General features: G+C 39.3%; 14 protein-coding genes and 3 long non-coding RNA genes across 39 annotated transcripts; 9 read left to right on the top strand and 8 right to left on the bottom strand.

The window, feature by feature from the left end:
* Nucleotides 1–132,751: 132,751 nt before the first annotated feature.
* Nucleotides 132,752–140,025, bottom strand: LOC110483748 (uncharacterized). The gene is made up of 4 exons (XR_013341596.1): nt 139,977–140,025; nt 134,197–134,264; nt 133,880–133,954; nt 132,752–133,016 (listed from the first exon to the last, which is right to left on the bottom strand). It is a non-coding gene; the product is annotated as an uncharacterized LOC110483748 (long non-coding RNA).
* A 25,273-nt stretch (nt 140,026–165,298) lies between these two features.
* Nucleotides 165,299–183,011, bottom strand: MRPS30 (mitochondrial ribosomal protein S30). 3 transcript variants are annotated; one of them, XM_077790137.1, is made up of 5 exons: nt 182,335–183,011; nt 181,950–182,095; nt 181,196–181,298; nt 180,533–180,709; nt 165,299–166,758 (listed from the first exon to the last, which is right to left on the bottom strand). In XM_077790137.1, exons 1-5 carry the CDS (start codon nt 182,996–182,998, stop codon nt 166,673–166,675), a joined length of 1,176 nt encoding a protein of 391 aa, XP_077646263.1. In that variant the 5' UTR covers nt 182,999–183,011; the 3' UTR covers nt 165,299–166,672. The 3 variants fall into 3 exon arrangements, with proteins under 3 accessions (XP_077646263.1, XP_021409536.2, XP_077646262.1); XM_021553861.3 differs by lacking the exon at nt 165,299–166,758 and adding an exon at nt 178,729–179,195; XM_077790136.1 differs by lacking the exons at nt 165,299–166,758; nt 180,533–180,709 and adding an exon at nt 178,729–179,195.
* Nucleotides 183,012–322,245: 139,234 nt separating this feature from the next.
* FGF10 (fibroblast growth factor 10) lies at nt 322,246–848,100 on the top strand. 5 transcript variants are annotated; one of them, XM_077790089.1, is made up of 5 exons: nt 322,246–322,472; nt 322,962–323,036; nt 323,162–323,707; nt 375,306–375,409; nt 379,114–381,356. In XM_077790089.1, exons 3-5 carry the CDS (start codon nt 323,371–323,373, stop codon nt 379,309–379,311), a joined length of 639 nt encoding a protein of 212 aa, XP_077646215.1. In that variant the 5' UTR covers nt 322,246–322,472; nt 322,962–323,036; nt 323,162–323,370; the 3' UTR covers nt 379,312–381,356. The 5 variants fall into 5 exon arrangements, 4 of the variants coding, with proteins under 4 accessions (XP_077646215.1, XP_031363186.1, XP_031363187.1 ...); XR_013341583.1 differs by lacking the exon at nt 322,246–322,472 and adding exons at nt 322,689–322,832; nt 848,091–848,100 and having other exon boundaries at nt 322,962–323,707; nt 379,114–381,293; XM_031507326.2 differs by lacking the exon at nt 322,246–322,472 and adding an exon at nt 322,689–322,832.
* NNT (nicotinamide nucleotide transhydrogenase) lies at nt 534,827–581,122 on the bottom strand. Its single transcript, XM_021553866.3, has 22 exons — nt 580,936–581,122; nt 580,002–580,196; nt 572,805–573,034; nt 571,459–571,676; nt 570,832–570,919; nt 570,105–570,193; nt 569,116–569,303; nt 568,242–568,375; nt 566,344–566,535; nt 565,238–565,391; nt 564,176–564,337; nt 563,301–563,411; nt 562,414–562,559; nt 560,681–560,876; nt 559,864–560,097; nt 557,775–557,935; nt 556,684–556,863; nt 552,671–552,830; nt 551,231–551,312; nt 543,789–543,907; nt 542,960–543,075; nt 534,827–541,729 (listed from the first exon to the last, which is right to left on the bottom strand). The coding sequence occupies exons 2-22, from the start codon at nt 580,150–580,152 to the stop codon at nt 541,580–541,582; spliced, it is 3,261 nt and encodes a 1,086-aa protein (XP_021409541.2). The 5' UTR covers nt 580,153–580,196; nt 580,936–581,122; the 3' UTR covers nt 534,827–541,579.
* PAIP1 (poly(A) binding protein interacting protein 1) lies at nt 581,204–611,367 on the top strand. Of its 2 annotated transcripts, XM_021553857.3 has the most exons (12): nt 581,204–581,423; nt 582,784–582,902; nt 586,206–586,387; nt 591,634–591,822; nt 595,189–595,301; nt 598,776–598,887; nt 600,455–600,580; nt 602,672–602,778; nt 604,728–604,845; nt 604,978–605,032; nt 605,645–605,738; nt 607,376–611,367. In XM_021553857.3, exons 2-12 carry the CDS (start codon nt 582,872–582,874, stop codon nt 607,467–607,469), a joined length of 1,221 nt encoding a protein of 406 aa, XP_021409532.1. In that variant the 5' UTR covers nt 581,204–581,423; nt 582,784–582,871; the 3' UTR covers nt 607,470–611,367. The 2 variants fall into 2 exon arrangements, with proteins under 2 accessions (XP_021409532.1, XP_021409531.2); XM_021553856.2 differs by lacking the exons at nt 581,204–581,423; nt 582,784–582,902 and adding an exon at nt 584,615–584,836.
* Nucleotides 613,065–624,277, top strand: CZH5orf34 (chromosome Z C5orf34 homolog). 2 transcript variants are annotated; one of them, XM_077790016.1, is made up of 12 exons: nt 613,065–613,403; nt 613,666–613,755; nt 616,639–617,267; nt 617,871–617,966; nt 619,012–619,135; nt 619,976–620,067; nt 620,274–620,343; nt 620,635–620,805; nt 621,196–621,284; nt 622,018–622,110; nt 622,888–622,928; nt 623,686–624,277. In XM_077790016.1, exons 1-12 carry the CDS (start codon nt 613,209–613,211, stop codon nt 623,877–623,879), a joined length of 1,884 nt encoding a protein of 627 aa, XP_077646142.1. In that variant the 5' UTR covers nt 613,065–613,208; the 3' UTR covers nt 623,880–624,277. The 2 variants fall into 2 exon arrangements, with proteins under 2 accessions (XP_077646142.1, XP_077646143.1); XM_077790017.1 differs by having other exon boundaries at nt 613,065–613,256.
* Nucleotides 624,563–639,340, top strand: TMEM267 (transmembrane protein 267). 3 transcript variants are annotated; one of them, XM_021553912.2, is made up of 5 exons: nt 624,563–624,689; nt 626,559–626,748; nt 628,172–628,559; nt 634,442–634,668; nt 637,657–639,340. In XM_021553912.2, exons 3-5 carry the CDS (start codon nt 628,236–628,238, stop codon nt 637,667–637,669), a joined length of 564 nt encoding a protein of 187 aa, XP_021409587.1. In that variant the 5' UTR covers nt 624,563–624,689; nt 626,559–626,748; nt 628,172–628,235; the 3' UTR covers nt 637,670–639,340. The 3 variants fall into 3 exon arrangements, with proteins under 3 accessions (XP_021409587.1, XP_021409584.1, XP_021409585.1); XM_021553909.2 differs by having other exon boundaries at nt 634,442–639,340; XM_021553910.2 differs by lacking the exon at nt 624,563–624,689 and having other exon boundaries at nt 624,696–626,748; nt 634,442–639,340.
* On the top strand, nt 651,189–662,263 carry CCL28 (C-C motif chemokine ligand 28). Its single transcript, XM_077790393.1, is given in 3 exon segments — nt 651,189–651,252; nt 661,202–661,328; nt 662,089–662,263. Coding segments are annotated over 3 exon segments (366 nt in total).
* HMGCS1 (3-hydroxy-3-methylglutaryl-CoA synthase 1) lies at nt 669,133–680,364 on the top strand. Of its 2 annotated transcripts, none has more exons than XM_021553901.3 (10): nt 669,133–669,283; nt 673,569–674,026; nt 674,393–674,518; nt 675,034–675,198; nt 675,901–676,069; nt 676,189–676,359; nt 677,176–677,282; nt 677,617–677,742; nt 678,015–678,178; nt 678,576–680,364. In XM_021553901.3, the coding sequence occupies exons 2-10, from the start codon at nt 673,579–673,581 to the stop codon at nt 678,666–678,668; spliced, it is 1,569 nt and encodes a 522-aa protein (XP_021409576.2). In that variant the 5' UTR covers nt 669,133–669,283; nt 673,569–673,578; the 3' UTR covers nt 678,669–680,364. The 2 variants fall into 2 exon arrangements, with proteins under 2 accessions (XP_021409576.2, XP_021409575.2); XM_021553900.3 differs by lacking the exon at nt 669,133–669,283 and adding an exon at nt 672,340–672,393.
* On the bottom strand, nt 681,284–697,288 carry NIM1K (NIM1 serine/threonine protein kinase). Of its 4 annotated transcripts, none has more exons than XM_021553904.2 (5): nt 697,262–697,288; nt 691,374–691,565; nt 690,592–690,830; nt 684,678–684,946; nt 681,284–682,747 (listed from the first exon to the last, which is right to left on the bottom strand). In XM_021553904.2, exons 2-5 carry the CDS (start codon nt 691,442–691,444, stop codon nt 681,998–682,000), a joined length of 1,329 nt encoding a protein of 442 aa, XP_021409579.1. In that variant the 5' UTR covers nt 691,445–691,565; nt 697,262–697,288; the 3' UTR covers nt 681,284–681,997. The 4 variants fall into 4 exon arrangements, with proteins under 4 accessions (XP_021409579.1, XP_077646162.1, XP_021409580.1 ...); XM_077790036.1 differs by lacking the exon at nt 697,262–697,288 and adding an exon at nt 695,932–695,972; XM_021553905.2 differs by lacking the exon at nt 697,262–697,288 and adding an exon at nt 691,904–692,163.
* On the bottom strand, nt 710,452–727,214 carry ZNF131 (zinc finger protein 131). 2 transcript variants are annotated; one of them, XM_021553875.3, is made up of 8 exons: nt 727,095–727,214; nt 723,151–723,289; nt 721,634–721,735; nt 720,520–720,664; nt 718,329–718,692; nt 718,004–718,226; nt 714,390–714,520; nt 710,452–712,096 (listed from the first exon to the last, which is right to left on the bottom strand). In XM_021553875.3, the coding sequence occupies exons 2-8, from the start codon at nt 723,272–723,274 to the stop codon at nt 711,434–711,436; spliced, it is 1,752 nt and encodes a 583-aa protein (XP_021409550.1). In that variant the 5' UTR covers nt 723,275–723,289; nt 727,095–727,214; the 3' UTR covers nt 710,452–711,433. The 2 variants fall into 2 exon arrangements, with proteins under 2 accessions (XP_021409550.1, XP_021409548.1); XM_021553873.3 differs by having other exon boundaries at nt 718,004–718,692.
* On the bottom strand, nt 732,711–737,686 carry LOC110483747 (uncharacterized). 3 transcript variants are annotated; one of them, XR_002467625.3, is made up of 3 exons: nt 737,223–737,686; nt 733,954–734,254; nt 732,711–733,202 (listed from the first exon to the last, which is right to left on the bottom strand). It is a non-coding gene; the product is annotated as an uncharacterized LOC110483747 (long non-coding RNA). The 3 variants fall into 3 exon arrangements; XR_002467624.3 differs by lacking the exon at nt 732,711–733,202 and having other exon boundaries at nt 733,771–734,254; XR_013341599.1 differs by lacking the exons at nt 732,711–733,202; nt 737,223–737,686 and adding an exon at nt 734,360–734,442 and having other exon boundaries at nt 733,771–734,254.
* Nucleotides 738,848–747,206, top strand: SELENOP (selenoprotein P). Of its 2 annotated transcripts, none has more exons than XM_021553860.2 (5): nt 738,848–738,977; nt 741,256–741,459; nt 742,630–742,842; nt 744,436–744,553; nt 745,366–747,206. In XM_021553860.2, exons 2-5 carry the CDS (start codon nt 741,269–741,271, stop codon nt 746,023–746,025), a joined length of 1,182 nt encoding a protein of 393 aa, XP_021409535.2. In that variant the 5' UTR covers nt 738,848–738,977; nt 741,256–741,268; the 3' UTR covers nt 746,026–747,206. The 2 variants fall into 2 exon arrangements, with proteins under 2 accessions (XP_021409535.2, XP_077646272.1); XM_077790146.1 differs by having other exon boundaries at nt 745,366–746,057.
* Nucleotides 747,265–759,990, bottom strand: CCDC152 (coiled-coil domain containing 152). Its single transcript, XM_021553899.3, has 8 exons — nt 759,904–759,990; nt 758,756–758,861; nt 752,476–752,544; nt 751,302–751,366; nt 749,691–749,793; nt 748,864–748,991; nt 747,870–747,956; nt 747,265–747,387 (listed from the first exon to the last, which is right to left on the bottom strand). Exons 1-8 carry the CDS (start codon nt 759,988–759,990, stop codon nt 747,265–747,267), a joined length of 768 nt encoding a protein of 255 aa, XP_021409574.3.
* On the top strand, nt 762,228–767,163 carry LOC144248283 (uncharacterized). Its single transcript, XR_013341671.1, has 3 exons — nt 762,228–762,392; nt 765,835–765,907; nt 766,920–767,163. It is a non-coding gene; the product is annotated as an uncharacterized LOC144248283 (long non-coding RNA).
* Nucleotides 771,964–915,895, bottom strand: GHR (growth hormone receptor). 5 transcript variants are annotated; one of them, XM_021553893.3, is made up of 10 exons: nt 915,680–915,895; nt 842,213–842,297; nt 829,219–829,298; nt 786,184–786,313; nt 784,955–785,115; nt 783,751–783,929; nt 780,364–780,535; nt 777,876–777,966; nt 775,038–775,107; nt 771,964–774,779 (listed from the first exon to the last, which is right to left on the bottom strand). In XM_021553893.3, exons 3-10 carry the CDS (start codon nt 829,286–829,288, stop codon nt 773,820–773,822), a joined length of 1,833 nt encoding a protein of 610 aa, XP_021409568.2. In that variant the 5' UTR covers nt 829,289–829,298; nt 842,213–842,297; nt 915,680–915,895; the 3' UTR covers nt 771,964–773,819. The 5 variants fall into 5 exon arrangements, with proteins under 5 accessions (XP_021409568.2, XP_077646213.1, XP_021409567.2 ...); XM_077790087.1 differs by lacking the exon at nt 915,680–915,895 and adding an exon at nt 899,730–899,876 and having other exon boundaries at nt 783,853–783,929; XM_021553892.3 differs by lacking the exon at nt 915,680–915,895 and adding an exon at nt 899,730–899,873.
* LOC144248190 (uncharacterized) lies at nt 897,155–909,903 on the top strand. The gene is made up of 4 exons (XM_077790090.1): nt 897,155–897,251; nt 905,695–905,749; nt 907,663–907,840; nt 909,748–909,903. Exons 1-4 carry the CDS (start codon nt 897,169–897,171, stop codon nt 909,789–909,791), a joined length of 360 nt encoding a protein of 119 aa, XP_077646216.1. The 5' UTR covers nt 897,155–897,168; the 3' UTR covers nt 909,792–909,903.
* Nucleotides 915,896–1,084,596: the final 168,701 nt, after the last annotated feature.

A 1,084,596-nucleotide genomic window follows, 5' to 3' on the forward strand; every position in this document is an offset into this window, starting at 1 on the left:
CTTAGAAGTTTGATATGAGTTGGGTACTGTTCATCCCCTGTGTTTCATGGTATGTGAATTGACAGCTGCAGATACCCAGGGAGACCAGCAAACCTCAGCCAAAATACAGAGATTTTCATCATTATCTTCCTAACAACATCAGGCAGCAGAGACACAGAGGGACTCAGGCTCTGCCAGGCTCAGTTCACCCTTGCAGACAGTGGGGGGGCCCCACTGCCTGCACCACACACACTTTATCAGGCTGTGCTTTCATGTTCTCTCTCCTCCATCAGGAGGCTCAAGTACATCTGTGAGAGTCTCTCTACACAGGAATCCTGCTGCTCAGATCAGGCAGGGCATGAATGCTAGGCATAAGTGGAGTTTTCCCACACTTATGTTCCTAGTATTCCCAGCTGCAAGGTGACTTTGAGTGAAATTATTCACTCTTCACCAAATCTTCTGCTTCTAGCTCTTTCCTCCCAACTCATGGTGTAATGCTTAGTAGAAGAAATATCTTTTAATGTTCTCACAGGATATATGGGCCTACTAGAACAGTAAAACAAGCCTCCTCAGTCACACTCAAAATTTAGACACTGGAGTCCAGTGAAAATCAGCTCAAAAGGCAAAAGAAGTAGAGAACTAGGAGATAGTATTTCCTTTTCTTGACATTAGTTTGGCTGTCTGAACAGCAAGATCCATTTTCAGAGACTCCTTGTTAACTAAATAATTTATCAACCTTTGAAATTAAGATCTTGCAACATAAAAGGAAAGCATATGAGCAAAGCATACAGAAGTCTTCTTGCTTTTCAGTTGCTTGTGTCACTTCACACCAGTGCTCTGTTGTGTCACTTGTCAGCTGTGTGCCACTGCCATGCTGTTAGGCTATCTGCTGAGAGTGCAGACAAAATACTCCCTCATAGGTTTAAACCAATATGGCAAAAATACCAACAGCATCCAGGCATATGTTGCTCTACTTCCATGTCTTGGTTTTAAAGTTCTCATTTTAGGTCTCACTCTGCAAGACTGTTAGGTAAAGAGTAAGATAAAATGGTTCAACAAGTTCAACAAGAGAGTAAATAGTTTCTCTGAAAGTGGTTACATAATTATTTTTAAAACCCTCCAATAACCAACAAACTTTTAGCCCAAGTCAAAATTTTTTCCTATCTCAAATCTTCCTAGAGAATTTCAAGGCCAACTGAATATACCTTGATTTTACATCTAAATGGATCCCTTTTTGAATCAAACAATCTAAGAGAATGTAAAGCACATAGTTAATGGAAGTTCTTATAAAAATTTTATGTAAACAGCAATGCCCACTGGTGTTTGCTGCAGTCATCTTATTATGGTACAGTGTTACCAATCCTCACTAATATACTCTTCTGCTGACTCTTCTGCTATTTCATAGTTTTCATAAGCACCCTAAAACTAGAATAATGAACATACCAGCATGTCAGCTTCACTAAAAGAAAAATAAAGTAAATCTACCCAAGCTGAAAATATGTTCAGGATGTAAGATAAACAAGAAAAGGAGCAGAGTTTCACTATTATTTAGCTCTAATGCATGATTTTTGAAAGCTAAAATTTGTCACTGACAGTCTTCTTTGAATGCAACAAAAGAAAAGCCTGACAGAAAAGCCTGACAGATTGACACCCACTCATTCCCTGGTGGCACTGCAACCAATGGAAGTATGGATGGAAGGACAAAAGGCATCTTGTTTTTCACTTTATCACCTGATTTCTTCACTGGCAGCAGCAAGCCTGTCCCTAACATGGGGCATCTTAAGAATGATTGCAGTGGGCTATTTTGCAATACTCCAGAGTGTCAATACTATTTGATTAATTACACTCTGGTCATGGGATACAAAAGGTAGGTCAAATTTTTATACTCTTTTTGGGCTCAATATTCAACCAGTTGCTACTTTTGCAAAAATTTTATTAAATGTGAATTTTTACACTGACAGAAAATTCAACATTCTTGATGGATGACACAAAACTCCTTAATTGCTTACTGTAACAAATCTGCAGCTGATAAGAATGTAAGTATACCATTTTAAATTGAAATAATTTTAACAGTCTAAAGAAGCATTTGTGAAAAGTAAAAATGGCTTTTAAAGACATTCAGTACATTAATTTGATTTGTATTTTTTTTTTCAATTAGCTAAATTTAATCTTTAGTATCACTGCTGATTTTAATAGAAGCCTAGGTTTCAGTGCTCTTATACACACATTTGTATACATTATGCAACAATTAGAGTTTATAAGTTGAGTTATTATTTTCACATTCTTTCCTTGTTATTTTTTTTAAGAAAAAAATAAATAACTTACAAGGCAGTATTAAATACCTATTGATGGCTGTGTTCTCAGCTTTTCATGCAAGGTAGGCCAGGCCTCTTAATGCTGTGTTTTGTTGTAATATATGGGTCTCATCAGGTGTTTATGAAACTGACAAGATTCCTTCTCCACTAATTCAGAGAATTCTAAACTGAGTCTAAAAAAACAAAATGTGTTTCTTTACAATAGAAAAAGAACAAGGACTTACATGACCTGAATTTTATGAGCTTTGGGAAAAGATTAAAGTTATACATTTGGATTTAGACACACATATGTGCACACATACACATATATACATATATATATATATATTTGCATGTTTATAGCCACCACTTGTCAATTTCTCTAGACTCTTTTCTTGCTTCCCCTCAGAAACTACTTCCTTATTCCTAGAGACAAATAAGGTAAAGATATTAAGGAAAAAGATATTTGTTCCCTCATGTGTTTCAGACTAATTTTGTTACTGCATTTTCTTGGAGATAGAGCAAATTCTGTCTATGTTGTCTATGTTTTAGGCTATACCTACATTAGTATTTTGTTTCAGAGTAGTTGTGGCTTTCAGGCAATTTCCCTGATCATTCACCAGCTTGGTTATGATTGCAGAAGGGCTCAGTTACCTTTGCAGCCTCTGAGTCTGCAGCCTTTTGGCCTCAGCACCAGCTGTTTAAACCCACTGATTTGTTGATATCATAGCAAATTACATGTTGTTTGGCCCTCCAAAGGGCTGTGTGGGGGACAGGGCTGAGTGCCCTCTTTTACTTTCTCAGTCTTTTGTCATGGAAAGTATTACATTTGGGAACACCAGTCTTAGAAGGTAAATAATTCTTGACTATCAAGGCATGTTTAGGATACAATCTAAAAGTAGATAGATTTGTAGAAGCAAGTCACAGTCACAGAACATCAGTCTACGGAAATGAAAACTTACCCTGAAAGATGGTTTGCTGTCAAAAATCAGCTGCATTAATTAATGTATATGAAGATGAATCATATAGTAGTAGACCTGATCAAAGGGTAGATTTTTGCCAGTCTCCCTTATTCATTTCATACTTTGCCACCTCCTTGAACATGAGCTACCTCCTCCCTCCAATACAGGCCCAAATCCCATTGACATCTTTATTAATGGCCTGGGTGATGAGACAGAGTTTTCAGCCAGTTTTCAGATGATATAAAATTGGAAGGAGTACCTGATACAACAGTTGTTTCTGCCACCAGTTGTTTCTGCCACTATTAAAAATATATGGGTCAACAGGAAACCCATTGAGTCAAACAAGAGCAAATGTGAGATCCTACGACTTGAGAGGAATAACCCGTGGCATGAGTAAATGCTTAATTAAAAAGCCGCTTTGCAGAGAAGAATCTGGGGGTCCTGGTAAATTATGAGATGGTCATTAGCCAGCCATAGTCCTTTGTGTCAAAGGTTAAAAACATCCTGGGATGTGTTAGAACTGTTGGCAGCAAGTTGTGCAAGGTACCAAATCCCTCAATACCGGTAAGACACGGAGTTACTTTCCTAGTACAATAAAGGTGTGGACATACTAGAAAATCTAACAAAGGGTCCACTTAGATGATTGAGGCTGGGCTTAAAACATCAGGCATATCATGAGAGACTGAGGGAGCTGAGAGGGTTTATCCCAGAGAAGGGAAATCTCAGGGCAAAATTTATCAATCTGTAACTACCCGATGATGGGAGGAAACAAAGAAGATGAAGTCATACCCTTCTCAGTGATATCCAAAGACAGGACAAGAAGAAATAAGCACAAGTTGCATTTCTTCTTGGAAGGAAGAAGGTTGTTTTTTAATTTCTGTGTAGGTGATCAAACACTGGATCAGATTGTCCAAAGAAGAGTGTTGACTTTGCATTCTTTGGGGTATTCAAAACATTACTGGACATGGCTTTGAGCAATCTGTCCTAGGTAAGCATGCTCTGAGAAAAGGGGATGGAAAAGTTGGTCTTTAGAGGTGTCATCCACTCTCAAGTATTCTGTGAGACTGTAATTTTGGTGTGGAAAAGGTACTTCAGGCTTCCTCTCCTAGTTGTGGGGCTGAAATGACATCCTTTTTTATGCTCACCTGAGCTAATACCTTAATGAGTACTTCATTAGCAGCAGACACACTAAATTTATCTTCCCTTTCAGATGTTTCTCTGGTATTGCAACTATGAAATAAAATACATCTCTGCCTGTATCTGACTTCCAAAAAATCGTAATTTTTCATCAACTTTTGATTTCAAAATGTCCAGGTAGCAGCCATTTTCTGACTCAGAGCATACCTTTTGAATTACATGCTGTGAAACCTTTTTACCTCTGGATTGCTTCTCTGTGTGTTTACATTCTTCCTGTGATCTCTTGAGATTTACAAATGCTTTTCTGCTCATCCATTTCTGAGGAGCTCAAGGGGAGGGCTGTGAGAGCCGCCTTCAGTTTGAGCAGATGACACAGTGGAGACAGACATGAGAGATGCTGTTCCTGCAGAGACAGAGTAGGCTGTGGCCATTTAAAAACAGCTAGTCACATTGCAAGTAACTCTTATTACTGGAGCACAGGCTGCTGCAGCGTTCAAACACTTATGAAGGCATAAATAGATTTTTCTAAAGCATAATAGATTTTTCTTGATGGATTTTAAAAGCACTCTGTAGTAAATAAGTTATAGGATTACACTGACAAGCTGAGATCCTGCAAAGTGCCCTACTGTTCCTTGAAAGATAGACCAGCATCTCAGGGAGCCAGGTCCTGTCACTGGTCACTGAGAGATCAGTGCCTGCCCCTCCACTTTCCCCCACGAGGAAGCTGTAGACTGCATTGAGCTCTTCTCTCATCTTCTCTTCACCAGGTTGAACAGACCAAGTGAACTCAGCTGCTCCTCACAGTTTCACCTTCAGACCCTTCATCATCCTTGTGACTTGCATTTGGATGCTCTCCAACAATATATCATATTTTTTACTTTATGCCACCTAACTGGGTTGTGAATTGTCTGGCAGAGTTCAGAGGGTTGTGATCAGCAGTGCAGCTGGAGGCCTGTAGTGAGCAGTGCTCCCCAGGGCTCAGTCCATCTTGTTCATCTTACTGATCAGTGACCTGGGTGAAGGGACAAGTTGGTGCATGGCACAGGACTGGGAGGAGTGGTTGATACTCCAGGAGGCTGTGTGAGACATGAACAGGAGAGGAACCTAATGAAGTTAAACAAAGTCAAATTTGCAGGGTCCTGCCGCTGGGGAAGAATGAACCCATGCACCAGTACAGGCTGGGCCTGGCCTGATGGAAAACCATTCTGCAGAAAAGAACTTGAGAGTCCTGGTAGGTCCTTGTAGCTAGAAAGGTCAATGGGTACCCTGGAATGCATTTACAAAGAGAGTGACCAGACAGTAAAGGGAAGTGATCCTGGCCCCTCTACTTTACCCTGGTGAGGTCATGTCTGGAGTAGTGTGACCATCCCCAGTTCACAAAAGGCATGGAACTACTTCAGAGCATGCAGTAAAGTGGTACTGGAGGACTGCTGCATCTCTTGTATGAGAAAGACAGCGCCTTCAAACCACTTCCCTTTGACCAGGACTGATAAGCCCATTTCCAGGGCCCTGTAATCCTTCTTGGTACTCGTGTGAAACAACAGCACTGAGTAATGAGTGGTTTTTAGGAGGCTTAGTAGTGTCCAGCTGGAATCCTTGACATAATCCCCCAGTTAACAGCACATCTCTCTAGAGAGTATGTCAAGTCAGCACATGGGTGCCTCTGCTGCTCCCAGAAGAGAGTTCCCCACTAATTTCACCTGTCATCTTTTCCACGCTGTGCTGGGTGTTATATGGGCAGATCAGGCTGTTTTACTGGTGGTTGTACAGCAAGCAGACCAGGCTGCCTTACCCAGCCCCAGCATGTCTCGTGATGTGATGTGTCTTCAGTCTGCAGAGCAGTAAAATGGATCTGCAAGGGTGCCTCATGCAATGGGTGAAGGATCCTTCCTCCTGCTGGTCTTTGCATTGCAATTTTCTGTTCCTCTGCATTATTGGCCTCCTCCCTTCTCTGTGTGCTGATGGGGGGACTTTTGGGCTTTCTGGCTGTAGACTGTGAGCACAATGCAGTATGCATTCAGAGCCAGCTATCTAATTCCATCTCAGCTTCCCCAATGTTACATCACTGCTGCTTCCAGAGGCCATTGTATGCTCCCCTCACCAACACTTGGAGACATCAACTGACTGTACTTGGCAGACGGCTTCTAAAATTAATTTACACTAATTTCAGACATTTTTAAGTTAAAAATGGTTAATGCATGATTTTTTTCCTTGGAAAGTTCCATTTTAGGAAATTTTCCTCAGAAATTTCCATTTTAGGAAATTATTTGTGCCAAGACCACATTGTTTCGTTCAAGTGTGTTATCTTGCCTCAGGCAGTGTCATACTCTTCATTTTGCTAGCAGCATTCAGCTCAGAGGTGGAAGCTGTTTCTGAGAGCAGTTTGGAAAAGCAGAACACCTATCCTACAATTTCAGCTGATGGAAATCTGCAGTAAAGACGTCAGTAAGTTGTGTATTGCCTCCTTAGACACAATTTAGTCTGTTTACAGACCCAAGTGTGCACTTGGGCTCTATCAAACACAGCTGGGCAAAATCATGGCGTAGGACCATCAACACTGCTACAGCACAGACATGGCTACAAGCCACTGCAGTGGGGTCAGGGCCAGAACCTGCAGTGCCAGCAGCTCCCTGCTAATTTACTCTAACCCTTGGTGAACTCAAAAGAATGTCCTCGGTGAAAAATGGGGCACTATGTGTCCCCAGAGAGCAGGAGTGTGCTAAAAGGCATCACTGAGCCAGTGCTATTTCACATCTGCTGTCCACTCATAGCATCACATTTGTGTATCTCTTTTCCATGTTGGAACTTGCGCTGCACAGGTACACAGCCTAGGCACACACAAGCCTGTACTGCTTGTTTATATCATCTGGTCCATTTCTGTGTGTTCATGTCAGGATTGTGTATCATTTTACCCAAAGAAACTTTTCCTAATATTGTAGTTACATATATTTTCACATGACTTGACTCTGCCAAGTTCAACAAGGTCCTAGCTATCAGCATGCCTCAGTAGTTTTGGGAGTCCCGAAAAGCATCAAAAGAGGAATTGAGGGCAGGCATTTCAATGTCTCTGTTTCTGTAATTCATATCTAAATGCATATATGGTCTTGCTGTAATGTAATTAATACAGATTCAAATTTAATCTTTGTTTATGACTGTCATATTAGTAAGTAGCTTGGTAACTGTAAACCTGCTGCATACATAGCAGCATTTCCTAAAAAACTCAGAATGTTGAACTCTGAATTACTGAAGAAAAATTAAGTCAGAAAAGTTTTTTTAAAAATAAAAAGAAAATACAAAAAGTCGTTCTTGGGTGGAGAGATAAATTTCTTTGAAAATCTAGCCAGGAATGTTCTTAAAATGTGATTCTTGCAGTAAAGAGGACTGTGGGATCTTATTCTACTATGGTGAATTTATGTATTTAAGTTAGAACAATAAAGGATATATGTCTACACTGGGATCTTAAGTAAGATTTCTGTGACTTCGATGCAAACTTCTTGTATAATACATTACATTTTTCTCCAATTTTTGCAATAGACTGGAGTAACAATGACTCCTTGATATCACTGGCTTTTGACATTGATGTGTTTTATGAGGAAAGGGATATAAATATTGATTTAATGGAGGAAAGCTGATTAGAGGTCAAGAAATTAAGTGCTGGCAATAGGTAGACCTTTGGAATCCACTTAGATGTTTTCTGGGCAAAAATGAATTGTTAATGAAAATTGTAAAATAAAATGTGGCTGCTTTAAAATTGTTGAAATTATAAATAAACCAACAAAAAAGAATGGCCTTCATTACTAGTGAGATTGTAAAACTGGAGCAGACAACAGACAGGGGATTGCTTGCAGGACACTGCTGGAGGGAGGCAGTGGGAAAGTAGTGAGTTACCAGTATTCCTGGTGGCTGAGATGCTGCTTCCCTCGAGCTGGGTCCACAGTCAAAGTGAAATTTCCACTGATTTCAATAGACTGCACATCCAGTCCCCTTTTAACAACTATTGGGTTTTTAAATTTACCATATGTCTCTTAATAACCAGATCACTACTAATAAAGCTCAGAAATTATATTAGGAATTCAACTGTGAAATTAGATGCAACCAGCTAAGTCAGAAGTAGAACAACAATTAACAAAATATTGGTAAATGTAAATCTCAGAGAATCTTGTAATACCTTTATACACTGCCAAGAGCACAGCATCTTCATTTATTTTTATTAAATGCCTCTTGTGGTAAACAATTAAACAGCACCAGAAATTTCTTTACTCCAGCTGTCATTCTGATGATGAGAATGCTTGGGCAACTGACATATAATTTCAGTGCCATCCAGCTGTAAATATGTTGTGACGCCTTTCTGCATTTCTGGTAATATATAGTCATCTCTATGTAGGCACGTATGCAGATTGTGTGAGCTTTTCCCCTAATATAATATAGTTTCAACCAGACAAAGATGAGTGGGGAAAAAAAAATTGTAAGAAGTTTGAAATTATATTTCAGGGTTTCTTTTTGGGGCAGTAATAACACTTAAAGTTCTGAGTGTCAGAGTGAGAATAAAAAGCTGATTCCCAGCATCAAGGCAGGATTTTTTGCCTTTCCCCGCCCCCATCTCCTCACACTTCCTTGAACAAGGAAGACAGATTGAAAAGCTTTGTCATATACAGGTGTGAAACTACAGGTACAAGTTTAAATTTCCTGGATTAATTTCAAGTGTTCATTCAAAGTTGTATTAATTTTGCATGAGGATTTGCTGAAGCTTCCATTGCCTTTGTTCCTTCCTCAGTCATTAACATTCTGTATGTCAGTTAGAATTACAGGGTTTGAAACAAATGTTTGATTTCTATCACATATGATTGTTACACAGCTATAACTCTCTAGGCTCTTCTGATCTCCAAGTAGTTGCCTATTTAAGAGATTCTGCTTGGTTGGGAATGACCTTTCACTGAAGACTAGAAGTTAAATTTAAAATCCCAAATAAATAAAAGTCTAGCAATGAAATGCTATTTACAGGAGGTAAGGTGATCACATTCAGACTTTTTGTTGCTATTGGAAATATTTCAAGCACATATTTTTGGTATGCATTATTCTTATATACACTTGGAAACCATGCTGTGGATAGGCTGAGAAAATGGAATATTCATTGGCATTAATTTCATTAGCAATGTAAATTACTTTAAATGGCATATTTTGGCAGTGTCCCTTGAAAAATGCTGCTCATTAGCTGAGAAAGAGGCACTATCTGTGCACTATCAAATTTTTAGGCTGTTCTTCACAGTATTCACCTTGATGGGGCTCCCTGGTACCCCCATGAGGTAGTGACTAAGCAGGGGAAGGCCTGATTCAGAAGCAAAGTTTCAAGGAGAACTGAGAGCCAAGAGAGCCAAAGCTGTCCTTGGAGGAAATGATTCTGAGCCACGTGCCTCTTTCGAGGCCGGAGAGAAGCCATGTCCTCCATTGGGCATTCAGGGCTGAGAACCTCATCTGGTGCCTAAACAAAGCCAGGCCTTCCTTTCTGACTAGAACTAGAGATTTTTGCCAGATAAATGAATAAATAATCATCTGGGATTTAAAGGACTGAACCTCAAATACCCACTTAAACTAGGCAGTGATGTGACACAGATGTCCTGAGTACTTCTATCACCAGAATATTGCAGAGGGAGACTTTACACTTCCAGGTAAAAATGCTCCAATGTGTTTTTCTCACAACTTGCTGGACATTTTCCAAGTAGTTGGAATTACGCACAGCCTGAATTAAAATTTCAGTGCAAAGGAAGCATAGAATCTTCACATGTTCCAAGTGTGCAACCACACTGCATACCTTCCAGGGCTTGAAACTGAATTAGACACACAATGCAGCTGTTTAGTCACAGCTCATATTAGATATGGTTTTTTCCATCAGCAGGAACTCCTTCTTTCATAAGACAGATGAAGGAGCCAAGTATACTAGCTACTTGATAGCTGGTAGGCTCATGGTGTAATTTCTATGGCTGCTGGAAATACCATCCAATTCTGTGTAGGACCTGCACACCTGCTATACTCCCTTAGGGCACCTAACTGCATCTTCTTCTGTCACAGCTCAGAAGTCAAAATTAACTTTAATACATTCTTTTTCTTCTGCTTAAGTCATTGCCTGTTGATTACATTTTATCCCTGTACTTTTTTCATATGATCTCTGATCAACCATTGCCATCTATGTGTGGTGCAGCATCTCTTAGTGGATGCCAGACTCTTCAGTACTGAGATGGTTTTTTAGTTTTACATTTTGCATGTCCTATTTTCTGTGTCAAGAATACATTTTGTTATAACGACGCTGGAAATACTAGATTCAAAATGACAGTTGTCAAAAATCAGGCATCTTTTTCTGATTCAGAAGCTTCAATTAGGCATATTAATGGAAAATAATTACTTCATCGGGCATTTAAAGATTTTTTGCTATGTAAGACAATACTCTCTGATCAAGGCCTGTAGTCTGTGTTTTATTATCACATACCTGAGCCAACCACTGCTTGTCACTTTCTATTCATGAAAATTGACACAATGATGAGTAAGGTACATCCTCACCGTTGGTTTGTTTTGTTGTCTTGTTGGGTTTTTTTCTTTCATTTTTCATCTTTTGATAAGTAGTTCTTGGTAAATTCCTGATCATTTATGATTTGCTGGACTTTCTACCTCACCCCTTTACGTTTTCTTGTCAGGTGCTGTGTGTGCTGCATGAACAGGTTTTCCATAGAAGGTTTTAATAACTCTAAATATGCAGTATTGAAATTTGATTTCTGTGTGTTATCACAATGTTTACATTTGAGACCCCTGAAATTATAAAACCCAGCATTTTCTGTAAGATGTATCTATTTCCAATTCAGGTACAGATTTTGTTTGTCTTCGGTTGCTATTTTGCTGAGAGTGTCTAAGAGTGAAAGCGTTTCTTTCTTAAATAGCCCTCATTTAATGAATCAATAAAGCAAACTGCAGGGGAGAAGAAAGAAGACATCTTCAATTTCTGTCCTTGACTGGTTTGGTTGTTTCTTTTCACTGTGTGACTAGCAAGTGTGTGGCTGTCTCATGAATTTGCAGTGCTTAATTCATCAGTCTCCACTTCCCAAAGCTTTTCTAGACCAAAACCTGAGGTGGTGTTTTGGTAATAAAACTCTGATTTTTTTAGGGACAAGTTCTTTTGGAAATGAAATAGTGATTTGACAGGCTCTGTGTTTCTTGCTGTCTTATACATATGAGCAGTAGTTATCTTCCAGGAGCATTTTCTATGTCTTGAGGAAAAATTAGCACTTATATGATGCTTTATGGTATTAATTCTTAAATAACATGCTCTAATTTCCATCTATTTTCTGCAGCCTCAATTTTTGTCTTATCATTCTTGCATAAACATGTATCAGCTTTCCTCTCTCTCATATCTCAATAGATGGCAAGTATTTACTAGAAAACTAAAATAGTTAACAAAGAATTACTTTTTATTTTTTTTTATAATGAAGTTACTTTTGAACTTCTTTGAATTTTTCTTGTGTCTCTTTCCAGAATTTTTAATGATTTACTATCAGTAGAACTGATGTGATCAAGGCCATCTAACATAGCTTTAACTTTCTGGCAACTGGTGCCTGTTTTCAGTCCACATGAAATTAAAAGGACCACTGCAGATCCTAACACAGTTTTAAAGTTGACTAAGGAAGTAATGTCCACACAAGAAATAAAGACCTACACTTATATACATTTATTCTTCAGTTTCAATCTTGGGAATATAACTTTTTTGTTTACATAATTTTGAATTGAGTAAGAATTTTGTACCTTAAGCAGGACAGCATCCAAATAATTCCAATCAAGACGCTTGTCCTGGGAATATTAAAAAAGGTCACCATCCATATTTTCTTATATAGTAATATGTCGTGTTATTAACTGTTAACAGTTAATGACAAGAGGAACTGGAGTAGTGAAAGGAGCAAATGTTACTCCTACCTTGAAAAGGGCAAGAAAGAAGATCCTGGGAACTTCAGGTGCCTCAGTTTACACCTTGATACCTAGGGACAGTGATGGAGCAGCTAATCCTGCAAACAGCCGCTAGGCACAGGTAGGACAATAAAGTTTTCAGGAGTGATTAACAATGAATCACAAATGGGACATCATGCTTGACCAACACAATAACCTGCACTGAAATGACTGACTTGGGGAGAGCAATGGCTTCTGCCTACCTGGATGCCCAGGGTACCAACACAGGGTGAACATGTACATTTTCACGATGGTTTATAACAATAAACTCTTAGCAGTGGCTTCAACATGAATAATAACAAGTTACAGTTCTTTAGAGTCAGATTGAAAGTAAGAATGCAATTTGGATGTTTTTTCCAGAGGAAAAAGACACCTAACTTTTCAATTGCATCTCTGAACATGTGATGGTTCATACACAGTCCTAAAAAACCCCGTAAGATTAGTAGTTTTCAGGAAAATTCCTAGTCAAGAAAATACCACTAACTTTATTTCAAATTATTCACCAGAATTTTAATTATTAATTGAATATGTTATCTCATTAAAAATTTCATCTCTATCTCACCCAGCAGAGGCTCAAGATAAAATTGAACCTGAAGTAGGGTCTAAGTGAAGTTAAAACATAATTTCAGCATCAGAAATAAAATACCTGAAAACTATCTGATAAGTGCTTTCCTTACATGAATTAATGATGAATTATGGTATAGATGTTGTGCAGTATTATTCATAGTTAACCTACTCTTCTTCTAAGAGAAGTGAAAAAAGACCAGGAAATGTGGAAACTGTGTTTCCACAATATTTTTTGGAATCTTTGCTATTAATAGTATTTTTCTTCTCAGGATTGTGTTTTACTAAAGATAAACTATTGTTTTGCAAGCTCTGCATTTTTCTTGTGTGTATTCTTTACATACAACATATACAGGACAATGCAATCTATCATTCTGACCGAAATTAGAGAAGATACATTTTCTTCAATATGTGAGATTTTTTTGTTTGTTTGTTTATGTCCTTTTCTGTCAGCTAAACTACAATAAAATCATGTACAAAGCAGTCATGAAAATAGAAGGGTTGCATTCATTGTTAGGATTGTCTGCCTATTGAAATGTCTACTCCTGTTTAGGAATAGACATAAGAACCCAAAATTGCCTGTCCTAGTACAATCTAAAAATATAATTTGCTGTTAATGATTTGATGGCTTTAATTATACAAATAATATTTTATATATGTCTGTTTACCAGTGTTAAATGCAGTTAGAAGATACCAAAACTTAAAAGCATTGAAAAAAATGTGGGTTTATATTTCAGTTATACAATATTTTATTTCTATCACATTTCATGTGTATCTCTTTATTTCTAAGTCTTTCCAGGTTATCTGTTTCCAAAGAGTTATCTTTGGTCATGTTTTTGTGGCATTTGTTTGTTTCTTTTTGGTGTTTGTTTGTTTAATTGATTGTGTTTGGGGTTTTCCAGTTTAGGGTTGCTTGGGATTTTTGAGGGGCTGCAAATTATTTTCACTTCTTTGAGTGTAATTTACCTTTGCACCTGTTCAGGGAAGATAATTATTAGCGCTTGTGCATATCCCTGCATTGAAGAGCACAGAACTGGGAAAACTGCTTGTTGCAGTAGAACCTGTGCTTCCTTTGTTTTTTGATGTACACAGGCACCCTGTAAAAGCTGGGCAAGGCAGCCAGAAACTGCAGGTTCCATCAGTGCAGGTGCTGCGAGAGAGTGCTGGGGACTTCCTGTCTGCAGGCACACACAGGTCCCAAAGAAAACACAGCAGAACCTGGCAGTTCTTGGGCTCATCAATGCAGGATGGATTTCACATGAAGGTGGGACGAATGTGTGCCCACAAACCTTGCTTGCTAGCTAAATCAACATAGAGGCAGGCTGCTGGGCTCATGGCTTTTTTCCTGTTTGTTTAGCAGATATGTGTTTGTTTCCCCCCATTTGCTCTCGCTCTGTGTCCCATTGTGGAGCTAAACTGTGGGCAGAGGGAAGCAGCCTGGTGAATCCCTCCTTAGGAACATGTTTACAGCTCTGGTGGAAGTCATTTGGTGTCAGTGTTATTATAAGTACTAATGCCCTCTCCCCCTGTTGTTTTTATTGCATCTCTCCCTGCCAAGAGCTTCGAGAAGCTTTAGGAATTTATCATATAAGAGAATTAGGATGAATTGGAGCCAAGCATGTGTCAGGGGGAGTGGAAAGGAGGGAAAAGGAAAGTTACTACAAAGGCTGATATAACCAGTAAAGATTTATTCATTTTGTTCCCATTATTACAGCGATTAAATTTTTTAGTGACCAGGGACTTTGTAGAAGAATGATGTCTAAATACCTGCAATAAAAACCTGTGCCTTTATGTTTTGGTATTGAAATATTTTTCTAAAAGTCGTACATCTGATGAAGACATAAACAGCTCAGCTGACCTTCAGCTTCTCTGAAGACATTCCTATAACCTTGATTTAGCCACACTTAGGTATTTTTGCTTAAAATAGAACAAAAGTTAATAATTTAATAACTAGTGGTTCTTATCTGGAAGTGCTCAGAAACGGGAACAATTTTAGTGTGAGTGCTTAAAGAGATTCGGGCTAAACCCTGAACATTTTTTTCATATCAGATGATCTGGCATGTCTGAAAGATGTGCTGAAATAGTAGTAAGATTGAGGACTAGGTCTGGCTAGGTAATTATTTTTATTTTCCTCTAAGAATTTACAAGTCATATTTCCTCCCCATCCTGGGCCGTGATGGGCATTAAAAAAAAAGAAAAAAAGCTCCATAAACATGTGGCAGCTTTTACAATACAATCCGTCCCTCAAATCTGCCACCCAAATAGTCTTTTCCTGAGCATCTGGTTCATCAGTAAGATTAACAAAATAGTAAAATTTGTTTGAACAAGTGACTCCCTGGAATTTTACTAAAACAACTCCAATATTGAGCCTTTGCATTTTGCATCACTGCAGCCTATGAAATATTGAAATTGTTCATATATTTACAAAAAAAAATTGATTATAAAGAGGATGTGGTAGTTAACAATTTATTATCCAAATCCTGCATTCACCTGCCTTTGATATTGTGCTAAGAGTCAGCAGAACAAAACCTGCAACACTGCAAATGTATTTTAGCATGCAGAACAACACATCTGGGACAGCACACACCACTGTAAAGTATCAAATGCTGTGAGACTCCTAAAAAGCAGTACTTGCAAAACTAGAAATAGAAATAGGCTGAGATCATTAAGCAGCAAAATTCTCTTAAAATAGTTATGCAAGTAGGGAAACATTACTTTTTTTGCTCACTGGGCACTTATTCCTTAGTTCATTATATTTTTTTCAAATACATTCATTAAGCTCTTAGTAACATTTCTGGGAATTGGTTTTGTTTTGTTTTGTGTCAGAATTGATAATTGCTCTTGTTAGGGTAGAAAAAAGGAAAATATGGTGCTTTTTTAGTTTTTTTTACATTTCTAAAATTAAATAATTCTTAATAATTCTTAAATTTTACTGTGTGCTTTGACCTTGCAAGTATGACCCTTTCCTGGAGACACATACAACTCACAGGGAATATTCAGTTATTAGGTGGTGAAATGTGGCATTGAAAAACATCAGTCTTCTTACTAGGGGTGTATTTAATCCATGCATAATCCAGCTAGGATTAGCAGTTTTTCTAATTAATTGAAATTAAATGCACAGATGTAAGGAAAGATTCATGCTGCTTAAACACATGGTAACACAGATATGTTCATAGACTGAGAAAAACATACAGATTAATGATTTCCTTCAATTTTCGAAGGTCATGATGCACTGTGCTCTCCTACTCTATGATTGTCCAAGCTAAGTGGGAATGAAAACTGGTATGTTTTAACTTCCCCACAGTGCCATGCAGGGAATGCCAGTCCGTTGCCAAGTGCAGCATTCTGCTGTGAAGAAAATCCTCCACAAAGACAAGACACGACCAGATACATTATCTTGTTTTTGGACAGTGCTTAGTATAGCTGTTGGGATATAGCTGTGGTAACAGCAGCAGGTTTGTTGAGCCTACAGTCACTTCAGAGGGCTATGAGAATAATGTCCATTTGTGTCTCCCGTATTCTCTGGTAGATACAGTGGGACTATTCAAGGAGAGAATCTGCATGCCTGACCCTCTTCCCATTTCCAGCAATATTTTCAGTAAGCCACTAATAGCATATCATATACAAGCAAAGTCGCCTAGCACTCAAATCTTACAAATTAAAAAAAAAATCCTGGTTTAAAATAAGACCCTATATTACTATGAGGTTTACAAAAATAAATAGTTCCTCTATCCATAATCTGTGATCAGATTTTGCACATTCTCATGGGGAATTAATCAGTTGTGTTTCAAAGTGTTTGAGGCATTCAGCATGTGGTGAATATATCAACACTGGCCTGCTCCACCTGGTCTGAGATTTACTAGCCTGCCTGCTTGTGCAATATCATTGAGCTGTAGATGGATTATTACATTCACTTGGTTAACTGCCCCACTGAAAATTTTATGAAAACAGCCATGAAATCCCTTAAAGTGGAGCTCAGCTTGTCCATGTCCTTTGTGAAGGGGCAAAAGGACTCAAGAGGACATACTGAATTGAATGAACCATGCTGACATGGTTCCCACTGACTCAGATTTAAAACCCAAGTTATGTCCAGACTAAGAAATGTATTTTACAAACCAATTTTTTCAGAAGGATTTTATGTTGCGTGCATTTAACACAACTATGCAGCCTTTTTAACAAGCTACACTCGGAGATATTGCTCTCTCAGTTGTTCAAAAGTCTCTGCTTTGTCTGTAGCACCTTGGTCCTGATTTCATTCTCTGCTACTTGGATATGACTACACAGTGTACCAGTGATTCTGCATTTGAGACAAACCCACAAGTAAGTTTATAAAGCAATAATGATTTGCAACCAAGCAGTAATGGAAAAGCCCGTTAGCTCCAGACTGTTAAAGTAATGGAGAAAACTCTTATTTTCTTTCACTTGTCTTTACCCTTAAAAATTCACTCTTTTGAGTACAGAGCTGCAGGTGTCGATCTGGTCTCCTTCTCCAAGAAAAGATTAGCTATTCCTAAAGCAGCTCCCACAGAAATTTGTTTTAACAGGGTCTTAAAAAAACCCTATAACCCTGGAGTCGGAGTTTTTTATCGTGTCAGGTTAAAAAACATGTCAGGTTTTTTACCCATGACAGGTTTTTTTAACCTGTCTCCTATTACCCTGGAGATAGGGTTTCCCCAACCTTTGTCTGCCAAGAGGTCATTTTCCAGTGCTACCTAATTCACCCTGCTATTTTGTAGTTTGCAACCTAAACTTTCCTTGGTTAATTGTCCTACTGACACTTAAACTACTATCCTATTTGCAGAAAATGTCAGTATCTCCCTTAGTTTCATTTTTACCTTTGTTTAATAATTTTTTTTCCTCCCAAATTACTCCAGCTTCTTCTATCTTGTCTTGCAGGTAATCTGTAAAATATTTTATTCTTCTTTTGTAGAATTATGGTCCCTGTGCAGGCAGTGTATAGTCAGTGTAAATAGACCATTTTCTGTTAATATGTCCCGGTCAATATTTTCTCCAAATATATTTAAAGGACCAACTATTGCTGTTCTCTTTGCAACCCTTGCTTGCTCTCTTTGCCCTTGAGCCAACATTTGCCCTTGGCCAACAATTTCTAAAGGATGTGGTCCATGGTGAATTTGGTATTAGTCACAACAGAATGTATGTGAAGTATGTGATACAAGAGACCGAGTACAAATTCACGACTCTAAGACAGGTCAAAGATTTTTCTGTGCATACTGGGACAGATGGAGGAACTGAAAAATATCAGTCATGTATTGATTTTACAGTCCAGTCATTCAATAGCCAACCTACTATCAAGTTCAGAGAAATTTGGATATCACCTAATCCTTTGGTTGCTTTTTAAACTTTTATGAAAGTTCCAGATTCCTTTTGATCTGACTTTCAGTGTAAGACTCCCATGTGATTGTCAGTGGGTTGACCCTGATAATATAAAAGTAGAAACAAAAACCACCAAGAAAAGCCTTTTATATTTTCCTCAAAATCCTTGGCACAATCAAGATTATAATAGATTGCACTATTTTATCTGTTCTGTGTGTTTAGGTGAAAATATTATTAAGTAAACAGTGGTGAGAGTTTTAATCAGCTGTTCCGCATTACTGGGCTGTGTTCCATGTCTTCTCTTTGTTTCCTCCCACTCAATAAATGAGAATTAGGGTATCTGGCATTTGGTGAGGCTACATGTGCATGTGTACTTACCAGGTGCTGCATGGATTTAATGCTGTACCTTTGCCAGTAATTTGTAATTCTTATTGCAGTTGCATTCAGCAATTGATCCATCATCCTTTCGAGCAAGCAGATGTACTTCCTTGAGTCCTGGCCTTGACCATGAGTGAACTGCAATTATACATCTTGTGATTCTCTCAAGCCAGCTTGGATGACATTCAGGCAGTTTCAAAACATGTTTTCCTTTGGAGCATTAAAAGTAATCTCTGATTAAACTCTTTAGTTATCTATCATAATAAATTGGTGTATATGAGACTGCTTTGGAATCCTGTAGCCTTTCTATCACTGGAGGATTTTAAGGACAAGTTAGAGAAACATCTGTCAGGACTGGTTAGGTATAGTTGATGTAACCCAAAGATAAAATAGGTGACCTTCTTGGTCCATTTTTTCATCTTTTTTTTTTCTGTGATTTTATAACTGGTCACTGAAAATATAGCTGGAAAGTCAGCGACTTTATTCTTCAGTGTGAATTCTTCTTCCTAAACTAAACTAAAATGCCATTGTTCATTTGTTTGGGTTTTTCTATATAAGTAATTTGGAGTGTCAGGATATTTTTTTCAGCAGTTTTCAACTGAGAACTTCACCTGCAATTTTTTTGGCACAGGCAACCTTTTCCAAGGTGTCATCCAGCCTTCATAAAATATGGTCACAGACGGTTTCTGCCTATTATTTCTTTGCAAAACATTGCAAGAAAAGGAGGGTGTTTCCTTTGCTTCTACCTTACTCTACTGAATCACTTCAATATTAAAAATTAAAATAGAATTAGAAGAAAGAGGGCAATTAAAGCAAACTGAAGTCTAGCTCAAAGCAGGCTTAATACCAAAGCAGAAAGCAAATAACCTGAAGTAAAAATTACTGCTATCTTTGATACACCAAAGAGAGTTCATTTTTATGTATGCAAACTTAAGTTGCTGTATGCCCACAAGCTTTAGGGTTAACTGAGATCAAAGTAATGTGTAACTTAAGGAGACTTCACTGTCTTTTCTTCAAACCTAAGTCTTTATAAAAAAAATATAGAACAAGGAAGAAGACTATTGCTTGGTAAGGCTTTCGAAACTTGAAAAATGTGCATTAAGTATTTGACTGGGTACTATGTAGAACCTTTTCAGTTCAGAGACACCTATTGCCTGTTTTATTCATACTATGACAATATTCAGGAACATTCAAGTTTCTTCCCAGAGAAGACACAAATGCTCTGATCGATCCAACTGATATGTTGAAAATACCTTGAGCTACTCTTTATAAAGCAGCTCTTTATATAAGGACCTATAAAGACTGGTATCTTGTTACTAAAAACAAAGTTTATGTGACTATAGCTGAGGATTTTAAAGAATGTTTTGTTCTTTTTGCTAAGTCCTTAGCTTATTTGACTGTATTTTTCCCTTTAACTAAACACTTTGAAACCAGCGGTTTGTTTTTTTTTTTTTTTCAGTCTCTTGAAGAATTTTCTAGTGCTTTTATACTAGAAAAGAATGTCACTTTTGGAATGGAGATAACTATGTCTTCCTGATAAAAAGACAACAAAAATTTCAAAACAAATCTCTGTCTCCTCTCTGTTCCTTTTCACTTAATGTTAGCCCAGAGCCATTCCATGGCTACCTGAAATTGCGCATTTCTTTTTGAGTTATTAAATACAGGTGGGATATGGAGTGTTTCTGTTTTGTTTTGTATTTTGGGGTTTTTTCTTCCTCTCTTCCCATAAGCTTTCAGATTCATGATCTCCTGCAGCTCAGGCTGACTCAGAGTGGACTCAGCTCTTCACAGCACCAAGCCACTTCCCCCTGGGTTCTGCCCTTCTCCTGACATGCAGCCCTTGCGAGCAGCTGAACAGACAGCATTTTTACCAGGCATTTTCACTTCTATTTCCACTTAATCTATGTCCTCATATTTCAGAACAGAAGGTGAGAAAGATGCTGATCCTTAAAGAACAATACAGGTTCTTCTTAAAGATGAATCAGAAAGTATTTGCAGTGTGTGCTTTCCAATTCAACAAAACATTTCTAGTTTAAAGAAAACAAATTCATTTTGCAGAAGTATTTTTAAAGAATCATTTGTTCTTCATAGGAATTATAATTTCCTATGACACAGTTATGATAAACTGTTAGAAATGTTACAGGTTTCATACTAAAAAGTTCATCAAGTATGGAGTTAAAAATCAGAACACAATCTCAACATTGGAAGGTTTTTTTTGTGTCCTCTTCTGACCAGATCAAGTAATCTTTCATTCCAGTGTTATCCAAAGAAACACCTTTAATAATCTGATCGAATTTCATACAATTTTATCTTACTTTATGTAATCTAATTATGCCAATTAAAATTTAACTCCTGATGGCTTTGATAGACTTTTATCTAACAGAGCTAAGAAATCTCTCTTAAGTAAGAAAAATAAGCATCTTCGGCATCTTGCTAAGATGCCTAAAATAGATAGGATGACTCACTGCTTGGACATAAGTCTTTTTTTCTGTTGATCAGGCATGGAGCTTAAAGCAATTGCATAGATCTAGACATCTTTAGATGTTTTACGTTAGTTGAGAACAATCCTATTCTGAATGCTTGCTCCAAGCAAAAATACAGTTTCAAGTTTGACTTTTCTGGGTGGAATGCTACTGTTCTTCACCTACTGGTGGCTGAAGTGGATGACTGAAAGAGCAGAGTAAAGCTCCTGTTTAACACAAAGGAGGAAACAAGCTCACAATAAAAAATTTATTATTTTGTTTACATAACCATAATTTTAAGATAGGAAGAAAATGTGAAAGTATACTATGCAAAACAAACGGTGGAAAACATAAAGTTTCTAGGTTCATGCATTTCCTCTCTAGCTTGCCTTGATTCATTTTATATGTGAAGCTTCCACAAATTGAAGGAGACATGAAACAAGCCAGAAAACCAAATAAAATTACCTTTGAACAAAATATGAGCTACTCCCAAGGCTATAATATAGTGCCACAGGACACAGTAGGGGACATGAAACTTACAGATTCAAGTTTTGGGTAGGATAAACTAGCAATAAGAAAAATATTCTGAGATCCTGGGATGACATCTTAATAACCTGCCAGTATTGGTTGTTGGAATTTTTTATCATTCATAGGTCAAGAACTTAGAGTTCAGCCCAGTGTGCATGCTATTGATCTTGGGAAAATCTGGCCAATTAGCAAGAATCTTTGTGGAAGCATATTTAATACATTTTCAACATTAGTATCCTTGCCCCTGGGCAGGGAAGCAGATATAAGAACCACCAGAGGCAAGGGCAGATCAAGGTTAGCATTTATAACTTCTTTAATGAATTCTGGACCTTGTATTCAGAAATCTTTAACCAAGAGGCAATCATAAATTAAGGGAGTTAAAACTGACCATAGCTTTTGTCCAACAAAAAGGCTCTTTATAACTTGATTCATCTTAAGGGAAGACAGAAATTGTTACATAACAGCAGACTAAGATGTTAAAAGGAAATTTGCATGAACCAATTTTCCTATAGTCTAGCAATCTGATAACTTGGATTCCAGTCATCAGTTTAAAATGCCCCTTATAAATGGGAATAATTTGTAGGCCATTGAGCTGTTATGTGAATAGGGAACTTTGACAAAACTGTATGAGTCAAGTGTTGCAATTATTTTTTGGGAAATTAATTTTTTTTTTTTTGGGAAAAAAAATAAAAACAAAGCCAAACAAACTTTTCAGATGCATTCTTATTGATATTGAGAGAGTAACAAGAGAATATTTGAGGAGAGTTTCTAAGGGAACATATTATTACAGGATTTGAGACAGAACATTCAGAAAGATACAGAATCTGCCTTTGACAAAGTAATTAAATCTGGCAAGCCAGGGAATTTGCTTCATCCAGTCTGATGTTATAGGGACAGATAGTGGCTCTCCAATTTGGACATGAGAGAGAATGTAAAATGAGAAGTAAAAGAGACCTGGGGGAGAAAGCTGTGTACTGTTCAAACTCAGAATCAACAAAATCAGTACCAGTTGTTCATGCTGAGCATAAAATGCAAGATAAAATGATGTCCAGAGGCACAACCATATACAATAATTTATCTACCACTGTACTTGTTAAAACCATTTACTCAAATGGAGAACTAGACTTGAGTCCTTCGGCACTGATGTAAATAAATGTCATGCCTTTGCAGAAGATCAATATTAGCTAAGTAAGCAATATTTGCTAAGTAAGAAATATTTATCCTTAGCTAAGAGAGATTTAACCAAGAAAGAAAACCTGCCAAGGAATTTAATTCTTGCTTGTTTTCAGATGCAATTACACCATTTACAGGTTGGATACAAACCTGGGTAAGATTTTTTTAAAATACATTTTCTGGAGTTTCTGGCAAATAAAAAGTGATACAAAGCCAAAGGATTGCATTTGTGGTGGGGAAAAGATCACATTTGCTCTCAGTGTTTTCTCTGACTGCTGAGCAGGGCAGGCAGAGAGCAGGAGGTCCCCTGAGCCACTGTTCAAACACTTGGTCACAGGCCAGGAAGAGTTCCCAGCTAGACATGGAGCAGTTGCATTGTCAAGTGCCAGCCAAGATGGAAAGCAGAGATCTTTTCAACACAGATTTTTCTAAACTACCTGTGTCTTTGAAGGAAGGTACTTTTCTCTGCAAAAAATCCTGTCATTTTCATTTCTGTAACCCTGGATGGTTTGTTTTCCCCATTTAAGGAGTTAGTTATTCTAGAGTGACTTGTGAAAAATCACTAGATTTATTGATTCAAAAGTCTTGTGAAGTTTGGGCAGTGTATTCTTGTAGAAAAAATTATGCAGGCAGCTCTGTCTGCACAGAGTCCCAGCACAACATGTCAATCAGTTGAAAAAAAACTCAAACCAAACCTGCCTTTCCAATAGTATGAGGAAAACTGATTGTGATTGCCCAAGCTGCTACTGAGAATGAGTATGTGACTCTGTGTCCCAAATTTTCCTTTTTCTCTTTTCTGTCAAAAATTTATAAGACCTGCCAGCACCACTGCCACCCAACAAGAGTTCCACTGAGTACTTGCTGGTATAAATGAAAACTGAGAAATGTTCTTATTTATCATCTAAATATGACACAGCTTTCTAAAGAGATTGTGATGGACAAAAATGTCACAAGCCCTGGTGATAATGAAAGCCAAAATCTTCCTTTCCACATAGAGAAGAGCTAGTCTCTGTGAAATAAAAACAGAAGAACACAGAGAGGCCTGAGCTGTCTACCTGCCTGCCAAGGTAGAATCCAGAAGCAGCTCCAACACCTTGAAATAGCTGAGCCTCAGGAAATGCTATCACAAGGGTTGGTGGCCCACATGCTCCCGAATAGCTGGTGTGGTGCCTGCCTTGCAGTGCCTTGCTGTGCAAGAGCAGGGGTACTTACTAAGTACTCCCACTTCTCATACATAAGATGTTACTAATGGGCTCCCAATTTTAAATTTTGTACTTCACTAGTTATGTTTTTTGTAAACTGGGAAAACCTGATAAAGGAAATAGTATATTTTGGAAATTTTAGTATGAGCCGTTGACACTGAATTCATGAACAGCACAGAATAAACATCCCTTGCTTTGAAGAACCTCTAAAAGACATTCTGATATTTGTATACATCAGTGGTATCTTATATGCTTCATATCACCTAAGTGACATTGCGGAAATGTAGATCCCACTCAAAATGGTTGAAGTAAATTTCCCAAGCATGTGCTGAAACAACTTGTGTCAGCACAGGTGCACCTGTGAGATAATTAGAAAGGATACAGTAGTTTGCAGACCAAAGAGAGTCTAGTCAATGGTTCAAACTCTGGCCTCCAGCTATCCATTTTTCTTCATAGTCTAGATGAGGGAACAGATCAGAGACTGTTCTAATTAGCACAGGTGGGGGTGTTCTGTATAGCAGAAGATGTACTAGGACACACAATCTTAGGCTCATCATATTACCTGATGTGTTTATCTGTCTTCTATCTATTATCCTTATGAATACACAACCACAACATTACCACAAAATCAAAATTAAAATTTTGGTTTACCATTCTGAAAAGCTTTGTAGCTCTCCAAATGGACATTGGTGCAGGATGCTGACTGGGTGCAACCCTTGCCATCCAGGATCTTTCTTTCCACAGACCTGTAGCAACTAATTAATTTGGACTCATCTCATGCTCTTTTATCCACACATATTGACCCCATAAATCTCCCTGTCTCATCAAATTTATCCTATCCTATTTGTTATTGTAATGAGTCAATGATGGCCACTCTTAGATTGCATGTGTTAACTGCCAGATAAAATACTTAAGCAATTTCACTAATGAGCTTCTTGTTTTGAGGCCAGGGTAACTATGAAAGTGCAAGCTTCACCAAAACACACTCTAAAGCTACAATATTACACAATGGTGATAAAGCATTTATGGAGTTATTTTAAATTATGATGATCATCTACTTCGTTCAACACATTTATTAGAATTGATGTTCAACCATTAACTAGCTGGATCTCTTGAACAGAAAGATAAAGATCCACTTAAACATTAAAGTGTTGGAATGAGGCCAACTAGTACTATAATGACTAAGGAGGAAGCAAAATCCTATACCTTCTCAAACCATGGTCATAAGAAATACTTGAACCCACATGGTTATTAAGACCTAGACTAGGTGATTGTTTTTCAGCTGTTTTTTGTGCATCAATGAAGATATTAATATGTATCTTTATTCATGATGTTCAGGGGCAATAATCTGGAAGTAGTCATTTTTTCCTTGGATTGTTCACTAAATTTTAAGTCATTAGAATGTAATGTAGTTTTGTATTTTCCCTCCACTTTCCTGCTCAGTACCATCTACTAGGTAGCAGAGGATATAATTATTACTAGAGAGTGCTTGAATGACTTCTGGTAATTGGAATTTCAGTAAACCTTGACAGGTCATCTAGCAATATTACAGAGATATGTGAGTCATTGGCCTCTTGACAATCAGCTGACTTCTTTCAGATGACAAAGTCTCTAGATGAATTTGTGCGGTTTTTTCATCCAGTGTCAAGAATATCTAATTTGAAATGCTTAAGGTTCTTGCTATTTCATGCTCCTATGAACGTAAATGCATACAGAAACCAAATAAACCCTGTGGGATGCATCAAACTATTTGGTTATTTCACTTTCTATATCTTTTCTGTAAACTTTTCTTTTATGATGTAAAAGAAGCCTTTATACAAACAGTTACCAAGGCAAACAATTTTTCAAGGTTTCTATAATAACAAGTGCAACTCTTATCCATGTATGACGTAAGGTTCCCTAAGTGGGGGTGCTATGTAGCTCCCTGTTAGTATGGCCTGATCTCAGCTCTGTTAGTCTCTTTTATGGCTCATGCCTTGCCATGGGTGATGGAAGCTCAGGCTCCCTTCCCTGGTTTGCTCCCATGGTGCTGACATCACACATCGCCCTTCAGCCATTCTTCCACTTGACTGTTTGCTGAGATACCCAAGCCCATGGGAAACTGGAACTAGAACAATGCTGTGGTTTTCTTATAGCAGGATCATTATTTCATCTATCAAGGTTAAAATTAGCGCTACTATTTTAACTCAGTTTAAATGCCATAATCTCCTCTTCATTTTGTAACCTATAAAAGAGGAAAGAAAAGGTCTCTGTGCCATTCATTCATAGCTAAAATTAATTAAAATTAGTATTTCCAGTAATTATCATTCCCTTTTAGCTTTATTAAAACTGCAATGGCAATTAGAAAAAGAAAAGGAAAAGCTTTCAATATTTATTTTAGTTTCCACATTGTGCTGCTGCAGAGAGTGCACTTCTATACTTTTTGCTTCTAGTCACTGAAATCAACTATCTTGTGGATGTGGGCTAAGGAAATCCACACTGGTAAGTGTTTCACCCTTACAGAAGCCACACAGATATCTCATATTTTCTGATGATACTGCTTATATGCTGAGCTCTTTCTTGTACATGTCCCATTTATGAAGTATGTCAAAATGTGTTAAAGCTAATAATGAGTAAATTCTAACACAAATATATAGCACTTCTCTATACTATAGAAACATAGGAGACAGATATAGATGATATAGATAAATATAGATTGGACTACATAGATATATAGAGAAAGTAATATAGAGATATGGATGATATAGATATATAGATATGGATGCACCCCGGTTCAGTGGTATATATAGGGTATCTGTAACAAACACAGTAAGAAGGGATAATTTCATTTTTAATATTTCCTGCCAATTGAACATTTTGCTAAAATTCCTGCAATCTCAGGGTGACTACATATGGTTTTGCTGTTTGTTTTTTTCAGTTAAGCCAGTTACGTTTCAAGGTAATTGACTATTGTGCCTAAATTCTGTTTTAGCATTATTCTGCAGCTTATTTCAGCTGGTTGGCATAACAGGAGTTTCTTGGTCAACAAAATATATAGGCCTGTTATAGCTTACAATCCAATCTGTTCCACTTTGGAAGCTTTTTTTTTTATTTTTTTATTTTGTTGCATAGATAACAAATCATTACTTATCACTGCATTTGGCAGTGTGAGGGAGAAAATCTTAAGATTTAATCTCTGTCTTCTAAGTGATTTGCTTTCCTCTTCCCTCTGGTCAGTCCTCTGCTCCTCTAAGACAACTTTACAGCAAGACTGGAAAGTACTACTAGCACTGGTATGAGAAGAGAGCAAACTATAACAGAAAGAATTTAGAGAGGTTTGTTTGGCTTCAGCTCAGAGGAATACCTTGTGTACCTCAGCATTTACCTAAAGTGTCTGGCCTGTGCAGGATACAGCAAAATAAAGCAACAGCAAGGCAGCTCCCATTCCTTGGTCCTAAGCCTACCTCTACCTTTGCCTAGCTGGAAATGGCAAAAATTCAGGGCTCTAAACTAATGTTTAACTTAGCTCTGATCCCATAGGAGCCTTTAGGGTGGACCTGGCTGGCAGGAGTCTGTGAGGGAATAGGCATGTTGAGCAGTGACCTCCTGGGATGTGGGGGTCCCTAACAGCACATTTCTGGCTGCCCAGGCCTGCATGGTAGTATGTAAGGAACACTAATGTGAGGTTATTCCTTGATTTAAAATCATGACTGTTCTCTGATATATTCATCCTAATTTTTTATTTCTCTAGGCATGCACTGTCTCTTTTGGATCTAGGAGGTGAGATGTGTCCCAGCATTGTTTGGCTTTTCCTTTGTGGGAAGGGCAAAGGAATTTTTATTCTTCATTGTAAGCATCCTTAGTTTGAAGAACAATGGGAGCAGTGAGACCTGGCTGAGATACAAATATGCTGTGGAACAAAAACATCATTTATTAGGTTTTAGATGCAATAGATAATTGCATAGGAAAGTTCCATAAAATCAGAAAAAATATTATTGTGAAGTCTTTGTGATGTTTTAATTTAAGAAGTTAAATAATAAGAGTCATTTAAAAGTAAAAGAACATTTTGATGGTAAGCTTGAAAAAAAAAATTAAAAATTAATGTTGTGTATTAATTAAATAAAAATACAGTGCAAAGATTCCAGCAGGCAGCAGATTAGAGAGAAAAAAAAGATGCATGTTTGAGGGAAAAACAATCTTCTTTGTGCTTTAAGTATACATCATAACATGATCCTATAGTAGTAGTTAAGTTTTCCTGTTGGAAGAAAAGTAGTTAAGTTTTTATTATTCATAGGTTTCACCAGTTGGTTTTACTCCATTGGAAATATTCCCTTGGGTAACACTGATGGCACTTCAGTAAGCTTCAGGAAGTTTGCTATTAATTATATTCAATAATATTTAAAAGTTTCATGACATTGATGTCAGAAAAATCACAGTAAGATTTTTCTGACAAGAGATCTGTGATGTTTTGCATAGTTAGGTACAGCTCTGCCTTGGACCCTACCTTCCAAGCAGCATGAGCATGCTGAGAATTTAGCACCTTCCTCAAAATACCTTTATTAGCTTATCCTACTTCTGTGGTTTAGATCCAAATAATGTCATGAGGTAAGTGTGGTGAAATACAGGGGCTTTGTATCCTCCAGAAACCCTGCTTTGGGATGGGTGCTGGCAGAGCCAGGTGCCATATTTAGATATAGGACACATGCTGTGAGGAAGCAGTTGTTCCTGATGCAATTGGAATGTGAGTGGCTTCAAAGATGCTCCAAAGGCTTGTAGGATGACTTTGGACACCCACCTTTGTACTGTGCTCTTCTGAGCCACCAAACAAAGCAGCAGGAGGGCAGTCTCACAGGGTGATTTATTTATGAAACAGGAGCTGTCTGCTTAGGTCCACCAACTCATCCTCATTAAAAAGGATTTAATGAAAGACAGATAGTGCTCTTGTATATAGTAAGGATTTAAGTCATTATGTCCCTGGAACCACAGGTTTTGGTGTCTTTGGATCAAGTCTTCAACCAATTCATTAAAGCCAGATGCTGCAAATGTGTGAGAATTTAAGCACTGGGCCCTGGTAAATATTGTGAGCTACTCTCAGAAGGAAAAAATGCTTGTTTCCAGAGTTATTTTTTAACCACACGCTTTCCTTAATGCACTGAAATCCAAACTATTTAGACTGAGTTGCTGCCCAGACTTAGTCCTTATATTTGCTACTGCACATAATATGCTCAACTGGAAATTAACCAGACTCTGGAAAGAGCTGGGACTAACCATTCATTCAGGAGCTTAAGTTATCAAAGATCCAATCCAGAGGGAAAATTAAAGGGAATATCTGCCAGGACATTACTCCTGTTGCAGGAACTATGTCAGCCTGAACTTTCACCATGTTTTCAGGCACAAGATGATGTGGACGATATATGGGCAGGCAAAGGACATACATGTGTTTATCTATTGCTGGAATTTATGCCTATAACATAACATGTTTCTATCTCAGACACCCAATGTATGACTTTTGTGAGGTTTAATATTTAATACTACACAAGCTAAATGATGAATGCTCATATTTACTTTGGATCTGGATCAGGTCTTTAGTCCAGTTCACGCCATAACAGCACAAATGCAAAAGTAAGCATCACAAAGAGACAGAATATAGTTCAGAGAAACAAGGGGAAGGTGCACCAATTAAATCCTGTACTGCTACCAAGGAATTGCTCAAGAAGTAGTCTTTAGAGTGTTGATAAGGGGCACTTCTGATCTGTGCTTGCAATTCATTTTCCAGTGTCCACCGAAAGCAATATAACTGTACCTATATAGGAATCCAGCATGAGAAGTTAGGTAGCACAGACATGTAGTTTCTACAGAAACATTCACAGCTGAGTTTGTCTGAATTCAAAGTGAAAATTAAGGCAAAATTAATGAAAATGCCTAGACATATTCCCAAGTATCTGATATATGTCACTGCATGGCTCTTCTCATAGCAGAAAAATGTTAATTCTAAGGGGTTTTTTTGTCCCTATGGGTCATCACCTCATTGCTAGATTTCATTTGACTGCTTATATTTAAATTAAATATTGATGTATTGAAATTATATTGTGATGGCAAATACCTACTGTTGAAGAGTGGTAGAGCAGCAAGAGAAGACAAGTTTTCTAGTCTTGAAAAATTCTTTATGCTATAAACAGTAATAAGGTACAAACCAAGAAGAGAATGAGAAAAATTTAATTTACAATATAATTTAATTATATTAATTTACTTCAGAATTTAAGCAGAATTTTGCTTGTGAGCATGCAGCTGAGTTCTAACAAAGCTGCAAGTGAGAGCATGGCCTTGTAGTCACAGACAATGGATAATTGTGTCTCTCAGGGATGCACAACAAAAGCTCTCCATGGCATCCTTAAAATTACAGTATTTGACTATACAGCTGTAAATGACCTTACATATGCAAATATGTTGTGTGGATATGTATTATAGAACCACAGATATATTAGAAAACTTCAGCAACCTATGTTATAATCACTTAAACCTACTTATAGCATTTTAATCCTAATTAAATAACAGGCAGCTGAAGTCATGGAGCAAGAAAATTTAAAACATTTAATAAAAACACTGTATTGATATATCATAAAGCATTTTGTATTATAAATGTCTCTTCTGGATCCTTCTATCTCAAGAAAACTATCTGAATTTGATTGTAGATTATAATACTTTGTAAGTAATAAAGCAAGAATACTTCAACAGGCACCTGCAAAAACCAGTTTTCCATGAGCTTCATTGTTCACAATGGAAAAACTGTATCAACTGAATATTAATCTTAGCAGGTACAGGGACAATGAGGCATTAAGGTCTTCTTTTTACCAGGTGATGTATACTGCTGTAGAGGTGCTAATCAACAGCCATAACACGGCTGAATGTTCAAAGCACATGTTTTTTACAATAGGACTTGGGCAAAGGCCTGAGGTTTCTTCTGTTCCCAACCCTGGCTCAGGAACATTCTCCCCATACCTGCAACAGCTCTGTGAGTACAGACAGGGCACATGAGCATAAACACTGAAGAGTACATTGTACCTAAAAGAAATAAGAACCTAAATCTTTAAAGAAGTTGTCACTTTTCTACCACCAAATTCACCATGCTTGTTAGACTGCTTAGAACAGAAACAGAATACCTTATGTGATTAATCTGTGAAATACAAAAGGGATCTTTAATGCACAATTCTGACCTTTCCAAAATACATTAGAAAACTAACAGTGCTCTGATACAAAGATATGTAATTTGGGGGGGAAACAAGCCTATAAATATGTTACCTTTATTTTTCTTCCTTTCCCTTGCAACTTTTAAAAGAATAAACAGCAGGCATTCAGAAAGTGCTGACAGCTATTGAAAGGATACCTCCTCCTGGATGTGGTATGGTGAAATGCACAGAATTGTATGGCAGCAGTAAAGGGATCCTTGCTGAGTAGAAAGCTTCTGAAAGTTAGATGCTGCCTGGTGCACATCAGCCAAAGTCCAATGTCTTCAGCACAGCTATTGTAATCATTGTCAGCTTATTATTAGCAAATAATGTTACAAATAATATTTGTAACATTTACAAATACAAACCACAAAGATTAAAAAAGAAAGATAAAACACACATCTCAGATTCTACTACAGAGCTAATAACACGTTTTTCTATGACCCTGCAGCAAACTTTGCATTTAAAGAACTGTACAATTTTGGGCCAGAGCAGCTTTCACAGTTCTACACAACTGTAGCACTCTTTTCCACAACAGTTTTGTTTTTCATAGGATTGAAGGAGGTATTATTTTCAGTGTAATTAATTAAATCATTATTAATATTTAAGGATTTCTTTTTTAGTAGGCTGAGGGCATGAGCATCAAAAATAGTGGAAAACAGATAGCAATATATTCTGTTGGTATATGAGGTATCACACAGAATTAACAAGAAAACTTTGAAGCCAGGGATCCAGGTAAGAACAAATGTACTCTGAGAGCATTGAGCATTAGACACTTATTTTGGAACAGTGAGGGAGCATACACACTTCACTGTTTCTCATTTCTGCCTCTTTCTCACATAGGAGTTGATCAAACTCCATGAAATATAAGGAAGACCTGAATTCGTCATCTGATTCCTAATGATAATTTCGTATCAGTGGTGAAGAATGACTTCACAAATAGTCTTTGTGACTCAGCCCAAATTTCTTAAAACTTTATATCAGACTGGCAGGAAGACTACCTTATTTTGATTTCTCCTTTCTAGTAGTCCATAGGTGTTTCCTGAAATACAGGTGGGTAGATGGACTGTCTCCATCTAATTAAAGTGAAGGTCTCAGCTAGTCTCCTCTTTTCTTCCTTTCCCTTTTTCTAACTCAGATAAAGTACTTCTATTTGGTCATAAGGCATTGACATTTTCCTATTTCAAATTTCATATAGTTTAGATCTCTGGATAATGCAGGAATATTTAAAATAAGGACATTAAGTGAGATGAAGCTTTGTCTGTCCATCTTAGTTTAACATCAGCCAGAACTCAAAATATTATTTCCAGAAGGCTAAATACATGCCAGCATTACTGAGGTTATTTGCCCAGGAACAAGCTGTATTTGACATAAGAATCTCCACTTGTGCAATGAAAATTAGCTTTGTACCTGGAAAAATGAGTGATAATTACTGTTATAAACATGTTATCTTCATGGAGAACACAAAGGAAGAAGGAGTCCTGGAAATCCTCCGTAGATTAAAACAGATACAAATGTTGGATTTCACTTTCTTATTAATAAGAAACTCCTTGCTGTGTTACAAACAGATCTGAAAAACTGCCCTTAGCTTATTGCTGTATTTCTAAGTGCTGCATACCAATGGAATTTTGCCTTTCACTCAGATGTAATGGATATAAATAATTTTAACTCTTGCTCTATTTTCTCCTTTTGGCTGTGGCCTTGTTCTGGCAAATTTGTCAAGTTTAATAAGAGTTTAAACATTCAAGTAAAAATTCTGGTTGAAGTTGTTCTATGTTTGGCTCAAAAAAAAACCTGTGGTCTTGGAGAATTAATTGTCTATGAGATAACCAAAGGAAAAACAGAGTAAGGCACCAGATTCAAAAAAATCAGGGCTTAAAAACTGCTTTTCTCCTTTAAGGAAGAAATAAAAATGGGGTTTATCTTGAACAGCTTTCCTTCCAGATAAAGGAAAGCATAAATACTACAATGTGTAATTAGTAAAAGTCTGTTTCCCTTAAGAAATACAACTATGACTTGCTCAAACCCAGAGCTGCACAGAATGGAATCTTTAGCATTACAAGCAGAGTGGAAGGGTCAGTCACATCTCTAAAATACTGCCTTTCAGTGTGTCAATTCTATTTTGTAAGAAGGCAGAGATATGCTGAAATGTTTCTTTGCTTTACACACAAGCTCCTTAGGAGCTTACCAATTGATATTTATTAGAAATTTTTTTTTTAATTTTCTTCTGGTTTTATTTTTTAGTGATATTAGTATCATCATGCCAGAAGGCTGTGCTTCTATGTTAGCTTACACTATATTGTATCCCAAAAAGGAGACAGGAGTCTGAATGTTCAGGTCAAGAGACCTCATGCACAGCATGTGAATATTTTTTTTAATACAATCTTAAAAACTAGCAAAAGCTAGGAGTACAAAGTCCTTTGGAGCACAGGTAAACATACAAGTAGCAAGTGAACATGCAGGCAACAAGATGGAGTATTTTCTTCCCTCAACAGCTTCAAAAATCCAGGAATCCTGAATTTTTCTTTGCAAACTAACCTGTCTTGTAGATCTGCTTGTCTAGGAATTGTCTTGATGTAAAGATGGATTTTGTCCAGTGAATCTAGAACTCAGTCAATAAATTTTGAGATATGTGTTGTGTGCTTCTTCCTGCAAATTTTGTTCTCTCAAGTCAAGTGATCTGTGGTGAAAGCCTGTGTTTCTTTATACAGGCTTGTCACAGTCTCACAACTTCATGCAGCTACAAATTATGTGTGAATGAATGGCTCTGCAGCCATCAGGAACTGTAAGATGCTGAGAATATGTATGGAAGTTTATTACCCATGTTTGGGAACATGTTGAAAGAGTTTCCTGAAAACTCAATAGGGTCATCAAGCAGACATGCAGGCCATGTCGCTCCAAAATGTGGTAAACTTTGAAGCATCAGCATGCCTAGTGATGCTGTAGACTTAAATTACAATACTTGCATGATCAGCCACCCAGAAACCCATTACAAGACACTGATGGTACAGTTTGAGACCTCAACTTTTAAAACATGGTCAGGAAAAAAAGTACAACTCTTTAGGTCCTGAGCTCAGAAAATGTATGCCTCTTCCTCCAACACCAAGGTTCAACACCACAGACTCCTGGAATTTCATTATTAGAGCTAATATACACTCAGAGGCTACCACCAAAGGAAATGGAGCTCAGTTTTGCAGCTAAGTGATCACAGCCCCCTTCTTAAATCCCACACAAGCCTTGATTGTACCTTAAACAATCAGTAAAACTCAAAAGTCAGCACAAAGCATTTAAATTTCTTGATTAAAGAAGGTCAAAAACCTTGCTTAGCAAAACTTATAAATATTTGTGTGCATACGTGTGCTCTTCCAAACAGCCCATGAATCATTCAGTAATTACAAAAGGCCAGGCATAACCAGTGGCATATAAAAATGCAATATTTAGAATAATGATTTATTAAAAACCTCAAATTCTTTCAGAAGATATGTGGGTTTTCTAAGTTGCCATGCTGATAGGAGGCTCTGGGAAACATACCAAAGGAGCTTACAGTCTAGATGGAGAATCAGTGTCTTTCTCAGTGTGTACATGAAAAAAATATCAATATATTTGTGTGAAAAACAGAGCTTTTTTTTTTTTTTACCTTTTATTTCATGGTCTAGATTAACTCAACCTGCAATTAGATGCCAAGTGAGGTAAACCCTTGGCTTTGCACAATAGAAAAAAATTCTTAAAAGTTCTCGTGATGAGTTCAGATTGATCAGAAATTGCCTCAGATTCTTCTATACTTCTCTGAGACTAAAAAAACTTCTTGGCTTGTTTCCATGTGGTTTCAGTTTTTGATAATAACATGCCTCTCCATATTCACCCAAATCTCCAAGGGCAATTTCAGTAGTCTGTAAGATTACACAAAAAATGTCAACTAACATCTGTTCCTGTATGAACTCATAAATACGAGGATAGTCAATAGTCAGGTACACAAAGTTATAAATGTCACTGCTCTACACTCATGGCTTTCAGACTCCTAATGGGGGAGCTTGCAAAGATCAAACCTTTTCATGCTCCAAACAACTGGGATTATATTGCCTGTATTGCCAAGAATATGAAACAAACAGGCAGTTCCAATGTTGTTGTAAGAGGCTTTCATTATATGCCAATTTATTATTTGTCAATGAACTGGTGGTTAAAAAATGAATAAACAATTCTAGATATTTTTCCTTGAAAATACTAATGAAATTTAAGTTGTTCCCAGAAGTAGTACCTTCTGAAGCCTTTCTGTGATTAACATTTAGGGAATAGGCTAAACTGCATTAAAGAGGAATAAAGTTGCAAAATTACTAAATCCACACAGCTTTTTGTTTTGTTTTGGTTTTTTGTTTTTGTTTTTGTTTTGAAGTAGTGGAAATGCCAAGATTGGAACAATTCTTGGCCTGCCATTGCATGACAGGATGATCCTATTGATCAGTCAAGTGAAGTTTGTCACCAGCAAAAAAAAATAAACAGGAGAGCTGGTAGAGGATTCATTTGATAAAGAATTAAAAGTAAAGAGTGCGATTAATGTAAATTAAGATTTTTTTTTTTTTGCAAAGAAGACTAATTCTCTAAAGAGACAGAAAAACAGGTTAATAAAGGCAACTGTGTAGATACAACGTACTAGAGATTTTATATGTAGCAAGATAATATTACAAATAAAAATTCTGCACATTTAATTAAAAAAAAAAACGAGTAACATAGATTTTGAAAGTGTTAATAAAAACAAGAAACAAAGTGTAATATTTCTAACAGAATTTGTCAGCCATCAGAAGTCTCTGCTAGAAAATAGCTTTTCTCATAATGCAAGAAAAAATATGGTACTAAAATTGTTTTAACTCTGCCTTTGAAATTCTGAGTTAATAAAGGCAATTACCACAAAAGGATAAAGTAACCTCTTTAGCTTCACATAACTGCAGGTCTCAAGTAAGCTAAACTGGGCACAAGTAAATTCACAGGAAAAATAAGATGCTTTCAGGAGAACAAATGAACAAATATTAAAGCAACCAGTGAAGAAAAAGAACAGTTTTTCAAGCACAACAAAAGATACACTCAATAAAGAAGAAGTAATTATAAACAAGAAGAAAACCCTTGTGTTATACAGAAAGCCAAGCTAACACTAAATGATCCTTTTAGCTTCAGAATCCATAAATCTATAACTCCACAACTCTGTTTTCTGTTTATATACAGAGGCAGTTTTCTTTTAGTAGGACAAATTTTTTATTTTCCTTTTTTTTTTCTTCAATCTGGAAGTTATATTCCTGGAAGACTTCCTGTAAGGTATAGGAGACCAGTTGTTACATTTGAAAGATGGGAGAAGAGTGATATCTCCTTTTGCAGACTCAAGGTCACACAGCATATAAAAAGATACATAATGGTATTGGTTTTATTCACTAGCAATGGAATTCATGGCATTTATGGCCGTGTAATCAGCATTCTTTTTCTCACAAAACTGAAATATTTGCAATGTTTTCTGACCAGAATTCAAGTTTGCTGTTGATTACATTTCATATAATATGTATCTCTCTGTTTTCAGAAAAATTCAAACGCTGTAACAACAAAAGAGAAAAAAATCACATTAATTGGAACAGCTGCTCTTTAGTTCTAGAAAAAGAAAACATGAATAAAGCTACTACAAAGTGTATTTTACTCTTAGATTATTTGATCTTTTATGATCAGTTGTTCTATACTTCCCTGTGATAATGAATACCTAGTCTACTTTTGCTGCTCATAGAAATTGCAAGTAAATTTTGAGAAAGTTGAGAAAGAACTTGTGTATCCCTATTTGACTTTTCTTGTAGAGAGTTCCACTGTGACAGTTCGTGCCTGTAATAATACTTATGTCGATGTGGAGCAATTCAGGATCAAGGTCCCTGAAGAGCTTATGCATATAACTATTGCAAAGTCAGTACAACCCTTTGTAAGTCTGCCAGGCAAAGCTACATGCATATATTAGAGGTTTTTTCCAATATGCTTTCCCTTACTTCCTTCTTTTCATTACCATTATTAATACATAAATTATATAACAGTAGCAGAATTATATCCTCTATTTAAGAGAAGAATTAATGGGCACACTTCCAATATATTTTAATACAAGAATTTTGCTGTCTAAGTTATTGCAAGTGTATGTATACTTTTAATTTACTAAGGGTGTTGTTTGCTTTTCTTTAAATAGACAGATACTATTGGCAGGAAATAGAAAACAGTCAGACCAGGGGTTTTCTGGAGTGGAATTAATTTCTTCTTCCCTGTATGTAGTGTTTTCAGACTAGACAGGAACTGAAGGGCTCCAGAGCATCATTTTCTCAGTTGGCTGGACACAGAAAGCTGAAAAATTAATTTAATGTCTTTGAGTTGCAAGCCACTTAGACTGCTGTGAGACACAAATATAAAATGTTTGTGTTATTTATGGTGAAAAAACACTTCCCCACATACCCCCCACACCAAAAGCTGCGTATTTTAGATCACCTGAAACAACTTAGTAATAAGTAGCCAACAACCTAGAAAATAGATTACCATTGCTTTATCAGTTTCAGTATGGTAAGGTTGTCTTTCTGTGGCCTACACATTTTACCCTGACATTTCCTGGCTTTAGCTATTCAGAACATATTCTCCTAAGAAAAAGAATAAATCATACTGCCACTGTTGACTCAGGAGACCCTGGGATGCCTCTCTTACTGCCACTGACCAGTATTGTATTTTATGGGTTAGCATCCACCACAAATATATGGAGTGCCTGTGGAAAAATCATAGTATACAGAACACAATATTGTGTCCAGCTGAAAATGCAGGACTAATTTTGATCAGACCTGAACACTTAGCTAACACAATCTCTATAAATCACCTTTGTGAAAAGCCTTTCTTATCTGTCCCCCTCTAGACATAAGTGCAGCTGTTTTACTGTCTAAAATATACTTTCTTCTTTTGGCAGTCTGAGATGATTCGCAATGTCCTTTTCTCCAGACATACTATGATGATCATTGAATGATGTTCTTCTTTTTTTAAAGAAGTCTTTAAAAGATACTACTTAAACAATCAGGGTATTTGTTTCCATTTGAACCTGAAATACCCGATATGTTCCATCCTAGGTATTTTCTCCCAAGGACTTCTGCTATGTATTCTTGAAGGGTACAAGACTGAAATAGGCTGATAATACGGGAAATTTAAGTCTGTGACTTAAATTTCCTAAGTCTGTGACTTAGGAATAAAGGAACAATAATGTATTAAGATAAAATTACAAGTTTTTGAAATAATATTATTTAAATTAATTTTATTATAGATTTGTGCTAATGTGAAAATTAATTTAGATTTTTCAGAATCAGCCTTAGGGATGGGACTGAAGAGAAATGCTACTTATAACTCGTCAGGAATGATGAAAATTTCACGGGTAACATAATGTGAAGCAACAAAATACTGGTCTAAGAGTATGAGCTGATTAATCCAGTATTAATTGTATTTGCAACTAATGTACTCATCATAATAAACAAAAAAGAGTTTTCTATCTCCATTACCCTTCATGCTCCACCACTATGCTCATCACACAGATGTTTTGATGTCTGCACTGTTAACTCAAGCCCTTCTACAGGTGACAGATTTTTCTCTAAATGAGGGAGAATTTTTAAAAAGTAAACCCACCTTTTTTAATTTTGCAGTGTTCAGCCTTAGCATGCATCTCAGAGCCCAGGAACATCAGGCACTTCAGGAAAGAGCTATCCAGCAAGAATGGACCCTGTAGTGAAGTACAAGAAGATTCTATTTTGAAATCCCAAATCCATAGATCTGGGATGCTTGATCCAGAGCTATCAGGATGGGCCTCTACATTTTTGGGACCGTCCCAGCCTATAGTTTTACGTTAAAGCTGTAATAATCTTGAACCATTCTTTTTGAAGAATAGAGCCAGTATGTTTTCTTTTAAAATCTGTATGGAGGTGGTGGCCTGCCTTCTTGCACCATGACATAATGGACTGGATGATTACCTGCAGAGGAGGAGGAGACCTGTACCAGCCAGAGAGTGGCTAAACCCATGGCTCAGATCAGGTGAAAGAGTACCCTGCAGCTAAGTGACTGGCTTCTCTTAAAACTATGCTTTCCTGGAAAAGCAGGAGAATTCAAAATTCACAGGAACAAAGAAAGGGAAACAAGGCAAACCATAATGTCTCTGCAGTATATTCAACTAGAGGACACATATTGCGCTTCTGTAGGATAGTAACAGAGCAGAAATGTTACAAAGCTTATTTCTCAAAAGAAAGAAATCTATGTTTCAAAAGTAGAGGTCTTATTTTTACAATGCTAATAGTTCTGTATATAATTTTTGATTTTAATACTGCATTTTTAGGAGAGGAGCAGTGTGTTTATATTAATGTTCAGAAATAAAAATATAGTGATATAATAGTTGAAGTGGTACATTGAAAATGCAAAGGATGAACCTAAGCAGTTATGTGTTTAGGTTCACACCTTCATTTTTCACTACTTTAGGGCAAGAATCAGTGTCAGCTCGACTATTATTTGTGTAAAATATACCAGTGCAGATTAAATCAAATATCTGAGAAAAGGAAGTTATAATTATTGTTAGCTCAGTTGAAAGTCACTGCCTGTACCTCCAGTGGTTTTAGTTGGTTGTATTTGCTGTGCTTCAGAAAAACCACTGTTCATTATTTTATATTAGTGAGCTGTTGAGCAGTCCATGTGTTTTCTTGCTACAAGTGTGTGTGATTCAATAGCAGGAAGGAAACATAAAGTGAAAACTTGATGGGGCGAATGAAATATGTCTGTTACCTCAAGTCTAAAACTTAGCAGGGTTATATTTTGGCACTTAGATTTGGAGACAAGCAAACTAACTTGTGCTAGAATAGTATGAGCTTATGTAGGGTTTTTGTTGTATCTTGTACAAAAGCCAAAACCCCTCTCTTAACGTTTAAGTTAAAAATGTTTAACTTAACTTTTATGTCAAAATGAACTCAAAAGCAGAGGTGCATAGCATAGGCTTCAGAAAAGTAAATCTCCATGTCTCAGGTATCATATATTAGTTGCATGTATTTTCCTTATGTTAAAAACTGTAATCCTAGAGGCTAGTTACTTTTGCTTTTAACCTGTCATCAGCCTGAGAGGTGTGCTCCTCTGGGGGTTACATACTTTCTTACATTAACGTGTAGCCCCAGCTTCTGTTTTTATGGGATGATGAGAAGATTTGTTAGTAAAACTCCATGCAGGACTTTTAAAATGTAAATATATGTTTAAATGTCCAATATTTCAATTGGTCAAAACAGCTACAGTCTCCTTTACAAATTAAATGTTGCTCCTGTTCCTCATATTCAGTCAATATCCAATATCGTTTTGCTTCAAGTGCATCAAGTTGCACAAGATACGATATGTAAGTAGGAAAACATGATGTACATCTAAGTCTACATCCAAGAGATGACTATTTGAATCTATTTATATTTCTAAGTGGGTGCATGACTTTATCAGGTAAGGATATCCCTTGTCCTTGATATTATTATTTTAGCCTTAAGCATTTTATCTGAATGAAAAATGTTCATTTACAAATGAATTTCAGAGGAGTCATGATATTTGCATATTAAACAACACCCACAACCCTTTTTTTCCTGCTAACAGGCATGACTACACATTGTAGGATGAGATTAATGAATGTGTCCTTGAATTACCTGGTAATGCTTAGCAGAAACAAATAAAATCCACTTTTAAAACTGTGAAAGTCCGAACTTCAGAAAAATGCAGAAAAAATTACCCCCCCTCCCCCCCCAGATTAATGTTTTAAAAACTACAAGTTGCATTTCAAGTAACTAATCCTTTACATTAAATACTGGTACTTCACCGAATATCTATTAATATTCAGACACAACGTTGCCACCATTTAAAGTGAAACTTGCTTTATATGCCTATATGCTGATGCCTGATATCAGTAGAAATATTGAAATTAAGAGGTACATAAGTCACTTGAAAGTGCATTCATAAAATTCATTTATACTGGTATGATAGTGTTCTCCCATCAAACTTGCTGCTATCCTCACCCTCATTATACAAATCTTTTTCTTTAACATTATGTTGAATGGAAAATGTACCTACCGTTTCAGCAGTGCAAAGAAAATAAAAAGCAGAAAGTACCAGGAGAATCACAGTTTCTGTATCTTAATTCAAACTCTGTTTTCCTAGAAATTGATCACTTTTCACAGTTTTTCATACAGAACAGTCTTTGAATCTGTAATTAGTTTGTAAATTAATTTGAAATATTGATATTGAATAATTATTAAGGAATATCTAACATAGTCCTTTTCTGACATTCTCTTAATCTCATATCTTTTGATGGTGGGATTTCTTCATCCATCCATTCTGTGGAGACATAATTCATTTTCTGTAACCTATGTTGAACATCTCTGTGCAACCATTCCATGGATTTTGCACCATATTGTGAAATTTATTCTAGTGATGTTGTGACTCTCCCTTGCATATCTGCCCTTTCACATTTTTCTACTAAGAGAAATGGTGCACAGTGTTTAAAACATTCAAAAATGCTTTTAAAATCAGGATCAATAACTTTATGGGGGAGAAATTTCTTCTCCATCTTGAATTCCAGTACAAGAAATGTTCCTGAGAATTTCACTCAAATAATTCATGACAGCTCTGACAAGAAGATTCGCAGTTATTACCTACATCACAGGAACAATAGAAACAGATTAAATCATCTCACTTTTATTCTTTTATTCTATTGTTCATCTATCACATACATCTATTATATTTACAGCTGACAAGGGGGGAAAAAAACCACCCAAAACTTGAGTAATTAAAGTTTCCAAGAGAAAAGGGGGGGTGAAGTAAAACTGCTGTGTTGGTGGTCCAGTGGTCACAGCCTTTTCAGAACATATGTGAGGCAAAATCAAACTCTCAGCATTGCAAAAAAGAAGCAGTAAGGTCAGGTGTTTAATGAGTGAGATAAAGGGAAGTAGTGCAGGTGGTGAGAGACACTAGGGGAACCATTAAACAGATGGAGTCATAAGATGGGTGAATACAATTCTACAACATTTTAGAAAAGATTCTCTGCTGTACTCTGTGATTTTCAGTTTTTGAAACCAGGAAATGAAAGGCTAGGAAGGGCTGTATCTATAAATACACCAGGACTGTTATTACTGGGGAGGATAAAGAGCTATTACAGTTAAAAGGCAACACTGGCAGAGTTATGAATGGTTATAATCTTGAGCTGAATACATCTAGTCTGAGAATTAGGATAGTTTTTCTAACCATCAGTGTAGTGGAACCACTTCTTAGTGCAAGCACTGGAAACATAAACCTCAGCTAGATTTTACAAGAAGCTCTACTAAATGTGTTTCTGGGATTATAACCCTGAAAGAGGATTTGACTTGATGATGTGAGGAGCACCTTTTGAATCCTTAACTTTTAATTCCATGAGAAATAATGGAGATACTCCCTGTGACCACATGAGTAGAGCTCTGGATAGGCAAATTGTGTGGAATAGTTGCAGGGAAAAAAAATATTCTGCTCTTTTCCAGAAAAATACTGGAATATTTTAAATTTAAGCCATTGCTATTAATTCAGGTCAATTCTTAAATTCAAGTCTGCTGGAATCCTGTGATCCTTTCAGAGTGTTAAATTACCATCTCCAGAGCCTGTTGTGCTGTGTGTCAGCAGAGTATCCTTGTGGTGACAGAGGTTCTCCACTTTCGTGGTTGTGCTATGAAAGTGAGGTCAGCAGGTAACTTGTAAGGAAATACAGGGGGAGGAGAGATAATCTCAGTGCAGCCTCCCAAGTTCTGGTGGGAAATTATTGCAAAAGCAGAGGCAAACTTGTCTCCAGTGTGCAGAGCAATAAGGCAAGCAGCAGCCAAAGGCCACAAGCAAGAAAATCAGTTTCATTAAGCAATGCAAAAGTTTTCTCAGAGAGATTAGAATCTCCATCATTAGAGATTTTTAAAACTAAGCTGAACAAAGCCATGAACAAAAATTTCTAATTTTGAAATTACCTCCACTTTGAGTATGAGTTAGAGGTTCCTTTCAGATGACTTTTTTTTTTTTTTTTTCAATTGACATTGAGAATTGTTCACAACTTAATTTCTTCTATGATTTTTCCAGGTAGAGGTGCACTTCAGATGCCTAACTTAAAACATGTAAGGATATTTCTAAATGCATATTTTAAATGCCACTTTTGCTAAGTTTGCCTTCTGCCCATTAGGTCTAGTGATTTTCTATCTGCTAAATAAACATCATCCTGCAGATAATTCAGCTAAGAGGCATGCATTAAAACTTTCTGGCTGACTTTACCAAGATTACACAAAATAAGCTTCTTGGTGACTTTAAGATTTGCTTATCTTCTTAGATGGTGTTCAGAATGCTTTTATAAAAGTACAGAAATGCTCAGTCTCCGCATTAACAGTCAGAAGCAAGATTGCTGTTGAAATACTGTTGAAGATACTGTTGAAATAATATCCTATTTTAGGAGTCTATTAACTCATTTCAATGCTAGATATATGACGTGATAAAACCTCTACAAAACCAAATCCACAAGAATCTTGATTTTTAAGAAAAAGGCTAGTTAGTCTCTTTTTAAGGAAAGGAGGTTAGGACACTATCTGTTCTTCTAGGAGTACTTTGCCAAAAATTCTTTCATTTTCCTTCCTCTGACTCCATGTTTCTCATATCATGGCAAGCCTATTTTTATGAATTACTTTTCTATCTCATAATGATACTTCTAAACCCACATTTTTTTGAGTTTGAAATTTATGATTGTGCAAAATGATGGTTATAAATAATGAAAAAGGAATATGTCCAGATTCTCCAAAACATTGTCTTTACTTGTCATTACCAAGTTATTTTTAGTGTAAGTACTCTTTAGGTGTGTTGAAATAACTCACATTTTTCCCCCTAGAAGAATCTACAACCTAGTGACATTAATCACCAACTAGCTTTTGTGGAAGTTAAAATCAGATTTTGAATGTGCTGAATACCGTATTCTAGTGATTTCCCATTTAATTTGCACTTCCTTGGACACAAATTGCTTGGGATTGCCTCATAATGGTTTATCAGTTACTTTTCTCTTCCTAACTACTCTAAACAGTGCAAACCTAGCAACTGGGTACATTGTTGCACATGATGAGGTTTCTTTTCTCTACTTAACTCTCAAAATGCAAATAAAAATAAAGTCATTTAAAATAAAGTCATTCTACTTTATTCACTGCCAAAGCACACAATTGGCTTGGTCTATTGCCTTTTCAAACTGGTTTCTTCACAATTTAAAATAGTTACTAGATTGAAAAGCTTAATGTATAAACAGACCTTCTTCAAACTAGTAAATATCCAAGAAACGTATGTGTACTTATCCCTCCTTCAGAAGGAAAAGCTGCTGCCTGCATAAACTCAGTATTAATTTTCAGAAATTGTTGCAAGCAAAATTTTCTTTGCCACCTACTAAGGATTAGAATCCATGTCTTTTAGCCTGATATTGTCCAAAACTTGACATTGCTCTTACTTTGTAGGTATGAAATTTTTTATATGTTTGAAGAAATTAAATTAAGGAAGGTATTATTAAATTATACTGAATGTTTCTTGAGAGTATCTCAATGAGATCAAAGAAAATTGAAAATAGGTTTGATCATTTTTCTATATGACAGGATCAATAATGGAAACTAATGGAGTAAATGGATTAAGGTATTGGAAATGAAATGACATAATGTTCTGAACTCAGTAACCTGGTTCTGCTTTCAGCATCCAGCTCTATACTTTTTGAACCTTCAATGAGTTCACTTTGTTGGATTTCACCATGTTCTTCTCCACTTGGCTTGGATGTTTAGATGCACTTTAATGCCAAAAGGCATGTCACATCACTTGTAGAATGGCAAAAATAAATCCCCTGACAATTGCAATGATGGAAAAATTCTGCTCATTTGAACCCAAAATATATAAACATATTCAACGTATACCTTGTGTTTCAATTTTGTTTTTCCAGGTTAAAAATTAGGTAGAAAACTAATAACATGGTGTTTGCATATTAACTATAAAGTTCTATGAGTAGTTCCACAGAATCATAAATCACAGAATCATTTAGACTGGAAAAGGCTGTTGAGATCACCAAGTCCAGCCCTTAACTCTGCCAAGTCCACAATTAAACCATTAAACCCGTGTCCTATCTGCTTGTCTTCTAAGTAGCTCCAGGAATCATAACACAAACCACTCTCCTGGGCAGTGGTTTCTCCAGTGCCTGACAACCCTTTCTGTGAATAAATTTTTCCTAATATCTAATATAAATCTTCCCTGGTGCAATTGAAGCAACTTGTTACTTGGGAGAAGAGGATAAGCCTTAAGCAAAGATATATTTCCCCTTTGAGACAGGGGTACCCCACGTGTTTCCAATGGGCCTGGTGCCATGAAAATGAAATTGTGATCAAAAAATGTCAATACAACAGGTCTCAGATAAGCTTGACCATAGATATTGCAATAAAACTACTGTAAGGATTAAATGTCTCTTCAATTTCCTTTGATTCCACTGATAGAAATGCATCTTGCATTTTGCCAAAAGAAAATGTTAAATACAACCTCTAAGTGAAAAGTGTCAGCATGCACACCCTAACTGTGTGTTGCTCTTTTCTAATGGTGTTTCCAACCACCTGAACTACTAGGAACAGTAGCAGAGCTTCTCACAGCCTGATCCATAAAAATGGTTCTGTACATGTGTGGGTTACCTGCATGTGACCAGTATGTTGTGGGAGATCACACTCATGAAGGCATTCATTCCAGCAGACGGGTAACAATGTCCCTGCCAACTGCGAGAGAATTGTGCTACCTTAAGGATATATCCATAGTCCTTCCCTTCCCCTCGGTCAAAGTGATATTTAATTATGTGTGAGGAGGTACTTAACTGCACAAGGTGCTTTACTGATAAATAAGCTGAGAGACTTAAGCTTTTAAGGGTTGTCTAAGGACTGAAAAGTATGGAACACAAGTGGTACAGACCTTAATCACTAAGGTATCAATAATTTTACTCTTTGCCTGTGCATTCGTTGACACTGGGCCACCTTTGACAAATCTCATTACCTAATTGCTCCTTAGGTACTTAAATCTCTTACTAAATCTGAGCCCCAGGCTCCCATCATGACCAAAGATCCATTAGGATCTGGGCATATAATTGTTACTGTTGCTTAATCTTATTTTTGTTACAGGGAGACATATATCTTTAAAAACGAGAATAAATTTTACTTATATTGATATTCTATGAAATTTGTGTTAATCTGCTCTTATGATATGAATCTTCATTTTTTGTTGTCACACACTTCAGCTGTTTCTAATTAGCTTGATGGACATGAATTTGAGGCTTCAGCAAGATTTTATTTAACACATGAATAAAAGGAGTAGGTTCACTTGAGATTCACTTTCTCTTTCTAGTGGAGTCATTAAAAGATTATTGTGCAATAAGGAGAATGAGTTCAGTCTTGACTATTCAACAGTTTTAAGAATGCACATATAATGCAAAGAAAAATAATGAAATAAAAATCATTCTAAAAGAAAAATAATTGAATCATGTAGTTAAAGGAACAAAATGGATAGTCAACCAAAGGAAAACAGTAATAATATCTTTTTAATCAATAAATGAAATTGAAAACTAAATTCTACACTCTTGCTGAATAAGAATTTAACCTAGAATTTTATTATTCTAAGTAAATTCTCAAAGTATTAGAAAATTAATGTACAAAATTAAGCTTATATTGAGCAAAGGAACTGCAGAGGAAATACTTTATGGAACACCTATTTTTTTTAAAAGACCCAAACCCAACAAAATAAAGAATAACAAATCAGCATTGGTACAAATAATCCATATAAAACTTAATCCACCAGTTCAAGATGTTTCCCTGTCATTTTGCCACACCTTCTGTCTGCACTAAACTGGTCTGGTCAATTCCAAGTCAGTGCCTCTGTCTGCTCCTGATCCTTCCTGGGGAAGGACTGTGCTCTTAACAACAAGCTCTCTCATCCAGGCTCTCACCATACCCACATCATGTGAGTACAACACTCTCAGTCTGATTTGAATTTGTAGGAATATTTTATAGCTTCAGAATCATTGTGGTGCCTCTGGGTTTTTCAGACCCTCCATCTGTGCATCAGACTCACATCCCCAACATCAAGGAGTTTCTGCTTTCTCCACCAACCAGCAGACTAAATGTTTGATGCCACCACTTGGAAGGCACCCAGCTTGAATGAATTTTTCTGACTTCAGATCCTAAACCCCTAAATTAGGAAGCCTATTACCCATAAGGTGAATACCTTTACTGAAACAGCAGAATTATTTTAGAAAGTGCTCAACATTTTCATGTCCTACAAACAATGGCTTAGTATTTTACCACAGTCAAGATTTATTCACTATGAAAATCAACTCTGCCAGCACACACACTGAAGTTTTAACTGAACCAAGAATGAACTCCTGCTTTGCAAAGATCAGATCTGCACCTGTGGTGGCCAATTCAATACACTTAGGATGTACCCTATTTTCCATTTGACTACTCAACATCCAAGTTAACCTGTTCAGATTTTGACAGCTCAGTATGCAATGTCACATCTAATCATATATCAATTCTTTCAGCCTGTTTTATAAGTCAGATTGTGGAATTATTAAGGGCAAACAGAAAGCACAATGGATACAGAAAGCTATGAATTTATTGTTAGTATAAATGAAACCTTAAAAATATCATCAGCAAGATATAACTAGAGATTATCTATTTTAATGAAAAAATAAATTAACCTGTTACAGAAAATAAGTTCAAAAATAATGAGATTTAAAATTCACATATAGTGTGCACATAATTTTTTCCTGATGTCTATGTCTTTTTTTTATCTTATCCAAAGCCTTCCATTGCCTCTTGGAGTCCTAATGTTGACGGCATCCATATGACAGTACTAATGAATGTACAGCTGGTCAACACCGTGCTATGTCCTTTGCCATGTACTGTTGATATTGATGGTCTCCTGCCCCTTGCTAGATGGTGATTCTAAAAAAAAGGATTTCCACCTTAGGAAATTGTTAACTTTGCTCATATGTTTTTTACAATTCACTTTCTCTTAATTGTTTTGTGAGCTCATGTTACTTCCATTATACTGTGTATGGTGCTCATATTCACTCTTCGTTCTCTTTCTCCTAGCCCTATCCTGAGCACTGGTAAGATGTGATAGTCAAGAGGTCACCAGGGCCAGCTGGTGACCCTGCCTGTGTATCATGTCTTCTGATCCCACTTCTCAAGGTCTCACCTATGATACCACAACTCTCTTTGTCCACAGTTTATCTTTATACCAGCCTCATAAATCTCTTACTCTGTGAAGACTATATTGTTTTATAGTACACATATAATAACACAGTATGAACAAAAGTAAAAGAAATTAGATATAGGCATTAGAAAATTTGCTGTTATAGCTAAAACATGTTATAGCTAAAACAAAAACACAGCTCCAGGCAGGCAAGTTCGTGTGAAGCAAGCATTACAAGCCTCAATGCTGAGGCCTTGCAGACTCAGTACAAAGATTTTGTGTTTTGCCAGCAGTGCCACTACTGCAATTACTGGAGAGTTACAGGACAACTGACAGTCACAGCTGAAAACAGAAATCCTAACCTGAATGTACTGTGTATATATAAATAACATCCAGATACAGAGTAGGATCGCAACCAAAACAGAGTGCCATTTAGGAAATATTTATTGGAGAAGTATTGCAATTACAAGTAAATCTGACATAATATATGTACTGAGTCCTAGCAAGATATCAAAGCCAATATCAAAGCTATTTGTATTTATTAGGGACAGTTGGAACAAATACTGGAAAAGTTTAAGTCCTTTGTCTATACATTGACATTTTAAAAAAGGGTATAAATTTGTTTGATATCATTAAGTTTCTGTCTCATTATTTTTCTGAAAACAAAAGGGGACACATAGTGGTACCACTTGAAATAAACTATGCATATGTTTAAGAGAATGCTACATGGGTGACAGTCTCTTTATCCTTTTTTCCAAATATTTTGTAAATTGTAACTGTTTTCTCATGTATTTCAATCACAGTCCATAGCACATTAGACCATTCCTGACTTCTGCTAAAACTGGAAGCTTACATGTTAGTAATTCAGCAAAATCTTATTATTTTCACCTTCATAAGTCATTTCAAGTTGTTTACACCTTAAGTCCAAAAATAATGGAATGTACAACCAATCTTGATTTGCCCAATGTAACTGTTATAATCTATTGTCTAATAGTAATCTACACTTGTTAAGATATTGTTTCTGATGAGTTATTCACTAATAAAACAGTAGATATTTAATTATTATAATAAATAAAAAAACTTAGCTTTTCAGCGCTAACATGTGGTATTTCGCGGCTGCAGATTCTGGATGGATTTTTTTAGGTGTGAGGACCTGATATCACCTTGCCATTTATTTTTTGTATATGAAAATACCTTTATTCCCTCATTTTCCATTGTCAGAGGTAGTGTCTTCTGCAGTCCACATGTGACTGCTTGTGGGCATGCAGTACTTTCCTCCACTGAAAATCCAACAGGAAGGAGGGATATTTAATTGATAGTATTCATGCTGGTTAGTGCTGGAGAATTTGGGATAATAGACTATAGGCTCAGGCATGTGGGCATGATGTTAATATAAGCGCTCTGAAACCATTTCTCAACACCTTTTGTTCTTCCTGGGTAGCTTAATAAGAGCAGCCTCATCCTTTAGTACCAGAAGAAAGACAAGGGTGAATTCCTACAGTGTTGCACATTATATTTATGACCTCTGCATTCTTCAGTGCTGTTTCACAGTGTATCTTTGGCTTTAAATATGGGAGCTCACATTGATCAAGTGACTAAATTTTCCATTTGTCTTCCACAGCATCACAAAACTTTGCAGAATAGCAAGATAATTTTTAAAGGCAGCTCCTTATTTTGGTTACTCACCTTCCCAGTTGTATCCAGGACTCCAGAATCTCTGGATCGAATGTTATTATTTCTGAAAATTGTGGTTATCAGCACCATAGCAGCAGATGTAAAACACCTTGCATTAGTCTGACAAACTGATTTAGCCAGATCAAATAAGCATAAGCAAATCTGCCTGCCTAAGATCTTGTAAGAACAATTCATACTATAAAGTACCAGAAGAGAATGCACCCATCAGGAGCTGTTGTCATGCAGGCCTGAGCCAAATTTTATCCTTTTCCTTCTGCCAGCCATACAAAAATATATTCTAAAAGAGAAAGAAGTTGCAAACAGCTGCCTCAAATGTGCAGACTGCAGACAGAATGTTAAGAACACCAAAAGAAAATTATCACACATGGTCTATTAAATGCTCAGAAAGAACTGAGACAATGCACATTTTTTAATGACAGTTTGAAAACAGTGTACCAATATTTTTTTCTGAAGTAACAGCTCAAGTAAAAAAAACTGCTAGTTTTGCATAAGAATCTTTAATATAGCAGAAGTGAAACTCAAATGAAAAAAAGAAAAAAGAGAAGAGAAAAAAAAGCATAACTTGTTTCTCAAAATTATTGGGGCTTAACAGGATAAAGAAACCCCCTGTGAACTGTTTGTGTTTGGCAGTCAAGAACAAAGAAAATAACCCTCTTTTATTATGACTGTTCTTCTTTGTGACTTCCATTTCACTCTAATCAACAATTAACTTGTGATTGTAAACATATTTATTCATTTATATCCACAGATGCAGAATCTTCACCTACCATTTAGTGTTTTGCTGCAAAATATGTTTGCAAAGTGCAGGTTAGGCAACAGCAATAAACATGCTAATACACCTCGACCATTGTTTATAGTGACTATTTGTTTGGAAAATGGACTCATCTCTTCACTAGAACTTCACTGAGTACATTATATTCACTCAGAGGAAAGAACCTTTCAAATGGGGTTACAGATAACTCTGCCCCATCCTGTAATGTGCCACATCTTGAAAAGTGTCCTACATACATGGAAAGCCAAAGCGAGATCATCTGTGGAGATCAAAGAGAGCCCTGTAATATAAAAGATACCTGAAAATCAAAGGAAAGAATTTTCAGAGCAGGCTGTGGGGTGAGAATGTCCATCTAAACCTGATAACTCAGGCTGAATGGATTATTCTCCTCATCTCTGCCATTTCTCTCTGTCAAAGAAGAGAAGAAGAAGACAATCTACACAAAGAAGTAGACGTGACATTTCTAGACATGTTAAACACTATTTTTCTTTTCAAGAATTTAAAGAGAAAAATGGAATTTTCAAAGTTTTTATTTTGTTTAATATTCAAAGGTCTCTCCAATGTATGTATTCTGTCTCATGTACATATACTGGTATGTTCTTGCCTTTCCAAACATGTTTTTCGATATATATTTAGATTTTGCAAATATGTAAACTGATATTTTTGCAAGACACTTAAGCAACAGATGTGTGAACAGTGCTTTTGAGTGCAGATGTTTCCTGTAGATGCAGTATTTTTCCTTAGAGACTGAGAGTTTTGATCTATGAAAATAAATCTTATTTGCAAGATATGTCTAGACTAAAAGAAATGCTAAGCACAACAATATTTTAAAAACCCAATGAAGATTGTTTCCTTGGATCAGTTCTGCACACAAAAAACCCAAAACAAAACAAACCAAAACACCAAACAACAACAAAAAAAATCTTCATATCTTTCTAATATAAAAATCATCTCTGGTCCTTCTGAGCAGATAATAGAAAGTCAGGATGTACCAAGCGCACTGATGTACTACTTTGTCTTTCTCCTAGATTCCCTTATAGTTTCTTTCTCTGATCAAATACCTTCTATCTCTGCTTTCAAACCTTTTATTTTTATTTTTGTTTCTTGCTGTGTGTGCACAGAGGGACTGGAGAGCAGATGCACTCACTGAGAGATGTAACGCTGTAAATGAGAAGTCGTTTCAACTATGCTTAATCTGCATCTTTAAAAAATATCTACTCATCAGAAGCAAAGAACTTCACATGGTAGCTGATTAAAACCATTGCCAGTTTTTTTGGGGAATTTTAAAACTCTGATTTTTATCCCTGAAAAAAAATATTGAAGCAGCATGTTGTTCTGTTATGTAAGGGATCTATCAATGATAGAAAAAAATAAGTTATATAAAATGTGCAAGAAAATTGTTTACTCATGATAAACATTACTGGTTGGGATTTACCATAAAGAGATCTCAAGACAGCAAAAATTCTTCAGATTAATTAGAAAAAAATTCAAAGTACTTATTTCTTTTCTATCAGGAGGAAAACAATAAAAATAAAGGGATTAAAGTCTTTAATTTAACAATCTTTTAAATTCTTGTTGTGTGAAACTCGGGCAAAAGGCATTACATGCCAATAGGCAGGAAAATGATCATTTTTATAAGCTGCATTTTTAACAAAAAAAAGATAATGTAAAATGACCTGTTCAATTTTACTTCACATTGAACCAGAACTCACTCTAAATCACTGATCTTTAGCATTCAACATTCAATTTCCTTCTATTTAAATGTGTATTTTTAAGAGATTGAGCTTACATGGGCTTCATGTATAATTTAAATTCCCCAGGCAAAGCTATTTTATTACTATAATCACATTAAATGTAAGTGATCTATAGAAAAAATATTTAAGTGGGAGGGAAATGGAAACAAATGGAAATGTGAAATGAAAAGTAAATGCTGCTTGAATATATTTCTTAAGTGAAGACTTCAAGTGAGAGAATCTGGAAAGAAAAGTGGCCGTGGAAATCCAACTCTATGGAATCCATAAAAATGCAGGGAACACTGAAAAATCAGTGAATTGAAGATTCACTGCAGATTGAGTAAAATAATTCAAATGGCAAATTAACATCTCCTACATTGGCACTTGAGTTCTTTTAAAAAATCTGATCCATTACTAAGTGACATACACTTTCAAGAATCTGGAACTCAGATAGATTTTTTGATGCGATACCAAACCCAGAGGTACACAGACTAAGCCCCAGGAAATTCTAACTATTCAGCCAGCTTTTCAGATTAATTTATTTTTTAAAAGGTTTACATTAATATCCAATTCCTGTCAAAAGTGTACAGATGGAGAAAAAAATCCACAGTAAACAACCTAACAGAATAATCCTGCTATTAAAACAGAGAAGGGCCATCCTGAATGGCAATTGGTATAGTTGTTGGCAAGATGATTAGCAGTACCACTAGCACCTTTAATCTAATTGGACTCATGCAAGTAAGTTAAATTATCCTCAGGATTAATGTCTTAAGGGTAAAGCTGAACTGAACCAAGCATTTAAACATTATTTTTGGATCTGGCTCATTATACCACCTGGGATGGGAACGTGCTGATCTGCTCTGATCTGCACTGACCCCCATCAGTAACAGTCTCTGCAACCCAAAGGTGCTGGACTGACACAGGAGCTCCTCACAGGTGCTGGGATCATCACAACCACCCCTGCTGCTACTGGTGAATTGAATTAACTTGCTCCTAAGTGCGGCCAAAATGCTGACACCATACCCTGATCTTAGGGACCTGTACACTGCATGGTTTCTAATATTCAGGGAGGAAAGAGTTCTTTTCATTTCTCACCAGATTTGTCATTGAAAACAATGCCATTTTTCACAATTATATTTTAGAAAAATCACATTTTCACAGTGAAGCTTCTGGCTCATGTCGTTGAACCAGTATCAAAAATGAGGATTCAATTAGTTAATTGCTGCAATTTCAGTATTTAAAATTATTCTTAGTTTTACTCTGTTCTGGTTAGGGCTCTAATACCCTGACAGAATCTGATCCTAGAGGAAAGGAGGACCATTTTTTCCATTCATTCGTCATAAGTTTCGTCATTCATTCGTCATTCATTCATCATTCATGACTCATATTGTCCTTTGAAAGGATTTATTCAAGCCACTGTAGAGATCTTCTGTGAATTCAGCCCTGGAATTACATGGCATCACCAGGATGTGCCAATAACATTCACATTCAAATGAGAGATGAATTATGGAAAATTTTTAATGATGATCCATCACTCTGGTGATGTATCATTTATGAACATTGTCTGGACAATGTCAGAATCTGACCCTCTATATGGTGTCTGGAAATGCTTCTCAAAGTGGAATCCCACAGAGGTCTTCCACAAGGTGACAGGTAAGTCAGAAAGTGACAGAAAGAGTGTCTTGCACTTTCTGGAGAAATAAATACAGCAGACAATTTAGGAATAAAGTTTAACAAAGAATATTTAATGATTACACATTTACTCTAAAGACAAGAGTAACAAAGTTTTGCAAACATTCTGTGATGCTTTTGTCTCTCATCTAGTCTCATCCTTCTGTGTGGTGGGAAACCTTTTGGTATGTCAGTCTAGGTGAAGTCCTACAACCCATTTGCTTTCCAGTCTCTCCCAGTGTGGTCTTTCTGAAGTGCAATATCCTTTTGAATGGATATTCAGACATCAAATTTGTTTCTTGTTATTCCTAGGGTATTGTATGGAGATTCTCTTGTTTTGCAGGGACTGCTAAGAGCTGGAGAGTCACCAAAGTCAATGTTCCTGCTTTTGTCTTGAAAAGGTTTTAAAGATCAATGCACAATAATAACAGAAAAGAGGCCTCAAGATTGTCACAAGAATGGTAGTACCAGAATCAATACATAATTTCTGACAGACAACTGCCAATTTTTTGGACAGAATATTCCAATCTTCTCAAAATTGCTGTCTTCCTAATTTCACCAACCACTTACAGAGAAACAGTAAAGTGAAATACCTTCTGGCCTAACAGTCCTACCTCACTTGGTCTTTGCTGATTGCTCATACTACCCAGAGTGCTCTCCCAGGCAAACCTTGATAGCAGCAACAACACAGGATGATGCATGTCCTAAGCCACATTCCTTCCTGCAGGATCTGCAATATGTTTCCCATATATCTTGAATATTTTAAGGCTGCATGGGCCATCCTCTGGGGTGCAGGTCTCTCCCTACAGTTCTGTACATGGTTGCATGAAACACACCTTTATGTTTGACCTACTTCAAATAGCTCCTATGCTTAGCATTTGAAGATGAAAACATTAAGTTCACAACAGAAATTCCATTCAATCTTTTTACTTTGCTTTAAAACAGACTTTAAAACAGACTCCTACTTCTAAATCCTTCAGAGTTTTTAAATTACTCCTTCCTTCCTTCCTTCCTTCCTTCCTTCCTTCCTTCCTTCCTTCTTTCCTTCCTTCCTTCCTTCCTTCCTTCCTTCCTTCCTTCCTTCCTTCCTTCCTTCCTTCCTTCCTTCCTTCCTTCCTTCCTTCCTTCCTTCCTTCCTTCCTTCCTTCCTTCCTTCCTTCCTTCCTTCCTTCCTTCCGCCCTCCCTCCCTCCCTCCCTCCCTCCTTTGTCTTCCACACAATTCATGCACTAATCCCTATCTTCTCACTTTTAAATAATGATTGCCACATCAAATGCTTTATTGAAATACAGAGAGATTACATCTATTTCATTTTTCTTGTTTAACATGGTCTTATTTTAGATGTGTCTGGTGTTACCTCTCTTTGATAAGTACAAGATGGCACACACAGACTGATCCAGATATACCCTGATCATATTCATTAAAAGAAATTTACATTTCTTTCCCAACCCAAATGGACCCCCTATAAAACCATTTCACTCCTACAAAATTCACATTTCTTCTAGGAATTAAATCTATTTTCATTCTTGTATTTTGTGTTCCTAACCACTCTGAAGATACCGTGTAAGGCCAAAGGTGGGACTAATACCAGTGGAATCAAATACTAGTGGTATATTCTCTGGGGAAAGTAACTAAAAAAGAACTATACCTGTGATTGCCACACCAGATAGAGTTAATCTGTAATAGTTATTGTGGTAGAGGCATTTTTCTGCAAATCCCCTTCTGTAAAAATATTAGGTTTTACAGTACCTGCAGGGAAAACTGATGTGCAGTTATTCCAGTAATATCTTCTCTAGTCCCACTCTTACAAGACACAGTCAATGCCAGTAGCAAGAGAGAAATGCTCCAAGAAAAAGATAAATGAAATATCTCCTTTGAAGGGATATAGAATTTGGCATAAAAAAAATCAGTATATTCATTCCCTACAGAAAATACAGGATCGCATTCTCAGGTGAGAGAGTATTTCTGATGCTTCAAAGTACAGACAAAATTAAAAATAGTAGAAAATCTAATACACCTGACTGTTTAATAAAATTCTTCCCTGACATTCACAGTGGATATAGTGAAGCACCCATGAAATATCCTTACATCAAATTCAATGGAGCTGGTCTCTAAATTCATGCAGGAATAACTTAACACTAAATATAGCTGCACTAAGAACATTGTCTCTATGAACCAATAGTTAATATTGAAGAAGATCAAATCAGCCAGATTCTTGTCTCAGAGTTGAGAGAAAGGGATTAAAAGCATTTTCCAAGTTTTCATCAGTTCATATGCTCAAAATCAGAGATTTGGTCATTATCCCACAAGTGTCCACAGTGAAAAATTATAAAGATTTTGAAAGCTGAAGCTCCATCCAGCTATCCATCCTTCGCTAGCTCTCCTGTCTCCATTATCTTTCTTTTCAGGGTTTTCTTCTCTCTTATGTCACACCTGCATTAATATGATTTTTCAGCCATCTGCCAGAGTAGATTGGGTCTGGATGATGCCTTTTCTTTTCTTTTTGTATGACCATATTGGGAAAGTGGTCAGGAACTGAGAATAAAGATAAGAAAGAATGGGAGTTAGGAAAAAACTTTGATCTGTAGTACAGTCATCATGTATATTATGACATTAAATGACACCTGAGATGGTCATGGAGGAGGTTCTCAAATTGTATTTTGTTTTCCCACTTCCATCTAGCTGAAAAAAACCCGAAACTTTTTTCCTTTTAGCTGAGAGAAGGAATACTACTACAAAGGAATAAGTAGGTACCCAGAGCACAGAAGCTTGGCAACTTGTTGACATTTACACAGAAGGGTGAAAAGTACACCAAGTGGGTCATCACACCATGTGTGTGACTTGAAGAACACATAAGTCTCTTAATGGTATGAATGAATCAGAAGCTGTGACCGTGTATGCATTTTAGAAGGGCAGAATTTGTCCCATTATGTTGTCTGGAGAAAAGTATGACACATTGTAATGTGCTCTAATTTATTCTCCTGTGTGCAAACTCATTGTGAATGCAGAAACAGACATTGTGGTGGCTAGATTTAATAGGATTAGGACTCCCTGATGCCTTGCTTGTACAGTGATTGTTCAAATTCTTGTAGAAGGAGCATTTTAATTTCATTTCTTTGTAAAATTCAAACTTCATTACCTCTTCAGCTCATTTATAATTTAATTCATTACATAATATTTATTTTCTCATCTAATAGTTACACTGCTACTTCACCTTCCTAACTGTGATGGTACAGGGCTGAGTTTTGGATTTGTGCTGAGCACAAGGTTGATAATATTGGGGTGTTTTTTTTTATTGCTGAGCAGGACTTGCATAGACTCAAGGCCTTTTCTGCTTTTCTTACTGCCATGCTGGCAAGGAAGTTGAGAGATCACAGGAGGTTGGGAAGGGTCACAGCTGGGACAGGTGACCCCAACTCACCAAAGGGATATTCCAAATTATATGACATCATGCTCAGTATTTAAAGTGGGAGAAGAAGGAGGAAGAGGGGGACATTTGAGTGATGGTGTTGGTCTTCCCAAGTAACTTTTACATGTGATGGGACTCTGCTGTCCTGGAGATGGCTGAACAGCTGCCTGCCCATGGGAAGCGGCAAATAAATTCCTTGTTTTGTTTTCCTTCTGTACACAGCTTTTACTTTCCCCATTAAACTGTCTTTATCTCAACCCATCCGTTTCCCAGTTTTAATTCTTCCAGCTCTCCCTTAACGGGCTGCTGTCTGGGGTTATGCTATGACAAGAACAGGTGATCTCTCTGTACAGTACTCTCTATATCAGGCTTGGTAGTTTTATTCTGTTGCTGATTTTCTGTTGCAATTCTCTCTTTAGTCCTAATAACTACCAGACCCATGTTCCTTGTAACAGGATGCTCCTGTATATTCCCTACAGTGCAAAACTCAGTTTCTTCTTTTAGTTTAAGCACAGCTGGAGAGAATGACCAGATTAAAGAGAAAACCTGTCAGGTATCTCAGACTAATTTTCCTCTAGGTATCCATTATACTCAGTTTTGGAAACCATTCTCAATTCTCTCTTGTATACAAGATGGCGACTTGGCTGCACCAATGACCAAGCAGAGGCTGTTTGGTCATTGTTACTGGCATGAGCAGGGACTTATTTCTGGCAGACTGTTGCAGTCTCTAGGTTTTTATTGTACTAACTGGGATTGGACAAAAAGGGTATTATCACCATGCTGGCATCACCATTGATTCAAGATGTTTGTTGATATTGGTATTGCTTGGAAGATAGGACTGCATTCCTCACTGCTACTCTATCCCACCTTTAATAGGAACTGTGAGGTCTGGTGTTAGTATATGGGTATCTTCTGTAACTGCAGCACAGAGAAGTATCTGTAACATTTGAGCCCCTTCATCACCCTAATAATTGACCACACGATTTCTATACATGTGCTTTATAACCAAAGCAAGGCAGAAACTAGCTCATCCATTCTGTAAAGAATACACTTAACTCAGTGTAGTCTAATAAAAAATAAAAGCTAGAGTGATAGCACCTTTCTGGAATGGAGTGTAAAAAAGATCTAAATTAAGCCACATTTGGATGACAATTTTTTAAATTCTACTCTGAACATGAGTCAGTGAGTTGGATATAGTGTTCTCTTTAGTAAACCACAAAATCACAGTGGTCTATTCTTCTTAATTATGCCAATAACCAGAGTTTCTAACATCTTCTCAGTGCCAAAACGATGGCTGGAAGGTTAATTTATTAATGTGATCATATGGTTTTGGTGCAAATGCAGTTTATCACCCAAAGCTCTAGAAATGAAAACTTCTATTTCAGAAAAATAAAAGGCATTTCTTTTTCCCCCTAAAGATCAAGGCAGAAGTTAACAGTCAGGGGTCACATTTGTCACTACAGCTTTGGACAAATGAAGCCTAAAGCTGTGAGATATGTGGTGATTTCTTTCTGTTCTTTTCTACTGTGGTCTGAATTCTGATTTGTCAGTTCTGTAGCACCCTTATGCAAAACCCATTGCCTTTGTAATCTCTTTTTAACTGTCAACATTTTACATTTTTTTAGTTTTAACTTTTTTTTTTTTACATGTAAAGTGTGAGCCCCCCATTTTTGATATAGTAGCAGGATATTTGACTACAGACCCATCTCCACTTCTTCCAAAAGTATAAATTGACATTTGAAATGCTCCACAGCAGAGGATGAGAATGCAGCCCCATGTGCAGACAAGACATCTCCTCTCTCTTCCCAGTACAGAGGCCTCTTCAGTAAGATTTGCACCTCTGCCTGTCTCAAAGCATTCATGGGTGAAGTTAAGCTTAATTAATGGTAAAATTAAGCTTAATGAATTGCAATTATGGAGGGTTTTTTTAGGTTGGTTTGGGGTTTTTTGAGTTTTTTTTTTTTCTTTTTTTTTTTGTTTTGTTTGGTGGACTTTTTTGTTGATACTTTCTTTTTTAAGATTTAGCACTAAAGCATTAAGCATTTTTAAATGGCAATTCCAAACATTTATTTCTGTTGCTTCAGTGAACCACAATATTTGTGAACCTACACCTTTGAAAGTTCCTCTTGAACATGACCAAGCTGAGAGTGCCAAATGGGCTATAATCAGAATAAATCCCAACCACAGCCAGACCCTCTGATCTCTGAGCAGCAGATGGAACACAAGGAGTTTTATTTTCTGCTGAGTTTCTATACTCTCCATGCAGCAAGTTTCATTTCACCCAAAATTAAACAGAAATTGATAATTATAGGTAAAAAATAAAAAATACTGCCACTCAGCTTGGCTTGTAATACTTGATGTTTCACATGTTGAAGGTAAAAAATATATGGCTTTTAGTAATTATCTAGTATTAAAGTATAGTTCCATTTTGAAGTACTTTTCTTGACATTGCATGCTCAGGGGTCTGGTTGTCGAGGTGACCCTGAGATTGTAAAAAGTCTTTTTATTCCCAACCCGCGTGGCCAAAGAAGTTAGAATGCGTAGGATCAGCTTCTCAAGGTTGTTTATTTTCTCTCCCCTCCCCTCCCCTCCCCTCCCCTCCCCTCCCCTCCCCTCCCCTCCCCTCCCCTCCCCTCCCCTCCCCTCCCCTCCCCTCCCCTCCCCTCCCCTCCCCTCCCCTCCCCTCCCCTCCCCTCCCCTCCTCTCTTCTCTATAACCTGCTTTCTCAAGGAGCTGCGGTCTGTCTAGCAGGTCAGTCTGTGACAGACTCCCACCCCCTTGAGGTGGTGTTAGCATTTCATACTAAAAATGACCTGTACTATGTTTACAGTAACATGCCAATATCTATCATTTATGTTGAACAGTGTGTCTTTAACTTAAACCAATAGAAAGGTGTTGCCATCACAGCAAGACATGGAGGACAAGAAGATGTTGAAGAAGGTCAGGACATGCCCAAATCCCTCTGTCTTTTCCCCTTGAACCGCTTACTTTAAAACCTTAAAATTCTACTTTTTCACCCCGTGTTAATTCAGCTATCACACTACTCAAACCGTTGTGGCTTGTATATCTTCACACAAAGCTGTCATCTTTTTCTGTGGGCTAAAATCAAAGCCTCAGGTGTTTTTGACTTCACACAAGGTCTCTGAGCCCCCTACCAGGGTCTCGAGACAGCCAGGGCAGTCAGAGGGATGTCCTGGGTTCCCACAACATACAACACAGACTGTGAATGATCAGCCACAGTATGGAAACGCATTTCTCCTGCTTCTTAATACTCCCAGAGGATGAGATAAAGAGTGAGATTGAAATTAATTACTTTAGCATAAGTAACTGTAACTGTTTGCATGACTCATTATGTAAGTTATAGTAATGTTCCAGTACTGTATGAATATAATTATCAGTGCTAAAATAACAAAAAGAGCCTCTAATTAGAAAAAAAAGAGTGAATAAACACAACACTACAACTTCCATGAAGGTCAAGGAAGTAGAAAAATGTATCTTGGACATCAACTTCATGGACACCAGCAAATATTAGTAATTGAAAGAGTAAAAAAATCACCAAATATTAACTAGCATTGCTTCATGGACTTTCTAATCAGACTATAAAACTTTTAACAGTGTTTGAGAGAGTGCCTCAGTCCTCATTTTTCACATACTTGAAACTATCTAATCAATTTAGTTACAGCTTTCTAAAGGACTGGAATAATATAAAGTATGCTTATCACCTTTTAAATATCTCAGATCAAGTATTTCTACTAAATTTCCTGTTAAGAATTATGTAAATCAAAAATCTGATGAAACTATCATAGGAATTATGTAGGCCTATTTTTATAAACAGTACCTTGGTTCTTTGAAGATTATTATTCTATTAAAGATAAGTGTTCAAGGATGCAGTATAATGCTAAACGGATAAGTAGATATAGGTTGAGATTTTCTGTAGGTGAATGTTCTGATAATAAGTTTGTATCACTAGCTTCTCTGGCATTAAATGATCTTGGTGTATTTTATCTATTCCTTCATTATTCTTATACATTTTAAAATGTTGTTTAGGGCACAGAGTTAAACTTAGCACTTGTTTTAAGTAAAAGCATAATATAAAGTTATATTTTTAGTTTTCTTCCCCTAAATCCAGAGGATGCATGAAGGTTATTTCAGCTTATGCCTACACTTTGAAATTTGGAGGAAACTTAATTTGTGAATTACTAAACTGTGATTTTTCCTGGTGTAACTTTTTCCAGGTTGTATCACAACCTTGATAATGCTGTGACTACTGACTTCTTCCCTGTTCAGTTTTTGGTCTAAGATTACAAAATCACCAGCAAGTGACCATATTAGAAAATAAAATTCAGAATTAACTACCAGTTTACAAATAATTTTAAGTTCAAATAAGGCAAAAGGACTCAGAGAGAGGAAGACTCAGTGGGCCCAGTGGGCATTAATACAGAAAAAAGTTATTTTTAAGCATAGAGGTCATTTGGACAGACATTTGCACTACCCAGTTACTAAATTTTCTGTTCTTTGCTTTGTTAATTCACTTTATGTTCTCCTACTTTGACAAACTCACTTTTCAATGGCAGTATTTAGGTTGACCAAAAAATACACATTAAAATTACATGTTTTGCCATGTTTGGTTTTTTTTTGGGGGGGGCGGGGGGTGTGAAAGGCAAATTAATCAGTTAGATTAATAGAACAGTTCATTTAAAAAACAGAAGATATTAAATCCAATTATATAACCTCTCCTTCTTTAAAGAATTGGTAAAGGACATTTTGCTGTAATTTCTTTATGAAATTTAATTTTCATATAAGTATACTTAAAATCTCCTGTTGCTTTAAAGACTTTGAATGAATGAAGAAAACATCATTACTAGGGAGATTAATGTAATGATTCATTATCCTCATTATTAAAAATATCAATAGTGCTTTATTTTTTATAGATTAATCTAATTTCTGTTACCATTAAAACTTCTGATAAAATGCAATATTGTCTAATACCAGAAAGTTTTCTCCTGCATAGGAATTATAAGACCACCTGGTTAATTCTCAATGGATAACTAGACTAAATTTCTCTACTTATTACTGGAAAACTATTTCTTACATCTTAGATCACTTTTGTTGCTCTTTCTGATGAAGCTTGAGTAAACATCTTGGATTTTGACATTGACAAATAGACATCAAACCAAGCACAGCTGCATATCCATACCTAATATTGCCTTGGTATTGCCATAGTGACATAGTCTAAAGTGTCTTTAACCTTTTATTCTATCTAAAACAGATAAGTTTTACTTATTTTTTTGCTAGATTGAGAACAACCTTTTCACATTTTGAGCAAGGTAGGAGCTGTCATATCCTCAAAGGTCAGTTGCTGCCTGAGTGATAAACACTCATGTTTTCATAAGGATCTCGAGTTTTTTTCCAAATAGGTGCAAATTTGATCATATTCTAAGTAATTTTATTTTTAAGACTGCTCAGAAGTTTGGACCCAGTTCACCTTTATTTACATCCTGTACAAAGGCATAAACCAGACACGTTTATTTTGTTTACTGCTTAACCTGATTGTACTGTTAAAGCACAACTGGCTGAAGTCAGCCAGATGAAGAGACATAACATTCCCTGCTGCAAAGAACCTGTTATCCAAGTTCAGCAGTAAAAGTTGCTGAGTCAAGTTCCAACTTTGTCAGGTTAAAACAATACCTATTTCTTGTAATCTCTTATGGTTTCCCTTTTAGCCCTTCCTTCACAAGTTGATACAAGAAATAGGTGTTCATTAAGAGGAATCTGTACTATAATGATCCTTAATTATACCTATCCTTATTTATACCTATAACATTTAAGGATACCTAAATTTGTATTTATGCAGAAAGGAATCTCTTACCTCCTATGAGATAGAACAAGGCTCTTCTCCATCTTTACACTCTGTTTCTGTGGCATTTATTTATTCAACACAGAAAAGAAGAACTTCAACAGCCATTTTGAAACTAAAGAGCTTCTAGAGCCTGTCTTCTCCCACCACCTCATCTCCCTTCCCTCCACCACTGTAAAATGTTCTGTAGATAGTGGTACAAGGCTTGCTTTCAGTGGATTCAGTCTTGAACCTGAACTACCATAGGATACAGGGATTTATTTAATATTGATGCTTATTTTTCATTTGCATTTAATAAATGAATAAATACATTTTTTAAAAAGAGAAAATAAACCAAGGGACAGAGAAGTTGTGAAATTTCCATCCTTGGAGAAGTTCAAAATTCAGGTGGAAAAGGTCCTAAGCAATCTCACCTAACATCAAAGTTAGATACATCTTAAAAATTGGCCCCACTTGGAAGATGAGAAAGGAACAGATAGTCCTCAGAGTTGCATTCCAGCCTGAATAATCTTAGAGTTCTGAAACTGTGTTCAGTTCTACAAAACATGCCTCAGTCTTGGGAAAGATTAAGTAACATTCCAACTGTGTCCTCACAATTTCATATTGACTGGGGAGGCAACAAATTGTACTCAGAATTTATTGGTAGCATTAAACTATTCATGAACATCACCACTAAATGCCTATGGAATATAGAAATCTCAGGTCATTAAATGCTGGGAGCCTAAGAGCCAGGAGTTAAACAACTGTGCAGTAATGTAGAGTTTCTTTGTGGATCTATCTGCTCACTAGAAAAACTGAAAAGGCCTTTTCAGCTGGATAGCTTTTGCATGAAGCTCCTATTCCTATAAATTTGGCTTAAGTTTTCTAAGTCTAAAGGTATGACATTAATTTTGTTTGCTATTGAAATTAATTTTATTATGGCTGTATCCTCAAATTATTTTCCTAATTCATATCATTAAAAAACAAAAGAGAAAAAAAAATCTGTGAGTTCTTACAAAAAATTTTACTATTTTGAAAAAAAATTAGGAATGTCAATTTTTATTCGCTATCATATTTATACAGATTTGAGGTGTGCAGTTGTTTTGACTGAAGAAAGGCAATCAGTTGAACAATGCCATTAAAATTGGCAAGGATCCGTCATTCTCCCAGAAAATTCTCCCACTTGTAAAACATTGTTACCTCAAACGAATCTGTCATTTCACATACTTGAGAGCAACATAATTGTTGCCTAATGTGTGATTTTGTTTCAGTTTACATTACCCTAAAAAAAGGAAAGAAGTGTTAAAGCCTACTATTCTTTACTCAGGTTTGTTGGGGCTTTTTGTGTTAAAACTGGATACAGTTCAAAGATTTGTGTGAATTTTAACTGTAACATGTTATAGAATCCCATCCCACTTCTGTGAAAACTGACACTTTCCTGTTTAAATGAAAGTGAATTTTCATGTGTTGTAAGGACTGAAAAATCTACACTGTGGTCTGGCTGAACACTGCCAAACACCCTGGTGCATTAATTTGGTGTCTTCCTTCAGAAGCCGCATCAAACAGAATATCTTTTTGGAGCTCTTCATAAGCCAAACCCCTGTTTATCTGAACTAAAATTACCGGCCCATACTGGTTTACGCCACTGGAAGATCTCATCCATCAAAGAGAGCAAACAGAAGGACATCTATTCCAGGAGGGAGATTTACCTAAACCTCCCAATTTTTAACCCCTTTTTCATCAAATGTCCTATGTATAGCTGTGAATAAGCTGTTTTAAATGCTGATGTGGTAGGTTGCACAGCTTACATGTAGTTTCTGGCACAGAGGTGAGCCCAAAAAATTGGATGTAGATAGCATTGGTTGCAGGAATCAAGAAAGCTGACTTGTATTTTCTTTACATAACTGTTGGCAAATCTCTGGATAGTTTGAGTAGGCTCCTTGTTTAGACAGACTTTCCAAGGAACCTTTAGCTTGCTCCAAGGTAACATAAGAGTGTAGAATTTTGCCTTGCGAGATCTCTTAATAGTAGAGAATCGGCTAGCAGCTTTTCTACGATGGTGAATAAGTAAGGCTCGTGCCAGGCGGGATGACTCTTTCAAGCTGCTTTATTTCACTGAGGGCTGGGTGTCTGCTGGTATCTGCAACCCGACCTCACAGCAAGGGAGCAGGCTCAAAGAGAGCCCCGAGCAAGGGGCGGGGTAGGGTTTATAACCAGGTACAGAGTAGGAGGGTCAGGATACAAAAGATCCAATAGGAAAAGGGTTAGGGGGAGGAATTAGGATGGGGTGATGGGGATACAACAAATGAGGATGAGGGAAGAGGCTGGTAACTGGGGAAGAACCAATTATAATCAGAGAATTTAAGAACCTTCTAGAACACGGGCAAGTACAAAGGGGTGATTGACATAACCAAAAGGTGGGAATAACTGATAATTGCATAACCTGGGGGGAGTGGTAGATTTTGATGGACATCCTGGGAGGCGGGCATCTGCACTACAGCCTCCTCCCATGGCATGTCCGGGGGAACTTCTCTTAAGTCCCCTACCACAATAGAGGCACTTTTCACTGTCAAATCAACTCCACAGAGGTATATCTGAAATTGCTTTACTTGTTCTCAAATCATATTGTTATTGTTGCTGTCAACACTATATCTGTTCTTAGTCCTACATAAGGTTTTTGTATTAGATATTATATAACCATTGCTGCTTTGCCACTTTTTCTTATGTCTTAAAATCCACAGCCAATATCTAATATTTTAGAATATTAGGCTTCATGGAATTCACATGTGAATTCCTTTGAGGGAAGAAAAAAACCTTAGCAAGTAGACTAAAAACCTATAACCTAGAGCAAGTAAGGTCTTGTAGTTTTTTGAATATGTACTAGTACACTGCTTTCTGTAAAAATGTATTTTTAGAAACTTTTTTTCCCTCTAATAACAAGGTTTTTGGATTAAAAATTATTTTTTGCTTTCTATGTTTTTATGATGATGTAATTTTTTTTTCTCATTTTCTTTGTGTCATATAATAAACTATCAGGATAATTTCTATGTGTTCTTTTCATTTATGTAGAGATAACTGGGCAAGATTAAGGAATGTAAAACATAGCATTGTTGTGTTTCTATGCCATTTCATTATTAATCCCATTATTCAAAAGACAAATCACTTCAGGCTGGATGTTGGTATAGATATATTTTGATTCTAAGCACATTATATAAAACTTTTCATTTTTCTTCCACCAGACTATCTTTAGGCTTGCTATATCAGCATCAATATCACATAAGGCTGCCCCAAATATTTCCTTATATAAAGATTGCCGGAAGTAAAAATTTTACCTCTGTAGTGCATCAAATCAATTGCTTACAATAAATCAATGGCCAAATTGGTACACTTACAAGAAAAAAATCTATTGCAATTACTCTGAACTGAAAATAAGCCTGTTGCTGAGGGATGAGTAGGCTCCTGTTGCACGGTCGGGGTGTAGGGAGGCTGAGATCTCTGAAGCTTGCTCTTGGGGGAAGAGGTTTATTGGAGAATTCAGGGATGCCCAAGCCTCGTGCTCTCAGGCGTAGCACGTGGCTGGGCTTAGGAGGACGGGGGAGGGGAGAGAGAAACGGAGGGTTTAGGAGAGGGGAAGCCCCAGGCAGGGAGGGAGTCCTAGAGAGGAGGAGAGGGCCAAGAGAGGAGAGGGCCAAGAGAGGAGAGGGCCAAGAGAGGGATGAAATCCAAGAGGCCGCATGGCCGCTCAGAGCCCCCTTATCAGGGGCTCCCAGGTGGGCTGGGACAAGGCATGGGCCAATGGGGTTACAGACATTGATGTTTTAGGGGCAGGTACAGAGGTGCGGGATGAACCACCATCTCTTGCGGGGTGGGATGGAAGAGTCCATTTCACTCCAGGATTCATCCAAGGGTAGAAGTGACATCCGGCTAGCTAAAATAACAATCGTATCTATCTATCCTCTGCAACAATTGCCCCTTTTCATTAAACTTTTGAAAAGGTAAATACAGACTTAATTACTATTTTTGCACAACTTGGGGTACATAACATATTGCTAATGAAACTACACTTATTACTCTAAAAACAATCAAGCTTACATTACAGAGTTCCTTCAGCCAAGATGCAGAGCTCAAACCTTCAGATAAACTGTTTAGCTAGATTATTAATTGTAATCAAGGTGGCGTTTATTTCTTTACTGATTGAGCATTTTAACCATTTGAATACTTCAGTCAGATGGAAGAATTTAACTGAAGTAGTGTTATTAAAACCTTTTGGGGAAGGTTCTATAATTGACTAGGTTGAAAAAGTCTATTAGAGCTTTGTATCAGTTAGAGATATGGTATCAGAGCTTGCAGTCTTGGCCAGAGTTACCCAGGCATTTGTCTTTGGTTAACCTATAGGTGAAATCTCAATACAAAAATTTGAAATAAGAGAACAAATGTAACAACAAGGGTACAAAATTAACATGCATGTGAAAATAAATGTCCATAGTCTTGGGTTGTTTTTGGCAGGTAGTTTTCATCTCGTCTTAGCACAGTTCAAATCTGAGCGCTTGCTTCTTGGTTTGCACCTGCAAAGTCATTGCCACTGGTGAGGGCACTGCCAGATTTCGGTGTATGGTAAGGCTTTACATTCTTTGCCGGGATCCATCTGAGTCCTTCACCTGTAGAGACACAAGCAAACCCTCTCTCCCATGTTATGAGGTTGCATGGGCTTTCTATTTGTCCTGTGACTGAGGTCTTGATCAAGACTTTTATTTTTACTCTTTTGTTGTTTAGAAAGTGTCTGTAAATGGGGATGTCAGGCTGTCCTATACAGCAATTTGAAAAATTGTATGCGTATGGGGCTTTGCTGAACCTATTTTGGGGTGTGGCCTTATATATTCCCCTTTTCTGTTTTAATAAGCTGCTTTCTAGGGCTTTAGATGTCTTTTCTATGGTACCCCCCAACAGCTGGTAACCATAGGAGAAAGGGAAGCAACTATCTCCTGCCGCTACTAGGAATTCTCTCTCGTCCAGAGATGGGACAGCTGTCCACTCTCTGGGACTATGAGGCTTGGATATATGCCTGTCCATCAGTTGGAGGCCATCAATGATCCCCTGAGCATCCTGGGAAACTGAGGCAGCAGGGGTGGTACTGGTAGGGCTAGCACAGTTCTCCGTGGATCCTGTAGTCGTCAAAACAGCTGCCAGGTGCTGTTCCTCTTTCCCTGGCTGCATGCTAAGCTGTGAGTCAGATGCAGCAGCTGCCAACAGCTGGGGCAGAGGGGCAGGAGGAGAGGTGTCTGTAAGCGAAGCCACCAGGGAGGAACCGGCAGGTGTGGAAGGACACACTGAGGATGAGGCTGCAGCTGTGTAATGAGGATACAGCCTAGGAGAGGAAGCGGGGGCATCCAGGGGCTGCAGGGGCGGCGGTGGGGTGACGAGAATTACTTGTTGCACGGCTGGCCGGAGTTCTGGGCGGGCACCCGGCACGGAGGGCTTTAGCGGCAAACTCGGAAGCGACTCGGTGGTCCCCGGCGTCGGCGACGGTGGTGGGGCTCCTTCTGGCGGCTCCGGGGGTCCTGCCGGCGCCGCTGCTGAGCTCGGGGGTTCTGGCTGATCGCAGACCGCGGCACGGGGCGCGGGGGGAGCGGCGGGCTCCGTCGGCGGCGCGGCAGAGGCGGCAGGAACCGGCCGGACCGGGGGCACCGTGAACCGCGCATGCGGGGAGGGCGTCACGTGGTCCGCCGGCCGAACCAACATGGCGGCCGCGTCTGCCGCCCCGCCGGAGCCGTCTGATGTTGGGCCCGCGCCGCGGGGGGGTTGCCGGGAGGCGGGGGGTGGTGGGGTTGCGGCACGGGGCGCGGCGGGAGTGGCAGGCTCTATCGGCAGCGCGGCAGAGGCGACGGGGACCGGCCGGGCCGGGGGCACCGCGAACTGCGCATGCACGGGGCGCACCACGTGGTCCGCCGGCCGAACTAAGATGGCGGCCGCGTCTGCCGCCCCGCCGGAGCCCGCTGATGATGGGGACGTTCCGCGGGGGGGTTGCCGGGAGGTGGGGGGTGACGGGGTCGCGGCGTGGGGACCCGGGGTGTCCCCCCGTGGCCGCGGCACAGGCTGGGGTGGAGGCGCCGGGCTTCTCGGTGCTTCCTGCCGCACGTCCGGGATTGGGGGCGTGGCCACGCGCTCTCCCGGCGTGGGCAGCGGCGGCAAGGCGGCGGCTGCGAGAGCCGGGTCGAGCGTGTGTAGAAACGCGGCGAAGGCGCTTTGTAAGGAGCCAGCGAAAGTAGCAACAGCCGCTGCTAGGGGGGTTTCGGGGGGAGCCGGGGCGGGCACAAGCCCCGCGGCCAGTGGGGGGGGCGGGGCGGCCGCGGGGGCCGGGACAGGAGCGGCGACCGCGGGGGGTGGGGCGGGGCCGGGGCTGATCGCGGCGGAGGCGGGAGGGGCGGGGGCGGCCGCGGCGGGGGCGGCCGCGGCGGGGGCCGCCGAGCCCGGCGGCAGGCGGCGCGGCGCGGGGATCGGGGGGGTGCGGGGGGTGGTCGCGGGGGCCGGCGCAGCCGCGGCGGTTGGGGGTGGGGTCGCGGTCGCGGCGGAAGCGGCAGGGGTGGAAGCGGCCGCGGGGGCCGGCGCCCGGCGGCGCGGCGCGGGGGTTGGGTGGGGGGTCGCAGGGGCCGGGGCGGGGGCGGCGGGAACCGCGTCACTCAGGGGGGCGGCCGCGGCGGTTGCGGCCGGGGCCGCGGCGAGAGGGGGAGGGGCGGGGCGGAAGGGGATCGCGGCGGGGCCGTCAGCAGCCGCGCGGGCCGGCCACATGGCCGGGACCGGCTTTCGCGGAACGAACAATTCGGCCACAGCTCTAAAAGCTGGGAGTAGGTCGCAAGCGACGGCGTCTCTCCTGTAAATCTCAATAAAAAGCTTATCTCCTACTGAGTCCCAGAAGTCTTTGGTAAAGGCGGCTGATCGATCCGCATGAGGGAAGTGGGGCAGGACCCATTCCAAAAGGGATTTTAACTCTTTCTTGGGCAAAGTACTATTATGACTACGTAACAGATGGTTCAATTGTTTATAGAGATCTCTATCTTGGGTAGAGTGGGATTGTCCCATATTTTAGACCTGTGTAGCTCACCTCGAGTTCGCTAAAGCAGAGATCCTCTCCTCAGGACTCTGCACGGGTCCCCTCAGAGCTCCGGGCGTCTCTCCGGACGGCTTTTCCGTGCTCGGGACCTTCAGACCTCCCCCCGCGGGGCTTCCAGCGCAGGCAGTGCTGGGCAGTGCTCGGTGCGCTCTCTTAACGTGGCCACGTGCCACCAGCTCACAGCTCCTTGCTCGGGCAGTCCCAAGAGCTCCAAAAGCCGGCTATTGACAGGCGATGGTGCTCGAGGGTAAAATGCCTCGGCAAACTTTAAAGAGATAAGGCTTCTACGTTGCTTAGCAACGACAGCCTGTGCTCAGAGCGAAGAGGAGGCTATCACAGGTAATTACCGTGCATGGAGGTGTCGAAATTCGTGGATTCCTTTTTCTTTCACGTTGGGCGCCAGTTGAGGGATGAGTAGGCTCCTGTTGCACGGTCGGGGTGTAGGGAGGCTGAGATCTCTGAAGCTTGCTCTTGGGGGAAGAGGTTTATTGGAGAATTCAGGGATGCCCAAGCCTCGTGCTCTCAGGCGTAGCACGTGGCTGGGCTTAGGAGGACGGGGGAGGGGAGAGAGAAACGGAGGGTTTAGGAGAGGGGAAGCCCCAGGCAGGGAGGGAGTCCTAGAGAGGAGGAGAGGGCCAAGAGAGGAGAGGGCCAAGAGAGGAGAGGGCCAAGAGAGGGATGAAATCCAAGAGGCCGCATGGCCGCTCAGAGCCCCCTTATCAGGGGCTCCCAGGTGGGCTGGGACAAGGCATGGGCCAATGGGGTTACAGACTCTGTTTTAGGGGCAGGTACAGAGGTGCGGGATGAACCACCATCTCTTGCGGGGTGGGATGGAAGAGTCCATTTCACTCCAGGATTCATCCAAGGGTAGAAGTGACATCCGGCTAGCTAAAATAACAATCGTATCTATCTATCCTCTGCAACATGTTGCCACCTTTCTCTTTCTTCTTTCTTCTCTTTCTTCTCTTTCTTCTTTCTTCTCTTTCTTCTCTTTCTTCTCTTTCTTCTCTTTCTTCTCTTTCTTCTCTTTCTTTCTTTTCTCTTTCTTCTCTTTCTTCTCTTTCTTCTAGGGCTGAGTTGTCTTAAAGCCTGTATTACCAAACCCAGTTTCTTTGGCATGCCACATTAGCATACAGCTACCTTCATGTTGTGAAACTTTTTTCTCAGGCCATGCAGGAAACATAGAACAGGTTTTGGATAGCACTGGTCTAGAGTCAAACCAAAAGATCACACTGATATTCACATCAAGATTCAGAATTGGTCACCATTCAGGAATTGTAAAAAATCAGTGGCAATCTCTGAGAATGGGTAGAAGGCTGATAAAGGCTGAGGGATGCATCTAGGAGCTGGTTTTGGTTACCTTAAGACCTCAGAGGTGCACAGTGAGAATAAGAGGCTGACATAGATTGCAGCAGGAGAGGCTCCCTGTCAAGAGGAGCTGCTGAGTGTCCATTCCTGGATGTGCTTGAAGCAATGAGTAACCAAATGCAACCTCACAGCTGGTCTCACTGGGGAGGCTGGGCTGGCCAATTTTTTTCTGTTTCCTTCCAGAATAAATATCTCACAATTCTGTTCCACAACACTGATGTTCATCACATTAAAAAAAGTTTATATTTCCTTTTCAAAAAAATACTTGAATACTAAAGCAATTTTTTCTATGTTTCCCCAAGAAACTTTCCAATACAAGACCTTGTAGTCTTTTGTAAAAAAAAATTATAGCTCCAGTATACTAGCTAATATTAGGTTTCTCTTAATTCTCATTTTAACACAGTCATCTCAATTGAGTACAAGAAACTGTTTCTGTTTTAAAAAAAGATTCATGTTTTCACCAAAAAATTCCTATAAACTATAAAAAGTGTAAACCATATTACATTATAATTAAAATATAAGCTTTATTATAAATCATATATCCTGAAATAATTTCTGACCAATCACAATCAATACTTTTTTTTTTTTTTTGCTATCTCACTTTTTCAATATTTTGGTTCTGTAGCAGAAATATCTATAATCCAATTATGTAAAAAGCTTCATTTTAGACTTTAATTTCATTTTCAAGAAGGCTGCTAGAACATTCTGAACTTTCAAAACATTTAAGAATGCACAAAAAGGCTAATGAGAAACTTATCAGAACTGGTGACTTTCTACAAAATATTTTTGTTTTGATTAGTCTTTTTCTGATGAAAATTACTTCTAAGATTTTAAATATTGCTTACCACTTACACTTTGAACTCTATGAAAATCAAGCTGCTGCTGCCGCTTAGATAATAAAGGCAGGCTGATAAAAGCTTGCTGCAACAGAAATTCCAGTTCAGCCTTTTATAGGTATCTAGACTACATGAAAGTCACCTCTCTCTTCTCCATTTTCCCTCTCCTTCTTTGCCCTTCAATGTGCAGTCACTCAGAGCCTACAAGAGTGAAACAATATTAAAGTAAACTCAATATGAAAGTAAGATCCAATTTCTGCAGGCTTTTTAATTCTATCTCTGCTGATGGTCTTTAAGACCTAAGGACAACATGAAATGAGATCCTAAGGACAATACTACTGTTGTTTACTTCTAATGGAATTAATTTTGCATATTTTTTCTTATAGTTACAGGCATAGAAATGTCATTTCCAATTATTCTTTGTGAGGAGATGAAATAGAATAGATAAAGACATAAAAATACAATAAAGAAAAGTAGATAAGAGTGAATAATTCACATTTCACCAATGTCCCTCTTTATGATGGATAGCCTCCTTATCAGGTCTATATTTGCTTCTAAGTCTGGCACTATCTGACTTCTATTACTGCAAATTATTGTTGGCAATATTGAATTGTGGTACTAAAATGCTAGACAAATGACTTAAACTTAAGAGTATTGCTTTCACCCCAGTTAAAGCTGCTTGCACAATCGTTTTATCCTCATTTTGCCTCAGTATTCTGTTTGTCATGCTAATGAATGTTTGCAGAGCCATAATTGCCAGCAGCCCTAGGCAGGATCAGCTCTGCCTTGTGCCATAAAGGCAGCAAGGAAAGTATATCTGCTCATGGAAATTTTCTTAAAAATAGCTCATGGAGTCAACGGCTGAGTCTTAGACCCAGATTTTTTTTCTCTATGACAGTTATTTGCAGACATAAATGCTTGCAGATACCAAAGCAGCAAAAAAGGGAGTATCAAGACTGAGCAATATATAGAAGGAAAGATACATCAAAAATACTAACAGAATGTTTTTGTTGAACACCTTGCAGCTATGGATTTGAATTCAAATCAGGGACTCTGACTTGCAAAAAAAAACCAGAATCTCTCCTAAGATGGGATCCATTTACTTTTATACATCCAAAACAGGTGAGGAGCCCCTGTAATTTTGCATGTGATTTATAGTCCTGGCCAGATCAAGGAAAACATGGCAAGAGAGAGAGAAGATTTCCAAATGCTTGTGTACAGCTGCAGTGGTGACTTGATATTAGTCCTGTCTTACTCTCTGGTGTCAGGTTATTGGAATGTTTCAGAAGGTGGGAGAAGTTGAAAGTACAGGCTATTTAAATGCACTGCAGTTTTCTTTCTCTCCTGTTAAATTGTGAAGATAAATTTATCATGCAGCTACAAAACTTGAGGTTTTATCCGAGCTTCTGCTATCCTGAGTCAGAGAAACTTAAAAGGACCTGTCAGTGGCACCAATGGAAGAAATACTTGGCAGAATAGACTCCAGTCAGAAAAAATTAAGAAGTAATAAAATTACCTTAGTGAACGTCATATTATATAGTAGAAATATCATCACCCATGCATGGATATAACCATCTCTATACAAGTATTGAGATACTTTGGATTTCATGTGTCTGGTGAACAAAAAAATGGGTAACATATGGTTTTGATTATGGCTTTGGTTATAAATTAATGTCTATTTTTATGTCCATATGCATGTTTGGGAGGCTGAAAAAAAAAAGCATAAAGCAGAAACCAGCATGCATCTATTAATGTCCTTGGAACATGATCCTAAGAAAACCAAGGAAAGCAAGAAAAATTTAACTTACTTGACATATTTTAAGGATGAGTTGGTATTTTGAGAGAGATCCTGTACAATGCTCAAACATCTGCCTTCTGCTGAGTCAGGTTTACTGTGCTTGAAAAATCCAAAATATATGTCTTTACATTTAATTCTTAAATCTCTTCCTAAAGAGGTATTCCTTGGGGTGGAAAAAACCACTGGGAACAAAGCTGCACAAGAGAGAAGCTTTGTGTCAGGATTGCACAATTCAAAATCTAAATCTCAGTGTATATTCTTACTTACAGCCATGTTAGTTTGTGGGAAAACAGCTATGTGTCCTTTTTTGAGACACAGAATTCAGTGTCAGATATTTTTAAAAGCAGAAATGTAGACCTAAGCTATCACCCAGGAATTAGCTTGAAAATAATTTCCTGTCATGGTTTTTACACAACTCGTGTAAATTTGCACATCATTAGGTACCATCACTGATCCTTCCACTACCCAGTATCCCAAGATGGGGGAACATTAATAGGCTAAGTACAACATTCAACTCAAATATGCCTCTTGAATTTCTCAGAGTATGTTTCAAAAGTAGGGAGGGATCTAAGTACATCAACTTACTAATTGCAATAAAAACCTTTCCAGAATATGATCTTTTTGTGCTACATCTATCACTACCTCAGCACGTAATTCCTGAATAGTTAAATATTTTTTTCAGAAAATCAATTCTAGAAATATTCACTGCCTCTGTGTCTATCTTTTTATTTTTGGGAGAGATGAGGTGCTACAGATAAGATATTTTAAAGATATTTCAGTTGCTAGTTCTCGCCATCAATGGGCACAGAGGACCTAAATACCTTTTTAAGATCGGCCACTGGATTGATATTCCTGGCAAATCCTCTCTGAGCTCTCTGATGAAGTAAAAAAAAAAACCAAAAACTAAAGAAAGTGGAGACATTGAAATTTTATCTTTAGCTAATAATTTATCTTAAAAATGCATTTTAGTTGCAAACCAGTTTGAAATTATCTTTTGTTTGCTCCTCTACACCATATTTTTTCTTAGAAGCCATATTAGATGGGCAGCAGAAAAATGATACATTTGCTTTCAGGAAAATTAAGCCTGAAAAATTAAGAACTGCAGTCTCCTTTGACAGGTTACCCACAAATCAGACCAAAAGGTCTTTCCAATCTTTCTGTTTTCTCATAGAGTTTGGAGCACAATGACAACATCTTTCCTATTATGACAGTCGTCATTTTTATTTAGCCGTCAACAGGTTTCTGTGTCAACTGAGAAAATTTTGCTAAACTTCAGAATGACTGCAGCAAAAGTTCCTGTTTTTTGCTATCCCCTAATAAACGTAAGTCTCAATTTTATTGATTAAGTAATATTCTTTGTTTCTTTCTGCTGGTAAGATGACAGCAACCTTTGCTTGATAGTACTGCCCTGGAACATATTTTACTTCCTGAAAGTGGTAAGAGGCATAACAAAATTATTTTGTTGACGGAAGGAAAACAGACCTTTGAGGAAATTAATTTTGTCATTGGAAAAAAGGTATGTTTTCTAAAAATTCCTTGACTTTACCACAAAACAACTTCTCTGCAAAAATGTGTTTCTTACTCAGAATTCATATCTCCAACTTCCTTACCCCTTGCATTTCTTCTCTGATTGTTTAAGTTTCAACCCTTATACCCATTTATGTCACTAAAAGGATATACTTAGACTGTTATATACGTCTTCTCCCATTGTTTTAATTCTCCATAAATTGCTTTTTTTTTGGAAATGGCAAGCCAAAGAAATTTTTTTCAAGCTATCATCTGTATTATTAATTTCTTACTATTCATTCTTAAATTAGAGTCTTCATTGTGAAACTTACTTCCAGAAAATCAAAAATCTCTCTGTCTCCAATATGAGCCACCTCAAAAGCTAAGAGAAATTTAGGAGGTTTGAATTTTCATATATTTTAAACTTTCACGTTAATTTTTATGTACCAAAAATAATTGCTTGGTTTTAATTTTTTCATTTATACTGTGTCATATTTCAGATTCCACTGGCATGTAATTACTTAAAAGTAATGTAGAACTGATAAAAGAATGAAAGGAAGCAACTATGAAAATTCTGGAGATCTGACAGCTTGACCAGATAGTCTGCAGGACAGAAATGTTTCTGAGTCTGACACTCTCTGCAAGCATGCCCCAAGAGCTTTCATTTGTATTAGAGTATTATCTGCATAATGCGGCCACTTCTTTCACCTACAAAATAGGGAAGAATCAAATATTCCTTTACCTGATGTCAGGGTTTTGTCTGAATTCCCCTCATACTATACAGCTCACTGAATCATGATGGATTCAGCTAGGCTTTCTTCTTTTTCATGTTTCTTTTCACCAAGGTTTGTCTTTGAGATTTAATGGTTCCATGAGTTTCCTGCCTGGCCAATCACCTAAAAAATTGCTGTGAAGACAATTAATTCAAATAGCGCTTCCATTGTGATGCCATCAAAATTTTAAAAAAAAAAAAAAATCACTGGGTACACTATAATTTCTGCCAAAAAATATAAAATTTCTATTACTTTATTTAGACCTCCCAGCTCTACATTGCATATATGACAGCTAGTAAGAAAAATGCATTATGATCTTTATTACATATGTAGTATGAAATTTCCCGGAATATATAGTCAGAAAAATTTTGGAGAAAAATCTAGGCATATTATAGTGTTTCTGTACATGGAGTACATGCAATCCTAGCCAATTTCCTGTTAGATTATCTTTCAATCTGCTAAGGTTATTTAAGAGCAAGTGCCAAAAATCTGATATGGTAGTGTAGGTCAGGTATACACTTCACAGGATCACTAAAAAGAAGGCACTACAATCAGAATAACACCCACTGAATGTTTACAGTCCAATAAAAATATAATTTAATAAACTATATAAATTTTTTAAATCAAAATAATACTGATGATAACGATGTTAATGATAATGATAATAATAGTAATATTATTAACAATAACAAAAATAAAAGTATAACCCTACAACTCTCCAGTGTAACATAAATACACTCTAAACTTGACCTCTAAAAGAACAAGTTATTGCATCAAGAGTATCTGAGGCAGGGGACCTCCATTTCTGAATGTCCATTACAAAGTATCAGGTAAGAAGTTCAGTACACACAGAGACATTTTCAGGATCAGAGAGGAATTAATTTGTTGCTGAAATCCCATCTATAGCAGTAAAATGTTTGTATTGCCATTAAATCTGCAACAAAAAGTGGAGTTGAGATATGTGTTTCATAGAGATAATTTTTTTGTGAGTTCTATCTCTGGAAGTCTGACACATCTTACCAGGTGTAGAGACATCTCAGGCATGTCTAAAGATGAAAGATTTGAAAACTTGAACAGGTATTCCCTGCTGCTGAATTCAACAGAATAGTCTTAATTTTATTTTAACAATAGTATTTAGATTATTCAATGCAACAGAGAAGGGATAGCAAAGATGTGAAAACACAAAATGAAGTTGTTCATAAATATACAACTCGTACAATATAAAAAAGAGCAAAAACAGTGGGATTAATCTCACTTGACTCCTATCACCCGAAATCCATATTGGGGGTTAATTCCTGCAGTTTTGCATACCTATTTAACAAGTCAAGTGTGTGCTACAGAAAATGCTGCTATCCACTGACGACAAGAACTTTAATGCTGTGAATTTAGATCTGACGCCTGACTTTTAGACAGCTACAGTCAGGTGAGATGAACTTCATCATAAGTCTCTAGAGAAAATTCTAGAATGGGTCTCCTGAATTAAACTAAAATGCATCCAAAACATGGAGTTTACATAGAGGGTATTTTCATATGTGTTTGATATAACCTGTTGTTTCTCCCTTGCACTGCATATAGAATGTCTAAGAAACCCTTAAGTACATAAAGATTCTCTGCAGAATAGACCACATATTTTGCAGTTGAACTTGAATTTCTCTTATAAATCACAAATCTCTTACAAATCACTTGTAAGTTATATAACACTACAGTGAAAATTCCAGCTCTTTTCTTTTCAGAGACAGGACTCAAAAACTGATATGAAGTCTCGTCAAAAGAAGAAAGATTTTTATTTTCACTGTCACCACCAAAAAAGCTGCAAAAGAAAAACTTGCTCAGGATTGCTGTACTTAAGGGATTTGTCTTTCATTTTTCTGAAGTTTGAAAGTCACCAAGAATGACAGGACTGAGTTCAGCATGCCCCATTCCTAATGGACCATCCATGCCTTGTGCCTCTGCCCTGGGAATATTTGCCAGAGCTGTACACTTAGAAGGAAGACTGGGAAGAAGAGAGAGGTCATAAGCAACATTTTTGAAATCACATTATAATTAAATGGAATAGATTCAATAAATTTATTGTTGTAATCCAAAGCCTTAAGAAACAGTTTCTGCAAGAGTGTCAATATTTTTGGTTTTGACTCTGAAGTGGAATGGAATATATGTCAAAGTAGCAACAGATCCATCTTGATGAATATATTTTAGAGATGGCTCAAAAATGGCTCTTCCTCCATAGAAACATAAGTTCTTTCTGAACATAAAACTGAGTTTATAAAAGGTGTCTGTAAGAAATATTCCCTATATAGAACCCAAATCTACTGAAACTTATTCAATAAATTCATATGATAATAAATTTATAAAAATCAGAATTGTTTTGCTGATATCTGGCATCTTTTTCTATGCAGTTCTGGCTATATTTGGAGTTATACTAGTTTCAACAAGCAAAAAAAAATTCCATATGTTAGTTAGAATTTACCTAACTCTAATTTATCTAATTATTATCTAAATATGAATTAATATTTTGTTTTTCCTTTAACAAAACAAGAATTTTTAAAAGATAGTGTGAAAAATGAAATATTTATTTGACAAGTCTTCACAGGGAGAATTAATGGATAAGGTCATTTCTATAGAAATTATATTATTGGATTAATGTGATTTCTTTGAGTTATATTACTTCCCAAAACCTCTGAACAACCCAGTGTGTTTATCATATGTATTTTAAAAGTCTTATTAAAAAAAATAGCATTCCTATATTAAACCAAATAATGTTAAATAATTTGTCACTTTAGAGAAAAGCTAAATAGGACTGTAATAACTTAGGGGGTGAAAAGAGTATTAAAAGCACTTTCTTTAATTACTTCAGGATTCCTATCTGCATCTTCTGACTCAGATTTTTGCTGCAGACTTGCAAAGAAATTAAAATTTAATGATATTAAAAAATATGTTGTTTTAGGGAAAAATTAAATTTTATGTATTTAATGAAAGCACTTACTTCTAACAGCAAATGTAACTGTAGGCAAAGAACAAGAAAAAAAAAAAAGTAGTAATTTTAAATAATCTCAAACTCTATAATGATTTTGAACTTGCATGACCATTATTCCATAGCTTGAAGAGCTTTCCAAGTCTATTTTGAGGAATTAAAATAGCTTATAAATTCTCTAGCTTATTTTTGCCATTTGCATTCCACATTGTGCATTATTAGAGCACTATTTGATGCACCCACACAAATATATAAAGACTGATTTAATAAAGTGTGCAGGTTCAGGGCTGGTGTGCCTTCCTGAGATATTGGAGAGGTGTTTCAGCTGCATAATTGAATAGATAAAATCTCTCTCAGTCAAAAAAGGCATAGCTCACTTCCTGCAAGGGAATAATTCATGTCAGGGTGAATTTCAGCAAAAGCTGCAGAGTCTTTGCCCTCTTACCAGAGAGAGGAGACATCCAAACAAATTGCCAGATTCGTAGGATCTAGATGTTTTTAAAGTTTGCAGGTAGAATAGGAGAATGCTGTACTTTTGATAAACACTAAGTTGCTGAGTGTGACTGATTAATCTTTACATACAGATATGTATTTCATTGATAACTAGATTTACATTATGTTATTGCAATTATTATCTTCATGGGAATGTTCACTGAAGCAATGTATGCATCTTAGCCTTTTTCTAAACTCATTAAAAGATCACCAGTTTTCTTCTATAATTTTAAAGCAGCTAAAATTTACCACCTAGATTGTCATTACTCTGCTGCGTCTTAGCTTAAACCACAGTTTTCTCAGTCTTAATTTTCTAGGAAGAATAATTGTCTTGTCAGTCATGATGAACATATAAATATAGTGAGATACTGGCAAGTGCCAGTATTTTAAGTCATGTACAGTCTGATCCATAGTTTAGTAATAGAGGAATTGTATTTAAGTAAACAGAGTAGTTGACAGAATGAAAGCAAAGGAACAAAAAGGTCAATACAGCTGTCTACACCTTTATATTTACTCTGTTTTTAATAAAGTAACTATTTTTGAATAATATGTGAAAACTAATAATTGAAAAATTTGCTATCTTTGGTCTTGAAACATTAAGTTAGAAGGATCCCTAGAAGATGTTATTTGGTCCATTCATATAGACAAAATAAGACCAGACTTAGCACCATAATTTAGCATTTGTTTATCTACCAAATCTGTCCATCCTTACACAGATAAATCTTTGTTGCTCTACCCAAGAGGCTGACAATCTTTCAAGTTATAAAGTTTTCCCTGACACCTAGTCTGAATCTTCATTGCATCAATAAATTTCTACTATTCTTTTTCTTACAAAGCTGAGACTCCTTTCACATACACCTCCTCCACCATTTCTCCTTCAGTCTAAACAATCTTGAATCTCTAAGTCTTTCTGTAGGAAGAATTTTCTGCATGCCTAGGAGTTGTGCCCTACTGTACTGTCTTCAATTGTTCCAAGCCTCTCTCAGGGTGAAGTAACCAACTCTATAATGATGTGTTATGCATTTTGTATAGGACAAGGTTACACCATTGCTTATCTCAAATTATTCTGTTTTCCAGGATATTTACCTTGTAAGGTATCAGTGCTGCCTCACATCCAATTTACAATCCAGACACATCTGAACCTGCAGTCAGCTACAGTGCCAATACTATGTCCTGCAACTGCCTCACTGCTTGTACCTGCCAAGGTACAATTTAACATTTACCCATGTCAAATGCAAATTCATGTTTTCCATACTGTTTCTCCAATTTCTCTACATAAACATAGTTTCAAATTATCTCAACAAGTGTACTACAAGACTATTTCTGGCTCTTTGCACCTTATAGTAGCACCTGAACATTTAAAAACCACTGAATGGCAGCAGGGTTAGAGCAACCCTTACCAAATTGCATTGATTTCCTCTTCCATTTCCATAATGGCATGCAGCTATCTAAAATAAGCCTCCAAGTAGGTTCACAGCCAGACTAAAAGCTGTGATGCAGGCTTTTGTTCCTAGACCATGTTGCCTGGTGTCAGAACTGCTCTGAACTTTATAAGACTGTGTTTATGGAAGTTGTGCTATTACTAAAATCTATTTTGCTATATATTTTTGACCACACTTAAGCTCTTGTCTCTGCTTAGTGAATAAATAACTCAAAACCAAATTATGGGCAAGCACAAAAGGAGGCAGATGGCATGCTTTACTTTTTCTTGTACTTGTTTACCACCCACTAGGGCCATGCTCTTAGGTCAGAATGGTCTGTGACAGACAAGAAGAAAAGAGACCAGATGTTAACTATAAATTGTTGCATTAAATTAATGCCAGTCTGAAATATACCAGCAATGGGGTCATTACTGCTGTGACACTAAAGAAAAAAATCAGAGACTGTAACAGATGTTTCTATTTTTTTTCCAAAAGGATTTATTATTATTATTTTGCATTAATCTAAAGCTTCAGTGACAAAATTCTATTACCAACCTCAAGACATACAGGGAAATGTAGATGCTTCTCAAAATTTTGTAGTTCCTGATCTAAATGTGGTCAAAAGTAGAACATGGCTATGCAGATACTAGCCTCAGTTGTGGAAGCCATATTGGCTACCTAGTGGAATAATGCCAGGGAGCTAATTTTCCACTCCAAGGAGGCTCAAATCGGAAAATGGCTATGCTGCTGCCAGCACCCAAGAAACCTCGCTCACAGCTAGGTCAAATATCTGTGCATGGCACTGTATCACATGGTATAGGGATACTAAGGGGAAAGGAAGTAAAAGACTATGGATGTCTGCAAATCAACAAGTTATCTGATGAAATAAAGCTCCCCAAAGTTATAAAGAAAAGCAATCCCCTAATTATTCTAGTTACTTTCATTGTATATTACTTAACTGGTAGTGAGACAGCTATATGTATTAAGGATGAATACTACTTTAAATTCCCAGCCCTGTGTCATTCAGAAGTAGATCTTTAGCCAGCATGGAATGACATATCTCCCTTTCAAGCCAAGATGTTGTAGCTGATTAAAACAGCTTCAGATGTGTCCTACTAAGCCCTCTTCCATATGGCCTGCAGCCATGACCATTTGGTATATCTTATTTCTATACATCTGCACTACTTCCCCTGCAGTGACAGGACAGGACCTTCTGTGGGACAGTTGATGCTTTTTTGATGTGAGTGAACCATGGGCATTGATAATAGATGTCCAGGAGATGTCTTTTAAAATATGTATAAGCTTAGAAAATGGAGTGAGATTCACAGAAAAAAAACAAAGGAAATGTTTTCAAAGGAAAAAAAATCATGGCACTAAATGAAGTGATCAATTTCAAAGGCTGAGATTGACTCTCTTTTAAAATAAACATTTTTACCGCAATACTATTGAGATGACAGCAAAAAAAATTTAAGCATCCATAAGAAAAACTTTCAATAAAGGCGGTGATTCAAAGGAACAATTGTAGACATAATTTTAGTTGCATTTATCAATACTAACGTTACAGTGTAGGAGAAAACAAGCACATAGGCCACTGGTAGCCCACAAGTTTATTTCTTGCACAGTGCAATACTAGTAAAGGTAAGGCTACAGGTACATTTACAAGTTCTGAACTGTGATTGTTAAATATCCCTTTAATCAGAAAACCCATGCTAGAATAAAGGGTGTAGCTGTAAAAGCATAAATGCTAGAAACACAAATTGTCATGGATGTATTCACTAGCACCCACTCTACATGTAGTTTTTTGTTGTAATCTTAAAATGTTAAGGTTTACTGCATTTCTAGCTAGTAATTTAATTCTATAGTATGTCAAAACAAAATATAGCAAAATTCATTCTTATCCTTATTTTTAAATTTCATGAAGGGAGCTACATTTATTTTTATTTTAAAAAAGTCTATCTAGGAGATAAATTTGGTCTTCCTGATTATTATTAATAATGGTCTTCCTGATTTTACTGAATATCTTAGACACATCAGAAATCATTTGGCCTACTCACTCAGACAGCATCAACAAATATAGCATGAAGATAAGACCAAAATAGGCCCTGCAAAATATGGTCCCTGGAGAAACATTACCCTGGAGGATGGAAAAGAGAACAGGCATGTGTCTGCAATCCCTCTTGTACTCATGGAAGGCATCTAGTACTCCCACACAGGGTCTCCTCAGTTTCATGTGACATCAGAAATGACAAGCAGAAGAAAAATTTGCACTCATTTCAGGTTTATGTTTTACTCTGCTACAATATATTAAAGGATATTTTTAATATTTGATGATTATTGTTTAATCTACAGACATTTTATCACTGACCTGAAAATGTTAGCATCATCAAAATGTTTTCTAATTTTCTAACTTTTATATGAACTGCCTTTTGTAGGCATACAGAAATACAGCCAGAACAGCATTGGGCATTTCTTTGTAGAAACACTTACTAGATGTGAATTTCTCAACATCAAATTAATTTCTGTAAATGGGACAGAAGCTCTGGGAACGCCTGTAAATTCCTTTGGTACTTATAGAGTTATGATAAAATATTTGTCATCCTCAATTCCTCAACAGTGCATACGTGCACTCTTACAAGGGACAAATCTGTATCTCTCTCATGCATTGAATGAAAGTAAAAAGAGAAAAAATGGAGTTTAGAGTGTAGATCCTTCATTCAAGAGTATTTATCCTAAACCTTCTGCTTAAACCCATAGAACAGGACAGTTCCAATCCCCAGCCAGTGAGATGTGTACTTGTCACGATAACCCACCTCATTTCTTCAGTGTGGTCACCTCCTTCCATTCTATTCTCTTGATTACCTGCTGACTTTTGCAATAAAACAGCATTTTTATCTGCAGAGACACATTCCTATCAAGTGGCAAATATGAAACAGTAGTGTCTTGGCAGCAGTGGCCAAAATTTGGCAAATATATATGACAAACAAATGGAAAGGTAAATGTCTTACTCTATACATGATTATAAGAGATTTTGAGTAATCAAAAATGTAAATATTAAAATATCATTCAAAAATATTGGTGCTTTTTAAAATACAGGAGATAAAAATGAATGTCCAAAACTGGATTAACTATTGCTGTCAAATTTCCTCATGATGGCCAGTTTACCACAATCTAAAAAGGGATTTCACCTTCTAAATGATTCCTAAAGCCCAAAGTGGTCTCATAGTAATTTAGCAGAGAGTAATGATGACATTCACATCAATTTACTTCCTTCTGTTGGATAAAAATCACATGCATTATGTAGTTTGCACTCTTTTTAAACTTTTCCTAATAACATTGACCTCAGATATGTGGAGACATTGTGAATTGGCAGTGAGATATTCAGCTATGCAGAATCAGGCTGAGTGCCTGACATTAAAATGTCTAGTGCCTTCTCCAGACTTCATCAGCATTTATTTGGCACTAGCTGTTCTCCATAAAGTAATTTCAGGTTTACATGTCATAGTAGGTGACTTCATACAATCCTTTAATGGGTACAAAAGCCAGTAAGCAAAATCACAGGGTAGACAAAACCTGGTAGATGCCAGGCATATATTGATTGGGTTTACCTGGCTGGTAGTATCATGTAAGTTTGAGTGATACTTTCTTTCTTCTGCATTTAGTCCTGTGAAATGTAGGAAAAGAGTAAGCATTGCATAAATTTTGTAGAAATTAACCAGCTATTTTATGTTCTTACAACCCAGGAACATCCCAGTAGGTGCCATATTTCATTCCCTACTGATACTGCCATAGCAGACATCCAAATAGTGCTAGTGAGAGGGTTAAGAAGATGAAGAAGAAACTTTTTGAGGGGAAGAGGGTCTGAACATCCTCACTGAGGCAGCAGGAAAATAACCAGTAATTGCTGGCTCAGCTGTTTAACTAAGAAGGAGTGAAGAATCTTGGTACAGATAACATGGGCAGTTTTGCTATGTGAAGGTCAGCTATCCCAAAATATATTTGGACAGATGGTTCTCTATTACTGAACAAAACATCTGTCTATAGGCTCATATACAATCTCTCTAGACAGTTGAAATGTCACATCTGTGTAAGATTTTTTTTTTCCAGATATAGTAATTCTATGTCTTTAACAATGTTTAACAATGCTGCTGGCTACCAGAAGATGCTGGGCAACCTTTCAGCAGTCTAGACTAAACTAACTTCAGTGGTGATAGTGCCAGACTGTTCTTAATGATGCCCAGCTACTGGTCAACAAAGAATGAGCATGAGCAGAATCACTAAAAACTCTATTTAAAAAGAAACCTTTTTTTTTTTTTTTTTTTTTTTAATGGCAAGATGAGTGAAGTACAGGAAATGGTTGCCCAGAGAAGTTGTGAAGAGAAAGAAACCCAACTGGAGAGACCTCTGATCAACCTGCTCTAGGTGGCCCTCCTTGAAGCAGCAAACTGGACTCCAGCAAACTGGAGCTCATATCTCCAGAGCTGCTTTCCAGCCCCAGCCATCCTGTGATTCTGTGGTGTCTGTGATCTGGTTTTGTGCTTTTGCAAATTTCACAAGTCTTCATTCTCATAACAATTTCTACAGAAAATGGCTTTAAATAGCATCAGTTTGTCTTGTGAAAGGCTGCTTATGTTTCAGAAACTGGAATATTATCCAGTAAATCTTCAATAGCCAAAAAATTCAGTGAGAAGATTATGCAAAGTATAACTGGTGACAAAGAACAAACATGTGCATGCTATATTACAATGCTGTAACATCAGCTACGCAGCTAGGAGCAGCTTATATTATTTGTTTTGATTTTAATAAGATTTTGGATACACACAATAGAGCAAACCTTTAGAAGTAGATGGCACTTAGTTCTGTAGATACCATTGAAAGTGGAAATTGTGGGAACAAGTTTTCTCATTTTAGGACTTCTATTTAAGGGTGTTTTGATACATGCATTTAAAAGAGAAGCGCATAGAATCTTAGGAAAATAATTTTTTCTTTTTTTTATTCTAATCACCACCTGTTAGCATCCTCTCCCTGTCCTAGCAGACATTGCTATCATTATTAGTATTTCTAATTGTTAATACTTACAATTAATCCACACAGAGTGATTCTTAACTAGTGTTAGAATAATTTCAGCAGAGTGAAAGATCATATGATACCGTATATTGTTTCCACCAAAGAAATACAGTATACATTTGGCCCCAGACAGTGTTAGACTGAGAGTTAATCAACTAATTTGTAGAGAGATAATTTACCTGTTAAAAAGAGTTTAATTTATGTGGCCTTCTAAATATTGCCACACATAAATATTTTGTAAATTTGCTACAAGGTCTTGCATGTGTCCAAAACATATTTAATACTATAGGAAATTACACAAATGTAATGCTGGCACATAAGTAAAAAAGTAAAATACAATAAATAAATGGTCAACAGCAATGGGAAGATAAGTTAAATAACAGTGTAGGGTCTGCTTTATTCTCACTCGAGAAGTGATAAAAACTGAACTAAGCTAATAATCAGTGTATGAAATAGTGAATAGTGAATAACCAGTATATGTTTGCTGAAAATTAGAAACCTAAAGTGTAAAATTATCTCCTGTAGATAAATTATAAAAATGACAGCAGATTGATAAAATGCATTCTCATGGCACAGAGACATGCCTGGAGGGCAATTTATGTCATCTTTTCCAAATTTTAGCTGTTGTTGATGAAAATTCATTTCAGATTTGGATGATCAGTGGTTTTGGACTGTCCATTTGAAATTATTTTCATCTTTGATGACTATTGAAAAATCATGCTTGGTCTTTAGTTGCTTTAAAGAAACACTTTTTTTTTTTTCCTATTAATGAAAAAAATCTTTTCAAATGCATATGTTATGAAAAATCAACTCAAGAGAAATATCACCAATATTAAGCTGTTGCATCAGCTTTTGAAGAGTGTGCATGTATACATAAAATAAAAAAACCCACAAATATGCACCAAAAATCTACACATATGTACACATGCCACACATATATTTGGAGATATATATATATATATATATTAAAATACCAGATTAAATTCAATAGTGGCTTGTGATACAAATAGATTTTAAAGCTATTTGTAAGGTTAGTGAAATTACACAGTATTATTTCTTCTCCTTTTGACAATTATTGCTATTATGATTATTCCAAATCCAGAGATATATATACTTTATATATTATGCCATATCCAGTTGCCTTTTGATTCTAAGTCACATATTCTAAATATACTTATGTTATTTATATTCCATATCATATTTCATCCTATACTTACAGATACTAGTTTTCAGTTCTGCCATGTTTTTTTAATCTGCTCTGCTAAGTAAGGAATTTCTGGACTGTATTTTCTAGTACATATATAATTAAATATGGGTACCTGTCAGGAGCCAGAATCACTTCTGAAATGTACCACCAACTAACCCAAACTCAGTAGCAACATCTTTTTAATGTCACAGCTTAATTCTTGTATTTACTGTCTTCATTTGAGCAATGCACTGGGAAACATTTTTAGTACATTTGAACAGTGATAGGAAATATGTTTTATTATGTTCTAAATTATACTAAAAGTGTACATGCTATGTATTTGGCTTCAAAATCTTTGTTAGTTTGATTAATGAAAATCACAAGGAAAATAAAGATTTATATGGGCCTATGACCATTCATAATGGGCATGGAATTTTGCTCATGTGACAGAATTTCCCCCTATTTTTAGTTCAACACTAAATAGATAGCACAAAATATGTAGCATAGCAAATACAGAGGCATGTCTAGATTTTTTACTCTCTTCATGGATGGTAGATATTTCCTCTATTGTCATGTTTAATAGTATTTTGATGCCCTTAGGAAACAAATGCAATTCATACTACCCTATGTATGCATAAGATGAGAACAGTAAATTAAGAGCAGAAAAATAACTTTAAAAAAATAATTTGTTCTAACTGGCCTTCAGCAACAGTTTATACATAAAAAAAAATCTAAAGATGATATTATTCCTATTATTACTGCTACATCGCTATTAAAGAAAGTCCTCTTATTAATCTATTTTCTTCTAGACTCAGCTTGCTTTCCTGATCAATATGTCTTGTTACTAGAAGATAATGAGGTAACTGACATATAGTCTCAGTGTTTTTGTGAGATAAAGAATAGCTCTTTTAGTAGTTTCTTATTTCAAAGAATATATAGATATCCACATACTTCAGAGATCAGTCTTTTTCATCAAGAGGAAGAATTAATATTTGAGATGAAATTTTGATATTTTTGTTTTCTTTAGTTGGGAAACACATTTTCATTACCAGCAACAAAAAACATGCCCATGATCAGTTTGAGTTATCACAGCATTTTACTCTAGTTTTGAAATGTTACATGTTGTTTATAATAGTTTATGTTATAAAATAACAGCACTATTTCAAACTGGTTTTATCTTAAAGGCTTTAGAAAGACTTTTTAAAACTGTTTCAAACAAATTTTTAATTTTCAATTTATTTCTCCATAAAAATACATTTTGGAAAGGTAAAGCCAACTGAAATCAGTGAATTCTTAAAGTAAGATTAGATTTGTGAATCTGTATGTTCCAAATAAAAAACAAACAAACAAACAAAACAACAAAAACACAACCAGTCCTTAACTAGTCAAAAATACCATTCCAACAACTTTCCACTAAACCTGTTAGAGGTCTGCCATTCACGTTTTATATCAACATTCACTGTGACCAGTGCTGCAGTGAAGTTCCTTGCCATAATTTTTACATTTCTCCTTAATAAATAATTAAGGTTTTGTTTTCCTTGGTCTTCAAAGCCCAGGTATATCCTAGAATTTGTGCTGAATTAAAAACTTTCAGTGTTATCTGGAAATCTTAATGGTTAAATTATCAGTAAAGTAGTCAGAGGTCCAAAAATAATCTTTCATTTGTTAAGGAGCTGAGCTGTAAAGCCTCATTAGGTTCTCTCTACAGTTTTCATTTAAAAATAATAATCTCAGAAGTGAGAGCAGTAGTCTGTGACGATGTAACTGAACAGATTTTCTCATCAAAGTGTCACCAGTTAAGATACTTTATCTGAAGTATTTATAGTGCAAGATATGCAATCTCTTTCAAGTCACATGGCACTACTCTTGCTACTAGCTAAAGCCTTATTGCAGAAATAGTCGTTCTGTGATTAATTTATCAATATAGATTTTATACTGATATATCAAATCAGTATTTTATATTGAATTTATCAATACAGGTACCTGGCTCGCACTTCTATATATTAAGGCTACCATGGCCCCTTGATTCAAATTAGTTGCTCAAAGAAATTGGTTTACAGATACTTGCTTGTAAACTGACTGGAAAATGATGATGTAATAGAATGCAGAGAAAAGAAGCCAATCTTGCAGGTTAACAGTCTATTTCAAGAGGGGTGGGTTTATATTGATCATGGGATAACCGAAGATAAATATTAGATGCGAATAGGTTCAAAATTAGTGGTAAATGAAGGAATTTTTGAATGGTAGGAGATAATTTTCAAGTACAGAGTATGACAGAGATGGTAGATATAAAAAGGTCAAAGTCTCACCAAATTTAAATACAACAATGAAGAAATAAATGGTAAAATTTTACATACTTCTGTCTGGTCTACTAAAACTTATTGTCAACAGTTATATATACAGTTATCTCTTCTCCACACACCATGTTTGTGGGGAACCATGTATACTGGAACTGGACTGATGTTACTTACAGGAAGGGGGTTTGGGTATGGTGTGTTCACTTATCAGAACAATTAGACAATGAGTCATTGGGAGCTCTGAAAAGCAGCATCATCAGCAAAATCCTTTACTGCATGGCTGCTGGGAAGGATGCATTAATGACACTGATAATGTCAAGAAACTGACAGTGTAAAGATTACTTTAGGGTAAAAAGTACTCTGAAAAAAGTAGGTCACATAGAAGTTGCTCATATCCAAATCATATGGCCACTCTCATCCTTAATTTTAAATTATGTTGTCTGTAATGGGGAAGTTTGGTTTAGTATTTTTTTCTTTGATAACCTGAGAGGAATGCTTGATTCTTTTCCAACACAGTAATGAATTCTGCTACAGCAAATATACTGTAGTTGATAAAAGCAAACTATTTGACAAACTGTCAGAGATGCATATACAGAATGACAGCTACCCCCTTTAGTGTTGTTGGAATAACAGACTTGGAATTAAAACCAACTATAATTAACTTTTACAAATGTTGAGATGCAGAGTAGAGTCCCCAGGCAATCATTCCTAGGATATTCAAGGCTCAGACTTTACTTTCCATTCTCTATAATTTGAAGAAAAACCTCCTACTTAGCAGTCTACTGGCAATAATGCACAAAGGAATGTAGTGGAAGCACAAGAGGAATAAGGAGTGTGACATGAGAAGTCCAGCCCCAGACGATGTGACCCCTCAGGAGTATGAGTGAAAATTTGTGTGATATGGAACCCTTATTCTTTGCTAGCTTCCTTCTTCTTTGAAATGCAGATAATGAGAAAACACAGTTAAAGGAAGAAACATTTACTTTTTGTGTCTTCATCTCTGGCATGAGAGAATGTGGGAAGATCTGCTTCCAAATTCATGAACCAAGGTACTAAGGAAAGAACTGAAGCATAGCCCTCATGTCACTGTAGAAATCCCCATGCAATGGTTTCTTTGAGTATCACTCCAGGAATCCTAAAACTTAACTGAAAGCTGGCAGACTTTTTACAGGCTCTTAAACCTTCTATTACACTCTCTACTTTATTCTGGAATAGCCTACTTGGGAAAGTAATAGAAGATGAAAGCACTGGAAAGCAGTAGGAATTCTCTTCCAGTGGCTGAATAGGCTCAAATCTACTTCTCAAATGTTACCTCAAAAGACCTTACAAAATCAGGACAAAGTAACATTGCTTCTCCTTCCTGTACAAACCCTGGATCAGGCTTTTCTTTGATTTCAGTGACACAATTCTACAGTTGAAGACCTCTCTCAGGACACCTAGGAAGCATTTGGACTTATCCCTTAATACTGTGTTTAGGAAAAGTGACTCTTGTGAGGGAACAATTGCATAAGAGGCATGCATCATAGGTTTTCAAGGTTTATTTTTAACCTGTTTTCTTTGACATAAGTGTAGATGCTTATGAGACATAGAATGTTATTCCATAGTCAGAAAATCTGACCTATGCAAAGATACATCCAAAGCTCCTCTATCAGGATGCCCGAGAGATGGTTCTTTCCTAGCCTATCAATATTACCTATCAATGGTGCAGGACCTCCAAATGTATTATAATTTGGTTGTAAAAGAGGCAAACCCTGAAAGCATTTGAACATCACAAATCATATAATTTCACTGGTGTTACTTCAGGTTTCCACTAGTCCAGAGCAGAATCTGGCCAAGCCTATTAAAAGACTTGACAGTTGATGATACAATGAGATATGCCCCAAGACACTGAGCAAAAAGTCACCATAACAGATGCTTAGCAGAAAATCAATTCCATTTTACTAGAAAAAGAAAAAGCACTTCCTTAGTTTCAGAGGAAATTTTCTGTCATTGTGGAAAGTGGGTTCAAATACAAAAGGTGGTGATGCATTTCCTATGCATACAGATAGGAAATTTCTGTCCTTTTCTCAGAAAAAATCACTAGTTATTCAATCACTATTTTTTCATGCTCTGTTCAGCTATTTTAAGGTGATGTTCTACTGCAATGGTGATGGGTATTCTTGCTTTAATTTACCACAACAGTACAGTAAATAAAAAGTAGATCAACCTCAGCAACATGAGCTGAAATGGAAGAAAGAAAAATAATATGGAATAATAAAGCAGAAACATAGGGAATGACATTTAATTAATTACCAGCATTAATCAATTAAAACTGTATTTCAAGATCACCTCAAATAAGGCCAAGTCTATAGATATGTACAATCCACCTGTGTACAGCCCATCCTAATAATTGATTTTGCCTCCTTGAAATGGCAACAGTAATTGCAGGATCGTTGCAAATGTACAGGAAGAAGATTAAAATGGTGTAAAATATCTGAGACTCATGAGTGTCATCAGATATGTGCAAGAGAAAGAACAGAAACAGGAGAAACTATTAGCAGGAAACCAATTCATGTACCCGACTTCAACTGTCTTGGAAATTCTTGTCTACCTCTTCCCACACAAGAACTCTTCCCTTTTCCGTGGCCCTTTTGCCCAGAGTCATCATAAAAAAAATCTTTTTGTTATTTTGTGAATCTGGAAAGGATACTTCCCACTGCTAACAAACCCCAATATTAACAGTCTTTCTCTGGCAGTTCTTAAGTGAATTTGTCTCTAATTTGTTGCGAATATGTCCTAGATAGTCCTACTTCCAAACAGAAGGGTTGTCATGCTTTGCAGGTATCTGACGAGTACATCACAGATATACAAATAAAAGGAAATATTATTTATACAAGTATACAACTGACAAATTGACTTCAATTAGATAATTTGTAGTAATTTGGCTTATGCTTCACTAACAGCTTTCCTAATTGCAGATAAGCAACAGGCCTGTCATTCAGCATATTTACTGAAGATTCGCTGAGAACTAAAAACACTTTTGCAAGATTTGTGTTGGGGATGAAATGAGCAGATTATTTTTTTTTTTGTCTGTGATTGAAACCAGTAAAGCTATAAATCCAAATCCTAAGGAGAAAGTCAAGTAATTCAAACTAGTAAATAACACATACAGAGAAATATTATTTGTTCCTAGCTCAACAATAATAGTGTTTATGTATGGCAGAAGTCTTGTACAGACTTCTGTCTTTATGATTGCTAAAGGGGAGCACAATACAAATTATTTAGGGGTTCCTGATCTGGACAAGTGCAAAAACTTTCACTGAGTTTGATGGTGAGAATTGCAGGGAAGCAAGTGAGTGGAAAAATAGACAGGTACTCCTTAAACAGCATCAGTATCTCTTGGATTCTGCTGAACAGCTACCAGTATCATCACACAAGAAAGTATACTTTCCCTCTAACAGACCTTGCTTTGGCAAATACTGCAGCAGTGTCATGAGCTGTGATTTCTGCTGGTATCTTTTCAGATTGCTTTGTATTTCGTCTTGAAGAGAAAAGTGTGGTAACCCAGCTTTCCTACAAATTATTGTGGACATAAAGTGGACTCAGTGAATTTCTTCACATGGTTATGCCTATCACATGGCTTACTACCACTAAAAGCATTACTCCCATCCCACCTGAGAACTGAAAGAAAGAAAATGTCACCTTAGTCTTTAAAAAGTGCAAGGAGGACCCAGGGAACTATAGTCTCAACTTCACTGGAGAGGAGATGGAGTCCCTCATTATGGACCTGTCCTCTGAAGAATTCACAAGACAAGAAGGTGATCACAAGTAACCAGAATGAAAGGCAAATCATGTCTGACCAACTTGATTGCCTTGTGTGGTGAAACAACTACCTGGATGAATGTGGGGAGAGCAGTGGATATTTTCTACCTTCGCTTCAGCAAGGCTTTTGACATTGCCTCCATCACAATATCTTCTGCCTCCATCACAATATCTTCATAGGAAAACAGGAAGAGTGGACTGGATGTGAGGGCAGTGAGATGAATGGAGAACTGGCTGAATGGCAATCCCAGAGCATGACAATCAGTGGCACAGGATCTAGTTGGAGGCCTGTCACTAGTGGTGCCCCCAGGGGCCAATACAGAGCCCGGTATTGTTCAGCTTCTCCTCAACATCTCAGAGGAAGGGCAGATGCCTCCTCAGCATGTTTGCTGATGACACTAAGCTGGGAGGAGTGGCCAGTACCCCAGAGAGCTCTGCAGCCCTTCAGAGGGACATTGGGAGGCTGGAGAGATGGGCAGAGAAAAACAATCCAAAATTCAGCACAGGAAAATCCAGGGTCCTGCACCTGAGGAGGAATGATCCCATGCACCTGTACAGGCCAGCAGCTGATCTGCTAGGAAGCAACTCGGTGGAGAAGGACCTGGGGGTCCTGGTGTGCGTGAGCCAGCAGTGTGTCCTTGTGGCCTGGGGTACATCAGGAAGAGCATTGCCAGGAGGTCAGGGAGGTGATTCAGCCCCATTGAGGCATGTCTGGAGTGCTGTACCAAGTTCTGTGCCCTTCAGTACAACAGAGACATGGAATTCCTGGAGTGGCTCTAGTGGAGAGCAATAAGATCAAGGGATTGGAGTATCTCTCTTATGAGACATTTGGGCCTAATCAGCCAGGAGAACAGACAACTGAGAGGGGACCTGATCCCTGTCTGTCAGTGCCTGCAGGGAGGGGTCTGAGCAGGGACCGGGCTCTGCTCGGGGGTGCTGAGCAACAGGACAAGAGGCAAAGGGCAGAAACTGATGCACAGGAAGTTCCACCTGAACATGGGGAAGAAATTCTTTACTGTATGGATAACAATGGACTGGAACACAGTATTTTTAGATGGCCTAAAAATATTGTAGAGTTACCCACACTGGAGATTTTCAAGAACCATCTGGACACAATCCTGTGTGCTGTGTGCTGTGAGATGGCCTGGCCTGAGCAGGGAGGTTGGACCTCTCCAACTTGACTCATTCTGACTGTGGGCCCCTCCAGCCTGACTCATTCTGTGATTCTGTGAAGAGGAGATAATGTCCTGCTTGACATGACAGTGACCTATCAGATCAGCTTTCCACATCCTGGCATGGCAACTTAGAAATTTGTCTGAAAACCTCACCTGGAAAATCACCCTCTTTTCCTCTTCTGACCACCCATCACTTCTACCTGTGTTTACCCTGTCATCCTGGTCCCTTTCCATGATATGCTTGTTCACTCATTTCCTCATGTCTCTCTTCCAGCATTTCAGCTCTCACAATTGATTCTTGTTTCCCTTGCACATCCTTGTTTCTCATTTTCCCCAATTTTTAAAATTCCCTTTAAAAAAAATTTAGAAAATCCCCAACAATCAGTAGTCATTTTAATCTGCTGCATATAAGTAAATAAACCCTCTGTAATGTGTAGATGTCTCAAATCAAACTTTCTTACTGACAAGTTACATAAAAATAGGGATGACAGCTGTATGTTAAATTCTAATAATTGAGATTTTAGACTGTGTTGACCTTTCTATCACCCACTATTTTAACATATATGTCTCACTTAATCCAATTCCTAACAAAACATTTTTAGAAGATGCTTTTGGAAGAATTAGAGCTACCCATGCACCTTAGCAACCAACAAGACATTAATCTAATCTAAGCACAAATCTCTGACATGTCCCATGTAGCAAAAATCATCACTGAGTGTTTATGAGTGTGAAGCAGATCTTGATGAAACCAACACAGCTCAGCCTTCAGCACAGTTCATCACAACAGATGAGGAATCTCAATTTCCGACCTGCAAGTGCTCCTCTCAGCGGGAGGGTTTCAGCATCACTGGAGACGTAAAGCTCTCCCAAATCTTGCACAAAAGAACAACAGGATGTAGGAACCAGTCCTGCTTCAGTACCTAGCAAAGATAAAAAGGATAATTTTATACACACTTCAACAGATGTGAGGAGTGAAATACACACATGTCTGTACTGACAGATGCATGGTGGCCCTGGGTGATATGGAGAATCTCCACAGGGAAGGGAGTGAATGACATGGAAGAATTAGCACAGAGAAAGGAGTGAGCAATACTGAGAGAAGAAGCCAGCAACCAAGCTGGGAGCTAATCTGGGGCTGCTCTGTTTCTAGGTCATTTTACTGAGGTAGTCAAATGTTGCCTTTTCCTGGAGATAGACCGTGGGATGCTGCTCCAGCACAGTGATATCTGAGTGTTCAAAATGAGGTTCGGTCAGATTAGATATTTCATCTATTCGTTCGAAAGGGAAGAAAGCAGCCAGATGTATCATTAATGTCAGTGTTCCAATAGCACAACTAACTAATCACACTTTCTGTTTTTCACATTTGACAGCCTTGATTGTGTACAGTATTTATTACTTTCTGAAGTGTCAGAGGGCCTCAAATTGCATTTCATGAAACTGGATCATGACTTCTGAAACTTGAAGACAAACTGTTGGAAGTTCTAATTAAATATTGATTCTTGCATTCACTGTTTAGAACACGGAACAGATCTCCTTAAAATAGGATATCATATTTCATTTTGCAGCTAGTATATTTGACTGGATTAAGTTGTTGCCCAAAGTATGTTATATATTTTGCTAATTATGCTGCAACTATGTGGAGCAAAATAACTCTCTTATTTATGAATAAATGCCTCTCTTATTTATGGCTATTTTCATTTTGGTTATCTGGATCAACAAGCTATTTTTGAAGTGTACACTTTCCACTCTCACTGCCAAAATTATACTCTGAGCCCTTTGTACCAGCACAGTGAGCAGATTTTTTATTTCCAACTATGCTTGAAGGATATTAAATCCATTATCTTTTTTTTCTCGTATTTTCATAAGCTTCTTTTAAATTATATAATTTTTTTGCTGCTACCACAGGATCTTCTCAGCTCCCAATTACTCAGCTCCCACTTAACAAGCTGTCAAATGACTACTCAAGCAACAAAAGGAATTGTGTCTATAGAATTGTAAATTATTTATTGCTTACAAGTAGCTGAAAATTAACCTAACCAGCCTTATGAAAAACAAAAATAAAAACTAACTTCTTAATTAGTTCAAGTGCTTGGCAACACTAAACAAAAAGTTTTGAGGCATTATGAAGACAAAATTGTAATTGCAGAGGTGCTATGTCTGATCTTACTTGCCTGCTTTAAGAATTCACCTATCTGCTCACTACCTGCCTTCCCTAATGCTGTGATGCCTGCACGGCAACAGCTTTTTCTATCCAGTCTGTTCTGATAGGAAGTGTGACATTTCAGTTTCTGTGCACTGATACCATCCTTGAGTAGAGGTACTCTCAACAGAGGGAGGAAATGAGAACAATGGGCATGCGGCTTCCAGCCTGGGAGTACAGAATCATCTTCACATGGCTGCAGGTTCTTTGTATGACAGAACACTTACTGACTTCACAGTGGTGTTCTGACCTTCTTCAGAGGTCCTACCAGAACTATTGGTGGAATCCAACAAACCTTGCCTTTTGAGCAAACATTTTTTATTCCCCATTCACTGCTGCATAATATTTTGGTTTATTTTTCAAAAAGAGGATGTCACTGTGGACTCCTAAGAAAGTATGATAAAGTGTACTACTCATGTGATGCTCTTTTTAAAGTAGTACATCAGAAAGGCAAATTTAGTTCCCTCTTCAGCCTAACAAATCCACATCTACTATAAAGAATCTTTAAATGCAAAGTTCAAGAATTCTGTTTAATTTGGCCAGTGAACAGCAGCAAATGCAACCTTTTAGAAGTAGTGCAAGTACAAAGCAGTAAAGATGCAAGGGCTCATTCAAACTGAAATGTTTTGGCTAGTTATATTAATCCAATGACTAATATATTTAAACAATATGGAGTTAACACTATTCTCTGATGCATGACTAGTTATTATCTAGTTACTATCTACTACATTTTCTCTTTTTTCCTCCCTTTGTCAGACTGGCAACCATTCACACAAATTTGGCAAATGTTAGAAACCAATTCTCCCTATGAACTTGGCCAGCCGATCTTTTGGAGAAAGGCCAATTCACTTCCCACCTGGTGGCTTGGACTCACGCCCATATATTGTTTAGGTGAGAATTGAGGGTCATGGGGGAAAAGGCTAGAAGCAGCAGGGGAAGAGGGAGGAAAATGAGTTTCTGCTGGCTCTCTTGCCTTAACTTGGCACTATTCCATATGTCTGGAGTCATCACTTTTTAATTTCTTGCTTTACATTGCCTTGGCTTCAAAAAGACCCAAAACCATAAATGGAAAGTAGTTTCCAATTAGAAAAACTGGCATAGTGAATGAAGTTTTTTCTGGAGAAAACAAAACTTGTGTGCTGGTCTTCAGTGGATCAGCAAAAAGATAGAAAAATAATTATACTTAACACACTCAATTCCATTTTAAAAGCTGAGGATTGTCACTATTAGAAATTATTGCATTCTGTAGAGCATATGACACTGAATTAGACTTTAGAGGCCACCAGATCTCCTATTAGGCACTCTTCAAAAAGTGGAAAAGAGTATTAATTTGTCTAGACTCTACTGTAAGTATTGAACACAACACAGGTCTTGTCACAACATTCCATCATATATGTAATTCAAGTACTTTAAATAAATTGGCAATTTTTATTTTTTATTTATTAAAATAAAACTCACATATGCTTTTGTCAAGATTTTCTAGGATACATATTCAGTTTAATATCCTCTGACTGAAACAAAGTCAAGCTCTACTTATCCCCTTGAAGAGTGAAAATGGATGAAAGTGTCAAATTAAGTAGCAGTTTTCACCCAGCAGATATTAAGGGTATGGGAGGACACGGGAAGTTGTGGACTGTAACCCTGACTTGCATAGTTCATTTTAAGAAGTACTGTCAGCTCTTTATTCTGATAAGATTCATCTGTGAAAGACCCAGAATGACAGTAGTAGATAACAAATTTAATGGAACAATATTTATAGCTGATTTATAATGAACTGTAATGGATCATCACAAAGAAATGCCTAACTGCCTTGTGTTCTCTCTGACAAATATTCCCACAAGTGTAATCGTATTAGGGAAGGTTCACATTCATTTTTAAAGAAAACCATGTTTTATGCTCTAAATGGCATAGCTGGCAGCATTATTGCATGATTTTCATAACACTTTCACTTGAATGACAATCTCTGCTCTGAATTATCAATACCCAGATATGATACACCTAGGGAACCAGATCAAAATTTCTCTGTACCATTTCAGAAATGTCTATATAAAATTAAAATAATATAAAATTGCTCAAAACTTTATATTCAAAATTATGAGCAATGGCTGAGGAACAATCTTCCTGGAAGGCACTGGAGTATTCTGGAACATGGGAATCCCAGAATCACTGGTGCAAGTAATGAAACACAGATAGAGGGTAAGCAATCCAGCATCTTGTCATGTCTCCCCAGCACCTTCTACCATTGTCTGTGAACTTCAGATGACCCCACTTAGAATGAAATTGTCTTGTAATCTTTATTTTTTCTCTGCATCTTTAAGCCACCATTCTTCTCTGCAGTGATAGTTTAAGACCAACTGTGATTTTCAATGGATTATTCAGTTTCTTTGCAACGGGGTTTAAGTAAATCACTCAATGGGCTATAGATTTCAGGAGCAGAAATCATTTCACTCCCCACATCTAATTGCTTGGGTACCAGAGGGTCTGCCAAACTTTCCTATGACAGAAGTTCCAGTGTAGTGAAACATTCCCAAGCCCCTGACTATCTCTTATGCTGGATACCTGCATACTTAGGAAACAAACCAACTACACCTGTAATAAGGTCTTATGGCATAAAGGAAATTAAACCCTCAAAATGTGTGCAATACACTTAGGCAGGAGGTGATGCATTAGAACTCCAGGAGGAAAGAGCAGAGGATGGGATTTCAGTGCAGATTTTGTAGACTGCAGCAATTGATACTGGCAAGCTTGTACCTGGGTATTACACATTTGAAATTCAGTTTCAAATGCATGCAGTTTGATATTGCAAAAGTACATAGCACACAAAAGATGTCATTGCCTGTATTTTGCCCTTAGTAGAAGAGGAATAAACAGGTTCAAACACTGAAAGAAGATACTGATTCTACCAGTGCCTATAAAGGCATCTCTCTCTAGTTTACTATGTGAAATGGGCAGCCCTAGACTGCCATTTCATAATGCATCCAGGCCAATCAGAGGATATGCAGCAGAATACATTAGTCCTGTGACAAACATCATGACAAAAGCAAAATACACACATGACAAAACTATATTTTCAAAAAAAAAAAAAAAAAAGAAAATCAACTTAAATAAATCAGAAAAAAATTAGAATTTCCTACAACTGATCTGTCGTAACTACCCAAATTAGAAATAACACTACTTATAAACAGGACTGTGAAATACACTCCACAATACATTTCTAAAAATAATTTGATTTCCATCACATAAGTAAAAAGTCATGCACTTACACAGGCACTCTCATGAATAGTAAAAAACATAAGGATATTTTTATGGGATTAAATTGAAATAAAAGATGATCTTATGCAATTCATAGAAGTTTACAGAAAACTACATATTCTGTGACATAGGAAAGTTACTAATATTCCTTCTAGTTTAAACCACCATTAACTACAAGAGCAGATGAAAGGTTCAAGAGCTTTTATGTGAGATTTTGAACATCAAAAGTTTAAATTACACAGTAAACTGAAGGCATTTTTACTGACCTTTGAAAAGGGTTTCTACTAGCTTATACCATGAGCTACAAAAGCAACACAAAAATTATTTCAAATTAATTTGCACTTTAAAAGCCCAGCAAAAAATTAAGAAAAAACCATTCATTTATAGAACCAATTTGTGCAAATTAATTAAAAAATTAAATGTAGCATCTCTGCTGGATAAATTTATATGTTTCATGGACAGATGGGTGAGCTCAGCCACAAAGGAGTTCACTACCATGTTTTATACCACATAGGAAATTAGTGGTAGAATTCAGGACTGAATTTCAAAGAACTGTTCCCCAGTGACTTGCTCTCTCCCTTGTACCATGGTTTTTAATCAGAATCTCTCCAATCCCAAACTGTTACTAATGAGTTAATCTCAATTTCTGCTGCTTAATTCATTAAAAAAAAAATCTACAGGGAAAAAAAATGTTGTAATAGGAAAATTTTGGAAGAGCACAGCTAAGCAGGCAGCTTCTGCTGCCTGAGGAAGGCTGAGGAGGAATAAAACTTAACTATGGAGGAAAAGAATTAGGGAACTGATAGTGATTCCATCTATTTAAATATATAAAAGGAAGAGATCTCTTGATTGCAGCACATCCAGGGGCTACTAAATAATTACAAGTGAACTTACATTGACTTCTTAAAAAACCTTCTGAAAATTTCCTTTGGGAAAAATCTGTACACAGGAGGTTTCTTTTTCTTTTCAAGCATAAGTACCCATAATCCACATGACACCTTTCTGTGCTATGAAATAACTGAAGAAAAACAGATCCCTGTCTTATAAAAAATACTCATCACTGGCATTTCAGCTAGGCTAATGCAACAGTGGGACAGATTATCTTTATATGTAAGAATCTGGGACATTAAAAGCCATCATCCTTTGAGCAACTCATTTTTCAATAATTATTCTCTCAATTTTGAGCCCATTTGAATGATCATGAAGAATTTTTTGTTGCATTTTAGCAAATACTCTATTTGTAAAAATGATGCTTGATTCCAAGTTTTGGAGTAACTAGTGCATTTATAATGATCAAATGGTGCATGTGTTTACACGTGGAACAGCATCTTGTATTCAATGGGATTGCACAGGATGTGAATGAGTGGGGAATTTGTTGTGTCATGACTTTTCGTCATCTCAGGAAGAACAGATTTAATTTCTGTGAGCATGAACACTTTTAAATTTAACTTTTCCTCTTCCTTTTTCTTGCCTTCAGCTCCCAACACCATCTGGAGAAAGGGATGGAAGCCCCTGGCAACTCCTTACTGAAGACAGAGGGTGACTAGAGGCTATGCAATAAAGGAAAATGCTACATTAAATTAAAAATGCATCTTCTTATGCAACAGGAAGATCTTGTTCAAGAGCTGGAATATGCAGAATTAACTAAAGAACATTCAAAATATCACTGTTTTTCATTCCCAATGCAAGGCATGTATTTTGACCTTGTCATTTCCAGTGTAAGCACGTGTCAGTATCTATGTACGAAAATTCAGAAACATAACACTCCACTGCACACACTTCTTTCCCTGGGGAGGCAGTGAGCGAACAAACACATGCCAGATGGTAGTTGCATTGCTCAGTACACTACTGGAAGGCACTCAGTTATTGCAGAGACAAACAACACACAGCAAAAGCAGAAGGACTCTACAAGCAGCCCCTTTTTGATGCTTTGTATTCATACACCCCTCAGCACAATGGTCTGCAGCAGGGTCCATGCATATTTGCAAACAAAGGACAGTAACATATCCTAGATTTTACATGGTGGATATAATGGCTAACAGGTGGAGTAAAAGCACCTTGAATGAGAAAAAAAGCTCTTGATTAAATTCAGACATTTAGTACTATTACAACATAATGCTAGGGAAAAGACCACAAAAATAAATATCCTAACACTTCTCAGAAGTTAACATTATTATCAGGTTCAAAGGCTGATACCGCCAGCCCTTAATTTTTGGAATTTCAAATTAAACCTGTAAATCTGGATACCATTTTCTCAATTCTGTCATAAGTATTAATTATCTCTTTTTTAAGGGAGACTTTGTAACATTTAAAACAGTTGAAAATTTCCACTTCTGAGGGTGCTTTCCACTGCAGTAGGAAAATTTACTTTGAGAAGTGTACTGAAAACCAATGGGTTTGCCATCTTTAAAAATTAGCAGTAAAAAATAGTCAGGCAGTAACATGTTATTTAAATTTATCCTATGCAATTTCACTCAAATTTTGCAGGATGGTTTGAAGGGAGGGAAAAACAGTATTTTCCTTCTGTTGCTTGTGCTTCCTGAAAGATTTTGCCAAGGTAAGGTGACTCAAAAGAGCCACTCAAAATAGCTAAGATTTTGCACTTAAAATAGCTGTAGAGGCCACTGCAGAAGCAGGAAGACCAGAATAAGCCAGTAAAGCTGTGAGGTATATGCCCCAATTCATGTGCCAGGTAGGTACTTAGGTTTCAGGAATCATGGGAGGTTCTGGATCCACAAGGACATTATTCTTAACAGCACTTAACTTTAAAATGTGCAATTGTTTATTTTCCCTTAGAAAATCCACACAAATATGGGCAAATTGTGTCAAAATAGTGCCAATTTGCTTTGCTATGACAGTAGAACTCGCTTGCTTTTGCACAACAGCAGAAACAAATTGTCAGTAAAGAGAGTCATGTTTGGATGGACAATAGAGAAAGGGGAAATTTTTTACTTCTGGGAATCTGATGTTTTTGTCTGAATAGCAATCTTGTTCTAAGCACATAAATATTATTATTTATTTTTGGGCCACCCTCACAGCTGATACAAAAAGAGTTTGTTATTCAGGACTTTACACAGCAATTAATTATAAATACATTAAGCTTACAGTGAATTGAAAGACCAGAAAAGCAACAGTTATACCTGTAATTAGAAATTAAGTGTTTTCATTAAAGGAAGCTGTCTTGTACATCACTAATGAGTGGATGAGCTGAGCAAATTTATAAGAGGACAAATTTATAAGATGTGTATCCACAGATCTCTATTAGGGGTTTCTCTGCACCTGTGTATTTTCAGCATGGGGTAAAGCACCTTCAAAACTCAGGTTCAGAGGCCTGGACTTAGTACTTATTTATTAATACTTAAATATTTCCATCATATTTAGAATGCATATATAAATTTAAAATACATAGACATACAATAAAAATCAGCATATTAAAAACATATTTTATTATTTTAATTATGAAATGTATATAAAGCTGTATATTATTAAAAAGCGTAGCCTTTGGCCCATGAAGCACTGGTTCACTTTTCTGCACAACAGTGCAACAATGGTTGCACTTTTATCTTTATTTTACTAGCATAAAATACGGCAAGGCATGCAGAGGTTTTTTTTTCATGCTGATGCTCCTCTCATTCATTTTTTGGGCATCCATGCATTTCTGCTTGTTATGCTGTAATGGCTTTCTTGCCATCCATGCTTTGTCTTTTTTTGTTTTCTTAAAACTCAGAAACTTTATATATATATATATATATATATATATATATGTATATATGTAACCAGAAGCTTGTGTGTTACAGTTTAAATTGAAGAACAAGAATCTGAACAATAAATACTGCAGCTGAGGCTGACATATTCACTGACAATGTGGATATTCCATATGCAATTTCATGAATTCTATAACAAATAACTATATAACTTATTTTAAATGTGTCTGTGAAGTACAGGCCCTTGAAATTAATCAAAATACACAATATCAGAAATGAAGAATGAAGAAAGTCAGATGAGGGAGAATTAAAATAGCTTTAATTGTTTTTCCTATTTTTTAGTTTCATTCAGGTAATAGGGAATCAAACAAGAGTCATAAACTTTATAACAAGAGTCATAAATCTGGCTACAAAAATAATTTTTTTTTAATGTTTACATCTCACATATATTGGTCAAATCTCATTGAATCAAGTTGTCTTTTATTTTCTACATTTTTTCTTCTACCTTTTCATCTGTAACTGCACAAAAAGCTCACTGAAGAATAATTGTAAAAGCAGTTCACTGAATTTCCCAAAGTTTCTGCTTTTCCTTTCCCCAAATAAATAACCCATGGAACTCCTGACACTGCAAAGTTTATAAAGCAACAACAGCAAACCCAGTCAGTTTTGTTACAAAGGAGAACATCACTGACCTGAGAGAAGGATTTTTTTTCAAGTACCATACTAGCTGATGTCACTATCAGCAAGGTAACTGGGAGTTCAAATTCTAAAAATGCACCAGAAATTATTTCTCAGCAATGCACTTCAAAAGAATTTGTTTATAATGAGCTCCATAGTAGTCTGGAGATGAAAGATGATGACTTATTAGAAGAGATTGTTTATCTGAACATCACCACAAACAAGTATTTGATGGAAGTGCCAGCTCAGTATTCAGAGATTTACTTTCTTCTCTGGCATGTCAGGGAAAGAGAAGACTATCTACAGGTTTTGGAAGTTTTGACAATATGTTGGCTGCTTAGCAGTCTATTGAAGAGTTAGAGATAGAGATTAAAGCTTATTTTTAAAATTCATGGCTAGCAATGTATAGAGAGAATGTCTTTGATATAGCAGACACACACATTTCAGGAATTGTTTCTCTGCTTACCCACCTATCTGTTTGAGTCAATGTTAGAATGAAGAAGGTTTATGCAAACTTTTATGCAATATTTCCCCCAGAGTTTAATAAAACAATCCTTGCTATTTCACTCTGAGATTTCCCCCTTTTTATTATAATAAATAGAGAAAAAATTCTATGAGCTTCATTTGAAAATGGGTATTTGAAAAAATATTTACTGTTGATGTCTTCATTCAACCCTTTAACTCAATACAGCAAGATTTTACTAATAGCTTAGGAAAAAATAACGTCTGCTTCACATGAAATCTACACAAAGGAAAGGGTTTTTTGGTTTGTTTGGGTTTTTTTTTATTTTTAGTTCTGCTGCATACAGAGGAAAATCTACTTCCTGGAGATCAACTTTGCCTTGCTGCCAATATCCAAACTGAGAAATTACGGGGCCGTGGATAATTTGAGTCAGTTGCTCACCAGCATTTGTAGGGAGTATCTCCATCCTTACAGTACATTGACTTTGGCAAGTGTCTGGCACAGGAATTTTACTAAGGTATAAAAGTAAGTATTCATCCTGTGTACACGAAATTAGCCATATTAGCCAAAACCTGCCTCTCACGCAGTCAGCCTTGCTGACTACACTACCCCAAGGAAGGATTAAAATACAAGTCTGTCAGGTAAAGGAGGTCAAACACATGGAAAAGTGGCCTATGTCCTCACTGGAAAATATCTAGGAATTCACCAAGGGAAAGGCTGCACACCATGGCTGTGGAAATGCAGGGTCCAACAGCTGCATTTTAACCCTGTATTCACAGGACCAGAAAAATCAAGTCTGGAAAGGCACTCTGCAGTCATCTGGCCTATGCTATGCCCAGAGGCAGAAATGCCTGTGCACAGGCTTCTCCCACTGCTCACCCACTTTATTACTCCCAGGGGTGGTGGTACTTTAATATTGGTGCTTCTTCATTGTTGGAGCTTTCTCCTCTGTGTTTGTAAGAAAATATATATAGCGAGGATTGTTGCGTTCTGAACTATTTTTGTGAAACCTTATTGCTTATTAGAAAGATTTAATATATTAAGCAATGTAAATGAAAATTGAGGTATCTTGTGAATTTTCTCAAAGGGAAGATTATTTCCCTCACCTTAATTCAGAAATAGTGCTCTTATATTTTTATGTAAATTAGCTCAGTGAAATTGGATTGTAGAAAGATTATTCCTTATGCTGACCAAATATTACCTTTTTTTGTGTATTCCATGGAATTATTTTATTCAGTGATGTACACAGAAAAAAAAAAAAACTTTTTAAAAAGTTAAATAAAACTGTTCCTTTTTTATGGGGCAGAAGATTAAATGCATATGAAATTAAATGCAAAAGTTTCATGCAGATATAAAACATCATGAAAGAAGATCATCAAATTCCCTGAACTATCTGTCTTGCTGACTGCACTGAGGCAGAACTACCCCAAGGAAGGATAAAAACACCAACCTGTCAGGTAAAGGAGGTCAAGTGTTACTTACTCTGATCTAAAGTTTAATTAACTAATTTTTAATAATTTATTATTTGTGCTCTGGGCAGGAGTCTTTATCCTGTGGCTAATTTATCCCTGAGAAACTGCATATTTGTGGCATGGCAAAAGGGTGTCTTGGGGGAATTCGGTTTATTAAGCAACAATAAAAAAAGAGGAGAAAGGAGGTAAGAAGAGAACTCTGCAGCCAACGGGGAAGGTGTCACAGAGAAGAGGGATGAGAAAACATGTTGATCAGGTGATCCTGATGGTCAGCTGATGCCTCACAAAAACTGTTTACTCCCTATTAAACCGCTTGATCTTGTGATGTGCCATTGCAATCAATTACAATCATTGGAGTATAAGGATAAGTACAGTAGTGAGTCCCAATCACTCACTCCTGTCCTTCCAGGCTGATTTAGCTATAGGCATGAAAGTCAGTAGCTCTAATTTATTTGTGGAAAAAATCCTCAAAATGGCTCTTAATATTGAAATATATGGAGCTGATTGAATTATTTCTGTGAAACGCTGTCATAATCCAAAATGCCCTCTGAAGAATGATTTTGAAATAGAACCCACTTCATAATTGACATCACTCTAGCAAGTTATTACTCTCTTGCACCCTGATAGAGCAGTAAGGTTTTAAATTCTACCTCCTCTTCTGTGAGACTGCCTCTGTAGATGTGATTGAAACCTTTAACTAGGATTTAAAATTTCCCACCCTTATGCTCTTAAATTGACAAATTACCCTTTGACTGCTAATGTTTGTGATCAGACAACACCCATCTACTTTTTCATTCACGATAGAAAGTAAATCAAAGTTTCTCCTTAGCCTCTAGCCCTTTCCCCTTCCCCCTCTTTCTTGGGATTTAGCATATTAGAGACAGAATTGGAAGCATCAGATCATGCTGATTAATTACCACCCAGAAATATGGGGAAAAAGAAATGTTCAATACCAATAACAGCTTCATAGCTGAAGCGCCTCATACCAGAATCTGAAAGGACTCAGGGGAAAAATCCAGGCACTATCAAAGTTTATGGCAAAGTTTTACTGAGGTCAATGCTACCCACAAAGAAGGTAAGGAAAATTAAAGCAACTTTTTCTCTTAGCTCCTCAGAAAACAAATTGCTGTTTTTGAAGAATTTTGCAGCAATTTGAAAAGCCTTATCAAAAAACAAATTTTATTCAGAGTTCCAAACAGTTTGAAACAGTGTATTAAAACAGAAAATTCATGCATTTTAAACTGTTGTGGCTGAGGCCTTCTGTTCTTCCAAAAGAGAAATTGTATTAGCTCAAACCAAAGCCACCCATAGTCCAGTAACCAACTTCCAGTTTTTCCCAAACCATCTTTTCATGGTCACTTATGAGTCTATAGACCTCTACTTCTCATAATTTAAAAAATGTCCTTGTCTGCTTGCCATGTATGACTATCCTTCTATAACTTGTTCATCTGTATTGTTCTTCTCTAAATCTCTTCCTCTTCTGTGACATTTTTCTAAGTTGGCAAGATCAGAATTGCATACTTGGTTGAAGTTTCAGACATACTGTGGAATTATAAACCAGTAAAATTAGATTTTCTGGGTTTTTTACATTATAGCATTTTTAGGTGTTGCAGGTTAGCTAAGTCTTATTGGATAATGCATTTTTGCTTCTGCAAAATACCTGTAATATAAAAAAATATCCCTGAATATTTATATTCATTTAGTCCCTGTTGTTTTCTTAAGGTGTTATTAAAATATTTTCTTTTAATTAATTATTTTTAATTCATGTACATAAAATTTCCACTGTCACCTAATCATTCAGTCAGGCAAAAATGAGAACTTATTTACAGACTTAAGAAAAATAAGTAGGAAAACAGTTTTGCTAAAAAATATTAAGTTTATTCTCATAGCAAACCAGACCTTACAAGGTTCTGCATAGCCAGTGGTGCAGTCATTTTTGCTTCCTGTGAAAATTTCAACATTTGGATGAAACGCAATTTTTCATAATACAGATAAACAGTGTAATATTCTACGCTGACATGCTGTATGATATTTATTTAGAAAATAATTGATCTGGTTCCCGTCCTGGCATGTGATAGAACCTTTATTGACCAAGCTCACTCTCAAATCAGCTACCTTTTTCTTCTTTGAGGTCTTATCTAGGAAAAAAACACATACCAATATGGGCTTCAAATGAGATAAAACCACACAACAAACCCACCATCACCATCAACAACAAAACTCAGAGAAGTTCAGCTCTGGTCACAGGGAGGCTGTACCAGCTGTGAAGGCTCAGCTGTTACCGGCCCCAGTGAGGATGGCTTTGCACAGCACCTGTAAGCATTTAGGGAAGCCTCTGCTGTGCCAGCTGGAGCTTCACACACCCGTGGTGGCTGGAGCTTCACAGACCCTGGGGAATGCCATGTGTCACTGTGCAGTGGCAACAATGCTGGCGTCACTGAATAATCTCAGAGATCTTTCTTCTGGGAAACCTATTGAGAAAACATCATCTGCATGCAGAGAAACACAGAAAATAACAGTGCTTTTTTCCAGTGAGAAAGTCGTTGTTGCTGCTTCCAGGACACTTTGCCTGAGTGCTTACTTTTAAAATAAATTAAGTCTAAGTTATTAGGCCAAACAATGGATCTAAAAAGCAATTAATATGTACTTTCATGTCTTACTCATTTGCATCTATACAAAGAAGAGTAAGAAAATCTTGGCTCTGCACATATGCAACAGTTAAATTATGATGTCCACTACCACTAGCTGCCTGCAGGGCCTACAAATTAAGCTTCAATTGCAACTTACACAACCAAGAGCTTGGTAGCCAAAATGCATTAATAACACATAACTGCAGAAAATCTACACGTTCATGATATTCATATAAATCAGAAGCATATACTAATATTAATGAAAATATTGCAAATGTAAACATTGGAAACATCAAATGCAGCAGACTTGAAAGGAAGAGTAATTTGCTTACTGACTACAGGAAAACATCCAAATTGCTTAATATTGCCACAGGTCTTAGTTCTGCAGCCTTAGTTCTGCAGCCTTGAAGAACAGCATTTCAATATTGTTGAGCCTACTGATCTGTAGAGCTGAAGAAGTTTAAATAGAGGGAATGCAGAACTGTAATTTTTGTGGCTATCAAGAAATGGTTTATAAATTATCAAGAAATTACTATTAATTGCTGACATACTGACACTGACAGGAAAAACTAGATAGCGTTAGTTCAAGATGTGAAGGTGCAAACTCAAAAGAAACCCCTTGATGAAAAGTCCTGGTTTGCTGAGATTTGAATAACTGCAAAGCCAGTGAAAGAGCTTCTAGAAACCATTTTTAAAGGTCCATGTGAGTTTGTTTCCTACTCTTTCCAACTGTGGCTTTTTTTCTTTATTGAGAGAGAAGTGTTAACACTTTGGCTAAAGGAGGAAAGCAGTATAAATATGCTTTTTTTTATAAGCATATATAAGTTTATTTTTATAAATAACATCATATTCTCTAAATGTTTCTATCAAAGTATTTCTGACTTACACAGTAATTTCAAAAAAATTCACTCACATAATCGCTCAAAAATTTACTAGTCCCTGCCCAATCAGATATAGCCTCACCAAGATTCTCATGTACTCTGAACTGCACAAACTAGGCTACTGTTGCAGCAAAGGGAAAATCAATTCAGGAATTGAGAAATATCCTCTCTTCAGTCTTAAGTTGAGGGATCTTGGAGAGGAGCTCAACGCAGCCCAAGGCAGGTTCTCTTCACTGCAAATTCAGAACCCAGAAGCTGCACCCCAGAGCACCCAGTAGAGCAGGGCAGGGAGAGCTTGCCCCTCCCTTTTCCACTTCCAGTGCAGAGTGGGTGCACTAAATCCAGCCCATTCCTGACCCCTGCTTGATACATTTTATGCAAAGTCTTACTGGGAATGATCAGGTGTATTGCTCTGGGGAATGGTTTTTCCCTCCCCAGAGACCCCTGTAGATGTGACCTGTTAGTTTGACCCTTCCTTCCTTTCCTGAATAAATTGTCTGGGAGCCAAGTTGCCCCTCTGTACTGAGCCTAGATAAGGCTCTGTCCCTTCCTGGTTTGCTCTCTTTCCCCCTTCCTCCTATGGAATAAACATCTTGGACCACATCAGGGGTTGGAGCCTCTTTTGGAATCTTCACCCAGCTCCTGATACACTTCCCCCAAGGCCTCGCAGATCTGGGCTGGCCTGGTGACTTTGGGGGGCTGCGGGGGGAAGGTGTGTCAATCAGGGATCTAACACACCTTGTTCGGACACTGTCCAGTGTTACAGGGCGCTCGGGCTATGCTTTTTCCCATTTCCAGGGACCCCTGTGGCTCTGATCAGATAAATGTGGTCCCCTCCTTCCTGCCCCAATGGGGTTGGTGGAGAGCCAGAAAGCCCTCCCTGTCCAGAGCCTAGATAAGGCCATGTCCCTTCCTGTTCTCTCTCTTTCCCCCTGGATCTCATGGAATAAACAGCTGGACAACTACATCAGGAAATTGGAGCCTCTTTTGAATCTTTGCCCATCTCCTGATGTTCCTCCCTTCAAGGCCCTGAATATCTGGGCTAGCCTAATAGTATAGGGGCTGAGAGAGGTAGAGCATCAGTTCAGCACCTCCAGCTTGCACTTAGTGCTGTAGGAGGGGTTCTGGTGGATACTGTGGTGCTGTATTTGTACACAAATACCTATTGTAAGGGAGGTTCAAAGAGAGATGCAGTTTAAGAATAACATGATTAACTAGGTACCTAGGGAAGTCTTGCAATTTTTCTTCTGGTGACAAGAAGAAAGGATATGAGTACTTTTTAAAAGTCTCTCTATATACTTTAAAATTTTTAAACAAATTATTCAGTCTTTTGTTTTTGTCGTGCACCATGGAAAATACAAACAACACTCTGGTTACATTGAAAAGATTTTCAGGACGCCTCAGAAAATCAGAAAAAGCAGAAAGAAATTAAGAAAATAGATCTTAAAAGGATGACTGTTGGATTTATAGGTGCCATAAAATAGCTTCCTTTTCCAGCCTGGGGTAGATTGCAGGAAGCATGAAGTCACCAACCACGTGGTGAAGTAAAGACATTCAGAATGAGAAGTATAAACTGTAATTTCTTCCAATGCTCAGGTTTTCACCAATCATTTAGATTTGGGCTTTGGAGTTTTGTATAGACACTAACAATAACTAGAGCTCCCATTCATCAGAGGATGCAAATTCAAGTACTTCCTTTGAATGCAATAGGAGCAGCTGCCTACCTGATCTTTTGGATCAGCTGCCATTCTAGTCTAACATTCAGAGCAGACATAAGTGCATATACCAAAATAACTAATTAAATCAAATACACCCACATGAAATTTACAGCATCCTAAACAATTGAGTCTAACAAAAATGTGAAGCCCACAGGAAAATGTTAGGTTTAAGAATAATATGCTGTTTAATATCTATGTGAAGTAATTACTTGGATGCTTTAAAAATTATTAGATAGTTTTAAAATAAACTAAAATTAGTTTTAAAATAAACCCCAAAAATAGAGGTTCAGAAGACCAAGATTATGTCAGTTGCATAATGTCATGTCTCAGTGACTTTCATTGCCATGCAGAGTATAATGCCATGTGTACCTAACATACAGTTTGGCATTGCTTTATTTTTTGAAAAACTCATCTTCTAGGGTTTGGTTTTACAACATGAAGTTGGTCACTACAGTAAAGAGGAAGAAATTTGTTAACAAAGGCAAGAACACAGTTCACAGAATATTTGTAAAGTTTTTATCTGATAATATAGGAAGCAAGGAGGTAGAACATTTTGTTCTATGATTCATAAAGCAAGTCTGCATTGCAGATGACTGAGCAGTGAAAACTAGAACAAATGCACCTATGTGAACTTCTGGCTACCCCACTTCTGATAGCAAGAGTATTGCATGTGGAACTAGCTCAGCTGTCTCTGTGCCACACAGCATTGTGCACTGCAGACCTGCCAGACACAAACAAATTACCTTCCTAAAACAAGTATAATATGACCTTTTCACTCAAAACAAAAACTGATGCTTCTCAGCCTCTGATGATTCAGAATAAGATAGTCTGCAGTGTTGAAAAGTAATCCATGCATTAAAAAAATATTCTTATTTGTATGTCTTACTTGCAGTTTGGTTTGTTTTTGTGGAAAGTTTGCTGTTAGTGTTTTCCAAATTAAACAGAGAACTTTGTCTTTTTTGTTACTATTATTCAGTTCTGCAGTTTTGATCAGCTTTGTACAAACTCCTCCAGAATATCTTTGAAAGAAATGCTCTCTCCACTAGATCTGAATGAAATCTGTCTCTGATAAACAAGTGGAAGGAAGGAAGAAGAAAATTTTAGGAAAAGTAATGAATAAATATTGTTAAATTCAATAGAGGCTATGTGCTGAATTATAGTACTGAGTCATGTTTCCGTGTCATGGCCAAGGTTGCTTTATTGATCTGTCCCTTTTCTACCAGTAAGCAGACTCCAGCTGAGACTTTTCAAAGCCATCTAAACTTAAACATATACTTTTAATTTCAAATAAACTGGGTGCCCAAATAAATTAGGCTTCTTTCAAAACTGTATCCTGACTAGTCTGACATAATTTCTTCAGGACATTAAGAACAACCTTTGTCTGAGGAGAAGCTCAGAAAAAAAATGTGAATAGCTAAGGCATTAAGAATCTTTCCATCCACAGGAGCTGGTGCATAGGAGGGATGCACAGGTTTAACCTTTCCCCAGCCACTGCACAAATTTCATGAGAGGAGTCGCCACTCATGCTCAGAGGAAGGCAAGCTGATTATTGCTAAAGCTGAGAATCATATCTCCATACAATTTCATTGCAGAGGGGAATATTTACAGTGAATCTGTCATCCTGGTTTAAGCACATCTTGGGTATGTACTCATTATAAAGCCCTCTTTGGTGGGCAGGCCAATTTTAATTTGTTGTCTGCTGCTTTTCCCCCTGCACCATTGTTTATTGTACTCTCTACTTGATGATGCAAATGAGGTTTACTTTTTTGAGCATTTCAGTTCACTAACATTTGCTATAGAGCCGAAAAAATACCTGTAACACAGCTAAGGGAAAGGCAATCAGAGGGGAAGGGAGATGGAAAGAAAAGGAGGAGAAGACTTGGACAAACATGAGCATTCTTCCTCAAAGCCAGCTTTATCACTGCAGCCAGAGGCATATTGTGAAATGGCAGTACAGTCACAAAAGGTACTCAATAGCCAGTGCTCCTCAACTACATACTGAAAGAGCAGACAGCTAAAGGGAGCCAGCAAGCAGTGGGAGAGAAGGAAATTGAGATGTCCCTAAAGTAAGTGGTAATTCACATCATTCCCCTCACAGGTACGGGAAATCACCTTACCATTTTCAAGATACAGGTAACACTCAACTACTTTAAAAAATATTTTAAAACTTGCTGTACAGCAAAATAAAGAAGCAATTACCAGCACTCAGAACTAAAGCTTACATCGAGATGGTAAGAAAGAGCAGGGGAGAAGGAATATGCAATGGAAGGGAAAAAAAAGGAAAATAGGTCAAAATAAGTGCAAATCCAGACAAGATGATGGAGATGGAGCCTCAGGGCTCAAAGAGCACTGGAAAATGCTGTGTTGCCAGGCTGGCAGAGGATGCTGCTGGGAAGCAGCAGGGTCTGTGCCCAAGTGTCAGGCTAGGTTAGGGTATTAATCCCACACACTGCCACAGTGATGACAAACAATGTGAACAGAGCCATAAGTTGCACCTCTATTTAAAGAGGTCGGCAACAAAAAAACTGATTTAACTTACATATAAAATCTGTAGCTCAAAATTTATCTGAATAGGATGATGAGATAAGCACTTTCAGGTATGAAAATATTCTGCTTTCCACCATCCTAGCCTATTGCCCCTTTAATCTACGCACCCATTGCCTCTTTTCCACTTTCATTTTTAGCACTTTTCTGTTGAAGATGCACACTCATGGAGATTTACGCCTGATAGATGTTAGTTTTTCCACATATGTAGTGCATTTCACCTCACCATTTCAAGCTGTCACCAGTCTGAAATTTACAATAAGTGATACTGGATAACTAGCAAAAAAACTGTCTACATACAATTTTGAAAAGAGGACACTTTCTAGTAAGCCTACATGTATGACTACTTTACTTAATGATAGGGAAAGGAGAAGAGAGGAACGAGGAGGAGAGGGGAGGGGAGAGTTCATTTTCCAAATGCAAGATAAAAAAAGTTACAGAAAAGTCCAAAATACCAGTCTGATGTTTTGTCATTAGGGCATGCACAGGAACTTTTAGGGCATGAGTTATCTGATTTAGATATCTACTTTAGGATTGTGCTCTGAACACACCTACTTCTCCCTAATATCCTTCATAGGAGTTTAGGTTATTAGCTCCATTCAGCAAGGTAAGTATCCATATGATGGGCAGAGACACTGAACCATGTTTCACAAGCACTTTTTATGTTAGAAAAGAAGTAAATTTCACCTGGGTTTTGGCCCATTCACTGTCTAACTTCAGAAAAATAGTTTCTGTGTCAGATCTCCTGTAACACTTTGCCTTTTATCTGTCACTCTCTTTCTTAATACTCACAGGAAAAATAGACATGTACCTGGTTATCATGAACCTGCTCTGAAAACCAGGAATTAGTTTACCCTTGTAATAATTTGCATATATCTTCAAAGTTTTATTCAATCTGCGAGTAAAATAAAATGGGGTTGTTTTTCTCTATGCCTATGAAAGTCAAGCTGGGCTTTGCCCTTGTTGAGCACTGGGGTCTGCACAAAATATCTGCCAAACAAATAGTTCCTCAAGGGCAGTAGTGCAGCCCCAATGCCTACCTTGTGATGGGCATGACCTCAATAAGAAATCCTGCTAATGGCACTCAGTAGGCACACAAGCCACAGCTTTTTCCTACAGCTGTGTCAGTTCAACAAATTAAGAGAATTAAACTGGAATGGGAGCACTGCATGAGACAGCTGTTGAAGGTAGAGCTGGATGAACAAACAAGAAACTGTAGCAGCTACATAATTTCTGCCATTAGAACTGAATTAATTCATTTTTCCAATACCTCCATCTCCCTGTCCTTTAAAAAGGGACAGTGCACCTTTCTCTACAGCTGCTGGAAGATTTAGAAACAGGTTTGGGAAATGTTTGGGTCATATACAGGACATCATCATCATCACTCTTGCGATGCAGATAGATTATTTCTAGGTGCAGAAATTTCTGCCTCAGAGCAGAGACAATGTTAGTGCTGCAGGCAGAGAGGAAGGCACCGCTTTGTGCCGTAGAGAGCTGTCTTGTTGCTCTGATAGCAGTGGAGACTGCCAGGTCTCTGCTTTGGCAAGGGCCGTAGAACAGACCTGGATGATTTGAGGAGACTGCAACAGACATTTGTGTGAACATCTATATTGTTTCTTTAAAGTTCTTTAAACTAGAAAAACAACCCCTGTGTAACATTGACCTAAATGCATTTGAATGCAGCAGGGTAAGGGAGATGATTCTTTATATCACTGTTGGCTGTCTTTTATGTTAGGAAGGCAGATTCCCAGAGTGCAGGTGTCTGCCACAGCAGGTAGGACTGGGGGCAATGGCATTTTTATGGGCATTTAAAATCTGCAATTTTACATTCCCCAAGGGAAATGGCAGATAAATATTCACCCTAAAGGTGCAGCAGGCAGGTTTTCAATAATATTTTAAAATATGTAACACATATTTCACTTCCCCTCTCTTATGTTTTAATCCATTCCTAGGGTTTCCTTCATATTGTGTTTCATATTTTTGAAATTTCCTTTACAATTTTATAATCATCTTAGGAATATACACCATCCTTCTTTCACTTCACACGGCAATAACATCCTTTCTTCTCCACCAAGCCAGGCTGTTCAAGGTTCTGTTTCAAAGCCCAGCAAGGGCTGTTTGTCATGTTGGAGCACTACATAGACCTTAGAAATAATGATATATAATTATATTCAGTACTTTCTACACTAAGTAGTACTGAGAATTAACAGAATTTTAGGTAAAACTGCATTATGGTAGCTATAATGGGATTTAATTTATTTATCTCAATGGTAAGCAGTACTTTTAAAAAAACAGTCTTGCATTTAGAATATTCTAATAATATTCTTTTTCTCCTTGACTTAATTTTGTCAATGTATATATTCAGTCTGACACGAAAAAATTCTGATGTGCATGATTTAAGTCATGCTTACAGTGCAAGACTAGCACATATTTTTCATCTCATAATTTCCAGAAATATAAGTGTACTAATGGAAAATATCGATATGCTAGAGACTGTATTTTGAAATCAAACAGTGAAGTGAAAAAAGTGATTTAAAATGTTATTTATTTCCAATACCATCAGTGAAATCACAATTGTGATTAGTGATATATATTCAATTACAGCACTGATGAACTACTTGATCTGCAAAAACATAATTTTGTTGGGAAGTCAATATTACTGAGCAAATTAATTTTAAAGAGAAGAAAATAATCTAAAGAATAAAAGCAGACAAAAGCTTATGAACATGTGAAAATGTTTTCTTTTAACAATTCAGGACAAGTTTCACAGGAAATAGTTAACAACCTTCATATGATGACAGAATTTCAACAGTAGAATGAAGTCAAGTAGAAATGTAAACGTAAAAATTATTTAAATTTCTTTTGAGATATGTCTGGAGAAGAGAAAATGGCATCTATTTTGTCCATATCATCAATTTGCTTGTAAGAGGAAGATTATGACTTAGCTCATGGTTCTGATTTTTCATATCAGATCATGTCATTACTCCAAGACCTCCTTGTTAGCAAATATAATATTTAATTTAATTTTTTCACATGACTCCTTCATATATATAGTAGCCTATAGTTAGAGTTGATGTGCATCTCACTGCCCCTCTAGGTTAGTCTTTGAGGCTGAGCAAAAGAGATTTGCCCAAAGTCATCAGTATGGCTGGGTGATATCAATCTCTACTTAATAACAGTTTTTCCTAGGTTTAATACAATTGTTTTAATATAATTGTTTTAATATTGCTTCATATTGCACTGTAATAGTTGTTATAGGTCCTGTACTCTGTTGCAATTAATTCTGATTAAAATATTTTTGTATAATCCTTATCATTATGCATATATTTATAAATTATAAATTTATGAATTATAAAACACAAATTTATAAATTATATATCTGGTTTGCCATCATTAATTCTGCAGGACTGTATAAAGCTGTATAAAGGTTCAATTACATCTGTACAATCCTTTAGACATAAACCATTTACAAAGTCTCTTTGGTTTTGGTTTGCTTGGGTTTTTTTACAAAAGCCCTAGTAAATATCCAGGTGCCTTATGCAAGATTTCCTGAATACGTTACTAACTGTAAGACAGAAAATGGGATAGCAGAAAACATTAATGTTCTTAGCAGGACATATGGGACTGTGTCTCCTGAGCCCTTATCATCTATGCCCTTGGGCCTCTTGCTGAGCAATACCAGCACTACTCAAACAGATAATATGCAGTAGAGAAGTATTATAGATGTTTTCAAGGGGAAAAAAGAAATCTTTCTGTACTCCTGAGGGTGAAACAGGACTAATTGAAGGCCAGCTCCTTTCCTTTACACAAGCATCCTTGTTTGCTGTCAGCACCCACACTTCTGTCTCTGGTGCCATGAGGGGCTCCCTAAGGATGTTCCACCTTGGCTGCAAGCCTCCAACCTCTCCCTGCTCCTTCTCCTAATTGATGCCTGCAGTCCACTACAATCCATATGACCAAGTCTGACTTAACCCACTGCCTGCAAAAAAGACTGTCTTCTGAGACTAAGGACAGCCTGAATCAATACCCAAGAGCTTTGATAAAGTATCATAAATTCAGAACAAATACATGACAGGGAAAAACACTCAGAAAACAATCCTGGCTGTCATCCAAATTCCACAAAGAGGCTCTGGGCTGAAGTGCCTCAAACCACCTCTTCAGAGTGTCTGTATTGGTCAGTCCTGTTCCACTCCCGAAATTATTTAGAAACACCACTGCTTCAGCTGGTGGTGTCTGATCTGACTGAGAGCTACCAAAAGCAATACAAACAGTAATAGCAGATGCCTCATTTCCCTGTGGGAATGCAACCTAAGACCACTCACCTACTTTACCTCAGCACTAGAGATTTACATTAGTGCTTTGTGAGGTGAGCTTGTGATCTGAACCACTGAGGTACATATATGTGTAGCACCACCACAAGAGTCTTTGAATATTCCACATAGCCTTATTGTCTCCACTAGGTTTCACTCAAAACAACTGTTCTCAATAGATGAGAAGCCTGTCTCTAGTCTTTGTTTAGAAACAGCAGCAAAGAGATTATAGGACCAAGCTGTTCTTCTAACTGAGGCTGCAACTTTAAGAAGCTTCTTGGTGACAGATGGTAGAGGACTATAGAACCATCACACTCACTATATCCCCAATCTGATCTGAAATTTAAATAACTTGACTCATTAAAGGATAAAGCATATTCACTTATACAACGTAAAAAAAAAAACAAAAACAACAACAAAAAAAAAGCCAACAAACCCAAACAGAACAACCTAAACAAACAAGCCTGATTTCAATGCTTATGTTAGTCTGTGGTAGGTCATTAAAGGGTATCAGCTTTGGCAGAGGGTAAAATTTCTCAGATAAAAATGACAGCAACAGGAGGCTGTCACAGGCACAAGCAATCTCTTCTAAACCACTGAGACTCTCTAGCTGCAGCCAGAAATCCTGCCCTCTAAGTCATTAAGAAGGATCCAGATCAGAGTTAGTTTTAAAAAAAGCAGAAGTACATACCTGCAAATTCTGTTCTTGACTAATACATTCAGTTAGCTTGGTATCCATGCATTGTAAGGCCTGAATGTGAAATTGTCATTTAAAATCTTTCTAGTGCCATGCATTTTAATTCCCACTTTTTGTTTCCTCCTCTTCTCCTCCTACACAGCATTAGTAAATTATTTTAATGTAATGAGGGCTCAAGGGTGTTGTTATTTACATATACTTTACTGTGGCATGGGAGTCAGTAACATTTGCAATAGCCTGAATCTGGAAAGCTGACAAAATCTAGCTATCATTACGAGACCTTTTGAGTCGGTATGCAATAAGATAATGCCAAACACTGTTTAGAACAGTAACTGCAGTGTAGGGGAGTCATCTCTTGGAACTGCAGCTCCAGGTGCTCATATTATGTTGCTCGTAAGAGCACAGCAACTTCTTTGTGCTAAAACTGACCTGGCTGACCCTATCCTCTGTGAGGGAGGGGACCACGTGAGGGGGAAGTGACCACACTGAGAGGAGAGACAGAGTATTAATGCACTGCAGAAATGTGTGAATGCAGGGAGTTAGTCAGAACAATAAGCAACAATCAGTTGTTTGGGTTTTTTTAAATCATCCTTCTCGAAAGGAAAGGGGTTAACAGATACACCAATAACAGGAAAAAAAAACCCATAAAAACTAAATAACTTTTTAGTTATTTAAATTTTTAAAAAGTTAAAAGTTATTTAAAGTTATTTATTATTTTAATTATGACTGATTGTGACACTTTTCCTTGGATATTGTACCTGATGTTAAATTCCATTTTCTACAGCAGCCTCTAAGTCATGCTTCCTCCTGTAGTAAAGCACCCTGGTATTTTTTTCTTCCTTCCTTAGACTTTATTAACTCTGATTCAAGAGTCTAATCCTATTGAGTGTTTCGTTTGTTACCACTTTTAGTCTGAGGCATTGTGTTTCATGTTATTGCAGCTTCATAGGAAAGTGGCTATTAGAGAAAATTCTTTTATGGTATAGGATGAAGAACCTTGTTCCAGCTGTGGAAAGGAACAAAGCAGGAAAGAGTCTGGAAAATATAATAGAAGTTCAGTAAGAATGCATTGAGAATAAGGGAATCTGAAGAATCTACACTGTATACATAAAAATCTACATATCAGCTGAACTTCCTAAAATAAAGGCCATTTCAATTCTGCCTGGATTCAGAGCCACCTGAAGTGTAATCATAAATCACTGCTGATAGAAAACAGAAACTTAAATTGGAGAAAAGCTTGGAGAAATAAAAAGGTATTTTACTTTGCATTTTTTGAGCAAAGTTGTTGTACTGAAGAGAGGAGTCAGGATGGGCCCTGGTGTGCTGCAGCAGACTGCCAGGATGCACTTCACACCACGGAGCTGTCTGCTGGGACCCCCTAAAGAAACAACTTCCAAACACAACAGAAAAGCTCATTCTGCTTAGATAGTTACTATTTTTTTCCCTTGTAATTAAGAAGAAAGCTTAAGTCCAAGATCAATTTTTATGTGTTACCAGATTTAACACTGCTCCCACCCACTTCTGGCAAGCTCGCCTTAGAAGAGGTGGTAGTTCTGGGGGCTATGAGGAGCCTAGACAACAACATCCTTTTCTAATCCTTGGTTGAATTAGCTACCAGGAAAGGCAAGTCAGGTATTTGATACAGACAGTGGAGAGATAAAGGCACAAGCTGCAAGTGCCAGGTGAGCCAGGCTAGCCTTGGGTTCCCCAGCAATTCCTGCAGGCCAGTGCAGTCTCCTGCACTCACATCACAGGATGGAGAGGAAATCACAGAGGTCTGTGGGTGGATGCACCTGCTCCTCTCAACTGCACCAAGCAGGATGACAATTCGAATTTATAAATCAAGCTATAAGCATTCCCTACATCTAAGTGGAGTGTCAAGCACTTAATCCTGAAATACAGGGAAAGAAAAGAAAAACAACAGTGTATGAATGCTTTGCTTACTTTGTAAAATACTTATGGTGATACTACTCTTTCACTGTTACACAGACTGTCACAGTAATTGCAAGCACAAAAAATGTGTTTCAATTGTTCTTCCAAAATGTATGCATCCTTTTGAGGTTTGTGGATAGCTTTTTGCTGCTGTTTCCCATCTAAGTCAGCTACAGTAAGGCCTCTGAGCGTCTAGCTTTCAGCTGGCTGTGTGCATATGCATGTGAGGAAAAATGAGTCCCCAACTTAAAAGGCCTTTGAAGTGATTCATGGCAAACATATGTCTATTTTGCACCCAGACACGCCCATTTTTCTTCTTCCAAGTGTTTAATCAGAGTTATCCTGCTAAGCTTCTAAGCAGGGCTGAAAAAAGAAAATTTAGCTTTTCTTATGCTCGTTTGTAATTTCCCTTCCCTCTGTGGTATCTAAATTCCGGAACTGGCAGGAATGTCATTACATAAAACGATCAGTACCCTTGCTCCAAGTTTTAGAAGGCTATTTTTTTAACAGTAGTAGATACACATGGAATTTTAGCTTTATTAATAGTCTACATAAAGGAAAGGAGAAATCTTTTAAAAACATCTTTCTAGGAAAATTATGAATAGCGCTGAATTTCCTAATACAAAATTCTTCCTCTCTTTCACAAAGTTTCTGTCAGGAGGAAGAACTGTCATCTATAGTAATATTACAACTCTTTATGATTTCCAGAAGTCTGATTTTGTTTATACTTCTGAATTACAGATATTCAGGAGAGACAAGCAAGTAAGTATCTGGAATCCTATTAAGTGGCATGTAGATTGCCAACTGTGGACAAACACAAAGACAGAAAAAGGGGTGGTTATTTTTATTTCTTTCAGTTGGAGGATGGATGTTCTTTTGTTTTCTACATTATCTTCTGCTGGCTATAGCCATGTTTTTTCCATGCAGATTAAGCTATTGGAAAGTGCAAGGTAGCACAAGAATTGGATAATTACTCTAGCCAAAAGGCAAGATGTAAGACAGCTTATTTGCTTTAAATGAATCTGTGCCAAGCTAACTTTAAGAAAATAGCTTCAGTTATTTTCAGTCACATGGCTCCAGACTAATCCTTCAGCAGAGAAACAGACATGTACCACTTCTCTAGATCTAAAACACAATCCAATTTTAAGTATGCCTTATTATCTTATTCATAAATTTTAGGCTTGAATGCTCTTAGGGAAGCATACTACTGAATTGAAAACCATTTAACTTTTTCTCTGTCTAGACAGACATTAAACAGTGGAAGTAGAACACAGCCAGATAACAGAAAAAAACCACCAAAACTTAAAACCTATTAACAACAAAACCTTCCTATTGTATTCCTTGTTTTCACACAGATCTTCAGAATCCAAGTTCATTATAAGTTTATTGAAGTGAACCACTGGAAGGATATCAAGAGACTAGAAGTCACTTTTAATTTCTGAAGGTATATTAGAGGATTAATAAAAACCCACAAGTGTAAGACAGGATGTTTTAACTTGGTTGAATGTTTACATTCAGCAGTAAGACTTTTCAGTTTGAATGCATAGGTGCCAGCAGGCCTGTAAGGATGTTCAACTGAAAAGGCTTTGGGTTCACTCAGATCTTCTGTTTTCAGGCAACAGCTTAACATCCTCCCATTCACAAAGAGTTCGAGTTCAGCTCAACAATTCATTAGAAGAAATTCCACACTCTAGCAAATACAACCCTTTGGACTTACAAGTTAATTTCTGACCAACTGATGTGTATTTGTTCTTCCAATGATAATGTATTTTCTATAAAAAAACACTCCCTTCCTGTTTTTCAAAGCCATTTTAAAAAAAAATTTGCCAAACTCTTAGACTTCAAGAGCTCAAAGGCTTTATTCTGTATAGCTGTAATAAGTTCAAAAATAGTTATAACCACACGATGTTGAGATGAGGATTTTTAGGAAGTCATAAAAGAGTGAGCAAAAAGTATTAGATACAGTATACCAAAAATAATTAAAATTATTATCAGATGACAATACTGTCAGTATATTAAGAATGCAAAAATTTATGGCTGCAGACATGTAACAATTAGCATAGATATAGTCATCAAAATTAAGTAATTTTTTATATACAATAAACTAAAGACATGACTTACAAATGTCACCAGCTAGTGCAAGTGATGTGTTTTTATGTTATCCCAGGCATATGCACACTAGAAGACCCATTATGTCTGCTGGATCTGCTGGTGTTTCATGACCCCAGTAGATTTTCTTTAATGCAATCTTCCTTTAAATTTCCATAATTTAAAAGAACAGAGAATTTACTTTAAGAAAAATTTCTAATTCTCCTACATCAGCATCTCCTCTGAACTAACACATTTTATAGAAACAACATCCCTTTTTAAAAGCAATTATATGAACCACCACCAAGGCCTGTCTTTAAGTTAAGCATACACGTCTAGCTTTTTCACAATGCATTACAGAGAGAGTTTGATTTCATGGGTGGACTATTAGATGAGTATGAAAATGGTTGAAGGGTCACATCCAGAGGGTAGTGGTGATCCAGACCAATCAGACTCCTAATGGACATCAGTGACAAGTGTTATTTAATAATTTCAGTACTGGGGCCAGTGTTATTTAATAATTTCATTGATGACATAGAGATTGAGATTGAGTGCACTCTCAATAAGACAACACCAAGCTGAGTGGTGCAGCTGACATGCTTGAAGGATGGGATACCATCCAGAGGGGCCTGGACAAGTTAGAGAAGTGTGTCCATGGACATCTCAAGAGGTTCAACAAAGGCAAATGTAAAGTGCTACACCTGTTTCTCAGTAATGGGCCTGGTACCAGTGCAAGCTGGGCATGAGCAGACCCAGAGCAGCCCTGCCCAGAAGGGCTTGGGGGTGCTGTGGGTGAGAGGCTGCACATGGCCCGGCCATGGCACTCACAGCCCAGAGAGCCAAACGTGTCCTGGGCTGCATCCAGAGCCCCGTGGGCAGCAGGGGAGGGAGGGGATTCTGCCCCTCTGCTCTGCTCTGCTGAGACCCACCTGGAGCACTGTATTCAGCTTTGGGGCCCCGGCACAGGAAGGACATGGAACTACTGGAGCCAGTCCAGATGCTCCCAAGATGATCAGAGGGATGGAGCACATCTCCTATTAGGAAAGGCTTAGAGAACTGGGTTTGTTTAGTCAGGAGAAGAGAAGGCTCCAGAGTGCCCTGATTGTGTCCTTCCAGTACTTGAAGGGAGGCTTTAAGGAAGATGAAGGGAAACTATTTCCAAGGGCCTGTAGTGACAAGACAAGGAGAAATGGTTTCAAACTGAAAGACAGGGGGTGATATTAAGTAGAAATCCTTTACTGTGAGAGTGATCAGGTATTGGAACTGGTTGCCCAGAGCCATTGTGGATGCTGCATCCCAGGAAGTGTTCAAGGTCAGTTTGGATGGAGGTCTCAGCAACCTAGTCTAGTAAAAGATGTCACTGCCAATGGCAGGTGAGTTGTTGATTTTAAGGTTCCTTCAAAACCAAACCATTCTATGATTCCATAATATAAAGGGAGTAAGTGAATACGTTCAATGTGCTAACTAACCAGCACTTGCCAAAAACTACAGGCTGTTACAGTAAAAATTCTTTGTTTATATACAAGAAACCAATTGGGGAATGTATTGTGTATTGCATATTGTATTAAGAAAGTAGAGCATCTGTCATTGAAAATCTGATGTTAAAATACAATTTTTTTTAAAGTAATTTTTCATTTAATAAAACAATGGAAATACAAAGAAGATTGCTTAGAGAGAGAAACCAAAGGATGAACTTGTGTTCTGGCTCTTCTGGTTCATCTTCTACAAAATTGTTAACTACACATTCATTAGGCTCAGGGTATTGAAGAAGGAAGGCATGAAGCTGTGTCAGGGAGGTTTTTGCTGGTTATCAGGAAAAGATTTTTCACCCAGAGGCTGGCTGGGCACTGGATCAGGCTCCCCAAGGAAGTGGTCACAGCATCAAGCCTGAGAGAGTTCAGGTGTTTGGACAATGATCTCAGGGAGACACATGGTGGAGTTCTTGGCTCTGTCCTGTGCAGGGCCAGGTGCTAGACTCGATGATCTTTGTGGCTCCCTTCCAACTCAGCATATTCTGTGATTCTATGAAAATTTGTTCCAATTTGTTGCAGTGTTCCAGTGTACAGTAGAAAGGGCCTAGGTTTTCAATAAAAATGCATGTTTTAAAATAACTGATAAAGAACAAATTCTGCAAAGGGAAAATCCACTGGTTGCCTCCTCAACTCTCTGCTACCTCTAACACCCTTCCTGCATCTCCTACTGAAGAGCTCCCTTGCACAGGAGGGATTTGCTCTGGTGTCAGTGAGGACACGCTACAGAGGTAACAGGATTGCAGGAGTGCAACTGAGGACAGATTTTGGCTCACAGAATCTTTCTTACTGGTCATGTAATGTGTGATGAAAAGATCCCAGTCTGACTCTGACAGACTGCATCGGCTTGTCAAAGCTGGCAGCTAAGGAAATAAAAACCTTGTTTATTGTAACCTGGGAGCATTTGATAAGGATTGATTGAGACACAATACACACAGACTCCCAGAGTATAATACTTAGGTCTCTCTCTGTTCAAATAGAACCATGCTTTAAATAAGCATTTGGAGTTTATAACTTCCCCTATCTCCCATTCATCCAGAATAAACATTTTAATTTGCATGCCCAGGTTTTAATTAGTACAGCATGTGGAATTAATAGAAACCATTATCAGCTAAATCAGCATGATCCTTCTGTGAATTAAAATATGTCGCATATTTAGAACACTAAATGAGAGAATGGAGCTATCTAACAGCTAAATCCAAGAATTTTCTGTAAACTAGGGGCACACACTCAGTACACTGCCACAGAGTTTCTGTCTTTGAAGTATGTTCAAAAAACCAAGGAAGGGACAAAGGTGCTGGTAGATGCATTCCTAATGCTTTCTCAGCCCCTCTTCCCACTAAAACAGTGTTCAGGAGAAAAGAAAAAAACTAACTCTTTAAAGCCTTAGTGTTGAATAGAATTATTAAAGAGTGGTTGCAGATAGAATTGGCAGAACATAGAAAATATATATAATCAACTGAAAAGTCTGAGGGAACAGAAAGGATGAGATTATTTCTGAGTAATAAAATATGCCAAGAATTACGATGATTCCTTTCCACCTAAAGGTACAATTGAAATGGCATTACTGAGAATTGAGGATGGTTTGAAATGACTGGAAAACAACACAGTTTAAGACCTCATTTGGGAAATTTCCTGCTAGCCTGTCTTATATAACTAATAAGAGGATTATATACTTCAAAGCTGGGTTTTATCATCCTATTGTGCTGACCAGGGCCAGTTCACTGGTTTGGCTGATAAACTGGAATTAGATGTTAGAAATGGACCTTTTCATAATAGTAAGTAGTTATATATCCTGAACAATTTATAACTTAAATAACCAACAGCAGCAATTTGCAAAATATGGTAGTGAAATTCAATAGCTAAGTGAACTTTAGACTGCATTAAAAGTGGAAACAGTTTTGACTAAAATTAGAACAACGCCAAGATGCTAGAAAAAAGAATGATGGGATTACCTATCACCAGAAGAAAGTCACTATTATGACCTGCAGCTTCCAGCAGCTGAGTTCCAGATGTATCTTTTACATTAAGTTCTTATCTGAAGAATGTCCTTCAGACAAGAAGGTTCCCTTAGAAAGACCTTTTTCCCACTGCATGAAAGATGCATCAATCTCCTTTACCCTTCCAGCTGTACTTGCATGAGCACAATTGTAAAGTATTTCATAGATATGTGAGGATATGATATTTATCTAGGAGTAAAGAAATCTATTCTCTGAGAATAAACCACTTGATATCTGACAGATTACTTATTCTTCTATTAGCTGTACCATCACACAGGGAGAGATGACCACATACATAGCTGCCATTTCAAAATAAGTTTTTTGAAATCATAGGTTTGACCACTGGCGTTGAACCTAGTTTGCACTAGTGCCCTGACCATTGTATTTCTCCATAAAGGCTACTCAGATTATTCTATTCGCAGTTCAGTCAGTTTCATGTTTGTGATGTAGGTGCACTTAGCCGGGTCCCTGAGGTTATCCACAAACAGATAGATACAGATACAGTCAACCTGTATTGCTTGGACCAAGTGTCCCAGTGAAATTGTAGCCAAGAAGAAGTGGTCAGGTAGCCCAAATCTCAGCTATGGCATAAAGTAAAGTAGCAAAACTACTCAGACTGATACTGTTACATGACTCACTTACATGTAATGCAGTGATAGAACTGTTATCATGTCCTGCTATTCCTGGAGCTCTCCATCTCTTTGGCTCTTCTTCTATGGAGAAAATGATGAGGCTCTCAGCCAGACAAATATTGTGGTCATGGCTCAAAAGGTCAGTTGAGAAATATAGCCATCATCTCCTTTAAAAAAGTAATTTTAACTCAATGGAAAGTTAGGTCATTAACCTCCACTGTTATAATACTTCTAATGGTTATTTTAAAAAGTAGTATATACTCACTCTGGAATTTGCTAAAGCTAATGATTCTAAGAAAGTAATTAGAATCAGGAGTTTTCAGACTCATCAGCATGACAGCAGCAGGTTTCCTGCTTCCTTCCTACCCTCATTGTTCCATATTGCCCTTGGTCAGTCAGATTTGCATGATGAGTTGCCAAATGTTATCTCATTATTATATACTTAAGGACCAGTCACCTGCAAGGAAATGAAATCTTCAAAACTCATATCTAGGTTAAGTTTACATCTGAATAATTTTGATGCTGGCTGATGAGGATGCATGCATTTTCTCCTTTGCCATTAGCCAATATACTTACTCATTGCTTTTACCATGGAACAACAGGTACCCCAGGAGCCAGGCAAGAAGCCTAGCAGGCTTTCAACCCAGTGTACTTCTTAAAATGGAAATTTCCCAGTTTCATAAGGTTTTATTTCTAGTTAGATCATATTCATGGTTTACCCTGAGGCAAAACCTAGGTTTTGAATGGGTAGTGAGTGATGTGTGTAGGACAACTTATGAGTAACTTTTATGCGAGGTAAGTAGGCAGAAGCTCTTCATGGAAAAAGAGATGACTGAGTAGTTGTGGTCTAGCTGTCAAACTGTAAATGTCACTGTGTCACTGCAAATTAACTGTGAAGAGTAATTTTCCACCATGAGATTTTGAGGTTGTAGGTTTAAAACTAAAGGAATAATTTTCAAGGGGATTTTTATTATTATTATCATCATTATTATTACTATTATAACTACTACTACACTGCTACTACTACTACTATTATATTCATTGCCATGGGATGTCACTGATCATAACAGTGCAAATAAATTCTAGATTTTAAAAGTGTGTTAATTGACTTCAGGAGCTAATGACTACACAAATAACACAACAGATGAAACCTTCAGGAATTTTCTTAAAATACTGACTACTGGAGCCTGAGAAAATCATGAAATGAAAAGTAATCTACAACTTGTAACATTTCTCATAGTTTTCCCTAACCTCTGCTACTGACCACTTCAAGAGCAAGAATACTAAGAAGAGGAGACTACCAGTCTGTTCTGCTATTGCATACTCAGTTTAAAAACATTAAATTATCTATTAGTTTGCCTATACTTCACATATGCATAGTAATGACAACCAGTCATAGAAGGAAAAGATACTTATTAACAAAATAATGTCATTCATATATTCAGGAAAATTATAGTTATCAGGGATATTTTGCTACTTGTGTGTCACCAGAACCAACAACTTGATAATCAGTACCTGTACTAAATTTTAAAAGAGCTCTGCCAATTATCTCTGAGAGCAAAAAGCAGGCATTTTTCTGAGCACAAAGAGCAGAATTTTTGAAGGAGGATTCTGAGGTCTTCTTTGTTCAAAACGTTTTGAAAGTCTGATATTAACCCCAGCTGTATTTCAGATTTCAGTCATCAGAGTTTTGCAGAGGCAAAACAAATCTGGTCAAAGGACACAAAAACCAAAGCCTCTCACTTGCACCATGGAAGTAGTGCTGGCCACACCAGAGGAAGGTCACAATGCTTTTCATGTTGCCTCTGCTACAGGTTTCCACTTCCTGTACCACCTCTTTATAAACAAACCTATTTGGGACTTCAGTTTTCTGGAGGCCTCTTGCTAAAACATGGGTAGGATGGGTGCTTAGGCTGTAGCACCATGATCTCCACTCTCTTGCTACAAACTCCCAACATATCTGTGAAACAGGATGCTCAAGGATAGCATCTCTCTTACCTCACATTTATGCTTAGTGAGGCCCAGGTGTTAAAAAACTAAATTTCATCTAAAAGCCTGTGTCTCTTGTTTATTATTTATTAGTGCTGCTGAAGATATAAATTAAATTCTCCTGCTTAGGGGACTTTACAATTCACAGCTGACACAGCTAGCCAGGCCTGCTGAGGATATTGTCTGAACTCTAGCACTGCCCCTATGTCAGTGTGCTAAATCAGGCACAGTCCTGCTTTTAGCAGCTTATGTGCCAGATACCTTATCATGGATTACCAAATCACTCATCTTCACATAAAGAATGAGAAGGAGGAAAGAATCAAACCCCTTGATTTAGGAGACTTCCAACTGTTAATTTGATACTTACACAGAAATTTGCAATTTTTTTTAGCTGTAGATAGAGCTAAAAATTATACTTCATAATCCTGGGACAGACCAAGCCGAATAGGTTTGGAGCATCACACAAATATCTAAACTTTGACATAAGGTTCATGGGGAAGCACTGAGCAGAATTCCCAGTAACATCATTTGAAAAAGGGCATAGCTTTAGGTATGGGCAAAGCAGGCAACTGATTGTCTATAAAAACACATTAATTTTGGCTGTAGGAAGACCCTTGAAATGAGCAGCTAACCTCTCCTGCCTGAGTAGCCAACACTGCTTTTTGCTTGCCTTCACCTTCACTCATCCTTTTTATTCAACATTAGGAAGCTTCACTGTGAAAATGTGGTGAGACTTGTTATACCAAGGAGAGGAGTGGCTTGTAATCCAGACTGCAAACTGGAGAGCACTAGTGCTCCATTCTACTAGGGAAATAGGTTCTGCTTGTATTGTTGAGGAAGTCAAATTGCCACAGAGGGAATTTCCCTTCACCTTAAGTGCAGCAAAATAATTCTGAGAAGTCATGAGCTAGCTGGCCATTTTGTGAATACATCAGGGGGAAAAAAACTGATTTAACCAAGTTGTGTTTGCAAAGCTTACAATTAGGGGGTTTGGTTTCATTATTGCTATGCTTTTTATTTTTTCATTCTTTAAAACTGATTACATTTGATGAAGAGTTTTTGCCTTCCTTGAAATCTCACACTGTTTTCATGGAATTACATTTTGTCTGTGAAAAGAACTTCTAACATATTAATAAAACAGGGCTAAGGAAACATCTTCCAATGCATTTTAAGCATATGCAAGTATACAGTTCGGTTGCATCAATCTACAAAGTAATAAAATTAGTATGTGCACAGGATTGATTTTTTTTTTTTTTTTCCTTTTGTACCACTTCCAAAAAATGGATTATTTCAGCTGAAGTGCTTCATCCAGTTTTGGTCACCATCTATTAGACAAGCTAAAGAGAACACAAGAAAGACCAGCAACAATTAAGAGACTTGATTTACAGAACACAAAAAGAAGGATTCAGGCTTCCACAGTTTACGCAAGACTAGGAAGAGAATGACAATAAAGTTTAAACATGCAGAAAAGTGAAACAAATAATTTAATTGTCACATATGTCAATCAAAGGCCAGGCAGGGAGCAAATCCTTTATGCTAAAAAACAGAAGTCTGCACAGGACATTAAGAAAAAAATTTATCCAGAATTATATTTAACCATTAGGACTGGTCAATTAGGAAAATAGTAGGATCTTCAGTGACTTGCTCAGGATCAACAATGACTGGAGACAGTCTAGGTTCATTTAATCTTATCTGGAGCCAAAACACCTTTCAGTCTGGAGTGAACAGGGAGAGAATCAAAACTGTAGATCCCTGTATTTCAAGGCCAGGCAGACCCATTTCAGTCATCTCTTCTGAATTTCTGCATGATGGAGGCTAGGAAATTCCAGAAGATGAAGATTGCATTAAACAATGGAATACAGATGAACCAGGAGGAAAAAAAAAAAAAAAAAAATGACTACAGTTCAGCAAAAAATTAGGAATTTTAGACTCAGTTATCTGTAACTGAGTTCCCAGGAAAAAAATACAGGAAAAGATCATCCAACAAACTATTTATTTATATTATTTCTAGGTACTTATGAAACAAACAGGTAAGCAATTTGTGCCAAACCACTCCGTGGGAAAATAGAGCTTGTGAATTTAGTTAGGAGTCTAACACTGTATGACCCAATACTTTTATGAATAAACTAAAAAATATCTTCAATAGCTACAAATAATTTCTTGTGAAAGTTTGCGTTCTGTTGTGGGCTTGGACCTTGATAAATATTTTCATCAAAGATAGAGATGATGAACCACAGAAGAAGTTAACTATTGCAACAGTGACATGGCGGAGTCAGCATTCCTGGAAGAGTTAAAAAATAAAAGTGGGTGTGTCACTTGGGGACAGCTTAGTGGTGAAAAGACATTAATTAGGTAAATGGCTGGACTCAATGAGGTTTTTTCCCAACTTTAAAAATTCTATGATTCTATTAGAACTGTAAATGCTTTGGAGAATAGAATTTTAAAAATTGTGAAATAGCCAGAAAAATTGCAGAAACAACTAGAAAAAGGTTACAGTTCAGTTTAGGACAAATAGCATATATAACATCTCAGGAGAAACTGCCATAGCAAATAGAAAAAAAAAAGAAAGGAAAACACCACCAATATCTGAATAAATCAAAGTTAAATATAAATCAGTGTTGCCATCATCTTAGGAAAAACAAACAAACAAACAAACAAGTGTTTAAAGAGCAGTTGGTTTTCAGGAGATTTTACATTTTATTCTTATATATGTGCCTGCATTTCTTGCCTGCCAGTCTTCTGGTAAACAGAGATACCATTTCCAATTAGTTGTGGGAAGAGTGATCCTAAAATCTAAATGAAGTCTGTGGATACCTTTAGGAAATCATTCTTCTCCAGATGGACTGAAAAATTGTTGAGAAACAACTTCCTTCAAAGAAGACAATAAAGGAGGATGTTAAGTCATCTACAAGACAATGAGGGCATTTTTTTAGTTTAGAGTTTAACTGAAAATGCAATTGTAGATTGAGCACTGTGTAATACAATTACTATCAAGGACATAAAGAACAAGCCTATATAATTTGCATTAGTCAACACAAGTTACTGATATTTTAATTTAGATTAAAACTTTTTTCTGAAACACCCACTCTGGACAAGTGTTTGGTGTTAAACCATGGCTCTCCTGAGCTGCAGCTGACTGTACTGGCTCTTACGAAGCAGCAGCAGCTACTGTGATTTCCTGAACATGTAGTTTCTGACAACTTCCCTTTGCTACCACTATTCCTTTCTTTTTTGGGATACAAGGGCTACAGGTAGGAAGCTGGTTACATTGGTTTTCCATCTGTAGCAGTCCCATAAAGAGCCTCAGAACAGAGTTAAGAGTTTAGATATGTGCATATATCTAAATTTGGAAGTAACTAATTCAATATGAAATGCTAAAAAGATCATCCTTTTGCAAAAATTGGAAATTACTCTTGCCTTAGGCTTATAGCAAAGTTGAGCCTTTGAGCAAAATCCAAACTTCTCAAAATCTACCAGCATACCCACATGTGGCTAGCATTCATAATATCAGCATGTGTGATTAACTCCTTCTATGTCTTGCAGAGGGTTTTCTAGTCCATGGATTTAATATTTTCTAGCTAACATCAATTAACAGTCAGCTGTCAAGATCATGAATAGAAGTGTGATGACTACTTTCTCAGATATGCAGAAATATACATTATGGAAGATAGCAGCCTTGTCACCTCAAAAAATCATAAGAAATGGAAGCTTGTTCTACCACAGAGGAAGAATCATCCCACTTAAAAAAGACTAGGTAGAGATACCTACAAGCTGGTCACTTAACATGGTTATTCCTTCTTTCTTGTTGGAAGGTTAAGATCCACGTACAATATATTTGTCCATCTGAAGGGTCACATGCAACAAGAAAAACAGAACAACCACCTTTGCACCTTATATATGAAAGTCCTGTTAATGCAGCCCTCTGGACAAAAAACCAAACCAAAACGAAAAACCTCCAACACATTTTTCCCCCTATTTTTCTTCATTCTTCCATGTGCAGGGAAACTTTGTCAGAGAATATGTGTATTTACCTTTCCCTTCATAACATCATTGCAATGCAGAATAAATGGAATAGAGGAAAGCACCTGAATATGATATCATCATTTTTCTTGTTTCTTGGCAGCAAAGGGGATTTTCTTACTATTCCATCTGTCTGGAGAAGGAAAAAAAAAAAAAAAACAAAAACCACACAGTAAATTAACAGTCAGATGAAGTTTATAGTGCTGACTTTTTCAAAGTCACATAAGGATGTCCAGATGGAGTCTGCAGGAGTTACTTTAAGGACAACTGACCAGAACAGAAAAGACAAGTATTAACATTCTTTGTCAAGTATTTTATGTAATGCTCCAGGCCTGAAGTCTCCCAGCATTGCAAGTTACTCTTTCACAAGAACATGAAATGATAAAGCTGTACACTATCCCAACTGAATGTAACCTTTCGTAAGCTTAACAAATTCTGCAACATTTCCTGCTGTCCTCTCAAGCAAGGTAGAGCACACTGATATAACATTCCTGGAATTTCAGATGTGTATGGGAACAGATGAGCTCTCAGCTTCTCATCAGTTCACCTTATCTGGGGCCACCTTTGACAGGCTCTGTGCTATACCCAGACAAAGTGGCAGTGACTTTTGCCTCCATAAACACTTTGATAATGCCAAATCCTTTCAGTTCTTCATGCTGCAAATGGCTCTGCTGCCTGGACAAGCCTGTGCCAAAAACCTAGGGAAAACAATCAGAGACAGTGTGGCAGTGTCTCCCTGCCTCAACAAGAAAAAAAAATCCACATCCCTCTGAGGTCATCTCATCCTTCATCGATCACACACCACCCTCTGTACCCACAGCTCTAGAAATATCTGTATTATAATAGATAATACTGACAACACCTAGTTCTGCCATCATAATGTTGTTAGCAACTGTATACACTGTTAGCCACAGTTCCAGTTACTCAGATTAAAAAAAAAAATCCTGACAAGGCTAGTGACTGCAAGTGTCTCTGGATAAAAATCCCACCAAGCATTATAATCCATTTTCACTTTGAAAGGAATGCAAACCTTCCTCTTGCTCTGTCCCACAAACTTCCTGACAAATTTTAAGTACAAAGGTGTCCTGAAGTAATTGCATTTGAATTTTATCACATAGAAGATATACTAAAGTCCTGCATATCATATTTGTAATTCTTCATTGTGACAATTTTTAATGCCAATATGAAATTCTAAATAAATTTCTGACATCTGATTTCCAGATATGTATGCATTTTTTAATTTAAGCATCCCCATTTAATTATTTAAATAATTTTGAGTTTTTATATTATTTCCTCAATTTCATACTAAGAGCAAAACATTGCTCTTCACTGCAAACTAACATCCTTCAACTAAATAAACAGCAATCCAACTACAAAATGTAAAGCAGAAAGTTACACATGGACTGACAAAGCAGAAGACTAAACAGTTCATTCTATTGTATCTGCTGACTTAACTTTTTAGCCATTTTATTAAACGAAGGAAAATGTAGTATTTTACAAAAAAAGCATTATGTATGCTGCATAACTTACAGAGGAGCAGCCAAGTGTTCCCATTGTACTTTTATCCTCATAAAAGCACCACATTGTCAGAACACAAACTTCCTAGCATACAAGCTTTTTTAAGTAGGAATATTTCCCAGATTACCGCCCTAAACAGACATATTTATGTCACTACAAACACTGTTCGCAATTAGCACTTTGTTATAAAGACTCATTGCAAGTCAAGTACCCTCAAAATGAAGAGACAGCACTCAGATGAAGTTCACCACAGGTAACTTGGTCCAAGAACATTTAACTTGTCTCTCCATCCAAGAGAGATGAGAGTGCATTTAGGTAATCAAACACAGTCCTTAGGGCTGTCTCCATAACTCAGAAAATGGCCTTAGCAATTCACCAAATATATCTAAATCTGAAAAAAAAATTTCTATCTCTTAAATTTGTGCTGAGAGTAGTCCATACCATGGTACCCAGACTCAGGGGTGAGTTAAGATGGACCTTTTCTGAAGGGAATTGGAATTAAGTCCTCACCGATCTTTTTCTTTAGGTCTAATATAGGTTTCTATTTTCTACTTCACTGCATATAACCTTGTATTGACATAACTCACATAGGCCCAATCACTTGAAGTGATAGAGTTACATCCAATCTTGTTGTAAACAACAAAGGCCGGAGGAGGGGCATGGACCTCTTGTCAGCCTTCACCAGCAAAGCACTGGTGTTCCCGGGACTGCTACTTCACTACTCGACTCTATCTAGTTCCTGACATCCTTTCCCAAGCAGGCAAAGAAATCCCAAAGGGCAATGCACTCTGCATCTTCTGCCACAGCTGTACAAGAGTCTGCACTGCCCCGCAGCAAGGGGACCTCCACTTGTGGACACAGATTTATTTTTCTTTTTTTTTTTCCCCCACAAGCTTGAGCTGAATGTTACTCATGAGCAGAAAAGCACATAAAGCTCCTGAGCCTAAGGCTGCAGTGCATCTGTCAGAGCAGAGCTAAAATAAGGTTCAATATTTTGGTTTTCCTATACTGTACAAGATTATTTGGCACTGTGCTTATTGAGTTTGGGAGGTCAGGCCTTCAATGTTGCTTTGTTATTATTTGGACTTAAGAAGTCAGTTTAAGGTCTTCTAAGCTTTTAATTTTGGAACAGTGTTTTGCTATCTATCCACACTCTTCCAAACAAAATGAAAGCAGCACAACAAATATTCAGTGAGAATCACAGCTCTATCTGTGCATGCCACAGGGAGACTAAAATCTCCTTTCAGCCTGAGTATTCATCATGGAGATGCCTGTAAGCTCCAGATACATTTTCCAGGCATTTAAGACTTGCAAATTATAAATCTTTTCTCTGAATCTTTCATACAACTATGATGCTATTAAAACTGCTTCAAAAGCCGCTTTTTTAAACTAAAGATGCAGGAAGTTGCACATATCATCTTTAGTTGAAACATTTGAGCTCCTGAAGTGCTCTCTTCTTGGACAAACTGTGTAATGAGTTTTTTACATGTGTATAATAACTTAATAATTTAATTTTCTGTTTTAAAACTAGCAGTGTTGGTGTTGTAATGCAGATCATAATCACCTTCAGAGAGCAAATAAATACCTATGAGGTTAGGTATTGACTTTAAGGATGGCAGAACATGACCTCACACCTCGTTCATATGTTATCAAGCTGCAGGGTGAGTCACTAAGCAATTTACTTCTTTGTTTGCCAGGACAGAGGTACTAATGAAAAAACAATCCCACTGCAACTCTTTTCTGTTGAGAATATGTCAGCTGCTGGAAGTGGGGCTGTCCATGAGTCTACTGAGCTACTCACTTTTTTTAAACTTTTGGCTTTTTGTTGCACACCAGTTTCTACCAATTCAGGAAGACTGTATAGCAAAATTTAAGATTTCTTGCTCACCACAGGAGAAAACTTACACTTTTATTTCAGGGACATTTGCGATAGATCTGTTCACACTTTTCAAGGAAAAATCTTGAGTATATCATATTAGGTAATAAAACAGAACACTTATAGAATCAATAGAACATTAAATGTTAAATTTGCTGAATATTTTCCTATTCCTTGTTAGTCTGGTTTGCACAGCATTACATCTTGTAACTATCTTTGTACATGTCAAAATATAAACGACTGCATTATTTCTATTATGCAGTCACTGAATTCTACAGTATTTTGGCTAACTCTACAGGACTATTTAACATAAAACATATTAAAGTCACATGAATCTATTACTGTATGAGATTCAAAGACAGAGTTTTGAGGCTGTTGTCTTTGTGCTGTGTTGGCAAAAACCTAGGTATTTGTCTAACTACAACCCTATCGCAGAACTCTTCCAGAGGCAACATAGTAATATTTTGGATGACAAATGACTTTTTTAAAATTGGCTCTCATTGAGCCAATGACATATTAATTCCTCAATCTTAAAATCTATTTCTTCACAAATGTATGTTTTCTAACCCTGGCATGTTTATTAGCTGACTTCCCATTTACTGAAACAACAGGGCTTTATGAGGTCCTAGGGAACTTTCTGACCCTGAAAAAGCAGAGGCATTTACAGATAGCCCTCTCCTCTGGTTACCTGATTTCCTGGCTCCAGAGTCTGGGAAGAGATGCTATTTTTAATCAGTTTCCATCCAAGAAGGAACATTTTCTTTTTTTTGTCTTTTTTCTTTTTTTTTTTTTTTTTTTGAGTATGCATTAGTTATGCTAGTTTTTAGCAAGGAGATTAAGCTAGATAAAAAGCAATTTATTGCCAAGTACACTGAGTATTTGGCACCAGCTACCCTAACCAACAAATTTTGTGTTGTGCTGTTAAATAATCTCTTGTCCTACTTCTCCATATGTGAATCTAGAAATACCTATTTGAGATTATCCTTTTCAGATGTAATCTTCAGTGACCCAAAATAATGAGAAAGAAACATTGTCTTTCTGATTCCTAGGGCCTTTATTCTTCCCTGTCCCCAGATAACATTGTCTTGAGTTCATACTTCATCAATTGTTTTCCAGCAGCTTATGGATTCAAATAATCATAGGATCCTCCTAAACGAAGGAAAGAAAACTGTAGAGGCAGAGCACAAAAATTCAACACTGCTCTGTAATTTAAATTCTCTGTGCTATTCTTAGCCTTGAAGTGATATTCTGAACAGCTCTACAGCCTCTAAAGGAAATGCTTAATTATTTCTTTGATGGTTGCCATCTGTCTACTACTGTCTTTACTACCCTGGAGTTAACTACATACAGAAAAAGAAATCCAAACAACAACAAAATAGAGTCAAAATATAGAGAGAGACAACATGACACTCTTGATCAAAGCAAAATGGACATTTTGTGTTCCAACTTCACAATGAACAGAGTACTCAGAAGCACTGAAAATTTAAAATTGGTTTTATCCTTTTCTTAAAAGCACCACACCACTAATAATATACACATTATACAGGGCTTTAGCAGTATGCTAAAATACAGCCAGAAATAAATACAGTGATAGACAGTATACAAATTAAAAACATTTCTGAAGTTGTATCCACCAAATAACTATATGCTAAATGCATATATTTTCTTAGTTCTTTGAAATTGTAATTCCTATGCAAACCATAAGCATGGCACATCTGCTAACCCTTATGTTTTTATGTCCTAATCTATAGGAGTTCTTATACAGAGTTCAAAACCACAACAGTTCAGTGGTTTAGTGTATAATGTTACCATGCCTGTGCTTTGCACTGGTTCACCAAAGAGTGCTTCCTCCCTAGATTATGAACATCCTTCACCTGAATTATATGGAACAAATTATGTTGTCCTAACTCAGAGTAAGTTGGTCCTCAATGACATGAACTAAGGTTCCCATGCCAAGGTAACTGAAGTCTTTTCCTAATGGCAGTGGACTCTAAACCATATATTTACTTGCTAAATGAAAATAAAACATGTGGTAGTGGTACTATTATAAATGAAAGGTAATGTTCCATATTGCTCTGACTGGGAACTGGGAAGCTGCAAGAATTCAGGCTCCCATCTGCAACACATAATGACTGTAAACAATTCTGCATTTTTTCACCACAGCTGCACACAGCCCTGAAAAAATATTCTCATATTTAACAAGTTTGCAAAATTACAGTTCTCAACCAATTTCTCTGTTTGGCTGCACCAAATAGGCCATCTGGGTTTGTAGATAAAGTCAAAATCAAATGGTTAGAGTTGATAAAGTTTTCAAAATACATTTCCAGTAATCAAAAATATTTAGTAACATCACCTTTGTTGTCTCCTTCAGGAATTAACCTCTGCAATTAACTTTTTCTTTGATGCTCCTGGTTGTGAATATATTTCTGGAAACAAGAGACATTTACTAACCTGAGGTAGAGTTGCCAAAACCTATGAGATCATTTGATCTTGAAATGGAAAACAGAAAATTTTTTCATATCCATGTAATTGATTGAAGAAGAAAATACTTGGCGTGGTCCTAAAAGATAAATTTAAAATTATAACCAGACCTCCAATTAACATAATTTTTGCATATATTTTTCTCCTAAGCACTGATATCATTCAGAAATTTTCCCCTATTTAGCTGAAGATACTTTCTTTAAATCTTTCAAGAGAATAGCTATGTGTGAAATAGCATTGGTTTCTATTTAGCTTTCAGAGGTCACTAATAATGCAAGGTAATAGGAACATCTACCATGAAGATTCCAAATTCTGATAAAGAAACCAGAGTCTTCCTCTGCCAGAGGCAGTCAGTGCTTCTCTGACCACATACTGAGAAATACTCCATCAGACACCAATGGTTCAGCAGCAATTTTCTGCATTTAACAGTTATTGACAAATGAATCTTCCTGTTAATTATCTGATTGAAAATAACTTGCAACTGTGTGCAGCATCCCAGCTATCCAATCACATTAAGGCACCTATCCAATCACATTAAGGCACCTGGTTCCAGACCATGGATACAAGTGCTTCCAAGGAAAATCTGTCCCCTTGAATCAGATGTTATTTGCAGATCTGGCTGGGTTCCTCCTGTAGAAGGAATCATACTGTGTTCTTATAGGTAGCTAGAACTGACACAGATCTATGTCTTTTAGAGATTTATAATCTCAAGCCATGCCTTTTTACATGGACAGCTTGGAACAGATCCGGAAACTATAAAAAGCACATCATATCCAACAAAAGTCTCACATCAAAGACTTATAAAACTGGAGCAAATGATTCATGGTTCCTATTGCTGGATCGTAATCATACACAACTTACAGTTCTACATGGCTTGGGAGCAAAGTGAAACTTCACAATTATGAACAAGCTGTGCTTAAAGAGTTTGAATTTATTCAAGCCATAAACTTGTATTCAAAGGTTGTAGTTTTGAATGCAAACCCAAACTCCCTCAACAAACATTATGAAAGCATTTGCATGAGAGCCCCAAGCCAAAGTGAGTTGTTTCAGACTGCTACAGTGTGATATACATGGTGTTACCTGACCTTCCTGTTCTTCACAGAAAAAAGCAGGAGGCAGATACAGCAATGATGGAGGTTAACTTTCAGCTCTGAACATTTCAGAGGTCACTGCTTGGCAGGCCATCTCAGCTGGTGAATCAAAGTACCTAAGACATCTCTGGCAACTCCCCAAACTTTTATTACAGAAGGGGTAAGAATGTCTCACTTCGTTATTTTTCATTCCAGATTATTTAAAAATAATTCCAATGAAAAAGAGGAGGTAATCTTACCCTAAATTTTGCCTTTCTTTTACTTAAATTTGCCTTTCCTTTAGTGGAGGTGAAGTATATTAGCCCATCTGAAATTTAACTATTTGGAATCAAGCCAAATACTTAATAGCCTGAAATGAAGCCAGATTATTTCCTTCTTTCTTTGCATCTCTCTTCTACCTACTTTTATCATCTTGGTTGGATCAAAGCCAACAAACTAATATTAAAATATTTCCAGCTACTCAAGATGTCTATTGGAAAACAGCTCCCAGACTGACAGAACATACAACATGGGAATAATATCCTGAACTTCTGAGAGGAAAACTAAAAAGATCTTTTTTTAACTGACAAATTATTTTTTAGCTAAGAGTCCTACCTTATTTTCACAGACTGGGGGACGATCATGAACTGAATAAACTCATTAAAAAAGAGTAATTTTGTTTACCTCTCCATTCCTTTGGACTGCTGAGTGAGTGGACTAATATCAGCTCTGACCAAACACAAATGAATATACAGTATAACTCAAAATAATACAATACCAATATCCAAGGAATACTGACAGCTACTGATTTTCTATAATAATATTTATAGTCAAACTGAACCTCCTTGGATACAAATCCAGGGAGTATTTATTCTGTTAGTGTCAAACCCACTTTCCTTTGAAATTACCTGATAAAATCAAAGTAAATTTGGACCTGTCATAGCATTAACACATTATTTCTATTTCAGACCAGAAGGAAGGATTATACAACAGGAAGATGACTTCCCATCACCCCTGTGGGCCCCTGCCCCTAAACTTAGTAATTTTCATGCACTAAAATATACTGCTTGTTCCTACAAACAGTATCCAGGACATAATTATAAACATTAATGAAAAATGTACTCATGTATAAGACTAATTAAATGAGTTACTAAACTAAACATTTTACACAGCATAATGACTCATAATAATCAGAAGTTCCTGTGCTTTCAGATTCTCTGAAATACAGCATATTCATCTCAATATTTAAATACTGTCTTCTTGCTTTTGATTTTAAAAATAAAACAAATAAATTATATTATGTCATTGACTAAAGTTGTTTTGAAATAGGTTTGGCAGTTTGCTTATAAGCTACAACTTGCTTTTAAGGTACAACTCTCATTGTCAGAAATAATCAAATTCCTTTAAAATAGTGCCTGTAACTGAGTGACAAAATGTCTGTGGAAGTTATTTACATCAAGAATATTTGAAGATATGACTAAGTAGGCATATTAGTGTCATATAGCTGTCATTCTAAGAACGGCTTCTTTTTGAAGTTGATTGGAAGCACATATTAAACTCCCTTGTATAGTGTAACTCTCAGGAAATTAAGTATTCTCCTTAAGCTATAGATTTCCTTTCTCAGCTAACCATTAAGCTTAGACACAGAACCAGTAAATAGATTTTAATATAGTATCATAGTCTTTTCATCCTAATAAAGATCTAACTCCAACTCATGTTCTGTCTTAAAATAAATAAGCAGAAGTATGTCATGGCATGTTCAAGAGTTAGTAGAGAATGCACAAGCATTGATGCCTGCTTCCCTCACTGTTGATGGATATAGTGCTTCTGTTCCTAGAAATTCTTAAAATTTTTAATAAAACTGCACAGCAGTTCTAGTGTCTGCCAAAGTTTATCTAGTCAAACTTTTGATATGATTCAATCACAGAAGGCAGACAACCCTTTACCTTCTACTAGTCATCTGATATAACCTCACAGTTACCATTCGTCTCCACTTACCTTTGCACATCCAAATATTTATCTGCATCACCTCCCTATATTATTTAAGATTTGAATTTCTCTAGATTTTGCTATTCATGGACACTGATTCCATTGAAGGATTAAACTAGCCTGATCACTGTCTTGTAGCACCTTCATGTAAGCATCTTTACAAATGAGCTCTAGACAATATTAGCTCACTCAAGGCACCCTTACAAAGGAATTGTAGACAACATTGCCTCTATTGGAATGTCAAATGAGGGCAATATGGGGAATTTGTGACAGTAAAATGGGAAACAGATATGCTCCCAAGGCTTATAATAGCAGACAAGTCTACTGGATTCAAGGTAATAATCCCTAATACTTTCTGATGAAAACCACAAAACCACATTACCTAGGGATTGCTGACTCTGCTGGTTTTGGCTGGGGTAGAGTTAATTTTCTTCCCAACAGCTGATGTGGATCCAATCTATTGGGCAGCTGATCCCAAAGGACCACAAGAATATTCCATATACGTGGCATCATGCTCAGCATGGGGGGCAGTTGGCAGAAGTGCCACTGCTCAGGCATTGGCTTGGCATCAGTGGATTGGGGGTGAGCAATTATTTTAATCTGCATAATTTGCCTTTATTTCCATATCTTTTTCATTTTCCTTTTCAGTACAAACTATTATTATTACTACTATTTCTACTACTACTACTTCCAATTTAATTTAATGTCATTGAATTCCAGTTATTAAACTGATTTTATTTCAAATGAAAAATTTTCTCTTTCACCCTTCCAGATCTCTTCCCCCATTCTACAGGGGCAGGAGTGAGCAAACAGCTGTAACGGCATCAGTTGCTCTCATGGATTAAATCATGACACTGGGCTACAATAATAAATTTAGGAATGTTGGAGAAGTGTCTAGTTGCAAGTTACTGACGCGACAGGGGCATGGTTACAACTCATGCAGATTGGTATGAATGTCAGTTCACGGTGAGTGGTTAAACTGAACAAAGCCAGGAAGGAGTCATAGTGTGCAGAAATGTAGTACCTTTTTGTAGCAGCAGAGAAACTGATCCAACATTTCTATCAGATCAATAGAAATCTCATTCATGAAATAATGCAAAGAGTTAGCAAAGACTAGCTAATCTTGAATAACCAGTGCATTCATATGGAATATTTTCTCAGGGTCATCTTTAAGAACATGAGGATAGATGTCCACCTATGGTGACCAGCAGCCAAAGGAAGAAAACAGCAACACAAAGATTTCTCACAAATGAATATGCCTTATTAGAGCAAGGTATCTCAAAATATATTGCAGGCACTGACACCAGCCACCAGGCATTTTAACTTCCATTTTGAGGACAATTGGTTTGGAATGGAACACAGTGTTGTTCAGGTCTTGAAGTAAATTTAGAATAATTTGATTTGTCTAAAACAATCCCCATCTTATCTTTGCTGAAATTCTCTTTCAGAGCAGGAAGAGATATAACAGAAAATAGGCTGATTTTCTATAACTTTCTATCATCTGACATTTAAGCTACCTGCCTAGAGCAATAAGGCATTCTTCACAGCTCTCACATATTCATTGTGAACATCAAGAGAGTATGTATCTTCTTTCCCTAGGCCCTGGTGTATTATAGCTCCACAGAAAGATACAATTCTTCGTAATTGTTTGTGAGGGGCATGTGGCATATATGAATGACAAGTCATATCCAAGCACTGCGTGACATGCCCTTTACCCAAAGAAAATAATCAGCCCTGAGAGAATGCAGCTGGTGTATCTTCACTTGGAATATTTCATAGGGGCTGAGACAATCTAACGACTTTTTGTATCAAAATTGTTATAAAGCATTAGAGGAAAGCATGGACTCATCACAATTTCAAATTATTCTTCCCAAGGTGCTTCAAACCACAGACCTTACTGTTGCACAAAATGAAGCATTTACGTATCTTTTCAAAACCACACCCCTACCCTCAATACTATTCCTATCAGGAAGCATTAAAATTTGAAAGATTAAACATGATTCACAGTCCTGTTATAGGAAACCAAATATAATTTTCAACACTGGCATGTTGAGGTTGCTACTGTTCTTTCCTTTATAAAGGACTAAACCTTAGTACACAAATTACAAGGGTTCTTGAATGTGAACCCAAACAAATATGTGTAAAAATTAACTGAATCATAAGGACGATTAAAAAAAAAAAAAGTAGACACTAAAGGAGAAAATTTCTTTCAAACACATTAAATTTTGGGCAGACAGCTAGGGTATGTATTTATATACACCCTGAAGTATGCAAAACTTGCTATGCTATATAAGTCAGAGCAAAAAATCTCAGGCTGGGAGAGAATCATACTAACAGACAATTACAGAAACTTGCTCAGTTGCAGCCACTCAGGCAAGAGGATCGCCTGTTGAGAGCCACTTTATCCTTTTATAACCATGGAGCCCCTTTATGCATCCAAGGGGTACAGTAAACATAGAGGTGGCACTTAGAATTACATAACTGTACTAAACTCTCAGGTTTTCACAGTTTCTGTCCATTGCAGGAGAAAAACTACTGAAGTCAATGGACATCTTTGTCTGAATAAAATATAAGGGTTTGACTCTCATACCCAGCTTCAAGCCAAACATCTATAAAACTTGAACACTAAGATGGAGGAACAGACATATTCTGATTGTTGAATCTACCAGTCATATATGAAAAAAGATGCCCAATTCCCACTTAAAATATCACCAAAAAAAAAAAAAAAAAGAAGCAAAGAGGGAAGTGAAAGCAATATACTGCTGCAAATTTATTGTATTCCCTTGGAATCAGCTTTGCTTGGCAGCCTACACAGCTTTTGAGGATCTTGGGGGAAACCTGCAGGTTATGGAGAGGTTCCGTAGGGACTCTTGACAAATTAGACTTTTTTCACTGAACTCAGACTGATTTGAGAAACTCATTAAAAAATCAAAAGCTTCCTAACATATTTGTTTATGTTGACAGCCCAGTTCAAATATAGGTGATGTGTTTAAAGATATTCGCTGTAAATTCTTTTTGTAGAAGAAATGCACTAGCTTCAGTCATCCTACAGCTCCTGTCCCAATGCTATGCTTCAGAGCAGTACTGCAAAAAACTCCACACAACCAAAAGCATAAAATAAACATCGTTTGCAACAGCAGAACCATATCAAATACCCACACTGTTAACATTCTGAGAGAAATGTTCTGTCTCACACATAGTTTCTTTGTATAGCACCAACTGCTTTAAGCTTTATACAGGCTCATAAGCAACATTTTGGAAGTAGAACCAAAGACATGTTCTTGCACTTAGGGCACAGGGAAGTGATCCTAGCTACCTTGGTGGAAAACAAGGCAGCATTCAGAAGAATGCTGAAGAAGCATTCTTCTGGGAAGACAGTTCCTTTACCACATCTTATTTCAAAGTACAAAATAGCTGCAGAGAGGAACCTTACACTGCTTTAGTTTCTTGGACAGCCAGGCAATGTTTTTTTAATAAGAAATAATTCCCAGAACCAGAACAGTCTTGTATTTTCTACTGTGCATTTTAATATTTTCAAAATGAAGACTTCAGCAATAAACAAACTTGATTTCCTGAGTCTGAATCAGCATTGGTGACCATTGCATCTCTACTGTTGAGCTCATAGAAGCATGGGCATAAAATGAGCCCACTCTTATGAAATAATAATACAGTAATAATGTGTATGCATATATGTACGCTACTCTTGGCAGCTAATATTGTATTTAATAAGGCTAAATTCTATCTCATGTAAATGATGCAAGATATAAAAGCATGCTCAAGATTTATCAGTATCTCAAATTTCCAAGAGAAAAAAAAGGCAAAGTTTTTGCAGAGAAAAGATTACAGACCAAGCTAGACAGATATTCACCTCCAGATTAATGCTGATAATAAACAAAGGAGAGAAATAATTAGAATAGGTATTGATTAGCATCATGAAGACAAGAAAATTTAAGAGACAGTGAGAAGTCCTAGCAGTCAATCTGAATAAAATCTAGCAGAAAGAAAACTAAGAAAAACAGGAGGTACATGAACCACAAGAACCAAAGAAAACATCTTTGTCTTATGCCAAGTAGTGCAAAGAACAGTATTCTGGCAATTATCCAAAAAGGAAAATATTCTATCTTAAACAGAATTGGGTTCCTAGGAGAAAGCAATCAGGTGGTCAATTAAAATTCTGGGACAATATTTGTTTGGCTTCTGAAAGGTATCCTCGCTGCCTCCAGTAGTAGAAAACATACTCAATGACCTACAAAATCCCCTTAGTTCCATGTTTCTTGATAAATAGGTATTTTATAACAACTGATGGCCACACTAACTCCGAGAAAAGTTGTGTTGCTCTGAGGCACTGCTCTTGCCTTTGCACTAGAAGAAGCTGAGAAACCTTCCTGATTTCCACATGAACCCAGCCCAACAGTACACTGCTTATCAGAACTTGAAAGATGGATGACATCTGTGTCCTTGCAGCCTCACACACAAGATCGAAGACTCTGAGCTTGCACTTATGTGCTGATTTAGTATTACCTGAACAATGGAGATTAAGAAATTGAAGCAAATTTTAAATATGTTGAAGATATTTAAAGAGGCTACATATAATTTAAAATATATTTTCGAGGTCATTAGCATGTCCTCCTTTTCTACAACCGTAGCCTTTATCAGAGCATTCCCCAAACTACGGCAACTGAATTCTGTCAGTCAGACTGGGGGATCCACAGTTCCCTCTGCATCTGAGAAAGGGTGACTGTTCTTGACCCCAATAGAGCATTCCCATTGCAATTCCAATCTTCTTTCTCTCTCTTCACAAACTTTAAAATGAGCCTCTCACAAGATATATTTAATTTAATGAACTGCCCTATTACCATTTTCTGAGTCTCTCCAGCTCCTCATTTTCCAAGTGCCCTTCCTTTTGCATGACTGTAACCTAGTTGTGGTGACCGCTGGAGTTAAACAGTAAAGGTTTGTAAAGAAAAAAGCTCATCTTAGGCAGCAAGAGAATCAGCTCAGTCAGGCACCATTTTCTCAGGGTGTTTGCTGGGCCTATCATCCTTCCCCAGCCTGGTGCATTTCAGTGTAAAATATACATTGCCAACGAAATAGAAGATTTAGAACATGGGCTGTTATACAGTTTGAGTAAACAGGCATTAATAACCTATATCCACAAAAACTTCTCACATACTTTCAGCATATTCTCACAGAGTTCCTAGATGGCTGACACCACCCTCTCCCTTTCTTCCTGGCCTCCTTCCACTCTGCCTGCAGATTTTCATATAAAATAATACAATTTCACAGTTCAGTCAAATATGAAAAATATTCTTACAGAAAAAACCTGTTCCCAAAAATGCAGCTTGTAAGACAATACTTTTTCCAAGGGGAACTCAAAGTGCACTGCCACTGCTGACTCATTTCATCTCCTGCACCTGCAAAATAAAAAGTTCCTTTATTCTGATGTCTTTTAGCATCAAAGAGGTTACAGTGCAGCCCACTGTGGGCATATTTTGTTTACTTTAAATTATAGTGTTCAAATATCAGTATAGCTTGCTATGGCAGGCTGGAGCTCTGTGCAAACTGGCAGCATGAGTGTTTGTTTTACTTCCCAGCTGAACTCTGCAGCCCTGCCAAGCTCCTATCCTGCTCACACTGCTGATGTGCCACAGGCCAAAGCCAGTTCAGGTACCTCTATTCCTTCACATCTCTTCAACTGCAAGTGATTACAAACTGCTGAGTTAGTGTACCTGAAGAATGCAGAAAAGTGTCTTCGCAAAAAGCAACCATTTTGAAAGTAAATACTGACATGCAAGCATATGTTTATTTACCTGAAGGGACTGAATTTAAAGGAGAGACTCTCTCACAAGTTGCTCACAAGATAAAAAAAATAGTTTGGATATGAACTGCACCATTTGAAAACATTCAAATATATGGAGTACACTCCATATAACCCCTCTGTATTAGTCCTACAAAGTCAGATTATACTTTTCTTGTATTTTTTTCTTTGACGTTTACCAAGTGCCATGTATTCTGCTTGCTGAAACTATTTTTCAGATCAGTAATTTATTTTATTCATTCATATCTTCACATTTAGATTCTAAATGGGGGTTTTGATATTTTCAAAATATTTAACAAAATTTTTAAGTCTTAAGTAATAAAATTTTAAAGTATTTCTTAGCACAGTACACATACACAAAAATTACCAAGAATACTGGCCCAGGATTTGTTCCCTTTTTTCCCTTTACATGGAAAACTAAATAAAACAAAACTGTTGTGATTAGACACTAGAAGTATTTCTAGAACAGGAAGGCTGGCCCAGTGTTTTCACCATTTGACAGCATAAGCTTAAAGCAATCTTATGGTTTCCAGAAATGAATTACTAGGGTGTGCAACTAAAACAAGGAAGGAAGCAGAAGAATAGATAGTCAGATTCTGAGCTAAGTAACAATATGTCTCCCATGAAAGGATTCACTGAAAAGCTTTCGTGCATGAAGTGCACACAGCTAAAGTACTTTAAAAAGTCCAAGTGCATCATAAACACATATTGCACCAGATATAAGCAGTCAGAAGATGTCAGATAACATCCCCAAAATGCCATTAAAAGGTGGGCCTGTAGAGCTGGGGATGGCTTTCTTTGGATTTTGGCTTTGCTTTATTGTCTTTTTCAACAATGTGCAGCATTCTGACTGTAAAACACTTACATTTTGTGGTTTATATGACTGAGAATGTCTTCCAATTTTCCCATCTCACAGACTTTGCTATATTTTCAGACACCTGGAAAGTCAAGACCAATTAAAGGAACTTAGGCAAAAAAAAAACCCAAAAAACAAAACAAAACAAAAAACCAACAAACAAACAAACAAAAAACCCACAAAATACCAAAACCAAAAACAAAACAAAAAGCTGTAGCAATGAATTCCTGATAGCAAGCATGTAAATCAAACATTTTCTTCTATGGATTTAGAAAAGTAATTACTTTAGATTTTGTTGACTGTTGAGTGTCTGTTTCCTGGACTCACCTCTATTTACCCTTGTATTTTTATTTTTTCAGTACTAAAAATATAATAATCTAGCCTTCTATTCAGTGACAGAAACAGTGATTAAAATATATATGAAAGAAAATTCTGTTTGGTAGAAAGTCAGACACCCTCAAATCATGCCAAAATATTCAGGTAAAGTAATCCTTTCAAGAGAAAAAAACACTATTGCAGCCTGCGGGGCAGTGCTGACCCTGAGCCTGTCTCCATCAGCATGTGGATTCTGTATGACAACAGGGAATATGAGATTCAACTGGGAATTCTGGTTCTCTGATGTAATGGAGTCATCCACAGAATTTCACTAGGTTTATAAGACATTCAGTCTCTGCAAACACAAGTTTTCATTTTGTAAAATTGAGGGTTAATCTAATAATGTTACCTAACTAAGCATATATATACACGTACATATATGTACTGGCCCTGTAGCCACACAGCATAAATGTAAGCACTGGGTTAACTATTTAGGCCATAAATAATTAGGTTTCTTTCCCCTGTAACCAGAAGACTAAGGAAGACAACCATTACAGTAATATACTATGAAGTTCCCGGAGCTCCCTACTAAAAGATTGTGAAGTGCTTAAACAGATGTAATAGTATGAAATAATAATTTATCCAAAATAATTCAATTAGAAGCATCAAGGTTACAACATATGTCATGAGATTGTTAGCAGCCCAAAAGAATATAAAGAAACAGCAGCGTCTGCTACTACAATTACTTCCAGCTACTTATTTGTAAGTGTGACTTGCTAAAGGACAGAACCAACCAGCAGATGACTGTTGTAAAAGTTTGATTTAGCCCTGCCTCTTTTCACCTCTTCTTGTGTAAGTAGTTGTGCAAAAATATTAGCAATTTTTGCTATTGTTGTTTATATACCACAGAAAGCAGTGAATTCTGCTCCTAAATTAACACCATACCACAATTATAGATTTCTTCCCTAATGCACTCTATTCTGGATTTCAAGTTCCTTTCACGCAGGAGAAAATACATGTTTTTCTGCAAGGAGCTGCTGTTTCAGAACTCAGTGTTCTTTACCTAAGAAGTCTGAAAGTGATTTTCATCTAAACAGTGCACAAAAAAAGAGAACTTCTCTACTTGTACTTCAAACATTAGTTGTGAGATGTACACTTACTTGAAAACATAGACATCACAATCAAAGAAAAATGCCAGAAAATAATTAACTCAATGTGAGTGAAAAGAAAATTTTGTACAAATTAAAGTTTTCATAAATGTTTAGGTCTGAAAAGACACACAGAAATATATTATTTGCAGGATTAGCTTGACATTAACCTTTTTCTGGTTAAAGGTATCTTCAAGTCTATTTTTCTGTTAACACATCGAGGTATTGAAGATTTAAGCAGCTAATATTTGTTGAACTCTAACACACACAAAAGAGTCTAGATCAATTACAGATTTGCAACATGAGTACTAATAGTCAATATATCCAGGGCCATTCACAAATAGACATGGTTTTAATGATGAAATTGCTGGAACTAAAGGGTGACACTAAATGACAATGAAATCAATAGCCTCAGTGTGACAAAAAGCAGATACACACTTTTTCACATTTATAGTTCTTCTGTTTTTATGTTTGTGTAGATCAGAAGACTTCTTGTAATTTTTCTTTTATAATCCATGCCAGATCCTCATTCAGTCAAGCTTTGCAGTATTTCTGCATAGATCTTTTATTCAGAAGTCTCAGAGCACTTATTAAATAATACAACTTATGCTGGTTATTAATGATGATGAAATACCCGTTATTTTTAGGTATATTTATCTTTCAATACCTTTTTTTCCTGTGTAAACCAGATTTCATGTTTTGTATTTTCCTTTCCATTATTTCAGTTCCTCCGCACATGAGATGTGCAACCTTTCGGCAGTTCACCTGAACATGATAGAGGCAATGAGGTCTCAAGATTAGTTAAGGCCTTGTAAACTTTGTAAAAAGTAGAAATGTGGATATACATTTTTAAAAATGGGGGGTTTTTTAGGTCTACTGCTACAGTCAAAGCCAGTGACACTTATATGACTGATGGCGACTGTCCTTGAAGGGAAAGTAGTAGGTAAATATAAGTGCAACACAAAATCATACATTCAGTTAAGCAGTCAATGAATGGATGGACACCACATGAAAACCTTCTTTAGTTGTGGTGTTCACAGATCGTTTTTAATATCTAGATCAGTAATGAAATCCCACAATCCTAGGCAATATTTTACATTGGATCCATTCAGGCCAGCATCCAGGAATGCATTTAACAGAATGTGTGTATGTCCATATCCTTTCTATTCAGTACAAAAACAGCCCTGTTCTCAAGTTACTGTAATCAGCTGCCTGAGCATAAATGTGCCGTCACCCTCTGCTGGAAAGAGTTTAATTTACAGTTACAGACAGCTACAAATGCTAGATACAGAACAAAACTTAGGCACACAAATCAAAGGTTGTAAAACATTGTTTTATAGATAATTATCACTTATAATGATGAAGATAATTGCACTGGACATCCTTTGGATAGCACATGATTCTTGTTTAAAGTGAAAACTCTATTAATGAAATATTAAATATAAGTAATTTTATACCAATATCTTACCTCAATCAACAATTAAGAAAAATTTTCAGTCCTTAAAACATATGTACAGTATTTCCACATTTTCACAATTAAAATATTTGAATTCCTACTCCTTTCTTTGAATATGTTACTGGTTAAGTTTAGTGTAAGTAGAGTTGTTTGCTCTGTTTATGATATTAAAGAGCCATGGTAGGCCTGTAACAGAGACCTAATAGAAATTTTTAAAAAATCATGGAAAACATGAGACAAATAGGAAAAGCCAGCTGCTCACATACCAAGGCTGAGAGAACTAAATGTGTAACAGATGGTCTAGACAACCTTTGGCCATCAAAATTGTGCCCAAAGAATATACTACCCAGTTGTGCAGAAGAGTGGAAAACCAAGCAGATTCAAGTGAAGAGAAACACAAAATGGCTTGAGGGTTCTAGCAATGAATGTCTTTTCATGAAGCAATGTTAATAACCACCAACTCTCTCTGTGAATCTCTTTTGATTCCGACCTGCAAGCAATAAAAACTATCCAATCTCTGGAAAAATGTGAGATGAAATGTGGTATGAAAACTACTTGAATTTTTGCTGTTAAAATAATGTTATATATAAAATGATTTTGTGTTTCCATGTGGAAAAATGTATGCAGTTCTAGTCTCTCTATCTTATAAAAAATTAGTTGTTACAGATGTAGCTGCAGATGTGTGATGAAAGCATAGCAACAGCACAAGCATAAGGGCATATTGGAAGGAAGATGAGCATTTTTTTATTTTTTATTTTACATTTCACTTAATTTTCAGCAAATCTTGTCAGTGAACTGGCGTTGCTTGTTCCCAAATATAACAGCCCAGCTTGACAAAAAAAGGTTTAGGTATCTTACTCAGTGGCACAGGCATTTATGGAGAATATGGTAGATGATATGGTGTGGTGTGGTGAATCCTCTCTCAGGCTCCAGTAAGCATCAGCTGGAAGCAGCAAGTTCAAAACAAATGTGGCAAGGTGGTTTCCACACGGTGGGTAACTAATGGTGAAAATCCTTTCCACAGCATGATGTGGACACTATAAATTTCCAATGTCTCTAAAGAAAACCCCAATTGGACAAATTTATTGAGGAATAACACAACAAAGATGATGAATTACAAAGACACTCATCTCTGGCTTGATGAAAATAGGTGTGACTGCACATTCTTACACTTTTCCCCAGGCTTCCCTTGCCATAAAATATCAGAGAATGTATTCTTTAGACTTGTTTTCCTTGATCTGCTACAGTCTGCTACAGACAGGCTCACCCCATGCTCAGATTCTATCTAGTCCTTATGATGCTTAAAACTAACCATTGTTTTTGTGCAGTGCTCTGCATATCTAAATATCTCCTGAATATACACAGATGTGCAACTAATCTCTCTCTCTCTGTCCTGAATCCCAGAATCATAGACTTATTTAGGTTGGATAAGACCTCCAAGTTCATCAAGCCCAACCTTTCACCGAAAAGCACCTTGCCAACTAGACCCTGGCACTAAGTACCATGCCAGGTGTTTCTTGACCATCTCCAGGGATGGCAACTCCACCACTTCCCTGGTCAGCCTGTTCCATTCCTTTCAGTGAAGAAATTCTTTGTGAATAGGACAGTGCTCTCTTCAAAGCTCACCACAGAGACAACAGATATATGCAACTTATGTTGCCTCATCCCTTCTTCCTCATCTCACATACTCTCTTAGCCTTTAAATAGTCCAGTGGCTAGAGCAGTCATGAAGAGAGAAAAGACTGGATACGTTCCTTCTTGGCCTTCTAAAGAGAGGGTTAAAACATAACCAATAGATGGAGAATGAAGTGCAGTGCTTGCCCGAGTGCCCAAAAAGCAAATTATTGCCCCAAGCAAAGATATATAGATGTATTTTTCTAATAATAACATAATTTAAGAAGAAAACACATTCTGTCTGTGGATCAGGACAAAGCAAGAAATGGGGGCCTGAATCTCTTAAATCAGAGGAGAACTGAGCATAGAACGCTCACATATGGGAGAGCTCTATAGCTACTGAGCTGTAAAACACATAGAACAAATTGTCAGCTTTTTACAACATACTGAAAGAAATCAGTTCCTTCATTCAATTTCTTGGGCAGACAAATCTTAGACATCTAGCTTCAAAAGAAAATCCTGTGTTGTAAACACAGGGAGAAGTGTGGTCCTGTACAGTGAAACAAAGAGCTTTGTGACATCTTTAGGACTCTCCCTTTCTGGAGAGTTCCCTGTTGTCTAGCTTAGGAAAGCTTTGAATCCTCTCTTTCAGTTTCTTATTGCAGACTGTGGATCCCATTTGTCTCTCTCTCTTTTTTTTTTTTTATTTCTTCCTCCTAAAAGAAATTTAGACTACATAACAGGATATTAATAAATAAAATTGAAGCCATTACACATATCTTACCATAAGAATGAAGAAAAGAAATAAAAGAAAACCTTTGTCCTGATAAGATGCTTTTATAATCTGACATTCTATTGCTACAGGTTAGCACAGAGATTGCTGCTGGCTACAGTTAACATTCCCAGACAGCTCCTTCTTGCCTGGCACTAACCTCTGAAAGACACTATGGACCAGTCTAGCATCAACAGGAAAAGTTCATGTGATTTTTTCAGTTCCATCAAAATAAACTTAAAATTCACTTTTGAAAATAACCTGGTTTATTCTGACTGTGACTAAATGATTTGTTCTAAAAGTCCTCAGACACTGGACGTGGGAAAGACAAATGCTTTCAGCAAAGAGGTGGTTTGGGGACAGATAACAGTAATTTCTTCAAGTCAGCACAAATGCAGCTAAAAAAGGACACATGCCACAGTCTAAATCACCAAAGAAATAACAAAACTACCAGCTAAGATGAAGAACTGAGCAACGCTGATAATCTAAAAAAACCTCCAAAGATAGTTCACTTTTAGAATATTGGGCTTGAACTGAGAACAGCACATCCGGGAAGACAGGCTGAAATGTAAAACTAAATTGAGAGAGACAGAATGGGGTGAAGAGGTAAGCTTGGGGGTTGCCAGCAAAAAGAAGCTAGCAAAAGCTTTCACAGTGCTTTATATCATTCAAACATTACAAATAAGGATGGAAAATAAAGGAAAAGTGGGACCCATGGATATATGTGAAAGAATTCAAATATGGAAGAAGAGATAATAAAGGAGATTCTTAAGCAGCTGACAGAGGATTAAGGGGAAACTATAAGAACAGAAAGAATAAAGATTTATCAAAAAATGAAAAAGTGGAATAGTATAGGAAAATGACAGTATTATCCATGTCACAAGACGTTGGTTGAATAAACAGGGTAAGAATTAGATCAGAATTAATTTAAATTTTATTTATATATATATATACGTATCTCTTAGGTGTGCTTGGAAATGGCAATAGAGCTGAATATTAGAAAGATAAATTTAATAACTACACAAAGCCCTGGAAAAGACTTGCACTTTCAGATGAAAGGATTACTAAAACACTTCAATTTATTTTGGTGTCTTTCAGAAATTTCTACAGCTCAAGCATGTCCATATATACCCATCCTTGCTATTTCATGATAAGACCACAGAGTGCTTTATTGCCTCTCAAATAATAATACTTTGACTATGCCAAATTATTTAATGACACATTTCCAATTTCCATATTTCCGTTCCATAAAAATTTCCTAAAAATTATGCTTATATAAATAAGACCATTTCAGGTACAACCTTAAAAAATTAGCAGCTACTATTACGACACTATTAGTCACTGAGAAATCGAGTGATTTCCCTCATTCAATTTTAATGCTGCCAATTCCATTTCCTGGCTTTTGTCTTTCTGGCCAATATATGCAGCTTGGGGGAAATTAATTTCTGCTGTCCTGTAGACCTAACAGTACTACACCACTAGACAATGACCTTAGAAAATTATGAATGGTCATGATCAAAAACATGGACACATTTTGGGGTGAAAGGCATAGAAGAAAATTATATTAACATTAAATTGAGGAGGAATACTTCTTATAGCTCACCCATATCATATAGAAATGTTAATCTGTTAAAAATCATGCTTCTATAAGCTACAACTTTTACTTGTATGTTTAGTATTATGTCCAGTCAGCTCATGTAGGAACTATACTTCTGTGCTTAAATGATGGAGACAGCCAAAAGTATTCTGTAATAACCTAATTCTCAATTCCTGTCTGTAAGCCATCTTTATTACCTGAATTCACTGTCTGTGCTGGTAAGCATAAGCCTAGTGAAACAGACAAAACAGCAGTATCATCTATAAGAAATTTGGAAACCATTTTGAATTCTTGACTACTTTAAGGAAAGCACAAAATTTTTATTTCCAGTTCCAGAATGCTTTCCCAAGTGTAAAAGCATAAAACCTGTTCTGTATTTTTTGTAGTGTAACTATTTTACTTTTTTTCTGGCAGTTTAAACAAAATCCTTCAGTTCCTCCCACGCTTGCTCCAGGCTGAGATGATGCTTTGCGAAAACAGGCACCACCCAAAGGCACAGGTAATTTCAAAGTACCATCAGTGGCTTGGAAATGGCTGTTAATAATCTCTAACACTGTCCCTTTAAGTATATATAAAGACACCTTGCTATTTGTTTTGCACTCATATGCTTTTTTTGATGATGTTTTCTTCCTACAAAAGCAATAGGCAACTGCTGATTTATAGTCAGTATGTGATTGACAAACAGATTGGATTGTTTTTCTTTCTATTTGTGAGCCTCCAGTTTATGGCATCAACAATAGTTGCAAGCTATATTAATAATCTTATTTCTAGAACTTCGGTATTCAAATACACTAAGTATACCCCATGTCAGGTGCTGGTTTCTATGATGATTTTCCCCAGTTTTGTCTCAAAAAGATCCTTATAATTCTTCTGTCCTGTAATGCTATCATTAATTAAAACATTAAATGACACTGACCATAAGAGAAAGAGAAAAAATGGAATCTTTCACACCAAACATCCATTTCAGAGATGCTACCAGCACATATCCATTTCAGAGATCTTATCAACACACAAGGCTCATTTTTACCAATGTTAACCTAAGCCTCCTTCTTACAGTTCCGCACTAACCTCCTCTTTCTGTAGCATAATTAATATCATTGCTGTTACTATCCCAAATACTTAATGAAATGTAGGCAGGCTTCTTGTTTTCAGTGAACCATTTCAAGCTGAAAAGCACTAAGTACAAAATAACCTGACTTTTGGTAAAGAGAAAACTGAATCAATTATGATCTCCTTGTATTCATTCTTATTTTTGTTAAAAATATTGAAATAATATAACAAGTAAGTAAACACCTGAATCACTTCTCTACCCTTTACTTTTATCTGGATGTTAGGGTCCTAAACAACAATAGTGCTGCTGCAAATAACCCAATATCCCTCACTTTTTTGGGATGGAGCTAATGTGGTTCTTTTCTTAACCCCAGGCAGTCAAACCTCTCTTTTCCTCGCACACAGGTAAAATTCATGCCCTCCTCTGTGTCCTTTACTCTTCCATCTTCACCTAACATTTGCTTTCTTTTTTGCAAAGAAAGATATTCAATAAATTTTCCTGTCTAGAGTGCATTTAGTCACGGTCCATCCTTGCCTCCCAATACACTCACTTGTTTTTATGTTGCTCTATTTGCATGTAGCTATGAGGGAAAAAAAACCAACCAAACACCTAACAAACCAAAAACTAAACCAAACCAAAACAAAAAAACAAACAAAAAAACCCAAAACTAAACCAAGTAAACAAACAAAACCCCCAAACAAACATACAAACAAAATCAAAATGCAAAAATAAAAAAAAAAAAAACAAATAGAAATCCCACATACAAAATACTTGCTTTGGGTTCATTTTCAGGGCAAACTTAGCTTCACTTCATACAAGTCTAATTTTACTCGTACTCTTTCTGACTTCCAAGGTATACTTTTCTTTGCTAATCAGATTATTTTCCCATTTCCATATTTGGTTCTTCTTTGGTCATAATTAGTTAAGGAGGTTAGACCTGCTTGGCTTCCTACAGGCAGCACTCAGCATTTTACAAGATCATATCCTGCAATGGAATAAATCTACATGAACTAACTGTGCATAAGTCTCAGAAAGAAAACAAGGTTCTTGACTGACAAAAAAAATATGTCCTGAAACCATTTCCTAACAGAGGGAGGACCTGAAACACATTCCAGGAATAAGATTTCCTCACTCTGTGGAAGAAAACTATAATTTTCAATACCTAGCCTTTATTCAGTTTTTCCTTATTGAAAACCAAAAAGTCTGTTCCTAAGCAATGGATATCTGAAGCTGGATGCAATCACTTATCAGCACCTCTTATAATGAGAGTACAAGAAATTAATTGGCACATCAATCCTCAGAGAAAGAACTACAGTGCCAAGGATGCAAAGTTTCATTGGACTGCAATGGCTATGTATTGGTGTTCAGTATTTGCCTACCTTCACACCTGATAGGACTACAGCAGGTTCTTGAATTTAAATTTATGTTCATAAAGGATGACAAAAATTATTATTACCTGTTATTCAGGCAAAGCTGAAGAATTCACTGAGATTCTGAACTATCCATGCTTAATTAGTTATAGACTATGCTTTGTATATTATTTGGGCATCCTGTTAAAGAATGGAGGTATTCCTAAGGCTGGTCTTTCCTAAAAATAAGCTAGTTCTGAAGATTTTTATTCAGCTCTTGCACTTCTAGTGTCTCTGTATTTTATTGAATTTGCTGTTTTCAAAGAAGTGGAACAAACCTGCCTTCCTTATTCTTTCATATCTGTTTTACCTGAACACACATTCTGACCACAATCATATAGCCTTGTTTCTACAGGTTAAGTAGGGGGAAAATAGCATATTTCAGAAAGTCTTCCCTCCTTTCTCCACCCAGCAGCTAACTCTTTTAGTGCCAAGAACAGAAAGAAAGATGGGACCTGCTTCCACCTAAGCTTTTTGAAATATTGACTGGCTTTTTGTTTCTTATTTTTAACTACATTATTTTAAAGTTAAGAGTTTGCATCAAGTCAGATACATCTAAAGCCTGACATTCTGCAGCTTTCCTTTTAATATATTGTTTTTCTATACAGATGTGAATAGTTTTGGGAATTTTATGGCCCAGATTTTTTTTGAGGCTTTCCAAGAACCCTTAGCTGTCACAGCTGTCTAAAAATGTCTGTCATAGAAAAATGTTGGGTTTTGACTCTTACCAATAAGTCTTTTTAAGGACAGATTCTGTAGATTTCCTCAGAAGACACATTTACATAATGTGGCTCTGGTATTTATGGATCTAAGATTTCATTTACCTTATCAGAGACAGACGGGTTTTGCTGTGCTGAGCAACCTAAGGAATGTTCTTAGTCTTCAAAAGTTCTTATTAATTTTTACATGTTCTACTAACTATTTAGTATGTTCTATTAACTATTTGGTAGCTTCTATTAAAGCCTGGTAGCTGTTCACTGCATCAAGCACATTTTTTTTCTTGCTTTTTATTAAGAAAAAATAAAAATCTCTTGGTACCATGCATATCAAAGCTCTCAGTATACAGTACTAAATTAAGTGTTTTGGTTTTCTAATTTGCTTTATCCCCTCCAGGAGTCTATTTTATCCCATCCATTATTGGATGCGATAAAAAACACTGACAGTATTTTCATGAACAGCCTGGTTGTGAAGAACCCTCCACAAACTTGCATTGAAAAACATTCCTAAAAATTTCAGCTACACTATGACAGCTTGCTTGAATTTCCTCTTTATCAAGGACTACATCCAACTCCAAAATGTGCCAGTTCTATAGCTGGAAGCTGATGCTTCCTCTAAGGCTTTTATTACAGTAGTAGCAGCCCATCTAAGAGGCATATAAAGGTTCCCAAACTCCAAAAATCAGACATGAAACTGTTGCCCTTTGATGGCATCACAGCCTCATATGAAGCCAATGATATTCAGAAGCACTGGCTTAGAACAACATTTCTCTAGCAAAATCAAAATTGAGAGCCCTAATGGGAACAGAGACAGCTGTGTCCTGTGCCCAGACATGCTCTAACATTCCTTAGGATGCAGAGGGAACACGGGTTGAAGACAGCCACGTAGGGGAAATTTATAGTCCAGCTTGCATTTCTTTTTATTCCATTCCTAGAAGTTCCTCTCTGTGGGGGACCCACTGATACGAAGTGGCATTTATTTGGCTTTAAAAGGACTCAAGCAGAGACCTGGAAGAGAGGTAAAGAGGAGGTTGTTCTTACCTATAACACAACTTCTCCTCTTTCTCAGGATAGCCACATCACCTAGCACAGCAGCATCAAGGCTCCATTCCTTTCTTCTTCCTTCTTACTCTAATAAGCTCTCAGTGATACCCTATCATATTGACAGTCAAAATAATGACCATTTTCAGACACAAAGACCAAAAATGGAAAACAAAATCATAACATTCCCTTGTTTCTTCCCTGCTGCTTTTTAATTAATTAAAAATAAGAAAAAAAAATCATCTGAGTCTTCATTTATTAAAAAATAATTACTTATAACAAATTAATCTTTATATGAGCAAAGTCCTTCAACTGAAATATTGACTTTATTCAGACGAGCTTAAAATACCTGCAGTATCACTGGGAATTTATTTCATAACAGAAACACAGTTGTCTCATGTTTGCATTATTGTACTATAAAAGATCATGACACACTAATACAAAGCCAATGCAAAAGGAAGAACCTAGTTTTGAAAACTAATTACTTTGCCAGAAATGTTTTTCCTTCCTTAAGCATGGAGGAAAGGTATAAAGGGTGCATGAGAAATATATTTGCCCCACAGTATCCAAAAAGGCAGATCCAAAATACCAGGCTGTGATCCTAACCCACAGAGGCAGCTCTAGGTCAAGGCCTGGAAAAGATCCTCTGAGAGCTGGGTTCTGTGCTGTGAGTATTGCAGGAAGGTCTGGCCTGGGAGAGCCTCCTCCATAAGGTCACCCTCAGCACCTCTGTTCTGTCCGCTCACTGATGTCCACAGTATCTCTCAGTAGCCAACTGAGGCAATACAAAATTGATCTTGCCAAAATATTGATTCTGGTTACATATGTTCAACAGATAATCAGAATGTCTTGTTAACTCACTATTAAAATCTCTGTAACATCAAGCAGGGGAGTAGAAAACAACTCATCCAGAGATGAAAAGCAAGCAGAGCTGTTTCAATTTTCCAGCAGCAATTCTGACAGGCACAGATTCTGTCTCAGACAAAAAAATGACTCAAAGTACTTGAGTAAATTACTTCCAACTACTTCTGTCAGCAGTGGTTGTATGATACACCTCTCATTTTCAGCCATTGAAAAAATACCTGTAATATGTTCTTTGAAGACCTCTGGTGGCAAAGACTGAACACTGACCTTCCCTCTAATTTGGATAAAAACATGAAATCTTCAGCAGAGAGGCTCATGCAGTGATTTTGAATGGAAATCCTGTGCACATTCAAACAGTTTGTACAGTGGCTGACTACAGTTTTGCTTTAAGATACAATTCCAATATATCACTGTCCTCATAATACCCAGCACCATGAACAATTGCTTAACTAGAGCTGAGCAAATAATTATTTTAGCTTCTTTTTATGCTGCATGGAATTATCTATAAATTGCAGGTACTGTAGACATAATATTAGATGAAAGAAATAACATTTATTCAAATAGCCAATAATTATTACAGCTTTTTTCTTTTGTCTTCCTTCTTTCTGAACCATAGGATTAAGGCAAGAAGAGATGAATGCTTAGGACATATTCCACCTTCTCCTTCACTTCAAGAAAAAAATATCCATTTTCCTTTGTTTTTCTTTTAGGAGTTTTTTTGTTGTTCAAGAAGTCAACATGATCCAAGTCACTCTGTACAACTCAAAATGTGGCTATAGATAATTTTGAGCACTATATGCTAACTAATAAAAAAATTCCGCTTTCCAGGATCTAAAACTGTCTCTCTCAATGGCCCAATTCTATCTAGGTTTTATTTCAGGAATTAGCTTGCTGTCAACCTATCCAAGTAGCTTTACTGCTTGCTTCTTTCCTTTTATCAGAATGATAACATCTACAAAATCACAAGAATATACATGTTGTGAAAGCTTAAAATTGTCCTCCTAGTATTTTTAGGTATTTAGAGGATCCTTTAGTATATCTATTTCTCCCAGATAGCAATAACCATTTATTGTCAAGAAAAATGGGTTGGGAGTAAAAGGAAAGATTCTCTCAATCTGAAGCTTGATTTCACAAGAAAGGAGAAATTAGCATCCTATTTTTCAAAAAAGGCAGAAACGCACTCTTTCATCCACAGATTCCCTACATATACTAAATATCCAAAGAGATGCTTTCTCTTCTCTAATACCATCAGTAAAAAGTACCTCTGTGCAGGAAGATCTTTTAGCATTTGAAGAACCTAAACATTTGAGAAATCCAAGTCCCTGCAAGACACACATTCTCCTCAATGCTGAGCACTCCAGCTCACAAATTAATTTTTTCTTTATTTAATGTTGTCATAGAACTTTATCAAGCTCTAAGATAAAACCAAAGTGGTCTGATGAAGTTTAGTTCCCCCAGGGTCTTAGCACATTTCTGAACTTAAATATCAGATCCAAAGGGCTCATTGCCATGGAAAAAACCTCATTCTTCATAAATGAGAAGAAACAGTAGCAAAGCTGATTTGTGCAGATATCTTTACATATTTTAAAATAAAATATATTTAGGGGATTTCCCCATTTGTTTTTTTACTACTGATCTTATAATAGTTTGAATTATACCATCCCAGTAGTTCCATGGTTAAACTACTGTGGAAACTGGAGCCAAAATAAAAAATGTCAATTCCACATATTTTACAACTGATTTTTCAATAGCTGCAAACAATCCAGACAGGGAATATGTCAATGTGTCCAAGTCTCATGGCTTCACTGTCTTATAAAATTATTTCTGTTTTAAACCATCCTACAAGATCTTTACAGCTTGATCTCAAAGTCTGATGTACTTCATGAGCAACTCTAACAAGCATCTTGCAGCTCCGGTGTGAATAAGTTATGCCGAAGAGAAAACTAAGGGAAAACAACAACTCAGAAGGCTAATGAAAGGTGTGCAAGATATGCAGGGGAGAACAGCACCAATACTGAACTTATTTCAGAATATCACATCACCACCATACAATTGAGAGTGAAATGAACATAAAAACTATTCAAGTAGTCATTCATCCCTGATGAAGCATTATAGATACTTTGGGACTCTCCTAGTCTTCCTCACAGGTAGACAAAAGACATCAGGCTGGCACAGGAGTGTTACTTTGATTGTAAAAAATCCCTTTACTGATGTCACTCAAGAGAGTCTGGACCAGGCCCCTCTGTGTTGCAGGAAGCAGTAAGAGGGTCTAGCCATGGATGTAAAACAGGTATTTGCCCAGTTTCAATGATTTGAGATGCGCATTCTTAAACATCAAGGAAGAAAAGAATACCAACAGCTCATCTTTATTTCAGTAATTTTATATAAGCTCTCAAGAAAAGCAGTGAAGGCTGGTAGCACATCTGGTTCAGTGGAGAGGTTACAGTAACATCAAAAACATTCAAATGTCTAAACAAGGGAGTTTCAACACTTTCAACAAGATCCCACTGTTGTGAGAACCCCGGCCTCGCTCTGGGGTCTCATGTGGTGGTGAAATTCCTCCTCCAACCCGTGCTTCCAAAGAAAAACTCCGCAGGCTTAGCTGTTCGGTCTCAAGGCAGTTTATTGCTAGTTATCTAACAGATTATGTTCTCAGGCTGCGGCTGTTTGATCAGCGGCCTGGGTAGAGGCACACACACACCCTGACATCCTCTCTATCTGCTGTCTTCTTCGTCTCTCCCCCCCTGCCCAGGGCTGCTGCTATCTTTTACATGATGTATTACGTATAACATGTTTACAATTATTCCCCAATACCTACTACCTACGTTGCCAAGTGTTTTTCTACTCTAAACCAATCTGTGAGTGCCAACATCACCAAGAACATGGAGGTAAGGAAAAAGAAGGAGGAAGAACAGGTTCAGCCCACTTTCCTCCATCTTAGAACTTCTGACCCCCATGTACAAAGTGAAAACCCCCCTGGACATGTGTTAAAACCCCCCTGTACAATACTAAAAAAATTTCCCCTCTACTTTGTAACTACTTTTACTATACTATCTAACCTTTTGTGACTGCTTGTTCCACCTCCAAAGTTGGCAATTCATTCCATGGCTCAAACTCAAAATCACAGCTGTTTGCAGCTGCCTGCCAGGGTCTAAAATGCTTCTGACCAAGGCCTGGAACCTCTAAAAATGTCTGAGAGACATTTTGAGTTCCCACACACTGTTTCCAATTTACAAAGCCAAAACTAATCTCACAGAGAAAACAGAAAGATAAAGAGGATCAAAATGAACGCCCAACGGGTGAATCTTCGTAGGGTTCAATTATCTGTATAAGCACAGTTTGTTCAGAATATTGTTATGAATTTTTCTAGAAGTGGTCTCCTACCATTTTATCCTATAGTTGTATCATAGAAAAGAAGCTGACAAAGGTAACCTCAACTTTGCCTTGAGCAGACAGGATCGTAAATTATTTTTGTTGTACTTAACAGCACACTATGTCCCTTACCTTTAGTATGCACAACCAAAAAGAACTTGTGCCAAATTCCAATATCAGGTACTTGAACACAGAATAGGAAAATTGACTGAATCAAGCTTTATTTATAGCTTTTAATACTCAAGTATAATACATGGTAACAGCAGACAGAAATTAAGACTTAATTTTATACACATCTGCAAAATACATATAATTTTGCATACAGACACCAACAAAACACTGAACAAGTTAACTCAAATAGTAGTTATAATAACTCCCCAACTTAGTGAAAATCAGTGTAAGTTCATTCATATTGATTCTTCTAGGACTAAAGTACAGAGAATACCACAGCTATTAATGTAATCTCCATTACTTGAAAAAGTGCATTTTAATAATAATAATAATAATAATAATAATAATAACAACAACAACAACAACAACAACGTTTTTGCACCCAGGATGGTGCAAGAATGTAAGTGGAACAAGTTTGCAGGGATGTAGTATTTTTTGAACCAAATGATACAGCCAGAATAAAATTAGACAAGCTTCTGAACACTTCTTCAGACCTATAATATCGTCTGAATTAAATTTCCCTCAAACAATCGTGGAGATATAATTTGAAGCTTAAAGTTCATGGGAAACTTGCTACAGAAGTTGTTTGGTCGACATGGTTCTAAAGTCAGTTCCCATTAGTGCATACTTATTTATTTCTTTCTCTTGTTAAATTGTCAAATTTCAGTTATGATGACTGATATATTTTCCTATACAGGACATTTCAAAAGTAAATAGGTAAATAATTCACTAGATTGCCAATGAACAGAAATTAAAACTTGAGCTATAACTCCCTCCAGCATTAAACACAATTTTCTTTCAGTCTTGTAAAACCAGATTTAACACCTACATGTTTAATGCTCTGCAGATCTAAGGAATAGTTTCATATTCATTATTTGGCATTTACACAACAGATGGTCTCAGGAAACACAATACAGTTCTCTCAGGTTCTAAAATCAAGATTCTCAGTTTTCATGAAAGTTGGAACAGTGGGGATTTTGTTAGTTGATTGCTAAGCTTCCAATTCAAAAAGTGTGTTCAGATGTACAGCTTCTATCTAACTTCAGCAAAACCAGGAATCTGAGCCCAGATGACTTGAAGTCATCTACACTAGCCAGGAGCAAAACAATTAAGAAAAGTGAGGGATGGTGTTACTTAAGGAAAATGATGGCCACAAGAAGAGCCCTCTGTTACATCGTCTGTGTTAACCAGTCTCTTCATTCTTGAAAATTAGGTACTCACCTTCCTAAAATAAGAAGTCAAATCATCACAATTATCTGTCCACTTGGAAAGTAGCGCCCTAAAATTAGAACATGGTAAGACTGTCTTCATTTCAATACCTGATATACTTACTCCAAACTGGTGTTTGAGTATCTGTTCAAGGTGAGCCTTCTTGACACTGCTTCACTTTTTCCCGAAAGATATCACTCAAGTTTCTCTTCTGAAGTTACATAAAGTATTAACTGGGCAAAACTCAAAATCAATGTTCCAATGGTTAAGAACCTCTCCAGATTCTGAAAAACAAAGATTTAAAACTCTTCTACAAATGCAGGTCACAAATTTCAGCAATGGCCTTCTGCAGTCTTGGAAAACTCCTTAGCCATGACTAAAGTAATGCAAAGTCTAGTTCATCTTGTGGCCTCAGAAAAGGCCACTTCTATTTTATTCCATCTCTCCATAATTATCTTCACATATACAACAGACTAGGGAATGTCTCTGAATATGAGAATTACTGAGGGTGGCCTCTAAGTCTCTGCTTTTAGATATGGCTCTCAAGTAGTCTGCATGGGCTTCAGTCCTTAACTACCTCTGTACTACTTGAATGGCTGATACTCCAGTGACATAATTATCAACTGAGCTGAGAATTTAGGTGTCTAATGACATACACCTAGTTACTTAGGTATATAAAGATGTCTAAAACCAGATATCTAACTGCTCTGAGGTCAAGAAGAGCATACATAGATGTCCAAACCAGTTCCCATTATTCATTGCACATGCCTGAATGAAATAATCCATCTGCTCCAATTCTAATACTTTGCTTTTTAAGATAGTTTGTATTGATTGTTGCAAATGGGAAAACCTAAGTGGACCTCTAAACTCTCTGTTATAGATATTTTTTCTCATTTAGGGTTTAAAGAATAGATTGAGACAAAGTATGAAATGAGAAAAATTCTAAAAAAAGACCTTCAATCATTCAAAAAAGAAAGTGCAAGTACATGGTCTGAAATTTTATTGTATTGAGTGCATAATATAAAAATTAATTTCATCTATCCTGTTTTGAGGAAAATATGGAGATTTAAAATGGAAAATTGTATGTACAATGGCAAAAATTTCTCCACAGAGCCCTTAGCCCAAGATACCTTGTGACTGCAGCAAAATGGGAAACTTCACTGATTACAGAGGAAGGCCAGTTATTTTGAGGCATTGCTGTGGCAGGCCTTTTACAAGGATAGAAAATAAGCCTATCTGCAAAAGTGACATTTGCCCAGAATTTGAGATTGATAATGAATGGCATAATCCATGTAACAATGGCGAACAAAATAACTGCTCTGTAGTCATCCTTTGTGATCCTTCAGCAGTTCTGTAAAAATTGCATCATGGCAGTAATACTGTAAGTTTTTTCTAATGACTAAGCTTTTTACAAATTACTTTTATTCATTAGTAATTTATTCATTACAAATTCTATTCATCAATATCCTTTTGGATTCTTCAAATGCTTTCAGTATTCTGTTAATACATATTCTGCATAACTACTGTCTAAACCAAATGTTTCCTTTTCAGTAATTTATACAACAATATATGCCCATATTACATACCAAGTCTCTTTACTATGACAACATATTAAAAACACAATGAAGAGTTCAGGTTATAATCCCAAGCATTGTCTTAGGCCTCTTTTTGTCACAAAAAAGTATGCAAAACAAGTGCATTGCCCTGTGACTTGCAATATTCCCTTTATAGAAACGTAAATGCTGCATTTTTCTGTTTGTTTGACACACTGCTTTGAGTCTATATTTGCCTTTTGTGTTTTGCTACTTGATTAGTGCAAATAAGCCTCAAATCACTCCAAGATACTGTTTCTTCTGCTCATTTCACCCTCACTGTTTTTGAGAGAACTGGAGCCCTAAATGCATTATCTAAGGAAACACGAGTCAGACAAGCAACTGGTTCCAATTGCAGGTCATAATCTCCCTGCCCCATCTATCTCATCTTGCTAAATCCTCCTAAATCCCCTAGCTTCTGCTCCTCTAATCATGAGGGTTAGAAGCTGCAAGGGCCGCTTTTCGCTTCATTAAAATTTCCTTTTAATCTTTTATAATCTGTCAGCACAGTACATAAACACCCATCAGAAGCTTATTCCTTCTAATTTCACAAAAGGGGATAATTTTACTATACATTCTATATTTGCAAAGTTAAGCTGCATTTCACACCACCATAAACCTTGGTCAGAAGGATGAATAGTTAAGCAGTTGAGCAAATGGCATTTGCTGCTACAGCTGAGTGCATTATTCATTGTGAAGCATTTATTTGGTGAAGTTAAACCTTGGTTTTGCTTATGAAACATCCAAAAGCTGATCCCAAGTTATTTCAGTACATGCGGCTCTTTTCAGAAAGTACATTTGAACTGTGTTGCTGCCTGTGTGCCCCTTGTGTGACCGGCTGCCTAAATCAAACAGATTAGTTTTCCTTCCTGACAGGGTGACTAAAATTTCTTTTAGAAAGTAACAACTGGTTACCCAAGCAGATATTGAACAGGTCATCCATCTTCTGCTACAAATTTTCAAAATTTCAGTGAGAAAATGAGCTATTATCTAAACATTCAATCCCAATCATTAACAACGTATATTTCCCCTAAAAATACTGTTAGCACCTTGTAAGTCTATATAACTTACATAACTTTACAGATCTGTAGCAGAAATGCCTTCAGATACATCCTCTAGGAAACCATACTATACAAACATTCTCTGAGAGGAAACTTAAGAGAGGTCTCACTCATGACAGCAGGGATCTACCCTCACTTCTCTCCTTCCCTTTGTAAAAGTACAGATGGATGTAAATAGGATGGAACCACTGGAGGCAATCTAGTCCAACTTTCTACTCAAAGCCAGGCTAAATTAAAAGTTTTATTACATTCTGTTCTCATTCTAACCTTTCCTTATGAACACCTCATGACAAAATACATTAATGTTCAAGAAAAAGGGAACTGGTAATTTTTAATTTTTAAACTGATGTTGGTTACTTATGATTTATTACTCTTTTCTTTTGGTTGTTTGGTTATGGTTTTTATTTGGTTTTGTTGCTGTTGTGGGGTTTTTGTAAACACAAAGCATTGAGCTCCCCTGATTTTTAGAAACAAGAAATAAACAAGAGTAACATGACTTATTTCTTCTATTACTATAAGCAGAAGACATATCTAGTCATAAATATAAGTCTAGACCAAACCCATTTGGAAATATTTAAAGTTGTGTATTGCATGAAGGCATATAGTCCTTCTTCCTTGAAAACAGACTCCCTGGAGCTACCACTTGCAAATCTGGTGAGACACTGCTTAAAAAGTATTTTCTCTTACATAAACATATGTTTAAAAAAAAGTGGGGGGTGGGGGAGGGAGTGAATGAAATTTATGTATGTGTTGCTGGTTCTAAGTAGGGTTAATTATGGAATTATGTGATTCTGCAGTCTCCTCAAAGTTTTATCATATGCTGTTTAGCTTGCTGCTCTCCCTAGTTTGTTGAATGAATCTAAATTCCGTTGAATTTTTTTCCACCTTAATTATACATTTACATATAGTATCACATGAAGCCAAGTATTAGAATTGCTACTCCAGTAAAAGCTTCAAGAGAGTAACTACAAGTGTATACCAGTGTAAATGAGACACAAATTCCATTCTGTTAGCTGCAGCAGAAACTTTTCAGAATTATCATCCTGGAAGTGACAGTGAAGTAAGGAACATAAGGATGCTCTAACTGCAAATTACCTCCTTGATTGTATCTACAGTACTATAAACATTTTCCTATTCCAATCTTTAATTTTTATTTTTTCTCCAGAGGACAGTGAAATAAGTGGGGGTTTATTTTAAGGAAAAAATTACCCATTTGCTGAAGGGAGGGGCTTTTCTTCCATTAGGTTATCATCGAAAGTCATGCTGCAAACATTTCTTCCATTCTAACATTTACATAGCATAAAGGAAAGCATCTGAATTTATAAAAAAATATAAATTCACAAATTTATTTATAATAATTTATAATTTACTCAATTTTTGATGATGCTAAACATAATTCATAATCTGCAAAATATCTAAACAATAGGGGTTATCTTTGATGTTAACAGTACACAACACACATGAAAAACTGTTATGAAGTAATAACTAATAATTAAAATTTAGCTGTAAAAGCTCCATGGAAATATTGTCAGCCTCTTTTAAATCTTCTGTCACTGATGTCAACATTGCATCTCTCTAGACTTCAGCTCCAACCCTGTACACCCTTTCACCATTTATATGCTCTCTCTCATCCTGTGATGATTTGTCCTCTTCTGCAAACAGATTCTATACCATACAACTATTCTACCCTCCACAGGAAACAATAACTGCAACATTAAAGGATTTTGAAACTGCTTATCTCAAAACTGGTTTGAAATTAAGTATCCTATTTCTGTAGACTGGAACTGAGCACATTTATTTTAAAGTATTGGATGTAGCTAAAAATTCTCTTGACTTTCCCTAATGAAATTCTGTAACCTTCCCAAGCATGATAGTTTTCAAGCTTTCAGTATGCCACAGTCCCACTCCTTCAAATATTGCTGAAGACTGCCAAGCAAAGAAAAAAAAAAGGAGTGCCAAGATAAAAAAAAAAAAAAAATCAAAGAAAAATACAGTCAAGCCCTATACACAAAACTGAAACACGAACTAAAAACGCCAAAAGAGAACACTTAAAAGTCTAGGAGAACACTCAAAAGTCTAGGAGAAATATCTCTTCCTGGCTGAGACCAAGCCAAAAAAAGTTAATCAGATATTATGATTCTTTAAAAATAATTAATATTTCTTCTGTTTACAACAATGCTTTATGTTCTGAAGGATACAGAAATGTCTGCATGAATGCCTGGGGAAAGCCAGCTTGACAACCCAGTCCAGTCCTCCTTTTGAAGCAGTTCAGAAGGACTGGGATAACCAGCTCAGAAGGACACCAAGCATCTATTTCCCATGCTATGGTATCTTAAGCATTACAGAACTCTTATAATAAACTAAGACCTATAGGAAAAAAAAAATCAAAGCTGCAATCACTGAATGAAAGAGGAAAATCCACACTTATTTTGAACAAGCAGTGGCAGACATTAAATTTCAGGACTGAATTTTTCTTCAGAGGGGTTTCTCCTTCCACAGACTCCAAAAGGGGTTAAACTACTACATATGAAACATCTATGCTCCAGTCAGTGTTCTTTCATTAGGTAAGATACGTCTCTGGTTCTCTGCTGAATGTTTCTGAAGTCTGCTTAAGCAACCATATTCTTCACCTAATCTTCAAAGTACCTTTAAAGGACAAAAAAGAAAAGCAAAGACCCCTTGGAGAATTTGTGAGGCTGAGCTGTCAGCATTGACAGTGGAGGCTGCTGCCCTGGCTATGGCACCTGAGCTGAAACACAGGATGTGCAGTTCAGAGACACACAAAAGCATCTACACAGAAGGATTTTGGGGGAAACAGGGCGTACTTTCTCAAGAGGGAAGAGAAGCAAGAGCCAGGGAGGATCCTGAAGGCTGGAAAGCCTGAGTGTAGAAAGGATGAAGGTGGAAAAAAAAGCCTCTTTCTAATAATCCTTCACCTGGTTGCTACAGGCTTCCCACACATACCCTTTCCTCTACACACAGGATCCAAATGCTCTGGACTCATCCCTGTCTCTGAACACATACATACACGTGACAGCAGGCCCCTCTTTCACTCAATCTGTTCCCTAGTGGGTAAGATTTTGGTCATGAATTTTAGTAAGGGCATGTCTAGGCCAGAGATGCTTTATCTCATATTTAACAAATATATTACTACCTAACCAATGGAGCCACACACTTTGCATCAGTCTAATCCCTCTAGCTAATATTTTTCAAGTTGGTAACTTTTAGATCATGTAAATAATCTATCCTCTCCTTTAAAGACATTTCTGTTTACAGTTGCAAGATGCACAATTCACTCTTAGTTCACTTAGTTTAAAGCTTGCTTATTGGTGACTTGACTATATCTTCCCAAATGTTTCCTTCTAGTATTGAACTCAAATAGTACTCAGGAAGGTGCTTCAGTCCATCCTCCCCTTTCCGAGGCACCTCTCAAAATGGAAGGTAAAATGGCAATATCACATTTGACATTGCAGCTTCAGCCCAGTTTGTTCCATTCATCCACAGATTCAATCCAATGACTTGCAACAAAAATATGGTTGAGAGTTATTTAAGACATAATTCTTTGTGCACATATGACATTCTCAGAAAAGGTGTATTTCCAGAGACAGCAGTTATCCAAACACACAGTCATTACGTTGATTTTGTTTAGTACCTCTTAAACGCCACGCTGCCTCTGTTCTAATTCAGCTCATGGTCAGCATAACAATATGCTTACAAGACAGAAAAGCAGCATGCTTCAGAAGTTCTGTACTGCCCAAGCAAAAGCTTTATTTAGATTTGTATTGTAATGAAACCTGGTGGAACATTTTTAAAAGGCAGGTCAGTATCTTTAGAAGTACAAAAATCATCAAAATATCTATGTACCTGATAAATCTAAAATAAAATTCAATTAAAATTACTACTAGGAGTTAGAAATCAAACCCATTATATATTTTTTTTAAATCCCTGTGGGAGCCTACATTATTGAAACATTAAGTATCTAAGTTGGGTTTTTTTAATATTCAGCTCCAAACGAGATTAACATATAATAATGAAAATGCCCGTTCCAAATCAATAATGTTATTAAGAAACAATATAAAATTATACCTTCTTATTTCTTTTAAAGTTATAAAATAAAGTAATCTAAGTGCGTAAGTGCATATCTCTTGTGTAAACACAGTTGCAAACCTACATCTTACTATCCTACCCAAGAGTCTTAACTCCACCTCAATTTTATCTTTATGCTGCTGGATAATTTTGCCAAGAAACGGGCATTGCTGGTTTTCCCCATTCTTCTTTGCCTTCATTATCAACTTGAGAAGGTTTTTATAGCAAGTTCTGTTCTGCACAGGACTTTCCAGAGAGTAGGCACATCTGCTCCATTGAAACAACAGAAAAATATTTGACTGAGCTTCTTAGCCATAACTGGATTAGAGGGGATCATTAATCACACAGGTAAAACACTACATACCTTCAGAAAGAGAAGCGTCCTACTTTGGCAGTTACCACTGGGAGTTTCAGGAAATGTTTGGATTTGCTATATATGCTTGTATGCAGAACACAGATAACAGGGACCAAGTCATCACTGCCTAATGCTGGTTTCTGAAATGGGGAAGATACCTGGGTCTGTCAGAGGTCATATATAAGGAAACACAGTATTGATAAGCTCAGACACAAGCATATCCCAGGATAAAACTGGAGACATAGAAATTCAGTGTATAGCCTTAACTGTATTATTGGTGTGAGCGTTCTGTCAAGAAAGGAAGATGTAAGTCATTTTCAGCTGCATGCATATCAAGTAAAATTTATGCTGAATAAATGAATAAACATAGACAGCCACCCAAAGATCAGAAGAGAGAAGGTCCAGGTCAATACCCACTATTTACCCAAATCTTTTCACATGGTTTCTTCCTACACATCGTGCCTGATCTACAAGGCGGCCACTAATTTATTTCCACAGAATTACAGAGTGGTAAAAGTTGGAAGACACCTGTTGTGTAGTCCATTCATCCTGGTCAGGGCAGGGTCACCTACAACTGGCTGCCCAGGGCTGAGCCATATGGTTTTAATTATTTCCAGTGATGGAAACTCCACATTCCTCTTGCAGCAATCTATTCTAGAGTTCAACTGCCATTAGAACAAGAAAATAGCCAAATAAAAACTTTCACATAAACTTCCTGGTTTTCAATTTCTGGCCATTTCCTCTTGCCCTCTCACTGGACATAACTGAAATAGGCCTAGCCAAGTCTCTTTCACTTCTTTCCATCCTATACACATTGATAAAATTTCTTCTGAGCCTTCTCTGCTCCAAGCTAAACAATGGCAGAACCTGAGTTTTAAAATTTCAACTCTTAATCACCTCCAATTACCTAGAGGTATGTGTTGGTGCAGAAACTGATTTAAAAAAAAAAAAATTGACCAAACAAAAAGCCTTTACAGGCTGAAATTGGAGGTTGAAATGTAAACCTGCACTGGGACATCTCACTGACAAAAGCATGCATATTTGCAGTGCAAACAGTCTTGTGTTATAAGCTATGTTTTCCAATAGTGAAAACAATCCTGTATTGTGTCCCTTGAGAGCAGTGATAAAGTGTACTGACTTGATTACTGATTTAAAGGAGCACTGAAAGCTTAAAAAGAGAACAGAAATAAATGGAATATTTCCTTTAAAGGAGACACATTTAGATCAATTCTTCATTCTAAAGAAATTAAATCAGGCATAACTTAGTAGGAATTCAAAACATAATAAAAAAGATTCTGTAAAATACTGAGTTCAATAAATTGAGCTTCAAATACTTATTAAAAGACAAGAATGATCAAACAAGAATGAATGCTCACTCATAGACTATATAGCTAAAAACAAGTGCTCCCAACTATGAAGAAACCTGGATAGATAAAAATTACTGCAGATACTTACAGGTATACAGCTGAGCAGACACCATAAAGCTGCTGTCCTGCATAAAATAATTATTTATCTTTCCAGCAGCATAAACTATTGGCATTTAGTCCTGCAGAGATATAAAAAAGAGCATGCCAAGCATTCTGCCTGTTTGTCTTCTTCAAGAGTTTTTCTAAGTGTTTGTAAATAAACTCATCATAAAGTATCTGTTACCAATCGCAAAATTGGGACCCAGATTATCTTCAAAGCAAAGGAAACAATTTTTAATATCACATCTTCAAACTTCTGCTTTGAGACCAATGGGTTAGTTACCCAGCAGGACAGTATGGCATACATTAGACTGGCTTCCTTCACTCTGACTTAGACACAAATAATCCCTTTAATTGTAAACCCCTGGTCCAGTAGGAGTATGTAGTGAGGTCAACTTTTTCCCTTTGCACCTCAAAATGCATTAAGAAAAGTATTAGTAGCTGCCATATATTAACTCCTTTTAGCATGTAACTCTTCTTAACCTACTTCTAGATGTAGGACAGCCATATCTTTCAAGAAACTCAGTTCTAAAAAATTATTTTACTCTGTATTTACAAAGTAAACTTTACACAATTTGTCAGTATACTAGAGAAGGCAAAGCTCCTTGTAACCATTACTAGTCTCCATTTACTAACATCCTCCAACAGTTCATGACCAATATGTCCAGGGTCAGAACAGGGTGGGCTTCTTTAATACTATACTGGAAAGCTACTTTCATTATGTCCATCAGAGGTATACTGCCAGTATGTCAAGTTGTCAAGAGCCTCTCTCACTAACACCTGACTCCAAAAGTTGCTCTTGTCTCAAGAAAAACCCACTTCATGGTGGTCCAGTAGTAAACTTTCATCTCTGCAATAAAGTAAGTGTGTGTCTTCTCCAACAATAGAAAACCTGAGTACAGAAGAAGTATCAGGAGAAACTTCAGCAATCTTCAGCATGACCAAGCAGGCTATAAATGTTGCAGCCCTTTCTCCTGTCTGAAAGGACACATAGCTATCTACCCCAACAACTTGGTGCAACATGACCCTGAGTAGGGGTCCCCATCTCTTCCTCTCTGCTTGAATTTTCCATGCCAAGTCGCTACTTGCAGTCTCATAATATGAAACAGTGCAGGCAGAATTTTACAGATCAGTCATGCACCTGAAGGTGATAAAACTTTTAAGCAAAATAGTTCAGTACTACAGAAAATTGCCTCATTATGCAAAACCCAATCTTATTTTTAGATTCCACCTTATGCTCCCTTGTGTTTCATTCCACTTGGTCTGAGCAGAAATTAATACAGGAAAAAGGATCCAAACCTGGAGAATTCCAAGCTGTGATTTTGAATTACCTTTTTTTTTTTTTTTTGTTTCTTTTAATTGGCAAACTCTATATAAAGTGCTAAAGAATGATGCAAATGGTACAATTTCTGGTAGCAAAGCTGAAGAACAGGAACAGTGCAGCTTGTAAGCTGTTTTTATAACTTTTGATACACAATACTTTTAAAAAAACAGCCCAAACAAAACCAGAGTGTTTCTCTTTTCTTTTTCTTACTTTATCATCATAAGGCAGCATTAAGCACCCTGTACAAAACTGTACAAGATCACACTATCATCAAATAGTTTGCGTTTGAAGGGACCTTAAAATACATTCAGTTCCTATCCACCTGTCACGAGCAGGGACACATTCCACTAGGACAGCTCTCTCTAAGCCTCATCCAACCTGGCCTTGAAGATGAAATATTACTGTACAAAGCTGCATACATTACAATGTCTTCAACTTAGTCAGTCAGTGACAAAAAAAATAGAACAATGCCTGTCAGTTTTTTCCTAGTAGAAGGTGAAACAGTGCCACCCACTGTTTTTCCAGAGTATCCCCTGCTGCAGAAAGCCGAAGAAAGCTAAATCGGTACTTCACATTCACTACAGTGGCAGCTCATCCTAAGCATTCCTCCCTTTAGTCCCAGCACTGGCTTTTACTACTGGTGACACATTTAGTGATATTTCATACACAAGGAAAGCTGCACAGGGGAAAATTCTTTGAACTTGTTCTACTACAGCTGAAGCCCCAAGAGAGACAAAAGGCTGAATAACAGAAATTAGTGGTTTTTATCCCCAGGAGCAGGTGTTTCTTTGACTGTACCTGTCAGTTTTCACAACCACTTGCAACTCAAGCGAATCTCAAGCTGAAGAGTAACATATTATACCTCCAATATGTTACATATATTACACACTGTAATGTTGTATTATGTAAAATTATAACTGCAAAAATTGCCATAGGATGTAAATATCCAACTGCTTTTTTTCATATCCTTCCATTCATTTTGTATCATCCCTTAATCAGACCAGACAAGTATCTACCACTCCCTCTTAAGCTAGGTCACAGGTCATTCTCTATAATCAACATTCTTACCCGCCAGTTTATTTTTGGTTACTATAAGGAACATTTATGTAATCCAAAGGTCAGAAGTTATTAGAACTGGTAAGTCATGCATTGTTAAAACAAAAAGAGCACTTAAGGACTTCTCTTAGAAAGTAATGGTACTTGTACACATCTTACTTACCTTATCTTTGGATGATGGAGAAAGTGGCAACACTTCCCAACATAGCCAAGTACCGGTCACTTAAAGGTCTACAACTACTTGGTCTTCCATTAACAAAAATACTTTGTAAGCCACTTTACAACAGAAAGTGGGCTGTTGCTTACACTCAAGAATGTGCAAGCTAGTATTTCAATGATTCAGGACTCTAACAACAAACTACTTGCCTCTTTGCAAAACCACAGAAAAATTCAAGAAAGGTCAAATAGAGTGGATGAAATTATATAAATCAGTTACACTTTGTTGATAGCTAAATACTCCAAACCAGTCATTATATCTTGGCAGTGCCTGTTTCAATAGGACAAGGTGGGTAATGTTTTAAACTTAAAGATGGTTGATCCAAGCTAAATACACTAAGAAGTTTTTTACAATGAGCATGGTAAAAAAGGTTGCTCAAAGGGGTGGTAGATGGATGCCGCATCCCTGGGAACATTCAGTCAGGATGGACAGGGTACTGAGCAACCTAATCTAGCTGAAGATGTCCCAGCTCACTGCAGGCTTAAATAAATGACCCTTAGTCCTTTTAGTGGTCCCTTCTAATCCAAACTACTCCCATATTTTGATTCAACCATCCTAGCTGTGTCTGGGGCTCAGCTGTAGTCTATTAAAAACACCCCTAAGACATGCAAGTATCAGCAATGAAAACTCGGATACCAACAGCTAGAATCAACGACCCACACTAAAGAGAGGAAACTGTAGACTCCAAATGCATTTGAATAGTTCTATGGTTCTGGAGGTAACAACTTAAAACTGCATATGCATGTTCACAACAGTCTTTGGAAGCAAGTTTCATCATGTCTGTACTACCATGTCTAAAGATTTCTCATACTGTGTAACTAAACTGCCAACCATTCATTAAGAAACTCTTTTTATTCTGAGCTCACTTTCTCTTTAGAATGAATTTAGAAAACATTTAACTCAGGTACAAAATTAAGAAATTTATCACTAGAGCTGAGTATCAAGACAGCTATTTCCTTCCTAGTGATACTCAGATGGTCATATGAATTAACAGTATGTTATGAAAGTTTAACACAGACCTGTGGATCTGCTAAAAAACATGCTTACATGACATTGAATTAGTAGAGAAGGCTTTTAAGAGTAAATATACAAAAGACTTTACAGTATTCCAGCCATTTATTTGCCAGTGTACAATATACATTAAAAAAGAAAAAAGAAAGAAGGCCCAAATAACATAAAATATGTATATAGTGTTTGCTAGACAAATACCTGACTAAAATCAAGGCATAGCATAGCTCATACTTCATGGAGTCACAATGAAGTTCAGGCACATACTTTATGTTTACTTTAATGGTTTACAACTCTTTTGGTCTGTTTAGTAGAAAATTAACCAACTGAAGCAGAACTTCATCATTAAAGCCTTTCACATCACCGTCTTCCACAACATCATAGAGTGGCTTACTGTCTGTACCCCAACAAATATTCTTTCGAGGGTTGTTTTTAATAGTTTCTGAAGTTAGTGCTAAAGTATTTAGCTGGTAACAAAAGAAAGCGAAATATTTTCCATCAGTAACTACTGCCTGCGATACAAAAGGACGGGTCACATCTGCTTCATTCCAGAATCCTACAAAATAAACAAATACAACAGAACTTGAGATTTCTATCAGCACACAACCTAAACCCTAGTCCCAAAGCAGAAAAACTGGGAATTGCAGCAGCTGCCTAGTAGGGAAAAAGTCCTATCTGCTTTATCAACAAAAGCATTTTTCATACAAACTAACCAAAACTCAATCACCAACAAAGGTTATGTCTAAGATCAGGGACACAGAGGCATACTTGAATTTTGTACGCAGCTCCCTATTAACAGTTGATTAAAATCACTCACTGATCAGATAAGTGATATTTCCAAAGCAGCTAAGTTACTAACAAATCCAAAGACCTGCAAAGAAGCTGAGGGAAAATGTCTTTTAACTATTTCACAGTTCTCAGATGCAATAAGCATTTGTTTCATGACAAAAGCATGCACATATATGCACGAACAAAACTGACTATAGTAATCAGCCAGACACCAAGAACACTATGTCAGTAAATGTGTTTTAAACAAACCCCGAGCACTTCTGAAATATGTTAAAAATATTTACATATTTATGCATGTGCACTAGTATATACACAGATATTTTTAAGAATGTTACTATTATGTGTCACAATGCTAAAAACTGTTACAGAAGAAAAGTCATAGATTTGAATAATGCTGCCTTCACAATTCATCCATCAGGTGTTCACAGCTGACCAACTCTGAAGACAAGACTTACTCAACTTCAACATTTTACATCCATAAAGGAAGCTTTCTAATACCCCATTACACAAAAAAAATTGATGCAGAGCCAGTAGTATAAAATATAGTCACAGAATTTTCTTACATGTGTTGTTTCTCAAGTGAAACTAAAAGCCATCAGGTGTCTTGCACTAACACTAGACAATAACTGTATTTACAAGAATAAATGAAAGACTGTTCTGGTCCAACCACCCAGGTCTTCTGGGACTTCTTTTAGAAAAACGTAAGCTGCTGACATTTTTCTTTCATTGCTAGTACTTTCATGGAATTGAAATTACTGAAATAAGGGCTAAGCAACACAAATGTTCCAGAAGGAAAAAAAAACAAAATTGCTTGATGTCTACCACATTTCCTTCTTAAGGAAGAAAGAACAGGTGAAAGCAACTGAGATTTTTGCATAAGCTTACTGTTATATATTGAAAAATATTTTTCTCTGTATTTAATTCCTCTGTATAAAAATACTCCCAAGTCTTTTAACTCTTTTATTAGTTCATCTGTAAAGACTTACTTAAAAGACAGTCTTCAGCAAAAAGAAACTCAAGAAAAAGGTGGTGGGGACAAAAAGTTAAAAAACATTACAGTAAGCATTCATAACCAGGGAAAATTTGTCCAGCTAACTATCTCACCTTGATACATTGCTTGTGCTGCTGTCCAGGCAAAGAGACTGGCAATTCCATTTGATCTATAAACAACTTCAATCTGATCCTCAAGACGCGCCTTTATAAACCTCTCCCGCCTCAGTTTGTCAGGAAGGAGATGGAACTGGGTATGTCCATAACAGCACGGATCTGCAACCTTTGATCCTGAGTGCCCCAAAACAAAACTATCCGTCAGAGAGAAAACACTCTTTATTACACAAACGCATACTTCACTATCAGACTCTAAAGCTAGAACCCCTACTGTGGATCTGTGAAGAGCTTCCTACTTCCGAAAGGCAAGAGTCCACATCCTAAAATGAGAATCAAAATTTATACTCTCCTGGAAATGTATCAAAATAGAAAGTTTTGTGTCAATTTTCTATTCAACTCCACTTTCTCAAGCAAATTTGGACACACAGTACCATATGCACAGGAGAATGCTACACCCCATTGCCTGACATGAAATTTCAATAGAGATCTATACACTACATAAATATGTATACAGTATACTTATAAACATACACAACTTCTTCTGGTGATGGGAGGAGAAAAATTGAGGTGACATTAGTATGGGGTTGGTTTTTGTTTGATTGGTTTGTTTGAGTTTCTTTACCAAAAAAATGTTAATATTTCACAATTAAAAACACTTACCTATAAATACCTTATTTTCATATTGTTTTTTGAACAATGGCAGTTTGGATGGCTTGTGATCAATAACAGGAACATCTCCAAGATCTGACTCCAGGGGTACAACCTTGAAGACAACAAAAGAAATATAAGACATGATGTAAGACATATTTCTGACATCAGGTCCAGTGTAATACCCTAAAAGTTCTGTAAACATAAAAGTTTACAGAACACACAATGGTTTTCTCTTGGGGTGGAAACTGGACAACAGAGACCCTCAGTGGCTACACAAGTACCATTGTATAAACCTGCAAGAAAAACATTACAATACTGAAACAATACTTTAACCAAACTTGAGCATTCAAGAAAATAACTGCCACGCAGTAACAAGAGGCAGGAATGCTCACATTCATTTTATATGTGCTTTTACAACTTTCTTTTTACCTCCACTCCTATTATTCTCCTCCAGTGAGAATATTCCACAGCGTATTATTCATTCTTGCCCATTTCCAGGCACAGAACGTTAAAAATTCAATTTAATTAAATACAACAAAACACAATTTAAAGTACAAAGAGGATCAAAAGTTCAGAAGACTGGCTCAATACCTAGCAAGCCATTACCACAATATAGTAAGGGTATCAAGACTTGAAAAATACCCAAATGTGCTACATACTGATTAACTAGGTCCTCCACAGACCACCTCTACATTGTTTCAATGGCTGTCAGAAATGAAAGTGAAAATGCATGGTATTAACTTGCTATTGAAAACATCCTCACCTCGGGAAGCTGCTTTGGTACACGGATCTGGAGGTGGGGGTTGTCATCTATTTGGAATCGCACAGGATCAACTCTACCCTTTCGATGTCCATGAACAACAACTTCGTTACCATGATGCCAGTAATAGTTAACTTCAGGGTTTAGATCTGAAACAGAACAAGAAACACAAAAACCCACTGATTTGCCTCTTGCATTTAAAACCCTCCCAAATTCTTCTTCAGCTGCAGTCAGCTACAACACTCAAAACCCACGCAGAAGGAGGGAAAAAAATTACTAGTGATGGTGTGAACAAGTGAGATATACAGCGACGGTCGTGCCGGCTCACAGACTGGCCCTATCGCCCAAAGGCTCCCGCGTCCCCTGCCCTGCCAGCCCCGCTCCGTACCGAGGGAGGAAGCGGCCAGCAGTGGGTTGCGACCGGACAGGGAAGAGGCGAGACTGGAAACGAGCTGCGTGAGGAAAGGGCCGGGCGTGTGATCCTGGTCACGGTAGAGGAACGGCCGCTTCTTTTTCTGGTAGAAGCTCTCCTGGAGAAGGGCGTCACAGGCGAGAGAGCGCAGCTCGCCTATATCCGGATACAGCGAGGTTCCCGCCGAGGGCTCCGGGGCTGTCGCAGCCCCCGGCGCCTCCGCGGCCCCCGGCGCCTCCGCGCTCGGCTCCGGGGCTCTGCCGGTCTCTGCCGCTCCCGCCGCCGCTATCGGGGGTTTTGCGGCCGCGGCTCTCGGGGGCATTCCCGGCACTAAGACGGTTTTGGTGAAACTGCGGTACCAGCGGTCGGCGTTGAGGGCGAAGGTCTGCGGGTACACCATGTACTTGGGCCGCTGCAGCTTCCCGTACAGCCGCAGCTTCTCCTCCACCGTGGCCGCGCCGTGCACCCGCTCGTTGAAGCGCTGCAGGCGTCGTGACTTGGCCGCTTTGCTCTTGGCCGTGATGGACGCCACAACGGGCGGGTAGAGGGGTCCGGCGAGCGGCGCGGGGGCGCCGGGCACCGTCTCCGAGAACCAGCGCCGGCCGGGCCGCAGCACCCGCCGGGCCCCCAGCGCCGCCATCTCACGGCACGGTGGGGCGGGGCGGGGCGGTGCCCGCCAACCGCCGCACCTGATTGGCCTCTGCGGACCACGTGATATCTCCGTTTCCGGCGGGCGGGCGGGCTCGCCTGAAGCAGGGGCTGCCGGGCAGGAAGCGGCGGCGCCTTGGGGGTCACGTGGTTTGGGGCCAGCGGCCCATGCAGTGCGGCGGCTCCCGAGCGGGAACTACAGCTCCCAAGAGGCTTCGCGAGAGGCAGCGGGAGGTGCCTGGCAGGGCGGCCGGGCCCGCTCCCCGCTGCCCGTGGGGAGCCTGGCGTGGCGCTGGGAGCCTCGGAACGGACTGGGCTGGAAGAGACCCTTGAGATTATCGAGTCTGGCCTGTGACCGAACGCCACCATCTCAACAGAGCGTGGCACTGAGTGCCACGCCGTTTTTTCTTAAGCACCCCCAGGGACGTGGGCTCCACCACCTCCTGGGGCACAGCCTTACCACCTTACCTTATCTTACCACCCTTTCCGCGAGGAAATTCCTCGGAGTGTCCAAAATGAACACTACCCTGGCGCAGTGGGAGGCTATGTCTTTTCGTCCCGTTCCTGGCTGAAAAGGCTCGACGGAGCATACCTGCTTCCACTGGGGAAGGGGAGCCAGCTTGGAGCCGGCTTCCCGCAGGCCCGGCTCCCGGGAAGCCCGGTCCAGCCTGGGCGCCTCAGCCTCCCGCTGCGGTGCTGCGGCTACCGCGGCGCTCAGTGTAAACTGAAATGACTCCTTGTCAGAGACATCACAGCCTGCAACGTCTGGCTTTAATAAAGGAATTAAACACTGCTAAAATATTATCTGTTATGGCCTTTGTTTGTGAAGTGAAATGAGCTGAAAGAGGCATACTGACACCGCAAGAATGCCACAATAACTGCATGTTTATCTTAGAAATTATTGGAAAACTTGTAGGTATTTCTCTTCAGTGGACAGATGAAGTTCAATATTTATTCTTAAAACTTTTCTTCTGTCATTACTTTATTAAGTTTGATTATTTGCAGTAGTTGTGGGAGATTGGTTGGGTTTTCCTGTATTTCCATGAAGTATGACTAAGAGTGGGAGTGGAAAATATGCATGGGATTTGGACAGGAGACACATTATATACATCCCAGATAATCAACTTTCTTTCCTCAACTGCTTAGCTTTCTGCTGCTCACTGCTGATGTGGTGGAATCTTTGGAACATAGAGGAATTTTTGGAGTAAATGGCAGAGATGTAAACCCAGAGTTTGGGTTGAGATTTTCAAAGAATAGAAAATATAAAACGATTCTCTTCAGAAATTAGGTGAAAGTTAAACAAAAATGAAATCACTGTGCTGTCTCCGAGGCATGACGACCTGGTTCGGGATCGGCACGGCAGTTACCTCAGACTGCTCCGGCCAATTACTCGCAGACACCAATGTGGTGGATGATAAAATGACATTTACTTCCAAGCAGCACAGCATTAGATAGCCTGGGGTTACATCACTTCCATTTGCTTGTGTCACAAGCCGCTCAGTTCTGGCTGGCTTGGTAAATTCATGGCAATATAAACAAACAAATTAGGGATCCCATCTTTCCGTACAGCACGTAATCTTCCAACTGCCTATCCCTGCCTTCCCACATTGCCCGCCTTTTCTATGCCTAACCACATGCAGTAATGTACATATTGATCCAACGCTACTAAACTGTAAATTTTTAAGCTACTAGAACCTAAGCTATTAAACTCTAGTATCACTGTTAACTGTTCAGAGGAAAACATTGCTTAAAGCAGTTGTCTGTGTTCAACTAGCATGATGTTAACTGAGTCGAAACAATTTTTAACAAACGACAGTAACTTATTTCAAACACAGCGCCCAAAGATTAATGCCAAAACTATCATAACATAAGGGCCTATGAGAGTTGAGATAAGGGTGGTTAGCCATGGGGACTGGTTGAACCATGACTCGAACCATCCCTGTTGGACTTCCCTCTCTTTCCTTCTTCAGGCCAACTTTTCCCTCAGTTCAGCCAGTGAGTCCCATACAGCCCCTGTATGGTCCATGTAAAAACAGCATTCCTCTCTCAGGGAAGTACACAGACCACAGACCTCCCTGTTGCATGAGTAAAGGGTCCATGCCTCGTCTGTTCTGCAAGATGACCTCTGAGAGAGAGGAGAGGGATTTTTCTAACAGGGAGATGGATTCCTCAGTTTTCTGCAGGTCCTCGTCAACGGTTGCCTGCAGTTGAGAAAGCCCTTGATGTTGGGTAATAAGGGCCAAAATGCCTGTAGCTGTGCCAGCGGCTCCCAAGCCTAGGAGCATTGCAAAGGTGATACCTGTCACTACTTCCTTTTTGCAGAGCCAGCGAGGTTCATTGGACAAAAGATACATGTCTTCCTCTCGATGATATGGGACCCTAGGGACAATTAGAACTTGGACACAAAAGTTAGTGGAAAAATTAAAATGATCAAGGTACACACAAGGGCTGACCCCAGATTGTTGGCATACCACATCCCTGGCCCAGACAGGATTGCCCATCTGTCTGAACTTTGGGGCTGTGTGAATTCATCACAAACTATGCCTTTTTGTCTAGTTATAGTCATGTTGCCCAAACACTTGCCAAGACCCGTAATCTGACTCAAAGTGATTCCTCTGTGGGGGGTATCCCACCGGCACTGGAGTGGATTTTGTGAGTTTGAGTAGCTGAAAGAAACATTCAAGGCAACTCCCTCATAAAAGGGAGGTTTCGAGTCATAACACAGCCAGCATGACTCAGTGATATCTGGATTTGAGTGGTTCAGGAACAAAAAGGTAGCATTTAGCATGTTAAAGAATGGGTCATAAGAAGCTGACTTGGGCATTGAAAGGATGAGTGGTGTAGAGATGAGGTTAGGTGCATATGTCCCATACGTGGGTTCTTTCTCTGGCTCTGTTTCTTGCAAGGATTGGGTTAGGTCCGAGAGAGATGGGTATCAATTGTGGGAGCCTAATGATTTGGATTGACGAGGGTCGGCCCTGAGTTCTGTGGCCAAGCCTCGACGATGTTAATAACAGGCTCGCACCAAGGCAGGATGTCTCTCAAGAGCTGCTTTATTTATAGAGGGCTGGGTGTCAGCAGGGATCTGTGACCCGTCCACTCAACGAGGGAGCAGGCTCAGAGAGCCCCGAGCAGGGGGTGGGTTAGGGTTTATAACCAGGTGCAAGGTAGGAGGGGCAGGATACAAAGGGTCCAATAGGAACAGGGTTAGGGGGAGGAGTTAGGATAGGGTAATAGGGGTACAACAAATGAGGAAGAGCGTATCGGTCGTGGCTCTCTGGTATGGAGGCCCCGACGATACGGTGGTAATAAGAAGGCGTGCACCACGGCAGGTTGTCTCTCAGGCGCTGCTTTATTCGCTGAGGGCTGGGTGTCAGGGAGAATCCGCAACCCGTCCGCTCGGCAAGGGAGCAGGCCCCGAGAGCCCCGAATAAGGGGCGGGGTAGGACTTATCACAGGTAGCAAGTAGGAGGGGCAGGGTACAAAGGATCCAATAGGAATAGGGTTCGGAGGAGGAGTTGGGATGGGATAATTGGGATACAGCAAATGGGGATGAGGGAAGGGGGCGGTAACCAGGGAAGAACCAATTACAGACAAAGAACTTAGGAACATTCTAGAACTAAAGGCAGGTACAAAAGTGATTGACATAAAGGTGGGCATAACTGACAGTTACATAACATAAGGGGAGTGGTAGGTTTGATGGGCAGCTTGGAGGCGGGAATCTATACAACAGCCTCCTCCCAAGGCATATTCGGGGGAGCTTTTCCCAAGTCCCCTACCACATCTCCCCCTTCTTTATTAATTAAATAAACATTCCCTAGAGTTTTAACCAACATCTTCTTAAAAGTCGCTAAAGCAATGAAAATAATAAGAACGATAACTAAAATCCATAAAAGTCCTCTAATAATTGAGGCTGCCCATCCCGGGACGCCCCATTGGGATAGCAACTTGGTTGCAGGGTCCACAGCCGAAGTCTCAGTTTGTAGGTGCTGAACTTGCGTCTGGATACGCTGGATGCTGGCTTGGATAGATTTGCTTCTCGATGTCAAGTTGAAACAGCACAATCCTTCAAAGTCCTCGCAGCTGTGGCCATGGGCTAACAGCAGAAAGTCTATTGCTGCCCGATTCTGTAGGGTGGCCTGCCTGGTGGTCTGTTCGTCTGCCAAGAGATCGGAGAGGGTGGCGGACAATGCGTTGGCATGCTTCGCTATCCAGCACTCCAGGTGAGAAAGCTCACCGAGGGCTTTAGCAACCGCATACCACGGTAGGAAAATGGAAGTGGCAACCCTCTTTGTTTTTCCCCAATTGTAAATTTTGTCATCGCAATTTTGATCAAATTGGTCGTATGATCTTTTTTGTCTGGCCAATTGTCTTTCTTTCTTCCAATCCATAATTTGGGTTTTATTTGGAGTGAGGGTAGTAAGCTTGCCAAGGCTACACGGTCCTCCCTGGAGCCGAGATGGGATGCCTGACCATACTTTGTCCCCACAGACAAGAAACATCCCCCGGGGCAACGACTTGGGACGAATGGAGGAAACAGAGATAATTGGACTTGTATAGTTACACCAGCTAGCCGAATTGTATTTTTTGTTCAATGGCGTAACATCCTTTCTGTAGGTGTTTTTGGCCAAGTCAATTCCATGCCAATTCTGACTTGGCCTCTTAAAATAAAACTTTACACAGTAGGTGGCAGGAGAGGACCCCAACAGATCCAATTCTTGGGGCTCCTCTTTCGAATTTGGCAATATTTTCGTCCACGCGTCCCAAGTGTCGACCGGGTTAGGTCTCCTGCCCGTGGTTCGGAGCAGGTCAGAGTTGGAAACTGGCCAATCGTCGGCTACCAGAGGGACCCCCACCAGGCATGTGGACAACGGGTTGTCCACATTGCCCATGGCCAAACAGAAGTTCTCTTGCTGCAAGGACTTTGCCAGCGTTACCCAGACATTTTCCTTCGGCTGTGGCACAATCCAGCCGTCCGCCGCCTGCAGCCACATGATGGTAAGAAGCGTGAGGCTTGCAGCCAACCGGATACGTCGGGGCGTCCACTCTTGTGGGTTATTGGTGGATGTTCTTTGGGCAGCCATCTCTTGAGGCTCGCTGTAACAAAAAACATTCGATATAGAACTTATATTGTGATTCTCCCCCAGCTCCCCCTTTTCTTGTTAATAAAAATACTAAAATAAGTTGTGGGGTGGGCAATCAGGAGCAAAGGGACGGCAGGTAAGGTAAGTGGGTAAGGGGAAGGGAACAGGAGGGGATGGAGTTTGTGGGGCATCATTGATCGGTGGGGGAAGGTAGCGTCTGGTAAGCAGAGTCCTTAACACGATGTTGGGTGTCTGTCGTGACATCTTTTTTCGTCGGCGCCAAGCGACCATGGAGTCCGGTGGCAATGAGGTAGGCGTTGTAGTTCTCGTGGGAGGATCGGCAATGGTGCTGTCTTCTACAAACGGCTTGATGTATTTCCCCGGGATCCATTTTGGACCTTGGCCTGTTGAAACACAAGCGTACCCTCTCCCCCAAGTGATGAGAGGGTACGGGCCGCTGATCTGCCTAGTCTCGGGGTCCCGGATGAGCACTGGAGGCCGCTCTTTTAAGTGTGCCCGCGTATTGTTAAAAAAGTGCCTAAGTACGGGAGGGTCAGGCTCTTTTTCTGAGCAGTTGAGGAAGTTTAATACATAAAGTGCTTTGCAGACCCTTTCCACAGGGGTCATCACTAGAGCGGCATCATGCTGTTGTTCAATGAGTATCTTAAGTTCTTTGTGGGTTCTCTCCACAATAGCCTGTCCTGTTGGATTATGGGGGATGCCAGTGGTGTGGGCAATCCCCCATTGTTGGAGGAAGTGGTTGAACCGGGCTGATGTAAACCCTGGTCCATTGTCCGTCTTGATGGCCTTAGGCACCCCGAGTGTGGAAAAGGCCATGAAGAGGTGCTTAATGACATCCCGGGTCTTCTCTCCAGTGTGGAGAGAAGCAAAAACGGCGCCTGAGAAGGTGTCGACGGACACGTGCATGTACTTAAGTCGTCCGAATGGGTTATAGTGAGTAACATCTGTCTGCCACAGCTCCAATGCTCCCAGACCTCGGGGGTTGACCCCAGTGGGTAACGGTGGTAGAGCGAAAGTCTGGCAGCTTGGGCATGTGGCGACGATGGATTTGGCTTGTGATAGAGATAGTTTGAATTGGCGAGTGAGCGCGGGCGCATTTTGGTGAAAGAATGCGTGGCTCAGCTTCGCCTGCGCAAAGGTGTCTGGCAAGTTTGTAGAAAGTGCAGGTGCAGTGAATGTAGCAGGCATGGCGAGTTGGTCCGCTCTCCGGTTGCCCTCGGCAATTGGGCCAGGCAGGTCTGTGTGAGCTCGGACATGCATTATGTGAAACAGTTGCTCCCAGTGGGAGATAAGCCAAATAAGATCCGAGAGCAGCTGAAATAGTTTCTCGTTTTTGACTTCTTTGAGCAAGGCATGTTCAGCCCGCTCTGCTATCCCGGCGACATAAGCCAAATCTGTTACCAAATTAAATGGTTGCTGAAATTTCTTGAATGCTCTCACGACCGCAGCAAGTTCTGCGATCTGGGGGGAACCCTCAACTATTTGGATGTCAGACTCCCACTTCTGACTATCTGGGTCCTTCCAAGTGATCACCGACTTGTGGGATCTTCCCGACCCGTCGGTGAACACCGTGAGAGCACCTTTAATTGGTATTTTACTTTTGAACGATTTTGGAGCCAGATATAGAGTATCTTTAAACAATTTGTGTTTAGGATAATGGATCGAAATTTGGCCAGGATAGCTATCAATTGAAATTTGCAGATTTTCATTTGTTTGGAGTAAAGATTCCAATTGTTCCAGTTGTAAGGGTAAGTAAATGCATGCCGGATCACACCCTGTGAGGGTCCGGAGACGGTGCCGTGCCTTGATAATAAGTTTTGCCATTAACTCTGCGGGAGTAGAGATCGTTTTGGAGGGCTGGTGCGGAAGGAACAACCACTCGATGATAAGGAGTGGGTCCTTCCGCCCAGCGTCCCACTGGAACAGCAACCCATGGAAGTTGGGACACTTACCCAAGATGGCAAGGTCCAGGGGAAGCGACCGATCGACCCGATGAGCCTGGCGGGACCTGATGGCATCCGCGACTCTCTCCAGGGCTCCTTTAGCGGCAGGTGTCAGCTCTTGCGGAGAAGCCAGGTCACCGTCTCCCCGCAGGAGGTTGAAGAGGGGTGCCAGCTCCTCCGTAGTGAGTCCCAGGAGAGGTCGGATCCAGGTGATGGTGCCACAGATCTGTTGCAGGTCCCGCAGTGTCTTCGGCTGGTCCTTGATGGTGACGGACTGGGGTACGATGGTCCTTCCCGTGATGACGAATCCAAGGTACTTCCATGGGGCCGTCAGCTGAATTTTCTCCTCTGTGATTTCAAATCCCGCAGATCTAATGGCTTTTATAGTCTTTGTTAAAACAGTCTTTAAATATGTAGGTGTTTCTGCACAAATAAGCACGTCATCCATGTAATGTAGGATGACGGCCTCTGGAAACAGTCTCCGAATCGGGGATAAAACTTGCGCTACAAACGTCTGGCACAACACCGGGGAATTTTTCATTCCCTGAGGCAAAGTGGTCCACTGATAGCGCTTGTAAGGCTCCGCCCGATTGATGGAGGGGACGGAGAAGGCGAACCTGGGAGCACCTCCGGGATACAGCGGGATGTTAAAAAAGCAGTCCTTGATATCTATGACTGCGAGCTGCCAATCCCGGGGAAGCATGGAAGGGGAGGGAAGGCCAGGTTGGAATGGGCCCATGTCCTCGATGACTTCGTTGACTCTGCGCAGGTCTTGGAGCAGGCGCCACCTGTCTTTGCCAGGTTTCTTTATTACAAAGACAGGTGTGTTCCAGGGACTGGTGGAAGGTATTAAATGCACCTGGCGTACCTGCTCCTCTACCAAGTTGTTGAGGGCTAATAATTTTTCTTCTGGAAGGGGCCACTGGTCCACCCACACCGGATCATCAGTTTTCCAATTCAACGGTGGGGAGGTGCGCTCCGCAGTGGCCCATACTAAAAATCCCACACAGGGCAAGGAATGTCCAGACGGGCACCCCACTGGGACAAAACATCCCTTCCCAACAGCATGATATTCGATGAGACAACAAAGGGTCTCACCGTGGCTATTTGTCCCTCCGGGCCCTCCACGCTTACCAGATGTCGGCTACGAAGGGAATTGACCGCTCCACCCACTCCAGAGATAGTGCCACAAGGGGACACCAACTCCCAGTCGCGAGGCCACTTTGCCCTGGGAATGATGGTAACATCTGCTCCGGTGTCTGCCATCAGTTTGAGCGAGATGGACTTCCCCTGTTGAGAGATGATGGTATTGATTAATGGTCTTTCTCGGCATACATTTTGGGTGAGGAAGACATATTTGTCCCCCCCACCCTGGTCCTGATCGAGTTCATTGGCTGTGCTGTCCAAAATATACATTAGGGCGAGAGGAACTCCCTTCTCCAGTGTAAATGGCGGGTTATGACACACAACGGAGACCGTTACCTCGAACCCCGGTGGAAAGCACACCACTTCTGGAAAGATGTCAAGTTCCAGGGGTGTGCCTGCTATCGCCAAGTATAAGGACGGTGGTATCATGGCCGGAGTAAGGGGGCTCCAGGAACCCTGCGGAGACGCGTACCAGGTCCTTATCCCTAAAGGTGACGTTGACTGAGCTGGAGAGGACCCGGCGGCGGCCAGTATCTAGATTGTCTGTCCTTCGGAAGAGACGGAGTCCGTCCTCTGGGCTCTGCCAATCCACTGAAACTGGCCGCTGGGCCACTGGTCCTCCCGGATGGTAGGGAGGCCAGGGCGCCGTGAGGGGCCACTTGCTGTCCTCGCGCGGCCCCTCCTCGCGCGGCCCCTCCTCGTGCTCCGCGGCCCGTTTCCCGCCGGTGGATAGGGCTGTGGTGGGGGGTTCCTGGGAGCTGGTCTTGGGGAGGGAGCATATTGATGGTAATAACAGTCGGGGGGTGTTGTGGCGCGGCATGCGCTCCTCTCGCCGCGGCACTCCGAGCCGTGCCAGGCTGGGCGGTAAGGGAAGAGAACGGGCGGCCGCTTCCCCCTGCAAGCTCTGCAGTTCAGTTCGTGGCGCGCGGGGACAGACGAGGGCGGCACGGGACTTGGGGGATGAACGGGATGGTTTTATTCAGTGAGCCCCAAGACCCCCTCGGGGGCGGGAGCAGAGGTTTTATACAGAACTCAGGAGGACGGGTGTAGGAACAGCAACCAATAAGGGAATAGCAGGGGAGGAGTTTAGGGCAGAACTAACATCTGGAAGCTGAGGAGGGAGCTAGAATGAATGACAGGGAAGGTTCCAGGGAAAGGGGCAGGGAAAGGGAGGATTGACCACTTGGAGATGAGGGGGGGGTTAGGGGAGAGCTAGGGAAGACTGACACTGGGGAGAGGAGGAGATTGGGGGGTTGGGGGGGGGAAACAGATATTAAACAAATATTAAATGAAAGAAAAACACACCACCGCAGGGGGGCCAGTGGGGACAGTTGGCTTGAATGTGCCCCATCTGACCACACCCGAAACACCGTATAGTGTTCATATTGAGCATCGCCTCCCCCACTCCCTTACTCACGGCCAAGGCGACGGTGGTTTCAGTTGACATCGCTTTGGCGCAGGCTTCCACCATTTTAGCGATGGTCGGCTCGGGGTCCTGAGGCAACGTGCTTAAGATTTTCTTTGTCTCCTCGGCCACATTGGTAAAGGCCATCTTACGCAGGAGTTCCTCTCTTGCAGCCGGATTGTCGATCTGTCTGTCGATCGCCTCCCGCAGGCGGTCGACGAACTTGATAAAGGACTCGTCAGGTGCTTGGAGTATGTTAGAAAAGCTTTGGAGGGGTTTCCCCCCATCTGGTATTTTGAGGAGAGCGATCCGAGCGGCCTCTCTAATATCATTGAGAAGGTCCAGTGGCAGCAAAATCTGGTCCTCTGGCCTGCTCAGATCGCCCTCCCCCGCCAAAGCTTCAAGTCCTTCCTCTCCCTCTCCTAGTGTGGCTGCCAAGCTGTACTTTTTGAGGAGAGGTTTTAATAACTTTTTCCACTGGACCTCCCACAGTAACAGTTCAGTCGGTGTGAACAGTGATTCCGCAATGTACCGGAGGTCGCAGGGAACAAGTGTATGTCCAGAAAAGGTAAGGTCCAAAACATTCTTAAAAAATGGCGAGTCTCTCCCGTAATCTTTTGCTGCCTTACGGAGCTCTTTAATCTCAACGTAAGGCAGCTGGTCCCACTGTGGCCTTCCCCCTCTACCCCGAGTCACAGGTGCCGCGAGGAATTCCAAGTCCTTAGCGAACTCCACATCCCCCTCTTCGATCGCCTTCTCCCTTATCCGGGCCCACCCTTTCCCCGGCCGATGTGCGGGCCGGGGGCTGTCGCTGTCTGGAGAGGGGGAGGGGCGTCCGGGCCCACCCACCGAGGCGTGGCCCTCCCCCCCGGGGGTCCCACCCACTGGGGCGGGGTCCTTGGGTGGGCAGGTCCCTCCCACCGGGGGTGCGGTCTCAGGGGCCAGAGGGGTGGATCCCGACGCCGGGGCGATCGACGCTGGAGGAGGGGGGAGGACCCGACGCAGGGGCGGCACCCGACGAACGAGGTGGTGGAGGTGGGGGTGGCCGAGTGATGGCGGGAACAAGGTGTCTTGAGAGGCCATTTTCTGTCTTGTCTGAAGGCGACTCGGCCATGTGGCCGGCGCCATTTTGTTCCTCATGTCCCTTATGGGGACAAGGTTTCACTATAGAACAAAAGGGGTTTGAACGGGGAGAACTGGGGAGCGGGACACGGGACTCAGAATGGCCCATAATGGGATGGCCAGTCCCAGCATGAGAGAGGGACAGGGTGGATTGGGGAACAGCAGGGAGTCGGCAGCAGCCCTGTGCCTCAGTGCGGCAGAGTCTGTCGCCCGATCCACCCTTAGGGGAAGCGGGGGTAGGAACGGGGGAATCGGAATGAGGGGTAGGAAAACTGGGGCCCAAACATTCCCGCTTTTTACTAAATAATGTAAAAATAGAATGAAAGAGAGGAAAGAAATGTCCCACCCTAAAGTTCCCTTTAACTTGTAAATCGTATAACAATCTCCCAACTTTACCCCAAAACTGAACAGAATTAAAATCCTCCCTTTTTGTATCAGGGAGGTGATCAAAAATAAAATTAACAAAAGATTTCAACTGCCCTTTCTTAAAAGAAACATTCCCCAACACAAGGGAAGCTTTAACTTGGGAGTAAAAGTCCTGCCGGACTGGGGAGAGGCAGTTGCCCATTTCCCCAACTAACAAAAGCCCCAGGAAGCAAAGGAGAAAAGAAAAGAAAAGAAAAGAGGCTGGGTCGGTGCCCGCAGAGGGGGGCAAAATACTCACAAATCCAGATGGACCGCAGCCGAAAGAAAAGGTGCCTCGCTGGGGTGGTGCAGGCGCTGCGAGTCTCAGCGGCTTGGGCTCTCCACCGGAGCGGCGGTTTCCAAGCAGAGGAGGTGTTCGCAGCCCACGGAGCGAGTGGTCTACTAAAACGAAGCTCGCACGCTGGTGGACCAGCTCCCGAACGGCGCTTGAAATCCAACGAAGAGCGGGTCACGGATCCTGTCTCTTCGCGGAGACGCTCCCGTGTTACACCCGGGTGGTGTCAACGTGTTCGGGCGCCAGTTGTATCTGTTGTGCCTCTCTGGTATGGAGGCCCTGACGATACGGTGGTAATAAGAAGGCGTGCACCACGGCAGGTTGTCTCTCAGGCGCTGCTTTATTCACTGAGGGCTGGGTGTCAGGGAGGATCCGCGACCCGTCCGCTCGGCAAGGGAGCAGGCTCCGAGAGCCCCGAATAAGGGGTGGGGTAGGGCTTATAACAGGTGGCAAGGAGGAGGGGCAGGGTACAAAGGATCCAATAGGAATAGGGTTCGGAGGAGGAGTTGGGATGGGATAATTGGGATACAGCAAATGGGGATGAGGGAAGGGGGCGGTAACCGGGGAAGAACCAATTACAGACAAAGAACTTAGGAACATTCTAGAACTAAAGGCAGGTACAAAAGTGATTGAAATAAAGGTGGGCATAACTGACAGTTACATAACATAAGGGGAGTGGTAGGTTTGATGGGCAGCTTGGAGGCGGGAATCTATACAACAGCCTCCTCCCAAGGCATATTCGGGGGAGCTTTTCCCAAGTCCCCTACCACAGAAGAGGGAAGGGGGCGGTAACCAGGGAAGAACCAGTTACAACCAGTGAACTTAAGAACATTCCAGATCAAAGGGTAAGTACAAAAAGTGATTGACATAGGACTAAAGGCGGGTACAACAGATGATTATATAACCCAGGGGAAGTGGTGGGTTTGATGGACATCCAGGGAGGCGGGAATTTACACCACAGCCTCCTCCCATGGCATATTAGGGGTAACTTCTCTTACACATCTACCACATCTCCCCCGTTTTTATTAATTAAATAAACATCTCCTAATGTTTTTACTAACATCCTTTTAAAGACAGCCAAAGCAATTAAAACAGTAAGAACAATAACTAAAATCCACAGGAGTCCTTTGATGATTGAGGCTGCCCACCCAGGAACGCCCCACTGGATAATATTTTGGTCGCAGGGTCCACAGCCGAAGTTTCAGTCTTTAGATGTTGCACTTGTGTCTGGATACGCTGGATGCTGGCTTGGATGGATTTGCTTCTCGATCTTAGATTGAAGCAGCACAGTCCTTCAAAGTCCTCGCAGCTGTGACTATGGGCTAATAACAGAAAATCAATTGCCGCCCGATTCTGTAGGGTGGCTTGCCTGGTGGTTTGTTCGTCCGCCAAGAGATCGGAGAGGGCGGCAGACGATGTGTTGGCATGCTTAACTATCCAGCACTCCAGGTGAGAAAGCTCACCGAGGGCTTTAGCCACTGCATACCAGGGGAGAAAAATAGAAGCGGCAACCCTCTTTGTTTTGCCCCAATTGTAAATTTGGTCATCGCAGTTTTGGTCGAATTGTTCATATGATCTCTTTTGTCTGGCCAATTGTCTTTCCTTTTTCCAATCCATAATTTGAGTCTTATTTGGAGTGAGGGTAGTAAGCCTGCCAAGGCTACATGGACCCCCCTGGAACCGCGACGGAATGCCCAACCATACTCTGTCCCCACAGACAAGAAACATTCCCTGGGGCAACGACTTGGGACGAGTGGAGGAGACCAAAATAATAGGGCTTGTGTAGTTACACCAATTTACAGAATTATATTTTTTGTTCAATGGCGTAACATCCTTTCTGTATGTATTCTTGGCCAAGTCAATTCCATGCCAATTTTGACTTGGCCTTTTAAAGTAGAACTTTACACAGTATGTTGCTGGGGAGGACCCCAATAGATCCAATTCTTGGGGTTCCTCTTTTGAGTTTGGCAAAATCCTCGTCCACGCATCCCAAGTGTCGACCAGTTAGGTCTCCTGCCTGTGGTTCGGAGCAGGTCGGAGTTGGAGACTGGCCAGTCATCGGCTTCCAGAGGGACCCCCACCAGGCATGTGGACAGTGGATTATCCACATTGCCCATGGCCAAACAGAAGTTCTCCTGCTGCAAGGACTTTGCCAGCGTTACCCAGATGTTTTCCTTCAGCTGTGGCACAATCCAGCCGTTCGCCGCCTGCAGCCATACGATGGTGAGGAGCGCAAGGCCCGCGGCCAGCCGGATGCGTTGGGGAGACTTCTCCTGTTGGGTCTGGGTAGATGTTCCTTGGGCAGCCATCTCTTTGGACTCACTGTGATAAAGATAATTAATATAAGACTGGAACTATGATTTTCCCCAGCTCCCCCTTTTCTGTTAAATAAAATATTAGAATGAATTTTGGGGTGGGAAATTAGGTGCATGTGGGTAGGAACGCTGGGTAAGGTAAGTGGGTAAGGGGAAAGAAACAGGAGGGGACGGGGTTTTAGGGGAGTCACTGATTGGTGGGGGAAGGTAATATCTTGTTAATAGAGTCCTGATAATGATGTTGGATGCGCGTCTCGGTGTCTTCTTCTTTCGCCGGCGCCAAGCGACCGTGGTGTCCAGCGGCGTTGTGATAGGTGTTGTTGGGCCTTGTGTAGGAGGATCCGTGATGACAGTGTCTTCTAGGAACAGTTTGATGTGCTTTCCCAGGACCCACTTTGGGCCTTGGCCTGTTGAAACATAAGCGTACCTTCTCCCCCACGTGATGAGAGGGTACAGGCTGCTGATCTGTTTAGTTTCTGGGTCCCGGATTAAAACTGGAGGCCGCTCTTTCAACTGTGCCCTTGTGTTATTAAAAAAGTGCCTGAACACTGGAGGGTTTGGTTCCTTTCCGGAGCAATTTAAAAACTTTAATACATAAAGTGCTTTGCAGACCCTCTCTACAGGAGTCATTGAAAGAGCAGTGTCATGCTGTTGTTCCAATAGTCTTTTAAGCTCCTTATGGGTCCTCTCTACAATGGCTTGCCCCGTGGGGTTATGGGGAATGCGGGTGACGTGGGCAATTCCCTGTTGCAGATGATAGATAGATATAATTATTCTCTCAGCTAGCTGGATGTCACTTCTGCCCTTGGATGAATCCTGGAGTGAAATGGACTGTTCCATCCCACCCCCCAAAAGATTGTATGGCTCATCCCACACCTCTGTACCTGCCCCTAAAACATCAATGTCTGTAACCCCATTGGCCCATGCCTTGTCCCAGCCCATCTAGAAGCCCCTGAAAAGGGAGCTCCGAGGGGCCATGCGGTCTCTTGGACTTCCTCCCTCCCCCCTCTTATACTTCTCCCCCTCTCTTGGACTTCCTCCCTCCCCCCTCTTGTACCTCTCCCCCTCTCTTAGGCTTCCTCCCCCCCTGGGGCTTCCCTTCTCCTCTCCCTCCGTTTGTCTCTCCCCTCCCCCGTCCTCTTAAGCCTGGCCTCGTGCTACGCCTGGGAGCATGAGGCTCGGACCTTCCTGCACCCACAATAAACCTCTCTCCCCAAGAGCAAGTTTCAGAGATCTCTGCCTCCCTCCACCCCCACCGTGCAGGAGCATATTCTTCCCGCAATTCCCCATTGCTGAAGGAAAAGGTTAAAACGGGCTGATGTAAACCCTGGCCCATTGTCAGTCTTGATGGCCTTAGGCACCCCAAGGGTGGAGAAAGCCATAAAAAGATGTTTGATGGCATTGCAAGTCTTCTCTCCAGTATGGAGAGAAGCAAAGATTGCGCCCGAAAAGGTGTCAACAGAGATGTGCATATATTTAAGTCTCCCAAATGGGCTGTAGTGTGTGGCATCCGTCTGCCACAGCTCCAACGCTCCCAGACCTCGGGGGTTGACCCCTGTTGGTAAAGGTGGTAGGGTGAAGGTCTGGCAGCTGGGGCATGTGGCGAGGATCAATTTTGCCCGCGCCTGTGATATTTTGAACTGGCGAGCGAGTGCGGGTGCATTCTGATGGAAAAATGCATGACTCAACTTTACCTGTTCAAAAATGTCTGGTAAATTGGAAGAAAGTGCTGGTGCAGATAATCGAATGGGCATGGCAGGTTGGTCTGCTCTCTGGTTGCCCTCGGCAACTGGGCCAGGCAGGTCTGTGTGGGCCCGGACATGCATTATGTGGAACAGTTGCTCCCGGTGGGAGATAAGCCAAATGAGATCTGAGATCAACTGAAATAATTTTTCATTTTTTACCTCTTTGAGCATGGCATGTTCAGCCCGCTCTGCTATCCCGGCAACATATACCACATCTGTTACCAAATTAAATGGTTGTTGGAATTTTTTGAATGCTCTCACGACTGCAGCAAGTTCTGCGATCTGGGGGGAACCCTCAACTATTTGGATGTCAGACTCCCACTTCTGACTATCCGGGTCCTTCCAAGTGATCACCGACTTGTGGGACTTCCCTGACCTGTCGGTGAACACCATGAGAGCACCTTTAAGCGGTACCTTACTTTTGAATGATTTTGGGGCCAAATATAAAGTATCTTTGAATAATTTGTGTTTAGGATAATGGATTGAAATTTGACCAGGATAGCTATCTAGCGAAATTTGTAAATTTTCATTTGTTTGAAGTAGAGATTCCAATTGTTCCAAATTAAGAGGCACATAAATGCATGCCGGGTCGCACCCTGCGAGGGTCCGGAGGCGTTGCCATGCCTTAATGATAAGTTTGGCCATTAGCTCTGTGGGAGTGGAGATCGTTTTGGAGGGCTGGTGAGGAAGGAACAACCACTTGATGATGAGGAGTGGGTCCTTCCACCCAGCATCCCAGTGAAACAGCAACCCATGGAAGTTTGGACACTTACCCAAGATGGCAAGGTCCAGGGGAAGCAACCGATCGACCCGATGTGCTTGGCAGGACCTGATGGCATCCGCGACTCTCTCCAGGGCTCCTTTAGCGGCAGGTGTCAGCTCTCGCGGAGAAGCCAGGTCACCGTCTCCTCACAGGAGGTTGAAGAGAGGCGCCAGCTCCTCTGTTGTGAGTTCCAGGAGAGGCCGGATCCAGGTGATAGTGCCACATATCTGCTGCAGGTCCCGCAGGGTCCGCGGCTGGTCCTTGATGGTGATGGACTGGGATACAATTTGTCCGTGATGACAAATCCGAGATACCTCCATGGGGCTGTCAGCCGGATCTTCTCCTCCGCGATCTCAAATCCTGCAGATCTAATGGCTTGTACAGTCTTGTCCAGGGTAGTCTTTAAATACGCTGATGTTTGTGCGCATACGAGCACGTCATCCATATAGTAGAGGATGACGGCTTCAGGGAACATCTTTCTTATCGGCGATAGAACTTGGGCCACAAATGTTTGGCATAACACTGGGGAGTTTTTCATTCCCTGGGGCAAAGTGGTCCATTGGTAACGTTTATAAGGCTCCGCCTGGTTGATGGATGGGATTGAGAAGGCGAATCTGGGACCATCTCCAGGATAAAGTGGGATGTTAAAAAAACAGTCTTTGATGTCTATGACTGCGAGCTGCCAATCCCAGGGAAGCATGGAAGGGGAGGGAAGGCCAGGTTGGAGTGGGCCCATGTCTTCTATGACCTTGTTGACCCTGCACAGGTCTTGGAGCAGGCGCCACCTGTCTTTGCCAGGCTTTTTAATCACAAAGACCGGTGTGTTCCAGGGACTGGTGGAGGGTATCAAATGTCCCTGGCGCACCTGCTCCTGTACTAATTTATTGAGCGCTATTAATTTTTCCTCTGGAAGGGGCCACTGGTCCACCCACACCGGATCGTTCATTTTCCAATTCAACGGTGGGGAGGTGCGCTCCGCAGTGGCCCACACTACAAATCCCACGCAGAACAAAGAATGTCCAGACGGGCACCCCACTGGGACAAAGCATCCCTTACCAACAGCATGATATTTGATGAGACAACAAAGGGTCTCACCGTGGCTATTTGTCCCTCCGGGCCCTCCACGCTTACCAGATGACGGCTTCGAAGGGAGCTGACAGCTCCTCCCACCCCAGAGATAGTGCCACAAGGGGACACTAACTCCCAGTCACGGGGCCACTTTGCTCTGGGAATGATGGTGACATCCGCACTGGTGTCTGCCATGAGCCTAAGCGAGATCGATGTTCCCTGTTGACAGATGGTTGTGTTAATCATAGGTCTTTCCCTGCAAATGTTTTGGGTGAGGAAGACATATTTGTCCTCCTCACCCCGGTCTTGTCCAAGTTCGTCGGCCACACTGTCAATGATATACATCAGAGCGAGAGGAACTCCTTTCTCCAACGTGTAGGGTGGATTGTGGCACACGACGGAGACTGTTACCTCGAACCCCGGTGGAAAACACACCACTTCGGGGAGGATGTCAAGCTCCAGTGGTGTGTGCCTGCTGTTGCCAACAATGAGGACTGTAATTTCATGGCTGGAGTAAGGGGGCTCCAGGAATCCCATGGAGACGCGCACCAGGTCCTCATCCCTAAAGATGACGGTGATGGAACTGAAGAGGACCCGGCGGCGGCCAGCATCTAAATTGTTTGTTCTCCGGAAGAGGCGGTGTCCGTCCTCTGGGCTCCGCCAATCCTCTGGAACTGGCCGCTGGGCCACTGGTCCTCCCGGATGGTAGGGAGGCCAGGGCGCCGTGAGGGGCCACTTGCTGTCCTCGCGCGGCCCCTCCTCGCGCTCTGTGGCCCATTTCCCGCCGGTGGATAGGGCTGTGGTGGGGGGTTCCTAGGAGCTGGTCTTGGGGAGGGAGTGTACTGATAATAAAAATGGTCGGGGGGCCAGTGGGGACAGTTAGCTTGGATGTGCCCCATCTGGCCACACCTGAAGCACCGTATAGTGTTCATGTTCAGCATCTCCTCCCCCACTCCCTTACTCACGGCCAAGGCGACGGTGGTCTCTGTGGATGCAGCTTTTGCGCAGGCCTCAACCATCTTCGTGATGGTCAGCTCGGGGTTCTGAGGTAACGTGTGCAGAGTCTTTTTTGTCTCCTCCGTAGTGTTGGTGAAGGCCATCTTGCGCAGGAGTTCCTCTCGTGCGGCCGGGTTGTCAATTTGTCAGTCGATCGCCTCCCGAAGGCGGTTGACAAATTTGATGAATGTTTCGGTAGGTCATTGGGTAATGTTGGAGAAGCTTTGGAGAGGCGTTCCCCCATCTGGTATTTTTAGAAGGGCGATCCGAGCGGCGTCATGGATGTCATTGAGGAGATCAGGTGGCAGCAGGATCTGATCCTCCGGTCGGCTGAGATCGCCCTCCCCTGCCAAAGCCTCCAGTCCTTCTTCTCCCTCTCCTAAATTGGCTGCCAAGTTATATTTCTTTAGGAGAGGTTTCAACAGTTTTTTCCATTGGACCTCCCATAAAAGAAGTTCAGTTGGGGAGAACAGTGATTTAGCTATGTAGCGGAGGTCGTGTGGAACCAAGGTGTGTCTGGAAAATGTCAAGTCCAGTACATTTTTGAAAAATGGCGACTCTCTCCCATAGTCTTTGGCTGCCTTACAGAGTTCTTTAACCTCGATGTAAGGCGGCTGCGCCCATTTTGGCCTTCCTCCCCTAGCCTGGGTCACCGGTGCCGCAAAGAGTTCCAGATCTTTGGCGAACTCTATGTCCCCCTCCTCGATCGCCTTCTCCCTGATCAGGGCCCACCTGCCTCCTGGCCGATGTGCGGGCCGGGGGCTGTCGCTGTCCTCATCCTCCGAGGAGGATGAGGCAGGACGGGCTAGGGCCCTGAGCCTCTCCCTGACCGAGGGGCCCCGGTGACGAGAGGCCCGGCAGGCCAAGATGGCCTGCTTCCGGTCAGGCCGACTTCCGGTTCCGGTGGCGTGGGAACCGGGAGTGGCTGGAGAGGGGGAGGCGTGTCCGGGCCCACCCACCGAGGCGTGGCCCTCCCCCCCGGGGGTCCCACCCACTGGGGCGGGGTCATTGGGTGGGCAGGTCCCTCCCACCGGGGGTGCGGTCTCAGGGGCCAGAGGGGTGGATCCCGACGCCGGGGCAATCGACGGAAGAGGAGGCAGAGAACCCGACGCAGGGGCGGCACCCAACGAGCAAGGTGGTGGAGGTGGGGGTGGCCGGGTGATGGCGGGAGCAGGAGTTTGTGGGAGGCCATTTTCCACACAGTCCGTGGGCTGCTCGGCCATGTGGCCGGCGCCATTTTGTCTCTCTTGTCCCTTATGGGGACATGATTTTTGAGGTGAACAAACCAGGTTTGAACAAGGAGAACTGGGGAGCAGGACACGGGAATCGGAGTGGCTCATACTGGGATGGCCAGTCCCAGCATGAGAGAGGGACAGGGTGGATTGGGGAACAGCAGGGAGTCGGCAGCAGCCCTGTGCCTCAGTGCGGCAGGGTCTGTCGCCCGATCTGCCCTTAGGGGAAGTGGGAATAGGGATGGGAGGAACAGAATGAGGGATAGGAGAACTGGGGCCCAAACATTCCCGCTTTTTATTAAATAAAGTAAAAATAGAATGAAAAGTGTAAAGAAATATCCCACCCTAAAATTCCCTTTGACTTGTGAGTCATATAACAATCTCCCAACCTTTCCCCAGAACTGAACAGAATTAAAATCCTCCCTTTTTGTATAGGGGAGATGATCGAAAATAAAATTAACAAAAGATTTTAATTCCCGTTTCTTAAAAGAAACATTCCCCAGAATGAGGGAAGCTTTAACTTGGGCGTAAAAATCCCGCCGAATCGGGGACAGGCGATAGCCCATTCTCCCAATAAAAGAAATCCCCAGGAAGCAAAGGGACAAAGTAAAGAAAAGAGGCTGTGTCGGTGCCCACAGAAGGGGTTGGAATACTCACGAAACAGACGCAGGACCGCAGCCGAAAAGAAAGGTGCCTCGCTGGGGTGGCACGAGCGCTGCAGATCTCGGTGGCTTGGGAGCTTCCCCCGAAGCGAGGAAGTCCAAGCTGGCAAGGTGTCTGCAGCACACCACACGGGTGCTCCTCTAAAATGAAGGTCGCTCGATGGTGGACCGGCTGCCGAACAACACTTTAAAATCCAGCGAAGAGCAGGTCACAGATCCTATCTTGTCGCAGAGACGTTCTGGACTGACATCCAGGTGGTGTCAGCCTGTTCGGGCACCAGTTGATGCGGGTTGGCCCTGAGTTCTGTGGCCAAGCCTCAACGATGTTAATAACAGGCTTGCACCAAGGCTCTCTCAAGAGCTGCTTTATTTGTAGAGGGCTGGGTGTCAGCAGGGATCTGTGACCCATCCACTCAACGAGGGAGCAGGCTCAGAGAGCCCCGAGCAGGGGGTGTGTTAGGGTTTATAACCAGGTGCAAGGTAGGAGGGGCAGGATACAAAGGGTCCAATAGGAACAGGGTTCGGAGGAGGAGTTAGGATGGAGTAATAGAGGTACAACAAATGAGGAAGAGGGAAGGGGGCGGTAACCGGGGAAGAACCAATTACAACCAGTGAACTTAAGAACATTCCAGAACAAAGGGTAAGTACAAAAAGTGATTGACATAGGACTAAAGGCAGGTATAACAGATGATTATATAATCCAGGGGGAGTGGTGGGTTTGATGGACATCCAGGGAGGCGGGAATTTACACCACAGCCTCCTCCCATGGCATATTAGGAGGAACTTCTCTTAAGTCCCCTACCCCATCGGATGGTCACACAATGTTCGCGAAAGGCATGGACAAACACCGACCAAACTTTACTGAGGCGGGATGACTCACAGGCTGCTTTATTTCTCAGATAGCTTTATTGTTGGAAAGGCAAGTCAGGGTGCAGGGAGACAGCCACTTAAGAAGGGAGCAAGCTCTGAGAGCCCTGTCCTGAGGGCGGGCTAAGGTATATAACTGGGTAAGAATAGGAGGATCAGGGTACATACGAACCAATGGGGGAAAGGCTCAGGGGAGGAGCAGAGGATAAGTGACAGGGGATGAGCCAATTGGGACAAGGGGAAGGAGTGGTTAACAGGAGGGAACCAATGAGGATACAAAGAACAGGGAACATTCTGGAACTGAAGGATAGTACAAACAATGACTAACATAAACAGGGGAAGGCATAACAAATGACTGACATCAGGAGAGGCGGGGAATTATTATAGTGGTGGTCTCCCAGGGCATCCCAGGGCACCTATCCCCAGGACTCCCTCCCACATTTTAGCAGCTTAGTCCATGGAGGTTTTGCAGCATATTGGAGCTCACTGGCAAACCCAAGGAGAGCTAAGGCCAGGTGTTCTGACGTTGCTGTTGATGGAGTGGGAAGCTGCTTGCGAAAAGGCAGATGTATTCTAGTAGGCTCAATGCCTAAGTAACTCAGGGCAAGTTTTCTAGCTTTCATGATGAGATTACTGAGGCACTTGACCCCTGGGGAGAATGTGCGTAGCAGCTTTCCCAAAACTACTAACTGAATGGGCCTAGTTTCATTGGGAGTTCCTTGAGCTAACACTCCTACCCTCCCCCATTCTGAGAAGTGGACGTACAGGTCAAGTGCTAGACTTGGATTCCATCTTGAGAGCAAGCTCGAGGACATCTGATGTTCGATGAAATCAAGCAAACATTGTCGCTGAAGTTAGAGACTTTTCCTCCCATGGCTGCTTCCCCTGCAGCAGAAGATATGGTGGGGACATGATTTTGGGGGGAATCAAGACAATGTTGTGGAGCCATTGAAGAGATCCCACTAACTGTTGTGCATCGTGGAACGTCTTGATATTCCTACAGATCTTTATTTGTGGAGGAGTTACACAGGAGTCTGTGATTTTCACTCCTAAGAAAGTCACGCAAGGCCCCTTTTTTATTTTAGTGTCTGCGATTTCAAACCCATTCGCTTCCAAGGTTTGTGAAACAGAAGACACTAACCAGTCTACTTGACCTGCTGATGGTGCTATGATCAGAATGTCATCCATATACTGGATGGTAGTAGCAGTGGGGTCTTCATCTCAGACTGACATCAATGCTCGATCCACTGTGATTTGGCAGATAGTGGGGGAGTTGACCATACCTTGGGGTAACACAGTCCACTGAAAGTGCAAGTTAGGATGCTGGCCATTCGGGAACATGATGGAAAAGGCAAACCACTCTTTGTCTTCCCGGTGCAGTGGTATTGAGAAAAAACAGTCTTTAATGTCAAGCACCATGCAAGGCTGTCCTTCTCGTACCATGGAGTTTGCCGGTAGCAATGTTTGAACAGGGCCCATCAGTTGAATTCTCTTGTATACTTCACACAAATCATGAAGGAGCCGATAGCCTTCACTGCTTCTTTTGGGGATCACAAAAACTGGGGTGTTCCAGGGACTGGCTGGGGGCTCTATGTGGCCTTGTTGCAACTGATGATTAAGTAACTCAAGAAGGGCAGTCATTCGAGGCTCTGGCAAGGGTCACTGCTCGACCCACACTGGGTCATGGGACTTCCATGTTAGCTTAATTGGGAAAGGTGGGTATGCGGCAGTGGCCTTCAGGCTAAATTTGTCACCCTGACTTTTATTGAGCTACGGCATCTCTTCCCAGCAAAGGCGGAACTCCTGACATGATGTGTGGGAAGAGAGTGATGGCTTTTTCAGGTCCCTTCTCTGTATGGAGTGTTATGGCTATTAGTTGGGCGCTTTTTTGGGCTTGGGATGATCCTCCGACTCCGCCTACCAGGGGAGCTTCCAATTTCCAGTGTGGAGGCCAGTTTGTTTCTGGGATAACTGTAAAATCCACTCCAGTATCGATCAGGAAAGGGACGTTGATGACGATGTTATCTGAAGGGGAATTCCGGGGGAACGTGTAAGGCAGAGTGTTGTAAAGGCAGCAACTTCCCCACACTATGGGAGGGTTATTGCATTCTATGGCCAGGGCTACCCAGGGGTCCTGTTCTCTGGGAGCAGTTCTTGTTGATTCAAAGTTGTTCCTGAATTTAACTGAGCCAGGGGGTGGGTAGCAGAACAAGTTGCTATTTGGGAAGGTGGCAGATTCGGTGACCCCCCTGTTCCATCCGGGGTAGGCATAACTGGGCTGCTTCAAATCCAAAATAGGGGGGCCCGCCCGCCCCCTCCCCCTCCCCTTCCCATTTCCTTTGAGATCTGCAGAGCTTTGGATCTGCAATCCTTTGCAAAATGTCCCTTTTTTCCACAAGCCCAACATGGTCCTCTGGGTCGATTTTGACATGAGGGTAGTGAGTGGACTGAGAATGGCAGGTCATCAGCCTGGGGGCAATTCGACGCGACATGACTGAGCCGACCGCATTTAATGCATGCCATCACATTGGCTATCACTGTATAGACCACTGCCTGAATTGGGGTTAGGTGTTCCTCTTTCGAGACGTGTTTGATCATGCTCACGAGGCTCGCTTTGGCTGGCAGTGAGCATAGAATTACTCTGGTGGCTGAATTGCATTGTTGGCATAAGCATTCCTGTGCAACTGGGCTTTTCGCTTCCGCGGGTAGAGCCAAGGAGTTGATCGCTGCCTCAAGGCGGTCCACAAATTGGGTGAAATTTCACTCTCAGAGGCAGTCCACAAATTGGGTGAAATTTCACTCTCAGCTTGTTTTATGGTAGACCATGGTGCCAGTTTGGCGACTACTCTGCAGGCTATGCGGATGGTGTCGCTGGCTGCACGAGTGGTCGCCGCAACTTCACTGGCCCATAAGTGCTGAGCTTGTGCCTGAGGTGTAATCACTGCTGGGTCATGGACCATTAGTTGCTGCAGGCTGGAGCCATGTAATGGGGGATCTGCGCCAGTTACCTGGGCAAGCAGCTTCGTGCAATTATCCTCCCACTCTTGTTTGAAAACGATCATTCCCGCCCCGTCAAAGATCATTCTGCACATTTGTTTTATGTCAAACGGGAGCATGTCATTGTTTCCAAAGACACTGTCCACAAGGGTGGAAACCAGAGCAGAGTTAATTCCTTTATCTGTAACCTCTTTAACAATTGCCTGAACATCTTCGGGATTCATGGTGGTGTAGGCCCTTTGCCCTGCATCTGTAACACAAACTGGGAATGTCAAGGTGGCAGGCAGGGCCCAATCGGCACAAGCGATTTGTATCTTTTCCAGTCTGTGAGTGGAGTACCCCTCGCTTGCCTCCTTCCTGCTGGTACGGGAGAGTTGCCACTTCTGTTTTTACTTGTGTTAGCTCTCTTATATTCTGAATCTGAATCAGTGACGGACAGGCTGTCTGACCCCAGCTAGTATCTGACTCAGAGGTGGAAGTCGACTGACTGGACAGTTCTGGGCTCCGGTACATTTTTGTAGAACTCTGCCCCCGCTCCTTCTTACGATGGGTAGGCCATTCCCTTGCCCTGTGGTCACTCTGCCTCCTGCTTATTCAAGGCCTAATCATATAAAGGCACGTTTTGCGGCATGTGTCCCGATTGGGCTTATTGCCTTTATTCACAATCTCTGCCCCTCCGCAATCATTCTTTCTGTCCTCCTTCTCCCAAGACTCCTCCCGCTCCCACTCATGTGCATCCACTGCAGCCGATGGCACCATTTTTTGTCCGCCCATAACACCCAGACTCTGCCCCTCAGTTTGCTGCCCGGCACCATTTTGAGGGGTGTACAGTGGGGGTCTGTCCCATGTCCCCTCTAGTTCTAAGTTATCAGCAACATTTCTGACCTCGTCAAGTAAGTCATCCCACAGAGATTTTTGTTGCACCACGGTCGGGGGCTCGGGGTTACGGCTGGAAGGGGATGGTGGTGACGAGAGGTCGCCCTGCTTTTGTAAGCCGTTCAGCTCGGTCAGCAAGTCACCAGCCTGCGTCATTGCACCAACCCTCAGTTTGGGGGTGGCAAGCAGGCAGTCTTGGGCGGCTTTCCAAGTCTCCTGCTCTTGCAAAGCAGTTCGCAAAGCCTGCATGACTATACCCCATGATTTCTGATATTTCCCGCTACTGCAGGACATGGTGTCCTCTGCCAGGGCTTTAGTACACCTATCCCACACATCCGAGTGGAGTATATCCACTGGGCAGTCAATAACACCTATTTGCAAAAGTCTAGTAACAGCAAAAATGAATTCTTTAGGCCTGCAATTAATTCCCCATTGCTTATGTATTTGTGATACGACCTTCGCAAGGGCTTCCATTCTTCTCGGTGTTCCGGGAGTGTCCTCCCCACCAGGCTGGTCCTGCTGCTCCGGCCGCCATTCACCCATCCAGGCGAATCCCGTTCCCTGTGTCCTGGGTTTCGGCACCACTTGCTGCCTCCTCCGAGGCGTGACAACATGGCATGGCAGTCACCTCAGACTGCTCAGGCCAATTGCTCGCAGACACCAATGCGGTGGACGGCAAAATGACGTTTATTTCCGAGCTGCACAGCATTATATAGTCTGGGATTGCATCACTTCCATTTGCTTGTGTCACAAGCTGCTCAGTCCTGGCTGGCTTGGTAAATTCATGGAAATATTAACAAACAAAGGGGGGACCCATCTTTCCATACAGCACAGAATCTTCCGACTGCCTGTCCCTGTCTTCCCACACTACTGTTAATTTATAACTAAATTGTTCTTTAGTTTATGATTCATAAGGTATGTTATAAAAAATTTAAATATTAAGTTTAAGTTTAAACAACTAAGTTTAGCATCAAGTATTTAAAATTTGGTTCTTTTAATTTTGAATCCATACTCATTTTTCACCAGATGGGTGAAGGGAAAAGGCCATAGATCAGATGACTGACCATTTAGGAAGCAGCCACTCTTCCTTTTCCTTACCTCACACACTGCAGTCTCCAAGTGCCTCCAAGAACCTGTTTTCCTCTTGATTGACAAAGGACATGTGTTCATGGAAAATATACTGAATCTCTTCCCTTGTGATCACAGCCAGCCAACTTACACAAGTTGTTAAGAAAAATCACCATGTACTGTTCTTAGGCATTTTGTTGCTGTATCTCCTCTTTCAAAATGTGTTTCCTTTGCTGATTAGAAATATCCTTCTAGTTTCATCCTTAAATGTATTTGTGGTCAATTTATACCTGCTTGTCATTGTGCCATTGTCCTTTAGTTTAATTAGCTTTCTGTTCTCTTCAGTGTTGGCCTTCTAAAATATTGATGGAGACCAGTCATATCACCTCTCAGTCCTTATTGACAGAGACTGAACAAGATCTTCTCACATAGGCAGATTTCCATTTCCCTGATCACCTTAACAGCCCTTTCTTGCATTTCCTGCAGTTTTGCATTTGTCTTAGGGATATGTGACCATACTGAATCCATTTATTCATACAAGGGACTGTATTTTCCATGCCAGGATTACTAACAATTTAGCACTGTTAAAAACCTTTTTTATCATGTTGTCAAGTCAGAATTTCCTTCCTTGCAGCCATATGATACTGTGAGCAACTTTTGCATGGGATATTTTAAACCCTGAAGAAGTTCAATACAGAAACTTATAAGCGATGAAGTAAGTAAATGTTCAAAAAACCATTTTTATCTTGTCTACTTAATTCAAGGGCATCAGTGACTGTAACCTTAGATAAGAGATGTGAAGAACCAGTGCTAGCTGGGCTTTAACCTGCACTTAATATCCCTTAACTACCGGTGTTTTTGTCACAGTTTAATTTTATTTCCTTGGCATATATTGTAGTATCATTCATATTGAAGTAGGAGCAGCAAGGGCTTTGATAAAATGTCCAATACAGTCTAGTCAGAGATACTTACATGCTTTGCTGCCAGCTCTGTCATAAGCTTTTGATAGAAGTGTATTATGCAGCTATGGGTCTCCTAGTTTGAAGAAGTGAACTGACAGTTCAAAAAGGATCTATTTTTACTTCTTTATTGAGATAACCTGCTGCATTCAAATTATCCTAAATCTATAAACCCAGAGCATTTAAAATGTTCAGAACAAATGTTAAAGTGGATGTCACAGCCTTAAATCTCTAAAGTTGAAACTAGAAAAAAAACTTCAATCTCAATTCAAGCAGGAAGGTCATTGGGGAGTGTCAGGTTGGAGTCCAGGAGGTAGTGTAGTTCATCTTACTGAATCTAGTCCATAGGAAGAGATGGAATGTTGCATTGCACGCAATCTCAGGATGGGATCAGGTGGGAGAGTGGCAATAAATCATAGTTTTTGGAGAGTGCCCTGACACCGCCAGTGCCAATAACGGGTGCCAGGAGGGACTCTGGTGACAGCTAGCTCCCACTCCTGGACCTTGGTGTGATGCCACCGAGTGGCTGCTCCCCACCTCTAGCCGCAGGCTGGGGCTGAAGGTAGCAGTTTGGCTGCTGACAGGAAACCCCAACTTTAGCTGGCCTGGGCTGAGCAGGCACCCAGAGAGATTTCTCTTTGTGGTAGACCAGAGACTTCCAAGGGCTGTTGGACTCTATGATGTTACCCTTTGCCAACTGCTCCTCCAGAAGTTGAGAAAGCACACTCAATCTTTGTTTACTCAGGGGCCACTGATTGACCCAGAATGGTGTATCTGTGAGCCAATTTAGTTTCTGGGTTGGGCGCTCTATATCAGTGACCACTGCTGAAAACCCTGAGGAGCCAGTTTGACCCCCCCCCCCCCCCCCCCCCCCGACATGCAGTCTCTCCCCCACAAGGTAGACCTTCTGTTAAGAACGAATGGGCGTACATTTGCCAATTGCCCGTCGGGCCCCGTAACTTGGACAATGCTCTTAGATTGTCTTGTCAATTGGGTGCCCCCAACACCCTGAACTTTGCAGTTCATGTCTTGCAACTCCCACTGTGACGGCCGTTTTAGTGGTGGAATGAGTGGCATGTCTGCCCCACTGTCCATCATTCTGTGTGGGAGGCAGAGGAAGTGTGAAAGGAATGGGGAGAAGCATGGGAGAAACTACTGGGGTGGGGGCTATTGGGGAAGTCGGAAAGGTATGATAAGGTGTTGGTTGGGTAGGGAGGGGTACAAGAGAGGTAGGATGGGGGGATAGGTTTAGCAGGGAGGGGTGCTTGAGGGGCCTGAGCAGGTTCAGGTTGGGAAGGAGGTACTGGAGGAGTAGTAGGAGGAGGAAGACATGGGTCCAATTTTTGCATAAATTCTTTTTCTTCCTCTTTTATTTATTTTCTAACTTTATATATTCAAACCTTTTTATCCCAAATTTCATTTTCCAGCCAATAGGCTGCATATTTTATTTCTTTCCCATCTAAAATTTCTCTTAATTTAAATAAATAAAACAACACAATATTATAATTCAATAAATAACACTATCAGTAGCAATAGAAAGAATAAATGAACTTGATAACACTGACCCCAAAATTTCAACTAAAAATAAGTCACACATAGATAACTTATATAAACCAAAACGGAAATTGTGTCCCTAACCAGCAGGTTTTAAAACCTCCCTCCTACCCCTAATGGGTAGGGGGTCATCTCCTAGCCAGTGGCCTTTGCCCTGCCTGGCCTGTGGCTACAAGGAATCTCCCCTTGACTAGCTCTCCTGGCCTAGGGTCCTACTCCACACTGGTTGGGCTCCTACTCCCTCTCCCTGCCACAAGCTCAACTGGCCAAAAGTACAAGGGCCTCCGATAAGATGAGGGGGGTGCCAGCCTAGGCCCAGGTGCTGCAAATCAAGAAGGTGCCTTTTGGGAGGGAATGGGGTCGGTTGTTGGGGGTTGAGAGCATAGGGATTTTAGCACCATTCTTTAGCAGTAAATGCCTGATTGAATTGTTTGATTTTAATATCTGGCTGGGCCTGGAGGAATGATCGTCACATCTGCCCCTGTGTCCAGGAGCCCATGCATTGTTTTTCGTTCCCCGTGGAAATTGAGGCCACATGTGATTTTTGGTTTGTTCTCCCCAAGGGCCTGTGTCCAGTGGACAGATGGAATTAGCCTTTTTCGGAGGTCAGCAGCCTGCTCCCGGTCCCAAGGTGGTTTGGGGACCAGGATGGCTTGGGCCACTATGTGACCCTTGGGAAGAAACACCGGCGGGCGAACACAGTACAGGGGAAGCATGAATTGCCCTGGGTCTGATGTTATTAACCCGGGCAATACCGTGATCTCGTGGGGTGTCTACTTCGTGTCCCCAATGACGATGTACTTCCATCGCAGCTGGCACCACGTACCTGAACCCTCTGGCACCACTGAGACTAGATGGTGGTTGGAGTCCCGGAGGTGCAGCGGTTCCATCAGCTGGAGCCTGAAAGGGGAGAAACATGATAGCGTGGTTAGGATGGGCCTGTGATGCTGTTCCTCGTAGAGTGCGCTTGTCAAGTTTACGTGGAAAGTGTCCAGTCCGGTATGTGTTGAGTTTGTTGTGGGCGTCTGCCAGATTCCCCCTCCCTGCGATGATATGAGGCCCACCAAATTTATGTCAGAGCACAGCGGGAGCTGCACTCACAAATCAGTTTTTTTGCTGTCCTTGGGCCCTGCCCTGCTCCTTGTTAAACTGGTGAAAGTCTCTTTTAAGGGGGCAGTCCCCGAACCAGTGTTCCGAAGTCCCACACAGATAACACTGATCTCCTGGTCTCTGGCTGCGCTGCATCAGTCAAGGGCACGGATGTGGCGTCGGCGGTCTGGCATCGGCGGCGTAGGCATGTCGGGTCGGTCTTGATTGGGCTGGCGGTGGTGCGGCCGGTGCAGGTCCCCCCATGGGTGGATCCTCAGTTGTTGAGAGGTCTACTTTCTTTTCACAGACCTCCAGCATGTCCTGCAGGGTCGGCTTTCGCTCCAGTAGGAGGCTCAGGATGGCTGCTTTACGTGGTCTGTTGGCATTTACAGCCACGATCTCCCACAGCACCTCCTGCCTTGCTGTCTCGTCCTTGATCTGGAGCTCCAGCAACCTGCAGAGCCTCTTGACAAAGTCTAGATCAATCCCTAAGTCCATAGTGAAACAGAGCCTATCATGTTCTTCTGAGACAAGTAATACTTGAACTTAAGTAATGAATTCAGAAAGAAAACTTTTAAGTTGTTATCACAATATTTGCAATGTTTTGCACTGAGTCACTCTTTATGACAACTCTTGTTTTCCAGTATAACAACAAAAGGGGCAATTACATTTGAAATTTTCAGAGGTGGATATTATTTGATTAAAAGCTGATGCTGCATAAAGCATTAAAGCTTTCAGAAGGAGAAATAATTAAGTCTGTAATACTACATCACTGTACTACGGATGGCATGCGTGAAGATGTAATGCGAAGGGCTGTGAGAAGAGTAGGACCACTAGGTGTCACCATATGTCCACCAAAAATTCGTCAGTGACCAGCCTGATGTGATTTACAAGCACCATTGGTTCCACCAACACCCCACTGAGATGAAGTCTTAAATTCATGTTTTGCCAGTTCTGTTTCTTTGTAATCCAGTCAAAATCTATGTGGCATCATATATTTTTGGTAGCACTGTGTTTAGATCATATTAAAATCCTAATTCTGAGATGAAAACAGTAAACACATGGGATTGACATTCACTTAGAGGAAACACTGTTGGATAAGTTGACCCAGTAATGCTGCTGCAACTCAACCCAGCTGACAGTGGATTGTTGAAGAGTATGAACTCAAGATCCTATTTCCATTTATTTTAGTGGTGTACCTTATGACTTTGGCAAGTCATTTCACTCTAGCATTTCTGTATGCAGTTTGCTATAAACCCTAATTTCCTCAGCACAGAAACTAAGCTTATTAATGTTGTTTGTGGATAATCTTTATCTTAATTCAGTGACAGATATTGCACAAAGAGTCTAAAAAATAGATTTAATTCCAGCTGAGAAAAATACTGGAGGGAGATATTAATTCTCTAACTTCACTTATTACCCTAATACTCAGCAGTTATTGAAACTTGCACAAAGTCAGGGGTGGGGTTAGAGGACTTTTTGATTGTACTTAGTATGGGATAGCTGAAGTCATCTGTTCCTCCTACTTTTCATCTTACTCAATGAATAATATCACCTTGCATTCAGGTTTAAGTTTTTTATATCCTGTCTGATATGGACAGGAATTGAATACAGTTTATCTCCTGCATAGGCCAGACAACTTTTACCTGCTCTGATCCATGTTGGGGTTTCCTACTTATTTTTTCATCACTGTCTTTCATAGAAATACATCTAAGTGGAACTTTAAAAAAATGTCTCACTGACAGGATCTTTCTTTTCTCATGGACAGATCTACTTATTTGGACCTTAAGGTCCAAATATTTATGGGGCATATTTATTCTCATCTTTATTAAGATGATGAAAAAAATGAGTCTTCCCTGCATTTGAATTTTTTCTCAGCTTATTTCATTAGGTGCTTTTGTGCTTCAAAGACAAAAATACAAAAATAAACAGACAATATCCAGAATAGACAAGACTATAGCTGAGGTCAAATGAAGTATGTCTACTCCAACCACAGAACCAACTAAATGTCAACATGCATCCCATAAGCACTTATTTTCCCACTGGCAGTCCCTCCTCACCCTTGCAGTAATTCTCTCCTTGAGTTGAACTCCTGTATTGTCAGGTATGAGCAGGTAAGACCCCAGACATGAAAGGCTACTTTAACTTTCTTCCGATAGGAATATGATATTTTAGATTTGAGGAAAAAAAGGGGTTTTTGAGTCAAATGTCCTGACCCATTACTACAGTAGTATGAATTATTAGAAAAACAAAAATTGATTGATGAGCAAAAATACAAAGGTTACTATAAAAAGACTATAAACTGTCAGCCATAATATGGATAGTGATTATATTTAATTACTCATTTAAATGTTGAACAGCTTGGCTGAGACATACTTGTGTCTATCAGTATATGTTACCAATGAAAGCCTGTGCCAAACACTTTTCTTCATCCTGTCAGCACACTATGTGACAACAAAAAGTAGCAGTCTGCACTGTTCCCCAGAGGCTGCTCTGCTTGGAATGAAGCACAAGGATGGAAGACAATTCATAGACTGCAGAAAAAACAGCAATGAACCTGCAAAAGATTTCACATACTTTAGTCTATAATAGGCATAATGTAAATAAAATTACAACCCATATTGTATAATTTTCTTGCAATTGGGCAGATTTAATGTTACATAATCTCAAATGAACAAAGCAATAATTTTATATTACAATACTAGATATGGCACATATTTTCAAAACCTTAAAATGGATGCTTTCAAAATACAGTAACTCCATAATTTTTTTGTGATAAAGTTCATGAACATATCTGTATGATATTTTAGATGAGGATGAAAGATTCAAATTAATATTTTATAAGATCTTTGTCAAGAAATTTTAAACTTTGAAAGAGTTTTTAAAACCATAGTATAAGATGTTAAGTGGGCAACCCCTAGGGCTAACCATGGAAACATGAACAATTTCTACTTTATAGAGTTTTAAAGTTTACATATTACATATTTTATGTAGTCATTTAAAGGAGAGTTCTGGTAAAGGAAATCTCATTAATTTATTTGTATCTACCAGATATTTAGGTTAGCTAAGTTGTCCAAGCTTCATGTGCAATCCAAGGATTATAGTAAACAGAGTCAGTGGAGTCCAGAAGGCAATTTCTCCCTCTGTGGAGTGGACACCTACATTTATTCTGTTGAGTAGGTCCTCAGCTATTCTCTGAAATAGGAAATTATGCATCCAGATACCCTAGAAGACACACATGGTAGACATCAGAGTTGAATCCATCCCTGATCACTTACACAGGGAACACCATTTCTGCAGCTGACACATCATGGTTGAACAAAGCTGGCTAAAGGTGTTTTTAGTGGTGTGAGCAAACTCAGGTATTACTGTGATATGAATGAGGCCTTTCTGCTAAGAGAATAAGACAATATTTATCTTTCTGGAGAGAATGCTCTGGTCCCCTAAGTAATCTCCTTTATATGCCTCTGCCCCTCTCACAGCCATGCCAGCTGGCATACTCTGGGGTTGTGATTTATGTAAAGGATGGGTCATTGTTGCTGCAGCAGTTGTGCAGCTCCAGGAATTTGCCTTTATAGTGCTGAGTTACACCCCAAACTTATAGGTAGCAGTTGAAAGTCTGCATTTTCATTCAGAACATTCTGACTTAGATTTGGAGATCATTCTGAAAAGACTGTTTTCATTATGAGATATTAACTAATAGAAAGCATTTAGATAAAACAGGTTTCAGCTGTCAAAACTGAAGGGAGAATTAAAAAATTTTAAGACATTGGAGTCACTCACAAACACACTGTTTTTATAGTTCTCTGTAACTATATGAGACAGAAACTTCCTGTAATACACTTGGTTTTAAAAAAAAAAACAACTTTCATTTCATATCAGCTCAGAATGAGAATGTTTCAACAAATCATATTTTCCTATTGAAAATATACCTAATTTCCCATAAATTTAGAGCCTTTTCTAAAATGACACTTGAAATATTTTGCTCTCTGATAGACTTCATTATGCTGTTACTGTACCTTTCTTTTTGTCCAGCATTTTGCACTTCCCCTCAACAATTTTTCCAATTTTTTGCTTTTCAAATTAAACACGAGTCTGATTTGCTTTTTTCACTCCCATGTTTCTTTTTGCTGTCACACATGGCCTGTTATATATCAACAAATTATATTTTTGTTTGATTGCAAAAGAAGTAGATTCAGCAGTTGGAACCAGAAAATGTCCTTCATTTTTCTGGTTTTATTTGACAGCATGGTGTACAGGGTAGAGTATTTATAGCATTTATTGCTCTTATATTTCTCTTTCACACTAAAATATCTCCATTTCAAATTAACAGTTTAGTTTAAGTCTTTAAGCTAAAAAAGTCATGTTCTTCTGTGATTATTTTAGCTCTACTCTAGTTCTACTTTCTATTCTTGAAAAATGTCTATTTCTGTTCTCCAAGATATATCTTTTTTGGGATTTCCCAAAAATGCTTTTGAAAACTTGACTTCCTTCAGTTTACTTTTTGAGCATCTAAGTCCCATTGAAGCATAGGGAAGTGTAGCTGTACTTATGGTGGGCTGCAAGCCTGGTCTTTGTTATTACTACAAGCGTGTCTAGACCTATCCTTAGATATAGATGTCTTTTTTTTGCACAAAGCCAAAAGACAGTGTTAAAAACACCAGTGCCTGGACTCACTTTTTTCAGCTGGGAGAGCATAGTAATGGTAGAATATATGCCCTAAGATTTATAACATCAAAGGCTTTTTGTGTCATAAATTCACAGAATCATTTGTGTTGGAAAAGACTTCTAAGATCAGCAAATCTAACTAAAAACTCAGCACTGCCAAGTCCATCTCTAAACCATGTCCGCAAGTGCCACACCTAAACATCGATTATATAACTCCAGGAATGATGATTCTACCACTTGTCTGGGGACTCTGTTCCAGTGCTTGACAATACTTTCAGTAAAAACATTTTTCATAATATCCAATCTAAACCTCCTGTGTTTCCACTTGAGGATGTTTTCTTTTGTCCCCTTGCCTTGTTACTTGGGAGAAGGATTTGACCCCCACCTGGATATAGCCTCTTTTGAGACCTTTTTGCTTCAGGGAGTGCTAAGGTCTCCTCTGAGCCGCCTTTTCTCCAGGATGAATACCCCCAGCTCTCTGGGGTAAAATGAATGTTACTAAACTTTGCAAACAATACTGTTTCTTGGCTACTACAATATTTTAACAAGACTCTTCTGCCTGTGCAGCCAACTCTCTCTTCCTTTCTGTTGCCTCTTCATCCTCCTCTGAAGGAAGCCGTATGAGCTGGAGCTCCATGGCTCATGGGGTGTGGTCTCTGAGCAGCAGTCACGATCATCACCTGCCATACTTGGAGCATAGATTGAGAGTCCTCCTGCTCTTGAGTCTTGAGCTAATATGGTCTTCTGTGGGCCTCAATGTTTAAGGAATTCAAGTATTTAAAATTCATGTTAATGTGCACATGCTTAGTTAGTCAGAACCATAGATAATGGAAGCAGTTTACAGAATCGGGGTCTAATTCTGGCAGTTAACTTTGTTTTGGCAGTGTAAATTCTTCCTCCCAAAGAGCTATATAAAGTCCCTCTGTAGGCCCAGATTCTAAAGCACTGGGGCCGATATCATCCCTGGAATTACACTGTTAAGCTTCCAAAAACACTTCTGCAAAGAAAACAGACTGTAAGCCAAACAGATGATTTTGATTAATAAGAATATGTTCCTAAAAGTAAAATAAAGTAATAGAGACTTAAAAAGTGCTACAGCCCTCTTAACTACTAAAACAAAATATGAAATAAAGACACTTTCAAAGATAACACTGACAAAAGGTTACAAATTACCTAACAGGTTTTTCAAAAGGAAATAGCCTAAACAAAGAAATGTTGAGGGGTGGTACCCATAGTTGTGTTTTGCCTTCGCCATCTACATTCTGGAAACATTTCTGGAGGTTGCATTGCATGAGACAGCCAAATCACCCCTAATTTAGAAGAAAGCATGAGATTAAACAAGCTTTCTGTAAAAGCCTGTTAAAGGAATATTCTTCATTTTTTTCTGTTTTTGTCCCCTTTTTTTAACCCTGCTTAACTTTTGCAGCACCTTCCAGATGTGCATGCATGTGTGTGTCAGTGTGTGCAAGTTTTCATTATTATGAACACTGCCATTTATGAGGCACTAGTTTTTATGAATAAAGGAGTCAGAGTTTGTGTGCCAGCCCACGATCTCCCTCTCTGTAATAAAATTAGTTTAAAAATATGGCACTTCAAAAACTTCTAAATTAGGATTGTGTTTATATGGTCTGTTGGATTTTGAGTTGTTTTGCAGGGAGAATGGGAACAGGGTTCCATTTATTTGCAACTATTTAAATCTTACATTTCAATGAAAACTTGCAGAAGTTTTGAAGAACTGAAGGGTAATAAAAAAAAAAAGACATAAAAATAACAAGAATAATGAGAAAATCACAGGCTTTCACAATTCTTTCTCCTTAATTTCTTCCCTTGCTTCAGGATATTTTCCTTTTTTGATTAGCTTGTTTTTCCTTGTGTTTATCTCAGAGATATACACAACCACATCAGTGTGGTGCCATGCTATAAGTCTCCTTGCTGTTGCCAGTCGCTTGTCCCAGCCCCAAACATGAACTTTCGCAGTTTGCAGATAACAGCCTCTTTTCTTCTCTCCCCTCTTTCTTCCAATTATTCTCAAGTTTTATGGGAAAAAGAAAAAGCCTTTAGTGCTTCAGGTTTTTTCCTCTTATATTCTAATAACAAGTAATCAATTGAGCCTCTAGGGAAACTCACATCATTTTTTTTTTTTTTTTTTGTTTTTAATCCTTATATGGTGGTAGTTTTGAGACATCTGTTATTTAAAGGTCAGTTCAAGAGAGCCATGGACATGGTCAGGGAATGGACATATAAATTCACAGCATAAAGCACCAAGAAAATTGAGCTTCCATCTGAATGTATGGGTGAGAAATCACAGTTTGGGCCTAGCATGACCCAGTTCACTATCATTTATATGCTGGAGTACCACTACACTGACAAGTGTGGAGACTGTCTTCTGTCACTGACCACAAAACTGGACCTATTGGACACAGCTGCACAGGCTGACATAAGCCAGCCATGTCCAAATACAGTCTGGCAGTGTCAGTCTGACACTGCACCTGGACTAATGTTCTTGTCCAATGGATTACTACCTTGGATGTCTCACCACACTAACACATCTGGACCCCATCTGGATCCAGTTGCCTATTTTCACAGGAGTCTAGGCTTGCCACAGCTGTGTGGCCAGAGACCTCATATCTCTGCTAGATAGAATTTTGTTTCCCTTGAGACTGAGGGTCCAATTCATTTGTCTCCTAAACAGAAATATCATCCATGGAGGGGAAAGAAAGGTGGACAAGAGACTTTTGCTCTTGGAGGAGTAAGGAAAAAGCATACAGGGCAGCAGAAAAAAGGAAGAGAAAAAGAGCAATATATGATGGCCTTGGTAGCAGGCAGGCAGTTGTCTGCATGCTCCTGATTCTCCTCATTGTCATTGAGAGACATACAAGCATAATATTTGAAATTAAGGCAAGCCCTTGATTGTCAAAAAGAAAATTAACCTTGACTTCTGCACACACACACACATAAGAGTTGCAGCTTATGGTTAATTTATTGAGTTTTGGTTTGGATTTTTTTTTTCTTTCTTTTTTTTTTTTTTTTTTTTGTTTCCAAGGGAACAGAACATATAGAGATTGAAAGCACATGTTGCTAAATTGATGCCCTGGAGAAATCCCAAGTGGCTTGATGTCATGCAGCCTAATTTAATTTGCATTAATAGTACAGTTTGCCAAAAAATATTGCTGGTAGTGTGAGATTTGGTGTATGTGTGCTACTGCACAGAGTAAAGGGATATTGTATCAATATTTTAGTGTACGGTGCTTGCTGACTTGCAAGAGTCCAGATTTCAGGAATTATTTCTGTGCCTAAATACCAGTGGCATTTTGAGACAAGGTGTGTCCCTTTATGGGGAGGTGTCTGTGTTTTGAATTATGTTAAAGTATAAAAGACACATTTTAGGTTTGTTAAAATTCACTCATCCTAGATATGCTGCAAATTCCAGTTGTATTTCCTAAACTTCCAATGGTTTAAAATATAAAATTGTCGTTCCCTCTAAAATCAGAATAGAGTTTCTATTCCACACACAGCATAGTAACAACAAAGCCACCAAAGGTTAGAGACTAATGGGAAAGCTGTCTGTTAAAATTAGGATCAAATGAGGAGGAAAGCTGTTAGATCAAACTTATTATGTTGTGATGGTGACAGGGGAATCTCTAGCCTTGGTGACACACAAAAGTATTGGCACAACTCACAGGCTTTAAGATTCACAGCAGCAACTTGCAGGAGTAAACAGAACTTGGGATATATGGTGACTTCATCTGCAGAGTATAAGGACCAGAGTAAATATGTAATTCAAAAAAATACAAAAAAGTCAAGAAACAAATAGTATGGAATAAGTGATATCTATCTGGGAAAACAGAGAACCATATGGACATCTATACTTGGGGAAAGACCAGGAAAAGAAAGAACTGCTGCCTTTCAGAGGGTCAGTGAGTTAGACAAAGGAGACCATAACCTTTAATAGTTTTTGCACTAATTTTCACTAACAAATAATATTTTCACAATTAATAACATAACAGAAAAATTCTCAACTTTAAATGAGAATAGACCATCTTAAATCCTTTCACATTATCAGGAACTGTTAAAGTTCATTTGTCATTACCAAAGAGTCACCAAACACAACTTACCAGCCATTAGCAATCATCTGTAAAAAAAAAAAAAAAAAAATAAAAGAAGTGAGTGTATGAAGAGAGGGGGAAACTTGGTGCTAGTCTTCACATTGGTGCTAGTTATCTGCAAAGGAAACAGAGAAAGGACTAACAATCTAAATGGATTTATCATGAGAATACAGAACAGTGTGCAGTTTCTAAACTCCAGTATTCACATATTTTTGAGTGATGCAGGAATAGATTGCCTGTGGTGATGGTGGAGTTTCTGCCAGTCCTTAGAGGGCAGACAGGCTTCTGGCATTCTGTCATGAATGTCTATTCCTGTATAGTATACTGAGAGGTGCAAAGGGAAGGAATGTAAAGACCACATTCATGGGTCATAAATGTGTTTGGAAAAAGGACCATTGCTCCTACAAAGAAGAAAAGAGAAAGAAAAATTGACCTGTGAAATGTAATATATTGCCCAGTTGAAAGCCAGATATTGTGTGCTGCACTAACCAGACTTTGCTAGTCTATACCCAGCCTGTTGCTGATCTTGTGCAAGCTATTAGTGGAGATTCTATTCAAGTGTTAATAAATTCTGTACTCCCTGAGACAGGTGTCCTCATGCAGAAGTTCATGCTAGGAGAAGAAACAACGTGGTCTCCCCTGCTGTGGTCATGCTCAAGCAGTGTACACTGTGGTTGCTACATACGGGGGTATGTGGCAGCAATTTATGCTCCTCTATTACCATCTCCAAGCAAACAGTGCAAGAAATTATTTCCCCCTTATGTTAAGCTAGCATGTCTGTGGTTATGAAGTATTTCTTTGCAGCTCCAATCTTAAATGTTAAAGATTCTTTTGTATTCCTTTCCAGCTGAATGTTTTTCTTGGGAATGAGTTAGTTGTCATTTTGTTACTGGGGAGATACATGCTGTCTCCTGTGCAGTTGCAGGACATACAGATCCAAGTGGATCAAAGGCACAGGCACAAGGTTTTGATCACTTGAAAATAGAATGGAAATGTATCATCCTCTGTTCTTTCAAAGCAGATTACAAGTAATTATGACATGTGGCACATGCATTGGAATTTTGCTGGCATAGGTCTCCATGAAAGCTCCATTAAAAAGCAAAACTAGAATTCAGACTCTATAGTTTTTAATATATTGGTTCTCAGCTTCTGTTTGGCCTGCTTTATTATATTCTATAAAAGATTTTGAAGGTGCGGCACAAATCAAAGACCCAGTCTATCCCTCGGAAACAAAGTCGTACACTGAGATTAGTTTCAGTTTACTGGGAAGTAGCCTAAGATTGGATGTCACAGATTCAGCTAATTTAGATTCCTGAAGTTAAAGGCAGGCATCTGCTATGAAAGAAATAGAATTTATGGTTGTCATGCAATAGGCACATATCTTCAGTTTTGACAATTTGGCAGGTAACCTGCTACTAGACCTTGATTTTTTAGTTCATATTTCTTGTGGCATTCTGTTCTGAAGCAATTTGTAAAGCTTACCTCCCCCAGAGAAAGATCTAGTGGCACAGTTGTTGTGGCATTTTCAGTGTGTAATTATGCCTCACATCAGTGCATACAGTTAAATCACGCTATTAGTTTCTTTACATTAATTATAGTCTCTACTGCTTGGAGGGCCTTAGAACTCTAAACCCTTTAGTTGTTGCTAGCTCCTGAGGTGTTGGTGGTGTGTTTTGTCACTATGCCCAACAGGTTCCTTTTATGTTGCCATACTCAGCTCATTAGTTGGACTCTTTTACCCTAGTGGTGAAGATCTATGATTTCAGCTTCAAGAATGGCTGTTTGTATATCTAGTAAGATAAAATCTCTTACATTTCAGTTCAGAGGAGCAATATTACCACCAGGAGCTGTGGCCAAGTTAGACATTTGGTTCCTGAGACTCCAGTTAACTGGGCACTGAACTACAGAAAACTACCTGTCTCTCATTACTAGTGAGGGAGCTCAGGGAGACTGCTTAATGTAGCTGGCTAAACTGTGTGCCTCAAGTGGAATAGTATGAGTCCCTCCAGCTTTCTAATTGAGAAGGCCTGAAGCTGGAGGAACGGACCCATTCATTTTTTTCCCGTAAATTTCTGCATATATCCTTTTGGCATTGTAAATAAAGTTAAGGCTGTTTCCCTTCTGTAAGTCACTGGCAGAGCTCAGAGAGTCAGACACTTAAATGAGCTGTCTTTTGATTCATCCCATGCTGATTTAGACCCACACTATTCCTTTCCTCTTCTCTTCTCTTGCCATTGTCTTTGAATCCAAATTTTTTTCTCCTCTGCCAGAACATACTCATATGAGGAGCACAAAGCATTGCTCTTATTAGGATCATTAACTTCCATTTCAGGAACTTAGCAACAACATTCCTTCTACCCCCTCACTATCCTCTCTATCCAAATGACTTCCATGGCATGATTTTTCCAAGTTTTATAAGATTCAGTCTCTCTTAAAAGTTTGATGGAAAGGACAGAGCTTTTTTTTTTTGATAATGTGCTGTGAGTTAGAAGTCAGAAAGATTGTATTAATAGTCCATTTTATAAAGGTTAAAATAACACATGACAAAACTTGGGCTAATGCTTATACCCAAGAGAAATTGTCAAGGAGAAGATTTGAACTACTTTAGCCTTATTTACCTACACTTCCCAGATCAAATTTGCCAACAATATTTTCCACTATATAAAGATATAACATACTCTTTTTTTTTCTCCTTCCTGCAATCATGTGTTGCCTTCCTGCATTATAGCCTCTCTGAAAAGGAATACAGTACTTTTTTTTTTGCATTGCAAAGCATTTTGCATGTTGTAGCTGACTTAGAAATAACAAATAATACTAAGGATGGTATGCAAACTGATATAAATGAGCAAAAACCCTCATAAATATTACACATGAATAAATATGCTTAGATTTACCTCATACTCTGTGGCTTTCGGGGGTCACTTGCAGCTGTCCCCCGGCCCTCCCCAGCCCCCTGGGACCCCTCCGGCTAGCTGTCCCCTCCGGGGACCGGGGTTTTGCTGAGATTCCACTGCGCTGGGCTTACCAGGCAGCAGCTGGGTTAGCACAGTCCAAGCACCGCCGTTGCCTCGGTCGCTGCAAGGAGTCGAGATAAAGAGACAAAGAGAGACCAGTGGTATGCTGTCCAGAGAGATTGTATTGCCTGAACGGTGGCATGGACCAAAGGCCCTGAGCTACTGCCCAGATACAGTTTTATACAGCAAAATTAAGAGATAAGGTCTAAACAATGGGGATACTGTCCAGCTTAGGCACATCAGAACCACCCCAGGGGTCGGATCCAATGGGAACTGCTCAGGGGTGGGGAGAAGGGGGTTTACAGAGAAATGCTGAAGCAAAACTCTCCCGAAACAATAGAGCACAGAGAAATGTATCTATTCCTCAGTCTCCCATTCCCAAGGCCTTCCTAAAACCCTTCCTCCACACTACCATGCCAGCATGGTAGCAACAATACTCCAGAAATGAGAGAGAAAAAAAAGAAAGTTATATGGTACAAAATATTTCAGGCATTCCTTTTTATTGTCAAAGAACTTAGAACAGAACTCTCAGGACCACAGCATGCAGGTGGCAGATGGGTTAGTTCTTCCTGTATTTTAGCACAGGATTTTTGTCCAACATTTTCTCTATGTCATAAACACTTTTTTAACCCTCCTCTGTGGTAATTACATTTATTGCCTACTGGTGTCTTTTCTATTTTCTATGATCTCCAAAGAAATTCCTCTTGAGTTCCTTGCAGGCTTGATCTGCTCTTTACTTTAAACCATTTCCCTGAGCTATTATACATTTGGCAAAACCTGACATCTGCCATTTTATTTCCTTCTGAATTTTGTATACATCAAAACAACTCATAGTTACCTTTCCCCAAACAAAACTTTACTTCTGCAGTTTGTCCCATAACAAGATGACAGACATGAGGAAGAAAGGAAAAAAAGGAGGAAAGAAAAAGGAAGGAAAGAGAAGGAGTGAAGGAGAAAAAGAAAAAGAAAAAAAAAGAAAAAGAAGAAAAAGAAAAAGAAAAAGAAAAAGAAAAAGAAAAAGAAAAAGAAAAAGAAAAAGAAAAAGAAAAAGAAAAAGAAAAAGAAAAAGAAAAAGAAAAAGAAAAAGAAAAAGAAAAAGAAAAAGAAAAAGAAAAAAAAAAAAAGAAAAAGAAAAAGAAAAAGAAAGAAAAAAGGGGAGGGGAGGGGAGGGGAGGGGAGGGGAGGGGAGGGGAGGGGAGGGGAGGGGAGGGGAGGGGAGGGGAGGGAAGGGAAGGGAAGGGAAGGGAAGGGAAGGGAAGGGAAGGGAAGGGAAGGGAAGGGAAGGGAAGGGAAGGGAAGGGAAGGGAAGGGAAGGGAAGGGAAGGGAAGGGAAGGGAAGGGAAGGGAAGGGAAGGGAAGGGAAGGGAAGGGAAGGGAAGGGAAGGGAAGGGAAGGGTCACAAAAACAGCTTAATGGAAATTATTGTTGTAGGACAGTATAGAAAAAACTAGCCATCCATTTTTATTTTCCACAGTAGAAAGTTTATCTCTGAAAAATAATGTAATAAGTAGGTGTCCATTATATTTGAAAAAAAAAAAAAACCAGCCTATTAATTAAAAATAGGTGCAAACCTTTCAGTCTGGAGGACTTATAGCCATGATGACCCATTAGTGCATATTTGGCGTCTCAACACCTAATCAGGCAGAGGACACTTATCTTCTGTGATATTGATGAGATCATTGCTATACTATTGTATATCAAACTATGGCAAAGCTTAGGAAAATTTGGGTCTGAGCCGTTAAAGCATCCTGTTGATGTATTTCCACATACTTTCATTAAGTAATTAGAAGAAATATAATGAAGAAAAGTCAACATAGTGAAATATTTTAAGGTTCTGGCATTTGGTTTCATGTCACAGTAGGATAAGAAAAACCAAGTATCGTTTTGAAATGAATGTGAAATAAAAATACTTCACCAATAATAATTTTGTAAGCATATTTCACTAACTCCTTATAAATCTTAAATTCTAAATAAAGCAAACCCTAACTGTCCTAAAGATAAACCAGAGCTAAAGGAGAATGTCATAAACAAAGTAAGCTTGTTTCTCATTATGGGACATATTTTGGTTTTCCCACTGTTAAAAATTGGATAAAATATTATAATCATTTACCTTGAGTTGACAACGCATTGTTCTGGAAAGTTTGCAGAGACATGTGCCAGACATTTCTTATTTATCCAGAGTCTCAGAATAACATTTTGAATGTTCTTCAAAAATTCTGTCATTTTCATAATGTTTCTGGACTCTAAAATCTTTTAGGGAGATAGCTTTTTAACTAAGTCTTGGTAAAATATTAATCCAGTCATCTCAAAATACTTTACAGGCCTATTTCTTTGAACATATTATATGTGCTATATAAGCAAATTGAAGATTCACTGTATACATTAGGTAAACAGGCAGATAAACAAACACCACTACAATTTCTGTGGGTTTAGATGCTCTGATTATTGGGTCACAGGATAATTTTTTTATTTATTCTTCTATAGCATTTTATTTCTCTGTATTTGTTTTTTCTCTGCATTTATTTTATGTGCTTTCTATTCAGGGAGACATTCTTCTCACTGAGTGTTGGTTGTGTAAAACCTGAATATGAAACTGAAGCCTTAACCACTACTTTTCTAGTCTATGGACTATGAGGGAAGTATTTTCATGTACTACTTTTCTAGTCTATGGATTATGAGGGAAGTATTCAGAGGACAGCTCATTGGTGCAATATGTGGAATGAAATTAAGAACCAGTTTAGATGCATATTTAAGTATCACAAAATTGCTGGTTTACTGTAAATTGATTCTATTGTTATGCCCTATTTACTGACTTTGTCTGATCTTTCAAGACAACTCTCACTGAGTTAGGCTTACAGGATCATTTAATCAAATTGAATCACATAATATTTTTTAGACTTTGCTGGTTAGACCTACCTGAGTCTCTATAAAAACCTTGGAAAAATGCAGTTATATCTTACAGTTGTAATACATCTTCTTTTTAAAATAAAAGTAAGATTAATTAATTTATAATTAAGGAAAATCTATTTGCTCTCATTTGGTTAAAATGGTCCAAATGTTGTAGAATATTGTGAAATTTATATTTTAAAACTTTACTGTCCTACAACCTTTTTTCAATCTTTACTGATATAATGAAAGTAGGGGAAAAAAGACACTTCTTTGTAGGAAATTATGAGCATGAGAACATTTTGATGAATTATTTTTATAATAATTTTGATTATCTTATGCAATTCATAGTCATTATTCATTAGCATAAACACTGTACATGGCTTTTCCTCAGCCCATGCACATGAACATGCTGTCCATTTTGGATAATCAGCTAACTAGGTTTTGTAAACAGTTGTACTTCATCATTATCCACCATCTTGTAACCAAAAAAAAAAAAAAAAAAAAGATAAAGAGGGGAAAAACTATAACAGAACCTCCCTGTAATAATTATCTCTCTAGTAGACTATGTATAAATTGCTCCAGACCAATATGTTTATCTCCCATCAGGGACCATTTTGTCAGGTTGAGGTGCTTATGGTCTCAGCAGAAGTTGTTCTTAATGAGGGAGGGCATACAAAATCCTGCAAGTTTATCAGTGTGGAAATAAAAGTTGGTATAATCTTTATCCACACTCCTCCTCATGCTGACTAATAAAGGAAATGGATTTCAGTTTTCAAATCCTTTAAGAACAGAGCCTTAGCTTGCCAACATCTGGCATTGTCCATCTTAAATATAATACCTTGACTCTGTTTTTTCAGTGTCAAACACAGGTGCTGTGACTGAAATAATCTATTCTCTCATGAGTAATACTGTTTCCACTTAAAGGTGTTATTTTGATAATTGTTTAGACTAGATGATCTGTTATGCTATAGGCACAGATGAATGCCAAGGAGCTGTACTTCTTTCAGCTCTGCTGAAGAGGAGAAATCAGTGTACACTGAGGAATTCACATTATCGTTTGCCTCAGCACATATATGTGCACATAACACAGTAAAGGACCAGCTCTATTCTTTAGGCCTATCACATCTGCCTCTAGGAAAAGCTCTATGGAGAAAAGAGAAATATACAGGATGGGGTGGATGTATCAGAAAACCTCTTTTGTACAAGCCAGCAACAGTAAAACAGTACTTATACCCATATTGTGCTAAGAAACAGTACCTTTGCGTGCACAGTTTTCCTTCTAATATGTGTTTCAAATTCCTTTCAGTTAATTTACTGTCATTTTCATGATATGAAATGGTGACAGCATGTTTTCTTTTGAATCATATGGTTCAGCTACTTACAGCTACATTCCCCCACCATAGGCTCAGAGACACACCATGTTATTTTTAAGACCTGAAGCAGACCTCAAGACCTTTAGCCCAAACCCTGCCTGGACACCTGTGTCCTCCTCTTGTGTGGAAGAGAAGGTGGGCAGAATATTCACCCCTGCACTGCAGCAACTGAAGGTGCAACAAGTAAATCTGCATTCACACTCCCCAGCTCCCTTCACGTGGTGTCTCCCTGTGCCAGTGAGTTCTGTTACCAGTCTGCTCCTACAGTCAGAGGGAATAAAGAAAACCAAGGCCCATTTTCATTCCATCTGAAACATGACAAACTATCACCAGTCAGCAAATGCTATATCCCTGTTTACATTAAATTATTACTGTTGTGTTGCCTCTAAAAATCTGCAGATGCTGAAAGCTCTGTCAGCGCCAGAGGATTCCTAGAAATTTTTTTCAGGAAGATTTATTCTAGGACTACTTTATTTTAAGAGGTACATGCAATATAAGCACCTGTTCTATGGTTGGCTGTATGACTGAAGACATGCAAAGTATATGTAGGTGGTGAAATTTAGCTGTCCTAAAAGATCCAGCTGCTGAGCATTAGCCATCACTTTAGGGATGCAGGTAATTTACAATATGGTGATACTTGTATGCTGTAAATTTATGAAGTAAAAGAATCAGATCATGAAGTAAAATAATCAGGCAAAAAAAAAATCTGGAAACAAAGCAGAAGCTAGTAATAATGATACACAAACCTGGACAATATGGGAAAATAATATATTTTAAGACTTACAGATGCAGGATATTCAGTTACAGTGTGGGTGGCATTCACACTCAGCTTAAAAAAAATCAAAGAAGTTTCTAAGATTTTTTCAGTTTGTTGCTGGATTATAAAAAATCTCAGCAAATAATACCAAAACCCCACATTCCTGAAAGCAGCAAACTGCATCCAACTACTTAGAAATATATTCATATTATAGTTATGTGATTAGATAATATCAGGGTGAGCAAAAATGCCCATTAGAAGCTCTATGTAAGAAAATAACTAATTTAAAATTATTCTGCACAGTAAACCCATCAACCCATTAACTGAAATAAAGGCATAATTTAAAACTATATATTTTGCAATAATTTTCTTACATGAGCAAATCTTCATCTATAGTTTAGATAGAATTTTTAATTATGGCTTTGACAAACCAAGATTTATCCTATGCATTTTATTAAAATAAGTCAGGCTAGATTCTATACTGAATTATAACCTGGAAAATCCTCATGGAATGGCTTCATTATGCAGGCTCTAAACCAATATTGAACTTGTTTTACTGTATTTAATTGTAGACATTATTGGAGCCTAAAGAGATGTTTTCATTTGTACTGACTTAACATCAAATACTTTTTTAGGGCAGGGCACCCAAAGATGAAATCAGAATTGAAGTTGTTAATTTGAAAACATGGTAACATAGCTATGACAATTAGAGATTGTGTTCTTGCATTAGAAAAAGAAAACTAAGGTTAATGAATATACCAAGCTCATATTAAAAATCTTTTCATTCCTTAAAGAGCACCCAGAAAAGCAGTTATCTAAAAATCATTAAAAAATATCAGACATACTAGAATAACTAAAAATTGATATCTTCATTCCTTTTTCTGGTTACATTATTTCATTATTTTACATTGAAACTATGTATATGAAACTATTTATTTCATTAAATAGTTTTACTGTCATATCTTGCAGTAAAAACCAAAATATTTAGGATCATTAAAGAAATAATTCATTTAACACCAGAGAGCTCAAACAAATGTGACTTTTTGCCAAAGTAACCATTGTAGTTATAGTCTCCGAGGTATTTTTTGATCTTAGGATATGAAAATCTTGATTTGGAAATTTTATTCTATCCAATATCTCAAAAGTACATTAAACTAATTTTCAATATACCGGTTTGTTTATATGGTGCTTCAGCAGAGAGTGGTAATAAAAAACTTAAAAACATGTATCAGCTGAGTTTTTTTGTAATGAAAAAATTACTAGAATTTTGACTAAATAGGTTCTGTACACCTGAGATTAGTAACTTAATTTTCAAACTAAAGGTCAATATGTCAAAGCTTTTATCTAAGAATATGAATACAAACATTTTAGGATTTTCAAAATTAGGTATTCTTTCTCCTTTAAAGAAAAGCAAACCTGGTTTTATAAAAAAAATCTTTCTGCCTTTGACAGTCTTTAAATAACTTGAAATAGCAAGCCACAAAGGATTCTAAACAAAAAGAAAAAAGCAAAAAAGCAAGCAAAAGAAAAATTAGTTTACATTTTAGAGGAAAAGTAAGAAAAAAAAAGGGTGAAAAGTAAGAAGTTTGAAGAGCTTTCTGTAATTATGATCTTACATATAAAAATGAAATATTAAAAACAATTCCTTCACTACCTGACTAACCAGGTACTTGTGTCCAAGGCTTCCTTTTGCTTCATCTTCTGATTGCACTCACACCAATATTTGCAATATCCTCTGCTATGTGGGAAAAATATTATCACATCTTGCAGAGGAAACACAAAACCTTTGCACACAAATTCTGACAGGTTAAAATATTTCTCAGGTCATCTTTTGGTTTTGATTATGGCCCTTAAAATTTGCTTCCACCTTTCTGGTACCATTTTTTTTCTATAATCAACTGCAGACTTGAAAGCAAGGAAAACTTGGTTTTGTCACTTTTTTGGTTCAGCGCTGCAAACTGTGCAGGTGGACCCACCCTGTTGAAATCATTGGGTCAATGTAATGTTATTTTATTCATTCTGCTTTACTTTTCTTTCTTTTTTATCCTTGTGTGGTCGTTCTTTTCCTCAGAGAGATGGCTGTCACTGAGGAAGATGGTGACCGATGAGCAGCTGTACCTATGCCAAGAGATGAAAAAAACCTTGTGCAGAAAATTGGGCAGATTACACCAAACTGAGCTTTTCAGAGATGACAATCACTAGCTTCAGTGTACACACCTCTCTCCCGTGGAAATCTACTCACTAATGAATGTAGCTGTCCCAGACTGTTTCAGGAACTAGAGGGTACTAAAACCAAGGCCTCTTGTAATGCAATTACCTTCTCTGCAGCAGAGTCAGAAGAAGTGGAGGATCTACCCGTTCCCACTGCCACAATTCATAGGCCCTTGTATTTAGGTGAGAAATACACCTAAACTGTCGGGCTGGGTGAGCACAGCTTCTATCCCTTTCCCCCATAGCTACCAAGATGAGACGACTTTGACCAGAGGAGCATGGAGTTACACCCTTGTGCACCTGGTACAGTTTGTTAGTGGTTGCCTAGCAAATCCAAGGCATATATATGGAAAGCCAGGAAGACGAATTACTGCAGTCATGGATTTTAGTTACAATTAATATCCAAAAACAGCTACTAGCTTCATAATACTTTTAGGCTCCAATTTAAACTACCTCTGAAAATGCAGCAGTAGGTATCTCAAGCCTATCTGAGACTCTTGTTTAGACTCCTAACTTATTTACATACATTTTTACCGTTAGTAAAGTTTAGTCAAGCAAAACTTCAGATATATATAATATCTAAGCTTTTATTTTGCCAGGAACAGAGTTTGTATTTGTATTTGCATTTGTGAATGCTGTGACTAAACAAGAAGTTGAAAAATTCAAAGCAGGCTGCTGCTCTGATCTAATTTAAGAAGATTAAAAGAAATTGCAACTTCTTTCTTTTTCTGTTGGAAGGAATCCCCCCCTACTAGAGATAAAGCAAATCCAATAAAACCTGGGAAGAAAGCACACATGTTGACATCATGGTTCATCTCTAGTCCCTGAATGTTTCAGGCAGTTATAAAAGCAGTATTTTCATACAACAGGATGAGCTGAAGAATAACAAGTATGTTATGTGGATTTTAAATAGTTTGACACTACATGAATCCAGGTCTTCCATGACTTCTGGGTGCCCAGCAAGAAAGCTAACACTGTTCATTTGTAGCAAAGTTGTACTGGACTGCTTTAAGAAAGGCCAGTTGCTAGCAGGTCAAATGAAGGGATCCTTACCCACTGCTCTCCACAGGTGTGGTGACCTCATGAGTGATGAGTACAGTGCTGGATTTCCCAGAGGGATGGAGATACACTGAAGGTGAAATCCAGCAAAGAGCCTCAATAATTATTAAGGGACTGGAGAACCTTCCCTAAAAGAAAGGTCTGAGGGAGCTGTAACTGTTCAGTCTATAGGAAAGCAAGCCCAGGGCAGATTGGATCATGACTTACAAATATCTGAAGGAAGGATGTAGAGGTGATGGAGTCAAACTCTTTCCTGTGGTGTCCCTTAGCAAGAGCAAAAGGCAGTGGTCAAATATTGAAACCAGAGACTACAAATGAACCACAGGAAAGACTTGTTGAAAAGACTGACTGAGCATTGCCATAGGTTATGCCATAGGTTATTGCCATAGGTTGCTGAGAAGTTCTGGAGTCACCAAGTGTGAATAACTTCAAAAAATGTTGCCTCAAAGTCTTGAGTAAGTGGCTGGGCAAGCAGCTGTAGGTAGTCCTGATTCTGCAATGATTTTGGATCAGAATGTCTCCACAGGTCCCCAACAGCATTAAGTGTTCTGTCATCTCTGGGGGTTTCCCACCACAGACACTTCTTCCCACCACCAGGCCCTTCTGCTTAGGCAACCAGCCCATGATCACAAGAGCTGACAAGCCTGTGCTTAAACCCCAACCCCACCACAAAGCACGGCCATGTGATGGTAGCCAGAGTCTTGGCTTTGAGGACATCAGCAGCTCTTGGTGCTGAGCAAAGACCACCCCTTCCTGTGCTCCTCTCCCCACTGCCCTGCTGTAGGGTGCTAGGGCTCCCACACAGAGACTCTTCCCATGCCACAGGCCCTGCTGAACACTCCTAGTGAGTTCCTCTGACTTTGTTGACCACTTCCTCCTTCAGGGACACATTTTGTGATTCTGTGATTCCATATTTGGGAGGGAATAGATGTCCTCTCATCTTTTGATGTGTTCTTCTTTAGAGTTATGATCAATTTCTAATCAGAAGTTCTTATCAGAGATTTCAACTTCCCAGAGATCTACTGCAAATACTATACTTTTATGACTAGTCTGGCAAATTCCTCAGATTTATATCCCAGGCACTCAGAGACCCAAGTAGGAATGTTGTCCTCCTAAACTTGCTATTTCTGAATAAAAGAAGGACTTACAGGGGTTGTGATGATAAGTGGATAGCTTGGTCACAATGATGTCAAAATTTTGATTTTAAACCTTTCAGTGTATGACAAAAAATAAGCAATCAGAGTGGTTACCCTGGATTTCAAGAGGACAAGCTTCAAGCTACTTCACAGTGTCCCAATGGAATCTACCTCTGAGGGATTATAGGTCCATGAGTGACAGTCAGTTCTTAAGAAGCACATTTTAAAACTACAGGATCAGGCAATTCCACTGTGTCCAGTGTCAGGCTGAATAAAGAACTCAGATTGAAGCTCAAGAGGGAAAGGAATTATCTATGTGGAAGTAAGTTCAGGAATGAAATTTTTGAATTTTTGAAGGAAAATTAACGAGCTGTAGTTCAGATGTTCAGGGAGAAGATATGAAAGGCCAAAGCTCAATTAAGAGTTGAGACTGACCACTGTTGTGTCAGATAATAATAAGGTCTTTTTAAAGGAGGTCTAAGGAAAAGATTGGGAGGATATTTGCTGAAGATGACCACCTGGCAAATCAAGATGAAGAAAAAGTGAAGTCATTCAGTGATTTTTTTTCCCCCTCAGATTTTAATAACACACAGAGACCTTGGGCTGATCCTTGGAGTTGAAGGGACAGTCTGTCTCATCATCACTATGGGATCAGGAGAAACTCTGGAGCACCTCCTCCACTCCTCCTTCACCAGATCTTGGTGTCCGCAGGACTCTTTCTCTCACATGCTCTCACTTCTTTCTCATAGCTGCTCTTGTGCAGAAGGTTTCAACCTTTCTTGAGTATGTTGTCTTAGAGGCGTGCCAACATTGTCACTTGGTTGTCTGGCCAGCAGCACATCTGCCTTGGAGTTGGTTCTGTCAGATATGGACGGAGTTTCCAGAATCTTCTTACAGATGCAAGCCCTGCAGCACCTTTGCTACCAAAACCTGGCCCCTCAAACACAATATGCTGCAAGAGAGAAGGCATTGCTCCTGCTCTCCCAGCATCCACCTCCAGATACCTGGGCCAAGAGTATCCAAGCCCTTTGAGCAACAGCCAGGCTAACAGGTCTGGCCACCACTGCAGAAAAGCTATTTAGGTACAGTAAAAACACCAGCATTTATTTGCTTGAGACATCACTCTGTCTATTGCACAGATAGTAGATATTACAGACATTTTCCCTAGGTCTCTTCACAGTAATACTCATATGAGTTGGTAGTTTACAACAATTTGGAGCCAAAGCTCAGCTGATTACATATGGCTTTTTTAGTGAAGAGATATGATTACAACACCTAGCTGACCTCGTCTGTTTAGGAATCCTGTGATAGGTTTTTAAATACAGAGTTTCAGAGGGTGAAAGAATTAAAGAACTCAGACAAAGCAATTGTGTGATCATGATGAATGCCCTGGTGGAATGATTTTGAAAGTGTAAACTCTTGAACTGAGCCTAGAAATTCTTTTCACTGTGGTTTATGTAAACATTTCACATCTTGCACCATAGCAAACCTGTGCCCCTACTATGTTAACATTAAGTAACAGTGCTTGGAAGTATGCAGAAATTGTTTAATACATAAACTTATAGCACAGTTTTCACTCCTTTTTTAGCAGAACATTTATATTTTATCTGAAGAAAAAGTAATATCCTGTTGTAACAACATTAAAGGCTTGTAAGAAACTTCAATAAAGCAAATATAATCCTGGCAAAAGTTTATATTAAAATATGGCATTTAATTGGCTCAGTCTCTTGACAGCAGCAGCAAAGTTATTATTATAACTTGACCACCATTTATATGTGGTGCTATATCAATCACTGCCCTCCAACTTGCTGTTCTTCCACTGAAGCAAGTAAATTGTATGCTAAAAGAGGAAGAGGAGATAGAAGACAGGAGTGGTAGGGACAGAATTGAATGGTTTTTCTGGTTCACACCTGAGACTGAAAGGCATGGGATCTGGGTCAAGAATTTCAACAAAAGTAGATTCCAGATTTAGGCATCTTAAATCCATCCAAGCTCTAATATTTCCTGTTGATTTGCTCTAGGCTGCAGGAAGTGCCTTGCCAATAGAAAACACCAGACACAGAGAATTGGGTGGAATTTAGGATTTGTGAATGGGAGCCAATGCCTATATACAGTCATAGAAACACAGTTATGTTGCCATTTTGCCATTTCAAAAACACTTCAAAGACCCCACACAGTCATAGGAACCCAATTTTAAGTACATTGCCTAGTTGGCTTTCTTTTCTTTTTTTAACAGATCTTTTGGGTTGCTGCAATGAGAACTATACCACACACAATTATGCTGAAAATTCACAGCTTTTGTAAAACAGTACAATAAAAACAACAAAAAATCATGCATACAGCTTGGTTTGCTCTGTAGTAACCTCAGAGGAAAAGTTCATGATGGATAAATGATGCTTGTCAGTTTGAATTTTTCACTGATTTTTAACCTCTGTAGACATGTGTTTTACCAAGGGAACCAAATGGTCCTCTCCTAGCAATGAGATTGTCTGTGGAGCCTTGAATTTAATAAATCAAGAGAAGCCACATTTCCTGGAAAATGCTAAATATGTAGGACATAAAGGAAGGAATTGAGCATATTTATAACAGCATACTCCTATTTTCAACAGCAATTTAAAACTATAAAAATGGCTAGAAATATTTTGCTTTTAACAATGATCTCCTGTTGTCTGAATTCTGCACAAAACACCAGTTCTGATTTAGCATTTCTTGATCATTCCAGAAACACATCTATGTTCTTTAGTACCACCAGGAACCAAGACAGCATGTTTCTCTTTCATGAAGGGTCTGATCCAAATTTCATTGATAACTTGCAAATCATTTGCTTGGCTTCTAGCAGCCTGTGCTAGACTTCAAATCTCATCAAAATGCTTACCGTGTCTGCCAGTCCATCTGGAAATACATGAATGGATCACATTTAGGAGGATCTTATCTCTCTCAACTTTTAAATGAACTATCCCTTAAGGAATGCAGAGATTTAAATGAAGTAAGTGTACATGTGGCACTTTGAACAATGATATATACTAGCAGAACATCTCAAGCACACTGTGATTCACATATGGGTTTCAGCTAGCAAAGGGAAGAGGCAGAAATAGAACCACATGCATTTAGTTCAGTCTGTCCACAACCCTGAATGGAGGATGACTGCAGGAGCCTTAACTTAGCTTGTACATCTTGTCTTGGTTCTAATTTAAGCACAACTATTTCTGACGCCATCTGCATTCAGGATTAGAAGTAGACAATGGACTAAATTGGAAGTTTTTAAATCCTGGAGGAGCAGTGTGCCTTTGGTTCATGCTATCCCAATCTTCTGTGCTTTGCTCCCACCTAGGGGGTGATGGACTTTTGTTCATTTACATTGCCAGTCTCAACATACCATGACTACACAGAACAGTGAAATTCTGCTCCATGGGCCACCCAAATGGTGACTACGGGCCACCCAGGCTCTTGTAAGTTACTCAGATAGTAAAACTCCACCATAGAGCTTGGCCACTGGGAGAACTATAGCTCTGCTATATATGCCCTTAACAAGGATGGCCTTAGGACTCTAAACTAATGGGACAGCATGACCATTATTTATATATATCATTAACCCCTGTGTCATGAAAACATGAGTTTTTTTGCTAATCACAATTATACTAATTAAGAAGCATATATCAAGATAATTATTACACTGATTGCATATATGATGTGCTGTCTTTGGTCTCAAGTCCAAGAGTCATGTCCAAGACTTAAAAATCTACTCTGAAAACCTCACTATGCTAATTGTAGCTGGGCCAAGCAATGACTAATAGGGACAACATTTGTAAGGATAACTGAGTGCATGAATGGCAAGAAAAGATAGTTGAGTTATATTGCGTGGTCTAAAGACATATTAGCAACAAAAGAGTAAGGAGGTAAAACAAAAAAATTCAATTAAAACCAATTGTCCTGTTTTTAAATGAGCAAAGTTTTTGCTTCTCCAAAGACTGAAGAATGAAGTTTGAAATGGATGGATAAAAACATGACTTGAAATTGTGATTTATGAGTGCAAACCTAGGGCTTTTTGTTTCTCTCCCTGCTCCCACATTTAAGGAGATTCTTCCCATTTTCCCATTAGGAAAGGTGGGACACCAGAGATGAGCTGCTGGCAGATGAGGGGTACTGGCATTCACTGGGATCCCCACTCAGAATTAGGTCAAAGACATTAAATAATGGGGGGAAAAAAATGGTCCCACTGAACTTTAGGTCTGGCTTGTGTCCTTCTTTCAGATATTCTAAAAGGTTTTATATAATAACCTTTTTTTTAATCTAACCTAAATATTTTGGTGCAAAACCTGAGATGAAAGGCAAAACTTTTTGCTGCCCAGAATTTTCAAAATAGCATAGTGATTTGGAATAATTCAATTTCTGGGCAGAATAACTGAGTGAATCTGACTTATAATTATTTGGGAGACTGATTTCAAATTTAAGGGATTTTAAAATTGTTTCTGACCAACGCAAGACAATATACATGAAGTTAACAATTTATATCTAGAAAGAATGAGATTCCAATGTAAATGCAACTGATTTGGGCAGGTCTTGTACTGTCATTGATGGAAATTTCATTCCCTTGATATTTGGGTACTTAAAGAGAAAAATGTGCAATAGAAACAGGAATTCTTGCCACAATATTCAATCAAAAGTAGGACATTAGTGCCATTTCTAGACCTGTACTCAAATTTAAATATAGAAATGTTAAAGATGTAAGGGAAGAAAAGAATATTATAAAAATCAATGTTAAAGAATCTAGAAAACAGTCTTTATGATATGATATTTAGTATATTTAGATCATCAAACATACAGTTAAAGGATTATCTGAATTCTGTATATACATTCTTGCACATCTGTTTCCAGAAGGTTGGGTTGTTCATTCTGGCTGAAAAAAAAGTCACAGTCAGATCAGTAGGATACTGAGTAAGATTTTAATTTAACCAGAATATGAAAGACAGTGGAAATAATTTAAGTTGGAATAAAAGGAGAGGAGATGAAGTCACCAGTTCATGGAGTTTTTATTATTACATAAATCTTTCTTAAGCATGTTTATATTAATTTTTGTGAGAATTTTTTGTGGCTCAGGGTGTAAGCAGTTGGTCTGCACAGTCATATTTGAGCTTGGATTCACTAAAACCCACACTTTAACCCTTGTTTCATGAAGGAGCCTGGAAACTATAAATCAGTGAAGTTTTAGCCTTTAAGGTATCATTTCATTAGCTAACAAGATGTATTTTCTCTGCCGGTTTTTTAAGAGTGATTACATTACAATAAGCTTCTTCTGTCTTCTTTAGCACTTACTTGCTAAGTAGTCTCAGACGATATAAAAAATTCTTTCCCTGGGACACCTGGTCAACACCTTCTGCTCACACATTCAAGGTTAGATTACTAGTTTTGCAACTGTGAAGGAATTAATTGCCAGGCCAGACTTTCTGCCTTCCTCTGATTGCTTGCTGATTTGTCCATTCCTCACCTAATCAGATTTTGGGGGCATTGGCAGAATTTGGACAATGTCTGATGCTATATCTCCTTGGCATGAATAGTTTAATGGGTAGTAGGATACAGTGCTATCAGTGAGTGGGCAAAAAAGAGTGATTCATTGGCTCCTGGAGAGAGGAATCACTAAAAACTTATGTTCTGCCTCCCATGCCTGTTTAACAGCAAAGGAAGAAAAGTTTCCATGTAATGATCAGAAGTTTATTATGTCATATAGAGATCTGGATTTCCATCAGTATTTCTGGGTCAGGTCTGCTGATAATAGGCCAGATTGTTTTGTTCAGATTCAGAAACTTAGAAGCTGCATTCATCCATACATTCAAACAAAATGCATGCCCAGTGCATTTTTTGCACACATAGAACATCTTCAAATACAGACCAATATAAGCAAAGCATGAGTTGCCTTCACTAGAGCATCACTCAGACTTTGAAGCCCATGTTATATGAATGTACTTACATGTATAGGCATGTGCTTTGTATACATACAGATTTAAATACAATCTTTGGATTTTGGAGCCAGTCCATCAAACACTGGCCTTCTCATTTGGGGTCTATTTGTGTAAAAATACTATCTCTAGTACCAGACAGTAGTAGTACTATCTCTGTTACTCAGACAGTAACAACTTTTTTTAATTTTTTTGTATAGGAAACATCCACTTCAGCAGGCTACAGTATTTTGGACATCTGTTCCTGCCTCATTTTCATTGATCCAAACCAAAAGAAAGCTACTCCTTTCTCAAATCAGCTCATTTTGTGTTAGGTGCACCACTGAGTTCTTACCTTCAGTCATTCATTTTCAGTACATCATTATATAAATATGCCCAGTGGCCACACAGTTCTTAATGTCCACTGCCAATCTCCCACAGCCAACTAGTCCACATTTGCTGAAACAATGAGAAAGGATGATGAAAATGAAAGTGTCTCAACTGTTTGGAAAATACTGAAAAGTAAAGTTCAGCAAGAAGGAGTGTATACATTGGCTGTGGTTTGCAGGGACAAACTGTCTGCACAGGTTTGAAGCAGGAACAATGAGGAAGCTTTATGTGGTGGTCTAAGGATGGAGTGGCACAGAGGTTCTGTGGTCATGCTCTGCTGAAATCAATGCACATATGACACAGAGAATGGAGCAACACAATGGGGTTGTGATCATGCTCTGTTGAAAACAATGTACCTAATGGGAATAAAGCCAAAAAGGAATGTGCCAGGTGGTGAATGAAAGCTGAGCTTTGCTTCATTAACTTGAAAATACATATTAATTTTCATGCTTCTACAAATACTAATGACTAAAGTCATTCAAAATCCACCTAAACATGAAATTACATCAACGGTAACTTTACCTTTGCCCTCCCTTGAAGAAAATAATATAAATATATCTTAGGGAAGGGAGGTCAAAGGAGACTCCATTGTAACTTCTGGTATCATTGACAAGCTGTACCTGTCTTGTCCCTCCACGGGGACATTTATAGGGTAAGAACCTTATTATATACATGCTAAATAATTACCTTGAGCTGGCTTTCATTGGGCATTAGAACACGTCTGTATATGGCTTCAAATTCATTTTTGCCAGTCAGTATACTATCAACATCAACCTCTCAATCTATCAGAGTTTCCTATTAACACTGCATTTGTCAATAAAATCTGTTATTCTGTACACTATTTAGTACAAGCCCTTCATCAAGGGCTCTAGGAGCCACTGACAGTCAATAATTTGACAAAACTGATAATATGCCAACTAAGAGTTGGGAAATCAATAAAATGGCCTCTGTTTCTAAACTGATATAAAGGATTGTACTCGGTATGCTGTTGGTGCACACCCCAGAGCACCAATATCTGGCTGTTCACTGGGGTCCCCATAACAGGACACAGACAGGCTGGTCAGGCACAAGGGTCTTCTGTGCCTTTGGGCATTGACAGCCTGATCAAACATATACAGTTTAAGGAAACTACTCTTTCACGTGAAAATATCTGTAGAGTGACTCACTGTTGTTCCAGGACAGACAAAAGGAATCCTTTATTTTACTTATACTGGCAGACCTAACCTATATTGGAAAATAGAAATGAGCTGAGAAAATGACTGCCTGAAGCAGCATTTTGGAAAAAAAATATTATATAGTCACTTATGTTAAATAATTCATTATTAGTCCATGTCTCTCCTTTCTTTGCATCAGATTTACCTCACATTATACAGGCAACTGCATAACTGTGCTTCTCAGGAATCTCTTGCAGATGACTCAACAAGGTTTGTCTGTTCCCATCAAGCGAGTTTTGGGTCTCCATGGACTTAAGTCATGCAGAGATCTCTCAATAGATGTTTCTGATTCAGATATCAGGGATTTGCAGCCTTTCCATGTCTTATTCTAATCCCTCTCTTTCTTGAGTTTGATACTGTACAAACACAGAACTTGATCAAAAAAGGTGAAAAGAACACAATGTCATTATTAAGCTTCAGGCATGGAGGCATTAAGTAATTCTATGACAGACATCAGCAGCTGGATCTCCCATTTTACTTAAACCCCTGTAAAATAAGTGTTAAATTCAAATTTGGAAGCTTTTGTTTATGGAGGAAAAAAACCTAAATACCAGTTCCACTGGCTGAAGGATTCAAAATTATTAACATGTTCAACATGTGAACTGTGAGTCCACAAATTAGCATTTTTTGACAATATTGCAATTTTCTCTACTTTCCACATCACAGATCTCTCTTTCTTTCTAGTGCCCAGAACAGAGGTCCTGGCAGCAGCTAATACCTTATGGTTTTGCTAGCTGAATTTTACCTGGCAGATGGTCCCTGGTTGTAAGGCCTTCCATTGAAAGGGTGAGCGAGGGAGAGGAAGTGATAGCATGGTTGTCCATTCCTATAGAGGGGTATGAATATGTACCTCATTATATTTATTTGTCACAACTATTTTAATCAAATTTTTTAATGCAGAATACAGTCATTTTACTTGGAGAAATTTAGGAATAGAATATCAGGACAGTATCCTCTATAAAACAGACTTGTGATTTTGTATTAAAAACAAAATCCCAAACCACACAACAGATCTATTTTCCATGCCTCACAATGACTGAAAGTAATTATTTTTTTAGCCTCAACTTTCTTGTATGGCCATATAAAGCTATTTGGGTTTAGTAACTCATGCAATAATTCGGCATGCTCAGTTTCTTTCAGCTCAGTTGTGCAGGTGTTTTGTCATAAATTACTCAGGATTTCAGGCTTGATATTGTAATGCCAAATATTTACCATACCCTTTAAGCAACCCTTTAGGCCAGGGAAAATCTTTAATCAACATTGCTTGCATAAGCTCAATTTGTATAACTCATATAAGCTGAGTGTTTGCAGCCTGAAAGAATGCAGCCTGGCCAAAGAATACAGTAATAACAGGACAGCTAGAAGTAATGTCATTATTAGCAGAAAAATCATTACATCTTGATTCTATTTTTTTTCCAAAGAAAGCTAAATGACAATGGAATGGATCATTCCAGACACATTTTTGAGTCATAACCTACAACATAAATGCAAAGAAGCTAGCAGAATCAAAAAGGAAAACTGATTTCTTAAAAGAGGCAGCATCTGGTTAGTCTTTTTCCTTCAAAGTCCTTCTATCTGATCTCTGAAGAATTTCAGCAGTCCCTCCATTTGCTCTTTATCTCCTGTAATATATTTTTGCATTCCCTGTATTTTTTAATGTGGTCTTTTGACTTTTAAGTGAGTAGTGTGGCAATCAGAAATCATACTTGGTTGCACTTATTATTCTTGAGAACTGAGAATAGCTAAGAGCTGGATGATCCTTTATTATTGTAATAGTCACATAAAAAACTCCAAAACCAGAATCATTCACATAAAACTCCCCATAATTATTTTTGTTTCCATATCAGTTGGAATCTGTTTTGGGCAAGCTTCAAGTACAGACATACTGGCAGTCAGCTCCACTTAGTAAACCCAAACTACCCTCTACTAGTCTCAATCTTTCAGTGACAGAAACAAAGCCAAACTGGGCCAGCTCAGAGACTGAGTCCCTAAAACAGAATATCATTAAACACATACATCTCAAACAACCTTGTCTGATGGCTCATAAAGCATAAACATAACCCCCAACTTCTAGAAATCTATCATCAATTACAATTACTCAGATTGTCTCATTACAAAAACTTGTAGGATTAAAAGGGGCATAATAAATGATATTGTTATACAGCTATACAAAGTGACCTTAAACTACTGTGACAGTTTTTCCAAGGAAGAGGTCTCAAGGCTTCTGTTTTGATTTTTCTAACCATATTTTTCATATGCTGAAGGCTCTCCATTTATCTTAAAACTGCATTATTCCACACTGACCTGCCAAAAAAACAGTAAATTTGATTTCATTTTAATAAGAAGATAAATGGCCTTTTGAGTAAATAGCCAATTAATAAATACTAGGATGCATGACTAGAGGCTCTTCAGATATTTCTGAGAAATAAACATATGTTCATTTCCAACATAGTTGAAGATTGAGGCAAAACCACCAAGTGTATGATAATTCCATTTCTTGAAGATCTCTGGCTCCAGTTTTATAGAGAGAAAGACACAAAAAAGTCCAAAATGGCTGCTGTGGTATTTGTCCTATGGATCAGTTTCAGTTTCATCAAAACAATAGAAAAACTATGAAGAAAGCATGTTTCTTCTGACTCAATCCCTTTCCACCCATCTTTATTAATATTATTATTTCATTATTCCCATACCTATGATTTCTCCATCTAATTGAATATCTAACCCCGTTTGCCATATATTCCTTTTAAAAATTAATTAAATCTGGCAATAAAATAAAATCCATATAAAAATTGCTTATAAAATACACTAAAAAGACTGGTCCTGTTTTATAAGGCTATTCCTAGCACAGACACAGTGAAAGCAAGGCTCTATAAATATCACCTGCTTTGGGAAATGTGCAAGTAGAGCCTTAGCATTTAGAATGTCTGTATTCTTTAAATTGTGTGTTATTCAGCAATGCTTTAATAAGGTGATATGTCTCTACTTTACACAGCCCTGCACATTCCATAAATCCTGGCACATGGTCCAGGACTTCAGTGTTCTGAATTTATGCTTTTCCAAAAGTAAGGACATGTTCTCAGATGTCAGACACCAGCCAACTTTACAAAAGATAAGAAAATATATGGCACACTATATCCTATAACATTTTTCTGTGGCATCTATCAACATATATACCACTGAAAAATGTTCCTCAAAACCTCACATAGAGTATGAACTCATTTATAGGCAGACATCAAGAAACACTGAGTGTAGAGGTATGTCTATAGGAGGCAACTCCCATGCCTCTGTGAAACCTGAATCTGTAAAATACAGTGACTTGCTAGATACCTCCATCATTGTCAAGTTACTGCCTAATCTAGATACCTATATGAGCAGGAATAATTTATTTCAAAAGGGCTTATGTCATCTATATCTTTATATAATTATCTAAAATGCTGCTCAGCACACTAATCTGGAAGACAGGAGGCTTGGGACTACCTGGCAGTAGCTTGAGTGCCTTGAAACCACATCCTGGAAAAATGTCTCAAGCATAGAGCTACAAAGGCATCATGAGCGCAGCCTTGTCTCCAGCTGTTTAAGTGACCTAGCACCAAAAAACACACACAAATGCAAGGTTCATTCAAGGAACAGAAAAGACAGCTGTAAGGAGTGATCAGTCCTAAACTCTGATCTTTCATTAGCCCTGGAGTTTGTTTTTGATTTAAACCTGGGTTTGGCTATGTAGAGTGAAATATATCAACTACCCAGCTGCAGTTCCCCTACTCCAAAGCACTGTCAGAGAAAATGATCTTCCTCTGCAATTCCTGTGCCTTTAGTAGCCATTACTTATCTAAACTACTTCCTGGCTCCATCACTGTAGCACTTTTCTGGTAATTTAACCATTTAAACCTTCCAGGCTCAGGTGGGTCCCTACACTTTCTGAACAAATGCTGTAAATATATCAGGACACCTGTCCCTCTCCATGTATTTTTGAAGTGACGGTTGCTGCTGTGTTGCTTTATCAACCCTATGAAACCAATCTTTGTTCTACTAAATGCTATTCATGGACTCTTCCTGCCTTTTTTTATTATGGTCAATTTATTAAAAACTGTCAGAGAAAACAGGACTACCAATTCCCACCAGACCTAACCCCAGTGCTGGACACTTCACTTAGTAATTTCTAACATTCTTTCTGGCTAATAAGGTTCACAGCTATGGTAGAGCCTCCACAAATACAATAGGACTCAAGAGTGTATTTAACAATTATTGTTTCATTGGCTTTGCATAAAATCTTACAGGCTATTAGTATTTTCAAAAAAATGGCTTGGAGATTAATAGCTTCACAATCTGCTACCATACCTCCTGGGCCACCCTGTTCTCCTTCATAGTCACCTTTCAATATATTCTCCAGCAGAGACAGAGGCGTTTTACATCTGGGAGATGTGTCTGATCTCTTTATCCAAGGAAGCTTTAAAGTAACCTTCCTGACTAATCTCTCTCAAGCACCACAGACTGCTGATTTGTGAGGTGACTATCTTTCATATATATCACATCCAGGCCAGATGTCTCAGCTATTGTAAACTTCATCATGACTTACTAGGATAGTTAAAAATTCTGTGCATTTAAAAATCCAGAGGTCATTAGCATCAAACATAAAGGAGAGAGTAAAATAAATTAAAAGTCATATCACAAGCTTTGATATGGAATGATACTTGTGAAAAACAAACTCCTTCACAAGGCAGAGTAAAATATCTCCAGATAACCTGGTGGGTTTTATCTTTAAAACAAGAGATCTTGTATAGAATTATGAACATAGAAGCAATATTAAAGCACTGGGGTGATTACTTTAAATTTTTCAGGGAAAGTGTTTTCTATTGAATTGATCGTTTCCATATGTAATAACATGGAAGCAAAGCATAATTATGTGATACTCATTGCATGTAAAAGGATGATTACATTTGTGCTTATTCTTATTTTTTTAATGTATCTTAAATTAGATGAGTAATAAAAGCTTATTTTATATGAGAATGAAACCTACAGTGACATTTCTCTGGGGAAAATCTCTTTCTTTGCAGTATGAAAAGTTAGATGAAACAATATTTATTGACTATTTCAGTCAATCTGTTGCCAATTACTCCACACTTACTCTGTGTTTGAACCAAAAGCTTTCTCTGACTCTAAGAACAGCTAAAGATATTATTCCCTAGCCTCTAAATACAACCCTGATGCCAAAAAGTAAGCATCTAAAGTGTTCTACTGTAAACTTTGCAGTTAATTAGCTCAGAGGCCACAGAAGACTTCCATTTAATCCATTCCTTAAACTGACTCTTCCTCATGCTCCAGCGAGTGTTTTACTCAACATCCTGTGAATGAAGGAGAGTTTTCCGAGTTGTTTTCATAGAGCTCCTTAGTTGTGCTGTAGATAGAGATCTGCATTTGACTCATAGAATCAACATTGCTTCTCTGCCTCAACATTATTTAAGGTTTTTTCTTTGCTTGTTTGTTTTGTTTGTTTGTCTTTTTTATGGAAAAATATCACACTTCTTGCATAAGGAAACTTCCATAAATAACATTTACATTGAAACTTTGGATTGCACATCTAGCAGAATATTAAAATAACATTTTTGTAAATGAAATTTGGTTTCAACCAATAAGTAGACCTGCAGACTGCAAAGAAACCTGAGGTTTCTTTAAAACTCTATAATGTGGGTAAATCTCTACCCTGTACTTGTGTATGTCTTTTCTCCCCCTCAAGCACTTTTCTTCCCTTCCAACCAGCTAGCAACCCCTGTGATGCTGATGTTCTTTAGTACTGCTTTTTGAGATTTCTGGAAAAAATGGTATCCTAACCATTATGTGGTAATACACCTCACTGCATCAACTATGTTAATTTGAAAGCATGTTGAACAGAATCACAAAATCAGAACTTGGGGGTTAGATAATGATGTTTGTGCTGCACTTTTCCCCTCCTGACTCTTTTGCAGTTTTTGGTGGGTTAGCATCAAGACAATAACTCAAATAATTTATTTTAGTGACCATATTAGTTGGCAGAAATTTTTATTTCTCCTCCACTTACCCCAATCTCAGAACTAATTTCTGTGATTATATTCAGGGATAAGCAAAGGGGAAAAGCCCTGACATTACCGATATAAAGACAATTTAAACCCATTTTTCTGTTTGTACTGGGAGTTCAACAAAAGTGGACCCAATAAAATGTGTATGTATGAACTTCTTAATATGTATTGGGAATCCAGGACACTGTAGAAATATTTTGGCATCAAAATTCACTCTCCTATCCCAAAGGCAAATGGATACTCTGTGATTACTCAAATAAGTCTCATATGTTAGGTACTCTTGTGCTTTGGTTGTGCCCTAAGTAGATCTCTGCCCCTTAAAATAGGATTTGCAGCATATGTTTGACTAGAGGAGACATCTAAACTAAGTGTGATTTTCAAATGTACAGATGATATTTATTTCTTACCTGATCTTTTCGCATGGAAAATTAATTTTATTCATTCCTTCTTTAGTAATATTTTATTTAAATCAAGTATATTCCATGACAAATCAAATTTTAACACATATTCATGATCTCTACAAGTCACTGTCCAGCAGGCAACTGAAAAGAAGTGGGCAGCTATTCAATTTTTTTCCATTTGCTCCTGCTAGGAAAGCTTCTGCTTTCTTGTTTACTGATGGAGGGATGTAAGTTTCTACATCAGTGGGCACAATATGTATCATCAAAAATTTAATGTTTGGAAAGAAGAAAGTGGAATATCTTCCTTTGTTTTAAAAGATTTTCTATCTTATTTTTACTTTCACTTCCATTTCAAGTCAGTATCTTGTATTATCAGCATTGTATTTTATATAAGCAGTTTCTTTCATTATCTGTTTTTTTTTACCTTTAGAACAAATCAGAGCTGTATCACAGTCATTAGATAGTCAGCAAATTAAATTGATCTTACTCCCCAAAATGTGACAGATCTTCTGATAAAATGAGTGATTGCATGAAATGTATCACACAGTACTAAGATGGTAAATAGATTGTAGGTGAGTTTTCAGCATGAAATGATCAGTTCTAAATGATCTTGTGCTGCAAGAACATCATCTGCCCTGAATTTGATGTTCCATAACAAGGATTTCTATTGCAATTATTCATCTATTACACAATACTGATAATCATGTTGACATTTGCAGGCAAAATGTAGGAAGTGGGGTTTTTTAGGCTATCTTGTTTTTCTAAATCATAGCCTCTATTATGGATTATTTTGAAAAATAATACCAAAAGAAATAATTTTAACTAGTAGGAAATATAGAAATATTTGTACATTAGACATACAACAGATTTGGAAATAGAATTTGATGATTCTTATTTGTGATGTGAGATTATCTGCTACACAATAAAGAAGTGACCAAGAAGTAGTCTGTCAATGGCATGTATTTGTCATAGTGAAGACCCTGGTTGAAACAAACAGCTCCATTATTAAAATTGAATCTTTCCCCATACATCCCTATTAGGCTAAAAGCACTGATATTTAGCTATATAATTTTTCTGACAGAGGAAAATGCTGGATAAATAATTCTGAGCCTTATGATTTTTAATCTGATCAACATTACAATGCAAACAAAAACAGCAGTGATAGTGCAGTCTGAAAAGGGCCAGTGGAAAGAGTGACTAGCTCAATTATAATCAGCAAGCTTTAAGGAAGAAATCACCTTCTTATAAGTCACCGTTGCTTGATGGTATGGGGGAAGAGGAAGACTGAAGTAATTCAAAGGCCACCTTCTTGAAATCCATTCTGCTATTTGTAATTTTCTCAACAGATTTTTGTATTAATGAAGTTTATTTAAAATAATCCATATGCCAATATTTGTCTAATCCTGTCAGCCTAATGACAAGGGAAATAAACACTTGAATTCTCTGTTAAAGTCAAACCAAACTCAATCAGATGTTTTGTTTCTGTCACATGGACTAGTCTGTCTTCTCAAATGGTTGTAACACATCAATGCATCTGATAAAAGGCAGTTTAAGGAAGGCAAAGCATTTGGTCTAGTCTGCCAAGGTATTATTCCTTGGCTCTTGAAATATTCCAGTATCCTCTGACAAAAGCAATCTTTTGTATTTCAACCTAGAATTCATATTAATGGATCTTTAAAATATAATTACCCAGGAAAATGCCGGTTGGGAAGAACATACCTCACCTGTCTTACTGGGTTGCTGATGCTGTGAGTGCTTTGCATCTGAAACAACTTTACCTTTTGCAGACAGAAAGAGAGCATTTTAGTGCTCAAAACAGTTGAAAGAAAAATGTAAACTGATTTCACTCAACTTTTTTAAAGCTTCTTATTTCTCTACTGCAGGATTGCTTTGCATTTTTGTGGTTCTTTTGAAAGCATGCAAAAATCATACAGAAAAGTCTCTAATTTTGAGAAACCTACTTCAGCAAAGAAACATCCCAACCTTTTGCTCAACTCTTACTGAAAGGCCTGCAAAATAGCTTCCCATTAGCTGTATCTAATTGAAGTTTCCATGTTGGCGTTTAACACTAGATATATTTGTTTGTCAAATTTGCTATGGAAAGTCTGATTATTGGGAAAATTACTAGGATCAGCTCCTTGCTCTGGGACTGAACTGGTTTCACCCCTTTTGGTGGGTCACTTTGTCAGTTTCCAAAAGTAGATTATGTTTCTGGATTCCATCTTTCATAGAAGCTGTATAGTGAGTCGTCAATGACACACTTTTCTGACTTCTGTATGTATAAGACTTAAAATAAACTTTCTTTATGTAGTGTGTCTGTCAAATAAAGGATGTAATTACTCAAAATTTCCTTTTAATATATATCCAAATTAAATACCACAATGAATAATTCATTTAAAGGCCTATGAAAGTAATTAATATGATCTAATACCAATGTTTGGTGGTCGAGTTTGGTTTGCCTGATAGAAAACATACAAAAGTACCAGTCATGACCTCAAATGATTTATAATCTATGGCACTGACAGTCAGACAGAGAGGTAGTGTAACAGAGCCCAAACTAATGAGCTGTGCTGCAGCTGGAGAGAGGAGTCAGCAGCAGAAATTAGGAGGTAATTACTCAGTGGCATAGATGAAGAAAAGGCAAGATCAATGAGACTTGGCTAAAAGCAGTTGGAAACATTCATATGGAAGGTCTTACTAATTCTCTTGTTAAGTCTATGTGTAAACTAGGTCCAGATTCTGTGTTACCTCTGGATTGCCATCTGGCAGTCACTTTTTCCAGTAGAAATATTAGCTTGCTAACCTACAGATCTCGCATTTATGAAATAAGAAGTCACACCTTGCACCCGTAATTAGAGCATTTTCTCATGTAATGGATCTACTCTGTAAAAATGCTTTTACATTTCAAGTTCAGACTCCATGTATTTAAATACAAAAGGGTGAAGAACATAGAAGAAAGCAACTTCGTACCTGTGTGACAAAATTATGGGACACAGCAAAAATTAAAATATTAGACTTCACTATGACTGAGTCATCTCTTGTATAGTACAAAGTACACTAGGGGTATTACACAGAGCAGGAATATGATAATAACTAATTTTTGAAAAATCACTTCGCAAATAATTAAATTTATAAATAATTTATAAAGCAACATTTGGTGTGTAATATAACTAAGCATAATTTGGTGTTTTCTAAAGATTGCTTGGAAAGAAATGCCAGCATTGCTTGAGAACATGGTTTACAACAACATGCCTTAGAGTGAAGGGCCTTACATAAGAGGACAACAAGAAATGAGTAGACTGTCATCTCTAATGTAAAACAAAATCTTTCTATCCCAGAAGAAACTAACTGATCAATAGCACTGAAACTTTGGGCCACTCTAGCTTGAGGACTTCACAAAGTCCTTGTCCATTTGAGTGGATATGGCAAGAAAATATGTTCCTGATTCAACTCACCCATGATTTCTTTTGGAAGCTGGTATCCCTAGTGGGAGGAGGCAGTGCACATTCTATTAGAGGTCCTGTTCCCTGCCAGGTGTAACTTTTACAGATGGTGATTCTGGAAAAGACTTTGAAAGCTGTTTTTCATGCTTATGTGTTGGCTTTTTCACTTTAATTTTAGAAATTAAAAAAAAAAAAATGTTGTTATTCAGGGTCTGCAAAACAGTAATTTTCAAAGTCATATATGAGAAATCTTAGTAAATGTTTGGTTTAAGTGTTTAAAGTAAGTGGTTAAAGACAAACAAAAGACACTGTGTTTTAGTGTACATCTGAACAGGTTACATACACAAGCATCCTTCAGAATATTCAATACTTGCAGAAACATCACTTCCAGTGACTACCACTTGACAGTGGAATACAACTCATCTAAGAAAAACTAATCTTGTTGCCAGTTTCTACGTGGCAGATTGCTTTTATTATATGGCCCTACATCTGCCTTAAAGACAGTACACTAAATAGCCAATTAAGAAAATATATTTTCAAAATTGATATTTTATTTTCCTCAGTAGTGTTTGCATAAAGAAGAAGAAATCTTTTACTTAGAAATATTAATTAAAAGTTTAAAGACATTTTAGTAGCAATATATTGTTGATCTGCAGAATGAATTATTATTTCTAACAGTAAAAGTGTCTTTGACCATCTTTCCAGGGACTCTCCGGTCACATGTAATGATACATCATGGGCTCTGTTGCCATTCCAAGTCATTGTAATGGAAAGAACAAGACAAAGACTCTGATCCCAGTGGGAGGTCTGCTATTCTTGGCCTTTGTTTTCCTTCTGCTCTTTCACTTCCAGCTATGGATTCTTCTCAGAAGAGTGGAGTAAGGAGATCAACAGCTTTATTGGGTACACAGACATAATACACTCTGATTCTGATCTTGGATATCCTTCTCTTTTTTAAAAAGGGTGACCTAAATAAATGAGTTACAAATAATTCAGCTCCTCACAGAAGACAAAAATGTGAATATTCTGTTTAAAAAAATCACATAGAAACCAAAATACCAAATAAAGCCGTTATGCTTTATTGCACTGCATATAAAACTTAGATTTTACTTCATTGGAAGTATCTAAAATTCCTCCTAACTAGAGGAAAGATAAGAAGAGAAAAAATGGAGTTTTCAATTACAAAAATTCATAGATAGAAAATCAGGGACCCTAAAACATTTTTCTATTCATCTGCTTAGCTTGGATAGAAGAATACTGAGGAAGAAATATTCATGTTTTAAGGAAAATACAAGATTAGAAGAAAAGGGCTTAAATACTCTCATTCAGTACATTTATTTTGTACAATTTGCATGCTTTCTGTAAACAAATAATACATTTGGATGCATACAGCTACTCATCTTTGGCATGTATATATGGGAGTGAGATGTAGCCAATACACAACTGTGCAAATAAGGAACACAATGTTGCCTAGAAATGATGCTTTTCTTTGAAAAGATGAGTAATATTCCAAGATGAAAACAATTAGTATTGGACTCATATCATATTTTTTCCAATACTTTCAAAAGAACTGGAAAACCAAGAGACATACTACAATAAACTTGTAAAAACAAAAAACATGAAAGGAAAATTAGTGAAGCTATTGAGAGCTGAGTATCTAAATTTGGGCTTCTGAGTCTACAGTAAAGCAGCTGTATATTAGACCTACTTTTTCAAATGGCTGGGATGGCAGCATCTTCTATTAAAACTGACATTTTTGAAAGTGTGATGACCAACTTAATTGTTTTCACCTGGATTTCAACTCATAATGCTAAATTTCCATGTTCATTAGCCCTTGGGAAAGAAACAGAAATTCTCTGCAAGTAGTAGAACATTATGATGAAAGGAAATACAAAGAGAAAAAATAAATATAGTAGTAAAAAAACCCACCCTGTATTTTGTAAATCTGAGATGTCAGCTTTTACCTCAGTTCTTGTGGTTATCAAGAAAAGCAATACTGTTATTTCTCAGATCCTTCTTTTTCCACAATACTACTAGGCAGGATCAGACCTGAATGTGAAACATATTCAAAGGTTCATTTGACTGTGGAAACATCACTGAACCTGACCAATTTAGCCTTCTCCACTCTGTTCACTTGTGCTTCACATAGGCTGAGTCTTTTGAACAGCCTGTTACCAGTAAACATCTGGGTATCTTTCCTGCTTTAACTAGTGATCTTCATCTTGGATAATGAGAGTATACTGTTCAAAGCCAGCAAAAGTAGTCCCTATTTGCCTTGTTTCCTGACTTTAAATGCACAGTGGTAGAACGGGCTCAATTTTAGCTTAATGGAAGTTAGCTCATCATGCTAAGACACTCTGGACAAGAATATAGCTTTCCTTCAGTCTTTGGGGAAATCCTCTATAAAAATGAATCATCTCTACATGCATTTTGATTCTATGAATGTATCATATAACTTTTTATGTAGTAACATAACAGACATTTAGGAAAACATTAAAATATATGTAATATATGTATTTTTTGCCTGAGGCACAACTTTTCGTTGCTACACAATGTTATGTATTGCCTGATTCACAATCTTTTTTGGTTGTCTTCTGCTTGTTATACCATGCCTCTAAATATTCATGACAAGCAAGACGAAGCATATTCTCCATGGGAATGCATCAGAGGCATCAAGGCAGAGATCAGATACTGGCATTCCGAAAAAAATTGCTAGATTAATTTCCTTGCAGGAAACCTTCTGGCAGTAAGGATCAGGTATCCCTCATGCAGTGTAGAAGAGCATTTTCACCCATTTTGATCCTGCTCTAACTGTGTAAATCTGTGCTGTATAATACAATCTCATGCTATAGAGACATAAGTTAGTTTGTTTGGGACTGTTCATTGTTTTTTGTTTTATTCTGGTCTTTTGGTGGGGTTTTTTTCCCATAAATGGTACCGTTTAAGTTCCTTAGTGGTGTTATGGAATGTCCAGGAGTACAACTTTTCTTACACTAGATTCCTCCACAGATCACCCAAATAGAAGGAAAAGGAGACCCTAAAGGTGGGATTGTCATAAATCAGGAAGAAATATGGGATTCAGAACTACAAAAAAAACAAAACAACCAAACTTCTCCCCCCCACCCCAAGAAAAAAAAAAAAAACACCCCAGTCACAGCTAAATAAAGAACCATTTGTTTTTGAAGGGCAAGAAAAAAGCAGTGCTGGTAATTGTTCTATTCTTAATTGTAGAGATGCATACAGTTTCATACAGACAGGTTCTTGAAGATTGCCTGTCTGCCTACTTATGTGGCTTCAAAAAGCTGCTTAGCCACACTAAGCAGAAACTATTATTAGCACAAGTCCCCCTGTCTGCACAAAAAAAAAAAAAAACCAAAACAAAAAAAACCCCAAAACCAAAAACAAAACCAAAAACAAAAAATGTTCAGATAAAAATACAGTAAGCTCTGAAAACAAACATTATGACTGCACGCTTGCTCACTTGCACAAAATGATTCTAAAAGGAAAGTAAAAATAGTGATATTCAATATCAGAAGAGAACATTAAATATGGAGAGGAGTATTTATTGTGGCTGATTCCTGGCATAATGACTTAGATGAGCTACCAGATGAATGACTGCAGGTCTTGGCTGATGTTCTGACAAAGAAAAGACTTGGTAAAATTCAAATTCTTATTTGGCTGAAGGTATTTTTACCCAAAACTGGTCAATTCACTACAGGGTTTGGGACTACTCCTGTATTCCTTATTGATGAAAAACTCTTATACAATGTATTATTCCCAGTCTGTGTTTTCTGTAGTGTCACTGTCCAAACTCTGTCACATAGTGGCAGATGATGATTTAGCCTGGGTTATTCAAACTCTCATCACCTTTCAGTTCAACATGAAGAATTAAGTGCCTAGGAAACACTAAGTGGTACAAAACATTTCAGATTGTCCTCTTAGTAATACTGGCTACTGTAAACAGCTCAAACCTTCATCCCATTCTCTACAGTAAAGATAACAACTCATCAAGTTTGAAAGAGTTCAATAACCCCAAACCAGTATATTAGCGTTATCACCTAAAGTTCTAGCCTTCCTTTAATAAATTCCTGCTCCTGAGGCAATGGGACTTGTTAGAAAAAGCATAAAGACTGTCTGTGAAGCAACAGGCATTTTAAGGGTCTGATTTCAGGGGCTTACAATGCTTTACCCATGAATGAAGAGCTAGCTCAATACCTTCTGCTCTGAAGTAATTCCTTGAGCACTTATTTTTCTGCCTATAGCATAAACATGCAGCAACATGAATCTATTACTGAAATGAACTCTAGACACAGGATTTCTTGTGCATCTGCCACTGAGAAGAAGATGTGAGAATGAACATGTGGCAGATGCTACTTATGTTGCTTAATGCATTATTGGAAGGTGTTCAAATATCAGGGTGATTAGATATCATATGAAAAACAGTAGACTGGAACATCTGCAGCAAAATCTAGGAAAGTGAAATTGTTCTGCAAAAAAATCTGGGTTTCCTTTCCCTTTCCTCACAGCTGCATTTTCCCCATTTTAATTGACTTATTCTCTCTATAAACCATAGAAGAAATGGACATGTTATTGTGAAGTCTTTTTTCCTTTTTTTTTTCTGACCTTATCTAAACACAAAACTTTGAATATCTTGCCTTTTATTTCTTTTTTTCCCTGGGCTTGTGTGGAAATTTGTTCCCTTAATGTGGTGTTTAATGGAGCTATTTTACTGCTTCCTCTAATATGTTTATGGTTTGTTCTGATATGTAGATAGATTAATAGAACTGAGGGCCCAAGCTGGCCTCCAGGTCACCTATCTAATCTGACTTCCTGCATATCATGAGCTTCGAAGGTTATGTCTACATATTACAAAGCAGCATGATGAAGAGATGCCTGAGCTAACTCCAGAATCATAAATATTTTTGTCACATCATTATAGCATTCCTCCTGGGATGATTAGCTCAGTTGGAACACTATATAACATAGCTATACCACTGCTGGATACAAGCTAGTATTTCTGCATGAGACCCCAAGGACATCCCAATGCAGCATATTTCAATATGAGGCTGCTTGACTTATGTTGGCATCCCCTCAATTTCACTTAATTTCTGATATTTGAGACAAAATAAAAATAATGCTGAATATATATGTGCTTTTTAAAATTAATCCTTGCACATCATTCATAATTTTTGTGTTTTGTAATATATTAGAAGATATAAGTGAAAAACTAAGATAAGAAAACCTGAAATATTCAGCTAGAAAAGTCAACATATATGAAAACAAGGTGATAAACAGAATATAAAATTATTCCTATTTCCTATTGTTTTTGAAACTTACATATCAATATGCAGAGGTTTCCAAGAGAACCAGAGCCACATAAAATTTTAAGCTGTACAAAAGCAGTAGGTGACTTTCTACTTCAGGATCTTGCTCTTCATTTGCATGTTGAACATAAAATGCAGAATGGTACCATGGTCAAAAGTTAGCCTTGAGGCTGTTTGGAATGTCTCCATGGGAAACATCCTAAACTAAGGATCCCAGGAGAACCCTAATTTAATCACTACATCATATATTCACAAATAATGAATCCTAGTGATTTTATTCCTGAACAACTGAAGAAATCTTGGCAGCAATGAGACCTCTCTTTTATTATAGTTCCTATAGATTTTTATTCATATGCTTGGTGTGTATTCAGATGTGTTCATTTTGAGCTTAAGGGACCTTAATAGATCAAGTTAACAAAAAGAAAACAAGATAATACCCAGGCTTCACAGGCTTACTCTGCATTAAAGAGCCAGGTCCAGCTGAACAAGAATCATGACAAACAAGATAGTCATTATTGTGACAGTGAACAAAGACAGTAAATAGTACAAATTTTACTAATGAGATATAATTTTTAAAGCTTTGCTTTCTTTTTTTTTTCCCCTGAATTAACTTCTTGTTAGTTTTTCTCTCTACCTTGCATAATTTAGTGCAGTGGTTCTTTCTGGCTTCTTCACAGATATTGGGTGAATATGTAGTGGGCTAAAAACATATGGTTCATATTTCATAAAAAACCACTTCTTTTTCTATATACAGCCTAACAGGGTGAATGTTGGCCTCTATTATGCAGATGCAGATATGTGCTATTGTTTTGATTTTGACCTATGCTTCCCCTAAATATCCTGGAGCTCACAATCATCTATAACTTTCATACTGAAAAACAGTAATATGAATTTAAGGAATCACTCCACTTTTCACCAGATTCCACTTAAGTCAGTATCCATCTTTCTATTGGTAGCCATACCACAATGGGTAATAAAAGGGATTCATGAAAGACAAAACAGTTACAAATTCACATGTAAGAATCTACAAATTAATCACAAATATGATTTGTAATTGGAGTAATTGGAGTATTGAGACTGGTTATAAATGGAGCAGTTTCTCCTTGGTTCTTTATTCATAACAAATATATGTGATCACTAAGTGGAAAGTATTTTTTTTTTTAGAAAATAACATATTTGTGAATGGGAAAAAAACCAAAATATGTAAGTCTGGAACTGATGAGTTTGTTCTTAAGTTGCTTCTGTTCTTTCTAATATGCCATTTGCCTTCTGATTTTCACTAGTTTTATCCCTTTTCTGACAGCTGAAATTTAATGCCACATGCCTGTTCTCCCCCTACTTGGCCATTATGGAATCACAGAATCATTAAAGTTGCAAACAATGTCTAAGATAATCAAGTCCAATGATTAACCTAACACTGCCAACTCCATCACTAAATCATGACCCCTAAGTGTCACATCTACACCTACTTCTAGGGACAGATACAGCCCCTGTACAACCTTGAGTCCTGAGTGAAGCTTAGGGTGTGACACCAACACAGAATATAGTGGGACAATCACCTCCCTCTAGGTACAAGGGCTTGACCCAGGTGGCGTGAATGTTGATGTGTTTCCAGTTCTCCTACAGCAGCTCTCTGTTGTAATTGCCTGCCCAAGGGGACAATGGTTGGTCACTGCTTTCTTCCCTTTGTGAGTCCCTTGGCCACTGTTATTTTCCCTCTGTTTCTCCCTCTTGGCCAAGGCCCCTGCTCTGGTGTCCAGTGCTGCCAGGACTGCCCCTGCTATGGGCTCTGCCCACTGCCCACTGAGGGTATGGACATCCAGTTTGGCGAGGGGCTGGGGACGCAGCAGAGGCAGCGCAGGCAGCTGCTTCACTCTGTCCCTGCTGCTGTTGCCTGCTCACAGAAGGCAGGAGAAGCTGCTTGTCTTTGTTGTCTGCTGCCTTTTGTTGTCTCTTGTGCCTTGGCAGCGAAAGGTGCGAGGTTCTCCTCTTCCTGTGGCGCAGCTGCCTGTGGTCTACTTGCAGGCAGAAGAAGGAGGAGGGAGGAGAAGGTGTTGACAGCATGGCATGGAGACAACTACCATGGCACACAGCAGTCCCCTTTGTCCTGGCAAGCCCAGCTGTGTCTTTTGGTAAAAAATCTGAATATTAATCAGTCTTCTTACCTTCTTCTCAAAACAGTTTCCTGGGCTAGAAATTTAATTAGACTTGATCACCAAAAGAGAGAAAACACAAGTCAAAGTGTTTTGGTTTGTATGTAATCTTGAATCTAAAGTTTGAGCACAAGCAGATTAGATATACATATGTACACAAAGAGAATATAGTTTCTGTTGTTAAGATACAATGCCATGTTAAATTTCTTAGATTTGGTCCTAAGTGTTTACTTCCAGGATGTATGGGAGGGGTTTTTTTGGTTGGTTTGTTTTATTGCAATTTTCTAGGCTTAGCTGTATATAATTGAGCTTATAGCTGATGTTCTTCATTTGGAGCCTCTACACCTAAATTATTTTCTATAGGCATTCAGCTCATCAGTAAAATCTTGTGTTCTGCAGAACACGATGAACTATGCAGTGAAATATAGAGAAGACCCATTTCAAACAGTGAGAGGAAAATCAAGGCATCAAACATTCATTGCCTCCTTCCGTCTGCCTTTTGAAGGAAGCAAATGTCTGTTTCTTGTCTGTAGGAAGCAAAGTGGGATTTAAGGGCTGCTGGAGTATGGAGGAAAAAGGCATACTAAATATCGTTCATATCAAATCCATTGATTGATGCATGCTTCTTTTCCGTTACACTTTGCATATTCATATTGTTTAGGTTTTATCTACATGAACATGACATCCAGTTGTTGAACTCACAGTCAATTTTCCAAAACTTCTAATTTACATCCTGGACATGTAGCTAATTATCCTCATCCTGTTCATATAGTAAATAGTTACAATGCTTTCAATAACTTCAGGTCATGTGTTTAGTCAGTGGTGTCTCCATAACCAACAGAAAAAGAAGTCATCCATAAATGAAGTATTCCACAGCTTTCAGAAATGTTATATCTGAAGACTTCTTGTTTAGATTTTCATTCAGCATCTTGGATGCTCCTAGTTCTTGCACTGTATATTAATCTGTTTTTAAAATGTAGTCTCAGGGACTCAGGTGCCTCAGCAGGGACATATCTGTGCTTTCTTAATGCCTAGTGTCACAGGCTAGGGTAATATGATATTGCTTGCCATAAAAGACATGACAGTATTTGGAGAGGTTTTTTAATTTGATATAAACTTAGCTTCCTGTAAGTTCTTATTTGGTTAGAAAGATGAGAGGAAAATAATCATTAAGAGATGTAAAATTAATAAAAAACCAAACCAAAAGGTGTCAGCATTTTCTTAGAGAGTGAAGTTGGGAGTCTAGGTTAATTTAATAGTTTGTAAGAAAGGCAAGGCAAAAATGTTTGCATTGTAAGTTTGTTTATAGAAAGTTGGCTAACAATAGTTATTTTCATGCAACTATTTATTGATACCTTCATGTTTAGAACTTGAACTCAGATTGACTTTTATACCTTCCAGAGCATAAGAATGATGCAGGGCTGAAGAGATACACAGTACATAGTCAATGTACATAAGTATCTATTTCACAGAAGCAGGACTATGCCATTGAAGAAATGAGGTACCATATTAAAACAATCAAAAATTTGTCCTGTAAGCCAAGTTCCATTTTTTCTTTACATATGCTGAAAAGAAAACATCACTTCTTTTTTGTCTCTTTTTCTGTGTGTTCTGTCTCTCCTCATTCAGAAACTGGAACTTGAAAAACAAGATAGAAATTGTTGCTCTCACTCCTGTGAATGAGTTCACCTACTGCTGGATTTTGTGCATGTGAATGAACAAAGCCCAAAAGCTTCTTTTTCTTCTCTTTCCAGCAATGAGCCTACTTAGCATTACTGCCTCTTACCTTACTTCCTTGAACCTTTTAGATCATTGCACACTCAGCAAAACTGTCACTGCAGAGTACTTTGTGTTGAATAAAATCTCATTCCAACAGGTTACACTGGAGGCAGAGAGTATCAGGAAAAAGAACCTCCTCAGATCCAGGTCTCTAAACACAAATGTCTGAGACACAGTCAGAAAACAGCCCAGTGTGGTTCAGCTTATTGAGGTAATAATTCATTATTATAGCAAACACTTGTACAGCTGAATCAAAGTCACATTTGCTTTCTCAAGAAGCTACTCAGGTTTAGTTTATGGGCTTATCCAAATATTGTTGTAGGAAATGTTCTTCACTTAAAAATCCTCTCCATGACCAGAAGGGTGCATTGTCTGCACATGATTAATTACTGCCAGATTTGAGACTGTGAAGACACATGCCATGTACCATGGGTGGAGCCTAACAAAGTATTTCAGTGTTGAAATAATGGCATAAGAAAGGCATCTTTTGACTGCCTATTGTAACAGTGCATACCCTCATGTGGAAAGCATTTTTACACCCTATTCATCAAACAGCAAAGCTTCCACTGACACTGTAAACAGAAAGATTTTAAGAACCTCACACAAGAAATCTGACTGTAAAAGTTTATGGTACTGCTGAAACTCCTGTTGATGTCATGTTGGCAGCCATGGAAGTCATCTTGACTTTCTCAGCATCTGGTGCTACACACTTGATCAGGTCAGTGGTGTCTGAATACACTAAGAAAGGGAAGACCACTTCTGTCTTGCCCTAGGGATAAAAGTTAAGAAGCTTTAAGGCAGTAGGTCTTAGAACAAACAGTGCAGAATTGAAAAAAAAAATCAACAAAACCAACTGACTGCAGGCAATCTAGCAGTAAGCTCTGCTCTGGAAATGAAGAAAATAGAAACATTTCATGTAGAAAGCTTGTAACTGCAAAGATAAGATATGAGAAGTTTCATGAGGCAGAGTCTGAAGATCAATATCCTTGTGAATGTAGAAGAAAATCATTATTATTTGTTTATATGTTGTCGGAGACATGCACAGAGTTCATATTATGTAACTATACCAACTAAAAGATTTTGTAGGAATCGAATAAGCAATACATGGATTATTGTAAAGACAAACCGATCTGTGGTCCAGCTATTTCAGTCCAGCTATTATTTTTATTTAACTCATAGGTTGCACCCAACTGATATGCCCTGCAAGATCACTATCAATGTTGCATCAAAAATTATTTCCCAGTATTTTAGCACAGCTGTTCAAACTATAATTTCTTCTCAGAGAACAAATATAAAAAGGAAATAAATCTAGAAATACTGAAACTTTACCATATGCTATGGTTATTTTGACATAACTTTGTTTGCCACCTCAGAGATCTATTTTTAAAATATTCATGAACACATCATGAATATCTACAGGTCAGAAAACAGCCAGCTATTATTGTGGGAAATTACATGGTTTGTTGATTGCTCCAATAATATTCAGCTGAACTATTGGTCAAAATGCTTTCCAGAAGTACATTTCTACTTGAGTCTTTTTTACAGCCAGAAAATATAGTCCTACAAAAATAAAATATTTCTTTGTCATAAGGCTAAAGAAGGTATTTTGTCTTGTGGTCATACAACTTGCTTTTATAAGACTTGTCCAGCTGTTTATAAGATAGCTTCTTCCCTGCAAGCTGGCATAAATCTGTGCTCTGTCTACTCAGTAGCAAGAATTATATACAGAGCCATATCTGAGGTACTAAAACATGAGAAAAAAACCTTTATATATATGAGAAGGCATATCAGTGGTAGTTAGCAGTACTTTTATTATTGAAATTTTTATTAAATATGCTGTAATGAGATTGCTGTAGAGTGGAGGCTAAATTAATGTTTTGCTGTTTTGGCACAAAACACTAGTGTCTGGATAATATTAGGAAAAGTATTAGGATGGCCAGCTGAGGAGAGGATTCGTCATTTAAACCTGAGTGTGTTTGGGGCATAAACATGTCTGTATTTCATAGAGTTCATGGCAAAACTTGGAATATTGGCCTGGTGGGTCATCTGCTGGCTGTGGAAGACAGGTTGGTGTAGTTTGATTCCTCACACATTAGCACCATCCTACACAGGATATAATTCTGGCCCCTTATTCTTGCCTCATACACCTAAGCCAAATGCATTCAAAAGGCAAGTTTCATAAATTAGAAACATTGCCCATCCCCATAAAAGATAAAATTTGAAACAGGAGATAATGTGACTTGTTTGCAGTAAATCCAGTATGAAAAAGTAGTTAATGCATTTCTGCTTATGTGTCTCTTTCTTAAGCCTTCTAAAAGAAAGAAACTTCTGTTCCATCAGAAGTGCTGCAAACATGTATGACATTACCTTTGTCATCTCTATGCAGCAGATATGGATGCGGGGTCAACCCCTTAACATGAAAGAATAAAAGATATTAAGATTTTAAACATTTGAATGTAACTTACATTAAATTAAGCAGCAGATCAGATATCCCACAAAACTGACCTAGAATTTCTAATTATATTTCAATTACATTTATCATTACCTTCTGAAATGTGAAATGGAACTGATTGGAGTAGGTCAACAGGCAAACTACTAGTTCTCGAGAAAAACAAAATCTTTCTCATCCAACCCAAGAATAAAGGAGGATTATTGAGTGCACTTTTGAAAAATATTTCTATACCCTTCTATTTAAATTTATTTTATTATTAACCACTTCATTTGTGAAACTGAGTTTCTTAGAAGCTTACAGTTTCTTGTTTTCCACGTATGTCTTCATGTAAGTCTCTATATGTTTCCAGAGTAATGCATATGTCTGGTATAAACAGATGCAGCTATAGCTGCCTGCAAACAAGATTGCAGAGTACACCTTGTCACAGAAAGACAGCTTTTGCAGATTTTTCAATGAGTCACAAAACACTCCAGAGACAATACCTAAATTATTACTGTTATTATTATTAAGAGTTGCTTTATTCATTACTAAATTTATACACAAGGTCTTTGTTCATATCATTTCTGTATGTTGTGCTAGCCAAAAAGAAAATAATCCAGTGTCAAGGAATTTAGATCCTCATTAAAATTTCTGTATTGCTGAAGATGTAATGTTATTATGTTGCAGCTAAAAAAAAGCCATGTGGATAGTTTTCTCTAGTAGTTTAATCCAAACTGATCTGGAGCAAAGCAAAAGAAAGCCAAACCAGACCAAACCAGAAATACAAACAAACAAGCAACTCCTACTGCAGTAACATATTCTTAAGCCAAGCCATTCACAAAGTTAAGATTTATATAGGTTTGATAGTAGAGAGGAAATTCTGAAGCGACCAGCACAAGTTTTAGTAGGACACAATCTCTAAGAAACTTTGATTTGTTTGTGTTAGAGCATAAGGTACGTAATTGCTCATTGTTTAGATTACAGGGAGGAGGTAACTTCTTGTGTTGCAAACTTTGAGTATAGGAGACAATTAAGACTAGGAAAGTGTTGAAAACTACTCAAATAAACGCACAAGTGCAGAGAATACAGCTTCTCTCATGATTCTCTGTTACTTTTAACTTTGCCATAAATGATAGAGTGTCATCAGTATTTTTAATAGAAAGTTAAAGGCAATGCTCATTCATATAGCTTAAGTAAAATTATCAACAAACAGTTAGCAAACTGATCTCATGTAACTTCTAACATATGTTTTATGTTTACTCATACTCTTGCACTCACATTTATACATATTTAAGGGAATTATTAATTTCTGTGACTAACAAAATCCTGGTACATTTTCACAGAAGTATTTTAGATCTGACATGGACTTAGCCCTCTAAATTTACTAGATTTTAGATGTAAGAATCTATTGTAATTTTAAGAGGCTTTTCTTTTTTGCTTGCCATGACTACTGTATAAACCTGAATAAGGACAGGATCTCCAAAATAGGAACAGAAGAGAACACTGCCACCAGCCTTGCTAGCCAAGGCCTTTAGGCAACTTTGGGAAGATGAACACTGTTAACTGAGCAATACCTCTTGGATACTAATAAAATACATTGTCAGCTTGCTATGACTCAGGCTGGGTATAAGACGGTGGCCAGAAGAATTTTACATTATAAAATATTTATATTTATACTTTCCTCATTTTCCCACATAGTTTCACAAAGAATCAAGACATCATATTCCAGTGATGCCTGTGCAACACTAATTATAGTTGAGTTAATAATTTAGAAGTCATGATAATTTGAGAATAATTTGGATTAGTAATATGTGCACTGAGCATCAAAAATATCTTGACTAGACAAGTATTCTTAAGAAACATAGGGCAAATCAATTAGAGTTAATAATTCAATGTACAGGTGCATTCAGATTTTTTTTCCTTTAGACTGTCACTTTCAGGCACACAGTGGTTTTCTTTCAGTTTAAGCTAATTCTATAAAAATAAATAAAAGCATTTTTATTTCTGTAAGAGTTCACAAATAATGGACACATCCATTCATATTTTGTACATTAGCTGTGGTTGATTCCTCCTAACTTTTACTTTCCTGTTTTGACTAGACTGATCATAATTTTTTATCCTCTAATCCAGTACATGATTTAGATGCTTGATCACTACAGGCGCATCTGTAAGGTAAGTAAATTAGAAATGTCTCAGAAAAAAAAAATCTTAACAAAGTTTAATATAGAGCTTTCCTCCAAAAGATCTTTTTTCCATTTCTGCAGCACTGGTATAAAAGGTAACAATGTGAGCAGTGAATACAAATCTTAGGCCAGCTTGAAATAACAGCAGAATAGGTAATTTTCAGCAATATGTTTTGCATTACATTGGACAACTATAATTTTAATATAATTTAGCAATTATACTAGAGAGAAAAATTACAGCTAGATGCAAAAGAGAGGCACCAAGGGACAGAAACAAGGTGAGCCAGGGGAAAAAAAGATAATAGAAACAGACAAGGGTCAATCTCTCAGCTTTGCCCAAGCAAAGGAAAAGCAAGGAGCATAATGAGGAAAGAAAGAGAGTCATGGAGAGGGCAGAATAGCTAATGTCATGAACTCTGCATGTTGGAACTGTACCCATAATCCAAGAATGTCAACCTGGGTTACCAAGAGTGAAGCATAAACTTCAGTCCTACCAAAACTAATTTAGAAGCATAGATATTTTTTCAGGGATATTTTTTCTTGTGGTTTCTATCTCCCTTGCTTTAGGGTTTTCTATTTCCATCCTCATTGTATTAGTGCTTGAAGAGAGGAATGCAGTAAAATAGCAAAATGGGAGATGCTTTCTGATAAATTATATGTTTTGAAGTTATAACAGGAATTAATAAATTAAATTACTTGATATTGAAAGCAGACAGTTCATTTGCAGTTTGGTCACACAAAAGTCAGCTCCAGTAAAGGACACTGAAGATACTGTTCTGTTCTAGCACTATCCAGTATATACCTCATATCTATATTTGAATTACTGCTAGTGATTATGTTCATAACTGAAAATTAGCATTTGCCTACACATTGCTATTTTCCTTCTGACACATAACTTTTCACACTTGTTATAAGTTTAACATGCAACTAAAGTCAAACTGTCCTGTTCTTATCTAAGGATGCAGCTTGATGTTATAACTAAACTGATCTAACCATAAACTGCTGTCAGAAAAAGAAATCGTGCTTCCTCTTTCCTCCCACCAGCTTATTTCCAGCTCTCCACCCTACTTTGCACTAGCAAGGTTTTCTTTCTCTTTTTATTTTCTCTTTTTTTTCCTTTCTCCTTTTCTTTTTGTGATTTTATTTCCTTCCTTTTTTTTTTTTTTTTTTTTTTTTTTTTTTTCTCTCTTCCTCCCTCCCTCCTTCCCTCCCTTGTCTTCATCCTTCGCTCTCTTTTTCTCTGTCTTTCCGAAGCACGGCGGCAGGCTGAGGTGCGGACCAGGCCGGAGCCCTTGGAGAGGCGCCGTCGGGCGGGATGCAGGATGCAGAGGGCGGCCGTGCCGCCCTTTCCCGGGAGCAGCGGCAGGAGCCGGTCCCGGATGCTGCAGAGGGAGCGCGCCGCTCTCCTCGGCCGGGACCCCGCAATACGGGCGGAACAGGTTTCTGCCGAAAACTCCGGTCCCGTCTATTGCAACATCAAAACGAGGATTTAAGACAGCCAATCGTTTAAACTGAATGATTGCTTTCTCCTTGCTCTCATAGTAGATTTCATGCTAGTCAAATAGAATAATCGTTGTTTATTTAACCATTTGGTCAGAATTCACATCTGGGACGTGCCATAAACAGACATGAAAACATTTCTAAAGAGCAAAGAGGTAACAGACTAACAGCTTTGAGAGAGCCAAAAGTGGCCGTGCAACTCTTACAATTTCCATAAAGCAAGTAAATTTATGTAAGAAAATACATGCGACCTAACACAAATAAAGCAATGTTCACACAAAGTCAGGAAAGCCAAATGCTAAGCTTTAACTTCCTTAGTTTTAACTCTTCACATTGTATATCCTGTAGTTTTTATGGTAGACCATAAATAACAAAATGATACATTAAGGTTTCCATTTAATAAGGAAATCAGGAATAGAAAATAACACATGTACAACTTGGCCAAGTAAACACTGTGGAAACAGTCTTAAATTTTAGTGTTTCCTGAGTCTGGATTGAGGATGTTTTAGACCCACATCTGGATCAAATGATGTGACTTGAGCTCTTCTCAAACATCAAACTGTGGCATAAGATTCATTCTTACACTAGTATAACTCCACTGCACTGTTTTGGTTTTGGTTTGGCTTGATGGGTTTTTCCAAATTTGGGGAAATTTACTGTATTTAGATTGAAAAGAAGCAACTATAAATTTTACGATCAAAGTAATTAATTTTTAAACATAGTATTATCACACTGGAGAAACAGGTGAGAAGGTTAAGAAAAGAACATCACATGCTGAGTAAAATTATGTTTTTTGAGACAAACATGTTTAAAGAGGAATGTGCAATTGATTGCAACTGATAATGATCTGTCTTGCATGAAATTATACTACATCAGTTGTAAGTGAATTGTTCCATAATTACACAAGCACAGGTGTGATTAAACACCTTTGGTCACATTTAAAATATAATATAGTATTTTCCAAAGCCTACTTTTTAACAAAAACATCTGCTCTGCCTTTTTGGTACTCATAGCAGAAAGCTTCAGTTTGCTTATTATTTGTATAAAATACCATTATCTTTTTGAGACCCCAGCTGGAGTCTCTGGAATGTGCACCTCTCACTTGGCTTAGAACTCTGAGCTTTGAAAATATCTACAAGCACATTTAAAGAAAGGAAATGTAGGTGCACACAAGCATTCTGTGTGATCACTCATTGGAACTTATATTTGACACCCATGGTAACAAAAGGAAAACCAAGCTGTATCTGTTGTACTGTGAGTACGCTGTAAAGCATCCTACACAGGTAACAGTCTTCAACATCTGCAGAATGCCTAAAAAAGAGTCAGAATCAGTTTTAAACTATGAAGTATTCAGAGCAGGCCTGGTTATGGTGATGGCCTCAGACATGTTATCACACCCACCCTGGCACATCCGACTTTCCTCAGAGAGCTGGACTGAAGTGGATTAGAAGAAAATTTATCTTTCATCTTCCTAGTCGTTTCCCACCTGGACTCCAGATGCACTGCAGGGGGGAGGATTTTTTGTTCTAAAGCCTATGAAGGCTTATCCCTTGGGCCTTGTAGGGTGGTGTCTAGAAGATGGGTCTGGTTGGTAGGAGGTGGGTGGGAATTCTGGGGCTGAGACTGCACCAGCAAGCCCCGGAGGTTTTCACACAGTTGTACACAGGGTAGCCACCTGAAGTACCTAGGTTTTACCGCAGCTTCCAAACTCCATGTAAATTTTAAAAAAATAACTGCCAGTTTCACTATGAACCATTTCAAACCAATTTAGGTAACAGGCCAATATTCAAGTAATTTCCGAGTTCAATTACAGGGTTTGCTTGCTGACACTAAATAACAGTTCCAGCTGCAGTTAAAAATCAATGAGTAGGCTATTGTATAGTAACATAGGGGTTACATAAAATGTGATTGAGAAGTAAAATGTCGTTTCTTGTAGCCAAAACAAGCAACAGAGGAAAACTACATTACATAATTTCAGGTTACATGTTGGTAAGCTCATTATCAGAGCACAGACACTAACAGAATGAGTTTCATGGAGACTCCAATACCAGACTGAAAGAGCAGATGTGACAGACCCCTCTAAGAAGGACACAAACCCTACCTGGGATGAGCCAAGTCTTTCTGCTTCTGCCAGCATGGTTTTCTCTGGCAGGAAGAGAGCTCCTATGAAGGGCCCTCAACTGATCTACTGCTACCTGATCTTGACAGGTAATCAACTGTGTTACAAATTCTATTTTTATAGTATTTTTCCCTTTTAGTGTATTTTTAATATATATTTCAAATATTCTCTGTGGTCAGAGCAGATATCACTAAAAGAGAGATCGCCAACTTTATTATTTCAACAATATGAGTCATTGTCTTTCTTCCCAGCACAGCCTGATAGAAGTTGCTTGCAGTGTGTCAAGTCTATCCAGAACAGATAAAATATAAGAAGCTGTACTTTTTTACCCTTTGAAAACTGATTTGGAACCATAATCACCATTTATGGCTTTCTGATGAGGTTGCAGCTAATGAAGTTACATTCTTTGTAATGCTTTCTGAAAAGACTTGAAAAGTTGAAACTGGCTTGTTCAGCAAAAAAGTAAGTGGAAGATAGAAGGAAAATGAGTATTTTAAATATACAATTTTTTCAGTGCTACATAGTGCCAGCATTTTCGTAACATCTTCTGCATTAGCATCTTTCTCAAAAAAATTGATAGCAGTTCAAAACTACAAATTTTCTTTTGAAAAATATGCCTTTGTTAGACCATCTTATATAATAAAAAGTATAAACAGTTGTGAATAAAGAAGTGTCTCTTTTTTTAACCCTCACAGACACAGAAGATTCTGTGTCCTCAGCTTCACACTCAATATTCCGTCAGTGGGTTTTTTCATCTACCATAAGAAACATGCCCATAGGAATAGAAAAATATTACAAGAATGAGGTCTTGCAGAGAAACTGTCAATTGTAATGATCAATTTTTTGTGATCTCCAGATAGGAAACAAATAACATACATAGCATAAGTATAATACCAACCATGAAATACAGAACAGTGGTAAATTATGAAATTAAAATCATGCTTCCTGCAATAAAAGGATCTGTGCTGCAGAAAGAGATTTTTGTTGGGTTTGGAGTTGGTCCATATATGTGAGATGTAGCACTAAGGGTGGAAGGAGTGTTAAATCATTCCAGCCACAGTGTTAGACCAAGGCTCTGAATTTCAGGAGTCAAGAAAGAGTGCAGAGTCTCAAAGATCACAAAGTGCTTTCTCTGGAGGCAGCCTGATGGATCGCCACTGGAACTGTCACAGGTATCTTTCACGATTAAAAAAGATGGGTTATAAAGGGCCCATTTCTGTGGCTAGGAAGAACACTGTTTTTCATTATCAGGTTTTTTACCTTTCTTGGATGCCCATGACTTTCAGAGAGGATTTCTCAACTTTGTTTCAGTCACTATTACAGTAGCAGAAAATTCAAACACTAGATGGTGTCAGACAAAGTAGAAATGTTCCACTCCAGTATTCACAAAAGAACTGGGATCAAGTACTTAAACAGGTTTATTATCTGTAGGCATTTTGTATTTTATTTTATATAGTAAAGGGTTGGTAACTTCACTAAAAGTAAAATTTGTTAGGGGAGGATTTGGGAAAAAAAGTTTTAGAGCTGCTTCAGGTTTCCTTTCGCTGAGATGCTAACATGGGGCATTTCAACACATTTTAACCAATAAACATGTAAGAACAAAGGATTAGACAGTTCCCAGTTTTCATTCCAACAGGAATACAGTTTTTATCACTAACCAAAATGTATATTGTAAAATAATTCAATTGGTTATCTTGGATGCACAGTGAAGATTTATAATATAACTGCCTCTTCCATAAGTCCTTTTCAAATTATTGTTTTATCAAAAAACCCCATAATTTTTCTTTTCTTTAAAGCTCCTCCTCTACCAAGTTTTCTTAGAGTCATATCATAATCCATTTTTACAACAAAAATCCCTAGGGAAAGCAAGAGGAAATTTCAAAAGCTCTTTATTTCAACAGAGTTGGCTCATCATAAACAATTGTCTGAAGTACAATTATTTGAGCTATCTTAAGGCAAGAACCTTAGTAAACAGGAAAAAGGGATATAACTAAGTTTATATTAAAGTATCTTGTTTGCAGAATTATATCCTGTTGCCAAACCTGGCATATCTTGTAAATCCTGGATGATTACCCAAGAGAACTCAGTCATTAAACTGAATTTTCCTATGCTCAATTTTTCATTTATTTGTGCCAAAACCCTTAATCTGAATTTACCTAAACACTTAGGAATGCCTGTCGAGGAACAGATTAATGCTTTTTAATTCCCTCCTAATATATTATCCAAACCTGTTTTGACCATGAAGGCAAATATACATGCCCAAATCAATATCAGATTCACCACCAGGTTCATTGTTCCTGGCTCATGACCCAGAGTGACTGTCAGCAAAATAATCACTCATTTATTGAAACTTTTGAAAAGTTGGAGCCTTAAGTCCATATCCTGACCTGTTTAAGTAAAAAAGGCACATGGTGCTGTGTTGACTTGCCTTGGTATTTGAGCAACATGAAGTTAGATCAGTAGTCCCTAAGGAGTGGAAAGTGGGACTAAGAACAAATAGAAAGGTATAATTTAGATTTTTTTTTTTTTCCAGAGTAGATTTTAACAGATTAACTTTAAATGTGGTTGCAGGAACATGCATTCATTTCTGGAGAGGTTGTTTTCTGTAATTTGTGAACTCCTTGGTGGCTGAACGGAGCCCGTGGCAGATGGGCTGTACTTGCAGCATCAGCTGTCCCTGAGAGAAGACCTCAGCATGCCCCAACCTGCTCAGAAAGTTGGGAAGAAAGACATCAAGTCTACCTCCTCAACTTCCATTCTGAGCTACAGATCATTGCCAATCATCAACTTCAGTGGTTACCCTGCCAAAATGTCACTCTACCTGCTTCTCCATGAACAAGCATGAAGTGAGCAATTGCAGCCCTTAATTTCTACTCTGCCTTGCTAAATCTGAAATCCCCCAGCCTGGTGTGGTCACTGCAGTGGCTGGCACTATCTGCCCACTCTGAAAGACTTCAAAGATTTTCTTACGAAGGCTGCTCTTACTTGCTGATTGATGGAAGAGGGAGGCTCTACCAGCAACAGATCATCCATAATAAAGTTTTGAAATTTTGAAAATTGATATATAATGGTGTTGGCAAATTTTTGCATCTGATCAGTTGTCTACAGTTTGTATTTTTCTGTATGTGTTTAACAGGATTATGGAAAATTAGCATAATTTAATGTCACAGTTCCATAATCTTGTATTGAAAAATAATTAAAAAAAAAAATAAAGTTTTGTTCATGAATACCTCACTGTTTTATGTTGTTAAATAAATTAGTTTATGCATTTAAAAAATTAATACAATAAATTCTAAAAATAACATTATGAGAATTATATATATATATAATATAAAATTTTTTATTTGGCAATTATTTATTTAGAAGGGGAACAAATGTGTGCTGTTTCACAGGTAGGTATTTATAGGGTGTTCTTCCAACTTGTCTGGGACTTCCTAGTTATACTATGATCCTTGCTGGAAAAGTTTGCACTAGGTATAACATAGTATTTTTAGTCTTTCCTACCTTTATATAGTATAATTAAAAACACAGATATTAAAACATGTTATTAATGTACTGTAATTTCAGCTGCTAAAATTCAATTATACTAAAACATAATTATTTGCAATGGTATGAAGGGTAGAACTCTATTAGGGCTATTTTGGAATTTTCTTTCAGTTTTATTTCAAGAAAAAGTTTATATTTTGCTTTTAGAAAATTGTAGTTCTTAAGATGAAAATTATAATTTCCAACTTTGCAAATAGTTCTCAGGAGGATGTGGAAAGAGGTAGGAAAGAGCGGTTTCCAGAACTGGGACTCTGGAGAGCCTTGGAGGCTGTCAGTCTCCAGACAAGGCAAGGCCCTTGCACAAGGTCCCACCTTCAGCCCCTTTTGGTTGAGCTTCCAGGCTTTGCCTGCTAGTCATGAGTGGACATTTCCAGGCTTCCAGATTCTGCTGTAGGGCAGTAAGACAGCAAGTATAGATCAGTCCTTGTATTTAAGTTTGTCCAAAAAAAGGAAAAAAATTAAGAAATAAGAATTTCATGGGGGTTTTATTACTTGGAATAAAAATTTCACTGCTTCTCAATCCAGGTTTAATTCTAATTTATCCAAAACTGAAAATATCTTGTCTTTCAATAAACAGGTTGAGTAACACTTCAATTTTATTCCTACTGAAATTTTCATAAGCCTGTCTATACTCCTAGAATGTTATTCAATTTTGTGCTATGCTTACTGTATAAAAATAGCTTATAGTGTGATGATATTTACAGAAATGAACAAAGATCTATTTTTGGTAAAATGTAACTAGAAGCCAAGTCTACATATGACAAATGTGTGTGGGAAACTTGGTCTCCAGAAATTTTAGTCATGTTTAATAAAACACACCTGAAACCTGGGAGAAAAAATGGCTGAAGAGCTCCTAGTCCAGTCTGTGAAACCAGAGATGGTAGAACTTGCAAACAGCTACTGTAATTGAAGCACAGGTGTAGGATTTAGGGGAACAGAGAACCATGAGGATGAAGGTGCCAAACTGAACACTAGTGACAACAGACACCGTGAAAAAGAACTAATATAAATAAAAGCAAATTGAACTGAGTCAACAAATCAGTCTGTGATAAAGAATGATGATGCATTCTGGATTAATGTTGTAAATCTCTGTGAACTCTTTGGATTAGATTTGGATATAAACAAAAATTGAGTATTTTTAGAAGAGACAGAAACTACTGCAAACTTACATAATTATGGGAAACTATAGCATTGGATATCCAACTTATGAAAAACAAGTCTGTGCTAGTCAGCCCTGGACGGGGTGGATCTCAGCTGACAATCAGCTGAAGCCTTGGGACATGAGGGTGTGTTAGGCTTTGTTTACAAAAGTAGTAAGAGGAATCTAAACACTTGGCCATGAACAAAAGAAGATATCAAACAGAACATTGGAGAAGTGCTCCAAAATCATTGTGTCCAACCTCTAACACAGAATTACTGCATTCATCACTAAAGCATATCACCAAATGCCGTATTCCCAGACTTTAGAACACTTCCAGGGATGGTGATTTCATCACTTCCCGGGCAGCCTGTTCCAATGCCTCACTACATTTTCACTGATTAAATTTTTCCTAGTACTGAATATAAACCTTAGTTTACCTCTCCTGTTGCAACTCAAAGCTACAGCCTCTTGTCCTGTCACCTTTTACCTGGGAGAAGAGTTGCTTTACTTTAATAGAGGGACAGCAAAATCTGCCCTGCAGTGAAGGGTGTCAGTTTCAGATGGGCGAACTCAGAAATTAATTGAGTTATGAAGCATTTTGACTTGGTGATAAAGAATACTCACACTCGCTCATTTCCTTCTTTACAGTCACTAAGTGGCTTTGGTATGAATTTAGTTCCCATTTTGGGGACACTTAGTGTAATTTGTTGAGTGACAAATATTTTTAACAATATGAGTTGTTAAGTGCTAAGAAAGCCTCTTTCTGAATGCTTTCTGCTGTCACTTGAGGATGTCTTTGCAATTGTGATCATATTTTGATGTTTATGTTTTATTTATAAAGTTGGGATACATGATGTAATCTTTTGTGACTACTTTAGGCTAGACAAGGTGTACTTAAAAAGTTCACTGGTAAACCTACAAATATATAATCTTTACATTGTAATGGGCATTTGAAAGTGCAGCTTTGGCAGCTGTTGAATGATTCAATGAAATTCAGTTTTGAAGGCTTCTAGTTCTGGATCAATAATCATGCAGCCATGAGTCATTAAATATTATTGCATTAATTTTATAATGGTAATTCAGGAGCATTCCAAAAATATTGCTTAACTAAACTGTTAACTTGTTTGGATATATGCCAAATTCTCTGTCTTTCCAAAATCAGCATGCATTCTTGCTTTGTGCTTTGACTCATCTGTACCCTATATATATTTCTCAGAACTGGACTGTAAAATACATAGTATAGCAGACAGACACGTACACAACAATTAATAAAAGATACAATGCAAGACAGTAGAAATAATAATAATAATGATAGTGCTATAAAGAAACAAACCAAACAAAACTAGAAACAAAACCGAAACAAAACATAAAAAAACTAAAACAAAGAACTCAGAAAAAATTTTGATACCTATGATTGTCAAATCTAAGGTAGTACAGTCATTTTGTCTAATTCTAAAACATTTTCTCTCTATTAAGCCTACAGAAATACCCCAGAAAGTGTTTTAATTATCTTTAGCTCTTTGCAGTTCTTCACTGCCAAGAACCATAAGAAGGAAGTAGAAGCATACCTCACAGCATATACAGAAAAATTAATGACATTGGATAATAAAGTTGACATAGTTATTAGTTTTGAGTATTTCATCTGCAATTTAATTGGAAAAACAGGTCAGTGTCATCCCCCTCTGGAAAAGTGACGGGCAATTAAACCAGAAAATTGTATAAATCTGTAATTTTTGGAAAACAAGTGAAATAAGAATTGACATAATTAAATCCATTTTGGTACTTCAATTTAAACCCAAAGTTTATTTTTGTCATATTTAAAAATACCTCTGGCTCTTCAAGTAGATCAAATAACACTCTTGTGGAAAATAAAATGCTTTGCTACCTCAACTTAAAAAAAAAAAAAAACAAAACCAAACATTTGTTTAGTTTTTTGTTTACTAATATTTCAGTTTGTGCTATGTCTGGAACTCAGAGAGACTAATCAATTGCATGAAATCTTCTTTCTGTTGAAACCCAGATAGAGCATACCATACCAAGCATTATCAAGAACCAGTTACAGAAGAAGACAAAATGCCCAGTTTGTCAATATTCACTAGAACAGAATTTTTCAGCAGCATAATTAGGACTTAGCAGGATATATCAAGACATTCTCCAGCAAGAGTTGCTTATGAGGGTAAAAGTTTTTTATTCTAGCATTCTTCATCCAAGTCAGTATTCTTCATCAAGTCTAGTATTCTTCATCCAAACATCCATCTGATTATTTGATTTGGGAAAGCCCTCTTACCATCAGGTAAGATGGCTTCCCAAATATCTTGGCGGCAATTTTATATATGTATCCCCTTTTAGCCCGTAAGATCATCCTCATTTTCTCCATCAAAAAAGTAAAATGGTTTTAAGCTAGAGCTTTTTCTATTAGTTGGACTCCAAACTCCCTGAACTAGATAGGAACTCCTGCTTTACATCAAAGAATAAGCCAACATTTGAATTCTCTTCTGAAATGAAGTAGTCTGTCTACGATAAAGCAGGTGGAAGGAGACTGAAGGAAAGTACAAGCCTGTAAAGTCATGTCACTGGCAGCAGATATAGCTTCAGCAGATGCCAACAAATCCCCACCTCTTTTCTCCCACTTGAATGCTGTGGTGCTTGGTATGAGAAGTTTTGTTAGGGAAACAATTCAGAAGTAAGATTAGATTTGTTGCTGCTCCTTAAGGTATTTAAAATGGGAACTGGAAAACTTGAGCTGTAAAAAGTTGAACTAGCTACTGCTTAAAGACTCTTTGTTCTGTTCTGCTTATTATCCATGATGGCAGCAAACAAATTCCTCTCTGCATTAATTCTGATGATGAGTTCTCCAATGATTATGAAATCCAAGGAATGTTTTCACCACACCATTGCCAGACTTAATTTAGTGTGGCTGACTTTAAAAATCTCTCTTTTCTTCAACTCTCTGGACATTAGTTGTTGAAATTAGTCCATTTCAAATGTACTTACACCACTTTAAATCATCTCCTGCCATTTGCTGTTGTTGTTAGGAATATCATGAGCTCATAAATCAGTGGACTTTTCACATTTTTAGGATTATCTCTAGAAAATCTTAATAACCTTTAAGCTGACTCCAGCAAGAGTGTTTACCACATTCAAATGTCTTATGGGATAGTCTGCCTCCAAGCATTTAGATCACATGGCCAACCACTTCAAATGTACATTAGAAAAATCCCTGATGTATCTTAGTAAGACTTCAGTGTCTGGTACCTCCTGCCATCAGACAATTTCCATGGTCTTTGAGGCAACTTAAGAAGTGAGAGTTTCTTAATGTGGCTGTGTGACAGCACACTGGAGATGTTACAACACTGTCTTGCAGGACTTAAGTTTTGTTCTTAGTTTGATGCCTTGTCTCTTCACAGTTTCATCCAAAGTCTTCTAAAACTCCTAAAGCCTTTGATAATCTGTGGTTATTTCATCATGTGGGTGTACATATTATAAATGGTGCTTCTTAAAGAATGGCTTCCAGTGCAGACAGCAAATGCCTGGTAGGAATGTTAGCTAACATTAACAAGACCTGGTTGATAAGTGATTTTTATCCTTCTTATTAAATGAAGAGTGGAAACAAAATTATCACAAATCCTGTAGACCTTAGTACTAGCCATAACACTTTTTTTTTCCCAGAGTATGTTAGGATCACCTGAACTATTATTGTATGTAACCAATGGATCAGCAAATGAGGAACCTAAAACTAAACTCATGGCAGAGCATTGTCAGTAAAACAAGAAAGGTCTTCAGAGAGACAGACATTTTTATTAAGAATCCTGGGCTCAAAATCTTGCTGGAAAATCTTTCTGGAAAAGCTTGCTGAAAATGAAGCCTGGGTGAAGAAAAAGTCCAATTATTTCCCCTTTTTGGAGAAGCATTTGGATAAATGACAGGCATAAGAAAGGTAAGACAAAAAGTTAAATCAAAATGAAAAATTATCCTCCTTCAATATTTATGACTTCAATTGATGAGATTATTACTCCTGATGGACAGCTTGCAGACTAATGAGTTTTTAATTGTTGTTATGCAATTAAGGGTGATAGTCTTTTGCTAAATCTTGAGTTTCAGCCATAGTTTATGTAAGTCGTTCACATTACTCAACCTATAATGATGTACTTGGCTTCATTGTTTGTGGTCTGGTTCTCATTTGTCTGGCATTACATTCTAAGATTACAATGACTCAGATTTCTTTTAGTTTTACAGCAAAAGCAATAGTATGTATTGCATGAGGCATCTCAAATTTATTCACTTGTTTGTGGTCATTTTAGTGCAGGTTTCTGAAGCAGGTGTACAGAGACACATATCTCTGCATTCAAAAGATAAATAGGAACTCCTCGATGTCGTGTCACTATAGTGATTTATTCACCATATAATGAATGACTTACACTGAAAGGTTTTTTTGTTATTTTAAATTTTTCAGTCTAGGAGAAAAAAGTTGATCATCATCTACTTGGCAGTACTTCCAGCAAAACCTGCTTAACCTTTATTAAGATACAGCACTGATAAAGTCGGTTAATGTTTTAACTGGAGCAGGAAGGCAGAAGTTGTCCACTGTAGTGTTACAGTATATTTTTGCTTGTAAAAAAAAAGAACTGCTATACATTTTCATAAGCTTTAAGTAAATTACAATTTTTTCTGTAAGCAAAAACAGGGTTATCCAAAAGTTCATTCTGATAAAGTGAAATTGATTCCAGAATTTTAATAGACTTTGGGATTTAACTTGTATGTCTATTCACACAGCAGAAACAATGGTGTAAAGTTCAGAATATGCTAACTAAACCATGCATTTATCTTCCTTTGACTGTCTATGCTTCAAAGCATGTATGTGGCTTCATTCTCACTAAGACCAGCTAGGATTATTAAAATTAAAACTAATATAACTGAACCACAGAGCCAAGTGTTTTCTATTGTCTTACCTCTGTTTTGTCATCCCTGTACACAATCAGAATGAAATATGTCCTGGAAGAAAAAAAATACCTAAAGAAAAAAAACAATGAACTGTAAGATAGATTTTTAATAAACAGTTTTTGGAAAAAAATTAGCTTTATTAGTTGTTCTGGTGGGCCTGAAAGTAAGACAGAATTCTATTACATCTTAAATTTAATTCTTAGACTCTAGATTCCTAAGGATACTCCTTTGGGCCTATCACTCCAAAATGGTAGGTGGTAGGGAAAATGGTGGAAGAGGACTTTGAAAAGACAGAGACAGAAGATTTTTGTAGTCTGACTTCACAGGCACTGTATAATGATTACAGAACACTCTGAAAATGATTGATGTAAGAACCAACAGAGTGAAGCCTGAGAAGCCATTTTGACAACAAATCACACATAATTAAGAATGAATATTCAATAATCTCTATTATATGCAGCCATAACCTCTACTTTAAAAGAAGTAAGAAAAACCAAAAACAAAATCCCCTTGAAGAGATGATCTTGAAATCTCAACCTACAAATTGCAGCAACTGGATATGCAGAGCCCTGTTTTTGTGAACAGCAGCTGTAACACTCACTCTGTAGATAAATAGAGGGACAAACCTACACAAAATACACAGCATGAGTTTTTCAATAAAGTTTGTGTTGAAGTAACTTTATCTTAGTTTTGACAGATTTATCATTTAAAATAAATTTAAAAAGAAAACCCCTCATACAATCTGATGATAATTTTGTCAATTAATTGCAGCCAATGCATTGCAGCCAATACAATTGTCAATGTATTCTCTGACTCTTGCAATAGTTTTAATAGAGTTTGTGCACTTCTTCAAATATCACAATATGATCACTCTTTTGGCCAAAAAAATCATAAAAGGAAAGCAAAAGTCCTCCTGGCCATGGAGAAATCTTGTGTGTATTTCTGCAATCACTTGATGGCTTACTCTGCTCTTTTTGATTTTCTTTTTCTGTAGTAGCTTCATTACTGACTCCTAAAAACCAGGAAAAAAAAGCCCAATTTCTTTTCCTTTTCTATAAAAAGGCCAATAAAATAGCAAATATAGAAGATTGAATGGCCATTGCAGTGATTTATTTTGGCAACTCACAACTAAGTTATGTAAAGTTCATTTGGTTTCCAGAGTTTAACTCTATGCCATTATTGATGCAGTTCCTGGGGTACTAACTCAAATTCACTCAGTCAACTCCCTAAGCAACTCCAACGATTCCAGATCTTCTTTCTCCAGGACATACTGTTTCAAAATCAGAATGTGTTTTCTCAGAAATTACTTTAGTGACATACTGCAAGAAATTTTACATTCCCACATGTGACCTGAGATTTGAAGTGATGCTGATGAAAGCAATCAGCTTTCAAACTGTTCAAATATAGAACACAACAGATCTGTAGCCAGTGGAAAGCTTTCCCATTCCATTTCCAAAATCACTTAAGTTGGCTTCAGGTTAGGCATCATGATTATTGTCTTCCCATGAGTGCAACAAAGAAGGTCTTCATTCCTTATTCTATTATGCAATTCACCTTGACATGCTTTTTAAATCTGAGGCTGTCCAAAAAATGTAAAATATGATAGTCTTGTTACATAGATGTTTTATTTTCAGAACAGCAATAACAAGAACATTAGAGTTTCAGGAAGAGCAATAAAAGTAAAAATACACATAACATAATACCGTTTAAAGAATCTGCAAAGAATTAGTTGGAACTGTAAATACACTCAGATGGCTGTAATAATTTTAAATCAGAAGGAGATCACTCCTAAGACTCAAATTCCATATGGGCAAAACTCTCACTTTCCTAAATCAAATTATTAGCCCCACAGGAGCCAGTGAACCAGGAGAGGAGTAATTTTGTTTATGCAGGGCTTAGAATGAAGAAAAACATCACCTACCTGCATATGCCATACTCTTTCTTCTTAGAACAGACAAGAAAGTTATCCTTTCAATAGCAATTATTTAGAACCTCATCTCAACCTGCTTCCTTCTTGAGTTGATTTGCTGGAGCAGGGCCAAGAATGGTGAAACTGACTGGATAGGACCATCAGTCATGCCAAGTGAGGATTTGGAAAGTCAAGTGAAATGTAGGATTTGGAAAACAAGGCAGCTTGATCCTGGGGGATACAGGACCTTCAGAGCAGAGGAGTGTGAGCACTGACCAGTGCCAACGGCATCATCACCACTCTGTCATAAAATCCTTCTGGTTCTCTGCAGCTCTGAACAGTAATACATGTAAAGTCAAGACTCAAACACAAACCACACCTTGCTCACACATTCCATTTTACAGTCAGGAGAGGATCAAGGTTCCAAAGGGTTTTCCTGTGTCTAAACTTCACCAAATGGGATGTTGCCATATGTGGCCAGTGCGGCCCACTGGAGAGGAAGACATTTTAAGATTCAGATGTGAACCCCAGTTTTGATTCTACACTATGGGATTTGAAAAAAAAAAACTAAAGAAAATTTAGTAACTAAGAATACTTTATGTTCCACTCCCACAACTTTAAGGAGCTTACCTATTACATAAAATTTTGAATTGTAGAAGCTTGTAGAATTTTTTTTCAATTTTCATCAGTATTCAAGCTTTCTTTTCATCCATAATCAGATAAAATAATGCAGTTTTAAATACATAATATAAATCTCTGTTTTTTTTAAGCTAGTTCCACACAAAACCATTTATAAGATTAAAAAATAATATAAAGTCTGAGTCTAGCAACATGACTTAAAATAAATTATCCTGTTTATCTTATGCTTTAGGAAATGGTCCAAGTGTTTATTGAAATTAAATCCTTATTAAAATTTATCATTTTAATTATGCAAGGCACAATAAACACCAAAATAATAGAATGCCTCTAAAGCAAGATAAAACACTTCATGCTGAAACTTCTTTAGAGTAAAAGAAATATTATCAAAATACTTCTGCTGGTATATTCATTAATATAACCTGGCCAGCTCTTCATAGAGAAGGAAGCACTGGGGCAGTCTGAGAGGGTACATTTGCATGTGGTTCTCCTCATGAAGTGATGTCAAAATCGACCCCTCACATCTCAAAGACTTTGAAGCATTTGTGGAAGGTTGAAAACCTCCCTTCCAGCCCCTGCTCCCTGGCTGCAGGTCTCTGACTGCTATCCACAGCGCACTCATTCATGAAAGCCCCCCTTTTAACAAGAATATCTGGTGCAACACAGAGGAGGTGTGAGATTATATTATCAATTTGTCTAGTCCAAGATGTTAGCAAAAATTGTATATCTTGTCTCCTTTGGGTAAAACTTCAGCACACAGAAAAAACTTAAGGATAGTCTAGGCAAAAAAGAACAAGAAGAAAGAAGAGCACTGACATGAAGAAAAGTCTCATCCTGTATCAAGTGTTCTCCAAACACAAAACTATGACAGTCTATGACAAAGATGAAAAAAAATTATCTTTGGAAACAATACACCTGTGTCAGAAAGACAATACAGAAGTAGAAAAAACTAAATTTTCCCAAAGAAATGCAAATCAATAGTGAATCTCTTTCTAACAATACAGAGTTTACAGCAGAAATACTAATACCAAAATATTCTGATGATTATTATCTTTCAGAAGACATACCGGTCTTTTCTTTCCCATGTATTTTTCTCAAAAGATGAGATTTTTAGCAATATGAAGGGGTGCATCATAAAAACAATACTAAATATTGGGCTACCAATATAAAGTAGCAACATGAAGCTGAGCAATCATAACCATGAGTACTAATAAGGCAAGTCAACCTTTCCAGGGCTAACATATGAAAGCCTTACTTTAAATAAATATTAAGTAGCATCAAAAGGAGACTTGATTAAATTTGTTCACAAAGTTCTTGGAATGATTCTATCTGGAATAAAAATCTCTATTAATTTTGGTCCAGAAGAGAAAACACCAGTAAACCCAACCTAACTATTGCAGCATTTTACTTGCAATGTCTGATCAGAGTTTAGCTTGTAGGATCCAAATAAAATTGAGCAACATTTGATTATGATTATTTTATTTGATTTTCTGAAGCATTTGCACAATATTCTTGTTACTTTGAAGATAGCTCATTTCAAGCTGTTCAGCTTTTATTCAAGAAAGCCAAACACAATTTCCTTTTATGAAACACTGTAAATATAGAAAGCTGTAAATTAAGTTGTTCTGGAACAGAGAAAGAAATTTTAAGAAATGTTAAGTGATACATCTAGCTTTGAAATCACTCTCTATGGGAAGAAACAGGACTTTCCTTATTTTTTTGCCAAAAATGGGAAGCAAAAAGGCTAATTCAATTTCACACCAGAAAGAAAAGAAAATAAGTATGTGTATACATTATAACACATGCCAGTAGGTAGAAGAGATACTTAAAAGGAAAACTGTGCTTATAACCACAAAATGTAGATGTTAGTGAAAATATTAGAAATGCACTCCAAATTTTAAAAGTTACGAAGTAATTACTGTAGTATCAGTTAGAATATATGCTCTAACTACTCCTTTAGCTAAAATAATCACTTACAAGCTTGTACTATTATTTGCACATCACAGTTGTTTTGGGACTATCATAATAAAATGAAATAAATAATTATTCAGGAAGGCATGTAAACTACACTACTGATATTAATGGATCTATTAATTATAAAAGCCTGTCCTTGCTTTTAATATTTCTTTCATACACTGAATCTTCCAACCAGAAATTGAATTGAAAGGTATTCTTCTATATGGGCTGGCAACTATTGAAACCTTACCACAAAAAAGGTTTGGGAGCAGATGTTTCAAAACTGGTTTGCTGAGCTTAAAGAGTTTCCTAAATAATGGGTTACCTGATTTGGAGCACTTCTACACCAGAAGTTCCAGCTGATCCCTGCTACATCACTGATGCGTGCCTCAGAGGTCATCCCTTGGCAGCCTGTATGGTTTGCAGCCTTTCCTGCAAGAATACAACCAGAGCTGGAACCTGCTCTTCAGGTTCAGCACATGGGATCAGGGCCAAGGAAAGGCAGCTGGCTTGGAGGAGGGAGGGAGTCCAGAGGCTTTATATAGGCTTAAGAGCACAATAGCATTGGCCAGGCAGCTGTGTCTGAATGGACGTGCACAAAAAGAAGGCAGGACCTTTGTGGTGGTGTTCTGGCTTTAGGGGCTGTCAGGAGAAAGGTGACAAGAATGGGAGAGAGATGCTAGGCTGCAATTTCATACACCCTGCTGAAACAGAAGCAACTGGATTTAAAAATGAAAGCCACCTGGTAAAAGAAAAACTGGAAGGCAAATTTAGTGTTAGGTGAAAGGTCATTTTTCACAACAAATCGTCAACCAGTACTATATTGAGCTGGTCAAGCAGGTAAGTGAAAGGAAGGAGTCCTAGAATCTGTTAATCTTATTTCCACACAAGAAATTTTTGTTCTAAATTTGTCATTACAGGCTATGTAAGTGCACGGAACTTTTATAGCTAATTAAATGTCTAAAAAATTCAGGAAGAAATTTTACCCAGAAGTTGAAACTGATTTCTAAAAACACAGTCTTATGTTCCCCAATGTGTATGATTCCACCATCTACTTAATGTAAAAATTTCTGTGTGTTTACACTGCCTTCCAGTTATCACTTAGGACTTGATCATTGTGATTTCAATTCTTTTTAGATGCATTTTTTGGGGGACCAGTATAAAACGCTTTTTAAATTAACAGGGTATTGGAAAAGCATATAGGTAGAGCTCTATTAAAGCAGTGCTCAGAATAGTATCGGTGTTCAATTTAAACAGCTGTTGAGTGCAAATCAGTGAAGACAGCACTAGCACATTGAATTGCCGCAGCAGATCCTGAGAAGTGGTCTCCTGCTATATTTATGAGTCCTGATAATAAATACATTAAAAAAAAAAAAAAAAAAAAAAAAAAAAAAAAGAAAAAGAGACCTTAAGATTATCTTTGTTGTTTAGAACATCGTGCTAATAACACCAAGATCAGGTGTTTGAGTGCCCCATATGGGTCATTCACTTAAGTGTTGGACTTGATGATCTCTGTGAGTCCTGTCAAACTCACAATATTCTATGACTGTGAAAATCACACCTAAAACCTCCATCTGCCTTACACCTCCATATTAAAGTGCTTGCTTATCGAAATGAAATTATTCATTAGGACACTGGAAGTAAAGAATCCAAGTAGCACAAGCAGATTCCTTCTTCCCAATTTGAAAAGAAAAAATACATAAGAAAGACAAAGGTGTAAGAACTGGTAGATTTCATTACCCAGACTTCTGATTACAGCCCATTTTCTGCCACCCTGCCCTTTAATATAAAGAAAATTATCAATAGAAGTTTTATCTTTTTCCAAATTCCTAAAATTCAAATAGCGTATCTCCTGACTAGGTTTTGTTCATTTTCTTCTAAATCTCTGCCAGAGAGCATTATTTGTTCTTTGTTTGAAATTATCAGCAATTTCAACCAGATCTATCAGCTGCAAGGAAATCTCTCAAGTTCTGAGCAATTTCTCCTCCACAAGCCATCTCCTATTAGGCAAAAAAGTTGCTGGGAAAATTCCAAATTCCCTCTTCATCCCTCTGGGATGTTTCTTAAATTTCTGCACCAGGTCTTCAACAAAGAAATGAGCTCTTTCTTTTGGAATCAACAAGAATAAAGTGTTTAGTTTCTTAATTACTGGGCTAGGCTCTCTCCAAAATTGTCTAAGTTCAGAATTCTTTTTCTGGCTACTTTTTCTAATCAAGAGCCAAGCATTTTCTGCTCCCTGGTTAGGAATATAATTATTTTCATTTCTTTTGGGTTTCTACTGTCTTTACTTGCAGCTCAGTTTCTACTGTCTTTACTTGCCTTATGTTCAGGGATACAGAGCCATGGATAGATATGTAAATACACTGCCACAACAGCTACCTAGAAAGGACTCTGATAATTCCCAGTGCTTTTTCCCTTTGAAAAAAAAAAAACAGTAAAAAAAAAGGCAGAAGTACAAAAATAAGCTCTGTAAAAGCAATGGGTAATAAAACACTGGAAAAGAAAAAATTGTTATTTTTATGTTCTAGCATTTGTAGTCTTCATCAAAACTTTAAGCATTTAATTTGCAGCCTCCAAACTCCACACCAATCAAGCTCAATTTATTCAAGTGCAAATCCCACAGCAACTTTCAGCATTGCATAAAAGTAATTTCCCATACAGAAGCCACAAGTGCCTAGGATCAACTTAGAAATTTAAATACAATCTAGTTCATAAAAATGCTTTCTTCACCAATTCAAATCCTTTTTGCTGTTCCTCTGTCAAAAGTCACTCAATTAGTTGGTACTACAATGGCTTTGCCCAGGCATGCAGAGTGTACAAAAGTAATTTCTGTCAAAACGGGGAGTTTCCTCCCATCTTGAAAATATTTCTGTGTCCTTTTTCACAATCACTTCTGGGATTGGAGGTGTAGTAGCATAGGTGACATTACTTTAAACTTACTTCATCTTCTTGTGTGTTAAACAGTGAACTCTAAATTGAAAGCATTCATTTGGATACCTTTAGAATGTTTCCAGTTCCTAACAAAAAGCTATACTCTATTCCATATAAAGAGTTGAAATAATTTAAGTAGTTGAGAACATCTTTTATTCCCAAACACTTATGATGTATGACTTCCTGCTCTCTGAAGAATCCAGTGCATTCCACAGTGAGTTTTTCCTCACTTTAATTACAGTAAGAACAATATATTTTATATATTTTGTTCCCAATGCTTTATATTGTCTGCTACAGGAGAAAGCTATCAACAGTCTTGAGTTATCTTTGGGATCAGAATTAACACATCCTCCTGTTTTGGTCATACTTTAAAATAATTATTCCTGTAAACTATGTCTAATCAACTAATTATTTAGTTTAATCTTTTTATCTTTAGGTAATACTCCATAAAATCCTACAGGCTGACTTTCTGTCCATAACATGCTGTGGCTTGCCCTAATGCTGCACCAGATCAAATGTCTCAAGATTTCAATTAGTTGCAATTGCTGCTTCCTGCCCTTTTGGCTTGCAAAACATCCTCTAGATGTTTGACTCACATGGCTTCACAGCTCTTGTTCTGTGATTACCTTTGCAGAATAAGTGACAATGAACCCAGGATCCTTGGCCTGTGTTCTTACAGGCTACATCTTGGTTAGCCTCTGTATTCTTAACCTTATATCGCTCAGGAGCAGAGCTTTCCTTTATAGAGCAAAGATTTTACTTTCACATCAGTGCATTCACCGCCTCACTTCAACACTATTTCTGTGCACTTGCATTTTTACTTTATTTAACTTGCTTTTCGAAAGCTCATGTAGGGATGGACTTTTCCATATGTTGTCCCACTTACTTCAGAGGATTGTTTTTCCATAATCAATCAGTATTCTGTATGTGTGAATGCTGCAGAATTCACTCCAGATACGCTCACCATGTGCTTCCTACCTCACTCCGTGTTTTTCCTTTATTCCTAAAACAGCCTGTAAGCAACTGATCTTCCAGATACGGCAAAGAAAAGCTCAGCACAAATATTTCACATATACTTAGAGCTTATAAAAGACTTCAAGATCATGAAACAATACCCCAAATCATAAGATATTTGGTCACCGTTGATGAATTTAAAAATAGGCAGGACTGACAAATTATATCTATATAAAAGCAACCACCAGATAAATCTAGAGCTAAGCACCTTAGCTAGGCAATATCACATCATTGTTTTTTTTTATTTAATGAGATCTGAAACAATATCAGCCAAGAGTGGAAGGACAATATGCAATTAGATGCCTTTCTCTAAAACAAAAATTTCTGCTGATTTCTCTTCTAGAAAGATTTCATGCTTAAAGTAATGAGTTTCTTAGAAGTGGGGAAAAATTTTAATTGTAATATTTCATCAGCATACTGTTTTTATAAAGATCTTGGAGGAGGATATGTCAAGCACTTGGTTTAGGTGAGTTAGAGCCAATAAGAGTGTGCTCTTTCAAAGACATTCTAAGCATCAAAAATGAAAACATTTTTTCATTTTTCATTTGGGCATTTTAGGAAGTTTTTTCTTGAAAAATTAAATGTATTTGAAAACCTAATTTTGTATGAAAAACAAATATGACCAAAACTAGTTGATCACTGGTTCAACAGATGGTGACAAGTAATGAATCTATTTCCAAAGACTTCTGACTTACTGTGCTGTTTCCTTGCTCATCAAAACAGCAGATCTCTACTAACTAATAAATCTAGGCAAAATTTTAAAATACATTAATTTTAAAAAAGTAATTTAAGTTATAGTGTGGTTGGTGCTGAACAAACTTTAACAAAAATAAGTTCCCTTCAGAGTCATAGAGTCTCATAATTTGGATAAGATCCTAAGAATACAATTCCCATTTAATTCAATGGTAAGCACATAACTAAAACCCTGTGCAAGGCATTGAACATTTAGCACAGTATTCACTAAGTAGATCCAGATGATGGGCCAAATCCAGCTCTGATGTAGGTGGGCAAAATGCCATTTAAATCATTTGAGTTGCAACACTAGAGCCGAATTTGACCTTATATTTTTTGAACATGATGCCAAATGACTGCAAAAACAATGTAGTTTTTACTCAAGTGCAAATGAATGCGGTGGTTTCATCCTAGACCCTGGAGGACATGTATTCAGAGCACAAAAGCATCACAGAGTTTGGCACAGCTTGTAACTGCTTTTCCACAAAGATCCAGGACTCGAGAGTTTAGGGCGTTGCAGGTCATGAGCACAAGAGGCAAAGCAGCATAGCTTCAAGGACATGGCTGCACACTGTTTGCCTCTTGCTAACCTCTGGCCAGCACTCGCTTCCTCATTTTCATCATTCACTTTAATGTTTCAAGAACAACAACATCAATTTGAATAATTTTGAAGTCTCAGAGGATGTGCATTGCCTACTGAAAGGCAACTCCATAACTTAGCATTTTTGCTGATAGAACTACAAGCCAAATTTGTCTTAGTGTGGTTATTAACCTGGCCTGTGCAATGCTTTACTTCTACAGATGTGAAGGGTCTTTTCAAAGAAAAAATTATAGAAGACAGTGATAAATGGGACTAGAATTTATCATACGTGTACTTGCTAGCCATTCATATTTTCATATTTTCATATTTTCATATTTTCATATTTTCATATTTAAACTTTAGCTTCCACAATTAGTAAGAATAAAAGAAGAAGGTATATTAGAACTATATGCATCTTTATTTAGCACAAATAAGTACAAAACTGGTAACAATTTAAAAAAATCTAGATGGCCGATCAAAAGGCTGCCCAAATCATGAGATTCAGCAACTCATCTCACCACTTTTTGAGAATACTGAGTCCCTTTAACACCAACATCCCCTTACTGTTTGTTTTCTTACTTACCTTTTTTCCATCTTAAGGTAACAAGAAAAAAGATAAATCTTTCCAAAGGAAAAGAGGGGGGAAAATACAAAAATATGGTCTGGTGAAAAATTCCTCATTTTGAATGTGTGTATGTGTAAGAAGCTGATGTCCAACAAGTTGAATATATAACAGAGAAAAAAGCAAGTCTTCTAATTTTTCTGGTATTTCACAAGAACAACTTTTGTTCTGCTCTTTGTTCATCTCATTTGTACTCTTTCAAACTGTACTGTCAACAAAGACACTTTCCTGAAGGAAATCAGAAGGATAATACCCCAGGACCACAGAATAGCCAAAGAAATAATCTGCAGTAGTACTTGTTGTCTTCTCACACAGAAAATGAGAAAGAGAATTTATTTCTGAAAATCTTCCCCTTCACTCTCTTAACAATTTTTATCACCATTTTAATTCTTCCTTCCAACATTCTCTGATCTGTTCAAACCAGAGCAGTGTTTGTTTTGCAGCTCTGTGGATCCCATATTCCCAAGCTCTGCAGCCCAAAGCTAGCAAATGGAGGCAAACCCAAAACAGGCCTGACAGTCTAAGCTGAGCAGAAGAAACTCTTTGTCATGTATCCAGACTGTAAAGCAATTATAGCAAACTCAAATGGACACTGCAAATTTATCAGGAACTCTCTTAAAAGCAAGATAAAAGTCTAAATTAATTAACCTGGTTTTGACAATTTTGACTTACTGCTATTCAGGCTTTTGATTTGGTATCTTAAAATCTAATTAGAAGTAGATGCCATGCATTGTTTTCCATTATATTCTAGATGACAAGGGTTCAAATCTCACAATTCATTTATATATCTTTCAAAGATTCCACTCAATCAACAGCATGTAATGTATATTTACATAAACTTGCTTCATCTGCTTACAGTGACATCAGACTTAAATTCTTCAGAAAAATTTTTAAACTGCTTCTGAGACCATATTTTGAATGTAGGTGGCAGATATACTTTTTCTTACCCTTTCCCTCCATCAAGTAGAAGAGATATCTCCTACAACCCAAAACTGAGACTTTTCAAGTAAAAAGATGGGCAACATAGTTTTTCTAAAAGCGTGGTTTACAACTTTTGGTTTTTTTCCTCTCTCACTTTTTTTTCAGATGTCATGTCTGGAAAACTGTAGTAAACTGGCTTGCAATTCCAGTAAGCCCCCCTAGGAAAGCAGCTTTCAGTTCCAGGAGAAAATTTTTGCTTAGTGGCTAAAAGACTTCCAAGTTCACGATCCAGAACAGGCCAAGAGCACTTGTAAGTCAAAAACATCATAAATTAACTGAGTAAAACTAAAGTACTGAAATATCTGAAGTTGATTTCAGGGATATCAAATCAGAACTTAACTCAGACTTCCAGATCTTGCTTAATTTTAATAGAAAATTTCTGTCTTAAAAACCCAGTCTTTACCAAAATGCTACATCCCACAAAACCCACCACTGAAACCTTGAACGGGTTTTTGCATTACAAGTGCCAGACTTATTCTTTTCCCCTTGACCACCTTTTTGCTAAATTAGACTTCAGATAGAGAGGTTTTCTGGGAGAAATTAAAAGACCCTCACAAACTACCTCCATCTTAGGCTGACTTTGACATTTTACAAGCACTTTAGTGCTAAGTCAAGCCAAATTTGGGTGGAAGGCTTCCAGCCCAGGATTCTGTGGCAAGTAGGGCTGGTGAATAGGTCACATTCTTTCTTTCAGCCATACAAATTGATGTCCTAATATGGTGCTAGGTGGCAGCATTCCATGAACAGATTCTTTTCCTAATAAAATAACTCTTCATCACCAAATAGCACTGTACTGTTTGACAAAATTGTGACATTAATCCATTCTTTAGCAAATCCAGGACATGAGATACCTTAGTCACAATGTAGTTTTAACCACTCTGTTTTGGTTCAGTTCATACATAAAGCTTCTTGTACTGTTACTGTTAAAGAGCATATAGGTCTTCACGTATATTTTGAAGATGCTTTTTTTTGCTTTCAAATTAGGATCACATTAATTCAGCCTTTGGAAATAATCAATAGACGATTCATTTGGAAATGCCCCATGAGTCCTTTAGAAGAAAGACTCCATATCTGCATGAAGAATTGTTTAATGAGGCAAAATTTTAAATCTTTTCTCTGTCATCAGTGTGTCATCAGACTCATACTACCCTACTCCCTAATATTCTCACTGCTTCAAAAATATATGGATGATTCTTTCTCTGTAGGGTACCCTTTACCTTCTTCCCCTTTCTTTGTAGGCATCACTGCTGTACAAGCATCCAAGAACAATAGTTCACTGAGACAGGATGCCTATTTCCTTATGGAACTGAACCCTGAAACTTGGACTATAGTCATACACTTGTACATTTTTTATCTGTGTACCTCAGTTTCATCTAAAATAAATTACATATCTTGCCATAACTAAACTCTGGAATCCAACTGACTCTTATTACCCATTTCACAAGTAAACAGAGTTTTTATAGGCAAGCAGATCTACATTCCAAAAACTTTAAAGCAGCAATAAGAGGGAGAAAGGTTCCACCCCTTTTCTTTTGGTGCCTTGGTGTTGCTCTTGCTTAATGTAGTATAACTTTCAGATGATACTTCCATCTGTAGTAACTTGTAACTCCCATATCAGCCCAGAATATACTGGGGTTGCTAATCTCTTGTATTTAGCTTTACTTTTAAACTGCAGTCTAATATTTTTAAAAATAGCAGCACTCAGGACCCCTAATAAAAGCTAGTCTATTTAATATTTACTTCTTGCCATTCATTCCTACCAGCAATTTGATGACATTCTGAAAAAAATTGGCATAGGCATGCAATGTGATTATTCTTATTAACCATGACATTCACAACTACTGCATGTTATTGAAAAAAATCTTCTAGTAACAGACAACCAGTTTTCATTGCATGAAAGCCATGGAAATCTGTAGAAAATAAAGCGGTATTTTCCCAAGCATTTCATGTTCAGGTTATTATAATAGGATATCTGTTTAAGCTGCATTCACAGGTTTACACTGTCTTCATAGGAAATATAATACACTGCAAAAGGAAAGTATCAGATTTATAATGAACACATTTCATAAAAATGAACACCCTCTTTATTAAGTACCAAATGAAAGAAAGAAACAAAATCAGGAAAGCAGGGGGAAGGGGTGAGGTCAGAGTGATTTTGTTTTGTCCTTTTTCCACACCCTCCTTCCTTCTAGGTTGGCTGTTTACTTATGTATTCTGTTCCTGCATAAAGGCATTTTGCATTCCTCTTCCCTGGTCCCTAATTTGACTCTCTCACATGAAAGATATGAAAAATGGGACAGAGCTTGTTCTGACTTAGACAGAAAAAGGCAGAAAAAGGCAGAGCTTGCTGTGGCTCAAACAGCAGAAGACCTATCCATCTCCCCTCTAAGGACTGCAGCCTGAGCAACCTTGCCTCCCTTTTGGAGGAGCAGGTTATGAGCAGGAGGAGGGGCAGCCACAAGTGAGTCACATGCTGCAGTCAGTTTGCAGATATCAAATAGCTCCATGACATTGTTTTATTAACAATAATCCTGTTTGTTGTTGTCTTAGGGTCTGCAGAAAACTTCTTAGTAATGCTGAGTTTACTTAGCTGCAGAAAGTCTGGTGAACTTGAGTTCATTCTGAGGCCTGTTACCTGGAAGGAAAAGTCCAGCCTATAGTCTCAGGGGATTCACTGCTTGATGACACTAGTAAGATCCAGATCCAAGAGGTAGGGCCAATTGTGATCTTCATACACTCTGCCCTGCAGGGTGAGTATGCTAAATAAAGCATTTCATCTTCATAGTGTTTCCCCTATCCACTCAAGTGCTCAGGGTAAGGGGAAAACTGGAGAAATTTGTATCTTATTTTTGCATTAATAACAATTGTTATGCCTCTGCCAAGCAGATAAAGCTTAGACAGAATGCTATAAAGGTACAGAAGACTTAACAACTTTTTAAATAGATATGTTCATTATGACCAGAGGATTATAAACTATTTACAAGTAACACAACCTGGAGAAGAAAAACACATATATAAGGAGGATGACACAGAAAGGGTTTCTTTGAAAAAGTCAAGATAAAGGAAATGCAAAACACAGAAAAAAACCCAAAAAAAATCAAACCAACAAATAAACAAACAAAAAAGCTGAGGATTAATTAATCTCCAAACATGCCTCATGAAAATGTGGGGTTTTGTGTTAGCGTAAAAATTATTATTTCATGAACTAACACAGATATTACCACAATTTTTAATAAAATATCTTGGTATTTGTACAAAATATTAATATCACAGCTGAAAGATACAACAAAAGTATCTGATGGTAAAAAAAGCAATTGATTCTTTAGCTTTTTTACCTTTGTCTTTACATAAAATGATTCTATTTCTAATATGAATAATTCCATTAAGGGCAGTAGTTTGCTTAGTGTAAAATATCATTCACACATGATAGGAGTTATATAGGAAGTGACTGCATGCCACAAGGTCAATAATTTACATTCACTATTCAAAAACCAGAGATGGTCAGATTCTGAAAATCATGGCATATAGGTAAGCACTTTTCACTGATGGTATTTTTTTGGGCAGGACCAAGTCCTACTCTGTGCAGCTGACATCACACTATCAAGAAAACTCTGCAGATGTTCATCTTAAAACTTAACAGCAACACACACAAACTCCATCAAAGAAAACACAAAAGCCGTTTTGAACTGTTGTCAGGAAATACATACCTTTTATTATTATTACTGTTGGGAAATACATACCATTTATTGTTGTCAGGAAATCCATACCTTTCCTCTCATATAATAGGATATTTTGGTTTATTAAATCTAATTTGAACAGGTGAAACAGTAAGAAATATTTCTGTTAATAGTTTATATTTTAAATTCAGATGTCATTGCTATAGTTAAAGGGAATATCAGTAGAGAAAAGGTAAATGAACAGAAGTCATAAGAGACTGAAAAACATACTTGTTACTGCATTGGACCTGTGGCTTCCAGCAAAATGCTTATTTACTTATTAGCAGATAAAAAATTATTACCATTAGTACCCTTTTATCATGAGTTGCTTTACTATACTTTTAGAAAGGATTAGTTGTCAATTTTCAAAATATAACAGAGATTTTTATGTACTACAGAGATCTATCTGCATAAAACTTGAGTTCAAGAGGTACCATTATCTCTAAATCATTATATTGTCTGTGTGATTTTGTCTCCCTTCTACAGTTCTCCAATTTACAAATTCTGCATGTTACAGGAAGTTTCACCAATTGTCTGGTTCAGAGCTGCTACCCATGCTTGGCCTTGACTTTAGTCTCAGTTGTTTGCCTGTATCATGCCATAGAGGAGGGATCTAATTTAGTTGCTGTGTTGTCAGCATTGGTAGAAAACCCAAATTTCCTCCAGAATTTAAAAAAAAAAGCATTTTAACATGCAGAGAGTTCAAATGTTGCAGATGGTTCCTATCAAATGACTGCTGTCTGGATATAGCTTTATTGGAAAACTAAATATTTATAAAATAATTTGGGCTTGAATTTAAAGGTCATCTAATTAAGCAAATAAGTAACATTAAATTAGTCACAAATGTTCTTAAAATATGGGTTTTGCCATTTACAATTAGCCAGTAGAAAGCTGACTCCTACTTCTCATATCTGACAAAGTGTTACTTTTGATGTTTAAAGCAATAAGAGGTTTTAAGCTGTATCAGGGTATTAACATTTTAATACAAATAGAAAATTGGCTTTGAGTCATATTTGGCATGATGTCCTACTTTTCTTCCAATGGCAAAAATTATTACTGAATTTCTCAGTAATTCTCACAGCAATATTCTTTGGACAGATATGGAGAAATTTGACAACAATTTATACTCTGGAATCCCAAGCACAGTAGAGATGCAAATTATGGCCCAGAAGCTATCTGCCAAGAGGTGACAGGCTGTGATGTGTCTGTTTGCCATCAGGATATTGCTGTGGTAAATTACAGTAATAACTATGATATAGCAGTTATCCCAAACACCTTTTCAAAGCCAGTGGTCCTCCTTTGAACATTTAGGTGGTGTTTACTTCAGAGGCAGTTTTGATCCCTGTAATTGAGCACTTTTGTAGTAGAGAATTTGTGAAGGAGCAGATAAATATGTGGTTTCAGAGGAAGGTTTTAATGAGATAAGGAGAACACTTTTTTTTTTTTTTTTTTAATAGCATGGAACCAGTTGTACCTCATCACTGTACTATTCACTACTCTTTTGCTGTTGACAGTGGATGTTTCAGCTTTATTTAATACCTTTTTGATTTCTGTCTACAGGAAGAGTGATTATATATAGTCCTGCACTGAAAATGTTTACCTGTTTACCAAATGATGGGAAATTAATTAACAAATATGTATTAAAAGTGTTTCCCTAACTCTAACAAGCTAACAAACAAAGAGAAATTCTTAGCCTGATACAGCAGCATTTTTGAAAGCCCTAATACCATGGTTCTGGAAGGACTACATACATAGGTTTCAATTGCTGTAGAATTATTTTCACTTCAAAATAGTTTATATTTAGAGTACTTTTAGCTTTAGTTTGCAATGCTCATATCTATGATCTACAACAGGTTTTGTTTTGATCTAAATTTCCTTCAATTTGAAAATTGTTTTTTAGCACAATAGAGAATTAATGAATTCTCAACTTTACTTGATTCCTCTTCTCCCATTTTGAGCCTAGCTCTGCTCCTGAAAAAAAAATAGATCACAAGCTTGTACAACATATGCCCAAATCATATTCTGGAGCATATGCCAATTAATAATGCATAAGTTCAAGTTCCTGCTCCAGTGATAGTCTGCAGCATAATTCTCATGGGCAGAAAACCACATTGTGTTGTGTCTTCTTGACACAATGTATAACAATATCCAGCAAGCTTAATACTCTTGAATATATTTCAGCAGCAGAGCCACAATTATTTTTAGACCTCTAATTCTTTAAGCCTTTCTGTGTTATTGTAGGGAATTTTGGCCATCCTCTACACCGCCAAAGCAAGTTTGAATAATTTCTGTCAAGAGTTCAGAACTCACAACAGAGCAGGCTGGGAGATTGCCATTAGCCCCCAAGAGCCTACAGAATTCTGCCCACAAGTGACACACAGAAAGAGGCTGAGATTTTCAATTTCATACAAACTTAATAGCCTTTAAATATTTGCAAAGGCTGTAATTCACCTATTTAATACAAATTTAAATTTATGTGGGAGAGCAAAATATGCCTTCCTTTTAAGGTTGTGTCCTTTTCTCAGGGATTTCTGTCATTCCATAATTAAAGGAAATTGCAAAACTCCTGCCCATTTCCCTAGGAGCAGAATCAGATTCTTTCATATCTTTACTGGGGACTACACCCTGTGATGTGTGTTTTAACATGAGAATCTTCCATATCCAAATGTATTTTTGCAATGGAATTAACACAAAAATGAGGCCTGTATCACAGACTCCAGAGCAGAGTCAGTACTGCTTGCTCAACCCCTAGAATTTGGCCATCTTATTAAGTCCCAACAGGCTAGTTATAATCCATCTCACAGGCCTCAGGGTGTAGGAGAGATCCAACAGCAACAAGAGCTAGCTGAATAAACAAGAAATGTGCAAGTGGAACAGGGCATCCCACTTGCTTCATTAAAAGCCCCAAGCATACATGTGCTTGACTGTCATATATGATCATACCTAGGACCCCGCAGTACACAAAGCAGCTCTCGCTGAAGTTGCTTCATCTCTTTTAATACTGTGCTGACTCTTTTGACCATCAAAAATAGTCAGATATTCTGCTTGGATACACTTTACAAACCCTAAAACCTTGGTATACAACCTTGTCTAACACTTCCATTATTAGCTTGCGCTGTGGCTTGGAGGGTGTTGAGGAAGGAGCAGGAGGAAAGAAAAAGCTGTGTGTTAAATATTGTTAAGACTTCCGCTGTTTTATATGTAACATCAGAAAGAGAGAACTTCTGCGTAAGGTCATTCTCATGGTTTTCATTATCACATATAGTTAATTAAAAACACTTCTACCCCAGGCAACCAACACAGTGCAAATAGAATATTAAGAGGGTATAAAAGCATCCTACTCACTTGGAAACTAATTAACTTGGTTAAAAATGAAACAGTTTTTTAAAAAGTACTGTAGTATCAGGAAGGCTTGTTGATACCTCAGATTTACTATGTGTGGACAGAATTGAAAGCCAGTTTTGCTTCTCTTGAATGTAATGGCAAAAGTCTATCTTCAGGGCAGGCAGATCAGGCCTTTAGCATTAGACTTGAATCTTGAAATCAATAGAATAACTATATGGTATTTTAAATAGGCTTTAGATGCCTGATGTTAGTTTGCGAACAATTTAGTCATTTAATTCCAAAGTAATAGCCCTGAAAATCTTTCTTCCATACCTTCCTAAATTTTGCAGCACCTCTATTATTATGAATATCTATATAAAATATAGATAGATAATTTACTAAATAACCTATCTATTAAATAGAATCAATAGCTTCTTTATAAAGACTAAATAGCTTCATTCTTAAATGTTATATATCAAGCCTTACTTAACTTACCACTTTCCTGTGGCCAGATATAGACTGGAGCCAAGACCCTTCCACCAAGCTGTGGGGGTCTACAATACAGATGCTCCATTCTGACATTGCCATCAGAAATATTTCTGTGGTCACGGGAGATCACATCACTATAGGTAAAAGAGTTCAAGCAAAGCTGAACTTCTTCCAAAGTTTGCTCAGAACGATGGAATAGATTCTACTCACTCTTTTGTCAATGAGACACTTACCTCAGATATTGATACTTAGAGATAGGTAAAAGAACTCTAGATTTGAGGTCACGCTTCCTATCTCTGTTAGCAAGCAGTAATTCTCTGTGCATGTCTACTGAACACCAGTGAAAGTATGACCTTCACAAAATGCAGTAGGAAATCCTTTCATTTGAAAGATATCTGGTATAACTGCCTTCCCTTTTACACTAAGAGATCAGAGCACACATGTAGAGTATGAAAAAATAGTTTTCTGTGTCAAAATCCTCCATGTATTGATTAGTCTGATGATCATGTCAGAAAAGGAACAGGCAGTTTAAGACCCTCTTAATGAAGCTTCTCCATGGAACAAAACAAACAAAACTCAAAATTTATTGAGTTGGATGAAGACAGCGAGGAGAAGCAAGGTTTTTTGCAACTTGGTGTGCAAATCCCCAGATACCAGAAGCAAACAAGCGCAACCTTTCTTTTCCGCAGAAAATGCGCCTCTCAGCACAAGCCCACATCCCCACCTCTCATGAGGTGGCCATGCATGAGTGTCCCACGCATCCAGCATTCCACAGGCTTTTCAAATTGAGATGTCTTTCTGAACTCTTGACTAAAATACATAAAACACCCAAGTCCAATGGAAGGAATCATCCATGGAACCAATACTAATTCTGGATTATTTTCCATGTACTCATTTGATAAGAAGAATGTAGTTTCCATAATATGTGGCTAGTCTTTGCCAATTTTAGACCTAACCTTGCACTGAAAGTCTGCAGCTTTTACCCTGTAGCTATATGGAAGCCTATGAAATTCTCAGCAACTGCTTTGCCACAATATAAGAGTTTCAGAATTTGAAATTCTCCCTTGCTGACACAGATAAAATAAGGACAGCCATCTGAATAAATATTTATTTTCTTTAAAAATTCATCAAATCTTACATTACAGGATTATTAGAAATACCATCACAATTATTTAAACAAGGATCACTAACAGTACCTAATAAGTCACAAGTCTAAAATTGTTACTGATGCTTATTGCATACTAGGATATTTTAAGTGTTATACTGTTGCACTGATTAATAATAGATAGAGCACATTACAGTGGTTTTCTTTACTCAGCTTTCACTCATATGAAACTAATCCACACATACTTAATTGATAAATAATGCACATCTTTCCTGTTAAAGCATCTAAATTATGCAGAATTAGGAACAGCTGACAAACTAATACACATAATTGCTTATCCTAATAGACATCACTGTATTTGTAGCCAGCATACTTAGTGAAACTCACTTTTGTGTAAAACACAAAGCTTAGCATATAAATTGAATTTTTCCATAAATTTGGCTTTCAGATTGATATCTGTCTCCTTTCTCTTTTTTTCAGATAAAATATATCAGTGTTAACTTAAATATATATTCAAAAGAATCACTTGAAATAATGCAGCCTGATAGAAATAAAATTTGTTGCAGTATTTTAGAGTAACTTGCAAATATATCAGTATTATGTTGCACTATAGCTGTGCCATCAATAATAAATAACCATCTACCAATGTTCATTCCTGCCTTCCTATTACAAAGCAGTGCTTATTTTCATCTAGGAACTAAACATATAATTATCAAGCAACATCTCTCAACAGTCATGAAATATTTAGCACTTGAGAGCATCACCTAGTACAGATTTTCAAAACAATAATCTTAGGTTACATAAACCCATTTGCATTGGGTTTCTAAGAGGAAGTATGAGTTTTCCTAAGCAGATACACAGGGCCAAATTCACCTCATCAGCTCACTTAATTTACAACTGTGCTATTTTCCACCTGAAAATGCTGACATAGGCATTAAGGGTTCTAACCCCAAAACCATGGCAGGATCATTAGCCTGACCGAAATGCAGGTACACCAGCACACATTGCATGGAAAAGAAGCAGGTCTCATTGTGCAAAAGGAAAAATATTAAACAGTTGCAATAATGAAAAGTGATGGGAAGAATTGCACAATTGGGGGTGCTCTATTATACGGCAATCATTCAAATGTGTTGAGTTATATTTTCATCTTCAGCTTTTTCTAGCTCAAAATAATTGCCTGGGAAAAGCATCACAGAATATTCATTATTTAATAATACAGTTTTACAGAGAAATAAGAAAAATTTGGTAGAGAGTTCATTATTTGCTATATGTTCTGTCAGTCATGACTGGACAGCTCAGGTGAACAATTCATTGGCCGATGACGTACATTGTGGGGTCTGAGGCTTTTTTGATCACTGGGGCAATACAACTACAAGACAAAAGCATAAAACCCTAAAAGGAAGCCATTCTTCAAATACTGAAATCTAAATCCCATTTTATTATGCTGTCAATGAACTGCCGAGATTCTCCTTTGCTTGTTAACATGATAGCAGACAGATGAGAAGAAATAAAAAGTACTGGCGTGTGAAAGGCAAATCAAAAGGGGAGATTGAAGGGATTTCTCGAGTTACTCAGGTGAGTCTTTAAGCCCCAGCCAGTGACCCAGCCAGTGGTCAGAACGGTGCAGGTTCCGTTTGGTTGCTCCAAACACTTAGACACGGTATCCAACTGTCTGCCCAAAAGGCTGAGAATTTGCAGTTTCTTTGTAAGCTTACTGCACAATTAACAAAAGAAGGGAATTTGATACTAACTAAACAGAGAATGAATAGTCAATAACATTGTATAAACTTTTTCAAGTCACAAATCTTTATGCAGAAGGAGCAACTTTGCATGTTACCGGAGTTTTTTACTGCAAAGATTGCTTTTTTTTGTTCTCTATACTCATGTTTTAGTTTTTTTCTCATGTATTTTTCTAAAATGGAACTCTCACCTGTTGGCAGATAATGGCAACAAATCCCTAACATAAAGAGAAAGATAAATTACAGACGAAGCAGTAGTTACAGTAAATGAATAAAATGAAGAAAACTATGATTAGAAAGATCCTTAAATATGCAGAACTGCAAAGTAATTGTTTTATTATTTTTAACATGGGTGGCATAATATTTATAAAAAAAAAATATTCCAGTAAAAAAAACAAAAAGTATATTTTTTCACTGCTGGATTTGTAATTCCTGAGTTTAAAAAAAAACATTCAAAGTCCCACAGCCAACATTTTGAATAAAAAAAAAAAAAACATGAAACAAGTTCCATGCTATCATAACAACTACAAAATGAGGTGGCATGTGAAGAAGAAATGCAGCAGACAAAATGCAAACACAAGTATATTTGTAAAACAAGTTTTAATGCAGTTAACTAGAGTTTATAGACCTCAACCTGAATACCCTTACAGTGGAAACATTATTGTTTGCATGATGGTGTATATTTCTCAGAATGCACTAGCTGTTAAGTAATACTTTACATACCCTTTTCATAACTGCACAATTAGCTTTATGAAACCCAGCTGTTCAAAATAAAGCCTGGACTAGCAGTGCCATCTAGCATCTTTTAAAAAACCCCAACAACAACAAAATCTCTGTGCACTTACAGAATTGGTAGATTAACATTTATTAAGACTATCAATCTTTGTAATAGATCTATGCATCAAGTCATAATGCTTAAGTGAGTAACAAGACATGTTTTGATAATCAGTATATTACCAAATACAACATCTGTACACATCACAAACCATCTGGACAATAAAAGTGTCAGACAAAATTCTTTAGCCTTTGAAAGAGCTCAACTGAAACTGGGGAGAAGGGGACTGCATTTACTAATTCAGCTTTGGGTTATAATGCATGGATGTGTAACATAGTGTGAAACTGTGATTATACAGTAAGAAGGAACAGTAAGGTTTTCTTTTGGGAACAGAGGCCAAATACACAAACTGTACATATTTCTTAGGAAAGACTACTGACTGCCTGGGGCCCAGGTTAAAGATGTGAAAGAAATCTTCCCACTCTGGTACTGCTCTCTGAGTGTTATCCATTTTTCTGGTTGAAAGCAATGAAGTTGCAACAAGAAATCTGAGGCCAATCAGAAGAGACTTCAGGGCCCTTGAAAGACTGACTGAGAGATCAGAAACAAATGTTTTTTCTATCCTTGCATTTTCAGGGATTGAGAAGAGAAGAGTCAGACACAGCAGATTAATACTAGAGTCCAAGCCTAGTGTAATCAGCAGAATTTCAGGGATTTTGATCCCAGGTCAGTCCATGTGGCACCAGGCCTGATCACAACAGGAGGGGCATACCTGTCTCAAAGAGCAAAAGGATCTTTGTGTAGGAATTAGTAGGGCTCACTGAAATAGCCTTAAAGTAGATTTGAACAGTGAAAGGGATAAAATCTGTCTCCCTAGAGTACGCCTGAGGGTGGCATGCCAATGTCAGAAGACAATGTGGTAGCGAAGTCCTGCAGTCTTGCTGTTTCAGTGGAGAGAGAAGGGGATGGAAATCCATGCAACAGCAAAGACACAAGGGTTATTGATCTATTAGAAACCATGGAACCACCTGAAAATTTTGACATAGGAATTAGAGCTTCTAAACCCAAAAAGGTGCTGGAACCAACAGAAGTGCAGCTAGACCAGTGCCCATAGCATGGGCAACAACAGGAGCCATAGAGCAGCAGGAAAGCGATCACACAGCTGACACCTTGAAAAGGTGGTGTGAAGACTTGCACAGCTGGGGTGGTGTAATAGAGATCTAAACTCAATAGGCAATGATGGAGAGACAGTGGGGTAGCCCTATATGTTAGGAAGTGTTTTGATTGCCTAGAGCTTAATGATGATGGCAGTAGAGTTGAGTGTTTATGGGTAAGAATCAGGGGAAGGCCAACAAGGCAGATATCCTGGTGGGGTACCTGGTGGAGCACCCAGCCAGGACAGAGAGAAAGAAGTATTCTATAAACCACTCAGAGGAGTCTCACAATCACTAGCCCTTGTTCTCATGGGGGGCTTCAGCTTATCAGGTTCTGCTAGAAATATAATACAAAGGAGAGGTAACAGTCTGGAAGGTTTCTGAAGTATGTGGAAGAGAAATTCCTGTTGTGGTTTAACTCAGTCAGGTGTTTTAGACTGGAATGTGTAACTTCATCAATTATTTGAATAAAAAGATCAAATGCACCCTTAGTACATTTTTCAACAGCATCCAATCTGGCTGGGAGTGTTGATCTCCTGGAGAGCAGGAAGTCCCTGGGGATCTGGATCAGGGATCTGAACAGGCTGGATCAAATGGCTGAGGTCAATGATTTGAGGTTCAGCAGGGCCAAGTGCCAGGTCCTGTACTTGGGTCACAACCACCCCAGGCAGTGCCGCAGACAAGGATAGATTGGCTGGAAAGCTGTCCAGTGGAAAAAGACCTGGGAAAATTGGTCAATAGTAGCTGAACATGAGCCAGAGTGTGCCCAGGTGGCAAAAAGGCCAACAATATCCTGGCTTGGATAAGTAATACTGTGACCAGCAGAACCAGGACAGTGAATCCAGTATCCAGTTTTGGAAGAAAAACACTAAGGTACTGGAGTGAGTTCAGAGTAGAGCAAAAGACTTGTAGATGTGACACTCTGGGACACAGTTTAGTGGTGGGCTCAGCAATGTTAGGCTTACAGTCAGACTAAATGATCCTGAAGTTATTTTCTAATCTAAAAAAATTTATGATTCTATGTTCTCCCATTTCTTAAAAACATAAAATACATAGAATACTTCAGATGACCCAAAAAATATTTGCTCATGCCAGTTAAGAGAGACATGTGATTTTCATAGTTTAATTAATTAATTTCTCATTCTGAAATCTGATAGGCTTCTGTTTTGCACAGTTACATACTGACATGCAACAATACATGTGAAGCATATTCATTTTCTCCTTTCCATATGGAGTTAAAAGACTTCAGATTTGCAAAAGTGTAACAGTAAAATTTCACCCACTTTCATTGTTTGTTGAACAGAATGAATTGCTTGGCATTGCATAAGACAAAACATGAAAACAAATACTGCCTCTCAGAGCCTACAGTGTAGAAGACAGCCTCTGAAATGACAGGATGTACTGGGGAGCCTTGAAACTCATTCATTAATTATTGTCATTGTTAGTAGCAAGCCTTTAGAAAGAACTTGAGTGCAAACAAGGATGGGAACACTCTTGCATATGAAGCTTAGGGAGAGAGAAGTGAGATATTATTGCAAGTTCAACCACATTAGCTCATTGGCACTAGAGGTAGATATAGATTATATAGATGATGATATAGATAGAGATATAGCTGATGATATAGATACAGCTGATGATAGATAGATATAGATATAGATGATATAGATATAGATATATAGATATAGATATAGATATAGATATAGATATAGATATAGATGATATAGATATAGATATAGATATAGATATAGATAGATATAGATATAGATATAGATATAGATATAGATATAGATATAGATATAGATATAGATATAGATAGATATAGAGATAGATAGAGATAGATAGATAGATAGATAGATAGATAGATAGACCATACATTTTAGCTCTATAACTAAGGATAATTTTTATATTGCATAAAGCAGATTAATTAATTGCATTACAGAAATGATGAGATTACAGATCTTTCAGTTAAAACCTCTGAAGAATCACTACATGGTAAAAAATAATGCCTTGGTGACTTTTAAACAGATTTCACCTGCAACTCTCTTCCCCTGTTCCTGTGCATTTTTGTGGTGATGCTCCCTGAGAAGGGTTTTGTGGAACCCTTGTAGAATTCTAAATTTAAGATGAAACTTGCAATACTATTCTGCTCATGAAGGAAAATTCTCCTCACACCCCAAATAAGTTTTATTGGGATACAAATAAAAAAAATACAATACAAAGATTTTAACAAATATCTTTGGAACCAAAATAACCCCATGAAGTTTAGATGCCCAGTAACTGAATTCAGACAACCAGTGAGTCCAGTCTATGAGAGAACACCAGCAAAGTTTCTTTCTGAAGAAAATTATACAAAAAAAAAAAAAAAAAATCAAGACAGCTTAATATACATTCTGACTCACATTTCTGAAATAAAATTATGTCAATATTACAGTTCAGCAACCACTATAACATTCCCTCCAAATATCTCAAAAGTTCTTCTAGAAGGCCTAGTAGCAAAATTCTATGTCTACATAAATATATTAAGATATATGAAGTTTATTTCCTTTCAAGGTACAAGTATCTTTTTTAACCACATGTTACTATTATCTACTTATTACAGATGGTATTATGTAAGGTTTTGTGAGTTTTAGCTACAGGTCAGCATTCTGCTGAGTAGAGATTCAAACACTAAATACATATATGTAATATTCTCATTTTCTGTGTTAGCACTTGGACTGTTTGTTTGTTTTCCCCCAAAGGGAAGTCTTCTTTGTAAGAAGAGTTATTTTTAAAAATGTAATGTATTTTCAAAAAGACCAGCATGTCATGTGCAGAGAAGTGAAGCAACAGACTGTCAACACTATAGTCTGAAATATTTAATCCCTATTTATATCTCTATAAATATAAAAAAAAATACAAATAGTAGCAGCATATTATGTGTTTTCCAGTATACTCACCCTAACCTGGACCATTTTTGCCATTTTCTAAGAAACTTTTATTTTCTCTTCTTATTTTATTTCTGTTACATCATACCGGTGTGATTGGGAATTCATACCCACTGTGTAAGTCTCTGTTTCCAGACCTAGAGAGGTAAGATCCCTTCTATACACTAGAGTAGCTATTTATGCAGCTCACAGCAGTTCATTCATATCATATGCCTGCTGAGCTCAGGGCTTGATATGCATGTGCTCCCATTTGTCAAGCATCATCCCTTTAATGATTAAATAGTAAAAATGTTTACAAAGGAAACAACAAGTAGAGATTAAAAGAGGTGGGGGGGAGGAGTCCATAACACATTCAAACTAGACTCTCACACACACCACTAGCCCACTGGTGCAAAACTGATTAGCTGCCTAAGGCCACTGAGCCCATAGGCACAGGATGTTTTCCTAAAGGGAGGAGGGGCGAGCTTGACCTTTTAATTTATAAAGGGAAACCACACACCCAGGTGTTGCAGCTCTGCTCACAAAGAACAATTAGGACATAATCTGGGCTGTTTATTTTGTTGGGTTCAAAGATCCGTGCTGAAAGATCAAAAAGGTCTTATAGCCATTCAGTAATCTCCACGCATGTGATGTTTTTCAACAGCCTTTTGTGTTGGTGCTATTTAGTTATTTGTTTGTTTGGAAAGAAAAAACAGTCTCTTTAAGTAGGAAATCCCACTTGACCTAACAGAAGGAAAATTGCCCCACTCATGTTAAAGCTGGATTTTAAGGGAAAAGAGCATCTTCCTCAGAAGGGGAAGTGGAGGAGCAGGCACTGGTCTCTTCTCTCTGATTATCATTGATGGGACCTGAGGAAATTGTGTAAATTGTGTGTCAGGCGAGGTTTAGGTTGGATATAAGGAAAACGTTCCTCACTCAGAGGGTGGTTGGGCACTGGAGCAGACTCCCCAGGAAAGTGGCCACAGAACCAGCTTGATAGAGTTCAATAATTTTTTTGGACTACACTCTCAGACACATGGTGGGATTCTGTGCAGAAACAGGATTTGGACTCAATGATTGCAATGGGTCCCTTCCAACTCAGTATATTCTAAGAGTTTCTATGAGAGTCTAGGATAAAAGAAAGCATATAGGAATCAGTTACAGCAGGTATTTCAAAGAGCTCTTCTGGGCAACAATGACACCAATGTCACAGCCAAAATTGCACTATTACCTCTGCAACTTTCTCGTAAGGAAAGCATCAAACTTGCATGACTCTTCTGACCCAAACTGTGCCAACAAGACAAAGAAATTTGGGCAGTGTTTCAAAAAAAAATTCTTAGGCTGTCAGCACAAAACAAATACTAGAGAAATAGAAAATACTGTGGCATACCCAACCTCTGTTATGTTAAATCTCTCCAAAGATTTATAGGTGCTGTCCAACAATGACAGCCTATCAGCAGGGTCTCAGGTTTCTTTAAAACAGTTCTGCATTAAAGATGTGCACAGTAGATTCTTCAGCCACAGTACTGGTTCAGGGATAGATCTGACTGTAACAGCTTGTGTTACCAGTTTGGGTTTTTATAAACGGATGTGTGATAGAGTACTTTAAAGATAATTTCTTCTGTCAACCACCCAGGAAATCAAAGTCCCTCAGCAGGGCAGAACCTGTCATTTATTATAGTTGTATATATTGTTGTATATGTCATTTATTATAGCTGTGTATATATTCTTGTATATATTTATAGAACTTTTAGCATAATGTAATGTGTTGGACAATATTCTAGAACTAAAGAGATTATTTCCCTCTATTGAAGTGCTGGGTAGTTGATCTGTCATCAACTACCCACAAGAGAGTGGGAGGGTAAAAAATAGACATTCTTCACAACAAATTCCTTTCCAAATCTTTGAGATGCCTGGCTCTGTGGCTGCTGTTCTTGCAGCTACAGGGGACTTTGGCTGACTGGATGGCAGGCAAGCCATACACTGGAAACTCTGAAATCTTGAGACAGGTACAGAAAAATGTCAAAACTCACCATCAGAGTTACTCTACTGTCACAAATAACAGGTTGGGATACCAAAATCTGGTCACTACTCTTGCAAAGACTTGTACAGAACCTCAAGTTAACACAGCCTGATTCAGAAAACACAAATAATATGGAGACCTTATTCCACCTGATGCAACAGGCTCTATGTTCAGGAATTGTAAACAGTCTTGTCTGAGTACCATCTCCTTCAGTGTGTGAACTTAAATGAAGAAGTTTATGATGGCAGTACTTTCCTGGGACACGTTGGTATACAGCATCCAAAAGCATTAGGAAGGAAGTAATACAAGGTGCATTTTTTCTTGAAATATTTGGTTTATTTCTAATGTTTGCTGACATTTAAAGTGTCAACAAGAAACTTTAAATAAAGATAAACTGTTTGGTCTTGTTTTCACTATTTAGAAAGTTTCTCTCTAGAGTTTCCATAGGAAGAAAATAAAACCCAAGTCTAGCATCTCAAGCTTCCAATGAACCAATAAGCCTGGAAATGTCTATTTCCTCCTCCCTCCCTCCCTCCCTCCCTCCCTCCCTTCCTTCCTTCCTTCCTTCCTTCCTTCCTTCCTTCCTTCCTTCCTTCCTTCCTTCCTTCCTTTTCCAGTAAATTGGAGCAAGTAAGTTTTTCCAAAGAAAATGACATACCAAAAAAAAAAAAAAAAAAAAAAAAAAAAAAAAAAAAATCAGCATTTTAAAATCTGATTCTCTGCAACATTTTGACTAACGCAAAAACCAGTGATGTAGACATGTGAGCCCTCTCTTTATCTGACATTAATATTTTCCACAGGTTTGACAGTCTAAGACAAAAATTACAATGGAATCAGTTCTGGTATCTTTAGCTTCACTGAAAAAATCTACAGCATTCTGCAGGATTAAAACTAACCTTTCTTTCATCAGTGAAAAACCCATTTTCCAGGACACAAAGAGCAAAGAGAGATAAAATCTATTTCTGAATGCATCTTTTGGTTATGAACACAAGTTCAGCTAAGTTTTTGTTCTTTTTAACTGATAGAGAAGATTAAAAAGTCAAAAAACACAGCAAAAGCTAAAATTTAAAAGTTTCTCTATTTCATCCAAAAATAAATTTCCTGATTTTAGATACAAATTTCTTAAAATTTAAGTAACTGGAACATATTTTCTTTGTATGAATGTTCATTTTTGGGGGGTAAGGCTGTTGCACAGACTCACAAATTTCTATAGTACAAAAGACAGTGGATGTCACACTCCAAGTATGTTCTTTCTTATAGTGTTGACTCAGCTCCACTGTTGGAGGCTTTTGCAAAGCTTCTTTTAACCACAAGTTATTAGATGCAGGGATTACGTGGAAGATAAATGCAGGAAAGAGGAACTTTCTGCAGTTTTAAGTTTTAACTTATGTTAAAACATAAGATTGACCTGATAGAAATGATTGTTACTCCTGGATCTAGTATTTATGGGGAAAAAAGGAAGCTTTATCAATAAGGGATGTAAATTTGTTACTATGTTTTAAAGAAAGCCTACCATGTACAAAGCTACAGAGCTACAAGGCTGGTAGTAATTTAAGAAGACATATTTGAGAAATAGAGAAGAAAAATCAGTGGTTGATTTCTCAAAATTTTATACATCAGTTAAAAAAAGAGGAAATGAATATACAGATTGGCAAGATTTTATTTTGTCAGATATTTTACTATTGCAAGTGTACACTATATGAGAAGAAAGACTGTGCTGTACAGATGAAGTAGCAGACTTAGATTCTGGAGATTTTGCTCTTGCTTCTATTACTGGCCTTCTGAGTTGCCTCAGCAGGCACAGCTCAATTTCATAGATTTAATAGATTTCCTCTGAGAAGCATTTAGTGATGTCTTGGTAATCTGTCATTGCATTTTTTTAAATTGCATTTTTTATATTTTTTAATGTGATCTTCTTACCCTTTGTAAAGAAAAAATATAGTTATGGCAAGTGGGAGACAACTTATCACCACCATGCAACTCTTGGGCAAATAATGTTAAATGAGGGTTATTTGCAGAATTCAAAATGGGATTTAAGGCAGACTTAGGCATCTTATCAATTAAAATTTTTGCTCAAAAATGGTTTAATGCTCCTAGGAGCATCAGGCTTCCACAAAGATGCATTGGCACCTACAGATCCACTTACTGTGTCAAAATGCACCTAAAACTGGACAGGATCAAAGAACTCAGCACACTAGTACATACATATCATACATACATACATATAATATCACTGTGTCAGCAGATGTCCTGCTGGAGTTCTGAAACTAAATCCCCTTATTTCCATGAGAGTTTCAGTCTAGTGAGTGTTAACAATCAAACAAATTGATTGAAAATTAAGATATACTTGATTATCAATGCCTGTTTGAACTGCCATTGATTTATTTTTCACTAGGCAGTCATAAAATGCCTGAACATACAATGAGCAATAACTGGAACCTGGATCTTCTAGAAGAGAGGTTTAGACTTAAGTTGCAGCTGGTGTTCTTCTGGACACAGGCACATAAAGTAGAAAAATTACATTAGAATTGATTAAGAAGATAAAGAGAGATTTCACCTAACGTGGCTTAAGCCTCTTTTTGTACTATAGATAAGACTGAAATCTGCTTCAGGAAGGATTTGAAGCAAGACGTCTCATCACATTAGGAAGAACTGCAGGTGAAAAGCGATCACCACTTCTGCTTTCAGATCTGTTTCAAATCATTGGTTCCTAGTTCATTTGAGCAAAGATTTACCTGAAATGCCTATAAATTCAAATAAGAAGAATGGATCTTGCCCCGTATGGAAACCACAGCTGGTGTTTAGGTAGCTAGGTAGAAGTCATTCACTTAGCTGTACAGACAACAAATTAAATACATCAAGCTATAGCTTTTTCTAGGGGAACCAAGCAATCATACTTAGGGATTGTGATGATGAGCATCACAAGTGCTGAAACCCTTTATTGCTTTATACAGATTCTCACAGTACCTGCACTGCACAGAACAGAGCTCACTCTTGACATGAAGATGTCTCCATATACCCAGTAATTTTTGGCAGTTCTTGCAGTGTTTCAGCACATGTTCCAACTTTGTAGTTTATACATTTTCTCATAAAAATGAATGTTTAGGTGTCTTACATTTACCAGTAAGAAATTAGATTCTGACAGTCAAGTTATAATCCACAACAAGTCTGAGTCAAACTCTGTATGTGTCAGATTCAGGTCCTTAGTATCTTAACCTGCTGTCACATTTATTACAGCTAATTCCTAGAAAGTTGCAGAAAGCAACTGTAGGAGAAGTTAGGAGTGAGGGTGTGTGTATGCACAAACACTTCTGAAGAGTTTGATTTCATATAAATTATAGCTTCCTGGGTTTTTATTACTACATTATTTGTTTCAATGCTGGATATCTGATGATCCAAATATTGGTGCAATTCCCTGTTTCTCATATCCATTATCTTTATAGAAAATAGCACAAAATCTGGCTCAATACCATGAGTACAGTTAAATTTTTGACACAATTCAAAACAGCAGAGGTTCTATGAGTAAACAGGCTTCAGAATTGGTCTTGGACAACTGACAGGACCTGGATTGGTAACATAGCCTTAAGTAAGAGTGGCAAATAAACAGTGCATGACAGAAGAAACCTGCTCTGAGTAAGATAGCATCTTATGACTAACTATCCCCTTTCTATGAAGGCTGATAATATCACCAGCAAAGATTCCTCCTCTAGCTCAGTACTAGAGGAGTTAAAGGAATTCAGATTGCCTATTATGATCTGCTATCACCATCCCCAGCTAAATACCTTGGTGCACCACACAGTTCCTACCTATGCTGTCATAGCAGAAACATGCCCAAGACAGCAGAACAAGGGTCTGATGAGGTCCTCTTTTTCTCAGCTCTAAGGATGCATTCTTCAGACTAAATGGTTACAAATGTTCACTTAACAAGCGAAGTTATTCACATGATGCAGTAATGCAATAGTGAGTCTTGAACAATTTAAATGTTGTTGACTTGTCTTTCTAAATCAAAATCAGACAGAAATTATTACGGAAAAAAAACAGTACGTAAAGAAAATGTCATTTTTAATCTAGCGGAAATGCATATCCCAGAATTTAATGGATTGTTAGCATTCTTTTTTTCCTTTTTTTTTTTTTTTTTTTTTAACCAAAAAACAAACCCTTACTTAGCTAGGAAAAAATCACCAAGGACTAGAAATGAAAGTAGAAGCATTTTCTTATTACAGTATTGACCTTTTTCATTAAGATGTGATCAAACACTCATACTGTCTCACAGGTATTCAGTGCACTGTGTAGAACAAAATGCTAAATCAAATTCTTAGTGTATGTGGACACATGACAATCAGAAACACTGGCAAAAATTGAAGTCCAATGAAAAATAAATCAGCATACACTGAATGAGCAATAATTACTGTCTTCCTTAGTTGACGCTGGGAATTTCCAGGGAATTTCTAGAATTGCCACACACTATTGCATCTTCTGTAGCTTGGTCAGTACAGGAAAACCACACAGAATCTGTTGAAGTCATCTGCCCAGAATCAACTGAAATTTGAGTCCTGTTTATTCATCAAGTTTAGCAGAATTAGAATTTTAGAGAGGATCCTTATTTTAAAAAATGGAAAATAAATTACTATGAAAGTATGAGAAAGCTTATTCTGTTCTTGCTTGGGCTGTAGTTTTGCTGAAGCTGTCCCTTAGTAATGCAAGTATTTTGTTTAGCTTTTAATGCAAATCTACTTGTTTTCTTCAAAATCAGAAAAACTATAGATAAACAATTGAGCAATTATTTAAACGGGCCCTTGCACAGAACAGGTCAACCTAGAACAATCCAAAAAATTTCTTTCTAACTGCCTTTTGAAACCTCCTATGAAAATGATCAAACAACCTACTGGCTCTTTGCAATGCTCACCAAAAGAACTAAGCACTCAGCCCATAATAAAGAATTTGTTCTGAGAGGAGAGGAAGCATAATGGCTACTTTGGTACCATTCTTTCCAGATATGAAAGTGTTTGTATCTTTCGGAGTTGAAAAACTGCATTTTAAAAATAATTTTCTGAGTCTTATATTCTGGAAAATTTTTATTATTTTAAAAGTTTATCTCAGTCCTGATACTATTCTATAAAAATAATTCAGCATCTGATAAACTTTTTTAAGGGCAAGCTGAAAGTATGACCAGGAAATGATGAATAAATCTCCTCTAAGAGAACTTAACTATACATGTAGCTTTGAACATAGGTTCTGTCTTGTTGAAATTTATTGGAATATGCAGCTGCTTAAGCACAAGCATAAGAACCACAAAGAATCACAAAATGAGTGAGGTTGGAAGAGACCACAGTGGATCATCTGGTCCAATCTCCCTCCTGCACCTAAAACATGTTACTTCCAATTTTGTCTAGAGAATCATTAATATCTTGACTGAGGGAGACTCCAGAACCTCTCCAGGCAACCTGTTCCTGTGTGTGGTCACCTGCACAGTAAAGAATGTATTCCTCATGTTTAGGTGGAACTTCCTGTCCATCTGTTCCTGACTGTTTTCCCTTGTGCCCTTGGATTCTGCCAAGCAGAGCCTGGTCCCTACTCTGATCTCTCCCTGCAGAGACCGACAGACATTGATGAGGTCCCCTCTCAGTCACCTCAAGCTGAACAGGACCAGCCGCCTCAGCCTTTCCATGTAAGAGAGGTGTTCCAGACTCTTAATTGCCTTTTTAGGTCTCCCCTCGACTCACTCCTGGAGTTCCATGTCTCTCCAGTCATGAGGAGCCCAGAGCTGGACACAATAATCCTGACATGGCCTCACAAGGGTTGGGCAGGATGACAATTTTTGAACTGCTGGCACTGTTCCTCCTAATGTAGCCCAGGATAACATTGGCCTTCTTGGGCACAAGGTCACACTGCTGGCTCAGGCACCGCTTGTTGTCCACCAGGATCCCCAAGCCCTTCTCTGCAGACCTTCCCAGCAGGTCAGCCCCTAGTCTGTACTGAGGCATGGGGTGCAGGATCCTGCATTTGCCACTGTTGAGCTTCAGACAGTTCTCTGCCCCTGTCTCCAACTTGTTAAGGTCCCTCTGAAGGGCTGCACAGCTCTCCAGGGCATCAGCCACTCCTCCCAGTTTTGCATTGTCTAAGAATTTTTCTAGAAGACTGGCAAAGGGCTCAAAGTTCTGCAGAGCCACGCCCAGTTTTGCCTGAAGATTTCTAACAGCTTAGAGGAATTTATTTATGAATAGTGTTTTCTATGTCATGATTTCATGAGTTGACTTGTATTTACGTCTCTGACACCAGTCTCAGTAACGACTTCTTCATAGATATAACTTGTATATTTACTTCTGTTGTAGAGGATAATGCATTTTATACATTAGCTGATGTTGATTGGTTTGCTTTCGTCAGATGTCCAGTCTAGATGTAGTCATTTTTGGTGGCAGGCCACTCCCTGCTCCCAGTAGGGAGTTTCTTTGGTTCAGAAATGACATCTATATGTGTCACTCATCAATCAAAATGCTGGGAGACAACATCCTAGCCTCCATTTCTCTGCCTGTGTTTAATGTCAGGGATAGGCTGTTTTAAGAGTCCACAGTAGTTTCTGAACAGATTTTCAAGGATAAGTTTATATTTTGGAGGCTGTATGGCTACTCCCTAGCTCCCATCTGATGATACTAAACAATTGCAAGACATTTTTTCTGAAGGTCATCAGGGAATAACTTTTCCTGCAGCTGTGCACAAGCTATCTGTCTTAGACTTCTGGAGGAGCACAATTTCAGCAAACCATGAGCTTTAGTTCCCTCTTCTCCCTTCCCTCAGAAACCTGATTTCTAGTGGTTTATCTGATTACATGATTTACTACAAATATATATGCATGATCATAGGAATATTGTTTAGTAATAAAATTGTATGGTTTGAATCAATACATTGTCTTTAAATGCTGTTATAAATTCTTTTAATTGCCATTCAGTAATTATTATTCTAGATAGGTATCTCTCATGCCCAGAGTTTTTTGCAGGAAATATTAACCTGCCACTTTTCTAGATAACTAACTAACTAAATAAATAATAGAATTTTTAATTAGTTGAGGGGTTTTCTGCCTTTTGATGTATATGTGACAAAAGTACCAACAAGCAAAACTGACCTGGGGAAGTCTGAAGCAAGGGTAACCACTCTTTTGTTAAATTGTTTATACAACAGACTCACAGAAGTGCAGAAGGCATTAAACACACTGGTCTTAGAAGCTAAGCAAATATTTTTACCCATTTTGAATCTGTAGATTTTATATGTTATCCTACTTATTCAGCCCTTTCATATGCTCCCCTCTGCTTAGACAGCATTTTGAAAGTAATTAGCACTTTTGCAGTCAACAGATAACATTTGCCACAACTGAATAACTTGTCCTTTCCTGTTTATGTCTATAACTTAGATAGATATAAATGGCTCCAAGAGGACATTCTCTGCACAGTAATCACATGAATAGAAGAACTTGATGATTCAGAGCTGGAAGGAATATCAGAGGCAAGGCAGCATCACAAGAAGGGTCAATGAGAAAGAATGGATATAAACCCTCCTTCTTTGGCCTCCTCCATTCTCTGAGTGCATGAAGTCCTTGTACACTTTTGAAAGCTAGTCAGAATGATCTTTTACTATATATACAGGCTTCTATTTCTTGTTATGATGATTAATGTCTCTTGGCATGACAAATCCCAGTCTGCTTTAGGAGGTACATATGTCTGAGCTGCACCAAAAACAAACAAACCAACAAACCAAAAGAAGCCCCCAAAAAACCACCCCAAAACCAAACCAAATGAAATTAAACCACCAAAGCCAAAACCAAACCAACCAAAAACAACAACAGACAAAATAAAACAAACAAAAAACCAACCAACCAAAAAAAAAAAAAAAAAAAAAAAAAAAAAAAAAAAAAAACCACCACAGAAAACAAGACCTTCAGCAGCATTGTTCATATTTAGAAATATCCAGGGAAGGTATTTTTGCAATTATTGGCATGCAGGAAAAAAAAAAAGTGCATCATTTACAAAGTTCCTTGCTTTGAACTACATGTAGGATACATGAAATGCAATGTCAATTTTACTGAATCTGGCATTTAGGAGCTAATCATTATCATCAGCAATTGGCAACATGGTAAGGTCTGCAATGATTTGGATCTGTGTGGCCAGTTGTTAGCCATATGCCGTAAAGAAAACTAATCTCCTTAAGCCTTGCAGAATGGGTGACTGCTCTTCAGAGGTTTGCTTAAATCTTTAACATGCTGCAAACATTTTAAATAATGCTGGAAAGAAGATACCGTATTGTTATCCTTTTTCTCTGTGTTTGATCTTAATAAAAAGTTAAACAATCTGCTAATAAATATAGAACTAATTAAGCTGCATTTTCAAAACCATAATCCACAGCTGGAGAGTACCATGTAACAGATGAAAATCATCTTAGAAGGTCACAGCTCAGCAATAAGCTGAATTTGGGGGACTCGTTGTTTGATACAGAGACTAGAAAACAGCAGAATTTGGCTATTTTTTTAAACCCAGGCCTAAATTATAAGAGTGTATCTAGCTGCACAATTATATCTGAGTCATCTTGTTCTTATGTATAGTATTAAGTGTACTAGTATGTTCTAAGCTGCAAAGCATTTAGGGAAAAAAAATCCTCTGTGCTCCAGCTGACTCCACTTTAGGTTCTTGCCTTAGTGTTATCTTTGGTGAGACATGTTTGCCATATATTAGTGAAAAGGTACAGTCTTTGGAAGGGTGGAATCCAAGCCTGCACAGAAATTATGTGGCTATGCAGGTGTAATATCCCCTGTGAGAGACACTCTGCTGCACATCTCCTGGGTGATTCCACACTGGAGAAGGCAGACACCTGCCCAGCCTAGCTTAGCAGCAGCTCCAGTTCTGCCTGTGCAGCAGGAGACTTGGGAGCTGTCCCTTCCTTCTCGGCCATGCCTCAGGCTTCTCTGTCAGCCAAGGGCTCACTTCCATCGCCCTTCCTCGCGCTGAGAGGTGCTTACTCACAGAAGTTATCCCAGTGACTGCTACAAATTAACTGACAAAGAAGAGGCAATGTGTCAGCTCCCCCTGCAATGTGTGAGCTATTAACCAGCTCAGAGGGAGCCCAGCTGGCTACCCTGGTCGCCTGTGGTGAGGCAAGCGTGTTCAGCTGTTGGGCTGATGTTCCTAGCTGTCAGCTTTGTTTCAAATAGTTCCACGAGCAAAGCCTGGAAGTGAGTTATTCACTTCCTTTCAGTAGCACTCAAGAAGGATGGAGCTGTGGAGTTTTAGTATGGCTTTGTTGCCTTTCTGAAAGGGATAGTGATTGGATGCAGGTAGAGTACTGGATAGTTAGCATCTTTTAGGGTAACACTGCTGTGTGTGAAAAAGCAGTATAATTTTTTTTATCTGTTACATCCTCCCCCCTCCCAAAAAAAAAAAAAAAAAAAAAAAAAAAAGCAAACAACTTTTTCTAGTAAACAGAAACCAAGACCCAAAGATGACATTTGGGTACCATATCATCTGTTTCCAGAAAGTTTCTTCCAGGGAAAGAAAGCTTCAAGAAAGCTTCAGTGTCACCAACAAGATGACACCTTGTTCCTTGTTCCAGATGAAGCAGGAACCAGCTGTTTGGACTAGTGAAAATACTTACAGTGTATCTTGAGAAAAAGTTGTCTAAATAGATAAAACATTACTAGGGAAGGGGAGAAGGGGAATAATTACTGTTGACATTACACGTTACAGAGAATACTCACAGGTATATAGGTTCACATGGAATGTATGTCAGAATGCACAAAATATTTCCTCAAAGCTTTAGTAGGATTGTCCACGGGAAATGTAGTCTTAGATGACACTGAGTGGGAGGGGAAAATAATTTGCAAAGGTCTAATGGACATTTGCCTCTTCTTGGCTTTTTCTGGATGGTTTGTTCTCAATTGCGCATATTTATAGAAGAATCTAAGTGGTCCTCATTCCCAGCAGTATGAAAAAAGAAAAACAAATCCTCTAAGATTAAAGTACCTCCTTGAAAATACTGCCTTTTTTATTATATTTGTGCCTTAGAGTAAGCAAAACTGGCTGCCGGCAGACCATTACTAAACATGGTCATTGTCCAACTCACACACATAGCTACTTATGGCACTGCAGCTCAGTGTGTGCGGGTCTGTAATTTCCTCTTGCTGACCTTCACAGAATGCATTTTTTACTTACTTCTTATTCTTCTCTTAATAGCTGTATTTACCAAACAAAAGTCATACAGATATTTTCAAATGTCATACATCTCTTTGTATTTTTTTTTGTCAGACACAACCATGAATGTATTTTGAGAGAATAACTAAAATTAGCATTTCAGTGAGAATAACCACTTTCTGAATTGTTTGCTTGAAGCAATTTGGGCAGTTTTGCCAATGGATCCATGACATACTATTAACCTAAATAATGCAGCAAAATCCTCCTGGTCCCACAATTTATATGTCTATTCACAAGATGATGACCTGTGCAGTCTTAAGGGCTTTTACCTTTTGTTTGTGTTTCTCAAAAGAAAAACATGGGAGAGGGTATATTCAGTTAATCATTACCTATCACCTGTGGTAGTCCTAGCCCAGCCAACACTTAGTTCTTCCACCAGATGTCCGAAAGTGAGTGGCATCTCACTCATCTCTGGAGGACTCAGCTTGCCTCAAGGGCACTTGGCCATTTTCACCACTGACTCCAAGCTGGTGGAACCAGCTCTGGCTGAACTTCATTTTGGTTATCTCAGACACATTTTCTGTGTCTCTGTCTAACCTAGAAAGGCAAGTAGTTTTGAAGTAAAAAAGCAGTGGTAAAACATGCATTTTATTAACCTTTGCTAAACTCTGCTTGAGCTCTTCTCCATTTTTGGATAATTGGTTGGGAAGGAGTGTACACAGAGGAGCAAGGAGTATGCTGTCACTACCAAGTCCCACTACACATAGTTAAAATAGTGTTCAGTTTTATATGTCTTATTCCAGCTACAAACATACTGATGAGTTACACCACCTGCAGGCTTGATCTTTGACAACTTAACAGTTTATATGATACCACATTCTATACATAATATTGGAATAATATTAGTATACTGTCGCTTCTTAAATGTCATGAAATATGAAATAGTATCAAATATGAAATGGTAACAAATAGAGATTAAATTGTGATTTTGCAGATTTTTCAAAAGAAAAAAAACCTGAATATTTTTTCCTCTAGCTTTAGGACATATTTTGTTAGATAAAATGCAATGACATTCAGTCCCTTTGTTAGAGGGCATGAACTACACAGTATAAATATTTCAGCAAGCAGCACTGTATCTCAAATCAAACAACTTGTCTCATTGGTGGCTGCTGCTACATGACACTGCCTTTTCTTTGTAATTCAGAGATCCAGTGCCACAGACTGGGACAGAATAGAAAGTGTCCCAACAGAAAAGAACCTGGGGGTGCTGGTGACAGCAGCTGAACATGAGCCAGGGTGTGCCCAGGTGGCCAAGAAGGCCAATGGCATCCTGGCCTGGATCAGCAATGGTGTGGCAGCAGGACCAGGGCAGGGATTGTCCCCCTGTGCTGGGCACTGGTGAGGCCACACCTCGAGTGCTGTGTCCAGCTCTGGCCCTCACTGCAGGAAAGACACTGAGGAGCTGGAGTGAGCCCAGAGAAGGGCAATGGAGCTGGGGAAGGGTCTGGAGCACAAGTCCTGTGAGGAGCAGCTCAGGGAGCTGGGGGTGTTTGTCCTGGAGAAAAGGAGGCTCAGGGATGACCTTATCACTCTCTACAGCTGCCTGAAAGGAGCCTGTGGCCACATGGGGTTGGTCTCTTCCGCCAGGCAGTCAGCAACAGGAAGAGAAGACACGGCCTCAAGCTGTGTCAGGGGAGGCTTAGCTTGGACATTAGGAAGAATTCTTCACAGAAAGGGTGATTAAACATTGGAATGGGCTGCCCAGAGATGTGGTGGAGTCACCAGGAGCTGTTTAAGGAAAGACTGTATGTGGCACTCAGTGCCATGGTCTGGTTGACAAGGTGGTCTTAAATCACAGGTTGGACTTGATGATCTCAGAGTTCTTTTCCTACTTAATTGAATCTGTGATTCTGCGATTCAGTGTTTTACAATACCAAGTTCTACAGTTTGGATTTGACATACAGAGGAAAGCATCTGAGCCATTGATGGCATTTGGCATTCTACACCTTGCTTCTGACAGAGATGCCCCTCTGGCAGTGACAATCCTGGCTGAAATCTCTCTCAATGAAATCACTGGCAAATTTCCCAATACCTTGAATAAAAACAAAATTAGGTGATATGACCAGAAGATGCATGTGCATCTCTCGTCATACTGAAAGCAGCAAATGTTCATGATCACAATCTAGCAATCTAAACTGAGGGGCTACTGACATCTGGGAGTAAGTTGATTATATTAACACCCAAAGACATAAACAGAATTTATTTACATCACCAAAAAAGATAAGACCTTGACTAAGGGAAATCATGCAAGGCAAAATTTATTCCAACTACATTATATATTTTCTACTTTTTACAATTTCTTTTGGAAAGTGTTTTTTTTTTTTCACTCTTGATGGGTCAATGTAATTCATAATTTATAAAACTGCAGTGCGGGAGATATTTTGCAGAATTTTACAATGGTAAAAGGCAAAACAGAATTACTGTTTTGAGCAGCAGGTACCATTTCTGGTCTAGGACTTGTACTGAAGGTAGCTGCTTTTCAAGCTTAGCAATGGAACAATTAATAAAGAAACCCATTAAGGTCTGATTGTTGCTACTAAAAAGGAAGGTTGAATTTCAGGCCTTTGAAGTAACTGAGAATGATTCAGGCCTCATTACAGAGATATAATCTACATTCATACATTTATGTTAGTGATTCAAATCTATTGGGACAGATTGAATTCCGTTAAATAGTGGATCTTTCCTGTGGAACTTTTCTCAGGCTTTCTCAGGCTAACCTAAGAGGTGACCTGACAATACAAAGTACTGGGGTATTTAGGGATTCAACTGTGCTATAAAAGAAAGGCTATACAGAAGGTAGAAAAAAGAATGAGATATAATCTAAAAAGCTATGTCAGCTTTTCATTTGGACTCTGTTTTGTAAATGCCCTCCTTGTCATCACACAGGATAGAAAAGGACTCTGTGCCTTGCAGTAGTTTAAAGTACTGCCCTGAATATTGCACCTGCCAGAAGCAAATCTTATGTGAAATTCTGTGCATGTTGAATTTTCTGTTCTTAAGCACAAAATCTTGCAACCAATATATAGATAGTCATGAGCTAGAAATACAGCAAAACTCTTCCTGAGTAAATTCAATATAGTACCTATTTTTTTCAGGGTTAATTATAGGTGTTTAACCCCCAAATTATTTCTAACTCCAGCCAGAGATCCTAAAATGCCAATTCACTTTATTTTCCAACATTTGCCATGAAAAAGAGAAAAACAAAAAAGAAAGACAAATTCAAATCTAAAAGTTTAATATATTATAGAAATTTTTTATAATTTAAGCTGTTAGAATAAAAATTACTTCAATTTTAGAAATAATGTCTTCATGACCCTGGCAGCACTCAAACATTGACCTAAGCTTTGTAGACACACATGTAAGATGTCAGGCATTCACAGAAAGGAGAGGTTTGCTTTACATTTTGTCTTGCTACTCTACTTTTTTAAAATTAATTACCAAAAGGAAAAGCCTTTGGCAAAAGGAAAGCCTAAATCAGATTTGTAAAAAGAAAGATTTCTGAAATGCTTTGCACTCAGTGCAAATACATGCAGAATAAATAATCTGAAGTACCATAAACAACATCGTAAAACATATTGATTTTAACATTAAATGGTTTCATTTTTAAGGCTGTTTAAATGTCACCCCCAGCAGCTGAACACATAAATTTAGGAACCAACTCTCTCCAGAATAAACACCACAATTGGAGAAAATAATTTCTAATTTCTGTTGTGAAGTAAACAATATATTTAACATCCTAATCTAATGAATCTGTCTAATTTTAGAACTGTTTGTTCTTCCTGCATTTTCTGTTGTTTAAAGTAAGATTTACTCCAAATGCCAAATGAAATCACAAAGGAGGTTTTCCACTGCATTCCACTGATCTGCATTATTTAACTGCTTCTATTTCAAAAAAGTTTTGGGCTTACTTATTGAGCTACTCACTGTGTTTCTGTACCTATGTCCCTAGTATTCCATTCTCTTAGCAAATGTTCCATCTGCTTGTGTTCCAAAACAGCTATTTAACAGTGCTAAATACTGATTAAAATATAATAGCTTGCATGCTACCCATACCCTGTCAGTTCCTGATGCTTTTTTCCGGTATTAAAAGATAGTATATAATATGGAAGATGCTTGTTGATTACAGGGAAAGTTGACAGTTCAGTAATGGGCTAGAAATGTGATTCTTACATTCAATATGTGAATGTGTCATAACATTCAGTATGTGAAATGATAAATCCACTGGAAGAGATGGAATCATAGGAAGAACCAACATATGCCCCTCCAGGAAAATAATAGCTTGAAAAATCGCTTAAAATAGCCTTGAAAATGGAAAAATTGTTTCTTTCTGGCAAGGGAAACTGCATTAGTTTTAAAAAAAATTTAAAAAGACAGAAAAGTATTCAGACAGATTTTATGGGGAAACCTTTGCAATGCCAATAAAATCCCTTTTGCTTTGAAGTCAGACGCGTGATTCAGTAAACGACTCATGTTAGCAATTAGAAAATGGTCATTTAGGGCCCTTATTTCTTTTGAGACAAGGAGAGTAAGGGTGGGGAAAGAGACACAATAAATCTTGAGAGGCTTAAAAGGAAGAACAGGCTAAAGTGTGAACTTTTTATTTCAGCAACGGAAGCGAGAAATCAGTGATTCATTGAAGGAGGGAGAAAGACCTCCATGCAAGCTGGCAGAGAAGAAGGAAAAGGAGCTAATTATGTCTCTTCCCTTTTTACTCTCTCTGACCAGCATATAATCTGCCTTTCCAGGGTCTGCCTGTAGTATATACTCCTTTCCAACCTCTCCACCCAACCCCTCCTCCAGTCGGGGGGAGGGGGAGATCTAGCAGGCAACAAGCTCCAGGTGGCTTTCTCAATCACTTCACTGCCAAAAAAAATAAAATAAAACCCTCCACTAGAAAACAAGTTGGGGTTTTGGGGGTTGGTTTTTGTTAGTTTGGGGAGGTTTTTTAAAAGAGGAGGTTGGTTGGTTGAGGTTTTTTTATGGTTTTATTTTGGGGGGGGGGGGGGGGGGTGTTGGGAGAGAGAGAGTGGGGGAAGAGTGAAGGGGGAGGGAAGCCTCGCTGGAGGGGATTGGTTCAACTTGGAAGACAGGGAAATTAGTAAAGCATGAGTCTCTAAGCCATGCTGGTGGCCGGCGCTCCGAGGAGAAGGACGCTTTAGGAGCAATTAGCAGCGAGCCGAAGGCGGCGGCTGCCGCAGCCCGGGAGGAAGCGAGGGCAGCTCCCGGGGCTGCCTCCGCAGCAGGCACTGCTCGCTCCAGCTGCAAAAAGGTTTCAGATGTCCCACCACTGCCTGACCCCCTGCAAATAAGGGCTGACCACCAGAGGCACATCCCACCTCTAACTTGTAATCGCTGACATTTAGGCTAGAGCTTCCAACCTGTTTACAACCGAAGGGGGAGGGAAAGGAAAGGAAGGGCGGGGGGAAACGTTGGGATTTCTCCTTCTCTCTTTCTTTTTTTTTTTTTTTTTTTTTTTTTTTTTTTTAATTCTGTTCTGGAGAATTCAAAGAAAACAAAGAAACTTCCTTCTCTGGGGTTGTCAGTGAGAAAAGGACGAGTTGTGCAACTGTTTTGGGATTTGGAAAAGGCAAGAGGGTGGGGATCAGAAGAAGGTGCAAAGCCACAAAACGTGAGTGCGCGTGTGTGTAAAGGTGTATGTGTGAAAAGTCCATTCCGGCAACCCCTTTCCTCTGGCTATTATTTTTCTTAGTCTTGTTTTTTGTTGTTGTCATTGACTTTGCTGTCATCTATTTTTCAGACCTTTCTGCATCAAAGATGGTGAAGAAAGGAGTGAGGAAGAGAACAAAATAACTACTGGAAAGTCTCAAACCAGGTTGGGGAGTGTGTGTGCATGTGGGGGGTGGGGAAGGGAAAAAGAAAAGAGGATTAACCACAGCAACCCCCCCACCCCAAAAAAAACCCAAACCAACAACCAACAGCTCTTTTTTTCTGAGGGAGGACTCGAAGGATTAAAAGGCAGCAACTTCTGAGGCGATTTGTCCCCTGAGTTATGGATGTTGGTGCACTTACTTCAGGCCAGATCAGAGCTCAGAGGAATCTAACCAGAAGCAGCAACCACCGTCTCTCCACTTGCCTTTTACCAGGTTTTACCCTTCCAGTATGTTTCATTTGATAAGACATTTTCCAACGCCCAGAGTTTCAGTACAATGTGCAAATGGATACTGACAAATGGTGCCTCAGCCTTTTCCCACCTGCCTTGTTGCTGCTTGCTGCTGCTCTTCTTGGTGTCTTCTGTGCCTGTCACCTGCCATGACCTCGGCCAGGACATGCTGTCCCCGGAGGCCACCAACTCCTCTTCTTCATCATCCTCCTCCTTCCCCTCGTCCTTCTCCTCTCCTTCCAGTGCGGGGAGACACGTGCGGAGCTACAATCACCTCCAAGGAGACGTGCGCAAGAGGAAGCTCTATTCTTACAACAAGTACTTTCTCAAGATCGAGAAGAACGGCAAGGTCAGCGGCACCAAGAAGGAGAACTGCCCGTTCAGTAAGTACGGCTCTGCCGCCGCGCTGCCGGGCAGGAGCCGCGGCGCCCCGCGCCCGAGCCCCGGCTGCGCAGGGAAGGGAGAGGGGGCGCCGCGGAGGGAGGGGGCGCACGGCAGGCTTGGGTGGGCTCGGCTCGGCTCCTCAGGGCTCGGCTCGGCCAGCCCGTATCTGCGAGTCTCTCCGGTTACATTTGTTTTGCAAATGGCCTCGCTGAGCACCGTCTGTTTCTTCGCCAGGCAGAAGAGCAAATTAGAAAGATTTGCAAGGAAGTGGCGGGGAGTGTGTGGGGGACATTGTCTCCTGAATCTGAAAATCATTATTCCCTGTCATTAGAGTGCCTTGACGAGAGCGCTGCATTGGAACAATTAATCGGTTGCCCGCACGCTCCTCTCCCCGAGCCGCCCGCTCCGCGCTGCCTCCTCCCCGCTCCCGGAGAGGGGTGTTTATTCCTGCGGCCGGGGTCTGCCGGGGTGCACTCTCCGCAGCGGGGGTGCCCGGCGGCGCTGGAGCCGGTGCGCGGCCGCGCTGCCGCCCGCGGTGCGGCGGAGGCGGTGCCGTGCTGCGCCCCGCCGGTCCCGGGCTGCAGCGCCGCTATACCGCTACTCGCTCCATTGTAAACATCTGGGGCTGCCTTCCCACAGACCTCACACGCGTTTCATTGTCCCTTTTTTTTCTTTCTTTCTTTCTTTCTTTTTTTTTTTTTTAAATAAATTATTTCAGAGCAAAAGTCATACGGCAGTCTCCATAGCTGATGTTTCGAGCTTTTCTCTAGAATTAATTAGATGCATAGTAATAGGATGCTTCTGGTAATGTATTTTTGGCTGCTAGTTCTAGAAATGTATCCTTTACTTGGTTTTCCTGCCTGTGCAGTCTCAAATTGATCTGTACTAAATCACAATATATTGTCTTCTCTTAAAATCTTAACTATGTCCCACTATAGGAGCATGCTGAGAAAGTAAGCTCTGTTGCGCAACTCAAGGAAACTCTAAGGCTTTCTTCACTGGTAAAGAGCCACATTTTGGTTCTTGTGTTGTTTTATGTAAATCCAGATAAACCCGTGAATAAATCTGCTGTTAAATTAAAACAACTGAAAGTGAATTAAGTCGATCCCTTGTTTGCAAATGTGTAAAATACATACAGCAGGTTGCCATGCTATATGATAGACACTGCTGTTAATTCAGCTGTATTTCTAATAAATACCCATAATATAACCTTAGAAAAAGTGATAAAAGGGATGGAGTATCATGTGTTGCTGTTCACTTCCTCCACCTTGCAACTTCATGCTTTATCACTTACTCTAATGTTTGTAAATGCTTTAGATGTCAAAGCAGCTGAATCTTACCATGTCCCTTTCTGTATTACATAGAAAGGCAAAATCTTAAAAAACAGCAGTGAGAGAGGCTTAACTGATGAATTTGTGAGGAATGAGGTCCTAGAACGGTGTTTCTTAGATGACCCTTGGATTTGGAGGACAGCACCCCTAAAATGGGATTCTGAAAGCTTTGCATGCATCTCCGAGAACATCAAACCATTCTGTATAGCACACTGCTGCCGAAAAGGGCTGTAAGGTGCTCACTCTGACAGCAGTGTACTCAGGCAAGTAACTACATATCTAAGCAGTCCCACTTAGCCAGCAGAATTGCTCAGTGAGTAAATTTAACTACATGCTTGAATTTTTGCAAAATCCTGCCAAGAAGAGGTAGACTACACGGAAATGCACAAATACATCTTCCTACCTTTTCAGGCTACATGCTACAACCCCCCACAACTGTGGGATGGGATGTGCATGGTGTCTCCTGGTTTTTCAGTCAGTGCACTAGAAAAAGAATTGGCCTTCTCAGTGATGTCATGATTACTGTCACATCTGCAGAGTATCTGCTGAAAGAGAGGAGAACGTAATTTTTCTCATGTAAAAGCAAAACAATGCCTTTATTACACATAACTGCATCCTATCATTGAAGGTTACATGCTGTGAAGAAAGGATTGCCATCATCTTAAAACCTGTAGCTTCCCTACTGTACTTGCATCACAATGGCAGACCTAGTGTATGTCCTTCAGTTCAAAACTATTACTGTCCTGTTGACAGAAGTTAGAGTTCTGAGTTGTTGAGTAATAGTCGTCATAATATGCAGTGTGAAATTGTCTTTTTTGTAAAAACATAGTCTGAAACCATTAAAAAATATATTTATTGTGCCTTTATTCTAAGATGTTTGTGTAGCCAAATGTTGCAAGTGAATTCACTAAATCTATGCTTTTCACAGCATCATGGCAGTGCTATCATAATACTGCTATAATCCCCAGCTGGACTGATTCCATGTAAATATGTGGTATTTCTCACATGGTCTGAAATAAGTAATTACATGTGAATAGATTTCTGCCATGCATAGAGTTAGCCAGAGAGGCCACTAAATTGTAGCCTGTTTAACATTACAGGCTATTGAATCTCTAAAATTAATTTCTCCCTCCGAAACCATGTTTTCCTAAACAAATAAGAGTGACTATTGACACAAAAGACTGAAATATTCTAATTTGGAGACTAATTTTCTCATATGCTAGTGTTTAAAATCCATTTATGCTGCAGAAAAGCCTTATCAGTAGGTCTGTAAGATCGTGATATGTTAGGTAATTAGACAACAGCTTTCATGGCTCTCTGCCAATTAAGCACTATCAAGTAAAAAGAACAGTTGGAGAAATTCAGAATAAACATTCAGAAAACAGAATTTAGTCTCCAGCCTTTAAACAGCTCAAGCAGCGTTCATAGATTAGCTCTATAAATATTGTGTAGCGTGCACTAAATTAAAGTTTACTCTGGCAGCTATATTCCAACTTGATTGTTTGGAACTCTTCCATCATCCTTTCTCTACCTGTGGAGTACCAGGTGGTTCCTGACTGTTCTGTCAGAAGACTGGCAGAACTTGCAGCACTTGGCATGGCTGGAGGTGTCTGTCACTGGATAGATGTAGGACGCTTTATTTTTCCTTACATCTGGAAGTTAGTCCTCAAAATACAACTACTACCTTGTCCTGCAGCACCACAGCTGTGAAGTACCTTGCCCCTGCTCTTGACAGAGCCCTTCACAAGCACAAGTAAAGAGAGCTGTAGTGTTTTCTGGAGTCTTACACACTAGATGACAGACAAATTCAAAAATCCTCCAAAAAGCAATTACAAAAGCTTTCACTATAGCTTGAGCTCTGGGATCACCAGGAGAATCTTAAGACATGTATTATAAGAGAGGAAACTGCATGTCTACAGATTCTAACTTTGTTCCCACACTCACAGTTCTCTTGATTAAGATAGGGACACTCTCTGGGATTAGTGATTGGCATGCATTAAAGCTACATGCCATATGATAGGCTGGTTCAAGAAAACTTGAAAGTATGTCTCAGTGCCATATAATTTTCAATTCTCTTCTAAGGCAACCATTCACAGTACTATAAGGTACACAGACTTCAAATTTGCAGGACAGACCTTATTAGTTGAAGAACAATAATAAAACACACAATACTTCGTTAGCAGCAGCTGACCTGCAGTCTGTGGAGGGCGTTCTGCCTGAGCAAAGGTTGCAGGATCATGCTCTTACTTAGGTAAGTTCACAGAGTGCAGTCTGCACCACTGAGCCTGGAGATGAGTGGGAAGGATTGCTGGAGGGATTCCTGTGGGCTTTGGACCAAGCAGTGCTATGCAAAACCTACAGTAGATGGCGGCACAGCCACTGCCTGGTGTCACCTCTGCTCAAAGAGGTGGACAAGAAGGGTCTGCCTCCTCAGCTGTGTAAGCTAATTTAGTTCAAGCAAAGCCATTCCAAGCAAAGATATTCTATTGTCTTCTGACCAACCCAAGTGGACTATTTCAAGAAAAAGGCACTGTGTTGCAGAATAAAAGTGTATGTCAGGGGAGCTAGCAAGAAACAATTAGCTACTTCCCACAAGCTAACCTATTCCGGGCTTTTCTTCTGAGTATTCAATTATCTTTTATACTAAGCTTTAGGAACTCTTGAAGTCCCTGATAGTCTTTGGTTTTGCTTTGGTTAGCGTGGGATAAGCTTAACTGCATAGTGAGTGAAAGCATGAAAGTTTTGACCCTCATGCTTTAGCCCAAAAGATTGTAAACAACCACTCAACTACTAGAAGTGCTGAACATTACTAATGAGGATTTTAATTGTGTGCATATATACATGACATATAAATAGGTATTTGTGTTATAGATTGGGTTATATGCAGAAAAATAGCATTAAATGCGTTTTGATTAGGTACACTTCATTTGATACTTATTTTATTCACCATACCTCTGGTGCAGAAAAAATAATAAAGTGCCATAGGTACCTTAACATTAGTTATGAAGCTCCAAGCAGGTTAGAACAATTGATAAAATGCACTCTTTTGCTACTGAACATTTTGTAAACTAAATGTTTGGGATTATTGACTCTCTATCATATGTGTTTGTAAATTAATGTGAGAATTTTTCACTGTTTTTCTAAAGAATTAGTGTTTTGCTCATTTACTCTCCAAAGAGTTCTATTTTATGGCTTTACCAATCAAAATACTTAAAACAGGAAATAATAATGAGTGGATTTGAAAACTTGGTTCTTTACTGTGAAATGTATTTGTTCTTAAGGATATGATTTCTCGCTACCAGGTTCTTTTGTTGTTGTTGTTCTTTGGGTGGTTTTTTTTTGTTTGGTTGATTGGTTTTTGGTTTTTGTCTGTAGAACTCAGTTATATAATTTATAAGCAGCAGTATAAAACCGTAAGCACTTAAGATTTACGAATGTGAAAAGAATTGTACTATTTAATGTCTACATGACACTCTCCTGTTACCCTTACTGCATTCTTGCCTTGTGGACCCTCCATGCTGATACTGCAGCCCTGTCATAAATCTTTCCAAAATACACAGTTGTAAGGAGTGGTTTTGTCTTCATAAATCTAACTTATAGCCACTTGGAAAAAAAAAATCCCAAGAGTTAGGAACAACTGGAAGTTTGTTCCTAAAACCTGAGAAGAAAAACAAGGGACATACAGGTTTATAGATGTCATGTATCTGATTTAATGGGAGGGTTCGCAGGTAGTGTCTCAGTCAAAACTTCCCTTGAAGATGGCATTAGCTGAGTGAGCAGTATAGAATGTGCTTACACTTCTGAAACATCTTGGATGCATTCACTCATAGGATAAGATCCTCTGTTTTGAAATAAGGCATTTTAAGATGACTTTCAGATGTCTTTGAACTGTGTGTGTGAATAGGGGCCGTTTCACTTCAAATGAGAGTCAGATCAGATCCTGCAATAGCAGAGTTTTCATTTATTGCAGAATTTCTCATATTAAAAAAAATAGAAAAACCTTTCTATGTGCAAATCTTGTCAAACTCTGTCTTAAGTTAAAAATTGCAGGTACATGTATGAACATAGAGCAACAACCCATGTGATGTGGATTGCTGACTTTTCCTATGAGAAAGTAATTGCACAAGAAATATTCTAAATAGGAAAAAATATATATGTAAATAATATTGTATTGCTATTTCTAGGCTTAGTATTTGAGCTGATAGTGTCAACAAAGCAGAGAAATTACTTGGTCAGTTTGGGATATCTTACATACTTCCTTCTTGATACTGATATGCCATGACAAAACACTGTTTTCTATTTGGTGGAGAACTTTTTAAAACAAGCTCTTTTTCCCCAAAGTAGCACCAGGCTGAAATTTCATCTTGCTCATTTAAACACTTGCTACTACTGCTTGGAGTTGTATGCATCACTGAACTACTTTATCCTAATATTCTGGGGTGTATCATCTAATGACCTCTTTGTCACTTGGAACATCACAAATATTTTGTTTATCAGCATTGCCAACCAGTGTCAGCTTGATGAGGCTGCATGAAAAAGTAACCCTTGCTCACTGTGGGCTGTGTATACCAAATTACCAGATAAGAAATGGAGGACTGGTTTAGTTAATCTTAGCACATGTTTTTTTCTCAGTTGGTTGGTGTATGAGTGCCACTAGTCTGTTTGTACCTGTCAAACAAGTTTTACTTTGACAATATATTTTTATGTGATATTTTGCTATCTTGCATCCTTTCATTGCTCAGATACTTTAACAGGGAAAAGTACTTAATGGTGCGTCCAACATTAGTTAACCAGGGGGATCCTTCCCTAGCTCCCCTAATTGCTTCTGGTTCTTGTGCCAATTTGTTGTAAAACATCTCTGTTGGTTACAACATAGTAAAAAGGAGACAGGAAACAGTGTTTCATGAAGTTTTGAAAAGTCAGCCTGGGAAAGCTCTCTGTGTTTATGAAGAGAATTAAAATCTTTGAGGGCAGGAGTCAGGAGGAAGTGGCTAAATCATTAATCCCTGGATAGATATGAAAGCTGAATTCATTAATTGGGAAGATTATTAAAATTGATTTTGGTGCTTCATGAGTACAGTGCAGCAAATAGAAGTTGCAGGGGAAAGAAATGGTTACAAGTAAACCAAGTCTCATACTAAATTGTCACTTTAAAGGCACTGTTTTTAAATTAGGTCACTTGTGTTCTGTCTTTGAACATTCAGTTCTAATTGCAACAGTAAATCAAAGAATATGCTCAAAGTAGATTCCCATGTAAGGTGGACAACTGGACAGTGCCTTTTTACTGCTACTAACACGTGCATCCAATTACTGGGTTGATATACTCACAATGTCAGCTGTAAAGCATTCCCCTATTTTATAGTTAGGCTAAAGAATTATTAGCCTGTCCCCTTTCACATTTACCTCTAAATAATCTGTCAGAGTGTATATCTTCTACAGTTAAAGAGGAATTTTCACACACATCGAAGTTGACTTTCAAGAAAAAAGGAAATGTTGAAACTACACTAAATAGTTTTATTTCTTTTCTTTTTCCCCTCTTCCATAATTTTTGGTGTTGTCAAAGAGAGGAAAAGGTTATGGATAGTAGGAACATGAATGATTGTGAACGTTATACAAAAATAAAGAAGATCAGATCTTTCATAAGCCTTGATTTAGGAAAGCAATATTATGCCTACTCCTTTCATGGTGGAAAACATATGTGAAGGCATAGTTGTTTTATACTGTTCCTGACTCGTATTCTATGTGGGGAGCAGAAGTGAAAATAAGGGGGTTGCAGGGGGTGGGGGGAATTGTGAGGAATCTCTGCCCTTCTTTCTTCTGCCACTGATATTAGAGGTTCAAACATTGCATAGAAATAAATGAAATGCAAGTTTTCTTTTAGGTTCCTGACACACAGCTGTGCAGCTGTAGTCAGCATGTGTGGGAGTTGGGGAGGGAATGCTGAAGCATTTTGGAATCATTCAGGATGTTATTTAATTGGAATTAAGGCACAGTGCTAAGTGGAGACTGAGTATAAATCAATGATATTGTGCCTGCATCAGAGGAAGTGGGTGGGATGTGTGACAAGTACCAGATCAGTACTAGAAAGGATGACAAGAAAGAAATAGGGGCAGCATATGTCATGAGTGGGAGAGAAGTGGGGAGAGGGGGAGCATGGCTTACCCCTTTTGGCAGCTGTGAACTGCCAGTGATGTTGAGTTGTCCTGTCTGATCTCACTGTAACATCTGTTTGCTCACAGACTGAAACTGTGAAGAAATTAAGGTGCCTTTAAAATTTGTAAAAATGTGTGCTTGGTCTTAGCATATGAACTTTCCACTCCCAATTTCATTGTGTCTTCTGTGACCCTATTCTGTAGATACTAGATACTATTTGGTAGCTGCTCTAGGGTTTTCTTCTTAATTTTATCCTCTTCAAGAGGATTCATAACCTGCTTTATTCCTAATATCAAATTCAATATCCACTATTTTCAAGCAGAAGGCTAGGTGAATTGGCACTTGAAAGTAATAAAATATTTGAAAGAGCTACAAGCTCTGCATTAATAGTTGAGGTTTTATTTGGTTGTTTTTTCTTAAACTTTTAGTATCATAATACTACAAACTATACTTGTTAAGAGAAGCATATACCTGAAGGACATTGATTTTTGGAGTATGGAATAGAGCATTTTGGTTGCCAGTATGTTATCAAATATGTCATATTTTGCAAGCTTATCATTAAGATTTGAAGCAGATATATAGTTACAAGTTTGTTGCTACAGTGAGCAAGGGAAAATGTATGCTCTAGAATAGAATAGGAGATGACTGCATTTAATACGGTTAATATTTCATAAGACTGCTGTTTAGTATATTTTTTTCACAGTTGATTACTACATTTTAGGAGATGATAAAGCTTCTGATGTTCTCTGAGGTGGTCTTTTAACTTCAACAGTACAAAGTTTTTTTTCATTTATTTCCCAGATACTTATTTTTTCTCTGTTTTTTTTCCTGAATGTAAACTCCAAAAGTATAAAATATGCCATAGAACTGTATAATATCCCAAGTCAGAAGGGTCTCACAATGGCTGTTGTGTCCAAATTCTGATGCTGCACAGGGCAATCTGGAAGTTGATCTGGAAGTACCTCTCTTATCCTCATGAATTATTTTAGTACTTGTGGCACATTTCCCTTGGAGACAAGCTAATGAAAACCCTCCCCTGAACTGTAACCTGGGCTCATGCCTCTGCCCCTCTGCCCTGTCTCAGAGGAAGCATAGTGGTGCATGTGGTTCACATTCTGATGACAGGACACCTTTCCCTTGTCAAAACACTAGTGATAATAACTGCAACACAGAAATTCTGTGCTCACTGAGGATCTGTAACTGCAATACTAATGGTAACATGGAAAGATGCAGAAGAAGAGTCCAGAGCTAACCATCACCCAAGGCGGGGCTGCTTTCTGTTAGCCTGCTTCTGTGTCTAGGCCTGGTTAATCTGTCTCTTCAGATACCAAAAACATAACCTTCCATACAAGATAGATGTGTAGTTTTGGTGCTGTTTTAGTATCTGGGTCAACAGTTCATACTTTGGCTGAAAAGCTAAGGCACCACCATACGTAAACTGGAGCAGAAAATTATTACAAACCTAGTTTCACTGGGCATTCTGGTCTACAAACCATTGCAAGCTCTTTAAATTTTTACTTCATGTGGCTCTGGCAGAAATAGCTTAGAAAGTGAGTAGAATGTAAGAAATGTGAGGAAATCATTATTTTTTCAGCTTACTAGAAGTGAAGATGCTGATGAAAACACATGTGCAAGTCCAGCTATTATGAACAATGACATTTAATGTCATGTCTGATAGCTTTTATTCATAAAGCTGCATAACCTCTGCTTCTACACAGCCATGAGCACACTTAAGCAATGACTCACTTCTTAGTCCAATGATTTGTTTATACCACTTAAGCAGATAATAGAAAATTCAGTAAGGCAAGTACTGGGAGATACAAGTCATGCCCTTTCTGAGACTTAAAGGTAGATTCAATACAAGAAGTTCTGCTGGTTTTCTTGGATTTTTCTGGGCAAAAAATGATGGAGGAAGACACTGAGATCATGCAGACTGGTGATTCCATCCACCCTGGGAATGATGATGTTTCCTATAGATGATATAGAGTGGGAAATACAACTGGACAGAGAAAGAGTGACAAGGCTAAAAAGAAACTAGCAGTCCAGGTGCTATGAACAGACCATTTCATTCACAGCTTTCTGTGTCTGGATAACCTGAGGAGAGGCAATTGTAACCCAGCCTGTACCTGCCATGGAATTTAAACTATGTTGCAACTCTGTATTAGTATTAGTACTTGTTGGTACTTCCTTTTCTCATATGACATAAACCAATCAAGAACAGCAACTGCTGATTACTTAAAAGATGGAGATTATTATATATTAAGAAACTACGAGACTGAATGCACTGACATACTAAAAACATTTTAAGAATACTCTATGGAAGACAGAAAGATTACTGTCAGTAATACAGGGTATAAAATACCTTGCTATAGGGCATTGGAAGAGAAAATACTTTTCATCTGAATGAAATACCTCACAGCTATTCAGTTGAGTTTGTCTGAGAAAGCAAAGGTCCAATACCAGGTTTCTTTATAGAAGAGCTTTCAGGGTATTTGAACTTTAGAAAGATTCTTAATGACTGTGGTAGATTTTTGTCTCAAAACAAGACTGAAGCAGATACAGACCAGAGTAATGATATAGGCTTGCAGGAATGATTGTCCTTCACCATGTGTTGTGAGAATAAAGAAGCTGAGGGAATCCTAATGGTCGTTATGGTGATTGTCAAGTAGCACGGAGTAGGAATCTGCTTAAAGAAAGAGGCTAGATGACTGGAAAATTTGACACAAGGATGGTCTGTAGGAATTAAAATTTGAGTATAAGGAATCCCATAAAGTATTGGAAATATTAGATCTTATTTGTTGGTTATCCAACATAATTTTTGGATAAATAAAATTGTACCTCAAAATTTCTGTGAATATTTGAGTCTAATTTTTCCTTGGCTCTTTGCTGCTTATAAAATGAAGTTAGCAATACTTCCTACACAAGCAAGGGTGTTATGAAATGCATTTATTTGTGAAACACATCAGTGACACCATAATGAGTGCCAGGAAAAAAAAAAACTACAAACGACCCAGAGGGTAATTGTCTTCTTCACTGAAAGGTTTGGATATAAGGAATAGTAAGGGCAGTTTTGTCTTCCTATAGAGCAGGGAAGAATAGGCTACTTCTTAATTCTATCAGACTAAGGTATTTGTCAACAGGAAAACTCTTAAGTTTCAAAACCAATTACAATATAACCCCTCTTGCAAGCATTCTGTCAATATTACTCACCGATTTCTTGCACAACATAAAACAAAAATTAATGTCAAAAATATCCCCTAACCAAATAGCATGAGTGGAGGCACACATTGGATCTGGTTGTGCTGCATGAACATTATAATAACAAGCAATGTTAAATTTTTTTTTGCTTAGAAGGTATGAACCTTAGGGTGTTTCATACCTTAGAAGGTATGAACCTTAGGGTGTTTCAGGATCCGTATAATTGTTATGATTAAACAGTTAAAATATAGTTATTTTTCACTGTCTTTACTGTCAGGCCTGTCGGTTAAAGAAATTTGAGCATGGTATCATCCTAATACTTATAGCATTAATGTATTACATACTTTCAGAAATGCCTTTATTTCCCTGAAATCTTATCAATCTATTGGAATTATTTGGGTTTTATTTATTTACTACCATTTTTTAAATTATTGATACTTCCCCTTTAGTGTCATAGACATTATTCTTTTAGTTTAATTTATTACAATTACTTCTACATGTCACAACTTTGCTTTGAAATGACAACCCTCCAAGTTAAAGTCTTTTCAACTTTATTGAAAACACTTATAATGAGGCTGACACTTGGCTCATGTGGAATTAATCTGGTCTCTTGGTCATTTCTTCAGTTTCTACTGCTGCAGTCAGCTCTCAAAAAGACATATCTGCAGCTGGGGAGTACATAAGATTAACTTCCGCCTCTCTGTGGCTTCTTGCCTCAGACCACACACCAAATAATTCCTCAAAGCATTATCCAGATTTGTTCAAAATTCACCATGCTTGCTTTATTCCTTTAGTTCTGCCACACATGCATTTGTGGACTCTGCTTACAGCTGATTCTCCTTATGAAACAGGAAACATTTTGCAAAGATGAGTATTTAGAGACAAATATTCTTGTAAAATATCTATACTAATTTTTCTGTGGAACTCTTCCTTTTTCTGTTTTTGTTTTTTTTTTTTTTATTTTATACATGTACACAGTGGACCATAAAGGTCAGCAAGACATAACCTTTTTGTTTCCAAATATACTAAGGACATAATGAAGACTGATACAGCTTTTCAATACCAACTGAATTACAGTAACTGTTTCAACCAAAAAGAATTTTTTTTAAAATAAGAAAAACAGTGTTTATATTCATGAAGAACTTTAGTGTTGTCTAAACTATTTGTGTTGTCTGAACTTTAGTGTTGTCTGAACTAAGTTCAATAATGCTATAAAACAAAAATTGCCACTGCGGAAATGGAGTCCAGGGACCTCCAAACCTTAATCACAGTTCAAAATTTTTTAAACAGGAGTTACAGATATGAGATATACATACATGTGCTCACACAGCAATGCAGACTCAAAAAGTATCTAATGATAAGACAAAAACATGAGTAGAGAAAAACATTAATTCTTTCTATTACCTTGTACTTTATGCAAGATGGTATAGATGAGATTTCATTAAATCCACAATGGGGAAGGGAATGAAATTTTGGTGTTTGGCGTTTCTAGTACTCTTAATGTCGGGTATTCAACTAAATATTTTTTCATGAAGGTTTCAGGATGTTTCTGCTTTCCAAAGAGCCAGTATGTATATGTAACCTCTTCATTTATAGATGTGTTTTATGTGCTAAGCTACAGAAGTTCTAGGTGCAAAATTCCCTTTCAGATATATTGACAATGCAAGGGTAGATTGCAGGACAGTACAGCTAATGTAGTACACAGGATGAAACTTCCAAGGAATCTGTAGAGGCCTGACTGAAGAGCATAATTATATTTTGCCCCAGCTCGAGAAAGATATTTAGCTCTTGGAATAAGCCCAGAGGAGAGCCTCTAAGCTGATCCGAGGCCCAAAACCCCTCTTGAGAATAAGTAGAAATAAGTGCCATTGTTGAAATATTTGAACACATTAATACCTTCAGAAGGACTGTAGCATATTCTTTACCTAGAAAAGGATGACAAATGTTAGAGATCTCCAGACACCCAAAAGTAATCTCAGAGTTTAGTCAGTTAGAGAACTTAACTCAGCTCTCTTTTTCCACTGGTAATGAGTCCTAGTCAGCATGACCTTGTAGCAGAGTTTGAGAGTTGTTGCTGTTGCTTGCTTTTTTTTTTTTTTTTTTTTTTTTTTTTTTTTTTTTTTTGCATTCCTTATCCAAATGGTAGATTTGTTTTCTGATTCTGAAAGAGAGCTAATACTCACAAATCATTTGTCACAAGCCACTAAAAGTGTCAAAGTCTTACAGCAGGTCTTTGGTGGCTTGTTAATCTCTCCTTTTTTACCCCCCTCTTTTTTTTTAAAGGAAACAGACTAATTCACTTAAGCATAATGAGAGCCATGCTTGCTATCACCGACTATGTCCTACTAGCCCAAGTAAAATCTGTCTTGTTTCTTCACCTCCTTTTCTTGGCTCCAACAATTAAACACAAAGCTGAAAAGTACAGGCTTTTATGGCAGAGCTATTTCATATGTCAAATGAAACACAGAGGCTGCCGTTTTCCTAACAGAAAAATATACAAATGTGCTTTGCCTTTGTGCCCCCCTCCGTTCTAAATTATCATCAGCAACATGCAAAAGATAAACCTCTATGTTAAATAGGGAGACCAGATGTATGTTTAACCTCTCACCCTCATTTTTCTAACTGGCTTCCATTAGGAACAAAAAGTTAATATATTCTAAACAAAAATAACTGATATGGTAAGGTGAACTTTTCAACTGAGTAAGAGTTTTTTAAAAAGAGACAGTATTACAGAGTCCTGTGTTAGGCTAACAGACTGTTTTACTGCAGTGATATTCAGAACAATAATTCTGCGGCTACTTTTGGTAAGTAGTAGCTGAAAGTTTGTTGAGTTGCAGCTAAATCAACTGTAACAAGTACTTAACTTCTCATGTGTTACAGAAAATCTAGTAATATGTTCTAGATCCACCATCCAGTGTTAGAATTTTTCATCTATATAGTCGTTCCCTAATCCAAACTTGAAATATGGCTGTGATATTTTCCTCTTCTTTGGAGACAAGGACTGAGGTAGAGAGTTTAAAGATCAGGATTATCACTCTTTTATCTTTACTCAAGCTTATAAGCTTATTCCACTGTAAAACCATAGACTGATGATTCTACTCTGTTCATTATTTTGTGTTCACAATACAAGGATGATGTTCTCATTCTTAATAGATAGGGGAATAGAAGAATAAAGGGTAATACTGTTCAATTTTTATAGCAGAATATTTCTCTAACATAGATGTATATGTGTGACAAACTAGATGATAAATTTAAAAATAATTTATTTTATTAAAAATATAGAAAACAGAAAAAGTCTACAAAAGCTATTAACTAGAGACAATAGACAATTTATCTAAATACGGTGTTTTTTGAAAATGTTGTCTCTTAGTAAAAGTGCCCATCAGACAGTGGAGTAAAGAAAATTGTCAATATTTGATAATGAGGTGTTCTTAATGAGCAAAGTTCAGAGCTGCGTGTAACCCATAAGGTATCCTTTGGAAGAGTTTGGGAGCTGAGTTTGTTTTATCAGGAAAGATAAATGTTTAAAGTGCTGTTAATGTATTCACTACAGATACCATCTGTAGAGAGTCTGTCTTTTTGAAATTACGCAGTCTAAAAATCAGAAGATTTTGCATACAGATTCTAAATTCATAGTTTTAATTGCCTCCTTTCATACTGTTAAACTTGTATGAATAAGTTAATGTTTAGGAGTGATTTAATAGAAGAAAAGATATTCACCCAGGAGTCAAGGAGAATTGTTTACAGGAAGACAGGAGAAACAATTGTGAAAAGAAACTATTGTAATCAGGGAATCATTATCAGGAGTAGAGGAGAAGCCCTCTAGCAACTTGTTCTACTCCTCAGCTGGATGTTACTAAATCTCACCAGCTCATGTTGGCATTTCAAATCTTCCCACAAGCAAAATCACACATCTTAGCTTTACTGGCATACATACAAGATTTCAGCCATTCTGAATTATGTTAGCCAAAGCAAGAACACATTGGAGTGTTTGGAGAACAGCGAAGTTCCATCTGGAGAAATATAATAAAGAGTGGATGGTATAGATTTTTTTTCCTTTAGGCATGATTCATAAAGGGGATGTGAGATGCTTTAAAAGGGGAAAAAAAGTAAAGGAAATGTTAATTGTGTGACATTTGAAATAAAATTACCAAAATCATTTACACTCTGAACAGAGAGGATGGTGTTTTGACCCAGTCCAGAATCTCAGAATTTCAGTTACAAGTTTCTAGTATATCTCTGAAGCTGGCAGTGTAAAGTAGTCAATTTATTCCCACTGTGACTTCAATTTCTATCAAGAGTATCCTTTCAACACCTTAAAATACCACCTTAGAACCTAGTCCAGAAGTAAATACTAGTTGGTTTCATGAGCTGTGCCAGTCCTGGAAGAGGTTGCAGATGTCAGCTTTGTAGAAGGCTGAAATAGCCAAAGGAAAAGGTCAGTTGTGGGATAAAAAGGAAAAGGAAATTAAAAAATAATTTATTGTGCTGCAAGATGCAGTGAGAAGGTAGGAGCACTCTGAATTCTTACAATAAACTCCTCATGTTTTTGTTCCTTCCAACTACTGTAGAAACTCTGTCTTCTCATTATCTGCATAAATTTCAAAGGCAAAACCATATTGGAACCATTCTTACTGGATAGTTCCAGCAGGCAGTTTCTGTGGAGCAGCAGCCTATGCCTGGCAGCAATGATATCTTTACCACATTTCCAGAACATGTCGCCCTCAAAATGGGCACTCCCAGATGGCCTCTCCTACTGACAAACATGTGCCTGTGGCAGTTTGGGAGCTGTGAGTAGGTGGGAAGTGGTTTTTGGCTCTTGGTCTGTAATAGGGAAGTTCTGTAAAGCCATGTAATAGGTAGTCAGTGAACTTACCATATGAAAAACCAGTGTTTGCTTATCTTTCCCTGACTTCTTGTAACATCAGCCTTTGGTGGATCATTTCAAAGTAGCCAGGCAGGACTTGTGTTCCAGGATCAGGAAGGAAACAGCACTGCTCTGTGATTTATGATGACTGGGGACCCCTGTTGCAGGAACAGCCTTGGTACAGGAATTTGTTATACTTAATAAGTGTGTGTCTCTTAATTAAAAATGTGTCAAATTAGAGAAAAAGAGGAGCAAAGAAAACCTCCTGGAAATCTTCACAACAGCTCCTGTTATCACCAGTGTTCATTATATAAGTTTGTTCAGAAGTTTAACAAATTCAGTCAATTCTATATAGGTTTGCTCACCATACTCTTTGAATCTAGGTGCTCCTACAGTAGAAGAGCTACAAATAATTCTAACTTTCACCCAAAGTACTGTCAACAGGACAAGAGGAAAAGTCCTCAAGCTACACCAGGGGGAGTTCAGGTAGGATATCAGGAAGAATTTCTTCTCTGAAATGTTGGTTAAACATTGGAATGAGCTGCCCAAGGAGACAGTGGATTCACAATTTTCTGGAAGTGTTCAAGAAATGACTGGATGTAGCACTTAGTGCTACAGTTTAGTTGAAAAGGTGTTCAGTCAAATGTTGGACTCAATGACCTTGGAGGTCTTTCTGAATCTTAATGATTCTATGATATTATGATTATCAGAGCTGTCCTTTAAGTTATTTCAGCCCAATTTAACTGACCCAAAATTTTTATTTTGTACAGTTTACTACACAATGCACATATAGGAGGCAGTATTCTCTCCTTTTTGTTTTCTTCTGCTAAATTTGATATGCTAAGTTCATTGCTAAACAAAGAAGAGTGTGTTAAGATACAGCCCACTATCTTGCCCCTGAGATTAACTCAGTGGTTCAGAGCATGGTGCTAATAACACTAGGGTGGGTTCAATCCCTGTATGGGTCATTCACTTAACAGACATGATGATTCCTGTGGGTCCCTTCCAACTCAGAATATTATGTTATGCTGTCATCTCCTGTTAGTTCTAAATGCAAAGCAAGGTAGCTACATTCGCATAGGTTGATGAGCTATGTGTCTTGTTGGAGATTTTAGTTACTATGTCACACCCTAAAAACATAGATTTCTTGTTTTCCAGTCCCAGGTTTAATACCTTTCCTGGGACAGTTTAATTTGAAGCATTTCTTGGTGGTCTTCTGCCTGGATCTGTTTGGGCATGTTCTTTTCTTGTGAGGTAATGCTTTCATTTCCTGTCTTTCAAGAACTCCTTCTAGGTGCCGGACCTTGAGCTAGAACTGTGCACTATGTCCAAGACCTAAATGAAGAATACCAATATTACCCAAACTAGTAAGCCTTGAAATAGACTTCGTTTCTGCCACTTGGCAATGGCTGCTTTAGCACTAGGAAACAACGTGGGGCCTAGGCTGGTTGACAGTGTATTTGACAGTGCGAACTGTTGAAAAGGTTTAAGTACTCTGTCAAGAGTGGTGGTTGGAATGCAGTGATGCAGACGAGTGATGTAGACAAAAGTGAATCTAAGGCATTGATTGTGTAATGTCAAAAATGTAAATCTCATTGATTTTCATGTAAGGCCATGAAGTTTGAAAGGATAATGTTAGTTAATGGGTGTTTTGGAGAAAGAACTTATTTTCCATACTTTCTTAAATATGTTGTAATGCCAAAGGATTTTCCAAATAGAGTGAATAAGAAATATTGAGAAAGATTTTCTTACAAAATCAAAGTACAAACTAATGTCAGTTTAGATGAAGCATGACATTTGCTGGGAATTAGTTAGAAATATATAATGAAAACTGTCCAATTTAACTTTCTTTATCACTATCATAAGTCTGACAAGATGTTTTTCTGTTTCTTTTATAAGTATAAAAAATGATTTTATCATAGTATTTTGAAAATTTAACTGCAAATTTGTTTGGAGCCCATTACTTCTATGGAGAAATTAAATTAATTTAGTGATATTTTCAAATGAAATAATGTTTGTTTATAAAAGTTCCATGTACAGCTTACTAATTCAAAAAAGAAAAATAATTGAAGAGAAAAATAAATGCTCAGAAGACAGTTGTAGTATTTTTTGTCAAAATAATCAAGCTATTTGCTGACATGATGCTAAAGGCAGAGAATGACTGTTGTGCTTTGCACAGGCCTGTGTCCAAGTTCTTGGTCCAGGCAAGAAGTTTCACAGTTTATAAAATGTCTAAGCCAGTACTTGATGTTCAAGGCAGTGATGCCTGTATGGCTGGAGTAGGAGGCAGTTCCAGCCAGTGCTTAGGTAGCTTCTGTTGCTGGGACCTGTTGAGTTAGAAATACTAGAGAATTGCAGCACATACCCATTGTCTTAACACTCTACACAGAACAGTTGATTTTCTTGCAGAAACCTCCCCATGGGTCTTTCTCTCTCTGTCCCACATGTAGAAGGGAGCAGGCAGAGCCCATCTTTACTTCATTCCTCTTAATAAGTGAATGTATTTAGTATAAACATTAGGAAATATGCTTGTTTACTCCACCCCAAGAAAAGCATTGCTTTCCCTGACATTTTTTCAGGAGAAGCAAGACAACTGTCTTTTGTTCTTGTTATAGTGCAAGCTGAACAACCAGGATGATTTTTCATGAATTTGTATCTTTTATTATGGTAAAAACACCTTTGTGTTTATGAAAGCACTTTAGGAAACAGTGTGTTTTGTGGGGTTTTGTGTTTGCATATGACATCATACAGGTCTCTGGCTTAAGTGTTGATGAGGGGACAGAAGAAAATGTTGAATTTTGTGATTCTTTACATTTTCTCCATTGTGAGAAAAAGTTATATTTCCTGAAACCTTTAGGTATAATTTCACCTGTTCCTGTCGTTCTAAGATGGATATATCAGCTAAAGCTATTCTTAGTCCTCCCCGATGCATCAGGATGTCACAGAAGTGTGGAGTGTTGCAGCTAATATATGGAGATAATGGGCACCATATGACTTAGTTTCTTCTTCCCTCTTTTTTTTTTTTTACTTTTTTTTCTTTTTTTTCTGCTTTCCTTTTCTTTCACTGTCTGTATGTCTGGCTTTAATCAGTCACTTCTCTGTGAAATATTTCAATTGGGCCTGAACAAACTCTCTGCTCTTCTCTGATATGGACCTGTGGATTATAGGTGAAACTACATTAAGAGGCTGCAGAGGTTAATTATGCCTGAAAGTTTCCAGTACTCTCCACATCAGTTGACGCTCTCAACAAACTACATAAACAATCTGGGAGAAGCTATCATTAGCAAAGCATGAGTGCTGCACTTGCCCAGCCCCTGCACTTGCGTTTTGAAGCTTTCATAAATGCTTGTGCATCTTCCATGACCCATTTATGCATAGAAATAAATTTATAAGTCAGCTGCATATCCTCTGTGTGGTATTTCCTTCATATGTATAAGCAAAAAATTCCTACCTGTCCTACAACCATTTAACAGCCAAACAGTCCTTTTTAAATCCTTCATTTTTATTTTAAAATACTCAAACTTTCTTTTCTTTTAAATAAAACCTTGTAGTAAAATTTGGTAGAACACCTGCATATATTGTACTTGTCAAGAACTTTTGAGTTTCTTTAGGAATATTTTTCAAGTTTAAGAATTTTCTTTTCTCTGTTGAGCTGAATGCTAAGTTTTTGGGGAAAATATTAAAACTGTTTAAATAAAAGTGTTGTCAAGAAAGTGGTGCAAACATCCTGATAAATCATTCCTCTCTTTTTAATGGAATCCATGTAGGTGTTAGTTTAAAAACAGAAACATAAGGTTTTCAAAGAAATGCAGTCCTTAGGACAATCATGTCTCATTTAAGATTATTTCAAACCAAACTCCAGTAAAATCAGTTATCTCCTATGCAAAACAAAGAAATGAAAGGGCAAGTAGCTGCTTCCCTTTATCTCTTGTTATAATGTTTTCTTACATTCCAACACCATATTCTTTACTGTTTTTGAAGAGAGAGGAGGCAGTTTTATGCTTTGGAGTGTGCAGGAACAAGTTGAGGAAGGTTGGAAGGTCAGCCAGTGAGCTCAAAGTGTGGCAATTCACTTCTGTCTCACCTCATTCCTGCTTCTTCAGAGCAGAAGCACAATAATCTTTTAAATCTGTTTGATATGGCTCGTATGCTTGAAGCAACTTGGACACTGCTTACATAGGAGCTGTCTCAAATTTGCCTATATGAGATCACAGAAAAAAAAAATCCTAGGACACTCAAGGAATTCTCCAGGTTGCTAGATTTAATTACCAGAATTTCTAAGGAATTCTTTTGTACCAAAAATAATTGGATCATCATTTTTCTAAGTGGATTAGATACAAAAATATAATGTAAAACAGCCATTATGGTGAGATATGATGTGGGACATTTTTAGCTGTCAAAATGTGCTTAGAAATGTATAACAAATGCCAGCATGATACTGTGAATTGTGAAAAGAAAAGGACGTGAGTTCTGCTGTTTGCTGTTGCCAGTAAATGTCTACTTTTGTTTGGACACTATTACTACAAAAGCCAAGATAATAAGATTGTGATTTGCCAATTGTTGCATTGTGCTGTCCAACTCTGGTTTTGAATTAAAACACACAGATGCCAAAAAATATGTTTATATAATTTAGTATGTTGTGTAATGAAAGAGTGTTAGGTAGTCTAGTTAATGAAATTGTTATATTTTGGCAGAGTGTTGTTAAATTAAGTTTATATTAATTTTTTTAGGATATTGGGTAGAACGAAAGTTTAATTCTGTTTCATATTAATTGAAACCAACTAAGCTGTTGATATAATAATACCTGTAAGTAGCAATTAACTGCATTGTAACAGCATTTTTTATAAGAGGACAAATCACAAAGTGCTTGCTTAGAAATAAAACAGTCTAAAGTGGACTTTTTATTCCCCACAAGAGCATGTGTAGAAAACATCCCTTTTGGACACGTTAGATGTTGTTGGTCCCATAACCACATACTGGAGGAAATACTGTATAACTCATAATGTAAGCCAAAATAGGAGAATTAAATATTCGGTTCTAGAAGTTGGCCCATGGGATATTGCATACCTTATTACCTTATGTCAGATGAGGTCTTGATTCTCAAAGTGAGTAAGGCCTTTTCCATTTTTTGAGTACATGTACAATTTTATGGATCTCAGTCTTTATCTCAAAACCCTAAACTATTGCAGTCACTTGGATAATGTGACTGCAATAATCTTCTTGAGTTTGAATGTCACTTGGATGAAGGAGTTTTCAGGATCAGCTTTGGTTTCTTTGTGAGCTGCCCAAGCACATTCAGCTGAACAAAATCTGCACACCCCAACTTTTATGAGTTGTTTATTGTTTATTTTTCCATTATCAAGATGACCAGTTATATGTTTCATAAGTAGGTTTAAGAGTGTGGCAAACAGGCTCCGTTCGTCCCCTGTTTGGTTTGACACACTTCATGGACACTAACACTTAATTAGTCACTGTCTGATCCAAAGAATTTGAGTAGCTTGTTGGTTTTGTTTGTTTATTCCATTCCATCCCATCACCAAGCAGAGAAGTGTAAAACATTATCTAGAAACGTAAAATTATGTGAAATGTCCATGTTGAAAAATTTCTCATCATAGGTAACAGAGGTTTGACCATTGCACCATTCCTAAATTCATATTCGTTGTGCAGTGAGAGATGACACTCTTGTAAAATACATGTCAGAAAAAGCTAAGAAAAGATAAAATTGTAGTTAGGACTATAACTGAAAACTGAAAGTGAATTTAGACACTTTCTGAGGCAAAAAGAAAGTCAGTCAAAATTTGAAAATGTAATCTACTTAAGTTAGATTGAAATAAAGTTGTCTGGAAATCAACATTAGCACTTTCAAAGGGTTTGTGCTGTCAGTCAAGACATATACTACTCTTTCTTCTGGGCATTTGTTTCCTAGTTTGGGTTTTACTGAATAAAAATGTTAAAAAGATTTCCATGCAGACAAAAAATTCCAGCCCCGTTCCTTTTTGAATTACTTATATAAACACTTGCAACAACTCAGTCCCAGGATGTTCATTAAAGTCAATGTCTGCTAAGCCTCAAAATTTCTGGCTTTACTGTGAATATTTCCAGTTGTTGCAAACTAGGTAATTGGTTTTTCACTTTTAACATAGCATATTTTGCTACAGCAATAAGCAAAGAGGCTAGTAAAGAAGTTTTAAAGTATTATTTTTCTGGTCAATCCAAGCCAAATCTTGACAGTTTATATTTGTATGAAACCTTTCCCTTCATATTTATTTTAAATTGAAAGAAATTTAAAGTCTTTTATGCTAGAAACCAACTCTTTGGGTATCTACTGATAATGTAGTGTCCAAATTACATTATATTATCAGTGTCAGTATTAATTATCAGTGACATTGTCATTATCAGTGTTAACATGCACAGCTTAATACCTTAAACTAAACTATCATTGCTGCCATACAGATCATGAACATTTGCTTAGCAGAAGTATTCATACAGATGGCCAGATCTTACTGCTCAGCTGCAGCAGGGCATTAGTTCCCTTGTGGTGTTACTGGTATACAGAAGCCAAGAGAATTGAAAAGGGTAGAGGGGAGTGAAAAATGCTTTACACAGGGTGGTTTACTGCAAAATAAGGGGTTCTTTTTTATTTTTCTGGGCTGGGTGAGGGTTGGTTGTTTGTTTGTTTGTTTTTGGTGGTTTAATTTTTATTTCAGTTTAGTTTTGTTTGGATTTGGTTTTCTTTTTTATGTACTTCATTTCTGTTATCTAGCTGCCTACTTTTGTTCTTCTGGCTGCAGTTGTTTTGCCCAGATATACATATACATGAACATATATTGCAGGGAATTTGGAGGAAGGATTTACAGTAATTTAAAAAAGTTAGCCACATGAAATAAAAGCAGGGGCATTTCTCTTAGAAACCTGGCTTCAGCTAGTGTCTGCTTAACCACGGTTGAGTCTAATGAGTAGCAATGGAGCCTGGTATTACAAAGTGCAGGGAATCATCAAAGGTAATAAAACTGAGATCAGACCAAAGCAGCATCTGGGAGTGAAGTTTTAAGTAGCAGACAGGAATGTGTACTAATTATTTCATTGTTAATATGTTGCATGTGTTGGTTGAATAGAGATGGTGTGAGTAAGGGCAGTCAGTAGCACAGCCAGTAGCCCTGGATTTTATCCATCACAGATTCCGTATTAAATCTCCAGCTGCTTTATAACTTTCCTAATGTGACATATTCCCATGCAAAACCTGACTGTCCAACTGAGCACACCACTTCTTTCACATGTCACCAAATTTATGTAGCAGCCTAGGACCACTTGGCTTCCTGCTAAACCGTATTGAAAGCTTAGAAGAGACAGCTGGACAATGTTTCACTGCTGCTGAAATATTTGCATTGTATGCAACAGACACTCAAGTTCATCATCATGCTTTGATAGCTTTTTCCTATAGATATACGAGGAACATTTAGTTAAGATGATACTGCAGCACTAGATTCAAATACAGCTTTCCAAAATGTCTTTTATACTTAGAGAAGACTGTTCTTTATCTATATAAATCACAAAAACTGGAAAAAGTATTGTTTTTCTCCTGGTATAAGGTTTCAAAAAAGTACAAAACAGGTACATTACACAAGTAAAAAAACCCTCTTTATCCTGAATTTTACTTATCTATTATTTGAAATATCAAAACTGTGAAATTAAATTTAATATTCATCAATCTGTTGAAAAGAGTAATATATAACAATTGTACTTCAAATTTTCAAAGCCAGAGCAGTATAAACTAATTAATGTTCTGGAAGCACAAGAAGCAATGAAAATCCTGTAGTGCTTTGAATATGATGCAGCAGGATAATATAATCAGCTTTCTCATGTCTTCATATGAAATAGTCTTGAATACTAGCTGAAGTAATAATGGTAAGTGTGGTCATCATTTACCACCATTTAGCCTTCCAAATCTCAGACTTTGCCATTTTTACTGTTTAAAATGCAGAAAATTCACCTGTTTATAGGTAATAGGAAATTGAGTTTGTTTATCATTTGTAAAATGAGGTACTGAATACTCCACTGACAGTCTATGGCTGTAGTTGATAATCAGTGATGAAAACTTTTGGTTAATGAAAAGTAGAGAGGCATTGAAGGAGCTCACATCACCATTCCTTTGACCTAGGAATGGAATTTCTTCTGTGATTTGATCAAGAGCATACATCAGAAAAATTAGTTTTTCTTGTGGCTCTAGTCAGAGTCATCAGGAAAGAAGGCAGCAAGGCATAGACCACCAACTTGATTATGGTGGTCTGAATTTATTCAGTGATATTCAGTCCCAAACAATCCAATAACCTAATCCTAAAATCTGTAAAGAACTTGTATTTGAAAAGAGAAAGGGGAAGTGTGTTGCAGTTCTTCTGGGCTTTGTTCATCCTCCTGTATTGCTATTTTTGCCAGTCGGTCAGGACTGAAATAACGTGTTCCCTATTCAAGTTTTGCTCTCTGACTCTAGGGATCAGTAAGTCTGATCTTTAATTATTTTTTCCCCAGCTCTCTAGATTTTGAAGCCTACCTTTTTCCTATGTATTTTGCTCTTTAATGTATTTTACTTTGGATGCAGATGCCCACCTATCTGATTTCAGTGCTAGTAGTAGGTTGGTTAGCTTCCATGGTGCAGGATGGGAACATTTTTGAAATCTGGAAATGTTTCCTGGGCTAGAGAGATAGTTTCCCACCCAACTCTAACTAGCTGTCACATACTTATCCATGGAATCCCCATATGTCTTTGTGGGTGGTAATGTGTAGAGGGCAGATTTCCCACCACAGCAGTTTCCCTCAATACAGATTTATTTCTTTTTTGCTCTGCAGAGTTCTCAGTCTTAATCACTGCTAAACTTAGGCCTGGTGTTTGTATTAACTGTATGATGAAATAGTCTATATTGAACCTTAGAGCTCTTTGGATACCCATTTGTTACCTTTGTCTTTAAAATTGGATAATTATTTTGAAAGTTTCCTCATCCTGACTAGAGGCAGAATAGAATGTACAAAATCCTGGCACCAAGACTTTAATTACAAGCTCCAGCCTGGAGGCAAATTGGTGACTCTGAGGGTTGAAAACCTCAGCCATGCAGAAAGCAAAGAACCAACAAAAACAGAGTCCTCTGGCTGACTCCTGCAGATGAGAGTGCTGCGCTGCTCTGTGTACATAGTGTGGGGCAGAGAGCAATCAGCTTTTGGCATCTTTGTCAGCTCTGAAGTCAGCACTCCTCAGAAATTCATGGAACAGAAATATTAGTGCAAAGGGGTCAGCCTAAAATTGATAAATACCAGTTTGAAAATGTCTCACATTATATGCTGATTGGCCAGAGCCAGCCTGAGTGGGACATATTTTGCGTTGTTAACTTGTGAGCTGAATCTAGGAATTTTAGATGTGTACCTGACTTTTGCTATTAATATGCTGCAAGGGGCTGAGAAGTTTTTTGGCTCCAGTTCAGTACAAACAGCTCTTAGCTCTGTTAGATGATAAATTTCTGGTAAATGTTGCTCATTCTCTTATTTTGAGGAAATAGTGTTTTTAAATCATGGTGGAAAAGCAAAAGAATAAGGAAGGCATGGTTCAGTTGAGACCTGGGATGAAAGAGGCCTCTTAATACACACCGTGACCTTCAGCTGTGGCTAGGTTCAAAGGCAGGTGCCCTGGGTGGGGATAGCAGGTGACCCTTTCCTCTTCCCTTGCAGTGTGCACAGACCATTATTATTTCACTCCTATCACACTCATGGGACCCAAGTAAATGATGAGTGTTGCTTTGCTAAATGTTTTTCTTCATTTCATGGAGCTCACTGGACGTTTCATACCCATAGGCCAAAATGTTTCTTAAACCAGTAGCTTTTGACAATGTTGTTATGATGATTTAATATAAAAGCTGTTGGAGGTATTGGCATCCATGCAGAAACCTCATAATGGTACACCAATGCTGATCATCTACCTCGTCCGAGTTTTTGCTTTTAAGACTGCTTTCAAAGAATTCTTGTCCCCTAAATGCTTAAAGTTGCATCATCATCGTCATAATCTCACTGTGTTTTATTACTTCACAAGTGCTACTGCAAAGCAAAAATCTTGTTGAGTGCACCTCATCCATTCTTACCAGTTTCCAGCATTGTTCATCAGAGGGGGTTACACCTTCTTTCACCTCCTTTTTTTGAGTCCTGTAGAAGGCCTGTTATTCCTTGCATCTCTTGCTGGCTCAGTTCCAGCTTGTGTCTTTCCTCACCACATCCCTATGTAATCAAATTTGTATCCATATCCTCCCTGCATCACCTGTCCTGGCTTCACCTATCTATGCATTTGCTTCTTTCTCTGGTCTGACCACCAGTTCCCTACTCAGCCATGTCAATCTCCTGCCTTCCTTGCATGATTCCCTGGCCCCTGGAGGTGTTCATTCTTGTGCTCTATAGAAGGTCCTTTCACTTGAGACATGGCAGAAGAGACCAACCCTCCTCTGGCCACAACCACTTTTCAGGCAGTTGTAGATAGAGATGAGGTCCCCTCAGAGCCTTGTCTTCTTCAAACTAAACTACCTCCATTCCATCAACTGCTCCTCATGGGACATGTTTTCTAAACTCTTCACCAAATATCCTGCTCTCTTTTGGACATTCTGCAGCACTTGAGTGCCATTCATTCTAATGAGACCCCAAAATTTGACACAGGATTCATGATGTGGCCTCACCAGTGCCCAGCACAGGGGGACAATCCCTGCCCTGGTTCTGCTGCCACACCATTGCTGATCCAGGCCAGGATGCCACTGGCCTTCTTGGCCACCTGGGCACACCCCCAAGTCCTCTTCTGCTGGGTAAATGGACTCAGCCACTCTTTCCCAAGCCTGTGGCACTGCCCAGGGCTATTGTGACCCAAGTACAGGACTCAGCACCTCACCCTGTTGAACCTCACACCACAGGCCGTTGCTCATCAATGCAGCCTGTCCAGATCCCTCCACAGAGCCTTCATGCCCTCCCACCTAATATGTAATTAAGCACCTAGGCATGCAACTTCCTTCCTCCTAAGAAAAATAACTTGTAAAATAATCTGATTTTCTGCTTCTGCAATTAACTGAATTTTGTATGGTTTGTAATTCAAAGACATGAGGTATGTTCTCCTCTATAGTAGCATTACTCTGATTCAGTCTTCTCATTAAAATAAATATTGAATATTTTTGAAAGTATACTTAAAAGAGGTCAGGATGGTTTTTAATTTTTTAGTGATTTGAGACAATTTTCTTCATATGAAGAAGCTGGATTCTGGGACCACAAAGGCTGGTTTTTGAGGTGCTGTAGAAGCACTAAGAAAGCACATTTTCAGTATAAGTGAAGTCTTTCACCTGTGTCTTTAGAAACAGCAATGACAACAAAAGAAGGAAGAGGACATGTCATGAACTCTTATAAGACTGGGGATTTCAGGATTTCTTGTCATAATTGTAGGACCTTAACCTTACAAAATGAAGCATTTGCTTCTGCTTTAGGAACAAAAGATTTCATTCCCTATTTGTAAGTTTAGCAGGAGAAGATTGTAAGGCGTTGTAAGAGAAGATTGAGTAGAACAACTGCAACATGCTGTGGAGTAAACTGAGCCCCAAACACATTTACCAAATTTGTTGAAAGGTATAAAAGGAGTCTGGTTCTTAACAAATATTCAGAGAATTAGATTGAATGATGAGATCTGAGCACTGAAAAGCCATAAAAAGGGCCCTTGACCCTCTGCTTGCTTGAGTAACTTAGTGGCAGTATATTAAATATTGCAACTGACTGCAAGGGAAGCAGAAAGTTCAGCAGTTCATGCATTTAAGTGCTTTATATTTATAAAAAAAATTTCAGAAAAAACCTTAAAAAAGAAAGCAATAAATGTAAATCTGAATGTTTCTTTTGTGGAAAGCACTAGAGAACTCTTTCTTAAACCAAAGACAAACGTTTTCTTTGTCATGTAAATCAAAGATATCTTTCCCTGACACATTGATGCAATGTCTTATCTTTGATAGAGTAACAAAATATCCTCTTTTCATTTTCTTTCCTAAATTGGCAGAAGCTAGTTTTTTGACAGAGATAAAGTCAATATCATATCCTCAGCAAATTTTATGCATCTGTTTGCTGTATTACACCACAGTAATAAAACAGCAGCAGGAATTGCAGGACCTGATAATGTTCTCTTTCAAACAAGCTGTAGTTTTGCCATTGACTTCATTGGGATTGAGGCCAGTTTACATTTCACTAGTGCAAACCACTGATTTCTGAAGAAGAATGGCACTTCTAAAGCAACACTTGAACTACCTTTCACAACCTTCAAGTCTTAAGAGTGTCGTGGAGATTCTATCTCATACAAAATATTCAGTTGAGAAGATAGTGCTCTTGGTAGTCACTGACAGAGGCATTCCCAAGGGTGGTCTTTGTGCATAGCAGATCTCAGTAGAGATGACTTCATCAGCAAGGAAAAGCTTCACTTTTACATCTTACAGTGACATTTTATTTTAAGCAGCTACTGCAATAATGTAGCAATCTGCAAATTGACAAATCTGAGACTGGTTCATGCACACATTGGTTTCAGGCTTATTTATCACTGTTGAAGTTGCTGAGGCCATTTGGGTGAGTGTGTTTTTAAGTAGGCTCTAATATGGTGTCACAGAAATATAAAAGAAAAATATTTTCTGGACATTAGTTCTTTGTGGATTACTAGCAATATTCAAAAAAGTGACAGAAGCTCTGAGCATCCCCATTTGAAAGTCACTAAATCACTGAAATTCTAGAAATCAAATACTTCATTAGGCTATTACATACCACCAATGCATTTACACATCATCACAGTCACAAAGTCCAAACAACTTCATAATCAAGAAACTTTTTACACTACCCATAGAACATTAATAAATGGTGAAGTAACTCATAGTGATATAAAAGAGGATGTCCACTGATTACAAGGGAGCAGCTTTGATATCAAATAGATGAGGGTTTGATGCGTTTATTTTACAGAGTTACTTCAGTTTTTGCTTGTCTTTGTGAGTAAAAAGTTTTGCTGTTTTGTGTTGGGTATTCAAATATTTCCCATTTAGATGTCAAATAGGAAATGTCGCCTCGTATATGTTTGCTAAGGGTACTTGACAGAGTGATTATATACTTTTTCTTTGAAGAAAAGTATGTCCTTCACTGTAGATTGATTAAAAACAACTGTTGGTTGTATTTGGCACAGACATAGTTGATCATCAACGTACATTAATACATAATTTTGCTATGTTTTATCTTACAGACATATGCTGTGTTGTGTGTATATTTTCAGATTGTGATAAAGTAATATATATCTAATAGAGAGTTGAGTTTGAGTTGTAAGGAAATGGACTTCAATGAGATATGTGTCACTGAAAGATCCAGACTGAAGTTCATGGAAACTTTTCCACTGGCTCCAATGAATTTTAAATCTGATTCCTAATGAATTTCTAATTAAATTTGCCTTATTTTCTTAGATTACTCAGAAATACTGCCCTGTAGTTTTGGTCCCCAATTGGACAATAGCAACATATAGCTTAAACATTTGAGTTCCAATTATCCTGTGTAAAACAATATTTTATGTGAGAGAGCTTTGTTCCTACATTGATAATGTGATATTTAAAAGCAGGTGCTCCTTTGTGAGGTGAGGAGATGGAAAAATATTTCATACAGCTGACTTCTATTTGGTTTGATATTAGAGTCTTTTGCCTGCAAGAGCTACTTTTTACCTTAACTTTTAAATGGGATCTTTAAAATTCTGTTTATATGCAGCTCTAAAAAAATCAACTTCTAGCATGGCTGTCTTGGCATAATACCTGTTCTAAGTACAGTTTCTTAGAGTACCCCAGATGTGTAAAAGTGTATCCTCTTTAAATGATCAAATTATATCCCTCCTCTCCACTCCTCAGTCTCATAAAATGCTTCTTATATACTACAACTGCTTTATATGACTGAGACTCTGCAATGTCTCACGGCCAATTTAATTTGCATTTTTGCCCAAGTTACTAGTGAAAACACAGAAAATATATCAACTTTCCTGAAGCCCAGCAAGATAGATCGCATCCCATTTATCTTCCTTCTCTCAAAAAACCCCAACCAACCAGTCATCAAAGAAAGTTATCAGATTACCTTCACATTATACTCTTTTTGAAAAAGCATGTTCAATTTTTATGCCATTTTCCATTGATTTCCATGCATTTTAAGTGAATATAGAAGAAAATAACTTTATACTATGATTTTTATATTATGTCAGAATTACTAAGGTAGTCTTCTTTTTCCTGAATCAGAAGTAAATCCCAACACTGCTGGGGTGGTTTTTTCCTTGACAATATCCAGTGGTAAAGCATTCAATCTATTTTTTTTGTTCCACTCTGTAAATATTTTGTAATGGACAGGTGTGGCCAGCTACAATAGGACAGAAGTCTTAGGATGCCACTTTTTTTACTAAAATCTGCCTCTAAGGCCCTGTGTCCTTGGAGCACCTCACCAAGTGATGCTTTTCTGAAAAAAGAAAAAGCTCAAATTCATCTTGGGGGAAAAAAAATAGGTCCCACACAAGCACATGGGCACTGTAAAGGGTCACAGTCTGTCCACATTTATCAGCAGATGGAAGTCAAATTACAACCTTGCTGTCTTCATGCAATCCAAAGGGTGAATGTAAATGCATGAGTAGGAGATTAATATATGAACAGAAGAAAAAAAAAAAGAGATAAAATGATTCCTCTTATCTTGTAATTATGCGTCATCTGAACTTAATATACACAAGGATTTCTGCAATTCCTCCAGATGTCAGAGACCAAAATCTTTGAGGACAGCCATTTGTCCAGCAGGACCCTTTGAGATAAAACTGTGTTCAGATTAAGGAAGAGTTCAAAGTCATGTCAAAATTGCTATCTAAGATCATTTTTCAGGAGGATCCATGCTTGTCTCCAAGGCAAAGTGAGAAATTTGATGCTTTGTCATCTGTCCCAAGCATACAATAATTTTTATGGTTCATTATAACTTGGAAACATAGAAAGGCTTCATACAAGAAGTAACTTAACTTTGCTGCCATTAATTCTTTATACTAATATGATTTAAAGCATCCAACAGGAATGTGTAATTTAAAAATAATAATTATGCTTTTGTTGGTTTTAGTAATTTTGTTGATCTTGGTGTTTCGGTACTGTTTAACATTCTTTTTATGAACCACAAAGTATCTGCAGATTTTTATATGCATATTTGTATGACTTCATGAACAGCTACTCATATTAATCATTTTCCATTTCTGATTTTGCTAGAAAATGGTGGATGATAAGTTAGTAATATGCAAGATAATGATTTATGTATGGTTTTTGTCAAGCCACATTTGGAAAGAAATCAGCATGTAGCTAAAAAATTCAAACCCAACAATTTAACATTGTTTTGTTAGTTAAATTACATTAAATGACATTATGTTGGAGGCACAAGAAATACATTATGTTGGAAGCATAAAAATTAGTCAGAATTTCTTTAATTTAACTAGTTTATTAAGAAAAAAGCTGATTCTGGTTATTGTTCCTATTTTTTTCTTAAGTAGCAGAACTCATCTTCTGACACCTTATTTATTATTGTTAGCCATTGATTTCTTTCCTGTAACAAATTCCAATATTTTTCAAAATCTAAACCACTTCCTAATTTTGAATGGATGACTTAGTGACACAAATAAGTTGAATAAATCACGATGAAGTTATTTTCTCTGCTAAAACTCTGATGCAAGGTTTCGTGAACTTCCTTTAGTACTTAATATTTGACACTTAGCTTTATTAGCAAGTGCACTACTCCATTTAATATCACAATTTTAGTTTCAGTCTTAGTATGGTGTCATTCAACTAAACTTATTAAAGAATAGAATCATAGGATGACTTGAGCAACTTCCATGAATTACTTAAGTAACTTTGGCAATTGAAAAGCTCCACACAGCTAGTCAATTACTCTCTCCTCCAGTGAGACTGGGGAGAGAATCAGAAGGGTAAAACCAACTAACTTACGCCCAGCCAGTTCCTGAACAATGGCAGCCCTGGCCAAACACCTCCCCAGCGCAGTTTTATTGTTGCAGTGCATGGCACTCTATGGAGTGGAATATCCTTATCATCAATTGGAGTCTGCTGTCTCAGCTATGTCACCTTCAAATTTCCTATTCTCCCTTGTTTTCTCACTGGCAGGGCAGTGTGAGGGCCGGAAAAGGCCTTGGCTTTGTAAGCCCTGGTCAGCAGTAGCTAAAACATCTCTATGTCATCAGCACTGTTTTCACTGCTTACCCAAAACACAGCACTATATGAGCTACTGTGAAGAAATTTAACTCTATGTCAGCCAAAAAAAAAAAAACAGTACAAAAATGGCCAGTGTTGCATTTAGACTTGTACACCCTACTAGAATCACCGTATCTCTTGATGGACCTATGAGCCAAATGCTCATACCCAGGAGGCAAAATATTCTAAACAGATAGAGGGATGCAGGGTTGAAATTAATATCATTGTACTTGTAGTGGAGCAGACTCATCAATGAATGAACTTTTTAGATTTAGGCCAGTCTTGAAAGTCATTGTGCATTTATCTTACATGCCCACCTTAGTGGTACAAAAAAAAATATTCCTGCAATAAACAAGGCAAAATAATGTTGCCTTGGAAATTGTATGAATTGTGGTTTTGTGTACTATCTTATGTAATAATTCTGCAATATTCACTAAACTTTTAATTACTCATTATGTTCTCAGGGCCCTCAGGCTCCTTTCAAGTGGATTTTTTCCAGGGTTAACAAAACTTCCAGGCAAGTGTAAATATGTTATGTGGAGAAGTCAGAGAACAAAGATATCTGACTATAGCTGATACATCTCTACTAAAACTGCTATCTCCACTGTATTTGTCATCTGTGTTGACAGCTCATAGGAAAAAAAAATCAATAAATCCAGGCATTTTGTGCACCTACTGTCAGATACTGCACTTCATGTAATAATTCCCTTATAGCAAAGCCAAAGTTTTTTGTCATCTCTTTATTAACTGAGTCCCTCGCCCAGACATATTTTTGATGGTGCTTTGATTATGTAATTGCAGTTAGTCTGTGAGCATCCTGTGTGAATACACTTCAGCCCTATGCTGTAGTACACACAGGAATAGAGTTCATCACTTTCAGTTTTTGTCATGGATTTGCTTTTATGTAGCTTAATGATGGTTCTGCTTATTTATAATATGCAGAAAAATCATGCATTGGGACATCTGGCAGACATTTTCTGTCATATGGAAAAGGATGCAAACACCTATATTAATGAGATTAATATTTATAAACATTATCAGTAGTAGATATTATTATCTTAGGGATAGGTCTGTGTATTCACATGTATTATCCGATGTCACAAAAACAAAGTCATGGTCTTCATAGATGCTTGGTAAAAGTTAACTAAACACAACTAAGCTGAAAAGATGTCCATAATTAGTGAAAAGCTTGGAATACGTTCTGAAATATATCATTCTCTCATTCTAGTTGTTATTGCTTCTGTTTGGCCTGTTTCCAAATGAGAAATAGCTTAGACAAGATCTATCCATTAGACAACATTGACATCTGTCTTGTGGGTAGAAATATGAGAAGGGAAGATAAATGATGCCTCATGCCTGTTTTGAAATATATCAAATTTTAAGGGAAGTAAATTTACCCTGTGCCCTAGGATTACATGTAATATTTGCAGTATGTCACTATCATTTTGCCTGCATGTAGAATCCCTTAACCATTCTTTTTCTACATAATTTTTTGTATCAAAAATATTAATTACTAGTTCATTTTATACAGGTTCAATCCAATTTGAGAGTGTGAACAATTTGACAGCTACGTAGCAGTTTGGCTTCTATTGGGAAATATACAAGGGATTTTGTATCCAGGGAAATGTACTTCAGAGCTAAGGAGTATATTTGAATTAAATGTGAGATGCTCAATATGTGTGTGTAACTATATGTGTGTGTATATATATGTCTTCATAAACAGTATATCAGTAGCTAGCATTCATATTGTAGGATCTATATTTTAACATCAGCAACATAATAAAGTACATCCATGCACAATGTTAGTATGTTTAGTGCACATGCAAAAACACACATATGAAAATAATCCCTTTTCCTGCATGCAGTTTGATGCTGTCACAAGTGAATTTAGACACTTGCAGGTGCATAGCTGAAGATATTATCTCTGTCAGTTCAGTTTTATTGCTGAACTTATTTTTTTTCTTGTGTCTCTTAAGTAAAGAGTAATATAAAACTTTTTATGGCAACTTAGCTTTTGCAGCAGCTGCCAGTCTAAAGTGCTGTCATTTAAGACACAATAAGTTAGGAACAGAAGTGGAAGCATCATTGCTCAATTGAACCAATGGCCCAGAAGCACAGAGAATCAGAATTATTTAGAAAGGCTGAGCCTTAGTCCAGAGAAGAGCCAAATAGTTCACTAGAGTATTACAAAGCTTTTAAAATTAGCTTTAAACAAGCTAGCCTGAGAATTAACAGCAATCAAGCCACTGGGCTGAATCCTTCTGCAGAGCTAACACAGTGGCATGGTGAGTACTTAGAAATAATTGAATGGTCAGGGTTGGAGGGGACCCTAAAGATCATCTAGTTCCAATGCCCCATGGTGCTAATCCCTTCATGCTAAACAGTAAAAGTACAAAACAGGAAACTGTTCCTCTGAAAAAAAATCTTCTGCATATATACAAAATATTCATAAATTAATGTAATAAATACATTTAACATAGGTAAAAAATCATGCATATCTTTATAAAACATATAAAATTAAACACACTATTTGCTTTTTGGGGATAAGGGGTACTTATGAGACACAGTATAATGCTCCTAAATTACATTCAAGTTGAACTATTTATATTAAGTAGAGCAAGCTCCTTGACTACATGGGAGTTTGCCACACAAGTAGGTTTGCTCTCTCAGATACTGAAATATCTCAACAAGCAGAAAAATTATCTTTTTTTTTTTTTAATATTCTCTTTACTGCCTCAATTTTTGAAAAATCTTTTTAGTTCTAATTGTTCTATTAAGTGATGCTACCCAAGTTTCTCTAATCATAACCACTGATGAATTCTGAGGGTTTCAGAAGATCTCTATTCAGTTTACACTGTGGTATTTTAATTTCTCTCTTAAGGCAAACTCCTGCCTTAAATTTTTGTATATATTTCTACCCTTTCTAGAGTGCTATATTTATAATATTTATAATATTATATTATATAATATATATTATATAATATATACTATATATATTTATAATATATACTACCTGTATTTAGTAGTTCCCTCATATATGTGCTTTGTGCACCACTTTCATGACAGGCAATGATATACAAATTTGGTTACAGATAAAATAGATATTTTTATCTTGAAAAAGAAATTACATACTTAATGTTTTCAGCTTACTGTTTAATAAACGTATCTCATATATTATGTCATTTCTTATAATTGCTAAACTATATGTGACAGTTCAAAGCTGCTAGAAAGCTTTTGTTACAATTCAGCTTTTTTGTTATATGTTTTCTTTGAACTTGCACTGCAATGGGGAAGATGAGGAAAAGGCTCCACTGATATTTGAAACACATCAAAGGCTTAAGTAACTAAACATGCAAGACAGATGCTTTTGTTAATGCCTGCTGTATCTTGTTTCACAATCTTTAGCAGCACATACAGCTTCATGATTTCACACAATCACCATTTTCATGCTTATTAATTTGAAAATTTGATAAGAGTAAAAACCACTTCTTTCAGTATAAAATTCTGATTTTTTTAAAGAACTATACTTTAATCTTGCAATGTTGGAAAAAAAGAAAAAAGTAAAAAGTAGATAAAAAATTGCTAGTATAAACCAAGTCTTAATCAGTTCTTTATTGTATGGAAAGATATATAGCAGCTAGTCTGACAGCTCATGTATTGCCAACCTATTGCATTTACCACTATAAAACAAAATAGTAATTTCCACATTTAACATCTGTAATATATGGCTAATCATAAAGCCAGATAAGCATTCCTTTTAGATTAGACATCAATATTTAGAAAAACTTATTTTTTTTGTTTGCTAGGTGATACCAAATCCCAATCCAAATTTTTCACTTAAGTGATTTTTTTCTTAATGAATTACCCAGACTTCAGCTTCTACAGTTTGATCTCTGCGGAGCCTCTAAGTATTTTACATTAGGCAGTCATAGTTTTTTTCCTTTACTTTTTTTTAAATTAGGCAAAGGCTCAACACAGATTTAATCCTTGAAGTGAGCAGAGTTAACAACTATGATTGTTAGAGCAAATCCTGCCTAACACTGACCCAACTCTTGACTCCAGTTCTGTAGTTTGAATTGGAAACTGTAGAGGAGAGGGAATTTGAGATTCCCCATTCCTGCATGTGGAAGGATGTCCCAGGTATGCTTCCCCTTGAAGTCCTGTATTTTTAGCTTCTGATGCTGATATCTTTTCTTGAAATATAGTGATAGTTATGGTCAGGATATTCTAATAAATTGACAAATTAATTGGCTAATGGATGTTTCCCTCTACTGCAACAATTCTAAGGATGTGCATAGGTCCTGTTTACAATTATAAGTTCAAGTGGTAGAGAGGCCTCTTATAGCAGAAAGAGCTGGGTACTATACTCACTTCTGCTTTGTAACCACAAATTTGTTACAGTACTTCACACATACTTCTTTCCATTTGTAGATCTCATTGAAAATACTCATCTGTAAATATTCCCAGCTTTTCTCCTTGCTCAGAATATGATATACCACTGGGATTTCCTTATCTTGTTTAAATTGAAAATGGGCATGAACTAAGACTGTCAGTTTTGGTTTATTCCATTACAGTTAAAGTAGCAGCCTTTAATCATTACCAGCAATATTAGTGCCACAACAGTGTTTACATCTCAAATATGCTTCTAATTTTCCCAGTCAAAGGCAAATTCTTGGTGATATCTTAATGTTTTTTTAGGTAGCTAATGCCAAAATGCAAGGTTATGATCTTGATCTGAATATTTCCCAGATGTGTAGTAAGGTGAAAGGTGGAACAGCTAACAGAACTTGACTTCCTATCTGTGTTAGTCTAAGTTAAGTGAATTCTAAGTCAGGCATAATTAGAGAATGAGACCCCTAGAAACCTTCACCTTCACAACTGTTTGAGATGAAAGCTTAGCGCTTGGGTGAGTGTAACATAATCCACATGTTGGAAGAGAAATCAGAATCAGCTGTCACTGTCTTCTGCATATGTTTTAAAGTGCCCCATTAGCCACCTTCTTGTCAAAAGTCAGTGATCTTCTCTGAGCTTAATGCTTCTAATTCATTTACAGTGGAATCAGGACCAGATTCTAAATCTGATGCCAGTTTCAACACAGTGCCATCCACTGAGGTTTCAGTTTGCATATGACAGATCCAGTCTGGAAAGGTGTAGTTAATAGAGATGGATTCCAATGTCCCTCAGTCACAGGAGTCACATAACTCTTTTTCAAGACAGCCACATCAGATATTGCATAGATAATAAAAAAATCAATAGAACAACATATGAAATTCTTGGATTTGGCCCCTGAAGTTTTGACCAGCAGACCTTCAAAGGCTTTTTCAACCTGGAAAAATTGTCTGAATTGAAAGGGCATCTAGAAATCTCTGCTATGTACAAGAACACTGAAATTGTTAAGCTGGGAATTGGACACTGATATTCAAATCATTTGAGATAATTGGGAAAATTTGTTTTTTTAATTATTGTAGTGTCACCAGATAAAACACTGACATAGATCTTGGATAGCAGAGTCCTCTTTCAAGTTTTGCTATTATTCTGCAAGGTCACTGCAGCAAATCAATCAACCCTCTGAATCAACTGTTTGCTGGCTTCCCAAACTGATCTTACTGGCTCTGATTGCTAATGATCCTGCAATGAGGGTCACAAGCTTTCCAGGTGTGGTAATATGTATGCTAATATGTGCAAAATAAGTGGAATTGCATTCAGGGGCATGTCTGTTAACACTTACAGAGGTAATGGCCTGTTTTTAATGTACATGATAAAAATCTTTTTATGAGAGTAGAGTGGGAAGATATTTTAGAGTGGTCCCATAACAAATCCATCAGTGATTTGACTTAGTCCCTTGTTACTGAGACATAAGCCAGGTTTCTTGAAGAAGAGAAATTTTATTTGGCTTCTCCTAATAACTTTCACTTATGTTGGAAATTTTCATTCACTTTTGTTAATGAATAACTCAGAGTTTTCACATAAATGAGGATGTAGCTCCAATGAGAAACTAGGCAGGAAATCTGAGAAGTTACAAATTTTTAGTTCTTCACTAAGCAAAATGGTAGATTTTAATCCACCACAGGCTACAGATTTGAAATAATGTATTTTATATAGTTTTCCAAGCTATGTATGTTTTGTTAGAAATAGCACAGAAATCAGGAATTGCTGAAGTATCAGCTGCTAATTATATTGCAGTATAATTTGTGATAGTACTGATTGTTGGTTATATGTGTTACACCTTTAAGAAGAGAGAAATCGCTCTAAAACAGAGCATACTTCCCATTAAAATATTTCAATTTCTGAGCATTGGGCTTAAAATGTTTTTGAGCAAACAATGGTGAAATATCTGAGAATAGTGACAGCCTGTTGTTCACTTACTCATTTGTCTGACATGTCCTGTTGAAACGGAATTTGAGGAGAAGGGTAAATCTGGCATAAACTTACATCACCCTTTGGAAATCCACCATCTTCTTGATTGTGTGTAGCTTGCCTTTCTTTGGCAACGTGGCCACACTTCCCCCTTTTATGTGAATTAGCACTGGAATTGTTACTCTTAATATCAGAAATTTATATTTAAAGTCGTCAGATCAATTAGAAGGGATTTCTGAGGTCAGTGGGCACTGGATGTTGTCAGCTGATATTTTAACACTGACACTAGGAGCTTTGAGATACTTAAGGCAGCATGCCAGATCTCTTTGTACCAGAACTGTTCCATTTTGATACCAGAGACCTGGAAATGTGGTTTGCCAACAAGGATTTCATCATCTCTGTCCTGTTAAAGATTTTACAGAACCTTTGCTATTGCTCACTATGTAAGTGAAATATACAAGACCTGGAAATTAAAAATCAGCACAAATAGTTTCAAATTATGTAACTCTATTGTTATAACAAAGAAAATATTTGGAATAAAATTTTTACCCTGATGCAAAAATTTCTTCCATATTTCCTGCCAGATTTTTATCTTCTGCTCTCTCTGAAGGCTTTGTGTTTTCATAGGTAGCTGAGAATGTAACTGGTAGGACTGAGTGGGGTCAGGCAGTTCAATTGCTCTGTAGTTGCATGGAAGTGAATTATGATTGAACAGATGCATGACAATAGATTCAGCAGTAGTGTAATTGTCGTTTATTGTGCTACTTTTAAAACAGCAAGGAGTTCCCTTAGCATGATCTTGGCACAAAATTTTTGAAACAGCAAAATATGTGAGAGATTAAAGGAAGCCACTGTGATCTTTAGTCGCATGTTTCAACTTAATCCTTTTTCTATCAAGTTCTTTTGTTAGTGTCTACAAGGAAAGGGGAGGAGATTACAGTGTTGGATTGAGGATAAAAAGAGGCAATGGAAAGTAAAGAATAGGAAAAAGGAAGTAATTCTATAGAGGTGGGCAGAAAAATATGGCCATTAAGAATCAAATTTTCATAGGTGGTATCTTTATGCTTTGCCTTACAGGATACTTGCTGTCTGTGAGCCTGATTTGTGAAAGGAGACCCACAAATGAGTAATTCTTGTAGGAATTGCACCTGGGAGTCCAATTTTCCTGTGCTGAATCAGAGGTTCTCTAGGATTTACCAGTATTCAAACACATTTTTATTTTGTTTTTAAGTAGAAGTCCCTTCACATTTCAGTCTAACAGGACTAGTACAGTTGTCAATTATTACTTATTTACAGAAATCAATGCTTCTTATATAGACAGCACTGACTACAGTGTTTGAGTCTTTATTTGTCTAATAAAGCAAAAAGAAAATATGGTTAATGTTGGATTTGATCAGATCATAAGCACAAAATAAGCAAATGAAAAACGTGGGGATGAGCAACATAAATCTCACAATTTAGAGGCAAGTATCCAAAGTATATGTAATCTATAAAGACAATGCAATGCAAAAAAATAATGGTCTTGAATTTTTTGTGAGCATAATGTGAATGATCACACTCCTTCTATTGCCTAGGGCTACCACTATATCTGAACCATCTTCTGTTAATGCCTGGGTCTTTTAGAGTTTCTCTGCACTTTGGGAATTCCAGTGAACTAACCAGAAATATCATATGGTAGTTATGACTGGTTCCTTTGTAACCAAAAATCAGCAGCACACTATGCACATTGTAAGTACATTAAAGTGCAGATACTGTAAAAATTACTGCTCTTTAGTGTAGTAAGTCCAGCATATTCAGAAATAATTGATTGACTCCCTGTGTGTGAAAATACAGTTTTATGGGCTTGGAAGCATTCTCAAAAGATCATGTGGTACATCCCCTTGTCTCACAACATATCTATCATCAACTCAACTGGACACTTTTATCACCTGCTCTTAAACTCTGCACACACTCCAAAGTATCTTTAATGAATAAAGAGAGATTTTATCACCCTTATTAAAATCTTAGTAATCTTAACATCTTCTCTTACTCTTCTGTGTAGTTGAGCCCATTATTTCTATTGTCCCTTTCACGGAATTGTCCCGCCTCTTGACAGAAATTGAAAGTTACTGTTACACTTTTTCCTCCCAGATCTTCTCTTTCTAACATAAACTTTATTTAGCTTCTAATTACAAATCTTGTTTTTCTATGCCTATCACTATGCTGGTTGCCCTCTTTCAAGGCTACCTTCAAACAAGAAAAGAATTCAGATGAATCCTTCCAAATGCTGGATTATGTGGAAAGATTTTCTTTTTCATTTTCAACATGTTTAGATGTGTTAGGAAGTTATTAACTTTTTATGTTCCTCCTTCAAGGCCACATTGTACATCAGTAGCTTTTCTGCAAAAATAATTTTCTTCTTCTTCTTCCTGTATTTGTGTTTCCTCAACACAAACTTTTGCAGTGAATCATTGGCAACAATTCCCTAAATACAGTTTTCAAGCCTGTTTTTCATCCTACTTAAAATAAATTTATATTAAACTAGGGTATTTATGATAATTCAGAGTGGTTGTGTCAAAAGCCTAATTACATTGCCCTTTTCATGACGTGACATGTTACACTGTTATAAAATCAGATTAGATTTAATGGAATTGGCTCTTGACTGGTCTTTGCTGGCTGCTTCTCTGCTTTTTTTCATTTCTCTATATGGGGGAATGTATATGTAAGAATTAAAGGTGACTCCACTGCTTCAGACTAAAGGTCAGTCTCGTTTCCTGTCTCTGACAGTAGCAGTAGGAGAAGCCCCAAGAGGAGAAGAACAAGCAGACAGTGCTAACTTCCCTAGTATGCATCAGTATGAAACTCAGAGATGGTATTGATTTACTTGTCTTAGGAATGTATTTTTGGAATTAGTTGCCCTGGTTGCTTCTCAGTTCAGGTAAACTTAACATCAGTTTAGATAAATAGGACATCTTAACCTTGGCTGCTGAAATCTAAAAAGTGTGAAAACATCACTTCTTTTGTTTTAAACATTAAATTGCTGTTTTCTGTCCAGTAATTTCATTTAAGATTCAGTGCATAGTAGCTCCTTTTACATTTTCTTGAAGTTACCTACAGTTTTACAGATTTTCACTACTGAAGCCATTTCTGTTCCACCCTGGAAAGCCCAGTGGTTTAGTTATTCCTCAAATATTATTTAACCATTATTGCGGATCATGCTCTTTCTTGTAGCTTTTCCAGTTCTGTTCTATCTTTTATGAAGCAAGGGAAAACAATAGCATTTGCATTTAAAATGCAATCATGGATGGATTTAAACTTTGCAGCTGTATTTTTCATTTCCTAAACATTCCCTACTCTTCTCCAGTAAATTCCAAATTTTTTTAGTACCTATTATAAGACCAAGAGCTAGCAACTGGGCCATTAGCCATTCTGTAACACATTCCATGTTTATAAACCTAATGTTACTCTTCCTATGTGCATCACTTTTTACAACATGCACCTACACTGATTTTTTTCTGGAATTGTATTGCCTTATCAGCTTGGGTTCTGAGAGTCTTTTGCAATTATTCCCAATTCCTTCAGATTTAGTACCCTGAATAATTTAGTATAATCAGCAGGGTTTTTTATGTCATTACTGTAAATCATTAATGAATACACTGTGGACATAAAGTACCAGGATTCTGTTGATTACTTTCCCAAGAAAAATTACTTCCCCCCGCTATTTTTAACCCATAACTTGTTTATTTATTGTCTTCTATACACCAGCTACACAACATATAGAAAAATAGAAAATTTATGGAACCTGGAATGCAATTATTGAGTTGGTCATGCGCAGGAAATTGTAGATAGTTTTGCATTAAATGTCTGTGCCCAGGCTGTACAAGGAGCATGCTCACCATTGATCTCACATTCTTAGGTGTTTTTGCATTCACATGCAAAATCCCATTATATGGGAGCTCTGTTCTTCAGCTGCTCATCTCCAAAGCTGTCTTCAGGTCTACTCTGTCAAATAACTTATTTCCCAAGATGGCTGTTGGATACAGCACTCCTGTTTTACACTGCACATGTTAGTTCACACCTAGCTTTATTTGGCATGAACTATTTTCTACTGGGGTCAACTTCCATAAGATTTTCAATATTATTAACTGCCGGGACCATATAAGCAAGATCAAGCCAGTCTTAGTTCCTTTGGTTTTTAACAGTTTGATGCCAGACCTTGCAAAGCACTGTCTACATGGCCTTGCCATCAGATTACACAAAGAAGAAACTGGTGGGCTGTCACACAGTCTTCACAATATGTTAGACACTCAGAACAGAAAATCCACAGATGTGCCTGACATACAGGTAAAGTCTCTAGAGGTGATATTCTGAGGAAAATTGAACCAAGCCCACCAGGGACACACCAGACCAACCCCATAAGGTGTGAATATGATTGTCAGTTTTCTTCAAATGGCCTAGAGACGGGTTCTTTTTGCAGTGTTAGGCAGTGGTGTAAGCAAAAGTATGTCTGAACCTGACACAAAAATATGCAGAGAGGATGGGACATTCTTTGCCTGCCCTCTACACATTTCCTGACACAGCTTCTGCTGGTATGACAGCACAAATCACACTCACCGTCAGCTGAGTGGTTGATTTGGGTTGGTTGGTTGAGTGTGCTTTGTGCTGTTAAATTACAGAATGTTGAGCAGAAAAACTGGAAATAACGTACCAAACTTTGTGAATTGTCTTTTAAGTGTCCTGAACATAGTTTAGTGAGCGTTTGTGCACACACTTACACAGTTCAAGGTGAAAAAGCCCCGAAAAATTTCAGCAATCCAGACTAGGGAACCATAGTTTTTATAAAAGGACAAGACGTGAGTTGCAAGCATGTGCAATTAGATCACATAATCCTGTGTGTAAAACATGTTTGTTAGCTGCTATCTGAAGATGTCAGCAGGGAAGATGGAAACAATATAGGAGGAGACTTGAAGATAATAAAAGCAGAAGGGTGTGAAGTGATTGTGCTCTTCAGATCAGCCTTTTAAGTTTCTGTGCAAGATTGACGATTTTGTAATCCTGCTTTTTTATGAGGTGTTGAATGAATGCTTAAGAAGACAGCACTTATCAGTGCTCATCAAAGTTTAAAAAGAACTGTTTGTACTAGCAGTCTGAAGATACCAGGTCTAACCAGGTTAGAGACAGTCATGTATTAAAGATGAAAACACTGTGAAAGACATATATCAGGTTGCACTGTAGCAGGCCATAGTTTACATATGTGTGCTAGAGTACAGACCTTGTTACATGCTTTTACTGCATACCTTTGATGAAGAAGGAAATGTACATAATAGGTAAGACAAAGAAAAAGACTAATATTAAATACTGAGAAGTGGGTCACATAGCATTGTAACAAGAACAGTAGTTATCGAATGGTGTCTTTTCAAGTGGTTGTCATTTAGGACGTATAAGTGCACAAAATTATTTATGTCAGAGAAAGCGAAGCAATTAATGGATAAAACAGTAAACTGGTGTTCAGAGCACAGATTTTTTTTTTTTTCAGCTGCTAAAATGATGTCTTTAAGGTCTTCTTATATAGTAACAACATGCAATTAATTTCTCTTTCTTTACTCCAATACTGCTGAACAACAAGCTTTGTAACAATGGTGTCTTTCAATAAATACTTTGTCTGAAAATGTTTAGACAGTAATTTGTTTGCAAAGTACCAACCAGGTTATGAGCTACTCAAAATCAGCCATCAAATCATATACAACATTGTCCCAAACTATATAAATATAAGTATTAAAGTCAGAGGCCTGCCTTTTATTTGATCATATCCAGACTGGCTAAGGAAAAAAAAAAAAAGGAGAAAAAAAAGCCAGGAGGGACAAAAAACAGATGTGAATTTTAGGGAATTTTTAGATACAGTGAAATACTGTTTGCATTGATCTTCTAAATACTGATTACCCATACCATACAGCTGCCCTAATCTACACTTCTCAGATATTCATTCTGTTCCCAGAGTCCTTATAAAGTTTTCTTGCAAAATTGATTATTATGATCAAGTAACATTAGGAATATTTGTGGCATTGCAGAAGAAAACTGCTGAAAGTGTTGATGAGTAACTACCACCAAATATAATTATGTGAAAAATAATGATCATTATAGCTGTCCAGGGGTAATCTTTCATTATAAACATGTGGATCCCATATTTTAAAATACCATGGATTCCTTTTTCCTGTGTTAGGCAAAGACAGACATAAAACATTAGAACCAACAACTAATTGAGGTTGTGGATTAGTGCGTTTGGCAACTTTCTGATTTGAAGGGAAAACACTAAAACATCGGGTTTTTTTCCCAGAGAAACATAGCAATAGCAGAATACTGCTAGAAACTGTTCTTAGACATGGTATTTTAAAGAGGAACCTGTAGAATTTTGTGATTTTTTTTTTTTCAGTTTTTCCCCATTACTAAGTTATTACGCCCATATTGATTCAGGAGATGATCCTACCTGCCACAGGCAGTGTAGTGCACACTGCAAAGCTTTCTGACAGCTATGCAGGTAATTGTGCTTTTATCTCCTACCTTTCACAACAAGGTAAGTGTTTGAGATGGGGAAATAGACCATATTTTTCCAGTCCTGTTTTCTTGCACAAAGGGGAGTCAAGATCCACCATAAGGACAAATGATGACCAAAATTAAGCAAAACTGATGAAAGAGAACTATTGTCCCACTTAGCTGTTGTTCTATTAGCTTTAGCTAGAACAACAGCCACAGCATGTGTCAGACAGTCTTAGCAGCAGACAACAAACTTGTCATTTGGATAAAGATTGTTGGTAGACAAATTGCTGAGGAAAACTACAGCACACTGGGTTTCCTGTCCACAATGCTTAGTCAGTGCCTCATAGGAGTTTTTGCATCTGTTTGTACATACTCTGACTGCTTTAGCACCCTGGGTCACTTCCGTCTGCTTGTATTTGTCAGTGTCTAAATACTGTTTGGCTCCATTTAATTGTCATTTGCACCCCATTTGCAAATACAGGTATTGTATCTGCTAGCTGATTTCCACCCATTAGTTCTCTTGCCAATGCATTCCATCCAGCTAGAAGATCCTCCCTTCCCCAGGAGGGAAAGGACAGATTGCAGGTGATGTAGAGGTACTTCTGTCAGTCACCGTGCATTTGGATTGTTTCTTCTGCAGTACAACTGTTTATTATCCCTCCCTAATCTGTTGGGATGGACATTAAATGGAATAGCCTTACCTCTGTCCAGTTTCTTCCAGTTAAAATTATTAACTTTGAATCTTATACAAGTGGTAAAATGCATGAGGTGAATAAAGTAATCATGAATGTCAAAGATCACTTGGGATTTCACCCAGGTTGAAACAGGCAGATCCATACAGCCTTCAGAAAATGTACTACTCTCTTATAAGCTTTCCATTGTCTTGCATGTTTCTGTGGAGACATGGAAATTTAAGATTTGGCAGAAATCCTGAGTGCCTGGTCCTGTCTACAAAATGGAAACATACATGGACTGCCAAGTTTCGATTAGGATTTGGATTACTATCCAAGTTTCCTTATAAACACATGAAGTAGTCATTCTGCTCAAGTCAGTACACATCAGGCCTTACTTAGAACATTGGTCCAGTCTTGGGCACCTCAGTTCAAAAAAATTAGTCAACTGGAAAGAGACCAAAAAGAGAGCACTAGAAGGTCTAGAAAATATATACTACTAAAACTGACTGCAAAAACTTGGATTGTTTAGTCCTTAGGGTTTAAAGTTGATTTGTTTTCTATTGAGAGTTTTTTTCCAAGCCAGATCATTCCAATGATTTTGTTTATAGTGCTGCTCCACAGTTACATTTGAAGGGTTGGTGAACTTCAGCACAGAGGCAGGAAAAAGAAGCCAGGAAGGGCTGAAACTCCTTAAGGCATCTTTGTCAAGAGATCTAATCAGATAACTGCAACCCTGCATCTAATCATATGCACTATACTGTTGTGGTGTTTTGTTTTCCACTTTTTCTCTTGGCATATGAACCACTGCTCTTCTTGGTTAGTATAAGTTGTCACTTATAGCTTCTCTGTCCCAAAACCAGATCAGATAATGTATTCCTACACTGTGTCTAATCTAAAGTTACCAAATCTTGCAGTGTTGGGGTCAAGCAGGCTGAGATGCTCAGGCATCAACATTTTCCATCAACATTCATGCAGCTGTTTATATGTCTTCCCATCTTAGCTCAAAACACAGAGCTCAAGAAATCTGAGTTCTGATTAACATAACCAGGTACTGTTGGCTCTGTGTGCAGCCATTTCATCTCAAAAGTGTGAATTAAATCCATCTGAAGGAAGCAAACATGTTTATATTCCCTAGCACTTTGGCTAAATCAGATTACATGCTTGTGTGTTAGTGATGAAAGTGACAGACATGGTGTCCTTGAGGGAACAACTGAGCTCATCAAAACTGACAAGATAGATGTGTCCTTAAAGTCACTTCCAGCATTTCCTTTGCTTCAGTTTAACCCATTTAGCTTTGGAAATGTAATAGAGGGAGTGGTGTTGTTCAGAGCTGTCCTTTGATGTTGCCTGTCTTCACTGACCTGAGGGAAAAATATAGGCTAACTGATCCCGGATTAATTGTTTCTGTTACATGTCAGGATGTATACTAGCTAAATTGATTCCTGCCAATTTTTTAGCTAAACCTAAACTCCTCCTTTGCTAACTACCAGCTCTCATTATTGATCACTAAGAAGTTCTCTCATCCCAGGTGCCACCCTTCAATTTGCTTGGTTTACAGAGAACAATTAATTGAGTCATCTGTGCTCTGCTCTGAAATTAAAACCATAAAAGCAGTAGAAGATGAAAAGGAAGTTGGTACAGACCATGTTGATCTGAGAACAAGCTCTAATAATTAGTCTTTAATATGATTTTTATGCACTGTGGAGATGTCACACTTCATGCTGATGCTACGGTGATATAGTAAGGCTCAGAGGTTTTGTTACCATAATCTTCCATAAGTTTAGATACATATCTCAGGCTTATCCAAATGTATTAGATGTAGGCATTGGATAGAAAAGTTCATGGAACATTTTTTCACTATGGTTGATCTAAATATGACACATTAGAAGATTGCTTTGTGGTCTTTCTGTACTTTAACTTCTGATACAGTATAGGAATGACAGCAGACTCAAAAAAATCAAGTGTTAATAAAATCCACAAAACTGGTTTAACTTCAAGCTCCCTTTCAAAGTCAAGCACAAAGTCTGTAAGACTGTCGTTCAGTGGAACTACTTTCGATAATTGAAAATGCTTTCAAAGGCAAGACTTGCTTGCCATTTCAGTTTTCTATGTCCTTTTGATCTATTAATCCAACATATTCCTTTTTCTGCTATCACAAAATACAGGTAAATCTAGGAATATCCATATAATTTGTAATTTGGGGATATTTTCATCTTGCTTTGCACAGGTGTAATTAGTGAAACAGAATGGAAACAGAGGCAGTATCCTCATATACCTTAGCACTTCACTCTTCCATGACTACATCCAACAAATCTGTTTGCTTCAAACCACTTTTTTTCAAGCCACCTACTAAGAATAGCTTTTTGAACTACCACGTCTTCAACATTATGCTTGAACATCAACTTGTTTTGACTTAAGCCAGTGGCAGTCAAAGGCGCCCCTTCAGACAAACTCCCTGTTGACCACAAAAGCCAAAGTTCTGAAAAGTCAGTTTAGTCTCATCTGCAGTCACACCAAGCCCTGTCTTCTCCAGCTATCTTCCAAGAGCTGCAGCTTCCTTCATGGGTCCAACAGCTTCTTGTCATCATTTGGGAAATCAAAAGGTTTCACTAGTTCTCAGTCATTATCACATTCTATCCAACTGAACTCCTTCTTCATCATTTTGTAAACAGAAGAAAACCTGAAGTGGGGAGGGATTGTTTGTGGATTGCTACATATTCAGGAGAATCTTTGAAAGGTGTAGGAAGATGCATGGTGGTTCTGTTCTTCAGCATAGATATGACTGCAAATAGTGTTGGAGATGTTCCAAATGTGTTTGTAGGAACTCCTTACACAAATGATGCAACTACAGGAAAATGACCACTATCTCACACTGCAAAGTTGAACTTGGTCCCAGAATCAAGCGTGTCTTGTTGCAGACCATGAGTATATCCACTGCACTTCTGTCTTGACAACAGATCTGATATTCTGTCAAATTGCCCTTCCTAAGAATTGCTTGACATAATTTCATTCTGTTTCCAGGATACTTTGTAGTTTTTTTGCTTCATATTGTCAGCATTTTTATAAAACATAGGACATTTTTAATTAACATATAACCAAGGACGTGCAATTTTACCTTGTAGTTTTTACAGACCCTCTGTGCAAAGCAAGATGACAAATAGCCAGGTTTCTGTTGCCTTGTCATATATATAATGATGACTTTTATAAACTATAAAAATACAGTTTATTTAAGGTAAATACATTTGGATTCTTTTGGGAATATGTTTATAGCCTTTGGGACCTGTAAAGAGAGCATATGCATAGCTACAGGGTACATCTCATGTTGATATTTGAAATCTTTTAATTATAATGCATTGGAAATTGTTTGGGTATAGAAAGCTATGATTTTACAGTGGATATGGTCAATGGGGATTAGTTGTAATTGTTAGGTTTTATAAACTTATGGCTGTAAAATAACAGTATGCTGTCTGGTTTAAAGCAATAACAGAGGCCAGAGCATTTTGATTTTTTTTTTTAATTAATTCATTTTCATTTCCAAGTTCCTAAGAAGCATGAAACCAGAATAAATAACTCCTAACACTTTTACCCCAATAACAATATTTTTTTTGTACTGGTTGTTACTAAGAATAATTACAAGTCACATTATATCATGGAAATTATTTACTTTACAGATCTTCTTGCACCTAAGTCTTAAGGCATGGAAATATCTAAGCCCAAGCAAAGGTATAAAATCAGATACAAGAAGCACTCAAGGAAGCATGTTGAAATGCCATTTTTGTTTCAGAGTGACAGAAGAGACAAAAGAGTTTCAATGAAAAGTTAATATTGATGGGAATAGAATAAGAAATTAAAACAAAAATAAAGAAAGGGATAGGGAAAAGGGAAAATACTGTAGTTTTAAGCTTCATACTGTATATCTCAATTTTTTTTAATATAATCCTGCTGAATTTAATAACACTTGAAGAATAATCAAATGTATATTTTCACACTTACATCCAATGAATTGTACTTATTTTTATTCAAATGAAATTATTTCAAAGTTCTAGAAAATCTTAGGCTTTCTTACAGATTCATGTCAGACAAGTAGATGATCTTCTACTGACGTTTGAAATTTGTCTACATCACTGAAACCAATAAAATGCTCCTATTGCCCTCAAAAGATTTCTATCAAATTAGAAATTCTTCTCTTGGGAAGATCTGTAAAGAGCAGTGAATAATTTGCAATCTAGATGAAATCTGGATTGTAACTCTGCTTGTAAGTAGCAGGTAACTCTTGGGAACTACAGAGAGTAGTAAAGTATCAAACTAAATCCATATTGGTTAAGGGTAACTAGATCAAGATTAAATTGATCTGAAAGAAAAATATCCATTAAAATATCCATGTCTCCCAAATGAAATACTTTAGAGGATAGAATATGCAAAATTGTCAATGACAATTATACATTTTTCAACTTTCAAGTACACAAAACACACTTAGTGAGAAGAAATCCAGGATCATTAGTGATAATATTATCAACCTGATAATAATTTGGAACAATTCTGCTGTATTTGGCTACAATTAAATAGCTTGACCAGCTAAAAGCTAGTTTTTGTGGATATAATAAATGTAGGAACATTCCTCCTCATCACCGCCTTACAGTTGCTCCACCAGAAATATAATGGAGTATGAAATTGCAAACAAACTTTACCAGAAAAAACAGACTATATTTTCATTAATTATACATGTGTTGTTTTTATTTAAGTATTTTTCTGAAAAGCAGTATGAATGTCCATCATTCAAGTGCATGACACTTAATTCTGTACAAGTTTCTCATTTAGGCACTGTTCTCTTTCAGCTCTTAGTGAAATAGTTAATTGAAAAGCCTAATATGATGTTATTGTTACAAGGAAAGTATGGCAAAATCTAAATCAGTTTAATTACTTTCAACATCAAAATTTATAATGGCACATGTTATGTCAGTATTTTTCTTGCTTCTTTGTTTGTGTTTTGGTTTGGTTTGGTTTTTTTGTCTTGTTACTGGTGTTAGAAATGGACCCAGGCACAGTTCAGAATACAATTCCATAGAAAGAATTAACTGAATTCTTCTCATCACTTTTTGGCATGGAAAATACAAAAAAAAAAAAGCATCACTCATGGTGTTGTGCAGTTTTTGCATCACATTCTTGCCCTCTATTAGTTTGCTATCCACAACTTAGTCCACTTTATTCTGATTTTGAGCACGATTTTGAGCAGATATTCCATGGGAGATCTGCTCAGTCCTCCATAACAATGCTCTTTCAGAAGATCAAGAAAGCAACTTTGGCTTTTCTTTGTTGTGAAAATGGGCAACATTTTAAGAATAATACAGATTAGAGCCCTGCAAATATGGACTCACTGATCTATCAGTGGCATGGCCCTGGTATATGTAAGCTATCACAACCTAATCAAGGAGTACAGTTTTGCCCCTAATGTAATTTCTCTACTGGTACAGCTTTAGTGTACCACACTGAGTTAGCCAGGATATTGATCTAACTATTGCTACATAAATGTCAGGAGAACACGAGAAATGTTGGAGCCAAGCATGCAGTCTCCTACTCCCAAATCAGTATGTTCCTGGGCAGAAAACAGAGGTGAAAAGGTGTATCTCCCAATACAGGTCCCTTGAACTATCCAGTGTCCCAGAAAGAGAGTGTTTTAAGGCAGGGGGGGAGGGGGGGGGTGGGATAATATTTATTACAAACAGACCAAAGTGTTTCTGGTATCTGGAAGACAAAGATAGTGTGGCCATCATTATTGGTCTTACTACTTCTCACATTGTCAACACACTTGCCAAAAGTGAATTTATCAGCTCAGTGTAACCAAGAGATTTAGTTTATCTAAATGTTCTACAACGAATAAATTGTTTACCAAGGTTTTTAAAGGTTGGGGAAAATCCAGTATTCTACTGACACATGCTATATATTTAATTTGATGCTGTGGTTTTAATGCCTCTTCTGATAAGTTATAGTAAAATCTTTGCTAGGAAAAATGAAGTTGTTTCAGTATGTCTGGGGTGTAAAATTCAGGGTTAGGAAAAATGTTAATTGAAAAAATCTTTGTGCATATTCTTGCACTGGTTTAAAGAATACTTCTGAATTTTTTGGTCAGTTGGTCCTAAATATTACAAGTTTTGTTTTTTTAAGGTTTGTTGTATTTTCTTTAGTGAGAAAATCCTGTAATAAAGTAATTAAATAGCTCAATTTTTATTTTTTAGGCATATTGGAGATAACATCTGTAGAAATTGGAGTTGTGGCAGTTAAGTCTATTAAGAGCAACTACTATTTAGCCATGAACAAAAAAGGAAAAGTCTACGGCTCTGTAAGTACCTTTTTACATTCCAAATGGATTTCAGGAGTCAGCACAGTTCCCTGTCTTGCCTATTGAAACACTGCTTGTCTGTGTATTGCTACTAATTAGACCTGAAATGAGCTGTTCATCCAAATTTCATCCTCTGATAAACCAGGATCCACAAGCGTCCTGTTGTTTGCTAAGTTCATACCAGCATAGCTGCTGGGATCTATCATGCTTACTGCCTCAGTCACACTTATTAAGGAGCGTTCAGTAGAGAGGGTCTCACAAAATGTAATCTTTAAAGCTTGTTTTCCCTGTTTGTTTTTTTTTTTCTACAGTGCAATCACACTTAGCAGAAATTTGAGGGTGGGGGAGAGAGGAATAAAGGTGCCTGAAATCTTGAAAACTTGAGCTGATGGAGTAAACACACCAATCATTAGCAGGCTTTAAATTGACTATATTGACTACTGATTAATATTATGGACAGTACAGAGAGACAAGAACTGAAATATCAGCAGCTAAGATTTATTTGAATAGAATTCAGGTAACACTTGAAAGTTGTCCATATATACTTAATTTGTATTTGTATAAGTTTGGGGTTACAAATATTTTCAGGGGAAAAAAATCCATATGCCAAAACTCAAAAATAATCAGCTAAAAAAAAACAAAAACAAAAAAAAAAAAAAAAAAAAAAACAAACAAACAAACCAAGGAAACTCAGAAACTATCCAAATATTTTTACTAGAAAGTGATATGATCTATAAATCTAACAACTAAAATATATCTTCACACATCCTTATGATTACACAAACACCAGATTGTTCTGGTATTACATCTGGTTGATTTGCAGTTTTACAATGTTGTTCCAGTTTCTGGAAAGGTTATGAGCCATTCTGCAGGTTGCTTAATGTTCAGATCATCCATATGCTTTATAGAAAGGAGGTCACATATAGGGACTGAGTTTATGGTAGAGCAGTGCAGCTAGGCCTCCAATTTCTGCTGAAAACAATGAAGTAATGGTAATTTCAAGTGAGACTCAAGGGGCCTCTAGTCATTTGGCCCTCTTTCTTAAGGAAACATTTCTACAGAGTGTGTTTAGTTCATGAAAACTATATAAACTGTCCTCCCTTACCTGCACTGTGGCTAGTCACTCCTCATTCAGCAACATACTTCTGGTTTTCTAAACTCTGTGATAATGTCAAAGAATCACATTAAGGAAAGACAAGAACAAAGACATTTTTCTTGTATTCCTGTAAATGTAGATTTAACTTCTAGATTTAACTGGTCAGAAATACAGGATGATCAGTGTTTATTGAGAAAGAAAACTGTGTACTGAGTTATGCAGTACAGTCATTGATCATAGGTATGCTTCTGTACGTAGGTGAAGGTTTTAGCATAAATCACCACCTTCAGTTCACACATCTCAGTTGTGTACTTCAGTCATTTGTGATGGTCTATCCCAAAGCCTAAGACAGACACTCTTAGCCCAGTTGTCAGCCTTGCCTGGTGTGATAAGAGTCTGTTTAGAGTCTATCCCAACACAATATATGTACAAATGACATCGAAGCAGCTTTCATATACCATAGATGGAAATTACTGCCATAAGATTTGGTAATTCATAGTGTATTAGAAGTAGCGTTGACAGGAAGATACGAATGTGGGAAGCCTTTTTTTTAATTCCAGCTGAGATAATTTTTCAATATTCACATCATAAAATCACAACATAATGATTTATCAAAACCTATTCCATAATACTTTAGCAATTTCAAGAATGCTTCTGTTATTATTTTTCCCATAATCCCAGGACTTGCAGTTAGCTTCATATTACTACAGTCTGGCAGCTTGCAGATGGATATGAATACCAAAACCAGAACCACTAAAAAATTGTAAAAACACCCTTGAGCACATGCACAATAGACATTGATGAACACTTGTGCTGAAATTTTTTTAAAATGAGCAAAACAGTCCAGTATAACACTCAGACTTCTGCCAGTAAGACTTCTTAAGCACATCAAAACATCATCTTTTCTGTTATCCAAGAATAGAAGTAAAAGTTGGATTTGAGTACAATTCTGCATCTAGAAAAACAAGAAAAGCTCTTTCTGGTTTAATCAAATGCTTTTCTATTTGACCTATTTTTGTTAAAATGAGGAAAAAAAGACTCACTCTTTGGTTTCTTTAACAAAATTAGCTTCTTTAAGCTTCTTTAACAAATTGGCAGGTAGGAGAAGCTACTGTGGTTTAGAATGTGATTGATGAGCACCTTATTTTTTAATACCTTGATGCCAGAGGTGACATATTACAGAAAATAACTAGTAAATTATCTGTATGGTGACATTGTGAGTGTAGACAGTGTCAATAGTGGTCTTGTAAAGAGTCTTGCCTTGCTGGTGTCTTCCCCACTGCTCATTGTTCAAATAACTACTAATCCTGAAATTAAAGAGCACTTTGAGAGCCAAACTGAATTTGAATGTATGCAATTCCATCAAGAAGCTCTTCAACGGTTGTAGAAACAACTATGGGAAACATAAACTGTTCACACAAAATTCTCACTGGGTCAAAGTACTTAGCATCAACTAGTATAAAAATTCTAATTTAAATTAATAGATAAGGAAAATATATTTCCCTTGATTTCATTGACATGAAACTTGATTTAGTATTCAGACGTTTTTCTTGTGTTGTTCATGATCACATTAAAAATAGTGCATGTAGTTAGTATATCATAGTCTGACATTCTAACCTGTTTCTCCCCGAGCTGTGCAATGACATCTGATTTTCTGAAATGCAGGAACAAAATGCTGATTTTTAATTTAATTATGTTTCAAATACCCAACTCTTAAAAACCTTCTAAATGCAATATAAGTAGTTTGTTAAAATTTGATTGCTTTATGTATAGGAATTACTTGTTTATGAAAAGAACTATTCTTGGCTTCTATACAAAAAGTGTATTTAGGTAAAATTACATTTAACAATACAGGAAAAGAGTAGACTACCCTACATTCTTCCACTGACTTGTATTTTTGATTCCTTCTAACAGCCTGACAGGTGGTTCTCCTTTAAAAATAGAAAACCGTAATCTCTGATGCCATAATATTAGTTCCAATCTTGTTTAGTCAATAAGATATGGGATCATACATAACACCTTTTTAGGCTAAGCTTCTTTTCAGGTCAGCCAAGTGAATAGGCCTCACATCAGTTGTGATAGCAGCATAACAGTGATTTTCATATATCCAAAAAAAGCCCCTTTTATTACCAGTGTGATCTAAAGATTCTTACTTTAAATAAGAAAGTCCTATTACATCAATATTTGTTTAATGTATGGTATCAATAATCTCATTTAGATATCTAAGAGTTATGTTTGTTAGAACTGAAATGTGATTTATTTATAAGATTGCTTTCTCATGTTTTTGAGTTTATGACTGAGAACTTGATTCTTGCCGTATACCAACACTGGGAATTTGATTTTCAGTTCTTAATGAATAATATAATTTAATTGCTATGTCTATGCATTGAATTATTAATTATATATTCTGTTAATTTCACTTTTTGCAGTCTAACTGATGAAGCTTTATCTGCTGTGGACACAGTGAAACTTTTATTTAAATACGCTGTAAAAGAGTGTCACATGCAAAGACTACAATGTTTTGAAACATTTTTTAAAAGTATTTGTCTTCAGTATGATGAAATATTATGTTTGTTCTAAATCTGTGCGTTTTTTCTTCTTTTAACAGAAGGAGTTTAATAGCGATTGCAAATTGAAGGAAAGAATAGAAGAAAATGGATATAACACATACGCGTCCTTAAATTGGAAGCACAATGGAAGGCAAATGTTTGTGGCCCTGAATGGGAGGGGAACCACAAAGAGAGGACAGAAAACAAGAAGGAAAAACACTTCAGCTCACTTTCTTCCTATGGTAGTCATGTCGTAGATGAACAAACTTTTTTTGACGCAGTTGAACCAAAGGCTGTTATGTCAAGAATATTTGGTAATTCTCTTAAAAGGTAGATGCTGAGAAGTAGCACAGACATCTGCATGTTTGAAATGAGAGCAGGGGAAGCCTTTGAAAGTTTTGTACTTATTGCTGGCACATGAAATACCTTTATTTAGTTTGTTGTCATATCTTATAATCAAAATGAAGCTGGATCAAAGGGGATGGAATTTATTGCCAGTGTGAACTTTTTTTTTTTTTTTAATCACTGCAACAGACCTTGATGGACATAAGACAATCTGTTGCGTGATCTTCATGGGGAATGCTATTTATGGAATACTAACTCTTTCAAAGTCCTTAATTGCTCATTCAAGCCTAATGATTTTATGAACAGTTAGACACACAAGCATTTACTGGAAGCACTTGGGTCATATGCACAAATAATGACATTTCTGAAGAAGCCTTGTGGACGAATGGATAGGATAAGCAAAGTAGTGTAAAACTGTTCTAACAAAATGAATAGTATGGTTTGCTTGTATGTCCTAAATTCATTTCTTTTTATTTCTCTCTAAGTTATTTATTTAATAGGATGTTAAATATCTTTTTTTATTTGAAATATTTCCTCATTTACTTCTTTCTTATTTTTCCCTTTTTCTTAGTACTTCACCCAGAGGTTGATAGATTAAAATGTCAGAACCTCAGAAGTACTCAGAGAATTAGACAAGGCTTTAAAGGCAGAATTTAGAGTGTATACTCCATTTTTTCCTAAACTGTCTTGCACTTAAGCATAAGACCAAACAAGCAGTGCTTGGATTTATGGTATTGGGTGTCTTTATATTGGAGAAATTTTTGTACTTATCAGCACTCAAGAAAAACCTGCAAGAAATACTTTGTTAAAAGGGTCTTTCTACTATTTTGAAATTGAAAGAAGGAGACACATCTGTACTTGGGTGTCAATGCATCTGTGTGTATATTCATCTGACTTTGATTTCAGTTTGGAGCTAGGATCTAACACACAGCTATCAGTGTGATATTCTACAGCACAGACTGGGCTGGAACCCTGATGTGGTCAGCCCTGTTAAAACCACTGAGACTGTGAGTGTTAAAATAAAACAGTAGTGTGTAATTCCTAAGTGTAATGTTTGGCCGCTGAAAGGTAAGCAAGAAGGCAACACAGTCCTGCACACCTCTTTCAATTGATACTCTCATTCAACCCATTTGCCTTTGGTACCAACGTGAATAATTACAGGCATATAGTGGGAGTGATATCTAGCTAAGGGCTGCAAGACCAAAATTATCCTCATGAGATCCAAAATCATGCTCATGCATTTTTCAGAGATTATTACTCATGTGTATATCATATATGAGAGCCAACTGAAAAGCTGTGCTGGTTTCCAGCTTTAGCATGCCTTTCATAACCATCACAGTAACTAAAGGCTCAAAATACATAATATCCAGCACATTTTATGAAGTGTTACTTGTCCCATGGCTTAACTCAAGCAACTGCAGTATAATAAAGTTAAGCATAATATGAAGTCTGTTCAATTAAAGGTACATAAGGTTTCTTTTATATTTTGCTTTACTCAGTAATTTTAGAGAGCTCTGGATAGCTCACCAGTGTAACCATATTGAGACTCATTTTGTTAGAGCAGATAAATAGAAAACAGTACATCAAACAATTTGTACCACTGTCTTCACATTGTATTCCACTAAATAAATAAATAAGCCTTTGCAGTGTCTTTAGTAAGAAACAAAAGTAGTATAATATTATTTTGTTTTAAATACTTTAACTGATAACTATAAGATTATATTGATGCTGCAGTTTATCTTCAATATTTCTCATTGTGAAAAAGTTGGTTTTATTTTTATTGTTTGGAGACTGTATTTTGGTACAAAGGAGAGCCTTGCTTAATGTGTCTTTTTGAGAATGTTTAACCTCTATAAAGGCTGGTGTTGTTGGAATCTTCTATAACTTATTTAATGTTTAACCAGCACTTCAATCCTAATCTGTTATTTAAATATTAGCTGTTTAAAAAAAAAAAGAAAAAAAAAAAAAAAAGCTTTCCCATTAAATTCAAAATGGTCAGATTATATTTCCTGTCCTTAAATAAGTCAGCTGTTTTAAAACTAGGAATTCACTGAGAGACAACGTATTTTTAGTTGATAGCTGATGTTGTGTTTTTTCATGGTACTTTATCTCCAGTTTTCTTCTTCACAAATGACATTTTTGTAGAAAGAAGCCTAAGAATTTCAGATTTTAAATGTAGTTGCAGCTCACAGTAAAATTTAACTATCATGATAAAAGTGAGTTTCTGTTGTTTAAATTTGTAATCAGTAATTAAAACTGACAAGACATAATGGGCCACCCATACTGAACCTTCAGTATGATTTGGATGAATGCAGTATTGAATGACGACTTAAGAACATTTAGGGTACAAATGAAATTCTCTTCTTACAGACTTACCTAGATGACTTGGTCAGGGGAGGATTATGCATAAATATTATCATAGTACTCAAAACACCATGCTGCTCAAATGACAAGATCAGGAAATACCACTTTCCCAAAGTGAGCCAGGAGCCATTTGTGATGTGACAAGTGGTTTCTGAAAATTAACAAAAATAAAAAACCCTTGAAGGAGTCAATGATTCCTGTGTGTTTGGTATACTGTAACACCCACTATAGTGGGAACAAACTGCAGATATTAGAGTATCCCAAGTCCTCAACCATAAGCTCTGTTTTCTGTCACCCTGAGCATAACAGTCTCCTGAGTAAAAGGAAAACAGGGGGAGGGGTTTAGAAAATAAAAGGGATACAAAAATCACTGAGCAACAATGTATAGTACGTTATATTTAAATAAAAATAATAAAATGTGGGGATTAGAGAATAAAAGTATTGTCTTTGTTTGTTTTATTAACCTGAAATTGTACTGCACAATAAAATTAAAAAAGAAAAAGATCTGTTGTATTACGAGCTGTGATTTCATGTTGTATACTCCCCAGACAAAAAAAAATTTGAACATTTCTAAGTATTTTTAATATTTTGTATATATGAGGCCACTATCTCCACACTAATAACAACCAAATGCTTCAGATTTTTATTGTATTTGAATCCACCTAGTTTCATACAGTGGAATAAAGCAATTAATATAGAGGAAGCATGTTTGATGAAAGATAGGTTTATGAAGAAGAGCATGTACTAATAATTTTAAAGTACACTTTAGATGTGGAAAAATAGTTACATTTTGTATAAGACTTTATTCAAGACATTTCAGGTTATGAAGTTCACCAAAGTTTGGCAAGCTTTAGAAAGAGGAGCACAGCTTTGTTCATGCCCCTCCTGTAACTTGTTGTCTGTATTCAGAAAAACAGTAACTGTTTCAAGGAGTGATCTTGAGACTAATATATGAAAACAACCCTTCTTTTGAAGTATCAAGTATCATTATTTACTCCGTTAAATTAGACAGTGGGACCAAATTCTTCCTATTTTCCTATTAAATTGAAGAAAGAATAGCATAACATGCAACAAACACTTTCTGCTCCAGCTAGTCAATGTATTGATACTGATGATATTTTTCAGAAAAAGATCCTTGACTGAAACAATTTCAATGCAACTTCAAGTAACAGAAGCAAAGAAAAGTTTTTTCCCATGGCATTGTTAGCAAAAAATAGAATATGAAAAGTTAATTTGCTTTCAACCTATAAATTATGATTCATAGTTACCCTTACCTCCCAAACTTTTTGAATCTCATGTTTAACCAATTGGAAGCCATCTTGGAATAAGTTTAGGATTTTTTAATGAAGCACAATTCATCTTTTACCTGATTTATGTGTTTTCACTTCTTAATTCCAGAAAGCAACAGTTAATATGTCCTTTGTCTAAGGCAACTGTTTATAAAAATGTTATAAACAGGCAAAATAAACAAACCATGACTAAATATCATGTAATTGATAAGGGAGTAATGATTTAGGAGTTACTGCAGTACAAATTAAAATAATTTCCACTCCTGAAATACCTCACCAGGACCTTTAGTGATGTCACTGTGTGCTATTTCAGTAATGCAGAATAGAATCATAGAATGTTAAGGGTTGGAATGGATTGTAAAGATCATCTAGGCCCAAGAACCTCTGCCATGGGGAGGGACACATCCCACTAGACCAGGCTGCTCAGCTGGCTTTGAACTCTTCTACTACTGGGGCAATCCACAGCCTCCCTGAGTAACTTGTTCCACCACACTCACAGTAAAGGATTTCTTCCATACATTTAACCTAAATTTACCATCTTTCAGCTTGTTCCCATTGTTCCCTGACCTATCACTGTAGCTCATGTCAAAGTGTCCCTCTCCAGCTTCCCTTTCAGATACTGGCAGGTTGCCATTAGGTCTCCACACAACTATCTCTTCTCCAAGCTGAACAGCCCCAACTTACTCAGCTCATTCTCATAGGAGAGGTGCTGCAGTCCTCTTATCAGCTTTATGGCCTCCTCTTGACTTGCTCCACCAATTCCATGTCCTTCTTATGTTGGGATCCTTACAGCTGGACACAGCGCTCCAGGTGAGGTTTCAACTTCAGAGCACCTCAGAGCAGAGCAGAGGGGCAGAATCCACTCCCTCAACTTGCTGGCCACACTGCCCTGGATGCAACCCAGGATTCCGTTGGTTTTGTGGGCTGTGAGTGCACATATCTGGGTGATTCAGTGAGTGGAATGAAAATTGTGATATCTTTTTTCTACTGTTTACATGATGCCAAGATAATTTTTATACTTTACTACAATTAGAAATACTCTTGAAGTTTCTCTTGCTCTTGTTTTCAAAAATGTGCATCACTCTTGTACTGCTATGTGCAATATATTTCTTGTCCAGTTATGGTAATTTTCCTTGTTTTACATGTAGCAGAAAAATTCATAAATAGTTCACTGAGGAAAATTACAGTACTGATGTCAGCAGCACATTGTCATCAAAATCACAGACAGACAGCTCTCATTTCTGGTTCCATGTAGGACATGACACAGAGAGCCTGTGATCCCTATGATAAACCTTGTCTCCCCTGAAACTGCACAAACACTAGTAAAGCTACTAATTAAGCTCAAAAGTTAAGTAACTTGGTAACTTTAACAACAACTATTCACAAGATATGTTGCAAATGAAAACATATTTACCTCGTTCCTTCCTTTTCCATGGTGCACTCAAGGAAAGGATGACATTAGTATTATTGTTGTTGTTATTTTTACTACTACTACTACTACAATCTTCATTGCTCTTATTAATTGGCAGCCAATACATGACCTATCCTGGTCTGTGACTGAATCTTGCTTCAGTGATGGAATAGGATAGAGATATAAGCAATCTTGTCAGAAAAAGGATCCGTCTCTTCCTTATGGTCAGGCTATACAACTTACTAAGTGCTACTGATTTAGCACACAGTTTATGCTCACTTAAATATAACTTAAGCTATAAGATTCCAGCTTTGGAAGAAGAGATATGGCTCTGTTTATCATGTTAAATGAATACTGTATCCTTTGCCTGACAGAGACAGATAAGATTTAATCCACTTATTTATTTAACTGATTGCTTCTTAAATGTTATTAAGTGAACGATATAGTGTGAGAGAAAAGTCTTGCTGATAGCCATAATTATTAAATTAATATGTTAATTCAGAGATGCAGTAGGAAGGTACAGTGTCAGAATTGTTAAAGTGCTTTAATACAAAATCCTGCAGCAAGGTTCAGCATATGTTCACACTGAAAGCCACCAAGTTGCAGATGAATGCCTGGGCCTCATGACTGAGGAAGTAATTTATACAGAAGCTCTGGTTGGCCCTTTACTCCCCTGACTGGTGTAGTGTCTCAACTATTCTTCATATCAAAGTCACAACAAACTTTAATCTGATTACATTAGAGGTGTAGAATGTGAAGCCAATTCCATTGAGAGCCAGAAGGTGACAGCGACTGAGTTTAAGTCACCTGCAGCAATCTTTTGTTTCTTCCCCTCCACTCTGTAACATTTTAACATTTTCATTGGACTTTTGTCAGAGGCCTGACACAGTTTTTCCTTATTGCAGATGAAATGCAGTACAGCATGAGGTTTCTAAAAACATGTCCTACCTATACCAACTAAAAATGGAAATTAATTTGTGAAGAAAATCCAATTAAAACCCTCAGGTAGAACCTTGCAAACACAGCCATTGCTGAAACCTGCCTGTGACACACAGGACTGGATATAACAGCAGACTAGTCCTCAGCACTTTGACGGGTGTTATGCTTAGTTTTACGACTTACTTGTATTAGATTTTCCTCAAACTTATCATTTATTTTGTTATAAAGAATATCAGTAAGATTCAGACAGTGAGCATGTATGAGTTCATATGAGCTTGTCCACTGACGGTGTTTAATACTAGACACACAGTTTTGGCCCAAAGAGTACTTGAGTTTCTTAGTGCTGGACTTTGGAAGTGCACTTTAAGGAAATACTGTAAAATTTCTTCATTCTTCTGCTAATCCCTCTGGCTGCAATTCTGTGTTCACTGTTGGAAACAAAATATTTTAGAAGAAAATGTTTTTGTCTGTAAACTGATGAGATGTGGATTTGAGAAATAGCCTCCCCAGCAGAAAAAAAATGTGGCACAGTTGCAATAGTGTTGTGGAGAGAAGTCCATATCAGGACCACCGCATTTTAACACCTTTGTCAGTGATGTGGACAGTGGGATCAAGGCAGTCTCAGCAAGTTTGCTGATGGCACTGAGTTGGGTGAGGTAGTCAACAGGGGAGAGAAGGGATGGCATCCACAGGGGACCTGGACAAGCTTGAGAGGTGGGGCCATGCAAACCTCAGGGAGTTCAACAAGGCCAAGTGCCAGATCCTGCACAAGTACAGACAGGGCAGAGAATGTATCAAGACTCACCCAGGAGAAAAATACTTGGACATGCTTGTGGTCAAAAAGCTTTATATGACAGGACAACACCTGCATGTAACCCAGAAACATCTTGGGTTTTATCCAGGAGCCTGACCAGCAGGTCAAAGGAGGTGATTCTACCCATTTACACTGCTCTCATGAGACCCCACCTGGAGAACTCTGCCCAAATCTGGAGTCTACAACACAAGAAATATGTGGTTGTGTTGGAACAAATCCAGAGAATAGCCATGAAACTGATCACAAAGATGAAAGACTTCTTCTGTGGTGACAGGATGAGAGAGCTGGGGTTGTTCAACCTGGAGAAAAAGAAGCTCCAGGGAGACATCATTGCTGCTTTCTAGTACCTGAAGGGGGCTTGTAAAAAGGCTGGAGAGAAATTTTTCACAAAGGGGAATTGTGAAAAGTTGAATTAAGTTGAAGGAGGATAGGTTTAGATAAGATATTAGAAACAAATTTATAATACTAAAGAATAAGATCATCTCAAAAACCACAAATCTTATTATCATCATTTCCATATCACCATATCATCTGATTTTGAAGAAGAACCCCAAAACTACTGAAGAAAGATTAAATTAAATTACTTCTCTAAATATGTTGAGACCAGCCATAACTGGTTGCATTGATTTTTGATACAAGTTAGCTGGTAGTTTTGGTAGGTTGATAAGTAAAATATCTCTATTTTAACCACAGGTAATTTAAGAATAAAATTATCAAACTGAATTAAGGTAAATTCAAGTTAACTTATTTGGAGAAACCTCATTAATACTAAGTGCTCTGAAGTAAGCTGATTTGGATAATTGTACAACTTACTGAGTTTTAGGCATGTAAGAGCTATCAGGAATGGTTTACATTACTGATTCTTCCACAGACATGAGCATGAAGAAGATCTCTTCCAAAGTAACTTATAGCAATATTTTGTATGATCCAACTAACCATCTACTGAATCTATATAAAACACAAGACAATTAGCTGCAGGCATAACTTTCAGTTGCTACCAACAAGTTCAAACTCAAGCCAGTAATATGTAGAGATCCTCTTAAAATTATCCAGAGCCACACAATTGCCCAATTACTTTACGCAAGTGTGTTGCAACAGGAGAGAATCATTAGTATTTAAAATCTTTCTAAGTAGAAGAAGACAAAAGCAGCCAAAGAACAAGTTTTTTTGATTGAGCATACATTTACAGGATATTTCAGAAAACTTTCTTTCTAACCTTTGTATAGAGATGCAATCTGGGTCTGACTCAAGATTCCATTGAACACTGATTGCAGAAGGAAATATTGACATGAGCAGCTACAAAATGAAAAGGTCAGTACCCACCTTCTTTCAACACTCAGTAACTTGCATGAAAAGCAAAAGTTGATTTTCATAGATATTAACTATATTTTTCAGTGGTTCTTGCAAGAATGATGTCACAACAAATAAAATCCTTTACTGATCCATTCTTCAAAATGCATGTCCTCCTAGTCTGAGTTGACTTGGGGATGTTATTCAAGAAAAGTGACTTATTTCAGCTTTAAGTAGCAGCACTGCAAATTAACCTGTAAATAGAATCACAGAATCATAAAATGGTTTGGGTTAGAAGGGATCTTAAAGATCAGCTAGTTCCTACCCTCCCTGTAATGAAAAATGAAAATTAACACCTCCCACTAGACCAGATTGCTCAATGCCCTGTTCAATTTGTTCTCATAATTTCCAGAGATATTCACAACTCCTCTGGGTAACCTGTTCCTATGCCTCACCACACTCACAATGAAGAATTTGTTCCACAAATTTTTCATATTTAATATAAGTTTTTGATCTGAGGGTAACATAATAATTTAATGTAGTGTTTATTTCATTTTTTTTCTGTTAATTTTAATGAAAGTGTGATAGTTGATCAAATAGCAGACTGACCCTTCATTACATAGAGCCCTCTGTTTACACTGGGGACAGCTCAGCCACAGTTTATTCTTTTGAAAGTCTGTATCATCATTTTAATATACACAGTGAAAAAGAGAGGAGAGGAGAGGAGAGGAGAGGAGAGGAGAGGAGAGGAGAGGAGAGGAGAGGAGAGGAGAGGAGAGGAGAGGAGAGGAGAGGAGAGGAGAGGAGAGGAGAGGAGAGGAGAGGAGAGGAGAGGAGAGGAGAGGAGAGGAGAGGAGAGGAGAGGAGAGGAGAGGAGAGGAGAGGAGAGGAGAGGAGAGGAGAGGAGAGGAGAGGAGAGGAGAGGAGAGGAGAGGAGAGGAGAGGAGAGGAGAGGAGAGGAGAGGAGAGGAGAGGAGAGGAGAGGAGAGGAGAGGAGAGGAGAGGAGAGGAGAGGAGAGGAGAGGAGAGGAGAGGAGAGGAGAGGAGAGGAGAGGAGAGGAGAGGAGAGGAGAGGAGAGGAGAGGAGAGGAGAGGAGAGGAGAGGAGAGGAGAGGAGAATTACATGTATATAACATGTAATAGTATTTACATCCAACAGTTATAAGCAGCACACACAAGCACTAAGGCTTACACCATTTGTAGTTTCCTGCTAATCTCATTCTATTGTTTTCATTTCTTTAACTCTGGAGGACCACACATCTTATTCCCTGCTGTTGCTTCTGCAACTCAGGTTTTCTTAATCAGCAACCTTCAAAGATAAGGCCCATCTCTAAACTCCACAATTCTTACAACTCCATCTGACAAAGTCTTGAACCTGAAAATCATTAAAGCATGTCTTCTCATTTTTCTGTATATTTGGCAGCTATCAGTTTGCTATTCATAGCAAAAATACAGTCATATGCCACAGCTATTTCTGTTTTCAAAACTCCACTGTTTTAGATGCCAAAAAATAAAAGTTAATACATATTAATGATCCAGTATGATTACTTATCTCTGTTTTAATTTGGTGGAATATGAGAGACAGCAATAAATAAACGAGTGTCATCATTGAAGCATTATTATGCATACTTCTAAGATGCATCGTAAGGAGGTTAGCCTTCTTTACTGAAGAGATACAATTCAAGGAGAGATTTCTTAAAAAATAAAGATTATATAATTTCCATTCAGAGGATTTTATTTTCTTCAGTCCAAAGGAAGAAACATGAACATTAACAAAACCACTGCAGACATACTGAAGGCAGAAGCAACAATCACAGCTAATATCTCAAGACCTGTAAGTCATGTAAGACCTATCAAGGTCTCAGTGGAATCCTCTTTATGGATGAGCAAAGATAGAAAGACAGTTATTGAGTCCCAAGCCCTGTGACAGAAGAAAGATTTGAGCAATTGTGTTCTTAATACTCATAGTAAAGGGACTCAGTGCAGATGGCATCTGAGGCAAATAGCAGTAGAGAATAATCCTTGAAGTATGTCACCATGATGGTATTTCAGAACACAGCACTTTTTACTCAAAAGGTTAAGGAAGAAATTAGAAGTAAATTGATATTTACCCATTTGTAATACAGTATCCAAACAAGACTTCATTATTTTAATTTAGTAAACAGAGTTAGTGAGAAAAACATAATAATTTTCTATCGTGCTTTGGAAGGAAATACTACATGTATTCCAGAGATGCAAAACATGAACATTGGCAATGCACTGTAATGACCAACATAAATACTCAGTGCTGTTGAGAAGTGACAGGATCACCTATGTCAACAAAGAGCTGCAGAAAGGGGGAAATGGATACATCTAGCGATACATAAAACTTTGACTGAAAATATTTTACCTCAAGTTACTTCTTATTTAAGCAAATTTTTACCTCAGAACTATAATACATGAGAATAAAAGGGATTGTAACAACACTGTATAGCAGTGTTTCTTAACTTAGAAGTTATGCCCTGAGTGCAGCAAGATGATATATGGAGTTTTATGAATAGGAGATCACTGTAAAAAACAGCTAGGCCAAGACAGGCGTCATATCAGGAAAGCAACATAAAAATTTAAATATGACTAAATGAGGAACAAAACAGGAAGACAGTAGTATTGGGAAAAATTAATTAAATTAACATGCAGAATTTCACAGCAAAATTTCAATTTAAGTTTTGGGCAGTGTCTGAGCCTTAGGGAGAAGCAGAAATTTTCTTCAAAATCTATCCTAGACGTAAGCTGCTATTGGCTTCTAAATATTAAATCAAATGTGATTTTGTTTGTTTCAAGCCCTCACAGATTGTCCACATTGTAAACATTTTCCTGGTAACATTATTGTGTTTTATGTAAATATGGAGAATTTTCTTAACTTGAGCCAGATTACATTTTAAACAAGCACCATGTAACAAGGATGGCCCTAATTAAACAGAGGCCTGCTGGGAGTACTATTGCAATACATAGAAATCTTGTGCCATTTCCTGTCTTTTTTTTTATTGAGCATGAAATCCACAACAGATTTCCTGCCACCTAGGTAGAACTGAACAAGACACAGTCTCACTCTTACTCTGCCCTGCAAATGCATAAGCCCATACTGTACAAAGTCACAGCATTGGGTCTCTGCAGCAATCTGTGCTTACCTGGGTACATGACAGAGCCTGCCACCATGACCTGGGAGCTCCTACAGGGAGGAGAGACAGTTTAGCACACATTGGAAACCAGAGCTCTGCCACTCAACATGGTTAGAAAATCCAGGGACTTTCTGAGGGAGGGGGTATTTCACTTTGGCAGCTGTCACCACAAAATATCAGACTTCACTTTTTGAAAGAATGGCAACTATAACCAATAGTGGAAGTAGTTGATGAGGTGTAAACAGGACAAATAGATCTGATGTAGTCAGTGTTTTGTATGATATGTTCAGGTAAGGCCCTGGCTCTGCTCTAAATATTGCTTCCTAGAAAGACAGGAGCAAGAGAAGTATAAGTAGTGAAGTCAAGACAAAAGAGAAGAGTTGAAGCAAAAAATACAACAAATTGGCTGCACAGGGGGCTGGCAGACCTGGTCTTGTGCAATTATCTGTACTTTAACTTACTGTCTGCAGTGATCATCACTACCTGGACACACTTCACACCACTTCTGTTACTTGAATGAACCACTGTTTCCACACTACCACAACTGGTGCCTTTGATCAAGAGTATTTGAACAACAGGTTTTTATACATATTCAGGTATAGAACTTTTCAGCGATTACACTTGCAAATAAAACAATTATCTTCTTATCTTTCTTCACACATAAAAAACATGAAACTAGAATGGAATATCACTTTGTCCTAAATTTCTCTATCATGGCTATATTTTCTCAACCAGATTGTAAGAGACTGTGGCCTAATTTGTGCTTGACTGAAGTATATCCACTTGAAAATGATCTTATCTTGACAAGAGTATTTAGAGAGATGAAGTCCAGTTTTGTCCCAGTCACATGCTTTATTGAAATTGTGTTTTTCTGGTTTATTGCAAATCTTGGCTTCAGGTTTCCTTTTTTTTCACTGCAGCTAAAATGCAGAGGCAGCTAGTGTTTTACTCCATGAAAGACCAAAATAAAGTCACTTTTTATGTTTCTAAATATTAAAAATTATTTCATCTCATAAGGCATGTGGTTCCTCCTCTGATAAAGTTTAATTCTCTTAATTGTCTCCCCCTCTCTCTTTTTTCCCCTTGTTACAGCATCTCTAGTGTCTACAGTATCCTACCAGAAAGATAAAAATAAAAACTTTCTGCTTTTTTCACCCCTACTTATAATTGGAGCATGGCATTAGTTCACCTTTTTCCACAGAATATTTTTCATTATGTTAGTTTGTACAGATAATTAAGAAATTTATATTTACTTCCAGGGCAGTGATTAAAATCCTGAATAACATCAGGCCTAATATGGAACTCCGGTATGTTCAGTTGAGGTTTTTTTTCTGAATACCACTTTTTGCCAATGTGTTTTACTGCTACTTCATAATTTGGAAATTTTTTTTACTGAAATGAGATACAATGCCTAATAGAAAGTTTATAAAATGTAGTATGTCTACACATACTTTTATTTATCAAACTTGCTATCTTATTAAAGAAAATCTAATTTACTTCATAAATTCTAAATTTCCTTTGAGGTCTATTAGCTATTAATACTTTCATTCTCTGGTTCAAATCTTGTTGCAGAAATTATATAATACTGGGTTTATATACCATGGAGTTGTCCCATGTCTTTCAGATGATAATTGCAGTTTTGTATGTTTTTTATTAGGAATACTATTAAATTCAATAATTTTGAATATACTCTTGGGTAGATAGCACCCAAAGAGTCCAAAGGAACAAGAAAATAATAATAAGAAAAAGAAACATAGCATCAATATACCTAATTTACTAAATATTTGTTCACATCCTCATTTTTACTTAATCTGCAGATGAATTAAAAATTATTAATCTAATAATTAAGACAATAGTTTGCTGCAGGAAGATAAGAACATTTATGCTAGTTTTGTTGCTTATGTATCCCTTACTAATGAGTCACACACAAAGGCAACACCCAGTAAAAAAAGCAAGCAATTGATTACTGAATCTTTTTGGAAATTTACAGTTAATTTTCTATTTGCCTAATACTTATTACTACCACTATTATTTTATCAGCAACCTGGAGATATAAACCTGATAATTTTCTATTCCAGAAATTGTCCAAGGTATAATCTATACCTAATGTTTGACAGAAGTTCATCCAACAGTTTAATATTGCTAATTATGGAAATTCTGCTGCTTTTTCAAGCACTTGCTTGTGTGTTGAACTAGCCTTTTAAAGTGAAAGTTTTTCTTAAAATCCCATATAATATAATATAATCCTTTCTACCAATTAATCTAACTAGTTCACATTCTGTCTATTACAGATATGAAAACACTTGATACCATCATTTCTGCACCACCTTTTATGCATTTGAAACCTGTTATCATAGCCCGTCTTCATTTTTCTCTTTGCCAGACTAAACAAATGAAATTCCTTCATACCTGCTTTGGAAGTCATGTTTTCTAAGCTACTTATCATCTGTATTATTTATGACAAGCTTTCTCCAATTTATGTGTCTTTCAGCAAAAGTGCTCCCTTAAAAGTGCTCATGGTATAAGGTAGCACAAAATAAACACATCTTAACTGTAATGAGAGACATGCTTTTAATAACTTTCTGAAATGGCATTTGCCTCTTTAAAAATGACATTCAGTTGCATGTGTCCACAACTTGTTTCCTGCATTTTCCAAGGCAGTCTTTGCATATTTCCTATTCATGTAGTCAGTGAATTTCAAAGAATTTTCAACCATCAGTGACCTCACTCAGTTTTACTGACAGCCATAAGTCCTTAACTTGCTTGACCATGGATCAGAGGACTTCATGGCAAGCATATCACCAGTACAGATAAATATTAACCCAGATGCAGAGCCAAAATTTGTATGAACTAAGAATTTCCTCTCTTTGCCCTCCAACATTACTCACTACAGGCTTGTAGCTATGTCCTATCCTTTTCCTGCTCTAACAATTTAGTTAATACATTTCTTTCTTGAGAGCCAGAAAGTCAAGCTAAATTGGCTCAATTTTCATATAAACCTCATTTAGACAACTGTTTAATTTAGTTAGTTTACTCTAACATGTAACACATGTAATATGTTTATGTTACTCTAACACTTGCCAAGCCTCAGTGTCTAACAGACAGCTAACTGCATCTATAATAATCTACAGATATTTTACAAATCCCAGATATTGTTTTCAATATCTCTAAATAAGTAGTTAGCCTGTCTGCTCTAACAGACCATTTTCTGAACATTACCTCTAATATTCTATAATAGAAAAACCCAGGAATATTGTTTATCATTATGAGCAGACAGTTAATTGAGTTCAGCTTTAGAGAGCCTTTAAGGTTTTTTTTTCTGCCTTATGACAGGAGTGATGGAATACACCCCTGAAATGCTCCCTATTCAATTGGATAATAGGGACAATTTCTTCACTTAAAGGGTTTTCAAAATTGGAATAGGATGTGCAGGGAACTGGTTGAGTCTTCACCTTGCACAAGGTTGAAAGATGTGTAGCTGTGGCACTAAAGGACATGGTCTAGTGATAGTTATGGCAGTATTTGGTTTACGGTTGGACTAGATTTCCTAAAAGGTACTTTCCAAGCTAAACGATTATATGAGTCTGGAATATTTTAAGGAAAATCAGTGGTACTGATCTTAAGTATCTGATAAGTATCTTTTGAATACTTATTCTGAATCCAACAAAGAAGAAAAAAAATTGAAATAATTGTTCATGATTGTATGCTACCCAGAAGTTTTCTGCTAATTATTTTTCAAATTTCAGATTAACTTTTACTTGACTTAGTAAACAAAAAAAAAAAACAAATAAACAAATTTCAGAAGTGAAAATAATATTGTTCAAACAATAGTCATCATTAGAAACATGCTATTGTTAAATGATAAGATAGCGGATTGCTCTGAACAATGCTAGAATCAATATGCTCTGAAAAAGGGATGTGAAGGTTGACAAGAAGTTTGAATTTCATTCTTTTATTCTTCTTGTGATGATATGTCCAACTTCAGACATATAAAGTGATTCTAAAGTGGACATCAAGCTGCTTTTTAATGTAGAGAATGTTCTGAACTCAATGCACAGAGCCTAGAACTCTGTCCCTGACTACATCCCCAACACACTGATGTGCAGACCATCACGAATACCAGTACACTTCAATTCTTCCTCTTAATTTTGAGGGAACTTTAATCAGGTTTTTAACTGTACTTGCAAGACTAAGTACCAAGAAATTGCTTTAATTATCTTCACTTCCTTAACTGTCACTATGCATTTAGTGGGTAGGTTTTATAAAGAGTATTTTATTTGGCTTTCTTTAAGATCACATACCATGTACTTCTACACCTACACCCTGCAGTGTTAATTTTCTTCTTCACTTGCTATGTTTAATGATTCCATTCACCTATTGAAAAAAAAGCAACAAGTCTCTCAGCTGCAAGGTCTGCAAAATTTATAGCTAAAAATAAAGCACTCTTTAATTTTGCAACACAAGTTTCAGAAAACATTGTAAATACACCTGCTAACACTTCTGCTACATGCAGTCAAGGATGTTCCCTATGCCACTGTTCCAGTGAAACAAAAGGTAAAAATACTCATTATATAGATCAGAAGGAAATGGAAGCGAGAAAGATCTATAAAGCACATTGGGTTGTGTTTAGGTGGTAAATGAGTAGAATGAATGTTAAGCTTATCTTTACACCAAAAATCTGCAGAGGCACTGATGTTATGGTATGTGCTGCAAGCAAGCTGATGAGTATAAACAATGTCTTACTAAAACCTGCTTGATGCTGAAACTAAAAGGTGCCCTAATGGTGCCCTAATGTGATTTAAATCTATGTCTTTAATTACAAAATTATCTGTTCTGAACTTAGAGCCTCAAAAAAGATTGCTTTTAAAACTGCATTTCAGCACTGTCTTAGAGTGGTATGAGCACTGAAACATTGAGGAGCCTCAAATGAAGAAAGCAGGTCAAAAAATATAAAAGTGCTATTTTATTTGGCTTTTACAGAATGAAGGTCTCTAGCTAAAGCTAAGTAGAATGGGGAAAGCCCATGTTAAATGCATTATTGCAGCTTTATGCTCCACTTCTGAAGGGCAACTGTTGAATGCTAGATACTCTGTCACCGCAAACCAAAAGCTATCCCTCTTTGAAATGTTTACTGTAGAAGACAGGAAATCTGTTTGCAATCTTAAACACAGACCAAACTTTTCAAAGGATGTCTCTATTGTGTAAGCATAAAGGTAATCTTGTGGGTAAGGCACTGGACTGAAATTCTGACCTCAAATCTCATCTGCCAGAGTGGCTGTAGAGGACATTGGCAAGACATGTAGAAAAAAATATAAATAAAAATGACTGTGCAAAAGATTCAAAACTGTGTCTTTGGCAGATATGTTGACTGCATCAAAAATAGTAATTCTGTTTACCTGTCTTTCAGAAACACCATGTAGTTAGTAGGTAGGTTTTATAAGAAATTTATTACTCAGCCTTCTTTCTTTAGGTTCAAACACCACACACTTCTACACTTTTAATCTGCCAACTTTATTTAGTTACTACTTAAAATCCATAGGCACGTCTTCCTTTTTGGTCAGGATTCCCAACACTTGATGTGTTGTACACCTTACTGTGATCCACCATCTAAGCTTCAAGTTGCCTCCTAAGAATGTTTTTCTTCTGTGTGATGTGCTCACAAAGCTGAGGATTTGAACAGCTAATCTTACCTCAGCAAAAACAAATTATCAAAATATATATGGCAACTGTGATGTGACACAGAGTGGAAATTTCTCCCACAGGGGTGGATGAATCCCTGAAAAGTTCATGCTTGCCAGAGTTCTGAGAACACACTTCTGAATGATAGATAAGGAAAACAACTCTGATAGTCATTATGTTGTGGAAGACAGCACACATAATTGAGGTGTTGTCATTAAAAATTATGACTTCTCTAAGTTTAGGCATAATTTTAAGCAACCAGTTTTAACATCCAAAAGCAATAACTGATATTTTATACTCTTTACCCTCTACAGAAAGAAAGTAATTGCTAGTTTATTATTTCTTTGGTCAAACTGGACTCACTCATATGAATTAAGATCTCAGACCAAGATGAGATTAATCTGTCTATAGGCAGTTAAACATATTTCATTAATCTCCTACTGAAGCTCTAAAGTGCAGCTCCTCCATTCTGTCACCAAGGAGGTCTGTATGGGGTTTATAAGTTCTTGTGTTTTACAAGCTCATCTTTAAAAGCCCTGTTTGATACTGTTGTTCAATGCTTAGGATCAGAACATTGTTCCTGGATGTTCATCCCAAATCAAAATACCACGGCATTAAACATTTTCATCCAAATAGAACATCTAGAGAATGTTCCACATGTTTGGCCAACAGAGAACAGCTTATAACACTATTGCAATTACATCCTCTACAGATGGCACATGCTGTATGGATTACAATGTTGCTTGTTCTGTTGCTGTGGACTCAGTTTGAATTGTCTCTGAAACATTTGAACCATAAATCAATTCTTCTCCCTCTCAAATTAAAATAAAAAAAGTATTTCAAAGGGAATTTTGTGCAAAATGGCAAGAGTCAGGAGTCTAGGGTAACCTTTCACTTTGTATCAAGGACAAGGGGCCTGCTGAATAAAACAAAGAGGAAGCGGCCTCTTTTATTTAACATTTTTTTTTCTCCTGACCTCATACATCAGAAAGAAAATCTTCATTGGAACAAACTATAATGGAAGGCAGACCATGTTCAACCATGTCTTGTATAGATCTCCAGGGCTGGCAATTGTTCTCATGAGCAACTTTTCCATCAGTGGAAAACTGAGCCAAACTCCTAGTCTTAAAGCCAAAGTGTTCATGGCTGGAAGAATTGTAAAACATTATAACAAAATAGTTTTCAAACTGAGTGTTGAGCCAGATGACAAGGTAATGTCATGGCTTGATCATGCCTTATATAACTGTTTAGGTATGTGACAAACATTAACGATCAGTTGCTGTCACTCACATTTACCTTTATCCATGAACTGATAATCAGAATTACTGGATTTAGATAAACCCTTTAGATAAAAATGTCCAGTGATTTTTGAAAAAGTTTATCTTTTGATCTTGATCTTGTGTTGCAATTACTCCCAGACCTTATTGTGGTTTCCTGCACAGAATTATATCCTTAAGCATACCAGTCCAGCATTTAATACAGACACAGGACAATAAAAAGTCAGCAGCAGGAGACAATATGTTTTATATGTGCAGTTAACTTTACACAGCACTGGAAAATATTGGCAAGTGGCACTTAATTATGTTACCCCTGGATCTTTAAAACATATCACAAAAAGCACAAAGGCACAAAGCACTTATTTACTGTAGCTGGGTTTAGGAACATTTACAGACATATAGTCTTTATATATTAGAATACAATTTCAATGTACTCTAACTTTGCTAATACAATTATACTTTCTTGCTTTTGTTCTTTATTTATTCTTAAATAATTCCCAATTAATAATTCTATAAAAAGTGGTTTCATTTGAGATATCTGAGAAATTATTCCAGACATTTAATCCTAATATTTTTACCATGTTGGCTCTGGGTCTGGGAGGTAGAGGAGAACAGAGGATTTTCTGCCCTATTGTATAACACCTAGATCTGAAAGTAGTATTAGTGTTGGAAAGAACCATGTAAAACAGAAGGCAGCCTACAGATATATCACCAGCAAGACATTTTTAGATTGTTAAGTACTAAGAATACATCCTAACATTTCTGGAAATTGCTGGAAATACTGAGAGGTTGATAGTAAAAAAAAAATATAAACTAAATTATCTGATGGTCAAACCTTCATATTTTCTACCTAGTAATACCCTCAGATTCCAATTATTTATTCCATCTAGGTAATATTGTCCAAACTTGTATGCAGAAACCATATCTAATTTATTTTATGTCTTGATAAAATGTTCTAACAAAAAATTAAGCTGGCTTAGCACAGTCATACTCCTAAAAATGCAGCAACAGCAAAACTTGCCATCTGACAGGAACTGTCTGATTTAGTAGCTTGTGCAAGAATATTTTTATTTGTTAATATAAAAATATACCTGAATATATATGTGTGTGTATATATATATTCAGACATACCTGAAAAATTCTCAGAACAATAAATACCATCTGAAAAATAGATCTACTACATACACTGTGCAATCCATCCTGTCTGAAAAAGACTAGTTCAGAATCTGATTCAAGGCATTATGAAGGAAATTTTGAAACTATTTGATCAGAAATTTTCAATTTAAGGTCTAAATGGTAAAAAGGCATAGCCAGTAAATACTTATTAAAAATACCTATCACCTACAAAAAAACCTCCACAGGTATTTATTTTTTCATAGATGGTGGACAGACATTTACTTAGTTTTTTGATTGCATTTTATTAGGAAAGTAAATGTATAATATGTTAATTCCACACTAATTCCACAGAACTGCACAATGTTGTGAATGTATCTTAAGAACTACTATTTTTACTTTCACTTAATGCAACATACAGCAGAACTTTCTTCCATTAAAAAAAATATAAATTTGCTGTTGTTTTGGCAGAAGTGTTATCAAGTTATTATTGGATTCAATACTGTTAACTTTTGACTCACACATGTTTTCTTACTATGTTTAGACTTTATTGACAACTTTCTATTTTTGCCAGCTTGATTTTAAAATACTGACAATTGTCTCATTGCAAAATCTTCAGAAAAACAGCAATTCCTTACAACCTTTTTAAAGTTTTCTTATTACTACCAGGACTGCACATAACCACACCAATTGCTCTCAGCAATTTGTAAGTCCATGTGGAGACGTGGAGTGTGTATAACACAAGGCCATGTCTAAGGATATACAGTTCTCTTAAATTGTCCTGTTAAATCCATTCTGACTAGCAAAACAAAAAATTCTGGGATTATTGTTGTGTTCAGAGTTTTAAAAACATTTACATTTGGTCTCAGTTCTAAAGGAAAACACAGAGAAACCTTTCACTAGACCCCTCTCTGACATGAGATACTCACTCACTATGAGATACTTCCAGTCACTTCTGTGGCATCTCTGCTGCCTTATACCTGTTTAGGATCTGTTTCAGCAGGTCTGTGTTAACTCCAAGGTAGCACCTAAATCTGTGTTGAACTCTCCTCCAGAATGAAAGCTGCAAAATGAGCTAAACAAAAAAGACACTGAAATGTGAAAAACTGGTATGTGTTTTCCCTTCAAGCCTTACTCAAGGAAAAATTGCTGCTCTCTGAAAACCTGAAGGTGTTTTCCAAGTTCAAAATGTAGTTCACAAAAAAAGACAGCACAGATTTAAAGTCACATAAAACAATTTTCATAACATTTATATTTGTCCCAGAAAAAGTACTGAGAAATCCTGTCTGAAAATCTTGAACTGAAAAATTAGAAGAAAATAAAGAAATTCTGCCCTGTATCAGCCTGTTTGAAACTTCTCAGTGTGTGCCTGTGCCCAGAGACCTGTATGGCTCAAAGAAAATTCATGTTTTTGTATTTTCTGTCTCATATTAAAAAAAAAAAATGGAAGAAAGAAAAATTACGCCAGTGGGCATTCCCAGCAAATAGTACACACAGTTACAGGTATTTTACAAAGAGCTTGCAGTTGGGGTGACAGCTGAGAATTTGAATTCCTGTTTTCCATTTATTAATTTACTAGACTATGACACATCAAAATGAATTCATGAATTCTTTATTTTGTTTATACTTTCTAAAAATTAACTACAGTTTGAGAACACAAACATACATTTTTTCAGACAGCTAGGAGTCTAATTCCTTGTTGCAATGCAATTGTACTTTTAATTGTTGTTGCAATTAGACAGTTAGGAGTCTAATTCATTGTTGCAATGTAACAATTTAGTGTAATTTTACACCGCTGGAAAAGCAGGATGCAAATGTTGATCCTTACCATATAAATTGATATTAGACTGACTAGGATTTTCTCATGACATCTGGAAGAATGTTATCATTCTTTGTAGAATGTACTGCAATTCTGTGGGTTTATCTTACTTTAATTACAATGGACAGTATGTCAAACCACAAAGATGTGAATAATTAAACATGACTTTGATCCTTTAACATCATTCTGTCTCATTAAACAGATACACTTGCAGTTTCCACTGCCTTTTCAGAGATAATATATCTTTGTTTTCCATATATTTTACTTAAACAAAAAATGTGCTAGATAGGAAACTCCTTCCTGAAGTACATTTTTGAACTTGCTGGTTCAGATGTTATAGGTAGTGTTATAAATATATGGTTATCTGATATTTGTATCCAGCCATCTAAATGGCAACAGGGACTATTCTTTATTCAGTGTATAAAGTGAGCACTTAGGATGGTATAAATTAACCTCCAAATTAACCTGCTGCCACTGATCACCTGGCTAAGATAATAGGTGAGAAAGATCTCACCCTTATTTTCCGACAGAATGAAATACATACTTTCAGATACACCAACTGGCATTCTTTGGACACATGACACTTTGTAGGCATGAAAAATAAAAAAGCCAAAACAGAAAAAAGACACTAAAATCAAGTGATGTGTAATACTACTTAGTCTGCAGTCTCTTGAAAAGAATTTTGTGGGAACAAAATACACATCTATGCAAATTATGGGTTTTTTGACTGAACATAAACAGAATGGATAAGGGAGATTACAAAATACCTTTGATATGATTGCACTATGGCTATCCTGTAATATATCTATTACATATCAACATATAACTATTCTGAAAACTAAAATCTTGCTCATATTACTTCTTACATAGTGTATCAAGAACTGGAGACCTTCAGAGGAGTTATATTCTGCCTATCAAAAGGCATACAGAGTTTGAACAAACCCCATATTTTCAATGAGTTAAATAGACTGAAAAATTTTAAACCCCTTGCAAGATTTTTCAGTTAAGCAAGTTTAAATCTCCATCATCTACTGGCATGCAACATCAAGCCCATAATAGGAGTGAGCATTAACAGGTAGTTAAATTTACATAAGCAAAAGCTAAAGCAGGTCTCTTCAATATTCCTTATTAGTTCCTGCTTTTTAAAATTTTCTTTTTATAATAGCTATTGCATCTTAAACTACTTAAACCACTATAAAACTGATATATATTTATACACTATATATTTCCAATTATTCTTTTCCTCATTTTTATTGTTCAAAGTGAAAGGATACAATATGTGAAACTCTAAAATGTACAATAAGATATGTTAACTTGCAAGCTATATGTAAGACAAGTTATTAATTATGTACAGGAATGTTCTAATGTGAATTTATCTACAATAATTTTCTTCAAAGTAGTCAGTACAGGGCTGTGTTTTGTATTTGTGCTGAGAACAGTTTAGATTATATAGGCATGTTTTAGTCACACGGGGTCAAGGTCCTTTTTGCTTCTCACCCTTACCTGCCAGTGAGGAGGCTGGGGGTGCACAAGAAGCTGAGAGGGCACACATCCAGGGCAGCTGACCCCAACTGACCACAGGGGTGTTCCACCCAACAGGTCATCATGCTCAACATGTCAAGCTGGTGGAAGAACAACAAAAGAGGGAGTGATGGCATTTGTCTTCTCAAGTCACTGTTATTTCTGACTTGAGGTGTGACATTTATGACTTTTGTGACTTGAGGAATGATATCTGAGGGATGCTGCTTTCCAGGGGATGGCTGAACACCTGCCCGCCCATGGGAAGTGGTGAATGAATTGGTTTGTTGTGCCTGTGTGTACAGCTTTTGCTTTCCCTATTAAATTATCTTTGTCTCAAACCACAACTTTTCTCACTTTTACTCTTCCAGTGCTCTTGCCCATTGCCCTGTGGAGGCAGTGAGTAGCTGTGTGGGGCTTAGTTGACAGCTGGAGTTAAATCATGAAGGCTATTAACCCACTTCTGAAGACACTGATGTCTCTCATATATTGGTATCCAGACTAACATCACATCCAAGAAATATACCAGCAATCTGCCAATGTGCACCCCTGTTGTGGTATATTATTACATGTCTCAGTGAAAATTCCATGTGTTCCTGTTTTAAAATTATCTGACATTTCTTATTGAGTATGTTGTGGCTAAACATGTGCAGAAGAAGTTTTTCCAAAATTATGCATTTAGTAATTTTAAAATGTTTCTTTTTCTGAGTAGCCAAAAGTACCAGTCCACAACCACTACAGAATGGATTGGAAGGGCTTTCAAAATTACATTTAAAAAAAAAATGCATAGCTTGAGTTAAGAGAAGTGTGGGAAAACATCTGAAAGCAGTAACTTAATTTTTTTTTTTTTAGTTTTATTCCTATTTATTCATTTGTACTACTATAATTTGAAAAATAACCAATCAGCTTTTTCAAATATTATGAAAATAAAAGTGCTGCTGGATTGAATACCTAAGTGTCAGGCTGGGATAACATTTTTACAGCTACATTATAATGCCCTGAAAGATATCAAATGTCTTATATCTTATTACTGAGTAGGCAATTACTCAGGTTTTAAAGCAGTTCTATTCTGCTTTGCATTGTTGCATTCATGACTAGAGCTTCTGTACTTTGTGCAAGGCAAATATATTAAAATAGCATCATTGCTTGGAGAACTCGTGATCTGAATCTAAAAGAGTCATTCACTTTTGGGCAATTTTCTTTAGTACTTCTCTCATATTTTAAGGCAGTCTTGTTCAGCACTTTGAGAATGGAATGTTCAGTTTGTCATATTTTTCTTTTTTCATATTCTGTTTGTCATGTTTTTCTTTTCGTATGTTTTCTATTTTTCATTTAGTCCACTCCTATTGGAAGGTTCTACTTCCATTAGGAATCAAGCAGAACTAATTGACTGACAATAATAACCCCTACAAAACCTCTCACTTCAATCCTTATTCTCCTACCTTATTGCTGCTTTTTTTCAGGAAGTATAATTATAGCCAATTATTATTATTATTATTCAGTGTCATTACTTACATGTAAAAAACCCAAACCAGACCAAACCAGAGAAAAACTGAACCAAACCAAACAAAAAACCCACAAAAACCAACCAAAAAAAAAAAAACCAACAAAAACAACAAAAAAAGGACAAAATCACACACACAAACCACAAAGAAACAAAGAAAACCCCACAAACATTTCCTTCCTTTTGACCTTACTCTCAGTCCTCACCTCAATCACATTAAATTTGGACTGCTTGCCTCCTCCCCTATTCCCTTTTACAGAGTCTCTTGCACAGCAGTGGCTACACTGTCAGATGCAAGGGCCTCACAGCACCCCAGTAAAGCTCCAATTTAATCAGCTGAGAACTTTCCTGAACTATTGTGGATCAAGATTACACCAGACCATTGTGGCAATTGTTCACCACAAAAAAAGGAAGCATATGTACAGAGACAACCCATTACCAGCCTATTCTTTGCTTTAAAAATTAAGTATCTTTTTTCCTCCTACTACGTAGACATGGTTTGCATATCATTTCCTAGCAGATGTGAGAGCTGATCCAAAAGAGATGTACATGAATGAAGATTGCCATATATTTCTGGCTATTCCTCAGTCCATAAAACCCAAAAAGTGCACCACTCAATTCAGTGTATGTTGTATGTTCTGCAGGATTTGACCTGTCCACATAGAAATGGAACCAGAAAATCAAACATAGCTGATTTTTGTGCAATAAAAAAGCATTGTAACATTAAATTTCTGAGGAAATTATTTGAAGTTGCATTTAATTTGCTTAAAATTTGAAGCAAAATATTATGGGAATAAAAAAGTCCCTTATTTGTAGAATTAATAATTTTTGGTTCATTGTTTTAAATAAGGCATGAAAAATATTTCAATATAATTCTGATATATTAGAACTATAAAATATGCCTGTCTTCTTAAAAATCAGGTCAATACTAAAAGGCGGGCATGATTCTGACATTGAACACTGTTCAAACTAGATAAAATGTAACCCAAAATCAGATTACAACATGCACTGAAGAACATCCTAATTAATTTCCTGAAACCTCAGAGCTTAAAGAAGAAAAATATTCAGAGAATGGTCAGACATGACCAGTGTTTATATCTGTGTATGAAATTATATTTCCATGAAGTATTTATGATTAAAGATACAAACCATAGGGCACAACTCCCATCTTTGTTATAGAAGCCTTTGGCTACTTTTGTCTGAAAGTCCTGGTGGAGACTTCTAGTCTATGTCACTGCTGAACTCAGTTTTCCCCTTCATCATTCCTGAATGATATGGCATCCCAAAATGCCTTTTGGACACAATTTTTAAGATGTCCAGTAATGGAGATCCCAGGATAATCGCAAAAAAAAAAAAAGCTCTAGAATTTATCCATCTTTATAGACTGCAGGATTTCTTCATCATATTCACCTTAAATTTCCCATACTGTTGCACAAACATATCAATTTAAGAAAAGAGGTGTTTTTTTTTTTAAATTTCAATATCCTTCACAATTGTAGAGAACAAATTATTTTATTTCTGCACTCTCTTCTAAGTAGGACAATTAATAATGACTACTCAATCCTTTCTTATGGAACATTCCAAGCCTTGGGTGAATACATATACTGTGATCCATTACTTAAAGCTAACAAGACATACCACTGCATAATGGGGAACAACTCAATAATAGTGAATATTATTCTATTTTATACTGAATTCAGCAGCTTTTACCAAAGCTTCTACCTAGTCCTATCACAGTTTAAAATATACTTCAGGTACTCTGTACAGGATCATTAAAACTTAAAGCATAATGTTTTTTGTAAAATTCAGTATATCTTTTCATTTTCAAATCATGGCAAACTGTGAAAACATATTTACAGAATGTATGTAGATATATACTGCAACTCATAACATTAAAATTTTTACATATTTTATTTTTACTTGCTTCCTCATCTTGTAAAATTTCTTTGCCACGTTCAGTTACCATGCATCTCCAGAGACTATATACTAAATTGTAAGGAGAAAAACTTTATAGCCTGCTATGATATTGAGCCACCAAAAATTTCACAGCAGATGGTCTAAAAAATGTCTACCTGAGACTAAAGCTACAGAAGCAAAGCAGCAAAGCACAGTATTATTGCTTTTGGAATGGCAAGGCAGATTTTTGCCTGAGTTAAATTGCTGGATAACTCACTGCTGGTCTTACCTCACATGGAATAATTTAATCCCTCAGGTCTAGCTAAATTAAAAGCTAAATATCATGAAGTGACTTTAATGAGTCTTCACTTGCATAGAAGTTTTACATTAAAGGAATAAATTTATTTCAGTTTCCTAAGAATCAACACACAAAATTTAATGTTTCATTTTATTATAGATCACAAAAAATTACTAACTATAGTATATGAAAGCATAAGCTTATGATTTCCATGACTCAGTCTTGTACTGAAAACATCATTAGCTTTAACATCTTATTAAGTAATTTTTTTCTATCACACTGTCTTCTACCTCCCACTGTAGAAGAAATAATAAAAACCAGACCAAGAATGAAAAATAAATTCATTGCAGAAGATTTAAATACCAAAAAATTGGAGCCTGGATAGGAATGGAAAAGGTTATGATGCAAAAAAAATAGGTTCCTAACCATTGTTGTATCTGAAGAGAGGCAGTGCTCAGTACTCCTGGCAAGTCTGAATGTTTCAAATAGCATAACCAAGACCAGCTAGTCCAGTACCTTTTTTGTGAAAGGATGGAAGGACTCTTTATTTAAATGTCAATCCACTCAAACATTATGGTTGCCATGTTTGTTTTCTTTCTCGGGGAATGGCAGAGGGAGACAATCCTGCTATGAAAGTGAATTTAAAATAACACAGAGAAAATTACACACAGAACAAGAAAACAAATATAAAAAGATGCAAAGCAAAGAACAAATAAAATTCAGAAAACCGACATGTGGAAGTAAAACTAGCAACAACAATCTACTTATGCTATCCCTGGAATGTCGCTCACACCTTAAAATAAACCCAAGATTATTTTTACTTTAGCTAAAAACATCTCACAGTCTTAGCAATAAATTTTTCATGTACCCTCTAACATGCCTATGTTTTTAGTGTTTACTGCCTCAGCTGATTTAAGATACAAACAATATAAGTGTAGCTCTTTCATTTGTCACAGCTTTACATATCTGAACAGTGGGTCTATACAACTGAAGTAATTTTGCACCTAGATTTGAAAACCTTTTCTTTGTTTTGGCATGTGATCCAGAAGCTGAATGTACATGCTGGTATAAGGTTGTGCTTCTTGAGCCACCTGCTTTCCTCTGTCATAATCTAAACTGACAATTACCAGAAAACAGTCTGTTCACAAAAACAACTAGCAGTGCTGAATGTGAGCATCTTTTACACATGCCTGAGTCTGAGATGTTTTGACTCCTAGTCCAGTGCCATAATCATGATTGTAACTTACTCTCAGACAGTAGGTATATTTATATATATATATATATATATATATATATATATTAGATAGATATAGATATAGATATAGATATAGATATAGATATATAGATATATATATATGTATATATGTGTGTATATATATATATATATATATATATATATATAAAATGTTTCTCTGTATATAACATCTCAAAAGCCATTCATATTCAACTTTAGGGATTAGCTCTTCAGAAAAAAACTTAGGGCATTTACCTTAGACCTCCACTGGGATAAGCCAGCATTTCCTTGATAAGTGATTAAGTCAGTTTCATTGTCTTATATAGGCCAAATTTAACTCAAAATGTTTGTAAAATATAATAGATAGAACAACAGACTCATAGAATTGCTGTGGTTGGAATAAGCCTCGAAGGATCAAATCCATTATTCAACCCAGCACCACCATGGTGGCACCACTAAACCATGTCCAAAAGTACCATAAACATATTTTTTTAATGCTTCCAGGGATTATAACTCTACCAGTTCTCTGACAAGTCTGTTTCAAAGTTTGACCTTGTTTTCCATAGAAAAAATCCTAATATCTAATATAATCCTCTCCTGGAGCAACTTGAGGCCTCTTTTTCTTCTCCTGTCCCTGGTTTCCTGGGAGAAGAGACTAACCACCATCTCATTACAGCTTCCTTTCAGGGAGTTTTCTCACCTGAGCTTTCTTTTCTCAGGATAAACAACCCTAAATCCCTCCTCATAAGTGCTTCTTCCTCCTACGGACCCTTCCCCAGCTCCATTGCCCTTCTCTGGGCTCACTCCAGCTCCTCAGTGTCTTTCCTGCAGTGAGGGCCAGAGCTGGACACAGCACTCGAGGTGTGGCCTCACCAGTGCCCAGCACAGGGGGACAATCCCTGTCCTGGTCCTGCTGCCACACCATTGCTGATCCAGGCCAGGATGCCCTTGGCCTTCTTGGCCTCCTGGGCACACCCTGGCTCATGTTCAGCTGCTGTCACCAGCACCCCCAGGTCCTTTCCAGCCACTCTGCCCCAGCCTGTGGCACTGCCTGGGGCTGTTGTGACCCAAGGGCAGGATCTGGCATTTGTTTTGATGAACGTCACTAGCCCATTGATCTAGCCTATCCTGATCCCTCTGCAGTGCTTTCCTATCCTCCAGCTGATCAACATATTTCATCAATGAACTTTACAGTAATTTCTACTGCAAGAAATCTTTCTACTGTAAGAAGAAGCAATAAAGAGGCATTATACTTATGTGTGTATAGTATAGATTTTAGATCTAAAAAAGATATACTGTCAATAGCCCACAGGTCAATTAAGACCAATTAAGTCTGCAATCAGGGGCAGCTATGATAGCCCCAAATGTCATGCCATGTGTCTGAGAGCATTGTCCAAATGCTTCTTAGACTCTGACAAGCTTACTTATGTGACCACTGCCCGGTAGACCCTGTTCCATCCTCTGTCTGAAAAACCTTTCCCTTACATCTGACATAAATGATGTCAGATCTCCCCTGACACAGCTTCACACTATTCCCTCAAGTCTTGTCACTGGTTAAAGAGAAGAGATCAGTGCCTGCCCCTCCACTGTCTCCTCACAAGGAAGTTGCAACTGCAATGAAGTCTGCCCTCAGCCTCCTCCAGGCCGAATGGATCAAGTGGCTTCAGCTCCTCCTCATATGACTTCCCTTCCAGGCCCTTCACAATCTCTATTGTCCTCCTTTGAATCTTCTCTAATAGTTTAATGTCCTTTTTGTATTGTGGCACCCCAAACTGTCCCCAGCACTCAAGGTGAGGCCATCCCAGTGCAGAGCAGAGCAGGACAATCAATCCCCTCCCTTGCCCAGCTGTCAGTGCTGTCCCTGATGCTCCCAGGTCACCCTTGGCCCTCCTGGCTGCCAGGGCACTGCTGGCCCATGTTTAACTTGCCATGGACCTGAACCCCAGGGCCCCATGGCACTGCTGTCCAGCATTCCCCAATCTGTCCATGCATCCACAGTTGGTGCATCCTAGGTGCATCCTAGGAAATGCAGAATCCAGCATTTCCCCTTGTTAAATTTCATATAGTTGGTGGTTAGCCAGTCCTCTATTATTCATTGTGGCCTTCCTTTCCTTGTCACAAAAGGAAATAAGGTTGTCTAAGCAACCTTTAAGGTTGTCTAAGCCCCTTATAAAGCTGTGCTGGCTGTGACCAATGACTGAATTGTCTTACAGGTGTTTTTCAAAACATTCCAGAATATTTTCCATAACTTCACAAGGTTCTGAAACCTTGTAGTTTTCAAGGTCATTGTTCTTGCCTTACTTGAAAACTGGGACAACATTCACCAGCTTCAAGTCCAGTGGGCCCTCTCCAGATTTCCAAGACCATTCAAAACCATTGAGAGATCTTGGAGACAACATCAGCCAGATCTAGGAATTCTTGAATTAATCCCATCAAGGCCCATAGATTTATGGGGATCCAGCTCAAGCAGCTTGTAGTAAATGACAAAACTGAAAAGAATAAAAACAATAGAAAAATATATTTCCTTGCATTCTGACTCTTATCACTGGTGATCTGAACACAATTTCTAATTTAGACTTGATAGATAACCAGAGATAATTATCTCACAACACTTTTTGCCTCAGTTTTCACAGAAAACATGAGGCAATAACTTGAAATTTAATAGAAACTTTTGAGGAGAAAATTCATTCACATGGAACATTCTGTTCTTACAAAATGGAGAGCTGTGTACTTTGTTTGCCATTACAGTAGAAGTATGCAAAAGTAATTTTTTTTGCAACAGGCTGGAACGTGATTATCAATAGTTCACTGATATGTCACAATGACAGATCATTTCTTCTTTATCAGTCTTCTAAAGCAGAACTGACTAAAACAAATGTCTCTAAAGTAATTCCTATGACTTCTGTCCTAAAAAAGTTTTGCAAAAAATCCATAACCAGTATGATTTATTGAGCACAGCAGACTCTTAGGAGCTTGAATCTTCTCTGAGCTTGCCAAATTAGGTCACCTTAATTATGTACTCTGGTAAGACCTGGTCTTATTGTAAAGCTCAAGAAGGATTATAATATCTCTTTTTTTTTTTAATGCTTTGCATCATTTTGTCTAGAATCTTGATTAAGTGTATGAATAAAGCTTTGTCTTTCTAACTTGCTAGGCAATTAACAAAATGTACAATCTATTCTAATTCAAAGTGAAATACGTAAAATCTGCATGGGTTTAGAGCTATTCACAATTTGGTTGTTTAGGTAATTTCCTCTCCTCAGCTCTTATTCTGTATCAAAAGATAAAATGAGCTTTGCAAATTTCAAGACTGCTCCATGTGTCAGAGACTCTACAAAACCAGCAGGAGCCTACCCTGTGTCTGTGTCAGCAGCCATGGGATTGGAAAGACAAATGTTGTCATAACCTCCACCCACTGGAATCTGGTTGTTGGTTTAGTTAACACATCCTCTGGCTATTTGAACTGGTCACCCAAGAAGTCAACAGTAAGTCAAGTTGTCATGCATTCCTTATTAGTCATTTCCTCCCACAGCTGGATCTTCTGCATTCATGTTTACAAATCAGCTGAAATGTTGTTTGTGCTTCAAGGATGAACTGAAGACATTAGAAAAGACAACTCTGCAAACTAAGATTTAGGTTCTGCAATACAAGCAAACTCAATCAGGTTTCCTGGCTGTCTTGCTGCTCCTGAAATGCATGGGTTTTACAGTATCCGGGATTTTTGTGTGTGTGTGTGTGTTTGTTTGTTTGTTTGCTTGCTTGCTTGCTTGCTTGCTTGCTTGTCTGTGGATTTTTTGGAGGGGAATGGGCATAGAGAGGGACATAGACATCATATCCTCTGAGCCCTTCTATGTAAGTACCCAGGGAGGAATTTCAGCTATTTTCAGTGAAGGAAATTGTTTTCACTTAATGTGGTAGCACTGAGCAGTTGTGTTTGTATACATAAAGATGTGCATATAATTACTTTTATTTTATTTAATGAAACAGCATTTATGAATATTTTTTCCAGCTAACTGGACAGCACTGAGACCTTGAGCTGACATAACTGCTTACTCTTGCTTATTTTTACAGAACAGAATAAAAATTCTACCTTTAAGAATTTCTTCACTTTACTGAATGCAGAACAGGCAGGATACAAGAGACAGGAAAAATGGGCATGATATAAAGGAGAAATCTGGAAAATTTCTAGTCAAATCCAGCTCATTCTGAATGATGTTTCTCTTGACTTAATGTATTTCCTGGCAAAATTATTCTTTCTCTTCCCTCTAAAGTGTTACTCTCATCCTGCCACATTTGACTTGTGTGTCAGCCTTTCTTAAAACAGAGATTTAATCTTTCCTTCTTCAGTATTCTTAGTGAACCTATCTGGATATTGACATTAAATTTAAAAAAATAACTTTATTAAGAATTGCCTGGAGAGAGCAGAATATATTTGCATTAAAATAAAAGCAGAAATAAATAAAAATGTCCAACAGGTGAATTCTGTTATTCTATTCTGAAAGGCACACGGCTTATACTCTAATCAGAAAAAATTTACAAATATGTCCTTTACATATTTAAAATCATTCTCTCTAATTAACCAAAATCTAATCACCATCTTTTTGGAGAACTGCTTGTATTCTATGTTTATTTTTTATGACAACCCATTCATGACAAATTAATAAATAGAATACATGAGCAGTGAAGGTCAAATATGTCTACTGAAATGGAACAACCAAATCTAAGACTCCTAGCGTTCTCTCTACCCCATCATTACCTGATAAAAGATTTACCATTAACAGGTTCCATAAGCAAAGATTTACCATTAACAGGTTCTGTAAGCAAAGTGATGCTATAAGCAAAGAGGTGCTTCTACCACTGGCCTGTCTCCATGGCCAGGACTCAATCACCATAAATTGAAGATAAGGTTTCTCTAACTATAATTTGGAAATTTCATGGATTTTCTGTTGTTTAGCAGAAAAGAGACATTTCAATGTATTACTTTATGCTAAAGCTCCAGAAATGAGTCTTCCACAAGACTCTAGTGCAGTTTTAATTTTATAAGAGAGCCAATTGATTTTTATGGGCCAAAAGTCTGAAAAGTCATTCCAGCAAGTCTTCTAAAATGTTGAAAATTCATATATAATATTTAATGGTTTTACTATCAAGTGTCTTAAGTATTTTTTAAGTAATAAGAAGTTAAATACAAAATAATCCCATTGCTTTTATTAACAGAATTGCAACAAAATAGATGCCAGTTTCATTTATGCATATTACGAAATAACATTTTGCAAAAATGTCCATTTGCTTTGTCAGGATGAGAACTATTTCCTCAGAAATCATCTCACAGCAGACATTTTTTTTAATCCAGATAAAACTTGTCTTGAACCAATCAAATATATATTATACAACTATGACACCACTAATATGAAGCCAAATTAACTGCTCGACACTGAATTCTTTGTCATGTTGTTGTCAGCAATTAAACATCACAGCAGAAAAATGTGTCTATTGGCACTAAAAAAAATTTACCTTGACAATAAAGGCTTGCATTCACACACAGGACTTTGTAAAAAATTTGCGCTAACACTTTGCAACCCCTGCTGCTGCTTCTGCTGATGTCCTCAAGCAGTTACCTTTTTTGTAGTCCACTGTACTATTGGGCTTATTTCCAAGAACTGATACAAACTAAGTCGTGGGATCATCTACTTAGCCAGCAGATGAAAACAAGCAGAAGGAGGAGGGATATATGGATTCCAATCTCTGTTTATGAGAACATCCTTCCTGTCATCAATATCCGCATTCCATTAACGTATGGTTTCAATTCTGCCTTTGCGATGTGGTTCAAGCACAATAGTCAAAGCATATATGTTCCAGTCAAGCACATTTCACTTTATATTAAATCAAATAAGAAGGGATACCATAGCAGTTTCTGTGAAAGCTCTAGCTGTTTAGTAACCTGCTGCTCCTAATCATTTTCAATAGTACTGCAAAGCTTTTCCATTACGTAAGAGCAAATGCAACCTCTGATAAAATATTATGGATAATATCCATGAAAAATAAGATGTACTCCAAAATGCTTATGGTTTTCATTATTTATCTAGTTGTTTAAAATTTACATTAATTAAAATATTATTTTGTCAAAAACTTGTTTGAAAGAGCACAAAATGAGAAAATAAACCTGAAAGGGAACAATTAATCATTAATAAATCAAAATCTCTATATAATTTCTATTATTTCCATAGCATGTGCACTGTATCCAGGTTCATGGCCTGCAAATAGCCTTAGGAAAACGTTTGGAATGTGAACTGATACTGCAAAGGAACTGAGGAATCTATTAAAAAGATATTTAAAGGTATATAAGCTATACTCTGGCTTCATTTGCTGGGGTCAGCTCTAGGGTATGCACTAGAGTCCCAGTGTCTGTGAGTACAATGTACATGCACAAGTGTGAGTACAGTGTACATGCAGACACCTATATATAACCACATAAATCTAGGTGCCTCAATCTGAAAGATGAATTCCACATTAAAGGTCTTACAAGGCAGCTTTAATTAACCTGGAGATGCATCAAATAGATGTATTTATTTATGTCAGCAAACTGCTGACAATATAGAATCCTAGAAACATTTACTTAGCCTGCCAGGAATACTGAAGTTTATTGCTTATATTAATTTTCCAACATCAAGAAGTCAGATATTTTTGCAGAGCATTGCATCACCACATGCACATATAACTGTCACCAAGTATGAGCTGCATCAGACCCAAGGACTAGATCTGCTTGATTTTTTTCCATGCCTTAAGTTTATGACATTCGCACAACCTGTAGACAAGGAAATAAAATAATCTTAATCTGCAGCTCTAGTATCCTTTCTAAGAATTAAACATTCTTGACTAATGTGTAAAATTTCAGAAGAAATTTGATCTGAATCAGTATTATAACTGAATGAGTAATTCCTGAACTTTGCACTAAATTTGTAACTATGTGTGAATGCATGTGATTACCACACACCAGCCTCTACTTTCAGACAGCATAAATTCCACTGTGAAAAAAGGATTGATATGGTTTAATAAAAGGCGATTTCTCTTATGATGACAGGAATTACTTAAGACAAGACAATTTTAATTTTGGGAAAGAATAGTAGCATGCCACCTGTACCAGTGATCCATCTCTAATCTCTGTTATCTTTTCTGAGGCTTCCCATGACTTCTGGAAAATTTGTTTCTTGCTAAAGATATAAAAGAGGATCAGACTATTGGTATCACAGAAACAGCATTTATAGGACTGCACCTGGATGCTGAAGCATTTTTCTTTCTTACACCAGGTGCTGTATCTAACTTAAATCTGCTTGGACAAATCATATAGTCATAGAATACCTTACACATTTATTAAAATGCTTTCTCTAGTCATTGTGTATGTTCGATCTATTTCTCCTTCTTTAGAAATGAATAGGACCAAGATAAAATCCTTGGGTTCCATAGAATTACTCCTTATTCACAAAGCTGAATGATTCCTTAGCCCAGAAGTTAAACTATATTATTATGGGTGTTGTCCAAATGCCTCTTAAACACTAACAGGTAAGGGCACTGACCATGTCACTAAGAAGCCTGTTCCAAAGTTTGATTCCCCTCTCAGTAAAGAAATGCTTTGAAATGTCCAGTCTAAACATCCTCCAGCACAGCGTTGAATCGTTCCCACACATCCTGTCACTGAATACCAGGGAGAGGTGCTCAGCACCTCCCTGTGCCTTTCCCCTCCTCAGGAAGCTGCAGAGTGGTGAGGTTACCCCCTCAGCCTCCTTTTCTCCAAACCAGACCAGCCAAATTCCTCCATTAGTCTCCTGGACATTCTTTCCAGCCCTCCCACCAGCTGTTTCCCTCCCCAGGATGCACGGAAGGACCTTCCCATCCTTCTCCACCCGCAGGGCCCAGCAGGCCCCAGGTGAGGCCACCCCAAGGCTGAGCCCAGGAGGACCATCCCCTCTCTGGGCTGTGCTCGGTGCTCTGGGATGGGGTTTGTTGAGATGGGGTTTGTCCTCAGGGCTGCCTGGGCACTGCTGACCCACCCTGAGCCACTCCTCTCCCACTTCATCCCTGCACCTGGTGTTACTCCTTCCCAGGTGCAGAATCCACCTGGGATTTGAAAAATTTCACCCCATTTAAGATTGCTCAGTGTTCCAATCTATTTAGATCCCTCTGCAAAGGCTTCTTGTCCCTCAAGGGAATCCACAGCACCTCCCAGTCTGGATCATCAGCAAACCTGTTAGTGGTGCATCCAGATGGTGGATAAATACACAGAACTGCCCTGGAATGGAACCCTGAGGAACAACCACTGGTGTGACCAGTCACCAACCAGATGTTGCCCCATCCACTACAGCCCTTTGGGTTCAGTCCCTTAGTCAGTTCTTCACCCACCACACCATGAACCTGCTCATCCCACAGCTCAAAAACTTGCCCAGAAGGATGTTGTGAGAGACACCATTGCTGAGGAATAGATTCAGTGCAGATAACCCTGCATCCAGCTGCAATGGAGCCCGAGGCTGAGCTCTGGAACTGCAGGCAAGAGGCCCTACATTACTAATCTTTCCTTTACAAAGGGCATTGGGATCTGCAGCCAGGGGACCAACATTCAGAGGCACAACAGGAGCTAAGAATCCCAGACTCTTGCAAGCTTATACTCACGATGACATAAAAGTCCAGAGTTTCCTTTGTTTGAGGACCCTCCTTGGGAGGCACCCAGCATGAGCTGTAATTTTGTTACTTATTGTACTGAGATTAAATTATTTTAAGGACCAATAAGTCTGACATTCTACTATGGAAAACATGGTGCTGAGTGACTGAGGAACTATTGTCTGACAGTGTGAGTGTGGTGTGTGAAGGGGGTTAGCAGGGCACTTAGCAGCTCTGTAGCTGCACACTGAAATGGCTTTCTGTCCCAACTCGGATAATGCAAGTGTGGCTGCTAGGGTGGCTCCTGGGTGGCAGGACAGGAAAGTTTCTTTAACAGTATCTACATCCTAATAAAAATCCAGGGAAACTACATCCCCTGCCTTCCCTTCCTCAACTAGATGTATCTTTCATAGAGGAATAGCAAATTAATAAAACAGGATTCTCCCTTTTTAAAACCATGCTGACTACATGTGATGGTTGCATTGTTGGTTACATGTTTTTTAATAGTACCAGTATAATCTTCTACATATTTTTTCCAGGAACTCAAATTAGTTCTGTCCTGGTTCCAGCCAGGACAGAGTTAATTTTTTCAGCAGTCTAGAGCGGGGATGCCTAGAACACAGAGGTTATTCTATACCAGCTCATTGCCAGAGGCAGGGGGAAAGGAGTCACTTTCCAGAAGGAAGGGCTTTTTTCTACTTGGGGTAACATGGGTGCAGTCAGGATCCATAATGTACATTTTGGCACAAAAATCACTCTCTCTTTTGTGCACTTTTGTTATTAATTTTATTGCTGCTACTGATTATTTTATTTCATTGCTGTATTCAGTAAATTGTTCTTACCTTAGCCCTTGAGCTTCAACATTTGTGCCTTCAATTCTCCACACTAGCCCACCACAGCTGAAAGGGGAAAGGAAAGCAGAGGAGTGAGACAGCACCCTATGATTTAGAGAACCTTGATGGGAGCAGTGAAGTGAGGAGTATCATTCCTAAACAATTACAAGTTCCCTGGCTCTTCCCTTGTCAGGGTCCTCTTGGCAAGACCCCAACAGTGTGAAAATCCTTTTTTTCCTAGCCCAGCTGCTGAAGAAAAGGTCTGGAATGCGTGAAGCCAAGTTTTCAAGGTTGTTTATTTTTTCTTATCTATAATAGTTTCTCTCTGACCTGCTGAGGTCCAGCTAGTACAGAAGCCATGGCAGTCTCCTCTCAGCCCCAGGCATCTCCCACATTTTATACTCAAAATTATGTGTACCATGTTTACAGTTCCCCTACCAATACCTAAAATCTACATTGGACAGTGTGTTCCTATCCTAGACCAATAGAAAAGTGTCACTATCACACCGAGACATGGAGGACAAGGAGAACAAAAAGAAGGTTAGGACACGCCCAAATCCCTCCATCTTGTTTGCGAATTACATTCTAAAAAAACTCCCAAAATTCTACTTTTCTACCCTATGTCAATTTCTCTATTACACTACTCAAACCCCTTTGGCTTGTAATTCCTCATATAAGGTTGGCAGCCTCTCCCATGGGCTAAAATCAAAGCCACAGGTGTTTTTTACTTGCTCCCAAGGTTCCTGGGCCCTTTGCCAGGGTCTCAAGGCATCCAGGGCAGCCAGAGGGATGCTCTGGACATTCCCTCACACCTTTTTTGTAAATTGGAATGCCACTGTCTTGTTTCCAACCAGCAGAAACCTCCAAGATCTTTAATAAATGATTAAGGGAAGTCCTGCCACAATATTCAGTAGCTCCCTCAGTATCCTGGAACAAATCCCACCAAGTCTCAAGGACTTGAGAACAGTCAGCTGATACAGCTGGTCCCTTACAACTTCAGTGTCCAAAAATGGAAATTCACAGTTCCTGCACTGGTGGTCTACAGACTCAGGGCATTGGTAAGCCCCAGGTCTGTTTTTAAACATTGAGGCAAAAGCCACATTGAATGCCTTCACTTTTCTTCATCCCTAGTAGTCAGCTAAATATCTTCAGCAAGTATTGGTCCAATGTTTTCTTTAGATGCCCTCCTGTTATTAACATATTTTAAAAAGCCTTTCTTGTTGTCTGACAGATCACTGGCCAGTCTCAACTCTAACTGAACTTTGACTTTTTGTGTCTCCCCCCTGCATATATGAGCCACAGCTTTGTAATTTTCCTGCAAAGCTCGACCTTACTTTCACAGGTCATACAGTTTTCTTTTGCTCTCAAGCTCCAGGAGGAGTTCCCTGCTCAGCCAAGGGGATCTTTTGCCCCTCTTGCTTCACTTACACTGCAATGGGATTGCCTTTTCCTGGGCTTCTTAAAGACAGACGCAGGTCTGGCCCCATTGATTTGTAAGTCCTCAAAAGCAAATTCTCAGGATAGTCTGCTAAATGAAACCATTGGATATCTGAAAGTTACGTCAGGGTGGCATCTCTATTCTTCTTTTTTCTCCTTACACTAAGCACATTGAACCAAGTAATTTCCCAATTGCTGTGGCCAAGACACCCGCCTACCATCAGAGCCACCATGAGTTCTTCTCTATTCACAAATAGCATGTCTAGGAGGGCAATCTTCCTAGTTTGCTCACTTAGTATCTCTGACAAGAAGCTATCAGCTAGAACCTTCAAGATTTTGAATAAACAGACATAAAAAGAGGAGGGGAAAATTATGTTTCCATTTACTAAGTTAATTTGTTGAAGAAAATCAAGCATTGTGGAATATAAACAAAACTGTTTTAAATAAGCATGTAATCTGAAAGTTTCTTGTGGGCAAAATAGCTATCATTTCCTGGAGTGGAGCCTAACTTTTTAATAAAAGCGACTCCAATACTATGAGAAAGAGCTGGAGACTGGAAATTTAGAAAAGAAAACAAAAAAACATTTGACCACATTTCAATATTGTGATGCAGGAAGTGATGGGCAGACATTAAATTACCTGAAATCCTGCCAAAGCTTACAGAGGAGCTGCAGTCAGTTCCTAAAGAACAGGGTGTGCCTCAAAACCATTGCGTGGTTCTTGTAGCAACCAAACAATGAAATTCATTTCTATGAACTAGGTATTCAGGGGAAAGGGTTGCTATTTCCACAGTTCAGTGTCTTATGATTGTAGCAACTTCCCCCTGAAGAAAATGTTCCTGCAACATGTGTCACAGCTAAGAGTTTTTAATTGGTACTATATTTGAGGATGTGTCATTTTCTATTAATTCTCAGGCTTCTCTCTACATGCAGCTAGGAGCACATATCTATTTTCTTGCAGGAATTCAGATATTGTGATTCAAATACCAAAGACAACACAAAGAAACCACATCCCCAAGCCGTTTCTATTACTTTGAGTATTGATTATGTTCCTAGTGGTAACAGCAGTTATAGTGCCTCAAAATAGTCTTTGTTTATATTAATAAGCAAAAGTGAGTTTCAACAAACTCTTATTACTTTTACGGGTTCAAATCTTGCTTCTGATACTGAAATCTCCCTGACAGCGCTTAAGTTGATGGAAGTCCATTTCATGGGAGCAGTGTTATGGGACCAGGATACAGATGTCAGGACACAGAAATTAAGAGTGCATGGACCAGAGTTTGTGGAGGGCTGGGCAATGAGTCACAGAGTTATGAATAATACTGATCATTAAAAGCAGAGCAGGAAAAACAGCTATTGGAACTTCTACAGCTTCGGGGTTTCTTTTCACAGAGCCTATTAGTTGGAAATAATTAATTTGAGGTAATAGAGTACAACTGGCCTCTGAGGGATTTTGTAGGTTTGTAAATTATTGCAGTTTTATATCCATAACTAAAGCCCTTATTGCTTGTAGTACAGCAAGCTAGCTAAGAAAATAATACAGTAAGCAAGGCAAATTAAAGTGGACATGACCTTTGCTCATTTCTTGCACTACAAGAAAAATGTGGAATGAAAGGCTGAATCTGAACAAATGCTTAATCCCACATAAATCCTTCCTATTTTTCTGGAATTGTAAGTAATGAAGAAAAGACAAATGCTCGAAGGCACTAGTATAAGGAATATGGAAAAAATACTACTAAGAGAAAAATGCAACAATTCTCAAGAAACTCTCAGACAGCAATATGAAACCCTAGCAGTCAAATGGAGCATGTCGCTTTAGCACCCAGAATAGCTAGCCCAAAGAATCCACAGCTGGATGTTGTGTGGATAGGAATTCAACTAATGACCCTATTAGTATTTCTAGAACTGATAGTGAAAGTACTAAAGGGAGGCACTAAGGAATAATTTATTAATAAGAAGTATTATAATTTATTAATAAGTAATTATTAATTTATTAATAAGTAATTCTTTCAGTCCTCCTACTGAAAAAAAAGAAGCCTAATACTGCTCAAACAATACAGTTGACACAATAGCTCCAGCCAGAGATTTATAAACAAGTACATAATAAAGTTTAAAAACATTACAGGTTCAAAAAGAGATTAAACCCAAAATCTAGGAGAACTATGTAATATCTGTTTTCTAGAACTAAGTGATTAAGATCTCATTACTAATAATGAGCAATGAACTGAGCATAATTACTGTCAGTCTTCACTCAAAATTTCTTTCATTTGCAGAGACACAGATATAGTCAGACAAGTCTGTTGACACTGATGTGTGAACTGCTGATTTTCACAAGCAGCCTTGCTAGTGGTGATGTTCTTCTCTGTCATAGGCAAACTTGGGAATGGTTCTTACTCCTCTCACCATTTTCTGTCCTTCCTTGAGCAATATACTGATGGGCAGAGTATCTTTCAAAGAGGCTCAGTGGTGTGCCCTGGAGGCTGGTCACACACAAAGCCACCCTCCATCATTTATGAAAAAACCCAGCAACATTAGCAGCTGTACAAATGGCTTGATCCAGTGGGTACTGAACTAATAGTCTGAAATTTTTAATTAAATTCATTAATCAGTATGAGAATTAAGAGGAGATTAATTGATTGTATACTGTAGTTCACATCCTAAACAGAAATTAATAGAAAATAGATGCTTATTCCTCCAAGTAGCAACTGTAAAGTCATTATTTGGAACTCCTATTATGCCAATGTTTTATGGAGTCCTCACCAGGTACCTTATTTCAATTTTGCTTATTTTTGAAAAAATACTACATAACAGGTCTATATTTATAAGTGCAACCTAAAAACTAAATAATTGTGTGACAGTCAAGACAGTTTATCCTCAAAGGCCTCGAAGAACTTACTTTCAATCAATTTCCATGAGAATTTTACCTACAACCGGAAAAACTCTTAACCAAGCAGAAACTGTTATTCAGAAGGATAACTAAACAACACAGATGAACTAATATGCGCATTGGTTTTACCCTGTTGGATACAGCAAATAGGGCAATGTGCAGTGATGTTATATTTATGGTTATTCCATTATACATGTCATTTATAAGAAGTATCTCTAAAGAATATATTGTTTCTAATTTCTTGGGAAAGGAACCCAAAAGGATCACTTCTTTTAATACCCACAGTTGGAACTAAAAGCCCTTAGAAAAGGAAAATTCAGCTCAAGTAAGTCCTTTTAAAAGCTTACAAAGAGCAATACTATTGAAAATTATTAATCCATTTTTTTTTCTAGGATCTGTAGATGTATAATATTTATAGAAGTACATTGCCAGGTTCTTACCACGTGTAGTAACTACATTAGGCATCTACTTATCTCTAATTAATGACTTCTACATCACAGAGAACCAACATTTAAATTCTTTCTCCATTCAATGAAGAATAATAAAGTATTCACAGTGATGAGCATTAACAGATACATGGGCCTGAGTTGAATTCAATTACTTGAGCGCAATTCTATTTCAATTACTTGAGTGTATCCTTCTGAGAGTGTACAAAAATCATCTTCTCTGGGTAAAGCCATGGTACTTCACCAATCCGGAAGGAAGTCTTGATGTCAATCTGTTAAAGACCATTAAACTTGACATATTAATCCATCTCTAAATTCCGTGAGTACTTCAAAGCCCATTAGATATTTCTAAGTTTTTATGCTCAATTTTATTTAAACTTTGACTTTTAAAGCCTAGGTTTCATGCTAGTTGCTTTCTTCGTCCAAGGACAAGATTCTCCCTACTGCAGTGCAGTCTTCAGCAAACCTAAATCTAGTCCCAGGAGGTTCTGAGAGAAAACTGGTTTCCTCTGAGAAAAGGTGATTAACCTCATTTATTTAATATTGGACTTGTTTTTTTCCTTTAACAGATGGTGACCTTCTCTAACTGCCAGGAATCCTCATGCACGTGCTGACCTGTAACTAGTCATCTATTCCAGAGAAAGTGTGCAATAGTTTGACTCTCCACTTTATCCTGGCTGACCTACAGGGTTTTTCTTAATGTTCCTACTCACTGCAAACTGGACTTTTCACCATATGACAGTGACCTCAGAAGCCAACCACATACTCTGTTAGATAAACAATATGTTTTCAAGATAAACATAATGGTGGATCAAAGCATGAGTTTTTCCAAAAAGGGACATGTTAGCTTTATTATTTGTTATGCAATCATACTCAGTTTGTTGCATTGCTGATTTTCTTTCCCTTGTGTTTTAGTTTTTGTCTGTATTTTACATATCCATTAAAAAACACCAGATACACACTCCAGCAGAGATTAAATGTCTAAAAGATGGATTTAAGTTCATGATCTTTCCTATTTCTATATAATTACATTGCCTTCCATGTTGCAGTACAGGTCTCAAAATAACTCCTCGGTTCCCCGCAATCAAAACTTTCAAGCTAGTTCAAGTTCCAGGAATTCAGTCTACAGAGAGCTCAAACTAAACAGACTCTGTCCCAATGAAAATCAGGCACTTTTCCAAAAGGTGATAATGGATAGACACCAGATGGCCGATAGAGGGGAAAACAAATCTCCTGGTATGTGCCAAAGGAAAAATTAAAAAAAAAAAAAAGAGAGAGAGAGAGAAAACACAATAAAAAAAAGCAAAATGAAAAGTGGATTAAAATATTGGCAGCAAAGGAAAATAGTAAAATGCAGTAAAATGTAAGGCTAGGGTGCTTCCTGGCAGATGGAACAAGCCAGAAACAGAGATGAAGGACAACAGGATGCAGGAATTCTCGAGGACAGGGTCAGGTTTCAGTGGCAGTGTGCAGCCCGACACACAGCTGAGAAGGGAGGTAGGAAATGTTCCGATAGCCCTGCCCTGACAGCAGAGGTTCCAGACCATCGCAGAGGGAGTAGCCAGGTTAGAGCTGGGCAGCCTGGGCACGCTGCGGGCTGTCCGGGAGGAGCAGCAGAAGGGGCACAGGCATCCCTGAGCAGAGCAGGGACAGAGAACCAGACTGGACCAAGCCATCCCTCCCCCTTGCCCGCAGGCAGGCACAGCACCTGCGGGAAAGCATTGCCCCGCCTGCGTTATCCACCCCCGGCACGCTGTGGTTTTTAGCAGTTCTGCATTTTTTTATTTTTTTTTTTAATTGCGTGCTTTCGCTTTAAAGCATAGCTTTGGAGTTTTAAAGGCTCCATTGGTTTTTGTTTGCTTTCAGAGAAATGCAGCATGGGTAGCCTCAGAGCTTGACGGGGAATTCATCAGGGAAGAGAGGTGGCATCTCTTGGGGACAACACAGTAACTCTATTGCAATAAACAAGATCGTTGGAAATATCATCCTTAGATTCACTCTAAAATACTCTGTCAATATGATTCAGGAAAAAAAATCATAAGATACATGAGCTGAGCTGGCTCCCAGTGCAACTACAGGTAAATTTACTAGATTCAGTTGCATTCCCACTTTAAATGTTCAATAGAGTATATAGAGTATCTGCAGAGTAGGGATAAATTTTTATTCCAGAAAATAAATAACTTTACCATGCTTAGAAACTCTGAAGTAGCTATGCAGTTGCAGATATCTGTGCTGATTTGAAAATCAAATTCTCAAAATAAATAGAAGAACAAGAAAGGCCACAGATAGCACAAGCCATTGTATATTTCAAAGGATCTTCCTACTTTCATTAGGATTAAATACATTTATTAGAGTTAGTGGATTTTTAAAAGAAAAGACAAATTTGTCCAGTATTTCTTCTGCTATTAAGTGTTTCTAAAATATTGCACTTAGAAGCTGTATATTCCACGTACCTTGGATACCACCTTTAACAAAGACTGTAAGCTCTCATATTTCAAACTACCCTAAAAACACATATGTATAAGCCAGTTCATTTAAATCACTCTGTGTGAAATCTAAATATGGTTAGGCTTCAGAATTGAAAGGTGCCAAAGTACAAAATTTCCACAGCTGTAAACAGTAAATACCTGAAGTGTGGAGAGTAAGAATGCATGAAACTTTCAGTTGAATGTGTTTTGCATTAATGTACACAAATCAAAAGTTTTGTGAACAATTTAAAAAAGTGGATGAAACATCAGGAATGAAGCAATATAATCCAGTAAAGTAAAACATGCATACCCTGAGGCAGAAATGGTTTTAGTTTTCTTGTCATAGTGCAGCATTTTGTTGTGTGTTTGTAATGAGGTAGGGGACACTAGAAACAAGGAGCTAAGCAAAATTCTATAAAGTCTTTGTAGATATTTCTGTTGCTAAAAAAACAGGTGTCCTTTTAGAGTCAAAATCCGTACACTTTGAAAAAGTTGTACTTTTCCTGAAACCCTGTGAAAACGTGGGTTTTCACAAAAACTCTGAAGCCCTGTGAAAGCGTGGGTTTTCACTTTTCTCTCTGTTCTAACCAGCAAAGTATTTCCCAGCCTTTTCCTGTATGCAAATATAATGCAGATTGCAGACAATGTATACTTGTAGCACTGCTTGTTTTATTGCTACACTCAAGAATCTATTTTCATTTGAAACCACATTTTTCTTCATTCTTTTTTTCCTTTGCTCTGAGCTAAAGAATTTAGAAATGAGGCTACAGTGTTCCCAGGGCTGGGAGTTATCCACAAATCCAGTCCTGTCGTTCCCAAACAAGGAGTCCAGGGAGAATCTAAACACCCAAGATTTTTTTTAACCCCTTGCAAGATCATGCTTGATACTTAAAACAGAGACAAAAATGCATCTGTAGACAACCTGCCACCCACTGACTGAGCTTTTCAGAGTTCAGACATTATAAAGTGTTTTCTTCAGGAGAACTAATTTTAATTAAATGTTTGGTTCTTATCTTTGCCCTTTGGGTTATATATACATGTATTCACTCTTCTCACAAATAATTTCTGCATTTCATTTCAGGTTCATACATTGTTGATTACCTAATTACCAGTAGCAAAATAAGCAGCTTGAACTATGTATTTTTGACGGAATTTGAAGTCTTTAGAAGTAGGGTAAGATGGACCCTTTCCAAAAACTGGCTTGGGATGATCACCTCTGTACTAAAATCTTGAACTTCAGGTGTTGTACCTTACTGCATCATTTAATTAGAGAAGCAAAAACCAATGGTTTCCGTCAGATTTCTTGTAACTTCTTTTTCAGTTGTTCTGAGACTATATAGCAGGAACTAGAAGTCAGATAAATATCAAGCCTTCCAATATATTTCTGTATACCTTTTTGCCACTAAATTAAATATGAAGTGTTCTTCTTTAGCAGCCCATTGGGAGAAGAGGTAAATCACAAGAACCTCTGTCTATTTATACAGTGATTTATTTTTTTTTAATAACAAAAAGGCTTATTCCTCTTATGTTTTACCTTTCCCAAATCACATCATTTAACCATTACATTTTCAGACTCATCACATTACTGTGCCCTCCTGTCTAACAGATTGATAAGAGATTGTAGGCCTGGAAACAATTTTTCCACATTTTGCAAGAGGCTGGGCAGAACCTCATGTGAATCTTCTTGCAGGATTACTTTGAGCTGCACTATCCAGCATTGGCTACCAAGAAGGCAACCCAGGCGTCATGACACATGCTTTGCTGGTCAGTATATAGAACTTTCCATCCTATCTTGGTGCTTTTCACACTTCAGGGTGTCTCTGCTGAGAGCCAGTGGTCTTTGATCTCTCACAGCTCTGCCTTTCAATGATGTGTAATTTTAGATACAGTGGAAGTAAGCCATTAACTTTTTTTCTCCTTTTTTGAAGAGGGCTTCTCACATGTTGTTTACAGTCTCTGTGAGCCTTTGGAGTGCTTCTTCTCCACTGAGAGGAACATACTGTTCACGTGCACTCTTTCTCCTGCTCATGTTTGTGTTGCCTGGAAAAGACCAATTTTCCCTAACTGCATTATGCCATGCACTATAAATCACATTTGCGTCCCATTTAAAATATAAACCACAACAGAAACAGAAGAACAAAAGGAACAACACGCCCAGCTTTTTTTGACAAAACTCCCACACATTGATAATTAGAAGCACATAAAACCATACACAAGCTAGGAGAGCTTGTGCGGCTGTCATGCCTCATGCTGTCTGTCTCAGCCTCCTCCACTTTCAATTCTGCCACAAAATTGCCTGGAACAGTAAAAAGGGCAGGAGAAGATTAACATAAACAATCTGTGAAACAATGGAGATTAAAATAATAGTAAAGACTGCCTGACAAGTGTGCTTTCATGAGACTCTGGGAAATCTTTGCTTTAATTAATTATCTGCACTTGTCCAAGGGGTATCTGAAGCACTTAAGCACTAAAAGAACAGTGTGTTTTAAAAACCATCTGTAACACAAATAATTGTTAAAAATGTTTTAAGTAACTTGGTGCATAGGCAATGTGGATAGAGGATTCTGGCTATATATTTGTTTTATATTTTGCAATCAGCGTTATTGGCCCTACAGACTTGAACCATAATCCTATGAGCTCACATGTGTAAGTATTCCCACTAGACTGAGCAGAACTCTTTGAGGGATTGGCTTGTGTAGTTTGTCGTAAATATTACCAAATGTAATTAATAGCACTCACTACATATTTTTGCTGCTGTTGCAGGGATCTGTACATTGTGCTTAGGATGTGTAAGGCATGGTGAATCTATATGCTTCATACATCCCACTGCTCTTTAACTTCTGAAACCCCTAAGGAGAAACCAAATATGTTAGGTAAGTGTCAAAAGAGAAATAATGGTTTGAAAGGCTAAAGGATTTTAGCCAGGGACATTTAACAGATAAAAACAAAGTTCAGTAGAAAATTAGAACTCTTCATTCTGCACACAGTATCTCATAATAGATGGCAGTCCCTACTTCGCACTAAGATTTCACAAAGTGTGTGTATTACAGCAAGTGAGGCACATGGCAAAGAGGTGAAGAACAACCTTATTGATCTCAGTAATGTAATGTTAAATATTTTATTAGTCTAAAAGTCACCAGCACTGAGCAATCTTATTTACAACCTAGATAATTTTGGCACCCAATTTTTCACAGTGAAATATATTTATCTTCCATTAGTTTCACCCTCCAAATCAGGTGAATAATGACTGATAGGACATAACCATCCTTAAAATAAAAGGTGTCATTCTGTAAAGTCCAATTTTTTAATGTTTTTTCATTTTTAGATTTCCTGTTAACAAATCTAAAAATAGTTACTTGCTACTACTCATCTGTGTCAGTATGTTATAGGCGTTTCACACAAAGCAGTAGAGTTGCTGAAAGTTAAATAGCTATATTTGCTAATTTTTCAAATGCCACTGAAAAAGACTTTCTCATCCTGAGGTAATTAATTGCCTTTTGGCCATTGAAGTTTTTCATGATTGCAAGCCTAAAAGGGATTGCTATATCGCAAGAAAACAACAGCCATATAAAACCGTGGAACATTTTACCACTATGACATAAGAAAATCCAGAGTTCTTTGTTCATAATTCAAAGAAACAGATAAGAACACCAGAGGAAAAAAGCAAAACCAAACTCTTTTAAACATGGAATTCTAAGAAAGATGTTATTGACTTCAAGTATCAAGTAAATTAGGAAGAAGAAATTATTTTTCTCTTCAGTTGCCTAAAAGAGGATACAATGACTTATACTTTATCTCTAGAAAAATTGAAGTCATCATGAGTTCTGCTACTTCTTTCAATAAAACATTTTGTTTTCCAGCTATTACTTTCTTTTCCTCCTGCCTTTACTTCCACATCCTAATAGTTAAAGTTTATTAAGAGATTTATATAAAGCATTACTCAAGATTGAAAGTATTTTAAAGCATAAATACAATATTTGTTGTATCTCAATTTGTTCATGTGCCTTCCAACAAGAAATTGTGTTTTAAATTTTCTAATTGAAAGCTATCTTATACTATTAATCTAGAAACTGATCAGAAAAGAATTATGCTCTATTAACATCAGTCTGTAAATTGCAATTAAACTTACACAAAACTGAGACAGGATACGCCGTCTTTATTTTTTTTCCTAAGAAATCTTTTTGAAATAGAAAGAATTATCTAAAAAAAAAAAATTAAAAAAAAATATAATTCTTCTGCTTTCTCTCTGAAATAAGGACAAAATTTGTAACCCAACATTTTCAGCTTTTCATAGTGGTCTATGGAATTGCAACTTTTGAGCATAATACCAAATGCTATTTTCAAACATTTTTGCTTTTTTTTTAAAGAAACAATGAACAAAAACTGACACATATATCTGCATATCCCAATTCTGCATAGCTTTTAATAATGAGTTTTCATGTTTCTTTTGCTACCTGTTTTATTCCTACTTTTCCATTAGCAGAATTTTTAAATTGATTTAACCGTATCTTAATCTTTCTCCAATTTATTGTTATATTATAAAGGAATTACAACTCTACTGAATTATACTAGCAAGTAAACATTATGTTTGTTATCTAATTTCACTTCTTCCAGTGCTTCACACTTTCTAGAGTTCAGGGTGGTACTTAAAATACAATCTTCACAAATCAAAGCTGCTACATATAACCAATATTCAAAGGTCAGCAGTGTTTGATTTATTCTACATTTTTTCTTTAAAATTCCCTGTAATTATGTAGATACTGATGAAGGTAGCTGACTTGAAAATCACTGCAAATGACATATATCTTTTCAGTTTCTTGAAAAAATCATTTCAGTTGCAAATGATAAAAACCTGATCAGTTGCAACTAATAAAATGTGAGCTCTCAGAGCTCACATTTGGGTCTTTCCATATGCCAAAAAGGAAACTTAAAGCAGCCTTTCAGTAATTATTTGAATAAATGTTGAATGGAATTTTTTCCTTAATGATAAACTCAGTTGGCCATTTCCATGTTTTTCTTAACACAAAATGAGACACAGAGTCCTGACCTGAGAATGGTAACTAAGAGGTTCCTCATTATGTGATCAGTCATTCATTTATGGAAATAAAATTGAAAGAATATCTTAATTACCTATACAGTAGACACTTCTATCCAGTGAAACTTTTCACTGGGGACACAGGTGTGCACATTATATTCTACAATTTGCTGTATTCAACCTACATGTTCAATTTTGCATGAAAATAATGTTACGTTGATTGTTTATAACTTTCATTTTAAATTTAATATGAATCTATGCAATGCTACTTGAGACTGTAATTTTTAATTTTTTCTGTGACAGAAGGAAGAGAAAGATTTTTGTTCTTTCTATTTAAGTGTTGGGAAAGGGGGGAATTAGAAAGCCAAAGTAGTGGAGGTTATACACAATTAAAAACCAAATCATTCATGTAGTTCAGTTGGCATCCAGGAAGAAAAATTTAGTGAGATGTTTGAAGCATTTAAAATAATAATTTTTACTCTGAAGCATTCTTATATTATCCATACTTAAAAAAAATAATAAAAAGGAATACAAATTCTTTTCCTCCATTCTGGTTTTCATGTCACCTTAACGTGTATTATATGTACTGTAGGTGTTATTTTTAGGTCAGCTGCCTGATACTCTATTCTGGGTGCTTTCTGTATGGGTCACAGAGGGTTCAGGAATAGACATACACTGCTACTCTGATGCATGTGTAGAAAGTGACTTTCCCAAGGCCGTTTATTCACAGAAACAACATTTGAACTGTATAAGACATTTTGAAGGTTTGTTGTTTGTTTTGGGATTTTCTTTTTAAATTTGTAACACTCTGCTTATGAAAGTTTTCATTGTCCCTGCTTTGTTTTCTCTCTTTTGTAAGCCAAGAAGCCATGTTGGCTAGAATTTAATTAGCGTAACTTCCCAGCTCAAGAGTAATTGACCCTGGAAACAAAGTTAAAAATCCTGGTCCAGCAGAGAACCCATACATCAGGACTGTTTCAGTTTAAGTGTTTCTCACCCTTCACAAGCACAGGGACCACATGAGACGATGGAAACAGTCTGCACATGTTTCATAAACTTGCCAAATTATTCAACTGAAAACTTGGTAATTACATGTAGCTATTTCTGGCCAGTTAAGCAGAGGCCTCTCGCAAAAAGATTTCATAGGTCTTAAGCCTAGATTGCCAATGACACATCTCTGTCAGAATTTTCCTTCTTCTCTGTCTATTATACTGTACTTCTGTCTATTGTCCTCTTGGCAAAATAAAGTATCCTTCTCAAAATCTCACTTGATCAGAGCTTCTGTAAACACTATAGAAAAATCAGCATGATTACCTGGCATGGCTGCTTCCCCTTCTGCCCAAATACTCATCTCAGAGCTTCTGCCCACATAAGCTTTCTGTAAGTTTTGCTCACCACCACTGTTAGAAACAGATTGATTAGAACCCTTCAGTTGATGGATGGATTAGGAAAAGCTTTTACAACTGCTCATTTTAAGTGCCATGTTTTTTGAAAGCAGCTCATTCGTTCCATCAAGCCAGGATTAAAAGCCAATCACAAGTAAGCCAAGTAAATGGTAGCCAAAGCATAAATCATCATTACATGCTGGCAGCTGGCTGCAACTACATGACAACTATTCACAAACAGGATGCTTGGTGCCCTTTTATGTGGATCTTGTGTTCTTTGCACATGTTTGTTCCACATGAATTGTTCCCTCGGAAATACAGGGAGAGAACTAAGGTGATGAGAGAACAATAAAATAGCTTGTTGTCTCCTGCTGTCTTTTACTCTTGGACAAAGGACCTTTTTGTTCATGGATAAATTAAAATTTGCCAAATTGATACAGAGATAAGCAAAACCTGCACTATGTCCTTCAGACTTGCTACACAAAGCATAGATGTTCTCGAGTCTTTGCCTCTAAAATAAACAAACTTATAAAAGTGAGGGAACTGCAGCCCATTCACCAAGATTTCCACCCAACCACATCATTAGTACCTTTCCACAATTATCTGGTGTTCTCTAGCTATGTGGTGTTTCTGCCCTACATTTTGGTCTTTTTAGTAAGAGAAAATTAAAAATAATAGCAAAGAGTTCCCTTCTTGGAGGCCCAACAGTATTATTACATGAGTGAAGATCATCTCTCCTTCAGGAAAATGTTTAAATTAGTTTGCTTATATTGCTTCATTTTTTAAAGTCACAGTTTGGAATTAAATATTATTTATTGACTTGAGTGACTGGGTGTTTTTCTATTTTTTTTACTGTCTTTTCACTATTTCTAATTACTTTTCATAAAGAAGTTAAGGATATATGTTTTTCAGTGACATGCTACATAAATTTGTACAGTTAGACCTAGAACAAAAAGCATAAGGAAAACCTGCTAACTTGCAGAATATATTTTTTCCCCTTATAATTAAAACAAAGCTTTGTGGTATGATTCCATGCTAAATGTTATCCTTTATGGTATTATGTCATTAACAGAATACAAAGTCCCAATAAGTGTAATGAATACCCCCTTATAAAAAGTGTTAGAACAATCTCAATAATTAGCCATGTAGCACACTCTCTTCTCTAGCTGTACATTCAAATATATTCATACCTACTATCACAGAAAATATTTTATCTCAAAGTATTGCCAACATCTGCCATTCTGTTGTTCTGGCTCTACAGTTCAATACTTTGTCTATGATGGTTGTAAATACCAAATGCAAATACCAAAGAAAGGTGTAAGAATTTCATGTGTTGGATAATCATCTGTTGTGTTAGCTTTCATCTTGAATCCTAATCTTTGACAATGGCTTATGCATCAAAACATTTCAGAGTCCCTTCAAAATGTGTTAGCTCTAGTAGGTGTAAGTTTGAAATTTGTAAATGTAAATGTAAATGTAAATGTAAATGTAAATGTAAATGTAAATGTAAATGTAAATGTCCTGGAATGTTTTCAGACCTTGCTGAGCGCTCCATCTCGTTGTCTAGAATACTGCTGCATGGATGTTTCATGGAATCATGGAATCATTAAGGCTTCCAAGATCACCAGGTCCAACTGTCAACAACCAGTGTGTTCACCAAAAATTAATGTTTTCAAGTGGCATATCCACACATTTTTTAAACACTTTCAGTAATAATGACTCCACCATTGCCCTGGACAGCTTGTTCCAATGCATGACAACTCATTCCATGAAGAAATTTTTCCTAATATCCAATCCAAACCTCCTCTGATGTGACTTGAGGTCACTTTCTCTTGTTATTACCCAGGAGAAGAAAATGACCTTCATTACAATTTTCTTTCAGGTACTTGTAGATACCAACAAGGTCTCTCATAACTCTCCTTTTCCTCAGGCTAAACCCCAGTTCCCTGATCCATTCGTTATAAGACTTATGTTCCAGACTCTTCACCATCTTTGTTAATGTTCTTTGAACAATCTCCAGCACCATTTGCAGCTCTCTTCCAGTTCAGTAGACCTCTTTGTTACTGCTGAAATCTGGGAGGGCTTACTATGTAAAATGTGTTTACTGTGCTTCTGTTTTGGATATAATCCTCATTTAGTTAGACCAAGAAATATTTGCAGATATCCCATATTTTTAATTTCACAAATCTTGCAGTTAGAAGGAACACATTCATCTCACAGAAGAAATTTATATCCACTAGGAAAATCAGAACCCCATTAAAGTCCATATATAAATAATGCTATGAAAAGAGCTTGACATATTATGAAATCTCTTCCAAAAGTTAATGTGCCTTTTCTGACTAAGACATATCCTATGTGACTTTGTGAAACAGTGATTGCTTTAATGAACAGGATTACTTCATGAAAATAACAAATTCCTTCCAAATAGTCTTAATTATGAAATATGGCACTGGCATGTTTAATCTACATTGATGCATTAAAGGCACATTAATCCGCTGAAGTCTTCCTTCCCAGTATTTCATTTTATCCTAAGATCTAACTGTACAAATTTAAGTACCTGAATGCTTGATTACTCAAATACATTGTAGGAATTGTCAGTACCTTTATACCCTGATAACAGATAAAGTACTATGAAAGTTGTTCATTCTTCTAGAGCTGGAATGTATTAAAAGTACCCAAAAGCTGAACCAGAGAATAGTGTTTTCTATTAAATTCCCAGGAGGAATGACAATTCTATGATTAAATTGCCTCATAATTTCTGTTCGAAACCAAGCTCTTGCTAGTCTACATGCACATTTTGTCCTGAGACAGCTTTCTGGATTAATAGGATTTTTTTAAGCAAAACCTGTATTGATAATCACTTAATACTGATCTTTTATTTCAGTAAGCCTGTTTGTTGCCCTAAAGCAGGTAAATCAAAAGTATCACTTTTCTATTTACATACTTGAAAACACAGTAGCAATTTGTATGTCACTGCAGAAGTGTCAGTAAGATAAAGAAATGTAAGCATCTGTGAAATGCTGGCAGAGGGTCACAAGCTTCATAAACTTCTTCAGGGAAAGATGATGACTACTGGCTTAGGCCTTAGCCCACAAGACTTTATGAATGTGTCTAAAAGCTCCTGAAGTCAAAAGGTTTTAAAACACATGCTAACTGTTAAAATACACATTAGCATCATTTCTGAATTTAAAAAGTTTTCCTGAATAAGGGCCACAGACAGGCTCAGAGCTTCTCTCTGTGACCTGGTATTCCATGTGGTCTGCTTCTAAGTGTTGCCCTGAGGAACTGGAACTGGATATACCACATGATGATTCAACAATTAACATTTTTCCAATTTGTGCTGGTCCTTTTTATTTCCAAGAATGGGTGGTCCCAGCTGGCATTGTCCCAGTGTTAAATAAGGTAAAGGTGTGTCAAAGAGCAAGTCTCGGGAAGATATTACTATTATACTTAGTTGTATGGCTTGTAAAAGCAATTTTCTTGCCAGAAGCAACAACAGTAGCAAGTAACTGGAATTGTTTCATTTCAGAGACTAATGGCAAATAAAAATAAAGACTTCTATGCTCGGAAAACAACAGCCCTGTAAGTTAACAAAAAACAGAATAACTGGTAGCTCACCCTCTAAGTAACAAATACATTTTAAAAATTACCCACATTTATATCTCAGAGAAATCTTTCTGCTAAATATTTCTCCCTAGCTCAGTTACTGTCTACAGGGATACTACCTTAGGTTTGCTATTTAGAGCTGTTCCAGCAGCTTAGTGTAAAAATATATACATTACAGAGAAGAACTAAGTTAGCCAGTCTACTGAATCTGAACTTAATTGTTTCCTTCAGTTGTAACTGCAGTGTTTTATAACGTGACCAGCTTTAATCACAGCCCTTCCTGCACCATAGAATAAGCAATAAGGCTTAGCTCTTCATGAACTTTTTCTGTGGCTGATGAACAGGCCAAGTAACTATTGCAAAATAGGATTTAAAGTAAGATTTGAAGCCTCCTTCAAGCTTAAATTCTCCTTTTGGTGCACCACTTTTTGATGTCTACTCTCCTTCCTACTGGCAAAAACTTTTGTGATGCTTTCATTCTAGAGTAAAATTAATTTATTTTCTTCAAGATTCCTGTCATAAGACTGTAGTAAGTGAACATTTCCATCTGTTTTGGGAGACAAATGATTAAAGATTTGCCAACAATGGAAGTGAGTATGGATACAACACAACCCAGCTCAGTCCCCAAACTTAATACCAATAATCAGGGAGGCAAAGGACAGAAAAGAAATCAGAACACAAAGCAAAAGTTTGGATATAAATGATCTAGAACCAAGGAAGAGATAAGCTAAAATATCATTCCAAGCTTAGTGACTTGATCTCATCCCAGTGTGGACTGAGACTGGGTCCATGACTGCATTGCCTTGTTAAGTGGGAACAGAGCTGTGCCACAGCCCTGTGTGTGTTTTGGGAATAAGAGAATTCATTGTTGCAGGCTTGATAACTTAAATATTAAATGCAGATTGAGCTAGTAAATTCAGACTCCCAGTTTTGAGCAATATGGGAGGTATATGAATCCAACACTGAGTCAGGCCGCAGGCTCTCTTGCTGTTAAGCCAACGCTGTACATCTGCCTAGTATGCATTTCCAAATTCTATACATAATGGCTCTCTTTCTCCGTATATTGCTAGTTTTGAAAAACCTTCTCCCCACCAGCTTCTTATTCTTTCCATCTTGTTCTTACTCCTTTGATGTTTTTTTATTTTTGTCTTGTTTTGGATTTTTTTTTCTGCACTTTGATTTGCACTTTTTCTGCATGGCCCCTTATTGCTCATTCTTTTTTATTATATTTATTATTTTACTCTTCCTTTACACAGGTTGGCTGCCATAACTGTGTGGGAAATGATTGGAAATATCCAGAAATCTAGTAAATAGAAAAAAAATAACTGAGTCCTTTTTATCTAGAACACAAAGAATCCATACAATTCCTTTTATATCAAGAGCAAAAGATATGCTTTCCATCTTTAGGAATCAGCCTTTCTGTATCCTGAACTTCACTGAGCTCACAATGTGCACTAGCAATAATAGCAAGAATGGAAAAGGTAAATAAAAATAGTTCTGGGTGAAACTTAAAGCAAAAAAATAGGCTCCACATCTTAGGCAGTAAACTTATGGATGCATGCATTTATGGATTGAAGGGACACCTGTAAAAGTCATTAGAAATAAGGAATGTGATGCTCTGAATATCTCTTGCACAGATGCAGATCTAAAGATGAAAACAGAAAAATATTTTTATTAGATTTTTAGGAGTATATTCCAGGAAAAATAACACTGACAATGATCTTATTCTCTTAATCCAGAAGTTATTTTCCATAAATTTCTATGCTATGTTACAAGCAAAAAAAAAAATTCCAAACATTTCATCTGAAGTCTTACTACAATACTCGGGTGTGGTTCTACTTTGAAAAGGAAACTCATATGGCATTCCATTTTTGCATTCGGATTTTTGCATAAATTATCACTTTACAAGTACAATGAGTCAGGTATTTGAAGCATCCTGAGCCATCTATGAGATTTTTTTAATCCCAAACAGCCTCTTGGAGACAATGAGGCTAACAGCATCTCATTATTTGTTCTTCTCATCATCTATTAAAGTGTTCTATGATGTCTTGTTTTCTACAGCATCCACTTACACATTTTCATGCTTAATTATACTTTCAGCAGAGGATTGTTGATGTATTTTCTGAGTTAGGTAAACTGAGTTGTATTCTCAACAGATGTAGATGGGTATGTGTCATATGCATGTACATTGTATTATAGATAGACTATAGGATGGAATGGATGGAATTGATGAAAGGATGGAATTGATGACTATAGGTCACTGAGCTATTACTTTTTCCCTTGGACCTCAAGACAATTCTATCAGGAACATAAATTTCCTTGTCAGCCTCAGGACCTCCCAGATTCTCCAGTGCTGCAAAGCACAGTCACACCACAGTAGGTTCCTGGGTCTAAATGCCATCTTAGCATACCTCTCAGAAGAGCAGTTGCAAGACAATCCTCAAAGACATCTTTTTAGCAGACTACCACGGTGTTTGCATGATGAGAAATTAGTGTCTCAAGGGCACCTTTAAAAGAAGCTGGATCAATGAGATTCTGAGCCATGGCTTGCTACAGAATTTCTAGAACATTAAATCATACAGGCAATTTTTCCAGCCAAAGCATTTAATTAGGCTATTTTCAATGCATATCTGAAAAATTCCAAGGTTTCATCTTCCCACTGACATGCTACTGTGTACACTAACCCTTTTTCCTTTAATTTTTATAAAGAAAATGTAAGCAGTACTGTGCTTTTCATACAGTGATTGTTAAAGTCACTGAAAGTGATATGTCATCTGCATCTACCAACTGGAACTCTGGTGAGCTTAAAATGTCAAAATGGGAGAAAGCTTGGCTGCTAACCTAGACAGTATGAAATGACTCTGAGAATGCCCATTCTGGATGTTTCACTGGAAAACTGTAAAAAGCACATTCCATACAGCTTCCAAAATATCCCACAGTCACTACCAATGAGAAAATTGGGAGGCTTTTAGAAATCAACCTCAAAATTCTTCCATCGTCTGTCTCCCTGGACATTGTGTTCCAAGATTAGCTCTAGAAATTGAAAAAAACACACTTTAAATAGCTTGACACAAATAAAAATAACATATAAATTACTACCATTCAACAAGATTTTTTAATCATATTTTTAATATATTTATGATAAACACAGTGAGTTAGTGCATGCGCTTTCATATCAGAGAAAAGTTTTTGTAGCTAGGAATAGTGAAATTGCGCACTTGCAAATCTGACCTTCAGAAAGACCAGGACACCGTAGCTGTAGGAAGGTCTCAATGACAGAGTGTTTTTACAGAGAAACATGTTTCCCAGACTGGTCCTTTCTTTTTCAAGATAGTCAGTAGCCTAACCTAAGAATAGGTTATACTGGAAGACATTTTCAGTAGTAGAAGAGTGAGGCTATGTCTAGACTACATGAACACGCTGTGATTCCTTCTGTAATTCCTTCTGTCATTGATTCCTTCTGTGTTTCCTGTGTGTCTGGGTTGCTATCCTGTGCAATAGGATAGCGTATAGTATATATAGTATAGTATAGAAGAGAAATAAGTCTGCTTGGGCCTCAGGCTGAGGGCAAGCTACCTAGAACAAACAGTATGGATGCAAGATGTTAGTCTCTGGGACATTCTGAAATCTGAAGTGCTGCTGAAATACCTCAGCAAGTATCCCTTTCTGAGGATTTTATTCTTCTCAGTTGTCATTGTCTAAACTTCCACTGCTAACTTTGATTTTTGCATGTCTTGTATGAATGTGTATATTTACTATGTTATGTAGAATACAAGGAGAGAGAAAGAGTATTATAATTTACCCTACATCATGAACAATGTGCTTAATTCTAGTTATTGTTCATGATAATTGTGTATATACAGTACTGCACCACAAAGGAAATGCAATTCTTCTTCACTGACGAAAAAATAGTGTTGGCATATCACAGAATATGAATTTGCTAATACTGGAAATCATACAGCTATGGTATGAAAACAAAGAAAACATATTCACTGATCAGCCAGCTGCACTTCAGTGCAAATTCATAGATATTGATTTTTTTCAGGTCTGCCATACTGATTGCAGTATTGAGCAGTAAAAGATTTAACCAAATAGCTAAAACATGACAACCTGACATGTACTGCAGTATATCTATGTACCTATGCATAGGAAAACATAAAAATATTAAAATCAAGCTACATTCATCCCAAAGAGAACATATTCCAGACACAAACGCTAACAGAGCCACGAAATCCTATAATTCAAATAAACTAGCACCTTTTGTAATGTATAAATCACTAGTATGAACACGTGTTAAAACTAAATACAGATGAACACACTACAATAATTTTTTCCAAGTGTAACTCTTGGAATTGTATAAGTCACTGTGGTTTCCAAGAAGACAAATGGTCTGGAAAATGAAAAATAAATTAGTTCTGTGACTAATTGAAGTCAGAGATTGAAGGTCAGACTTGGTTCTGCAGCTGACACTGGTGACCAGTAAAAGTCCAGCTTGGCTCACAGTACAACTTTCTGCATTAAAGAGTTGTTTACAGTAGAGAAACACCGAAAGTGTACATTAGAAAACTTCCTCTTACAAATCTAAAACACATGCCAGTTCATAGGCAAGTAATAAACTTATAAAGGGCCATGTTGACAATTTCAAAGTCTTTGGTAGGACCCTGAGACTTAAAATTGGAAACATACTAATAAACATCTCTTCTTTTAAATTTTGTTGCTTGTCCTAAGTTAACTGAAAAAAATGTATCAGCTTCCTAAAGAGTTTCATGTCCACAACTCTTTCCCATCACACAATGCAAAGTATCATTCAACTTTAAGCATGTTTTGCTCATTTATGACTCTCATCCAATTCTCTTAAGGTCAAGAGAGTTAAACTAGTGAAATATTGAAGTAAGTTACTTCAGAATCATGCCTCTTCTTTTTCACACAATATGATATTCATTTAGTGCATTGGCTTGGACTCATAATGGTTGATAGTTTTATTACAGTGCCTAAAGTATTTTGCTCCCTTCAAAAGTGTTAGAACTGTTTGTTTATAAAATGCATCTGCCTCCTTGCACCATATAATCAATGATGATAAACTCTGTTTATGAAGCATCACACATATAATACGTTATACAATTTCTCAAAGCTCTGACAAGCCTGAGACTCCTTAATTCAAGCCTAGCTCTTAATGCAAAAGGATTATTATTATTATTATTATTATTATTATTATTATTATTATTATTATTATTAATTATACTTGAATGCATTTGTAGCCATAAAAGAAGCATTTCCCAGTGGAAAAAAATTCATTAAGATCAAATCTTCCATTACCCAAAGCCCCGAAGAAATAGGTGAGATGACAGATGGAGGAACTGACTTGAAATGAGCAATCTGACTTAAGAGGTGGGGTAGGAGCAGATGCACCTCTGTCTATATTGCAGGGAGAGAGGAATCTCCATAGTCATCAAACTTGCATTACCTAGTAAGTGTTAGGATACAGCTGTGCTTGACCAGCTGTACTTGCAATTTTAGATATCTTCCTACTTTTCTGATATCATCTGGCCTATTCCATTTACTCACTCTGCACCTTATCCAAACTTTCTGCACATTCCTGGTGCTCCCATGCTACATGCAAAGAAGCAGATTATTGCCTATTTTCTTAGCCTGCAGAAAGGAAGACAAACACAGTATCTTCCAGGTAGCAGCATATCTCAGAAAATGTTTGAAGTGTTATTTGCAAATTATTCCTTTCCCCAGTACTGATCTATGATGGTTTGAATGCGTTTGCTGGTCTTGCCTCCAGATAATTCTCAAAGTACAGCGGATTCCATTTTAAAGTCAAACATATCACAAAAATAGCCTTCCAGAAACTGTCTCCTCAAGAGCTGGAAGCTGTGATTTTTCCATGACTAATAAATTCCGTGTCTGTTTAATCTATTTTAATTACAGTGATGCGTCCATTTTTCCCTTTCCATTGTTAAGCATGCCACTACAGTGCTTAAATGAGTTACTTCTGTCCTTGTTTGCCTCTGGTTTGGGAATGTCAAGGGTACAGACCCTTTACTTTCACTCTTTGCTCACAGGGTAAAATATTCTCTGACCTCCAGTGTCATATCCAGTGAGCACTCCAGAAGTCATCAAGCAAAGAAATATTTTCAGGATAAAATATAATTATTTCTTGGACACCACTATAAGTAGATGACTTATCTTTAAATTAGTGCCAGTAGATTAACTGATAATGGGTAAATAAAAATTCTTTATACTTTCTAAGTTATGAAACTAATTTACCTTAACAAATACTCAGGGAAATAAATGCACCCTGATATTTTGATTTTTTTTAAAGGCAATGACATGGAAGATGCAGAGAGGCTTGCAAAACAGATACCAACTAAGTACCTATGGATCAAATATAACCCAGTCATTTCAACTCAGGAAAGATTATTTCAAGTCATCCAAGTTTCCAAACAAAAGCCAGGCTCTACTTATTTGTGAAATCTGTGAGGAACCTACCAAAGCCTATGTGGCCCAATAAACATGAAATTCAAAGGGATATTTGCCCAGTAGCACCATTTACTCTCATGTGTTGGCCATGTACAAACTATTTTCCATTTTCACAGAAGGGAGACAAAAGGACCTGCCAAATGCTAGACTATATGTTGCAGACAAGACAAGCAGGAACTGAGAAGGCACTGAAATGGTGTCTGCCAATGTTTTGAACCAGCTTTACAGTACTTATTCCATGCCAGCAGATGGAGAGAACATAGAATTAAACTGATGCTGATATCCAGTATGGTAGATAAAATTCACGTGCCATGGTAGCTGTGTGAATTTCCAGCTTGACTGATCACAGCACATTACCTGATGTCTTCAAAATACTATCAAAATCCCAAAGCCCCTGCCAGTTCTCAGCCTTTGCAATGTCTTATTCTTGTCTGCATAGCTCAGTCCTCCTTGCAGAGCAGAGGAGATGCACATCCCTGTCGAAAACTAAATGTGTAACTCCCCCACCTACTATGCCTGCTGTTCACTCACCCCAGAAAGAACACAGCAGCTAGTCAGCTGTTCTCTTGTTCTTGTGAAGGAAAACCAAACTGCTTACAGGATATTCAATAAATGGTTCAGCATTTAGTAGATCCCTGAAGAAAAATATCTAATAAAGAAGAAGTATTTTTTCCATTTTCCTAGATCCTATTTGAATCTCTATTACAAGACTTAATTCTCCCCAGAGATGTTACCACTTCACTGTTGAAAAATGCTGACTTAGAGTAGGTCCCTCAGCTAGCTCAGATAAATTCTACTCCTGCAGATTGATAGCACTCTCAGGAAACTTAAAAAACATACTACTTTGGATTAAATTAAGACAGAAACTTATTTTAATAAGAAAGAATAGGGAAAATAGAGTTTGGCATAGAAATGAAAAATGTGTAAGGTATCTTATCGTACCCACCTTAAGTGATAATATTAAAACACTAAGTTTAGCTTATGATTTAAGAAAATAATGTTTCTGTCATTAGGTATTCTCCACTAACATTTTATTAATGCTATAAAATACTATTTGACTGGCAGTTGATGAGATGTGAAAGGAAAATCCCCTACAAAATATGTCACATAAAAAGAGTTCAGCTTACACACTGCTATTTTTCCTAGTTATTAAAACTAAAATTTCCATATAATAAATATCCCCAGAGCATGGGTTTCAAATATCAATTAATTGTTAATAAAAACATTTAATTAAACTACTTTGCCAATAAATTGTGTCATGTCAATACAAGCATGGAAATGTACAGCAACTCTGAGAAATAATATAATAGAAGGGAAATGGGTAAGACTATGCAGATGAGATTAGTGGATTTTCTCCTTTGTATTGTGAATTCATCAAAGGTCATAAACTAAATCCTGGACCAAATTAAAATTTTGGCCAAATTAAAATTTAGATAAGAGAGCCTGGGAATTACAGGAAGGTGTATTTTCCCCTCCTGGTTAATGTCAACCTATTGCCAGAAAGGGAAATACTGGACTGCTGGAAGCACCCACCATATTTCAACTGTCATATAATGCATACATGATGATATTCGTGTAATGAAAAATGTTATGCCACCATCTGAACTTAGAATATATATTAGTCTTGCTGTGTTGGTCAGACTCTGCAGAGAGAAACACATTTTGCCTTGATGTAAGATCTCCATATACCAACTAGAATCTTCTTATTTGTTGGAATTTAATTTTGTTATCTTTGATTACAATTATCTGTTTAACAATTTAAGAAAGTATATGTGCCTCCATGAAATTAGAAGCAAGTGGCCCTTAAAACATCCCTCAATGAGTGGTTCTTAAATTTAACTAGAAACAAATATTCTTAAGTGTGCTACATAATCAATAATGTGTTTGGTGGTCAATAAACCCATGTTCCCATTCCCACAGGGGTGGATATTACCATGACAAAAGCAGAGTCAAGAGTCAATATTATTAAAAGTCAGGAACTCCATTGTAGTTATGGCTTCCTGTGTTATCTGAGCCACTCTCATAAATTCTCCAGACTTTGCTTTCCAGCTCAGTAATGTGCCGGTCATGTGGGAAACTGAATTTTTAATACGTGTTTGTGAGTCACCCAATACCACAGAGGAGTCTTTAGAACAACAGGTACATGCTAAAGGCTTGCAGTCAGCAAAGAATTTAAGCTTGCAATTAAATTTAAGCCTTCCAACTTGAATTATCCTATGATCCTGTGCTGAGACCCCACTGAAGCTGGATAAAAGACTTTTCAGTTATCAGTTAAAACCATTGACATTTCACTGTACTCACTGCTGGAGAAGGTTTTCAGTCACAAGTTGCATAGAGGAAAGAACTGGATGAATGGGCAGGTGCTGCTGAGAGCTCTGTTGTGCTTATCACTGGAGCTTCTTAAAAATTTATTTTCTGTGAAAGGCGTTTCAAGACCTGTCAGTGAGAAAAATTTGTCAGTTTGGCTCTAGAATTTTCATCACAGCATCAGCCACTTAAAACATGTGGTGCAAGTCAACCACAACATTGAAATTCCTGGACTGAACTGGAAGGCAACAAATGCAAAAAAAAGGTTTTTCTACCCTTCATCTTCCTCACAAGGTTACACATTTAACCTCAGAACTTCACCACATGTTCTTATGAATTTGTTTTAGGCAGTTTAAGTCAGATATGGCTTTACTGCAAAAAGGAGATAATTCTCCACTTAGACACAATGGCATCAGAGATTCTGAAACATCTGCTCCGAACTATTCTGCTGTTTCATTTGGAAAGGTATTTCAGTGTTGACTCTTTGCATCACCACTGTATACAGTCACCACCACTCTTCTTCTGGCCCAAATAATTTTTATGTAACACCAGAGAAGTAAAACATCTTCACCATGACAATTTAACATATTTTTCAACCCTCAGACACAGACTATGTCTTAAAATATGGCAGTCCATATTTAAACCCATCTTCCAAGCCAAAGAAAGGATTTGAATTAATATCAATAATATCAAGTATGATTGGGACAGATGAGCTATGTCTCATGAACTACTGTGGCAGTGACAGCAGGAACAGAATCTTCAATTTCTGTAGCAATGCATATTCCAATATGGTATACACTGTTCACTATCTGAAATTTTCATTTTACTGAAATGAAAACACTTTGGGGATTTACAGCAACTATCAAAATGAAAAACAGGCTTAAAATTAATTAAAAAGGAAAAAATATTATTGAATTATATACCCTTGTAATAGTTTAGCTGCTTTTTTGTGAGGTGTTTTTTTCCTTGTTTGTTTGGGGGGTTGTGGTGTTTGCTTGTTTGGTTTTTAATTAGAATTGATACTATGTTTCATGAAAGCCTAGGAAATTACTGAATGATACAATAGATTTTTTAACTCTTTATATTTTTCCTATACATAATATGAGTTATTACTACTGAAAGCATGGATGGATATTTCTCGAAGAGCACATTAAATCCTACTGTCTCCAATATTGTCTTTCCAAATGCATTTCCAGGAGTTATTTCAAATCATAGACTTTTTCTGTAGATTCATATATCATCTCAATCCAGTGGAGGGGTTTTTTAATATATCAGAAATGACACACTGTCCGCCCTCATATCACTCATACAATTTAGATTGCTAGACAGTTCTAGGTTAATATTTACTGGTGCTATAACTCCTGCTGCCGAACACCAATCAGTTCGGCACCTAGTGTCCCATATGGTCACATGAGCTCTGCATTTGGAGAGACTACATCTTGCAGTTTCCCTCATGCTGGATGGATGTTGTTCAAATTTTTTGTGTTCTTTTCACAGGAAAATGCCTACTTTGTTTATACAGTGAAAATACCTTCAATATGGAAACTATTAGTCTATTAGAATTTGGAGTTTAAAAATTGTAAAAAATAAGTCATAAATTGAACAGACTGTTGGACAATGAGATTCATATTTATACTGTGAGTATACTTGTGAAAACAGTTCTTGGAAGCTCTTAATGGCTGTTCACTTGTTTAGTCTCATTCTCCTGATATTGACAAATAGACTTTTTCAAATTACAGCTAGTAACAAAGGAGTTAAAAATCTGAATTTCTAATAAAAGATTGATACTATCCAGGTGTACAGCTATCTTGGAAAAAGGCATCTGAGATAAACCTTCTCTGCTGTAAATATCATTAGGAGATAGATTACACAGTGTTACAAAACTTCAGTAAAACACAGGGATAATGAAAAAAACATTGTTCAAGTTCAGTGAAATAAATTGTCAAACACATGATGTGCAGAGTGTCACAGTATCGAGGGTGGCAGCAGAAGGCTTGTAACATCTCATGCAGAGACAAAGGCGATACTGAATTCTTCTGTCATAGGCACAAATTGAAACAGATTAACTGCTACTCTGATGCTATAAAATATTTTGTGTTACTCTCATAAAACCTGCACTTCACTTTCTTCAGGAGAGTACAGAGTCCTTACCTGTAGTTCGGTAATTTTATTCAACTACAGGATGAAGAATGTGTTCACCCTGACTTGTTACAGGACATAATTCTGATGCAGATAATAATAGTGATCAGAGTCTCTGGTGGGGACCTCTAAAGTCTTGGCCCTTAGGATCAAGCTCCCTAGCATCCTGTTTGGTTTATGTAATATAACTACTGAGCTGCTTAAAAACAAAACAGAGCAAAAATGCTTCTTTGGGTGAACTATTAGGAGAAAATGTAATTTCAGCTACAGGCTGCAATCATTCACAGGTGGGATTGTTATGGGGAAGTGTGCATTTTAACAGGGGAATTTACATACAGCTAAAAGAAGCCACCACAAAATAATTTGGGTGGGAGAAGGGAAGTTCTTAGCAAAGCAATAAATAGTTGTGTCTGTTTGTAGTTATGGGGCTGTTGTGTTTTTTGCTTAGTAGGTCAACATAGTGTTGTCTTATTAACTCATATCTGGGCCTATCACGCAAAGGCTGTTTTCTGCACAGACGGTTTCAATCAGAGCAGTCAAACCACCATAATAGGATATCCTGGTCAGAATTATTTTCTCAACCCCATTTTGAACTGTCACTTTTTCAATCAGTCTTGGCAGATTTCATTATAAGGTGTTTTTTATTGTTTGCACATTTCACATGACATAACAGTTTTACATAAGAAAAGTATGTCTTCAATCACAGTGTAAACCAGGATACAAAACATTCCTAGTTGAAGAAATAACTTTAATCAAGTTACACATCATGAGACTAAAATAGCTGGTATACCTCTACTACTACTACAGTCTTTTTCTATTGTATTTCTCATAATGATATTCTATACTAGGTACAATATCCACTCTTGACTTCTCAGAAACTGAACTGTGTGAAAAGCAGACTTTTCACTTCCTGGTCAAACCAGATGAAGTAATTCAAAGTAAATCTAAAGAAGCTCAAAATAGGAAAGTAATTTTCATCTCCTTAATGTAAACTAGAAAAGGAGAGAAATAGGAAAAGGAAAAGGAAAAGGAAAAGGAAAAGGAAAAGGAAAAGGAAAAGGAAAAGGAAAAGGAAAAGGAAAAGGAAAAGGAAAATAAGGAAAAGGAAAAGAAAGAAAAGGGGAAGGAAAAGGAAAAGAAGGAAAAGGGGAAGGGAAGGGAAGGGAAGGGAAGGGAAGGGAAGGGAAGGGAAGGGAAGGGAAGGGAAGGGAAGGGAAGGGAAGGGAAGGGAAGGGAAGGGAAGGGAAGGGAAGGGAAGGGAAGGGAAGGGAAGGGAAGGGAAGGGAAGGGAAGGGAAGGGAAGGGAAGGGAAGGGAAGGGAAGGGAAGGGAAGGGAAGGGAAGGGAAGGGAAGGGAAGGGAGAAAAGAACATTTATTCTGTGTTTTTACCTTTAAAATTTAACTAGCATATTTGAAAGTATCCCCATAAAGAAACACATTTAATTTGAAGGAGTTTGAAATGCAACATTTTGCTTTTACAGAAAAATAAGAAGAAGAAAATTAACTAACTTTCTACCAAAATGTGGCATTAATTCTGAAGTACTTTTCACTGAAACTACATTTTGCAGTTTTCAGTCAAGAAATAGCTATCATTTTTTTCTCCAGGTCCTTCTTTCAATTTTATGTGCTTTTCCTCTGGTTGTTCCAGGCAGATTTTCTCATCTCAGCAATCTTTAATAGAGATTAATCTCCCTAGATTTCAGCATATTATGTAACTAATTTTTTTGACTTAGTCAAAATCATTCCTGCAAAAAGAATTATACTTCTTTCAACTAAATAATGATTATTACTTAATGATTAATGTCATTAACAACCAGCTTTTAAATCTTTAAGAAGGCAAATCTGTGTATGTCCACTACAGCCCAAAAATAAATGGTAGCACACAAAGATGTTGGAGATAAATAAATAAATTTTCTACTTCTGTTAAATCTTTTTTTCAGTTGTTAACTAAGTAACTCAGTATTGAATCTTAAAGTCTTAGAAGGCCATAATAAGGAGATATATTTGGACCTTGCTTGTGACTTTGCATCTCACAAAATTACATCTTGATGTAGTTGTTTCATATCATATGTATTTTTGACTATATAAACCTATAGCAGAAACATAGTAATTTTTTTATCTGAATATAAAGGGTGGGGGGGGGGTTCCACAATTTTCCCTTAAATACATGGATTTCAACTTAGGCATTAAAGCTCACAATGTATTCCTATACATAGGCAGTCCTGTATTGTACTCCAGGCCACACATGTTGTAGGCATCATTCTTTGATGGCTGATGAAGGACATGGGATGACAGCTATACTGTCAATACAGGTAACAAGCTATTTAAGAAATTCCAGATCTGTTTGATTATCTTGTAGTTCATGCCAACAGGCAGTCAAAAGGCACCAGCATGACTGGAACAGAGGCTGTGTTGCATCATCTCAGCTTTTAGCTACTGTGGTTATGCTTAATGATGTTGCCTTGGCTGCTACTGTTGAGCTGTGGTGCATTCTTAGTTTACTACAGAGAGTTACTCCTTCTGCTGCACATTTTCTTTGCTGAGCTATAGGCTGGATCCTGCTGTTGTCTAAATCTTGAGGTTTCTTCTTACTTGTTACTGAAAAGTTTGTTTTCATTCAGAGTTTCAGGTATTTAACCTCACATCCCTGCATCTGTTCATTAAAGGCAGATTAACTTGAATATATGTCTAACATAGGATATATCATATTTAGTTGATTCAAAGGTATGTACAGGAGTGAAACACTTTTTAAATGTTGGTTTGGTTTGGTTTGGTTTTTGGTTTTTTTTTTTTTTTTTCCTGAGGGAATGAGCACACTGTAGTTCCTGGCTTCTCTAAAATCAAAGTTCTACTCTAAGCATTTCTGCTTGCAGTAGGAACAGACCATTCTTCTATAACCTATTTGGTACAAAACTTCCTCAATATCTAGCTCTCTAAACTGGAGTTTTCATACAAATTTAAGAAGATTTCACAGTTTTTGAATGCTCTTCAGTGATGCTGCCAAATACTCAGTGTTCCCATCAGGGTGAAGCAAAGAACCAAGCGACAACTTGAGATAGACCCAAGTTACGATAGGGCGTAATTCACTGGTTACTAACCCATGTAAACTATTTTCCTTTTTCGGACTTTAAGAGCACAAGGGTGGCCAGATCAGAGGCAATCACAGAGGAATGCTTTTCAAAATCAGAACTTTCTGACAGAATGATAGTCACTCAATTACATAATTTCCCCACTTACTAGATATTTTCCCAATTTAGTAGTTGATTTCATGTTAGAAACTTGTACTTATAAAATAGAATGCATCTGTGCTTCATTAGACTGTAAATTTAGGGGAGGGCTAAGGGAACAAGAAAAAATCTGGTGTTTCTCCAAACACTTCTCTGAATTCTCGCAAAGAGACCAGCAAATGCATAAGGCAAAAGACAGAAATGAAAGAACACCTCAAAGAAGAACAAATGAAAAATCAAGTATGAGATCTGACATGAGTGCTGGGTGCATTTCCAGCTAGCCCTTCCTGGACTGCACTGAGATTGGCCGCCCCTGACCTGTATCAGTTCATGTGACGGTAGAGCAGGGCTGCTCAATGCCACAGAGGCGAGGCTGTTCTCCACAGCACTGGCTCTATCCGCATCTAGGATCAGAGAAAAGAACAGGGAGGGGCCGTTCGTATGGTTCCCCAAGAAAGTTTAATCCTGGAAAGACTCAGGGAGGAAAAAGCATTGAACACAAACTTACTCAACTTATATATCAGAGACGGTGCAAGGGGCAGATACAATCCTGAACCATTGCAAGGAACCTGGGGAGGAGTGCAAAGTGGGGAATACAGTGACTGGACCAATCGAAAATAACAGGGGAGGAGACAGTTTGAGCAACCAGTGGGATCTCAAGGGATACATAAATGACAGGGAAGGTGCTGGATAAAAAGGTGGAGTCATCCTGATAAACAAGGGAGGAGGGTAGGGTTACAATGATGGACATGGAAAGAACTGGAACAGAAGAAAGGTCTTTGGGAAGATGGCCAGGGGAGGTGGGAGGATACAACACAGGGGCAAACCATATGCATAAGAGCAATGGAACAAACCATTACAAACTTGTAAAAGGAAGAGCATGCCACTACAGAGATCTACTACAGAACACCACTACAGCTCAGCATTACTCCTAAATCTTTGCTTTAGAAAACATATGCTTGTTTCATTTAAAGAATGGAAACTTCTACTAAATGTATGAATGAGGTTTGAAAGACACACAAAAGAATAAAGACAAAAAATTAAGACAACATAAGGACAAAAGATGAGGACCAGTGATTAATAATACAGCAGTTCCTTTTACATCAGGGCTACACTACCGTAAGCACACTTTTTCTTCTGTCACTGTCCTGCACAACAGCTTTTTCTCCAAATTGGAGAGACATGGATTGATGGATCAGCCACTCAGATAAAGAGCTGGCTGGATGGCCACACTGAGAGTTGTGGTCAATAGTTCCTTGTCCACTTGGAGACCAGTGACGAGTGGTGTCCCTCAGAGGTCAGTCCTGGGGCCAGTACTGTTCCACACCTTTATCAGGGATGTGGACAGTGGGACCAAGGGCAGTCTCAGTGAGTTTGCTGATGATACTGAGCTGGGTGGGGCAGTCAACAGGGGAGAGAAGGGATGACAGCCACAGGGACCTAGACAGGCTCGAGAGGTGGGGCCATGCAAACCTCAGGGAGTTCAGCAAGGCCAAGTGCAAGGTCCTACACCAGCATTGGGGCAGTCCCAGACACACTCACAGGGCAGAGAAGTGATTGAGAGCAGCCCCGTGGGGAAACTTGGGGGTGATGGCTGATGAACCACTCACCATGAGCCTGCAGTGAGAGCTCCCAGCCCAGAAAACCATGGGAATCCTGGGCTGCATCCAAAGGAGTGTGGCCAGCAGGTCAAGGGAGAGGATTCTACACTCCTATTCTCCTCCTGTGAAACCCCACAAGGACCACTGTGTCCAGTGCTGATGTCCCCAATTTAAGAAGGACATGGAAATGATGAAACAAGTCCAGAGGAAACCACAAAGCTGATAAGAGGGACAGAGCTCCTCCTCTAAAAAGACAGGCTGACAAATTTGAGGCTGTTCAGCCTGGAAAAGAGAAGGTTGTGTGGAGACCTCATGGCAACCTGACAACATCTGAAGGAGCCTACAGGGACTCTTCATCAGGAACTTGAGTGACAGGACAGGGACTAATGGGCACAAACTCAAAGAGGGGAAATTTAGATATTAGAGATTTTTTTTTTTTTTTTTTTGAGATTGGAACAGGTTGCTTAGGGAGGTTGTGGGTGCCCCAGTCCTGCAAGTGTTCAATGGATAAAGTCTTGATCAACCTGGTCTAGGTAGAGGTGTCCCTGCTACTGGCAGGAAGAGTTGGGACTAGATGATCTTTAAGGTCCATTTCAAGCCATTGATATTCTATGTTTCTATGATTCTTAACATTTTACGTTTCTTTGATTCTATGTATTTGTTCTCTTCTTCCTAGTTCAGTCCTCCAGCATAAGTTTTCTTTCCAGTGACACACCATTTACCCCTTCAATTTCTTTCTATTCTGTCACATACTTTTCTACTCATATGACAACTGCTTCCTGACCCAAGTCCTTATTTGCCTTCCACCAGGATTCATATTTAGCAGCTGTCCCATTTTTTTCTTCCCAGTCACTTCTTGGCATGCTTTTTTCAGTGGTTACAGTGGCAGCTAACACTGATTGTGTCCTCTTTCTTACTATGCACTTTCTTTTTAACACATTCCCTGATGCTTCTCAGTTTTTAAATTTAATATGGAGTTTGCAAAACCACCAACACCACATGTCTTAGCACTTTCTTAGTGTTTTCTGCTGAGAACAAGAATTATAATTTGTTTTTATAAAATGCAACAGTGATTAGTGTATTTAAAATTGACCAATTGCCTCCTTTTAGCAATTGTTTCTAAATGCCTGTGTCACTTACTCTCCAACTGCAAAAGAAGAAAAAGACATCAGCTCTAGCATACTATGTCAGCTTTCATTTACAAGTTTAGATAATTTCACTGCACAGGTTTATTTGTAACTTCTTTTTATTTGAGAAATTTACTGCAATAAGCAACGATTGTCTGTCCTCTGCATCTGTTAGCATAAATGTTTCTTACAAAGTTTTTACTCTTTACTCTTTTGGAACAACAGACAAGAAGTAGTGCATTCTGACTGCTGCAGCAGTGTCTCTGTCCGATAAGTTTTCTGTTCATTTGCCTCTTACAGAAATAATAGATTTTTTTTTTTAATAATTACTCCTAGTTTGTCAAGTGCCTAGTTTTATTCAAGAGAATAAAGGATTACCAGTGTTCATGATCCACAGCACTGTTTGACCACTCACTGGAATGAAATCCTGTATTGTGCAGATAAGATTAGAATAAAGATCAGATTAAAGTATGCAGAATCTGATTACAATGTACAAATGAAAACAAATCTGAACAGAAAACAGGAATAGAAGATATAGTCAAATTATAAGTATATGAATTCCATTCTCAAAAGAAAAATGTAATTTTGGCTTCCCCAGTTCAGCCATGAAACCCACCAGGCAATTCTTTTATTAAAGGGCCTAAACTCTCTCCATTAATTAATGGCCTTCTCTAGACAAAGATCATCATTCAGTCAGATTTATCATCTAGCTTGACTATTTGCTCATTCAGATGCAATACTCTGAATAATGGCCCCTAAGAAAGAGTATAATTCAAAAGGTGCTCACCAGCTGCAGTCTTTAAGGTGTGTTCTGTTACCCTCTGTAACTTTAGCTAAAGAGCTAATGTTACAGAGGGTAACAGAACGCACCTGTAACAGTGACAGTGGGTAACAGAGCACAAACTGTAACTTTAGTAAGGCAAAATTATGAGGCTGATTTTTTCCTACCCAACCCACAAATGAAACAAAGCAAGAAAAAGAGAGGTACAAACATCCAAAACTGGAGGAATGTTAACTCACTGCCAGACACCAGCCTGGGCTTCTCTGATGCCTGAGTTTCCTAGATTATCAAAAAATCGTATCTCAGTCATAGAATCATAGAATACTTACATTGAAAAAGACCTTTAACATTTTTCACTATGCCTAATGATTGGGCTCTAAGTGCCATATTTTGAAGGTATGCCAATACTTTCAGGGTTGGTGATTCAACAACATCCCTGTGACGGCTGTTTCAATGCTTGACAAACCTTTCTGTTAAAAAATTGTTTCTAATATCCAGCCTAAATATCTGTGGATGCAACTTGCCCAGTAATATTGCCTAAAATTAATGAGCAAGTACCTAAAAACAAAGATAGTCACCTGTGCCAAAGTCCTCCATTAAAACTCAGTTTGACTCTTTAATCACTTAACAGTACTCTGACCATGTGCTCCTCCTGCACAAAAGTATTGGTGAAGGCCACTCCAAGTATCAGTCAGGGAAATGGCCAGTTCAGCAATCCCAACAGTAAACTGAGTAAACAGAAAAGACAAGCCAAGGTAACCCTATCCAGAAGCAGGAGAAAATCCAGTGGAGTCCATGGGGCTACTGAGGTGCTGAAGGCAGCTCTGCAGATGGCTCTTAAACTCTGTTGCCCACTGAAGCTCTGACAAAGCCTAAACTTGGGTCCAAACTTCACTTAAGAGCTTCATAGGAGTTTTGCTCTGATCCACTGCACCAATTCTGGTGTTAAAGCGCAAGAAGAAAATCTGGTTCAATGAGGACACAGCTTTTGGCCTTCTGGCTTTAAACAGGAGTACAGAACAAAAATATTGTTTCCATTAACTCCAGCAATAAGCTGACCTTCTGGGTCCAATCTAAAGCTGCTATGAAAAGAATTAATTATTTTACCAAGCTCTCAGTTTTGAGGAATGAAGATTACATAATTCCAGCCTGGCCCCCTTAATTAATTTAATACAGGAATGTTACTTGCCCACAGTCTGTCTTCCATTGTCCAGTAATGTTACACAAACTAAAAAGTAATCATCAAAAATAAAAGCTTATGTTTATTATCTAATTACCAAGAAAAACAGTGAAGTTTGGACTTTTCCTATGTCAAGCTATATTGGCCCTCAAAAGTAAATTTAGGTATTTATTTAGTCTAGTGAATTTGGTACTTCCCTTTGCTGGTGCCAGAAGGTAGAAGACAGGAGGGCACTGTTTCTCCCCTTGTGCAGAACCTGCCAGGTGCTGTCCTCCAAGCAGAAGGACTCACAGGAAGCTCCTGTTGCTGGCCCATGGAAAGCCTCCTGCTGGTGTGACCGAGGACACTGGCATGACTTGGTCAGCAGGACAACCACTCTTCCAAGCTGAGCAGCAGGCAAATGGGTAGGGACACCCAGCACTCTTGTGTTGCTTGAATGGACAGTGGCCTCCCCAGCTGCACCAAGACATCCATGTAATGCCCGCTGAGGTGGTGGATCCTTCCCACCACAGCAAGAGTGACACCAGGCCCCTCCATCAAGCCGCAGCCCTGGAGATTTGAGACATCACCTTTTGCAAACAGGAGGCTCCTTTTGCAATTCTTTTGCGGGATTAAATTTAGGCGTCAAGCTAAGCAAACACTGTGGTGTGGGTCTGATCCTGCACCTAGGAGACACCTCTTTCCTGCTGCATGTGTGTTTGCTCTGTCACAATCTGCTCAAGAGCTGCTTGAAGGGAATGTTCTAGCACCACCAACCCACCCACCAGGCAGAAACAACAGTGTGGCCTCAAGCAAACATTCCTTCCTCCAAACAAGGTTATCGTAAAAAATACAGACATTTCTGAGAAGCTTATTTTCTTGATTTGCAGATTTTTCAATAAGAAAACATTTCTGATCCTACACAATACACATTCCAAAATATTTGAGGAGGGAAAAGAAGTATGGAAATAATGGCATAAAAACTTTTATGTTACTAAGCCTCCAAAGCAAATTTAAAACACATGTATTTTTTAAAGTTTTTTTTTTCTACAAATTGGACCATATTCAAGTCATTGCTTAATTTTTGCCAAACCAGCCAAATACAGAGCTTTGATGAATGTGCAGGTGATGTCATTTCAAAAAGTCCAGGGACATTTAAAGGGGGAAAACAGTTTATGATTTCACCTCTGAATAAGAACAGTCTGCTGTTTACTCAGACTCAATGCTTGAAAACAATACTACTCTGGCCTACAGAAAATGAGATAATTTTATTTATTTCAACAAAAGGACTGTTTATACCTAAACAAAGCTGTAACTGTTCTTCGTTTCTTATTGAATATAAAATTTGAAATTTTCCTTGTAGTAACACCCCAAAATAAACCTTCTTGAGCCATTGCAACATTGAGCTCTTTGCTGGCTTTTCAGATCACTCTCCTCTATATGACCTCCATATTTACAGTGATGTTCCCATGCATACACAGAGAGCAGAATCTCAAAATGGAGTTGGCACTGCTTTTCCAGTGCCAACAAGTCTTTTTTGCAGTTTTCAGCAGATCAAAGAGCAAAGTTGTATCCTCAGGAAAATGTGAAAGATATGAACAAAACAAGAATTTGCCTTTCTGTTATCTTAGTGATCATCAGATCAAACTTTCCTCTTTTTGATCAATATAAGGAAGAGCATGTAAAAAATAAGCTAAGTCTTCTCTGTGTTCCTAAAAGCCCATCATTTAATGAACAGTGACATAACTCTGCCACTGTTTTCTGCACAGAGGAGGCAGAACCTGCTGTGGCTATCAGGAAGGATCCAGACAAACCATGCCTGGCCTCCAGGCATGACATCTTCCAGGTAAACAATTCAAGGGTAGTTTGTTCTGCCACATCCTTCTGAGATGTTCTCTTTATCAGGCACCATCTATTTTTGAAGGAAAAGTCTAAAGCTATGAGATAGTTTGTGTCATTTAACAAAAACAGTGTAGTCAGAAGTTGACTTCTAATCATTTCCCCAAAATTGAGCAATGATACCTGCCCATGCATACAAGCACAATGTATTTCCTCTCACTGAACTCATAGAACTCTAGATTTAATAATCTCTACATTTTCATATTTAATATTGAAACAGACTCCTTCTATTTAACCACAAGGTGTTGGAACTTGTCCTTTTTCCATCATTCTTAATGTGCCTCCACTCTTGTCCCCACAGCAGTTCCAGCTTTGTGGATGATCTGCTAGGTTCCCTGCAGACATCCCTTCAAGGCAATGGTAAATGTAGCCAGCCTGTTGCTTCCAAGACTATTGAAAGTTCATGATACCCTAGGGAGCATGCAATATTCTTTGCACATTTTTTATCTTCTTAACTACTTCTGTTTATAAAAAAACTAAGTTCAGGTATATCTCCTCATAGGTTTTTCTGTACAAGGAATGTATATATTTACTTCTTTCTGCCTGTAATGTGACATTTATCTGAGAACAATAACACCAGGAAGACATCCCAGGTCAGCAGATCTTGGTCTGTGAGATTACTTTCAACATATTTATATATTTATATTCATCAATGTAATAGTGTAAGAGGCTAAGGAAGAAAAACGTAAGCCAGCCTGAGTAGAGAAAATATTGTAATCTTAGAGTGATAGAATTTAACAGTTTTGAGTGGACTCAAGAACATAGCAGATACTTAAGAAAACAGACACCAAGAGAGTACTTTAAGAACATTCTCCTGCCAGCTTTTTATGGATAGCTTCTTTAAACAGCAAACTGTAACCCTAGATAATGTGACTGAAAAAGAGGTCATTCGGTCGATTGCTATAGGAGCATCAGCTACACATAAGTTGTACTTAAATCAAGAAGGATGTGGAGGATTCTGTAAGCTTGTGGAAAACATTAGGTCTGATATATTTCTGTCTGAGGCTTTCACCCAAGATCTCAGTAGCTGATGAACCCAAAGTGTATATATCCGTGCTTTAAGAGCCCAGAATTGGCTTGGTCTAGCACTGTTAAACTAGATTGGTCTCCTGTATCTGTAGTTTGCATATCAATTCATGTAGGCATTCCCTGACCAAAGGTCTAAAGAGTGTAAAAACTCCATCTTCATTGTGAGTGGAAGGAGGAGACTGAGGAAGCTGGTGTTGAGGAGATGGCAGAAGACTTGGTTTTGTACAATAAGGGAGCTAACACCTGCATAGATCTGTGTTTTCAGTTATGCATCTAGCCATTTTGAAGAAATTTAATTTTTATAGCACCCAGCCCCAGAGCAGCTGGGATCTTGTTTAGAAAATAAACCATCCTAAAAGATGACATCAGGCAGCTGTTATTGCCTCAAGAAACACTTGCTACCATCTTGTCATTTTGTCAGACACAATGACTAAGTAAAACAAATAAAGAAAATAACCAACCTTGAACTAAACAAACAGTCTAGCATTGCACCCCAGCAGACTGTCAAGAATAAAAACATATACAAGCAGAGACACTTGGCTCAGAAAGTGGTCTAAACAGATTAAAGCTTTGGTCCCAAAAAACTTACCCTGTCCATGTGGTGGGGTGAAGTATCAAAGGGGGAACTTAAGAAAACTACGCTGAAGAGACTAGGTGCTACTGTAAGTTTTAGCTAATATTTAAGACTAGTGTTACAGCAACTCACCTCACTTGTAAACAAAAAAGACTTTGCCTCATATGCATGAGAAACAGGAGCTGGTAGCAACACAGACCACAGCAGATAAAAGGCTGAGACATCTGCAGTGAAATTGCTGTTAAAAAGTCCCATCGTTTAGCACATAGCCAGGCACTGAAAATAAGAGGCTGCAGCGCAGTCTGAGTCTTGAAGTTACACTGTGCAGAATTCAGTGCGCTTGATTGTGTAATTTATATAATTTTACCATTATCATTCATTTCATTGCATGATCTTCAAACAAATAAGTTTTCAAAATGGGTTTACCTATACTTTCTATGTGTCTGCGTGGGTAAATCCATCACACATTGGATTTAATACAAAAATATTTTACTCATAAAATTCTTACAAAAAAGAGAAAAAAAGGGAACAAGTCAGATAAATATTTATAAGCAATGTTCACCCAGATCTGTCCATTTCAGCAAAAGGCTTCATGCAGTTCTCAAAGTGCTTTTCCTGTTTATTTCACACACAGCTTTTGTCTCAGACCAAATATAGTGTGCTAAGTTTCATTCTCTTGGACAGTCCCAGTCTCTAGATCTTGTTTACATCCTAGATGCTGTGTGTCTTTGGTGCAGCATTGTACTGTTCTTCTTCACAAGAATCTCTGCAGACATTTGACTTTTCTAACTATATTTTCAAAGAACCACAGAACTATTTAGGTTGGAAAACCTTTGGGTTGGAATCTTTAGGATTATCAAGTTCAGCCATAAAAATAACCCAGTGTTAATTCCTGTGCCCTTCAAAATTTGCTGGAATCAAAGGGTCATAAACTTCATGACAGGCTCTGTAACTCGAGACTGGGCAAATAGCTCGGGTGAAGCCATCGCCCTGTATCCAAGGCTTAAGAAACATCTCTGGAAACATCCCCACCCACTCTGCTCTGCCAGGGAGAACTAAAGGAATGAGTCAGACACAGAAAGTTTGTTCTCCCAACTTCTGCTCTTTGGGGTAAACAAGTAACCCCAGTCCTTATTTTAATCTTTCCATGGCTCAACTGCATGTTGTACCATCCTCCATGAGGCTAGGGCTCTCATCCAGAGCTGGTGCCATGTAATAAGTAACCCCTGCTGGAAAACCAGTCTTGATAAAAGGTAGCAATGCAATTGTAATTAAAATAGGTAGAATTCACATGTAAACATAGGAATAAATTATACATCATTAGCTAATTTGCTTTTTAAAAATTACTATTTAAATAATCTATCAGAACAGGAGCTAAGCTGTCCTTTAAAAGTTATTTTAAAGTAAATTATGAAGAAGTTTAGGGTAACATCTGAGCTCTGTTTTGCTAGTCTGGTTACAAAGAGGTGGTCCTGACAAAGAGAGAAAAGACTGGTAAATACAATTGTAGCTGTTTTGGGGCAAAGATAGAAGGAATCTGCACAACTGCTATGTCGCAACATTCGTCAGACTCTGAACCCAATCAGCCTGTAGCCAAGAGAAAATGCTTTCCTGATTTTACTTTTCTTGTATTTATCTTCTCTCCTTCATTTTAAATTCTTGTTTTTAGAAACAAACTTATAAATATTTACAAAATTAATCATACTAAACAGCAAAGGAGATTAGAGAAATGCTCCAGTACTAAAACAATGCATTTCACACAGCCTGATTGCATAATTCAATTTTATAATTGAATTATAAAATTAGAGGGGAGATATGCAAATACAAATGGTGAAATGTTTTATTAAGTTTTATGAAGTCATATTTCTAATATATAGTTAAATTCCAAATTGAGTTCTAGTTCTTATGTTTACTGTGGGAAAACTAAATTTCATAAATATATCAGCACCTGGAGATATTTGGTGATTTCTGAATAACGATGTTAAAACATTCATAAATCAAAATGTTTGAGTGTGAACAAAAAGCATACATTTAGCTTTTGTGTGGTTTTGCTACAGAGATTTATTTTGTTTGATCATTCATAGCACCTGCTTCTTTTCATATAAACACACGTAAAACTCATGTTAGCTACTAAAAAAAAACAGTACTACTTTTTGTTTCTTAATGGTTTATCAATACTGAAGTAATAATAAATAACATAAGAAATGAGGCTGCATCGCATTTATAGGTAATTAGTCTGTGGTTTATTTCTGTGTAAACTGCATTTCCAATTTATTGAAAAGCAATGTGGTTTATAAACAAAAACTACTCACATTGTATTCCATCATAAAGAGACTATCATAACACTAGAACAAAAGGATGCACACAAATTTCCTCATTAACAATGCACAGATATTGAATATACGCAATTTACAGAGAGAATTCAAAGGTAAGTGGAAAACAGGAAGTTTTTTGTGTGAAAAGAGCCTTCTTCTTCTTCCTTAGTACAGCTAAAGAGATTAAATATTTTGCATTGAATAAATGCAATATTCCATGTGCTAAGTCACATCAGATATTATCACAAATCAATCAGAAGGACAATAAAATACAGAGAAGGCTAATAAAATTGTACTTTGTCGAACATCCAGCTTGGTGTAACAGGAATGGTAAACAGTTCCCCACCCATGGAAACAGCAAAAACAGGGGGATGGGCACGGAACACCTGCCTGCAGAGAAGAACTAACAGCTGCTGAATGAAGAACAAAACACAAGCTATACAGGAAAATTTTAGATTAAACCTATGAAGTCTGGTACAAAAACCAGTCTGGACAGTAGGTCCTAACCTTTCCCAGAAATCCATTCTACCTACTTTCTTTGTACTTCTTGGAGAAAAATGATCCCTGACTCACTTTATTCATCTTTAAAATTAATTATTTTCTAGAGTATTGAAGCTTTCGTGGTTGACTTATTTCAAATCAAGAAAACTGTGATGGTAAATACAATATATTCAGATTTACTTGAATGCTTCCAAGCCTGTATTAAAAGCTGAGGTACAATACAACCCTGACACTGTTGCTGTTGTTCTTGCTGTTGTTTTTATTGTTATAGACCCAAAAGAAATTATATTTCATTGCCATTCACAAGCCTGCATTCTGATCCGATGGCATTAGCAGCCATAGTGATCATGTAAGCAAAGCTAGAAATTAAATTTAAAAATTAAATTGCAAGTAAATGTTAATTCCAAAGAAGGGAGTCAGAGAAAATGTTTTAGAAATGGACATTATAGAAGAAGTGTAAACTTAAGTACAGACTCAAATTTTCTTTCTTGCCTTCAGGCCTTCTTGGCAGAATGAGGACACTACATTTGAGTTATGCTAGTACCTTCTGACAGGTTTTTACTAAAACTACTTCCTTGACTGAAACCAAATTCTAAGTACAATTCTAGGCACCTGAGCAAATTGCTGAAATCCCACCTCTCTGTGGATGTTTTTAACACAAATCCAGGATACTTGGTTCAGACCACAGTTATCTGAGAAGTGATAGTGAAGAGTGTTACTCTTTGGATAAGTGTGTGGTTCAGCCCCTAAAGAAGTGACAAACTTTCTAGAAGAATCTAGCTGTCCCTGCAGACTGAGAGGGAAGTTGTGGTAACAAGGCTCCAGGCTTAGTCATGTCCCCTTGTTTTGAAAGTCTACATCTTTGTCCTCAGTTGCAACATGGGAGTAGTAACATATTTATTGTATTTCACTGGATTTTTGTGAGGGAATTAGTTTAGGTCACTTTTCAGAACAGACAATATTTATTAAGTCTGCTCCCACCAGCAGGTATTAATTACTATTTTATTTTGTAAATAGTTTGTAGAGTTCTCTTTCAGCTGCATTTAAGGTTTTCCAAAGAAGCCTGTTAGTAGCTTCAGAAATGTCTCACTAAGCCTCCAGTTATTTGTGTCTGTCAAGTTCTCCAAGTTGGAAATGGAAGAGTTGCGTTAAATATCCCTATTAACTTTCCAACATGTGACTCAAAGCAATTCCTCTGTCTTTGATTAGCTAGAAGTACATCTGCAAAGTTGAGTTTACAATACACCACATAATCTCAAATGCAGATCTTTTCTGCCATCTGGACCATACGTGTTAGTGTCAACAACAGCAATAAACAATGCAAGACACAGCTCACATAAACATTTCAGAAATCATAAGCTTAATCATTGTTCAGAAGTTGGACCAAGCTATGACTAACCTCTTCAGCAGTGTAAGCCCTCGGCTTACTGACTTTGAAATACAGCCAGAAGAAAGCATATCCAAAACCTGAACCTAGAGATAAAAGGGAACTCATGTGGCATAACAATGATGTGAACAGCTATAAACAACTTTTAAAGTTGGTCAACTATGAAACTGAAGTTGTGTTGAATTACAAGCTTTGCTGAGTGGCAGTCCCTGCTAGCACTGCGAATGCTGTTTCTCTTGCAGGATAAGACTATTTTTTAATTCAATCATTATTTACTTATTTTCCAGACCATTGATGTCTGCTGGACTGTCTGTGCTGCTGCCCCTCTAAACTCTGGCTTTCCAAAAGGATTCTGGCAACAGCATCTGTGGGTAAAATTGATTAAAAAGTTGAACTTGGGGGAAAAATATCTGAAGCAATAATCAGTGGAAAACATTTCAGGAAGCAGAGCCTAGAAAATGTCTGTAAACCTGGTCTGTACAAACAAATGTGAGGTGTTCACACACAAGCGCCCATGTGACTGATGACACATGGGTCAGAGCCAGAGTACTAACAGCTCCTGAGGCCAGGGACATTCTCAACGCCTTTCTTCTTTGCCACCTCCCTCCGTTCTATGATTTCCAATAATGAAAAATTGACTGGGTTTAAAAGGAAAGAACCACAGCATATTCTCCAGTCTGACAGCAGTCTAGACATGCCCTTTAGCTATATTTAGGTTTTTGGTCAAAGACAGACAGTAAGAGATTGTTCCAGCATTTCAGATAATAAACTGAACTAACAAAACTTGTTTCCTCTTTATTTGCCTACATACACATTAGGTGAGAGATAGATAAATTCTAATTTTTAAGGGCCAGTTTATAAGAGATTGAAAAGTTTCTTCTATAATATTTTAGACAAAGCCCATGCCAAGCAGGAATTTCTTTAGCCTCATTCCTCAATCAGAAGTGTGAGAGAAAAGATCTGTACCCCATTAGCACCGTAGATGTACTTGAAAAAATCATTTACCAGGAATAGTTGTTAGTATTCAGAAAAAAAGGGATAAAGCAACTCATACTAAAGACAGAAAGAAAATTCTTTTTAGTCTACTGAATATTAGCAAACTTTCCCATTTCCTCCTTTGGGAGTTGCATAAAGGTCGTTGACTCAAGGAAGCTAGGAATTATTGCTGCAGGAAGTTCCTTAAGAAGGTAGCAAGTATGAATTATATAACTCACAGAAGAATATCTGTAATTTTTGGTCTCAGTCCTAAAAATCAGGCCTATACAACTATGTTAGTATAAACAAGGAGAGATAGACATCAATTATTTTTTTATCTGATCTCCAAACCAATGAAGGTCAAACTGCCCTCCAAAGTCTTTTAAATAGCCTGCTATTTTGCACCAATATCCAGATATCAGTCCATAAGTACAGTTTCCACAGGTATTTTGTTAATTTGTTGTTTTGAGGTACACTAACTAGAAAATACAGAAAAACAAGAGCTAAATTAGATGTCGTATATTGGCATAGATTTCAGTGACCATGGTGTGACAGCTAACAGAAAGCTGTTTTGCAAGGATCTTATATTTAAGACATTCCTTCTACAACCTGTTCTGCTATACTCTTGCTATGCCTCTGACTGAACCCTCAGGTAAACTCAGCATTAACCAAGAATCTAATCAGTAATCTAAATAATCTGGTAGAAGCTACAAAGTGCTTTTAGGGGCTGAAGTCAGAAAAAAACATTGCAGGGCTTCATCCAGCCCAAGTGATACAGCATAACTGCAGCTGAACTCCTAGGTATTTCTAGTTATAAAGCTAAGGCTTAAAACAGGGAAGATATTGAGAATACTGAAAGTTTGTTAAATTAAATGGTACTGCAAAAGTGTGTTTGCTGAAAAACAGTGACTGTTGTCCATTCTGTCACTTCCTCTTGCAGAGTCCAGAGCAACTTGTGCTTTATGGATTTCTGAAACATCCACGACTTACTATTGTTAATACAGAAGTTTCCAAAAGCAAGAGTTCTTGAGATATTTTAATACCTTCTCAGAGAAAGAAGCCCAAGGAAACTGGAATGTTCAAATGCAGTAGAATGCTTAGACTATATCTGCTGCAAAGCACAGACCTAAGAGTGAAAGATACCAATCAAGAGAAAAGCCCAACCATTGCATTCAACTTTTTTGACTGCCTTACCTATGTAGTTCATTAAAAACTCACATGTCACTTTTTAAAATTTCTGATTAAAAGGCAAACATTTCAATTGATCTTGAAACAGTTGCATTAATTTAATTCAACAGAGACATTTTCTTAGGTATGTATATCTAGGATTAAGTGTCCTTTTCTTTCTTCACCAAAAATCACAAGACTCCAGAATCTGGATGTCTGAGAGAATCAGATGGTTATGATAAAGGTAAAAAATTAAAATAATTTCTCCAAAACTGCTGTCTATTTTGAGATTAAAGCCAAGAATCAATAACCTGTGAAGTCAACCATAAAAAACAATCATCACTAATCAACACAAAATCATTGTCCACATGTTTTGTGGCGTAAGATGGCTCATCACAACTACTTTATCATGAGACTGTAATCCAAACCAATAGCTGGCATGCTTGTAGAACAGGCAATGGAGATTACAGTGACTGATTGCTCTAAACAATACATGCTAGTGGAACAGTTTGCTAATTTTTCCGAAGTAGGCTGATTTACAGCAGCTGATCCAATTTACAATTTGGGGATTTTTTTTCCTGATGTTTTTTGTATAAAAATGTTGTAGAATATGCTCAGCATTTTAGGTGTACACCAAAGAAGGAATATGTCAATAAAAAATTTTAGACTGGTGTGAATTAACGGATTTGAATGGAATGACTCTATATACACACTAGAGTTAAGTGGAATTAATACTTATTTACATGTACCACTTGTTTGGGACAAAAATACAAACTCCTGCACGTGACCCAAACATAATTGTCTCCAAAGCACCACACAGTTTCTCTAATTACAAACATATATTTTAATTTCTTTTACCATAAAACTTAGGACCTCCAGTTGTGGTTCCAAACCCTGTTTTGTTACAAAGAGTATTGTCCTCTAACAAGAAAATAATCCCTGTACCTGCAATGTGAGGCTAGAGAGGAAAAGGAAAGAAGAATGCTAAAGACATACAACTAGCAAGGTTTCAGTGCAATTGTTTCAGTGTATCAGCAGTCTGGCCATCCAGAGGGCTTTGTTCCAGTTCCTGCTTGGCTGCTTTGCCTTTTCATGGTATCACAACAAAGCAGAATTTTAAGGAATATGTATATACTATATAAGCAGAAAAAAAATGTCAGTTAAGGCAACAGCTAGTTGCCATTACTGAATTACCTACATTTGCATCTTATCAGTTGAAAAATATGATGTCAAAAAAGTACCAGTGGTAAATAATACCATTTCAAGAAATGCAGTATGTATGATTGATGATAAAGTGCAGCTTAAATCCAGTAATTCAGTATCATGAACAAAAAAAGACTGAACTAAATTTTTATGCCATTATCCCATGAAAATTGTGACACAAAGATTCTATTTTTAAGGAATCCATGTGAAATTACAAGATTAATTTGACAAAATAAAATGATAATAAAGAAACAATACCACTTCAATTTTAAAGGGAATTTCAGACAATTTTAAGATCTTAAATATATCTAGAAACAAATTAATTAAAACAAGTTAATTAAAATAATTTCTGACTCATTTGCTATAGTTATAAAGTGTTTTAGTTTTTCTACAAATTCTATATGTTCTGTGCAGATGATGTGACTAATATGCTGATAGCATGTCCATTAATTTTAATGTGCATTATTTTCCAATCACCAGGGTTCAGCAGTGAATGCAATCAAAACAGCAATCCAGAATTACTGATTCTTTGATCTATTTAAATCCTAACCAGTTCTGACATCTCTAGAGCTAAATACAGACTTATTTTAGCAATCTGTTCTCGGTTACAACTACCCATCACCAGATTGTCTATGTGCTGCAGGCTCTATGTAACTTCTTTGGCCAAATATTTTCTTGAAGAGGGTTTACAATTTTGACAAGTACTTGAAAATATTTATGCATGAAAGCTACTGCTCATTCTTCCCAAATCATTCATTATTGTCACAGTCAGATCCCCAAATAAACAGTAAAATCCTTACTAACATTTAGATGCAAAAAAAAAAAAAAAAAAATTCAAACCTAACAGATCAAAGCAACTAAGTCTACACAGATCTGGTATGAAAGTCTATGATGCATGTTTATTCCTGACTCTGCACTTATCAAACATTTATGCCTTATAACCCAGTAGCTGACATAGGGAATGGATTTCAATCCACAAGTTGGAACTGCAACAGCTCATAAGGATAGGCCATTTCCAAACACTGATTTTTTTTTTAAAAATTTATTTGCAATTAGTTTTATGTCATCTACTATACTTTAGCAGTTCTTTGTTATGTATTTTTCTTGCTGAATTCCTTTCCTTAAGAAGGAAAGCAGATGGCTGCAACCATAACCTGTCACCACAACTACTTGTTTCAGGAACAACATTTACAACTTGCTCATACTGATTCTTAATAAAATACTAAAAGTATCTGTCTGGGCCTAATGTGTCTTTGGCTGAGAATGTTTGCAAAAGTCATGTTGTGAATTAATTTTATTAATTTTCTTATAATTTAATAGATGTTAAATACCAAAGCATTAAAAAAACCCACTAAATTTCCATTAAAATTATTAAAAGTAACACAAGTTACTTCCCAGTCCCCAGGGTTCAACTGCTAGGAGAGCATTTGCCAATGCTGTTTAAATGCACAGACAATTTAAATCATGATCTCATATTAAAAAATCAGAGTAGAAACAAGGGTCAGCCAACAAATGGAATGCCCATTAGTTTTCAATCATTTTAGCTTTACCAAGTGTCAGCTTCAGCAAAGCAAGGGCAGAAGGAAGTCTTCCAACACAGCATCTGGCACAAAGATATTTCACTTCACTCAAAACTATGTCCTTCATACTGATGGGGGGACACACATCAGGGATTTGAGGGGACATAGAGGGATAAAGGGGACATGATGGAGATACATCCTTCTTATGTGTCCCACTCAACCCTGCATATCCCTGCCATGTGTCCCCCCTGTATTCCCTGTGTCCCCTCAGATCCCCACCACATGTCCCCCATGCTCACTCCCCATGTCTTCAGTCCCATCACCCCCCCGTCTCCTCGCATCCCCATCCTACCATTTCCCTCCTGTGTGCCCAGTGCCATGCCCATACCTCATCACATGCCTGCTGTGTGTCCCCCATGCTGCCCTTATCTTCCCATGTGTTCCCAGTGCCACTGCTCTCCTTGTTCCCTCGTGACTCTGCTACAGACAGCCTCACAACCCCTGTGTCCCCTCTTGTCCCTTCACATTTCTGCCATATGTGCCCCCATGTCCCCTTCATCCCCATATCTCCCCACTTCTCATCACATCCCTGAAGTATCCTCTCACATTGTCTTCATCCCCCCATGACCCTCCTGTGTCTCTCCATCCTCTGTCTCTGTCCTTCCTCATGGGGCACGGGGCAGTGCTGGCCTTCCCTGCTGCCAGCCCCACAGGCTGCCCACTCCTCCGCAGCTCTCTGTCTCTCCCTAAGCCCCAGAGATTTCTTCAAAATGTGCTGCCTGCTGCTGCAAAGGGTAAGAACTCTGCCTTCCCAGGTATGACTGGCAATGCACGATTTTTGCATTATGCTCCTGGTACTCCTACACTTTTTTACAAGTACAAGAAAAAAGGCTTGTTTGGTTCTGTCCTTAAAGTCCTTCAAGATTTGCTCATCTCCTTTGCCGTTCAGAGCTGTCTCATGGGGTCCCACCCCCCAGTCTCCTCAATGAATTTAAGCCTGTTACTCACTTTCCTTACTTGACCTCCAATGTTTCATGGTTGCTACAGCCAGCACTGATGATTATCACATTCCCAACTGCATCTCTGTTATTAAATAGTGAGGGCTTCTTGGTCTCTGACCACTCTGCTTGTCAGAGAGCCGAGTCCTCGGAAGCCGGATAGCGTAATGAAATCTTCCTCTATGAAGGCGGGACGACTCACAGGCGGCTTTAATTCCAGGAGGGTTTATTGAGGAACAGCAATTCAGGGAGCGAAGGGAAACAACCTCTCCGGGAGGGAGCTCGCTCTGAGAGCCCCGAACAGGGGGCGGAATCGGGATTATAACTGGGACAAGAGAGGGAGGGTCCAGGCATGAAGCGTTCAGTGAAGGAAGGCTTCGGGGGCAGAATCAGGGTCGAGTGGCAGGGTTATAACCAATGAGGGTAAGGGGAAAGAGCGGCTTCAGGGAAGGAGCCAATGGGGGTATAAAGAACAAAGAATTTTCTAGAACCAAGGGATGACAGACATACTGATTGATAACAGGGGAGGCGGGGAACTACACACCTGTCACCTCCCAGGGTAATTCGGGGGGACAGTTTCCCAAGTCCCCTCCCACAAAATAGGTGATTCAACTGTGCCTCACCTTTGGTTGGTCAATCCACTGTCTTCATCAAGGTGTTACCATGTATACTCTCCAGATGTCTTCTTAACTGATTGCAACTTGCCATGTTGCTCTTTCACCAGACATTGGAGAAGTTAAATTCTTCCTGGCAGGTTAGGTTTTTGATACAGAGACTTCCTCCAGTTGTTTAAAGAAGGTTTTGTTGACTTTGCTCTCACTTGGTTGGAAAGACAAAATTCAACAAAATATTCTGAAATCAAAGAAATATTTTGATTGATAACAGAAGATTTTTTTATACTTTCTAGATTTCACCCTTTGATCTTAATTCAGAGCAAGTTTATTTTAAAATCTTGACTTACATCCTAGAACAAAATAAAACAAAACAAAGAAACACCCTTAATTAAATAAATATATAGCACAACAGCCCATCTACTTTTTTTTCTCAACATATTCTGAAAAACAGTCTCCAGAGCAGTTCCCTGAAGAGAACTAAAATAAGCCACGGAAAGAGCTAGAGAAGAAAAAAATGGAGCTATGTCTTGAGGAAACATTCTCTCAGGGTTAATTACCTTTTCTACATCACACTGCTCTTCACTACATAAATAACAAATTGACACTTTTTCTAAACTCAACTGTTTTTTCCTTTCTAAAGCCCAATGAAACATTTGGAAATGTCTCCTACGTACTTTCTTTAACAGGATTGCTGCTTGCCAATCATTATGTAGGGGAAAATAAATAGCCTAAAGAAGACTATGAGAGGACTAGCAAGAAAATCTGGCCAAAAGAGAAGAAACAACCAAACAAGCCAGGTCTGTTCTACTTACTGGACCCTGCTCTACAGCTGGCAAAACATTAGAAAATAAAATTGTTTCCTGATATTTTAATTTCCCACTGGAGTATACTATTGTAAACTTTTCTTTTGGGTAAGATATGTTTTGCATATTTATTTTCTTTATATGGCCCAGTAAAAAAAAACCTTAAAAAAAAGCTCTGACACATGCTGATTGGTAAAGTTGCCCTTTCTTCTTGTTCAGATGACCTGGCAAGTCCTGTCATCAGATGCGGGAAGAAACTGCATCCCTGCAGAGAAAGACATATTTACTGGATACTTTACCATCAGCCCTCATACTGAACTTTGAGGAGCCAAATCAACTGTCACATACTGATAGGAACATCGATATGAATTGAAATTAAGTCTGTATGAATAATACAAGACAGATGTCTGCTCACTGTTACCCAACTAATCCCAGACATCACAACAGCATGTGGCAAACACCTGCTAAAGCCTGCCTTGCCTTGGATGTGCTCCTATTCGCTGAAGGAAATTTCTTGCAGCATCCTGTGGTAAACTAAAAAGCAGAAATACCTTCAAATGACAAGATATTTGTCTCAAATTGCACAGAGAACTTGTCTTTTCCAGTCACAAGTTCCCTGTTAATTTTGTATTTTTTTAAATACCACTGAATAACCAAGAAGTATTAAACACTTTCCAAAAACAAACTTCCTTCATACAAGAAAGCTCTGAACATCACATGAGAGTGCCAAGTAATGAGGTCTTACCCATTTACAGGGTAAGACCTCAACCACAGTGCAATCCAGCAGCAGAATAGTAAAAAAGGATGGAGCTTTGAATCTAGCAGAAGTGATAACAACCCCGGTCCCTCTCACTTCCTCCATTTCAGCAATAGCACTGCATTCTGTTCTTCACGTTGTCCTTTCCGACACTTCTGTAAACATAGGCAAAAGTCATTGTTCTCAATTTATACATCACAGACTCATTTTCCGTCTGTGGACAGCTAAGCAGCCACTATTTTCATGAAAATATGGAAGGGCATTTTTGGATTAACAGCACAATACCCAAAATGGAAGCCATCCCATCCCCAACTAGCACGTTTTGTGCAATAGATTAACTGCAATTAGAGATGTCTTGCAAGTATAGAAAAAAATAAAATAATATAGCAAGACAGAATGTGTGAGAGAAAACACCAGACTGTTCCATGCTGATATGGGATGGGAGCTACCTCTGCTAAGAGGCCTGTGATGTCTGTGCAAGGCTTTCCAAAGGCTGATTAATAATGTCTCCTAAATGTTCCTCTATTTTACTGGCAAGTGAAAAAAAGTTCCTCCCCAACTTTTTGTATTCAATCCTTTTTAATGGCATCACATTTCATGTACTCCTGTTGATCTTGTGATCATATAATTTTCTGTTTTTTCATTTCTAATCCTACACAAGATGAAACAAACTAGCATTTGGGAGGATATTACATGTGTAAAGAGAAAGCAGAAATTAATGTCTTGCAACTAGTAATGCAAACAATGGAGAACTTCATTTTCATACAAAGCATGGATTTTAGTTTAATTCAACTGCATGTGCTTCAGAGAAATTTCTTTCTGATTTAAATTTACAGGAGTGGAGAATCAGTCTATCACTTACTGCTTATCCTTTTGATCTCCAAATATCTCTTTATGTGGTTGATTTACTGAAATATAAGCTTAAGCACAAATTAAATTATTATATCCAAACAAGGGACACATATTCACACATGTAGCAAGTCATGTGAGACAAAGATCTCATAAAACTATATAGCTTTTTGTTCAGGATACTTGGATACTCACTTTTTTGTACATATTGCCCTAACTAAAGAACTTGCCCAGTCTTTAAGATACATTCATCGATGGCTTTCAATGTAGAGAAATAGAATTATTCCCCTTTTACAGATGGGAACCTAGGCAGATAAACTAGGAAAAACATGGGTCTGGGCCTTCCTATGGATTTGGATGAAACCTTGGCTTCACCATTATTCCCTGATACTGGAACACATGGTTTGGAAAAGAGTGATATAAAGATACATAAACAGTAAAACATGAGCTAACATCAAAATCCTTAAAAGGCTAACTTACTTGTTTAAAATATCTCAGTGTAATAGTAAGGCAAAAGTTACAAAAATAAGTCAAAATAATAAATTTAAGCCATCAGCATGCAATAGATCTTAGAGACTCATGAAAAATATTATACATCTTTCCAGAGTAATATGGATAACAGGGAAGACTCGGGATTACATTCAACCTTGCAGTTCAAAAATATAACAATAATTTAGCTCTTTAGTAGATGAAAATGATACAGTTATTAATGAAAATGAAGAATCAACGAATTAAAATCCAGACAATAAATGTTTCTGTTCTGCATTTGCAAGGAGATGGGTTTATATACTTACATCACAAGGGCAACATTTTCCACAAGTAACATGGAGAAGTGTCAAACACAATGTCTATTAAAGACATGTATCTTAAAATCCATAGGCTGAGATAATTTGGGCCTAAGTGCTTGCTAAGTTGTTCAGAGTCAAAAAGAGCACTAAGATGCTGTCAGTACTGTAGTGGATATGCTCCCATAATCCAAGGGGAAAGGATCAGCTACTTTGTACAACACAGATACACACAGTTCTCTGTGGCTGGATGGGGTTGACTAAAATATGCTATAGGAGCTGGTAGAAGTGCTCACCAAGACACTTCCCATCATTTATCAAGAGTCCTAGCTAGCCAGGGAGATCCCATTTGACTGGAGGGTGGCCAGCATGATGCCTATCCACACAAAGGGTCGGAAGGAGGAATCAAAGAACTACAAGCCTTCCAGCCTGATCTCACTGCCAGGGAATTCATGGAGGACGTAACATTGAGTGTCACAATGCAAACACACAGGCAGGGGATCAGGCCCAGCCAGATGAGTTTAAGAAAGGCAGGTCGTGCTTGACTAACCTGATCTCCTTCTGTGACAAGTGACAGAGAATCACAGAATCACTAGGTTGAAAGAGACCTTCAAGATCATCAAGCCCAATCCATGCCCTAACAACTCAACTAAACCATGGCACTGAGTGCCACATCCAGTCTTTTTTCAAACATATCCAGGGATGGTGACTCCACCCTGGTGGACTGATGACTCCCTGGGCAGACATTCCAGTACTTTATCACTATTTCTGTGAAAACCTTTTTCCTAATATCCAACTTACATTACCCTTGGGCGCAGCTTAAGACCGTGTGCTCTGGTTCTGTCAGTGGCTGCCTGGAGAAAGAGACCAACCCCACCTGACTACAGCTACCCTTCAGGGAGTTGTAGAGTGATAAGGTCACCTCCGAGTCTCCTTTTCTCCAGGCTAACCAACCCCAGCTCCCTCAGCCCTTCCTCTCAGGGCTTGTGTTCCAAGCCCCTCACCAGCCCCGTTGCCTCCTCTGGATGCACTCAAGCACCTCAACATCCTTCCCAAACTGAGGAGTGAGAACTGGACACAGCACTCAAGGCGTGGCCTCACCAGTGCTGAGTACAGGGGGAGAATGACCTCCCTGCTCCTGCTGGCCACACTGCTCCTCATACAGGCCAGGATGCCCTTGGCCTTCTTGGCCACCAGGGCACACTGCTGGCTCGTGTTCAGCTGCTGTCACCAGCACCCCCAGGTCCCTTTCTGCCTGGGCACTGTCCAGCCACACCGTCCCCAGCCTGTAACGCTGCAGGGGACGGCATTTGGACATATAAAACTTCATTCTATTGGATTCTTCCCATCCATCCAATTATTCCAGGTCTCTCTACAGAGCCATCCTACCTTGCAACAGATTGCTCATGGTTTGGATGGGTGTGTTCTTTGCTGGGTAAAAAGCTAGTTGGATGGCTGTGCCCAGAGAGTGGTGGTAGATGGAGTTTTATCCAGCTGGTGGTTGTCACTGGCGGGGTTCATAATAGCCCAGTATTGCAGCCAGTCGTGATTTTTTATCAGTTATCTGGATGAAGGAATCAAGTGTGCTGCCAGCCAGTTTGCAGATTGCACCATACTGGGTGGGAGTGTTGATTACTGGAGGGCAGGAAGGCTCTGCAGAGGATCTGGACAGGCTGCATCGATGGGCTGAGGCCAGTGCTGTGAGGTTCAACAAGGCCAAGTGCCAGGTCCTGCCCTTGGGTCACAACAGCCCCAGGCAGCACCACAGGCTGGGACAGAGTGGCTGGAAAGGACCTGGGGGTGCTGGTGACAGCAGCTGGACATGAGCCAGGGTGTGCCCAGCTGGCCAAGAATGGCAGATATCATTTCCTATTATGCTGTGTGTTCAAAGCAAATAGTGAATGCACATAGTCCTGGCACTCGATGATGCCTGAGGAACCTAGATACTGGGGCATGATCCTCAATTTTCACAAAGCTTTCCATCAGACTGACCATGTCCATGTCCCTGACCAGACTGACCATGCTAGGGAATGGGGACTTCTTTTGACAGCTTCTCTGTCAAACACAGATAAAGCCTCTTTGGTTTTTAAGGAAAAGAAAGCAGAGGAAGACTCCATAGCACTAAAGGCACCTATAAAATCCGAACAGAGAAACATGAATGAGCTGGTAAATAATGTGGTAAAGAATTAAAAGAAATCTGGCTGTGATGTTTTCAGAAGGATGAGTGAAAGTTGTTAGATCTGAGCAAGAGAAGTATTTATCAGGAGAGGAGAGGAGCAGTTAGTTGCCCTGCAGCAAGGATGTTGACTAAGTGCCATCATTAAGTGAGAATACTGAGTCCTAAAGCCACAACTCTAATTGGGAAGGCATTAGATAGGAGAAAAGGAAAATACCAAGAAAAGAGTTGTGATTCCCAAACTTCAGGCTGAAGTTTAGATTACAAATGCTAACATATCTAGGGTTACTAATCATGTTTAAAACAATGGCTGATGGTTCAGACAGTTTTCATGTCTGTAAACAACATTTTGCTTGCACAGAAAATATTGTCTGCAAGAACAGAGTACTATTTAGTGGCTACCAGCATGCTGAATACTGAGAGAACATATACCTTCATCCTTGAGCAGGGGGAATAATTTTCTCTAGCTGCACAAGAAAAGACATGGTGAGAGCCATCCATGCTTCTCTTATCCACTTTGATCAGCAATCAGCTGACAAACCACCTCTCCCAGCTGGTGCCTCCTGAGGTTTCTTGCAGGTGGAGAACTGCAAGCCCAACTGAGCTCACCATGACCGTTCCCTCCACACACACTATAGGAGAAGCTGAATCATATATACATATGAAGAAATAGTTCTGTAAACCATGTCAGAGGAAACTCTTTGTGTTTCCTAGAGAGACAGCTTACACTTCAGGGAGAGGCAATAAGAACAAATCTCTCTCAAGTGAAAGAATTCAGTTTTTTGTGGGTTTTTGATGTGCTTTGTTCTGGTTTGTTTTATTTAAAGAACTGGTAAAGAGGCTAAGTCCCCATTGAATATGTCCTATATGGCAGAGTTGTTCCAAAATTTTTCTCTCCATTACTTTTAACATGAGAGTTAGAACCCAAAAAAACAAGACTATAGAAATGCTACATTCCTTCAAAATTTTTCTGCTTCATGTGTGTTTCTGAGAAGTAACTCCTGCTTTTTCTGACAAAAGAAATGTTTCACTTCTGTTCTCACTGTAAAGCCAAACTCAGTGTAGAAAAAGAAGCTGGCCTCAGACCATCCTTGTGCATCAGCAACAGCATGGTCACCAGCATTTGCAAGCACAGAACAATTATGATTGGTAAGGACAGAACAGGCAGCCTGGCTTTTAGATTCCATTTTTTACATAAAGATTTGTCAGTAGGAAAAAGTGTTTTTTATTCTAAGCAAGTGTGATCACAAAGTAGTTTAGAAAAAAGTCACATCTATATCTATTTTTCTAGTAATAATATATATCAAGTTGTAATCAGCAGTAAATAAGACAGAATTTTTTAAAGCTTGGAATAATCAATTAGTTCTATAACTCTGACTACCTAATCACTGACTGTAATTAACCGTGTACACTTATGCATCTATGTTTATAAATACAAAGACTATTAGCATTCAGCTAAAAAACTACAAAAATAACAAAAAACCAAACAACAATGAGATAAAGATATTGGGAAATGACAGTTGCAACATGTGGGCAAAAGCAATAGGAGAGTGGAAAGTGAAATATACATTTCAGAGGGGTTATAATGTTCACTGAAAAGAAATAAATGAATATTTATGAAAATGTTATTATACTTCAAATCCAAAAATTATATTTATATTTCTTTTTCCCTTCTATTCAGTGTCTTTGTTTAACATTTTTAGATGTAAAATATACATATGGACCCAAAACCTGCATTTGCACAGGCTTCATTGCTGGGTTTTTTATTTTTTTACTCTGCTGATACTATCTTTGTGTATGACTTTGTTTGCTACAGGAAAATCTTTTGCTATTAACAGAGTCAGCTAACAGAGGAAAATAATATAAATCATGCCTTTTGAACTGCATCTTGCTCTGCTGATTACCACAGATGAGTGGGACAATATTTCATTTTCTTAAGGAAAATATTTTCCTTTGAGGACAGCTATAACCTGTAGCCAGTTATGATCACAAAAGGAAGAGCAACAGGATAGACAGCTGGACCATCACATCAAAGACACTGTTATGACTTCCTGAATTCTGAAGTGGCTCAGTTCAAAAGTAATGTAAAAGTAGTGCTGTGCAGGAGGCCAGACTGACCTTCATACAAGTCTTCACCTGGTCTTCAAATGAGGCCTCCACACTGAAAAACTTAACTGCCTATTTTGACGAACAATTTGACAGTACTGTCTGTCACTGTTGAGAAATGAGAACACAACCCGTCATTATCAAAGTGTCATTTTAGTGAACTAATGTAAAAAGTGTCTGAGCAGACACATTTGTTCCTTTTGAAACCTATACCTTACTCCCACCCATTTCCAAAGAGCAGTGGCTAAATTTGCTAATAAATACATAACCACAATGCCAAGATTATGTATTGTTTTTCCTTTTTATTTGCATTAGAGATTCCTTGACTCTGAGGCAGAAATAAGATTTTAGTCAAGCCCAAACAACAATACCGCCCAGGATAAAGTCCTTGTTCTAAACATAAATGATAGTACTCACATTTCAACTTTACTTTATGGTTAAAGAAAGAACAAATTAACAGAGAAATAATTGAAGGGGAAAAGAAAATTAAACTTTGCACAAGATACACAGCTTAGCTGTAATGAATATATAAACAAAACCTGTTAATCACTGAGAAATTCTCTGTTGGCTTATAAGTATTTTTCATATTGCCTTTGTTTTACTTCCATATCTCACAGGCATTTTTCTAGGATCATCCCTGAAATAATCTCTGCAAACATCTGTTCAAAAAGAGTTACAACCTACAAAATCTCTTCAGGACAAAAGAAGTTCTGCAAAGTTCCTGGTCCATATTTGTCAGTTCTGAATAGGAAAGAAAAAGATCAGAAAATAATTGTAATGATATAGCTATATGAGGATTTTTACATACTAAGAAAGGGAGAGATTTCTGGATGTTTTCTGCTTTTGTAAATACTTTTTCAATTTTTTTTTTTCAGGTTTTTTCCTAAAATTACTGGTTTTTCCTCTTGCTACCTGTTTTCTTTTGTATCTTACTTGTCTTTTTGGCTATCTGCGCATCCCAAATGTTGGGTTTCCTTTACTTCTTCTCAGGTGGTATGGTACTGTAAGTCTTTCTGATTAGTTGATACTTTGATACAATCCATGCCTGTCTCTTAGGCTGGCTGGTGTCCTTCACAATGGACTTCCCAAACCCTGAAGCATTTAGCTCTCCCCCCTTTGACATCCATCAGCCTGACAAGCTTCAAATCATTACTGCTTCCAAGATCTCTGAATCCCAACATACAGACATGGAGTGACAACAGTCAGGGCCATTGGGGTTGAGCCGACCATTCACACCTATTTACAATGTGGTTCCTGTCCACACATGCTGTGGGGAAAGCTGCTCCTCTTTCCCCTCTTCTGCAACCCTCAGCTGCCCTTACATCCACAAGACCCATGTTCACAGATGTCCTACAAGCTGTTTTCTGGTTTTCTCCCCAAACTATGTGGTGGTCAAAAATGTCCTGAATACTTAGTATTCCTCCCATTCTAGGACACTTGTCTGTGTCCTAGAATGCAGCTTAATTTTGTGGGGTTCTTTTTTGAAGTTGCTGGGGTTTGCATTACTCTCACAGTTCTATGTTCTTTTGTTTCTATTCACTAAACACACTGATTACATGAAATCAAATAAATTATAGCTAGGATGTCTACATTCCAAAGGATCACATTTCAGGCAATTGTCTGGTCAAAGCAGCTTCTCTTGATCTGAAATGCTTATGAGCCTTTAATTCAGGACACTGGGAGATTCAGCAGTTTCTGGAAGTGACCTGTACAGCCACAAATCAATTACTAATTGTTAGTATATCATGCGGTGGTTTAAAAACAGCTGGAAATCAAACTCTAAATAAGCCTCTCACCTTCCCTCCACCTCCTCTGATAAGAGAGGAGAAAAGGCAGAAAGTGTATATTGAGATAACAGTCTTTATCCTTCTTTCATTGGTTACTCCTGAACGGAAAGCTCATACTCTACCTACTAGCACAATTATGCAGAACCTGTGGGCAAGGGCATTCTCATTGTGTGTGATGGAGAAATGAAAGTGATGATTTAAGCCACTCCAAAGTAATTAATTCTAGGTTGCATGTAAAACTATGGTGGGGATCTGGAGGTTTCTTTTCCAGCATGGAAATGCATGTCAAACATTCATACACTATGGAAATACCAGGATGCAAGGGTTGCTTTATTCCCACCCTATATATAGGTAGTGTTATACTACCTAAAATTCTGTTAATTAAAAAACTTACACACCTAGCGGTTGTACATTTATCAATCAACCATGAGGAAGCCTCCATTCCACTTCATAGAACTGCATCTCTGTAAAGAATAAAGGATAAGCTGAATGACTATAGAATTTCTCCTCTGAGTCAGTGAATTTTAACATTGCACATACATTTGGTAAAAATTGAAGAATGTTAATTGTCTATGTTTCAAATAAAATTAAACATTCCATTTATTGTAACATCTTTTGTCCTCCTGCAGAGTTTCAAGGTATTTTGACAAGTTCTGCCCTGATTTATAAGCACTCAGTTCTCAGAATGGCACAGTTAGATCAATTAAAATTTTTAATTTTTTTTCAGGAAAGCAAGTATTTCTCTGAAAATATAACAGATCTTATCAAAAGCTTCAAGAGTCAGAATAACAGTACCAGGCTGAAAACCTTTAAAATGTACAAGCCAACATGTACCCAGTTAAGCTGGGTTAGATAGCAAAGGGGAATTAATCTGCCTAAAGGCTTCAAAACAAAAAACCTTCACTAACAACAAAATTATAGTTGCGCGTTAATCCAGGCATACATGTATCTGAGTCTCCCTCCTGGGCAGGAAGGGTCAGTTTTATCCCTCTGTCCAAAAAGAAAAGCAGGGTGCCATTTTTTAGGGGCAGAGGAGAGTTATAAATCCTTCCAGTAATCATAGGTTGTGCAAATAATAACCTATGGGCTCCTCTGTTCTAGCCGCTTTTCAATACAGGTGTACAGCCTCTATTGTATTCCTGGCAGCATTTTATCCAATCTGGCTTTTTATATCATTGGGACAGAGTATCTCTTCCTCCCCAGGGGATTTTTCCATGGCTAAAAATTAGAGGTTTCCTCCTCTAATATCTCTTCTACTGTTCTTAGCTACCTCCCTTATTGTTAAGTCATTGTACATAATTCCTCTGTATTGTTGATGCATCCATCTCTCCATATTTCCATGTTTGTTGCAGTTTATCCTCCTTCAAGAGTTTAGCTATATTTCAAACACCTCAAAAAAAAAACAACCCCAACCTGTCTATGGCTCATCTCCACAGCAGTCCTCCTTAAAGCTGAATTTCTCCTCCCAACCATTTGGTGTGGAGCATTGCCAGAGATATTTCATGTGTAACCATAACACCTTATGCACAAGGAGATTATCAACCCACTTTTTTGGCGTGAGTCTGTACACAGCCCTATTCCACCAGTGTATTTTGGTGCATGGGTTCATGTATGTTAACCACAAACTGAGCAGCAAGACAGTCTGTGAATGCTGAAAAGCAGAAAGACAGTCTATGAATGGTAGAGTTTTCTGTTATTTGTGAGATGCTTTTGTAAGCCTCAACAGGGAACAGTACATAGCCAGCTCTTCTTCTCTAACAATTATTTGAGATTCAGAACAGAGGCTCCTTCATATGCATTTTATCATTTAGGCAGCAAAAGACATGACAAAACATTAGTGGAAAAGTCTAATTTACGTTATACAGCAAATTAACTCTGGACCAACACCAACTCTAAAATTTCATTTTATCTTTCTCCATTGTAAGTGGTTAGGTTTGTTCTAAGTAAAGAATCCATTTTCTCTCCCCCTTCTGCTGCATTAGTTCTGTAGTTTCACTGTGTGCTCAGTTCCTCCCAGGCCTTTAAATGTTGCTCATAAATGCTGATATACCAAGCTCATTACTCCCTCTTTTCAGTCACCAATTAAAGCACCAATTTAGACTCACAATAATCCTTTTTCCTAGTAAAGATCATTAAAGACAGTGTTAATGTGCTTAATGATCCTCCTGCTAACCCAGTTTCTTTCCCAGAAGCCATAACCTTTGCTTTTGCCTCTCTACAGGAAGGGTGCTGTCAAAGATGCAAGTTTTCCCAGCCTGTTTCTTTTCAAAATAAGCACCATGATACATGTGAATGAATGTGTTTCGTTTTGTATGATCTCAAGACTTTATGGCACAAATATCTCTGAAAATCTTTCAGTAGCTATGAAAAGATCCCTAGGAATCTTAGCTAGAATAAGATCCCTGCAATTTTAAGCATTGATTTAAAAAATAAATAGAAATTATTTCTGCAAAGCATAAGGCTATAACTTCAGTAAGGGAAGACCTGTAAAGAAAGAGCTATTCAAGGACTCAAATAGAAAGAGAATGAATTCATTATACACTTATTAATGGCCAAACACAAAGAAATAATTTAGTACAAACCCAAAGATATTGTGTCTGTGTTGCACTTGTCCCTATAAAAACATGGATTTCTATGGTCTGAGTTTTCCAGGTAAGCAGGAAGATAGCCAGTGAGAGAGACATTCTGTCTAGTGCCACTTTAGAGCATACCAGACAACTTGCTGATGTTCATATAAATGCCTTTCTTAAGCACCACATGGACAAAAGCCTCTGCAGAAGAGCCTCTTATAAAGAAATTACACACTGATTTATGAATAACTGCTGGCCATCTTACCATTGTTTGTCTGCAAATGGAGGCATATGTGAGTGGTTAGAAGCTTCCTCCAGTCTGGCAAGGAAAAAAAGGGAAAGGTAAATTACTATTTTTAAGGAAGGGAGGCAATGGACTTGCAAAGAAGGATAGAAAATAAAAGGAGAATGGACAGGAATACATAATGTGGGAGAGAAGACAAGCAAAACAATAGATGGTTGAGGTAAAGGAGTTGAAAAATTTGTCTCTTAGATAAAAATTAGTTTCTAATATTTCCTAGTAAAACTTGGCAACTAGATATTATCATATCATTGATCTTTTTTATGACCAAGGATGTATCATTTCTTCTAGTGTGTCTTTGTTTAATTCTTTGTTTGCCAGTTTTACAAGACTGTACTGAGAACAGATACACATTAAGTTGTAAAGAGCTCAAGTGCTATACCAGTTCCCTGGGAAGTGATTAAGGCAGAATGTAAAATGTTTAAGTTCTAGGTATTTACTTCTAACAGTTAGGGTGCCTCTGTATTCTTAAGCTAAGTTCCCCTATTGATTGGCTAAATATAGAGACACACACTGGTCTTAAAAACTGCAAGTTATAACTAGCTCTGACAAACCATCTTGTATCTTATTTGCACTTTATTTTTACTGTTGGAGTAGAATTATCCTGATCAAGACTGTTTCTTTCTACACTGCAGAGATATTCCTCCTGCTTCAGGCCTCAAAGGAAATTTAATTTGTTCTCATAGTTCTGTGCTAAGGACTTCACAGGACCACAGTTATTTCTAGGAATGAGGGCTGTGAATTTCATAAGATACCAGGAGAATCAGATGGCCAAGCCAAGAAAGGTCAAAGTTGTGAAAACTCCATTGCTGATACCAATTAGTGCAATATATATTAACTGTTTAAATCACATGAGCTAGCTGTAACTGCCACAGTAAGGTTTTTAAATACTTCATCTGAGCTGCTTCTCATTTCTAGACTGACACATAAGCTTCACTTTCCCCTTTGAGCACGAGTGTTAGGGGCCCCCAAGCACTCATTTCACTAGATCAGAGGCCAGCAGCTTTCTGATTCAAGCTTTTAAGCTCCTTTTTGCAAGAGTTTGCGTGTAGAGAACCCCATGTATGAATCCAGATGAAAGTAACAAAATTTTGGTTAGCTCTTTCACTTTGTTTTAATAAAAATAAAAGCCTATTTTACTTAGGCCAAGCGTCTCATATATATTTACAATTTTCTTCAGAATTTCCGTTCATTGCCCAAGAAAGCATAATACTTTCAGGCTCTGATTTATCCCTGTTTCATGTCCTAGGATTTACAGCTCTTTGGGTTTAGGAGTATAACTAGGAGCTGGAGGAGACCAGTGTCCTTGTAAGCCAGTAGGTAGATAGTCACTCTGCCTGGGTCTCCCCACCAGAAAGCTAGGAAAAGAGTTTTAAACTCCCTCTGTAAAACATCTTTGGGCTACTAGCAGTACTGTTCTTGACATAATTGACACATTTTGGAAATCTGTCATCAACATAATGAAGCAATGTGGGGAACTTGATACTGAAGAGGGAAGGATGCTGTGTAACCAAATTGCAACATGGCATCCTGATCCACGTCAGTTCTGTTAGTGTTTCCACAGTCCTAAATTAAGAAATCAGGGCTTGATATTAACTCATTCTTGAATTCTATTAACACAGAAGAATTGTATCTCATAATGTTCACAGGCAATTCCTCAAGTAGAGAAATTTTAACACATACTGACCTTGATAATTGTAAAGCTGAAAATGGCTTGAGCTTAAATATTTTGTAAATTGAGGCTATCTACATATGAAGGCCTTACAATCTTCTTCAAATCAAAATATGTTGGTGCTGTCCAGGATGCTAATTATGTGGATGCAAATGCGACGTGCAAATTTTGAAATACTCCTGCCTGAAGTGCCACCAAATTGCAAACTACAAAATATAAATACCAAACTTCTGGAATAAATGGTTTCAAACATCCACTGGATTCTTTATTTCTGCATTGCATATGTTTTGTCAAAAGGAAGAAGATGAAAAGCATTTTTCTTAGAAGACAAAACACACATTAACAACACTGTCATGATTTTAGCTGTGCACACCCAGGTGTGACTGAAAATGCAAGCAGATAGGAGTAACATTTAGGCTGATGCTGAAAACACAGAAGGTAGCAAATTGGAGAAAGAGCAATGGTACCATGCACGTGTGCACACAGACACCCACCCACATGAGAGCACTAACATCTTGCAACCATTACTCGTCCTGTGATACAGACATAATCTATTTAAAATGGAAATGTATTAGGAAAGTCAAACAATTAATTGATCCAAGAAAGGTTGTTTCATGTTTTGTGTAAATCAAAGCTAAAAATTCATTTGAGGGACACTGCTGTATTGTAGACTAAACAGAGTTTGGCATGAGCGCAGCGCTCGGTGTGGGTGTTAAAGTTGTTCTGCACTACACATGGTCAGTAATCCTCAGCAGAAATGTTAACTCAATTTGTCAGCATTATCTTTATGTCAACAGTAATGCTTAAATATTTACAATAGACATAGTACTCTGAGGGTTCGTAGCACAAGATAAATTGGAAAAATGTTAACAAAATGGATGGTACTAATACAAGCCCTTGGCACTTTCTACTCTTCAATTTTATATACAAGAAGGTTTGCCTGAAACTTGGATTTTATTAGGCTTTACAGTTTATTTGCTACCTCCAAGCTCTTGCTAAAATTAAGCAGAAATTTGTATAAGCCTTGTAAAAACAGAAATGTATTAGGTTAATGATGCATGAGTACTGAATCCACAAGAAAGAGGCCTAGATTTTTACATATATGCTTTGGACCAATTTCAGTCTTGACATAAATAAGCGTGAATAATATAAACCTTAAATTGAGTTGCACCTGTTTATATACTGACAGAATTTGGCCCCCTGTTATTGGAGAAATTATAAATATGCTGCATATATTTTTTAAATATATGTTTTATATCTGTTTCATATATAACATTATTCAAAATGCATTACAAGAAAAATTAGAACACTGTAAATTTTGCAAACAGGTAAGAACAAAAAGAAAAAACAATAACTTGGAGAAAGTAGTTTCATTGCCACTCTGAAATTAGAGAATGATATAACGATGAAACAAGACAGCCTTCCTAGACACTTTACCTTTGTTACTCTCCCTTTTTCAGAGTCCTTGTCTTTTAATTAATTCTTCAAATGAACAATGGCTGTGAAAGCCAAGCATTTATTTCAGCAATGTGTAATTTTATCACCCTTAACCTTTAATCTTTTCCCTGTTTAGGTTCTTGCTCTAAACTGTCCCTCAGAATTTGCTCACCCTATATCCTCCAACTGTCTCACCCAACTGTTTGCCCAGTATTTCCTCCAGTCAAAATTCCGCAGACAGCAGCACATGAGGAATCTCACTGCCTACTTTGACATGATGTTTTTTAACAAAAAAAAATTGGAACCACATCTTTACTGGATGAGACAATTGCACTTTTTGCTTACAGTATGTATAATGGCTTTAATTCACTTTCATAGACCTACATGTCATTATTCCTTCATAGTGTTTTCTCCACCACTTTCAACAGCTAGTTTATTAGCTGTTGTCTTGCTACTTCTCATACCAGAACCTGTCATCTTGAAAAGTTTATTTCTACCTGCCTCATTTTTGCTCTTGGATTTAAGCCTGAAAATGTTTTGAGAGGTATTTTTTTAGATATTCTGATTGTCATAAGAGGAAAAAAGTGACATAGTGCAGCAAAATACTGTGACATAAAAGGAATTTCTTCCATCCCACTACTTTTTCTTATTATGTTTACATACAGCTTCACTGAGTCCAAATCCTGTATGTTTTGCTCAAGCAGTTCTTGTCTCCTTGTTTCCTCAACTTTCATAACCTATCAGCCATCTTTTGAGTGTGATATTGTAAATATAAAAAAATAGTCCAAAATAATAATAATTAAAAGAGCAGCTGACATATTTAAGAAAAAAAAATTCTGTGAAAAGCATATTTCTCTTTCATAGATGACTGACCAAGTAGGTTTGTCAAATTAGTAACAACTCAGTGTCAAACTCCCCCAAACATTTCTGTCCCTGCTCCAACAGAGTACTATTTCAAGGGACTAATTGCTGAGAGAACTGACATTGGAAAATATGCTTCAAGTATTTACTGCAGACTGTAGTGTCAGACAAGTGAGATTAATTCATCAGTTTGTAAGGCCCCCACCTATTTCCACACATTTGCTTTTTTTTCTCTAGGCTCCTCATAAACTGGCAATGTTTAACTTTTAACTATTCTGTTTTAAGCTAATCATCATTTAAGCTACATCCCCAAATAGTCACATAGTTTTACATAAAAAAGAGCATAATGAGAAAAGGGTAAATAAAATCCAGCCTTTTTCTAGTCACACACACACACATTTTCTATCTATAGAACATTCACTGTTCTTTAATTAGGAAAGACAGCTGGGATTTGAACAGTTCTTTGAAGGGAGCATAGAAGCAAATGTTCAGAAAATGTATGAAATACCATCTTTTCTTTGAGCTGCCACTCAGGCTTTGAGTCTTTTGCCCCATATTCTATTCGCCATTCTTATTCTGGACCTGTGATATCCGATTCCTGTTTCTGCAATTTCCATCTTTTGTTCACAAGTCTATCTCTCACAATAACACTATTCAGATAAGGTATGTCTTTGAGTAGGCAGCTACTACCTTTTTTTTCCCCCTCCTTGTAAAGGTCCCATTAGTGCTTTGGGATCCTGTGATACAAATGTACAAAGCAAGAGCCCTCCACTGAAATATTTCAGCTCACTTTTCAGTGCTGCATCAGATAGCATTAGCAGGGAGTTTTTATAGTTTACCTTGCAAATGATAGAAACTACTCTCTGTTAAACAAAAAGAATTAAGGGAGCACAGCAAAAGATATACTTGTATTACATTGCTAGTGCGTTATGATGTCTTGGCACTGAAGGAAAAATGTAAGAGGATTTTCCTAGATAAAGGACTTTGCAAATACAACATATGCATGTTGTTTCACTTCACCCAAATATTCATTATTCAATTAAAAATTGTATGCTTTCAAGAGTTAAAAAGTAAAAAAATATTGGAGTAATGACTTTGAACTTCACAGAAAAAGACACCAAATATTTTTATCAGGTCTCCTTTCTATAAAAGGATGTAATGTTTTCAGGTACACACTGAGGAGAAAAAAGACCAGCACAGCTTCAAGGAAAGCAATAAACCTATATGAAAACCCACTGTATTTTAAATAATTATAATTAAAAATAAGAAACTAATATTTAATACTGTAGGTATTGCACAGAAACATATGATGTATATTTATATAAAAAGCCCCATGTTGCAAGCTCTTGGATCCTTGCCAGTTCTGTGCTTTGTGACTTTAGACATACCACTTATATTTACAGATATGTCACCTTATCTACCTGTAACACAGGAATATTGTCATTTGCTTCAAAGATACTTGATTCTGAGGTGTAATTTCACTTAATAGTATTTGTGATTCTTGGATGAAAAATATTTTATCCAAGTTATACATTCCATACTAATAAATAAAAAAAGAAAATCAATGAGATTCCATAGGCATTTATTATAGGATAAAATTTAAAATTATACAAAATATATTCCCAAATAATAATAGTGTAATTTCAAGTCTTTTTTCCAAAAATAGGTATTTCTTTATGGTTCTTATAACAAAAGATGAATGATCAAAAATTTGTTGCTAAACTAATTAATCACTTTAACACTTATCCAGTAGTTTAGGACATGACATAATTAAAGTAGTCTTCATCTGCAACCAAATTGACAATAATTTGGGAATATATTTGTGAAAGTGTGAAATATGTGAAAGTGTGAAATGCCAAGATAAGGCATTTTCCTACTAGTTTATTACATTGTAATTTGGAAAAAAAATTAAAAATAATTTTTTTCTGCAAAAAGCTGAGTCTGTATATTCTAATTGGACCTCAGATGTTTGTTTACATTAAGATCTATTTATTTTTTCGTTTTTAGAATAGCAAAGTTGCAGGGACAACTAATTGTAAAAGCAATCAAAGGCATTTAGGTCACTTAATGTAATCAGATGAACAGTTAAACAGCACCAGTGGCTGATATTTTGTAGCTATTCTAAAGTCTAAATATCTAAATTTCTATCTCTAAATTCCATGAAAACTTTAATTTTGGGTGCACTGTGTACACAATACAAAGACACATTTCAACAGTGCTCACTGAACTTATTTAGGTAGTATTAAACACAGTTGTGTCAAGAACAGAGGTTAAGCTGTGCCTGAGCGCTCTGTTGGACTGGAGGGGCTCATTGCTGCACTTGCTAATGTGGAAGTCTGGTGCAGTCAGAGCTGAAAACATGATTTTAACAGCTTTTTTTTTTTTTTTTTTTTCTTGAGGAAATAAGCACCAATAAGCACTCATCTGAGCAATGAAATATGAATTTTTTGACCTCACTGACCCATTTCTCTTTGTCCTCTCAAGCACTTCTGGTCTCAGCAGTCAGCAATACAGAGACACCAAACAGAGGAAGCACATCTGCTAGTCATGGCACCTACTCCCTGGCAGACTGCTAGCAGCAGTTGGCTGCAGTTTCAGCTTTATCTAAAGATATGTCCCATATTCAGGCTGTTATGTGATCTATCTTTGCTGCTTTCTCTTCCTAAAAGCTTTCTCCGTTCCCTGAACTTCTCTGCTTTTTTCAGATTTGTGAATTAGGTGCCATATGACTTGCTCGTGAAATCGCTATATAGGCTGTTTTACAGCCGTGGGGTGCGAGCCAGGGATCTCCCGACATTTGTGTGCCTCCCGCCTCTAAGCAAGCAAGACGGGAAAACCAATTACCCTATGGGCACATTTACATGCTGGGACTGCAGTTCCAGTGCAGGAAGGTCAAACGTGCAAGCGCAGACTCCTGCATGTCTTTTCAAACCCTATTGCTGCTTTCCACACAAGCAGGGAGCTCGTCACCCATAAGAATTTACAAGTAATGATGCTGAGAAACTTATTTTCAAATCCTGATCTTTGACCTGTGCCCCAGAGCCTGTCAGAACCACAGAAGCTGCACGTGTGGCCTGGGCATTTGTAAGCACAGCATGTTTTACTTCAGGGAGGATTCAGAAGCATGTTTGATTTGTTATGTTTACAGAAAAGGGGCATTTGCAGGTGCAAGTCAAAGCCACAAAGGCATAGGAAAGCCTCACCAGTGCACACTGAAAAGGATCCCTTTGATCCCTGAAGGTGCACTAATGCTGCAGAGAAGACTCTCCTCCTGTGTATTTGAGAACATACCATGATCAACATCAGACACAGCTGGATAAGCAGGAAAGAGCAGCTATCCTCCTTGAAACCCAGTGTCATACTTGAAACTATAATAGGTGGATAAAACTGTAGGCTTTCCAAAATGTAATGAAATCGGGGAGGGGGGGGGGGCGGGGGGGGGGGGGGGGGTGGAAGACTGAAGAAGGTCTAAATTTATCATGCAAATACCTGCACATCATTTTTGGATGTGTTAACTCTAGTTCTCTTGGTGTTCCAAGGGTTTTAGCCTTTGCACTCACCTGAAAAGACTCCTCCATAGATGTTCCAAATTCAATCAGAGACAAATTCTGCTTCCTAGACTTACTCCTGGCAAATACTATAGCCCATCAGTGCAAAAAAAGAGATGTTATAATTAGGATTGCCATAAAGATAAAGGGGCAATTTCAGGAATGTGAGTCTGCTCCAAATTTCCTTTGTCTTTTTATTTATCTTCAGTGCACCTTGAAAGAGGCCCTGAACTGGCACTGGCTTTCCCATAATTTAAATGTGGGAATTTTTGTAGGTTTTAATTTGTGCAGAGAGGATTAATTTTTATTCAAGCAGAATGATCAGTAAAACATTCATTTCTTTTTTGACACTTATATAGTAATTATCTGTAAATATTACCAATTAAAAGGAGAAAAAGAACTTGAGAAAAACACACTCCAGGGAAGGGGAGTATTCTAAAGATCTACAGAAAGTTTTAGGAAGTACCTTGGAAAACAGGAGAGAGATGCGATAACAGAAGATAGGCAAGAACATTATCTTGTCTTTTTTACTTTATTTCTGGTTGGAAGTGGACCACATTTCATACTGAGTGAATAATTTATTATGGATGAGTAATTCCATGAGTTTTAAGCTCCTTTTCTATTTATCAGACACCTGTGAATAGATCATTTTCACTGGACTTAATTGATATTCACTGAACTGGGATACTTGCTTAGTTCATCAAGTATTTTTGCATATCTGAGATTTGAGTTATTGTACTGAATAGTGATCAACTGAATGAGTGACCAAGCATGTGATGTGCTTGAAAGCACAGATCATACCCACTCAAAACACACATTGGTGTAATCTATTCTCTGCTTGGAAAGGAACTCAAGTATTTCTATGACACATATTCTGTGTACACCTCTAAATGATTTTCCCACTGAAATCCTATGATTCACAAAATTCTAATGCATAGAGACTCAGATGTGCTGCATATAAAAAAGCACATCATTACCTGATTCTTAATCACAGTTAGTTCAAAAGATGCTTTAAATGCTAACATACACAATCCATAAAAATTTCTCAGGTAGTTCAGCAAAAGAAGAAAATAAATATGCCAAGACAGAAAGGGAGAATTCTAAATTACGCAGTAGATTCTGGATTTAAACATTTATCAAGAAGGTGCCAAAGCACAGTAGTCTGGTATGTCTTGCACATCCTAAATATCCTCCAGAAATCCTTATTTCTGAATCCAGATGATAAGGGAATAAAACTGTAATTTCACTCCTAGAATCTGATAAAACTTGTATAACAAATGAATAGTCATTTTTATTTATTTAAAATACCCCTCAGACACAGCAAAAGTACCTTTTTACTTATCTACCTAACCATAAAAGCAGCAATCAGGTATGAGCTGAAGATAACCCATTGTATGCACTTCAGTGATGAAAAATGTCTGGTTTTGTGTGAAAAGACAGAAAATCATAGAAAATGTTCAAAAACACTGGGATCTTCAACAGGACAAAGGTTTTTACACAAGTCAGGAGTATTTTGGAGAATGAGACCCAGAATTTTGCCATGATTATTATTCCCCAGAGAGAGGTAAGTAGAGCCAAAACAGTCTACATTCGGTACTAATATTCTCACTACGGACAGCATGTGTTTTCAAATGGCAGTCTGACAGTATTCTCTCCCTTCTGGCCTTAGCTGTCCCTGGAGGCCAGATAATCAGGACTATATGTAGAATTGATTGAACTCACTAAAGTATTTGTTTCACACTAATGATCAGCTGGGGTTCTTTTTGCTCTTCACTATGAACCAAGTCTTTGGTGATGACTTCAAATTCTGAAGCTGAATTAGCTTTGTGGAGGATTTCACACCACATCACAAATATATCTGATGCAGTTTCCAGCATCAAAATGAGTGATGTGCAAATACCCATGCCATGGTGTTGAGGCATTTGACTTACGTTTTTTGGGGTTTTTTTTTTATACATCAGATCTGCCATGCTGTTTTTCCTCTCTCCATCCTGTGGAAACACATACAACAGATAAATCTGGTCAACCTCCATGACTTGACCCATGAGAGTCCATGCAAATGAAACATACTCAGAAATAAATTATCAAAATATAAATGACCAAATATCTTGTATTTGTAAGAAAAATACACTCTGGGGGGGAAAAAACCACAATGAGCCTATGCTGTCTTTTGTTCTTATTCCATAAATATATCTCATGTTGATGATTTTTGAAAGAAGCATAATAACCAACATGTGGTTAGACAGCAAAGCCCAGAGGAATTAACAAAATCAGATGAAACCCTGAATAATTCCACTTATAACAGTCTACATCTGGGAGATACACACAGGGAAGCATTACATCAGAGAAGATAAAAACCACAATGTTCCACATTCACCCATAGGTTTAAGAATACCAGTCTGCCACACTTAGTTTGGTTGCCTTGTGGCAATTCTTGGAGACCACTTGGTTACTCACTGTGTTGCCATTTCTGAGACAGAAATTTCCTCTTTCCAGGAGCTATCTTTGACTGTTTATCTGAACAAATAGGCAATTCTCTGCAATAATCTGGAATAAAAAACTTTCTATCCTATTTCATGGCCATTCTGTGCTTTTTTTGTATATGTCTCCTCATTCTTCATGTAGGAGGATGTCTCTCCTACATATTTAAGCTTCTTCACTTGACATCTGTGCTACACAAAATGGAAGGATAATATTAAAGTAAGTAATTGATAGTAAAGTAAGAATGGCCATTTTACCCTTGTGTATTTCATAAACACTTGCCTTCCGTGGCAAAAAACATGGATTAATCACCAACATAACAATGGAAAAAGAGTTATCTGACTGAAGTGAAAATGGAGCAATTTCTGTTGCTCGAATCATGACAGCTGTGATCATTCTCAGCTAGGAAATACAGTGTGGAGAGATAGTGAGAACACTCTTTTAGGTAAAATCTTGGCCCTGTTGGAGTAAAAATGAAAAGTATTTATCTCAACAGACCCATGGTTTGACCTTTCCAGAGTCAGAAGAAGTTAAGTGTTTGATTTGCCAGCACTTGAAATGCTATATAAGATCAGGTAAAAAAACCCTCTGTTCTAGTTTCACTCATAATGAAACCTCAATTTTATACATCCTACTTAAACAGAAAGTAGCATTTTCTACTTTCTTAGCATTAAAAATAAATATAGAGAGAATTTCTGAAAACCATAAATCCAGTGACAAAGTTTGTTATATGAAGGCTGACTGTGTAATAAGTACCACATGAGAGAAAACAAAGCCAACATCCACCACCACCGTTCCTCTCTACTAAAAACATGTAGAAGGGTTTTTTATGGTGCAAAATATAAAGTGTAGTGACTACATTTAGCTGAAGGGCTGTGGCAATTCTGGAGTGCGTTCTTGAGATTGTGGTTTTTGAGATTATGTGTTATTTTTAATATTATCTTGATAATGAGATTTGCTTTTAGTCTGGGAACCCTGGCTGTTAGCTAGCCTTCGACCAGTATCAGATCATGATTCTGTTTCCTTGAAAATACCAGAATCTAGCATTTCAAGGAATTGTCAAAAAAGTAGTAAAAGAGTAGGTGTTATTGACTAACAAAAAGAAATTGCATGTGAATGAGACTCTCTTAGAAACTGAGAACTGGGAGTATTTGGGGGAAATTTTAAAAATCCTTAACTGTATATGAACAAGACAGTATAGCACAGATGCAAAATATCTGAAAATAAATTGTCATATTGGTTCTAGGAATTCATTAGGAGTCAGATTAACTAGGAAAAATATTGGCTTGCTACTTAATGAAAAAGACAAAAGATATTAAATACTATATAGATCATGTGTAGAGCATGTAATGTTTACTTTGTTTCAGATTGTTCTAAAAGGCCAAGTCACTCTTACACTAATAGAATAAATATCAAAGACTTATTGGATAAATCAAATTATTTCAAATAATCTGGATTTTAAATCTAGTTCTAGAAAACTTTGGAAGTCCTGTCCACAGTATTCATCACACTTTCCAATAATGTTTGCAAGTCTGCAGGAATAAATGAAGCTCCAGAAATGGGAAATATTTTGTCTATTTTAAAATTACACAGAAAAAAAAAAAAAAAAAAAAAAGAACTGTGGAATGTTATGAAGCTTCACTTTCAAGGAAAAAGAAAAAAAAAGCAAACAACAAACTACTGGCAAATATGAAGATAACAGTTTGTTGAAGAAATGAGGAGATAAGCAACAGCCAAGACAGACCTGCCAAGTTTCTGTCATATTTTCTTCTGTGAAGAGTAAGAGATTGTTTAGATGGGGAGAAAAGCAGAGGCACTGTCTGTCTTAGCTTCAGTAATGATGTTTGTTGACATTGCTTCCAGAGTTAAGGTACAATGTGAAGATATCTGCAACCTTAATTTTCAGCCTTAGAGTGCAATGGACTAACACAAACTGGTTGTCAAAATGCTGTGCCTGATCTAATAAATCCTAACAGATATTATCCAGACACAGATCCCTATGTGATAAAACCTAATCTGAAAAGAAAAATTAAAATATGGGATCAAAAAAGCTAACAATTAATAAGAAAAGCTAGTGAGCTTTTTGAAGGAGACTGTCTTGTGGCAAATACCAAATGGTCAGCATGGAGGAAGAAAAACTCTGAAATTCAAATTTATTATTAAAATCAAGCTTGAGAGATGTGAAAGAATTCAATGTGTTCTTGCCAATTCAGAGAAATTTATTTAAAAACCAATGCAGCAAACAAGGGAGCAACAATAGTTTTGGGGAACAGTTAATCAGTTTAGGAGTATAGGATAATAAATATAGAAGATCACAAGCTCCATAGCAAGCAAAAATTTCATGCAAAGGAAAGATCAATGGCAGTTTGAAGCATTTAAAGAACAAATGAACTTGCAGAAGATTCAAAGTAGTCTTTCCATTGGGATAAGACGTCAGGAGGAATATGTTCTCAATCACTTGTAGAGATACTGATGAAGGAAGAATACAGAGGAATTCTGCAGTGGTAAAGTGACATCTGAAAAAATGCGACTTGGAAGAAGTGATTGAAAGATCCTGGGACTGTTCAACTTAGATAAGAGAAGATTAGTAGAAAACAGAGTAACAATAATCTGGCATCTAGATTGCTGCTGGGAAGATCAGTAGGAGAAGGAGTGCTGCAAGGGGTATTTGAGAAGGCATTAGGATAAACCTCCTAGTACTAATAACTGTCAATAAGTTGCCTGAAGTTGTCGTTCTAGCTCATGGGAGCATTTAAGAACAGTTTAGACAAATATTTTTCATGAATGAGATAAACCAGGAATGGACTTCTTTCCCTTTCCCTACTCAGAGTGTGCAATTACTGTTAATACATATCCACTCTCTAGAATTTTGGAAATAGATCTTTGAATGGGACAGAATGACAAATGGCTGTATCTCTGGATCGCTGCATCACAGGAGAGATCAGACTAAAAAACATCAGAGAAAGACCCAGATCCAGGGCATCAAGAAGCCAAAATCCCAGGATGTCATGAGTAATCCCAAACAGATGGCACACGGTAGTCACTGGTGTTGGGTAGCCCTTAACAAATACTAATAGACATAAATGCTACAAACTGAGGAGCTGTCATAACATTAGCTAGATAACCTACCACGGAAACTACCAAGTGCCTTGGTAAAATGTCACTCCTTCAGAGACAAAGATTGAAAAGTTTGCATGCTTTAAATTTTCCCACTAGCTTTTCTACTAAGACATTTAGAATTCATTTGCATGGGAGGTTCATCAATAAAAAGTCCTCCAGCTGCAGCTAACACAAGTAGCAGTACCAGCCTCTGGTGTTTTTGAAATAGTCTGGACAGATACATATATATTGAAATTATTAGAATGGGCTGCTAACCTATGATTATTAGTGGGAAAGGATTTGCAACTGAGGAAGAAAGTAGCTAAGGATAGGATAAATGGATGTCAAATAAATATTTTATTGTTCCTTTTCTGCTTGTTTTATTTTGACTACTCTGGTTTACTGCCCCTTTTGAATGTGTCAGAAGCTATATAAAAATAAAAACTCCTCCATAGAAAGGTGAGCCTGCAAGAGGTATGTAGGCTGTTTTTATGATAAAAGCTCCCTTAAACATTCTAAAATTGTGAAAAAGAAAATACTAACAATATTCAAGCAAATACATAAACCATGGTCCTCAATAGACAGCCAAGATCTGATGCCAGGGATATAAATGACCCAGGCAGGGAATTAAAGTTTTCTTTTCTTAAAGGATAGTGTAGTTACAAAGCTGTTTTCTTTTTTAAAGAGAAAGAATCAGAAAATCAAAAAAGGTCTGTTGGGGAAAATAAGCAATCAAAGGTAGTGAATGCAGCAGTTTGAAGGAGGTGGCAGTACATAAGAAAAGATTAGATCACCTAGACTAAAGTTGTTAATGACACTTACATTCTCACATCAAATTTAATTGTCTGGAACTGGGCTTCACTAAATCCTGTAAATCACCAAGTTACACACTTGAACATTCCTAAGACACAGATTTTCCATTTAAAAGCAGAACTCCTTGTGACTATAAGCATTTTAGCAATGAGTGGAAATCATTACAAGGCTTTGCATTTGTATTCTGCATCAATAGGAACAGAAGATTTACAGCGTTTGCATGTCTTCCTGTTTTTTGTTCTCATGTTGGAAAGAAGTCAAGGGCGTCATTTTGCAGGCCCCAGCTAGAAGTCAGTAAGAGCAGGAGCAAACCTCTAAGCCTTAGAACACCAGACACAGTTACATCACAAACTAAATGCACCACTTGGATTATCTGCTGTTTAAAATAGAACTCTTTAGCATGCTATGTATGTGAATAAAAGCATAAACATTTCAGCTATCAACTCATCAAAACCACTTGAGCAAGCATAAAATATCTTCTTGGCACCAGGTAGTCACTCCATCCTCTTAACACGATTTCTCTCTTTCGAACTTACTCTTCAGCCACATGCTAATGGGTTCATCTTAAGATAGCAAAGCCATGCACGCTTTTAATATCAGACTTCCTTGCATTGGCAAGAACTACAGATTTTTTTGCTGACAAGACATTTTTTATAACTATATGAATGGTACATCTCTGTTTAGGGGAGAAAAATGAGGTGAGTAAGAATTCTGAGCCACAAATGATGCCATGTGAGTCTAAACCAAGTACAAGCATTACAGACCACTACACAAATGCAAATGAAGTGAAGTGAAGAAGAAAATGAAAGTGCAGCTCATCCCCAAAAGTGCTTTCTTTGTGTTTTTTCTCTAAATAGCCTTTATTTTTTGCAATTTAGTTTACATTTCCATGCTTATTTTTGTATTTTGGTTTTTATTTTCCATGTTTGCTATTGAGCAGGAGTATCTGAAGCAAACCAATTATTTTCATTCATCTTATTTTTGTAATTTCTACCTATGTCCTTGGCTATTGTTATTTATTTGTTTCAAAGGACTAGGCATGGCCTCTAAAACTACAGGTCAAACCCTCCCGGGGGCTGGTCACAGTCTACCAGGCACAGACTGAAGCTCTTGCTTGACAAATACTGCTGGTGATTGAGTGCATCATGAAGCAGAGCACAAGACTCCTTCTGCTACAGAGGTCTGTGATGACAGGCTTACAAGGAAACAAGGATGTCTTCCCTTTTCATCCCTAAGACAAATCAGCATGGATTTCCTCTGTTCTGGCCATCCACCAGAAAGCCCTCACCCATTACTCTTCCCAGTTCCCTTCACAGGCAAGCACATATGATTTTCGGTCCACTCGGCCATTAACATCACCCCTTTCAGCTGCACTTGTATATACACACATCCTCTTCCCCTTCAACAGAAAGCAGAAAAATTAGAGGCAACTGGGGAGAGCAGATTTCTCCCTAAATCTTTGTTGCTGAAGACAGCAAAAGAGCTTAATGAGTGCCTTGGCTGAGAGCCCCACACTGGCTTGAGCCAGCTGCTCCTGCGACGACAGCATCAGCACAGTTTTATTCTCAGTTCAGTCAGCACCTCCCCAGCAAAGGACTTCAATCGCACCAGAGGCTACATTCACACACCAAGGGTCCACTGTCTTCCTGCCTATTCCTGTGGGTGACATACCAGAGAAGATCAGGGAGAAATACAAGAGAAATCCATGCCTGTCCTAGGCTACTGTGGTCAGATAATTCCTTTTGGATTTGTATCAAATTCCATTTAATGTCATCCATTTCTGTGGTCTCTTTTTTACCCCCTGCCACCGAGGTCCTCTCAGCTGTCCCACTGACAAGTCGGCCTTTTTCTGATGTCCCCAAACGCCTATATGGACACAGTATCAGATAAGCACTGGGATGAGTGACTGGGTTAAATGATAAAGTTGTTAATTAAAGCTCTGTTTTCATAACTGATGAAAGATTAACTGGGCCAAAATTTAGAGCACAGGGGAAGTTTTACTTTTAACAATGTACACTGTTTGGTAAATAAAAGGCTCAAACAATTTCAAAGATACTTGTGCCAAGAACCTTGCAAAAACATTTTCCTCCTCAGAGAATTACACAAATGGTGCAATTCACTGTAAAGCTTTGTAGGTTTAACTTTGCAAGTCTCTTATAAACACTGAGGCTAATTTACTAAAAACACTATGGACTGAAAGATCATTTTATAATCTTAACCATTCATTCCGAATTACATATTCCTAACATTTCAAACTGTCCAAAAATCAAAATTACTGAAAACTGGAAGTGGGTTTAAAAATAAATTCTGTCTTCTCCAGTGTAAGGTTAGATATGCAGCTGTTGGCAGGACTGTACAAGTAAGATAATGAAATAATATTAGTATGGCAGTGACTAAACTAATACTTCTCTTAAATATGAAATGCACACAGTATAAACTGCATGGGTCTCAGGATGAGATGATTGAGACTGAACTGAGTTCCTGTGCAGTCCATAGAAAGGCTGCTGCTTTTCTTTTTGGCACTGTCACAATCTCCAAACAGTTCATTATTACTGGTTGTATAAAATATTATGGAAAGTCTAACTAACATAAGCAGATACACTCCTGAGCTTTAAAAATGTTCTTTGGTGCCCCAAGTGTGTGCACACCTGTTTTGTTACTTACTCATAATATTCCCAGATGGAAAAACACATAGGTAAATTGTGAAACTGTGATGAGCTGAAGTGAACTGTGATGAGCTGGACTGTCTGAAAGTAAGCACAGTTTTCTAAGCATGTTTTTGATTTAAATGCTGCAACAGTGATTATTTACTGTGAGGATAATAGAACAGATGGTGAACATTTAGCTGACCAATATTTACTGGTTGCACATGCAGTACACCAGGACTTTTATAAGCATTGAGGTAATGACTCTAAATCACAGCTTGTTTTCTTCCTTTTAGGTGGGACCTGTTAATAAAAAGAATGGAAAATGAAAGGTGATTACCACTTAAGGATTACACTTACATCTTGAGTATCTTGCATTTGATTCTTTCAGTTTTCCTAACATAAGCCTGGGCTGTCAGGTCACAATGAAAGCACTTATTTATAGTCTGTATTAAGTTTAATTTAAAAACAGGTGAGTCAAGAATTGATTGCATGTACTGATCTGATCCCAGATTACAAGGACCTGAGAGGGGTGCCCAAAATGGCGCTATCTCTACTGATAAATTCTAAAGGTGCTTTCTTTTGGACTACTCATTTAAGGGCAAGCTTTAATTTGTTGAGAGTGTGCTCTGTTGGCATTATCACTAGAGATAATCTACATCAATACACAGGCTTTTTGAAATGTCACTGATGGTGTTTTTGCTGCTTTCTAATTACATTTTGAAACAGGTGAACTCATTCCTTCCAGTTACCCTACAGTGGTAATTGACCTCTTTGTATTGTATTTTCAAGAACTGTTGAGAGATGTTTATATTGCAGTTCTGGTCTGTCTGTGATGAGACAATTTCAAAGAAAAATTAAAAGCCACATGTGTGTTTCTTGGTAAAGTGTCTGCCTTATCTTAATGATCTAAAGCTGCTTTGCAGCATAGATATCAAGTAATCATTAAAAGGCCTGGCTTGACACCATCAAGCATAAAGCATCTTCCCTATCCATGGAGCAAATACATAACAGCACCACAAATACACTAAACTAAAAACACAAGGCCTATTCCCTTACTTGGTCCCCCTAAATTGAGCATACCAGGTGGCACTACTGTGTGACTCCTCTTAATTCTCATTCACATTTATAGCGACAACTTTGTATTTCAACAACTGAGGCTGAATTTTATAAGATTTTAGCCGTCTTTTTCTTCATAAATTTATCTCCTTACAAAGCTCTGTACTCAAGTTCCAGTTGACTTTTTAAAAGCTTTTCTATTTCTTTCCTTTCTTTCCAAATTAATTTCTGCTGTTATTTGAATAATTAAAATTTTCTTCTTTAATTTCCAAACTAATTTATTTAGTTTCCAATTTTTTACCACCTCCTGTTCCACAATGATGCCCACATCTTTTCAAATTTTATTATTTTATATATTTTTTTACATAAGATTGCTTTTAACTAAAACACTCTAAAAGTGTCTGAGAAGTAACTGCTTAGGGATGTGGAAATGAAAGGTCCATGGAGAGTTTTGTTAATAATTTTTACATAGAATGCACAACATAATAATTTTATGACAGTAAAAGGAAAACAAATCAATAAAACAGAAGTAATTTATTTTATTTTATAAAATAGATATTAAGGCTATTTAGATTCCAAAATTCTAAAAGAAAAACTCTAGAATAAGTACTACTGTGCAGGGTAGTGAAGTGTGATGAAAGAATGATGAAAAATGAAACACGCACACACACAGAAAGGAAGAACTCCCAACACCTAGGAGGAGTGCCTTCAACCACAGACCTACAAAGAATGGACAACTCATTGGCTCACATCCACATACAGATAAGCTGACAACAAAGAGAGGGACTTGAAAATGGCAGAAAATAAACATACAAAAATTCAGAGGTCATTTCTTTTGAGAGAAGGATTCGAAACTTGAAGAATTCAACAAAATCTGTAGTTTCCCTGTCTCATTTTCTTCACACCTTTTTCATTCTGTAATGTTGCAGAGCATTTTCAGGGGTCTAAACAACAGCAATGTAAAGAAGAGATAATTTTAGCAAATCTGTCAGACACATTATCACAGATGTCTGCCCTCAAGTAACTGGCTTATATCAGATTGTGGTTTGACTGCCCTTCAGGTAAAAAGTGTACGTGGGATTTTCCTCAGCCTTTACACTTCAGCTCTAACCCAGCTGAAGATGGGGTAGGAGAAGCAGCAAACACTAATATGTATGCGCTGATATTGTCATTGGCCTGCTGAAAATCTAAAAAGGAGGCTTGTCAAGCAGAGTGCTTTGCAACAGGAATGCAAACCCTGTCAACATAGGAAAAATACGATGAGGCAAAGCACTGTAACTTTGAAGTCTTGTTTACACAAAGGCCTGTGGATTACTTTGCATGAACAACTGCTTTTCCCCTTAACTGTGATACTTACCTATGCAGGAATTGTACTATCCACTTTTGCAATACCACTTTACACTCCACCTCTTTCTATCTAGCCAGCAGCACATGCTTGCATCCATCTCTACAAGATAGCTTGGACCAAGACATAAACATGATTTCTACCAACACTATGGACTGAACAATACATCACAAATGAACAAACTATTGTCAACACTAGGAACTATCACTATATTTATGGTGACAACCGTGTGTACCAAATGGGCAATTAAAATAATTTGCTAATAAAATAAATCAACTTATTTTCTTTTTTTTGTTGTTTCTTTCTTCTCTGAATATCCAGTCAATTTCTAACCCATAGGGGGTTTCTGGAAGTAAGGAGGTTGTTTCAGAAAAAAAAAAAATACTTAATTCTCCACTTTCCCTCATAGCACTGTTCAAAGAAGCAGTAAATAAAATCTAGCTTTCACTGCCTTCTCAAGAATCCTGACTCCACCACGTAAGCTTCAAAGATACCTTCCTCGGTAATATATCAAATGTTTCATGTCCTGTCCTCGACCTGGTGCTGCCATGGTTTGATACTATCATGATTAGAAGTACACAGTTCATCTCAGACTGAGCCAATAATCTTACAAGACCAAATGCCAAGCCAGCTGGCTATCTTTTCCAATGAAATAATTCAGTTATGCTGTCTAGTCAGAAATTTGGTTCAACACAGCATATCACAGAACAACATCTTTTGTTGTGTACCTCACAAGCAGCCTGTGATCCTCTACTACCTACACACCCCACACAATAGAGACTTTACATATGGCAAAAAGAGTTCAGCTTCTTTGCTGCATTCAGCAGGGTTTATAGCCTATGAAAACGGTAAAATGCACTTCTGGATCAAATATCCCTTCAAATGCTCTGACAGGGAGATGCCTTGTTGTGACAGACTGTCTTTTACTCGTGCCTGCAGGGAACACATTAGCCACTTTCCTTCTAGCAGTAAGTAAACAGCCAGCCTTCATGTATGGCCTCCAAAGGAAGGCTCTCTGCAGACTTGTTTGTACTGACAGCTGCTATTTACATACCTTTGAGAAGGGCAGTGAGTCTCGCTCTCCATATAAGTCAATAGGCCTGCAAGAGTTCTAAATCAGGGAATAATATTTCTTGCAAATAAGCCTATAGTATTTAAAATAATCCTAAATAAGACAGCATGATTATTTCTCAAAATAGCAAGAGAATGGATTGACTGGAAAGCTGGATTTCAGTTCGTCCAGATGTATGCAACAGAATCACTTTTGTTTTCTTACAGCTGTTAAAAAGTTATCCATCTTAGCTTTCACCATGGAAAATTACCAATCTCAGGGCTAGTCATGAATGGCACTAGAGTCAATTTAATAGAGACAAAAATATGTCTGAGACAAAACTGATTTAGAGGCAGAAATTATTTATAATGCTCTTTCCCCAGTTTCAGCTCTTCTTTCCTCTACAGTCCCTTTAAGCTGAAATATCTATAATCTGGCATGCAGCTACAAGAGGCCACCATGACTTTTTGAAAAGACAGGAGAAGGAAGAAATGTTCATGTGTTAGAACAAAAGAATTTGAATTGGTCTCCAAATATGAAATAAGTATTTACATATTTTCTTTTTCTGCCACACATGACCAACATTACTGGGGCCTTTTCCAAGCTGAGCAAAAAAAAAGGGCACTCTTTCCTGTATATTCAAACAATTCCTGTATCCCTTCTAGCAGACAACAAACCCCATAAAGCCAAAAGATGAAAGATAGAGAAACAATATTTGGGTTTGGTTTTTTTTCCTGCTGAAATCACACATTTTACCAAACATTCTTCTGTGAAAGCATAGCAGTATTTAACAAGTAAAATAATGCTATGGGGGAAAGATGTTAATCTGTTATCTCCTCCATCACCTTCCTCTGCACCAATCTATTCTAGATTTCCAGCCTTAGTCTATTAATCTCAATTTAGGACATTTTAATCAACTATTTGCCAATTCTACAGTGGAGTTCTAAAATATCACTGCAAAACAGCATGCTTCTATCATCACAGTAAATTATTCCCATGGTGGCATTTACAAGTGAAAACTGAAATGACATTTTAAGAGCTTTTCCCCCTTTTTTTTCTTTGATGCAAGTGTTCTGCTGCTTGGAAACATTGCCAGACTTAGCATTGGGTGGAGTCCTCTGTTGACCAGAGACCAGACCATGCAAGAGGTAACAAAAGAATTCAGTCCCATGATAAATTAAATCCTTGGCTTCTCTTCTCAAAGTGTCAGCAAGGATCTCAGCTAAAGCCAAACATAGTAGCAATTTTTCTCTGTGATGCAAATCCATCTTCATGATGATCTGGACCAAGACAATCTAAGAAGATTTAAGTTAGCTACAAATCGAACACTTTGAAAGAAAATAAGCCAAACTAAGATGAAAAAGGTCAATAAAAGAAATAATTACAATACAGACCATACAAGCAAATACCTAATCTCCGGAGTACATGAGAGCTCATCATCTTCTCCACTGACTTGGAAAGAACCTGACCAGCAAAGAGGGTTAGAAATTCACAAGCACCATTTTTAAATACATCAGGAAGTTGCTAATGTGTAAGTACCACTAAAACAGGTGGGCACTGAAATGACTGTGTTCCTCCTTTTTTAATATACAGACTAAAAGTGTACTTCTGCACTGGAATCCATCCACATTATCCCAGGAATGACTCCTCCTCTGGGAAATATCATTCTGGCATGTCATTTACTCATATCCTTGCTTTCTTAAGAAAGCTGCCAAGATCCATTGGTCTCTGATTATCTCTTTTTACTGCAAAAGTGGGTTTTCTACCAGTATCATTGCTTTGACAAATTGTGTAGAGAAGCCAATGGAAGGTGGAGAGTATGCAAACTACACCACTCCCAGCTGAAGAATGTGAGCAAAAGAATGACAGAGACCGTGATAAAAGTTGATTGTGTGAGTAAAAAGGGCAAACCACTACCACATGTATGATGAAAAGTCAGGAAAGATGTTGTCCAAAACATGGCTCCCGGGAGAGATGAGATCACACGAAGCGGGGGAGGAGGGTATGTACAGGATGTTGTTTTGTAACTGTCTAGTGTTTTCCAGAGTAAAAGTGATTGTGGCTTGGCTAAACACAAGTTTCTTGCCTACCCAGGCCTTTATCCCTAAAGACTAGAAACAAGAGCTCCACCAGCAGGTAGGCTCTCTAGAAATGCATCCAAGCAACATGGTGCTGGGAATGCCTCCTGTCATCATAGTCTGTCAGAGTCTGTCGTTAATGAGATGGAAGTGACTGCCCAAGAGTTGTAGGACTGCCTCACAGCCCTCAGAGATAGAACTAGATTGACCAATACCCAAAACTCAGAAGCTCTATCAAACTGATTTGGTCATAAAACACCCACTCTCACAGTAAGGAAATGACTGTAACATCCTGCTTCCAAGCTAAGTCTACATTCAAAGCAAGTTAACTGCTCTTTCCCAGAGAACTGACAGGCTAACAATTATGCCACTCTAAGAGTCAGGAGAATTTGTTATATAATATTTCATGTGTTCCGTAATTTGCTAGATTATTTGTGTTAAATTGCTTTTGTAGGGGCAGAGCTTTAGAAGATATTTTAGTAATTTTTAACTTTTCTGGCAGTAAATTAATCCAAGCTGTTCTTAGAGGCCCTTCTTCTTCCTTTACTGACTTGTCATCTCTCATGTACTATCCACTCTCCTGGAAATACTATTATCTTTATCTCAGGGTATTAATTTCATTTGCCAGTATTGCTTTTCTTATCTTTTACACTCTTGACTTCACTATGTAATCATTAACATTTCTCCTCTGCATTTAAGGTCTGATTCCATGGCTATATCTCCTTCTTGCTTTGCATTACTTTTCCTAGTCCTCTGTTTCATAAGGCCTTCTAGTCTATTAGATTTTGCAGAGTCAGCTTCCTTAAAGGACTCAGCCTCTGTTTCCATTACTGTCGACGATAAGCTCTGGCATTCTGTTCAGAGTATGAGTATTGATAATAATTATTCTTTTATTCTTTATCTTTTGTTTATCCCTTCAAATATTTTATTCCATCTTGTCAACTGCTCTGTCATGCTACTAAACTTTTCTCTGGAGCAGCATAGTAGTTTTGTTTCTCTAATTTTTTAGTCTCACTGTTTACTCAATAATAAGACTGGTTAAATTCTAAAAACTAGCACTCTTGTACCCATTTTTATTAATATTTCATCACAGTTTAGGAACAGTACTCTCCAATCTAGTGTTCCCACTGAAACTACACCAAACCCTGTAGCACTGCTCACTCCTCCCTCCCTTCTCCCTTCCTTGAGGCAGGGACATAAGAATTAGGGGCACCAAAGTAAAACTCACAATTTGAGATAAAAACAATACACTAGAAACAAAAGTGGGTTAAGAAAATGAATAGTAACAGTAAAAATAACAAAATAGCACAAGAAGGGCAATTGATTCTCATGCAAATGCTCACCACTATACTGTGAGGAACTCAAAAATAGCTGGTCCTCCATATCCTGGCTAGGAAGGGACTCCCTCCACCATGCCCAGAAAATGAGATGAGGCCCTGTAGAAAGACCTCTGGATCCCGGCCCTGCCTCCTCCTGGTTACTGCAAACATTAACCCTGTCCTGGACAGAACCAGGATGTGGCTCTACCTGGCAGTGTTAGACTTGGGTTTTACTTCAGTTAGAAAACCACAGCACAAAAGTGAAATAATTATCATTTGAAACCAATTTCACATCACTTGTTTTAAACTTAAATCCATTACCTTCCCTTGTATGAGAGAAATAACCCTCTGAAACCTCCCTATTCCCTAATTTTCTAGGTTTTCTTATTTCTACACATTCTCTGATATTGAAATTCATTGAAGCCACTGTAGGCTTTGTAATTACATTTTGAAAGTCTGCACACATACACAACTAGACATCAGGATTTCATATTTCTGCTTTATGTTTCTTATCCCAGTCTCCTCTAAAGCAAGTTTACACTAGTAAAATGTATTTTCCTTGTGAAAACTATTTCTTGTCTTTATTTGAAGATTCTCTGTATCTCTATTGCTTTTCATCTGCAAAGACTTACATCTATCTGTGTCTGCATGCCACTTTTGTTTCTCTCTTTGCTATGGATGCAATTTTGGTAACTACCCCATCGGAGGAAGTTGTCATATTATTTTGGTTTACAAACTCCTATAAAAAACCTTCTGAACAAAAGAGTTTGGGGCAGAAAGCATCTTGTTTTTTCATAATTCACTATATAAATTTGTTACTATTAAGCAAATTATTCCAGATTACAATACACTTTCAGTTACAACTTCTCTATGAGTCATTACTTGGGATAATCAGAACTCTGAGAAAGTTATTTTGTTTTCCTATGCGCCATGCAGCAATTAATGCAGTCATACAGTGCCTATCAGTGGTTAAAAAGATATTCTAAGTCCATTAGGGTGACCCATTCCTTAGATTCCCAGGACAGTTTCAGAGGCCCTGCACAGAATATGTGTGAGTATCACTACACTTCCAGCATTGACCCAAGGATCAAAGACACCCTAAGGATGGAACCAAAGTGTCTGATGTCCTGTGTTCAGCTCTCATAGCTCCATGCAGATTGGAAATTAAATGTCACTTGGCTGAGACATCAAGTTCAATGAGGGCTCAAGAGCATCGAGCAAAGCAAGCTGTTTGTTATCCATCTGACTTCTCAAGAGCACAAAGAATGGGACCAAATGTTTTGCTAGCAAGATGGATCTGAAGGCAAATCCTCAAGATATACAGAGTGCATGTAAGGACAATCTGCCTTGAAGAACAGAGTACCTTACACATCATTAGGACCACACCATGCATGTAATCACCTAAAGAGATGAATGAAACAGTACAAAGGGTTCACACAAATATTAACTAATCCAAATGCATTTCTTTTTTGGCTGTGTCTGGACTCACTGCAACAAGAATCCAAATACAGTTGTCCAACATAAAATGCATGTAAAAACCATCGCAACTTATCTGCTGATCTGATCTAGTCAGCTGAAGACAGTTTTATAGCATTGTCATAATTAATATAATAATAATTTTGATTTATAACTGGATATACTTAGTGGACTGTTCTTTTGGGGACAGTTACAATAGACAGCCAAGATCAAATATTTGATAAGACTTTATGGCCACAATGGCATGTAAAAAAAGTACAGGCTGCAACCTCAGATTCATGCAATAGTAGACCAAGGTGAAGGTTTTCCAGACATCCAAGTCAAAGAAGAATGCAACTCCCTTGGTCAGTTAACAGATATACCCAGACTGGATAAAGGACTGAGGAGCAGCAGTGCATTTTCCTGCAGAACAGAAAACAGCTTCCAAACCCATTAACAGTTGTGAGTTGTATTTTCAGTTCCCACCAAGGTCATAGAGAGCAGTTCCGCTATTGGAGATTTTTAGTCCTTTTCACACTTTGGTGGTGCAGGAGAGAGGGAAGAGTAGCATAGAACATCAAGTGAATTCCTACTTATTCTTTCTTCTCTCAATACACAAAAAGTGCTCCTTTATGCCTAATCATAGAAACCTTTTTTTTTGTTAATGTGGGGGAAAGAGTGGGGGGGGGGGGGTCTGAGTGAGCAAAGAGCAGGAGATATTCAGACATACTAAGCTGGAAGGTCACACACCATAGGCCACCAAACAAGAGAGTGACATTGCTGAAGATAAATCAGCCTTACAACTCAGAGCCCTTTTCCACACCATGACATATCCCTGAATTAATGTAGTTAACTTTTTGACACAAGAGAGGACATTTGAAAATGAGAAAATTCACTTGTATAGATAGAAGAGCTACACAATTTTGGTTTTACTCATTAATGGGAAGGTAGTTTTTATGTCTGTGAAATTGGCAAGACTGACCTGCCTATGAAAGTAAGATTAAAAATTTTACATTCTCTTCTGTAAAAGAAAAACATGTACCAATAAATAAGCTCAGAGGTATTAAAGAGTGATGATTTTCCATTGGGACCTGAAATGAAACTATCACTACAAATTTATTAGATTTGGAAGTGGCATAAACAAAGATTCCAAACATTTATTATGATGGTCTTAGCAATGTTCATTACCATCTGTTGTAAATAGCTACAAAGAGAGGGTTTTAGCCAGCTAGATGCACAGAACATCAGTGGCCTTGAGTCAGAGAGGTCAATGAAAGCATTGCTTTGCACTGACATGGCTCACAGGCTCCCCAATTCCTGCCCCAGCTCACCAGAGATCCAGAGCTGCTGTGGCAGCGTTCAGTAAGAACATCAGTACAACATCATAGCAGCCCTTGTTTTCACCATCAGTTTGCAATTCCTGACGACTTGCTTCATCCTTCTCTGGAAAAATTCCCTAGCAAGAAGTGAAGCCAGTTATTCTTCTGCTTACTATTCACAACATCACATAGAGCAGGACAGGAATTTGGTAGCAAATGAGTTCCAGATATATGACCAGCAAAGGGACTGAAGACAGGAGCCTGCAGTTCTCAGTGGCATTTGCCTCCCATTGACATGAACAGATTTTCATCTACAAGAGTAGATTCTGTCATGCTGCATGGCCTCTAAGTTATATGAGCTGCTGTAGTTTTCTGGTGCCTTGCTTGATAAAAAGAGAGTTTGCAAGCAAAATCTCTTTTTGGTGCTTACAACGGTGCATTTTGTCCTTACTGTGCATTTTTCTCTTTCATCTCTGGATTGAAATTTCTAAAGAAATTAAATTAGCAGGGCAAAGTAAATCAGCAGAGCATAATGTGACCATTAGCGTATCAACTGTAGTGTGTGTGTTGATGAACCTGTCACTCAGAGATTAGACCAGACATGATTCTCTCATCAAAGGCTTCAAAGTCAAGCCTGAATACTCAATGACTTTCCCAAGATGGGATTCTCCTACTCTCAAAACAATTATGTCATTTCTGTCTGTGCTGGAGAACCCTGTCATATAATGCCACATCAAGTATCATTAGTTTGCATTACTGAATTGAACTGCTCCAGCATCAAATTTTCTGGTAAATTCCAGTGTGGCTGACTTCCTGCCTTGCAATTTACTGACAGAGAACATTAAGGTATCTTTTCCGTGTGTGTTAGGACTGCTGTAAGTTCATTCACAGTTCCAGTGAACTGTCATCCAGTGCAGCACAAAGGCTTAGAGCATTTGCTGGAGAGCTGTATTCCTAAATCAAGCACTGGGTTAGTGTACCGGCACATTGTTCAACATTTTGGGCAATCTTTCATCTAAACTTAGTATCACTATATTTATTACACTTACTTCACAAGAATTTTGTAAAGCTTAATTAATATTTGTAAGTCTTCTGGCTTAGATAACAGTTCCTGATAAAAAGCAAATTATTATCACATGAATTAAAATGGCTTTACAAATTTATATCTATATCTAAAAGTAGTGCTGGAACCATGTTAGGGCACTCTTGTTATCTTGTCAAGAGAAGCCAAACTGCTTGCACAACTAATAAAACTACCAGTGTGATGAAACTTTCTGTTCATATGTCATAAAGATAGATGCCATATTTTAAAATGTGGAAATTTTTCTCTTTTTTCACTTCACAGGTTATTTAGGGCAAGGACATGCTTTCCACCAGTTAGAATAGAAACTCAAATTTTATTCATAAGGTTCAAAAGATGTTCTTCTGCAGGGTAATGGAATTTCACCCTTGTTAGATCCTGCTTTTTATTTCTGTGTTTGAAGTGCTGAACAAAGTCAAAAGGATATAGTGACGTGTAGGAAAAAACGTAATAGGCTTTAGATGTTCATGCTGGTCAGATGCTGTCTTAGGCATAGTGGGCACAAAATGATAGGTTTTGATTCTTGACAAAATAAGAAAGATGGCCAACAAAACCTCTACCTTCCAGAGGGTGGTGTTGTACTGTTCAGGACATTTCCTTGGAGATTCCCCTGAGAAACAGTCCATAGAAACAAAGGAAGACTGAAAATACTTAAAGAAGGAAATCTTAAAAGAACATGGAAGCAGGACATACCTATATGCTGAAAGACAAACTGTTGAGGAAGGCTGGCCTGTATGAACAGGAAGCTTTTGCTGGAACTCAGAGGAAAAAGAGGGTTTATGACCTTCAGAAGAAGGTGCAGGTGACTCAGGAAGTGTACAAGAATGTCATTACACCATGCAGAGAGGAAATTAGAAAATAAAAAGCTCAGCTCAAACTCTATCTGGCCACTGCTGTGTAAGGTAATAAAAAGGGGTTTTTTTTTATAAATACATTGACAACAAAAAGATGGCCAAGGAAAAATCTCCATCCTTTATTGGATGGAGAGGAACACTGGCAGAAAGGGTGAGGAAAATGCTGAGATACTTAATGCCTTTTTTGCCTCAATCTTTAACAGAAAGACTGGTGATCCTCAAGGCAACAGGCCTCCTGAGCTGCTTGACAAGGGTGGGGAGCAGAATGAATTACCCATAAACCAGGAGGGAGTAGTCAGTAGGCTGCTGCATCACTGAAACATCCATGGCTCTAATGGGCTGGATAGGACTTGCCTGAGGGTACTGAGAGAGCTGGCAGAAGAGTTTACCAAGCCACTCTCCGTCCTTTATCTGGTTAAGTCCTGGTTAACCAGGCAGGTCCCAGTTGACTGGAGGTTGGCTATTGTGATGCCCATTCAAAAGAAGGGACAGAAGGATCCAAAGATCTACAGGCTTTTCATCCCAACATCATTGCCAGGGAAGGCTATGGAACAGATCATCCAAAGTTCCATGATACAGCACATACAGAACAACCACAGGAATCAGTCCTCAGCACAGGTTTAGGAAAGGCAGGTCCTGCTTGACTAACCTGACCTCTTCTGATGACCAAGGGATCCTCTTGGTGCATGCAGGAAAGGCTGTGGGTGTTGTTTACCTGGACTTCAGTAAACCATTTGACACTGTTTCCCATTGCACTCTCCTGGAAAAGCTGGCAGACCACAGCTTGAACAGATGCACACTTTGCTGGGTTAAAATCTCATGGTACAGCAGGGCCCAGACAGAGGGGATAAATGGGTACAAATACTATTGGTCACAAGTGCACTGAGTGCACCCTCAGTCAGTTTGCAGATGACACCAAGTTGGGTGAGAGTTGTCCTGCTGGAGGGCAGGAAGGCTCTACAGAGGGATCTGGACAGGCTGAATGAATGGGCTGAGGCCAATGATGTGAGGTTCAACCACAAGACATAGTGCTGAGTCCTGCCCTTCGGTCACAACAACCCCAGGCAGTGCCACAGGCTGGAGAGCCACTTGGTGGAAAATCACCTGGGCATGCTGGTCAACAACAGCAGCTGAACATAAGCCAGGGTGTGCCCAGGTGGCCAAGAAAGCCAATGGCATCCTGGCCTGGATCAGCAATGGTGCTGATGGCAGAGCTAGGGCAGGGATTGTCCCCCTGTACTTGGTGAGGGCACACCTCAAGTGCTGTGTACAGCTTTGAGCCCCACAGAACAAGACACTGAGGTGCTGGAGCGAGTCCAGAGAAGGACTGGAGCTGGTGAAGGATCAGAAGGACAAGTCCTGTGAGGAACAGCTGAGGGAGCTGGGGGTGTTTAGCCTGGAGAAAAGGAGGTTCAGGGGAGACCTTACTAGCCTCCACCACTGCCTGAAAGGAAGTTATAGCCATGTGGAAATCAGTCTCTTCTCCAGGCAACCAGTGGCAAAACAAGAGGAAATTACCCCAAGGAGATTCAGACTGGACATCAGGATGAATTTCTGCAGAGAGAGGGTTGTCAAGTATAGGAATGAGCTGCCTCTGGGAGATGGTGGAGTCACCACCTCTGGAAGTGTTCAAGCAACCACTGGACATGACAATTAATGCTATCTATGACTGTGCCTATGAACACATCAGGCTATGTTCAGTCAAAGCTTGGGCTTGATGATTTCAGATGTATTTTCCAACCTAAATGATTGTGTGGGGCAAGTATACAATATTAGCAGTGATAGAGTAGCTAACATTACAGACAGCTTTTACAAAATAAACTGTATTCCCCCTACTGAAATTATTTCCTTTTTCAAAGAGCAAGATTAATCACTGAAGGTGCTTGCTTCCAGCATTGCCCAAATAGTCAGGGACTGAAAGCAGTAATGCAATGCAAATGATTAATTTTCAACCTGAAAAAAATTCCTAACCATAAAATAAAGAAACAAACAAACAAAAACAATCATTATCTCTTTTTTCTGTTATAAGCGATGGGGAAGTTTCCTTCCTTTCTTACCTGTACTCTTTCCTGTTAGCTAAACAACATCTGTCACACACATTCACCTCATAATCACAAATAAGATAATTAAAAAGATCACCTTAGCCTCCATGCAGAGGGGAGAAGCACCTAGGGAAGTTAACTGATAGGAACCAGAAGACTGAGTTCTTGTTTTACCTGTATAAGGGCCAAATAAAGTTGTGATAACTGGGAAAAAAAATCATATTACCAATTACTAGCAGGCACTCCATAAGATTCTCAATAGCAAGATTATCCAAAGGCATGTGAATACACATAATCCATGTGTCCATCCAGTGTGGTAGGTGCAGTCAGTAACAATTTTGCTGCTCTATAGACACACTGCAATAACACAAACAAGTTCACCATTTGCACTTTGAGAAAGTACTGGAAAACCCACTTAGGAACATTGGTAGCCATATATGCTACCAGTATTTCTATATACTTCTATGCTATATACTTCTGACTACTGTTTGTGGTTTGACAATTAGTAGATTTTATCATAATATAGCAAAACCTTAGATCATCATTTCTGATTGAGGAAGAAGGTAAGGAGGTGGGGAGGAAAAATAAGACAGTAAGGAGAAGGTAAGGTAACTATACTTACAGCTGTGAGAATTTAAGGGCCCTAAGTAATCCAAACAAAACTGTATGGTTCTCTTTCATAATGTTAGCAACTTGCAAGTTTTTATCAAGAATATTCCATTATCATTTTCTCATAATCATAGCTCATGAAGATCTTAGTTTATGGCTTACAAGAGTGGCATTCAGCCCTTAACTTAAACACTCAGCTTGTATGCCCAAGAAATTAATCCCTTCTACAGAATTTAAGCAGACAGAATCTCCCTCTACAGGCCTCCAAAGACATTCCTTGATGGAAAAGATACCCTGGAATACTATTCTAATGTGGTTCAAATGAAGCTACAGGTTAGGTGACCTAGGCACAACATGAAGCTTCTTATGCTGAGGTTTAAAAAATGCCTAAATGTCCTTTTTGTCTAAAAGTTCAAAGTCCAAGGGGGAAGCATGGGGCATTTTATGATGCATCAAGTCATGATTTTTAAGTTACTCTTATTATCTTTGAAGTCTGTTTATTTAACATCCAGAAGTACTGCATAAGCTCTTGGATAAATATTTCAACTCTCAAGTATGGCCCATCACATGTTTTTCTCTTTAAATGAAGACTGAGCAGTTCCTTTGCTTGATGACATTAATGGCAAGTGAGCAAAAGACTGTCTAAGAGTAAAAAGGGCTGACCACATGCTTCCATGCACTGTCAAAGCCAGAAGGGAATTCAGTGTGTTTGGATGAGCTGCAGTGTGTTTGGTGGCTGATGTTTATGGCCTGTGCTGTGTCGAGAAACAAAATGTGACTTAAACACTTAGGAATTTTCTTCTGTAACTTCAGTGTTTTTGATAGGGATTTCAATGCTGCTGTGTGGCTGACCAAAAGTTCTGCTCACTGTGAACGTGTGTAAATACAAACACAAGCATGCCAAGCTTTGAAAAATCCTGAGCAGGGATTTTATTTTCCTTTGTAAAAGTCAGTGAACTTACAGGTGCATCTCAAGCACTTCTGAGAGTGCCCCTGTCACTCTGTTCCTCTCCAGTACCAATAGCAGTTTTGTGTGTTTTGCCTGCCTTGGTCACAACACCCCATAGAACAAGGGCCTAGATTCACTCCATTTTATGATGTTAAAAATGGACTGTCACAAGGCCATCTGGTATATCCTTTGAAAGGAATTTGGAACATATTGTTTACTGGATGTTAGCAGCTACTTGAAATTGAACTTTTTCTGTGTGTATACATTACCATCCTCCAATCCCACAGGAATTATACACAAATATCCAGCTTTAGTGATGGGAAACATGACAGGGTGCATTTGGCAAGGATTTTTCATTTAGAACTGATTCCCTTGCCAGGAGGTTTCAAAGGTCATGCAGCATTGTTCATATGGCACCTACCCTTCTGCAAACCATCAGTGTGGCTGAAAAACTTCCTGATGACATCACTTCTTTTCATTTTCATACAATTTAGGAAAAGTTTTCTCTGATGGGAAAAAGGTAGGATCGTTTGTCTCAGCACCATTAAACTTTCCCACACAGCCTCCTGAACCTGTTCAAATAGATTTATTTGAAAACCTCATATGTAATAAGAGGAAGAATGGCCCAAAGCAGTGATTTTTGGCCTTTCCCATTTTCTGGATCTTCAAAGTTTCTGCAGAAAAGATGGGAGATATGTATGGCAATCATAAGCCAAGCAAAGCCTTGATTTCATTAACTGTCTTTCACAGACTCCCCATAGAAAAACACTGTCCTAAATCATTAATCACAGAGCTTAACTCATCCAACATTTCTCTCTGCAAAGCCAGGAAGTTAGTCCTGTGCAGGATTACTGCCCATGATTTAGCTTATACGGCCTTTGCAGGTAGGTATTAACAAAATTCTATCATGGAATAAACGAAAAGTTGTCTTATCTTCAGAGAGACATTTGTCCATAGGGCCTCAGCCTCAGGAGTACCTCAGAGTCTATAGGTTTTGAATGTATGCCATACATACATGCAGTCTAATCATTTTTAACAGTGGAGAATTAAAGAGCAAGAGAATACCATTCCATGTATTTTCAGAAGCTTAATTCCAAAGGAATTAGAAGCACACCAGAAATTTTCACTTCACAGTGAAGAGAAACTTCACAAGATGTGATATGAAGCAAGATGCTCACATAGAACTATAGAACTATAAATCATAGAACATGCTGAGTTGGAAGGGACCCATCAAAATTATACAGTCTAACTGCTGCCATGCACAGGACATCCCAAGTGTCCCACCATGTGCCTAAGAGCATTGTCTAACTGCTTCTTGAATGCAAACAGGTTTGGTGTTCTGACTCCTTCTCTGGGGAGCTTGTTCCAATGCTCCAGGTGAAAAACTTTTTCCTGACATCCAAGCTAAACCTCCTCTGTCTCAGCTTCAGGCCATTCCCTCAGGTCCTGTCACTGGTCACAAGGGTGAAGAGATCAGTGTCTGCTCCTCCATTATCCCTCATGAGGACGCTGAAGACCACAACAAGGTTTCCCCTCAGTCTCCTCTTCTCCAGGCTGAACAGACTCAGTGACTTCAACCACTCCTCATCCAGCTTCACCTACAGATCCTTCACCACCCTCATGGTCCTCCTTTGGACACTCTCTAATAGCTTTATACCTTTTTTATATTGAGGCACCCAAAACTGCCCCCAGCACTCGAGGTGAGGCCGCCCCAGTGCAGAGCAGAGCAGGACAATCCCCCTCTTCCTGGCTGTTGTTGCTGTGCCTGATGCCCTCAGGACAGGTTTAGCCATCCTGGCTGCCAGGACACTGCTGGCTCATGTTCAGCTCACCACTGACCAAGAGCCCCAGGCTTCTTTCTACAACACTGCTCACCACTATCCTATTATCAGTCTACTCACACAATCAGGGTTGCCCCATCCCAGGTGCAGAATCTGGCACTTTCCCTTGACGAACTCCTTATGGTTAGTGATAGCCCAGTCTTGTAACTTGTTGAGGTCTCTCTGCAGGGATCCCTGCCCTCAAGAGGGTTAACAATTCTTCACACTGACATTCCTCAATGTCAGCAAACTTATTTAGTATTCCTTACTTAGAGTCCTGCATCCAAGTTATTTATGAAGTTTTAATGAGCACAGGGCTGAGGATGGAGCCCTGTGGAGCCCCAACAGTGACAGGTAAACAGTCTGATATCACCTCACTGTAACCCTCTGTGCCAGACCCATGACCCAGCTGCTTGCCCATTACATGATGTGTTTGTCCAGTTGTGAGCTGGACATTCTGTCCTGAAGGATACAGTGAAAGTATCAAATGAAGTCCAAAAAGATTCCATCAACTGACTTTCCTAGACCAACTTGGTGGGTTACCTTTTCATAAATCAGATTTAATAAGCAGGACTTTCTTCTCATGAAACTCTGCTGTCTGTGACCAATGACTGCGTTGTTGTCCAAGTGTTTTTCAATACCTCCAGAATAATCTTTTCCATAAATTTACTGGGCACTGAAATAAGACTGACAAGTTTGTAGTTTTCAGGGTCCCCCTTCTTGCCCTTCGTGAAGATCAGGATAATGTTCACCAGCTTCCAGTTAGTTGGAACCTCTCCAGATTCCCAAGATGGCTCAAAAATCAATCCTCAAGAGAGGCTTTGTGGTTAGCCAGCTCTTTGAGGACATGGTCCCTCTCAGTTCCTGAGGGACAGCAGCCCACAGGTGACCAAATCTGCAGCAGGGACACCCCCATGGGACTGCAGCCCTCAGGGGACCTACACTGCACTGTCCACTACAGGGACATCTCTGTAGGACCAAAAGACACAGGTGTTCCACAAGACAGGCAGAGACCCGACAGACTACGACCAACAGGAACCCACACAAAAGACACTAAGAAGCAGTGTAGCAAAAATAAATCCAAACAAAACAAATCCAAACAAAAACAAACAATGAAGAAGCAAATAGCAGCAAAGAAAAATATTAAGAAACAAACAGCACGAGACGACATGGTGTAAGAAACAAAGTGCAACATAACAAATAAATAAGTGAAGAGCACAGCATAAAAAACAGTTATATACACAACTCCAGACCTCCTGTGTCACCTATCATCTGACCAGAGTAAATGGGACAGACTGACTTTAGCCTCAACAAATACAGGGGAAGTCAAGCCTGGGAAAGAGGGAGGGAATAGTTTTCAGCACATGATTTTTTTATTGCTGATTTTCTCTTTTTTTTCCTCTCTTGCCATATCAATGTTCAGAAGTTGATGTTCCTGCTATTTTCTACATTAACTGGACATAGATTAAGTAAAAATGCCCTGAGAAGAAATGTTTTTCCCATGACTGATTCTTGGGTGCTCTGGACAATAAGGTGTGCGCTTCCACAGGGCAGATCAGCCCAGCAGAGCTCCCATTTCTCCATATGGGAGCAGATATCTCTCTCCATAACAACTGAACAGGAACCACAGTGCCTGACTCCCATCAAGTGCCCCAGCCAACAGTTCCCTTTAACTACTCCAACATAAAAAATCATACAGAGCTTATTAATCAGCCCAGCCCAAAGCTAAAGGAGTATTGCAAAATGTTAATTATTAAACTTGGAGGGAAAGGGGAGCAAGAAGTTATATGTGGTAGTAAAGAACTGATGCCCAATAACAAAAAAATATATATACATTAGTATGAATACTGTCAAACACAGACTTAGGTGTTTGTCACATTACATATAAGGTTTTAGCATTCAATTCTTCTTTCACCATGATCAATAGTAAAACATGCTTTTATTTCAATTGGAGGTGAATGGAGACATTAAGTGGAATTGAATTGTTATGCCATATGGTCTCTCTCCTTGTAGGTTTCTTCATGTTGCAGGTATTTGTTTCTGTTTTGTGTTTGTATTTACATATTCTTGGCCCTTTTAGTGCTCTAAGGAGACATTTATAAATGGTCATAACACAGTAACCCACAAAATTATAGGCCTATAAATTATTCCCTCAGGCATTAAAAGAGCCTGGGAAAATACAAACGCAGACAGAATCAAAACTTTTATTTAACAAAATTTACACCATATTGATGGTGTTGAAAAAAAATCAAAAAGTAAAAAACTATTTGTCTTATGGACATATGTCATTTGGTGTGTAACTTACACACAAGAACAAACTAGGCCTTCCATAATTTCTTACCAGGTCCTAGCTGGTGTTTTTCTAACATGAATGTTGCCAAATGACAATGTACTTACTTATCACATCATTTCCAAAGTGAAACACTTAAAAGCCAAGAAATTAATAAAGGACATCTGAAATCTTAGACTTTTCACACAGAAGAAAGGAAATACACTAATGGCCTCTATTGCAAAGGTAGGTACCCTAGAATGCACTCATTGGTGCCTTTGTTCTCAGAGCTCCACTCTAAGACAAGGGCATGATGTTTTAAATCAGTGGGAAACCAAGGCATAAAACAACAGATTTTAAAAGATGCCTAACTTTGTAGAATCAGTAGAAATTACTTTCTACACTAAAGGGGTTCTCTGCAGTCCCTCAAGGCTGTATTTACAGCCCATAGGAGTGCAAGCAGGAGGGTGATGAACATGCTTGTTTGGGTTGCCCATACAGACCCTTAAAAGAAGAGCATACGTATCTCAGTGATGTACAACCTCCCCATTATGCAACAGCTTAGGACAGTCCCAGCCCCCATAATTTGGGGATCCACTCAATAAAAGCCTCACAACCGGTTTGCACAATGTCTACCATGTGATGATGATGATGATGTGGTTTTGACACACCACTGAGTGACCCAAAAACCTGGCAGCTGAACTTGGGAATGCTCTCAGATACTGCCTCAGTCACACCAAGAAACGAGAAACTGCATGAAAAACTAAGTGCAAGCCCAGGAAAGCCATGTTGTGACTGACTTGCTGATTGCCCTTAGTTTCAACTGCAGCCTCTCCCCAGAATTTTCCCAACATGCCCTGCCCTACTTAGCCTGTCAGCTTTGGGAAGATCCCAAAAGAAGGTGGTGTTGCCATGAATAGTCTCAATTTTAAGGTCTAGTCAGGAGATTCAAGTTTCTTCACAAGAAGATCTAGACTAGAGATGCAGTGGCAGAACACTTTGAACTTAAAAGTTTGAACTTAAAGTTTTCAGAAGACAAATGTCTCCACACTAATCCCAGAAACAGTAACAAGAAAATGCCTTTGTCAGTTGTTTCCAAATAATTTTTGACCTCTTAGTCCCAGAGATTATTAATTTCAGATGGTGATATTGGAAGACCAGATAGATTATAACTCAAATAATTGGTACCCTGGGGACTCACCTCTCTCTGGGAGACTGAAATCATCAATAGACTGTATTGCAGGTCCTGGTTTTGGCATACATTAATGAGAAATCAAGCTCAGGGGAAAGAGTCTTAGATTTCACCATAAATATTTTATGTATAAAATTCATGGTTATCCATGAATTATTTTTCCATATTATTTATCCATGTTATTTTTCTCACTACAGTACTATTTCCTTAAGATTTGAGGATTTCTTTTTTTCACTCTTTCTTCGGAAATGGATGAAGAGTGGCTAAAAAACTATGTTTTTCAGTAAGATGAGCTACTAGAAAGGGACAGTACATCTGCTGGAAAGATAAATGGAGCTGTCTGTCCACCTACATTTATGTCATGTCAGGAGTGAAATAAGGCCCAGAATAGCAAAGGAAAGATACATCACAGTTTCTCAGAGGGGAGACATTGTGCAGACCAAAGAGAATATAAGCTGCTAAGGAGCAGACTCCTGCAAATTACACTTCCCTACTAAAGTTCTGTGCACCAATTTTTTTCTAGAGCATAATAAAAATTTCCGATTCTGTGTTTTTCAAGGTACTGATACATTTCCTGCCCACAAAAGATTGCTAAAAGCAAGATGGAAAGTGCTCCATTCAGCCTTGCTGAATATTTTTGGCTATAATCACAGAAGAACTGATACAGTTTGCTGGCCCTGAGGACAGCAACCATGCACAGTGCACACCACGTGCATCCTCTTCCCTAGTCACCCATGAAAATAAGGTAGAAGAATCCAAACCAGCTCCTGGGAATGGTTCCTGGAAGGTCTCACAGCTGGGCCTCCGCTGTGAGTGTACCAGCCGCTTTGGGCCACAGCCAGGCACTATGAGAACCCTTTTATTAGTACAGCTATACATCTCATTAATATATCTGTAGCCACTTAGAGCAAACTTGGACCAAATGAAGGTAAACCAGATCTATTTAAGACCTTGATGCTAACAGTAATTGTGCTGTCCTCAGAGGAAAATTAAAAAAACCCCTAACCATCCCATAAAATGATTTTCTGAGTCTGAAGCGGAATTCCATCCAGTTAATTTTGTTTCTAACAGCAAACAGCAAAAAATTTTAAACCTCAAGGGTTTACACTCATAGAAATGAAAAGTTATTGATATAATAAATTTTAGCACATTAATACCTATAAACCTGCCTCTACATTGAATGCAGGTTGTACACAAATATCAAGTATACATTCTACTGGATATTTTTATAAAATCAGTTACTACAGCAAATATGCATTATCAACATTTGATAGCTAAAGACTAATTTTTATTTGTAAATGTGTGTTCAGAAAAATTTACAGAAATAAGATATGATTTACTATAAATTGAAGACTGATGACTTCAAACAACCTCTAAACAACTGCAAAACTCCCATAACAAAACAAATCAACAATTGTCTGGAACTTGAAAACCACATATTACTAATCTAAAACTTATATAGAAAAGTTAAATTATATATTAAGTCATATAATTTAATCAAAACCCTGAATTTAGAATTTCTCAGAAGTGACCTCCATTTATATTTTTTAATTAAGTTATCACACTCTTTAAAATATTATTTGTTATTATTAGTGTCAACACAATAACATTGTTTTATAACTGTCAACAGCCCAACTTATACAAAATAAAATTTGAACACAATATATTCCACAAGGAGATTTCATTCAAAATGTTGGATATTGTTATGTTACATAAATTCTTACAGGGGACCAGATCATGCAAGCAGATGCAGAAAATATCAGTGTTTTACTGGAAGAATATGCACACACATAAAAAAATGTATTTATCTCTGGGGAATGAACTTCATTTAGGTGTTACAACAGAGATCCAGTTGTATGAATTTAAACTTTTCTAACTTGAGTTTTCTGCTTTCTAGCAGGTTTTTCACTGACAGCATGAGCATGCATTTCAGTTCCACATCCATCCTAAAATTAACTAAATCTCCTTTGAACACCATTTAATTTATTGTCTATGTAGAGTTGGAAGTTGGAGAGCCAAAGGCAGTTTTCCTACAAGGGGCAGAAGTGAAAGGCATCATTTTGCAAGCTGGCCAAACCAGCTACAGGCAGCAAAGGTAAGTAAATACAACGCTGCCCATTGTTTTTTTACCTATAGATTCCCTTAGCTGTCCCAGGCTGATGAGCATTCAGCGTTAGGAGGGATGTAAAACATTACTGTGGGCTCTCCACCAGCCTGCCAGAGGTATCTGACAGTTGGCTGCTGGGAAGAGGTGAGAGCCAGACGGCACATGCTAGCTGTCTCAATGACTGCCATGGCTTCAGAGAAATTCATTCTTGAAGGCCATTCCTAGAAAGTGGCTTATTTTCATTTAGAAGTTATTGCACACCAAACCATATGATCCCTTTTACGTAAAAAGATATTTTCTATGTTTTGCTATAATTTTAAGATGATACTGTAATTCATTCTTGGCAATAGTTTTTGATGAGAAAGACAGCAATTATGTACAGAAATCTCATACCAACTTTTATCTCAGTTTAGAAAATATAAAATTTAGTCATTATTTGGAACTGATCAGTCCCCAGAGCAGTTACTATGAGCAATAGAAGAAAAACCCTCATCTTTTCAGAACCCGTAGTAATTTGCATTCTTAGATATTACGTATATTTATATGTCTGCTTTGCTGTCTATGTTTTGCTGTGCCTGGCCATCATCTTCCCACACTGTCTCTGTTCTCTGCAGTAAAATTTAAGCTGTTGATTTGGGGGATTTTGTGCTGTACTCTTTCCAGTAACAGTATAGGCAGTCTTCCAGTTTAACAGAATGAGGCTAACCACATATGAAATAGACAACATCCAAAACATGAATGAGTTTGTTGCCAGCAATCTATTTAATACCTGTGAGCTAAAGAGTTTAGTTTCAACCTCTTGGTGTTGTACGACATTCAACCTCAACACAGGTTTAATCTTTTGCATTGGCTGCAAAACAGCTCTTACCAGTTGTTGCATTTCAGTTCAAAAGTAACCCATTTTATTGCATGTTTTCTAACTGCCCTTAAGGGGAAAAATCTTGCAAAAAAACATTCTTTCCAGGGATGCATTCTGGAAATACCTGCTTTGCAGAAGTTACATCCAAGCCTTCTATGTCAATATTTCTGGTTTCAACAATAGTCATCATCCTTGATGATAATAAAATACAGTTTTTAGCAGATTGCAAATTGTTCCATAAGAGAAGATGCAGCTCCACAGTCCCCTTTCCTCCAGCCAGTTCTGGTTTATATCTACCTGGCACTCTTTATTTGCATGCACCCTCTTTCATACATTGTTTAAATACACAGTAAGGTTGCTGCTTCTCTAGCAGTATAAATATACCACCTAGAGTAGGTAATCTCAGTCTCAGTTCATTATTCAGTCGAATAATGAATTGGCATAATGTTTCAGTTCAGCTGCCGAGGAGTCAAGCAGCATATTACAAAGAACTTTTTGTCCTGATTTTATGAAGATTTAAAAGTGGAAGGAGAAAAGTACTGTTTTTCTTAAGGCTTCATTTTAAGTAGCATTTCAATACTTTGATTGAATACATAGTTCATTCAAAATGGTAACATTTTACTCAAATATGTTTTCAGTTCTATTGCTCCATTTTGGTTTTAGCAGGATTTTGGCTTTCTTCCAAAAGAAGAAATTCAAAAAGTATTGTTTCCAGAAATTAAAAAAAAAAAAAAAATCAAAAATAGTTCAAAAATTCATCAAAAAATACTTTTTTTTTGTCAAAAAGTATTGTTTTCAGAAATCATCATTTATTAGAGCAGTAAGTCCTCAAAAAGTTCTAAGACAGGCCAAGAGGTGAACACCATCCTTTCTTTTTTTAAGTTTTCTTAGGAATAAAGGGAAGGTAATTCAGCCTCTATCATCATGCCTGGATCTGCATTCCTTCCTTGCGAACAACTTTATTGATCCCTGTGTCATTCCTTCCAAAAGAATGGCTTGGGTGCCTCGGAAGCCCTCTCGTTATGTAACATGCCACATTAGAAGCACGCTGGGGAGTAGCTGAATCATCATGCAATGTCAGCCTGTGAATCAAGGCTCCCTTGCAAAAGCCAGTGCTTCACAACAGTTTGGTTGCATCTCCTGTAGTATCTCTCTTCTCGTAACTAAATATTTTAGAATAGTTTATATGGACTCCAGGGACAGCTGTTGAGGAGAAAATTCCTTATTTCAAGCCAAATATGGAGTTCATGGCTTAGCTCGGGAATTGGACAATACCCAAGAATTTGTTAGGTTTTCTTCCCCTATGCTCTGAATTGTCCAATATCCCTCCTGCCATCCCCTCCCCCAAAAAAACCCCTCTACAATAATAAAATTTAAAGCATATCCAGAGTGCTTACTATACATTGACATTCTCTTAAAGAAACAATGTCAGCATAGTTTAGGCCTAAATTTTGAATTTAATAATAAAATTTTAAACAAAAATGTGAAGTTAATACAAAATCTAAGGTGATTTTAAACTTTCCCAGCAAAAAGAACAGTTCAAATTTTAAGTGTTCCCTAAAGTTGCTGCATTTCTAAGAAACACTTTACGCTATAAAAGCTAGTAATTGAAACCAAATAGATTTTTTTTTTCTGAAGTCCAGCACACAGGCCTGCTGTTACTTCACAGGCAGGAAAAAATGAAAGGGAAAAAACCTAACTAAAATATTTTCAGAATTTTCTTATTTAATGTTTTATCTTATATTAATCACACACCATATCAATATTGCTTTTCATTAAAGCACCTACAATCTGGAAACCTATCACCCTTTAAAAGAAAATGCATTCCTTTGTCCTAACAGTGAAGCTACCATTGGTAATGAAAACAATAATATATCTTCCTTTCCACTAGCCAAATGTCTAGCTACTTTTCCTGTGACCAATCATAACAAATACGTCAAGAGTATTAAAAACACAGGAAATACTGATCAAATTCTTCTCCAGAAAAAAAAAGGAAATAAGTTTATAAAGTGAAGCATTTCTTACAGGAAATATGTCCATCTGAACTTACTGTATAAAACCTGTGTTGCACATTTAATTTCTGACAATTTTTACCTCTGTTTTAAAATGCAAGACAACATAAGAAAGTTACAATTTCCACAAGGTGTTTGGAAAATGTTGCTTATCAAGATAATATCACTCTGCACAGCTAAAATCAAATATTTTCTGTTAATCACGTACATCACATACATCACATAAATAATGTCACACTCATATTTTGTCAATTATGCCATGTCACTGGTATTTTGTCAATTATGCCATGCATCAGTACCAATAGAAAAGGAGCTTGCTAGCAAGTTTTTCACTTACTTTTTCACTAAAGTAAGGCATTATCAAGAGCAAAAGCAAACCTGTAACTGCTGGCCTCCAAGGCACAGGTGACTCAAACCAAATAATGCTTAATCCTAGTGATATGTAAAGTATTTTGAAGATATGCAATTGGGAATATCTGAGCAGTTATGAGTTTTAAAAAATGCTTCTTGTGTTTTATTGAGAATTCTTGGTGGAGGTGATATACCTGGAGGGTGTTAGTCCAGCAAAACCAGCTTTACTTTGGCCACTCATAATGGTCAGAGACCTCCACCCCACAAAAGGTTTGTTACAGATGGTTATTTGTGCACAATCAGTTTGGGACAGACATGGCCAGCAGGAACAATAAATTTGATTACAGCACTAAACTCACCAAAGATGGAGATGAACCAACTCCCTTCTCACAACCCATACTTGTGCACCCCTTTTCTGGAAGTGTGTGCCTGGTATAATTACAATGCCATCGTGTTAGGGGTTAGTATTTTTCCTTTGGCTTCTTTCTCTCAGGGAATTTTGTCCCATTTGTTGACAATAGAGGCAATAATTACCGGTGCTTAAGAAGACACAAAAGATACGTTCCCACCGTGGAAGGGGAGGAATGCGCCTGGCTGCACTTTTCTTGGGCGTTTCTCTTAGAGAGGACAGATACTGCAAACTGTGGGCTGGGGCTGGGTGCAGCTCCTGGCTTGCTCTCGCTCTCTGGAGAGAGCCCACTGCGGGCTCCGTCTGCCTTTCTCCTACCGCGAGTGGAGTTCTGCTCACGGGAGCAGCCGCTGCGCCGGGACCTTATCAACACCCGACCTCGCCAAGGGCGACCCTTCAGCATCTGCTGGGGCATCCCTGGGGAAAGCCCGGGATCCCGAGCCCCTCGTCCCTCCAAGGAGCCTCTCCCCGCCCTCTTCGGGAAGCGGGCTGCCACCGCCCCGCCACTGGGTTTCTTTGGCACTGCTCTGGGATTTTTGCTACACTGTAGCCACACACAGCCTGCCTGCTGGGACATCCTGTGGCTCCTGCCGCAGCTGCTGAGTCCCAGCCGCCTCTTGCCGCTCGGAGCGAGCCCGCCCTGCGCTCCCAGCCGCCGCGCCCGTTGCTGCTGCCGCCCGCGCCAGCGCCCAGCCCGCCCGCCATTGCCGCGTGAGGGGCACGCGGCCGAGCGCCCCCGAGGCGGGGCACGCAGCGCCCCCCTGGCCGGGAGCCAGCAGCGCCCCTGCCGGCTGCGGCCGGAACTTCACCGAAGGAGAAAGCGCTGGAAGAGCGGAGCGAGCTCGCGGGGATTTCTGTTCCTCCTTGTTCTTCCTGCTGTCCGCACATACACTAGTGAAGAATTGTTACTCCTTCTCCCATACCTTTGCCTGAAAGCCCCTTAATTTCAAAGTTAAATTAATTCAGAGGGAAGGGGATCGTAGACTCCATTCCAAGGGAGGCTCCCCCCTCCATTGGCAGACACCTGTCTTTCAAAACAAAGCATAAGGTTAGTTTGAAACACAATAAAATTCCATTCTTTAAGTCCATTCCTTGGAGACATGTCTTAGTCTTCTGAGAAGGCAGATGTCTCCTTATGGCTTACACATTCTACTTCCAGAGTCTGCTCTGAGCAGGAGGTTATTTTATAATTATTTGCTGACATTTTGTGTACCAATCTAGATTTACGATAAAGCATCTGTATAACTCTATTTTGAAAGGAATACAGTTTCACTTGTCCACTGTGGTTAAGTGTTCTGAGAGAATTCCCAGGAGTTTAACATCCCAAGGGCATCACTCAGCCCAGGCTCAAGATTTTATTTGAAGAATTCTCTGGTAGGCAATACCAGAATTGTTGGCACAACAAATGTTAGGAGACTTGTTTTACATATAGTGGGCCTCTTAACATTGATAGAGGGGGACCCAAAGAAAGGGAAAAATCAAGGGTGTCTTTCATGGCTCTCATAGTTCCACACTTGCTGAATCTGAGCTCCTAAATCTGTTCTGGTCTGCCCTTCTAACACAGATGTGGTAAAACTATTTGCTCTGACAAAATTTGCGGTGCTCCTGTTTAGCAAAGTGCTTTTCATAACACCTACAGGTTATCACCTACCAGTGCTTTGGCTTGTATTAGAAGAGGGCCATGATAAAAAGGTCACAGCTTACACATGAAGGAAAAGAAAAACATGTAAGTGTTGCTGCAGTTTTCTAAAGTGGAGTCCTGGAAAAATTCATGTAAACTGTGCATAGCTGTAATGTGAAAGGGGACATTTGTTTCTTCAGAAGGAATTACTGTGGTGCAAGAATTGTCTTGGCAGATAAACAGAACATATTTGCCCAGTGTGTAAATAAGTTTTTCTTCTGTAAAACTTCTAGTGAATAAGGAACTTTTTGAAAGGCAAAAAACACTCCATGTCTTTAATTTCTGTATAGAGAGGCATACCTGTTCCTTAAAAAAAAAATAAAAATAAAAAAAATAAAAATGAAATAAAGGAAAAAGGAGTTTTGGAATTTTTTTAATTCTACCTTTTGACCCCAGTGGTTTTGGCACAAGTTTCAAATGTCAGACCAAAGAGTATTGCTCATAAAAAAAATCTGCTGGCAAAAGTATTTCTCCTATTAGGGTCACATTCTAGAGTTCAAAATGTTCAAAATGTGGGAAAAATTATATTTTTTCCCCATTTTCCTTAGAGATTATTCACATAAACATTTTTTAATTAAAGAAAGCACTATATGTGACTTTGCCTATTGAAATACGTTTGAGTATCTATTTGCGCAGTTTCCTTTGCACAGTTTCACTGGAAGAGATCCCTGCCTTTCACAAACAGTGTGCAAGAGGGTCCTTCCACACCACCTCACCCAGGGGAAATTAAACCTCTCCAAACCCTGGCAGCTGTATAGACAGGGATTCCTCATGGGCTTATGCCCCAAGAGGTCTGTGTCCAGAGAGGTGCAGCATGAAATCTAGCATTACCTGCTGGTCAGCCACACAGTCCGTGTGAATGCTGAGGTGCATCAGCAGTGATAACACCAGCCTGGGGCTCTCAGCTGGGCCAGCCCCCATGAGCCCACAGTCAAAAAGGTTTTCTGCTGCAAAGCGGTCCTTCACACAAGCATAACAGGCCTGATGCTAAAATTTGCCTCATCGGAGGGAGAAGGGTGGGAGAAGTGAGTTCTGCTCAGCTGAGTCAAGATACCTCTTTCCTCTAAGCTATGGTCACCCCACCAGCCTGGATATCTGACAGAGGATGTTCACTCTCCATGCAAAGACTTTTTTCCCAATTTAATGGTGAGTCTACTGGGACATGGAATTCAAAGTTTCCCTGGATGTTAGCATGCAACCTAAATGTACCCAATGTTACAACATCAGTGATTTTGATTCTTGCCAGAACTCAACAAAATAGTCTCATCTCCTTGCATGTTTTCTTTGGAAAAATAACTTTTAGTTACACTATTTTGCCTGAACTTTTCTTCTCTCTATTTCTTTTCTGAGTTGCCAGTGGCAGAACTGCTTCATTATTTCTGTACAAAAAAGAATTGAAAAAGGGGAAAAAAAACCTGTTTTATTTAATAGTCTATCAGGAGCTTAAAATACACAGACACACAGGCTTTAAAATTATTGAACAAAGCAAAACCTAAATAAGTTTTTCTTACCATTTTTTGACACCAGCAGGTTGGAAGTACTTGTTAGTTTCTCATGATTCACATGGAGATCCACCACACACTTTAAAAGAATTAATGAATATATCACCCTGCAGAACACTAATGGATGCATTACTCATTTTGCCTCAGCTTGTTTGAAATGTTTGCATGAAGAGGAACTCAAGTAGGTACTGTTTCATTTCATCACTTACAGTGTCTGTAACCTGACTGTAGTAAAATTTACTACAGTCATCTCTTGTATGACTAAAATAATACTAACCTAAAGATCTGCTGTGTTTTGGTTACTGTTATAGGCATGTGTTTCTGTTGATGCCAATTTATGACTTCACATAACGTGAATTTAAAGCTAGGAAATACTTCCTTAAATTATGTTTTCAATATTATGGATCAGAGGTAGGAGATACTCTGTGAAACTTGTAGAAGACTCTTTTGGAAGCAGCTGATACAAATCAGGACAATCAAGTTGCTTATGTCTGCTCATATGTAATTTAAAACTGGTTAGCTCCGCAAAACAAAAAGACCTATAGGACTCCTAGACAAGAAAATTAATAAAAATCCATCAAGAGATGTCCCTCAGCTATCCAAAAAGCATGGGGTGAAGTGGAGGTTCATAACACACTAACCCTGCCACCTTTTTGTTCTTGTTCCTGAAATTCCTTATCACGTGAAGTAGAAAGCTGCACAGAACAGCCCCACCCAAAATAAGACTACTTGGAATAGCTTGCTTGTGGTGAAACCCACGCTGCTCAGAGGACAAAGGGCAACTGGGAGAAGAGAACATGAAGCCATAATACATGTCACTAACTACCTGCAGACTCCTGCTCTCCCCAGTGCGAAATGAGACACAAACTGAATACCAGTGGAGCCATCAGAGGAAGTGACAAACTGGGAATACAGCTCCTCCTAAAGCAGGGAGGAAGACGCAGCACATGAAAGTCTTCCTCTGTGAACAGCTGTCATGCAAATAGCTAGCTGTCTCCTTCCCTATCTGAATTACATTGGGAACACTTGAAATATTGTGGTATAGCTGCTAGAAGAAAAAATATGTTAAAGTGTACAACTGTAATCTAAAGTGAATTTTTAATTTTTTTTCCCAAGTCCTCACATATGTGTGATTACAAAAGGTCCCCTCATATTTTTAATTAAAATTCACTGCTAGAAAGGAGCTTACAAACTCCTACAGCTCTCGTAATCTATAGCACAGTCCTTTAGGGCATCATTTACCAAATTTGACCAATATGTTTAATTATTGAAACAAAATTAGCAGAAGTTTGTATTATACACTGATTGAACTGTTTGTAATTTAGAGTAAACAAACTCTGTTGTTTCCATTGGTATCTAATATGGTGTTATAATAACCAGACAGAGACAACCTTTGCTGTTGGGACATTTCTACTATGCAGAGTCATGAAAAACTGGGACTTTACTGTAGAGTATTAAGAGACAACAGAACTGAGGAGACAAATGTGATCACTGGAAGACCCTTGGAAAGAGACCATTCTGTAAGAAATCATTCTGTAATAACAGCAAAGCTGGTGACCCTTACTTGAGTTTTAATGGCTGATGACATCAGATGCATAAAATACAAATAGAAAGGAAACAATTACTATTTCAGTTTTAAACACCTGCAATATTTGATAACATTGCTGCAAAAAAACCTTAAAATTGTCCAAGGCAGTAAATAAAACTTTCGGATAGGAATTTACTATAAACAGGTGAAAACACAATAAAAACATACAAATACAATTAAAAATTTATTCATGTACTCTTCAAAGACACTATCACTTTAGTGTTTATACACTGCACAATGCATAGGTGAACTTATGCAGAAGTTTCAAGGAAATAACAAGTAGGAGGAAATTGTTAACAATAATTACTGTTTTTTAGATTGGATCCACACTTAAATCCTCATTCTTCAAGTCAAATGCACAGAATTTTGTAAAATGCAAAAACATGTATTTTCATTTTGAACAAGTTTCAGTTAGGCATAAAAATCATAATTTATTTTTCACTGGATGGTTTTTTAAATGTTTTTTCCCAAATAACAGGGATCTATTTTGTTTGGGTGTTTGTTTTTTATTTCCAAGAATGCAGTAACACTTCAGAACAACTCAGTTCATATGAGAAGAACATGCTCAGCCTGAAGTCATTTGAAGAGATAGACCTCACCGCACTAAGGACAAAGTATCATTCTACATCAGAAATGCCAGGAAAATTTTAAGAGCTGACACTTAGAAGTAGAAAGTATTTCAGTAGAAAATAATATTCTGACACTACAAAAAGTCTGTATTAAAATAAAGTCACAAACTATGGGATATTATATATACATATAATTAATATTATGCATTCTATATCTTTTAGATTATTTTACATGTCTTCATATTGCAATTCAAGAATATATCTGGATTTTTTTGTACATATTTATACAAACTTATAGTGTACAAACTTTTGCATGGTTTATATACATACATATATAGAATGATGAAAATTTAGCCAGGAAAATAAGTGATGAGACAATGTGCTCTGGCTGAGGGTTACCTGCCTGTACATTGACACCTAAGTGAAAGACTTGACACAGGTATCTGAGGATCAGCCAGGAAAAGGCCCTTCCTCCTTTTATACCAGTTTTTTTGATTGCTATCAGGTAGTTGATGCAATTAACAGAATCACAGAATCAGGCTGGGAAAGACTTTGAGGTCATTGAGCTCAGCCTATGACCCAACATCACCTCAACTAAACCATGGCACTGAGTGGAAATCCAGTCTTTCCTTAAACACCTCCAGGAACATTGACTCCACCACATCCCTGGGCAGCCCCTCCCAATGTCTGATCAACCCTTCCGTGATGAAATTCTTCCTAATGTCCAACCTGAGCCTTTTCTGGCACAGCTTAATACTGTGTCCTCTAATCCTGTCACTGCTTAACTGGGAGGAGAGACTGACCCTACCTGGCTACAGCCTCATCTTAGGAGGTGACAGATGGGCTGTACATCCAGGCACAGCACATGACCAGATAATTAACTATATGTATTGCACTACATAAGCCAACACATTTTGTCTGTTATGACAAAAGGACGGTAAATACTTGACTGGTGTTGACATTGCCCACACATTTTTTTCCAATATGTGAATTTCTGCAGTGAATCATCACTACCTCAAGAACAGAATATTTCCTTTTAGGCTTTGCTCCTTTCTGTCTTTTCTGTCTCTTTTTGGGAGAGAGTATGTTTTTTCTTTTTTCTCAGTATGTTTTTTTTTTTTTTTGGGTTTTTTTTTTGCTCGTTTGTTTGGGGGTTTTTAATGCTTTTTTTTTTTTTCCTTTTCTGACTGTGATGTATCTTTCTCTACACCCACATTTTCATCTTTAAGGCAAACCTACAAACAGAAATCAAAAGCCCTGTTGTGCAAACCACGTTTCTGTTGACTCAACTCATGGTGCAATGTCACTGCTAATACTACAAAGAGGATGGAGACCAGCACTGTATCATCAGAAATAGGATCCTACTGATGGCTGCCTCATGGTTCCACATTCCAGGAAAAGCCAACGTCCAAACTCAAGAAGGGTAACAGACAAAAGTCAGCCACGAGCATCTTGTGCTCCAAAGTAGCAAGATGTTACTTCAAATTAAGCTCTCTTGATTTTCAGATGAAAAAGCATAATGCAGGGAAAGAAAAATCCTGCTGCTCGTGCTCACTTAGACACCATTTGTATGTTCCCAATAGACGCACAAACTATTGTCTCTGCAGCCAGACAGTGAGCTTCGTGGATGTATTTATGTGGAACAAGTGACATCCAGTGGCCAGTACAGTCAAATACCATTCAGCTGTCAAGCCAGGTGCTCCAGCATCCATATCTTTCTTCTTCCCTTGTTCTGCTCCCTCTTTAGTCCAAGTGCTCAAAACAGTTTTTCTGACTGAAAAGAACTTCTTCAAGGCCCTCACTCGAAAAATCACATGAGAGACTAGCACAAGGATTAGGAGGCACAGAAATAACCCAGATCACATTTAAATGAGGATTTTGATGCTCAGGTTTGCAGTAGAATTTGATTGCAAGGCTATTCATTTTGCAGCTTGTTTAAATCCTCAAAAAGACAGAATGAAAATTGATTTCTCAAAGACAGTCTGATGAAATTTGCTACTTGTCTGTGACAGTCATCAATTCTCAAAGTGCTGCCTGGAATACTCTCAAAAAACATAGCTGAACTGAGAAGGCATATTAGAGATTGTGCCTAAAAAATCCCAGTAAGACTATTCTAGGACTAAGAAACAGAACACAGAAGCTACATTAGGCTTTTTTCCTGGGTATTCTGTATTCTGTTATGGAGCATTTTCATACTTATAAACTACACTCAGCCTCATCTTTATGAGCTCAAAAATCAAGCATTTTCACCCTAACTTTCTCAGAAGAGTTGGTTACATAAAGATCTAGGAAATCATCTCATTAATCTCTTTTCCTGAGTACTACTATCACTTGGGCAGAATGTATACACCAGAGAAGATGGTGATGGGCAGATCTTCCACCTGGACACTCTGCAGTGATTCCTGTGACAGTCACAAGCACAAAGCCAAGTCAGGGAGTCAGGGACTTGACCTTGCTGTTTTTCTTGCTACCAGAACTTAGTAACAAAGGACACAGCACAGAAAAGTGGGCCAGGTCCTATCAAAAGGCAGCTACTGACCAATTGTGCCATGAAAACTACAACGTGTCACTAAGGGTCATGGATGAGTGTAAGGTTTATGGTGTTGGATGGAACGATCCAGGTATGTAATGACAGACAACAAGTATGTAATTCTGTAAGAGGCTGAAATTTAATAAAACGTTCAAATCAAGTACTCTAGTGTGAAAGACATCAAAGGCCAAAAAAAACCCTACAGTGTTTTAAAAATGTAACCCTTTCTTCCTATCTTGAAATCTCATCTATACCTATTTATCATGCAGGCACATACTCTTTTATTTGCTGTTGCTTCCTTAAAGGAACATGAGTAATTTTTGCTGTGTCAATAGAAACATTCCATTTTAAATTCTTATTTAAGAATTTTCAAGACATTAGGATTTACAGTAAGATTAACAAATATTTCTGCCTGACGAAAAGGCAAACAAGCATTAATTTAAGAATAAATTCCAGGGAAAAAACCACACTAGATATATTTAGTACCATGTTCATGTTCAATAATTTTAGATCCCATAGCAATAAGAAATTTTATAAAGGTTTGCCTGACATGCCATGGAAAGCAAGTTTTGTAAGAAAAAATAATGTAAGACCTAATGAAACAGCTTGGAAAAGGACCAGAATATTTCAAACTAAGCACACTTCAAAGCTAAGTGCAAGCCCATTTCTGACTAGAGGAAGAAAAAGAAGGCTGAAAATATGTGTCTATTCTTTTCCCAACTACAGCAGTTTCCTAATAAAATATGTCAACTCTCCCTTTCATTTTTAGTCTGTTATGACAACAGCAGACCACCAAGCAATAGCAACAACCAACCCACCAAGAGGGAAAGGTCTTTTCCGAAGACAATGCCATAGCTGCTCCATTATACATTCTGCATGAGGGTAATTTTCAGTGGTAATACAAATACAAGCTAAGCCAAAGCAACCTAACTGACATTTCTGGAACAAACTTTCAAAAAAACTCTTGAAATATGCAACCAGGCAACAATGTATATAAAAGTCTTGGATACTTGAGCAAAATGTGTTTGTGAAGATACATATCTGCTGAAACCTGGGTTTTGACAACATAGTGCAACACATGCAGAGCGTTCTAATCTCACTGTTTAGATCTCAACAGTATTTATTTCTATAGGATTTTAATAAATTATGGCAAAACATTAGCCTTTAAAGGTCTTATTTTGTGGGAACTTGTATTCACACTCTGAACACTTAAGTAGTGGTTGGGGTGACAAAGATCGTAAGCCCTCTTGTAAACTGGTGCTACCATCACAGGGCAGACATGAGGCAAACTGGGACTCCCCTGCTCAGAAAGGTCAGTTATTGAGGAAAGAAAGGTGTGTTATTAAGGGGCTTTCATTTCCACTATCCCTTGTTTTGGGATGCTGAAAATATTTTCTACACAGTAAATACAATCCAGTAAGGAGATAATGGTTTCTCTACTCATTAATCAGAAAATATGAATGTCATATATAAACATCTCAACATTTAAATTTCTTAAATGCTGGGGGGTTTTTTTGTGTGTCGTTTTTTTTTGGGGGGGTGGTGGTTTGTTTGTTTGTTTTTGTTGTTGTTGTGGTGCGGGTTTTTTTGGGTTGGGTTTTTTTTTGTTTGGGTTTGGTTTTGTTGTTGTTGGGTTTTTTGCATTTTTTTTTGTTTGTTTGTTTGGGGGGTTTTTTTGTTTGGTTGGTTTTTGTTTGGTTGGGTTTTTTTTTTGTTTTTTGGGGTTTTTTGGGGGTTTTTTTGGTGGTTTTTTTTTTTTCTTTTTTTTTTTTTGAAAGCTTGTGAATACTGTAATAAATCAGAAGTACTTCCTATAAGGAGGACAGAAATTTTTGGATACAGCATCAAATTTAGGCTGGATAAAGCACCTTTATTTTGTGGAAACTTTCTTATAAAAACACCAGAAGTTTTTTAGTAAAAAAGATGTTTTAGATACCCAACTCAAATTTGTCTTTGTTCCCTTCCTATTATATTTGTATTCAACACAATTTAATTGCTTGCAAAGCATGGTAATTCTTTCCCATGTTTTTATTCCTACAAACTATGGCCACCTCCTCCAACACAAAATGCAGACAATTAAGAAAATTACCACAACTAATTTTCAACCACAAAATGAATGCATCAAAATTTATACTGCAAGATCATCAGAGTAATTCCCAAGGCAATTACAATTACTCTTAAGAGTAAAAGCCATGAGAGGAGCAATCTCTGAAGCTAGGTAGACAAAAGCAAATTGATGCCAAGTCTACTTGGAAATAGAAAAATATTAATCAATTTAAACTCTGGCAGAACACTTTGGTATTTCCTGCAAAGAACATAAGTCTTCAGGTATGGTAAACCTAATGTCAAACAGATCAAAACCTGAGCTACTTCCCTGTTCTAACTTTGTAATATATTAGGTAAGTCTGGATGAGAATCAAATCAGTATATTTTGAAGATAGAATAAAAAAGATATTGGTTGAAAACTAAAGCTCAAATACTAACTTTTGCACCTCACAGGCGTGGGATTTTTTTTGAGGAAATAAAAGGCATTGTCTGCAGGAACACTTCTAACAAAATATCCTCTCAAATACACATATTTCATATACTAGAACTTACTCCTAAATTAAAGAGACAAGTAGGCTAAAAAGTTTTTACAGCTATTTGGAGTGATAAATTAACTTATCCACAGAAGCCTGTGCTACAGGCTTATTAAGATCTAAGGGCAGAATACCACCTTACCTTACAAACACAAGAGCAGCATAGGACCAGTCTGTAGACTATATGTGACTAGCTGGCAAAAGATCCAGCTTTCTTCTTTCTCTTTTTAAGAGCTGACAATTTTGAAAACAATTATTTTGTGAAGAATGCATGCACAGAAACAATGTGTTGCTAAGGCTACTACTTACTTTATTTAAAAAATGGTTGCTGTTTGTAAGCCATTGTACATTTTCTGAGATGGAAGGCTATCATGCCCCTCCAAACATTGAGATTTAACTGTTCAGCCCAAAGCCACAGAACTAGTTCCTGAATAGAGTGAAAGGGAATTGACTGTTACAACAGTAAAAAAACACCCCCTCTTGAAAATTTTCTCATTTCTCATGTCATCAGCAAAGGACATAAAATTTCAGATGTCTCTTTCTTATTCAGAGGGATGTACTGCAATTCATTAGGGAGATCAATCCAACACATCTGCAGGATAATCAAAGCAAGGCTTTTTATGTGCAGTGTTACACCATTTATTACACTAAGTCATTATCAAACTGTATTTTGGCCTTCAGTTACCTCAACTTCATCCCAATATTGTTTTACTTAAACTTTAAATAAAATTAATTTTAACAAACCTGAGGAATTGCAACATACGTCTAACGTGAAGACTATGTAATTCCAAAGTAACAAAATACACTAGGGCATGTTTCCACATTAAAACTGAGACTTCTCACTCATATCATGTCCCACACAAGCAGTATTTATTCTATTCAGATCTGTAATGAACATAAGGGACTACCTGTCCCAGCTCCTCACCACCCTCACTGTAAAGACAAATAAGAACCAGGCAAGTAACAGTTTATGAACAGCTACAACAGCTGGTCCAGAAGAAATGGTAAACTCTTTCTCTTTTATAAGCCTGGCAGCAGAGTTAGAGATACAGGGCAGTAAGGTGGGGCTACTGTAGGGTTTCCTGTAAGAATAATGCCATTAAAAACTTGCCGTGAGTAGTTCCTGGACAACAGAACTAGTAGAGGTGGACAACAGAAACTAGGTGCCTCAGAAAGAGTTAGGATTTAAGTACCAGATGTCATGATAATTTCCCAAAAAAAAACCCAGAAAATTGAATGAGTATGTAGAAAGGCAACAGATGCTGCTTGCTATTGAAGTGATACGCAGAATAAATAGACTCCACAGCTTGGGGTAGTTGTGAAGTGGGTATGTATTGTCAGCGCTGACACAAGTGAGATCGCTCTCTGAGACTTGTGCCCTGAGCCTCAGTCTGACCCAAACCTTTATTCCCAAAGGTGTTCCATATGCAGGACATTACACAACTGTCCTGCATATTCAACCCCTGGCCCTGCCTGCCCTCGCCCCTCATGCTGAATAGGTCCATGCCCTTGTGGGCACACGTGGTTTGCTGTGGTGGTCCTGCAGGGGTCTCTGGTGGTCTCTTAGGCTGAAAATCGTGGTCTCCTTCATGGTTGAACTTTTGAACTTTTCTCCTTCATGCGTGTGCTTTTGGTCCTTTGGTGCTTATCTGAGTCCCATCTCTCAGTAGGCTTAGGGACAGAGGAGCCTCTTTATCTGGGTTCTTGGTATCTCCAAGTATTGTTCTTTATGCAAAAAGCTTCAGAAATTTGCATTCTCTTATGCCCTTTTGTACCTTGGCAGAGGTTTCTTAAGTCAAAGGTTAAAATTCAACACATAACTCTACAGGCTAGAATATAAATGTTTAATTCATTTTGTTAACTTAAGTGAACTCCAAAAATGTTTCACTATATCATCCTGCAGGGAAAAAAAAAAATTAAAAAAAAAAAAGTGGTTCCAAGGTCTACAGCCAAAGCTCTGCAGCTGCAGCTCCATGGATCAGATTAATAGTTTTCACAGATCAAATTAACCAGGTATAAAGTGTGGCTTATGATATCTCTGAAAAGCTAAAAAAAGTAAGTCAGTGTTGCATCAGCAATATGACATGAAAATTATAGCACATTGCATTTGTTGTTTTACTTTTTTTCAGTTTCAAAACTCAGATATAATTCAATCACAACAAATTATATGGTTCACTAAACTAACATTCAATTATTCAATTATTATTTTGGGGAAGAAAATTCTAGTGAAAAATAAGGATTGTTGATGTTGATTAGAGACTTCCTGTGTTGTGTCTGAATATCAACAAATCTACCATAAAACTCCTGAAAACTGAAGTTCATTTTTTGATGGTCCATAACAAAAATGAGCTTCTGAGAATGTAAAATCAGAAAATTAAATGGCTTTTCTTACCCACATCTGTAATATTTGAATAGGGAGAATAGGCAACTGCTAGTTATTACTGCATGAGATAGCTTTAACATCTGCTTGAGCTTTTTGTGTTCATTAGCTGCTAGTTTCCCTTCTGTTAGGGATTTTTTAAAATTATGGGTTAGACTGACCATGTAATAGAATAACTTAATTTCATGCTGTGGGAGTTCAACCTCAATCTTCTTTCAGAAGACACTTCTTATTGAGTGTGAAGCCCCTTCAGTCCTTCGTTCTTCCAGTTCCTTTGTTGCTTCCTTTCATCGGGAAATGGTTGGATAATAACCAGTTTTATGGGGTTTTGTCAACAAGGGAAAGGAAAAAATGGTCAAGAGGCAGACAGGGCTTTTTTTCACAGTATCATGTCTAATTGCAAAACATCATACTTAGTACAAGTCATCCTTAGCACATATAACAGAACCACATCATGTGGTTCTTAATTTAAAGCCATACTTACATGTGAGGTTTGATCTTTACAGTACGACTCCTTTAATTCTCTAACATACAATTCTTTTCTCCTTTTCTGGCCCATTTCGACCCTCAATCAAAATGAGTAACAGATGTATTTTGTACCTTGCTTACATAATATTCTAAAAAGAATTGTATTTGGTAAATAAGGTTTAATAGCTATTTTCCATATCATTTTCCAATTCAAACTGCTTTGCAGAAGTACAATCTACAGAGTTCAAAAAAGTGTCAACAGGTATGAATTCAAAAATTAGTAATGTAGAATTTACATAGCCATTTCTCTAATAAGCAAGTGAAAATGGGTATTAACATGTCATTTATATATGCTATGCAGAAAATTTAAATGCCAGGTTTCAAAGTGATGTAGAGGCCTACATCCAGCCCAGGAGGGTATGGGGTAAAACAAAACTGATGAACTGTCATTAAAGGAAGAACAAAAAACAACCTCTTCATATGTTCAGTTGAAGAATATAATATTACTCATTCTCAAGGAAAATGTGTCTCCAGGAAAAAATGAAAAAGACAAAGCAGAATAGTTGTTTCCTCTAACACTTTTTCCTGATTGCTGTCTTCCCATTAGCTAACATTCCGCGCTAGCACTGGAACTGGAGAAAATGCTCTTTCCTTAGACATCAGGATTATCACCCTGGAATAAGGGCTATAAATTAGTCTCATAATTTCTCAAGTAATACCTTAAATTAGTATTTTAGAATTATTTCTGCTACTCGAAAACATCATCTCTTTGAGAACTTATAGCTTGAAATACTATTAATTCCATTTATGGAAACATCTAATTATGTGTTTTTCTTTCAGGCAGAGCCATGTATCACAACAGCCTAAAACAGCAATGCAATATATCCTCTGGGCAGCTGCAGAGCAGTTGGGTAATGCAAGCTATTACCATTTGTAATTTATTTATTCATAAACCACCCCACACTAGTCATATTGATGGAACAATACTCATTGCAAGTCTTATGAAATGAGTATTTGAACTGCACTTCTTAGGTACAGAACAGAGGACTCGGATCTCCTACTCAAATCCCCCTCTGTAAGGATTTCCTGCAGGATTTGAAAGCTTAAACCTCACATGTGCTGGTAGTGAAAAACACTCTTGATTTTGTGATGTTCCATTTACTTACTTCAAATAACTGAACCTTAGAATGGAAGAAACTAAAATATATTTCCTCACTGTTTCTCATGCACTGCAGATCTGGAAGACTACCTCAGCAGCAATTTTGGCACTCTAGAAACAAACTTAGCAAACAAGGCCTTTGTGCTGAGGATATGAAATCCATTCCTATTTGTCTGAGGATGTTTGCCTTGGATGACCTCTAATCCACGTCCTACAGACTAAATGTTCCTTCATGATGCTAATATAGCTTCTAGCTTAGTTTCAAAAACATCCAGGTTTGTGTCCTCCAACAGTGCTCCGCAACAGAATCAAAAACTTAGCAAGCAGATAAAACTCCAGATGCTGGGGCTTTCATTCAAGCTTAAGTACAGAAGCGGGTTCAGTCCCCAGTTTCTCTGTTTGAATGGACCAGAATTACATGTTTGCTGCATGATACCAATATAGTGGGATACACATGATGCATTAGATTGGAATTTCAGAAACCATATCATATACTAAAGCAAGAATCTGAGGGACAGATTGATAGATCACATAACAGAAACTTTGTCATTCTGTAAACTGTAAAATTGCCCGACTTACAAAAATTTTCAAAGCCAGTTTAACAGCACAAAAATTTTTGTACTTCTCAGTACATAATGTAAGAAGCGTGTTTCTTCAAAATAACAAATTTTATAAATTTAACTTCTGATGTAAATAAGTGTCTGGCTAAAGAAGAGTGGAAAAATGATGAAAAATAGTTGGGCTTCAGTTCATCTTCCCACCATGCAGCCCTCCCTTTCAGCTGCCTCTGATGTTCAGTGTGGTTTGTCTAAGATAAGAACACCAGGTGGGTATTGCAAAGGGGACTGGATGCTTGCACAGTCAGCGCATTCCAGAGATGGGGGAGCACATCACCTGCTAAAGGGTATGAAGTGCTGCTGGAGACTGGGACAACTGGGCAAACTGGTCTCCTGAGGTTGCAGGCAATTCCAGTAAAGGAAATTCTAGTTATAGTTGAAAAGGCAATTCCAATTACAATTTTTTAAAAAATCATTTGTTCCCAACTGGAAGAATTGAAAACTGTAACAACAGGGAGGCTGACATCTCCACCAAGTTCAAATGGAAGTCTGTACCAGTCTAATCAAATTGGATCTGTTTTCAGCAGGGAACTGACCCAAATTAGCAGATCTTTCCAAACTAAATTTCTCTGTAGCTTCAGTGCTGTAACAATTTGTATTAAAATAAATAAAATTTTTAAAAACCCAGCAAATATTAAAGTTCTTAGTGAGTCATGGGCACACACTGCAAACTGCAAAGCTCCACAGCTGAACAGAGACAAGTGGCTTGCATACTCTCATTCTTGCTGCACTGTTTTGCCATGACCTGAATAGATTTTCATAACCTGCTTGAGTCAGGCTAGAGCAAAGATCTCTTGAGTGATAATAAGAAGCTGGAAATAAGGTAGAGAGAGGAAAATCTTCAAAGCAGCACTCAGACCCACAGGACATAGGCTAGGTCATTACCCTCCGTCACACTACAAACCCACAGGCTCTGTGTATGTGCTTCCCTTTCTCCATCAAGAGCAAACACAGGTTACTTCATGAGCCAACACCAAGCTGCAGCCTCAGGAAGAGACCTCCAGTCTGGGCTTCACCAGCTTGAGGAAAACATGAAAGCTGTATGTCGAACTTGTGATATTACTGAACACTGTCAAATGGCTAAAATTATTCACTTATCACTTTGAAGGTAGAAATGGAATCATCACAGCAATTAACTCAACATTCTTGTAGAACTAAAACAGTGGAAGCAAATCTATATTGTACCTGGCTCAAAGGAATAGTATTCATCTCAAACTCCAGCCACTGGAAAATTAACTACTCAGACTAATCAGTTATTACAGCTTTTCTTTTATCTTCTTTAATCTCAAAAAAAGCAACATATAGCTTGTTCAATCACTCTCAGTTGTCTAAACCTTTTCATTTACTAGAAAAGCTAAGTGAAGTTGCTACAGTCAGGTGACAGTCATACCTAGAATGAAAAAATGTAAAGAACCAATACAATTAGAAAAGAAAAAATATTTTATTATGATTTCTATTCACTACAGCCTTCAATCTCAACATCCTTTGGTGGCAGCTTGATTCTTTTAACTTTCAAAAGTAACCTTGGACTAGTTAACTACTCAGGAAAAACAACAGGAGAAAAACACAGTAATCAACAGAGAAAAATAACAATTATCTAGTGTTCCTCAGTAAAGCAAATGTTAAAGAGAACCGTGGTACTCTTGATCCAAAGTAACAGAATGGGGTTTTTGTCCAAGTACAAATGAAAGTGTTCCCCCTCCCTCATTTGCTATTTTTTAAAGAAAAGCTCAATCTTTTATTAGCCATCTATGAGCAGAGACATGATGCATACTGCAGCTGTATACTTGTCAAACTACTTGTTTGACAAGACAAAAATTAATGCTTTAGCTGGTAGAGAAAAACACTCTTGATTTTGTGCGTTTCTTTGAACTTAAATGTTCCATTTATTTACTACAAATAACTGAGCCTTAGCATGTTAGATCCCTACAAATCCCCTTTTTTCTTTTGCTTAGTTGGGAGGGAGATGGAGAATTAATTATTTGCCTTCCCTCTTCTCCAATTTCCCTCCTATTTTTTATAGAACTGAAGGGAAAGTTGAATACAATGAAATTGAGAGGCCATACATGCTACATTCAAATAAAGCTGTCACAGTGTTTTAAATTAAAATCCAATTACAAGCCTTCTCCTGCGGTATACAACATATTAGTACTTGCATGAAAAATTTTATGTCAAATCATAGAAAAGAGATCTGCAAACATGATAGATCTGCTGTATGTTGTTACATTTTTAATTTATTACCTATTCAAAACCTGTGTTTTAAGTATCTTCACGTAAAAATAGAGGTAGCGAAGAAGAAATGTTGTATTTTATATGTTTGTTCTCTCAACCAAGAAATGGAAATATCACAAATCCACGTTATTAGGCAAATACTTGAATTTCAGTCAAGGATACTTACTAGAATAAAAACGAAACAGCAATCTATGTCATAATTTAAATTTGCTGGACTTATGGAAATTAAAACAGTGCTTTTAATTAGATTAGTGAAAAGTCAAACAATCAAAACACTGGCTTTTAAGTTTAGTATGTTTCTGTGCTGTCCAAACAATAGCTTATTTATTTAGAAAAATTCTAATGAACTTCAGCATCTTAAATATAGAAGCATAGAATAGCTTGGTTTGTAAGTGACTTTAAAGACCATCCAGATGCAATTGGAACTCCATGGGCAGGGAACCTTCCACTAGACAAGGTTGCTCAGAGCCCTATTCGGCCTTAGTCATGAGCAATTCCAGGGATGAGGCATCCACATCTTCTGTGGGAACCGGATCCAGTGCCTTACCACCCTCACAGCAAAAAAATTTCTTAACATCTAGTCTAAACCTGTCCTTTGCAGTTTGAAGCCATTCCCCTTTGTCCTGTCACTACATGCCCATGTGCAGAGTCCTTCTCCTGCCCTCTTGTGTGTCCCTTTTAGCTACTGGAAGGTGCTACAAGGTGTCACCAATACCTTCTCCACTCCCTGCTGAGCAGTCCCAGCTCTCTCAGCCTGTGCTCACAGCAGAGGTGCTCAGGGCCTGTGATCAGCTTAGTGGCCTTCTCTGGACTTGTTACAACAAGTCAGCATCTTTCTTGTGTTGGGGGCCCCAGAGCTGAAGACAGCAATTCAGCTGGGATCTCACATGAGCAGAATAGACAGGGAGAGTTCAAATGTGGCTTTCTCAGCATCACAGGAATATTAATTAAGAAAGCATCACTAAGCATCACTACTACTAAAGTGATAAGTACAACTAAAAGCTAAGTGAACAAACTGAAACAATGGTCCAATTTCTGTGAACAGATCCTGTATGCAAGACATTCTGCCTGTGCAGAACTGGACCACCTTTCTTCTCAGACACTTAAAAAGGAAATGACTGGAAATTATGGAGAATTTAGCAGCTGCTTAAAAGAGGTAAGCAGTGCAAGTAAATGTACATTTCCTTCTCAGACTTGAAGATTACTTGGCAAGTGCCTGATATCCTGTGTTTCATTTAACATAAGTGTGCACCATAAAAAGTGGAACCGTATTTTAAAGAAAAGTAACTTTCCTAAAATATTCTTGATAAACAGCATCCATACAATCCCCAAAAGAAAAAGAACATTATGCTTAGATCTCCAATCATGTAAGCATCTATTTCAGAGAGTCCTGAGTTTGAAGGGGCATGCAAGGATTTGCTTCTGCTTGCATCTGTTTGAAATTTAAGTTTTGATGAAATCAACAGTTGCATTGGCCATACTAGCCAATAAACAGCTTTGATGATAAGACTGAATACAGTTTTGGCACCGTATTTTTTAGTAAATTTCCATGACAGAATGTCCTGGTTTGTAAGATAAGCTTGTATTCTATTTGCCATCTGTTGGAGGTTGGGCAGGTTTGTTATCTCTTCCAAGAACAATGGTTTGCTCCGAAGAGGTAATATTTTGTTAATGGGCCATTGACTGACTCACTGCAGGGCTGGTAAAGTAACACCATCCCATTGTGAGATGCTCCACCCAGAGGGGGAAGCCAAGCACTATTTTATTGTATAAAGTGGTACCTTTTGGGAGACAGAGCAGCTCTCTCTTTGCGGGATTGCCAGAGAAGCAGCTCCTTTCGGCAGGATTCCGAGAGAAGCAGCTCCTTTGGCAGGACTCCCGAGAGAAGCAGCCGGAGCGCGGTGAGGCGGTGGCGGCGGAGCTCGGAGGCGGCCCCAGCGCAGAGGAAGACTGGCCCCACTGCCACCAGATCTTCAGAGAAAACTATACCCTTCTAAAGATCACCACTTCAGCTGCAATTCATCAGCCACTGCAAGAAGAGCAGCTGTCATTTCAACCGGACTGCTACCAACACCCCGACTCCTCAGGTTGTGGATTTATCACTAGTTTTGTTTGTACCAATTGCTTTTGCCTTTTTAAATTGTTATCTAGTTTTCTCCTAGAAAAGAATTGTTACTCCCATCTCCATATCATTGCCTGAGAGCCTTTTAATTTAAAAATCCTGGTAATTCGGAGGGAGGGGGTTTACCTTCTCCATTGCACAGGAGGCTTTTGCCCTCCTTCACAGACTCCTGTCTTGTCAAACCAAGACACAGAAGTACGGACAGTAAGGAGGAGGAAGTCAGTAACTATTTAAAGATGGCCATAAGTTATTAGTTCCTTCTTGTACTAGCACAATGTTGACCTTAAAAAGAACATTTTCATTCTTTCATGCATTGTCTCATTGGAGATTTAGTTTGAAGGGCTAATCTGCCCATCTTTTTATAAAAGTCTATATCCCCTGACTGAACTACATCTCCTAGGAGTCAATGCAGTCTTCTCCAAAAGCCAGCTGCCTTAGGACATTGAGAGATTCTTCCACCTCTCATTTTCTGTGACCTCTGTGACAAAACTGTAGTCGGAAATATGAGCAGAATACAAATCAGTATTTAGCTTTGGTACGATTCCCTGACTTTGGCCTGCAGGGCATCACAGGTCTTTTTAGCATCTCCCAACAACATGGCAGTATTGGGCTTGTAGAAGATGGGATTGTCCACCGCTGCATAACCAACTCCCAGAGATCTCTTCATTACAATGACCTGCACATAAAGAGTTCATGTTTGAAATAGCAAAGCACAGCCACCACCCTTCCTCAAACACAGGCAACACAAAACCAACCTCCACAAACTCTGAGAAACCTCTGAACAAAACAGGGTGCTCACTGCTATGAAAATGTATTTCAGATTTTAATATAGCAGATAAATTGACATCCAGATCAATTTCAGAAACATTTTTTTGTTAAAAACAATATTATATTTCAGATTAAGAGATTGTGGACATTGCACATGCATTTACTTTATTCCATGTAATAAAGTCAAAGCAAGCATGTCCACTGATGACCATAACATTGAAGGGTTTTGAGACTTTAATTTTGAAGTGTTCAATTCCCTGATAGTGACAAAATTCAGGTAAGTGTTCACATCAATACTTGGTGCAACAGTCTCTTTAATATTCACCTGTATTGCTTCAAACATAGAACATTAAAAAAATAAAAAATCAATGGTTCTACCTATTAAGTGTCAAATTTGTTAATTGCAGCACCTTCAGCAGAGAAACTGAGAAGCTTTATCTTAACTGTGTTTTTATTTCTCAAATTGCAATATACACACTGCTGACAAATGTATATGCCTGTGACTGAGTATTTGAATGGATAACCCACAGACAGCTGAGGCTACAACTGCATTCAGAACAAGGTATCAGAGATTTCACACACGGAAACATAAGTATATGTGCTTTAGATCAGAGCAAAACTGCTAAGGTAACTAAACTGTTGGTTCAACTTGGGCAGTCTAAGCGCTCTACTTGACTCAGCCATGCATTGTTTTGGGGTTTTGATTGCTTTTTTTGGGGGGGATATTTGTTGGGTTTTAATTATTATTTTTTATTTTATTTAAGCATATTATTCATTCTTGTATTTCCACCTCAATATTAAAGTTGTCAATTATAAATTTAAAAAGACAGGTATTAGTACAGAAATGTTTCAGGGCTGTGGATGTAAGCAGACCACCATTTATTCTAAAAACATTCTAGTAGAATCACTCTAATTGATCTTTTCTATTGCAGTTATCACTGGTTAAAGAACTTGATGATGATTCTAAAATCATGAACAGTGCATCACACTTGGAAAACACTGACCATTTTGTTGGACAATGTGGAAAAAAGTTTCTTGTAGAAACTAGAATAGTGGAAGAATCCCATTAGCTTATCCTACAAACAATGTTTTTAAAATCATGCTAAGTTAGGTGATAATTCCATTCAATTAATCTCACCTGCTTGGACTTCCAGACCTCAAGAACTGGCATTCCAGCTATGATAGAGTTCGGATCTTCCTGAGCTGCTGAATTAACTGTATCATTTGCACCAATTACAAGGACCAAGTCAGTTTCTGCAGCAAGACAAAGAAAATAACACTGATGAAAAATTATCTGAAATTGAAAGGCTGAGGCTGAGGCACATTCTAGGCAGAAGGATCCCTAATGGTTAAGCATGCACACAAGTTTTTTACAAACTTCTCAGGCAAATTATATGTTAGAGTTCAAATGTGCTGCCAGCTACTTCTAACAAACTACGTACATCCACAATCTAGTTCCAAGGGACTCATTAGACCACCCTGCCACACAAAATTTAAAAGCTTTTGATATTTAAATGTGTTTGAATACACACATCACTTTCAAATTTTTTCATGGTTTTTCTTTTGAATATTCTTCTGAAAAACATTTAGCAGCAACCTTCTGCCTTTTAAATAAAGATGTAAAAAAGCAAGAAATTGCCAGTACATTGCAGTACATGATAGGGTCAAGTCATCCACAATACCTGAGCTAAAGAAGTAATAATAATTCTCCTCTGCAAGGACAGGGCAGAGAAAAATTATAACAGAGATAATAAAGATAGAGCATTTGCCAGTTACTTCACAACTAGAAGCAACTAAAAAGAAGCTCCCCCTACCTTCCTCCCCAGAAAAGACCTCTAGCCCTCTACAAAGAGAAACTGAATGGCTTGACTTCTTGACTTTCTACTGTTAAAATCCCTGTGCAGTGCAAGAACAGAATCAAATAAATCATCCAATCTACTGGAATGGCTTATGGCTCACATACTAACCTGGGAAGTCTTCATTGATTTCATCCATTTCCAGTACAATATCATAGGGAACGCCAGCTTCTGCTAGCAGTACGTTCAGCTGACCAGGCATACGGCCAGCCACAGGGTGAATACCAAACCTAAAAGGGAAGAAACCCCATTAATAAGTTTGGACTACTGCATTTTATACATTAAAATTGTCACCTGTAACTTAGAAGGCTGAGAAGTTCTTAATTATAAGCACAAATGGCAATTAAAAAATGAAACTGTTAAACTTCAACAGTTCACCTTCCAAGCAGTACCGTATTTCAAACCTCGTGACAGATTCTTTTACACATGATCCTTTTAACTCCAAAACTACCATCCACATTAATATGTTTTTCAGGTCCTTTACATCACTGAAAACACCACAGACTAAATAAAATTGCCATGAAAAAGGCAACAAGATCATGCTACCTTTCTGAAGCAAAACTACTCCTAGACCTAGAGATGCCCTTAGCAAATTACTTATCAATCATGTGAACACTTTCAATCCAACAGAAAAATTAACAGCACAAGAGTTCAAGTACAAGACAAAGCCTTGCTGAATTAGGTTAACATGCCACTTCCTTCTCAGGATTGACCTCAGGAGGAAATGAAAAGGGGACCAAAAAAAGGATGGGGAGTGAAAAATTAAAGAGCTAAGACACTGTAACTGTTCAAGCATAAACACTTTTAAACGTGTTTTCCAGAACAGCTCAAAAACAACTTAGAATACACTCATGAGTTACTAAAACCTCTGACAGACCAACAGGTTGGTACCTGGGGTGTTCAGACATGTATATATTTCCCTAAGAGTAAAAACCTGAAAAAGCCAGGATGGAGATATTAAACAGGTTTAGCTGCAACCACCAAAGACTTATTTGGTGAGAAGCAAGTCTGTTTCCTGTTGGTACTCTTCTGATCATCTACTGGCCCTTACAACCAAGGCAAACCCATGCATACTTGTCCTGTGCACTGTCTTTCCATCTCCAAAGCTATCACCAAATGGAATGCTGACTCGTGCTTGCCAGAAGTGCCTCAGATTAACATTGTATGGGGCTGAAGACAATGTTTAATTCAGAAGTCTACAGATACTTTGGAACAGAAGGAAAATAGACAAGAAAAAACTTGTATTTTTGAATTCTTGGATTTTGGAAGATTTATGAACAGAAATCCAAGTAAGTCAGGAATTAAATGAAAGTAATTCAGAATTCTTCAGAAATGAGAGAACTAGTAGTAAATCAACTTGCCATGACAGATGGATTGTCATATACTTCTATTTTCAACTCCACTGCAATGAGAATGAGATGACGGACCACAAGTCACAGTCCAATCAACACAGATCACTTGTGAATTGAAGACTGTACAAATACATCCTTAAATGGGCAACAGAGCACTCTATCATCAAGGCAACATTAATACAATAAAACATGAGACAATTGGAACTCCAGCAACAAAATTAAGGACATATGATTAATCCACATAATACTAGATATAGTACAACTTTAAGCTCTAGGTTGAGAGTAGGATAAAAGCTAGTTTTAAAAGGAATGCTTTTAAAGAACAGGAATAGATTGTATTCAGCTAGTAAACATTTGGGACCCTGTTGCAAAGGCTACTACCTAGAATCAGAAGGAGACCAAACATATAGCACAAATTCCTAACAGCTTATGTTTCACACCACTCACTCAGTAACACAAGCCATGTGTAGTACTGCAGATAGATCTTAAGCGTACCAAATTTGATCACTAACAGTACAGTAGGAGAACTCTTATTCTGAAGTACCCTTGAGAAAACTCATCACTCCTCTGGCAGTGAAAATAGATTTTCCAACAAAATTCCCTTTTGTGTCTAATAAAATTATTTGAGTGCCTTTGTGACCAAAGCTGCTTTGGCAATACACAAAACAAAATACTCGTGAGGTTTCTGTTAAGTACTATATACACATACAATCTTATTTCAAGGGCTGGAAAGCCAAAATTTAAACTGCCAAGAGAATTAATTTCACCTTTGACTTTGCCATTACTGGCAAGAGGCAAGGAAAGAAGAAAAGAAAGGGACAAAATATCTTCATACAGGAAGAGTTATGGCAGGAACCATCAGTAGTTAGAGACTTCTGACAGACTCTGCTTGAAACCACATACTGTGTATTCAAAACATTTGAGTAAGCTGCTCATACAAAAAAGCCTTTTTGGACAAATATTGAAGTGACTCCCAAAAGTCTGCTTCTAAGAGTCTGTTAACCAAATATGACAGTAGCTTGCCAGTACTACTCAAAATTGGATGTGCAAGAATATAAAAAAGAATAATTTAAAATTATAGCTTCTCTAAGACTTTCATTATGTCACAAGGTAACATTTACACACCTCTGGAGTGAAATCAGCCGATCCAATAGAAAGCAGGATTCAGAATTCAGGTAACTATGCAAAATAGATACCAAAAATCCTTGATGGCTCATAACATGTCTAACAAAAGCAGAAATCTTGCCTCCAACTCCTAACAGCAGCAGTTCTTCAAGGCTATGCGCATTTCAGCAGGAACATTTTGTTACATATGCTGTCTCAGATGTTCATAACATAAACCTCATTCATATTAAAAAATTTAACACGTATTATTTTAAAAGGAAAACATGCTTTATGGCAAAAAATGCTTTCAAGTGAAAATTTCTAAGTTTTTTTGATATTCTTTTCTCATCAGTAATGCAGGAACTCCCTTAGGTTGGTTGGTTTGTTTATAAATCAAGAAGAAATCTTAAACCACAACACATAGTCACAGTCATGTTGCATATGACTTGAAACATTATTCTGGTATTTCACTAAAATACAGAATTCAACAAGAATTTTTTCTTTTTACCCTGACAACATAATATGGGGCTTGCTTACCACCAACAATTGTCAAATACTGAAGTAAGTGTACATCACCTTGCTACTCACACTTCATAGGTAAAGAGCTTATGAAGCTCTTTTAACCAGCCTCTACTGAATACTTTTAAGTTTTATAAAGACAACACAGCACATAAGTTTATGTTTTGAACTTTTTAAAGTAATACAAAAAGCACAGCACTTTATTTTAAATTTAGACTAAATATCTAAAACTCCTGACATACACATATAACACTTTCAAGCACAAAAACCACTTAATCTGAAGTTGGAGGAATAGAAAGGACTGAAGGTGGCCAAAGTAGTACAAAGTCAGTAATGTCAAAAAAACCAACTATAGCATGAAAAATTACTGAAAAATCTCAGAATATAAATTACTTTTCATACAACTCATAAAATCAGTATCTATCGTTATTACAGCTCGCTAAATAACATTCTGGTAATCAATACTGAAAGAGCTGGCTCACAAGAGCAGCACCTAGCCCAGTACCTAACCCAGAATTGTTTCAAGATGACTTCATCATTGTGAAGATAGGGTTCCTGTCATTATACCAAAGTTGGGCAGAGCAAAATAACATCAGCCTGGTACCTAATTTAGTAGCTTACTCAACACTTTAAGTGTTGTATTTGCCCAAGGGTTTTGCTTCACTTACACCTCCTCACAGCTCTTTCACTTTATTTAGACACGTCTCTGCAGCTCTGTTTTAAGTACAAACAACAATCCATTATTCTAGGTAACAGGAAGTGAAAAAAAAGCCACCAAAAAACTAGATGACCAGAGAAGTACATCATTCAAGTATTCCACAGCTTGAATCCTGCCATGTAATGGTTGCAGTGCAGCACGACTCCAAGTATAATGTTTATCACGCATATGGATAACTGTAGGTTATAGGCATCAACACACAGAGCTAGACCAGCTAGCATAGACCTACTGTTATTCTGAAGGCAACATATGCCCCCAGAACCAGTCCTATGGCATGGATCAAGCTCAGTGGCTCTGCTGCAGTAAAGTCAGTTAAATTTAAATTAAGTTAGCTAAATTACACTTAAATAAGGGCTGATGGTGGCTCCACTATGGTTTATGACAGCAGGGGCAAGATGCAGATGGATCTGAGCTCTGAGCACAATTACAGCTGCATTCTTGCAGAATGCCATCAGACACTGCATGGTTTGCAAGTTCTAACTATAGCAATAAAGCACTGGAGCTATACAGACCTGTTGGACTCCAGCTATTCCTTCATCTGCAGCATTAATAACTCAGAACCCGCACACCAAAGCTGATTACAACAAACCAAGAACTGACACACAGGTACACAATTTGTGTTTTCATGCTGTGTTTAACTCAGCTTCCCAGAAGCCTGTACCAGTACACATTGTTCTTATGCTGCCTCTCATCAGTGTCAGTAATTTCCATCTTGTATGTGAGCTATGCAGTGTATTAAGGCTGCTTGGGACAGCATCTTAACAGCTTATCCTTTAAAATTCTTCTAGATTTTCTGTTAGAGCCACAACAGGTGATGGCTTTAAACTGATACCATAAACAGTTGAGGTAAACAGTCTTCTTTATTAATTTGCAGATAAATGTGTAAGTAATACTCATGCACACATTCTATTACTTTCAAGAAATTAAAGAGTGGAGAAAAAATCAGAACACTAAACACATTTGATTAGAGTTCAACCACTAGGGTATCAACAAAAAAAAAACCTTAAAACCACAGGTACAACACTAAACAAATACTAGCATATTTTCAAAAATGTAGAAAATTCTTGTTTTCATGTGTTCAAAAGTAATTACATTCTCCAGCATCAAAGACAGAAATCCAAGTCCTTCAAGATATCTACCTTTAAAAATGTTTAAAAAAACCCAAACCAGAACGCTAACTTCCTAACAACTATTTTGAAAGGTTATTCAAGTGGCAATGTGCATGTCTCTCAACTCTGAATTCCCAGAAAATCAACTTATTAACTATGTAATTATTTAGAAAGTCTACATGAAGCATAATTTTAAGAATCCTTCCATACCAAAGTGCATTTTTCTTATCAAGAACATCTTACTATTCAGGAGAACAAAACACACAGACAGAAAATGCCTCAAGAAAGTCATACTGTGGTAAAAACTAAGACAGTTAACTGGATGTGAATATGGAAAACATTAACAACCCTTGCATATACGAGAACATACAATTTTAGACTGTAATTATGTTTCTATATACAAAATTACTACAGAATATAGTTTTATTATATAGAAAAAAATCAGAATTTCACAACCAGGGTTCTACAAACAACATAACATGTGGCTGATGAACTTTAGTAAGGCAGGAACTTTCAACAATTTACTTACTTCTAACTTTGCAGAAATACAACACCAGTTGTACAACAGCCATTTCCTCTCCGAGGCCAATAGATTCAGGGGGCTATGGGATTTAGCCTATAAAAAGTTTTGCTGTTTATCCATCCATGACAAGGGAAAGCTATACTCAAGGCTCAGTAATATCCAGCTTTCTCTGTGACTTTACTAATGCATTAAAGATGTGATCTGCTGCAAGACCATCTCAAGTGAGCAATGATGTTAGCTATACAACTGAGTAACTAAAACAGTCTAAAGTTTCCAAAATCTCTCCTGTATTTCTAAATTTAAATCCTAGTCAAAGGTTACGCATCATGTTATATAATCTGTGGTCTTCATTGAGAATGTTATGGCTATAGGCAAAGCAAATTAAAACAACAGCTTCTCTAGATCAGTGGTGAGCCATGAAACAAAAACCCAGACCATATGACAGTCGCAATTTTTCTTGGCACACGATGGGCATTACAGACTGATGCAATCGTGTGTCCATGCTGGCAGCCCTCCACAGCGTGTGTGTGAGAGTGTCACTCCATCTGGATGGTGAGTGCATTAGGGTCCCGAGGCACTCCAGGCCTACTGAAACCAGAGGACAACAGCTGCACTCAATGAACACCATGGGAGCTCAGCAAAGTGATGAAAGGCCTGAGTTACCACAAACTGTAAATACAGATTTATTTCATTAAAATACTAGGTAACCACTGCAGTGATTCCTCCCTGAAATAGATTCAAGTATAAGCCATTTATTTCAAGGACTCATTCACTTTTCTCCCCTGCAAAGCCAACGTAAAAGGCAAAAACAATCTTTTTTTTTTGTTTCACCAAGGTTGGTCAAAAAAGAGCTAACTCCTCACAGAAGCACTGAAGGGAAAGCCAGAAGTATACAAGACTGTCATCACATTAGCCATGAAAGGGTTTTTTTTGTTGCACAACTAAGGCGTCCTCAAATGTGATCTGAACACACACAGGGCTGTTGCTAAACATGGAGAAACAAGGTGTCAAGCCTGCTCCAGGAAGCAAATACACCACCACACACCCTCATTTCTCATGTATGCATAAACAAATACATCCATAAAGCAATTTTATATGCAAAATTGCAAAATCCTGATTAAATACTAACAAGTTATTGCTGCTAAATCCTAGAACTCTACTGTTATCCAATACAATGCTGTAATACGCTGCAAAAGCTTACAATCAACTTTTTAATAAGGTTGCAAAAGTAGTGGAAGAAGAAAAACAAAACCAAAAAGCCCTAATTCCTAGAGGACTGATTCCAAAGGGAAGTCACCATCTAATTGAAATAAACATATGGAAATCAGAGAATTAGTCTGGCTACCACCAACATCTGCCAAAATACCTTGTTTGAAATGAAAACCGAGCCTCAATTGATTTTAAAATATTAACTTATCATAATTAGAAAACAAGCAAAATTTCAATCAATCAGCAAGAAAGACATAATGTTTGCTTTCCAGTGCTTTCATATTCTATAAGGTCTACAGAAAAACTAAAGAAGGAAAGAACTTGAGACCAATACTGGAAACCTAAGAGTTATCTGGTTTTTGGAGCAGCACTCCAGCAAAATAAATTCATGAGACTGGAGACATGCACTCCCATAATCCTTCATTAGATGCTCAAAGAAGTCTAATAGCAGTCTTGCCTGCAACAGCAAAATGTTACAGGAATCCCATAAGTGTAGGTATAACTTGCTTAATGGTTTGGAGTACTGCCATAAGAGGAGAGGCTGAAAACTGGGATTCTTCTGCCTGCAGAAGAGAACGATCAAGGGAATTTTATCCATGTGTATAAATATAGATGGAGGGCAATAAAAAAGATAGGGACAGATTCTTCTTAGGGGCATCCAGGGAACAGGCAAGAGGGAACAGCTGCAAATTGCAACACAGAAAAAAACAGTTTTACCCTAAGGATAAGGACTTAAAATCATAAGAAACTACCCAAAAGAGGCTGTCAGTCTCCATCTCTGGAGCAAGATATTCAAAATCCAATTGAAAAATATTCTAGACAGCTTCACCAGTAGATTCTGGTCTGAGCAAGGGGGCTGGATGAACTACACAATCTCCAGAGACGTCTTTAACTTTGCTATTCTGTGCCTCTGTCAATGCAGAAAAAAACATTAAACCAAAACTAAGACTTTTTAGGGGTTTTAATGGAATGAAAAAACCAAACCACCTGTAATATTTTTCATCAAGGAAAGCACTTACCTGACATTTTTCCCTTGTTCTCTCAACATCTTCACCAGATCAGCTATTGGGTACTGAGCTTTTGCTGCACACAAGCCATAACCTGAAAGAATTTCAAATTTTTAAGCTATTTTCCTGTTTTAGTGCATAAAGGCTAGTTGCAGACAATAAGTGTACCTCCCACACAAAAAGATGCTCTCATACTTAAAAATAAATGATAGAAATTAAAAAACACATTCTCATACATTGCCAGCCTGACCACTGTAATTAATTTCTTTTTTGATTTCCTGACCACTGAGCGCAATGATTTGACCAGTCAAACTACAAAAGCACTTTTCCTTCACCTTCACAAAAAGACATATTCCTTTCTCTAGCAGAAAAGGCTTTTCAGGCAGGTATTTTGAAAAATTGATAAAAGGGCAACTGTCAGTTTACTTCACAACCATTATCCTCAGCAGAATTTCAATCTGCATAATGTAAATCTAGTAGCTGCATAGGGCCTTTAGCAGCAAATAATCTTTTCAGCCTCTCTGAGCTAATTCATCAGAGCAACTCTACCCAGGAGAAAAATAAGAAGTATATATTATTAATGTCCTCAAGGTTTGACCACAGGAGCAAGAGCCAAACTCCTTGAAGATGACTGCAAGCTTCCTTAGAAACAAAGGTATCTTCCCAAATTAGAACCTACCTCACTGGTGGTCTCTTTAAAGCTGAAGCAAAATGAAAGATAACTTCGTATTTTAGCATTCTTCACATTCCAGTGCTAAAATGAGTTTAACCTGATAGTCATGCCATTCAACTGGAGGAGAAGTCTTGAACTGTCCCCTACCTGAATTTTCCTTTCAGGGAATGTACTACTAAATGACATGAACAGCCAACATAATCACTTCAGACAATTCAGGTTTTAGTTTTCAGGTTGGGTCATTTTTTTTTTTTTTTACTTTAATTACAGTATTTATATGAACTAAATTTTGGATGGGGGTTTTTCGCCTTTGTTTTTCATAAATAAGTGTAGAATTCAGCAAGTACATGAGAAATGTAAACAAAATCCTGTCTTTCAGGACTTAACAGACCTGTTCATGCAACTGATAGCACTGGTACTATAGCTGTGCTTGGAAATTCAGTTAATTTTGTGTGCGGCTTGTTGTGGTGTAAGCCAAATTTACAAAAGATAATCTTTGTTCTGAAGAATTTAAAATGCAAATAAAAAAGACAAACTTTGAGGACACATACACAAATTAAAATGAAGTGGCATGCATCTCTGCACAGGGGAATGATACCTGACCAGGGAACAAAAACAAATCACATAGACCCAGTCAACATTTGATATGCTGCTGCCATGCTGCAACCTCTTTGCTGCTACCATTTTTTGGTTTGTTTTGTGTTTTTGTCTGGTTGGGGTATTTTTTTTTTAAATTACATCCTCTGAACATCTTGCTGTGTAAGTCAAGAGAGTCTTACCTGGAGTAATAATAATAGTATTGGCTTCTTTTATCATTTCAACTGCATTGTCCACATTGATTTCTGTGTGAGTTCCAGTAATTTCCATGGGTTTTCCACCAGCTGTTGATGCAGTACCATAGCCCCCAAGAATCACATTTGCAAGGGAACGGTTCATAGCCTAAAAGAAAGGATGGTTTTGATCATATAAAGATGAAATCCAAAAATAAAGCTGAGAGTCCACAAATAAAACTTCAGAAAAAGATTTCTGAAAGTATTAAATATTTATAAATATAAATATTAAACCTTTATAAATAATAAATAAATTCCTGAAAATAGTCTTTATAAGCTGGTTTTGCCTTCTTATAATCCAAAGACTTTTAAAACAGGTCCTTTAGCAGCCATCACCAAACATCAGCTTTGAACTCATTACATTACACATGCAGTGGGACAGCGCCAATATTTCTCCAAAACAAAGAACAAAACTATGTGAATGGCAAATATTGGTCTCTTTTTGTTCTTAAAAGGGAAAAATATGAAAGAATGCATGTTTGATGACAGACTTTCTAAAAATTTTTTACATACACACACACATTTTTGCAAGATATTTTCCATAGTTTTTAACCAAATCAACATGTAAGCACAGCACTGCTCCCTGGCAGCATGGATTCCACAAAGCTCTTACAGGCAGTATTGAAGCAAAACTGCTACAGCGATAAGCAATTTTGTTTGGAAAGGAAAACACAAAAGTAGCTAATCAGTCACACAAAACCAGCCACATTGTACAGAACTGAAGGGGGCCATGGACTTACTGGCTGCCCACCAAAGGAAAACAAGAGATTTTAACTAGAATGTTTAAGAGGAGAACACACCCTGAAAATCTGGCTCCATTAGACACATAGCCAGGAAAAGCCATTGGCTAAATGCTTTCTTTGGCATGTCTACTTGTGACTGTGGTTCCAAAGCAATATCTGTCAATAACTGGAAATAGGCAAAACTTGTGACTGCAGGGGAGAAAAAACTTTAGAAGCAGGGAAGGAAGAGGATAAAATGCTTCTTTAATTACACATATGAGTCATACATCTTCTGTATTAGCTGAGAAACCAAGACAAAATTTAGGAATGGATCTGGAGAGACACAAACATAAGTAGGAGGAAGCACAAAATTGTGCTTCCAGATGTCCACTCTCCACTGTCATTTCAAATTATGCAGTTCTACAGGTTTTTTGCTATAGCCTCAGAAAATGTGCCATTCTTTGAAATTTATTATCTAGCAACTAAGCAGAACAATGATGTTAGAACATCTGTTTTTCCTGGTAAATCATCACTGTTTCAGATACTGTAAGGCATGCACACAAACACAGTGAAGTCAACATCTTTTACTGTCTGCAGCACACAGTAGATCACATGCCCTAAGAACACACTGCCTTTGGTATCTATCTCAATGTTACAGCACTTGTGTCAGGTAAGGCAGCCTAGACAGAAAAATACCCTCTGCAGATGTTGCACATACCAAGCTTACAGGAAGCAAAGCATATCTAAACCAAAAGACAACAGTTAGACCAAGTCAAAGGGGAAAAAAATTTAAAAGTTAAAATATTATTATAAATCTGACAATCAGCTAAAAGAAAGCAGGAGATTGAAGCACCCTTGCCCAGCTCTGCTGAGAAGCACAAAGAACTTCCAAGAAAAAATGTGGAAGGCACAGAAGAGCCATAACCTTACCAAGCAATCATTAACCAACATAGCTGGGACAATGTGACAACTCTTCTGTAGCCTCTTCCACCTTTTTTACTACCACAGACCACAAATATAGAGGTATAAATTGCAGGCTTCATCACTCATTGATAATCCAACAAGTGGCAAAAAGCCCTATGTACTGTGTGTAGACAAGTAACAACAATGGTCATGAGCTTAGAGTCCAGGGAAAATCAAATACCTGAATCCTGAAAACTGCAAGTGCTTCCACTCTCCCCACAGAAACCTCACAGCTAGTACACAGGAATGGCCAGCATACAATTTGTAAGACTAACATATCTGAAGAATATGTATTGTGTTGGTGTCTTAAAAGAGTCACAATTCACAGGATAAGCAGACAGTCAGGCCTTTGTTTTTTGAAGTTAAATTCTCTGTCCTTAACTCACTTATCAACTGCAGTTTTAAGAGATTAGCTGGACTGCCTTTGGAAAATTAAGCTACAGTTTTATCACAAAAATTATTTGAAAAATGTTGTAAAAATAAGGTTTCAACTACTAAGATTTGACCACAAATACCTTTTTACCTGTGCTAGGTAAGTATCAATAAATCCTAGTTTTGACAGAAATCATACTAAAAAGTAGGGGGAAAAAACCAAAACAAAATAAAAACCCTCAACAAAAACAAACTAACTGTAAACAAAGACCAAAAAAAAGAAAAAAGTCCTAAAAAGGGAAGGGGAAACTTTTGCTTCATTAGCACAAGTTGAAACACCAAGAGCAGAATTTATTGAAATTCTTGAGCATTTCTGTCTCCTGAAATGCAGCTTCAAGACAATGCTACTGAATCCCCTGATTATAACTATGCTTTTAAAAGTAATGATTTCCTTTAAAGGAAGTAAAGCAGAAAAAAAAAAATTCTGGCTAAGGGCATGTTATTCTGCTTATTGCACAGAAATCATACAAAATAATTTTCATTTTACTGGTTGATAAACTTCAGTTGTCTAAACTTATATAAAGCAGCACAGTATTTCTAGACACTACCTCAAAAATTAAACTTCCTGTAATCTGAGAAACTCTGAGGAAAGCCACTCTGTCACAGCCTAAATATTTTGCTAACTACTCCCTCAGGCTTCCTATTTACCTAGGTTCCTACAACCAACTTTCTATTTCAAAACTCTCTTATGAGTGCTAAGAGAGGGGAGCAATATTAAGAAAGGAAGGAGACAGTAAAAGAAAAATGAAGGTATAGATAGATTACTGGTAAATACATACCAAACAGTTCACATTTTCCCTAAGGTTTACAAGAATTTGATCCTTAAAGAACAGAGTTTTCATACCTGTGTTATCCATAAGCACTATTTTCCACTGATATGGACTAAATTCCTGACTGTACACAACTAAATGTATGAGCTACATAATTTGATTTCCTTTTGATAAGGAGACAGAAGATGTTCAAGAAAGAATGAGATTCTTTTCAATTCATTCCCAGAATTGTTCATTTGAACTCATTTTCATGTAGTTGCACAAGAATACCTTTTTAAGCTTTTCTGAAATTCTTCCTGAAGAATGATGGAATAATGAAAAAGAATGATACTGAACATTCCTAACATGGTAACAATACTATTTATCAGTGGATATGAAGTAAAATATGATTGCCAGAGCTGACCAGAGGAAAACATCAGACAGGAGAACAGTGGCACCAAACACACAAGAGCACAAGGGCAGAAATTAAGCAGGATTACACAACAGAGAATGAGAAAGCTGGCAGCTGTTGCACTGCAAAAAGTTTTCTTTAAACCATTTCCTCTCCATCTTTGAATACAAGACTTCTATACAAATGTTCCAGAGAAAAGGAGGTCACTACTAATAACACAATACAACTCTCACACCGAGATGAAGCTCAAGCTCGATGACACACAGGCGCATCAGCACTGAACTCGTGCAGGACTGCTGCCACCCCGTGGTACTCCGACGTAGCTGCTCTGAAGAAAAGGGCACACCTTTCTGCACTCCAAACCAAACTGTAAATCACTGGCTAACCAACCAACACATTTCTTAAAGTATCTCCTGCTACATATTAAATCTAGCTTAAATTTAACCACATTTCAGAAGCTGTATGACTGAAAAATAAATAGCTGACTATAAGTAATCATACTTCTTTTGAGCCTGAATTCAAATTCTTAATGCTTAAGTCAATGCAAGTGCTTTTCTCAGCATTTTTTTCTACTCTATAAACATTTAACAGTTAGAGATCCAATGGCTTATCTTCCAAAAAAACATGGTTAATAAAGTTTTTTCATTACTCAGCAAACAAGCAGAGTTTATGTTGACTTCTTACCACACACATGATGTAAGAGAGGATGGCCCCAGAGGAGCCAATGAGTGCACCAACAATGGTCAGCAAGTTGTTGTTCAGGAGAAAGCCCTCAGCACACAAAGCCCATCCAGAGTAACTGTTCAGGACAGTAATAACTACAGGCATGTCAGCACCTCCAATAGCTGCTGTTAAAGTGACACCCTGGAGAAGGAAAGAAAATACTTCACATCAGCAATGACTTAGGAGAACACCCTGAAAAGACACTCAGCCTGCAGCACTGAAAAATAAATATAGAATCATAGAATGGTTTGTGTTGAAAGGGACCTTAAAGACCAGTCAGTTCTAACTGCCCTGCCTTGAGCAGGGATATTACCAACTAAATCATTTTGTTCAGGGTCACATCCAACCTGGTCTTGGACACTTCCAGGAATGGGGCATCCACAACCTTTCTAAGCAACTATCAAGTTACTTAGAGCCTATTCAAGTATTGTCAGTGTAGGTATTCAGGCTGAGGATTGCATTTACCAAATCTGCCTTTCCAGAGAGGACAAAAGGTACAAAGGTACCCCACTATACTCATGCTCTCTTAGTTACATTTTTTTACTTGCAAAATTATCCTACCAGCTCCATGGAGCTGTTCATACCATTAAGGCATTCACGTTGAACGGTCTTTGCAAGACTCAGTTTACAGAATGGTAGCATTCAAGGTAAATTTTGCAACACTGGCACACACTGGTGTAAATGAATGGCAGAAGTTACACTTGGAAGTCATCTTAAATCACAATAATCTGTAAATCCAGAGCTCTTTTAGGTATTTTAGGGATTAACTTTCTAAAAAGTTTTCTTAAATATCACTCCGTCATATAAGAAACTTCATTAATCAATAGCTGCAAAAGTATAAAAATTCATTCCAATTCTCTGGAATAGTTCTGGTTTACAGCTAGATCTAACAAAGTCAATTGCTACTTGCTACTGCAAGTTACCACACAGGCAGGCACCATGCCCACTGTGACTCAGGATGGTAAAATATAATACATAAAGAGGAAACTTGCAAAACTGGAGAAAAAACTCCCTGTGTAACTTGTTTCACTTTCTACAATTCCTCAGCTTACCATGATGGCTGAGAGTGCTGACACAGAACCCAGGCAAGTAATTCCCGTGGTGTAAGAAGGATCAATCATGTAGGGAACCATCCCACCAATGCTGCCAACCAGCAATGCTGCATTCAGTGCATGTCGACCAGGCAAGAGCAGAGGGGCAGAATTCAGGATACCTGCAATCAAACATTTTCAGACATGAACATGAACATTCAATGAAGCCTGTTGCTTGCCTTCAGAGAAGACTGAGTAACTCAGCAAAATAAAAATTAAAAAAGAAAAAAAAGGGAGGGGTAGAAGATAAAACAAGTTAGTTAAGCTGAGATCTTCTGCTGACTCAGAATTGCAACACATTCAAATTTCCTCTAGATTCTCAAATACTCTTCTTTAAACTGTGAAGTGCTCCAGAATAGTTAGAAAATATTTTTTCCTTTCAAAAAGTCTTTTTATTTTTCCTTCAACTAAGACCTTCCCCATTGTCTCCATGTCTTTGTATGTGGAATATGACACACAGTAGAAAGAGGCTTTTAGCTGGAACTAGGATTATCTCAGTCTCTCAAAAACAGTGTGCTTAAAAAAATATGACTACACAGATAACACCAAGTACAAAACACTCCTGCTTTCAAAAACATTAATTTCACAACTACCCTCAGTCACACAGAACTCCCACAGCTTCTCACATCTGCAGAAACTTCAGGTGAAAAGGCAGTTCAGTATTTGTGTGATGCAGCTCAAAAAGACAGTCACATTTATTACACATTTATTTCATACTAGTTTGTTTTTTTTCAAACCACATGACAAAGAGTTGAAACAATGCAAGTTTCCCAGTAATTACTTATATCAGAAATAACAGTGTTCATTTAAATTTGAGGAAAAAAAATTTCTTTTAAAATTCATTTTAATGCTATTTCATTTCATTCATTTTAATTTTCTCATAAAGAATTGAGAAAAGTTGAATTCAAGGGACAAAAAAAACCTGATGGTGTCTGTCAAGGGAGTCAAAGTGTGTGACTTACTATCCTTTTCCATATCATAGGATCACTAGTTCACTAGTATAGACAAGCTTTGTATTTCATACCATGACAATACGAAAATGCAAGGGAGAAAAAAGTAAACAGAAATAGGAAAGCAAGCTCAAACAGGCAGTAAAGTTCACCAGGGGCATGCGCACAAATCACTGAGGTGGTAAAATGGAGAGAAAAACAATAACTGAGAAGAAATAAATTAATAACTACTTAGCAGAGATACATCAGAAATACATACTACTGACAAATCCTTCAAAAGATTATTAGAGAAGACAGCTTTCCATTCTTGTCATATTTCCTCCTTCAATGGCTGGTCTCACAAACACTGAAGAAAGCAAACAGATGTTTCCCAAAGGAACTATTGCAAAGTTAACAACAGGATTAGTAATAGGAAGCTCTTAGCCTGAAATTCTTAGTACAATTATTACCTCAGTTTCTCAAAAGCTCTGTTCTTACAAAACAAAAAATAAATGCAATAAAGAAACTTTTACATGCACAAGAAGCAGGAATTAGTGAGCATTTAACTTAGAAAGCGTATTTGCTAAAACACCAAGGGACATGGAGCATGGAGTATGCACATTAGGTAAAAGAGATAGTGAACTGAATGGTTTAAAGTAAGGCAGCCCCAACATTGCAGGCTGCCTACCTTAATGAAGATTGCAGTGTAAAGCAAAAAATCCTAAAAGTATTACTAATGCTCACTGAATCCAGCAACATGAGAGTTTCAATCAAAATGTCTGCTCAGAAATACAAAGTTGTGTTCATATAAGTTCAATAAAATGAATTCAAGAAAAAGCATCAGGTAGTGTCTTAACACCAAAGCAACACTTATTTTGAGACAAGATGAATAGTAATAGTATGCTAAACCACTGAAGACAATCTTTCATAACTAAAGCTGTACACAAATTAAACAGAATTAGAAACAAAAAAAGTATACTTGTAAAAATTAAAATATAAACTTTTACCTGGTCCAAAATACAATGTTTCTTTCCAATTACATAGCAGTCTAAAAGTAGAGCTAAGTCCCAGGGGAAGAAAAACCCTTTAACAAATATTTAATTCTGAATAGAAGGTCTCACCTTGCAGTTTTCCATATGCAACAAGAGAGCCACTGAATGTCACTCCACCAATGTATGTGCCAAGATATGCCACAATCTTGGTGAGGTCTGCAGCAGGATCAGTGGCGAAGTGAGGATATTCAATCATGTACTCTGCTACACAGGTGAGCACAGCAGCCAAACCGACCAAACTGTGGAAAGCAGCCACTAGCTGAGGCAGATCTGTAATCTGGATGCGTTTAGCGATTGTCAGACCTATTGAGAGTTGAAGTAAGAAGGGAAGTCTTAGAAAAGACAGCCCATGTTTCACCTACAAATTAATACAGGATGGTTCAGTGTGCAATGATTACACATACACAAGTCAGTTCCAACTAGAAATTGCTATGGCATTGAACCGAAGGTTACACACATGCATTTTGTGCATCATGAAAAATAGAAAGATTAAAGCATATCATGTGCTAAGAAGCTTCACTAAATATTGAGAAATTTATTGTTGTCTGTGACAAAGGCACAGTGTGAAAGAGAGAATTTAGCAGTATTCAGTCAGGAACTGAACAGAAGTATTAAGTGGGCAAGATCATTTACCTCTGGACACAAGTTTCCCTATCAGAGATTATGTGGTCCCGCTTTTCAGTCAGCCCATTCATTACCACACTGTGAAGCACTAATAAAAGCCCTGAAAGTTACGATATTTTGTTCACACATTTGTCAAATAATTTTGCACAAGTCACAAATGTCAGTTAGTCAATTTACCTGTGAGCTATAAAGTATTTTATGTATATACAGGTTGCATATATGCAGCAATGGAACATAGATTGTTAGTTCATTATACACATACCTATGGTCCCACCAAGTGCCATTGCACCTGACATCTGCGCCAACAACTCAGGCGAGGGATTAAGGCTTCCAAGAGTTGCGGCCAAACCTCCTGCAACACCAATCATACCCAAAGCATTTCCAAGACGAGCTGTTCCTTGGGTAGACAAACCAGCCAGGGCACCAACACAGCACAGTCCTGAGCCCAGATACATCACCTTTAAAATAAGAAAAAACATCAGTATGAAGTAGTGACAAATTTCACTGCTATAAAAACATGTCTGATAATTATACAAAATAACTGATTTCTCCAGAATGTGCTTTAAGTCACAATTCTTAACTAAAGTCGAGGAACTGTCATACAGGATGAGTTTTTGGCCAATTAAAATGTGATATCTATAAAGTTTTTCCATCACTTGATGATCCTTTTCTATCTGCAGGAAGAATACTAACTAGAGCCAAACCAATTTTCCACATCAGTTCAGAAGCAACATTTCCTTTAGCACAAACCCAAAGCTATATGGTCCTGTTCATTCTAGGGATAGTTTCAAAATTTGTTTATGGCAAATTTGAACTAAGAAATAGTTCAGATAGCTCTAAACCACCAGCAAGAGTGTGGCCAGAAGGAGTAAAACCGTGACCATTCCCCTGTAGTCAGCACTGGAGAGGTCACATCTTGGATCCTCTGTCTAGTTTTGGACCCCCCACTCCAATAAAGACACTAAAGTAAGTCCAGAGAAGGGCAACAGAGCTGTCAAGCATCTGGAGCACAAGTCTGATGAGGAAGGAGTTGGAGCTGTTCAGTCTGGAGAAAAGGAAGATCAGTGGAGACTTTATTACTCTCTACAACACCTCAAAATGATATTGTAGCCTGGTGGGAATTGGTCTCATCTCCCAGATAACAAGTGAAAGGACAAGAGGAAATGGCCTCAAGTTGCTCATGGGGAAAGTTATATTAGATATCAGGACATTTTTTTTTCATGGAAGGCATGGCCAAACTTTGGAACAGGCTGCCTAGGAAAGTGGTAGAGTCACCATCCCTGGAAGTGTTCGAAAAAACTTCTCGATGTGGTCCTTGAGGACATGGTCTAGTGGTGACCATGGTGGTGGTGCAAGGCTGACAGTTGGACTTGATCTTAAAGGTCTTTTCCTACATTAATGATTCTGTGGCACTCTATAACTGTTGTTTGCAAAAAGTATAAACAAACATACATGAACTGAGCTATATATGTCCAGATAATTGACAAAACAGAAATACATTATGGCCCCTGCCATAACAGTATGTCTGGATTCACTTTTTCCAAATGCACAATGCATTATAGATTTCTTTTTCTTACTATTAAAACAAATGTAAACAAAAATTTACTATAAAAGGTGTTACAGATAAAATCCCTCTATATCTCTCTGTGCTGAAAACTGATCCCATCCCTTTATAACTGTCATGCCAAGTTGAACTTTCAGAAACATTTAAAACAAAGACTGATTTCTGTAGTTACTGTATTATTTAGACTGCAGTTTAGGAAAACAGTCCAATAAATAAAAGCACCTGCTATGTTAACACAAAACCAAACAACAGAGCTTTTAAAGTATGTTAGCTATGTAACTGCAAGCTTTCAGGGGATCAGCTTCAGACTGGCCTTGTGGGAACATGCAGCTGATGGAAAGACCTTGGATTATTTGTTATTTACTCCTTAACAGAACAGACACAAAGAAACATAACACAGCACTGGGCTAAGAGCCATGAAGTTATCTTACTTGTTCAATGTTATAGCCACCACTGAGAGCAGCTGCATAGCCTCCTACAAATACACCACCAGGGAGCAGGTACAAGTAGTTGTACTCAGGAGGGTCTGTGGGACGTTTGAACATATCCAGCATTCTCTGTGTAACTAAAAAGCCACCTGAACAAAGTAAAGGAGCAATCTTTAAAAAATAAAATCTGAAATCAAGCACATTCCAAGTTATAAAATAAATATTTAGTAATACCATATCATCATACAATTTAGCAACCAATAAAGCTAGTAACCTAGAAAACTACCAGCAAACAAAGGTATAATCAGGATTAGATCATGCTGTCTCTTTTAGCCTATGGAAGAAATTCAGAAGAAAAGGAGGACTTGCTCTGGCTCCATACTTTACACTGACTGTAGCATACGGATCAGTTTATGACTACGTTCTTTTACACACCTGCTCTAGCAAAAGCAGTATTTCTAAGTCACTTAATGCTCACTTCATTGTCTTTTTATTATTGAAGTTGGGACTTCTGAAGCTCAAGGAAACAAAATTTTGCTCTATGCCACTAGTATGTATTTCAAGTAGGAAAATTAACAGAAGTACAAATCCTCTACAACTACCCTTTTGGGTTATACAGGAAAATATATTGTATATAATCACCACCCAAACTTATGAAAGGAAAATGCACATTTAAATAATTCCTAGAAGAGGTTACTCCACAGGGTATGCAAAATACCTATAATAACTACTGTGAAAATAGGAGAGCTAATGGGTTTTTATTGATAAATGCTCTCAGATTCTATTCTCAGACTAGTATTTCTGGAATTATACAATTAAATAAATAGAAGAAATTTAAAAATTACACTAGTACTTGAAGTTATCATTGGGAGAAAAGTTAACATTCATACCTGCAATATTGACTGAAGATATAAAGGCTGAAAGCATTGCTAGGCTTTGGGAAATGTTTTGGGGGAGATAGTGACCTCCCATCAGTATCAGCCCACCAACTGCAGTCAGACCTATTTAAAAGAGAAAAAAGTGTTACTGGAAAAGGTTACTGTGTAACCTTAAAAGGCTCTATACCTATAGGAAGTTTCCTTTCAACAGCTGGACCAGTCAATTCAAATTTTGACCCCCACTTCACACATTAATGCTTAAAAGAAGACTACCACGGACATTTTCACGAATACAAACATGTTCCATTAAGAAAAAAAACGAGTATATGAATGTAGTTTTGAAGAACAGTGCCTCAAGCACAGAGTTAGCCATGTACATGTTCAATAAAAGAAACGTTTTTTTATAATAACCAAAGTAGATCACTTGTGACCTGTCACATACAGCCAAACACAGATACATAAAATCTTACTTATAAGAATTATGAATTTTATGGGTATTTTAGGATTTATTTTCTTTTTCCCCCTCTCTCAAAACACATAGTTTGAGAAGATGAATAGAAGAATGTAAAAAATAGGAAAGATGGTTTCAGGGCAATCTTTTGAAGAGGTTAGAGGAAAGATGTGGTCTACAAAAAGAGACTGCATCACTCCAAGTAAAACAAACTTCTAAGCAAATAGGTCAAGTGTAAAAATTACTTATGAAAATTAAAAGGATACAGCATCACATTGGCCTTTCTTTTGAAAAATCATACTCTCAGAAATACATTGTTTCAGGCATCCTTGCTATTTATGAAAATAAACTCAAACATGCACATTAGTACTAATTCAGGTAAAAGAAGTTGTGCCTTCTTCAATAGAAGACAAGCAGCTGTGTGACAGCTACTTACCTGAGATAGCATTAGTCACAGACATCAGTGGGGAGTGCAGAGCAGGAGTCACACCCCACACTGTGTGGTACCCCACTATTCCAGAGAGGCCAAATGTCGTCACCATTTGTGTGAAAGCAGCATTAGGTGCTACAATGCCCAGCCCCAACATACCAGCTAAACCTAGAAGGAAAGCACAGGAAAACTCTAACTTTCCAATGACTTCTTAGATTTAAACTGTATAAACAGGAGCCTAGAACTGATACAAAAGCAAAATGGAATTCTCTGCATGGACTAGTTTCAAAATCAGGGAGACTTTTTTTTTTCAAATACATTAAGTTCTTTCAGTGCTAATCTTTCCTTTGTAACAGAAAATAAAGCCATAAATATAATCCACACATATTTGTTACACATGGACACAATGCAGCAAAGATAGGTTTCTACACCAACACTGAATCCTGCCACTCTTCTGTTCCATAGAAAAAATGTAGAAGTCACAATTATGTTGAAATATTGCTCGGGTGTATCAAAGCATATGTTTGAAGAACAGGAATTAAAATTAAGACTACTGAATTAAATAATTACTTCATGCAAAAATTCTGATGCGCTGAGAGTAACAAATGAAACTAAGAGCCAATACATATTTGTCAAATCAAAGTCCTATTTCCAATAATTCAGTAGACTGTGGCAATTTAAGTCTCACACAATACAGTAAAATCTGAAGAAAGCAATGACATTGAACTGATTTTGCTGCAAAGTATGGGCACAGTCTGTGGTAGGAGTCCTTCAGAATTTAAAGCATTTTACTAATATTTAAGTAGAGTTAAACCCATATATGTGGAGAGAAACAGCACTTGTTGAAATGTCAAATACTTTTGGTAAAATTTCAGAAGTTTTATTTTCCCTCTCAAGCAATTATTATACTATGCTGATTTTGTACCAGGATACACCAGCCAATCAACTGCACTCCCAAACAGCTATTCAATTGAATGAGTTAGATGATGGGTCATTCAAAAGTATTAGTGCTTAGTATTAGTGTGAGAAGTACTCTACACTGATTCTCCAGCTATGGAGAATATATACCTGCTGTGTATATAGATGCAGTAGTCATGGTTTTTCTAAAAGGTGTAATAGTAGCTGCTTTTTCTGCTTCCAGCTCTGCTACAGTCTTCTGCTTCACTGGTGCTCCCTGAGGAATGTTATTTGGTGGAGGTGCTGGGAAAATCACTTTGCCATCCTGACAAAAGATATTTACAGTTATGCCTAACATGACAGATGCTTAATACTTAGAGAAGCCTTTTCTTCTTAATCAGGCAATTCAGGCAAGTGCTAACATACTACAGCCGTGCCCAGGAGCAGGCTTTTTTTCTGCATCAGCAGAAGTTTGAAAGACATGACCAAATTAATCATACTGGTTTACACATTCTTCAGACAAGATTTGATATTAGTGTCCAAGAGTACCTGGTAAAGAGACACGACAAGGCTCCAGAGCAGAAACAAGAAAAAAGCAAAGAGATAAAATTCCTTAAGTGGAAAACATGTATGCAAAATAAAACTAAGTCTTGGAAATAACAAAATCTGCTACAGATGTGAACTATAATCACAGACTTTCCAGACCTCAGATAGGAACAAAGGATGATATCCCACATTTCTTGTTAATCTTCAAGCCTTTGTAAAGCTATCAGCACTGAGTTGTACACACCACTTCAATGGTCTGGGAGAGCTGAAGTCTATGCCCTGAGGTTTTATTTTATTATTTTCTGATAAAGCTTCAAGCATTTTGCATATTCTAGTTTCAACATTTTTTTTTTATCTTACTGTGAAAGGAACAAGTTGGTTTTTTTCCCCCTTAAAAAAGGAAAAATATTTTTCTGGAAGAATGTTTTGGTCTGGTAAAGCCTCAAATATGTTTTAAGTAGCTATGTTTTTATCACATGAAACACACAAACTTTATCTTTTTCCTATATTTTCATTAGTAAATACATTAGGTTTAACCTTGACAAGAAGACAAGACTAAAAAGAAATAGAAGAATTTTCAGCTGAATAAACACACAATTACCCACACATTCCACCAAGCTACCTCTGAAGTCTGTTGACATGCACTATCTCTGAACACATTTTGAAGAAACAGAAATTATAAATGTTAAGTCTGTACTCACAAATTAAGAATAGAGTATTTACTGGCTTACCTTCATTACTACAGTTCCTCTAACAACATGATCCAGAGTCCCATAGTCAAAGTCATCTTTTGGATCAAAGTAGAAGTTTTCTTTGTCAGGACTAACAGCTTTTAGAAGTTTGATAATATTATTAGAATACAGGGTACTGGCTTGAGTAGCCATTCTGCTAGGCAGATCGGTGTACCCAATGTGTGTAACACCCTAAAAAAAAATCCAAGTAAAACAATAAGGATTTGCACAATCTCTGAAAAAGCATAATTTCTTCCAGTATATCCTTTTGAAATACCTATCCAAACTGTATCACTTATCTCAGTTTATAACCCCAACTAAATTGGCTACCCACAGCTCTGACACTACTAAATCAGGGACAGATCACTTACAATAGCTGCAGAATCCAACATGATCAAATCTACCACCTTAAACTCTATTAGCAACAGGACTTCACAGAGAGAGAGCTTGTCTTCTCCAAATCCTACATTCTCTCAGAACCTAAATTCTTTAAGCAATCAGGTAACAGATTAATCCACCTAATGCTTGGCGTCTTAGTTTTTCTGGAAGACAGGCTCTGGAGACAAGTTTCTGTATACCAGTGGAGTGAAGGGAGCTCCCCCAGAGCTGTGCAAGAGATATGTCTGAGTTGATATGAATGTAAAAATGTAACCTAATATATCCCCACTGCTTAAAGGAACTAAAGGATATCAGGCTTTAGGAAGAAATGGGAAGCTGAGGCTGGAATACACTCTAGGTGTTCAAAAGCAGGCTTGTGTTAAAACACTGCTCCCACAACTTACATAAGCTAAGATACATACATGCTTCCAAAACTCTGGCTTCCTAATACAATGCTCTGGCACAATCCTAATAGTTCTGCTATTTTCCATAACACAAAGCCAGTACACTAAATCCAGGGGTAATACTCCTCTGACTAAAAGTGTTCCATATAAACCCCTCATGCATGTATCTGCTTACTTGTCTTCTACATTCTCTAGTTTCAGGTTTTAAGCAATGACATCAAAAGCCTTAGAAAGCCATAAAGACAAATGCAACATGTGATTCTTTGATATCTACAAACAGAATTCTGCTTATGCCAATGACAACCATGGCAGCGTGTCCCACAGGCAAATAAAGGTATTACATCCTTGCATTACCAAATTACTGCCTAGGAAATCTGCTACTATAAATCTCATCACCCAGATTTCTGTAATTGTTAGCAGACTTCCCATAACTACCAAAAACAAAACCCAAAAGAAAGAAAAGTTCTCAAATGAGAAATGTACACTGGAGCAAAACCAAAGTAGTTCAGTCCAGACCAAAACTGCTTACTTTAAGGAACCAATTTATGCTACATCTTGTTTGGGTTTCAAGTGCTTTGGATACTCTATGGGAGACACACTCTTGTTCCTGAAGATAAAGAAAAGCAAAGCCAGCACCCTCCTGAAGCTGAAATAGTACTGAGTAAGCCAGAGACTTTGTACTGAGGTAAACACTGAAAGTCTGAACCTGCTTAGCTTTGCCTATGACAGGAAGTGTTAACCTCCAGTCGTGGCAGGTGATAAGCAAATCAAAGAACCTATTGCTACTGCTGTGTTTTTTAGATAGACCAAGAAATAGATATCATATCCCACCTTCAACTCAGAAGAGAGAAACACTGGACTTGGAAGTTTAATTAGCAACAATTCCGTAATATCCATTAACAATTGAATTAACATTACACAAAAGTGTTAAGTTTCTTTAGAAATATTCAAATTTATGCATATAAATAGTGACCAAATGCAAATCTAAAGGATTACTTCAGCCCAAAGCAGCTGAAAGACTGCTGAAAATTCAGCTGCTTCTTTTCAGCATATAGTTTACAAAATTCCATGGAAGTTCAGATGAACTGAGAATGAATTGCAGATTAAAATGCTTACCTTATGAACATACATTTCCCCAGGCTTTGTAGTCTCAATATTTCCTCCTGCTTCTGCAGCTAAATCCACAACAACTGAACCCTCCTTCATAGATTCAATCATATCTTTCTTAAACAAGATTGGAGCTTTTTTTCCTGACAAAACAAGGCATAGTAAGTTAAACAAAATACAGCTTTCTATCTGTTGAACTTAGGAGAAGACTTCTCCTCTTCGCTTTACATATAAGCTTTAATTTTGTAAGTAAAATTTTCAAGTAATTGGTACCTATGATTAAAAAACCACAAAAGTTTTTTATAAAGACAGAAGAAGTGCTAGAACATCCTGCTCCAAAATCTTAGAAGTTATGCATAGTAGTCTACTAAAGATTAAGTCCAATTCTGCCAGCAAATCGACAATCTTAATATCTAATCTTACAATTCCAGCCATAAGGAAAAAAAAAAGCCACCACATTGCAAGCTATTAAAATACAAACATTGTGCAACACGAAGCACTAAAATCTAAGCGCTATCTTATTATGTTTCAATTAAAAAGGACAGTTCCATTTCAATCAGACTTTTTTTGTTTCAGTACATAAGTTGTATAGCAGAGATAGCAGTGATGCAATAGATACGCAAGAGAATTATATATTCTCACTTTATTACTAAATACTCATTTTTAGTAAGAAAAACATGACAGTATTTGATCCATACTGATAGTCTTTGAAAACAAAAGTTACTTAAAAAAGGGCTCACTTTAAAACCAGGCCTTTATCACAGAAGTGAGGCATGTGCTCACCAGATGTAATTCATTAATTATGTTTTCATGTAGATGCAACCTCAAAATATGACAACTTACCTAGAAGAAAGCAAATTAGCATTTTCCACATAAAACATACCTGGAATAAGTGCTGTAGTGATGATAATGTCAACATCTTGGCACTGTTTGGCAAAGAGTTTCATTTCAGCTTCAATAAATTCTTTGGACATTTCTTTAGCATAACCACCTTGTCCCTCTCCAGATTCCTTTAAGTCTACTTCCAAAGGCTCAGCACCAAGAGACTTGAACTGTTCCAGGGCTGCAGCTCTAGAAAAAGAAAATTGTGAGAGAAAAATCACAACTTTAAAAATGCATCATGACTTTACTAGTGGTTTTAGTAGCAATCTTCAGACAAGAGATGTAAAACTTACTCTAGTATTAAGGAGACCATAACAAAAGTCTACAGCTTTCTGTATTTAGTGCAAAAAAATAATTGTATTGACAAGTTTAGGTTCCAGTCAGATTTGAATAAGGAATGAAGGCAATCTATGGTTTCCTGTATAGTCAGTAGAGTTGCTTCAAGAAAAACCTCAAAGACAAGGCTTCGTTGATTAACTCTCCTCATGCATTTCCGTTGGTAAACCCACAGCCCAAACTAAGGTGCCTAAAATGGAAGATAAGCACAGAACCCGTGACCTTGTCTTTAAACAGTGAGATGGGAAGTACTAGTAAGTCTTATTTTCACGGGGAAAACTACCAGGGGGTGGGTGTTTGTGGCTTGTTAATATTCTGTAATTTACTTTGCATCATATGACATCACATTAAACAAAGAGACTAAATTTCAGTGTTAGGTGAACAGCAACAACATAAAGAGAATTAAACATAAATGTTCTCAAATAATCTCAAGATAAAGGTATCTAGTGTGCTTAAGAAAGGAATTAAAATTAAAATGGAAAAGTTTTAGACAGATTTTTTAAATAATAAAAAATTAAGGACTAATGATGGCATAAAAATGGTAGGAAGTGAATTATGACTCAGTGTAGTACAAATTATTTCACTCTAATACAACCATAAACAACTTATTCTTCAAGTAATTTTAGATTGATATTACAATTTTCACACCATTACCTAGTATCAAATCCACGAACCACTGCACCCATTGATTTTGCTGCTCCTGCAGAAGCCAGGCCAGCAACCCCTCCTCCAATGATCAGCACCTAAAATGATAAATCTCATTAGCCAGACATTTAAACAAGATACCTTAGGATAAAACCAAATAAAACCAAATTTAATTGGGCAGAGTTGCCCCATACATCCAACAGTTTAAAAGCTGTACCTCCTAATTACATATATTTAAGAGCCAACTCTTCTGTAGCTGACAGTTTATCTAAGTAAACACATGTTTTCTCCTTGATTTATCTTCCTTTTTCTTCCCTAATTCTACTTTCATTTCTCTTCACCCCAATCCATCTGTAATTCCAATCAAGTAAATTGTTTCCATTGCATTCCTCAATGCACCAGAAATACCAGAAATATCAATGCACCAGAAATATCTCTGAATTTTCTTAACTGCTTCCTTACCTTCTCCTATTTTGGAAAGAAAACATAAATCCAACTCCTTATAGCTAATCTGATGTTTAAAACTAAGCAAACTTAAATAAAACTCAAATTATTCTATTATTACCAGAACAGATGTGAACAAAAGGCTCCATGAGAATAATTACACTGATTGCTGAAGTCTCTATAAACAGCCCAAAGGCAGGAAAAAAGCCTTTTAACATAGTTTCAGCAACAACTACCTTTGCTCAGAAATTCACATATTCTTTTGCCACACAGTGTGTTTAATTGCACATACCTTTGCTGGAGGAACTTTACCAGCAGCTGTGATTTGACCCGTGAAAAATCGACCGAAGTGATTTGCTGCCAGGACCACAGCCTTGTAACTGTCAATCAAGGATGAACACACATCAGTGTTTTCTCTAATTCAGTAAACTCCATTAATTACATCAATCTAAAAGGTGAATATTTGACCAGAATATGCGCAGGATAAAGCAAGCTTAGTATTTTATCATTGAACACAATTTAATAGTCTTTATTCATATTTCTATGGAGATGTCTGACAATATTTGATCTTTTGTAACTGCCATGGCAATTGCATTCACACTGAGTGTTCTCTGGGTTAGTTAGCTCTTAACAACACCGGATCTCCATGACAGACAATCTGTATTCAAGATAAGTTAGATCAGAGCAAAAAGGTAGTAGACAAAATAGTCAAGGAATTAAAAGAATTGTGTCAAATTTTATTTATTTTAAAAGCATTGCTCTGATCTGCTGTAAAACTAACCATAAAATACTTTAACACCACCCTGCTTGAAACAGTTCTATGAAAATCGAGATGTAGAATAATTTTAAATATACCTAATATCAAAGCACATAATTTTAAACCAGATATACTTAATTAAGCCAAAAAAAAAAATCATACCCAGCAATATTGGCCATGGAGCTAAGTGCATCGTATCCCTGAGCAATGGTGACTCGTGGAACCTGATCCATAGCCAAGACAGTAGCTTTTTTTTCTGCAAGTTTTTTCAGGAGGTCTGGATTTTGTGCTGGGTAGATAAAACTAATCAGGGTTGCTGCTGTCTTGAAAAGATCTACCTCATGTACACCTAGAGATGAGTTATATATAGGAGCTCTCACCTGAAAAAAGACAAAAGTTTCCAAGTTAATCAGAGGAGAGAAACCAGAACACATTCCGCTTCCTTTCTCTCAGGTTGCATTCTGTTCATTCCCATCCAAAAGGTATGGAAAGAAGAATGTATATCAAAGACTATTTACACAACTGAACTGAGTAACTGCACTTCTCAGCTGCAGTCCACATCATGGAATTAGCTCTAGGTGGATTGGTGATAGGGCAAAAACTGTCAGCGCACACCTTCACAAATATCTGATGACTTCCAACTAGCAGTCACTTGCTTTTACAACAGACAGCTACCCTCAAACCCAAAATTTTTAAGCAAAATGATTACTTAACAGATATGACAATTAAGCTCTACAAAATAAAAATCACTAATGAGGTTATAGTGCATGACTACATACAGAGCATTTCATGCCAGATGTCCAGCAGACACTGATCTTCATCTATATTCACTTCTGAGTTTCTCACTTTTCTCCAAACAGAAACCTACTTAAAAGAGTGGTTCACAAAGCAGCTCATAGAAATTCTGTGTTCAATGCTGATAGGATAATTTTAAACAGAGCAATTGAATGAAGCCTCAATAAGGTAAAGGTCTTTTTTTTTTCCTTTCAGGACTCTGCACAACTTAATACCTCTCAAGTAAGAGTGTTTTTAAATCTTTTTTTAAATTTTTAAACACATCTTTGCTGTGGAATTCAGAGAAGGTACACAATAATATTTTCTAAATCCCAACCACTCTATTTAAAGAGTAACTAGAGTTATATGTTACCAATTTTGAATAAAAGATTTCTTAGAGTAGGGATCTCATCTGATTAGATTCCAGAACTAGTCTACCTCACTCTAGAAAACACAACAACTCTTAGTTAAAAACTCGCTAGAGATACTATCCACATTTTTTTCAATACTGTAATTTATTTTTTTAGGGTACCTAATGTACTTTTTTGTAGTGTAGCTTTCTTTTAGTGAGCTATTAAAAAAAAAAAACAACAAAACTTGAATCAGAAATCAAAATGAAAAACACTAATTTAAAGGACCTTGCTTACTGAACTTTCCGCAGATTATCAGAAAAAAATTACCTATACATTTCTCCAAAAACAATGTAATAGGAAATATACTAATAAAGCAATTACTTTCACAATCAAATCAGAAGCCAGGGCTTCCTTCGTCCCCTGGATCTTTGCTCCAACTTCTCTGTAATGGTCATCGGAAAATTTAGAAGCTTCTCCAGCACCAGATTCCACCACAACACTGAAGCCTTGCTTAACCAAGGCTTGAACTCCAGCTGGCGACAGAGCCACTCTCTTCTCATTTTCAAATATCTCCTTGGGGACACCCACAGTCAGTTGTTTATAAGGAATTCCTGTAAGAGTGGCAGATAAGACAGATTAGTTGTACTAAACATTAATTAACTGGCATAACGGACACTCTTCACTGTTGTACAGATACATGCAGACACATGTCAGAGTTAGCAATTTTCCCTCCTAAGGGAGGAGGAAGCAGAATGCTATTTTCTAGGAACATCATTTACATTTCCTTAAATTACACCATCTTCCTAGAGATCCATGTTCTCTCAGCGATCAGCAGGTGAGCACAATCAGCCACACAAGCAGTAACAAGTGTTTGGTGCAGTTCATACTCATTGTTGTTACACAGTTCTAATTTTGTAACTGGCATTCTGATTTACACAATACCTGGTGTACTGGTGTTAAAACATTCTGCCTCAGGACAGAATTTAAATCACTTTCTAGTCACTTCCAGGTTATTGTGAAGAAAGAAATAAATGAGCTTGAACAGTGGAACTGCATTTTAACTGAATATGTTTGTAATACATTACAAATTATGCCAAATCACTGTTATTGAATGCTACATGCACACCACAAAGTACACTGAAAGGCATAACTACATCAATAAGCTACTCTAAGAGCTGCCAAAGAAATGAAAAATGTGAATTCAGAAGTAGTTGAAACAGAATATCCAGCTACTAGTTTCTTCAAAAATATTTCTCTTCAGAGTTATTCCTTTTTCTTAACTTGTTAAAAGTTCCACTAAGTAACACCATGAAACTGCTGAAGCTGAAATTTATGTTTTAGTTAAAGTTTTCAAATTACAAACATCTAACCTTATTGAGTACCATCTGGGGGCTTTCAGTCTCATATCTGGGAGGTAAACTTCTCTGATCCAAACAAGTGTTCAAATACATTATTTATGAATATACAGGCTCAAGCAGAATAATCATACAAAAAAAACTATTACATTGCTTCAATTACACTGATAGCATGCAGTCCAACACAGAGGCTGAATCCTATACCAGATTTCACTGACATCTATCCAGAATTTAAACCTGGATTGTGACATTACTATGCATGACATTCACAACACATAAATATTAATGAACTATAATTTGAGCAGTCTAAGCAGCCACTCATATTAATGATCAAGCAACAACAGCAACAACAAAAACCCCACCAAAGAAACTCCAAACCTAAAGAAAGGGGAGAAAATGGATGAGAGGTTTGTTTAAAATCACAAATCTCTTTGAAATTGTCCAACAACACTATGCATGGTGCTACAAAAAAATTGTACCAGGCAAAGAACATAAATTTTAGGAAAGTCTCCTTTTGAATTTCAGATAGAAACAAGAAAAAAAAAACAAAAATAAACAAAAAAAAAAAAAAACTAAAAACATACTACAATAGAAGAGCATTGAGGAACTAAATTTAGATTTAAAATATCAAAATTATTTATCTGTGAAATTGAACCTGGACTGCAATGTGCCTCAAGTTGACAATCTGAAAATGTTTTTCGTTAGAAATTTTCAAGGTATTGTCAACTTACTATGTTCTGAAAAAACAGTACAGAGTTGCTAAAACTGGTACTTAAATACCTACTTATACTTCTCAGCCTACTAACACATAAAAAAAAAAAATAACACATCCAACAAGACAGAATGAAAGCTCACCATACAAAAAAGTTCATTACTTCTAATTGCTGCAGCAGGGGCGGTTTTACTGAGACACAGGTGCTTCAGGTTGGATACCAGGAAGAACTTCTTCACTGAAAGGATGGTTAAGCACCGGAATGTGTTGCTAAAGGGAAGTGGTCAAGTCACCATCCCTGGAAGTGCTCAGGAAATGACTGGATGTGGCACTTAGTGCTATGGCTTAATTGACAAAAGGGTTTTCAGTCAAAGGTTGGACTTGATCTTAGGGGTCTTCTCCAAACTCAATGATTCTATGATTCTAATTACTTCTACTTTTTTTTTTTTTAGCTTTGCCTTTGGAATTTGACTAGTAAAATAGTAACGAATAGTTTGAAGACAGAAGTATTTTGATGTTTTTTTATGTTGGAGAACATTTTAAAAATTTTAATCACAAGACAACACTCCAATTCAGAAAAACATACATTCATAGAACATAAAGTCGAAACAGAAGCAAAAATGCACATCTAAAACAACAGACCCACAAAGGTAACAGAACTTTGCAATGGTTTGTTCCGCCAGCATACACTAAATCTAAACATCACCGTGCAGCTCAGGCCATACCCACCACAACAGCACTGAACATTGTTACCAGCTGTGGTAACTTGCTGTCACTCAAATTACCCTTCTCATTTGAAGAGACTTTTCTCCTCATCTCTTCAAATTACTACACAATAAAGTCCTGCTTCTGATTTTCACTAAATCAACTTGGTGGAAATGAGCTCTCTTGTCTTTTAGAAGCAGGAATGAAACCTAGAAGATTGAAATTTGTTAGGACAACAGAGACCGATCAGAATTTCAGAGAGGAAGTAGCTCTAGGGTAGGATAGGATGTAAAACACTTTTCAAAAAGCACTAAGAAAAGTTAAGAACTAAAGTCCTACCTTCCCTTTCTCATTTTGGCAGTTTTTGTAGGACAAAAATACCAAAGGGGAAGAAAGGAGGGAGAAGTATTGCAGAAAATAGGGGAAAGGAAAAACAAGAGGAAAATTGGGAGGAAAATAGGGAGGGGAAAGAAGGAGAAAACAGGGGAAGGAATAAATTATAGCATAAAGGAAATAGATAACTGCAAATTTAAAGGCACAAAAACATTTGGCTAAAGCTTTTCTTTTTCTCAAGCAAATATTTTTGCTCCTAAAGCTCAAATGGGAAAAGATGCTTCTAATTTCCTTTCGCTAATTTGCTTCTGTGTGGAGTATCAGAATAGAAGCGTAAATGGCTAGGAGTAAAAAAACAGAAATATACATTCACTAGATGCCAGGTATGTTTCCTCATTCCTCACCTGTTCTTTATTGGTACATCTTGCATGCAATAAAAATTAGTACAACTTTTTCAAATAGCAAGTATTTGCACCTCATTTAGTAAACAGAATGATCACAGACCAGCACTGAGGAACATGATCTTCTCCAGAGCTTTGGGAGATCAAATTCAAGATAAATATTCAACAAGTCTCATTTGTCTCACCTACTTTTCTTCTCTGTCCCACTACCAGAACTCCAGCAATCCATAAATACAAAAGCAAATTAATACATAAGCAAACTGTCAGTTTGCCAGGTTTTAGCCAGAGGACATTTTTTAAGTAGACTGCCCTGAGCTTCCACATGATTCAGCACCAAAATGGAGCAGATATTTACAGCTCAAAAACAAAGATCTATCTTAAAACTGCAGTACAGGTCTTGGGGAGAAAAGGTTAAAAAGCAGGACACTGGCACAGAGGATTGCAAAGCTCCCTTTCAGCTGGAAATAACTCTTGATAAGCCTATGTGAACAGCAGGTCTGTCATGATTTACTGGTGCCTGTGTCTCCACTTGTTTTCCTCTGCCTGCTTATTTTCCTCTGCCCGGGTGCTGCTTCAGCAACACCTCGTTAGTGAAGTAATGGATTCTAGACGCAACTTTGTGACTGTCCTACCTGTCTGTGCTGACATGCATACCAGTGTATGATCAATACTCTACCTGGTGGAAGTTTTGTAATTAACACAAATTTGGTTTGCTGGATTCAGCAATTCCATCTAAGTCAATAGTTTTGAAAGGCTGAAATCTCAGATTATAAACTTAGGACCTTGGTTTAGGTTTTATTTTGAGGAAGCTCATGCTATCGCTGCCAGGGGTTTAAAGTTATATGAGAGTGTGAAGCCTACAAGTTGTCCCTCTAATCCTTCATGCCAGATAATCTCTTTAAGTACTGCCTTGAGTATGATTTAGTGACTTACTACTTTACAACATCATGGACATCTTCCAAATACTGAGTGATATACACACGCCTGAAGCATCTTTTTGACTTGTGAAGTTTTTTAATATATTGAGTAGAAGGTACACAGTACTTAGATTCTGACACTATCAGAAGTAGACTCATTAAATTTCATAGGTCTTAGAATGGAATATACATTCCATTGAAACCCTCTGGCATATACATAACTTAGAACCTCTAAAAACTATGAAGAAGCCACTCTCTCATTCCCTTACCACAATCCTAACTGTGTAATATTCAAACTTCAAGTAAACAAAACTATAATTGTGACTTTCTCCATGTAACTTCTATATACAAGAATCTTAGAGAAGATTCTAAGTCAAAACTATAGCAGAAAATACAGTTTTTTGATGTCCTTAACCTGACTTTTGAGAAGTAGTCTGCAACAAAACAGTATCAACCAATAGGAACTGACTTAAGGAAAAGATAAAGGAGAAGTTTTGACTATATGCCATTGTGTTCTGAGATTGAAAACAGGATGCCTATTTTTTATGTTTCTCTAATAACCTTTAAACAAACCATCTCACCTGTTCTGAAGATGAGGACATATTCCGAAGAACAGCAATATGATGTTGGCAAAAAGAAAACAAATGGTACAGAAGATTAAATGAACACCCAATCCCTCCTATTACATAAATAAGGAATTTTAAAAAATAAAACTGAAATTAAAGGATAATATTTCTTGTTTATAAATAAAATAAAGCTTATTTTTAATTAGAGAACTAATTAAAAATGAACTGTTATAGGTTTAGGAAAAAAAAACAGGAAATTTTAAGAAATAAGCCTCAAAATAAAAAGGATATTTAAAATTCCAAAATAGAGAGGGGTAAAAGTCACAGAGCTATAGGACAAACTAATCTGGAACTATACTGGGAAGCTCAGTCAGTCACTCCATTTGCACCTTCCCAGGGCTTCAGAAAGTTTTGTACCTGTTTCTGAAGTAGCTGGTCCTACTACTACTGGCACAGATCATAGGAATACTTGTTTACACCTGTATGAAAGTTCCTATGTTTCTATTAAGCAAGTAGCAGCATAATAGCTGGCAGTAAGAAAATTATCCATGCTCCAAGTTCACTTTTCAGCTGACTCCGTATCCCATATTTCTTGTCCTCAAGCAGCAGTTATGTTCTTGTTCATATCATAGCCTGGAGTGAAAGCTAACCTTTCCTAACAAGGAAAGTAGTAACTATGGCCTTCAGAAGAATCACTGTGACACTAGTCTTTTCAGAAAACTTCCTCTTCTTAGTAATGCAGCGATTTTGCCAAGTGTTACAAAAATCAAAGCTAATTTCTGAAAGACTAAAATACAGTTACTTTGAATTTGTTACATTTTGATTCAAGAGCGCTTAAAAAATAAATATAAGAAATAGCCCTGCTTCTAATTTGTCAATAAATTTCTGTTTTCTCCTTGATTTGTCCTCTACTGAATGACAAATCACATGTTACTAAAGCCTACTACAAGGACAGCTTAATTATCAACCAAAAGACTACCAAACTTGTAATTCTCCATATTAAATAACTGCATTTCACGAATACTAGTAGTCCTTAAATAAAGACTTACAACAGATTTGACAGGGCAGCACTGAGCATTTAAACATATGACACTAATCAGAATTCTCCATCCTTGTGGGAAAAGTTTTCAAAAGTTATTCTTAAAAATGAGAAAATTCACACATACACAGAGTAGCATACCAGTTTCAATAAAACAAGAGATTATTTAGGTTTTTGATTAAATTTGTGGTCAAAGCCAAATACAAAATTGATTCCAAACTCGAACAAGGACACTTACCTGGGATATTTGAGAAAGAACTTTGTACCTAGTTTCTTATGTTCCAGTTTATCCTCCCAGCCAAGGGACAATCTGCCATATGAAGACTGACAGATGTCTCTTTCATTCAGATATTTAACATGGGAAAAAAGTTGAGAACATCTCAAATCTATCAAAATAATTCTGGTTTCAGCACACAATTGTGCTACAGATTTACCCTCATGACATTTCTTCAGAAGTTCCAAAATCTTCAGTCACCAAGATGAAAGGACCACAAAATGCACCATTCATTGTTAGTACTGCCACAAATTCTACACAACATAGCTCTGAGCTACTATATGCTACTTATGTATCCCATGTTTTCATAATCAGATACTTCTGTTTCCCCCAGCACTAATTTCCTTATACTCTCAAGTACCTAATGCAGTTACCTACTGTTTACATTTGGAAGAACCAAATATCATGTGTGCAACCAGTCCAACTCTCCACAATAATCTTCTGCAGACGATGATCCTGCATCTGCACAGAAGCAGGGTATCTAAATTCCGAGGGAGACATGAGCCATGCAGTAATAATGGTCAAAAATAGCATTAAACCTGCATTAGGTATTCTTCAGTCTCCCTTTCAACTGTCAGGTTATATACAGTATAGAACAGAGAAAAAAATTGTCAGTTCTGATCTTCACATACCAGGTTCATACTAGAAACTGGAAACAAGGGTGCCCCCTTTCCCAGGTTCTTTTTCCTGAAAATACCTGAATTTGTCCACTATCTGCTGAAATGCAATTTGTGCAAATACACTAACAAACCCTTCACATGAAGACACAGATCAAAGTTTTTCAAAGCGATGCAATGTAAGTATTTCCTAAAAAAAGTTAAGAGATTTTTTTTTAGGATGGGATAATAATGTCTACATATGTTAGCATATGCTGTCTTTGCGAGGTCTGTATTTTCTCTCACATGCACACAAAGAGCTGCACTACCAAAACAAATGGGGAACTCGGGAATTTAACTAAGAAAAGCATTTATTTAAATACTTCCTTCAAGCAAGGGAAGAATTAGCAGGAGATCAAATCCTCTAACCACAAAAACTATGTGGATCTAAAGTATTCATAATAAACACAAACACCTTCTGCATAAGTCCTATAAAGCCAGTCTAAAATTGTGCTGCAACTGACTAAAGTACACTGTTGACATGCTTTAAGTGTTCTTTCTATTTTAAGTCTTTTCTGTACTAATGCAGATCTGAAAAAAAGGAAAAAAAAAAAAAAAAAGAAACCATTTAAATTAATGTTTAAAATAAAGGACTGCTTACAGTACTTTAATCAATTTACCTGGCTTTGGAGCTGCCTGAGACCCAAGCACCTGGTGGGTTCTAAACATTCGCAAGCCCAGCACTTTCGTGGCACGTGCCTTTGGTGGGAACACATTGCCAAAAACAGGAGCCGAGCATCCACTCACAGCAACACGCAGAAGGCTCGCCATTGCACCCAGACCTCACAACAAATTCCTTGCCACGTATGGAACCCCTACAGCAAATGTGAAAACAAATCAAGAGTTATTAATGGCACTGGACAGAAGGCATGTAAACGCTGCAGGTTTAGAACCAGTCAACTGCCAGTAGCCACGAGACAATCATTCCTCACCGCCTTTATCTCTCAGGCTAGAAAAAGAACTTTTTTTTTTCCCAAATTAAGTAAGACAGCTCTTAACCAAAGCAACTGGCGTGACCAGCCGAACTGGGGATCGCATTTCTGCGACTCAGGGCCATTTTCCCTTTACACCGTTGCTTTAAAACGGTAACTGTGGTATGGGAAAACCGCGGAGCCCCAAAGCACCAAACAAAGGACTCCAATCCGTGACACAGCTTCCTCGGGAGTCACCCTGGGTGGGAGACAGCTTGCAGGCGCCCAGGAGGCTCAGCAGAGCACTCGGGGCGGGACACGCTGGGAAGCGGGCAGGGAAGCCGGGAATGTGCTCTTCGCCCGGGATCCCGCCGGGCCCCCGCGGCAGCGGCCCCTTCTCTCTCCTGTCGCTATTTACAGCCCGAATGACCTTGGGCGGGCGGCTCGTCCCCTGCTATGCACTGTCCCCGCTCGGGGCACCCCGCAGCCACCACCTCCCCGCTCCCCGCTCCCGCGGGCCCCTGCTCAGGCCACCTGCCCCTCCCGCACGCCCGTCCCGCCACGCTCCCTGCCTCTCCCTCCCTGCCCCCCGGCAGCGTGGCACCGCTGTCTTCTCCCCACCAGCGGTTGCCCCCACACGCACCAGGAGAACGAGGCGGTGCCGGCGCAGCCCCTCAGGACGCGGCGCATACGCCCCGCGCGGAGCCCCGCACACGCTCCTCCCTCAGCTCCGCACAGAGCCGCGCTCCCCGGGCGTCCGCGGGGAGCTCGGCACGCAGCCCCGCACGGCACCGCCGCAGCCCCGCACGGCACCGCCGCCGCGGCTCCGACCGACCTTGGGGCGGGGCTGGCGGGCCCGCGCCGCCAACCCGGAAGGACTGAGGGGCGCGCGGGGGTCGGGCGGCCGCGTCACGCGGCGTCTGAGGGGCGGTGGCGGCGCCGCCGCGTCCTGGCCGAGCCCGCGGCGGCGGAGAGCGGCATAACCGCGCCGAGATCACCGCGCCGAGATCACCGCGCCGAGATCACCGCGCCGAGCTGCCGTGGCTGGCCGCGGCGGGGAGGCGGTGGTCGGGGCTGCGGAGGGGACGTGCCGAAACGCGCGTGTTGGACGTGGGGCTAACGCCATTGCACGTAAGTGGTGTCCTCTTCGTTATTGGTACTTCTTAAAATGCGTGATAAAGCAGCCAGGTGTCGGAGTGGTAGGCGCAGTACGGGAACAGAAAATGGGGAGCTGTGTCCACTTTGGACATAAGGAGGAATTTCCTCACAGAAAGTGTGAATAGATGCTGGGATGGGCTGCCCGGGGAGGTGGTGCAGTCACCGTCCTGGGGGTGTTGAAGGAAAGGCTGGACGTGGCACTCAGTGCCATGGTCTGGTTGTCGTGCTCATAGGCTGGACTCGATGATCTCAGCGGTATTTTCCAACTTAATCGATTCTGCGCTCCTATGATTCTATAGCTGTTGAAATAATACATGGCTGGGTGAAGAGCACATGGGGTTGGAGAGGCAGTTCCAGAGGACAGCCAGCCACACTGCCCATTGCCTCCATACGCTGTCTTCACACAGTCCTGCATATGTTGTCTTACTTCACGCGATCTGTGGGTTCCATGTATGAGGCGTATTTTGGTTTGGGTTTTTTATTTTATTTTTTTTTAGATTACTTAAGTCTGTGTAGTTACTCATGAAAACTGCATTTTGCTGGAGATGTCACATAGCCTCCAGACTTGTAAATGGTGACTTAGCAGGTAAAGTTAAGCACTGAAAACATGAGAGTTATCCTGAAAATAATTAATAGGCTTCTCTACTACTAAATGTTCATTACTGTGCTTTTAAATAAGCTTGTGTGAAATCTGTAGAACTTTAGAGCTACAGATTATGCCTGTGCTTTATGTTTTGGGCTCAATAACCATTGACTCCTACAACAGAATGCCTCATCAGTATGGTAGCGATTGGAATAATTCTAACTATTAACAAAAATTACACTTCAAAAGCTAGAACCAGCCCTCTCCCTTTTTTTTTCCTAATTAGAAATATGTTATCAGCATTTAAAAAGAAATAGAGCAAATGCCTATTTTCTGTAAAAATGCCTCTGTTCTGAGTAGTGATAAGGTTACAGTGTATGGCTTCTTGGCACCAGGCACTGAAGGTGTGTGTGGGTTTGGTTTCTGAGCTGAGTTTTAGATTTGAGGTAAGACACTTAGGACAAAGCAGGGGTCTCCTAGTGGCTGCCTAGGAGTGTTCATAATTGTATTTGGTGAAAGTTTCAATCCAGTCATTGGGTGCTTATGTTAGGTCTGCCTAGTTTAGTGATCTCTGGGGTTCTGCTGTGTGGTCTCAGAGGCTTGAAGTAATTCACAGGACTTCAGCTACTCAGGTCAAAACCTTCTAAGCATAATGTTAAGCAGTCTAAAGGGGTGTACTCTTGTATGTAGTACTTGGGGCTTGTTATTTTGGAATTAACCACCTGATTATTTTTCTTTATTTTGTTTTAGGCACCTACACTGGGGAGAGGAAATTGGGTTCCCAACCAAACTCACCTGTGCTCATGCAAGCTTAAGTAGTGCATCTGTAAGAAAAAATATGGATTTGGGATCACATTCCACTTTAAACGGTAAGTAGTTGCCAAATGGTTATTTAATTAATATAATATAAAATGTCTGCTAATGCTAAGTGTAAAGAACTCACATTTATGTCCAAAGGTGAAAACTTGTCTTGTTCAATAACTTAAGGCATTCAGTTCCTCTTAGAGGCAAAGCATAAAGAGTGAGATTTGCTAACTTCAAAGATTGGCATATTCAAAAGTGATCCCATTATATAATGGTGGAGAACTTCATTTTTCATCTTCACATTAATGTAAGGTTTTCATTCTCCTCCCGGTAAGCCAAAGTCTAACAGATGTGGACAGAGGTCATAATATAGGCATTAAAACCGGAGCTGATATAAGAAAAGAACAATGAATATTTTAAATGTAGACATTTAGGAGCTAGTTTTTGATCTTTAAAGAATTGGTAATACTACTGAAATTAGTTTTGACAATGGTTTACACAAGTGAAATATTATATATTTTTTTACAACTCATTCAAAACATCCTGCATCAGCTCACATTCAGTTGCAGAGTATAGATTTATTAGTTTACCATTCTATATTTCTAGAAGGGTTGCCTAGGAACAGTTTCCCCAGGAGCCTCATTAATTTTAACTTATGACACCTTTAATGTCTGGCCACCTTTTTATCTTGCCAAAAATCAGTCCAATTCATGCTTTGGGGAGCTAACAAATATTTTATACCCTACCCCTCCCCTGTTAATATTTGAAAATGGTAGCATGTAATAATAAACCCAACAGAAACTTGACTTCTAAAGGCATCATTTTACAATCCAATTGGATTTTTTTTAAATACAAGACAACACTATTCTGATATTTTTCATAATGTTTCATACATACTTGCTTATTTTTTTTCACCCCTTCATGAGCAGTAAATGGAGCTGGACCCAGTGCCACACAATCTTTTGATTTTTCCTGTGGCAGGAACAAGTGGCAAGGTCAGCACAGACCAGACTGTTCAGGGAGACAAAGCATAAACTCCCTAGCATGATCAGCTGAGATGTATTTGTGGCACACCAGATTACACTTGCCCTCCTCTTCTTGAAAGCTGATTGTGATACAGAGTTTGCAAAACAATGAGAGCAAGACTTTGGACTGAAACTGAAGAGTAGATTAATTGAATTGTAAATGGACATGTGAGTTGAACCATTCTCAGTTTATGTGATAATATTAGGAAAAATTAATTACATGGACCATGTTCTTCAGTTGGTTCCTATTGGTGTGGAAGGTGGTTGCTAAACATTAAATCGGAAGAGCAATTGTTATCACATCATGCGCAAATTATAAATGAAAATATATTTTTCTGAACAAATATAGTTCTATTAAGTAGCCCTAACCGTACAATAATATGGTCACATTGGAGGCTTGACTTTATGGGGTTAAATTTAGAATTTCGCCTGTAGCTTTCCCATCCCTTTCTGGTAGAAACAGCTGTGTATGCACAGCTGGCGTGATGCACCTGTGGCTGCAGGTCTCCTATTGTAGCTGAAGCCTGGGCCCTGGCACGGTCACCTCGCCCCTCTCGTTACCGTGGAGATGCAGTCGCAGGGAATACGGTGCCTTTGGAAACGCCGTTTCCAGGCTGCCGCGGGCTCTGGGCGGGCGCGGCCATCGCGACGCCGTGCGGGGGTGAAACCGAAAGTGCGGGGCCGGGGCGGGCCCGCGTTCTGCCCGCCCCGGCTCCGCTCCGCTCCTCCCTCCCATAAGCGCCCGAGCCGCCCGGCCTCACTCAGCATGTCGGAGAGTTTCGACCGAGTGCCGGGTGCCGGCCGGGGCCGCGGGGGCGGCGCGCCGGAGAGCGGCGGCGGGGCCCGGCCCGCGGGCAGCGCGTCCCGCGGCTCGGGCTCGGCCGAGGAGCAGCAGCACCAGCCGGGCGGCCTCTTCCCGCAGCAGGAGCCATTGCGGCCTCCGAAGACGGCGCCCCTGGGCACCGGGATGGCAGGTAGGGGCTGCTTTCCCCGCTCGCTCTTTTCGCGGGGCACCTGCGCGGCTCTCCGCCCGCCGCAGCGGCGCCGGCATCTGCGCTCGGGAGCGTGGTCCTGTTCCCGGTGCGCGATGCGTGCACCGCGCTGAGGCCGGGCCAGCGTGGTGAGCCCTGGGGGCCGGCGGACAGCTGCGCGACTAGAGAGGGGTAAGAGAGAGAAAACCAGAGAGAGTCATATGATGATGCACGGTGCAGCCGCTCACTACCTGCTGACCGATGCCCAGCCTGTCCCTCAGCAACAATTGACAATTACTGGCCAGCTCCCTCCCCAGTTTATATACTGAACGTCACATTCTGTGGTATGGATTATCCCTTTGGCCAGTTCAGGTCAGCTGCCCAGTCTTTGCTGCCTCCCTGCTTCTTGTGCATCTGCTCACCACCAGAGCATGGGAAACTCATATAATCGACACTTTCCTCATACTGAATCCAAAACGTAGTACTATACTAGCTATCAAGAAGAAAATTGACTCAATCCCAGCTGAAACCAGCATACTGGGTTACGGACCTGGATCAGGTAAAGGTGTGATGTTGTATTGCAGCTGCTTGCAATACTCTCTGTCCTTTCCCCCCTTTTGTGCCCCCACATCTGAGTGTGCTTTTAATCCATCTGTTAATCTGACTGCAGATGGTCTCAGCCTTCCCCCTATTGAAGAATTCCAGCCTACTTGCAAAAAAATAAACCAAACCCAACAATAACACAAAGCAATGTTTGTTGGTCAGCTTTTTCAGGTAGGTATCAGGTTCTGTTTTCAATAAACTTTATGAGCTAGTCTGTAAAGAGAGTTTGGAAAATAGTGTTTTAAAAACACTTCAATTAGATGTTTTGGCAAATGGTAAGAATGACAATAGCCCAATGTCCTTGAGAATTTTGTTGAAAATAAGTGTTGGTAAAAATTAGTGATGTCTGTCATTTATTGACCTGACAGATGTATCTTGTATTTGTATCTAAAATCTATGAAAAATCACAGGATAATCAAATGTACTATAAGCAGATTTACTAGTTGCTTAGGTTAACTCTTAGACAATGTGTTTACATGGAAAATAAGTTTTTTTCCCCATCTCTCGTTTTTGTTTTTTTTTTTTTTTTTTGTTCACCTGCAGAGGAGCACTACTTACTTTCTATCATGTAGAAAGACATGTGGAGTGTGCCCAAATTAATATCCATACCTAAGAATAAACAATACAACCTATGTATTTGAAGTAAGCCTATGTATTTAAAGGAAGTATATTTATAGTAAAACCATACTTTTAGTAAAAAAAAGTGTTTACTCTGTGTGAATACATACTAGTTGATTTCTGAGAGAAGCTGTTAACAAAAACTTTTCAGAGCACCTGCAAAAGACGGGAATTCCATCTGGATCACAAGATAAAGTTTCAGTTACTGATTCTGGACCAAAAATGGCTGAACCTCAGTTAGCTGTGGATCCTGTAGCAACATCAAACTTGTCTGCTAAAGCACCTGAATTTTATCCATCGGGGTACAACCAGAACTTCAATCAAAATTTCACAGTGAGTGTTTTAACTTCATTCTTTAATGTGTGCCAATTTACTTGTATTCAAATTAATAATGTTTTCTTGAAATCTTTTATGTCAGATAATTTGAATTCTGTATTTCCTGAAGAGATTGCAAAAATTCAGATTATAACCTCCAGAGCTGTTAAGTGTTAATGGGTGAATAATATGATGTACATGAGAGCCTCTGCTGTGGAATATTTTGCCAAAGCTTGCTGCAGATAACCATATTCCTTTTTCACAGGCATTGGTTACATTCAACATGAGAGTAAGCTGGTTTTGGTGACTACCTCTGTTGTAGTCATATCTGTACTGCATTTTAAATTAAAGCATAACCACTTTTATGCAGAATTCACAGGTTTTTGAAGATAGTTTGGGAGAGAAATCTTGAACTTTAGCTTTTCTTAGCACAGGCTTTGCCTTTCCTGAATTTCCTGTGTCACAGGTACCACTTGTCATGACTGCCTAAGCTAGTGTACCATCATGTGTCATAAGTGGTGTTGTTTCACCAAAGGTCAAAAAAAGTGGTAGACTCATTCCTGCTAGTTACCTACCAGCACTCCTAGTTAGAAATATATTTCCACCCAGACTCAGATCAATTTGTAGATACATCATGTAATAAAAGCTGGTACTTCTATTTTCTATTCCATTGTCTTCCATGTTACTGATTCAGTAATTCTACTCCAGGGAAGATCTCTGTGAATTCCTTTTGTTATGCAAACAGTCAGATTCTAGTACTATATCTAAACAGGTGGGAACTTTTACAAATACAATCAGATGATTAAAAAAAAAGGGATGCTGAATCAAATTGGTTTTTGATAACTGATAGAAAAATTTCATTTGAATGCTGATTATGGTGATTTGGTATTTTGAAATCTTTTCCTCACCAGTAAAATTGATGTTTCCTTAGTGTTACCAGCTTTGCTTTTTACTGAATATAATTACTCTTTATTATACAATAAACCCCAAAGCCAACATACAACTGTTAGCAATGCCAATGTGAATTTGTTTTGGTGAATTGAAAATCTAGGAGAAAAAATAACTACTTTGCCCCAGCACTGGTTACATGTTTTCTATAAATAAAGTGTTTCAGTTTCAAGGCAAAGAGAAAACCCAAACAACCTTTGGAGTGGGATACATAGTGCACTCTTAAAACTGCAAATTTTCAATGCCAACAATGGTGCTTTTCAGCTGTTTTGCAAAAACACACAAGCATGTGGGAGTTCCTGGTTGCTATGTTGTTGGAATGTGCTATGAATGTGATTCATCTATTAATAAAACTACCTCTGAAAATGTTAGCAAAACATGTTGCAGGGACTTTAATCTAATTAGAATATAAAACACATAAAACAGTGGTATTTTTCTTTCATTCTTTACTATTACAAAATCTGTTAGTTTTTTAATTTAGTAACTGAAGGAATTGGGCTCACTTGTCATAAAAAGAAAAAATTCAGCACACTTTACAGTTACAATGATTTTGCCCATGAGTTTTAAAATTTGAATCAGAACAAAGTTTTGAGAAACTTTTTTTTTTTACTTAAAATTAGTACTTTATAGCTTTCATTTATGAAGAACCCTGAATTTTTAGATCTCAAATATAGTATTTCTCTCATAAAATTCACAGTTGTTTTGCAATAGCAAAATAACATTTATTATTTTAAAAACAGTGTTGATTTCTTGTTTGATTGTGCACCATTATAATTACTGTGTGTCCATGTAGCATTTGCTGTTGGGTCAGTTAATATCCAGTCTTTCCAGTTTTTGATGCTCAAAACTATCAATTACCTGTGAAGATGGTTTAAGGAGTACAGCTTACAAGATTTACTAGAATTTTCAGAAAAACTTTACCAGGACTTTAAAGAAAGGCCTCCATGGAATTCACTGTTTGCATAGAGAATCCAACCCATGGAAATTATAGATGTCTGCAGCAGAACTAGTGACTAGGTAGGTTTGAATTGCCAGTAGGAAACACCAGATTTGTTCCCTGGAATGGCTGTATGATAATGATATGGCCGTCACTCCATCAGATGGGCATAATGATGTTCTTACTTCATAGCTTTAAGAGTGAGATTTTTTGTTATTTTAGGGTTCCACAATCCTTTTCTCCTGCTTTTTTCTTTTTTAACTTCATAATTTCCATCAGAAGACCAAGCATGAGTGCCACTTAACCTCATTCAAGCATGAATAGGTGCTTTTGTATATGCAATAGTCTTTTTGTACTTGGGTTTGCAATAATTTTGTTGGAAACCTGTTGAGCTCGTATAACTGTGTAGGGAAAAAACCTTGTTCATAAGAAATATGAAGAAAAATCAAATCAGTGATAAGTTGTTAGTGTCTAAGTTCAGAAGTGGAAATGTGAATTTACTAGATAAAGGAAAATGGCAATCAGTACATACACAGAAACTGACTAAGCATATTTGTCTCATGAATATTTGCTACAGGCTTTGTTTTTCTCTATGTAAATCAGAAGACTGTTAGTACCAATTTAGCCTGCTACTCTTCTATATGTAAACTTATGGACTGACACATAATAAAAGAGAGTCAAGTCTATAATCTTTTCATCAGTTACTCTCCTGTTGTGAATAAGCCAGGATCCCATCCTGTAGCTATCAAAGATTAGAGAAAGAAATTGGAGCACTGGCTTGTTGGAGTAATTATTGAAATTAACAGAAAATTTCTGGTTGACTTTTGTGACTTTACAGTGTAAAGTCACAGTGACTTTGAAGTGATGTGTAATCTTACAGGCCAGCTCCTCTTGAAAAATAATCATGGGCCATTTGCTTTGTTTGCCTTGGGTTGATACACTGTGCGGTTCTATGTTTATGTTAAATTTTAAAATCTGACAATGAGACATGCAAGTACTTTATATCTAGAAGATATTGGGCTAAATTTAGTTAGTTTTTAAAGTATCAATTACAAATAATTTTAATAAAGTTGTATATTTCTGAATTTCTAAAGTACTAATTTTTCTCTCCCATTTGTTCAGTTCCCTGGCATAGTTATTGAAACCTAGACATCTTTTGAAGTAGCTTATTTAGTACAGGTAAATGAATATGGTACAGAGTTTAGTTCTCTGTGTTTAGCCTCTTAATTACAAGCTGAAAATAAGAGTGTGTATACAACAGGGACACTAGTATTCCAAGTGGTACTGGAATCCCTTACAACACAAGGATGTTCTCTAAGACTGGATTCTTGTCAAGTGAGTATGAGAGAAAGATAGCTTCCTCTCTGCTGAAGGAGGATCTTGCAACAATCTGACAGCTGTCAGAAGGAGCAGCTTCTTTTGCTAGCTACTTGCATGCTCTGCAGCCTGGCTAGAGAGTTTTCAGACAGGTTGTTTGCAGAGATGCTAGTTCAGTTGTATGTGATTAAGCTGCAGTAGCTGCACAGTAATGTAATAGCTCTTTGAAGCAAACTAGTTTTAAATTTATTGTACAGAACTCCAACTGGACTGTTTGAAATTGCCTTATAAATATTGATTTTCTTTAGTGAAGAAGAGTATGTAGCAAGTCATACATAGGCCTGTTAGCATTTACTTTTTGGATTTCTAAGCTCCAAGTCATTAGAATGGAAAACTTTAGGTTAGAAAAGACCTCTGGAGTGCCCGTGCTCCAATCCTCAGGTTGTCAAATGTAGTAATAATTTGTCTTTATTTTCATAAACCCATATTTTTTTCCTATTTCTTGTGGGCAACATTAAATTATTTAGTCTTTAGTGTTATTAACCAGCATATCTTCTACTTAACTATAGGGAATCATTCTGGTTTTACTTTTGTTACACTGATGTATGCCCCACCTCACTAACTTATGACATGTCTGAATGATTTTGGAAAGTCTGCTTTTTTTACCCACACATTTTTTACGAGTCATGAAATTAATATCAGGATGTGATTTTCAACAATGTGTATCTTGTCTTTCTCATAGTTCATACCCAGCTAGGAATTTTTCACATATCCATGTTGCTTCTCAGTAGAGGAGAGTTAGGCATTTAGAAGACAAAGTAATGAAAAATCCCTATTAGGGGAGTAGAAGGGGTAGTGGGAGAATATAGTTATAATCCTTGTTGATATATTTATGTACACTAAGTAAAGGAAAAGTGCTTTATCATTTTAGCTCAGCTTTACTGTAGATAACCTTTAAGCATTTTTAAATGGTGGAACAGTTGAAAACTCTGATTTTTCTTTGTTACTCTTATGTCTTGAATTGCTAATTGTAAGTCATTTTTAAAAAGTGACACTTCAGGCTCCTTCTTGCATTTCTGAAATATATGAGATGCTTTGCACAACCTTTTGTGTAGTGTGACAAAATGATTTATTTGGACTGTGTTGCTACTAGTGACATCACTAAGTATGCTGCTTTCTTTGCTATTCCCTTCATATACCTGCATTATAATCACCTGGAACAATATTGACTTTAGATGCTTTCACATAGATTAATTTCTGAATGGACAAAATCGGTGTTCTTCTTTTCCATCAGTGGGAGCATAAACATCAATAAAGTGATACTGGATAGCCCCTCCTCTGTTTAGAGAGCAAGTGTGTTTACTGTCTTGTCTGGTTTTAAGCCTCAGTAGCTGTAAATTAATGCAATTCAGTTTGAATAGTTTTATTTCATGCCTTGTAGTCTTTAATCTTTTGCCAAGAGATGCAAATACTCTGTCTTTAAAATAGCAGGTTTTCTGATTATACTTCTTACATGGGAACAGTACTATGTATTTATTGTATTTCTCCAATTACTCTCCTTTCTGCATATTTTTGGAGCACACTATCTAAGCCCAAAATACTTTGTTTCAAATTTTCCATTTTTTTTCCTTCTCCAGTTTATAAATCCATAATACAGTTAGTGTCCACACCAGGAATGCATGTTGAGCCTCAGTTTGGTAGTTCTACCCTTAACAGATAAACTTACTTTGTTTGTTAGTCAATCTTGCAACCAACTTGGGAAAATTATTTATTTTTAATTCATCCTTGTATGTATTTTACTGGGAGACCCTAATGTCTGTAAAAATATTTTGCCTGGTTCTTAAGGTGACTGGTCTACAAGAGGCTTCTGAAGTCTACACTCCAGGAGATGTTGAGGTCTACGCTCTGTAAAAATGTTGACGTGAACTGTGTAATAAACATCTCTATCAAGCATACAAAGACTCAAAACTAAGGGCTGTATGGTTATTTCTGGAGACAGAAGGTGTAAAAATTATTCAAGTACTTGTTTTAAAGTACTTGGCATATTCTTTGACTTCTACAGGATTCTTCCTTTGAAGATAGATGTGATGGCTATCTGACCCTGGCAGAATATGTACAAGACTTCCTAAATCACCTCACGGAGCAACCAGGTTGTTTTGAAACGGAAATAGAACAGTTTGCTGAAACACTGAATGGCTGGGTTATTGCAGATGAAGCTTTACAAGAACTTGTTGAACTTGTCTATCAGCAGGTAATGTATTACAAGATGGACATTATGCTTCTGTTACCCAGTGTTCAAAATAGTAATTCCAGTATTTGTTACATAATTGTACAACATAGTATTTTTATTATTTGATATTTTTTTCCTTTTAGACTGAAATATATAGGGAAGGATTTTGCTTAGTAAGTTGAAATGTTAGCTTAGTTTTGTTGTGTGTTTGTATCTCCTGGATAACATACTACAGCTGAAATTATGGTACTTAATTAAAAGAAGTTGTATTTTAATTTTTGTTAGTAAAGATTGGAGAAACTTATACAATATTGTACACTTTTATTCTCTTGTGAAAAAAAAATTCTTCATAGTTCCAAGATACTTTAATTCCTCGGTATTTTAAAAAATTAAATCCATACCTACTGTACACACCATCCTTTGGGAAGTACCTCTTTACTGCCAGGATTTTTTCTTTGTTTGAAATATACCTATTTCAGAAAAGCATAATTGGAGAAAAGGAAAGCTCCTCTAAGGGTAACTAGGTCCAGTCGCATTGATGGCATGGAAATGAGGACAAAGACCTTGAGCTGAACTCTGCACTAATTGGGGGAGCCATTGGAAAGAACAGCTTAATATGTGTTGCTTAGCAAATGAGCTGCTCTTACTGTCTTTTGGGCTCGCTGCAGAAAAGGAAGCCATGCTTCTGGCTTGCTCTTTATTTTGTTGGGTGTCTTTTATGGGTTTGTTACTTTCAAGTTCTGCCTTGAATTAAAGTAAAAATCAAGAGTTTTATTTAATTGAAGGTACCTGCAGAATATTTTAATCTGGTGTATGTAGAAGTGGAATGACTAGTTGGTCATTGTACAGAACAGTAGAGTCTCAGGTTTCTCATTATTATACAGAATTAGTGCAAATTTAATTGAGACCAGTTTAGTTAGACATGATTATCACCTGTGCTGCATTTGGCAGCATCATTTTCCCATTCTTTATTTGAACCCATGGAGGATAGTTTATTGGAAGGGGAAAAAAAGGATTTTATGCTATTTTTAATTTCCTGTATTTTAAATACATTGACTCACATTTAATAGAAGTCTTTAATGTTGCCTCTTCCTCTCTATCCCCCTTTAAAAACAAGCTCACCATTAAGGTTTACTGTGACTTCCTCAACTCAGAAGTTCAACGTTAGTCTGAAAAATTTACATGAAAAAGTTACATGCAAAATATAGCTTAATGCCAAAAAGCTATGCTAGTATCTAAAAGCATCTAATTTTAGATATCTTGTGTGTCAGACTAACATAGTGTCTAAGCAAAGCCAACTACACTTAATAATTCTTCTGTCTTGAGCAGAGGCTCAAGCATTTGTCTCCTGGTTTTTCTCAAAACAATTAAAACTGCTGAAACTTACAAGCATCTACTTCAGTGATACAAATTTGATCCAACAAAACAGATTTACAGATGCTAAGTTTCTAAAGGAAATCTACTGAAAGAAAATAAACCCACATCCTGTAGGATCTTCCCTTCACCTCTGTATAAAATATCTTAGCCTATCTATAAATAGTAATTATATATATACTTACATTCTTATTTATGTTAGAACATAGTGAAGTGTCAGTTCTTCTGTCTTCCAAAAGCTGGACACTGAATTCATAGTTAAAGAACCTTTACTGATGCCTAATTAATGCAATGGATTGTTCCTGTTAGAGCAGCTACAGTTTCTCAAGATACATCTTTGGTAGATTAACCATCATGCTTAGATTGTGACGTTTTTGAATTGGAGATAAAGTGGTGTTACCAGCAATAATTGTTCCAATAATATGATTTGCAATGTAACAGTTGATTATTAGGAAGATATAGGATGATAAAAATATGCCAGATCATAATATCTAAAATATAGTTATTTCAATGTTTAGTGCAACCACGAGTACAGACCAACTAATAAGGAAGATAATTTTTTAAAAATACAGATGAGATTTGAAGAATTCTTGTATATATTTGGATGTTAAAATTTTTGTTTGCTGGGAGTTTGTTGGGTTGGGGTTTTTTGGGGTTTTTGTTTTGTTTTTTGTTTTTGGTGTGTTTTGTTTTTGTTTGGTTTTTTTTTTGTTCGGAAAAAAAATTTAAAAGGCTAACATAAAAAAGGGATACCTCTTCTATTTAGAGCAACTGATTGAACCACAGCATCAAAGTCTGTTTAGGTAGTTCACATGCCCCTTACTGTAAAGTGAATTCCATTTGTCTATCTTAATTACTTAAACTTGTTGTATCTTTCAAAGACACTTAATTTTTTTCCAACAACTCTATTCACATAGTAGAATTATGTCTTTTTCTCTACGTGTAAGAGGTAGCTAGGTATAATTGTATTAACAAGACTTTTTTTTCAAATATGTTGGAACAGCTCAAACATGCAAACATATCTGTAGCACTAATAGATGATCAAAATGTAAAAAAAATATTAACGGATTATAAAACCAAAGTAGAAATTTACTGAGTTCTTAGTATCCCCATTTTCTTTTGGGCAGAGCTGGTGAAGTTATTTGCAGCAGAACCTTCTTTCACTGAAACTGCATCTGAAAAATAATATGAAATTCAGGTGTTGTTAGAGGAGGCTTGAAAATGAGTGAACAAAATAAATTTCCATCTCTTTAAAGTTTGAATTATCAGATTAAAACATAAGATTTTTTACACAATATCATTCTTACCATCTTTTTTCAGATGGCATAGGTATAGCTGTTCAGCAGTAACAGGAGTTGTTTTAGAAAAAAAGGACACACCAAGAGCTGTTAATTGTAATGATTTAGTCTTACTTTCTGATTCAGAAGTTTGCAATTCTCCAGATTGCTGTAGCATGTATGGGAGAAAGTATTTCTCTTTACTTGCTATGTTCTTACACTCTTTCCTTGGGTATTAGCCATGGCAAAAAAAGATTGTGGAATAAATAGCTTATAGACTGAAAGAAGACAACTTTTTATGATGTTGTTTGAATATAACCATTGGTCCTTGAGAGAGTATGTGTTCTTGAAAAAGTGCCTTAATGTCCAGTGTTGTTTTTTTTGTATAAGCAGTCTGTATGTGACTTTGAGACACTCTTCTGTTGTAGGTCATAGTGCAGAAATAGAATTGCATGAAGGCACATGGCATAATGGTGGTTTTTTTCTTAGAGCCACAGAATCACAGTATAATGAACTTTTAAGTTCTGCTTAATATAACATATAAATGCATGTAGCAGCATGCTGAAGCTATACAAAAGTGAACTTGGCAAATAATAATTATTAATCATTCATTTTCTGCTCTTGAGTTGTCTGATCAACATTAAGCATGCATTTCAGAAAAGCTTTTGAAAGTATTTTCTGATAGCCTAATCATTAGTTTTATAAATAATATATTTTTCCATTTTTATTTTGGAAGGCCACATCTGTGCCAAATTTCTCTTACATGGGAGCACGGTTGTGTAACTATCTATCTCACCACCTAACCATTAGTCCACAAAGTGGGAACTTCCGACAGTTGCTGCTTCAAAGGTCAGTACCAGTCACTTTAAGCCTCATTCTCTTCAGCTGCATCCTTCTGGTTTGCGTGTTAACTCTTTCTGTTGCGTACAAAGAGGTACTACTTAAAATAATAGTAGAGATTTTATGCGCCTCCCCTCACAGCCCCCCAAATTACTAGACTGGCCCAGATTTACAAGGCCTTGAGGGAAGGCGAATCAGGAGCTGGGCAAAGATGCAAAAGGGGCTCCAATATCCCGATGTGGTTCTCCAAGCTGTTTAATCCATGAGATGAGGGGGAAAAGAGAGAGCGAACAGGAAGGGACATGGCCTTATCTAGGCTCTGGACAGGGAGGGCTTTCTGGCTCTCCACCAACCCCATCGGAGCAGGAAGGAGGGGACCCTGTTTATCTGATTCCAGTCACGGGGTCCCTGAAAGGGGAAAAGCATAGTCCAAGTGCACTGTAACAGAGATTGAGGAGTATCGAAACACAAGTACATGCTGGGTATTGAACACAGGCATCTTAAAATATTTTAATATTTTTAAACATAAAAATAGGACTCCATTTGAAGTTCTGTGGGATCTTTTGAACTAAGTATATTAGATTTGTCCCCAGAATAGTGCAAATTGGAAAGTTAATCTACTTTAAAAGTATACTAAATGCACATATGGGTACTGTCCTTGTCCTTTGATTCTAACCAGTACTTAATTGTGGTTTTTTAATTAGTGCTTTTGGTTTTTAGCTGGAATTTGTGTGTAAGGTTTATTCATTGATAGGCTAACTGACTTTGTATCTATGAAATAGTTGTATAAAGTTCAGAAGGATAAATTTCTTCAATTGCTGCAGATTTCTGGGGACTGCATCTTAATAATGGTTGGACTTTGTAGTTGACATAAATGCAACATTTTTAAATTGTTATGTATCCTCTCAAATATTACTGCATGACATTTGAAAGAGTACTGTCTGGACACTTCAGAATTCTTTAGAATTTTGCCTTTTTTTTTTTTTTTTGTTTAAATACATCTGGCTTTCTAAGCTTCAGGTTTGCCTCTTGTTTGAAAAGTTTTTACTTAGTCCAGCAAAAGTGTGATAAACTTTTACTGTAGTGCATTCCAATGGTCTTTTGTCATGAGTGGAATGTTATGGTTTAACCTGGCAGGTAGCTAAACAGCTTGCAGCCCCTCACTCAATTCCCCCACCCTTCCAATGAGATACGCAAGAGATTTGGGGGCAGAAAATGTAAAATTAATGGGTTGAGATAAAGATATTTTATAAGGATAGAAAAGGATCTGAATATAATAGCAGTGATAAAAGAATTAGCATATACCAGACAAGAGACACACCATGCAATTGCTCATCACCCATAATGCCCAGACAGTTCAGTTCCTGAGCAGCAGCCCCCAGGCAGCTTTCTCCCTGGTTTATATGCTGAGCATGAGGCCACATGGGATAGAATAGCTGTGGGGTCAGCTGTGTCTCCCCTCATCTTCACTCCAGCCTTCTTGCTAGTGGGCTGGGGTGAGAAGCAGAAGAGTCCTTGATGTAGTGCAAACACTGTGAAGCAAAAGATAAAACCAGGGCATGGAGAAGCTGAAAACACTCATTTTTCTCTCTTTTTCTCTTTTTTTTTTTTTTTGTTGTTCTCTATTTATTTTGTTGTTGTTGTTTGTTTGTGGGTTTTTTTTCTTTTAAAATAATTGGTTATGATTTTTTTAACTGTGTCTTACTTGAACATGAAAGGAAATCCCTGTTAATGTTGCATTTTCTGGTTCTTGAAGAAAAGCCAATGGATAACATTAATGTTAGCATCCTGAACCTACTAATTTAAAGTTGCTGGTGTTTTGCTTGCTAGTATGGATAAAACTGGGAGTGGGAGGGTCTGTGCAGATAAACAACCTAATAATGTGACCACAGAGAGGTCATCTTCTGTTTCTCAACAAAGTTTCTACCTGAAGTTTTGTATTTCAACTCTTTAAGATTTTTCAGTTTCTCCACTTTTTCCTCAATCCATTACACAATCATTCAGAATACATTAAAATTTGTCTGGGTTTCCTTCTATCTCACATATTTTTAAAATTTTGTTTTGTACCGTTAGGTAAACTGGTGTATTTTTTGCACAGTTGCTAAATACTAGGAAAATTACTTCACTGCCATACTATATTAATCCTATTTTTGTATTTATATTTAAATTACAGAATCATAGAATTATTTGGGTTGGAAGGGACCTTAAGAATCATGTAGTTCCAAACCCCTCTGCCATGGGCAGGGAACCTTCTACTAGACCAGGTTGCTCAAAGCCCCATACATCCTGGCTTTAAACCCAGGGATGGAGCATCCATAGCTGCTATGGGAACTTGCTTTGGTGTCTCACCACACTAACAGTAAAAAAATTCTTCCCAACATCTAGTCTAAACCTGTCCTTTGCTAGTTTGAAGCCATTCCCCTTTGTCCTGTCGCTACATACCCATGTGAAAAATCCTTCTCCTGGATTTGGCCCCTCTTGTTGGCCCATTTTAAGTACTGGAAGGTGCTACAAGGTGTCACCAATACCTTCTGTGCTTCCCACTGAGCAGTCACAGCTCTCTCAGCCTGTGCCCATAGGAGAGATGCTAAGGCCCTATGGTCAACTTAGAGGCCTTCTCTGGTCTCACTTAATATGCCTGTGTCCTTGCTCAGAGGACCCCAGCTCTGGATACAGTGCTGCAGGTGGTTCCACCAGAGCAGAGCAGAGGGGCAGATCACGCTCATTCACCTGCTGCTCACGGGACTCTGAATGCTGGATACAATTGGCTTTCTGGCCTTCAAGCATGTGCTGTCACACTGATCGTCTCATCACCCAACACCCCAAGTCCTTCTTGGAAGGACTGTTCTCAATCACTTCCCTGCCTAAGCTGTTCTCAATGCTTGGGATTGCCCTGACCCTTATACAGAACCTTGCACTTGGCATGATTTGCACAAGGCCCCCTCTCAAGCCTGTCAAGGTCCCTCTTGTGTGCCATCCCTTCCATCTACAGTGTCACTTAACACTGCACAGCTGGGTGTCATGAATTATGTATCACTGTCACTTAACATGGCAACAATTTATCAAATAAGTGTAAAGGCGTCTGAGATAATGTGGTAAGCACCCCCAAGAGGGGAACATGTCTCCTTCGTTTCTTTGGGAATTGGCTGCCTGTGCTACCGTTGCACATCCTAGACCCATATTCAGTTGTATAAATCGTGTAACTGTATTAACTTTTAGGTTTTAAGTTATTTTAATTTGCTGCATCAGATATCTCAGTGCTTAAAGACATAATCATGTAATCATATGTGTTTCTCTAAAAGGATGCAAATCCACTGTTTCTTTGTGAAGGCCTCTTATTCCCTTCACAGATCATACATCCCAGCATTCAGCATGTAATGGTTTTCATGCAGTTCATAAGTTCTTAGTATTCCTTTAAATTAGTAACATGTTACATATGTTGGAATGACTACAGATGGTGTAATTGTGTTTTAATTTTTACAGGTGTAGAACGGAGTATGAAAACAGAGATGAAGCTACCAAAGGGGATGAGACTACTAGAAAACAATTTCATGCCTTTGTGCTGTTCTTAGCTGAACTTTATCTTAACTTAGAGGTAAGAAGAAAGTCGGCTGTCATGTGGCTCTTCATATATTTTTTGCTTTGTGTAGGTAAATACTGAAGTGGACTGTAATTTGAGATGTTTTTCTAAAGGCAGAGGGCAGTAAAGTAAAAGAACTTTGGAACAGCTTCATTATAATGCATATGTCCAAGAAACATATAAACAAAAAAAGATTAGATCATTAGAAGAGAAATGTATAAAAATGAAAGTGTAAGAATTTGTGGGAAGAGCCAACCACAAACATATTTGGAATGAAGCTTTTATTTTCTTTTACTGGCGATACTTAACCAACATATTAAATGTTATTAAATGCCTAGCAGAAGTAGATCAGGATCAATTCAGTATGTAATTCAGTATTCAGGTACTAATAAGAGGTGTTAACAAACCTTTGAAGCAGATGTGAAAAATCCTCAAAACGAGGAATTAAAAATGCAGACTATTAAGGATACTCCTGCTGATGGTTTAGTCATTGACTAATGCATGAAGTATGCAATCTTGTATTTAGATTTCTTTTCTGTATCTGTGATATGTACAAAAATGTGTACAAATTTTTTTTCATTTTTATGCCTGTGCATTTACCAAGTTCACTTCCTGCTGTAATGTAGTTAAAAATACACATTTGACTTGATTGTTTCAGTGGTTTGATTTAAGCAAACACTGTAAAAAGTTTCTGCTGGCATGGGGAAATTCCTTCTCTGACTCTTCCATTTCTGGACTGTAAGTGGTCCTTGAAATCTGCTTTTCACTCGCTAGAAGAAAAAAATGAAGATTTTTCAAAGACTTTGAAATGGGGGAAGTTGTCTATTTGTATGGAGTATACCATATTTCTTGAAGTATACCATTTGGTTTTAAAATTTTCTGTATTTTTTTAATTATATAAAGACTGCCTTCTAGAACTAAGCTACCATTGCTGTAAAGAATATGCAATGCAGTGTGGAAAAGAGCATGAAGTTCTGGAAATTTGGTATTTTTTGGGCCATTAGGCGGGCATTTGGTAGCTTTTCTTAGCAATTTGTTAGCAGAGAAACAAAATTCTAGACCTCCATTGTTATGCCAGAATTGCAAGGAGATTACTCAGAGTAAGTTTTGCACTGACACTGAGCTGTGTGGGGCAGTCAATGTGCTGGCAGGAAGGGATGCCACCCAGAGAGACCAAGACAGGCTTGGGAGGTGGAACCATGAAAAGAAGGTAAAGTGCAAGGTACTCATCTGGGCCAGGCACAAATACAGGCTGGGTGGAGAATCAGTCTCAGCTCTGCTGAGAAGAGTTTTGCATGTTAGTGGATGAGGACCTCAACCTAACATGCATCAGATGTATGGCCAGCAGATTGAGATAGGTCATGACCTAGATGATGTTTAAGGTCCCTTCCAACCCAATCTATTCTATGATTCCTTGAAAGTTGGTGTTCCAAAATGGTTACAGTATTTGGCTATAAATGTCAACTATGTTGATCATAAACCAAATAATACAGCATTCAAGAGAGAAAATGTGCCAAAAACAATTTCTAAAACTTGAGTATTTTAAATATTAAGGGGGGTGGGTTTTGATTATGTTTTGCAGATTAAAGGAACAAAGGGACAGGTTACACGGGCAGAAATTCTTCAAGAAGGTCTTCGGGAATTACTGAATGCACTCTTCTCTAATCCTTTGGACAGTAATTTGATTTGTGCAGTGAAACTGCTGAAGGTAAGACAGTAATTTTAAAAGAAAAAAAATCAGTCTTTTTAAACTTTAATATAGGGAATAGTTTATTTATTCCCTAGTTTATAGGGAATAGTAGGGTAAATTACAAGTGAGGAAGTATTTATAGGGATTTATGCATTACAGCATTAGCAGAGCAAACTACTTTTTTTGTTTTCCTTAGTACCATTAGGAAATTGAGCCAGTAAAAAAAGTAACAAGATGCTCCATAAATAAATACAAGGCCATTTGTGTACAAATGAGCGATAGAACTGAAGTTAAGGTGCAAATGAGTAAATACTTCCTCTAGATCTCATTTTGCTGCTTCTGGTGTGGGAGAAAACTGTAACCAGTTTGAATGAATTGTGAGATCTTAGGTAATGCTCTGTGTTCTGAAGAACATGTGGCCATTGGGGTCCACCACTTTTTGTGGCAAAAGGTTCTTAATATCTCTTATTCTGTGCTGTCTGTGTCATTACTATTATAGAAATACATAGATTTCTCTTTCATGTTGGAAATAAACCTCTTTGGTCATAGCCCATACATTTTCTTATAAAACAGCCTCTATGTTGGAGAAACTCTTATCTTCAGTAGGTATCATTATACTTGTAGTTGGGAAAACAGTTTACATTAGGAATGAAAGTTAAATGCTAAACAGTATTTTTCTGAAGATTTTTGGTCGACTTGGTTTTTTTTTTCATTCTTTACCCTTCCTCATACTCCACTGCTTCTCAGCCTGTTCTATCTTGAATTTCATTTATGACAGCTTCTTTTGATATCATAGATAGGGAAGAGAGACATTTGTAATTTAAAACCTTCATTTGAAGTTTGAATGTTTAAGGAGGTTGCTTCACAGCAAGTGTGAGATTGTACTCAATGAGCACATTCACTCTTGTGGTCAGTCCTTATGTTGGCAGGGCTTCCCTGAGACAAGGCTCATTGAAGAATCTTTATAAGCAGCAATATACAAATCAGGAAGCTTTACAGTGCAGTAAAGAAGAAAACCAGTAATTTAAATTGTTTTATGACACATTGCTATATCTAAAATGTGTTACAGAAAAGAGACTCCGTTTTTTCATGCAAGTGTTTTCTGATGTTTATAGTATCTCAAATGTTGAATATATATGTAGCTAGACTGGGCTGCCTCATGAAACCTTGGTTTCACTACTGAAGCAATAAATGTGTCATTTTGTCTTTTCCATTTAATACAGTAATAGAGGTTTTCTCTGTTTGCTGTGCAATATGTTTATTTTTAAGTAATCTTGATGCTATTTCCTAATTATCCAGGATTAAAGTGAGACCACTGTAGAATACTACGAATTCAAGTAAATGCTGACCAATATACTTGCTTTTCTCTTGGGATTTATCCCTTTGTATCATCAAGTGCCATTCCAGGTGGTTTTGATTATGTAATGTTTATGCCGAGGAGATTGCTATTAGTGGCAAACTATTTTTTTTTTTCTGATTTAACTCCTCCTGTGCAATTATTGGACAATGAAGTACCTATTCTTGTAGCAAAAAGCTTTCATTCACAGCTGTTTTAGACTGACTCCTGCTGAAGCTTTCCTGGAAGCAGCTTTAGCCTTGTACACTTTTATAGATTAAAGTTCAGGTTGGCTTCTTCAGATAATTCTAGTCTCCTTTATAAATACCCAGAAGAAATTCTCTGGCATGTGTGATGCTGGTCAAGTTGACTGAAGTATTTCTAAAGCTCAGTAAAGTATTCCCTGTTGTTGTATAAACTGCTGGAATCAACTACAAAAATAAGATTTAAAGGAAATAAATGATGGTAGTATGTACTTAAATCAAGTAAGATCTGACTAATGTTACTGAAGAGTTGTTTCAAAATCATATTTCAAGACTGAAACAAGTGATTGTGAACTTCTAGGTAACATAAATATTGGACACAGGGCTCTTATACTGTCTGTAGTTTAAAATAAACTATGAGGTCTATTAATCTGTTTAGCAAAGAGATACAGCTGGAAGTGTCAGCCATCGGGTAGTCCAAGTGTCATGAATCAGTACAGAATCTCTTGTTGAGTGTTTATTAAGGATTTCTCATTTTCTTAAAAAAAAATACTAATCCCTTTTCTTTAGTTGACAGGTTCCGTTTTAGAAGATGCCTGGAAAGAAAAAGGAAAAAATGATATGGAAGAAATTATTCAGAGAATTGAAAATGTTGTGTTGGATGCAAACTGTAGCAGGTGAGAAGATAAATTTATGTGCAGTGTTTTGTTTATATGAAAAAGGAACACCTTGAAAAATCTTCAGCTATAATGCAAAAATTATCTTTGAAACTTATATTTATGAAAATTAATGTGATGTGTGAGGGTCATTTTCCATGTTAAAAAAATAAAACTGTTTTTCAGTTGAAGGATAATGTGGCTTTTTTGGCAGTTGGATTGATTTTGTTTTGGAGTGGGGTTTTTTGTATTTTAGTTTTCAATAGAGATTCAAGTTCCACTGTTCAGTTGGGTTTTTTTTAACCTATTAGGTCTCAAAATCTTCGGCAAGTGCTTTAGGCTCTTAAAACAAGAATACACCAAGAGGAAATAGGGGCAATATCTCATAGTTTATACTTTTAATTTTAAATTGAACAGGCTTAAATACATAGAAAAAGTACTAAATATGTAGCTGTATTAAATACATACAAATTACTATAAATGTAAAGGCAAAATGATATCTACTTTGTCATTTGTTTTTCGTTTGGGTTTCTTTCTGGAGAGCACACCTTTTTGGCAAGGTCTTAGCTTTAATTGGGGAAAAAAATGAGTGGTTGACTAATGTATTAGTAATAAATTAGTGGTTGACTATAATCATAAAATTGTCATAAAACCACCTGTATGCATGAGGTTATCTGATTCTGCTTCATCCTCAGCTTCTTGCAAACTTACTAAAAACCTGTAGAGGGCTCAGACACTGATCTCTTGCCATATGGAGGGAGGCCAAGAGTGGCTTATACCATCTGTGGGTTGTAATTGAGCTGCCCCCAAGAGGATGAGGAAATTTTTGCTTCAGGAACCAAAATAGATGGCACAAGCTGAGGCTTCAAAGATACAGAACAACAAACTAATTTTGATGCTTTTCGTTGGTCCTAAACTCATGAGCCAGACACAGTTAGGTGACAAAAAGGGGTTATCTTAGAAGGATCCTTAGGTGCCCAACTCACTAGGTGGAAAAGTGCTGAAGATGCACACCCAGCATAATGTGTATACAATTTCTGTACGTTTAGCAAATTAGCATAACTAATAAGGATCTCCAGGTTGAGACATAAGTGGTGAGGTAATTTTCCCCAGAGCAACCCTTTCTGAATTCCTCTCCTCCTCAGATAGGAACTAAACTTTGCTTATGAAAATGTGTCTGGGAGAGCTGGTTTCAACTTGGCTTCCCAGAGAATCTAACCTTGGACCACTGGCTTGGAGCTGCTGTCTTTCTATCTAATATAGTAGATGAAATGCTAGCTGAAAATACTGTAATAGGCTACAGCACTACAAATATACATGTAAAGAATACAGAGACTATATAAAAGAAGAAAAAAGGTAAAAATCAATTCAGTATCCATTTCAGCTGGGAAAATAACTGTAAAATTTATTAATTTATGTATTCTTTAATGATAACTCTTTTCCATAGACTAGCTTAAAAGAAGAAGGAATCTTCTCTTATTTTAGGGATGAAATGGGTGTTGATATCTAATGTACTGGGGGCATTACTTCTTACTTTTGACTAAAACATTTCCATATGATGAAGAAGACTAAAGTTAGGACCATAGAATAGATAGCTAAAATAAAATCTGAAGATCAACTCCCTTTTTTCCCCAGTATTAATCCTTTTATCAAAAAGGATTGCATTCTTCAACTTGTACTGCAAGTTGTGGTATCTCAGTAAAAACTACAGCAATTTTCTCTTTCATATGAGCTCCTTACTTAACAGCAGAGGAAATGGAGAGGGTGAATATCTCATAACTGACACATACATCATCTAGACTTGCAGTTGTAAAATTGAATTCAAAATTATCTACATAATGGATCAAATTTTATCCTTCTTGAACTTGTTTTTTTGGGATGGATTTAACTATCTTGTATTTGCACAGTAAGAGAAGCCAAATTTCTTGCTTGGCACAAATTCTAACTTTTGTAGTGCTTCTCTATTTCAGAGATGTGAAACACATGCTTCTGAAACTAGTAGAACTGCGATCTAGTAACTGGGGTCGAGTTCATGGAACAACTCCACATGCAGAAGCTACGCCTGAAAACGACCCAAACTATTTTATGGTAAGAATGTATGGACATTTCAGTTCGTTAATTTCATGTGAATTTGGTTTGATCCATCGACAATTGCATTATTTGAAACTATAAATCTTTTTCTATGAATACATGTAACTTTCTGGATGACTTTATTTTTAGAATGAACCAACATTTTACACTTCTGATGGGGTTCCTTTCACTGCAGCAGACCCAGGTATGGCACAAATTTAGCTTGCCTGTCTTCTCAATCATTTTTAAGAAGTTGTAATTAAGTTTACAGCCTGTTGAATAACATAAAATGTTATATTCAAGAGTCTAAAACCTATTAAGCTTAAAAGACAAAAATCTGCTTGAATCCCTGGTTTAGTAACGCCCGTGATTTATTCTGCATTAAAGAAGGTAGGTGTTTGAATTGCAAAATGTGCATTTGGGCTCATAGGTCAGAAGAACTTCTTCAGTAATCTACAGCATCTGACCTTTCAAGAAAGCCAGAAATATTCAAGTCTTCTTTTGTTTGTCCATTGTTAGTATCAAAATCAATTCAAAATCCTTGGTCTCCTTATCTGTAATCTGAGCACAATGTGGCATAACCTCATTTGAGGTAAAGACATCTGTCACAATTTTTACAGTTCTATAGGAAGTTAGGCATCATTTGTAGACATCCATTCATGTCCTGAGAAAAAACACTGGAGAAGGATCTTTTCCTGTCAATATATTTCCTGCCTTTTATGATTTCATTAACCAGCCCATTTTCCAACTTTACATATTTCTGTTAATTTAGCAGACTAGTCTTACATGTTACTCATTCTCATTTTTACTTTGCCAGATTATCAAGAAAAATACCAAGAGCTGCTTGAAAGAGAGGATTTGTTTCCATATTATGAAGAAAATGGAGCAGATCTGTCAGGACCTGGGGAGCTGTATGTTTTCTTTTTTAGTGATGTATTTTTTAAATAATAGTTATTTTTACTGTGATGCTGTGATTGTTCAGATTTAGGATTCCAGTGCTGACAAAAATGGAACTAAGTAATGTAATTGTTATTTAGTTCTACAGTATTTGTTCAGATCAAAATTGGTTTTTAATCATACCAGTTTGAAAACTATTTCATGTTTATTCTACTCGTAATTACATATCAGATGTTTATGCACATGTACAAACATACTTCTGCACTTAAGAAAAAATTTGCAGGCAAAATGAAGCACCAAGCCTTCAAGTGGTTGTAGTAAGGCAACCTGAATTTGTTTGACTGGTGTGCATGAACATCTCAGCAAGAGATGATTACTGAATTTCCGGTGTCTTTAAAAGGGAAAAAGTGTTAACTTTCTCTCTTCAGCCTAAGGACTATTCCCTTCAATTGGAGGGCTACTCATTATTCCTGTACAGCAAGAAAGCAACCTAATGGCCAAAGGGGAAGCAATAGTGGAGAATATGGCCTGGGTTTTTGGCACCAGTTTATAATAAAGAAATATGTAAAATAAGTAGGAGAAATATGGTCTAAAATAAATTGCTCTGAGCTTTATGCTCACAAAAGAGGACTTTCAGATCATGATTTGACACACAATAACATTTTCAGTGTTGTTTTTATGCATGATAAGAGTGCAGACCTGAATCAGTATTTTTTTTGTAAATTAGAAAACTTTCAGTATGTATCTAGCTGAGGGAAATGTCAAGAACATTGGAAGATATATTAGAGATGTCATCAGAAATCAAAAAACTCATACTGAAGAAAAAAAAAAGACCAATGTGAATCTCTTTAGAAGAAACAATACATATTGAACACAGACATAAGTTTAAAAACACAGCAAATCCTAAGAGTCATATGTAGAACACTTTGAGTCAACCTTCATGCATGGTGACTGTAACCTTCTTTGTTGAAAGCTTAAGAAAAGCTCAGACAAATGTCTGCTGATTCTCTGTCAGCTATTTCTCATGACCACATCAGGGTGGAGGTTCTGTGTGAGGGCTCTTTCTTCTGAAGGCTACACTCCGCAAGAATAAAGGAACAAATGAGAAATATGTAGACTGCTTCCTCAATATACAACACTTTGAAGCAAAAAAACTTTTCTTACACATTTTCTATGGCCTTCTTTTACATATCAATAAGCAGGAATGCAGGGTTTCTGTATTAATGTATTCTGTCTTTGAACTAGGATGTTGACCAATCAAAATGACACTAATATGTTAGTAATTATGTTTTTTTGTAATTGGATCAGTAGAGATGCATTATTAAATTTTGGGAAGTGTGGATTGCATGATTGCATTTTCTATCATCTTGGAAACTATTTCTGTCTTTTAAACTGGGCAGCATGAGATGATCTAAAAAGGTGGCAAACACTGTAGGTATTTGAACACATCTGTGCTGCTCTGAGATTTCTGTTTATTTGTTTTCCTAGTACCCATTATTTTTTCCTTTTAATTCCCTTTAGGAAAATGTAAATACCAGTCATTTATAAAACTTCATTTTATTCTTAACATCTACACAAATTCCAAAACAGTGCTGGCTCTGAAAATCTGTATGTAAATTTAACACTGTTGGTCATTTTTTTTTCCCCTCAGGTATTTTGATGAGATTGATGATGAGATGGATCCAGAAATTGAAGAAGCATTTGAAAAATTCTGTCTAGAATCAGAACACAACAGAAAACAGTGAGATGTTATGTATTAATGTTAGTTTATTTAACCACTTTAGGTATGGTTAGAGTGAAGGGGGACACAAAACATTTGTACCAAAATGAGGAACTTGAGTTTCTCCAAGTACTAAAGTTACACAATTTCCATTTTGTTTAACAGAACCTGCCAAAAAAATGTAAACTTATGCCCTGTAACTTAAAGTGTTGTGTATATAACATAGTTTATTTTGTGAAAAATGTTTTTGAACAATGTTTTGGCTGCAATAAAAATTATTTAAAAGTTATAATTGAAATTAAAATTTAATGGGGAAATGTCCCATAAAACTTCCCTTGAGGAAGAAAGGGAAAGATTAATAATCTGAATTTGCTTGCTTGTTTGCTTTAGTATATATTGGGATTTACTCATCCTATTTACAATAAACAATATATCTTGCATTTACTTTCTCCACTTCCCCCCAAGAAGAATATGATCCAAATAAGAAAGAAATTTTTTCCCCCATTTATCACAATCATGAAAAGTGGCTTGTGAAAGTTTTGTGTATTAATTTTTGTTTTGTTCATTTCCTTTTTCTTCTTTCAAAACATACATGGATGAGGTCTGGACTTTTCTTTTTTCCTGGAATAAATACATTACATGTTGATATGTGAAAAAGCAAGCAGTATTTTTGAAGTGAGGTGCTTTCAAGATCTTTGGTTCAGATAAGCTTATTTTCAAATCTACAAGAAAAACCTATTCTGTAATTTGTTGTGTTCTTCAAGGCAATAGTAATACAGTTATGTTATAAACCATGCTTCTCAAGAGTATGTGCACTGCTTTTTTTCTTTTGCTTTATTTAGTAATGTATCTAACATGTCTAACCTTTCCCAACCCTTGTAACTTTCTTTTATTCTTCTAATTTTATGTAGTTTGATTTAATTTTGTAGTTGGAGTAAATTCATATATTTCATAAATGTTAACATTCTAAAGCCAACAGATTTTTTTTTTTTACTTTAAAAAATTATTTTACTTTTCCTAGGATACTCCATTGTTTCTGTTGCCAAACTCAGCTGAACTGTTTCCTGCTACCTGTTGCTGGTTAGACTTGAGTAGAAATCCTTACCAAAAACAAACATGAAGTATTTCCCAACAGTTAGCTAATCTAAAGAACACGCATTGTAAATATGCATGTAAATAATTCTGATAATATTTCACTGCTATTTGCTAGGTTAAATAAGTTGTGCATCTGCAAGTAGAGTAAGCAGTGGCTGTTTTTGGATGTTTATTTAACATACTTACTTAGGAGTTACCTACTTACTTGGAGTTTTGGAAAATAAAATTTAACTAGCTTTATTTCCTTTGATATAATATCACTACCTTGTCTTCTTGCTTTAAAACAAAAACAATATTTTATCTTCTTCTATCTCTCCTTTACTGAGCGCTCCTTTCTTTTCTTCAAAGTACACAGTTGCAGAGTTGATTATCTTTTGATTCTTGACAGAAAAATAAGATTTATCGAAATGCACTATGCTCATAAAGACTGTATTAGCATTCCAAAGTCTTTAGACTAAAATTCAGAAACTAGAAATGTGAAAACTAGATGACTTTCAAATACATATTCTCTACGTTGAGCACAATTTTCATACAAAAATTTTAATCTAAATACAGGTCAGACTTTCTGCTGGCTTTACAAGCAGATGTCTTGTGGAAATTATATTTATTCAGAACTTAAAGTCCCAAGGAACAAACATTCATATATGCTTTGTAGTAAAGTAACAGTGGCTCGAAGGGACTGCACTTTACATGTTTTAGTTCTGCATGATTTGTGGTGAGTCGTCTTTTTCTCTCAGGTAGTTGTCATCTCCAGATGTACTGTCAGCTTGTGGAAACAGTAGTTTTATGACTAGACAAAGAAGCATGCCAAATCATTGGGTAAAAAAAAAAATTTAAAAAATCAGGTCACGTTTGCAATAGTAGGTTTTTCCTCCACTGAAAATGCTAAAAATCATGAAGTGAGACTTTAGTTCAAACTAGTGTAGAAGTTTATAGTCTGTATATATGAATTCAGTAAGTGCTTTCAACCTTTACTGCAGCAGGGAAAAAATTATTTTAACTCTGTCCTGCTGCATTAAATAAACAAGATAATATTTTCATTACACATTCAAGTATTTCCCACTTGTCTTAAATCTCACAGAACTTCAATACAAGGTAGTGAATGTGAGAGAGCAAGAGAAAGCAGCAAGTTTCTCATTGTCAGGATCCCCTTGTCTGCTGCTTGTCTGCCCACTCTTAATTGCCTATTGTTCTGTGTATGAGAGAGATGAGTCACGGGAGGTTTAAAGGTTATTTCACCTGAATTTTAGCATTTACAAATTTCAAATGTACTGTGTAAAAGTGTTTCTCATCTACAGGTTTCTGAACAATGCCTTGCAGAAGCACAACTTTTTTAAAATATGTATTTTATTTATGGCATAATGGTAAATCAGTGAAGGCACAGAAAGCAAAATTTGGGGGAGATGTGAAGCAAGGTTCTTTAGCACTCATTCTGAAAAGAAACAGGCTTCATATTCAGACTTGAGCATGAGACCCAAGCTTTGCAGATTAGTGAAAGTATGCACACTATTTCCCACTCTTGACAAATTATTGTGATTTAGCAAAAATGTTTAGTACTTAAAATCACACTTTGTTCAAAGGAATTTCAAAATGGACTCTAAAAATTGCTGCTTTGCATGTGCTTTGCTGTTGCATGATTTTCATATCCAGAAATGCAGCTTGTTCTCAGTATTTCCCTTTAAAATCTGCAAAGAAGTTCTTGTTACTGGCTTTTTTTTTTTTTTTTTAATAGTTGAGGTCACTGGGTTTTAACTGTTGGGTTTTAGAATAATTGTACCACTAGAGAAGCAAAACTGGCCCAGCCACATCAGGTATCAGAGGTATCACAAACTGCACATAGCTAGGATATTTTTTTCAATAGAATAACCCATTGTGGTGCTGAATGTTAGTGACACTTGGTCTACTTTGTACTAGTAATCTTAATTTTTCACTGGGACATTATTTCCTTATCATGTTCTGCCTTTCCTTCCTACTACAAAAAACTGAATTACTGACAGCTCAAATTTGCAACTTCTGAGTTATATGCTAATCATCCAGTTGATGGCTTATAGTTCTGATCATTGGTTGACAGGAACAGAAAATTACATTCCAGCCAAAACTCAGGGAAGATTCTATGCTGTATCCTGAACTGATGATTTGCCACCTCTACTTCAGCCTGTGTGACCTACGTCCACAGTTCCTATGCTGAGGGTTCCAACCAGAGCAGCAAGATTGTGATCAAAATGCAATGTATCATCCATAAATAATAATATTCATAACTCATTCATAATCCCAATATATACTTTGAAACTTGCTTCAGACAACTACTGAACAGACTAATACTCATTAAAAAAAGGTATTGTGAATAGAATCAGGTTATTTTGATGCATGGCTGTGTCAGCAGCCACTTGACTGGGTGTTGATCTACTCTCTGCCAAGACAACAACTGTCAAGAATGGGAAGTTGTACTGAATGTAGTCAGTCGATTATTGCACTTATCTGTGAAACCTGTACTTTCCTAAGCAGGTAAGGAAGCTAAGAGAGACCACATGGACGAGTGGGGATATTCAGCTGCATATGCTAACGCCAGGCAGTTGATAATAACTGTCACTTAGCTGTGAACTGCCAAACCACTTAAAACAGCTTTTATTAAACTATATGTATTGGTGGAAGGTGTATATAATAGTCAAAAAAAGGCAACTAGGCAGCATGTTAAAATTGTCCTTTGACATCTTGGTCTTTCTGTTCAGATAGGACTTCTACTGCCCAGTTATAGGTACAGAGCTGTGTGTTGGCTCACCCCCCCCCTGCTTTCAGCAAATAAAAATTTATTAAGAAAACAAGTACAAGGACACCGTGTGCAATTCTCTCAAGCTTATTTTACAGATGTGTGTATGAAAAGCACTCATCTTCTGTGAGAAAGCAGGAAGGCACAGTTACCTAACTGACGTATGGAGCTGAGGAGGAGCTCAGCAGGAGAACCGGTCAGCAGCAGGTCCTGAGAAGCTCGGGGGGAGTGAGGCGGGAGCTCAGGCGGAGCTCGGCGGGAGTTGGGGCGTGGCTCCGGCGGGAGTTGGGGCGGGAGTTGGGGCGTGGCTCCGGCGGGAGTTGAGGCGTGGCTCGGGCGGGAGTTGGGGCGTGGCTCGGGCGGAGCTCGGCGGGAGTTGGGGCGTGGCTCGGGCGGGAGTTGGGGCGTGGCTCCGGCGGGAGTTGGGGCGGGAGTTGGGGCGTGGCTCCGGCGGGAGTTGGGGCGTGGCTCCGGCGGGAGTTGGGGCGGGAGTTGGGGCGTGGCTCCGGCGGGAGTTGGGGCGTGGCTCCGGCGGGAGTTGGGGCGTGGCTCGGGCGGGAGTTGGGGCGTGGCTCTGGCGGGAGTTGGGGCGTGGCTCTGGCGGGAGTTGGGGCGTGGCTCGGGCGGGAGTTGGGGCGTGGCTCCGGCGGGAGTTGGGGCGGGAGTTGGGGCGTGGCTCGGGCGGGAGTTGGGGCGTGGCTCGGGCGGGAGTTGGGGCGTGGCTCGGGCGGGAGTTGGGGCGTGGCTCTGGCGGGAGTTGGGGCGTGGCTCTGGCGGGAGTTGGGGCGTGGCTCGGGCGGGAGTTGGGGCGTGGCTCCGGCGGGAGTTGGGGCGGGAGTTGGGGCGTGGCTCGGGCGGGAGTTGGGGCGTGGCTCGGGCGGGAGTTGGGGCGTGGCTCCGGCGGGAGTTGGGGCGTGGCTCCGGCGGGAGTTGGGGCGGGAGTTGGGGCGTGGCTCCGGCGGGAGTTGGGGCGGGAGTTGGGGCGTGGCTCCGGCGGGAGTTGAGGCGTGGCTCGGGCGGGAGTTGGGGCGTGGCTCCGGCGGGAGTTGAGGCGTGGCTCGGGCGGGAGTTGGGGCGTGGCTCCGGCGGGAGTTGGGGCGTGGCTCCGGCGGGAGTTGGGGCGTGGCTCGGGCGGGAGTTGGGGCGTGGCTCCGGCGGGAGTTGGGGCGTGGCTCGGGCGGGAGTTGGGGCGGGAGTTGGGGCGTGGCTCCGGCGGGAGTTGGGGCGTGGCTCGGGCGGGAGTTGGGGCGTGGCTCCGGCGGGAGTTGGGGCGTGGCTCCGGCGGGAGTTGGGGCGTGGCTCCGGCGGGAGTTGGGGCGTGGCTCTGGCGGAGCTCGGCGGGAGTTGGGGCGTGGCTCCGGCGGGAGTTGGGGCGTGGCTCCGGCGGGAGTTGGGGCGTGGCTCCGGCGGGAGTTGGGGCGTGGCTCTGGCCGAGCTCGGCGGGAGTTGGGGCGGGAGTTGGGGCGTGGCTCCGGCGGGAGTTGGGGCGTGGCTCTGGCGGAGCTCGGCGGGAGTTGGGGCGGGAATTGGGGCGTGGCTCCGGCGGGAGTTGGGGCGTGGCTCTGGCGGAGCTCGGCGGGAGTTGGGGCGGGAATTGGGGCGTGGCTCCGGCGGGAGTTGGGGCGTGGCTCTGGCGGAGCTCGGCGGGAGTTGGGGCGTGGCTCCGGCGGGAGTTGGGGCGTGGCTCTGGCGGGAGTTGGGGCGTGGCTCTGGCGGGAGTTGGGGCGTGGCTCCGGCGGGAGTTGGGGCGTGGCTCGGGCGGAGCTCGGCGGGAGTTGGGGCGTAGGTCCCGCGGAGCTCGGCGGGAGTTGAGGCAGTCGCCCCGACCCCGGTTCCCGCCGTGCGGCGGCGCGGTCGCCCCGGTCCGAGGGGCGCTCGCTCTTCTGGCTTGGTTCCGGTGCGATGGAGGCGGAAAGGCTGATGGTGCTGTTCGAGGACGACTCGGTGGAGGTGCACTACGCGGGGGGGTCCCGCCTGCTGCTGTCTCCTTGCGGCTCCGAGTATCTGTACGAAGCGGCGCTCCCCGCGGCCGCCCACCCGCTCCAGCCGGCGGAGACCACCCGCCAGCGGGTCGCCTTTGCCGTCACTGCCTACCGGGTATGCGGTGGGCAGTGCCTTTGGGGACGGGAGCGCTGTCCCTTGTCCCTGGGAGCATCCCTTGGGCAGTGCCAGAGTTACCTCCTTGCTCGGCAACGGGGCGGCCCGGGGATCACGGTCCAACAGGAGTTCTTGTTTCTCTCTGTAAAAAACGGAGCGGGTTTCATAGCCTCAGCTCCACAAAACGTATGACACCAGCATAAATTTTTATCACTTCATGTAAAAAATCATAATCGGGTTTGTTTTCTCTGCTCTTCAACAGGAGCAACTTCTACGAGCGCTAGATTTCCGGAACGCGTTTGCTTCTCGCCCGTACTTGCCTTCGCGTGTTATACCTCCGGAAAGAAAAAAGGTGAGGTTAAACATTAAGCGAGTAATTCTTTCGTGAAAAAAATAACTTCTCTATTTGATTTACTATAATTTCACATGCATGTGTGTGAGTACAGGCCGTGGAGATCTATCAAGTACAGTTTGGCCAATTCTTAAATTACTGCCGTTTTAAATTACAGTTTAAACTGTTACTTAGACCCCGGTTAATGCTTTTTTTTCTTTTCTTTTCTTTTCTTTTCTTTTCTTTTCTTTTCTTTTCTTTTCTTTTCTTTTCTTTTCTTTTTTTTTTCTTTTTTTTTTTAAGGAAACACTAAAAGCTAGTTTATTCCTAGCAAGGATAAAACTTTGGATTTTGTACATTGTTACATTTGGCAGTAGAAACTTTTCAGAGAGGTCACAGTGCAACAGGATGGTGTTTTCTGAGGCTGTCAGATCTCCCCATTGGAGTGAAAATGCTGCTGGGGTCTATGAGAGGAATGGAGCAAAGTGTTTCTCTGTGTCTCTCTGTGGGAATGGCCGTTCCAGGTCAGACTGAACATCCACACCGTGAAGCGTAAACTTTAAGGAATTTAAAGATTTTAGAGAAGCTAAGATTTTAGTTAGAAATAAGCCTTACTAGAGTTAATTAAAATAATAATAATAAATGAGTAGGCCTTGATGAAGTTAGGAGTTAGTAGTTAACTAATAATTGATTGCTTGTCAGCACAATGTTTAGTTAGCTGGGTTTATAATGAAGAATATAGAAACTGACAAAGAGCTTTTAGGAACATAAGACAATTGTGGGCCTCCTCTGTTCTGAAACCAATTGAAGACCAGGAATGGGAGTTCTGCCAAGAGTTCATTTGTCATATTTGCATTGAAAAGGTAGAAAGTTCAGAACGAGGAAGACTTCATTTACTTCCTCATTTTGGGACCCCTCCCCATGAAAGGGACCACCGACCCATTTCAAGGGACAAACTACGCATGCCTAATAGCTTTTGGAGTGATTAGCATTCGAAGCAGGGAATAGGATGTACCAAAATTATGAATATGTATTTGTATTTTGGATATTCAATACTTGTATGGATAAAAAGACTCTGTAATCACCTGGAAGGTGCGGTGTGTATTTGGGAGCTGTCCCGCAAGCTGCCTGGCATCAAATAAACATACACTTTCTAACTTTAAACTGTTAGAGAGTTTTTGTCCGTCACAGTTGGATATTGGTACTAGATCAATATCCATATTTTTTTTAATAAATCAGCAAAGACTTAGTATTTCTGGAAGCTTTGCTCCAGATCAGCATCTCTCTGGGTGCTCCCACTGAATATGAGTGTCTGCACAGCGTGGTGGGAATCCCAAGACAGTTGATTAATCAGGCAAGCTTTAAAGCTTTTAGACTGACCCTTCAGTAGTAACACCCTTCATGTTGGTGCTTAGCTGCCTAAAGCACTGTCACTCAGTGTCACTAGATACCTAATTAAAAGACAGCAGTCCTTACCAATCGTGCATTCTGTGCAAAGTATAGCAGCAAAGAGCTGATCCTCTGTTCTTAGCATTGAGGAGAAAGTTCCACCTTCCTTCAGGCCTTGAAAGATCTAGCTCCTTTGCAGGTTGGCTGGGTTTCTAGACTGTTTTTAATTTACAGCATCCCTTGTGACTACTTGCTTCAGGATCATTTTCCTAGGCCACAGCAAGCACCTTACCATGTTGGTTGGCTTCTGCTCCACACCCGTTTTTTGTTGCTTCGGTTTCTTCCCACTCACTTTGAGAAAAACTGCTTTTCTTAAAGCCAGAATAGTCTTTTTAGAACTCCTGGAGATTGTCCTTCTCCATCAATTTACTGTCACTTTTTTGTTCTGTGGCCTGTTATCACAGAGTGCCCATGTTTTCCAGGACCCTGCAGTTTCCCACACTGCAGCAATCCACCAAGATAAAGTAAGAGTTGGTGAGCTTCAGATCTCATAGCAAATTGTTAATCAGCCTGACAGGCTAGCCCGGGGCCTAGCAGAGTTAAGCTGAGGCCTGTTACTACCATGACAATTACCTTCATGGGCACATAAACACTTAGACTGTGTTACTTGACTTATGCTTGAGTTCCAAACAACCCATTCCTGTGGTGTGCTTAGGTTCTTTTTCAGCCGCTCCAACCATCCACATACAGTTCCATGAGGGGGATCTCGTCAGTGGTCTGGCCTGTTCAGAACTGCAGCTAGTATTCAAAATGCAGGTTAGCTGTGAATGTATATTCAGTAGTATCACTATACCTTCCATTTGCTCTTGTTCCATTCCTAGAACTTTCAAACATTTCATACTGATTAAATTGCTCGTGAGTATTGAGTGTATTTTCATGGGACTAAGAATTACACCACCAGGATTCTGCTTGGTGGCAGTCAGCTTAGAACCCATCCTCCTATATACAAATATATCTAACTATATATAGCTAGGATTGCCTTTCCCCATTGAGATCACAGTATGTTTATCTCAACTGAAGTTTTACCTGCAGCCTTGTTGTTTGGTATTGATTATTTTTTACTGTCCTTTTGCAGTTCTTTATCAAATTCACTAATAATTGCTATGAACAAGATAATTTCACCATTCTCTCCTTTGTTTCTGAAGACGCAATTGGAAACACAAACATGTACAGTTGTGCCTGATCAGTTGCCCACGTACCTTACTAATTTATGACTGGATTAAATTAAAACATTATTGCTAGATAGAACTCTGTTAGTACAGGAGGAAGCAGATATGATGATTAGATGTTTTGCTTCCTCTGAGTTCATACATGCAGATAAATACAGAGCAACATTTCTTGACATACATCACCTTGCAGAAGGACTGAATTAATTTAAATGTGAATGCTATATTGCAGTTTCTGGGGGGAAGGTAATTTTTATCTTGCTGCACATTTCAATCCTTTTTCTTGTAGATTCTTCTCAGTGATATCTTAGAAATTAAATGGCCTGACCCTGCAACAGCTGATCTGACAAGATGTTTAGACAACGGCAGTGTGAAGATCTCATCTGTAGATGGCTACGCTCACCTTTACTTGTCAGAATTGCAGCGAGAATTTACAGTGGAGTTCTTATGTAAAGTCAGCCAGTCATCTGCAGCATCCTCATGCTCCACTGAAAAGAACAGCAACTATCAAAGCAGAGATCAGTGTGGAAAACCAAGTAAAAATTCTGCAGCAGAAGTCTCATCACAACAAAGAAGAATAGAGAATAGGAATAAATGTGGTTGTGCTGAAGGTAGATATAGGGAACCAGCCAAACCAAAGGACCAAAGAGATGGAGTCCCTTTGTTCCACACAAATTGTTCTTCTGAATACACATGGGTTACACAGCGTTGGGCTGTTTCCTTGTGCCCAGAAGAATGGAAACACCCTTTGTCCTTGGCCCTAAAATGCTGTAACTTGCATACTGTGGAAAATGTAATAAAGACAAACAGCTGTACAGCCCTTGAAGGTGATGTTTTAGTAGACCCTGAAACACATGAAACAGTTTCTTCTTTACCTACAGCTTTGCCACTCAGCTGCAGAGCTCCACATCTACACAGGTAATTTAAACTCTTTACTTTGTAGTTGTTAACATATGTTTTACAATTCTGCAGTTTGGAATTTCAACTTCTAGCAAAATAATTGAATCCTAACTATTAAAAAAAAGTTTAAAATTACTATTAGTTGTGGGTTTTTTAGGAACTTCTTGAAATACGACATTGTATAACCAACATTCTGTAAACTATTGTAATGAAGCTGTAGTAATTCGTTCAAATTAAAAAAAATATTTTCTGACATGCTGTATGAATATGTAAATGAAAAAGTGAATACTGAAAAAAGAACATGGGTTTTGTATTGGGATGGATTGGTTTTTCCTTCTCAGTCTTGAAAAGATAATATTTTTGAAGTGGGCCATTAGTATATGTTGTCTGTCAGCCGCACTAAAAATAACCAAAAAAATTGTGGGATTGAGAAGTTTAATTTGGTAACTAAAGTGGATCACTAAGGAATTGGAGAGCTCTGAAAATGTGTCCATTTATCATTTGAATAAGGGTGCATGCATCAGTTCTACTTACAGAAAAGATTACCAGCAGACACAGTCACACAAAAGAACAACCAATATATGGACTTAGTGAGACTGTCATTGTATTTTACACACACAGGTGGACATTTTGTGACTTCTTTCAGAATGAAGATACGGATGACTATTCACTCCATCAGCTAATTCAAGTTGTGTGGTGCCAGGGTGTTTTCTACAGGTATGCAGGAAATCATCTGTGTTAACTGGAAGACTTTATTTGTATGGGAATTAAGATCTAAGATTAAATGTCTTACTTTGTTCCTTTCTCACTCCTTGAAAAATGGAACACAGTCTTCATGTCAGAGTCTGTTTCTTCTGTTTGTTCACTGGACTTCACATTTTCTAGTCCAGTATATTACGAGGCCTGAATCTCAAGTCATGTTTAAGTGATCTGATAATCTGATTTTTTAAAGGTTTACTGGACAGCTGGAGTCCCCACAGATTTCACTTAAAATAATGGTACTTAGTGTCTTTGCAAATTAGCTCCCTCCTCTTGTTGCTGAAGATTTCACAGTTTGGAAATGTTTATCTTGGTGACCTACATAATTCACATGTTCAGCTGTGGATTTTCCTGGCAAGTCACCTTGTCCATATGGTTAAGGAAAAATAAAAGGAAAAAACAACCAACAACACGACTTTCAAATTGAAATTGCTACAACTGCTATTAGCATCTAAAAGTCTTTCATAAAAGCATCACTGGTGTTTAGCCCTTTAATCTTTCTGCTGAGTGTTCTTAATTTTTCCTGAGTGTAATTCCTAAATCTTCATCTCATCTAACCAAAATGTTTAGCAGCACTTCAGAGTTTTTTTCAGAGCTTTTATTTTCAATTAAGACCTTTAGATTGTTCAGAAATTGTTCTATTCGGCAGTTTTTTGTGTACACAAGGTGTGGCTGGTCTACTAAGAAAGTTGGATTTTGTTTTCCAGGATCACTATGTTTCATGAGCAGCTCTTGAGAGGTGTTTACCTTGACACAACAACAAGCTTTCCTTAGCTTATTTAAATCCCACCCCCATGCACATGTGCAAACAAAGGGTCTAGTAATGTTAATATTCTATGTTAAAAGACATTATTGCTACATTCTACTGTTTGTGAAACAGTTGAAATTTTTCTCATTTGAGTTGCTGAAAATGTGTCTCTGTTTATTTGTTTAATAACCTGTTTTCCTTGTCCAGTGACACAGCATTTTAAATACTTGCTAAAAATCTTACTGTTTTTCTTAGATTTATCCATGATAGGACAAACATCACAGAAATTTATCCTGGTGATGACTCATTTTTCAAGTCAGAGGGAGCATTTTTGGGAAAATATTTCATGCATTATGCAATCCACAAAGGAACAAAAAAGGTATGAAACTACTTAAAAACTATAATTATTTAAAAGGATGTTCCAAATTTCTTCAAATTAGCAACTTTCTTAAGACATTTGGCTATGCAATGTGTAGTGAAGTCCCTTCACTGAAAATTACTATAATGCCTTAATCAAGCTACCAGTCATACAAAAAACATGAGATTATTCCTTCTGTTTCAGAAATTGTTTTTGTAAATTTTACACAATAAGAACATTCTTCCTTATTGTAACATTTATTTTATTAAACTCAAGAGTAAGATTCTAAAACAATTTCTCACTAATTTAGAAGTTTAGTCTTGAAGCTAATGTACTGATTAGAGTTTCATCTCTTTGTACTTGGAAGTGTTTTCTACTGTATGAAGACAAAACCTCAAAGATGCAGGTTTTGTTCTGGCTTTGCTGCAGACCAGCTGTTCAGTGCTGGAAAAGGAATTTTGCCTTTGTGCATATCTGTTGAGTTCCCCCAGAGGATATGTCCTCTCAAGCGCTAATGCAACACCTTGTATTTTTAAAGCAGAATTAAAGATCGGATTTGCACCCAGCCTTTAACTTGTAGTCAAACACTGCCACTCAGTAATGACCTGTAGTCTACTGTTTGACAAGAGAACTTCCTGGTTCTCACTGAGTGTAAAGAAACTGAATATTTGAGTATTTCTTCACACAGACGTAGGCTTAAGGATACAATTTTAAATCAGGTATTTGTCTGTGTTCTGTGGCAGATTTAAATGTGATTATAGTTGGATTATGGGAGGTTAGAAATTCCATAACTTGCTCTTAGTTCTGTTTTCATGCTATGGTACCTGTAAGTTATTCATCTTCTTTCTGTTCTTTACTTAGGTGGAAGAAAAGATGTATTCAGTGAGCAGCCTACCTCCAGATGTGCCAGGACGTCCATACTCTGTATCTTCCATTATTACCCTGGCAACCAAGTAACTTTACCTTTGTTACATTAATTCCTCTGACTTAGAAAGCACAAGAGTTAAAATTACACAAAACACTTATTATTTCTTTAAGTATAAAAATTAAAGGAAGCACTGAGGGCATATCTAAATTTTCAAAACAAAATTTGCAAGTGCTTAGAAGACATGGCAGGAATTAAATGCTTAATACTTTGTTTGGTTTTTTCTCTCCTCAGAATTCTTCAGTATTGCTGGAAAACAAAACTGTCATTAAGTCATAATTATTATCTCTGCTGCTGGAAAGTGGTATGTAGCTGAAAATTTATAGATCTTGCAGTGTTATAAGTTTGATCATACAGACTGTAGGGAATAGGACTTAATCTAGAGGAAAGAATGGTGAGTGTATCCTCACAGATCAGAAGGCAGATATTTGGGAACAAAAAGCATGGTTATATTTAAGAAGCAATTGCATGATGAAGGAAGCTGATTGTGATCTGGAAAAACAAGTGAATTAAAAATCTGGAACAGATACAGACAGTATCTGTAATGATGTAAATAGCCTTTTTTCAAGTTTTTAATATATTTGTTTGGTTTTAGGTATCTGAGACCGATGGACGAGAAATGCTGCCAGTTTTGATACATGAAAAGGTTTTTCCCAGCACAGGAAGACTGATTGTATACTCAGACCATAAAGTCCATGCTGTTTTTTGGGATAGGATAACCCTGACTATGATTTGGGACTTCAGCTCTTCCTGTAATGAGATCCAGGTAACATGTGACTTACAGGAAGAGCTATTCCTAAATTTTACCATGAGAAAGTGTTACTAGGAAATTAATGAGAATACCAAACAAAAGTTCTGATGCCAGTAAAATACAAAAACAAAAAAAATAATTGAGAATTCTACAGGTTTGGAGACATTTTTACACATGTTTAGAAACAATTTATTCTTGAATAGCACAAAGCAAGAGTTGTGGCTTTGCCAGGTGTTCTTCCCCTGCCTTTGTTATAGCAGACTATCCTTAGCAAACCACAAACTTGTAAGTTTTTAAACTGTTCATAGATGTTTAATTCTTAAATTGGCATATTATACTTGCTTTTTTTGCTTTGGACTGCAGCAGAAAGTTAATATTTGTTTGGTTGGTTTTTTTTCTTTTAAGATAAATGAAGATGTAGGCTGGTGTAAGTTAACTACTCCGGATGGGCTACAGCAGCTAATACAAATAAGTCATCCTGGAGTCTATGAAAGGTAATTTAAATTAGTTGTTCAATTTAAACAATTTAAATATAAAAATCATTCTTTATAAATCCTTTTAGATGAAGAAATAGTATTTACTGACAATAAGCTGGTAGAGATGGACCAAACATCTAATGATAAAAACTCCATCTTATTTCTGGCAAAAATTCAAGACCTGTGTGACTCAGGGCCACTACTGCATGCTGTGATTCCATTATAACTATTATGGCAATGTTTTTTTAGAAAAATAACTAGAGCTGCAACTTGGCATTTACTTCAGTGGATTGAAAAAGAAAAAACAAAGGCATTTGTCCTCTTTAGAGCTGATATATAGAACTGAACAGCACTTTATCCAATTTTTGCTTTATTACAGATATTGACCTCTGCCTGCAGATTCTTTTCTAATCTGCATGCTGTAATTACAGCCTCATTATGGGAATTACCAGAAGTTTTCTGTGCTGTATTTTAGCAAGCAGATATTCACAAACAAAAATTAACACTTGTATACTATTCATTGCAAAACATACAGCTTTGTTATAATTTGCTATAACTGTATAGATCTAAATATGAAGAAGATTCTAGACAAAAAATGGCAAGGCAAGCTAAGGAGAATAAGCAAAATTTTGAATCATAGCTTTTTCTTTCAGATCCAGGTGTATTCCTTAGTACCTTCAGTTTTTTGCTTAAAACCAGAATTTTTTTCTCATATAAATAGCTAATTTTTTTAGTTTTGTTATTAACACAGGTACATCAGAACAGCAATAGAATGGTGCAGAAGTTTGAATGAAAGGAAAGTGATTGCTGAATATCCTGCACACTCTGTAACTGAAGAAAATTGGTATTCATCTTTATTCCAAATACCTGAGTATAAATAATGTTGAAAACAAAACTCAAAAATATTATAATCTGAATTTTATATCTTGTATTTCCTAATGTTCAAAAATGAAAATTTGTTTTTAGTATGGTTTCACATTTTTCATTCAGTGGTTAAAATGTTCAGTGAGTTTCAGGTGAAGGTTGTTGTATTGAGCTTTGCCTGTCTTAAAAATCAGAATTATAGTGACTTTGTCAAAGGACAGGTAATGTTACAATGCAATGAAAAGATATCAGACTAAGAAAAATGGCTTTTAACAGAACATCAAGTGTCTAAAACAGTACTTTGAACTGCCTAATGACATATTGTATCTCTTGCTGATGTATTTGTCCTTTTAAATATATGCTACTTACCAAAAATCTACTGACATCATCTGCAAACATTGGGATATTAAAAATGTGCTAATTGAAATCAATTGCAGTTGCACTTGTTACTTAAATTATAGCAGATTCAGCTGATGCATTTTATAGTATCAGCTATATTATATTTATATAATTTTATAGCTGATGAAATGAAAATTCTATCTATATTTATACATACTTACAGCAAAGAAACTATTCTCAGAGCAGAGACCAAGTTTTTGGAAACACAAATGATTGACAAATGTCAGCCATTGAATAGTGGTATCAAAGACAGAGATTTTGCTAATCTAATTCTCAGTATTGCTGGAAACTGTTAAAAATTAAAATTTGAAGTAGAAAATATCCTTGAGAAGTAACCTTTTTTTTTTTTTTTTTACAGGTCTGCTGATGCTGAGCTTGAAAAAATACAGAGATTTAATTGTATCCTTTTAAAAGCTGTAAAGATTTTTTTCACTTTTATATTCAGCTGTTTATCTGCATGTTCAAATCTGCAGTTTAGATCATCAAAGGCTCTCTATCCTGATCTTCTTTTACTTCTCATTTTTTAAAACAACCTCATTTTCTTTCTTATCTTTTTTTGTTTTATCACTTATTTTTGGTAAAGATTTTTTAAAAACCCCAAAAACAGTGTTGAAGTACAAAACTAAAATGAAAAGTCACCAGAAAGCAAGGCCCTTTGATGTGTATTGTGTCAGTTTTGCTAAGAATCATCTGCCGATCTGTTCTTGAACAGATCGAACACAAGAGGAACAACACAAGTTGCCTTTGGGCTTGTTGTTGCAGTACAGTATCTTCCTGTTTATCAGCTACCTCAGTATTGTTCTGTTGTGTTCACCCAGCTGGAAATGTGCTGAATCTGCTTAAAGCCACTATAAAACTGTCTTCAAGCCAGTGTTCAATTCTATTAGTATGAAAAGAGCATGCTGTTAAACTGAAGTGTAACACCCTTTTTCTTTTCAAAGTACCTTTTGGATAAATTGAAGTCTAAAAGGCATTTTGCTGTAAATGTTGTAGATATTTAGGTAATACAGTCCTTTTCGTTTTTTACCTGTATGTACTTACCATGCTACAAAATATAAGACTTTGCAAGGCAGAATGATGAATACAAATGCAGAGACTAATTTTTCTCTTTAGGAGGAAGAGTCTGACATTTTTTTTCTTAACAAAGTAACACTAGTTTTATTAGACAATAGCAACATTCTGAAAGGGACAGCTGCTGCAAAATCCAATCCATCGGGTATCACTGTCAGAAAAAAAGAAAACGGGGTTGAGGCAGAAGAACTCAATGAAGACTGTGTCTTGGAGGCTTTGGAAAAAACTTCTAAAGTCATTCAGGATATTGAATCTCTGCTTGCTGTTTCTGGGAGATGAAGCAGCAGTTGATGTCCTCACAGGAGCCGTCCCAGCTGTGTCTGAGGAGGCTTTGTGGGGAGAGAGGAATAAAGGCTGAAGCCAGAGGGACAAGTTGCCAGCACATTCCTGCTGAAGTCTGTCAGGTGCCAGCGTACTATCAACAGTAACACCAGCGCTATATTTGAAATAGGCAGGGAGAAAAGTTGAGATAATGGAGCACTGCTGTATAAATAGATCATGCCTGACCTGACCATATTGCTTTTAATGTTTGAATATATGTTCAAATCAACTTAATTGATGGATCGCTGCTGAAATGACCAGGGTAGACACATGTAGTTTTCACTGTAAAAACGTGCTTTTATTCAGGTGCTTACACCAAGAAATCTTAATTACCAAATAAAATGTTTCCCACATGCTTTCTGTAGCGCTCTCTTTGAGAAAACAAGTACTAATTTGAGGGCAGAAGAAACTTCTCTGGCTCTGTGGTGTGTGACGGGTGCACCGTGTCCTTCGTGACGAGAGACTAAACGCTCATAATGGATTTCCCTGCCAGCACTTCCAGACCCCGTGCAACAGGGCGGAGGCTGCGGCGCCTGACGCGGCGGCGCCTGACGCGGCGGCCCCTCGCCCGGCGGGCGGGGCCGGGGCGGGCCCCAGCGTGCTCCGCGGCCGCGCATGCTCCCTGCCGGCTGCGGCGCTGCGCCCGCCGCGGGGCGGCCGCGCTGCCGGGGCTGCGGGCCCTCAGCGCCGGGCCCGGCCTCCCGCTGATCCCGGCTGGGCAGGCTGATGTCCTCATGGGTTTAATTCAGTTTGTTCTTCAGCGTCTTGGTAGGATCCTGCCGCTTCCTTCTGGGCTTTTGCCCTCTCCAACCCCAAAAATGCGCTATAATTATCTGGCCTAAAGATATTTGCTAGATCACCGCATGACGCGTTGCAATTGTCTGGCTCAAAAATATTTGCATGATCACTCCAATAATGTGTTATAATTATCTGACCCAAAAATGCTGGCACTATCAGTTGTTCACAGATAGGCTGGGATCTCCTTTTCCGTGAGACTATACTAAAGGTTTGAGCTGGTGTCTTAGTTCTGCTTCATGCAGTTTTAAACATATAAACTAACACCCAGTATCAAATAACAAGGGGTTTAGGAGATTATAGAATTGTAAGGAATTACAAGTCTTTTAACTTCTCGTCTAGAATGCATAATTCTGTTAGTTGGCAGGGTGTTGTTTGGTAGTGGGTTGGACTTGATGATCTCGGATGACTTGCCCAACCTATTTGATTCTGTGATCCTAACTGCATGCATTGAATTCCTTTATGTATTCACGTATCTGATAGCGTCGTGCAAAACTGGGGAGAAATTATGCAGAGTAATATTTCTAAGTGGTAATTTTAGCCATTTGATTTTTGTTCTGCTCATGCACCATGGCCTCTTAGCTGTTTTCCCAAAAGTATATTTACAGTTTTGATCTAAATATCTTCTTCTGACAGTAATTTAAAGTGTTAACTGTGTGTTCATATAAAATTACTCGGATAATTTCCTTAAATTAAGCATATCTACAAAATTCCATTTTGAGGCTATGGACAGAGATTATGCTCAGTGTTTTGTCTCATGTAAAAAATGTCATGGGAAACCACAACTCAAAGCTGGGTTTCTCTGTCAGCTGTTGTGTTTTACATAAAACCCACATAGAACTTCCCTTCAGGATGTTAATTGTACTGACCACACAGAGGTTTATAAGCGTTTTTATGTGAATTGTTACCCACTTTTCTGTTTTAGCAAGATTGTAACTACACAAGTGCTTTCTGAGATTTATAGGTTGGAAAAATCGACACTGTGTTGTGCTATTTTGTAAAGAGCCTGAAAAGCATCATTTTTCAGGAAGAAAAAAAAGTTTTAGTTTTATATGAAAATGTATAGTTTTAGATTATTTTGGTTGGCCAGAGTTTTGCCTTTTCTGGTCTGATTTCCCTCACAATCTGCAGAATAATTCTGGGAAATTCTGTTGTACCTGGGAATGTGAGTTGATTTTTACACAGGCAGCACTCATTTTTGTCTCAAAAGGAGACTGAAACAGACGTTTTAAAAAGAGCAATTGGACATAGCTCTTGACAAAGGTTAACCTGAAGAAAGTTTTGCATCCTGCTCTTCACTCTGGCTCAAGAAACACATGCTAATACTACCCATAGCAAAAGTGTAAGCCTAACACAGAACTGACATCAACCTCTGTTCCTATATGAATTTCTAGATCTGTCTTTATCTATTCACTAAGGTCCCTAAGTGATGGGGTGGAATTTAAAAAGAGATCCCTGAATGCAACTCAAAAATATTTCATAGGGTGGGAATGTTCTAGGCACAAGAAGAAATCTATGAAAATTGATTGCTCTATCCATTGAAATGCAGTTGTGTAGAAGACTGGAACAGTTGTTTTTGGACTTTGTGTGTTACTATTTTTTAGTTACTATCATGTTCTGGTTTTATTTCTGCCCTTCTTTTGGTTTATGGCCTTTTTTTCTGCTTTCTTTTACAGAGCTTCAAAGCGTAGCTGAAGTTGCTTTTATCTTTGTTATATTTGTTTAAAAATTAATTAAATATATGTTTATTCTTTCTGGATTTTTTTTAATGTTGTTCATATTTCATGTATGCTGTTTTGCCTAATATCAGTGGTTACCGGTGCCTGGTTTGTTTCTATTTAGGATTGAACAAATGGTGTATGGTATTTCCTGCACTGGACTGGGCAGGCTGGATTCAGAAAGTACAGAGGCTCAGCCCTGAGGTATAGACCGTAGACATTTCCTACTGGAGTAAGGCACCTGTGATGGAAAAAAAAATGTTCTCCTAGTCACAGAGGAAGTTTGATTCTGATTACTGGTGTGCTTTCTAAAGGTATGTTGCTACACCACCCCTTCGCAGATTGGATTCTTACACAGCCTTTTTGGTAATTTTAAATTAAATCCAATCTGACATGATGGCCATGTAGAAGAAACATTTGTGAAGAGATTGCCATTTTTTTCCTTAGAAATTGGATTTATTCAGCAATGTCCTGTGTAGCATAAGGTCACCCACCAGAAAACAGCACTTCCATTGTTTCAGGAAATACATTGTTTCAGGAAATGTCTATACATTTCTTCTCTTTTACTTTTTAAAATGTTTTCTAAATAAATTATTCAGTGGGCTTTTTCTTTTCTTACAGAGGCTGACAGTAGTTCTGTCTTGTGGATAATTCTACAACAGACAGGAATGTAAATAACCTGGAAGAAACATTTATGTCTTGTGATATTTATAATATGTTTAAAATCATGAATTGTTGTGTGTCAGCTTAGAAAGTCTTAATACATTCAAAAAGGCCCTTCAGAATAAGAATTTACCTAATAAAGAAGGATTGTCAAGATTTAATACATTGCACAAAAATGGCAAACTCATGGGAAGTATCCATTTTTAGGCAGGATATAGGCTTTAAAACTGTCTGTATAACTTCCCAAAAAGACTAGTATAACAGCTGGGTCAGAACTTCTCTTGCGAAAAGAGGAGTTGTGAAGGTAATGTGGCAGACAATAGAAAAATCCTAAAAGTACCAGCCAACTTCTCTGCTAGAGCACATGCTGAGGAAAAGCTTAGGTAGTTTTGCTCTGTAAGGAGATGGTTTTGATTACTTTGCTTGACTAAATGGTTATTGTCTTTGTGTTTATTATAAATAATGAAGATACTTTAGTGGATTTGGTTTCCTTAAGGTTTATTCTACATTCCAATCTCCAAACGAAACAAGGCATTTCTCAGGAAAGGTTAACAGGGGAATACTACATAAATTAGCAAAGAATGTAAATTAAAGGAGTGGTTTGGATTATAGATTGAAAACTGAATTTTAACAGTTGTTTTATAGAGAAATCTGGGATTTTGAGCATCAGTCTCGTCTCAAGAATCCTCCAAACTTAATCTTTTGTTATTACAGTGTTAAGTATTTCATTGGATTAAAGAATGTACTTAAGATCAGAAGGAATCTTGAAACACATGCAGTGTATTATCATAGAGAAGTTTCAAATTATTTTGTAATATTTAAGATTTCAATAAGTGGTATTAGAGCTCTCCATGTTACTTGTGCTCATTCTAATTAAAACAGGGCAGGTGTTTTAATTCAGAGCTGTGGTGTTCAAGTCAATAACCTAATCGAAATAAAAAATTCCCTGGGAATGTTAAATGCAAGCACTGTATTTAGGGTCTTAGTGCCCAGTTGTAGCTGTGGTAGCAAATGTTTTGTGCAAATGGATTTTCTTTGTTTAATAGTTTTCTTTCTGATCTCTGACATTTACAGAACAGCTGACGATACAAAGGACAATGCACAGTGTGTATCCTGATGATATTTTGTGTGCTGCAACATGGTTCTTGTCATGGCATCTGAGACTGAAAAGGCCCACGCTCTTCTCCAGACTTTCAGCACAGCATCAGTTATTTCCAGTCTAGGTTTGGGGATATTCTGCTTTGTAGCAGACAGACTCCTGCAGTTTTCCTTCATTCAGCAAAATGACTGGCTCCGAGCCTTATCTGATAATGCAGTGCATGGTATACTGGGGATGTGGTCCTGGGCGATAGTGATTGGACTCAGGAAAAAAAGTGACTTCACTGAGGTCACTCTGGCTGGTTTCCTTGCCTCTGTCATTGATGTGGACCACTTCTTTCTTGCTGGATCTCTGTCATTAAAGGTAAGTCAACAGATCAGTAACTTGTTAATTTATCACTGTTTATGTTGTTGTTCTTCTACAATGTCCTAGACAAAAAATCCATTGATAATTTAATAAAATACATTTCATAGATATACAGGAGTTATGTTTTTATGCAGTTGTTACAAATTTAAAAGCCATAAAAATATTTTACATCTAGTGTTCAGGTTCTGCTTCTTAGAAAGGAAAAAAGAGAGTTTTGCACATGTACATGCTATTCTACATATATCATGTAGTTGCTTTGTTATCCAGCTTAAGGAGTGCAGTGCTGCCTTGCACACTTTTTTGGATGAGGTGGATTATTCCACTTCTCTTTACAGTAAGGGTTAGAAATATCTGAAATGTGGGGTAGAAATATCAGAAACATAAATGATAGAGCTTCTGTTTAATTTAATTGAGTCATTATGAGTAATACATTGGTTTTAGCCAGCTCTAGGTATTTCTCCTACAAACAAGCTATATGTGAGCTGTCACATTTAAAAAGGCAGTCTGACTTGCATTTAAATACATTTCATTGAGAAAAAAAAAATAAAAGCCCAAACCAAAAAATAGTAGGAAAGCAAGTATCAGCTTATTAATAAAATTAAAAGGTGAATTGGCTCCTCTAAAGAAGTGAATGGATTATCATCTATTTGCAGAACTGCTTGTTAGGACAGAGTTTCTCAATAAGATTATTCTCTAATCTTACTGAGAATATGGCACTCTTTTCCAGTAGTTTTCTTCCTCTAGTTTGCTGGGAAGGGAAGGAAATCCTGTTTTTTATATTCATGTAAGTAAAGAATAACAAAGGTTTATCAATTTTTAAAAATATTTAGGTGACAGCTAAGTGCAAGAGGCAAATATTGCTTTTAGCTGAGATGTAAAAATCAGACTTACAATGGAAAAATAGTTTTTGTTTACGTACAGTATCACTATTTATTGTAGAGAAAAGATGCCTCTTATTTATGCATTTGGTCAGTTTTCCCCTCTTGGCTTTACCAATGCTGAGGAGAAAGGGAAGAACTGGGTCCCTCAACATGCTGGCCACATTCCCAGTGCAGTCCAGGATACCACTGACCACCATTTTGCTGCATGGACAGCTGGGCTCCGGCATATCCTGGTCCCTGGCATCATTCTCCCCTAAGCAACCCCTAGTTCTCCCCTTTTCTGTGCTTCTTATATGTGGAAATGCTGTACAATTATAAGACTATGTAAAGAAAAGGAAAGTTAGCTTGGTTGATTAATGGATCATATAATATTATTACTGAATAACAATATAGCATAGGATTTATCTACTCCTTATCTCTAATTATTCTCATCTGTTTTTTCTTATTTTAAAATCAGCGAATGCAAGTTAATGAATGGCTAGCTATTAGAAAGTATTAAAATTTTAACGCTGCTTTTTCATGCATTTGAGATGATTATTAGTGTTTTTCTCAATTACAACCGCTAGATGTCACACCTCACCGATGTCAGTTTGAGAAGTGGACTGTTGAATTGTGTTATGGAACTGGGAGGTGACCTGCCACTTGGTAGTGAGGCAAGGTTAAATATCCTTACACCTTCCATGATGGGGAACGTTTATGTAGCTTAGCCTATCCCTACTATGTGAAACCAAGTAAATTTTTGTAATTTTGTGACTTAATTTCTTCTTGTGTTGTTTTAGTTCCCAAGCAGATAGCAGTTCATTTTCTAACTGCTGATGACAGTTAGATGTAGTTCTCTTGTTGTTTAACTTTTTTTTTTTTTTTTTTTCTTTTTTTTTTTTTTTTAGCAGAAGACAGCTGATTTCTGTGCTCTCCCCCAAAATGTTTTTCAAATCAGCAGCACAAAACATTCCATATATTAAGTGGGCTAATAAAGGAAATAATCTGGTGTAGGTCTCTTGACTCTTAGAGCAAAAGCATCATTAAAATTTGCAAAGCCAATGTGCTTTGCAAAGGCTCCCTTCTCAACTAAATTACTTTAAAAAAAAAATCTTAAGGAAATAAATTTATGTTTTCTAAATCTCATACTATTTTTCCTCTCTCCTATGTATTGCATTTTTGCCTAAATTACCTCTAAAGGGTCCAGTCCAAAACCATCAGTAGTATTTTAGGTGAGACTCCATTTGAGGTAAATACTATAGTTTAATTCCTTTCAATGGCACAAATATACAATGCTTCTGTCCTATTAAAAAAGAATCATAATCTGTTACAGGTTTTTTCTTCTTGTAGTTCCATCAGAGTCCCTTTGGTTTGTGATGTAACGTAATCCCCATAAACCTTTCTTCTTTGGCCAGATAGATCTGATTGCAATATGTAATTTTTCTTTCGTTGGCTTAATATGATGTGCCTGTCAGTTTCTTGGCATAATTTCAAGCTGTCACCTATATTATTTATTGCTTCATGGAATACTTTTTCACTACATATTTGGTAGTTACAGTCCCATTCTTTATCTTTAAATTGCATGGTTGAGAGTAACTGCTTTAAGAGACTAACATGTTTACTGCTTTTGCAACACATTACTAAATAACTAATAAATTAATAAGTCTAATTAACCAACCACACCACTATTGCTAATTTGTACCAATAGTATATTTCACATTACTGTACACAATCACCTATAAAGCTCATCATTATCACTTTTAAATCTGATGACGAGTTATTTTTTCTGGAGTAATCTTTCTATGCAGCACAAGGCGGTGCTGCCTTCTACCTCCAATTGCTACCTTCACACTACTCTAGTCACCTACTTCTATTCCTGCTGATGCCACTCAGCACTTGGATTGTTTGGCCATTGGTCTGTTTTTCATGGTTATCATTATTTTTCTGCAGTATTCAGGGTAAATAGTCACCTGTGGTATTTGTATATTTGCTCTGATAAATACTTGTGTACTGAGTACCACGTGATCTGACCTTTTGCCCACATTATTTTTGCAACAAGTATGAAGTCTACAATGACTCCACTACTTGGAATTTGTAGTTCTTTGTGCTCCACGTGGTTTTCACTGTGCACACAAGTACAGAAGAACCTGTCTCACTGATTACTCCTGCAGCCTGTTGTCAGTCAGGAGTGCTGGTATGACATGATGGGCTGCTCCCAGACTCCACCAGGATTGTAACCCAGACACTCATGTTGCAGAACAGACACACAGAAGTTGCTGTCTTGTTGCTAAAGACTCACCAAATTTTAGAAGCGTAGAACATGTAGTCAGTGGCAAATATACATAACACTGCTGGGAAATGTGCCACCCCTGATTAATCTGGGCCATACAGAAGCATTTCTGGAACTAGAGATTAAGCTTTGCACAAGCACAATTGATGTAGCATTGGATATGTTACTATATTGTTAATATTACTATTATATATTACATTGAATATGTTACTATGAACTAAAGACTTTGGGCTTGTGAAGCATCTTGGAGTATCAGTGAGGGAGCATCTGTTGTTACATAACATCCATGGTGTCACCATGAGCATTAAAGCAGAAAATTTGCGTGGGTTCTTCTGCGTGCAATTATTGTCTCCTGTCTCCAGCTGCTCATTGTAGTGAAAGAGGCTGGAGGAGCAGCAACTGCAAGATGATCTTGCATCTGATTGCATATATAGGCAAATTGAAAAGGTCATTTACAAATAAATTCTGTTTGCTACTTTTTCCAGCAAGTTTAACATGGAAAAGGCTTGATTTTCTGGTATTTTGCAGTGATTTTTTTGTTTTGTTTGTTGTTGTTTCTTTGGTTTTTTGTGGGTTTTGGGGTTTTTTTAAAGATCTGGTGCTTTCTAAAGGCAAACAAGTTTGCCTGTTAGGAGAAAGAGAGTATAGCAGCTTATATTAGCAAACAGAACTACCTGTCAGTCTTCAGGGTTTGTCAACTCAAGGATGTAAGTTCCTTTAGTCACAGAATGTAAAACAGGAAACAGACTGTTCTCTCAGACCTTGAACAACAGCATATCAGAAGCTTGATGGCTGTACTGCAGTTACAGATTAGGACCTTCTCTTGCTGAAATTGAATACTCAGGTTTGCTATATTAAGAACCCTGCCATCTGAAATTTATATGGAAAGAATTTAAGCATCACCTTGGCACCAATATGATAAACTGAGTACATTAGTAACATTAAAATTTTCCTTACTCACTGTGTTGCTGTTGGCATATAATCTTAATAGGCCAGAGGAAAAAAACTAATTTGGACTTCAGTATTGCTTTTTTTTTCAAAATGCAGAAGTAGAGGCCAGTCAATAGATTATATGCCAAAACATACCACTATTCCGTTTTTTTCAAAATTAAATTAGTATGTACTTTTGAGCCTCTTATTGACAGTTAGAAAAATCAGATTCTTTGTAAGGCAGGTGATAAACAGTTTCACCATCACAAGATTATTCTACCTTAATCCATGAACGATCTGCTTATGTGAAAGAGATCTGAAGTTGAAGAAAATACATCTTTTGCTCCAACTTAAAGGAAATGGGTCCACAACATTAAGAGTTAAAAATTGTTGCATTTGTGAGCTTTTAAATCCCATTACCTGATCAGGAGTCACGGACAATCATGTGGTGGGAAGCTAATAGAACAAAGCTTCCTGCAAGCCTTTTAAGGTTGTGGTTTAAAGCATGACCTGTTGTATTTCAAGGTAGCCCATAACTTCCCATCTCTAATCAGTTAATAAACTGGCTAAGGCAACATCAGTTTCCTTGCAGAGACCATAATGTTCCATGCAGTTATCTAAATTATGCATGAACGTGATAAACCTATTCCAGAGTCCCACTGTCCGGCCCTCTTGCGGTTGAATCCTGCAAAGAGTAATACATCTGAAGAATGTACAGGTTAGAGATACTTTGTTTGCCTTCTGCAGTAGGTGCAGTGAGGGATGTGTCCAACCCAGCAAAGATACACTGTCACCTTATATCTGTGGGGCCTTGTTACAGGTTTTCTGAGTGTCCCCCAATAATGAATTGAGCCAAGGAATATCACATCAGCACTTCTGTGGACCTTCTGGTAGCGTGCTGTTGTTTCTCCTGCACTTACAGATACAATAATCTACTTATTTGTCAAACAGAAATCCAAAATACCATTACGTGGGTATTTTTGAATGGGTTTGAATTGTGTTGTTGCTAATGAGTATAAGCACAGAATACCTTCTCAGACATGTATATTCAATAGACATTATCACTTCTTAAAATGGCTAAATCTAATCTCACTAGCTAGATATTCACCTTACTAAAACCAAATATCAAGCTTTTAACTGAGTTACTGTTAAACAAGTTGTTGATATAAAACCCCAGTCACAAATGTTTCAGATCTTGGTTTATGAACTTTGTTTTGCCTGTCTATGAAGAATACTGTCTCAAGGTGATCAAAATACATGTAACTTTGCCAATATTTTTGTCCTATTGAAAATTACTTTTGTGTTTTAAACACTGTGCAACTAAACTAACTTTACAGGTTACAACTGTAGTCAAATACAAGATGTATTTTTGGGAGTAAATGCCATTAAAGCACATGATTTATTTCAAGTAAAACATACTAAATATTTCAAGTGTATTGCGTGGTTGTTTTCCTTTTAATTGTCTTGAAATTAAATACATATAATCAGTGCAGCAGATTATACAAGTTCCTTGGTACCACCTGACTGTGACAAACAGGATTCCTCATCCCTCTCCCTTCCTGTTTTGCTGATGATAGTATGTAGTAAGATGCATGATTCGTATCATACAGTAGAGCCTGGGCAGCAGACAACTCTCATGCATAAAATTGGCTTTAAATTAAGTGCAATGGAAAGGAACAGTATGTTTTTCTTTCTGCTTCCACTTAAGTTACCTGACAATGCATCTCTAAACACTCATGAAACTTTTCTTCTCTTGTCACTGTTGTAGCCATTGGTTGTAATATTTTTCTCTTCTTCAGGCTGCTCTGACTCTTCCACGGAGACCACTTCTTCATTGTTCTACTGTGATTCCTGTGGTGGCTCTGACATTAAAGTTTATCATGCAGCTTTTCAGGCTTAAGGACTCGTGGTGCTTTCTTCCGTGGATGTTGTTCATATCCTGGACTTCTCATCATGTCCGTGACGGGGTTCGTCATGGCCTCTGGATCTGCCCGTTTGGAAAAACTCCTCCCTTGCCATATTGGCTGTATGTGGCAATTACAGCATCTTTACCTCATCTGTGTTCATTTATTATGTATTTAACGGGCACTAGAGAATTAATGTCCATAAAACATGGAATCCGCATTGATGTATAGGAATAATGGCTTTTTAAGGTTGTTTGTGCTAGCACATGGAATGACCTGCCTGTCTGTCACTGAAGGGTTTCTTTGTGTTTCCTACACCTTCTGAATTAGGCATTTTAAGGTTGTGGAACCAATTACAGCTCTTGTGTCAATTCCTTGTGGCCATAGAACCTATTTAGTGAATGATAATAATTTTATATGTGTACATTTTCCTTGTACAGTGTGTGGTCTTCCATGATAGTTCAGGTATAGTGAGCTGATTATAACTTACTTAGTTCTTCTCTGTAGTAATTACATTACATTTTACTGTTATGGTGCCATTCATTTGATCACCATTCACTTTGGATTTGTATCCTGCCTCTGGAGAATACATTTCATCCAGATAGTATTTGTATAGCACTTTAAAAATGTGAAGTTCTATATAAATGCTAGGTATTAATAATGTATGGCAATTCTAAAAAAAAAATCCCTCAGCCTTTCAAATATATTAATATGTTAGCAGTCCTGCTAGATTCTTGTATTCAACCATTTTAAAAGAAATACCACATGTATTTCACACTATCTATCCACACCTCTTTGAACCTGTAATCACAGAGTATTTTACTAAATTGTATGTCTCCCTGTAGTTGCATGTTACTAAATTTGCAGATAATTACTAGCTTCACAATTAGAAAGGAGTAGACAGTTCAGTTATAGTATTATGGTGTGTTGGCCAAATTGTTTAATTTTTTAAAATACACTAATTATGAATACTGTTTAATTTGGAACCAAGGAATTTTAGTAAATATTTAAGAATCATGTGAAGATTCAGGGAGACACAAGAAAATAAAAATTGCTTGTAACACAGGTTTGCTTAAAGACATTACTACTCAGTAAAGCATTTTCTATTAAGTGCAATATCATCCTCATAAGTGTAAAATAAAATGCATTGTTATTATTATTATTAGTGCTGTTATAATACAGAAATATAAATTTCCTCATAAAGAAGATCCATAAGGAAAGTGTTATTATGCTGCAGTTTATGAGGTAGTAATTTGCACTATGGACTATTCAGTTTTCATTTATAGACATCTCTCAGAAAGAGTCCCAAATTAAAAGTTGTCTGGTCTTGTCTAACTAGACAAGATTGTCTAGACTTGTGTAGTTTATGATGTACTGGCTGAGAATGTCTATAAATAATTTTTAAATTTTTTATTCACTGCCCATTAAAGAAAGGGGCCTTAACTACTCCAGCTTGTGATGAATAGCTGTCAAAGGGGATCATTTTTATGGAACTGCATGTATAAGGTAGCATGTGTTTAACTTAGGTTACCAAGAGGTGTAAGGGTTTACATGATGTGTACATTTACATTATTAAATGTATATTAGAATAAAGTGTAAAAAAAAAGTATTAAATGACATGCCTGTTGTAATGAGTACCAGAAACTTTCTTTGGCTGCAGAATACTTAAGGCTCTTTGCAGCATTCTATGCTAATCATGGAAAATGTTGCACCTCTTTAAGGTGTGTCTTTATGCCAGAAGAATAATCCCAGTCCTGTCTGTTCTTCATGTTATAAATGTATGCCAACACAAACTTGTCTGATAGTACAGTGGGCCTGTCTAGCCTTTATTATAAAATTAATATAAGGTTTCTTTGTTGGAAAGATTGAAAGAGCAAAACATTCCTTAGAGAGTTATTCTCATGCTGTGGATTTCTGTCCTTTAGAGTTTTCCAGAAATAGCATAAGAAGTGTCCTCCTTTAGAGCCCTCAGATCGAAATTGGTTTTCATCCAAAGGCATGATGGTTTACTAGAGGAGCATTGCTCACTCATTTACTTCTATCCTGTATGTTAAACTGCATTATTGGCTACAGAATGCCAATAATGAATAAATTTTGTGCAAGGGGTTAACACTGAAGCCCATGTAGAAAATTTTCTGTATTCTTGTTTCATGGTATAATATTTATATAATTTTGTGCTTTATCTAGATTATTGGCAAAGGGAAATGTATATAGGAGCAACGTATAGAATTACACTTTCTCACTTTCAGACTGTAGCTGTAGCATTTCTGGAAACTGTATGTCTACCCACAGTCCTTAAGATCAGTACTCTACTGTTCTAGTTATGTTTAAGGACCAGTTAATGGGTACATCTTCAGTAGTTTAAAACTATGTATTTTCATTCTCATTATGTCTAGATCTAGACACAGCAATAGGTGAACCCCAGTCAGACACATGTTGGGGAAAGTAGCAAGTACTTTGTACCATGACTTCTTTCCCTGCAGATAGACATGGCAGTCTCACACCTCAACCTGACATTTAGGCAGCCTTAGCTGAGGCCATCAGCAGCTTTTCAAGGTAAACTGACACGTGGCATGTACTGCTGTAATTTGTGGGTGCCAGGGTAGAGTACAAAGGGGAAGTTAGGTGTTTCAGCCTGTGTGTTCTGGGCAGAGTGGGAGCTACAGAGATTATAGAGAAGCCCCCCCTCGTTGAGTCACAAGGCACAGACAGTGCCCTCTTGCTTTCTAAACTCCTCATAGAGGCCTCTGGGTGCAGCTGGATCCAGCCTTAGCCCAGACCCTGTCAGTGGTTTATGCTGATGGATTAATTGAACCTTTTCACAGCTTTGTCCCACAGGATTAAGGATGACAAACCAGAAGTACCTACATAAAAATAAATTAGAGTTATTATTAGAGTTATAACTTACTATGATAATGATGAGACTAAAAGATCTTAATCAGAATTATTTACTACACAGTGTAGGTAGCTATAACTACTAGTCTAGTTCAGTCCACTATTTTTGAAGCAATATTGAAGCAATTATATCCAAGGGAGCAAAAGAAATTATGAAGTAGAGATTGATTTTACTCACCCATACCAATGACTGTGGGCAAATCTCTTTCTTTCAGCTTTGAGGTGTAACCTTGAATCAAATCCCAATTCAAGGAAGGAATCTCCAGAAAAATTGTTGGAAGACCCTCCCCACTAATTAATAAATGGGAAGATTTCCAGGCCAGCTGTGTCAGTTCAACATCTTCAGATAAGTTAGCAGTACTAATAGTACCACTTGTTTGTTGCTTTATCCAGTACTTTACCAGGTCTGCCACAGCTTCACCTTTCTGTCAAGAGTGTTTAGCTCTGGGATTGATAAATCAGGCTGGTTTCAGCATTATTGAGCACCAAAAGCACCAGGACAACCCCCTCCTCAAATCACAGTTGATAACTTTGCAAACAGGGCATTATTCCTGCTGCTTTACTGCCATCCAGGCAGAGCATCCTGCTACACCTCCTTACCCACCACCTGCCTGCTACAGGTAAATTGCCCAACAATTCCTTATCAGTGTTTCATGTGCATTTCAAATTCACTGATGTTTCCAGCTATGCATCAACACCATGTCTAGCAAAACCATAACAAAAATAAATCAAGATACTAAAAGTATAATGACTTTGTGCTTTACTGCATGCATTACTGTAACAGGTAAGTGTAAAATACAAAAAGCAGGTGAATTGCACAAAACATGGCTTGCCAAGTCAAGCTAATGATGTTGTGCACAATGTATGATACATAGATATGTATGATACATATCACTAAAATGTTAGTTTTTTCAGCGATTCTTTTAATAAACCAATCTAAAAATTTTCCATGTATTTTCAAGTTGAACTTAAAAAGTTGAACAAAGTTTTGGGTTTTTGTGACTTACTTTGTTAGAACTGCGTGGTTTATTTTTTCTTGCTTTGATGGATTTTTGCTGTAAAAAATAGGTACTAATAGCCCAAGTTAAAGAAAGATGTTAGACTGTTTCTTCTCCCCAGTTGTGGAGAAATAAGATAAAATTCCTCCTAATTGCCTAGTGGCCTTAACAGAATGTGTGAACGTGTTTTCTATAGCTTTGTATTCTACTTTAAAATCAAATCTGTATTTTCACCTAATTGTTGGTATCACTTTTTACTACAGTGCAGTATATATTATATCATGTGCCCTTAATTAGATATTGGTAAGCGAATTACTCATAATTGATCTCATGTCCCAAGGAAAATGATGCTAAGTATATTGACTTTCTCCGCTAATGGAAATAAAGTTCCACAAAGAGAGAGAAGGGGTTAAAACTCAGTCTGAAGGACATATTAGTACACAGTTAATTTTGGACACATGGTTTTTTTCCATTACTGTTAGGATGAAGCTAAGTGATGAAATGCATCAGAAGAGTACATGTCTGTTTGTGTAATTGAGCCAATCTATATTCTGTCAATTATATAAATTTATTCAGGACAGAAGAAATTTTGAGCCCACAAACTAAGTTTTGTTTCCCTGTTACAGGCAGACCTTGCATTGAAGCAAAAGAAGAGCTGTCAAATGGAAGTACCCTTTGTGTTCATCACAAAGCAGGTGCCTTCAGTTCGTTCTTAAAATTTCCCAAATTTTACACTCTCTGCATTGAATTTTTGAATTTATATTTTCAAATTGTATATTTGAATGCTGTATTGTAGAATGGTTTCCTCTTATTTAAACATTCTGTTAAACAGTACTTGTGTTTTTGTATATGCATATATATATACATCTATGTATATGTAAATATATATATCACACACTGATACATACATATCCTTCCTTCTGTGTTCATATAATGTAGGGTGAGCTGCGCTCCAGAACGGTTTAGGTGAATAGAGAGGAGAGATCTCTGGAAGCTGCTCTTGGGATATCAGGTTTATTAGGGATGCAGAAAGGTCCTGCTTGGAGCTGCCAGACACAGCACGTGGCGAGGCTTGAGGGGATGGGGGAGGGGAGAGGCAAAAGGATGCTCTAGGACAGGGTGGAGGTCCTAAGAGGGGGAAGATCCAAGAGGAGGGGAAGTTCCAAGAGGCTGTGTGACCCCTCGGAGCCCCTCGGGGCTTCAAGGTGGGCTGGAACAAGGCTCAGGCCAATGGGGTTACAGGCACTTGATGTTTTAGGGAGGGTACAGGTGCAGGGTGAACCATACATTTTGGGGGGTGAGATGGAACAGTCCACTTGACCCCTGGACCCATCCGTAGGCAAGGGCATTGTCCAGCCAGCAGGGAGGACCATTCTCATCCTGGCTGTATTATTTATAAATTATTATATTTACCCATCCTTCCCAACAATATAGTAATTTTCCTTTTGTTTAGCCAATTTTGTATTGGCTTTTCCTGGAATGAGGAGAAGTGTTTGTCTCAGTGCCTGGGGAAAACAAGCCATACTACAACTTAGCAGAAACATTTTAGTGCAAGGAAATCTTCAGAATATTGAAAACAAGAAAAGAGATTATACTGTCCTTTTGATGGAAGCATTCAGTAGGTTTGTAGGCACTTCTTGAAAACATTCATTTAATCAAAAGTAATAGACTGAAAACATTTGTCTTAGTAAATATGAGTGAACAATCTGCATGAAATTGGATTTTTATAATGAAACTGTTACAGGGATAATTGGCTGAGTTGCTGTTACTATATCCACCACAGAAATAACTCCTTTGGCCTAGGAATATTAGTAATAACCCTGGAGCTTTTCTCATGTTGCCAAAGGAATTTAGTCTTACTTTGATCTCATTTTTCCATTTAAAAATTAAATTGAGCAAGGGTTTCTTACCTGGTGTGGAGTAATTTTCTTAAACAGCTGTCCAGTCATTCACATCAGTTTTTACAAATGAGCCAAAGAAGCTCAGTACAGTAACTGTGCAAAATAAATTAAAGATAGTGGTCATAATATGGACATAAGGAGTTTAGAAAGTAGAATGCTTCTAGTTTCACATTTCCATTCAAATTGCTGATTATCAAAACCACCTCCTTTTTATGTAATACTGCCAGCAATTTAGAAGTAAAGTTTGAGATGACTGCTCTAAAAATTTGAGGTTTTTCTGGGCCAAGTGAATACCATAAGATTCGAGTAGTAAGGCTTAATGAATGTATTTCCAACAAAATCATCTGTGTTATCTTGTTCATGTAGCTGTATACAATATGTAGATACAAACACTCAGTTATTTCCTGGTCTTTTTGTGGAAGTATGGTTGTGGTTTGGGGAGAAAATGCTCTAGCTAGCATTACTTTTTGTTTCATTAGTCCTTGTGGAAATAGATCTTCCCTTCTATTTCATATGTTTTGTTAAGGTGAAAGTTTGAGCGCTTTGTCATTGTCTTCTGTGTGAGTATTCTGTATGCCTTGCACAACATAAATAAGCAAAGCAGAGACACTCAGAACTTTAAAAATGTGTGCACATGATTTATTTGTATTTTTCCCCCATGGTGAAAAATAGTTCCACATGCTTTAGCATCATGCATCTTGCATTTAAATATCTGTATAAATGTTGACCAAATGGCATTTCTAGTAATTTTATATGGCTGCAGAGACACTGTTAGTGTTTCATGTGCTCTCCTGGTGCTTGACTTAACTCAGGTTGGATTATAAGCATGATCCTACTGCCTCAAGTGTACCAGATTGCTCAGCTAGGTGTAGCAAATGTAAGTGGTAGACATCTGTCTGGTAGTAAACAATCATAGAGACCCTTTCTATTCAGTGTGTGACTGCTCAGTCTATTTGGTGGTGCTTAAAATATGATTTATATCTTCCTCAGAAAGATGTATGCTTCTGGTGTACTGAATTGCCTTCCAGTCATCACAGATTGTTCTAACTAGATGGTACATTAATATCATTGGGATTGTAGATTGGGCTTGTCTTCCTATCCTTCATGTGATTTCCCCTTGCTGGAGAAGAAAAATGTTTCTTCAAGAACTATATCCAGGTGTTCTTTGATGTGTAACATAATAATGTAAACATTAAAAAGTGAAACAACTAGAGGCAGTTTTCAAGAAGCATTGATGCTATAGTTACTTCTGGACTAGCATATTTCAGTAAAGGGATGACCAGCTTTTTAAAATTAGTTTTGACTTTTAAAATGCAGATGAGACATTTATTGTAAAGTCAGATAATTTTGTGAACATCTGTCCAAATACAGGAGTGTCTCTTTGAAAGATTTCACAGTTTCAGTGAGAATATTTATCATGGCTGAAGTTTCTAGTGCTAAATCTTTGCTTCAGTTTACTATTTGTTCTAGATTCAGTGTATGGAGACTTAGGCTAGGAACTGTTAAAAGTTTAATCTGTTAAAAGTTTGCACCTTTTTCTCCCTTGAAACTTGACACAGAAGAGGCTCTGTTTAAGTTTACTAAAGTAGAGCTAGTATTAGGTGGTCTAGCTTGCAGTCTCTGTGGTAATATAGAAAAGCTGACCACCTGATATTGTCATGATATCCATTTATTGCAGTTAGAAACTCCTGCTACTGCTCTGCAGGATTGCCAGGGAGGTGTGGGCTGTATTTGCTGCTGCCATCTGCAGACTCAGTGCAAAGAATGCTGCAATGTTAGTTAAGGGAAACCATGGCTTGAGTATATGCTTTATGGGGCTTCATGCTTCAGTGGTTTCTGTGAGTGTTAAAACCTGCTTCTATTACAAAGAAAATAATGAGTTTCAAAAAAAAGAGGGGTTTTTTTCCCCAATGAATTTCAGCCACTGAAAGTCTTGTTGGATGATCGAATTTCTTGAAAACTCATTTCAGATAAGAAAACCAGTTTGGCAGGTACTTGATTTACAAGTATATGCCTGCTGTCTTTTTCAAAGTAAGGAATGTTGGCACATTTCTGTATTTCTCTGTTGCCTGGATTAGCTTTGCAGAAAAGGAGGTTTTCTTAGTCACCAAGTGTGAGCATTTCCCCTCTTTAGTGAGCAGATAGAAAGCTTTAAAAGTGTTGAGGACAGCTCTTTTTGCCTTTGGCACATATTCACAAGCATTCACCTGTCATGGTTATGAAAGGTATTCAACAAAAGATGGAAAACGCCTTGGACTAAGCATGCACTGAATACTTAATGAGAATGTGTCCAAACTGCTCACATAATACACTGTAGGTGGATGTCCTCTGCAAGAAAGTTAACTGATAGTGTGAAAGAGTCTATTGGGAAACAAAGCATTGAAGAGAGAACTGCTTTGCTCTGGCTTTTTTCTTCACCCAGTTGTTCTACCTCCCTGCCTTGCAGGAGGACTACCCTTTGAGTGGGCTTGTTCTCATTGCTACACAGGGTGCACAAATACCAACCTTATTTAAAAGAGGAAAGGTTTCAAATGCACAGGGGATGATGAGTTGCCTGATGGTAGCAGAATGCTCTGTTCTTCAGTTGGTGGTAGGTGATACCAAGAGGGGGCGGGGGAAGCACCTCTCAAAACCATTACTATTGATTGAAGATAGAGAAAAAAATATTTCCCTTGCTCTGGTGGTATTTCAGGGAACTTGGTAGAAGTTACTGCTGGAGACAGAAGCTTTATGTTTCAGTTGAGATTCCATACTGACATAATTACATCTACAGTGGTAATAAACACTGATGTTCTCAGTGTAATGAGGACAGCTTCTACTAAAAATTTCCAAGTTTGTGCTATATCTAGACTTGTAAAAAAAAAAAAAAAGGCAACAGAATGCTTTGCTTTGGAGATGTTGTTTGAAAACATTCACATCCTGCCATGTTTACAAAGGGTGTTTGCTGTTTCTGCTTTCTATCCCAAAGTTAACCATACTTGCCAGCCTTTAGCTGCTCCACACAGAAGGCAAGAACATGTAGAGTTAAATATAGAAGAAAATTTGGTTACCAGTGTTCTGAAGGCTTTTTGCTAGGGTTTCAAAATCAAGACAATTGAGCAGAGGTGCTATGGGGCATACAGAAAATACATTTCAATGTTTTATTCCTTCATACTTTATCAAAATAAAACTTCACTGCCACTTGTTTTCTTTTCTCCAGTCCATGAGTAGTCCTTTCTGTGCTCTGTCTCATGAGTCTCCTGGTGGTAGCATTTCACATTTGTCTCCAATGTGCTTTGTAAGAATTACCCAATCTCACTAGATCCCTAATTATTTTAGAGGAGGAAAAAAAGCTTATTGTCTACTATGAACAAATGGAGTAGCTGAGCCAATAAGTGTGTTCTAAGATAAATTATTTGAAGCTGAAGAAGGAGAGCTGAATGGAGAATGTTATGATGAAATGTAGTTCTTCAAGAAAAAGATTGATCTATAGTGGAGCTTGTTTCAAACTCTGTGAGGACTAGTTTGGAGTTTCATGGTTAAATGGTATGTACCAGTCACTTCCTGCTAGCTGACCTAAAGTGATGAAATAGTTTGGGTTTTAAAACTACAAAAACAGAGCAGGTTTTGCAAACAACTTTGCAGTGCCAGGAAATGGGATCTGGAATAGTGATGAGGAACTAAAATATCAAATTCACTTGCCAAAGTAAATCAACCCCATGCCCCAAGTTACTCAATAAATATAATATGCAGGACTTTTTCTATCCAAGTATTTGATGGACTGGAAACCACTGGATAATTGGAAAAAACAGGCATTGAAAGAGATTACAGGAAGGCAATGTGTTTCCTCCTTCTGGAGGGCACAGAACCACCCCATGGCAGGACAGTCAGCATTTACTTGAAAGTTTTGTCTCTTATTCCTGTTTGATTTGCAACCCGAAGGCTTTCAAAAGAGGCCAGACTCTGAAGAAGTGGACAGTTTAGGGTGGTCCATCCTTAACTAGAAACATAAAGTCAGTGGTATTGAAGTGTAAATGAGATTAAACAAAAAATTTACTTGCCCAACTTAGGTTGGTTAACATAACCTAAAAGGCATTTAAAGTGCAGATTTATTCCTGTGTATCTTTACAAATCAAATTAATTCTGTTGCATCTGTGCAGCCTCTATCTGCTGCCTGTGAGATGAGTTTGGTTTGCTGTGGTAGTTTCATGATGCAACCTTTACTGTAAGTGAGGAATATTTGGTGACCACATTTCTTTAAGTGGAATTCAGAAGAAAAGCAGGCCAAATCCAGCAACCAAAGCCCTTCCAGTATTAATGAGCAAGAACTGAACAACATGTTATTACCTATTATTAATAATATCCTTGTTAATAATTTATTTGTCTGGATTAGTTCAGGTAGGTTTCAGTCTCTCATTGTGTTAGATGCTGTTTAACAGTAGGACAATCTGTGCTCAAATAGTCTTACAATGAAAATGGTTTGGTTTATATCATGTAGGTAACATTTAACTGTAAAAATATGAAAATAGAGGAAGTGATTGTAATCTTCTTTAAGTTCAAGTGACAGACTTTAAAAATGTAAACTGAAATTAATGAATGCAAGTGAGTAGTTCGTTTCTCAAATTGTTGGCATTTCCCATATCCAGGGACTTATGAAATCCATGCCTCTGGTGTTCCAAAAGGAGATTGGCTAGGAATACGCCCACATTTATTGTGCTTTTTCTTTAAATTCATGCTTAAAAAAAATTCTTAAGTATGTTTTCCTGAGACAATGAGCTCATGGAGAATGATGGGGAGGATCTATAACCAATTCATGCATCACTTTACTGTTCACTTTGTGTCCTGTTGCTGGTAGAGTCTGGCCTCTTTTGAAAGTATGGGAAATCTATTTTTTTTAAATGGGACAGTAGAAATTAATCCAACTGCAGTCCAGTCTACTGTGTTTTGTCATAACCCATGATGAAATTGTACACTGAAATGACTTTGTTCCATCCTGTGGGGAAAAAAATTAACAAAAAAAAAAAATTAGGTGGCATGGGGAAGAAGCTGGTTTGGATTACTGCTCCTTCCATGGTGAGTTTCCCCACTTGTGCCAAGCTACCTGACATCCCCAGAGACAGAATGGGCATTGAGAGGACATTTATGTGAAGACGTCAAGTGAAAACACTCTTTTACAGTGGGCCACTAGGCCTGTTCAGGAAGGAAAGATCCTTCATTAGTGTCACCCTCACATTTCTTAGTCTGGGCTGTAGAAAGCATGAAAGAAGTCTTGGCCTCCACTGGTCTAAAAGAAACTGTGAACTCAGCTCTAAACGAAGAATCAAGTATGCTGTGCGAGACTGACAAGTTCAGCATAGCCTCAGAGGCCTCAGGGATGTGAGGGGACCACTGCCTGTTACCTGGCAGACCTGAGGTCATGTGAGTCTGTATAAAAGCCTCAGAGCTAGCTAAATAACAAACATGTAACATAAGGACATGATAGTTTATAAAACAAAATTTAATCTCCTGGTATAAACAAGGGCTGCAAGAGATCATAGTTCAGGGTTGGTAGTGACTTCACAAACTACTGTCAGAGTGAGTGAATTTGGGTCAGAAAAGAGTTAGAATGACATTTGTTCACTGTAAAAGTGGTGCAAGGCTGCTGTTCCCCACACATTGCTGCAATGTACTACACATGCCCTGCACACACTCGTGTTGGTATAACCTTGTCTGCGGCTCTGTTTGCACTCGTCCTGCGTAAGCCTCTCTGACCATAAACATCTGTTCACACAAACTGTAACACCAGAACATTTCTGTGTGTATTTATGTTGGTAGAAAACAGCACCAACCTTTTTAAAAAACTTGATTTAATGCATTTCCATTGAACATTTGTCACTTTTTGTTATCATCCTATGCATACAGCGTTGGGTTTTAAAAGATAGGGTGATCAGAACAGATGCTTAGGATACATCTTGTCCAGAAAGAGAACTTCAAGTTTTTTAGGACACAGGAGAAGCAGGTTAGAAGCAGAACATCCTGCTGATCCAGACCACTAACCTGTGTGGTCAGATACTGCCTCTGTAGGCCATGGGCTTTTACATGTTTGTAAGTAGATCTTCTGTCCATCCCCCATTTTGGTTTTTGCCTTTTGGAATCAAAATCACAGACTCAATATCTCATTCAAAAAGTCAGTTAAGGTCTAGGACAAAAAAAACCTTCCAAAACTTAGAGGTACCTGGCCTTTGGCACTCAGCTTTGTCATGAGAGAAGGTAAAGTCTCCTTGGAGGTTGAGTTGGAAAGAGGTTGTGTGGACACTCATGTAAATGTCATTTTTTAAAGTTTGGTTTCAAGAACAACTCAGCTATGTATTTAAGAAGATACATTTATTTTTAAAATAATAAGGAAGCATGCAGAATTACTGGTCTTTGTTCTGTTCAAAAACACATTTCCCAATGTACTTTTTTCCTGCTTGTGCATCTCAGCATCAGGTTTTCTCCTGAGCTAATCAGCCATGGAAAACATCTGACATTCTGTCTCTTCAGCACTCACCTTGTAATCTTCTAAATTATTATTATTATGTTTTTTAAACAGAGATGGAGAAGGAAAAGGTCTCCAGTTTGTCCTTCTGCTCATTGCTTCAATAGATTAGGTCCTTCTTATGCTGCATAATAAGGTGTCAGCCTTAAATATCGTACTGGATGTATGGAAAGGGTTATAATTTGGTTCTCTCCAGTCATAGGAATATGCTATTAGAAGCCAATATTTTCAGTTTACCAGCAATAATGTACTTTTTGGCAGTCTTGATGTAAGTTTCTGAGGTGAACCCTGGGACTCTGCTCCAGGCTGACTTACCGGTCAACATCTGCAGCTTGATGCTAATACAGCATTATCAAATGATACTCTTTGCTTCTTCAGTAGTTGTTTTCTGGGTGTCTACCTCTCTAGTCTGCAATATTTTCATAGCCATCTTCGCCTCAATCTATTTCATTCTTTCAGAGAGAAATAGAATCACAGAACTTGTATCAGCCTCAGTTTTCTCATAGTTGTCACTTAAGAGATATTTTCACTTTTCTTTTGAAGGCCAGTCATCTTCTCTCCTCTGTTAGCACCTGTGCCACAGCATTCTCTCCTCCTCCTGTGGTTTGGCCTCCAAAACACTGCCCTATGAGGAACAATCCCTTTTACTATGTGCTGTGTGGTAGGAGCTTCCTCTGGCTGTTTCCATTGATGATGATAATTGCTGCCACAGGAAGAGCTGAAGTCCATGCAGCACCTTCAGGTAAAATGCCTGAGGGGTGTATATGTGTCTGTCTGTCTGTCTATCTGTCTGAAAATGGCTTCGTGTTAGCTGCTCCAGATGGAATTCAAAATACCCATAATAAAGAGATTACTGAAATGGACAATGGGAAATAGTAGGTATTTCTCTGACATTTTAACACTGACACCTTTGTCTTCTTGGTCTGTAAAGCCCATTTCAGGATAAAAACCTGCATCTTCTTCCCAAGAACTCAACTTTCATCCTATTCTGTCAAACTTTAGTAGTCAGGGAATGGGAAGTCCATGCCCAAGTGGGAGTGCCAGGCAACAGCACAGCCAGAGACAAGCCTTTCAGCAATTCCTGCAAGTGCTGCACCTCTGTCACAAGCATGTGAACATCGTCTGTGGGGACATTCATCTGGTGCAAGGGGAATGGGTGTTCCAGTCCCTCCTCAAGTTTCTTCCCTGTTTTATGCACCCATAAGATATAGTGCTGAGTGTAAGATAGATCCCATGAGGCCCTAGCTGGCTGCTGGGGAGCTATCCTGACGTGTGGGTGTATCCATACCCTCCCTCTTGAGCAGAGGAGTGAATCTGGCTTTCATATTGGAATTTGCATATTAAGCACTAATAATTTTTACAGCACAAAGTTTTTTCTTTTTTCCCCAAAATGAAGTACCCACAGATAAAATATCTGGTATGGAGAAGGCTGAATGATAGTTATGCAAACCATTTTAAAGTCAGAGGTTTATGGTAGGCACAGGGCCAGCCAATGCAGTCTAGAATAGGGGACATCTGAGGAGGCCACAATTTGGGGTTTTGATATGCACATAAATAATTGAGACATTGCTACAAAGTCCAAAGTATATTTAATTGTGAAATCTGTCCATTCATGATTTAAGCCAAACTAGAAAAAAGTATTTATTACTCTGAGTCAGTTATTATGATCATTTACAGTGTAATAAGTACTCTGATAAGCCTATTGCATCTATCAGTGTGTTAGAGGCCTTCATCAAATTAAATCTTGCTGGAAACAGTAAAGATCCAAAGTTGTTTTAACATGAATTATCCTGCTTTAGCAAACTGGACTTAGTCTTCCTCAGCAATCAGCACTCCTGTGGCAAAAGAACATTGTTTGACTGCAAGGAATGGATGAATGAAGGAACATTTACTCTTGCCTCAGCTTGAGTAACTGCAGAAAGGTATATCTAACTGAGGGGATTATATTACAGTGCACACTTAAAAAGAAGTTCCAATCATTAACCTCTGCTCAAAAACTGAAGGCTCACATTAAGAGATCGGTCAGTTTTAGCCTTGCTAGCCATTCTACTTCACAAATAAAAGGGAGAACTTCAAAAAGGATTTTAAAAAACATTTACTTTGTTTCTCAGGGTAGAATGACTAGCTTCTCATTTGCAACAATTTCTGCCTGCAGGTTAGTGCTTTGATTTGAGCTTTGAATGCAGTCCAAGTCAATATGTCAATAAAACTCTTTGCCTTCTTTCAGCTATACTTGTAACTAATGCCACTGTCAACTCTTGTCAGCCCAATTCTTGGAAAAGAATTTCTGGCTAACTCCTTCCTTTGTAAATTGGATGGTTGCCTGCACATTCATGTGGAGGCATAGCACAATATTTGCTATTGTTCTCTTTGTTTTTATTTTTATTTTCTCAGTCCCGTAAATCAAGTGTTGTTCTACAGTATACATTTAATCCTCCTTCAGTGGGTTTAGCATTTTAAATTATTGACACATTATATAGACTTCATAAAGTGGGAAGCATGTTCCGGGTCTGACACAATCCTAACGTCCTTGCTGCAGTTTTATGTTGAAGTAAATGGTTGTTTACTTAATTCTGTATTTAATAAATGACACCATAAAGATAAGATAGAGGAACATAAGATATAAAACTTGAACTCGAGCTGAAAGAAATTAAGTTTTATTCAGTGTGCTGTTGTTTGTCGCCAGCAGCAGAGAAAATGATACCCAAATAGCTGTATTTACTCCATGGTTCTGAGACCACAGGAGGTGTGCATGTCTGAGTGACTCCTGGGGAGCACTTATAACTTGTCATACAGGAACAGGTCTTAAGAAACACAAAATGCTTTGGTTCTTCCTCCATCCCTATCACTGCTATAGCTCCCTATACTCCATACTCTCCCTGTGGAAATACCCTTGTAATCTGTATCAAGTCTTTAAAACTGTATCATCCCACATGAAGCATTTGCCAGGAAAAACTAATTAATTATCTGCAAAGAAACAAAGTATTCTGATTTGCAGCATCAACCAGACACTGCAATATAAAATCTAATACTGACTGTTTCTTTAACATGCTACTCCAGTAGCAGCTGTCTTACTGTATTTCTTTTAATCTAGTTTTTAGCTGCTCATCCTACTTTGAAGAACAATGATGCTGCTAATATTCTTGTCCTTATGTAGGTTCAGGTTGATAAAGCTGTTGTGATCTGTCTTAGCTTTGGCCAGGATGGTGTAGCTTTTATAAACTAAATGGTGACAATGAATCATCTTGCTGATTTCAACATAAATTACTTCCTCAAAATCATACTTTAAACAACACACATGATTATCTTCTACTCTTTTTCATTTTAACAGTAGACTTTTATTTCAAAGTGTAGTAGTCTGGATTTGCTCTTGTTCTTATCCTGGTTGGTAACAGTGAACAACAGAAACAAACAGCTATTAAGAAAACACTGATAGCCAGAAAGGTTGATTGCACTTTATTAATTTATTATTAGAAGAAATTGCAAAACCAGTGTTGGGACAGTGTAAGTATAGACTAAAGTTCCTGAAGTTAGAAATTTCTTCTACCTTGTGGTCTAGAAATTTAGGAATAGTAAGAATGATGTAATGAGACAAAGCAAAGATGAGCTTGGTTGAATAGGTAGGAAATTCCCAGACTGATTTTCTAGTTGAGCCCTGGGAAAGGTCAAAGCAGGCAGCCTTCACTGCACTGCCTGTGGTGGAGATAGTAGTTGCTCTCTACTCTTACAACCACTGTGCTCAGTTCAGGCTGAAACCGCACAGTAATATTTTTAGAGGTTTGGAAGCTTCAAAACAGTGCTGAAAGCCAAGTGTGAAAGGAATAATATAGTCCTTGCAGACTGAAAATGCCTAGATCAAATGCAAAGCTGGGTCAAGGCTGAGGTCTTCTTGAGGTTGTATTTCTTGTACTACAGCAGGTTTGGCCCACAGCATGGCACATGTAGCTTCCATGCAGGTGACACCTAAAAGCAGAAAGTTTTTTTTCTTAATTCTCAATCCTGCAAGTACTTGTTTCTGAAGTACTCCTACCTTTGGCAAGTCTATTGCTGAAAAGCCTCATGAGTGAGAAGGACTGCAAGGATCTGGCTGTAAGGCAGTACCTTCTTGGGGAACTTTGTGAAACACAGCCTGTCTTCTCATCTGGCAAAAAAACTGAACCACTCATCTTCAGGTAAGAGGAGGAATCCTGCTGAAGTCCATAGTGCCACACAGGACAGAACTGACGCCAAGCTGCTGCTCAGGGTGGGGCTTCAAGGCACATTCATCCCCAGCAGCCAGCAGGTAGGGTCAGGTGTTAGTCCTGCAGCTCACCACCTGCTCTGTGGCTGTGCTCCTGCAGCTCCAAGGAGGAATGGATGTGAAATTTGTCACTGTTTTGGTTGTTCTAGCAGTCACGGTTAGTCAGACATCTGAGAGTAAGTAAAATTGTACTTTATCTATTTCTATACTTTAGTCTCTTAAAGATAAAAAGATGTGAAGTGTGCCTACCTGGAACTGCATCTGCTTGAACCTTTGCAGCTCTGCACAGGACCAGAGGTGATAGCTTAAATGCTGCTTTTCTTCAAAAGTTCAAACTTGGGTGTCTTAATTGCACAGATCAATACACATTTTCAGTGGATGCAGAGCTTCACCTGAGAATTTCCTCTGCAAACCTGATGTTTCCACAACAGGTGTGAGTACAAAATAAATCTGTGAAGTGGCTTGAGCAAGGAAAAACCACGTGAACTATTTGTCATAGGAAACATATTGAGAAGATTTTAGCTGCTGAAGGTGTAAGACCTTTAAAGCAGTGATTTCCTGAGGGAAAACCTAGTAAAATGTCATTATTTGTTCAAAGGGATCTCTCAAGTTCAGGTGTAAATTCCTCCTATTCAAGCTTCCCAGAGGAAATGTTTTTAGAAAGTCACTTGGTCTTTTTCCTTTAAAGTGAAGTTGCCCTGGGTGGCAGAGATTTCAAAAAACTTTTTTATTACAAACTTCCAGTAACAGATTTCTCCCAGCAGAAAAGCAATTTTGAATGCAACTTTGCTCTCTGTTCAGTGCAGCATGTCTCAAAGTTTCAGGAGATCTCATAACACTTAAAAATTAAATTTCACTTTAAACTTAAAATTGAAAAAAAAAATTAAAAGTTAAACAACTTTAAAAGTTTTCAGAACCACCTAGGCAATGCTGTGCTTAAATCCTTACTTTTTCTTTGTAACTTTTTACTGTAAAATAGACTGTGTTCACAAAGAAGGTTACTCAGATTCTGGGGCACTTTTTTCAGGATGATCCTTTCCCAAGCTCTACTGGCTTCAGTAGGAGTAGGAAATGTAGAATTCCTTGAAGATTTAGACAACACATGGACAAAATCTGTGTTAGAATTTTATCCTGTTAAAATGGCCACTGCACCTGCTGCCATGGGAATGCTCTCCAAGTGCTTTTAGTCTAGATACATGATCTGGCCACTCAGCAAGGTCTTGCGCAATAGAACTGACACATACATGCACAGGTCAAAGTAAAGTTTCTCTCAGAATGTTATTCTTTTACACTGAAACACAGGGGAAATGCCTTTGACACCCAAATTTCATCAAACAGACATGCACCATTCTTGATTACAATACTCAAATGGCAGAACCCACAATAAAAATAAGCAGAATTTCAGGTGGCTGGCTGGGTTACAGGCACACACTACCCGAGCTAAACCAGATTTGGGCTTAACTCTACCTAGGCTTATGCTTCTTAGGCTCACCATTATGCATCCATTTATTTCAGGGTGACAGTAGACATAAAAGTAAGATCTGGGCTGGTACTTGCAGAAGTTTCCTTTGCTTGTGGATGTGAATTGGCAGCTGTTGACAGAGGCCAGGAAAGCCATCTATTGTCCAAAATCACACCTAGCTACAGACTTAAGTATGGCCCAGCCAGGCAAGACCAGAAAACAAGATCAAAGTATTCTGTAGAGATGATGGGGATTTCACTCTCCAGAAACTCTACCCCTCTACTCCCATTTCCCATAATATAATTCAAAATAAGTTTTTGCAATTTTACTTCAAAAATCCCGGTAATCTTCCATGATCACATCTCAGTGCCAGGGATTTACAGGGTGCCACACATGCAGTGGAGGCACACAGTGCAGCAGGCTGGACAATAAAGCTTATTTCAAAGATGGTTGGTTTGAATTTCAATTTGAGTAGACAAAAGTTCTCTTCTGAAAGCTCCTACATGTATTTCACCCTGAAGACATGAAAGGACAAATTTGGTAATTAACATACAATAATACTATCCAAATCAAATGTTTGATGCTACAACATAGGAATAGCAACTAAATAAGATTGTCTGAGACTTCCAAAAAGAGGTATCTGCACTTATACTACTGAAGGTAATCCAGTAATGTTAGTCTGGTCTGTGCAGTGTGGGAGATGGGTTCCCTCTTAGCAAAATGTGTTTCTTTATAGAAACAAACCATGACTGCTTCTTTTCACATCTTAATATGCAAGATATTGTGATGTTTGTTTTTGCTAGGAATAGTAGAAATTTCCCCTTTTGGTTAGGTAGTAGGTATTACTGGCTTTTTGATCACAAAATATTACACTCTGTGTTGCCAATTTTCAGCCTGCATTTCTTTGATGCTCTGTAACCCAAGCACCAAGGATGTTGTATGGAGACAGACAGCTTGCAAACTGATCATGATTTGATGGGCAAAACCCTATCCTAAAATCCTGACCTATAGGAAATACTGATCTGTCCATCTCCAGTCAGCCTTCCAGCTTTGAAAATGTCCATATTAACAGCAGCCTCATAAAAAAAACAAGAGAAGCATCACCACATAACTTCAATCATATTTATTCTTTGTATAGTATGTTGTTTTATATTTATGTATTATTATTTATGGTTATATGGTTATAGCTTAGAATCCCTTCTAACTTTTTTAAACTGTCTCAGAATTGTGCTTTAACTGTGTGCATTACCATGTTAAAATAGGTAGGATGCACTGGAACATTTTGCAACATTTGAGTTCCCCTCTCAAGTCCAGCTATTAAGCAACCTCCTTGTTTTTACAGTCTATGTCTATGCTGCATTTCCTAAGAATTTTGGCATCTGGCTTTGTTCACCTGTCAACCAGGATCAGAGTCTTCTGAATAATGAAATAGTTATTGGCTTGCTTTAGGTTAAGATGAAAAGACCTGCCTTGAGGCACTGGACTCTTAAAATAGCCTCAAGTATGTTTTAAATGAGAGAAACACTTTCTGGCCGCTTTATGAAATGAGTGCTAAATAAGCTGCCTTACAGTAGTTAATATTAAGTGTAGGTGATGTGATAGTACATTTCCCTCCAAGGGCAGAGCCTGGATTCTATGTCCATAAGCCAACAACATGGAACTAAGTGCTGAAACTCATCTGTGGAAATGGCTGTGCTGATACCAGAGCATATCAATAAACACCATGTTCTGACTAAGCAAGATGGTAATGCAATTAATCAATGCAAAGCTGTGTGGGTTTTCTTTCCAGATGTACAAAGCCTACTCTGTAACCACAAAAGAATTCCATTAGGAAACACTAACGCCTGTTGCTAATAGCACAGGTGTGTCAAACTTGTGCAATGTGTGCAGAGTTGCAATCGTTCACAGTGAACTTGAGGTACAATTAGCAGCTCACATTTCAGCATAGAAACAGAAAGTGCCTCAGATGTATGGATCTCACTGTGCAAGAGAAGCTTCCCCGCAGACCACACAAATGTTGGGGAAACCCATCCTGCTTGATAATGTTACCCATACTTGCTGGGATCCCTCATTTTGTGTTAATTCAAGAACTATCCTGGTTTTCTTGGTTACACAAAAGAATAAGTACAGCATGGCTTTTCCCTCAAGCAGTCCAGTTCACAAAGGTGAACCAGGTGCTCTGCCAGGAGTAGACAGGCTCCTGTGCGCTGCCAGCAGGATTCAGGAGGGCCCACCAAAGGCCTGGTCAAAACATTAACTGCTGGAGTGAAACTTGTGAAGAAAAGAGCTGCACGAGTCCTACCTAAGGCAGCTGGGTTGGGTCTGGAGTGGAGGGAAATGGAGAAAGGAAGTAAAAATGCCTTCCCTAGTGTTCTCAGTTAAATCACAGCTTTTCTTTATCATGTTTAGTCAAAAGAGATCAAAATGAAACCAATAGTTAAGAGCAAGCACTGGGGTTGGGGGTACAAAGGCTCCATCACTCACCATCTGTTTCCATGGGGCATCATCTCCTTTTTTTCCTCCATCTGGCCCTCCTTCATGAGGCAAAGACCTGCCCTGCCATGTTAAATTCTCTATGGAGGAGGCTGGCAGAACCACTAACTGCCATGTCTGTCCTTACCACTGCTCTGCCCTACTCCTGCCAGTCCCACCTGCCTGAAACTGCAGAGGAGAGCAGTATAAGAGCCTGGCACACTCCCACTGTGTGCCACAGGTGGGCTCTTCATCAGGACAACAGTTTTCCTAAAAGACTGGCAAATCTAGGAATATCAGCTTGAAACTGAAGAACAGAAAGTTATTTGTGGCCCCAGAAACTGAGCATGCACCAATAACTCTTTTTTTTTTTTTTTAATATATATTTTTTGCCTGAACCCTAGACAGCCAGAGAGCTCTCAAGTTTGAGAATGACAATGAAAAAAGTAGAGCAGAAGGGTAAAACAAGTTTATATAGACTAAGTTTGGCCAGATAGCAGAGAGGGAAAAGGAAAGTTTGGGCAGTAAAAGAGACTTGACACTGATCAAGTAAAATCTAAAGGCAGATGTAATGGACACTATTCATGGAGATCTTGCTCCATAAGAGGCTTTGATTTCAGTATGCTCCATTCCCAAGTACTCCACTTCAACCATAGAATGGTTTGTTTTGAAAGAGACCTTAAAGATCATTCAGTTCCAACCCCTTCTGTCCTGTGCAGGGACAACTTGGACAACTCTGACATTTCTTTTATTTCCTTTTTTTCTTCTTTTTCTGAATGTGCTAAATAACTTTGAAAACAACAGGTCATTCCCTGGAGAGAGTTCCCAGGGAAGAAATACCAAAGTAGATAATATCACTTGCTAAAATAACAACAGAAGAATCCCTTTTGTCTCAAGATCCACCACTAAACTTAGTCCTTTCAGCAGTTCCTTTAGCTCCTTTAGCTTTAAGAGGCTGTGTTGGACAACAGGTCTAAATAACTTTTGGGTAAGCTGCTGTGTATTTCTTACTATGTCATGGAGCAACAGAGACCAATGAAGTCAGCAGCACTGAAAAAATCCTATTGACTGATAATTGGCACAAAAAAGGCCATGCTAACATCCATGTGCAAACCCACAGTCTTTCCTTTTAAATACTGTTTAGAACAACAATTACTAATAACCCTTACTGAATTGCTGAAACCACAAAAAAAAAAAAAAAAAAAAGGCCCTGGGTTGGGCTAAAATAGTTAGCTTTGTTTAAGATTACCTCCTAATTTCTTCCCACTTGCAGGATTAGAATGAAGTTATAGTAACAATGGAGCTGCAGGATGGTTCAGTGCTCCATGAGTGCAGCATCAGTTTTTCTGGGCTCTGGGGAATTACGGGATTTCCTTGGCGCACTACTCTCATATTTCATACACAGGAAAAAAAGATTCGTAAGTGCCTCTGTCAGCAGAAGGTTGCTGGTGAACTTTCAAGTTCTCTGACAGAAAGACATTCATGCCAATGCATTCATCTATGACTCACAAATTATCAATTTCTATTTTCCATATTGTAGCACAGCTTGAGGAATACATACATGTGAAAGCAAGAAAGCCTCCCCAGGCACATACCTCTAATAAAAATGTACTAGCAGGCTCTTAATGTCCCTAAGAAATGCTCTTGACTGTTTAGCACCACTCATTTACATTTTACGCAGAATTTCAGCCTGATTTTTGTTGGGGCATTTCCCAGTTTCACATGCAGCCCATTGCTGCCTGTGCTCACAGCTGTGGGGCACAGCTTTTGTACAGCAGCATGGGCTGGATGTCAGTGGCATCCAATGTTCCAAGTCAAAGACTGAGCAGTGGGTGATTGAATTTGCTCTGAAATGCATCTCTGGTCATGTAAGTGGTGTCTAAATATGCAGTTATAAACAAGTTGCTAAAGGATGCAATTCCTGTTGGTTAAGATTTTTGTAAAAGGGCTGTCAGTCACAAGTGGCCAGTGAGACAATCACAAGCCCACCTGGATGCATCAGGAGTTTTTCTTTATTTTCCTTGGTTGAGCCTGTGTATGTTTTTCCTTACAAAACTATAAAAGTACATCAATGCTAAATGAATAATTTTCAGATATAAAGCATACAAATGGCTAATATGGTGCTATATAGTGCACTGTAAAGTGCAATACTGATAGTTCTGATCGGAGTATCAAAGCAAGGGATGGTTTTGAGTACATAAAGTAGGATGAGGGCAAGAGGTAGTCAAGCATCAGCAAAACCAGTTAAGGAATAGCTCAGGGGACAGCTGGCTCTCCCTAAAACCTCCTGTAATATTCAGCCATTCTACAGGAGCTGGTAGTACTGGTCTTGCCAAGTATTTTAGTTTACTAGACCCCAAAGAAGAACTGGAGTAGACCTCTCTAAAAAGCACAGTAGGCAACATCAGACAGAGTTGATAATATAATTATCCTCTCTTAAGTTTTCATCTGATAGAATTCTTCTGTCAGGAACTGACTAGCAACGACAAAAGTTTATACTTCAGTTTTACCAACTCTATCTTGAGGACCCAGAAAAAACCTTAAACTTAGTGGTGCTCAATGAGCTCAGTTTCCATTTGTGAACTTCAATTAACTTGCTTCACAAGAAGTTTGCTGTTGAAGAGAGAAAAACAAAGGACAATGGGGAAATAACGCAGGTAGCACTCAACACTTAATTAGTCCTTCTGCACCATATGATTATTTATAGCCCTCCTCTCTGGGTTGCTGATGAGACAACTTCTGAGCCAGCGTCTGTCTTTCCACCTCCCTTCTGATTGTGAGATCCCAGGGCCCTGTCATCAGCCCCACACATACAAAATCCCCCTGTAAGCAGCAGTGGGCAGTGTGAGTGCTCGCCAAAGACTCCAGCTCCATTGCTGGCTGCTCAAGCTCACTGCTACAGCTGTGCCAGCATCTGTTATTCCAGCACTCAGCAAGTACTCTTGTAAGAAGAGGAGCACACAATCATCTTGCTTACAGGAAAATTTTTAAACAGACTTACCTTCTGCTTACAGAAGCTGAAATTGATTCTCTGTCCTTTTTCTAGCTCATGACTCTTGCATTCAAGGCTAAATTATTACTTAGGAAAAGCATGGATAGGAAGAAAAATGAAAACAAATAGGAAGAAGATTCTGTCTCTACTTCTCCCAGATTAGTTCATCTGGGACCCAGGGGTCCTTGCTGTGCTCATTTTGAAGAGTGGGTTTAATCTTGAGACCTTCATCCTAGATAAATATCTGAGCAATACAGCTTTGTTTGTCCTTGAGCTAGTGGAGGAAATCCCTTTTATAAGATCTATTTGTCTTCTAGCACAAAAGAAAATCAAGCCCCAAAATGTTAGTATTTTTGTTAAAAAATAAAAGCCCACCTAAATTTATGATTTGCTTTTTAAAGTTCAGTGTCTTTTTATTTTTAAGATGGTATTGGCAAACAGGAAAAAATGTCCAGGAGACATTCCATAGTGGAGACACATTCAACCATGGGAGTCCTCAGGGTAAAAGAAAACACAAAGCCCAGCAAGAACATTTATCACCTCAAAAAGACAATAAAAGATAAAGGGCCTGATTTAACCTAAAAAGGCAGAGCTTTTAAATTATACTCCTGACATTTCCTGTGTCATTAATATTGGTGATCTTCCACAAGCAAAAATGAATCTTTTAAAATTACTTTTATATTACTGTAACAAGCCTTTACATATGCATGCACAAGGAGGGGTGAAGGAAACTTACTTAAACCACCAATCTCTCTTGTGGGAGAAATGGAGAGGACAGTATCTCACCGCACAAGCTGTGAAGATAAGTAGTCCTTGACAGCACTTGGAATTGCCGTTCCACTCAGGTATGGGGAGCGAACAGGAGCATGAAGAGTGGCTGCAGGTGCAGGGCTCGAACCACACTGGGCTCAGGGATGTGCTCAGGGGTAGCTCATGTCACTGCTGTGCTGCAGCTGAGGGATATGGGCTTTTAGGAATGGTAGGCTGGAAGGCAAGGAGAGGGAGTTGGCCTTTAAGCAAGAGAGCAACAGGAATTCATGGATTCTGCTTAGGGATAGAGGATGAGCTGGCTGAGAGCTTACAGGTCAGGATCACTAGGCAGACCAAACAGGGTGATCTGGTAGTGTGGGGTTCTGCTATAGACAGCCTGACCACAAAGAAGAAGATGAGACCTTCTTCAAACAGCTGGAAATATCTTCATATTCACAGGCCTTAGTTTTCGCGGGTGACTTTACCCATGCTGATATCTGCTGGAAGGGCAATACAACAGTGCTGAAGCAATCCACAAACTTTGATGTGCATTGATGACATCTTCCACAACAAGTAATCAAAGAACTGGCACAGAAAAGCACTCAGATGGGTGAGATACTTGCAAATAGAAATCTAGTCAGGGGCATAAAATCAGAAGCAGCACTGGCTACAGTGTCCATAAAGTGGTGGAGTTCAGGATTCTAGGAGAAGGGAGCAGGGCAAAAAACAAGATCATGCCCCTGGATTTAATACAAGCTGATTTACAACCTCTTCACAAGTTTGGAAGAATCCCATGGAATGTTATCCTGGATAGAAGAGAGGTCAAGCAGAGCTGGCTGATGTTCAAGGGTCACCCCCTCCAAACATGTTAGAAAGGTCTGTCCTGACAAACAGAAACCCAAGCAGGAGGCCTGGCTGGATGTCCTCAGAGCTTTTAACTGCATCAGAACATAAAAACAGTGTGTGGAACAAAGAGGCGGAAGCAGGGCCAGGTGACCCAAGTGGAGTATAGGGTTGTCTGATCATGCAGGAATGCTGTTAGGAAAGAAAAAGACAAAGCTGAGCTGGAGTAGAATCTGACAAGAAATGTGACATGTGACAAAATGTTCCATAAGTATATATATAACAAAAGAAAGAGGAGTGAATACCAAAACCCACTGCTAAACTGGACAGAGAAACTGGTAACAAATTACATGGTTAAGGCATTCAACACTTTCTTAGTCTTACCCTTTACCATGCAAACTAGGCAAACTAACAAGAATCCCAGGTTCCTGGGACTAAAGGGAATGTTTAAAGCAAGGCTGATTTATTGTCAGTAGAGAAGGACCAAACTAGGGAGCATTTTCAAAAACTAGACATATATAAGGCCACAGTACAACCAGTGCTGTGGAAGCTGGTTGATGCCATTGTGAGGCCACTGTCAGTTACCTTTGAACAGTCATGGCAAGTGGGAGAGGTTCCTGAAGATTGAAAAGAGCAACTGTTACCCCTATCCTCAAGTAGAGCAAGAAGGAAGATCCAGAGAACTATAGGCTGCTGAACCTCATCTCAGTCTCTGGGAAGGTGATGAAGAAAATTGTCCAAGAAAGCATTTCCCAAGATCTGAAAGGCAAGATAGTCATCAGGAGTGGTCAGCATGGATTCATGTAGGGGACATCATGCTTGACAACCTGGTAGCCATCTCCAATAGTGACTACCTTATTGGTCAAGAAGAGAGACATGGGCTTTTTGTACCTTGACTTCAGGAAAGGCTTTGATTACTGTCTGTTGTAATACCATGATAGACAGGCTGACAAAGTATAGGATAGACAAGTAAAGATTGAGGCAGAGAACTGAATGAAGAACCAGGTCCAGGGGGTTGTAATTGGTCCCATAAACCTCAGGGGTCACTATGGGAGACAACTGAGTTCAGCACCTTCATTAAAGACCTGGATAATGGACCAAATGTGCCTGTGGCATGTTTGCAGATGATAACAAACTGGGAGCAGTAGCTGATGTACCAGGTGGTTTTGCTGACATAGAAATAGGCAGAGAGGAAACTCAGGAAACAAGGGGGAATGCTAGGTCCTGCATCTGGGGAGCAATGATGGCAGGCCCAGGGCTGGTAGGGAACAGAAATAGAAATCTGATTGGTTTGTCTCTTGTTTCACAGGACCTCCAGGGCCTGATAATGAGGTAAGGGGTATGAACACGTGACTTGCTTATTAACAGAAAGTAATGGCTGCTTGTCTTATAAAATTGAGTTAATTAAGCTAACCACATTATCAGGGTCTGAGAGCAGAGCTCAAGCAGGACCCAGAGACCAGATGGCCCTGCTTGAGCAGAGAGCTGCACTAGGTGACTTCCAGCAGTGCCTTCCAGTCTCAACCCCTCTGTGATTCTGTGCAGTCAAACTATGAGTTATCCCTCATATCTGTGTTGTTTCTAACATTGTTCCTTCTCTTTTTAGCTTTGTTTCCTGGGGCCTTTAACTGTTGCATGAAAATTTCAGATGAAATTTCCAAAGGAATTCTCAGAAGAGTGGAGAGATTTGAAATCCAGAAAGCTGGTGGCCTGTGTCACCTAGAGGCTGTTATGTAAGAGATATTTTGTGTCATTCACTGTGAAAGGGATACTGCAAGTTAAAACCTATTACACAGCATTTAAATAAGTAGAATTTTGGCAAGCTAACACAAATTCAAGAAACAATGTTGTATGCAATTTAAGAACTGTCCTTTATTGTGCTATTTAAACTTGATTGTTAAAATTTAATTAATTTTTCACTAATAATACTGAATATTATTCAGTCTTCATTGACACTTGCTTTATTTTCAGAACTGAAAATTTCTCATGCACATTAAGACTTTTCTGCTCTTTCCAATTATTTATCCCCTAAAATCCTTGCCTAAACTCATTAAATCAGCTTTACTTTTGTACATAAACTATATCTAATTATTTTTCTGGTACAATATCACACCATTTGGATTAAATTCGTACATTTTCTAAACTTTTGCATAATAATGACAGTCATAATAACTAAACAGTAGTTGCTTATTTATTGGCCATAGAAATGTAGTGCTTTGCACTGTGATTCTTTTTTCACTGAAGTATTAAAGCCTTTACTACTGAAGTAGTAAAGCCTTTTTTCAGATTTTGGAATATAAGTTTAATCAGCTAAAACTTAGATCCTAATGTATTTGAAACCAGAAAAAATTAATAAACACGGCATAAAATATTTAAGATTAACCAAGTTTAACTTTGTGGTCTTCATAGGTGAGTGATAATTATGATGATTTTTAAAAGCTGGGATTTTTACTTTTTTTCTGTGAAACTGACAACCATTTTTTTCAATATTAGTCTCCACATGAAACGCAGAAAATTCTGTGTGAATCCATGGAATAAAAAAGTCAAAAAAATGATGAAGAAGATGAAGCACAAGATTCACAGGAGCAAATTTCACATTAGAAAGCAGAGAAGAACCAGAATTACCAAACAGAAAGAACAGAAGCAGTAGCAAAATTAAGCCAGATGATGCAAAATGACCCATGATGAAGATTCTGTGGCATATGGCACTGCGGGCAAGGATACCAGATTTCACTAGTGATGGATGATTGTAGCATTAAAATGACTTTTCAAATCTCTATATGCTAGAAAAAGCAGAGGCAGAAATCACCCGTACTCAGAACAATGCTGGTCAGACAATCAGACAAATGATAAAGTGTTCTTGTAATGTCTTGTAGCAAGTGTTCATGGTACCTCCTGGATCTTTTGGCAGACTTAAATCTTTCTCTCTCACACTCTGCTTTTATGGCAACCTCCCCTGTGACTTCTGTTTTAACATGCTATTCCTTCTCATTCCTCCATTTTTTCCCGGTCCTGTACTTGGTCCCTATTCTTCCCTGTCTGTAATCATCTTTCTCCTGTTGTCTGTTTTGTTTATATTCTTCCAATCATAATATTTCTTTTTTTCTTAATTTTGCATAGTTTTACAAACACTTTTTCAGATACTTCCAGCTTATTTGCCAAAACTACATATTTTACCTGTTTTAAACAATCTCTGCTCCCAGCTGTTACTATCATGAAATGTTATTTCAGTGATAATATCTGATCCTTTTCACAGGACTCAAAGTGCGGCACTTAAAGCTATGCAATATGCAATAAAGATCATCTCTACTGCTTTTGTTCATTCAATTTTGTTCATTCAAATACTCAGATCCTTCAGATAGGTCCTTCCTACTCTCTTCGCTGAATTTCTCATAATCAAGACTGAGGAATACATGTATCCTTCAAGGCTTTTCCCAAAGACTAGCAATGATGACAGTCTGGCCACTCCATAGCCTCCCTTCCACTGTACAGTACTGCTTCTCCTGTGTGGCACAGTCTGTATTCCCTCCCTCCTTCCTTGGAAACTTCAAAGTAATTTAGTATTTCCCCAAAGACATCTCATTAACAGCACTTCTTCTCACAGACACATATACAGAAAGCAGCAAATGAGGGAGAAGAGAGGTCTTTAAAAGAGTAAGTGCCATAGAGTGCACACATCTCACGAGCCAAAAATACTTAATATAACAGCACAACTCCGCTCTTTCTTCTCTTCCCCTAGCAATTACTGGGTTTTTTTCAATCACTGCATTTGACTTAGATGAGATCCTCTGAGTTGCCTCTAGTGTTTGCTTTGAAATTTTTATGTAAAACTACATCTTGCAAGCATGGGAAAAAACAAGCTGATGATATGGGATAGAAACAGCTGCTGCTAGATTCCCCAAAGAAGAAAGAAGATGAATAACCTCAGCAAGGTCACTAGAGATAAACAGCATACTCCTACAGATGCAAATCTGAAGAAATCTGACTGCCTCCAAAACAGATAAGAGAAACAATTACTGCTCTTATGAGCCAACTGCCTTCTGACAGGGATGAGGCAACTGATATAATTCTTCTTCCAGAATGTAGGGAATATTTTGTACAGCATGTACACTGGCATAGCTCCATCCTCTGGTTGCTAGAATAGCAGGAAGCCTACTGCTGGGAGCAGGAGCTGGGGCTGCCCTCTCTGACTCCAAGCCTGCACAGAGGCTCGTCCTCCCAATGCTGTGCTTGGAACACAGCTGAGGCAGAGGATGTGACCTTGGCTAATGCAAGCTGAAATGGCAGATGCTTTCCACCATTTCATTTGCACTGCCTGGAGACTACATGGATAATTAGCTAATGGGTATCACACAAAATCCAAACCCTCTGGGCCCCAGGTCAGCAGAGCACCAGGAATGCAAAACTGCTGAAGCACTTTACAATATGGCATCAGCACATTACTCTTTCTGGCAGTTCCATTTTCTTCCTCATGTTCTACTCTCCAATTTCAGGTTTTGAACCTTCTTGCTTCCTTCAGATTTCTAGGTGGGTTTATGATGGCATCTCAGCTCCTCAGAGCGATACCATTAATGCAACCAGTGACCTTTTAGAGTATAAACATACTGACTAAAGCATGGACTAATTTCCTTGGCTGTGCTATGGGAGAGACCATTTCACAGGATCAGAGTATGGCACAACCTTCCCAAGCTGAGGGAAGGGGAAGGGGCTAATGCTGCTTTAGGTACAGGCTGCTGGGAAGCTCCATGCAGGCTTGCAGATCTGTCCTCTGACAGGTGTAGGATCACAGCACAGCTGCAGTTTTCTCTCCCGTTTGGAAAGCAGTACAGATACTACTAACTAGTTTTTGTACTGTCAGTGTTCTGGCCTCCAAATCTTTGATTCTTATCAATTTAGCAATTCCTTCTTTGTATTGAAATTGAAGACCCAACCAAATCTGCAACACAAATGTAATTGAAATATTTGCATTTACTGGACCTACTTTAAACACAGGCTCTAATATTTTTGTTTACATCTTCCAGTTCTCCAGTGTGATGTCTTCTATTAGGTTCTCCTGGAATCAATAGATCAAACTGAGATATTATGAGATTACAAAGTCCACTCCCTGCTTCCAGCTGCATTTCAAGTTTTGGTTCCTGTGCTTTCTTTCGAGAACTGAATTAGCAATAACTTGTACCTGTCAATCTAATAAAAACTTTCTTCCCTGATGTTGGTATAAGAAGTACCAAAACAACACTTGAAAGATCCACTGCCTCATACAGTTTCATTTATCCCTGAATGCTGACACACAAATATGTAGAAGAAAAATCTTCCAGTTCTCAAATCTTCACTTGAGTGAACTCATATTCTCTGTACCTGAGCATTATTTTTGACCTTTGCTATTTTGTACTTGGCAACAAAATAAAATCAATGCCTTTTTCGTTGAAGTCATCCCAACATCTTGTTTTGTGGAAGAGATTATTAGGGCAGTATTGTTTACCCTGAAAATGCTGAATAAAGGTCTCTTTTCAATAGGTTTAGTTGGATGCATTTGAAAACACCAGTTAGTATTTTAGTGGATTGGAAATGTAACTTCCATAGAATTAAGTCCAAATTAGACTTGTAATTAATATTCTTGAGAATTGCAATAAAATCTCTCTTATGTACTTTTAAGAAACAGCTTAACAGATTATTATCAACCACCTTTTATATTTATTTTAAGAGTTATTAGCTTAATGTGACAGCCTCTAAGTCTTTAGGATGCTTTAAAGAAATAACAGATGGCATTGCTTAAGAACTGCTAAACAAAAGCAAAGAACCTGTTGGGTCTATTAAAGCAAAACCAGCACCCTGAATTTGATATTTTTGCTTAAAACTAGAAGTCAGACTAGAGTAATAAAATTGCAAACACTTTTCTTTCAAAACAGTACTAGGTTAGGAGTTACCAGACACTTTTACACAGCTGAAAAATGTTGATAGAGGCTCAAATTCAAACCTTTCTTTTACCAAAATGGTCTGAATTTTAACAGAGGAAGAGGATATATGTTTGCCCTCTGACTAGCACACCTGAGCGTGTTTGTGAGACAATGTTATTCTGAGTTATGCTGAGTTTCTTTGGTAGTACCATTTTTATAAAAACAACCTGTCCTTTCTCAGGTTTACAGTCCTAAGGTTACTGAGATGCAGCACTCATTTTGGTGCATTAGTCCAAATTCACAAACACAATTTGCAAATACAATTCTTGATTTGGGCAGATTGGTTAAGCTCTACAGCCATGAAAGGGAAATGACTTGCATTCTTGCTAGCTGGGCTGGAAATAGTGCAGTCACATATCTGGAGCATAATTTGGTTAGAAAAATATAATTAATTAGCTAAGAGTTTTGGAATAAGATTTACCAACAACTTTAATGATATTAATGCAATCCTTATGAGAAATTAATATAAAACAATTGTATATTATTGCAACAGCAGCATAGACAGATCCTTTCTTGTGAACAAACAATAGTAATTTTTATAAGCATTCACTTGTAATACAGTCTGTGGTAGGAAAAATAGTGTCATAAAGCTTAATAAAAATAACACTGTTGACAACAATTATACAATAAATTGCACTGATTAATAAGAATTTTAGGCTATAAAGAATTAGTCATCAAACCAGTCTGTAAGAGGAAGAAGTCTGGACTTGAGATAAATTTAAATTAGCATCTGGATCCATAACATCCTGAGGAGACAAAACCAATGCTTCTAGCAGTGTAAAGACCAGGTAAAATCTCTAGAGATTAGATACATAGACTATGGGAAAGAAAGCAATAATATGGATCACCTCCCCAAGCTAACTTAAAAATTTTGGTATGGTTTCTTTAAAACATCTGTAGAAGTTCCGCATTTTTAAGATCTATAGTATAAGATTTATACTATAAATGCATCCAAAAAAAAAAGTGCAGAACCCAATTCTGACCTCACCATTTGGAAAGCAAATAAGACATTAATCAGAAGAAAAACCCCCACCTGAGAACAGGCTCCCAGGTGGGCAGATTTTCATGGCCAGGAGCAGCAAGAGCAGGGGCAGCCAGAGCCATGACAAGGCAGCAGGCAAGCCAGTGACCTCACCAAGGGCAGGCTCTCAGAGTGCCCAAACAAACATGTAGAGAAGGGCCAATAATGGCAAAACAAGGTCAAACAAGAGTCCAGGTTTTCAGTCAAGTCTGTAGAGATGAGTAGGTCAGAAGTGAAGGTAGGAAGCCAAGTCACTGGGTCAGGATCAGCAAGGGCTGTAGCACGCTGTACAGGCACATTCATGGTGCCCCTCTGGCAACGGCCCAAGTTTGAATACAGCTCCCAAGTGAAAGGGAAAGGTGGCCAAGGAGCCACAGCTCCATTACAGCTCCGTTACACTCCTTTCTCCAGGCTACCTGAGGTGTGGGAACTAGTACTGGCCTTGTGCACAGTCAGCTGAGTCCCCAGGCAGTAGAGGAGTGGACCAGTCCGTCTGCTCCCCAGCACCTCTTCCATAAAGCCAGGGCAATCCAGGCATCCCTGTGGCAGGAAACATTTTGCCACCAAGTGAATATTGAGGCCAGTATAGGAGCTCATTTTGATGTCTAGAACAAGGATACAGCTCTAGGTCTTGTTTTTTGGTATTGTGTGGTTTTGAGGGGTTCTTTTTGGTTGGTTGGTTGATTTTTGGTAGGGGGTTTTAGGGTCTTTTTTGTTCTGTTTTGCTTTGGTTTTGTTTTTGTTTTTTGTTTGTTTTGTTTTGGTTTTGGTTTGGTGGGAGGTTTTGTTTGTTTGGTGATGGTTTGTTTGTTTCTTTTTTTTTTTTTTTTTTTTAATTGGGGTAGGAATGGAAAAGAAGAAGGAATTGAAGTTTTGGAGTCCCAGAACAGAAGATGAACTTTCCTGACAAGTTCCTTTTGTCTGTAGGCAAAGGAGGTAACTGTGTCTACATGATGTAACTACACCATCACCTACTGAATTTGCATTTTGTCAACATATTTTTTTCAGAATTACAAATGGAACTGGCATGTAACAGTGACTGGCACAAGCTTATCAGGAGACTGCAGGGTAGCACATGCAAGCAAAACTTTTCTTGATTTCTCAGTAGTATTTCTCAATCCTCACACTACAGATGTGACAAATCTGTGATGATTTTCCACGACAATGGCACAACAAACAATTGCTAGTTTAAAACAGATTAAACAAACAGGACAGGAGTTAACACTTTAAATGATAGCTTTTCCATTTCGCAGTGCTTTTACCTGCCCCTAAGATGGTGGTTTAACACCTTGGAATGGAGTGAGGTGAGCAAGCTGGTGTCTTCTGCTGGCTTCAGCAGTCAGATCTCAGAGAACCTGACAGCTGGGAGTACATTTCCTTGACTTGAGCAGTGGTTTACAACCCAGTTATCCGGGGTACAGAATTTGCTTTTGACTTTTGCCAAGCAGCTTCCCATCATACAACAGAAGTTTGTTCTCCCAGGTCTCTGGGGGCGTGCAGCAATGGATTAGGTGGCAATAAATCATGGCACGGCCTAAAGGCAAGCAAGGCTGGCACGGGAACCCACACAATGCCAATTTGTCAGACAGCAGCAACCCCATGATATGCGGCTTGGCACACGGAGGATTTAACGAGCTCGAACGAAAATACTAGGGGAAGATCCAGGGCAGGGCAGGGCAGGATATCCATCACATCCTCCGTGAAGCAATTCTGCTGGCAGAGCCCCGTGCGAGCCCCGGTGCTGGGGCACGCCGGGGTCAGGACACGCCGGGCCCGGAATGGGCCGGGGCCGGAATGGGCCGGGGCCGGAATGGGCCGGGGCCGGAATGGGCCGGGGTCAGGCCGGGCCGGGGCCGGAATGGGCCGGGGTCAGGCCGGGCCGGGATCAGGCCGGTCCGGGATCAGGCCGGGCCGGGATCAGGCCGGGCCGGGGCCGGAATGGGCCGGGATCAGGCCGGGCCGGGCCGGGGCCGGAATGGGCCGGGGTCAGGCCGGGCCGGGGTCAGGCCGGGCCGGGGTCAGGCCGGGCCGGGGCCGGAATGGGCCGGGGTCAGGCCGGGCCGGGATCAGGCCGGGCCGGGGCCGGAATGGGCCGGGGTCAGGCCGGGCCGGGATCAGGCCGGTCCGGGATCAGGCCGGGCCGGGATCAGGCCGGGCCGGGATCAGGCCGGGCCGGGGCCGGAATGGGCCGGGGTCAGGCCGGTCCGGGATCAGGCCGGGCCGGGATCAGGCCGGGCCGGGATCCTGCGTGCGGCTGGGACAGGACACGCGGACACTGCCGTTGCCAGGCAACCGCCTCGCGCCCAGCCCGAGCCCTTCCTACCCTCACCCGCGGTCGGCCGCGCGCTCCCATTGGCTGTCGCCGCACGGCGCACGGCTCCCATTGGGGGTCCGCCGCCCCTGCCGCGTCCCCATTGGCGCGCCGCCCTCTGCCCACGCCGCGTCACTTTCTCACGCCATTCCCCCCGCCCGCCCGGCCCGCCGCGCGCCGGTCGGGGGGCGGGACATGGGGAGTCCGCGGCTGTGATTGGCGGGCAGCGCTGCCGCTCAGACCACGAGCCGGGCGGCGGGCGGCGCGGCTGCTTAAAGGGGCCGCACGCCCGCCGGAGGCTGGTGCTGTCTTGAGTGCGTGCGGAGTCACACCGGGAGCGACACCGGGAGCGACACCGGGAACGACACCGGGAACGACACCGGGAGCCATCACCTCCGACGGGTGAGCGCGGCTGTGGCCGCGGAGACACTCGGGCCGGGGGCGAAGGGCTGCGGAGCCGCGTGGGGAAGCACGCGAAGGGCGGCGGGGCTGGAGGGGGAGCCGCACGCAGGGTCGGCATAGCTGGGAGCGGCTTTCCAGTGGATGCGAGCGCCTTCGGAGGAACGCCCGTAGCGGGGCAAGGAGGGAATAAAACAATTTTTAAAACGAGAAGCAAAAGGGAAAAAAAGGATAAAATACACCCAAAAAAGGTGCGTCAGGGCGTCCTACCTTAGGTGTTACCTTGCATCCCGCGCCAGCCGCTGTACGGAGCATCACGGCCCGTAGGGCGGTGCAGCGAGCGAGGCTCCCTGCCCGGGCAATCAGGTGCGTCCCGAAGGAACCGCATCCCGGAATGGGAGTCCCGGCCGCTGCCTGCTGTCCTGCGCTCGGGGGAGGCCCCCGGCTGTGTGAGCTGCTCTGAGCGGCTGCTGCGGGGCTCCGCCGGGTTCTACCCCCGTCTCGGAGGCAGCCGAGAAGCCTTCGGTGTGTCCCTTAATTGCCTCCCAATGTCGCGACAGCGTCGACCCCCAAGCCGGGAAAAGCGTATTGAGCGTGTCTCCCTGCCCATGCCACCACCCGTCGCCCATGCGGAGGCAGCCAGGTGCTGCCCCAGGGGATACCGCCGCCTTCTTTCCTGATGGCGTTTGCCGCAGGGTGTGGGCATTCCGGCGCCCAGCCGTGTCGTGACGGAGTCCTGTGGTTAGATGTGCCGCCATCCCCTTGGGTGGGACCGCACGGCTGCGGCCAAGGTTCCGTCCCGCGGCTCTGCGCTGTTTGCCGGTCTCCCGGCGATGAGCGAGCATCCCGCGGGGATGCCCGTGCTGGCCCTTCCCGGCGCCCGCAGCGGAGCGTCCCGCCGGGCTGTGGCAGCGGCCCGGGCGGGCGCGGCGACCTCTGGTGGCGGCACGGGTGTCGTGCGCGCGGTGTCGCCCGAGGGCCCGCGCGGGGACGAGTCGGTCACGTCGCAGCTGCCGCGGGCACGGCCCGTCTCACGGCTCCTCTGGAGCCAAAGGCATCCCTTACAGCAAACAAGGCCGGGGCTTATTTCCTACCTTTGAGTAAAGTGTTCCTTTAGAATTAAAAACTTAGGAGGGAAATAACAGGCAATTCGTTGACGTAATACGCTCAAATTCCTAAGAAAGACAATAATGCCACCAGGTGTTTACAAGTGAACATGTTTCTGGTATCACAAGCAGAAAGAAGTGGCTTGTCTTATGCTTCTCGTTCATTCCCAGCAGAACCATAAGGAGACACAAAACAAAGCATGTTTCTCATTTCCATGAATCAAAGAATTTGGGCTTGTTATTATTTTAAAACAAATCCTACTTCTGAGACGGTTTCCATTTTCAGTAAAAACTCAATGATAGGATGTTTTTCTGTTGTTTGACCAGGAAGAGAAAAGACTGTCTGTTTTACACTGAGTAAACTTTTTTTTTTCCCTGTAATGACTGACTTAAGGTGTCATATATCCCATTTCCTTCAGTGGTCAGAGTACACTTACAAAGCAGTGCTTCTCATGGCAGCACAGCCTGGCAGCCCAGACTGCCACTCTAGGTGTGACTGGTGAGCTTGGTATTTGGTGAGCCTGGGAACACAAAATAAACACCCACCCTTTAGTTGTGTTCTACATAAAGTTTTCTGATGACACTACTGCAGCAAGTAAAATCAACTGAATACCAGTTTTGGCACCTCAAAGTAGCAAGCACAGAAAACACTGGTTTTCATCAGCTCTCATCAATAATGTAATTCCTTTCAGCATACTGATTTTCCCAGTAATTCACTGCGTGATTTTCCCAGTAATTCACTGCTTGGTTAAAAGCTGCTGTTCTCCTACGCCCATTATTGGTCAAGCCCATTACATGCTCCATGCAGGCTTCAGGGAGACCTCCCTGCACCCTTTTCAGTACTTACAATGAGCTTATTAAAAATCAGAGGGAGAGGGACTTCTTGCAAGAATGCGTAGTGACTGGACAAGGGGGAATGGTTTCAAACAGAGAGTACATTTAGATGAGATAATGGGGAAGAAATTCTTTAGGGTGAGGGTAGTGAGGCACTGGCCAGTTTGCCCGGAGGAGCTGTGAATGCCACATCCCTGCAAGTGCTTAAAGTCAGGCTGGATACACTGAGCCAACCTAGTCTAGTAGAAGGTGTGCCAGCCCATGGCGGGGGGATTGGAATGAGATTATCTCCAAGTTCCTTTCCAACTCAAGTTATTCAATGATTTCTGTATAAATCTTAAATAAAGTTAGGCCTTTTGAGATTTTCTGCAGCCTACAACTTGAAGCTTTCTGGCCCTTGGAGCAGCAATGAACTCTACTCTGGCGACGTGGCCACCCTCACCGTGGCTGCTAGGCACTGATGAGCTGGAATTTCCTTTCTGAAAAAAAAACCGAGATGTTTTGTGTCAGAAAGAGAGCTGAAATGCAAAGCGCTTTTCCCAGCTGGTACCTTGTGATCTCTCTGTGGGCAGTGTATCTACACTCAGGTGGGAGCCAGAAAGTGTCTTCGTGCATTGGCTGTGCAGATCTGGGGTACGAGGCAGCTCTTGGCGGCAGGTTTAGTCCCGGCGCTGCTGTGTGCCGTGACTCGGTCGCGGTGCGGGGCAGGGCCATCCCCCGCTGCCCGCGGCTCCCGGGCGCTCTCCTGTGGTTCAGCCGCTCCGCAAACAGCATCAGCCTGCTGCTGTACCGTAACAAATTCCAAATCCTGCCCGACAGCTTCCAGCAGGCAAGAGTAATTACGGGTTTGCTCAGTTTGTGGGCTGTTTGGGGCTTTTTTATCTGTGTAGTGGACTTTAGAACAAGATACGGCGATACGACACTGCTCCGCTTTGCAAATAGAAGCGAAGTGCCGAGGGCTTGTCCAAAATAACAAAGACGGCCAAGATCACACAGGAAGCCGACCCACACCGGGGGTTTGGGTGCTGGCGGATTCAGTTTTGCTTCCTGAGGGAGTTTCTGCCCCGTGCCAGCCGGCGGGGCCGACCGCGCTGGGGCGGGGCGGGGCGCACGCTCGCTGCCGCGGCGCGCATGCGCACCGCCCGAGGAGGCGGCCATGGGATTCCGCAGCGTGTAAGAGGCGGGCGGCGGTGGGGCGCGGGGCTCGGCTCGGCTCGGCTCGGCTCGGCTCGGCTCGGCTCGGCTCGGCTCGGCTCGGCTCGGCTCGGCCTAGCCCAGCCTAGCCTAGCGTGGCCTATAGCCTGGGGCTGCGGCGCGCTGAGCACCCTCTTGGCACATTGCGCGGCTCCTGCCCGGCCCCTGGGTGGGTTTTGGATAACCTTGCCGGGGCGCGGGGGCGGCAGCACGGGACACAAGCAAGGCGAAATTGGTGCTTTTGCTTAAAACTGCGCAGTGCCTTTACGCAGCTGGTTCTGGCTTCTGGAAGCTTGGAGCCGGGCACGGAAGGGACGAGTGCCGTGTCAGGGTGTAAGCTGAGGAGGATGGTGCCGGGCTGTGTAATGGAGGGAGGATTGAAGTCATGGGGTGCAGTGTGTCCTTGGGGAGTAGTAAATCGCAAATGTGGCGACAGGAAAGTTGTGGGGTTAGAATAAGGAAACTCGTCCTGTCAGGGAGAACATTGTTCATCTCAGCTCATGAGATACTCCTTCACGTGTGGTATTATCCAGTGTTCTGGAATGCCAGAATAGAGTTTGCAACAAACAGAAAAAAAAAAAAATAACACAACTCATGAAAACAAAAACTAAAAGAGCCACCCCACACAGAAATAATTCTGCCTTGTTGCAAGTGTAAACAAAACAAAGTAACCTTTGTTTAAAAATAAAAATGATTTTGAAGAGTCCTGGCCTATCTTAAGATGGTGATTTCCTAGTAAGGGTTTTCAATTAGGAATGCTAATAAAAATATACAATGTTTCTAGCATGGTTATATGCAAAATTGATACTTTGCATATAAACAGAAGTAAGATAATGAACATTAGTTTCTCAAACACTTAACACTTGGTGTGTATTTTGTTTCAGAAATATAGCTTGGGTTTAACCTACTTCTGTTCATCTCCAGGGCTGAAATGTGTATTTTCACTTAATAAAATCTTATAAAACTAATGATGTTTACAGTATGCTTGTACTGAAGCTTCACCAGAGGCAAAGGCTTGCATTCTGCAAATGATGTTATAGAGTACACGCAACACAACTTTTTCCTTACAATTACAGGAACTAAAAGTAGGCTCCTCTAAATATATGTGAGTAAATCATGTGGTTTTGTGGTTTTCTTTTTTTTTTTCCTTAAAGATCTGCCACGATGCCTGGGTCTCTTCCAGTGAATACTGAATCCTGTTGGCCCAAAGATGTGGGAATTGTGGCACTGGAAATATATTTTCCTTCTCAGTATGTTGACCAGACAGAGCTGGAGAAGTATGATGGCGTGGATGCTGGGAAGTACACCATTGGGCTAGGCCAGGCAAGGATGGGGTTCTGCTCTGACCGTGAGGATATCAATTCCCTCTGCTTGACCGTGGTTCAGAAGCTCATGGAGAGGAATAACCTTTCCTATGATTGTATTGGGAGATTAGAAGTTGGAACGGAGACTATAATTGACAAGTCAAAATCTGTGAAGACTGTCCTGATGCAGCTCTTTGAAGAGTCTGGTAATACAGATGTAGAAGGAATCGACACCACCAATGCATGCTATGGAGGCACTGCTGCTCTTTTTAATGCTATTAATTGGATTGAGTCCAGTTCCTGGGATGGTAAGTCAGGGGTATTTTCTTGAAAAGTTATATCATCCTTATATCAGCCTGCCCTACAATGACAGTGGTCATGTTTAACCATATAAACAAAATTCAGAGGGTAAACTGTTTTTCTCTTCTAAAGTCTTAAATGCACTGAGCATTTGCCACTTCAGTTACATGACATGAATAATGACATAGCAACTAATGTAAACATCTTCTGTAAATTTTGGTGATTGCCAGTTGAAATGTGGGAGAAAGGTCAAAATTGAAGAGCCCTTTATTCTTGGTGTCATGTCCTCAATAACTAGTGTAAAATTGCTGGTGGATGTTAAGATGTACCAGACTTGTGGCTCCTTCTCACCATTTTTCCTATGTTTTTTCCAGGACGCTATGCCCTCGTGGTGGCTGGAGACATTGCTGTGTATGCCTCTGGAAATGCCAGGCCCACTGGGGGAGCTGGTGCTGTTGCCATGCTGGTTGGCCCAAATGCACCCCTGATTCTGGAGAGAGGTTAGTCCTGTGGGAGAACATACACTGTTCAGATCAGATTACTGCATTTGCCCTAGAGCATCTTCCTGGTTTTTGTGCCTTGCTGAAGTGGCAGATTAACTCCCATTAATGTCAGAAGTTGTTCTGTGTCTCCTCTTGCTCTGGGCTAACTCAGCCAAGTCCAGTTACAGGACACAGCAGGGAACAAGTAGAGATGTTCCTATTTGTTTATTTCCTTGAGGATTCTCCAGTACAATTGATAAGAGTAATACTAGAGCTGAATAAAACAACATTCTACTTCTAGGACAATATGACAATCTTTTTTTGCATGTGTTTGTCATGCTCAGTCCTACATTGCTTTACAGGCTATGGAGAACTGTGTGAAATCTTACCTTAAAAGACCAGAAGTGCCATGAAAAACAGCTGAACTGGGTCCAAAACTGCTTCTTTTCCCACATGTGTCAACTGACACATCCCAATTGACTCAAAGCAGCTGAATAAACTAATTTTCAACTTTTGTCGATTTTTGTCACCAGGGTTGCGTGGAACCCACATGCAGCATGCGTACGACTTCTATAAACCAGACATGGTCTCTGAATATCCTGTAGTGGATGGCAAGCTCTCCATACAGTGCTACCTCAGTGCATTGGACCGCTGCTACACCGTCTATCGCAACAAAATCCACGCCCAGTGGCAAAAGGGTGCGTAGCCTCTCCTGATGATACTGCAAGACTGGCAGATGCTTGAGTGTGTACCACATAGGCAGTTTCAGTATCTGATCTAAAAACTAGTCTCTGAGTTTCTTCATGTTTGTACGTTCTGAAGTGATTGAAATATTTGCTTTCTCCTGTAAGAAATTATTTATTTTTGTTCTGCCATGGTTAAACTCCTGACAGTCTGTAAGCAATAGTCTGTACAGGCATTTGTTGGGGTAAGATATAATGCCTTGGTCAAAAGCATACTATTACACACCTCCATCCAGGCTTTTAAGAAACTTAGGTTAATACTTAAATGTTTTGTAATTATACTGATTTTTTTTTAACCCAATATGTTTAGTAATTGCTTCAATTATATTAAGAGGCATAAGTGTGAAGAGAAGCAAATTAAGTAGATTATTATGTCAAAATGCTGGGTAGAAATACAGAGACCCTATTAAACATAGCTTTTTGTTCTAGAGAAAGAGCAAACATCATTAGCTGGTGCATAAGGTGGTAAAAAAAAGAATTTTTAAAAAGAAGCAGTGCAGTGTGTTAAAGTGCACTTGACAGCAGTAGTGTTACTTGTATGTTTGTGTCTCTGCTATACCAATGTTACAATGACTGGTGTCCTGCCAGCTCCCTGCTTTATTTCTGTAATTTGAGTACTAAATAGAGGTTGTAACATAACACTTCTGCCACTTCCAGAGGGGACAGACAGACGTTTCACCTTGAATGACTTTGGATTCATGATCTTCCATTCTCCATACTGTAAACTGGTACAAAAATCTGTGGCTAGACTCTTGCTGAATGACTTTCTCAGTGACCAGAGCCCAGAAACAGCAAATGGTGTTTTCAGTGGTCTTGAAGCTTTCAGGTGAGAATGGCTGCTGTCTTCCTTGTCCACACAATCTGTAACACATCCAAGGTGTGTTTTTACTTTCTGCTATTTAGTAACTGTTTCTGAACTTTTTTTTTTTTTTGTCTTTTGAATAGGGATATAAAACTTGAAGATACATACTTTGACAGAGATGTGGAAAAAGCTTTTATGAAAGCTAGTGCAGAGCTCTTCAATCAGAAAACCAAAGCTTCATTACTTGTATCCAATCAGAATGGAAATATGTATACCCCTTCAGTCTATGGTTGCCTTGCCTCTCTTCTAGCTCAGTAAGTATAAAATTGGGAAAAGGTGTTTATGAATAAGGTCATAAGAAGTTTTTTCAGAAAGTCTTTCGTAAAAGCGTTATCTAGCAAACCTTTTCCTGTGAGATTGCCTTAAGCAGAAAAACTGAAGTTAAAACACAATTCTGCACATATATTCAGTTCAGGTGACACACAGATTGAAAATGCCTATGTCAGAAGCTGTTGCAAAACAGCTGCTTACTGCCTTGCAAAGTAGTATCTTATTTGTAAGGTAGTGTCTGTTCTCAGCTCCAACTTTCCCCCTCTTCCTTCCTCTAGAAACTTTCCTGAAGTGGAAAAAAATCTGAATGTCTTTTCTGTCTTACTATAATAAGTAAAGCCAAATTAAATAAGCAGTAAATTAATTTTTCTTTTCAAATACTGCCTTTTACAAAATCATATTAAATTTATATTAAACCACTCCTCCTGGGTTTTTTTCTTTGTTTTTTTTTTTTCTTTTTTCTTTATTTTTCTTTATTCTGATATTGTCTTCCAAGATGCCTTCATTTTTTTGGCTTTAGTTTGCTTAAGAGTGAAATCTGTCTGCCTTCATCATATTTTGGGCATTTCTCATGTATGTTTTGCTCTAGGCAGCTTTCAAATTCATCACATAACAGCAGTGTTTGAATTTGGTTTTTTTTAAGGTCAGCATTTATGCACATAGTATGCTAAATGTGTATAGGGTTTTATAGACACTGTAATTTGCTGATTGCTTTTTCAAAGCTAGATGCAGTTTCTAGTTATTTAGAACTGGAACTTTGGCTTAGTTCTGACTTCAAAAAGCTGTTGTATGATTTGCAGGTACTCCCCAGAGCAGCTTGCGGGACAGAGAATCAGTGTGTTCTCATATGGCTCTGGTTTTGCTGCTACCCTGTATTCCATCAGGGTCACACAGGATGCCACTCCTGGTGAGTGACTGGAGGTGATGTCATCTGCCCCCCTTGCTCAGCTTGCTCTTCATGCCTTGTTGCACAACCTACTAGCATAAGGAAACCTGCAGGGCAGTTCCTTAATGACAGCAGTGCCACACTGAGAATGTCCAGCTCCAGGGAGTGTTTAAGTGTCTCCTTGAACAAATAAATAATAGTCTTCAAACTCTGTTAAACATATTGAGTTGGTAATTGGGAATATTCTAAATGATTTATACTTCAGATTCTATAATGCAAAGTACTTTGTATGTTCACATACTACTGTGCAGTTCTCGGTACTGACTCTACCTTACATGATGGTTCTATATTGCAGGTTCTGCACTGGACAAAATAACTGCTAGCCTTTCTGATCTTAAAACAAGACTTGACTCAAGAAAATGTATTGCACCTGATGTCTTTGCTGAAAACATGAAGCTCAGACAGGAAACACATCATTTGGGTAAGAACCTAATAAATGTCAATCATTCCTAGTCTTTGAGCAAAATGCTTATCACTTAATCCGCCAGACTTTAAATGATGGGGGTGTAGAACGAAGGAAATGTCCAACCCTTTCTGCTTCTAAGTAGCTTGTGTTCATTTCGCCCAACATGTCTGAAGCAAAAATGGTGGATTATTTTTTTTCTGTCTCAGTGCATCCAATCTGCAAAGGCCTATGTTGGGTGAGACTCTTACCAGGAAACAACTAAGAATGTGTTATTCCCTTTCTTACAGCCAACTATATTCCACAGTGTTCAGTGGAGGATCTCTTTGAAGGAACATGGTATCTTGTGCGTGTGGATGAAAAACACAGGAGGACTTATGCCCGGCGCCCACTCATGAGTGATGGACCTCTGGAAGCAAGAGTTGGAGTTGTCCACCCAGGCGTTGTTCATGAGGTGAACACTCGGCACTCTTTTAAAATTTGATGTAAATGGTGGAACCATTTACATATTTGTCTTAGCATGTGCATGTATGTTAAGAGGAAGTGGTTTTACAAGTTACATTGAATACTTTGTTAACACGTGTAACATACAAGCCAGAAGTAAAAAGTTGAAACGGCAATTTTAAAAAGTACATTTCATCATAAAAAGAACTAAACTGCACAAGAATGAAAGAGGAACAAACTGGCTCTTCTCACACGATCTGTTTGCATGAAGCATGACCAATTTGATTGACTTAAGGCCAAGCCATCCATTGTAGCATGAATGTTGTTTGAGAGTTGGACTAGCCATGAACTATGAATGTCTGTGAACTAGAAAACTGTATTTAATGTTTTTTTTCCCTTCTTCTTAGCACATCCCAAGCCCTGCTAAGAAAGTGCCAAGAATCCCTGCAACAACAGAATCTGAAGGCGTTACTGTTGCCATTTCCAATGGGGAGCATTAAGATACCTCTGTGAGGTGGGGAAAGAAACAAGGTGTGAGGGCAGGGTGAGAGAGAGAGAAAAAGGATTGCAGTAACACTGAAGTTTCAGTGTACACTAGTACTTAATTGGAGCATGAAAAAACTGTTTAGGCTCCTTGAAAAAAATCATCATAATATGGTGTGCTGATTTTGTAGTATTTTCAGAACACTAAAATCAGGAGTATATTGGAGATAGAAGGGCTTGCCAGGTGCTGTGGGGATTCCTTAAAATGTCTGAACTTTAATTGCTGAGAAGCAGCTGTAGTCTGTTACAAAATCTCCATACACAGAAAGGAAAAAAAAAGGAATCTTCTGCCTGCTCTTCCATGTAAAATGACTTGAAACTTACACTGTTAACTTCTACTAGATTCAAGTGTGTGCAAAACAGTCCAAGCTTTTAATGTTAGGGTTCTCAGTGCCTTGACAATAAGCAGTCAACCTTCTGAATACTGCAATTCTCTTTCACTTTATCACCTTCCCTTTCATCTCCCAGTCTGCTTCCCTCACCCCATTACTTTGGGACAGGCACAGAACTAAGAACATCCATTGCTGGAATAGAGCCTCTCTTCCCTGTCAAAGTGACTGGATCAAGAACAGCTAGGCTGACAAGTGGTTTTCTTAGAAGAAATTCTGTGATCCACTGTGTTAGTTACTATGTAATTCCTCCTAATAGCTTTTGTGATTTATACCTGCCATTTAAGTCACAGGAGACTGACAGGAAAGACAATGAAGAAGGGAGGTAGTAAATTTTTTATTCTAAAGAAAGGGGATCATTCATTTGACACAATAATAGATGGTTTAATAGAATATCCAAGATAGCAGAATTATCAAATAAAATTTAGAGCTATTGTGGAGCTGTTTTAATTGGCAAACGAAGAGAGTGACTTTGTCTGGAATGCTAGTCTGTTGGTTGTCTTTTATATAATACATTTCCAAAAGACTTTCTAGCTTTGAATCTGGCTTTGTACTTTGAAGTCCTTCTCACTATTGGTAATACTGTAGGAGTGGAGTCTTTTATTTCTTTCCCACCTTCCCTAAGTGTGTGAGCTAAAGCTATCCATTTTGCAAGCAGTAGATAGATTTACAGTGGTTATGGGGAGTCCATTCTGGTAGATTTTTAAAGCCCAGATTGGAAATGAACTATGATATGAGCCTTTTAAGCTTGTAATATATATATATATACATACATACATATATATGTATATATATATTTAAGTTGAACTAATGTACAGAATGAAGTTTCAATGAATTTATTTCTTTGCTAATTCTACAAAGCTACATTATCTAATATAAAGTAGCAAAAAATTATTTCTGTTAATTACATTTTTTGTGTGTGTGTGTAATGAAGTATTTGTATTACCTGTCACTCACTAGGATTTGATAACTTGCTGTATTTGTACAGTCAAGCCTTGGTAAAATAGTTGTTTATTATAAATTGATGAATACTAATCTGTTTGTTCTGCTGAAAATGATGGAGCAATGCATGATGATAGTGTTTTTGCAAGTATTTTGGTTTAGGTTGCCCTCATGAAACTTAATCTTAGCACCTGTAAAACAAACTGTCATGGAACAAAGTCCATTGCTGGCAGTGGACAAGCCAAGAAGTGAGCTACTGGCACAGGTCTCACATGTCTGTGAGGCTGATCCTTTATTAAAATAAAGTTTGAGATATTTGAAATCTGTTGGAGTAGTGCTGACTTGGTTTTTTAGGATGGATTTATTTTTCTTTAACAGGAAAGAGGAAGCTGGCTCTGGTAAAAACCCAGAGTTGTGGGGTCACAAGCTGTGTGGACATTATGCATCTTTCTGCTTAATAATTCCATTAAAAAAGTGGAAAAAAAGAGTTGCTTAGGCTGGTGTAGAACAGTTTTATCAGGGCTGTGTTTCAAGACAACTTAAAATTCTTTTATATGGAAACTGTTTATAGTGGAGGAATTAATGCCCACTTTATGAAATGGAATTAATTACCGTTTTATAAAAATTCGTATTGTTTAATTACCCTCAGGAATTCTGTGAAGGAGGCTTGGTTCTTGCTTTGTACACACTTGAGCCTCACTGAGTCCAACTTCCGATACATGTCTTTTCAGAGTCCATTCCACTGTTCATTTATATTAATTACTCCCTCTAAAGTGAAATTGCTGTCTCATTGGTGTCATAACAGATAAGGCATCCTGCCTTTAAATGCAAGAGCACCAGCTGTACCTGTGTACATCCTGTGTTGGGTATCTTTCCTCACAGGTTCTACCTCTCAGCTCAGGCATGTCAGCTGTCCCTGTTAAGAGAACAGCTGCCACACTTGTCCTTTGCATTGGAGTTGATGCCATTCAAGATCTAAGCATAGAATAAGCGACTAAAGCTGAAAATCAGAGCATCTGCATTTTGGTGATGCTCAGAACAACTGGAGCTGTCAGACTATCCAGCTTTTAACTTGCAGTGATCAAGAGTCGCAATCAGCTTTGTGCAAGCTTTGGTTGCCAAAGCAGGATGGCAGGAGTGAGGACAAGCCTGTAATGCTCAGTGAATATAAGCAGATTTTGCTGCTCTTGCATTCAGCTGCTGCTAACAAGGGCTAAGGCAACAACTTAACACAACATGGGTTTTGGAGTATGCTTAAATCTTTCTTTATTGGAATGAAGCTGGAGTCCAAGCAATTCCAGAGTGGCGGAATCATGCAAGCAGTGGAAGGCGTCACAAGGGTAATTGATGGTAGCCCAACCAGTCAGACAGCCACACATACAGGGTTAAAGTACTGAATCCTGATTTGTCTTCTGGAATCATGACAAGTTGGGAACTGCAGCCAACAACAGCTTTGATGTTTCTCGAAAGAAAATAAAATGCTTTTTAAAAATTAACTTGTTAAATTTGATGAGGAAGTTCAAAAGAATTTGCAATTGTTTAGATTATAGTCTGGTCTCAACTTTAGTTCTTTGCAAAAACTGTCTCGATTTTCAGTGGTGAAGTTGTGTTGGGCTTACGTACATATTTCAGAAGTTAGCTGTTATAAGCCTGTGCAGAGAATCTCCCAAAGAGGTTAAGTACAGTAGCATGGCATTTATTAAAAGATCCCCTCTAATCATGATCTTTGCAGTTACTGGGTTCTTGCTCTGGCTATACCAAGTATATGGAGAAATGGTCAAACGAATGCACAAGAGCTCTAGTTTTGAGTGCTTCACTGCTAATTGAGCAATGCAAAGAAATGAGGCATTTTTGGTTTATTCAAAAGTTACAAAAAAATGTTAACACTACAGCTTAAGGATAAGTGAATAATCCCCTTTGTCAAATGTGCTGAGCATAAAGCCTGCAGTGCAGTTTTATAAAATAGAACACAGCTTGGATGTGTGCTTAATGCCACTGTAAGAAGTGATTCTGTTTCTCGAGTTGTCTTCTTTTGGATCTGGCTGGGACATGATAGGAACACATTCAAGTGCCCTTTTCTTCTGTACTCTGTGCAACACGATTCTGTAGACCCCTGTTATGGAGCTGCGTGCATCTCTTCCCCGGTTGTTCTGAATGTGCTGTTCTGTGATTCCCAGATCTTCCAGAATATTTTTCACTTCAATTTCTTCTTCTTTTAGTGTACTGATATCTGATAAATATTTTGGATCCAGTTTAAATGTCTGTAAAGGTTTGGGGAACTGTATTCCTTGCATCCATTCACTGTTCATTATCAGTTTGACAGAGTATCGCTTGGTTGGTACTGGCTGAAGGACTCCTTTTATCAGTTTCTGGCAATTTTCTGAGAGGCAGGGAGGCAAAGTGTATGTCCCTTCAAGAATGCACTTTTTCAGCTTGCCTACTGTATCTGCCCGGAATGGCATGCTACCTGTCATCATGAAGTATAAGAGGATTCCCAGTGCCCAGATGTCTACATAGATGCCAATATAATTTTCATCTCGGAAGAGTTCAGGAGCGGCGTAAGGAGGAGAGCCACAGAAAGTTTTTAAAGTTTCATCTCTTTTACTTAATGTACTGAATCCAAAGTCTCCCACCTTAACACAGGTGTTACTGGCATAGAACACGTTTTCTGCTTTCAGGTCCCGGTGAATGATATTATTGTCATGCTGTGGAAGAAGAGGAAAAGTTGGTATTGGTTTGTTCCCAGGAAAGTTCTCAATGGCTACCTCTAATTGGTTAATTACCCTGAAGGAGAAAGGGAGTTATCTTGAGCAAATTCAGAAACTAGTATTGCAATTGGAAAAATTATTAAACAATTCTAACTTCGTTCTCCAAGGATACAAAAACAATTGAGATGGGGGAGAAGAAGGGTGCTGGGATTTTTTTAAGCACAGCACTCTCAACTTGTTAACTAATGGCAACTATTCTCATTTAGCAAATGTGTGAGGACAGCATGACTAATCCTACAAGACTAGACACCTCTCATGTGCAAAATTTTTTATTTTTTTAGGGTTCACAGCAATTGTTTTTGTAGTTACTACATGTACCTTACAGATTTCAACATTTAGTTAACCCAACTGAACATTATCAGAGATAAAGTAAGAAATTTGCTATCATTATATTCTGTGATCTAATGTCCTATGAGGAACTGGTGGGGGCAGGAGAAAAGGACCACAGACTTGGGCTTCACAGTACTTCATGTTGCAGGACAACCAAGTTTAATGGTGTTCTAGTTTTAGACATTTGTAATACATACACCTTAATTTCTACTATTTTCCGTTGGTAATAGTAGTTATGAACTCAAACTGAATTTGCTCTGCTTAGTCATGACATACCTGTCTTGATTAAGAGTTTAGCTTTATCTTTGGAATAACTAGAAGGAATGGATAAACACTCTCCACCTTATCCTTTGGAGTAACATCATAACAGTGTCTGGAGGCAATAAAGAAACCCTTTAGCATCCAATTTCAACTTTTATCAGTAACTGCCAGGGATCCTTTGTCCTTGTGGGATGGCAGCAGGGAGGTAGGATTTGTGTGGCCTGGATGCGATGACTTAGCAAAAGTGAAATGAGCAGAAGTCTCTGTGTACAAATGAAGAGGTTGGCCAGCCTGATAGTCTATGTATAATTCTAAGAAATAGATGTAGTGTAATTTTGAAATGTAAATTCAGTTTGTGTAGCTGCAGGGTGCCTGTCCTATGGATTAAATGTTGAAGCTAATCCACCACTTAAAGCACATACGATCATTTCGTCAAAATACATAAGAAATGCATGCTGTTTATGTAAGCCACGAGTAGTGTGTGATGCAGTCTCCAGACGTCTGACATGGGATCACCCTTGTTTCTGACTTCAGCGGAAGCTGTTGGCAAGGATGACAGGAGACGCCGGAGAGGGCACCCTGAGCCAGTTTTAACGAATGCTGCTTCTCAGACTTGTAAAACAGTTCTCTGTGGGTGGTTTTTTAATGTTTTGGTTTTGTTTGTTTGTTTGTTTGTTTGTTTTAAGTAGTTGTAATCACTCTGCAAAGTTTTAGAGATGCACCGAAGTAATTAATTGCTCATTTTCTGCCTTGACAAGATGCTTTTGGCTCTACACAATAGCATCATCCTAAGTGTATGTACTGAGGACGAGGCAAGAAGTGGCTTCTTGCGTTTTAACCTCACAGATTTGCATCGAAGTGAGGACCAGGAATTGACTGTCTTTAAGTGACAGATTCACACATTCATTAATAAGCAAGCCGGATGTTTGCAACATCTAACCAGCCTCTCTGAAAGCGAAAGAGTGACTGATCCTATGTTCTGAAAGAGGGAGGGAAGAAAGGAAGCTTTGTTCACTGGTGCCCACAGCACATTAAAGCAAACAGAACACTAGTGCTAGAAGAGTGATTCTACCTATCAGGTGTTTCCAGTCTCCTCCCAAAAGCTGTCAACAGAGAGGCAGTAACGTGAGGTGGACGTGAAAACCCTCACAACATGCCAGAAATGTGCGCCTGAAATTTTGGGTAGTAGTACATCTACTGTTGAAATTCAAAAGAAATATCCACAAAATGAGCTCAGAATAGTGAGAGGCAGCATGCCTGTGTAAGAGCAACTTACCATGTGCTTCACAGCAGACACAATCTGGGAGAAGATTATTTTACACTCTGTTTCTAGCAGCTTTCCTTCTGTACTGATTTTAGTGAAGAGTTCCCCACCTCCTGCATACTCCATCACCAGGTGCAGTTTTGAGAGCGTCTCCACCACTTCATACAGCCTGATGATATTTGGGTGGTGCAGCTTTTCCATGCTGGATATCTCACGAGACAGCAAACGTTGAGTCTTTCTGTCTAGCTTTGTCTTGTCCAAAATCTTAATTGCAACTTTCTCTGAGAAGAAAAACATTTTTTCCATGTTGTTAATGCAAGGGGTACAAATGGTAATACCATTTACATACAACGATGCTTGGTGGTAGAAATGCAATAAAATTTCACGTCATCAGTATAAACTAAGCTGCAGGGGCCTACTAAACCCTGCAATCTTTCACACAACCCCTGCCCCTTCCTGTCTAGGACTTGGTACTCGGTGCTGGGGTAACTGAAGGCTGGTAGAATATTCCAAGGGCTGATCAAATAATCTGCTGCCTTGGTGTGCTTTGCTGTGACAGGCTTATACATGTTTGAAGACACAGCATCTGCTTTTGGTGTTCACTGCTGGTAGAGAAAGTCTGTGCTTTTGTTGTTACCTCAGAGCTCCTCAGATGAGCCATATACTTGGAGACTTATGGAGGTGTGAAACGTGTGTGCTTTGTTTCCGACCAGACAGACAAATTTGTAAGGAATTTAGAGGCTTTGGCTATTTTATTCTGAGCAGTGAAGTTGAGTAAGTTGCAGGGATCCTATAAAACAGCAAATCTAGCTGTCATATACTGTTCTGGTAATGCAAAGCTGCTGTTAAGTCCTACATGTTCCTGGAATCCAAATAGTGAAGCCAAAGGCCACAAAGTACAAATATATATATCTGCAGCTGCACCACATCATCAGGGTAGCTCAGAGCAATATGAATAGGTAAATCACAGTTGCCCTTATGTTCCTGTTTTAGTCTGTAGGTTACAGCTTTTGTCTTTACTCTTCTGAACACAGCTGGTATTTGAAGGATTAGTCTGGTTAACACAGGTTTACAGTGGCTTTGTATAACTTGTTAGGACAGCAAAATTAAAATGGATCACAGCAATAAAAACAACTATTTATTCCTGTTTTGTTTCTTTTTTTCTCAAGACTATCTTAGTCAAACAATCACAGATTTCTTTAAAATTAATCACTTTTAATAAATCTTTGAGGAAAAAAATTTCATCTTTGTTTCTAGTAAATGGGAATAAATTAGGAAAAGCTATTGTTCTCTTATTGCTGTAAGAAAAGAGAGAGAAGGCTGTTATATTTCTATAGATGTTCAGGTATAAAAGCATGCATGTTTTTACTGAATATTACCAAGTTTTAACTGAAGTTTAGTATTTCAACATATATAATGGAATGTTAAGAATACTTATGCATGTGTCTGTACAGATCAAGAAAACTCCATGTTTAGTATATTTACATTTTTTAGTGTGATATATATATCAACTGATCTCTCTACTGAAGTGCAGAAGATGCTTGAAGCACATGTGATTCTTGTGGTGGAAGGTGCTGAATTATCCCTTGACGTCCCTGTTTTCAGGAGTCTGTGCTGAGCACAGGGCAGTTATCCTGGTCACGCTGCTTCTCTCGGACCTGAGGGAGAGCCCCTCAGGGAAGCAGGTATCTCCTGTGTGGTGTGGAACTGGGTGAACCAGGAGGAAATGCAGCTACTGACAGTGACTGCTGACATAGTGAAAGACCTTTGTCATGTTCATAGCACACTGATCTCCTAAACTAAGAGGAAAGAGCAACAACTTGCAGTAGGTTATATTTGCACAACTAAATGCTTACAACTCTTACAATTTTAACCATGCAAGTTGGGGACATTTGGGCTTTAAAATAAAATATTCTAGGTTAATTTTTCCCCTTCTATTTTGTTCTACTTCTCCTCTTGGTAAGTTTTCCTGCTAAGTTTTAAAAGGAAAGAAGAGGGGGGAAAAAAGGTTTTGAACTGAAGAGCCTGATCCTACTCAAACACCACCATAAATCAGGACCAAGCTCCTTTAAATCTGCATCATTGCAGTTGCAAAAGCATTCCATGCAAAGAAACCTGACACCTTCCTTTTCCTGTCTAAACTCTTCCTTTCTGCTTCCAAACAATGCTTGGTTTACAAATCCTCTATTACTCTTGCTTAGCAGCTGTGCTGAACTTGACATTTTTATCAGGAAGCTTATTTACAAAAATACTTACAAAAAGAGTTCAAAGAGATTTTGATTGACTAGATGCAGTGTATGAGGTTTGAAAACTGCTAGGTGAAATCTTAGTAATACAAACTAGGAAAAGCTTGGAAATAGTTTCAGGAAGAAATGGTGTATGCTGTGATGGCAGAAAGACAAAACATACAAACAAAAGTTTAAATTAATTAAAAATAAAAGAAAGCTCGGTGCCTAAACATTCCTGCTTTTAAAATTGGTGTAACATTAGACAGATTTCTTATTAGCTATAAATTTTGAATGCTCTTAATTGCTTCTATTCAGCTGTGCTCTCACACTTCCTTTGTCAGATAGAACACATGTAAAATAAAAGTTATACAGGGCTTAGGAACTTAACAGTCCTTAGCAAGAAAACTCCATTAATTTCTGGAGAAAATCTCTGCCAAAATTCAGGTTAATATAGTGGGCAAAGTCCCTGAATAACACAACACACATAGAAGCATAAATCAGAAAAGACCTCTCAAAGGAACATCTACATATCTTTTAAGTATCTCCAAGGATGATGACTTTATCAGTCACTGTGAAGACCATTCCAAGGCCTGACCACTCCTGTGGTATAGAAATTTTTTTCCTAATGTCCAATGTAAACATCAACCTTCCCTGGCACAATCTGAGGCCATTTCTTCTTACTCTGTCCCTTGCTACCTGGGAGAAGAGGCCAACCCCCACCTGGATACACCCCCTGACAGGCAGTTGTAGGGAGTGAAAAGGTCTCCCCTGAGCCTCCTTTCCTGCAAACTAAACACCCCCAGTTCCCTCAGCTGCTCCTCAAAGGACTTGTGCTCCCCACCCCAATTCTGTTGACCTTCTCTGGACCCTCCAGCACCTCAAAGTCTCTCTTGTAGTGAAGAGTCCAAAACAAATGAAACACAGGATTTGAGGCATGGTCTCAAATGCCCATGGTCTCAGTGCCCAGCACAGGGGGACAATCCCTGCCCTGGTCCTGCTGCTACACCATTGCTGATCCAGGCCAGGATGCCATTGGCCTTCTTGGCCTTCTGGGCACACCCTGGCTCGTGTTCAGCTGCTGTCATCAGCACCCCCAGGTCCTTTCCAGCCACTCTGTCCCAGCCTGTGACGCTGCCTGGGGCTGTTGTGACCCAAGGGCAGGACCTGGCACTTGGCCTTGTTGAACCTCACAGCACTGGCCTCAGCCCATCGATGCAGCCTGTCCAGATCCTCTGCAGAGCCTTCCTGCCCTCCAGCAGATCAACACTCCCACCCAATGTGTTGTCACCTGCAAATTGAGTCACATTAATCAGGGCTAGGCCCAATACTGAGCCCTGCAGAACTCCACTAGTGTCTATCCATATGGATACAACTGCATTCAGGATCATTCCCTGCGTCCAGATAGCCAGACAGCTTTTTATCCAGTGAAGAGTACACCTGTCCAAGCCATGCAATATGGCATCCACATCATATCACTGAAGATTTTTCTGTGTTTTCTAAACAACCAAGACAGCTCTTGTGAAGGAAAAAAAGTTCATAATCCAGTATGATCCAAGTTTTTTCCTCTCTCTCTCCCTCTCTCTCTCTCTCTAGAAATCATGTGTTCTGCATCAACAGATCACAAGGGCAACAAAAAAGCTCATCTTAGTAAAAAACAGAATTGTTTCCTCTTTTGATACAGGATGATACAGGAGGGAGACCATACTAAAACTGGCAGTAACTGAAGAGCTGAACAGCCCTCTGATATATATACCACCCTCTTCCACAGAGACCAGACCAGCCTTAATGATGAAGCCTTTTTTTATATTAATCAGATTTAAAAAAAGACTTGCACCAATTAACACTGTGCAGGAACATTACTTCATTGCCAACACAACTGTATCTACCACAAAAAATTGAATTATCTTTGGTGGTGGTGAGTGTGTATATATGTATATATGTATGTATGCCTATGTGCAACTTCCTGTTCTTCTGTCCACACCCATGGATTTTATTAGCACAGATAAACTCACAGGCAGAATGAGTCAGAAAATATTTATCTTTCATTTTTCTTTCCTCATGACAGTTACAAACTTTGCAACAATAAATCAATTCCCTTTTCAGTGAACATTTTAACCAAAAAAGTTACAAACAAACAAAATAAAAATAATTTGAGAGATTTCTGTTGAAAAATAACCTTTTCCAGAAAAAGAAAAAGTGCAGTTTTGGTTTTGATATTTAGTTTGTCTGAGATTACTGTATTCACTGAAGTTCAAAAATTTTCAATCAGTTCTATTCAGATACTAAAGCAACCTGTTTCCTAAGTAAGTTCAGCAAAGGGTTCATCCAGATCAAATTTTTAACCACCTTTCATTAGCATTCTTTGTGTTCTCAGTACAGGAGCAGCATTCCCTCTAGCAGTAAGCACAAAACAGTTACCTCAGGAAGAAAATGAAATATCACAGAAGAGGAAACAACTTTTGGGCCAAGTAGAACAGAGGTGCTTTTCTGAAATAAGCATAACCAAAAACTCAACACCCAGCTAAAGCAATCCTTGAGTGTTGGCAGGCTTAAATGTGAAAAATTAAGTGTCATTGGTTCTCCACTTATATTCCCAGTGGAACAACCATACACCCAAAGGATAACTGTGAGCTTTCATGCCCCTTAAATCTCAGCTGAAAGAGGTGATTAAAGAAAATAAAAATAGATAACACAGTTTTGAGGTATATCTTGTTCTCTCACCTGTAAGACAATGAAGGGAAGGAGAATCAATCAAACTGAAAAGTAAAAAATCTTAGAAGAAAAGCAAGATAGTAGTGTACAAAGATACAGAGAAAACTAGTCACCCTGATGGAAAACAGCAACAATTTCTGTTATTGTCAGACAAAGGCAGAAGAAGAAACAGGACAGCTGATGACAAGTTATACTTATGACTGAAGTGTCCACTGCAGTTACCTAGCCCTTCAAGTCCTTTCTAGAAGCAGTAGATAGGGTGCTTCATATAATTAAAACAAGAAAAATAAATGACAATTCAACACAAACACCGATTTGGCAATACCAGAGCTTGTTCCCCTGCTCCCATTCCCTCCACACCTATAGCCCCATCCTATCTTTTTACAGTAAAGAACCACCAGCAAATTAGTTAAGTGGGCATAGCATTTCTCACCAAAATTACCATGACCAAAAAAATTTTTTGGCCATACTAGTGAAATTTGTGATGAAACAAAGGAAGCCTTGCTACCTCTGGCTGCAGGCAGGAGCATGCCTAACCTGCTCTCCTGGGCATTCATCACCTGTATCCCTGCAAGCCAGGAGCTGGGGCAGGGAAGAGGAGACTGGATGGACAGGGCAGGTTATAGGAGGGGAGGCCCATTACCATACTTCAAAGTGTGGAGTGTCTGAGCCACAGGATGTGTTAACTTCATGAAGTGATGAAGTAATAAATTCCACCTGTAATAGTTGCCAGGTAGAGAAATTGTTTCTAGTTTCTTTAAAGCCTAATTCAACCCTAAGCATTTATGTGTGTAACCCGATCTACAGATTAACTCAAAAACATTAAAATACACACACACACACACACACACACACACACACACACACACACACACACACACACACACACACAGTCCCCCTCTCTCTCTCTATGTGTATTTAAGGTTCATACAGCATCTTTTTTCCTAAAAGAGGCCATAGGTCACTCAGCATGCAATAGTGCTTACCTTTGGTTAGGGAATGAATTCCAAGCTTCACTTGTGAGAAATTCCCACTTCCTATTTCTCCTCTGACTCGATAGAAGGCAATTCTCTTTCCCAGTGTTAATTCTTTCACCACTTTTTCATTATGAGACATATCCTGCATTAGTTTCTCAAATGGGGTCAGCCTGTGCTGGTTGCCCTCTTCATCTCCTTCATGGCACTCTGGACGCCCATCATCTTCTCCGCTGTCCTCATGATGCCACCTGGAACAGTGGTATTTTCCAAGATTTCCTTCATTCACATATCCTGTTGTCATAGTCTATAATCATTTCCCCATTTAACAAGATGTCCTGATAAGTTTAAATTAAGTAATTCTGTATGAATATGCAATCCTGCACATTATGGACACTGTGACAAATGCAGCAAAAGAAAAAAAAAATAGCAGCTTAAAGAAAGTCCAAAGACTAGTTTGAAAATTAATTCAAAAACAAATCTGGCACATCTATATATTGCATGTCCTGTTCAGAGACAAAACATCCATTCCTCACTAATAGACTTAGTGTGTCAGGATCTTCAGCTGCAAGGTAAAAGAGGCTTTCCAATTAAAACTGCAAACTTCGTGCACATAAGTGGCAAGGTGCTCACTCTCTGTGCAGTACATTTGACACATGCAAAATATTTGACACAAATATTCAGATTTTAGTTTGAGCCTTTAAAAACTAACTTGATAGATAAAGGTCAAACAGAAAGATGATTAACTGCTCTGAATAAATCCAAATACTTCTAGCTAATTTTGAATAGCTGACCTTAAGAGCGTAGTTCTCCTTGATTCTGGTGAATGTCCAAAAGCTGACTGTAGGGATTGCCTTTGATTCATTCTTCAGCCTGTGAGCTTGTCACTGTACCTTGGAAATGTCACTGTGTGTGGAAGCCTTGCTGTGAAAAGTACGCTGCCCCTCTGTTTCTTTCCCATGATGTGTTCAACAAAGCAACTGATTCTGCAAGATGACAGGAAAAGCATAAACTGTGCACTAGGCAAAAGAAATGCTACGCCTCAGTATCCCTGCAGTCACATGGCAGGACAATACAGGATTAAGTAACTGCAATGTCACGTTAACCCTCCTTTATTTAGATGAGCTTTCTTTAACGCCTTGAGCCTTCTCAAAATTTTGCCAGACGCGTGGTGTTCCTGAGCAGACAGATGAAGAAAGTAATTAAAACCTTTACATAACAGCCATACGCTTCACTGAATGACAGCATGACCCATACCATTTCACCAGTTTAAGTGGCAGCAGACATAGAAGTACTTACCCTAAATACACAAGCAACCACTTACGTTTAAAGCAGCACACTATTTTTTTTCCTCTTTACTGTTCTTTCTTAACCTTGAAAGCCAGGAGTTGATCAGCAAGTGCTCATCATGCAGCTGCACGCCTGAGGGTGGTGAGCTGGGTACGAGAGCTGAGACAGTGCAGGCAGTGGCAGCGCTCACCTCCCCTGCTCCCAGCCTGCAGCACATACGACTGATGGACACAGGAGACACCTGACTGCCAGGACAGATGCACCAGATTGAGGGGGAGTGAATCAGACCAGTAACTCACTGCCTGAAGCTTAGGTCGACAGTCACCTAAGGTGCTACACTAGCAGAGGGCATGTGACATTTGCCAGGTGGAGCTGCCCTCTAAACCCCACAATCTCCTTCGTGAGCAAGAGGAAGAGAGGTCAGAGGCATGACCTAAGCCCAAAGCAAAGTGATGGTTTCATTAAATGGGAACTGGAGTGGCACAGAAGCACTCATCTGCTCCTTCAAAGAGGCCAAGACTGACCCATGTTTTGGGACACTGCTCCCTGCCTTGAGACCCATTGAAGAAATCTTAAAAGTCACTTTACCTCTCTGTGCTGCAGCCACATTGTGGTTACACAAACTTGTCCCAGGGTGAGGCAGAAAGTCTGACTTTCCCTCAGAGTCTGTGACTCTGTCACTTCTCTGAATCAGGGACACTTCTTACTGTGTGTGCTGCAAACTTAATGGCTGATGCAGTTTGTAACTGGAACAGAGAGAGAATTTACTATGTTCATAATACCTTTGTTAACTCTTTTTGGCTTACTCATGTTTGAAGAAAATAGCCCTTTTCATTGTTGACAGAAATTAAAAATAATAAATACATCATTGTATTATTCTCTGGAGATAAATAGAGTGGAACCCCTGACAAATACTGTATGTGTACATACAGCTAATGGCCAAATCCTGGATATGGTTATTAGGGAAGAGACCAAGTGAAAAATGAGAAAACACTTCAGTGTTCTCCCACCAGGCCACTCCTTCTTAGAACTAAGTGTTCCCCCTATTTTATTATTTTATACCTCAGAAGAAAACATCTATGTGGAAGGATACCCCATCCCCATGCAAACTGAAAATCCCAAACCCCACACCTTACACTCTGTTTTCCTCCATTTAAGAAAAGGACAATTTCTTTCAGGAGTGTCTGACTCACAGGTTTTCTGCTTTAACATGTTTCACATCACAATTGTAAAAGTATTCTAGGTAGTAAAAAAATCCTTATATGAAACTCAGCTGTATTTCACAGCTTTAATGGTGGATGACACTCTAGCAGAGCAGGGCTTTTGGAAGGCACTTGTCTGCTGTACAGTGCCACAGCAATTCAGAGGCAGAATTCTGGCCCCACTCTGCCCTTTGATCTTGAGAACAGCAGCACAGGCTGTCCACAGGAAAAGTCTGGAAACCTCCATGAGCAGTGTCAGGCATGCCATGTACAAACTGTAAAATATTATTTAACCACATCTTTTGCTGGGCAGTGACATCCTCACCACCTAAGAATAGCTATAACTTTTGGCTATAACCTCCAGAGTGGCAGGTGTGGACAATTCTGCTCCTGCAAAAGAAGAAACACACAACTACCACCATCTTCTGCAAAAATTATCAGTGCCTTTGCAGTTAACTGGTTATACAGAAAAGACTGATTGTGTTTGAAAGGTTTCCTTCAAACAGACTTGTGTAGACAAGCCCCTCCTGAATATGTTCCATCAAGGCACAGAAGGCAGCTAGCCCAGTCCATGTGGATCCAGAGACAAATGATATGGGAATGCCACAACCTTGTGGGGACAGAGGAGTCAAGAGAAAAGCAAAACTGCATTGAGGCATCAGAATGTGGCTCTTCCTGAATTTGCTCCTGCAGAATTTTTCCTGGGGCTCAACATGCTATTTTTTAGAGTACAGCCTACCATTAATCTCCCTTTCAGACTTGACATGCAACTGTCAACCCTGCAACCTCCTGGCACTTGGCCAGCTGGCTAGGTTTCCCTTGTCTTTTGAGATGAGCTATTTCAGTATTCCTGGTGTTAGCAGTATATATACCATCTATTTATGGCCTACATTCCTTCCTGTAATCAAACCAGCAAAATCTATCCTGATATCATACCAAAGGTCACTAACTGTAAAAGAAAATAATTCTAAGAGAGAAGGGAAAAACAAGGAAATCAGGAGTGATCCAAATACAATGAAGGACCAATCTTTTTTTTTTTCCCTCCAGTCTGGCTGACTGGTGACCAGAAGAGCTTCACAAAAAATTATCAAACCAAATAATCACTTTAAAAAGCAAAATAAGCAAGAAAACAAAAAGAAAAGAAAGAAAGGAAAAGAAAGGAAAAGAAAGGAAAAGAAAGGAAAAGAAAGGAAAAGAAAAGAAAAGAAAAGAAAAGAAAAGAAAAGAAAAGAAAAGAAAAGAAAAGAAGAAAAGAAAAGAAAAGAAAAGAAAAGAAAAGAAAAGAAAAGAAAAGAAAAGAAAAGAAAAGAAAAGAAAAGAAAAGAAAAGAAAAGAAAAGAAAAGAAAAGAGAAAAGAAAAGAAAAGAAAAGAAAAGAAAAGAAAAGAAAAGAAAAGAAAAGAAAAGAAAAGAAAAGAAAAGAAAAGAAAAGAAAAGAAAAACCACCAAAAACCCCACAAAAAACCAAAAAACAAAACCAAAAGCAAACCACAACAAAAAGCATCACAAGACAGTGAATGAATGTATCAATCCTTTAAGATCTAACACTGTTGTTTAACCTTGTTTTTTTAACTGACATTCTCCTTCTATTCTAAGAAGTGCTTAGTACTATCAGGCTTCAGCTACAGGTTCAGTTTAAACCCTGCATCACAACTCTTAAGAAAGTTCAGAATGACTGGAAAAAGAATTAAACAAGGAGATCACTAGGTATAGAGAATTTTGTTCCTAAAATCCCATCTTGACAGACAGATAAAAAGTGGCCTGGTTTTAAGAAGCTTTGAATGGAGCACAGAAGCAGCTAGACCAGTGCTCTTTGATAGCACTGTGTTTTGCAAATTGGTCTCTTTCATTAAATCTGTCTTTCAGAGAGGCAAAAATCCACTCAGCTTTGAATACTTAAACTGATGTAGTTCCTATTAGAGTAAATGCGAAGGAAGTTACACTGGAGGGAATCCTACCACTCAAACTGTCAGAGTACCAGGTGATTTTAATGAGGATGTCACTGGATATTGTAACTCATTCACTAGAGTTCCCTTTTCAGCCCCTCTGCTGTCTAGTCTGAGGAGACGGGTATTTTTAAGGTATTTCCCTAGGGTAGGGGATTAGTTTTTTTTAATTCCCTTGAAGAACAGCATGTCTTCTGCTTAGTAGATTATATGCACCATGTGCCAGCTTTGGATCAAAACTGAATTTACAGTAGCAGGGATTTTTTTCTAACTCATCTGCTGGAAAAATATTGACCCCGTAAAACACCAACAACGTACTATACTCCTGTGTATAGAAGATCTACCTTTTAGAAAAGAGGCCAGGACTGTTCTAGTCCTGCAAGACCTGTAGCACAGACCACAGGTGACACAAAAGCTCTGCTCTGCAGACAGACACCACAGGTAAAGTAACAACTCAACTTCTGTGCTTATGCTCAAGTAATATTGAGTGCATGGCTGCCGTGGCCAAAGAAAGTCAACATTTGTTCAAGGTTTGTTCCTAGCACATTTCTGATTTACGCGAGAAGCACCCTCAGTCTTATTTCTGTGAATGCCAGAAAACAGAATGACTATATAAAATACACCCCAGAACTTCACATGAATTGTTTAAAAACACCCTCCAAACCCAACTATTCAAAATACAAAATACAGCATGGTTACAGGATGAACAGAGACCTCTATGTTCCCATCTCATGTAGGAGAAAATATTAACAGGGCACTGACCATGGAGAACCTCTAGAAACTACTTTCTCTCTCTGTCCAGGCCCACATACCACCCACTTCCTTAAATCCCAGAATTACTACTGTTAGCTGGCACAGCATTCAGTTTGCCAGTTATTGTTTATGAAAACCAGACATGAAGAACACCATTCTTACCACCTTCCTGCTGTGCCTGGAAATGTTTTGATAACAGCCACACGATGAGCCTGGGCTGGCAGGTGGGCAGGGCATCACTGCCAGTTCTGTGCTGCTGCACTGGACAGGCTGGAGCTGCAGTGTGAACTCGAGCTGAAGGGACTGTAACCCGTAGACCATGGGAGCAGGTACCCCTCAAAGCGTCTGGCCGTGGTTGGCTGTGCCACAGCAGGTACACCTCTGGAGGGATTATGGCCCATGCAGGCCACACTGGAGCAGGTGCATTTCGAAGGACTGTGCCTGAGCAAATTTACGCTGCAGCAGGTATAGCCCTGAGGAGACTGTGGCTCACAGATATGGCTCCACTTGAAGCAGGTACAGCCCTAAGGTACTGCAGACTATGGGTAAATCCAAGCTGGAGCAGGGGCATATGGGGAGCACTTCACTGCAATGTCAAACCACGACACATTGGACTCAATCATCTTAAGGGTCTTTACCAATATAAATGATGCTATTGTTTTTAGCTTAAGACATGGCATTGTTTTCCCACACAGGGAACATTAACATATGCAGCAACCCTGGCTAAAATGGAACATAAACACTTTCAAGGCTTCTGTGCAAAACCTCACTTACAGGCCACAGCACCAAGAAGGGAAGGAGGAAGAGATAACAAACAGTTGTGCTGTACTCACTCCTTCCTCACAATGAAATGCCTGTTCTACATGCTCTTACCAACAAAAAGAATAAAAAAACAACAAACAACTCAAGAAACTCTGGAATAAAAAGAAAAAAAACAGCAAAAAAATAACCCTCTACACTGGAACACACTAACTCTTACCTGCAATTTAATTCTACAATTGTACTTAGAGAAAAAGACAGGGAACTCTGAAACCCATTCAAAAGTTTAATAAGCCTGAGCCCTTTACACTGAAGGAGAATACAGGTGGATACTTACTCAAGTGTCCCCTAATGCCAGTGGAAAGACTGAAACTTTCATCTTTTGCACTGACCCCACAGTCATTCTGGGATGGACCCTAAAGACAAGCCCAATTGCTTGGAACCCGACCAGCCCCTAGCCAGATCTGCTGATTGACCACTATTCAGCACAGGTCACTGTAGCACAAAACTATAGATCTAAGCAACACTTATTTAGTCCAACTTCTTTCTTGCCAGGACCAGAGATGAAAGAGAAAAAACACACTGGTGTGCCCTCTTTTGTGGTCCACCCCTAAAAGATCTGTCCATGATCTTCAACAGGCTAACCCTCCTGCATCCAGGATTGCCATGGCCTGACCCACGGAGAGCGACCCAGCAGGACTGCCAGGCTGGGCTGGCACAAGCACACACTCACCTGCTCAGGGTGCCCACGCCTGCGTGGCAGCAGCAGCTCTGGGAGTCCCGCAGGACCACTGGCAGGCACTTCATGTGACACGGAGTCAGGGCTCAGCACAGACTCACCTTCCCACCTCCCTGCGGGTTACCTGCCAACAGGCTGGAATAAGCTCTTGGCGAGATGAGGGAAGGCTGCACAGAGCCCTCGGCAGTCAGAGCTTACATAACCCTGCCAACACAGGTTGGGTGCAGCCCAGATGGTGGAGTCTCACATGAAATCCACTGTCTGCAATGTACAGAGCATATGGAAAAGAAAATCAACATAACACGAACCAAACTAAGCAAGTACATAAAGACTTGTGAACTAGAAGCTAAAACTGGAAAGGGGGGGGGGGTGGTGCAGGGAGACAACTCCTTTCATCCTTTTATAGCACTGCTGACAGAACAAGTAGAAAGATAATTTAAGTGAATTAGTCTTTTGTGCAGAAATTAATTGTGCAGAAAATAGCACTAAAAACAAAGACAAAAAAATTTATTAGTAGAACCCATTGATTTCCCAGGTCTTTGAAATACATGAGAGGGATTCATTTGAAGTCTGACTATTTGAATTAAATTTACCCTTTCAAAACTTTAGTCTGGCCAGTCTATTTTATTTCTTTCTTTGAGGTTAATGCAAATGACCTCAATTTCCCTCAGAATTGTTCTTCCAAGATAAAATAAATTTCCAGTAAGTATGTATTTCTGAGTCAGCAGAGATGCAATGAAGTCTTTATTAGCCCTTTAACTAACAGAAAAAAATTACATCTAACCTGGTTATTTCTCTAAACATTAGTTTGACTCCTTTTTTTTGTGAAAATAAAATAAATTTTCTAGATAAAGCAAGCTATAGTCCAAGAAGTAAGAAACAGGCAAAACAGGCTGAAATCACTAAAGAAATCAGTCTTCACTTACATCAAGAAAATTATTGCATATTTAGGCATATATGTATTGCTAAGAAGACAGCCTACAATAAAATCACCCTGTCATTTTCAAGGAAGAGAAATTTAAAATGTGCTCCCATACAAGGGCAACAGAACATTTTCTGGTTCATATTGTCTATCACAGTTTTCTTTCACTATCCCCACTTACTTAGTAGTTGGGCCTTAAAAGCAGAAACAACTCTGGTTACCTCTAACAAGGGAATCAAATTTAGTTGCATCACTTTATATGCACTACGCAAAAGTACTGAGTAATGAAGGGCTAAGCATATTAATGTCATTTTTCATTGTAACTGGGCAGAAGATAAGCAGATGGTATTATTCTCCAAGGACCTACTTGAAAGTATATAAATCCTGCACTGCACTTTGATACATACTTTATACTGACTGGAGCTTCCAGTTTTTCAGGATAATCTCTAAGACACTTGAGATTTACCTTGAATCAGTATTAAGAAAACACTGCATTACAGTAATTACATTTCTCACTAATAGAAGAAACAGATGTAGAAATATAATACCCACATAAAGTGTCAGGAAAGCAGCATCATAAAGACTGTCTCCTTAGTTTTAAAAATGCTGAAGAACTATCCCCTGAAAGTGTTGTTGCAACTTCTCTCCCTGTCCATTTTAAACATCCTGAAGTGACTGCAGCTTTGAGAGCTTTTTGAGCTTTTAGATTAAAAAAATCTAGATAGAAAGACAGGTAAATATCTGCATTTCTCATCTCACTGACCATTAGACTGGAAATATCTAGAATACACCTGAAAACAACACAGAAGACAGTCCCAGACATATTTCTCTAGTAATGTAAGACTGTGCCACCTTCTCAAACTGAAGGAGCTTAGCAGGAAGAAATCTGATCTTATTTGACATCCTGCAGGTTGCAAGTCATTAATCTCTGTATGTCAAAGACATCTTTCACTAAGATTCCTCTTCCACTGGACTGAGAACAGAATAGGTATTTTTGAAACTTGGATCTAGAGAAACAGTAGAAAGGCAGCAAGAAACACTCAAGACTGCGGATTGAAATGTTCTATCAGTTTTGTCAGTCTGGTGCATATCCTAAATGAGGAATATTAACCCAATCAAGATGAAGCACAACCCTAGATTTTAGTCTTCTTTTGCAACTTTGACTTCAGTATTGCAGCTTTATGCTTCACGTGCATCCTAGGCTTCCTTTACAAGCCTTTTTTTGCTGTTTTTTTTTTCTTTTTCCTTTTTAACTGACCTGGGTTTGGAGCACTGAAAAATTCATAATGCTCTCTCAAACTGAATTTCCAAGTGCAGCAGTGTGTGTTGAGGAAGCTGCCAGCACATTTAGGCAACTGACCTCTCCTGCTGAGAGGATCAGCAGAGCACACAGTATTTGAGGGCAGGCACAGACCAATACTCTGGGAAACTGCAGAAGAGGAACACTTGCAGAGCTCCAAGGAATACAGACCTTGCTACTGATCCACTGAAAGAGTCATATGAAAAAGCTGCTACATCTGAAATCCCTAAAACCCATGCTACTTTTCATATCACATTTAAACAGCAAAAACTATCCTGGATTGAATTAATTGATAACATTAATTGAATTAATGTTAATATATTTTGCTAGCATTTAATTTCATTAGCTAATATTATAGACATTTGTTATCTGTCCTGGGACTCAGACTATTATTATTATTATTATTACTGCGGTTCTCACTACTATTATTACTGTGAAAATGAAGGGTTATGTGAACTATGTTTCCTTAGAAAGAACAAAGCAAATCTGAGTAAAACAGATTGTAACAATTAATACTTTGTTAAAATGGCAATGTTCAAGTTTAGGGAAGAGGTTTTGACAAATATGCAACAATTAAGAATAAGTCCATGGTTTTACATGTAACTCTATCATTACATATAACTCTATGGTATTACACAGATACTAATTAGATTCCATGATTTCAGGAAGCATAGATTCACTATGGAAGCAGAAAGCAAATATATGCAGAAGTACAGCAAAAACAAATTTTAGAACATCTTTCAGCTATAATCTTCCCTGTAAGCATCCACTCCCATGACACAGTTCTGTGGACAACCACCACACACGTAACACAATCCAAAATCCTAAATTCTTTTAAAAGTCTATAAGTAAGAGGCTCCAGTTTCTCACCTTTTCTCAATCTTTTCCTTAAAGAAATCTGCAGGAGAATTTCAGATTAGAATCCAGAAATGTATCTGTGGCTAGAGGTATGAAGACAACTTTATAAGCGATTCCTATTAGACTGAAGCTCTGAAATAGCAATCTATTTTTAAATAGACAACAATGTAATGCTGCTAGCATTTCATTCACTGACTAATCTCTCCTGGATTTGCTTAATGCTACACCCCTTTCCATCAGCCTTCTATCAGCTCAAGGAAAAGCAGCTGCCTGAGTGCAACAGAACTCAATGAAAAGGAAGAAACTCTAATTTCATTTTAGTTTGTAAAGTAGGGGGGGGAATGGCGGGGGAAGACAATAGGAAAACAAGTTGAATTAGTTCAAAACTAGTGTTTAAGAGAAAGAAAAGAGAAAGAAAATGGATAGAGTCAAAATATTTTAAGTCTATACTACTTTAATGGTATGAGTTGCTAGAGCACAACTTTTTTTTTTTCCATTTATTACTGTAATTAAACTATGAAATTTATTGAGTGAGTTTTGTTGAGACTACTGTTTAAGTGGTACATACGTGACATTAATTGCCAGCAGGCAAATATACTGAAGGGAAAAAAAGGCTTTAAAACCATAGTGATGCTTTTGTATACTACTAAAGACACAGTGTCACTAGTGGTTCATATAATTGTGCATTTAAAAACATAAAGTTATAAGACCAGCTAAGGTTTCCAGGACAGCTTTTGTGAGTAGAGGAAAATGGGAACGAGAGAGAGAGGAACAATCTGTTCAGTTTTCCAAACCCAGCAGGCTAACACATGGAGGCCAGCAAGATGAAACAAGAAATGCTTATGTTGCTCTGAAATCTGAAAAAAGCACAGCTGGCAATCCAGAAGGTCCCATTCTCTCAAGACAAACCCTGACTTGTCAGGTGCTGGGCAGGATAACAGCCTTGGCAGGATGTCACCTGCTGTCAGGATGACAGTCAAAGCCTCTGGCAGTAAAAGGCCAAGTCCTCACGTGCTGGGTGCATCACCCCAAGCTCAAAGGCCAGATGGCAACACTTTTTCTGGAGAAAGGGCACCCTTCCATCTTCCTAATTATTAAAAAATGCATCATGAGGAACTCCAGCATCAAGACCAAAATAATTTTACTCTTCACAGCATTTCACAAATGACATTATATCATATTAGCATCACAGTATGATAGCAGGAAATAGGTCAGGAAATGAAGACATGCAAAGAGTTGAATGTTGTAATGACTGTATTTTCAGGTAAAATGGATTTGTTTGATCTCCTATATCCTCAGTCTAGTAAATAAGTTCCATTAAGAGTCTGAAACCTCTCAGGGAGCAGACTCATGAGCAGCTTTGAGGGGGTGCATTTGAAGAAATTCTCCAGCAAGCATCTCAGAGTAACACAACACTGTCCTGGTATAATATTACCTGGTAATGTACCAGAGCTAGAACTGCTTTGCTGGCACCAAGATCTTAAGCCTGCAGTTTAAAGATTAACTGATTTTTCTGGTTCCTCCAAAGGTCTCTGACTGAACCTTCATTGACAATATTTACTCTTCTGTCTCTTCACAGCAGCAGCATTTCTCAGTTCTACAGCTCTAGCTGAGAGAAAAAAAGAAAGAAAATGCATACCTCTTGCATCCTCTTCATATAATTAGTACTTAACCCAGTTAATCATACCATTTAATCTGATGACCCCATGCAGAGCTCAACAGGACTGAAAAGAGATTATTCTCATAACCTCTAAAGAACAGGGCTGACATAATTTGGTTAACTGGGCCAAAGAACTTAATATATTTTTCATGTCTCTCAGTGTTTCTCATTTTTAAACCCAAGGACACCCCTAACCACTCTAAATACAAAGATACAGTTATTTACAATTATATTATTTAACACTGTAGAGTCACTTATTCAACATAAAAACCAGAAACCCATTAATTTGAAAGTCTACTCCCAATTCAGAACTAGCATCAAGCCTGTATCCTGCACCCCTTGCACTCTCTATATCTTGTGGATATTGAATTCCACAACTTTTCATATACATGATACAGAACTGAACATACACACATTGCCAAACCAAAGACAACCACTCCTTGCTGTGCTTTCTTCTTGTTAATGAAAAGTAAATTAGATGTGCATTAGATGTTCACTCTAGACAGTGTCACAGTTCCTGCTTTTTACTCCTGATAATAATACTCCTAATATTCCATTAAGATGTTTCACATATTTTTCCTTTGTAACAAAAAAATGCACAAAAATTACTGCTTGTATGTACAGTTCACTGTACAGAAGTAAAGGAGTTAAGCCAACAGCTTTTGTGAATTTTTACTGTATGCCCACAACAATCACACACAGATGATCACAATTATGAAATTGAACCTTAAAGATTGTTAGACCACAGCTGCTAGCCTGATGGATGTAATGAAAACAATGGAGTCTCATTTCCGATTAAGAGGGGATCTGTTCACATTTTCTATTTGAGTACCAACAATGGAACTTCTCATCATGTAAAGGAGTCTTAACAATACATTTACAAATTCTGGAAGTTCTTATTACAGCACTAAATGTAAGACAGATTTCTGAGCTTTAAGAAGTTCTGCAATACTACTGAATCAGATGAAAATAAATTTATAGAGGGACTTCTCATGTAGCTTGATCAAGCTGAATTCCCTTCCTTCAGCCCACATGGGAATTCCAATTCTGAGTTTTCATGCAATTATTATTTCGAAGTAATTCAGACTTTCTTTGAATTATAATTTCTGACTTAGTAGTTGAAGGAACACACAAAAAATACTGTTAATAGAGGCATTTTTCATCCTTTCTCAGAGGTTTCACTAGATGACCTAGTGTTTGCACTCCAAGAATCAGACAGAACACAGACATCTTTTGAGCATGTCCCTATTGCTTCCATACTGGAATGCATTTGTCAATCCCTCTATTGGAAGAATGTCTTACACAGATGAAAATTATAGTAGGACATGTAAACCTTGACTGTACAAATTGTACAAATGAGAGCAAATAATCTTTAAAACTCCAGAGTCCTTGGCAGACATCTCCTGTTCACAACCCTGAAATCCCTTCCACACATCATGCTATATTTACTGTTGGGAGGATTAGTGGAGACCAAAACAAAAAAAAAGTGAACTCCCAGTGCTAAAGCTGCCAAACCTCACAAAGCACTTCTGAAGGATAAAATTCCTGGGGAGCTGTATTGCAACCAATTGTCATTTCAGTGTCTACCAGCTGAAGAAGGTACATCTGGACAAAACAAGTTCTGTTTGCTATTAAACAAAACAAACAAAACCAACAGAATCCAGGTGAAAAGAGCTTTTGAAAAATAGTCTTGTGACTGGAGCACTTACATAGACTTTAGTGATGTATCTGAATCCCTGTTCTGAACTCAGAAGAAGGAATTCAGATGCATTCTTTCAATGTACTGCCACTGCTCAACTATCCTATAAGCACTGAAAACTATTAAAGCAAATTTCTAGAAAACTATAGAGAGGGCAATTCAAAGGCTGTGATGCAGATCCATGTAGCAATTTACATGTATGCAACTATCACATCCTCATGTGAAGGAAAGTTAAGAAATAATTTCTCAACATCTGGCTTATGGGCACAGCTCTATGAAAGACACTTGAATAAAGTACTGTGATATTTAGAAATAATTAGGCCTCAGTTCCTGTTCTGTTAAGTACAGAAGTTTCAGCAACTCCAATATATATATTCCCATAAATATTCAATATACTTTGGTTAATGTATATAGTTTCACGTCATGTGTAGGGCTACAGGTATTTCTTAACTTCAGTCTTTTCTTTTTCTACCAAACGTGTTCTCAAACAGTCATCAGATCCTGGGTCAGCAAAGACCAGCAAAGAGGATGATAGAATCCACATCTGGGAAAAGGGCCAAACCCAGCTTGTAATGATGCTCTTGCTCTTTGGTTATTAAGGGAAACTTGCATTTTATTTTTTTTTCTACTTAGCAAGGTTATCAGCTGTTTCAGGTGGTATCAAGCAGCCAAAAGGGGATGGGACAGAAAAGCAGGAGAGATTAAAAATAGAAAAAAAGCTAAAACCCAAAGCCCCAGAGAAGAACAACAAAGACATTGAAACAAAATACTTCTGAAAATCATTACTTCTGCAAAAAGTTGTCAATCTTAATTACAAATGAACTACTGTCAAGAGAAATCTTCAAATGGAGCTGATTACACTTCAAATTAAGATAAAAAATTAGCTATGCATATTCTGCAATAGAGCTGACACTTTGCACTAGTATTACTTCTGAACTACTTTCCTTTGATGTTTTTTTTCAAAATCTGATCCTTGCAGAACCTGAGCATTTTTCAACACGTCATGGATGTCCCCACCAGGACAGCTGTTCAGGTGCAGCCCCAGTTTCTAGGTGACACCTGCAGAAATGCAGTTCCTGTTACAAACACAAGCCTTTAATGATGAGAGTGCAGCTGCCCTCTGCCCTCACTGCAGGAGCACAGGTAAAGGAAGCCCAGGCTGAATGTGCTCCCTTCCAAGCAAGGGACACAACATGCACATCCACAGAGGTCTGAATGTCTGTGCTCAGTGTGGCGCTGCAGCTGTGCAGTGCTGAACATCCCTGCGACACTGAAATCCCTGTGCTCCTTGTGCTGTGCTTTTTGGTATCTTAAATAACCCTGCACACTGCTGAAAGCAAGTAAAGCAAGACTTCCCCATTAAATGCTAATGGAAATGCACCACTAGGAATGAAACACTGACTACTCAATGATCAGCTCTCCTTCAACGCAATTATGCCATGCTTGGGCAGATAAGTGGAATTTTATTTAAGAGCAGAACTCAGGCTCAGGCCTACATTATAATTTTTTGACTTGGGCCAAGCTGAAACAGACTCTTCAACCTGACTTCTAGAAAACTAAGCTCCTAAATGATGATTCTGTGGAACCCATAACCAATCAGAAAGTCCCGAACTTAAACCACTCTGTTGTGTGTAAAAATGAAACTGAAAATGAGAAGCGCAGTTACATTCTCCTTTTGTAATTATGAGCCCAGTTTCATGCTGCTCCTCTCAGCCCACAATTAGCTCAATTCACAGTGGCCTGGCAGGGCAGAGAAGAAAACTGGCAGTGCAATCAACCCTTGTGGGACAAAGAAAAATGGATTTTTTCAGCTGTCAAAAAACTGCCCTGTCTACAGGCTTGCTGTAGAGGACAGGCCTATCATTTTACACAAACGCAGCCTCTCAAAGAGGCCACCTTACACATATGAACTGAGCCTGCCCACCTTGCTTTTGTGAGAACTTTCTCAAACACTGATGTTCATAAGTACATTTCAGCAAGCTAATGCAGTGGAAGTAATAATATAGTAATTGTAAAATAATAAAAGAGGGATCAGGTCACATGAGTAGTAGTGGTCCTGAATTGTTCACAGACAGATGAATTTTCAAGCACACTTTACTACTCAATTGCCTTGCAGGTAGTATGTTGTCTAAATTCCTTCCAGATTAAACACAATCTTATTTTGCTATTAGAGCTTTAAAAGTCATGATAGCATCAGCAAGCATTGCTGCACAGTGTCACACGCAGACTATCTTAATGAGGGACTAAAGAGTCCTTATACTTCTGATACAATCTCTAAAACATAAATGACATAATAATTCAGGGTGAGAACAATTATTCATTATAAACACCTGAAAAACATGGGGCTTCAGACACTGAGGCAAGTTATACATTTCTGTTACAACATGAAATTGTTCCATGATATAACACTGCATCTTTCTGAAAAGATCAGAGGTGTGTTGGCTGGACTCTGGGCACTATTTCCATGGAAAGCATTTAACCCAGCTGTTATCAGTCTGCTCAGAACTGGTGACCTAATTTGGAGACTGGATTACACTGCACACACAGATTAATGCACTGCTGGACAGCTACGTGGATTTATTATTCCCATGACAACCAGCAGAAAATGTATCCCACTAATCCTCCCCGCACAGAACAGATCTCTCTCCATGCACCACTAACAAGATTTATCACTAGCACAGTCATACTTTCAATTATTTAATTGCAGATATCTAGACTGGTATAATCTCTAACTCTCTCTGCATCTTAAAATATCAATTCACAATCAGAAGAGACGCTCATATGATGTACTAATGCTGAAAGCAGTGAAAATCCTTGGATATTATCTGAAATGTATAATTTCTTAGAAAATATTAGTGATTTCCAAGTAATTTTCCAGGGCACTGAGTAAATTTGTGTTTATTTTACTAACATGAGAAAGTGAGTATTACCCAGTACTTCTCACACTAGGCATAGTCCTCTCATATTTCAAGCAAGAGATACACTGATTTCTATTTTGGAGTTTGGTAACTTGTTTTTGTTGCAATGAGAAGAGTCTTTGGTTTCATGATTCAGGAGAGAAAATCAGAAAACTGGACAGTATTTTCAGTTCCATCACTGCCTGCTTGCAGGATTATTTAGTCTGTGTAACCATAAAAAAACACTGAAAAAAATTAAAAAGAGGGAAAATAAAAGCCTTTTGGGTACTTCACAGTAAGTTAGAAGCTGAGCTAAATAATACTTGCTGAGTGTCCTAAAAGAGAGCTGTCTATGCATGAAGGACTATTTTCTTCCAAACACACAGAAGAGCCATGCTGGAGATTTTCTAAGTATTAGCCAAGAATTTCAAAGGTTGAAGATTATTTCCTAATTCACAGTAAATATCAGGAAGAGAAGCAAACACAGCCAATTGCTAGTGCTTTGGAACCACAGAGGAGCTAAAACTGGCCATGAAGACACCGTGTGAGGTTCCAGACAGAAGAAGCTAATAATCCCATCTTGTCAGTATGGTTCAAAATCATGTGCTGTCCTTTGCTGTGTTCTTCCACCCCAGTGAAACCCAACTCTAAAAAAGAGTAACAACCCCAAATCCTCCCACAAAGTGCAACTTCTGAAGGTGTATCTTACAAGCATCTCTGTCACATGTACTTCCCCCAATAAAGCACTACAGCTGCCACAATTCTGCATTTCTTTGGGTCAGTGTCTCGTGGAGTAGGAACTTGCAGTGTCCCCACTCCAGAGCATTTTCTCAGTGGTAAAGTCCAGAAATTCCTTCCATGAAGTTCAACCTTTTGGTTCAACAGGAATCAAAGAAAAATCCTTTTCAGCAAAGGGCCAACAGATCAGTTTATTGTAATGTTGCTGCAGTATGAAAACCCCAATTATCTTCCAGTGCAATTTAATTGCCTTCAAAGTAGAATCAGTACATTTTAATGTGTTATAATGACTTATTTGTATTTACAATAGTGCAGATTCTGTGTTAGTTCACAAAATCACTGTTTTTCCATCTGGCAAGGCTAAGGACTCCATAACTGGACATTTTTTTGAACACCCACCCTGGCGCTGCAGTTTTAAAACAATACTCTGAAAAGATCGCAAACAAGCAACTGTAGGAAGAGGAGAACTGGCATGTTCAAGTATTTATTTGCTAAACTCCCAAACAGACTGATTATCTAGGACTAACTAAAATCTTAAAGTTCTCACCTCTATTTGCTGGATAAGGCACTATTTAGGAAACAATCATCAATGAATGGAAGACAGTAGATTATTAATATATTCAAGAAAAATAAATTATCTCAACCAAATTATTTGCTCATTTCCATTCATGAGCTTGCTCCGGCCCTGGAACTGCTGTAGATCTGACAAAATACTTTAAAAGAAATTACTAAGTGGTAGAAAAAAGCATATGTTTTGATAGAATTAGATTTCTTAAATTCAGGTGCTTTTTTTTTTTTTTTTTTTTTTTTTTTTTTTTTTTTTACATACGCATGAGCAAATACTCTTCTCTTTCTGATAACAGGCACCAGTTTTTAGTTTTTCTGAACTGGGACCACCTAAACAGGCTGGAACACATGTACATCCATAATGTCAACAAATCTGCTTGTTGCAGATGAACTAAAATGATGGATTACATCCTCAAAGGAGCAGGTCCCGAAACGACAGGTTTGCTCTGACGGGGACTGTCCCTCCTGCTATGAAGTTGCGGAACACCGACTGTTCTGTCCAAATTAACAACCCAACTCAGAAAACACTTCAGCATGTCCCTGCTCCTCCCACAGAAGTTGTCATGTACTTTGTAGGTAAAACGTGGGATGAGATTTCTTTGAATCAAACCGGTTTTTGCCTCAGGCTCCAATTAGCCCCCAGTGTGAGAGGGTCGCAGATAAAACAAGTGTATCCCTCAAACAATCTCCATTTAATTAACGACTGGGACCCCGGGTCTCACACCCAGACACTGCCTTCTATTGCCGAGGGGCTTGAGGAGGTTCGGCCTTAGGAAAACTACGGATGCTGCACCAGTTATCGCCTCGGAAAACCCGTGGATTCTCGACGGCTGGAGCCGCTTCTGAGATCCTCCAGGCCAAGCCCTGCTAAAGCAAGACCACCTGGAGCAGGTGACACGGCAAGGCGACCGGGCGGGTTTGGAGCGTCTCTCCACGATTCCATTTCGCCAGGGTGCTTCGCCTCCAGGCAAACCAACACACCGGGTTAACACAGCAGCGGCGCGCCATCACTGACACTACCAAAACAGCTCCGGCGGCATTGCGGGGAGGCTCGCCCGCCGGCCCGGCCCCCGCTCCCGGGCCGAGCGCCCTGCGAGGAGCGGCCCCCGCTCCCCGCCGGCCCGGCCCCCCGCTCCCCGCCGGCCCGGCCCCCCGCTCCCCGCCGGCCCGGCCCCCCGCTCCCCGCCGGCCCGGCCCCCGCTCCCGGCCCGAGCGCCCTGCGAGGAGCGGCCCCCCGCTCCCCGCCGGCCCGGCCCCCGCTCCCCGCCGGCCCGGCCCCCGCTCCCCGCCCCGCTCCCCGCCCCGCTCCCCGCCCCGCTCCCGCCCCGCTCCCCGCCCCGCTCCCCGCCGGCCCCGCCCAGCGCCGCCATTTGCTGCCACCGCGGCCGCGCCATTTCCCCGCCTCCCTGGGAGCTCCCCGCAGCCTTCCCTGCCAGCGGGAGCGGGCACGAAGGACGGCTCTGGCAAGAATCTGGGCTTCGGTAATTTGGAAGGAAGTTGCAGAGGACGGGGGCACGGCCTCTGCAGCAGAACTGTTTCCAGAGCAGAGCCCTCCATGTCCGCACGGCGAGGAGGGACGCCGCGCTGCCGCCCGCCTCGCTGGCAGCCGGGACAGACGCGGCTGGGCGCAGCGCAGAGCTCCGCTCCTGCCGGTCCCTGCCGCACGAACTGCTGCTGGAAAGGGGACAGCAAGCAGAACCAAGGAGCAGTGCTTTCCAACCACGGCCTTGCTGGCAATGCCCTAGAATTGTTTAATTTACACTCGACTGAAAAACTACACAAAAGATAGTTTTGTTGGTCAGATGCACAGACACGTTGTTCCTTCAAATCCACCGAGCCAGTCTTTGTCTATATGCATTTATACCTAAAAAGTTTAGAGCTTCGCAGCTAATCAAACAGTCCCCTCCATGTTATCAGAAGACAAGATGCTTATCAGAAGCCAGGTATAAATATAATAGCTAAAATTTACTGTCATGATCAACGTTGGGCCACATCCTTGCCCCTGCACAGAATGTCGTCACAGATTACTTGCATCTCAGAAAACACAAAACATAATTAAAAAAAAAAAAAAAAAGTAAGTTACATTAATCAAATTGTTTGAAATTTTCATTGTGATCCATGTTTCTTTTGCAACGGTTTCTCAAAAGCTATAATCAAACACAATAATATTGAATGAAACTAAATAAAAGCACAAATCCCAGGAAACAGTTTGGCATTTGAAGATGGAATAGAAAAGCCTGATTTTAACTAAGATCTGTAGTATAAGCAAAAGCAGTAGGGACTATCTGCAAAAATTCTTTCCTTCATTTAAGACTTTGAAATTAAAGGTCTTCAGGAGTTTTGAGCACCTCCAACCTCCAGCAGTAATTAAGACATTCCAAACATCCTTGACCATAGACAAGCATTTTCTAAACAAATCTAACTTTACAGTAAAAAGCTATTAATCATATTAAAAATGAGATTGATCCTTAACACTGGAACTTTGCACTTAATTGCCAGTCATTCAGTTGTTCCTAATAGTGGATGAAACAAAAAATGCAACATTTAATGGTTGGTATTGTTTTATTTTCTAACAATGATTAAACTATTTACACTTCTAGTTTTCAATCCACAGTTTAGCACTCATACCTATGGCTTTTCCTTTTATGCTTAGCACATCTTTTTGTCAAGTGTCAGAATTTCATTTAAAAAAACCCAAGAACCTGATACCATACAGACAAGTCTCTTTATGTTTAAACATATTAATTTTCAAAAATTATTGTTTATAGAAGAGCCTGTTTGTAGCTTTCTTCCAAATCATGTTTATCACAGACTTTACCAAGCTTTTCCTATTTGTAAATGTCCCATTTAGCGTGTCCTGCTGCCTCCAAGTAAAGTCTGTTCCCTCCCTCAGCCCCCCGCCTCTAAATTTAATGCAAAAAGAAAATCAGTAACTGGCAATTTCAAGCAAAATATAAAGCACTATAACATTACCTACAATGCCTTTTACAGAACTAAGTTCTCAAGAAACTTTGTGGAAATGTAACCACCCAGTATTGAAAAGGCACAGGATTTACGTGCTCCAAGATCTCCAGCAACAGTGTTTCTAGCCCAGCCTGAAAGTTAAGATCCAAAAATTCATAGGTACATAGCAGAACCCCTCAGATTTTACTGACTCTCCTGCCGCAGACATCCTGCAAATTTATACAAGCCTTTGCTTCTACTGCAAGAGGAAAAGAGGTAAAATTACTTCTACATATGCCCAAGAATGGTGTAATGATACAATGATACAAGCTATTCATTGCTAAAAATCTCAGTTGTCCCTGTCTCTGGTAGTTTCTTTTTCATGGCACTACATCAATGGGGAAGTATTTTTCACATATGAGAGAAGTTTAATTGTACTTGAAGGCTAATTTTGGTCCACTTGTCCAATTTCCTATGGACAGCATATTGGAAAGGTGACCAGTGATGGTTCAAAAAACAATGTAAAAGTTAACAAAAATAATTTGGTATTTCATTTTTAAAACTGCAGTGTCATTATGTGTCCTAGTCATCCACTTTTGCATTTTGTGTGTCCACTAACTGTTGTGTTTTTAAGTCTTCAGATAGCTCATGATGTTCCTTATCTGCATCATCTGCTTGATTATGATCCTTTTCTTCTACTTCTCCTTGATCAACACTTCGATATTCTACTTGTTCAAGGTCTGTTCCATCTATAAGTTCTGCCTGTACTTCTTCCATCTGTATTTGATTTACATGCTCCACATGTAACTGTTCCACGTGCACTTCAGCACCTTGTTCAGTCTGAATGTGTTCAACTTCCAAGTAACTGATCTGCACCTGTTCCTGTAGTTCCTCCATCTGTGCACCTTTCACTTGATTGTCCTGTATGAGATCCTGGTGCATCTGTTCCACAGTTACCTGTGCAGGATCCACTTGTACCTGAATTACTGGTAGGACATGGACTTGCTCAACTTGTTCTATTATTGTCATTGACGTTACTGGTTCAGCTTCCATAGCTTCCACTGGAAGAACCTCTTCTGTCACTAATAGTTCTGAAATATTGTGCATTTCTTTGAGATGCCTTCTCAGCTCACTGCCTTGCATAAACCACAAATCACATAAGGTACAGTGGTTGGGCTTGTCACCAGTGTGTATTACCAAGTGGTCTTTGAACTGATCCCAGCTGTTAAACACGCTATTACAAACCTGAAACAAAAGGTACAGTGTATTAAACAGTGCCAACAGTAATGTGACAAAATACAGTGCCTATCAGAGATCATAGCTTCAAATTGTATAGCTTCTTGTTACTTGGATTCAAAAGAGATACATATTAGAGGTAAAAGCTGCGAAGAAAGCTTCAAATGAACAGAAGACTTGATATTTTATTCTTTTTTTAAGAATGGTGAGTTATTTTGAGTTCTGTATACATAAGATACCTACAAAATTCACAAGTCAGTAGAGCATTTGAAAGTTTTCTCATCTGATATTCATGTACAGCATCATACCCAAATCAATACATGTCTGGCACTAGAGTTTTGGGTGGAAAAATATTTATGCATTAATAGGGTGCACTGAAAGTGTAATACAGACTGTTCTTTTACTGACATTCTAGATGCAGCACTAATGAGCAACTTTTTCTTAACAGCTTTCACTTGCTCATGACATCATGAGGTTTAACAGTAGGCTGAACTCTCCCATTTTGTGATTTAAAAAAACAAAACACTTAAGTGATTTCAGCAGACAAAACTTTAAAACTCCATCCCTCTCATTCTCTTCCAGCAAAAAGTACTGTCTCAACAGCAGACATACTGTTTTCACAAACCACATGAGCTCCCTTCCTTCCCTTCAGCTGGCACTAGAGGTAAACAGCTGGAAAACACATGGAGACTTAAATGAAATAAATAAATGAGATGCAGGGTGGAGGAAACAGATGAGTGGGGTAGAGTCAGGCTTGGAGTAAAAAAACCCACAGGCTCAGGAGTCTTTGTCCATGGAAATGTGTTTGGCTGTAGAAAGCAACAAAAACACACATTTCAATACCCCTTCAGTGTTGGCAAACAGTTTTGAAAACAGAGGTTCAATCTCTTTATCATTTTCAGTAACTGCACAGAAAGATGATGGAGGGAGTATCTGACAGGATTAATTCAACAGCAGGTCTGTGTAGTCAAGACAAACATCTCCACTGCTGAAGTCTGCTAAAATGGGTTGTAATACTATTGCCACATATTTTCCCCCAGACTAATTTCAGAAAGAGACTGCACATACTGTTTTTAAAATGGCAATATTAAAGACTCAAAATTACTTTGTCATACATAAAGATAATGACTATCAGCAATGCCCAGGCACATAATTACTGTTGCACATAATTACTGTTCTTGCCACACAATATAATTCAGTATTCAAGGCATACACCTGAAGAGCACAAAAAGGACTCATCAAGAAACGACAGTTTTTTCTCCTCTCTGGTCAATGAACAAATATATGTTCAAACTTAGTTCTAAAGGGGAAAACTAAAAACTTATCCAAGAATGGGTACAGTTTTTGCAGGCTGAAGGGGCACAAATCCATATTCGCTACATCTGTGAGAGGATAAGGAAGTTTAGAAAAGGAGTTATGAGTTGAATCGACTCTTTAAAATATTTATCTCAATAGCTTTTCAAACGTCAGTTACATATAGTGACCAGGTACCCTAGCAATCTTTTACAGCATTCATTTTGCTTAAAAAACACTATAGAATGCCATAATAAATTTGAATTACTTTCCAGACAAAATCAGTATGTTTGGTATCAAACAGAGAATAATGAAACAAGAAATTAAATAATACTTTGTATTTTGGACTTGACTTTAGGCTTCACTTTTAGTGAAGCATGCTTAGAAGTGAGAAAGGCCCAGGTCAGTGTATCAAGAATCTTGAAAAGGAAGCAATGTAGAATGCAGCCTACCCAGAACAATCTCTATGACTGTAAGTATTATGAGGCTCCACATCAGTAATTCCATATTTTAAATGGAGATGTGAGAATTTATCTGCATATTTTTGAATGTAATCCAAAGTCCTCAGTACTGTCTACAACTTCCTGGTTAGAAGAGGAGGGGTAGGCACTGATCTCTGCTCTGTGGTGACCAGTGACAGGACCCGAGGGAATGGCCTGAAGTTGTGCCAGGGGGAGTTTAGGCTGGATATCAAAAACATTTTTCACGCAGAGGGTGGTTGGGCACTGGAGCAGCTCCCCAGGACAGTGGTCACAGCACCAGCCTGACAGAGTTCAAGAAGCATCTGGAGAATGTTCTCAGGCACAGGGTGTGACTCCAGGTGTCCTGTGCAAGGTTGGAAGCTGAACTCAATCCTTGTGGATCCCTTTAAACTCAGCATATTCTGTGATTCAACATTATTTTACTGAAGTAGCTCTTAGAGACATAAGCCCACTCTCACTGCCTCTCCTGTTCAGTCCTCCCACACTCCTTGAAGGAGGGAGATACCTAACCTATTTCCATTACCCACCTGACATTCATACAGTTTCTTTCTTCCCTTTTTAGCACCAGCTCCAGACTGACACGCTGTCAGGTGACATTTCAGCGTGCTATTCCGAGCAAAACGTTCATGACAGTTTGGACATTCAAAGGGTTTTTCACCTGTTGAGACAGATACAAGGATTTGTAAGTGAATAAAACCACACAGTCTTCTTTCAGGTCTCCTTCCTCTCACTCTCTTGTCTAGGTTGATAAATACATTGTAAAGATGTGGCCAATGGGATTATTCTGCAGAAAAAGAGATGAAAATTGAATACAAAAGGGCAAAAAAACTGATGTAGAGTCATAACTCTCATTCAGAAGAAAACCAATATAACAATTATCAGTAGCTTTTAAGGTATTTTTGGAAATTATATTACTAGTCCGGCAAAATATTTTAAAGAAATAGGAGCTATTTCACACTTTTCATGTGATAATAGCTACAATTAAAGAATCAACATAAGTCAATATACAAAGTGACATATTAAAGAAGTAAGAATTTAAATAATACAACCTTTTATTTTCAGTAGTAACAACTTATACTCGAAACTGAGCTCCAGAAAACAAAGCTGGCACAGAATGATTATGAAATAACAGTAAATCAATACTAAAACAAAAAAACCCTGCACCCAACTTTTCCCCAAAATACACTGAAGAGAAAGCACAGAGGGACACAAGCAGGATAAATGGACACAAGCAAGATAAAAATTCCTCTCAGTTTGGCCACTTCATTTCAGCCATGGTATCAAGCGTAGAAGCCAGCTAAGGACAACAGCAGGGGAAGCTGAAAGCAGTCTTTTTATTATGCAAGGTACTATGCTGTCATCAAGTCATAATCAACACAGGGTGTTGTACCATGCACAAACACAAGGACATTCAAGCAAACTAAATTACAAGAAAACCTGGAAGAGTGCGTTTCCTCTGAAAGTCTGTAATAATCTGTATAGGTACTGCCACAAACATCACTACTGAAACAAACGGGATAATAAACTCCAAAAGAGACTGAGCCATTTCAGTGAATACCATGAGGATCAATCCTAGCTGGTTTAAAAGCCTGCATTTTCAGGCATGCAACAGTTACTGGATATTGCAGTGGAAAAACATTTACAAGTTCCTAATTACCTTCTACAAGAAATTCAAAAGTAGCTAAAGTGTTACTTATGCACCTGAAAGCTACAAAAAGATGTTAAATGGTGGGAACATTCCCCTCAATGGTTGCAAAATGCTACATATTAGGAGAGCGTGGTACAGGAAAGGCAGAGGATGCTAAACTGCTCTCAGTCCTGCACGTCAAAAATCATGGACTTTGCCCAATCAGCTAGTGGGTTTGGAACTAGATGATCTTCAAGGTTCTTACCAATGCAAACTATTCTGTAATTCTATGATTCTACAGAGCATGCATGGATGACCAAAGAGCTCCTGGACAAACTCAAACACAAAAAGGAAGTCATGGGACCAGATGAGATGCATCTGCTGGTCTTGAGAGAGCTGGTGAAGGAAGTTGTTAAGCAACTGTCCATAAAATTTGAGGTGTGGCAGTCTGGTGAAGTTCAAGATGACTTGAAAAGCAGAAATAAAACCCTTTTAAAACAGGAATATAAGGAAGAGCTGGAAAACTACAGGCCAGTCAGTCTCGCCTCCAAGCCTTAAAATCATGGAGCAGATCCTCTGGGTAGCTATGCTGTCAAGACATGCTGAAAGCATTGGGTTGTTCAGCCTAGAGAAGAAAAGGCTTCAGGGAGGTCAAATAGCACCTTCCAGTGTCTAAAGGCAGTCTACAGGGAGGCTGGAAAGGGAATTTAAGAGAATGTAGTGATAATGACAAAAAGGGAATGGCCTTAAGCTGAAACAGAGTAGTTTTAGGTTAGATATTAGGAAGAAATTAATTTCTCAGAGGGTGTTGATGCACTGGAACAAGTATCCCAGAGAAGCTGTGGTTACCCCCTCCATGAGAAATGTTCAGGGGCCAGCTGGATGTAGCTGGCAGCAGCCTGGTCTAGTGGAAGGTACCCTGCCCATGGTCCCTGAGGGTCAAACTAAATTATGTGTAAGGCCCTTCCAACCCAAGTCATTTTATCATCCTATTACTGCCCCTCTGCTATTTTAATGTAATTGCTGGAACAGTGATTGAACAATGGGGTAAAACATTTTCAGGACATTTTCTTACAGGCCTTTCAAGTTCATTTTAGCATTCAACCAGTGGCATACAGAGCTCAGAATTTAGAAAGCCTCTAACAAAAAGGGAGCTTTTTCATTCTCCTTAAGAGACCACAGTTAAATGCAGATATCTGTTCTAATTTTAAGCTTAAGGCTTTTGAAAATGTTAAACTGTAAGTAATTAGATTTCATAGGTTATACTTAGTAGATCACTATATATTTAGTAAGTATTTTGTACCTCTTGTGATCTGCTAACTTGCTTTGAATAGAAAATACATTCTTTGCAAGAGTAACCGGCATATTACATAGTTTGGATTACTCTGGTAATCTGCCACAAATTTTTTTCTGAACAGATTTTTGCTAATTAGCACCTATTTGAATTGCTTATAATGGAGAAACACTCCCTGCTTTACAGGGCATAAGGACTTCCAGAAGCTTGTTTATAAAAGGAACTTTTAGGAGGCTATTTAAAATAGATCAGACACTGCTACATATCAATACTCAGCAATCCCATATATAGATACAGTCTAATTAAATTAAGACATTCTGATTAAAAGGCTTTAACAATAACAAGCTGCAAAAGAAATAGAGCTGCTAACCTCCATTAAACTTTTACTTATGACTCATAAGCAGCATAATTAAACAAAAACATCTGGAAGATCAAGACCACATATATTTTTCATTCAGTTTTCTTTGTCATTCTCATTGTCTATTCAGTCAGCTGACTTTCCAGTGAGATGAAGAAGTAATCTCCTATACTAAAAAGAAGGAGGAGCACAAATCACTTTGTACTCAAAAGATTTTTGCTACCCAGATTTCAAAGAGGCAGATTTTACAGTAAAAAAGTGTACTATAATGACTAAGAATGTTTTGCCAGTTTTTGTAGTTTTGCTTAATTAAGCAAATTCATATAATAGATGAGATGAGACAAAGGTAAGACTTTCCAAACATGATGGGATAAGACATAATTCTTTGAGGGTATTTTATGTCTATTTGGCATTTGCTCAGAAGTTCTGTTAAATAAAGAAACTCTCTAGACTGCATTCCACAAAGAAGATTGTGATTCAAATAATATTTCAAATAAATATTTATTAGAAAATTTTGAAAATAAAAGTAGTTCCTCAATTTGGTATTTCTGAAGAAGCGGACATGACTTAAGGAAGTATTTTGAAAAACATCTCTAAGATTTTGACAGAGAAGCTTCCTTACTACTTTCTGGTTTTAGGTGCTTGTTTTTAATTTACTCAATCCCCTATATATAATTTCCTATCAAAAAACATGAACAAACATAAAGACATACCACCATTTTAATCGTAACTAGAAACCAAGTATTTCTAGCACTCAGACTCATTTATTTTCTTCAGCATATTATCAATTTCCCCAAAATGTGCAAAAGCCCAAAATACCAGAATGAGGGCCACAAGCACAGGACTGTAGCAGTATTCTTACCTGTGTGCTTCCGAAGGTGCTCTTTAAAATGCCCAAAGTGGTCAAACTGCTTGTCACAGTACTGGCATACATGTATTTTCTTGCCAGGTCTTTGCTTCTTGCTGGCACCACCTTCATCAAGGTGGTAACAGGTGAGGTGCTGTTTCAAAGCACTCTCTCGTAGGTATCTTTTATTGCATATGTCACATTTGTAATTCTCAGTAGAGTGTGTTTTCATGTGTTCCTTAAAATGGTAAAACAATTTAAATGAACGGTTACATTTCTCACAGTGGAATAAATTGTTCATGTGTGACAGCTGAAGTTCCACAATTTCAATACCTTCTACCTGTTTGCACGAGGGGTCAGTTGCACTATCACCTTCTTCTTGCATCTGGCATTTTCTCTCTCCCTGACGATACTTGCTGGTGATATCTGCCAAAAGAGCCAAAGCAGATTCATCTGATGTACCTGTTGTCTGTATGTACTTTATGGATTGCTCTGCAGAAGCTACTTCTTCAAGGCTTTCAATGCTGTCATCCTCCACTTTAATCGTCCCTTCAGCAATCTCAACCTCAATTTCAACAGGCTCTGATTCTGCAGATGGCAGTGTTTCTGTGATAACATTAGAGGTTTCAGCAATCTTCCTCTTTTTTGGCTGATTTTTACCTTGTGCTTCGTTTGATTCTAAGGGTGATGAATTTTCTTTGTTCCTGAAAAGTATTTGCATAAATATGGTTAAGATCAATTAACAATGACATAATTCCTGTCTAGTAATGAGGTTCTGCATCCAAAACTCCCCCTGCTGTTTCTCAAAGTTGAATGATGACCACATTATCTGTGTGCACATCAGGAACTAATTTTTCCTTAATCTACACTCCATAGTGCAGTAAAATAATGTTAAAGCTATAAAATATCTTTAAATATTTAAAGTAAGTAGCTCTTCTTGAATGATACAAAGTATCTATCAAGAAGAAAAGCCACTTAACCTAATGACTGATCTACGAATTTGTGAAATTCTGTTATTGGAAAGAAAACTCCACAAAAATAATTAATTCTTTGTCCTGCCTACTCAGAAATAAGGTTTAAGTCCCTCCTATGCCATTCACCTCTTAAGCTCTGGATTGTGTGCAACTCTAAGCAGTACTTAGAGCTTGTCAGAAAACACTTTAGCTGTGACTTCACACGATTATACACACAAGGGTTAACGTATCCCATAATTCAGGAAGGCACACTGCTAATAGCTCACATTAAAAAAAGCCACCAGGATGTGAAAGGAGTATTCTAATTTAATTTTCTGGGCTTAAACAAAACCCTCAGTTCTGTGCTGCTCTCTCTGCATAATGCACACACAATTCCCTTCCTCCAAAATGTCAGGGATAGGCATGGCATCTCAAACACAGACACAGCTGAGTGGGTCAATGCTTTCAAGTCATCCACAGCACTACTGTGCTGGAGGTTTTACTACTGATCATCAGTTTCAAAAATAAGTGGCTATCTTCCCATCAAATAGACTGACTGGAGTAAGTGTGCTTTTAACCTTCTCTACACCATGATGACTCCTTTCATGTAATGCACTCCCTATCACTTCCAGGCTTTCTAGTAACAAGAGACAAGACTTTGCCCAGTATCTCCAAGTCATATTGTCAGATATGTAACTAATGATGTAATGCAGGCCACACCTTATAAATGGCAACTTCGTCTGTTCACATACAGGAAAACAGTAGCTAAACACAGTTTCATATAGCCTGGATTTTTAATGTCTACCAGATCACAGCTACATTGCAAGGAGCTCCTGGATCACATACCAAAAGCACCTAGTGTAGCATGCAGTAGGAATGAGAACATGAGAGCACTTTATGGAAGTGAAATGGAAGAAAGGGGATGAAAAACAGCATTATGGGACTGGCACCCAGTTTTTCAAGCTAGACTTTTGCAATGGATTACAGTTCCTGGTACTGGATAACAGGTGCTGCAGCAACATTTGATTCAGTATTGAACCCACATAAAACCGACTTCAACAGTTACATTCATTCAAGAAGTTTGAGAGGTTAATTTTGCAGCAAGAGGTTTTAAGATCACTACTTGTTCCCTCAGAAATTATGGAAAGCTACCCAAAATCAAAACACTATAAAACAAAACAAGGACCATGAAATCAAAACAAGCACAAACTTATTAATGTTGCCTGATTACCAGAGACACATTGTCACTGCACAGCCAGCTGTCAATCAGGTGTGGGCCATCAGACAGCACAGAGACCAACTATCAGGTACCACAGAGTCACAGCCCTACAACATCAACAACATTTAGAAGCCATGTCACTTGTCATTGAGTTCTAGCCCAATGAATGTGACGTTCTTGTTTTACCCTGTGTAATTCTGAAATGTATGTTACAGTAGAAGAAGATATGGTTCTACACAAGTTAAGGAGGTTCCACCATAAGGAACAGCACTGCAAAATACTGGCAGCCAACTTGTGCAAAAGCCTTATCGAGACTCTCTCCTTCAGTGTTGGAAAGAAAAAGAGGCTTATGTGCTTACCTGATTTCAAGTGCTTTGATTGCTTCAAGCATCTGTAGATACTCTGCAGCTTTCCAAACATCATTTGCTTCTTCCTCACCTTGTACCATTAGCTTTGCTGTATAGGTGAACTCAATTAGGTGACGAAATGCCATGTTACTAACACCTGTGTACAGGCAAGAGAAACAAGTTACCTTAAACAACTCTGCAGCCTCATCTTCCCAAAGAATCTTGCACACTTGCCTGCATACCATTTTGATCACAATACTGTAGTCGCCAGTTTTATAAAGGTCACACCCTTAAATGGCTCCACTGAATAGTTTGGATTGGAAGAGACCTTTATAATCACCTAGTTCCAACCTCACTCATGTTGGAATAAAAAATCCTACTAGAGAAACATAGTCTGAAACAACTGTGGAATTTTGCCATGACAAAGATAAATAGAATGATAAGATGGACAAAAAGCTGTTTCAATAATATAGAGATTTAAACACAAAAATACTGTTCCTGGAGGCTGAAATGCTGCTCTAGGAATTTCATCTCCTCCCTGCCTACCACATAGGTATTGCCCCATGTTGGCCTTGCTCTTGCATCCCAGCCAAGGCACCTGCCATTGGCCATCACTGACAGCCTTTTTCAGCTGACCAGAATGACTTTTCTCTGGGAAAGCTTTTGTGTAGTACTGCTACTCCTAAAAACATATACAGGGTCTGGCTGACCTTCACTAGCCATGTATTAGGGGAAAGAAGGGGGGAAAACCTGAAAAAGCACCACATAATCCCTTCCAATATATTTAATACTGTTCTCATTTTTATTTTTCTTCAGGGAGGCTTTCTTTCCAGTTATGGTAGCTGTCTCAGAACAACTCAAGAACTAAGATCTAGAAAGTTAACTGCAATGACCAAGCATGCTCAAGTGTTCAAAGCCAGACTAGATACGGCCTTGACCAACCTGGTCTAGTGGGAGACATCCTTGCCCATGGAAGGGGAGGTTGGGCCTAGATAATCTTAACATTCTATTACTCAAACCCTAAACATTCTATGATTCCATGCACTAGCCTCTACTCAGGATGCTACAATAATTTGCAGCTTGAGCACATAACTCTGAATGCTTTTATTTGCACAAATCAGATTACCTTCAATCTCCACCAAAGGCTCCTGAGTGAAATCTTGGAAGAATTTGTGGAAGAACTGGCTACAGGCAGCGAGAACTGCCTTATGAGCTTTGAAATGGTGACCTGCAAATGGAGACAAAACATTTGGTTTAAGGTAACACCTTCCTCCCTTCATAGTGCAGAATAAGTGCAGATGCAGGAAAAAAGACCACCCAGTGTAAACATCTATTCCAGCAGCATATACTGAGTGATTCTCCTTGTAAAATAGGATAGTACTGCAGCTGGCTCATCCCTTCTCACACACAATCTTGCTGACATTGCTGATCTTGCTGACATTGCTGACCTTGCTAAAGCTCTGCAACTCAACTAGCTGGAGAACTCACTCCTCTGACTCACTGACTGAGTGACTGACTCACTCATTTCTCTTTTCAGATATTTAAGAAATGAATTATGGGAAATTTCTATGCAAACTTTTCTTGGTATGTCTTGGGCTCAGCTCTGTATACATTGTGGTTTTGTTGCTCCTACACAACAAATTTATAACTGATATAAGTTATCACCACTGCCAGCATAAACACCACAGAACAAAAGTGGTTCTGCTCTATTCTTTCTGTCTTTCACAGTCCTTATTTCTTCTCCCCAGTGGAGGCATGCATATTCATAGGGCTCAGTGGTACAGGGATAAAGAAAGCCACACAGATTAGAACTACACAGCTGCACACAAAACCAGCTCCGAGTTCAACACAAGGATTTGGTAATGACAAAGCAGGAGCAAACATTCAGGGCAAGCGCTATTGGTGAAACTGTGGCTGTCCCTGAAGAATATTCTTTTTCATTTGCTTACCTCCTTCTAATCTGGACTCTGTAGGATCCTTTTTCTTCAAGTGAGTTGCTGCTATCCTTTAAAAGGTCCGGTGCTACTCCCTTAGCTAAATCTGGCCTAGTGAACACTATATTCCCTGCAGTGCTCATCCATTCTAAGACATGTTTGGAATGTGAAGCAGACTTAAATTATCTACCACATACCATCTTTTCTAAGGAAGTAATAAGCACTAGTATCTTCATCATCCTTTTAAAGAAGTTCTTATGCTCTTAGAACACATACAAAAAGTGTGTGCTTCTACCCTTTTTCTAAGTATTCATTAAAACAGATACTAGAGAAGCTGCTATGAGAAGCAAATATTGTTTCAAGGTGTGGGTTTTTTAAATTTAAACACAGTATTTGTAAAAGTTCTCTGCATGCAGTCAGACAGCTCAAATCAGAGTATTTTAACAATATTTTGGCAATCCTTAGCACATTAAATATACCACAGCAGTTTCAAAGAGGGCTTCTATCTGAAAACATTTTAGTCTCTTGTTTGGGAAAGCAGAAGCAAAATTATTAACCACTACAATGAATTGCAAGTAATTTTCACACAGGTACGGAACTAAGAATTGGTTCATACCCATTTGACATCTGACCATGAAAAATCCAACAGCATCCCAGCACAGCTTTTAGAATTCTCTGAATGCCAACTAGTTCTCAGGCCTGTACATACCATCGACAATCAGAGTGATATCTGTAAACTGGTCCTGCTCACGTTGTTCATTCAGTCTATCCAAAATAACTTTATAGTGTTCAGGGAATTCCTGGATACATTCCATAGTTTCCTCAGCTTCCATGGCAAAAGGCCTGGTCTGAAAACAAATGTGGGATGAGATTAAGAATACTGTGCCACTCGGTAAATACTGTGCAGAGTCAGGTTATTATACAAATGTGATCTATCACTTTGCCAGGACTATAAAGCCAATGGAAAAACTGTAACATTTTTTAACCCAATGTTAGCCAACAGGTAATGATTGCACAGTTAATGATGTGAAATATTGTCTTATTTGGACACATGAAGAAACAACCAAAGTGGCTATTTCTTTATCCTACAGATTCAGCAGGGACCCACCACCCTCAAAGCAAATACTACAGCAATGCAACATCCCACAGCTACTCATCCAATACCACAGCAGCATAATCTCAGAATCTTCATACAGTTCTTGCAATCCCTCCAATCCACCTGGTTAACAGACAGTTCTTAAAACTTTTATGTTTAAGTCATACTTTGCAGCTCATGAACACAAGTTGTTTAATTTCTGTAAATATGGATGTAATACAGCAGCAATTTTCAATTTCTGAGTGCATTACGATTGCCAGGGATTTCATTCTCTCTTAAGCTTATTCATCCATCCTACTTACACTTCTTCCTCTGTAAAGTGAAATATTCTTTGCCAGCCTTTTGACATATAATGCTTGTAGTCTGATAGCACTTCCTCCCTTACTAACACAATAAACATAGCTGGGGGTGGGAGTTGCAGAGGATCTCAGACCTGGAGAGGGTTAGCAGAACTCGGTGTCTGTGGATGAGATGCAGACAGTAGTCTGCTGCATATCCAGAAGAACCTCAGGAGAGCATCCAAGTGCTTCAACTAAAGCACTTCACAAATTACCTCCAGGCAAAATTACTTCAGGTCTATGCAGCAACGCTCATCTTCAACTCCCACACTAATGTGGCTTACTCTTAGAATGCTGCAGAAAAAAAGAATTATGGAGTTCCTGTTTACACCACAAAACACACTCCTTTTTGTCTCTCAGAAAAAAGTCACCCATGAAGAAGCTGTTTTGCCAAGACAAAAATTCTCTTTCAAGAGAATTGAAATAAGTAGAGCAGAAGCAACTACTTAGGGAAATCCAGCCCTACCTGCTACTGCTACATTGTCAATCACAGAAACGCTGTCTGCGAAAGTCGGATTCGTTACCTGGTGTGCAATGAGCCAAGAACTACACACTTGAGGTGACATTGATTATTTATTTTAGAGTTGTGCAGGCCTGGGTGCCCGGGAGAATTCCACAATCAAGTACCCACTATAAAAGCTTTTTACTAATTATTATACATTTTACCAAGCAAAAGGATTAGTGTTCATTGGTTACAAGTAACATAGTTCCCTAATTAATTAGTATTTTCTCTTCTACTGGTTAATGATTTTCTTGCTTCCTGTGCTAATTAGTCCACATGCTCAGTCTCTCTCTTCTTTTGGATCAGGTTTCTTGGGTGGGTCGTTGCAATCTCCCTCAGTAAGAATTACCTGCTACCCAGCTGGAGCCAATTCCAACACAATTGCTAAGTTTGCTTAATCAGTTTCTTCCTTATTTTGGGGTTTCTGCTACACGTCCCTGTGGCCTCTAAATTCTAGATTCTCTGTGTCCACTATCAGTGGTACACCCATTTTCCCAGGCTTTTGTTAGCCTGCCCTTAGGTCTGAGATCACTGAAGTATGTCTTTGTAAGCTTAAGAAGGCAATTTTACCCAAAAGTAATTTGTTTTTCTAACACCCGGACATTATGTCGGCTGCTCTCTATATCAGGGATTAAATCTCCTTTCTTGTTGAAGAGGCTTGACAGTACACAAAGATCAAACATCAAAGCAAATCCTTCCTTGAGACAATTCTACATATTCTGTATTTTGCACTAGAAACAACTGTGAGGGTCTTCAAGTGGGCAGAGGAAGAGGAGGTGGAAGGGAATAGATGCTGTTGCTGCATTCTCTTCACTTCATCTGTAATGATGGGTCTGAGACAACCAGAAGTTCCTGCCTTTCTTTTGCCATCTAGTATTTCACTTAAAGTCACATGTGGGAATTAAACTCATGTGGATTAAACGTCACAGTTTAATTTTTGACACATTACAATAGGGTAGATGACTTGCAATAAAAAACATAATTCCTAAAAAGAAAAATTTGATCTCCAGCTCTCATGATTTTCATCTCCCATGGTTTTTGCTTTACTTCCAAACTGACTGTAGGGATATCTTAAAAAGAAACACCCCAAACCTCAAAATAATAAAGCAACCTTAGCCTAGCAAATACAAGATACTTTAAAAAGTTTTTTCTTAAAATTGTTACAAAACCTAATAAGAAACATAGTTTCTGTTAGGCAGTTCATTATAAAAATGTGAATGTACTATGTATCTAAATGCAGTTGCATCGACCATTTTAAAAACCTCGGTCATACTGAAGAAAAAGGCCTTACAAAACAGCACATGTTCAGTAAGAGCGTGACTGCTTAGAAGGAAGGAGTGAAAAGTACAACTGGGAAAACAAAGCGGCCAAGGAGGACGGACAGAAGAGATCCAAATTCCCACTTATGAGTGGGCTCACAGACGTGCGGCAGAGAGTGGACTGCTTCAGTTGTCTTTGCCATTTCCTTGAAAGACTCATCGAAACAGTGCCTTAGTCTTATGAGCCTGTAACTCTGGATACATTTCATGAGATGTGCATATGATTCGCCTTAGTCTTATGAGCCTGTAACTCTGGACTCTGGATACATTTCATGAGATGTGCATATGATTCGCCTTAGTCTTATGAGCCTGTAACTCTGGACTCTGGATACATTTCATGAGATGTGCATATGATTCGCCTTAGTCTTATGAGCCTGTAACTCTGGACTCTGGATACATTTCATGAGATGTGCATATGATTCGCCTTAGTCTTATGAGCCTGTAACTCTGGATACATTTCATGAGATGTGCATATGATTCGCCTTAGTCTTATGAGCCTGTAACTCTGGATACATTTCATGTGATGTGCATATGATTCGCCGAGCTAGTTTTACAAATCCGCCTCAATGAAACATGTTATTCGTATTATTCTCCTGGGCTACACCAGGAGCTCTTCGGATTCCGGGCAGGAGATGTTTTGTTTCCCGCACAGGGATCCCACAGACGCAGGCGGGGCAGTGCTGGGGCAGCTCGGGTGAGCCGGAGGAGCCGATGCGGCGTGCCCACAGCACCGCCATCTTGGGAAGCGGGGAGCCGTGGCCTGGGCATTGCAGAAGCAGGAGTTCTTCATGCACACTGCCGCACGATCTCCTCAAAACCAGCGCTCAGGCCATCCCGATCCCGCCCCTCAGCCCCGCAGCGCGGACGCGGGATCGGTGCCGCTCCCGCCGGGACCGTGGGCACAGCGGCCGCCAGGCGGCGCCCCCACCCCCGGCCGCCCCACCCCGGGGCTCCCGCCACCCGCGCGCGCCGCCCGCGGGCTGCGGCCCGCGCGCCCCGCAGCCTCATTGGCGGCCGCCGGTGTCAGTCAGCGCGACCTCCGCCAATAGCGAAGCGCGGGCAGCGCCCGCCCCGGACGCAGAAGCCAATGAGCGGCCGCGGAGCGCCCCGAGCGGGCGAAGGCGGAAGGCCTGGCCCGCGCCCAGGGCTCGCCGCGCTCGGGGGATCCGGGCGCGGTGCGGGCGGCGCTGGCAGCCACGGGGGTCCCGCGGGGCGCCCGGAGAGGGGACCTGGCCACTGCCGCCCCGAGCCCGGCGCGCGGCAGCGCCGCCGCCTCGTTAGTCCTTATTACGTCATCAAAGCGCGCATTAAATCGATCCCTTTTCAATTCCCGGCCGGGTCGCGGCCCGACGACGCGGCACTCCGAGGGGTGGGGAGGCGGTTCCGCCGGGTACTCACCGGGAGCAGCTTCTCGCCGCGCCGCTTCCCGCTCCACCGCCGCCGCTTCCTGCTGCCCGGCACGCTGGAAAGCGGGGCGCGCGCCGGCCAATCCCGACTCGCATTCCCGGCCTGCCCCGCGCTCACCTTCCACGCGACAGGGCGCGCGTGCGGCGGGGGAGGGGCCCTGCGGCCCGGGGCATGCTGGGAGTTGTAGTCCATTTGTGCAGTGTGGCGGGTTCAGCGTGACAGAACTGGAGGTAATCTGTGTAATCTCTCTGGGTAATCTGTTCCAGTCACCTGTGCTGTGAAGTTCTTCCCCATGTTCAGGGGGAAGTTCCTGTGCATCAGTTCCTGCCCATTGCCTCTTGTCCGGGCTCAGCACCCCCGAGCAGAGCCCGGTCCCTGCTCTGACCTTCCCTGCAAGCACTGACAGACAGGGATCAGGTCCCCTCTCAGTTGTCTCTTCTCGAGGCTCAACAGGCTCAGCTCTCTCAGCCTGTCCTCATAAGAGAGATACTCCAGTCCCTGGATCATCTTTGTTCAACTCTGTTCCTCTTGCAGATGAGGAGTACCTGTGTCTCCCCTTCTAGATGCATTTTACAGTTGCATCGCAGTACATTCCTTAGTCTGGCATATCAGAACATTTTGGAAGACAAGTGTTAGGGCCACACACCCCCTCACAAGCAGGACTCATACCCACAGGATCCCCTTCATCCTGTGTTCTCTTGACTGTCACACAGCCACTCTTCCATGCAGTTCCATAACACCGTGTTACTTTATAATTCAGACTGAGCTGTACCCAAAATGGGTATCATGAAGCAGTGTCAAAAGCTGGAAAGTCTAAAGTGCAATACTGCCCAGCAAGTCTCACTCTGTGGTGCTCAGCTGTGCCTCTCCAGCTCCTGGTCCCTGCAGCTGAGGAAGGAAAGGCCCAGGCAGCAGCTTGCAGATCCCAAGATCTCCTGGGCTATTTGGCCGAGGCACCTTACTGAGACAGCAAGTGCATGGTACGGGCTGCAACCAGCCCTTCTGCCATCCTGCCTGAGCACTGACAACACCAAACTTGGGTTTCTTTTCTACACTGGAATCTTCAGGGGACCCCTAGTCATCCAGGTTTCATGTCCTGCCACAAGATGAAAATGTACTCATCCAAATATAATAATTTAATTTGTAAGAACAGACAGCCTCTATGCTGAAGCTGACAAGAGAAGAGCAGCCTCATGCTGTGTCTCTAATGAGCTTGCCCATGTTCATTCCTGAAAATTGACTTGTTTATGAACTCCATCCCTTTCCCATGGTGCTTATTGCTTAATGGCCTTGTTAACATAACAGTGCTGTTGATCTTGTCAGTAGGTCTGCTCAGACAGTTATTTGCATTCTAGGAGTTGCCTGCCACACCCATTCTTGTTTTCTGGTACACAACAGTACATAGGCAATGTTGATGCCTCCTGCATTTAAAAATATATGAATGTTTGTTCTAAAGTAGAGGAAAGCTAATTTTTAGTAGAAGAACTATATCTCCAATAGTTTATAATCCAAATAGAAATATTGCTAAAGATATCACTGTAGTAGAGTACAAAACAAGAATTAAATTTTTCCATTCCAGCACCTTCTACCTGTCCAGTGTTGGTGGCTTGCTTGGTTTAGATTAAGGTATGGTTTGTTCTGACCATTTACTTTTTTTCTCACAGCATTTTCCACTGTATTTTTTTTCCTATGGGTTCCTCCATCTAGTTTTACTGTGAGGTTAGGCTGAAGGTTTTAAATGAACAGTTTATACTTGGTCCTAATAGCTTTTCAAGTATAAAATTACATGGACTAAACCATAACTCTTATGTTCTCCTTTTCCTCTCTCAGAGATGGTTGTGTCATTTCCCACCACTACCTCCAAGACTTCCAAGAGGTATGTTAAAAAACAATACAATTTAGTTTTAGTAAGTCTGGAAACTACCTGGTTTATAGTGCATTTTATTTACATAAGGAAGAATATGTTAAGCAAACATCTAAAGATCTTTATCAATATCTCTAGTTCAACCTGTATTAGCCATTTATATGCCTAAAAATTACCTATGTTTTTTTCCTTTTTCAGAATCACCTCAATGACACTAAAAAATCCTGTATTAATTAAAATAACATGGTACATCTTCTGGATATAACATTCAGCTGAGTTTGGGAAAATTACTGAAGTGTAGGTGTTCTCTTCTAGCTCCAGCCTCTCACAGCAGCACTGAACAGGGCTGAGAGCATCTGTCCAGGCCGATCCTCGTGAGTCTCTCCCAGGGGGAGCTGTGATGTACCAAACATCCAAAAATGAGTACTAAACTAATAGTAGAAAATTGTGACTCATATATTTCCCTTCTTTAATAAATGAAACACCTCTTTGTCTGAGGAAATGTAGGAATTATTAAGCTGGAGATGTGAAATCAAGAATTCAGGAGGCCTGCTTGTGTGCAGCGTTGAGTATATAACTATTGTTCAAAAGGGACCATTAGCTCATCTAGTGCAAGGCCATCCACCTGGCAGCCTCTGACCTACATCCAGCCTGCTGGACAGTTCTGACTGGATCCCAAAATGGTTTTGAAATCTCCTTAGTGCACTCATAGCACACCCAGATCTCCCACATCAAAACCAAATTATTCACCAGGCAGAATACAGGTAGCTGCAATGTGGGCTGTTCTAGTCTCTTCTATTGGAAAAATTCTTACGAAATCAACTTCTCATTCTTATAGTGTTATCAATCATTTGCAAGAAATCTCTGTATCAGACGAGTCAGTACATCTCCCATGCACAGAGACTTGTTCTGTGCATAAGAAGGCTTTACTGTCATGCCTAGAGCAAGCCAGATGTGTGCTGTTATGCAAGAGGAAAATATTTATGTGGGGCCCCTTTGATAGGTATGCTGAGGGCAATAATATCAGTGCGTGTTTTAAAAGTTTTAAAGGAAAATAAACATGGATTGTGCTTCTCACAGAGATCTGTTCTGTTAATTTTTCTTATTTCTTTATTATTTCCAGACTGAAGGAAATATATAAGGAGTTAAGAAGTCAAAATAGCTTTGTAGTCAATAAAGTCAAAATAAAATAAATAAAATCAAAATGGAATGCTTGAAAACTGTAATGTGTAGAATTGTAGATTGATGTAAAAAAAATTTAAATCTTAGTCCTATGACACAAACGTGTTAACCTCTTCCTTCATTATCTTTCTATTTTCAGAGGAAATGTCCAGCTAGGACAGGATGTACATTTACATCTATTCAGTAGTATTTGCTAACATAAAAGCTCCGTGCCAAGTCTTATCTACTGTTTACAAGTTTCATATTTTTGTGACCCCAGAAAGAGCAGCTGACTAGTGAAGTCAGGGAGATCAGTGTCTGTTGAACATTGCAAGCAATGGTATTGAATTATAGTTCTTATCTAAATATTTTCTTTTATATAATTATAAATATCTGGAGGAAGAAGCAAGTCCAGCAACTCATTGTCCCTCAGTTTCATAAACTGTAGTGATTTGGATTCTGCAGGATTACAAGAAGCATGCCTAAAGAAATAAGTATTTAGCTATTTTTCCTTTTGATCCCATAATATAGAATCATACATATAAATATAAAATGGGTTGAGTTGGAATATCATTTCCCAGTATAAATTCAGCAGACTTTGTCTAGGTCAGTACCATCTGGAAGCCTCTTAAAGAAATACTCTGTTCAAAAGTGATCTGTGTTTATTGTTAAAATACACATGCACTGGGCAATTTTTTGCATGGGTATACATTGTGCATCATGAGTAGAAATAACATACACAGACATTATTATTACAGATTTCATATATTTTTTTAGTGCCTCTTCAGATGTGACCCAAATGTTTCATAGACAAATATTTAACCTCATTTGCAAAAGCATTTTTGTTTTGTGGAGATTTTTGATAATCAACAGTGGACACAGCACATCAGGACATGAAATGTAGTGGTTTTTCTCAAGCTCTTTCACAACCCATGAAAATCTACAGAGTCTGAGAGGAGTTAAATTTAAATTATAAGAAGTTTTGACCTAGCCCACAACTGTACTTCCATGTATTATGTATACAGAACATTAACAGATAATTTTAGATTATCCTCTTTCAGGTCAGGTAATCATCCTACAAAAATGTAGACCTGTGAATCATATTATTGCTGTGTGAAATTATGTTTGGCTGATATGGGCATAAAATATTCACTGGAAACTTTATTCCAGAACCTGGAGACAATCGGAGTCATTCCACATGCAATTAAGATAAGATTAAGAGCAATATAAAGTTGGAAAGCTGTGAACCTAGAATCCTTCCTGTTTTCTAGAAGAATATTTTTTTCCCTTCAAGAACTTTTTTCTTTCTGGCACAGCCTTTGATCCATCAAGTGCATCTTCTATCTGTGCAAGACAGTGTGTGCTCTGTGTCACATTGACCAGGACTGTGCTGATTATAATGTGAGTACTCACTTTGTAGACTTGCAGGTGGAGCAGCTACCAAAGCGCACGTGCTACTGGAAGACCACCCAGCTTCTGTTTGTTGTGTCACTCGAATTCTTAATGTCAGCCTCACACATGATCCACACTGGAAGCCTCGAACAGTGCCTGAGCTGCTGACTGCATAATGATTTGCATAAACAGTGGAGACTGAAGTCCTGTGTTGGCTTCAGGACAACTGAAATTCATCACTGTCCTTTATTTTTGTACTTTTTAACTTACATAGGCAAATAGCTATGTTTAGGAATTTAAAAAGTTAACAACAACATTTACAAGCAAGAAGTCTTTGAAAAAAGGGGAATACAATTAAAGAGCATTTATTGTTAACTATTACTTTGTGCAGTCATAGGATCACTTCTCCATTTTGTTTTCTGGTTGAGCTCTCTTCCTGAATGCCTGTTAGCTGAAGAGAATGTTCAGCAACTTTACTGCCATGATTCTTAAATCATTACAAATTTTTTTTCACTTCAGAGTCATATTTTGTTTCTTTTTTTTGGCTGTTACAGGAAATCTGGCAAGGATTATGATGCAGGATCAGCAGAAAAAAAACCCCTACTTAGGTGGGTTTTTTTGGTTTTTTTTTGTTTGGATTTTTTTTGTTTTGTTTTGTTTTGTTTTTATTTTTTTCTTGAAAGAAAAAGTCAGAAAATTTCAGCCTGCAATTTAATGGGCTGGATAAAATGCTGATGGGTCAAAGAGAGGTGTGGAATGCAGACTCTGGGCTCTATGGGGGATACATCTCTTTAGATACAATCCTTAAGACTGTTATGTGCCTGATATGTAAATAATAATTAGTAAATAATACAAGGCATACATTAATAATATTATGAACATCTTCCTGCCAAGAGGCAGACATTAATATTATGAACATCTTCCTGCCAAGAGGCAGACATTGAAAAATTAAACTAGAGGTCAGGTAGAAATGAGGATGTACCAAAGTAAAATGCCAACCTGGGACTCATCTCTACTGAGTTCTACATGAACCCTTATAAATGAACATCCATGCAAACCCCCACTGACTGAAGATCTGTTGAGGCATTCTGATGGCTGTTTCTTGATGGGACCAGGACTTACTCACCTTTCAAGTTCCACAGGTTTAGCCAAGGCTTTTGAAAAGGGATGAGGAGACACAAAATGGCTGTTGCTGTTACTACCTTTAATTAGACAACATGATATGGAGCCTGTCCAGTGTGAATTCTCAGATCAGGTAAGAACAAGAATTCCATCCAATTATATGTGAACTTAAGAAATCATGGTAATTTTATAAAAACAACCAACAGTGGCTGCTTGAATCTTGCAGGGCAGATTTTCCCATCTCTTTGCTATTTGTAGTGATATGTAGTAGTGTGACGGCTTGTGCAGGTTACTTCCAAATGTGTCCTCAGACAAAATGTCCTCAAATCTTCTCTCATTTCTCTTTCTTTCAAATACTTAGTTATTTCCTCTGCATTGCATTCTGCATCCTTTTTTTCTGGAATGCAGTTGCACTTCTACTCTACTCTAATTTTGCTTTTTCCAAAGACTGGGAATCCAAAGCTGTAGGGTGAACAGGAAGACTGCCAGTGTCAAGGTACAACTATTATATTCGTTAGATATGGTGTCTCTGGTCATTGTTACTTTCAACAGCTGCATCTCTGGAAAGTAAAATACAGGACTGTAATAGCAGAAGATGGAGGACTTCTGTTATACATATTTCAGCCAAAATACACAAAAATAACTTTTTGTTAGTTAATAAATGTGAAATTTTAATGAGACAGGAAAAACTTAGAAAGCTTCTGGAAGTGCTAAATGCTTTAATGCTAGAGCATATAACAGAATCACAAAATTATAGAAGACCATAAAGATCATCTAGTCCATCCATTCTCACTAAGTCAGGCTACCATCTAACTTAAACCATTCCTCTTTCAGTTTAAAACCATTTCCCCTTGCCCTGTCACTACCTGCCCATGTAAAAGTCTCTCTTTCTCTTTCTTTCAGCCCCTCTTAGGTACTGAAAGACCTCAGTGAGGTGTTCTTGAAGCCTTCTATTTTTCACCCCAACTCTTTCAGCCTATCTTTGCTGCTGAGGTGCTCCAGCCTTCTCAACATCTTTGTGGCCTCTTCTGACCCTGCTACTTGACAAGAACTATCATCAGCAAGCAATCAGTATTTTTGTTTGTCAGATTCCATTCCATCTAAGACAACCTCCATCTTGCACTCAGGTGAATCTGCCCATGTTATACATGAGAGTTTATTTTAGCCAGATTAAAAAATAAAAATAATTTTATTAGCGGTCAAATTCTATCTAGCCAGCCACACAGAAAGGACAGAGCCGAGCCCGCGGTCGACCCTGGGTGTGCAACAAGGAGTCAGCCTCAGCAGAGGTTTTCCCCTATGCCCACACACCTCCATCCTGGCACAGGCGGTTTTTATAGGGAAAATTCTGCCTGAGGCCAAGGTTTTAGCAATCAGTCCTTTCTTCTATTCGGAGTCCATATGTTAATAAGGATTTCTTTTTGGTGATGAGGAGAAAAATTCAATGTTGGGCGTTTACGGGAAGGCTTCTTTCACATGGATCTGTCTGAGTATTTCCATGATATCCATCTTGGACAATCAGCACAGATAATCAGCAGACAATGGCCCATCTCCCGGCCGAGCCACATCTGTTTACTTGTAAATCAGTTTCCAGTATACACTCAAGTCTCACCTACAAAAGGGGGGGGAAGGGGGGAGGAACTAATACAACGGGCATGATTTAACAAGCATCCAATATTACATATTTCATACAAGGAATGGCGCAAATTATACTTACTATACATAACAGCCCATAAATGCTCCTAACATCTCTTGCAGACCATAATGTTCACAGCCACTTCTGTATTACCAGGAAAAGAGAGTAACATAGAGCAACAAAGAGAAATTTAACCAAAACCACATAATCCATTTGTTAATCACAGTTCAACAATTCTTGATTTTTTTATATACAAACATCGCTTGTTCATTAGCTAGGACCAGTTTTCACTTCAGTTTTAATGTATTTCACAACAGATAAGCAAAGGACAGACTTGAACTACCCATCAGGCTAACTGTATATGGTTACTGAATCACTGTATTGGGCTGTCTTAACTTCCATTCTATGGCTAGGGTTCAGTGCAGTGAACTGTGCCTGCATGACCTATTGTAAATCATTAACAGCAGCGTGCTTGTACAGGTATTTCTGGTGAGAAGCATTTAAATGTAGTCACCTAGAATGAACCACTGTGAATTTAGCTGATGAGTAATTTTCCTCCACATCTACTAACAAGGTTTATTGTGTATACAGGGTTTAATAGGAATTTTATGTATTGCTGATGGTACTTCTGAGGTTTTGATTACAGTTAAACTCTCTTGAAGGCCTGATCTGTTAAATGTCTGAATGCAGTATAATAGAGAGGTTTTTTTAACTTTCTGTGTGTTCATTGGTCCAGATCCCTAACCATTTTATGTGTTCGCTCAGTGAATTGCATTGGAGAGCGTAAAGCTGCCTGCTAAATTCCTGGTGCAGCTGCATCATTCCCATAGAAGGATGATCATTTGTGGGATATGAGACGTGTACAGATACCCTGTTTTGGGCACTGCATGATGATATTTGCTTCTTGACAAGCACCAGGAGCCTCAGCAGAGTCACACCTAACTGAAGGAATTTTCGATTTTCCTCTACAGATCACAGGACTGCCAGGTATTACTAAATACACTGGTAAAAGTACAAAAATGTGGAAGATTTCCTACAGCTATGATCTTATGAACCACCCCTTGGGTATCGTCAGCAAATTTTTTCTTCCTTCAAATGATTAGAGGTCCACTGGTTTTAAGCTCACTGCAGTGACTTGGGGAATTTGTGGACTGATAAAATTATTGCAGGATAAATGCAGAAAGTAAACAGAGCCTGTAAGGAGCTTAGAACAGATGTAGGTATTCAGCAACTAGGGTCTGTTTGCCTTCATAATCTGTGCAATTATTGTGATTGAGGACACTTCTGATAAAACATTTCCTTTCGTACTTACAGTGTACTACAGATAGATTCAAGCAGAGAAAGGTACTTCATGATTGTAATGGAATTTCCAAGCAGAAAACCCAAACATTTTGCTAGATCAGGGCTCCTTTAAGTCTCATCTTATTTAGAAGTGGACAATTGCATGTGTCAGCTATTCCTTTGTTCACTGAAACAATCTTTAGGTCTACATCAGAGGATGTCAGCTTTAGTTCCTTCCTTTGAATTCTGAGAAGTGTGCATTTAGTTACCTTAAGCTGTGATTTACTTTACTTCAGTGTATCTTTTCGCCCTTCACTTAAGTGAACCTTTTTTAACAGCATTTATTCATGTTTATTCAGCATAAACTGATGGAAATTTCTTTATATAAGCATTATGTAACTCTAACAGCCTTCTGCTATTGCAGTATTTTCCACTATAAAGTATGAGTAACTACCCTGAGTTGACATAGTTGTCAGAGAAGACAGAGAAGAGCCAGTAAACAATTAAGACTTGCAAGTGGACTTTGAATACTGTGTTTATGACATCCTTCAGTCACAAGAGCAAAACAGGCACTGAAGTCCTAAGGCCTCACAATAGGGTTAATGCTGAATCTGTGTTCTGCCCCCATCCTTGCATTATTTGCACGATACAAATCTCCTTAGCAGGTGTTACCACAATGTAATTTCTGACAGCCACGATTCCATGTCCTTTGGGATTGTGGCATTCATTGTGTTAGCGTTTTTTATGTATTTTTTTTTTTCCAAGAAGTAACTACATTACCAATCTAGATAACAGAAACAACAAATGACATTTCTGTGCTCTGATGCTTTGAAAAGCTTGGAACATGTCAGAAAATTTTATGTTCAATAAGAAAGGAAGGTGGCTGTTCTTTCCACCAGATCTATTAGCCTCCCCAAAGAAGAAAGAAAGTGAATAGAAGCAGGATGATCATTAAAAAAATTATTGTTTCAAACTGAGGGCTTGTCAAAATTAGAGTTCATAACTTGCCTCCTGCTTTGATATTGGACCAAACTCAACAACTAAGAAAATATTTGCAGTGGAAAGCAAAAATTAATATTTAAGATGATTGTTTCTTTACAAGTGGTAGACAAAAGGCCTATGAACAGAAGGGGGATTAATGTAAGAAATAGAATGGTCAGACTCCTAGACTGTTAATTTGACAATTATTAACAGCTTTATCTATGTTCATAAAAACATCCTGTGGAAGCGGATTTTTTTCCCCACTCAGAAACAGTAATACTTCAGACTGAAGTTTAAGCATATTTCATTTATAAATTTCTAAACCAAATTAATTTAATCCAAAACCAAGATTACAATATTTCCTACCATTTCCTCTAAGACAGAGTAATGTTTCTCATCAATAAATATTGAGGCAGAGTAATGATCTAAGGTAGGGTGAATATTTAAAAGTAAGATGCTTATGGCTTATGGCTGTGAACATAGTTGAAGTAATCTTAGTATTATAAGGGTTATAAAAATATAATAAGAAATAATACTATAGTACTATAATATTATAATAATAAATACATATAGTATTTATTGTCACAGGGATAATAGCTAGCAACAGGTGCTTCTCATCTCTTGGTTAGGCATCTGAGGGTCTGCAGGTGTCTTTGCATGCTGTATGGGAGGAAATACTCACTTTTCCATAGTGACCACTGTCCATTTCCATCTTCAGTGTGATTTCCACAGCAAGGTACTTGTTTTATACAACAGTTGCTTCAGCTCAGTTTACTCTGCCTGAGCTCTGGTTCTTCAGTACTTGTGAGCTGCATGTCATAGCAGCACTCAGTGATATTACCTATAGTTTATTGGTTCAGCACTTGTTAATCAAACCTTGTCCACATCCTCTCTACAAAGAAAAGGAAAAGGAAATGGAGATGCTCTTCCTCTGAGAGTGTCTCCACCTGTGTTGCTATAACTGGCAAGAGAACAACTGTCAGGCATCACTGAGATGCATTACTTTTATTTGCCCTATTAATAGAGCTGTACCTGCTTCATTTTTGTTGACTGCTTCTGTGCTCATGCAAGAATTGGTGGATGTGGTGCACGCCAAATACTTCCAGCCAACCTTACAGGATTTTGCCAGCACTGAGAATGGTCCCCGACACCCGAAGCAGGAGGCGAGCAGATTGTCTATCAATTGAAGCACTAAAGGGTTTTAGGTAATAGGTAAACATTATTGCACATATGAGGGTTTGGTACCAAACCAGCCAAGAGTACAAGATATGTTTCCCTAACAATATAAGGAATACAAACATACTCCACTTCTTAGAGAACTTCAGGTCTGGTATGAAGTCTGTTTTCTGCATTCTTCCAGTCTTCCAAGACTGCTGAACAGAAGTTCAGATCTTTCTCATTCTTTCCACTGACCAGTGGAAAAGAAGTGCAGCATAGCATAAACCCCCCAAGGTCAGCAGTTCCCTATCTTGCATCCAGCCTAAAGCAAAATGCTTATGTGTGCAGAAGATGGCCTCAAGCCATAGATCTAAGCAGTATCAATCTCACCACCTTGAACTATGAGGGCACACCAAGTCTTTAAACATTAATTTCCCCATAAACACATGTAATACGTACATTGAAGGAAATCAAAGCAAAGCAAACTGCTGTTAAACTAAAACATCGTGCATAAACAATTCTGTCACCAAGGAAAGAGAGTAGGGAAATCCACAAGATACCTTGGTGATTCTCGGGTTAAGAAAATACAACAGTGGAATACAGAGGCTCAGGTACCTACTGCCGGCAGCTAGACCTTCATGACTTTCATATAGCTACATCGATTTAAATAGATGAAATTCTGGGCTCTAGCTTTCAACAAAGTTGAAGAACTGGGAGGTTCTACAGAGAATATTTTGAAAGCAGAGTGATATAATCAAGAGCAGCTTGGCCAAAGGAGCTCAGTATGTACATGCCCTCAGATAGAACACAACATTCTGTAAGGCAAATATCAGATAAAGCACACGAGAAAAACCTGCTAGCTCAGCGTTTTTGTAAATAGAGAAGTGCCTTCCCCCCTCACTGTGGTTACCACTGTGTTCAGAAAATAACTCCTCAGCCCATCCCCCTGCTCTGACTGTACCACTACCTCCAGCTGACTGGGGTGACTGACAAACTGCATAACAAGATATTTGAAGTCATGATAGTAAAAATGATTTGCTATTATGCCCAATAAATGGTTTCCACTTGGGATTAGTTAATGGAGAAATATTTTGGGTACCTTTTGCTCAAGGGGTTTCCTTTGCTTGCAGGGTCGTTCAGAAAAAGTTCCCTGAACTTTGAACCATATCTGCAAAGTGAGATAAACAAGAGCCATATAAATACCACAGCTCTTTTCCCCACACTGTTTCCTTCTGCAGCAGAGCCAGGCAGAGCTGCCAAGAAGGGGGAGGAGGGAAGGGTAAGTGTGCTGGGTTTGCTGTGAAAGAGCTTCATGACTTAAGATTTGGCAGAGTGTTTGCTTGTTTCTTTGGCTGAAAAGGCTGACTGTGGAAATTTCCATTGGAAACTAAGCTGAAACTTGAAATATGAATTATAAGACATGGCTCTCCTGCAGCTCACAAGGCGGACAGCTGTTGCTGGGTGCTGCATGCCAGTGCTGCAGAAGGCTGCTGTAAAGACAAGAAAGGATTATCAAAATGTCATGAGTCTCATGTGCTCATAATGGTTAAAAAGGCAGGCTGCTTTCCTGATGTGTGGAAAGAATGGAAAAAGGCTGTGTTGGTATATATTGGACCACAGTTTAGTCTTCAAAGTACTTTACCTAGAACATCGGGAAAGTCTGTCAGGGACAGCTGGATTTCACAAATGCAGCAACAAATGACTCTTGTTTTAAAAGGTTTTTAATCCTTTAGGCTATGACAAGATGGATAGAACATGTATATTTATCAGAATTCATTGTTTCCAAACTATTTTGTGGTCACTGTCAAACTTAGATGTAAGTGGTGAAGTTGTACAGCTCCACAACCTAGGACATGCTGGGGAGCAGCTTTATAATTTTATATGTTTATAATTTTCAGTATTTCTTGATAATGTGTGTTTAAGCCAAAATTGAGATGTTAATGGAATAAAATGAAAAGGTAATTATAGAATTTCTTATATGCTTTGAATTTCATAAACATTAACTGGACTAAGTATGGATATGAGATGTTATAAGATCTGAGGATTCCTGAAATTCAGTTTTCATTTCTGGATTTTGCAAAATTGTTTCTTGTACCTGACTTCTTCATAGCTTTTTCTCAATGGGATCCAGATACTCCAGACTGACTTGTAAAAATTTTGAAGTATTTTTTATTATTTTCTGCTGTGTTCTGTAGTACTTGCTGTGTACTGAAATCCGCTCTTGGTGTGTGTACTTTAAAACAGTGGAATTACCCTGTAATCTGGAGTGAACTGGTCTAGATTCTTCCTGACATAAACAGGCTTACCACAATTTATTTCAAAAAACAAGAAAGAAGGTCACTTTAAAATCACTGAATTGTTAAAAATTGTTAAAAAGAAATTACAAAGAGAAAGATTAGTAGTATTAAAAAAATTCCAGTGATTCTGAATATTTACTTTTTAGCTGTTCAAACACAGTAACAAAAAACCACAAAAACCTTCAAGCACCAAAAAGAAAAAACAGCTGCTTCTATTATAGAGGAACTCTACTGATAAACCAAAGAAATTGAGTAGTAAACAATGTGTTCAAATTTATTCTTACAGGGTTTTCTTTTCTTTTCTTTTCTTTTCTTTTCTTTTCTTTTCTTTTCTTTTCTTTTCTTTTCTTTTCTTTTCTTTTCTTTTCTTTTCTTTTCTTTTCTTTTCTTTTCTTTTCTTTTTCTTTTCTTTTCTTTTCTTTTCTTTCTCTTCTCTTCTCTTCTCTTCTCTTCTCTTCTCTTCTCTTCTCTTCTCTTCTCTTCTCTTCTCTTCTCTTCTCTTCTCTTCTCTTCTCTTCTCTTCTCTTCTCTTCCTCTTCTCTTCTCTTCTCTTCTCTTCTCTTCTCTTCTCTTCTCTTCTCTTCTCTTCTCTTCTCTTCTTCTCTTCTCTTCTCTTCTTCTCTTCTTCTCTTCTTCTCTTCTTTTCTTCTTTTCTTCTTTTCTTCTTTTCTTCTTTTCTTCTTTTCTTCTTTTCTTCTTTTCTTCTTTTCTTCTTTTCTTCTTTTCTTCTTTTCTTCTTTTCTTCTTTTCTTCTTTTCTTCTTTTCTTCTTTTCTTCTTTTCTTCTTTTCTTCTTTTCTTCTTTTCTTCTTTTCTTCTTTTCTTCTTTTCTTCTTTTCTTCTTTTCTTCTTTTCTTCTTTCCCTTCCTTCCCTTCCCTTCCCTTCCCTTCCCTTCCCTTCCCTTCCCTTCCCTTCCCTTCCCTTCCCTTCCCTTCCCTTCCCTTCCCTTCCCTTCCCTTCCCTTCCCTTCCCTTCCCTTCCCTTCCCTTCCCTTCCCTTCCCTTCCCTTCCCTTCCCTTCCCTTCCCTTCCCTTCCCTTCCCTTCCCTTCCCTTCCCTTCCCTTCCCTTCCCTTCCCTTCCCTTCCCTTCCCTTCCCTTCCCTTCCCTTCCCTTCCCTTCCCTTCCCTTCCCTTCCCTTCCCTTCCCTTCCCTTTTTTACTGAATGGAACTAATATGCTGCTGTGTTTTCTTATGGGAATTTCAGAGTCTGAACTTTATTTAGGCATTGGCCTTATTTTGTTTATTTTCTCTCTTCTCAGGTAAAGCCCAACCATGTGGGCAGGTCTGGGGCTAGTTCTGGCCCTCTGTCTCCTCCCAGTAGGAGGGACAGAGGCCCAGAACTGCCAGGAGCCCCCAGAATGGCATATTGGGGAGGAGGATCCGATGTGGAACTCCAGAGGCTCAGTGACAGTGGTGGCTCTCCTCCAGGCTAGCTGACTATTGTGCCTGCGGCAGGCTTCCAGGTAAGTGTGGATCTTGTCCCAGTTTTTGTTATCCAGCTGAGACTGCTACATGTGCCCTGCCACAGATGCACTCCCTGAACTCTAGCTGCCCCAAATGCCACCATCACAGCTGGCATGTGTGATCCAGTCACCTGGCTCACTATCAGCAGAAGAGTTCTGTGCCAGTGGGAAAGATTCTTTATCTCTTGACCTGCTCTTGACTGGCAGATTGTCTTCTCCAAATTAGGTTTACAACATAATAAATAGTATGATCAACTTGACATTAATGAAACCCAAACCACAGGAACTCCTGACAGAAACAGCAACAGATGATTAATGTAGTAAAAATGGTGAAGCCAAGAAACACCAAAATTCTTTAAAATGGTTAGGTTACCTGAAATAGAGAGATCTGTGATCACTGATTTCTTATGTAAGACCTGTAGGGGAAAAATAAACCCAACATATGCTTTTAATATGGCTTTCAGCCTGTGTTCAGAGATCCTACATATATTTTAAAAGTCTAGAAGTAAAGGTAAATACCGTCCTTTCGAAAAATTGATGAAGCATTCAAGGAAGTCATCAGTGTTAGGTTTTCATCCAAGACCTGGGACACTGGTGCTCTATTTTCTAGAATTTGCTCCTTGCAAATATTTAGCTATCATGACAGTAACAATAGTAATAAAATAATTTTAAGCTGAGCCAAACAGGAATTGCATAAAGCTTTGATTATTTTAGGAATTGTGGAATTATTTTGGCTTAAAAATTCATAGTACGAGTTTCAGATTTGGATTTTAGTCACAGTGAGAACACCTTAGTTTGCCCCTCTAGGCTGCACAACTTACATATCATAATAGGCTTTGCAACTTTATTAAGAATTTCATTTAAAAACATGGTGGTAAATTTGTGAGTCCATCAAAGTTAGAAGTGGGCTTTGTGTTTGACTTTCAAGGTAGTTGAGTTTGGATCTTAAAATTTTAGAAAAAAATTAGACTCCTCCACATTCTAGACTATTTCCTGTAACTGCAAAAGAAAAGCTTCCTAGAGCAATTCCATAGGAAAAATAGAAATGAAATGGAAGAAACTCCACATCATACAGCTGTAATAAAAGCAAGATGGAGTATATTACCTTTTGTGTCAAATATCATTATTCTCTAATGATTTATGGTCTTGCTTCTTTTACATTCCCACTAGTTTGGAGGACCTGCGAGTAAAGTTAGAGAATGAGGGATTGGTCAACATCTCGTATGTGGTTGTCAACCATCAGGGAGCTCAATCTCGGAGGGAATTTCACCTACTAAAAGAACGTGTTTCAGACTACATTACTGTCTACCAGCAAGATGAGCAGCAAGAGGATGTCTGGACTACTTTAAATGGAAACAAGGACGACTTTCTCATCTATGACAGGTGTGTGCTTACAGACAAACTTGGGAAAATATCTGCATATATTTTGAATAATGATTTGCAAATCTCGATATAATTTCATTGATGTGCAAATAACAAAAACATCATGCTCAGCTTCTAAGTTGAACTAAGTAAAGTTCTAGTATTTACTGGAAAAACAAAGTTACAAAACCAAAATCTGCATTTGCATAAGTAATTTTGGAATATTTTTTTTTCTTTATAATTACCGTGTGTTTAGATGAACATAAGTGAGGATAAAATTTGGTAACATGTTCATGGTTTTAAAGTGTTTTTATTTGCAGATAACTTCATTACATCCATGCATGTGAAAGTAGAATCTTTTATCTCATGGAAACTTTTTGATGAGAGTTGTTGAAAATGCCATGTAGATATAAGGAAAAATTAGTCTTTAGGTAAAACTTTAAACTTCAGAGGAAAATTGCTTTTTGATATAGGATTCTGACACAAGTATATTTTGGCAGCACCAGTAGGAACTGTAGTTGAACTCTCAATTTTTCAATTTTGATGTGATTAATTACTTGAAAAATCCTGCACTTGAAACATGTCTACCCTTGTTACTTTATATTACTGTAATGAACACTCCAAGTTAATTTGAAACATAAATAAGCTTAATACAGAATTAGAAAGTTACTATTTTTCTGTTATGTGATTAATTTAAACAAGTTAGCTACATTAGGTTTGTAGGATGAAAGTAGCAGTGGAATGAATGATCAGCAGCAAATATGCCCAAGTAAGGAAGGCTGATGTAATACAACAGACAAACAGAACAGTGCTGTATTTCATCTGGGAGGGGGGCCCAGACACCTTGTCCAGAGCATTTGAAAGGTTGACCAGTTTTGTGCTGTCGACACACAGGGTATGTGTACATTATGAATTAGCTTAGCACTAGCCTGGCCATGATCCGTGATGGCTCTAGGAGCCTGTGTTCTTGTTGTGCCTTAGCCACAAAAGCTTTGCCTGCTGCTGGTCCTAAATGTGCAGTCCACACGTGGGGAGCTAAGGCCAGGGGACTGTGTGTTGGCTCTGAACAAGCCGCCCTTGTGTACAGGTTCTGCATTTTCTCCAGCTCCTTTGAGCAGATCAGTTGTGTAGTCAAGTGCATATCAGAACACTCAAGTGCAGACATGGGGCAAGCAGGCACTATAACAATCCCCTCATGAACAATAAACCAGTAATGCAGGTCCACCACAATTCCCATCCCAGTCAAAATACTGTCAGGTTGCATAAAACCACTTGGTAAGGATGCAGCAACCACTCTGCAAAGAACCCTTCTCATTATCCCAATGGATCTGAAATGAATGCACCTCTGCCAGTGTTCGTCACTAAAGGACAGGCCTCTGGCAGTGCAACTACCACATTGGCCAGAAATCATGCTTCACACACTGGCCAGTGCAGGTGAGTGGGCAAGCATTTGTCATTTATCAGGGAAGATATCGGATTTGCCTGTGAACTGGAACAGAAACACTCCCTATGGAACAGTACAGTGTGGGTGGATTGATGCAAGTAAAGTTAAGATATCATAAGAAGAGAGATTTAGTTGTAGGTATTTGTAACCAGAGTTCTTTCTCTCCTTAGATGTGGACGTCTAGTGTATCATCTGGGTATGCCCTACTCCTTCCTGCATTTTCAGTATGTGGAAGAATCTATTAAGATTGCATACTGTGAAAACAAGTGTGGAAACTGCTCTTACATGGTATTTTCTTGTCTCATTCTGTATATAACAGAAAAGTAGATTTGATTGGTATTTTAAAAATTATTTCAATGTGATTAATCCAGAAATATAGTATTTCAAACTTACACATTTCATGCATCTTGACAGATAGCTTTTAAACATTTTTCTAAGCTAATTAGATTTGATTTAGAATAGACTGATTGATGATTTGAATTCCTTTCCTTGACAGAAATGCAAGTAATTGTCAGAAATGTAAATGCAATCTTGGAGAGTAATTGTGTTTGTAGAGCCATAGAGGTAGTGAGCAATTAACTACTCTAATTTTGTGGGATGGATAAGTACATATTTTTTTTAAAACCCAGGAATCAAACTCAAGCTGGTTTGCATTACTATTCATTGTAGTTTGCATTGAAACACAGATAAAAGGTGACTATTATTGTTACTGCTATAAAAGAAGGGTAGATTTCTTTAACGAGAATCATTCAAGACCAGAAATACTTTTAAGGATTATCAAGAAATATACATACTTCATGGAAGTTCAATGAAAATAATAATTTTTGATCCCATTGTGCAGTGTTCTGGCTAAATGTAGACCACAGATAGGTCAGATGTAGGATCTAGCATAAGAATATTTGTTATTAGCAGTTACTGGAATTATAATTGCTAAAAAGCCCTGTCTAGTTGACAGTGGTTTGACAGTACAAGGCTATTTTTGATATGTTCAGCAAAATAGCATAAATAACTTAAAAGTGCCTTTCATACTCTGTGAATATTTTACAACTAGTTTAATTGAATACAGTGTCCTGTATTTAATGCAAGCGTCTGTTTTGCAGGAACCTGATGTTGAAGGTGTATGTGAAAACATCACTAAAAAGGCAGTAGAAGAGCTGTCAGAGATAGAACCCAAGCCAACAGGTCAGCATTCCCATCCCAACCTGCACAGACATGGACACCACCAGCGCCACCACCGCCACCACCATCACAAGGGCAGTCGTGATCCCAAACATGAGAACCACCAGGCTGCTGCTGAAGCTGAGAGACATCATCCTCACAGCGGCTGGCGCCACAGGCTTTTTGGCCACCACAGACACGATCAGATAGGCAGTCAGGAGCACGTAGACACTGACCCTCCAGGAGAAATTGTGGAAATTCCACAAGATAAAAAACTACGAAAGAAAGGGAAAAACAGCTGCAAAAATGAGTTAACTTGAAATTGGCAGACAGGATCAGACTCTACCTCTAGTAGCTGATCCTGTCATTGTCGACACCTTCTGTTTGAAGAGCTAGGGAATTCTGTCACCTGACAGTGTCGTGGAGCACTACCAAATTCTTGCAGGTGACACGGGCAGCTGGCAGCAGAGGACGTCACTGAGTCTTGACAGTGCCGTCTGCTCTCTGCTGCCTGACATTCATCACCAGCAGGAGCAAGTGAAACTAGTGACACCTGACAGTGACAGGAAAAGGCGAGGAACTGATCCTGAAAAAAAAACTAAACACCTCCCAGAAACAAGGGAGTCACACAAACTCAGTTAATATAGTTGCAAGAGGAGAAAAATGAACAGATTAAGTGTTTCTATTGCCCCAAATTCAAAATTGTGCTGACAGGTATGGGTATATTGCAAAGGAGTGAATTTTTAGAGCAGAGCTTTTAGAATTATTGAATACCTGTCAAATTCCATCAGTGAAAAGCTTAATGATTTAAAGGAATTTGGTTGACCCCTAGTTTTTTTTCAGTTCCACTGAGAAGGTGTCGGCATTCTTGATTAATTTGTCTTTCTTGTTTCTCTTCTAACATTCTGCTTGCATTTGTGAGGACAGGAGCATAAACTATGATCTAGGGGCTCCTGTCTGATGTTTTGCAATCAAGAACAGAAGATAACCAAGATGGATACATTAATCTAATAATTTTTTATTAAGAAGACAATATATCTGAAAGTTGAGTTTGTTTTGTTTTTTTTTTTTTTTTCTAACCTGGGGATACAAATAATGTACAAACAAAACTTCTAAGCAATGTGACAGAATAATTCAATATAAAAAAATGTAATATACAGACAGTAACTGCTTTATTTTCAAGTAACAGATCGATAAACTTAACTCTGACAAATATTTCTCAACAAAGCTAAGAGCTTTGTGACTCTTAGATACAGTAAGAGGGTCCATTAATACATACTGCTACAGCATCTAAAATCCTGCTAAATCAATTAGATCATCCTGAAGTGAGTAGTGTTAACAACTGAGAGTCAGAATCTAAAGGAAGATGGGATGAAACAAGTTTAATCTCGGGGTAATGTTGATCTTTGTTTATAACAGTGCTGAATTTTATAAGTCTGTATCAATTATCAATCTTTATCAATTAACATAATATACCACTTAAACTTGTATAACTTCTTTGTCTATAGCCTAGCATTCCTAATGTTTGATTAACTGAATGGAAGTAAATTCAATTGTTTGAAGGATTTCTGGATGAAGAAGAGAATATTCATGAAAAGAACACTGCTATGAAAGCATACACCATAATAAATGATGGTTTAATAGGGAAATTACTACTCCTACAAAACCTGAATCTTTTTATTGTGAATGCTGATTAGCAAGAGAGTAGCTGTGAATATACTCAGAATGCATGCCTTTGGAATGTTTGACAGGAATGTTTTCAATAAAATGTACTTTCTTCATATCTTGTTTTTATTTTGAGATGCAGAATTTGAAACACTGAAATACTTCATGTCATTTACTCAGAATCTCCTCCGTTTGAACGGCAGGTCTTGGCCTTTATTAAGACGCTGCTCCAAGTCTCTTATGGTGTTTCGGAGAATTTCAATTTCTTTGTTTTTCTCTTCCTGGAGATGCTGCAGCTTCTGTAAAAGTGCAGACAAAGGCTTCATTCTTAAATATCACATAAGATTATGTAACAATACCTTGTGCTACTGTGAATAAGATATTTTAATAAGAATATTTTCCTTGGTATTTTGTATCACAAAATTGCAAAAACTATTTCCTGAATCCTGTTTTTCTAAAAAAAAAAAAGCATTCTACCAGTGTCACTGATGTCAGTTCTAGTTTAAATTTCTAGGTTAACAATTCTGTAGTAAAACCACAAAACCACCTCACATGTAGCTTTTTGTTGTTGCTTGCCCTCAGTAGTATCAGTATGTCAAGAGCCATGACAATTGGAGTTGATGATCTTAAAAGCCTTTTCTATACTAAATTATCCTATGATTCTATGGATTGAGTGTTGTAGAGGGTGTGTGGGAGAGAACATAGGGAGAAACCCCAGGGAACGCCTGCTTCAAACACCCTGAAACAGTATCTGTGTGCTACACACTATGAAAACACTTACCCTTCGATAGATACTTTGTGGTAAGACTGAGGCATCTGAAAAGGACTTGGTGGTTTTATCCTGAGCTCTTGCCAATTTAGCATTGAACTGAAAGAAACAGGCAAAGACAAAATGGTAAGAATGAACGGGGTGTGGGTGTGGGGGGGAAAGGTGTATTAAATATGTCAAGTGAAATTTTCACTTTTTATTAGTTGCATTTTTTCACCTGAAGGTAGTAGCAGTAAGCCTTTCTACTAAGTCTAGAAAAACAAGGCTACTAATGTTTACTTTAAAAAGAATGTAGTTACAAGCTGTATGTCTTTAAAAAAAAAAAAGTCTCAAAGTTTTGCAAAAGCAGTACAAATGCGCTTCTGAAAAAAAAAAAGAAGAAAATTGAAGGCTTCTCAGCCATATATCTACAGAATGAGAAAATACAGAAGGTGCTAAAATCCTCCAGAAGCATCGTTCTTCTTTTATGTTCCAAGGACCAGTCAGCCTGAACACTTCCAAAACTTATTTCTTTTTTGATGTGTGAAAGGTTTGAAGCATTTCCTTAATTCTTTTTGTAATGAGAATGTTTTAAAACAAGATAAATGAAATACATGATGAATGTTCTGTCTTAAATATCTGAAGGATTAGAATTTCTTATTGGAATTTTATTTAAAAAAATATTCTCATCATTCAGAAATTAAAAACAAGAAAGTTAAGCAGAAAACATTGTTGAATTTAATAGCTCAAAATCTAAAACTATTTCTAAGTAATCTGATTTGGAACAAGAGGAGAGCACCTTCAGTCTCCCTATACAGGAGGTGGAACTTGACTCCTGAGCAGGAGTCAGTTACCATTGTGGAAGGGAGCACCTACCACTGATCCCCATTAAGACAATAAATAATTAAGTTTTCTAGATTCCATCATATTACTTTGTTAAGTACTAATTAACATTTTTTCACTACACAGTCTCTTTGAAGTTTACCAAATGCTCAGTTCATCTTTAAGTCAGCTTTGTAATGCATACCTCTATCTGCAGTTTAATTATTTCATTCTGCTTCTCTTCATTTTGAATTTTCAGCTGTCTAGTTAGCTCTAATATTTCCAGGTCTTTTTTATCTCTCTCTTCTCTATACTCCATTTCTTTTAGTTCAACTAGCAACACAGTAACACCAAAATTATGATTATAAAAGATTATATAGACAAAAAATTAACATAATTTTCCAAATATTAAAACTTTCTTGAACATCAGGTCAACATTTCACTGGAAGACAATTCAAGCAGAAACCATACTGAAACTATATGAAAACCACACCATCCTATCCCAGTAAGATGGTGTCTTTTTAAAAAAAGCATATAATTTGCAAAAACTTTCCTTGTTTACACCTATATGGAGGACCAAAAAAATCCTAATTTTTAAGGTTATATCTCTAATGGAGCAAATGAACATAGACATCAGTTTTCTCCTCACTGAAGTATTATTTATTTGTGAAAATAATGTTTTACTTTTCTGAACACAGATAGAAGATTTGAACAGCAATCTACCTTACAGTTCAAAGCAAGGTTCCAGTTGACACTTATATCAAAATTTCATTCCTTCTGATTTTTATGCCCACATTCCCATTATTTGTTCTAACTATCTGGGAGTTTCTGTTCATCCCATGTTTCTGTACTATTGCTTCATTACCACTCTCTGTTCTCTTCAGTGAAGATAAAATTCCATTAAACACTGCCAATTTCTAGTGTTCATGTGTTTCCACTACAAAGTGGAACTCATATTTATCCTAGGCAAAACATAGCATGGTGACAGTATTTTTGCCCATTGCTAAAGTGTTCAATCTTTAGAGAACTTACATTTTTTCCTCGTATCGCAATTCAACTGTGTTATTTCTAATTTGTGGTCTTCCTCTTTGTTTTTAATTTCTGTCATGAGTTTCTCAATTTGATCTTTATACTCCTGTGAATGTAAAATGTTTTATAAAGATCTTGCAAACTGCTGTGCTCTTAGCCTTCTGCAAAGCACAACCATCATGTAAAAATATACAGTACTCTATTATTCAGTACTTGTTTTATCCTCAATCTTGTAAATTTAAATGCCCAGTTACTTCTTACATGGTCTGACTGAAGTCCACAGATGAAAAACATAGTAGATTTCATTGTATTACAGTTATCTGTTAATATAAAATTAGAAACTGTACTTCTTAGGAGAACAGGCAAATGGAGAGGTAATATTCCTTTCCCGAGAACAGGATCTGACACAATAATGCAGTTAGTTAAGGAAATACAGTTTCACTTTTGTGTATTTTTGACTCAAGGATTGCATGATTCAAGTGTGAGTTTTGTTAGTATTGTTTATACTAAGGATTCCACAACTTCACATTGGCAGCAGTAAGACACATCAGTGATACCAGCAGTAGTGATGCTGCTGGCAGTAACGTTCAAAGTTTGAAGATTCCAGTTATAAATTTACTCCAATAACTTACTAACTCCAATAACTATAAATTTACTCCAGAACTTTCAAGGAATTGTCTGTAGCTGCCACTGTTGAGGTGCTGACTCCAAAGCTCTTGTTGAAGCTTTCTGACAAGATTGCCACTCACCAGAGTGATGTTTGGGGGCACTCACCAAGGCAGTCACTGACTGGGGATCAGTATATGGGGACATAGTCAGGTGCCTTCAGAATGACCAGGAGGATCCGCCGTGCTCATACATGTGTTTAATGGGTGTATAATGGGTGAATAATAATTTTTCAGATCCTTCAGAAGGCATTACTCATTTTTTTACTCAAGAAGTCAAGCTAATAGCTCTACTGGTACAAATATTTGATTTTAACTCATAGCACAAACACAGGCAAAGGAAACCAGCAGTGAGATTCCTGATCCTAAACAGATAGCAGATGTGCACTCTCCACACAGAGAGCTATGAAAACAGAGAACTCTGACTAGTGCTTCTGGTTTTACCTCCTTTGCAAAAATTAGTGCCATAGATACAAAGTACAGAGATAATATATGGAATTTATCATGAGGTACAGATAAGATGTAGAGACCTATTATCTTTGTAGTATTTATTCCTGAATAAACTGGACAAAATTCAGACCACTCCTAATTCTCCAGACGCCTTCAATGTGAAAACCCTATTTCCACATGCAAAATTATTTTAGTACAAGAGATTAGAATGATGAAGGTGAAATTGAATTTAAAGCTAAATGCAGTTAAAAAACCCCCAAGTGCATCTTAGATTGAGCCAAAGTTCTCAGCACCATGAAGTTTTAACCTCTTAGGTTTTCTAACACCTTCTCACACGGATACTGTCATGAGAACAACCTTTTTCTTTTTACACATGAAAAACATTAACAGAAGAGCACCGATACGAGTATCAATAGCAAACCCCAAACAAAAAGAGATACAGTATAATAGAGATGCAGTATTATTCCTTTTCCATAAAGAATGATAATTTTTGACATACCTCTTCACAAGTCTTTAATTTATCTTCCAAGTTGTGAATGGTTCCCTTTAGTCTATCATTTTCATCTACACAAACAAAAACTATATGGTACACTAAAAAGTACATTTTGACAATTTCTTCAGCATGAAAGCAGAATAAAGAAATTACTTGCATTTTTTAACTCAGCTGACCTTTGAGAACCTTTTTTTGTAGACATTATAATCATCATTACAGAACGACAAACTGTCTGTTTCAATTTTTAACAAGAAAAATCATAGTTTAAGTTTAATAATAATATTTAATTTGTATCACTACTTAGAACTTTCTCTAGTTTTCTGATAAATTATGCATTCAAGAAAAATCTAGATGCAAAGTTCTTTGACTCGGAAAATAAAAATTATTATCATGGCTACAACAGTCTCAAACTGGAAGATGCAAGTTCTTAACTACCTGTTTCCCAATAACCAGAAAACAGTATGCAAACAGAGAATTTAGAGAAAATAGATTTTTAAAAATTATCCTTATCAATTTGATTATTAAAAAACATCCATATACTTCCAGTGTTAGAGGTTTATTAATATATATATGCAAATATGCCTTGAAGGCATAATGGTTATAAAATTAACTTCATGGTGTAGTATAAAGATATAGCAAATATTTTTTTTTTTTTCCGAGTAAAAATTGGTAGTTGTCAAGTATATGTGGACAAAAGCAATAACATTTAATTACATTATTAAGAATAATTATGATTATGATTATGATTATGATTATGATTATGATTATGATTAACAACAACAACAACAATAATAATAATAATAAAGACACTCTGGTTTATCAAAGTGATAAAAACTGTGCATAAACACTTTAATAGTCTACAATCCAACAGCTGAATGATACTTTCTCACCTTTTGTAAAATTGCCTGTGTTACACTAAAATGAATTTAAAACCCAGCTATTGATTAAAATAACCTCCTGGAGGCAGTTACTATGTAAACTATGGCAATAATGGCAATAATGGCAATAGTAATTTATTACTGCACAAGATTTATTTTAGATTTTTTTTTTGTTTCTCTTTGCCTGTCAGTAAGTTTCTGTGTCTGAAAAAAAAATCAGTAAATATAAATGAAAAAATTGAATGCCTGCTTATTCGAAATTACAGTACAGAATATATATAAAATAGCATTTTTTCCTTTACCTTTCACATTACACTGGTTTTCAATGGTTTGTGTCAGACCCTTTATCACATTCTGTAGAGAACTGCATTCTGAAAGAAATTAAAGATACAGTATTTTTGAATAGTGTCTTCACAAATTTACATTTTGTTTACAAAATTTTATCTAATACTTTATAATAATTTTGGTTAAATGTTTCTCTAAGTCTTTTTACTGACTGTAGAAATAACTCAGATTATTATTACATGGTTACTGCTTAATTTAAGCTTTTAGTTTGATGATTGATTAAAATCAATTTTATGAAACAATACAAACAATTTCATAAAACTATTACATGCTTGTTTCTAGTCAGAAAACAAGCATCTTTTGTTTTCTGGGCAATACTGGAAGTTTCCTGTATCAGCCTTCCAGCAATTTGATGTATTTAATGAAACTGAGACTTACTTTCCTGACATTGTTTCTTTGCCAATTTTCTTTTAAACAAGACCAAGAGAATCCACTCACTGCAGTATCTTACCCCTTTTTTACCCATTTTGTGATGCATGTAACATTCATCTTGTGGCTCAACATAAGCTTTGAGAGATTCAGAATATATGTTCCATTATCTCATTTTATAAAACAGAATTATGCATGAAAGCTCTTATCAGTTTACATAGTTGTATTTCATAATTTTATTTTTAAATGGTATTTTTAATATTCAAACACGATATGTACTTCCTGTAGTGTAGGATTAGGTTTTCACTAAATGACTTTTATCCCTTATGTTCATTGTAAATTTATCAGTAGAGTGACAAAACTGTCAAAGGCTGAGAACAGCAGAGGCTCTACAACTGAGGTTGTTACTTTTAAAGCTTCTCTTTCTCTTTCCTGAGTACCATTGCATTTCTTAAATGGCTTTTAATTTCCACAACACTTAAAAGTTCCCTGAATGACAGTTACTCATCTCATCAAACTAAAGCCCTTTTGAAAACTGTCCATCATATCACCAAAGACAACACTATAAATACTGGAGTGAGGAAGATAAACTAAGATCCCAGGTAACTGGTTCAGTTTTCTGTCAGCCTGATCTTCCATCGAGTCAGCTTTTAACGAAGCCGAGTACGTTAGCCAGATACCTTCTCCCGTTCCGTGCTTCCAAAAAAAACAGTAGAGGGAGCACGAGCAGCACAGAAACATTGCCTGCCCCTCAGTTGGTGTGCTGGATCAAACGCAACTGTGGAAAAATCCTGTTCAAAGTCGGAATGACTAGGATCAGCATGCCCGTCTGTCTGTACCACCTAGTTGTACCACAATTTTCCTCCCATTTGAAAATGTATGGAAATTAACTCAGATGCTTGTAATTCATGCACAATTTGGAAAGACATCTGAGTCAACACTAGAGCAGCAGCTAGTCTTTACAAGGAATTACAGCTGTTTAAGTGTATGCCACTCTTTTGTACAGTCCCAAGAATATCTGCTTATCTTTCTTATATTTAAAGGATATATCTTGGCAAATCTCACATGTACCTAAAGTTCTGACTGGAACAAAATTCCTGGGAATGCACAAGTTTTGCTTGCCTACATTAAGGAAAAGAAGTGGAATTTTTCTTTATGTTTGCAGCCTTGTGGATCACTGTCATAGCATCTGCTATGGATCCTGTGTAGTTCATTCCCTGTAAGATATAGTGCCTACATGCAGAAAGACTGAACAGCATAGGTGTTCATCTGCATTTCTAATTGATTTGTTTATAGAGCAATTATATCAACCACTTTTTCCTTTGACACCTTAGAAATGCTAAATAAACAAATACACAACCCTGAAGATGCTAAATAGAACCTCCTTAAGTGTTCTTAAGCTTGCTTAAGTGTCCTTAAGCAAGCTCTGATTGCTTTATTTTAGAAAATTACATTAGAATTTAATTCAGAACTGTAGCATCACGAGTCTATTTGGCCACCATAGAAACAGTAGAAAGGAGCAGAAAACAAATATTTCAGACTTGTATCTGTCTAATATGGATCTGCAATGGTGTACATGAAACAAAAACTGTTTTTTTGAAACTCATCTTTGTTTAGGAAACAATGTATTAAGAAAAATAAAGTTAATTTATGACCTTTCAGAGAGTGTACACACAGGCCAAGCTGCCTTTTCTTTTTCCACCTTATCTTGGATATAAGTGTTTCACTGCCCTCTCCCTTGAGCTCTAGATATTTTCTTTCTTCCTTTGTATTTTTTTTTTCAGAATTTACAATCTTATTTTACCTTAAACAGTTCTAGGAAAGATTTTGACAAGGATATCAAGGACTCCTCAGGTTCTCACTTTTTGGAAATTTCTTGGGGTATGAAATGCTATTTTTGTTGTTGTTGTTGTTTCTTAAAACAAAGTGTTCTTCAGTCAGGAAAAAAATTCACTTCCTTCACCCCACTACCACTATTAGCCACAAACTCTTCAGGGTAGGTGGAACAATAGCTTATCTTTTCACAGCTCTCTTTCTTCCTTCTCCTCTGCTGTAAGCAACTTCTGTTGCCTTTGGAGCAACCCTTCAAAAGATACTTCAGGAGCTGTGGCTGAGTTGGGTTCTGGGAAACAGCTTGGGACATAAGGCTAGGGGAAATTTTTTTTCCAAGCCACAGCTGGCAATATCACTCTATAAAAGCCATTCTTATGACTACAGTCCATTCAGATAACTATCGCCAGAGTAAAGACAGAAAGTATCGATGCTGTATTTGGTCCCTTGTGCCTCTTCAGCGCTGCAGAGGACCCCTCTATAGCCCCATCAATATTAAAGGGGATTGGGGGTCTCTTTTAATTCCACAGTGCTTTGACCTTCCAAAAGATTTTCATAAAGAATTTAACTATTAGATGCAAAAGTTTTAGTACTCTGAATCTGAATACCGCATATGCTATTACCTCTTTTGAACGGTCAGTGTGGAAGGTCAATTTAATAAAGGTGAAAAGACTGTTTCTATCAATTGCAAAAAGAAAAAGAAAATATATAGACATACTAATTTATACTACTATACCATATTAGTATAAATACTATAGTAGTATATATACTATAGTAGTATGTATGCTATACATACTACTATAATATATTAGTACGTTATAGGCATACTAATTTATAATCACTACATCAGCCTTTCACATCTTTTTGAAATACTCTTAATGTCACCACCACTATTCACAAACTCTTCTCATCTCTAGCAACATGTTAATTGTTTACCTGAAGGTTCCTGTCTCTGCCACAGTTTATGTCAATTTTCTGTGCAAGATGTTTTTTTGAAACTCTGCTTTATGAGCACCAGTAATGAATACAGTTCAAATCAATATACTTACAAGCATTTAATGCCCTGATATTTGAAGGGTTTACCTTATTGGTAAGCACATTAATCTAATAGTTTACCTTACTGGTAAGTACAGAATCACAGAAAGGGCCCTTACTGGGTCATCTGCCCAACCTCCCTGCTCAAGCAGGGCCATCCCAGAGCACATGGCACAGGATTACACCCAGATGGTTTTTGAATGTCTCCAGTAGCGGAGACTCCACAACCTTTCTGAGCTTAACCTAACTGGGCAGCCATAATTGTCTTTATTTCTAGATATATTCCATCCCTTTGGCATCTTACTCATATTTTACTTCATTATCATTAAATAGCTTTCAGAATCACCTCTTCGATGTCTCACATTGTTCCACATTCCCGCTTTGCACTTGCTTTTGTCAATGTTACTAATATGTCTGCAATTACTCTTACTCATTGACCAGGATCCTCGTCTTACAGCAATTCTGCCTCCAGTCGATATGTGCACTAACCCTATGACTTCAATATTGTTGAGGTTTGTTTTTTCCTGACTATCCCTGTTGCTGAAACATTAGCTCATATTTCAGGCTGATTGCTCTGGTATTTTTATTTGGACTTCTGCCACCCACACTTCTTTTTTTCGTCCTGTGTTTCAAAAGAAGTTCCAGAGGCTGTTCTCTTCAGTTGTATCAGCATAACTATCTCATCAAATAATTTCTCTCTTACCTCATGAAAGTGAGGCAATACTGTTTACAAAGCTCAGATCTCTCTTCTGACTTTGATCTGCTTTCAGTCCATTCCTCTTTCTTGTTGCAGTCATCCCAGCTGCTCTGGCTTCCTGAGTTGTCTCTTTCACTTTCTCTGCTACCATTTATATCACAGGTTCCATAGTAAGAATGATTTCTTCTTTTTGTCAATCTTTTCCTTTCCTTTTTTACAAACTGTTTTATATAAACCCATTCCTTTCTAGTTTCATCAATAAGGAAACCTCTTCTGTTTCTGAGGGACTGTCCTTCACTATCTGACTTTTGTGCTTAATAGAGAAACAAGTTTTTCTGACTGAAACCAAAGTTCCATCCAGTTCACTAAGACACTTTGCTATACACACTACAGATAATTCAGGAAAGATGAAAAAAAGCTAGATAAATGATATCATTAGTACATCCTCTCAAGTTCCCAAGCACAGAATGAAGGAGGACAATGAGAGATACTGCCGTTGTGTTTAAAAAAAATTGTTGTTTTCTATTATTTTTTCCAGTTTTTTTGGATTAATGTATACTTCTGTTATGCACAGGCTTCTGTGGAACTGATATAAGTTTATTTTGTAATGTGTGGAAAAGTTACTCCTTTGTTAGCTCTAAATCAATAAACAAGTTTTATTTCCATCTAGTTTTTTTACTACATTAGACAATGAATATTCTATTCTGTCATCACTTTCTCTGAGCCATTCTCAATTTCACAACTATTAGTCATATCAGCTCAATTCTTTTTCTTGGCTGAAAAGTTCCCAGTCAACTGAAGTCTTCCCTCAGATGTCCCAAAATTGTGACCAAACCTGTGAAAGCCCCAGGTGCATTTTCCCACAGGCACCTTCTGGGTGTCTGGCTGGGCACAAGGCCATCTTAGAAAGAATATAGATGGTACATTCAAAAAAAGGCTGGCAGCAGATTCAGAAATAGCAATCCCTTCTTCCCATGCTTGTTAACAGAGGCTTTTGCCCTTGGCCTCTGCTGCAGCTGTGAGGCAGCCACACACTAGACCCTGCTCATGACCTAGGGAGTGATTTTCTGGCTTGATATCAGACCTGCCTCTTCATTTGGACCAAGCAGAAATCCTTGGGCCATGTCTTGGCCTTTGTTACCATTTCTGAACTTCATTCTGACTCAGCCTCCTGAGTCACTCTCATCATTACAAACTTGTTTTGTAATGTAGACTTTTGGCTGACCATGGCAGTCCTTGCTGGACCAGCCCTGCATGGGCACAGTGGGAGTGAGCCTTGCATGGTTAAGCCCCTACATCCATGGTCTTTTTTACAGGAATGGTTCCTGATTCCTTGTACCTTGCTCCTTCCTGGCAATACCAAGCCTTGCCTCCTTCCCTGTTACCTTTTCTAGTTCTGCTATTGTCTATTTTGAGATGTGTGGACCACATCAGGACACAAAAATCACAGACCTTACAGAGTCACAAAGCTTATTTCTCTTTTTCTTCTGCAATCATGCCTACCACTGTGTTTGCATCTACTGATATTTTAAGAGAACTGCTTAGAGGACACCAAAATCTCTTTCCTGAAAAGCAGCCAACATCAACCATTGTTTACACAAAATGCTTCCCATTTGTTCTGCTACTGGTCTCCATCTCCCCTGTCATCTTGTACCATGAGTTTTTGGTATATCTGAAGAGATTATCATCATAAGCAAGCTTCACTCACTCAACAGCTCAATTTCAACACTTAATTTCTGATTATGCTAAATTATCCAAGTCCCAGTGAAGACTGGAATAAAACCCAACTGGCAGTCTTCCAGTTTATTCCTACCTTGCTTCCAAACTTTCAGCAGGCTGAGTTTAAAGTCCTACAAAAAGATGCACCTCAGCTACTTTACAAACTACAGAAGAATAAGCAACCATAAATCCATGCTAAGTATTAGATATTGTTTCTCATTTCAAATACTCATCTGGAAACAGTTCTAGAATAAAACAAATCTTAATTTTATAGTTTTTCCTAAAATCCCTCCTTTGTTTCACAACTTTTAGATTATGATTATAGACTTATAGTTCCCATCTATAAATGGTGAATGACATTTTATTAGCAGCCATTGAACTGTCTGAATCATCATAAAATTAATATCAATATTAATATTTACTATGACATGTATTTCATTACATGATTCAAGATTAGGCATTACTGCTTTTCCCACAGTATCTTGTGTTCTTGCTATGCTATTTTTTATGGCTGAAAATAATGGAAATAACTCTCAAAACTTCTTGAATATATGCAAAAATCATACCTTTCTAATAAAATAACTTACCCTCTTTTACTGATTCCTCCTTTGATTGACTTAATGTTAGCAATCTGTTACATTTTTCCAGCTGATGAACCAGTAGGTTATTTGCATCATTAATTTCTGATATTTTCTAAAAAATTGGAGAAGGACTAACATTATATTAACATGTTTTAAGTTTTGAATTTTAAGTGAATAAAGAATTTAACAATTCAACAATACTGCAGTACAAGCCTGTAATATTTCCTATTCAGGAGATTCCTTTATAGAGAAGAATGATACTACACTTGAGATCCTTTGCTGCTCCAAGCTTACCCTGCAGAAGTAAGAATGCTGACTTGCATAATGAGTTCTAAACTATTTTCCTCTCAGTTTTGTAGTCAAGAGTCTGGATCGATCCTTTGCAAGGTTCTTTCTACTGCTTTGCATATGAGGCTGACAACACTCTTGCAGAGCAACAACTTGAACAGTATGTGGAAACTGGAACTGGTATAATAAGTTTATTCCATGAGAAATGCTAAATTTATTTCAGGTGCTCCTTTTATGCTACCTCTAGTATGGATTTTCTGACAAGGAAAACAGTAGAAAGCTACTATCAACATCAGTCTAAAAAGAAACAGTACTGATTTTCCTCAGAAGGTCAATCATTTAAGAAATGACACACACAAAAGATAAAGGAAGCTCAAGTGTATACGGAATGTAGGAACTCATGCTCCTGATAAGGCAATGACATTTTTCTAGAGCAAGGAACAACTTCTGAAGGGATACCCCAGCACTAGACCACTTGGTTTTGTGAGAAGTGCCCCTCCCTATAGCAAGGGGGGTTGGAACTAGGTGGTCTATAAGGTCCCTTCCAGCCCAAATGATTCTGTGATTCTATGAAAGTGGTGTAATACAGTTATCTTCAACACAATCTTCCATAGTCTTCCTGAGAAGCCAGTTTGGCCTCTGGATTATTAAAATTCTAGCACAGAAAGGCTTCTCAGATTTCACAGAATCTACTCCTATGTCTCCAGGGTACAGTCCATACAAACAGTTTGCCAAATGAAGTTGGTCTTACAAGGCATAACAGTAAGCTGATACAACTTAAAGAAATTTTCACTCAAAAAGATTTTGAAAATGTCGCACAATAATTATAGATGGCAGTCTCAAAATTTTCTACCTTTTTCACTTACCTCTTCTATCTCTGAGAAGTCACATAGAAGTTTATCAAGGTTCACTACACTGGTTTTCTTCATAGTTTCTTTATCAGTATGATTCATTTATTTTTGGACCATATAACCAAATGACCACTTGATATATGGAAAAAATAGATCTGTAAATTAATACATTTCTCATCCACAACGCATAAATTCTTAGGCAAGAATATAAGAAAAACATAGAAGACTATTTTTTAAAATTAAAACTATTTTTGTGTCGAAGCTAAACTTCAGCCCATTTAAGATCTTGCATTTCTAGGAAATACAATGAATGTCAGAAAGCCCAAACACTACCTGTCAAACTGATATATTGTGGTTGAATTTGGAAAGTTTGCTGCAATTAAAAAGTTAACTTGGATCCACTTCCATAGACAGAATAATGCACCAGACACATATTAATTCAACATCTTTTACCTGTGTAGATACTCTAATACTTGGCTACTCAGGTTTAGAGGTACTTACATATTTTCTTATAAACAACAAGTGTTAAATAAATTATAGGCACTGCAAGACATAAACCCTGCTGCAGAATAAAAATACAGTATTTTGAAAGGCACCAGATTTTTAACACAACCCCTATTTTTATAAATTCTACTTACAGAATCTTCAACATGTATTTGCGAGATGGATCTGAAATACACAACATGAATGCTTCTAAAAATTCTCAAACTATATCTCAACATCAGGCTCCATGAGACAAAAATTCCAACACCTACTAGTAAACCATGTGGTGCAAAAAAAATCACAGCTTCTACATGGTAATGTGTGATCAACCTTTTTACAAATAACAAAAAATTTGCAATCAGGAGATGAACCAGAAGTTAAAATGTGTTCACTACCCAGAAATTGAATGAGTTTCCAGACAGAAATACTTGCAGTACAGTTACGCAGAAATGGGCAAATGCACAACACTAAGCAGAAACCAAATCTGAGTAATTTTCTCAGTCATTCAATATTTACAAGATTTTATGTGTATGTAACTTCTTGAGCAAAGCAATACAATATTAGTTCTGTGTATTTAATACTTTTTTCTTCTGCCCACTCCTCCTTCAGTGAGACTAAAACTAATTCATAGGCCAAAACTCAATTTTTTAAATTAAGTTTTCAGAATATAGTAAACTTGGAAAAATAAATGATTCATGAGGGTTTTTTTTTTTTAATTAATTAGTAATCTTAATGACTTGCAACCTACTGGGGTTTTAAATATGAATTCAGGACACTTGAATTTTTAAAAGAATTACCCATCTTAATATTCTGTTAGTTGATAATCTAAATGTACACTATGAATGTAAATCCTTGACTTTTCCAATCCTTATCATGAGCAGTATCTTATATTTGCCAATTTTTTTCATTACTTTCACAACTGTGTTCCACTCTCTGCATTTTGACAGAGGATAGAATTCATGGAGCTGCTGTGTTGAGCTGTTCTTTTTGTGTGTTTTCTTATTCTACAGCATCACTTGTTTTCTCGGAAGACAGGATGTGCTCAGCACTTGGCAACAGTACCACTGGGTACAAAACGCCTGCTGAACTGCAACAGTAAATTAAAAAGAATGTTGTATTATTAATGTTGTATTTTTTCCAGCAGGAGAACTCATCACTGTTATTACTATTACACATTATGTCTTCAAAAAGCATTTTATGTTAAACCTGACACTCGTGTTTTGAACGATGATATTTATGTCACGGGGGGAAAAACTAAAGATTTAAATAATGGGTTTGACTGCCGTAAAAGTGACACTTTCGTTTAATGCCTCTTTGACCCCTTGCCATCGATGCTTTCCCAGTATCACTTTCGAAACTATTGCAGCTGGTGATACCACTTTTGAAAAGTTTTCAATTTTTTGCTGCATATGGTAGTGAAACAGAGAGAGAGAGAGACAGACAGACAGAAAGAGAAAGAGACAGAGAGAGACAGAGAGAGACAGAGAGAGAGAGAGAGAGAGAGAGAGAGAGAGAGAGAGAGAGTGAGAAAGAGAAAGAGAAAGAGAGAGAGAAAGAGATACAGAAAGAGAGAGCAAGAGAGAGCAAGAGAGAGAGAGAGAGAGAGCGAGCTATTAGCCGTATGTAGGAATTATTCAGCAGCAGGCCAGGCCCCCGCTCACCCGAGCCCCGCCGCTGCCCCTGAGGCGCCTGAGGGGAGCGCAGCGCGCGGGCGGAGCGTACCACCGCCGCCGGCCCTGGGGGGGCGCGCCCCCACGGGGCCGGGCTCGGCCCACCCCCGCGCGGGTTCCGCCTCCCGCGGGTGAGATCGGACCCCCCCCGTTGAAAGTTGGTTGTGTCCTCATTAGGCAGGTGTTAATTTACTTTATGGACCCAGTTTTTTTACATAAATAGGCTTCATAAGTGCATTCCTGGAGCCCAACCTGCATTCTAGTGTGTGACGTTTCACCCGTAAGCCAAGATTCGTAAATGCTTGTGGTTGAACAGAACGACAAGTCAGGGGGTCTGCAAAGTGTGAAGTGGTATGTCAGCTCCTGACCTAGTCTGCACATGGCAGTGAGGGGAGGGGAGGGGAGGGGAGGGAAGGGGAGGGGAGGGGAGGGGAGGGAAGGGGAAGGGAAGGGAAGGGAAGGGAAGGGAAGGGAAGGGAAGGGAAGGGAAGGGAAGGGAAGGGAAGGGAAGGGAAGGGAAGGGAAGGGAAGGGAAGGGAAGGGAAGGGAAGGGAAGGGAAGGGAAGGGAAGGGAAGGACGCTTCCGGGGTCTTGGGTAGTTTTAATCTCCCCTACAGTCCATTCCCACTTGTTGGCCTCATTCCTGCACTTGTGCTGTGCTGGGTTGTGTTCCAGAAACTGGAACAATGTTTGTCCTGAAAAAGTGCTGCATTACTTCCACACGACCCCTTCTCCAGCCACATCTTGTTCTTTCTCACGGTGTCCTAGAACCAACAATCCTTGGTGCTTACCATCAATTCTTTTCTGTTATTACCAGCTGTCCTTTCTTGGCTCCATAGCACTCCAGCTATCCATGTTCAGGACATACACCCTTATTGTCTGTGATTCTACAGTATAAATGGAATTCTTGTCCAAATGCTAAATACTCCATGGCTTTCTCAGATAACCTGCTTTTTGTCTGTAATAGAGAGATGTTACATCTTGAATACTTTTTGGTGCTGTCCCCATGAGCAGAACTGTCTGCTGTGCAAATCAGATGTGGGTGCACGCAGGACATTCTCTGCCTGCAAACACCCAGAGAAATAACAACCTACCAGTCATGGTCACATACACATGCTGTTTGGCAGGCAGCTGCTTTATCAGAACATCTGTGGGTTGGTTGTGTGCACTGGGACATGGAGTAGGCAAACTGATAAAAAATAATTTTCATGGATAGCAGGTCTGCAGCTGAGATATCAGTGGGGAAAGGACACAGTGCCAAGTGTGTCATGGACAGATATTAATAAGAGAAAGAGGTACCCAGGGAAGAAAGAGGTACCCAGGGAACTTGGTACATGCTGCTCACATTTCCTAGCTCACTTTCCCTGCTTCACATACTGATTTTTACAAAACCTCTTTTACAGTTTCAGTTGTTCTTGTCAAGTGCACAATTTTTCCAAAAGGTTTGGTACTTTCAAAAAGTTAGAATTAAAAATTTGTAATTAAAGTTAATAAAATTGTTAATCACAGGAATAATGTTAATCTTAGACCTAGAAAAAAGCCTGCTGTTGGTTACTAAGGAGAGAAAACCCCACCAAACTTTTGAGTAGTGAGCATTTTACCATACAGTAAAGCACAGTATATTGCACAGACTGCTTTTTGTGTTATTTATCTGTATATTTCTTGTATGGATTATATTCATAGCAAGACAGGAAGTGAAGACTAAAATCCAATTCTTAGGATTAGGCAAAAATGTTACTCAGTGTCCACATGTAATATTTGTAATAATGCTATGCTAAATAACCCGTATGTAAATATGTCATTTGACTTCTGAGAATGTGATTACTATGAACAGACTGGGGAAAAATGTAGAAAATAAACATTGAGGGAAAAATGTTTGACAGATTTTGTTTGACACAGAAATACAGGGAATGAAGTTTATAAGCTGGGGTACAACATTTAACGTGTAAAAGGTTTAACAGTCAGCAAATATGATTTTGTTTTAGCTTTTAAAATATTGCTGCTAAAATAAGCAGTTTAACACTGCATGCTTCCAAAATATGAGATTTTTATCTATAGTTCATTAAGAGTTCATTCTAATTTGTTTTTGTCCTTTATAGGGTAGTAACTTCTCATGCAAGACAGTTCAAGAGTCTGGTGGCCACTGAAAAAATGTTTGACATCCACTGTGTATTAGGCAGGAAAAGCAGCAGGTAGCTGATGATGCATACTGCAACCTACAGAGAGTTTCTAACACATACGGAAAACACTGATGCCTTTTATTGCCATTGTGAGCATCCCTGTAAGAGAAATTGCTGCACCAAAGACCTGTGACAAGACATTGTTTCATATTCTGTTTCTCACAAACAGCATCATCTGTGTACATTTAAAATCTCAAAGTTAGGCATGGGGTTGAGCAGTGTTTTGGTGACCTCTATGCCTTTTTGGTGGTCTTTAACAGCTTTCTGTGCAACTCTAGCCATCTCAAATGGATGTGTCAGATTCCTTCACAGAGTTAAACTTTGCAAGAGTCAATGCAGTTTACAAAATTATTTGTTCTGTCTTTTCCTGAAGAACACACAGAAGGAAGAGCATAGGTTTTAACCTGCTCTAGACTGCCAGAGCACTCATCCCAGTGTTTAGCAGAGTATCACATTGACTTTAGGTACAGCTACTCTGCATCTCAGACTGCAGAGTAGCTTAATAAGATGGGAGTATAAATTGTACTCTCATGCATCTATCCTGTTTGACATGTTATATTCCTTTTGACAGAAGGATTTGTTTTTCTGGTTTAGGAGATGAAAGCTGTCAGGATATTTGGTATAGAACTACCCATTTCTCCTGCATTCTCCAAAATGTTTATATTTGTCCAAACAATGATAGCAGAAATATACACAAAATACATACAAATACATGTTTATTTGTATTTGGTTTGCATGGCCAAATTTTGGTAGCAGGAGAAGAGTAGGGAGAGCTACAGGAGTTGCTTCTTTGAGATGCTGCCAGAAGCTTTCCCCACATCTGGCAGAGCCAGTGCCAGCTGGTTCCAAGACAGACTCACCTCTGGCCAAGGCCAATCCCATGAGGGACAGTAGAACCACCTCTGTCATAATGTATTTAAAAGGAAAAAAGCTACTGTGCAGTTGTAATTGTGCTCAGAGAAGAAAGGAGTGGGAGTATGAGAGAGGAACAGCTCTGCAGAAGCCAAGGTTGGTGCAGAAGGAGGGGGCAGGAGGTGCTTCAGGCACTGGAGCCCGTGCTGAGGCCCTGGTGAGGCAGCTGTGCCCCTGCAGCCTATGGGGGTTAATGCCAGAGCAGGTGGATGCCCAAAGGAAGGCTGTAACCCTGTGGGAAGTCCATGCTGGAGCAGGTTCCTGGCATGGTGTGGCAGGTTTGCTGGTAGGACCAGCGATCCAGTGGGGGACCCAGGCTGGAGCAAGCTGTTCTTGAAGGACTGGACCCCATGTAAAAGGACCCATGCTGGAGCAGTTCATGAAGAACTGCAGCTCATGGGAAGCACTGACACTAGAGAAGTTAATGGAGAGCTGTCTCCCATGGAAGTGACCCCACACTGAAGAAGGGGCAGGACTCTTCTCCCTGAGCAGCAGTAGGAACAACATGTGGTAAAGTGACCATAACCTCCATTCCTGTCTCCCTGCACTGCTGATGTGGAGGAAGTAGAGCTGGGAAAGGAGGGAGGTGTGGGTGTAAATTGTTTTTAAGATTTATTTTTCATTATCCTGCCCTGGATTTGATTTGCAATAAATTCAATCTATTTCTTCTAAGTCAAGTCTGTTTTCTCTCTCTTTTCCAGTGCATGAACCTTTTGTTAAACTTTTTTACCCCCTGTCCAGTTGCAGAGGGGAGTGATAGTGCAGCGTTGGTAGGTACCTGTCATCCAGCCAGCGTCAACCCACCACATTAATAAGTATAATAATATAGCAGAAAACATTTAAATAGATAAATATATAAATAAATATATTTATGTATATGACCAAATATACCTGCTAAAACGTATCTGTAGCCATAAAAATCACCCGAGGGAAAAAAGTTGATTTCATGTTTGCTACCTAAGTATTGGTGTGGGAGTCTTTAAGGGGAAAAAAAATATTCACTTAATTCCAGCATGTGTTTTAGTTGTTATTCAGAAACAGAAATTTCTGTTTACAAAGTATTATTTCTTGTTCTTCTGTCTTTTTGCTTGTCAAAGGATGACCTTATTTCTGCTTTATAACTTCAGTAGTTGAAAAAAAAAAATGGTTTAGCATTAGTGATTATGGTATGTATTAAAATAAAAGTTTCATTTTTTTGTAACTTGAGACTGGCAAGCAGTAAATTTCTAATGTTCCTTATATGAATGCCATACCTTGCAATTTTAACAGGAGTGCTCTGTTATGCAATATGAACCAAAAAAAAAAAAAAAAAAGTAAACTCTAGCTAAGTGACAAATGAAATCTCCTAAAATGTGTATCATTCAGTGAATCTGTGAAAACCCACAGTCTTCTTTGTGAGCTGTTTTACATGCCAGTGTAAAATGGCATTGCTTTGCCTTGAGAAATAACTTCCCAAATTACTATAGATGCAAAACTAGGTGACTGTATCTTGCTGTCTTTAAGTCTTTGTCCAGAATAGCCTATGTTCATCTGCAGTATAACTCATAATAAAATACTTAGCCATATGGAATGAAGCTAGCCTGTTCCAGTGCTTTGTTGTGTAGACTGGTATGTGCTGTTTTCCAAGAGGAAAAAAGCTCCTCATATGTCCTTATAGTCTGACACCTTTGCAGTCATTTATCTGGTCAGAACAACGCTTTTGTTTTAAAAGTGTCAATCATCACACAAGCTTTGATTTGTAGCATAGCTTGTTGCTCTTTTCCTGACACAGATTTTTTTTTCATAGATCACAGAATCATAGAATGCTCTGGACTGGAAGGGGCCTTAAAGGTACTGTAGTTCCTACCCCCCTGGTGTGGCCAGGGACACCTTTTGCTGGGTCAGGTTGTTCAGAACTCCACCCAGCCTGGCCCTAAAGACTTCCGGGGATGGGACAACCACAGCTTCTCTGGATATGTATGTATCTATGGCACAACAGAAATCAAATATATAGACTAAATAATTTAACTACATTGAAATAAAAGTTTAATCTATGCTACAGGGAAGAGTGTATCTACCTGTATTCAGTTATTCTTGTGCCCTGAGTTCTTAGGTAGTCAAGTACTCTTCATTAGAATGTATCAATGTCATCCATTTGGAGCCACTTCCATAAAGAATGTAATTATGCAAAATAAGATTCTTGATCTTGCTGAAAATCTTTAAGACATCAGCATAATTTTATCCTCAGATTTTCATTTTGCAAATTACTATTTACTATTTATACAGCAACCATGTCAGCATTCCAGTATTGTCAAAACTCTATCCTGGCAAGCTATGGTGCAAGCCTACAAAACCCCCAGTCTTTCCTTGGAAGCATTTAACAGATATTTTGTCTACTTTAAATAGGATATGACAAAGATGACTGATGAATCTCAGAGATGTAGAATAATAGAGAAAGGATAATTAAGTCAAGAGAAGTAATTGTGCTTCTTCCTAGCTTTCTAAGTAATCTTACATGTATTCCTGTGCTTTCCCATCTGCATTGGATTTATATTTCTGTTGTATGCTGATGGGTCAAACTATTATAATTTAAATTTTAAGCACAAATGTAACAGGTATGTTCTTACAATTTATTTGTAATTCTGGATCTCTTGTACTTTTAAAGTAATGCTGAATTTCTGACCTAGTTTTCTTGTACATCTAAAAAAACCAGTCTGGTAGTGAGTGCGTAAACCACACAAATGACTGGCAAGGAGCATATTATCTGAAATACATTTCTCTGAAATCATAGAATATGCTGACATGGAAGGGACCCAGAAGGATCTAAAGTGAATGCCCATATAGGGATAAAACCTATGATCTCAGTGTTGTCAGCACCACATTCTAACAGTACACCACAGGATGTTTTCTTAGGGAGCATTTTTCAGCAATTATCAAATCTTGTCTTATTGATCCTATCTGAAACTGTCCATTTGGATGCTATTTTCTTTGTTTTCTTACTTTTCCATCCATTGAATATTAGTCCTTCTCCTATGGAAGTTAAACAGCTGAGGGCGGTCTTGGGAGAAAGGAATACTTATGCACATCATTCCCTGTGGAATCAGGAATGTAACTTGTAAAGACATACGTGTGTCTATTGTATTTCTGTTTATGACAGTGCTCAATTTCAGTACCAAGCTGAAAGTATGCATTTTACTTCTAAAAAGTCATTTAATACATTCCTCAACAAAGTAAATTCAGAAGGTTGTTGTAATTGATCAGTTGGTGATTGGTAGAGAATAGCTAACTAATACTAACCACATTCAAAAGAAAGTGACACAACTTTGCCATTATTTATACTATAAAATCAAGAGACCATGTGTCCCTGGAGCTTATAATAAAATAAGTAATTCTTTGGCTAGTGTGTTCTTGGTATCTGACTGTGACTACAAGGTGTGTGAACCCTAAGTAAGTAAAATTTTGCATCTTCAAACACAGTAGGTTTAGATATTTAATTGCAGTTAACACAGGAGCTTGTCCAGAGTTGCACATTGTTCCAGCAGTAGTTTGGTTCAGAAAATGTCACTGAAAATTTTCATGGCATTTCAGGGCACCAGTAAATCTTTCTCATTCCACCTAAAGATATGCTGTGAGAAAGAAAGAATTCCACCACATAGTTAAAAACTTGGCTTAAGGAACCCCACACTGTTAGGCCAAAGATGGAGGATAGGATGCTTATAATGATCTCTGGGCAACAACTGTATCTCAGATGTGCTTAGATGTCTGTTGAAGAAGGGTTGGATATACTCATTTGGTAGCACGGTTTTAGCTAGAAAGCATGTTGTCTTTAGTAAATTTCCAAGCCTGAGCCTTACTCTTCTTCCAAGGAAAGTACATCTAGTAATCTCACAGAATTGGTTCCTGAAGGAGTTTTTCATTCAAAAGGGCAAGGTTGGTATTCCCTCTGTATCTTGAGACTGTAGCACTGTACATGCTACACAGATAGCTGCTGGGAAATAAATCCAAAAAGGTTTAATATGAGGAAGTTAACTGACACTGTATTGTTCTACAGTTTATGTCTTTCTAGTATAATATTGTAAGGTTTTGTATTCAAGAAAATTAATATATATTAAAACGAAAAAAAAAAAAAGAGTAATCAGTTTCCTGGCATGTCGAGGTCTCAGGTGTCTGTTATGGAACAGTTTTCATTTCCTCCAGTATGAGCTCAAAAGCAGACTGGGGACAGTAGTGGAAACATCATTTTAGCATTGTGATGGGAAGCTATAGAAAGTTGTAAACATAAGTTCATCGACTTGCTATTAGTCCCACTAAACCTTCTGCAGACTTTTATTTCTTCTAGTGTCAAGGAGGGGAGTTCAGCTATGTTCTCTCACAAATTACCACATGATGTTGGATGATCTGCTTTCTTAGACTAATTGCAGGAAGCTAATGTATGTTTAGTCAGGTAATTTTCATGTATCAGGATAAAGAAGCTTATATTATGCAAAAGAAATACCAAATACTGTAGTGATAAAAAAAACCTGTCAAACAGTGTGCCAGTTTACTAGATGCATCGATTTTAATAACTGCATCTGCTTATCATGCTGACTGCTGGCAGCCGGCCTGCTGTGCCAGTTTGTCTGACACCGCTGGTACAGTTTCTCTTCTGCTTCTGCATTTGAGAAGATAAGGAAGCACTTGCACAATACAGTTATGCCAGAGTGTTTAAGTAGTATACTAATCACAGAAATGGATTTGGACTACATCATGCTTCTCTGTGGCCTGAGGGCATGGTTTCTATGGCAGTTAAAGCACTGACTGTATATGCAATTAATAATGATTAGTCAGAGAGAAGAATTTCTACTGCTAAATAATATTTAGACAGAGTCAGTTCCAAGAGAGAACTACATCCACTTGTATCACCTCAAAGTCAATTGATTATAAAAACTGGTGAAAGTCTTATCAATTCCACCATCTTGGTGAAATAGAATCTGAGTTAAACTGAAAAATTGGTATTGCAAAACTAACAATCTGTAGTGTTTAGTTATTTTCCCACCACCCATGTTTACATTTCTTCTGTAATAAAAATAGTATCGTGCTCCAAACATTTTCTCCCTTTTCTTCATAGATCAGGCACACCTGTTTTTTTTGTCTGGTAATAGGCCCCTGAAATAGCAAATCTAAGTGCAGGAAAGAAAGTTGCCTGTGGCTAAATGTCATATGCTTTGAAGTTTCTTTTTGAACAAGAGAATTAGTTCCCATGTGTACAACTATGCTAATGCATATGTATTTATATATACTAAGCTGTAAATGACAGTAAAGTGTTCCCAACAGAGACTGTCATTATCAATCAAGGCATTTCTAAAATCATGGCAAGTCTAAAGAACACTCAACTCTTCCTTAATACTTCATTTTTAAATAGAAGATATATGTTTTATAATGTTAATTTTCAATCACACTGAACAGCTGTCATAATCTGCTGATCTCACTCCCTGTGTCATATATCAGAAAAAATATTTCACCCTAAGTAGTAGAGAATAGTAGTGTAAGTCATTATGTTTGACAAAATTATTTCTTATTTTAATGGAAACTGGTATAAACTATGCTTTTTTCAGTTTCTTGAAACACTAAGCCTTGGAAATTTACATTTTCTGTGATGGATAAAAGAGGCTCAAATCAAAACTTTTCCAAACCAATGTGGCTTCTTGCTGACACCAGAGACAGCCAGCAGAACAACTTGAGTCCTTGCTTTTGAGAACCACGTGGTTTCTGAATAGAGATACTAGAACAGATTAAACTCTGCCAGGTAATCTATGAACAAAGTGTCATTCTAAGAAAGGGAACACATGCAGGCAGTTTACATGCAGGCTGGCCAATGTGTTTGAGATGGGCTTTAAAGTGAAGGACTTTGCGGGTGGGATCCAAAATGGAAACGCTCACACCATTGCATCCAATTAGGAAACAGACCAGGCAAACCAGAGCAGTGGCCTATGTTCCCTAGCTGCCTTCAAAGGTAAGAACTAAAAGGTCAGCCACCTCATGGAGGGGCTGTGCGTGTTGTGGTAATTCTCCTGCAACCCTCCTGGGAGACCTGCATGCCCAGTTACCTCCCTGGAATGCTTGTAGACCAATGCATGCAGCATAGGGAATAAAAAAGTCTTCTATTATGTAATGCTTGGCTGGGTAGATGAGGGGAGAGCAGTGGATGTTGTCTACCTGGATTTCTGCAAGGCTTTTTAACACTCTCTCGTAACATCCTCAAAAGAAGCTCAGGAAGCATGGGTTGATAAGAGCACAATGAAGTGCATTATGACTTGTCTGGCAGAGTTCAGAGGGTTGTGATCAGCAGTGCAGAGTGCAGCTGGAGGCCTGTAGTGAGCAGTGCTCCCCAGGGCTCAGTCCATCTTGTTCATCTTACTGATCAGTGACCTGGGTGAAGGGACAAGTTGGTGCATGGCACAGGACTGGGAGGAGTGGTTGATACTCCAGGAGGCTGTGTGAGACATGAACAGGAGAGGAACCTAATGAAGTTAAACAAAGTCAAATTTGCAGGGTCCTGCAGCTGGGGAAGAATGAGCCCATGCACCAGCACAGGCTGTTGGAGCAGCTTGCCAATCACAAGATGCTCCAGCAGCACATAAATGGGTCAGCTAAACTGGCAACATGCCTTGACCAGCTCTGGATGCAGTATGTCCCATCTCTCCATACACATCCATTAGTGAAAACACTGATCACATAAGGCATTGTTTACATTCTAAGGAAAGTGGCTTTATGCTTTGTCTGTGGGAAATACTTGATTTCTCCTAACAGAATCTCCATTTTCCATTAAAAAAAATAATTATCTGCAAAAAACCACATTGTGTCCAGACAGATCAAAGACAATACATTTATTAAACTCTGAGAAAAACAAACAAAACACTAACATAGAGAAAGTTAAATAGAAACTGAAAGACACATCTTCAGACCGGCATATCATGGCTTGTGTGACCAGTAAAGTACCAAAATGACATTCTGAGTTTGACTGAGGTATTTAACTATTTTTGGCAATAGAAACAGAGTAAGAAACTTCTTTCAAACACACACATAGGCATTACTTGCATTAGTGTCTATCATCTATGAAATTTTATATGAAACTAAATAATATAGCTGTTAGAAAATTATAGCAGCAAATTAGCAGAATATCTAATGCACATTTACCATAAAGTACGTGCTAAACTTAAAAATCCCACCCAGTATTTGGGCCCAGTTTTGTAGCACTGGTAGCACTTGGTCACAAAAAGAGCATCAGTGAGTTCAGTTGGACGCATCATAAGCAAGACCTGAATTTGCTGCACATCATACACTTCTGCTCAGGTCAGAATAAAGAAATGAATGTTCCTACTTGCTTTCTAAGAAAAACCCTCTTGTGATGAAACCATGGCCTAGCAAGGTCACTCCTGAAACAGTAAGAGTTAATTGCAAGGCTCTGTCAGGTTCTTAACATATGTAAGAACAAAGAGAGCTTCCCCACTGAGTTTCAGTTTTCTCTCCTTTCCTTCTGAAAGGCCGCCTAACACAGTCAGAGGAGATGCTGTTAGGCTGCAAAAATGAAAACCACTTTTGAACAATACTGCACTTGATCCCCTTGTTCCACTGAAGTATTTTAATCCTGTAATATATTTAAAAATTAACTGCTGGCTAACTTCTGAAGTCCTTAAATTTAATTTTTTAAATAAACACTTTATGTGGCACAGACTAATAAATGTAATAATGATACCTTTGGCTCTGGAAGGGCTTCAGAAGTTGGTCAAATAGGAAGATACTATGCTGCTAAGTTATCAGAGCTTATTCACATGTTCTCAAAAATATTCAGTGAAAATTTAGTTGCACAGTGTTTAATACTGTGGTCAACAAGATTCTGTTTATAAAAAGTGTATTATTATTAGCATTAACTAGAATCTGATGAGGAACAGAATAATTTGTCCAAGTATGCTGTATATTTTAAAATTTTACATAGAACTTTAAATTGCATGTATATTTCTATAATAGTTACTGTAAGAAAGTAATAGAATCAGAAACTTTTAAATTCCTACAATATTCCAAAATCTTTATATAGGTTTCTTTGGATATAAAATGGCTCTGTAAAAACTTAATTTTTTCTTTTACCTATGAACAAAATTTTAAGAAACAGAAAACTCCTTTTTAGGACTGCAGCAATTGCATTACTTAAATGGGTCACCATAATTAAACTACAATATTTGGTGTAATAGAAAACATTGATGGTTTTATGACCAAAGTATTAAAATATATTTTACCAATTTATATAAATCAAAATAGATGTATTATTTAGTCAAGCTACTTTTGTGTTTTCACCTATATGATCAGTTCCCAGCTATTGATATAAAGATCTCTGCCAACAGCAGTTTTTTCTAAATTCTTACACTTTAAACCACCTGATTTTTAGCTTTATCAAAATGCACAATTTACTGTGCACGAAACAGTTATTTTAATGTTTAATTTCACAAAAATCAACACCCACAAGAACAAGATAAAATAGCCTCAAGACAAATCCATAGATAATATTTACAGAACACAACAGGAATATTTTGATGTATATTTTACGCTGCAACATTTCAGATAAAATTATAGGAACCACAAAAAACTTTTTGACTTCATTTTGATTTCAGCATACAAGCCCAAAACTGACTCTCTGCTGTAAAACACTACACACACCTAGTTAAAAAAAGAGCTAGGGCATGATTTTATTCAGCTGGTCTGTGCTCACATAGCCACAAGACACGTTGAATTCCTTTTCTGGCACTGGCAGCGCGGTAGCATTGAGCACGAGGCCTTGTGGAGACTGAACAATGTGGATTGACGTATAGTCTGCGACAGGCATCTCTGAACTTGGGGGTGCTGCTGTTGAAGCTCCAAGATTGGCAACAGTAGTGGTAAGGCTCTCTGTGGTGAAGTAAGCGTCTTCATTATAGCCTTGTTCCTGAACATGTGGCTCATTCTCTTCGTGGGAAGTCACAACAATGCATTTTTTCACATCTGCCTCACAGAAATAGGTGTTGTCCATGGTGAAGTTTTGTTCTGTGCAGCCTTCACGCTGTGCTCTCCCCAGCTTGGATTTCTGCCCTGGTGAAAGTACAACCCTGCCTGCTGGAGTAATATCACTCACTTGAGCATAAAAGTCAGTACTTGCCAGTGAATTCTGGTTGCTTACCTGGGCATGGACTGACAGATGGGGTGACTCAACACTGTTTCCAAAGGGTGCCCACGGGTGGCTGTTTTCAGACTGAGTATTCCTATGCTGGTGTTGCAGGTCTGTGTTGGCAAGGCTTGGAAGTGACTCATCATTATCTTGTCTGTCAAGGCACAAGAGATCTTCTTTTTCAGCAGCCTTTTTGAACTGATCACTATCAGAGGTGGCATCACATGTGTCACTTGCGCTGAAGTCTGTCTCTGGAATATCTGGTTCACAACAACTGGCCCGTCCAGAATCATCATCCTTAGCTCCCAAGGAACTGTGAGATTTCAGATGATCTTCACTCAGGAGCCTGTCAGTGTCTGAGGCTCTATTCTTTTCATCAGGGTCTTCTATGTCCAATTCAATAAACTCAACCCACAAGTCATCGCTGTATAGCTGTGTCTTGTAGTTGTCATGGCAGGCTAAAATGGAATTCACTTCATCTAGCTTTCCTTTCTACAAAGCAAATAAAAAAGGATCTTATAAAGGAAGTAATAGAAATGTTTGTCCTTTTCATGATGTTGACTTATATAAAGATGACTGTAGTTATGTAATGATAGCAAAGGGGTTCAAAATTATTTTATGCAAACTAATTCTATGGAAACTCCCCAAATGTTAGAATTTTCTTCTACAAAACTTTTCTGCCTGGGAAAACAGTTGTCATCTGCTACTACCACAAAGATACTCACTGTCGATTTTAGTGTTCAATATTACCTTCAAAAGATCTGGGTCAATCCCTTTAATCTTTGGAACTGGCACAGGAGGGAAAATAAGCATTTTTAACCTGAAGGAAAAAAAAGGCTTTTAATTGACAGTCTTTTTTGAAGAAGTTAGAAAGAAGACAGACTTACATTGCATTTATATTTAATTACTTCAAAACTTAAAAGTTTGAAAATGAAATTTAAAATACTCCTAAGGAAAAGAAGTAATATTTTTCTCTCATTGCAAATTAAGACACAAGTTTTCTGCAACCTTCTTTTTTGAAATCACTTAAATTTATGTGGGAATCAATTTTGGAGTCTGGTCTTTGACAATTCAGTGCTGTATAGAAAGAGAGTAAATTCCTAGAGCTCTGTCAATAGATTCCCTTTTTACATACCTTTCAATGGAACCTGATATGAACCTCAGTATATGGTGACCTCTCCAAATTTTTTATCATGGACACAGTAGCCTTGCATATGCCCAATAAATTTAAATAGGAGAACAGAAAATGGGAATTGGTGGATAGAGTGAATTACTTTAGAACTAATAAATAAAACTGGAAAACATCTGTAAAAATTTAGGCTAGTATTTTGCCATCTCTATGACAGTTCTGCTTTATTGAATTATTACAGCAACAAATAATATATAATTAAGGCAGAAGTTTACCGTTATGGAGAAAGGTCTAGTAACTTGTTTGGGCATTTGCAGGCTGTGGAAATACATACTATTCTAATCCTTCATAAAGTGCATTCCTAATTTTTTAGGGGACAAAAATCCCTCCAAACCAAACCACTCCCTCTGCCGCCTCGATTCTAATAGAAGGATGATTTTCCCTTAACCATAATCCAAGTAGCTGGTAATGCCTATCTCCTTCATTATACCTCCCTGCTTCTTTTGCAAATAGATAAACAAAAAGAAAATTCAAAATTCTCTTTCTATTATGTTAATTGCCTATTTTAGAAAGTAAGGAGTGGGAAATGGTAAATACAAATCCAGGTATTAGTTTTGCTGCCTTGTTAATGATGTTGGTGAGGTCCAGAGAGGGTCACAGATGTCTTAAAGAGTGCCTAGAGAGAAATTTAGGCACCTTTGGCTTAACCATGGCATGTCCACATTCCTCAGATGTTTCTGGTTTTGAGCAGATCCTCAGTGTTCTGCCCAGAAAGCCAAGTGAGAGCCAGAAATCCAGTAATTTTCCACCTAATCTCTGGAGAGGTAGTGTAAACTGGTTGGGCTCTCAGGATTAGGAGTTGTGCTTTACAGTTGAATCCACAAATCAGGTATTCTGACAGGACTGGGCATTGCTTCTAATGAAACAGACAAAGAATTTTACCACTCACTGCCTGGAGAAGACATTTGGGAGGGAGAACTGTGCTCTGCTCCTTTCTTAGCCTAGCATAATTCAAGCTTTCATCTCTTGATTCCAATGACCTAAACCTATGGCATCTGTCCTACAGAGGCTCATTCAGAGTCTGTGAGATCATAACTGAGGAAAATATGAATTGGTATCTTTCAGAATCAGGAGAAAACCAAGCCGGGATTTTTTTTTTTTTTTTTGCATTATGGATTGTATTATGGATTTTGCATTATGGAAAACCTATGCAGGCTGTATTCTGCTTCTCTTCAGAATACATTGTGATTTCACCACTAAATGCTTGAGTTTGAAGGAAAGGGTGCACACCTGCAGTCCAGAAAAGCTTTGCACATTAAGGTCCTTAGTGGAGAAAAGCTTCTTCCAGCATTCAAGATTAGCATGGAAGATATTTATAAACTCTGATCAGAGATATGCTTCAGACTTGAGGATTTTCTGAGACAAAGCCACCTGCTGTTCAGTGCACTGACCTTAGCTCCTGGTGCCACATGGACATTGCTCCATTCTGACACATTAAACTTTTGTCACGAATTTTATCAGGAGCCTTGTTCTTAAATCTGGGATTGGGATGCTATTGCAGGGAATGGCTTCCTGAAATTGAACTCTGTCAAAGCATAGAGCTTGCCTAAATAAAAAATTATTGCGTAATGAAAATAATTTTTATTTAGGTCTGCTCCAAATGCACCATATTATTTTAATTTCAGTATGTGAAATGAAATTTCACAATGTTTTGGTATGTGCAAAATTACTCAGTACTCATTATCAAAGTAAACACAAGACCACTGACAACACACATGTGTGCACTGGGTCTTGACCATGGTGTTGCTCCATAGCGTACAACAGTACTGATATGACATCCAAGTTGAATTCTTCCAAAACCTATCCCTGAAAACACATATCAGGGGATTAATTAATTTTAAGACCTGTTATTTTTATATATGTTTCATTCTTTCATTTTTGTATATGATACCATTTTATAATTTTTACAAATAATGCAATTCTGTGCTTAGTTTCATTTTATTCCTGTTATCTACAGGAACTGCAATTTATCCACAGAGACCAAATATTCCCCTATGACTCAATCTCTTTCCCTTGGCTTCAAGAAATAGAGTTTAGTGGAATGGTCTAAGAACAAAGTCATATGCATAGACATATGTTTGTATGAAACTTTTGAACAGCATGTGAATAAAAAATAGTATGTTAAAAATTTGAGTTAACTAAAAAGCAGCACCCTTCAAAACCTATGTAAATCAATCATGTAAATTTGGCAGAATAAAACGTACTGCAGTGAAAGAGGAAGATCAACATAATCAGATTCCCCATGCTGAAGGCCCCATATATACTAATTCCAGTTATATGTCATTTACAGGAATAGACAAAAATACTCAAAATGATTCCTTGTCCCCCAGATTTGAAATAACTGAATTTTATTTTTTAAGCTACAGGTACATAAAATCCAACAAATGAAAAGTCTCTACCTTGGTTGTTTAGACAGCATGACTGAGATCACTGTTACAGCCAGCCCACACACTCCAAAGACAAGAACTAAGAACCATGGAAACTCAACTTCTGAAACAACAAAACATGAATATATAAGCAGGAATCTTCATTACTGTCACATCTTTAATTTCAGCCTTGTCTTTCATCACCTGAGGATTCTAAAATGGTAAAAACTGATGAAAATTTTTGTTACTTAAATGCGAAAGTTCTATGTTCAGCAGAAATAAAAATGTGCTTTTGTCCTAGTTCTGGCCATCACTTGGAAGTTCTTGAATACCACCTCATGTCACTACCAGGGGTGGACAAAGGGACTCCCTGGCTTCCAAGAAGAAAGGTGTGACTTCTGGTTGAAAAATGTGGTGGCATTGTCTGACATTGCTCGTTGTCTCTGCAGTGAGCATCTGTCACTGAGAGTGTGAGCCACCCTCTCTTTTATATGCTTTTGCTATTAATATTGTTGCTTTTACTGTTTGTTTTCTTCTCTCATTGCTGCTTCCAGTAAACTGCTCATATATTGACCTGTGATATTCACCTTTTGTGTTGTCAGTTCTGCACTTCTTCCCACTGGAGCAGAAAGGGGAAGAAGGACTGAGCAAATGGGGGCTGGTTTGGGAGAGCCTCAGTTGCAGCACTGAATTGGGAAGAATCCTTCCTTATCCATGGCAGCTTTTGGTCTCAGCAGTTTCCATGAATTTACAAGTCCACTGAGACTCCTTGCTAAACCAGACTGATTTCATAAATCTAAACAATATCTTAATAAAGATAATGTCTGAGGAACATTCTGCCTGCTTGCAACATGGTATCAGTAGTCCTGAGGGCATATAATGCCACAGACCATGCTAATACTTGTTCATTCAAGCTGAGAGAACACTACTAATAGCACACAAAATCACAAGCAAGCAATTTTATTCTCACAAAAATTAATGTATGGTGGTGTCAAAAAACATACCATTTCTATTTCTAAAGGTTGAACATTAATTATTTTGTGAACCAGTTGAATCAACTGTAAAAAAAAGCTACTTTTATTTACCATGCAGGTGGCTACAAAGAATTTAGACATTAATTGAGAAATGCAATTTAGCAGAAATGAAGAACAATGCTGATAAATGAAATGTTTTATCTCTTAAATACTAGCAATTCCATTATGCATAATATTACATTGTAAATTACAAAGCATAGAGATTTTTTTCTAGCTTTAGTCTTAGATATTTCTCATTTTTTTAGTAATTTAAAATTTCCTACAAAAATTTCACTCTTATTTTTTTGGGCCAAGGAACACTGGACAGAAAGCTTTTGAACTCCATATATATGATCATAAATGGCCTTTCAGAGAAAAAACACAATTAAAAATTCAGGTATGAGTTTCAACAGTGTGTTCCCAGCTCAGATTTTGACCAGACATGCTTTCAGGCATCAATAAAGTCTATATTGATATGTCTGTGTTAAACAGGTTTGAGTAACTCATTGTTACATCAGTAAGACCAGCAAATGACCAGCTCCTTCAAGAATTGCACTAGAAGACTTTAGATTATTAATACATGAAACTTATCTAAAGTTTAATTCTGTGTTTCTGAAAATAACATACAAAAGAAGCAAAAATACATTCTCAATCAAATCAGCTCACTGCTGCTGTGTGAGTTGTGTGGATTAGGATCATTTTGGAGAATTTGAGTTGCAGTGACTGAAGAAAACTGGCCTTAGGATGGCCTTAGGTTTTCCAAGTATTTTAATTTCATTCATATGAAAGCCTTGACCACTTAATGTAGATGGGGTTAATTAAAAAAATACCACATGTACAGAACATTAACTGTTTCTATAAATTAGAAATGAGAACTAATAACATGGAAAATGATGTGAAGCAGCTTGTTAAAATTACTTGTGAAAGACCTCATATTTTGAAGACTTAATTTAGTAGCTCAAACCTGAGAACACTTCTGGAAAAGGCACTGTCTCATTCCTTCAATAGAAAAAATGTGATTCTCAATGGTTGCTTCTGTCTTTAACAGCACTTGAAAATGAGTAACAGTCATAAGCAAGAATGAGAAAAACACTCACTGCCCTTGATAGTATAACAGGATGATCAGAAAAGCACAGACTTCTAGAAAAAAACTTAGCCAACGGTATTACAAGAAATCACAATTATTCTCTTCCCAGCTGAAGTGCTCATTTTAGATGATGAAGTATGAGATTTAATTCTGGTTTAGACTCTATGAGATGTGCAATAGCAGTTACTTCTGATTCTTAAAGCTATTTGTATTTTTGCTCTCTGATGATCTGTGAAACAGTCTTCCTGAGTTTACTTTTGAACTTGTATATGGAATTTGAACATTCTGAATCTCTCCCAATGATTCTCATGTAGTAAGTAGGCTGGAATACCAACGTATTCAACCATATAACATGTGGTTGAAACCACCCTTCAACAGAAAGACAATAATCACAGCTATAAAAAAAGCTTTGCTTATTTACCTTCTGTGCAATGATCACATCCAATGCCTAGTTGAGAAAATGATACATAGAGGATTTCACTGAACTCCCCGAATTTTTCAGAAGTTCGTTGTCTTGATCGGATTCGTATCTCATAATCTCTTGCTGTCTTCAGAGAGTACAGTGGAACCATTGTTGAGAGCCTGGGTTTTAACTGTAAAGACAGAAGGACTGTGATTTATTTATTTCAGTTGTACTGCCAATTTTACACTGCTGCTTGATTTCTGAAGGCATTTTTGCTACTGGGAGTTTTAAGGATACCACAAGAAGAGTTCAGAGAACATTCACACTGTTTACTATCAACTTAGTAGTCACCAGGCAGTTCTGTGATTTGGGGGACTAAAAGCAGAGGAATCTAAGCTCTGTAGATACAGTCAGTGAAGAAAGGCAGCTTCCCCCAGTTACATGCCATAAGTAGGTGGTGTGAACATCTTTCAGGTTGTAAATCCTTTTTACTGTTATAACACAACATTACTGATTGCAGAATGCCAAAAATGCTGTTAAAATAACACGGGAGGTATAAAAATACTGCAATCTCCACTACAGATTTAATGGCTGCAACCAAACATCTCTGGAGTTGTCTGATCCCTGGTGACTCCAGACTCCAATATTCTAACAACCAACCATTCAGATTTTGGAGAAGACACACTGCTTTTCTCTCCTAGTAGCTGAGCATTGTGGAGAACCATTGCTATACATCACCAATGTTTTTAATATGCAAAGAATATACATTTGGAAAGCAAATATATACCTATTTCATGCTATTAAGCCACAAAAAAATAGTTCACTGAAGTTCTACTGATAAATTTACATACACCCCAAATAATGGTGTCACTTGGAAAAAGCCAAGAAGAATAAATCAGAGCCTTTATGAAAGACTCCTGGATGGAACTGGATGTATAGAATGGGGAAAGTTCACCATGAAATAAATAGATGAACAAACAGCATTTGTCATGGATTAATTCAAGTAAAAGCCACATCATAAAAGAGAGACATCATAAAAGGTAGCCAATAATTTGTCTCTGTCTCATTAACACCCATTATCCAGGGTGGATTTTATTAGTTTAGAATGATTCTCAGAAAATAATTTTGGTCCTCTTATCACTGTAACTTACTGTTTTTACACTTACTTATTAATGTTTATTCTTCTTTCAATTTAGAAATTATTTATTTTAAATTATGAAATACATTAAAAAATAATAAAGGCTATGCATTAAAAAGCAATGATTCATCCCCAAAAATACAGAAAAATTATAAACAAGTTTCAGGAAGGGGGGACTTAACACAGTAATAAGTACTATGAATTTATTTTTTATTAGTTATATTTCCTAATTTACTATATTACTTATAATTTACTAAATTTACTATAAGCATTATGGTATATTTAAGCAAGGATTATCCTTTGTGTAAAAAAATAGTAATAACTAGATACGTATAACTTGACCATGTATAAATAGACATTTCCGTCTTAATGTGCTTCAACATTCATTAGAAAAGGCATTTGTAGCAAGGAATCCAAAGAGTGAAATTGTAGCATTGCTATAATGCTGTCATTCAGAAATTTGCTCTTGTCCCAGGCTAGACCAGGATTTTTGTGCTCTCATAGTGTCTCAGTGAATTATGCCATATTTATGCTCCTAAAATGAAAGGCTTACAAAACCATACACTACACACAGGTTAAGTCCAACATAATCTATAATACTTTGTCTCTTGAGGCAAGTATCAGAGTCAGGAATTCCTTATCTGTGTTCTGAAAGAACACTGATCTTGAAATCTTTCCTCTCCTAGAACTACTCGAAAAGAGAATTAGTCACAACGCTTTCTGGGATTATTGACAGTACTGGAGCAAAACCAAAGCTTTATTAGAGTATTTATATGACTAATATTGAAACTATTATTAAAAAAAACCAAAATGTGCATTTTTTGAGATATATGTGCATTTTTGCTTTTGAACATCTGCAGATTTTCAGCTTCTTAAATATTATTGATTTACTGCCTAAACTCAACACATTTCATAGGCTTTAAAAGAGAGGCTAACATTAAGTATATATATATTAAGAGGCTAATATATTAAACCAGTATAGATAGAAAGGCAGAGAAATATTAGGAAAAAACACAACACAGACATTATAGGCCTGTTTGGCTGTAGACTTAGTAATAAGGAAAGAGAAGTTAAAGAGAAAATGCTAACACTGAGAAAGACCAGAAGTGAGGAGAGAGACAAGGCCTTTCACAGGTGAAGGCAAGCAAAACAGTTTGACTACATTTCAGTTGGTAAATTTGACTACATTCAAATTGTTTAAATTTTCCTTTTGTAGTTAATGACAAATTTGTAACAGTATTATCTGGGCTTTTTTTTTCTTCTGCCAATTAACCCAGTTCATGTTAATAAGAAAGCAAAGGAAGGATTCTGCTCTGACATGATGTTCTTACTGCATTAAAGAGCTTTCCATATGCAAATATGCCATGACACACTGACATTTAGCCTATGCATTCAGATAAGATGGGTACAATATCTTCCCTGTAACAGAAAAACTAACTACTTGAAAAATTAAGTGATTTTCAAAAAGTAAACGTAAAAGATTTGTAATACATTATTTTATATTTTCATAGATTATCAAAAAACTTTCCCTTGATTTCTGGTATGAAATCTGTCTTATCTATATTGCAATATATTTATTTGCTTATTGTGTAAAATTTTAAACTGTAACTCAAAGTCCTTCCTTCCTTCCTTCCTTCCTTCCTTCCTTCCTTCCTTCCTTCCTTCCTTCCTTCCTTCCTTCCTTCCTTCCTTCCTTCCTTCCTTCCTTCCTTCCTTCCTTCCTTCCTTCCTTCCTTCCTTCCTTCCTTCCTTCCTTCCTTCCTTCCTTCCTTCCTTCCTTCCCTCCCCTCCCCCCTCCCTCCCTCCCTCCCTCCCTCATTCTCTCCCTCCCCCCCTCCCTCAATCCCTACCTCCATGCAAATTTTAAGTATTAAAACAGCTACTCTGAGGAATCTGGATTCACATGGTGATATTTACCAAGCAAAATACTCCTGTTCAGACTACTGAAACACCATGCACTTTTTAAATAGCTGAAGCTTAAGAAAATGATAGAAAAATATTTTATCCTTGAAAAAACTTGCATATATTTGACTCTTCCTATACTTACTAATCTAACACAGGTGTTTCTGCGTTTTTCATTATCCTGCCTGTCAACTATCTTGACACGTACAGTTACAGTGTTTGCTAGAAAATGTCATAAAAAATGTAGGCATATTGTTTAAGAATTCAATTACAAACAAGTTTTTTCATAGTGGCACGAGAATGTTAGGGATAGAACAAGCCTACACTGCAGTATGACTAATGTATAATAAGTATTTGTTTCATACCTCCTTCCATTTTGTCTCATTAACTTCTTTGTACTGCAATTCATACTCCAGAGTAATCCATCCCTTCCGAACATCTGCTGTTGGTGGTGGATCCCATCTTACCTGGATATCGCCATGGATCCCAGTCTGACTAGTATTTAGCAGGGTCCAGTTAAGGTGGACAGGGGGATCAGGTAGTACTGTTTAAACAGAGTATTTGGAATAAAACAGCCAGTTTTCAATGTGAAATGAACATTCTTACTACACACTGATAAATTATTTCAGGACTTAAAAAGTATATTAACTGTGTATTTTCTGATTAAAGTCAAATATATTGCAATGTCAAAGCTATTGCAAGTTTGGTAACAAGAAGACACCCTGTCAATTGGCAGTAGATATATTCTGCACAAATCTTACCCAGACAACTAATAAAGAAGATTAAGAATGTATTGCCTATTGAAGTATATTTCTGAATAGATAGTCTAAAACACTAGATATAAACAATTATGGATCAAAATTTAAATCTAGAGTTCTGACTAGAAATAAAAACAGTAACTGGAGTAATACAGAAAGACAAATATTTAGTAGCTAGTATAGAAGTACACTGAAAAATTTTCATATTTGAAAAACTAAGCTAAATTTTCTCAGCTGAATAAAAGAGAGCATTGGGTATTCTAATCACCTGTAGGAATAAATTGACTGGATATGTAGTTAATGATGGTACACTACCACTCTGAACAAGAAATAACATCTGTAAAATCCCAGGCAGTCAAAATTCATATTGCCATAAATATAAATCCTAGCTTAGAAATACCAGACATCCTGATCCTTTAGATTACAGTTGATTCGGGAACAAAATAATGTTTGGCTTTCAGAGCTTTGCAGAATCAAGGTTTTAATGCAAGCTTTGCTCTACAAGGAGATGTAGCCTCCATTAGAAAGGACTTAAAGTGAAAGCAAAGACAAGCTCATTTGAGCATGCACACATTTGAGAGACCACTGGTATTTAGGAAAAGAAACCACACCTCATATTTGCTTTTGTCCTTTAAGCTTTTTTCCAATTTAGGCAATATTTTCTGGTGTGGATCACATTACACTGTTAGAAAATCAAATCCCTTCCCATGTATCATATATTTTAGGTACTAACTTTTCTGAGAGGTAATATTTAAATACAGCCTAAGTACTACAGAAGCTTACAGATATATGATACATAATGGAAGCATACCTATTTCATCAACACTGAAACATTTTTTATCATATACTTCATTTTTACTGACAAGCTGAACACAATACGGTGTCCATACAGAGGTGTAGGATGCGTTGAAGTAACAGCTATTTTGTCCTGAAGTGACATAATCAGGGCATTCTTTCCAGTCTTCCTCATTACTAGAATGACAGCAAAAATGCAATATCCATAAGAGAGAGATTTACAGACCTTTACAAAGTACAAATTATAGATGTTACAAGACACAGTACTGTAAGTTGTAAAACTTACAAAAGGGATGAAAACATGTCAATATTGGTGATGATTTACAATGAAACCACTATTGAAGAAACCTACATAACTGAGTTTAGGTACTCATGTACTCTTAGTGGCCTGGAAAATAGTTGAACTTTAAGGTACCTACTAACCCAAAGCATTTTTTGATTCTGTTATTCTATGTTTCTATGATTTCTGAGATGTCTTGAGTAACTAAGAAAGCCAGCCTTGCTATTAGGCTCAAGTCTGCTATACAAATGTATAATTGCCATCATCAAAAAGCATCTGTAGATCAAAAAGATCAAAACCCTGTTCATTAGAGGGAACAGAAATGCACATCCTCCTATTCCTGTGAACAAAAGGCCTACTTCCTTAATAGCCATTACTGGTAATGTCTATGTCCTTTTTCAGGCTAATCATTGTAGCAACTTGAAATTTAAAAAAGCTTAAAGTGGAGCTGAATCATAATTGAACAGGACTCAATGGAACATTATCCCAGCATTCAAGCAGCCTTTTCATGTGGACCTGTACATTCAGACTTTATCACAGCAATTGATCAATGGGGACTTCATAAGACTTTAATAAAAATTCAAAAGGGCCTGTATCCAACATCCACATCTGTTCATACATATAAAGAATCTCAAAGTTGCAAGTTAGATGGATAAAGAACAAACTGAAGTTGCCTATTAAAAAATCCTTACCCAAGCCATATAGTATTCAGTTTCGGATTCTGCAACCCGGACCTAAATTTAGTAAGACTGTGTTCTTAATTATCTGTCAAATAATGTTTGTGGCTGCAAATTGCATAATAATTACCAGTAAATTCTAACATTGTAAAAAAAATGTACTTAAAACATGGGTTTATACCCTTAAAAACAGTATGGCTCATATCACAGCAAAAAATTAACAATAGCAACCTAACAAGCATGGCAAAATAAATTACTTCTCTCTTTTCCTGTTTTGGCTTTTATTACCTCTTTTTGTACAATAGCTGTAGTATTCTTGGAACAGTGAGGTTATATAAATTTCCAGCAGTCCAAAAACATGAAAATGTCTCCATTTCAGGTGATCTGCATTTGCTGATTTGTGGCCATTGCAAGAGGTCTGTCAAAAAAAAAAAGTAGGGGACAGAAGGATACACATTAAACAAATCCAAACCCCAGACTAACCTGCTGTTAAAATTAAACTCGGCACCTTTAATGAATAAATAAATTTTCTTCCAATCCCTTATATACAATGAGGCAAGATTTAAATTCTTATGTGCATACATGTAGATGACTGTAGAAGCCATAAATTTGAAAGATGCATCAAGCTCTCTTTTGTACTTTTGAAGTGACATTATCACAGCCTGACACTTAGCATAGGGATTTGCCAGCCCTACAGCTGTAACCAAACAGAACAGAAAAGTCTGTTTCAGATGGAAGAGACCTAAAACAATCATCCAGTCCAACTGCCTGGCCACTTTAGTGCTAACCAAAGAGTAAAGCCTGTTATTAAGGGCACTGTCCAAATGCCTCTTAAATACTGGCAGACTTGGGGCATCGACCACCGCTCTAGGATGCCTGTTCCAGAGTTTGACCACCTAAAGAAACTTGTCCTAATGTCCAGTCCAAAGCCCTCTGGTATAGTTTTGAACCATTCCCACATGTCCTGTGACTAGCCCTCTTACCAGCTTTGTTTCCTCTCCACAAGAGGCAATCAAGGACATTAAAATCTTCTTAAACTGCAGGGCCCAACACTGCACATAGGGAGGTCGCACCAAGGTTGAGCACAGTGGGCTGATTGCCTTTGGACCAGCTGGCTGTCCCCAGTTTGGTTAGTTCAATACAGATGACTGAATTAGCACTTCACTTGCTTTGAAGGTGTGGTACTGCAGAGCTTCCATCAGACTCATACAGCTTAGCACATACCCACCTGAGGCATTTCACAATGCCTGCTCATGATAGAAGCTCAGCTTGAGCTGAGCTCAGGTTTGTGTCCACAATGCTATGCAGAAATAATCTTGTTTTGAGGGAGATAAGGGGACTTCTAAGCATGGGCATGTTATGCCACATGCCACTTCTATATCCACAATTTCTGTTCTTTATCAAAACAAAAACTATGGAAGATCATAAAATAACCGCTATAATAAGTCAGCCACATCAACCCTTGTGACAAGTATAAACACAGAAGTTGCAGGTATGACTCACTGCTTCCAAAGTCAAGCCTTAATTTTTTCCTGATTTGGAAGGTTCTAATTGCCAGTGTTCCCTATTTGGCCTGAAATGTTTTCAGAGGAAGATCAAATGCACATGGAATTGTCTACCTCCCTTCACAGACTATCTGGGAAATACAATCATTTATTTAAGAAAATTTCTCCAAAAGGCATTTAAAATTTAGATGTTAGTCAGACATTTATGCGTGGTAAAATGATCCCTGAAAAGGGAAAATATGATGCTACTAGACCCTGCATGCAAAGTTCATTGCAAATGTTTTGGCAGTATCACAGCTGTGAATATCAGAATTTCAGACAAGATATAAGGAAGAAATGTGTTAGTGTCAGGGTGGTGAAACCCTGGAACAGATTGCCCAGAGAGTTTGTGGGTGCCCTACCCAGAAAACACCCAAGACTAGGTTGGACAGGGTTCTGAGCATCCTGGTCTAGTTGAAGATGTCCTGGGTGATTGCAGGGGGGGTTGGACTATTTACAGGTCCCTTCCAACACAAACCATTCTGTGATTCTGTGATAATACTGGATACAACATATTTACCTTCAAAGTCAGAAAAAATATTAAGATACAGTTATGCATAAGCACTAGGCACTTCCTGCTACACAAGAGGATATTGTGGCCCTCATGAACGCTGACTCCTTTATGGTTCAGATAGACACCCATGCCTGAGCAATCTGTATTTATCAGGCTCAGTGGTTTAAATTGTGTACTTTATATTACACACTGCCAAGCATCCACATCAGTCACTAATACATGAGTATTAGAATTTCTGTTTTGCTCATCCCATAAAATTGTCAGATTTTACACTTTGGACAATGAACAAGGCCTGAGAATATGTCACTAAATACATTTCACAAGCTGGTTAGATTAAAGCTCTCTGCCCTCCCCTTCCTTCTCCTGCCTCCCCAAAGCATTGAGAATTCATCTTGCCACCCTAAAATAACTGAAGTTTGACTGGAAATATTAAAAAATCTGGCTTTTTTCTTAGCTAGCATGTTCTATTTCACTCAACTTTAAATAAGTTTAAAACTGAAGAAAATTTTGAAATGAAATGTTGCTACAAATGGAAAAATATTGCACTGCTCTTTTTCCAGAGAATATTGAAACAGAACATTTTTACTATTGTGTCTGATTTTTTTAGTGTTTGACAGCTTTGGCAAAACTTCAGAATGCTTCTGGGATTGATGTTGATTTCAGTTTTTGCACAGTTTTACATAATTTGTCAAACAATTTCCATGTAGTAGATGGCTTTGTTAGAAACAGCACACGATCACAAAACTGCAAATCGTCGTAACATAAATCCAAAATAAAACAGGATAAAAGATTCAATAACAGTACTGTATTTATAACTTTTAAAAGCGTGAGTGTTCCAGCTTTCAAATTTGAATTTTCTTATATAATTCAAAATCAAATTATTATATCAAAGCAAAACAAAGGAAAAAAACTGTTTAAAAACAGAACAAGAAAAAATAATTAGATTTTCTGCTTTTACTTCAAATACATGAATAAAATTGCCACAACTGTATAACACCTATAATCAAGAAGACATTTGTCTCTCCCTTTTTCTATAAACAGATAGCATGCAAGGAAGTACAAGCTATGGCTTTTCCTGTTTATATCCTCAGCTACATGCAAATATAGTTGTTTTTACTGCAACACATTAACAGTTTGAGAAAATGATATATTGGAAAACTCTCCTAAATTAGAATATTTCTGTTGATGTATTTATAGCTGTATTTATAGATAGAACATATAATATGTAAAGACCATGTGGACCATGTTCTCATCTGTAGGGATAAATAAAGTCACACTGTCACTTTTTAACAAAATGAAATGAACTGAATCAAATCAAACTTAGATTTTGAGAGGTCCAGCAGAATCTTAGATATGGGCTGTACCATGTCTTTATAATCAATTCTCTGGAATGCGGAATACAAATTAAGATTTAGTCTCTTACATTCTAATTTCAGAGGAATGTATCCCCAAGTTTTTCTTTTCCACTCCATCATGACAGGATCATTAATTCTTTCTCTTATAGATGTTCCTTCAAAAGTCACAAGAATTTTTGAACAGGGGGTATTTTTGTTTGGGATTCAGTATTCCTGATTTAACCAGTTTATATGAGTACATATATTTTAATTTTATGACTATTTGAAATAAATATTATCTTATGAAAAACATTTCCAGTTTCTGTGTCAAGTTTCCAGCCACAGATTTTGTGACTGACTGAAGAAACTTTAGCATATTGACTTGTGTTAGGCTTGGCATTCCTGGGGTAGCATTCATGAATTCTTTGTTTCCCACACAAGTAAATTATCAGCATTGTGCACCCCTCTGGTGAGCTCCATCTGAGCAAACTGTCCCAGAATGTGATAGCTGTAAGCAATAGTTCAGCTGAATGCATTGAAGCATAAAGACAGCAGGGTACTGAAAGTAAAAGCTGTCAAACCGAAATTTTAAATAGACTAGAAGAGCAAAACAAAGAAGAGCAAAACAAAGTATGGATGCAAACTTGCTAATTTCCTATCTAATCTAGTAAGTTCCAGTCAAACTTCCATTAATAAAACCACTCGCTTTACTCAAGATAATGGCTTGACCAAATATGCCATTTCTACAGGAAAAAACATGGAAAAAAGTGTCAGAAGTCTAATTTTTTTAGAGATTGAATTTACTTTTTTACTTTCTTTTACTTTCCCCCTTCTGCTCCCTTCTTTAAAAGTCTCTCTAAGAAAATATAGCTTTAAAAGGAGCTAGAAGTGTGGAAGAGTAACGAACTGACATATGTGATGGGGTGTATTAAAACAGTTTTATCATCATTTTGGAGAAAGTCCTACTGCCACCAAACCTCTAGTACTTCTGCAGGGACTCCAGTGGAGGAGTACACAAATTATACAGAAATATCCCACTTATTGTCCTTACTGTAGGACTTCGGTAGGTGAAATGATAATAAGCGTATGACTGATTGATAAAAATCAAGCTAACTAAACAGAAAATTATAAAAGGGGCTGCACTTTCGCTGAACAAAAGGAGGTGTTTCTAGTTGTGAATTTTAGAAGCTTCAAGTAGAATTATCCATTATCAGAACTTCCTGTACCAGTCAAACCTCCAGCAAAGTTAAACTCACAGAAGAATAACATGTCCCAATATGCAAATCACTGATAAATGAAATCTTATGCAACAGCACATCTCTACATATAATCCACTCTCAAAGCACATACAATGTGTCACTGCTAGAGTGCAATAGAGAAAGGTGGAAATGGCAATACAAAGAAGGGAATTCATTACATTTAACACCGAAAACAGCTACGAAGAGCTGGAGTGCTATTTCCTGTAGCTCAAATTTGTACATTGGCAGCAAATGCTCTGTCAATTAGGTCCTGCTCCTGAATCCACCAGGCTCATCAAAGGTTCGATCATTTAATAAGAGCCATTTGATTTCTATGCTACCAGGAAATTCTAATTTGTTTAAATCAGGCAGAAAAATGAAGCACGTTTGGTGTCAGTGGATGATATGTTGAATAGGTACAATCTAGAACTAATAAGTTGTCGGACATCCTATATAGACAGCAGAAGATGCAGTACAGGGAAACAACAACCAGATCACTTCTTCATCAGGCTGCTGGCTAATCTGACCCAGTTTTTGCCCTAAGTAAAAGGGACACATAAAGGACTAACGAGTTCTGGAAAAATTTTTTGTGGCGAATAATAAAATTTATTTAATATCAATAATAAATCATATCCTTTTGTACAAAATACTTGTCAGAAACAAAGCAAAGCTTAGTAACTCTGATATGCTGAATCACAGTGAAAACAGAATGGAAATACTGTTTAAGAGAATATTATGCCCATGAAGTAAGTCTAAGTATTTTAATAGATCATGATAAATTCAGTGGGATGTTTACGTCTGCATTGAAGATTAATTTGATGACTGCTACCTCAAAATACATTATGTAGGCATCCCTGCAAAACAGATAATTATTCTGGCTGTTCTTCCAGAAAAAAAAATCTTCCATCTTTAGCTAAGTGAGTCTGATGTAGTTAAAAGCATAAAAGCCAGGAGAAACTGAGCTTATTCCATAGCATAGAAGTCCAATAGCTGTGCTGGTTTCCCACACTTTCTATGCTATTAAGCATCCACAGAACAGAAATCAATGTGGCTCACACATGTAAGGGTAGTACACACAAACTAAGTAAATAAAGCTGAGGACTGAGGGGAAAAAACAATCACGCAGTATTACTCAGTACCATTGCCCATGAGATATTACAGCGAGGACAGTGGATGTGCACACGTGCAATGTCCCATGGTACTTGATATGTGCTTTCCAAATCATGCCCTCCCATGTGCAGTGGTGGAATCAAGTGATTTCTGTTGTAGCTAATCCCTGTCTACTGGCCTGCCTTCATACACAACAGATAAAGAGAAGCAAAGCCAAACGTTATGGCAATTGTAAATGAAAGGTAGTTAATTTAACAGACCCATTTCCAATTGTCTCTTAATTGCTTACATAGTTGTAACTTAAATTGAAATGACCTTTTCAAGAAATTATGTACAAAAAAAATAATGTGTAATGCTTTTATCTGTTACCTCTGTTATCTCCAGCCATTGCTGGAGGTGTTCAGTATTGACTAGCATTATGTGGTAGGGTATGTGAGGAAATATGGAAGCACAAATGAGGTCCTGTGGTCAAACAGAATGCGTAATTAGTAAATACCACAAAAGGTCTTCCATGCCCTCCTCAGTGCAAATAAATTTTTCAGTACTGATAAAAATTTTCAATATCCTTCTTTCTCTTGCATATGTACTAGCAATTTCTAGTCTGAAGCCCAGTTCAAAGTTTACAGCTGTCAAAAACCAAAAGCGTTGCTCCTCACCATACAGCGACAAAGGGTTATCCTTCTTGAGATGAGGCCTCTCCAAAATTATCAGAGATTGGTGCTCAGAACCAGCACCAGAAAGACAAGCTTTTCAGAATAAGAAGCTAAAGTTCAACTTGGCATTCCCAATCCAGGCTCCAACACCTTCCCAAACTCTAAGAGGAGAGTACTCAGGAGTAAGACTGTCAGGTGTGAACCAGGTTTAAGAACTGCAACTTGACAAAACTTAATGAAAAGTCACTCCAGGGCACATCTTAATGCTCCTGCCTAAATGTTGCAACTTCCCTTGTTTTAACATTAGCTCCTTTCCCTATAAACAAGAAGCTGTGCAGATGGGGCACTTTGACTGCACTGCAGTGGCTACTAGCATTGGGTAAGGGTAGCCAGGTCTTGGTCCGACCAGGGGTAAGGGGGGACCAAGCCTTGAGCCCCAGAGCCTGGTGGAGGTGGCTGGGGCATGGAGCCCATGGTGGGCAGGGTACTGTGGGGCACACCTTGCAAAACCTGTCAGCAGCAAATGTCTGTGCAGTGGTGTTAGGAAAGCAAACAGCACAAGTGCCAGGCTGAGAACAATACAGAGAGTGTTTTAACAAAGGAAAAGCTACAGCACAGCTAACCTGTAGTGGGTTAACTGAAAAATGGAGCCAAAACAGGGAGAAAAAGGACAAAGACACAGATGAAAAGAAGAATGAAAATTACATGTTTGGAAAGAAAAGCACAAGAGGGCATAAATGGTTATCGCAGGAAGGCAAGAAAGGGCAGCAAAAGACTTGAGGTAAGGCAGAACAAGTATAACATTGACAAACTACAAATGAAACGTGTGATCTGATGTAAGCCTGCAGTCACTGTTACTCAGTTCGAACAGCGACGACAACAACTTCTGGGTCTGGCACATGCATACCCTGATAATGTAGAGCAGAAACAGCTTGTACCTGGGATCACCCAAGACAGCTACTAACGTAACAGACTGGAGAAGAAAGCAGGTGGTTGCAAGGGCAGTGTGAAAAGAGACAAGCAAGCACTGATGCAGCAAACCTGTTTAAGGACAACTGTGAACAATGGCAGTGCAACAGAAAGATTGGGATCTTCCTCACAGATCTATCAAGTGTGAAACATCAGGCCTAATATAATCAGTGCTCCATGAAAGAAGGGCTGTGAGTTTGTCAGGTTTCCTTCACAGCTAAGATGCAGCTGTGCACTAACAGTGATACTATATCCCAGACTCCATGGGTAGGATGACAATGACACTATGTCCCAAACATCATCAAAACAGTGTTGGTTATGCAGAAGTGTGTCCTGGTATTTCTTCTTGTTTATTTCCCATCCACACACTTGTTACATTTGAATGAAGCAACTCACAGAAATATTGCCCGCCAATCTGGCCTTGTTCTTGACATTCAGTCTTTTTAATTCACACTGCTTTTGATCAGGAATTTTGATTTTTGATCACTAATTTTGATCAGAGATGATCACTGCTTTTGAGATCAGAGTTAATATCTAAATTCTTGTATTTTCCATTGTAAAACTTTCAAGTTATTTCTGAGTTCTGCAGATTTTAACCATTCTTCAAAACAATAGAGTATCTCTCATACATGACAGAAAAATCCTACCTTGTACTCTACAGAGATTTTAAACCATCTCCATTTGAAGTAGTAAAATTTGGGTTTTATTCAAGTGAAGCAAAAATGCCAGTTCTACCCACAGAACAACTATCTGAATATCTTTGAAGGGCATTCCGAAAAGGCAGCAACAATTTATTCCTTAGTCCAGAGGGAAGTTCCCCGTTACAGTCACCATATAGCAATTAAAAAACTATGGAACGTCCATAAAAACCATAAATGTCCAGGATGTTTATGGAGATTAAAAAGATATGGAGGCTGTTACTAGGAGGGTCATTTGTTACCTTCACCTGGAGTTAAACTCCACAGGATTGTACTGAGCCATTCCTTGAGAAGTGCTATTACAAAAACCATCCTAGGCAAGCAGGGCCACAGACACTCAACAGAAGTTGAGTCCTCAAAGTAGTCCAAGGATTCCTGTGGCAGTGATAATTGAAACCTTTTTGAAGACTGCAAGTCTAGTGATTCTTCACAATTCTTCATCATGACAACCACCCAATTTCATCTTTAGACACACTGTGAGGTATACAGAGACTACAGGGTATTTTCACTCTTTTTGCACCTTGAGACCATAACACTTTCTTTTGGATCCCAAAGAGAACTGAATTGAGTATTTTAGAATATCCTGTCATGCCATATTTCTCCTGTGCTTTTTAAAGTGTCTGTTTTATTACTGTGACCAGGATGTTTATTCATTCCATAACTCAGAGCTTTATTATTGCAGTGAATCATGAACTGAGTTTCCAACTTCAAAGTGAAATTTAAAAATTAAATCCAAGAAGAATAAAAGAATTGAAGAATTGTTTTCTCCTCCTTTTACTCTCAAACCTAACAAGAACATGAGTCTTTGCAGTTTTGCAGTGCTTTTGCTTTTGTAAGAATGATCTTTTTAGTGGGTTTCAAAAGGAAAATCACAGTGACAACAGTTCTGTCTCCTCTTAAGCAAAGTTATAGTAGTCCTACTAGGATTGCCCTTTTAATAATATTTATAAAGCACTCCTACAGGTCAGAAATTAAGCCAATATTGTGACAGACAATCTAAAAGTTCTACTAATTTACAAACAAGTTTTATTTGAAAAAAACCCAACCAAGAAATTGAAGTACCAAGCAGTTCTAACAGACATGACTTGACATATGTGCTTTGGATTCCTGTGCATGAAATGAAATGTATGTGACACAGCTGTAAATTAAAAACTGGGAGTATCTGAAGTTCTTTCCAAAATGGAAAAGTTGCTGAGCTGAGTGCATCTTGACTTTATCTGAAATTCAGGATGATGTAAAGAGAAAAGCTCATGTCAATGATGTCAGACTGATGGAATTAAGTCAACAGTGGAAAAACACACCCCCACCCCCAGAAGTATTGGCAATTCAGCACTAGGATGAACAAAAGACCAGAGAACATACAAACGGGGGACACTCATGACTCAGAAGTTAATTTGGCTTAAGGTAATAACACATATTTTCCTTCAGTTTTTATTTCTGTCATCTGACTGTGAACCTAAAAGATCTTCTGATCATCTCTATGGCACTGGGTAGCCAGAAGTAAGCCTCCAGACTAATCCTTGTTTTTCTACTGACTGGTCTCTTGAGTTGTCTTTCAGTATCCTCTGCTACTCTGTAAATGTCAACAAACACACCACTAAAGCCAGAAGTTGTGATTTTGCTCCAGCGCCTTAGTAAGAGAAAACTGATCTTAAAACAAGTCACAGACAACTTTTGTGCACTTAGCCAGATTTTCCTGATTACAGTCTCAGAACTGTGATGATTCCATCTATCCCTGCACAGTAAGAGTTTGTTACTCAGACTGGTATAAAAAATAATGTTATAATCACACCATCTCCTCATCAAAAACTGCAAGCTGTAAGTGTATAAAATGACCAAAACTATATTTTGGCACACTGAGAAACATGAGATTAAGTGATTAATTCACACCCTCTACATGTGAAGAGCAAAACATGATGAGTTCAAGAGGGTTTGACTTGTCTTTAAAACAATGAATACAAAAAACTGTGAGAATGAGTCATGTGAGACCCTCCCTGAGTGATGATATGAAATTTTATTTCAGGAAATTGTTCTCTGCCAGTGAAAAACTCCTCTCTAATTAGTGCTGGTTGTACTACTATATGAATCAACATCAGCAGGTAAAATGGAATTACACAAGTCTAAGACAGAGAAAAGAACAAAATCCAGTTTAGTTTTGGGTAGAAAGCTACTCTTTAATTTCCTGCTACAATTAATGTTGGCAGCCTTGTTTCACATCCCATGTGGTTTACGAGTTTTGCTCAGAATATTTAAAATTTTTTGAAGACATAGCCTCAGAACATGTTTAAGGAAGTTTTATAGAAGTTACCATGTTATTGCTCAGTCACTGGTCTTTTGCACTATTCCTGGCAGGCCCAATACAGTGAACCACAAAGAAGAACATAATGATTTCCTTTTCAACAGGAAGGCATTGACACCAATATTTTTGAAATTTTTGAGGTGTAGAATTTTAGTAATCATCAATAAGCACATATTTGTTCATAGTAGACTATTTCTGATGGGTCTTTGAATTTTCCTGCGTTTTTGGGATCCAGCTTTTCAGCATCATACTAATAGGGGATCTTCCTATGGTACAAACTGTTAGATTCCTATGCCTATGAACAAATATCAACTGTACATTTTTTAAATTGTTAACAGAAGTCTGAGACACTCTCAACAGTAATATAAAGAAATTGTTAATGAGATTTTTCTATTTGTGATTTTATTAACTAATGCAATATGCTGTGTTACAGGTCTTCTAAATTTGATATGTTATGGATAGTATTTTACCAAATTTTTCAACTTGAGAAATGTCAAAGGGTATACTGATATATTTTAAGGAAACAGAGACTAAATGATAGGGCTAGAATCAGAAAACATCAGGCCAAAAAGTAAATGTAAAAACTGAAATAAGTGACACCATTTTGTATTACAGCCATAGGTGTATATTTATTCTGGTTTTCCAAAAAGTCCGAAGGGACTGCACAAATTGGCATCTGCCTTAAGAATCAGCCTAGGCTCATTCACAAGCTCTGAATATCTGACAAAAAACCCCTAATTTTAAATAAACACTCCTTTTTCAGAATATTTGATCTTTGCTATTCTGAGCAGATACCAAATTATTTTTAATGAAAGCATACAAAAAAAGAGCAAAATATTTCTGTAGAAAGCTGACATTCAAGAAACTCAACAGAAAGGCAGAAGTTACAGCAAAATGTTAGATCTGAAAAAACTCAAAACAGAGGAAAAGGATTAGATGGCAAAAGTAAACATACAGTCTGCTTGCAACAACAACATGTTACAACATTTTAGACCTACTTGCATTTACTGGCATGTCTAAGAAGTAAACTCGTCTATAAAAACCCATAATGTTTGCTCTCTGTCATTGATTTTGAGGCCAGAGTGATCTGGAACAGTTGAACAGGTTTACATTAACTATTATACTTGAAATTTGCAAGCTATAAAAACCATGGATTTGTTTTCTAAAACACTGCACTCTTTAAAGACTCTACCAAAAGAACGACACTATTTCTATTTAAAAACCCTTCCTTGGCAGATGTTCATTAGTGTTTAATGGTGGTCACAGCTGGATTAAACTCAGGAAAGCTGAGCTCAGCACTTCCAAGCTTGGAAGCTTATTTGCATCTCTACAGACAAATTCTTCTTCAGCTGCAGTCCAGCAGATTATAGCCTGTTAAGTGTTACAGGTTTTCCCATGGCCTTCAAAGTTGAGGTGGAAGTCTCTGAGCAGGGAACCCCGCTGTGACTTTCATCACCTTCCTTTCATAGCTGGGCTAAAAGTAATGTTAAAACAGGGAATGCAGTTAGACTTTGGAAAAAATAATTATGCCTAGAGAAGGTATCTTGATTGCTTCCACCAACTTTGCACTGCACCACATATAAAGATAGTCCCCAGAGGGAATATGCAAACTACAGAGGTGACATTCGAAGCTCAAGTCAGCATCAAAATTTCCAAAGTTCTGAGTTTATGGTGAACTTCTGGGTTTCTGTCACCTTGTTTATTTCAGTGACCAAGACATTATACTGAATGACATCAGCCATCACATTCTGATGGTTACCCTAGAAATAAAGGTGCAAATAATTTCAGCTATGTCTGCACAAGATATAGTATTAGTATAGTATATAGTATAATATGATTAGCTTCTGCATGTAGGCCGAGCACAGACAGAGACAGGCCCAAGATAATAAAAATACATATAAGTATACTACTGCTATTGCTACTACTACTACTACAACTAATAACTGTTTTAATTTCAAAATAGGAAAAAATGTTGGTAACTTAGGAAATGTGAAGATCATTATTTCTTCAGAAGCTCTCAGCTGTTTCTTTTGAAAAGGTAAGAAAAAATACAGGTAATATCAGACAATGTCCAGGCAATCTCTTTAACAAATTAATTTTTCACAAAACAATAGGAAGCAGAAATACGCAACAGCTTAGTTTTAAAAAATAAAAAGATGTCCAAGCAGTTATATCCAGTAATGGTCCTCTAAGTTTTAATATTAGGCTCACCCTTCTTCCCTGAAATAGAAGAGTAATAAAATAAACAAGAGGGCCTGACATGAAGACAGAGGCTTCACTGGTGATAGAGAAAATTCCATCTGTATTTTACAATATGTCTCTCATTTCCTTTTCTCACCAGCCAGCCAAGAGACTTAACTGATGCAGGACTCAGAGAAAAAGAGATGTGGAGATATGATGTCCATACACGTTGTCCTGGTAAAAGTGTGCAGACGTTACAGCAGGAAAAAAATGGCAACTGTTCTGAAAAGAGAGGACAACTGAAACATGACAGATTATATTTCCCACAACAGCACCATGTTCCCTCTGCTGCACCACATGCAGTCAGGATCAGCTCCACAAGGGATCTCGGAGTACATATTGCTGCTCTTGGGCAACGAAAACATAAAATTAACAGTGAAGTTACAATCCACAGCTCAAAAGCTTACACACTTTGATCTTCGCACTTACAGGACAAACAATGTGTTTTGATACAACTATCTGACACAATTTTGCCATTATGTCAGATTCCCAGGAACCTCACTGATGTAGACTTTGATCAGTGTGACAGCAACTGAAGATAGCTGGGACTTTGCATGCACACACCACATCTCCCTTCTCCCCCCAAGCCCATCCTCCCTGTCCCTCCCACCCTTTTTTCCCTTTCCTTGATGTTCAGTGTGGTTCCTCCCTAAGACAGGAACACCAGGTGGGTATTGCAGGAGGAACTGTCAGTATGATTGCACAATTAATGCATTCCAGAGATGAGGGAGATGACATGTTTTCATTTACTTTGGAGCACATCAACCAGTAAAAGTGTATGAAATGCTGCTGGAGACCAGGACAGCTGGGCCAACTGACCTCCCAAGGTTGTAGGCAGCTTCTGGGTGGATGCCCCCTCCCTGCCAGGGATGCCTCCAGGGCCCCTCCAGCCCTTTTGGATATCTGAGTAAAAGTGAGTAAGATTCAACCAAATTTGGAGAAAAGATCCTAGAGCATCTCCATAGGAGCTTTGTTGCTTTGTAGTTCTAAAGTCTGCAAGGCTGAAGTCTGTAAACCTGTATATTTCTAGCTGAACCTGCTTACATGACGCCTCTTTAGATACTGTAATTCATTGCAGTAGATTATAAAGTTGCTATTTAGATACTGAACTGGCACTACTTAGATATTGTATTAGCCATAAATCCAGTAATAAACATCCTGACAAATCTTGTGTCCTACTTCTCATGTGTAGCCAAGAACACTTCCCTTTACAACTCTGCTACACAGTTTGGTCCCTTTGCTGCCCAGGAAGTATCCCATGCTATCAGGGATTTCCTTCAACGTCTCAAGACACATATAACAAACCAAAACATTAAATCAAATCACTTCCTAAACCACTGTGTTTGCCTTAAGCAGGAGACAAAGGATATTTAATAGGTACAAGCTGGATAATCTCTCTGTGGGTTTCCTGCTACTATCAAAGCAAGAGAGCCCAGGGAGTCTTTCCATGATGCAATCAGTTGTTCCTGATCTCTACAAATAAGCCTGGCATCGTTTCTTTAACATCTGTAGCATGGTGATGTCAAAATAGCTCCACTGAACACTTCACAGGGTGCTATGGATACATGCCACCACTGTTGCCCTAAAGCTTTCCTTGTGTGGGCTGTACCACTTTCCTTTTCCCTGGGCTTCTTGGCATGCTTTCTGGGTGCAAAGACATGGAATCTTACCTTCTGATTTCAAAGGGCTTAATTCATGCCCTGAAGAAAGGAGCTGAGGTGCTTTGATCTGCCATATGAAGATATTGATCTGCCACCTGGAGATACTGATCTCTCCTCCCTGCCTGCAGTTCCTTGCCAGCTCCTCCAGCAAGCACAGGAAGAAGAAGGCTCCAAGGCCACTTGCTGTCCCCTGGCCCAAGAGCCTGTATGACCAGGTGGTATAATGGACTAGGCAAGGGAAGCAGCTGGATGCTACCACTGGGGTGGTGGCGGGGTGGGCTGGGGGCACAGTGGGGAAAAGAGTATTTTCCAGCCAAATCAGTTCATCAAGCCAGTCTTCCATGTGACTGCGAAAAAAGCTTTTGCCAGGCATGTGGGAGGTAGCCATGGTTTGGAAACAAGCAACCAGGCACAGATAAGCCCATTTCTTTCTGTGGCAGTGAAAGCATTTATTTTGGGGAATAACGAAAACAAGAAACCACCCTTGCTCCTCATAAGGTGCCTTAAGGCTGAGTGCCAGTGATTTTGTGCAGCTTAAAAATGACTAGGGTACACTGGGTGGAGTAAGAGACACAAGCAGAAGTACATTTGGTCCCTTGTCTTGGCCTGTGGTGTGGCTCTAGCAGCAGGAATGAGCATGAAAGACAAAAGATACCAGCTTGTACTGTTTTCACATGCCACACATGAACTTAATGAGAACAATTTATACAAATTAAATGAATTAAATTTGGGAGAATATTTCTGTGTTGACTGTATAACCAGCTCCAGCAACTTAGGCTCCAAAAACTCTGAGAACCATGTCTATTAAATACAAATAAGCAAGATGGTCTAGGAAACAACAACAGCATGAAGTTTTAGAAAAGTTTACTTTATTTGAAGCCCAGCTTTGCTTTATTTGAAATATGAAAAGTTGAAGGTGCTTTTTGACAATTCTTCAATTTTTCTTAATCTTTAACTATGTTTGTTAGTTCTACCAGGAAGAATAAAATGAAAAGTCAAATTATCAGTAAAAATATGATTTTCAAGGTATAAATTATTCCAACAAAACCAGAAACCAAAGAAAATGGGAAATACTACAGTATACCATGTAAGATTTCCAGGTTAATTTCTAGATGATTTAAGCTTGGGGAAAGCATTCAAATGAAATCAAAACATTTCAATGAAGAGAAAAAGGAAAATTATGGTACTCTAGAGACTGTAGGAATAACTGTAAAACAAAACTCAAAAACTTTAGTAGTTTTTGTGATCTTATCTTAGCATAAGAGAGAAAAATCGTTGGAAGATGGGAAGAGTAGTGAGAATAGATTCAGGGTCCACATGACAAAACAGATAAAATAAAACATGTGCCAGTAGCAGAGCTAACAAGGCCATCAGCTAAGTCTTCTTTACACATCCCGCTACAAAACCTAGTCTTTGAATGTTTTAATCTTTGCTCTAACATATTTATTTGAGGTGACAATCTCAGTATCAGGTGCCTGTTTTTTATGGAAATCTCCAGCTCAAATGGTTTGTTGATCTCTTAGTGCTTTGCTCATGCTATGTATTCTGGGTTCTTCATTTTGAAAACAGCTTTTGAATTAGGAACACCACATAATTTTGTGGAAATTTGCTCCAGTTCCACTATAGGTTCCACATGGTGCCTAAATTTGCACTGGTCCCTGTCACAAGGCACAGTTTTATCACGTGAGGCACAGATACTTTCTTGCAGTGACTGCTTATATAATGCTATTATAGGTCAGTGTAGGTCTCAGTCTGTTGGTGAGATGTTTGTGCTGTTATCTGAGCTGGGAAACCAAACATAGGAGTGATCCCTTTTGAGTCCTAAGGGCATGGAACATGGTGGCACATGTTGGAAATTCCTATGAGAGTGGCAAAATGCTGACAGATTAATCTACACCTGGCCCCCAAACATGCCTATGTATGTCTCACTGAACCATAAATCAAATATGTTTTTACAAGTTCTCTTTTAGAAATCACTCAGCAGATATATTGAGCTCAAATCAGGATCCTTTTTCCCATAAAAGTGCCAAGTATCCTTTCCAAACCAGGTTAAGTGAGGAGCAGATTAAAGTATCAGTTGCTTAAGCATCTAGAGAAGCAACATTACAAAGGAGTACCTCTAATGCTGCCTTGTAGAAGGTAAGTCAAAATACCATCACCCACTGTCACTGCAGAAAGCCTGTAAACTTCTTCCAAACAGCTGCTATTACATTTGACAGCAGGTGACTTGCACAATGGGGCTCTCTGTGCTCTCCCAGATATATCTCCTTCCCTGGCTTTGTCAGAGTTGGAAAGGAATATCAACATCCAATCCTAAATTGTTTTCAGACAAATCTATCAAAAAAGCTAAAGAACAGATATTTTAAAATAAATATGCTAAGACTTCCCTGTCTGAAAAAGAGATAGCTAAGTACTGAGATTTGCAAAACTAGAAAAAGATGACCTGACTGATTAGTCACTGTCTCTTTAAAAAAAAAAACACACAAAAACAAACAACCCCCCCCCCAAAAAAAAACCCCAAAAAAACCAAAGGAACAAAAAACTAACCATACCAAACCCCCCACCCCTGCAAAACCATAGAAACAACACCCCCCCCCACCCCAAGAAAAATGAAACATCCCAAAAAAACATAAAAGAAAAAAAAAGCTAATGCAACTAGGAAGTAGCAGATTCAAAGGAACAAAATGTACTTTTTTTTCCACACAGCTTGTAGCTGAGCTGTGAAGATCCTTACTAAATGGCATTTAGGATCCTAAAATTTTCTACATCTGCATGTTCAAAAGGGCACCTGTCAACTTCAGAGGAAAAAGTAGTCAAAGGTAATAAATATCAAGGTACCGCCTCTGTCTCCAAACCCCAGAGACACACAACACCAGAGGAAGGTATGTTATTCAGTGATTGCTCCACTCTGCTATTCTTCACTGTGCATTTGGCAAGCAAATACTGGAGATACCGGAGATAGGATACAAAGCTAACAGAATTTTAGGTTTTCACTGACACAGCTATTACTCTTTCACAATTCTTTTGAAAAGACAGGCCTGCAAGGAAGACAGACATGAGTAGCAACTTGTGGTAATTTTCTACTACAAAGTAAAATATGTTTTCTACTACAAAGTAAATTACATTTTATATAATCAGTCAACCTAGTTTTGCTATCCCTTGTCAGTACATCACAAAATTAATAAAACTTGCTACGTAATGCAAACCTGATACAAGCTCTTTACTTCTAATAAAGAAATACTGGACAAACTCATGTCAGTTCACAGCTCTGTGCCAACAATTCCTATTTCACTGCCAGAAGAAAACCCAGGTTAAGTACAGTGTATACACAGAGAGCTCAGAAGGAGGTGTATGGCAGAGGTAGCATGAAATTCACAGTTTTTAAATGTGTTTTAAATGTGTAAAGCCCTCTACTTCTTCTCTTGAACTCTGCCCTGTCTTCTGTATGTAAATGGCACCTCTCAGGCTCACTTACAAATTACTATATAAGTGTGGGAGTGCAGCCAAGAATGGGAAGTCTAAGCTGCATTCCCTGTTTAGTTCACAGGCAAAGTAGTCTCTTTAATACATTTTACAAAAATAGGCAATTTGTTGTAAGGAAGAACATACCAAACAAAAGGAAAGGCAGCTTAATGAAGTCTCTTAACAACTAGTCATTTAGGACCTATAAGACCAGTAGGTATTCCCTTGTGAAAAAAAGCCTCCTAATAATTTTTCCATTACCAAAATAAATACAGCATTCATGGTGTTTTTTTGACTGCTCTAAATCTACCACTTCCAATAGCCAGCAGCAACTGGAAGTTCCACAGCCAGCCTTTCTGAATTCCAGGCAGAGCTATGACAAGCAGGATTCATTTGAAGAACTAGAGGAACAGAGTGTTTCCTAAGCTTTTGCCATATGCTTATTCTGCTGCTGAGATTGTACCAGAGATGGATGGAAAAAGACTTATTTATTGCATGTTATGATCTGTCCCACTCCACATGCCACCATCTCCCCTTGCAGATCTCGTGGAGCAGTTCTTGTGGCATTTACTCTGTCTGTGGTTTCTGAACTACACATAAGGCGGAAGATGCACAGGTTTGGGATCCAGTCACTGATGATAGACCACAATCAGTTTGAGAGATTAATAGGAGGAATGAAGAAAAGGGAAGGGAGCTATCATAGCATGTAAGCCTGTAAACTCTCAGAAGAGCCAAAAGTACATCATTTTCAATCCCTCAAGAATCAAGTCTGGCAAGAATCAGATCAATTTCTGAAAGCTGTTACAGTGCAGTAGGGCCCAGGACACAACAGGAAGAAAATGTGCCTAGTGGAATAATCTAATCTAAGTGTACAGTTTAAATGAAAACTGAGCACACTTGGTGCCAGGCACTTAGGAAGGTGAGAGTCAAAAGAAAGGCAATGCTAGGACTTTTTAAGTCCAGTTTGTAAAAAGCCAAGAGCTAACATTCTTGTGATGGGAAGGTCAGAGAAAACATTCCCTTTCATGCTGTTTCAGAGCATTGAGTATCTCAGGTTTTGTCACTTAACCTAGTGACAGAAATATTTTTGCACTTCTCATCTTCTTCTTTTCTCATCCACTTCTTCCCTCCCTAAGGTCTTTGTTTCCACTCATGTATTCCCTGCATTTTTCCTCAAGGTGCTCTCACAGAATGGGTCAGGGCCTCTTGTCCTATTGCTCAACAAAGCCTCATCCATCCTCTTGACATCTTCTTCCCTCTACCCCTATTTTCTTTCATTTTCTCTTTGATATTCCACACTGCCCGACTTCAAGTAAACACTCATGGGTGCATGAGGGAATGTGTGACACATCATTTCTGAATGACAGCAGACTGCTTGCTGAGGGACAGACCCTGGTGCGGTCCCAGGACACAGTTATTTTTTCTATTTAGGATTAAGAGTTCCCAGCAAACCTCCTGAAGTGGGAATGAGCTAATTTAGCTGAATTCAGGGAGAGAAAAAAAAAATCAATCCCAAAAAATTTATGAAAGGCTCTAACTTGGTATCTTTAATTAGAGTGCATGCAAAACTTGCCCTGCCTGCTCCACAGGGAACACTGAGTTTTTGCTATAGAGACAACATAGGTCACTACTAAAATTCAAAAAATACATTTTGGTAAGCATTGAGCAAGAACATATGAAGAACTAGGAAAAATTAATATTAGGAATAACATATTAGAAAGACATTCTTCAGCCAGAGGGTAGTGAGGCACCAGAACAAGTTGCCCAGAGAAGTTGTGGATGCCCATTTTGTGGAGGTGGTCAAGGTCAGGTTGGATGGAACTCTGAGCAACCTGGTCTACTGAAAGATGTCCATGACAATGGCAGGGGTGTTGGAACTAGATGGGCTTTAATGTCTCTTCCAACCCAAGCCATTCTATGATTCTATGATTTGTGTGAATTGTTTTGCTACCTGAAGTCCAGAAGGGTCCATAAGAACCACAGCTCTGCTATGTGACTGTGCAAACATACCCAAGCATGTTTAAAGACTGAACAAGAAACACATCAAACAAAACTCACAAGTGTTAAAAATGAAATGGTATCAAGTCCTTAAAATACTGCAAAGCTTTCTCCAAAAGTGAAGATTCTGCTGCCACAGAATCTTTGTCATCCTTTCTAAATTCCTTGCATAATGTGGGTGTTACAGCATTTAGTCATTTGTTACAGAATGTAGAAATGGATTTACTTTTGTCACAGGCACTGTGGTGAGAAATCTCTTGTTGACACAATGGCAATTTCTTCTATGAAAATTGTCTTTTAAGTTCACATCAAAGATACACTGAATAACCATTAACATTTCAACATCTTTTTAGAAAGCTGGGTTGTAATTTAGGCATGTCAAGATCATAGTGACTCCTAAGCAATTAAAGTCCTATCACTAAAAAGAATGCAAATTAATTATCAAATGAACACAGGGTGGGGCAGCTCTGCCATGCTTACTCATGCAGAACACGGGTGTACCTAGACAATTCCCCCATGGGACCCTTCTGCAAAATGCACTACAAGCCTGTTAAGATTAGATTGAGAAATGTAGTAAAACGTTCCTTCTCTAACTTCTTAAAGCAAACACGTTACTTCTAAGGAGACCAAACTAGTGTGCTTCTGGGGCAGTGCATAGGTTAATCTCAGTCACCAGCAGATTTATGTTTTCTTTTGCTGCAGCTGCACAGTGAAAAAAACATGCTTAGATATATAGGAAGAAAATATGGAATAAGTATGAGCCAACCTTCCTCAATTCCAACTGCAACAAGCCTGTCAGGATGGGAAATGCCTAATTGCTGGCATGCCATATGTTCTTTGCTTTGACATGTGCTTTGCCAGTGAGATTTACATCCCTTCAGCATGAAACAACAGACTCATGAGACAGAAAGATAGTTCTAATTCAGGCTTTGGATAAAAGAAGGCTGTAGGGATTATGCAGAGTTTCTGTGCATTTCTCTTCTTGTAGTATCACAAACCTGTCCTTTGCTTCCTGCTCTTATCACACTATCCACTCTTCAAAATGTGCTCAGCCCCCCATTTTCCATTCAGACCATCTTTTTCTTTTCTTGGTATGTCACCACAATCCTTCAACACACAGCAAGCTGCTGTGCAGGTGCCTTCTCTTTCAGCCTGTCCATAACAGTCCAGCTGGCTCTCTAGCTGTGTACCCAGCGCTGCAGGTCTCAGACAACACTGACCCTCATCTGCCCTTAAGTTATGCAGTACAAATCACCTTTAGGTATTTTGGAATACTTGCATTATGTTAACAGCAGCAGGTAACAGGCACAGGCTCTACAGAGAGATGGGTTCAACTGCGCTTCACGTAAGTTTATTCTAAAGAAGTATCCAATCAAAATTTCAGTATTTCAAGAATATTCTCCTGGAATATGGAGACATCACTACAGGAAGGAGCTGCAAATGCATAGAAATGCTTAAGTAAAGCACATAGGCATCTACAGGACCACCAAGATGCCTTCAGCTCACATCCACACAGCTGCAAAAATACAGCCCTTGCCTGTATCCCTTCCTCCCAGTTTAGGTTTTGTCCCCACTGAATTTGAACCTATTGGCTCCTCCACACTGCTTTGGCACCAGCAAGGGGTCACTGAACACACACAAGAGACAGGCTTCCTGCTCTCACTTCCCAGGCTTGGCCACATCCCAGCCCACAGCAGCTGTCTCTGGCTGCTGCAGACATTCTGCTTCATCTCTGCAGCCTGGGGACACAGCGTGCTCTGACAGCCTCCACCGGGAGCACACAGAGGCTCATCAGTGCTAATTACTGGGAGAGCCTAAGCAAACTGTGATGTCAGGGACTTTGGAGATTCCAGTTTCTAAATGCAAGCAAGTTTCTACTGAGCACACACACAGAGAACTGAGTTCTTGCAGGAGCACCAGAATTTGAGCATACATTTTCACATACAGAATAAAATAAAATTCCATCATAAACTACAGCTAACTGTGAATACTTCAGTAGGAAGACTGAGGCGAAATGTGACCACATAATATGTTAGCACCACTGCCTACACTCATTCTGCCATCAGTGAGCTTGCAAGTGCAGAGGAGGACATAAAGTTGTGTTTATTTATAATGGATCTCTTTATGAGAAAAACAACAATTTAGGTTAGGAGAGACTTCTTGGGGCTCATCTTGTTTAGCCTCACGGCCTAAGTAGGACCTTTGAAGTTAGATCAGTATGCTGAGGGCCTTGCACTGTCCTGCTTCAAGTACTTTGAAGATGAAGATCCTGTGTCTGCAGAAGAATGTTTTTCTTATGTTCATGTGAGTCATCTTTTCTTGCAGTTTGTGAACCATTGCCACTTCCTACTTCCTGTAAATACCTCTCAGAAGAAACTGGCTTGTCCATGAAAGCTCCTGTAGGTAACAAAAAACAAAGCCAGATTCTTCCACTTCCCTTGTTTATTGTGTGTTCCTGCTCTCTACCCATCCTAGTGTCCCTCTGCTGGACTGCCTCCAGCTTGTCAGCAATATTTGCAAGTATTTATAAAGCTCTCCAGATTGCTCAATCCCACAAGAACACACTAGCTTAACAACAGTAATATAAATATTATGAATAAATTTTACAGATCCTTCATGATTCATTAAAGAAAATAATTGCAAGCAAAATTGTAGATCTAGCCAGTAATTACCACAGTACAGGGCAGTTTCTGAAGGTGTATTGTACAGTAAGATTAAAAAATAAAGCTTATGCAATAATACAACTATTAGGTAGAAAATGCCCCAAGGTATTTGGGTACTTACATCCAACCGAAAGCATGTTGCGTGTAAGTACAGGGTTACAAATTTTGAGGCACAAGTACTTTCTTTTGGAATATCCCACATCTAGCAAATTCCCATATTTCTGTGAACTAAGAAGATTTTGATGTGCTTCTGAAAAATATTTCTGAAAAGTCTCATTAATCACTTTGTACATTTAAGAACTGGAAACACTTCAGTTTGTTTGAAGTGGTCTACAGAGAAGCTCTCCAAATTATCCAACTCTTGGGAAACAAAAACTGATGAAAACTCCTCCAGCATAGTAAGGGCAGTTACCTTATCCTATGGCACTGTTCTGTAGCTGTCACAAAGGGTTTTATGGATTTGTCAGGTCACAGTGAGTTCTTCTTGTCACAAAGCCTAACTCCTCACTTTTCATTTTACAGAGAAACAATGAGAAAAGCAGGAACCATGTGGTACCAGTTGTGACATTCCCGAAGGACAACAGAAATGTATTTCTGACAGTGCTTGCCACTGCAAGCAGCAGGGCTGCCAACCTCATTCCCATATTCCTAATACCAAAGCCACTGTCAATGGCTTTGGGGAAATTCAAGTCCAGGTTTCCTGGAAGCATCCTTCCTCCCCAGAGTATTTCAGAAGGGCCAGTGGACAGCTGAGATGAATCAATTCTGCCTGACACTCCTTATCCATATGATACCAGAAGTGCCATTCTACCCCCTTGGTCATGCAGTTATGGGTTAGTGCCCACCTGCACTTCAATGCTTATTCATGATCCTACTTCTCCAACTACATTTAAAAATACATTTAAATCTCTTTCATAGATAATAAATATAAAAATTTAGTATTTTGGATTAGTCTACAAAGTCACAAAAAATGCACTGAAAACACTGGTACTTATAAATTACTGCCTGTCTGATATGTAAAGGACTGTAGTCATGGTGTTGAGTGAGACTTGCAGAAACTTTGCAATGTAACTCTATATATTTATAAGTGTACTATTCTAAAATAATAAAACCACAACCACCACAAAAAAATCCCATAACAGAACAAAAACAACAACAACAACAACAGACCACTGAATGAAACCAAACCAAACCAAACCCCAAAAGTTTTCAAAATTAGCATTTGGAATTGAGGGCCTAATTATGTTGAGATTGGTGCAAGTATATTTAAAGGTCAATAACAATTTTTATTAACTCAATATGGTCAATTACTGTATTCTTAACATCATCTGACGTAATAAAAATACCAGCAGTATAGCAATAGCATTGCTAAAAGAAGGGAGAGTAAAATATTTTTTGCTTAATTTTGTGTGCGATTGTGTTCTTTGTTTCTTCTACGTGTACTGGTACAGTCATTAATATCTTTGCACCTGGTCTGCTTCCCATACACAACAAAGTGATAATAAGAGAAAAAGGGGAAAAGAAAATGTGGATACGAAGCTGCTGTAATGCTTCTCCATTTGCGGACAGGAGGAAAATGCTTAAATGTTTTAAGCATAATTTTGAAGACCAGTTATGGAAGCATCTCTTCTAACTCCTGTGCATTTCTGACAAATCTAAATAACAGATAAAGATTGCCAGTGAAGAGAAATGGGGGCCATGTGCCTGATGTGCAACGTTACCTAAAAACCCACAATAGCTGCCCCATTTCCCTCCCTATCTTTACAAAACAACTGTTGAACTCTCCTAACAACTCCCTGCTTCAGCTTCACATACTCCTTTCCTATCTGGCACAGCACCTTCTGCTATGATTTCTAAATGTCCTCTTGACACAATGCTTGTGCACGTACTGCTGCATCTGTTACTAATTAAGGAGGGATATTTAGGCTTGTTGGAGAATGACACTCTTTGGCAGAGAAAGGAAGCCTGCAAGTTAGAAACACCTTTTCACTCTATTCCTATTAATTTTTATACACAGCAAAACAGAAGGAAAAGAGACTGTGAACCCTCTACAGAAGGCCAGTATGTCTGTGCAGATTCAGGTTTCTTCCCAAGATACTGGAATTTTTTTTTGTTTGTTTCCTTTGAGCTCCCAGTATGATTGGCATTTTTCCACATACCTGTCCATGACCAACCTTTTCTATCAACAGTTGTAAAAACTCTGTCTAGGCTTTCACAGACTGAACAAAAAAGTGAAATTGCATAATTCAGCCAAAAACTATAGTATGGCACTGTAGAACAGAAACAGCAGATAAAATATCAACTTGTCAGGACATGTGCAGAGCAGAGAAGAAAGCATTTGTAGCCTACATTAGTTTAATTTGCAAACATTCTGGAGCAAACTATCAGGATATTATTAATACTAATAGAAGTGTTATAGTAAATAAAAGTATGTTCTTGCCAATATTAAAAGGGTAAATATGGTGCTGCTAATACCACAACATACCCATATAGGACAGGCTCTTCAGAGTACTGCAACTATCATATTCAGTAAGATTGTACTTCATCTTGCAGGATTCCAATACCCATGAGTTACATAGAGATGTGGTCATTTAAGTCAGCAAAGGCATGACTAATTGAATTCAATTTTAGATACCCGTGATGTATATAGCACAGTCAGCACCCTTTACAATCAGTGGAGAGAAACAGGAGACATGTAAAATTGGATGGACACTGGCTTTATGATGAACTCAGTCATGGTTGGAGCATGCCTGTCAGTCTTGTGTTACTGTCAATCTATCTTACTGTCAAAGCATCTCCAGGTAAAGGTGTTGAAAATTTCCCTATTTACTTTTGGTACCCAGGTTAACTGAGTCAGTTTGTGACAATTTTTTAATTCAGGCAATAGGCAGGACAACTGAAGGAAATGCTTTGCAGGACCTACAGTTAAGGAAGAGCTGGTAGGGGATGTGAAGGTCTACAGCAGCTTCAGCTGTGGAAACCATGCTAGTTTTGGAACTGGTGAAGGCAATGAATGAGTTACTGTAATAGAAATTCTGGTTAGACACAAAAATTTGGGTTTTTGCCCCACAGTCAGGGTGGTCAAGGACAGGTTTGCCAGACTGTTTGTGGAACATTCAAAACTTGACAAAGCCCTGAGCAACCTGATTTAAGTTTAAAGTCAGCCCTGCATTCAGCAGGCAGGTGGACTAGAGACCTGAAGAGTTTTCTTTTGATTTAAATTATTCTGTGACTGAAAGTTTCTATAACTCGAAATGAGCCATATAGAACAGATGACTAACTGTTAACTAAGAAGGCTGTCATTCTTCAGTTTTGTAAAGTGGGCTTCAGAAATTCAATTTTGGATGTAAAATCTGTAAGATGTGGGAAAAAATGCTAGGGCTTTTCTGAATCAAGACTTTCTTAAACCTAATCACTCCAAACACATTTGAAGACTCAAGATAACTTTTTTCCCTGCTGGAAAAAAGGAACAAAGAATGACTAAATGCTGAGAAAAAGAAAATCAAAACAATCTTACATATTCTGCCACACTCTGCCCTTCTTGATGAGCCAGCATTTTGCAGCTTTCATTTATACAGTATTTACAGAGTGCCTCTGATTTTCACTTTCCTCATATTGTTGTCCTTACCCTTTCCCTCCCTTACTTCAGCTCTTTTATGTATTTTTAGTCCATGTCAGCCATACTCTGCTGTCCATTCTTGACTTGAACTGCAATCCTAAAAATTACTTCATTTACTCTCTCTCTCATGTGAAGACAAGAGATAAAAACATTCAGTTGAATACACAAAAAACATGCATATACACACACTTGCTGCTTCTGTTTCCATCTAGTGGACAAATGATGTTTAATTTGATCTAACCTTCCATATACTGGTGTGTTTATTTTATGCAAAAGACCTCTACGCAATTCACAACCAAACCAAAAAATGGGTATTTGTAGAACAATGTATGAAATCTTACCAAAGAGTTTTCATCATGATAACGTTTAGAAACAGGCCTCTCAGACATCTGGCAGCAAGACTAGGCAAATGATAGTTGCACATCTCTATAAAGGCACCATAAGCATTTCCAACAGTATATCTTACTGTTTCCCTGGAGCCTCTTATTCCACACAAAAGAAAGCAAATCTGTAAACCATTGTTTTAAATGCTTATGCTTCTGTCAGTAAAAAATGGTGCCACTCATTAAGAAGGAAAAACTTTTAATGAGAATTGTAAGTCCTATTGACAAATGGAACAGCTTATCGTGTCCATGACAAATTTAAAAAACATCTCCAACTTCCATGAGAGTACTCCATGCAGAGTCCAATTGTATTTGCTTATAAACCAGGGCAAGACATGATTTTAGACTGGACTGCTATTTAGAAAATCACCTTAATAAGGAATCCTTAATTCTTCCTAAAGAACAAATAAGACCCGAAAAAGAATTTGTTTGCTTTTTTCAGGAGGCAACCTAGCTCAAAGCATTAATGCATTTATGTTCTCTATCCCAGATTTCCAAAACACAGGAACAGGTTCTTATACTGATTGTGGTATGTATAGAACTCATGCACAGATCTCCAAATACTTATCAACACCAATTTTGCCTGTTTTTTTGTCATGTTGTTTTATGTTAAAAATACCTTGTTGCTACAAAATCCTTTATTCTACTAGAAAAGAAAAAACCTAAAATACTTTTTTTGCTTGAACATATTTTGCATTCAAATGCAGAAATAATATTTTCATAGCAGTATCAGCCTTCTTCATTTATCCCTCCTTTTTCCAGAAAGTTTCATACTCAATTCAAAGTTTTTAATTGCTCTGGTCATCCAGCATTTTCTCTTTTTGCAGTTCCATGTTGTACTCAATGAATGCTCAGTATCACGGATCTGGAAGAATTGGCATCCTTCAGCAGAGATCACCATTTCCCAAGTTTCCTGTTCTGAACCACTTAATAATGTTCGTAGTTTTCTCTGATGAAGTAAAGTAAATCCAGGAAGTCCCTTTAATTCTGAGTGCTGTTGGGTGCAAAGAATTTTCAGCTTCTTGTAGAAGGAAATTAGTGTGTAACAGTCATACTCAATCATTTGAAAAGTAAATGTTCTGTCAGAAATTAATAGATTACCTGCACAGGACTATAGCCTGCAAAACAGGGAAAGAGTAAAAATCTACTCCCACAAGTATTTAAATAGAAAAGCAACATAAAATCAGCAAACTCTGAATTTCCTGTTCTTTCAGAATACAGGCACTATTGGTCCTATCTTTCAACTTAATACATATCAAACGATGTAATTATCGTTACAAGTACTAGCAGAGTATTGTTCTTGATAAGAATGGTCTCCTGTGTGGCTAGCTTTCAGACTCACCATTCATGACTTCTGCTTTTGTGTTATTCTTCTCTCTTATGTGGTATGCAACAATCTTTCAAGAAGCACTCTGCTATGAGCATCAGCAGAGAGCACACTCTCATAAATTCAGTAGTACCAAACAGCACAACTCATACCATAAATTTATTTTCTTTGCATATTTTGCATATATTTTTCAGGTTTCAGGCAACATTTAAATCATTCTACCAATAAAGTGATTCAGAAAAGCTGAAGTATTCTCAAAAAGTACATTTGGTAAATAACTGTCAACACTTGATAGAATTCTTTGATCTCAGCAGACTGAAAGCTAATATAATATAAAGCATGTTACCAGTATTACAAACAAAATGTCTCTACTTCATGTTTTCAGTGAGAGGAATAGTCTCTGAAATCAGGCAAAACACAAAATTAAAAGACACATGAAAAAAATTTTCTTCCACCCCTTCCCAAAAGACCAGATTTGACTTGCATACAAAAGAATCTATGGAGCTTCCCTTCCAGTAACTAAAAGTCAGATCCAGATGTTGTTCTCTATATTACCAAATTATAATCTATCAGTACAGCTCATAATTTAAAAGCATCACTTTTATTACTAATATAATAGAAATATGCAAAAATCAGTAAAATGAGAAACCTTCCTTTTCATTGCTTCTCTGCCCAGTTGGCACATTCTCAGTCTTCACAGTTCTGGAAAATAATTGTTTCTTTATATTGCTGTTTCCCTCAGCAATTAAATGAAAATAATATTCACAAAACATGTTGTCATTCTGTATTAAATCTCTATTAAGTATTTTTATATTCTCAAATGTAAGGTCCTCTCTAAGAAGCATATACAGCAGTCATTTGCATCTCTATATATGGTTCTGCTACTGCATATGAAGACACCAAGAACTTCCTAAGGATCATTTATCACAACACACTCTACTACTAAAGTATTCCACTTATTTTAAATTAAGCTGTAGCACTAGCACAATCTAAGGATTTGTTTTTAAATGACATTGTGTATTGCCTTGAATAAAGGACCAGGTCACAATCCTCCCATAGCAGTGGCCTGGTTAGATTGCTTTAAATTAACAGGCACTGCTAACCATTACTTGAATCAGATAGTCCTGCTAGAAAAAAATGGTGATCCAAATTCTTTCCTGCCCCCGCCCCCCACCAACAAAACTGCTAAGGCTTTATTGATCTATTTATCCAACATTATTGTTAGCTCTACCTCTTGCTCTTGACATAAATGAGAAAACTGGAAAATAAGCCAACTACACTTATAAAACAGTACAAAATGAAGACTGAACATTGATGTCAATGACTGAATTTTTTCCACATAATTCAAAACTACAGAATGAAAATTTTAATTTCATATGCAGCAGCAGGTTTGATACAATTTACTATGTTCTATCTTTGTCAATAAACTGTTCAGCTGCTTATTCTTGAGGAGGAAGAAAAAAAAAAACCCAGCACAACACCCCACCCTTAATGTCTAATTCTCTAATCACACAAAATAAATACTCTAAAATCTAACAGCATTAGATAGCCATGCCTAAAGTTTCTCCCTTAGGAAAGCTATTTTCAGTTCTCTTGCTACATGGGGCCACCTTGCCCCAAGAGCACGTGTTCTTGGATGGGGCTGCAGTTCCTGAGGATGGATAAAGCCTCCTCAGCTGGAAAAACCTGGCTGTAGAAGGAACTATAGAAAAGAAACACTGCGTGCTGCCCATCCTTGTTCTGAAATGTTCTGAAATTTTTCTTCTTGTGTTTTTTTCCTGTGTTTGTTTTTGTTTTCTTGTTTTTTACTCTAACTGGAATGGGACTCATTTCATACCAAGAGCATAACACGAGCCAAGGACTCCCTCAAGCTGGTTACAGACTAGACAATTTCCAGTATTTTTTGTAGAAATAGCACAAAGACCAGAATGGAGGAGAACATAACATAACAGGGGCTGTCCTTATTCTCTAATACATTTCTATTACTCCTGCTCAATGCCTGATTTTTCATCTGGGCACAATGTTTTTAAACTCTAGCTTAAGTTTGGCAAACAAAACAACTGCCGAAAAGTAAGACTTCTGAGACCCTCACTCTTGTACAGTATTCTTTTAAAATTTGACTGTGTAGTATTTGTCTCAATCAACTATTTTTGACTATGTTCCTCCAGTAAGCTTGTGTCAGATGTGGCATTGCTTGCTAATGATTTATTACCCAGGCATTTGCCTTCTAAGGACTTTCTGCAGCTCCTTAGCTGGTCCTTTATGGTATAGTGGGCATCGAGAAACTTCTTGTATTGCAAACTTCAGCATTTGCCTGCTTTGCTGAGTTGTTTATGAATGCACAGAAAAGAGCAAGTTCCTACACAAATGTCACCTCACATCACTGACTCCTGCTCTCTGTTATCTAGCTGCCTGTCAATGCAAGTACTGCCTCCCCTGTACCTCTAAGGGATTAACTTTTCCCAACGCAGATGTGAACGGTGACCCTCCTATTAATGGTTGCTTTGCAAGTATCTACTGTTTTGTGTCTGTACACTAATGACAATTCAAGATGAAAAAGAAATTCCAGTCAATTGCAATGAACCTATGATATTTCATACACTTTCCTGAACTGATGTACTGCCCCACTCAGCTTTGCTGATTTGGCACACTTCGCCTACTGCTTTTAGGGAAGAGCTGTGTCCTGGTTTCAGCTGGGATAGAGCTAGCTTTGTTCCTAGCAGCTGGTACAGCGCTGTGTTTTGGATTCAGTATGAAAATCATACTGGTGACACAGTGATGTTTTTGTGGTCACTCGGTAGTGCTTATGCTATGTCATAGACATTTCACACAGGAGGCTCTGAATCTGGCCGACAAAATGTAATTTCTGGGACTTTGTAAGTTTTCTGAGCATTTTTATTCACTCATTCTGCAAGAAATTTTAAATTAAAATAACAGTCTCAGAAAATAACAGAAAAAGGAGAGACACTAATTCAGCAGGAAGACTGAATCCTGACTTGGGCAACAGTTGTGACCAAATCCAGGACAAATCTGTCCTGGAAGTATGTATTTCAAACTTTCCATACTACTTCATCTTTGAGGAAGAAAGACAGATTTCAGTTTCAATAGCTTTCAACACACACCACTCTAAATACACCAAAAGTAATTAAATAAAAAAAGAGACAACATACAAATAGAAAAAAGTCACTTACAGTAAGAAACCTAGCACAACACTGAACTGAAATGCCCAATATATATTTCTGTCTCCTCTAAAGAGATTTCATTTTCTGTATTTTGTTTTTATGAACAACGAACTATTTTAAGCTGTTAAATTGCTGTATGATTCACACTGATGATAAAAGCCAGCAGAACACATTTGAACTTTGCACACATCCATCTCTCCTTGTTTTTAATGGTTTAGAACAGCCCTAATGTATTTACACAGGTTAAGCAGCTTAAAAGCTGGAACACAGGAAACCTTTGGGCTAAGCTCAATATGATTAAAGTTCACAGTAATGGATGAAAAGAAAAAGAACACACAGCACACTACAACAACAACAAAAAATTCTATACAACTGTTTTGCAAACACTTTAAATGGCAGTTTTATTGTTCAAAAACAACGAAGTACAGTTTTCTCATTTATTAAAAATACTTTTATCACAAAAAAATTTTAATTTTTCAAAAGACATTTTGGCAAACAGATTAAATATTACATCTAGAATATGTCCCTATGTAGTACATTTGATGCTTTAAAGTAACCCATAAACCTAAGAATCCATTTTCTCCAGTAAGGCACTCCACAAAATGAAGGAAAAATGAGGTAAATTAGAAATTCTTGTTGTGCTCATGGTTCTACAACTATAATCTGACAAACATCTGTAATTGCATGCCAAGGAACTGAAAGCAGAGATTTATCTACTTGGAAATCTATAAAGATTTTTAGCTATAAAGATATTTTAAGTGGCCCAAGTAACACAAATGCAAAATATTATGGTAACTCATGAAAAATACAAATAGCAGTTAGTTAAGTAACCTTGAGGGTGGAAAAACAAGTCTTCTTCTTTCACAACTTCAATTTTGATATTTCACTGAAAAAGATTATTTCCAAGATCATTAAATCTTTTGTAGCTTGAACAGGTTCCTGTCTCATTTATGCAATTCAGTTTAACTAATTATTAAAATTTTTAAGAGCATTTAAAAATAGTGAAACTTTTATAAAATATGTTTTAAATTCACATTATTTTTGTAAGGTCTTTTCTTCATTAGTAAACTACTCAAGTCTAGGAAAAGGTGGTAATGAGCATCAGGTGGCCTACATGCAGAGGTGTTTAGCTTGTTACTCTCACTTTCAATATTACAGAATTGATTAGGTTTGAAAAGATCTCTGACATAAGTCCAGCCTATGACTGAACACCACCTTGTCAACCAGACCACAGCACTGAGTGCCACTTCCAGTCTTAAACACGTCCAGGGATGGTGATGCCACCATGTCCCTCGGCAGTCCATCCCAATGTCCAATCATGCCTTCTGTGAAAAAATTTTTCCCAATGTCCAACATAAACCTACCCTGGTGCAGCTTGAGACCATGACATCGCTTCCTGTCACTGGTTGCCTGGGAGAAGAGAACAACCCCACCTGGCCACAGGCTCCTTCCAGGAAGTTGTGGAGAGTGGTAAGGTTACCCCCTGAGCCTCCTTTTCTCCAGGATAAACATCCCCAGATCCCTCAGCTGTTCCCCACAGGACTTGTCCTCCACAGCTGTCCCTTCAACAGCTCTGCCACCCTTCTCTGGACTCACTCCAGCGCCTCAAAGTCCTACTGGAAGTCTACATTGTCAGTATGTACATTCATTATAGCTAAAGTTTTTGTGAGCTCTCCCAATTTAAAGAAGAATTGTCATATAAGGAAATGCATGCACAGCAACAGTGTGACAATTAGATGTAAATCATATCTCAAAATCCCACTAAGTATCTCTAGTCACCTGCAGTACCATAATAAATCATAATAATAATAAAATTAAATTAATCATAATAAAATGAAATTCATAGCATGTATAGTCTCTATTTCTTCAGATTTAAAAAACCTTTCAAAACAAAAAAGGAGGAAAGCAGGGGAACAACTTAATAAATTACACAAAATCACACAGTTAGGGGACCATTAAGGCTCATGCTCCTGTGACAGCTGTGGCTTATCCCGTACTTAGGAAAAGACCTGCTGGTGGCCAAAGGTGCTCACACACCAACATGAAAGTGCTAGACAGGAACAAGTGCTAGCTTGCTGTCTCAAATGATGCTATAATTAACACTTATATTAATCTAGTCAGTATTTGGGTATGCAGAAGAAATTGGCAGGTTAGACTGTTTTGAACGTAGGGAAGGAGCCAAGCACTGCACTCCACTGCTGGTGTTTCTTTCATCTCACTAAACAGTGCCAAATTCACAGTCCAAAGCAAATGTGTTGCTCAGCCAGTGACAATGCAGCCTTTTCCACAACATTTCACCAATATGTTTGAATGTGCTTCACACAGATCTGCTTTGAAAGGACAATGGTACAGTGAGAGAAGTCCTTGTTTCTTGAGCCTAGTGATTCTATAATGCTGCTTGCTAGCAAGTAGCTTGGCTCCAGTAGCAGACCTAAAAAACGTCTCCTTCAACAACTAAGCCGCTTAAAAAAAGTCAAATTTAACTTGTCAACGAGTATATCTAGAACTGAATAGAGCACATGCTTGTCCAAGTACTTTCTACAAGTACTTGCTATCACATGTGCCAGTGACATTGCCTTCTCTTGTCCAGCAGACACCTTGGTCACTACCTGTCATCAATGATGGCTAGGTCACTTCTAGCTTCTCCAAACTTCAGTGATCTGGCGTGGGAATCTCCAAATCAAGTGCACATCTCACAGTGCAAGTATTTTAGAAAACTTCACAAAGGACAATACAGCCTGAGTACAAGAAAAGCAGAAAATGGGATTCAAAACACCATACTTCTTTGAAAATCTCCAGAATTTGCATTTTTGTGTTTACATCATATTTATTCTGTGAGGAGAAGGGCTGGCAACAATTAAAGAAAAAGTGAAAATTTCCTAAGACTGGCTGTGCCTTTCTGTCAGCTCTGAGCACACCAATGAACTGAAGGATCACTTCAGGGTACTCTGGGCATGTCAGCACTGGAGCCGTCCCATAGGACAGAGTGTTCCAGGGGCAGTTGATGCTTCCAGAATCTTTAAAATGAAAAGCAACCTTTCATAATTCAGCTTGACTATGCTACACCAGGGAAGAAACATATATACACACTAACCTGCATATGCTGACCCACAGATGGAACAGTATATCTGAACACAAGCTCCATTCAGATATAAAAGCGTGGGCGGCCATTTCGGAATTTCCCATGGCAACAATTAGTTATGGGCCCACATTAGCATAAATCCTTGCCTGTTGGAAGAAAAGCATAGTCTCTGCAAGCATGCAGATTTACTCAGAAAAATATATTCAATGGAGGACACTTTGGCGCTTTCTCTGCTTGCGGGTACTGTCCCTTACCTCCTGACAAGCATACAGACACCTTTCCCTGGCAAATGAGGCAGCCTGCCAACTTCATGAGCACTGGAAGAGGAGATACAATTTTCTATCATTTTGTTCTGCACAATAAATACAATGCTGTTGACAGAGGATATTGCACAACCTCAGCAATTTCATTCACCATAATATCTGATAAACTCAAACAGATTAAGAAGTTTATCCCTGAAGTGCCTTCTCACTTTTCAGCTAGGGAGCCAGGACATAGGTATTAATCAATTTTCCAAGGACACACAGGAATTTCCATGGCAAAGCCAGATGCTGAAAACTTGTTTCAGTCCAATGTCATTATTATAGAACTATTACTCTTGCTAGAGTCACAGGGATTTTGCCTTCTTTAGGACAAGTAAGTGGCTTTGGAAGCTCACCCATTTCTGCCAACATGCCTCAGCCTTATCTGCAGATCTCATCATTGCCATCTATTTACCTTTCTGCTGAGACTAGTGACAGGTATGTCTGTCAGTGGCAATTCAGGTAAATGTTTCCCTCTAAGAAACAAAAAAAGTAGAAATTGTAATTTCACACCAATCAGGTAAAAACCACCCACATGAATAACAAAAAAACCCAACTAAATCCCCAGCTCATGCATGCCTTAGCACTGAAAGAAACACTTGAGAATTCAGGACAGCCAAGACATATCTACCCTCTAGCCATCTCAAATATGGAATAAATTTTATTCCTTATTTAATATCTAAGACTTGCCTTGATTAAAAGGAAGATTAATTTTTATGCATTTTTGTAAAAAAATAATGTCTTTCTAACATGCTACATTTAAATGCTACAGTGCATTAACAACTAGGAAATGTTGTATATTATACAAGTCATGGCAGCTTTACCTCCAGTAACAATATGATGGATTCAGGGCTTTTCTAAAAGTAATTTGTTAGAAGACTACAGTAGCTTTTCATAAACTACAATTGAGTGCATGGTGGTATTCCCACAGCAATTAGAACAACATACAGAGGCCAGCTCTCTTTAGATCAAGGACTCCTACCAGTGTAAGCCATATATTATTTTAATCAGGTCCCACTTGCGTTCCCAAACAGGGTTAAAAGCCACATACTAAGGATAATACTCTGTTTCCTTTAGGGATAGATATGACCTTGGGAAAAACATTGCTGTTTCTAGAAAGCTAGGGCTTTCTTTCTCTGTAGGCATCTTGGGATTACTGGAACTGTTAATTGTATTTCACACATCTTTGCAAGTTGCTGAGATGTGAAACCCATAAAGTGAAAAGCATTGAAATGATCAGAAGTCATGTTTCTTGAGAAATTTTCGGGGGTATAATGAAATTAAATAGCAAGCCCTTAACTGTTGACACTTCTCTAAAACAGAAGAAAACACAGCCTTATTCTCTTAAGAAAAAAATGTCCTTTTTGGCTTAGAAAATTGGAACAAAAAATAAATTGAATTCCAGTGGTAACATTAAGAGCATTTAACAACAATTTACAATGAAGTCTTCTGTTATAATGCTAGACAATGCAGACCAAATGCTAACTCTGATAGATGTAATCCTTTCAGCCCTTCCTGTAACTAAAACTGCTACTTGAGACAATTAGCTAGAAATACTGGTGTAGTAGAGTATCAGGACTGCTGTACTGTGGGGATAAGATAACATGTTAGATTGGGAGTTCTGCAAGGAGAATATAGTTATTTTGAGATGGTCAGGGCTTCTGGAAAGAAACCCTCACCTCCTGCAGAGCACCAACTGGAAGCTGTCATTCACTTATCTCAACAAAACATTCACAAGCTTGTACCACATGCAAACGTGCCAGATTCTGTAACGCATGTTCCTTCTGGTAAAAAACAAATGTTTCTTGATTAAGAGAGGGAAAAAAGGACAAACCATTGAAAAATCTACTTTAAACTATGAACAGTGTTCACAGCCTTGGAAAAGTACATAGCATCAGCTATATGTTTTGGGCCACCACATGAAATTCTGATGGCTTTGTCTCTGTTACTTATCTGAAAATGAAGTCTCTGTCAGGAGCGTTCTTGCAATATTATTACAAATATATTTGTAGACAAGGATTTAACTCTACTTAACTGGCTTGGCTAAGAATGGGAGGTTAAATAGAGTCAGCTGTGACAGCTGGATAGCCTGAAAAGCTCCCAGTGCATCTTTTCTAGAGCAAAATCTTGCCCTCTATATCTGTAAAGTATGGAATGATCCAGCCAGGACTTTAATTGAGTTCTGAAGGGCCCTAGGTGTGCTGAAAGGCGTGCGACAAGAGTACAAGGAGATACCTTGGGTTTTTCTGATAAACTTCTACAGTTTCCTATTGTGTAACAGCGACAAAATCAAAAAGGAAAGATAATAAATTATTGATCTCACATCTATTTCACTACTTTTGGAGTTGCCCTAGATGCTTCTCTTTTTATGGCAAAATGGCTTAACAGGTCTTCACAGCATGAAGGCTGTGAAGTTCTGAGTTCTGGAGCCAGGCAGAGATACCCTTGGGTAACAGGGCAATTTTAGATAAGACAGTTACAGTCAAAGCTAACTCAACAAGCTACCAAGACCAAACATCCTCTACAAATCCACTGAAGAATCCACTGGATTCACAGTTCACTAGAAAGTAAATGATGTTGATGTATACATGCCAGCATTTCTGACATTCTTCCCCAGTGTTTTATACCTTTGTTTAATAAACCATTTGTATTTCCTTTGCCCTGTGAAATAAATGGGCTTAATGAAGTGGTGGAGAATAATCAGACCAGTGACTTACACTTCCAAACACCTCACTGGGATGAACCCCAAATATCACATAGACTATGACAGAAAATACTCTGTGTTATACTCCAACCTCAACCATTTCTGGTGTAGGAGCTCACTAGAAGAGACACAAGAACTTGAAAAGGCATTTATTTTCCTTGCCAAACCATGAACCACTAATAATTTCCATTCCATTAATAATTACTTTTAACTTCCAGAAAAACATTTCACTGCAAGCAAAGATCAACTCAGGATACATACAAGGATTAACAAGAGATGGTTTGAATGAAAAACTATACAGTATTAAAACAGTAACTGTAGTTGACATCAGCATTTTTACTGAAGTAATTACATTGACTATTAACTACTTGATCACTAACAGCAAACAATAAACAGATCATGTTAACATTTTACTTGTTACCTACATTTGCTTCCTTGACACTTCCAGTTTTCCTGTTAAAAGTAAATTACCACTTTATTCTTTGTTCAGTGTTTTACCTACGAGAAGGCCAGACACAAATTCAAAGGGCATAATGACTGATTACTTTTTGAGTATTTACTATTTAGTAAATACTATCTGTTTTTCCTGTTATACAATGGGCACAGGTAGCAAACACAAAGTCTGTTTTAAAAGCAACATGATGCACATGGTGTTTTCCTGCCAGGCACATAATTGGTCTTGTTATTTTGTCTTTACAAAGTGCAATACAGAGGAGGGTTCAAGCAGATAGGGATTCAAGCATAAATTTTTGATCCAAGTCAGTTTTCAAATTTGCTTCTGAAGTTTCTGTGTCAGCCCTAAAGCCAAGACTACACTTTTCTAGGGGAGTAATAAATAAACAAAATCCCAGACCAAATACAAAATAAATATATTTCCTTTCAGCATGTTTCTCTGAATATGCTCAGGGCACAGTTTGGGATAGCCCACAGAAGACATACTTCTTAGTCTGGGTGAATCTGTGGCACTTCCCTAGGCAGTCCCCACCCCACCACTCCAGCAGTTCCCAGTGTCCAGTGTTTGCATACGTGGCTGCGGGGCTTCAGGAGCCCCACTACATCCCTCTCTGTCATTCCCTTGGCACCTTGCAGAGCTGCACTGCTTTCCATCCCATCCTGCCACACAGCTCTGCCAGCAGAACAGACCTTGATTTAATTTCTCCCTGCACAATCTGTAGACAAGAGATACCCTTGGATGTAGGAGTTCATTTGTTCCTTTTTCCCCCCTTTTGATTAATTCTTTAATCCGTACAAGTTCTTCCATTTTATTCATGGTGTTTTTTTAAGGAACCTTTGCTTACAGTACTGTAATCAAGGGCTCTCACAAAATCCACATGGCAGGGAGTGAACAACTGTCTGTCTCCCTGACCAGGTTCATGAGAATGAATCACAGGATTGAATGGGCATTATGTATGGCTCTTTAGACAGTCCGCAAACTTTATCAGACTACATTATGGCTTTTCGACCCCTTTGCACCAAATGACTTAGGAGAAGACATTTAAGTATCTAAGTATTTATTTAAGTAACAACAACAAAAAAAAAAAATCCCTGTACTTTTAAAAAAGTAAGTCTTCACTGCATTATGCAGAAAGAATTCAAAATCCCTAGCAGGGTGACAATCTGTTAGATGTTCTTAAGAAAACTGACCATTGCTGTTACCACTTGATTATGCTTCTACAAAAGGTGATAATAGCAAGCCAAGCAGAGAAACCTCTATCTTGTTAAGTAGCAGGACTTGTTCCAGGTTCAGAAGCTCGAGAGTCCTACTCATAGTTTGCAGCTCTGTCTCTCACCTACTGCATCATTCTTCCACAGTTCATTCTGAGCACTTCTCCAGTAGTATAGAAGGGACACATGCCAGGTACTTTAATTCTGCAAGGGGAACCTTGCTAGAAACTTGTGGAGGGTCACACCACAGCCAAGCTCCCCAGTGGTATCTCACTTCCATTGCCCTTTCCATCCTCAGAAGTTGATCATCACCTGGGTACCAGTTTAGTGTGCCAGAGTGTAACAAGGAAGACTGGGGCAGTTGCCAGGGTTAGAAACAGGGAAGTCTCTGGAGCCCAAGTGACCAAAAATTCCTCAAGACTGGAATTAGGCATGTTTCAGATGGTGGGTCCAGTTCCAAAACTACCCAGCTGTGTTGAATGTTCTGCTGCAACCTTGAGAATAATCTGATTTTGCTGCAGGTGGTGGCCAGTGCAAAGCTTTCAGTCACTTTGTGTGACTCAAGAATGGCATCTTGTAAACTCCTGCTCTGGAGAGTTTCTCATTCACTTCTGATCCTTTGGAATGGTTGAGGGGGAACACCCAGTTGTGCCAAAATATTGCTGAGGTGGAGACAATACTCCTTCATTTATATTGATAGAAACCAGGTCTGTTAAATTACAGCTCTCCAAATTCCAGCCACACTTTTACTCAGTTTCCAGTACAATCTCCACTGTCACAGCATGGAAAGAGAATGTGCAACATTGCTAAGTCTCCTAATTGTAAAACATTATATACTATGAACATGCAGCAACTAGAGGTTCTTTTTCATGTTAAAGATGAGTGGTATTGAAAAAAATTTTCTCTGTGTGTACTTTACTGTATGGAATAATTCACTATAACTCAAATACAGACGAGTATTTATTTACTAGATATACTTTTCCTTCCCCTGGTGCAGTTAGTTTATTAACTGCATTTATTTGGCTAGCGTAGTACACACTGTTTCTCTAATTCACATTAAATACACAATTACATTTAAAATACAAAGTGGAGTTAAAGATTGTAACTAGGAATTTTCTCACTTGTTAGGCACTTAGTGGCAACAAACTGCTGTGCAAGGTTTTGCATAATTTCCATCATCTAATCTTCCTTCATCAATATACAGGCTTCACTGCATGTGTGGGTAAAAGTTCCTGTTTCAAACTGGCCTCGCTCCTCTGAAAGCAAGTCACAAGTGGCACCAGCAGTCAGTGGTTCTGGGTGCAGCTCTGTCTTGGTAGAGGAGGAGCAGCTCTGGTTCACAGGAGGACCAGTGTGCATGTTGGTGGTTAGGCTGCAGTCTGTAAGTCTGCTTGGGAGAGCAAAGACCTGCTGGGATCACAAGATTCACCACTGGGAGGGAGAAAGACTGACCTCTCCTTCTGACTACACCAGGCACTAGCCACTGATGAGTTGCTTCTTCCAAGTTCTAATTCTTCCAAGTTGCCTCAAAACACAGCAAGCAGAGGACAGCAAATTGACAACTCTGTGTCTAACAGAAAAGAAAATATGATAGCAACAAAAGAGCAATGAAGGAAATACACACAATAGCAGGAGTATTAAGGATGACAGAGATAACTGGATGGGGAAATTTTGGCATGTATGTTATTTTACAGAGTGTCTGATTGAAGCTGATTGTCCATGAAGTGTTTTTGGCAGGCTTGTGGGTGAAGATATTCCAAGGTTTGAAAATCTTCAGTAAATGCTGGAGTCACAGATATGGTTTGAAAGACAGACAAAGGAGACAAGTTTCTGCATCTCAGGTTAGTATTTAAACTATTTGATCTACTCAGATGCAAGCCTAAACACTTTGGGGCACAATTTCAGGCTTCAAATATCTTAAAATGTTGTTTATTTTCTGAGTTTTCTTATAAAATATAGCTCTGTCTGCAATTAATTTTCAGCATGTGTTTTCCACATTTAGAAATCCCAAATAGTTTTCTGTAAAAGGCAAAGTGAAATCCTTTCTTCTCCATGAGATACTGTCACACAGGCCCAGACAAATGGTTTACCTGAATTATATACTACTGGTTAGGAAGCAAGAGTGGTAAAAGTAACTCAGAAGTGCACTTCCTTGGCCTTCCCTTGGATTTTTCTGCTAGTCATCAAAGCAATCCTTAATCTCAATGGAAAGTGATGATGGAAATACTATTTTTCTGTCTGCCAAAATGAATCTTCAGCTGAAATAGCTTAGCCAGATCACAGTGGTATAACTTATGCTTCTCTGTGCCAAGGTTTCTGATTCTGTCTTTTGGAATGTGTCTGTAGCGATTTCTTCTAAATAATGGAACAATTTCTTACTTACAAAAACTTAAAATAGGCAAGGAAAGGCTTTGTTATCAGGTGGAAGTTTTGAACCTGCCTTCTCAACAGTTCTGCCCCCATCCACATACACCAGGATGCATCAATCACGCTGATCAGGTTTTCAGCTTCTCAGATTTTACTGCCAGCTCTGCTTTGGATTTGTATTCCATATCTAGCTGCATTTAACTGAGAAAACAGGCAAAACACAGAAAGGCCACAGGAAAGATGAACCAAACTAAAATAATTAAGAAGAGAAAATGACCACTATGAACAAATGACTACCAACTGGATTGTGGCACTACTATTTACCAAGAGAAGGCAAGATGTTTGTAGCTTAAGCCTAAGGAAGATTCTGTCCTTTGTCCATTCATAACAAGATAATATTTAGTACTGTTTCTTGTATTTAAGCACAGAAACAATCAAAATATTCTTAATTTTTTGGTTCTGAAGGTAATCTCACAGAAGTCACTATTTCATCAGCATAGACAAAGTCACACAAAGATGATGCTGTGGTCAAGTTTTATTTATAACACAGATTTTTCCTGCAGTTAGGACATCTGGACCACAGCTCATCTGCCAAGGATCATATAGTCCTCATGTGCTCTTAAAACTCAAGAGAGAAATCAGTTAGTCCAGTAGACTGCCCTGGGGATTATTTCTGACTGTTGAATGAGTCTACTGTAAAATGCAGACATGGTGGGGGAAAGGATCAAGTCAGGACACATTAATTTTTGTTCTACTGACCATTCCGTGGTGGCAATGAATAGGAGCTGGTGCATGTGGATATGTTTGGTAAATGTTAAAGAAAAAGCCTTAACTAGCAGTCTTACAGATTCTCTTTCTGATAACACAGAGGACAAGCATTTGAGTCAAACACGTGGAAGTAAATAAACAGAAACTTGTGTTTTCTCTGTCCAAACTTGTTTGTTAATAAACAGAATGAACTTTATGGAAGAATTGTCTGAGAACTAATCACCTCAGTTTTAATTATTTCCTATTTCAGCTTAGTGTCTCCATTAACATCGAAGTAACACCCCATATGCCTCACCAGTTTTTAAATGTATACAAGTTACTTAGAAATTCAAAGTACACAACTCCAAGAAAATATGGAACAGCATCAAGACAAAGAGCTATGGTTATACTTTTGAAATGTAAGCCAGTTGTGACTACAGGCAACTAACTATGTCATTGCCTTTTGGCATACTACCATATTTTAAAACTAGCACTAGAAAGGCTGATGAAACATGACTTGCAAGTCCGTACCTGTTTAATTTGCATTCAGTAAAACGAAAGTATGGACCTAAAAAATAAAATCCTGAGACTTTGGAAATTTTCATTGAAAATTGTATCACTTATTTAGAGTTAGCTGTGGAAGCTGTTTTTATCCCACTTAAAAATTTCTTGACAAACTGCCCTTTCTGACTTGCTCTGCTAACACAGATTTTGATTAGGATGTCAGGAGGAGCACCTGATTACAGAGCTGCAGCTGCTCTGTAGCTTTGGGAGAAGCAGTGACACGTCTGCATAAAATTAGTTATTATGGGAAGCTCTTACTGCTGTCTGTTCTGAAGACCAGAACAGCACAGAGCCAACCAGGCTGAGCTACACTTCTTTAGATAATTAGATCACAGCAAGCATAAGCAGATCAATTTGACACAACATGCAAGTCCCATTAGAGTTAATGTATTTCGTTAAAGGAGTTAAACACCAGTCCCAGCTGGATAGTTGAGGGTACACATTCTCTTGAAATCTCATAATCTCTACCCAAGAATTACTAAGTTTATTTCTTATGGAACTTGTTCCTATTGGCCTGAGATTCGAAGCATGCAGTCTTCAAATGCTTATTCTGTATGTCCAAATACTTAGTCCTCTACTTATACTAAGTCCTATACTTAAGATATGAATATACTAAACTTAAAATATGAATATACTAGAAGAATTGTTTAGGAAAAAAGCACTAGTTCACATGAAAAAATTAACTCCATACAATTCTTTCATAACTTCAGTACACATGCAAATAAAATCCATATGTGTAACAGCAATGTTGATACATCTTGCTTATACATCAGAAACTGTATATGAAATTCACCTTCATTCTGCAACATGTCCCAGCCTCACCCACTATATTTACAAAAAGATTAATTGATGCATTTGTCACATTAGATACCTGGGTTACTGCAATCAGGAAAGTTGCACAGTCATTAAAAATTCAATATAAAAACACAGTTTATATAAAGCTACATATTTATACATCTACACACACAAAGGTATGGGAAGGCATCATAAAACTTACCATCACCTGCAGAAAGTGAGTCATTTGCACAGATCAGTGCCAAAGTAAACAGCAGATGCCAAAGATCCATACTCCTAACTCTGTAATAACAAAAGACAATAAGAGAGTTTCTTTACAAGCAAATACTAATATGATACGACATTTAAGCTATTGTCTAGTTTTATTGAATTTTTGATTGGATTTAAACCAGAAGTACATTTAGTTTATTGTTTATTACCTCATAAAGTAATACATCATCTTGCCATCTAGAACAGATAGTAAAAACTGTATTTACAAGACAAGCAGCTTATGTGTCTCTAGTCCATTAAACACAGAGGGAGGAAAAATCAAGTATTGTAAATTGAAAGACTGCATCTACAAATGACTTTAAAATCTCCAAGAATGCAAACACTTACAATCCTAGCATAAACCAGCAAGCCTTTACAACTTCCCCAAAAAAACACGTCCTCATTTTCCTTAATTCACTTCTGCCACACATGCACACACATCATACAACCCCACCACACAATCCTGTTTTGAGGCTCTACTTTGCTCTTGCCATTATCAGCAGCATATGGTAACAATGGTGAAGGGCAGCAGCTGCTCTATGCTGGACTTGCAGATTGTGCAGACTTCTGCACAAGATGTTACCTTGCTCCCAAAAACCTCACGAGGTGTCCATAGGAAGTATGGGGAAAACACTCACACCATGGATGTTTATCTGACTATTTACAGCCATGGAGATTACCAGAGACCTTCAAAACTAAAGCTGCAACACACATACTAAAATGAGCATGGATGTTTAAGCAAGTCAGGCAGCATTTTTTTGTTTTGTGGCAACAAACTAGCATGATATACTAATACCTTGCTCAGAGAGGCAGGAGAGAGAGAATAGCTCCACTTCCACATCTGACTGTAAATTGGTATCACAGACCTTGATTCTACAGTGGACTGTTTTCATTTAGAGATTTTCTTTCTTTATCCAACAGGAGATTGAATCGCAAGTGTCCAAACAACCAAGCCAACTAACGAGTAACAATCCCTAAGTAGATATTATCAAGTAACAATTCATGCTATCAAATCTGGGTGTCAAAAACTAGTCAGTTTCTTAGTTATCAAAGTTTGAATTAGGTTTAAGACCATAAAACACAAGAATGCAGAGTACATAAAGCTATAGTAATGCTGAATTTAAAAGGTAATTCCCTCAATTTTCTTACGCTAAGAGAACAGAAGGAATTACGATACAGAAAAGAAACCAAAACTGTTTCCAACTCCAGATTTCTCATCTATGCTGTTCCGTGCAAAACTTGAAAATTAGAAGGTATTTTCTTACATCCTCCTTAAACTGCTCAGTAATTCTCATGTTTCAGGCTCAATATAAGTGGCATGTACTCAAAATGCTCTGGACTAGCAGACTCTAAGTCAGACCTACAAAGGCAAGCCAGGAAAAGTTCCCCACCTCACATGCATGGTCATGGATGCCCAGCAGCACCACCCAGACAAGCTTGGGCCAGCCTGAGTGGGCATGAGACTGCTACACCAAGAGAAGAGCTGTAGGAGCTCTTTGGACTGGCCAGGCACCAGCAGGACTTTTCTCTAGCCAGGCAGACACGGGTCAGTTTAAAGTGGGGGACAGAGAGGGATGGAAGGATGGAGGAGGAAAGGAGGATAGGAAGAGAAGTGCTTTAGTGAGGATTTGGGGCAGTGTGGGAGTGAGACAACTTAGGGAGCAGAACAAGGAGAAGTGATAACTGCAGCTGTTGGAATGCACAGACCTGGGACAAAGCTAATAAAGCCAATCACAGGTCAACAGTCCTCCTAACTCCCAGAAGAGGTACTGTACACTGCCACAGTACAAGGTTCATCCAAGATCAGCTACATTTTTAGGTAGCTCAACTGGTCATCCTGCTTCATCGGTACTCTTGTTTAAAGGATTCTTATTATCTGTTATAAATAAATCTACTACAAGAATGTGCCTCTGGGTTTGTCAGCTCTTCTCTTACACAGTGTCTTTTCCATCAGTCTGTTCTCCCCCTCAGCTCTTCTACTTTCTACCTAAAGCTTTATTTTCTCTTTCACAGGCATTACAACGTCACTTTATTTACAACTCTCCTTTCCCAGTACCCAGGCATGCTGTGCTGCCTTCCTATTCCCACTTTCCTGCTCTCCCACATTCATCAGCCTCTGCTATCTTCCAACTACTCTTTTTCCAAGTCTTTCTACTTCCTGCCTAGTAACAGCTACAAGAGAAGGCTGAACTCTCAAAGAAGTCCTCCTGTGAGAACAATTATGATCAGAATCCAACACTCAGAGCACACTGTTTCACTTTGCACAACCACACCAAACAACTCTTGTGGGACCAGGACTGGTCCCCATGTACAGCTGTCACAGCATGACTATCCCCTCCATCCCTGCACACCTGACTGGTGGCCATCTCAGCCTCCTTCCAAGAAGAGTAGTTTGACAACTGAAGCACTAACCCAGGAGCCTGGAAACACATCACAGAGGTCAACAAACACACTACACTTCAGTAAGGTCTTGTTATTGCAGGGGAAAACAATCCTCTTCCAGTACTGCTGTTCTTTCCTGCAGTGGTAGACTTGTTTACATACCTGCAACACAGCAAACTCCATTTGATTGTTACAGTTAAAATGAATCCATAAACATTTATTGTAATGAACCTGTTTGCGGACCAATTTTATCAGGACTCCCCAAAGACACAGCCCAGGAGCAGAGCTGGGGCAGCACAGGCATGGGAACGACCAGCCAGGGTGGAGGGGAGGGCACAGCTACCCTCCAGCTGCAGCTATTACTTGTTTAAGCGCAATTCTACAATTATTGGGAAATTCCCTGCTCAGCCACAGACCTTGACTAAAACAACCAGCTCTCTGAAACAGGGCACAAGATTAATTTGTGTTCCTAAACATCAGAGAGGAAAAAAATTGCTGCTTCATCCCTTGCCCATTTGCTAGTAAAAACACAATATAGAAACAAACTATGTTTCTTCAGTGGACTCTCACAAATACCAAAATCTTAGCAAGACAAAACACTGTCTTGGCTCTGCCTAAAACCACATGGGATATCCCACTGAGTTATCCATTCAGACAAGTTGTGTCTGTGAAAAATATCCAAACGGTATACTCTGAACATACCCAATATGGACAGAACTGAGCTCAAAAACAGTAACTGCTTTCATCTGAAAATAAGGATGCATGATGCTCTACCCTTTGTGCAAGAGCCTCTGTTAAAGGCCAAGTTGTGCTATCTCCTTGGAGCTGCAACCCAGAGCCCTTGGGATAGGGCTTATACTCAAGGCCTCACTCAGGCAAATAGAGCTCTGCATGGGGTGTGAAGCAGCAGGGATGTGACCTCTGCATCCAGCACAACACCATAAGCTCGGCTGGGCTGCAGTTATGATGGCCACTTCTAGGAATATTTGAGATGGATGAGAGCTACACTGCCACGGCTCCAGGCTCCAGGCAGAAAATCTGGAGATTTTCTGGGAGCTGCCCCATCACGATACCTCTTTTGGTGGTACAGAATAAAAAGAGAAGGGTCTCTGAAGTACCACCTGCATCCCCATCAGACATTTTCTGTCTTGAAGAAAGTTCTCAAAGATCTGTTCCATAATGATCCACTGCCCTTCCTCTAAGACACTTGTGCAAGCTTGCTGTCAATAGGAACAGTATTGTCCAGAGGCTTCTCTGTTAACCTGGCAAGAGACAGCTTCTCTGTAGGCATTAGGAAAAAAATGACCTTTTACAACCCAGGAGTATCTACCTCCCAACACCTACCCTATGTGCCTATGAAAGACAAATGGCACTAATAATGTGCCTCTTACTCAACAGAAAAAAAAAAAAAAAACCTTTCAGGTTTCTGTAACATATTACTGTCAAGAATTGTATTCTATGTCTTACCCAATTCTAGCAGCCTGTAAGAATGAACAGAGTTAAAATCAGGAAAAAAAAATTACAGCAGCTGACTGTCCTCAAGCCAGCTGAAACTTGACCACAGAAACATTTGGCTAGAGGTCAGCTCAGGCTAATTACTTCAGTACAGAAAGAGAGCCAGGAGTTATAAAAAGGATAAAAAAAAAAAAATCTTGGCTCTATTCTATAGCAATGTTGGAGTAAAGTCAATCACAAGTGAATTTAAACACAACATCTTCTCCAGGGGGATGTGCACAGAGTCAGCATAAACAGGCAAAACTGGGCTAAGAAGCTCCCTGAGAAAAGAAACAGTTTAGTCACAGCACACTGAATTGTTTGCATCTACTCTGGTCAGGTAAAAATATTAACATTCAAAGTAAACCAGAAGGAGACTTGCTTACAAAAAAAACTTAAGTGAGATCTTGACCTTTACAGAGTTTCTGAACCTGAAAGGACCCAATAGAAGAAGGACAAGGACATTGAACTGCATCTATATGACACTTCTGCTTTTGCCACAACCATTAACTGAGGGTATTTCAAATATGACTGTTTTTCCCCAGTAATCTCCTCCAGTTCAGCATTACTTGTCACAGCAGCATCTCTGTAGCTAGCATAGAACACAGAGCAGCCTCTCTGCTGCAAACCAAACCACAAAATTACTGAGTGAAGGATTAATCTGAAGAGTTTTCCATACACTGCTGTTTCATCATTCCATTAGGTCACAACAAGGCAAGAGCACAAGAGTGTGCCATGCATGTGAATATACACTAGCAGATCCACCATGAAATAAGAAAAAGTGCTGAGAAGGGAACGTAACTCCAGGCTCTCCAGATCTGTCCTGAATCTTCTTTATTGCAACTACCAAATATGTGTGCATGTATCTGTGCAGAATTTTTCTGGGTGAAAGGCCTTTATTTTTCACAGTGTGAACACTTCTTAAAAATTATTTCAGGGCACGACCAGTGACACCAAGAGGTAATCTTTCTGCGCTTACCTAAAAACATTCACATCACTTTAGCTGATCATGCATAGCTGAAATCACTTTGCCCACATACTCTCATTCCCCTGAGTGCCAACAGAATGGAGTCATGCTGCAACTGAAATTAGTTTTAGCCCTTCTGATCAACACAATCTAAAACTGCAATGGACTTAAAGTATTCTTCCCTTGCTTGCTGATATTATGGCTTGATTAAGTCATCAGCAGCCCTTGGACGAATGCCTGTTTTTACAGAGCCCTTCTCAGGGCTCTATACTCAACCACAGCAAGAAACAAAATTAATAAATTGTCTCATCTGATATAAGTAACACACCATTCACCTATTTTGTACTGTTATCCTGAATATAAAAGGATCAAGGAATGATACCACAGAAGCAGAAGTTATGTACTCCAAATTAAAATATCAACCAACTAAAAACCTCATAAAGCGCACATTTCACTTAAAAAAGAAGTCAAAACCTCAGCAACAAAAGAAACATAAAGTTGCACTTCCTATGCATGTTTTTATGCAGATTTGAGAACAATGAATAAGTACATTATAAATACAAACTAAACCTAGGGGACAGAGACAACTTTATGTTATTAATTTGGTTTTTAAGTCAGCTAAATAATTTATAGTGATTTTGAGTGTTAAATGTTAAAATTGCAAATGGAATCTAGTGAATCAATTGCTTACTTTGGGTATATTTTTTTTTCCCTAGACAAACTTTTAATTTTGGAATAGAGAGTATATGAAATTTTAATTTCAACACCCAGTTTATTTCTCTCTCTACTTTAAGATATACCTTTAGTATGTTTAGTTGGTTTCTTTTTCCTATGGATTAATGTGTCTGTTAATTACTCTGATTTAATTTGTTCTTTGATGAATTTAATAGTCATTTGATGTGGTTAAGGAGCCTTTCAGTGAATCCATATTTGGACATTCCTCTGGGCTTGTACTGAAAGCTCTTTAAAGTCATTATCCAAAAACTTGGCTAAGAAGTCTAAGGATGGCTGTGGCACATGATGTATCACTTCTTTATTGACAATAAAATGTGCTGTACTTTGAGAGCAGAAACCTAATGGACTAGGTACACAGAAGGAGGATCTCAGCTCTAAGACTAATAGATCTCTCCATCAGAAAACAATTCCTAAAAGGAGGATTGCAATTATAGTCTTAAATTACTGTCTACTACACAGATAGAAAAATTTGAACTTAGAAAAGACTCAATTGCTCGTTTGCCTTTCAGCCCCCCAAATAGATCAAAGCAGTGAAATAGATGCATCTCAGATGAAAGTGCAAACATTTAGCTGCATAACATGCAGATGTGAATTGCTGAGCAGATACTCAGCTTTAAATATAATTGTATCATTAAGGAAGATTCAGGCCTATTTGCAAGAATGATAAGTTTTTCAGGCTAAGAACACTCTCTCAACTATAGTACTAATTCTTCCAAGGCTTCTCAGTTTTTTTTTTTTTTTTTTTAGTTATTATTAGTAATTTAGTTATTATTAGTATTATTAGTATTTGTTTAGTTATTATTACATAGCAGTCATCCAAAAGATAAAATTCTGCTCTTTGCTTTGTTATTTGTACAATGAATTGCAAAGAGAAGTGCTAGAATTTTTAAGATAAGCAAATATATATTTCAGTCTGTTTGAAGAAATATGTCTGGATCTACTACTCCCTAGTAATCTGTACTAAAAAAATGTCATTTTACTCAAAAACCTTTCACAGAGATAATTATTCACACTTCATATAAAGAGATTAAATTATATTTCCAGCTCTGAAAAAAAAAAATCTCATACCACAAAGCAAAAGCTCTTCAGTGTCTTGTTGACAGCATTGAAGTTCAAATCTCATCAGGACTACAGCAGTGTGGACCCAATCCCGCAAAGCAGTAAAAAACATCTGACTTTTAGCAGGCAATAATGTGAATTTAACATGAGAACATGGCTAAGTCATTCTCGTAGCACTGTGATAGAATCTAGCACCTCACAGAAATCAGGAAAAAATAATGAAGGACAGGAATCACAATGCAAAGCAACCTGTGTGACACCACTGGGGTTTAGGCTGGAACATGAGGGAAAAGAAACAGGATTATTTTATGCATGATAGCAAATAACAATCTTATATGTGCTGTTGGATCATCACTACACAGCCGGTCAAGTTCCACTGTTAACTCAGCATAATCTCTGCAAGCTTTCTCCTGTGTGCCAGTATCTGCATTATTACTCAAATTAAAAAACATTACCTGGTACTTGGGCAAAAATAGTCAGTTAGGTTTCAGCACACATCATAAATAAATCCATATCTGATCTCTTAGAGCTCTTCTATAACACGAAAACCCTGCTCCCTCTGATTTCCTTATATTGCGCTTTCAAGTCTGTAAGGCAGGTTTGAGTTCAAGGTGATTGGAAGAAATTGAGGATGCTTTGTTCAAAAATACTTGGCTATAACCCAATTCTGTTTCACTGGTGATCACCAGGAGTTTCATAATTTTGGAACAGTTTGATAATAGTCAGTCATTTTTGCTCAGAGCAATTTGAGGAAATTAGAGTGAGCAGACTTTTAATTTTAAATAGTATTTATTAAAAAAAAATCTTCTAGAAAAAAATATTAAAGAAGTTGTAAAATTTAAGTTCAAGGCCTCGTATTTACCCTAGACTAATGGAATTACTTAACAGCTCATTACCATGGAACAAATTAATTACATGGTTAAATCACACACTCAATTATTAGTGTGCTTCTAATCAGATTAAAGACTACACAACAGAGCCTGTATGACATTTAGGATGTCATTAACTTAAATAGCACAGTAAGTGAAAGCTAAATGACAGACAAAGCATTTCTGAGTGCATTTCTGAATGGCCACTCAGGACTCCATACATACTATCAGTTCGTTTACAGGAAAAGAATCATCTTCCTGACAGAAGGTTTAACAGTAATCACTGCATTTGTATGTCCCGCAGCTCATGTAAGTTTAAGATATGATGTATATTCATTTATTTTGAGTCTGTAATACGAAGACTGAATCCAACTTTAAACTTCAGTTAAACTGATGCAGATTTAACGTATGTGAACACCTATTCAATGTAACTGTTTTTTGTAATAACTGCAAGCAAAATTAACTGTTTAAGAAGTTATGTGTTAATAAAAAACAGTATGATTGGCTTTTCATGTGTCCTCCCTGAGACCATACCAGTATCATTCCCTCCCCTATTTGCTGCTGATTTGGCACTTTAAGTCCACACAAACCTGAATATATCAATGGTGAGAACCTACCAAAAAGTAGGTTACTGCATTCAACAACTGCTTAAACTGCTTCATATAGACATACAGAGAGACTTTGAGCTAGATGCTTAAAATTGTGAAAATCAGCACAAGGTTGAAAGAAGGACTGAATGAAACAAGCAAGTGGAGAAGATCACTCAGTATTTTTAAATGCAGTGCTGCCAAAAAAAATTTTCATGAGGTAAGAAATAACTTGTGAAGAAAAGCTGACCTCTGTACAAACCTTTCACAAAATTATTTAAAAGTCTGTTAAATTCTGTCTCCACTTGCACTGGTAAGACGTAGAATACAAAATACACAACTTTTAAATTTAAAGTGTATTTTGATGAAGGATCTCACATACAGAGAAAGACTATGCCCACATTTACCAAAGTGGCTTAAAAACATATGAACATTTGTAGATAACATCCAAACAGGATCTCTAAAACCTTTATACTGAAACAATCACTTCTGATCTGCATTTTTATGATGACAACTTTTAGGCCAAGATCTGTAGGAGGAATACTGCTAATTATTAATTGGAGATTTTTTCAAGGCTAGAGTATCTAGTATTTCCAAATATAGAGAGACTGACTACCTTTTTTGCTGACCGAATTTACTGAAAGCCAATCTAATGTACAAACTGTATACATGGCTTGCTTTTTCATGGCCTTCAAGTAACCTCTTCCAATTCATGTTTTGTAACATACCCTGGCATTATTTTAGCTGTTTCAGTTATCACAGATCCTAAAAGAATTCTTCCCAAGGAAGCAGCAAAAGTGGGGTCTGGTTTGTGTCCATGTACTCGCACACACTTAACACACACGTGCATACAAGCATACTGGTGTTTTGATGAAAACTGAAGGTGTACCTTCACAAGCACTCAGCTCATTATTTATATCCTCTCTCTCTAGATATATATGTATAAATATATATTTATATCCTGAGTATTTATACATGAGAGAGGGAGATTCCATCCTGTGAGACATATGAGCATGGGTTAGAAGACAGAAGATCTGATGAGTAGGAAGTACCAGAAGGCTCATGGAAAGCCTTTTTTCCTGTGCTGTAGAGGTAGAAGGGTACGTGACACAGGATACAGAACAGCTTTGAAACGTGTCTGATTATTAGTGAATTGGATTTGGATTGCTCACTGAATGATGAAGCCAGCCTGTCTTTTAAGGGGAATAATCCAAGCAGACATGCCTGGTCTAGAGTTAATATCTACTGAACAGTTACTAGTTTAGAGAGTTTACCTCCTAATATGATAGCAGCAGGGTGGGCACCTGCAGCTATCATACCACTACAATGATGGCTTCATCTGCAATGGAGATGAATTAGAAATGTGCACTGAAAACTGACAGAGCTTTGTCCTGATGCCAATCATTTTCCATAAGAAAGCTTTACCAATGAAGAAGTTAAGAAGTGTCTGTAAAATAAGCCACAGAAACAATCATATTAATTTTAAAGGTAATTTGACAGACCTGTTTCTGAAGAGTTATTTTAATGATGCCAGATAGTATTGTCCATCAGCAAATCCAAAAGCAATCTGCAGCAGGAGTCAGTGGCATTATCCATTTAACAGACAGAGAAAGGGACACACTGGGAAGAGGAACAGCTTGCCTGCATTTACATCTCAGCCTAGAAACAGAGTGAAGCATGGACTGCAACACCCCCCTTATATACCACAGAATATTACAATCTTGTGGATACACTGCCAGCCATCTCAACAACACAAAATAAAGCTGTAGTGGATTAAAAAAATTCCAAACCCAAAACCAAACCCAAACTCAACAAATTGACAGTTTGCATTAAGATGGAAAGAACTGAAATTAAGAGAAAGAGAAGCTCGTCTGAAACACTCAAGCAACTAGAAAAACCATCTTAATAAGTGGATAGCTCTTTAACAAACAATAGGAATGAGCTGTGCTCTTTGGCTGTGGCAATACCAGTGTAGTGGATGCAAGCCTATCATACCACATATACCACTTTTCAAACATCAGAGACAAAAAGCAACCTTAGCTCAGCATTTGATTTTAGACATCACACATAAAGCACACCAGCTTTGGACTGATCAGCACAAAATGGGATACTGTGCAACAAACAGGTGCTACAAATGACAGATGTGACCAGTGCAAGGCTAGCTGGCTAGACAAGGGACAGTCTCCACTGATTTTATTACTTCCTTCCCTGCAAAAACTCCATCACAACACCAACTCATTAAAAAAATGAAACTTTGGCGCACATTCAAGTGTTCATTAAAATCGAGTAATGTATTCACATTTTTCCATTGTTGTTACTGCTATTTTACATGGGATCATGAGGAAATATTTACAGATAAAATTCACAAGGTACCAGAGCCTAGGCCTTCACCCACAACTACTCGAAGTTTATCTCAGACACAAACCCACTCTGTGCTGTCTATTCACAAATATAAATCTTATACCAGGCTAGATCTCAGACATATGGTTCAAAAAAAGGAGCAGGCAGGACATTGAAGGGAGTTTTGTAAAGCCCTGCTGGGGGCTCTTCTCATCTAGCACATTAGCCAACTTCTCTGAAGTATGACCAGCTGCCTCGCCTCAGTACACATTTTTATACTGAAACAAGGAGCAAGACTGCTTGCACAGATGCCTGTCAGCAAAAGTCTTAGGAGCTGGCTTCTCCCTCTTTAATCAGGGCACCACTAACCAACATCACATCACTCAGCCCTGTGCTCTTGAATGGCAGTCTCACCCACATGGCCATGTGGAAAGTGTTAGTATGGAAGGAAAAGAGGACTGTTCCCTTTTGTAGTTCTTGTACTAAATACATTTAATATCATAGGAAGCTATATTTCTGGAGAGACCAATGGCTTTCATCTTAAGAAAACTTCTAAAAAAACTAATGTAAAAATATATAAAATGTTTTTATTTTTTTAAATAAGTCATTAACAATGATACCATCTGCTAAAATATGTATGACACCAATCACACCAATCTTGTGACAGCAGCCATGTTCACATAAGTGTGATGAGACTGACTGCTCTCAGGTTCAACACAAATTGTACAGCATTATTCAATAAATCACTTCCTCATAGCTTATTTTTTTCCCGACATTATTAAAACTGTGGAATATCACAGTAGACAGTTTTGAACTGCCCTGATCGATAAATCAGACATCATTTTCAGTTCATTTGTTGCATACAAGTTTTTCTTCAGTAATCATACTTATTAGCAGATTACTAGATTCACATACTTGAAAGAATAAAAACCAGTCATACATAAATGCAAATGCCAACATTACATAAAATATGACAATCACTGTGCAAATAGCAGCATTTCCTAAGGACTGGGATCTTTTGGCCCCTTCTGGAAGTTCAGAAGTATTAGCGTTCATTTATAAACAGGAAACTGAAACACAGCAAGTTTTCAGAGGGTGACAGAACCTGAGTGAGTCTGTGGTAGAGCTCAGAAGCAACACCAGACCCTGTGTCCAAGCTGTGTCCTTCCAGTTCTAAGCTGCTTGCAGAGGAATCAGAAATGTGAAGTTTGGCTATGGATCAAATCACACCCAGAGCAAGGGAAGCCAAGAAAACAGAGCATAGAAACAGTTTTCTGTATGGTTGTTTGGCCATGTTTCAGCTATAAAGTAACAGAAGTCATCCAAAAACTGTTATCCAGGTGTGCTGAACTCTGTATGAAAAGGCATGGTAACCACAACAAAGAAGGCTTTGATTAAGAACATCACTAATGACTAATTTATGCATAGTTTACAAGCGTTTTTACAAGTAACTATTCACTATTATGACCTTCTCATTTTCTTGGTGAAATCCAGATAGTGGAATATCCAAAGTAGAGATCCATGGTGCAATGAATGAATCTAGAGTTCTACCATCTGGTTTCAGAAACATTAAGAACACAGACACAGGATAGCAAGTTTTACCTATTATTATTGCAACTGAAGCTAGAGGTATCTATAATTTCTCTTCTATTTAATGACAATACAACTATGTACACTTAGACAGGAATAGCAAGTTCAAGTCTCATAAAACTGTTACAGTACACAGATAGCAGCTGTAAAGTCTCATGCAGCAATTTAACACCAGATAACAGCTTTTCAGCTTCACACCATGAGCAACCACAGGTCTGAATCCCTTATACAACAGATATTTTTGTGGTATAACAGATATTTCTGTGGAGTTCGATTCAAATTTACCCCACTGTATTCTGATTAGGTTTTCAGTAATACATGAAAGAACCAATGAATTAGACATGAATTAAAACCAGTGCATAAATTTAAATTCAATGACACTTGTAAGTGTCATTTAAACCATGCTTTGTTATCTACAATGCTGATAGGCATTTTTAGTCTTCCTCACTCATAAAATAGAGATTTTTTTTTTCTATATTTGTTTGAAATAGAGTGCATTTAAAGTCAGCCAATTCTTATCCTAAATAACATTCTATGTGGAAAATGGCTCGTTAAAATGCAATATAATAATTTTTTCTCTGACAAGGAAAAATAGCTTTTAACCACTTTTAAGAGTCACCCAGCCCTCTGTCTCAAATGCTAACTACTAGAGATTGACAGAAAGGCTAGAAGTTATCCATTTAATCAGGACTGAATCTGACAGCCTTAATTCATCTACCTCTATTGTTTTGGATATTAAAATATGACAGTTAGATCCCAATCAGAATTTTGTATCATGCGTATTATAATTATCACCTTCTGCAGGAATGAATCCTAAGATCTCTGAGGATTATTTTAAGGTATTATGGGATACTATTGATTAATCTGCTCAGCCAACACTGGTAATAAAGTCACTTGCAGGTAACATAAAAATGATCACACTACCTCAAATGTCAGCAGGGGATGGATGATGCTTCACACCTCCCTCAGCTTGACTGCAGATCACGACCTTCTCCAGCCATCCCAGCACCTTCATGAAAGCAGGAGAAACAGACAAGAGATGAGTTCTGGAACAGCAAAGGTCACTTGCGGTGGGACGGCAGCATGACAAAATCCAGATTGGTGTCCTGGTCCTGCTGTCCCTCAGGCAAGGCCACCAGCAGGGCACAGTCTGCTTGGCGGCCCCAAGCACAGCACCTGGGCTTCTCACTCAAACTGCAGCCGTGGCCTGAAACCCTGTGCCACTCAGGGCCTGCCAAGCCACAGCACTCCTTGCTAACCTTGACATTAAAATGAACGCATATTTAAAAGGCAAAGAGAGGTCAAGGTGACTGATTAACACATTCTTAATGTACATTCCTGTTGAAAATCAGCTGCCCTGGAAGTATTTTCTGGACCACCAAGAGGATGACTAGTATCTCACTACCACTACAAAAATAACAACAACAATTACTACTACCACCACTTTAGACAATCAATTACAGCACAGTAACTTATAAACTGGTGAAATTAAGAAAATAACACTTCATTTTCCTCTAAAATGGCTAAGTCTCAGGAAGATGGCATGCTGATAAAAAAAGTAGTATGTTATGTTCTGAATTCCTAAGCACATTTTCACTGCCATGATATTTTGGCACAGCAGTGGCATCCAAAAGAGTTCTGAACTAGTAGCATTTCTATGTTAAAGAAAAATAACATAAATTCAACATCGAAAGCTTCTTCTTCCCAAGAATTCATGTGAGCTTTTGAAAGCATTTTAAAAAGTCAGATATTGGTGCTCACATTATTTGAATAATTCACAATAATCTGGTTTCTAGTGGGTGGGACTACAAAAAGAACCAACCAGATTCACAGTATCAAGCTCTTTAAAACACAGGGTAAAAAAAAATCAGTCTGCAAAACCCCACAAATAACATCTAAAGAAAAACTGTGTACATGCAAACTGAATGCCTAGGGTCACACTGCCTGAATAAGAAAAAAGTAACATTTTAAAAGAGAATTTTCCTCTACTGAGCTAGCACTAGCTGAACAAAGTAGTAAGAATCTTTTTGTACCCTCAGGAAACTTTCTGTCTGTTATGTGTATAATTTTAACGTACAGATGGATCATTAAACAAAGGAAAGCAAAATGTGCTTGTAAGTGAAAGTTTCATCAATATTTCTCTGGAATCCTTATATAATGCAATGTCTAAAAGGCTGTCACCTCTGTATTTATACTGAAAAACCCAAACCAATACCCTCCCCAACTGCCAAATATGAAAATCCTTCAACATAGAGAAAAATTAAACAGACATTTGAAATAAACAAAAAGCCCTTTCCATGTAAAAGCATGATTAATATGTTGTATTACCATAAACAAAATCATCCTCTGTATGGTTACCCAAAGTAAAACCTGCAAGCAGAGTTCCCTCCTGGTTCACATCATGAAACAAGTGGATTAGGCAAGTCCCTACATTATTAGTCTTTACATTAGTCTACCTCATAATATGCTCTGCCAAATTCTATTATCACACTCTTTAGGAAGCGCCTGCTCACATTTCAGCAGGCTGAGAATATAACTGATTGTGACCTCCATTCATACGTAATTCTACAAGGAGTCTTGTCTTAATTTAATTTCTGACTTTTAAAAGAGCTCTGAATTTCAGACAGAATAACTGAGCAGTGAGCCACAACTCTCCTTTCCAAAAATAAAAGGACCACATAGTGTGGAACAAAGTTATAAAGTATAAGCCAACTATTGACTGAAGTGAACTACTACGGACTACTGACAAATTCCTTTTTCAAAACACTTGCTGTAGCACTAACAAGGGGAAATGACCTTTATATGACAGACTCCTATTACAATAGGACAGAAAAAATGATTCCAGTAGTCCTTCCAAAATATTTTGAAATCCTGCTCAGCAGCAGAAAAGATCTCTCAGCTACTTTATGGGCAACAGAGGGAAATGTTCTAACTTTTGATTACCTGATTGTACTCGGAACATTTTGTTTCACTCTTGGCAGCTGTGGTGATGTGCTCCAACCCCTGCTGTTTTCTGCTTGTGCAACAGCCACCAGGGGTGGTTGTGACAGCTACATCTGGCTCACAGATACCAACACAATAGTTAAGGGCTATAAATCTTGCTTGACACCTAAGGCCTGTGAGTCTTGTTCAACAGCTGAGAGCTAGTTGAGCATGCGCCAAACGAAATACGGCTGCTGTGCAAATATGATCATAAGTCAATCATTTTACTCCATAAACAGTGGACAGCTTGAGGCTTGTTCAGCTCTCCTATGCAGAAGGGGCTGTGTGCCAGGAGCTCCCCTTCAGGACACCTCTCTACATTAATCCTTGGGGCTGAGAGACTCCTTGCCTTAAGAGATTCTCAGTAAGTTATTAGTAACATGCTAAACCTCGAAATTTTACCCAAGTGACATAAAATATTGATTGTGCAACTACAATCTTTTAGTCATATATTGTTGACAAAGTCTAGGACTAAGTCTGGATCCAGCCACAATTAAACTCCCATCAGAAAATTTAGAACCCCGGGGAGTCATTTGAACATTGGGACTCATCAGGATGGTCTGGACAGTTTTGTCTGACCCCATCTTCTGTGGTGTAAACAATCAAGTATACCTTGCCATCAAATACTGTTAATCTGCTGACGCATTTACCACCAAACTTTGTTAAATGGCTGTTTTACCTCAACAAAGATATTGCTTCTCTTTTGCAGGTGAAGTACGTCATTCTATCATGCTGCTGTGGCAGCAGCAAGGGATGATAGCACAAAAAAATGCCACCAACAACAGCTTAGAACAGCCATATAAACACAAAATCAGCTATATTTGCACTTGGCTCTGACAGTTCATTATGTATGAAAAACAGGCGTTACTGTACATAAGGTAATCAGATGTTAAAATGATTAGCAGTCTCCCTTTAAAATGATTCTTGGAAAAACTGCAGCTTTGCAAAAGGGTAACACAGATTCATGTGAATAAGTGACACAGGTGAAACTCTTTTTTTCAGAAACACACATTTTGCCAGAAGCACGTTTGATTACTGTAATCCACAAGGCAAACAAAAGGATTACAGCACTGAGCTGACAGGGCCCATCCAAACTAGTTTGTTTCACAAAATAAGAAACAGACCCAGATGCATCAGTGCCTTAATTGGGATGTGAGGATCTTTGCCCATTATTATCTTCTCATTATGTCCTAAGCTAACCTACCAGAAAATAATAATCTGGACAAGATGAAATGGACTCAAATGTGCCAGAAGTTCTTTTGGTCTTCAAAAATGCATCTAAGGAAAGATGCAGAGCTGAAAAGAAAGCTGGAAAGGCTTTTGAACCTCTCCCATGTAAAATCTTAATGATGAAGTACAAACTAGTGAAATGTACTGAAAACTGGCTGAAATGCCCCGCTCAAAGGATTTCAGTCAATGGCAAAAAGTCCAGCTGAGGCATAGCCACTAAAGAAGCAGCCCAAAAGGAATTGTTGCTTAAATCTCCATTAATGACTTTTTTCACTGAAGAGGAGACAAAATAGTAGAAGAGACTGCTTAGAGGTTGTGGAGCCTGGGGGTACTCAAAAGTCCAATGGACTCAAAGCACAACTGCATTAATGAAATCTTGCTCTGAGCACAAGGGTTGGCCTAAATGCTATCCAGGCATCCTTTCCAGTGCCAGTAATTCCATTATTCACAATTTACATATTTACATACAGAAAACCTTATCTCCATCACTGCTATGTTTGAGTTTAGTTTGGCCATTAAATCTTGCAGCTGCTACACTAAGCATTCCTAATGTTTAAATGACTGGCTTTACAAGTTCTACAACTGAACTGTAACTGAAAAGTTACAGGCAGCTGACAAAACAAGAGGAGGGTATAAATTACATGCTTTGGAAGAAAGATTGCAAAAAAACCATGTGATTGCATGCATCAAAAAGGAGTGGACTATTTCCAAGCAGACACATGCTATGGATTCACAAGTCCTACAAGATTGTCCAGGAGTTCCTGCTTTTCCATTAAGCTCGGCTACCAAGAGATGTGTAAGAGAACTCCTGGCACCTGTGAAATCTGGCACCTATTTCCAGAGCATTTGTGCTTTTGAGATTTGATCTAAGGAATCCTAATTGTCTCTTTATTCTGTTTCTCTTGTATTTTATTTCTTTCCATTTCTAGTTAAATCACTACTCTACATCTTAAAGGAAAACAAAACAATTTGTCTGAGATGTATTCTAATTTCATCTGAAAAGCACTTTATTTCCCTAGATTGCATCAACTATTATGTGTGACACTTGCTAAAAATCTTGAACTGTTTTCTAAACCTTTTGGAAGTATTTATCTCAAACAGAAGGAAAAACATACTCTTCACATGCTCTTTTGAGTCATTCCAGCCATTTTATGGCAAGTTGAACATGAGCCAGCAGTGCCCTGGCAGCCAGGAGGGCCAACCCTGTCCTGGGGGCATCAGGCACAGCATCAGCAGCCAGGAAGGGAGGGGATTGTCCTGCTCTGCTCTGCACTGGGGCAGCCTCACCTCGAGTGCTGGGGGCACTTGGGGGTGCCACAGTATAAGAATGGCATCAGATTCTTTAAGTGTGTGCAAAGAAGGGTGACCCAGATGGTGAAACACTTTCAGGACAAGATTTATGAAGACCAGTTGAGGTCAATCAGCTTGCTCAACTTGGAGAAGAGAAGGCTGAAAGTGTACCTTACCTGCAGCAAGGTACACTTTCCTCCTGGGGGGCAGAGAAGGGGAGGTGCTGATCTCTCTGTGGTGACCAGTGCCAGGACACAAGGAAGTGGAGTGACGCTGCACTGGGGAAGTCCAGGTTTGACATTAGAAAAAGGTTCTTTACTGAGGCTCGCCTGGTCATAGCACCAAATATGTCAGGGGTCCAAGGACTGTCTGGACAATATTCTTGGTTATATGGTTTAGTTCTGTATGGTCCTGAGAGAGGCAGAGTTGGACTCAACAATCCTTATAGGTCCCTTAAAACTAGGGGTATTCTGTGATTCTGTGCTCTTTCTTTGGTTCAAACTTCTCACCTTCAAACTTGTAATGAGATTTCACATTTTCAGCTGAAATAATGTTCTGCAACTGTGAACTCACTCTTTAAATTCTCTCATCAACTTTCTCCCCTGCACAGGAATTCCCTAAATTCCTTCAAGGAAACACTAAGAAAACACATCAGAACCTTCCATCATCATTCCCTTTTTCTTCTATTCAGATAGCAAAACTTTGAATCTGTTTTACCTTTACATTTGTCTCACCAATCTACTCTAGACAACGGATCACATTCTAGTTCCAAATCAGAGTATTTTTTTTCCACCCCCCTCTCAAATCTATTCATGTCTTTAGGAGTCTAACAATAAATCTTGCCCTTCATGCTTTAAATCCTTCACTGAACCACATTTCTGCCTTTACAGACTGGGCAATCTTTGCCTCTTTGACATAACAATAACCGGAACATTTTCTTAGTAGCAGTAAGCTGAGTAATAACTGATGCTTTCTTGGCAATCATGGTAGAATGAAAGATGAATTTATGCTTTCCATTGCATTACAGTTACAAGTGTATATATGGACAGGACAACTCAGGAGGTCTATGCTGCGGTGCAGGGCCAAATATAGGAATTAATATGCCTCTTTGGCCTTTTGAAAGAAACCACCAGTATTGTAAAGGATGCAAACAGAAATCCATCTAATTTCACTTTACAAACAAGACAGCTCTTGTGGTATCCAGAAATTTAGACTGCCTTCCTTAATTGAAATAAATCCTCTTCCCAGCTACAGCTAATTATCTTTTTGTGCTGGAGGATTGCTATGAAGAATAGTTTAGTCAATGTTTACAGAAAGTATTTTGAGATCTGGGAAGCTGGAAATCCAGAAATCTATTAGAAACTGTTGCTGACATATCAGTAACTTAAAAGGAAAAGTCTTTTGATAAATTAACAGGAAAATGCCAAGGAAAAGATTAGAAAAAATATCTATTACTGGATTATTGTAGGCTTCTTATGTCCACACTTGAAAGACTAACCAACTTCAAAAGAGCATGGACATAAAAATATTGTTTGAAGTCTGGAGCACCTTTTTATAATCAAGGTAATAGCCATTTATTGAGACAAATACATAATGCATTACTGTACCTGATCATAATCCATATGTGGCAGAAAAAATAAGCACTGGATTGCTCTTCAATGAAATGTAAAAGATACTGAGGAATCAAAATAGAAATAAGGAACAAAAACTCTTTTACAAGGATGAAACAAAATGAAAGCTGGAATTTACTAGAAGATGAACAATATTAATTTTAAAAAATCTCCATCACTTCAATTTGCTTTTCAAGTAAACAAATTACTGGTAACCTGTGTAACAGAAATGGAGAAAATCAGGCAGTGCAACACTGTCAGACATTATCTGGTCCAATCTTGTTCTTCACAACCAGACCACTTAATGTAATTAATGCAATTTAATTAATCTCCTTTTTGATTAAACATTTCTCAGTAGGCACATAAAATGTCAGTTGATATGGAAAAGCAAATCTATCAATACTAACTAAAGCAAGAATAAAAACTATGGTTCACAGAACTAATACTGTAAAAAGGGAGAAGAAAAAATTACAAAATTTTTGAACAGCATTTTCAGAAAATCACCTGATAAATGTATGCTGCCAAAATTGCCACTGCTCTAAGAAATGACACAGTGTATAGAGTAACTTGGCAAACTGTTAATACAGAAACATACAAACAGTGTTTATTGGATCAAAAAAGCTCATGACTAACCAGCACAGTGGGTAAACACTTTATGCTTTGAAGTTCAGGGCTTATAACTCAGTGATACAAATGTTATGTTAGGCTTACTGGTGCCTAAGTAAGTAGCTCAGGCAAAGATGAAACCTCCAGGGCTCCCATTTCCACGGTGCAACCTTTAGCACATCGTTCTTGAGAACAAAGGAGGGAGATTTAGGGGATAGCAGCAAATTTACCTTCTCTCCATCACTGCTATGTTTGAGTTTAGTTTGGCCATTAAATCTTGCAGCTGCTACACTAAACATTCCTAATGTTTAAATGACTGGATTTACAAATTCTACAAATTGGTCACTTTCAAACAAAATGTTACCTTTGAGTGGTTACTTTCTTCAACGTTCTCTTCATTCAAGAGCAAATACAAAAGCCCATATTGTCATACGCCAAAACAGCTACTCTGTTTCCTCCCTCACTATCACTTCTTTTCCCTCAAAAAAGCTAACATTTGCCATTTCAGCTTAACAGGGCTCAGATTTCACTGACACAAGAAATGTTGCTCTTCATGAGTTACTGAGTATTTTGAGTTTCACTCAAAAGTGTGTAGCATAATGGGCTGATCGTTCTACACTTCTGAAATATGTTCCCAGCTTTTCAGTCCTGCACCGCACTTCCTCAGAGCTTCCGCAGTCAGGGGAATCTGGACATCACTTGACTACACAGAGCAATGCCTAAAACCTACATCACTGAGCATACAGCTCCAAAGTCTGTGTGACTGGTGCTATCAAGGAGCGCCTGTGAATAGAGTAAGCACTAAAGAAAGGGGTGTACAGAAGTTTGCTGAGGTGTTGAAGTCAGCCAGGAGTGAAAAGTGTGGCTGGGAAGTGCACAGGCATCTAGGGCTGAAGGGCTAAAATGCAGCCCTTCCATCTACTCTAGATGCCCAGCCAAGGGCTGAGTTAGGCATCCAGGCCTCACGATGTTCCTGCAATATGCTGAGATACTTGTGGCCTCAAATACTGCTGGAATATGTGAATGTACTAATCATGTTCAAAATAAATATTTTGTTTTTATAACATACTGGTCCTAATTTTGTTCATCAATAATCACCACTGAGGTATCATGTAACAGGCAAACGAGCCACTAGGATTTACATCTTAGTTGTGGCTTTTCTACTGCCCTCTGTTGCAAGCTACATACGTACTTTATGTATTTTCATATTCTAAATATATTTCTATTGTGGTAATCCTCCACAATTTTGGAAAACAAATACTCTTAATGCTAGAGAGATGTCTGTTTAACAAAGCCACAGGAGCCATATATGCTAAGGCTTTTAATAGCTGTTTTCCAAACTCTGAAAATTGCTGAAGAAGAAACATTTTTTTGTTGGTTTTAGTCTTCTCTTTCTTCAAACTTTCAAAATTTCTACTTTCTAAAATCTAAATCTGAAGAATGACCCTACAACTAAGAAGTTAATAGATCAGGAAAAAACAAGCAAATCTTTTAAAGGTCTCAAGCAAGATATTTAATATTTTTTTTCAGAGCCCAACATTTCTTCTGGGGAGATCTCCAATTCAGTTCCTTAACTCAATGAAGATTATACATGGCATTACTGGCCTGTATCACCCATAGAAAGAGGTGCGACCCAGAAAAGACATTTTATGCCTCAATTTCTGAAGCCTATACAACAAGGACACTTTAGAGTAGATGATATATTTTTCTTCTATTCTATTTTAAATACTCTATTATTCTTTTATTAGATGAATAGAAGAAGGAACACAGCTCCAGAATTCCTTCTTAGAAGTCAATCACAATGAGGCAGTAGGAAAATCTGAACATTTAATTCATACCCTTCCATTCATCTTTCCTAAGACTGCCTGGGCTTGCATGTATGTATACATTTAAATTAAAGGATTTATGCATACAATACAAGTTTCCGTTTCATGTTGCAAGTTCTTGTTATAGCCATCATTTACTTTGTCTTAAATTCTGCTTCTGATTTTCATGTACATTTGCATCCACACTGCCTCTTTAGCTTGAAGTCTTTTTGATATATCTCAAGAAAAGAGCAAGACAACGTTATCCACCCAATGAAAAATTGAGCTCAACTAAAAGACCATCAGTATAAAAAATTAAGGTTTCTTTACCTGTGGCTAACTAAGGAACAGAAAGTATCTCTAGCAGGACTTTTTTCTGGGGATGGGGTCAGAATTTACATAGGAATGGGATGGAGAATTCCTCCAGAGTCTGTTATACCTGAGGTCTCAAGTGAGAACATGTATCTTGTGCAATTCAGATCTCCAGCCAAGTCCTTCTCCATTGATTTAGGCTTGTTATTTCTTCTAAAAATATTAAATCAACAATCTTAAATCAGACTCAGGAATTCAAAGAGGCCTATTTTCAGCAGTTGGCAGGAACACCATTGATGGCAGGACTCAGCTTCCAGCCTGCAGCCAGTATTAGACTGAATTAGGAATATAAAATTACTTATGTATTTACATACCTATATTTATTTCATATAGGTATTTATTGCCAACTCTGTCATGTTTGTTTATACAGTTCACAACAAAAATACTGAATAATCGCAAAAGACAATCAAGTAAACTCAAGTACTTAACACTTTCAATTAAAAGAAATGGAGAGTGCTTCCTCTTCCCATTTCAGTATGCAGACATCATAAAGCTTCACTAAAGAGATTCCAAATATGCATAATCAGATAATCTCTAATAGCTTCCTTATGATACAGTTATATCTTGAGGGTAAATTATGTCATTAAAAACAAAGGGATTTGCAGTTTTCTTGCATTTCTAAGGTATATTCACTAATGTGTTTGTAAATTTAATTCCCTCAGTACAGAAGTAACTTGCAAGTTATCAAGGATTCCTAAATATTTACAACAGAAAAAGAACCTAAACAAAGAGATGTGGGGTTTTTAATTCTCCCTAATCTCAGGTTATTTCACAAGTTTCATCATAGTGGACTAACTGATGCTGACAGTAACTGAGTAGATGTTACAAACAATGCTTCTGGGCATAACAACTACTGATTCCTACAAAGTATGTGCATTTATACAGATGCAAATTATGATTCCTTGTTGTTTCACTTAATAATAAGTTTAATGCAGAGTCCAATTCACTCCTTCACCCATTATTATAAACTTGAATCCTCATTTTCCTGAATCATTAATTTTATGAAGCTCTAATTTACCTTGTCAGTGTTTAAGAACCCAGATGAAGGATCAAGAGTTTAATTTTTTACAATGTGAGCTGATGAAAAGATTATTTACAAGCATCTATTTCTGTAAGCAGTTCTGTACTGGGTACAAAGAACAATGAGGTCAACTTTCTGGAAATAAAACCTGAACATGATTTAAGAAAAATAATATACCAAACTCAGAATGAAAAAAGTGAAAACAAAAAAAAAAAAAGTTGTACTGAAAATAAACCCTGGGTTAAAAAAAAAAAAAAAAAAAAAGAGGAAAACAACAAAAAAAAGAGGGCAGCATATTTCAAATAACTTTCAATTCAACTTGTTCCTCCTACAGTGCATGCTACCTTGCCTTGCACAGTGGACAGCAGTTAAGATTAGCAGGGCAATATAAATTATGGAATTGATCACTGTCAGATTTAAAACTCACAATAATGGTTATAAAGATAAAAGTAGCATTTCAGAATTTCATCACAGATCTGATAAAAAAAGTGTAGATATGGTTTTGTGCAATTTTTAGAGTGCTTTGTTTCCTTCTAAAGTAGCACGAAGTCCTCAGACCACATGCTGATATCAGACCATTTCAGTAATTTTATCACTTGGAACTTTAGATCAATGAATGATTGAAGTTTTTTATGAAATACGGCTTACTTTGGTAGCTGATTATTCAAAGACCTAAAAAAGAAAGCAATTGTTTCCAGAAATTTCAGTTGTAGTAGCAGTGTGAGAAACTGAAAATGCTTCTCATGACAGTGAGTATTCTCCAAACTCGTGATTTTTAAATAAAATTATCACATAAAGTCACATCTGAATACCAAAGCAAGAGGCAGTTACCATGCCATGAATCTGTTGGCTCTGAGTATCAGCCTGCAGAGGACCCAGCAGACAGAATCAGCTATCCTAATTTACCTGTGAAAGCTAGTGCACAGAATACTTAAGTAGGAAGAGATATATCCTGTGAGAGCATTTCCTACTGATAGCAATCCATTCCTGTAACCACAGCTGACGTGAGGTCCATCAGGAGAAATCACCCCAACAATTAACTGATTTACTTAAATAATTTACATAGGAAAACCAGTTTCAAGCTAAAAATACATCCCCTTTTTCTCATAAGCATACCACAGACCCACTCTGTCAGAACGTCACAGTTGTCACAATGACTTGATACAGCAAATATCAAGACTGGCAGGTAGAATACATGTCATGGCCCCCAGCCCCATCCTTCAAAGGGAGTTCATACTTTTGATGAATGACTCCTAAGAATCTTCCAGCTTTTTAGGACATGGTGGGTCCTATCATCTCTGAGAACTAGACTTGTCAATAGAGAAGTGTGAATAAGGACATACTTGAATGAGTACAGATGAATTCAACTCTGACAGTGCAAGAAAGAGCTCAAATGATACTCCCTGTGCATTACAAAAATTAAGTGAGAAGAATTAAGAGTGTAACAAAGCCTAAGAAGAGGGTGGAATTAAACATGTGTAGATAAAATGAGTAATAAAATATTCACTATTATAAATAGTTCAAAGGGACAAGGATGACTGCACAGGCAGGGTGAGACAGAGGACAAGAAAAGCCTGGTAGGGTAGATATGCTGGTGAGGTGGCTGGATGTCACATACGAAAATTTGGATTTCTTATTCACCATGAGCCAGAAAATACTCTATGGCAAAATTTTCAAAATAACCAAGGAAGATTCAGAACAGACCAACAAAACTCACAGTTTTGTACAGCACAGTCTGTACTGATCAACAGCTCATCTCCAGGCTGGCCCAGAGATCAGCTCTTCCCACATGGGCAATGAGTCAAGGATAGCATCATTCAGATTGCATGGGCGGTGTCGCTCTGCTACAGAGGCTCAGCTTCTTTTCTAGGTATCCAAAAAGTGCTCCAGGGGTATTATGGAGAACACTGAACAAACTTTGTGTTCTTTCTATGAGTCAATATTCAAGCCATTCTAAGGAAGAGCCCAGGAAAGAGAAGGTAACTATAGGTCACATCAATCTCCTGCTTTACTGAGAGATCTCTGAACAGCACAGGTAAAATACATCAGGGAGCTGCCACACAGCTACTCCAAATGGGCCATTGTCCCAGTGCTGCCACAACATCACCAGCCAGTACAACTCATCTACTACTTTTCCCCTCTGGTATCTTTCCTTTTGGAGAAAGGAGGAAAGGAGTGGATTAGTATTGAAAGTGCCTGAAGATTTCTCTCAAGTATTAAGTAGATGAAATTTTTTTTGTCTACTCTAAATTCTTCATATCCCTCCTCTTGCTCTCTGTCCCAGTACTCCTCTCTTCCTCTCCCTCATGCTGTTTTCTGACCTTTCACTCTAGGGCTCTAATTTTCCATTATAAATATGTTCAGTATTTCTCATCTTACAAAATTCTCTACCAGCCCAGAACTGTCATAAATCTTCCTACAATTTTCACCTCATACTCATGAAGCCAAATGCATCCACTCACTAAAGGTCTAATCATCCAGTTTGTGGGCTAACTTTAAAATATGGATCTTTTGCACCTCAAGAAAGTTCCTGAAGATCTATTTTTGGAAAACAAATCAGAATCTTAATTCTGCCTTAGTCTCCTTTGCTCACTGTTCTGATTGAACTCCACAAATCTGGTTTTTTGTGATGGCTTTCATTTTAGCTCCTCACTTTCACACTCACAGTGCTCCCTCCTTCCCTACTATCTTTTGGAAGTCTCACCCAGAAAAAGCAGCTTTGCATATATGTAAATTCCTCTGACTGAGCACACTCCTCGTACTTCTAACTCCAAATCAATTTCTCTTGCCACACTGAAAAATACAGCTGTGAATAAGTTGAAAATAACTGTAAGCCCAAACTGACTTTAACAGAAGTGAGATGCAATTAAAGTCTGCAAAAATTTTCTTTTCTTTCCATGGAACTTAGTGCCCACTGCAGTATTATATAAAAAGGTAATAATAGTATTAATGTTTGAAGATGTTATTTAAAATTTTACTGAAATCTTACTTCAAAAGGTTAAAGGACAGTCAAAATGAAAGATAATATTTAAAACACAAAGCAAATGTAAATAAATCATTTGCTCAAGTAATTAAAAAAAAAAAGGAAATTCTTGCCAGAAATAAATTACTTGAACAGCTTAAAGCTTCACAAAGAAGAAAATCAAGTTAAGAGTACATAAAGCACTGATCTTATTTTTAGCGAAAGACTGCATACAGCTGAAGAACAGGATTTTTATTGCCAGGTCAACACAAAAGAACACGAAGGGAAATTTGAAGCGCCTATCTGATATAATGAGTTCTTCACTGGAAACTACTTTGTTTATTTTATTTGATGCCAAAATAATAGTAAATTAAGGCAATCGGAAGGCATTTCACTACCACTGCTAATACTTGATAAGCACAAATAGCTAATGCTTTTAAATGATAGTAGCCTTCTCCATACTAAGAACAAAATCACACTAGCTTCTGATTAATCAAAACACATCAGTTACTCTACAGTTAATGGCATTGAGATATAGATGGCTTCTATCTATATTACTTCCTAAATATGCATTTTTAAAAATAAAATGGCAAATGCCTACCTTTCATAATAACTTGTGCTTATTATTAGAATGGCTGTTGTATTTTTTTCCTCTGATAGGAACAATTTCCATGCCATGCGTACTTAGGCAGATGTAAAGTTCTGCAGAGAAACCTTTCAATATGGATTTTCTTTCCTTTTTATTTTTAAAGAAGAAGAGCAGGTACAAAACAAAGCAAAATTAGTGAAATGTGGTAGGCAGAAACAATAGATTAGGAATCCCAGAACATTTCACATATTTCTGACAGATGTAGGCACTAACATCCTGGAAATCTCAACTCCCACACATACACATTGTGGCCATATGATGTGCTCAAGTGGTACAAATGTCACAGGAAGGATCAGGGCAGATTTAAGCATTAGGAATGTCTTATAATGGCAAGAGACACTAACCCAAATACTACTCACTTCAACTGGAGAATAGTGATTTTGGCATTATTCGTACAACTTCCTTCATTTTTAGACAGCAAAAACAACTAGTAGGGCTATATACACATTGAACCAGCAATTCAGTCACTTACCAACTAAATTTCTTCATTGTCCTAGCTCAGAACTCATTCAACAAAATCTAATTATCTTCAAGTGCCATTTTGTTAAACACCCCAGCATTATGAACTACAAGCAGTATGAACTACTTTCCCCTCTCCACCATAGGGCAAACACAGAGTATGTACAACAAGAGTAGGGCTTCCTGGGAATAGCCTGCATCTCAGTCCAATACCAACAACATGGATAACATGAACATGTAAAATAAAAAGCTTGAAAATTTGAGATACTAAGACTTCATTTTAAAATTAACACTTATTTCCCCCTACACACTACTCGAAATCTTTAGAGTGTGGTATTTTCCTGTCTGATTCTCCATAATGTTTCTCCAGGATACTCCCAGGTCCTCTGATACATTAGTGAAATTACACAAGGGAAGAGAATACATTAGTTCAGGTACGCTGGAGTTGGATCCTATTTTTTTTTAAAGTAAAAAGAAGAAGCATTGTTACAGTGTGCTCGGGCTATGCTTTCTCCACTTCCAGGGACCCCTGTGACTGGGATCTGGTTAAGTGTGGTCCCCTCCTTCCTGCTCTGATGGGGTTGGTGGAGAGCCAGAAAGCCCTCCCTGTCCAGAGCCTAGATAAGGCCATGTCCCTTCCTGTTCTCTCTCTTTTCCCCCACATCTCATGGAATAAACAGCTGGACAACTACATCAGGGAACTGGAGCCTCTTTTGAATCTTTGCCCAACTCCTGACCTGCCTTCCCTCAAGGCCCCGAATATCTAGGCTAGCCTGGTGTTGGGGTGCTGCAAGGGATAGGCGCGTCAAAGTGTCTCTTATACAGCAAAGAAGAGGGCATATAAAATGCTCTTTTTGTTTTCAGTGTTAACTAGCTAATTATGTGTATGTGAAACATATGTGGCGTTCCTAACATGAAAAATCGCTAGTACCTGCTTATGCATCATTTACACTGAAAAGTGGACTCAGTTCATAGCCACAAACCTACATAGTTAAGATTTCAAAGATGCTGCAATACTCAGGAATGATCCCTCACACCACTCTTACTGCCCTGGGTTGCTGAAGGAATGGTCTGTGAAGCACCACTGCAGTCTGTTAGACAGATGGCCGAGTGATTTTGGACAGAAAATGGGGCATTTCTAATGAAAAGCTGAAAGTTCTGTTTCCCACAATTCCTTTGTATGATTTACAACAATCGTAGTAATTTAAAACTGGCAACCGCAGACCAGAATGCTTGACTACTATTGTTTCAGTAGCACAATCAAATTACCCCTTTTGGGCTTTTACAATTAACTTGTTACATGCATATGTCACCACTTCCTAAACAGTAATATTATCAGATGAAGAAATTCAGCAGGGAATAGCAGCAGGAAGAATATTGTGAATATAATTCCTAATCTGAGCCCCAGAGATAAATCCTTTATCCCTTACAACATGCATTTTATGCATAAATATAATTTTTAAAACTTTTATGGTAATATATTCTTTTCCATTCCAGTCCTAGAAAAGGAATGAAGATCTTTAAAAATAAACATATAAAATTCCTGAACACTAAGATAATTGCATGTATGCTTAAGTAATCCCTCAGGCTCTCAAAGGTTTAATTAAGACTCTAAGCTACAAAGAAACCAACTGCCAAAGCTAACACCAGCCAGATACCTGCTTCTCTGCCATGTTAGGATCGTGAATTATGGCAAGATCTTTTTGTATGCATGCATGATGAACCAGCCAGAAGTGTAAAAGGTCATTCTTTTCTTACACTCACTTTTTGGATGAGATTTCTCATCAACATTAATAAGCTAATTCCACATACCTAATATGCAGCTGTGAAACAGAATATTACAATAAACACTGCTGCACTCTTGTCACCATGGTATTATGTTGAGCTAGAGTGATGTACAATAAAGCTTTCTTTATGCATCACCTTGAGGAAAAAATGATGAATCACACCAGGTAAGCAGCCTAGCAGTACTTGCTCTATAAAATAACTGAGAAAAAAACCGGGGTCACTTGGCACTTTTACTAAGGAATCTTGATATTTAATAAACCACAGATCTAAGAATTGCAGTGAAGGAAGTTGATGGTTCATACTAATCATATTCTTTCCTATCCAAGCAAGGGCATGGCATGGCATGGCAACAGTGGCAGACACTAGTCCATATTTACATACTGCCCTGCCTAGCTGTGGGTGAAAAATGACATGAATGGTGTGTGTAGCTTCTCTGCTGCTGCTCAAATCCTCTCTTCACAATCAGGTTTGCTTTACTATGGTTCTGACACTGGAGAGACAACAATCTCTCAGAGATATATTTCCCACTTTTTTACTATGTGTTTGGGATTTCATCCAGCAATTTTGTGGCTTGCCCCTGTTAAACGCAAGTTACATCTGCCTAAAGCATCAAGGGAACAGCCCAGAACACCAAACCTTCCACAACTGTAGTTGCAGAAATGTCTCGAGTAAAATGAAGATTTTGCAAACAGCATCACTATTAGCTACTCTTAAACGCAGCAACAACTTGAAAATTTACCTTCAATTAAATAAATATGAAGACTCAAGAAAGGTTAGTGTATGGGAAGATACGAACATCCAGGTGAGCAGTACCAGCCTCTGCAAAAACCTCTCTAATGCTGGCAGCTGTGGGAGCATAAGGGTCTGCTGCACTACAACAATGAAACAGGTACTTCAAAGCACCAAATAAGCAAAGTGTGGTCATTTAAAGAGCATTATTGTCAGTAGAATCATCAAGAGACACTGATTTGGCTTTAACTGCAGAAGAAAACTGAAACAGTTAAGTTAATACCAGAGAGCAAACATGTTGTGACCAGATCCCTACTCAGCTGAAATTATTATGGAGATATAAAACATCATAGAAATCTCAGCTGGCTTTGCTACAGCAGTTTTCAAATGAAGAATAAAGAACTCAAGCTAATTTCCCTTATTTTCACTAGTTCAAATGTATAAATGCTTAAGAATTTTACATGAATGTCCAGTTTAAATAAACCAACCAAATCAATATGGGAAAAGATTATGTTCACATTTTAGGAAAAGTTTTGATTGTGATGAGAAGTCTTTGCCTTTTCTTAATAAAAGAGAACAGAGCCCTTACACTTTTGCTTCAAGGTCTTTTCCTGCTGTTCTCTATCTGTCATATACTTACTTTATCCTTCACTGAAAACATCAGGGATTAATGATCTCCTTAAATAGTGTTTAGCAAAAAAATAAGGGTCTGTAATATTAAAAAGAATAGTATCTCACAATGGTATGTGTTATACAGCCCAGACATAGCTAAAGAGCCGGACAAATAATAGACAAACATTCTTAGGCTTCTGAAGACAAAGGTCACATGCCCACAGAATTATCAGTGTTTTCCAGAGTAACACCTGCAATTCTTGAGCTTGTTATTTCTAGTTCAACTCTTGAAGAATCTCATGTGTTTGTTCTTTTTGGAGAACATGTATTTCAGGTATTTCAAAAGCATATGAAAAACATGCCACAGAGGTACAAATTACGATCCTTTTGTTTAACATCAACCACCATTATTTTCAATTGTATTATCTTATTCTGTTCTCCCCAAAAATCCTGGTATTTCAATGCTATATTCATACAAGTCAGTTTCTTTTATTCATATTCCTTTACATTTAGACCCCTGCTTTGAAAGTCAATTACTTGCCAGCTGCCAGCTTTAGAAAGAAAACAAAGAATGATGCAAATTAATTTGCTATTCAACAGAGCCAGGATGAATTGCTCATTAACTATGGGTCAACAGCATGAATAAACTCAAAAACTTCCACAACCTCTATTTACCTTCTGTGCAACACAAACTTTCTCACTGAAAGGCACAGATCTATCATCATCTGTAGAGACTGGGCTTGTGGCAAACCAAATACTCCAACAAGAACTACACTACATGACTTCTTTATTATTGATCCACCATCCAAATTATTTATAAGCAAAATTCAGTAGCTGCACCACCTACACTGAGGCCGAAAGCTCTGTTCTCTCTCTGGACTGCACAGGGGGACAGGTGCTGGCAGCCCTGACAGGACAGGCATATGGCATTTGCATCAGGTACCAGAGGAGGCATCAGGAGCCACTCAGCTTCCATAGACGCAGCCTACACATAGTATATATGAGTTCTGAATAATATTCCAGGGGATTTTGATAGATATGCTGGAAAAAAAATGGATAGATTTCAGGTATTTTCCCACTGCAGACTCATGCTGAATACAGCTCACACTTAATGCAGCCATTTTGTTTTAAGAAGCACCTAGTAAATTCAATATATATAATGGGTTTTGGTTTTATTTTTGTATTTAGGTACTACTTACACATATTCTAGTAGTAGTGGTAATTGATATTTTTACATAAAAGCAGTTAGACTTGAAAGCTCACCTTCTGAAAATTTGAACCATTAGAGCCAAGCCTTAAGTTTTTTAGTTTGGCTGCTGTTATTTTTAATACAAGGTGGAACCCCAACACACTTTTGAGGAAGCTGCTTTGTATTTATAAGCTTTTGAATGCCATTAACTTCTGCAATTACCAGACACACCTGCACAGTGACACAGTGGTGGCCATCAAAAGCTGAGGTGTTGCAAGCACTAGGTATTGTGATTTGAATACTGTACTGACTGCCAGAACCACAGGACAGCACCAAGATGTGCACACACAATTCAAAATGTCTTCATATTAAATATGAGGTTCTGGGAAAACAGACCTTGCTAAGACTAAATTGTAACATTTAGAGATTAATTACATTATTGAGGGAGATTTCCTAGTGTTTTGATATTACCAGAAACCAATTATACAATATAATAAGTACAAGAAAAAGAAAAACCTTGTGTGATGTCTCTGTTGGAAAGCCATTAAAACAGTTTTATGGATTATGAAATTGAAACTAAAATGCTATTCACTTATTTGAAATTAGATCTTCACCAAGCCAAGGCTTTCCTCCTGTTAAAAATCCTTGGTCAGTTTGGCCTTAGCATCCATCAAGACATTCCTTCCTCCATCCTCCATCACAGGAATTCACCATGGCTGCTGTTTTTTACTTGAAAACATCAGAAGACTGTCCAGGTCTTCACCACCAGACTGCTGAAATCAAAACGACCTCAATATGGAAAGAAAGAAGAGGAGAAAAAGGACTAGTATCACATGTCCCCACTTGGGCTGGGTGTCAAAATAAACACAGCACACTGCTCCTGAAACAATTATTCCTTTCCCATGAAGCCTGGTTATCTCACCATGGACCTTGGCAGATCCCTGGCTTGGGTCAAGCCCCACAATTGAAAACAATTCTTAAGTGTGTTTTAAGAACAAAACATATTAATAGTAAAGAGGTGGCCATTCTGCAGGTCCCTGTTCCAGGTATGCTTAAAGTACCAACCCACAGCTCCCAGATAGCCACTTCCACCTGCTGAGGACACCAATCCCAGAGGGATGCTGCAAGGCCATCTTTAAGGAGCTGTAGTACAACACCAGAAATGCTACAACCATGCCTTGTCACATCCTGATCTTAGTCCAAATACCCTTGTGGTTCCCCCAAAGTATGTCATCCAAGGAGGCTCTCCTGCAGAAAGGATAAGAGGATGAAAGCCAGGTGCTGCTGTTCAGCAAAAGCACTTGTTAGAAGTATTCCTGGCATGGCAGGATGCACAAGACAGTACCAGCTTGCCCTGTTTCACACCACCACAATCCCATGGTGCTGTCAGGAGGGTATCCCAGTGAAGTGATGGGCAACTGCCATGAAAGACCCCCAAAAAATTTTAACATCCTGAAAAGAAAAGCAAGTATCTCTACTAGTTTTAAATACTGTCACTCACACCTCTTGTCAAGCCACTTTCAGCAGAGATGCAGCCTTATTAATAAACAGAAGCTGTTAACAAAGACCAAAACTGTGGAGATTCATAAGAGGGCATACTGGGAATGATGGACAACACAATATGCAGAATGCAAAATTCTGAGAAAATAAATAAAAAATCCAAACCCAAACATACAAATAAAACCCTCCCAAAAAACCCCAGTCCTGTTAACAGCCTACAATATCCCTAAGCTCAAAACTCTGTTTATGATACTGTTGGATATTCAAAAGAGCTGCAAACCACTTAAAAATTTCCATTGTATTTGAAGTTTTTTTCTGTAAAGGAGGGGATTTTTAACTAACTACACTTATCATTAATGCAAATATCTTATACACCAATTCATTCGGCAGTAATAACAGCTGGGAAAGAAATGCTTAGTAATGCTTATTTGTATAGAGTAATGGTAAAATAAAAGTGTGTTGTAAATTTGTTTTGCTGGTTTTAATGACTACATATGTCAGAACAAGACACCTATACTCTACTGATGTTTAATTATTAATGGCTTGGCTGCATCTTGAACTATTTTGTTGCACTCCTTGTGGCTTAGAACATTTACAACTGCATCATCTCTCCACTGGTTGGAGCAGTCACTTGTAAAGCACCCCCTGAGCTGTATATTATGAACCACTATGATCCCATGTCCATTTCAGACCCACGACTGACAGTTGGTATAAACTGGCTTGATAAACTTGTAACAAAAGATTCAGAGTGCAACTGCCCAACCAAAATACAAATGAGATGCACAGAGTGAATAAGGGCGTAAATTAGTCTCCAAGTATGAAACCTTATAGGGACACTTTAAAAATCAGAAACTCAGAACTGATTTTAAAATCAGAACTCAGTTCTCCACAAAATGCTACTTAAGTTTAAGTTGCCCCAACTAAAATACACTGCTAGATTTTAGCTATTTTCTAATTTTCTGTAGTGCATTTTTCTTCCTTGTTGGTGTAAAACTGTGACATACATACTAAAAATTAATCTAAAATGCGGTGAAAAGCTTAGAACAAAAACCACCCAGCAATAAAGAGAGAATAATATTTATTAATTAAACCTTTACTAAAAATCAGAAATTAAATCTTTTTTAATGCATTCTTTTATGGTCTACTGTTTTTCAGGTCATTTGAAGAAAATCTTACCTCCCACTAGGGATTTCTACATCAGTTACTGCAAGTCATAAAAAATTATAACTGAATCACTTTTGAAGTAAAAATGCATAAAGACAAAACAAATACAACTATTCCTTCATAAACTGATCACTTTGCAACCATTAAGTAATTCAGCACTAAGAATTTAACTACTGAAATGTACCCAAAGGAAGATAGTGAAGAGGAAAACATAACATGAATGTCACCATTGGATGATCTATGTCAGGCATTATCCATTCTCTGATAATGGCAATCAAATCAAAAACTGTAAAGAAACACTAGAGGTGAGAAGGATGAAAGCATAGCTTCAGCAGATGAAAGGAAAACTCACATCCCTTTTGTAGGCAGCAGCACAGCTGGCCATAATCTGTACCATGGGACAAAGGTTCAAAACTTGATGTCTGTACAGTGTATGCAAATACAAAGAAACAGCAACCCTGAGGACAGGGAGGAGAATGCCATCTCAGCCTTATGACTAAACCTCACTTTCTGCACAGTATTTTAGTTTATAAAATACTCATGATAAAGAGAGTAGGCAAATTCTATGTCTTTGTTTTGGGGTGACCTTTTGTAAACTGGACAGAAAATTACATTTATTCCATATCCACTCCTGAGATCATAATCAAAACCACTACATGCTTTACAAGTAATAAGGCAGACAAGGGTTTTGAGACTTTAATATCACTAACTCTATCAAGTAAGATAAACAATTATCAGAAAACTGAGACCAAATTAATGTCTGGGGGTTTTTAGTGTTTTGTTTTCCTTTCTTTATTTTTTAAAACTAAATTGATTGCAGCAATCAATAAATAAGTTTCAAAGAGCTCTTTCAGTAAAGACCAGGCCTAGCCAGCAGGTATTACATTAACAGTCATTATCAATTAGGGCTCACCAGGCACAGACATTATTTACAAAGCAAGAGTTCTGGGAATCCAGTCATGTGCTAAAAGGATTTCTGTACTGCTCCAGAGTGATGTTAGCAAAGCTAAGTGCTGCTTCATTAAGTGCAGTACACACACTTCTTAATGGAGAGCAACTTTAATAGTCTGAGGGAGTCCATCTTTACTATCTAGTGTGGGATAAACACATTCATGTTAGGAATTTCAGGAACGAGGGAAAACATTGTCCATTCTTCTATTTTTTTTTTTTTAATTAGAAAAAGATGTCATATGTAAACTAGACAAATGTTCTTCACAGCTACTACACTCTTTCAGCCCTTTGCAGGTATAAACATAGAAAAGGAGGTTAAAAATTACAAAATATTTCAGCTCCTGAGAGCTATCTCCTCAATTCCATTCAGGCAGACATTGATCCCTCCAGTATATAATGGAAAGAGGTGGCTTAAGGGAAAGAAAAGAGGGCAAGTATTTCTGATCAGTCATTTTGCTATTTCTCAATAAATCCTTCTCCTCCCTTCTCTAAATGCCTCTTCCAGTAGATACAAATATCAGAAACATATTTATTAAGTCATATGTACTTTTGAAAAGGCTGCTCTTTTGATATTTTGATGATTACAAAGCATGCAAGTTACACAAACACAGAAATATCACTGTAGCTACATTTGACTTGAAGACACAAATTGAATGTATTAGCTAATTATGTTGATGGTCAGCACAGCAGCAAAACAACCCTCTGTTCTGGGTAATTGAGATTTGAAGAATTTAGGTTTGGATGCAACAGTATGAGCTATAGATGACAAGGAGATAAACAGCAACACTTCCTGCAACAGGAGAAGGCTCTGGAATGTTGTTAATACTTGCCCTCAGACAATGAAACAAATATACAAATGAATATATCAGTTTCTTTTTGAGAGGAAAACATCTTAAGTAGTACAATTAAAAAGATTATAAAAATCCTCCAATGTAATCAATTAAACATAATTGTCCCTCCTTTTAATTAAAGGTCATTTGTCACTATGCTGAAGTAACAAATAAATTATAAAGGGCAAAGCAGTTCAGTGTTCATCTATCTCCCAATCATAAGTGGCATTAAGTATCATTCAGATGGTTTAACTGTTGCTTAAAGAAAAAGTATGAAGAAGAGAGGGCAGGATGTGTCTTCACTTTTAAAAGCAGCTTAATGGTGAAACATGCTGACATTCCTGTACTTTGGGTTCAAGTTTGGGTAACATCCTATTAACTGGGGGCACACTTCCCCGAAGATAACAATTTAACTACGTGAATTGCAGCAATCAAACACAACTGCTACTTATTTCAACATGGAAAGTAATTTTTTGTATTTTTAAACAAGTATGTCTCAGTGCTATACACTACTTTTACTCCTGTCCCTTCCTAGCACTTGAAAAAGTTTGTTCAACATTTCCATGATAAAATGCACCTTGTTGCTCTCCCTCTATACTGCCTAGACATGAAATGAGCCCTTTTCACAGAGACACACGTGTTCTCATCCTGCCTGCACCAGTGATTTCTACACTGGCTCATGCTTAGAAATTGCATTGCAGAATCAGGACCTAAGTAGTGTCCACCTTGAAAAAGCAACTAATATACAACATACATATCTGTACATCAGTTTTCAACCAGCTTGAGAAAGAAGATGTAGAAAAAGATGCTGCTTCTACTCCCTCTGTTTTAAATAGATGAGAAATTCACACACCAAAGACAGTGAATGGGATTGTATTAAGAAGTTACGTGACTTGCCAAGCTTACCACAGAAATTCAATTTTCCAGATGCTAGCTTAAAACTGTCCTTAAAAATGAGAAATTTCTTATTTCTTCTGGGGCATCAGCCTTTAGGATTTACATTTGCAAAATTGTGTAGGCAACACTGAAGGCTGTAAAATTTCATTAAAATCAAGAGAAAGGCATATTGCACCTCTTTGAAAATTGAATGCTTTTAGGCATTTTATAGCACTACGTGTGTAAAATCAAATTTCAAGCAAGACGCTAAATGGACATGGAGGTAAATAGGGAGTAAACCAAACAGAATTAACCTTGTTATATGTATTCACCTCTTTTCAGCACCCAGCCCCCTCCAAATGTGACAGTATCAATAAATAAACAGGACTAAAGAGAAGAGAGGCTATAGCCTCCCATAAGGCATTTAACATTACCGACTGTCACAATATTCAAGTGGACAGTGCCCTTTTTAAAAAAAATACCCTTTATTACTGTCAATTTGCTTTAGCAGAAGCTCATATCCATAATCTCTGAAAAAACCACGAGCCTCCCTCAAGCAGTTGAGCATAAATGGTAACACTGTACACAAAAACTCTTCCCTCCTGCCTGATTTTCAAATTTTTATTTAAATATAAATATCATTAATTTTCTCCATGTGATTAATTTAGCAGGTTAAAAGGTTCACAGGAATATATAGTACCTGTTTAAGTGGCCCAAGGTGAACAGCAATTATGTCTGAGCTGTCATAGTGGAAATGGAATGCAAAGTGATTAATGCTGCACAGGGAAAAAACATTATTCTTCAGTGTGGAACAGCCCCATCTTCAAAATCTCTGTAAGACAGTCCTTATAACCCAGCACTGCCTTTTGTCCTTCTTACTCCCTAAACACATGAAAATAACATTTAAAATACAAAATAATCCAGTATCTGGATTAAGATGAACAGGCTGCTAAATGTGAGCTCACCTTTTGAGACATGTGCAGTCATGGTCAACCTCAAAGGCAAAAAGAAGCTGGGATGCCCAAGAGAAGGAAAAAGGCTGGACAACAAGGGGGGCAATCTGTGCCCAAGATGAGTGGATGAAAGTCAGTAGGTGACCCCTGGCAAGTCTTACTTGCTGCAGCCTCTCCCAGATACCCGCCCTTCCTACTTGCCCAACAGTCAGAACTCCCAGCTAAACATCACACACATGCACTACCTGCCCATCTCCATCTCTAGGTATAGACCCCATCCATTCACGGTCTCTGGTAATGTGAATATTCCCATCCATGGTGCTAAAAAATCAGTAACACAGAAAATGTCCACTGTGTATTCCATCAAGTACTTTCACAGCAAGAGAGAACAATTACCCTCAGCACAATTTGGAAATTCTGATCATATTAAGTTTTCCAGGAATAAGTCCTCTGACAGAATAAACAAGAAAATGTGTAAAGGGATCAGACAGAATTTTAAAGGCAAAACTACTCTGTGTGAGAGCAACAGCCCCATGCACCCAAAAATCAACAATCAGATTCCAAGTATTTTGGAATATGAACTCAGTATTTCTTGTGTTATCAAAGTTTACAAACCTGAGTTGATGCCAAAGAGAAAGGGAACATTCTCATTTTGCAATAGACCTCAGGGAGAGCGAAAGCCTTTATGAGGGCTCTCCTTGTAGCTGAAGACAAGCAGCCTGCCAGCTTAGGAGCTGTGTTTGCAAAGTTTTGTAGGCAGCAGTTAGAATCCAAAGAGAAGCTGTACTGTCTGATGCTTAGCTTGGCTACTGCAGTTACCAACTTAGAACATGAAGAAAGGAGAGCCAAGACCTTTACACACCAAAAACCAAACAGGACTTTGGTGTTGGCTCTGACAAAGGACAGCAGTAGGGCATCAATGTCACACAATATAGCATAGGACTTTTCCAAGATCCACAGCAAATTCTGTCATGTCCACACCTAACCTGTAAATAAAGATGGGTGCTGTGTTTCACTAAACCAATTTTCAGTCTGAAGTTTCCTCTTACACACATTTTTGGGGGGCAGCATCTGAAGGAAAAAAAAAAAAGAAATAAAACACAAAGACCAACTGAAAACTTAATCATCTCTAGGGATTTTTCATGATTCAATACACTCTGTAACACACTCATTGCTGTACAAGATTAAATGTGTCATATTGTACCACTGACCAATGTAGTGTAAAGAGTCACAGGCTAGGCAGCAGTTCTGCAAGAAGAGGGGGAAAAACCAAACCAGTGGAAATCAAAAGGGAAAAAAGTTGATGAGAAAATGCCATATTCACACAGGCACCTGGAATTCTGTAGTGCATTAATGGGAGCAGCACATGTTAAAGGGCTTCTCCTTTCCAATACTCCTGCCAAGTGAAAGACTCTGCCAAAGAGGGCAATGAAGATGAAACGTTCCGAAAACCTGATCTGTGGAGAAAGCTTTAGAGAGTGACAGTTTGTTTACAGAGGAGATGCAAGACTTGTGAGGGAGCGGGGAAAAGGGAGGTGAGCCCAAAGCCTTGCAGCCTAGAAACCACACTGTTGGTGGTGAAGCAATTCTTTCCCAGCTAGGTAATAAAGAAAAGCAAAACGACCCTGTAGCAGACCCAGTGGAGCTCACTCGAAGGTGCTGAGGGGCTCTGCTGACCCATCCACACAAGAGGAGATGACTTCCTACGCACACTACACACTCTCCAAAGACAGAGGTGCGTCCTCTCAGTGCTCACCACAGCACCAGCAGCAGCATTATGTCTACCAGAATCCTTGCCCAAGAGTAGTATCTTGCATAATCAATACTTTGCAATAGTAAGTAATCATTTAACAAATATCTGTCTTTTTCAAAGCATTTTAATATCTGCATTAACACTGCAAAAACACTTACTTCTCTATTAAAAAAACCTGATAGCAGTTACCCTGGCAGCAAAAAACAGTTTAGTAACTGACCCTTCTGGTGACATGAAAAAAATTCAGTTGGCGTCATTCATATTAATGCATAATTCTATAGTAAGATTGAAATTTTTTATCTCTAGCAAATTTTTATCACTTTATGCAATACAAAATATTTTTTATATTTGTATGAATGCACTTGAAATTATTTGAACTTATTTGGACTTATTTGAAATTACTTTTGTTTAGCTGGTTTTTAACTCATTAAAATAATTCTTCAGAGTGAGTAAGTTTTTCTTTTAAATGTGCTTATCCAGTCTAGCATTTATGAGTTATACAGTCATAACTACATCTGAGAGATGAAACTATTACTCTAATTCAAGCTGGACTTCTTGAAAACTTTTGTTTTTCCAGAAAAATTACTATTTATTTCATCCAGTCAGAGGCAAGCTTATAGTGAAAAGTTTATACACATCACTGTACAGAAGAGACTAATTATCTTTGCTCTAAATTAAAGATTCCAGGATTCCTGTGCTGTCATATTTTATCAAGCTATATTCAAAATTCCTTTAAAACCTCAGATTTCAGGAAAATATTTTTCTACAGGTATTTTACTACGGAGTATTTTACAAAGAAGCAACTAATATTTGGAATCATTAGATTAGGAATACAGTCTATAAAAGCACAAGTACTCCCCATGAAGTACAGCCACAGGTGACTATATTTGTTTTGTTCAGTGCCATAAATTATCCCGCTATTCCTGAATGCTGGCAGTTCTCCAGGCAGGTATCTTCATATTTATTTAGCACAGCTGACCAAATTGCAAACTGTGGCTGTGGCACTGTATAAGTAATAAATTATTGTCACCTGAAGTAAGAGTCTTCGCTCCTGTTTATTACAGCAGGCAGCACATTACCAGCAAAGTTCAGCAGATATCACTGAAAGCAGGCTCTAAACTGAGGTGGCTAAAGTGGCCTTGCACTTCTCATAGTCTGTTGAGTCTTTATAGAAGGCAAATAACAATTCAGGCATGTAGTGGAGACACTTAATACGTCATGTGAATACTGTTCAGCAACTTTAACAACATTTGGAGACCACCCACACAGACAAGCTACCATTAGGTCACATTTCCCATGTGCTGGCTGGTACATAGGGCTGGCAAAAAGCAGCTTTGTGCATGGCCAAAACCAACTTTGCTGTGGGCTGCTCCCAAAAGCATTTTACTGGCCCTTCTTGGTGACAAGGCAGGCTCCCGCCACAGGCTCCCATTTCTCCTGGAACCAGGCAGTTGTGGGACAAGTTGCATCAGCCCAGTGACAACAGCATCTAGTTAGGGGTGCAGCTCATGCAGCCTACACTACAGCTCCCATGGCAGAGAGATGAGAGCCACCTCAAATAATCAATCTGGGCTTTAATTTGCAGCCACAGCCTTTGAATGTAATTTCACATCTGAATCTATTATAAGCAGCCTGTGTATTGACACATGCCCCACAAAGCTGTATGACTTAATTTCAGTGACTCTGAAGATTTACATTCTGTATGAGCAACAGCTATTTTAGGACATAACAGGCTTCCAATACTCCAGCACACTTCTAGAGTAGTCAAGCTGTCAAGTGACTGTCAAGAAAGATCAAAATCTAAAGATGCAAAGAAAATTCCAGCTGAGAAACTCTTTTCTTCATTGGCACAGTTTCTATTTACCACAAGCGTCAGGTGAGTTCTTGTAGCTCACTTGGTAGCCTATCTGAAGGGTCAGAACTACAAATCTGCTTCTCTGTACACATTTATGAATTTGTGCATATAAAATCTGATATGCAGTTGCAATGTTTTCCTTCAGTAAAACATGCCACAGTATTCAGAATACTGCTTGACAATTAATTTCCAGTTGTGAAATGCAATAGTCTTACTCTTTCAAGACAAAATGCTTACTGATAATAAGGGACAAACCAAGTTACTCTTTCAGAAAGGACTAAGTTATTATGTCCACACATTTCTTTCTCCCAGTAGGTTTCTACCTCACATAATGACACAATGGTCTGGGCTCCAAGGAACCTTAAAGGTCATCTACTTCTAACCCCACTGCCATGGGCGAGGACACCTTTCAATAGATCAGGTTTTTCAAAGCTCTATCCAACCCTGCCTTGAATATCTTCAGAGATGGGGCATCCACCACCTCTCTGGGCAATTTATTTCAGTGCTTCACCACCTTCACAATAACAAATTTCTTTCAAATATCTAATCAAAACCTATTCTTTCTTTTTAAAGATATTCTCCCTTGTCCTATCTCTGCCTGCCCTTGTAAAAAGTCCCTCTATGGCTTTCTTGTAGAAGTCTTTCTTTTTTCCTTTTTTTTTTTTTTTTTTTTTTTTTTATTTTTTGCTAGCCTGGCTTAAAAAAATATTCAAATGTATTTTCCTGTCTACAAAACACCCAGGAACATGCCAGAAAGTAATTAGGAATGACAAGCATATAATGACATACAATCTGCAAGTATTCAGTTTTCAGTCTGGAAAATAAAACACTTAACGGATATGGAATGCATTTGCTCTAGTTCTTTTATGCATAGCTGGCATGACTGATCTGAAAAATAAGAGAACATGTGCCAGTCTACTTTTGAGGCAGAGTTCAAACAACAGAGAAATTTAAACAGAGGAAAAAAAATTCAGACTAACCATACCAGGTGACTGAATTAACTTTGCAGAGCAGCAACGAGTGTATCTGAGAGCTTGCAGTAAGTCTCCACAGAAAGATTGGTTTGTACTCAAAGCATGCCAGATTCCTATTTTTGCTAAAGAGCAAGTTTTTAGCCATTCTGAGACTGGTGAAGAAGTGCTTGTTTCCTGCAGGTAAGTCATGATGTGGCAGAGAAAAGAGTTACAAACTAAGATTATCTTAGAGGATATCTATTAGTGGTGTTTTAGTTTTTCTGGATTATGAATATAACTTCTAAATAAGTTTGACAGCCCAATGTGACTTTTCTGAAACTATGCTGAATTTTGAGCAAATGCTTAGAGATCTAGTACAGTATGGAAAACTTCAAAATAAGCAGATTTGCTAGCGAGCAACAGGATGGACTGACACCTTGACTAGAAACTTTCCCTTAAATGTCAACAGGAGCAGAGCTCCTCAGGGTCTGCTTGCTGATGATCAATGGAGGAAAGTTTTGTGATGGAAAAAAAGTTGGGTTTTTTTGTTGTGCAACTTAGCAGCAATAGGTTATCAAAGATTATCTGTCCCAAATAACACTGGCACTGTATTTCAACTACTTAGCAAAATAGCTGTGCAGCATATTATTGGCCTGTGCCTCATAGGACAGGCTTGCTGCCAACTGGGTCATACAATAATCAACAAACCAGACTCCAGAAAGGATGCTAGATTCCTCCCAGCAGTACCTACCCTTGAAGCAATCAAATATACTTAGTGAGTATAGTGCTGGATTTTCACTTTATTAACAAATTGCGCAAAGGAGTCTGATCAGCAGATAACTCCATACTCAGCTGTGCATCTTTAATTCATGTAAACCTTTCAGCTCATGCTACTGCCAGAGAGAACAGCTGAAGAAGAGGAATAGTCTGTTTGTAGGCTCCCTGGATTCTTGGGTTGGATACACTATCCATGAAACACAAGCACCACCTGCCTTATTACTACTATCAAGACTGCATAAAAACTAAGAGCACAATACATTCAAAACTACACCAAAACACACAAGTATTCCCCTCTTCCAAGAGGAAGAAAAAAAAAGTATGATGTTCTGCTATGGTTTGGAAAGGAGGGCTATGAGCAGAGGCTTTGAAGGCTCACATCTGGCTGAGGTCTTTCTGAACTCAGCACAGAACCTCCCATGCAGTCATGGACAGGGTTATGGCTCCATTCCTAGCCACAAGCTTCATATCGCTTCCAGGAGCTACTGCTTAGGAAATACAGACCAAATCTTTCACTCTGATCCCACAGTCTGTGCTCCAATCCCCTTTTCACAGCTACACCGAAATCTCATGCTCCACGCATTCCCACAGCTAACAGGATAAAGGTGAGAAATACTTCCTCATAAATTTAACTTCTACCTGCTGGTGTGTCATTCAAAGTGTAGAACAGTCCACAGAGTATTAATAATCCTCTAAAACAACTGGCCTGATAATTGGCTTTGAGCAATTTCAGAAAACTAATTCCCACCACAGTGGTTGCTGGGGTTTTTTTATTCAGCATAAGCATCTGGCAATAAGTGATTTCACTGAATAATCTTGGCAAAACTTGGAGACATTGTTTTGAATTTCCTTTACAAGTTCTCAATGCCCAACTGTACTAATAGCTGAAGAAAAGCTACTCTTGTGGGTCTTCCTGACCCCATGATAAATCTAGTGGTCCACATGGCTCCTTTTTACCATTTCAACATATGCTTGAATTGTTAACAATTAAATGACAATGCTCTACACAATGATTTGCTGGTAATCAAAGCAAGAGAAGCCAGTACTTAGCACCCATGAATACATCTTTTGAGCCCAACAATATCAAGAAGTACTAACACCACATAACATACACCTAAAAATCTGTAAATTTATCTGCAGATAGTTCCCTAGGGCCTTATGTAATTTTTCAGAAAGGAGTTACAATGACAGTTTTGAAAGCATCATTTCTCACCCACCCCACACACCGCCAGTCTGCAAAGAAAAAGTCAAAGAAATATGAGCATTTGTTTTGACTTTTCAAATGACAAAACAATATAATGAATGGCATTAGTTCTTTCCTGTAGTAACTGACAAGACAAAGACAAAGAAAGGAATGGTAAGAGCAGTAGGGATAAATAGTCAATGTAAAAAGCCAGAGCTACTGATAAGTAACTATTTATAATGTAGGACACACAAAAGGTCAGTGCTGTTGAGGCAGAAGTACATACACTCCATCCTTGACCTACACTGTTAGAATTACTTGATGTCTTAGTCCCTTCATCACAGAAAACTTATGTAAGATAAACTACCTATATGAGCCTGTTAAATGTCCTTTTGGTACTCCTTCTTGACATTTTTCTAGTGCCCAAATTCCCCCAGTACTGTTTGTATGACTATAGCACCAGCACAAATGATTAGCAGTCACTTGTGTATGAACTGCACCAATGGAGCAAAACATAGATTGACATTTCTCTTTCCCCTGAAAATGTCTCATTTATGTCCAGTAATTGCCTTAATGAATACAGTTGTTTGTTCAGCCTTCCTGCTCTTCTCTATTAGAAGTTTTCACCTCCAGTGGTGCCACACTTCTACTGACTTCTCCAGCTCTCCCCCTCTCAGGGATGGACACAAAACACATGGGCTAAACCATCATCTGCTTCTCTGGTATTAGAGACCACCAATTGCTGAGTTCATACACATTAGCCCAAACTCAGAGAGACTCCAATTTCTGCTCAGCAGAAGCAAAGGAAGGAACAGGGAATGGCAGCTGTGTTCACAGGCTGCTGGATGCTCAGCTTTAGTTGCAACTGCCATCTCTAGCTGAGCATATCCAGTACTTTCCACAAGCTGGTTTCAGCCTGTGTTGTCTGAAAGGCTCCACAGCACAGCCTGTAACCAAGCACACTGCTTCTGACCAGGTATTTTAATAATATTTTGTAGGAGTACTTACCTGTATTCTTATGATAGGGAGTGATCAAAGCATCTGGAAAATACCAGTCTACTGGGATATGAAGAAACAATGAAAAGTCCCAAGAAGAGAGAGTTGTATAACCTTCAGGCCCCAAAGCCACAGTTCTGTAGTACTGCTCTGCACTACTGCTCAATCTTAATGGGAATTGATGTATTTCTCTCATTTTCAAGATATTTGGTCAGAGCAGGTATCCTAGATGTACAAAGTGAAAAGGATAATTCTTCTTTTGCCCAGAAAGCCACAGTTCTGCTTCTTATAAATGGGATTGTACATATATGAAGAGTTCACACAGTCACAGCCTCTCACAAGATCAGGTTCCCTGGCAGGAGCCTTTTAGAAGTTTAAAAACTGCCAACAAAAAAATAACTAGTGAGAGACAGCTCTTCTGTTTCAGCCCTAACAAAAAACCATGACAGTCCTTTTTTACTGCTAGCTTACATTTTGTTTTCACAGCATTAGAAAACGAAACACAAACTGCGATACAAACAAACAGTATGTGTACCAACCAGTCACATATAAAATGAGTAGATGAATGACGTAATCTATTTGATGCAAAAATACCATCTTTCCATTCCCTGTTTTTACACGCTGTTGCACTGACAGGCTGATAAAAAATAGTGCAACCAGTATGACATTTGGAAAGCATAGCAACGCAAGCCACTGACAAAATCAATCCTACACTAACAAAAATATTTCTACTCCTAGCATACTTCTCTCCATGAAACATTATAATCTTTACAATAATAACAAATTTTGAAAATTTCAGATTAGTATGAAAATACACCTCTAGGTGCAATTTAAATTACATTAGAATTTTTTAATCATCATGAGGAAGCTGGGGTTTTTTAACTGTGTTTTAGTCCAGCCACCTCAAACATCCTTAAACAAATCATTACTCTTGGTCTTAAACATGTTCTTTTGATTACTGGCCATCTAATGTTCAATTATGTGCTCACATAAATGTCCACTTAAGACAGCGGAACCAAATGCTTCAGAGCCTATAATTTCAGTCTTTCCAACAACCATTAGTTCCCCAGGCTTTCATGTCCTGATCTTCCTACTTGCACATATTCAATTTTGTTTCACAAATTATCCAGAATCTGTATACAGTGCCTGGCTCTTGATCTTTCAACCTCTTCTCCTTTTCTGCATAAGTTAGTAAACTGAAACACTAAACACATTCTAACACTGAAAAACTTCTTCCCTCTTACAATTTAAGATCTCCTGTGATTAACTTGGCTCCCTGTTTCATTGGCTTTGAAATAGCATTCAAACAATAGGCCAAAATTATTTTTAAAAATCTGCAACTCCCACTTCAGCAAAGAAAACCGGAGCATGACTATAGAAGGTTCTATATGAAGATTCCCATTATATCATTCAATGTCAATGCGAACAACTAGTCAGGAGGAGTCTCTCTTCCTAAATCCTATGTTTTTTCCTTTCAATAAATGTTTTTTTTTATTCACACTGGCTCCACAAAGCTCCCTTGGGCTTTTGTGGAGAGAGCTCTTCACTTTCACCTGCAGTACTAGAACAGGAGAGGAAAAGAGACCTGCAATGATTTTCACAATATACCTCATAACCTTAATAAAATATTAACTTTTTAGATTAAAAAAAAAAAAAGCAATAGAACAGGCCACAACAAACAGGTGGGTACAACAGTAAACAATGTTATTTTCACATTATGGCATTAAGTGCACTCATCTATGCCACAAGCTGGATCTAAGAAACAAGGGCCAAATGTATTGCTCAATTCCCCTGAATACTGGATTGCAGGTCTTATACCATTATACACTGTAAACCTGAAAAATCATAGATCATAGAAATATTAAGAGTTAAAACGCATTGTAATGATCATCTAGCCCCAGTCTGCCCTGTCACGCGCTGGGACACCTCCCACTTGAACAGGCTGCTCAAGGCTTTATCCAGCCTCACTCTAAACACTGCCAGGGCTGGAGCATCCACAGCTTCCCTGGGCAAACTGTTTCACCACACTCATTGTAAAAAATTTATTCCTTATATCTAACCTAAATTTCCCCTCTTTCAGTGTGTACCCATTACTCATTGCCTGTCTCTACAGTCCCTGACAGAGACTCCCTCTCCAGCTTCCCTGTAGCCCCCTTTCAGTTACTGGCAGGTTGGCTTGAGGTTGCCACACACCTTCTGTTCTCCAAGACAAACAGCCCTATTTTTCTCAGCCTGTCTTTTTAGGCGAGGGGCTCTGGCCCTCTTACCAGCTTTGTGGTTTCCTCTGGACTTGCTTAATCATCAGTTCTGTGTCCCTCTTAAATTGGGGACATCAGCACTGGACACAGTGGTCCTTGTGGGGTTTCACAGGAGGAGAACAGGAGTGTAGAATCCTCTCCCTTGACCTGCTGGCCACACTCCTTTGGATGCAGCCCAGGATTCCCATGGTTTTCTGGGCTGGGAGCTCTTACTGCAGGCTCATGGTGAGTGGTTCATCAGCCATCACCCCCAAGTTTCCCCACGGGGCTGCTCTCAATCACTTCTCTGCCCTGTGAGTGTGTCTGGGACTGCCCCAATGCTGGTGTAGGACCTTGCACTTGGCCTTGCTGAACTCCCTGAGGTTTGCATGGCCCCACCTCTCGAGCCTGTCTAGGTCCCTGTGGCTGTCATCCCTTCTCTCCCCTGTTGACTGCCCCACCCAGCTCAGTATCATCAGCAAACTCACTGAGACTGCCCTTGGTCCCACTGTCCACATCCCTGATAAAGGTGTGGAACAGTACTGGCCCCAGGACTGACCTCTGAGGGACACCACTCGTCACTGGTCTCCAAGTGGACAAGGAACTATTGACCACAACTCTCAGTGTGGCCATCCAGCCAGCTCTTTATCCGAGTGGCTGATCCATCAATCCATGTCTCTCCAATTTACAGGCCTGCAGGACAGTGTCAAACTGCATAAGCCCATGTAGACAATCTCAGTTGCTCCGCCCCTGTCCAGCAAACCTGGAGCTCCATCACTGAAGGTCACCAAATTTGTCAGGCAAGACTTCCCCTTTGTATAAAGCCATGCCAGCTTTACAATTATATATAAAGCAAATATTCTTGTTCCTCTTGCTTCGATGCAGGTTAGGCAGGTCCCTTATACCACTTAAAGAGGTGAATGCTATGCTTCCTTACAGTCAGCACTAGCACCTCTGCGGTCACCTAGAGCCCTGAGAACCATCAAGTAGAATCCACTGTAGTCAACCCATTTTTGTGTGCCTTGTGGTGGATGAAATTACATACCACTGAAAAAACCTGGATGTAGTACAACCAAATAAATTAATTTTCTCAAAGTTATCCATTATTTCACAGAAACTAGCTGTTCAAACAAAATACTTACCTAAGAACCAGAGGCACAGGCTTCTTTACAACTGTGACTTCTTTTTCTGACATGTTTTCTCAACTGATATGGCCATCCTAATTAAAGCACCTCAGAGCTGGAAGATACCAGAGCTCATTACACAGTTCCACAAAAATAGCCGTTCTCACAGGGAAGTGGAGGGCCGTTTCTCCCCCTCTGAGGCTGCAGTCCTTCTGTGCTGTACACACTGTCCTGCAGCAGCAGAACTGGCTGGTGTACAGCCGGCCAGCAGTGACTGTATCACGTAACAAGCACCTCTCCTGTGCAGTGTTTGTTAGCAACACCCAGCACGAGCAGACCCAAAGGCACACTGCTGCTCTCCAAAGGTCAGAAATCAAAGCTGAAAAGTGTAAAGCACTGTCTCTCACACTCTTTCTGATCCTACCGCAAAAACATTGCAGCTGTAAGATAAGCTCATTCACACATGCTGGACCAGTGGGCTGGCAGTATTTGGAACAAGCACCAGCCTGTATTGTTTTAGCTGCATGTGTTTCAGTTATGTATGCCTCAGTCAAAATCTGCAAACACACTCTAGAAAAAGAGCAGGATTTTCCACTGCACCCTGTAAATCATTCCTTCAGGTGGCTCAACACACCTATTTCACGCCCTAAACCAGCCAGGACTCAAGCTACAAGACCAAAGCCCCAGCATAAGGACAGATAACCAGGCTTGATCTATGTGTCCTATGAAAGAGATGGCCTGGTAGAGTCCCGACCATGTTGTATTCTACTGTTTACTTAACATCTAACTTAGTCCTTAGAGCTACTCCGTCTGACTGTGAACTGTCACAGGTTTCCTTTTCAGTGAAAGTTCCACAGTGCTCCCCTGATATACTGTAATAGGCTCAGACATAAAATGCAATCAAACCCCAAAGATACAACAGCTTTTAATTGCTCTTCTCTCAGCCCTCACATCAGATCTTCCTTATTCTTGGCAGAACAGGTAAAGTTTGGTCCCAAACCAAACCACAACCAGCCTTCAACCCATGCAAAACAAGGGACAAGAACCACAATCTAGAAGGAATCCTGCTTTGTTTTCACTCACTTTTTATAGCATCGCATAAAGCCATTAGCAATGCCACAAACCATCAAAACACCAGTTAAATCTGTTCTAGATGAAAACAGTAAACAAGGCATTGCTAAGAAGAATTATAAAGTAGGTTCATAATATGGCTCTTGAGCAGAGTTGAATAAGCATTCCATTAAAAATTCAAACAATATTTTCAGCCATGCAATGAAGGAGAATCCAACTCATTCTCTAGGCAGCACTAACATAACACATGGATGAAAAAGGCAGGCAAAAAAAAGAACCACAAAACATAGCAGAAATCAGACTACTTGCTGCAGCTGGGAAACAGGCAGGTAAGACAGAAACTGCATGCTCATTTCACTGAGACAGCTGGAATAAAATGTGATGGTTCTTTTAGTCTGTTTCTTCTGTCCTACAAGCTGTACTTCATGGTCAGACTATCCCCAAACTCCACCAGCCACAGAGGGAGTTGTTTGGCTGTATCAATAAGGCTGTAGAGATACACCGTGTATGGATTAAAATCCAAAACTTTTGCATATTGGTCAGGCACAAAGATATCTGTTCACAAGACTAAACCAGGTACAGTTTCTACAAACCATTAAGTCATTCTACAGATTTTCTGCAATATGGAATTTTACTGATCCTGTTTTCTCTTGAGGCAGTAAAAACTCAGAGTCAATTTAAATGCTTGAACGCTGTAACATTATAGTTGTTATTAACAACCTCTTTCCAACTTTCCTTCAGAGCTGTTGTCTGTTAACTACTGACTTTTTTTGTATAAAATTATTGTTGTGCATCCAAAAGAATATTTCATGTTTGGACTGACCAATTACAGAGTTTGAAGACCATAATGGATTTGTGACAGTATTTAAACAGCTTCTGAAGTTCTAAATATTATCTCCATCTTTGTTAATGTCCTATTTAAATGCAACTGATTATGTGTTTTTATGTTCTCATATATCACCTTTGTTCTAGAATTACAAGCAATAAGCTTATTAAGTGATCAGAGGCAGCAATCTGCTACCTTAATGAGCACAAAACCAGAAAAGCATCTTTGCTTTGCACATTCTGAGTTCAGTTTCACACGCTTCAAACCCATCCTCAGTAGTCAGTCCAGTCTGATGCAGAAACCAAGCACGTCTAGTGCTGTAATACACTAATGCTCTGAGCCTTGCTAAATGGCTACAGAAAAGGAGAAATGGGGAAGCATAAATCATTCCACACCAACAGAATGGATCCTGTGTTTATTCTCTTAATGCAAAGAGGTTAAAATTTTCTGCTACATTTACCAGATTTCATATCCTCTCACCAGCAGTCCCTGCGCAGGGTTTTTTGCTTCTCCAGCATTCTCCATGCAGCCCTGGTATCAGCTTCCCCCACAGGACCACAATCCCACACAGTGGATCCCTTCCACAAAATCCAACTACTAGAACAGGCGCAGCAGAACAAAAGACTATGTTCCAGACTGTGTCACTACAAACAGGAGTACTTTTGTAGCTCTAATTTATAAAGCAGAACATGATTTAGTAGGTAAGGGTGTTGGCATCGCAGTCTGGATCTCTTGGCAAGCCAAAGAACAAACATAAATGGTTTAAATTAGCATGGTAAGTATGAATAGCATGGAAGATGGAAGTTTTGAAACTCAGAAATGCTTGATTTGTCGTGTAGTTCTTCAGCTATTGAGTATCTGGCAACAAAGTGGGGCAATGTTCCATCTGAAAAGTTACTCTAACCCAACCGTCTGTGCACATGCAACCATCACCAATTGGGTTTTCCAGCAGTTACTCCTTCAGTAAGAATTATTTTCATTCTCACATTATTTTACATGCTCATTCTTTTAGATCCTCACAATACTGTACTGAAATGCCCAGCAAATAGTAAGGCACATTATATTGTTTAAGTGAGACATTAAGTTTCACCCTGTTTCAAGCCATCCTGCTACTGTGAAGTATTTCTGAATTTCATACTAACTTATTAATAATGAAGAAAAGAACTAATTTTAGTGATTACGGTATTTTCAATAGAACACATGCTTTCTAAAGGTCAGTAAAATATATGTTTAAATGTATTTTCAATTCATAATCTGCAGTAGACGTGATATGGACAACATTCATCTCTGTCAGAAAACAGCCTTTACAATGTTCTGGGAAACACTGTTTCTCACACACTGAAAACCAGCTCTTTGGTAAGAGGTCGCTTGTTCCTTCTCTCATGAACTAAAATAATGTGTAAACAAACACCCATCTCATATAAAGATTAAAACTAGGATTCATATACGGTAAAGGAAGATTTCCCTTGTGATAAACAGTTTGAGCACAAAGTGTTCCTTCAAGTCCTGACATAAATCTGTTCCTGTCAAGCTAGTATCTCATTGCATCAGACTTTTGCCTTCACCACACCAAAGTGGCAGCCCTACTACTTCTCTCCCTGTTTTCCTCATACTGTCCTCTACCCAGAATTACTACCTCAGCTCCACGGGTCAAAGAATTGTCTTTCCATCACACAAACATTTGCTAACAAGAGAAGAAAAATCTTTTATTTAAAAAAAAATCTGACTCTCTAGCTAACCTATCATTGAAGGACTCATATGTGGGCTGAGTAGACTCATTATTACTGCTGGTAGCCTTGCCCTTTCTTACCTCACCAGCTTTATCCCACCTTCTTGGTATCCCAACAATTTTTTTATTAATTTGTAATGCTTTCAAAATGCTTTGACATGTACCTTAAGATTGTGAGATCTTCAACTGGGCTGAATGAAAGCAAGTGCTGTCGTGTCTGATAAAGCATTTTTCAGTAAGAGAAAAAGAAATCAAAGCATCTCTGCCTACATTGCTTCCTCAATGACAAATATTTGCAGCTTCTATTTTATTAATGGAAATCTGCTATTTCAATTAAGATACATGATGCTACATTTATTCCGTTCAATGCTCCTTTCAATGATGCAAGGTAAAACACAATTTCTACGATTTCTAATTTAACAGGAGCAAGGCCTAGCTCCAGTTAATATAAGCACTTAGATATGTACATCCAGTCAGGCAAAAGAGACCCTGTAAGTGGAAGTTATACTCGAAAAGGACAACTGTATACTCAAACTTCCTTAGTCTCTAGTTCATAAAAAAGAATGGTACCAATCTATAAACGGGAAATTTACCTTCAGAGATTTTGATCATTCCTTACTGGAAGAGGGCACAAGAGGTAATATAGAGTACTACATACTACTTCAGTTTGTAAAGATGTCTAGAACTGAGCTCTATAGATTTTCCCAACACAGCCAGTGAGGCACAAACACCCATCTACTCTGTGGGAGCAGTGCTATGGGCTGCGTCTACAGAGACCTTGATTTTTTACACTTGAATGGTGCTACACTGTGCTATGCAAATACATTGAGACCACGAGAGGAAACAGCCCATGCTAATGAAAACAATGACTGACCATACTCAGAGAATTTGGTGGGTGTCTGTAACTTTTCTATACATTAGTGTAAGTTTCAGCAGTTATAGTCATATATTTAATAGAAGTACCGCTACCACTTACTGGCAATGTTAGAAATTACTCCTCAGAATGTCTTGTTTGTCAATCCAAGCTGTCTTGTTTGTCAATCCTTCATAATTATTACAACATGCTAACATCACGAATTAACATGGCAAGTAGCAATTCTATTAATGTGAGACCGAGATATGGTGGAGATGAAGGACATCACATTCCTATTTGAACATCTCAAGCTGTCTGAATAACTTCCAGTATTACTTACATTTATCAGAGCTACAAGACATCTCAGTTGCAATGTACTTTAATCTCAATATTTAAAATAGCATCTTTTAAACAAACACCAGCATTTAAATGTATCTTAACAAATCTCCTTAAACTGATTCTATGCCCAACTACATTTTCATGGCTGATGTGGGCAACCAAGTCTGTGCTATAGCTGACAGCCTTTTCTATTTAAGCTAAAAAGATCTTGACAAATAACTTCAATTTTTTGTCTCAGTAAATACTTGCTTAAAGCATAAATAAAATGGGATCCGACTCAAGCAATGAGTTCCAATTTTTTAATTGCTTCATTCTTACTTCTGACATAATCATGACCAGAAAGATGACCAGGTGTGGGTCTTCTGTAGTTGTTACACAAAAAGAAAAGTTAAGCTGCGACTGAAACCATAAAGTTAGTAATACACTGTACTGTAAACAAAATATTCTGTACTGAAAAGATGAGTAACTAGTTCACATCCACTCACTTGATCTCCAGCTTTACCCGAGAGTTTCTAACAAGTTTTACTGAAGACATTACTACGATAAAACACTAGTTACTCCTCTGCTATATAACCCCTCTGCACACTTCTGCTCAGAACGTTTGCAATATTTATTTTTCAAAACATTCTCTATTTTTTTATCCTATGCAATACTTAAAACACGACACAAAATAAGAAACAAAATTATGGACAGTTAAAAAAAAAGAATAAAAAGGGCGGATTTGCAGGGATTGTACAAACTGGAATAAATCACACAGAAGAAAAAAATCCGATTAGATCTATTACAGTGGAGAAGATTGCGACGCTGGCAGCTAAACGACAATTCTTGTTCTGTTTTTAAAATCCAAGTCCACACAGAAAAGGGTTTCTCTGAAGAAAACTGTTTCTCCAGATCTCCGAGGCTAGGCTTCTCTTCCCCGGCACCCCATCCATCACCCACAGCACGGGACGTGACAGGAATTCTCGCCCCCCGCCCGCCGTCCCAGCCTCGGCCGGAGCTGACGCCGCGGTCCGGCCCGGCTCCGGCGCCGCACTGCCCACAGCAGCGGGAGCGGCTCCGACACCGGCCGGGACTGCGCGGCAAGCTCGCAGAGACCCCGCCAGGTCCGGGCGAGGGGAGGCAGCCGGACAGCGACCGGACCCCGGCCCGCCGCCCCTGGGGGCGGGGAAGCCGCTGCGCGGCTGCGCCAGGCGGGCGGCGAGCAGCGGCGCGGAGCCGCCGCCCGGTACTCACCGACTCGCTCGGAAACTTCCCCCAAGTTTCGGCAGCGCGGCGGGCGGCAGTGGACGTGCCCCACCGCGGCGGGCGCCGGCACCATGGGAGCGCCTCAGCGAGCGGCCGCCGCGGCCGGCCCCAACTTCTGGGGAGGCAGCGACCGTCATAAAACGCGAGCGAGAGCGGCGGGGCGGCGGGCTGAGCCCGCACTCCTCCCGCGGGGCGGGGCAGGGCAGGCGGGGAGCGGAGCGGAGCGGAGGGACGGAGTGAGGGAGGGAGTGAGTGAGGGAGGGAGGGAGGGAAGGAAGATCAGCACGGGGCGGGGGGCGGGCAGCGCTCCCCAGCACCCCTCCCCAAGACAGCGTGCCCCGGCGGCGGCAGCGGCGGCGTTGGCACTTGCCTCGCTTGCCGCAGCCGAGTCCGTGCCTGTCCCGCCCTGCTGCGGTGCGGAGCACTCAGCGGCCATCGCCGTGTACTCCTCCTCCTCTTTCACCCCGGCAGCTGCCGGCCCTGCCGCCGCGGGGAGGGGCGAGAGTGGCGAGGGGACCGTGTCTGGCGGGGTGGGGCGGCTCGGCGCGCCTCGGGGACCGTCGCCGCCCGGCCCGAGCCCCGGCCGGTGCCGGTGCTTCGGCGGCGCCGCGGGGCTCCGCCTAGAGGGGGCCGGCGGCTACTGCAGCGCGCATCCCGGCCGGACGGGCGGGAGCGCGGCCCCGGCGCCAGCTCCGCGCTGCGGGCTCCGTGCCGCCGGCGATGGCTGTGGGGGCGAGCCCCGGGCTCCTGGCCCGGCCTCAGGCAGGGGCTCAGCAGGGCTGCAATCGTGTTTGTGTTCAGCATCGTGACGAGCACGATTTAGGGTGAAGGGGGTGTCAGCGTGCCACGGCCGCGGCTGTCAAGTGGAAGGGATGGCACCTTCTGCGGCCAGGTGTGTGGCACTGCAGGCACAGGGCTAAGTAGTGTGAGTGTAAAAGGTAGCTGCGGCAAAATGGAGAACGTCTGCTAGGGATTGTCTTAATAAAAGGTTTCTGAAAAACTGTTCCGTAAAGAAAACATTAAAAAGGGGGATACTGTCATCAATTTATTTAGGTATCATTTGCATTGACAAAGTACTGAAGGCAGACCAGCATGTGCAAAGGTGACACATTGATCTTTAAGGCCCTTGCAGGCCCTCTCTCACGTGTGTGGCCCCACCTTCAAAATGGCTCAGCATCTGGCTTCCTCGTAAAACAAAGGTGGGACAACACCCCCACAGATCAGTGTTGTAAGAGTTTCACAATCATTCTGTAAGGCACACAGCCCGCTCTGAAATGAACTGGGAATAGAAGAGAATTGTGTCTCACTCGAGCTTTCTGATGTGTTTGGTGTACAGGAATAGCAGTGCAAGCATATGGAAGGTGTTTGACTGTAAATGGCTGGGAAGAGTTCCTGGCACCTCTGGCTGCTCAGGTCGGTGCTGCATTTCCTTGCTATTCAACCAGGTGCTCCCAGATTGGGAGCTGCTTAAGGAAGCTGGTGTTCCTCAAAGACTGACCTGCAGGCAGCAAGTGATCTGTATTCAGCTGTGTGTTGATCCAGGCTTGCTCTGCCCAGAACAAAGAAAGAAAGTGATTCCAGGGGGCCGAAGACATATATCAGAGGTGAGATGGACTGTGAGATTTGACCTCATCAGTTTCCAGTTGACTTAAGGGAATTAACAATCTCACATATTGATAAGTATATGATGAAAGTATTGCTTTTGAGGTTTTAAACTAAGGGCACACAGATTCATCTTCCTTATTCCTACACCAGAACCATCTCTTGCCATTTCCTCATTCAAAATCACAGAAGGAACACATTTTTTTAAACAGTATTGAACAGTACCATAGTCTTTGCATTAATATATGTGCAAAGGAGATTAAGTTCCACTTCTTACTACTTGTCAGGGAATGCATACCCACATTTCCTGGGAGGTGCCAAATTAGTGGTTGTTATTTGGGCCTTTTATTCTTACCTCTTGGTGCTGAAGCTATGGCAAAACATGATTCTCATTGTGTCAGAAATTGCAACCACAGATCTGATCCTGACCCTATAGTTTTGTGGTTGAAGCACTGTGATAAAAGAAGATTCCAGGTCCAGAGATGCGTATGGGGTTTGTTAAATACAACACTCCTATAACATAGTAACATCTGAGACTATGACAAACTGGTTTGCATTAACTAAGTGGCAGTGAGAGCTGAACATGTAAAATACCACATGGGTAAACCAGAGAAAATAATTTATTGCTCCCTCATTATATATACAAAAAACTTGGATAACAATAAGTCCATAGGTTTATTATGTATTCTAGGTTTACAGCTGCCTGGACTTTCTCTATCCTAGATAAACCTTTTTATTTCTTCACATGATAGGCAGTTTAGTTTCATTGGGACTAACACGATACACTGCTAACAAGACCAGCTTCAGGCAAAAGCCAAAGTAATTTTCAGTCAGAAAGTTTGTGATGTTGTAGGGGGGCTGGAAAGATAGGAGACAGGTAAGAGTGGAGTTTCCACATTATCTACAGTTTACCTTGGATTTATGGAAGCACAAGGCTGTATGTCACTTGTGTGTAGGATAAATACTTCTAATTTTCTCAATCACTCCAAATAAATAGCATAATAAATGGCCAGTGGTCTTTTGGCTTGTCTCTTATTAAAATTTTAAAAAAATCTTTCTTTTGGTAACTGTTATTCTCAGTTTCTCTGGAGGAATTCAGGGTCTATGAAACTATTTACTAGATTTAGTACTGATAGTCTGTGGTATTAGTTTAATCTCCCAGATAAATTAGCAGTAAAGAACCCAAGATTGGTATCTTATGAAGCCTGAATCTTATCTCAGCAACAATATAGAAATTGGTTGTAATTTTTATACATCATTAGGAAACATCTACTTTTAAAACTATGTATAATTTTGTCCATACCCATGTTCTTCACTTTTTGGTTTATTCTGTATTATCACTCTTCCATATTCCATCTAATCTCCTTAAAATACCTGGAAAAGCAAGTCTGGCTTGGGGGCATTCAGTAAAGACACCTGAATTCTGACCATTTGCTCCAACATAATGTCGTATGGGGATGCCTACACCTACCCTTTTCTCTCCACATGCAGTTGCTGCTTTATTTCTTTCCAGTGTGTTGGAAGTTCAATCCTTCCTGAGCATGATGCTCTGGAACCAAGTGCAGGAGTCAAAATGATATCTGAGTCTGGTTTTGCTCTCTGTTTACAATAGTGTATAATGCAGTGTTTATCAACAGGGTGTCAAATAGGATTCCAACAGCTCAGTTCATGATAATTCATCTGAATAAGGTTCCTTCACTGCTAAGTGTCTAAAGCATGTGCTGTTTGTAATTTCTGCCAGAACTTGGTTGTATGCCTACTGTAAGGACTGGCTAAAATCTGAGCTTTTACAATGTAAAGGCAGCTGTGTTGGTAAAGTCTGTCAGCCAAACCCCCATGGCTTGATTTAGCAGGCAGCAGTTGTCCATAGTCAGCAAAAACAATGCTAATTTATGTATTTCTGGATCAATATAATGGGGTACACATGCAAGATCCATGCTAAAAGATAAAGGGGTTTCTTTGTCTAGAAATTTGTATTGAAAGGAAACAAAGTGATATTTTGTTGTTGGGCTTTTTGCTAATATAATAGTGCAAAATGCACTCTTAGTTGATACTGCTTTACCTGCAGAGCTTTTACATGAGTACTGATAAAAGGTAGTTTAGTCTGAGTACTTTAAAATTCCCTATGATTTGATGTTAAAGTGAGCATAGATATTTCTCTTAAGTAAAAAACTACTTACACTAATTACAAAAAAGAGTTTTTATTTTTCAAAACTGCATGAAATAACGCAGAAGACAGATTAAATAAAAATATTGTTAATATTCTGCAGTCATAACTGCAGTTTAACTCTATTGTCTTATTTTCTTGGCTTCTTGTTTAACACAATCATAAACACAGAAAGTGCACAATTAAGGATCTCAGGAGCTCCCCAGTCCAACCTTCAGCTCAATGCAGGGTTAGTGAAGAGGACAAATCTTGCTGGACTTTACCCAGTTTGGTTTCAAAAACTCATTTCTGGAGGCTGCACAGCATCCTGGGGCAACCTGTTTCACTGCTGCACTGTCCTGTGGGGCAAGAGGTTTCTTTCTTCTCCTCTCTGAACTCCTCACTTCTCTTTATGCCCTTTGTCTCCGGGCTGATGCTCCAACTCCTGATCTGGGCATCCTGGTAGTGCTTCACTGGGTCACTCAAGTTTGGCAATATCTCTCTGTACCGTCTAATGGGCTTTTTCCCCCCCAGGGCAGGATTTTGCATTTGTCCTGGCAGAATTTCTCACAGGTGCCATCAGCCCACTTGCCCAGCCTGTCTAGGTCCTGCTGTAAGACAGCTCTGCCCTTGAGCATATTGACCAACCCCTCCAGTTTGGTGTTATCTGCAAACTTTTCAAGAGTACACAGTACCTCCTCCAGGTCATTGATGCCGATATTAAACAGGACAGGTATAGATTACTGTCCCCCAAGCACATGGACTATGAGTCCATAGTTTTACATGGTTACAACACACCTTTTCCCAATTAATCTCCACTGATCTTATCTAGATGGTAATAAAGAAGGGGGAATGTGAAAGGAACATGTTGGTCTTTTGAAAATTAGCTAGAGAGTGATTCAGATGAACAAGTGTTTCCCTCTTTATGTCATGCTTTTAGAAAACTTAAGAGGAAAGAAAGTCCACTGGCAGTGTGTGAAACTTAGGTGATAACCTTCATAGTGAGTAAATCAGTCATTTAGACTTTTACTGTGTTTTCCATAAAAATATTTGTTTTTAGGATAATAGCAAGTCAAAATTCTGTGCAGGGGAAAATTAATTTTTCTTCTTTCCTTCCTTCACCTTCTTAATGTTCTTTATTCATGTGAGAAATATGGACTAGCTGAAAGAAGAGAAGCTGTCTTTTAATCTAAATTTCCATCATAAGTTAGACTTGCAGAAAAAAAAGTACCATGACACATGATTGCTTGCCACAAAAAGAAACCACACTAATAAAATGCATATTCCAGCCATGATCAGACTCCTACCAAGAGCTGGGAATGCACAGTGCTTGCTGTATATAAAAGTAAAAACAATATTTAATAGCAGTTCTGTTCTCAGCCTCTGAATATGTGGAAAAATTTAGTTTGTGGGTTGTCTGGGTTACTTCCTTTAAAGCTACAGAGCAAAGCTCCCCCAGATACTTTATATGAAAACAGAATAATTACCTAACCAATAAATATCTGTGGAAACAGAAAATTTTCTCTTAAGAACTAATCAACAATGAATCAATGTGAACATGCATGGAGGATAAGAAGGCACAGGCAAAGCAAGAAAGCAAAAAAAGAAGAAACACTCTGCCATAGCCTGAGGTCTCTTGCTCTCTCTGCTGTTTCTAAGTCATCTATCATGTCCTTATCTACAGCTAATATAAAACAAAGACCTATCTGGCCATGTAATGAATACATTGACTTTCTGATTCACTGGGAAAGGTGTATATTGTGGTATTTTGCTTGCTTTTTTTCTGAAGTAGGGAGATGGAGGACTGTAGAGATGGAGGTTTTGGTTCAGCTGATATATTCACTGCTCTTTTTTTCACACAAGAAATATCAAAGCTGGTCCTAGCCTGTTTCCAGCACTACACAGGTTGTCCTGTATCTTAGATGTTACATTAGCCAGAAGCACTTCTCCAAATGAAGAGTGAAAAACATCAATCCATTTTATAAGATGTATATGTATATACATATTATGTGTATATGTGTAGTATTTAGTGAATGTGCTATTGTTGCTCTCTGGATCTTAACTGAATCCTATCCTTAGTCTGTCAAGTGTTTATTGAAGACTGTGACTAGTCACATATTGCAACGCTGGAATCCAGAATCCAGATCCTGAAACCACTTTCTGCACCTATTTGTCCACACTGTCCTCCATTTCCTTCTGCCAATGAACAAGTTTAGGGGTCTGGTAAAGCTTCTGCCTAAAGTGCTTTTGTCCAAGTGTCCCAAAGGTTTAGACACTTCAAACAAGGCTTTCTTTGTTGCTTTCCTACGTTTGAGTTCCTAAATTCTAACATGTTAGAGACCTAACCAATTCACATTTCCAAGTATTTTACATTTTATTGATCTGAGCATATATTCAGTGTCTAACCATATTTCGTGAGCATTTTTCTGCAACTTTTGCTACATGTTCCTGCTCTCAAGCTCTTTTGTCTCTTAGATTAAGGTAGAAATGAGAACACAGAAGTTGGAACAGACACCATGTTTGATTATTTGTGTACTTAAATTTACGCTTAAACAGTAGTGCTACCATGCAAAAGACAATAGACAACAATTTGGTCAAGGTCACAGTGTATAAAGGATGATTCTTAAATTTCTTGGGCTAGTCAAAGAATTTGAACAAAGCCTGACAATAATTTTGTTTGTTGTTTTCATAAGTCTGCTGGTTCCAGGAACAGCAGGGTCCTTTAATTTATGATTCAACTTAAGGTATTTAGTTGACAGATCTTAAGCATTTTTGACAATAAGGGATTTGAGATGGATGGACTGATCATATACCTGCTGTTACCATCTCTACATAATGGGTGTGCTTGTGTTCAGGATGACATTAACCATTATCTGGAGAACTCAGGTTTTTACAGCTGTTCACTATTTTGAGTAAATTGTAATATCAATATTGGAAAATCCTGACTTGCATTTTTTTTTTCATTCAAATACTCACAGGGAAGTTTCTCTCAAAGAAGAATATTTGTATGTGCATGAAAGTTCCTAAGATGATGGAAGCACTTTGACTCTTCAGAAAGACTGTTTGTTCACATGCTTCCCAGTTCCTCTCTGTATCGTCCATCTAATCAGGTGTAAAAGTCAGACCCACAAGTCTGTAGTTCCCTGTTTTCCATATTATAGTCTTTTTTTCAGATCTGATTACACTGATAATTGTTCCATCAGTAACCTTAATGGAGCCATAACCACCTTACAGTCAAAATACAGATCTATGCACACTTTTGGTGTAACATGACAAATTCTTCTCCTCCGTGAGGTCCTCCCATGGACATTCCATTCCTTTCACGCAAAGTGTTTTGGCTGTCCATCCACACAATCTATGATCCTCTAGCCCTCAATCACTGCCTGGGTGAAATTGCTGCATATGATTATCTCAAGCTCTTAATCTTGTGTGCCTGTACTTTGATGATGCTTGATGCTCGTAACTGTACTGATGGACACAGAAATGACCTCAAGAGTCATCCAGTTTGGGGAGTCTCCTGCCTCCCTTGGTTAATGGAGTTGCATAACAATATTTTTCTTCAGATGATATCCATATGATGCATACCTTATATCTTGGGGAGGCCAAAGAGCAGGGGTCCTGAGAACAGCAGTGTTCTTATACAGCTCCTGATTACATAATGGGATCTGGGGCAAGCTAAATATAAAGCTGGATTCCAGGAAAATAGGTGACTTCACTCTGATGACTACTTCCTTTCATCAGTGGAGACTCAAATTGAGCAGTAGCTACTACACCAGAACACCCCATCTGCTCATCATCGGCTTGACATGTTTGACATGTCATTATTTTGACATGGTTACCACACTTGAATTACTGAGAGGTCAAATACAGGTGAAAGCTATGAGTTAACTACTCATAGTGTAGTTCATTCATGTATCCGAAAGCAGGATTTACTTTCATTTCCTAATTCTTGGTATTTTCTTGACTAGCTTTCAAAATATCTCAGTGGAAAAGACCCCTTTACCTACTAAAGCTACCTGTGTCAGATAGTCACACATTTATTACTAGAATGCTTTCCATAATGTCTACATCTTACTATTTTGCTAAAATTTAAATTCAAGTATTCTTCTATCAACATTGAAAATAGTGATCAGATTATTCTCTTCTGTGTTTGAAAATAATTGCCATGTACTCTAGAATTTTGCCTTTGTCCTAGGCCAAAGGGTCTCTATTTTTAAAATCTTTCATCATGGATCACATTCTCTCTGCTTCTAATCATGTACAGTTTTGGAATTTCTCCATTTGTTCCATGTATCTTCTGAGGTATAATGCCCCAAAGGGACCAAATTCTCTACATGACGTTCTAATAGTGCTCAGAAGAGAAGGGCTTGAAGGCTATGCTGCTATTTATAAATCAGAGCAATAAATTTGATTATTTCCACCTAAGTCCATCATGTAGAATTTAATCCATTTTTCATTCCACCACTGTATTTTCTCAGGAGAATATTGAAATTGAATTGTGTCTTTCAATACATTCATCTTTGCACTTCTTTTCAACTTTGTCTCATCTGCAAACTTTTTAAGGCTGTTATCCAGATTGTTAAAAAAAGGTTGAATAAAGTCAGAACAAACAAAGGTCCTGTAACTTTGTGATATGAGAGTATCATAGTAAAGAAAATGGGTCTAAAATTATATATATTACCAAATTAGTTTTTATGCTATTGCTTTTCATTTAAAGCATTTGCAAAGACTTTACTTAATTCTAGATATGCTTTAGATTTATTTCTGGGTTGTTTTTTTTTCTGAGTTGAAGTTTGATTAGTTTAATATTGCCAGCGTCATCTTCATTTACTTTTCCCCCTCTTATTGTATAAGGCAGCTGTTGTTTTTGTCCTTTCTCAGACTTATATCTTTTAGCCAATTTTGACAGATTCTCAAGTAATTGCTAATCTGAAGAATTCACCTCATTCTTGAAATAGCCCAGGCCAAAGTCTGTCCAGTCTGGCTGACTTGAGAACATTCTATAATGCTCTCCTGACTCTGTTTTAAATTGAATACTTAACTTCTTTCATGAATGTTAATTATGTTAATGAGGTGTCTGCAGCTTTTTATTGTCATATGCAAAAAAGGTTTTAAATATTCCAATCTTCTTGGGATCATCTTTTGTGTAATTTCCTTGCCTCCAGTCATACAAATAGTCAGGAAAAGCAATCATAATTTTCTTTTCTTTTTGTTATCTTTAATGCTTGTTTCCTTTTGAAGTGTCTTCAAGCTCTGTGTTTGGTTTATGCCTTAATCTCCTGATTGGATCATACACATACTGTTATTTTATATGTTTAAAAATTTGATCTGATTTCTACTTTTCAGATGGAACTTTGTGAGTTCGAGATCAAGTAAAAGTTCCTGGCTTACCTCAACTAATCTCACTCTCAATACTTTTCCCTTCTGATAAGAATAGCTTCTGTTTTCTGCTACAACTTAATTACTTTTCCCTTTACTTGAATTTGTGAAAGTTGTCTACTTCAAGTCCATGATTGTCTCCTTTTCTTCTATTTTCTTCCCTGACAATATGTACTCTATGATTTCAGTCACTGTCTCAAAGCCACCTTTCATCATTCTTTTCTCAAACAGCTACTTTTCTGTGGTACTTTTCAGTAGTACAGAAACATATCCAGACAAGCCCCTCCTCTCTCTGTTTTAACACAGAAATAGAAGTGGTGAACAATGCTTTTCAGAATAGAGCTTGTTAATTCATCCATGTCCTCCTGTTTCCTTTCCTACCCATTCTTTGGATAGTTAAGCTGTCTTGAGACTCTGCTTCTGTGCATTGGGTGTTAAATGATTTGTCATTTGTTCATAATAAAGGCTTCCACTACCTATTCTCTGTTCATGTGGTTTAATCTACTGAATCCTCCTCTTATTTCACCATCATCCACAGGCTTTTGATGAGTCCAGCTTCTCATTTGTCTGGAGTTCAGCGTCAGTGCAGGCCTATGTCCTTTAATGTTAGATTGCCCTACTATGTAGTTATCTTACTCATAACTGTTTACCAGTAAGGTCTTTTTCATGGTCATATTTTAGGTATCCTTACTGCTCTTGTTGATTTCTTGTATCTCCTCATGATTTCAACTTGGCTTGTAATATTCCTCCCCAATGCACACAATATTTTAAATTAAATTTGTTCAAATTTGGTTTATGTATCCAAACTGTTCACAGACAAGCAGTCATATAGAGTGAACCCATGGTATATAAAATCAAATCCAAGCATATAGATTTTCCCCTATTCTTTTTCTTCAAAGATTTGTACAGTATTCTTATGTTACTATCAGAAAGACCAAATAGACAAACAGGTAAAAGAGGTTTTTTTAATCAAAATTCTAAGTTATATTGTGCTTTTATTTTTCATTGTTTACTTGATTCTAGTGGAGTTTAGATAGCAGCCTTGAAGCCACTTGCAATTGCAATATTTAAATGGCTTCAAACTATGGCAGTAACATTTACCTAATGTTGATTTTGTTGTTTTTAATCACAATTCTAGCCCTGAAGTGGAGCACCAACAGATGTGTCCTTTCCAGTTGCCTTAGTTGCCTTTGACTGTACTTGATAAGATTCCATCCATCCTGATGCTTGTAAACAGATACTTGGATACCCAGCCAGTCCAAACCTCTGACACAGGCTACAGCTAGAAATAGCCTATGCAGAAATAATCCAATAAAATAGTTGACATAGCCAAGAGGAGGTCCCTGTTATGTTGAGAGTTGTGCTACTTGCTGTTTAACAGGAACACTAATGACTTCAACCCCAGAAGCTGTGCTCTAGTGAGAAAACTGTCACAAAACTGCCACAAAACAGCTGTTTCCCATTTTCATAAATTCAATATTACACTTTTATAATTTTGAATTAGTAGTTTTCAGCTGTAACTCGTAGCGCAGACATTGGCCTGACATGATGAGGAGGTGAGCAGCCACGGCTGTGGACTCAGGGTCGAAGGTCTGCTTGCCTCTGACCTCACTCTCAGATCAATCCATGCCTGTTCAAAGCCTCTCCATGGAGTATTCCTGTTGTATCCTAGAAATTTAACTTAGTATATGAAACAAATCATTAACTTACCTAAGGACAGGGAAATGTGAGTGAAATTTCTAATTCTGGAGACACATCTCATAAAAAAGTATAAGTTCCGTTACTTGTGCAGCACAGACACTGTTTATCTTATCCTGCAGAAGAAGTGGCAGCTCCTAGCTGCCTACAGGACTGGAACTATCAAGCCCCATCCATTTATCTACAGTGGAAAAATAGTTGGGAAGAATGGGATGGGTCAGGGAGGCAAGGATTACAATAGTAGGATTACTGTCTTTAGTATGTATGTATTTCAGTGATCTCAACAAAATATTGTCATGACTGTATATCTGCTTATATGTTGGCACTGCCTCATTATTTTTCTTTCTCACACCTGATGATTTTAATGAAGTTTAGAGACAGAAAAACCAGAACAGTGTGGGAAGTTTTGAATAACTGCTGAAAAAAGAAATACAGGCATCTCCAACACATAGTATTACATAAAGAACCTACATACATCCTGACAACTAGGATTCATGAGATACAGGTGCACACCATTGACTCAAAACTTCTTACTCAGCTAGAGAGGGAAAATGGATATTCTTCAACATATGCTCTGCGGTTTATATACAGGGGTCCACAGTTTCCAGCTCTTGTGTCATCTAAACAGCTCAAACTCTCTCAGTGCCCATTTTAAGCAATGATTCTTAAGATAGAAGCATCAAAACTCAGCTTTTCTTGTGGTTATTAGTATTCATTGCATTTAATGCTTAAATACAATCATGGCCAGCAAAAATCCTTTTCTTTATGAGCTAAAATTGTCCTTCACCTGAAATTACTTGCTTCTTTCCCAGTTCTTTCCCTTGGTATATTGATAGTTACATTATTGCCTCTTTGCTTTGACTTTGATTTTAGAAAGCTGCTTCAGTCACCTCTCAGGTCAGAGACTGATAAAATCAACAGTCAATTCTAATAGGAATGGAGATTCACTTGGTGCTTTGTGCTTCATTTGCCTAGTAATCTTGCTGCTGACTTGCCCTAAAAGGAGAATTTCCAGTTCAATGCAAATATTTTTTTTACTCCTTTTTTGTTTGCTTTGTTTTGATTTGGACTAAAACCTGAACATTTTGAAATTTCCTGTGAACTGAACTTCTAAGAACGTAATTCAGTAATTCAAAAGCTGCCCACTTGAAGATCAGTTATCACCTTAGGTCTGCTACCAAAGTCCTAGGCCTGTAACTTTGGTTCAAGCAGTGAAATACAGATACTTGGCTGCTATATATTAGATCTGGCTGCTCTGGACTCACAAAATCTGAAATCCACATTAGTCCTGGCATGGTCCTCTTGCTGAACCTAGTGTGAGCAAAGTGCTCAGTTTCTGGGAAGCTCCCAGCAATCAAGCTGGAGTACTTGGGTTCTGCTGAGGTTTGTCAGAGACTAAAAGGTCCAGGTCGTATGTTTTAGTGGGTGATATACACTGTTCTGTGAATTTTCTTTTTTGTGTCATTAATACTGCCTTATCTCTGTACAAAGTCCCATGTCTGATCCATCCTTCTGCCCGTTGTCCCTTCTTTAGAACAAGCCACTGTCACTAGGGTGCTGGTGGAGCTGGTGATTGCTGCCGAAAAGAGGCCTCTGCTATAGGGAAAGATGGGAAACCTGGCCATGCTGAGGAGTAGGATAGGAGTAGGAGCAGTGCCAGGAGGAGTACATGTACCTATCTACCTTCATCCCCTATGCATTGCTGAAAAGCTGCATCCAGTCATCCCTTGTACTCCTCTTCTACCAAATCCCATCTTTTCTCTTTAGTGAAAGTAATTTCAATGTAGCAAAAAGAATAAAACAGGACCTGGCAATGAGATTTCTCACTGGGCCCTGTATCATCCCCATCACATAACACACTCTTTGGCATAATTTTGACCTGAGTCAGCAAGTCCTGAATAACGCCAGGGGAATAGCACTGGCTGGGAACTGTTTCCAGTAGAAAGTACAGAGATGACTAAACCACTGGAGCTGGCTCCTTGCTCTTAGACTGTCCCAGCACTGTCCCAACAGTGTCTGAATCCCTGGGTAGCCAACATGGTACGTCAGGGGTTTGCAGCACATTCGTGCAGTTTTATGCTATGAAAACACTGGTCTGGCAGACTGAAACCTGAGCTTTCACACAATTTTAGCTACAGAAATAATAATTATACTATACTAGTGCTGGATGGGGGCCCAGAGGAAACCATGGCCAAAAGCTATTGCCCATCAGTGACTGCTTCTGTTTCACTTAGTAGTACAGATGTAGACATGATCATCTGCCTACTTGAGCCTGTCTCTAATTAATTCCATAACTTAAAACCTAATAGCATGAAAACAAAGTTTTTTTGTCATACCCTATCCAAACATCTACCAGTTTTCTGTCTGTGTAACACAACCAAAAACTCTCTTTGAGTCAATGCACTTAGCTTTTAAATAGTGCTTTGTGTAAACTCTTGGGAGTTTTCCTCCCAGCTAGTGATCTACAATCTCCCCTTGCCTCATCCAGACACATCTGTTGGAGGTCGCAGTTCAGGAATACAGACTTGGAATAAAAATGACTAGAGCAGCAATGCTCATTGTATCAATTGTTCCTTTCAGATGCTACTTCATACATCAAGACTATGGAGTATCTTCTAGGTAAGAGAAAAACATTAATATTTGTGTATATTAACATTCTTTCCAACTCTTTGCCAGCCTTTTCAGATCCCACCTCTTTTCTTCCCTGCTTTCAGCTGCACAGCTCTGCTTCAGTTCAGGTTAATGTTTTCAGAGTCTGAGGGTCCTTATAGTCATTCCCAGAACACTTTTGTAACTGAACTATAAGTTTCAAATATTTTCTGGAGGAAGACCATGTTATCTCATAACTGGTGCTGTTACTTGCCTCTGCATCCATGATTGCAGTACCCTGGACTCACAGGCTTTTCTGTTACATGAAATCAGTTAATTCCTTCCCCCAAGTGAGGGAAACTATCTTTGCTTCCTCACTCTTAGGATTGATTTATTTATTTATTGTCTTGAAAGTTTTTTGTATATACCTGATAGAAATATCCATCTGAATAAGTATGCTAGAGGAAAGGAGACAGGGAAGGTATTTATTACAAATAAAAGTTTAATGTTATTCTAAATTGACTTGTTCTTTTACATCATTAAAATAAAATCTGTACATCCTTAATGCTAGAAGATAGTTACTGTTCTGAACTCTGAGGTTTAAAATATTGGTTGTTCCTTATCTGCCGAGTTCAAATAAGGGCCAGGCCCTTCACGTACTCACAAGGGCTTTGCTATCCACAGCAGCTGCAGCAACAAATGCAGCACCTGAATCCAGGCAGAACAGCCACTACACAGAGGTATTACACTGAGCACTGAGACATTTACTTAATGAGATAAATAATTAGATGGGTCCTTGCTTGCCAACATTTGGGCTCCCTTTCCACACCTTAAGGGTTCTGGTCTGAGAAAACCAACTCCAAGAATGTTTTTGGTGTCTGATAATCAAAGCAGGGCTGAGAGCTGTTGTGAGCTCTGAACTTACATGGCTTTGGGACTAGAGGGAAAACAAACAAAACTTTTGTGACAGTCTCATTTGCATAATATCTATCAAGTCTTCAAGTAAATTTTAAAATTAATTTTTCAAACAAAATAACTAAATTTACAAATATACACAATATTTTATATAGCAGTCTAATCCCCATTTGTGGTATATAGGGTGGTAGTCATCACACTTTTTTTCCCAGCAAAATGAAGACTGTGATTTTTACCATGATAATTGTTACAAAAGTAAAATTTCAGTCCAATTAGAAAATATGTCATTAAACTAGACAAAAAAGCAACATTGGTGTTAAACTCTACTTTCATTAATACCAGAATGAGATAATAAATGCTATTAGTTAGTTTTACTGCTTATTTCCTTTTGCCATTTTATTCCTAGACCTTGTGATTTTGTTAAAATAGGAATAATAAGCATCTGTAGTGTCCTGGGTCACAGACTGAAATGACCTCTTTCAAAGCATTTCAAGCCAATAAAACTGGAAAAACAGGTCTAAAACAACATCCAGTGCTAACAGAATAAGCCTGAAGTGTACTTGCTAATGTTTTACCTAATTACACTTGATTACAACAGATGAGAATGACTTGGTTTTTACTGATAGCAGTGGAGTAGTTGCACTGAATTTCTTAGCCCTTTTTCCTGCTGTAATGGCCTGGATATCTTCTGTTGTCTCAAAATGGAGAAAAGGATCAGTTTGCCCCTCAGTAGTAAGAGAGAGATCACTTTTCCTTTATATTTCTTAGACTCTTTGCAGCATTCAGTTATGTGCCACCTTATCCTGTGCTGTATCACTATACTCCAAAGTAAAAATTTGATGTGATCATTGTCTTTTTTACCATTTTTTGATATTTAAGCTCTCCTTTTTCTTCTCTATCAACCTTTTGTTCTTTCTCCCTCTGAAGGCTGCCAGCTTAGTCCATGGTTACTACCTCTCCTTGCCTTCTCTAGAGATACAATGGAAATTCCTTAGGAAATGAGATGTGGAAATTTCCTTTGCTGCTATGTCTCTCATTGCTTTTTAACTGCCTTTTAGAATATTGAGCCATTCTTCTCCCCATCCCAACAATGCCTCTTATATTTACTTATAATTAAAAAAAAATTCTTCCAAATTCCCGTAATGTAGCCTAACAACACATTTTGTAATGCTTTGATCTGTTAAGAGTAATGTTTCCATTATTTTGTGCACTCTAGCTATTTATTTATCAGTCCTGGCCATTTATAGGCAGCAGAACAGCTGACTTTAGCTGACTATTACAGCTGGGGTTTCATTCCTTTTCTAAATCAAACTGTCATCCTTGAGATAGGTGAGGCTCCCCTCTTTTTAAAAGGAAGAATCCATTAAACTTCTATTGAATGTGAAATGCAGCTTGGGAGACCAGAAACAAATTGCTGCTGTGACCATCGCAATACTCATTTTCCTCCTCACTGTTTCATAATCAACAAAATTTGCCCCTTAAGGTAGGACTCAAGCAAATCAGGGACTCAAAACTAGTTAAACAAGGCAGTTAGAACAGATATGTACCTGTAAGTGTTGGAAGCAGCAAAACTTACTAAAGATATGCCTTTACCTGTTAATCCTGCCTGCAGGAACAAGGGGGATGTTGGTCCTGTGTATCCTCTGCTGATATTCTGTGGTATTCTATAACATTCTGCTTATTTCACAATAAGTTAATGAGCCTACTGTGTTGCAACTCTACCCCAGAGCTGCTTAATTCATTGTGCTGGCAAGTGTACTGTTTGCTGGGATGATAAATATCAGCAGACCTCCCAGGTCACCAGGGTTTGTGACATGACCTGTGATTGTAGTCAGGGCAGAGTCTGGGACTAGCATGAGTTTATCCCTGACAGACTCTGTCTTGTGACCAAGGCACCTCAAGGACATTTAAATAAAGGCCTTCATCCCTTTAGGTCCCTACAGCTAGTCACTTGTTCATCCCTCTTTTTCCCTACCAGAAGCTATTCCCCATGATGATCCTATACCATCTTTTCCACTAACAGTGTGAGTACAGTTAATAGGGTGATTTCCCCTGGAAAAGAAAAAGGCCTTAGAAGGTGCATGTGCTTATGTTGGCTGTTTTACTTTGACAATTATTATATTTGGATTTGACTCTTCTAGGCTGAGTCATTCAGTTCACTCTTACTCCTTTCCTAAAGATTGAGTAGCCTGGGAAGTGAGTCCTATCACACTCATGCCCCACATCACCAGTAACGGAATTTTGCTCTGGACATCAGCATCTGAGATCTAGGAGAACAGAAGATTTCACTGTAGGATGCTCTATGCAGAGTGCCTTTGTTCTGCCAGTACAAGAGATCTTTTCATCCTCCCTGACCAGTCAAGACTAGTCAAGATTCAGGAAGTGAAGCAGAATGGATAGTGAAAATTAACATGTTAGTCCATAACACATCCTGTCCTCAGATAGAAGACAAACTAAACAAATCACAGAACCCACCAAAAAAATCCAAAGCTAGCATAAAAATGAGGCATAAATGGCTTTCTGATGGTTGTTCTGTTATAAAATACCTCATCACTAACAAAATAATAGAAAAAAGGCCTTATTTTCTGTGTGCAGAGAGGAGATATACCTTGTGATACAAAGCACTTGGGATGTGAAGGAAGTCTTAACAGATGACTTGCTTTGATTAAGTCAGCCTGTGAACTTTGAGCACTTATTTCTTAGGCAATCTTCAAAGACTGCATTCTCTCCAGATGCCTCAGAGTCAGGCCTTTACACAAAATGTACTTGTCTTTGTATTGAAGAGTTGTTTGCACTACAGTAATTCTTGGTTTCTCAGCTTACTGAAACCCTCATTACTGCATGTTCTCAGTTGTTACTACCATAAATTTTCCATTTTTTTGAGTTCTGCATGATTTCCTCGGGCTTTCAGAGCTATGCTCATCTCTGCACACAAATAGGGTCTCAGTTCTTCTCTATCTGAAGGAAATAATTACTGTGCTTACAGCTCTGATGCCCCTCAGACATCATTAATGCCTAAGGAAATTTCAGATGCATGGGCCAAGACAAACTATTCCCTATCACACAGTCACCCCGACACAGTAAGGTTTTTGACATTTTTGTTGCGAAGCCTCCGTACCGTGGTCTGTGTCCGGCACTGACACAGCTGTAGTGTCAAAGTGCAAATGCCTGACATTCTTCAGTGCACTTATCCTCATGAGGAATACATTTCTGATGCAGTGAAGTCCCTTCTCCCTGCTTGTAGATGGGAAGTGAGGTCTCCAGAGAGTGAGATTTAAAAAGTTTCATCCCCATACAGATTTGTTTATCCCTCCTGCCTGTAGAGAGACGCTTAATAACTGCAGGAGCTAGAACATCTAAACATGAGTTAGAACCTGTCCTGAATTTCTTACTGAAAGCTGCAGAGGAAGTAGTTTATAATTCAGGAACTGGCCATAAGTGATTTGTAGTCCAAAATATTACTGAAGGTGTTGGTTAATTTTCCACCTTATCATACTTGTTTCAAAAGGCAGCTGGTGTATTCTGTACTCAGAAGAAAGATTTCATTTCCCTTGCATTTACTGGTAAAAGACCAAGAAGGTACATCTGATTCCAAAAAGAAGTTAGAAAGACAATCAGTCCATCGTTTGAAAAGTTATCAAAAAGAATAATTGTGGTTTTGTTGGGTTGTTTCCTCTTACAATTGCTTGGGCTCCAGGCAGAGAATATGCACTTGGCAGTGAGAGACAGCTTCTCCTACTGCACTGTCATTATAAGTCAATGACTAACTGGAGATGCATAAATAAATAGACAGACAAGATTGGTAAAGACAAGATGACCCTAAAGAAGCAGCTGAGGACTGTAGATTAAAGTCCTCAGCACTTCTAGCACACCTTGAAAACTGGTCACTGTACATTTATAATATTTGCATTCAAACTGAACCACACTGTAACCTGAAGCTAGGCAATAAATCAACTCTGGCTACAGCAATAATTTTCAAGATTAAACCACTTAGCCACTTTGCTTCCTTTAGAGATAGATTTTAAAAGCAGAAGCAAGGCAGAGATTTCTGGGCTCCAGTATGAAGGTTTGCACAGGAACACGAACTTCATGGTGCAGTTTTGAACACTATTGAAAGGACTGGGGAAATTTGCAAGCATCAGTTTCATGACTGTGCCACATCAATATTTCCTGAGCAAAAAGAGATGGAAAACCTGATTTATTGCTGATAATAAGATCAAGATTGGGCAAACTGGGATTTTTTGGAGAGTTGTCAGAGAGTCTAGGTATTATTTATATTAAATGCTGTTCACAAAAAATACAGCAGCACAGCAACACTTCTCCTTTATGGGTGCCCATGCTAAATATGGCTTCTCAAGTGAACAGTAAAGTTAATTTAATAAGTTCCATAAATAAACCTGTAAGTTCTCAGCTGGAAGCACAGAAAGTTGTATGAGAAAGGAAGCTCTTGACTGGCTGTTGAATGGGGACTGTTGCATTAGGGATTTTGTTAGATGGCACATACATAATGCGCCTTTAAAACTGGTTAAAATAATACAGAGAATGTTTAGCTTATTTTAAGACATGAATACAAACAGTTTTTGACAGGAAAATAAAAATTATAAACAAACAAAATGAAAACAAAAACATACCCAACTCAAAATCACACTCCAGAGAAGTTAGTAGTTCTTTTCAGATAAAGCTCAGATGTCATACATATGTCAACTGCAGGGAGAAATATTAGGATGAACCTGTGAATTAAAGCTTCTATAGTTTTGTGTGCCTAGTCTTGCAAGTCAGTGAAATTTTCAGAAATCAACTACTGGATTAATACAGTAATAATCTTATAACTTGCTGATGAATGACCTTCAAAAGCTGTGTAAAAAGAGTATGGTAAGAAACTGGCTTGCAACCATTTGCTAGAGAGATTCTTTTTGAAACTGATTCTTCAAACAAATTCCAAGAGGTCCAGTTTTATGTGGGCTTTTTTTTTTTTTTTTTTTGGTTTTTTTTTGTTTTTGTTTTTTTTTTTTCCCAGAGGAAGCATGGTGGGAATATCAGCCTTTCTGTCTTGCTAGTGAAAGAAAAACAAACAAACAAATCCCTCTTATTTGTATTCTTTGGCACTAAAAGACATGGTAAGAGAAAGCCCTTATTCCTCTGCTATTCTTTTCACTGATGCCATCCTAGTCTCAACCTGTCCATGCATTCCCCTCCTGTTTCTTATTCAGAATATGCATAGTCTGGCTAGCCTACAACTTAATTATCAATTGTCACTGTTCATTTGTTTTCTTGGTGCTGTTTTCCATCCACATTTCTTCCCCTTTGACCATCATAACATCTAGGTTTCCCTTTTTTATTGTTTTATGGTTCCCATATCCCGGAACTCTCTCACATTCATGCAGCATCTTCATTCTCTGGAATCTCTATATCAGTCTTTTTCTTGGTATTCCTAGTTTCAATTTTACAGTAAGCCTGCTTCCCCACAAGAAAAACACAGCACTTCAAGAACCGAACCTTCTTTTCCCTTAGGGATAACAGGCAGTGAGCTTTTTTTATCAGTCTCCCATGCAAATCTAAATCTATGTTTCAGAACCTAGAAATCAGTGCAAAAGAAGGCAATGAAAAATCATACATGTGAGATTTGAAATGCAGTTACAAATGTCCACATTCAGTGACTTTTCTCCCCTTCTAGTGATGCTTCTGATGATAGTTCAATGGAATTCGGATGCTACAAGAGCATGTACAGACAAATCTAGTAATTTCCATAAGATTAATATGCTGTAAGGCAAATACTCCCTTACCTTAACGTGAGCTAAAACAAGTTTTATCCTGGGGAATTTTCATAGCATCTGGCAATACTGTTGAGAGGAGATGGGTAAGCAAAACCCTGTAACAATTATGTTAATAGCAGAGACTCAATCTGAAATGAAGAGATGAACAGTTGTTCTTGATGTTGTCCTTTGGGATCATCATGTGCACTCTTTAAATCAAGTTGAACGTGTTCACTATGTTTGCTATTAACAACAATATCTGATTAACAATATTACTGCCCCTATATTGTTTCCTTATTTCAGAACTTCATTTCCTCCATATATTATTGTTTCTGTTTGGTTGGATATTCAAATTTGGCATGTTTTCCTTTAACCACATCCATAGTAGAGGTTCAATGTAATGTAAATGGTGATTAAGTGAGCCAGGGAATGTCGTTTAGGTGCAATACAAAGCCATGAAGGAGTATTGCAAAAGGATTACTTAGCTCTTTCATTAGAAAGACATCTGTCTTCCTTTAGATTAATTAATCTTAATTTAGTAGGTATTATGCAGGTACTTGCGATTTTCATGGATATTTGACCAACTGGTTTCCAGCCTGAAAAATGAGATCCAAATCCCACCAGTTATAAAACCTTTATATTGATTTCAGTGGGTTTAGATAGAGCCACAAACCCACACAGCCAGGAAGGCAGTTGCAAATGCAGGGGAAAGTACTACAATGACAAATACAGCTCAGACTGGCACTACACTCTGCAGCTGCTCAGATCTTCTCTGAGAAGTGTACAATCTGTGCAGTAAGAGTTTCTAAAGGCATAAAGAAATAATTCAGCAAGCTGTTGAACTCAACTCCAGGTCTTGTCATGGAAGGTAAAGATGGACTGGAAGCTTATGGCTGGCTAGGCAGTATGAATCATAAACTGGCTGTGCTCATTAACACTTAATAGAAGCCAATACGAGTTCTGTCAGTTCCTTCTGAAAGCTTAAAAATCTGTGCTTTAAGATTCTCTCTCAGAAACCTGAGAAATAAGGCACAGAAGAATAAGAAGTAACTGTACCACTGAAAGTGATTTGGACAAACATTAATAAGAGGATAAAGAAACACAGTAAAACAATAAATTAGTCAGAGACAAAAAATTATTCTACAAAGTAAGTTATGTCAATATTGCTGACCTTCTCACATGTCCATGGCAGCTGTCCAAACATAGAATAACATCCTTATCCAAGCTAAGAAGTATCTGAAATAATCAGTCTTTGCAGTATGTGGAACTCCAGGGCATGCATTGCCGGGTAAAAGGCAGCTTTTGTTATTTGTGTTGCTACTCTTCAACTCTACCACCACTCCTGCTGCCTTCCTACCCACATCTGTCATCATTGCCAGAGAAATTTTCCAGCTGCTGTTGGTCTTCAGCCTGTGAGCTCTTTTGGGTCTTCTGGGAGACTACTTCTGCACTTCACTTGTGCAGGAAATATGACTTTACCTTTCAAAAATGGACAATATTGGCTATGATTTTTACTTGTCTCAAGATCTTCCACCTTCCTATTTCTGGCTGCAGCCAGAATCAGAGCAACATTTGCCTGTAGGAATATTTGTCAAATATTTCATTTCTGGAAGTTTCCAGACATGGCTTGCAGTCCTTCAATCACTTCAACTTTGTAATTTGTTGTGGTTTGTTTTGTTTTGTTTTGTTTTGTTTTGTTTTGTTTTTTTTTTTCTTTTTCTTTAATAGAAGTATTCTAAGTTATTGCACATCTTGCATGTAAATGAGGTCTGGTTCAGCTGTTCATTTTCCCTCTTTCTCAACAGGTGCCAAGTGAGGACTCTTCTTTCAGACAAGTCCCTGCCCACCCTGAGTGCTTTGGTAGCTATAAAGTATATATACTTCCATTTACTATGAACTGAAGAACATCTCCAGTGAGGAGAACAGTGAACTGAAATTTCCTTTCAACATTGCATTTATTTTCTAGTAAATTTTAGATAAGTATTTCTGAAGTAATTTTCTGAGTAATAGAATACAAGGTAATAGTGTGATTTGAACCTCATTCTGCTAAACACATACACTATCTACTTTCAATTACTTTGATTGCTTGATACCCAACACATAAATTCAGGAGTCTAAATTCTCTATAGCAGCCTGTGGAGGAATCTAGGCACTTTTGGATGGTTATTCTTAGTACATAAATTAGATAAATAAATTCAGAGTATGTGGCCACAACTTCTAAAATCTACAGATCAAAAAGAAAGGTCTCCATGACTGTGTGAGGGATGTATAGCTCAGAGAGAATGTGGTTCAAAGCAACACAAGTGTCTCCACCAGGTCAAAAATACTCTTTATTAGCTCTAGTTTAACAACAAGTTTGGACGTCATCTGCCTTGCACAGAGAAACTACCATTCAAGTCTGTGCTCTCTTTGGTGTTTTGGATGGACTTTTTGCCTTTAGCATAACACAGCACAGTGCAAATGCAAAGCCTAGCATGTGCCTTGGTGCTGCATTCAAGACAGCACTTTCTCCTAGAAGCCAGAAACTGCTGAGACTTGGGTACAATAAATAGGAGTATAGACTGTGTCTTCCCAGGAAAAAACATAGTAGATAATGTTTTCTTTAGGGGCCAGCCCTGAAGAAATCAGCATTGCTCTCGCAGCCTCTGGCTTGTTGCTGCGCTCAGCACTGTGCTAGAGCCCAGCCAGGTCCAGGTGTTCACATGGGTTTGCACTGAACCCAACAAGCTTCTGGGACTCAGAGATCTGTGGAGTGGGGGGTATTTGTACTGCCCAGCAGCCCTGGTCTTCACAGTGAGACCAGGAGACACCTGACCTGGATGGGCTTGCTGGGAAACCAGATTGCATCTGCCAGAATGGTTTTTTCTGTGTGTTTTGCTGCAGAACAGTGGCAACACTGGTCCCTGAGGTAAAGTGGTGTGAGAAACAGTAGAACTGTGTTTGTGCCAAACCTTAACAGTCTTTCCATAACTTGCATAAATAATCTGGAATCCAGATAATTGATATTTGACTGTTGTAAGAAATACAGATTCTAGAAGTTTTCAGGATATTAGACAAAAAACAAACCATGAGGGTAGACAAAATATTAATTTTAAAAAATTACTTTTGTAAAAACAAAAGCAAAAACCAGGAAAAAAACTCTTTAAAGTACCATTATCGAAGGTAAAATATTAAAAGGATTAATTAATGAATCTTCAAATAAAAGAGGATATGAAACAAAGTTCTGACAGACCAGTTTGTGTAAAAACATTTTCTTTCTAATTAAGCATTTATAATCTTTTACAAACAAGTGGATTTTTTATGGAAGTGAAAAGTGCCACTACCTAGATGCTGCCATGATTCCTCCAAGGAAAATGAAAATATTTTTATTCTTCACATTAGTTTAACACAGAAAAAAAACTTAAATAAAGTATGTTTTTGACCTCTGCTTGTATAATTAGTATATAGACACTAATCACAGTAGCTTCTTTAAGTTTTCTGAATGTGTTTTGGTGTTATACATTAGTAGATTGACATAATGACATTTGTAGGGTACGTAAGTAAACAATTCAACTTGAGTGGCACACCCTGTCCCTTGGAAGGAATTGCAGTACTATTTTCCCATGAAACTTGTGTGTATATAAAGGAAAGAACTGCATGCATTATTTCAAGGGATGAGGTTAACAATAGGAATTTAAACAGATAGCTATAAACTTAGTAAAGTGAGGATTAGTACAGACTGTGGTGCATATTGATTCCAGACTGCAGATTTGTGGATTTTCATTTTATACTAGGTAAACAACCACACTGGACCACTAATGATATGCTACCTCCTTTCTGGGTCCCCAGCCCAAGACAGCCACAGTCTGCATTTCATAGATGCTGACAAGTCAGTGCAGCTGAAGCCAGCAGATGCCATGAGTGACTGGTGGCCATCAGACAAGTTCCAGGCATCTCCAATGAAGAATACAGGTAATGAAAAGTTTAGAGGCTGCTTTTGTAAATGTGGGAGTTAAACTTATGGAGTGTAAACTTACGGAGCTTACAAAATATCATATCTGGGAGATGAGATGGCTAATTCATTTGTGTTTGTAGGGTGCTCTGATCTAAGGTAACAAGCACAGAAGAAAATAACTGTTTTAAGTGTTGACATAAGGTATAGCTTACATACAATAAGCAAGGTAAAGTCACACTATGACTCAGAGCAACCAAAACATACATTATATGACATTGTGTTACCTATTCAGCGCTTTGCATTTGCAACACAGAAGTACCTTCTCTAGGGGACAAAGGATGAGGTCCAAGTGTCTTCCTCTGAGCATCTAAGTGACTTTTTCAGCTGAATAATAGTACTCGTATTTTGCCAAACCACATTCTGTATCACTATAACACACTGGATGACATAAAGGCTAAACAGACTTAATTTTGCCATTTCTACTGTTACTTAACTTTCACCATTCAGTGTAAGTAGCCAGTATTACATAGACAACAGAGCTACACCCTTACATCTCTTATCTAAAATGCTGCACAGTTAACACTAGCTGCCTAATTAATGTACCTTTACATCATATAGTAATTTCAATTAATTTTAATTATATTACTATATAATCAATAAACAGCATGTAATATATATAATATGCAATATTAACATATTGAACATTTAATATTATTTTAGTTTTTGTAGAAACATATTGATATAATTTATAGGTCTAACTCAATGCAAAACATTATTTTGTATGTTGCTGTTTCCTCAAAAACCACTTTCCCACTGGAATACACACTTCACAGCACTGGAGACATGTATGTTCAATTAATTTTACTGTTCTGCTTATACCAATGATTATTTGAGGGTGTTAAAGGGATCTTAATTTAAAGGCAGAAAAAGCATCCGGAGAACTATTAGAGATAATAGCTAAAAGGACTTGTGACCAAATGACTTGTCCTCTGAGCTTCAAAAGTTGCACAGAATTGGAGGCAACCACCTAGAGAAAAGTAATAGTGTTACAGAGACCAAAGAATACATAGTCCAAGTCTATCAGACTATCCCTAGTCTATTCAAATGTAAAGGTGATGTACTAAAATCAGTTCATCATGTCTACATGGCTGTACTGCTTCAGTGGGTGTATATTGCACTGAGGTGGGGGACAAAGTAGGTTTTTATTCTGTGCAACTAGATCCTAAAATGGAGGGTTATTTACCACTGACAGGTTCTTTAGAAAATGTTCCCCATACAGACATTCATAGCGTGGGCAAGCTTATTTAGAGCTATTTGACCTAGAATAATGTTAGCCTTCCCAGGACTCAGAGGCTGCCTGTCCAGGCCTTTCTTTGCTCTCTCTAACCTCCTCTTTGAACACAATCCTCTTTGAATCACCTTCTCATGCAAGAGTCAACTGACAAGGCTTTGAAAATAAAGTCTATTCAAATTAATAGTTCTTAACATTTCTTATATATATGTCAGTTTCATACTATGAACAAGTACTGCCCATTTATACCTAAACCTCAGATATTGCCCAAATTTTGCAATCCTTTTGATGAAGCCAAATTCTGGTCTTGTAATATCCAGATGAGCTTGTATGAATATTCAGTAACAATGCACCTATAACCACACAAAATATTAGTCCCTGGTGAAACCAGAAGAGGGACTTTTAAAATAGCTAATTTTTTTTTTAAGTACTTCAGTCTCAAAGACTATATTTAAACTTTTTCCCAATTTTCCAAGGTTCAGAAGAAAAGTTAGTGTATGTATGCCATTTATACTGCTTTTATAATTATTAAAGCAACATTATTGATCATATTGTATAAAAAAAAGAAATATTCATTGGTTTTTTATTTTTCATTAGCATGTGTTACAGAAAGGACTTGTATTTCTTTTCCAGAAATCATTTTGAGACAACTTCAGAATCAACATACTGGCGTATAAGTGGCACTAAACTGCACCCTTGAGATGACTGGGATTTTTGACATATGAACACATTCTTTCTTGCAAGAGTTTGCTTGAGTGGTAGTTGTATTGATGTAATAAAAGAAATGCAAGACCAACCAAGGCATGAGTATTTATTCACAATTACTCTCTATTCAATTGCAGCCATAATTATTGTCATAACAATTCTCAAGGCACTGGAACAATTGCAGCACAAATTAAAAGAGGAATCCAAAAGGGTTCCTGCAGCTCACAGAGATGATTGCCATATTCTGTTATTTAAACTTGCATTTATCAATCCCTTGAATGTTACACCTACTACATGGCAAAACATTCAAATTCTGACAAATTAATATTTTTACACAGTGTTTGAAAAAGGACCTTTTCAGGCTGATAGTAGGACAAAAGATTTTATGTACTGCTAATCAAGTGTATCACTAGGATTTTATGAATAAATTAGAATGCACATTTTGTCATCTCACTTTCTATCATTTTGAGAGTACTGCAGAAAAGTCTTCTTGTCTAGGAGCTCAAATGACCACAAGCAATAAACCAAGCCATAGCAAAGCAGATTAGGGCTCCTATTACTGTCTTGTCTGCATAACCTACACTGTGCATAGCGTGGCGTAAGAAATGCTACAGACATCAGCAAAGTATTTTTTCACACTTAAGTATATAAGCCAAGATGATTTGCATACAATGTTTAAAGACAGAATTTTTTGTAAGGTGTGACGTGGTGACTTGGTGACTCTTTTGGAGATATGTGTGTTTTCATTCTCTTGCCTTGTGTGCCGTGCTCAGTGCTGTGCAATGCATGTCAGGGCCTGACTCTGCGCAGGAGGAGCAGGGGAGCTGAGCTGCCCAATGGACAATTACTGCTGCCAGAGAGAGTAAGCCAAAGGTATGGCTTTCTTCCTGGCTGGAAATTTCTCAGTAGAGAAAATTTAAAAGTCAAACTGTGGTTAGCACCATGATAGTACTCACTAGAAACAAATGCTAGCAATAAGTCAAAATACAGCCTAGGGCTTAGGTTCCTGCCTAAGCAGGAATGCCTAAGGCATTCATACCAGCAGACTCCCCCACTTCATAGGCTCTCTTCTGGCTGTCAGTGAAGAAATGAAGATGCCTTGTTTGGGTGAAAGAGTTCTGCCTCCAAGGAGGCAGAGGCTTCATGAAGCATTAAGCAGAACAATCCATCACTGCTATAAAACCCTAACATAGATTATGTTTTTTGAGTACTTAAGGTATTGTCTGGACATGTTTTGGAGCTGTCTTATACTCTTACACAACACAAAGGTCTTCAGATTATATGCTTGATATTTCCAAAAAAAATTTAAAATTAATGCTTCTGTTTCTATAATGGGCATGTTCATATTTTTATGTGTTAGAATAAGTTCAAGGAAACTTTGGACGTTATTTTAAGTGGCATGATTTTCTTTTACTCTATATATTGCTTGAAATAGTCATGTTATTTTGTGCATGGATTGGATACAAAGAAGAGACATTTTTGATCCTGTTATATATTTTTTTGTGTGTGTGAGCCTTCTCAGCTCTGCAGCCACACTGGAACCAATTACTCCAAGTGTCTGAATTTAAATGATTAAATTTTGCATATTCATAGTCTTAGGAAGAAGTGGAGGTCATCAGGAGGATGATAAATGTTGCTTATTATGAGAACAGGTAACATTTAATCTAATGACAGCACAAATACAAATGAACTAAACCATAGCTCTGAGTGAAAGCTTCAGTTGCAGCTGGAGACACTTTTGAATTAGATAAAGTAAGCAAGAAAATCCATGTTTTGAAGATTAGTCACGGGTTAGTATAACATTATTTCCTGAATATTCAGGCAAAATTTAAAATATTATTTCCCCTAGAATTAGAAAATTGTAAAATATTTAATTTAGGGTGACTAATACATGTTATTTTTATGTAAAACTAACTAAAAAGGCACTTTGTTTAGCCCAAAAATGAACCTAAAAAATGAAATTTTCAATTAAACCCCTTTAATTGGTGCTTTCTTTGTGATATCCTGCCACAGTTGCATTGCTTTCCTTATCATTGCCAGTAGATAGAAATGTTCTTGTCCAGAAATGACATGGGCATCTATTGTTCTCTTCAGTCTGTTCCATTATTTTCTCTGATTCTCCTATTACATTGTTTCTGGATTATGTCTTAGCTCCTGATTCATCGCAAATAGAGTCAGAGACTTTGAGATTCTTGGGGTCCACATCATCAGGGTCTTTTCTCAGTCATTTTATTCTTAGCAATGGAATAAATGGATTGTTTATATTAGCAAAAGATAGAACTTCATTGGCACCAATAGCTACATAGTGATGAAAAAATCAAGAGCATTAATTTGTTCTGGCATTGTATAGAGAGAGAGAGAGAGAGATAGAGATAGAACAAAATGGCATCAGATGCTTAAATACCACAGATAAGATTTAGGCAGAAAAATGGCTTAATAATCAGTCACTATTTTTTCCTCCCAGAAAGCTGACATATAATGTTTCTCTACTATCTCTATTAACTTCCTATTCCAAAATGGAAGCAAATGTTCAATTTTAGTTTAGACTGAAAAGTTTGGTTTTTGCTAAATTTTCTGCTCCCATTTGTCTCCTCTCATTTCGTTGCATACATTCATTTTTAAATTATATATAAATTTTAATATTTAACAAGTAAAATAGGATTAAACAGCTTAACAAAGCACTTAAGAGAAGTCTAAACATTGTGAGTTTTTCTTTTGATGGGTACTCCTGTTTCAGAACTAATGACTTCTAAGAGCAAAATTAGCAGAGGATTGATTAAAAAAAATATTTAATATAGCAAATAGGAAACTCCTGATTTTTAACGTAGTTGCTTGTGTGACTTTGCATCAATCATTGCTCACTGTGGACCCCCTTCCTCTGCTTATTACACAAGATTTGTAGGGCAGGGACTGCTTTCTACCCCATGATTTTATGTCTGAAATGCTTCTGTCTGCATCAATGCCACATTGGATGCAGGTGGTTACTAATGATTGACCTTACAGTTTGGGGTGTCTGAGTTTTCTGAGCCCAAGCACCCCAAATCAGTCAGAACCAAGGACTTACTGGATATCAGGTTTTCTAACTTGCTAAGATAACTGAAGAAGCCCATACTAGGACATCCAAGGCATTAGCCATTTTAGTTATGAAATAAAATAATGTTGCCACTTAGTGAAAAATGCCATAAACTTGCTGAACACTACAAGTTTATTTCTAATAGTCTTGCATTCTGTTGGCTTGTAGTTAAAATAAACTGGGATTTACAATTTTGATGCAAATTATTTTGCTCTGGAAAAAGTAATTTATTATTAATGTTATGAGGCAATAACCAAACTATCATAAGTGTTTAAGTTCTTATTCTAGCCACTAAATACCTGATTATTGATTCACAAAGTAACCTGAATATCATAATCTTATACAACTACCTTTTTCAAGTAGCTAGTAAGCTCTGGGAAAATATTCAGTATCCCTTCCAAACCTCAGCTAAATAAAGTATGTGGTAATTTAAGGATTCATAGCTGAATCATTCTGATTCTGGCATACTCAAAGCATATTCCTTTTGCTAAGATTTGTGACAAAAATTTCAGGCCATGTGCCTAGAGCCTTGGGAAATGCAGGGTTTTCAGGAGTTCCATTAGGAGATGTACAGATGCAGTGCTGGATCTGCAGAAGCTGCAGATTTGTTTTTACCAGTTTAGCCTCACTGTAGAAAAGACTATAAATAAGGTCAACATACACCACTGAGGTCAGAAATAACCGGAATAGAGCTTGTGGAGTTTTCAAAGGATTTTGTATTACAAAACCATGACAGTGTTCCTCCATAATTTTTAGTATACTTGTGTAATGTGCAAAATCTCCCAAGGAGTTAACTTTTGTTTTTAAGAAAAATGTCTTACAAAAATAATTAATAATTTATTGGGAGAAACCATAAATAGAGTTACAATTAAAGCTCTGGTAGAATGTAGCTCTTCAGGAATGAGGAATCCCAAATATTTCAGACTTTTTGACTCTTGCAAAAATAAACAATACTGTGGTAAAGTGAACTTAAACTACATTACACCAAAACCAGTTTCAATTTCTGCAGAGTGTCAGTTGTTTGTAACTACAGATAAATAATTTTAATGATTTAACAGTAAATAAATCAAATATAGGTTTGAAGTATTAATTAAAATATTATTTCAATAATTTTTTTATTAGAAAAATAAAGAAATTAAAGAAATGAAATAAATTTTGAAATTGCTACAAATCAAATATATAATTTTAACATGCCTAAAACAAGCTTCTTTTTTTTTTTTTTTTTGTTAATGAATTGATGTATGCCTATGAGCTGATTCTCATTTCTTGAAAAGAAGAAAACTGCCCCAGGATCTTTTATAAAAAGGGCTTAGTACAGAGGAGAGAAAACAAAATTATTAAATTTGTATATACAGATTTTGAAACATTTGGTGTTGATTCAAAATTACATGATCATGCTTTCTTTTATTTTCTAAGAAATCAGAAAATCTTTCCTAATTCTACCCAAGTAAAGGCTCCATTCTCCCATTCTATATCTCAAAAACATTTCTCTTACATGGAAAGAAACACTAGCAGATTATATAAGGCAAAATCTAAGTGTGAAAGAAATCCATTGTCAAGATGGGAAACTTTAGGTCTGAAAAGACTTTATAACCACTCTTTAAATATTAAATTGAACAGACACATTGCAAGACCTTTGTGAAGTCCAGGCAATCTGGTTTTCAGTGTGCAGGGAAACTACATTTTCTGTATACTTCAGGTGAACTCTAAATACTCTATCAATGTTAAAAATGTCTGGACATGCAGCAGAGAAATCAGGGATTTTGCACAGAGCCAAGCAAATCATAGCATTCCCGAACATATCTCATGTTTCAACAGCAACCATTCCTGGAAGAACTGGATTTACTTTATGGCAAGTGTGTCACATCTATGAAGCCCATGGAACTTAGCACAGGCCATGAGATCCCCAGTTCTTGGAACTAACAATGATAGGATCTCCAGAAACTGATTTAGAGAAAAGAGTTTTAAGATTATATGATTAGCAGGTAAGTTACTAAATTTATTGCCTCAAATGCAACATCATCACACCAGCTATTTAACCACTGTTGTGTCAGTGTAAACTGGAATGCAGTTATGAGATAACGAAGAGATTGCTTGTGCTGCCTATCCAGCAGAAAAATGTTATTTCAAATGGTATATGTTCACTTAGTTTTCTTCTCAAAGTTATGCCTCACATCACATTTCTATTTTCATTTTTTGCTGCTGATCCTACAATAAACTGTTATGCGGATACATAAAACTGAAATTAATTTTCCAAAAGAAAATTTTCAGTGAAACAACAGCAAAAAAAATTGTAAAAATTAAATTTCAAATTTTGAGGTATGTCACAGAATTATCATGAGAAAAATGGAGTTTAAAGGCCTGGTGTTTCAGCTTCTTGTTTTGCTCTGAAAACTGAAAGTATGTTTTGATCTGCAGAGAACCTTTGCATCTTATAAATTTGTTAAAATTTCCTCCCCCAACCACATTTTCTCTTCTCACCGTGCTCAGTGCATTTGGGAAGGAAAGATGGTGTGAGAAGAGAGAGGTGGTCACAACCTGAGTGCCAACCCGAGCCCAGTCAGCAGCTCAGGCTGGACACGGGGTTTTGTCTGGATAAGCTGCAGAGACAGAGCCCTTCCTGTCTCACCAGGCAAGCCCTGGAGACAAGGCGGAACTTTCCTGACAGGTCCATTGCTTTAGAGATGCTGGTTTCCTGTGCTTTCTCCTGCAGCCTCCAGTGATGAGCACCTGGATTAGGTGGAGGTTTGGTCACCTGAGGCCCTGTAGAAGTCCCCATGCTCCTACCTGGACTAGGCAGCGCCGTGCCAAGCCGACGGCGTGTGTCCCGCGTGTCCGTCCCGCTCCTGCTCCGGCCTGGCGGCTGGAAGCCAGCTGTTGTTCAGGGCCTGCACAGCAACACTGCAGTGCTGCTGGGCCTAAAATAAAAGTGTTCAAAGGGGTAAAGTATGGGCTTGTGGTGTGTTTACATGAGTTCAAGGGTTCCTGGCCAAAGCTGGTTTGCACCTGCATGGCCAGAGCAGGAGTGAGAGAGATATGCCTATCTGCATCTCCTATGTCAACATGTCCCCTGCATGGCCTTGGAGCAGGGATTGCTTACACAGTGTGACACGAAGCAATTATTTCATTTAAGAGGCCCTTTCTTTGCTTGCTTCTATTTTGGTATGAAGACTTAGAAAAATAAATTATTTCTCTCACAGAATTTATGAACCTCAGCATCTCTGCAATCAGTGCTTGAATAATCTCTGAATAGCAGCAGGAATTTAACTCTCTCATGCAGAGGTGTTGTCTTTGATGCTTTGTTGCTTTGTAACAAAATGTGTCTTTTTCAGAAGCTAAACTTTTCTGATGGACCTTAAATGCTGGCTAACTGATTGGAAAAGTAATTTTGAAGTAAATGGTGTACACGTATTAAGCATTTTTTCTGACAAGGGAGGGCTCATTCTTTAATCGGTGAAATAATTTTATACCTGTGCTCCATCACAAAAAAATGATATTTTGAGAGCACCAAGACTGTGTATCTCCCTAATGCTTGGATCAGAAAAGAAAAAGAAGAGCTGAATTGATCTTCCGCAAGTGTAAAGGACATCAGACATGAACATTTCTAGAAGGTGCTTTCTTGCATTCTGATTGCAGGGTGCAGAGGTGCAGGTAATGCAAAATTCCATGAAGCTACATCTGTGAATGGCATGGGAGAATTTGATCCTGATCCAAGTTGTTTTCAGAACAGTGTTAATTCACATTTGGTTTTTTGTCTTTTGGGTAGTAACAAATGCCTGTATGAGGAGCAGTGTGGCCAGCAGGAGCAGGGAGGTCATTCTTCCCCTGTACTCAGCACTGGTGAGGCCACGCCTTGAGTGCTGTGTCCAGTTCTCACTCCTCAGTTTGGGAAGGATGTTGAGGTGCTTGAGTACATCCAGAGGAGGCAACGGGGCTGGTGAGGGGCTTGGAACACAAGCCCTGAGAGGAAGGGCTGAGGGAGCTGGGGTTGGTTAGCCTGGAGAAAAGGGGACTCGGAGGTGACGTTATCACTCTACAACTCCCTGAAGGGTAGCTGTAGTCAGGTGGGGGTTGGTCTCTTTCTCCAGGCAGCCACTGACAGAACCAGAGGACACTTAAGAGGTCTTAAGCTGCACCAAGGGAAATGTAGGTTGGATATTAGGAAAAAGGTTTTTTTGAAAGAGTGATAAAGTACTGGAATGGTCTGCCTGGGGTGGTGGTGGAGTCGCCATCCCTGGAAGTGTAAAAAAAGAGACTGGGTATGGCACTCGCTGCCATGGTTTAGTTGAGGTGTTGGGTCACAGGTTGGACTCAATGATCTTGAAGGTCTCTTGCAACCTAGTGATACTGTGATTCTGTGACTATAGAGTCATAAGATTCTTCCTTCACAACAAAGAGAAGTATTTTGAAGAGGGTTTTGATTTTGGTTTAATGAACACTGTCACAGCTGACTTATATGCAGATTTTTAAAAACAAAATAAAACAAATAAAAAATTCATGTTTTCAACCTGGAGCAGTAAGGTTCTTGTAACAGCCACAGTTTTTCAGAGAAAAACCTGAAGTATAAAAGTTCATTGAAAATATTGTCCACTGATGCAATATTAGTTCATTTGAGCATGGCCTCCACAGAATGTTACTGGGTTGTTGCTAAGAAACACTGATATATGACACCAAATTACATTACTGACATTGAATTTTTACTCCTTTTCATGTTATAGCTTGCTCAAAAACAGCTGCAATTATACCATAAATGGAAGGAAAGCTATCAGCCTCTATTCAGTGCCTTTTGTATTTTACTTACAGGCTGTAGTCCTTATCTTTTTACTATATGCCTATAATGGTCCTATAGTATTTCAGTTAAAAATAATACCAACATTATTGATGATCTGCATCTCCTACACAGTTATCTCAACAATAAAACAAATGTTCTCTTTGATTTTTCACCTAATATGTGCTAAATTGCAGGAAGCTTGGGCTTAGGGTTTCTCTATTTTCCATGTTAATGCGACAATCCATTTTGACCTGCAGGTAATAAAATAAGAAACTCATAGCTAATGTTTTCAGGGTACTTCACTTTTCTCTTGTTTTGATCTATGCAATTGACCAGTTGAAAGCTGAAAAGGAATGGATGATTTTTAGTATGTACTTTAAACCCCTATTCTTTTGTGAACCATATGGATGTTTCTCTTCTTTAAGAGCCACTCATCCAATAATTGATGTATGACAAATATACACAGCTTGTGCTAGGAAAGTATACTGTCATTTACACAAATACAACTGTTTGATTATTTTTTTAATATAAAAAAAGAGCCTGGTTTCTAAAGCTGGGATCTCAGCCAGCACTGCAGAAATACACAAGTGAAGAGGGAAGTTCTTCCTGAAGGGTTTAAACCCTGAAGAGTCAAAATAGACAAGCTCCCAGAAAAGTGGTGCTAGAGTCATAAAGATTTTGGAAAAGGACTAATGATTTAAACCATATAACCTTTGAGTAGTTTGCTCATCATTTCTGTTCCAAGATTAGTGGGGGTTGATCTATTCAAGAAGGGGAAGAGCACTTCAGTCACTGGCTTGGTAAACTGATGAAGAAGGCTTTAAACTATAGTTGCAAGGGGAAGGGACACTCAATCCATTCCACTCCTACCACTTTTCATTTTGATATCAGGACCAGCAAGAGAAGCCCAGAGACTGGAGTAGGATCACAGGTTATCAGGAGAATGGCACAAAGTAATTCTAGCCACTCCAGACAGTAAACTGTCTTCATCAAGGGCAGCTTCTATGGGAATGTACTCAGCATGGGGAATAAACAAGAGTGAGAGACAGCTCACCTTTACCAGGGCTGTGATCTTATCAGCTTCCCCTGTAATGGAATAGCTCAGATGACTGGAGTGTTGCAATGGGTAGATACAGACTCTTTAGGAAGGACAGGAGGAAAAGACAAGGAGGATGTGTCATTCTCCATGTCAGTGATCAGCAGGAGGGCATTGGATCTCCAGCTGGGGATGGGTGATCAGCTGACATATGCAATACTTCACTTTAGTAACTACTAAAATATATGGAGGGATGAAAAAGTAAGCACATCACTCTACCAGGAAAAAAAAATAGTAATTTGCAGGACAGAAAAAAAAAACCACGGAAATGTGTACTCATGTAAAGATCAAAAGAAATCAGTGCATCAGAAATCAGTACATGGAACTGCATGTTAGTTGGCCAAAAATAAGAAAAAAGTACAGAAGGATGGTTGGCATCTGAAGAAAGATGCAAGAGGTGCCGAGGACTATCTCACATTTCAGGAAAGTGGTTAGAACTTTCTGTGGGCTACCAAGACCAAGACGATGATGCAGATCCACATACTCATTTAATCTCTTGGAGGAAAAGGGACCACCTTGCAGTGAAAAGAAAGTGGATGGTCAGGATGAAAACTGCCAGTACATTAATACAAGAAGGGATCTTCCTATAAACATTAATGAAGAAAGGCTTTGGAAACTATAACAGAAAAAAGGAAAATTCACTTTACAGTGACAAGATGAACCTTCCTGAAAAGTACAGCTAAAAAACCAAAAAGTTAAAATAGCAACAATAAAGGCTGAAAATCTACACTTCTCAAGCTTCATGAATACCAAATAGAAGAGTTCCAGGATATCTTCTGAAGACTAGGGAAACATCCAGCAGAACAGAGAATAAAGCTAAAGGAATTTAACTCTTCCACCATGACTTTTGGGAAATTCTTGAGAAGTTTGGCTGTAGAAGCAGGTAGACTCGTATTTGCAATCATAAAGCAATAAACCCAGAATATGCTAATGAAATAAAAGAGCCAATTATCAGACCAAATTATCAGACCACATACCATGATATGTGATACATCCAGTCACTTTTTAGACAATAAGATACTATATCACTATATTCAATCTGACGTTACTTATCTTCTCTTTCTTGAAATCTTATTTCCCTTCCTTCTTCTGCTTCATATTGCAAAACTTTCTGCACAGCCACCTTGGTTCCTATCTCCCCATTTCTTTGTCTGAGTGCTGAAAGGCAGCAAAAACTTTATAGCCTTTGTCATAGGCTGAAGTATACTCTGTGTTCTCCTCAGATGTATGTGTTATTACTGAGAATATTCATATCTTCTGGCTTGGAACATCATAGTTGGGTGCATGTGTGCCTTCTGGCAAGGAATTGCTTGTATTGTGATTGCCAGCTGCACAGTGGGGAGGTAAGAGCTTTCTGAACTTTATTGCATTTGTTTTGCCTAGAAAATTAAGACAATCTGCACTGATATAGGCCATTTGCTTTTTTGTCACGTTTTATTACTGCTTCCCTGACTTTGATTATTTATTCCCAAAATTTTCTTCTAGTTGTATGTATTTTTTTTTTCCTTCCCCAGACATAAGCACTAAATTTTTCAAAAACCCTTGGGTTCAAATTTTTTATTACCCACTGGGACTTAGGGTTTCACATGATATGTAAATTCTAGTAATTTGAAATAGCATATTAACACAGAGTAATAGAGCTATAGAAGGATTTTTAAAATCCTCCCACCTAAGGAAAGTATTGCAGACTTGCATTCTTTAAATAGACCTGCAATTTGACCACAGCTAGGACAGGAAAATTCTTATCCCATTCACAGCTAACTTGAGAAATCCTGATTTGAAGTACCTACTTCATTTCAGTCAACTTGCTTTTAATATGCACAAACCAGTATTTCTTGTGAAAGTTTCTTTCCATATTAAAAAAAAAGGATTTATGGTTTTGGTACAAAACTACAACCTTGGTAATTTGTATCACCAAGTACTATTTAATTGCAGCTCCTCTTCTATATCTGTGTGTTAATCCTGGTATTTTCTAATGAAATAAAAAGAAAGTATATCTGTAGTTTAACACTGAAAAACCTGCAACAGTTATCCTGTATATTGAAAGATCTGTTGTTTCTTATGTAACTTGATGAAATGCTGCACGACAGCATTGCAAGGACACTATAATAATAAATTGAAGGGAGGCAGAATTAGCTCCGTAACAACATTCTCATGAATAATATTTTTTGTTTTCCTCCTTGTTTGCAAATAAAGTTTAATGATTTTTTCACTCTCAGCAATGGGAATATCACAATTTGATTTAATATTCACCATCACAGCAGATATTAGAAGCTCTGATTGTTTTTCTTAATGGTTTGAATGGCTTTCTAATTCTTGTTTAACCATTAACCTTTCTTGGGATTATATCCAGAAACCTTGTAAGTTAATGACAAAACTCACATAAATTTTAGCCTTGTTATTCACAGCTTTGAAACATGTATAAGTAATTGTTAAACTGCCAGTTGTTCCTGCTCGATTATGAGGAGAGAGAAAAAGGTTCAGAATTGATTACATTCTGATGTGCAATTTGGATTTCTTTTGAAAGCTCTGCACTTGCTTTGTATTTAATAAACTTGGATTGCCTATAGATTGGCTTCAATATTGTTTTTTTGGGGTTCTATGTTTTGTATCTACTGAATGTTTATATAAGGAATTACCTTCTTAGTACTTCCCGAGTTTGTAAGAAACAAAAGAAATAAAACAAACATGAAATGCAAACACAGAAAAAAGCCATACGCACAGAAAAATTCCTTGCCCCAAAGCCAGTATTTGTGTTCTATTAGCCTCAGATTTCTCAAATCTACACAAATTAATAAACACCAGGATATAAACATGAAGAAAAATCTTCATACATCAGAAATTGGGAACCCTTGGCCTTAAGCATAAAGTATTTATCAATCTAACAGAATTACAAAAAAAAAAAAAAAAAAAAAAAAGGATGAAAAAGACAACTGGAAGTAAATTATATAAATCTTATTTCAGTAAAAAACACAGTGTAGATGGAAATACTGGCAAGACACTTTTTATTTTCAGAGTGGAACTGATGGTAGGAGTCTATGTAGTGATTTCAACAACGTCTGCATTAACTCAGAAAAATTTGGTCTAGAAAAACATTTTTATCTTGATTCTCTTATACTGATATTAGACATCTATCATTCGTGCAAGCATCATCTTGCAGTTTGCAAGGACACTATAGAAATAAATCCATGGAACAGCAGGAAATATTCAATTTATTTCCTATTATTTAAGTTTTCTGTTTAGGGGCCACTGTCCTTGCAATTTATGCACAACACAAGTCAAGAGGCAGCTCACTCAGAAAACACTACTGCTCTTACTCAATATCTTGATGGAACATTAAGCATCCTAAAGTTTTATTCAGAACATGCCTGGAAGTGCTTTGTTTTCCACTCATTGTCTGCAAACTTTCCCTGCAATTATTACTAACTATGATTCTTGAGAATGTTGGTGTTTTCCCAGAGTTTAATAATGTGTGGCTGTCAGACTAGGTTCCAAGCAAAAAGCAGTTTAAAAACCCCTTGCTTGCCCTTTTCACTTGTCTCAAATATTGGACTAACACTGAGATGCAGGAGCTAGAGATTTAGTTCCTTGTCTTCCAGGATGGATCTAAACACACATGTTTTACCTCCTGAAAGAAAAACACATATTGTAAGTGCTGAAATGGAAATCTGTTCTGTCCTTCCAGTGTTTTTCACTTTGTGTGGAGTAGTTGAATATTCATGGAAAATAGTAATGCTTTTCATGACTTCATGCTCTACTGACTATAGCAGTTTCCTAGGAGAAGGGAGAGCTGGTGTTCTATTCTTGTTCTAATTAATATTTCATTTTCTCTATTAAATGGAAAAAAAAAAGAAATCAAAACTCTCTCACTGCTGTTCCCTTCCCTTCCCTTCCCTTCCCTTCCCTTCCCTTCCCTTCCCTTCCCTTCCCTTCCCTTCCCTTCCCTTCCCTTCCCTTCCCTTCCCTTCCCTTCCCTTCCCTTCCCTTCCCTTCCCTTCCCTTCCCTTCCCTTCCCTTCCCTTCCCTTCCCTTCCCTTCCCTTCCCTTCCCTTCCCTTCCCTTCCCTTCCCTTCCCTTCCCTTCCCTTCCCTTCCCTTCCGTTTTCCTTTTTGTCTTGTCTGTCTGTCTTTCCTCACCTATTATTATATCACCGTGTAAGCATATTTTCACACATTGTTTACTCAGTCTAAATGCATGAAATAGAATACTTTGGGAAGAATTCTTCATTCTGATTTCTGGCTTGCAAAGTATCAAAGATGGAACTTTAAATCAAAGAGCCCAAATATTGAACACAGAAGCAAGCAAAGAAATCAGACTAAATTAAGTGTAAACAAACTTTTAAAATTTTGGCTGTGATATACTTGATTGTTGAAAAAAAGCATGGTACAAATCCTGCATACAATGGTGTGTGGACATTCATGCAAGAGGAAAAGTCTGAAATACTACATATACATATGTTTTGCATATGAAAATGACAGTTGACATAGCAGGTGTCAGACCAGCTAAGATAAGAAAATGCTCCCTAAAGTTACTTAGGGCTGCTAGGGTAAGGTGAAACATTTTGTTGGTTTTGTGAAAATGTTAACATCATCACTCAGTCCATTTATGCTTAGTTTGAAATTACATGAATTAATCATCCCAAGTTAATATCTTGAGCTCATCTATTTATTTGTGACCAGTTTCAGTGCCTTATTATTATTATTTTTATTTCCCTGTCCTCACTACCTAATATAAAAGTTGTGGGTTTTGCTCAACCTTTCAGCAAATGTATTGAGTTGTTATTTCCAAATCAAAAGCTGATGTTCAGATCTCTAAGTAATGATGATCCTGTTTTCACAGATATAATGTAACGTAGTTACAGAGCAAGTGCAGTATCACAATTCCTGTTTTTCTTTCTTGAATGACAAGGAACAGAACTTAAATTCTCTATATTTCATGTCATTCAACAACTCTGATCAAGTATCCACCAGGCCCCACAATAGGTTTTCTCCAAACAGTTTTCTTCTGGATCTTGTGAGAATAGAAGGAGCAAGGACACACATTTTTTGGGGATCCTACAGCTATCAGACGAAGGCAGTGACTGTGTTCCTTCTTAGGAATCGAGGCAATTTCCACCAAGCCACCAATTTTGAAGGAGCAGGTGATGGAATTTTCCATAGACCTCATGGTCAGTATGAAACTGGTTTCTGGAAGTTCCAGCTCCTTGGGAACCACCAGATCCCTGGCTGTTTTCCTGGGAGCGCAGGTTATACTTCTGCAACAGTTATTAAAAAGGGAATGTAGCTTTAGAGTACTTAGCTTTTAATGGAGCATGTTTCCTGACATTTGGTTTTCAATGGCAAGAAGGTCTAATTAAGACCAAACCAAAAACCTCAAACCAAACCAACCAACCAGCTAAAGACTGAAATAAAAAAGAAATAAAAAAATAAGTAAAGAAAAAAAAGAAAATAACTCACTCTCCCTGAGCTGATCTTTGATCTTTAAGCTTGTTTATTCTCAAAAGCACCTGTTGACATGTTCTAAAATTTTGTCTCTTTCTGATATTTTGACCCAATATGGGGAAATAAATTCCAGAAAGAAAAGCTGGGAGATTTACTGCTTTTCATCTACTGTCTTTATGTGTTGATAACAAGTTAGATACCAAAATGGAGAATGGTTCAGAGAAAGAACAAAGTGAGTCAGACATTAGAATACCCTGAAGGCCACACTTTCAACTCTTGTTTAAAACCAGGCCTGATTACTAATGGAACTGTGTCTCTTCAGGTATCTCCATAAAGTGAAAGCTGCAAGAAAGCTTAGCACTGTAGGTGTCACCAGGGAAATAAAATATTCCTGTGTTTGTGTGTCAGAACTCAAAATGTCTCTCAGACATTTTTAGAGGTTCCAGGCCTTGGTCAGAAGCATTTTAGACCCTGGCAGACAGCTGGAAACAGCTGTGATTTTGAGTCTGAGTCATGGAATGAGTTACCAACTTTGGAGGTGGAACAAGCAGTCACAAAAAGATAATATAGTAAAAGTAGTTACAAAACAGAGGGGAATTTTTTTTAGTATTGTACATGGGTGTTTTAGCACATGTACAGGGGGGTTTTTACTTTGTACATGGGGGTCAGAAGTTCTAAGAGGGAGGAAAGTAGGCTCATCCTGTTCTTCCTCCTTCTTCTTCCTTGCCTCCATGTTCTTGGTGATGTTGGCACTCACAGATTGATTTAGAGTAGAAAAGCAGGTAGTAGGTATTGGGGAATAATTGTAAACATGTTATACGTAATATAAAAGATAACAGCAGCCCTGGGCGAGGAGAGAGAAGAAGAAGACAGCAGATAGAGAGGATGTCAGGGTGTGTGTGTGCCTCTACCCAGGTCGCTGACCAAACAGCCACAGCCCGAGAACATAATCTTTTAGATAACTAGCAATAAATCGTCTTGAGACCGAGCAACAAGAGACTGTGGAGTTTTTCTTTGGAATCACGGGTTGGAGGAATTTCACCACCACATGGGAACCCAGAATAAGGCCGGGGTTCCAACATTTGTGGGTGGTTAACTCATGTCAAAATCAGCACTTCTGAAGTTTAAAATGAAAGCAACAATCAAATGGTCTATTTACAATCTTTTAAAATATCATAGTGCATTGATTGTATACACTGAAAGTGTTCATCATTGTTGTTAAGAAGACATAGAAGGACAAGTTCTCTCTTACTCCACTCTTTCAGATTTGGAGAAGTCACCAAATTGTATTATGATGTCTCCAACATTTTAAAATATTTTAAGTGGATCTAAATATTTTAGAACATTAAAATGTCACATGTAAACACAACAATGGTCATTACTAGTCTGAGGAAGGTACAGCATCATAACACTCATGCAGAAATTGTAAATAATGAGAACTAAAGTAGAAAGACTTGATTTAAACTTTCCTTTATGTTCCGATTGGAGGATTAAAATTTATCATGAGTACTTAGGCATGTGAAAATCTGAGATTTTAAAATGTCATCAGACTCCCACTCTCCTGCTATTGAATCATAGAAGTGCCTAAAATGTTCAGCTACACAGCTATACTGACATTCAAAGACCCCATGTGTCTAAGCTATACTGGTAGACATCTCCAAATGGTTTCTTAACTGGAAAAGCATGAGTAGATATTAAGTATTGCATCCTGCTGGAACACACAGACAAGTGGGTTGTAGGACAGCCTTCATGCCTGGATTCAGCCCAGATCCCTGCTTGAAGCTCTGTTTATGCCTTTTAGTCAGCCATTTGCCATATAGATTATATATGGTTTCAATGGGAAATGGAGATCCCTTCTTGCCTCTGCCACCTGAAAAATATATCATAGGAAAAACAAGTCACACTGATATCCTGTCTGTCATTCAGTTTCACCTACTAATTGTTTTAGACCTCATCAGGCAAAGAGAAATAGTTCTAACAGGAAGAATGTACAACTCTCTCCTGCACAGGGGCTGGAGTAATTTCATAGAGCTGTTGAATGTGTGTTTCTTCATGTTAAAGTGATCATAGAGAAGAGATATATTTTCACTGAGCAATGTCTGACTGTATTCAGTGTACTGTGGTACAATTATGCCTGCAGCAAGGAGTCTGTATACCATATAGCTCATGGTACTTTGAGCTAATTCTTTTGAAGTTAAGAAAAGATTAGTTCAAGGTAGTTGTTTAGGGACCTATTTATTGCCTGCTGGATTTGAGGTTCTTTTTCTTATAGTTCACTAATGAATTCACTTTCCATTTTGAGCTTTTTTAATACAAAATTAATACTCATTATTACATGTTATTATATTAATACTCTTTTTTTTTTTTTTTAAAGTCCATACAGGTATATTCAGGATCAATAAGTATTTTGCTGAAATACTACATTCCCAGCTTGAGAGGCTTGTATTAAATCTAACACCATGGTTTTGATGAAATTCCAAATGCCTGTTTCATAAGTCTAAAAATCTTTAAAAACTTTTTAAATGATCTTATTAAAACCTTTTTTGTGATCTTAATGATAATAATCTTTTAACTTTTTAATTTTAATGAATGAAAGCATTTCAAATTTACATTGTCAATTACATTGCAGACAAATTATAGAACAAAATATCTAATAATTCTTATAATAACAGCCTGTTCACATTTTTCTTTTGAAAATTACAATTTAGTATCTTACTAAATTGAAAATTAGAAAAATATGTAGCTTTTCAACAACTTCACATGTAATTTTTTTTAAATCAACTACTGGCAATTATAAATTACATGAAGCTGAAACTTATGGTAAAGTCAGAAATGCTGTGGTTTGGAAAATCATGCCTTCTTCTATAAACAAAATAATACTGGGATTGAATTTTCTTTCAAACACTGATTTCAGTGATTCTTTCATTATGTTTTCCTTCGCTATTTTGACTAAGGATCTTGGGAGCAGGAGCCCTTTCAACATATGTTTGAGCAGTAGCCACCAAAATGAAACACACAGCTGACATGATATGCCTAGATATGTCTAGAACTAATACAGTTAGAAAGCCAACTTTTTTTTTATATATACACTATTAAATTAATAATATTAAGGAACTGGTATCTTACTCACTTATTCAACAAATTGTTCTCTGGACCAGAATTCTGTTATCTAGTCTTTTCTTAAAACAGGAAATATTTTTTTCTGATAAGCTCACCCACACAAGCCAGCAGAAGCCAGCAAGAAAAGGCAGCTGTAGTCTCACAGAAGTCATGTAGAACACAGGCAGCTCAGAAAATCCTAGCTATGTAAACTTAGACTTGGGGTCAGACTGTGTCTGTAAATATATCCAAGTGTTTCCAATTAAATCACTCCTTTAGATGGCAGAGCACTTTACTAATTTACAGAATTATTGTTTTCTGGTAGGCTTTGCTTGGGGATTTGGGGAGAGAATCCTAATAGCATTTACCACTCTGTGGTGTTTAGACCCTTACAGTAAACACACATTCCTTCCAAAGCAAAACTCTAACCAGCCCCAACTACCTAAAAATCTCTTTAAAATGTAGAGAGATGAGGTGTCTTCTGTTATTCCTTAAACAATCACTACAGCAACAGCAGTATATTCCATGACAAATATGGTCAGCCAATGGAACAATATGATATCCATATCATAGGCAGAAGAGTGAAACTGGCAGGTGACATACTGAATCTATTTCATTTTATTTTCCTCTAAAATTCTTAGTAGTGTCAGGGCTTTGCCAAGGCAAAAAAATTTGGATGTTGTTATACAATCATCACTGTCTGACAGAATAGACATCTTAGCAATCATAGAATATTAGTCACATTTAGGAATTAAATAATTTATTATTATATTCATCCAATGCATAATATAAGTATAAAATGCTGTACTGCCTACTTCCCAACTTAAAAAGTGTAGGTCAAATAAAATGTAACAAAATAAAGAACACAAGCCTCCCCAGAAGAGTGAGACATGGAAAATATGAGGTTTGCATATTACATTTAGTATTTTGGTTTATTATATTTAAAGTTCCCCTGGAGTATATTTTTTCTGTCTATTTTTCTCTGTCTCAAACAAATCAGTAACTACACTAAAGGATAATATTATTCTTAGATATGAATTCTCAATATTTTCTACTCTGCTTTGGTGAGGTGATACCAGGACTACTGTGTCCAGCCCTGGTGTCCCCAATTTAAGAGGGACACGGAACTGTTGGAGAAAGTCCAGAGGAGGCCACAAAGCTGATGAGAGGGCCAGAGCTCCTCACCTAAAAAGACAAGCTGAGAAAGTTGGGGCTGTTCAGCCTGGAGAAGAGCAGGTTGTGTAGAGACCTCAAGCCAACCTGCCAGTATCTGAATGGGGGCTACAGGGAAGCTGGAGAGGGAATCTTTATCAGGGACTGTAGAGGCAGGAAAAGGAGCAAACTGAAAGAGGAACTGAAAGAGCAAAGGAACAAACTGAAAGAGAGGAAATTTAGATATATAGGGAATAAATTCTTCACTGTCAGGATGCTGGAACATTGAAACAGTTTGCCCAGGGAGATTGTGGATAACCCAGCACTGGAAGTGTTCAAAGCCAAGTTAGATAAGGCCTTCAGCCTGGTCAAGTGGTAGGTGTGGATTGGGGGACTGGCGGCGGGGGGTGGATTTGGACTAGATGATCTTTAAGGTTCCTTCTGATCCTTAACATTCTATGACTGCTATAAATATTACGGAAATTAATATATTATTCCAGCCATTTGGAGGATGCTTCCTTTCCTTCTTCCAACCTTTTTTCTCCAGTGATTCTTATTATTAATTCTCCCCACCAAGCTCCAAATCAGTGGTATCCTGTGGTCTTCTCACCAGCTCAGCTCCTGTGCACGCTGTGGTCTATTGCAGTTGTCCCGCCCAGTAACCTTCTATTGACTTTGCTCCTGGACTAGGTCTAACCTTCAGGTCTCTTCTGCTTCACCTGCAGCTCCTGGACCCCTGCTCCACGGTGCCCTGTTCCTGAAATGAGCACAGAGCAATCAGGAGAAGAGTGGGGAGTAGGTTTTTTGATCTCAAATTGCATATGTTTATTACCAGCATGTTACACAGATTATCACAAAACTTGTAACAGTTTTGCGCCTCTGCTCCACCCTGATGATGCTTCATCTGGAGTCTGTGTCCAGTTCTGGGCCCCTCAAGCACAACAGAGACATGGAACTTCTGGAACAAGTCTAGTGGAGGGTAGCAAGGATGATCAAAGGATCAGAGCACCTCTGTTATGAGGACAGGCTGAAGAAACTGTGCCTGTTCAGCCTTGAGAGGAGACAACTGAGAGGGGACCTGATCCCTGTCTGTCAGTGCCTGCAGGGAGGGTCAGAGCAGGGACCGGGCTCTGCTCGGGGGTGCCGAGCAATAGGCCAAGAGGCAATGGGCAGTGAGTGCTGCACAGGACGTTCCACCTGAACGTGAGGAAGGAATTTACTGTATGGGTGACTACACACTGGAGTAGGTTGCCCAGAGAGGTTGTAGAGCCTTCCTCACTGGAGATATTCAAGCACCATTGACATGCAATCCCATGCTGTGTTCTCTGTGATGGCCCTGCTTGAGCAGGGAGGTTGGATCAGACTGTGGGTCCTTCCAACCTGACCCATTCTGTGGTTCTGTGAACATTATTTTTCATAAGACTAAGATCTTATAATTTGCTTTTGTGCTAATAAGTACTCTTTTGATAACAGAATAATCTGAACCACATGCACCAGAAATAAAATTAAATTAATCCCAGTTGTACAAAATTTCTAAAGATCTTCTGAGAGTCAACATATGAGTTTTTAAGCTCCTAATCTTCAGAGGTTCAACATAGTAGTTTTTAAGCTCCTAGTTTTGGAAATACTGGATGCATATGGCTGATAAGAAAAAATTTCTTTTTGGTGAAATGTCTCCATTGGAAATATTCATTCATCTAAAACAAAATATTTTGTGGAAAAAGGTAATTTTCAAAAAGCTTATTGAGTATTATCAAACATTTTGTGGTAACACTTTCAAATTCAAACATTTCACATTCAGGACCAGAACACACTGCTAGAAGTTCACAAGTTGATGCATAGTCACACTGACAAGCACTCATTTCAAATGAGAGAACCATGATTGATAAAGTGACTGAGCTATATTATACCAAAACTACATTTTCCAAGAATATCCTATTAGAAAATATAACTTTCCAGGTCTTCCTTATGAAGTAGGAGGGAGGGAAGGGGAAAAAAACAGGGGAGGAAAACTTGGGAGGAAAACAAAAAAAAGTCGTCAGTTTACTGATGTTTTCATAATGTGCATATAATATGCGTGTAGGGAAAAAGAAACAAGCATATGCCTGAATTTCTCAGTTTCACACAGAATGTGTGATTTTGGAAGGACCCACAGTCGGTCACCAGATCCAACCTCCCTGCTCAAGCAGGGCCATCCCAGTGCACATGGCACAGGGCTGGGTCCAGGTAGTTCTGGAACATCTCCAGTAAGGGAGACTCCACAACCTCTCTGATCAATCTGTCCCAGTGTGGGATCACCCTGACAGTAAAAGTGCTCTCCTTCATGTTCATATGGAACTTCCTGTGAATTAGTTTTTGCCCTTACTTCTAATGTTAGAAGAAAATGATCTTTGAGTATTTTGGCATAGTCAAGTGCAAACCTATGATTCTTCCCCCACCACCCAGTTTTATATTATATGCTTAAAGAATAAGTATCAAGAGCTAAAAGTAAAACATAAACAGGGCATGTGGGTGGGGTGGATGAACAAAATTTCATGTCCTGGCATTACTTAGATTTGGACTACATCTTTTCAGCAATGGAATTTCTTACTCAATCAAAGACTTAAGAGCCGATGATTTTTTGGGTTTATTTTAATGGAAAAATAACCCACAGGGACTGAAAATATCTCATTATGAGCAGAGTAGTGGACCAGATCTGCAGTTAAGATTGAGAAAATATGAAATTTGGAAGAAAAGCGTAACAGCAAAATTAATTTGGAATTTCCTGTTTAGTAGATAGCTTTCAAACTGGGAAATTTTTTCTTGAAAAGTTTTCTCAACTTTGAAACACAGGCTTCTTTGATCTGAAGATTGAGGTGATACTTTGTGAGTGCATTTTTACAACTCTAGTGACAAGTTTTTAAACATTCTCTGCTGTCATTTCCATTTTCTCTTAAGCTCTGTATCTTTATTCTAAAGACAACAGCATCATTAATGTCAGTTCTGATGCTACATTTATTCAGATGATGCTGAAGAGACCTAAAGGAGTGTTCCATATTCCAGCCAAGTATTAGAATGAAGCAGAGCATTCTTTTAATGCACATGTGTATTTGTTACAACACATGGAAGCAAAGCAGGTTCAAATATATCAATTAGCTGAGATTTATGTTAGGAAATATAGCTTATGCCATCATCTGATATTTTTCACAGCAGGAATATGTTAACTCTGCCATTCTTTTAAGTGCATTAGTGAGTAAGAGCTAAGACCACATGGAAAAGAAGGGCAACCAGTCTCTTCCAAAAATCTGGCCCTTGAATGTTAGACTGCAACTGAACTTTCTGAACTTTTTTGTTTGTTTGATTGTTTTGTTTTGGCTTTTTTATTATTATTATTACTTGTATGTTTAATGAGTATATCAGGTAGAAAAGTAGGGCAGGAGAAAGGAGGACAGGGCAAGAGAAAAACTTCACAACTGTGACTGAACATATCCAGGTTGATTGTGAGTGAGGCATCTGCTATTGTAGCAGTGAATCCATGGGAAGGTGAAGTTTAACACTCCAAGGATTTGCTTACATTTTTGGGTAAATGTTCAGTTACAACAGATTTCCAGCTGTGCTGCCTCATCTGCACTGCTGGCACTGTCTTGCTGGGAATTTTAAAGATAGTTCAAATAGACAAAAAAATATCTGAAATATGAGGAAAAATCAGGATTTATTTGTCTCTGCTATGGCTTCTTCTATGACCAACTTTAGTCTCTGACTAGCTTTTTGAAATTCCTTTAAGGCTATGTCTCAGATAGCAGGGGTGACTATTTGGCAGGGGTGAGACTAATGAGACTAACAACACTAATGTGTTGTGCTTCATAATATGATCTTGCTTTTATACTTTGACGTAAAAGATCACAGGTGATAGTAGCTGATCCTCTTCTGCTCTATCCCATTCAACCATTAATCTTCAGACAGCACAACAATCTCTGTCCAGATTTGTCTGTATTCATCTGCTGCCATCAGTCATAACCCTGTGAAGGTATTGATAGATAAATTGGACTTGCAGAGTTTTTCTTGTACTTGGTGTTCCCCAGCTTTACATTTCAGACATAAGTATTTTCTGGAATAGTGTGCTCTTATGTTTTTTCTCCTTTTTTCTCCACACATTTTGTTGTCTTGGAGTTATACACAAGATTTGAAAACTGGCTTTAATTTACTAGATCATCTTGTTAACTTGCATTCCTATCAGGATCTTTCATCTTTAAAGCAGATTGCTTCATCAAAGCTATTTTTCAGTAAAATTTTCAAAGACAAATTAAATCAGGATGACAACTTATAATTCCTTCAGCCCCACAGAAAGCATAATAATATTGCTCCCCATTCTAATTTTGTGTTCAAATTTATTTGTTGTACTTAATAGATCAGCTGAAGAGAAGTAATCAGAAAAACATAGTTCCTATAGCAGAACCAAGAGGAATGAAACAAGATGTTCTTAAGTCTGAAAACAGTAATTATAGACAGGGTGGATTTTCAACACATGTAGTTCAACAAGGGGTAAAAACAAATTGGTCGGTCTAGATCAACAGGAAGGTTGCTCACATGTTAAAGTGGGGATGATATATGTGAGTAAGGACTAGTAGCCCAAATTTGTGGCAAAGATCAACAATATAAAAGCACAGAGTTTATGAAATAAAGACTACAATTTATGTCTCTCTAAACAATAAAATCCCCCCATGCTTAACTAGTGTACAGTAAGAGCATAATAAATACAAAACACATCTTCATATTAGTTTGGATGGAAGAAATCCTTACCCAGATTTTAGAGGCAAAGTCTTCCAGAATCTAATGTACTGTACTTCTAATTGTATAATACATATTTTATTCCATGTGTTTTCTGCTTTATTTGATACACACAGGTTTCCAAGGGGTTAATTAAAACATTAATAGAGACAACAATGTTATAATTTACTGGCTTTGTAGAACAGCAAATCGAACATTAAATTCTGGTATTTTGGTGGATGACTGAATATGACCCGGCCATGGCACTCACAGCCCAGAGAGCCAAACGTGTCCTGGGCTGCATCCAGAGCCCCGTGGGCAGCAGGGGAGGGAGGGGATTCTGCCCCTCTGCTCTGCTCTGCTGAGACCCGCCTGGAGAACTGCATCCAGAGCTGGGATCCCAGCACGGGAGGGACAGGGAACTGATGGAGTCAGCCCAGAGGAGGCCATGATCAGAGAGGGCTGGAGCACCTTTCCTATAAGAACAGACTGAGAGACTCTGGAGAAGAGAAGGTATCTTACAATACCTTCCAGTACCCAAAGGGAGCTTCAGAATATATGGGAAAGACTCTATCTGGATGCATAGTGATAGGATGAGAGGTAGCCATTTTAGACAGAAAGATAGTAGATTTATATTTGATTTTAGAAAGAAATCATATATTGTGAGGGTGATAAGGCATGGGAACAAGTTGCCTGGAGAATTTATGGATGCCTCATCCATATAAGTGTTCAAGGCCAGGCTGAATGTGGCCCTGAGCAGCATGATCTAGTGGAAGGTGTCCCTGCCTTCCACTGGTTGGAAAATTGGAAGGGAGTTTGAAAGAAGATGATCTTTAAGGTCACTTCCAATCCAAACCACTCTATGATTCTGTGATAAATGCCTGGGTAAATGAGACTAAAGTTTTGTATGGCAATTTTGTTTATGTGACAACTGAAAAGGACTTATTTACTACACATGTTGTAGAAGATGGAAACCCCTTATTGTGCATTCATTCTGCTAGAAGAAAAATGGATATACTTATATTGTTACAGCTTCAAGTTAGCTTCTTATGGTTTAAAGATTCATGATTACAGCTATAACTCCCATTTACATTCTATACTTCAAGAAGAATGGATTTTAACTTTTCATGACAGTCTTGAGGAGTGCAGTAATGCACTGTATTTATATAGGAGGAAATAAAATAGAAAATACATATCATAATATGTCATTATTACATTACCACTCAGAAAAAAAAAAAAAGGCACTAAGAGGTAGTTTTTGGGAGATATCAGCTCAAGTTTGTGTAACAGAATATTGGAATAATTTTTAAAAGGTAAGTCCATCTTATGAACCTTTGTTTTACTGCAATTAAAGTAATTCTGAATTTGCTATGCACATGTGATCTGCCTCTCCATTCCCTGAAAGAACTTGTATTCATTCAGAGGAGGTGCTTTTTCATAAAGGATTACTCCTTGTCTCCCAATATGATACTGAAAGAAATGTCTTGAGATATTGAACATAAAGTTTTAACAAACAGGCAGACTACCTGTGATAAATTGTTTTATTGTCTAAGGAAAAACATTAAGTAATTTGATCTTGCTTGCCCTTCAGTGGAAAAAGCTGGCAAAAAGCTGAGGCATATGCCAGCATGTGCTTTGCAACACATGTCACAGGATAATTTATCAAGCAGGTACATGTTCAAGATTCTAAGCCCTGACACTTGCAGAAGGGATAATGGGTTCTCATATCTCTTGGACTGTGTCAGAGGAAAGTGGGCTGGGTGAGATGGTGCAACAGAGTGTTCCAACAGCTATTTACAGCTGTTGTCATGCCACTATCTCTTGATCTGAATGCTGCTAAAATGAATCACAGTCCTCTATACATAATTCACTGTCATTGGCATTGCTACCTTTCTTAATTCTACCAAGACAGAATATTAAATTAAGAAATACAGAATAAAACTACCTCAGAGATCAGACATAACTTTATGAACTTGAGAGCTGATACCCAGCAGTATAATTTCCAGTTACACCAGAAAGTAATAGCAAAAATTTATGCAAAAGCCACCTCATGTAATAGAAGTCATTATTTGGTACATTATGGAAAAGAGTTCTATTTCTACCTAGGAAAATTCCTTTTATTTATTTTCCTGGAAATTTAACTCTTTTCAGTTAAGGACAAGCTTAAGCTTCACACTATTTTCTACAGCAAATAAAGTTTGTATACAGTCATATATGCCAAGCTCTGCAAGTAAAAAAAAATTAATATTTATTTAGTCCTTCCTGAAACTATGAAGAAGATTTTCCCCTGTCTGTAGATTTTGTTTTTGTCTGAAACATTACAGGTCTGTCTGCAACTCAGACATTACTATTTATTAGTACAGTATGTTCTCTGCTTCTACTACTGTGTCAGAGGTATATGGCATTGACTTGGTGCCTTAAGCAAACAAAAGAGTAAAAGAATAATCAGATAGTCGATAAAAAGATTTTCAGTTAGAGTAGACTTTGACTTTTGTAATTCTTTGCAAATACCAGTTCATTTAAGGTTACCTTGTTTGTACAAAGTGAGGACTTGTGATGAGGCTTCAGATCCCACCTGTTCATTGATAGGGTGGATCTCACTAACAATTTAATGTGACTGAAATTATGAAAACCTTCAATGCTACAATACAATTCTAGTCAATATTAAATTTCTTAACCAACTTATCTCTTGGCATTCAAAGGGGCACAAGCTATGCTAAAAGAATCACTCTTATCATGGTTGCTGTTTCTTTACATGAAAGCTACTGTATGTCCCCATTAAAATAGGTATGAAAATAAAGTCATGGAGAGCTGCAGCTGCAAAGACATCCTTTTCATATCAGCTGGCCTTTATGAGCTTGAGGCATATCTAAGTTTACTCTATCAGTGCCAAATCATCCTCTTGTTTTAGAATCATTACTAGTCTGAGATATCTTTATCCTGAAACATCATGAAAGGACTTTGGGTGGCCTCCAATAGTAATCAATATTATTTCACTACAGGCCTGACAAAAGCAATTTTCTTGATTAACAACTTAATCAAAGCCTGTATCCTCCAGGTGTAGTCAATCAAAAAATCAGAACTGACAAATCTTTCTGTTCTGAAATGCTGAGAGAAATACAAATTCATCTGAACATAAAAATAAAACTGTGATAAACAATATCATTCAGAGGGTTCCTCATTCTCACCAGTGGAGACAGGGAACAGGTATTTTTATCAGGAAGATGAGAGATCAGAAAAAGCTCCAAGAGACACTTTAGACACTTTAGCCAAACCAAGATCAAGAGGAATTCATAGCCAAAGACAAACACCTGGATAGGCACAGGGCAGGAAAGTATCCAATGGGACAACAAAACAAATAGATTTCAGCAGATGACAGGAACAGAGTGAACAACCAAGTACAATAGCATTGAGGGAAATAGGTCAGGCACCAGGAATGAGGAAACAAAGACAGCAGCAGGGTCAAGACTGAAATGGGGGTTGTCAAAGGAGTTACACACAGATGAATGGACATCTGACACTCCAGGACATGAGACTTGCCTACACCCAAGGTCACATGAGGAGGAAAAACAAGTTGTACAATCCCAACATATACCTTGTTGTGTTTACAACAAACCTTCAGACAGCCTTCTGGGACCACCTGCATCAGCAGCAACATTGCACAACTGTTGCAATAATGGGTTGTGGACAGGTGCAGGTCTCACATCCTTGGCAAACATAGGAGAGGATTCCAGTAATCACAGGACTGCTTGGAAATCACATTGTAGTCTTATAACATGCACAGAAGTTTGGATTGTTCCCATCCACTTTCCCACGACCATTAATGGACACAGAGATCCAGCATTTAAAGCATGTGCTATCAAAAACCTTGTTTCCAAGGATAGCTTTATTCCAAACGTGGATTTAACCATGGTGATCCATGAGGAGGGGTGACCAGTCACAGATATAAGTAATGCTATCTGATAAAAAAACCAAACCAAACCAAACCAAAAAAAACCACAAAAAACACCCCCTCTCCTGCCCCCCCCAAAAAAACCCTCGCCAAAAATTTGTAAGTCTGGACTTAAACTGGACATTTTAAATGTTATATACGGTATCCAGAACTACACAGGGTTCCAGAAGGTTGTCCAGCTAATTTTATAGAATTGTCTACAAGACACGATTGATATATTGCAATATTAGAGATTTTTCAATTTAACTCTGCTGTATTTTAAATCTCAAGTTGCATAAATTTATGTGATAAATACAAAGGAAAACAAAAAATGTAAGATGCAACAGAAAAATTCTTTATGATGTCCTTAGAGTAGTGAAACTCTGATGGAATTAATTAGGAAGGTGAAAGATTTCTGATCCTCTGAAGAAATACCTGGGCTTACTAATTTACAGATACCAATTAAAATCTTGGATGTCAGCCCCTTGTCTTGCTGCTCAGTGCTGAACTGTGAACTGATAAATAAACATACATTTTTTAGATGCAAATCCTATTTTTGTTTAGATTTTGAAAATTATGCTAGAATACTTATGCCAATTTGATACTTTAGTTATGGAGGCAATATTTCTTAATAATTAGAACTCAGTGTAAATATACTCTACCCTGTTTGTACAATCTGATTTTCCAAAGGACATGGCATACACATTCTTATTTCACATCTTCATCCCAGTTCATGTAAAGAACAACCTGCCTGGTATTACTGACACAAACAAAATCAGCTCATATTATGATAGTTTAAAAATAGACATTATTTCAATCTTTCAATACTTAAAGCTTTAACAGCAAGGTAAAATACAGACTTTTTAATAGGGCCTGCAGTGATAGGACAAGGGGTAAAGGTTTTAAATTAGAAGAGGGCAGTTTCAGGCTAGGTATAAGGAAGAATAGCAAAACAGGATGGAAGAGGTTTCCCAGAGAACTGGTGAATGACTGATTCCTGAAAACATTCAAGGCCATGTTAGACAGGGCTCTGCGCAATCTGGTCTAGTTGAAGATGTCTGGGCTGATGGCCAGGGAGGTTGGACTACAGGACCTTTTCAAGTCCTTTCCAACCCAAACCATATCATGCTATCATTCTTTAATTCATTAACAATAGTTTTTCTTAAAAAATAAAAATAAGAACAAGGTTTTACCACAACACAGAGGTACTCATGATACCTGAATGAGATGAAAGCAGCATAAGAAAATTAAGAGAGTTTTATTCCTAAGCGTATTGCTCACAGTACATGACACTGCATTGTGAGATGAAAATGTACCTGAACATTTCTGTTAGTTTTTGATTCAGGCATTTCAAATAATTGTATGAGGGAATTCTATTTTTTTTTCCAAATATTTACCTGTGGAGCTATCTACCACTAAAGTAAACAAAGCTACATAAATTTTTGAACATCAAGTAGAGCTGTTATGTAGAGGTAACCTGGGGGACCTGGTTGATGGCAAGTTGAACATGGTCCAGCAGTGCCCTGGCAGCCAGGAGGGCCATCCCTGCCCTGGGGGCATCAGGCACAGCATCAGCAGCCAGGAAGGGAGGGGATTGTCCTGCTCTGCTCTGCGCTGGGGCAGCCTCACCTCGAGTGCTGGGGGCACTTTTGGGTGCCAAAAATACCCCAAAAACATTTAACTTTAGAGTGTCCAAAAGATCAGTGAAATTTGCCAGTTAGAGGATAATACAGATTTTGTTCTTCCCATTTGAAAGCGTGGCTATCATCAGAGTAGTATTCCATATTATTATAAGGCCACATCTGAAGCTTTTTCTGTAGGAAACAAACACACTTGAAAATAAAAATATTTGGGTAACTTGAAGGCAGCAAGGCTCACAAAAGTAATGGAAAACCAGAGATAATAATTCTCCCAGGAACTACAGAAATATAAATGTGCATTTTAAAAGGTTAAGTCTAGTATGCCTCTCAGTTTCAGACTGTTGAGCTGGCACCCTGAAAACAACTAACCTTCCAAGAACACTAAAGCACACATTTAGAAATGCTCAGAAAGGCAAAAATTTGCCATTCTAGGAACAGAGGCCTCGAAACTCAGTTTTGTGCATTTAGATTTGTCCACCTCCGTGGAGTTCCATGCAGCTGAAGTCATAGAGGAAATGATACTTTGACAACAGAGCTGAAGAGGCAGTAAGAGAATCTTGACCCGCCCTGGAAAGAAAGACCTGTGATGACCCTTTGAACTTGCACAGAGACAGTTCCCCTGTGTGCTGAGCCTGCAACAGAAAAAAAAAAAAAAAATCTCCCGTTGACATTAAATTGAAATGAAGAATTATCTAAAGTGCAAATCACCATTCATTTGTAGCTGTGATAAAATTACATGACAGGACCTTTTTAAGTCCACTGCCCAAGAACTTCAAAGATTATGTTAATATATAGACCTCCTCTTCCTTTTAGAAGTGGATTTTTCAATGACCTTTTAGTATGGAGATTCTTCATAAATTCATCTTGAGTGATAGTGACTGGTGAAAAAGAAAGAGTTCATAGACTTTACAAAAAGCAAGACCCATCACATTTATTCATTTGATGTCGTTGATTAAATTTATGTACAAAAAAGAATCCCTGGAGAAATAAAATAGTTTACTTTTGGTATTTGCTAGTATATCCTTTTAATTTAAATTTAATTATTCTTCTTGTGAAGATTTTCAACTTATTCATCCACAATTTATGCAAATACTTTTGTGTTATAGTTTGTATTCCTTTTGCTTTCTTGTGAATAATCAGAGATTTCCAGTAGACTGACGGAGTAGGTGACACAAGAAAAATAGCAATTTATTTCTAAGGTTGCTATGAATTGATCATTACAAAAACTTCCTTATTGTTTGATATATCCCCTTATTTGCAAAGGAAGGAGAGTAATGCTGAACAGTCAGAGAACAGAAGAAACTCCTACTGTCATGAAATGGAGCAATCAGACAGCAAATCTTTTCTCACTGATTCCCCAGCAAAACCAACACAAGCATTTTTATACCTGAGCCAAAAGTTTTTCTACACTTTTTGTGAGAAGAAATATCATCTTCTCACTCCTGTCACTTCATTAAGTAGTTAGCATCTGTTAGCAGCTATTCTTGAATGTCCTTTAAACTTTACTACTCTACAACATTTGTTTTAAAACACACATGCTCTGAAACTGGGATTGTAAACATCAGGCTATTAAAGTGTAGCCATTAACAGCAAAAATTAATCATCATCACCAAAACTTGGATTTACCAATCAATAGTCCCTTTATAAAACGTACCACTCTACAAAGAGAGTCCTGGTGTTGAAGTCTAGGGAACATGTTGCTCTTTGAGAGCTACCATTTTCCTGAAAAGTAAGTTACAGTTGCAGCTAAAATCATGGTATTGACAATCATATAATTATTTCTCTCTCTGTTAAAATACTTTACAGTAAAATCCTGGAAATAATAGACACATGCTTCACACAAATATCTTCACTCCACTTCTTTTTCCTAGGAAATTAGTTAGAAGGATTTTAGGATTTTTTTACAAGTTATTCCATATTATACATATTACACCAATTTGAATAAAAAAACCAGAAACCAACAACAAGAAACCCCTGCAATAAAACACTTCAAACACACTTCTCATAAAACAGATATGTATAAAGGAATCCATAGAAAAATAAATAATCAGGAGAACTATTCAATCATCTAAAATAATAGAATAATTTATAAACTTATAAATTAATTTAATATATAAAAATATATTATATATTATATATATATATATATATATATATATATATATATATATATATATATAATAATTGAATAATAAAAAGGGTTCAGGAAAGAAATATATTATTTTAGTGCTGAGGAATTGAAATCCAGAAGTTGCACAATGCCATCATCCTGGATTTGGAGTGTTAGTCACATAATAAATTGCAGGAAGATCCTTGAAAGCTGATCAACATAAATTATGATATCAATACACATATTAAGCTCAATTTCTAAACTGTCTGCTGCAGTACTAACTATTCTCAGGGCTTAAAACTAGAGGATCGCACAAATATCCTTAGAGGCAAATATCTGAATTAATTTAAGTTCTGTAAAACTTGCTTGCCTTAACAGCCATTTCTGTCTCAGCAGAGGCTTTATCTTATTTGAAGAAAGGAAGAGTGATTCATTAACTTCATCATGCTTTGTATAAGGCTACTTGAAAACAATTACTCCCTGAAGGCAAATCTGTTTTATTTTCCTGATCTGGAAAGAGTAATGGCTGGGAAGCTCAATAACCTGTATGCAGCATGGGATAGTAGGCAAAAGTGCTGCTGATAAAATTTCCCTATTTGATGTGGGCTAGTGAAAAATAACTTGAAAAGCGGCATTCCAGAAATGAAAAACAAATCTCACTTGCCACTCAGGCAAGTGGGCAGATTTTTTTTCCATTATATTCAAACAGGCAGCAGCATTATGCCCTTGCCTTATTTCCATTTATTGTGAGCAGTCTATCATTGAATTTATGGTATGAATCACTTCTGCTGTTGCTTTGTTGGCAGCACTGGCAGAAATCTCAATTAGCACTGTTGAGGCTAAACAGATTTAACACATACTAAAATTTGGTCTGTTTCAGCAAGCAAGAGAGAAAAGGAAAAAAATATCCTTAGAGAAAAGTGATCTTACAGAGTACTGTATTACTGCTCTTCAATGTCTGTTTCTGTACACCCATAGAACAAAACTTGAAAGGAAAAACAGGTAGGCAGCCCTGATATCCCACAGCCCAGGAGGCCTCTCCCTTTTTGACCTTCTGGACAGCCTGCTAGGACATTGCTCCCAGGTGGGATGGTGTTAGTGTCTGTGTCTCAGCACACTTGGAAGTGTCTCAGTGACTGCTCTCTGTGCTCTGTGTGTAAGGCCCACCCGGGAACAGAACTCTTCATGTTGCTGATCTCTCTGGTGAACTCAGACTAGCAAACAAAATAGGATTTCAGGGTCTTTTTGTTTCTTCCTCATTAAGCCTCCAAATTTGTTTCATTTCAGATATATACCCTATGGCAGAAAACCAAGCAAATCAGATTTCTGCAGGAGGAAGCACACAACACAACTGTGACAATTTACAATTGAGTGGGTTAGGATTTGTTGCTAGTGTAGGGCTTAATTAAATAAAACCCAATTTTAAAAGGTTATCCTGTGTGCAGCTGTTAATATGTAAGCACTCAGTATGGAAGGTGGAGAAAAGCTTCAAGGCAATTTATTAATTTAAACAACAACAAAAAAAGCAACTAAAGAGAAAATTGGAATTGATTTTTTAAAAATTCTTGTTTTATTAGTTAGAACAAGGTCCTTAGGTAGCAGATTTAAAATCTGTAGCCAGAAAAGTGCACTGTGAAGTCAACAAACTCTTAGACCCATATTCAACAGCAGAAGGAAACAGAATAGGACAGAAAATATTTTTACACAACAAGTAAAAGCTGAGTCTGCCAAAGATGACTACAGTTGTAGCTATGTTACTGCCAACAGTGCATATGTTTCATATGGGCAGCTGAATGCTTTCTATTCAGTGTGTAAGAATCCTGTTCTCCTGACCTATATTAACTGGAAATACTCTAAAATTTTCTGAAACACAAACTACTCTCATATAATTACTGCCTGCTCTGTAAAACTTCTGAAGGTTTCTTTACACATGCATATATGGGCTATTGTTCTTAGTATTCCAATTAAAAGATAGTTGCCTTCTCTTCAAATTCGAAGAAAACAGCCAAACCCCAGCCAAATTCCAAATATGACTTGATTGCATCCTAAGTGGGCTTCTTGGCAAGCGCAGAGTCCAGATGAGATATATTGTGAGAATATGTTCAATCTCCCTGTTGGTCTCCATGCCCAGATTTTCTCCTTAGAAACAGTGTCGGTATATGTGCGTGTGTGAATGGAAAACAGCACAGATTTTGTCCTACAGGGAATCAACGTGCTCAGGGAAAGTGTCCAGGTCTGGAAACTGGGAAGGTTTCCCAGATCCCGAAGTACAGACATAGACACTGAGAGACAAGGTCTGGCTCTTCAGTTCTCTGGTTTTCATAATCCAGTTGTCCAAAAGGGTCTGAAAACGGGCCTAAAAATCTTCACTGTCCTCTGGTTTTTGATAAAAGCTGTTTTCAGGAAAGTAAGAATTGTTATTTCTGATGTGAAAAGCTTAAGATCCCAGCTCTCAAGTCCTCATGAATCAGTTTATTCAGAAATCAAAAGAAGGACCCAAATAAGGTGCTTGATTAAGACAGAGGAGAAAACATCCACCAATTAAGCAAAGCACGTGGGAAAACACAGTTCTGAGGAAATGCTGTGGTACAGTTGTTGAACAGCATCCAGTAAGCAGAATAAACATTATAATCCCATAGCCATCCCTTCTGTAGGCTTAGGAGAGAGCATTCAAAAATAAAAATACATGGAAGAGAGAAAACTACACCCAAATATGCCACCAAGACTGTGGAAAATCTGTGTATTTGCTGAAAATCTATAGCCAGTACAGTGGCCACAGAAAAACTTCTAGTCTTATAGATCACCATTTCTTAATTTTCCAGGCACAATGAATATTAAATTACTCCAAAACTCAAATGCTGCAGTTTTACATCAAATATGCACTAGGGTGTACAAGTAATATATAAAAATAAACACTTTCACATTTCACTGAAACTCTAGATAACATTTTTTTTTTTCTTAAGAGGCTTTTCGCGCAAAACACTGACTAAACGACTTTGCTTTCTATCTGGATCAGTCAACAAAACAATAAATGAAAATGATGTAGTAGTACCAGCACAATATTCACCCATTTTCTTCTCAGAAAATATTCAAATAAATAATTGAGTCAGAGTAACTACATTTGGAATGATAGTGATCTAATCCCTCCACTAAAGTTGTGCTTTTCTCTCCATACTTCTGACCATCAGAATAGAGTTAATGTGGCTGATAGAAATCTTAGATATTGATCTCCTTCAGGATACTAGTAACTTCATCTACTTTAGTGTTAGTTGCCAAGGGAACCAACAAATTGAGTCCGTGATAAACAGGGTAATCAATTTCAGTTACTTCCTCTGCCTTTCTCTACTAAGCCAAAATGTCTTTTATTTCATTAAGCTGATCACGCATGGGTTTGGTCTCTTGTTCACTTAACACAGCTTTTACAAAAAACAATCCTTCTGCAGCATCACAACAGTGAAGCTTGACGGGTGAATTGAAAACTATCTCTATTCACACATTGCAAATCAAAGCTTTATAAAATTGGTAAAGCTCTTCATAAATGACTTAAGAAATGCCCAGTCCTTGAAAGGCAGGTAGACAGTGTGGACATATCTGCTGGAATTATTTTGTTCTTAGTTTTTTCATTCATAGTTGGATAGAGCTGGCTGAACTGAGATGAAACAAATCAGAAGGAAGCAACTTGTGGGCACATACTTCAGACACACATTAGAAAAAGACACCTCAGGAAAGCTTGATGGAGTAGAATAACAACAAGATGTTAATCTAGAAAAACATTTTGGAGCAAATTTTTAGTGGAAAAAGTGTTGCTATTGCAATCTTAGCATAGACAGCTAATGTGGTTACAATCTAAATGGTAAATCCCTCAATCATAGTCTGAATATCTTTGGATGTTTTCATCCTCCTCTTCTGTGGGTAAAGTGGAAGGACATTTTGGAAACTGCTGCCAATAAAGAAGCCTGGTTCTCTTGTTTTGTTCATAGCAGCTAGACTTACAGGTAGCACTGAGGAGGTAACTATAGCCCTTTCTTGGCTTTTCATATCTTCCCAAAAATTTAACTTTTGAATCCATTTCAGTTTCACTGAAGATTTCCTGGAATATCCTTTTCATATGCATAATTAGCATTTGGATTGACTAATTTAGGAAAGAATAAGCATCCTTTCAAAACTACTGAATCAGGCCTGTGTCTAAACACTGATACCCATTAATTCAATTTTTGTAATGCTATCAGATATTTACTGTATTTTTATGGCACACACAGAAATATCCCAGATAAAGAGATACTAAACTTTTGGAAAGGCTCATTTAAAAGTTGCCTGGGATAAATATGTAGTTAAAAGGTTTAGAATTGGCAGATCCTATCCTAACTAGCCAGTTCTGGCTTCTTATACTCTTGCCAGATGCTACCATACAGAATGGCTTTGAACAGTCCTGAGATCTGATCTCTCTGCAATAGCTCTGCCAACCTTCAACAGGCTGGGATATCACACCAGTGAAACCAAAGACCTGGAAAGTGTTTGGCAATTTGCTTGGGTTCCATATCACCCAGTTATGACCTAGGGAAAAAAAAAAATCTCATCACTGTTTAGAATATAGACGGTTCAGAGATTTTCTCATATTCAAAGGTCAAATGGTCTGCTGAGATGTTTCATTACCAGATTATCTTTTGAGACATTTCACTTGGCTCTTATCCAAGAACACATATTATTACCAGAAGCCCTGCACACTTCCTGTAGACAACAATGCTATAAGTTCTATAAATATCCCAGCCAACAATAAGGTATTCCACTTATTTTTTGTAATAATAATATATGTAGTTTATTGTATTTTGTGACAAACCATGAAACAAGAGATTATCTTCTATGAAAACCATAGGACATCTTTACTTTTTTTGTGCTGATAATTTTTGTAGTTTTTATAAGATCTCTACATTTTAAGAGAGAGGGAAATAATTTGTCATGCCATAATTTACTTAAAGGACCATTATTAAAGCATCATAACATATATAAATCATGCTTAGCATTTAACACCGCTCTCAGTTACTTTGTTAATATTTGTTAAATAGCAACATAACTAACACAAATTAAAGCCACTAAAAAGCAACAGATATTTAAATATAAGCCGTTGCTTTAGCACTGTATCTAGTTTTTCTTTTTTAGGTGGCAGCAAAGGAAAGTAATTAATATAGATATATTTTGATTTAGCAATTCAGGTTTAACAGATAAAAGAGAGCTCTGAGGAACAGGTAATTAAAATTGCAAGCTGTAATAATTGATGGGTTTGGATGACAGACTCAGTAGATGGTCCAGCCTTTTAGTACTCATCAGGTTTGGTTAAACCTTAGCAGTATGAGACATGTGAAAAATCAATTTAAATATATGACAGAGGTGGTTTTAACACCTTCAAATGCTTTAGCATCTCCCCTCCTGGATTTATTTTATTCGATTCTCTGGTAGCACTGAGAGACTGTTGCTATTTTTTTTATTTTCTGCATGGCAAATTGTGTGCACTGTAGAGTCATCATCTGTGATTCCAAGCACTGAAGAGGGGTTTTCAATCTCCACGGTCTCTGAGGAGCTTTAGCTACTGGAAGTCCTGATGATGCCATTTGAAGTGATAGAAATTCAAGACTCATCAGTGATTTCTAAACCATACATCACAGAATATGTTGACCACAAGAAACATATGGCTGAGAGAAATATTGTACTTTGGTTCCAGAGTGCTCTTTTAATTGTCACCATTTATTATGCCTTGGCTCAAAACATGGGGAGAGCTAAAAGCATCCAACCTTGTTTCCTTTCAGACAATGTCAGTCTGGAAGAGCTTTTTTTTCTCTCCTTTTCCCCATGAAAATTACTCTCACAGGCACTGCCACTGTCAGAATCTCTTTAAAGTTTGTGCTTCCTCCCCAAGCAGAACTGGTTCCAGAACTGGGGATCTGACCAACAAATGCAGGAAGCTTCATGTTTAGGACAAGATTGATCTGTGGTTCTGGATTATAACATCTCTTTCTGCATTCGCTCCTTGGCAGGTAAGAGGGGATGAGAAGGCTGTGAAAGACTGATGAGCTGATGAGCATACAGAGGTGGAAGGTCCTCCACGAAACAGGTGGCTGCAGCAAACATATGAATGGGAAAAAAATATGCCTCATAATCAGGACATTTGTTGCAGTCAGCTGCAGTTTGATTTTACTCTCCTGGGCATAATCCTTCTTCTTGTCCCTCTCTCTTTGTGTCTTCTTCTCTCTTTGTATTTGCTTGTTCATGAGGAGGAATTGGTCCTTAAAGGAACTGTTATCTCATCTGCTCAGTAGTTCAGCTAAGGCATATCTGATTGAAGGACAATGCAACTAAGGAAGCTCTAGTTATGTGCTGAAAAGTTTGCAAAGTCCAGTGGGATAAATGAATGGCCTTAGGAATGTTTTAGCAAAGATTTTCACAAAAATAAATTTGGATCCAGACAAAACTCTTCTTTTAAAGTAATTTTGAGGTTGGCAAGTCAGTTTATTTGCTTCATCTCTATGTAGCCAAAATTAACTGGTCTATTAAACTTCTTAAAGGCACCTATACCTTCACCATTACTCGCCTTCCTCACCCCCACCTTCCTCTCTTAAATGGCTATTGATATGTAGTAAGACTGAAATACAGTACTAAAATATTTATCTGTAAATAACAGCAATCTTAAAGTCCTCAGACGTCTTTGTCCCTTCTTTGTTGTGGATTAGATTGAAAATGCATTTGTGAGAATGACCCTAGTCTTTATAAATTCAGGTTAGACTTTAAATTATTTGTTTTATCTTTCAATCATAAGTAAGACATTTAAGGTATTCCCCTTAATAATTAATGTTGCTTTGACTTTAATATTTTGAAGCTGATATAAATGAAAATATAGCCCACATCATCAATTCCAATACACTTAATGTTTTAGAGTATTGCATTTCTTATACCTATACAAATAATTAGTTTTCAATTTTCAATTTAATATATGCAGTATAATTATTTGATCTGTCAGAATTATCTATACTACTTGAAACAGAAATACCATGTGCCATAACACAAAAACTCCACCACAATAATGTCATAATTAATTGAGATTTGAGCATTTATTTCCTACCTGCTTGTAGAGTCCACAAAGTCCAGAGTCTGCCCTGTGTTAAATAAGCTGTGCTACCTTTAATTACATGCCCATTTAAATATGAATGAAACTATAATATCATAAACTAACAGACACAAAGTGTTTTTTTACAGAAAATGTAAAGAATGCCACAGAAAATCAGGTCAGGTCTGCCATATTTCTTTCAAATTACTACTGGCCCTCAAATGTACATGACGCAGTTATGATTTTTCAGACTTGTTCGCTAAACTTTAACTTTGCCTAAAGCTCCACATTTTCTTATGCTGTCTCCATCTGGTTTTTTTTGTAATATATACATGTTTGTGAGATGTAATTGGAAATCTGCCTTGGGTAGAGGTTCGTGTCTATCTGGAGTGGATCAGTATTTGCATCCTGATTTGCACTTGTGTGGGAAATATCAGCTACAGAATATCCAAGAGACACTTTAATATGTCATCCCAGACCAACAAAACTTAAAACATTAAGTACTTAAAAAGCACACTCGCTGTGATCATATTAATCATGTGCTAAAGTGTGTGTCAGAATAAGGCCTGACAGCACCAGAAGGCCATGAAAAGAACACAGATAATTCTCACAACCATCTAAGTTATTCATAAAGCACATACCCAGCACATGCAAAGACTGTAGAATCTAGATTCATCTAACCACTATTTTTCTCAGATTTGACAGCACTGAAAACTATTAAATGGCCACTTATTCCTTAAACTATTTTGTGCCAATGTATTCTATGAGACATGCTATTACGTGATGGGAGACAAGATTTAATGACATCTTACAGCATTCACTGGGAGTTGGGGGGTGTGGCTGGTGAAGGAGGAAGAGGAAAAATAAAGAGTAAGCAATTTTTATGGTTTTAGCTTGGATGTCTATTTAATCTCAAATATTCAGTGTAATGAGTTGAAATAAAACAGTGAAGACATTTTATCTCCTTTCAGGATTAGTCAGTATACCCTGTTGTTAACTGCCTGGTTTGGGATTCAAGTTAATATTTCAAAATAACTCCTGCAGGCAAATTGTTTCACTATCTGATGAGAAACAATGAGCTTATTTGCATGGTGATATTTAGCTTGTGAGACTTACAGCACTCTGACAGTTTGCAAAATAGAGTGGCCTCTGCAGCTTTTTGAGAATGATAATTACATAGGTCCATTTCATTTATCTAGGATGTACAGGCACAGTTATCTTTAATGGCTGAAATTGCCTGACAATGAAAAATAATTCCACCCTGCATTACTTGTAATTGATCTAGCTGAAATAATTCTGTATTTCATACCCATATCATCCTTTCATGTAAGCAATCTATCTGAATGACGCTAATATCATACAATACAATACAATATAAATTAACTCTAAATGTTGGGGTTTCCACCATAGGAAACATTGTTCTTTGTGTTCAGTTTGACAGACCTCACTCATTAAGTGGCAATCAAATGGCAAACAGAATTTGGTGCTGACAGGCAAGTGTTAAACTACACAACATGAGAGCTGTCAGCTTGCCCACAGCATGGTCAGAGATAAACCTTTCTGCCTCTGCACAGTAATGCCTAGATCTTGTCTGAGAAGCACAGCCAAACCCATCCTGATAATGATTTCCATTAGGCAAATACCCACTTCTGGCCATTTGGAAGAGCTGTCGAGTTGCCAGTTTCATTCGTTAATTGTCAGTTAATGATCCAGTGATGAATTTTGCTCTGGATCTGTCTGAAGATTTAGTGCCAACGCTCCCTGTCAAAGCATTTAATTAGAGAACCCCAGAAGCCGAGGAAATTTACCTTTGTCTTCACAGATATTTCTGAAAGAGCAAAAGAGCTCAGAACACCTGCTATTTCTAAAATGAAAAGAAAAAAGGAAAAAAAAAAGGAAAACCCTTGTAAAGCATAAACATTCAATCTGAATTCAAACTCAGTTTTCACTGTGTCCTTATTTCTCTAGATCATCAACAAAAATATTGAATAAAACCTGTCCCTCACCAGCACTATGGACTTGATTTCCACTACGAAAAGCCCTACCCTTTACTTCCTACACCTTAATCAGTTTTCAGTCCTCAAAAGGACCTCCCCCCTAAACCCATAGCAATTAACAAAGAGAAAACACTCAGAAATTCAACCCAATTCTAATTATGATCAAGAATTGGGTCCTTATGTTATGTTAACACATGCAGACACAGAACAAGGTGTTAGTAAAATATGTCAGGGGGAAAGGAGGGAAGAGAGAGAGGGAAAGAACCTCTGCACTTATTCATAGCCTTTTTTCTTTCTTTTTTTCTTTTTTTCTTTTTTTTTTTTTGGTGTTAGGGAGTGCTAGAGAAACTCTACTCATGATCAGGAATATTAAATTGTGCAAAAACTGTACAGATGGTCTAGTCAACACACACCTAATTAGAGACACCCTTTGAATTAATATGCCATAATGTAAAGGGAGTTCCATAAGAAGCCTAAGAATATTTTCTTTTTGCAGCATTCTTGACCATAAAAAATGCCAGAAAGACAGCTATAACGGAAGAGTTCACGAAGTAAAACAATTAAGATGTTATGGAAAATGTGATGTTGGGAAAATGAATGGCTAGTACCAATTAGCGGTATCTAGGAAACTGGAAAAAAAGTGAAGTGACAAGGTAAAAGTATTTATTTTCTCTAACTGTAATAAGAAATCAGAGAAGCTGCTGGTAAGCTTCTCTGAGTAAGTAAGACCTACTAAACTGCAAAATAAGATTGGAAAAACCACAGTTACATCAGAGGGGGAAAACCTTCCTAGTAGAAGCATCCAAATGACAGGCATAGCTTTGTTTCCCCAAAGACTATTCCAAAACAGATAGGGATGATGATACTCATAAGATATCTGCAAAAACAGAATATGAAAGCACACAGCAAGGATCCCTCAGAGAACAATGATCTATTCCTGGTAAACTGATTTTTTAAGCATGACCACAAAATGCTGGATTATGGGATTAGTCAATATGTTATTTGGCTTCCAAAACACGGACAAAATGGTTGCAACATATATTAGAACTTATTCAGCAGAAAACAAAAAAAAACCACAAAAAACCCAACAAAAAAAACCCCAACAAACAAACAAACAAAAAACCAAAAATACCCAAGACAAAACAAAATCACAAACAAACAAACAAAACCCTCCAACAAAACCAAAAACACCACCAAAATATACCCCAACAGCAACAAACAACAAAACAAAAACAGAATAACCAAAAGCAAAGCCCCAAAGAACAAGAAAAAGGGACTACAAGACTGGAAATTCTTGTTGAAAGATGGTATTTGATGGGCCATAGTTGAGAACATGAGGAACCCTATGTTTCTTTCTCAGAAACATGACTTCAAAATTACATTGTCACTTACAAGAATATTTTCTTCTTTTGTGCCGTGTACAAATGCTGCAGGTCTGCTGACTATAGCAGTTTTAGTTGTAATGCAAGACTGACTGAGACTAAATATTTCTTCATATTGAGTGGGCTACTGTAATGAAGAGCACAAAATCAGCACACTTGGAAAATTACACAATCTTTAAATTGTATTTGTACTTACAACAGAAATCTTTGTCTGGAATGTATTATAACAGGACTTGAGAGTAGGTATTTTAAATAAAGCCCATTTGCTTTTAGCCATCTATCATGTTGAGCTCATATCATGTTCCAGTCTTGTTCAAAGTAACTAAAACCTCCAGATCCAATACAAATATTTCAGACTAACTTGTTTGGAAAACAGTTAAGAATGCAATGTGTTCCTGCAGAGATTAAATTGAACTACCATGTTCCAAGGTAATTTGTAATGAAATTACTAAAAGCTGCCCTGGAGTTTTCATTAGCACTAATACATTTGTGTTTGAGACAGAAATAATTGTGTTTTTCTTAATACAGAATAATTTTGTTAGGAAGCAAATTTGATTATTCTTATTATCTTTCCGCACACTAATGATTTGATAGCAATATCAAATATATTCAACATACCTCACTGAGTAGTGTAGCAAGATTGGCATGGCATTGGCTAGGAGAAATAAGGTATATTTTGAGTAGCAAGCTCTCCTTGTTGATCTTATTTCAGTATTGAGGTTCTGTGGGCTGTACACATGGCCTGGTGACACTGCTTATTCTCTTGCCAGTGCATACACATGCCAGTCATCCCACTCTTTGCAGAACTCATGGAGCAGAGTGCAGTAGCACTGTGGCTTGTTTCCCAGCTGGCAGCTCAGTCTCACACAACTGCTTTCTCATTCCACGGGGCTACTCTGAGGAAAATCACCTCCACCCCAGCCAAAACCTTCATAGTACCTCTGCATGTCTGTTAGCCAGCTACAAATTGCTTCAATAATATGTCTGCTCCTGGAAGAGGAAACTGAAAAAGAGATGAAGACCTGGAAATTATTCAGAAAAGAAGTCTAAGAATGATGCTGAAAACCCATTCCTAAACCCCACCTGTGTGGGGCTGGGAAACTGGTCAGGGAAAGGCTTGCTGTGCTCCCCTGGAGAGCCAACCCCTAAGCAACAGCCCTTCAGTGAGGGTGAGCAAATGATCACTCCCAAAGACCTTTGCAGTCATATGTTGATTTCTTCTATCCCATTAGCCCTAGTGCTCTGCCTATATAAACCCCTGCCTTCCCTGTCTGAGTGGCTCTTTCACCACTCAGGAAGAAGCTCAATAAAGGCTCTCCTTGGAACCCCACACGAAAACCCCATCTCTCCTTCTGCGTCACTGGATCCTAGAAGAGCTGAAATCACCCAGTGTGAGCACAGATGTGCTTGTGCCCCCGAGGTGTCGTTTTCAAGATGCCTCTTCAGGAAGGTCATGGCACTCTGCACAACACCTGCTGCGACACACCTGGACAAGATGAAGTGGTCTGTAACTGCAGGCAAGAAGAAATTTCTAATACCAGATTTTTCCTTCATTAACCCCAAAAGGCACAATAGAATTCAGCAATTGCAAATTGACACTAGAAGATGTTACTGTTTTCAAATGCTACAGTAATTGGTATGTGTACACAGCATACACTCTGTTATTTGAAAAATGTAGTTTAAATCATTGATTAGATATTTGTTATTCTGGTACAAAAGTTATTGTCTTATGAACATTTGTTTTGCAGCAGGTCAGGATGACGTACTACAAGTTTAGCCTCTACTCTTAAAATCCTTGACTAGACCCTTTTCATGGAAGTGCATAATTTATTATGAAGGCCACCTTCTGGCATTCCAGGGGATTTTGAATACACTTGTTTCCCCTGGTCATTCTTACGTTTGATACTCTAAGTGAATTCCAGAGACAGTGATGTCAGAAAGTAAATAAATAAGCAAAGCAAAAATAAAAAAATAGGGGAAGAGTGTCTTGAGAATTCTACCTACCATTTATTTGGTGTTTTTGCCTCAAATAATTTTCAAATATTTATTAAATAATTATTATTATGATTTCAATATTAGAGAGATTCAGAAACAAATACTTAAAATAAAAAGCTGTGCAAGAGAACTTTAAAATGGAGCCCACCTGTTTTTCTAGTCCCCAACCCTGAGCAAAGGGGACTACAGTGCCTCCTTTAGAAACATTAGATATGTTTCAACCATTGACAAAGATCCTGATCTGACAGAGGAATTAGTGGATCATTTACTCAAAAGTATAATTGTTAGCTTTCAGGATGCCAAGCTATAAAGTAGTAAGCACAGAACAAACCCAGACTGGAAAATAAATACTAACCAGGAAATTTTAAAAAGGCATTAAATGGAAGTAGAACCCATACATCAGAATTTTTATTCATACTACTCATACTAGAAAAACAAGAAGGAAACTACATTTGCTCTAAAACCTCATCAAAATAAAAGTAGTTAAGCTTGACTGAACTGCAAAACTGCTTTCAAATGAGTGCTCACTGTTTGGGTTTTTTAACAAAATGTTCTAAGGCTAGAATTAATAAATCATACCTGGGCAGTAATGTAACACAAAGAAGAATGACAAACTCACTTGTGACACACAGCTTGGTGAGCCATTTTATATTAAGAATAAGATTACCAAACTGTTCACCATACTGGTAAGCCCACTAAGCGACAAGACAAGATGAAAGTTAGCGACACAAGGTTTAATATCCCTGTTTTATATCCAGTCCAAAGGGCTAGCAGAGGCAAGTAGGCCATGCCACGTGCAGCTCCTATGGGAGCAATCACTGGCCATCCCCATACATCCAGCAATGCATGTCTGAGCATTGCTTCTGGGGATCTGTTTTAAACACTGGGGATGGGTCTATTACAAACAAACCCAAGAACTTGTGCCCTGCAACTTGATATTCTATTCTTGAACTGTGACTTCATTACTGAAATAAGTGTAATTAGCAATATATTTTCTGAATCTGGCCCAGTGACTAGATAAAATGCAAAAAAGACAGCAGTATTGATTTTTATCACTGGGAGTGGATGGCAGGAGTGTCTGGAAATAGAAAATATTACATTTGAATTAACATAAATTAGGAAGGAAGAAACAAAAGAATAATGGTTGGATTAACAAAAGCATTAAAAAACATTGTCATCACTGCAGGTACCTAAATTACCTTAAAAAAAAGAGTCCTGTTCCACCTGCCATCTAGACACAAACATGTGTACTTGTCTTTGGTGATCGAAATTCCAAGATTAATGCTTATTAGCATATGAGGGATATTACAATGATACACATTTTTTGGCAGTTTTGATAATAGTAGACAGGTATTCCCTTCCTCATACTTTGAAAATATCAAGAAGGTACTTTGCTTCTCTTCCCTGTTTAGAACTATATTTGCACAAGTTTTTGAAGGTGCACCTAAGAGATGTCTAAGTAGAAAAATGATAGTCTCATTTATCTAGAAGCTGTGTGTGATGTATTTAAATGGAATAGTGCCTGATAACTTCAAAACCCACCTTTGTCTCTCATAAACATACACTAATTAACAGGTGATTGAATGCTCTCTGAACTCTTCACATAGAAAGATGTTAGCACAAAATTGCATTTTCAGCTATGTGGACAAAATTACTGTTTCTTCTTGCTCATGGCAGTTCCTATAAATATATTAATCCATTTCTTCAGTAGTTACCATTTACAGTTTTTACAGTTTTACAGTTTTTACCTAAGGTTTTTAGACTTCAACTTAAATATGAAGCATATTTGTGTATATTTTTGTAAATGGTTAACTGAAAATACTCCCCCACTGAGAAAGCCAGAAAAGCCAGACCTGGTGCTGAGTACACTGTTTATATGAGGTTTACATTACTAAATTAAGTGTTGAACTGTGATAAGAGAAGAATTTTCTTCATTACATCTGCAGGTAAATAATTGCTGTCACATGGTTTACCTCCAGCACTTGGCAATCAAAGTGCATGCACCCTGATACACTTGCTTCCACTCCCTTTTCCCTGTCAGAGAAGAAGCAGAAACAAATCACAGATACAAACGAATAATGCTCATGAGTGTTTGTTTTTAATCAGTGTAGATTAAAGCTGTTGCCCTGAAGCATGTAGCATTTTCACTTTTATGTGGTTGGTGTACAGCATGTTGAAAAATTAGATACTGGAGATTTTACTGAATGCCAATAGGAAGCTTTCCATTTGTTTTTCATCAGTGCTAAGACAAGGTCTTCAGCCATTTTGTCTAAATATTTTACTTGCTATGGTAGAAAAATACAAGCAGCATTGTTACTGCCTTTAAACTTAGCTCTATCACATTATTCACTGTTTTTCATTGGTAGTAAGAAAATGGGTGGTAACCACCCCCTCAATATCATCAGTATGGGGAAAAGCTCTTAGATATTCTTCATTGAAGTAGCAGTTAAAGCCTAATTCCTTTTTATGTTTTTTTTCCATCATAGCCAAGCCACCAATGTCTGCGTCTGGTGTCTCTTACCTGTCTGCTCATTCATCCAAAGAAAAATCAATTTTCTTTAAAGAAACACTCTCTTTGTTTCCAACAGTGATGAGATTCTACATGTGGACACTCGATTTCAATTTGTTGGTTATGTGAAAGCTTGAACAGCTTCTTTCTGTCTCAGTGAGCCAAAAGAAGTGTTTATGTTTTTTGAGGATATTACATGTCATGTATTAATGCTGAATCCCCTATTGCATTTTAGCTTTTACAGAGAAGACACTCTTCATGTCTAAAACCTAGCATACAGTCCAAAGAACTTACATGGATGAAAGACTTACTTTATCAGGTGTATAGGCATAGAGTCCTTATTTACCAGGTATTAATTAACTTTCAAAGAACAGATCAGAATTTACTGAGTATATGTGAAATTATTTTCTCTCACCATTGCATTCACTCATGTATTTTTGGTTATTGGTTAGTAGCTTTCCACCAAGAAGAACAGGAAAAATGTTTTTGACATTTCATTTATTCAAAGTCTGTAAACAGAGATATATTAATACTTACTTGGATGAAAAGATAAATTAGGTTAATTAATGTTCTGAAAAATATGTATTTATCAAATAACCTAGTCTGCAAATTAAATACAATAAATGAAATACTCCTACAAATAGAAGTAGACAATAAGGCCAATGGTAGTATATAATAATTTTTGTAGCACCTATATAATCAAAATACAAAATATCAGAAATTTTCCCTTTTTTTAACATCTAAACATCTTTCACACTTATCTGTGAAGGAGAACTTAAATGGAAAATCTAAATCAAGACCAACATCCATTTTTTGTATATAAATTTCAGTTAACAGCTTGGAAACATTTCAGTTCACAGGCTGAAGGAAAAATGCAGGGGAATTTGTTTTTTTAAATTAAGCGACTCATATTACAGGATTTTTGTGCCTTCTCTTTGTGCAGACACAGTACATCGATCTTTTTTATTGAAACAAGTTCACTTGTGCTACCCACGCAACAAAGAAAAGTTAGTTATATAAAGAAAGTAATTTGAAAGTAAAGAGACATGAGTAAAGCTCTGAAGATGAAAATTTGCTATGGAAACTTCCCAGCCTGACCATTCCAAGGCCCCCGGCAGCCTCACTCCCAAGATCAGAGACTTTCACTGCTGGGACTGGAGCCCCTCCACCGTGGGCATCTCTGGAGACCACGGGGTCTCTGCTGGGCTCCTGCACACCCCCTCAGTCAGACCAGGCTTCCTCACTGGCTCTACATTTCCCCTGGCAGAGTCTTGGATGTCTCATTCCATATACACTTATTCACAGCACAGTAGCACAGAAACAGCTCAAGCTGGTGCTGCCAAGGAGGACCCCAAACAGAGGAGCCCCTGGGCTTCTGCACCCTCACAATCTACTCAAGTGCAAGTCTTGCTCTTCCTCCTGAATCTTTGACTCCTACCTGCTTGTCCATGTCCATCCTTCTTGCTGGCAGCTCCCATCTTCGAAGATCTCCTTGGTAACCCAAAATGTTGGTGATTCCCAGCTCCTGCTGGGCCTCAGTGTCCACTCACCCAGTTGGCCTCATCCATCTTTATGCCCTTTTTATCTGAAAGGCTGGCAATTCATGCCCTCTTGTCTTGGGCTCCCACCCAGGGTTCAGTCTACATTTCAGTCTTGATCTCAACCTGCAGCTTGTGGGTCCTGCTACCCAGATCAGATCTATTCCTCCACCAGTTTAACAGAATAGTAAATTTTTTATAGGCTAAGATTAAAAAATGATTTATTAGTTATGTTCATTTCTTTAGTGGATCACCCTCTGATCTCCTCAAATGCATTGCACTTGAAAGGCAAGAGGTTCCTGTCTTCCTTTCATTAGTTCAAGTCACTCCAAAGGGAACAAAAAGCTGTTGCCATGAGTTTGCAAAGATGTGATCAGACAAACTGACAGATTTCATGTATTCTGTTATTTATGCAGCAGTGGTATCACTTGTTCAAATTCTAATTTCAGTTACACTGACAAGTACAAAGAGATTTTGTATAGATGAAAAGGTTTCTTTTTTTATTTATTATTCAAAGTACAAAAAGGAGAAAAATATCTGCCCCAACAGAGAACAAAAAGTAAGTAAAGAATGCTGAAAAACTTTTAGAGGCAAAAGGAAATAAAAAAAGAAAAGACACTAAAACATCTCAAACTCAGGGGCTTCAGGTTAAGGTGTGGTGTCCTAATTACAGTCTAATTCTGACATTAGTGGTCATTCAGTCTTCCGACAAGCTTTCAAACAAAACTCAACAGCAACATATAGGTATATCAACATTTGCCCAGAGTCTGGCAACACAAGAGCTATGAAGACTGAAAAGCAATTAAACAAGCTTTGGAAAGAGAACTTCTGTGCCTGGAGAAAGAAAGATGTGTAACATATAACACAAAATTATGAATGTCACTTAGGCAGCAAACATAATGAATACTATTTTTTAAATTATTTTTTTCATTTAACTCAGAGGCTAACAAAAGCTGCCCAGCCCTTCTTCCATAGTGGAGAAAACATACCTTCATCTATAAACACCCTTGTTGCACCCTAATTTAGGTAACGATAGGACATAAGCATTACAATCCCTGCAGAAGACTTAAACTTAGAAGGAAAAAGAAAATTTATCCCAGTTGTATTCCTGTGTTTCTTCCATATTTCTGAAAAAAATGCACTGAAAGAAACATCTTCCTTCCCTATGAAAATGCAGATTTCTTCAGCAGTCTTGATTTTGGCAATAAAAAGTCATTGTTCAGATGGGGTTTTCTAGAGGACAGATATTAGCAATAACATCTGCTGCCTGCATGTTCTAGTTGGAAATTCAGTTTATGTACCCAATTCTATTCCCCACGGATTATTTTTTTAATGGCACATTAATCTAAGTGTTTGAAAAAGCTAAATTTCATATGACTCATACCTCTTCCTGTCAGAATAGATTAATAGTCATGTTTCTCCACAGCACATCAACAGGATGAAGGGCTTTCCCAAACTTGAATACATAACACTGGACTGCCATCAGCCTTTTTGACTTATCCTGTCAGTAGGAAAACACAAGAATAAGCAAGCTGGAAGATGCAGATCTGCTGGCTGACCACTTCTGTAGTCCTCAACTAGTTCACTCTGTGTTTCTCTCAGATTCAGGTAAGGACAGCTGATTCAAATCATATAATCATAGACTCACAGAATGGTTTGGGTTGGAAGGCACCTTAAAGATCATCTAGCTCCAGAGATCCTCCACTAAACCACATTCCTCAGAGTCCCTTCGAGCCTGGCCTTGAACATTTTCAGGGACAGGGCATTCCCAGCTGCTCTGGGCAACCTGTGCCACTACCTCCCCACCCTCACAATAAAGAATTTCTCCCTAATATCTAATCTGAACCTACTCTCTGTCTGTTGGAAGCCATTTCTTCTTGTACTGTCACTGCATGGTCTTGTAAAGAGTCCTTCTCTATCTTTCTTGTAGGCTGTCTTCAAGCACTGGATCACCACAATCAGGTCACCCTGGAGTCTTTTCTTCTCCATCCTGAACAATCCCAGTAATCTCAGCCTTTCCTGACAGGAGAGATTCTCCAGACTAATTAATGGAATACAGACCATCTATCTCTACTAGCCTCCAGTTTGGTGTGTCCCTAAGCCACTAACTGCATAAAGGCAGGGAAAACAGTAGGGAAAAGACCAGTCCATCGTTGATCTTATGGTCTCTTATAACTTGCTACTAATGGAGACCAAGATACTTTTGTCTGATTCAATAAAACTGCTCGTTAACCAGATCAGATGAGACTATATGGTAATGAAAATTTCAAACAGGAACAACACATAAAATTCAGAAATCCAATACGTAGCAAACTATCTGTCTGGTAGCACTCCTTCAGCTGAATAGGTTTACAGTCATTTCCCAATTCAAAGACTTGGACTGAGAAAATAAAATGAGCACCTTTCTACAGACTGAAACTGCCTATTTGCTTTCAGCATTTTGGATTTAAATCTGTAAAGCAGAAACTGAACCACTACACATGAAAATGAAAATACTTTTTGTTCATTAAATATTACGAAGTAGTCAAAGTGAAAAAAATTGCTTAGCTTGACTTAACATCTTATAAATTCTTTGAGCCTCTCCAACTGAGACTGAGCCAAAGTCCAGCATAATTTTGCAATGGCCACAGGTTGGCTGAAAAAGCACATTCCAATCCAGATATTCAAAGATGGTATTTTTATTTTTACAGTTTAACTACAGGAAGTATGCAGTGGCTTCCACATTTTTAACCACATAGAGCTCATCTTGGTTGCAGTAGTAAGGAGTATATCCCATCTGATTGCCACTCTCTAAATCTATAGTCAGACAAAGTGATGTGTCTCTACTATTGAGTTGTCTATAAAATTCAGTGTAAAAAGATATTGTTTAATTACTTATGGAAAGGAAGTTGAGCCAAATAGTCTTGAAATTAGTTACTTTTAGTATAGGTGATTTTGCTATAAAAACATCTGGGAAGATTCCATCCAAAATTAAAACCAAGAAATATTCAAAATTTTATATGCTTTCAAAATATTCAGTGAAGTAATAGCTCTGCAAAGAGTAGAGTTCAGAGATCTCTAGTAATTGGTAATACCTTTTTTCTATTATCTAATCAAGGAGTAGAAAAATACTCCACAGTATTGAATATCATGCTTATTTTACAGCTGCACAGTTGCAAACAAGGCATAATCTCTCTTCTCAGCTTCCTGCCTACTCAAAAGACAAAACTAGAGCAACCATATAACCCAAATTGTATGTTATATGAAAGAAAGCAGTTACTGAGATGGTTTTGCCTTTGTCATCACCAAATTAATTAAGATGCCCTGGTCTGAGGAGAAAAATCAGACATTGATGTTCTAAACTGCAAAGAGATCCTCAGAAATTAACATAGCCTACATGTTTCAACGCCTAGGTTTTTAGAATTTTCTCTTAATAACTCATTCATATGTTTAACACTGCTCATTTCAATAAAGGTTAAGGCTTTAAAAAATATTTGCTTCAAGATGTATTTAATATTAAAACTTCGGAAAAGCTCATCCATTTGGACTACATACTTCTTGTGCTTCATATGCAGAGTAATAACTGGTACATCCAAAAATAGACAGCTAAGGGTCTAAGAAGTGGGTATAGAGCATCAGAGACTAGGTTAGGAAGCCCACAGAAATCTGTGCATAACTGAAATATAGTTAAGAACTTTAATCTTTTCCACATGGAATTCCAAAAGCCTATTCAGATTTTATTAAAAAATATGAAATATGTTTTCTTGGTACATCAATAAGCTCAATTACAAAAGCCACAATAAATACATCAGAAATTGTATATTCATTATGTGCTGCAAACCTTGTTTAACTGTATCTGAGTAGGCTTCTGCCAAAAAGGCACATTTCTTTGTCAGGAAGAATTTAGACAAGGAAAGGGTTAAGTATTTGAACTGGCTGCCCAGGGAGGCAGTGGAGTCTCCATCCCTGGAAGTGTTCAAGAAATGACTGGATGTGGTATTTAGTGTTCTGGATTAGTTGGCCAGGTGATGTTTGGTAAAATGTTGGACTTTATGATCTTGGAGGTCTTTTCCAACCTTAATGATTCTGCAATTCTTTTCTATTGTTCTATATGTTCATTGAGCTAGCAGCAATGCTCAGATGGCCACCATAACTAGCTGCTAAAAGACCTTCAACTGTACCCCTACAAGGATTTATTCAAAAACAAATTCAAAGTCCCAATTTTTTTAATCAACAAAAATTGACATAATTTTGCTTTTGATGGTGTAAATATAGAAATGGTTCCCAGTTCACATAATGCATTTTACTGGAAACAGGCACCTACAGAAAGTAATTCATGTCTGTCCTGGTTTGAGTTAGGATAGACTTAATTTTCTCTAAGTATCTGTTAAAACATTGTGCTTTGGATATGGAATGAGAATGTTGTTGATAACACACTGATGTTTTGGTGTTTTCTAAACTAAGTCTAGGAGCTTTTTCTTGTCTCATGCTCCACCACTGAGGAGGTAAAAAGAAACCAAAAGAGAGCTTTAAACTGTCTAAATTCTGAATTTAGAATAGAGTTCCAGAGTTATTCAATCCTATGGCAATGACTTGATATATGAGGTTGACAATAAACATTGTATATTTTTAGAAAAAAGGTGTGGCTTTACTGACAATAGGTTAATTGGTGAAATTCACTAAATGCTACCAAGATTAGAATGTCCTTTCAAATTTAGTTGCACTATCCCAGAATATCTTTCAAATTTCAGTAGGAAAAGTGCCCTCATTGCCTTTCCTTCTAATTAAGGGGGGCAGTCAACTGTATCCACAACTTATCTTGGATGCAGCTGAGAACATAAAAGATACTGGTTTGTGCTGCACCTAGAACACTCACCACTATTATCAGGTGATTCTTTTCATCAATCCTTCCCCACTGAGCTAATATATCTGATAAGAGCCATTGATTATCTCCTAATGCTAATAGGGAAGATCTAAATGAATGTTCCAACTGGTATAAATCACTTGTTAGTGAACTTATTTTGTTTGCTAGGAGTTCAGCATTCATCTTATTTAATACTCCTAATCCTTCCCCAGGGTGCCAGTCACAGCTCTCCTTGATCAGTTTGGAGAGGTGAGGGTCAATCCGTGCGACCATGCTGGCCACCCTGCACAAGATGTGCTCAGGATTGGTGAGTAGACAGGTTAAATAGCAGAGATTTTAACCTGTGCTGATAATTCCACTCATTTAAGAGGCCATAAAGGACTAAACAGCACTTGTTGCTGGCCTGTACTTTTGATGGCTAGGGTCCAATTTTAGAAATTTGTGGAAATACAAGTTTCAATACTCTTATAGGGGGTCTTAGAAGCAGTGGAAAGCATTGTGTAGACTACATTAGTCTCTGTTGTGTCAATACACATTGTGCAAATATACATTTATTCCAGTTACAGTTGTGCATATATCTTCACGTGCATGCTACTTCCTTTTTAATATTATGTTTTTATGCAATACTTATTAAACAGAAGCTAGGCTTGCAAGTTTTTGGGATATCTTCTCTCTAGTTGCTACCCTCATTTCTCTGAACTAAGGGTCCTCTCAGAACCACATGAATTAGATGCTGGATAGTGCTGCTAGACTGTCTCTGAATTGCAACTCTTGGAATGCTTAATGCTGAGACTTGATTACACAGCTCTCCACCTCCAAGGCTTGGCTGGATGATCAGGGAATTTGGGTTCCAGGGAAGTTTTTGTTTGATTTTGTGACTTATATTTTCGATGTCAGTAGATGTATTATCCCTTCCCATCTTTTGCCCACAATTTATGATAGTTTGCTTTAATGTTGCCATTATAGGGATGCCTCTGCATAGTAGGACTTCTCCCTGATCTAAAACAATCTCTTTTACAACCAACAGAGTGCTGAAGTCAGTGTATCTCAACCTCATCTTGTTTTGCAATGACATAATGTTTGAGGAGGACAGGGGGTCCTTTAATGAATGGGTTTAGTAAGTCATAGTTCACAGGCTAAAATAGGAACACTAATAGGATTATGGCCTGGATGCAGGTTACTTTTGTAATAGCTGTGGAGAGCCCATTCAAGGATCTAATAGTTATTAACAGATGCTCTTCTCTCTTCAACCAATCCACTCAGCCCAATATACTGCTTTACTTGTTATCAAGTGGGGAGCATCTGGGGATTTCAGTTCAGAATTTAGACACCATTACCCCAAAATCCATTGGATTCTTCACTATTTAGTGAAATTCTGTTTCCTGTGGTTAAACACACTTGCAATAACTATTCACTATTATTTTACCTGGTTTACAGCCACAGTGTTCTTACCACCTGAATAAAATCAATGAGATCATTTTCCAGGTGTGATTTCCTGTTCCACCCTGTGGTCCAGTTGGTACTTCTGTTTTTATAATTGGTCTGGCTTCATATTCAGGGAGATTTGGAAGATGTATTCCATGCTCTACTGTCTGGGTTCTTGGAATCATCATCATCATTGTCATCATCATATGAACCTCTAGTCTTCATGACCCATATGGCAATTAAAGAACATGTGCCATAAAAAGTGACAGGAGGTCTTAGAAAGCGTGAGACACTTAAAATGACAAAGCTTAAATGCCACTGGGTGAGTGGCAGAGTACAACAGATAAGCATGGACACATGCTTAATTGATTATTCCTTACAAACCTATGATAGCCGCTACTGACAAAGTGAGAAATACATAGTACATTTTCAAGTGTTTGTTACCATTTTTGACTTTTAGGGAGGATTTCCATTTCCGCTTTAGCAAACATGCTTGTAAATATGTTCTTAACTCTTTGTTACCTGCAAAGTCTAGTTGGAAGCTATATATCCTCTTAAATGTTTTTAGGCAATAATCTGTTCAGCTTGCTTCATGAAAGTACATCTCTCCACTGAAAATATGTAGGAAACAAAAAGATTACTAAGGTGATATTACAAAAGCTGCACTGAAGTCAGATACTTAAAGAAGGCAAAGTGAATACTCCTAATAGTGCAGTATATTTTAATTTACTTACTTCTGTGTATTGAACCCTCTGGACTACTGCAATGCTCAGCTGGTGCCAAGGCAGGGAGAACAAATTTTATTCAATAGTACAGACTCCAGGGGAGCAGTATTGACGTCTATTGCACAGGCGACCTCTTCACACTGCTGCAGAGAGGCTTGCATTAGGGAAATCAGCAACTGCCAAACTCAGACAAGTCTGACAGTGTACAGTTAGGATATGACCAAAAGGAACCGTATTCTGACCCTGCCACAGGAAGCCTATTCCAGTCCGTACAGTTCTTTGAAGTCATACATGCTCTCCTGATATACTACTACAATGTCATTTTCAATTCAAAGTGCCCAAAGGTAGAAGGACTGCGTTGCAACTTGTCAGAGCAGTGCTTCCATAACAGGGACCTGAATCGACAGTATGCACTGAATGCCCAGGCGTATAACATGAGAGCACATGAGCATCCCACGATTCAGCGACAGTGGTTAGAGGGCAATTTCCATACTGACTACAGCTTTGGTGCATGCTAACCCTTTAGGTGTGCCTAGACCAGCTGGCACAGGTTAGTGGACAGACAGGACAGCCAAAGACTGGATGGCACAGTCATACTTGTAATGGGCTGCTTTCTACTGACCAAGCAATGGGGACCATGAGTAGTCCAGTGTTCAGTTTTGCTCCTTGACATTTTTATTTTACAATAAAAATAAATACCAATGTAAATATCCATGCCAAAGCATCAAATATAGAGGAAAACTCTCTTTATCTGGTAAGGAAATTATTATTTCTGTAGTTACTATTTACTGCCAAGGAGACATGCTGCTTCTGTAAAAAGGCCAGTGTCCCAGTTACTTTTGTGACAAACTGCAACTCCAAGGCTGGGAAACAGCTGTAACTGTGTGCAAGGTCCACTATCTCAGCTTTTTGAAACCTTTGACTCGCACATTGGCAACTACACAAAATTACACCCCTCACTACATATCAGAATACTGATAATACAGCTTGTAATCTCTAAAGATCAAAGTTACAGTAGAGTGTTGGTAAAAGTTATGCAGTGTTGGTAACATGCCAACATGCACACCTTAAACAGATTTATCTGTAGGACAGTTTTGTCATTTATGAAACTATTGTACTGAAATTCACTTAGGTCACCTTGGTTGGATCACCTGCATGTCTATCAGCTTTTATTCTTTTTGAATGCATTTCTTTAATTATATGTTCATAATTACACAAATTAGCTCATGCTATATAACTCACCTAAAAGAAAAGAAATTCCTTTTGCATTTTTTTTCTGTATGGACAATCCTAATTAATTTTCCTTCTATTAATGATTAGCTTTAATAGTGTAGAATATAAATATAAGATGAATTTACTACAAAATCAAAAATATTTTTTTAAAAGTCCACCTTTGAAAATAAAGATATTCTAGTCATGATTTTTATTCCTCCAGTGTTAGCTTGCTAGTATTTATGAATAAGCTGACAAAAGCGAAATTTTAATTATTTTCCTCATTATTAACCTGCAAAGTTAAATTTAAATATCTGTTTAGCAGAAAGGCCACAAGATTTACTCTGTTGCTAGGATAATATTGACTAAATAACTTGAGTTGTTAGATTTTTCAAAATTTTTTCAGCATTTGGTGTTCCAATCCTACTACTTTTATGAAAAATACATTATTGCAACTATTAGAATAATATCTTAATTTATTTAACCATATTAAATAAGTTATTTCACATTATAGGTTTTTACTTTAGGAAGCTAAAGTGAGGAATATCTGAAAACAGCAAAATCTTTCTGCTCCAAAATTCAAGGAGTAGAGATTTGCAGTCGTTTGGGTAGGACGAAACAAGTTTAGGGTTCCTAAAAGGGAAGTAATTGGAAAACTGTGATATTGCACAGGCTTCTTCAGAAGGCCCTCTTATACAGAAACGAGGAATTTTTATTTTAAAAATCTGTTAAGCCTGTTCTTGCCTCCTTATTCATATGCTAGTCACCTGTCTCTCCAACTATGGAAAGGAATGCCAAAGACAAATTCATTCCTAGCTGAAACCTTGATGGGATGAAGACTTGGATAAGAAAACTCAGCTATAGGAGTATGAACAGGTAATAAATATTGGCTCAGTATTCCTTTTCGGATTTGGGTTGTTTTGGGGGTTTTATGGGTGGGGAGAGGGTCTGTTTGGTGAGTTTTGGGGGTTTTACCCATTTGTTTGTTGGGTTTGGGGTTTTTGGGACTGTGGGCCATGGCTTTTTTATTTTTGTTTGTTTGGGGTTTTTTGTTTGTGGGCTTAGTTTTGTTTGTTTGTTTGTTTTTGATTTTTGTTTTGTTTTGTTTTTTGGGTTTTTCTGGTGGTTCTTTTGTTTTGGTTTGGTTTTGTTGCAGTTTGTATGGTTGGGTTTTTTCAATCCAGTAAAAGGAATATTATTGTAAGAAGTAGATTTCAATTTCACAAAAACTCTTGAGGAAGCCTTATACATAGTTTTATTTTAATTTAAAGTGCTAACAATCAAGGAAAGAAGTGCTATTTATGGAATTGTGTCCAATATCAGGGAATAAAAGGCACTCCTATAAGGTTTACTCACCTAGGAAGTGAAATCCTAAAGAACTGTGGCTGTGTATTTGTGCACAATCTATTCACAGGCCTATTAAAGTCAGTGAGACTGAACAATAAGACCTCCAATCACAGCCTTTTTATGGAATATATCAGAAAAGACAGTTCAATATTAAGAGGTGGATTAGAGTCAAAACCAAATCCTTGACTGTTCTGAGCTCCACAGCAAGTCACAGCACATGGAGAACCAAGACTTATGATGCACAAAATTACCAAAAATCCTCCAGTCTGTCCATCTCCATGGAGAAAATACCCAGTTGTCTTCCCCATGCTAATACCACCCTGCACTTATCAGCCTTCACTCTTCAGCCACTGAAATGAGAAAAGAAGCTCCAGTTGTGAGTGGTCCCCAACAGTCCCACACCAGTGCATGCTCCACAGCCATTACTAGTATAAAATAGCATATTTACAGTGCTGGAATGTTTCTGTAAATACAAGCACCAGGGAAATTCCCTTGGCACACAAGGTAGGCAAGTAACAGCTCTGCTCATGGATACGTGCTGTGCCCTCCTTAGTTGTACCAGCTCATTTGTCAGCCTTTATTGCACTCAGGAATTCAACTTTTTGACTTCATGCTGTGTGTAGAGTCTTTTAGCACAAAGCTACAACTGCATGCCACGGAGTTTCATTCTGTAAGCATGGCAGAAGATCCTTCAGTTCTAGTTAAATATTGAACCAAGGAATGACTCAGAAATTTTCCCATGAATGCTTGTAAAACAATCCTGGAATAAACTCCTTTGGACTAGAAATATTTATAGCATCTCTCACACTCCTTTTATCTGGAGCAAACTGATTTGTCCCATCAGTTCTTTGGCCACTGATGTGATTAACAGAATACAGTTTCTTTTGATGCACAAGACATGTAAATAATAGCAAAGCATGACTATCACTGACATTTCATAGGGATAGAAAGACACCCCTAAAATTTGATACATAGGGGAGGGCCACTGCCCTGCCATCTCAAGGTGCTGCCAAACATTCTCCAGCAGCCTATAAAAAAGGGGCTGACAGTGGTTGGTCAGAGTGAATCATAGTGATGGTGTAGGCAAATGGTACTATGTGTCAACACAACCTGGATGAACCAAAGGTTAATTCCAGACCACTACATTATTTTTTGCCACTAATGGCAAAAGACACTCTGTTATTGCTCTGTCCTTTCTACTCTACATCATTATACTTTCTTCTCATGCTATCTTTCCTTCCTTCCTGAAATTTATTTCTGAAGCTTATAAATACAGAAAATCTTATAAAAATGTCCTTATATATAACAATCTTACATAGCTAACATATTATAAATAATGTTTTCCTCCTGCTTTTATCAGAAAAAAACCATTTACTTCTTTCTAGTGGTAATTGTCAATTAAGTTCAGTTTGGCTGTGTCTGAATACTAAGTTCTCATGCTTTGTATGAAACAGCGACAACTAGAGAAGTCGATTAGCTCTAAACCTACTTGCTAACAGCATGACAAAATGTAGGAAAAATTACTTCTACTTCTATGTAGACACTAGAATCAAAATTACATTTTATGGTTTTATAACCAGAATTCCCTATATTACAAGATAAAATGCAAGTACATTCATCATTTATTAATACATTAAAATGAATTGAACATTGATGAGTTGGAAAAACAGAGCAAAGGTTTGTTTGCTTCATCTAAGTGATTCATTAAATAAACTAAAGCAGACAAAACAAACAGTCTGGCAAAATGTTAACAGTGGGTCTAGAATTCACTGCAATTGCAAATACAGAGAATCTTGTTAGCAGTGAATCACTAATAAAAGTAACATTCAGTTAATGATAAAAAGATCTGTTTAGGGATAAGACATTAAATGTTGTGCAAAAAAACAGCAATTAGGAGGCTCCCACCTGTCTCTCAATGCTACTGAGGCAGCATTGCACTTCTGGGAAAAAAAAAAACGACAAAAATTTTAAATTGCCAAAAAAATTACCTGGACGCTTAACAAAGACATATGAATACAGACAGAATTAAGTAAATTAAGAAATCAAATTCCTGAGGACAGAGTATAATGAGGGATGTAATGTGTCTTTCCATTATCAACTTCTGAAACTAAAAGATTATTTAAAATTCTGCCCATCATACAGAAGACTACTTTTCCCATAAAAATTACAAAATAAATCTAGAAATTGAGTCTAGGGGTTGTTTCTCCATTTACTGACAGAAGTAATTCTTGCTAGAAACAAGGACAGTAAAAGGTTTTTCTGTAAAACAGCTTTATCAAACAAAAATCCCAAAACTGCCAAATGAAGTAGGAGGTAAGGGAAAAATGAGGGAATGAATAAAACAATATGAGAAAAGGAATCAGTGATTTTTTTACTTAGGAGATTTGGTGCCCACAGTACCCATAATATGCCAGCTACCAGTCACAGGGGGACCAGATTGGGTGTGTCATCTGCAATATGGTAAATTGCTTTTGAAGGGGCTCCCCAAAGACTATACACTGTCAGACTATTTTAGACTGACAGACTATGAAAGACTCAGTGCTGATGAAGTTCAAGACCACCTCAAATCCTTTAACTGGTCAGACTTGATATATGATGATTAGACAGTAAATGAGTTCAAAGCGCTATTCCTCAGATGTTACAAAGGATTGTAAGACTTCACGGCAGGAAAAAACCAGTAACTTGGCAGTTCTCTAAAGAACTTGTTTCTCAATCCTACTCAAGCCTTCAGCACTCAAAAAGTCCTTGTTGCTGATCATTTTATGTGATTTGACTCTCACGCATTTGTCTTTCTAGAATAAAGATCCCTAGGTAGTGGGTGACATCCCTGCCCATGGCAGGAGGGTTGGAGCTTTGAGGTTGCTTCCAGCTCAAGTCATTCTGTGATTCTATGAAGCAGCAGTCACAGAAATTTTCTCACAGAATGTCTCTAGCTACCAAAGCCTTCCAGCCCCCTAGTACTTCACCTGGCTGCCTAAGCCTGCTTTTCATTTGTACAACAAGCTCTATGTTATGAATAGAGACTTGCAAAGTGAGTTGAAATCTGATTTCACAATGCTAAGCATTCTATAGTATCTTACCAATCTATTTTAAGGGATCCAATTTAAGGGAAGCCCCAACACTAGACTAATTTATACTCTGTGCAGTTTCCCAAGTGGCAGATGGACTCCAGCAGAATGAAAAAGAGAGCAGCATTGCCAAGCCCACCACTAATCTTTGTGCCTAAGTGGCATATATACATGTCTTTTATCTATCTCCAGGGATAATGATTCCACCACCTCCCTGGGCAGCCTGTTCCAGTGCTTGACAACCCTTTCTGTGGAGAAATTTTTCCTAAAATCCCATATAAACTTTCCCTGAAATAACTTGAGGCCACTCCCTCTCTTTCTGTACTTGTTTCTAGGAAAAAAGGCTCACACCCCACCTCATTACAACTTTATTTCAGACAATTGTAGAGGGCAGTAAGGGTTCTTCTAAGCCTCCTTTTCTCCAGTCTAAACAACCTCAGCTCACCCAACTGCTCCTCACAGAATTTGTGAACCAGGCCCTTCACCTTCAGCTCCATTGCCCGTTTCTGGACACACTCCACCACCTTGGTGTCTTTCTTGTAGTGAGGAGACCCAGAACTGGACAAAAAACTCAAGCTGAAGCCTCAGTACAAGTACAGCCAAGTACAGAGGGACAAGCTCTGGTCCTGCTGTCACACTACAGCTGATCCAAGCCAGAATTCCATCAGTGTTCATGGCCACCTGGGCACACACACTGGCTCACATTCAGCTGCTGTTGACCAGCATGCCCAAGTCATTTGCCACTGGTCAGCTTTCTAACTGCTCTGCTCCCAGCTCGGAGTGATGTCTGGAATTGTTGTGAACAAGGCACTTGGCCTTGTTGAGCCTCACATGATGACCTCAGCCCATCGATCCAGCCTGCCCAGATCATTCTGCAGAACCTTCCTGCCCTCCAGCAGATTAACACCCTGCCAGCTTGGTGTCACCTGCAAACTGACTGAGGCTGCACTTGTAATCCTCAGCTAACAAAGACATTAAACATGACTGGCCACAGTGCTGAGCCCTGGGGAACTCCACAAGTGATAGGGAAGTAAATTCATTCACCACTTCTCCCTGGGCCTAGCCAGCCTGCCAGTTCTTTATCCAGCAAAGAGTGTATCCATCCACACCATAGGAAGCCACCTTCTCCAGAACACTGTGGGAAGCTGTGTCAAAGGCATTCCTTGAACGACTAAGTGGCTCACCTGTCAGAGAAGGGGGTTGTGTTGGTCAAGCAGGACCTGCTTTTCATAACCCCATCTAGCTGGATCTGATCTCCTGGTTGTCCTGCATGTGCTGTGTGATGGCATTCAAGACTGTCCAAGTCCAGCCCTAGCACCAAAGCCTGGCTGGCAGGCCTGCAGGTCCTTGGATTGTCCTTCCAGACCTTTTTGTAGATGGTTACCATATTTGCCAACCTAGGACCTCCCAGTAAGGCAAGAATGCTGATAAATAATGCAAAGTGTCTCAGTGATCATTTCCACTTGCTTCTTCAGTACCCTTGAGTGAATCCTATCAGGCCCCATAGACCAATGTGTGTCTAAGTGACGTAGCAGGTGACTGAGCATTTCTCTTGGGATTATGGCTCCCCAGCCATGTTTTCCAGCTCAGGGGGCTGGGTACCTTGAGAACTTTTGAGTTTACTATTAAAGGATGAGGCAAAGAGCAATGCTACATCTTAGAAGGATTTTTAACATAAACCACTGTGACCTCCAATCCATCTCAGAGATTAATCTGAAAATATTAGACAATACTTTTGTTGATTGTGGTCTTCCATTCAGCATGGACGTATGCACCCATATAGAGTTAATTAGGTCTGATATAGCCTCCCTGATCCACAAGTATTAGAAGAAAATATATTGTCTGAATTGTCTGAATACTCATCACCAGGTCTTATAACTTATTTTTTTTTTCTATTTTGTTTTATTTTTTATGTGTTGTACCCTTACAGCCTGTTCAGTGAGGCCCCTGATCTGGCTTCATGGGGACCATAGCTAGTCTCTTTAGATGGGGTACGTGCAATACTGCTATGAACAAGTTTAAGTGGCAGTGTTCCCTGTAGAGCACTGCCCTCTAGTTTGATTTCATGTCAAATGCTGTTTGTATTCAACATTTAGACTTTTTGCTTTGCCAAGACAGATTAGTTACATAGTATGTCCTGATGATGCTGCTGTGAAAAAAAATTGAATACTTACTGCTGGTACAGATATAGATATACTGTGACCTTGAAGAATTTTCTGACCAGCAGCTCAATTCTCTTCCAAAATTTTATGCAACAAATACTTAAGGGTTTTACTAAAAGCATATCAGCTTCACCAGGATGTGGAAAGGCGCAGTTTGAGTAACATGATGGTAGAAACACATAACCAGAAGATAAAGGTACAAAGCAAGGAGCTCTTGGTACATGCATGACTTGATATTATATTTATGCAATTGCTAAGGGCTTATAATACTGTTAACATTGGGGCTAATGAAAGGAAAAAAATTCCCAACTGAAACAGGTCATAAGCATTTGAAGTAACTTTTGGCAAGTAATAGTGACAGAATATTTTGTTGAAATCTATGACATATTTGAGTTGAGAGAAGGATGAACACATCAGTATGAATATTCTTTCAAAGTCACCAAATTTTAAAACATGGTTATATGACAGTGTTGTGGGAATTTGTTTTTTTGTGACTGATTTCCTATGGAAGAAAAGATAATGAGGGCACCAGCAGGCCTTATAAACCAACCAACATTAACTTAATATTTCCTTCACTCCTGATTGCAGCTTGGGGCCCAGAGCCATATCTCCATGCTCCTTCTTGAGTGAGGACCTTGCTAAATGCAATCCCTACCCACAGGACAATATCCTAGCCAAGTCTCAGCTCTATCCCAGATCCAGGAAAGTGCCTGATGTCCGTGGCTGGGGCTATCCAGCTCCCTGGCTGGCTGTTGGGATGGGCCCTGGCTACCAAGCTCCTGCCCTGCCATCCTGGGGGTCCTTTGCATCCCTGTCGAGCTGCCAACCTGTGCAGTGTCACAAAAATTCAAGTGCAAAACCTTTTGGAGGAAACTAGGAATACCAGTATTTCACCATAGACAAACAAAATATATTAGTATAAAATGACTTATGCATAGATTTGCAAGTTGTAAATCTATATTTCATAATTTAATTAGTTTTTACTAACCTCTTTCTTGTAAAAAACCAAATGAATAGCACACACTTCTCTGTGATTCTGTTTAGTGTATATTACTAATATACAGTACTAATATACTAATTCACAGTAAAAAGTATGATTAGTATATACTATTGCATTTTCCCCACAAAACCCTTGAGGCATTATTGCAACTTTAACTACATATTTATGTCTATTTCATACATACTAACATATTTTCACTTTCTATATTTTACTGATGAAATTAAAATGACAGCTCCAATCACTTAATACCCAGATAAATAACTTGATTTAATTCTTTTATTCTAAGCAGTTACTACTGCATTGCAAAAATCTTTGATTCACATGGATATAGTCTCTCTCTGGATCTTCAGACTTGCATTAAAAAAACCCATAAAATTTCAGTTCTGAACACATACATCTATTATCTTCTCTTGCTTCCCTAACTGATATTGAAAGCATTCCAATGAGAAATAATTACATGCCAATACATCAAAAATCTGAGGTACAAGCAGATATAGACATGGGGGTATAGCATGTGGTAGGCATCATAGCAATCAATCCTTTGTTCTAAGCAGTCCAAAAGGCAGTAAACATTTTGTATTGCTTTCTAAGAATAAAATGGAGCACAGATTGAAGGTATCAAAATCCATTTAACATGTTTTTTTTCATAAAATCATTTTACTTACCTAAATGAAATTACCATTCATTCCCTTTCTAAATTATTTGAGGAATATAAATATGCCACATGCCATGCTATTTATATTGAACTGTGTATCTTTTCACAGTACTTCCTGTGATACCACAACTCTGCAAACCCAAGTTCTTCAGAGCAGGTTAACTGGAATATATTTAATAGAGTCACTATTACAAAGCTGAAATATTTCTAGGTTCTAGCAACAGGAGTATTACACTCCACTGAAAATTTAGTTGGACAAAATGACAACTTCTGATGTCTCATAGAAATTTAGTGAAGATGAGCAAATGTCATCAGTCAGCTGATAGGAAATGAGATGCAAAAAACAGCTTAAAAGAGGCTGGTTTCTAATGCTGGGCCTTTTTCTGAAGGTCCAGCATTAGGAATTAAGTCTCAGTGCTGATGCACTGGGAGCAGCTAACTTTTAAACATTCATCTCCTATAGACTGCTGAGGAATAAATGTCATTTTATATGGCTACTTCTCCATTTTTCCACTTTCCTAGGAGTAAAATCTGCTTGCTTCAAATAACAGCAAAACTGAAATTGATTTGCAGACAAAATATAAAGTTTTGATTATTGTAAGGCACAGTTCTAAAAGATGAAGATAATACTACCCAAATTGGTCAAGAAGAGAAACAGGAACATTAAGCTTCAGTGGATTGCCTGGAAATTTTGCAGCCATTCAGTGGCAGGACAGTGATTAAGATGTTTTAGTTCCCTTCTAAATCCATTTGAATAAGCTGCTCCTGTTTGAGACATTAGAGATGTTAGGATCTCTGTTTTCACCTGCTGCTTTGAGCAAGTTAGCTGCTTCTGCTGCTGGGTTTCCAGTATGGCCACAAAATGGCACAATGGAAGCACCATTAGGTGTAATATTAAAACAGCATGAACGTGCCCTCTCACACAGCTTTCTGCTCAATTTCAGTATGAGCAAACTCAAAGGAATTCATGTAAAACCCCAGAAATTCTGAACTCCTCGTTTTGCCAATACAAAAATATAGTCTTGTCTTTTTTTTTTTTTTTTTTTTTGAGTTTCATCATAACATTATGTCCTAACAACAGTAATAAAGAGGTGGAGAAAAGAAGCTGGTTTTAAACATGGAACCTCAGCATTAAACAAGAAACTAAGTATCTCAGTCATGGCAAGAAGGATCTTAAGGGGAAAAAAGCTACTAATCTTTCTTTTAAATTTCCCTTGTCCACAAATACCTAAAAACCCTGAAGACAAAGAGAAGAATGTTTTAGCATAAAATTTTTGCAATACTTCTTATATTTCTTTATAGAAGAAACCCATCTGAGATTTTTGTTCATCTATGCTCAGGTTTTCTATGATCATTATTTAAAAGCTACACAACGAACAACTTTACACTCACATCTATTGCTGTATGTAGCTTCCATGCTGAAATTGTCAAATTCAAACTGATGTTTAAAGCCTTTCCTCAAATATTTTTCATGTCAAATTCACAGCTATTTGGACTGAATCATCTGTTCTACTTCTCCCACAATAGACAGCATCTTTTGTTGGTCATGAGGACATTTAAATTCTTCTGGAAGATCCATGTTGCTTATGACATCTACAAGAATGGCCAAGATGACACTCAGACTTTATGCAATTCAGTTACTTGATAAAGTCAAAGGAAAGAAAAAATGATACAAAAGGAGAAAGTGATAAAAGTTCCCTCTTTAAATTCAGAAAAATTCTGACTTCAAAATATGTTGTCTGGACTGAGAATGTCCTCTATTCAACCTCTGTCCCAAGCTCATTTAGTTGTTTCGTTTAAAATATCACTCATGTTGTTGTGTGTTCTGAAGCAGCTAACATTCATTATTGAAACTAAATGTTTTCTATTGAAAAGCACGCTTCCTGTCCCTACAGGCTTTCTTCTTAGTAAGGAAAAGAACCTTAATGAGGTTTCCTTGTAAGCTAATGCCACTAATAAATGCATGAACTGGAAACAAGAAAGAAATTAGGAGAGACTGCTGATTGTGTTCAAGGTCTTCCTTCCAAAACAACATGTTCCCTTTAGTCCTCAAATGCTGTGGTCTCATGAAAAGCCACAAATTTCAGAAATGTGAAGGCTTCACAAATTCTCAAACAGGTAACACATGTTTTGGTCCTATTTCTGTAGGCAGTAAGAGAACCACAATGTTATTTCAGGTTACAGGTGTAAGATCCCATATAAACATGGAATAATATCCCTCATATGTGAAAGTGAGACCTTGACACAAACCAATCCTTGTTCTGAGATTCAGAAAATGGAAACTGAAAAAAACTTTTAACTGTTGCTTGTGATAAAGGTGAGAACGAAGGCATTAGCAGGCAGCAGCCTCCCATATAGATTAAAAAGAAAGATACCCTCTGCAGACAGGTACATTATGCAGGAAAGAAGACCATAAGAAGAAAAAAACTCTTCTGAACAAACCAGGTACTCAACTGTGGCTAACATATTTGAACGGTCCATCTGGATCAACATGTGCTTGCAAATGGAAGTGAAACAGGATACTATATATCCTTGTAAGACATTTCCCATCTCACCAGCTAATGAGACATCGAAAAGTATAAAACAGTACCAGGCAAGGACAGGCCAAACAAGCCTGTCATTAATATGATGCATCATTATATGATGCCAAAGTTTTAACACAGAAAATTCAGCTGCTTCTGTATATATTGTTTTGATTGTACGTTACTAAAATGACTTCCAAAGGTTCCTTACAATCTCGTCCTTTCTGCTATTCTGTGAGTACTAACAGAAAATAGAACCTTCCTTCATATTTCTTTCTGTATTCTTTATTATAACATACTTCTCAGGACTATCAGAGAACACGTAATGTGCTAATGTTTTGAGGGGAAAGTGGATTAAATTTGTAGTGCCAGAGTTATATAAATGGAGGACAGGAAAACATTGACTAAAAAGTGTTGGGATTCATGCTGGCAACTTTAATGTATTTTGATGAAAATTAAGCTATCTGGCAGGATAAAAGTGCTCTTTTTCAGAGGCAGCATAAAGAAGATCTTGCACATCTCATTCAGCATGTCACAAATGGGTACAATCCAAGGTATGCCAAAAAGAATCCAAGGACTTAGAATGAAACTTGGAAGAACTAAAACAGTATAAGATATAATATACACATGATCAGTAAATTTGAGGGCTTAGCAGCAGCTGCAGATTTGAACCTGAAATAGACATTCTGTAAACTACTCCTGCTCCTATAATAGCTGTTGTTCCTGATGCCCTAATATTCAGCCAATATTAGTAAAGAATAAGTGATAAAGCTAATTCTTTAGCGTGCCATATAACAGTAACTAATTAATGGCACTAACCAAAACCAGAGTGTCACAAGCAGCAATTCTGTTGCCTTGTTGAGGTTGCTCTTTCTTTTTAAATCCACAGTTTTCCTAAAATGTATGATACAAAAGATAGACATAAGGGGAAATTAAACTAGATATCAGAAATGTAAATCTGATGTATCTTCATATTTGACATGAAAGGAAATCACACTGCTTTCATAGCTGAGGAAGCTTTTCATAGTTTTTATAGCTTGGAAGTTTTAACATCTCTGGCTCTTTATCCATGTGATGGAAAGATTAATTCTTGACTTAACTGCCTGATTTCTACTGATCTGGGAAAGTTACCTAAAATAAGAGGGGCAGGGCTACAGACAAGCTGCAAAGACATAGAAATTAATTTCTGACCCCTGGCTGCTAGAATACGGTTTTTCTCAAGAACTGATTCCACCAACTGTGGCACACTAGACTTACGGTAACACAGACCTCTTATTTTTTATATGATCACCAGTGCAACAAGAAATATTACATTTGTTAGCATGACTCAAACAGAGGTTTATGCCTAATTAATTACATATTCACATACACTGTCCCCATGCTATTTTAGAGTAACACTCTAGAAAAAGGACAATCCTTAAGCTACTTAGATGAGCACAAAAGCTGTGCCTGGTCACATTATGCCCTGATTACTGCTATATACTCTTTTCTGACCTGACAAACAACTCTCATCCTACCTAATATATATATTCACAATGCTTCTAGTAAAGCAAAAAAATCAAGAGGATAGAAAAATCAATTGAAAACATACAGAAAATGCTATGAAATTCTTGTATGAATTTTTCACAACAACAAAGTGTCTTATCTTAATTTCTTAATTTTCAAGACCTGTTAGCCCTTGTCCTGGTCATGCAGTTCTTTATTGCATATGGAAAGCCAAACAGGGAGTCAACAGTGCCTCCTTCTTATTTTCAAGCAGTACTTATTCTCTTACAGACAACACATTTTGAGGGAACTACTCTTACATAGATCCATGCAGTTAACCTTGCTCTAAACCAGCCCTAGCATAGCTCAAAATTGCAAGTATGTAATTTTTTTCACAGAAGAAAAGGTTCTAAGTTCCTCCCTTATAAAACCACACTTTGGATGGTAATTGAAATATCCACTCTACAGCCCCCCTGGGGAATTGTGACCTCTGCTATCTGGTCCTCACCTAGTCAGGTCTTTCCCTCTAAGACATAACCCCCCCACCAACTTTTCATCAGATTGTCACTTGCAAACAAACAAATGGTACAGGTATTCTAACCCACTAAATACACTCTCCCTGCAATTCCTTCTGCTCTGCTTCAGCCAGTTGTACCTCAGTATGGATTAGACTGAGGGCTGCCTAAAGAGCCCACATTTTCCTTTCCTCTTCTGCAATAAGATTCTCCTGGACTCCTATAGCTGGGGCCAGGAAGGTGCTTGAGTACTTCCCTCAAGTTCTGCCCTCTGCAGGTAAGTCAAATGGGTCTAAGACTTCAATACCAGAAAGATGTGCATTTGCCTAAAAGCTGCTATTTAGCTACCTATCTCTAGGTATTCACCAGCCTAGAGCTAAAGCTTTCAAAAACCCTTTTCCCTTTTCACATCTGACAGGAAGTTTCTCCTCATCAAAAATCATGTTATTTCCTTTCTTTGAATAAAAAAATACCCAAACATTTCATGGTTTTGAGTTTTTGTTTTTTTGTTTTGTTTTGTTTTGTTTTGTTTTGTTTGGGGGGGGTTGTTTTGTTTTGTTTTGTTTTGTTTCCCAAATTAAGCAACTTCTTTCACAGGGCTAGATGTAAGCTAAAGCCAATAATAAAAACTCAGGAACATTTTGTTCTTCTTGACAATGAAATATTGCAACAACATACAAAATGAATAACAGTATAAATTAGTATAACCAGTTCAGTTAATTTTATTATAGAGCTGGTACCATACCAGATTTTCAGTCTTTTATATGCTTCCTTTTCTTCTTAATAGTGAAGTGGTTTTGATAAAATTATTTTGGTGAAGGTAAAATTTCTCTATTTATTCTCTGATAAAACAGGAGTCAGAGCTACTCTGATTTACAATCACAGCCTTACCTAGTCTCTGTGACATATTTCATTTGCAGCTCTGGGTCCCTGGACAATTATAAAGGTCATGCAGTACTGTTACCAATTCAGTCATTTAGGACCCTGAATTCTTTAAAAACAGGGAGAAGCTATTTGTGAGCTTCTGCTTGGTGCTTGTTGTGCACATATTGCTCCTATGTCCATTGCTTTTTTTTGCAGCACTTTGTTGTTGAGGAATAAATTTGGTGTAGTTAGATCTGGGTGCAGCTGCTGTGGAGCTGCAGGTTGAGCTCTGGATGACAGGTGGCAGAGGCAAGAGACCATGAATTGCCCACTTTGTGCTGGGGTGAGCAGGAGTCTCGGAGGGACTGTTGGGTCACAGAAGCCTCCCATGGTGAGAGGATTACAGCAGTGAAACTCTGCTGGTGTGAGTGTGACTCCCAGAGTGCCTCCTGAATGGTCAGACTGGGATGTTTCCATAACATTTTTGCAAGTTTGCTTGGGCACCTTACAGATTACTCTTGGAATCTGCTATTCAGGTAAAGTTTTAGTTTTGTTGTAACTGCTGTTCATGACATCTGTTTTTGTACAAATAGTTGGCATGAAAAAAACAGTCACAGATAATGCATTCTTCACTGTGCTCCTTTACATTTCTCTGGATGTATGCTCTGGAAGATAATACACTGCTGTATTATGTAGCACATACAGCAGTAGTATCTTTGCCCATTTGCTGAATTGTATAGCTCTTCCCTGGCTTTGAAAAGGTACTCTACAAACTTTTTGAAGTTTTTCCTGTGTGGTAATCCAACTTAATGTCTGGACTGGGAAAATGCAAGTGTATAGGCCAACCTATGTCAGGACTTTCTGGAGAGCTAATGACATACACAGTGTAGGGCTGGATTTTATCTAATTTAAAGTTTTACACACTTGTGGTACTGCATTATAAGTAGTTAAAAAATGTTTGAGGACATCCTTTCCTCAAGCATTTTGTCAGCTGCTTGGTACGGCATTATATGGCACTTGGTAGGACCCTGGTAAATTACATTTCATTTTCCCTGAGTAAAGAAGAGCCACCTCCTTGTACATGTTTTGGATAGAACAAGACCAACTGGTTTTTTTGTAGTTTACATTTGGTTTGTGCTTTGTGTTTTCTCACTGAACAGACCCCACCCTGAAAACAGTTATACCTGACCTGAAAATCTGGTAGGAGAGGGCAAGTCTGACCAGTTAAAAGATTTGAGGTAGTCTTGAACTTCATGAACACTAAGTCCTTCATAGTCTGCCAGGTTTTAAATAGCTTTTGTGTAGCCTCTTCAAAAAAAATTTACCATATTGCAGATGACACACCAAATCTGACTGCTCTGTGACTGGTAGGTGGCATAGTGTGGGTGCAGCAGGCACCAAATCTCCTCAGTAGCAAATTAAGTTTGCTGACTCTTTTCCCATCCCATTTTATGCAGCCCCTGATTTTTCCTCTCTTTTCCCTTCCACTTAGAAAACTAATGTGTTTTACTGTCCATATTCCTTACAAGAGTTCCTTCTGTCAGCAAACTGAGAACCCCAGCTTCTGGGCTCAATTTCTGGAACCTCATCTAGAAAAGAAAATATAACCAAATGAAACTTCTGCCAGGCTCTTCCATAAGATGAAGTACAGAAAAATGTATATAAAATCACTGTGACTTCCTATTTTATGAATAGGCTACATCAGAACAGACTATTGTCATGGTTTGACACTGGTACAATGCCAGTGCCTCTATGAAAATGCAATCTCTCAATTGAATGCTGTGAAATGCAATCAAGAACAGAGGAAAGCAGGCCCAAGCTAAATAACAGGAAAAAAAAAAACAACAACAACTTTATTAAGCTACTACTATAAAAGAAAAAAAGAAAGGAAAAAAAAAACCACACAAAGATCAAAATGAAAACCTTGCAAAGCATTCCTCCTCCCACCACCGAACTCCAACAAACTACAGTGAGACACAATCTGGACCCCAATCAGGTTTCCACCCTCCAAACAATCAATACTCAGTCCATCGAGGGAACAGAGTCTCTCCTGTGCCACAGACCCCCCCAAGAAACACAGCTGCCACAACCTGCGTTTCCATGTCACACATGGCATCGCCTGGAGAAAAAGTTTGCCATGGTGACCCTTCTCCTCTCCATGCACAGTGCTCTCACCACTAATGAATGGATGGACAGACTGCTTTTAGGATTTTTCCTTTCAAGGATGCCCTGCCAAGAGGGGGAGAAAAAAAAAACAGTTCAGTTTTTCATTTTTTGGGACCACAGTCCCCCCCATTTTCCCCTGAGGCCAAGGGTCCAAGAACAGGGATCTTCTTCTCCTTCTTTGAGGACAGGGGGCACCACCACAAACCCCCTAACTTTTCTCTGTTCACTCCACTTCTGTCTTTTCCCAGCTGAAGCAGGTCTCTTGGCTCACTGGCATCCTCCTAAAATACAGTTTCTCTTGGAGGAGAAAAATTGGCTCAGTTTGTGGCCAACAAGGAAAAGTCCAGTCAAAAAAACACTCCTCATCTCCTCCCACCTAGAATTTCTCCTTATAATATCCCAGAGTCCAAGCTGTCTCTCCTCTTTCAAACCAAGGAGGGGAAAAATTTCACAAAGCTTTCATTTCTCAGGAAGTGTTAAAAGTCCCAACTCCCAAGGATGGCTCAATACCCGGATTCCAGCTCCCACAGGCAGCTGGGCACCTTGTGGCTCCCCACTCCCCCTCGCTCTTCTCCTTCCCCGCAGTAAACTGCTGACAAGCTGCCGCTGCCTCTCTCTCTCTCTCTCTCTCTCTCTCTCAACTCTGGGGTGGAATGGAGACATCCCAGATTTCTCCCCCCTTCCATCTGCAGGGGCCAGCCGAGTTCCAGTCCCTCCACCCTTGGGCCTACCTCAGTCAGGCCATGGGTCTTCCCCTCCCCACCCAGCCACGGCCGAGCAGGGGAGAGTCCTGCACTGCACGATGACCGGAACCAAAGAGAGTGAGTTCTCCTGGGAATTCTGCTGTTAACCCCTCTGTGTTCTCAGAGGTGTGTCCACCTTCAATTGGTCAATATCCAAATTGACCTCTTCCTTCCAAAAAAATTATTTTTCTGTGTCAGACCACGACAACTATTTTCTGTGAAGGTCTGCAAAACTGCATGCAGGTAACAGGAGTTGAAAAATTCTTCAAAGTTGAAGAGGCTGCTTCTTGTTGCAACTAGGTTAGGCAAATGCTTTCTATGGCTGAAGAAAACCTGAAAATCATTGCAGCTTAAAGTATGTAGCGCAAAATAACGAAGAAAACAGCCTAATAGGCAGTGTGCTAGACAGTATCACAATAACAGGCTTTAATGATTGCTTAGACTCTTTCCCACAGTATACAGACCCCTGCAAACTAACTTACTACTTACAAACACAGTTTTAGCCTCCAGAGAGTCTTATCAAATACATGGCACTGAGACTCAGGCTTTCTGTCAGATTAGGCAAGAGCACTGGGTTCCTCAGCATCATGCAGAACTGAAGTCTTTAGAAGCAGTGAAATCCTGAAGCCAGAGTAGGTGAGAGATTAGAAGAGGATGGCAATAAAAAGAGCATTTAATTTTATTTTCCAAAATATTCACCCAAGACTCTTAGTCTCAAGTCAGACCTGGTATTCTGATCATCAGGTTGGGTGAACAGATTGTTGCTGTCATCTACTACTGACTGGTCTGCTATTTTTTTGCTTGTATGGAGCACTGTACTGTGCCCTGGTGGAGAGTCAGGAAACCTACTACTATTGCAACTGCATTAGCCACATAGAATGTTTTAATAAAATCAGATGAGGCCCCAAAACCCACAACAGTTACTGAAAAGCAGTCCAAAACTTGCTGTATTCATAATTCACAAAGAGCAAACTGTAATGCCTTTGGAGTGAAAAAAATAGATAATATCTCATCTGAATTACAGCATCTGATCTGCAACTGAAATCCTGTAACTCAAACTGATTTAAAACCAAAATGAAGTACCTAGTCTTTTAACATGACAGCAGGGTGCTCTTTCTGTTCCATTAAATGCATCTAATTGCAGTCCAAGGATGCACAGGCTTCTTCATCAATATATAATTTGTTTTTCAAAGCATTGTGAAGAGAAAGAGAATAAGTCAGACAAGTCCAAAAGACATGCTGATTGATCCTCAAATCAGTATGTTTTAATGTTCCCTTAGAAGAGGGAGTTTGAAGGCAGATACTGCATAATAAATATTTCCTTTCTTGTTTCATTTTTTAGAGAATTACTTGATCTTTCTCAGAGCAGCACCAATAAAAAGAGAGGTGAAACAAGAAAACAAAAAAAACTAACTGTTTAAAGTACTTTTTACACTGTCTGGAAATATTTCATGAAAAAGCCCATCATCTTTCACGGGAACAGAAAGATAGGGCAATTCCAGACCTCAACTGGAAGGAGACAAATAAAAGTAATAAAAAAGGGGTAAGAAAAAGTTAATACCAATAATCACAGTATTAACCTTTCCTTCAATTACATTAACTCAAACCATAAACCATCCCAGTTTGCTCTCACCTTCAAGTACCTCCTTTATCAGAGGATTTGCTTCTTCAACTGTTCTATTAGAAATGCTGTGAGAGAAACTGCCTTGAAACTATTTACTTATACTTTTCCTGTACTGCAGTTAATTCAATGCACAAAACAGTATCCATAGAATACTGGGGAAATTTCTGATTTAAGTCTAAAGTAGCCATTATTGATACTAGTCTTACCTTAAATACATTGAATCTAGAGGGGCTTATTTAGAAAAAATTGTCTGCCTCAGCTAAGTCGACACTAAACTTCCAGATAATTTCCCGTTATCTTAAAGGAGGAAAGACTTCTTTTAATTTTGAACTTGCCATTCAAGAGCTGATCCAACCATCTAGTTTATTTTTCTGCTTGGAACAGCAGGAAACAGTGAGTATGCCAAAAGACTGCAAGAATGTCAAACAAAGAAGGCATTATGACCTGCATGAATCTCATTCTAATCTCTCACACTAGTTTAAACTCAGGAATGTGGAGCTTCATTTATCTGACAGTTGTCTCCAGTTATGATTACCCCAGGTAAATTATTACTTCTGCATACATTGTTATTTGAAGCATAATTATACTTTTTAATATAGCTATATATGGGTACCAGTTTCTTTTATCAGCATTAACCATTTTATCAATTTCTTGTGATAGTGAGCTCCATTGTTCATATAATTGCTAACATTACAAAGTGTTAAAAAAAAGGAGTTAACATAGCAAATTCATCATAGAGAGAAGATACAATGCCTTCACCAGGGCCTCTTGAAGGTTCAGGTGAAGTTCAAAGCATCTCTGTGGGAATGCTTAGGTTAAATACCTATTACACTAAATACACAGAATCTTGTTTCCACTAGGCGTTGCTCTATATAAAGCATGATACATACATATTGTTGAATATTATGAGCTAGATTTCTAAAGTAAGAAATTGTGACAAACTGACAATGGTTATTTCAAACACTCTTCCAAACATTTTTGAACAAGGAAAATTGAGTCATGCCTTTTTTCACCAAAACACACAAGCACTTGTGTGAATGTTTCAGATTTCCAAAAGTCAAGCTAAGGCTATCATTACTGCTTGTCCTGACTGTCAGCTTGTGAAGCCTCCTGTTTCTACAGGAGCAGTCAACCTGCGAGGCTTGTAAAGCCTGCAGTTATGGCAAACGAATATCACTAAATATCCTTCTTTTGATAAATTTAAAAATATTCATGTTTCAGTGGACACATTCTCTGGTGCAATTTTTGCTTCTCTTCACACAGGTGAAACAGGTAATCATGCCTGTCACCATTTTTTGCAAGCTTTTGCTTTGTTGGGTGTGCCCAAAGAGGTAAAAACTGACAATGGTCCCGCATATATATCTCAAAAATTAGCCTCATTTTTAAAAGACTGGAGTGTTCGCCACATTTTTTGTATTCCTCACACGGGGCACCATTTATTGTCGGCTGGGGGCTATGTACAAATCACGAATGAGATGCTGTGGAATGCGTCTCGAGCTGTTTATTTTTAGAATCAGTCTCATTACATGGTTATGACAATGGGAAGATGCCAGCAGCTCACATCCCAGGCAAGCATCCTGCTCCAGCCTTTGCTTGTCCTACCTACCTGACACCCCTACCTGCTTTGTCCCTGCCTACCTCATTCCTGCTTGAGCCACCTGCTTTCCACACTCCTTTGCCAATCCCGCCTGCTGCTGTAATCCCACTGCAACCCTGTCCAGGATTCTGTACTTCTTGCCAAGTACACCCTCTCCTCATATCTGACCTGTAGACATAGAAGCTGTGCCTTCCTTTGAGGCTGCACCTCTCTGACAGCTGCACAGGCTTCCCCCAGCAGGTAGAGTATGCACACTCCCTGCCAGTTAGACATCAATGGTGCATTCTGAACTGCTGGGAGTAATGCTCACGTTTTTTCTCTCTCTCTCCTCTCTTTGTCCCTTTCCTCTTCCTTCCTCCTTTCCTGCCTTTGCTATTCTTTAGTAGGCCAACACATGTTTTGTTATGAATGAACAATGTTTGCCTGGTTTGTGCTTAACTCTGTCCTAAAAAAATCTTTTGTAAAAGAACCTTCCAAAGTTTCCTACTGCGCAATGTGACAATAGGATAATTTTTTTATTTCAATGCTGAGATTACGAAAAGGGCAGAGTTATGATATAGACAGAACAGCCATCTGATGCCAGAATATAAAAGAAATATTTTGAAAGATAATAGATTCCTTGGATCAGAGTGTGAGGAACAAAAGCAAAACCCAACTTTCTTACCTTGAGGAAAACTTCCACAAGTTGTTTAGTAGTATTAACACAGAATTGTCAAGGTAGACACCTTCAAGATCACCCAGTCCACCCATCTGCCCAGCACTGCCCCTTGTAACCCTAAACCACTAAATCACATCATCCAGTGCCAGAGCCAGAAGCCTCTCAAACACCTCCAGGAATGGTCACTCTACCACACCCCTGGGTTACCTGTTCCAATGCCTGACCAGCTGAACAGTGAAAATATTTTTTGGGGGGGAACTGATCTGAATCTCCTCTGTGTTACATTGCGCTCAGGCCATGTTTTCCCCCCATTCCCCAGGACCCCTGTGACTTTGATCAGATAAGCCTGGTCTCCTCCTTCGTGCCCCAACGGGGTTGGCAGAGAGCCAAAAGAGCCCTCCCTGTCCAGAGCCTAGATAAGGCAATGACCCTTCCTGTTCGCCCTCTTCCCCCTGCTCTTCCCCTCGGACCATGCAATAAAGAGCTGGACAACTACATCGGGGTGAGAGCCTCTTTTGGAAATCTTTGCCCATCTCCTGATGTTCCTCCCCTCAAGGCCTTGGATCTCTGGGCTAGCCTCATAATTTAGGGGCTGAGAGATAGGAGAAACGTCAGTTGGCCCCCAACGTGAGTGGAAAAGCCCATGCAGGAGCTGGAGACCTTATTTCAAACTATCTCAATAGCTCTTTGGGACAGTCGACTGCCCTGTTACTCTAGCTGCCTTTAAAGGCTTTGAGTGGCAGGGAAAAGTTGGGACGTTGCCTGAGTACTCCAGGCGAGCTGGCTGGAGAGGGGACCCCAGACGACTTCACGCACGACCCCACGGTTCACAGGACTGGTAAGAACCCCTTTGATCGTGTTTTTCTGGGATCGCGTCTAGATGGGAGGGGTTACCATAGTGACCTTGGGACGCTGCCCGCGGCCTAAGCTAGAAGCAGTGCACATAGCTTGGAACGGGCAGGCTGCTGTGGCAGAGCGGAGCTGTCTGACCGAGTGGGGAAGTGACAGGAGGGGGTCTGGAGCTCTGAGACAGCGTCGGGGAACCCCCCTGCCCCAGGGAAGCCGAGAAAAAAGAGCAGGAGCCCCTCTGGCGGCAGCGCGGCACGCCCCTTCCCCTCTTCTCCCCACGCCGATTCCGATTCCCGTGCTAACGGGGGAATTCGAAAAATCGTGCTGTTGTAAAAGTCTGATGGAGGATAGACCACTGATAGGATTAAAAAAAATGGGTGCAAAAGTATCGGTGGAACAAAAGAGCCCACTAAAACCCCTTAACAATATTTTAAACAACGTAACATTCCCAAATAAGCTTCTACTGCATTTTGTATGCTGGCTAACAAAAGAAATACCAAATTTTACTTTCATTTTGGGACCAGATTGGACAGATACTAACTTTAGAAGGCAAAAATGGTGAACATAAAGCTTCTCTATTTATTCCGATATTTTTACAAGCTCGAAAAGAGATTTTAGAAGCAGAAAAAAGCATACAGACACAGACTAACAGTCTGAATAACCCCTTTTCCCCTCCCTATTCACCACCTCGATACCCCAGCCATGATATCGCTTAACCCACCCTGTACCCCCCTGTAATACTTGGTTCTTCTGAGAAATCTAGTCCGGCAGTGTTTGTGTCTCAAGCAGGGAACACGCGGCAGCATAATGGTGACGACCATGTGCTTGTCCCGTCTCCTCACAATCCTTTCCTTGCCCCAGCCACCCACCCTTACCCCAATCCCTTCTGGCCCCCAACAGCACCACCTCCCACCCCCCATCCTTCTCAATGCCTGCCCCCATGTTGCCACAGGAACGGGGGCGGGGCCAGTCCTGGCACAGCTCCCAGCCTGGACGCCGCCGGGGCAAAGCAGGGCAGCTCAGCCCACAGCACCGGTGGCGCATGGGTTTCCCCCGCGGCACCAGCAGCCCGGGACAGGGTGGGTGAGCTGCTTCTCACTGGCACCCAGGGGGTGGTGGGGGGAGACACTCCTGCCTCTATGGGCATTGGAAATGAACTAATACCATCTGTAGCACCTGTTGTATACCTAGGTAGGAGAAATGGCAGAAGAGCTTATCGACCACTACCATATAGAGACAAAACAGACATTTGTAAAATACAGAAAGACTTTGGGAGAACAAGTGAGATTTGTAAAGGCATGATAAGGGCAAAATTTAATTCAAATGAGATGGTATCAAAAGATATTACTGATTTATTTAAATGTTTACTAACACCTTCTGAATATGAGATATGGAAAAATAAATGGAAGTTAGCTTTAACAGCAGTTTTACAGGAAATACAACAAACACCCAGTGAAGCCATGGACAGTGATGGTAATCCTATTACAATAGATCATCTAATGTGGCACAGGGGATTGGCACTGCCCAGAAAAACAAACTTGAGTGCTATCTAGATCGGTTTTGGATAAAATCTGTAATGTTGCAAAAAAAACATTTTATCAATTACCAGTAGCTGAGGCTAAGGGCAGCTATCTTAACATTAAACAGTTTCCTTCAGAGAATTTTTTGCAGTTTGTAGATCGCTTGAGAACCCAAGTCGAAAGGCAGGTGCAGGACCCTACAGTAGAGACAGAACTGATTAAAGAAATGGTTCAGAGGAATGTGAATGAGACCTGCCGTAGAATTATCCTCAGCCTTCCTCTCGACCCAGCAGCTAGCCTTGCTCAGATGATTGACACATGTGCCAGGAGAGCAGAGCTGTTTGATACCCCTGACAGACATACAACAGCTGCACTACAGCCTGCTGCTGCTGCTGCACCAGGTCCAAGGAGGCAACCAGTGTCATCAGACCAGCTGCAGCACATCACCTGCCTCCATTGCAAGAAACCAGGACACTTCGGACACTTCGCCAGAAACTGTCCTCAAAACCAGAACCAGAGAAAGTTCAACAAACAAAAAAACTGAGTGCACAGCGCGTGCCCGCTGCTAATACAACTACATGCAAAGATATAAATATAGCGGGACCCACACAGGAAAATGCCTCTCTCTTAACAAATAAGGGTGAGAACAGAACTCAGTGAGGCGGGGGAACAGAAAAATAAAAATATCAAATGTACAATTAACAAGCTTTGGCAGCCGCTAGGCAGATGTTGCCTAGTGACTGACAAAGGGTTGCATTTCAGATCCACTGATTGGGAAGTCATTATAGTGGACCTGTCAAACAGCTCACAGGACCTGAAGGTGTACCAAATGGAACCGGACAGTGACTATTTTGTCATAGGAGATACAGCACACACACCTTCAGAGATTGAAGTAGCTCCCAGAACTACTAAGAGAAAGATATCAAGCCTTATGCTGTTGTCATGCCGTTCACACCCTCCATTTTACCTAGAAAAAGGGCAAATTTTGGCTGAAGCCATTCCCATCCCAGTAGAAATAACAGTAGAAGGAAAATCACCAGAAGTCTACTGGCATGCAACCTAGCCCACGGGTCAGAGCACCTTCAGGTAGAAGGGGTTCTGGACACAGGGGCAGACATCATAGTAATACCTAAGACCATGTGGCCATTGCATTGGGAGTTGCAACCTGTGGCAGGCAAACTTCAGGGTATAGGAGGAACCACACTGGCAAAGATTTAAAAAAATGTTGTGCAAATTGAGGGACCTGATGGGAAATTGGCAAGTGTTCGTCCATTTGTGGCAGACTATAAGGCTCCTCTGTGGGAGAGAGACACCATATCCCAATGGGGAGTCCAGCTAATCATTCCTAAGACACCGCAGGATTTTTGGAAGTAGCCACTGTGGCGCGCCCTGCCCACAAGTTAAAGTGGTTGGATAATGCCCCAAAGTGGGTAGCACAGTGGCCTTTGAGTATCGAGAAACTCAAGGCACTTGAGAAACTTGTGGAGGAGCAGTTAGCTCAAGGGCACCTGCAAGAAACAGACAGCCCTTGGAATGTCCCAGTCTTTGTAATAAAGAAGCCTGGGAAGGACAAGTGGAGATTGCTCCACGATCTCAGAGAAATAAACAAAATTATAGAGGACATGGGTCCACTCCAACCAGGGATGCCTAGTCCAGCAATGCTTCCTTGAGATTGGCAATTGGCTGTACTAGATACCAAGGACTGTTTTTTCCAAATCCCATTGCACCCTGGAGATGCCCTGAGGTTTGAATTCTTGGTTCCCACCATCAGTCAAGAAGCCCCAGTGAAACGCTACCACTGGAAAGTTTTGCCCCAAGGCCTTAAATTCAGTCCTTTCATATGCCAACAGCATGTAGCATCGCTGCTATCTCCAGTACATGCAGAGAGAAAGGACACCATCATCCTTCACTACATGGATGATGTGCTTGTGTGCGCCCCCAGTGACTCTATACTCCAATACATGCTTGACCTAGTGGTTGAGATTTTAACCTCTGTTGGATTTCAATTGCAGAAAAACAAAATTCAAAGGACGCCACCTTGGAAATACCTGGGTCGGGAGATCTCTGCAAGGACTATTGTCCTGCAGAAAGTGGAGATCAATTGCAACTCCAGAACACTAGCAGACCTCCAGTCTTTGTGTGGATCTTTGAATTGGATAAGACCCTGGCTAGGCCTCACAAATGAGGACCTAGAACCTCTCTTCAATTTACTGAAGGGGGAGAGGGAGCTGGCTTCCCCCAGGGAACTGACCCCAGAGGCAAAGACAGCAATCAAAAAGGCACAGAAGGCCTTGTCGAAAGGCTGGCACATCAGTGTGACCCAAACGTGCCTTTCCAGTTCGTTGTTCTAGGAAAGCTGCCACACTTGCATGGGTTGATTTTCCAATGGATTGAGGGGCAGAAGGATCCACTCTTGATCATAGAGTGGGTTTTCCTCTTGCACCAAAGATCCAAGACGGTCAGGGGTCTCGTGTGGTGGTAAAGGCTCTCCTCCAAACCGTGATTCCAAAGAAAAACTTCACAGGCTCTTGTTGTTCGGTCTCAAGGCAGTTTATTGTTAGTTATCTAAAAGATTGTCTTTGCGGACTGTGGCTGTTTGGTCATAGCGGCCCGGGCTGAGGCACACACACTCCTGACACCCTCACTGTCTGCTGTCTTCTTCTTCTCTCTCCCCGCCCAGGGATGCTGCTATTTTTATATGCTATATTATGTTTTATATGTTTACAGTTTTTCCCCAATACCTACTACCTATGTTACAAGGTGTTTTTCTACTCTAAACCAATCCATAAGTGCCAGCATCACCAAGAACATGGAGGCAAGGAAGAAGAAGGAGGAAGAACAGGATCAGCCCACTTTCCTCCATCTTAGAACTTCTGACCCCCATGTACAAAGTAAAAACTCCCCTGTACAGGTGCTAAAACCCCCCTGTACAATACTAAAAAATTTTCCCCTCTATTTTGTAACTACTTTTACTATACTATCTTGCCACGTCCCCGCCCCAGATCACTGTCTTCAGCCCCGGCTAGCTCTCCTGCAGGGCGAGTAGGGCGAGTGGAAGCACCCTCCGCTGTACCCGGCTGGGCTTTGGAGAGTGCTTTGTGGGTCCTGAGGTTGCTGCTGATTCCAACGGCGAGGAAATGAGGAGAGGCACTTGTTGGGGGCAAAAATCCAATGTTTATTGAGGTCCTGTGGATCCAAAAGCACCGGAGGGGGCCAGCCAACAAATGCAACTCGGGGGTGCTGGCAACAGGTTACATAGGGAGAGGGAGGGGGGCCGATCAGCCAGTGGGGAACAGACAGGAGTGACTCTTGTGGGGATTGACATCTGGGGGATCCAGTGCAGGGGAGACAGGGTAGGGCTCCCAGGACCTCATCCAATCACTCAGTGCCCTGGATGGAAGTTTCTAGAGGTAGGGGAAGGGGCACCGAGTGACAGACAAGGCACTTGGGAGGGGGCAGGGAACTGGCTCGGCACCTTCCAGGGAAACCGACACTTGGGGAAAGGTGGGAAAACTCAGGGAGAAACCAATACAGTATGGGGGTACACTGGAACAAACCATGACAGAATAAAGATGTAATAAAACATATAAAACCGCAACTCCACATCTCCTTTTTTTTTTTTTGTTTAAAATGAAAGGGAAGAGAGAAGTAAAAATAACTTTTATAATACTAAAGCTAATGACAAATACAACAAAGGCTAACAAAAGTAAAAGTCCAGTTTGAACCAGGGATTGGATCCAACCAGAGTCCCCACCCTTCGAAAAGAGACCCCAGACAGTCTGATGAGTCTTTCTTGAGATGTGTTATCATATTTTGCATTTTGTCTATGGTGGCATGGGTGTCCTCTGCCTTAGAACTTAGATTCATACAGCATTTGGCTAACGTAGTCCACACGTTAGCCTGAGGCTGAGGAATAATCCATGCCTGCTGGGGTCTTACATTGATCGTGATGGTGAGAAGGATGAGGCTCAGTGTGCGTGACATCCTGGGTTGGATCTAAACTGGGACAAAATCTGAAAAATAACTTGAAGACACACTAACAATCAGGGTAGGGGAGGTCCAGCTCAAAAGGGAACAAAGAACCAAGGGAACTGGAAAGGGAAGAGGTAGACCCAAAAAGGGAAGATTTTTTCCGCCTTCTGAAGGCAGCATGTCCCACCTGAGGACTCTCCGGTTTGGCTTGGACTTTGGGGACATACGGCCTGACAAATTTGGAGGGGATCCATCTCAGGCCTGAGGGTGTGGATACACAAGCATATCCCCGTCCCCAGGTGACTAAGTCATAGGGCCCCTCCTGCTGCCAGGTCTCAGGATCTTTAATGAGGACCGGCAGCTTTTCCCTGACCTTGCCCTGCTCGTAGTTGTTAAAGTGCCGAGTGATTGGCAGATTTAAACATTCAAAAGAGCAGTTAAAAAAGTTAATAGTAAAGAGGGCCCGCGCTAACTGAATCTGGGGGGACTCTACCTTCATTACCTGCTGTTGTTGTTTTAACATCTGTTTAAGACTTTGGTGAGTCCACTCCACCACAGCCTGACCTGATGGGGAATAGGCGATGCCAGTCTTGTGTTCTATTCCCCATTGCTGTAGGAAGCTGGCAAACTCCTTGGAGGTGTAACCCGGGGCATTATCTGTTTTGATTAATTTGGGGACGCCCAGCATAGAGAAAGCCTGTATCAGATGTTTTTTGATATCTGAGGCTTTCTCCCCTGTGTGGGCAGAGGCAAAAACTGCCCCAGAGAAGGTGTCAACGGAGACATGGAGGTACTTCATCCTCCCAAAGGAATGGATGTGAGTAATGTCCATCTGCCACACCTCATAGGACTTCAGACCCCTAGGGTTGGCCCCTGCGCTCACCGATGGTAGGGGGAGCGACTTACAGGACGGGCATGTGGCCACAATGGCCCGAGCCTGGTCTCGGGTAAGGTGGAACTGTCTTACTAGACCTGGCGCATTTTGATGGTAGAGCTGGTGGCTTATTTTAGCCTGTTGGAATTTATCAGGGAGAGGCGCCATTTGCACGGGGGCGGCAGTGAGGGAATCGGCACACCTATTGCCCTCGGCCAAGAACCCCAGCAGGTCAGTATGTGACCTGATGTGCATCACATAGAACGGTTGCTCTCGGTGGGAGACCAACTTAATTAATTTTGAGAGCAACCTATTCAAGGCATCGTTAGAAACACCTTGCAGGATTGCATCCTGCGCTCTAGACACTACACCTGCTACATAAGCCGAATCGGTAACCAAATTGAAAGGTTCAGAGAACCACTCGAAAGCTCTAACGACGGTGGCCAACTCAGCTATCTGAGGGGAGCCTTCCACCTCAAGAACATCTGCCTCCCACTGCTGAGTTTGAGGATCTTTCCAAGTCACAACAGACTTGTGGGACCCTCCGGATGCGTCAGTAAAAACTGTTAGGGCTTTCAAGGGTTTCTTGCTCTGAATTCGCTTTGTTGATAGTGTGAATTGAATCTCTGAATTAAAAATTTTGTGGGCCGGTCTCAAAACTGAAATTTTGCCTGTGTAGCTATCTAGAGCAAATTGTAATGTTTCATTTTCCTGTAACAGTTGTTCCAACATAGCCTTTGTGAATTGGCCCGATTCTAATTTATATGGGAATGTGAATGCATTCAAAGTCACATCCCGCCAACTCCTGAATCCATGCTCTAGCCTTGCAGATTAGATCTGCCACCAGCTCTTGTGGTCGTGTCATTCTCTTGGACCGGTGGTGACTTAGGAAAACCCACTCTATGATGGAGAGTGGGTCCCTTCGGTCCTGGTTACCCTTCCCTAGGGTGTCTGTCCACTGAAAGATAACACCTGGAGGTGTGGCAGTCTGCCCAATATGATGAATTTGAAGGGCAGACTCGGATCGTACCGGTGGGCCTGCCTGGCAGACATTGTCTCCTGAACCCTCTCTAACGCAGCCTTGGCCTCTGGGGTGAGTTCCCTGGGAGAACTAGGCTTTTCCCCCCTTTCAATAAATCAAAAAGGGGGCCTAGGTCTTCGTTGGTGATACCTAACCAGGGTCTCACCCAGTTCAAGGATCCACACAGCTGCTGAACATCAGCTAGGGTCCGAATGTTATTTTTGATTGCCAATTTTTGCAGAACAATGGTCCGCTTGTTTATTTCCAAACCAAGGTACCTCCAAGGTGGCATCCGTTGAATTTTATCTGATCACAGCTTGAACCCCACAGCAACCAATGCATCAGTTGTCAGGCTAAGCGTGTATGTAAGTAAATCGCTGTTGGGGGCACAAATGAGTATGTCATCCATGTAATGTTGTATTATCACACCCTCGGTGGCTGCACACACAGGGGACAGCAATGAAGAAACGTACCACTGGCAGATAATAGGGTTGTTTTTCATGCCTTCTGGTAGACATCTCCAGTGATATCTCTTCACTGGGGCTTCTCGGTTGGTGGAAGGAACCGAGAAGGCAAAACGTTGCACGTCTTCAGGATGTAGAGGAATTTGGAAAAAACAATTTTTTATATCAATGACTGCCAATTCCCAATTTTCAGGTAACACTGTGGGGGACGGCATCCCTGGATGGAGAGGACCCATGTCTTTAATGACTTTATTTATTGCACAAAGGTCGTGGAGGAGGCGCCACTCCTCTTTGCCAGGTTTCTTGAGAATAAAGATGGGGGAATTCCAGGGAGATGTTGTTTCCTGGATGTTCCCCTGAGTGAGCTGCTCATCCACAAGCTCCCAGAATGCTTTTAATTTTTGTTTGTTGAGCGGCCACTGCTCTACCCAGATTGGTGTATCTGTAAGCCAATCCAACTTCTGAGTAGGACGCTCCTCAGTGGCCGCTACCCGAAAAACCTGGGGGATCAGTATGTCAATTGTGACCCCCCCATTGAGCCATTAGGTCCCTCCCCCACAAGGGTTCCGTATAGTCCATTTTTTGTTTTTTTCTTTTTTCCCAATAGTCTGGATTAAACTCGTAGGACTTTATAATTTGTACGGGAAGGGGCAAACAACAAGTTACATACGTGATTAAAATAAGTTAAAGAGACATAATGGGAGCAAAACAAAGTACAGAAGTATCCAAGGCCAGTCCATTAGGATGCATCTTGGCTCACTGGAAAGAAATAGCAGGCAAAGGGGGTGTGGAAAATAAAAAGAGTTTAATCAAATATTGCTCCCATTGGTGGCCACTCTATCGCCTAGAGGAGGGGGCCAGATGGCCTCCTACAGGTACATTAGAATATAATACCTTGTTACAGCTAATGCTATTTTTACGAAGGGAAGGGAAATGGGAGGAAGTTTCTTATTGTGATATGTTTTTCTCCCTCCGAAATAACCCTGATTGGCAAAGGGACTGTGGCATCAAAGCCCCCTCTGATCCCCTTGTTCTAGCTCTTGAAAAAGAAAACAGAGGCAAAATGGGAAAACTTAAACGGTGCTGCTCAGCCTGTAGTATAGGACAGAGGTGTACCAGGGCAGATAAAGTTTATCGCACAGCACTAGAAGAACAAGAACAAGATCCAAGCAATCTATTTAGTCCTCAGGAAGGCAAGAAGGAAGGGGTGAGAACTTAGGAGAGGCATCAGCACCACCTGCACCACCTGCAACACCTACACTACACACCCCACCTGCATCACCTGCATCACCTGCACCACCTATACCACCTCCACCACCTGTTCCATCTACCCCTTCTCTTCCTTCAGAAAGAACACACGCTCCAACCCCCATAAGCAGCCCAGTTGCATCTTGAACCAGAGGACAAATATTGCAAGCTCCTTTACGAGAAACAATAACATTGGAGGGAGAAAAGGTACTAGTTAAGGTACCATTCTCCACCCTTGATTTAGAAGCATGGGAAAGGGTCGCGGGAGATTACCAAAATGACCCAGTCAACACTGCTAAACGTTTATGATACATTATGAAGCAACATAACCCAGACTTGGGTGATATTCAATTGTTATTAGATGCATTCACTAAAACAGAAAAGCAGTTAGTTCTAAAAACAGCAGGAGATCTGGTAGCAGATCACTTTAGGCAACAACAAGTAGATCTAAGAGAAGATTTTCCACTTCAAGACCCAGGCTGGAACCCAAACCAACCAGAAGAGAGACAAAAGCTAAAGAAATATCAAGACTGGGTGGTATTAGGAGTGGAAAGAGCAATGCCTAAAACCATAAATTGGTCAGCTCTATATGCTATTAAACAGGGACCCTCGGAATCCCCCACAGAGTTCCTAGACCGTTTGAGAAATGCAATGCGGCGCTATACACCACTAGACCCTGCATCTGAGGTGGGGATACAACAACTAGTTAATTTATTTTTGGGGCAGTCCACAGAGGATATTAGGCGCAAACTCCAAAAGATTAGAGAAGAAAACGCCCAAAATTTAGAAACTCTACTGGGAGAAGCTTGGAGGGTCTTTAGCAATAGGGAAGAAGGATATAAATGAGGGATGAAAAATTTAGTAGCAATAGTACAGGAAGAGCAAAGAGGAAAATATGGCAGCAGGCAGGGGCCATCCAGGCAAGGCCCCCCCGGTTGGGCAGAAATCAATGTGCAAACTGTCAGAAACAGGGCCATTGGAAGAGGGACTGTCCAGAATGGAAACAAAATGGACAAGGGAATCAAAGGGGGGAAGTAGTAGCCCATGTGCAAGAAAAATAGGGAGGACCGGAGAAGACTACCCCAGCAGGCCCTCTGGTTATAAATCTGAAGCTGGGGGAAATGGAAAAGGAAGTAAAATTCCTAATTAACACTGGAGCAACATACTCAGTTCTAAATACAGCTCTGATGCCCATAGGAGATAATTATGCTATAGTTACGGGTGTGACTGGCCAAACTGAAAAGGCATTTTTCTTCAAGCCACTCAAATACAAACTGAGGAAGCAGTGGGGAATCCACAAATTCCTATATATGCCCAACTCCCCTGAGTCACTTTTGGGCAGAGATTTGCTAGCACAATTACAAGCAACCATTACATTTAAAAATGGGGAGATGACCCTGGAGGTAAACGATCAAAAATATGTAGAAATATTAAGTTTAATATTAACCACTAATGAAGTCACAAGAGAAACTGAAATTGATAAAGAGGTAATGGATCAGGTATTCCCTGGGGTGTGGGCCTCTGATGTACCAGGGAGAGCAAAAAATGCTTCCCCTATACAGATCCAGCTAAAAGAAGGAAAGCAACCGGTCAGAGTTAAACAGTATCCCTTGAGGAGGGAGGATAGGGAAGGGATTAGCCCAGTAATTGAGAACTTTTTGCATCTAGGATTATTAAAAGAATGTCAGTCTGATTTTAATACCCCTATCCTACCAGTTCGCAAACCTGATGGGTCATACCGGTTAGTACAAGATCTGCGAGCTGTGAACAAGGTAACTGAAGATCTGTATCCTGTGGTGGCCAATCCCTACACGTTATTAACTTGCTTAACTCCCGAATTAACTTGGTTTACCGTTTTAGATTGAAAAGATGCCTTCTTTTGCCTTCCTATCCATGAAGCCAGTCAGAAAATTTTTGCATTTGAATGGGAAAGCCCCAAAAGTGGGCGAAAGACCCAACTTACGTGGACGAGACTCCCACAGGGATACAAAAACTCACCCATTCTGTTTGGAGAGCAACTTGCAAAGGAATTAGAGACCTGGAAAGCCCCTCCTGAAGAAGGGAAGCTGCTACAGTACGTAGATGATATCCTGATAGCCACACAAACGAAGGAAGCATGCGTGGCCTGGACGGTAAGCCTCTTGAACTTTCTGGGGCTCCAAGGGTACCGGGTATCAAAGAAAAAGGCCCAAGTAGTCAAACAGAAAGTAATTTATCTGGGCTACGAAGTCAGTGCTAGACAACGTAGCCTGGGCCAAAGCCAGAAGGAAGCCATATGTCAAACCCCAAAACCTCAAACTGTAAAGGAATTACGAACTTTCCTGGGGATGACGGGGTGGTGCAGATTATGGATCTATAATTATGGACTGTTTGTGAAGCCCTTATATGAATTAATTGCAACTGAAAGCAGGGACATCCAATGGACAAAGGAAGCTACACAGGCTTTCAACCAATTGAAAAAAGCCCTCATGTCAGCTCCAGCTCTGGGATTGCCAGACGTGAGTAAGCCTTTCCTTTTGTTCTCCCATGAGAAGCAAGGGATTGCCTTGGGAATATTAGCACAGGACCTCGGCCCATACCGGAGAGCAGTTGCTTATTTCTCTAAGCAATTAGACACAACTGCTAAAGGGTGGCCTGGGTGCCTCAGGGCTGTGGCAGCAGTCATAATAAACATCCAGGAAGCATGTAAATTCACCCTGGGCCAGAAAATGACTGTGCTAGTGTCCCACACAGTGTCTGCAGTACTAGAGGTGAAAGGCGAGCACTGGCTTTCCCCACAACGATTCCTGAAATACCAAGCTATTATGGTAGAGCAAGATAATGTAGAAATAGTGGTGACTAACATTGTCAATCCAGCCTCCTTCCTCAGTGGAAACCAAGGAGAACCGGTGGAACACGACTGCCTAGAGACCATCGAGGCCACCTATTCCAGCCACCCTGACCTGAAGGACACCCCTCTTGAGAATGCAGAAGTTTGGTTTACTGACGGAAGCAGTTACGTTGTCAGTGAAAAACGGCATGCCGGGTACGCAGTAACTACCTGCAAAGAGGTAATAGAATCTGGACCCCTGCCAACGAATACCTCTGCACAAAAGGCCGAGATAGTCGCTCTAACTCGGGCCTTAGAATTGGCAAAAGGGAAAGAGATAAATATATATACGGACTCAAAGTATGCATTTGGAGTAGTGCATGCTCATGGAGCCATCTGGAAAGAGAGAGGACTGTTGAACTCTCAAGGGAAAAACATTAAACATGCATCTGAAATACTGCAACTTCTGGAAGCAGTTCAGTTGCCAGAGAAAGTAGCGATTATGCACATTAAAGCACATCAGAGGATAAACTCAGAATTAGAAGAAGGAAACGAGCTGGCAGATAGGAAAGCAAAAGAAGCAGCAAAAATTGAAATAATAAATGAGGCAGCCCTGATTCCAGATGGGCAAATTTCCCTTGAAGGTAAGCCAAAATACAATAAATTGGACACAAAATTGATTCAAGAACAAAAAGGGGATTATAACCCAGAGGGATGGGCCACCATAGAAGGAAAGTTAGTCATACCCTCCTATTTATTATGGTCCCTAGTAAGGGAAGAGCACCAGAAAACACACTGGGGAATTGATGCTCTGTATAAATATTTGAATGAAAGAATCATAGCCAGACATTTACGAGCCACTATCACTCAAGTGACTCGACAATGTGACCTTTGCCTCCAGACAAACCCCAAGAATATTCCCAAACCAAAACTTGGCCAGATTGGGAAAGGCCAGGGGCCGGGGCAACAGTGGCAGATTGATTTCATGGAATTGCCAAGAAAAGGGGGGTATAAGTTTCTATTGGTCTTAACAGATACCTTTTCAGGATGGCCAGAAGCATTCCCCACTAGGACTTCTAAAGCTCGGGAAGTAACTAAGGTATTGGTACAAGAAATCATACCACGATTCGGGGTCCCGGCCACAATCTCCTCAGATAGAGGATCACATTTTATTGCAAAATTAGTACAACAGGTGAGCCAATACTTGGGCATAGACTGAGAACTTCACACCCCATATAACCCACAATCCAGTGGTCAAGTAGAGAAAATGAATCATTTGATCAAACAGCAAATTGTACGACTGGGACAGGAGGCTAATTTGCCATGGCCTCAATCCCTCCCATTAGCACTACTGCGGATTCGAACCAAACCCAAGACCAAAGAAAAACTGAGTCCTTTTGAATTACTTTATGGGAGACCATATGGGGTGCAGAAGGGAACGCCTGCCCAGGACGTATCACTAACCTCCTATATGATTGCTCTAAATAAACAACTTAGAGCAATCGAGAAATATGTGGCCGGAACTCGGGGTGCGGGGTTGGACGCACCGGTACATGACGTACAACCTGGAGACTATGTATATGCTAAGTCTCTTACAGAGAAAGCCCTAGAACCACAGTGGGAGGGACCATACCAAGTACTCCTTACTACCTTCACTGCAATCAAGGTTAAAGAACAAAACACGTAGATTCACCACAGCCGGGTTAAGAAAGCTCCGGAAAACACTTGGAAGATAATACCGGGTGATGGTGAACTAAAACTAAAATTTACTCGGACAAAATGAATGTATCATGGTGAGTGGGGACTCTTGCTAAAATATTGTTTACAATCATAGATGTATTTCAACAATTAGAAGGTAAACCTAGTCAAAACAATGCTAAATGGCTTTAGTCCCAAGCTTTTACTCAATACACGGGATCCATGGGGAAGTCTTCCGATTTAAAAGGTTTAAATCTAACAACTCTCGTCATGCACAGTAACCAAATATATACACAACAAGAGTGGCAAAAATAGAAGTTGTGGTCACTTCAAGGGACCATAGGAGAGATAATTGAAATAAGATGTCGGATGATTAATGGGACTACCCACAATAAAGTAACCCAAATCAGTGTGAATAAGCACCAGAAGATCTGCAATCATCCAAGTAAATTAGACTGTTGGTACAAATTCAAATTAAGACAAACTGTTGATGTGGTTTGCCTATGGGCCCGTGACACTATTAGGCTGTCTTTCAAATTTACAATAAGTGCTATAGCCAAACCTACTACAACCCACTCCAGCACTCAAGCGCAAACCCAAAATATACCATTCAATCTTAAACCCAGAGTTTATGAAATAGGGCCATATGTTATAAGGAATACGGGCCAACAGAAACTGTTATTTAACCCAGAATGGTCCCTTAAAGGTGTTGCACTCTTAATGCAAGCTAATATCTCGACAGTTCAGCCAGCCTGCTCCCCTTTTCTAAGGTCATCCTTTCAAGGATAGACAAAGTGGCTACAAAAACAAGTACACCTCCGAGATAGAATGCAAAGGGATTTAACTGGGTTATTAGCGACCGAGTTAGGAGTTTTGAATGGGATTGACTCTGAAATATTAATGAATAAATTAGCTATAGCGACTAGCGATGTAACGAAATTAAAACAGCCTTTACAATCATCTCTATTAGCACTAGGAATAGTCAGTGGCAAGTCTCAAAAGTGCTGCCAAAATGGAGAGACTTTGAAGATCAAGACCATAGGTTACTAGTAGATGCATTAGAAAGAGCACAAGAGAACATATCTTTAGCCCTTAGCTGTATACAAACGCAATTATGGATACAGTCAACAGCTGCTTTAATCATAAGGGAAGGGAGTGAAGGGGTGTTTCCAGCTAAAATACGAAAAGTTGTCTGTGACAATGCTACCGGCTTTGAGAGAGACCTCCAGTCTTGGTGGACCATGATAAACTTTACATATGATCCTACCACTAGCACTGCTACTGCCTTTGTGCTCACTATTTGTAATTCCACAGTTCACACTATTCACCCCATTGTTGCTCTAGGGTTGAGTCATGAAAAGTCAGTACTATACCCCGCAGAACACAGGGCATGGGCCTGGAAAAACCAAGGGAAATGGCAAATCATTAATCTAGAGCCTTGCATTGCTCGAGAACAACAGAGATTCATCTGCGAGAGTAATCTGATTAGTGTTCAAGACATATGCCTTGACACTGATCAGAGCATTTGCCACTTTGAAATTCACCCAGACACCAACCAACAAACTATACTAGTATATATAGGCGATGGCTGTGTGTATTTGAGAACTGTGTGTAATGTTATAGAAATTGATAAAAACAAAGTCCCCTTATCTAGTAAAAATCATTCAAATTTCTGTATTTGCAACTTCATCAAGATTACTGGGTGTGACTTTATATACTCAACACCAGTCGTATCCCACCAGTTAATAAAATCAAACTACACAACCTACAATGAATTACCACCCACTCCTATTGGAATGAATTTAACCCTAGTAAAACAATTAATGAAACATCAAGATCTAATCAAAATTTTAGAAGAAATTCACAAAAATGGGCAGAAAACTCTAGTTACAGTCCATCATGATATAACTAAAATAAACAGAATCCTGCAAAGAATAAAACAAGATGGAAGTCATAACTGGTAGGATGCACTATTTAGATGGTCACCGACTGCAACAGAGATCATGAACACTCTGTGTCACCCCATTATTGTTTTATTAATATTAGCTACTATAAGTCTAATAATGTCTATGTTAACACTTTTGTGGAATTGGAATATGTCGCAACGTGTGGCCATTCTAACTTCACTCTCTAGAACTCATGGAATCCTGCTGAAAGAAAACTGTCATAACAGTAAAATCTAGTAAAAGAATTTACTATGTTTTAAGAAAAGGGGGGATTGAAATAAGAGATTTTCCAAAGATCAATTGAGCTAACAAAATTAATGTATCAGAAATGAATGTATCAAAATGAATGTATCATGTTTGTACAATCATGTGTTGAATTTTAAGAAACCTCTGCCATAGCGCAAAGGACATAAAGAAAAAATTCTTTAAAGCTTCTTGCAAAAAGACAAATACCAAAGAAGACCAGGAATGCAAAGAATTCAGACAAGGAGGCTCTCCTGTTGAGGATGATAAACCTACTCAGATAACAGAGCAGAAAGCCAAAAGCGCATGCACAGAGGAGAAGAGTTCAAAAGTTCAATGCAGAAGAAGACTATGGTTTCAGCTTCAGAAGAACACCAGCGACCCCTGTAAAGACCACCACAAAAAACCACGCATGCCCAGAAGGGCGTGGACCTATTTAGCATGAGAGGCAAAGACAGGCGGGGCCAGGAGTTGAATATGCATAGAAAAGTTGTGTAATGTATTGCATATGGAACACCTTTGTGAATAAAATTGTAGGACAAACTCCAGCTCGGGGCACAAGACTTTGGAGAGCTATCTCACTTGTGCCGGGCGCTGGCATACATACCCACTTCATAACTACATTAAGTTGTGGAGTCAATTTATTTATTCCGAGTATTGCTTCATGGGCTGCAGCAAAATCTGGCCATGAGTTTCTCCTTGTGTGTTGCTCTGTCCAGGTACCAGTCCCTTGCTTTCTCACTCTATCCGTGTTCTTTCCCAGTCCCCCTCTCTCTTCCTGTCCCTCCAAAGCTCCTTCAACAGTCTCGGTCCTGCCCCAGCCCAGACTTCGTTCTCTCCTGCTCCCTCCTGCTCGTTGTGCGGCTCTTCCTGTGTCCCTGCTGCCCCTTCCCGCAGCTCTGCTCCCGTTCCCTGCCCCCCTTTTGCTCTCGTCGTCTCTCCGTTCTGCTCGCTGGCCTGTCTCTTCTGTCTTTATTTCGTGGCTCGGCCCCCTGTGCCAGCCTCAGCTCCGACGGCCAGGCGAGCTGCCCCGGCGGCCGTTCTCTGCAGCCGGGACACGGCGGGCAGCTCTCCTGCAGCGGCACGACAGCGGCGAATGGGGCCCGGCACAGGCGCCTCGGCCCTCGGGCCGGAGCGGGGACGCTCCGAGCCAGCGGCAGCAGCCGGAGCCGCGGCCCGGGCAGCGGGGCCGGCACAGCCCCACAGCCCCGTGCCCGCCCCTCACGGCCCCTGCGAAATGGCGGCGGCGGGGGGCGAGGAGGCCGCGGGCAGCGCTGCCTCCGTGCCGTGCCACACGCGGCTGGCGGCTTCAGCAGCACCACAGGTGCTCTGGGGACACTGGTCCCACAGCTGGTGACTGTTATGAGTGAGCACAAGAGGCCATCTGATCCGACTAACAGAATTTATTTAAATTCATTTAATAGAGTATATGGGAGCGAAAGCAAAGCAGCGCTGGGCGACACAGGGGAGTCACTGCTCCGCCAAACTGCCACGCCTGTGGTCCCTTAGTCTGCTCTTTTATCTTTCTCCTTAGTTCACTCGTTTCTTCTGCGCAGTCTCATTCTGTTGCTAGGTGGTCGTTTTCTGCCTCCTGATGGTCGTGGGATGAAGGCTGGTTGTCTTCCTCACAGGTGTCCTTTGATCTGGGGATTCTCACAGTCTCAAGAATACATGTTATCTTAGGAATGCGTGTTATCAGTTAAGCAATGCAAAGCCTATTGCCTACTACCGCTGTAAAAACAGATTTCCTTACATTATATCGTTGAAACAAATTAACATCTGCAGCTACATCGAACAAAAAGGTCACCCTTCTCTTACAATTCCCCCCCTTTCCCTTTTATCCTTCTTTTTGTTCGTTGAACCGTATTAATTATTTTCTACTAAGCTCTAGATAGTCTTCGGCCTCTACCTGAGTGAGTGGTTCATATTTTGATCTTACCATCATCAAATAAGCGGCCTCTAACCTACTCTTTACTATAGTAATAAGCTTATTAAAGATGCAGGGTCCGAAAGTTAGCACTAAGATGAGCAGAATTGCCGGTCCTGCAATAGTGGACAAAAGGGTGGTTAGCCAAGGGGAATGAGTAAACCATGATTCATACCAACTTTGTTGAGCTTCTTGCTCTTTCTTTCTTTGCTCTATTTGTTTGTGTAGCTCAGTCATAGTATCAATCACAATTCCTGTGTGGTCTGCATAAGTGCAACATTCTTCTCCTAAGGCAACGCAGAGCCTTGTAAAAATAATAGATCAAGTCCCCGTCTATTTTGTAACACAACCTCAGAGAGGGACCTGACTGATTTTACTAACCCATCTATGGCCTTTTCGATTCTGCTTAAGTCTTCATCTACGGATACTCGTAAATTTTTCATACCTTGTTGTTGATTTACTAGGGAGGCTACCCCCGTTCCCACTCCAGCTCCACCCACACTAAGCAAGACTGCTACTGTTAATACGGTGAGTGGTTCTCTTTTGACTAGATGGTGTTCAGGAGTTATTTGATGCTATAGTACATACTCCTTCGGGTGATATGATATGCGAGGGACAATTAACACCTGTACACAATAATCTGAACTTTCATTGAAAAGCCTTATGGATAAGCAAGGGGTGGTTCCGAGTGTATTACATACCCATTTGGTGTTAGGCGCCGGCAGGAGCCATTCTGCCGGTTTATCTTTTCTCTTGATGCTGATTGTCATCTCACACAAGTGTTGCATTATTGCGGGTACTTTCCCCACACATTTCCCTTTCCCTCTTACTTGTGCTAGGGTTATTCCTGGGGTGCTATCTTTTCCCTGTTTCCACAGACATTCTCTTGGGTTTGTCCCATTAATTCTTTTGGTTTTGGCAAAGGATCCTATCGCTTCATAAAAGGGTGGATTCATCATGTAACAGAGCCAGCAACCTTCTGTCAGGTTTGGGTATGTATAGTTTAAAACGCCAAATGTGGCTTGCATTATTTTCCACAAGGTGGCATGTTCGGGTTTAGGAGCACCTGGCTCATCTATACTAATGTGGTTGGTAATAACCTCTGTCTCCGTGTAGTTGATTGTTTTAGTTTTAATGTCACTTATTACCTTGTTGGGTCCAATTGGTGCTGGGTCATAGGGAATAGGTTCTTTCTTTATAAGTATTAGGTTTCCCAAATCGTGTCCCTCTATCCAATGCCTAATTCCCCACGTCTTTCCCAACAGCCACCCTGGGTCATTTGGTTGAGAAACATTGAGGTATACGAAAGTACAGTTCCCAAGTAAATTTTTCCCTGCCCATGGCCATTCTTGTGGCTTTACACATCCAGCTGGTCCATATCCCACCCTTAGGTATTTATCTGACCCTCCTCCCGGGGCCCATGCTGATGCTATTGTTTCACAACCCCAATAACCACAGTAGTAATGCCCGGGGAGGTTACAATATGACCTCCCCAAATTTGAAGCAGGGCCCATATAGAAACTTGTCAAATTTAACAGCCGCCCACAGCTTGGATTCTTGGTCATGTTACATACTCCAGCTTTAAAGCTTGGCGCCCCGGGGGTCATCACAGTCTGCAGGTTGTAACGAGTATCATGATTTTCCCACCTACTTAATGTCCATTTAAAGGGTTCATGGGTTTCAGTAGCAACACTTTGGAGAGGAAAGCATATCATCACAAATGCAAGAATCTTTAGGGCTGAGTAGTACGCACTGCAGGGGATGCTGCTTATCACGCCCAATTTCACATTCCCACTTTTTCTCATTCCATTGTCACCATTCCCGTGCCTATGGTGGTCAGTATTTCTTTTTAAGATTTGGGAGGGTCCCTCATCCCCACTAGCTACCCCTCTGTCTCACCTGTCAACTTGGTTGCTACAAGCTACAGGGTAGGCCATCTTCTTGACAGCAGAGATATTCTTCAGGGGCGGGGTTATTTCCTCTCTCCCACTTCGACCTCCGGGAGTTCCAGCTTTTCTCATTTAATTGTGGGGTGTCACACCTAAGTCTTTTGACCAGCCTGCGACACTTGACCTGGACTATGTCCGTAAGAAATGGACTTGAAAGCTCGTTGGAGTGGTAGCAATGGAATTCAGGGTTTATTCCCTTCACAAAAATTTCCCACCACTTGGGAGATTCCTTAGTCAATTCCCGAGTGGCGACCTTATAATTCAATATTTCAGAGGTCAACTTGCGTTGTTCTAGCCAGCAGCATTGGCACACACTTTTTGGAGCCCTCCCCTTTCTACAGTGAGCCCACCAAAGCCCTTTACAAATTTTACAAGAAAAGCAAGCAAAAGGGTAACAATCACAATCTAACCAGCTACATTTTACTCTAATATCTTCATGCTCGGCATGGCCTTCCCCTTCCCAAGGTCTCTGCTCCTTTTCGAGTCGGATGGGCCGATAATAGGGCTGCTGAGCTAAGTCTTCTAAACACTTACAGTATCCTGGAGGTTTTGTTTCTCCTATCAGTTGTTTTTGCAATCCCCAGTCATTCCCGACCCAAATGTCCCCGGAACTGGCAGTGTCCATTAAAATTACTTGAGAGTTCTCTTTACTGTTAGCTTCAAATCCCCCGGCTTCCCATCAATCTTCCAGCTCGTCTCTCTGGAAGTTGCATGGAATCGAGTCGGGTCCACTGGCCCCTTTATTCTGCTAGCATGGGTCCATCCCTTTTCTGCCGTACGAACTGCGGAATCAGTGGTGATTAAAACCAGATACGGTCCATCCCACCTTGGGGTGATTGAATCTTCCTTCCAGCTTCGGATGAGAACCCAGTCGCCGGGTTGTACCTGGTGTAATACAAGATCTAATGGTGGTCTTTGGGCCCACATCCCCTTTTCCCATAACTGTTTCTTGTATTTCATTAAAACAGTTAAATATTTGTTAATACTTTGGTCAGTGATATTAGGATTAGATTGAACTTTCTCCAGGGAGTAGGGCATCCCATATAACATTTCAAATGGGGAAAGCCCTATGTCTGCTCATGGTTGAGTCTGAATATTTAATAATGCTAGTGGCAGACATTTTATCCAAGATAACTTAGTTTCTAGTACCAATTTATTGAGTTGTTTCTTAATTTCCCCATTCATTCTTTCCACCCTCCCGGAACTCTGGGGGTGCCAGGGAGTATGTTGTTCCCATTTTATGCCTAGGGCTTCTGCCAGCAGCTGTGTTATTTTTGAAGTAAAGTGAGGGCCTTTATCGGAGTCTATTGTTTCTGGGACCCCATACCTGGGTATTATTTCTTCTAGCAGGGCCTTTGTCACCGTTCGGGCTTTCTCCCTAGCGGTGGGGATTGCTTCCACATAATGTGTTAGATGATCTATTATAACTAAAAGATATTTTACCCTCCCCACTTTGGGAAGCTCAGTAAAGTCCACCTGTAAATTTGTAAAAGGCCTCTTTGCCACTGGTCTCCCTCCCAAGGGTGGCTTCCTTAAATTCTTCCTATTTACATGTAAACAGGTTGGACAACCCTTAGTAATACTTTTTGTTAGATCATGGAGACCCACAGTCATGTAATGGGTGGCAAAGTGGTCTACCAGCCCTTGAGCACCCCAGTGTGTTTTCTGGTGTAATTTATTAAGCATTTGCTGGGCTACGGCCCTAGGCAGAACCTCCCTCCCATCCTTCAACAGCCATTTCCCCGATTCTTCTTTTATCCCCAATTTCGCAAGTTTCTCCCGCTCTTCTACAGTAAATACAAGCTTCTCCTGGGTGGTCAACCCAGGATTCTCTGGGGTATCTGTAGGATCCCTCCCAGCTCTCTCGCTCAAGGTCAGTGCCTCGATAATTGCAGCCTTCTTTGCTTCATGGTCCGCCGCGTTGTTACCCCTACTCCGGTAATCCATTCCCCGCTGATGCCCTTTTAAATGAACTACAGCTATCTTTGCAGGGCCTCTCAAGGCCTTCAGGAGGGCTACTATTAATCTCTGATGCACCAGGTCCTTTCCTTGTGAATTCACGAGGCCCCTTTCCTCCCATAATTTCCCAAATGTATGTACTACCCCGTACCCATATTTAGAGTCTGTATAAATGGTTCCCTCTTTTCCCTTTAATAATTCCAAGGCTCTTAGGATGGCGTATATTTCACAGGCTTGGGCTGACCATGCTTTGTCTAGGGCTCCGGACTCAATTACTTCTAGGTCAGGTCCCCCTACTATGGCATACCCTGATTTTCTTTGGCCCTCTACTACTCTGGATGATCCATCTACAAACAGTTTTTCTCCAGTCTCTAATTCCTGCTCTTCCAAGTCAGGTCTAATTTTAGTTTGCTCCTCTATAGTGATCACACAGTCATGAGTCAGTGGGTCAGTCTCTGGCTCTCCGAAGAGGAAGGAGGCTGGATTTTGCAATGAGGTGGTTTCTAAAGTGAAATTAGGGGTTTCTAATAGAATCCCCTCATACTTTAGGAGCCTGGCATCAGATATCCATTTGTCTGCTTTTTGTTGCATCACACTCCGTATGTTGAGTTAATACCTTCAGGGTGGCATTAAAGGTGATCTTCCTTGTTTCTTCTACCAACACTGCACAGCCTGCAATTATTTGTAAACAGCCCGGCCATGCCCTACTTACAGGGTCTAAAATTTTAGATAGATATGCAATAGGTTTCTTTTTCCCCGCCCAGTCCTGGGTAAGTACTCCATAAGTTACCCCATCTGTAATATTGACAAATAAAAAGAAGGGCCTCTTTAAATCTGGGAGGCTCAGGACTGGAGCATGGACCAGAGTTTCTTTTAATTCTTGGAATTTAGATTTTTCCTCTTCTGTCCACTTAAGGTGCCCATCTTGGGTAAGTTTTTGATACAGAAATCTTGCCTTCCCGCTATAGTTTTCAATCCACTGCCTACAATACCCTGTAAGTCCTAATATCTGACGAATTTGTCGTTTATTTTGCGGTAAAGGCAGGGATAGGATTGCTTGTACTCTATCTGGATCAATTTTCTTCTGTCCCTTTTTCAAATAATGTCCCAGGTACCTAACTTCCTCTTCCACAAATTGTAGTTTTGCTTTAGAAACTTTCAATCCCTTCAGCCCCAGGAAATTTAATAGTTTGATACTTTCTTTCCGGACTTTGTCTTCTTCTTTACCTGCTATTAACAAATCATCCACAAACTGAACTAGCTTTACCTCCAGGTCTGTTTTATAATCTTGCAAAATTTGTTCCAGGGCTTGCCCGAATAAATTGGGAGACTCGGTGAACCCCTGAGGTAACACTGTCCACCTGAGTTGCTGTCGCCTCCCCGTATCAGGGTCCTCTCATTCAAAGGCAAAATAGTCTCGACTGGATTCGTCCAGAGGGTAGGCCCAAAAGGCATCTTTCAGGTCTATGACACTATACCACTCGTTTTCAGGTCCCAATTTACTCAAAAGGGTATAGGGGTTTGCCACTACTGGGAACCGAGCTATGGTTCGCTTATTAATTTCCCTAAGGTCATGCACCAGCCGATAGGATCCGTCTGCCTTTTTAACTGGGAGTATGGGGGTGTTAAAAGGCGACGTACATGGTTCTAATAATCCTTTATTTAGTAATCTTTCAATTTCGGGTTTCAATCCTTCCCTTCCCTCTAGTGAAATAGGGTACTGTTTTATTCTCACCGGGACCTCAGGGTTTCTGATCTTTACCGTGAACGGAGTCATATTCAATTTCTCCACAGTTCCTGGATTGTACCATACTTCAGGATTTATTTTCTCTTCATCTTCCAATCGGAGAGGGCAAAGCCTGATTTTCAATTCCTTTTCTACCACTTCGATTTGAATTCCCAGTTCAACAATTAAATCCCTCCCCAATAAGTTGTAATCTGTTTCAGGGACTAATAAGAAGTCACCCACCCCCATTTTAGTTTCTGATTCTACCATTACCTCTTTAATAATTTGTACTTCAAATGGTTCCCCTTTTGCCCCTACTACCATGGCTGTCTGTTTTGACAGGGTACAGCCTTGGGGCAGGAATTGAATGGTAGATCTTTCCACCCCTGTATCGACCAAGAATTCTATTTCCTGGCCTTGGGGACCCACCTTTAATTTTATCAAGGGCTCCTTTTGAGGTCTCCGGGTCCCCATAAAGTAGAGCCCCTGACCCCCCTAGTCAGCCTTGAATTCTTTCTCATCTCTAAGCTGCACCCTGCACTCTCTCTTGAAATGTCCCTTTTTGCCACAATAATAACAAGTCTTTTCTTCCGTTCCCCCCCGCCTTTCTTTATTACCCGCTTTGTCTCGAGTAAACTTCTTCTGTCCTGTCTCTATGCTCCTACTTTCCCTTACCACAGCAACCATCATTTTAACTTGCCTCTTCTGACTCTCTTCCTCTCTCCGGACGTACACTTTCTGCGCCTCCCGCAGCAGCTCTGCCAAATCCCTATCCTGCCAATCCTCCATCTTTTGTATCTTCTTCCTAATATCATCCCAAGACTTGGATACAAAATGCACTTTTAATATTGCCTGCCCCATTGGATCATTCGGTTTTAATCCTGAATATAATTGGAAGTTCTTTCGCAGCCTCTCCAGCCACTCAGTGGGTGTTTCATCTTTCCTCTGTCTGTCATTGAATGCTTTATTGATGTTTTGACCCCTGGGGACCGATTCCCGAATACCGTCAATTAATATGGTTCGGAAGTCCCGCATATTGGCCCTATGAGCCTGGTCTTGGTTATTCCAATTAGGATTTTGAAGAGGCCACTTAGTGTCAGCTGGGTGTTGAGCATGTGCCAGCTGGGCATCCCAGACCCGCATCCCAGCTGCCCTAATCATATTCTTTTCTTCAGCCGTAAATAGGATATTCAGTATGGACTGCAGTTCTTCCCAAGTGTATATATTGGGGCCCAAAAATTGATCCACTCTTTCTGCCACACCTAAAGGATCCTCTAATAAGTTTCCCATCTCCTTCTTGAAATCTCTCACATCTCCCAAACTCAAGGGAACAGAAATGAATCCTATTCCTGGTTGTGGCCCCCATCAGGGCATTTCCCTCAAGGGAAACAGTTTGCTTTTTGCCCTGCTTCGGGTGACTGGACCAGGCTTCTCAGAATCTGAGTCAGACTCATCATCCGATGAGGGGAGAGGGGGTGCTCGTGGTACAGGAGGAACATAAGGAGGTGGGGCTACTATCAGTTCCTCTGGTGGTCCCTTTCTTTTCCCCTTAGGTTTTTCAGAAAGTTTGAACACAAGTACCTCCGGTCGGCTCACCCAGATCTTGGCATAGTCACTCTCCTCCGGATTGGGGGGTTGTTTGGTGCTCACCCAGATGTTTAGAGCTTGTCTAACCCATTCCTCTGAGGACCCGAATATGGGCCAAAATACATTTTTTGAAACTTCCTTCCCTCCCCACACTTCTATACAGTAATGTATCATTTTTGCTTTATCCTTCCCCCTCGTTCCTGGGAAGTGTTCCCAATTGGTCAACATGAACCCCAGGGGACTGTCCTTAGGAACCGAAGGGAGTTTTACCCCCACTGGGGAGGGGGATTTACTCTTCCCCTGCCCCATTCCTCCGGAGTGCCTTCTAACACACACAAATAATCAAATAATCACAATCACTTCCCCTGGTTCGTGGCCCAGGCCCTCGCGGGCTTTGGGAATCGCACTACTGAGGGTCTGCGTTCACTTGGGGAGTCCGGCTGCCGGCTCCCCTCTCATGCAACTCACACACTCGTCACACTCCGGGATCCCGACCCTACCCGAACGGAACCCTTATACTTACGCGTCCTGCGCCTTCGTCCGGACTTTGTGCAAAAAATTAAAGGGGTATCTTGGGCCCGCTTCCCTTTCTTTGCTTTCCTCTCAAGGCTTTTGGGTTCATCGGTCGGGATGAGGACAAGACCCCCAGTCTGAGTCCGCTCAAAAGAGCAGAGTTGGGGCGCCTCTCCCAGAGAGGGGTCCTCCAAATCCGCGATCCGAGTCACGGCACCAAATTGTTACGAGTGAGCACAAGAGGCCATCTGATCCGACTAACAGAATTTATTTAAATTCATTTAATAGAGTATATGGGAGCGAAAGCAAAGCAGCGCTGGGCGACACAGGGGAGTCACTGCTCCGCCAAACTGCCACGCCTGTGGTCCCTTAGTCTGCTCTTTTATCTTTCTCCTTAGTTCACTCATTTCTTCTGCGCAGTCGCATTCTGTTGCTAGGTGGTCGTTTTCTGCCTCCTGATGGTCGTGGGATGAAGGCTGGTTGTCTTCCTCACAGGTGTACTTTGATCTGGGGATTCTCACAGTCTCAAGAATACGTGTTATCTTAGGAATGCGCATTATCAGTTAAGCAATGCAAAGCCTATTGCCTCCTACCGCTGTAAAAACTTAGGAATGCGTGTTATCAGCAATTCACAGCCTATTGCCTACTACCGCTGTAAAAACAAATTTCCTTACATTATATCCTTGAAACAAATTAACATCTGCAGCTACATCGAACAAAAAGGTCACCCTTCTCTTACAACCTTCTCTTAAAGTGACGAGCCGCCGGGCAGCACAATGCCGCCGAGTGCACTCAGGGAGAGACTGGCTCTAGAGCCACTTAAGGAGCACAGAAGGGCAGTGTTCACCTGTGCCTCCCCTCGGGCAGCAATGGAGGGCCCGAGATGGCACTGGGACCCAACGCCGAGCCAGCTGGGCAGCCTGCCCGGCTTCTGGCTGGGACATGTCACCAAGACACCCTCCAGCCTGGTACGGCCCTCTGCTCCTTATGTGCCGCTGCCTTCAAGGTGGGCCGCGATCTGTGCTTGATTCCAGAGGGTGGCATTGGCCGAGGTTATGCAGCTTGTCAGCTGGAGACTGCTTAGGAGCCTTGGAGGGACACCCTAAAGGGGTGGAAATCTTTCAGTGCCTCACTGCTTGCAGGTCTAAGCACCTGGGGGTTCACTGGTGCTTCAGGGGTAATTATACCAAAGGTGCTCTCTAATGCTTTCCAAGAGATTCTGTGCCTGGACCATGTTAAGTCATAATGTTTCCTACCCAGAAGAGCTCCTCAGCTAAAGGCTAGCTGTGTTAGCTCTTATCAGGAAATGATAGCTTTGTCTATCTCCCATGGCATTACCACATGGTGTCCAAGGACAAGCAAGAGGGAGCTCAGGGCCTCTGGATGACTGCTTGAGGGATCTGGGGCACATGTGGCATTTACGTCTGCCACCTGCAGTGACCCAGACGCAGGGAGGTTCCAGAGGTGAATACCTGGCACCCTGGTGTGCCCAGCAGAAGTGTGGCGCTTTGACTGTGGGTTACTCTACAGGACACCAGGCCTGATGCTGGCACATGGGCTCCACCTGCCTCCAAGGGAGAAAGGATCTTGGCTCAGGAGTTAGCGGGGCTCCTTAAGAGAGCTTTGAGTAGGCTTGGAAGTGGTAAGGAAATAAACCATGTTAACCTGGGAGAAGCACGAGCACTGCACGTCCATGTTTGCGTGACAGTGGAGGATGGAAGAAGTGCTGCCATCAAAGGTCATGAAACTGTAGCAGAAGTAATGGGAAAAGCAGGTTTCCTGCCAGAATGCTGTCAGACAAATCAATTACCAAAGAAAGACACTTGCATTTGGCGTTTTTACAGCAGCCTTCATACAGGGCTACTGATGGGGATTTCAGAGAAATAGGACCTGAGTGCCTCTGCATTCCCAGGCACAGTGCTGCCTCCCAGAATTCATCAACCCTTCTCCATTTTGCTCCTTCCATTCCTAAGCAAAATAAGGAAAATCAATAGAGGGCGGGTCCAGGAATTCACAGGCAATGTGAGCATTCATTGGGCAGTTCACAGACTTCATTATGAGCTCACAGAGCCCTGTTTGATGCGAGCTTCCAGAGCCCCACTGTGCTCTTCAGTGCTCGCTCTGGGCAACACTGCAGCAGCAGCAGCAGCAGCAGCAGCAGCGTCAGGAGCAGCAGAATCATGGTGCTGAGCCACTACCTCCTGCTCCTCTTTCTCCTGGTCCCGCAAGCCCAGAATGCCTGGAGTGCTCCAACACCTGGGCAGGGAGCAGGTAGGCAGGCAGGGGCCAGCACATAGCTTTGGCTGGAGGCAGTGGGGCCAGGACTAGGGCTGGCTGAGCCAGGAAGCCACCGTGGTGTGGGCAGTGGGGCAGACACACCAGGGGAGGTGTGAGTGGCTGCATCTGCTTTAGGGTGCAGCATGGAGAGAGGTTGCTAAGGAGCGAGGAGGTGGGAAGAGGCAGTTCAGGTCCAGAACCTCAGAATGGATTATCCTTCAGTCTGTTCTGGTTGTCCATCACTCAGCACTGCTTACCATCACTCAAGCTCTTGTTACCATCACTCAGCAATGGTTATCCATCACTCAGCTCAGGTTATCCAGCCTCCTGGCCAGGCTCCAGGGCTGAGGCCCCCCACAGGTCCTGTGAGCATGCCATGGCTTTTCACTTCATGTGAGAGCTGCCAGCTCAGTGTCCCAAGGGCAGCCAGAACCCCCTGCAGCTGTGAGGATGCACACCTGCCTGAACGTGCCCTCTCAGTACCTTCCACATCCAGGCCTTGAGGTGTGAGCATGAGGGCGGTGCACGCAATGCTAACTTCTCGTGCGGATTTCGCTGTAGGTGTGGACACAGAGAGAGCTCTTTCAGCCCCTGAGCTGGAGCCAGATGCCATGCTGATTCCCAGCTGGTACCTCAAGCGTGAGTAGCCAGTCTCTACTGCCTTCATAAGAATCAGCACTCCTTTTCCCCCTTTGTTATTCATGAGAAATACACCTTCATGGCTATAACATCCTTTTATAAATCTATCATAGGGCAGAATTATGACAAGGTTCCTGAAGAATTCCCCGAAGGATTCCCAGAATTTCCAGAGGAGCTCCTGCCAGCCTTGGATGAAGTCCCGTTTGGTTAGTATATCCCACTCTGTTAAGCCTGGCACCTGGGAAGCTGAGCTTTTGGTTCCTGGAGGGATGTGCTGTATCCTGGACAACCAGAAGTGCTCAGTCCGAGTCTTGCTGCAGGGACACTCCATGTCACACCTCCTGGAGTGAGCCATAGAGATGGGCCAGCACAGGGTCTGCTCCCAGTTGTGCTTCCAGATTGATTGCCAGGGTTATCTCCAGCTGCTGCTGCAGTTGTACCATTAGTGGCCACAGCTGCTGTGTGCGGACCTTGGCAACGAGATGTGGGGAAGAAACCTGTGCTGAATTTGTGTTGACCTCACACTCAGCACAGCATGGAGACAGTAATGATATCCCACAAAATCTTGGCTGCCCCTGCCAAACCTCAGGCTCAGGGGGATGGGTTGAAGCTGGACCCCCAGTGTGAGTTTTCGTGAACCTGAAGATATTCCTTCTGTGGGTCATTTGGTTGACTAAGTCTTGGGTGTTTTGGATCTGCATTTCTTGTTGCATTGACGAAAATCCAGCTGTCAATTCCTCTTGTCTTTGGGGACAGCGGGCTCCTCACTGACACCTGCCAGAATGCCCGGGCCATGATACTGTGCTTGTGGTAAGGGGCAGTGGCTGCTGCTTAAAGTGTCCAATGTTTTTTCTGAAGAGACGGATTCTGAGACTATGCCGGAGACCTTCCCTAAGGAAGAAGTTGTCAGCATGCCAGGTTCAGATGAAGAAAGAGAACCAATACAGGACACCAGCACACCTGTTCAACATGAGGACTATTCAGGTGAGTGCTAGGGATGCTGTCTTGGAAGAAGAGCAGCATTTCTGTTATATCCCTGCGGTGCTCTCCAGGGATGTCCTGCCGGTGCCCAGTGCCCAGCCTTGGCCTGCAGCTTGGAAGAAGAGACGGGAAGTGTGCTGGTGCAGCTGCTCCCAGGCACACACTGGGCTCTTCTCCATGAGAACTTTATGGGATCCCTCTTGTACCCTGGTGCTGAGACACCAGAGCCAGAGGAACAGATCTCTGAAAACAATAAACCTTGGGCATCTGAAGCACACTGTGGCGTTATCGCTAGTGCAGAGTACAGACATTGTCTCTCACATTGTCTTTTCTCCTGCCAGGGTCAGCTGCTGTGCAAAACGCCAAGACTGCTGGACACTGTGACCTGAGCAAGTACTACATCCTAGGGACAGTAGCAGCCTCAGCTTTGTTTCTGCTTGGGGCAGCAGTTTGGTACACAATCCTGTACCGCCTGCCGAAGGGAAACATGTGAGTTATTCATTGCTGCCATTGGCAATGAAGTGTTTGCAGCATGCTGGAGTGCCCTGGCAGCTCCTAGCAGGGCTCTGTGGAAACCACTGCAGTGCAATCCTCTAACTGTTCTCCAAATTTATATCTCTGAGGAGCGTTCTTGGAAATCTGTTTCTACAGCAGGAGCCAGGAAGACATAGAGGCAACAGGACAGGACTGGGACTCTTCCTGGGAAAGCCGTGGTGTCTTTAGAGGTGAAACAGAGTCAAGAGAAGGACCAGGAAGCGGCGAGAGAGGCCAAGCCACCAGGTTCAGGGACAGCTGCCCCCTGTTTCCTGAGGTCTTTGCAGCAGAGCTTGCCCAGCTGTACAAGAACATGGGCGCAGACTCCTCGCCTCTGCCCACGTGTTCCTTCTGTGCTCTGGCTGGCGGTGCCTCTTCACGGGACCACTGGATTTCCCTGGACTCACCTCAGCCCACACCATCCTGGTGCCGCTGCTACCAGTACCAGCAGGAACGCTTTCAATGAGAGGACTCTGATTACGTATAGTGATAGTGATAATGAGAAATAGCGATAGCGGTAGTGATAATTGTAGTGGTAGTGATACATTTAGTGATAGCAATAGTGATACTTTATATTAGGGGATGAGGATTATTTTAGTGATAGTGACAAATAAAGAAATGTATTTTCAAGAGCAGTACATTTTTGCCTGTTGCGGCTGTTTCAGTTGGGGTAGAATGCACAGAGCTGGCAGCAGGGCTGGGGCTGTGAGAGGAGCTGTGAGAAACTTGCACTGCAGTGCAGTGTTGCGGTGGGTGTTTTTCCCTGTCATTCAGTCCTAGTAGTCAGTTTCACAAGCCCTCCTTCCCCCCACCCGGCCTGCCCCAATTTGTTATAGTTATAGCATATTTTATTAACAATGGGTTGCTCCTTTCCCCCCTGTATTGTTGGTTTTGCCCTACTTGTCCATCTCCCCAAGGACCTGCCTGCTGCTGTGCCCACTTAGAGGGAATGTCCAGACAGTCCAGCTAGGAGAGCGTAACGTGCAGCAGAGGCACTCCTGCTGGCAGCCTCAGGGCTCCAGGTATAATTATGATAAAAACAACAGTCTTTTCCCACTCCCTATGGGAAAAAAGCCAAAGGTGGAAGAAAGCTCAGGAAGTGTGCTCCGGGCTTTTCCTTGAGTGCAGCAGGTGCAGGTTGTGTGTGGCTCCTTAACTGCTGTTTTGGGACTTAACTTTTGGTTCAGGGAGATTAGGACTGAGGCAATACAGACCTGGGCATTTCCTGCTCAACTTCCAGTGACGGAATGCAGAAGTGTGAAGAACATGGCCTCCCAGGTGGAAAGAAGTGACAGAGTGCCTGTCTCCGGTGAAGAAAGCAAGGTACTGCAAGAAACCTGCATGCCAGGGAACTGCTGTCCTGGGCTCACAAGCCAGATTCACTGTGGTCTTGCTAGCCTTTCCCCATGCCTGCTCCAGCTCAGCCAGTTACAGCCAAAGCTGGCCGTGTGAGTGCAGCAAAGCTGTTGTCCAGAATCACGGGCCAGCTTTCAGGCTGACTCTTGCCTGCAGTGTGTGGGAAGGATATTGACAGCAGCAATTGCCAGAGAGATGCTTGTAGGCATGTCTGGACACTGGGGTTTTGGAGGGCTTCTTATACTTCTGGCTCAGGTAGTAGAGACTGTCCCAAGACAATGCTCTTCCCTTTGGAGTGGTGAAGAGGAACCACTGAGCTCCTCATGCACATCCCTCTCCACTGCTCTCCTCTCCTCTGCACAGCAGCTCCAGCTCCACCTCTGGGCTGTCTCCCATGGGCCTCTCAGCAGCCTCTGAGATACCCCACCTCCTGAGAGGGCAGCCCAAGGTTCTTTTCAGAAGAGAGCTGAGCCTCAAGCCTTGAACCAAGCCACACAAACTCTTGTCATATAGACATCCACACTTGCAGCTCTACGGGAGTGCATGTGAACTGAGAGCTGTAGCACACATGTAGCACACATGGCCATGCCCTGCAGTGCCATTTCTGAAATGCCTCGGCTGCTTCTGAGGGAGCCGACATGCCAACGTGGCAACATGCCACTGCAGCAGGAAAACACTTCTGGATTGTGGACTGCAGCAAAATCTGGCCATGAGTTTCTCCTTGTGTGTTGCTCTGTCCAGGTACCAGTCCCTTGCTTTCTCACTCTATCCGTGTTCTTTCCCAGTCCCCCTCTCTCTTCCTGTCCCTCCAAAGCTCCTTCAACAGTCTCGGTCCTGCCCCAGCCCAGACTTCGTTCTCTCCTGCTCCCTCCTGCTCGTTGTGCGGCTCTTCCTGTGTCCCTGCTGCCCCTTCCCGCAGCTCTGCTCCCGTTCCCTGCCCCCCTTTTGCTCTCGTCGTCTCTCCGTTCTGCTCGCTGGCCTGTCTCTTCTGTCTTTATTTCGTGGCTCGGCCCCCTGTGCCAGCCTCAGCTCCGACGGCCAGGCGAGCTGCCCCGGCGGCCGTTCTCTGCAGCCGGGACACGGCGGGCAGCTCTCCTGCAGCGGCACGACAGCGGCGAATGGGGCCCGGCACAGGCGCCTCGGCCCTCGGGCCGGAGCGGGGACGCTCCGAGCCAGCGGCAGCAGCCGGAGCCGCGGCCCGGGCAGCGGGGCCGGCACAGCCCCACAGCCCCGTGCCCGCCCCTCACGGCCCCTGCGAAATGGCGGCGGCGGGGGGCGAGGAGGCCGCGGGCAGCGCTGCCTCCGTGCCGTGCCACACGCGGCTGGCGGCTTCAGCAGCACCACAGGTGCTCTGGGGACACTGGTCCCACAGCTGGTGACGAGCCGCCGGGCAGCACAATGCCGCCGAGCGCGCTCAGGGAGAGACTGGCTCTAGAGCCACTTGAGGAGCACAGAAGGGCAGTGTTCACCTGTGCCTCCCCTCGGGCAGCAATGGAGGGCCCGAGATGGCACTGGGACCCAACGCCGAGCCAGCTGGGCAGCCTGCCCGGCTTCTGGCTGGGACATGTCACCAAGACACCCTCCAGCCTGGTACGGCCCTCTGCTCCTTATGTGCCGCTGCCTTCAAGGTGGGCCGCGATCTGTGCTTGATTCCAGAGGGTGGCATTGGCCGAGGTTATGCAGCTTGTCAGCTGGAGACTGCTTAGGAGCCTTGGAGGGACACCCTAAAGGGGTGGAAATCTTTCAGTGCCTCACTGCTTGCAGGTCTAAGCACCTGGGGGTTCACTGGTGCTTCAGGGGTAATTATACCAAAGGTGCTCTCTAAGGCTTTCCAAGAGATTCTGTGCCTGGAGCATGTTAAGTCATAAATGTTTCCTACCCAGAAACTTTAGCTGCTCAGCTAAAGGCTAGCTGTGTTAACTCTTATCTGCAGGAAATGATAGCTTTGTCTATCTCCCATGGCATTACCACGTGGTGTCCAAGGACAAGCAAGAGGGAGCTCAGGGCCTCTGGATGACTGCTTGAGGGATCTGGGGCACATGTGGCATTTACGTCTGCCACCTGCAGTGACCCAGACGCAGGGAGGTTCCAGAGGTGAATACCTGGCACCCTGGTGTGCCCAGCAGAAGTGTGGCGCTTTGACTGTGGGTTACTCTACAGGACACCAGGCCTGATGCTGGCACATGGGCTCCATCTGCCTCCAAGGGAAAAAGGATCTTGGCTCAGGAGTTAGCGGGGCTCCTTAAGAGAGCTTTGAGTAGGCTTGGAAGTGGTAAGGAAATAAACCATGTTAACCTGGGAGAAGCACGAGCACTGCATGTCCATGTTTGCGTGACAGTGGAGGATGGAAGAAGTGCTGCCATCAAAGGTCATGAAACTGTAGCAGAAGTAATGGGAAAAGCAGGTTTCCTGCCAGAATGCTGTCAGACAAATCAATTACCAAAGAAAGACACTTGCATTTGGCGTTTTTACAGCAGCCTTCATACAGGGCTACTGATGGGGATTTCAGAGAAATAGGACCTGAGTGCCTCTGCATTCCCAGGCACAGTGCTGCCTCCCAGAATTCATCAACCCTTCTCCATTTTGCTCCTTCCATTCCTAAACAGAATAAGGAAAATCAATAGAGGGCGGGTCCAGGAATTCACAGGCAATGTGAGCATTCATTGGGCAGTTCACAGACTTCATTATGAGCTCACAGAGCCCTGTTTGATGTGAGCTTCCAGAGCCCCACTGTGCTCTTCAGTGCTCGCTCTGGGCAACACTGCAGCAGCAGCAGCAGCAGCAGCAGCGTCAGGAGCAGCAGAATCATGGTGCTGAGCCACTACCTCCTGCTCCTCTTTCTCCTGGTCCTGCAAGCCCAGAATGCCTGGAGTGCTCCAACACCTGGGCAGGGAGCAGGTAGGCAGGCAGGGGCCAGCACATAGCTTTGGCTGGAGGCAGTGGGGCCAGGACTAGGGCTGGCTGAGCCAGGAAGCCACCGTGGTGTGGGCAGTGGGGCAGACACACCAGGGGAGGTGTGAGTGGCTGCATCTGCTTTAGGGTGCAGCATGGAGAGAGGTTGCTAAGGAGCGAGGAGGTGGGAAGAGGCAGTTCAGGTCCAGAACCTCAGAATGGATTATCCTTCAGTCTGTTCTGGTTGTCCATCACTCAGCACTGCTTACCATCACTCAAGCTCTTGTTACCATCACTCAGCAATGGTTATCCATCACTCAGCTCAGGTTATCCAGCCTCCTGGCCAGGCTCCAGGGCTGAGGCCCCCCACAGGTACTGTGAGCATGCCATGGCTTTTCACTTCATGTGAGAGCTGCCAGCTCAGTGTCCCAAGGGCAGCCAGACCCCCCTGCAGCTGTGAGGATGCACACCTGCCTGAGCGTGCCCTCTCAGTACCTTCCACATCCAGGCCTTGAGGTGTGAGCATGAGGGCGGTGCACGCAATTCTAACTTCTCCTGCGGATTTCGCTGTAGGTGTGGACACAGAGAGAGCTCTTTCAGCCCCTGAGCTGGAGCCAGATGCCATGCTGATTCCCAGCTGGTACCTCAAGCGTGAGTAGCCAGTCTCTACTGCCTTCATAAGAATCAGCACTCCTTTTCCCCCTTTGTTATTCATGAGAAATACACCTTCATGGCTATAACATCCTTTTATAAATCGATCATAGGGCAGAATTATGGCAAGGTTCCTGAAGAATTCCCTGAAGGATTCTCAGAATTTCCAGAGGAGCTCCTGCCAGCCTTGGATGAAGTCCCGTCTGGTTAGTATATCCCACTCTGTTAAGCCTGGCACCTGGGAAGCTGAGCTTTTGGTTCCTGGAGGGATGTGCTGTATCCTGGACAGCCAGAAGCGCTCAGTCCGAGTCTTGCTGCAGCGACACTCCATGTCACACCTCCTGGAGTGAGCCATAGAGATGGGCCAGCACAGGGTCTGCTCCCAGTTGTGCTTCCAGATTGATTGCCAGGGTTATCTCCAGCTGCTGCTGCAGTTGTGCCATTAGTGGCCACAGCTGCTGTGTGCGGACACTGGCACCCAGATGTGGGGAAAAAGCCTGTGCTGAATTTGTGTTCACCTCACACTCAGCACAGCATGGAGACAGTAATGATATCCCACAAAATCTTGGCTGCCCCTGCCAAACCTCAGGCTCAGGGGGATGGGTTGAAGCTGGACCCCCAGTGTGAGTTTTCGTGAACCTGAAGATATTCCTTCTGTGGGTCATTTGGTTGACTAAGTCTTGGGTGTTTTGGATCTGCATTTCTTGTTGCATTGACGAAAATCCAGCTGTCAATTCCTCTTGTCTTTGGGGACAGTTGGCTCCTCACTGACACCTGCCAGAATGCCCGGGCCATGATACTGTGCTTGTGGTAAGGGGCAGTGGCTGCTGCTTAAAGTGTCCAATGTTTTTTCTGAAGAGACGGATTCTGAGACTATGCCGGAGACCTTCCCTAAGGAAGAAGTTGTCAGCATGCCAGGTTCAGATGAAGAAAGAGAACCAATACAGGACACCAGAATACTTCCTAAGCGTGAGGAATATTCAGGTGAGTGCTAGGGATGCTGTCTTGGAAGAAGAGCAGCATTTCTGTTATATCCCTGCGGTGCTCTCCAGGGATGTCCTGCCGGTGCCCAGTGCCCAGCCTTGGCCTGCAGCTTGGAAGAAGGGATGGGAACTGTGCTGGTGCAGCTGCTCCCAGGCACACAGCGGGCTCTTCTCCATGAGAACTTTATGGGATCCCTCTTGTACCCTGGTGCTGAGACACCAGAGCCAGAGGAACAGATCTCTGAAGACAATAAACCTTGGGCATCTGAAGCACACTGTGGCATTATCGCTAGTGCAGAGTACACACATTGTCTCTCGCATTGCCTTTTCTCCTGCCAGGGTCAGCTGCTGTGCAAAAAGCCAAGACTTTTGGACACCGTGACCCGAGCAAGTACTACATCCTAGGGACAGTAGCAGCCTCAACTTTGTTTCTGCTTGGGGCAGCGGTTCGGTACATAATCCTGTACCGCCTGCCGAAGGGAAACACGTGAGTTATTCATTGCTGCCATTGGCAATGAAGTGTTTGCAGCATGCTGGAGTGCCCTGGCAGCTCCTAGCAGGGCTCTGTGGAAACCACTGCAGTGCAATCCTCTAACTGTGCTCCAAATTTATATCTCTGAGGAGTGTTCTTGGAAATCTGTTTCTACAGCAGGAGCCAGGAAGACAAAGAGGCAACAGGACAGGACTGGGACTCTTCCTGGGAAAGCCGTGGTGTCCCTAGAGGTGAAACAGAGTCAAGAGAAGGACCAGGAAGCGGCGAGAGAGGCCAAGCCACCAGGTTCAGGGACAGCTGCCCCCTGTTTCCTGAGGTCTTTGCAGCAGAGCTTGCCCAGCTGTACAAGAACATGGGCGCAGACTCTTCGCCTCTGCCCACGTGTTCCTTCTGTGCTCTGGCTGGCGGTGCCTCTTCACGGGACCACTGGATTTCCCTGGACTCACCTCAGCCCACACCATCCTGGTGCCGCTGCTACCAGTACCAGCAGGAACGCTTTCAATGAGAGGACTCTGATTACGTATAGTGATAGTGATAATGAGAAATAGCGATAGCGGTAGTGATAATTGTAGTGGTAGTGATACATTTAGTGATAGCAATAGTGATATTTTATATTAGGGGACGAGGATTATTTTAGTGATAGTGACAAATAAATGAATGTATTTTCAAGAGCAGTACATTTTTGCCTGTTGCGGCTGTTTCAGTTGGGGTAGAATGCACAGAGCTGGCAGCAGGGCTGGGGCTGTGAGAGGAGCTGTGAGAAACTTGCACTGCAGTGTGTGGAGTTGTGTTGTTATAAGTTTTATTATGTAATGGTTTGTTCCGATGTACCCCCATGTTCTACTTGGTTTGTCCCTAGTTTTCCCGCCCTACCCCATGTGTCAATCCTCCCCTAAAGTGCCTAGCCACTCCCTTGCCCCTCCCAGGCGCCCTGTCAGTCACTCAGTGTCCCCTCCCAGACACCTAGAAGCTTCTATCCTGGGTGCCGGGTGATTGGGCAGGGGCCTGGGGCCCCGCCTACGTCTATCCTTCATAGGTTCCCATGTACATCACCCCATGCAAGAGCCACTCTCCATTTCACTCCTATTGGCTGACTGTTTCCCCTCCCTCTCAGTTCATAAGCTGCTGCAAGCACCCTGCAGTTGCTCTTGCTAGCAGGACAGTTCGGATGTTGTTAGCCCCGGTTGGGCTACAATAAATTTTGGACGTACCCTAGCAGGAGTCTCTCTTTATCTCACCGCCGCGGAGTTCAGCAGCGCTGCGCCAACCCACGGAGCACTCTCCAAAGCCCAGCTGGGTCCAGCGGAGGGTGCTTCATTTGCCCCTCTCGCCCCATCGGACAGCTAGGCGGGGCAGATCTGGGGAGGGAGCGCGGCAGCAGTGCAGTGTTGCGGTGGGTGTTTTTCCCTGTCATTCAGTCCTAGTAGTCAGTTTCATAAGCCCTCCTCCCCTCCCACCCGGCCCGCCCCAATTTGTTATAGTTATAGCATATTTTATTACCAATGGGTTGCTTCTTTTCCCCCTGTATTGTTGGTTTTGCCCTACTTGTCCATCTCCCCAAGGACCTGCCTGCTGCTGTGCCCACTTAGAGGGAATGTCCAGACAGTCCAGCTAGGAGGGCGTAACGTGCAGCAGAGGCACTCCTGCTGGCACCCTGTCGTGGTTTGACACGGAAAGAGAATTTTTTCCGGAAGGAAGAGGTCAATTTAGATATTGACCAATTGAAAGTAGACACGCCTCTGAGAACACAGAGGGGTTGAAAGCAGAATTCCCAGGGGAACTCGCTCTCTTTGGTTCCGGTCAGCGTGCAGTGCAAACCTCCCCTGCCCAGCCACGAGCTGGGTGGGGGAGGGGAAGCCCCCATGGCCTGAAAGGTAGGTCCCAAGGGTGGTGGAAGGACTGGAACTGGGCTGGCCCCTGCAGATGGAAGGGTGGAAGAAATCTGGGATGTCTCCATTTCCCCCCCCCACCCCGGTTTCTCTCCCGAGGGGGAGCGACAAAGAGACAGCGGCAGTCCTGTCCTGGTAGCAATTCCACCGCGAGGAAGGAGGAGCGGGGGGAGTGGCAAGGTGCCCAGTTGTGTGGGAGTTGCTGGATGTCCGGGCATCGAGCCATCCCTGGGAGTTCGGACTTTGAACCCTTTCTTGAGAAATGAAAGCTTTGTGAATTTTCCTTTCCCCTCCTCGGTTTGAAAGAGAGGAAGAGGGACACCTTGGAACCTGGGATGTTGGAAGGAGGAATTCTAGAGGGGAGGGGGACAAGGAGTGGCTTTTGGCTGGATTTTCCGTGTTAGCCACAACCTGAACCAATCTTCTCCTTCAAGAGGGACTGTGTTTTGGGAGGATGCCAGTGAGTCAAGAGACCTGCTTCAGCTGGGAAAAAGACAAAATTGGAGTGAACAGAGAAAAGGTTAGGGGGTTTGTGGTGGCGCCCCCTTGCCCTGGAAAGGAAAGAGAAGAGAAGATCTCTGTTCTTGAGCCCTCGGCCCCAGGGGAAAATGGGGGGGACTGTGGTCCCAAACAATGAAAAACTGAACTGCTGTTTTCTCCCCTCTTGGCAGGGCATCCTTGAAAGGAAAAATCCTAAAGGCAGTCTGTCCATGCATTTAGTGGTGAGAGCACTGTGCATGGAAAGGAGAAGGGTCACCATGGCAAACTTTTTCTCCGGGTGGTGCCATGTGTGACATGGAAACACAGCATGTGGAGCTGTGTTCCTTGGGGGGTCTGTGGCACAGGAGAGACTCTGTTCCCTCGATGGACTGAGTATTGATTGTTTGGAGGGTGGAAACCTGATTGGGGTCCAGATTGTGTCTCACTGTGGTTTGTTGGAGTTGGGTGGTGGGGGGAGGAATGTTTTGCAAGGTTTTCATTTGATCTTTGTGTGGTTTTTTTTTCCCTTCTTTAGTTTTCTCTTTTCTTTAGTAGTAGTAGTTTAATAAAGTTTTTTTTCCTGTTATTAAGCTTGGGCCTGCTTTGCTCTATTCTAGATTCCACTTCACAGCATTCAAGGGAGGGATCACATTTTCATGGGGGCACTGGAATTCTGCCAGTGTCAAACCATGACACACCCTCAGGGCTCCAGGTATAATTATGATAAAAACAACAGTCTTTTCCCACTCCCTATGGGAAAAAAGCCAAAGGTGGAAGAAAGCTCAGGAAGTGTGCTCCGGGCTTTTGTTTGAGTGCAGCAGGTGCAGGTTGTGTGTGGCTCCTTAACTGCTGTTTTGGGACTTAACTTTTGGTTCAGGGAGATTAGGACTGAGGCAATACAGACCTGGGCATTTCCTGCTCAACTTCCAGTGACGGAATGCAGAAGTGTGAAGAACATGGCCTCCCAGGTGGAAAGAAGTGACAGAGTGCCTGTCTCCGGTGAAGAAAGCAAGGTACTGCAAGAAACCTGCATGCCAGGGAACTGCTGTCCTGGGCTCACAAGCCAGATTCACTGTGGTCCTGCAAGCCTTTCCCCATGCCTGCTCCAGCTCGGCCAGTTACAGCCAAAGCTGGCCGTGTGAGTGCAGCAAAGCTGTTGTCCAGGATCATGGCCCAGCTTTCAGGCTGACTCTTGCCTGCAGTGTGTGGGAAGGATATTGACAGCAGCAATTGCCAGAGAGATGCTTGTAGGCATGTCTGGACACTGGGGTTTTGGAGGGCTTCTTATACTTCTGGCTCAGGTAGTAGAGACTGTCCCAAGACAATGCTCGTCCCTTTGGAGTGGTGAAGAGGAACCACTGAGCTCGTCATGCACATCCCTCTCCACTGCTCTCCTCTCCTCTGCACAGCAGCTCCAGCTCCACCTCTGGGCTGTCTCCCATGGGCCTCTCAGCAGCCTCTGAGATACCCCACCTCCTGAGAGGGCAGCCCAAGGTTCTTTTCAGAAGAGAGCTGAGCCTCAAGCCTTGAACCAAGCCACACAAACTCTTGTCATATAGACATCCACACTTGCAGCTCTACGGGAGTGCATGTGAACTGAGAGCTGTAGCACACATGTAGCACACATGGCCATGCCCTGCAGTGCCATTTCTGAAATGCCTCGGCTGCTTCTGAGGGAGCCGACATGCCAACGTGGCAACATGCCACTGCAGCAGGAAAACACTTCTGGATTGTGAACTGCAGCAAAATCTGGCCATGAGTTTCTCCTTGTGTGTTGCTCTGTCCAGGTACCAGTCCCTTGCTTTCTCACTCTATCCGTGTTCTTTCCCAGTCCCCCTCTCTCTTCCTGTCCCTCCAAAACTCCTTCAACAGTCTCGGTCCTGCCCCAGCCCAGACTTCGTTCTCTCCTGCTCCCTCCTGCTCGTTGTGCGGCTCTTCCTGTGTCCCTGCTGCCCCTTCCCGCAGCTCTGCTCCCGTTCCCTGCCCCCCTTTTGCTCTCGTCGTCTCTCCGTTCTGCTCGCTGGCCTGTCTCTTCTGTCTTTATTTCGTGGCTCGGCCCCCTGTGCCAGCCTCAGCTCCGACGGCCAGGCGAGCTGCCCCGGCGGCCGTTCTCTGCAGCCGGGACACGGCGGGCAGCTCTCCTGCAGCGGCACGACAGCGGCGAATGGGGCCCGGCACAGGCGCCTCGGCCCTCGGGCCGGAGCGGGGACGCTCCGAGCCAGCGGCAGCAGCCGGAGCCGCGGCCCGGGCAGCGGGGCCGGCACAGCCCCACAGCCCCGTGCCCGCCCCTCACGGCCCCTGCGAAATGGCGGCGGCGGGGGGCGAGGAGGCCGCGGGCAGCGCTGCCTCCGTGCCGTGCCACACGCGGCTGGCGGCTTCAGCAGCACCACAGGTGCTCTGGGGACACTGGTCCCACAGCTGGTGACGAGCCGCCGGGCAGCACAATGCCGCCGAGCGCGCTCAGGGAGAGACTGGCTCTAGAGCCACTTGAGGAGCACAGAAGGGCAGTGTTCACCTGTGCCTCCCCTCGGGCAGCAATGGAGGGCCCGAGATGGCACTGGGACCCAACGCCGAGCCAGCTGGGCAGCCTGCCCGGCTTCTGGCTGGGACATGTCACCAAGACACCCTCCAGCCTGGTACGGCCCTCTGCTCCTTATGTGCCGCTGCCTTCAAGGTGGGCCGCGATCTGTGCTTGATTCCAGAGGGTGGCATTGGCCGAGGTTATGCAGCTTGTCAGCTGGAGACTGCTTAGGAGCCTTGGAGGGACACCCTAAAGGGGTGGAAATCTTTCAGTGCCTCACTGCTTGCAGGTCTAAGCACCTGGGGGTTCACTGGTGCTTCAGGGGTAATTATACCAAAGGTGCTCTCTAAGGCTTTCCAAGAGATTCTGTGTGTGGCACATATAAGTCATAATGATTTCCTACCCAGAATCTTTAGCTGCTCAGCTAAAGGCTAGCTGTGTTAACTCTTATCTGCAGGAAATGATAGCTTTGTCTATCTCCCATGGCATTACCACATGGTGTCCAAGGACAAGCAAGAGGGAGCTCAGGGCCTCTGGATGACTGCTTGAGGGATCTGGGGCACATGTGGCATTTACGTCTGCCACCTGCAGTGACCCAGACGCAGGGAGGTTCCAGAGGTGAATACCTGGCACGCTGGTGTGCCCAGCAGAAGTGTGGCGCTTTGACTGTGGGTTACTCTACGGGACACCAGGCCTGATGCTGGCACATGGGCTCCATCTGCCTCCAAGGGAAAAAGGATCTTGGCTCAGGAGTTAGCGGGGCTCCTTAAGAGAGCTTTGAGTAGGCTTGGAAGTTGTAAGGAAATAAACCATATTAACCTGGGAGAAGCACGAGCACTGCACGTCCATGTTTGCGTGACAGTGGAGGATGGAAGAAGTGCTGCCATCAAAGGTCATGAAACTGTAGCAGAAGTAATGGGAAAAGCAGGTTTCCTGCCAGAATGCTGTCAGACAAATCAATTACCAAAGAAAGACACTTGCATTTGGCGTTTTTACAGCAGCCTTCCTACAGGGCTACTGATGGGGATTTCAGAGAAATAGGACCTGAGTGCCTCTGCATTCCCAGGCACAGTGCTGCCTCCCAGAATTCATTAACCCTTCTCCATTTTGCTCCTTCCATTCCTAAACAGAATAAGGAAAATCAATAGAGGGCGGGTCCAGGAATTCACAGGCAATGTGAGCATTCATTGGGCAGTTCACAGACTTCATTATGAGCTCACAGAGCCCTGTTTGATGTGAGCTTCCAGAGCCCCACTGTGCTCTTCAGTGCTCGCTCTGGGCAACACTGCAGCAGCAGCAGCAGCAGCAGCAGCGTCAGGAGCAGCAGAATCATGGTGCTGAGCCACTACCTCCTGCTCCTCTTTCTCCTGGTCCTGCAAGCCCAGAATGCCTGGAGTGCTCCAACACCTGGGCAGGGAGCAGGTAGGCAGGCAGGGGCCAGCACATAGCTTTGGCTGGAGGCAGTGGGGCCAGGACTAGGGCTGGCTGAGCCAGGAAGCCACCGTGGTGTGGGCAGTGGGGCAGACACACCAGGGGAGGTGTGAGTGGCTGCATCTGCTTTAGGGTGCAGCATGGAGAGAGGTTGCTAAGGAGCGAGGAGGTGGGAAGAGGCAGTTCAGGTCCAGAACCTCAGAATGGATTATCCTTCAGTCTGTTCTGGTTGTCCATCACTCAGCACTGCTTACCATCACTCAAACTCTTGTTACCATCACTCAGCAATGGTTATCCATCACTCAGCTCAGGTTATCCAGCCTCCTGGCGAGGCTCCAGGGCTGAGGCCCCCCACAGGTCCTGTGAGCATGCCATGGCTTTTCACTTCATGTGAGAGCTGCCAGCTCAGTGTCCCAAGGGCAGCCAGACCCCCCTGCAGCTGTGAGGATGCACACCTGCCTGAACGTGCCCTCTCAGTACCTTCCACATCCAGGCCTTGAGGTGTGAGCATGAGGGCGGTGCACGCAATGCTAACTTCTCGTGCGGATTTCGCTGTAGGTGTGGACACAGAGAGAGCTCTTTCAGCCCCTGAGCTGGAGCCAGATGCCATGCTGATTCCCAGCTGGTACCTCAAGCGTGAGTAGCCAGTCTCTACTGCCTTCATAAGAATCAGCACTCCTTTTCCCCCTTTGTTATTCATGAGAAATACATCTTCATGGCTATAACATCCTTTTATAAATCTATCATAGGGCAGAATTATGACAAGGTTCCTGAAGAATTCCCCGAAGCATTCCCAGAATTTCCAGAGGAGCTCCTGCCAGCCTTGGATGAAGTCCCGTTTGGTTAGTATATCCCACTCTGTTAAGCCTGGCACCTGGGAAGCTGAGCTTTTGGTTCCTGGAGGGATGTGCTGTATCCTGGACAGCCAGAAGCGCTCAGTCCGAGTCTTGCTGCAGGGACACTCCATGTCACACCTCCTGGAGTGAGCCATAGAGATGGGCCAGCACAGGGTCTGCTCCCAGTTGTGCTTCCAGCTTGATTGCCAGGGTTATCTCCAGCTGCTGCTGCAGTTGTACCATTAGTGGCCAGAGCTGCTGTGTGCGGACACTGGCACCCAGATGTGGGGAAAAAGCCTGTGTTGAATTTGTGTTCACCTCACACTCAGCACAGCATGCAGACAGTAATGATATCCCACAAAATCTTGGCTGCCCCTGCCAAACGTCAGGCTCGGGGGATGGGTTGAAGCTGGAACCCCAGTGTGAGTTTTCGTGAACCTGAAGATATTCCTTCTGTGGGTCATTTGGTTGACTAAGTCTTAGGTGTTTTGGATCTGCATTTCTTGTTGCATTGACGAAAATCCAGCTCTCAATTCCTCTTGTCTTTGGGGACAGTTGGCTCCTCACTGACACCTGCCAGAATGCCCGGGCCATGATACTGTGCTTGTGGTAAGGGGCAGTGGCTGCTGCTTAAAGTGTCCAATGTTTTTTCTGAAGAGACGGATTCTGAGACTATGCCGGAGACCTTCCCTAAGGAAGAAGATGTCAGCGTGCCAGGTTCAGATGAAGAAAAAGAACCAATACAGGACACCAGAACGCTTCCTAAGCGTGAGGAATATTCAGGTGAGTGCTAGGGATGCCGTCTTGGAAGAAGAGCAGCATTTCTGTTATATCCCTGCGGTGCTCTCCAGGGATGTCCTGCCGGTGCCCAGTGCCCAGCCTTGGCCTGCAGCTTGGAAGAAGGGATGGGAACTGTGCTGGTGCAGCTGCTCCCAGGCACACAGCGGGCTCTTCTCCATGAGAACTTTATGGGATCCCTCTTGTACCCTGGTGCTGAGACACCAGAGCCAGAGGAACAGATCTCTGAAGACAATAAACCTTGGGCATCTGAAGCACACTGTGGCATTATCGCTAGTGCAGAGTACACACATTGTCTCTCACATTGTCTTTTCTCCTGCCATGGTCAGCTGCTGTGCAAAAAGCCAAGACTGCTGGACACCGTGACCTGAGCAAGTACTACATCCTAGGGACAGTAGCAACCTCAACTTTGTTTCTGCTTGGGGCAGCGGTTCGGTACATAATCCTGTACCGCCTGCCGAAGGGAAACACGTGAGTTATTCATTGCTGCCATTGGCAATGAAGTGTTTGCAGCATGCTGGAGTGCCCTGGCAGCTCCTAGCAGGGCTCTGTGGAAACCACTGCAGTGCAATCCTCTAACTGTGCTCCAAATTTATATCTCTGAGGAGTGTTCTTGGAAATCTGTTTCTACAGCAGGAGCCAGGAAGACAAAGAGGCAACAGGACAGGACTGGGACTCTTCCTGGGAAAGCCGTGGTGTCCCTAGAGGTGAAACAGAGTCAAGAGAAGGACCAGGAAGCGGCGAGAGAGGCCAAGCCACCAGGTTCAGGGACAGCTGCCCCCTGTTTCCTGAGGTCTTTGCAGCAGAGCTTGCCCAGCTGTACAAGAACATGGGCGCAGACTCCTCGCCTCTGCCCACGTGTTCCTTCTGTGCTCTGGCTGGCGGTGCCTCTTCACGGGACCACTGGATTTCCCTGGACTCACCTCAGCCCACGCCATCCTGGTGCCCCTGCTACCAGTACCAGCAGGAACACTTTATATTTGACGACTCTGATTACGTATAGTGATAGTGATAATGAGAAATAGCGATAGCGGTAGTGATAATTGTAGTGGTAGTGATACATTTAGTGATGGCGATAGTTGCCGCTCTCCCGCCCCAGTTCCCTTCGCTCTATCACCCCGGCTAGCTCTTTCCTGGGGCGAGAGTGGGCAGTGGAGGCACCCCCCGCTGCTCCTCTGAAGGGTTTAGAAGGTGCCTTCGTGGGTCCACGGGCAGCGCTGGCAAGCCTCGTCAGAATAAGGAAAGGCGGATCCAGTGGCGGGCTGAAATCTTCTTTATTGGAGGCCAACGGGGCCAAACGCAGGGAAGAGGTGCCAGCCAACTGGAACAATGGGCTGGGTCTGACACCGGGTTTTATGGGTTCTGGGAGGGGTCAACCACGAAGGAGGGATATCGGGGAACCAATGGGGAGAGGGGAAGGGAGTGGCTCCGGGATGGGGTGATCCGACCTGGTCCAATGGGGAAGGGTTATGGGAGTGGCCCCAGGCCCTCGTCCAATCACTCGGTGCCCTGAGCAGAAGCTTCTAGATGGAGGGGAAGGAACACCGAGTGACAGACAAGGCGCCTGGGAGGAGACAGGGGAATGACTAAGCACTTTCCAGCTTGATGGACGGGTACTGGAAAGGCGGGAAGGGAGGACCAGGCGGGAAAACGGGGACAAACCAAATTACAATAGGGGGATACAGGGATAAACCAACTGGGAATACAGATATATAAAACATACATAAAAACATATAAATAACACAACTCCACATCTCCCCCTTTTTTGTTTAAAAGAAAAAGAAAGGGAGGGGAGTAAAAATAAGTCTCTAAACAGGGGGTTCATAGTCCATGGCTCCATCTTCAAACCAGATGTTTTCTTCGTTAACGTGATTTTCGTTCTGTGGTTCTTCTTCATTGAGGGGCTGCAGCTCACACGGTTCGGCTAGCGCGGCATGATTAACATTGATGGTAGAATTAAGGGCCCTTGTTAATAGTCCTTTAACCACACCGAAGCCGATGATGAAAGCGATGAGCCCCAGCAGCAGCATCAAGCCTGTTTGTAAGATGGATCGGACCCACCCAGAGAGTCCCCATCCTTCTTGAGGCGATGGTAAGGCCTAGAAGGATGAGGCTCACGGTTGGAATCATTCTGGGTGGATCTGCGGCGGAGTGTGCATCTAGAAAACAACTGAGACATAAATTAATAATCGAGATCGGGGAGGTCCATTTGGTAAAGGAACAGGGATTCTCTGGAGCCAAGGGAAGGAGAAGGGGGATCGGATGAGAGGGACTCGGAATCGGGGGAGAGGGACCTTCTCCACCGTCGGAGGGCGGCGTGCCCAACCTGAGGACTGACCGGTCGATGGTCTTGGGTTTTTGGGACATACGGCCGGACAAATTTGGAAGGGACCCATCTCAGGCCTGAGGGCGTGGATACGCAAGCGTATCCCCGACCCCAGGTGACTAAGTCATAGGGTCCCTCCTGCCGCCAGGTCTCAGGATCTTTAATGAGAACTGGCGGCTTTTCCCTGACCTGGCTCTGCTCATACGCACCGAAGTGCCTCGCGATGGGTGGATTGAGGCACTCGAAAGAACAGTTGAGAAAGTTCAGCGTGAATAGGGCCCGCGATAGTTGAACCTGGGGGGACTCATTTTTGGATGCCGAATGCTGTTGTTTTAGCATCCTTTTGATGTTTTGGTGAGTCCTCTCCACCACGGCTTGACCTGATGGGGAATAGGCGATGCCAGTTTTGTGTTCTATTCCCCATTGCTGCAGGAAGCCTGCGAATTCCCTGGAAGTGTATCCGGGGGCGTTATCTGTTTTGATTTGTTTTGGGACGCCCAGCATAGAGAAGGCCTGTATTAGATGTCTCTCTACGTCTTTGGCCTTCTCCCCTGTGTGGGCAGAGGCGAAAACTGCTCCGGAGAAGGTATCCACAGAGACATGGACGTACTTCATCCTCCCGAAGGAGGGGACGTGAGTAACGTCCATCTGCCACACCTCACAGGACCTCAGACCCCTGGGATTAGCCCCTGCACTCACCGATGGTAGGGGGAGCGACTTACAGGACGGGCATGTGGCCACAATGGCCTTGGCCTGGTCCCGGGTTAGGTGGAACTGCCAGACCAGACCAGGCGCATTCTGGTGGTAGAGCTGGTGGCTGATCTTAGCCTGTTGGAACTTGTCCGGGAGCGGCGCCAGCTGCGCGGGGGCGGCAGCGAGGGAATCGGCACGCCGATTGCCCTCGGCCAAGAACCCCGGCAGGTCGGTGTGTGACCTGATATGCATCACATAAAAGGGTTGCTCTCGGTGGGGGACTAGCCTAATCAGCTTAGAGAGCAATCTATTGAGGGCATCATTGGAAACACCCTGCAGGATGGCATCCTGTGCTCTAGATACTACACCCGCTACGTAGGCCGAATCGGTAACCAAATTGAAAGGTTCAGAGAACCGCTCAAAAGCTCTGACGACTGCGGCCAACTCAGCTACCTGAGGGGATCCCTCCACCTCAGCGACATCTGCCTCCCACCGCTGAGTTTGAGGGTCCTTCCAAGTCACTACTGACTTGTGGGACCCTCCGGACGCGTCTGTAAAAACCGTCAGAGCCTTTAGGGGTTTTTTACTCTGAATCCGTTTTGTTGATAGCGCAAATTGAATGTCCGAATTGAAAATTTTGTGGGCCGGTCTCAAAACAGAAATTTCACCAGTGTAGCTATCTAGCGCAAACTGCAAGGACTCGTTCTCTTGCAGCAGGTGTTCCAACATGGCCTTCGTGAATTGGCCCGATTCCAATTTTAACGGAATGTGAATGCTTTCGAAGTCACAACCTGCCAACTCCCGGATCCGCATTCTGGCCTTGCGGATCAGTTCCGCCACCAGCTCCTGTGGCTTGGTCATCCTCTTGGATCTCGTGTGACTCAGGAATACCCACTCTATGATAGAGAGTGGGTCCCTTTTGTCTTGATCCTTGCCCTTTCCCAGGGTGTCCGTCCACTGAAAGATGACTCCATGGAGGTGTGGCAGTCTGCCCAGTATGATGAATTTGAAGGGCAGGCCCGGATCACACCTATGGGCCTGCCTGGCAGACATTGCCTCCTGGACCCTCTGCAAAGCAGCTTTGGCCTCTGGGGTGAGTACCCTGGGAGAACTTGGCTCTTCCCCCCCTTTCAATAAATCGAAAAGAGGGGCTAGGTCTTCGTTGGTAATACCTAACCGGGGTCTCACCCAATTTAAAGACCCACACAGCTGCTGCACGTCTGATAGTGTTCGAATTGAGTTCTTAATAGCCAATTTTTGCGGAACAATGGTCCGCTTGTTTATCTCCAAACCCAGGTACTTCCAGGGTGGCATCTTTTGAATTTTGTCTTCACGCAGCTCGAACCCTACAGCAACCAACGCACTGGTTGTCAGTTCAAGCGCGTGTGTAAGTAAATCGCTGTTGGGGGCACAAATGAGGATATCATCCATATAGTGTTGGATGATCACGCCCTCGGTGGCTGCACGCACAGGGGACAGCAATGAAGAGACGTACCACTGGCAGATACTTGGGCTGTTCTTCATGCCCTGAGGAAGTACTTTCCAGTGGTATCTCTCCATTGGGGCTTCTCGGTTGATGGAAGGAACCGAGAAGGCGAACCGTGGCGCGTCATCAGGGTGTAGGGGAATTTGGAAGAAACAGTTCTTAATGTCTATTACTGCCAATTCCCAATTTTCGGGCAACATCGTGGGGGACGGCATCCCTGATTGGAGAGGACCCATATCTTCGATGACATTGTTGATGGCTCGGAGGTCGTGGAGGAGGCGCCACTCGTCTTTGCCTGGCTTTTTCAAGACAAAGACGGGGGAATTCCAGGGAGATGTTGTTTCCTGGATATTCCCTTTGGCGAGTTGCTCCTTCACGAGCTCCCGGAGCGCTTTTAATTTTTGTTTGTTGAGCGGCCACTGCTCTACCCACACTGGTGTATCTGTAAGCCAATTCAGTTTTTGGGTAGGACGCTCCTCAGTGACCGCCGCCCGAAAAACCTGAGGGGTCGGGATGTCAATTGTGACCCCCCATTGGGCCATCAGGTCTCTCCCCCACAAGGGTTCCGTATAATCCAATACGAACAGGCGTAAATAAGCCGATTGCCCGTTCGGCCCCTCAATTTTTACGATGTTTTTAGATTGTTTAGCCAATTGCGAACCCCCTACGCCTTGAATTTTTCCCGCCACGTTTTGCAGTTCCCATCGTGCCAGCCAATCCTGTTCGGGGATGACCGTCACGTCTGCCCCTGTGTCTAGGAGTCCGTTGACATGTTTAAACTCCCCATCCTTCCACATGTAGCACCCTAGCTTAGGCCTTTCCTTCCCAATGACCTGGGCTCGGCACACCTGATAATCCTGTTTAGCCGACTTCTTCCATAGGTCCTCGGGGTGTGCCGGAGGCCCAGATACTGGAATAGCCTGGGCGATGACGTGGCCCTTGGGAAGGAAGGCTGGAGGATGGGAGCATTGCAGCCACACCACTAATTGCCCAGTGTGCTTAGATGTTATGGATGGCGCAATTGTGATGTCGAGGGGCATGAACTTTGTGTCCCCAAGAACGATATACCTACTGTGGATGTTGTCCCAGGTTCTCGGGTCCCTCGCCTCGACTGGGGTGGCGAGCCAGTCATCGTCGGTGATATGCAGAGCCTTGGTCAGGGCCAACCTACATGGGGAGAAACCGGGAGAGGTGTTAAGGACCGGCTTGGGTTGGCCGGGGTTCCGGCCAATCCAAGCGGCGGGAATAAAATCCACATCCTCCCGCATGTAGGCTGGTTCGTCCGTCGTAGTCCGGTGTGTCCTGTCCTGTGAAAAGTCCTCAGGTGGGCATGGTTGGTAACTGTCCCTCCCCTCCTTTGATTTTATACGACCCACCACATTTTTGTCGTCGCGCAGGGAGGGACTGCGCTGTTGTTCTAGTTTTTTGGTTTACCCCCAAGGTTGGGGGCACTCCTCCCCTGCTGCTGCTGCTTAAAACGAAAGAATTCATCCCTCAGAGGGCATTGGGAAGCCCAATGTCCCCTTTGTTTGCAGAGGTTACACGTCTGTTGTTGTGGGACTCCTCTCGGGGGTGCTCCTGGCGGGTGGCGGTCGGTGGAAGGCGTTGTGGGCGGCGTCACGGCTGCGGCAAAGGACACCCTCCTTGATGGAACGCGAGGGGTCCTCTGCGAATCCTCAGCAGGAACCGTCACCTTCCGCGCGCACACCTGCAGCATGTTCTGCAGGGTCGGCTCAGGGTCCAGAGGCAGGCTGAGGATGGCTTGCCGGCAAGCCTCGTTGGCATTCTGCTTTGCCACCGTGGCAAGCATCCCTTCCCTGAGCCTCTCATCGGGGACCTGAGCCTCCATAGCGCGGTGGAGCCGATCCACGAAAGAAACAAAAGGCTCATACGGTTCCTGCTTAATAGATAGAAAGTTAATGGCCGCCCCACTAGTTCTTAACGTGAACAACGCCTTCTCCGCCACCCTTACACTGACCTGCAGCGCCTCTCGGGGGATTTTTTCCGCTTGTTTTGCCCCCTGTCGCCAATCCCCCTCCCCGCACAAGTGGTCTAAGGAGATGACTGCCCCATCCCCACCCCTGGAGGTGTCTGCAGAGGCCCAGAGGTCAGGGAGAACTTCCCTGATCTCCCGCTTCCACTCGGACTCCCAGATAAGAAACTCTCCATGCGTTATCAAGCAGGAGATGAGAGTCCGAATGTCAGCGGGGACGTACTCGGCAGAGGAGAAGGTTGCCCTAAGCAAACCCCTGAAATACTCACTCTCCCTGCCGAACTCCTTCTGGGCTTTGCAGAGCTCCTTGATGGTATTCTGGGGGATGGGGGACCACTGTGCTAGGGGCCCACCCCCCTGCCGCGGGGTGTAGGTGACAGGTGCGGCAGAGAAGGCAGGTAGGGGTTGGGATGACTCGGGGTTCCCACGCTCCCCCCCTCCGGAACCGATGGCGTGGGAACCGGAAGTGAGGTCGTGGGAACCAGGGGGTGGGGCGGAAGAGGCGCGGCCAGGAGCAGGGGGAGTGGCTGGGTGGAAACTCCCCTCCCCGGAGGTGGAGCTAAGGGGCGGGGTGTACTCCGCGTCACAAGGGGAGGAGTCAGCATAGGGTGGAGGAGGGAGGTGGGCGGAGAGGTCTCGGGAAGGGGAGGAGCCTTGGGAGGAGGGAGAAAGGGGATTGTGGGAAGAAGGAGCACAAGTGGCAGGAAAAGCCATGCGGTCCCCGCCATCTTGTGCCCTGGGGAGAAAGGGAGAAGGGAAGCCATTTTGTGGGATCTGGGGGAGAAGGGAAGAAGGGGGATTTTCGGGGTTTTGAGGGAGCTTAAAACGAACAGAACTTCTACGGGACGGGGCTGTACATTGCGGGGAAGAGGGGGAACAGGTAGAGGCAGGGACAGTGCCTGCACTGCCCTGAGGGGAGTCGAGGGTATTCCCAGAGGGGCCAGAATCTGCCTGCGGACAGCGCCGGGATGCCCGTCTGAGAATACCCGACTTCGGGGTAAAGGGAGAGGGAAGAGGTGTAGGATTTCTAAACCCACCCGCAGAACTGGGGACTTGTTTGTCAACGGATGGCTGTGGCAGGTTTTCATCATTATTTTTAACGATGTCTCTAATTTTGAGGGCCAATAAAGTATATTTTGAGAGAGAGAGATCCGGCTGCCGCAAGATCTCCCTCCCTACTTGATCCCAAAAAGGACTTGGTACAATTTGGCTGCCGAAACGTTTGGGAAAGCCTGCGACAACCATCTGACAAACCTTTTTATTTCCGATTTTTTAACCTTAACCCCCCCCACTAACAGGATTCCCGCAACCTGGGTATATAAGCCTTTCTGCGGCACCGACAGCTTAGCACCCATTGCTGTTTGATGGAAAAAGGTGCCGCAGAGTGTACAGTTGGGGAAATAAACAACTAAACAAAGAAGACTGTCCCTCCCGCTCTCTCCCTATGCCTTCAACCTCCCGCCCGGGAAGGGAGGCACCAAAAAATAGGGTTTCTTTCCCCACCCCAGGGGAAAAAGAAAACCCAACCAAAGAGGGAATAAAACCTCGACCAGGAAGGATAGGGGAGTGCCGGGGGGCCCCAATAAAGAAAAACCCAGGGGTCCCCAAGGGAAGGACAGAAACGAAAAATCCAACTGTACCTCACTGACGAGGGGGAGCCGACTCCGGCGGTGCTGTCCGGAGCTGCCGGATCCGTCCCCCGGGAGCGCCACCCGCTAAAACACGGGTCTGCTCCCACCGGGGGTAGCTGACGGCCACGAGGACGACGGTGGGGGTCCGGAAGACCCTAAAAATCCTCTGTCGAGGGGTCCAGCGACGAAAATCGAGGGCCCCACATTGGACGCCAGCTGCCGCGCTCCCGCCCCAGATCCCTTCACTCTATCGCCCCGGCTAGCTCTTTCCTGGGGCGAGAGTGGGCAGTGGAGGCACCCCCCGCTGCTCCTCAGAAGGGTTTAGGAGGTGCCTTCGTGGGTCCACGGGCAGCGCTGGCAAGCCTCGTCAGAATAAGGAAAGGCGGATCCAGTGGCGGGCTGAAATCTTCTTTATTGGAGGCCAACGGGGCCAAACGCAGGGAAGAGGTGCCAGCCAACTGGAACAATGGGCTGGGTCTGACACCGGGTTTTATGGGTTCTGGGAGGGGTCAACCACGAAGGAGGGATATCGGGGAACCAATGGGGAGAGGGGAAGGGAGTGGCTCCGGGATGGGGTGATCCGACCTGGTCCAATGGGGAAGGGTTATGGGAGTGGCCCCAGGCCCTCGTCCAATCACTCGGTGCCCTGAGCAGAAGCTTCTAGATGGAGGGGAAGGAACACCGAGTGACAGACAAGGCGCCTGGGAGGGGACAGGGGAATGACTAAGCACTTTCCAGCTTGATGGACGGGTACTGGAAAGGCGGGAAGGGAGGACCAGGCGGGAAAACGGGGACAAACCAAATTACAATAGGGGGATACAGGGATAAACCAACTGGGAATAGAGATATATAAAACATACATAAAAACATATAAATAACACAATTCCACAGATAGTGATACTTTATATTAGGGAACGAGGATTATTTTAGTGATAGTGACAAATAAATGAATGTATTTTCAAGTGCAGTACATTTTTGCCTGTTGCGGCTGTTTCAGTTGGGGTAGAATGCACAGAGCTGGCAGCAGGGCTGGGGCTGTGAGAGGAGCTGTGAGAAACTTGCACTGCAGTGTGTGGAGCTGTGTTATTATAAGTTTTATTATGTAATGGTTTGTTCCGATGTACCCCCATGTTCTACTTGGTTTGTCCCTAGTTTTCCCGCCCTACCCCATGTGTCAATCCTCCCCTAAAGTGCCTAGCCACTCCCTTGCCCCTCCCAGGCGCCCTGTCAGTCACTCAGTATCCCCTCCCAGACACCTAGAAGCTTCTATCCTGGGTGCCGGGTGATTGGGCAGGGGCCTGGGGCCCCGCCTACGTCTATCCTTCATAGGTTCCCATGTACATCACCCCATGCAAGAGCCACTCTCCATTTCACTCCTATTGGCTGACTGTTTCCCCTCCCTCTCAGTTCATAAGCTGCTGCAAGCACCCTGCAGTTGCTCTTGCTAGCAGGACAGTTCGGATGTTGTTAGCCCCGGTTGGGCTACAATAAATTTTGGACGTACCCTAGCAGGAGTCTCTCTTTATCTCACCGCCGCGGAGTTCAGCAGCGCTGCGCCAACCCACGGAGCACTCTCCAAAGCCCAGCTGGGTCCAGCGGAGGGTGCTTCATTTGCCCCTCTCGCCCCATCGGACAGCTAGGCGGGGCAGATCTGGGGAGGGAGCGCGGCAGCAGTGCAGTGTTGCGGTGGGTGTTTTTCCCTGTCATTCAGTCCTAGTAGTCAGTTTCATAAGCCCTCCTCCCCTCCCACCCGGCCCGCCCCAATTTGTTATAGTTATAGCATATTTTATTACCAATGGGTTGCTCCTTTTCCCCCTGTATTGTTGGTTTTGCCCTACTTGTCCATCTCCCCAAGGACCTGCCTGCTGCTGTGCCCTCTTAGAGGGAATGTCCAGACAGTCCAGCTAGGAGGGCGTAACGTGCAGCAGAGGCACTCCTGCTGGCACCCTGTCGTGGTTTGACACGGAAAGAGAATTTTTTCCGGAAGGAAGAGGTCAATTTAGATATTGACCAATTGAAAGTAGACACGCCTCTGAGAACACAGAGGGGTTGAAAGCAGAATTCCCAGGGGAACTCGCTCTCTTTGGTTCCGGTCAGCGTGCAGTGCAAACCTCCCCTGCCCAGCCACGAGCTGGGTGGGGGAGGGGAAGCCCCCATGGCCTGAAAGGTAGGTCCCAAGGGTGGTGGAAGGACTGGAACTGGGCTGGCCCCTGCAGATGGAAGGGTGGAAGAAATCTGGGATGTCTCCATTTCCCCCCCCCACCCCGGTTTCTCTCCCGAGGGGGAGCGACAAAGAGACAGCGGCAGTCCTGTCCTGGTAGCAATTCCACCGCGAGGAAGGAGGAGCGGGGGGAGTGGCAAGGTGCCCAGTTGTGTGGGAGTTGCTGGATGTCCGGGCATCGAGCCATCCCTGGGAGTTCGGACTTTGAACCCTTTCTTGAGAAATGAAAGCTTTGTGAATTTTCCTTTCCCCTCCTCGGTTTGAAAGAGAGGAAGAGGGACACCTTGGAACCTGGGATGTTGGAAGGAGGAATTCTAGAGGGGAGGGGGACAAGGAGTGGCTTTTGGCTGGATTTTCCGTGTTAGCCACAACCTGAACCAATCTTCTCCTTCAAGAGGGACTGTGTTTTGGGAGGATGCCAGTGAGTCAAGAGACCTGCTTCAGCTGGGAAAAAGACAAAATTGGAGTGAACAGAGAAAAGGTTAGGGGGTTTGTGGTGGCGCCCCCTTGCCCTGGAAAGAGAAGAGAAGAGAAGAAGATCTCTGTTCTTGAGCCCTCGGCCCCAGGGGAAAATGGGGGGGGACTGTGGTCCCAAACAATGAAAAACTGAACTGTTGTTTTCTCCCCTTTTGGCAGGGCATCCTTGAAAGGAAAAAATCCTAAAGGCAGTCTGTCCATGCATTTAGTGGTGAGAGCACTGTGCATGGAAAGGAGAAGGGTCACCATGGCAAACTTTTTCTCCGGGCGGTGCCATGTGTGACATGGAAACACAGGATGTGGAGCTGTGTTTCTTGGGGGGTCTGTGGCACAGGAGAGACTCTGTTCCCTCGATGGACTGAGTATTGATTGTTTGGAGGGTGGAAACCTGATTGGGGTCCAGATTGTGTCTCACTGTGGTTTGTTGGAGTTGGGTGGTGGGGGGAGGAATGTTTTGCAAGGTTTTCATTTGATCTTTGTGTGGTTTTTTTTTTCCCTTCTTTAGTTTTCTCTTTTCTTTAGTAGTAGTAGTTTAATAAAGTTTTTTTTCCTGTTATTAAGCTTGGGCCTGCTTTGCTCTATTCTAGATTCCACTTCACAGCATTCAAGGGAGGGATCACAATTTCATGGGGGCACTGGCATTCTGCCAGTGTCAAACCATGACACACCCTCAGGGCTCCAGGTATAATTATGATAAAAACAACAGTCTTTTCCCACTCCCTATGGGAAAAAAGCCAAAGGTGGAAGAAAGCTCAGGAAGTGTGCTCTGGGCTTTTGCTTGAGTGCAGCAGGTGCAGGTTGTGTGTGGCTCCTTAACTGCTGTTTTGGGACTTAACTTTTGGTTCAGGGAGATTAGGACTGAGGCAATACAGACCTGGGCATTTCCTGCTCAACTTCCAGTGACGGAATGTAGAAGTGTGAAGAACATGGCCTCCCAGGTGGAAAGAAGTGACAGAGTGCCTGTCTCCGGTGAAGAAAGCAAGGTACTGCAAGAAACCTGCATGCCAGGGAACTGCTGTCCTGGGCTCACAAGCCAGATTCACTGTGGTCTTGCAAGCCTTTCCCCATGCCTGCTCCAGCTCGGCCAGTTACAGCCAAAGCTGGCCATGTGAGTGCAGCAAAGCTGTTGTCCAGGATCACGGCCCAGCTTTCAGGCTGACTCTTGCCTGCAGTGTGTGGGAAGGATATTGACAGCAGCAATTGCCAGAGAGATGCTTGTAGGCATGTCTGGACACTGGGGTTTTGGAGGGCTTCTTATACTTCTGGCTCAGGTAGTAGAGACTGTCCCAAGACAATGCTCGTCCCTTTGGAGTGGTGAAGAGGAACCACTGAGCTCGTCATGCACATCCCTCTCCACTGCTCTCCTCTCCTCTGCACAGCAGCTCCAGCTCCACCTCTGGGCTGTCTCCCATGGGCCTCTCAGCAGCCTCTGAGATACCCCACCTCCTGAGAGGGCAGCCCAAGGTTCTTTTCAGAAGAGAGCTGAGCCTCAAGCCTTGAACCAAGCCACACAAACTCTTGTCATATAGACATCCACACTTGCAGCTCTACGGGAGTGCATGTGAACTGAGAGCTGTAGCACACATGTAGCACACATGGCCATGCCCTGCAGTGCCATTTCTGAAATGCCTCGGCTGCTTCTGAGGGAGCCGACATGCCAACGTGGCAACATGCCACTGCAGCAGGAAAACACTTCTGGATTGTGGGCTGCAGCAAAATCTGGCCATGAGTTTCTCCTTGTGTGTTGCTCTGTCCAGGTACCAGTCCCTTGCTTTCTCACTCTATCCGTGTTCTTTCCCAGTCCCCCTCTCTCTTCCTGTCCCTCCAAAACTCCTTCAACAGTCTCGGTCCTGCCCCAGCCCAGACTTCGTTCTCTCCTGCTCCCTCCTGCTCGTTGTGCGGCTCTTCCTCTGTCCCTGCTGCCCCTTCCCGCAGCTCTGCTCCCGTTCCCTGCCCCCCTTTTGCTCTCGTCGTCTCTCCGTTCTGCTCGCTGGCCTGTCTCTTCTGTCTTTATTTCGTGGCTCGGCCCCCTGTGCCAGCCTCAGCTCCGACGGCCAGGCGAGCTGCCCCGGCGGCCGTTCTCTGCAGCCGGGACACGGCGGGCAGCTCTCCTGCAGCGGCACGACAGCGGCGAATGGGGCCCGGCACAGGCGCCTCGGCCCTCGGGCCGGAGCGGGGACGCTCCGAGCCAGCGGCAGCAGCCGGAGCCGCGGCCCGGGCAGCGGGGCCGGCACAGCCCCACAGCCCCGTGCCCGCCCCTCACGGCCCCTGCGAAATGGCGGCGGCGGGGGGCGAGGAGGCCGCGGGCAGCGCTGCCTCCGTGCCGTGCCACACGCGGCTGGCGGCTTCAGCAGCACCACAGGTGCTCTGGGGACACTGGTCCCACAGCTGGTGACGAGCCGCCGGGCAGCACAATGCCGCCGAGCGCGCTCAGGGAGAGACTGGCTCTAGAGCCACTTGAGGAGCACAGAAGGGCAGTGTTCACCTGTGCCTCCCCTCGGGCAGCAATGGAGGGCCCGAGATGGCACTGGGACCCAACGCCGAGCCAGCTGGGCAGCCTGTAATAAATTGTGACACGGCAATTTGAAGTGTCTTAATTCAATAAAGCAATTTTATTTAAAATTGGCGAGCGGGTAAGGCAGGTAAAAATTCAGCGCTGGGCGGCCGGGGAATCTCCTGCTCCACCAACGGCACGCAAAAATGTTCTGTCCCAACCTTCCTTTTATCCCCCCCCTTCTCCTTGCAGACGTGACTCTCCAAATGTAGTCTGAGTCTGGTCGTTGTGATAGCTTCTAAGTCTCTTCTTCTGAGATACAGCAAGCAGACTAGATACACACACGCCCAGGACTTTAATCTCAACCTCCTTATCACCTTGTAAGCAAATAAGCATTTCAAAGACACACCAGTACATTCTTAGCCACTATCTTATGCAAAACAAATTAGGTTAACATACCACAGTACATTCTTATGCAAACTAAGACAAGCAAGCATATTACAGTGAACAAATTATCTTCTACTTATCTCAATTTCCCCCTTTTCTTGTTCATCTTTATTTTGTTCACTGAATCTTTGTAACTCCTGGTGACTTAGTATTAGGGTCTCATCTACATTGTGTATGGGTTCATATTTTGCCCTAATGAGCATTAAATGTGCTGCCTCTAATCGTCCCTTTACTATTTTTATTGCCTTATTGAAGATGCATGGCCCAAAGGTCAGTCGTAATATTATCAGTATCAGAGGTCCTGCAAGGGTGGATAGCAAGGTAGTTAACCAAGAAGATTGATTGAACCATGATTCATACCAACTTTGCTGTGCCTCTCTTTCCCTCTTTCTCTGCTCTAATCTTCTCCTTAATTCTGCCATGGTGTCTGTAAGAATTTCAGTATGATCAGCTTATGCACAGCATTCCTCCTTTAGGGCTACACATAATCCCCCTTGTTGTAATAATAGCAAGTCTAAACCCCTTCTGTTCTGCAACACTACCTCAGATAGGGACCTTAATGATTTTACCAATCCATCGATGGCCTGCTCAATTTTACTCAGATCTTCATCTACTGAAATTCTTAATGCTTTAAATTCCTTTTGTTGATTTACTAGGGATGCCACCCTAGTTCCAGCTCCTATTCCCCCGATGGTAAGGAGAGTTGCAATAGTTAGGGCAGTGAGGGGTTCCCTTTTCATTAGATGGTGTTCTGGCACAGTTTGTTGTTCATATATGTAGTCACTTGTATGGTAGGTAATTCTGGGCATAATCGTTACCTGGATGCAGTAGTCTTGGCTTGGATTAAACAGTTTCAGTGAGATGCACGGTGTGACACCCAGAGTGTTACATACCCACTTAGTGTTAGCTGCTGGCAATAGCCAGTCAGCCGGTTTCTTTCCACCTGTTTCTATTACTCCACAAAGGTATTCTCTTTGTGTTGGGATTTTTCCTATGCATCTCCCTTTCCCTGTTACCTGAGCCAAGGTAAGCCCCGGTGTTGTCTCTTTACCCTTTTTCCAAAAACACTGATTCGGATTAGTTCCATTCACTCTCCTGGGCTTTGCAGTGACCCCTATGGCTTCATAAAATGGGGGTCTTAAATTATAGCACAGCCAACAGTCTTCCGTCAGTTTTGGGTTGGTTCTATTTAGGACACCATAACTTGCTTTCATAACCTTCCAGAGTATATTACCTTCCTGGGTTTTTTCCTGTTCGTCTCCTGGAGTGTTTTCATTCTGAATTTTATTCTGGGTCTGATCCCTTTCTTTTGTTTGGTTGGCTAAAACAACCTTCTTTTCTAATAACACTGGGTTTGGCCCTACAGGTTCAGGATCAGGGGGCACAAGTTCCTTCTTTATAAATATTAAGCTACCAAAATTGCCAAAATCAGCCGAATATAAGCGAACGCCCCAAGTTTTTCCAATTAACCATATACTATCCTCTGGCCTTAATGCAGTAATTTGTATATTCCTGCAAATATTTTCTGGGGGTTTATGACCTGTCCAGTAGCCGGGAGGAATACAACCATCTGGCTTCCAGACCACCTTAATGTATGGATCAGGAGTGGGGGGGTCCCATGTACCAGCTATTGTTTCACAACCCCAATATGCACAGTAATATTGTCCAGGACTATTGCAATACCCTTTACCAGGATTTGAAGCAGGACACATATAAAACGATGAAACCCAATGGGAACCCCAACCAGTACCTAAGGATGCCACAGGTAACTGGAAAGTGGGAGTTCCAGCTGTAGTATTGCTCCTTATAACTCGTGAATCCTCCCATCTTCCTAAAGTCCACTTGAAAGGTTCATGAGTAGTTACTTCCGCAGTATTACAATATATACAAAGGAAAATCACAAGCAGTAAGCAAATGGTATGTGGGGTCTGGTTTCTCACACTGCAACAATTATACCTTTGAGCCCAAAAACTATTTCTGCCTTTGTTACTCCCAGTCCCGGGGTATTTCCGCAAATATTGCTTGTGTATTCCATCCTGAGGGCTCCTTCCTCCACAGCTGTTTACTCCTCTGCCTCGCCTGTCGACTCGGGTGCTTCGAGCCACAGGTTGTACCATCTTCTTGGCAGCAAGAGTATTCTTCAGGAGGGGATTTATGCCCTCTGGTGCCTTGCCGCATGCAATAAGAACGCCAATTCTGATCTTTTACCTCTGATGCGGTACAACTGACCCCTTTTAGGTCTTTCTTACAAAGGCCTTTTATGATCTCTGCCACAAATGGGCTCGGCTCGTTTGTATGGTAGCAGTAATTTGAGAAAATTTCCCACCACTCTTTAGATTCCAATCTGATTTCCCCTTTAGTCACTTTACAAGTCAGTACCCAAGCTGTAATCTCTCTTTGTACGTTCCAACAGGAATTGCAAGTTCCTCGTGGAGGATACCCTCTGTTGCAATGTGACCACCACCGTTTCCCACACACCTTACAGATATAGCATACAAAAGGATAGCAATTACAATTTTGATTTTTACACTTTACTCTAACACTTGAATTACTAATTAGCCCACTATCTAAGTAATATAAGTCTGATGTGTATTCAATCTGATAAGAGTCCATTAGTTTCTCTGTAACTTCAATTTCAGGTTCCCAGGAGGGCTGGTTACTTGCCACACAGTGTTGTTAACTGGTCCTTTTACTCGACTGGCATGTGTCCATCCTCTTTCTGCAGTCCGAATTGCAGTTTCTGTAGTGAGTAACACAAGATAAGGACCTTCCCATTGTGGGGTTAGTGTAGATTCTTTCCAGGATTTTATTAACACATAGTCTCCTGGGTGTATTTTATGTATTTTTAAATCTAAAGGGCGTCTTTGCGTAATGATTCCTTTTTCCCAAAGTTCATTGCGGCGTTTCATTAAGGCAATAATATATGAGGTTATTTTATAGTCTTTTAACCGGGGGTGGTCTCGGGGTTCCTCCAAATCATATGGCATCCCGTATAGCATTTCAAAAGAGGAAATCCCAACATCTGCTCTGGGTCTTGTTCTTATGTACAATAGGGCTAAAGGGAGACACTTGACCCATGTTAATTTTGTTTCTATTATTAATTTGGTTAATTGCTTTTTTAGTTCCCCATTCATTCTTTCCACTCTTCCCGAACTCTGGGGATGCCATGGGGTATGGTATTCCCACTTAATTCCCAGAGCATGTGAGATATCCTCAGTTATTTTGGACACAAAGTGAGGTCCCCTATCAGAATCTATTGTTTCTACTATCCCATATCTAGGGATTATTTCTTCTAATAATATTCTGACCACTGTCTGAGCAGTAGTCCGAGTAGTGGGGTAAGCTTCTACAAAATGGGTGAGATGATCTACTATTACTAACAAATATTTATATCTACCCACTTTAGGCAATTCAGTGAAGTCTATTTGTATTTTGGCAAAAGGCCTGTGAGCTAATTCCCTTCCTCCCATGGGTCTTTCCCTAAGATGTTTTCTGTTTACTTTTTGACAGATCAGACAATCTCCCACTACTCTTTTAGCCAAATCATAGATTCCAATACTCATATATTTAGTGGCAAATTGATCTACTAATGCCTGAGTTCCCCAATGAGTCTGGTCATGCAATCTTTGCAAAATTTCTGAGGCCTTGCTTTTAGGTAAAACAGTTCTCCCATCTGGGAGCTTCCATTGTCCATCCGACCCCTCCTCAATTCCCATCTTTTGTAATTTTTCCTTTTCTTGAGTGGTAAAACTATATATTTGCCATTTTTCTTTGGGGGAGTTCACAGATACAGTGTCGCTCTGCCCCATGTATCCCTGAGTTCGTAGGGCTGCTTTTTTGGCTTCTTGGTCAGCTAAATTATTTCCTCTGTTTCTAAAGTCCAATCCTCTCTGGTGTCCCCTTAAGTGGACCACAGCAATTTGAGCCGGGCCCCTTAAGGCATTTAAAACTTGGACAATTAGCTCTTGATGAATTAGATCTTTTCCCTGTGAGTTTATAAGTCCCCTTTCTTCCCAAATTTTTCCAAATGTGTGCACTACCCCATATGCATATTTAGAGTCTGTGTATATTGTTCCAATTTTTCCTTTTAATAACCTTAAAGCCCTGAGTACTGCATATAATTCACAAGCTTGTGCAGACCAGGAGTTACTTAGTGGTCCGGATTCAATTACCTTTAAATCTTTTTCCCCAATTATAGCATATCCTGACTTTCTTTTTCCTTCTACAACCCGAGAAGAACCATCTACAAACAATCGCTCTCCTTCGTCTAATTCTTCCTCTTCCAGATCGGGTCTAATTTTTGTTTGACTTTCAATAGTTTGAAAACAGTCATGTGCTAACTTTTCATCACAGGGTTTCCCATACAAAAATTGGGCAGGATTTTGCGAGGTAACCACTTCAAGTGACAAATTGGGGGAATCAATTAAAATACCTTCATACTTCAGAAGTCTAGAATCTGTAATCCATTTATCAGCTTTCTGTTGTAAGATTCCTCTGATATTATGTGGGGATAACACTTTCAATTTTCCATTAAAAGTTATTTTATGAGCCTCTTCTACCAAAAGGGCAGTGGCTACTATAGCCTGCAAGCATGTAGGCCATCCTCTGCTCACTGGATCCAGTAATTTAGATAAATATGCTACAGGCTTCTTTTTATCCGCCCATTCTTGGGTTAAAACCCCGTATGCTGTTCCTCCCTCCGTATTAACAAACAAATAGAAGGGTCTTTTTAAATCAGGTAGGCTGAGGACTGGCGCGTTTACCAAATCATTCTGGAGCTCCTGGAGTCGCTGATCATCCGTGGGGCTCCATTTCATTAGGCTATCTTGGCTTAATTTATCATAGAGGAATCTGACTTTCTGACTGTAATTTTCAATCCATTGTCTGCAATATCCAATTAACCCTAGTAGCTGACGAACTTGCCTTTTATTTCTGGGGGCTGGAATCGAGAGGATTCCTTTTATTCTTTCAGGATCAATCTTCTTTACCCCTCCACTTAAATAATGCCCCAAATACTTCACCTCCTCCTCTACAAACTGTAATTTAGATTTGGATACTTTTAGTCCTTTTAGGCTTAGGAAGTTTAGTAATTTAATACTTTCTTGCCTCACTGTTTCTTCTCTTGTCCCAGCAATAAGCAAATCATCCACATACTGAATCAGGGTCGTCCCTTTATCTACTTTATATTCCTGAAGAATTTGTTCCAAAGCTTGGCCAAATAAATTAGGTGAATCCGTGAATCCCTGCGGCAAAACCGTCCACCTTAATTGCTGCCGCCGGTGTGTTGCCGGATCCTCCCATTCAAATGCAAAATAATCCCTACTTTTCTCATCCAGGGGGCATGCCCAAAAGGCATCCTTTAGATCAATAACACTATACCATCGATTTTCAGGTCCCAGACGGCTCAACAAAGTATATGGATTTGCAACTACTGGAAACCGGGCTAAAGTCCTCTTATTTATTTCTCTTAAATCGTGTACCAATCTGTAGGACCCATCTGACTTCTTTACAGGCAGGATGGGAGTATTGAAGGGAGACATACAGGGCTCTAAAAGCCCTTTTTCCAATAATCTATCTATTTCAGGTTTTAGTCCTAATTTTCCCTCCCTAGGGATAGGGTATTGTTTTATTCTTACGGGTTTGCCAGGATCACTTATTTCCACTGAAAAAGGCTTAATCTGCAATTTTTCCACCATTTCTGGGGTATACCACACCTCAGGATTAATTTTCTTTTCATCCTCTACCCTTAAAGGGCAGAGCTTTATCTGTAATTCTTTATTTACAACTTCTAAATTAATACCCAATTCTATTATCAGATCTCTCCCTAATAAATTGTAATCTGCTTCAGGTACCAGTAGTAAAGAACCTATACCAAATTTGGAATCAGTTTCTACCATCACATCCTTGATAACAGATACCTCAAAGGGCTCTCCTTTTGCCCCAATTACATGTACAGTGTCAGATGACTTTTTACATCCAAGCGGCAAGGCTTGCACCGTGGATCTTTCAGCCCCGGTATCCACCAAAAATTCCATCTCTTGTTGTTGGGGTCCTACTTTAAGCTTTACCAAGGGCTCCTTATGATGTTTCTTCCCCAACAAATAGAGCCCTTGACACCCCTAATCTTCCTTAAAGGCCTTCTCATCCGCTATCCGTTGTCTGCATCCCCTCTTCATATGTCCCTTCTTTCCACAGTAGAAGCAGACAATTTCACGACCTCTTTCTTTTCCTTCCCTAGAAATATAACTCTGCTCCCGATTCTCCCTTTGTTCTACATTCCTTGCACGGAAATTAGGGTTAGGCCCTTCCCGCACAACTGCAGCCATAATCCTCGCCTGTCTCTTGAAATTCTCATCCTCCCTTCTCACAAAAACCTTCTGCGCTTCCCTCAAGAGCTCCTCTAATCCTCTAGTCTGCCATCCGTCCAACTTTTCCAGTTTCCTCCTAATATCTACCCATGCATTTGCCACAAACTGCATTTTCAACACCGCCTCTCCCTCCTGGGTATCAGGGTCTATCCCAGAATACAAGCGGAAGGCTTTCCTTAAGCGCTCTAACCATTCCGTGGGATCCTCATCTTTTTTTTGTTGTAATCCAAAAGCCTTCTTCACATTCTGCCCCCGCGGAACTGATTGTTTTATTCCCTGAATGATGATGTTTCGCAAATCACCCATGTGAGTGCGATGCAAGGGATCCTGGTTATTCCACTGGGGATTTTGTAGGGGCCACTTTATATCTGCTAAGGGTCCTTGGTGGTGTTCGTCATCCCATATCCTCATACCCGTTTCCCTTATCATCCTCCTTTCCTCTGCCGTGAACAAAATCCTTAGTATTGACTGTAACTCCTCCCATGTGTATACATTGGGCCCCAAAAATTGGTCCAACCGTTCTGCCACTCCTAGAGGATCGTCCAACAAATGTCCCATTTCCTTCTTAAAGTCCCTGACTTGCCCAGAGTCTAAAGGCACAGTTACATAGGCAACCCCTGCTATTTGGGGTGGCTGACCTTCCTGTCCCGCTTGGGGATTCGGGATCATACCAATGCTTTGTTCTCTTAGGGGAAACATCCCCAATTCCTGTTCCTTTCTTCTAGTCTGACTTCTAGTTACTCTACGATTGTTTTCCCTTGTTCCTCCACTCTCTGCCTCATCATCAGAGTCTGAAGGAGCCGTGGGGACCCCGGGGCCAACCGGCTCCGCAGGCAGCTGGGGATATATATTTTGACTAGCAGGGGGTGGGAGTGGAGGAATATATGGAGGAGGAACGTAGGGGGGCATATTATCTTCCTCCTTGTTTTTCTTGTTCTTTTCCCTGGCTGATAAGGCAAATAGTTTTGTCCTTGTCTCCCCAACTGTCCACAGGGAAGCATATTCGCTCTCTTCTGAATCAAAGGCTTCCTTTGAGTTAACATATATATTTAGAGCCTGACAAATCCAATCCTCAAAGGACCCGAATACCGGCCAATACAAATGGTCTCCCCTAATTTGTTTCCCCCCCCACACTTCCATACAATAATGTATCATTTTAACTTTGTCTTTCCCTTTTCTAGATGGGAAAGCATCCCAATTAATTATCATCAAACCCAAGGGGCTATCCCTGGGAATCTGGGGAAGCTTAGCATGGGTCCCCTCTCCCATGGGAGCAGAGGGCTTGCTTTTCCTCTGTCCCATCTTCCGGAGTGCACTCAATTTCTCACACACGTGCTCCCCTGGTTCGTGGCCCAGCCCCTCGCGGGGAATGGAAAACGCACTAATACAGAGTCCGCACTCACTTGGTCTCTACGAGACCTCTCACACACAGCACTCCGGGAAAACCACCCCAAACCGAGCGGAAAACCGGCCTATACTCACGCGTCCTACGCCTTCGCTGGTTCTTCGTGCACAAAGATTACAGGGGTAACCGGTTCTCTTTTGCCCGTTACTCAATTTAGGTTCGTCGGTGGAGAGTGATCAGAAAGCCTGGGGCAGCCGGGCCGCCATAAGGGCGGGGCGCCTCCCGATCGTCCCGTAGCGACTGATCTACTTCTCCATCCGAGTCACGGCACCAAATTGTTATACATTGTGACACGGCAATTTGAAGTGTCTTAATTCAATAAAGCAATTTTATTTAAAATTGGCAAGCGAGTAAGGCAGGCAAAAATTCAGCGCTGGGCGGCCGGGGAATCTCCTGCTCCACCAACGGCACGCAAAAATGTTCTGTCCCAACCTTCCTTTTATCCCCCCCCTTCTCCTTGCAGACGTGACTCTCCAAATGTAGTCTGAGTCTGGTCGTTGTGATAGCTTCTAAGTCTCTTCTTCTGAGATACAGCAAGCAGACTAGATACACACACGCCCAGGACTTTAATCTCAACCTCCTTATCACCTTGTAAGCAAATAAGCATTTCAAAGACACACCAGTACATTCTTAGCCACTATCTTATGCAAAACAAATTAGGTTAACATACCACAGTACATTCTTATGCAAACTAAGACAAGCAAGCATATTACAGTGAACAAATTATCTTCTACTTATCTCACAGCCTGCCCGGCTTCTGGCTGGGACATGTCACCAAGACACCCTCCAGCCTGGTACGGCCCTCTGTTCCTTATGTGCCGCTGCCTTCAAGGTGGGCCGCGATCTGTGCTTGATTCCAGAGGGTGGCATTGGCCGAGGTTATGCAGCTTGTCAGCTGGAGACTGCTTAGGAGCCTTGGAGGGACACCCTAAAGGGGTGGAAATCTTTCAGTGCCTCAGTGCTTGCAGGTCTAAGCACCTGGGGGTTCACTGGTGCTTCAGGGGTAATTATACCAAAGGTGCTCTCTAAGGCTTTCCAAGAGATTCTGTGCCTGGAGCATGTTAAGTCATAAATGTTTCCTACCCAGAAACTTTAGCTGCTCAGTTAAAGGCTAGCTGTGTTAACTCTTATCTGCAGGAAATGATAGCTTTGTGTATCTCCCATGGCATTACCACATGGTGTCCAAGGACAAGCAAGAGGGAGCTCAGGGCCTCTGGATGACTGCTTGAGGGATCTGGGGCACATGTGGCATTTACGTCTGCCACCTGCAGTGACCCAGACGCAGGGAGGTTCCAGAGGTGAATACCTGGAACCCTGGTGTGCCCAGCAGAAGTGTGGCGCTTTGACTGTGGGTTTCTCTACAGGACACCAGGCCTGATGCTGGCACATGGGCTCCATCTGCCTCCAAGGGAAAAAGGATCTTGGCTCAGGAGTTAGCGGGGCTCCTTAAGAGAGCTTTGAGTAGGCTTGGAAGTGGTAAGGAAATAAACCATGTTAACCTGGGAGAAGCACGAGCACTGCACGTCCATGTTTGCGTGACAGTGGAGGATGGAAGAAGTGCTGCCATCAAAGGTCATGAAACTGTAGCAGAAGTAATGGGAAAAGCAGGTTTCCTGCCAGAATGCAGTCAGACAAATCAATTACCAAGGAAAGACACTTTCCTTTGGCGTTTTTACAGCAGCCTTCATACAGGGCTACTGATGGGGATTTCAGAGAAATAGGACCTGAGTGCCTCTGCATTCCCAGGCACAGTGCTGCCTCCCAGAATTCATCAACCCTTCTCCATTTTGCTCCTTCCATTCCTAAACAGAATAAGGAAAATCAATAGAGGGCGGGTCCAGGAATTCACAGGCAATGTGAGCATTCATTGGGCAGTTCACAGACTTCATTATGAGCTCACAGAGCGCTGTTTGATGCGAGCTTCCAGAGCCCCACTGTGCTCTTCAGTGCTCGCTCTGGGCAACACTGCAGCAGCAGCAGCAGCAGCAGCAGCGTCAGGAGCAGCAGAATCATGGTGCTGAGCCACTACCTCCTGCTCCTCTTTCTCCTGGTCCCGCAAGCCCAGAATGCCTGGAGTGCTCCAACACCTGGGCAGGGAGCAGGTAGGCAGGCAGGGGCCAGCACATAGCTTTGGCTGGAGGCAGTGGGGCCAGGACTAGGGCTGGCTGAGCCAGGAAGCCACCGTGGTGTGGGCAGTGGGGCAGACACACCAGGGGAGGTGTGAGTGGCTGCATCTGCTTTAGGGTGCAGCATGGAGAGAGGTTGCTAAGGAGCGAGGAGGTGGGAAGAGGCAGTTCAGGTCCAGAACCTCAGAATGGATTATCCTTCAGTCTGTTCTGGTTGTCCATCACTCAGCACTGCTTACCATCACTCAAGCTCTTGTTACCATCACTCAGCAATGGTTATCCATCACTCAGCTCAGGTTATCCAGCCTCCTGGCCAGGCTCCAGGGCTGAGGCCCCCCACAGGTCCTGTGAGCATGCCATGGCTTTTCACTTCATGTGAGAGCTGCCAGCTCAGTGTCCCAAGGGCAGCCAGACCCCCCTGCAGCTGTGAGGATGCACACCTGCCTGAACGTGCCCTCTCAGTACCTTCCACATCCAGGCCTTGAGGTGTGAGCATGAGGGCGGTGCACGCAATGCTAACTTCTCCTGCGGATTTCGCTGTAGGTGTGGACACAGAGAGAGCTCTTTCAGCCCCTGAGCTGGAGCCAGATGCCATGCTGATTCCCAGCTGGTACCTCAAGCGTGAGTAGCCAGTCTCTACTGCCTTCATAAGAATCAGCACTCCTTTTCCCCCTTTGTTATTCATGAGAAATACACCTTCATGGCTATAACATCCTTTTATAAATTGATCATAGGGCAGAATTATGGCAAGGTTCCTGAAGAATTCCCTGAAGGATTCTCAGAATTTCCAGAGGAGCTCCTGCCAGCCTTGGATGAAGTCCCGTCTGGTTAGTATATCCCACTCTGTTAAGCCTGGCACCTGGGAAGCTGAGCTTTTGGTTCCTGGAGGGATGTGCTGTATCCTGGACAGCCAGAAGCGCTCAGTCCAAGTCTTGCTGCAGTGACACTCCATGTCACACCTCCTGGAGTGAGCCATAGAGATGGGCCAGCACAGGGTCTGCTCCCAGTTGTGCTTCCAGATTGATTGCCAGGGTTATCTCCAGCTGCTGCTGCAGTTGTACCGTTAGTGGCCACAGCTGCTGTGTGCGGACACTGTCACCCAGATGTGGGGGAAAAAGCCTGTGCTGAATTTGTGTTCGCCTCACACTCAGCACAGCATGGAGACAGTAATGATATCCCACAAAATCTTGGCTGCCCCTGCCAAACCTCAGGCTCAGGGGGATGGGTTGAAGCTGGACCCCCAGTGTGAGTTTTCGTGAACCTGAAGATACTCCTTCTGTGGGTCATTTGGTTGACTAAGTCTTGGGTGTTTTGGATCTGCATTTCTTGTTGCATTGACGAAAATCCAGCTGTCAATTCCTCTTGTCTTTGGGGACAGTTGGCTCCTCACTGACACCTGCCAGAATGCCCGGGCCATGATACTGTGCTTGTGGTAAGGGGCAGTGGCTGCTGCTTAAAGTGTCCAATGTTTTTTCTGAAGAGACGGATTCTGAGACTATGCCGGAGACCTTCCCTAAGGAAGAAGTTGTCAGCATGCCAGGTTCAGATGAAGAAAGAGAACCAATACAGGACACCAGAATGCTTCCTAAGCGTGAGGAATATTCAGGTGAGTGCTAGGGATGCTGTCTTGGAAGAAGAGCAGCATTTCTGTTATATCCCTGCGGTGCTCTCCAGGGATGTCCTGCCGGTGCCCAGTGCCCAGCCTTGGCCTGCAGCTTGGAAGAAGGGATGGGAACTGTGCTGGTGCAGCTGCTCCCAGGCACACACTGGGCTCTTCTCCATGAGAACTTTATGGGATCCCTCTTGTACCCTGGTGCTGAGACACCAGAGCCAGAGGAAAAGATCTCTGAAGACAATAAACCTTGGGCATCTGAAGCACACTGTGGCATTATCGCTAGTGCAGAGTACACACATTGTCTCTCGCATTGTCTTTTCTCCTGCCAGGGTCAGCTGCTGTGCAAAAAGCCAAGACTGCTGGACACCGTGACCCGAGCAAGTACTACATCCTAGGGACAGTAGCAGCCTCAACTTTGTTTCTGCTTGGGGCAGCGGTTCGGTACATAATCCTGTACCGCCTGCCGAAGGGAAACATGTGAGTTATTCATTGCTGCCATTGGCAATGAAGTGTTTGCAGCATGCTGGAGTGCCCTGGCAGCTCCTAGCAGGGCTCTGTGGAAACCACTGCAGTGCAATCCTCTAACTGTTCTCCAAATTTATATCTCTGAGGAGTGTTCTTGGAAATCTGTTTCTACAGCAGGAGCCAGGAAGACAAAGAGGCAACAGGACAGGACTGGGACTCTTCCTGGGAAAGCCGTGGTGTCCCTAGTGGTGAAACAGAGTCAAGAGAAGGACCAGGAAGCGACGAGAGAGGCCAAGCCACCAGGTTCAGGGACAGCTGCCCCCTGTTTCCTGAGGTCTTTGCAGCAGAGCTTGCCCAGCTGTACAAGAACATGGGTGCAGACTCCTCGCCTCTGCCCACGTGTTCCTTCTGTGCTCTGGCTGGCGGTGCCTCTTCACGGGACCACTGGATTTCCCTGGACTCACCTCAGCCCACACCATCCTGGTGCCGCTGCTACCAGTACCAGCAGGAACGCTTGATATTTGACGACTCTGAATACGTATAGTGATAGTGATAATGAGAAATAGCGATAGCGGTAGTGATAATTGTAGTGGTAGGGATACATTTAGTGATAGCGATAGTGATACTTTATATTAGGGGACGAGGATTATTTTAGTGATAGTGACAAATAAATGAATGTATTTTCAAGTGCAGTACATTTTTGCCTGTTGCGGCTGTTTCAGTTGGGGTAGAATGCACAGAGCTGGCAGCAGGGCTGGGGCTGTGAGAGGAGCTGTGAGAAACTTGCACTGCAGTGTGTGGAGTTGTGTTATTATAAGTTTTATTATGTAATGGTTTGTTCCGATGTACCCCCATGTTCTACTTGGTTTGTCCCTAGTTTTCCCGCCCTACCCCATGTGTCAATCCTCCCCTAAAGTGCCTAGCCACTCCCTTGCCCCTCCCAGGCGCCCTGTCAGTCACTCAGTATCCCCTCCCAGACACCTAGAAGCTTCTATCCTGGGTGCCGGGTGATTGGGCAGGGGCCTGGGGCCCCGCCTACGTCTATCCTTCATAGGTTCCCATGTACATCACCCCATGCAAGAGCCACTCTCCATTTCACTCCTATTGGCTGACTGTTTCCCCTCCCTCTCAGTTCATAAGCTGCTGCAAGCACCCTGCAGTTGCTCTTGCTAGCAGGACAGTTCGGATGTTGTTAGCCCCGGTTGGGCTACAATAAATTTTGGACGTACCCTAGCAGGAGTCTCTCTTTATCTCACCGCCGTGGAGTTCAGCAGCGCTGCGCCAACCCACGGAGCACTCTCCAAAGCCCAGCTGGGTCCAGCGGAGGGTGCTTCATTTGCCCCTCTCGCCCCATCGGACAGCTAGGCGGGGCAGATCTGGGGAGGGAGCGCGGCAGCAGTGCAGTGTTGCGGTGGGTGTTTTTCCCTGTCATTCAGTCCTAGTAGTCAGTTTCATAAGCCCTCCTCCCCTCCCACCCGGCCCGCCCCAATTTGTTATAGTTATAGCATATTTTATTACCAATGGGTTGCTCCTTTTCCCCCTGTATTGTTGGTTTTGCCCTACTTGTCCATCTCCCCAAGGACCTGCCTGCTGCTGTGCCCACTTAGAGGGAATGTCCAGACAGTCCAGCTAGGAGGGCGTAACGTGCAGCAGAGGCACTCCTGCTGGCACCCTGTCGTGGTTTGACACGGAAAGAGAATTTTTTCCGGAAGGAAGAGGTCAATTTAGATATTGACCAATTGAAAGTAGACACGCCTCTGAGAACACAGAGGGGTTGAAAGCAGAATTCCCAGGGGAACTCGCTCTCTTTGGTTCCGGTCAGCGTGCAGTGCAAACCTCCCCTGCCCAGCCACGAGCTGGGTGGGGGAGGGGAAGCCCCCATGGCCTGAAAGGTAGGTCCCAAGGGTGGTGGAAGGACTGGAACTGGGCTGGCCCCTGCAGATGGAAGGGTGGAAGAAATCTGGGATGTCTCCATTTCCCCCCCCCACCCCGGTTTCTCTCCCGAGGGGGAGCGACAAAGAGACAGCGGCAGTCCTGTCCTGGTAGCAATTCCACCGCGAGGAAGGAGGAGCGGGGGGAGTGGCAAGGTGCCCAGTTGTGTGGGAGTTGCTGGATGTCCGGGCATCGAGCCATCCCTGGGAGTTCGGACTTTGAACCCTTTCTTGAGAAATGAAAGCTTTGTGAATTTTCCTTTCCCCTCCTCGGTTTGAAAGAGAGGAAGAGGGACACCTTGGAACCTGGGATGTTGGAAGGAGGAATTCTAGAGGGGAGGGGGACAAGGAGTGGCTTTTGGCTGGATTTTCCGTGTTAGCCACAACCTGAACCAATCTTCTCCTTCAAGAGGGACTGTGTTTTGGGAGGATGCCAGTGAGTCAAGAGACCTGCTTCAGCTGGGAAAAAGACAAAATTGGAGTGAACAGAGAAAAGGTTAGGGGGTTTGTGGTGGCGCCCCCTTGCCCTGGAAAGAGAAGAGAAGAAGATCTCTGTTCTTGAGCCCTCGGCCCCAGGGGAAAATGGGGGGGGACTGTGGTCCCAAACAATGAAAAACTGAACTGTTGTTTTCTCCCCTTTTGGCAGGGCATCCTTGAAAGGAAAAAATCCTAAAGGCAGTCTGTCCATGCATTTAGTGGTGAGAGCACTGTGCATGGAAAGGAGAAGGGTCACCATGGCAAACTTTTTCTCCGGGCGGTGCCATGTGTGACATGGAAACACAGGATGTGGAGCTGTGTTCCTTGGGGGGTCTGTGGCACAGGAGAGACTCTGTTCCCTCGATGGACTGAGTATTGATTGTTTGGAGGGTGGAAACCTGATTGGGGTCCAGATTGTGTCTCACTGTGGTTTGTTGGAGTTGGGTGGTGGGGGGAGGAATGTTTTGCAAGGTTTTCATTTGATCTTTGTGTGGTTTTTTTTTTCCCTTCTTTAGTTTTCTCTTTTCTTTAGTAGTAGTAGTTTAATAAAGTTTTTTTTCCTGTTATTAAGCTTGGGCCTGCTTTGCTCTATTCTAGATTCCACTTCACAGCATTCAAGGGAGGGATCACATTTTCATGGGGGCACTGGAATTCTGCCAGTGTCAAACCATGACACACCCTCAGGGCTCCAGGTATAATTATGATAAAAACAACAGTCTTTTCCCACTCCCTATGGGAAAAAAGCCAAAGGTGGAAGAAAGCTCAGGAAGTGTGCTCTGGGCTTTTGCTTGAGTGCAGCAGGTGCAGGTTGTGTGTGGCTCCTTAACTGCTGTTTTGGGACTTAACTTTTGGTTCAGGGAGATTAGGACTGAGGCAATACAGACCTGGGCATTTCCTGCTCAACTTCCAGTGACGGAATGTAGAAGTGTGAAGAACATGGCCTCCCAGGTGGAAAGAAGTGACAGAGTGCCTGTCTCCGGTGAAGAAAGCAAGGTACTGCAAGAAACCTGCATGCCAGGGAACTGCTGTCCTGGGCTCACAAGCCAGATTCACTGTGGTCTTGCAAGCCTTTCCCCATGCCTGCTCCAGCTCGGCCAGTTACAGCCAAAGCTGGCCATGTGAGTGCAGCAAAGCTGTTGTCCAGGATCACGGCCCAGCTTTCAGGCTGACTCTTGCCTGCAGTGTGTGGGAAGGATATTGACAGCAGCAATTGCCAGAGAGATGCTTGTAGGCATGTCTGGACACTGGGGTTTTGGAGGGCTTCTTATACTTCTGGCTCAGGTAGTAGAGACTGTCCCAAGACAATGCTCTTCCCTTTGGAGTGGTGAAGAGGAACCACTGAGCTCCTCATGCACATCCCTCTCCACTGCTCTCCTCTCCTCTGCACAGCAGCTCCAGCTCCACCTCTGGGCTGTCTCCCATGGGATTCTCAGCAGCCTCTGAGATACCCCACCTCCTGAGAGGGCAGCCCAAGGTTCTTTTCAGAAGAGAGCTGAGCCTCAAGCCTTGAACCAAGCCACACAAACTCTTGTCATATAGACATCCACACTTGCAGCTCTACGGGAGTGCATGTGAACTGAGAGCTGTAGCACACATGTAGCACACATGGCCATGCCCTGCAGTGCCATTTCTGAAATGCCTCGGCTGCTTCTGAGGGAGCCGACATGCCAACGTGGCAACATGCCACTGCAGCAGGAAAACACTTCTGGATTGTGGACTGCAGCAAAATCTGGCCATGAGTTTCTCCTTGTGTGTTGCTCTGTCCAGGTACCAGTCCCTTGCTTTCTCACTCTATCCGTGTTCTTTCCCAGTCCCCCTCTCTCTTCCTGTCCCTCCAAAGCTCCTTCAACAGTCTCGGTCCTGCCCCAGCCCAGACTTCGTTCTCTCCTGCTCCCTCCTGCTCGTTGTGCGGCTCTTCCTGTGTCCCTGCTGCCCCTTCCCGCAGCTCTGCTCCCGTTCCCTGCCCCCCTTTTGCTCTCGTCGTCTCTCCGTTCTGCTCGCTGGCCTGTCTCTTCTGTCTTTATTTCGTGGCTCGGCCCCCTGTGCCAGCCTCAGCTCCGACGGCCAGGCGAGCTGCCCCGGCGGCCGTTCTCTGCAGCCGGGACACGGCGGGCAGCTCTCCTGCAGCGGCACGACAGCGGCGAATGGGGCCCGGCACAGGCGCCTCGGCCCTCGGGCCGGAGCGGGGACGCTCCGAGCCAGCGGCAGCAGCCGGAGCCGCGGCCCGGGCAGCGGGGCCGGCACAGCCCCACAGCCCCGTGCCCGCCCCTCACGGCCCCTGCGAAATGGCGGCGGCGGGGGGCGAGGAGGCCGCGGGCAGCGCTGCCTCCGTGCCGTGCCACACGCGGCTGGCGGCTTCAGCAGCACCACAGGTGCTCTGGGGACACTGGTCCCACAGCTGGTGACGAGCCGCCGGGCAGCACAATGCCGCCGAGCGCGCTCAGGGAGAGACTGGCTCTAGAGCCACTTGAGGAGCACAGAAGGGCAGTGTTCACCTGTGCCTCCCCTCGGGCAGCAATGGAGGGCCCGAGATGGCACTGGGACCCAACGCCGAGCCAGCTGGGCAGCCTGCCCGGCTTCTGGCTGGGACATGTCACCAAGACACCCTCCAGCCTGGTACGGCCCTCTGCTCCTTATGTGCTGCTGCCTTCAAGGTGGGCCGCGATCTGTGCTTGATTCCAGAGGGTGGCATTGGCCGAGGTTATGCAGCTTGTCAGCTGGAGACTGCTTAGGAGCCTTGGAGGGACACCCTAAAGGGGTGGAAATCTTTCAGTGCCTCACTGCTTGCAGGTCTAAGCACCTGGGGGTTCACTGGTGCTTCAGGGGTAATTATACCAAAGGTGCTCTCTAAGGCTTTCCAAGAGATTCTGTGCCTGGAGCATGTTAAGTCATAAATGTTTCCTACCCAGAAACTTTAGCTGCTCAGTTAAAGGCTAGCTGTGTTAACTCTTATCTGCAGGAAATGATAGCTTTGTGTATCTCCCATGGCATTACCACGTGGTGTCCAAGGACAAGCAAGAGGGAGCTCAGGGCCTCTGGATGACTGCTTGAGGGATCTGGGGCACATGTGGCATTTACGTCTGCCACCTGCAGTGACCCAGACGCAGGGAGGTTCCAGAGGTGAATACCTGGCACCCTGGTGTGCCCAGCAGAAGTGTGGCGCTTTGACTGTGGGTTACTCTACGGGACACCAGGCCTGATGCTGGCACATGGGCTCCACCTGCCTCCAAGGGAAAAAGGATCTTGGCTCAGGAGTTAGCGGGGCTCCTTAAGAGAGCTTTGAGTAGGCTTGGAAGTGGTAAGGAAATAAAAAATGTTAACCTGGGAGAAGCACGAGCACTGCACGTCCATGTTTGCGTGACAGTGGAGGATGGAAGAAGTGCTGCCATCAAAGGTCATGAAACTGTAGCAGAAGTAATGGGAAAAGCAGGTTTCCTGCCAGAATGCTGTCAGACAAATCAATTACCAAGGAAAGACACTTTCCTTTGGCGTTTTTACAGCAGCCTTCATACAGGGCTACTGATGGGGATTTCAGAGAAATAGGACCTGAGTGCCTCTGCATTCCCAGGCACAGTGCTGCCTCCCAGAATTCATCAACCCTTCTCCATTTTGCTCCTTCCATTCCTAAACAGAATAAGGAAAATCAATAGAGGGCGGGTCCAGGAATTCACAGGCAATGTGAGCATTCATTGGGCAGTTCACAGACTTCATTATGAGCTCACAGAGCGCTGTTTGATGCGAGCTTCCAGAGCCCCACTGTGCTCTTCAGTGCTCGCTCTGGGCAACACTGCAGCAGCAGCAGCAGCAGCAGCAGCGTCAGGAGCAGCAGAATCATGGTGCTGAGCCACTACCTCCTGCTCCTCTTTCTCCTGGTCCCGCAAGCCCAGAATGCCTGGAGTGCTCCAACACCTGGGCAGGGAGCAGGTAGGCAGGCAGGGGCCAGCACATAGCTTTGGCTGGAGGCAGTGGGGCCAGGACTAGGGCTGGCTGAGCCAGGAAGCCACCGTGGTGTGGGCAGTGGGGCAGACACACCAGGGGAGGTGTGAGTGGCTGCATCTGCTTTAGGGTGCAGCATGGAGAGAGGTTGCTAAGGAGCGAGGAGGTGGGAAGAGGCAGTTCAGGTCCAGAACCTCAGAATGGATTATCCTTCAGTCTGTTCTGGTTGTCCATCACTCAGCACTGCTTACCATCACTCAAGCTCTTGTTACCATCACTCAGCAATGGTTATCCATCACTCAGCTCAGGTTATCCAGCCTCCTGGCCAGGCTCCAGGGCTGAGGCCCCCCACAGGTCCTGTGAGCATGCCATGGCTTTTCACTTCATGTGAGAGCTGCCAGCTCAGTGTCCCAAGGGCAGCCAGAACCCCCTGCAGCTGTGAGGATGCACACCTGCCTGAACGTGCCCTGTCAGTACCTTCCACATCCAGGCCTTGAGGTGTGAGCATGAGGGCGGTGCACGCAATGCTAACTTCTCGTGCGGATTTCGCTGTAGGTGTGGACACAGAGAGATCTCTTTCAGCCCCTGAGCTGGAGCCAGATGCCATGCTGATTCCCAGCTGGTACCTCAAGCGTGAGTAGCCAGTCTCTACTGCCTTCATAAGAATCAGCACTCCTTTTCCCCCTTGTTATTTGTGAGAAATACACCTTCATGGCTATAACATCCTTTTATAAATCTATCATAGGGCAGAATTATGACAAGGTTCCTGAAGAATTCCCCGAAGGATTCTCAGAATTTCCAGAGGAGCTCCTGCCAGCCTTGGATGAAGTCCCGTCTGGTTAGTATATCCCACTCTGTTAAGCCTGGCACCTGGGAAGCTGAGCTTTTGGTTCCTGGAGGGATGTGCTGTATCCTGGACAGCCAGAAGCGCTCAGTCCAAGTCTTGCTGCAGCGACACTCCATGTCACACCTCCTGGAGTGAGCCATAGAGATGGGCCAGCACAGGGTCTGCTCCCAGTTGTGCTTCCAGATTGATTGCCAGGGTTATCTCCAGCTGCTGCTGCAGTTGTACCGTTAGTGGCCACAGCTGCTGTGTGCGGACACTGGCACCCAGATGTGGGGAAAAAGCCTGTGCTGAATTTGTGTTCACCTCACACTCAGCACAGCATGGAGACAGTAATGATATCCCACAAAATCTTGGCTGCCCCTGCCAAACGTCAGGCTCAGGGGATGGGTTGAAGCTGGAACCCCAGTGTGAGTTTTCGTGAACCTGAAGATATTCCTTCTGTGGGTCATTTGGTTGACTAAGTCTTGGGTGTTTTGGATCTGCATTTCTTGTTGCATTGACGAAAATCCAGCTGTCAATTCCTCTTGTCTTTGGGGACAGTTGGCTCCTCACTGACACCTGCCAGAATGCCCGGGCCATGATACTGTGCTTGTGGTAAGGGGCAGTGGCTGCTGCTTAAAGTGTCCAATGTTTTTTCTGAAGAGACGGATTCTGAGACTATGCCGGAGACCTTCCCTAAGGAAGAAGATGTCAGCGTGCCAGGTTCAGATGAAGAAAGAGAACCAATACAGGACACCAGAATGCTTCCTAAGCGTGAGGAGTATTCAGGTGAGTGCTAGGGATGCTGTCTTGGAAGAAGAGCAGCATTTCTGTTATATCCCTGCGGTGCTCTCCAGGGATGTCCTGCCGGTGCCCAGTGCCCAGCCTTGGCCTGCAGCTTGGAAGAAGGGATGGGAACTGTGCTGGTGCAGCTGCTCCCAGGCACACAGCAGGCTCTTCTCCATGAGAACTTTATGGGATCCCTCTTGTACCCTGGTGCTGAGACACCAGAGCCAGAGGAACAGATCTCTGAAGACAATAAACCTTGGGCATCTGAAGCACACTGTGGCATTATCGCTAGTGCAGAGTACACGCATTGTCTCTCGCATTGCCTTTTCTCCTGCCAGGGTCAGCTGCTGTGCAAAACACCAAGACTGTTGGACACCGTGACCCGAGCAAGTACTACATCCTAGGGACAGTAGCAGCCTCAACTTTGCTTCTGCTTGGGGCAGCGGTTCGGTACATAATCCTGTACCGCCTGCCGAAGGGAAACACGTGAGTTATTCATTGCTGCCATTGGCAATGAAGTGTTTGCAGCATGCTGGAGTGCCCTGGCAGCTCCTAGCAGGGCTCTGTGGAAACCACTGCAGTGCAATCCTCTAACTGTGCTCCAAATTTATATCTCTGAGGAGTGTTCTTGGAAATCTGTTTCTACAGCAGGAGCCAGGAAGACAAAGAGGCAACAGGACAGGACTGGGACTCTTCCTGGGAAAGCCGTGGTGTCCCTAGAGGTGAAACAGAGTCAAGAGAAGGACCAGGAAGCGGCGAGAGAGGCCAAGCCACCAGGTTCAGGGACAGCTGCCCCCTGTTTCCTGAGGTCTTTGCAGCAGAGCTTGCCCAGCTGTACAAGAACATGGGCGCAGACTCCTCGCCTCTGCCCACATGTTCCTTCTGTGCTCTGGCTGGCGGTGCCTCTTCACGGGACCACTGGATTTCCCTGGACTCACCTCAGCCCACACCATCCTGGTGCCGCTGCTACCAGTACCAGCAGGAACACTTTATATTTGACGACTCTGATTATGTATAGTGATAGTGATAATGAGAAATAGCGATAGCGGTAGTGATAATTGTAGTGGTAGTGATACATTTAGTGATGGCGATAGTTGCCGCGCTCCCGCCCCAGTTCCCTTCGCTCTATCACCCCGGCTAGCTCTTTCCTGGGGCGAGAGTGGGCAGTGGAGGCACCCCCCGCTGCTCCTCTGAAGGGTTTAGGAGGTGCCTTCGTGGGTCCACCGGCAGCGCTGGCAAGCCTCGTCAGAATAAGGAAAGGCGGATCCAGTGGCGGGCTGAAATCTTCTTTATTGGAGGCCAACGGGGCCAAACGCAGGGAAGAGGTGCCAGCCAACTGGAACAATGGGCTGGGTCTGACACCGGGTTTTATGGGTTCTGGGAGGGGTCAACCACGAAGGAGGGATATCGGGGAACCAATGGGGAGAGGGGAAGGGAGTGGCTCCGGGATGGGGTGATCCGACCTGGTCCAATGGGGAAGGGTTATGGGAGTGGCCCCAGGCCCTCGTCCAATCACTCGGTGCCCTGAGCAGAAGCTTCTAGATGGAGGGGAAGGAACACCGAGTGACAGACAAGGCGCCTGGGAGGAGACAGGGGAATGACTAAGCACTTTCCAGCTTGATGGACGGGTACTGGAAAGGCGGGAAGGGAGGACCAGGCGGGAAAACGGGGACAAACCAAATTACAATAGGGGGATACAGGGATAAACCAACTGGGAATAGAGATATATAAAACATACATAAAAACATATAAATAACACAATTCCACAGATAGTGATACTTTATATTAGGGAACGAGGATTATTTTAGTGATAGTGACAAATAAATGAATGTATTTTCAAGTGCAGTACATTTTTGCCTGTTGCGGCTGTTTCAGTTGGGGTAGAATGCACAGAGCTGGCAGCAGGGCTGGGGCTGTGAGAGGAGCTGTGAGAAACTTGCACTGCAGTGTGTGGAGTTGTGTTGTTATAAGTTTTATTATGTAATGGTTTGTTCCGATGTACCCCCATGTTCTACTTGGTTTGTCCCTAGTTTTCCCGCCCTACCCCATGTGTCAATCCTCCCCTAAAGTGCCTAGCCACTCCCTTGCCCCTCCCAGGCGCCCTGTCAGTCACTCAGTGTCCCCTCCCAGACACCTAGAAGCTTCTATCCTGGGTGCCGGGTGATTGGGCAGGGGCCTGGGGCCCCGCCTACGTCTATCCTTCATAGGTTCCCATGTACATCACCCCATGCAAGAGCCACTCTCCATTTCACTCCTATTGGCTGACTGTTTCCCCTCCCTCTCAGTTCATAAGCTGCTGCAAGCACCCTGCAGTTGCTCTTGCTAGCAGGACAGTTCGGATGTTGTTAGCCCCGGTTGGGCTACAATAAATTTTGGACGTACCCTAGCAGGAGTCTCTCTTTATCTCACCGCCGCGGAGTTCAGCAGCGCTGCGCCAACCCACGGAGCACTCTCCAAAGCCCAGCTGGGTCCAGCGGAGGGTGCTTCATTTGCCCCTCTCGCCCCATCGGACAGCTAGGCGGGGCAGATCTGGGGAGGGAGCGCGGCAGCAGTGCAGTGTTGCGGTGGGTGTTTTTCCCTGTCATTCAGTCCTAGTAGTCAGTTTCATAAGCCCTCCTCCCCTCCCACCCGGCCCGCCCCAATTTGTTATAGTTATAGCATATTTTATTACCAATGGGTTGCTCCTTTTCCCCCTGTATTGTTGGTTTTGCCCTACTTGTCCATCTCCCCAAGGACCTGCCTGCTGCTGTGCCCACTTAGAGGGAATGTCCAGACAGTCCAGCTAGGAGGGCGTAACGTGCAGCAGAGGCACTCCTGCTGGCACCCTGTCGTGGTTTGACACGGAAAGAGAATTTTTTCCGGAAGGAAGAGGTCAATTTAGATATTGACCAATTGAAAGTAGACACGCCTCTGAGAACACAGAGGGGTTGAAAGCAGAATTCCCAGGGGAACTCGCTCTCTTTGGTTCCGGTCAGCGTGCAGTGCAAACCTCCCCTGCCCAGCCACGAGCTGGGTGGGGGAGGGGAAGCCCCCATGGCCTGAAAGGTAGGTCCCAAGGGTGGTGGAAGGACTGGAACTGGGCTGGCCCCTGCAGATGGAAGGGTGGAAGAAATCTGGGATGTCTCCATTTCCCCCCCCCACCCCGGTTTCTCTCCCGAGGGGGAGCGACAAAGAGACAGCGGCAGTCCTGTCCTGGTAGCAATTCCACCGCGAGGAAGGAGGAGCGGGGGGAGTGGCAAGGTGCCCAGTTGTGTGGGAGTTGCTGGATGTCCGGGCATCGAGCCATCCCTGGGAGTTCGGACTTTGAACCCTTTCTTGAGAAATGAAAGCTTTGTGAATTTTCCTTTCCCCTCCTCGGTTTGAAAGAGAGGAAGAGGGACACCTTGGAACCTGGGATGTTGGAAGGAGGAATTCTAGAGGGGAGGGGGACAAGGAGTGGCTTTTGGCTGGATTTTCCGTGTTAGCCACAACCTGAACCAATCTTCTCCTTCAAGAGGGACTGTGTTTTGGGAGGATGCCAGTGAGTCAAGAGACCTGCTTCAGCTGGGAAAAAGACAAAATTGGAGTGAACAGAGAAAAGGTTAGGGGGTTTGTGGTGGCGCCCCCTTGCCCTGGAAAGAGAAGAGAAGAGAAGAAGATCTCTGTTCTTGAGCCCTCGGCCCCAGGGGAAAATGGGGGGGGACTGTGGTCCCAAACAATGAAAAACTGAACTGTTGTTTTCTCCCCTTTTGGCAGGGCATCCTTGAAAGGAAAAAATCCTAAAGGCAGTCTGTCCATGCATTTAGTGGTGAGAGCACTGTGCATGGAAAGGAGAAGGGTCACCATGGCAAACTTTTTCTCCGGGCGGTGCCATGTGTGACATGGAAACACAGGATGTGGAGCTGTGTTCCTTGGGGGGTCTGTGGCACAGGAGAGACTCTGTTCCCTCGATGGACTGAGTATCGGTTGTTTGAAGGGTGGAAACCTGATTGGGGTCCAGATTGTGTCTCACTGTGGTTTGTTGGAGTTGGGTGGTGGGGGGAGGAATGTTTTGCAAGGTTTTCATTTGATCTTTGTGTGGTTTTTTTTTTCCCTTCTTTAGTTTTCTCTTTTCTTTAGTAGTAGTAGTTTAATAAAGTTTTTTTTCCTGTTATTAAGCTTGGGCCTGCTTTGCTCTATTCTAGATTCCACTTCACAGCATTCAAGGGAGGGATCACATTTTCATGGGGGCACTGGAATTCTGCCAGTGTCAAACCATGACACACCCTCAGGGCTCCAGGTATAATTATGATAAAAACAACAGTCTTTTCCCACTCCCTATGGGAAAAAAGCCAAAGGTGGAAGAAAGCTCAGGAAGTGTGCTCTGGGCTTTTGCTTGAGTGCAGCAGGTGCAGGTTGTGTGTGGCTCCTTAACTGCTGTTTTGGGACTTAACTTTTGGTTCAGGGAGATTAGGACTGAGGCAATACAGACCTGGGCATTTCCTGCTCAACTTCCAGTGACGGAATGTAGAAGTGTGAAGAACATGGCCTCCCAGGTGGAAAGAAGTGACAGAGTGCCTGTCTCCGGTGAAGAAAGCAAGGTACTGCAAGAAACCTGCATGCCAGGGAACTGCTGTCCTGGGCTCACAAGCCAGATTCACTGTGGTCCTGCAAGCCTTTCCCCATGCCTGCTCCAGCTCAGCCAGTTACAGCCAAAGCTGGCCATGTGAGTGCAGCAAAGCTGTTGTCCAGGATCACGGCCCAGCTTTCAGGCTGACTCTTGCCTGCAGTGTGTGGGAAGGATATTGACAGCAGCAATTGCCAGAGAGATGCTTGTAGGCATGTCTGGACACTGGGGTTTTGGAGGGCTTCTTATACTTCTGGCTCAGGTAGTAGAGACTGTCCCAAGACAATGCTCGTCCCTTTGGAGTGGTGAAGAGGAACCACTGAGCTCGTCATGCACATCCCTCTCCACTGCTCTCCTCTCCTCTGCACAGCAGCTCCAGCTCCACCTCTGGGCTGTCTCCCATGGGCCTCTCAGCAGCCTCTGAGATACCCCACCTCCTGAGAGGGCAGCCCAAGGTTCTTTTCAGAAGAGAGCTGAGCCTCAAGCCTTGAACCAAGCCACACAAACTCTTGTCATATAGACATCCACACTTGCAGCTCTACGGGAGTGCATGTGAACTGAGAGCTGTAGCACACATGTAGCACACATGGCCATGCCCTGCAGTGCCATTTCTGAAATGCCTCGGCTGCTTCTGAGGGAGCCGACATGCCAACGTGGCAACATGCCACTGCAGCAGGAAAACACTTCTGGATTGTGGACTGCAGCAAAATCTGGCCATGAGTTTCTCCTTGTGTGTTGCTCTGTCCAGGTACCAGTCCCTTGCTTTCTCACTCTATCCGTGTTCTTTCCCAGTCCCCCTCTCTCTTCCTGTCCCTCCAAAGCTCCTTCAACAGTCTCGGTCCTGCCCCAGCCCAGACTTCGTTCTCTCCTGCTCCCTCCTGCTCGTTGTGCGGCTCTTCCTCTGTCCCTGCTGCCCCTTCCCGCAGCTCTGCTCCCGTTCCCTGCCCCCCTTTTGCTCTCGTCGTCTCTCCGTTCTGCTCGCTGGCCTGTCTCTTCTGTCTTTATTTCGTGGCTCGGCCCCCTGTGCCAGCCTCAGCTCCGACGGCCAGGCGAGCTGCCCCGGCGGCCGTTCTCTGCAGCCGGGACACGGCGGGCAGCTCTCCTGCAGCGGCACGACAGCGGCGAATGGGGCCCGGCACAGGCGCCTCGGCCCTCGGGCCGGAGCGGGGACGCTCCGAGCCAGCGGCAGCAGCCGGAGCCGCGGCCCGGGCAGCGGGGCCGGCACAGCCCCACAGCCCCGTGCCCGCCCCTCACGGCCCCTGCGAAATGGCGGCGGCGGGGGGCGAGGAGGCCGCGGGCAGCGCTGCCTCCGTGCCGTGCCACACGCGGCTGGCGGCTTCAGCAGCACCACAGGTGCTCTGGGGACACTGGTCCCACAGCTGGTGACGAGCCGCCGGGCAGCACAATGCCGCCGAGCGCGCTCAGGGAGAGACTGGCTCTAGAGCCACTTGAGGAGCACAGAAGGGCAGTGTTCACCTGTGCCTCCCCTCGGGCAGCAATGGAGGGCCCGAGATGGCACTGGGACCCAACGCCGAGCCAGCTGGGCAGCCTGCCCGGCTTCTGGCTGGGACATGTCACCAAGACACCCTCCAGCCTGGTACGGCCCTCTGCTCCTTATGTGCTGCTGCCTTCAAGGTGGGCCGCGATCTGTGCTTGATTCCAGAGGGTGGCATTGGCCGAGGTTATGCAGCTTGTCAGCTGGAGACTGCTTAGGAGCCTTGGAGGGACACCCTAAAGGGGTGGAAATCTTTCAGTGCCTCACTGCTTGCAGGTCTAAGCACCTGGGGGTTCACTGGTGCTTCAGGGGTAATTATACCAAAGGTGCTCTCTAAGGCTTTCCAAGAGATTCTGTGCCTGGAGCATGTTAAGTCATAAATGTTTCCTACCCAGAAACTTTAGCTGCTCAGTTAAAGGCTAGCTGTGTTAACTCTTATCTGCAGGAAATGATAGCTTTGTGTATCTCCCATGGCATTACCACATGGTGTCCAAGGACAAGCAAGAGGGAGCTCAGGGCCTCTGGATGACTGCTTGAGGGATCTGGGGCACATGTGGCATTTACGTCTGCCACCTGCAGTGACCCAGACGCAGGGAGGTTCCAGAGGTGAATACCTGGAACCCTGGTGTGCCCAGCAGAAGTGTGGCGCTTTGACTGTGGGTTACTCTACAGGACACCAGGCCTGATGCTGGCACATGGGCTCCACCTGCCTCCAAGGGAAAAAGGATCTTGGCTCAGGAGTTAGCGGGGCTCCTTAAGAGAGCTTTGAGTAGGCTTGGAAGTGGTAAGGAAATAAACCATGTTAACCTGGGAGAAGCACGAGCACTGCACGTCCATGTTTGCGTGACAGTGGAGGATGGAAGAAGTGCTGCCATCAAAGGTCATGAAACTGTAGCAGAAGTAATGGGAAAAGCAGGTTTCCTGCCAGAATGCTGTCAGACAAATCAATTACCAAGGAAAGACACTTTCCTTTGGCGTTTTTACAGCAGCCTTCATACAGGGCTACTGATGGGGATTTCAGAGAAATAGGACCTGAGTGCCTCTGCATTCCCAGGCACAGTGCTGCCTCCCAGAATTCATCAACCCTTCTCCATTTTGCTCCTTCCATTCCTAAACAGAATAAGGAAAATCAATAGAGGGCGGGTCCAGGAATTCACAGGCAATGTGAGCATTCATTGGGCAGTTCACAGACTTCATTATGAGCTCACAGAGCCCTGTTTGATGCGAGCTTCCAGAGCCCCACTGTGCTCTTCAGTGCTCGCTCTGGGCAACACTGCAGCAGCAGCAGCAGCAGCAGCAGCGTCAGGAGCAGCAGAATCATGGTGCTGAGCCACTACCTCCTGCTCCTCTTTCTCCTGGTCCCGCAAGCCCAGAATGCCTGGAGTGCTCCAACACCTGGGCAGGGAGCAGGTAGGCAGGCAGGGGCCAGCACATAGCTTTGGCTGGAGGCAGTGGGGCCAGGACTAGGGCTGGCTGAGCCAGGAAGCCACCGTGGTGTGGGCAGTGGGGCAGACACACCAGGGGAGGTGTGAGTGGCTGCATCTGCTTTAGGGTGCAGCATGGAGAGAGGTTGCTAAGGAGCGAGGAGGTGGGAAGAGGCAGTTCAGGTCCAGAACCTCAGAATGGATTATCCTTCAGTCTGTTCTGGTTGTCCATCACTCAGCACTGCTTACCATCACTCAAGCTCTTGTTACCATCACTCAGCAATGGTTATCCATCACTCAGCTCAGGTTATCCAGCCTCCTGGCCAGGCTCCAGGGCTGAGGCCCCCCACAGGTCCTGTGAGCATGCCATGGCTTTTCACTTCATGTGAGAGCTGCCAGCTCAGTGTCCCAAGGGCAGCCAGAACCCCCTGCAGCTGTGAGGATGCACACCTGCCTGAACGTGCCCTGTCAGTACCTTCCACATCCAGGCCTTGAGGTGTGAGCATGAGGGCGGTGCACGCAATGCTAACTTCTCCTGCGGATTTCGCTGTAGGTGTGGACACAGAGAGATCTCTTTCAGCCCCTGAGCTGGAGCCAGATGCCATGCTGATTCCCAGCTGGTACCTCAAGCGTGAGTAGCCAGTCTCTACTGCCTTCATAAGAATCAGCACTCCTTTTCCCCCTTGTTATTTGTGAGAAATACACCTTCATGGCTATAACATCCTTTTATAAATCTATCATAGGGCAGAATTATGACAAGGTTCCTGAAGAATTCCCCGAAGGATTCTCAGAATTTCCAGAGGAGCTCCTGCCAGCCTTGGATGAAGTCCCGTCTGGTTAGTATATCCCACTCTGTTAAGCCTGGCACCTGGGAAGCTGAGCTTTTGGTTCCTGGAGGGATGTGCTGTATCCTGGACAGCCAGAAGCGCTCAGTCCAAGTCTTGCTGCAGCGACACTCCATGTCACACCTCCTGGAGTGAGCCATAGAGATGGGCCAGCACAGGGTCTGCTCCCAGTTGTGCTTCCAGATTGATTGCCAGGGTTATCTCCAGCTGCTGCTGCAGTTGTACCGTTAGTGGCCACAGCTGCTGTGTGCGGACACTGGCACCCAGATGTGGGGAAAAAGCCTGTGCTGAATTTGTGTTCACCTCACACTCAGCACAGCATGGAGACAGTAATGATATCCCACAAAATCTTGGCTGCCCCTGCCAAACGTCAGGCTCAGGGGATGGGTTGAAGCTGGAACCCCAGTGTGAGTTTTCGTGAACCTGAAGATATTCCTTCTGTGGGTCATTTGGTTGACTAAGTCTTGGGTGTTTTGGATCTGCATTTCTTGTTGCATTGACGAAAATCCAGCTGTCAATTCCTCTTGTCTTTGGGGACAGTTGGCTCCTCACTGACACCTGCCAGAATGCCCGGGCCATGATACTGTGCTTGTGGTAAGGGGCAGTGGCTGCTGCTTAAAGTGTCCAATGTTTTTTCTGAAGAGACGGATTCTGAGACTATGCCGGAGACCTTCCCTAAGGAAGAAGATGTCAGCGTGCCAGGTTCAGATGAAGAAAGAGAACCAATACAGGACACCAGAATGCTTCCTAAGCGTGAGGAGTATTCAGGTGAGTGCTAGGGATGCTGTCTTGGAAGAAGAGCAGCATTTCTGTTATATCCCTGCGGTGCTCTCCAGGGATGTCCTGCCGGTGCCCAGTGCCCAGCCTTGGCCTGCAGCTTGGAAGAAGGGATGGGAACTGTGCTGGTGCAGCTGCTCCCAGGCACACAGCAGGCTCTTCTCCATGAGAACTTTATGGGATCCCTCTTGTACCCTGGTGCTGAGACACCAGAGCCAGAGGAACAGATCTCTGAAGACAATAAACCTTGGGCATCTGAAGCACACTGTGGCATTATCGCTAGTGCAGAGTACACGCATTGTCTCTCGCATTGCCTTTTCTCCTGCCAGGGTCAGCTGCTGTGCAAAACACCAAGACTGTTGGACACCGTGACCCGAGCAAGTACTACATCCTAGGGACAGTAGCAGCCTCAACTTTGCTTCTGCTTGGGGCAGCGGTTCGGTACATAATCCTGTACCGCCTGCCGAAGGGAAACACGTGAGTTATTCATTGCTGCCATTGGCAATGAAGTGTTTGCAGCATGCTGGAGTGCCCTGGCAGCTCCTAGCAGGGCTCTGTGGAAACCACTGCAGTGCAATCCTCTAACTGTGCTCCAAATTTATATCTCTGAGGAGTGTTCTTGGAAATCTGTTTCTACAGCAGGAGCCAGGAAGACAAAGAGGCAACAGGACAGGACTGGGACTCTTCCTGGGAAAGCCGTGGTGTCCCTAGAGGTGAAACAGAGTCAAGAGAAGGACCAGGAAGCGGCGAGAGAGGCCAAGCCACCAGGTTCAGGGACAGCTGCCCCCTGTTTCCTGAGGTCTTTGCAGCAGAGCTTGCCCAGCTGTACAAGAACATGGGCGCAGACTCCTCGCCTCTGCCCACATGTTCCTTCTGTGCTCTGGCTGGCGGTGCCTCTTCACGGGACCACTGGATTTCCCTGGACTCACCTCAGCCCACACCATCCTGGTGCCGCTGCTACCAGTACCAGCAGGAACACTTTATATTTGACGACTCTGATTATGTATAGTGATAGTGATAATGAGAAATAGCGATAGCGGTAGTGATAATTGTAGTGGTAGTGATACATTTAGTGATGGCGATAGTTGCCGCTCTCCCGCCCCAGATCCCTTCGCTCTATCGCCCCGGCTAGCTCTTTCCTGGGGCGAGAGTGGGCAGTGGAGGCACCCCCCGCTGCTCCTCTGAAGGGTTTAGGAGGTGCCTTCGTGGGTCCACCGGCAGCGCTGGCAAGCCTCGTCAGAATAAGGAAAGGCGGATCCAGTGGCGGGCTGAAATCTTCTTTATTGGAGGCCAACGGGGCCAAACGCAGGGAAGAGGTGCCAGCCAACTGGAACAATGGGCTGGGTCTGACACCGGGTTTTATGGGTTCTGGGAGGGGTCAACCACGAAGGAGGGATATCGGGGAACCAATGGGGAGAGGGGAAGGGAGTGGCTCCGGGATGGGGTGATCCGACCTGGTCCAATGGGGAAGGGTTATGGGAGTGGCCCCAGGCCCTCGTCCAATCACTCGGTGCCCTGAGCAGAAGCTTCTAGATGGAGGGGAAGGAACACCGAGTGACAGACAAGGCGCCTGGGAGGAGACAGGGGAATGACTAAGCACTTTCCAGCTTGATGGACGGGTACTGGAAAGGCGGGAAGGGAGGACCAGGCGGGAAAACGGGGACAAACCAAATTACAATAGGGGGATACAGGGATAAACCAACTGGGAATAGAGATATATAAAACATACATAAAAACATATAAATAACACAATTCCACAGATAGTGATACTTTATATTAGGGAACGAGGATTATTTTAGTGATAGTGACAAATAAATGAATGTATTTTCAAGTGCAGTACATTTTTGCCTGTTGCGGCTGTTTCAGTTGGGGTAGAATGCACAGAGCTGGCAGCAGGGCTGGGGCTGTGAGAGGAGCTGTGAGAAACTTGCACTGCAGTGTGTGGAGTTGTGTTATTATAAGTTTTATTATGTAATGGTTTGTTCCGATGTACCCCCATGTTCTACTTGGTTTGTCCCTAGTTTTCCCGCCCTACCCCATGTGTCAATCCTCCCCTAAAGTGCCTAGCCACTCCCTTGCCCCTCCCAGGCGCCCTGTCAGTCACTCAGTGTCCCCTCCCAGACACCTAGAAGCTTCTATCCTGGGTGCCGGGTGATTGGGCAGGGGCCTGGGGCCCCGCCTACGTCTATCCTTCATAGGTTCCCATGTACATCACCCCATGCAAGAGCCACTCTCCATTTCACTCCTATTGGCTGACTGTTTCCCCTCCCTCTCAGTTCATAAGCTGCTGCAAGCACCCTGCAGTTGCTCTTGCTAGCAGGACAGTTCGGATGTTGTTAGCCCCGGTTGGGCTACAATAAATTTTGGACGTACCCTAGCAGGAGTCTGTCTTTATCTCACCGCCGCGGAGTTCAGCAGCGCTGCGCCAACCCACGGAGCACTCTCCAAAGCCCAGCTGGGTCCAGCGGAGGGTGCTTCATTTGCCCCTCTCGCCCCATCGGACAGCTAGGCGGGGCAGATCTGGGGAGGGAGCGCGGCAGCAGTGCAGTGTTGCGGTGGGTGTTTTTCCCTGTCATTCAGTCCTAGTAGTCAGTTTCATAAGCCCTCCTCCCCTCCCACCCGGCCCGCCCCAATTTGTTATAGTTATAGCATATTTTATTACCAATGGGTTGCTCCTTTTCCCCCTGTATTGTTGGTTTTGCCCTACTTGTCCATCTCCCCAAGGACCTGCCTGCTGCTGTGCCCACTTAGAGGGAATGTCCAGACAGTCCAGCTAGGAGGGCGTAACGTGCAGCAGAGGCACTCCTGCTGGCACCCTGTCGTGGTTTGACACGGAAAGAGAATTTTTTCCGGAAGGAAGAGGTCAATTTAGATATTGACCAATTGAAAGTAGACACGCCTCTGAGAACACAGAGGGGTTGAAAGCAGAATTCCCAGGGGAACTCGCTCTCTTTGGTTCCGGTCAGCGTGCAGTGCAAACCTCCCCTGCCCAGCCACGAGCTGGGTGGGGGAGGGGAAGCCCCCATGGCCTGAAAGGTAGGTCCCAAGGGTGGTGGAAGGACTGGAACTGGGCTGGCCCCTGCAGATGGAAGGGTGGAAGAAATCTGGGATGTCTCCATTTCCCCCCCCCACCCCGGTTTCTCTCCCGAGGGGGAGCGACAAAGAGACAGCGGCAGTCCTGTCCTGGTAGCAATTCCACCGCGAGGAAGGAGGAGCGGGGGGAGTGGCAAGGTGCCCAGTTGTGTGGGAGTTGCTGGATGTCCGGGCATCGAGCCATCCCTGGGAGTTCGGACTTTGAACCCTTTCTTGAGAAATGAAAGCTTTGTGAATTTTCCTTTCCCCTCCTCGGTTTGAAAGAGAGGAAGAGGGACACCTTGGAACCTGGGATGTTGGAAGGAGGAATTCTAGAGGGGAGGGGGACAAGGAGTGGCTTTTGGCTGGATTTTCCGTGTTAGCCACAACCTGAACCAATCTTCTCCTTCAAGAGGGACTGTGTTTTGGGAGGATGCCAGTGAGTCAAGAGACCTGCTTCAGCTGGGAAAAAGACAAAATTGGAGTGAACAGAGAAAAGGTTAGGGGGTTTGTGGTGGCGCCCCCTTGCCCTGGAAAGAGAAGAGAAGAGAAGAAGATCTCTGTTCTTGAGCCCTCGGCCCCAGGGGAAAATGGGGGGGGACTGTGGTCCCAAACAATGAAAAACTGAACTGTTGTTTTCTCCCCTTTTGGCAGGGCATCCTTGAAAGGAAAAAATCCTAAAGGCAGTCTGTCCATGCATTTAGTGGTGAGAGCACTGTGCATGGAAAGGAGAAGGGTCACCATGGCAAACTTTTTCTCCGGGCGGTGCCATGTGTGACATGGAAACACAGGATGTGGAGCTGTGTTCCTTGGGGGGTCTGTGGCACAGGAGAGACTCTGTTCCCTCGATGGACTGAGTATTGATTGTTTGGAGGGTGGAAACCTGATTGGGGTCCAGATTGTGTCTCACTGTGGTTTGTTGGAGTTGGGTGGTGGGGGGAGGAATGTTTTGCAAGGTTTTCATTTGATCTTTGTGTGGTTTTTTTTTTCCCTTCTTTAGTTTTCTCTTTTCTTTAGTAGTAGTAGTTTAATAAAGTTTTTTTTCCTGTTATTAAGCTTGGGCCTGCTTTGCTCTATTCTAGATTCCACTTCACAGCATTCAAGGGAGGGATCACATTTTCATGGGGGCACTGGAATTCTGCCAGTGTCAAACCATGACACACCCTCAGGGCTCCAGGTATAATTATGATAAAAACAACAGTCTTTTCCCACTCCCTATGGGAAAAAAGCCAAAGGTGGAAGAAAGCTCAGGAAGTGTGCTCTGGGCTTTTGCTTGAGTGCAGCAGGTGCAGGTTGTGTGTGGCTCCTTAACTGCTGTTTTGGGACTTAACTTTTGGTTCAGGGAGATTAGGACTGAGGCAATACAGACCTGGGCATTTCCTGCTCAACTTCCAGTGACGGAATGTAGAAGTGTGAAGAACATGGCCTCCCAGGTGGAAAGAAGTGACAGAGTGCCTGTCTCCGGTGAAGAAAGCAAGGTACTGCAAGAAACCTGCATGCCAGGGAACTGCTGTCCTGGGCTCACAAGCCAGATTCACTGTGGTCCTGCAAGCCTTTCCCCATGCCTGCTCCAGCTCAGCCAGTTACAGCCAAAGCTGGCCATGTGAGTGCAGCAAAGCTGTTGTCCAGGATCACGGCCCAGCTTTCAGGCTGACTCTTGCCTGCAGTGTGTGGGAAGGATATTGACAGCAGCAATTGCCAGAGAGATGCTTGTAGGCATGTCTGGACACTGGGGTTTTGGAGGGCTTCTTATACTTCTGGCTCAGGTAGTAGAGACTGTCCCAAGACAATGCTCGTCCCTTTGGAGTGGTGAAGAGGAACCACTGAGCTCGTCATGCACATCCCTCTCCACTGCTCTCCTCTCCTCTGCACAGCAGCTCCAGCTCCACCTCTGGGCTGTCTCCCATGGGCCTCTCAGCAGCCTCTGAGATACCCCACCTCCTGAGAGGGCAGCCCAAGGTTCTTTTCAGAAGAGAGCTGAGCCTCAAGCCTTGAACCAAGCCACACAAACTCTTGTCATATAGACATCCACACTTGCAGCTCTACGGGAGTGCATGTGAACTGAGAGCTGTAGCACACATGTAGCACACATGGCCATGCCCTGCAGTGCCATTTCTGAAATGCCTCGGCTGCTTCTGAGGGAGCCGACATGCCAACGTGGCAACATGCCACTGCAGCAGGAAAACACTTCTGGATTGTGGACTGCAGCAAAATCTGGCCATGAGTTTCTCCTTGTGTGTTGCTCTGTCCAGGTACCAGTCCCTTGCTTTCTCACTCTATCCGTGTTCTTTCCCAGTCCCCCTCTCTCTTCCTGTCCCTCCAAAGCTCCTTCAACAGTCTCGGTCCTGCCCCAGCCCAGACTTCGTTCTCTCCTGCTCCCTCCTGCTCGTTGTGCGGCTCTTCCTGTGTCCCTGCTGCCCCTTCCCGCAGCTCTGCTCCCGTTCCCTGCCCCCCTTTTGCTCTCGTCGTCTCTCCGTTCTGCTCGCTGGCCTGTCTCTTCTGTCTTTATTTCGTGGCTCGGCCCCCTGTGCCAGCCTCAGCTCCGACGGCCAGGCGAGCTGCCCCGGCGGCCGTTCTCTGCAGCCGGGACACGGCGGGCAGCTCTCCTGCAGCGGCACGACAGCGGCGAATGGGGCCCGGCACAGGCGCCTCGGCCCTCGGGCCGGAGCGGGGACGCTCCGAGCCAGCGGCAGCAGCCGGAGCCGCGGCCCGGGCAGCGGGGCCGGCACAGCCCCACAGCCCCGTGCCCGCCCCTCACGGCCCCTGCGAAATGGCGGCGGCGGGGGGCGAGGAGGCCGCGGGCAGCGCTGCCTCCGTGCCGTGCCACACGCGGCTGGCGGCTTCAGCAGCACCACAGGTGCTCTGGGGACACTGGTCCCACAGCTGGTGACGAGCCGCCGGGCAGCACAATGCCGCCGAGCGCGCTCAGGGAGAGACTGGCTCTAGAGCCACTTGAGGAGCACAGAAGGGCAGTGTTCACCTGTGCCTCCCCTCGGGCAGCAATGGAGGGCCCGAGATGGCACTGGGACCCAACGCCGAGCCAGCTGGGCAGCCTGCCCGGCTTCTGGCTGGGACATGTCACCAAGACACCCTCCAGCCTGGTACGGCCCTCTGCTCCTTATGTGCTGCTGCCTTCAAGGTGGGCCGCGATCTGTGCTTGATTCCAGAGGGTGGCATTGGCCGAGGTTATGCAGCTTGTCAGCTGGAGACTGCTTAGGAGCCTTGGAGGGACACCCTAAAGGGGTGGAAATCTTTCAGTGCCTCACTGCTTGCAGGTCTAAGCACCTGGGGGTTCACTGGTGCTTCAGGGGTAATTATACCAAAGGTGCTCTCTAAGGCTTTCCAAGAGATTCTGTGCCTGGAGCATGTTAAGTCATAAATGTTTCCTACCCAGAAACTTTAGCTGCTCAGTTAAAGGCTAGCTGTGTTAACTCTTATCTGCAGGAAATGATAGCTTTGTGTATCTCCCATGGCATTACCACGTGGTGTCCAAGGACAAGCAAGAGGGAGCTCAGGGCCTCTGGATGACTGCTTGAGGGATCTGGGGCACATGTGGCATTTACGTCTGCCACCTGCAGTGACCCAGACGCAGGGAGGTTCCAGAGGTGAATACCTGGAACCCTGGTGTGCCCAGCAGAAGTGTGGCGCTTTGACTGTGGGTTACTCTACAGGACACCAGGCCTGATGCTGGCACATGGGCTCCACCTGCCTCCAAGGGAAAAAGGATCTTGGCTCAGGAGTTAGCGGGGCTCCTTAAGAGAGCTTTGAGTAGGCTTGGAAGTGGTAAGGAAATAAACCATGTTAACCTGGGAGAAGCACGAGCACTGCACGTCCATGTTTGCGTGACAGTGGAGGATGGAAGAAGTGCTGCCATCAAAGGTCATGAAACTGTAGCAGAAGTAATGGGAAAAGCAGGTTTCCTGCCAGAATGCTGTCAGACAAATCAATTACCAAGGAAAGACACTTTCCTTTGGCGTTTTTACAGCAGCCTTCATACAGGGCTACTGATGGGGATTTCAGAGAAATAGGACCTGAGTGCCTCTGCATTCCCAGGCACAGTGCTGCCTCCCAGAATTCATCAACCCTTCTCCATTTTGCTCCTTCCATTCCTAAACAGAATAAGGAAAATCAATAGAGGGCGGGTCCAGGAATTCACAGGCAATGTGAGCATTCATTGGGCAGTTCACAGACTTCATTATGAGCTCACAGAGCCCTGTTTGATGCGAGCTTCCAGAGCCCCACTGTGCTCTTCAGTGCTCGCTCTGGGCAACACTGCAGCAGCAGCAGCAGCAGCAGCAGCGTCAGGAGCAGCAGAATCATGGTGCTGAGCCACTACCTCCTGCTCCTCTTTCTCCTGGTCCCGCAAGCCCAGAATGCCTGGAGTGCTCCAACACCTGGGCAGGGAGCAGGTAGGCAGGCAGGGGCCAGCACATAGCTTTGGCTGGAGGCAGTGGGGCCAGGACTAGGGCTGGCTGAGCCAGGAAGCCACCGTGGTGTGGGCAGTGGGGCAGACACACCAGGGGAGGTGTGAGTGGCTGCATCTGCTTTAGGGTGCAGCATGGAGAGAGGTTGCTAAGGAGCGAGGAGGTGGGAAGAGGCAGTTCAGGTCCAGAACCTCAGAATGGATTATCCTTCAGTCTGTTCTGGTTGTCCATCACTCAGCACTGCTTACCATCACTCAAGCTCTTGTTACCATCACTCAGCAATGGTTATCCATCACTCAGCTCAGGTTATCCAGCCTCCTGGCCAGGCTCCAGGGCTGAGGCCCCCCACAGGTCCTGTGAGCATGCCATGGCTTTTCACTTCATGTGAGAGCTGCCAGCTCAGTGTCCCAAGGGCAGCCAGAACCCCCTGCAGCTGTGAGGATGCACACCTGCCTGAGCGTGCCCTCTCAGTACCTTCCACATCCAGGCCTTGAGGTGTGAGCATGAGGGCGGTGCACGCAATGCTAACTTCTCGTGCGGATTTCGCTGTAGGTGTGGACACAGAGAGATCTCTTTCAGCCCCTGAGCTGGAGCCAGATGCCATGCTGATTCCCAGCTGGTACCTCAAGCGTGAGTAGCCAGTCTCTACTGCCTTCATAAGAATCAGCACTCCTTTTCCCCCTTGTTATTTGTGAGAAATACACCTTCATGGCTATAACATCCTTTTATAAATCTATCATAGGGCAGAATTATGACAAGGTTCCTGAAGAATTCCCCGAAGGATTCTCAGAATTTCCAGAGGAGCTCCTGCCAGCCTTGGATGAAGTCCCGTCTGGTTAGTATATCCCACTCTGTTAAGCCTGGCACCTGGGAAGCTGAGCTTTTGGTTCCTGGAGGGATGTGCTGTATCCTGGACAGCCAGAAGCGCTCAGTCCAAGTCTTGCTGCAGCGACACTCCATGTCACACCTCCTGGAGTGAGCCATAGAGATGGGCCAGCACAGGGTCTGCTCCCAGTTGTGCTTCCAGATTGATTGCCAGGGTTATCTCCAGCTGCTGCTGCAGTTGTACCGTTAGTGGCCACAGCTGCTGTGTGCGGACACTGGCACCCAGATGTGGGGAAAAAGCCTGTGCTGAATTTGTGTTCACCTCACACTCAGCACAGCATGGAGACAGTAATGATATCCCACAAAATCTTGGCTGCCCCTGCCAAACGTCAGGCTCAGGGGATGGGTTGAAGCTGGAACCCCAGTGTGAGTTTTCGTGAACCTGAAGATATTCCTTCTGTGGGTCATTTGGTTGACTAAGTCTTGGGTGTTTTGGATCTGCATTTCTTGTTGCATTGACGAAAATCCAGCTGTCAATTCCTCTTGTCTTTGGGGACAGTTGGCTCCTCACTGACACCTGCCAGAATGCCCGGGCCATGATACTGTGCTTGTGGTAAGGGGCAGTGGCTGCTGCTTAAAGTGTCCAATGTTTTTTCTGAAGAGACGGATTCTGAGACTATGCCGGAGACCTTCCCTAAGGAAGAAGATGTCAGCGTGCCAGGTTCAGATGAAGAAAGAGAACCAATACAGGACACCAGAATGCTTCCTAAGCGTGAGGAGTATTCAGGTGAGTGCTAGGGATGCTGTCTTGGAAGAAGAGCAGCATTTCTGTTATATCCCTGCGGTGCTCTCCAGGGATGTCCTGCCGGTGCCCAGTGCCCAGCCTTGGCCTGCAGCTTGGAAGAAGGGATGGGAACTGTGCTGGTGCAGCTGCTCCCAGGCACACAGCAGGCTCTTCTCCATGAGAACTTTATGGGATCCCTCTTGTACCCTGGTGCTGAGACACCAGAGCCAGAGGAACAGATCTCTGAAGACAATAAACCTTGGGCATCTGAAGCACACTGTGGCATTATCGCTAGTGCAGAGTACACGCATTGTCTCTCGCATTGCCTTTTCTCCTGCCAGGGTCAGCTGCTGTGCAAAACACCAAGACTGTTGGACACCGTGACCCGAGCAAGTACTACATCCTAGGGACAGTAGCAGCCTCAACTTTGCTTCTGCTTGGGGCAGCGGTTCGGTACATAATCCTGTACCGCCTGCCGAAGGGAAACACGTGAGTTATTCATTGCTGCCATTGGCAATGAAGTGTTTGCAGCATGCTGGAGTGCCCTGGCAGCTCCTAGCAGGGCTCTGTGGAAACCACTGCAGTGCAATCCTCTAACTGTGCTCCAAATTTATATCTCTGAGGAGTGTTCTTGGAAATCTGTTTCTACAGCAGGAGCCAGGAAGACAAAGAGGCAACAGGACAGGACTGGGACTCTTCCTGGGAAAGCCGTGGTGTCCCTAGAGGTGAAACAGAGTCAAGAGAAGGACCAGGAAGCGGCGAGAGAGGCCAAGCCACCAGGTTCAGGGACAGCTGCCCCCTGTTTCCTGAGGTCTTTGCAGCAGAGCTTGCCCAGCTGTACAAGAACATGGGCGCAGACTCCTCGCCTCTGCCCACATGTTCCTTCTGTGCTCTGGCTGGCGGTGCCTCTTCACGGGACCACTGGATTTCCCTGGACTCACCTCAGCCCACACCATCCTGGTGCCGCTGCTACCAGTACCAGCAGGAACACTTTATATTTGACGACTCTGATTATGTATAGTGATAGTGATAATGAGAAATAGCGATAGCGGTAGTGATAATTGTAGTGGTAGTGATACATTTAGTGATGGCGATAGTTGCCGCTCTCCCGCCCCAGATCCCTTCGCTCTATCGCCCCGGCTAGCTCTTTCCTGGGGCGAGAGTGGGCAGTGGAGGCACCCCCCGCTGCTCCTCTGAAGGGTTTAGGAGGTGCCTTCGTGGGTCCACCGGCAGCGCTGGCAAGCCTCGTCAGAATAAGGAAAGGCGGATCCAGTGGCGGGCTGAAATCTTCTTTATTGGAGGCCAACGGGGCCAAACGCAGGGAAGAGGTGCCAGCCAACTGGAACAATGGGCTGGGTCTGACACCGGGTTTTATGGGTTCTGGGAGGGGTCAACCACGAAGGAGGGATATCGGGGAACCAATGGGGAGAGGGGAAGGGAGTGGCTCCGGGATGGGGTGATCCGACCTGGTCCAATGGGGAAGGGTTATGGGAGTGGCCCCAGGCCCTCGTCCAATCACTCGGTGCCCTGAGCAGAAGCTTCTAGATGGAGGGGAAGGAACACCGAGTGACAGACAAGGCGCCTGGG

The sequence above is a fragment of the Lonchura striata genome, chromosome Z (assembly GCF_046129695.1).
Source record: "Lonchura striata isolate bLonStr1 chromosome Z, bLonStr1.mat, whole genome shotgun sequence".
Lineage (NCBI taxonomy): Eukaryota > Metazoa > Chordata > Aves > Passeriformes > Estrildidae > Lonchura > Lonchura striata.

Coding starts and splice junctions, on each gene's coding strand:
- ZNF131 (XM_021553873.3), bottom strand. CDS start 723,274: ATGGAAGCTGAGGAAACTATGGAATGTATCCAGGAATTCCCTGAACAC. Junction 720,665..721,633: donor GCCTTTGGTGGAGATTGAAG/GTAATCTGATTT, acceptor GCCTGTACACAG/GTGTTAGTAACATGGCATTT. Junction 712,097..714,389: donor AGAAACTGTATGAATGTCAG/GTGGGTAATGGA, acceptor CTTTTGTTTCAG/GTTTGTAATAGCGTGTTTAA.
- CCDC152 (XM_021553899.3), bottom strand. CDS start 759,990: ATGAATCATACTGATAAAGAAACTATGAAGAAAACCAGTGTAGTGAAC. Junction 751,367..752,475: donor AAACCAGTGTAATGTGAAAG/GTAAAGGAAAAA, acceptor TTGTTTGTGTAG/ATGAAAATGATAGACTAAAG. Junction 747,957..748,863: donor TAATTAAACTGCAGATAGAG/GTATGCATTACA, acceptor TGTTTCTTTCAG/TTCAATGCTAAATTGGCAAG.
- CZH5orf34 (XM_077790016.1), top strand. CDS start 613,209: ATGGAGGCGGAAAGGCTGATGGTGCTGTTCGAGGACGACTCGGTGGAG. Junction 613,404..613,665: donor TTGCCGTCACTGCCTACCGG/GTATGCGGTGGG, acceptor GCTCTTCAACAG/GAGCAACTTCTACGAGCGCT. Junction 622,929..623,685: donor AAAAATACAGAGATTTAATT/GTATCCTTTTAA, acceptor AAGTAACACTAG/TTTTATTAGACAATAGCAAC.
- TMEM267 (XM_021553909.2), top strand. CDS start 628,236: ATGGTTCTTGTCATGGCATCTGAGACTGAAAAGGCCCACGCTCTTCTC. Junction 628,560..634,441: donor CTGGATCTCTGTCATTAAAG/GTAAGTCAACAG, acceptor TCTCTTCTTCAG/GCTGCTCTGACTCTTCCACG.
- MRPS30 (XM_021553861.3), bottom strand. CDS start 182,998: ATGGCGGCGCTGGGGGCCCGGCGGGTGCTGCGGCCCGGCCGGCGCTGG. Junction 182,096..182,334: donor GCTGGCCGCTTCCTCCCTCG/GTACGGAGCGGG, acceptor GTTCTGTTTCAG/ATCTAAACCCTGAAGTTAAC. Junction 179,196..180,532: donor AGCACAAGCAATGTATCAAG/GTGAGATAGTTA, acceptor TTTATTTTGTAG/GATTCTGGAATGAAGCAGAT.
- FGF10 (XM_077790089.1), top strand. CDS start 323,371: ATGTGCAAATGGATACTGACAAATGGTGCCTCAGCCTTTTCCCACCTG. Junction 323,708..375,305: donor GAAGGAGAACTGCCCGTTCA/GTAAGTACGGCT, acceptor TTTATTTTTTAG/GCATATTGGAGATAACATCT. Junction 375,410..379,113: donor AAGGAAAAGTCTACGGCTCT/GTAAGTACCTTT, acceptor TTCTTTTAACAG/AAGGAGTTTAATAGCGATTG.
- HMGCS1 (XM_021553900.3), top strand. Junction 674,519..675,033: donor ACCCCTGATTCTGGAGAGAG/GTTAGTCCTGTG, acceptor TTTTGTCACCAG/GGTTGCGTGGAACCCACATG. Junction 676,360..677,175: donor CTTGCCTCTCTTCTAGCTCA/GTAAGTATAAAA, acceptor TATGATTTGCAG/GTACTCCCCAGAGCAGCTTG.
- PAIP1 (XM_021553856.2), top strand. CDS start 584,629: ATGTCGGAGAGTTTCGACCGAGTGCCGGGTGCCGGCCGGGGCCGCGGG. Junction 591,823..595,188: donor TTGAACTTGTCTATCAGCAG/GTAATGTATTAC, acceptor TTATTTTGGAAG/GCCACATCTGTGCCAAATTT. Junction 605,739..607,375: donor CTGTCAGGACCTGGGGAGCT/GTATGTTTTCTT, acceptor TTTTCCCCTCAG/GTATTTTGATGAGATTGATG.
- NNT (XM_021553866.3), bottom strand. CDS start 580,152: ATGGCGAGCCTTCTGCGTGTTGCTGTGAGTGGATGCTCGGCTCCTGTT. Junction 564,338..565,237: donor TGCATCTATATACACAGCAG/GTATATATTCTC, acceptor CTTTCCTTCTAG/GTTTAGCTGGTATGTTGGGG. Junction 563,412..564,175: donor TGTGACTAATGCTATCTCAG/GTAAGTAGCTGT, acceptor TCTTTTAAATAG/GTCTGACTGCAGTTGGTGGG.
- LOC144248190 (XM_077790090.1), top strand. CDS start 897,169: ATGACTAGAGCAGCAATGCTCATTGTATCAATTGTTCCTTTCAGATGC. Junction 897,252..905,694: donor GACTATGGAGTATCTTCTAG/GTAAGAGAAAAA, acceptor CTTTCTCAACAG/GTGCCAAGTGAGGACTCTTC. Junction 907,841..909,747: donor ATCTCCAATGAAGAATACAG/GTAATGAAAAGT, acceptor TTTCTTTTCCAG/AAATCATTTTGAGACAACTT.
- GHR (XM_021553893.3), bottom strand. CDS start 829,288: ATGGATCTTTGGCATCTGCTGTTTACTTTGGCACTGATCTGTGCAAAT. Junction 780,536..783,750: donor ATGAGACAAAATGGAAGGAG/GTATGAAACAAA, acceptor CTGTCTTTACAG/TTAAAACCCAGGCTCTCAAC. Junction 774,780..775,037: donor TTGACCCAGATCTTTTGAAG/GTAATATTGAAC, acceptor TTTGCTTTGTAG/AAAGGAAAGCTAGATGAAGT.
- NIM1K (XM_021553904.2), bottom strand. CDS start 691,444: ATGAATCAAAGGCAATCCCTACAGTCAGCTTTTGGACATTCACCAGAA. Junction 690,831..691,373: donor AGGAGAACTACGCTCTTAAG/GTCAGCTATTCA, acceptor CCACTGTTCCAG/GTGGCATCATGAGGACAGCG. Junction 682,748..684,677: donor TGTCTGCTGTGAAGCACATG/GTAAGTTGCTCT, acceptor CTTCTTCCACAG/CATGACAATAATATCATTCA.